The sequence below is a fragment of the Ambystoma mexicanum genome, chromosome 8 (assembly GCF_040938575.1).
Source record: "Ambystoma mexicanum isolate Mex_15411 chromosome 8, UKY_AmexF1_1, whole genome shotgun sequence".
In the NCBI taxonomy this organism is placed as follows: domain Eukaryota; kingdom Metazoa; phylum Chordata; class Amphibia; order Caudata; family Ambystomatidae; genus Ambystoma; species Ambystoma mexicanum.
Genome location: NC_090929.1, coordinates 302,181,976 through 303,335,408, shown reverse-complemented (window position 1 = coordinate 303,335,408; position 1,153,433 = coordinate 302,181,976). Strand labels below are relative to the sequence as shown.

Sequence of the window (1,153,433 nt, the reverse complement as noted above, 5' to 3'; positions counted from 1 at the left end):
CATTAATATTATGATTATGATTATGATTATTATTATTATTATTGTTGTATTTATTGAGCGGGGGCCTAGCTTCTGGAAGCAACAGATGTCTCCAGAGAACATTGTTTGGGGACAATAATGGCAGAGAGTAAGATATATCTATCTATTAGTCATCAATACCTATTTTTACTTTGGATGAAGACAACTTGTACTACTCCATACTTGCCACAAGATGACAGAATATGCTTAGTGTGTGACTCTAAATAGATGCACATACCAGAAAGTCTATTACTGGGTAAGTAACATTTTTCTTATTCCACTTTTCTGTGATAACATGGGTCACAAATGGATTTCCCACTAGTGAGCAAACATTTAAATCTTCAAGTGTGTATATTCTACAGACCTATCATGGGCTTTAAGAAACGTGTGTTATCCCCTGTATTAGAATGGCATCTGTGAAGGTGGAATAGCCAATGAGTTTTTGATTTTCAAGCATAAAATTATGCTGGTAATTCGATCTCTGAAAGTATGATTTCCCAATCTCCTAATGACATGTTTATTCCTGGAGACTGCTGTGACGAATCAAGGGAATTCGTTCCTTCTCCCCAGGTGGGAGCTTCCCCCTTTGAGGTTAGGGAGGTGAGCCCACTCCGCAAGACCTTCCCGAGGGGTCTGGGCAAGTGGAACCTCACAGGGAGAGACTCCCCTTCAGGGGACAAGCACTCCCGCTCCTTTAAGGAACTCCTTAACCCCCCTCCCGTGATGGCATACATGGGCCTGCCTGAAATACATAACAGCAATGAAAACCAAGACTGGGCTGAAGTCAATGCCAACATGCACCATGAGTATCAGTGAAAAGAAGCCTCTTTAAAGGACAAACATTCACTTCACAGAAACAAGGACGATTAAGGAGGAGGACACGCTAAAATGGAAGAGAGAGAGAATCGTACGGCAGCAGGGGAGGCCTCCTAGTAGTGTAACGCAAGCAGGAGGTGGAGCCAATGAGAGCTGAAGAGCCCGCCAAATCCAGAATGACTCTGAAGTAGAGGAGCAGACGCTGGGAACACAGCATATGCAATTGGCATGAAACAGAGCGTCTGAGAACCCAAAACCAGTTTGCGGCATGACTATTGTAATGACGAGAGACACACAGTAAGTAAATTGTCTTTATTCATGAAGGGGTAGTGTTTTGCCATCTGAAAGTCGAAGATGTGTTGTACAGGCTCCTACAGGTCCAGGGGTTTCCGCGCGTGTCAATGAAGATTTCGAGGGTGATGCTGGCTCTACGTCAACCCAAGGGGAGGTAGAGGCGACAACCTCTAGGGAGCCCAGCTCTGATGTCGATTCCTGTAAGTCCCTCCCGGCTAGAGTCAGGATCTGCGGGATCAGCGTGACCGTTGGAGGAAGCAGAGTCTCCAGGGACTGCAGAACACACGGCTGGCTCAGGCGCGTGGGTTTGCAGGTTGAAGCTTGTCGCCAGTGTAATGACGAGAAACACACGGTAAGTAAAGTGTCTTTATTCCTCAACCTGTAACAGCCGTGTCCGCACCCACAGCTCCCTCCATCTCTCCTGTAACGCCCCCAGCTCAAACGTAAACAACCCTTCAACCCCCAGAAGCACGAGCGTGGAATTCTACATGTAGAATTCGACGCTCGTGTATTGCGAGTCACGAGCTAATTACTACAACTATCAGTAGTTTTTGGTGGGCAGGGAGCCCAACTAACTATGCAAACAGCAACCCGCGGAGGTATCCACAATGGCACTGGTTACCAGGGGGGAAGCTGGACCTTAGCATGAAAGGGAAGAGAGAAACTGATGAAGAGATGCCAACAGAGAAGACAACTGAGAAAGAGAAGCCGAGCAGGAGAGAAGGTCCTGAGTGACCGCAGATCCCAGACACATTCCCCCATGTAGAGAGAGGTAACAGGTTGAACGGGACGACCGGGAAGCCAAAAGAGAATCGTTATTTGAGTGGAGTAACTCATCACAATGAAATTTCAGAAACTCAAACTACAAAGTTGATAACCCTGAACCATAAGAATATCAGAAGCAATGTCATATGTAAACCCGAGAAAGATGATATTAATCAGTGGATAAGACTACCTTGGGAAGAGGGGAGAAAGCCCCAACACTAAAAGGGGATTAATTGGAGAGTAGTAGAAACAAGAGAATCTGAAATACGAACAAGAGAAATTGATAAAAAAAACAGATGATCAGGATAAGTCTGAGCTAAGAAGGGGACATAATAATCCTGAAGGGATGGCCCACCCAATAGAATATATCACTCAAGGTCGTACACAACCAAGCTATGTGGATCTAAGGATCAAACAAACTTTAAGAAAGAGCCCCAGGGAAATAATCCGAGAAGATAAGGGAAGAACCAAATACCTCATCCATGAATTGCAACCCCTGGTATAGAAGTTGGCTAAAGACTATTCAAAAATAAAATATCAAAATAACTCAAAAGCAAAGCAGAACCCTGCTTCCGTAGGTGAAGGCAGTCATTCTCCCGGCCTTAGTTTGTTTGAATAGTGTTAAGGTCAGATAGGGTTCGTTTCTGGATGGTGGACTTTCTTTTGATTTGAACATTTCCAGACACCTGATGAGCACCTTAGTTAATTATATAAACCATTGTTGGAAATATCTTCAAAGTGTTCTCTGACTTCTTCTGACCCGCCTCACCGCCTAGTGGAAATCAAAACTCCAACAGCCAGGAGCTGCCCTTTTTGACTGTGGTCACCCTGGATCTAAATAAAATGTTATAATTCTGTGCCCCGAGAGCTGTCTAATTTTGACATGATGGCCATAGGGAAGCTATAAATATATTGGACTAAATATATTGGTGTCACATTATTGTCAGCTTTGTTGCAAGTGGCTCATTTCATGCTTCCATATGTATTTGTGTCTGTGAACTGTGCTTCAGCCAAACAACCATTTGGTACCATCCAAGGAAGCCCCCAATTGATCTTTCAGGAAGGTTTGCTGCCTCCTCCAGATGGCAGGAAATGTCCCCAAAGGGTTAGCTTGGAACCACTGCTTCAAAAGCAAGCCCTATCAGGGCAATGAGAACACACACAAGTGTGGTTAGTGACAGAGATTTCTTGATGTAGGCAGACAGAAGAATGGGACAGAGTAGAGATGCTCGGGAGAGAAATTTCCAGCAAGAGAGAGGTTCAGCCATCTTGGGATTTTGTAGGGCTCCTAATCTTCCTGTACCTCCTCTTCATTTCCTGCAGACAAAGCAGTCTGGGAATGACATCAGGGAGAAGCTGCCGAACACAGCAGCCATGATTGGATCCCTTACAGAAGGCTAGAACTGAACTCTCTTCAAGTATCATACTGGAGACTAAATATTTGACCTGGGACTTTGTTGGGAATACAGTCATCTCCAAATTCCCCTTCCATAGATGTGAAAACACAGACCTCCTGATAAAGGACAAGCCTTCCCCATATCCATCCCAGAGGAATATTCTGAGTGATCTCCTGGTGTCAGGCTCACCAGGTGAATACTCTCCTTTCCCAACCTCCTCCTCACCTGAGCCTTCTGAAGGGTTGTCCTTGGTTTCTGTGGTGGGTCTTCTCTTAGCTTTCTTGTCTTCGACAGGCGACTGCCTTTGGGATGTCTTCTTTTTCTTATCGCGTAAATAAGGCCTGGCTCCCTCAGAGGCCACCTTGACAGGGAAGGAACACCTGTCCAAGGGGAACCCCGAGGAGCCAGACCTCCAGTGGCAGGGAAAAAGCCGAAAAGGCACAAAAAACCTTGGTAGGATGTATTTCTTCTTTGAGATGGATAGTCCAGACTGTAGATAAATTGGAGTCTTTACTGAGCAACCTCCGGTTATGTAGCGGAGAACGGTATAAGGAAGCTTGGACTTCGATAGGAGTCTGAAGAGGGGAATACTAGGATCTTGGAAGAAAGAAAGGAGATATATACAGAAAAAGTTCCCACTTACCGAGAGCTCTGGCAGAACCCAGGGAGTGAAGGCACCCAAGTCGAGATTGTGGATGCCTAAAATAAACAGCTCCGCAACCGCGAACAAGACGGGAGTGCCGCGGCGCTGTGAAATGAAAGGAAAAATAGTGCCGCGGTCAGGGAAAGAAACTAGAAACAATACCGCTGAAACAACACCAAGTAAGTGCGAAATACAGAACGACCGGACAGGACAGAAAGAATGTAACGAAGGAAGGCAGAAACTAGAACACAGGCGAGAAGGGTGAGAAAAGAGGAAATGAAGGGCAGACTGAACGGAGGCAGGGGAACACACTCGGGCAGAAAAATGAAGCAAGGATAATCAAAGGCTAAGCGGGAAACTCTGGGAAGAACTGTGGAAGGACGGTCCGTAGCTCGCAGCGTTGAAGAGTCTGAAGGAATACACAGATACAACACGCCGGGAAAGGGGCGTGGTTGTGTCTTATAGTCCAAAGACGCTATGTTGGGTGAGGACTAGACCAACAGTATACTAGTATCAGAGGCACCATGAGCTCCACAGCTTCCATGGGCGAATCCTGACAGTATACCCCTTTTTCTTCGGGGGCCCTCCGGGCTTCCCTGGGTGGAGGCGGTGGAAACGTTGAATGAGCCTAGGGGCATGGAGATGACTTCTAGGTTCCCACGTTCTCTCTTCCGGAGAATAACCCTTCCAGTGTACCAGATATTGAAGTCTTCCCTTACGGTAGCGTGAGTCCACCAGATAAGCTACCTCATACTCCTCTTGAACAGGTGGGTGTAAAGGGTTTTTGTTAGACAGCCTTCGTGCATACGGGTCCGTCTGGTATTCTTTGAGCAAAGAGATATGGAAGACTGGATGCACCCTTTGGAGTCTGTCCGGTAGTTTAAGTCTGTAAGCAACCGGGTTCATCTGTGAGAGAACAGGGAAAGGCCCTATATATCGTGGTGCAAATTTGCCAGCATGGACCCATTTTGGCAAAAACTTTGTAGACAACCAGACTAACTGGTTGGGCTTCCAGGTCGGACTACTAGTTCTCCTCCGGTCTGCCCACTTCTTGTGCATCTGTCTGCTGGACTCCAGTGCCCTTTTGGCAGTCTTCTGAACTTCTAGGAGTTCCACCAACAGGCTATAAATAGCAGGAGTCCTGGTGGAAGGCATACCTAACCATGGCAAGGGGTTTGGATGGTACCCGTAAGTACAGAGGAATGGGCTCATTCGGATGGATGTATGAAGAGCATTGTTGTAGGCGAATTCCGCCTGAGGGAGAAAGGATACCCATTCTTCTTGCTTATTAGAGCAAAAACATCTAAGGTACTGTTCAAGGGTGGAGTTTAGTCTCTCGGTCTCACCATTGCTCTGCGGATGGTAACCCGATGACAATGCTCTGTCGATGCCTAGCTGTTGGCATAAGGTGGTCCAGAATCTAGAGGTGTATTGGGATCCTCTGTCCGAGACTATAGTCCTAGGCAGGCCATGTAGTCTGACAATGGCCCTTAGGAATACCGCTGCCATCTCTGGAGCCGATGGTAGATGGGTTAAGGCTGAAAAATGCGCCAGTTTGCTCAAGGAATCGATAGTTACCATGATGGTATTCATTCCCTTTGAGAGGGGTAGCTCCACGATAAAGTCTGTGGAGATATGTTCCCAAGCCCTTCCTGGTACCTTTGGCTGTTGTAGCAAGCCAATCGGTCTCCCTGTAGGATTCTTGCACGGGCACACACCGGACACGAAGAGACGTATCTGTCTACGTCCTTGCGGAGAGTGGGCCACCAACATTGTCGACATATGAGATCCCGCGTCTTGCGTATGCCAGGATGACCCGACAACTGAGAGTCATGGCACCACTTGAGTATCTGGCTCTGAAGGGTCTTAGAAGGGATATAGAGAGCCTTCCCTAGGTAGTACAAACCGTTCTGGTCTTGAATGACTGATCGGGGCAGTGCTTCTTCCTCTTTATATTGCTCCATGAGTTCATGCAAGAAAGGGATCACGGTGGACACTCCTAGTGCCTTAGAGAGCAGTAATTCATGACTCTGGACCTTGGTGGGTTCTTCACCTTGGCTCCGGGATAGGGCCTCAGCAACATGATTTTCGGTACCAGGTATGTAGATAAGACAAAAATCGAACTGTAAGAAATAATATGCCCAGCGGGCATGGCGGGAATTGGTGCATTCCATTTGTTGGAGTACCTTTAAATTCCTGTGGTCAGTGCAAATAAGGAACTTATGGTTTGCCCCTTGTAGTAAATGGCGCCATTCTTGGCATGCCAGCTTCATGGCCAATAGTTCCTTTTCGAGCACTGAGTAGTTCTGCTCACTGCTAGACAACGTTTTTGAATAGTAGGCGACTGGATGTTCCAGTCCGTCCTCTGCCTCTTGTAATAGCACTGCTCCTACTGCTCCAGCTGAGGCATCAGTCTCAAGGACAAAGGGTCGGTTCTGATCTGGCTGGACTAGAATAGGGGCTGTAGAGAAATGTTCCATTAAACACCGGAAGACCTCCCTCTGGTCTTGATCAAATGAAAACTTGACGCCCTTCTTGAGCAGATGAGTGATGGGTTGTACTAGCTGGGAAAAATTTGGAATGAATTGTCTATAAAAGTTCGCCAACCCTAGGAATCTTTGTATCTCCTTGACATTGTGGGGTTCTTTCCAGTCTTGGATAGCACGTATCTTACTTGGGTCCATCTGTACTCCTGCCGCAGAGAGAATAAAGCCCAGATAAGATACTGACCTGGCTTCAAAAGTACACTTCTCGGGCTTGACTAATAGTTGGTTGGCCTGTAAACGGGATAATACTTCCTTGACCTGATACCTGTGTTCTGGAAGGCTGCGTGAGTACACCAAAATGTCATCCAAGTAAACCACTACTGACACAAACAACAAGTCTGAAAATATCCTGTCCATAAACCGCTGGAATATGGCGGGAGCGTTCACAAGCCTGAACGGCATCACCTTATACTCGAAGAGTCCTAAAGGTGTCCGAAAGGCAGTCTTCCACTCATCACCCTTACGGATCCTCAGAAGATGATAGGCTCCCCTCAGGTCCAATTTGGTATAGAACTGTGCTCCTTGAACTGCTTCCAGAACGTCCCTTATCAAGGGCATGGGGTAGCGGTCTCTAACCGTTACCTGATTAAGCCCCCGGTAATCTATGCAGGGTCTGAGTTCTGAGGAGTCCTTTTTAGGTATAAAGAACAGTGAAGCTCCGAAAGATGACCTGGATTCTTGGATCAGTCCGTTCTGGAGGTGAGCATCTAGGTAGTCTCTTAAAGCCTTCTTTTCAGGCAAAGACAAAGGGTACATCCGACCAAACGGAACTTGAGAGGAAGGCTCGATGTTGATGGCGCAATCTTCCGACCTGTGGGGAGGAAGAACTCTTGGCAATATATCTTTGAAGACTTCAGCGTATTCCTGGTACTGAAGTGGGATAGAAGATACTGTCTTCTTTATTGGATTACTCATCACTTCTACTCCAATCTGGAGGTTAGGGACCTCCATGCAATGTACTTGACAATAATCCGAATCAAAACACACCTTGATTGTGCACCAGTCAATTGAAGGGTTGTGCCTTCGAAGCCAGGGAATTCCGATGACCAACGGAAAGTGTGCCGCCTTAATCATATCAAATACCATGTCTTCTGTATGCTGTCCCATCTTCATCTGTAAGGGAACGGACTCCTTGACTATGGGCCCAGAGGACAGAGGAGTACCGTCCACTCCTTCCACTGGAATGGGTTTGTTCTTGAGACGCTCGGGCACCTTGTTCTTCCTGGCCCAGTCTATGTCAAGAAAATTCCCTGCGGCCCCGCAATCCAGCATGGCCAACACCTCGATGGGCTCAGGACTCGTTATCCAGAGTTGGACCTTGAATACCATGAGTCTATTGTCTTCGCCCCCTGTTATTGGCCTTGTAAAGAAGCAAGGGCTGTAACTGGTTCCCCCGACACCTCCCTTGCATAGGTTCGGGGGCTGGAGTTTTCCTTTCGCCGAGGAGGTACTTCTGGACAGTTGCGAAGTAGATGCTTGGAAGAGCCACAGTACATACACAGTCCTGCTTCGCGGCGTCTTCTTCGTTCTTCTGGAGTTAAAGGCCCCCTGGTTGTTCCGATCTGCATGGGTTCATCCCCTCCAGTGTTTTCTCGGGAAGGTTGGGAAAGAGGTGTGGTAGTCAGTGGACAAGGTCTTCTCCTTTCTTGTCGTCGTTCGTTAAGACGGAATTCAATCTGTAAGGCTATAGTAGTGAGTTCCTGAAAGGACGACGGGCGAGCAATCCGATCTAGCTCGTCCTTGATATCCTCATGAAGGCCTCTCCGGAATAAAGTCTGTTTGGCAGAGTCCGGCCAGTCTGCCTTTGTGGCAAGCCGGATAAAACGGGATAAGTAGGTTTGGACATCTGTAGTGCCCTGTCACACATCCAGAATGGCCTCAAAAGAAGTGTACAGGACCTCTGGCCGATCGAATCTCTCCTTGAACAATTGTGTGAAGCGCTCGTAATCTTGTAGCGCAAGGTCATTGTTTGTGACCAACGGAGTGGCCCAAGCCAAGGTGTTACCAATCAGGTTAGCTATGATGAATCCCACTACGGACCGGGCTGTCTGGTAGGCGTAGGGACGGAATGCGAAATACACCTGGCAGGCGTCCAAGAACTCCTTGAGACCTCCAGGATGCCCATCATATTTCCCAAACGACAGGGACATAGGGGGTAGATCTCCCTGGTCATCTCTTTGCAGGAGTACCTGCTGACTTAAAGTTACATTCTCTGCTTTCAATGCCTGTACTTCAACCGTAAGGTTCTGCATCGCCACCACCAACTCCTGATACTGCTCCAAGGACGCCATGGGGGTCTTTTGGCGTTGTATACTGTCAGGCTCACCAGGTGAATACTCTCCTTTCCCAACCTCCTCCTCACCTGAGCCTTCTGAAGGGTTTTCCTTGGTTTCTGTGGTGGGTCTTCTCTTAGCTTTCTTGTCTTCGACAGGCGACTGCCTTTGGGATGTCTTCTTTTTCTTATCGCGTAAATAAGGCCTGGCTCCCTCAGAGGCCACCTTGACAGGGAAGGAACACCTGTCCAAGGGGAACCCCGAGGAGCCAGACCTCCAGTGGCAGGGAAAAAGCTGAAAAGGCACAAAAAACCCTGGTAGGATGTATTTCTTCTTTGAGATGGATAGTCCAGACTGTAGATAAATTGGAGTCTTTACTGAGCAACCTCCGGTTATGTAGCGGAGAACGGTATAAGGAAGCTTGGACTTCGATAGGAGTCTGAAGAGGGGAATACTAGGATCTTGGAAGAAAGAAAGGAGATATATACAGAAACAGTTCCCACTTACCGAGAGCTCTGGCAGAACCCAGGGAGTGAAGGCACCCAAGTCGAGATCGCGGATGCCTAAAATAAACAGCTCTGCAAACGCGAACAAGACGGAAGTGCCGCGGCGCTGTGAAATTAAAGGAAAAATAGTGCCGCGGTCAGGGAAAGAAACTAGAAACAATACCGCTGAAACAACACCAAGTAAGTGCGAAATAAAGAACGAGCGGACAGGACAGAAAGAATGTAACGAAGGAAGGCAGAAACTAGAACACAGGCGAGAAGGGTGAGAAAAGAGGAAATGAAGGGCAGACTGAACGGAGGCAGGGGAACACACTCGGGCAGAAAAATGAAGCAAGGATAGCCAAAGGCTAAGCGGGAAACTCTGGGAAGAACTGTGGAAGGACGGTCCCTAGCTCGCAGCGTTGAAGAGTTTGAAGGAATACACAGATACAACGCGCCGGGAAAGGGGCGTGGTTGTGTCTTATAGTCCAGAGACGCCATGTTGGGTGAGGACTAGACCAACAGTATACTAGTATCAGAGACGCCATGAGCTCCACAGCTTCCATGGGCGAATCCTGACACCTGGCTAGACAAGGCCTACTGCAAGCTGAAACTACTGGTACCCAGAAACCTGATCACTGGCAGTGACAGACCCTGCAAGGGATTTCTAAAAACCTTTCTGGTTGGGAAGTGCAGCTCAAAGACTAGCCAGGACCCTAGAGACCTTGGACAGACCCCCCCAGCATCCATAAATCAAGGAACAGATCTAGAGCCTGTTTTTCAACTTCAATCTACTTTGAGCCAACCAGACCATCCAGAGATGTTTTTCGAGCTGCTGCAAAGACCAGAGCTGTCTTTCACACTTGCTGATTTCCGAGCTGCTGTCAAGCCATTAAGCAGATGAATTGATCCGAGGAGGAAAGGGCGTGCCGTGCGGTGCCTGCAGGATGCAACATTGAAGAACCCCCTCCAGCCCGCAGCTGGGAAGGAGCTGCCCCCAATCAACCCTCTGCCCGACACACGCTGAACCACCCGAATAGTTATGGAGGACACACATGAGGAAGCCAGAGATTGGGGGACTTGCACAGGCCAATCAACAGACCAGGTGAGAGTGAAGGCGGTGGGGGGCGGGAATCGTCACAATGTCCCCAACAAAAGAGACTAATGGAGACCAATATAAACTATTAGAGTCCAACAGAGATTGCAGGCACTTAAGTGGAGACGGTCTTGCCTATCAGTCCCTAATCCCAAACCTATTTTCAAAAGAGCATCCCACAAACTCCTTCTTCCCAATTAAGTGCTGTCAAACACTTTTCAGCTTAACTCGATATGACAACCCCCGCTATGCCAGCAATACCTGTATTTGTACCAGTGCCTGTGCCCACACCTAAAAGGAAAATGCTGACTGTTAAAAGGAAAACGCTGAGAACAGTCCAAATAAACTTGTAAGACCTCTGGGTGAAGCCCATTCTCTGATTAGGGAAATTCACCAGTTTTCGGGCTCATTCAACACACTCAACGCCCCTATCAGTCTGGACCCCTGGAAGGGGGGAGTACTGTTAACAACACAAAGGCCCCTACCGAAAGTGATAGGTTCACAAGTCCAACCAATGAAGGGATGGGCTCTGAGTGTTTTTTGAGGCATTGACCTGTAGATAACCGGACCAAAATCAGCACTGATCAACCATGACCTGGAGGGCATCACAGCAGCTTGCTCTCGACCATCTCCAGACTTTACCTGAATGTGGCCATAGGGGAAGTTAAAGACCATGAAACTGACATTTCTGCTCCCACCCCCACCTTTGAATCTCCTGGAGCCCGTGTAGCTCTGCCCCATACCCAGCCCTGGCTGGAGCATCATCTTCTCTCGGCCAGCCCGGAAATTCTTATGCCAAGTGAGGGGAAGGCTGTAATGCCACCCCGAGTGGATACTATTGTTGAGCCTTTTTCTGCCCACTAAGCAAAGCTCTGGCCCACAAGGCTCTCAGAATGGGTCACCACTGTATGGAGAACAGTGCCATACTGACAACAGGTGTGATGTGGCAGAAAGGATACAGGTCATACCTATAGGGGCATTAGTGTTATCCAGCCGGATAGCAGGTCATCCAGCCCACCTACTCCATCTGAGCAAGCGGTAAAGAACGCTCACAAACAGTTTGGAGAGGGGCGCTCATTGTACAAGGAGTTCCAATGTAGCATTTTTGTATACAAACTCCTGATAATAAAGAATCTAGTATTATCCTTGATTGAGGCAGCTGGGAAGAGAGTGGTCCAGGGGGGAACACGGCACAGCCAAGAGAGTGGAAAAAGGGCCACGAATAATCCGGTGATAACCGGATTGACTTTAGCTGAAACCTGCCCCACCAACATCAGAGCACTCATGGCGGAGGGGAACGTAACAGTGGGAAACAGTCAAGCATCAACATTGCATGCACCCAAGCTGGCAAAGAGACACTGCCCATAAAGGATTCCAGAGGTTGTGATCACAGTAAGAGCATACAACACTGTGCCCCCTCTCAACTGAAGCAGATTTCTAGCTTGAAGGCAGGTAAAGCACCTAGTACAATTGCTACATCTGAAAAGGCAGTACCCTGGTTGGGCCATGAACCATCTACCCCCCGCGCTAAACCTAGCAGGCCATTAAGGTCTCAGACACGGGGGTCAATATTTTCACATAAGGTCCCCAAACTGCCCCCAAACCACAACGAATCCCGGAATGCACTCTCAAATAAATGTCTACACTGGATCTGGACAGTGAGGGGATGCTTATTTGCAATCCGGATGCTTATTTGCAATAAGCTGCACCAGGATTCATCAACAGGGGAAAAAATGCCCTTGACTCTGTCAGAATTTATTTTGGGGACCCAGGCATGACCAAGAACATATTTACTTTTGGCAGGAGATGTCAGCCCCCGGCAAACATTGTAATAGGACTTAGCGCTCACCCTATGGAAAAAATGTTACAGTGGCCAGTGCTCTCAGGGGAAAATGTCATCCCGCTGGGGAAAAGGACGCTGGTTGATCCCCTTTGGTCCAGATGTTCAGAGCAAAAAAGCATTATTTTATTCTGATTCATGCTGAGAAGCTTTTGCAATGCTCTCAGCCCCCTATGAGATACACTTAGACACTTGGGCCATTGTATTCAATTTAATTCAATGCAACGTAACCATGATAAATGTTTTTGTCTGATTTATCTGTGATGTTTTATATTTGTTGTGAAAAACCTATATGGCTCAACGCTGAAATAAAGTTATGGCTTACTGAACTGATCCATCACCTGCCTGCACACCAGTAATTTTCAAGCTGATTACCACTGAAGAACTGCCTCACAAGGTGGGACCTCTTCGAGCCAACTTAACCAATTTGAGACACTAACTCAACCCAATGCCATCCTGTTCTTCACCCTTTAGGGCCAATCCCCTCTAAAGCACCACCCTTCATCCCTTCACCGTCTTGAGCCGACTCAACAGTCTCAACACCAATGATCCATTGGGAACAACTAACTCAATGTTTTAGCGCTGACTAAAGCGCCTAGAAACCAGGCTTACCAAACATTAAAGGTATTGGAGGTGGTTCTGTCACTCTGGCCTGCTTTAAAAAGCCCTAGTGACTTTTAAGGACCATTTGTAAGGGCCATATTCTCTACCTAGTTTTTCACTTTTGCGTTCAAGGTTCTTATTGGGTTTAAACAACATACACAACCTTAACATATCAACATGTAACTTGCAACTAACTTCATACAAAAACGTACAAAGATGTAAAGAAAACAGACAAAAAAAGAAAGGTATCTTAGAAAATTCAATATTATACAAAACAAGCCATGAAATAGTTAAGTTAAACATAACGTTCATTGAAATCACTCCATATTTCATTATAATCTTCAATGTTTTCCTCCTTTTGATATGACACTTTCTCTCTGGCATACAAAATAACCAATATTGACACGTTGTTTTTAACACTTTTCCAGCACTTCAATATCTGCTTTTTAGCACCAATAAGAGCTCTATCTTACCACATCAGTTTAACTCCAGCAAGCAGTCTTTGAGGAGGGATCATCCCCAACACACATATCATCAGAGTTCTTGAAGGGAGAGACCCAAAATCGCATCAGCCCTTTGTAAAACCTCTTCCCAAAAAGGTGTAACCTTCACACAAATCCAAAACATATAAGAGAAAGTTCCTGTGTCTTCCTTACAATACCAACATACCACAGATGATAGAAATGTACAAGTATGCATCTTATTCGGTGACCAATACAATTGATGTATTCTCCTATGAAGATTGTGATCAACTTTGTAATGATATGAATTAGAGCATATTTTATCCCAATCCCTTACATGAATTTCTTTGTTAGATTCCACTTCCCATTCACTATGACCACGCATAGCCATTTTATTATTAGCAGAGGATATCAGCAAAGCAGATATAAGAGAAGTTTCTATAAGCTCACAATACCCTGGAGGTTCATATTTCATCACCTTTAACACTTCAAAAATAGCAGACGCAGCTTCTGATGATGTGCTATTTTATGACCAGCTTATATTGAAACCTCAAAAACCTCAAATGCTGCCTTTTGCCAATTTTTCCATTGGATCATTCGATTATTGATTTTCAGTGCAGAATGTTTCCAAAAGGAAGCCTCTTTGGACAAAAGATACTTTTCCCCTATCTCCAAGTTTCCCTTTTTGCCTAACCGTCAGAAGAGTGGTCTTCATGGGCATACCTTTGTTTCCATAGTTAAAATATAAACTAACAGCATAGATCCAATCAGAGCAGCTTCAATCTCCAGACTCCACACCAGAATTAAGCCAGAAGCATAATGCTCTAACCCTATGCACCCTGTGATACAACCTAATTTCTGAAAACCCATAGCCACCTTTATGTATTGGGCTCTGAAAAACATACCGGGAAGAGGAATGGGAATCATATGCAAGAGGTGAAGAATCTTAGTTAACAGAGTCATTTAATCACAGCCACTTTCCCCCAAAGAGTCAGGTTAAGCCTGGGCTATTTCCTACATTAAATTCTTAACTCAATGAACTTCTAATGAATGTTAGCTTCCAAGAGTGTAATAATGTCCCTATTAACCTTCACACCTAAATACAGAATCTCTGTTTTAGCCCAGTTGAAATGTCCTTCAGGTAACAAACCTCTGTGACAGGATGCTGACATTGGGAGTAATTCCATCTTAGTGTCATTCATTTTAGAGTTAGAAATATTGCCAAAGTTCATCAAAACCTGTTTGAATGAGTTTTCTGGATCAAACAGAAGAACCGTAAACTCATCAGCATAAAGTAAAACCTCTGAGATATGATCACCTATATAATACCTTTAATCTCTGGATCTCTTCTAATTAGAATTTCAAGAGGCTCGATAAACAAGTCAAATAGCAAGAGAGAAAGTGACAACCTTGATGTGTTCCCCTATCGATATTAAACATAGTGGAAGTCACCCCTTTCACTGTGACATGTGCACTAGCCCTGCTATAGAGTGCATCAATTAAAGACAAGAATTGTGGGCCACATTTTATTAACCTCAACAATGTCTTAAGATAGTTCCAAGCAACTCTGTCAAATGCTTTCTCAGCATCTATACTGACCGAGTTTTTATACAAATGGATTAAAATAAAATAAATGTTCTACAAATAGATTAAAATAATCCAAGCTACTAGGGCCTAGAATGAAACCCATTTGATTCATATGAATTATTCTTGATGCCACTGTTCCTAATCGACATGCACACATTTTAGCCAGCAACTTCAAATCCGCATTAAGGGGCGATATCGGTCTACAACTAGCACACACAATTATTTTGTGGCTTCCCATGTTTGGGTATTACCATATTAAGTGCTAGTTGCATTGGGTATTACCATATTAAGTGCTAGTTGCATTGTACCAGGCAATTCCCCCCTTTTCCCGATTTCTGCAAAATGTTTCTGGCTCAGTGGAGATGATATACCCCCAAACACCATATAAAATTGTGTCAGAAGTGCATCTGGACCAGGACTTTTCCCTTCTTGCATTAAACCTATACATCTCATAATCTCATCAGCGTCTATGTTATTCTCTAACGTATTTGAATTGTTGAACACAGATTTTAAAGAAAGGAAATCAAAGAAGTTGATTTTGTGTTTGTTTGCATCCTGGGTGGGGTCAGATGGTGTTGACCACTACGTAGGGATGGCAATAGGATTAATCCATTTATCAACGTGGCTAGAGTGTCATGAAATATAATGCAAGCACATTGATCTAATGATTACTGTTTAGAATCATGTATCCACATTTAGTGTGCTAACAAATAAGAGGGAATAGCCAGAATAAAGTGTTGAGTATTTGTATGGTACGTTCTAGAATGTTTATATTGTGTACTATTTTTTAGGTGGTGTAACTCACCCTACTCGTTGTTAATGGGGACGAGGAAACTCCCCATATTGGTCCTGACTAGGGTTGTTTTAATAAGTGGGTGAAGATTTTTGACTTCCTAGCAGACAACTGAAACACGTGTAGACAGATACATCGGTGTGACTAGGAGCACAGGGATAGAACCATCAGATTGCTTTGTGGAGGACTTTTTCACAGTGCAAGAAGGATTTTGTTGCTGATTACTAGTGTGTCAGAAAACATATGTTATTTGTTTGTTTTAGAAATTAACAGTGAATGAATGGTAGGAGTGAATCAGTATGAGTTGAATATAAGGATAATTTGTGTTTAAATGTTTAAAAAAAAAGATATTTTACATTTGATAAGAGAATAAAAGAGTTTGAATTCCATATTTGGCATTTATTGGTATATGTAAAAAGATAAATGTGTTGAGTTGGCTATTTCCTGCCCCAGGAGTCCAATTTTTGTTTATTCAAAAGGAATGCAGCAAGTGCGCATCCTTGGTTCAAAACTCTTTGAGTTACAATTTTTTTTCAAGAGAGTTAGTCTAATTTTTACCAAAGTGTTTGAATAGAGTGTACGAATTGCTTCAATCACATCATTAGGGCAATTCCACTTAGCTAATTTAGACCATAATTTATCCCGATTCACACAGTCAAATGCTTTTTCTAGGTCCAAAAAGGCCATATGATTTGAGATTTATTTTTAGAGCTTTGATTTTGAGGATTACTAAAATGAAGATATTTAGCAAGGTGCCGATCCTGTTTGATGTTGATCCAGGATTTTTGCATTCTTTGCCCATAATGGGAGGTCTCATAATGGGAGGTCTCTCAGGAGGAATGTGGCAAACAACTTCCCCATGGAATCCAACAACGCTATGGGATGGTAGTTGTGAGGGTCTTTCCTATCCCCTTTTCTATGAATCGGGATTATTAAGGCTTTGCATTATGAAGTCGGCACCTGTTTTGTTCTTAGAACATGTGTGAAGGTTTGCGATAGGGTCTTGCTCCATGCCTCTGGGTTTTGTTTAAGGAGATGGTTTGATATCCCACCTGGGCCTGCAGCTCTCAAAGGAGCTCAGCTTCTTAATTCTAGCTTCTACATAATTTGTATCTATCTAAATTTTCCACTCATGTTGTGAAATATGGGTGCTTCAAAGAGGGGAACATCTGGTGTTGAGAATAGAGCTGTATAATGTTTGCACCATCGCGCCTCACTAATTTGTGTGAGCATTTTGTCTATTTTAAAAGACCCTCCATTGTTTAGCACTTCCCAAGGATCTCGAGTATTTTTCTGTGAAATAGCTTTTTGCATCTGTTCGGCTTCAAATTGGAGGCGCTGACATTTCGTGGCTATTAACACGTTTTTGAACTTCTGTTTCCTCAAGCAGATCAATTCTCTCCAATCCAATGATTTGGACTTTTTTAATTAATTGGAAATCTGTTCGAAGCTTTCTTTTAGCGTCATGTAGTGATGGATCGTAGTGATTCTTTGGGGGAATCTCATAACTTTTACATGGTTTTAAGAAGGCTCTCAGTATCCATGTATAGTTCATCTGATTTGGATCAGCTCTCAATGCTTGTTTGAATGTTTGCCCAATCGTTGTGATATAATTTTTGCAGATTTTGTATCTGTTTTTACCCCATGATACCTGGACTGGGTTAATATATTCTCGCTTATTTTGTGATACCTCTTCTTCTAAGGTAATTGCAATTAAAACATGGTCACTTGTGGGTTGTAGTATAACTTCCAGACACTTTCAGATAAAAAGAAATAGTCCAGACAATATCTCTTGTCTTTCCGACCCCATGTAGTGGGATCTGGTGTATCACCTGCTGTATCACCATTAAGCATGTGTAGATCCCTTGCGTTCGCTTGCTGATACCAATTTCGGGCATTTCCAAGCAGGTCTATTTATTTTTTTGGGAAGCCGTTATCATCAAGAAGATTAATATTAAAATTACTGCAAATGATCACTGATACTTCTGAGCATTGCGTGATTATATGATCGATTTCATTGCATAAAATGTATAAGAAGTTACATGTTGAAGTGATTCACCAATAGACATTTAGCAATGTCACCTGGTCTTGGGTGTTCTTAATATTCCTTTGTAGGTGCAGGATCTGAATGTATGGGATAGGGCTAATGTGTTGCGTTACACAGTACTGAGAATCAGTTTTTATCAGTGTTAAGAACCCTGAGGTTGGCCGACCCATTAGGCCCTGGCCAGCTCGATTTAGGAAGGGCTTATGGCCATCGCAGGCAGTGACATTCCTTAACCAGGTTTCCTGTATGCATATAATCTCTTACTTTAGGAGGTCTTTTCTCTCTTGCATAAATAGGGGTTTGAAGCCTCTTGTGTTCCAACTAGCAAGTCATGTCACTGGAAATACAGAGGGATTGATATTCTATTGCGTCTTCTGTTTTGCTAAGTCTACGGCTTACCAATTCCACTTAGTTTGCTTATGGGTGGAATCTCTCGGAGGTTTGAGTTCATTGTTTCTCAATGTGAACTGGATTTTATGCAGATCTTGTTGATCTATAGTTGTCTGATGTTCTGGATCTCTTATAGCACTTCGTGTCACAGCCAAAGTTTTAGCTTTGGGTTTTGGTTGGCTGTTTGTGTGCCAGTTTCCTTTAATATTTGAGGAAGTGCTCTTTGAAGGTGCTTGTCTGTTGGAATTGGAAGAGATTATTGTGGTGACTTCTCATTTTTCTATAGCTGCCTGTCTTCTCCGGGTTTGTTGGGGTTTGTGAGAGTTGAGCGACCATTAATCTTGAAGGTCATACCTCAATCTCAGTAAGTTCACATTCTGGTCTAGGATTGTTTTCTTGATTTTCCAGGATGCCAGGTGTAAAACTACTTCATTCATTGATTTTTCAGAGACAAACTCAACTATCCTTAGATCATCGGTGGAGATAACTCTAAGGCTCGATATATTCTGAAAGAGTTTCATAATGGTTAATCTGTTCAAAATTGGGATTTTACGCCCTTTATCTATTCGTTCTAGTCATAGTTTGAGATTTTCTTTGGGTAGGTTTGGCAATTCCTGTTGATTATTACTTCTTAATTTCGTCTTTGAGGAGGACAGTTGTTTAGTTGGTATAAACAGTTTTTTTCTCTTTTGCTCCATGGAGAGGAAATCTTGCGACGCTACATCCTTTCCTAAAAGGAGTATTTCACTAGCGCTTAGTTTATTTACTTCTTTTTTGCTGGACTATGGGGCAGGTTTAGCGGCGTGGTTTTCAATCTCAGCCCATTCAGTTTCTGAGAGGTTATTCCAGTGGGTGTCTTCGTTCTCTTGCTCGATAAGTTCGACTAAATTGCTGGGAGAGGAGGAATCTTCAGCATCAGCTACGATCACTTTGTTTTTGGATGGATCATCAGGGAACATAGTCAGTGATTTGCCGACTATAGATTAGGCTCTTTCATTTATAGCTAGTTCTTTTCTCGCTTTCTTGGGTGGTTGGTCATCTTCAAACTTGGCTGGGGTTTGTACATTTCTGAGAAATGTGCGGGGGCTGGTTGCTTTCCGCTTTGTTTTCAACTAAGATAGATTTTTGTTTTTCTTGTTATTCTTTGTTGAATCTTTCTCAAGTAGGTACCTTCGGTCTAGATTTAATTTCACAGGGTCTTTTCCTCCAAAGATCGAAAATATGTTTCCACAATCCGTTTTTTCTTGAATTGGTTGAGTTAGATCAATCAATACTGTTGAAGGCACTACATTTTTGGGGATTTCGACTTGTTCTTCCACTTGAAGCAGATGATCTTTAAAATTGTGACATTTCTTTGTTGGTTAAGCCGATTTCTCTATCTGCGATGTTGATGCGTTAGATTTATGGCTTTTCCACATGGAACACATCCATCTACAATCCTCCAAAATTGGTTGCATTAAGGTGGAATTGTCATTAGCTTCTCTCCAAGCCAGATCAGCCAACAGGTTTTGCCGCATTAATGATGTTTCTGCTTCCTTATCTAAGCGAGATTCAACTTTGGTTGCTAAATACTCCACCCTTGATAACTTGGACATAGCAGTCAAAGTACTCTGGTCTCTCATAGCTTCGTGAAGCACATCATATAGCTTTAGGAAAGGGGATAATGGAAGTGAAATTGAAGCTAGAATAGTTCTTTGGAGTTCAGATGCATGCATGTTTATGGGGGTCGAATGTGGATTCTCCTATGCCGGCTCCCAGATTTGCTCTTCGGAACATGGGTCTGAAATGCTGGATGAATCGGAGGAGGATGATTTGGTGTAAGAAAAGGAATTTCTAGAGTCACAACTCACATTCAAGGCTTGGGGGTCAGTAAAGGCAAAGTATTTTCCTTTCCTAAGCTCAAGGCATCACTTAATAGTGGATGTTCAACTTTAGAGTCATCATTCTTTTCTACCTCGTTTGATGCAGTTGTAGGGTTGGATCTGTCTATTGACATGTTACACTCCAGCTCTAACATCTTGTTGTGGATGGATGCTAAGCTCCATCGCTTTTGAGTAGGGATTTGTTCAGCCAACAAGGAAAGATCTTTAATCAGCTGCGCCGCAAGCTCTGAATTCTTTACCTTTTTTGTGATGCCCATATTGAAGGAGTCCCTTTCACAAAACGAGATGCTGTGCTGGATGGGATCATGCCTCGAGGAAGTTCGAGATGTACAATTTCTGTGTCTTCAATCTGCAAGTATGTGGTGGATAACTTGTCAGCACTCACGGCCGGATCAAAACTCACGGGGGCAGTGAAGACTTCATCTAGGTAAGTATTGATTGAATCAGCATTGGGCAATGAGGATGAAGAAGGCTCAGATGTTTTTCTACTTTTTGGCGTATTGTCTCCCAACATTGAGAGAGCTACTAATGCAGCAACTCTATTTGTGTTTGTTAAACTTAAAGTCTGTTCATTTTGAGTTTGATAAGACTTATTGATGGAGCTTCTTGTGGCGCTATTATCTCTCAACCGTTGCGTTTCAGGCGTCTGTTCTAACAGACTTAAATTTGTGCAAACTGAGGCCTTTGGGGAGATCTCCTCAGATTCGAGGGATACGCCAACCTTGCTTTCCATTGAGTTCTGAGAGTTTAATGCTCTTTTCACTTGGCGAGTTTTCATTGCAGTTCGCGGCAAGAGAAGTGGAAGGGAACCACGCTTCCGTGTGCTGGTAAAGTGCACAAACTTATTTGAGTTTTACTGGCGGCTTCGTGGATCAAAGTGCATAGACCCGCAGTCTCCCCAAAGCTGAGGCAAGTCTCACAGCAACAAACAGTCAAGAGGGCAATGTTCCGCTAGCAGGATATCGACAACAGTGTTTTGGTCAAGTACTTACCAGTTGTGTCTACAGCTGGCAATCCGACTCGATGTCTCGATCGCACAGATGGAATGTTGCTCAGGTTTCGAGGCAAGCAGTGAGCAGGGTGCAGGCAGATGTAATTGCGACAAAGTCACGCAGCGCCTTCAGCCTACAAACTGCCAACTGTCACTTGGCTCACTTCGCTCTGCTTCGCTGACCAAGGAGCTTATGAGTCGACAGTGTGGTGATGGTAGGAGGAGCCTACAGCGTTTCCCAGCAGGCTCAGGCAATTAAAGGAGACAAGTCTTCTGACTAACAGCGCTCCCAGCAATGCGTTGTAGTTCGAAATGTAATTTCCAATGGTAGCAAAAGTGAATGGAACAGAAGCAGCGTATCCTCCTGCCAACTGTCACTTGACTCACTTATGTTATGTTATGTTAAAGGTTCTTGTACCGCGCACTGTTGCCACCTGAGTGGTCTCTTAGCGCTCTGGTGGATCTGCAATGCAAGGAGGATGACGGGGTTTGTAAGACAGATGGAACGGGAGAAAAGGCGAGGGAGCAGTGTTGTGTTGTTGGCAGCTTCAATTCGGAGAAACTGGTCACTGAGTATAGGTGTGTTTTCGGTTGGTAGGCGTCATGTGTTGTTGAGGTGAAATTGTGTATGGTTTGTCTCTTTGTTGCGGTGTTGTAAAGTGCGTGCGGCTTGTGGTGCTTTGGGGAGTGCCCTCCCTTTCAAAAGCAGGCGCATCAAACAAAAGTGTTATTTGTCAGTGGCATCCTGGCTGAAAACTCTTACTTTGTGACCTGTTGCATTGACTGTACGAGAACGTTTGATCAGTTTCTAAACTTGTATTTCGAGAGTTTACGTGTTGTGCTGTGCCCTTAAATACCCTGAGTGGTTGTAGTCAATAGTGGAAGGTGGCAGAGGGTAGTCACAGTGTTTTGTCAAAGGAGGTCTCCTTTTTGGGATTCTTAGGCTCCTCCAATTCATTCTCACACATGAAAACAGTCACAAGGGGGAATTCTATGGTGTATGCTATTGTGATACTTGGAGGGTGCACAAAGGAATGGAAAAGAATACTTGCAGTGGGTGGTTTGTGTTGGGGATATGCATAACAATGTTACTATGACAGTGATACTTTGTTTATGCTCCCTCCATTATCTTAATGCCTAATTCTTAGATAGAGATTAAATTAATTACAATCCAAAGGCTGTCCAGTACTTTTTCCAAAACGCTGCAAGCAGAACCTATGTGTGAGGTTGTGGTGTACTTTCTGAGGCAAAAATTGCAGTTAGTGTTTGATGCCAGAGGGCTCGAAATGGAGTGTGACCCCACTGAAAAGTTAGTTGATACTGCACAAGAGGTGTTTATGTGGTAGTGTGTTTGGTACCCGAAGAATTGCTTGAAAAGTGTGTTCTCTCCCTTTATTTACATTGAAACAGTAAATACATTTTAGGTGATAACAGGCAAATTGAATAGGGCTTACCTTGTCTTGGTTGTTACTCTTAATATCATAAACCAATAAAGACACAAGGGCTGATGCATGCGTCCTCACTCCTTTAATATCATATTACAACTGAACTTTCACCCGGCCCCAACGTTCCAGATTCCTCAACCCCATTCTATGTTCTACATTGCCTCACATTGTTCCGTCACATGATCCTCTTCCGGGTCTCGTGATCTGCCGGGTGACCTATTTTGTTAGGTCACGGCCAGAGGGGTTTCTACATTATTCGCGTTGACGATCGTGCGGCACAATCCGCTTTTCTGTATGACCCTGATATATGCAGCGGTAGCGGTACATCGGATCGGCTCAATCGCGGGCTCCCACTGGGGGTTCCTTTTTTCTGCGGCATTGAGTTGCATTACTAAGGTACGTTTATGGGCTCTCTTTAATTTTTGCTGTGTACACAGACTTGGGCTGAGAGGGGCACGGCGAGCGTTCATGAAATTTCATTCGCTCATCATACGCCGCACTGTACCTCTTTAGGGGCTTGAATTAATTAGTCTAATGGCATGTGGTCATTTATGAACTGTGGGATATGTAATTCAGATAGTTTTCCAGTCCTGTCCGTAATGTGGTGATCTAGACATTAATTAGAGAACTCATGCTAGGTTGGACGTATTTCTGAACTTGAATGTGCCTATGATAGTTGGTCAATTACAACGATATAGGCTAATGATGCGTTTTGTTGTTTCTTCACTCTTTCTGGCCCATTAAATCTGAAGTTGTATGAACAAACAGGATGTTCCCGCGCAGATGAAAGCCTTTTTCTACTGACTGTCTCACAGCATATGTCGAACGCAGTGCTTCCTCCTTGCTCTCTTCAATTGAGGAGGAGTCGTCCTTACCAATCATGAAGGTTTGAAATTCTGCTATGTACTTTTTTGCTAATTGAATGCTCTGTGTACATTTCAATTGCTATAGGGGATGTAGTGTGATCTTAATTGATTTATGTTCTCCGCTCCCCCTTAATATGTCTTTTTAGATTGTCTTAGATTAATATCTGTGGCTTGTTCAAATTGGTAGGAGTGGAGATTTCCTTCTGATATCTTATTTTTGAACTTACAAGATTACTTTTTTGAGCCTTTTGTGCTTTTTATCCACTTATTTTATAATTTTTGTTGATTTATTGATATATAACCGTTTCTTTCTATTCCTGAGGAAGAGGACTGTCAATTTGTCCCTCTCTTTTCCGAGAGGTACGACTTAGACATTGTTGAGGTCATCGAAACTACTGTTCATGTTTAGTGATACCTGTATAATGTACAAAAATGATGGAGATTGCACTAGGTACCGCTGGTTGGCTATAAAGTTTGAAATTGTGGTGAGCATTGCATGCAGCATTTAAACATCTGTTGCATTGCAAGCTCGATTTACACAAAAACATTTCTGTGTTTATTTATTATCAATGAACTGTTTATTCCAGATCAGTAGACTGGAAATGATTTGTAATTTTGCACACAGCACTTTTATATTTCTAATGTTGGTTTGCAATGTTTACTCGGAACTCATTGGAATCTTTCATGTACATCAAGATTTGATGTTTTGATTGTATATGTACCAGCATACCAGGATGATGAATGGTACTCATCTAGGGACTTACCTTAATTGGAGCCCTGCTCCCTCTTTTTGTGAACAGCAGTATGTTTTTTTCTATGCTGTTCTTACCCGTAACTGCAGTGGGGGTGTTCTTCGAGGCATGCACTTTATCCTTGTGTATCTAAATGAGTTGTGAACTTAGATGTGGTTTTATTATGTATTGTGTGCTGTTTTCCTTGTTTTTGATATGTGATTAACAAAACAAATAATTTTAATATACCTTTGACCTGGCCTATCCCCTCCTTGGTCCTACCATTGATGTCTAAATTACTTGCTTGATTGATTCAGATAGTTTTTCCATGTGACCCCTTTTCCTTTGCTTACTTGATGTCTTTGTTCCCCGGGTCCACGTTGCAGGGGTTGCCTATCCTTGGTCTCATACTACATTGCCTCAAGACATTACTACCCTACAACAATGCCTCAAGACATTACTACCCTACAACAACCCCCCCCTTACTTATCATCTAAATTCATACTTACAGATTAGCAGATTCATTTTTACATTTGCTCAATTAAACGGGCCGGCTTAAGGCTGACTCCTCAGAGCTACATCCTGATGCTCAGAATCCAAACAGCACTCTGACACAAAGTTCCAGGACTCACAGGAACATCATCTGGACCCCCAGAAATGACATCAGAAAAAGAAAGATCTCCCTTTTCAGGCGTTTCCACATCATGTTCCTCTTAATCAGAGTCATCCTGGAACATCTTTCTAAAGAATGAGGCATTCCTTGTTATTTTACAGCCATCTCCCACAGCAGTAACCATGGATCCTTTATTCTTCTTGACTCTAAAAGGCATTGGTCTATACCTTCAATCCAGTTTGTTACGCTGTCTCTGTTTGACCAACAGACTCTCCCACTGTCAGTTGACTTTCTTTTGCTTTCCTCTTATAATCCGTCCATTCTTTAATGCTTCTCCTTTTCACCCTATCTCGTTCTCTGATCGCCTCATCCTCTACAGGTGTATAGTCCTCCAGCTGTGGAAGCCTGGTTCGGGGCTTGTAACGTATCATCAACTCTGAGGGTGAATAACCTGTCATTTCATGAGGTGTATTATGATAACTTCGCAACATCTGGGATATTGCCTGTGGTATTGACATATTATTGACATATTATCTGCAACTGCCTTTTGTCGAGTTCTTTTTATTGTACTCATAAACCTCTCAACCATGCCTTTGGCTTGTGGCCACAGTGGCGTGATCTTCTGGTGCCTGAAACCCAGATGCAATGCAAATTTGCCAAACTCATGCTCTTGAAACGGGGGCCCATTGTCTGTTTTAACCACGTATGGGACACCCCACTCACTAAATAGTTCATCCAAGACTATTACCACATGGTGAAAGGCAGTAGATGCCACATGCTTAACCAAGGGGAATCTTGAGTACTCATCCAATGCCACCAATAGTTGTCCTCCTTCTCCTAGCAGACTATAGAAATCAACAGTCATTCTATTCCACGGACCATCTGGTAATGGCACTACCTGAAGTGGGCCTGTAGTTTTGTCAGATGCAGTCACATGACAGGCAAAACAGTATTGCAAAGTATCTTCAACAATTACATCCATGTAGGGAAGCATACCTGGTTCCTGAGTATTTTTTTGTGTGTCATGTGCCAACATCACAAGGACCTTTCGCAAACTTCTTGGAGCTACTAGCCTATTCCTTCTAAGCAACATTCCTTGATCGGTTGCCGTCAGTTCACTAATCACTCTCGCCAATCTCTCAATATCTCTTCTGTCCACCCCTCCTTCTGCAATTTGGTCCATGTCCAAACATCTCCACCTACCAGCTCTGGTGAGCTGAACGACTACTTGAATTGTACGATCAGCTTTACTCTTATCCATGAACACTTCTTTCGTGACCGCCAGTGGTAAAGCATTAAGGGACAAATACGATATGTTTCTTCTGCTTCCTTTTGCATCTTAATTTCAGGTACCCCTTTTGGATACCAGGAGAAATAGTCAGGTGGATTAGCCTCCTTTCCCGGCTTGTGAATGATATTATAATCATACTCCTGTAAACGTATGCCACACCTCTCTATACGTGGAGGCATCTTAACTCTGGGATTCCCCAAAAATGCCAGGAGGTCCTGGTGATCTGTAATGAGAGTAAATGGCCTCCCAATTACAAAATGGTTAAACTTCTCACACGCCCACACAGCAGCCAGACTCTCCCTTTCAGCTTGTGGATATGCCTGCTCAATGGTGTTGAGAGCCCTACTTGCATATGCCACAATGTGTCTCACATGTTGCTTTCCCAGTTCTCTCTGTGCTAAAATGGCTCCTAAACCCACTGGACTAGCATCCACCGTGATTTCAGTCTCGCAACTTGGATTCAAATAGGCAAGTTGTCAGTCACTGGTCAGTTCTTCCTTTATCATTTCAAAACCTTTTTTTACAATCCTCATTCCACACAATTGCCACATCCTTCTTTAATGACTGCCTGAGTGCATCAGTCAGTGTTGCATAGTTAGGTAAATACTATGCACAATAACCAGCCATTCTCAAAAAGGATCTCAACTCAGCCACATCCTTTGGAGCCTCTAGTTCCAGAATAGTGTTCACTTTCTCCGGGTCTGCCTTGATTCCATTCTCTGAAAATATATGACCGAAAAACTCGTAAACTCTGCTTGTTTACATCACACTTCAAGCCATTCAAGGTTAAAACATGTTCCTGTAGAACCCTACACACTTGTTCCAATGCTTCATCATACTGACTTTGAGTAATGCCATATACCAGTATATCATCATTGTAATTTAATGCATTTTTTTACTGGTGCTATAATTCTCCTTATTGTTTCTTGGAATATTTCTGCAGCAGAAGAAATACCAAATCTCAGTCGCTTGTATCTGAACAACCCCTCATGTGTATTGAAAGTGGTTATAAGTCAAGACTCTGGATCAATTACCAACTGATGGTATCCTTGATTTAGGTCTAATTTTGTAAATCTGGTGGCCTGATTTATTTGAATTATCATATCCTCAATGTTGGGTCACAGATATCTTTCCCTCTGTATTGCAGTTTTGGGGATTCTCATGTCCACACACAGGCGAAGACGACCATCTGCCATGCGCACTTCTACCAACGGGATACCCAAGGCGTAGGACCACCATCAACTCTTTCAATTATGTCATTATCAGTTGCTGCAATTCTTGAGATACGTTTGCCTGAAGTGTAAACCCACTCATCTAGGATGTTGAGGAACAGGGTGAACTGTCGGATCAATATGCAAATGTATTGCACTGCCTTTCAGCTTCCCAACACCTCGAAACAACTGTGGAAACTTGTCCCTCAACTTTTGCACATCCAATATATCTCCTGATAGAGCTTGCAGATCATGAGTTTGTGGTGGTCTCAGACTCATTATACTTAACATCAATGAGCCGTAACTCTGTGGCATTCTTACAACTAATGAGGCATCTACCCATGGCTGGACTACTTATGACATGCATGTTAATCGGTACACAATGTCCTTCATGGATGAGATCACACTGAAACTGTTCTTTAGATGGCAGTGGCTGTGTTGCTCCCCATTGAAAAATGTGAGCCCTTGATGAGTGTAGAGGATTTAGGTCAGCTATCCCTTCATAAGCCTTCTCACTCATCACATTCACTGTGGCACCTGTATCAACCAAAAATGGTATGTTCTGCCCACACAAACTTATTGTAACTTTCATGGCCACTTTACTATCCAATGTGTCATAGATTAGCCTCAAATATTCTTTGCTGTATCTATCATATTCCTGCTATTGATCCTTGTTCACGTGCTCTTCTTCAATTGGCAGGTTTTCGTAGGGGTCTCCATATTGCATTTCCTCCTGACCTTGAATTTGGTATGATCTTGAGGTCTGATCTTGTTCTTGACCAACTTGTTCTGCTACTTCTATCTGTAAATTGTCTATAGCTCTAACAAATCCCAGCTGTTGGACTTGTTGATTTGCTCTCGGAGGTCCGTTAGGCCTTGTAACGTCTTTTTCTGGATATGTCCTTCCATTGGGACCCCTCTGAATATCATACCTTCTGTTTGGCATCATTTGTGTGTTAGTAAAGTATGCGGGCATCAGTGGCGTTTTCTCTTGACACATCATTTGAAAATGATTCTCAAGCCCACATCGTAGACACAACTGGCCCATAGAAGGGCACTGACCTCTGTGTGGGAATTCAAATCCGTATCTATAACACTGTCTCTCCAATGGATTTTTGCAGTTGTTATTCCATCCATCCATCCTGCCGAGGCAATGATCCAGATGACATACTAGAATATCTTCTTTGCCATTGTATATTCTGACCCACAGCAGCAATGGTGTCTAGTCTCTTTGGATTCTCCATGTTTGCTGCCTGAGTGTCAACCCTCTCAAAAACCCTTGCCAGTTCTAGCACTTCTTTTAATGGAAGAGGCTTCTTCAAAAGATGTTTCCTAAACTGAGACGATAAGCTTCCTTCAATTATTCTCAATCTTATTGCCTCATTGTCACTAAAATTTGTGAAATCACAATGCATTGCTTTTCTCTGCAGCCGTAACACAAATTGTGCTATAGTCTCATGCAGGTTTTGTGTACATTGATTGAATACTTAACGTTCATAATCCCTGTTGGGTGGGATTATTAGCCGGCCACTGATTACTGTGACTAATAGTTGGTATGTTGTTTTCTCTTCAGGAGGTATTATCTTGATGACGCTCTTCATTTCCTTCCCAACCAGATTTATAAAAATATCTAACTTGTTTGTGGCATTTTGATGTCTTACCGCCCTTAAAAACTCCTTGAACTCATCCATCCATTCCTGCCACCGTAGTCCTTGGTCTTTCTGCGGCGCAAGATTATAGAGGTTCGGACGGCGCAAATAATTGACTGGTTTTGTGTACATGGATGTTCCAGATGTGCTTTGAGACAAGATTATGTCCCCACTTGCATTGTCTGAGGACATGTTTGTTGATTTTCCATTTTCCTTCTTATTTTATTACCTCTGTTTTTGCTTCTTTTATTCCTTTCCTCACCTCCCTCAGGCTGTGTGAGTTTTATTTGTCACTTCTTTACTGAGTTCACACTTTCATTCACTTTGTTTTGTGAAATACTATCAGCACTCTGCTCACCAATATGCATGATATTGTTTCTCTTCTATGTAACTGAACTATTGCTCTCATAACTGGCGTAATCTTATAACATTATGACAAAGTATGCTTCCTTGACTTGTACCGGCAACAGCGCCTCAATGCCTCCGGGTTGTTTGTGCGCTTTACAAAATAAATAAATAAATAAACATGACACAGTTAGCTTTTCATCTTTTAGTGGAACTTACTTTAGTACCATTCAGATGTGTAACAGTTCAATATGGAGAGTTCATGGTGTGGCCACGCGCTTCAGAAAAGCGTCTGGAGCTGGAACAGGCAGTCACATATATTAGGTATGCATGATGTAGCTTTCAGCCTTGAGAGGTTGCTTACGTGAGTACCATTGAGGTTGGTAATATTAAAATGCCAAAATGCACCATGCCATCTGCAAGGGTCTTCCTGTCTTTCCTTTGCATTCAGGCACCTTTTGTTGTGCCTTTCCCATTATAGTATTTCAGTCCCAGAAAGCAATGATAAAACAGGAGGAAAGGAGAATGCCCTAGATGGCTTGAAGCATGTTGTCATGTATGCCATTCCGAACCATGGAGTACGTTTGCTTATCAAGGTGAATAGGCGTACTCTGCTGGTCACGTGGTTTGACTGGTGTGTACACTGCTGGGCGTGATTCTCTTGGCTTGTTTATCTTTGAGCTCCGTTTGCACGAGGATGTGCCGTCTCTGGTCATTCCTCCTATAGCCCCCGTTCTTCATGTCACAGCTCTCCACCTGCTCCATGGCAACCTCTCTCCTGCACACAGGCAGCTGTGATTAAGATGAGAAGTCATGGATAGGAGCAGGGCAGGCTAATACAAGCAGGCGCCCTCCGTGCACCAGCGTAGGGGCAGAACAGCAGGAGTTTTTGGACAGGAAACATAACATTTGACCTCATTCTAATGGAGGAGATGCCAAGATGGCCCTTTGCTTTGAGCAGCATAAATGGTTGCACCGCCATGCATAGCTGTATCGAACAAGCTCCTGAAGGGATGCTTGGAGCAATGTTCTAAATTACTCACATCCTGTAAAAACGTATCCTCAAACATATTCCTCACTGTACAAAAAAATGGACAACACACTACAAAATAATCCTTAACTCACTACACTGACTTTACGTACAGCATGGATGTGAGGTGCCTAATGTTTAAGGTTAGTGTGGTGAAGTAGTGGTGTATGTTTAAATGTGTGATGAGCTTCGTTTACATTTTGGAAATGTTTAAATTACACACAAGGACTCATTTTGAAAGAGTTATTTGCACAGAGGGCACCGCCTACGTTTCAGCTTTCATGCAAAGGCCGACTCCAAGCAGTATTCATTATTTGCTCACAAAAAGTGTAACAATGGAACACAACTTTTTGCTTTTTATTTTGCACTTCGTAGTGCAAAAAGTGTAACTGCGTCCTGCAAGTTAGGCTTGCTGGGGGTGTTTACAATGGATTCCTATGGAATACGACTAGATTTAGCACGTGCTAAAGGCAGGCAGATCCCAGTGGAAACAGGGCTGAGCCAGCCTCACCATTTTGGGGGTGGCGGGATGGATCTGGTTGGCAGGTTTAAAAGCTAGTAATGAGTGTACTGACTGTCGCCTTCCTCCCCTCAGCCCTTTCCCTCCCTCCAACCCCTCAACCCCACCGACCAGCCCACCCCTCCTCTGAGCTCAGCTATCAGAATTGCTATTACACCTCCCCTTTGCCCATTAAAAGAATCTTTCTCCCCAATTCAGAAGCTGTTTCGTTTCACAAAGATGCTAATGATTGGAGCAGTTAAACCATTGGCTTCATCATAGGGGGGGTCTATTGATATGGCCTGGGCAGGCTTTTGTCCTCTGACACTGTATGTTTGCTGCTGCTGCCAACAGGTTAATGATTGTTTAAACATACACATTCTCCCAGGTGAGAAATGTGACAGGCTGTTGCCATCGCACCCACTGCAGTCGGAGCCACAGGCTGGGTGTCACAGCCAGTGATCCCTTCTGTCTCAAAGTGGGAGTGCCGGGGACGTGTGCTTCCCATGAGTGGAACCCATTGGTTTTCCACCCTCAAGAAAATGCCATACGGCCTTACAGCCAAGTGGCTTTTTGAAGGCAAAATGGAAATGAAGGGTGGAAACAGAACATTCTTTCTGTGTCCCAATTGCTCTAAATCCCACTAAGGATAAAAGCATGGTACAAGAAAGAGCACGGTACAGAGAGCATACAGGGTGAAACAAGGAGAAATTGAGTGCAAGGATTAATTAACATTGACCACAGGAACATAAGGTCAGTTTCTGTCGCAAGTAACCAAAGGAGTCAATTCAAAGAGTAACGCTGCATACTGGAACTTAAGGTTACCGTTCATGGGACACCCTGCGGACACCAGGAGGATAGCTCAGTGGCAACGCGCTCACCTTGGAAACAAGACAACACGAAGCAACACAGGTTTGATCCCTGAGTCCGCGCTTAGAAACTTCTGGGTATTAAGTGCGTTATAAATACGCAGCAAAGACATATTCTTGTAGCAGCACCTCGGTGCCCGGGCTGTGTGAGCGATTTAAAAATACAAATAAATAAGTAAATTGAATACTAGGAGTAAAGCTGTACTCCGGAACATAAGGTTAAACTTCACAGAGCACCTTGAAAACATCACTGGGAAAGTGATTACAAGGAGGAGAAAGACATTGAGAACGTGAACAGATAATTATTTGGGAAATTGTACTCAAGGTTCCTAAACTTCACTAGGAAGTTCCTAGCGCCCATTGGGAAAAGGAATCAACAGAGACTATTTACATGTTGAAACTTGTGGTGAAGGTTCCTAATGAAGATTGAGAAAATGAAAAGACAAGAACTCTTGCATGTTGGGACTTGTGGTCCAAGTTACTAAATATCATTGAGAAAGTGAACTGACTGATGTGAGCTGACAGACGGTGCAGGTTGGAACTCGTGGTCATTGTTCCTAAAGATTATTGGGATAGGGAAACGATGAATAATTGTTGCATGTTTGAATTTATGTCAAGTGTTGTGTTGCTATGTTATGCAATGTAATGTTATGTGCAGGTACTTACTAAGCATACAATCACTAAAATTGGCCTCTTGGCACTGGAGGTTGGGTTGTCTGTACGCCATGCACTGTTGTGTTACCAAAAAACAGGTAAGGTTCCCAAACTTTTTTATCGGGGGACCCAGACTCAAAGGGAACTAGCTCGTAGATGAGCACAATATGCAACATGAAAGTGAGTCTGGTACCCCTCTTTCCATTCCCCAGTGTTCTAAAACGAAGCCACAATTAAATCAACCACAGATGCCTCACATATAGGCTACTGTCTAAAAACCTAAACCCAAAATGTATATAATGATTACAAAAGACTTTATTGAAAAATGTATTATTTGCACATGTTGTATAGCATTAAAAAGGCACTAAGTGCCAAACACACAATAAGACACATTTTAAGGCACTTTGCCAATGGATTAAAAAGGTATAAATCACAAGAGAAACCAAAAAAAACGTTGTTCAACAATCAAACGTCTCAGAAAGGGGATACACACAAAAAGGTGTAATAACAAGGTTTCATATCATTCTAACCACTTTGTTCATGTGAAACACAATCCCATAGTGAATTAGCAAAATGTATTATTTGCACATGTTGTATAGCATTAAAAAGGCACTAAGTGCCAAACACACAATAAGACACATTTTAAGGCACTTTGCCAATGGATTAAAAAGGTATAAATCACAAGAGAAACCAAAAAAAACGTTGTTCAACAATCAAACGTCTCAGAAAGGGGATACACACAAAAAGGTGTAATAACAAGGTTTCATATCATTCTAACCACTTTGTTCATGTGAACAAAGTGGTTAGAATGATATGAAACCTTGTTATTACACCTTTTTGTGTGTATCCCCTTTCTGAGACGTTTGATTGTTGAACAACGTTTTTTTTGGTTTCTCTTGTGATTTATACCTTTTTAATCCATTGGCAAAGTGCCTTAAAATGTGTCTTATTGTGTGTTTGGCACTTAGTGCCTTTTTAATGCTATACAACATGTGCAAATAATAAATTTTTCAATAAAGTCTTTTGTAATCATTATATACATTTTGGGTTTAGGTTTTTAGACAGTAGCCTATATGTGAGGCATCTGTGGTTGATTTAATTGTGGCTTCGTTTTAGAACACTGGGGAATGGAAAGAGGGGTACCAGACTCACTTTCATGTTCGCCATGCACTGTTGACATAAGAGTTTTTAGGGTCTAACATGTGAAGAATACAAATACGTTTTCCGTTTACTTATCAGTGATACCAGAAATGATTGCCATTGGCAAGGGGCCAAAAGCTTGAGGGTCTCCATCCGATCTGGATTATTTAAACTTTTATCATTGGTCATTCTGAGAGCATTTACTTTTTTTTTAGATTTAATGCGTATGGCTAATATGTCTAGCCGTTTGCATGTATTTTACATAGATTTACACATATGAAAAAGAACAAATACATGTATTGATACTTAAAAACGATTTCATACTTTTAAAAAAAAGGCTCACATTCATCATCCTCTAAATCCATACCACATTTCACGTAAAATAGGTCATCTATATACCATATCTTATTATATCTTACTCATTCCAATTGAAATTCATCATTACATTACTGCACCATTTTATAAATTCATCAATTATTGACCACAATCTATACTCAGGATGTGTCCATTCGGGCCTTATTACGAGGTCGGTGGTAACCCACAGGTCCTACCGCCCAGTTGCCGCCGACCTCGTATCACTGTTCCCACCGCCTGATATCCTGGTGCCACCGAGATATTACAAGTCCTGGCGGCCCGGGGTGACAGGCGGAGGGAATGGGGACACGGAAGCACCAGCACCGCTGTTAACAGTGCCTGTGATTCCGTGAAAACCATGCCTACAGGGGCCAGTGCTCCCAGCAGGCCCGACCTGCCAAGAGCACTGTCCCCTGCAGGCATTCCCGTAGTCTGGCGCTCCGGAAAGGCTGCTGGTACGTTGCTACAGCACCCTTATTTCCAGACCGCCAGACTTTTAATGAGGCCCATTTCATTTCCCAGTCAGTAATTCTGGTAAGGTTCTTATCCCAGACCTATGAAACCACTGGTACATTCATTAATCCTCTCGTGTTCAGTCATTTGGGTAAAATTCGATCCCAAACATGTGAAGTCACTGCCACAATCACCAGGGACTCAACCGATAGAATTGCAGACCAAAATGTATCCGACTCTACCCTTTACATGGTGCTGCAAAAGTTCTCATAACTTTGGTAATATTCATGCGCCGCGGTGCAACCGGTATATGTCTGCTTGTTTCTGAATGTCTGTATTTTACAGAGTCTAAGCTCCAAGGGCACGTTTAGAGTAGTTACTGCCTGTAAGGCTCTGTTAGAGATATACAAGTGTAGTATATCCCTGATAAAAGAGGGTGAAACTGTAAAGGTTCTGGTGAGCGATTCACAAAATGTTGAAGTCAACTCGACATGCAGCTGCCAGCCAGCGAAAGGTGCACAGCAAATGGGCAATTTGCTCTCTCTTCTTTGTGCATGCCAGGGGAATGGGCGGCTTAGGGGAGGGTCGAAAGTGCAGACTGTGAATGGGTGTATGCCAGTGATGCCGTGCCTAGTCGTACTGTGTATCCGGTGTAGCCACAGAAACAAATTGGACCTCATTACGAGTTTGGAGGCAGCCATGCCGCTATTTGTGGCATAACTGCCTCCAAACTCGGGTCCGGGTTCCCTGAATGGGGAAATACCGGGCCATTCCGACCTGGAACCAGGCCCGTTTCTTGGCCCGGGCGAAGCGGGCAGCTGCCCGGGGCGCAATTGCCCCGGGGGGCGCAATTGCCACGGTCCCTGGAGCGGATGAAATCCCCCAGTTTGTGGGGCAGTGCGATTGCCATGGGCAGAGTTCAGCAGCACACTAGCGCCATAGCAGGTGCTGCCGCTGCCTCTTCTGACTGTAATGTCACGTAGTACGCTAGTACTACGTGACATTACGGAAGTCAGAGGCGCCCTCTGATCACATTCGCGCCACTAGGGGTGGGGGCACAAAAGGGCACCTTTCCTGATGGCCGTCCGCCTTTGGAATACTGCAGGACGCACACGGTGGAACAAAGACGGCTGCTTCCTGGCTTCCCGGACCCTGCCAAGCAAGAAAATCCCCAACTCGTCATCAGAAAGATGATCGGTACAGCCTGAAGTTTCTTTCAACTCCCAAAGAATGCCCAACGATATGCACAGTTTCACTGTGCATAGTGTTCGGCATTCTTTGGGACGTATTTCATGCTTTATTTACTCCTGACAATTGTGCCCCTTCTGTTTTTGTTGTGGCTGTTCGTGCCACAGTAATCCCTGCCGATGTAGCTCCATTAAGCTCGGTGAAAACATTGCATATGTTACCAAAATAAGTCCATGTGTGTTACAAAAATAAGTCCACTTGTTTACCAAGTGAAAAAAAGAGACTTGACAGCCACCTCTTTGCCCAAGTCTCTTCAAATTCTTACTTTGTAGCCTTCTAACGATGCAACCTCTCCATCGAAAAAAGGCAAAAATGCACTCAAATTCTTAATAATTGAACTTGAGGAAACATGTCATGATTTGCGCAGCTCAAAAGTTGCTTAACGCACTTTAAATAAATTTCAGTCTTCCGCCCCGTCCCCGCCACTCGTATCTGGCATTATGCATTAACAGCACATAGGATAGCTTTCCACTGTTGTTCTACCGGGGTGCACTTGCGCTCCCCATTCCCCCTTCAAACACACAGGGCAGAGTACAGCAGGCCATGAGCAGGGGTGTCTAGAAATGTCTGAGGGCCTCCATGGCCGACATCCTGGGTACTCCGTCTGCCTACTGTACCTCAGCAATATCAGTGCACTCATTTGGCCCAGATGAAGGTTTTCAAATGCAAAGGGCAGCGGAAAAACGGTATACATGCTATTTTTGCACAGAAGCAGCATTTACATTTTTATATCCCCAGTGTAAATATGCAATTACACCATCGACCGGTTTTAAGGACTGACAAGACTTACCTTATAAAGTAATTTATTGGGTTCCACTGAATTCACAACATTTTTAACATCATCCATTCTGGAGTACAGTATCCTAGACTAACACAATGCTAACAGCGTTGGCTAAATAAACGGTTTCGGCTTTTGTGGAGACTTTTGATATCCATATTTCCACGCACTCAGAAATAACATAAGACAGGTTCTTCCTCCAAGTACCACGCTGTACCACGCTGGAGACCAGCGTGGTACTTGAAGCGCTTTGAAACACATTGTGTATAGGCGCTATATAAATAAACTATCATATCATATCAGCACAGAAAACGCTGGCCTATCCACACTTCAGGCCAGCATACTCCAACTGTGTATGGCCCTCATTAATGGAGCATGCAATTGCAGCATTGTTCACACAATTTTGCAGCTGCAAACACATGCAGTTCTGCGAGGTTAAAAACGACTGAACTAAGGTGCACTACATTGACAGAGGTCAATTGTTAGTCTAACACACTTTGTTATGGGCTGGGGTACCTGGGTGTCATTTGTTTAGCAGTGATTTATTGACTTTCGGTAGGAGTTCCTTAACGGTGTAGTTTGGGAGCGGCGCGCGGTGTGCGCTGGCAGTGGCGTGCGGGGTGCGGAGGGAGTGGCGCACGGGGTTGGGGGGCGCATTCCTACGGTTTCACCCTGGGCACCAAATGGACTAGAAACTGCCCTGCCTGGAACATCCCCATCCACATCCGGAATGGGTTTAACGGCGCCGGCACCTTTACCAGCGCCGTTAAACCCATTCCGCCCGCCTCGTAATGAGGCCAATAGTGTTTACCTGAGTATGCCCACTTGTTAAAATAATCTACTTTGGATAAAACAAAGGCTACAAAGACAGAAATCTTGTGTTTGTGCTTAAGGAGGAGGATAATCAGTATTAGAGTTTGGATGTGCCCAAACTCTGTTTGGAACACCGCAGACACCGGAGGGGGTCGGTCAAATATTGCTGCTGGACAGAACTCCCATATTTCTCTCCAGTTTAGCTAGTGTGGGCGAATGACCCACGTTCTGAAGGCTAAAAGGAGGCGCAACAATGATTAGTGTTAGGTCCTACCGGCAAGATATCTCTTTTTTGCAATGTTTAACCTAAGAAATTGGAGCTCATCCAGTGACTGATGTCCAGTAAGAAAGATCATAAGTGGCAGGCGGCATCAGTGGAATCATGTAGTTTGACTATAAGTTGAGCGTCATCATCATATTTATAAATCTCCATGCCGTGACCTTTAATGACTGACTGTAAAGGGAGGTTGTATATGTTAGAAAGCAATGGGAACAGAACCAACCCCTACAGGGCACCTTTGGTCAGTGGCAAAAACTCTGACTTAAAGGGGAGGAACAAGATGTTTTAAGACTTATAAGAACGGAAGCAATACATTATAAGGCAGAACTAGCCACGCCCCAAAGAGGGTGTTTGCAGTGACGTGGCATGGTCAATTACGTAAAAGGCTGCAGACAGTTTCAGGAACGGTAGGGTCATGATGTTGCTTGAGCCTTGTGGATAAGAATATCATCCCAGGTCTCCATCAGAACCAACTCTGGGAGTTATGAGGGATGAAAGCTTTCTTGATGGGGGTCTAGAATATTTTCGGACCCTGTGCGTGTCTAAAATTGCGATATCGCCATACCTTCTGAGAAATTGGTGTAATAGGGCACGTTTGAGATTGCACCATAATTAATTGGGCCCAATGGGGGATGGGGAATTCGAGAATGGGCCCAATGGGGGATGGGGAATTCGAGAATGGCCCAATGGGGAATTACTATTCCGCCAAATCAGTCATCTGGCGCTAAACTACGCCGGGGGGGTTGGCAGTAACGCTATTAGCACCGGTGGCATCCCAGCGGTAATACCGCCGGCTTACCACCCAACTCGTGATGCGGCTGACAGTAATTTGCAGGAGCCATCAGAGTTACCTTATACAAAATGTCTCCACTTTCTTTCTACCTATTCTTTTTTTAGCTTAACCTCTTTCAATACTGGAGTACATCAGCTGGTATCCATCTTATAATCAGAGGAAGTGGACATTGTTAAAGGGGCTAGAACATTTTCAATAACTACCGGCCACTCATCAACGTTTTGGAAAGCATCAATATTAGTGGCTTTCCAGTTGAAAGCTAAGGGTGTAAGTCCAAAGGTCTACTCTTTTGGCTAATAGCAAGAAGTTTCCAGAAATATGTAAATTATGGTGGTTGGGAATAGATTCTTCTTAACTTTTTGCGAAATGTTCTCAGAGACAAGGGGATAAAAAGATGAGTTAATCATCTGAGTGCCAGGGGATTTGTTAGTATGTGCAGTGTCATCTCTAGTAAACATTATTTGTGGCGTGTGTCTTTTGTGTGAGTGCTTTCCTTAATACTTGCTAGGATTATAAATTCAATAAATATTCAGGAATAGATTTGCTTAGGACCGGATATTTCAAAACTGACTGCTTAGATTTCTGAGATCTTCAGCACCCCCCTGAGCCACAGGTTGGGCTAGTGAAAGCTCCCCAAGTTAATAAAATCTGATCAGGCAAACTGAAGATAATCACTATTTAAGGTCCAACATAATGTTGTACCTGCAATCAGGACGAATGACAAGGCCGCTAGTTACATTTCTGTCTTTTATATAAGGTTTTATCATAAGGTTGGGCAACTCAAAATAAAACAGGATCTTCCCAAACACAATATGATATGATAATTTATTTGTATCACGCTTGTACACAAGTGTTTCAGAGCGCGACAAGGCAAGGGAGGGGATCAGGGGAGAACAAAACGATCTTACTAGGCCCAGTGACATTGAGAACGCGCAAGTGCATGGGAGACGTAGAAGTCGGGATGGTCTTCTCCTTAATGGGATTGGGTTCCTTCCTGTCAAAAGAATGTTAAGTTGCAATTAATGTGTAAGGGACTTCTGATGAAGAGAACCGAGGTTTTAATATTTCAAGGAGGCTATGCCTTACAAGCCTTGCACTGGCATGATTAGAAAGTGCCCCTTTTTGAAATACGTATATGCTTGCTGATAAGATGGAGTTCCGTTTTGGCACCCAGAAGCATCATGTAGCCACATGCTTGCTTACTGCAGCACTTGCTTTTTGTGTATACAACCCTGCACATAAGGACCCAACTTTAGACAGAATACCGCTAACCGTTTGCAAGTTTAATTGGGATGCCAGTGCCCAGCGGTGCTGATTTCTTTTGGAGCGGTACTGAGTATTCCGGAAGAGTCTGGACCTTGGCTGCTTTCAAGGCAGAATTGAGCCAATTGGAAAGTGTGAAAACCTCCTTAATTATGTCATCAATTATTTTGCCGAGCTCATTTGGTGCAGTGCAGTGAAAAACCTATATATAGATGAAACAATGAGGGGGGGCACAGGATTTGCATTGTCTGAAGTGTCTGTGTGCTTTTCCTGTGTCCACCCGTTAGCTGCTGTCAATACATTTTAATCCAAATAACCTAACCTAAATTGAAGTCCTAAGCCTGATTTTTATTCGACAAGATTGCCTCCATTACTTGTATCCCAATCACGATGTGAATCCCAGAGAGGTGTCTCTGTGACACCCCAGAGCGCATTGAAGAAGGTAAGATGCTTGTCTGAATGGGGATCTCACTAAGACAAATGTCGGTGGGTGGGGAGTCCTTTGCCAACTGGGAATGGGAGTGATGTTTATCCACAGGATGATTTGGTAAACATTTAAGATTTCATTGTTTTTTGTTTGTTCTATTTGCTGGATTTGTTCAAAGAACGCTCTCCAAATAAAAATCTGGTCAGGAGACAGCTGGCTGTTCAAAAGTTACAAATGTAAGGATTTGCATGCGTGCACAACATTTCGAGGGCTACATCGTTTGTGCAGAGAGGCAGTCAGCATTCCTGTATGAATGGTTCTTGAATGAATGTCAACATATAAAGGTCTGTGCACAAATGCAGCTTGCTTAATAGCCTCATGCTCCTTTTGCTTGCCTCAACACACGTTATAACCAGCCGGAAGAAAAGAGTACGTAAAGGGCCAGTGGTACAGACTACTGAACAGGTGCTGAAAGGTGACGTGTGCAAGAGTTTGGGGCATGTTCATCTACCCTTCCCCACCCAAACTAATTTGTGCAGCCATAGATCCGTTCCCTCAGCAAGAGTGGCTGTGGTGAAGACTTTCATTGGGCCTCAACACGAGTTGGGCTGTAGCCCTTAAATGCAGCGGTAATGGTATTACCGCCGGATTTAAGGGCTGGCCCTATCCCGAGTTGGGCGCTAAATGGGCTGGTTTACCTCCAGTTTTTTTCTGGAGGTGGAAATCCCATGTAGTGCCCTGTTTTCGGCAGTATTACCGCCGGCTGCATTAGCGTTGAAAATGCCCCATTGAATACAATGGACCCAATGGGGAATGGGGATTTACCCTTGATGCCCAACCAGTGATAATGCCGCCGGACCGGTGGGTGCTAACGCTATAACAGTTGGGCAGTATTACAGCGGGATACTCTCCAACTCGTGATGAGGCCCAGTGTGTGTTATCCATGTCTTCTCCACTACCCTGTCTCTGGAACGTTTCTTATTGTGACAGGGTGCTGAGTCTCGCAACCTGGGTTAGGTGGCCTGCCAGGGAAATGCCAAACCCCAGAAGTCATTTTGAGGGGGATCTTTTTCATTGTCTCACCAGTATGTATGGAGCCGCGGATGTACATTGGTGCATCTATCTCTGTCCCAATGCCTATCAGCCTCTGACCTGGCCAAGTCTCCTTTTTTATTCTTTCAGATTATACCAAAGAATCACCCACCAACATGCACAAGACTCTTCAGACCCCTGGAATGGATAATGCTTTCCGGGAAGCAGCACCACCCAGAAAAAACTACAGGTACCATAATTCACCTAGGCTCAATAGACAAGACACAGCCTGTAACAAGAGGGACACATGGTTTACTCAAATGGGAAAGGATTAGGCTTCCCCATTCAGAAGCTGAATAGCCCAAAAGGATCCGGAAGAATTGAGTTGGTAAGCATAAGGGCCCATCAAAAATTTGGGAGAAATTGGTGGGCCGTTTTCCAGAAAATCACCTATTATTGTGAGACTCTTACATCTTCACCCCATTTCTTCCTCTCTCTTACCTCTCACTGAGTAAGGAATATGCAATACATTTAATTTGGTGGCCAAGGACAATTTCATAAATTGCAGATTGGTACAAGAAAATCAGGTCCCTTTAAGGAAGAAGGATGAACCGTAATCTTTCAAAGAAGTTGGTGGAAAAGAATTAACCTCAGGTTTGATTACTTAGCACTCAGTGCCGACGGAGTGAGGTTTGGACCTGGTTCTGCATAAGCCAAATCTTGTCTAGCCACTGTGAGAATGGGTTCAGGTCAGTCAAGAGAGGTGTCACTTCCTTCTAAAGGAAGTCCAGCTCACTTTATGTATAAACACTACTCACTCAAAGCTTGTACATTTCTGGAAGAATGGCAAGATTATACTCAGAATGATTCACCTAGGCACTTCCCTCAGCGAGGCACATTTGACCTAGATAAGATTACTGTGTTGCAGAAAGCACTAAAGAAGAAGAGAATGCATGTGCACCAGTAACCATAGGATAGCTACCTAGACTGGCTCTCTGAGGTGACAAAGAGACGGTCAGAATAAAAAAACAGAGCCCTGAAAGATACCCAGGAGAAGCTACAGGAGCAAGTCAAAACATGGAAAAATTGAATGTTCCAGCCTGCAGGCTGCCAAGCAGAAAATAGGTTATAACCGCTTATACTCGTTTATCCAAGGAGTACCCCCACCAAAGGAATCCTCCCACGATATTGTTTATGCTTAGAGCCTGGCTATACTTAATCCCACAGCTGCTCAGCTACAGAATAGTCCCAGTCAGGTAGCGATGCCTGACTCCACCCTGCACGAGCCACCATCCTATGATCAGTCCACCCAATCTGCTCACCCGTCAGCCTGACTCAGCTGCCCTCAGCCTCAAGCGCATCTACAAGCCCAGATCTCTAACCTCTTTAGATCTCCATTTTCAAACAGCTCGAACACCTTCAAAGGGTTTCCAGGCTCCCCTATGTATGGCAATGGTGGTGTATTCCCTCATAGGTAGCTCCCAGGAGGAGGAAATAGCATAGTCACAGTGCATCCTCCATGAAGTGCAACCAATCTATTTAATGCTGTCCAAAAGTTCCTAAAGATTCAAAAAGATTCTGGTAAGTTCCAAGAGGAGCTGCAGGTCCTAATCGATTGTGCTGATCTAAACCAACTGCTGAGAGCTGCTCTGTCTACCAACACCTTTTCATTACTTAAGCAGTGTTGTAACTGGCCAGAGGAAGAACCCCCCACTGACATTCCCTGACAGATTAGTACAGACGATTATCGAGATCTGGCACTGAAATTTCTGAATGGGCCAAGATTAACACCTGCAAACAGGCAAAGGGTGGAATTCCAGCAGACTATCTCGAGTGATTGAAGCAGTGTTTGGAACAATATTCTGAAATTACTGATGCGACTGTTGTGGCTCCCCAGGCTGTAGCGCCACAGTTTGTTATGAGTCTACAGTCAAAGGTGGCTGAAGGTATCAAATTGATATTGAATGGCTGAGAAGGACAGCATTTGACATAGGTTTTGTTGGGTGCACAATACTTTTACGAGAAGGTGGAGAGACAAAAGAAAAGTACTGAAGCTAACCTTATGGCATTACAAATTCAGCAGTTGCAGCCTTCCCATGGCAGAGGAGGTTTCTGATCCATGCCAGCAAAGTGAACAGGGAAATGGTAATGTGAGACATAGTGTGAGGTGGAAACTATTAGACATGTTCTTACCTGTTGCTTTGCAATGAGATCCATCTATGATAAGTATTTTGCCAAACTTGATCGGGAATGTAATGATATTGAAAGTGAACATTTTTGGTTGCGCTGTCTCTCTGGGAGGAGTAACTATCTGATCATTGCTATCCCTCAGATATGGAAAGTGGCAAAGGAACGTCTATGTAAATTTTAAGAGGAGGTTAAATTGCTCATAGGTCTTGATAATATCGATGTATAGGTTCTTGCATTTGGTATTATTGTGTAAGATGTTCACCTTTGCTATTTTATTATATATATCATTCTATGTTTAGTATTATTTTTGTCTTTTTCTTTATCCTTTTTCATTTTATTTCTGATTTTGTATTGTATCAATTGTTTTGCTGAATGCAATGTATATGTTAACTTTGCTGCTTTATTACGTTTTATTTAGTGAAAAGTTCTTTTTCTTTTTGAACTATAAAACAATAAAAAAAAATTAAAAAATGTGCGACATAATATGAATGTATATGATGACCAGTGCAGCAACGGAAGGAGATTGGGCACTGGAAAGCTGAGTGTCCGAATAGACCACAGTATGACGGATGAGGCAGTTAACCAACTCAACCGGTCGGTCTGGCAGTACCCCTGCTTTCTCCACCATCACCGCAGAATGCTCATTAGGATTGCCAAGGGGTCCTCGAACTTGTTGAACTGCTTATTCCACTTAATCCCGCTGCTCCTTGTGTTGATTGTACTATTGCTGGTCAAAATATTTCATGTCTTGTTGACTCTGGAGCATCACGCTCAACTTTGAAAGCCTCCGATTTTCCACTTGTTGTGTAGTCTGATGAAATTGTCAATGTTGTAGGTATCGGATGTACGCCCATACCTCACTCTGTGTCCCCACCACTTACTGTTACTTTGGGTCCTATCTCTGGAAAATATGCCTTCTTGTTGAGTCTGTGTTGCCCTGTTAATCTGCTCAGGTTAGATCTCTTCTGTAAACTTAGGTTCTCCATTTATTGTTCCCCTGATAGTATGTTTCTTGATATCCCTGCCCAGAGGGAACTTAAGGTTTTGTCTGTGTTGCAGGAGGACCCTCATTTGAAGCAAGGTAACCGGACCACCTTTCCCTCATTGCAACAGGGATTATTGGACCGGGTCCTTTCCAAATTATCATCCACCCATGCAAAGGATGCAGACTACATGCTCAATTCCGAGCCAGTCCAAATCATCCTAATCCCAGCCAACCCCCTGCCTTGCGTGCCTCAGTACCCCATTTATAAGCAGGCTGAGGAAGGTATCCGCCACAGTTACAGAGTCCCTGCTCGATCAGGGTATTATAGTGCCAACACACAGTCCCTGCAATACCCCGATTCTGCCCACCAAGAAACCAGGCGAAGAGGTCTATCGTTTTTATCCAAGACCTGCGTGTAGTTAATGCTGCTGTCCTGCCGGCATACCTCGTGGTCCCCAACCCAGCTACCATCGTGTCTTGCATCCCAGAGCCAGCCATTTCTTTTAATGTTGTTGATTTTTGCTCAGCTTTTTTCTCCATAGGTATCCACCCTGAAAGTCGCTATATGTCTGCATTTACCTATAAATCCACACAGTGCAAATTCACATATCTTCCTATGGGGTATGTAAAGAGCCCACTTTGTTTTCCCAAATTCTGAAAAGAGATCTAGGCTCACTAGAGTTAACATGAGGGTCGGTCCGTCCTGGTACTGTATGTGGCCGATCTGCTACTGGCTTTGCCCTTCTTGGAAGCCTGTGAGCAAGATACTCTTGCACTGTTGACAGCCCCTGCTAAAAAGGATCATAAAGCATACAAAAATAAGTTAGAACTGTGTTTACCCTGTGTACGATACTTAGGCCCTGAGATTTCTGCATTAAGGCGATTATGAAAGTTCCCAAGCCCCAGATCAGAAATCAGCTGAGAGGGTTCCTTGGGATGGTCAGTTACTGTAGGTAGTGGATACAAGAGTACACTACCATAGCTAAGCCCTTTCAAAACCTCATGCATGATTCAATGCCAGAACCCCTGTGATGGTCCCAGGAAGCTGAAGACACCTTTGTTACCATAAAGCAAGAGCTTGCTAGAGCACTGGCCCTGGGATTGCCAGACTTTGATAAACCGCTTGTATTATTTTGTGATGAACATGATGGTTTGACTAACAATTGTTGACACAACTGCACAGCGATAAGCATCGACATGTTGCATGTCACAGCATTGCATCAGATCCAGTGGCTGCTGGACTGCCTGCATGTTTACGTTCTCTTGCTGCAGTGGAATTGCTGATAGAAAAACATATTTGTTGATACAAGGTCACCCTGTTACTATCTTTGTACCCACTTCAGTGTTAGCCCTGCTGCTGATGGTTAAAACACAGCATGTATCTAATTCTAGGTTAACTAAATTTGAGAAATTGCTCATTTCTGCTGCTAAATTTACTCTGAGTCACTCCTCTGTGCTGAATCCTGCATCCTTGTGGCCAACCCTGAAGGACGGGGAACCACACGATTGCCTTTTAGTTGTTGAAACTCTCATGTCACCCCATACAGATTTACTGGACATCCCGTTGCATAACTGAGTGCTGGGGGCTGTGTGGTTAAAAGGTGCACTGGACAGCATCCATGTGTGGTCTCAATTTTTGGACAAAATGTGTCCTTTGTATCCTTCCAGGGACCAGGGCACACATGCACTACATGTTGGAGTGCTACCAAGCTACACCAGTAATCGTATTGACATTCTTGCCCATATAAGGCACACTCTAAACGCTTTCCATATAAACTGCGAAGAATCCCAGGATTTCGTCACTGCTTCCCTAGGGGGATCTCCTTCCCATGAGGCAAGAGAGGTGAGACTACTACCCAATAGTCCCCCTGAGGGTGGTGCTCAGTGCGGTGGATGTAATGGGAGGGGAAACCTCCTGTTGGACCAGTGATGACTATTGTGGGAGAATGCCGTATTCATACAACAACTCCACCACTCCTTCACCCCACTCTCTCCACCCTTACCTTCCTATCTCATCTACGTCTGTAGAATGCAAGAAGTAGGTAGGACTGAGACAAAGAATAATAGGGATGAACATCATGATCCAAAACAAGAAAGGACTGAGACAAGGAAGAGGCGCGGATCTGCAGGAATAACTCCAACGAACGTACCTGAATGGTCTAGCTTTCAACTGCAGACCTTGATAGGAACAGACATAAAAAATGACACGGCATTTACCCGAATGTCAGATGCTCCAGAGAGGAAACGTGAGAGGGACCGAGGCTCGCAGACAGAGGAAGCCGGAGCAGACCCAGGCACGCAGACGCTGAAGAGGCGATCTTCACCAGGCCTGCAGAGAAAACCGGGGAGCTGGCTGCGGGAAGCTCCAGCAGTACAGCACTGCAGTAATGTGGTCTGGAGACGCAGAAGAGGGTCTGAAGCTGCAGAGCCATTGCAGAAAGCCTAGGAGAGGCCCAGAGCGCTGGAGAAGCAGAGCAGGATACTGGGATGCCTTTGACCGACCGTAGGGCAGCAGCCAAGACCCTAAAGTTACTTGTGTGGCTGAGACTATGGTTGGGGGTCCCCAGAGGGTGCAGGAAACCCTCTGAAACCAAGTGAATAGAACTTTACCAACGTATGATAACAAGAGGAATAGGGTCTGGAACCCTTACAAGAAAAGGACATACAAAGTAGAAAGCTGTGGGAGAGATACATATGCAGACAATACTTGGCCGGGAAGTAAAGTCTGTATGTAAAATCAAGAAACCACAAAGGTAACTGTGGGAGTAATATAGGTGAAGGCAGTACTTTGCAGGGGAGTAACCCAAGTGTGTATGTGACATCAGGAGGTCATAACGAGAACTGTGAGAATAATACATAGGAACACAGAGCTTGGCAGGCGAGTAAACCAAGTCTGGGTTGGGACTAAGAGACCTGAGAAAGAAGGAAACCAGGTCTGCCAGTGAGGGTCGAGGTCCCATCAGTGTTTGGAGAAGCACCCAAACTCCTCTTCTTCATCGCAGTGCCTGGTAGGAAGAACCCACATCTGCCAACCAGGGGCAGGGACCCACCACAACTTGGAGGAGCATCCGAGCCACTCTTCTTCGTCACAGTGCCTTGTAGGAGGAAACCAGATCTGCCAACCAGGGTCAGGAACCCACCACAGATTGGAGGAGCATCCAAATTACCCATCTTCATCGCAGTGCCTAATAGTAAGAAACCCGGTCTGCCAAACGAGGAGCATCCAAGCCACTCTTCTTCTATGCAGTGTCTGGTAGGAAGAAACCAGGTCTGCCAACCAGGGTCAGGGGCCTACCACAGCTTAGAGGAGCATCCACGCCGCTCTTCGTCATCGCTGTGCCTGGTTGGAGGAAACCAGGTCTCTCAACCAGGGTCAGGGACCCACTACAGTTTTGATATGCATTCAAGCTCCTCTTCTTTGCCACAGTGCCTGGTGGAAAGGAACCATGTCTGACGATCAAGGTCGGGGACCAAGAGACAGAGAAGAAGCCTGAGAAGGGCCAATTGGGGAACAGAGATATTTCCCAACCAATTGTTGAATTGTGTTATAAGCCTGAAGAAGCCTGGGGAAGGGAGACATTCCCCCACCTTTGAGCAACTAAAAATTCAGGAACTGCCTTTTTGTCCAGGGAAAGGGAGTCACTCTTTTGGGCTAGAAATACCTTCTTTTTATTCAGTTTAAAATGAGAGTGTGAGGGATAGAGTGTCAGGAATGGCACTCTGTCAAGAGTGGCACAGGGTACCCAAGTAGGGTTTGGGTGGCTGTGCTGAGGTAAGGTAGCAGATAAGCACACACAGCAGGAAGTTAAACAAGAAAGGAGAGTAGGAAACAGTAGCTGTGAGCCAAAAGGGGCAAAAGATACAAAGGTACAAACGAACTGGATTCCCTCTTGGGGTGTATGCTGAAATGGGAAAGAGTGTTCCACGAACCTTAGGAAACTCCAGCCTTCTGCATAGATTGCTATAACAGAGGCCCACGCTGTATGCTCATGGCTGGGAACAACAGCAGTGGGTGTCTGTAACACTGAAAACGCAACAAAGGAAGGGGCAGAGGTTGCTTGCCGGAAACCAACAGGTAAGCTCTGTACAAAGGGATTACATAAGACACATGAGAAGACAAGAACAGAAATATCCAGCGAAAAGGAAGTCAATGAGCAATCTAGCAGAAGGAAATAAAGGAAAGGCAGTTAGACTGAAATAGATAACCTAAGGTGGAGTACAGAGGACTCAAGGAAGAGAACAAGGAGCAGCAGTCAGGAAAACAGAAGGGCTGCAAAGTAGGAAGCAGGTCTGCAGTCAAGAGTGGCACTAGGTGCAGGCAAACTGTAGTGGACTGCGAAGGACTGTAGTAGGCTGAAAGGCAGGGAGTCCAGAAGAACAGGACAGAGAGAGATTAGTAGTAGGCGACAGACAGAGAGCCCAAAAGAATAGGGCCACTAGGTAGGGAGCCCAGAGGAGCAGGGCTGTAGGCAGCGAAGAGGAGCAGGCTGCAAGGTAGAGAGCCCAGGGAACAAGGGCTTGGAGACAGCAGAAGGTTGCCTGCTACACGGTAGGGAGCCCAGAGGACAAGGTCTGTAGGCAGCCGGAGTGAGGCAGGCTGCAGGGCAGGGAGCCCAGAGGACAAAGACGGTAGGCAGCCGGAGTGAGGCAGGCTGCAGGGCAGGGAGCCCAGAGGACAAGGATTGTAGGCAGCCGGAGTGAGGCAGGCTGCAAGGCGGGCAGCAGAGGACAAGGACTGTAGGCAGCCGGAGTGAAGGAGGCTGCAGAGCAGGGAGCCCAGAGGACAAGGACGGTAGGCAGCCGGAGTGAGGCAGGCTGCAGGGCAGGGAGCCCAGAGGACAAGGATTGTAGGCAGCCGGAGTGAGGCAGGCTGCAAGGCGGGCTGTAGAGGACTAGGACTGTAGGCAGCCGGAGTGAGGTAGGCTGCAGGGAAGGGAGCCCAGAGGACAAGGACTGTAGGCAGCCGGAGTGAGGCAGGCTGCAGAGCAAGGAGCCCAGAGGAGCAGGGCAGCAACGAGTGAGCCCAGAGGAGCAGGGCTGCTGACTGTAGAGGGCTGCAGAGGACTGTAATAGGCTGCAAGGCAGGAAGCCCAGAGGACAAGGGCTGTAGGTAGAAGGCAGCGGAGCGTGATCGGCTGCAAGGCAGGGAGCCCGGAAAGGGCACTGGAACAAAACAGGATAATGCAGCAACAGGAACAGCATACAAAGTAAAGGGTCAAGGCAAACAGGAGTGGGGAGAACTCAAGTTGCAAGACACTGTGCTCCTGCAGGCAGCTGCTTATATACAGCCCAGCCCTGTTCTGAGGCAGGCTAATTGACAGCACCTGGGGCAGCACACCTGATGACAATCTGCCTCCTCCCTCTCTGGTCCTGAGCAGGTGAAAGCAGCACTGGCCGCTAGGGCTTCTGGGGATTGTGGTCCCAATAACGATGAATGAGAATAGCCAGGAATTGAGGACTGTAGCCAGGTGCATTATGGTAAATGTAGTTAATTGAATAAAATAAGAAAGAACCAAAGTTGAGCAAATGGAAATAAAAGACCAAGCCGTGAAAAGGAGTTGTTCAAGGAGTATTAGGAGGATAAATGAGTACCAAGAAGTCCATGATGGTTGCCAATGCATGTGCCAGCGGCGCGGGCATGACATAGAGTTAGGATTCTGACATTGGACATTGGGCAGGGACGTCATTTGGGGGTCGCCAGAGGTCGCAAGAGCGACTGCTGGCGATTGGCCAGCAACCCCTGTCAATCTCTTGCAACCTCTGGCGTTGACCAATCAGAGGAGGAGGGGGCATGGCCACAGCATGCTGCAATGCTTGTGAGTTTTGGCCTCCATTTTGATTATTGTTGCTGCACGTGAAACGTGTGTAGTGCGCTTCTCGTCTCGCTGGCGCTGCTGAGGCTGAGAGTTTTGTCCACAGGCTGGCTGCATCCACGTCCATCTAGGAGCCCAGACTAGTGACCAGTGACTTCCGACTCATCTCGAGGTGAGTGACTGAGACTGAGTCCAGCCTCCAATGGTGGTCGCCGCTGCTGCTGCCTACGGCAGGCAGGCAGCACCTAATTCATTTTACTAACGTGCAAATATGTGCCCGCGGCGGCTTGCAAGCTGCTGCCTCCGGCACATATTTGCACATTAGTAAAATGAATTTGGTGCCGACGGCAGGCATCGTAATTCGAAAATGGCGGCATTTTTAATGATCAGTATTCAAATGTTTACCGAAAACTTCTATCAGAGATTTTAGTTACAAGTTACATTGCGTGCCATTCGAGCAAACTTTTTTTGTTAGTTATTTATGTTTTGCAGCGCCAGCGTGGGCTTGCTTTGCTTGGCTTGCTTGATGTGAAATGAATGCACCCACCGCTAAGCGCCTACAGGACTTGGCGTGGCCACTTTTTCACAAGTCACCTTTGATCTGTGCACCAGGAGATGATGGGGCGCGGGCTGCTGCCCTTGGCACAGTGGCTGCCCCTGGAGAGAATGCAGTCTTTGGCTTTCCATCCTCCCACGTGGGAACCGCAGCGATGTGGGTTTCGAAGACTCACATCTTTTGGTAGATGTCATGTCTAATGGGAATCTACAGGACTCTATTTGTTCATGCAAGCAGCGCGAGTGTGAGCATTTTCTTTAACATGTGACATTTTTAATGTGTCTGTTTGGGTCTTTTTCTTGGCACATCAGTGGGAATCCATTATATTCACTCAGAGTCTTTTGTGAGGAACACAACACACCAGTCTGTTTATCGCTGGTGTAACACGCTGACCAGTCCACGCTGTAGCATGTTTGTCTTTATAACTGCACCAGTGGTCGAAGTGTAAAAAAAAAAAGGTAGTGGAACGATGTTCCTCTGCCCCGCCCCTTTTTTCTGCTCCCTTCATTCCCCTTACTCAGTCATTCCCCACCCCCATTCCTCCCCCAATTCAAACCCCCTACCTGGGTCATTCCTTTCCTTCTCTCCACCCCACAAAAGTTCTCAAAAGACTAAAGAAAACGCCCGGAAAGAACATTCATTTAAATGACCACCGTTAGTGTGCCATTGCCCCCCACAGCATGCAGCTTTGTTCACCCTCACCTTCCCGTCACCTACCATTCACACCTGTGAAGGGATATGCCCATGACTATAGCCACTGATGAGCCCCTCCATTACCTGCAAAAACCCCTGCGCCTACAGCAATTCCCAGATTGCTGCATGCCTGATTGGGGATAGGACAGCACCTAATTCATTTTACTAACGTGCAAATATGTGCCGGCGGCGGCTTGCAAGCTGCCGCCGGCATATATTTGCACGTTAGTAAAATGAATTTGGTGCCGACGACTCTGGCAGAAATGTTTGCTTCCTTTTTTGGATCAACCCCCTTTCCGATAGGTCTTAAATATTTTGCTGCTTCCGAATGGGCTTTGGCAATCTGAATAGTTGTCTCTAACAAGGGTTGAGGTTGCTGTATTATGCCCCATTGTAGAGAGACGGGAAGGACAGTTATAAAACTGTTCCAATACAAGGGTTTCTAAAATCTATGGGAGGGTATTCTTTCCCAACCATTATGCCAGAACATTGTGTACTCTGCCTGCTGGTACTAGGGGACTTGCGTTAGTTAACATTTGAATGTCCTGAAATTTGCAGCTATGGTAGTTGGCCCTGGCTAGGGAGTGCCTCGACCACTAGGGAGAGTTTTGCGGAGCTCACCTCTCTAGGCTCACACAGGGGTGCCCCCATCATCCCTTGGGAGAAGGGACGTTTCCCTGCAATTCAACACACTGCTTAAAAATATCCTAGTCCCCTCACTGTTTGGTCATCACTTACCCATCAGTACGAAGGTAAAAGACCTGGGAGTCATCTTTGATTCAGCCATGTCCATGAAACCACACATAATAAAGTGATGAGCAACAGTTTTTCCCGAAGTGACACTTCGCTTCTCAGTTCAGCAATTTTCCATTGCTTTGGTTACCTCATTTGAATTGGAGCTGGAATCACCTAAAGTGATATATGCTGGTCTCCAATGTATCTTGGTTGATAAATTGCTCAGAGTTCAAAATGCGGTCCTTTGTCAGGTCTGTGGTCTGCGTAAAAGGGACCATTTGACTAAAGCTCACCAGCGCTGACATTGGCTCAGAGTAAGTGACAACATTCAATTCTAACTGGCTTGTCCTGGCTATAAATGCATGAATAACATGTCACTGTGGCGTCTTATTAACAGCTACGAGAAGCTCCAGTCATTTATCATTAAGACATACACAGTTAAAGCTTTCTTCAAAAGGACAACAGTTGGTCATGCATTTCTCCCTCGCTTGGAATGTTCCAAATCTAGGCTCACCACTTTCAGGAAACACCTTAAAACTTTCTTTTCTCTCTAGCAGCCAGGTGTGTAGTGCCTGGAGACCACCCAAGGTTTTGGTTGCACTATATAAGTGTTCTCACAGGGGTGGACTGAGAACCTAAAGTGGCCCTGGAAATGTTTTTCAAGTGGCCCTTTATCACACTGTGCAAGTGAATTGGCATGGTGGACATTGTTGTCCCGAGGCTCTGCCTTTCTGGGTCTCTGCACCTCTGTCATGTATGTGCCACTGGAACACCAACTAGAACCCAGGCTCAGACTGGCCTATATGGCAATAGGGCAATGCCCGAAACAAAAATGTAAAATGCTTGTGTGGGCCACTTTGTTGGCCAATGTGGGCCACTTTGATGAGTTACTTCACGATGTGTCTAGTAGTTTTGACCATTGTTGCTGAATAGAAATTCTTGAAATTTCACAATTTGTATTACATTTGATCAAAAAAATCCCCTTTGGGTACTATTCAAACAGTCTGCTACAAAAGGAATGCATTGCCATTTGCTACTGTGGGCCACAATTTTATTTTGCTCAACACGATTTTATGCACCAGTGCGACCCTGGTGTTACCCATTGTGGACCAATTGGGACTCTGACTTCCTCAACATAATTAGCCCCAGACAACATGTATTCATATTTCTGTCTTTGCTTTCCCTTTGCAACACTTGCTTCCCTATTTCACTTCACATACTACATATCCCATAATGCACCTTTTGGCAGTTCTTATTACCTTGCTATTCCTATGCAGCAGTCATGGAACTACAATCCCCTGAAGCCATAGAGATCAGTTATTTCCCTTTCCCAGGTCCAGAGAGGATGAGGCAGATTACCTTCATGAGTGGTGCTCCAGGTGCTGCTAACGAGCATGCTTCAGCAAAGTATGGGGTCAGTATTTACACACCTGCCTGTAGGAGCCCCTCGTCACTGTGTCCATGTGCCCCTTGCCCCTCGCCACTGTGTCCATGTGCCCTCCTGAGCCCAGTTTACAGCAACAGTTTATGCAAATTAAACTGCTTAAATTAACCACAGGCAGATGAAATCCAAGTCATTTGTGGCCTGCAGCCTATACATTTTGCAATGCAATTAACTAGGATTTTACATTTTGACACAACATTATGTAAACTGCTCCTTGCCCGAGCCACACACTCAGCCTGGGCCTGCTGCGGCCTACAGAGCTAGTTCCTAGAGATCCTAGGGCAATGGTGCATAATATGCGTCCCTCTGAGTCACAGAAGGTTAATGATGAATCGTTGCCGGGCCTAAAGTCATTCTCTAGGTATGTCATGTGCAAAGCCTTGGTGGTCCAGTTTGTCTTTGCATGATGCGTGCACCCCAGAACTCTAAAACTCTATTAAAAATGAATATGGTCTGGTGTTGCACAAACAAATCTTTCTAATATTTTGTTATTATTTTCGGATCTGCATCTTCGTGTGGGAGTTCCTACCTTTCTGTGTTCTCAACGCCAGCAAACAGTACCACCATTGAGCAACTGACATCCAGCCTTATCTGTGACCGCTGTGAGAGGTAAATGAACGTGAAGCAACATATTGAAAATGTACAGCATATCTTAATGATCTGATCTGTTAGTCCATATCTATTTATGCATTGCAGCCTTGTCCTAGTTGTTCCAACATTACAGATGGCTGTCTCTCTTCCATTTAATCAGAGAATACCACAAAATTAACTTCAAACTGTATGACACTGAACGCATGCTTCATTTCAGTTTTTTCTGACCCACGGGTTTCCTTTTTTTAGGGGCAGAGTTCGAACAGGTTGCAACTGTTAATTTCTGAAATGTAAAGTATAACCCTGACAGATAGGACTGACCTAAAAGTAAGCTATGAAAATAAATACTTGAAATCACTGCTTAGGTATGTACTCAGTGCTCCAGATAAGATTTTGAAGTGGCACTATTGTATTCCCTATTTTGTAAACTTGGAAGTAAAATGATTTTTAGGGAGTAAAAATGTAAATCCAGTTCCCCACGCAGTATTTTGTAAGCAAGTAAAAATGCTTTAACTGAAAAACAGAAAGATTTTTCTAATAATTATGTTGCACCTAGTTAATCATACACATTAAAAGATCATGTGCATGTCTATCGATCGAGCAGTAATAATAGTACTTTCTTCCTTTGGAACTACGTGCGCTACCTCTCCTAACATCCATGGAGCTGTGTGCGTGAAAGCAGGGGCTCAGGGTCTACAGCGTTTGTTTCCTATTTTTTGTTAGGAGTATTTGTAATCTGTTTTTCTTTTTGAGCAGTACTCGCTTATTTTCAGGGAGTACAGTGATAAACTTGTAGCCAAAGCAATACATTTCAGATTTGTCTCCTCTTTGGTATTCAGTGGAAGTGGTCCTCCAAAGAAGAGTGAAGCACAAAAGTGTCGGGAGGACACTGAGGAATCCATCATTTGCTTGAATAATAGCTTCTGATTTAGCAGTACTAAAAGAACGAACATGTCCACACCTACAGGAAAACCCAAGGATCCAAAACAGAGGTCAATCGTTGATATGTTTTCTCCAAAAGCAAGAGGAGCTGGCCCTACTCCAGGCTCTGATTCAAGCAAGCGCAAGAGGTCTGATGATACCTCAAGTGGCAGTTCAAACACAGCTGCACATGTTGTCCAACCATCGTCCAGCACATCAGCTCTTGCTGGCAGCGAAGCTGCTTCTTCGGGTGCAGACAGTGCATCTACATGTGCTGACATTGGTTCACTATCTTCGCATGCTGACTCTTTGTCTACAGCTCCACCTTCCTTGGCTGACATAGCATCTCCTTCATTTGTGGTGGCCACTGAATGCTCTTGTTCACATGCAGACATTGCTGTGATGGTTTCACGTGATGCTGATGACCTAAGCAACACTTCAACTTTCCTGGATAGCGCTGAGTGCTCTTTCAAACCTGATGTTGAGGATTGTTCTTCCCAAATTGACATGTTTGATGATCACCCCACTGATGCTTGCTCTCCCAACATTTCACTCCTCGGGGAGAGCACAGGCAGCTCTTGGTTGCAGAGCGATAACAGTATGCAGATGTGTCTAGCTGAGCAGGGCATTCCAAGAAGATCTCCAGCTCCCTATTTAGATGACAGTGTGGTGACTGATCTGTCACCAAATCCATGCAGTGACCCGGTACAGCCTAAACTTCCTACATACCCTGTAACTGGTTTCCGTAACTTTAACAGAGACTACCAAACATATCCTTGGTTGGAGTATTCAATTCTGAAAGATAAAGTATACTGCTTTGCATGCATACATTTTGGTTCTAATTCTGGAGGAGGGGGGCGTGCACGTGGCAATGTTCCATTTGTTGACATTAGCTTTGCTAAATGGTAAAAGAAACGTCATTCTTTAAAGATGCACTCAGATTCTGATAAGCATAAGTCTTCGGTTGTAGCTTGGGCAGACTTTAAGCGTGTACAACAGACTACAGGCCCTCAACACTCAATTGTTTCAATGCTAGAAAAGGTTGGGGACCAAGAGATTGAAGAGAATCGTCAACATGTGCTGCAGTTACTAAAGGTTGTATGTCTTTTGGGTCATCAAGGACTTGCTTTCCGAGCCACAGACGAATCGCAAGACTCCCACAATAAGGGAAACTTCATAGAAATATTGCGTTTGCTGTCTGATAATAATGAACTTCTAAAAGTAAAAATGGCTAGAAGATATGGGCACTACACATCTCCTGAGTATCAAAATGACATGATCTCAGTTGTGGCAAATCTTGTACATCAGAATATCGTTAGGAAAGTGACAAAGCACTTTGCAGTGTTTGCAGAAACCAAAGACATTTCACATAAAGAACAGATGAGCTTTGTGATCCGGTTTGTAGATCAAGATGGGAACATTCAGGAAAAAGCCATGGGATGTTACCACATGGAGAAGTTGGATGCCTCCAGTTTAGCTGCAGCCATTGACAAATCTGTACGCAATACTGGCCTTGACTGGAAGAACTATGTGGCACAATGCTATGATGGGGCATCAGTTAGAGTGGCTGTTTCAATGGAGTGCAAGCGAAAATAAAAGAAATTGATCCACAGGCAGTTTACATTCACTGTCATGCACATCGTCTAAACCTTGCGTTAGTGCAAACTATCACTAACATGCAAACAGTGAAAGATGTTCTCAACTTTGCATGCTGTGTATGTGTTCCTTTCACAAAGTTCTCCTCGACACAAACTCTTTGTAAAAGCTCATACAGAAAGCGGTCTGGCAGTACAAGAATTAGAAAGACTTTGTGGCACTAGATGGTTTTATTGGTACCCTTGTGTTAAAAAAATACAGGCTCGATTTGAAAGCATTATAGTTGTTCTCAGTGTAATAGAATCATCGCAACAACGTGATAAGCAGGCTTGTTCAGAAGCCAGAGGACTTCTCCGAAATATGCAGTGCTTTGAGTTTTTGCTAACTTTGTTAAGTATGGAATCAATTCTGAAAAAGATGAGTGTGTTATCTGATGAACTTCAGAGAAAGAATCTTGATTTGCCAGATGCGAGTAACTTAATTCAAGTGACAAGAACTGCCCTTGTCAACCTTTGACAAGAATGCCATTGGGTGAAAATCATCAATGACGCAACGGAATTGGCAGAAAAATGTGGTATTGAAACAGTTGAAGACCACGACCGCAGAGCTTTACCAGTAAGGCAGCACCAACTGAGCAGCAAACTAAAAGAATACCTTGTTGGTACTACTGTAGGGAAGAGACCTGGACATTATGAGCACTCTGAGGATCGAATGCCACAGACTGAATGGATAAAGCAAGCAGTGTTTTTCTCCACATTGGATAGGTTTGTAAGAGAGTTGGATGCTCGTTTTATAGATAACATGGGGCTCATCAAGGCTGCCGGAATGTTCAATCCAAGGGCTAAACATGTCTTGGAGGACTCATCTGCAGATGTTCTTGCTTGGCACTACCTAGGGCCCCAAGCAAATTATGCTGGATTGCATTCAGGCATTGACATTGCAAGGAGCTATTTATCTGACAAGACTTTAGCAGGTATTCACTCTGTCAGGCACTATCTCAATGAATACTCAACAGGCTTTTCTGAAGTCCGAAACCTGTTGGATCTGGTTCTTGCATTGCCGATTACAACTGCACCCAATGAGAGGTTCTTCTCCTGTTTGAAAAGAGTTAAAAACTATTTGCGAAATAGATGTGGAGACAACAGACTTAGTGATTTGTTGGTAATGGCATGTGAACCTATGGAGGTTGAAGAGGTAAGTGATGCCATTGACCGTTTTGCTGACATGCGACACAGGAGGTATCCTCTGAAAAGATGAACCATTATATTCTTTGACACTGTTAGATTATAGCTCAATTTTCCAGTTAGGTCTTTCTTTTCAAGTCACGCAGACCTAATCAGCACCACATAGTCTTCAAAACCATCTGCTACTCTCCTACACTATCAGCCTCTTCATGAAGTCAGCCATGATACATCGCTCATGCACTACAACCAGTTTGTATTATCTTCAAAACACTGCATGGTATGCTGTTGAATTTTGTCAACATCCTATTATTTACCAGTGAGCTAAGCAACAATGGACCATTACGTCAGAAACATCATAAAATGGCAGCATCTGCCACACTGCCGGCATCCTACAGATTTTCAGTCTAAGCAATAGCAAGACATTCAATTAGCAATTTTCCTGTGAAGCCAGACAGGCACTACTAGTAGCACAGCCACAAGCATCTGTCAACCTCCAATCTCTTAGAATTTGAGTAGCCTCCATCAGCATCTTCTTGACAAGTCAGCCAGAAGCTGCAGCACAGCTGGAGTTTTGTGTCATGAAAACACTTGCTATCCGATTCCCGCCTGGCTCTTCTTCATTTTCAGTCAATGAAGCAATGATGAGGCATCTAAGCAGCAACTTCCTTTAAGCCAGTCACCAGCTGACCCACAGCTACAGTTCTGTCTTCACAATGCCAGCACTGTATCCTTGATGTGTAGTCAACCAAGCAATGATGAGACACACCCAGTCAGTGTCCTCTAACCAGCCCGGCACCATCAGCATTACAGCCAGTATTCTGTGACCTCAAAACAGCACCTGCCATACTTGCAGGCTCTTCTCTGCCAAACACCTGCAGCTCCACTACCAGAGTTCTGTCTTCTTGATCTGTTGCCATTGAACACTCACAGACCTCTCCTCTGGTTTCCGGTCACCTAAGCAACAACCTGCCTTCGAGTCAGAATCTGCACCTCACATGCCATTGAAACAGCAGCACCGGCACGCCTGTCAAGCCACCGTTCTGCTCAATCTGGTAAGAAACTACATTTTAAGTCTTATGATCAGAGTGAAGGAAGAGCAACTGTGGGGCATTATCCCAAAATCTATATAATAGTACTAATTGTTGGAATGTGTACCATTGTGGAGAGGTGCGGGGTGTGGAGGACAATAAACATGTAGGAACAGAAACCTAGGCATATAAAGAGTGTTGGTGAGTGTGGGAGTAATGCAAAATGCAGCCAGGATTTTTCCCCCCATAAAATATGGGGACAGAACTGATGAGGCTTTTGGTACTGAAGTTTGTATCACTCAGTAATGCACTGTATGCCTTGAACACATTTTGAACTAATGTTTTGGCAGCCAAAATAACACAAGAAGAAGAATCATTAAAAACTGAGGATGCCATACATGTTTTCTGGTGAAATTTCTCCCTCTCCCCTTTTATCCTGGCTTTCCCCTATCCCCATGCCCGCCTATCCGTCTCTGTCCCCCCAGAATGTGATTTCGCTCTGTAGTCCTGTTGAAATAACAGGGCAGATCCACATAAAGAGGGGATTGAGGTTTATACACTTCATGTGGCAACATGGACCTTGACACTGATACATATGATGATCCATTCTTGTATGAAATGTCACAATACACCGATATTGTAACCATTTTTTTCTTAGTGCACTGAGGGATAATGCTTTATGAGGCCACTTCTGTGATGTCATGGTGGGGGTGTGGTCAAATGGCATCAATTCCTGTGGGGTGTGGTCTAATGACATCACTTCCTGTGGGGGGGAGGGGTCGAATGGCATCACTTCCTGTGATTCATTCTTGGGGGCGTGGTACTGTAATGTCACTTCCGCTACCCCAGGCATTTTGGTGAAATGACGTCCCTGACATTGGGACTTTGACTTTTGACATCCTGACTGTGACATTAGTTATTTTGGTTGAGGCAGGGAAACCCCTTTTAGAGTTAGGGCGAGATAGGGTATTCTTTTTAATTTTTTCATTTCAATAAAGGTTTATGCCAATCACCATGACCGCTCCATGTCAAAGCCTTACTTCTGCACCCTTTCAAAGCCCAGTGCCTGGTCCAGGGTAACAAACATGTTGGGACCTTTGGGACTTTTGGGCACTTACATTGTTTAGGTTGTATCCATATTATTGGTCCAGATCCAGATCCTCAGTTTATACTATCTTGTGGTGGTCTGTAGATGGCTCTCACGTATATGCACAGTGACACAAACCATCTCGAACAACCGGAATACCGTAATTGAATACCACCGAAGAGGTACACTGTGCAGTAACAGCAGTAGGTGGGACATGTTCTTCTGAACCATGTGAGAACCGTGGAAGTAGCATGCACAGCAGAAACTTTTCATGTATTTTAGAATGTCTTCTGCTAGTATTAAGAGTGTGCTTTCCGAGGCATGTAATGTTGTAACACCCTAAGACTTGCATGCTGAGAAACTGTAAACATCATCCCCAAACATCGCTGCTTGTCAATCTCATGCAATGCCTGAACCACCCCTTCCATTGAAATGCATGTGTACCCTTCTGTATAAAAGCAAATGGCACAGGGGCACCAAGTCTCATTCTGTCATTGGCCTGCTGTTTGTCCTGTGTATGCTGGCTTTGCTGTCTGCCATTAAAGACATTCACCAATCCACCAGAAGAGTATGTAGTTGATTTCCATGACACTCGTGTGTGCTTGCTAGATTTTAGTATTCTTGGTGGTAAGCAGCTTGAGAATGTTCCAGTCCCCTGCTCAAGTAGGAGCATTGAGCTAGCTATAGGGCTTTGAAGTAGCTACATTTTTAATAGGAGCCAGTGGGGTGTGTGAAGTGCTGAGGTGATATGTTTGTGTCTCCCAAGTCTAAGTAGTAGTTTGACTAGCGAATTTTGAATTCTTTGAATCTGTTCAATGGATATTCTAGTATTCCAAGGTAAAGGCTGCTGGCATAGTCAAGTCTTGACATTACACAGGAGAGTATCTGCCATGCTGTAGTGTGTGAAAGTCAAGTATAGCCTGATATATCATAGAATGCAGAGTTGGAAGAAACAGCCTCTAACAATGGTTTTATCCTGTGGTTCCAGTGACAAGTATTGCCTTTTTTGACTGACATATTTCTTTGTTGGTAAGGGTGGGGGAAAAAGAAACATTGTCTGGTGTGGGAAAAACACTGTCCTATTTTCACGATGAGGAATTGTGGACTCCAGAAAAATATTATCACTTCAACATTATGGGCCTCATTACGACTTTGGAGGTAGCCATGCCCTTAATAAGGCTGCCTCCAAAATTGGGTCCGGGTCCGGGTTCCCTGAATGGGGAAATACCGAGCCTTTCCGAGTATGGAGGGCCCGGTATTTCCTCCTTCAGGGAAGCTGGGCCCGGTCCTTCCCCATTCCCATTCGAGCCTTCATAGGGCTTAATGGCAATGGGGAGGGAGCTAGCAACGGGCCTCTCACGAACGGGCCCGTTGTTAGCTCCCTGGTCCCCTCGCGGGACCAGCTATGGACATCTGGAAAAACCAGACGTCCAGAGCGGGTCCCGCGAGGGGACCTCGTAATTGTGCGGAATGGGTTTAACGGCGCCCACACCTTTACCGGCGCCGTTAAACCGATTCCGCACAAGTTATAATGAGGCCCTATGTCTTGAGTCCATGATCAACAAACTGTAAAACAGGTACCCCACACACCCAAACCTGAGGGAAATATATAGTCTCAAATGGAATAAGAGGTCTGCTGGTATCAATCAATAATCAAACCATTTAATTTATTTTACTAACAAACCTTTATTTGTAGACAAGGTTCAATACCAAACAGCTTCATTAATATACACAAAAAGTCAGTACAGACATTTTTGATATGATATCATAGGTTATTTATAACGCGCTTAATACCCAGAGGGATCAAACCTGTGGTGCTCCGTGTCGTCTTGCTTCCAAGGGGAGCACGTTGCCCCTGAGCTATCCTCCCGAGCATTATTGTTACAACATTATCAAAAGGACATGAACACAGGTGTACTAACAACACATATGTACAGTTTCATATCATAATTACAGTCACAGTTTGTTCAAACACATTCCCCAAAATCCTATACAAATGACCGCAACTGTGAAACAGTGCAAAATTCCATGACAAAAACATCTCAACCTAGACCAATTAGAATATAACATGTACACTAATAAATATTGCAAGAATCAACAGTGACAAAGGACCAAATGCAATTGGAAAAGGTGGCTCAGCATGGAGGTGAGATAACAATGATTTGATACTTCCATCTGCTGGCCGCAGATAATGGTCCTTGGAGCCTGCTTCTAACGTGTCTGCCTCAAAGGCTGAGAGCATGTCATAAGACATTCCTTTGAAAACCAAGGTTATTGAAGGAGTCTTTAAGGGGGCTAGGGGTGTTGCAGAGAAAAGAAGAGACTCACAAGAGAAGCCAAGGGAAAAGGAGACAGCCTGCATGGAGATTGTACTCCTTCTTTAAGATTTGGTATCACAGAACAGGGTGCAGATGGTATTGGAGCAGGCGGCAGAAGGAGACACACTAACAATATGTTTAAAATAGTCAATGGTGTTAAAATTGATCAATACTAGTCCAACATGATGAATGGAATGCAAGACGAGGCTTGGTTAGGAATACATCCTCAGTGTCATGTGACTAAAGCAGATATACATCACAGTAACTACCAGCTAGAACTGTAGTCCTACGCCTTTGCAATTGTTACTTTAGAGCTATGGAAAGTGAGTGCTTCTACTCGTATCCATATTTTTACGATACCACCAGGTCTGCAGGGAGCACACATTTTAGTATTTTGGACTTTGTTTGGTGGAGGGTTAGTTAGTAACCTTGACCCATCTCTTGATTGGTACCAGGCACTATGTTGGATTGGTGCTGATATTTGTTTGATGATATCCTTTAATTTAGCATTGTCCAATTCCAGCCCTCAAGGGCCGGGACCATGCTGGGTTTTCAGGATACCCCTCATTAATATTCATGAGATAAATCTGCTCCTGTAAGTCTGTGACATTCTCCATCTCACATTTTGTGCGCCAATCTGTTAACCGGGGGCTCCTGCCCTTTCTTGAGTTGTAGATCAACTATCTGCACTATTTCTGACTGTCCCGGAACCTCTGTGCACCATTAGTATCTCTGCCTTTTAGCACCAGTTAGCCGAGACAATGATAAGGTCTAGACTGGATTATTTTAAAAGTCTGCTTCTGGGTCTCCTGAAAATACACATTTTTCATGTGCAATCCAACCAAAATAGGTGGCATGGTTTAGGTAGGGCCAAAGAAAATGCGGACATCTCAATGAAGCACTAAAAAACATACATTTGCTAATGATACAAGGCCAGAATAACTTCAAGGGATTTACATCAAAAGTAGAGCAGTGGTAAACTCTAACACTAAGCACATCTAGAACCGATTCACCAAATATTTCCCCAGGAGATCCCAGTGCCTCCAACAATTTGATCACTTCTGCCTACTTTGACAGGGCCGGTGGACAGGCTGTGCCAGGGGAGGGAGCCTAAACCTCAACACCCACCCCAGGTGCCAATGTGAGGGCAGACCCCCTTCCAAACCCTCCTTGCCTTCAGCGATGGAGGTTGGAGCACTGCAGAGAACTGTGGAAAGGACGGCAATGAGGAATGCCGTAGACAAAGACCATGCAGCACTGGGATGCCAAAAACGCAGCAACACCGGTCTTCAGGGAAAAGGACATTGCAGAAGCTTCCAAAGCCAAAGCCGCGTCCTGGGGCAGAGTGCAGCTCCAGCAGACAGCATCTTCTGGAGCCTGCACAGGGAGGCAACACCCACTACACCACCAGGAAAATCTTCTAAGGGAAAAAGGCCCCTATAGAGGTGTTCGGAACAAATCCACTAGCCTACGAGGGAGGCCAAAAAGAACCGATCCCTGGAAGCCATTACAGGCTCCAGGTTAGGAATACAGCCAGGCTTCATGAAGGGGTCCCTTGTCAGTTCTCACCCAGCCTTTCTCCGGACACATACCCTCAAGGAAGGTGAGCTATTGGATAAGGTAAGTAGACAATCCTTCAAGGGAATGGAGTATTTAAGGGTGAGTTTGAGAATGGTTGAGTGTGGGGGTTGAGTGTGGGCTAGTTGGGTGAGGACAGGAGGTGGTGGAGGACATCCGTGAGACCAGAAAAAGTGAGAGCGACCAGAGTGCGGAAGCTATTGGAAGCTATTGGAGAGACGGTGTATGTGGAATGCTTGTGTGTGAGAGTGGAGAGTGTTAGAAGTAGAGTTGCAGTAGGAGTAGTAGTGATAGTAGTAGTGGGGGTGGTAGTAGGTGTGGTAGTAAGAAGTGGTAGTTGGCACTAGCGGACGGTAGTCAGTGTTCGTGGGTGGGAGTCCTGGTAGAGAGAGAGCAGTGGTAGCAAGAGATAGCAGTGGTATTAGCGACAGGTGGTAGCAGTAGAGGAAGAGAAGAGCAACAGGAAGTGGGAGAATAGGAGTAGCTAGTGGTAAGTGTAGAGAAAAGAGATAGAATAAGAAGAAGAATAGCAGAAGGCAAGGAAGTAGAGTGGGAGGTAGGAGAGAAGAGAAGATCACAGCAAAGGTAAACGTAGAGGGGTAGTTTGAGGTAAAATCGATAGTGAGTTTAGGAATAAGAAGAGAAGTAAGATTGAAGGGTGGTGGTGGAAAGGCAGAGTGAGACATTGGTGGGACAGTAGTACGGTGAGAGCAGAATATTGGTTGAGCCCAGTTTGGAAAGGGTCAGCAAAGAACAGGTGTGAGAGATAGTAGAGTGATAGCCGGTGAAAGAAGACACATCCTTAACTCCCTAAGACTACTAACCGGTGTGAGGAACTCATGGTGGCAACAGTAAAGACAGACACAAGTGATCACAGTTCAAGGGTTTTTATTAAACTGCAAAGGTGGGTTGGAAAAACTCCTAATCTAAACCTAATTCTAAAATGGGAGCAAACTTCGACCATCAAATAATAATAAGGCAGTCCTAGTGGCGTTGTGTCAAATAAAAGGGCCTATACTAAGAAAAACGGATTGCCAATACTTAAGCTAAAGACAAAAAGACAAAAAGAAGTGTGGGATAATGTCCTTTAGAAAGAAGGAAGTGTTCACAAATGATAAGTCAGGATTTGGTACTACTTGAGGTCTCCCTTCCCCACGTTTTCAGCACGGGACAAGGTGGGACTTTGGAGCACAGCACGTGTTCAAGCTTTCCCAGCACGAGCTAACAGTTCCGCTTTCAGCAATCCGGGCATTCAGTGGTTAAGTCTCTTTTCTATCAAAAAGTCTCTTGCCACCGTGGGCCCGATGTTTTCAAATAATGATCAAAGAGTTCCTTTTCACATATACATCGGGTGATGTCTTACACCTCTGGATCCCCCTCTTCTGGGCGCAGATCCCTAGAAAGGTCTTTAATGATACCAGAATCTCTGAAAATTATGTTCTCCTCCTTTCAAGGGTGTATGGTTCAAAATAATAAACAAAAGTTCAAAGTTCCTTTCTGTTCGCACATATTCTTCGGGTGATGACTGTTCACCCCTTGGATCCCCCTTGTTTGGGCTCAGGCCCTTCTGGCATTCAGAAATCTTCAGGTGATGGCTGTTCACCCCTTGGATCCCCCTTGCTCGGGCTCAGACCCATCTTGACTGTTTGCTTTCCTTGTTCGGGTTCTCTATGGCGTTCTTTACAAGTCTTAATATCTTTTTGTACCGTTAACTGTGAACATCCCTCATTCGGGTTCACTCTTGTCAACATGCTGTATTTTGGGACTTTAGACTTTGCTCCCTCTTACCGGCATCCCTCGTTCGGGTTCACTCTTGCCAATCTTGTCCTTTCCATTCAACTCTTATGATGCAGGATTCGCTTCCCTTAGTTTCACAACCGTCCGTTGGTCAAAGACTTTTGACTGTACAGAGGATTTTTACAAGACCCCTATATGACCACTTTGACCCCTCTTCTCGCCTTTCCCTAGGCCTTTTGGTTATGGTAGTTTCATAATCGGTTATGGTAGTTTCATAATTGGGTAATCGCCCAGAGTTTCCTAAGTGTGCACCCACATGGTTGCCGACGCCTCTGTTGCTGGGTTTCCCCCTTCTCTCATCAATAGTTCTTTTAACCTTTCACAGTTCAATTAGTAGTTTGCTACTTTTTGTTCAACACAGTTCGGTTTCTTATCAACTCTCCCTGTGACTCACCAGCTGTGATGAACTGCTTGGCTTTCTCCTCTGTGTCAAGGTTAGTACCACGGAGACCAGCATCTCTCCCTGGCTTAGTTATAAGCGGAGGAGGGTCTTGTGTACCGTTGACTTCTGCTGCAGCACACGCTGGCTATTGTTCACGGTCTTACGATTCCTTCTGCTGAGGTTTCGCAGGCCTTGGTTGGAAAGGGCAAGGTTGCTTCTCTCCTTGTCACCCTCTTGGTATGCGCTCTCTCTCTCATCCTCTTGAACTGCTGTGCTCTGTTAGCTTCCTGGAAGTGGGGTCTGATTTGTTCTCCTGTGTTCCTGTGCTCCACCTTTTATCCCTGTGGGGAAGGGAAAGGGACATCAGATGTGTGTGGTTATGGTCAATTGCATGACTGTGCCTGACACTTGGGTTGGGACATGTCAGGTAAACAGTTTTCTTAGTCTGTTGTCTGTCAAGGTGTGGACAAATGTTTGTGCCAGAAAAGGGGGGGTTATGGAACAAACGGGAATGACCAGGATTATTGTCATAAATTAAGTGGGGGGAATTGTTTTGATTCAAATGGACTGGGAGTGTGAAAAAACATAATCAGAGGCATGTGGAGAAGAATGACTGGGAGTGTTCGGATAGGAAACAGAAAGACAGGGATTCTGGGAGTTGTGGTTTTTTAATGTAACAGGGTTTGGGTTCCTGTAGGATTTGCTGGATATGGAGGGGTCATTAGATGGGGGAATAATGGAAAAAGGAGGATTCTCAGAGTTGGGGTGTTTGAAGTTTGTAATCCTAGTGGCTTGGCTATATACAGATGGATCGTTGGATCTCGGTTGGAGGAATTTACTGCGGGGAAGGGAGGTAGATGTCATAAAGCCTAGAGAGCCTTCCGAGGTCTTGTCTTCCTCTCTCTCAGTATAATACTGCGCCTCAGATGGGGACTTTCCCTGAACACAACCTTGGGTTCCCCTTTCCAGGTGATTTTCTCTCTTGCATCCACCCCTGGGGTTGGGCTCTGAGAACATTGGCCCTTCCCAAGCCACCTCAATAAGGGATTCTAAGGGCTGGCTAGGGAGAATACCCTCGGGTTTCTCACAGTGGTATAAGTCAAGGAAAGCTAGAAGACCCCAAGGGAGAAAGTTAGCACACGTCTTAGGGAAATCTTACTTAGCCCCAGCTAGGGCAAAGGACAACAGGTGATACTGATCGATAGTACTAACACCCGCTAAGAACATCTCGGCTAAGGAGGAGGGTAATGGCTTGGGTAGATGAGAGAGAGAGGAACGTCCTTAATGCCAAATCCCCAATAACCCGCTCAGCTCTGAGAACTACCTGAGAACCCTTTGCCCAAGCTATTTGTAAAGCCCCAATAAACACCCTTGAACTTGTACCAGAGTCAGCGTGGTTATTTTTAGCGGGCCACTCCCTCGCACTTGCCAGAGAAAAAAGTGCGGAAAGAAGTTAGTCTGTGAAATAACTTTTCGAACGTATGCGGAAGAGTGGCTACCCTAGTTAACTGATTTCCTTGTACTTCATGTATGTTTTTTAACCCAAAATCGGGCTGTGGCTGTTGCTTTTGCGAGACAGTTCTTTTTCAAAAGTACTTGAAATGTCTTTTGTACACATGGTGCTTTCTTCAAGGCTGTGCTTGTTATATCAGCAGGTAACCCCTGCACAAAACGTTTTCATTGGGTTGGATCCCATATCAGTTGTGGTAACTTCAGAAACTGGGGAAACAGTGCAGGTTTGCAGATCTACTTTTGGTTAATGTCCTGGCAATCAAAGGGCAATATTTTTTTAATTACCACAACGCACGTGGGACCTAACATTCTGAAGGAGTTTAATGCAGGCAGTATCTGGTATTATAACAAGCAAAGCCTTTGAAAAAGCACAATGGGTGCGAAACACATGTTGGCTGAATAACGATATGTAATTTGAGCACATATGCAAGTATCTTTGACTAAAGAGCATCTCATAAAAGAAAAAGAAAAATGCATAGCCCAATAGTGTGCTCAAAAGCAAACCTGGAGTGGAAGGGATCTATCTGGGGTGCCAATTTAAGTAGGGTAGTCACCCGTCTGCCTACTCCCTGGGAAGTCTAGGCAGACACGTTAAACCTTCTTGCTGACATCTCTTGGCAGCACCATCCTGCATAGTTACCTACACCAAAGTCCACAGTAGTTTAGCCCTGCTCTTTTGCCACTTTCCCGTTCGCAGAACCAGACTTTTGGTACGCTCCCCCACTGGTCTAAAGAGTAGCACTAAATCACTTGCATTCTAACACATGGCAAATTATACTTTTCATAAGCGCGCTCCCTTCCCTGGTCTGATATGCCCGGTTACCTCTGCACGCCCATCCGTCCGATGTAATGCAACCCTTTAGAATTATGCCATTCCATACATGTGGCGTATGCTGTATTCTATGCCGTATTCACAGCACACTGGATCTGTTCTTTCTCCTTTATGGCACAGTGCCGCTATGCCACTTCACTTCGACTTCCCCGCTCTCCCACCACCTATGCCTCCAATCCCCTCGCCCCTGTGCACGCGGAAGCGGTGTGTACGCACCCGGGCGTATTATGAAATGTCAAATACATACTTTCAAATGAGAGCAAAAGGGTCACAAGTAAGGCAGCGCTCAGCAGCAATAAACGCGTTTGTGGCAGCAAAATCTAAGTGAGCGCTGCAGAGCACGAATGTATACATAAGCTAATGAAAGAGAGATACTGTATTGCAATGTAGCTGCCTGCTCTCCTGTGTCAATTTCTTGTAAGTACTTTACCTCAATGTAGCTGCCTGCTCCCCCGTGTCTATTTGTTTTAAGTACTTTAGTTGAAATGTAATATAACTAGCTTTATATGTATTAGAATAACTGTATAACGCTGGGGCTGAGTGCAGTGCGGGGTTTGCTGTATAAGGGCGTATTCTGGTGGGTGTCCTTATTGTCTCGAAATTTTCCGGCGGAAAGTACATTTACACGTTTTCCGTCCCGATACCAGAATTGTTGTTGAAAGGAATGTGTCAGAACATTGAAGGGAGAAATTCATCAACCTACCACATGGGGGCAGAAGTGATACCTGGTTCACTCTCGACCTAACACTGAAGGGAGAAATGCCTCAATCTACCACATGGCGGCAGATGTGCTCTCTCCCTCGACCTTACTGACTAGAGGAAAGAGCGTTTCCTGAAAAACAAACTAATAAGGAAACATATATCCACACCCTTCGCAGCGAATGCCTGCACAGACTAACCCACTACAGCTCGAAGAGTAACAGATTAAAGATAGAAACGAAGCAGATGTTTTCTCCTCAGAACACTAGCTTACTGACCGAGGGGTGGGGGGGGGGTGGGGGGTCTACACACCCCCACCCCTCAAAAACCACAAACTGCAGGACACCAGGACATTTCAGAGCGCTCCAGGTCTCCCCCCCCCCGTCCCCCCTCCCCCAGCTGCTGCCTCGTCAGGAGGCGGGAAAAAAGCACTGGGCCGTAAGGTTGTCATTCCGTTGTTAGTGTTTTCAGTTTCAAGTTGTACCCATGCTCGTCCCCATTTTCATAAAAGACACCCATTCCTTGTTTTCAACATTCATTTGAAACACCCCTTATTCCCGAAATCAAGGCGCTTGTAAACAATGACAACTCCCTGATGCATGAAATTATCTTACCTGCACAAGACAACCAGGCATCTCTGTGGGTTTAGTCATTCTATCGAATTCTTAACATGGGCAGACCATTCCATCGAAAACAACGCATTGAAAAAAACGCATGGATTGCACTTTAAAAAAAAACACATTTTAATAGAGGGTTCCGTCCTAACCTCCATTTTTTTTACCCTTTAAAACCCATTAAAATTAAACTAAACCCTTTACCTTAAAAAAACATGCATTCAATGCTTTTTTTGGATGCAATTTTTTAGATGGAAAGGCATTCGATGGTATTGCATTCGATGCAATGACCAGATACCATATTTGTGTATTGTTCTACTTATCTTCACATCACAGAACTGGCTCACACACACATCTTCTGCATAGAACGTGCAAGTGTGCATGCATTACACTGTTTCAGGTTGCAATGATGCAGGCATTTACTGTGGAGAATGCACAGAATGATGGGCCTTGGGTTGCCATTGACCCTTTCCTGGTGAGCTGTGACTTGTCAGGGCAAGGGGCCATTAGGACTATCTTGGGGAATGGCTTGGGGCCTGTGAATCCCATCTGTGGCTTTTACCATCATGGTACTTCAAAGCCCTGGTTAGTGCCAACCTGCATTATGTAAAAACAGCCAACTTTTGTTAGGTTTTGAAGGAGGCAGACCTCTGTGTTTACACTTATAAAAACACCCCTTTCTGGGTTTTTGGGGACAAGGATGCTACTACAGAGCAGTTTAGGTAAGTGCCACTGCCGGAATTGGCATGCTTGCCTCTGTTTCTTGCAATGCCTTGCCAATGGGCAGCAGTCCATTTAATTGCTGCAGGCACATCCTTCTCATTTTGGGCTGTTGCTAAAGGGACCTGCTCACCTTCACAGCTGTCACGAACAGGGACAAAATGCAGATGACGAAAGGCACCATAACAATGCTGTCATTATTATTGTAAAACATTTGTTTTGTCAGTACCTTTTTTAGGCATGTGTATTTGGTCAATCGTCACAGTGATTGGACAATTCTAAATGAAAGACCCTCCACACTGCTCTAGTTACCCACTACACATGTGACTGCTATGAAGACAAAGTGAGGAACACAATAAAGATCCTTTTGAAGATTGATTTATGTCCATGTCTACTAGCTTGAAAAGGAAAAATTGGTTTGCTGTTGTGTAGATAGTACAATATTTTTAACGTTATGCGTAACAGCAAGATGGAAGTTTGCGTCAAACAAACAACCTCTATATCCCGCTGATCTTACTACATGATTTCTTTTAGTGTGTGTCTCAAGGCGGTAAAAGTAAAATAGAACATTTTTACGCCTGAATTATTGTGCATTCTGTGCCCTGTACTTTTCCATCCATAATGTGCAAATAAAAACATAATTATAGTTTTGGGCACAAGATGTTTGTTTAAGGATTTACACATGGGAGGTTGCATTCTAGCTCAAATGACCTTTCACCCTGACCCCCAATGGAGAAAAAATATATTTAGATGGTCCGCTCCGTGACTGCACGAATTGGTCTTTCTAAATTGAACCATATGGCCTCCTGCACACGAGTGCACGCAGGGGCTGACATGCTCAGCAGGACCGGAAACGCAGGACGAGGAGAACGGGTGAGTGTATGCGCGTGTGTGTTGTGTGTGTTCTGTGTCTGGCTGTGTTTTTATTTGCGGGGGCTCGGGTAGGGGGAGTGTCGGGTGGGTGGCGAGAGGACAGGGGCTGAGAGATGGGTGTTCGGGCATCAAAACACCTGATTTCAAGGAAATCCTGCGGGTGGGGAGGAACAATGGTGGGTTAGGGTGACCAGACGTCCCGGTTTTTCCGGGACTGTCCCGGTTTTTGCTGCTCTGTCCCCCTTTCTCAAGATTATGTTCCCATTGGAAACTGCAGTGGTCCCGGTTTTTGGTAGTGTGTCTTCATAGCTGGCAGGCATAGCTCGCAAAGAAGAAATGCTGCATTTTACAAATTAAGATAGTGTTCGTTTGTTAGAAATTGATTATAAAATGTGTTTATTTTAACAGTAACACTGAAACCGCCTCTCCTCCAAACGCTACATAAGTGTAGTGCCTTGACAGTGCCACTTTCAAGAGTTAGTCCTACTTTTATGTTAGTTGCCCTGTCCCGGTTTTTTACTTTTTAAATCTGGTCACCCTAGGCTTGGGTGGTGAAAATACCTGAATATTAAAAAAAGAAACAAAATAATGATTTAAAGCTTTCAAGAGAAAAAAACCTTTACAGTGCTGTTTTTACGATCAACAGAAAATCGGTCAGTGTAAATTGGTCTTTTTCTCTTAAGAGATTTAAAATGAGGTCTTTTGACATAGAACCCCAGGTTGATTTACGTGTATTTTATGTGATTTGTGTTTTTTGCATGTAAAACTATAATGCAGTATTGTATTCATTGAAAGCCAAAACTTAAATATTTGTACAAAGTGAAATTCGGAAAGTATGTGTTCAAGTGCCAAAATTGCAGAGTGGATTGAAATCCTGGCTTCACTGCTTAACCAAATTGTGTGATCCAGGGCAAACAATGTAATCTCTGTGTGAAGTGATTAAGTTCATACTCCTCTAACAAAACTTCCCTCACAATGGGGCAGATTAAGTAATCTTAGGGACAAAATGTTCGTGCTACTCTTTAGTGGCCCCTGCTGCCATCCCCTAGGATTGCATTATTGTTGCAGTGGCTCCCCCGCCATACAAAACCTCTGTTGTTTGGTTGCTGGAGTTGTGTGGCGAGATGTGTTGGCTGTTAGGGAAGTAGTTGGAATGATTTGGTGTTGGTTATTGTTGCCATGTCTTGTCCAGCAAACCACCCAATACCAGGGAACATTCTTTTCACTTTGGAAACATCACATTTGATCACATTTCTTAGTTTGTATCCTTCCAAAACATTCTTTCTCCAGTAGTTTTGCCTTATTATGCCTATGTAATAGGATGTTAGGCCAAGTGATGCTACATCAGGTGATGCTGTGTCATGGCACAAATTCAGGGTACACAGTGTCTATTCAGTTGCCCCAGACCTCTCTTCTGACTTCCCCATTGACTCTTAAAGACACTTCACCTGTGGTGTCGCTCACTATTATATGGTTTATGGTAAAATGCTGATGGACCTGGATCAAGAACTAGCAATTGATAAAACACCATTTAAACCATTACTTTACACCCATCCCCAAGTTTCAGTGTAGTTGCATACCCAGCAGAAGACATACAAACAATGTTGGGGTAGCCATTTTCTCAAAAAAATCTCAGCTCCCCTTGAGTGTTACAGATTATTGTTTGATGTGCACATGTTGTGTCCATAATGCATACCTTAGTCAAACGATAACTACAAGCAAATGGATTTATCACAAATGCTCTTCTGGGGTGTCTACGTTCTGAACTTATTAAGACTTATTGGACAGTTGATCTCCAGTTTTCAATGTCAAGTGTGAAATAATTAACAATTCCTAACTTTTAGTCTCATAACAAAGAGAAAATAGGTACAATTACAAAAATGTTTCTTTGCATGCATGTTTGCAGGAATGTGTTTATATGCACCCGTGTGTGTGTGTGCGTGCACGCACGTGTGTGTGTTTTTTTGTGTGGCGCAAAGATGCAGTTTGTGGGAACTGAATGCGACATGGTGCAGCACTGCCTTCACCGTGGGCATATATTGAGACAGAATGCAAGATTTGTTTTGGAAACTGGCAGTATGAAAGGTGGGCAGTGCAAGCAAATATTGTTGGGACAGCCTTTTTATGGTGCACCAGCAGTATGAAAATGTGCTTTATTATATGAAATGATATAATTTGGCATTTGTAATGCGCCTATACACAAGTGTTTCAAGGCGCGACGAGGCAAGGGAGGGGGAACAGAGGGAGGACAGAGACAACAACCTTACTAGGCCAAGTGACATTGAGATCACGCAAATGCAGGGGAGGGGTTGGGGAATAGTGCCAGGGAAAAGGGAAGAGGGCAGTGCTGTACATGGGATCAAAACAATAACAAGAAGTGCAGCCAGCAGGTGGCAGGTGCAAGGATAAGTGCAGACAGCAGGTGTCCAAAAGTGAAGGTGGGGGGACTGTAGAGTTACAGATACAGACCCAAGTGCAAGGATTGCCGGGAGGCAGGGCAGGTGTGCAACTGGGCGGGCCAGGACATGGGCCCGAAATCAGAGGGTAGGGTGAGCAGTGCAGTATCAGACATGAAATCAGCAGGTGTAAGGAAGAGAGAAGGCAGAAGCAAAGAGGAAGGTCTTGAGGTGCTTCCGGAACCGGAGATGGTTCTTTTAAGTTTCAGGGTGGCAAGGAGGCTATTCCAGCATCAACACATGTTACAAAATGTTGTTGCATGCTATTAGTGACATGGCATCTGTTGGAGTGCCTCATGTGATTCCTACAGAGCAGAATGTAAATTCTACATTCTTACCCAATGTTTTTCAAAAAAATGTCTAAGGGGTTGCACCAGCCAAAACCATACTAGATTAGTTGGGGTGCTCTCGCTCGGTTCGATTCAGAAAGAAAACCCTCCACTTTATGAATTCACCAGCTTTCACTGCTCTAAACCGTAGTGGTAATGTTGGAGTGGGCATGGAGGCCCATGAAGATGGATACCGAAGTCTTGCTTACATCTTGGTCCACACATTGGGAGAACCAGGTTTCCCCTATAAAAAACAGGATTTCTGCATAGTTTAACCCCATGGCTCAGAGCAAGGATCTGCATACTCCATTCTCATTGATCCTGGGTTCTTCTGTTTGCCATTCTGTGTGATCTTCAGCAAGCCGCTTTCCTGGTGTCCCTGGCCGCCGAATGTGAATTGAGTGTTTAGAAGTGGCTGCTGTATGAATTAAAGGTGGTTGCCACGGAAAAAATACACACCAGTGTATATTCTTCCCATATCCTGCTCACCCACTGCTTTCACCTCTTACTAAAAATGCTTTTTTCTGGGAGCTTCCAGACCATCAGGGAACCCTGCTTTCCCCACACTAAGTTGGCGATCCTCACCTACCAAATCTTTGTGTGATTTTAGCGACAGCGCAGAGAAACTACTGTATCTCATTTGCTTGGCAGAACCTCCAACTGGTCATTTGTGCCTGGCATGGGTATGATTTCTTAATTAATGGTAATTAATATGGAAAGGATTACATTTCATTGCAGAATTGGCAAAAACATATGCAATCCAGTCTTCACCAGCAGCCAAAGTTAGCGACGAGGCCTGCTAGCTGATGCCACAAACAGTTTCTAGCCAATATAGCAGCCAGGGAAAAGAATTGTGATCCGCCATACCGCAAACCTTGCATTGCGACCTCATCCGAACATTGTCAAATCACTGGAATATAAACAAGAGCTGTTTTTATTAACTTATAATTGAAGAACTGAAAAGTAAGAAGCAGGCACAGCAAAGTAGACAATGTTGCAAACAATAATTCAATTTCATTATCTCATGTATGTGTTCATTGTCTACATAAGGTGCACTATCCTAGATGTTGCTGCGGAGAAAGCGTTTATTGCTGCCACAGGCTATTTTGTTGAACATTTTGCTCTCAATTAAAAGCTCATCAGCCAGTAAAGACTGAACATATGTTTTTATATAGTTTTTATTTACTGAAATTCCTCTCAACAATTAACAATAACTGGAAATGTAACAAAGATCCCGAGGGTGACGCTGACATTTGTAGACAACAATTGTTTCTTTGTATGATTTTGTAAATGATGAGTGAGGCTGTTTTTTAAAATGTTGATAGCGTGAATCTTTTCAACTGAACCACTTCCAGGGGCTCCCAGTTTTGACGGATAAGGCAAAGTGAGAGTAAATGGTCTGCCCAAGATCACACACTTTGAAAAATTGGTGAAACAAGTATTTAAGCTTAGTCTACAATGTAGGCACTTTCCCACATATCTTTTCTGCTCTGGTTGGTACACATGCTTTTTAATTTTGGGGTTTCAAGTACAAAATTACTGATTAATTGGGGTGAAGGAAGGGTATACAAATCCCACAATAAAGCAACTTGACAATATATACATTGTTATACATCTTCTGCAAAACAGTATGATGATATCTTTATTTTCCCAGTCCCAATTGGAACACTACACAAATAAGCATGCAACGTTATGTGAGTCTGAAGAAATCCTCTGGGTTTTCCAAATGCACAGTAAAGACTAAGGGCCTCATTACGACCCAGGCGGTAAGTTACCGGCTGGGCCGTGACTTTACCACCATGGCGTAAACTATGTTTACGCCATGGTGGTAGGCGGACTTACCGCCCCATTCCGAGGTCGGCGGGGCGGTAAGTCCCCAATCCCCATTTACCCTTCCCCATTCCCATTTTTGCCCCATAGGGCATAATGGGAGTGGGGAAGGCGTTAATTACGCCACCGTAAATTACGGTGGCGTAATTAACTCCATGGTCCCTTAGCGCCATGGATTTTAACACCTGCTAAAAGCAGGTGTTAAAAGCACCATGGCGCTAGGGGACCTCGTAATTGGCGGTAAGGGGTCGGCGCAGCTAACGCTGGCGTAAACCCCTTACCGCCAGGGTCGTAATGAGGCCCTAAAAGATTGGCCCTCATTATATAAGTTGTGGTATTACTGTATACTGGCCCGTTATCGCACCATCCAACTACGAGTTTGCTGGTGAGGTGGTCAGAATGACTTCCAACTAAAAGCTGGATGTCATTCCTCAACCTTACCGGCACCAATTGCTGGTATTACAGGTGCTGTTAATACTTGCACACGTAATACCGGCAAACTCCCCCATGGACTACTATGGGACTCCATGGAATGGGGAGTTACTCTGGCTACCAGCACTCGGAATCCAGTGGACATTCCACCAGACTGAATGCCGTAACAGTAATACAGTTTGACAGTATCCTGATGGAATTACCGCCAGTATACCAGCAAACTTGTAATGAGGGCCATATGGTGAAAGAAAATGCATCATTACGAGGCTGGCGGTAGTCGTGCCTGTAGTACAGGCACGGCAGCCACCGGTATTCATTTTTTTCCAGCACCCAGAAAAGGGCAATTACCAGGTAATTACGATCTTGCCAGACCCGGTAATTGCCCTTTTCAGGGCGCCAGAAAAAATTCTTCCCCGTTCCCTTTGAGCCCCATAGGGCTCAATGGGAATGGGGAAGGTGGTAGTACCGGTGCTACTGTCATATTCTGCTCGCGGGTGCCGGTACGGTCACCAGGTCAGACCTGGTGGCTGCAAAGGCACCCGCGAGCAGAACTCGTAGTTTGCCGGTACGGTAACAATGGTACCGGCAGGCTTACCGGTACCGTTGTTACTGTACTGGCAAACTCGTAATGAGGCCCATTTTGTTTCACACATCATTCCATTGTTATGCAGCTCTTTCTTTTCTAATCACCCAGAATTCAAACAGGATAGAGGAGGAAGACTAATAATTATTCTCAATGATCCACTCACTGCTGTGTCTTCTGCCATCTAACACTAAGGGCCTCATCACGAGTTGGACGCTAACGCTGGTGGTATTACCGCCGGCGGTATTAGCCCTACCGCCAAACCCCCTGGCGCGATTAGCACTGGATCACGGGTTTGGCGGAAAGGTTAGTGCCCATTCCCCATTGGGCCCATTCGGGAATTCCTCATTCCCTATTGGGCCCAATGGGGAAAATTGCCGCCGGCGGTAATAGCTCTGAAAATCGGCAATTTCACTGCAGATTTCTCACCAGCTCAGAGATGGGGGGAAATCCGCCAAGGCCATGATCTGGCGGACCCTTAAATGCGGCGATAATAGCACTACCAACGCATTTAAGGGTTACCGCCAGACTCGTGATGAGGCCCTAATTGTTTGCCGATTTAAATGAGCTAGTGATAACAGAGGACTGTGGCAATAAGATATTTAACAAACATGTCAGTGTGCCGTTTGTCACCCTTTTTCTCTCTGTGCTGGAAGATAAAAATGAAAAAAGAAAAAAGGAGTAGAGCTCTCCTGGACTGAACTCAAAAGTTTGTCTCTGGCCACCAGCAACACCCAGTTCATTGCCCTTAAAAAAAACCTACATCCTGGGCAGCCAGCCCTTCGTCTACCCGAAGAAACGACACTGGACACGCCCCCTCTGCTCAGAAGAATAATAAAGGCCAGAGATATTTGAGTGTTGTTAGCCCTCATCAGTGAGGTGGACCGTGATTCTCTAGGCCAGGCGAGTATCATGCGCCATGTCAGGCATGCACTTTCTCACTTGGGCTGACTCCCTACCAACTTGGGTATAAATGCTTGATGCAACACCTCTTACCCGCTGATATTTACTCTGGGTGCCTGTCACGGTGGAGAGTAAACATCCTGGCAGCCCCTGCACATTGTTATGTGGGACGGCTGCCGTTGTGGCCAGTTCCCATGAGAAGTGACATTTGGGTTAGGGAGGAGGGTGTGGGGAGAAAGGGCTAGTTCCTGTTGTGCCGTCAATATAGTAAGACATGCCTTGCACCTCCTGGTGTCCTGTTGCCTTATTTCATGCCTGTGTAGCTGATACATGGTTGGTGCATGACGAGCCCCAGCAGCTGCGCTCCAATATCACTATGGCGACGAGTTGAACTACGGACCCGCGCTGATACAGTGGAGGACCGCAGGGTGATAGCACAGATGTGAGGCCTGGAGGATGCCGTTGGGCATATTAGTCGTGCATCGGCACGCCTCCAATGCTTAGGGCCCCCCGTATCCCTGTGAAGGGGTGCAGTGGCCCTGCCCATGGCACGAAGCTCAAGGAGCCTGCTCGCACCACGCGGTGTGTCATTGACTGTGGAAGAAGCCAGAGAGGCCCACGGAGCTCAAGGATCCCGGTCCTGTTGCAGCTCGCACCACGGGGTGCTTAATTAGTTGGGGAAGAAGCCCGCAAGGCCCTATTGATTCATCGGAGGCCCCAGGCCACACCCTGGTGTGTTTTTTCTCTTTTCAACAATGCTGACAGAAAGAGCTGTAGCCCTCAGAGCCCCCACACAAGAGAGTCCTCAAACAGGAACCCTTGGTGCAACACATACCCGTGACCCAGATGTACCAGGCCAGAAGGCCTTAGAGGGGCCAGGGTTGGAGCGGCACACCACTACAAAAAGGTCCAAGCTAAGGACCAGAAAAAAGTCTACACCAACTTGAAGGAAGCACACCCTGCCCCACGCCTCAAGTCCACACCCCACCGGCGCCATGTCCAGTCCGGTGGCATCCTCTTCAGGGACTGGCAGTGTGCGAGGAGGCCCTGACAACACAGCACAAGCAGCGGGAGGCGCATCTCAAGTTATCCACATGCCCCACCCTTTTGATCCAAGGGACACCACCAACCTAGGGCCCCACTGGAGCAAATGGTTGAGAGACTTCAAGTTCTATGTGGGTGCCATTGGACTCACCAACGACGCCCGACTGAAGAACACGTTGTCCATGGCAGTGGGGCCTGCTGTCAGAGACATTGTGGGGGAGCTACTTGACCTGGACGCAGCCTTATACAGAGATCTCTACGGCAAGCTGTCGGAACACTTTGCTCCTCACACCAACATTGATTATGAAAGACATATTTTTCATAGCAAAGTACAAGAAAAGGGTGAGTCCCTAGACAATTTCATCATGCGTCTCTGCATAAAACTCAAATACTGTGAATTTCACCGCTACTCCAATGAGGAGGCCTTAAGATCCCAAGTGATAGCCAGGTGTGTGTCACAACCTTTAAGAAAACAACTATTACAGAAACAGAGATCGCTGGAGGAGATGCTCGCACTAGCCCGGATGGAGGCGGCTGCTACAGGTGCGGCTGCGAGTACTCGCACACTGGCGAATGCCCTGCGGTTGGGCAGCAGTGCACCGCCTGCGGGGGAATGGACCACTTTCGAGCGGTCTGGAAAAGTTGTCAGGTTTGTTGCGAGTTTTCCAGGATTCCTCAGAACTGGAGCTACTTGAACCCTGCTCCTCTTCCTCCTCACCTGATTCTCCGGATGAGGGTTCTCGTGTTAGCCACCTTTCTTATGAGGTCTTCTTTTTTTAGAAGAGAAAAGGCCTTCTGCAGTAGGAAGCCACCCTGTCTCCCTGATGGCACAGGGATGCACGGGACCTGCTGCCGAAGAAGCCGAAAGAGAGGAAAAAATCTCAAGCTCAAAAAGAACTCTCTGGTTGAATACTTAGTCGGAAGACAGGCTTTCGGTGGCCAGTGAGCGATGAATGCTCTTGCAGAATGAAACGATGCAGAGGATGTCTCTTCCAACACATAGAGGTGGATTTGAAGCTTACACCTGCAGGCTCCAGAATGTTCAGATCGAGAATGTGACCACAGAGGACTGTAGGGTATTTTGTATAAATTTGGGGCTTGGCAGTATTTTCCTACCACCAAAAACAATGGTAATTTGACAATGACTATTCCTGGCATTCAGATTGGGTTTAGCTTTATAGTGGAATACATTTTGTTGGTGGTATTTTGGTGAGCATAATTTCTTTGTTTTATTTGTGGCCCCAACATACAAAACCCCCTTCTTTTGTTTAGACTGTTCTTGTGATCTCTAGAGGTCTCGGACTTCTACATTATTCAGAAACACCACATTTTCATATGTAGTGCCACCTATGGCCGTTATCACTGATTTATCTACACCAGTGAGCTATGTTTCCATAAATTATTCACAATAACATGTGGTATTATCACTAATTTATTTACATTAGTGAGACTATGCTTCCATAGAGTATTCACAATAACATGTGGTATTATCACTAATTTATTTACATTAGTGAGACTATGTTTCCATAGGCCTCTCTCTGCTGATTCATATACGCTCAGCAGACTATTGCATTATATTCCACTCGGAAGCCACACACACATACCCTGAGTGGAATCACGCGCACAACTATTTATATTGGCTCATGACATTGCTTCATCTGTATAGGAAACCTGGCACATTAAACATCATTCCCTCTCTTGCAGAGTATTTTTTAGAGGCACCAAATGAAGAACAGAAGCAAGAACACTCTTAGGTAGACTGTGTGTTATCACAATTTCATTTCAAAATGATACATTACCACTCTGGTGAGACAATCCTTTCAGAAATAAACAAGAGAAACAATTGCAATAATACCACACATTTCATTTTACATTTTCAACAAGAAAAAGAAAGATTACATCATTTGTCTTGCAACATTATACTGTGGCAGTTAAACACAGGAGAATTCCCTATCGCTACACTGCCTGCCTAATAGTAGATCATTTGTCCGGCAGTCACAGAAATCTCACTCCATTTGTATATTTACCAGCTATTTGTAGCTTTTCAGCACGCAAAATCTCCTGGCTTGTCGTCTCTGAGCAGTGACCCAGGGCTCTCTTTTTTTCTTTCTTTAAAGCACCCAGCGAGAATATGCAGTTCAATCTGCAATCTGCAGTTCTCAAGCCGGTGCCAAGTGACTAGGAAACCCCAGTCTCTGAAGGTCATTAGTCCAGCTCCTCACAGCAGCAGAACGAAGGCGACCTCACTGCAACTCCTCAAAATGTATTCTCCCTGTAATTCTGTCAGAGCTATTCCAAAAATCCTCTGTTACCTCCCCTAAGTTTACTTAGCACCAATCAAAATTTATAGTATTGCCTCCTCCTTCCTCAACAATAGCTCGCTTTTACAGAAAGCAACTGTATCTAACTGATTTCCTGGCACTCGAAGTTTGCTTCCTGCAAAGACAGTGAACAGGGCAAAGAAAAATTGCACGTTTAAACAATGAATCTCAGCCTGCCTCATTTTGCACATGGAGAACACATTATAATGTTAAGGAGTTAGAATCGTGTTAGTATTTGTTAGTTAAGTTAGTTAATCAAGTATTTAATGTGTCTCCTGTAAGTGTGGCATTTCAAGTGAGAAAAAAATGGTGTGCTTTTAAATAGGTATTGAGAAAAAAAATGGTGTGCTTTTAAAATAGATAGCCCGTGCAGTGGCGCTGCACTCCAAAACACGCTAAATTATACTACATATACCCTCCTTTTTCTGAGAATTTGGCCATGGTCCAACCCACACTTGGAAGAATCCCAATCCAACAAAATGAATATTCATATGTGAAAAAATAGAAAATGAAAATCACTGTTCAACCATCGTAATATTAAAATTCATCTCTGAGTCCATCAGTTCTTATAAAATATTTTACATATTTCTTCCCAATGGAAGTGTCCATAGTCCAGTGTCTTACTTTTATACTTGAAGTCAATCACAAAACAATAAAATAAAACAAATAGTTAGAATAAAGAATTAACATAACAGATTAAAATAATTAATTAAAATAATAAATTTGTGGAACTCCATACTCCAGGACACTTGTCTGCCTCGGATATGTCCCGACCAGCAACGTCACATCACTTGGTTCATTTGGGGCGCTCTTCCATCTTTGCACTCTTGTATCCTTTTTCCATAGGAGTCATCTCTCTTGGTATCCCGGTTACTTCGTCTTCACCTCTATCCGGAGGCAGGCATCATTTGATCTTCATCCAGTGGACTCCAGGACTCCATCATCTCCCGTATCCTACGGTCCCGTGATCTCCGACCCAACATACATTAGTATTCTAAATCAAAATAGAAAAGGAACAAATTAAGTACATAGCACAATACTAACTTCACCCTTTTGCCAAAAATAAAACATGCTTTGCAAAACATTTCGCCCTTTTCCTCTCACCTTCTGAAATCAAGCACATGTTAGAGAGAAAAGAAACATATATAAAACAGCATTCAACATTTAATACATTTTAATTTTGTAAAATAACTCCATTAGTTTCAGCCCCCATTTTTATTGTATGTATACATATATATATGTCACAGTATTTGTGTTCCATCACAATAATCAATCACATCTATTTTTATTTCTCTGTCATTGCCCTATGACTAACCTCATTTATTTTACCTTCTTTTATGAATTCAAGGGACTTTATCTGTTTCTACACGCTCAAGCCTTTTAATTTTGTGTCTGGGGTGCCAGGGTTTAATTTGGTTTACATGAACAAACTGTTCCGTTGCTGTTTTACCTTCAGTTTTTGAAATTTTATAAACCACAGGAGAGACCTTATCTATAATTCGAAATGGCCCCTGCCAGGCTGCTACAAATTTGGAATTTTTCTGTTTACCTTTTCCAAAATTAAATTTATACACCTGATCGCCCACACAATACTCTTTCACTGATGTCTTTTTATCATAATATGACTTTGCACTGTCAGCAGCTCTTCCTAGATTTCACTGTACAAAAGCAAATGCATGTTGTACATGCTTCCTCAGTTCATCAATGTATTCATGAACTGTGGACACGCTCACAAGTGTCTGCTCATGTGTTCTGTATAGCAGGTGTTGTGGTAACACCATTTTCCTACCTGTCAAAACTTCATGGTGGCTAACACCTGTTGCTTTGGCAGGAGTTGACCTGATTGCCATCAAAACCAAAGGTAAACGTAAATCCCAGCTGGAACCTGCTTCTGCTACAAATTTCTTTAATATGTCCACAACATACCTATTACAGCGTTCAACTCCCCCAGAAGAAGCAGCTCGATATGCAATATGTAATTTCCTTTTCACACCCAGTATTTGCCATACCTTACACATTAGAGCACTTGTGAAATGACTCCCTCTGTCTGATTCTATTCTTTGTGGTAATCCAAACCTTGAAAACACATGATTCACCAGTAATGTGGCTGCTGTTTGCGCACTACAATCTGGCGCAGTAATACACTCAATCCATTTCGACATCAAACACACCACACTCAAAATATAACGGTTCCCCCTGCTCGACCTCTTTACAGCCCTACATAGTCTATTTGCAAATCTGACCATGGAAGAGTTAACCCTCTTTTCATTAATGGAGCTCTATTCATTGGTGAAGCAGGTTTAAATTGGGCACATACTAGACATCCTCTAGTATATAATTCCACATCTTGGGACATATGTGGCCAGTAAGCATAATCTTTTAGTATTTCCAATGTTTTTTGTGAACCTCTGTGGCCTGCAGCTATTGCATCATGTGCATGGTGTAGCATTAGCCCTCTGAATGAAAGGGGTACCACCCACTGTATCTGTCCTATTATGGACTCTCTAATCATGAGTCCATCCTGTGGTCTAATTCCCTTTTTATTCTTTAATAGCACCCTCAACTCTTATTTTCCCATACAATCATTTTCTGTTAAAGGGTTTTGTTCAGGATCTATCAAATGATTATAATAGATTGCCAAAATTCGATCATCCTTTTGTGCCTCCATTAGATCTTGATCTGGTGTATCATAACTCCATTGTACCACTGGCTGATCTATCTCCTTTGGTGCTTTAGAACGTGTTACTGCAACAATTTGTATTTCACCAAGTAAATGTTCAATAGGTAGCAATTCTCCCATCACAGCCCCAATTTTAGCCAGTTGATCTGCCTTATGATTCCCCTCCTTATCCTCTCCTGGAGTTTTTAAATGCCCACAAATGTTCCTCCAGTATATTGTTAAATCATTCTCTGACACCAATTTGTCTATGGCTTGTATCATTTTTCCATGTTTAAGTGGCTTTTTGTTGTATGTAATCATGCCTCTCGCTTTCCAGCGAGGTAAATATTCCACAAAGCTATTCCGTGCATAGTCAGAATCAGTCACCAGGACAATTTCACTAAATGTATTATCAACTGCAGTAGCAATTGCTTTATAAATGGCTGCCCATTCCGCTACTTGACTGCTCCTAGCTCCAATTCTCATCCCTATACTGGGGATGCCTTCACATTTCAACCAGACATTTCCTATTCCTGACACTAATTGTTTATTACTGTCATTTTCAATGTGAAAAGCACGACCATCAACATATACAGTTGGCAAATCCTTGCATGTCTTTTCATCAAAAGCTTTGTGTGGTGATTGCCCAAAATCCTGTAAACTAGATTCCACTTCTACTTCGTTTGATACATGTTCAGCTGCACAGTCATGTAGATCTGCTAAACCTTGAGGAACTGGGCTTTTTTTATTTTGGCCATATCTCACTTCTACAGGAAAACCTTGTGATGCTAGCGTCCATGAAGTGATTCTGAACTGTGCTAGGTTACCTGACCTGATTCTTTTACTCTCTAAAAACTGCAATGGTTGATGATTGGTCTCAATAATTACCTTTTCTCCCTGAACAATGGGGCGGAAATGCTGTAGCGCCCACGCAGTGGTCAAAAGGGCCTTTTCACATTCACTGAATTTAATTTCAACTTGGGAAACGCCTTACTTGCATAGGCAATGGTTTTGTGATTCAAATCATGTTTTTGTGATAGCACTGCTGACATACACTGTTCAGAGAAACCTATTTCTATAAAGAAATCCCCATTCTTTATGGGGTATGCTAAACATGGTGCCTTTACAAGACATTCCTTTAATTTAACCACTGCCTCAGACTGCTCTTTTTCCCATTTCCAGGGTGTATTCAGCTTTAACAGCTTAGTTAATGGTTGAGTAATTTCAGCATAATGTTCAATGAACTTCCTGTTATAGCCCGTCATTCCTAAAAACCTTTTGACCCCTTTCACATTTTTAGGGTCTTTTAGTTTTTGTATAGCCTCCTGTAGTGATACACGAAATTGCAGCCTTGCCAATCAGGGCTTTAGATGACAGCATTAGCCGCTGAAAGCCAATAGTGTATTCAAAGTATGTGCTAAAAATGCTGACAGTAGTCTGTTGTAGCACTTCCATTATGCAGTAGTGAGCTACAAGGAATATGCAGGCCTAGTATGAAATAGGTCACATTATGCATTGTTGATAGACAGGCAGGGAGAGGGCCCCTAGCTCTGTAGCTAATAGGTATTTTTGGAGTGTTTGGAACATCATGGCACCTATATAGCGCTTAGATAGCCAGTCTTAAGCGCTATAAACACTAAGCTATGAGTGCATGCCTTTTAGAGCTTGCAGATGGGGTTAATACCTCCCTGCTTCCCTTAGAATATTCAGCCTCACTAACGGTAGCCCTGGCTCCAAGCTAATCTTCCTTTTCTCTGGGAAGGTACTGATAAGACATTCCTCAGCCTTCGCAGATGGGAACCAGGGAGGGGTAGGAGCGAGCAGGGAGCCTCTCAGAGAGAGTTGGGTTTTTTCCATGAGCCAGTTGCACAGGGAAAGTTCTGGAACTGTGCGTCATGGTGACTGACAGCACGAGATTATAAAATATCCATGCACACATGACTCGGTGGGAGATCGTCCTGTGGACTTGATTCATGCACGGTCAAGTGCCCGGAATTGGCTCTCACGGTGTCCTCCAGCATTGTTTTTCTGAGCGGGGCTTGTTTTTACAGCTAGCTTATGAAAAGCCAAGGTCTCCCAGTGCTGATTAAAGGGACGTAAGACTGTGTTTCTCTATGTTTCTCTATATTTCTCTATGTTTCTCTATGTTTATCTAAGTTCAATGTTTCACTATATTTTGCATTGTTCTAAGTTTATGCTTTGTAATATTCTTTAACTTGAATCCCAAATGTATATGAAATTCACTGCTTAGAATAAATATGCTAAAACTTTGAGGGTGTCATTTGTCACTAGCATGAGATCACTGCTCAGCACAATAGAACCTGTATTTTGGGCTGAATTGGGTATTTTTGCTCTCAAAGGGCTGGCCCCGAGGAAGATTTTGCCCATATCAAGACATTTGGTGGCAGCTTTGTGGGATTTGTGAAGAGCAGTGCCATGCTGTGACATGACAAATTGTGTGAGAGAACACAGTGTAGAGTGGGGAGCAGGCTGTCGCATTTCCTTGGTGGTCTCACTGCAGCTCTGAGACTTCAAAAGGCAGCAATGTTGTGTCGGCTTGCCGTGGCCGATAGCTTGTGTGGTTAAGACTCCCTTCAGTAAATCAGTTGTGACTGACTTATTGCTTGGGATGGTGCCAGGGAGTACAAGGCGATAAACGAGCGGGAAATGGCTTTGTTTAAAGCACTCCGATGAATGGTCAAGAAAGATGTATGCTCAATTAGAAAAGAATTTTATCATGCGGTTTCCCCAGTTTAAAGTTGTAATTTGGAATGCATAGTGAGACGGAGTTCTCATCTCTATTCTGTCATGAGGGCAGGGTAAAATAATTGCAAGGATTTGACATGCAAATTGTGAATAGTGATTTAACCATTGACTCAGCCCCAGTGTGCTAGCGAGTGGGGGCTGTAATGTTCGGAGGCGAAGGTTCGCTTTTTTGATGTATGCTTTTGAGTGTTGGCATTCCTGAATAATGAGGAGCCATGCTTAGGAGAATGAGTAACATCTGTGCTGAGAGCCTAAAGGGTTTGTGTTTTTTTCTTTTGGCAACTGTAAAATTCCATGTGCTGGTGGTGGCGAATTCTGTTTTAAAGGAAACACACTAAAATGGTTATATTGCATTTTAAGCTCTGCCATGCTTTTAATGGGTGAGAGACTCACTTAAAAAGAAAGTGAGTGAATGTTATTTGGATTTTCGATTTTTGTGTATTGATTTGAATTTGCAGAATCAGTTTGCAATGGTTTGGGGGGAAAAACAATTTATATTTTTCTAAATTGCCCCTGGAGTATTTTTGACTGTCCCCATGCTATGCCATGGATTTGTGCTGTTGCCTTATAAGTGATGCATGATTTGGAAATAGTGTCCTGTTGACTGTGATACATGATGAAAAAATGTTGTTGACACATTAAACAGCCCACAAGCAATATAGAGTGTGGGTTGCTCTTGCAGGAAAACGTGCAGGGAGCTGCACTAAACATTGGCATTTTTTATTTTTTAAATGCACTGAAATGAGTGGTTATATTTTGGCAATGGTACAACAGAATGAAACATCTGTGTGTGATAAGATAGCACAAAGATTTAGTGGGTTGTGAGTTCTCTTGAAAGATCGCACATTACAAGAAAAGAAAACGTATGCTTTTAAATGGGACATTAATAAGGTTAAAACAGGCAAAAAGACGCTTTAACATTTTGCAAAAATTACATGGAGTAGAATCTGATGACAAGAAAAGTGCCGCTTTTGAAAATAAGAGTCTTGCTGTGTGTGCAGAGCTTGTGCCTTGAAGCTGTTTTGGGCGAAGTGCGCGAAAGGAAGGCAAACAAAAGCAGAATACTGCACTTCTGTTGAGTGAAATGATGCTTTTCTGAGTTACAAAAGCAGAAACAGTACAAGAAAGAGTTAATCTGGATGAACTGTCTGAAACGAGTGCCTTTCCATTGAAGCCGCCACAGTGTAAGAGTTATATGCAAAAGAGATAAGCTTGCTGGCGCTGCCAGGTGCACACGAAAGATAAACAATGCCTGCATTCCTGAGGAAGGGGGAGCAAAGACAGAGAGCTGTTCAGAAGTAAAGAATTTGCCCAGTGACACTGTGGTAGGAAACAAAGGCATGCAGGATGGCAGACGGGCACATCACATCTGAACATTAACCTATGCATCTGTGAATGGGCCAAGAAAAGACAGCTGCCCATTCCAACAGACATTACTGTGCAAACCGCATTCCAATGTGATGTGATGTGATGTGAAGTGAAACGCTATTGCTGTGCAAGCTGCATTCCAATGCTCCATGTGATGTGAACTGAAGTAAAGCGCTGTGCACTGGAGAAGAAACCTCTAGGCGCTTTGAGAAGAGAAAATACACATCTGGCAAACTGCAAGCTACATTGCCAGGGATGGAGTAACTGACAAAGACATTATGGCATTCCAGATGGAAGCAAAACTGACAAAAGTGCTTAGCCGTTTTGCAAGAGACAACATGCAGAGCGGGGCTTTGAAGTATAACATGAACACTGCACATTAGCCATGATCCAGAAGCCTCATGGCTTAGTGCAAGAATGAATGATTTGTTGAAGCAACAAAAGAAACTGACTTAGACTATCGCACTCAAAGGGGTGGTTCAAGAAACAGCAAACACCCTTTGAAAAAATGACAAGTGAAAAAACCAGAGGCTTGAAAGACACTGCCTGTATGGAAAAGAAAAATAAACAGCTGCTTGTGCAACTGTAAGCGGTATTGGACTGAAAGACTTTACCTTTGAAAAATGGAGTGATGCCAGCAGTGCAAACTAAATCAAGATCATGAGACACTGGAAGCAAGTTGGCGCCTGGCATTTGTGATTGCTTTGGTGAAAAAGAAAAGCATTGTGCGACCTGGGTACTTATTATATGGCTTTTGTAAAAGCACAGATCAGTCTGAGGTACCATTGACCAACTATGATCGCATTGCACAAATGAGTTTGTAATTAGGCAGTTACACCCCGTATGGTTGAGTGTAAATAAGCCCCCAGAAACATGCAGAAGGGTGATAAATAATTGCAGTAGCAATGATAAAGTGTGTAGTTACCTGATGAGACTTTTTGAAGATGGGGGTGGTATTATGGGAAGGGGTGGATAACGCTGATATTGAAGTTTTGATGACATCCTAACATGAAGAATAATGATATTGAACTTTTGATGAAATCCTAACATTTCTGTTTGTATTTTGCCTAGGCAAATAACCAAGAAATAGATTGGGGGGTAGACGTGTGCAAATGCCGGGTGACACTGATCAAGGAAACAGACGCATTCTCAGAGAAAGCGAGCCACTGCGACATGCTAATTCAACTTTAAACGTGCCCTGCACCGCACTCAATGCTGCAACCTGCGAAAAGTGTCCAACAGAGTAATAACTTCTGCTGAACTGGCACGGTGCAGACTTGGCTAATTATCAAATATTTGATGCTACACATTCAAATGATTCAGTTGCTGGAAATAACTTAAATGACATGGTTTGCTCTTTCTTGTTTAAAGGACTATGGACAATAAGTTGTGGACTGTAACATCAGGCACCACAAACAGCTGTGTGACACAGCAATTGAATGCTAACACATTGAAAAATGGTTTTTAAATGCACTGTTGAGATGAATCTGAAAAAACGAAATGGTTTTACTCTTCCAACTGAATTGCTTTAACCAGAGATGTTTTGCTTTTTGCTTTGAAAAAAAAAACTTCTACGTTACACGTAGGCAGGAGAATGATTTATGAATTGTTGGGGCAGCAGAATTATGCAAGCAGGAGTGTAATTTATTTTGAGATAAGATGAGTGCGCACATCAAAGTCACCTGTGCGTAGGTTAGGATTCTTAATTGAAGTAATGCTGCCAAGTGTGTGAGCTATAATTTGAAATGGTAATCTTTGAAACACTGGATACTTTTACAGCCAGCTTAAGGCAGGTAAATGAAACCATGACTGACTTGATGTTTGATTTTATGACACAGAGTGTGACACGGTTTTTGTTAACCCAACCAGTTTCATGTTTTTGTGGGGACAGCTGTCTCCAGCACACTAATGCAAAGAGTCACCTTTTGATTGTAGACATTTGGAATAATTCTTTGGAAAAGCGCTACAAATGAGTATCCACATGGAATTGCTAGTGTACTGGCCTGGCACATTGTCGGGCATCTTTTGTCACTGAATGGATACGATTTGTTTAATTTGTCTAATGTGATGTTTTTCTGACCAAGAACTGCAGCGAGTGTTCTCGCCAAGATTTTATGGACTATAACTTGACTAATGCATTTTACCATGGTGTGATGAAACAGCCACTGCCGGATAGTAGTATGGTGTTTGTGGCTAAAGTTAATATTGTATATGGTAGATATCCCACTTGAAGAAGGGTATTCTCCAAGTCACAGAAGGTAGACACTGTGAACCTGTTAGATTTTCCAGTAGTAAGACAACATGTAAATTGTAGGCTGGTAATGCACACCTTCATTATTACAGTGATACACTTAGACATAGATTTATCATGAGGCAATGTTTCCTTAGTACTACCAAGCTGCTACAAATGGAGTCCATTTCTATGGCCCATCACTAGAGTGCGCGTAGCTAGGGAGCTAGATTCATTAATTGCAGGAGCTTTATATGCTTGTGACATAGAAACTGTGCACAATAAGCTAGCCACTATGGGTTCTGATGCCAGCTCTGCTATAGAACTTCTGGCCTAGTGGGGCCCATTGATACGCCCAACACTGCTACAAGTATTGACAACCACTGAAGATGGCAGAATTTTAGGTATGAAGACATTTTTGTCTGCCATAGGGCAGGTCAACAAGACTGCTAAATACACACGATGCATTGTATGGCAAACATTGTTAAATCAGCAGGTGTTGGCTTTTTACTGGGTGGGGGCGACCATCCTCCACACACTGGCACGCAGAGCTACAGTTACCAGCATACATATGGATTGAATTGCTTGCTTTTAATTGCATGAATAACACATGCCATGCTTGATGTAAATTAGTAGAATTGTTTTTATTTAGATAACCTGGTGCCCATGGGTTCACCTTGTTCACGAAATTAGATGGTTTCTGGTTGGGTTCCACCTACCTGGGGGAAGTGTCTAGTCACACAGCCCATAGTCACGCTTGAATGCCCTTGGATCAGGGGGAGGTAGGCCCTTAGAGTGAAAGGCTGCCAGGTTTTAGAATTGGTAACCATACATAAATGCAATAGTGCATTGTAGATTAGACTACACTGGATTGCCTTGAAATTTTAACTGCATGCTGCTTTTTAACTGACAATCAGTTATACAAAATTGATTTAGGTATTTTTTTGTGTAGGCCAGGTTTTGGCTAGAGTAAATGTCCATGTTCACTTTGTGTAGGTATTTTTGTGTAGGCCAGGTTTTGGCAAGGGTATATATCACTGTTCACTTTGTGTACATTTTTGTTTAGGTAGTGTTTTACCTTGCATGCCACGCTAACTAACCGCTAGAAGGTAGTTTGCTTAAACCTCTTGCAAAGCCCCAAGGTCTTTATCACTGCACTAAATACTATATTGATAGGTATTAGTCAGCATTTGTCGCACAAACGTTGAATAGGGGTGGAATGTAGTGATACACGAAATTGCAGCCTTGCCAATCAGGGCTTTAGATGACAGCATTAGCCGCTGAAAGCCAATAGTGTATTCAAAGTATGTGCTAAAAATGCTGACAGTAGTCTGTTGTAGCACTTCCATTATGCAGTAGTGAGCTACAAGGAATATGCAGGCCTAGTATGAAATAGGTCACATTATGCATTGTTGATAGACAGGCAGGGAGAGGGCCCCTAGCTCTGTAGCTAATAGGTATTTTTGGAGTGTTTGGAACATCATGGCACCTATATAGCGCTTAGATAGCCAGTCTTAAGCGCTATAAACACTAAGCTATGAGTGCATGCCTTTTAGAGCTTGCAGATGGGGTTAATACCTCCCTGCTTCCCTTAGAATATTCAGCCTCACTAACGGTAGCCCTGGCTCCAAGCTAATCTTCCTTTTCTCTGGGAAGGTACTGATAAGACATTCCTCAGCCTTCGCAGATGGGAACCAGGGAGGGGTAGGAGCGAGCAGGGAGCCTCTCAGAGAGAGTTGGGTTTTTTCCATGAGCCAGTTGCACAGGGAAAGTTCTGGAACTGTGCGTCATGGTGACTGACAGCACGAGATTATAAAATATCCATGCACACATGACTCGGTGGGAGATCGTCCTGTGGACTTGATTCATGCACGGTCAAGTGCCCGGAATTGGCTCTCACGGTGTCCTCCAGCATTGTTTTTCTGAGCGGGGCTTGTTTTTACAGCTAGCTTATGAAAAGCCAAGGTCTCCCAGTGCTGATTAAAGGGACGTAAGACTGTGTTTCTCTATGTTTCTCTATATTTCTCTATGTTTCTCTATGTTTATCTAAGTTCCATGTTTCACTATATTTTGCATTGTTCTAAGTTTATGCTTTGTAATATTCTTTAACTTGAATCCCAAATGTATATGAAATTCACTGCTTAGAATAAATATGCTAAAACTTTGAGGGTGTCATTTGTCACTAGCATGAGATCACTGCTCAGCACAGTAGAACCTGTATTTTGGGCTGAATTGGGTATTTTTGCTCTCAAAGGGCTGGCCCCGAGGAAGATTTTGCCCATATCAAGACACCTCCACTTTCTTCTTTTGTGGGTTTAATCCATGTTCATTCACTTCATGGCCTAGAAAATTCACCTTTTTCTTGCACCATTGTGCCTTTTGTAAAGATACCTTGGCGCCTGCTTTCTGCAATTGGCCAAGAACATGTCTTATTTCATCAAAATGGTTTTTCAAGCTTTCATTTTTTATCAGTACATCATCCACATAAACTATGGTACCTCTTTCCGCTGCATCAGGCATGGCCTTTCTCAAAAATATTCCAAATTCACTCCCACTATTGACATACCCAAATGGAACTCTAACCCACGCGTATTGCGTCTTATCAAATGAAAATGAAAATAAATTCTGAATCTCCTCTGCCAATGGCACGCACCAATATCCAGAGGCGAGATCTAACGTGGTAAACACTTTTGAACCATGTACCTGCGCTAAGCCCTGATCAATAAATGGCAGTGGCCATCTGGATACTGGCACTCTTTTATTTAACTCCCTCAAATCTGCACATAGTCGCCATTGACAGTTTGGCTTTAATACACCTAAAATAGGTGTGTTGGATGTGCTATGAATAGGCCTGATAATTCCCAGAGACTCCAAACTTTTATTAATCTCTGCCAATGACTCTAAACATGCCAGTGGTAATCTATACTGGCGCACAAATACTGGGCTTCTGCTACACCCTTCCGGTAGCGTGGCCACATGTAAATCAGTTAGACCGCAATCATAAGCATCTTTTGCAAATACATCTTTAAACTCCATAAATATCTTCCTCAGTTCATTTCTATCCTCTTCGCTGTCACATGCATCCGCTGATCAAATCTGCTCCTCTACCATTTTGGAGAATTCTGGAAAATGTTCTGGAATGGGAATCTCGGCGCTTTCCTCTAACTGTGTGGCTGTGTCTCTCTGTAAAGCTGCCACTTTTAAATGTTTTGGCACATCAGCTTCCACTTCAATGGGCTGATTTTCTATTTAATTTTCATTTAAGTTAAATGTTATGCAATCCTCTTGATGCCAGCACACTGTCTCACTTGAATCATAAGGGTACACATAATGAATTTTAAATATTCCTTTGGGCTGAGAATTCAGGTGTTCTGGCAACTCACCCTTGGCATCTACATACTTTTCAGGTATATTTCCAATCACCATGTTATTCAGATCTGCAGTATAATGTGATTTTTGTATGGCCATTCCTAATGAGGAGTTTTCCTCTAAATGAATATCTTGACAACTTTTATTATTCACCATGATTTTTACAGACCCTTCACCAATATCTACCAATGGAATGTATTCATAATCCAGGCCTTGCTGGTTTATGGATTTATTCAAGCACACAAATGCATCAGAATCTTTCATCTGCCGTCCATTTTTGCACTTCAGTTTTATTGCAACCTGTTTGGTGAATGCAGGGATAATAGTATCCTTCCTCAGTTGTAATTTAATTGCATATGGGACCAGCTGTGCGCAATGATAAACCCTTCTTCTGTCTTCAAATTCAGGTGCCGGCCCATCTAGGCGTGACCATATTTTTTGATTAAGGAAATCTAACACCATACACATTCTGTTCATGATATCATTGCCCATGTAAAAGTCATTTTGTGTTCCACTCACTATCCATACATTATGGTAAATTGTTTTCTGCCCAATGCTAATTTTCAGCATGCATTTTCCTGCAATTCTGTTTTCAAAGTCTGGACAGTCCAAATCAGAGACATATTGGTTTTTAATTCTAAATTTCGGGATCTCCTCCCTCTCCATCATTTTTTGCAACAATTTCTCATTAATGAAACTCCTTTCCTGTTCAAGTGCTAAAGTGGCTTTTGTTGTTTTAGAATAATCATTTATACCAATGTGAACCCATGGTTGCTTATCTTCCATGTGTATTTCAGCAAGAGTGGTGATGTGTTTTTCTGCATCTGTTTTAGGAACAGTATTCTGTTTGCATGTCTTTGCTTTTAAATAAAAGCGTAATGTGTGCTCATCTATGGCAGTTTGCCATCTTTTCCTCGGGTCCAAGTATATCTTTACAGATTGTTTCTCATCTTCACTCTGCATTTTATGTTGACACAATAATATAACAGTGACGCTAGGGATGCAGCTATTCTGCAGATATACCTCCACTGCATCATTTGTTTTGGCAACGGTGTGACATTCATTTATGTTGCTGTTTTGTGATTTTAATTTCTTAGGTCTCAATGGTTTTTTGGTTAAGGACCACAGTACTCCATTCACACCATCCATGAGAGGAGACAATCTTTTCAGGCAATCTGTTCCCATCCGAAATGGAATATCACAAATGGATGTGACCAATACCTCCTGTTTCATTCTATGTTTACCTATCTTTATGTCAACCTCGGTGACGCCTATAACAGACACCTCCTCCCCATTAAAATTATGCACTGGACCTTGATTTTCCTTCACTGTGATCTGATTATGTGGGGATCTCCCTTCATTGATACTCTTTACCAATTCTTTACACATAATTGTGCCCTGTGCGCCAGTGTCAATCATTGCAAATGTATTGCATTTTTCTTCTACAGTGATGGGAGCATAATACCTGTCTTCAAATTCCTCTAACACACATAAGAAGTGCGAATTCTTACTGATTTCAGGGCTCACCTTTCTCAAGCCTTTTTCACTTTTGGCTAAGCACATTGGTAAATGGAAAAACATTTTTCCCTCCTTTTTGCCCATTTCTCTGTGAGAGACTTTATTCATTTCCCCATGTTAAGAGGTTTTTTGGAGTGTGGCCACTGTTCGCCCATCCATCCAGGTATCATCAGAGACCACATTACAACCCTCCAGCTGAACATGTGTAACAACATCACTTGGCAATTTGTCATTGTCTAATTTTGTGCATTTATGATCATTTAGTGTAGTACCAGCCCTTTTAACCTCTTCAAAAATATGTGGCTCAAAGAATTCTTCAGGTGATTGACATGTACCCTCCTTTTGAGTATTTCTTTTTACTGCCTGTGTTTGGTTATCGTTCTGATTGCCCAGGGAAGGAGTTATAGCATCGCCACTTACTCCCTGTTCACTGGTATTCCCCATGCATGAGTCATTTTTCTTAAATCTGTCTCTTTGTTCCTTTGGAATTTCAGGTGTTTCTTTTTCATTTGTATAAATCTCCAATGTTTGATTTAGCTCTAGGTTAAACCGTACCTCTCTTTTAGAAGTATTTGCACTTTCTGTTACATGTTCATTTACTGGTACTTTCACTTTTAAATCATTAGGCATCTCAGAGTCATTATGCAGAATAACATCAGAGCAATCTGTCTTTTTGGCACTGCAGGTACCATAAGTACTTTGTCACCTTTCAGAAGCCCCCCGGTCATTGCTATGGCCTTCTGCCCCCTCCTTGGATGACTGTTTTTGCGCTGTACAGAGCTTTCCTATTTGCTCAGCTAACATTTTCACTTGGGCCTCGAGGCACTGGAACCTTTCCATCTCTCTAGAATCCTCTCTCTGTGGCCTAGATCGATATTGGCTGTTTTCCCCCTGATTGGATCTATTCTGATACCTCTCAGGTGAGTGATTTCTATTGGGATGGTTCCTGAACTCTTGATTCATTTGTGGAGGGGTTCGCCCATCCTTTGGTTGTAGTCCCCTGGTGGGGAATCATTGTACTGACGTGGAGTGTAGTTCATGTTCTGCCTCATGTCCTGTCTCTCAGGTTGTGGGTACTGGCCCCTATGTTGATTCCCATTATCAGCAAATCTATCCTGATTACCATATATCATGGTATTGGGTTCAAATCTGCTCTGTGTCCCCAATGTCTGATAGGGACCATCATATCTTTGATCCTGATTTTGTCTCTGGTTATTGTTCATACCTGACATATCAGGCCGATAGCCTGCCCGGGGCCTATCTCCTAAGTACCTGGGGCTGATGTAGTTTTCCCTGTTACTAGGATCATGTGATTAAAACATTGGTACAGGGTGTGATGACCTTTGTTGATTACCCCTTTGTTCAGGTGCCGAATTATTTTTACTTGGACTTTGAGCAGACTCAAGAGACATTTTGGCTGACCTGATTTCCATCACTGTTGCTGAGGGTTCTTTAGATTTAGGTCTAGTATCTTTCATTTTATCACTTTCTCTACCCTGACAATAGAGTACCTCATATAGTTTTGTGCTTTGGTGTACAATCCATTCAAGGGACTTGCACGATGATCAAATTCAGGAACCAGTTGTGATATAATGTCTTTCTGTAACCCATAGAAGTATGCAGTTTTAAACTCATTATAATTGGGGTCACAAGATACATCAAAGCAAGAAAATGCTCTTTTTAAGTCTTGTAAAAACTGGCGAGGGGATGTATTAGGCCCAGCAGTGATTGTGTAAGCGACTTTCTTTGCCTCCTGCAAAGACTGACGCCTAATCTCTTTTTCAAACTCTGCCCATGTCATATTCTGCTGCTCATTCAATCCTCTGATGATACTGGCCGTCGGAGCATCTAAAGTTAAATGTAAATACTGCCTGTACTGTTCCTTAGGTATCTGGAGGGCTTTACAAATGTCATGAACCGCTTGTAAGTGATCCTCTATGCAGCATTCCCCTCCCTTTTTAAATGGTTTGATCAGGGCTTTAATGGATTTCATTATCTTTATGGGGCTACTTGTTGCAATGCACGGAATTGGACTACTTAGTGACTCAACCCTGGTTCCAGGTGTATGGGATTGGTGGCGGCCCCCAATGGGAGTATCAAATCCCCCAAGGGCGCTGCAACCAAGTTCAGTCACCGGCCCAGTCACTGGGGCACTGGCTCTTTGGGTAGAAATAGAATTCACCTCAACTCCATTGAATGTGGTGCCCTGCCGCCTCTCCTGGGACCTGGGAATGCACATTTGCTGTTCCAAGTCCTTACACCTTTTAAGGAGCCTGTCTGCTTCGTTTTGCAAATAATTGTTTTCATCACTCATTTTCTTAATTACCTCCTGCATGTCGCACATTTGCATTTGGCATTCATTAAATTCTTTGTTTCTCTTGTCTCTTTCCTGACACATTTTAACCATTTCCTGTTGTGCATTTTGGAGATCACTTTCTTTTTCATAATGTTCTTTTTGTAAAATCTGCATTTCTGAAACCATCTCATCTTTATCTTGTCTAATGTGGTCCACCAATGCCTTTAAGTGTACCAATTCTTGTTCACTGTCCTCAAACTGTTTCTTGCTTTTGGACAATTGAATATCAAAATCTCTACATTTTAACTGCATGTCTTTCTGACATTCTTCTAATTCTGCTCTTAACATTTCCTCCTTTTTACTTGCCCCATCTAGGTCGGCTTTTAACCTGTTAATCAGCTTAGTATCATTTTCTTGCATTCGCAGGGACCCATTCGAAACAAACCAGATCTTGGTGCATAGCCGTATCAGACAATCTTTCTCTGCATGTTTATCAGCTGCATTTAATAACCTTAGAAGGCAGACCTGAATTATGCTGCCTTCTGCAAAAATGTTGTCTAGTTTTTCTTTCTGCACTTCACCATGAATGCGGTCATGCCATTCTGAGGCACTGTTCGATGACCACGTCCCATGTGCATATAACTTTGCCTCTAAATATTGCACTAGCTCTGAGAATGTGGCTTCCATATGAGACATTCTGAAATTCGTTTTTAGTGACACACTGTTATTATGAAATGGGTTCCCTTTAATGCACAGATGGCAGTGTGAGACACACTTGCCACGCCCAGTAGGTGCTCTATGATCACTTTCCCGACCTGCAACGCACCATAAATATGTAGGGTATTTTGTATAAATTTGGGGCTTGGCAGTATTTTCTTACCGCCAAAAACAATGGTAATTTGGCAATGACTATTCCTTGCATTCAGATTGGGTTTGGCCTTATAGTGTAATACATTTTGTTGGTGGTATTTTGGTGCACATAATTTCTTTGTTTTATTTGTGGCCCCAACATACAAACCCCCCTTCTTTTGTTTAGACTGTTCTTATGATCTCTAGAGGCCTCAGACTTCTACATTATTCAGAAACACCACATTTTCATATGTAGTGCCACCTATGGCCGTTATCACTGATTTATCTACACCAGTGAGCTGTTTCCATAAATTATTCACAATAACATGTGGTATTATCACTAATTTATTTACATTAGTGAGACTATGTTTCCATAGAGTATTCACAATAACATGTGGTATTATCACTAATGTATTTACATTAGTGAGACTATGTTTCCATAGGCCTCTCTCTGCTGATTCATATACGCTCAGCAGACTATTGCATTATACCCAATCAGACGCCACACACACATACCCTGAGTGGAATCACGGGCACAACTATTTATAATAGCTCATGACATTGCTTCATCTGTATAGGAAACTTGGCACATTAAACTTCATTCCCTCTCTTGCAGAGTATTTTTTTTAGAGGCACCAAATGAAGAACAGAAGCAAGAACACTCTTTGGCAGACTGTGTGTTATCACAATTTCATTTCAAAATGATACATTACCACTCTGGTGAGACAATCCTTTCTGAAATAAACATAAGAGAAACAAATGCAATAATACCACAAATTTCATTTTACATTTTCAACAAGAAAAAGAAAGATTACATCATTTGTCTTGCAACATTATACCGTGGCAGTTAAACACAGGAGAATTTCCTATCGCTACACTGCCTGCCTAATAGTAGATCATTCGTCCGGCAGTCACAACAATCTCACTCCATTTGTATATTTACCAGCTATATGTAGCTTTTCAGCACGCGAAATCTCCTGGCTTGTCGTCTCTGAGCAGTGACACAGGGCTCTCTTTTTTTGTTTCTTTAAAGCACCCAGCCAGAACATGCAGTTCAATCTGCAATCTGCAGTTCTCAAGCCGGTGCCAAGTGACTAGGAAACCCCAGTCTCTGAAGTTCATTAGTCCAGCACCTCACAGCAGCAGAACGAAGGTGACCTCACTGCAACTCCGCAAAATGTCTTCTCCCTGTAATTCTGTCAGAGCTATTCCAAAAAACCTCTGTTACCTCCCCTAAGTTTAAGTAGCACCAATCAAAATGTATAGTATTGCCTCCTCCTTCATCAACAATAGCTCACCTTTACAGAAAGCAACTGTATCTAACTGATTTCCTGGCACTCGAATTTTGCTTCCTGCAAAGACAGTGAATAGGGCAAAGAAAAATTGCACGTTTAAACAATGAATCTCAGCCTGCCTCATTTTGCACATGGAGAACACATTATAATGTTAAGGAGTTAGAATTGTGTTAGTATTTGTTAGTTAAGTTAATTAATCAAGTATTTAATGTGTCTCCTGTAAGTGAGGCATTTCAAGTGAGAAAAAAAGGGTGTGCTTTTAAATAGGTATTGAGAAAAAAAATGGTGTGCTTTTAAAATAGATAGCCCATGCCGTGGCGCTGCACTCCAAAACACGCTAACTTATACTACAGGACCCACAGTGTCGGAATACTCCAGGAGGTAAGCAACACTCGGAGAGAGGCCAGCGAAAAGAGAGCAGCAGAGGGAGGAGAAAGGAAAGCGACCAAGGAAAGGCAAGCAAAGATGGAAAGGGGAGAGACCAGGAGAAACCCAGGTAAGGAACTGCCAGGGAGGCGCGAGGGGAGAGAGTGGCAGGGAAGCCAAGAGAAGAGTGGGGCAGTTGCCGCTGAAAACGATGAATGAGCGGAACGCCTCAACCAGCGGCTTAGGCGAGAGAAAGAAAGATAAAGCTAGCAAAAGCAGCAAAGAAGGGACCGGGCTGAGACTGGTCAGTGGCAAGGGAAAAACAAAAACAGGCTAAGAGCGAGGCTCAAAGCAGGTTTGGAGCGTACGGCAAACAAAAGTTGCAACGCAACGAACAAAACAAAAAGGAGGGGCTAAATACGGAAACAGGGAAGGAACAAAAGAAAGACTAGAATGCAGATACAGGAAGTGGAAGTACCGGAATGGAACATTGTAATGGCGACAAAGTCGCCATTGGTCTCCGATGCGCCAGGGAATGTTCCTCGAGAATGACGGTATGACAGTATGCCCCTTCCTGAGGGGGACCCCTCCCAGTTTGCCTGGGTGAAAACGATGACATTTCTGTACCAGATGAGGAGCATGTACATGCGTCACAGGCTCCCAGGAATCTTCCGAATATGAGTGTCCTTTCCAGTGTATAAGATACTCCAACCTGCCAGCCTTGTAACGGGAATCCTGAATGGATTCTACCTCATACTCTTCTGATTGTATATCCTTGGGCGTGAGACCTTTAGGTAAAGGACGTTGGTACTTGTCCTCTCGATACTCTTTCAGCAAAGATGAATGAAACACTGGATGAATTCTTTTCATGTGGTTGGGCAACTGAAGTCTGAATGCCACCGGATTAATTCTGTCCAGAATACTAAAAGGTCCCAAATAGCGGGCGGCTAGCTTGGAGGTATGTAACCATCGGGGAAGATACTTGGTGGACAGCCAGACCTTTTGCCACTGAGGTGATGGCAGACAGTCAGCTATTACTTGAGAAGCCGTAGCGCAGTCTGCTAGCCTGTAGGCCTTCCAAGGCCATCTTGTGTGCTTCTGATAGGTGAGTGTGCCAAGCCTCAACTGACGGAGTATTTCTGGGAGGTATAGGTAGAGATGGCAAAATTCGGGGATGGAACCCATAGCTACAATAGAAAGGGCTGAGTTTGGTGGCACTGTGGGAAGAGTTGTTGTAAGCGAATTCTGCTGTAGGCAGTAATGCCACCCAATTGTCTTGTTGGCCGTTGACAAAGCAGCAAAGGTATTGTTCCAATGAGGCATTAATCTGCTCCGTCTGGCTGTTGGTCTGCGGATGAAATCCGGAAGACATTGCTCTTTCTACTCCTAGAGTCTTACAGAGGTCTCTCCAGAATCGAGACGCATATTGAGTGCCTCTGTCAGAGATAATCTTGTCCGGTATACCGTGGAGCCGGAATTTCTCTTTAGCAAAGATGGAAGCCATTTCTGAAGCTGATGGGAGACCAGCCAAAGGGGTGAAATTCACCAATTTAGTGAAACAGTCTACTGTTACCATTATGCAAGAACACCCATTCTTAGGAGGTAATTCGACTATAAAGTCTGTGGATATTACCTCCCATGGTCTTCCAGGTGGTTTATCTTGATGAAGAAATCCCACAGGCTTATGGGTGCTGTACTTTGATCTGCAGCAGGTTGGGCATGTTGAAACATATTCTTTCACTTCCTTTTCCATGTTGGGCCACCAGAAATGGCGTTTAAGGAGATCAAGAGTATTCCTGACCCATCTATGTCCTGCCACTGGATTGTCATGACACCATCTTAGTGTTTGCTGTCTGAATTTAGCTTCCGGTAGGTATAGTCGTTGTCTGAAAAAATACAATCCGTCTCGCAGGATAAGAGGCTCAGATGAGGCTCTTGGAGATGGGTGATTGATTGTCGTGGCTTGGCGAACTTCTTCCAGGAACGAATTTGCTGTACATATCACCTTGGTCCGGGGAAGCATGAGGCTTGGGTGATGTTTTGGTTGAAAACCTGGACTGGGTCGTCTTGAAAGTACATCGGCGAGCAAGTTCGTAGTGCCAGGTAGGTAGGTCAGAATGAAATCATTCTGAGAGAAAAAATGGGCCCATCGAGCCTGCCGAGAATTTATGCATTCCATATTTTGAATAACTCGTAGGTTCTTATGATCAGTGCGTAACTCGAAAGGATAGATGGCTCCCTGCAGAAGGTGTCGCCACTCCTCGCACACAATCTTCATAGCCAGCAATTCTTTCTCTATTACGGAGTAATGACTCTGACTAGTTGTCAGGGTCTTGGAGACATATGCTACCGGATATTCAATCCCATTGAGCAGTGCAGCTCCCACCGCTGCGGAAGAAGCATCCGTCTCAACTACAAAAGGTTTCCCTTGATCAGGCTGACGCAGAACTGGGGCTGAACAGAATGCCTCTTTGAGTTGTTGTAATGCCGATTCTGGCAGTCTCGACCAAACAAATGGTGTTGAGGTCTTCTTTAACAAATTGGTAATAGGCAGTACCTGTTGAGAAAAATCAGGAATACACTTGCGGTAAAAATTAGCCAGCCCTAGAAACCTTTGTACTTCTTTGATAGAAGTTGGACTTGGCCATTGAAGGATGGCGGTAACCTTGCGAGGGTCCATTTGAATGCCTTCTGCGGAGAGGATGAAACCAAGGTACGGAACTGAAGATACCTGAAAAACACATTTGTCGGGATTGGCTTTCAAGCAAGCTTCTTTAAGTCTTTGAATGACCTGCCGGAGATGCTGTTCGTGTAGTTCAGGGGTCTTGGAAAACACCAGTATATCATCAAGATAGATGATCGTAGAGTGAAACAAAAGGTCAGAGAAAGTGCGGTCCATAAATCATTGGAATACCGACGGGGCATTGACCAGGCCGAAGGGCATCACCCGATACTCGAAGTGCCCGAATGGGGTTCTGAATGCAGTCTTTCATTCATCTCCGGCCCAAATGCGTAGTAGGTGGTAGGCATTCCTTAAGTCGATCTTGGAAAAAACACAGGCCCTTTGCACAGCTTCCAACACATCCTTAATTAAGGGCATTGGATATCGGTCACAGATGGTGACTCTGCTCAATCCCTGGTAGTCGATGTGTCAGTCTAGAAAAATTGATACCTCTACTGTGTGACCGCAAACGTATTTTGGTGGCCGTGGGCCAACCGTCTCATGCACGATATGACAGAATATAGGTTTTCGAGCTTGCCAATGAACAGCCATTTTGATGTAACAAGAATCACCATTTTATTTTCTAACCATTGCTCATTGCTTTCTGTTCCTATTGCTTCGCAGTATATTTTCTGCTTACACTGCTCGACTGTAAAACATTGTTGTCTGCACGTAAAAAGGACAAGGCCACCGGGCCGTGAGGATAACAAGAGTTCGTTGAAACTCAACGTAGGCAGCGCCACGAAGAATGCCCGGCTCCCTCCCAAATGTAGCCTTGAAGCAGAGCTGCAGGGCATTTAATCATTTCGCAGCTGCCAGCCAGTCTCTTTATATGGTAGAATATTTTAGAATAATACAGCTAAAGGCTTGAATTATGCTTTTTTTATGGCCCCCCCTTTGCTGAGCCCCGCTAAAGCGTGTCAGCTCCCAGGACAGGAATAGCACCTAATAGATAGCAAGGTCCGGAATGCAACTCTTCCCCCCCTGTATGTAGCTCGCTTCCAAGAACAGAAGCGCTGTGTTCTATTCAACAACTGTAAGATGCCTCCGCACTCACAAATTGCAAATTGTTACTAGAATAGATGTTTGTAGGTGTCATAGTTGTCGGAGATGTCCATCATCACACCAAGTTCAAAGAAACCCAATAGAAGGGGGGGGTGTTAAACATGTCATAGCTGATTGTTTGATATGCATTTTGTATATATGTAACTGATGTACGTAATTCACTCTCTTGCGTCCCTCGAGGTCTAGAGATACACGTCGCGGGGCATGAGACCGAGTTGGCCAACTGAGACTTTTACTTTGCAATAAACCCTAGCTTTGGGAATACAACCTTGTGTCTGGCGTATCTGTCGTGTGTGGTGACTCGCCTTGTTTCCATAGACGTTAGGGACCCCTAGGGGCCCCTTTCAAGATGGCGCCCGAATAGGGACCCTCCCCCACTTGTTCCATCGCATAACGTTGTAATTGAGTAAGGCGGAGAACGGCGAAGGCGGGACGATCGAGCCGGGATCAAGAGGTGTTCGGGGCGCCCTGTAAAAGTGATGAGAGACTCCTTTGCAGATCTGCACACATCTGATCCCCGATCGACGTGCCTGGCTAGAGAACAAGGAGGCGAGGGTCCCGAAACAAGGCGGAAGCAAAGAAACGCAGACGTGACGTCATTTGGTGCATCAGTATACAGACGACTTGATCTATCAGGTGAGTCATTCCCTGATTCAAAGTAATTCTGATATTGGTTGAGAGTTGACTTTGCAAAATCAAACGCCCTAGGTAAGGTTGATTAACCAGGGGGAAGGTTGAAACATGCCTGAGGTATTGTCCACCTTAGCAGGGTTTTTCCGCTGTGGCAGACAATATTTGGAAGATGGCCAAATTGTACCACCTGGGGGAACGCCGGCGTATGAGATGTATGTAAAGTATGGAGTGGGTGCGATAATATTCTGTGAGACTTGGCATAGGCAAACCAGAAAGCAACAAGACCATCAGTGGCCGATTAATGGTAGTTTTGAGATAGTGAGAATAGATAACTTGGAAAGGGTGATGATAAGAAAGAAAGCGCGTCCTGCAGCATTTGAGACTATTAAAGACTGGAGAAAGGAAGCAATGCTCCGATTTAAAAGCAGAGCGAAGCATGCGCGCAGGAATAAATCGAAAGGTGAAGTAGCAGAAGAGAAAGAAGAGGAGGAGTGGACTGAGAGTCTAAGAAGGGCAGGTAGGCGTGACCAGTTGAATATAGAAAAAATATATCCACAACGAGAATTACACATAGCAGATGAATTGATAGAAAAAATATTGACCCATACAAAACAAGGCCCAAGATCAGAAGTGAGGCCAGACACTTCAGTAGCTGTTGCCCAAACCCCGCCCGTAGCCCAAGCTCTCCCTCCGGTAGCTCAAGCCCTCCCACCCACAGACCCCGCACGTAGCACTTCCTATTAGCCAACCAGGCCCACAACAGACACTCCCTGTTCCCATTGTCCCATCCGCACCTCCCGCCTCAGACACAGACTCGGTACCGTCCGTTCCTCCCGCGGTTGAAGTTGAAACCGCGGGAGCAAGAGGCGGGACTGACCAACGGGGATGCACGAGGGTAACTTGCAGCGCGATCAGCAAAGAAAGGAAGGTGGAATTGCAGCAACAGGCAGAGATGTATATAGACGGAATGATGGAACGGCAGCATGGGCTTCGATGTATGACTTCCGAAGAAGCAACGAAAGACAGGTAGTGTTGGAATGCATGGGTGAATATTTAGTGGAGAAATGGAAACAGTTAATTAGGAAATTACCACCGCAGCGATTGTTAGATTTGAATGTATTAGCACGCTGTACGGAGAGGGATGAAGAAGTGAGAGAACATGTATATGGACTTTTTGAACTTAAAGATGAATTAGATAATGATTATGCCGAAATGTTTGCTACACCTGGGTACACGAGTAAGGATATCGGGAGACATCAGAAGGGAAAAGGGGTCACGTAATAAACCGCCGCAGTTACCGTCACCGGGGCAGAAGGAGATGGTGGACGAATTATCGTTGCTAAAACAGATGGGGGCAGACTTGAAAGAATGCCTATTGAGAACACAGGTACTACTGCAGCAAGTAGTAGGACATAATGGTGGGCGAGGGAACGCACAACGAAGGAGTAATTCGAATATGCATGGGGTACAATGGGACCAAATCAGTGTGCGTATTGTAAGGAGGAAGGACATTGGCGAGCGCAATGTCCGCATCTGCAGAATAGAAATGGGTCTGGTCAGAGGAGACAGCATAGAGGACACCCAGGAGCGAATGGACCAAATAGGAATAGTATGCAGCAGCATCACAATAATGGAGGTAATCAAAACCAAGGCCAAAACCAAAATGCCCCAAACCAGAGTCAGGGACAGCAAAATCAACAGTATGGAAACCAGAGTGGGGGAAATAGAGGAAAGAGTGGGAACATTTTTGATACACAGCCAAACACGTATTACAGTAACAGCAATGATTACACATCGGACGATGTGTTATTTCCCCAATAGGACAGCCCAGGAGAGGGGTCAGAACCAGTGTCTATTCCCGTGAATCAGAGAGGACCCTACGTAGAAATGAGAGTGGGGAATGAGGAGCACCGCTTTCTTGTAGATACAGGAGCGCAGAAGTGTTCAATAGACCACCACTTGGTTTCCGGATATACCACTGTCAGGGCAAAAGAATGGTTCTGTAGGGTTTGCAGGTACACCAGTCATAAACCCAGTGTCCAAACCAGTCCCAGTTACAATAGGAACATTTACTGAACATTGTCCTTTCCTTTTAACAGAAAATTGTGGGGAGAACTTTTTGGGATTGAATTTGTTGAAAAAATTAGGTTCCGTTATACATTGCACGGCAGACGGAGTGTTCCTAACGATTTGGCCACACCATGCCCCTGTGTCAGAATTCATGTCTGAAACTTTACCAGGAGAACTAAGTAAAGTACCAACCTGTATATGGGCAATGCATGACAATGATGTAGGATGCTTAAAGATAGAGCAAGTAAAGATCATTTTGAAAGACGATGTTACCCTACCGCGAATTCCCCAATACAGAATTTCGGCTGAAGGTGAGAAAGGATTGAAGAGTATTGTTACAGATTTGGTGAAATTAGGGGTAATCGAGAAATTACAGGCAGTACATGCAACAGCCCGATTCTTCCAGTTTATAAAAAAGGAGGCAATGAAGTACCATACCGCTTTATAATTGATTTGCGCGCATTAAACAAGGTAGTAGATCCACAATTCCCTCTAGTGCCAGATGTCACTACAATATTGACAATGATACCTGTTTTGGCAGAATATTTTAGTGTAGTGGATTTGAAAAACACGTTCTTCAGCATTCCAGTAGACAAGGACAGCAGATATTTGTTCACGTTCACATTAGGAGGATGATCATTTACATTTACGCGGATTCCGCAAGGTTACACGGAAAGCCCAAGTATTTACAGTAGAGCATTAAAAGAGCAGCTAGACATGCTAGAATTACCAGTGGGTTGCGTACTCTTGCAATACATAGACAATCTATTGTTAGCTGCAGACACAGAGGAGATTTGTAAAGAAAGCACTGTATTACTACTGTCACACCTAGCAGCACATGGCCATAAAGCTAGTTTGAAGAAATTTCAATATAATAGAAAGGAGGTGGCCTATTTAGGCTACCTACTTTCAAAAGAAGGGAAAAGGTTAACGCCAGAACGCATAGAAAGTATTTCTTGTATGCCTATTCCAAAGACACAAAAAGGAGTCAGAGCCATAATAGGCATGGCTTCATATTGCCGACAATGGATTGGTAATTTTGCGTTAATTGTGAAACTGATGGTGAATTTGACAAAGAAAGATGCGGTCATGCCGTTACAGTGGGATGAGGAATGTCAGAAAGCATTTGATGAATTGAAAACTGCATTATGCTCGGCTCCAGTTTTGGGTACGCCGAATTATGAGAAGGTTTTTAGACTGTTTGTGTGTGAAAGTGAAGGACGTGCATTGGCGGTTTTAACATAGGAACAAGGTGGAAGAAATAGGCCTTGAGGCTATTTTTCTTCTGCGCTGGACCCTGTAGCGCGCGCACTACCACTATGTTTGCGATCTGTCGCGGCGGCTGCTGCGTCAGTGAAACAAACGGAAGGGATGGTATTGGGGCACACTTTAATTCTGATGGTGCCACATGCCATAGACGTTCTATTAAATAGGACACAGACGCAACACCTCACCTCTGCCAGATTGACAAGATATGAGATTATCTTGTTCGCGCCCAATATCCAAATTATGAGGTGTAGCGCTTTGAATCCTGCAGAATTAATGCCACTACCCATAAAAGAAATTGGGAGGAATGAATCACCCCCCCACGATTGCTTAATGGTCACTGAGGAAGAAACCAAGGGGAGAGTTGATTTAAGTGATACCCCACAGAAAGAGCCAGATGGAGAGTTATTTTGTGACGACTCATGTTTTAAATTACCAGATTGCACGACAACTGCCGCATATGCTATCACTACCCTAGAGAGCGTTGTAGAAAGTAAAAGAATTCCCTATTTGGCACAAGCCGCAGAGATAATAGTATTAACCAGAGCCTGCGAGATTTCTGAAAATTTGAATGTGAATATATATACTGATAGCCAGTATGCTTTTAGGATGGTTCATAACTTTGGTCGACTCTGGGCTGAGAGAGGTTTTTTGACATCACATGGCGCCAGAATTCAACATGGCCCTTTGATTGTACGATTGCTGTCTGCACTCACATTTCCAAAGCGCCTAGCAATAGTGAAATGCGAGGCACATAAAAAGGTAACATGCAAAATAGGAGATGGAAACCCGTTTGCAGACAGAATTGCGAAACAAACTGCCACTGATTTAAATACCAAAATGATGACGGTTCAGACTGAGGAAGTACCCTGTATGATAGAAAATGGAGTTGCCACTGTCAAAGAAATGCAGGCCGAAGCTACGGCCGATGAAATACAGGGGTGGGCAGAGGGCTCTGCTGAGTTAGATCTGGAGGGTTGTTGGGTGGACAAGGGAACTAGAAACTGGATGTTGCCAAATTTGTATGTGACTGCAATGGTCACAATGGCCCACAGCCCTACTCACATCTGTGCGAAAAAGATAATACAGCACCTTTCGACAGTATGGCAGAATGTAAACATAAAAAAGAATGCAGAGAGGTTGGTGCAGAACTGTACCACGTGTTTGCAACACAATGTAGGGAAGGGAACAGTGACTCCAATAGGCAGTTTTGGCCCGCCCTCTATGCCATTTGAGGTGATCCATTTTGATTTCATAGAGATGGAGAGGTGCCAAAACTTAAAATACGTCTTAGTGGTGATCTGTGCATTCAGTAAGTGGGTGGAGGCATATACCTTGAAGGACTGCACAGCAATGAGCACGGCAAAAGTAATGCTTAAGGAATACTTTTCCAGATTTGGCTTGCCCCGTGTCCTATGGTCCGATAATGGACCACATTTTGTGGGCGCAGTGGTGTTACAGATATGTGCTGGTCTTCAGATTGATAAGAGATTCCATAGTTCAAGGCATCCGAGTTCTGCCGGTCTTGTGGAGAGGCACAATGGGATTCTTAAATCAAAGATTAGCAAGATTTGTGCGGGAAGCAAGTTGAGTTGGGTGGATGCATTACCAATAGCACTATTATGCATGCGTACGTCTGTACAGGCTAAAACTGGGCTCTCCCCATACGAGATCATAATGGGGAGGCCGGCAAATGTATGGTGCGCACCACAGCCAAAACGACTTAGTGAGGTAGAACATCCTGTGCTTAATACTTATTGTGGCCTCTTAATGCAGAAATTGCGTTTGATTCATCAGCAGGTGCAGGAGGCATTACCAGTGAGGTACACTGGTCCGGGGCACGCGTTGGAGCCAGGCGACTGGGTGCTGCTAAAGAATTTTGAAAGAAAGTCATTGTTAGCACCCAGGTGGCGCGGGCCCTATCAAGTACTCTTGGCGACACAGACGTCAATACGGGTGGATGGAAGGAAGTCGTGGATCCATGCCACCCATGCCAAGAAGATTCCAACTTCACTGAAAGACTTGCCTGACCCAGATGACTGGAAAGAGACAGCGGTCCCAAAAACGGAAGAAACTGTTGCCAGTAAGCAGCCACCAAATCTGCCAAAACGAGAAGTGAAACTCGAAACAAAGCCTGAAATGATTGTCAAAGGGGGGAAAGGGCAAAGAGTGCTCCAACGTTGCCCAGCAGAATCGACATCACTGCTGGCCGACACAAAATCTGCCCTGCAAATACCAGCAGAAACAAATTGTGTACCCCTTTGGCGCCCACCAGCACTTGCCAGCACGCCAAAAAACGGATCTGCATCATTGGCGTGGCGCACACCAGCACCTTCAGTAGCACCACAGGCTGACTTTGAGCCTGAATCTGGAAGTGCCCCGGCACTGTTCACGGATCACACGATACCAGGAGTAAGGCGATACAACTTGCGGCCTCGAAAGACAAAGTGATCCATAGTTCTTTTTGGTGTTTATGTCAACCTCTGGTTCAGCTCATGGATGGAGAAGGAACTAGAGGTGTAGAGGAGAGAAGCGTGAGAATTGTGCAAGTCGGACAATTCAAGACTCGCGGCTCCTCAGTGCGATCATAAAAGTACATGTGTCAGGAACCAGAGCGGACAAGCTGGGCGCACATGGTACTAAGGCAATAAGATAACTGATCAAAGGTCCTCTGAGCAGTATGAGAAAGGACAAGTGATCTTGCCTAAAAAACTTATTGAAACAAATCGAGGCTATTAAGGACTGGCAGAACTGAACTGTGACAATTCCGTTGAACTTTTGACATCAGAGCAAGCGCGACGAAGAGAGATATCCACAACGAACTGTGATAAGGAAGAAGAAGGTCGACGAGAAACATGCCGGGACCGGTTCCAGCCTCCTCCTGCACCACCACTGCTGAGAATGAGACAATTATAAAGACTGTAAGCTTAAGAAAAGCGCATGGTAAAATGAATTGTATGCTGGCACCGACAATAATAATGTGCTTTATGAGCGTGGTAGCACCAAAATCGACAGCCCTAATATTATGGTATGTGGAAGCGATACACCCATTAGAAATGTTTTTACCAATAGTTAATATATCCACTACTGAAAGCCCGGTTCAGGTGATTACTTATGCCCTGCCCTCAATGGAAGAAAGACACAGGGAAGGTTTTGGGAATAATACGTTATTATTAATAATGAACATGACACATGCGATTCTGAAGAAAACAAATTGCTGGGTATGTGCCCATTTACCACAGCATGCTGGGAAAGGAATAGGGTGGTATGTACAGACATTACCATTAAGTTCTGCATGTAGTGCATCTTTAGGTGCAATGTTCTATGGGAAATGGAATGAGAGTAGTTCGGGTCAATTAGACAGAACCAACATGAATGAGTTTGAGGAGCTAATAATGAAGCCTGTGGGTTGTTCCATTTTCCATAAAGCGCAAGTAATAGCCCCAGAGCCCACGAGGAAAAGTACACGAAAGATAACACGACAAAATAGACGAGATAGATTGTCCCCACCAGAAAAGACATCTGTAATGACGTTTCGTGTAAGAACAGAAGGGGACAAAGATGCAATCCCCCCATCTTACACGGTGAATTATAGCCCAAGAACGGTCCCTTTTTGTCTAAAAAAGAAAGGCTCTTTTTCAGTCGGAACATATACTGGATGCATGAATGCAGTGGTATTAAAATGGGAAATAGAACCAGTATATGTAGGTGATCCAGTTTATTTTATATGTGGAGAGAAAGCATATCCTTGGTAGCCCAGAAACTGGGGAGGTACATGTTACCTAGGTCTACTGTTCCCAGGAGTATTCCTCTTAGAAACAGCAGACATGGCCAGACTATCCAGAACTAGAGTCAAAAGGACTGACGAGGGTGTTTTGATAGCAGCTGATGTAGCAAAATCATTCATTCCATTCTTAGGGCAGATAGTGAACTCCTATAATATAAGGCAGCTGTCCAGAATACTAAAAAATACCATAAACACAACAGATATACTATTTAACATGACGTTGGAAGAAAGAGGAATCAGGTTAATGATGCTGCAAAATAGAATGGCTCTCGATGTGATCCTGGTTGATCGTGGGGGAATTTGCAAAATAGTGGGATCAGCGTGTTGCGTTTATGTCAATGACTACTCCCCTATGATCTTTGAAGCAATAAAGAAAATGCATGTCCTAAACTCTGAACTCCCTACTGGAGAAGGAAGCTGGGGAATAGGGTCTTGGTTTTGGGGAATACTACGTTCTTGGGGATGGAAGTTGATTTCAATATTAGTAGTGGTGTTAGGAATATTCCTAACGTGCTGTTGTTGCATACATTGCCTACCAATAGTTTGCGCTGAGGTAACTGAGGGATGTACGGAAGGCTGTATGCATATGATGACGAAGAAAAAACAACCTCATGGTCAAGCTGACCAAGACCCAAATGAAACGAAAACAGTAAAAGAGTTGATGGCAATAGATATTGATGAAGACGATGATGTTTACGATAGCATGCAAGATTCAGACATAAGTATTTCAGACTCATCATCACTAGAGGAGGTTTCAATAAATAGATGAGACGTTTGGCATACGGCCAAAGGAGGGTTTGTCAGTCTAGAAAAATGGATACCTTTACTGTGTGACCGCAAACGTATTTTGGTGGCCGTGGGCCAACCGTCTCATGCACGATATGACAGAATATAGGTTTTCGAGCTTGCCAATGAACGGCCATTTTGATGTAACAAGAATAGCCATTTTATTTTCTAACCATTGCTCATTGCTTTCTGTTCCTATTGCTTCGCAGTATATTTTCTGCTTACACTGCTCGACTGTAAAACATTGTTGTTTGCACGTAAAAAGGACAAGGCCAAAGGGCCGTGAGGATAACAAGAGTTCGTTGAAACTCAACGTAGGCAGCGCCAGGAAGAATGCCCGGCTCCCTCCCAAATGTAGCCTTGAAGCATAGCTGCAGGGCATTTAATCATTTCGCAGCTGCCAGCCAGTCTCGTTATGTGGTAGAATATGTTAGAATAATACAGCTAAAGACTTGAATTATGCTTTTCTTACGGCCCCCCTTTGCTGAGCCCCGCTGGAGCATGTCGGCTCCCAGGAAATGAATAGCACCTAATAGATAGCAAGGTCCGGAATGCAAGTCTTCCCACCGTATGTTGCTTGCTTCCAAGAACAGAAGCGCTGTGTTCTATTCAACAACTGAAAGATGCCTCCGCACTCACAAATTGCAAATTGTTACTAGAATAGATGTTTGAAGGTGTCATAGTTGTCGGAGATGTCCATCATCACACCAAGTTCAAAGAAACCCAATAGAAGGGGGGGTGTTAAACATGTCATAGCTGATTGTTTGATATGCATTTTGTATATATGTAACTGATGTACATAATTCACTCTCTTGCGTCCCTCGAGGTCTAGAGATATAAGTCGCGGGGCATGAGACCGAGTTTGCCAACTGAGACTTTTACTTTGCAATAAACCCTAGCTTTGGGAATACAACCTTGTGTCTGGCGTATCTATCGTGTGTGGTGACTCGCCTTGTTTCCATAGACGTTAGGGACCCCTAGGGGCCCCTTTCATGTTCTTAATTTGGTGGTATCTTTCTTTGGGATGAAAAACAAAGTAGCACCTGCAGGCGAGCGAGATGGCTGTATTGACCCGTTTTGCAGTTAGAGTCCGAGTATCTTTTCAGCACCTCTTTCTCTTTGAGAGACAATGAGAACATGCAACCGAATTTCACCAAAGCTTCTGGTACCAGATCCATAGCACAGTCCTCGGGACGGTGCGGGAGTAGTTCTCTGGGTTCCGGATCTTGAAAAACATTGCTGTACTGGGATAGCTCCACAGGTAAGGTATGGATTCTCAGGCTACTTGATGCAGACGAGGAATCGGAAAGGACACGGACAGTGGTATAAGTGGTCTCTGATTGACAAGTCCTTATGCAATAGTCGGATGTGAATGACATTTGGTTGGTCTTCCAATTGATGGCCGGATTGTGCTTTCTTAACCAAGAAACACCTAGAATGACTGGCAAGTGAGCTGCTCTAATAAGGTCAAATTGGATGACTTCGGTGTGTTGTAGTAGCGTCATGGTCATTGGATGCATAGTGTGAGTTATCAGACCAGAACTCAGAGGCTTGCCATCCACCCCTTCGACCTTCTGATCTTCATCCTTTTCCACCTGCTCGATACCAACCTTGTTAGCCCACATTATGTCCATAAAGCATCCTGATTTCTTATGTAAATTGAGTTGTATCGCCACTACCATCAGACGGGTGTCTTCTGCAGATGTCACTGAAGTAACGGAAATGGTAACGAAGGGACCTACTGCTCCACCTCGGAAACAAGTCCCTATTAGTTCCGAGGGGTGGCGTTTCCCGAACGCCGTGGAGGTACTTCAGGACAGTCTCTTAAAAGATGTTGACTTGAGCCACAATATAAACACAGATTATTGTCCTTTCTTCTCTTCCCTTCCTCAGAGGTTAGGGGCCCTCGAGTAGTACCTATTTGCATAGGTTCTTCCTTTGATTGATGGATTGAGGAGGAAGCGGGTAAACAGGGTTCTGTAGGCAGAGCGATGACCCGACCCTTCTTGCGTTCGGCCCACCTTTCCGAAAGACGGAAATCTAATTGTAAAACTGTGGACCATAGGTCAGTTAAGGATGCGGATATGGGCACGCGGGCTAATTCATCTTTGACATCTTCTCTAAGCCCCCGGCGGAAAATGGTGTACTGGGCTGTCTCTTGCCACCCAGCTTCGGCAGCGACTCATTTAAAACGTGAAATATAGGACAAAAGATCGTAAGTACCTTGACGAATATCCAGCAGCTGTTCACTGGCCACCAGTGCGGTTTCTTGTCTTTCAAATGTCTCTTTGAATTGTGCTGTGAAACCACTGTAGTCTTGGAGTAAGGGACTGGCGCCGGTGACCAGAGGCATAGCCCAGGCCAAGGCATTCCCTGTTAGGTTAGAGATCAGGAAGCCAATACGGACATTATCTGATGCATAGGTTTGAGGTCTGAAAGTGAAGTGGATAATGCACGTCTCCATAAATTCTTTAAACTTGTGTGGAGATCCATCATATGTTCCTGAGGCTAAGGGCATGGGAGGTAGTTCCACCCGTGCCCTTTCCTGGTTGTCTACCCTTTGTTTCAGTACTGCATTCTCAGCCTTAACAGTCTGGAGTTCTTAGGTAAGATTATGAACAGCAATGAGTAACTCTTATACTTGTTCAGCTGTTGCCATCGCAGGGTCTTTTGGCCGTTGCAAACTGTCAGGTTTGTTGCTAGTTTTCCAGGATTCCTCAGAACGGGAGCTAGTTGAACCCTGCTCCCCTTCCTCCTCACCTGATTCTCCGGACCGGATGAGGGTTCTCGTCTTCGCCCCTTTCTTCTGGAGGTCTTCTTTTTTGAGAAGAGAAAAGGCCTTCTGCAGTAGGAAGCCACCCTGTCTCCCTGATGGCACAGGGATGCAAGGGACCTCCTGCCGAAGAAGCCGAAAGAGAGGAAAAAAGCTCAAGCTCAGAAAAACCTCTCTGGTTGAATCCTTAGTCGGAAGACAGGCTTTCGGTGACCAGTGAGTGATGAATGCACTTGCAGAATGAAACGATGCAGAGGATGTCTCTTCCAACGCACGGAGATGGATTTGAAGCGTACACCTGCAGGCTCTGGAATGTTCAGATTGAGAATGTGACCACAGAGGACCCACTGCGTCAGAATACTCCAGGCGGTAAGCAACACTCGGAGAGAGGCCAGCGAAAAGAGAGCAGCAGAGGGAGGAGAAAGGAAAGCGGCCAAGGGAAGGCAAACAAAGAAGGAAAGGGGAGAGACCAGGAGAAACCCAGGTAAGGAACTGCCAGGGAGGCGCGACGGGAGAGAGCGGCAGGGAAGCCAAGAGAAGAGCGGGGCAGTTGCCGCCGAAAACGATGAATGAGCGGAACGCCTCAACCAGCGGCTTGGGCGAGAGAAAGAAAGATAAAGCTAGCAAAAGCAGCAAAGAAGGGACCGGGCTGAGACCGGTCAATGGCAAGGGAAAAACAAAAACAGGCTAAGAGCGAGGCTCAAAGCAGGTTCGGAGCATACAGCAAACAAAAGTTGCAAGGCTCCAAACAAAACAAAAAGGAGGGGCTAAATACGGAAACAGGGAAGGAACAAAAGAAAGACTAGAATGCAGATACAGGAAGTGTAAGTACCGGAATGGAACATTCTAATTGCGACAAAGTTGCCATCGGTCTCCGAGGCGCCAGGGAATGTTCCTCGAGAATAACGGTATGACAAAAATGCGCCTACATCCATGCCTGGCAGACCGAGATTCCAGGAACGTTGGAGGAGCTCTTTTACAAGCCTGCCGGGAAATAGGTCTGAATGCGACCCTAAGAACCAATTGCAGGAAGACAAGGAACTCAGAAACACATACGCACAAGAGCAGAGACGGCCCTCAGTGGGTTCCAGACGCAGTGGCAGAAGACGGTTTGTCCGTTATATTGAAATGAGATCACCCTCGAGTAGCGAATCCACATGTTCAGGTGAGGGTCAACACAAAAAAGGATATGTGTGGGCACTCAACAATGACACTGCAACCCAACACAGCCCCATTCTTATGCTACAAGTCAATGACCCACCACTAGAATTCCTCATCGACACCACAGGAGCCACTGTCAATATCATCAGCGAAGAGGAATATAACGCACTCGCCAAGCCCCCAAAGCTGAGAAAGGCTACAGTAGACATTTACCCTTATGGGGCACCATCACAGCCTGCTGCACACCCAAGACGCACACGGCAAAAGTCCTGTTGCATGTACTGAAGACTGAAGCCAACAGTGGTTGCATACTAAGCTTTAGGACAACTGTCGACATGGGCTTAGTTCACATCCTATACCAGCTGATGGCACACAAATTTTGCCAGACCGGAAGCAAAATAAGACGTGCCTTGCAGCTCCTGGTGTCCTGTTGCCTTATTTCATGCCTGCGTAGCTTATACCTGGTTGGTACATGACGAGCCCCCAGCAGCTGTGCTCCAATATCACAGTGCCTTTCCATGTTTTCCTTTTTAATGTATCCAAGCCATTACAGAACTGAACAAGCCATGTCCGTATGACCAAACCAAAGTGGCATTCCACCCAAGCTGCTAAGCCGTGTTAACTTTGCACAGGTGCACACGAAAATCAGACATATTTCAGTCTTGCTAAGCCTGATTGGTGCAGCAGAGCTTGATTTCGTGAGCACAGTGAGCTTGGGACCAAATATCCCTTATTACCTCTTCAATGACACAATACTTGCATAATGATGGTGGTCACTCCTCTGAGACAGGCTCCCCATTGCTTCCTACAAAATAACATACTCTTGCTAGTAGGAAGGGGTCATACATACTCTTATCCTGGAGCAGACGTCTAGTTCTTGGGTCTCCTGAGAGGAAAGCATCTGTTGTGTTCCTGCATTGCAGCTGGACTCATTGAGTTCTGGGCTTGGTAACTGTTGTGATGTGCTTTGTGTGTATGTGACGATTGCTGGAAGAAAGGGAGATGTGTTGTGATGTACTTGGAAGGGTATGCAGTGGAATGTGATGTAAAGTGGAATGTTATTGTGTGAGTGAGAGAAAGTGTGTGGTGAGGGTTCTAAGCCCAGGCAGTTGGAGAACACCTGCCTGGGTGATGGGAGCCAGTGTCTTGTTCCTTGTAACTGTTCCATGCTAAGCTAACTGATGTAACTGAAGAAGGTGTAATAAAGCTTATTGGAACTTACCTGCAGACTAAGAAAGTCACTTTGTTACAGTAACACAGTCAAGAAGAGACACACACACACACACACTGGTTTCTGTTGAGGAGTGCCCGCATGTTTGTGTAGAACGTCTCCGTGTATTTATCTCTGAGCATGTGATATTGGACGCACAGTGCAGGCATAACTCATGTTAAGCACAGAGCCAACCTGTGTCCCCTTAAAGGGACCAATGCACACTCCACAAAACATTCCACCAAACATAATCTCATACTCTCACTGTCTCCACTGATGCATTCTGCAGCATAGTCCTCCAGCCAATCAGTCCCTTAATGCAGATTGTATCATGCGCTTCGCCCAGTTGCAGTTCTGGTGACCCATCCACAGGGGATGTTGCCTGAGAAGACATGGTTCACTGGTCCTGAGTTGCATTAGTAGATCCTGAGATCACATAGCCATTTTGGGGCCGAGCCTCGGGACTGGCATCTCTATCATTGTCACCCTCTAGCCTGGCAGACAGATCTTTGAACAATGACTCATAGTCCCCAGTGCACACAAACTTGCATCAACCACCAAATAAGTTTTCTCTTGATCTTTTTACCATTACCAAAACCTGGATCTCTCCCTCTGATTCTGCATACTTGCTGCCCTTCATGACCCTGCTGACACTTTCACCTGCTATCCCTGCCTCACTGAAAAGGGTTGTGGTGTAGGACGGTTTTCATCTTCCAAACCTTCTATATCTCTGATTCCTGTATCTCCTGCTTATCCTCCCTCCTTTGAATACACTCTCTCCACAATCACTGCTCCTATCCCATACATATTATATCTCTCCCTATCAGCCACCTGGTCTGGTAAGTCAATTCTTTGGTTCTTCGACCACCTCTCCCAACTAATTGACTCTCTCCCTCCCGATCACCACTTCATTACCATTGGTGACTCAAACTCCCCTCTCTCTCTCCTGCTCTATCCACTGACATTAACTCTCTTCTGCTTAACCACTCACTCTCTTCTGGCCACTCTCTGCCCATCCATTCAAATGCAAACTCCCGCAACCTTGTTATCACCTCATCTCAACTTTCTGCCTCTAATATCTCCACCACCCCTTCTCCCTCCGATCATTCTATCGTCTTTGCCTCAGTGTCAAATACATGGTTTCTCTGCTGTTGTGTTCGTGTCTGCAGTGAGTCGCTCTTTGTTTCCCCTGTATTCTCCAGCGAGAGGCCAGGTGGTCAGCGCAATGCAGGGATCAACCCTCAAGGTTCCTTCCCAGTAGGGCAAACAGGAAAAGGTACACAGGGGTAGACTCCCGATGCCACGGAACAGATTCTCGTGGCACAAGGACAGCGCCAGACGCTGGCGGGGGAAGCTGATGGTAGTTGACAACAGAAACAAGCTTCAGGAGACTCTGGTCAGGAAGGGTCCATGGGCAGATGGAGCAGCAGTCCACAATCAGGCAATCTGGGAAAATTGGCGCTGTTACCATAGTAGTGGAGGACATCGGCAGCCCTGTGCATGTGCGAGTTACGGATGCAAAGTCCTTGCGCATGCCTGCAGCACTACCCATGGTGATGCCCATCCTGGAACCACTGAGTCAGCTGCCGTTGCTGGACCCAAATCTGCGCCATGGCGCAAGATGGTCACTGCACCCAGCGGTCCCCATGTGTCACAAATGCCAGCATGGGTAGCACTGCCAGGTGAGTTGCTGTGTGCCATGGAGGTGAAAGGTCTAGGGCCTGAAATCCTGCCCCCATCCCCAAACACTTTGTTTCCATGGAAAGTGAAGGTAGAACCGTTGAATCATAGCCCTTTCAATCGATCAGGAAGTACAAACGGCCCAATGAAATCTGGAATCACACGCATCCTCAACCTTATATTCAGGCATGCCATTGACATCCAAAGGAGGAGGCAGAGGGGGCAAACAACCGTACAGATCCTCCAAGTATGGTTTCAGCAAGGAAAGATGGAATACCTGATGTACACGCCAACCAGCCAGCAACTACAAGCAGAAAGCCACAGGCGAAACAAAGGTTATGATGTGAAAGGAACCCAACAACCTGGGTGCCAGCATGACAGGGAGACTCTGAACAGGTAAATCTTTGCTTGAAAACCACACCTTGTCCCCGATCTTGTATGCAGGAGCCACAGACCGTTTGCAATCTGCAGCGGTTTTCTGCTGCACACTCGAATCCCGGAGATCCTGTGCCACCTTCCAATGTACATGTGACAGTTTCTGGAGCAAGGCTTCGGCAGAGGGCACCGTGCTTTGCACAGGTAATGACAAATGTAGTATCTTAGGATGGCGACCATAGGTGCAGAAGGAAGGACTGGTCTTGATGGAGGAATGCCAGGCATTGTTATAGGCCGCCTCAAACTTATCCAGACCCTCGTACCAATTTGGTTGTAGAGCATTAAAGTTACATTGCAGATACTGCTCTAGGGACTGGTTGGGATGTTCAATCTGACCATTACTTTGTGGTGATAACCATAACTCACAGAATAGCACAGTGTATTCCTAAAAGACTGCAAAGAGCGTTCCAGAACCGAGAAATTAATTGTTGTCCTTGATCCGATATGATCTTGCTAGGAAGTTCATGCAACTTGTAGATGTTGTCAAAAAAGACTTGGTCCATGCGTGGTGCTGTGAGTACAGTAGCAAGTAGAATGATGTGTGCCAGTTTTGAAAAGCAATCGACTAACACCATGATACAAGTACATCCATGAGATTCGGGAAGGTCCACAATGAAGTCAGTGGAAATTGTATGCCAGGGAAAGGGTAGTGTTTCCAGTGGTTGAAGTAGCCCAGCAGGATGTCGCTGGTTGGTTTTGTTCTGAGCACAAACATGGCACTGAAGAAAATAGTCCTGTTCTTGTGGCCGGATACCAGGCCCCCAAAATTTACATGAGACCAGATCCAAAGTTGTCTTGATTCTCCTGTGGCCGGCTACTCAGGAATCATGAAGACTGGACAGAAATGCAGACCAAAGCACCATTGCGGGTACATAGAGGCAGTTATCCCGAAAAGATAACTCCTCAGTTTGGCGCATCAAAAATCTTGCTGAAAGGTGCTGATAGTTGGATCTTGAGCAGTGGCTTCTCTGTGTTGTTGTAAAAATGGAGTAATGATGTTTAGAAAATGCTTAGCCGGTAGAACAGGTTAACAGTGGCTGGTACCCATGCTTTCATGGTGGTGAAGTCGGAACAAAGCATTGGCTTTCATGTTCTGGGTTCCCGGGATGTATGTTATGTTGAAGTAAAATTGCGAGAAGAAAAAGGCCTAGCGTGCCTGAAGACTGTTCATTCAGTGGGGGTTCTGCAGATACTGCAAATTATGGTGGTCAGTAGCTGCCTCCACGTTGTGTCCTCCAGGAAGATGATGTCTTAATTCCTGGAAGTCTTCTTTTAGGGCCAGAATTTCCTTCTCAATGACGGAATAATTCACCTCAAAAGGAGTTTGTTTCCAAGAGTGGTAGGCAATAGGGTGCTCCGCGTTGGTGCTAGGATTATGTTGTAGGAGCACGCCTCCTATAGCTTTATCAGAAGCATCTGTTCCACAATAAGCGTGAGTGTGTACTCTGGATGCTGGAACAGTGGGGGACCGTAAATGCTGTCTTGAGAGCCTAAAAGGTGGAGTCAGCAGTTCTGTCCCACACAAATTCGTTCTTGGAACTGACGAGGTGAGTAATATCCAACGTCAGTTTGGAATAGTCAGCAATAAAGCGGCAATACAAATTGTCGAATCCCAGGAATCTCTGTGTTGCCTTCATGTCCCAAGGGATTGGCCAGTCCAGGACAGTTTTGGTTTTCTGGGGATCTTTGTGAATGCCCAAGGAACTGATAACATATCCCAAGAATTCAATCTGGTCTTGATGGAAAACACATTTTTGTGCTTTAGCAAATCAGTGGTTATTTATTAAACGAGAAAGCACTGCAGAGATGTGATCCCTGTGTTGTTTCAGGGACGGATCAAAAATGAGAATATCATCTGGGTACAGCCAGACCGATACCCCTATCGGATCAGAAAATGCTGCGTTCATGAAGCGCTGTAAGATGGCAGGGGCATTGCAGAGGCCAAAAGGTATTACATGGTATTTGTGTTGCCCATCAGTGTTTTAAAAGCCGTCTTACATTTGTTGCCCTCCCTGATACGCACCACGTGATAGGCGCCAAGCAGGTCGAACTTTGTGAAAATCGCAGAAGAGGGTAGAGCTTCCAGGAAGTCATGTATCAGAGGTAGTGGATATCGGTCCTTCATTGCAATCTCATTCAGTAGGAGATACTCTATACAGGGACATAGGGTACCCACCTTCTTGGGGGACAAAAAACAGGGGAGCACCTGCTGGTGATTTCGATGGAACGATATACTCCTTCTGTAGGCAGTCATCAAGATATCGCTGTAGTTCATCTTTCTCCTGCACACTCAAAGAAGAATAGATCCTGCCACGTGGTATTTGTTTCTACGGAAGCAAATCGATTCTACAATCATAAACACGATGAGGGGGCAATGGAATTGATGGTGGCTTGGCAAACACATGAGAAAAATGATCGTACTCCTTTGGTACGTTCTGTAGAGTACATCCAACAATGGAAGGTTCCAATACAGATCCAGACATGGTGTCCAACAAAGGTACCGAAGGACCTTGACAGGAGGGAAACCGTAAGGATTTTGTGTGGACAATGCCGATGAAGCCTGGGCAGACCCAAAATGCTGGGATAAGATGGAGTCTGGATAATATCGAAGGCAATGACTTCCTTGTGGCATGCTATTTGTAGTGATCTTGAAGTACTGGTCCAGAAACCAAAGGGGAGCCGTCAATCACTTCAATCAAGCAGGCAACAGGCTTGGGCATCAGGGGGATTTTAGAGCAGTGAGCAAACGATGGATCCATGTAGTTACCTATGGCCCCACAGTCCAGCAAGGCAAAAAAGGATACAGCAGACAAACCATTGTCCCAACACAGGATAGTTTCCAAAGACAAAATGCGAGCCAGAGGCATGGGCTAGACGGAAGAAGACAGAGGGTTTTTGTCAGCGATGAATGGGCTTGTTGCACCCTCTGGGTCCCGCAACAAGCTCCTTAGTTTCCTGCTATTTTAGCAGGCCATAAGGGACATGTTCCCAAATAATGCCACCGCAGTACAAACAATCGACTTAAATCGACGTCTTCTCTGTTCAGGTTCAGACAATGGTCCACCCAAAGCCCCTAACTGCATTGGTGCTTTCGGAACATCCCTTGGTGTTTGGCCATACCAGAAAGAGCCAGTCGGGTCCAAAATACTCCTCACCCTGTTTTCCTTTGTTCTCCTTGTCGTTCAGCCAAAAGGTGATCTAAGCGTATCAAAAGATCTATCAGACCCTGAAAGGACTCCGGCTTTGGGGAATGGATGAGCTCATCTTCATACTCTTCTCCTAGGCCCCTCTGCAAGAGTGTACTCCGGCCACTGTGAATTCGTTGCAAGCTGTTGAAAATGACTTACATAGGTAATGAGGTCTGAATGTCCTTTCTTTAAATCAAGTAGTTCGTTCTGGGCAGTTGGAGCTAAATTGGGAGGTTGGAACACTGCCAAAAATGCCTTTTCAAACTCTTCAAAGTTCTCCAGTAATGGGGTATTTGTTGATATATATGAAGCCGCCCAGGTTAGGGCACTTCCAGTGAGATTACTCAAAACAAACCCTATCTTTGCCTTATCGTGCTGAAAATGCTGAGGGCGAAACCTAAACTTTATTTTGCTGCGGGTACGAAATTCCAACAGCTTCCTTGGATGTCCGTCATATTTCAGGAAAGTGGTATGAGCAACCGTACTCTGCAATTGCAGCGGCAGTATCCCTGTCTAAGTCACCGCAGAGAATAGTGTTCTCTTGTTTCAGGGATGCTACTTCCAGGTTGAGGGCTTGTAGTTCTCCCCAAAGCTCTGGCACAGCTTCCATGGTGTCTGAAAGGTGATGGCTTCTTAACCTGTCAAGTATCTGGTCTCGTTGCTGCTGTGTTCGGAGACGTGTTGAGTCGCTCTTTGTTTTCCCTGTATTCTCCAGAGCGAGACCACGTGGTCAGTGCGACACAGGGATCAAACCTCAAGGTTGCTTCCCATTAGGGAATACAGGAAAAGGTACCAAGGGGTATACTCCCTACACCACAGGACGGCTTCTCTGGATTTTTGTGGCTTAAGGACAGCACCAGGTGTGGCCAGGGAAGCCAATGTGAGTTGACAACAGAAAGAAGCTTCATGAGACCCTGGTCAGGAAGGGTCCACAGGCAGATGGAACAGCAGACCAGGGTCAGGCAGGCTGAGGAACTTTGGGAGGAGAGGGGAGGAAGGTGAACAGGCAAGGACCAGGAAAGAGGAGAAGCCAGAACCGAGGCAAGGAACAGAGGCAGAAAGGAGGGCAAGCGAGGCAGAGAGTGATTGATTTGGAAATACCAAAAGAGCAGAAGACAAAATGCTAACATACGGAGCGTGTTAAGATGCACCAGTGTGGGAGACAGCTGGGTTTATATAGCCTGAGGCCGTGTCCTCTATAAGTGGCATTGTTACCATAGTAACGGATGATGCCAGCGGCACTGCGCATGTGGAAGTGACGGATTCAAAGTCCTTGCGCATTCCCGAGCACTAACGATGGCGGCACCAATCCAGGAACCACTGAGTCAGCTGCCGTTGCTGGACCCGAATTGGCACAATGGTGCAAGATTGTCACTGCACCCACAGGTCCTCCTGTGCCACAGATGCCAGTGCGGGTAGCCCCACCATGTGAGTTGCCATGGGCCACGGCGGTGACCTGCCCGGGGTCTGACACCCAGTCTTCACTCCAACTTTGAACTCAGTCGAAACTGCCTGACTAACTCTCTGGTCTACACCAATCTCTCTCCTCCTATTTTTATTAATGTATTGTTTTATTTATTTGTGAATTGGTTACTCATATAACCATACACAATGTAAATGTAAACAAAAATGTTTGGTACATTTCGTCCTTATCATTATAAAAACACAAATGCATCAAATGTTAACAAATCAGATAAAATAAAAAGTTCAATTTAAAAGGCATTAAATGGCATTATATCACTTTGATGCATTGCAAGAGTTTTATATCAGCAATTACAAGTTGAAATTCTTCCCCATTAGAAATTATATGCCAGAAATCCTCAGTCTCGGTCCAGTTCTCTATAAGAACAAAACATCCAAAAACCTGTTTTTGGAGATCCTTAAGAATAGTACAGTTGGTCATTATGTGTTTCAGTGACTAAACGCTACTTCCTCTAAGCACCTGCTTTTGGTCGATTTTCCAGAGGAACAAAGGAAAAACATGGTGGTAATTTATCTTGTCTCCTTAAAAATGAAACAACTGTTGGTACAGGAAAGTGGTCAACTGAGAACCATGGGGTTCTCACTCAAAGTATTAGCAAACCTCAAACCGGGAAGCAACAAAGAGGATGATAAGCCTACACAAACCCCAGTAAAATCTCACAAATATATCGACAATAATCCTAGCAAACCAGGACCGAGATCCACTCAGTGTGTCTCAACGACAAGTGGTCAATGGAGGAAGATGGCCTGTTGCAATCCACCATATTAAAAGTCGTGATAGACAATTCAAACTCGATTATGTATAGCCATTGCTCTAAAAGGGGTTCACCCATGATGAAGGAAGATAAAAACTGGAATTGGCTGGAGGATGCCCATGCCTCAAAATCATAATGCCAAAAACCAGGCAGAGAGACCTCTAAGCCCTATATTACTATTGGCAGTTGGAATACGCAAGGTTTCAAGCACCTGCTTGGGGAAGGGAGTTTGCAGTTTAAAGACTTTGATGTGATATGCCTCCAGGAGACGTGGTTACATGATCAACCACTCCTTGAGGGGTTTGTCGCTCTTCTGAACCCAGCAACAAAAGGAGTGATGGGCAGACCCATGGCTGGACTTCTAATTCTGATAAAGGATACTAGTGGGCTCAGAGTGATATGGGCAAGGAACATCTCTCTCCTTATTCAAGTTATCTTACTAGAAAGTGGAAGTTCCAAGGCTACTGCCGTTGTGCCAATCCTACTTTGTAATCTGTATTGGAACACCAGGGTAACAACATCAAAGTACTTCATTGATCAGGGCATGGAAGAGATTGACAACACAAGAATCTCTTGGCCAAATGTAAACATCATATTATGCAGTGACTTAAACATCCATTGCTTCAATAATGCTTTGATTTTCAAAGATCGCATGATATGTGATCTTAAAAATGCAGAATTGAGAGGCTTGCTATGGAGAAGGGAACTTCTATCAAGAAGCATCTCAATATTAAATGGAGTGGCCATAGGTGATAAACCACCGAACCACACGTGGAAAAGAGGGGGGCACCCAAATATTGAACTATTTCTTCCTCTCAGATATTCTTCACGAAAATATAAAGGACATGAGGATCATTGAAACGGAAAGGAGCGACCACAACCTCTTAAAGATGCGTTTCATACTTCAGACTAGGAAGGATCCATCAACGGAATCGGACAGCCTAGAACTTCAACCAGGGAGAAACAGGTTGAGGCTGTCTCGTGACAAAGTCATCGCTCTGACGAAAACCCTGAGTGACTCAAAGAAATTAGTTGACTTTAATTGCACGAAACACCTGGCAGTATATACAGAAAAGACAGCAGCAGGTAGTAGGAAAAACCTTTGCTTCACTCACAAATTTGATTCAGCAGTCAGCCTGAGGAAAAAGGAATTTAATTGCCTTATAGAAATTTACAAAAAACAACCCTCAGAGGAATCCCGAGAGGTAATTAAGAACCTCAAGGCCGTATATATTAATTGGCTGAAAGACTATAGATCCACTCTAAACCAACACGATGCAGAGCATGTGTTGAAGCTTATTGCAACCAAAAATTCAAGTGAGATGTGGCAAATCTTTAACTCAATGGACGCCCCTCAGCAGAGTAGTTTAGCTAATTCAATTACAGCGGGAGCTTGGACAGAACATTTCTCAACCCTCTTCTCTAGAACGATAGAGCATCAAGAAATAAAATCAGAGATAAACTCACACTGTTGGCAATTTGGAACTGAACGAGAGGATATCCTGGCGTTGATAAAAAAACTCCAGCAATTCTAGAGCTGCTGGGCCAGATGGACTGACTAATTTAATCCTTAAGGAGAATCCGGAGGAATGGGCATCACTCATATACGATTTGCTAGCAGTAGTAAAATTGAGGAGGGAAATCCCGGCTACTTGGACCACTTCGTCGTGGTGCCAATATTTAAGAAGTGCGATAGGTCTCTTCCAACAAACTATAGACCTATCACCCTTCTGGACGTCATTGGCAAACTCTTTGCAGCATTGATATTGGAACATCTTACCGATTGGAGCAGGGAATCAAATCATTGAGACCGTTGGCAAGCGGGCTTTGAGAAAGGTATTGGTACAGCTCTGAATTTATTCTTAATCAACTATATGAAATTGAGAGCTACTCAAAGGTACAACAAAAAGGTATATTTAGCCTCAGTGGACTTACCCCAGGCTTTTGACTCAGTAAATAGGTGGACCTTTTGGTCAATGTTAAAAGCATGGGGATGCCCGTCCAACTTGCAAGAAGCCATTGAGGAATTACACTCTGGAACAACTATACAAATAAAGTTGAAAAACTGGGAGACCTGACAAATCCTGTAAAGACAACTGTTGGCCTTAATAAAGGCTGTCACCTTGCTCCTACAATTTTTAATTTATACTCCTCAGACATGGGAGATACATTCAATGAGACTATCATTGCCGGCACACCAATAAATAGACTATTGTATGCTGATGAGGTCATGTTGTTGGACCAAACACCAATTGGTCTCCGGCAGCAATTAGACGCCCTGGCCTCCTACTTAGCTGCAAATGACTTTCGGATAAATCCATCTAAATCTGCTGTGCAGGTTTTTGGTAGACCAATGAGGAAAGCTGCCAAATTCAGGGGATGGTGTGTAAATGGAGGGAGAATTCAAAAGACCACTGAAATGACATACTTAGGGGCATCCATAAACACAAGCAGCAATGATGCCCCAGAGAAGCGGCATTAAGACGGAAAGTGAGGATGCTAGCAGCACAGGCGAAACACATCAAAGCCAAATACTGTAAATTCTCACTTGTCCCCCTAATAAGCTTTTATCGCATGAAAACCATCCCCATCTTGACCTATGGGGCTGAATCTGCTCTCCAACTAAGCTGGAAGGTGTGGCAAGTTAAAGAGGTTCTATTTTGGAGAAACGTATTGGGGCTAGCGAATTGTACTCCAGTGGCAATCATCAGGAAAGAACTAGGCCTTACATTCTTACTTATAATCACAAATTGGAAGACATTATCCTTTTATCGAAAGTACTTGCTGCCTCCATCTGAAGGTGGCTTTACCTTACTCAGTCAAGCGATCGAGATGAAAGGTGAAAGGATACTAATGGAATGGCGTGACAAATGTAAGGGACTATTAACTTCAATCTGGATCAAATAGCGACTGTACGAAACAGATTGGATTGACACCTTAGATCTTGTCCCTGATTCCAAACTCTATGGAAAATACTGCACAGCAGATAGTAAACAAAGACTTATGCCACTATATCTGAGGAAGTTCCCTTCTGCTATTATGAGACATCAGTTCCAAAAAATAATGTTTTAATCTGTACCCCACGAAGGAGATCTTGGAAGTTAGGAAACCTAAGGAACTTAGAGACTATGGCTGTAGATTGTGCGGCCATAAATTAGAATCATTGTACTAATTGATTATGAACTGTTTGGCAGTCGCTCACATCAGATTTAACTTGTTTTGCGAAAATTCTTTTCTGAAAATCGAACATTTAGCAAAGGGGATATTCGGCTACTTCTGCTGCAAGGGACAAGAATTTCACTAACATTTGCCCTGCTGGAACTGGTCCAAATATAATTGGGAAAATTAGAAGAGAAAAAGAAAGACTAATGTGTATTAGGAAATGAAGTAGTATTGAAGAATAGTTAGGCTAACATCTAATTTAAATTTACTTTAGTCTGAATGCTTGATTTTTATCTTGTTATTTCTTTCTCTTCTTTGTTTCTTTGGTGTTTTTTTTGGTGTTTTTTTTTGTGCTATTTATTGTAATTTTCCTTTTCTCTATTTTTGCTTACCTTTTTTTGTTTTTTGTTTTTTGTTTCATTTTGCCTTTCTCTCTTTTTTTCTTTTTGCTCGTATTTCTGTATTGTTTACGGTAAACATGTTATATATGTAATAGCTAAAACGTTTCAATTGAAACTAAAAGCCGTTAATAATAAAAAATCAAATTAAAAAAATGCTACTTCCTCCATTACATAATCAACATAAGTCTGATGTTCCATTAGTCTGATCTCTAATACGTTTGATCTGATTTGTAATTATCAGGTTCATTCTAAAGCATAAAGATTGAACCTAAAATAGGAATTTGGAAACCTAATCAGATGCCTGGGGTGTATGCCCAATGGTTTATCCAGCATAGAAAAGCTTGAATAGTCAACTCTATCATGTTCCATTTTATGGAGGTGGTTATCATAGATAACTCCTGGCCATATAGCAAGGATGGTCTGACTTTAATTTTGTAAAAGTCAATCAGAGGTGTTAGAGTGAAATGGCAATAGTTGATATTAATTGTCCTCGTCTGTGATGCCAATTGCTCTGCTTTAGATTAAAGTCTAATACAAGAACTTTATGTATCCAATGTAAAGCCTAAGTCTGATTCACAGAGCGTTTTTCCATGGGATTGTGCCATTATAAAATGCTTCTGTGAATCAAGCCCAACATATGTAATCTTTGTAGATTGCAGTATAGACACATCATCAACCTGCCATTTGTAGCAATGTGGTTTCCTGGGACAAGTTGCAAATCTAACAATCATAGTTTTTGCGGGTGTATTGTCAGCTCATTCTTCCTTGCATAAATCTCAGTTGCCCTTATCAAATACTATAAGCCCCTCTGTGTGTTGTCAAGAAGGATAATATCATCTCCGTAAGAGAGCCATTTGATAGGCAGAGGGCCTATTTTAGGAGTTATAAAGCCCTCCATCCGCAATGTATCTTCCAGATCTGCAAGTTAGAGGTTGAAGAAGCAGGGAGCTAAAACACATCCTTGTTTTAGTCCTCTATGGACATTGATCTTACTCGACAGAGCTCTGTGCATGTGCAATCGAACCTGGCGATAATTCCCATCATGCAGGTTGACAAGCATGGTTGAAAGGTGTTGAAGAATGTGCCACTTCCTAACTTTCTTCCATAGTAGGCTACGATTGACTGTATCAAAGACCTGGGACAAGTCGATCTCCACAGCATATATCGGCAGAACACCCTTCTCCCAGTCCTTATCTTCTAAATGGTTTATCAAAAATCTGTTCACCAGCATTCCCATGCCCTCCTGAATGCCACTTGAAATTATGAAAGAATTTTGTTTCCCTGAATCCATTTCTCCAAGCATTTTAGAATAAGATAAGCAAATATCTTTCTATCTACATCTGTTAGAGATATTGGGTGATACTGTGGTGGGTTACTCCTGTCTCCTTTTTTAAAGATAGATACTATTTCCATGTTTCCAGGAAGGTCTGGTTTATTATAATGTTATTGAACAGTATAAAGAGAATTCCAGCTCATAATGTTATATTATCCTTTAGTATATACTTATTAAGGCCATTTAGCCCCCGAGCTCTGGATCTGGATATAGTCTTAACCCAGGTCCCAATTACTTCCATGTCATATGCTAAATCCATTTTAGCCTTGCTTAGTACAATGTCTGTTGCGTTGATGCTAGTCTTGTATAATTCTGAAAAATGGGTACACCAACTCTCTTCAGAGATTGGGTTAAATTGTGAATCGCCGGTTTTAGCAGACAGCTTGCTAATGATGTCCCGGAAGTTCTGTGTATTCTTCCTACGTATTATCTCCATCATATTTTCGCTGTCTTTTGGTTCAGGTAATAATGGTAACACATATGGCAGTTTTTATATTCTTGGTGCAAGCTGTGTTTCTTTTGAGTCTTTACATAAGGTGTCATGTTTAGTTAGTTTGCCAGGTGTAACCCTCATCTTAACTGTGTTTTCTTTTCCTGGACTTTTTTGTCAAAGTAGTGAATTTGCTGCCTCCAACAAACTTTCGATTGTCGAATGCCCAGCTAGTCAACGCTATTGCCCCTTTAGTGATCTCGTTGAACTCTTCATCCTGTCCTTCGACTGCAATTTGACTGCACTTCAGAAAACCCTAACCCACCGATGGACACGTCTGTGAAAGACAAACCTTGGTGCACGAGCATCCAAGAAGCCCTTGCTAATAAAATCACTGGCCTGCAAATGAAGATTGAGGTCAAAAGACTACAACTTTCCAACAGTATCTCCTCCACCCCTAGCATACCTACTACCACTAACACCACCTCAAGCTTCACATTCAAAAAGGTAACTATACCAGAAGTCCAAGAAATCATAAGATCCCTCAAACCATCAAATTGCAAAGGGGACAGCTGCCCCGCTCAGATCATCAAAGATGCAGCAAGAGGCCTATCCCCCTTCATCGCCAAGCTAATAAACCTATCATTCGCCACCAACTCAGTACCCAACAACCTGAAACAATCATGGGTTCTCCCTCTTCTAAAAAAACAATCTCTAGACCCAGCCATTCCCACTAATTACAGGGCTATCACCACGGTTCCTTTCCTGCTAAATATCCTTTATAGAGTTGCCTACCTGCAAATTCAGGATTATTTAGAGACTAACCAACTGTTAGGACTGCATCAATATGGCTTTCGACCTCAGCATGGAACAGAAACCGCCCTTGTTGACCTCAAAAGTCAGACTGATGACATTAAAGACAAAGGCAAGACTGCCATCCTACTCCTTCTAGACCTCTCAGCAGCCTTCGACCTGGTCGACCACAAAATACTCTGTAACCAACTCTCTTCCGCTGCCCATTTCTCCTCCTCGGCTGTCACGTGGATACAATCCTTCTTGGCCAACAGAACCATGAGGGTTTTTATTTCCGCGGCAGCAGCAGACCCTATCCCCATCATCTGCGGTGTCCCACAAGGATCTTGTGTTTCCCCCACCTTATACAACATCTTTACAAAGCCTCTCTTTGACAAACTGGGCCATCTGGGTGTCTGCTACACCAACTACGCGGATGACACCCAGATACTCCTCACCATCTCTGACAACTACAATGCTGATGTCACCAGGATCAACAAAATCTTCTCCATCATTCGGGCATGGATGGCCACACATGGCCTCTGCCTGAATGATGAGAAGACTGAACTTCTCCTTGGCGGATCACCTAATAACTTAAAAAAAACTGAGCCCTAAATACTCCAACATCATCATCGACGGTAACACTATCCCCGTCGCAAACAATGTGAAAACCCTCAGCTTTTATCTCGACGCCAATACCAACCTCACCAAACATGTTAACATGTCCGCCTCAGCTACCGCCTACACAGGGAAATTAATTAGAGCCTGCAGACCTTTTTTATCCACTAACAGCTGCCTCATGCTGGCTAGGGCTCTCATACAATCTAAGCTAGACTATTGCAACAGCCTCTACCTAGGTGCCAACCAATCCATAATCAATAAACTTCAGGTTCTCCAAAATAATGCGCTACGAGCAGCACTAAACATTCCTAGGCGTGAGCATATATCCACCACCAAAATATCATGCAAATGGCTGTCCATTCAACAAAAAATTGACTTAAAAACTCTCTGCCTCACCTACAAAGCCCTCAACCACCTAGCCCCTCCCTACCTCACCAACAAATTCACCAAGAAATCACCCACTAGAATCACTAGATCTTCCAACACGTTATGCCTCACTGTGCCCAGATTCACCTCTAAAAGACCCAGCGGTTCAAGCTTCACGGTCCTCGCCTCTCAACTCTTTGAACATTAAATCGACCAAATCCTTCCAATTATTCAGGAAACTTGTCATTGGTTGGCTACTGATTAAAAACTAACCTTAAGTGAGACCTAGCCTACGACAAATTGTTTATATTGTACATGCCTCACCTATGCCTCAACTGTAAGTTTTAACTACCCCTGTCTGTATATACTGTACATAACTTTACAAATGTATTACTGCAAATGGTATATATATTGTGCCTTGTAACCAATCCTAAGCGCCCTTTTACTCCCGGGTCTGGAGCGCCATATAAATAAAATAAACAAACAAACAAACAAACAAACAAACTTGCTTTCTGTCTATTTTCAAAATGGCCACGGTCATCCCTCTCCTAAAAAAACAAGGGGCTGACCAAACCCTACCGGGTAACGTTTGTCCTGTGTCTCTCCATCCACACTACTCTAAAGTGCTCTAACATGCTTCAAAGGGTTGTGTTCAACTGTCGTACAAATTTCGTGGACATTCAATACCTTTGAGACCCCTAGAAGTAGGTTTCCACTCATGTCACTCCACGGAAACAGCTCTCATGAATGAATCCAACTTCATCACCTTTGCCAAGCACTCCAACCTATCCTCTATCCTAATTCCCCATGACCTGTCTGCTGCTCTGACACTGTCGATCTCCTAACTACTCTCTTCCTACTTGGGATTCGCAATCGAGCCCTTGCCTGGATTGAATTCTAACTGGAACCTCGCCAAACTCTGTCTCCTGGAGCAACAACACCACTGAACTCACTCCTCTAACTATGATCTGTCATGTGTCATCTCCTCCTTACCCTCTACACCTCTGCTTTTGGGGCAATAATCTCCTCCCTCCTTTGGATTCTCATACCAACTATTTGCAGATGACAAACAAATCGTTGTCTCTTTTTCGGAACTCTCCTTTAACTTCTCTATAAAAATATTCAAATATGCCATTAAATATTAGATGTGTTCGCACTCTCTGATGTTAAATTCTACCAAAAGAGAGGTGCTCTTCTTCCCTGCCAAATACCCTCTCTCATCTCTTCTCCTGCCTATCCAGTTCCCACCTGACACTCTCACCTACTCTTCTTCAGCTAGAAACCTTGGTGCAATCAATGACCCTTCTCACACCTTCTCTACTTTCATCTCCAAAACTGCAATGGCGGCTCGCCTCAACCTCACAATTATAAGGAAAATCAAGCACCTCCTTCCTTTCAACACCACCAAGCATCTCTTAACCACTCTTGTCTTCTCTAACTTGGACTACTGTGCCCGAATCCTCTTTGGTCTCCCCAGCTATGCTTTCTGTCCTCTCAACAATATAGTTAATGTTGCTAATAGGACTCTCTTGGAACTACCTCACTTCACAAATACTTCCTTGTACCATCACCAGGCTGGATGGATGAAGGTGCAAGACATGGCCAGATTTAAATGTCTTCTCACAGTAAGGAACCATATCTCTCCTCCTCTATCCAACTCTAAAATCCTACTCCTAATCTCTGACAGCCTCCTCAACTACTCTTGTGGCATGTCGCCTTCAGTGCTTTCGCTCTCTTCCGCTCTTTCTCTTCTTGCTCCACTTGCATGGAATTCTCTTCCCTGGACATCCAAGAAACAGTCCACACCAATTTGTTCGAAGCCAAACCAAAAGCCTACCACCTCGCCTCTGAGTAATCCTCTTAATATACTTCACATCTGCTTTCTAGCTAACATTTTATCCTCACCTCTAACCTGCCTCTGTCAATACCTTTCTATGCCTCTGGTCTAGCATTTCATCAATCATGGTCACATCCCTAATACAGCTGACCCTACTGTCTAGCTGCACTTAAAATGTCAAATGTTGCTTAAACTTTATGTAGGTCCACCCATGTATTGTCCTCGGTGACTGTTCCATTTACTCCCCTCCACAACCTGGACAGACTATCACTCAAACTCACCCCATTGTAAGAAGCCCACTGCCTCCCATCAACTCTGATTTCTTATGTATTGTAAATTCTTTTGTGATCAAAAGAGCATTGTTCTCCCCTGTATAAAAATACAAATAAATAAATAAATAAGCACGAACCAGGATATTGTTCTCTCTGTACTCGTGCTTCTGCAGTGGATTGGTGTCGAGTTCAGATTTCCCTCTCCATCCTTTGAAGTTTGGTAGGGATGTTACTGTCTACCTTACTGTGGTACCTTGACAATGCATTCCTCAGATCAATGTGTAGTTGTTTTTTGACCTGGTTACTTTGAGGGAAAATCACTCTACTCCTAGTTTCACTAGATGGACTTGCTTGACCTTTGCTCCATCTTAAGATCTTGCTGGCTTACCTGTTCCTGTGAAGGTCCTTGGAAATGCTAGTCAATGAATGGTGGATGCATCAAGAATGTTCACGTCATTGACAGTGGCAGGGAGGTTACTTGGGTCAAATCCCCTCCCCTTACATTTCACATTATAAATTGTGTTTGGTTTCTCTGTTTTCGTCCGGAAAGGTCTACGACCTCTTAAGGCTTTCTATTGAAGTATTGTTTAGATGAGCTTGTTTTAAGGTTTTGATTCTCATACTATTAATTCTGCCTGTGTTTATAATCCCTCCCATTTTTCTGCCCTGTTGTCGCTTTACTAGCTGTTTGGACTATGTATGAAGTGAAATATTGATAACAAATAAAAATGTCTGCATGGAGAGAACACGTGGGCAGCACACAGCCAATCAACTTTTGGACATCTTTGCAGACAGAAGTGATTGGACAGAAAACTGAAAGCTCATCAAGCTCAAGCCATTCTCGCAGTGAGCAGAAACTTAAAATGAAGCAGGCAGAGAAGGAAAGCAGAACGCTTCCAGAAATATACCATGAACAATGAAATACCTGTGGGAGAATGGAGCAACGGAAAGCAGGTACAAAAACAGAACAGCCTTTTATCTTGGGCCACACACATCTACAGGAGAAAAGACAGTGCATGCTAGGCTGGTACTGTGGCTTTATGTTAAAGGGACCAAAAATCAGGAAAGACAAGTCTGCTCTGCTTGCCTGTTCTTCTAGAAGCAGCTCGTGCAGAACATTGCGAATACGTTTTCCCCTATGAGTCGTTCTACTTTGGAAGAAAACACATTCTCCTCAGTTTAAGAGCAGAAGGCATCTATTTGGCCATGGCAATCCTGTTGGCCGTTTCCATACCCGCAGTTACGGCGTGACTGTCTTGCATTCTAACAGAGGCTATGAAAAGAACATCCTATTAAAAATCCATCCAAATGAAACCTCCAATCAATTGCACCCAGGTACAAGAAAAAAGGTCAACCAAAAGCCAACCCTAAAGTGTTTGAGAAAAGCCCAGCTAAAATCCTTCAATCTATCTGGCCATCTGAAGTCAATAGATACAAAACCTGTCGAATCATTTCTGAGCAATATGGGAACTGAAAGAAGGTGGTTATATAGCAGAAAAAGAAGAAGAAAGGGAACTAGTTACCATGGAGAACTCCAAACTTTCAGGGGAGGAACAGGGCGAACATTGTTTTGAAAAGAAATCTCATTACAATCGTAAGAACTTTTGTTATCTTATATATCTTACGTTTTGTGGGAATGTTTGCCTTTGTTATTTTCCCATTTTCTGTATTTTATTTTTCACTTTCAAACTTTTTTCTTCTATTGTTCATTATACCAAATCATGCGTAAGGCCTCTAGCCTAGCCAACAGTGGTAAAGAGGAGAGCTCTCCATCCACCTGGTCTTGGACCTTGTCCTGGAGGGATCACGTGCTGACTCAGTACATATGCACGCATTCGCCGCTACAGATGGCAGCTCGTGCTACATTTGATGAGCCATTCCATTTAATTCAGGTCAGGTCAGATGGGTCTGTTTAGATTTTTTTTGTGAGGTAAGAAGACAAAAATAGCACCTAAAAATTAAAGGCATCACTGCATGAATTGTATACATTGTTTTCTATCGAAAGGTGCTTCTGATAACTGTCTGATAAAGAAAGAAGAAACAGGCCTTGTCCTGCGATGCATCCGCTCTCTGGAACAAGTTACCAACACACATACGATTGTCCCCCTCTATACTAGACTTCAGGAAGGGCCTTAGGACAGTACCAATCACTTATCATGCCACTCAACCTTTTCTCCTCTCTGGAGTCCCCCTCCCATAATCCTCCTACCCATCCCAGCTCCTCTGCAACCCCTGAACTCTACCTGGAAGCCCTGGCTTTGCACAGTGCTCTGTTGCTTCCCAGCTAGGTTGGCACCTATAAAACCCATACAAACATTAGCAAACCACAGGGAAGGGCTACTCCCTAAACATGTAAGAGCAAGGGGGGGAAGACAGGTGTCAGCCACCAAGACTGAGCATTCAAGGCGCTGCTCTGTACGTAAAGGAGATTTCCCGATTTATAAGAACTTGGACACCCTTGAAAAGTAAAGACCACATGAAAGGATGGGACAGTCCTTATCAGTTGAAAAGTTATACACACAACTTTAAGCATAAAGGGTTTTGATGATGTATGTGTTTAATCAAGAAGTAACCTGAGAGGCACTTTCTGTTAATTGCAAACAAAACACATGGACAGATTCCGCTAGGAAGTTAGGGTCTGCCAGAAGGTTATGGAGACTTTAAGTGTAGCACTAATGGAGCATTTAAGTATTGTGTGCATACTTAAAGGCGGTGCGAAGTGGTGTCTAAGTGGTCTGGCGTGGTCGGAGTCTGTTCTTCGTGGCCACTGTTTGAAGGAGGAGCTGCAACTACTACAAAACACCATCCGTGGCATGGAGCGCGCGCGGTGCGAAGTGGTGTCTAAGTGGTCTGGCGTGGTCAGAGTCTGTTCTTCGTGGCCACTGTTTAAAGGAGGAGCGGCAACTAATACAAAACACCATCTGCGGCGCGGAGCGCACACGGTGCGAAGTGGTGTCTAAGTGGTCTGGCGTGGTCCGGCAGAGGGCCGCGGTTGGGTCGGCACCATTCATCCTCAAACTTCTCAATCTCAATCTCAACTTATGCGGTAAGATTTCTTAAAAACTTTCTTCGAACCCAGCCCCAAAAAGCTCAATAACCCTAAACCCATCCTTGTGAAAATCATTAACATTTGCAGTTCATTAATTCAAAACACACGCATTTAAGTTCCCAGCGCACGATAATCAGCTTACTCCAAGCATGGACGAAGAAGACGGGCGTCGCCTCCGCAGCTCGAGGAAAGGAGCGGGAGGGCCCCGAACCGGTGTGGCAATTGAGAGCAATGAAACAAACAGACCAACAAAGAAAAATGATGCTCCCTCTGAAGTCATCAATTCACCTCTCACACCCCTCATTCAAACGAGTTGTGAACATATCAGCCCGCTGATAGTCAATCTTGAAAAAAACTCCAAAACCGTGTACACTCCCACCACAATTATAGAAATTACTTCAAACGAGGCAACTACAGCTAGCGTCAGAAGTCGTAAACAGTTGGATAATGAAAAGAGCGAGTATGGCAAGACGTTAACTTTCCCGCAACTCGGCACTCTCAAGCCAGCCACACCGTCAACCCCCGGAGGGGGGTCGGAGTGCAGGCATGATGAGAGCCTAGAGCAAAGTGAGGAAATAGAGATATACCCACGAAATGAAGACGCCGAAGAAACGTTGCAATCGAGCCCTACCAAGGTTCGACTGCCTACAGCTATCACTGAATTGCCATCGGATGAAGAAGATCGTGCTCACACTAAGGAGACGCGACTCGCAACCGAAGTAGAGAGCTCTGAATCGTGCAAATGGAAAGGAAAAAAATGTGAAAAACAGATTCAGGACCAATCACCAACAAGGGCCCATCAACGAGTAAAAGTCTTAGTACATGCCTCAAACAATGATGAAGATCTCCAAGAAAGTGTAAACTGTATGGAATACGCTCCATCAGGGAAGAACTGCATAGAAAGCACACTAACATCAGCGCAAAACATGAAAAAAAAGATCAGAGAATGTTGTGAAACCACTCGGGCAAATGAGCTCGCAAAAATTCACCAATCAGAAGAATAATAAATCAAATATGCATGCAAGAGCCAAAGTGAGGCGATCCACCAAAAACACATCACACACTGTGAAAGAGCGCATGACCAAAAGCTCAAACATTGCGAAATCAAAAAAAACCAACACCATGCGTATGTTGACTGACTTCTTCGAACTCCAGCTACTAAAGAAATCACGAAACTTCGCATAATCTCTGATGCAGACATGTAAGCAGCCATAAGCGAAAACATACCACCTGCAAAACAACGAAGAATGGACCTCATACCTGAAGCAGGCTCGTCACAAGCAGACAAATCCGTAGCTCAAAGGCTTACATCAACAGACTCTAGTCTCAAGGAAGGTGAAAAAACAAACGAGAGCGATGAGAATGCCATAAGACAAATGTCAAAAACCAACCTCGCCAAGAATCTAGGCGAAGACATACCCAATGAAAAAAACGCACATAACCAAGACATCGTGGAAGGTAAGCCTTCAACACCGATCAACCTGGACCAGGAAAGCACGACCAGCGATGAACAACTGATTCAAGGCAACAAAGAACTCAAAGAGCCCCAAAAGGCCATCGCGGTCATGGCCAAAACACAAGAACGAGAAAGTCTGCTCCAGACCTCTGCGTCAGAAGCATCCAAATCACCAGCTGCATCCAGTCAGAACGTCAGCCCAGGATTAACAAGTCATCATGCGGTAGTTGCAAGAGAATCACATAAACGCCCAAACATAGTGGAACTCGATATTCAAGTGAACAAAACAAAAGATAGATCCCAACGGGTTCTTCCGACAGAAAAAATACTACAAACGGAATCAAGAGGCTCAACCCAACCACGAACACCCAGGAGAAGTCATAGTGAGTTTGAATACCAATCAGGCAGAACTTCATGCCCACAAACGCCAAATGCAGCACAAGAGGCATCCTCGAAAAAAACGGACTTACAAGGAATCATGTCCGTCATAACCATTGCACTCAATCCTTTTTGCAAACTATACGAGACCATGAATGATGCAGTAAAAGATCAACAAGTCATCCTAGCAATGCTTCTGACGAAAATAGTATACTTGGAAGGCTACATTACAGCAAAAGAAAATCCTATAAATAACAAAGGTACGACAGAGCCATGCATCCATGAGACGATTAACAACATCACAGAAATGCCAAATGAGACAACATTGTCCAATCGACAGAGCAAGTCAATCAATACAAGTCAAGTTGGAACACAAACAGAGACCATCATTGATTTAACAGTCGATATAAAAGCAACTGACAGAGAAAAAACCCAGCAAAAGACAACAAGCAATAACGAGATAACAAACAGTAAAAGCAACGTGACCATGGGACAACAAACGCCAACGGTAATGTTGGTGCTAAATCAAGCAAACGTCAAAGACAAAGGTGAGATCAGAGTTGCAACCTCCTCATATGGCATTTTCGAGATAAATGACCAGAAAGACAAACCGAATAACGATTCAGAGACAGCCGCAACACGCATTAAAAAGGACGTCTCAAAAAATACCTCCAGCAAACAAAACACAGAAAAAGAATCGAACACAAGTCTTGAAATAAGAGCACCAGCCACAGTATCAAAACGGAATGCGAATAGCTCAACGCCCACCACAATGAGGGAAAACGAAAATACAGAAAACGTAAAAAATTGCAAAAACAAACTGACTAGAGAACGGAACTCTAAGGAAAAACTGGATTTAATGGATCCCTTAACGAACCTGAGCACATATTCGGATGAAGTCATTGATTCACCGACAGCATTAGTTGCAATCAACCAAAAGGCGGAAAAAACGCCATCACCGAAACAAAAGATGGCAGTAACTACAGAAGAAAAACATGCGGAAATGCTGCAAGAACGCGACTTCGAAACCTTGGAACAAAACGAAATTGTCTAACAAAGTGTGCAGCATACCGTGAGAATAAAAAAGAGCACAAGCAAGTCTATATTGCGGACAGATGTACAGAGACTATCCAAAGTAAGAACATCAATAAAACAAAAAACATCAGAAACAAATCAGAAGAACGCCTTACAAAAAAGAGCACAACAATGGACAGAGAGTCAACAGCCACTCAACGAACACAAAACAAAACACAAGAACCGCAAGGGGAAAAAAGACCAACGCTTAAGGATATAAAAAAAACACACCCAAGAAACGAGAATATGAAACAAGAAAAACTAACAACTATACTAAACATGATTACTGCTCAGGACAGAAACAACAGAACGATCCACACAAACGAGCATCTCACGTTCCAAATACAAGAAACACAGAAATTGAAGAAAACGATGGGAGATACCCCACAAAAAATGAAGTTGCATCAAAGAAGAGACCATTTTAAATCGAAGAACGGTCTTGAAAATACTGCGTCAAATTAAAGACTTGCAGAGACTTCACACAGATGACTTGAAAATCGTTGAACCATGGCACACGCAACATGGGGCAGTTACAATACTGCATCTAACGTCCTCAACGATATTCAAAAAAATTCTAAAATATAGAAGAGACATCTATAATTCTGGTTACTACGTGGAATACCTCACAGTACCTAGTAATGAAGAACGCATCGAACCAGCTAAAACTAGGGAAATCGACGCCACGGAAAACAAACTCTTAACCACGAAGTATAAGACGTATGACGACAAAGATACAGAGGATTACCCTCAGAAAGACCACAAAGTAACAAAGGGACTTGAAATATCAAAGAAACATCAGAGATCACATTACAATAAGAGCAAAAATGAGCATTACAAAACCAAGAATGACTCAGTATATAACAAAACAACTGAGAGAGAAAAGATGGTAAATCCACAACGGACACCAATCATTGATGGTACTACAAAAATAACCTGCACGCAAAGAGTCAGCTCAACACCGACGGCTCAATTCAAACAAAGCCCAAATACAAGCAGCAAAATAGGAATCTGGGCTTGGTTGCCAAAAGCCCTAAATCTGCATCGCAAACAATAGCCACTCAAGCGGGCGGAAGCAGTCATATGCAATGAACCCATAGAAGTCATCAATGTCATCAAGTTATGTTCATGGAATACGCGAGGCCACATACATCTCACTGCTCCAGGCGGCCCCAATCTTGGAGAATTTCACATAATCTGTCTACAGGAAACCTGGCTTCAGCAAACCCCCACACTAGAAGGATATCAGATCATCCTATCCCCTTCCGCAAGAGGAACCAAAGGAGGTCCAACATCAGGTCTCCTGATAGCCTGCCGAAACGGTTCTGGAGCCTCCATCGTACAAACGATAATTGAAAATCAATCAATTTTGGCAGTAGAGATTGCCTTGCAAGGCGACGAAAATCATAAGACAGATTTACCAAAAATTGTTATAATAAATCTTTACTGGAACCCAGCTGCAATCATCGCAAAAAAATTCATAGACCTTTGTGAAAGGACAATTGACGCAGTAAGAACTGAGCATGACATAGAGAACATCCTGATATATGGAGATCTAAATGTCACCCAAACAACTAGTATGAATGCAACGGAACTACAAAAGGCGTCCGTACACCGTGGCACAATTTGGCGAAAGTTCACCGAGTCGCGTGAGCTATAAAACCTGGATGAAGTGTTCGTTGAAACAGACAGAATAGCAACTTGGGAGCGTGCACATTCGGCCTCCACGATCGATTATATCTAGGTATCCAAATCCATGTTGCATTGCCTACAACTTTTTAAAGTGCGGCACACTCCAACAAGCGACCATAACCTGCTTGAAACCGCATGGAACTTCAAAACCAACAAAAACTGTCAAATAAACATACAAATTGAGGCAAACACGAAAGGCACCAGAATCAAACTAAGTACTGCTGAAATTCTTAAAATCACAGCAAAATACAAGGCTATCACCACCTCAGCGACATGCCCCAGCATCGACTACCAACCTCTACTGCTGCCGTACATACAGACGTCAAAAAGAAAAGGAAACACAACAAACAGAAATACTAAACATGCATATAATAAAGTTCTAATTAACAAAAGGCGCGAGTACAGAAGAGCTCTTCGAACAGCCTACAAGCAAATTGCAACAGACGGTACATCAGAGATTCAAAGTATCAAAACAAAATACAAAGCCTGGGTAAAATCATATAGACATGAACTGTACCAAGAGGACGCCGAACAAATAACAAAAGCGCTTATCAACAACAACAGTAGGAATTTTTGGTCCTTAATACATAACGTTGAACAAACGCAGGACAATCAAATCTTAAACAACATCAGTCAGCATACTTGGGAAAGCCACTTCAGCAAAGTCTTTAAATCTGATCAAAATGTAAAACCACAGGCGCAACAACTAAAAGCTGTACAATGGTCGAACTTAGATAGAAAAGAGGACATTATTGACATAATCAAAAAACTGAAAAACTTGCGTGCACCAGGCCCAGATGGCATCAGTAATGTAGAACTAAAAAGTCATCCAGAAGAATGGGCTACCTTGCTAAGCGTTCTTCAAGCGATGCACTGAAACGAGATCAGTACCACAATCATGGACCAAAGCAATCGTGGTACCGATTTATAAAAAAGGCAGCCTCACGGACCCAACGAACTTTCGACCGATTGCCCTACTGGATGTCATGGGGAAAGTATACGCCTCATTACTCTTGACAAGATTTCAAAGCTGGGCGGCCACTGCAGAATGTAATGATGAAATGCAAACAGGGTTCAAGAAACACACAGGTACAACATGCAATATACTAGTGTGCAGTATATTAAACGCAAAAACCCTAGAAAAGAATCACCGTCTGTTCGCAGCTTATATTGACTTCACTCAGGCCTTTGACAGAGTTGAAAGATCCCTCTTGTGGGACAAACTTGAAGCATGGAAATGTCCCCACTCTCTGTTAGAGCCAATTCAAGCATTGCATCATGATACATCCATAAGAGTCAGACTCAGCCGTGAAGGAGATCTATCAGATGAAATAAACACCACACGGGGAGTCAAACAGGGCTGCCCACTGGCATCAGCACTCTTTATCACCTACATCGGCAACATTCAAAATATAGGAAGTCAAACACGAGTCTTCCCACCAACAGTGGGAACAACGCAAATCGGACACCTGCTCTCTGCTGATGACCTAACAATTTTTGACCAGACCCAAATTGGGCTGCAGCGTAAACTTGATGACCTTCTAATCTACGCCAACAGCAATCATTTGGAAATCAATATCAATAAAACAAAAATCATGATTTTCCAACGTCACCCAAAAATTGAAAACTTTCAGTGGCATTTGGGCAAGACCAAAATTGAGGTGGTTTCAAATTTTAAATATTTAGGAGTAAACATGGATAGTTCCCTCCATGAAACCACAATGCAGCAGGAACTACATACAAAAATGAGTAAATTAGCAGCTCAAGCAAAAAAAATTGACAGCAAATTTGGAAAATTCTCCTTGAAACCAATAATAAACTTTTACAAGATGAAGGTCGTAGCCACCATCACTTATGGCATAGAAGCCATGCCGACGATTCCACAAAAAGTTTGGTGCAAATTAGAAGCACATTTCTGGCGCAAAGTTCTTAAACTACCAAATTCGACTCCTGGCGTAGCAATACGACACAAATTAAGTTTACAATCTCTAGAATGCGCCGCAACCTGCAATGCCATCATGTTATACCGCAATGCAGATTGGACAGTCAAAACAAAATCTTCAGTATCATTAAACAAGAAATGAACAACAACACTTGTGATATGGTAACCAACTGGCAAAAGCAAAATCAAAAAGTATTAGATGCAATCGTCTCAGACGAAGACGAACTCATTACAAATCCATGTAAAGTGCTAAAGAAAATAAAAGATATGGACTGGGCCAAAACGATTGACGATACCGCGACATTAAAACGCATTGCTCATTTTCCAAGTTTTACTGTAAAAAGAAATGAACTGCAGAACTACATAAAGCAATTTCCAAACAGGTCAGCCCAGAACCTAATCCTACGAGCTAGGCTCAACCTGTTCAAAACAAATGAAATAAGACATGTTCGAGGGCAAGCACAGTCAAACACTTGCAGATTCTGTTCCAACGACATACAACCTCCAAAGGAGACAATAAGACATCTACTCATGGCATGTACAGCGAATGCAGCACTTAGACAGTGCTATCTGCCAACGATACCAGGTTTCAGCACACTGCCAGAGGAGCAATTGTGGTGGTGCAGACTCATTGGGGGAGATAAAACAATGTGGCAAATAGCAACTGCAAAAATGCTAGAATACATTGACACGAATCTACTAAATGTTAACAGCGAGCCATAAAAAATAAGCCTCCGTCTTCTTCTCTCAAAACAGAAAACACAAAGACGAGTTCATTGAAGTTTCCTACAAAGCTTCAGTATTGTAAAATCATATTTTGATCAAACAATAATAAAAAAAATAAAAAAATTGTGTGCATTCACATGGTGAACGTAGACCTCTAAAACCTCAGACCTAATAATAAAGAAGAACTTGTCGCTTGTGTACTGTGGTAGGCAATGTGTAGATCCAGAAAATGATGGCATGAGTTGAGCAGATAGTGAGCACAGGTAGTATCAAGTTAGGGGTATATTCAAGTTTAAGTAACAAGCTATAGGCCAGGAGTAACTGTAATTTAAATACTAAAGCCTCATTTAGAGTTGGGTGATAATGGTAAATCCAGCGGTATTTCATAAAAAGTGCCGGATTTACCATCCACCCTGGGTTGGGTGAAATACCTCAGGTGGCATTCCAAAGACAGGCTTTCAGGTAAAGGCCTCCCATATTACCCCCAACGAAAAGGTGGAGGCAACATTTTAAAATGGCATAAAACATGCATTTTTATCACTGTACAGAAGGGAAGGTTGGGTACTTCCCTATAACCGGTGCTCCAGATAGGATTTTGACGTGAGAGCATTTTATTCCCAATTTTTAAAATGATAGAATAAATCCAATTTCAAGAGAGTAAAAATGTGTTTCCTCCTTCGCAAGAGAGTAAAAAAGTATCTGGCAGCTTTCCAATTTGAGTGTAAAATAAAAACTATGGAGGATTTCCACCAGGGGCCGCAGAGATGAGCTAAAGCTCCTGCGTCGGCCCCAGTCGAGGCTGTAAAAGGGTTTGAGCCCCCGCTAGCAGCCCCTGGAGGGTGGATCGGACCCCCCCCTGCCTAAACTGAACCCCTGGAGCCTCCCCAGGAGAAGAAATGGAGACTGGAGCCCCCATGGTGGACAAACGCAGAGACACAGTGGAGGCGGAGCATAGAGCAAGTGTGTGCGGACTTGCAGTTCCGCACGACTCCGGCATCGGCCCGGATGGGGCTATGTAGCAGATTAAATGTGAGGCAGCAGGGAACCTGGCAGAGCCCCCTTGAGAGAGTGAGTGTGGCTGCCCGCCGGCGTTGCAACATCAGAGGTACCCTGGAGGTGGGGCCATGACAGACATTTCTTGGCGCTGAGCGCTCTCATACCCAGAAGGAGACCGGCTTGGCCACTCAGTGGAAAGCAAGCGGGAGGAAACCGCAACCCTCAGGAAGAGGTTGCAGCTCCCCCTCTGGTCCGCTCTTCCTCACGGCACAGGAGAGAGGGGTGAGCAAGTGGAGAGAGCCTGCTGGATGCGCTCTTTGAACCCTAAGCTCTCCAGCATGCCGCTGGTTGGGGGAACATCCCCCTCCATGCGAAGGCCATAGGGGTGATCAGGCGGTGGGCAGTGGTCACCCCGACATGGGAGTTGGTCTCAGGTGCAGATGCCCTCCTGAGGGGAGAGAGCTCCTCTCCTTCCCCGGGAACACAGCCTCTGCTACAATGCGAGACATTAGACCTCATCTCTCTTCATCCTTCAGTGTGTACAGTAAGAAATGGCAGGAGTAGCCCCCTTCCTGTGCATGGAGGCCCGGGCATAGTGGCTGGGGCACACACATACAGCTTTTCACGAGAGATAGGTTGTCCGTGCACTGGTCAGAACTGCCTCACTCTGCTGGTCCATTGAAGAGCCCCCATTTCATCTGGGGTCCATATATCATACTGTAGGCCTCAGTTCCCACTGTCATCAAAGCACATGGTGATCCTTCTGCCATCCAATTAGGCCCTATCTGTGAAGATACCCGTGGAGCACCCCCTGGGGTAAGCAAATGGTGCCCATTCATCATACACCCAGAGTCCTACTTGAACCCTGAGGGGATCCCCCTGCTGGGTTCACGCATGAGCTGATCTAACAGACTTCAGCAATTTTGTCTCGACCAGAACCTACCCGTGTCGCAAGCAACTATGCCTACTACATCCACAGCAGGCTCAGATGAGGCACAATCAGTGAGCAAGAACATGGCGGCCCTGTTGGACGAAATTAGGGGCTTCAGAGTGGACATTGGGAAGAGGCTTGATGGCCTGGACAAAAAAGTGCACAGTATGGATGAATGCATCCAGGACCTGGAAGCTAATCGACCATCCGTGAACCTCCTGGAAACCCACATCGATATGAGACTCTCGGAGCTGGAGAGGCGGGAAGAAAAGTGCGACCTTAAGATGGATGATTTGGAAAACCAGGAGCACCGCAATAACCTGAGGTTTCTTGGCTTCCCGGAGCGCGAAGGCGAGACCCAAGCGGACATCTTGAAAGCCATCAATGCACTGGTCATTCAGCTCTTTGATGAGGGAAATAACCGTGAGACAACGATCAACAGGGCCCACAGAGCAGGAGCAAGCTCCAGGGGGCCTAGATCTGTGCTGGAAAGGTTCCAATACTTTGCTGAGAAGTCAAAGATTTTGGAGTTGGCGATAAAGAGGGGCCCGATAGAGTGGGGTGGCACGCAAATAACTATCTATCAAGATTTTTCAGCATTTACCCTGGTGAGAAGGAGGTGGTGTGGCCCCCTAACAAAGTGGCTCCAGGTGAAAGGGGTCTGCTACAGGTGGGGGTTCCCTTTCTCCCTCTCCTTCGAATATGAGGGATACAAATTTAACCTCGTCACGGAAGATGGCATCCAACATGTGACACATGAGCTGCTAGGAGAATCCGCCCCAGACACCGATGGGGGAGCTCAGGGAGGAGAGCTGATGGAAGCCCAGAAGGGCAATGGGTTCATGGACAGGTGCCTGGTTTGAGGCAACAGAAAGTTTAGAAAAATAAATCCAGTGTCCCCGTCACCTAGCAGTGGCCAAGGCTGAAGCTGGCCTCCTCTCGAAATGGCTAAGTAAATGAAGTGCTATGGGTGGTTGGCTGAGGGCCAGCCGCTAGGGGTGTTATTACATGTTCTATACCTCGGATGACACGGACCAGGGCTCTGGGTGTGAGGCACGGTCACACGAGGCTCTTCAGTTCTCTGTAGCGGGAGGTCTCTCGAGTTTGTTCCTAGGTTTTTTAGGGGGGTGGGAATGTAACAAGATTTTGCAGTTAATGTTGGGCTTGTTGGAGGGGGCTCAGAGGTGGTTTCATACTTCATCCAGGCCTGGGGGTGGGGGGCATTGGGACATGGTGGCCTGGACCTGCGATAAGGCCAATGTGGCATGCAGTCCAGGTGCTGGGGGGGAGGGTAACTCGGGCGCTTTGATCTTGTTTGGCTTTAATTTCAAGGGTTGTAAGCTACCAATTTCCAGTCCAATTCGAGGGGGAATACTTAAACATCCAGTGTGTAACGCGGTACCAAGCCATATAGGGAGTGCACTTCGGAATCTCGATTCCAGAAGGCCTAAGAAATGTGTGTGACTCCCCAATGGCTGATTCTACACATAATTTGGCATTGGGTTTTCTAAATGTGAGAGGCCTGAATTCCCCGCAAAAAAGATCCCTAGTCGTATGGGAATTCGGTCGGTCGAAACTAGATCTTATGCTCCTTCAGGAGACGCACTGGCTGAGGGGTAGGGAAATTGGAATTACAAATTGGGTATTTTCCCTGATTTTTATTTTACGGGGGATCCATTTTTAAGCGGGAAACTTTCAGAACATCGACAGAAACAAACTGATTTCCTCCCTCTCTGTCCCAAAATTGCGAATATAGGTACTTCAAAAGTTTGTCTTAAAAATCAATGCCATGAAGCATAGCATTACATATGTGCTTCCCTTAATACGATTACATTTTATTGAGATACATAAAAAAATGTTATTTTCCAGCACAACAAGTGTGAGACAACAAGTGTGATGTCAATTAACAATCATTAAAACGCATTCACTTACAATTAGTGCGTTTTTTAAGTTAATTCTTTTTAATGATTGTTAATTGACATCACACTTGTTGACTCACACTTGTTGTGCTGGAAAAGAAACAATGTTTATGTATCTGAATAAAATGTTATCTTGTTAAGGTAAGCACGTGTGTAATGCTATGTTTCATGGTGGTAGGAGCCTGCTCCGAGAGCCAGGTCGATAAGGGAGGTATATCATACATCCGGCACGACTAAAAAGAAAGGAGTGGCCCTCCTGGTATCAAGCAGTTACAGTTCAGACTAAAGGCACTAAGCAAAGACTCATGGTTAAGGAGATCAAGGGTGCTATGATTACAGTGGTTTCCATTTATTGTCCAAATTAAGCCCAAGCCTAGTACTGGGAATTGCTTAGGAGCAAAATCCAAACCTTTGTTGAGGGATCTCTGATTATAGGAGGGGATTTCAACATAGTCTTATCCCCCGAGAGTGTGGGGTGGGGAGGGGGTGAGTTTCAGTTATTATCGTTTGCGTGAAATGCAATGTTTTGGAAAACGCTCAATAAAATGTAAGTGGAAAAAATAAAAACTGTGTTCGAAAACATTTCTGTAAAAACTTGACAATGCATACTGCCCGGCTTCTTCTTTACTATACTTGGTCACTAAAAGTCTGTTAAAATCTACTACAGATGGCAGCTAGTTACATCATAAATCAAGTCCCTCGCTCTACCGGCATCACTTCTCTGCCTCTTGGGCCTACTATTGCTGCCTGGCACTACCTGCTTCACAGATACGGCATGTTTTTGCTTCATCTCTCCTTCCCTTTGCTACTCCGTTTCCCCTGTCTCTCACTTTCTGATGCTCTGCCTCTTTGCCCTTAAGTGTTTCTATGCCACGTTTTGCGGTCTGTTGCTTTGTCACTCTGCCTGTCCCATCTCTACATTCTACTATTGCTGTTTCCCTCCTATATCTTGTGTATCTGATGATACTATCCTCTTCCTCTCTCATGTCACTACTCTGGCTATATCGGTTTTTTTATTTTGTCTGTTGTGGTTGCCACTCCTTTTGATTATATTTCTTGCACTGCCTCTTATGCTTTCGGCCTGCCTTTCTCTAGTCTGGATTTTCTATTTCCAGCTCTCCCCATCTGCTGTTGATCTGTGTTTTCTTATTTGACTGTTTTTATATATCTCTTTTGCTCTGCTTCAATCCCTCAGAGAGAGAGAGAGAGAGAGAGAGAGAGAGTGTGTGTGTGTGTGTGTGTGTGTGTGTGTGTGTGTGTGTGTGTGTGTGTGTGTGTGTGTGTGTGTGTGTGTGTGTGTGTGTGTGTGTGTGTGTGTGTGTGTGTGTGTGTGTGTGTGTGTGTGTGTGTGTGTGTGTGTGTGTGTGTGTGTGTGTGTGTGTGTGTGTGTGTGTGTGTGTGTGTGTGTGTGTGTGTGTGTGTGTGTGTGTGTGTGTGTGTGTGTGTGTGTGTACCTCCCATATTACTTAGGTTCAGAGTTGCTCTTCCTCTCCTTTTTGTCTTTTGTCATAGCACCAATAAATATTCCAAAAGCTAAAAATGCCTCCTCCATTTACAAATCTAGTTTAGCTTTACCATTTGGTGCTCCTTTTAGATGTGTGCAGACCTCCTTTTGGTCATTAAGCTGGGAATTATAGAGTGAGAGGTTTGTTTTACCAGATGCAGCACTTGCTTGAATGCAGATGTTTTACCAGCGGTTCCATGTGCGAATGTCCCCGCCAAACGGCTGTGTGGCAAACAAGTTGCTGCAAAAAGGCTGTGGTTTGCAGCAACATTATCACTGTAAACCTGCGGGGGACACCCCTGCAAACCACATTTTTCATTGTTTTTTCCTCTACGGGGCCCCGCTCCCCTCACAAATGGTCACCATAAATAATGGTGCCACAGCATTTTCCTGCTGACTATATGTATGGCGACACTTTGTGTGGGGGTAATATTACTGGCTACCTTACCAGCACTGTATGCCATTCAGTATAAGAGCTCAGATGAGATGTGTGTTTTGAGCTATTACAAGTATAGCAGCCCTCATGGGATGTGCTTGTTCAGAGCCATTACAGGTATAGCAGCCCTGATGAGATGTGTGTGGTCTGAGCCATTGCAACTTTAGCAACCCTCATGGAATGTGTGTGTTCTATATCTGAGCAATTACAGGTATAGCAGTCGTGATGAGAAATGTGTGTTCTGCGCCATTACAGGTATAGCAGCCCTTATGAAATATGTGTGTCCTGAATCACTGAACATTGAGTAGTCCTTCTGATTGATAAGTCAAAAGCTGTCAGCCCTGTTACAATTGAATGTTACTTGCATCTTGGGCACATACCTCTGATGCAGACGCAATAACTCACCTATCAACAGGATTTTAACTAACATGTTACACAATGATCTCTACAGCAGGGTTATTGGCCAACTGAGCTACCTTTCTCAACAGGCTGTTCACTCAGAAAGGCACTTAGCATTAGGGCAATGGGCACTGGCAGTTCCATCTGAGACTTGCCTGACATAACTGGCTTGTCAAAAGCTCTCAGCCTCTTAGGAGTATCCTACATGAGTTAGGAGGTTCATAATGAGGCTTTGAAATGAGCTAGATTTTTGGCAATGGGACTCAGTAATTGGACATGGGAGAAGTGGAGGTTTTTTAAAAGCGCAAGACTGAGGAGGGATTGAAGTATATGACAGCAGTGTGCATCACACCAGCTCAAGAGGATGGTGGGAAGGATCTATGTGAAAATACCAATTTCTTTACGTTGAGGTTGAAAATCACTCCAGACCCCACCACACACCCCCACTATATAAAATACCCCTAGCCAACCCCCCCCATCAATTTTCTGGGAGAAATGTGTTGTTTTCATTCAAGGCTTTCTTCCTTGCAGTAATGGGATTTGATATGTTGTACTGATACGGGTGGGACGAGCTCAGACACTGTTCTTGCTCAGTATTTTAGCTCACTACAGAAAATGGCAACACGTGTTCGTGCTTTGTCGTTACAGCACCTCTGTTAAGAAATGAAGGTACTCTCCCAAAATATTGCAGTCCTGCTAAGAAATGTGGGCATTACCCTGCTGTAAATAATTGCCATTGTGCCATGACGTGCATATAGCAGCTCTGCTGATAAATTAGGCTACTTTGCCTGAATATACAGAAGTCCGGTTGAGAGGTACCGGTACAATCTATGCCACTGAAAATATACACAGCACTGCTTCTACCTGCATCCATTATACCAGTTTGCGGTGGGTGGCTGGTCACAAAGGGAGTTAAAGTAAAGTGCAGACCACATTCCCAGCTATTCCTTGCCCTCTAAGACAACACACTAAGTACAGTCCCCTTTCGTGCATGTGCATGCACGCGAACACATGCAACCTTAAGGCTTAAAAAACCCATCTTCATATAGAACACCAAAAGCTTTTCCTTCTCACAAATGCCAAACAACTACTTGCTGGGAGGCTCTCCTAATACCTCGACTTCAAGAACCCCAAGCCATTAAATGCAATTGATGTGTTTCCGTGATGAAAAGAAAAAGTATGAAATACCCATGCTGCTGCAACTGGTCTGCCTCTATAAAAGCTGATGAAACAGAGGAAAATGATGCACAAATGCAGCCCTACTTTAAGAGAATTTCCATTTTATACAATACGACATGCATCCTAAAGCAATGTGAAAAGCATGTTAATGATTCAAAATTCTTTAACAATACTGTAACCTAAAAAATGCAGGCAGCTGAATAAAGTGAGCAAAACACACATTCCCTTCTACATTACTCAGAAAGTATTATCTTGATAGAATTATTAACAGAGGAGAGTGTTTGAAAAATAAACAGAGCAGGACTCATCCCAGTTGCTTCTTTCAAGGAACTGTGTGGATTTGTAAAATATAGGATGGATTTGCAAGCTGCTGCTTGCCAGGATGTCACTAGTGAACTCCATGATTTATAGGGGTGCTGCTATAAATATCCTTTGTAAGGTGTACGCAAGGAATTTAAAAGGGCTGTATTGACAAGATTTCTGGGCGTAAAAAGGCCCAATTTGCACCCTATCCATGTGAGACTTGCCTTACATAACTGGCTTGTCAAAAGCTCTCAGCCTCTTAGGAGTATCCTACATGAGTTAGGAGGTTCATAATGAGGCTTTGAAATGTGCTAGATTTTTTGGCAATGGGACTCAGTAATAGGACATGGGAGAAGTGGAGGTTTTTTAAAAGCGCAAGACTGAGGAGGGATTGAAGTATATGACAGCAGTGCCATCTTCTCACACTGTTCGCCAGTGTGCATCACACCAGCCCAGGAGGATGGTGGGAAGGAGCTACGTGAAAATACGCTTTTACAAAATAACCTTTAAGGTTACCACTGGCGTGTAAAGGCCTCTTGAGATATACCACCTCCACCAGTGGCCAACTCTGAATAGCGTGGATTTGTAGAAATATCACCCACGGAAGTGATGTTTACTGCCAACAGTATTTCTGCTACACGGACCACCCAACTCATAATGAGGTCGATAGAGCAAAGTGCTACACTAGCAACAATGGTTGAGAAACTCAGGCAAGACTAAAACTCGTCATCATGGACCATAATGCAAAGTTACATCAATCAATGGTGACGCAGGTGAACCTGTGCCATTAATAGCAGGGCAAAGGGGAGCATGGCAATTATAAGCAGGGACTTCAGAATTAGGCAAATTCTTCAGAGAAGGTCATTAGTCACAGTATAGAGACTAAGGGCCTCATTACACGGACGGCGGTAAGGGTTAACGGTCACCGTTAATGGTACCGGTGACCGTTAACCCTTACCGCCTTACTACGAGGTCCCTTTGCGGGTTGGAGACTTTAACGCCTGCTTTTTGCAGGCGTTAAAAACCAACCCGCAAAGGGACCATGGTGCTAATTACGGTACCGCAATTTGCGGCACCGTAATTAGCGCCTTCCCCATTCCCATAGAGCCCTATGGGGCAAAAATGGGAATGGGGAAGGGCAATGGGGGAAAGGGGAATTACCGCCCCGCCAACCTTGGAATAGGGCAGTAATTCCCCTTTCCACCAAGGTGGTGCCGGTATTTTACTGGCATGGGCCAAGGTGCTAATAGCACCTTGGTCCTCCGCCTACTGTGTAATGAGACCCTAAGTAAAAAGAAGGTCCTGGATTGCAGATAAAAGGGGAAATGAGTGAGTGGCCCACTTCTAAGTATCTCGGTCAAGTTTACTGCCCTTTGGCTGGCACCTGGAGGGAGAAGAGGTGAGTTTTGAAACACCAACGGTAGAGGTCCATATCATTCAAAGATGCCTCTTTGACTCTTCACTTTATCCGATGTATGAATCTTTAGACTTCAGTGGTGATTAAGACAAAATGTGCACAAAGTTCAAGGAGGTTAGTATTACTCGTTAAGCAGGATGGCGTCCGATTTAGTTTTATTAGGTTTTATCCATCTAGGTTTCTTCCATTTGGTGATTTCTGCCAAGCAGACATCTGCTTTAGCGATAGGTGCAGCCAGGGCAGCTTACAGGCAATATGACGCCCAGGGCAAACGTCTACAATACGCCCGCCCTAGAGATGGATGCCTCACTGCCATATTGCAAACTCCATTCCTGCGGCAGAGGTAATCCAATGGCATGCCAAAGAGCAGCGTACCCTTGTTGCCTCAGGCGCAAACATGGCAGCAGGTAGAACATCCACAATCAAAGGCACAATGGCCCGGGGGCGAGAAGGTGGCAACATCACTTGTGCCACCGAACACCCCACTCAGTCAAGGGCCATGCCCCAGGCAGACTCCAATCGCCACCCTCCCAATACCGTAAAATATAACTTGCCACAACCTTCTGTTATGAAAGTATGATGACCCACAAGTGATGTCGTGAGTGAGCTGTGGTGTGCACCACACAAATGAGCAACGTTTGTATGAAAACGAATGTAGACCATTACCTGTGCATGGGATAGGCTTTTTGTGCAGTGCATGATTGTGTATTTCAGGCTGGAAAATGACCTAACAACCCATCTGCCCAGGTCTCTCTCTCTAACCTGTGCCTCAATGTGTTCTATTAACCCTTTTATATCTCGATGTTTCCCATCTCACTCTGTATCACTCCTCTATCTCTTCCTGTTTCTTACCGCCTTCTAGATCAGTGGTCTTCAAACTGCAGGGCCCCAATGGATCTCCAGGGGGTGGGGGGTGGGAGGTGGCGCAGGGAGGAGTGCAGACTCTGTGAACAGGTATTATGATGACTGTTTCTAGTAATCAAAAAGAATTAAGCTGACTGCTTTTACTAGAAAATATAAACAGTGGAAAATCTGCTTATAATTTAAAGATCCTGACCCCCGGACATCCTTTGGGCCTTGGCAGGGGGGCGGGGAGGGTCAATATTTTTACTCATGGTGGGTGGGGGACTCGGTATAAAAAGGTTTTGAAGACCACTGTTCTAGACTCTCATTGCCTTATGGCATCTCTGTATTGCTCTCATCACTAACAGTCAGTTTTCTGCGTGACTCAATGAAATGCCCGATTCTTCCCCTACTTCCTCTTCTTTTTATGTATTTCGTCACTCTACCACGTTCTCTAGCTTGAGTCTTCTCTGGTTCCTTCTTCTGTTTCTACATCATCTGCTAACCCATCAGTCACAACAGAGGCCCTCTTACTTTATATCATGCAGGCCTTTTCCGTCTCTGTCTTCAGTTTCTGCGCATATTTAATTGCCTTAATCTTGCTCGGTCTTTCTCTGCCTACTGCCCCATCTACCCCGAGGGCCCCCTGCTCCGCTTCCTTACATCCTGACAGCATTCTCCCCCCATCACGTCTTTTATTTTCCTTTATTCCACTCTGCCTTCCTTTTGTTTCCCTTCAGACCCCTGCTTTCCTCATGTCTTACACCCCTTCTCCTTTCTTTCGTATGTGACACTTGCTCCGCTCTCTCCTATTCTTTGTCGTTTATCTTTCCACCCGACCATGATCACTTTACGTTCCCAAATCAAACAGATGTTAAGCTTTTCATTATTTTGTTTGTTATATGTATTATATTCAACGGCATTTTAATCCCCAAACACATTTAATTGCTGTGGCTTATCTAACAGATGTGGAGAACCAGACCTTGGCTTTAATTTAATTTAAATGCTGGCTGCACTAATCTTATACAAATCAAATGTTTTGGGTATCAAACATTCATGTTGTGTGTGTGTGGGAGGGGGGGTTGACAATAGTAGCATTCATTCTGAGCTAATAACACTGCAGGCAGAGTCCCTTAACGACTCCCTTTGCTTCCCCCGTTCTGATGCCACTTTTCCATTTCCCATTCTCCTTTGCCTCGCATCAGATCACACTGAAGCTGCAGCCACCTTTAGAAGCTCGTGTGCAGCACAGGCGGCAATCTTGACCTCCTCGCACCTTTGTCTGCTGTGAGTTGGGAAAGCTAGGAAAGGATGTTGCCTCCAGCGGATATTTATGCTGGCACGAGGAACATCCATGCAAGCAGATCTCCATGAGGATCGTGCTCAGTTACCATGATGCAATACAGGCGTCTGCCTCTTCTTGCTGGAGTCTCCTGAGAGCTGCAGGAGACTTGGCAAGTCTATGGGCCTCATCACGAGTTTGGCGGTAGCCCTTAAATGCGGCAGTAGCGCTGTTACCGCCGCATTTAAGGGTCCGCCAAATCACGGCTTTGGCTGATTTCCCCCCAGCTTCCAGCTGGGGGGAAATACACTGAGAATTTGCTCATTTGTGGCGCGTTTACCGCCGGCAGGAAATCCGCCGGCGGTAAAAGCGTGAAATTTCCCCATTGAGCACAATGGGGAATGGGGAATTTCCGAAAAAGCTCAATGGGGAATGGGCAATACCCATTCCGCTAAACCCGTGATCCGGCGCTAATAGCGCCGGTGGGTTTGGCGGTAGGGCTAATAACGCCAGCGCTATAAGCGCTGGCATTACCGCCCAACTCATGATGAGGCCCTATATGTTCCTTGTCCCTTGTAGTTTCTTATCGCATTCTCATTTACTTGCTTTCTATGTTTTCCATTCCTTTAATTCCTGTTCTCACGTCTCTTTGCCTTTTCTTCCTCAACCACTAACCATTCTTTCTCCCCTTATCCTCACTCTGTCTCTCAAACCTCTAACCCTCTGCCCTCCCTGTCGCCTGCTCACTGTGCATTGCTGTGTAGCCTCATTAGTGTTGGCTACTAGGTGGCCCTCTACTGCTTTTTTCAAACTTTTTGCTTGAAGTCTCTGCAGTCTTCTGAGAGGTAATGGCTTAATTGGAACTGTAAACCCGCTACTGGTGTAATAAAAATGTCAACCAGGTCTGCCTTCAGCCACTCGATTTATAAGCACTATGTGTGTCCTTCACTGAAGTCCTTTTAAAGCATGCATTGGCAAAGCAAACAGTTTGGGCTTGTGTATACATATTTTTTAATGTTGTTATTTATAGTTAATAAAATGACTTTATATACCACCCTAACATTCCATACAAATACATAATATCCAACCAACACAAACAATTTAAGAACCATTACATAAATAATTAATCTAAAAATCAATATAAGTTGATCATAACACTTCACCATGTAGTATGGTATATTGACATCATGGACTTACATACAACACTCCCATAAGGCCTCACCTGGGCCAAATTCAATTTAGGGATTATAAGACCTTAACTATTTCTAGCAGAGTCTGTATAAACTTTCACATTCGGTCAATAAGTGTCGTGTCATTTCTAAAACACGCCCACCACAGATTCTGCAGTACCTTGCAGAGCGGGGGATACCTGCCCTTGCTCTGACTATTTCTAAGGAAACCACCATATCCTCTGAGAATATAACTGGACCGATAGGCACTTGTATATCCTGGCCGAGAAAATATATTCTGGATATATTCCATTGAGTTACCGCTATTGGCCTTGGTGCGTAAATTGACCAAGCAGTTATCCCAGTCAAAGTCAAGCAGCACCCGATTGTATACAAGTGTAGTTAATAGCAGATTCAGGCAGGTAGTCTGCATTGTGATTTGCATGGACGCGTATGTCTGTACTAACTGGTGCAACTGGGTCCGGATCATTACTAAAGAGCGTCCCATATAGCATTAACCTTGGCCGTATGACCGCAGTCGAAATGGAGTGTAGTCTGAATTCAAGTCGTAGATAGTGGATTGGCAGAGATTTAGGCAGCCGAAAGTGAGTTTTCAGGAACTTGCCTTCCAGTTTTTCAAGGCCTCTCCATACGCCCAGGCCCAAATGCCTGCCCCATATACCACACTGGGCAGCATTTTCACTCTATATAGAGTTAGTATTGCTTTCATATAAAGGCCCCTCTGCTTGCTCACAAACTTTCTTAGAGACCCTAGTTGCTTACTAGTATTTGAGAGCACAGACTGCCAATGCTCAGGCCATCTCAATTTATCGACTACTAGTACTCCTAAATACTTATAGCTGGATACTTGCTCAAGTTTAACTTGATTTATCATCCAAGTATGCCTTCTCACTTTGCATGTGACGCAGGGGACAAAACCCATGTTTTTGTGTTCCTTCTCAATAGGAGTGGAGCTGATGGCATTGCCAAACGCGAACAACTCAGCAGGTATACGTGCATTGAAATCCTTGCCAATGATTACTGGGATATCATCCTCCAACTGTGTCTAAATTTTTTCCATGAGTTAACATCCCCAGGGGGATCATAGACACTGACGATTGAAATATCTCTAGCCTTGTCGGGTTCTCTGGAGATCAAACCAGTCAGGCATTTGCCAGGCACTGCTATTAGATGCTCACACCATTTCGCAGCTGCTACCATCGATGACCAGTTAATACCACTACGGCGATGCCTAGCAGATGCCTTTCCCATGCCTACACAAAAACCAAAACCTTTGGCATTGCCAATGCTTGGTTAACTTTTGCTGTCAGCTTCTGTCCAACCTCTGAGCCCTGGCAAGTCTCTCTTGGGGGGAGGGGGGGCGCTGTTCATTTTAGCACCTTTCCCAAGACATGCAGAGCTCCAACAACAATAAGGCCATTTAGGTTGACAAAAAGGTTTCTAAGTGACCATGCTTAAAAAAATTAAATAAAGCGTTGCTGCCTTAATTGTACCCTGATGGTGCTGTTAATGGACATAGATTTGATTTGATTTGATTTGATTTGATTTAATTTTATTTATAAAGCGCAAAAAAACAGGCCCAGGGGCAACCGGGCGCATACTCTTAAACATGTTACAAAAAGCAGTAGTTACAGAAGTTACAAATATATACAGCATATATACATGTACATACTCTTAAACATGTTACAAAGAGCAGTAGTTACAGTCAGTTACAAAAATATACAGCATATATACATGTACCGAGGGGTACAATTAACAGCTTATAATACATGGACAGAGCAGAGAGAAAATGTATATTCAGTCCTGTACCCCACATGGAGTCTGGACTGTGTCAGTGTCTCATGAGTCTTGGGAGAGCAGCCATGTTTTAGCATTGTTCTTGAAGGAGTGGAATGATGGTTCAATTCTGATAGGTGTGGGCAAGGTGTTCCAGAGTTTGGAGGCCAGGGCGGGTAAGCTCACCCCACCAGCTTTTTGGAGTTTGCATCTAGGCACGATGAGGCTGTGAGTTTGGGCTGCTCTGGTAGGTCGAGTGGAGGTGTGGCGTGAGAAGCGAGCGGACAGGTAAGGTGGGGCATTGTTGCTCAGACATTTGTGAGTCAAAGCTAGGGTTTTCAGGGCAATTCTCTGTTTTACCGGGGGCCAGTGTAAGTCTGATCTGACGGAGGAGATATGAGAGCGTCTCGGGATGTTTAAGGCTGCCCTTAAGGCATTATTTTGTACAGTTTGCAATTTATTAAGGTTAGACTGACTGGTCCCTAGGTAGAGAGCACTACAGTAGCACATTGTGTGCCACTGGAGCTGCTGTGCCCAGGCAGCTCCCCTCTTTGCCTGCGCCTAGTACCGTCTCTGGATACAACCATGCAGGAATTTTCTGGGATGACGAGATTCAAAACTTGACACCATACTTCAATAATATTATGTATAATAGTGTACCAAGGTGAACTTAATGTATCCCATCCAAAGGCATGCAGTGTTGATTATAGGGGTGCCACCAGGTTAACGCTTGAAATTCTTCTTAAAAGGTAAGGGGTGACATGTTTGTGTACATGGCCAGTGACATTTGTCACTGTTTTGAGGCAACTCAGCAGAGTTTTAGAGCCCACGGTGTTGAAGGCCACTGACTGAGCCCCGCATTATGGCACATCATCCCATAGCCCGACTAGAGAAGTTTCCATGCCCTAATCTGCCTGGCGGCTGGACTGACTGGTGTTCTGGAGGGCCCAGATCTACAGGTTAGACTGCAGTTGAAGGAAGAGGTAGGGTGAAATACAACTCTTGAGTACAGCGTTGAAGCCGAAAATAAAGTTTTAACCAGTCTCCCATCTACCATCAAGGGGCAGGTGAGAAAGGGTGCAAACACCTGCTCTTTAACTCTGTTCAGATCGTTAATTTCCTAATGTCCATTGCAGAGTTGCCAAACCAGCGTCAACCGCTGTGTCCACAACCTTTTACTTGCATAGCTTTCTTTGAGATAGAGCGAGGCTGCAGTTGGCCAAAATTCCCCACATGTACCATCATCCGCTTCCACTGCACCTGCTCAGAGAATCCAACAGAATTGCATCAATTCGCTAACCTGTAAGTCAGTTACCTTGTAAAATACTATTTATTTTTCATCCTGGCCCAACTCTTCCTGGAGTCAGCCTCCATCCTTTTAGTTATCCAGAGCACTAAGAATAAACAGCCTCATTTCATTGCAGAGCTACTCATTATTAACCCCTCAGGAATGTATGCTCTCCCTACCTTGGGCGACACAAAGGCCTATTCTTCTATAACATGACTAATCTAATGTGTTGGTTTCCAGTTCAACTCCTGCGTGCTCATGTGATGAATGCAGACACGCTCACTGCATATTGCGCCTCTCCTAGCGCCAATGCATGAAAGTGCCATTGACCAAGCCCCACAAATGCCATAAAGAAATCAGGCAGGCAGTCTTCTTTTGATTTCCTTATCTGCCTCATCAAAAACCACATCCATGCCGTGAAGCGCCTTACCTACGTCTACAAAATAGGAGGGTATACTCCGGAAAACATTGACAACCAGTATAGATTGTGCAACTAATGCTTCTAGGTCAAACTGTGCTCGCTCAAAAGGTTCTCTCTTTCACCCAGGATGCTCCATCTAGCGATCTAAATGTGGGCAAATGGTTAACATTGGGTGATGAGCTAAGACTATTATACAAAACTGGAAACATGTCTGGTACATAAATTCACAAACTTCCCCATGACTTAACTGTGTACAATATGTGTTTACCTCCGAAAATACAGGATATGGTTGTTGCCTAAAACATTGTTGGACAAAACAGAGCCAATGTATCTATATATCTGTCGCTGCACTATAGTTAAGTTGATTATCAAGTTCCATAGGAAACCCGAAAAATGAATTGCTAATAACCTTTGACTCGTATGACGGATTTGGCTTCAATTTTGCAAACAAAATTGGACTCATAGCAATACCCTGAACCTCCCCCACCAACCCCCACCAGCACCCACATCCCAAGCACCCTGGACTGCAAATTTGGGGACATATCTGTCAGAAAATAAAGAAGTTATTAAGAAAACAAAAAACACAGTTTCGGCCTAGTCCCCATTAATTTTCCCATAGAGGTCAACTTTTTGCTCAAGCGCTCAGCCCTAACCACTAGATAGAAATGGACCAAGTAAGAAACAACTTGGCCATAAAGCATTGACTCGATTTCCAGGGGTGGATGGGATATGGGGTTATTGCATCCAAACATTTTTTAAATATCTTACAGCTCCCGTCTCCCAAAATTGTAAGGATGTCTCCCATACTGCGTTGCAGCAGAAAGGCTTTTCAGAAATAAAAAAGCAGAAACAAAATTCTGTGTTCGATGTGAGAGATAGACCAGAATATTCAGGGTAATATTCAGGGTTATCCAAAAACGAAAAGTTGAAAGAAATGGCTTTTGGGGGAGGAAAAAGGAGGAAAAGACATCAAGCTAGAGGTGGTAAGGGGGAAAGAGGACACCTTATGAAATTGTGGAGTCAGAGGGCTTGAACGTTTTTTCGCATTTCAAGGGTTATTTTTATTTATTCTGTGTTCTTTTTCACATTCAGGGTTATTTTTTCCATATTGGCGGTTATGGCTGTAAACAGAATCGGAAATAAAAAATGTATCACAGATATATTAACTGCAAATATTTTATAAATATTCAGGGTTATTTGTAGTCCATTGCTAAAATAACAGCGTGTAACGCTCACCTGGTATCCACGGGGACGTCACCCAATCTGGCTGGACTGCTTCCGACCTTAGACCCACTCCCTTGGACTCTTGTTCGGCTGAGGACCAGGTCCGAAAACACAGTAGTTTTGGGTTTAGCTTTATTGTCTCTTCTAGCCTAGAGCCCACCTCCCTTGTGGACGCAACAAACCCTTGGTGTTCTCCTCACCTTGTTGCTTGGTATGATGCGCTCTCTGTCCTGCAGTTCTGTGCAGGGGTGCATGTGGAGGGGCACGGTGCCACCAAATTGCTTCACTGGTGCGGGCCCCTCAGAGTCCAGACCTGCTGCGACTCCTTTCGTCAGGTAAGTCTGCTGCTTTGGCAGTTTTTCCTTTAATTTTGCAATTGCCCCAATTAATGTCTTTCATTCTTTCTTAGGTGCGGAAGGAGTATTGATGACGCCGTGCTACTGGGGCTGTGCATGAGATGGTAAGTGGAAGCACGGAGCGCGGCGCTATGTGCCTTTCTTGTGCTAACCTGCTTGTTGTCCTTTTTCTTGCAGGCCGCTGTGATGTTCCGGGCTGTATGTTGCCGAGAAGATGGAGAACGGTAAGTAAAGTGTTGCACGAACTCCCTTTCTAGCACTCCTGAGTGTTAATCAGTCTTTTCTTTGTTTTTGCAGGTCGTAGAATGGCCCGGGATGGACGTGGACCCAAAGCAAGTTAAATTCGGGTAACCCTGTGGCTTTTGGTTGTTTTTTCAATGTTGAAGAAGAAACGCTTAGTAATGCTGCTTCTCTATACTTCCAGGTTGCGGCTTACGAGAGTGAGCGAGCGAGCGTTCGCCGAGATGCTGGATGTTTGGGATTGTGAGCGGAGGACAGACGTAGGTAAGCAAATTCTAACAGTGTTCTTGTTCTTGTTCTTGCAGGTGTCAGGCCCGGAATGCAGAGGAAGATTCCAACAGACCGCGGTGAGCGTCACACTGCGGTCAGCAGAGTATTGTGAAGCGTGTCTGGAACTGAGCCATGCGGGCGGCATCCATGTTGTATAAATGCTATTGTGAGTTCCAGTTCTCTGCCTTCCCATATGAGCCTGGAGCCAAAGGTGGGACAATGGTGGGGCCCTTGAGGCCATGATGGAGGACCGTGGTGCAGCCCAGATGGCCTGAGTGGCATGGCCAGGGGCAGGGGTCATGACACAGCGGTTATGGGAAAATGTATTTTGTAAGAGAGAGTTAATAAAATGAGATGAATACAAAGAAAGTGGAAATTCACAGCTACCGTGAGCTGTGTGGTCACCTATTGGGGCAACATGTGAAGACGTGCAATATAGCCCTGGCCAGTGAGTACAAAGGCCGTGCTCACTGGCCAGGCCCAAAGGCCCTGGATAGGGGGCCCAAAGGCCACCTACTGGGTCCAAAAGAAAAATATTGAAAGATGTACAGTGGACGTGGCCAAAGTTTGCGCCAAGACCATGGCTAGTGGCTCATAAGTGTTTTAAAATATACAGTGGGCACTGCCTTTAGCCGTGCTCACTAGTCCCTGGCTGGTGGGCCCAAAAGACACCTATTGGCTCAAATTAAACATACTGGGAGAACATGTACGGTGGAGACGGCCAAAGATCAGGCCAATAGTCACGGCCGAAGGCTAGTGACCTGGTAGTATTTTAAAATATACAGTGGGCACGGCCGAAGGCCATGGCTAGTGGGCCCAAAAAACATTTACAGTGGCAATGGCCACGTGGCTACCTTTTGGGTCCAAAGGAAACATATTGGGGGAACATGTACAGTGGACACGGTCAAAGGCCATAGCCACTGGCCATGGCTAGTGGCCTGGTAGTGTTTTAAAATATACAGTGGGCACTGCCGAAGGCTGTACTCACTTGTCAGGGCCAAATGCCATGGCTAGTGGGCTCAAAAGACATGTACAGTGGCCATGTCCACTTGACCACCTACTGGGTCCAAAGGAAACATATTGGGGAAAAATGTACAATGGACACTGTCTAAGACCATGTTTCTTTTGGACCAACTAGGTGGCCTTCAATCAAGTCCACTTCGGAGAAGAAAATGCGTCACACGAACCAATCAGTGGTAGGGGATAATGGCCTGGAGAGGGCCAGGGAGGAAAAAAGCAATTGAGGCGAGTGGGGTGGGGGCATGGTGAATGGGGGGATGGAAAGAGGAGGGGGACACTTGGTGAGTCTCTGTGAGGATAAAGAAGAGTTTGGGATTTTCAAGCATTATCGGGGAATACTGGCAAAATCCCATGGGCATGGGTTGTTCAATGCCGCTGTATGTGTAGTTCATTGCCATTATCGGGGGAATATCTGAGAATCCTGTGGGAATGGGGAGAGAGTGAAAAAAAAGTTCTTTTACACCTGCAATGATCACACCTGCTAGGCGGGGATAATGGATCTCTATGCCCAAAGCAGTGGCTAGTGGACCCCAATGAAACCTATTGGTGCGACATGAATAGTTTCCAGGGACATATGCCATTGCTAAAGAGCCCCAAAACAACCTATTGGTGCAGCATATACAGTACCCATGACAAAGGCCATGGCCACTGTCCATGGCTAGTGGGTCATGTAGAAATTATGGGTGCAACATATACAGTGTCCATGGCCAAAGGCTATGACTAGTGTGCTCCGAAGAAACCTATTGGTGCAAAATGTACAGTTCTACGGCCGAAGGCCGGTGCCACTGTACATGGCCAAAGGCCATGGCTAGTGGGCCTCAAAGAAACCTATTGGTGCACCATGTGCAGTGGCCACGGCCGAATGTCATGTTTGATGTGCTGGGTTGTAGTCTTAGCAGTGCACGGTGGTGGCGCAAGTTATGGTTGCTTTGTTTACTATAACTGGTGAATTTCTGGGGTTTTTCGGTTTTACTTGCAAACATAACATCCCTTTAACAAAGTTTATTCACTGAATTTCATGGGTTTTTATTAGTGCAACTTAACCATCACGTCCATTTAACAATGTTTTTTCTGTGAATTTCATAGGTTTTTATTAAGGAAAATATTTCATGATGTTACATTACTGCATATATGTTATTAATAATAATTCCTCTTTTGACACATATCAAAGAACTGTAAACCTCCTTTAAGAAACATATTTTTTGCAACGCATACGGATGTGTGTCGTTATCAGCAGTGCATGCTGGAGATGCAAGTCATGGTTCAATTACCTAGGGCTTGAGGCTCGACCATGACCCCGGACCCACCAAACCACACCCGTTATCCACTGTGCCTAGCCTGCATCCTAGTTCAATGTCCACGATACCCTCATAATGTGACCAATGGCCAGTGTGCATGGCTTGCAGCCATGGCCAGTCTACACAATCCATGGGTGATGGTCTTTGGCCATGCTGCATTCCCCAGTAGGCAATTCAAAGTAGACATTTGTCATTGCTGAGGGCCAGGCCCACTGCCCAGGCAGCAAAGTTATATCACTATTTTTTGTACTTACTTTTTGACACTTTCAAAAAAGTAAAACACAGGACAGATTTGCAAAAGTGTGCTTTTAAGACCTTGCTCATGCTCCTCCTGCATGTTTTCTGCAATCCTGTCTAGCACTTTGGGCTGCAGCCGCAAGCAGAATTTCTTTTCCCATTTAAAACTAGGGCTTTGGCCATGCTGCATGCCCCGATAAGTAAATCAGAGTAGGCATTCGTCCTTGCCGAGGACCAAGCCCACTGTTCATGCACCAAAGTTATCTCACTAGTTTTTGTACTTACATTTTGACACTTTGGAAAAGCAAGGTTTCAGGTCCTTGCTGATGCTCGTCACGCAGGTTTGTTGTAATTCAGTACAGCACTTCAGGCTGTAGCCACATGCAGAATATTTTTTCACATTGAAACCTAGGGCTTCGGCGATGGCGCATGCCCCAATAAACAAATCAGAGTATACATTTGTCCTTGCTCAGGGTCAGAATCGTTGCCCAGACACCAGTTATATCACATTTTTGTGTACTTACATTTTTATACTTTAAAAAAAATAAAACACAGGACAGATTTGCAAAACCAGGCTTTGCGGTCCTTGTTGATGCTCCTCGCAAATGTTTGCTGCAATCCTGTCCAGCACTTCAGCTGTAGTCACTAGCAGAATTTGTTTTCCCATTAAAACCTATCTTTTAACTTTACCACATAGCCGGTCCCTGGTGGCCATGCCCACTTTAACCCCACTGCCGTCCCCTTGTGGTCATGGCCAGTAGCCAGATTGTCCACGTCATGTCCTTTGGCCACGACTCGGTCAATCTGGCCACTGCCCATGATCACAGGCTATACCTCAGTCACCAAAGGTATATCACTATTTTTTGTACCTACATTATGACACTTTTCAAAAAATAAAACACGAACATATTTGCAAAGCCATGCTTTTGGGTCCTTGCCAATGCACTTTGCATGAGTTTGCTGCAAATACGTCCATGTTTTATTTTTTGAAAAGTGTCAAAATAGTCATATAACTTAGCCCCTACTTGACAAAATCCATTCAGATTAAGCACAAACATTCAAAGTTGGGTCTAATCTTTCTGAAAACCTTTGTTCATATTCGTCAAACACCAACAAAGTTATAAGCCATCTAAAAATGTTGAGACCCCCCTCTATTTGCCCTCTGTTGGCAAAGTAGCACCAAACTTTGCATAACCATTCAGGGTCTGAAATGATATTGCAAAATTTCATGCATTTCATTGAGTGGCACCAAGGTTATAAGCCATCCAAAAACTGCTTTTTACCGACCCTGTAATGCAAAAATATGCATGGATTCCCCCGAACATCTGAGATGTTCGCGAACATCACAGGAAGGTCCCCGAACATTTAATATGTTTGCGGACATCAGAGAAGAAAAAACATATGATTTTGGGCTTTTTATGGCCCTATCCCATTTAATCCTCATCACCCTCAGCTACCTAGAGATAGTTTAATTTGTTTGACAAGTGCAATGTTGTGTTTTATAATATGTTTTTATTGCAATGTCCACGGACTACGGGCTCTGTTTGCGAATCCAACAAGGTGTCCATTTCAAAAGCAGCACCTCATGTTTTTAACCGACAAATCAGTGAGCATGTACAATGTCCGTTAACACCACGCTGCTCTCTGATTGGTCCAAAGGCATCCGCGGACTTGACCCAGATATCACTAATTTCTTTTGATCTACTTTTTGGCCATTTAAAAAAAAACGTCTGGATGGATTTACACCAAATTTACAAAAGCACACTTTTGTTACCAATCCGCTGCTCCTGGTGCAAATTTGGTGAAAATTAGATTGAATTAATATAGCATTAGAACTAAAAAGAAAAATCCCTTGAATGTCCTTTTTTCATTGCTATGTTAATCTACTGAATGCCTCTAGATGGCAGTGCTGAGCGATATTTGAGGAACAATATTTATTTGCATGATATGAGAAAATTGTTTTTGGGGAGCAATATATTTTGAAAGATATTTAGTGGGAAAAGTGATAGGACTGACAGCCACACTTTTGCTCCTTGACGCTCTTCTTGAACTGTTCCCAACAACTGTTACCAGCATCTCCAATTCTACCTACAATGCCCTGAATGGTACCCTACCTGACCCTAACCGGGCCTCAGTGAATTGGTGCAAATCAGGGGTGATAGTGATTTAATTATACCGTGGTCACATCTCAAATACATCGGCATACCTTATCGTTCCCCCACAATTTCGAGGGTCAACTAAGTCTACCTTAACATCCTATGGGTCTGCCCACTGCCAAGCAACCCCTCTTTGTCTGTAATTGTCACTTGAAATTGGCCTACAGAGTTATGTTAATGTATTTGTATACTGCAAAAGCCCTGGGGCACACAGGCACTGAAACGGAGAGAACAAGTTAGAAGAGGGTAAGTCCAAATCTCAAAGAGTCTAGATAAACAGTCTGGTTTTTAAAGGTTTTCTAAAAACCAGATGATTTTGCTCCTTTCGGAGGGCTTCTGGAAGCTCGTGCCAAGCCTGTGCCACCAGAACAGGAAAGGAGCGGCCATTCCCCATGGCTCTTTTTACATGATCCACTTTAAGGAGGCAAACCTTGGATGATTGGAGATCCCTAGTTCGGTGGTGAATAGTTAGCCTTTCTTTGAGATACTGTTGAGCAGTTCCAAAAATGCATTTATGACCTAGTGTCAGCAACTTAAACAGAATCCTGGCTGATACCGTTAACCAATGCAGCTCCTCCCGGGCTGTAGATGATGGTTCATTTCGTGTCATACGATGGACAATGTGTATTGAATGATTGATTGATATTTTACTTCTATCGTGCTCGTACACAAGTGTTTCAGAACGTGACAAGGCAAGGGAGGGGAACAGGGGAGAACAAAACAGCGATCTTACTAGGCCCAGTGACATTGAGAACGCGCAAGTGCATGGGAGAGGGGGAGGGGAAAAAGGCATGGCAGGGGGAGAGGTGGAAAGTGCGAAGCAGAGGAGAAACAGATAAATAACAATAAATAAATAATAAAGGCAACAAACAGTGGTAATGCAGCCAGCAATTTGCAAGTGCTAGGTTTAAGGCAGTAGACAGGGTAGGTCTGATAAGTGCAGGAAGAAAAAGAGGGGGCTGTATGGGTACAGATACAGACCCCAGTGCAAGGGGTGGCCCGGAGGCAGTGCAGGAGGGTGGCAGGATGAGCAGGTACCTGGGCCCAAAAGACAGAGGGTGGCCAGGTGCATGGTGCCAAGAGAGAGCAGATCAGCAGGGGACAGGGGGAGCGAAGGCAGAAGAAAAGAGGAAGGTCTTCAGGTGCTTCCGGAACCGGTGATGGTTCTCCTCAAGTTTTAGAGTGGCAGGAAGGCTGTTCCAGAGGGAGGCCCCAGCCAAAGACAGAGATCTACCCCCAGCTCGTTTCTTAGAAAAATGACTGGCCCTGAGTGAGTTGCAGGTAGAGGAGCGAAGAGCTCGAGAGGGGAGCTATTTGTAGAGGAATAGCTGAAGGTATTTTGGACCCAGGCCCCAGAAAGCCTTGTGGACAATGCAGAGGGTTTTGAATTTAATCCTTGCATCCACTGGGAGCCAGTGGAGATATTTCAGAGCTGAAGAGATATGATCCCAGGGCTTGAGTCCAAGGACAAGTCTTGCAGTCCTGTTCTGGATTAGTTGCAGAGGGCGGAGAGCAGAGGCAGGTAGATTTAGAAAGAGGCTGTTACAATAGTCCAAGCTAGAGAGAACCAGAGCTTGAGATACCATGAGCTTCTGGGGGAAGGAGGGGAAAGGCAGAGTACCTCTGAGGAGGTGCAGTCGGAAATTTGACTTTTTAGATACCTCAGAGATGTGCGCGGAGAAGGAAAGGGTGGAGTCAAAGATGATCCCGAGGTTCTTAGCCTCGCAGGTGGGGTTAGGAGGAGGGACAAGGGAGGCCGACCAGAGAGTGAGGGGAAAGGATGGTGAAGGTGTGCCGATGAGGAGGATCTCCGTCTTGCTGGCATTCAGACAAAGATCATTGGCGGCACACCAATCTTGAATGGCAGTTAGGCAATCAGAGATGAGAGAGGGAGACAAGGTGGCAGAGGGCAGCTTCAAAAGTAGTTGAGTGTCGTCAGCGTAGCACTGGAAATTTGGGCAGAAAATGGCAATGCAGTGGGCGAGAGTTGCCAGGTATTGGTTGAAAAGCCAGGGCGAGAGGTTAGACCCCTGGGAAACACCACAGGTAGAGAGGAAGATAGATGAAAGGAAGGACCCAAGTTGGACCTGGGAGGGTCGATCTGAGAGGAAAGAGGTCAGCCAGGCCAGAGCCTGATCAGTGATACCCAGGTTTTCACGGAGACGGTTGAGCAGGATGGTATGGTTGACCGTGTCGAAGGCAGAAGAGAGATCGAGGAGGATGAGGACAGATGGAATGTTAGAGTCAGGGTTGGTGAGCAGATCTTCACGGATGTTTAGGAGAGCAGTGTCCGTGCTTCTGGCAGCTCTGAAGCCAGGCTGGTGGTCATGGAGACAGCCAACAGAATTGGAATGAAGGTTAAGCTGAGAGATGGCCAACTTTTCCAGGAGTTTGCCAAGAAAGGGAGTAATGGAAATTGGGCGATAGTTAGCTGGACAAGAAGGATCAGCTGTGGGTTTCTTGAGAAGAGGATGCACAAAGGAGTGCTTCAGAGGGGAGGGGAAGGATCCAGAGGCAAAGGAGTGGTTACAAAAATCAGCAAAGGCCGGAGCGAGGGTGTCAATGTGGTCCTTGATGGTTTTAGAGGAACAGGGATGAACCTGTTTTGAAGAGGCTTTCATAGATCAGACTTGTCTAGCAACCTCGTCAGAGGTGAAACGAGGGAAGGACGAGAAGGATAGTGGGAGGGTGGCTCAAGGAGGGTCAGCAAGCACAGATGGAGAGGGAAGAGGAGGAGTGTGGGTGGAGAGGGTGGACAGGATGTCCTGGGTTTTTTAAATGAAGTGAGAGGCAAGGGCGTTGCAAAGAGCCTGGGAGGCTACAGGAGGGCTAGAGACTGCAGCAGGGTTGGCCAGCTCCTTGCAGATTTTAAAGAGTTCTGCCGAGTTGTTAGATGCCACAGAGACACGAGCTTGAATGTGGACTCTCTTCTTGGTGAGGACAGAGAGTCGGTATTGCCTTTGTAGCAGGCGACATGCCAGTTTGTCAGAGGATGAACAGGCAGTCCTCCATTTTCTCTCAGCTGCCCTACACTTACGTTTAAGTGTAGCTAGGTCAGAGTCATACCAGGAATTGCGCTTGGCTTTGGACTTCAAATGGATCCTCATGACAGAGGCAAGAGGATCAAGCGTATCAGAAATTGAAGAGTAGAGCAGAGACAGGACTGTATCAGGATGGGAGACAGCCAAAGGTGGAGGGGGGAGATAAAGTGGCGGCAAAAGCCTCAACTGACACACGCTTCATGGGCCGGATGTCCGAGAAGGTAGGTGGCAGTGTTGAGGTAGGCTTGGCTTGGGGGGAAGAGAGGGAGAGATGAGATGAGAGGAGGGAGTGATCGCTCCAGGAGAGAGGAGTGGTCAGAGGGATGGAGAGGGGGAGGTCAGAGGAGATCAAGACATTGAGTGTGTGCCCTGCAGAGTGAGTCGGGCCAGAGGGGAGGATGGACAGGGAGAGGGAGTCGCAGAGGTCAAGGAAGAGTACAGAGGAGGAGCAAGGAGAGTCTAAATGTAAATTTAGGTCACCGAGGAGGAGGAGTTGAGTGGTAGAGGCCAGGAGGGAGGAGGAGAGGTCTGCCCACTCAGAGAGAAATTAGGTGATTTGACCAGGAGGCCGGTAGATGGTAACCACAGTAAGAGAATGGGTAGGCGAGAGAGAAAGCCTACAGACAAGGCATTCAAAAGAGAATTAGGTCTGCGTGGGAATGATAGAGGCAGGAATCCACTCAGGAAAGATCAGGGCTACTCCCCCACCGGACCGGGAGGATCTGGTTGCTGAGAGGATCTTGTAGCCATCAGGGAGGAGAGTGTTAAAGCTTGTTACTGAGCTGGCCGTGAACCATGTCTCAGTAAGACCAAGGACATCAAGGTCTAGTTCTTCAAGGAGGTGGCAGATGTCAGAGGAGTGTTTGACGGCAGAGCGAGAGTTGAGAGTGGCAATATGAAGAAGGTTGCCAGCCTTGAAGACCTTCCGGGGAAGGGTACAGATCAGAGGTACGACCTGTGGAGGAGAAAGAGCCCTCGGAGGGGCAGAGGAGGAGGAGGAGAGCGAGGGCAAGGTAGCCAAGGGGGGAGAGGAGGGGACAGCAGGAGATGAAAGAAAATTGATGAGGTGAGGGAAGCGCCTATCAAAGAGGAGGAGATTGGCCTCAGGGCCTTGGATCATGATAGTACCATTTAGGTAGACATTAATGATGGCTTTAGAGTCGTCGAAGGAAGCCATGAAAACTTCCCAGTGAGTGCCACCATTAATGAGAGAGGAGGAGATAGGACAGAGCACAGAGACCATATGAGGAGTCCATAGATCTGGCGAAGGAACGACAAAGAGGATGTCGGTATGGGTCTGTCTGGAGGAAGCATTGGAGTAGGTGTTGGCGATAGGAAGACCAGGACTAGAGGCCAAGATATCCTTTTTGAACTTCTTCCTACGAGACTTAGTGAGAAGGGAAGGATAGTCAATGGAGAAGCAGTTGGAGAAGATAGGAGAAACAGAAAGCGCCATTGGGGTGGAAGTAAGGAGAGGATGGAGATACTGGGGGGGCTAAAGCAGGTAGGTGTGAGACAAAAGAGAGCGGTGAGGTCACTGGCTGGCAGGTTACAGAGAAGAAACAGTATACAAGCAAAATACAGAGAATTTCGCAATGGGCAGCAAGATATGACTTTGTAGCACAAAGCAAAGACAGCAAGAGTTGACTTTTTAGTACAAAGCAAAAACAGCAGGATTTGACTTTTTCAATCTTGGAATCGGATGTTAGCAAAGGGTTTTAGGAAGCACTGCGCAGGAGGATGACAACATGGGCGCAACAAGCAGAAAGAACAGTGATAGTCAAAGGCAGTAGACGTGAGTCCATGAGGAGGGAACTAACCCATAGTTCTGGAGGTGGCAAAGTCAAGGCAGTCCGGATTTCTTAGAGGAGTGAGGTGGCAGCATCATTGTGGTTAAGGTGCAGGGAGGACCCCAATTAGCGTTCCGGAAGCGGACAGGGAGCAGACAGGGGCCTTGGAAGTGGGCCTTTGCTGAGAGGGCCGGCTGAAGCCTGCCGGTCCCTGAGTGGATGGAAGAAAAAACTCAGCAACCAATGGGAGTGCAGCACAGGGAGAGGTGATTCAGCACAGCCTGCCTACACAACAAAGAAAACCACGCGGCCATCTTGGGAGGGCCAAAAACAGTCAAATAAGCAGCAATAGTAGGAAAAAACGAGTGCTTTCAAAATAGCAACGCAGCTCCAGGCATTAAAAAGCTCAAAAAATGGCTTCACGATGACAGTGCCAAATAAAACAGTCCTTTCCAGCAATATTATGCAAATTTCCTCTATTTTTATTTTTCTTCTTTTTTTTCAAATTTTGATTTTTCAGGTTCAATAATTCCCCAGGAGGTGCAGTAATGCACAGAAAGTGCACCTACCGAATGGAATGGTCAACAGCCAGGCACAAACTCCACATGTGCAGGAGAACAACAGATGGCCAGCAGGGTGGAAACAGGACCTCACTCCCAGTGAGAAGCAGATGAAAGAACAATGTATGGCTGTATTTTGGACTTTCTGAAGTTTATGTATGTCCTCTTTAATAGCACCACCAGAAGAGAATTACAATAGTCCAAGCGAGGGAGTATGACAGCCCTGACTAATTTTGCCGATTGTCTTTAGAGATCATGGAGGTGACCAATCTTAAGACTCTTAGATAATAGTTTGTGTTTTTTTACGATGGCATCCACATGGGCACCTGCATTCAGGGTGGCCTCCGTGTAGGTGCCAAGGGTCTACACTTTGGTGGCCACTGCTATCCGGCTGCCCTCGATCAGGAAGCTGGCAAATGCCGGGTCAAAACTTTCCCTGTCTTTTTTAGACCCATAAATCATTGACTCTGTCTTCCCGGCATTCAAACATAGTATCATGATCTCTGCTTCCAAAAGGTCAGGGTTTTCCCAACTCCCTTGGAAGCAGATCCATAACCCAGGTTCCGAGTGCCAACCAGTCCCAATTGGGACCTTTTGGACCCAGTCCTGGCGCCAGTGGCACCAGGCTCATAAATATGCCCAGTCCCAGCGCTGGAAGCGCCGGGCTCATAATGCTTGGGTGGACTTACCTGCAGCAGACCATGCTGCTTACTTGCCTGCCAGTTGAGCCTCTGATCCTCTTCTGTTTGGAACTACTTTTCCTGTTGGGTGGGGCTGGAGCCACTCCCTAGATTTAGAACACTGGAACTCTTCTGGAAGGCAGGAACTCTTTTCTTACCAGGAACTCTTTTCTTACTTAGGCGTGGCTGTGGAAGGAGACACCTAAGCACTACAGGAGGCTATTTAAACCACACCCGGTGGATGAATCTTGCTTTGCGTTATTCTGCACCCTCTGCAGCAGGACGCTCATCGTGTCTTCTGCATCCAGTCCTGGGCCTAAGGAAAAAGGCTTACCATCCTGAATCCAGTCTTCAGCAACACCTATAAAGACAAGAAAGAACAGGTTAGCATTCCGGCATCTGAAAGGCAAAGGCTTACCATCCTGAATCCAGTCTTCAGCAACACCTATAAAGACAAGAAAGAACAGGTTAGCATTCCGGCATCGGAAAGGCAAAGGCTTACCTACTCTTCGTGCGCTCCGGAGGTCTTCATACTGCATTCCGGCATCTGAAAGACAAAAGCTTACCAACTCTTCGCACGCTCCGGAGGCCTTCGGCGCTGCATCCGCATCTGAAAGACAAAACAAGGTGCGTTTAAAGACATTGGGGAACTTTAATACTCACGTGCCATTACTCCTTTCCACATCTAATCCAGTGGGTATTCCGGCACCCTGCAGCCGCTCCGAACTCGTACCTGCAAAATAAAAAGACAGTTAGAGCGCATCGTGAAGCAGGCAACAAGCGCTTACTCACGTGCTTCCAGGCGCTTCTATTCATCACACGGGCTCCATCTTCAACTCACTTCAGCCCGTCATCCGCCATCGCCGGAACCCTGCAAAACAAGAGACATCATTACTAAAGACTTTAAAAAGACATTTGAATGACTCGAAACTTACCGTTCGTGCAGTAAACGACGGACAGCAGTCCTCTGAAGTCAAGAGGCCTGCGCTACCTATCCAGTGAAGAAACTGGCTACAGCACCCTGCCCCAAGGCAGATGGAGAGCTCGGCATTCACTTACCTAAGGTTAGAGCGTTAACCTTTGGGGTCTACAGGAGAGGAGAAGAGGAAAGAGATAGGGACACCCCAATAACCCCAGTTCATTAACCCCATATTTTCTATCTGCAGACATCTTACTCTACACGTCAGGCATACAGTGCACAGAGGTCCAGCCCAAAGAGCCAACCGGGTGCTACACATCACCTTTGAAGATACGGTAGTCGCCCAGTCAAGACCGGCGCCTCTGCAAGAATCAGGTGAGCGTTACAGAACGCAAAGCCTACCGCAAAACTCTCGCCCAGGCGCTATGGAAACCTCGGATACTGACCCCCTAGCCCGGTTACTTGGGGAACTAAGGGCAGAAGTGCATGCAACTCATCAGGAAACGAATGCTCTAAGAAGGGAACTAATTATTTCAAAGGAGAGAACAGACAATCTTGCTAGACAAGTGCTACAGTCACAAGCCGGACAGACCCCGTTACCCGCATCAGGGGCAAATCTTCCTTCAACATCCTCTATGAATCCAGTGCAGATCAACCTACCTGGGAATGTACCTCTGGCTCCGCCCGAGCGATTTTCTGGTGACCCAAAGAGGTTTGCAGTATTTATCAATCAGTGCCGGTTGCACTTCTTATGCCGGCCAGCAGCCTTTCCAACTGATCAAGCTAAAGTAGCTTTTGTACTTTCGTACCTTAGTGGCAATGCGGCAGACTGGACGATCCCTCTAGTTCATCAAGATGATCCGGTTCTCCATGATTTTCAAGCCTTTCAGCTTAGTATGGAAAAACTGTTCGCAAGACATTCACAGGGACAGGCCTTGGACAATGAGCTTCTTTCGTTGCGACAGGGTAATCAAGACCTTTTGGCTTATATTGCATCTTTCAATAGACTAATAGTGGAAACTCAATGGCCTGAGGACAAAAGGATTACGCTGTTTTATAGAGGTCTACGTGGAGAGCTCAAAGACGTTTTAGCCCAAGTAGTGAATCCCCCACAAGACTGTTCGGATTACATAGACTTGGTCGTTCAAATAGATCACAGGCTGCAGAACAGGAAGGCCGATCGTTCCACGTTTGATGCTCGAGTATTTTCCAAACCGCCAACTCCTTCCAAAGGAGTAGACTCCGGGGAATCCATGCAAATAGGGGGTCTGAAAGGTCCTCTAACACAACAGGAGCGGGAAAGGAGGAAACATTTGCAATTATGCCTATATTGCGGAAACTCAGGGCACTTTCTTCGAGACTGTCCGGTGAAACCTGCCAAGAAGGCAGTAGGAGCTGCAGTTACCAAAGTTACAAACTCTGAGCAGGGAAACGACCTCGCCCGACAAGAATAGAGGTCCTCTTGCCGAGCGTAAAAACCAGTTCCGTGACCTCGCATTTCGTGATACCTATGGTCCTCATTAGCCCTGATAATCCGGATCGATTATATGCAATTGAAGCTTACGTCGACAGCGGTGCCATCGGCAATTATGTGGATCATGAAATGGTTTTGAGGATGAATCTAACTCTTTGTCCCAAGGCTGTAAAGGACGTCATTACTACGGTGGATGGTACGGAGATAGCCTCCGGGCCAGTAACGCATACCACTCAAGAAGTGACGCTAGTAAGTCAAGATGGACACCATGAGAAGATCGTGTTCGATGTGATCAAGGCCCCTCAGTTTCAGATTATTCTAGGAATACCTTGGTTAGAGAAACACAATCCTCTGATCGATTGGCGAGCAAGAACGGTCCAGTTTCCAGAATGTGTCTCTACTTGTCACCCTCCACCTGGTGTTGCACTGGCCACAATTTCTTCAGAGACTCCCCAGTTACCTCCCGAATACCTACAATACCAAGATGTTTTCCGGAAGGATCAGGCTAACTCTCTACCTCCTCATAGGTCTTATGACTGCCAGATAGACCTGATACCTGGATCTACTCCTCCTTGTAGTAGAATTTATGCCCTCACCGAGCCTGAGAACCTTCACCTTCGACAATACCTGGATCAATACCTGGCAAATGGGTTTATTCGTCCTTCCAAGTCCCCTGCTTCTTCAGCTTTGTTCTTCGTTCCAAAAAAGGAAGGAGACCTTAGAACTTGTATCGATTATCGCTCCCTGAACCAGATCACCGTTAAGAATAGATATCCGTTACCTTTGATCCCTGAACTCCTGGACCAAGTCAGAAAAGCATGCATATATACAAAGCTGGATCTTAGAGGAGCTTACCACTTGGTACGAGTAAAAGAGGGCGATGAATGGAAGACGGCCTTCCGCACCAAGTATGGGCTATTTGAATATCAGGTCATGCCCTTCGGACTTTGCAATGCCCCGGCCGCCTTTCAATATTTTATGAACGATGTCCTCAGAGAGCTCATAGATGTATGTGTTGTTGTTTACATTGACGACATCCTCGTTTATTCTTCATCGGAATCTGAACATCGGAAACACGTGAAAATGGTCCTCGAAAGATTGCGTCAACACAAACTTTTCGCTAAGTTGGAAAAATGTGTTTTCAACGTGACTGAAGTTGAATTCTTGGGATTCATATTATCACCTGGCGGGGTGCGTATGGATTCAAAGAAGGTCGATGCAGTTCTCAAATGGCCATCACCATCCTCCGTAAAAGGTGTGCAAAGCATGTTAGGCTTCGCTAACTTTTACCGCAGGTTTATCCCCGAGTTCTCTCGAATAGTCCAGCCCATCACTGCCTTGTTAAAGAAAAACAAACGTTTTGAATGGTCTACCGAGGCGGAACAAGCTTTCCAGGATTTGAAGACTAAATTTATCTCTGCACCAATCTTAAAACACCCTCGCCCCGAACTCCCCTACATCGTGGAAACTGATGCTTCAAGCCTTGCCATGGGGGCAGTTCTATCACAAAAGGACCCGGTAACCAATCAGTTGCATCCCGTGGCATTTTGGTCCCGCAAATTCTCACCTCCTGAAGTCAATTACACAATTACTGACAAGGAACTTCTGGCTATCAAGTCTGCCTTTAAGGCTTGGCGGCATTATCTGCTGGGGGCCCGACACACCGTTACTGTGATTACGGATCACCGAAACCTGCAATATTTGAAAACCGCAAAAGCCCAATCCTCTAGACAACTCCGTTGGGCATTATTCTTTGCCGAGTTTGACTTCATAATTACCTATCGACCAGGTACAAAGAACGGTAAAGCCGATGCCCTTTCTCGGATGGGAGTGGAAGAACACTTGATCAACCCTAAACCTGTACCAGTCATTCCCGAACAAAGAATTCTGGGTGTAATCGCCACAGAATCCATAGAGGAAGTTAAGGATAAAGCCAGGCAACTTGTAACTCCAGCAGATATACAGAATTGGCATCTGCAGGGAAAGGACTTTGCAGTAAAGGACAACTTATTGTATTTCCAAGAACGATTATACCTACCCAGCACAGATTTACAGAAAAAAGTAATCTCTTGTTATCACGACTCTTTAATGGAAGGTCATCCCGGTATAGCCAAGACCTCAGAAAAGATCAAGCGCTACTTCTGGTGGCCGTCTTGGAAAAAAGATATCAGAGACTTTATAATGTCCTGTGGAGTATGCGCCCAAAACAAGAGTCAAAAGGAAAGACCAGCAGGCCTCTTACGCCCTATTGACATCCCACCTCGCCCTTGGCATACGCTTTCTATGGACTTCATCACCAATCTACCTCCATGCTCCGGATACAATACGATTCTAGTAATCGTGGACTTATTCTCCAAGATGGCGCATTTCATTCCGCTCAAAGGCTTGCCAACAGCAGCAACTCTGGCCCGAGAATTTCTCGAAAACATCGTCCGACTGCACGGTTTTCCTTCGGTTCTAATTTCGGATCGAGGTAGTCAATTTATTTCTCATTTTTGGCGAAGTTGCTGTCGGTCGGCTCAAATTGATGTTAGACTATCGACCAGTCACCACCCTCAGACCGACGGACAAACCGAGAGGACCAATCAAACTCTGGAACAGTATTTACGCTGCATGCTGCAACAAACTGAAAAAACTTGGAAAGATATCCTTTGGATAGCCGAGTATGCCTACAATAACTCTGTCCACTCGGGAACTGGGAAAACCCCGTTTTTTCTTTTGTACGGCAGTCACCCTCGAACCTCGGAGTTGGATCCCCTCCAAGATCTTGAAACACCAGCAGTAGACGACCTGCATTCTACAATCACCCAAGCCTTTAAGGAAGCTGTTTCACACCTTCAAAGGGCTAAAGAACAATACAAGAAAGGAGCAGATCAACATCGGAAGGAAGCCCCTCACTATCAAGTAGGTATCAAGTCTGGTTATCCACCAAATATCTATCTCTAAAAGGGCCACGCACATTCAACCCAAGATACCTTGGTCCCTATTCCATCACTACCATAGTAAACCCAGTAGCGGTCAAGTTGGACTTGCCCCCGCACATGAAGATACATCCGGTCTTCCACGTCTCTCTATTAAAACCCGTGCAACCTCAAACCCGACTAACCAAATCTCCAAAACCTATCCTAGTGGATGGAGAACTCGAGTTTGAAGTCAAAAGCATTCTGGACTCCAAGATCTCCAAATCTAAACTATTCTACCTAATTGACTGGAAAGGCTACGGCCCCAAAGAGAGATCCTGGGAACCTGCTGAATATGTCCACGCTCCTCGCCTAATCAAAAGATTTCACCGAACATTTCCTGACAAGCCAAAACCCCCGGAGAAGCCCGGTTTGGGAGGGGCCTTGAGGGGGGGTACTGTCATGATCTCTGCTTCCAAAAGGTCAGGGTTTTCCCAACTCCCTTGGAAGCAGATCCATAACCCAGGTTCCGAGTGCCAACCAGTCCCAATTGGGACCTTTTGGACCCAGTCCTGGCGCCAGTGGCACCAGGCTCATAAATATGCCCAGTCCCAGCGCTGGAAGCGCCGGGCTCATAATGCTTGGGTGGACTTACCTGCAGCAGACCATGCTGCTTACTTGCCTGCCAGTTGAGCCTCTGATCCTCTTCTGTTTGGAACTACTTTTCCTGTTGGGTGGGGCTGGAGCCACTCCCTAGATTTAGAACACTGGAACTCTTCTGGAAGGCAGGAACTCTTTTCTTACCAGGAACTCTTTTCTTACTTAGGCGTGGCTGTGGAAGGAGACACCTAAGCACTACAGGAGGCTATTTAAACCACACCCGGTGGATGAATCTTGCTTTGCGTTATTCTGCACCCTCTGCAGCAGGACGCTCATCGTGTCTTCTGCATCCAGTCCTGGGCCTAAGGAAAAAGGCTTACCATCCTGAATCCAGTCTTCAGCAACACCTATAAAGACAAGAAAGAACAGGTTAGCATTCCGGCATCTGAAAGGCAAAGGCTTACCATCCTGAATCCAGTCTTCAGCAACACCTATAAAGACAAGAAAGAACAGGTTAGCATTCCGGCATCGGAAAGGCAAAGGCTTACCTACTCTTCGTGCGCTCCGGAGGTCTTCATACTGCATTCCGGCATCTGAAAGACAAAAGCTCACCAACTCTTCGCACGCTCCGGAGGCCTTCGGCGCTGCATCCGCATCTGAAAGACAAAACAAGGTGCGTTTAAAGACATTGGGGAACTTTAATACTCACGTGCCATTACTCCTTTCCACATCTAATCCAGTGGGTATTCCGGCACCCTGCAGCCGCTCCGAACTCGTACCTGCAAAATAAAAAGACAGTTAGAGCGCATCGTGAAGCAGGCAACAAGCGCTTACTCACGTGCTTCCAGGCGCTTCTATTCATCACACGGGCTCCATCTTCAACTCACTTCAGCCCGTCATCCGCCATCGCCGGAACCCTGCAAAACAAGAGACATCATTACTAAAGACTTTAAAAAGACATTTGAATGACTCGAAACTTACCGTTCGTGCAGTAAACGACGGACAGCAGTCCTCTGAAGTCAAGAGGCCTGCGCTACCTATCCAGTGAAGAAACTGGCTACAGCACCCTGCCCCGAGGCAGATGGAGAGCTCGGCATTCACTTACCTAAGGTGAGAGCGTTAACCTTTGGGGTCTACAGGAGAGGAGAAGAGGAAAGAGATAGGGACACCCCAATAACCCCAGTTCATTAACCCCATATTTTCTATCTGCAGACATCTTACTCTACACGTCAGGCATACAGTGCACAGAGGTCCAGCCCAAAGAGCCAACCGGGTGCTACACATCACCTTTGAAGATACGGTAGTCGCCCAGTCAAGACCGGCGCCTCTGCGAGAATCAGGTGAGCGTTACACATAGTCAGCTAGCAGACATCCAGTTTTTTATAATCCGGTAAACATTGTTTAGCTTCTCCTGGTCATCTGCATAGTTTTAGCTGATCTCCATGGACAGCTGGAAATCATCTTCATAACTAGTGAAAATGAGTCCTAGGGCCTCATTACGAGCAATCTACTGGACCGGCACACTCCGAGTTCTGCGGGAGGGTGTGGTCATGCCCACCAGGTCTGACCTTGCAGGCGGAATGACACCCACTTGCAGACTTTGACAGAAGCACCAGCAGTGTTGCACACAGTGCTGGTGTTTCCGTTCTCCCCATTCCCATTGAGTCCAATGGGACTCAAGTGGGAATGGGGAGTTACCTTTTCTGGCACCTGGCTTTGGGGAATAACCGGGACTGCCTGGGCTGTACTGCCCCGGTAATTCCCCAAAGCCAGGTGCCGGAAATAAACATGACTTCACCAGCAGCCGGGCTGTTTTTACCAGCACGGCTACCGCCGGGGTTGTAATGAGGCCCCTAGTTTTTCTAACTCCATGCTCAGAGGTATAATATGTATATTAAAAAGTAAAGGTGACAAGCATGCACCCTGGGCTGGGGGACTCCACAAACCGTGATTTCTGCCTCTAATGTGGTGTCTCCCCAGTGAACTCTAGATCTACGGCCTTCCAGAAATGACTTCATCCATTTGACCGCCTCCTCTGCGAAGCCCCCCATAGTAGCCAGTCTCTCCAATAGGATCATGTGGTCTAATAGATCAAAGGATGCTGATAAATGCAGTAACATCACCAACCCTGATCTACTTCTTTCCAACATGGTCAGCATCTGAGACTGTAAATCGATTAAGGTGCTTTCTGTGCCGTGAAAGCATCAGAAGCCCAACTGCTTTTTATGCAGAGTACCAGCAGCTTCATGTGGGCTTGGATCTGTGTAATACGCTACTTTATCGACCACCGTATTCGTGATGGGTCGTAAGTTGGCTGCGTCATTTGGGTCCGAGCCCACTTTCTTCAGGAGAGGGGTCACTGCCACATCTTTGATCGATTGCGGAATAGTGCAGTGTTTAAATGAAGAATTAACAAATCTGCCCAAACAGGGGGCAAAAATATCCTGGTGTTCCAGGATTATTTTAGATGGAAGAAGGTCCCCCGGGCAGCTTGTCGGGTGCATGGCTTTAAGAGTCTTTTTAATTTCTATGGTGGATAATGAAGAGAAGCTGAAGTCAATAATGGGTGTCCTCTGTCCTCTGGTTTTGATCCCCAAGATTAGGAGTCAGGCTGTCCGCCTCCTTACTTAAACGCCCATTAACAGGATTGACCATAGCTGTAGTTGGTTTCCGACCATCCAACTGTTCCCTGATCTTATTTTGGGCTCTGCGGAGTTTTTCATAGAAGCCACTTTGGACTCTTTTATAATCGTCCTTTGTAGGATTAATGATCTAATTTTCACACAAACTGAAAAGTTTGATGAGTTCCTTGGTTTGATTCCCAGCCTTATTTATCTGGTCATTATAACGGCTGCGTTTAGCTTCAGTAATCTTATGTTTGTACTCTTACTATTTGTATTTCCATGCTGCCTTATTTATTGTATTTTTACCTTTGAGCCATGCATGCTCTGCATGCCTCTTACTGGCTTTTAACTGGGCCAGTTCTGGGGAGAACCATTTTTGATGGTTTGGCACATCTCTAGTACTTCTTAATTTCATGGGGACAAGTCTGTCTAGCAGTGATGTCATGTCTTTGTTGTAGTTTTCGATAAGAAGGTCAGGGTGATCCGAATCATTTGATGTGATCATCAGGCCATCCATGCAGTCTGACAGATCAGCAGCTGTAATGGCCCAAAAGATGGTTCATGTTGTTGCCTAAGTGGAGAGGGGATTTGTATCTGACATGAAATAGAGGATTGATCGGACCATGCGCATGGTGTGGTAATAACCCCTGTCAGTGAGATATTATCACTAGCCACCCAATCTAGGGTATTCCCTTTTATATGTGTTGTCATTTTTAAGAGGTTTCTCTAATTCCAAAGCTTTTTTACCTTTGGAGTGCCCCTTCCAGAGATTTAGGTCTCCCAGTAGAATTACGGCCGAGTTAGTTTTTTGCATGGGGGTTAATACATTAATAAGACCTTCATTGAATTTGGTGGATTCTCCCGGTGGCCTATAGAACACTATGAGGTTAATGCTGAAGTTGTGGTTCGGGATGAATTTAGTGTGCAGCATATCACACCCTTCACATTCCACTTTGATCTCGTAGATCCCAAGCTTCTTTTTACATATGATCGCGACTCCACCGCCCAGTCCTTCATCGCAATGTTTCCCAAAAAAGACGAACCCAGGCGGGGTCACTTGTTCTATGATAGGACCATGAGCATCTGAGGGCCATGTCTCAGTGACGCACATTATGTCCACATTGTGCTCCAGGATATCTGTGTTTCGGAATGCAACTCAATAAGGGGTTTTGTTGCTTGTGCGACATTCTGCATCGTAATAGGGATGTTCTGATGGGAACGATTTGGATTTATTAGCAAATGGGCTTGGGAGTGGTGTGAACTAGCCATTTATTTGTATTAAGTTCCTTGAACAGAGACCGCTGGGCCTTGGCAAGTGCATTTCATCATTGGGGAGGGATGACTTGCGTGGAATGGGATGTGTTGGATTTTCTAGTTCTCTTTGTGCCTGCCCCGGAAATCTCTTAGAAAAACATTAGTAACCAAGTAACTAAGAAAAAGAAACCCTGCTTCCCTTGTGATTTGTGTGTGCCTTTGGGGCCTTTTCTGTCCTTAGCCATTGGTCTAGGCACACTCATTCCCATTATCCCACAACGACTCCCAATTCCTCCACTGACTTGTGCTACCTTGTGTGGAGGTTTTCTATCATTCTGCTTTCCCTTCCTGGGCTGTGTTGGTCCTGTGATAGAGTTTCTTACTGGGATTTCGAGGTGGGGACTGTAAAACCCTCTGTGTCACCTACGCAGCACACCCTCCTCATAGCAGACAGTCACATGACTCACCAGATAGTAACCACTCCACATGCAAGAGTTCTATTCTCAATTCACCAGGCCTTATGGGAAAGAGAGGACAAGAGCCCTACCACTGCCAGAATTCCCCGCTGGGTAGGGGGTCACATCTGGACCATATTCAGGAAAGGCTTTTGGGAATTTGTATGGGGGACCACCATAGGGTACTACAAGCCAGGCCCCCAAAATCCAAGAGAGCAGCAAAGAATATGTTCCCAATCCAGGTCATTCCAGTTTTGTTTGAAGAAAAGGAGGAGGGGGCTACGTCTCAGATAATACCCAGACTGGTTAAAGTGAAACCCCAACCAGACAGGAACACCACAATAACAGCAACAGGAACAGAAGAGCTGGGAGGGAGACCCGGCCAACCCTATGAGAGGGTGTTTAAATCTGAGAGAAGGAAGATAGCACCGGGCAATCCCTCCCCTTTTAATGACATGGGAGGAAAAGCAAAATGTCAGCCCCCCTATCTTTCCAAAAAAGCACATTATATCCAGGCTGACTTCATATACACAGCCATGACCCCACAATAGCACAGGGGAGCATTAGATGAGGAGGAAACCACCAAAGGTGATGACGGAGGGGGCCAACTACATGTTATGCTCACAGGAGGAGGTGATTGATAACAGCAAAAAGACAGGCACATGCTCGGCAGCCCAGTGAGATCCAAAATGGTTACCCTACCTCTAGTAACCTCGGTTCCATTAAGCCCTCCCCGTGAGAATCACAGGAAGGAGGTTGCTTCAATCAATCCTGGTTTAGCCTTCCCCAAAGGCCACAAGTGAAAACCATCAGACTGAAAGGCAGCCTAAAGGAGGAGAAAAGTCAGTATAAAAAGCCAAATCACACAGCTCAGTCTGTGGGCTGCTGGAGAGAAGGAAAGATGACGTTTGTCAAGCAGGAGAAAAGAGTTTGGAGCTGGAGCAAGGAGGTGGAAAAGTGGAGCGGATAAACGATGCGACTACGAGGGAAGAAGGAGGTGAAGGTGGTGGTTGTAAGGTCAGAGGAGGTTGGAGGAGTTAAGATTGTGGAAGAGGGTTTATTGGAGAATGCTCCTGGAGGGAGAGTCCCAGATTTACTAACAAAAGAGGGGATTGGAGAAAGCGAGGAAGAAATAGTGACATCAGTGGAGGACGGGGGGAAATAGCTGAGGAGGAGGAGTGGGTTTATCAGCAGTGGGAGGAAGGTTTGAATGATCCAAAGATGAGGGAACGTGGTAGAGGAAGACAGATGGAGGATGTGACGGGAGAAGTGTAATGTTGGGACCATTACATATACGCCTGGGGTTACACTTTCAGCCTCTCTGTCTTAACACTACTTTTTATGATCAATTATTGCATTACGTTCTGTCCCAGCGATGGTCCTTTTGCTCATTCCCCAAATCAACTGCTGATTAAGGGCTGCACAAAGAGTGAAATTTGGGGACCTCTTTCCATTCTGGTCACCATGCCAGTATTTTCTGAGCGGCTCCTCAACCCCCACCAAAAACCCTCCTTTTGGTCAGAGTTCATCATCTATGTGCAACTGACTCCTGTAAAACACTGAAAAAACAAAATAAAAGTATCAGCTAGTTCCCAAAATGTGTACTTGACCACTTCTTAAAGTCACTCTTGTCCCATGAGAAGCGCATCCCTGTAACCTATGTTCACAAGGTTAGACGTTGCTCTCTCGCTGACTAGTCTTGGTATTTCTTTGCCCGCTTCCTCACTGTGCCGTACCTCCTCTTTTCGGTGAAGGAGAAGGGGTTGCATGTGCCTGTCTCAACTGTAGCAGAACTCAACGACATGCACAGAGACATAGGGCCTGATTTACAACGCGTTTTTCAATGGCATCTTCCCATTTGCATGGTCAAATCGCTTTTATAAAATGGGCCCATAGTCTGTAATTCATTATCTCACATTTTGCCTGCACTTCACTCTTCAGACTGCCTATGCAAACTCAATTATGCCTCCAATTGAAGACATTCTGAAAACATCATGACATGTATACACGCTGCTAACTTGGGGAGACTACCCAGACCCCTCGAGCCTACAGTTCTAACACACAGGGGGTACCTGTGCCTCGTGCTAAATGGCTGTGTCGGTGTCTGCAGGCTCAGACTGGCAATAGAGCAATGTCCAACATGCTAGTGTGGGCCGTGTTTTTGGTCAAAGTGGGACAGTTTGTTGACCAAAGCGGGTCACTTGAGTTGGCTAGTAGATCTGACCAGTGTTACTAAACACACATTCTTTCAAAGGCACAATTTGCAGCAAATGTTGCAGAAAAATGCCCCCTATGGTACTGCTCAAAAAGTCTTGTCACAAAAGGGATGAAATGCCATTTGTGACTGTGGGTCACTTCTTCATCGGTGCCCGAGACAATATGAAGGCCTAGTTCAACTCTGGGCGCATGTTTTTTCAGCGACTGAGGTAAGCAAGACCCTTTGTGGCCTGTTGTGGGCAGGGGTTGGATTAAGCAGAAAGGCCGATGGCTTAAACGCAGCAAGATGAAGGTAGATAAAAGGACATTGTGTGCGGCTTCGGACTTGGCAGAAGTATTTGCAGGATTCTTGGTAATTGCATCAAATCAGAGCACTGCAGAAATCTATTGTAAAGAAGGCGGGCAAGTTATCGTGCAGTTCTTGAGTACCATGGTTGAGTGCCATCGAGCGTGCTCGAATCGTTATGTACTTGATAAATGTTAAGTCACTTATGTTGTTAACAAGCAGCACTTTAACTTCTGAGATCCAATGGAGAGCTCTGCCAGGCTGTGGTGCGGGGGATGGAAGGATGCAATGCACAACAAGCATTACACCATGCTCATGTACTGCATAATAAGGGCTATTTTAGCTAGAGGAGAGTCAGTGGTGGGGGGATTGTGTGGAGTCATGGAGACAAGAGAGAATACATTTCTGGCCCATTTAGCATGGAGTCAGGGGTGTGGGGGGTAAGTACTGGGCAGCTGAGGGTGAGTGCATTGTAGATGGAATGTGTTGAAAAGGAGCACTTTCAACTCTTTCTGAATTGGTGGAGGGGGTGGGGGATTCTAATTTGTCGAGAGTATCAGTTCTGATTCTGGGAGCATAAACAGGACTGTGAGACTTGTCCTTGGCCTCAAGCCCAGGGATCGTATATCTGCAGCCCTAAAATCTCTCCATTGGCTCCCAGTGGCAGCAGGGATCACGTTCAAGACCCTCTACATTGTCCACATGGCCTTCTGGGGCCTGGGACCACAATACCTCCAACTCTCTCTGTGGAAATATCGTCCAACTCAAGCTCTTTGCTCCTCCACCTACAACTGCTTGAGGGACAGTCGCCTCTCTAAGCAACGAGCAGTGGGCAGATCTCTTTCTTCAGCTGGTGCCTCCTTCTGGAACAGCCTCCCTGCCTCTCTGAAACTTGAGCAGAACCATCTCCGGTTCGGAAGCACCTCAAGACGTTCCTCTTTGCTTCTGCCTTCCCTCTTCCTCTCCCCTGCTGATCTCTTGTCTGATACTGCACTGGTCTTCTGACTACCCTATGAATTCTGGCTCAGGTCCCTGCCCACCCAGTTGCACTCCCGCACTGCCTTCTGGCGTCCCCTGCACTAGCGGTCTGTATCTGCAACCCCACAGTCCACTTACCTGCACTTATTGACACCTATTGGCTGCACTTTTCTGACTCACACTTGCCAACTGTTAGATGCACTACTTGTTCGTGATCCTGTGTCTGGCACTTGCCCATAGCCACCCGCCCCTGGTACTTCTCCCGTACCCTCTCCCCTGCACCTGCGCGATCTCACTGGGTCTAGTAAGATCATTGTTCTTGTCCTCCCTCTGGTCCCTTCCGTTGCCTCGTCGCGCCCTGAAACACTTGTGTATGGGCGCGTTAGAAATGCCATATATCATAAATGGTGAATGCTTTCTTCAGGGTCATCATCGTTCTGCTTGCAGTTCCGCATCACCTGTCTGGCCATGTTCTGGCTTCTTGGTGTAAGTCCTTCTGGAGATTACAAGCTTTGCAACCAGGTAAGGAAGCTCTTGGGTCATGAGTAGGCTATCATTTATAGGTCAGGTTTTGGAGAGGAGGCATGCTGTTCAGGCTGGCCAGTAAACCTCTATCTATCTGGGCTGTGGTAATGTGGTCAGGTTTGCTTTAGCTCGACGCATCCCTTGGTGGGTTGATCTGCGGCTAGTTGCCCGGCTTTCAAGGAGTGCGCGGAGAGCTCTTCCAAAAATGTGTTTCCAGCTTCATGCATTTCAAATATTTAACAAAGTGCAAGCCTTGCCATGAATGGCGAACAGATTGCTGTGCACTGTGAAAAATTATTTTAAAAATACAGTGTAAACTACGTAAAATTCCAGATCCCAGTAAAATATTTTTAGAAAATGGCAGCGTGTTCTGCACAGAGGCCTATTATTTGCTGTCTGGAGGGTTTCGTTTTGCTTGAGTCGGTGCTGCTTGCTTGAAGGGAAGATGATTGTCAATGGCGAACTCTCAGTTTCGAGCTTTGGATACTGGGAAGTGACTCGCTCAGCACAGAACTCGAGAGGAAGAAATCCAAGAAATCTTTATGGAAGAGAAATGGGGTCCATCTCACTGACTGATGAAAAGACGTCAGTGTGCATTTTTTACAAAATATAAACAAGACATGCCATAATACTGCGTAGCGAGCTGCTGAGGTTGTGAGCCTGCTGGCGGCTTTTGTTTACAACTAAGGGCCAGCCTGATTAAACACTCCAGCTACGCATGCTGCGTGTGTTCACTGTTGTACGTCCAGTTTGTGCGTGCACTGTAGCACAACTCGTGTAGCTTTTTCAGCATTCTTTGGTTAATCTATTGATCACGTGCAATAATCCAGATAGAGATGCATAGTGCCACAATTACCTGAAGAGAGCCCAGTGTGTCAAGAACTCATTGGAGAGAGGTGCGCTAATGTCAGACCAAAGTGTAAAACCTCGGCAAGGGTAATAACATCTACTGTGCTACCAAACAACGTACCTTTGCCAGAAAGTGTTAGTTACACGAACAGGCGGGGCATCTAGAACTCAGTTCCTCCAAATGAGGGTTGTATAAAGTGAGCTGCCACCACGCCTAACAAAGAACATGAAGCATTAGTCAGGAGAGATGATGAGGCAGTCAAATGTGTCGAGGCTTTATCCTGGCTTAGCCATTGGACGATACTGTGCACCGCGACTAGAGATCCTACTTCACTGTATAATACTGTGCTGTGTTCTGTGAAACGGTTAGCCTTCACACATGCTGGTGGCAGTTCTTAGAACATTGCCTGCTCTTTTGTGTATGCCATTTGAGTGGAAGGGATTGTAGACAGGAGAAAGCCAGACAAATGTTACTGGTTTGTGGCAAACTTACTTTCAGGCCTGCTTATTTGACACAAAAATCAATGTGCTTTTTTGTAAAGTTTCATATCTTCTTCTTTGCATCATGAATAACAATCTGTAACTTGGTCTGAAACAACGAATATACAACATTTAACAAACGTTTCATGTTGGGCAACTCGTGTTATCTAGTAGTGGCTTACCTGACAAAATTGCCAGTCCCTAAATATTTCAAAATTGTTAGCTCCTAAAAGTAATTTAGTGCTCAGGGTACATACTTCAAAACAGCATCGCTCATGGTTAAGCTGGCTGTATAATCGCTTCTTATATAATAATAGTGTCCATTGATATATTGTACACTCTTCATTGCAACACCACTTGAAAAACATGGCTCTCTTCCAGTCCCAGTCTGTGTTTAGATATATATATATGTTTTTATTTAAAGCTTTCAGCGTAAAAAAAATACAAACTTTTGCTTATAAACACATTTTTCCCTCATCCAGATACACAAGCCAAACCTATTGTTTTGTTTCTTTCTTAGTTCTGCATCAGATTTGATCCAGGTTTGGCTGTGTGTTAACCAAATTTTGTCCGTTATGTTTTTGCACCATTTCAAGTTTCTTTAGCATTGATTCAAGAAAAATCCCTAAGGCTTTAGTAGTTTTCCTATTTGGATTGTCGCATAGGGCTGACCAGCATAGGTCAGAATCTAGAACGCATGCTGGAGACAGTATTGGTTGTAATAGGCACCCCCTTTTGGTTGTGAGCTCTTGGCAAAACATGATTAGGTGTCGAGTCGTTTCATCTTCTTGTTTGCATAATCTACAAAGCTTTTCTTTTGCCTGGCCGTATCTGACCAGATTTGTCCTTGTTCTTAGGATGTCCAAACGGAAGCGCATTATTAGGTCTCTATGCTTATGATTGGCGCTTTTTTGTAGATATCCTGGCAGTGTCTGTGGGCATCTAGTTATCTTTTTGGACAAGGTATGATGACTCGAATTCACTCTCGCACGTTCTGTTTCTGCCCAATCAATTGATAGCAGGAGAAACTTTACTCTCTTCGGATGTTGACATAGGGCACTCATTGATACGTTCATGTTTTGCAATAGTTCCTTGCATTTTAGTTTCCATTGGTCCAAAGGCCAAAAGGGAATTCCTCCTCCTTCCTTCTTTAGTATTTGATACTGTTTTGGACAATCTTCTATTGAGATTTTTCTATAGGTGGCCAATGTTTTCCAGACTATTCGAGCTTGCATAGAATATAATCCCAGCTTGTGCCGTATAATGCTTATTGGGACACATATAGGGATTTTCAGCAATTTACGCCAGAATCTGGCTTCAAGTTTGTCCCACGTTTCCCACGGGATTCTCAAGGCCGTTTCTCCCGCGTATGTTACGATAGGGATTACTTTAGCGTTGTAAAATTCTACAATCGGGAGAATGGAAAATTTGCAGAACTTTCTTTTTAATATTAATGCCTGTGATGTTAGTTGATCTATTTTTCTCTGTAGATGATCAATCCAGGGTTGCTCACTCCAGTTCGGACTCACGATTGCTCCTAGGTAGTTTGTGTCTTTCACTATTTTTATTGCTTCATTCTCTATGTGCCATTTGAAAACTTTCTTCCAAGTAGGACCTCGTTTTGCGATTATCATTATGACTGATTTTTCTGGATTAATTTTTTGTTTGATTTCTTTCAAATGAATGTTTAAGGCTTCCAGTTTCCTCTGTAGCCCTATTGGGGTTTTGTCCAACACTATGAGATCATCTGCATATAGTAGATGACATATTTTTGTTTCTCCTACTTTAGGAGAACAAGCTCTTGGTGGTTCCAGACAGTCTTTAACGTCCAGGATATAAAAGTTGTAGAGTATGGACGCTAGTGGGCATCCTTGTTTGAGCCCACACTTTGTTACGATTGCCTTTGTTAGATTTCCCTTTCGATCCAATCTAACACGCATAGATGTGTTTGTGTGGAGGATTTTGATGGCTTCTATGAGGTCTCTCGGGCAGCCTTTGTCTGTCATTTTGGCCCATAGAGTTTGTCGATCCACACTGTCAAAAGCAGCCGCCATATCTATGGAAGCAATAAAGAGTTTTTGGTTTTCTTGGATGGTCTTTGCTTTTAGTAAATTTAGAATGAGGAGATTTAGACTACAGTCTACGTTTTCTACGAAGTCTGCTTGTCTATGATCGAAATTGTCAGAGGTTTGAATCCATTCTTTTAATCATTTTAGTAATATAACGGCAAAGAGTTGTGTGTTGTGTTTAGATATGTACACCTTCCTGTTCTGTTCTAACCCATATCCGCTATCAATGCTATGGTATGTGTGCCTTCCACATTGCTTCCAGTCTGCATGCTCTATCCAGGCTTGACCACTGGTACATTCGGTGAGGTTGCTAATTAAGCATTAACATCCGATCTGTCAGGCCGGTTCCGGTGTTATCAGCCCGGGGCCCGAGCGAAGTGGGGGTGTTTGCGAAGGATCCTCAGGCCTATAACTCCTGATCCGGCATGCCAGAGAGGGTGTTAACGCTATTAGCACCCCGGTTTGCCAATCCGGTAACCCGGGGTGCTGAGAGCAGTGTATTTTGTTTGAATGAACGGAATACTGTGCAGCGTCCCCTTCATTCAAACAAAATATTGTCCTAAAATGGCCGTCAGAGAGTTGGAAGGTGGGGCTCCTTGTGGAGCCCCTCTTCCATTTCCATGGCAGCCTGGAGGGAGTGCGGTGGCAGCAGCAGAGGTGGCGCCGTGTCGCCGCTGCTGTCCAAACAAAAGATAAGTGGGGGTAGAGGGCTCAGTAAAAATAAACTCAAGGGAATGGAGGGTGGTTGCAAGATGGCGGTGCAGTATGGGGAAGCAGCCAGCAGGCTGCTCGGAATGCAGGCTGAGATTAGCAGTTTCAGACCGCATTCCAAGCAACCTGATTGGTTGGCTCCTCCACCCAGGGTGCTGATCTCAGTTCTGTGTCTGTGCTCGAGAATGTGTAACTTTGTCATACGGTTACCGATCTGTGTCATTCACAGACTCTTCCGCTTGGCTGCTATTGTTAAACTGTGTCCTATACCTAGCCCACTACCCTCAGCGTGAACATCTATGGTTACCCTTGATATGCTTCTTTATTATTCTGATTTCACTAATGATTTAGGGCGTAAGGGGAATTGAAGGGAGCAGCCGTGCTTATTTTGATCACTCCTGGGGCAGTATATATGGGTTGTCATCACAACAAAAGGCTGATGACCAAAGATTTTTGTTTGGACCCTTCCTTTTGTTTTGGATGGGGATCAAAATGTGGGTGTGCCCCAAACCCCCAAATTCCCTAAAATGTCCCTGGTTGAAATCAGATGCACAGAGAGGTGAGCTATGCGGCCACTTCAAAGGGTAGAGGATGTAGGGAACATTAACAAACCAATGACAGCTAGAATTGAAAAACTATTGTTCTCTTTGAATATTCCTCAAGTCATTTCTGGATTGGCGTCTGCAGTACTTCATTTGACTATCAACAAGTTTTATTAACAGCAAAAATAAAACAGAATGAAAACAATGAAAAGACGCCTCTTTCCTCAGCCCCCTGCCCCGCCTGAAGTAGCAGCAGTAGCAGCAGCAGCGGCCGCAGCCTGGGCGGTTTGTTTCTCCATCACAACGTCGTTCCGAGTGTATTTGTAAGTATGGGGAAAATATGGGCCATGCAGGTTTATAGGCCACTGTATCCGTTGAAATTGGGTACGCTTGTTGAGCAATCCAACTTTTTGTCAGCCTCAGTGTGGCGGGTGTAATGGTGCGTTTTGAATAATGTACTACAGTGGAATTGCATCTTTCATTGCTTTGTGTTTCCTTACAGGCCGCGGCGCCGCAGGGGCTTATTTAAATAATTTCAAGGTAAATTAACATCCATGTTTTGGCTGCCGCTCGTGCCGCGGGCGCAATTGTGCGTCTATATCAATGTATGACACTGGAAATGCAGTTGTGTGTCTCAACCAATATGTTACAGGGGACATGCATTTGTGAGTCTATATCGATGTATTACAGCAGGATTGCCTTTGTATTGCTCTGGTTCCCTTGCCGGCCACTGTGCAGTGGGGCTTTATTTGTGTGTTCCTTTCATGTGTTCCCTGGCCAGCCGCCGTGCTGTGCAGAGTTTTATTGATGATATTGCAAGGTTTGGCCGTGGATGGGTCCGGGTAATATGTTGGGGCGACGGCCCTCGGGTCGCTGTGCGCAAGGGGCACAATCTTTTGTTTGCTGTGTTGCGTTAAGCGATGGGGTATTTTCTTTGTTGGCCGTCCGATTTTGTGAAGTCGCATATTCAGCCTTTGGTTGTCATGGAGCGGAGGACTGCAGGGCAAGTCCTAAATTCTGTCCACTATACAGCATCATTTCAAAAGGGACACTTTATTGTAGTTCCCGATGTCCATTCTATAAATATGGACCATCATGTTATTGATGTTAATGTCACAATAATCCATGTCCATCTCAGCTGCCCAGAAAATGCGGGTACTATTTAGGAACTACTTTTCCAGTAATGCTAGATGACTGCACCATGTGACTTGAAACAATATTGCAGTATTGCATGATCGGTGTACAGGGGTCCACTATATATGAGACGCAGCGGTATATAATTGTTTCAGAACCGGCATGATGCTAAAAACTTAACAATTAAGATTCTGCCCGAATGCTTGTTCGGGTGCCATGGTGACCGCACGACCCGCATACCCGTTACGATGGGTAAGCGGGAGGTGAGGCGCGCCCATGACAGCCATTTCCGGCATATCGACGGCGCCCACATCACCATGGCAACCTACAAAAACAAGAGATTGCGCGCGTTCCAGTTGCAGCGACTCGGAGCCTAAGAGCAGACTAGACGAGCTCGAGAGGTAAGGACCATTGGGATTATGGCAAACACAGGAAAGAATATAATTTAGGCACACGCTTAGTGATCCACACTATTATTGTTACAGGGAGGTTTCCCACCTCATTCGTTATGATACAGACGAAGAAGATATCAAACTCAAAAGCTAAGGTAAATCTTAATGTAAGGTTTAAAGAAACAGGGGATGTCTACATTAGTTTGAATTGATGGATGGGGAAACTGACAATATCGTTGTTCTCTTTCTTTTGTCTCACTACAAACCGGAACGCGAAATACAATGTGTTTCAAAATGGTGGTATGTATATTTGATATTATGGACGCAAAAAATGTCTATGGATACATATAATGTTGATTTAAAACTTAATGTTGTGATTTAAAACTGAATGTTGTGAGTTGTATAAATATAGCCCTGGAGATGGTGCTAGGCACCGAAATGCATTGGCAATAGCTTAGATACAAAAGAGCAAGAGCCTCTTTTTTTCACCTTGAAAAGAATGTGTGAATAAAACATAGTTTATAAAACTTGCAGAGAAGTTTCAAAATTCATATATATATAAAACAAAATTTCTTTCAGCAAACAATAGTGATTGTGAACAAAAAGAATGCTTGAATACACTATGAAGTGTTTGATGTAACACAAAGGAACAAATTTAGCTCCAACAAGGAGCAAGGAGTGAGCACCAGGTTTTACGGGGTGGCCTCCACCCTGTTTTTCGGTTTGGCAATATTGTCTGTAGCTCCGGTGTCATTGGGCTATCTTTGAACCTGGGAGCTCTCTCTATAAACATAAATATATTTTTAAAATGACATATATGAGGAGAGTGTTTGCAGAAAGAAGGTACATAAAAGGAAATCGTAGTGCCCAACTTTTCTCCACATCTAAGGACGGCCACTGCGCCACTTTGAATGTTGTTATGCTGCATGTATCCCTGTGGCCTCCGTGCCACTGGAGGCCAGTTGCAGCGAGTGAACCATTCGCAATATCGCATTGCCTGACATAGCATTTCCTAATGTGTGGGCAGTGGCCAGCTTGTGCCGTGTGGATTAAAGCAGTTTATGAACAAGTACTTGGGGTGCGCACGGCCAAAGCAATCCATGGCAATTGGGCATTTTAATTGAGGTTAAGTTCTGGAGAAAGGGCCAGTGGAGGCCATCGGCTATGCAAAGGAATAATTAAGGATGATTCTGTTTCATTACTTCCTACACAGTTTAGTGGGGTTTCAATGAATATCATTTTAATAATGCACAATTTGCATCTCGTTCACCGCGGTTTGGCTTAATTTCAGCTGGAGGATAGGTCAGGGGCGATGCGCTCGCCTTAGAAGCAAGGCTGCACGAAGCAACGCAGGTTCGAACCCCGGGTCTGCGTTTAGAAACCTCTGGGTTTTCAGCTCGTTATTAAATAACCATTTACAATTACAATCTGAATGTTCAAAGTCCACCCTTAGTGAGCGCTGGTCATGTCCTGTGGGAAATGTTTAAAAACGGGCTAAATGTGGGGGCTAGTATGTCTTCACCAGTGTAGCAGTCGTAACACGCTCATCTTGGAAGCAGTATGACGCCAAGCAACGCGGTTTCCATCCCGCAATTTGGAAATCCAGGTTCAGTGTTATTGGATTTATGTTGTTATTATGGTATGATAACCAGGCAGTGTGGTGCAGGCCATAAATCCTCAGTCTACATCATGCCCATCGGTTCTGAGCCTTTTAAGAAGATTGGTAGAGGTCTGCTTAGACAGGAATATCGAGTTCAGGGCTCAGCATGTACAGAGTGTGGTCAATGTTGCGGCTGACGCTCTTTCTCGTTTTCAGTGGCACAAGTTTCGGGAGGCCCATCCGATGGCCAGGAAGGAGGAGACGTTGTTCAGGAGCGAGTGGTGGCAGCCGGTGTCGTGGACAAGGCGCTCTGGAACTTGGGGAGCAATTGCTCACACTAGGCGTTAGGTCCAGGAACCAACGGGGCTATGGTAAGTTTTTGAGTGTGTCAGAAGCATTGTAGAAAACAGACTGTTCACTAGTTGAGTTGGTATGTGCATTTGTGGCATGGGAACATTATGAAGGAACGAGCAGGAGTTGGGCTATCGGGCACCTTGCAGCCATAGCATTTTATTGCAAATTAAAGGGAGTAGCGGACCCCACCAAAGACGACTTAGTATGCATGGCAGTGAAGGGATGGGGCCAGTCAGAAGGACCCAAGTAGGATGGTCAGAAACCCATCAACTTTGAGTTGTTGCAAAAGCTATTACACGCCTTGCCTGGGGTATGCTCTGATGATTTTGAAATGGCATTGTTCAGGGTGGCATTTTCACTGGCATTTTTGGGAGCTTTTAGGGTCAGTGAAATAGTAGCAGCAGCTAAGGAGGACCGATCCGAGAAGGCTCTCACCTTGAATGATGTGCAGTTTGTGTCAGGGGCTGAGATGGAGGTGTTAAAAATGAGTGCCTTCTTGGCTAAGAGGCCCCCAGCAGCCAGGCCCCCTTCTTATGCATGCTAGTGGAGCACCACTGACCAACTACCAATTTAAAAGAATTCTGTCAACCACACTGGGTGCAGTGGGAATACATGTCAAAGGATGGTCCTCCCACAGTTTCCGAATAGGTGCTGTCACGACTGGCTTCCTGCAGGGCATGCCAGGACCGGCAATTCAGAAAATAGGCAGATGGGAGTCAAACCGCTTCCAGCTTTATGTTAGGCCACAGGGTGTGCCTGAGTCCAATTTGGGAACTGATTTGAGGGAGATCTCAGCATGTTAAAGGACTGACTCGGTTGATTATACCTAATTATGCCTTTCCGGATATGTTTCTCAACTATGCTTTTGTATCAACAGATGATGCAATATGGATTATGGGGCATTTACTTATTACTCGGGCTGAGACACGGCCCGTCGATGGATGCTGACTCCAGATTTAGGAATAGAATAGAACTGGGTGATTTGGCTCGGGCACCAGGTATGAGGTGGCATTCTTTGCTGCCAGCAGTGCACAGGCAGCTGCAGTGGAGGCCAGCACCCTGAGTTTTGGTGGTACATTCAGGAGGTAATGACCTCGCTGTCATGGGGAGGAAACGACTATGGGCCAGAGACAAGTGGCTCTGCGCACATTGGGGCAAGAATTACCCGGCACTGACATAATCTGGTCAGAGGTAGTGCCCAGATGAGAGGGGCAGGGGACTGTGTCCCACGTAGGGATGGAAACGTTGAGGCGGAGATTGAACAGAGGGCTCCAAAAATGTGAATAGGTGAAGGGCCTGGGATTTGTTCGACACAGTTGCCTGAATTTGCTCCCTTCCCACTTTGTAGCTGATGGGGTGCATTTGTCTGACAAAGGGAATGACCTCTTCCTCACAGCTATACTGGGACATTGATGAAGGCTGGCTGTAGCGTTTCTCTGCTACTCTGCTAACTGGAAGTGACAAGTCTCCCCAGGAACATTAAGACAATGGCATTGCCCAACCAATGGGCTACCTTAGAAGTCTAAAGAATTAAGGAAATGGAATTGAAATGTGAATTTACTTAGAGCTGGGACTGCTCCCTGTATGTTGTATGCTCCAATAAATATGATCTTGTATTTCCAAATATAAGCAGTTGTCTGTATTATTCTTAGTAGATATAGCTACTGCATGATGTCTTTTACCCCAAGAAAAGGGGGTGGGCAATGGGGGAAGGCACCGCTAAGGGGGTGTCCAGCCCCCAAAGGGGACGCTAAAGGGACAGCCTGCATAGCGGGTTGCCCTTCTGGACACCCCTCGCCCCCAGGGGGCACTCCCACCTTGCCTCCTCTCTAGGAGTTAAGGGCATACCTGGGCCCAACCACGTCCAGCTGGGCTCCGGGGAGCAGATATAAGCAGGGGGACTGCCAAGCCCAGCCTCTTTCTTTCCTCAGCCCCACCCGCCTGAAGTCCCACCCACCCTTGATAGCGGAAAAACATAGAGGTATTTCATTGTGTGCTAGGGTTAAGGGGTAAGTGATTGGTAATTAAGGTTTCTGTTGGATTAATATTATGTTAGTTCACCCTTTGGTTAAGGTTGTGGATTGCTTTGCTTTCAGCGGATTTTGAGGTGTGTACGTTTTTGGTTGTTCAATTCAAGGGTTCTGTTTGATCTTAATTAAGTTTAGTTAGGGATTACGGTTATGGATTTCTTTGCTTTCACCAGATTTCAAGGGTGTAAGTCTCCCGGTTGTTTTGTTCATCTTTTGTACCAATTGTTAATTTTCCTTTTTCTGACACAGGCGGAGTTTCAGGGCAGTCCTAGCCGGGAAGGAGTTTGATGCTGCGGTTTTGGCCGTGGGCGGTTTCCCGACGGCCGCACTCGAGACAAATTTGGACGACGGGCACTGAGTCCCTTAGGGACAGTTGAGACTTATCAACGAGATTCAGTGGTCCTGAAGAATTACTGCTTGACAGTTACAATCAGAGGCGTATGTCGGCTAGTGTGCTAACCGCAAGTGACATGTGTCCCCGGGAACATTAAGGAAATGACATTGCCCGGCTAATGGGCTACCTTAGAAGTGCAAGGAATTGGGGGTATTGTTGCGCTCACCCAAGATGACAGCCTAGCTGTAGAGTTCAACTCCGGCTGAAATCCTTTCATCAAAAATATCCTGTTTTGGAGTCACAAAGACACACTTTTCAACCTACTACACGTGTGGGAAGGAGTGTAGATAGCCCGTTCAAAAAATCGGATTGATGTGATACTCCTGGGCTGAGATATCCAGCTTGCAAGATCTGTGCTGTGTGGCAAAGCAGAGGGGGCCGGAAGCGGGCACCAAGAAGATTCCACTCTGCCCCGTGGAGCCAGCGGCTCCACTGGGCCATGTGGGGGCAGGAGCCTGAATCGCTGCTGCCCGGCAATCAGATGTGTGTACCCCTCCTCCCCTTGAATCACGGTCTCTCCCATGCACACACTCCTTCTGCCCCCCCGAGACCTGAGCAGGCTATGACAAACTTTGTGGTGCTCCGCAGGGATGCAGAGACAATCCAGCTGCTACTGGTGAGAGCCGGAACAAAAAAAGAACACCACCCGGAGTGGGTATTGGAGCACCTTTCAGCCGCACGCAGATCCCAGTGGCGCGGAACCGGCTGGGCTGTTGCGTTCGGCGCAAGCATATTACTCCTGGCTGGTCAAAGTTGTACAATCATAGTGCTCTCCCCGACCGACCGGACAACTGGTGGCAGCACAACCTGAGGACCGGAGGCTCTCCCCTACTGCTGCTGCCTGTCCACACTGTGCTGAGCCCTTCCGTGCCTGGATTTGGCCCGTCCCAGAGGCTGGAGGAGACCAGTCGTGCACCCGCGTCTGTTAGAGGAAACGGGCACGGATCTGCCCGACGTGGTGCATTCACGGCGTGATCACCCCGACTTGCCGCACAATGACCTCATCCATGGACGTGCCCACTGGATCCTACTCGGAGTGTGCCGAGCTATGTCGGAGCCTAAACCGTGAAGGGAACAGGAGCCCCTTACCTTGCTAACAGTTCTGTACCCACTGGCCATACTCAATACCTTGCCAGCTACTCGCTTTAGTGGCTGCAGTGCCGACGCCGGCGGGTGCCACATAGTGCCCAACTGGGCTGAGTATAGACTGCTGCGTGGAGGCCTCACTCCATCTCCCTCCCCCACTTCACCATCGGCCAGTAGACTGAGCCATAACACAGATGAATATTGGGGCCCTGCGCAAAAAGCTGAGTGCCACGGTGTGGTTGCATTGTGGGCACACGTTGAGTGACCTTGTGGAGCCATCTCCTGATATTGCCATCACGCAGGCACAGCGGGAAACCACCAACGGAACCGCCGGATGAGTCCACAAACCTTTTCTCTTACTGACACTGTGTGTCCCGAATACTGTGGGGAAGGAGCAACAACATATTGAACACCTCTTTGTATCTCATCCCTAGGGTACAGCTAGCATCGCTAGACATGGGAGGACGCAATCCACTCTTTGTAGCTAGAGGTGTATCCGTAAATCGACTGCGCAGAAGAAGACACAGAACAAAGTACTGCACTATTATCTAGACTGGTGGCCGAGACACGACCCGAATGTGAATATTGTGACGTGGTGCTGAATACCCTACTCAACGGGGGATGCCGGGAGTGAATAATCTGTAATATATCTAGTAGTGGTGCTATAACTGTCCCGCGTGTGGCCAATTGAACTACTGCAAGCAATTACTGGTGCTTTCACCCTAAACAGGTGGCAAGCTGAGCTTGGACCCCCCTTAATCTAGATACAATAGGAGGGCACGGTGACCACGCTGTGGTGCCCCATAGCTACCACTCAGGGCAACAGTCTGACGCCACCAGCCCTGTTCCTTTGACATGATCTCACACTGGTGCTGCGACCCTGCTCCTGTTCAATTTCATTTGTGTCCTTTCATAAGGGGCTAAGTGGGCAGCCATGAAACACACTCACCCAAGGGCTCATTGTCCGCATATGTTGGTGTTAACCTGCGCTATAACACCGACACACTCACGGCCACAGTGCAAGAGTACTTTCAATACCAGGGTGCTCCTTGCTCCACTGCACAAATATATTGTTTCCAACATATCGAGTTCTGGGCGACACCAATACTCCTATCCCTCAGCGATGACAAAAGGCGCCGGTGCCAGGAAAAAGAAAATAGGTCCAATGGATTCCTTTACAAACAGCCAAGTCCCTGCCACCATGGGGCCTTCACCTGGTGATCCCCCGGTATCATCCTCTGACACCTCCAGAGACAATCACCTCCTTACCACCATGCAGAATGGGTTTCTGTAAGTCAATGTAAAGCTGGATGACATTGTCTCTTCCATTGGATCACTAAAAGCGTACCTTGAAAAGGAAAGCACTTGAGTGACAGAGGCTGAAGCCACCGAAGATTCAATTGGTCATAGTACACGGGACATAAATGTGCTAAAGGGAGAGATGGCCAAATTGCGTGGCAAGTGCGATGACCTAGAATCTAGGTCCAGGAGGAATAATATCTGCATCGTGGTGTGCTGGAATCCACTAGCACGGGTTGTATGGAACTGTATGTTGAGGTACTCCTAAAATCCCTGTTTTCAGCTGCATCCTTCTCAGACTACTTCCTTGTAGAAAGAGCCCACCGCACACTGGCCCCTGTGCCTAAACCCAGAGCCCCTCCCTGCACCATCATTGCTAAACTATTAAATTATAGAGACAGAGATGCAGTTCTCCGCCTGGCAAGGGAGATGGAACCCCTTCATCACGATGGAGATAACATTCATATTTATCCAGACTTTGCCGCTGGAGTACAAGACCAGAGAAGGCCCTGTGAGCAAGTAAAAACACAATTGCGACTCCGGCATGTCCCATACGCACTGATCTTCCCAGCGAAGCTACGAATACATCATGTGGGCCGTGCGCACTTTTTTTAACATCCTGCAGTGGCTATGGACTACATTGAGGCTTCAATCCCACTACCGCCACGGGAACGTGGCCCTGACCAGAACGGCCCCCCTACAGTCGGCCATGGACAGGAGAGACCCTGCTGACTAATTGAGGCTGAACACAATATCCTTTCTCTTTTGCGATATGGAAGTAATGTGTCTGGGTGGCACTGAACAGAATCACCCAAAGTGTTGCCGGACGGGATGCGTCCAGCTGTGGCAGTTGTGAGCCGATCATACGCACCTCTGGAAAGTTCTGCAAGTTTAATAAGGGATATCATCATCGTGTTGGGGTTGATGGTGTGGGTGGGGCTGGTGGGGGCGGCATTGAGATGCTTTAACCACAGCTCTAGGCTGGGGTCAGTTGGGGGTTGTGAAATGTTTAAAAACCGAGAGTCATGTTGTTGCAAGCGTGGTCCGACTAGCTGGTACACATCAAGTATACTCAAATTGTTACTGTTCTAGATGGCACATAATAAACAAGCGAGCGGGGGTTGACGGTCAAGCTGCGCTCCTGGAATGTACGGGGCTAAATAACCCGGCTAAGGCCAAGAAGGTGGCTGCATATGTAACAAGACACAACCCACAGATACTGATGCTCCAAGAGACACATGCCCTTAAAACTGCAAATATTAGCTTCCATGCACCCTGGGGCCCGCTTCGATATTACACAGAATATTCAACGCAGTCCATGGGGGTCCTTACCTTGATTCACCCATCACTCGGGTTCCAATATTTAGACAGCAAAATAGATGCTCTGGGCAGATTTGTGTTGGTGTGGGGTGAGATAACTGATCGTTCCATAGTACTGATCAACACGTATGGACCAAATGTGGATGATCCAGAGTTTTATCGACGGTGCTGGAAATGCTTACCCCACTGGATGACACTCTAATAGTATGGGGGGAGATTTCAACACTATCCTTCACACAACGTTAGATAGGTCTTCCGCAATTCCCTGCAAGCCTACGAGGGCTGCAACCACCTTGCAACAGATAATGTTACAGACTCCCCTGATAGACGCTTGGCATACACTTCACCCGCTGGGCAAACGGTACACGTACCAGTCCTCTGTCCATGATTCTGAATCTCGTATAGACTATTGGCTCCATAGCTCATCTCTTTCAGATGTGGTGACGACGTGCGATATTCTCCCCTGCACTCTCTCAGATCATTCCCCTATATGTCTTAGTCTAGTGCTGGAAGGTCCCCCCCGACGGGCCAGACGATGGAGGATGCCCCTGCTATCCTCAATGATCCCAATGTTTGGGAATTCCTTCATGTGGAGAAAGAGGAATTCTTTGATATTAATGAGGGCTTGGTGGGTTCCCATGTGACACCGTGGGAGACATTCAAGGTGTGGGTTTGGGGTATCATTATGTCCAAGACCACAGGGCTGCTGTTGTCAGTCAGGAAGGAACTGAGCCAGGTGGAGTCCCAATTGTCACTGTTTGAACAAGATCATAGCACCACACATAGTACAGAAATTCTCTCCGATATTCATAAAGCACTCACTGGGTGAATTTCATGAATTAGCTGACGGGGAGATCCAATATATGACAGCTCCTGCCCGAGCCCGTAAATATGGTGAAAGTAACAAGACGGGTACTTTTCTGGCCAATATGCTTAAAGCTGAAAGCTACCAGAACCCTATTGCTAGCATTCAGTCGACACAGGGGGAAGTGGTGAACCGTGAGGAAGACATCAATGCCACATTTGCCCATTTTTACAAGACACTGCATTCCAACCATGATGAGAGGTCTGTTCAGGAGACGTCTGAGTATCTACGGGAGCTTGGGCTTCCAGTCCTTTCCCCCCAGGCTCGACTTGCACTAGATACACCCATCTCACTGGAAGAGATAACTAATACCATAAAAGCCTTAACATCTGGAAGGGCTCCGGACTCTGTGCGCAAAGCTATAATTACTGTGCTTCTCAAGCCCAGACGCCCCACACATGATATGTCCTCATATAGGCCCCTCTCCCTGATAAACACTGATGCCAAAGTCTTTGCCAAGATTCTGGCTACCAGGCTCCTCCCTCACATGCCTGCTCTGGTACACCCAGACCAGGTGGGGTTTGTCCTATGCGATCGACAGCCCTGAATCTCTGCAGGCTGTTCGGGGTGAAGGCACAGATCAATCCAAACGCGAATGCAGCAATTGCCATCCTGGATGCCGAAAATGCTTTTGATTCGGTATCCTGGTCCTATTTGTTCTCAGTGCTCGAGTGTTTTGGCCTGGGGATGTACTTTATCAGGTGTGTTTGGTTACTCTACACAGACCCAGGGGCGAGAGCCCTCACTAACCATACACTTTCCTCTCTTTTTGTCCTAGGGAGAGGCACCAGACAGGTTGCCCCTTCTCCCCCTATTCTATTTGTCCTCACGATCAAACCCGTGGCAGAATTTGTTAGGAAGAACCATGCATACAGAGGCATTAGGATGTCGGGCCCGCCACAGATAATATCACTGTACGTGGACGACACTCTACTATATGTTTGCGATCCCGAGGTTAACCTAGAACCCATTATGGCTGATATCCATAAGTTCGCAAGCTATTCTGGATCAATATTTCCAAGTCCGAACTGTTCCCACTTACCCCTGTCACACGTAACCTTTCCAATAACAGCAAATTCAAACGGTCCCCTGTGCGGGTCCGCTACCTGGATATAATGGTATCCAGCGACAAACGTACAATATACACAGACAATCATGAAGAACTTCTGCAGACACTGATAACTAAACTCCATCTGTGGTCTAAGCTCCCGATCTCGCTATATGGCCGAGTGGCTCTTCTTAAAATGGTGGTCCTCCCCAAATTGCTATACTGTATTAGTTATATCCCCATCTGGCCGTGAAAGCCTTTTAAAAAAAAGCTTCAGTCATTAGCTACCTCCTTCATTTGGGGCATGGGAACTGCAAGGAAGAAATGGAGCAAATTGGTGGCACCATATTCGAGTGACGGCATTGCAGCGCCGTACTTCGAATTGTATTACTTGGTAGCTCAGGCTCAATTTGCCAAACACTGGTTTGACCCCGATGGTACTGCTACACATATCTCCATTGAGAAATATGCTGAATCCCCCTCCGATCTTTGATCTGTTATGTTCAGCCCTGATCATAAAGACCCCTGTGAGCTTGACCCTGTGAGTACCACGGCACATGCGTGTTCTAAAATGTATAAAAGGGTTGGGGTGGCAGTTCCCTAGGATCCGGAGGTCCCTCTCTCTGATTTTCCTGGCATCGCCCCCACGTTCGATAAAACTTTGCAATTGACGTGGGACCCAGCCAAACAGCTGAAAATGAGAGATATATTCCCTAGGGGCACATTTGTAAGCCTGAGTGATTTTGTGGACACCTTGGGGGCGGGACAACTTAAACATCTTCAATACTACCGCATGAGAGCCGAGTTTGCCAACAAGTGGCCTACGTTCCCTGTGGAACCCGCTACTCATGAGTGTACTGTGGGATGTTTCAACCCACTAATCCATGCCCTGCAACATTACTGTGCGCTGTTTGCATCAGAAACATCAGAATGGCCACTGGAAAGCATTATGCGTGCTAAAATCACCCAGAAGTGCGCAAGGAAAACCTGAAAAATAGGCTGCCAATCCACCTTTACCTATGTCAGTGGTAACACAGAAGACCACTGCCAAAACTTATCATTTGGCTGCCCACAGAGGAAAATGAAACTATTTGAAAAAGCAGCCCTGCATTGCAAGAAAAACACAAATCTTTTTAAAAATCTGTTTTTCCTTGACTGTGGAAAGTGCAAAAATCATGGTTCCCAAACATCACAAGAGATCCAACCTCCTTGTTGGGTGTGAAACATCACTGTATATAAAGAATTCACCTAAGCACAATGTCAGCAGAAACATATTTGACAAGAAGAAAATCCACATTTAAAGATGCTTGCTTGGAAGAATATGTCAAAAATGGGCACAGTACCGCTACTCGCCTGTGTCAGAAGCTGCCGATTACTTAACCTGTCATTTAAACTGAGACATTGAAATCAAAGTATGAAAAGGACAGACTTGCTATCAGAAGCAATAGAGGTGGATACAATCCAAAACTATATTTTAAAAAGGCTGGAATTAAGAAATTGGTGGATATATTTGTTAAAAATGTAATTTGTATTTTAGGACAAGACTATTTTAAACATTGTGTTAAAAGTTAAAGCCAGCTACACTGAGCTTCAAAGACATTCCACACCTTCTCCCAAACAAAGGAATCTTTTCCCCTGCTCTCTGCTAAGGAACTGGCAGGGAGGTGTGAAAGGAAAAGGGAGGAGCACTTTGGCCTGTTGCTCTGCTAGGAGACAAAAGGAGACAAAACACTCCCTTTGACTCAAAAGAAATGCTAATTCGGGTGGAGGCTGAAACCAGATGCCAAAGTCAGAGAGGCCTGGGACTGCTCTCTAGCCCAGCCAAGACCTTGCGGGCGGAGACAAGCAGTTTTGTTTATTCAGAAAGCACAGAAATTATCTTTTTGAAAAAGACTTATAGAAAATTGTGCCGAACTGGTAAAAATATGGAATTTAGAGGTTCTTAAAATGAAAATGTTGCTCACAAGTAGAAACTACTCTGGAACTTGTGCGATATTGAGAGACAGAATTTTCAAAATCTGGACTTTGTAGCAGTTGTGATAATGTTAGAAATATGAAACTTTACAGTAATATGCCTAGATGGTATGTGCATGTATGTGAAAAAATTGGTACAGAACTGACACTGAGTAACCGACCAAAAGCGCGAAAAACTGTAATTTGAGAACCAAAGCTCTCCAGAAGATGGGACTTTGACGGATGCGTGCCTTATTTAATTTGGGATGTAAATATGTAATATTAGCAAGTTGGGGATATTGTGAATAAGTTCTTGTGAAAAATAAGATATACTGCACAGAAACAAAGGGGAGGGTTTATCCCTGGACCATAAACATGACACATCATGACACATCATGACACACTGTTTCCTTCTCAAATCAGGAGAGAGGGAATACTGGGACCAATCAGTTTCCTAGAGGGTGGGCTTAGTATAATCAGCCTCCCCACCCCTTTGGGAAATACATAAATAGGGACTGTTGAGGGCACAGAGGGAGACACACATTCACCCATCAACTGATCTGCTGGTGAAGCGCTCTGAAGGAGAATCCAGATCCAGAATTATCCAGACTCCAGAACTATCCAGACTCCAGAACCCTGAAGCAGAAGGCCCAACCCAAAAAGCTGAACCCTTCTCAGCTGGCCTTTAAAATCTTCCAACCTGATTTTAACCCCAAACTTCCAAGGGGCATCACAAATCCAACAGCCTGGCCGTGCTGTTTTGCTGCTTCTGGCCAAGAACCCTTGCTAGAACCCAGAGATCCAAACCTGTAGAGCAGAGCTCTAACCCAGACCAACCCATCAGATCCAGAACCAGAGGCTGCGCAGAGACCAGAGTGCCTTGCTGAGAGCAGAACCAAGCACCTGAGACCTGTCCGGTGGCGAGCGAATTCCAGTCCAAACCTTTGACCAGATCTTGACGGCCCATTCCAAACCCATAGTTGTGAGTATTTAGCATAGAACTGTCCATAGCCATCTCTTAGTTTTAAGTAATCCTATCCAACCCATTCCAACATATCTAGAACTGCATTGTAGAATCTCTTTTGCCTATCCTGAATACTTCTCTCATCCATATAATCCTGTGATAATTGTAGTGATAATCATCTTTGCGCTAATATATATTTGCTGGAGTAAGGCAAACGTCTCGGCAGATAGAAACCATCCGGGGGCACCCCTGGATCGGTGGCTGTGCTGTTGTTTAGCTTGTGGCTCCATAGACTCCCTAGTGTTAAGAAATCCTGTTCCTAATCTTCAAAAGCGCATCTTTCATTTTGAAATCGTGACTCTTTTCTGAGAAAAATCAACCTTTACTCAAACCTCTGTAACTTTTGAACCGTACATGCTAGGAACTAAATGTAAGTGTCCAATTGAAGCTAACGTCCTCAGCTTTCGAACATACTAAGAACCGCACTCCATTTAGTTTTTCTGTAATTGCATTTCTCGCGCGCTGAAAAGTTTGCCACGATTCTGCATTTGGCTCAATTTCATCCCATACAAAACAGCTATTTCTTGCATTCAATCTCTGAATTCAGTTTCCTATCTGCCAGTCATTCAAGCTTCATTGCCAGTGTGTACCTGAACCTATCCAAAGCAGCTCCCACTAGTTTTGAATCCCATTTAGCGAATTAAAGTCATTTTAGCATTTTTCCCATTCATTACAAATTCACATTCAAAAGCATTTGACCTATTTTAAAATCATTCCTGTTCTCTAAGCTTGCTGGGGAATTGGGATTGAACTGCATTGTTGATTGTATATTCCTGAAACCTGTGTTCCCCCATTCCATCTCTTCATACTGCATATTAGGGGGGATTGAGTAGAAACAGGGGGCAATAGTGATTCCATTGTCTTTAATTGAATTCATATCAAGCTTTATTTCTGTGCTGCATTCATTTCAGATCATTGAATTTCATTGAACCCACACAGAGTTATTCCCTGCTACATTATTCTTCTCACCCACACTCCTATTGATGAAAGAGATTGTTAATTGTTGTGATATCACCCATTGCTGATCATATTGTTAATATTCATAAAAGTGTGATATATATATATATATATATATACATATTGTTCAATACATCAAATAAATCTTTTAACTTTGCAAAACAACCTAGTTCAGTGAGACCGGGGGGGGGGGATATTCAAAGAGAGGGGTGTTATATAAGGGTACATCATCCAGAAATAAAATAACTTTTGACATAGAAATATATAAATAAGGGTTCCAGCTGGGCATCTCACGCTAGGCATTGACTTAGGTGGAGTGCTGGGTTGAAACCACTTACAGATTGGGGGCTTGTCGCATGATTTCTGGATTAGATATACCACTTGTGACAGCTTAACACAGTGTGCTAACTAATAGGATACATAAATCCTGTTGGGCTACCACGCTGTGTTACACTGTAATAGCACCCTTCAAAAGGGAACGCTCTAAGGAAATGGTCTGTTTTGCAAAAATAAAATAAAACTTCTGTAAGTCAGGAAGGAAATAAATATTTCCAGAATGGCGACATTGGTAGACATCAATATGGCTAGAGAACGCCTTTTGCAAAAGTTATTTGTGAGAGGTGAATGGACAGAGCAGGATCAGAATGTGTGGTTGCAGGCAATCACACAACAGATCACTGCAACAGGGTTAGATTATGGAAAGACCAGGGTCCCTTAAATGAGGCCCTGAGTGAACTATATATGTCTCCTAAGGCCAAGGATGAGCAAAATAAGATTGCCAAGTGAGCGGCATATCTATATTTATCTATTGGAGCCATACAGGATAAATATGCTGAAGGCCAAGATCTGGCAAGTAGGCAACTGATGGCATTAGAAAAGGCCCAAACTGATCTGGACTCTTCTGAGAAGAGGCTACAGAGAAGCCAGGAGTCCAAAAATGAAAGTAGGCAGTATATAGTCAAAATAAAAGAGGACTTGGGTATCCTGCAACAGGAAAAGGCAGAACAGGATACCAGAATTCTGGCCTTGCAGAAGGAGTACCAAGAAAGTTTGGACTCCCGACTGCAGAGCCAGAAAAAGCTGGAGCAACAAATAAACTTTAACAGGGCATGCACAGAGCAGTTAGCCACCCTGCAAATCCAACTAGACAGAGAGAAAGAGGAAAGCAATACATTAATTTTGAAAGACCTGGATACCCAGGCTGAATTTGATGAAGAGCAACAGAAAGCTGGTGTGCTTCAAAGACAGAGGGACGACACAGAGGCAGGCTCTTGCTCAGGAAAGGGACACCTTAGACCAGGAAGTCTCTCACTTAAAAGAGAAAGTAGAAGAAAATCACCTGGCCCTTCAGGGACTGGGTGACCTTCAAAAAGAGCATGAAAGATTGTTAGAGCACACCAGGAGGGTGGAAGAGGCTCTAGAAAGGAAGGACCAGGCCAGTCTGGGCAGGACTCAGGTAACCCTCCTGCAGCAAAGACTGGCCCAGTACTCAAAGACAACCCAGGAAGCATAGAGAGAAAATTAGGCTCTCTGTGAGAACAATGACAGGCTCCACAGGCAGGTAGCCATGCAAGAGAGACTGATGAGACTAGTAAGGCCTTGATTGAGGAACAGAAAGCTCAGGTTCTTGCATGGCAACAGGGAGCAGAGGCTGATAGGGATGAGGTTCACTAGGAAAGGGAAACACCTGAGCATAACCTCAGGAACCCTAGTACTGGAGGCCTTCATCTCTCCCATTCCCTGGACTCTGCCACCCCCATGTCCACTGGCGCACATGAGCCCAGGGCCACGGGTATGGCTGATTTCAATCCAATCAGAAGTATGAGGCTCATAGACCAGTACGTCCCAGGAATGGATGGGCGGGCCTCTGGGTATGGGTACCCAAGTACTGTGAAATTTAGTGGGGAACTCCAGGAGTGTAGGCCCACTAAGGGCATCCTGAAAACCTCTGCCTAGCCAAGACAGTGGGGGGTACCCATCAAATCCTGGGAGCAAGGAGGAATCAGAAGACTCCTCTGAGCGCCCCAGGACACAGGAGAGTAGGTCCCCACATTCTGCCAGCCATTCCCAGGCTTGCAGAATCCGGGAGAACCTAGAAGACCAGACGGGCACCTCTGGGAGCAGTGCCTCTGAGTCAGGGGATGAATGGACCAGGGTTACCCGAACCTAGAAGGCCAATAAAGCAAAAAGGGCTTTGCTTAAGGAACCCTTAAAACAAATCAAGGCGATAAGGAGCGTCATCACGCCTTATCATAAGAACACCAAATATTCTGTTTGGGAGCACTTAGAGCTCTTTGAGCAGATGATGGAAACTTTCCATTTGAAAGAAAGCAGTAGCTGCATTCATTATGTGAAATGGACTTTCTCACCAGAATACTCCAGCTTCTTTGCGGGGCTGGAGGACCAAAATCATTCCAGATGGTCGACATATAGGGCGGCCATCTTTAAGCATTTTTCTGTAGACAGAAATCCCCAAGAGGCTCGCAAGGCAGCCTACAACTTGCAATTTGGGGAGGATCAGGCCCCACAAGAATTTGTGCAGGAATTAAAGTGTGCCTTTGCGCACACTACCAGTAGGGTGTGCACGAACAGCAGAGAATTTGTCAATACTTTTTTCCACGCTCTACCAAAGTACATCATGACCCAGCTAGTGAGAGATTTTCATGAGAAAAGATCACTAGACTGGGTCATTGAACAGGCCACCTGAATCTATGAGGTACAAAAGCCCATAGAAAACAAGAACAATCCTAAAAACCCCAAACCAACCAACACTCCTGCTGCTGCTAAGGTGGCAGAGGTGAAGGTTGCCCCCATTTTAGATTTGGAGATGGGGGGCCTAAAAACCCGCCTGCGCAATATCAGAGCAATCCCAAGCCCAGAAGGCCCTTGGACCAGTCATAGACAGGGAGCCAAGGAGGTAGTCCCACAAATGGTATCCCTCACTCCCCTGACTACATAAGTCCCCGCTACAAGGGGAACCAACCCATCCTGGGTTATGTGTGGACCCCTCCAGCCCAAGGGGGGGGGATCCAACCAATCCACAGCTAACCCAGGGAACTTCCCTCCTCACTTCCCACAGGAGGGCAGAAATTCCCCAAATCCTGGGCAGGACATTTTCCCCAGGTACCCACAAAACTTCCAACCCCAGAACAGTCCATCCTTCTTTCCCCACTTTCCTGAGCCCAGACAACCTAATCCGGGAGAGGGGAGGCCAAGAGTGGAGGGGTGCCCAAATCTTCCAAACCCAGGGTATTTCCAGAGAAGGGATAGCTACCCTTCACGGGATCAGCCCAGGGGAGAAATGAGAACACTGTATCAGCCTGAGCGGGTATCACAGCTAGAGCGCCAGGTCCAAAACATGGCACAGGATCTGGGTCGCATGCTGAGGGCTGAACAGAACCCTCAGATGAGCATGCCGGCACAGAATGCCTCCAACTCCGGTCCTGGTGCTCCAGAACAATGACGGGGCAGAACCCCGACAACCCACCGGTTCCCAGGGAGGAGGCACAAGGGGAAGGGGGGTGTAAAGCCTTGGAGAAAGCTTCCTTCCCCACTTGTAAAAAGCCCCTGGAAACCAGGAACCGGAACCAAAATCTCCTGCCCCTGAAAGTCTGCCACCCAAGGAGCAGAGAGGGTATAGGAGAAACAAAGAACCCAAACAGACCCATTTTGTGGAGGAGGTACAAGTCTTCCAATTTTAAGGAGAGGGATCCTCAGAGGATCCTTGGAAAAGGATCTTCTCCTTCAGAGATGAGGGAACTCCTCCCAAAGAAAAATGGGTCCCAAAGGATTCAAATCCAGACTGGGTAGATGTGGGAACTGAGCTAGCGCCGCCCATCATCCAACCCCAGAACCAACAACATGAAAATCCCCTGTTTCAAACTCATCCTGGTGACTGCCTCTAAAAAGGGGGGTGGGGACAGCACTCAAAACTTCTCCCATCTCTACTTGCCACCTTTTCCTTTCAGATTCCCTAGACTCCCCACAGAATTCTGCCCAAATCACCTCTCTATCAGTGTCCAAAACTAGAAAACTAACCCACCGCTTGTCCAAAAATGTGCATTATCTGTGCCCCTTGCGGAGAAGGAGGGAAGATACTATGCCCCGGTTCAAGTACAGGGGCAGGGTACAATTTTGGCACTGGTGGACACTGGATCCCAAGTTACCCTTCTGTCCAAAAAGGCGTTTGATAAACTGAATTCAGGAAGGGGAGAGTTCTGAAGTTGTCCAGGAAGAGGGGTAAGAGAATTATCAAATTCCTCTCACCCCTCTTCCTGGACAACTTCAGAACCTTGATGGGAAGGAAATTCTCGTCGAGGGGACTGTGGATTTGGACATTAAAATTGGGCGACACAAGGTGAAACACCTGGTCATAGTTGTGACTCCAGAGGGCACCCCTTGTTTACTGGGGAATGACCTCCTGCGAAGGTTGTCACCCCTAATAGATTGTGTAAACAAGGTCGTCTGGACGCAGACTAGCCGACCAATAAAATTAAAACAGAGTGTCAATCACGTTAGTTTAAACGGCACCTGCCACATGGTTGAACAAAAATCTGACCAAGTAGAATTTCACTTCCAGAACAACCACATCCCAGATGTGACAGTACTAGCAGTAGGACAACAAACTGGTGATGGGGGGTCCTCTCTATTTCTGAAAATCAACCTTCCTTCCAGTTTAAGGTGGCATTCCACACTGGAAGGAAAAACTCTGAAATTCTTCACCAATCCACAATCAGACATTCCCACTCCTATAGTCCAGAAAGATGAGAAATCACCTCAGAGCCTGGCTGATATTCAGCAAATTGGAGAGCAGTTGTTCATCCCTGTTCAATTAAATGAAGGGAAGGACTCTGTTCTCGCCCGAGTGTGTGTGAACAACGGTAAGAGCTTCATCAGCTAAGCCATGTTCCGCAAACTCCCAAAAGATCCAGCCATTCCCACATTCAAACTGATAGACAAATGGGAAATGGAACTGGAAACACCCAATTCTAAACATCTCCTGCCAAGCAGGTGTATGCTCAAAATCTCCATAGGCAACAAGAGGATAGTCCATAATTGTTGGGTCGTGTGAGACGTCACTGCCGCCTTTTACTTAGGCAGTGACATTCTCAATTGCTTTGCCATTATTTTGGACCTAATAAACTTCAAAGCTTGGTCCCGATTAGCGGATAATCCCATGGGCTTTGATGAACCAGAGAAATCATTTAGGTCAGCTCAACTGCTGCCTTATGCAGTTGAAATCCAGATTGGAGAGGAAGTCAAAGTCACCATCCCAGAAAGGACCCGACAATTCTCCCTGGAAGTGAAAGTTAAAAGAGGACAGAAATTGAAAAACTCTAATGCATATATTCATCTAAATGCTTCTCTCCAACAGCAAGGGTTAGGGGTAAACCCAACACCACTAGTTAAAATAGAACATGAAACCATTACAATCGAGGTGGATAACAGCGACTTAAAGAGTATCACTCTGGCCGCAGGCACCATTATTGGAATGGCGGTTGATGACCGACATTTTTCCATAGATTTAGGCAATTAACTGTTAGGACCAATCCCCAAGGACTGTTTTGACAGTGATAGTGATGACAACACAACACCAGACAGGATCTTTACCTGGCATGAGGGGAACTTCCTGATGTACACTTCCTGCTCTTATGGTAAGGAAGATGTGACCTGTGACTTCAGGAGGGATGAGGTGATTTTCCAGGTCCATGAGGGCTGCCTTTCCCACCTGAAGCCACCAGTCCAAATCAGCACTTTGACCAGGGACTTCTCCACCCAGCTGGAGGAGGCCGCTGAGATAGCAAAACCGGAAGTCTTTCCAGGCTTCAGGCAGATGGTTGAAGAGAGAGTCAACCTAGCCGATGCCTGTGAGACTCTGGAGAAGAGGGAAAAAGTGAAACAAGTTTTCTTGGATTTTCAAGATCTCTTTGCGGTGGACTCATATGACTGTGGTCGTAGCGACATCCACACAACAACAATTCCCACGGACCCTGGCATGACTCCAGTGTTTGTGAAGCAATATCGCTTGCCTCTCGCATCAATGGAGTCCCTTACTGAAATAATTGAGAACCTTGTGTCCCGTGGGATAATTTGTCCAGTCCACAGCACCTTCAATAATCCGGTGCTGGGGATATTGAAGCCAAACGGCCAGTGGAGACTCTGCACCGACCTTAGGGAGCTCAACAAATGGGTCCATACTTCCCGATGGCCTCTTCCCTACATTGACCAAGGGCTGGCCCAGATCCAGGGGTCACAGGTATTCATTGCAATAGACCTGACCAATGGGTACTGTACTGTGCCTAACAGTAGGGAGGACCAATACAAACTGGCCTTCACCTTTGGGGGCAGCAGTACACATGGACCTGGACTCCCTTCGGATACATCAACTCCAGCAATTAATTCAACATTTTTCTACATAAGGCCATGCCCGACCTGGGTGAGAGGGGTAACCTGGCCTATTTAGATGATGTTCTCATCAAAAGCTCAACTGTGGAGGAAAACATAGCGGAGATCTGTTATGTTCTTAACCAGTTGAGGGCTGCCGCAGCAAAACTTTTCTTTCAAAAGGCACAGTGGTGTAGAACCCGTGTCAATTTCTTGGGGCATGAGATTACTCCTCAGGTCTCTGTCCCCAGCAAAAGAAAGTGGAAGCACTCCAGAAATTGAAAGACCCCACAACTCTGCGGGAACTAAAGAGCCTCCTTGGACTGACTAATTACAGTAGAAAGTTCATTGAGGACTACGCAGAGATCACAAGACCCCTGATTCATCTTTTGAAGGGTGGGGTCAAGTGGGAGTGGGGTCCAGAACAAGCAGAGGCAGTAGGACAACTCAAAAATAGCCTCGCCTAAGCGCCTTGCCTAGCTTACCCTGTCAAAAACAAGGAGTTATTCTTGGAGACAGGGTTCTCTAATACATGCTTGACTGCAGTATTATATAAAAAGCATGTCAAAGTCAATAAAGTAATCTCCTATGCGTGTAAAACTTTATCCTCTGTGGAGGAAAAATTCAACGATTGTGAGAAGGCACTCCTGGCAACGGTGTGGGCATTGAAGAATTACCGCCCGTTTATCCAGGGGGAACACATCATAGTGGAGACTCCACACCAGCCTCTGCAATATCTACAAAGTGACAGAATCCGGGCCGGAAATGTAAGTAATTCCCGAATTACTTCCTGGATTCTGTCAATGCAAGGCTTTCCTGTGCAGGTCAGATACGGCCAAAACGAGAAGAGTCCCCTCGCGCAAGGTCTGGCTGACTTGCATGATTGTGCCAGAGAAAACTGTCTTGAGGACGAGAGTCTAAAAATCAAGGACAACATGGAGGCATACCTCAATTCCCCACACAAAGCCTTTGAAGAAGACAAGTGTTAGAGAATGCCCACTGTCTATGTGGATGGATGCTCTTACCATGTTGACAACAACAGGGAAAAAGAACTTGTGGCCGGCGTAGGGAATGCATGGGTGAATGAGACCCCAGAACCCTCCGCTGGGTACACGATTGGTTCCCGAAGTAGTCAAGTGGCAGAGTTGATGGCTGTACATCAAGCCATCCTCACTGATGTCCAACATCAACTCCACAAACTGGTCATAATCACAGATTCGGATTATGTATGGAACGGGTTTGTGGGGCACCTGGTTAATTGGAAAACCAGAGGCATGCTATGTGCTAATAATAAACCCTTGAAACATGGGAAATTCATTTAAAATATTGATGATCTGGTCACCTCAAATGGGATGACCATCTACTGGAAAAAGATCAAGGGTCATTCCAAAGTAGAGGGACCAGACAAAACTGGAAATTACCTAGCTGATCAGCTGGCCAGAACCAGAGCCATCCAAGGGGATCTACTAGAGATCGAGTCCCTGTTGGGGGAGATCCAGGTCACTGCTATTACTAGGTCCCAGACAAATGCTCACAATGAACTCTCAACTGCACAATTGAGTAAGGAGATCCCAGATGCTGATTTGATTACAGCTCAAAAAGGGGATCCAATAATTGGTATGTTTTATCAACACATTGAGGACCCTGAGAACTTTCCTCTGACGAATACCGATTAGATAGGGAAAGAGGACCTCAGAGTGTTGATGAAATGTCCAAAAATGTTCCGAATCCAAGACGGTTTGTTGGTGAGGAGATCCCTAGCTGGCCATGATAAGTGGGTGGTCCCTACCTCATTCCAAAGCCTGATGTTAAGTCACGCCCATGATGCGGCCACAGCCGGTCATAGGGGGTTTCATACAGCACTTGAAATCTTAAGAGAGGTTGCATATTGGCCGTACATGGGGCAGGACCTCGACCAATACTTGAAGGGGTGTCTTGTGTGTGCACAATTTCAGCCAACATCCCTCACACACCGTGCGCCTCTCCAAAAGAGGGGGATGACACTGCCATGGTAAGATTTTCAAGTCGACTATATCAGGCCCGTGATTCGCTCTTCTAGGGGGAACAAGTACATGGTGACCGTGACATGCTTGTTTACTAAATGGGTGGAATGTCTCCTGGCCCCAAACTGCAAGGCAGAAACAGCAGCTGCCCTGATGATCAACCATTCTTTCGCGTTTTGGACTACCCCAAAGGATCGAGTGTTACGCTCACCTGGCTCCCACAGGGGCGTCGGTCGGACCCGGACTGCTGCGGCCTCCACCAACGTGATGCGTAGTGCAGAGATGACAGACTGGACTGGCCCTCCTAATCTCGTCAGCTTGACCCGTAGAAGGATTCTCCTGCAAGTGGAGAGAGGAATTTAGCCACCTGTGGATTCTAGTGATGGCACCTCCCTGCTCTCCCCACTAATCACCTCCAAAATCCCCTTCCAGTACTCTCACCTTATATTCTTGAAAGATGAGCTCTCCATTCTGCGTGGATTGCAGTTGCTTCACTGGTTAAAAGGCGTTGGGGAGTTCCGGACGAGAGTTGACTCTGAGGTTCCTGGCAAAGACCAGTAAGTATAGAGTTCATAGAGTTCAATATGTCCGATGTTCACTCTTGTCCAATTCCTTTCTTATCTTGCAGTGGAGTTCGAGAAAAGATGGTCTTGTGGCGGTAGATGGCGTTCAGGTAAGAGTCTGTATTACCCGATGCTGTCTGGTAAATGATGCATGTATTTAACGTGTTGTTTTCTCTCTGTTTTCAGATGCGACGTTTGAAGATGTGAAGAGTTAAAGAATAATGCCTCCGGTGTTAAATCAGGTAAGTCTATGGTCCCCAGATGCCGGAGCCCGGCGAAGAAATGATGGAGGCAGCGCCGGATCGAAAAATGCTGTGAGGACTGGTGAGGATGGCGCTGCAGCTGGCGATGCAATGCGTGTAGAAAGAATGTCCTTTCCAGGTGCTGAGATGTGGTGGTTCTGGGATCAGGTGAGAAACTGGAATAAAGTTTGTTTTCTAACCTTGCCTCTACTTTCCTTCCTCTCTAGGAGCTCTGGATTCAGGACGGGCGTGGCAGAGGTCTGGAAGCTGACTTGCAGGCACAGTGAGCGTTACGCTGCTGGATGTAGAATAACGCAAAGCGTGTGTTGCTGGTCGGGCGTGGTTTAAATAGCCTCAAAAGTAGTCCCAGGTAAGAAGTCCCTAGAACCACACCAGAGTAAAAAATAGTCCCTGTAGTAAAATAGTCCCTTTCAGGCTTCATGTTGGATTGGAGTCATTTGCAGCATTGTCTGCCTGAGGTAAGTAATGACTCTGAGCCTGGCGCCTTAGGCGCCAGGACTGATTTCTACTATGAGCCTGGCACCTAAGGCGCCAGGACTGAACCCAGATAGCCCCTAGCCGGGGCTGCTGAGGTTTTACTAAATGTCTAGATGCCTGCTCCCGGGGCTGACAGGCCTGGTCCGGATGCCTGGGGGTAGGCATCATGACAGCGAGTCAGACAGAGGTAGTCATTTCACCAGCGAAGTAATGACAAAGATGTGGGAGATACTTGGGGTTAAAAGGAAGCTACACATTGCTTACCGGCTAGCCTCTAGCGGTGCAGTGGAGGGATACAACAAAAAAATTGTGAGCATATTAAAAAAGTTTGTGGCAGATTCTGGGCCAAGTTGGGATATTCAATTACCTCTGTCCTAATGGCCATCAGATCTATCCCTTCATCTGCAACTAAAATGTCACCGTTTGAGCGGATGACTGGACGCAGGATGGTGCTTCCCCAGCATCTGCTCTAAAGGACCCAAGAGCAGACATTTATCAATGCCTCCACAACTCATGAGTATGTTGAAAATCTAAGAAAACACCTTCAACATGCTTTTCCAAATGCTCAGCGAAATCTAGAGAGATCTGCAGACAGCATGAAGACCCACTACGACTTAAAGACTAGCAGAAAAGAATGCAATGTAGGAGACCGGGTCTACTTATACAATTTCCAAAGGAACCAGGCCAAACAGCGCAAATATTTGCCTACCTGGAGGGGTATTTTTGAAATTGTAGACAAAATCTCACCAGTCACCTACAAAATCTGCATCCCCAAAGGCAGTTTGGCAGAGGGCGAAGGTAAGTGGGTCCACATTAACCAATTAAAGTGCTGCCATCCTAGGCACACTCTGCGGCAACTGAAGTAGTCTTCTGGAACCCCAGAGGGGGTCACTCCAGCTCGTTAGAATCCCCACTATAAGATATTCCATATATAGTCCATAATTTACAATATAAAAATGTGTCCTGATTTATCAAAATGTATGTGTCCGCCCCACTACATTAATAGTGGTGGGGAAATGTCTACAAATATGTTTTTGCTTTGTCATCCTAGGATAACCCATAGTGGATTGGAAACCATGGAGAATCAAAATAAGGAGGACTACCCAGGGACTGGGAGCAAAGATCCAAGGGCCCGGAGTACCGCTCAATACTCACATCAGGACTGGGTGAGGAGAACCTGTCGATCCACCCCTGATGGAGGAAAGGATGATGAACTTTGCCATTTTGGGAACCAAACGAGATGACATCCCAGTCTTGCGAATTCCCATTGATGGACGATCAACGCCAAATCACAAGAGGGGGGGCTTGTGGGATGTTTTAACCCACTAGTCCATGCCCTGCAACATTACTGTGCGCTGTTTGCATCAGAAACATCAGAATGGCTGCTGGAAAGCATTATGCGCGCTAAAATCAGCCAGAAGTGCACAAGGAAAACCTGAAAAATAGGCTGCCAATTCACCTTTGCCTATGTCAGTGGTAACACAGAAGACCACTGCCAAAACTTATCATTTGGCTGCCCACAGAGGAAAATGAAACTATTTGAAAAGGCAGTCCTGCATTGCAAGGAAAACACAGAGTTGTTTAAAAATCTGTTTTTCCTTGACTGTGGAAAGTGCAAAAATCATGGTTCCCAAACATCACAAGAGATCCAACCTCCTTGTTGGGTGTGAAACATCACTGTATATAAAGAATTCACTTAAGCACAATGTCAGCAGAAAGATATTTGATCAGAAGAAAATCCACATTTAAAGATGCTTGCTTGGAAGAATATGTCAAAAATGGGCGCAGTACCGCTACTCGCCTGTGTCAGAAGCTAGCGATTACTTAACCTGTCAAGTAAACTGATACATTGATATCAAAGTATGAAAAGGAAAGACTTGATATCAGAAGCAATAGAGGTGGATACAATCCAAAACTATATTTTAAAAAGGCTGGAATTAAGAAATTGGTGGATATATTTGTTAAAAATGTAATTTGTATTTTAGGACAAGACTATTTTAAACATTGTGTTAAAAGTTAAAGCCAGCTACACTGAGCTTCAAAGACATTCCACACCTTCTCCCAAACAAAGGAATAGTTTCCCCTGCTCTCTGCTAAGGAACTGGCAGGGAGGTGTGAAAGGAAAAGGGAGGAGCACTTTGGCCTGTTACTCTGCTAGGTGACAAAAGACTCCCTTTGACTCAAAGGAAATGCTAATTCGGGTGGAGGCTGAAACCAGATGCCAAAGTCAGAGAGGCCTGGGACTGCTCTCTAGCCCAGCCAAGACCTTGGGGGCGGAGACAAGAATTTTTGTTTATTCAGAAAGCACAGAAATTATCTTTTTGAAAAAGACTTATAGAAAATTGTGCCGAACTGGTAAAAATATGGAACTTAGAGGTTCTTAAAATGAAAATGTTGCTCAAAAGTAGAAACTACTCTGGAACTTGTGCGATATTCAGAGACAGAATTATCAAAATGTGGACTTTGTAGCAGTTGTGATAATGTTAAAAATATGAAACTTTACAGGATTATGCCCAGATGGTATGGGCATGTATGTGAAAAAATTGGTACAGAACTGACACTGAGTAACCGACCAAAAGCGCAAAAAACTGTCATTCGTGAACCGAAGCTCTCCAAAAGATGGGACTTTGGCGTAGGCGTGCCTTATTTAATTTAGGATGTAAATATGTAATATTAGCAAGTTGGAATTATTGTGAATATGTTTTTGTGAAAAATAAGATATACTGTACAGAAACAAAGGGGAGCATTTATCCCTGGACCATAAACATGACACATCATGACACACTGTTTCCTTCTCAAATCAGGAGAGAGGGAATACTGGGTCCAATCAGTTTCCTAGAGGGTGGGCTTAGTATAATTAGCCTCCCCACCCCTTTGGGAAATACATAAATAGGGACTGTTGAGGGCACAGAGGTAGACACACATTCACCCAACAACTGATCTGCTGGTGAAGCGCTCTGAAGGAGAATCCAGATCCAGAACTATCCAGACTCCAGAACCCTGAAGCAGAAGGCCCAACCCAAAAACCTGAACCCTTCTCAGCTGGCCTTTAAAATCTTGCAACCTGATTTTAACCTCAAACTTCCAAGGGGCATCACAAATCCAACAGCCTGGCTGTGCTGTTTTGCTGCTTCTGGCCATGAACCCTTGCTAGAACCCAGAGATCCAAACCAGTAGGGCAGAGCTGTAACCCAGAACCAACCCGTCAGATCCAGAACCAGAGGCCGGAAGCAGAGTGCCTTGCTGAGAGCAGAACCAAGCGCCTGAGACCTGTCCGGTGGTGACCGAATTCCAGTCCAAATCTTTGACCAGATCTTGACGGCCCATTCCAAACCCATAGTTGTGAGTATTTAGCTTAGAACTGTCCATAGCCATCTCTTAGTTTTAAGTAATCCTATCCAACCCATTCCAACATATCCAGAACTGCATTGTAGAATCTATTTTTTCTATCCTCAATACTTCTCTCATCCATATAATCCTGTGATAATTGTAGTGATAATCATCTTTGCACTAATATATATTTGCTGGAGAAAGGCAAGCGTCTCGGCAGATAGAAACCTTCCGGGGGCACCCCTGGATCGGTGGCTGTGCTGTCGTGTAGCTTGTGGCTCCATAGACTCCCTAGTGTTAAGAAATCATGTTCCTAATCTTCAAAAGCGCATCTTTCATTTTGAAATCGTGACTCTTTTCTGAGAAAAATCCACCTTAACTCAAACCTCTGTAACTTTTGAACCGTACATGCTAGGGACAAAATGTAAGTGTCCAATTGAAGCTAACATCCTGAGCTTTCAAACGTACTAAGAACCGCACTCCATTTACTTTTCTCTAATCGCATTTCTCGTGCGCTGAAAAGTCTGCCACAATTCTGCATTTGGCTCAATTTCATCCCATACAAAACGTCTATTTCTTGCATTCAATCTCTGAATTCAGTTTCCTATCTGCCAGTCATTCAAGCATCATTGCTAGTGTGTACCTGAACCTATCCAAAGCAGCTCCCACTAGTTTTGAATTCCATTTAGCGAATTAAAGTCATTTTAGCATTTTTCCCCATTCATTACAAAATCACATTCAAAAGCATTTGAACTGTTTTAAAATCATTCCTGTTCTCTAAGCTTGCTGGGGAATTGGGATTGAACTGCATTGTTGGTTGTATATGCCTGAAACCTGTGTTCCCTCATTCCATCTCTTCATACTGCATATTAGGGGGGATTGAGTAGAAACAGGGGGAAAGAGTGATTCCATTGTCTTTGATTGAATTCATATCAAGTTTTATTTCTGTGCTGCATTAATTTCAGATCATTGCATTTCATTGAACCCACACAAAGTTATTACCTGCTACATTATTCTTCTCACCCATACTCCTATTGATTAAAGAGATTGTTGATTTTTGTGATATCACCCATTGCTGATCATTGTAGAAATCATAATAAGTGTGATATCTAGATATTGTTCATATTCATAAAAGTGTGATATATACATATATCACATGGATGCGGTAGCGTCCATGTAGTTATGGTTAAGTTGGTGGTTCCATAGGAAGAGCATTTTTTGGGTGGCTTATAACTTTGCTCCCTCTGGACGAATCCTCACCAAACTTTGCAAAGAAAGTATATGGTCCACTCTCAATTTCTTTGCAAAGTTTGGAGAGGTTTGGTCCAGGGGGGGCAAAGTTATAGGGGGGTCCCAAAACTTTTGTTTTTTCCCATAGACATAATGGGAAAAAACGTTGCGCACGCCTACAGCCCAAACCGCTGGACGGATTTCCACCAAATTTGCAGCAGGAGTGGGGGCTTGGTCCCGAAAGTGTGCTTTTGCAAATTTGGTGTAAATCCGTCCAGTAGTTTTTTTTAAAATGACCAAAATGTAAGGCAAAAAAATTAGTGATATCTCCATTTGCTTCGCGGACTGACTTCCCGGTTCGCTCCGCGGACAGTGCCCTGATTGGCCAAGCGGCTTGCGCGATGTCCGCGGACATCCGACGTGTTTGCTGATTGGACGGCGTGGGGCGTGGAGCACGTCAGATTTTCGGTGTCGCCCGACATCTTGCATTCGCGGATGACCGCGGACAGCGAGGTGAAACCTGGTTTAGAAATTGTATTTAGTGGAGTGTGTTGGTGTGTAAGAGTGTTTGGGGAGCGTGGGGGAGTATGAGATAGGTACAATGTTGTATATTATTTATGTGCTAGACGCTTTTGTTGTGTTCGATTTGTCTGCAGACAACACGGCTGTTCTGAAATGTTCGTAAATAAACAGAATGGATTCGGTGTCAAGTTGAAAGTGTTCTAAGAAGACTCGTGGGGTCCTGGAATGTTCGCAGGGGGTGTCCTGAGGACGTTGTCCGTATTGTTCGCTGGCAAGTTGAATGTGTTCTAAGAACACTCGCGGTGTCCTGAAATGTTCAAAAATAAACAAAATGGGGGTGTTCTGAGGACGTTCTCCGTATTGTGTGCCTGCTTAGCTGTATCCAATGAGGGAATGGCACAGAGAGTGAAGTGGAAATGGTAGAAGGGCTGTCTAAGAGTTACGCGGTCCGCGGACAGGGCGTGCTACATCCGGGGTTTTCCAGCAAATCCAGCATGGAAAGAAGACTGTAGGGATCAGCCAATCAGATGTTGAGGTTCTGGATTTGTGTTCAAAGAGACTGTGTGTAGTGAAGATGGCAGAAGTGGAGAAAGTCAGGGTGTTGGTGCTTGGAGATATGTTTGTGCATGGTTTACAACAGTATGCTCAATGCAGGCATTTTGCAAAGAATTTTGATGTTAAAGGAGTGGAGGTGATGTGGAGCACTGTGCCTGATTGCAATGTACAGGGAATTGAACACGTTTGTGAAGAAATGGGCAGGATGAACAGACCCCATGTGGTAGTTTTGCACTATGGTGCTTTCCATTTGGGCTATGTCAGTGTCCTTGCTTTGTTGGCAGATTTGGAACACTTGGTTCAAGCAGTATTGAACATCCTTCCAAATGCCAAAGTAATTTTTTCTGAATTAGTACCTAGGGCAATATGGGACAATAGTTCAGTTTTGTGTCCTCAGCAAAACAATGCTAGGTGCGTAATCAACTGAGGCATGTGTACCTTCATGCTTAGAGCTGGTATGTTCTTCTGTAATAATGAGAATATTGATTCCAGTAATGCTGTTTATTTTAAAGAAGATGGCATTTCTTTATCTTTTATGGGAAATGCCATTCTGTTTTGGAATGTAAAGGTTGCTTTGGAGAAGGTTATGTGAAGAATTTAGGAGTAAAGTAAGAAAAATAAATATACAAAATAACAGGTGTCTGTCAAGCATCTGAAAAAAAACAAAAAAAAACGGCTCTTTTCAGAGCCAACCTCAAAGGGGAAATGGGGCACACTATTTAAATTTACATTCACCACGCTCAGATTTTTTATATGTCCGCGGACATGGCGGTAGTCCGTGGACATCGAAAACACTAGCTAGGGGTTCAGTATGTTCTATGTTACATGTATATAAAGTCAGGGATATTATGGTTAAGTTGTGCTACTAAAAACATATGAAATTCAGTAAAAAAACATTGTTAAAGGGACGTTATGGTTAAGTTGCGCAAATAAAAACCTATGAAGTTCAATGAAAAAACTTTGTTAAAGGGGACGTTATGGTTAAGTTGCGCTACTAAAAACCTATCAAATTCAGTAAAAAAAACTTTGTTAAAGGGACGTTATCGTTCAAAGTAAAACCGAAAAACCCCTGAAATTCGGCAGTTATGGTAAAATAAGCAACCATAACTCGCGCAACCGTGCACTGCTAACACTAACACCCAGGACATCAAAGATGACATCACAAATGTCATTGATGACATCACTGATGACATCACATGGCTGACTCTCCCTTTTTTTCCTTTGCTGACTATCTAAGCCACATAGTTTTCTTCAGTAACAGTCAGGAAGTAAAAATTGAAAAGGTACTATATTTGTAGACTTAGGGTCAAGTCATATCATATGAAACATATATATAGCGGAAGACACAGGCTTGAAAGAGAGCAATCCTTTCTGTGCATGAAGATAATCATTAGAGTTATCAGCACTTTCTCATATTTTTATTACTATACCTTCCGTGTATATGCTCATATTTGTATACATTGTACTCACACTCCTTTCCTTAGGGTTCACTGACATCATTTGATACACATACATACAGTAAGCAGCAGCTTTGAAACAGAGCAATCATTTCTATGCATAAAGATAATCAGTTAGGTTATGAACTCTTTCTGCTTATTTGCTTACTTCTCTGTCCCTGTATATACTCATATTTGTACATTAAACCCTGCATCCCAATCCCCCTTGAAATACTTGTCTCTTTGTGTTTTGTCTGTAATAATGTAATTATGTATTAAGTGGGTTTTATTAGCTACTTATTACATGTTTCACAGTACGCAAAACTCTAATAAGAAAGCAGTTATCATTTCATTATTCTACATGGCAAGATTATGAATATTGCACCTTCATCATGTAAACTGCACACACTGCCTAAGTTTCTGCATGAGTTGCTTAGTATAGGGGATAGAACTTCATAATAGAATGCTATTTATATCAATGCATTGCTTAATGCACTAATTAGCTCATGATATTTATTCAAATGATCCTTGACACTTTTTGGTCAACATTATAAGAATCCCTCCTACAGAGTTTTCATGAAAAGTAAATGCACATGTGATGTCATCAGTGATGTCATCAATGACATTTGTGATGTCATCTTTGATGTCCTGGGTGTTAATGCCATAGCAGTGCACTGTGGCGCGAGTTATGGTTGCTTATCTTACCATAACTGTCGAATTTCAGGGGTTTTTTGGTTTTACTTTGAACCATAACGTCCCTTTAACAAAGTTTTTTTACTGGATTTGATAGGTTTTTAGTAGCGCAACTTAACCATAACGTCCCTTTCAACAAAGTTTTTTCATTGAATATATATATATATATATATATATATATATATATATATATATATTGTTCAATTCATCAAATAAATCTTTTAACTTTGCAAAACAACCTACTTCTTGGTTCAGTGAGACCGGGGGTGGGATTCAAAGAGAGGGGCGTTATATAAGGGTACATCATCCAGAAATAAAAGAACTTTTGACATAAGAATATATAAATAAAGGTTCCAGCTAGGCATTGACTTAGGTGGAGTGCTGGGTTGAAACCACTTACAGTACACTCACCATGACGACGGCCAACGGAGGTAGGAAGGGAATCTCCACCCTATACGCCCTGGTGCAATCCCACTCTACCTCCTGTAACACCGTCAGAACGACTTGGGAAACAGATCTGGGTGTCACACTGAGCAAAGAACAGTGGCGTAGATACTGCCAACTAACCAAATATGTGTCCTTGAACTCGAAGTTACGACTGATACAGTTTAAGATTCTTAACCAGCTCCACTATAGCCCTGCCAAGTTGGCTAAATTTGTAGACGGTTGCACTGGGAGATGTTTGAAATGTGACGCGGCAGATGTAGGTGCATACCATATGTATTGGGCATGTCCTTTGATATCTAAGTTCTGGGGCATAGTGGCGGATATCCTGCAAAAGATTACATTAAATCCTGCATCCCAATCCCCCTTGAAATACTTGTTTGGTGTTATTGGCAAGGTGGCCAAGACCACTCGACACCTATTTAATGTAACCTGTGTTGTCGCAAAGCGCTGCAACCTGAAATGCTGGAAGGCCTCTAACGCACCCCGCATGGAAGACTTTTTTTTGTGATCTCACAATGGTTAATGAATGTGAAGAACAATATGTATTAACTGTATCAGGGACTTGCCGCCCTAAAGATATCTGAGCTCCTTTTAGAAGTTACCTATGAAACATTCTCGCTGATAGTGACTTCTCCCCCGCATCAACGCATTTAACTACTGTTTACTATGCAAAATGTAGACTTGAATTGTGATGCTGTACTGACTGTGATATTGTGATATACCTGTGACATGTTTGCTCTGATATGACTTTCCACTAAAGTTTAAAAAAAAAGAGGTGTAAGGAATTGAAATGCGAATTTACTTTTTGTACCTATTGTTGTTTGGTCCAATAAATGTGACCTTGTATTTCCAAATATAAACAGTTCTCTGTATTATTCTTAGTAGATATAGCCAGGGCACACACAGGGGGATGGAGTCTACCCACTTTATTCAGAGGGTGGACTCAGTCCCCCACAGTTAAAATGAGAAATATTGAATGTCCTTGTTGAATTTATAAATTAAAGCCTGCCTCAGGGATCAAATTGCAGTCAACAGATTTGTGAGCCAAAGCCTTCACCACTGCATATATAACTTGATGAAAAACAACATACAACTAAAGTTGAAATTCCCCATTTCGGGGGCTGCAAGTCCCAGGGAAAACATTTGTATTGGTTCTTGGAATTTAAACATGCACACCTTTTTAGTTAAGTTTTCAAAAACACTATTAGAAGAAAATATCCTCTCTTGGTTGTGTGTGTGTTGATTTTATGAAAGGCAAATGCCATTCATCCTGTTCAATTTGGGTGGTTATGCAAAGACAATTTAATGAAATGTGCATATTTCACCTTGATATGCTAATTTCTGGCGATGTCACATCCCACAGCGTTTGTTGTTGAGTCGCCCCACTTTATTTTTTAGGACTTGACCCCTGGATATAGCTACTGCATGATGTTTTTTTGCCCCCAGAAAAAGGGGTGGCAAATGGGGGATGGCACCGCTATGTAACTTTGTCATACGGTTACCGATCTGTGTCATTCACAGACTCTTCCGCTTGGCTGCTATTGTTAAACTGTGTCCTATACCTAGCCCACTACCCTCCGCGTGAACATCTATGGTTACCCTTGAGATGCTTCTTTATTATTCTGATTTCACTAATGATTTAGGGCGTAAGGAGAATTGAAGGGAGCAGCCGTGCTTATTTTGACCACTCCTGGAGCAGTATATATGGGTTGTCATCACAACAAAAGGCTGATGACCAAAGATTTTTGGACCCTTCCTTTTGTTTTGGATGGGGATCAAAATGTGTCTGTGCCCCAAGCCCCCAAATCCCCTAAAATGTCCCTGGTTGAAATCAGATGCACAGAGAGGTGAGCTATGCGGCCACTTCAAAGGGTAGAGAGTGTAGGGAACATTAACAAACCAATGACAGCTAGAATTGAAAAACTATTGTTCTCTTTGAATATTCCTCAAGTCATTTCTGGATTGGCGTCTGCAGTACTTCATTTGACTTCCAACGAGTTTTATTAACACCAAAAATGAAACAGAATTAAAACAATGACAGCGTGAGATGTGTTTTGAAAAGAAGCACACTGGGGCGGTCGGGCTGGTAGAGTTCTTCCTAACCTGACTCTCTGTGCTCCAAGACTAACGGCCTTCAGAAGAACTCGCCTATGAGGAAAGAAATTTGATTTCCCTGTAGAAAGGCCCGCCTCTGCTGGCACATGACACGCAGCGACTTACTCGGTGTTTGGCGCAGGGAAGCAGCGTGCATTGCGTCTCCCAAAAGGTGCAGTGACGTATTCAGGTCCTCACCTTCCTTCTCGTGCGTGACCTATCACAGCCTGAGTCACCTTTGGCAGCTCAGCCTTCTTTATATAGCTATGGCACACATTCGCGGAAGTACTTTCCAATGCATTCCAATGAAATGTTGTCAGCTCCAGGAAATGAAAGGCTAATATTTTGTCTCAGGGGTGCGGTGTGGCCACTGCCTGTGGAACAGACGTGCAGGTAGTTTGCTGATAAACCAGATTGGTGATCTGCCAAAGCCTCTGGCGCCACCTACATGGGAATTCACACCGGGACAGAAAAACAAGAGCACTCCAACCAGTTCTCTTCTGTACCTGCTCCTGTAACTGAGAGTTTGTCCAGCCCCAGCTGTGCGTCGCCGCCTTCTGTGTGACTCTCCTTGTGCATAGAGCCTTATCTTCTGTGCAGAACACCTGACAGAAACTCATTTTGCGTACATCAATAGAGCACGTTTTGGTTTCTCTTGTTGAGATTTTAACAGTGGCGTGTCCAGATTCTTTTGACTGGATTGGCCCAACTGGTGCACTGTCTTATGCAGGGGTGGCATGAAGTACGAACGCCCACACACATAATGATGGGGGGGGGGGGGGGGGCACCTGGGGTGGCCAATCAGATTCCAGGGGTAGCACATACCACCACAGGTCACGCCCTGTACACGCCACTGGATTTGAGGGGTTACCTGATGGCAGGGGTGCCAGTGCCCCCACACGTACTCTCCAACACACCTAGCCACTGTTCACGTCCTATCGACTGTCTCGTTCTCTCCCCTACACATACACAGAGCGCAGACACCCTGTGCTGGAAAAACCGCTATGTATATTTCCTTGTGGATGAGGCAGACCTACCAGGCCAACAACCAGAAGACACTTATAATGTGAAACACGTTGCTCAAATGTAAAGGCACCGGTTGATTTTTTAATCTGTGTTTTTGTGTGGATTCGTCCACGTATAAACTTGTGGGCTGGACCTAGGGATACCCAGGTCAGCCCAATCAGTGCTGGTAGCAACTAGCAGGCCAGGACACTGCTGTGATCACACAGCAGAGGAATGCATTGTCGTTGTCACGTGGCCTGGAACCTTTGCAGGGATCACCCTGATTGCGTCAGCAGACGGACTTACTTGGTTGCTGGGGGCAGTGGTCGAGGTGGGTGGAAGCGGTTAGTAGTGGTGATCCTCTGCTTTTTAAAATTACGTTTTACTGTTCCTATACTTTTATTTTAAAAACAAACCCTTCCGGAATGGTTTTGTTTTAAAATAAAAGTGTAGGAAGCAGTTGAAACTTGACCTTCAGCGCACGTTCCCTTAAACAGCAGGCACATTTGTTTGGGGGTTTGTAGTTCCACTACTTCTTTTCATACACTTCGACCACTGGCCGGATGCACTCAGGCGTCTGGATGTGGCCGTGGTCACACAGCTGGACAGTGGCCCGTGGGCTCCCAGATTACACATACTAATCTAGGGCACCCAATTCAGTGGTGGCTGCAGTACAGTGGTATTTATAAACTGGTTTCATACCCCAGGTCAAACCGTGGTTGAACACCACAAAGTTATCCTCTCTACTGTCTGGGGAAACACATACTCTTTTTAAAAAAATATATATTTATTTGTACATTTTACACAAGAATCTTTAAACATCAATAATAAATACCAAAACAATATAAATACATGCAGAATACAATATACATATTTACAGACAGTCAAAGAACTAGTATAAATTTAGAAAGTTATCCCAAATCTTTGCATGTAAGGTCAGTTTCCCTTGCCTCCTGTAAATTACTCTCTCCATGTTTGCAAGACAAGTCATTTCCACAATCCAATCCGCAACCATAGGTGCAATTTGTGACTTCCAGCCTCTTAATATCATCTTTTTGCCTACACAGGCCCCTCTGAACAAGAATTTTTTCTCAGAGACTGAAAGGTCTTCAAGTGACTCAACCCCTCCTAAAATCATTGTTTTGAAATCCAAAGCAATATCTAAAGTCAAAATTCGGAAGCAAATGTTGCACACATCCTGCCAAAATCCACGTACTCGTATACAGTCCCAGAGTAAATGTTCTAAGCTACCTACCTCATTCCCACAACACCAGCACTCGTCAGAAACACATACTCTATGTATACGAAAGAGGGAAAATTAAAACACAAATCAAAACTGTTAAGAATTGGTCATCACTGTCCCAGAAATGCCACATACATACAGTTCACTAGGTCATACCAAAAATACATATACTTTTATTGTGTTAAAATCATCAAAACTTTAAATGAACCAGGTATAGTTGCACAAAATGTAAGGCATGGGACGCTGCAGGATTGAGACTTGCACACGAGTGCGGGCAGCCGCACAACTTCCTTTTTTAAATTTGTTTTATTCTGAAGCTCCGTACACAGAGCCTATTAAAACTCACTACACTTTTTGGCCGGTATGGCTGAGATAAAGCGCTCCCCACCGCAGGAGCGAGGCGGGGCCAGCACTGCCCGGGGCTGCTGTAGGCACTTTAATACAGCGCCAGGAGCCTCCGCCTTCTGACCTCCAACACGATACTCCGATCACAGAGCGCACATCCCGCAGGGCACATCAGGCTTCCGGACAGCTGCATCAGCACTGTGGGTCCAGAGTCCTTCGTGGCAATTGCTGTGACTGGCGGTATCCGGTCATTGCATCGACAACCAAAGCATCGACAGCCAAACCATCTAAAAAAAAAGCATCTAAAAAAGCATTTTTTTTAGATGGTAAAGGGTTTAGTTTAATCAAAATGGGTTTTAAAGGTTAAAAAAGGGGTCTTGGGGGCACCGCCCATTAAAAAAATGTTTTTAAAAATAATGCATTAAATGCTTTTTTTTAGATGGTATGGCATTAGATGCTTTGGCTGTCGATGGAATGACTATAAACCGTGACTGGCCCGTGGGCACACAGGCCTGACAGACATTTGCCATTTGCTGGTGGCACCCAGCAAGGAGCCATATTGCTGTGGTCACATGGACTTGGAGTGTTGCAGGGATCACCTTGATTGCCGTGATCACACGGCTGGACCTCAGTTGCTGGGGTGCCGAGGTTACAAGTACTTATCTGGGGGCACCCAGATCAGTGGTGCTGCAGTACTGTGGCCACGTAGCATCAGCCTGCAGGCCAGGGTAGCAGGGTTGTGATCATACAGTGTCAGACTGCAGGCCCAGTAAATGAGACACGAGACAGAAGTGCCATTCATGGAGTCTGCTGGAGGTTCTGGCCCGCGTACCGGCTGAGGCTCCTTTTATTGACAGTCATGATGAAGTCATGACACACATTCTTAAAGGGGCAATACCACACTCCTTTTTCATAACATAAACTGCTATTTTTTATTAATCTGACAGCAGTTATATCAGGAAACTGAACTGTGGGTTGGGGGTGCCAATGTTTGAATTTTACTCTGGGACCAGCACCCTTGCTCTGAACATGAGAAAGCAACCAACCCAATGTCTGTGCCCTGTTCAAACGGTGCATTTAAAGAAGCTTTTTTTATAACGAATTGCAAAAAGCAATAGGATTTATAAGTTGCTGATCGCAGCAACAGTCATTGAACCCCCCCCCCCCAAGCCACAGTAGCTTTCTGCTTTATACATGTCAACATCGGCGGCTGCGTGATTTTGCTCAAATACACTGCATTACCATTAGCGTAGTTCACATATACTGGTTCAACTTTTTTCTCGCTCTTCTATTTCTAAATTTCTCATCTGCCTTGTTGGGCTCGCCTCACTGTTTCACTGTTTTAATATCACATGGCATCTGCATGGTGTTTGTCAAACATGCAGATAAGTAATTTACGAACATGAGAGAGAGAACAAGTTGAACCACTGTACAAGAGGAATAGCAAAAGACCAGTTTGGGACAAGATAGGAGGTTATGTAATTTGGCATTTCTGGACAAGTTTACAAATGAGAAGCAAACATATTTAAGAAAGGTATTCAAAAGACAAAATAAGAAGATATTTTAAATAGTATTTGGTCTCTGAAGAAGCACAAGAGACATAATAATGGATGTTGTCAATGTGTGAAACACGTGTCAGCCTATGAATTGGATTAACAATATGGTGCAAGTTTGGTTAAAGCCTATACATTGGATTGATGATATGGTTTAAATTGAGTAAATTAATCAAGCCAGATTAAAGATTTAATTTATATAATGGGTCGATTTGAATAAATGAATTAAGAAGCTATCAATCTGTTGCTTTTTGGAAAAAAAACTTTTTTTTAAACAAAAATATTTTGAAGAGTTAATTAGCCTTTTGAATTTGATTTAAAACAAAATATTGCATTACAGTAGAAATTGAGATTCATTTTGCTTTGAAGTAGCGCACCTGGTAGATCTAGAAAGGTTTTGTTTATTGATAGATTCAGCATTATCAAGAATAACGTTTTTAGAGAAAGAGAAGCAGCTTTTCACACCTAAGAGTGCCCACACATAAGAATGACAGCGCAGTATTAGACACACCTGCGCACTATTTTGGACATTCGGTAAAATATATGTTCTCTTAACACATTTTGGTCTGTTGACCCTTATTTGTTTGCCTCACCACCACCCTTGTTTTATTTGCACCCCTGCTTTGGCCCACCGCCCCTACTATTGATTTCTGGAGATGCCACTGCTACTCACAGAGTCCCATACATAGACATACGGATAATCCACGTGATTGCCTAACAATCAAACTTCCTGGAAAGGCCACCATGCCCTGCCTCACAGCAGTAAGGGACGCGGAACACCCTCCGTAAACTCTTCCCCGCGTAGATACACACACACAACAATTCCACAGTGTCCATGTCCCACATTTGCACACATAGGTGCAACTCCTTGCACAAAGCCAAAAGCACCCATTCCACACTCACAGACACCACTGCTATCTAATATCTCTACCTGCAAACATAAACGCACCTTCACACACACCTGCACCTCCCCCAAAGGCCCTCCTCCTGACAACACCCCAATGTCAATGGCCCCTTTTGAGAAGGCAGGATCCGGCATCACCACCTACACACTGACTCCCTCTCTCTCTCCTCCCCCCCCATACCTGCAGCCTCAAATACACCGGATAGCCTGTGTCCCTGTGTGACATAAGCCAGAGAAAGCTCAGTCACTGCCACACAGCAAGGCACCTCATTGGTACACCAGAGTCCATGTTCCACGTCACTAAACGCGTTTGGGGGATTTAGTGGCATGCCCCATACCAATGCAGACACACTCAAACTGTAAACACCTCCTCAAAATAGGCATGTACCCGGGCACTACTCCTAAATATACCATACCTATACAAAAGTCCAAACTATTGCCGTTCACAATGCGTGTCTCCCCTGAAACAGAAATGAGCAGAGTGCGCTGCAGAGGAGAACATTACAGGGCATTGACAGTGCGGACACTCTGGGTGGCAGAGGCTTAGCGGGCGACGCTGCGGACATGCCAAGTCTCTGTATCTTGTGGAAGTGCGTGTATACACAAAGCCGCCTCATTCTCTGAATCGTGCACACCTGCGTGCACAGGAGGCTTGGGAATGTTGTTTTTTTGCCTCACGTGCAGCTGTCACCTGCTTGTCACTGCAGCCGGCAGACAGGTGCACCTAAAGATTACCTGCTATGTATGTCTTGTTCACCTATTACTTGCTGGGTTTATTTATACACGTCACCCAGGAATGCATTTCTTCCTGTTATGTTATTAAACAGGTGCGTGTACCTCCTTAAGGCAATGTACGCTGTCATCCAAGCTTGTCTGAATAGTCAGCAAGGATCTAACAAGAGTGATGACACGAGGATGCGTTAATAGAGCCAGCATATCACGTGATCAACACAAGCCGGCCCTGTCCCCTGTAGCTTACTATCACATGGGCCACGCTCACTTTGACATTAAGCACGAGTATTGTGACATAGGAGCTAGTCACTCCTTGGCCAACTTACCTTTTAACTATGTGTTACATTTGCTGTTCACAAAAGTATGTGATTTGGTTACACACCATATAACAATTCTGTTTCTTTCGTGTTGTGTGTGTTTTTGGTGTATAGTACAAAGGTAGCGGGCGCCCCTCTCTCGCAAGAACAGACATGATAACCTGTTCAGTGGTTATTAACCACTTGAGAGTTCGCAGCCACTGCTTTTACTCACTGTGCCTTTCACAGATGGGAAATATCCATTTGCATATCAGTCTTTGTCCTGCCCAGGGGCAGTCCAGCACCGAAATACAATGGCAACTCCAATCTGAACGAGAGTACCACCAGCAACCCCATACACGTGTTTCACCCTTGTTGGGGATCATCAGTGAGGTGAAGCTGATGCCTCTCTAAGCACAGTGAGAGGGAGACCACGTCTGGTTGCCCCCAGGAGACCTAGGGTTACCAATCCCAGGTTCCTTAACAAATAGTTTTACAAAGGTAGCGGGCGCCCCTCTCTCGCAAGAACAGACATGATAACCTGTTCAGTGGTTATTAACCACTTGAGAGTTCGCAGCCACTGCTTTTACTCACTGTGCCTTTCACAGATGGGAAATATCCATTTGCATATCAGTCTTTGTCCTGCCCAGGGGCAGTCCAGCACCGAAATACAATGGCAATTCCAATCTGAACGAGAGTACCACCAGCAACCCCATACACGTGTTTCACCCTTGTTGGGGATCATCAGTGAGGTGAAGCTGATGCCTCTCTAAGCACAGTGAGAGGGAGACCACGTCTGGTTGCCCCCAGGAGACCTAGGGTTACCAATCCCAGGTTCCTTAACAAATAGTACAAAGGTAGCGGGCGCCCCTCTCTCGCAAGAACAGACATGATAACCTGTTCAGTGGTTATTAACCACTTGAGAGTTCGCAGCCACTGCTTTTACTCGCTGTGCCTTTCACAGATGGGAAATATCCATTTGCATATCAGTCTTTGTCCTACCCAGGGGCAGTCCAGCACCGAAATACAATGGCAATTCCAATCTGAACGAGAGTACCACCAGCAACCCCATACACGTGTTTCACCCTTGTTGGGGATCATCAGTGAGGTGAAGCTGATGCCTCTCTAAGCACAGTGAGAGGGAGACCACGTCTGGTTGCCCCCAGGAGACCTAGGGTTACCAATCCCAGGTTCCTTAAAAAACAGTTTAACAAAGGTAGCGGGCGCCCCTCTCTCGCAAGAACAGACATGATAACCTGTTCAGGACAAAGACTGATATGCAAATGGATATTTCCCATCTGTGAAAGGCACAGTGAGTAAAAGCAGTGGCTGCGAACTCTCAAGTGGTTAATAACCACTGAACAGGTTATCATGTCTGTTCTTGCGAGAGAGGGGCGCCCGCTACCTTTGTAAAACTATTTGTTAAGGAACCTGGGATTGGTAACCCTAGGTCTCCTGGGGGCAACCAGACGTGGTCTCCCTCTCACTGTGCTTAGAGAGGCATCAGCTTCACCTCACTGATGATCCCCAACAAGGGTGAAACACGTGTATGGGGTTGCTGGTGGTACTCTCGTTCAGATTGGAGTTGCCATTGTATTTCGGTGCTGGACTGCCCCTGGGCAGGACAAAGACTGATATGCAAATGGATATTTCCCATCTGTGAAAGGCACAGTGAGTAAAAGCAGTGGCTGCGAACTCTCAAGTGGTTAATAACCACTGAACAGGTTATCATGTCTGTTCTTGCGAGAGAGGGGCGCCCGCTACCTTTGTAAAACTATTTGTTAAGGAACCTGGGATTGGTAACCCTAGGTCTCCTGGGGGCAACCAGACGTGGTCTCCCTCTCACTGTGCTTAGAGAGGCATCAGCTTCACCTCACTGATGATCCCCAACAAGGGTGAAACACGTGTATGGGGTTGCTGGTGGTACTCTCGTTCAGATTGGAGTTGCCATTGTATTTCGGTGCTGGACTGCCCCTGGGCAGGACAAAGACTGATATGCAAATGGATATTTCCCATCTGTGAAAGGCACAGTGAGTAAAAGCAGTGGCTGCGAACTCTCAAGTGGTTAATAACCACTGAACAGGTTATCATGTCTGTTCTTGCGAGAGAGGGGCGCCCGCTACCTTTGTAAAACTATTTGTTAAGGAACCTGGGATTGGTAACCCTAGGTCTCCTGGGGGCAACCAGACGTGGTCTCCCTCTCACTGTGCTTAGAGAGGCATCAGCTTCACCTCACTGATGATCCCCAACAAGGGTGAAACACGTGTATGGGGTTGCTGGTGGTACTCTCGTTCAGATTGGAGTTGCCATTGTATTTCGGTGCTGGACTGCCCCTGGGCAGGACAAAGACTGATATGCAAATGGATATTTCCCATCTGTGAAAGGCACAGTGAGTAAAAGCAGTGGCTGCGAACTCTCAAGTGGTTAATAACCACTGAACAGGTTATCATGTCTGTTCTTGCGAGAGAGGGGCGCCCGCTACCTTTGTAAAACTATTTGTTAAGGAACCTGGGATTGGTAACCCTAGGTCTCCTGGGGGCAACCAGACGTGGTCTCCCTCTCACTGTGCTTAGAGAGGCATCAGCTTCACCTCACTGATGATCCCCAACAAGGGTGAAACACGTGTATGGGGTTGCTGGTGGTACTCTCGTTCAGATTGGAGTTGCCATTGTATTTCGGTGCTGGACTGCCCCTGGGCAGGACAAAGACTGATATGCAAATGGATATTTCCCATCTGTGAAAGGCACAGTGAGTAAAAGCAGTGGCTGCGAACTCTCAAGTGGTTAATAACCACTGAACAGGTTATCATGTCTGTTCTTGCGAGAGAGGGGCGCCCGCTACCTTTGTAAAACTATTTGTTAAGGAACCTGGGATTGGTAACCCTAGGTCTCCTGGGGGCAACCAGACGTGGTCTCCCTCTCACTGTGCTTAGAGAGGCATCAGCTTCACCTCACTGATGATCCCCAACAAGGGTGAAACACGTGTATGGGGTTGCTGGTGGTACTCTCGTTCAGATTGGAGTTGCCATTGTATTTCGGTGCTGGACTGCCCCTGGGTAGGACAAAGACTGATATGCAAATGGATATTTCCCATCTGTGAAAGGCACAGTGAGTAAAAGCAGTGGCTGCGAACTCTCAAGTGGTTAATAACCACTGAACAGGTTATCATGTCTGTTCTTGCGAGAGAGGGGCGCCCGCTACCTTTGTAAAACTGTTTTTGGTGTATGTTTCATTGAGTCACAGCTTCACTTCATTACTGTATGTAATATGTTCATGTACTTTTGTCTCCATTCTCCTTTATTTGGAAGCACCGACACTTTAACTTATCGTCGCACTTTGCACTGGGTACAGCAAGCATGTATATTTTTTCTAACCTGGGTGTTAATTGCTGATTTTCCTGTAAGAGGGCACATTGGCTGGGCCCATGTTCATGAATTTGTTTTGTTCTCCTTTCTTTGTTTCTATGAAATGAAACATGCTCCCCTAATAAATCTTTTCTAGAAATGAACCATTTTTGTGTAGTAGAGCCAGAAGAGAAATGTGGACAAGCCTTGATTATTGAACTGGAAATGCCAGGCTTGAGTTAGTTCATGCCAGGCAGGAGCAATCTTGATATGATGGTGTTGTGCTTTCGTCCCTGGCTCCCGGGTATCAGGGGACGTCCCTTCAGTTTTTGTCGATAGGAAGAGGGGCTGCTGTATGGGTGAAGGCATGGACAGATTCACGGATGTATGTGCATACGTGTGGGTGGCTAAAATGAATACACGGATGGGTGGGTTTTGCACATAAATACATGTTGTGGCATTGTCTCGGGAGGATAGCTCAGGGCAACGTGCTCACCTTGGAAGCAAGACTACACGGAACAGCACAGGTTTGATCCCCAGGTGTGCGCTTAGAAACCTCTGGGTATTAAGTGCATTATAAATAACCAATCATATCATTGTATGAATGGATGCATAAGAAGTGGGCAGTGGGATAGAAATATCTGGTAGAGTGGTATGTGGGTGGGTGAATGGATGGCAGACAGGTGAGCGGCTGATGTATGCTTGAGTGTATAGATGGATTAAATAACAGAGAGGTGGATAGCCTGAGGGTGGATGAATGAGTTGGTGAATAGGTGAAAGATGAGTGGATGGATAAACGACTGTTGGAGTAGGAGCGCTAACATGTGGCTGGATTTGGGAGCTGGTGTATTGATGAGCATTTAGGGTTTGGATGTATGGAAGAAAGTAGTAAGACATGAATGTACAGATGGGCAAATGAGCAGAAGGATGGCTGCTCTAGGGTAGTTGCTGGATGATGAAGGGGATGTGCCCTGGCACTGCACCTACACAGGATAGGGGCTGTCATTACCCAACATGATATACCACTTGAATCCTTTGATGTTCCAGGAGCCCCAGGTGTATATACTGCATGCCTTCACTTGGGAGTATTCAGGGCTCCCCAAGTGACCCTTCGGCAAGACACACTGGCCCTCATTCCGAGTTTGGAGGTAGTCATGGTGCTATTTGCGCCATGACTACCTCCAATACCGGTGCCGAGTCCGCCCTGGTTCAATGGGGACTTACCGGTCTATTCCGACCTTTGCGGGACCAGTAAGTCCACGTTGAAAAAGACTTTCCCCATTCCCATTTGAGCCCCCATAAGGCTCAATGGGAAGGGGGAAGGCGCTAATAACGGTACCGCAAATTGCGGTACCGTTATTAGCTCTGAAGTCCCTTAACAGGCCCCCGTCCATAACGTCTGGTAAAACCAGGCGTTAAGGAAGGGACCCGCTAAGGGACCTCGGAAAAGGGCGCAAAGGGATTACTGGCAACGATGTCCTTAACGGTGCCCGGTATCCCTTTGCGCCCAACTCGGAATGAGGCCCACTGACTCTCTGACTGACGAACACTCTCGCGTGGTATGGTTGCTTAAAAGTCTTTTCTTATTTTCTTTATCAGAGCCATGAACAAGACATAGCGTGGAGCATAAAACTAGAAACGACTATTTCCTGATTACCTTGCAGATGGCAATGGTTCTCTCTGAGCAACAGCCCCCTTACCCCCTTCAGTAGAACACCTCAGATTGCTTTTCAGCAGCACTTTCGCGGGACTATAAATCCCACAGTTCCTTTCACAGTCTTATATCCAGTGAGTGGGTTGAGGGCTGGTGTTATCACTCCAGGGTACACAGTCCTACTCCATCCAGCAATGAGGAAAGCTAAGGTCTAGATCCAAAGATTAAGCGGCTCGCAGCTGCAGACTACAGAGGTACAGTTTGCCAGGCAATACCAAAATGGTGCTGCCCACTTTCTTTTCAATTTGTTCAGGTTAAATAACTATAGGTCGAATTTCACCTTACCTTGTGGACATTTCGTGTTAACCCGAGCTCTACCGTCTGACTGTTCTTTGAACCGCAGGTGCCCGAATTGATTTGCTTCAACAAAGTGGTGACCTCAAGACGGGGGCTTTCCCGGTGCCCCTGGACAGGCATCACCTTTTTCTCCTGCATTCCTTCCTCCAGTGCTATTTCCTTCCACTGCTACACAGGCCTCAAGGGCTGGTCTGATGGCTCCACAAAGCTTGAAAGATCTGGAATCCGAGTTATGGGACAGGACAGGCAGCCTGCAGGACTGTCCCGAGGGGCTGCCACAGCAAACGGCTGGGACCTCAGTTTGGGAGTCCAAGAGAGGGATTACTGCCCGAGAGTGTTTCCCAAGGCCACACTCTCCTGTCAGTCAGATCTCGTCAGTCACCGACTGTCAATTCCGCCTTTTCTTCTCAGAGAACTCTTCCACTCAGGCTGCTTGGAATGTTCCAAAATTTTGAAGGTGGGGACCCTGGCCTGAGCCCTTTCCAATATAGCATTGGAATGAGCCATTGTCAAACAGTCCAACCTTTCACATTTGTCCACATTTCAATACAGTAATCTATTCTTCTGTTACAGAGTACTGCTTTTCATTCTTTGCTTCAGACCTTAATCCCTAATCCTAACACCTGTTTCAATTACATATTTTGGTACCAATATGACAATATTTATGCCTGTGCAGAGCAGCTCTCGTGGTACCAGGGTCTCATGCAGACTCAGTAGAGATTGTATGTGGTACATGTTTACATGGGGGTTACATATACAGATGTGTGGGTTTATGGGTATATGGGTCAGTGGATGAGGAAGTATGAATTGATGGGTGGTGGGCATATACATAAAACGAGCAGAAAGATGGATGTGCTGGTTAAGTGTTCAATAAATGGGTGACGGGCTGTCATGGAGCCTTTCCCCCGTGCTGCCTGTCTTCTCATTAAATGGGTAAGCACTGCGGCAGCGAATGCGGGTTACAGACTATACTGTACCCATTTACTGAGAAGACAGTACGGGGGAAAGGCTGCATGACAGCCCTTCATAATAGTGGTTGCAAGGAAGCATTGCGGATGAATCATTAATCCGAATATCCTTAGAGGCACAACAAATGGCTAAATGAATGGTATTTATTTGAAAGGCATCCATCAATCAAATGGCGATGCTACATCCCTGCGGGAAATGCAAGAGAAGTGGTCCTTACTACTGAAAGAATAAGACTCCCCATGGTTGGAGGCTCGGACAGCTACGATCAAGTGGCTGAGTACCTGTCCATAGCGTGAGGCTGATTCAAAAGATCCTGATAGGTCAAGCTGGAAATTAGAAGTGCTGACTTTTCATTAATACAATGATAAGAGGGTAAAGACTGTGCAACCGCCACTGGGTGCAGTAGTCAGAGTTGACCCCATTAATGGGGTAATAGATTGAAGGCTCTAAGTGGCATAGAGCATCTAGAAGATGACAAATGTGTTTGCTAGCAGTTTGATCTCCTAAGTACACACAGAGGTGCTCAAGTGTGCTGATAGAACTAAAGCCCCTGACGAAGTTCCACAGATATATTCTGAATACAAGGAACGAAACATGTTGGGCATTTGAAGTAGAGTTAGGTCTCTACAAGATGAACTGTAAGGCTACATTGTTTCCACACAGAGAGTCGGGTGTGTTTACAGGTACAGGTTTATATAGCATGGTTACACTTTACCTTTGCACTTCATTTTTTATGTATATTTTTTTACCTGCTGCTCTATCAAACACCCTGGAGTCTCTCATAGTTTGTTTGACTATTTAGGTCTAATACTTGGTTGTTTTGTCTTCTTTTTACCATATTGTATCTTTTCTTGCACTTTGCAGTACCCCTTTACCTTCAGGTTAGACTGCGTGTATTCAAAAAAGGTTGAGTGGCCGTATATCAAGGAGGATGGGGAGGGGAATTGCCGGGCAGTGATTTAGTGATAGGATGGACACGTGGATGAATGGCATATATGTGTATGTACGTGAGTTTATGGATGAAAGCATGGGTGACTAGATTAGTTGATATATGGCTTGGTGAACATATATGAGTTTGAAGATGTTAAACTAAAAGAATGAATACTGAATGAAATGATTCATATGTGCATGGGCAATTAGTGTATATAAAGATGTTTTACAGATGGGAGAGTGTTGGAAGAACGATTGTGTCAGAAACATCAATCTCATTCTTCCATCTACAGCTCTCCAGATCTGTTCAAAGCTAATGGATGAAAGAGGTATGCTAGGGGACAAAAGAAGGGCATGGGGTACATCACAGGATGGGATCAAGCGGTTTCCACGAAGGCCATTGAGACAACATTTACTTTCTGATTGCATGCTCAGAGCCCAGTTTCGGGTGGTTCAGTTTGGACTCTTTTGAGCACATTATAAGTCTGGTGGTATATGTTAAAAATGGTGCAAATAGTATTACCACCACGTTTCCTGTTCTGCCAAGTTAGGAAGCAATTGTATTACCGTTGGTGGTAATACCGTTGGTGGAATTAACTCCGACAGATTTAACATTGGCAGTATTACTGCTGAAATCACAAAACGGTATAACCACAATATTACAAGTTGGAAAATGGCGATAATGCCATTGAAATTGGGCGGTAATACCGCCAAAATAACAGTGCATTCACCTCCACTTCGCAGGGGGGTAAATGCATACAGGTAATAGGAATGAAGCCACAGGTGCACCCAATCCACTCAGGAAGGGTACATAAGGCCCACACCTTCCCCAGACACACTTTCCAACACCATCATGTTGGCTTCTGTGCACATGGACATGCAGCAGCTCTAGCTCCTCGTTGTGCTGCAGGGTCTGGAAGAGCAGGACACAGAGGAGAGAAGGAGGAGAGAGAGGAGGCGACACCATGCACGGCGAGTGCCGATACCCCAGGTCAGGCCCTCACCCTGGACCTTGACAGACAACCAGCTGCTCAGCCTGTACTGGCTGAACAGGGAGACCATCGCTCAGCTGCTGACACTGATCCAGGATGAGGTATGGAGGAGGATCAACATAAGTACGGCCTTACCCCTGCTTCTGAAGCTTGTGGCGGTCCTGCATTTCTTGGCAACTGGCACCTTATAGCACACCGTGGGCATTCTGCACGGCATGTCCTGGTTGACATTATCAAATGTGCTCGTGCAGGTTCTGGAAGCGCTCCTAAGCCATGTCTCGCAATACATCTCCCTGTCCACCCCACCCCCCTGGCACAGGAGAATGCCATAAAGGCACGTTTTTATGCAGCATCTCACATGCCCAACGTCATTGCTGATCTAGGCTGCACCCATATGTAGTTGGTGGCAGCCCAGGCATCTGAAGAGGTATTCCCAACCACAAGCAGTACCACTCCCTGAATGTCCAAGTCACCTGTGATCCTGACTTCATCATTGCACACAGCTGTGCCCGCTTCCCTGGTTTCACCCACAACGCCATGGTCCGGTGGAACACCACACTGCCAGGATACATGGAGAGGCACAGTGGGCAATGGACATGGATTTTGGGTGAGTACAAGTGCCATCACACAAACTATTCTCGCAGCACAATTGACATGCCATGTGAAGGGGTGGATTACCACAACTGAAGAATGCAAGCCCTGTCGAGGCCCTGTACATTCAGGATCTGCCCTCACACCCGCAAACCACAGGACTAGGACATAGTTGACAATGCTGCAGTAAATGGCCAGTGCATATTCGCCCAACAAGCTTGCAACACGCACATTGGTCTACAGGAACCACAATGCAACATTACACATCATCATAAATGGAATGACACACTTCAACACTGCAACTAAAGAATGCGACACTGGCAGATGTACTCCCATGTACTCAGGTGACCATGGATGTGAATCCATCATGGAATAGATAAAAACAACCTGTACAAGTACAACTAAACACCCCATCAGGGCACATCCATGGTAGCAATGCACAGGCCCAATAAAGGCACCATGGCATGCTGCCCTGTTAATTACAGACCCTCGAGCGCTGGCTAGGAGCTGTGTGCATGATGTTCCATGACAGAGCAAATGTACCCCCTGAGTGAACGACTCCATATGCACACACTGGTATGGTAAGTCATGTTGTGTGATAATACTTGTGAAATGCATGCACAGACTGTTTATCAACATGCCGTTGTAACAGGCGACACAAGCACAATGCTCAGTGACTGACACCTATGGCCTTTAAGGAATTCACAGATGCCACAGGAGGTGGCTTACAATGAGGCATACGTCCGGACCAGGCTGTACATCGAGCAGACCTTCGGCCTGTTGAAGGCTCGTTTCTGGTGCCTACACCAGTGTGGAGGGGCCCTAATGTACAGGCCAGAGAAGGTCAGACAAATTGTACTTGCCTGTGCCATGCTGCACAACATTTGAATCAGGCAGAATGTTTCTCTGCCCCCTGATGAGGACATGCCACCCCCAGAAGAGGAGGACTCAGTACATGTGGGTACTGTGCTGCGACGTAGTGAGCAGGAAGAGGGTAGATATGGACGCCTTGTCTTTCAAGAACTGATTTACAATATCTTTTGATCACAATTGATGTGCACTTGCTACTCACCTCTGTATATTGTGAAGAATCCTACGGATCCCTCACTGAAACCCTGCCTAAAGTCTCCTCCCAGGTGGCCAGGAGAAGGCAGATGCTTCCTGATCCCAACCCTGGGAGTTGTGTGCTGCAGGAGGATCACCTGGGAGGAGATAGGGCCCAGGGGGGTGAAGAGATTCTGTGGGATGAGACACAGTATGTTTCCTCTGACAGGAAGACTCTTCCCAGTTTCCCTAAAGAGGTCATGGCTTATTGTCATTTTACTGTCTCTAAACCTCATATTAGAACTAGGGTTATGAACCCTAAGGTTATAAAATCAAAGCAAACTATCCTGAAAGAAAGATCCTTTGTGGTATCTCAAACTAAACACCTTCCTCAATCCCAGGGTGCAATGTCAAGGAGTATGGAAATGTTGTGTTCACAAAACCAAGGGAATTAAATCTACCCTTGCAAGTAATGCAGAAGTGGAAAACCTAACTTTGTTCAAAAGAAACTACAAGTCCCAGAATCCTAGAGGTACTGCGATGAGGAAGAGGGCTGAAGAGGGATGCAGATGTAGTAGTCAGGCAATTAAGACTAGTAGCCATTGAAGTACTCAGGCAATCAGGCTAATAGCCTATACCTGAAGCCCATTACTGAACCTGTGAGGCATAAAAGGCCTCCTCAGGAAGGAAGTAGTAGAAAGAGCTGGAATGTGAGCTGGAATGCAGGCTGTAGCAGTAGAAGAAGACAGACGTCATGAGGCTGCAAAACCACACAGAAGTGGAAGAACAAGAGGGATGCCGGAACGTGGAAACATCAGATTTCACCTTCAAGTTCTGAGAGAGTCCTGTTCTTCCAAAGTCTGAAGTGCAGAGGCTGCGCAGCAGAAGACTTGCAGAGGAAACATTTTTCCCCCATGTGAGCCTGATTGCAGTGGTCGCTGAGCTTCGGATGTGCAGGAGACTAAGGCAAGAAGCAAGAGGCAAGCCAAGGGTCTCGGGAGAAGAAGGAGCTCCCAATACGAGTAGCTGGACTAGAGACACCTGTTCAAGAGAACCAGCAAGCCAGAAGCAGTAGAAGTGGAAGTGCAACCTGCAAAGCAAGTCTTTCAGAAGCCGGTGAGTGAAGCACTGCATTCTAACACTTTGCGCAAGCCTTGCCCGTAGCAGTATTCAGCTTCTTGTTCACTCGCATATGGTTTTATCGCGAGTAGAACTTGGTCATTGCATTCACAATAATATTAATGGAAATGTAACACTTGCGTCTATCGTGAAAGACCAAACACTTGCGTGAGAAGCTAACGTTGCTGAAATCTGTGTTGAATGATTTAAAGACTGTCACTGTCTAACAGAGCGGTCGCGTGTCTCTAATTGAAAAAACGGAAGCTCCCTAAACCATTACCGAATACCTAATCTTGACTATACCAAGGTAACAAGTTATAAAGTGTGAAAACAACATCAAAAAGAGGTCACGTGTGCCTAATTGTGATTCCCAAAAGAAGTCTGAACTTTATCCTTTGGCGTTACACAGGAATACAATTCTCTATTAATCTTTAAATCTTGCAATCTACTTTAAAGAGAGGTTGTGTGTGCCTAATTGTGTTTTCAACTGAAAGACTGAATCTTATATTGTATCTAGAAGTGACATACTTTTCATTTCTATGAAGTGAAGAGTCTAAACTATTGAAGAGAACATGCATTACCCAAGCTAAGAGGCACCCGCATCCTGTCTAACCATTCAAAGTAATGAGCTGTGGTAGTAGTACTTAAAGTGTGGTGGTATATTACATTGTCAGCAGATGTAACATTGAAGTGGTCTGAACCAGTAACATACTGTGGGACAAAGGTGACCGTTCTTTCATCCAGGCACAAAGATTTGTTACCAGTGGATTTTTGTTTGATTGACTTTTTCTTTGACTTGGAAATATCAAGAACTGGTTCAAAACCTTTCTTTTCTTTTGCTGAACATTTTGAGTTGACTTTGATTCCTGGGAAGGGACCTTACCCAGGACAGGAGAAGGTCATTCAGATATTGTGTTTATATTGTTTATTATATTTTGTTGCCATATATATATATATATATATATATATATACTGTGAGCAAGCCACAGGAGTGTGGCGAAACACGTCAGTCAGCCTCTCTGGCATGAAAACATTTTGGGAAGCTGTTTTTTAAACTGCATTGTAAAAATAAAGCTTTTTCTATCTTTAAAAGCTTTGTTCAGCAGTTTTGTTTTGAGTGCCTTTCACCCGTTTTTTCGGCAATTTTTGCCGCGTTCTGGTGAAACCAAATTTCCGTGATGGGAGTGCAACTCTACAAAAAAACAAAGGTTGTGTGCCTCAGTAAGTGGGGAATATATATATATATATATATATATATATATATATGTTGTTTTGTGCGAGGGTCAGTTATCCCATGCTAGAGAATGTTCCTTTAGCTTATAGACTAGACAGGGAATTCCTCAGTAGAGTAGGGCAAGCAAGGCTTTGTTTTCATATTTTTTCTTTAGGAAAATGGCATATTTTGATAAAAACAAGCAGTTGTCCGCCTCCCATTACTGACCTTTCACAATATATTCACATTATCAATTAAGCACTTGAACACCTTGCTTTAAGTAAACAACAATTTAATTTGCAAATGTTAAACAACCAACCCTCCCCAAAAACCACTGCTCCGTGTCTTAAATAATACACTGCTGCAGGGACAGAGGTGGAAAATGGAGGGAGAGAAAAAATAGCTTGGGTAACAGAAAAGGTCAGAGGTTCTCATTGGCCAAAGTATCCAAGGACAATGGGAGAACTATAGTGCACGTTATTTTGGGCAGGACCTTCAGCTACAATGTGTTGGGCATACTGAGCCTTCTTCCAGGTTCTCATGGACTGTCCACTTTCACTGCCACTTTAAAAGAGGCCAGGAAATAGCAGTTGTGAGGCTAAAAGTGGCTTCAGATGGGCCAATGACTTTGTGAGCACATTTCATTACAGACAATTAAGGCCTACTCTTCTTGTCTTGTCTGATGGTCTGTGGCCATAATGGACGAATTGCACAAAAATTGATAAATGTGTGACCTGAAGGACAACCTATCCATGGAGGTGTGTGATGGCCAATGTGCTGATTAGTGCAAGTGGAAACTTGTGAGTGATAAATGGAAGTTTGAGGATGTATGGATGGTTGTGGTTTGATTTGATTATGAATGGCAATGTATTCGAATAGGAGATGATAGCTGATTGGTGCATAGGTTTGGGGAAGGCAGTAAATAAGTTGTTTAATGAATGAAGATTGACTTGTTATGCAACAAAAGGGTGGTAGTGGGGTAATTGGTTCAACTCTTTTTTGCGTGCTAAATGGAATTAGTGTCGAATGAATCTGCACTTGCATAGTTAAAAGAGACAATAGAGTGATGCTGAATGGAAACGCTGGTAGATTAGGAAATTACCTAAGAGCGGGACAAACATATCTCAGTATTGAATGCTTATGAAAAAAGAAAAAACACCTGACACAAATCACGGATTAAGCATTTCAGTTGGCTAAATGCTTACTTGAGAGATCTGTGCACAACCTGGAGTCAATGGATCAAATCTGGGCTAATCAATCCATGATTTTGAGTTCAATAAATAATGTTCTATTGAGTTGGGTGATGGAACTACCCATTATTACAGTGCTTAGAAGTGGTAGGAATCCTATATGAAGCACTAAATAAAAATAAACCGGTTGAGTGAAGGAGTATTTGTTTTGTAAATAGCTACATCCCCATATCTATGGAAATGTCACAAGGTTGATCGGCGCAACAATTGCTTCTTAAAAATTATTTGTTTTTTATCAATGGATGGACTTAAAACCAGAGCTAATATCTTTGGATTTTCCTAGATCCAGAATATTGCACATGGCCGCATTTTGTACTAACTGAAAAAGACCTACCAAGTTAGCCCATAATAACAATATCTAGATTGTCTATAGCGCTTCCTTCTATATTTATCCTGCTTCTAAGTGCTGTAATAATAGCTGTTCCTATTATTATGGTGCTCTATTTAACGACCTAAGAACGATTAAATATTGAGTTAGCCCTCCTGTGATCCAAACGCATGACATTCAGGCCTGCTGTTGTGGCCGAGGCCGGACCTTAACACACGAGCTATGCAGGTAGAGTGGAGGGCCTTAACAGTAATCTGTACATGCAAAGAGGACCAATTACCCTACAGCAGAGATCTGCAATATTTGTCTTTCTAGATGCATTGGACTACAGCTGCCATCAGCCCTAGACACCATAGGCAATGGTGAGGGATCATGGGAGTCATAGTCCAACACATCTGGAGTTCCGCAGGTTGCAGACTCATTCCCCCACATGAATTATCTCCCCATTTGAATTTAAAAATAATCTAATTGTTTTGAGAAAGTAGAAGATCATGAAGCCCAAGGATACAATTGATATATCCAGGACTGAAAAGACCAAGTCCTCTTCTCTGTTTTGAAGAAAATGACAGTGCTCTGAATGGTAAGGTTGGTAGACTCTGGGTGCAAGGGATAATATTTATTCAGCCTTACAAAAAGCCTAGAGGTGAATAGTCCATGGGTTCATAGGCAAAGTTCTGACTTTCAGACCATTCTGATAGAGTTTGTTGGGGTTCATCCCTTCACTGGTGCTTCGAATAACATCCAGCAGCCTTTCCTAGTCCATTTGTGTTCAGCAATTTCCCAAAGTCCTAAGGATAACAGGGTGTCAAACACACAGCTAGGGTCTAAATGCAATCAATGACATGATGTTTTAAGAGGGCCATGCACACGGGTGGTCCCTGAGGGGTACCACAGTCCATTCCAGCTTTACGTGATGAGATTTCAGCATGGACTACTTAAAAAAACTCTATTCCACAAGAAAGATCAAAATCCTCTAATCCTCACATCAAACCACCCAGCCATTAGGGACGATCTTTTAAGTATCATTTTGCCGAATAGGAGGAGGACATCACAATTACTAACATACTTAAAGGAAAGGAGAAGGTGGGTGAGAGGGGACCCTTAAGTGCTACAGGCAGCACAGAGCCCAGACAGCAATGCTTCCAAGCCACAACAGGACTGTAAATAGCTCCAAAGCTAGGCAGGTAAGTACTTACCATGAAGCAAAGACTAGCAACTCCGCGAAAATTCAAACTCTGAGAGGGACGATTTAATATAGACTTCTTATGATGTGGTGCAACCTACAAACTATTAAGAGCAACCACTAAGATGATTATCTTGAAGGAGGAGTTAATGGGAGAAGCCAAAAACAAGGCAGTGAATTCAGCGCTGTATAAAATAAGAAAACATGGGGAGAGTCAGAAGGAGAGAGTGAGAGTGTCAGTCCTTTGACAGCTATTTTCAGCTGCTAGACATCCACACCAGAGAACAAGTAAAGTGGAGAAGTGTTGGAAATAATGGCGGTAAGAGGAGAGCGGGGAAGTGGGGCAGATTTGCACAATCATGTCAATGGATAATGCAGAGGGAATGGTGGATGCCCAATAAGTGTCGTCAACATTAGTACAGGTCACATTTGTTTATTTTCTTACACAAAAAGCCCATAAAAAGCATCATTATCCCTGGCCTGTTCACCCCATGAACTTGCCACTCAGGATTCAGCAGGCAAGATGGCCCATAACATGCTGCACACGCATAGGCTCCTTTCCTTATCTGTTCTGATCTCGATTCTTTACTTAACTCTGTCCTGCCCATTCACCCCCCTTTCTACTTGGTGACTTCACCTGGATTTTCATGATACCCTCACCCTTTCTTCTCTATTCTGACACCTTTCAACCTCACACAGGTTCCCACACTTCATTCCCACACTATTCCGATCTCCTTTTCTCCTCCGCTCCTTCTGGGTGCTTTGAAACCTATTTTCCTCCTATTTTTCTATTTCTAAGGCTATGCACTACTGTCTTTGTGTTGTTTTCCTTCTCCTTTTCATCCTGCCCCCTCCTCCAATCACTTCCCTGTTTTTAGATGTCATCTCTTTTTATTTTTATCCTCTTTTCACCTCCTTCCATTTGCTCGCCTCTATCCCACTACGATGCCTCTGATCTTCACAACACTGCGATCTCTATTAACCTTGATGCACGCACTATATAATAACCATATTATTATTATGGTTCTCTTCTTCGTTCCTTTTCTCCATCTTGCAAACTAATCTTCCCAAGTCTTGGCTTACTCCCAAGTTCCTGCAATCTCCTCACTCTCACCACTCATCTTATTATTACAGTAGGTCCCTCTCTAAACGCCTGTAGTGCCCAAATACAATCTTCTCCTTCATGGCATTTCCATGCTTTTCAACTCTTTACTATCCCTCTTTGCTTGAGGTCCTACCCATCTTCCCTCTCAACCTTAGCTTTACCAGCAATTGTTCACTTCTAACGTTGACACATTTCTCTCATCTTTTATCCCTTGACGCCTCCTTCTCCCTGTCACTAGTTTCTGTATCTGCTTCTTTCTCTGCTTATGCTCCCCTGTTAGTCCCTTAACTCGCTGCTTGTCTCTAGCATGGAAATACCTCTGCAGCACCCATGGACCCTCTGGCTGCATCCTTGATTCCTGAAGTCTTCCACTTTCTTTTTCACAACCCGCTGTCTCTTTTAACATTTCACTTTCCTCTGGCACGGTCTGTGACTATTCCAAAACTGTGATTACTCTTTTTATTCTTAAGAAATCTCCCTTAGATTTTTCTTCCCCAGTTAAATATCGTCCAATCGCCTTCCTTCCATTTCTTTCTAAGCCTCTTGAGGAGGGTGTCGATAACCAGCTCAAGGCTTGCCTTGGTCATAGCCTTCTTTCCGTTGACCTTTAATTTGGCTTTGGTCCTGCTTACTCTACCAAGACTGCTTTCGTCTCAGTCATTAACTTTCTCACTTCTGCTTGTCAAGCAAAACATTCTGACCTCCTTATTTTAATTGGTCTGTCAACAGATTTTGGCAGGCGTCCCCCATTCTATTATATTCTCCATTCTTCTTTGGTATTTCTGCTTCTGCTGTGCTTTGTGTCTGTCTAACCCATATACTGCCCCCACATATCTTGAGTAAAAGTACTGTTTTTCCAGATCCCCCACAAACTACTAATGTGTTCTATTAAATACTTATATTTTCTAATAAAAGCAGTACCCCTAACCCTTTTTAAAGACTCTTATGCACCCTGGACACCTTTCAGGCGACCCTAGGAGGACCTGCCCCACAGTATAAAGACCATTGTCTAACCACACCTACTCTGCTTCGTATGCTGCATCTCTTTCTTTTTCTGTACCTTTCGGTTTCAGGGTTTTATACCACTCTGTTCTCATCAACCTCTTAATTTATGTCTATGTCATTCCTCCTGCTGACATAATCTCTGCTTTTGGTCTTTCTGCTTTTGGTCTTTGCCAAACGCTCCAGAAGCGAAACACAGATTTGTCGACGACAAGCTGAAAATATTAGTAGTGTCACACGTACAATACTTCAGTAGCCGAGTGAATCAGGCACACAGATTTAACTAGCCCCTATCCATTGATAGGTGGTACAGTTGTGGATGATTACATTTTTGTATCTGAATTTAGCACACGTGTAATGTATCACACTTTATATACCTGTTTTATAGTGTTGATGTTGTTGTTTTGATTGTATCATTTTGGAAACACGAATATGGACTTCTCTACGCGTATCTTGCATGAGATAAATTGTATATAAGCCACATCAAGAGGAGTTACGTGGGTGTATACTACAGTGGAGGTCGCTCTGTATATCATATGTCTATATATTATTGATACCAGGAGTGAACAGGGAGTAGCCAGGAGCGACTTTTGTAAGAAACGTATTTAGCAGAGCCCATGGCTGTATGGCTTCCTTATGGACCACTAGAACATCCCCTAAATAACAAAATGGAGAATGTTAACATTGTATTGTTTTTGGAGGAACACTACCAAAGACTTATGGGTGACCCCACACTATTTCAGAGCACCCAGGGACACATCGCCCAGGGTCTGCCTCAAGACAAACAAGAAACCATTAATCAGAAGAAAAATAAATGAATACTAACAGAAATGCAGGGTAAATTCATGCTGGGACATCTGAAGGCCGGTATTATTCCGGAAGGACTACAGGTCAAGAACACCCCTGTGTCTTCATAGACAATCCTAAATTCAAGCTGAATTTCAGTGGTGTTGGGAATATATGTAGCCGAGATTGGATTATTCTGGTAATTGAGACTGCAGAAGAAGTACGTAAGATCTAAGGTGATCAACTGGCTGGGTTAGAGAAAAGCTTTAGTGACAATCAAGCCATACAGGAAGCTACGAAGAAATTGGATAAACTTGAGGAGGGAATAGCTAAATTTAAACAGATCACCATGTACAAGAAAGTACAGAAGTTGAAGGAAGAACTGCAGAACTATAACGAAGAGAAGACATACCCGTTCTTAAGAGATGGTTTTTATGCTGAACAAAGACAAATGGGAGGATACCACCGACACAGCAGATATGTTACATTCTCAAACACCTCAGCGTCCTCAAGAGAACACTTCCCCACAACAACAACAGCAATTGTATGAGAGGGGAAGCCAAAGAGGGCACAACAGGAGACGTTTTCCGGGCACAGGACAAAGGATGTGCATAAAACAATGGTACCCAAACCGATAACACCCGACACCACTCCAATTTTCAACCTATCCAGACACATAATAACCGAGAGGGAGAAGAATCTACTAGAAACTGACCTCTCATTTGTACAGGCCACAAAAGCACAGTCATTCGAGAGAGAAATCGAATTGAGACGGTTCTTTAGGAACGTAAGACTAAAATACTTCGAATTTTACTTACCACAACATCAATCTGAAATAGGAGCCAGTGCCAGAGAGCATGAAGTTTCCATCAAAAATACTAGCCGTTTGAAAGTGAAATCCAACTTCAACCCCCCTTACCACACAATCCCAGCAGAATTTATGGTCTTTGAGAACAGAGAGACCAAAGAAGCCCAGAAGAGCATCACTCATATCCGTTTTTAATGTGACAATCTCAAAAGAGGGGAGAGAGAGGCATTGTATTTGTTGAGCAGAAAACAACAAGAGCATTATAAAACCGGCAGACATGGGGGGGGGTAGTTATTCTCAATGCATCCGACTATGATGATGAATGTCTATGCCTCTTTTCAGGCACTGCGGCATACGAGAAGCTGGCATGCAACCCCACCAAGAGACTGCAAAGGGAAATTGCCAATTTGACAAAACACGCTGAACACGAAGGTTGGATACGCAGAGATGAGGTACAGTTTCTCAACAAAGCGCATCCAAAAATACCAGCCTTCTATATACTTCCAAAGGTGCATAAGAATCCCACTCACCCCACCTGGAAGACTGATAGTATCAGCCATTGATTCACTCCTGGAGCCACTTCCTCTCTATTAAGCTGTTTTACTCAAACCATTCATGATCAAAATGCCGTCATTTATCAAAGACACAGCGGACACCATAAAAACACTTAATGAAGTTAACTAGATGTATCATTCATGTTTTCAACGCTGGATGTTGAGGCCCTATATACCTCTATCCCACAAGAGGATTGTCTAGTAGCCCTGGCAGGTTTCCTAGAGCAACTAATGACTATGCTTACAGTTCCAACAAATTTCCTTTTGGAATGTGTGAGACTAGCAATGTCTGAGAACTTTTTTTCTATTTTAAAACCAACTATATAGACATAAAGAAGGTGTGAGCATGGGTGCCACTTTTGCCCCTGATGTGGCAAATCTGTTCATGAGGCAATATTAGACTGACCACATATGTACAGAAACCAATCCTTATAAAAAAAAAACACATATACATCTGGCAAAGATATATTGATGACGTCCTTTTGATCTGGCTAGCAACGCAGCAACTCTTCCACGATTGTTTGAATGGTTGAATTTATGGAACGCTAATATTAAATTTACCATGGACTGGGACCCAAAGTCAATCAACTTCCTAGATTTACATATATATATATAGGTAAGGCCAGGAATCGGAAACAGAGTTATATAAGAAAAAGGGATGAACACAAATTTACCATATGGTCAGTATCTGCGGGTTTACAGAATCTGCACTGACAAAAAGAATTTCATAAAAACACGCACAGGATCTCCAAAAGAGATGAATCCAAAGATTGTACCTGAGAACAACAGTGAAACAAAATAAGAAAAAGGCGGCTAACATGTCAAGAGATATCTGACTTACACCAAGAGATAAGAAATCTGTAGATAGACTTGTATGTGTAACAAGATACAGTCCTATTAGCGATAAGGTGAAGACCATCATTAACAACAACCGGATTTTGATAAAAAAATTACTGCCACATTATCAAAGAAGCCTCTCTTCACATTTAAAAAGAACACAAATTGAAGAGAGAAATTGGTGCGTACTTTGAGAAACCTGAGGGTATTCTCACCCCTACTCCCATTGTCCCTCTGCGCAGGTGGCTAGGGAAAGGCCATCACTCTTGGATCCTGACCCTGGGGGCGGAGAAGTGAGGGAGGATCACCTGAGTGGAGAGTCCTTGAGGATTGGGAATGGGGTGCCCTTGGGTGAGACATGTTATCCCCCTTTCCCTACTGACAACTACCTTAACCCCCCTCCAACCTTTGTAGGCTATTGTAAGGCAGTTCCCTTCAAATCTTCACATATGACATTTGACAGTATTGAGATGAAGAAGATGCAACTAAGAGTGATGAAGATTCCCCCTTTTCACCACTCTGGTAATGGGATGAAGAAGATGCCTAGAGGGAACTATGAGGGTCAGGAATGTCCCTGTAATTGTGGTCAGGCAGGACTAATCAGAGTCTCGCACCAGCAGCTTGTCAATAGATGTATTGCTCGACTGCAGGGCCACAGAGCTAAAGTAGAGTATCCAAAATGGCATGAATTTTTGGGTGAATGAAATAGCACCCTATGCCAACAGGTTAATATGAATGGTGCTTAGCCTGCTGTATCATTTATGTTTTCACAGCCCAAGCCAGCAGTTCAGGAGATTGTGGCTGTATCAATTCCTTACCACACATTTTTCACGGTAAGCATTGCTACTGTTAGGATATAGTAATTAGTAGCCCCTTTCTTTGACAATATCCCAGAGGGCGTATTCACTGGACTATTTTCTATCTAATAGATATAGCACGCTGGGTCGCGCAAACAGACCGCTAGATATTGAAACCCTGAACACGGTAACAGGAGCCACAGCAGGTAATTTCCAGTAATAACGTACATTAAGAGCTGAGGTTAGGACGGACAACATATTTTGTACTTTGTATCGTTACAGAAACATTCCGATCAAGCACCGACGCATATGCCTTGCTGCCCAATCAGTCATGCATGTGATTCAAATAATGTGCACAGTACATGTCCCATTGTGAGATTTAAAAGAAATGTCCTTACATTAATTGACAAATAAATAAGTCCAGTCACACACCCTTTTCAATCACCATTTTAAATATTTACATTTAAGCTACAGATAATGAATACAGGAATCCTCTCTATGGGGATTAAACCTTTTTCTGTCCTGATGAAGGCCTTCTCAACTAGACCATTGGCCAATCACTCCAGAGGCCGAAACACAGATGTGTCGATGAAAAGCTGAGAATATTAGGTAGTGTCACATGTGCCTAGTGAATTAGGCACATAGATTTAACTAGCCCTTCTCCAATGATAGGTGTAGAGTTTGGGAAGATTACTCACTGTTTCAATCTGAATTTAGCACACATGTAATGTATCACACTTTATATACCTGTGTTATAATGTTGATGTTGATTTGATTGTATCATTTTGGAAACATGAATATGGACTTCTCTACATGTATATTGTATGAAATAAATTATATATAAGCCACGTCAAGAGGAGTTAAATGAGTGTGTACATCTTCATAATGTCAACAGGATACTACTTTTTATGAGCTTGAATGCCAAGAGCTTACAGTACAGGGTATAAGGATCCTTTTGTTTTATGGCCCTAGCCAACCTCTAAGGATTTTTTAGTGTTTGTACAAGTGTGCCTAGGAAGAGGTGGTAGCAGCAGTTTACTCTTAAAGTATTTTTACTTTGTTTTTATGGACCATATTGCATTTACCGCATTTGGTCCAAGACTGTGGCCAGTGCCGAAAATGACTTTGCCACAAAATCTTTTGCTCAGTCCTTTTTCCATTTTGTCCCTTTGCCTTCCCCCAGGTCGAGAGACCCAGGTATTCCTTATTTGGGCATGCCGCCTCCCACGAAAACCACATCTTTCACAGGCTCCTGCATGTCACATGTGCTAGTGCCCAGGAAAAGGGTTGTGACTGTCTGGTCCCAATCCACACTACAGGTTTCAGTATGTCTAGTAGGCCTGAATGACTGGAACCACAGTGGGCCATGATTGCCCCATGCCTGGCGTGCATGCAAGAGAGAAGATCTTCCGTTGGCTATCCCAGATTTGAATGCGAAATGAATCTTGAATAAGAGAAGGGGCTCTGCATCCATTCGCGTTCGATTAACTGAAGTTCACACCGAACTACAGAAGGAGCCAATTCTCCTGAAATGAAAGACCAGACCCGTGGAACCGCAAGAGACGTGCTGGAAGGTTTGGCACCCTGACCCTGCTGTCGTCCTGTTGGACCTGTGCTTGGAGTAGTGGGACTAACTACACTCAGCACCTCCTGCTTACCATCGCAAAGAGCCTTGTCAGAAGTGTTCCTGGAGCATCCAGCGAACTGATCATCTCGAACCCAGGGTACCATATAGGAGCACCGCCATCCTGAGTTGAGACTCAAGACTTTGGGAATCGCTTACTTGTTGTCCTGCACCCTCTTCTGCCAAAACTCATTGTGCTAGCTCCTCTTGGTCACGATTCATGAGAGTGCGCCACGCAGTGAGCATTTGCGATCCCTGTGTCGGTTGCTATGGTGACCGTCTCTGTAAGTGCCTGCAGACCTGTCCCCTGTTCCCTGAGACATCCTGCACTGGAACTGTCTTTCCTTCTTCTCTGAGAGCAGAGAAAAGGCTACTGTCCTGCCACAGACGATCGTCCCTTCCCGCAGCCGCTGAGAGCCGGAGCGACATGTAACTGCAGGGGTTAAACCTAAAAGCGACTTAGACTGGATAGTCAAAGTTTGACCCAGACTGTGTTGAGGGTCGGTGAGTAATTGCATCACTTACCGGTGGCCCTCTGGCAAAGTCATTTGTTTTTACGCAGGAGAATCCTGAAAAGATATTCACTTTGGCTGGGCTAGCCTGCACTCTCAGCTATTCCCGAACTCCAAAGGTCGATCTACCTGCAAGGGTAGACCCTCCTCGAATAATAGGCCTTTATTCTTCATCACCTCAACCCCTTTCCTGAACTGCTAGAGCGCCCTGAAGGGGCCCCCCATTCGCTCTTACGCATGTACTTTTGTTCACAAGGCTCCCCACTTATTAGGGATGGACTGCATAAGCTAGGGATCGACTTTGAAGAACTGCCGAATGTGATAACTGTGTTTACTTACCTCTTCTGTTGCAGGTCGTGGTTGTGTTTTCTCCTTTATCCACATTAGGTGAAAGTATTTGTATAAATGGTACATAGTGTAACCTGTGTGTGGTAACGTGTGTTTAGTTATAAAGGCCTATAATAAATGTATTTTTGATATACCCCTGTCTAAGAGTATTCTGTGGAGTTTTACTGTGTGCTCATTGTGGGCTTCTGATCACTCTCACCCCTCCTGAGACTTAAATTTTGACCGCCTGCCAAGCTACCGTAGGTTGGTCTGGTTTGTCCAGAAGGTTCCCCTGTTCCACTAAACTAGGGTGGCCTCCTAAAGTTCTGCCCACCAGGTCAGAGTTTAGAAATCCATCTTAACAGTTGTCAAACTCAAAATGTCCATCCTCTGTCCATACTAACCTACTCTAGCCCTACCACTAACAAAATACATTAACATAAACGGCTCCAGGAGAATGATTCCCTTTAACCTGGTGCAATGGGATCAGCTCTGCGGGCATATGTCTATTAGTCTTAGATAATAGTTCAAGTTCTGCACTTGTAGAGAATACCAGAAGAATGACTCCACTCTCCTGGTCCCACAGTTCAATAACTGTTGTCTCCTCCTAGTCGGTCTGCCTCCAAGCTGCTGTTGAGTAACCTTTGCCCAGGGACGTCATTTCACCAAAATGCCAGGGGTAGCGGAAGTGACATCACACGACCCTTGACCCCTTGATGACATCACAGGAAGTGATGTCATTTGACCCCACCCCGAAGTGGTACCGCGGGAAGCGATGGAACACAATCTTTCACCCGTTGACAAAACAGGAAGTGGCATCACATAGCATTGTACACTACGAAAAATATGGTTATAATATCACTATAATGTGATGTACATTTCATGAAGAATGGATCGCCATATGTAGCGTTAAGATCAGTGTGTATAGGCCCATATTATCAAATTACTGTGAATGCAAGCAGACATCCATGACCAAATGATGATGATGTGTTATTATATAGCACTTACGCTTAAGCGCTTTATATAGAAAAAATATGCACCCGATATCACCCAACCTGTGTCGGTACTCATTTATTCGACCTCAGAAGGATGAAAGGCTGAGTTGAGGTGTTTAACAATAGACTAAATCAGTGACTCGCTGTCATGATTCCCGCTCCCGGGGAGCCGGTTCAAGCCCTGCGTCCCCGAAAGCGGACAACCAGTCCCCAAGGAAGGACCCAGCAACCCCATATAGGGGCCCTTTGGACAGTGTCCTGGCGCCTATGGCGCCAGGCTCATAAAAGACATCAGTCCTGGCGCCATAGGCGCCAGGCTCATTATGGGAGTGCTTGGGTGCACTTACCTGATGCAGACCATGCTGCAGGATCCCGGCCTCCTTGAGGCCTGAAAGGAACTACTTTACCTGTGGGACTCATTTACCATCCGGGCGTGGTCGGAGAAGGATACATACCTGATTGGAGGAAGGATACATACCTGGAACTTCTTCCAAGGCTATTTAAACCCCACCCGAACAGCCACACGTGCTTCGCGTTGTTCTGCATCTAGCAGCTGGACGCTCACCGTGTCTGCTCCTGCATCCTGACTTCTGCCACGCCTGCCAGCATCCTGGATCGCCTGCAAAGGAAGAGAAGAAGAGAACAGAAGAAGGAAAAGTCCTTACCTGCCAAAACCGCATCCCGGAGACATCTCGCCGACAATCCTGAAAAGGAAGACTTTTATTTAAAAGCTCATCGCGTCGATCGCTGCAGCGCCGCATTCCACTCACCTTTACAGGGCGCCTCCATGTTCAGCAGCGATCATCCGGATTCGCAGTCACGCCCCAGCGCCTAGGGAGAAAAAGACCAGAACAAAAGGTGAGAGAGAGAAGGGAATAAGGAAAGCTAAATCTCCATGTTAAGACTTACCTGTTGATTCATTCCCTCTCCATTTCGGGTCTGTGCCGCATCCTGGCATTTCCGGACCCCGGCCCCTAAGGGGAAAAAGAGACATCAGCGTTAATGAGCGAATGAAAAGACATTAACAAAAAAAGCTCATTAAAGACTTACCTGATTTCTACAAGGATTTCACCTCTCATCTCGGGTCGGTGCCTGTTCCCCGGCATTCCGTACCCCGGCCCCTATGGGGAAAAAGACACTAGCATTAGTACATTAATGCATGGACACAAGGGGAATCTCTTATCAAAAAACTTACCTGGAAGCCAAGCAAGTTTGGTTCTCACCAATCCCAAAATCCAGTGAAGTAACTGGATACCAACGCGCCCCTGCATCAGAAGCAGGATGGAGAGCTCGTCCTTCCAGACCCTAAGGTGAGATGCTACGAGGAATCACAGAAGGGTTTCGAGGAGGGTGAGAGGGGAAAGTGGGAGGCCGATTGCATTACCCCGCAGACAGTTAATCCCCTATTTTCTCCTACAGAAGGCGTTCTGCGAGCCAGACAAGCCAGATTTGGGGGCCCGGTCCAGTCCGTCTTCCGAACTCTGCGCATCACCTTAGAAGAGGTCACAGCAGCGCGAACCAGGCCAGCGCCTCCGTGGGAGTCAGGTGAGCGTTACAGAACGCGAAGCCTTCCTACAAATTCCCACCCAGGTGCTATGGAAAGTTCTGAGACTGATCAGTTGGCCCAATTACTGGGGGAATTACGGGCCGAAGTACATGCCACTCGTCAAGAGACTAATGCCCTCAAGAGGGAATTAATAATATCTAAAGAAAGAACTGATGGCCTGGCCAGACAGCTTTTGCAAGGTCAAGCTGGGCAAACTCCTCTACCCGGTTCCGGAGGGAACCCCGCTCCTGTGGTTTCCAGTAACCCTGTGCACATTAATCTACCTGGAAACATGCCGCTGGCCCCACCCGAACGCTTTGCTGGGGACCCCAAACGATTCGCCGTATTCATGAATCAGTGTCGTTTGCACTTCCTATGCAGACCTGGGGCCTTCCCTAATGATCAGACCAAGGTATCCTTTGTATTGTCATATCTCAGCGGCTGCGCTGCCGATTGGTCAGTTCCACTGGTTACTCAGGATGACCCGATTCTCCGTGATTTTCAAAGGTTTCAAGCAAGCATGGAAAGGTTATTTGCTCGACACTCTCAGGGGCAGGCTCTGGATGACGAACTTCTATCCCTGCGACAGGGCAATCAGGACCTCCTATCCTATATTGCAACCTTTAATAGACTAATTGTGGAAACGGGATGGCCAGAGGATAAAAGAGTCACGTTGTTTTATCGAGGCCTACGCGGAGAACTTAAAGATGTCTAGGCCCAAGTTGTAAATCCGCCCCAAGAATGCACAGAGTATATAGACTTAGTGGTCCAATTGGATCACAGACTTCAAAACAGAAAAGCTGATCAGTCCAGGTTTGAGACCCGGGTGTTGGTCAAGACCCATGCTAATCCCAAGGGAGTTGATGTCTCTGAGCCTATGCAAATTGGAGGGGTTAAAGGACCCTTAACTCAAAAGGAACGTGAAAGGAGGCGGCAGTTAAAATTATGTCTTTATTGTGGGAATTCTGGACACTTTCTACGAGATTGCCCGGCAAAACCGCCCCGAAAGGCGGTAGGAGCCGCTGATAAAAACCATGAAGACTCTGTTTCGGGAAACGACTCCGCCCGACAAGTGTAGGGGTCCGCTTGCCGAGCTTGAAAACTAACTCTCAGACCTCGCATTTCATTGTGCCAATGGTTCTCGTAGATCCAGAACAGCCTAAGTGGTTGCATGCAATAAAGGCATACATCGATAGTGGGGCTATTGGAAACTATGTGGATCGGTAATTGGTCTCTAGGATTAACCTCCCTCTCCATCCTAAAACCAGCAAAGATGTCATCACCACAGTCGATGGAACTGAAATTGCCTCTGGACCGGTAACACATTCCACTACTGAGGTGACTCTTATTGGTCCCGACGGCCATCGGGAGGGTGTTGTGTTTGATGTAATCCAGGCTCCACAGTTTCAGGTTATTCTTGGAATCCCTTGGTTAGAGACACATCATCCTCGAATTGATTGGCGAGCTAAGAGAATAACCTTCCCGGATTGTACACAAACCTGCTACCCAGAAAACCTGAAGATTAACCTAGCATCTGTAACCTCTGCCTCCATGCAACTACCTCCGAAATACCAAGACTTTCAGGACGTCTTCCAAAAGGAACAGGCCAACACGTTACCTCCTCACAGATCGTACGATTGCCAAATCGATCTGGTGCCCGGTGCACAACCCCCTTGTAGCAGGATTTATGCCCTTACCGAACCTGAGAATCTGCATTTGAGACAATATTTGGATCAATACCTAGCTAATGGTTTTATTCGCCCGTCAAAGTCCCCGGCATCCTCGGCTTTGTTCTTCGTGCCCAAAAAGGAAGGCGACCTTAGAACTTGTATCGATTACCGCGCATTGAACCAGATAACGGTTAAAAACCGTTATCCTCTGCCTCTGATCCCTGAACTCCTTGACCAGGTGAAGGACGCTTGCATATACACCAAGTTAGATCTCCGGGGGGCTTATCATCTGGTACGAGTTAAAGAAGGCGACGAATGGAAAACTGCCTTCCGTACTAAATACGGATTATTCGAGTACCAGGTGATGCCTTTCGGATTGTGTAACGCGCCGGCTGCCTTCCAATACTTCATGAATGATGTCCTTCGGGAACTCATCGATGTTGGTGTTGTCGTATATATCGATGACATTCTGGTGTACTCCTCTTCGGAATCTGATCACAGAAAACACATTAGGGCAGTACTTGAAAAACTGCGCCAACACAAACTATTTTCTAAATTGGAGAAATGTGTTTTCCATACCACAGAAGTCGAGTTTCTAGGTTTCATCCTGACACCCAAAGGAGTCCGAATGGACTCAAGAAAAGTGGATGCAATCCTCAAATGGCCATCACCTAGCTCTGTAAAAGGGGTTCAAAGCATGCTCGGCTTTGCCAATTTCTATTGCAGGTTTATCCCGGAATTTTCACGCGTGGTACAACCCATTACTGCACTCTTGAGGAAAAATAAACGTTTTGAAGGGTCTGAAGAAGCCGAGCAGGCCTTTCAGGATTTAAAAGCTAAGTTTACCTCCGCACCTATATTGAAACACCCACGTCCAGATCTCCCTTATGTCGTCGAGACTGACGCATCCAGCCTAGCCATGGGAGCTGTCCTGTCCCAAAGAGATCCCGAAACCAACCAACTGCATCCCGTAGCATTTTTGTCCAGAAAAGTCTCGGCACCCGAGGTTAATTATGCAATCACGGACAAAGAACTGTTAGCCATTAAGTCCGCTTTTGAAGCCTGGCGGCATTATCTGCTTGGCGCTCGACATACCATCACTGTGATCACTGATCACCGGAATTTACAGTATTTGAAAACCGCCAAGGCTCAGTCATCACGGCAGCTCCGATGGGCTTTGTTTTTCGCTGAATTTGATTTCGTGATTACCTATCGACCTGGCTGCAAGAATGGCAAAGCAGACGCCTTATCCCGAATTGGAATGGGAGAATCTGATACAAACTCAGAACCAGTACCAATAATTCCCAAACAGAGGATTCTAGGCATGACTTCGTTACAGACGCTTGAAGACATTCAAGCCAGAGTGAAACAACTCCTGGACCCTACAACCTTACAGGATTGGATACAAAAGAGATCAGACTTTACCATAGATAATGGTTTACCATATTTCCAAGGATGCTTATTCCTGCCACATAAGGAATTACACGAACTAGTTATTTCCGGTATCATGATACATTAATAGAGGGACACCCCGGTATTGCCAAGACAGAGGAAGAGGTGAAACGACAATTTTGGTGGCCCTCTTGGCGAAAAGATGTTAAATCTTTTGTGATGTCCTGTGGTGTTTGCGCCCAAAATAAAAGTCAAAAGAAAAGACCAGCCGGTCTCCTTCAACCTCTAGACATACCGCCAGCACCCTGGCACACCCTATCAATGGATTTTATCACGGACCTGCCTCCTTGTTCGGGGTACAATACTATTCTGGTAATTTGTTTTCCAAAATGGCCCACTTTATTCCTTTGAAAGGTTTACCTTCAGCTTCTGTCCTAGCCAAAGAATTCCTCGAAAATATTGTTTGGCTACATGGATTCCCATCTATACTAATCTCTGACCGGGGAAGCCAATTCATTTCCCACTTCTGGCGCAAATGTTGTCAAATGGCGCAGATCGACGTAAGATTATCGACCAGCCACCACCCTCAGACCGATGGTCAGACCGAGAGGACAAATCAGACCCTTGAGCGGTACTTACGGTGTATGTTACAGCAATCTGAAAGCAACTGGAAAAACATTCTTTGGATAGCCGAATACGCATATAATAATTCGGCACATATATATATATATATATATAATAACTCTGGAACTGGCCACAGTCCTTTTTATACTTTGTTTGGGCATCACCTTCGAACCTCAAACATTGACTCACCTCAGAACCTCGGAATGCCTGCAGTAGAACATCTGCATTCTACAATTACCCAAGCCTTTAAAGAGGCAACTACACATTTACAACAAGCCAAGAGAAAATACAAGGAGAATGCTGATCTAAATCGGAGTGAAGCACCTCCGTACAGATTGGGGATCAAGTGTGGTTAGCTACCAGACATTTACCACTCAAGGGGCCTCGAACTTTTAACCCAAAATATCTGGGACCTTATTCTATTACGGCAATAATTAACCCAGTGGCTGTTAAACTTGATTTACCAGCTAGTATGCAAATTCACCCTGTTTTTCATGTGTCACTTCTGAAACCAGTGGTACCCGGAACCCGACTACTCAAAGCTCCAGAACCTATTCTAATAGATGGGGAGCCCGAATTCGAAGTGAAGAACATTTTAGACTCAAAAATGTTTAGGTCAAAACTGTTCTACCTAATTGATTGGAAGAGGTACAGACCTCAGGAGAGGTCGTGGGAACCCAGCGACCATGTGCATGCACCTCGATTAGTCAGGAAATTCCACCGACTCTTCCCAGACAAACCAAAACCCCCGGAGGGAACAACCTTGGGAGGGGCCTTGGGGGGGAGTGCTGTCATGATGCCCACTCCCGGGGAGCCGGTTCAAGCCCTGCGTCCCCGAAAGCGAACATCCAGTCCCCAAGGAAGGACCCAGCAACCCCATATAGGTGCCCTTTGGACAGTGTCCTGGCGCCTATGGCGCCAGGCTCATAAAAGACATCAGTCCTGGCGCCATAGGCGCCAGGCTCATTATGGGAGTGCTTGGGTGCACTCACCTGATGCAGACCATGCTGCAGGATCCCGGCCTCCTTGAGGCCTGAAAGGAACTACTTTACCTGTGGGACTCATTTACCATCCGGGCGTGGTCGGGGAAGGATACATACCTGATTGGAGGAAGGATACATACCTGGAACTTCTTCCAAGGCTATTTAAACCCCACCCGAACAGCCATACGTGCTTCGCGTTGTTCTGCATCTAGCAGCTGGACGCTCACCGTGTCTGCTCCTGCATCCTGACTTCTGCCACGCCTGCCAGCATCCTGGATCGCCTGCAAAGGAAGAGAAGAAGAGAACAGAAGAAGGAAAAGTCCTTACCTGCTAAAACTGCATCCCGGAGACATCTCGCCGACAATCCTGAAAAGGAAGACTTTTATTTAAAAGCTCATCGCGTCGATCGCTGCAGCGCCGCATTCCATTCACCTTTACAAGGCGCCTCCATGTTCAGCAGCGATCATCCGGATTCGCAGTCACGCCCCAGCGCCTAGGGAGAAAAAGACCAGAACAAAAGGTGAGAGAGAGAAGGGAATAAGGAAAGCTAAATCTCCATGTTAAGACTTACCTGTTGATTCATTCCCTCTCCATTTCGGGTCCGCGCCGCATCCTGGCATTTCCGGACCCCGGCCCCTAAGGGGAAAAAGAGACATCAGCGTTAATGAGTGAATGAAAAGACATTACCAAAAAAAGCTCATTAAAGACTTACCTGATTTCTACAAGGATTTCACCTCTCATCTCGGGTCGGTGCCTGTTCCCCGGCATTCCGTACCCGGGCCCCTATGGGGAAAAAGACACTAGCATTAGTACATTAATGCATGGACACAAGGGGAATATCTTATCAAAAAACGTACCTGGAAGCCAAGCAAGTTTGGTTCTCACCAATCCGAAAATACAGTGAAGTAACTGGATACCAACGCGCCCCTGCATCAGAAGCAGGATGGAGAGCTCGTCCTTCCAGACCCTAAGGTGAGACGCTACGAGGAATCACAGAAGGGTTTCGAGGAGGGTGAGAGGGGAAAGTGGGAGGCCAATTGCATTACCCCGCAGACAGTTAATCCCCTATTTTTGCCTACAGAAGGATACTGCGAGCCAGACAAGCCAGATTTGGGGGCCCGGTCCAGTCCGTCTTCTGAACCCTGCGCATCACCTTAGAAGAGGTCACAGCAGCGCAAACCAGGCCAGCACCTCCGTGGGAGTCAGGTGAGCGTTACACTCACCCCCTGAAGTGTGCCTGAAATAAACCTTTAATGAGTCTAGCACTTTTTGTATAGAATTCCAGAAAGACACATTATTTGGTATTCCTATTCTTTCTTATTTAGGGTTAATGCTGAAAGTGTTAGACTTGTGGCACTCCTGTTCTTATTTTTCTTCTTTTTTTTATAGGGCCTGAACAAGAAAGCCAGCCACTCCAGAAGTAAAGAGCCCATGAGCTTGCATTACAAAAAACTAAAAAAAAACAATTTTTTTTTGTATTATTATTTTTTTTACAGAGGTCGCAAGGGAGACCACAGAGGTCGCAAGGGAGACCTCAGAGGTCGAAGTTGCGACCTATGGCGACCCCTAAATGACGTCCCTGCTTTTGCCTTAGTTTCTGATTCAACAATTTAGATGAAAGAACCAGGAGAATGACTCCCTTCTCCTGGTTCAGTAGGTTAGCCATTGGCTACCTTTGGATAGTTTCCTGCAACAGTTTTTATCAACCTTTGCCCTTCTTTCTAGGCTTCTCTTAGCACTTCTTTACAATTCAAACACTCCTGTTGTTTCCAACACACAGTTATTCTCTTCTTTCTTTCTGCTCTTGTTAGTGAAAACAAGGGGAACTGTTCCCGTAGTATCCTTGATCTCTTCTAACACTCTGACAAAGGAGATTGTTTGTGTGGCACTCTCTAGCCTGAATGTCTCCTTTGATGCTAAAGTGTTGAGGGAGAATCCTCCCAACATGTTCTTCTGACACAACTGAGATGAGGAAGATCACTAGTGATGTAATCTTCACACTTGATACTTCTATCCCAACTCTGGAGATGAGGGAGATTACTTCAGAGGCTTGCTTTCCTTTCAATACTTTTTTTATTTTTTTAAAAAGGTTTTTATTATTTTTAAAACAAACAAACAATACAAACCAAAATGGCAGCGTTCTTTGCAACAAAACACATGAACATCAATTAGTCAAGACCACTGCTCCCCCAATCCCTCCCCCCTCAAGAGCTTGTTTGTTCTTCTCATTCCATATCTGCTGCGTGTGGCAGGGTATCACCTTCTTCTGAGACTGCAGAATCCGTTATTGTTCCAAACAGTCCTGCTATTAATACTCTCCATGCTAGCAGGGTACTCACTTCTTCTTCCCCACACTTGCTACATGCCTCCTGCCATACCACCGTTTCAGCCTCCGCCCATTTTTGCAAATCCCGCCACCATACCTCCACCCGTGGCTTATGGCACTGCTTCCAGCCCATGGCAATCCTTCGTTTTGCGAGCACATATGCCAAGTCCTTCAATTTCCCAACATGTTTAAGTTTCCGTGGTCTGGGAAACCCTCCCAACAGGCAGGCCCAGGCCGTATCTATAGTGAGCGTGACCCGTTTGTCCGCTAGTTTTTGCGCCACTTCTCCCCAGAAACTCTCAATCACTGGGCAAGACCAAAACATGTGTGTCATATCAGCATCTTCCTTACCGCATTTTGGGCACGCTTGTCGTCCCACATTTACACTTTCCTTTCAATACTTGTGATACAATTAGTGAGATGGGGAGATTACTCCAGATGTTTTCTTTCTTTTCAATACTGTTTATACAATTACTGAGACAAGGGGGATTATTCCCGATATCTTTGTCCCATTTGGTACTTCTGGCACAAGTACTGAGGCGAGGGAGATTATTCCCTTTGTCTTCTTTACCTTCAGTACTTTTGAGGCAATTACTGAGATGAGGGAGATTTCTCCTGAGGCTTTCTTCCCATTCGATGTTCTTGATACAGTTACTGAGATGATGGAGATTACTTTCAATGTCTTCTTTAGTTTCAGCATCCTTCCCCAAACCCCTACAAGTCCTCCATAACTCCTTTTTCTTATTGTTTGGTGGAGCTACATCTCCAGTTCATCCTGGGGTGTTGGGTCGATCCATTCCCAAAGAACGTTCTCTCTGCTTCTCTTTCTGCTCCCAGCTGCTGTGCTTTGGCTCCACAGGGTACCCGGCCACATGGTATCGACACAGTTAATGGACTGCTTGGTTTACCAACTCGAGGTCACGTCACTGTTGCTCTGTCTCCAGCTTCCACCATTGTGTCGACGATATGACCATTAAGACAATGCATTTTGGAAACATTGATTTTTTTGTGTCTTTTATATACATGTCCACTAATGTGGGTTTATGTTGTATTTCTGTGACTGCATAGTTGTTTGTGTTCTACCCGATACAGCACACTTTTTTTGTACCATCACATTAAGATCCAGTTGTCTATACTGGATCATACTCACTTTGTATTGTTGTGTCTTGAATATACCTTGAGTGTTCTATCTCTACTAATACTATTCATTTTGATAAAAAAATTAAACATTTTGCGAAAAAAGGACTGCAGCTCAACTATTGGTTGCTTGTCTAATTTTAGATTGGAACTGTTGCCTGACCTCCCACCCTGAAATTTTGGTTCAGTTTATTTAATTATTCCCACCTGGGTTTTTCAGGGCTCTGCCAGGCGCCCTTTATATAATTTAGTCTAAGTACAGCCCGTGGCTGTTGGGCTTTCTTCAACGAGACAATTAAAAAATGTTTGTTATTTTTCTAATCAAAATCAACTATGGACAGAGTTAATGTCGTATCATACAGTGACGAATACTTTCAAAAATTACTAGGCATTACACCAGCCTTTGGATCACAAGAAGGAGTTCTTGCACAAGGATCCAACAAAGATGAATACGACGGCATCAACCAACGTAAGAAAAAGCTAATACGGACAGAGATGCATGGTACTTTCATGCTTGAGTACCTTAGATCTGGGATCATTCCAGACGGCCTACAGGTAAAAAACATACCTAGAGTTTTCATCGACAACCCTAAGTTCAAAAAGAATTTTAGTGGTGTGGGAAATAAATGCAGTAGGGATTGGATCATTTTAATTATTGATACCGCCCAAGAGGAATGTAAAAAACAAGGTGATGAGTTACTCGAATTAGAGAAAAAATTCACAGAAAATGCAGCAATACAAGATGCAAAGCAAAAATTAGAAAAATTAGAAGAGGAAATTGCAAAATTCAAACAGATTACAATTGACAAAAAGATCCAAAAATTCAGAAAGGACTTGAGCGGCTACGCCGAAGAAAAAACCTACCCTTATTTACGGGAAACTTACTATACGGATTTACAACAACAACAACAGAATAACCCGTATAGGCGGAACAAATCTGTCAATTTCTCGGGCAGTTCAGCCTCCTCCAGTGGGAGTGATCCTAGCCCCTCGAGCAGCAATTCAACCAGCATCCCTCCACAACAATCTTTTTTTCCCCGGGGGGACAACGGGGCCGCCCCAAGAGACGACCCTACCAACAAGGACAATATATGAGAACCCGACAATGGTACTCAAATCAACCATGAGACAACAGATTCCCATCTTCAACTTATCTTTACGAATACTTACTCCATCGGAAGAAACCCTTTTGGAAAAAGGCTTGTCGTTTGTCCCCTCATCACGAGCTAATCCCTTCCAAGCCGAAATGGAGCTTAAGAGATTCTTTCGGAACCTCCGACTGAAATATTTTTTTGAAATATATTTACCAGATCATCAAGAGACTACATCCGAGAGTAATGAAAAACCCGAGAACACCACCGGGTTCAAACCCAAATCAGTGTTTATGCCTCCACCACACGTTATACCAGCTGAATTTGAAACTTTCGAGAATTTGGTTTCTAAAAGTCTAAAAGAAGGTTTGTCTAGAAAGAACTATTATCAGGACAATCTATCCCGAGAGGAAAGAAAATCCCTAGCAGACCTCAAAAACGATCCATCTATCACGCTAAAACCTGCCGACAAAGGAGGAGGGATCGTCATCATGGAAACAACAGACTATAATAATGAATGTCGGCGTCTGCTCGCCGATACTACTTCATATAAACCCCTAAGAAGGGATCCCACCACTAGACTCCAAGAAGAGATCATCAACCTTACAAAACACGCGGAGCAGGAAGGTTGGATATGTGAGGGAGAACGTCAGTTTCTTAACAAAACACACCCAAGGATTCCAGCGTTCTATATTCTACCAAAGATCCATAAGAACCCTAGGCAACCACCAGGAAGACCTATTGTTTCTGCATGTGATTCGTTATTGGAACCTCTGTCCCTCTATACAGATTTTTTCTTGAAACCTTTTGTAGGTAAGATGCCATCCTACATTAAGGATTCTACAAATGTTATACTAACACTACAAGATCTTGAATTACCACAGCATTGTATACTGGCCACTCTGGATGTAGAAGCCTTGTATACCTCAATTCCGCAAAGAGAGGGGCTAGAGGCCCTGAAGGTCTGCCTGAACAAAAGGATCGATGTTATTTCCACACCCACAGATTTCATCCTGGAATGTGTACGTTTGGCTATGTGGGAGAATTTCTTCCTGTTCAAGGAACAACTATACCAACAAATTAAAGGCGTCAGTATGGGGGCCACTTTTGCTCCGGATGTCGCTAACTTGTACATGGCACAATATGAAACAGATTACATATATCATGATCAGAATCCTTACAAGTCACAAATTCTTCTGTGGCGACGATACATTGATGACGTCCTACTCATTTGGACAGGCACAGAAAATGAGCTGAATTCGTTCCATCTATGGTTAAATCAACGCAATCATTACATCCGGTTTACCATCGAGTGGAGCTACCAGGAGGTAGATTTCCTAGATCTGCATATTTACAGATCAGGCAATATTCTTCAGACTGAACTCTACAGGAAACCAACTGACCGCAACACTCTGTTGCATTTCTCTAGTTATCATCCTCAGGGCCTGAGGTATAATTTGCCCTATGGCCAGTTTCTGAGAATTAGGCGGAATTGTTCCAGCAAAGAAAAGTATGAACAACATGCCGACGAATTACAACTACGATTGAAGGAAAGAGGTTATCCAAATAAATCTGTCAAACAAGCGAGAAAAAGGGCTTTGAATACCGACAGAACCATATGTCTTTCTCCCAAGGACAAAACTGAAATGAATAGATTGGTTTGTGTCACCACCTATAGTCCTCTAAGTAACCTCATTAAACAAACCATCAATAAACATTGGCATTTGATTAAGAACAAGGGCATCCTGGATAAAAAGCCCATTTTCGCTTTCAAGAAGAACAGGAACCTAAGGGATTCCCTGGTCCACACCTATATCGAGGAAACAAAGACATCTAATACATTGTGGGACCTTCCGAACGTTGTGGGTCACTTTCGGTGTGGCACCTGTATAGCATGCCGCTACACGAGCCCCACCAAAACCTTTGACTACAAGGGCTATCATCATACCCTACAAACACATACCAACTGCAACAGCAAGTTCGTGATCTATGCAATATTATGCCCATGCCACTTGTTATACATAGGCAAAACCACCAGACCAGTGAAACAACGGATCTCAGAGCACAGATCATGTATCAAGAATAAGATTCAGGACAAACCTCTTGTTGATCACTTCAGCCGACTAGGACACACCAATGATGATTTATCCTGGACCATCGTTCAACAACTTACTCCACAAAAAAGAGGGGGTGATAGAGATGGAGCTTTGACTAGACTGGAACAACTACTGGTCCATCAACTTGACACTGTCAGATCAGGGTTGAATATTTCGGTGGAATGGAAACATTTCTACAGTCAATGAACCCCTGGCCTGTTTGCCCACTCCCTGTTGACCATCCTAGCCCTTTTTGATCTTTTTGATCTTTTTGATCTGTTCGATTTATGAGAACTCCTGTTCTTTAGTCACTTGCTCATTTTTAAGCATTTAGATTTTTTGCCCAGGTAACTTATAATTTTGTGTACCTTGACTATTCTGGATGTACCATTATAATGCTATATGTAAATTTGGGCCATCACAGGATGTTTTCTCATATTCCAACTTCTTTTCAATTATGCATGCAGTATACGTATGACCTTTGTGCTGCAATTATGGTGTTATGTAGGGTATTCTGATCAGATTCAGTGACAGCATCATCAAATCTATATTAACTATACTGTCTTATTGTTCAGCATTAGTTTAGATGTGCAATATTACTTGTATGTATACTTCTGCCACTGGAACTCAGTGCTACATTAATAATGTACCTTCTGAAATAAGCACCTTGTCTACAAACAAATGTAAATAGTGCTCTCTGTGTGCTCAATCTCACATCACACTGTTACTTCGCAATTTTGTTGCCATATGTTTCATTGTTTTACTCTATGTTTCATTTTTATGTATCATCATGTTTGAGTGCCGGCTTCCACACATAACCATTAGTGGCACTCATCAACACAGCATTAGTATGCGCTCTGAACGTTGAATTTGTTCCCGCAACGTCTTGAGTGCTGGCTTCCACCCATAACCATTCGTGGTACTCATTAACACAGCATTAGCATGCGTTTTGAACGTTGAATTTACTCCCGTTATTTTATATCTGCACGTGCTCTTTTCCGACGTGATGGCTTGCGCTTCATCACGTGGGTGTTACCTCACCCTTGGAGGTTCCTTTCAACGTTTAGTCACGGTCCTACTTTGTCTCTCATTGGTCCTCTTGTGATTGACACTTCACTTCAGCGCCATGTCCAACCAATCGGATTGTCTCACAAGTATTATTACTCGCGATGTTTTGGGACAGGCTGTCATTCCAACTACGCTCGCGTACTGAGACGCTTTGTTGTTTTTTCTGCTCGCGATTCCCAGGGATACTCTTTCACTGTGACGACGCTCGCGTTTTGAGACCCCCTGCCTGGGCTCGGCCGTAAAATTGCGCATACAATTGTAAGTAATCAAGTATGCTGTTTAGCCTATAACGTGATGTTTTGGCCCTTTTTCTTTCACTGTTTAGTGCTACATAATCTTTATATGTTTATACTATATAGGACACCATCTTTATATATAGTTTTTTCCATTATTCTTATTTTCCCCACACAGTTGAGTCACATTCTGATATATTTGGCGGAGAAATCACGTTCTGCAGTTACCGCCTCCACTTTTTCGGGCTGAGCATTACTTACCTGTTTGAGGTAAGATTCTCCATATTTGGCTTGGTATATTGGGCATTTATAAGGCCTATTATTTTGTACTGTATTTTTACAGCACTATGCACATGTCGTTACAGGTTCAATTCCTGTTCCTCCATGACGTACTCAGTACACCCCAGATATCTTGACTGATGATGGATATTCTTTTGTACCATAGCATTGGACAAATCTCTGGTAAGATTTCAGGCTCCTAGCTTTAGGAGACCCCTTTAGCATCTTATGAGAGCTTTTTTGAATTATTCATTTTATTAGAGGTCATAGTTCCACTGACAATTCCCCATCTGTTTTTTCCCCAGATAGACACTCCAGGATCACCTTTCAGGTTTCCACAAGTCCTGATGAAGGCCTGCTTACATAGCTATACTACACAGCACTTTCTAGGCCGAAACACCATTGTGTCGACGATATGACCATTAAGACAATGCATTTTGGAAACATTGATTTTTTTGTGTCTTTTATATACATGTCCACTAATGTGGGTTTATGTTGTATTTCTGTGACTGCATAGTTGTTTGTGTTCTACCCGATACAGCACACTTTTTTTGTACCATCACATTAAGATCCAGTTGTCTATACTGGATCATACTCACTTTGTATTGTTGTGTCTTGAATATACCTTGAGTGTTCTATCTCTACTAATACTATTCATTTTGATAAAAAAATTAAACATTTTGCGAAAAAAGGACTGCAGCTCAACTATTGGTTGCTTGTCTAATTTTAGATTGGAACTGTTGCCTGACCTCCCACCCTGAAATTTTGGTTCAGTTTATTTAATTATTCCCACCTGGGTTTTTCAGGGCTCTGCCAGGCGCCCTTTATATAATTTAGTCTGAAAAAGACTCCTGCAATCTGCAGTCGCCGTCCCCCCGACTGGAGGTTTGCTTCCCTGGCGTAGCTTTGTGCTCCAAGGTTTGAACTCTCATTGGGTCCTTTCTCTATTTGTATTTCCTTCAGCTGGGTCCTCCCCAGCGGAGTGTCACATCCTTTGTTTGTATCGATTGGGTATTTTTCTTGCCTCCTTGAGGCCACCTCTTCCCAATACCTTCTGTACTTGCCAAACGAGTACTTTGTATAACTCCATCAATCTTCTTCTTCACAGCACTCCTGGAAGATATGTTGAAAGCAGACTGTATATCCATGTTAGTCTTCCTGATATTGGTGGCATCAATATTTACAGGACAAAAGGAAGGAGTATTACAATAGTATACAGTAGTGCTTTCAAATTGGTTCTCAGCAGACTTTATGGATTTTATTGACTCAAGGGTAAGAAGGTTAGGGAGTTCCGCCACCCCTAGGGGGAATGTTGCGTAACAGGCTCACCTCCATAAACTCTCAGGGAGTGACGTGATCCCATAAATCGTCACACAACACAGCATTTAGGATCTTGCCTAATAAAGGTGGCAGTCATGGGACTAAAATTAGACACCTTTTGTAGGTGCATTGTTGAATTTTCTTAATTTTCTTAAAACCAGCAGCCCCAGGCTTGCTTTCAAGGAACCAGGAAATGTCTCCTGAGTAAACAACGGGTTTACATTGGGAAGGCAAAAGCATGGGATATTGTAAGAAGCCTCTTTAATCAGGAACAATGAAATTATATTTTCAGAATATGGTTTTGTTTTCATCCCATGGTAACTGTACCTAAGAGCAACCTTTGAGCAATTTGCTCTTTATTTTGCCAGTAACAGGTGTTTTATCCACACAGCACCGACAACATCCCCCTAAGATGGAGGAAATATATCAGTGTGAGGATATGTGACTATCCTTTCTGGTCATGTATGATATATCTTCTGTGAAATATATCAGTGTGAATATTATGAGACACGCATGGTATCAAGAGAGAAACATACTCAAAGATATTAGTTTCAAAACCTTTATTTACAAAAGCTCCTTTGTTGGTGTAATGCCTAACTGGCCCTAACCCTAAAGGGATGGTTCCCTTAACTGATGTTTCTAAAAGCCATCAACGTCTGATAGTTTACAAAATAAAGGTCTGTCTGTATCTAAACCTATGCTTGCGCTCATTCTTTACAGAAACGTGATGGGTAGGCTTTAAAAAGAAAGAAAGCAGTGGATCAACAAGAATTGGTTGGTTTCAGGTGGTCTTCTCACCAGGTATAGTTTGGGCAATGTCAGGTCTGTTAGTAACCTTCTCCAGAGAGCCCTTACAATATTCTCAAATACTTTCAGTGTATTTAGTTCCTTGGGGTCCCCTTTCCTAAGCTTCAACTTGCTCAAGTTCCAAGCACCACAAAAGAAATATAACACTTCCTTTTGAAACTTCTCAGGGTTCCCTACCCCAAGCTTCAATCCTTTCAACACTACAAAACAACAAGTCTACAACTTGGTTAGGCCTCCCAGGGTTTCCTTCCCCAAGCTTAGGCCCCTTTTGGTCTAAAACACAAGTACAGCTTGTCAGGATCTACCTCTTCTTTCAGATACAATTCTTTCACATGCTTTGCTTGTTGGGCACAATCGGAGACTTTCAAAACCGCCTGGTTCTTTACTCCTCCTAGGCATGACCACTCCAATCTGTAACCCCTCTCTTTATTTCTTGCTCCTTCTTATAGACTTTTCTCCTTCAGGTGCTTCCTGCACCCCTTCTTATTCTCCTTTCTTTTTTCCACTGTGCAGCCTTGCACCTTCCTTTGCTTTATTATCGTGCCTCTTGCACACTTCCCGTGTTTCCAGCACACTTCACTGTGCTACCTCTGCACTCTTATATGCCTTTATTCCACTTTTCCTTCTTCACACTTTTCAAATGCCTTTCTTTCACCTTGCTTCCTGTTAGGCAGAAACCTGTGCAGTTCCCTCTGGGACCACTGCAAAAGATTTAAGACTACAGGTGTTGGCAGTAAACCCACTTGGTAGCAGTCTGCACCGCACAGATTCACTGTGGTAGCTGTGGCTGAGCAGTCAGACTTCCCTCAAGAAGAGTTAGGCAGTATACAGAGGATACATAATAGGTACAGAGGTACAATAGCACAAGCAAACACTGACCAGAGCTAGGTGTCAAAGTATAAACTTATTTATTAAAGGTACACTCATAAATTACACTAGCACATTAGAAAAGATAAGAAAGTCAAAACACAGTTACTATTACTCATATGTACATCCCTAATCGTTTGTTGGACAATTCTAAGTTAACACCACTTATTTCCAACCAGAGGTGAGCGCTTAACGTTAGATGGTACTCCAACAAGTATTACCAAAAGGGAGGGAAAAGGCAGGAATAAAGAGAGCAGTTAGGTAAAACACTTTTCACATAAGGTTGGCAAAGACAGTCAATAGTGGAACAAGGGGAATTAGTTCGGGGCCCGCGTTAGAGGGAGCCAGGCGAAAATGTGCCCAAGATCACACAATGTCACAAGTCTTTGCAGGTGAGTAGAAAACGGTTTTACTATGGTTCTGAAAAGTTTAGTTAGGGTGTCCCAGACCTACCCAGGTTCGAGAGCCGAGGGCTAAATCTACCCCGTACAATCGGTGGCAAGGGAGGCCGGGCGGATCACAGTACCTTTAAAAGTGGAAAGATTCCTCCAGCGGTGGTAGTCGTTCCTGGTAGTGGGTGCAAGTCGCGGCGTCGTCCCGAGGAAGAGGTGATCTCGACGGGGAGGAAGGCTGCAGGTCGTTGCACTACCAGGGATGAGGCCAGCCGTGGAGTTCTCCGGTCACAAAGGATTTTTACCCCTCTTTCGCGGTTGAGGTAAAAAGTGGTATCCCGGTTGCCGGGGTGCTTGGCACAGGCAAGGCGGCCACAAGATGCTTCGGGACGGCGAAAAGAAGGCAGCAACTGGTTGTCCCCACCAGTTAAGGGAAGAAGACTCTCCGGCGGGAGATCTCCTCTGTCGTCGGGAAAAGTGGTGAGACGATTCTGCAGGGCTTCACCGGTGGTGTCGTCTTGGCAGGTCGGCTCGGCTTCTCCCTCTTCGGCTTCTTAGGTCCTGTGGCGACTTCTGAAGAACCAGTCCCAAAAACCCTGCTTTTATGCAGCAAACCCCCATTCATACAGCCTAGCTGTCACTCAAACATGCTAAGTGGTGAGCGGGGTGGCTCACCACTTGGGCCAGTCACACTAGAGTGCGACCTGAGTTGGCAAGGCAACTCGGTCCCGGGTGCCTAAACCCCCTCCCACAACCCATGTGGTACCCAGACAGAATGGCACCACTTTGGAGGGCTTCTGTGCAGAAGCCCGCCAAAAGTGGAACAAAGGCTCGACTCGGGTTCAGGGTTACTGAAGTGAACCTAGACGCCATTTTGGCGGCGAGTTCCGGCAAAAAAGCCCAACCGGTGAATTTATATTAAATAAATAAACCGGCGGTATCTTTAACATTGCACCAAAAAGTGGTGCATCAAAAACCAATGGGGTATCCACTGCCACCAGCCAGAACTCGGCGAGGGGGACGGGACAGTACCCCCTCGACAACAGACCCAGGGGCAATCTAATTGCCCCTACCAGTACTTCCACAGTAAGATGGTTTGTACTGGTTAAGTTCCTAAGTTAAGACTAGTAAAGTCAATGGTAACTTTACAGACCCAGGGAGACAGTAGTCAGTCCCAGAGTGTGGAGTCTATGTTTGGGGGTCTCTAAGACACCCCTGTGCTACTGCACTGAGGGTGCTGTGTAACACACATTCAAAAACCAATGATGGCCTAGGGGGAAAATTACCCCCCCAGCCCATAAGCACATAGCAAGTCACAGAGAACACTCTCAAGTCATGTCCAAGAGTGAGGATAAAAGAGTCTCACTCTTGGCAGGAGAAAAAAATAAACCCCACAAAATCCAGCAAAGCTGCTGGGGGACTCACTAGGTTAGGAAATTCAGCCTAAACAGAGAATTCTTCCTAACACTTCCTTTCTATTTCTCTTATTCTGATAATCTCTCAGACTTTTCTGTCCTTCGTACACTTTATCTCACTTTCCGCTTTGTGCCGCTTCAACATTGTGTCTTTCTCCCCACGCTCCCGTGTTTTACTCTCCCACTCACTAGGCAACATTGTGTAGACAAGCGGTCTCTCCGGATACACAAGGTTGAGATCAGGGTCTCACCACCTGCCCACGTCCCAAGGGAACGAGCATTCTGCCGAACGCCACCAGCAGGATACAGGCTGCCTTACTCTGGCTCCTTGGAGGCACGGCTCCCTAGCCACACTGCAGCCCCTCACAGGAACTGATCCAGCATCTTGGCATGCCATTCTCCTTCTGGCTTCCACTCCTGCTGCTCTCTGCTCCTTAGCTTCTTGGCTTCGGACAGCATCACAGCTACCTCTCCTCATTGTGAAAAACCATACCTTTTATAGTTGAAAAAACATTCACGTGGAGTCCGGTGTGAAGGGTCATTATTGAAGGCCTGACCCTGCCTGACTCTATAAGTGGGACAGCTTGAGTTCTTTCTATAGTAGGTATCCCTTTCCCCATGTTGTTTCTATGGGTAATCTTTACTGCTCTTAGTTGCCTCCTCCTTGTCTCAGTATTTGTTTGAAATGGGGAGGGGGAGATGGGGTGAGATTGAAAATACCCCATGAAGTCTGAGGGAGAGTGGGGTGGGGTATTATTGGGGATGGGGAATACCATGTCTCGCCTTTGGGGATTCTCCTCCCAATTCCTCGTGACCCTCCACTCAGGTGATCCTCCCTCGCCTGTCCACCCCCAGGGTCGGGACCCAAAAGCGATGGTCCTTCCCTGGCCACCATGAAGCCTCTTCTGTCTGCACATGGACACCCTGTCCATAATCTGGCGTTTGTTGTTGAAGTAGATTCACATGAGTTCAGGCACACCTCATGATCAGAGTGTTTGTGCACCAGTGAGTAGAACACTCCTCTGGGAAGCAAGCAACCTGATGATCAGTGGGTATGATCCTCCATACTAATGATCTCTTATTTTGCTAAACATGTTTGGATCAGTATTATTCTAATTATCCAAAATAAGGCTTTCACACAAAACTCTGCGCCACTGTTTGTACAAGAAGACTGTATTGCAAGTTTTTTGGCTTGACCTTTTTTGTGTTTTATTTTGTGATTTTGTAAAGTTTTGACCCTCTGTGAAACACGTGTTTCGGTATCTCTTGTGCCTTTTTCAAATCAGGGCAGTAACTATTTCATTCAAAACATTCATTGTCATACATGTCCAAAAATCAAAAGACCGTTACATAAATGTAATACAATAAAATAAAAATGAAGTGAAAAGATACAGTAGACATCAAAAACCATTACACATTGTTACGCTCACCTGGTATCGACGGGGGCGCCACATGATACTGGATGGAGGTCTAAGTGCTATCCCGGACCCCTCTCTGCTTGGTTATGTGCCAGACGTTGGGTAGTGCCTATAACAGGAGAATGGAGGGTTAAGATACTGATTCTGTGATGGGTGGACTCCCACCTCACTCTGGTCCAAATCCCCTGCCTTGGGGTTATTGCTCACCTTAGGTTTTTGTGCGTTGAACTCTCCGTCCTGCGTCTCTGTGCAGGGGCGCGTGGTTGGTGCGGGCGTTCCGTGGACCTAGTTGCTTCACTGGTCCGTGTGCCCTTATGTCGGGTCCAGACCGGCTGACTGTGACTCTTTCCTTCCGTTTTCTCTGTCTTCTCGGCATCTTGCTCCACAACACTGTTCCCTAACAATGTCTCTTTTTGTTTTTACAGGGATGGTTGTGATCTCGGAGTTGCCGCGCCAATGCGCTGTTTATTGGTGTAAATTGCTAACCTGTGTTCTCCTCTCTTCTTTGTACAGGTTGCGGTGATGTTCCGGAGTGATGAGCGATCGAAGCGCTGCTTGCCCCGGTAAGTGCTTTGTTAATGCTGACCTTGTTCCTTCTCCCAGGTTGCAGTGAAGCACGGAGATGGGCGAGGTAAGAGAAGTGCAGGGTGCTGCCAGGACTCGCTGCTTGCCAAGGTAATACTTGTTATTAATGCTGTCCTTGTTTCTTCCAGGTTATTAATGGAATCCGGATCTAGGGCTTCAGGATCGGGCCACCGGAGAAGCAGATGAGCAGGAGCTGGACGCAGTGAGCGTTACGCTGCAGGAGTGCAGAATAACACGAAGCGTGTTCTGCTGTTTGGGTGTGGTTTAAATAGCCTAGGTAAAGTAGTTCTAGAGCAAGTAGTTCCAGGCCCAGCCACACCCAAAACACTAGACCGCATGGCTTGGTTCTAAAGCTGTCTAATAGGCCACCATGTTGGATTAAGGCCCAAAACTGGTATTGCTTTATTCCTGATAATGAGCCTGGCGACAAAGGCGCCAGGACTGACTCCATGTATGTTTCTGATGGAGTTTTAAGGCCTTTGGGGCTGGTGTGAAGGGCTTTAGCCCCACTGCTGCCAGGGGGCTGTTATACCTGAGGGGGTCAGGGGCATGGATCGTGACATACATTTGGTCGAAAGATATTTGGTAATGTTCATAGAACCACAGAGATGTGGGAATGGGGACCGGGAAGAATGATTTAGGGTCAGTTGAAAAATTGAGAAAGGAGACGGCAAAAGAAAGAAGAGAACAAAAACAAAATGAGTATATGTATCTCTGAGTTAGTCTATAAACAGTAGTTCTACCATTCTATTAATGCCACTATTGGCTCCCTGATAATCTATGTTTGGTGGTGATATCCACCCCCTTACTGAGATGTTGCCTTAGTGGTTAAATGTAATTGGCACATACTTTGGTCCTCTGTATTGTTTTAATGCTTGTCATTTTACAGTTTGTTCATCTAATCCGTTAAATGTACAATTAGAAACTCATCAGGAAACCTTTTCTAGAGTAATCTTTTTGGCATTATTAGCTAGCGACCCATATTCTTCAAATCTTTCATCTAATCTGTTACATGCAGAAACACAAAGAGAAACTCTTCGGGCATCTATTTCTAGAGTGGTCTTTTTGGCATTATTTACTAATAACCCATATTCTGCCATTCTATTTTCCTCATCAATTCAAATACACGTGCAATCATGTTAACAAAACTTTTTCCGAAATATACTTCTTAAGGTAATCAATAGTGCTGGATCGATCTTTCCGGTATCCCGCCTAAGTTTCTAGAATTTCTAAGTGAATTATCACCTCTTACCTTGGCTTTTCTCAATTTTCTTTTTTCTTCTATTATTATTTTCTGTTTGCTGTATGTCACGGGTTAAATCCCTCCTAAAATATAACAGTATTTGGTGTTAGTTTATGACGATCCGTTCTATTGGTTGGCTCAATTACGTGTTTCCTTTCCATAGTACCATACTGCTATGGACATTGGTCTTACTGCTTTCGAAAAGCTGTGACTATGCATGCTTGTTTCCTTGTTTAAACCATATATAAATTACTTGCTTATCATTGATGTCTAGTAGTGTCAGTGACTCTGCTATATGACTATCTCTCTTTCACCAGTTGAATCAGAAGTTTGTTACATTTGTATCTTATCTGACCCCGTGCTGCGTGTGCAGCGTGGTCCATCGTTAGTGAGTAATTTATTAATAGTGTGAATTCCGTCACATCTGTTAACTATTGGTTTAGCATTGCAGGGTCAGCTGGTGGCCAAGGGCTTACCTGCAAACCCTTGGTTGTGGTCTCGTGTGCCAGCTCTCCGTTGGTATCGGAGACGCTGAGTCCTGTTGTCTAAGTATATAGACGTTTCTATGGTTACTTCACATCTTTCCTCTATCTTTATTGCTCCGCTCAGAACGGCAGCCATACTTTGGGATCGTCTGCCATCTTGGTCATACTGAAAAGTATGTTTCTTCCCATCCCATAGTTGCGTCTGCGTATGTTATTTGCTTCTTAAACATGAAGAATATTGCATTTAGCTGGATTGCAGTTTACAATTGGTCAAGCCACATAGGTCTCCATTAATTAAAGGCTATTCTTTCATTGTTGATCTAGTCGTTTTCATTTTTACGATAAGTTAGGCACAATTTAGTCCATTGCTTGTGGGCTGGAGTGTTCCACATACTGTATCTAATATTAGTATGTCTCTCAAAGTACCTCCTCTATTGTATAGTAAATGAGATTTCTTGTCTTCTGTACCGATGTTCAGTGCAGTGTGATCCCTTGCTTTTTACCCCAGGACTATACTTCATATTGCACTAGATGCTAGTTTGTCTCTTAGGGTGTTGCATGTGTTGAATAAGACCTAGCTAGTTTTACTTATGTCTTCTGGAACACTCCATTCTTACTTAATAGATGAAAGAATAATTCTTTAGTCAAAAGTTCATACTGAGTCAAACTTATGGTACAGTTACACATACATTGGATATAGTACAATATAATACAAATGGAAAATAATCCCTTGCTCGCAAGTTCATCCTGGCTAAGATTTCCAGTACAGTTACATGCATTGGATATAGTACAATGGGTATAATACAGTTTATAGCTGTGACTTGTTACTGATTTATGATTGTTTAGCAGAAGAAAATTCCTATTTCAGTAGTGTTCTCTACAGTTATGTTATACTCACAGGGATACTCCACCCCCCATCATGCTTGTTGCATATAGACAGTTTTATAATCACTATAATCACTGAAAATACATGTCTTGATTACACCCTTTGGGTTGTATTTTAATTTGAAATTATATATTTTTGAGAAGCTGTTTCAATTATTATAATATTGGCAAATATATCAAGTCTAAAACTTTGAACAGTATTGGACTCTACAGGAATGATGCCATTTCATTGTCCGAATTTAAACCAAGTTCAGCTGATTTGAACCTACAAATCAAACGTGCTTCCTCTTGTCTTAAACGTAATTCTCTGTTTCCACCCATGCGACCTAGAGTGACTTTCTGTAGACCTATAAATCTGATCTCTTTCTTGTCACTCATTTGGTGATTGCATTGCCAGTGTTGTGCCAAAGGGAGTGTTGCAGCCTGACTCCCAATGACTGATAGATGTTCCCGAATGCGTGTTCTTAGCTCACGTATTGTATTGCCCATATAAATAAGTTTGCAAGTGCACAGAATCGCATAGACCACAAATTTAGATCTACAGTTAATGTTGTCTTTTATCTTAAATTGAATCCCATTTGAATCTTTGAACTGATCCATACTGTTTAGTGTATATCTGCACATTGTACATGTGCTGCATTTTCTAAACCCAGTCTTTGTTTGTTGTAACCATGAGGTTGAAGATTGCTTTTTGTCCTTCCGGGAGTAGTGACAGGCTCAAATTAGTCTTTAATGTTTTGGCTCTTCTGCAAATTATAGATGGATGTTCTTCCACAAAATTACAGGACAGATGTGTGGGTCCAGTTTTAGTAAATGCCAGTTTTTTAAAAGAATCTTTCTAATCACTTTGTTGTTTTGGCAATAGGTAGTTATGAATTTAACATTCTCCATTTCTTGTTTTTCTTGTTGCTTCGTTTGTGTTAGAGTTTGTTCTCTGGTGGTTTGATGAGCTTTTTCACATGCCACTTTAATACATTTGTTGGTGTAATTCACTTGTGTTTCTTTGCGATATGTTTTTGTCATCAGGTGTTTCCCGGACACATAGATTGTTGGATCCAAAAAGTTGATACTTTCTCTGCCGTTAGTCCCGATAAATTCAATTCCTGTCTGGTTTAGATTGGCTCTTGTTGTTAAGGATTCCAATCGGGTATCACACACTGGACCAGAACACTTGGTCTTAGCCCGGGATGTGGTGCTCAATAGGAATAGTTTTTCTTTAATATCAATGAATTCAAATTGAGCCGGTACCCGACCCATCTCACACCCCCTTTTACAAATACCCCGGGTCCCAATGGACCATGAACCAGGCTGGTCGGTGGAAATGCAATATTATTTATTTTTAGAATTCACAAAAATCACACACATTTTTAATATTGGGCAGCAATCACCAATGTGGTGATAATGACAAATGAAATGGGAAGCAATGCACTTGGTAAACCTTCTAGTAAAACATATCCAAAGCACAATTGAATAGGAGTACTTTTTAAATTAGAATAGATAGCACTCAAGTTAAGGTTTTGCCCTACAATGTTCCCTCATCCCACAAATAATTGGATTCTGAGTGGATAGAGTGAAGCAGCAGGTAGTCAGGGATAAGAGGCAGTAAACAGAATCACAAAATAAGAGGCAAAAACGGATTTTAAATTAATTATATGTGTGTTTAAATAAGGATATACATGTTTTATCACAGTGTTTGGGATGTTATATCACTATCAACCATAAGGTAAGGTTTCACAAAAGCATACAGTTCACTAAACAGATTGAAATTGAAAACCGCAGCCGAATTGACATATGGAAAAGTTGAATTTTCTCTGGTTTGCAGTTTTAAATGCCAAACGTTTTTTTTTTCTTCAAAAACGGGTGAAAAACACTGAATCGGAATGCGCTTTTTGTACAGCATGATAGATGCACTGCACAAGGACAATACAGAAGTCAAGGGGGCTATAGCTGGTGAATTGAGAGAGATTTGGAAGGTAGAATGAGGTTCATTTTTAGGAAAATAGAGCAGTTCAAAAGAGAAAATCGGTTTTAAAAATGAAAGGCAAAGTTTACTTAAACAAAATTATTTAGACTATATTCCTAAGGAAAGCTACGGTATGTTCAAAGATTGATTTGCGACGTTAACCTTTTCCCGCCGGGTTCTGATCTATGTGGGAATTAATTTAGATGACTCCAAATATTACTAAAGAGTTACAAGAGGAAGTGAATGGAAGAATTGCACGAACACTAGGAAACAAGAACAGGGTGAAAAGAAAATTAGAACAGTCTTATACAAGTTATCAGGGTATGGATTGGGTTGCTTTAGAGAGTGGAACAAAGAGAAAGGTCAAGATGGGGTAGACTATGTGTTATGGGATGGGGAATACCCACAGTCCGCTCTTAAATTTGGGATTAGGAACAGTCAGCCGGGTTCTGGACTTCAGGGCTCGGGTCACCAGGTAGCGGCAGACTCTCCTAGCAGAACAACAGCTGGGCCTGCCTGGTCACTGGAAAATCAGGACAGATGGATGGCAGGGTTGCAGCGGACATGCAGTTAGTGGGCAAAAAGCCAGGCTGGTCTCAGGATGATTCCCAAAATAATACCACAGCTTTTCCCTTTGGTTATTGGGATTATTGTAGTGGGATTTCTGGATTGAGGCCTTGCTGGGATGGTCAGCAATGCTTTGGCCTTGCGGTGGAATCTGGAATCAGCTATGGTTTGGCTTTGCAGTGGGATCTGGAATCAGCTATGCTTTGGCTTTGCAGTGGGATCTGGAATCTGGCAAGATGAATGTAGAAGATCAGGAACGCAGGCGCAGGAATTCAGGAAAGAGTCTATAGAGTTCTGTCAGCCACCATTTTTATAGAGCATGGTGACATCATAGAATTATATGGTAGGGCAGGCTTAGCGAAGCACGCCTCTAAACAACTGGATTGGTCAGGGGTGATAGTCACCACCTTCCTCTCAGCTGGTTGGCTTTCAAGGGCATCATGTCAGATTTATGATATGATTTTTACAATTTCCAGAACCTCCCACAGTTACTTTAGCTAAAATCCAGTTTTGCCATCAATGGCACATTTGTACAGTTGGGGACTTTTAACAAATTACATAAGCAGGTTGCATATTTTATGCAGAACATACTAATCCAACTCTCCAGTTTATGAGACATTGTTTCGCCTTTCTAATGATTTATAGTCATTTTTAGTGTGAAATATTCGGCCTAAAATTCTATAACTTTATACATGTGTCTGGATTATCATTAGGCATATCAATATTGATTTTCACATTGGCATCAGGTACACTTTCTGTGGAATACCCAATGCTCTGCCATTTCTGTTCCCAAGGTGGCAGAGAAGGCTCCAACGTCTTAAATTAAAACCCACAAAATTACATTAAAACTGTTAACTTTTTACATTTCTGTGAATTTCTGTTGCAAAAATAACCACCTTTAAAAGTTTCTTAATAAAATAGTCTTTTGAAACAACTGAGCATCCTTTGTCCTTCACTGGAACATTTTTGTTCTCTTCAGCTACCACCAACTGTCAATTCAGCCCAGTGTGGGGAGGGGGTTTCCCTTGTTTGATTGAAGCTTTATGGCCGCTTCCACTTCACAGGTTGGTGTCCCAGATGTTCCATTGTAAGAGGCTTCAGCCAGACAAAAGTCTGCCAAGGTAGCAATTAGCACTTGTGTGTTTTAGCATCTAGTGTGAGGGGCCTTCCGTTGCTGGCAACCCCCAAGCAGAAACCTGTTTGGGGCTGATTTCCCCCATGTAGCCAATGCAGTTTAATTCCTTATTTTCTTTATTTTTGTTATAAGTCAGAATAAAGCCTGTTGAATAAGATCTCCCTATAGGTTTCACAGCACAAAACCCCTTCACATTGCTAGATAAGGGCAGGGCCTTATCCAACATGCACTTTTCAACAAGTATTTTTCTTTATTTGCAAAAGTACATTTAAACATGTGATGACTGCGGACAATTTCCTTTCAAATTCGTTTTTTCTCTTTCCTGGAATTCCCACAGTGTTTTGTAGCCAGAGTTAGTTTCTGGTATGCAGCAATTTGTTTAAACACAGATGCACTGAAATTGACATGGGCCCAGAGAGCCAGGGCCTCTTTGACGCATTGATCTTTGATATTTTGTAGCCCAAAAGTAAAGCGTTTCCTGTGTAGCTGAAGTAAAGCTTCTTTTGATTTCTTCCGACCTGAAAAACAGCCTGTCATTCAGAGGTACTGCTCTTGTCTGTTGGAGCACAATGTGAATGTGGATAAGCATGGCAGGGTCTCATTAATGTGATGAGGAATCAGAGGAAAAGAACATCAGACAGAGCGGCATCATTTTAAAAAGTAAATATTTCCCTTTTTTAAATGGGACCTTTGACTTGCAGCAAAGCAGTGCTGCTTTTTCACGCCCCTTCTTTTGTGTATGTAAGAATACACTGGCAGGCTTTCTCAGTGTGCCTCCTTGTTCCATCCTGCCCGATATGTGCTTGGCAAGATGGTGCAGCCATCTGTTTGTAGTTGCAAAACGCAGTTTTGCCGTGAGGCAGTGGCGCTCACAGGAGCCAGCACAGCCATTTTGCTGCTTTTGCTGAAGTGCAGCTTGGTTGTGGAAGGGGGTACAGCTGAGTGGGTAAATATATCCCACATTGTCATGAAATCTTCCAGTTCAATAGATGTTCCTTTCCAAATCAAAAACACGTCATATATGTGGCGTGTCCATAGAATGACATTCTCCATATAGGCCTTGTCCATGTACACATACTGGTCTTTGAACATGCCCATAAACAGGTTTAGCAGGGCTGGGCATATTTGATGTCCATCGCTACTCCCCTTTTCTGTTTGTAAAATTTGTTGTCAAATATGAAAACGTTATTTTCCAATGTTGCCATTAGCATTTCCTTTAGCATATTTACAAAGTGATAATGTGGGGCTGAGTCATTTTTGAAAACATAATCCATAGTTGCCAATGCTAGATCATGCCTGATCAAAGTGTACAGGGCTTTTGCATCCCACGTGGCCAATAGGTAGTTTCATTGCCAATTAATTTGTTCCACAATTTTAATAGCTATTGTTGTATCTCTCAAGTATGCGTTTACTCCTGGTACTTTTGGCCTTAGTACATTATCGATGTATTCGGCGATCTTTTCCGTAGCCCATCCGATACCGCTGAGTATTGGTCTGCTTTCAGGTACATGTTGGAATGGTTTATGAACCTTAGGTAAAAAGTATATTGTTGGCAGCAGAGGTTGTTTTATGTCTCGTCATCTGTAAGTAGTTCCTTTCGATGCCACCCTTGAATTAGATCTTCTAGGTCTTGGATAATTTCTTGCTTTGTTTTTTTTTCAGTATTTCATTACAATCTGGTGTGTTGCGGTGCATATTGGCCATTGTTATGTAATCGCTCCTGTTCATGCTTATAATGTTCCCACCTTTGTCTGCATCCTTAATAACTATTTCTGTGTCTTGTTTTAAATCTTTGAGTGCTCGATGTTCTCTTTTTGTCAAATTATTTTGTGTTGTCTTTTTTCCACCAATGCCTGTCAGAAAAATCATTCAGGTCCCTGGTGACTGATTTATAAAACGGATCAACCATGCTTTCATGTGCGAGTTGTGGTGTGAATTTAGATTTGGATTTCACTTTGTCTTGGAGAATACTCACAGGTGCAATTCTTAGTTCTTGCAATGTATGATGTACTTGGAATTCATCCTATTCCTGTAGAGATCTTAGAATATGTATATTGTCTAGTTATTCTATAGTTAGTTCACTTCTGATGATTGGTTCTTGTGGTTCATAATGTCTGGTGACTTGGGTTACAAAGTACTTCTTCAGCTTCCGTTTTCTTACAAACTTAAAAATATCAATATGTACTTCTGTGGTGTTATATTCACATGTTGGTGCAAATGATAGTCATTTGTTCAATAGAGTCATTTCTTCTGGGGTTAGGGTTCTGTCTGACAAATTCATGACCAAATCCTTCCTTCGTTCTTTCTGGCTGCTTCCCTTGCGGCAGCTCTTGTTAGTCTTCTGTAATCTTCTAAGGCATCTGGGTTGCCTCCATTCACCTCCAAAAATCTTATGGGATGAAATAGGGCGCAGAGCAGACTAAGCTGATATCTCAAAACTCCTCTTATTATAATTATCATTGATTATTTGGTGAGTTTATACCCACTGTTTTTTAAAAGAGCAGCCCCCATTATTTGGTATATATATCTGCTTTTAGTGTTGTAGGCAAATTATTTTTCAAATAGACTTCTTCTACAATCTGTTTATGACTCAGTCATATAACGCCATATTCTTGTTAACAATGTTCTGTGTGCATCTAGTATCACGTTTGGTGACCATCCCACCCTTACTTCTGGGCTTGTCTGCTGCTTTTCACCATATCACCCCCAGGTTTGAAATGTGTAATGGGTCAAGTGTAGCCACTGTTTATCTATCCCCTGCCTCACACAAAACAGCAAGATACTGTATCAGCTCTGAGCTGCATGGTTTGACTAATCGCCGGGCCCTCATGCCTACACATGCCTGCCCCAAAGCACATGGGCAGGTGTCATTGCCAGATGTTGCTGGACAAGAACACTTGCCTGTGAAGTGAGCAGACTCAGGATCTGGGGTTTAATTCTACCCCGATTTATCCCATGTTTTTATTTATTTATTTAGACATTTATATAGCGCACTAAGCCCGGGGGCATCAAGGCGGTATTACATAACCATTTACTCTTAAGAACAGAGTTCCTACATTTTAAAACATAACAGGTGTCTTGAAATGATCATTATCATGGTACATAATCATGTTAGATGAACAACAGTGTTTTTAGAGCTTTTCTGAAAGTCCAATAAGAGGGCTCGGATCGCAGGATGTGTGGGAGCAAGTTCCAGTGTTTGGCTGCAGTGGCCGGGAAGCTGAAGCCTCAAGCTTTAGCCTGTTTAAATTTGGGCTGGATGATGCAGTGGGCCTAGGCTATTCTAGTAGGTCTTGTGGAGGAGGCCTTAGTGAACTTTTGAGATAGGTAGGTTTGTGCATACTTGGATAGGCACCTATGCATGATGGACAATGTTTTGAAGAGGATACGTTCGTGGACAGAGAGCCAATGGACTTTTTTTTTAGCTGTAGTAATGTGTCCCCTTCTGGGAATGTTCAAGGCTGCTCAGACGGCGTGGATTTGGACAACCTGCAACTTTTCTATGTTGTGGTCACAAGTACCTGCAAAAAGGGCATTACAGTAATCAAGCCTAGATCCGATGGTGGCTCTAGCAATTGTCAGGCAACTGTCTGGGGAGAGGAACAGTCTAGAGGCATTGATTAGTGCAGTCGTGTAGGCCGCTGAGGAGGCAATGGCACTGACATGCCGTCTGAGTGAAAGGGAGGCGTCTAAGTATACGCCCAGCATTTGCACAACGGGTGAGACTGGAATCGGGATGCCGTCAGTCTTAAAGGAGGAGTATTCAGGGTCAAGTCTTTTGATCATTGAAGGAGTTCCCAACAGAAGTATCTCTGTTTTTTCGTCGTTCAGGCATAGCTGGTGAGTAGCCCTCTAAGCCCTTAAGGTAGTTGCCAGAGAGGGGGAGGAGAATTTGAGTGTCATCTGCGTAATTTGTGTAAAATATGCCAATAGCGCCAAGGAGTGTGAATAAAGGTATTGTGAATATATTGTAAAGTGTTGGGGATACACACAATCCTTGAGGTACCCCACAAGCGATAGGGGCAAGTGGAGTGTTGGTGTTTTCAGAGAAAACTCTCATGGATCTGTTCCCTAGGAAGAAGGCGATCTAGATTGTGGCCTCAGTTGAAAAGTTAGCAGAGGTGGATAGGGGGTGGCTCATAATTGTGTGATCCACCAGGTTGAAGGCTGCTGATAGGTCAAGCAGTAGCAGCAGTGCTAGCTGCCTTTGTCTCTGATGTTGTCAATCTGAATTTTAAGGTCAAGTAATGCTGATTCTGTCCCATGGCCTGAGCTGAATCCTGATTGGCGTATACTTAAGATGTGGTTGGCTTCTAGGTGTTGTTGGATTTGCAGATAAGCTGCTCTGTCCAGAATTTTTAATAAGAATGGAACTGTTGTGATTAGGTGATAGTTGGTTGGGATGGTGGGGTCTAGTGTAGGTTTTTCAATAAGGGGGAGCACCCCAGGCTTCCTTGAGGCTGGTGGGGACTATGCCAGAGGAGAAGGAGGTGTCGATGAAAGCAGCAATGAGAGGTGCTATGGTGTTAGTGCAGTCTTTGATGAGACTAGCTGGGCAAGTTTCTTCTTTACAGAGTGAGGTTTGAGACCTTTTATGATGGATATGACAAGCTTCAGTGACATTGGTGAAGTGGAACATAGGGAGATCTTGAGGGCTCCTCGTACGGGGTGAGGGGGATGTAAGTGAGGCTTGCGAGAGTTTTAATAAGGATTGTTTGGTATCGTTTTTCCTGTGCAAGGAGTCAATTTCTGTGAGCATGGCGTCTTGAATGTTGGTGCACCAAGCAGCATCTTTTGAAATGGTTTTAGGTGGGTTGGCTGGGTTTTCTAGTTCCCTAAGTATGGTGAAGATTTCTTTGGTGTTGGATTAGGCATTGGCAATGTGGGCATTGTAGGTGGAGGCTTTGGCCGATAAAATAGCTTTTTTGTAGAGTTTGGCATCTATTGTGAATAGAAACTTTTTTTTTATTTGTGTCTGTGATTTCTTCCAATTAACTTCTGCTGGCCATTTGTTGGAGCGGAGTGTGTGAAGTTCTGGTGTGAACCATGAGTTTCGGTGCGCTGATAGTTTATGTGGTTTAAGTGGGGCAATAGTGTCAACCGCAGTGGTAAGGATTTTGTCATACAAGTTGTCAAGTGTGTTAGATTCTTTGTCGAAGGGGGGCTCAGGTAGGTGTGATCTGAGTAGGGCGGTGAGGCGTTCCTCAGTGAGGTTTCTGGAGCTGCATGCAAGAGTGGGTAGTAAGGGGATGGTCAAGGGACGTGGGTGCGTATTAGGTGATACAGTAAAGTGTATAATGTTGTGATCTGACCATGTGCATGGGGAGTTGGAGAGGATGGCTACCTGGCAATTAAGGTCGGCAGTCCACTCCTGGATGTGTCCCTTGTTGTGCGTAAGGGTGCTGTTGCATTGTAGAAAGCCAAAAGCACTGAGTGAGTTGGAGAGTGATGCGGCTGCTGAGGCATTGGGGTCGTTGTGCCCTAGGTTGAAATCACAGAGGAGGATGGATTTCGAGGTGGGTTTGAGTTGGGTTCCCAAGATGTTTAGGAGGTGTTCCATGAAGGACAGGACTGGGCCTGGGGGATGGTAAATGGTGTAAATGATAATAGTATCGGAGTCAGAGAGAGTCTGTTTGATTGATGGAATGTCGCAGTTACCAGCCAGGGTGGAGCTCAGTTCCCCATTGGATAGTGTGTCTTTAGCTAAAATTGCTACTCCTCCACCTTTGGCAATGGCTTTGTCAGCACGAAAAATTGAGTACCCTTGTTGCAGGGCAACAGATAGGGCCGGGCCTGAAGCAGCATGTAGCCACGTTTCTGTTGGTATTAGAATGTCAAGGTATAAGGAGCAGATGAGATTGTGTATGTCGAGGGTGTGTGCAGGAATGGATCTTTGTTAATTAAGCCACATTGTAGTAGTAGGGAGGGTACACTGCTTTTGGTAATGGCTGGGTTAGCCTTAGGAAAGATCTTGGATGTAGCTTTCGAGGGGGTTACTGTTCACACTCCTTGACGAGTATTTCTTCGGGCAGTGGATTGCATGGTGCTCAGCAACACGGTTCGAGGGCTGTGAGGCAGTCTTGAGTGTGCTCCAAGGCAGGTATTTCTTAGGGCAGTGGATTGCATGGTGCTCAGCAAAACGGTTCTAGGGCTGTGAGGCAGTCTTGAGCATGCTCCTATGCGAGTATTTCTTAGGGCAGTGGATTGCGGGGTGCTGAACAGCACGGTTCAAAATGTTAATTTAATAATATCATTAATTTCACGCATTTCAAGCAACATTGATTATTCGACAGGTGTTTAAACATTGCTTTGTGAAAGGACAGCCATCCCATTGTGGACCAGTATTTTTTCTACTTCTGCTTTCTTTTTTCCTCGAGTGATTGCCATCTGCCCGGCTGCCTTGTGCAGCGGCCCATGAGTGGCTATCTGCTTCTCATCTGTGCCCTCACAATGAGCAGTGTCAAGGTGATCAAAGGATCAGGCTGTATGTCCCAGCCCTGGGATTTCACTTCTCCTTCAAATGCAAATGCATTTTGGGAGTTGTAGCATTGGATCACTCTATTTGAATAAATCGGACCAAAGTAAAAGAAATTCTGAGGACTGCACTATGGTGTCACTGACAGCAGAGGATATGCCCTGCGTATGAGAGCTGGCGCTCAGTATCTGCTTGCATCCTCTTCTAAGCACAATGCTTAGTGTACACTGAGTATTTAAATACTGAAGTGCACATTCAGCCAGCACACTGGTAGCTCATGGGAAGTGCTCATAGTGCCTGCACCGGTAACGTTCGGTGCCACCAGACAGCCAATGCTCTTTTCATTTTATGTCATGCAACTCTGCCAATACAATATAGGCCGTACCGCCGATCTGCACTTAAAAATGTCCAATGTTGCCTGTCCTTAATCTATGTAGGTCCACTTGCGTATTGTCCCCGGTGACTGTGGCCCTCATTACGACCCTGGCGGAAATCGCGGTGCTAAATGCACCGCGGAGCACGGCGGAAAGCTGCCGATAGCGCCATGGGGGTTGGCGGATTTTCCGCCCCATGCCGACCTTGGCGGGGCGGTAAATCCCCATCCCCCATTTTACCCTTCCCCATTCCCATTTTTGCCCCATAGGGTATAATGGGAGTGGGGAAGGCGTTAATTGCGCCACCGTAAAATACGGTGGCGTAATTAACAACAAGGTCCCGTAGCGCCATGGATTTTTCCGCCCGGAAAAACCAGGCGGAAAACGTTCCATGGCGCTACGGGAACTCGTAGTAGGGCGGACGGGTCCGCCGCGAATAACGCTGGCGTAAACCCACTCCGCCAGGGTCGTAATGAGGGCCTGTTTCATTTACTCCTCTCCACAACCTGGTCAGAATGTCCCTCAAACTCACCCCATTGTAAGAAACTCACTGCTTCCTGTAAAATCAGATTTCTTATCTATTGTACATTCTTTTGTGATCAGAAGAGCATTGATCTTCCTGTATATAAATAAATTAAATAAATAAATAGATAAGTACATTAAAATAAACAAGATTGTGTATGTCAGCATTGGCAGTTTATGTCCAAAATGTCACACATGGACAATGTGATATGCATATCTACCATAATGAAATGATCACTTATCTTTGCTCTTCTACATTTCAGGAAGGAGCTCAGGACCCTCATCTTCAAGAAATGGCTCTGCGCTAACTCCTAGATCCACACACCTTACCTGGGGCTGGATGATCTGCACCCCCCACCCCTTGATTCCCCTCTGGTTGCTTGAAGATCCCTTGCTGCCAAATTGACGACCCTTCCCTCCCCGTCGTTAGCTCTCCACTGCCTGTTATCCATAGTCTGCTTCCCTTACTGTGTACATCCCCCTATGACTGGTAAAGCTCTCCATTAGTTGCCAAAGCTAGGTCAGCGATCAGTAAATACCCTAACAAAATAATAAAAAAATGCATCTAGCGCCACACCCAGAGAGGGATGCAGTTAGCTTTCTTTTTAAGCATGGCCACGATAGGGGATACATGTGTAACAGGGGGCTTGCTAAAATACAAGGTATCATATTATGGCAAAGAGCACATTGCATGCCACCCCAGAATTAGGTGGCCCTCTTTGCCGATGAGCCAAAGGCTTCACTGCTGCAGCATTCCCAGTTGAGGAAAGGACAGATTTGGCCTTCTCAGGTAGATCTCTGATTTGGAAGCAGCTTGTAGTGCAGGGCGAGATTACTCTAGTATGTTGGCCACAAGACCAGCATGCTGCATGCGTCATGCACAAAGACTTGAAAGTAATCCTTTTCTCTATGGGACGACAATGAAGGGCTTTAAAGGCAGGTGTGATTTGATCTTTCTTATCCAAGGGCAAGTCTCACTGTGTGATAAAGCACTAATTGTACTTGCTTTAGAATCTGTTAACATGGCCAACACGCAACAGCACTAGCCCTCAGACGAGTCCAACTCGTTAGACAAAGCTAAGTAAAGGTGTTATTTTAGTAAGCAGTTGAGGGTGGCTGGAACTGTGCATGTTTGGTCCTGGCATACACCTGTTGAATAAAGGAGAGGGAGAACAATTGTAAGACATGAATAGACGTATTACAAGTATGGCGGTCATTTTGTGGTGGCCGGAGGAGCAGCTGCTTCCTTTGGCTCCCTCTTTGCTACCACTAGTGCTGCTCCTGTGACCCCTCAATCAGTGGATGCAATGGTAGGGCCCAGGTCAGGAAACCAACACATTCCTTTAAGAGCTAACATTGCTGTCTGTGGCCCCACCTCATTTCCCTCCCACTCCTGCGTGCAGCAATTCGGAGACTCCTGAAGAGATGGGTGCGGAGTAATGGGTGGTGACAAAGCTTGGATTCTGATAGCATATAGGACAAGCATCGAAAAAAAGTGTCTCACATTGGTAAATCTGTATTTATGACATTTTGCGTCTAAGTAGTACCTGATACCCATTTTTGGGGAATGTTGCAGCAAACGGTACATTTGAAAGCCTGTTGAGTCAGTAGCACTCAACTGCGAGGGACAGAGTCGGCCAACACTGTCCCCCGAACCTGCCCACACTTGCATTGACCAATGGTCCAGCCAAAGCATGGTAGGAAATGGGTCAGAGGTGATGGCTACTGTGATGGAATCGTAAATCTGCCCTTCCAATACCCCTTCCTTTCGGTGAATCTGGCTCCCTGATTAATTGTAAAAGTATCTAACATACAATGTTAAACATTGCTCGTTTTATTTGGGCGGATGATTTTGTTAGTAGAAATAAGAGTCCTGGTTAAAGGAATGAAATATTGGTCAACAAGACGTAGCAGTAATCAAAGAATTACAAACATTGCAGCCCTAGTAGGATTTAATAATCACAGTCTTTCCGATCTTACCCATTTATAGTGTTGCTTGCTGGAGGCGAAATATCTAAACTGGGATTGAAACTATGTCTTGGGGAGGCTTGTGTCAGAAATATGGCACCCAGAGACTCTGACCAAGAGTGAAGCATGCATATAACTGCCATTTGCTAACGCCGGGCAGCAGAGAATACGAAAAAGATTTAAAATCTGTAGTTTTAGAAAATTTCACATTATCAGAACTATGAAAAATATGGAACAATTGACCTATGTGGCATATATTCAAGAGAGGAGATATGGATAATATGTATGGAACATAAGTTACTTGAACATGGATAATAAAATATATTTTATGACAAATGTCAACCCATTTTCAATCTAGATACAAATGCATATCAATGCGTAAAACACCCTCATAAACACGCCCTTTAACTTACATCCATAGCTGCGGGCCCCAAAAGGGAACTGTATATAGCCACTTCCTGGTGATATCTGGGTACAAATACTCACTTCTTAACCAAATGCTGTAGGCAAGTGGATCAGCCCACCAATCACAGGCGGATTACAGAACTGGGATACTGCAAGGGAGGGAGCTGACAAGCTGAAACGTGGTTGGTACCCTAACTGTGAGTGAGGTGGTGGGTGTTGAGAGACAGAGGAGCTATTGACAGTCTGAAGTGATGGACCTGCAATAGGAACGTCCTGGTTACATCAGGCACTTCTTGACCACCGCTATCTTCTTCAATGCATCAGTAAGTAGATCCAAAGCTGGAATGAGATGACAAATAAGGTACTAAATACCAATTATTTGAACATAATACTGGTGAGAACAAAGCAAGTAGCAAATTCAGGCAAGAAAGGTGCCCACGCTATTTATAAATAATTCTAGCGACTGTGGTCTTGGCCAGACTACAAAGCGATCAGTGAAACAGGTAGTTCAGTGAAAACTGGAGATGAGGCAAATATACAAATAATCATTTCAGGAAAAAATCACATCACCTAGTGGCCAAGATTCTTAAATGTAATGCCATCTATTATATGATTAGTGAATGGGTTCATACTTTAGATGCATGGTGAATTGATGAGTCTGTGGGTATATAGCTAGGAGCATGGGTGATGGGTAGTTATGTTATTATTTATGTTAGGCAGATGAATAGAGGTATATTGATTGATTGATTAATTCATTGATTGATTGATCGATTGATTAATGAATTGGTTCTCAGTCAATGGGCAGCTATGAAAGCATGTGATTAGATGGATAGATTGGAGACAAATGAGTAGGACCAAGGATGGATCAATGGGCAAATTGAGTCTCTAAGTACAATAACAAGGATGAGCCAGTAAATGGGTGGTGGATAGATGGATGCATGGTTTAGTGGATAGATGGAGGATTGGTGAGTGAGTTAGTGGTTCAAAGGTGGATATGGAGATCACAGGGTTGAAAGAAGAACAGAATGGTGTCTAGAATAGGGATAGATGAGCTGAAGCTGACCTTAGTAAACATGTAGCTTCCTTCTTCCTACTCTTCAACCACTCTGATGGAGTTGGAAATTGTTATTACATGTACAACAGGTTTTAACGTCATGCTCGGGTACGACTTCAATGTGATGGCAGTTCATTTTTGGATAAGAGCAGCAAGGCAGTAGACATGTCCAGAGACAGGACTTTCCTGTCTGCTTTTATGCAACACCTAGTTTTGACAGATGTATGGGGATTGCCACATCCCTGAGCACATGAATACTCTTATTGCTAGTCACGGGGCACTTCTTCTTCCTTGATTTCGTTTCTTCTACCAGCGTCCTTGCTACCTTCCTCCCTCTGGAATCCTGCCCTCTCTGATCACACCCAGGTAGATTGGGTTCTTTGTTTGAGTAAGAATTATCAGAGTACTTGGACCTGGAAGTGTGACCTGTTACTGATCAGGGATCTGAGATTTGTTGACAGAGTTAGGAATGACTCTACTACTTTTAGTACTTGAGTTCGCCTGAATTCTGCCAAAATAAATGTACTGATTTCATTTTAATTTTGGCGGGTTCCCAGATACCCCTCCTTTCCCTACACTAATCCCCCTACCCCATTCCCCTCCCCAGACGTTTTGACCACTAGCCCCCCCCCCAGCTCCCCCTAAAATCGGATGCTGTTTTTTGGGTAGAATTCTGTCAAAGTAAAGTACTTCTGTCGAAAAAAGAGAAACTGCGAGAATGTGTCAAATAAAACACTGTGGATTTAGCAACATCAGACCTGGACAAACTGCATCACTCAAACATCCACCTACTACTAAGTCTGAATGCCGAGAAGGCCCTTGACAAGGTCACGTGGCAATACCTTTTTAACATCTTTAAAATTATGAACTTTGGAGGCGCATTCCATAATATTAAAAGCTTACCAATTCATTGTCTGGAGGCCATAATCAATACTAAGGGTCTTCAGTGTAGGGTGTATAAGGGCACAAACAAGGGTACCCAGTAGTACTGCAACCTTTTAGTGTCCCCTGGAACCATTATCAATACCAATAAGATCAAGGACTGCAAGAAAGGGATTCATGTTAAATAACCTAGAAATAAAATGACTCTAGTATGCTGTTAGTGACACTGTCCTCCACCTCACAGTCTATTCCCTCGCTCATGTCTTAGAAAACCTTGGCCTTTTCTCTGGTATAACATGGACCAGGGAAGTTAGCACGCCTTCCATTTTCGAAACGGGAATATGAACACAAGAAAAACAATAGAGAGGATTTATTTAGTTATCATGTCGATTACACAGGAGCAATGCATTTGTTTTGGAAACAAGACAACGCAGAGCAAGACAGGTTCCAATTTTGATCCTGGGCTTAGAGACTGGTCTCCAGTGTTATCAAATATTAATCCATGAATTAATGTCTAAGAACCCTAATCGCGCATTCTGAGTAACGATCTAAAATACAAATGTAAACATTTTGAGATGGCCTAAACTTAATCGTAATGGTTGAGTCAAAAGGAAACATGGTTAAAATAAATATTGCAACCTGCTTAGTATGTTCACTTCTGGTCTTAGTATGGGTTCCTGCTGTGGGTAGATACATTGAATGACTGACACTCGGCCCTCAGTTTGGATAGGGACCAAAGAGCAATCATTATAAAAAAATCCCTATCATTGGCGCTGTACACTGAGGATATGATATCAATTCCTGGAGCCTTAGGCACAATCCTCTTTAGAACAGACACCCGCAGGATCAATCTATCTTAAGTTAACCCAGTGGCACCCATATGGGATAATAATCGTGCCCAAGTGGTGGACAAAAAGATCTTATAAAAGCAATGGTTTTAGTCTAAAATCCTGTCCATACAAGATGTCTATATGAAGTCCAAATGATTCCTTTTCTTGAACCAAACAAACGGTATGGACTTCACAAGATGAGGATCTTCCCTCCCTAGACCCACCAAACAATGAGTGAGAGGTAGGCGGTGTTCTTAAGAAAATTAAGAGCTCTCTTTTACACATGTCACCACATTACAAAAACATGACATGTTATTAATACTCTTCTCAAACTGTTTCTGTAGGTTTTCCGATATGGCACACCACTTGCCATATCCCACACCCCTGGAGAAAATCCTACACCGAAATGTGAATTGAAACATGTAAGGCGTTGTCTAAAACCAATCTGCATTTTGTTAAATTGCCACGAACATCAGTGATGACAGCTACATGGCATTCCGTGAATGAGGAATTCATTCATCCCATACCAAGATGGCACCCAACCTTACGCTGCTAAGCTTCTAGTTATGGGCCATGTCCAACAGTGCAACTCATCTGTTGAATTCATAATCCCCACAGCTGTGAATCAAATCGTGCCTTGTTGAGTGGGTTGCATTTTTCCCACTGGTATTCTTGTGTATTTCCTCTGTTTGGTCCCTGCCCTTATGCCTCTTGATATTGATAAGTAGATGCTTCTTTACTTTTTTATTAAATTGCTATCAAAGTTTGTAGTTTAAACAACACTCTTTTTAACTTGTTGCATTTCAATTTGAAAATATTACATATTTTGATATGCAAAAGATAGGCTTTATTAGTAGGGGTGGGGGATAATAATGGGTGTGTGCTCGTGCTCCTTTATAGCATAAACAATGCCAATGCTTAGTCCTCCTGAAGATTCTAGGAATCTTACACAATAATGATTTCTAAATTATTTCATCTGTTTTATTGTTTTGTTGGGGGCCTTGCACTGTGGCTAAAGATTGAATCAAGTTTTCAGTTAATTAAAACACATCTCCAGACAAAAAGGAAATGAAAAAGAAGAGAGGGTGTATTATTACATTTATGATGGATGAACAGAAGGATGGTCGTGGATTAAAAGAGATGTATGAAGTGTTGGTGGTTGATAGATTGATGAGTGAATGGATGAATTGAAGGCCTCTTGAATGCGAGCAGAGTGAATGTTAAGATTGATACGGAATGAATCGATCTATGTATGGTGAGTGGATTCGCATGCCAATATTCTGCACGCAGGAACGACATTTGGACATATCGCTCATTTTAAACCTGCAAAGTTATTCTTTCATTGACACTATTTTGACCCCATAATATCCCTGAGATGTGGTCAGTGCAACGGCACAAAGTAGTGTCTATCGTTTCACCATGAGGTGTCTTGTCATTCAACAGAGCCTAGAGCACAACATCATTTAAATCAGTGTATCAAAATGTATGGTTACAAACACATCTATTATAAGGGTGGATTGCAGAAGAGAATATGAAGATCACATCCCTTAGAGTAATCCTCAACCGGTTTCGACGTAGAGTAGAGGCAACTTTGGAGACAAAGGAGTCGTGGATTCCTTGGCACCATGTGGAGTCCTTATTGGGGACAGCAATAGTGCGGGTCTCCCCTTTGAATTCTCTCAAGATAGTAAAGAGCTCCATTGAACCTGATTTAGCCGTGCAATCCTGGTGTTATAAAGGAAGGATTTAGCCTGGATGATGGCCACCTTCAGCTTTTTCACCAAAAGTGCATAGGCGGCCAGAATAGCTTTTGAAAGATTCTTAAGTCATTCTCGTTCTGCCGACCTCTTGTGATGTCACAGTGTGGGAATGGTGTCATTAAACCAACTCTTATTCTGTGGTTCAGGCCTCACACACCTACTAAGTAGGGGGGATAAGGTGTTAATAGCCCCATTCAAGGCATCTGTGAGATGTGCGGCCAAATACGAGGCACTGTTGTAGTCATCCAGGAAACCGAGTCTAGAGCTGAGAGCACCAGACAGTTTTAGAGGTGTAAGGTTATTCCAGTTTCTGGTCGTTTCTTGGGGTCTAGGGTAAGCATCCAGTCTGGGAAGAGGTGCAGAGGGACTGATTAGGAAGGAAAGCAAGTAATGATCAGACCAAGGGCAGGGAGATATATGCAGATTGGTGATGGAAAGCTGATGGGATAAAACCCAATCAGGTGTGTGCCCTCTAACATGGGAGGCCCTTCAACCCATTGCGAGAACCCTATGGCATTCATATGTCAATCAAAGCAGCAAGTAAGGATGAGGCAGGGTTGTCTGCGGGCGTGTCAGCCCAATAATTAAAGTCCCCCAGTACAATGATGGGAGAGTAGAATTTGGTGATTTTATTCAGAAGATTGATAAACTGTTCTTCAAAGAGCGGCAGGGCTCCCGGGGGTCTATGGATGTCGACATAGTGAGGGAAACATTGTCTGAGGGTTGTAGTTTCACTACTAGGCTCTCACATTCATCGGGAGAATCGAGTGGTGGAACATGGCAACGCAGTTGATTCTTAAATAATGGGGCAACCCCCCACCTCCTTGCATACCATGGTCGGCCTGAAAGACTAGATAACTACGTGGTATGGCAAGCGTGGCCTCAGATGAAATAGCTTCATTGAGACAGGACTCAGTTACAGGGCTAGAGTTGGTCAAAAAAGTCCTCGATTTCAACTGCATGCTGCACAAGGGAACGGGTGTTGAGAAGGGAGAGGCAAAGTGGTGAAACACATGAAGGTGGTTTTGGGACATTTTTGTGCCTCATTGAATTGTTGGAGGGTGCCTCATAATTAGCATTGTCCACTAAAGAAATGTCCATGGACTCTGAACTTGAGAACAGCATAGTTGGAGACCCAGTGACGGTACTTTGGCTTGAATCCCCCATCCTATCATCGACCAGACTAATGGTGGGGGCATAATGAGACGATTTAAGGCTTCTGGCTACTATAGGCCAAGCATGTTGGTATGAGACTCGAGCTCGGGCAGTCAGTTGTATTAACCGGGATCGTTTCCAAGTGGCTATATGTTGCGATGATGGCTGCATGTTTACACTGTAGGGTGTCAGTATTCTGGAGTAGAGATATAGTGGTACATGAGCGAAGCTCGGCGATCAAGGTGTGTATATCTAGCATGCTGACAGGCAAACGTGCGTAGAATCCCACAGCCAGGATGATGCAGAGGTGAAGGAAGCCACCGAAAGCAAACCGGCAACAACCGGCAACAACCGGCATCTTCAAACGCACCAGAGCTAATGCGCCGCCGATGAGAAGAAGAGTGCAGGTGTTTATTCTGAAACAATTAAAAGAATCTCTTTAGATATGTGTTCGCTTGGATGTCGACTGTGCAGTTTGCTGATATTATTCAATTATGATTTTTTTCTAAAATATACTCTAATTTGTATTTAGGTCTCAGTAAGCTAACTTTGTTGAACTCAGTATATGGGTCAGCAGGGAATAATGTTTTTTTTAATTATGCAATGTTTTTCGAATTATGCCTCGTTGATATTAACATAAGAGGATGACATCTAAATGATCCTTCCCACCCTAAATATGAACCTCTGGTCATGACCCAGGTGCCGGGCCAGCATATTAGTGCTCAAGCAACATTACTTTTTTGGGTGCATCATGTTGCAAAATATGGAAGATCTACATCTGCATGATATCTAGTTCATAGTGTTTACATTGAATGATATTGTGCACAGTTCCCATACACACAAGGTATCCCAATTTTGAATAATCAAAAATCGTGTAAATGCTCATAAACCTCTACGCATGACGCAAGCCGGCCGTGACGTCACGACACGCATGCAAGTGTGACATCACACCGCCCGTGGCTTTCTTAGGTTCAGGTAAGTCGAGGCGGTGTTTGCAGCACAGCCTCGCGACTCCGAGTGCTTTCCCAGATTGCAGGTAAACCGAAACCAGAGCTGAGAGTTTACAATGCGGCTCAAACTATGGGTTTCTCCTTACAAGGGCTTTATAGCATACTACACTTTTTTCTTTCTTTTCTCCCTGATGACAATTGAAAACCACAAAAGAGCGTGAACACCAACCTTCAGTGGGTTATACGAATCACTCAGGTAAATTACTTTTAACTATAATATGCATAACAACACACAACCAGGAGACCTAAATGATAGTAGTAGTCTGCCTTTTTCTTCAGTTGTGTACCATTTTACACACACTAGCAGGTAAACTGTACTCTTACATATGTTTGTTGATAACCATTCATTCATGGATATTAGATTAATCATCTTATTTTGCTTTTGTTTTTGTCTCATATTTTCATGGTTTGTTGTTTTTGTATCAATTGAATGTGTTAATCTTGTTATATTGATACAGTGCTTAGCCCTGAGGACGGACTTGGTTCCAAAATGCATTGGCTAACACCTACGGATTGTCACTGCCTTTTATGATGGAGTACAGTAACTGAGTTATTAACTTTTGATATGAATGATATGACTTAATGATAACATTAACCACATTAAATGCATTTACACCAGATATATCTGAATTTGGATCCAACATTGCATAAGGTAGGAGCGAGAGCATATGGTCGGTCCAGGGGGAACCCTGAACCTTTTCTTTGCACTGTATACCCTTGCGCCAAGTGCTTTTTTTCCATTTTGCTGCGAAAAATTAGACAGACTATTTTTTCATTTATAAGAGTTAACATACAACATCTAATTAGAACAGTGGTGCCCATCTTTAACTATCTTGTCATATGATGTCAGTTCCCAGTAAATGCCTACCTAATGTCTATGAGAGAAGCAAAACTGTTTCTTTGCCAATGCTTGTTTTAACAATAATTCAATGAAGGAACAGATTGAAAGACACAGGTATTGCCGAAAAATGAAGCAGCTAAAGGTACACATAGTTAAGGCATTTATATTGATATTGATTTTTTATTTCTATTGCGCTCGTACACAAGTGTTTCAGAGCGTGACAAGGCAAGGGAGGGGCACCGGGGAGAACTAAACAGCAATCTTACTAGGCCCAGTGACATTGAGAACGCACAAGTGCATGGGAGAGGGGGAGGGGAAAAGTGCATGGAAGGGGGGAGAAGTGGAAAGTGCGAAGCAGAGGAGAAACAGATAAATAACAATAAATAAATAATAAAGGCAACAAACAGTAGTAGTGCAGCCAGCACTTTCCAAGTGCTAGGTTTAAGGCAGCAGACAGGGTAGGTCTGATAAGTGCAGGAAGAAAAAGGGGGAGGCTATACGGGTACAGATACAGACCCCAGTGCAAGGGGTGGCCCGGAGGCAGTTCGGGAGGGTGGCAGGGTGAGCAGGTACCTGGGCCCGGAGGACAGAGGGTGGCCAGGTGCACGGTGCCAAGAGAAAACAGATCAGCAGGGGAGAGGGGGAGCAAAGGCAGAAGAAAAGAGGAAGGTCTTGAGATGCTTCCAGAACCGGAGATGGTTCTCCTCAGGTTTTAGAGTGGCAGGGAGGCTGTTCCAGAGGGAGGCCTCAGCCGAAGAAAGAGATGTATCCCCAGCTCGTTTCTTTGAAAAACGACTGACCCTGAGGGAGTTGGAGGTAGAGGAGCGAAGAGCTTGAGAGGGAAGGTATTTTCGGAGGTATAGCTGAAGGTGTTTTGGACCCAGGCCCCAGGAAGCCTTGTGGACAATGCAGAGAGTTTTGAATTTAATCCTTGCATCCACTGGAAGCCAATGGAGAGATTTCAGAGCTGGAGAGACACGATCCCAGGGCATGAGGCTAAGGACAGTCTCGCAGTCCTGTTCTGGATTAGTTGCAGAGGGCAGAGAGTAGAGGCAGGTAGATTTAGAAAGAGGCTGTTACGATAGTCCAAGCTAGAGAGAACCAGAGGTGGGGATACCATGAGCTTCTGGGGGAAGGAGAGAAAAGGCAGAGTACATCTGAGGAGGTGTAGTAAGAAATTTTACTTTTTAGAGACCTCAGAGATGTGGGCGGAAAAGGAAAGGGTGGAGTCAAAGATGACCCTGAGGTTCTTAGCCTCACAGGTGGGGGTAGGAGGAGGGCCAAGGGAGGCCAGCCAAAGACTGAGGGGAAAGGATGGTGAAGGTGTGCCGATGAGGAGGCTCTCCATCTTGCTGGCATTCAGACAAAGATCATTGGCGGCACACCAATCTTGAATGGCAGTTAGGCAATCAGAGATGAGAGAGGGAGAGGAGGTGGCAGTGGGCAGCCTGAAAATGAGTTGCATGTCATCACGTAGCACTGGAAATTTGAGCAGAAAGTGGCAATGCATTGGGCGAGAGTTGCCAGGTATTGGTTGAAAAGCCAGGGCGAGAGGTTAGACCCCTGGGGAACACCACAGGTAGAGAGGAAGATAGATGGAGATGTTTGATAATTGGAATTGGAATTAAGCTGTTACCTTTCGGAAGACTGGTTACAGGTGACAATGACAGTCCCATAAAAGCCCTGAGTTTGATGTAACTGCATGGTAATGCTAGCTCGAAGAGCTGTCAGGAGTGTTTGTGTTGAACGGTCAGCAGCCAGTAACAGTAGTGGATGGGAATGTCAACTGGGATTAGTATGGCATGCGTGGCCAATGGGTACATAAAAAACAATACCCACAGGCAGTGTGTTCCTCCTCACGTCCCATCTCCCACCTATCTCGTATCCTATTCTTCATCCCTGCAGAGGAATAGAGGGAAACTCAAGGAGTAGCGCGGCGCCGTTTCTGAATCACAGAGAGCCGAGGAACAAGAAAAAGCAGGCACACCACCCGAGGAAAACTGAGAAAGGCACATGACGAAAGATGAGATAGTTCTTTATATTGCGCAAAATATTTGGTAGACTGTTCCAGAGTTAGTCACCCAGACTGTTCATGACCTGCCACATGCTCCCGTCTGGGGGGAACATGTACTTGTAGGGAGCAGCTCCCAATGAATAACGGTAATGTGCCATTGTAAGTGTTTCACAGCAGCGCAAGCTTTGCCATGCAAGGCTTTATGAGTGATGGTTAATAGTTTGAATGAGAGTCTGGCTTGGATAGGAAGCCAGTGGAGTGATTTTTTTTTTTTTATTATTTATTTGATTTAGCTGTAAAAAAAAACAGCCTTTCAAAAAGAAGACACACAATAAAATATACATTATAAACGTTGACACGTTGCACAAAATGGAACATAGCAAGGAAATCAATCATTACATATGAATTTGTTACATTAGAAGAATAAAAATTGCAACATAAACCTTAATGAATATTAAAATTTCATTTGATTTTAGACTGCCTGATTTACATGCTCCCTGTAGTAATCACACTAAATTCTGCATTTTGGGAGATCTCAACCATATTTCACCTTACCTATTATCATCTCAAGTTCTCGTCCATTAATATATTCGATGTCTGGAGATATGTTTTAAACCATCTTTTCCTACACAGTTACACATTTTCCAGCAAACATATGTTAGTACCATCTTTCAGCTTTAACGCCTCCACAAACATTAGTATAGCTAAATTTATTTTGACCAATTGGCTATGATATAATTTATCCCATAACACCTCATGGTCAGTGATGACCTGGTTGATAAACAAATGTTTAAAGAAGGTACATCTCTTTCCAATAAGTGCAGGACATACAGCAATTAGATGTTTTAAGGATTCAACTTGTCCCGACTCCTTGCAAAATCTACAATCCGCATTAGTAGTCAACCTTCGCATAAATCGTATTTCATTTGAAGGAAAAACATTCAATCTTAATCTCAGATAATTGAATCTGCTTTTAGGATCGGGAAATTTGATGAGGTATTGCTCTAATTTGTGGACTTCTTTCACAGCAAATGAATGACATCTGAAGGTTTTCAATTTAGCACATGCATTTCTAGTCTCGATCCAATCCCACATCCATAGTTTATTTTTTGCTCTTTCTGGATTATTTACCAGTAGCTCATCATCAATACCTGCATCTATCATAGCCAAGAGACACCACTTGCGCCATTTGGCAATATTCAAATTATCAGTATTCAACATGTGTTTTCCCATCAAATACATCACACCATCATCTTCAGAGGCCATCACATATTTACGATACAGACTCAATATTTTCCAGAGATAGATTGCATTTAGTGAGACCAGGCCCAGTTCATGTCTTATCAGACACATTGATGCTGAGGTAGGAAGGCCACATATTGACTTCCAGAATTCGCCTTCCATTTTAACCCATATAGATTTTTTCATAACTGCTTTGGTTTCTGCTGCATACGTTACTATGGGTACAACTTTTTGTTTGGAAAAAATTACAGCAGGCATCAAGGAAAATTTGCCATATTTGGCTTGTATTATCTTAGATTGATTTATTCCCGTTTTAAGTTTTTCTTTCAACACTCTGTTAAATGGTTTATCAGCTGGATCATTATTAAATTGGATGCCTAGATACTTGTACTCTGTAACTATTTCTATCTCTATGTCTTGTATTGCCCATCGATATTTTGCATGGGGAGTTTTTCTCTTAGAGCTTTGTAACATGATTTTACATTTCTTTTGATTTATTGTTAGTAAATTTGCATCTACATATCTGCTCAAGGAATCAAGAAGGTTGTGCAATCCCACAGGAGTTTTGGCCAAAAGTACCAGATCATCCGCATAGAATAACCAAGGTATTGGGTGATCACCAATTCGCGGAGCATCAGCTCTGCAGTTCAAAAATTCATGCCGGATGGCAGCCATGAAAAAATTAAAAAGGGTGCTGGCCAAAATACAGCCCTGCTTAAGACCTCTGTGAGTCAAAATGGGATTGGATAAGGTTCCATCTGAGGCCAATCTGATTTGCACCGTGGTGTTCGTGTGTAATTCTTTAATCCAGAATACAATATATTCAGGACAATTTGCCTCATAAAGTTTTTTCACCAGCAATTTCCTACACACAGAATCAAAAGCCGCTTGGAAATCAATGAAGGCCAGATAGATGGGTTGACCTTTTATCTGTTCTTGTTTTTTTATGATTTCTAATATGTGCAGGTTAATTGCCGTTCCCATACCCGGCCTAAATCCCGTTTGATAAGGGTCTCTCAATTGTCCCTCATTCAGCCATATATTCAGATCTCTCAACAGCAGTCTTGCAAAGATTTTGCTTGGAATATCTAATAAAGAAATGGGCCTGTAATTGGCTGGTTTTTCATGATCCCCTTTTTTATAAATAGGTATGGTTATTGCTTTTTTCCAAGAGCAAGGTAAATTTCGCGTCCGTATTATTTTCAAGAAAATAGTTAGAAAAATTTTGGCCCACGCCATAGGATGCTGCTTTATCATAAAGTTCGACAGACCATCTGGCCCTGGCGCACGAGAGATTGACAGCTTAGAGATCTGAAACAGTATGTCATCGATGTCAAAGGAGAGGTCCTTAACGTGAGACTTGGCAGGTTCCGCGATTTCCCCTTTAAAATTTGTGTCAGCATACAAGGATTTATAGAAGGACGCCCATACTTCCTGAGGTATTGGATTTAATTGATGTATAAATTGCTGTTTATACTGCTTATCGTTCAATAAGGACCAAATTCTGGATGAGTTCTTAGATTTTAATTTGTCTAGCATGTTTTCCGCATCTTTCTGATATAAAATCGCATGTTTCGATCTCAGCCAGTTTTTATATTTACATTTTAAAGCTCTGAGTATTTTACTCCTATCACAATGGTTTGACTTCATCACATGCCTTCTATCTTTTCTATATTGTGCCTTCCGAATTGCAACTTCATGATCATATGTGTGCATAAATTTGATACCATTTGTTTTTGTATTGTTTCTTTTAACAACAAACATTTGCATTTCTTCCACATAGGACTGAGTATCAGTTTGACAATTCTTCACTCTCTTCAGCTCACTCGTGATCAAGTTATAATTTAGTATGTGTAAGGATTTTGGACACCATTTGAATCTAGTCATCCCATAATTCAAGGACATATTCGTTGCTAGGGATTTTTCATAGTGTTTCTCAAGGACGGACCATGACCATCTCATGCATTGAATATCGTGATCACTAACGCGTTGGGGGAAAATAGAAAAATTCGTTATGCTCTTGAATAATTGCTCATCTACAAATGTATAGTCGATCATGGCTGATTGCGCACCTCGGTGCCAGGTGATGTGTTGGGGAATATCCCCCCTTATGGCACCGTTTAACTTGCATAGGAGACGTTCTTCCATTAAAGCATTCCATTTTTGGGCAGCTGTGGATATACATTTCCCCCCTCGCGCATGACATGTTATATTAAGATCCCCCGTTACAATAACATGATCACATGTAGGATCTAGATAGATTATATTCAAAAGATTCTCAAGGGCCGTGAAAAAATCATAATCAGTGATGGCTGCATGGTTCCAGTAAATGTTTATCAACCCTATAACTTTGAAGTCAATTATTATCCTCACCAACTGCAAAAAGCTATTGGGGGAAACCCATGATTCTAATTGAATGTACGGATTGATTTTTATTGCTACCATTAGACCAGCCATGGGTCTACCCTTGGCAGGTACAATTGCTGGATTTAAGATTATAGTGTGATTATCCCAGATAGGCGCATATTCTAGCCATATCTCTTGGAAAGCCAAGATGTCAAATTTTTCCAATATGCTGTCTTTGCTTTCTATCAAATGATTGAACCCTCTCGTGTTCCATGATGATAGAGAGAGAGAGATTGATTGCTGGCATAGTTAGTTTCTACATGGTCTCTCCTCTATATCATTTTGTACTCTTTCATTATCAAAGACTGTCTCTGATTGACAATTTCTAGAATGATATTGCACATCTACACCGGATTTGGATTGATATTGATTTCTGATTGCAGATATTTGTGGAGGGTCAGTCAATGTGTCATTTATCAGGATGAAGCCCAATTCATATACATCCAATCTTGCTTGCCATAATGCTTTTTTTATAAAGCCTGACTTCATCCACAGCTTTACGACAGAAAGATCAGTTGGATGTAGGAACTCTATTTGCTCAAAATCTGCTGAACATATACCTTCTAGAGCCGGTACATCTGCAAGGATATTCATGACTGATTGTCTATTAAGATTAAATGCATGGAACGGATGCGAGCGGCACTGCAAGATTAAGTGGTGTGCTGTCACAGTTTTCATTGGAGTTCTCAAGGCCCCTTTTATAAGTGAATTCGACTTAAGATCTTTTTGCATTGCTGGTTTATTGATATAGGCAGAAGCACCCATTGTGTTCAACATGTTTTTTTCCATAGAGACCTTAGTATTTGTGTTATTTACCATGGAAACAATTCTTTGAATCGATTTCTCTATGTCTTCTTTCCATTCTTTCAATACTAATGTGTCTACACTCTTCAATTTTGCAGGCTCTTCTGGCAAGAGTTCTCCGCAAGATTTCATTTCTACAGATTTTGTTTTGGTTGTCGAGTCATCCTCTTGGGAATCTATGTCATTCATCAAAGGAGCTGATGCCACTGTTTTCTACATGGAGACATTTTTATTAACCTGTTCGCTCATCAAAACCAGAGTGTCCAAAGGTTCGTACGTCAAGGACGCTGTTTTGGCCATTTTGGGTTGACTAGCTTTGAACAGTAGCATATCACAATATTTGTTAGCAATGTTTTTTCGAGCCAAGGTGATTGCAGAGTTTGGTTTAGATAATGATTGTATGAATTGTCTAGTTCCAGTAATCTTTGAATTAGGAATGGATTTAACATTTTTAGATTTTTTTATAGCATTTGGTATCAGAATGTGTGCTTTTTTAGGTTGTTTCTCAAATATAGGATAGGTCGACCCCTTACTGTCTGAAACAGGGTCTTTTACAGTTTCAGCATCTTTAAGTGGTTGACAGACCTCGCTAGAGGAAGGGGGTAAAGTATTAGTATGCTTCAATTTTGACTTGCTTTTCTTAGAACATCTCTGTCCAGCAATACAATTCTCCTTTTTGTTGTTTCTTGACTCAGAACTAGTTTTAGACATCTCACACTCATTTTCTGTCACTTTTATATCAGTTTTTCCCACCATTCCATTAGATTGTACAGGTATTTTTGCTTTCCTTGTCTGGTGTTGTAATACAATTTGTTGATTCTGTGAGCAATCAATTAGAAGTACATCAGAAGTTTGAACATTTTCAGCATACTTTTTGCCCCCTATCTTTTCACACATTTCATTCACACATGGGTCGCATTCACATTTGTTTTTAAGACAGCCGCATAGAGGTTCAGTATTTTTTGTTTGATTCTGTAATAATTTAACTAGTAGCACCTGTTGCTCATTCATTTTTGATTCTAAAGAATCATATAGGCGTGTTAGAGAAAATAAGGCTGCGTTCATTGTTTGTAGAGAAGTCTCTACACCTACAATGAACGTCCCTTGAGAGGGATGATTGCTTAAATTTGGGGCAGTTTGCTTGCGCCGTGGAGTAGGGTTCATAAAGGAGCAAGACAACACAGACGATTCTTTCGGCGACGGAGAAAACATCATTGGGGATTTGGATAGGTTGTGAGAACTCTCTTTAGTTCCAGTCACCAAATCAACCACTTCCTCGTGATCAGAAGGAATACACTCGCCACCGTCATCAGTTTCACCTTCACTCATCTCACCTCTTAATTCCATTTGGTTCTCAATAATGGCCAAAGCACCAGCGGCCACTAAGGAATCGATGGGTGTATCTCCCAGATCAACTACCTCCCTGTTTATTTCCTTTTCTTCGACATTGTTGGAACATAGCCCCTTATTAGATACGGAGGCTTGCAATTTTTCAACCACCCCACCCATTTTAGTGCCCCATTCGCAGAAATTACGTATATCCGCTATGGGGGTACAGGACCTTATGTTAGAGGCAGATTTAGACGCACGTACCAGCTGAATGCAACGTGTGGAAGATTTCGGGGTTTGGAGGGCCGCAGCAACACAAGCTTTAATTTTCTCCTGGGGTGGCATTCCAGTTTTCAAGGTTAATGCCATTTTGCTAGAGAGCAACAGGGACACTAGAAAATAAATATATGGAAAAGGAGGGGGATTACACTCACCAAAGTTTGATTTTTCTAGAGATTATTCCCCTGTGTCACAGAGCAATATTATATTCTCGCTCTCAGTATATTAACATCAGTACAGCAACCAGTCAAACAGTCCTTTCGTAATTAACGATGGATGTTCGTGGGTCAGTGCACACACGGCAGGGATCAAAGAGGGTAACCTCCGCAGTCTCCCAGCCAGTCACGCCACCGAACAGCCACACAACAGCTATAGGGCTTAACTCCAGAGGGCTTTACGCCGCGAGGGTGGCTGTATTCCGGTAAAAAACTCGAGCCCAGTCACGTGATCAGTCACGTGCCCTTGACAGGACCAGCCCCCTCCAGGAACCAAGTTCCAGCACAGCAAGAGCGTCCCTCGCTCGCAGTGCAGTGCTGCTCGAATGAAAGTTTTCCACACGTTAGCACAATTCACAATTCGCCAGCTTCACTTCACAGGTTTCACTGTAATCGCCGCTCGGGCGGCTGTATTCCGGTAAAAAACTCGAGCCCAGTCACGTGATCAGTCACGTGCCCTTGACAGGACCAGCCCCCTCCAGGAACCAAGTTCCAGCACAGCAAGAGCGTCCCTCGCTCGCAGTGCAGTGCTGCTCGAATGAAAGTTTTCCACACGTTAGCACAATTCACAATTCGCCAGCTTCACTTCACAGGTTTCACTGTAATCGCCGCTCGGGCGGCTGTATTCCGGTAAAAAACTCGAGCCCAGTCACGTGATCAGTCACGTGCCCTTGACAGGACCAGCCCCCTCCAGGAACCAAGTTCCAGCACAGCAAGAGCGTCCCGCGCTCGCAGTGCAGTGCTGCTCGAATGAAAGTTTTCCACACGTTAGCACAATTCACAATTCGCGATTTAAGAACAGGCGATATATGGACATGTTTTGGCAGATGTATAACAATCTGTACCAGTAGTTCTGGCTTCATATGTGTCACTAAAAGAGTTACCTAGTAGCCAAAACTAAAAGGTACAGAACTGCCAGAGAGATTCTAACCCTGCTTGCATGCTGCTCTCTTTATCATTAAAGGCCCTGTCCTTTGCTCTATGCTACCAATAGTCAGTTTGTGAAGCTCAACCAAGCGTATGTAGGCTTCAACACGGCACAAAAGGTCAGGAATATGCGGTGCTGCCATGTTCATTTCCTTAGAATAGGTCAAAAGCGAAGCCTCAAAGTGTTTCACTGTATTTTAGTTAAGATGCAGAATGTTATTTTGTACCACTGTTCACAGTATTATTATTATTATTATTATTACTATTATTTCATGTCAAATAAAAATGTAGAAACCTGGTAGATAATTTCCTCAAAGTTCTCTACACTGCTGATGTTCTAGTTGAGCTTCAATTATTAGTTTCAACATAGCAAGTTACGTCACTATGGGCCGGGCTCCATTTTGTGAATGACATAAAGTGCCTAAACTGCACGACAGCAGCTATAATTCAATGAGTTGAGCATAACTAAAACTTTGCACACAGGCCGTGTTTTTTGCATCTAGCACCACACCATGGAGACAGTGCAAGGGCGCAGTTAGTGTTCCTTCACCAATGATGGGGAAACATAAATAGGTGTGTTTTGAGGTGGCTCGAAGAGATGGAAGGTATGGTACTGCCGCAGCAAAGGGCACATTTCATGACGGACGATATTACAAATGTCGATGAAAATTAATTTGCTGTTTTAAGGAAAGATGTGTACAGCTCTGAATAAATCGGCATTTATTTAAGGCTGTTGAACACTTTTAAGGACAATACATGTTCGCCTGATATGTTGCATAACTGGAATAAAAGATCTTTGAGCACATTCCTGCACTACATGGAATCCAGTCTGTACTTCGTTAAAATCGTTCAGTTTTATTCTTGTGTCTATAAAGAGGACGGTTTCAAATGTATATGGCAATTACATGTCAGGGGATTTCGAAAGCAAAGACACGGTTAGTAGCTACAGAGGCTTATTACTTTAATGTATGATAATTGAATGTCATACATTCTGAAATATTTCCAGCTGTGCTCATGTGTGGCACGTAATGATTGTGTCACAAGTGCCTGAGACTCTGAGCCTACCCACTTTGTCTACACTGCCAAAGCCTGGTATGAACATTCTGATTGCGGTCTGCAGACCACCAGGGGGAAGTGCGGCACACACAAGAGCGACGGAAAAAGGATGACGCATAATAGTGTGACACTCTTCCCACTAGTGGAATCAGTGGTCGAAGTGTACAAAGAGAAGTAGTGGAACTATGTTCCCTGCTGGCCGGCCACTACTTCCCACAAACCCCATCTCCACGCCCCCTCCCACACGCAATACAAACCCCATACCTATGTCCTGTCTTTCCTCCATTCCACCCACAACACTGTGTACATTCTGAAAGAAACACAGTGAAAGAAAAAGTTAGTGTAGTATACCCCGTCCCCTTTCCTCCATACTGTGTGGGCGATTGCAACACACCATTTTTCAGGGAGGAGGCAAACTTATTATGAAGTATTTCAGAACAGATTTTTGAGCACTGCCTGTCCGAACACTGCATCTGATCTTGCACTAGTATCGAGGCAGTAATGCTTACAGAATGCTGAAGGTGATGGCCATGCGGCAGCCCTACTAAAATGCCACAGCCGTGACTTTAGCCCTGACCATATGTGCATGCATTCCTGCTTGCCGCTGTTTCTCCTGTAACTTGTAGGATTCCGAAATAGCCACTACCATCCAGCCGTTTCAGGGTCTCAAGCATCCAAAGCATCCATAGCCCAGTTGCTATGGATGCTTTGGATGTAGAAGCCCCCGAAGATGATCAACAGGGTGTCTGATTTTCTGAAATGCTTGGTCCTGTCCAAGTAGAACTTTAATGCTCTGTATACATCTAGGCAATGCAACACTTTATCCGCCTTCATGGTGGGATTCGTGAAAATGGTTGGAAGTACCATCTCGTGTTTAAGATGGAAAGCTGATCCCACTTTAGGAAGGAAACCCGAGTGGGATCATTGTCCTTATAAAATACTCTGGCCCTCATTAGGGCTCCGGCGGAAAACCATGGTGCTATCAGCACCATGGTCGATGCCGGAGTCGGCCATGGCGGAATGGGGAATTACCACCCCATTCCAAGGTTGGCGGGGCGGTAATTCCCCATGTCGCCATGGCCCTTCCCCATTCCCATTTTTGCCCCATAGGGCTCAATGGGAATGGGGAAGGCGCTAATTACGGTACCGCAAATTGCGGTACCGTAATTAGCACCAAGGTCCCTTTGCGGGTCCCTACTTTAACGGCTGGTAAAACCAGCCGTTAAAGTCGGGTCCCGCAAAGGGACCTCGTAATTAGGCGCTAGGTGTTTAACGGCACCACAGCCTTTTACTGCGCCGTTAAACACTCAGCGCCTGGGTCATAATGAGGGCCTTTGTATGGCTCCTTAGCCGCTAGTGGTTGAATTTCACTGACCATGTGAGCAGACATCAAGGCTACTAAAATGGTGGTTTTCCACGTGACAAATTTAATGTCAGAGGAGGCCATTGGTTCGAATGGCTTATGAGCGAGTGACGCCAGCACAATATTCAATTCCCAGACTGGATCCAGATGAAAAACAGGGGATACATTTTTGTAAGACCTTGTAGATGCCTTTTGATTATTGGGCTAGGTTAGGATAGCAGCAGATGTTCAGAGTTTCTGTACGTGCCTATGGCCGCTAGATAGGACCTGCATGTAGCCACCTGCACCCCTGGCTGGACAAGGTGAGATGAAAAAGAAAAGACATTGTCTAACAAGCACTTCAATGGGTTGATATTGTTCTCTTTAGCTCAGAAGCAAATCCTAGACCATTTACTCTTGCATTGTGTCCTGGTAGATTCTTTCCTGGCCTGCTGAGTAATATGCAAGTTTTGTTGAGAAAGACCCAAGTGAACCAATGTTAATTCCTCAGGAACCAAGCCCTGAGGGCTAACTTGTCCGGGCGTGGATGAAACACTGCCCCAGCTTGTTGGGTTAATAGGTGAAGATGCTGTCTGTGAATGAATAGGCTCTTTGTGGACTAACTGCAGGAGATCTGAGTACCACACTCTCGTTGTCCATTCTAGGACTGTTAATATAAATGTACAATTCGCTGGGCCCATGAGCTTGTGAAGGACTTTTTGAATGAACAGAGTTTGGGCAAACACGTAGCACCATATTCTGTCCCACGGAATGTGGAATGCATCCCCCAGAGATCTCGCGCCCTGACCGGTCCGTGAGGTATAGAGGTGGCATTTAGTGTTTTCCAGTGTTGCGAACAGGTTTACCTCTGGATGACCCCGGCATTTGAACACTTTACTGAGCAATACACTGTTTAGTTCCCATTCGTAGGATGTGGAGCTCAGTTTGCGGAGCCTGTCTGCTTCCGTGTTCTCCTCACTTGGAAGATGCACGTCCTGTTGAAAGTTGAAAGCCCTGCTCACCGCTCAGTTGAAAGTGTCTATTGCTAATCTGCACAGAAGTGGAGACCTGGCTCCACCCTGCTTGTTTATGTAGTACATTGCTGTGGAACCGTCTGTCCTGAGGAGAACAGCGTTGGTGTTTATGATGCGCTGGAATGCTCTTAGTGCTAGTGCAATCGCTAACAGCTCCAGATAGTTTATGTGGAATTTCTTCTACTGAACGTCCCATTTACCATGGATGGTAAGACTGCACAGGGTTGCTCCGCAACCATCCATGGAAGAATCGCTGGGGATCATTGCTGCATGCGGAACTTGTCAGAAGGCAGACCTTTTCATTACATTGGACTCCTGCTTCCACCATAGACGGTGTTGTTGCAGAGAGGGTAGGATGGAGATTTTGACTGATTGACTCTCCATTTGCTGGTCCCATGAGCTGGCTAAATGAATCTGAATTGCCCTTATCTTGATCCTTGCCAGTGGAACTGTGAGGACACAAGAAGCAAGCAGCCCCAGAAGATGCTGGTACCACCAAGCTGACGTTGAGTGTCTCACAATAAAGTGATTGACTGCTGAATCTGTCGTCGATCAGGGACATCCTGTTTAGTACATTGTCCCACCTTATTCCTAAAAACACCACATTTTGAGAAGGTGCTAATTCCAACTTCTTGAGGTTGATTGAAAACCCTAAGTCGAATAGTATCTGCATCAGTCTGTAGCATAAGAATGTCACCTCCTGTGGCGAACTGACCAGTTGTCCAGGTAGGGATATATGTGGTGCCCCTCCATCATTCTGACTGCAAAAGCAATGGCATTAATTATCTTTTTGAACACACGTGGAGCTGCGCTCAGTCTAAATTGGAGCTCTCTGTATTGATGGCTCATTACCGTAAATTGTAACATTTGCCTGTGCGTCTTCCAAATTGGGACATGCAGATAAGTGTCCTTCAGGTCCATGGAGCACATCCAATCTGCCATGCAGAGCGCCTCAGCTATGTGAGCTGGCATCACCATCTTCAACTTTTCTACGGGCAGGAAAAGGTTTAGGTAAGATAGATCAGCCTGGTTCTTCTTGTGAATAGTGAATACTTTTGAGTAGTAGCCCAGACCCTCCTCTTTCTGTGGGACTTTGTCCACTACTTGATTGTGGACTAGCTTGATTATCTCCTGGTGATTCTATTTGAAGGAGGGGAGGAGATGCCGTAAAGCAGGCAGGAAGCAGGAGTCAAAACCCTGCGGAAATGACTGATCTGAGCCACCGGTCTTGAAAAAAGGTAACACTAAACCAACACATGCCAGGCTAATCTGCCCCCCACAGGGGTGTTGTGGACCCATACAATGGCCTCATTACTTTTTAGGATCTTAGGCTTGGGAGGGGTAGGGGGGCCAGAAAAACCTCTTGGTTGCTGTACGTTGTTGTTTTCTACAGTGCATACTGGGTGAACGATCAGGTTGCCAGGCTCTTCGGTCCTGAAACCCTCTACACCCTTTAAAGGAACATGGCCTATGCTCAGACCTTTAGTGGGAGCTTGAAAATTACTTTGCCGATGGTTTGGACAAGAAAGGCAATGACTTTGCTGTCTGGCGCACATCCACGCAAACCTCCTCCTATTGGTAGCAACACAAATGGCTCTGCTGGCTGTATTGATGTGCAATACAGATGCCTCCGGGCTATCCTGGGCAATCACCTGTGCTTCTGATAGACCTGCTTTAATGGAGGCTTGCCATTCTACTGACAGATCACGCAAAAAATACCCTATTTTGCAGCATAACTTCTGGTTTGCTGCTGAAAGCAGTGCATCTGCAATAGCCTGCATAAGATGCAAACTTGCATTTGAATATACTTTATTTTACAGCTCTTGGCTGGAGGTAAATCAGTAACCCCCACCGACAAGCCTATAGTTTGCCAGTCCGGGAAAAGTGCTGGTCAAGGAATACCAGCACTTTTGCCAGCATTTTTCCCAGAACAGCAAACTTATAATGACCCCCATATGTCCACTAATTGTGGCCATGATTTTTTGTATTAATCATTATTGTACGTTGTACCCCAGCACTGCTTAATGGCTATATTTTTTTGTATGGTCTCAAATGACAGACTAATATTGTAAATCTAGAAAGCTGTGAGGAATATTTCAGTGATAAGTCCTAATAAGCTAATTATTAAAAACAAAGCTTTTTATAACATATTGGGCCTCATTACGGGTCTGCGGTAACCCTGCCGGTGCTAGCTACCGGCGGGTTGCTGCCAGACCCGTAAATATTTAATGACGCTGGTAAAATGTAAGTCCCCATTCCCATACAGTCCTATACGAGTGGGGACACGGAAGCACCAGCATGATTGCTAACGGTGCCGGTGCTTCCGTGACCGGTCTGCCTACCATGGCCGCTGTGCCCGGAAGGGTCAGACCAGTCAGGCACAGTGGCTGCGACAGGCAGATTCAGAATGTGGCGCTACGGAAACAAGGGTGCCGGCACCCTTGTTTTCGAACCGCTGCTATTGTAATGAGGCCCATTGTCTTTGTATTAGTTCATCACTACTTTAACAATTCCAGCAGGTAAAACTAAAACATTAAGCTCAAATTACATTGAAAAGGGCATAAGTGACATTCTTTTTTTACACAAACAGAATGCCCTACTAGCTCTTGCCATTCTGTGTGTCTAAGTGTAGAGACTACTATCACCTTCGCCTTCCAGAATTAGATGCGTCTCCTATACCTCAATGAAAGGTTTCTCATTGTCATGGGCGTGCATGTTCTCTGTTTGATTTTGTTATTGTTATTATTATTATCATTATTATTATTATTATTATTAGGGTATTTATTGAGCGTGGACCTAGCAACGGGAAGCAACATAGAACTTTACTATCATAGGGGGATGAACATAATGAGGGAGGCAGAGAAAAAAGGATCAGGGAGATAGCAGGGGAGGGTGGGCAGTTGGCAGCATGGGCAGAATACAGTGGGGAGGAGATCCCCGAATTTCAGGTAGGGTGGGGAGGGCAGGGTGTGCCGATCTAGGTGCTAAGGAGGAGCCATTCATTGAAGAGGAAGGTATTGAGCTCTTTCCTGAACTGTAGAAGTGACGGGACGAGTCTGATGTTGATGGGGAGGAGGTTCCAGAGTCTTGGGGCCTCATTACGACCCAGGCGCTAATGGGTTAACGGCGCGGTAAAAGGCTGCGGTGCCGTTAACCTATTAGCGCCTAATTACGAGGTCCCTTTGTGGTACCCGACCTTAATGGCTGGTTTTACCAGCCGTTAAAGTAGGGACCCGCAAAGGGACCTTGGTGCTAAGTACGGTGCCGCAATTTGCAGCACCGTACTTAGCACCTTCCCCATTCCCATTGAGCCGTATGGGGCAAAAATGGGAATGGGGAAGGGCCATGGCGGTGTTGAGGAATTACTGCCCCGCCAACCTTGGAATGGGGTGGTAATTCCCCATTCCGCCCTGGCGGACACCGGCATGGACCATGGTGCTAATAGCACCATGGTCCTCCGCCTGGGTCGTAATGAGGGCCACAGTGTTCATGGAACGTAGTCAATAAAGGGCGACCATGTTTTTGGATATTTATGTAATTGATTTGATATAGTGGTTTTCATCATGACCATGGTAATAGCTTCTCAAATCTGTATCCGTAACTACCCTTTTCACAATACAGACCCTTCTCGGGACTTACATTCCAGGGTCAGTATTAGCCACTCTGCATTTAACTCGTGTGAGATCAGTTTTGCTGCAGGGGCCATACGGTGGGTATGAACCTTTTCCATTGGTATTCCCTAAGATTATCAATGTCCGGTCAAGTGGTATTTGAACACTTCTTTTAATATAGTATTTCCTTCCAGCAGGTCTGTGTCATGGAGACCTCCAGCATACGTGTGCTAGTACTCACTTCCCCACGTTCTCGAAGCCTAGTTGCAATATATTTGAATACATATTCCCTCATTTTTGTGGGCTTATTTACCATCTCAGACAAATCTTACTCGAGCACTCTTTGACTGTACTACCAATGGATGCTTTCTGCGCTCACCTTGAAATTTGTACGTGACATGTAGATTTCTATTTCACCCTGTCACCCCAAAATGTGATTCATTTTTACTGCTGTGGTCCTCTACATTCTTTTTGTATACAGTTATGCAATTAATTTTAGGGAGGCCCTCTCGTGAAGTTTGCTCAAGCCTTGATGAATTTTACGAACCGGTCTCTTTGGTGGATCTGTTTGCAGCAAAATCTGGAATTAATTAAAGTCTCTGGTAGATTTCACTTTGCTGTGAGCAAATGTTTGCAGGGTTTTTGCCTTGTATAATTGGAGCTATCCTGTGTGCACCTTTCAAATGAACCAAAGAAATATGTGGTGAGAAGTCTGGGTCAACCGGCATTAATGTCCCCATTCACTCTCTCAGCCCTGTCCTCCTTTTAGCCCATCCCATTCAACAATGGGGACTCCATGCTTCTCCTTCAAATATTCTTTTGTAGGATTCCTTGGGATTTTGCTACCCTGTGTGAAGTTGGAAATGTTCTGTTGCAGGTGTTGTGTCTGCTTTTAACGGATATGAATTGGTAAAAAATGGAATACAGAGATGTCTGTGGTTTATTTGGATTATTGTGATTTTTTCCAAAAATGAGATCTCTGATTGAAACCATTATTCTAATTCCCTCTGCAACTCAACCTTTAGGCATGGGAATATATGTATATGATAACATCAGATGCCCAACTCCCGCCCCACGGCATGGAGGGGATTCTGCAGCACAGGAAAACCGGCTTACCACAGACTTGTTGTCATAGCAAGCTACCAGGGTGGGAGTTTAAGAGTCCCCTCTACTGATCCCTGGCCCCTACCCCACTCTGTGATAAATAGACCCTGAAGATCTAGGCTACAAAAAGTTGATGCACTTTGCCCCCAAAGCCTACATCCCAATTATAGACGAGGTTAGAGAAGAGGAGACAAAGGCTAGCAAGATTACTGAGGTTGCCCATACCAATCAAATCTTTATTTTACAATGGCCCTCATTACAACCCAGGCGTTAAGGGTTTAACGGCGCCGTCGGCGCCGTTAACCCTTAACGCCTGATTCCCATTTTAACGCCTGCTTTTAGCAGGCGTTAAAATACAAGGCGCTAAACCGCCTTGGTGCTAATTACGGCACCGTAATTTACGGTGCCGTAATTAGCGCCTTCCCCACTCCCATTATGCCCTATGGGGCAAAAATGGGAATGGGGAAGGGGCCATGGTGAATGGGGATTTACCGCCCCGCCAAGCTTGGAATGGGGCGGTAAATCCGCCATCCACCATGGCGTTAACGTAAATTACGCCTTGGCGGTAAAGTTGAAAACTTACCGCCAAGGTTGTAATGAGGGCCAATATCTTCACAAAAGGGAAGTAAGAATGTTTTCAAAGTTAATGTAACTACACACGGTACAGCAATCTTTTTTTAAAAGCATAATCATATAATGATTGCAAAAATGAATATGTCGCAATTGTTTAAAATTAAGACTACGGGGAAAAGAGGTCCCTGGCTAAAACAACTAATCTAAGCCCCTTTGCATGTTTTCCTTGTAGAAAATTCACTTTTGGTGACGTGGCACAGAGAAAAAGCAGTGTGCCTATTGGGAATATCTAAAAGACAGACTAGAGCTGCCAAGCATTTCTGACTCTGCGTATCTTAAAATAGGAAGCAGCAGCTTAGTCCTCAAATTGACCAAAGGGTCTACAAAATTAGGTCAATACTTACCTGGTGCCCTCTGTATGAAATCTGCAAGCACATGTGACCAGCCCCCATCAAAATGTCCTTGTGTGTGCTGTGACAAAGGAAGGCAAGCAGGTTGGTGTCAAAGTGGATGGTGTGTGTTGGGCTAGTTAGTTGCGTTGCTGAGATATTGAAGGCGGAAGACCAGAATATTTGCAGGATACGTCATCCAACACTGGAGAGCAAAGCCAGAATGTATGAGAGAATACAGTAATGGACCACCAGACTTCTGCTCCAAACCTCGCAGACTGATAGCCTTCCAGCCTCATAGCTGCCAACCGGCCCAGAATGTTCAGGTCTGGCCTGCGATTGAAAGGTGATTTACGCAAGCTGCAGAGGCTCGCTTTAAGCCCATGAGGTCGGATCACTGCTCAATGAAGGACTGTGCCCTTATTGTGAAAGTTATTGTCCAGTCTGAACATCTCACACTTCAATATAAAACACTATTAAAAAAAGATTGCAGCAGCTTTACATCTGTGGTGGCCAAGGAAATATAGCACAGGCAAGCCACTCAACTTCAAGCCGAAAGAACATCATGTGATGTATTGACTGAAAGGGAAGAGGAAATGAACTATCATGCCTATGTGCACGTTGTTGAATCTTTAAGGACTTCAATAAACAGTAAATGGATTTGGTGTAGAGAACATCAAAACACGTCCTTGAATGTATTATAAAATGTTTGACGTAGTCACAGCCTGGAGGTAGGTGGGCATGGTGGGTGCAAATGATTGGCACAAAAATAAGCCTCAGGCCCATCTATAAAAGTTGGCAACTATGTAGTCCCTCCCCTGCTTTCGCTCCCTCTTAACCTGTGCCATCAACTCTTGCCAGACGTACCCGTCCTTGCTCTCACCCTCACACCGTGATGGATGAGGCAAGAGCCAATGGCTCTAAGGGACTTCTTTGGCAGAGAATCGAGAGGCCTGGGGTCAGCACTGACTGATCACCACCCAACTATGTTGCCAGCTCCTCATAGCACTTCTAGTTCTTGCTGCTCCTCATGGACCAGTATAAAGATGCCGCTGTGCTCGGCCCAGCAGCACAGGGCAGCGCGTCTCCTGCTGCTGCATGAACCGCGTCTTCACGCGCACCCTCAAGACCAGACGTTCCAGGCAGCGGCACAGAGTGTTCTGCTACATGTCTGAGGCACACATCTGTGCAGCTCCCCAGGCTAACCAGAAGTTCACATCTTTATTACTTTAGGTAAATTAAAAACTGTCCCAGGCTGCATGTGTCGGCTTCATCAGAAGGCCCTAGGACTATACGCTTGAAACACTAAATCAAAGCAAAAGGAGAATTCATGGTCACCCTCAGAATGAAGCCTCTCCCATAAAAGACATGCATTTGCTTAATGTCTGTCCACCCCTTTGCACATAGTGTCCCCAATTACATTCCTTCTCTTGCATAGAAAAGAGTTGCACCTGATTCACACAAGCACAGAAGCAAATGACCAGGTCACTGCTGTGAATACAATTATGTGAGCATTTCTGGGAGTAGGGCATAAGAGCACCTTTTTTCTGAGCTTCTTTTTAGAGGCCGTTTTTTTCCTGTGAATCAACACCACGGGGCCCTCCGTACTGAACACTGCAACGTGCATGGTGAGTGGGATGGGCTCGTTTTTTAACAACCATGTGACGCTAATGGATGCTCCTAAAACATAGGCACTCTCTAGAAGGGTGAACTCTTGCTGGATCACTTCCCCATGACTCAGGAGACCAGGGGTCTGCAACCTTGGTACCTCCAGACAACTCCCATCAGCCCAGGCCAGCACAGTCAATGGTGAAGGGTCATCGTTCTGGTAGTGCATAACACCTGGAGGACCTCAGGTGGGAGACCACTGAATGTGTCCTACTGGTACCCTGCACAGGGCTACTCAGATGCAGATAATACTAACCATGTTTTCATCTGACAACCCAGACAGGGATCTCATCTGTCCCACAACCTTTCTACAAGTACCAATTCTCTTTCCCCACCCCCAAATAAAACCCATACCCTTGACTTTTGGAAATAGGTTGGCATGAGCCATCATTCCCTCTATTTGCATTGGTGTGGACAGGGCACAGTATGGCATGGGATTGGTAGGCAGATGATTTATGATTTTGAAGCTTAAACCATTTCTCCTGTGAAGGGCATAGTTTGTGTGTTTTACCTATTGGTTTCACATGATATGGACCACAACAGGAAATGTTCCTCACTTTCATGCTGTGTGCAACAAGCAAAGGTAGGAGATTGCGATCTGGATTCTTCTGGTGAGACCAAGCAAAGGTGTGTGCCTCCTTTGTAACCTCTGGACAGTGACACCTTTTAATAGACTCAGGATTTTTCTACAGGATTGGTTCTCAGTACACTGGCTTTCTTCTAGCAGTAGTACAACAAAGCACTCTGTTGCTTCCAGAAGCTAGGTCTGTGCTCCATAAATACACTAATATTAATAATTATAATGTACTTATCGTATAATGATCAAGTAGCTGTTTCCTTGGAGACCATTTCAAATTGTATGTAGTCAGAGGTTACATCTCCATGTTCCACTTCACTCACCAAATGCTGTATTTGACCTAATTATTGGTATAAAAACTGCAGTTCAATTTCTTACTCTGTTTAAACCTCTTTTATTTGTCCGATTTGGGAGACTATCTAGCCCAAGCCTCGTTGGTTTCTCCTACATTATTTGGCGTTGAGATATCACCGGGATCTCATCTGCAGTCCAGATTGTTTTATTTGACTGCACCAGGGTTGGTCTGCAACGTATAATGCTTGCATTTTCTAAATTTTCAACCGAGCGTAGTCATGTGATAAATGAACAAAAGGCTCAAATTATTCACTTTACGACTGGTAAAAAGAAGCAATCCAGAGGTTGGTGGCTAACGAATAGGAAATTAGACAAAGTGGATGTTCTGCCTTCCCTGGGTTTCATTGCAATTGCACGCCAGAATAAAAATACCATTGTGTTCCACGTTAGGAAAAAAAAATGGAATTATTCATTGAGTTACCAAATGAAACATTTTCTAAATAAATAAGGCAAATTTACATTAGGATCAGCCTGAAAGTTCCACGGGGGCATGGTTGTTTCCCCCTTGCTGTAAGGTCTAGAAATTCATCAATCTGTATTTGCAATTGACTTGACTGATTGAGGGGCTAATATGGAAAGGCGTCCTTGCTCTCCCCAGGAGCGTTCCATGGCCCTTGTGTGCTATGAGTTGGGTTTGGTCTCATTGAAGACTAGACTTTTTTGGGAAAGATGACTGCTTTGTGCTAAATGCCTGAACCCTCTGCGTTATGAGCTATAATGAATACATTGTAGATTTTCGTGCTTGGTGACACAATGGCTTGATTGCTTGAAACGTGCATTAGCTATCTGTGACCAAGTCCAGTGATAAGGTCGCCTGGGAAAAAGTCGCCAGGTGGTCCCCAAATTTGCACTCCCAGGAAAATCAAACATTCTGGGACTGAAGTATATAGTAGTAAACAATACCCATCCTAGAATATTTGGAGAAGGCTTATAGGGGTGCAGGAAAATAAATTGCCTACCTGGTGACTTTTTCCCAGGCCACATTATCGCAAAGAACCACAAAGTCGGAGTGCTGATGTCGTTCAAGGACACAGAAGGGATCTGCGGCCCAGGAAAGAAGGCATACCATGGCCTTCAGAACGGAGCCATGTACTGGCATAGAAAGGGCCCCTGCAGGTCCATGGACTGTGGAGGTTTCTAAAAGGGACCACGCTAAAGGCCACCAGGGGCTTTTCTTCTGTACGGGCAAACAATCTTTGTTGAGCTTGTAACAAATGTAGCAAGCGGAGAGCATGTCTTTTGCTCCACCAGAGCAGCCCAATCAGGACCCATCAGTTTCAGTTAGCATATTCGTTTTTCCCATTCAATTTCTCTTGATGGTGTTGTTGGACAGACATAGGCCCTCATTACAACCCCGGCGCTAAACCATGGCGCTATTAGTACCATGGTTGGTGCCGGTGTTGTAACGAGTCCGCCATGGTGAAATGGGGAAATACCGCCCCATTCCAAGGTTGGCAAGCGGTATTTCCCCATTTCACCATGGCCCTTCCCCATTCCCATTTTCGCCCCATAGGGCTCAATGGGACTGGGGAAGGCGCTAAGTATGGTACCACAAATTGCGGTACCGTAATTAGCACCGAGGTCCCTTTGCGGCACCCTACTTTAACGGCTGGTAAAACCAGCCGTTAAGATCGGGTCCCGCAAAGGGACCTCGTAATCAGGCGTTAAGGGTTTAACGGCGCTGACACCTTTTACGGCGCCATTAAACCCTTAACGCCAGGGTCGTAATGACCCCCATAAACTAGGGGCCAGAACAACATAAATTGCATTATCAAAGTTTTATAGACACTCGGCTGCCTTTAATCAGGATCTGCTTCAGAGCTTGTCTAACTGCAACCCTGAAGTGTAGTCTGATAACATCAAATCCGTCTGCTATGGTGGAATGGTCCAAACAGGCACCACCCAAAGACTCTACAAAAGCAGTCTTTGGGAGTACCATGAACACAAGCTTTGATGTCTAGATCTCAGTGATCTTGGAGATTTTTCCAAAGATTAGCCTTAAATATTACCACTATCCATACATCTCAACCTGCTGAATGACCCAGATGTATGCTATCAGATGTATTTTGTTTGGGGCGGGTTGGTGCCCACTGAAGTCTATTGAAGGGCACAGGGCTCGACATAAGGGTGAACTGAGTCCAGGGCGGGTGGGTTCAGAAGTACGAGCAATGTAGCCCAACATCCGCCTTCCCCCGAAGTCATACTTTTAAACATGGATGCTGACGGGTCTGCAGCACTGCATGAACTGGAGTCTTTCAGTTGAGTAATCTGGTACATCCTTGCCCAACGAGTTAATATTGTCCATTCATGATAGTGGACTATTTACACAATGGCCTCCAGTTAAAATCAGGTATAACTAGTGAAGTGGAATTTCCACCTGGACTTGAAAAGATTCCCGAGAGAGGAACATAGGGCCTCATTACACGGATGACGGTGAACCAGGGCGCTATTAGCACCTTGGTCCATGCCGGTAAAATACCGGCACTGCCTTGGTGGAAAGGGAAATTACCGCCCTATTCCAAGGTTGGTGGGGCGGTAATTCCCCCTTCCCCCATTGCCCTTGCCCATTCCCATTTTTGCCCCATAGGGCATAATGGGAATGGGGAAGGTGCTAATTACGGCACTGCAAATTGCGGTACCATAATTAGCTCCCTGGTCCCTTTGCGGGTTGTTTTTTAACGCCTGCAAAAAGCAGGCGTTAAATTCCCCAACCCGCAAAGGGACCTCGTAGTAAGGCGGTAAGGGTTTACCGGTACCGGTAAAATACCGGTACCGGTAAACCCTTACCGCCTACCGTGTAATGAGGCCCATAGTCATCAGAGATGATGGTGCAGGAAGGTATCTGCTTTTCATCTTTGAAAAGAAGTGCAATGATAACTCTGAGTGCTGGATGCGCCCTCAAAGACACTCTAATTTTCAGGTAAAGTGGCTAGTTTGTGTGACCTTTAGTTAGCTCATTGGCTGTTGTGTATTCTTGAAAGAGAAGGCAAGTCACTGATTTATAGATGCAGTTTTATCAGTAATTACATCCTTCCTGACTCTTGGCAAGCGTGCTGGAAACATGGTACTGTTACAGGCTAGTTCCTACGTGCTGCCGCTCAGTTTATTTATGGAGTCAACACATTCTGTGTGCATGGCTGACTGCTGCATCCTCTGGCTTCTCCCCTTGTCTAGACATGCATGAGAGTGGAAGATTATTGCTCGCAATGTCAAACCTCTACATTCTTGGCGGTACCTCTGACAGCATATTAGCAGCAGTGGGTGATGTGAGTCAAGATGAGAGGGAGTACAGGCCGATTACAGGCACAATCCCACATAGCAACAGTAAAGATCAAGTAGTGTCTCATTTACATGAAAGCAGATGACAAAAGTCTCCCTTCCGAAGACAAACTACAGCGGGTTCTGCTTAGCATCTGAGGCAGATCAGCTCTCGGCAAAACTGCACCGCTATAGAAGCGGCCTGTTGTTTGGATTTGTATTTATTTAATGGAAGGTTTCATTTCGAGCGGAAATGATGTACAAATGTAGAAATGCAGCAAACTGGGTATAGTGCCTTCACAAGAGGATGAAGTTAACTGAGTTGGAGTAACCAGGTGATGACGCGTGGGTACAATGATTGAACATAAACCTGGTACATAGACATGGGAACATACATGCATTTATGATATAATTGGTTATTTATAACGCCCTTAATACCCAGAGGTTTCTAAGCCAGACCCGGATCGAACCTGTGTTGCCCCATGTCGTCTCTTGCTTCAAAGGCGAGCATGTTGCCCCTGAGCTATCCTCCCGTGGCATCTGGTAATATACATATTTACATATTTACAAATGGAACAAAGGAGCGGGGTGTAGAGGGGATGGCTAGACCAAGGTCAGTTGGGGGTGGGGGAGTGGCCCCTTCACTGATCACAAGGTTGAGATGGAGTCTGGATTGGACCCGTTCAGTCAAAGGGTTGGCTTTGATTTCCAGGGGGAAGGCATTCCAGTGGAGGGGGCAAGTAAGAAGAATGAGTGGAATCAGGAGGGGAATGTGGGTGCATGGGACAGAGAGGTTAAGGAGAGAGGGGGGATGAAGAGTTCGGGAGAGAGTGCACAGGCAGGTGCGCTCAGCCTGGTGGATGGAATAAGGCAGTGAATGGCCTTTAAATCAGGAATCTGAAAAAGGGTTGTTTCACATAGAGGCCTCTCCTGCCTTGTGGTGCTGTGCAAAGGAGAGGGAGGATTGTGTTCCGTTCAGGACTTTGTTAAGGGGATACATAGAAGAGGTGGAGATCAACGTGTAAGCTCTAATAGTAATCGAGTTTGCTGAGCACAAGATTAGTGATTAGCATGTCTGCAGAGTGGTGAGCAGAAATCACCCCCACAGAACAACTGGAGTCCTACTGCCAGCACCACAAGCTTCTTACAATGTGGTGAGTTTAAGGAACATTCTCACCAGGTTGTGTAGGGGAGTAAATGTGCACCTAATGTCAAGGTTGGCTTGAGACATGCATCCAGATGGCCCAGGTTTACTTACGGGCCGCATCTCAGCAATTGCCTCAGCTTTAAGGTTTGTGTTATAACATGTGTCTTAAATGTAGACGTGTTGTCCGGTATCCAGGTTAACTTGACATGTGCAGCCTTACCCTTCACTTAATGTAAGGCGTGCATCCTGGTGTCTTGTTCACTTGGCGTGTAAATGTTGATGACGGTGGAATCTTTCGGCATGCTTGCCAGTGCCCAGGGGAACATGCAGTATGTGTGTGTTCTGATGATTGCTTCATCTGGAGAGGCATGCCACCCTCTGACCTGTATCGATGTCTTTGGTATGGCAGAGGGGTAATGGGTGTTGCAATATTGCCTTGCACTGGGCAGTCTTCCTGGGTAGTGCATTGCTTTTTGTGTGCCACACCTTTTTGTGTTGTCACTTCTTGCTTCTGAATAGGTCTTCCGAGTTCAACACATGTTCTTCTGGCAACTGAATAACCAGGCTTCCGCCTACTAAATATGCATGCAATATAATTTACTGTCTTGGCGTCTATAGTTTAACAAATGTGCATGTAGTGTGTGTAGTGTGTGTAGTGTGCATGAAATGTGAATGTAAAGTAATGCAGAGCCCTCATTGCCGCGTGTGTATACGATTCTGACTCCGCCCTTTAGCGCAGACTCCACATATTAGTGGAGTGACACCAACAGCACATTCGGGCATCCTTAAAGCTGCTAGTAGGCCTCAAACACTTCCAGGACACCCAGTCGAAGACCCTTCTCCCAGAGAAGCCACAGGTCCCAGCCCACTGTGATTTCAGAGTGCTTGTAGATCTGCCAACACTTCCTGCCTATACAGCCTAGCCATTGATGATCTAAGGAGTGTATTTAATTTCCCCTGTGCTTTTCTCAACACACACACACACACACACACTGACTGCTAGGCATTGAGGAAGGCCTCAAATGCTGGCCACCACTGAGCCAAAGGCGGCATACTCGCATCATACTTTAGGCTCTTGGGTGCCAGGGTCCCGGATATCATGTTGTACAAATCATGTCATCTTTAATCAACACTAGCACAAACTGCCCCATGCCCCACGCCATCACAAGTCTTTCGTGCACTCATCCATAACAGTAGTTGCTCCCCTTTTGTGCTCCCCAGTCACTGGAGGGATGTAAGACCCCAGTCCCTGGAATGGAGGAGGAGTCTGTTGTTCACCAGTTTCTGGAGAGATGGTTGCTGTAGTGCCTGGCCCCAGAAGATAGTTTATACATGTATATTTTATTTTAATTAACTTCTGCAGTAACTCGGTGGATTGAGCTTTTGCATTGGACATCTTGTGATCAGCAAGTTAAAGAAAGGTTGCAACAGGTGGCATATTCGAATTAGCAACAATCAGAATAGGAGAGGGGAGCGTGCAAGACTGTGGCACAGCTAGATATGACACCCCAAATCACCCATGCCTACCCTCGCTCGCGCACCTTAACCCACCCTTGCCTACCCCAGTCCACTCACTGTAGCTCACTCCAGCCCACCATATCCCTAGCTCACCCCTGACTCTGCTCACCCACCCTAGCTCACCCATGCCTGCCTGCCTCGTCCACCCAATCTAGTTCAACACTGGCTGCTTCCAGCCCCATCCTAGGTCACTGTGCATGCCCACACCAACCAAGCCCTGCTCAAGCTTGCCTACCTCGTCCACCCACTCTAGCTCACCCCTGCCTACCCGCAGTCCAATGCTAGCTGGCTGTGTCAACCCACACCAGCTCATCCCTGCTCACCTGTGCCTGCCGTGCACCCTTGCTCACCCTGCCTACTGGCACACAGCCACCCTGTGATGCTGGAAATGCATCAGCGGGACAGGGCCTCTGTATCCTTGTCCTTTACTGCTTTTTATTGTGTGTTCTGTCATGTTTTCCACACAGGAGTTCATGTGGGACTCCTTGTGGTGCAGCTCTCTCTTTTGGTTTGGTGAACAGACCCATGGGATACCCTTATGGCACCCATGGGTAGGGGTACAACCCTGTGCCCCTAGTGTATGTTTTTGGGCACCTGTGTGTGACCCACAGAGCAGGGTACGGGCTGGTGGCAGCTCCGTGCTGAACTGACTGGTGCCCTGAGCGTCCTCTATTTTGGGATGCCCAGGCCCTGTCATTTGAATCGGTAGATTCCTGATGGAGACAAAATGGCCCCCGTGGCCTCTTGCTGTCCATCGCCTGTTACCTTGATCTTCCCGAAGTCCCGGGAAGCCCTGACTCTGTCCCTTCTCCCTGACTGACTGTTGGGTGGAAGTTCCATATATGGTGGTGTGGGGAAGTGCTGACCAGACTGGCTGGAGCCTTCTCAATGACCGTATGTTGTGGGTACGCCTGTGGGTGGGACCTGGGTGAACGGAGTGTGTGACGAATACGCATTCTATGTTGTGGGTGTCTAGTATCTGGTGGTTGACACAATGACTGACACAGCCCTGCCCGAAACCGGTATGAATGCAGCGTGGAGTGTTGAATGGCTGGGTACTTGTTCCAATACACATAACTTGTTGTGAGTGTCTGGAGAGAAGTGAATGGCCTGAATGCACGACCACAGCTACCACATAGAGAATCTTGGCAGGGGTCCTCTGTGCCTCTCCTCTACCATATAGAGAGCGGAAGTACAGACCCCCCACCGGCGTCTTTACACACCCCACCTCAGGACTGACTATATGCGCCTGCTCACCCACGCTGAGTCCTGCTCCTGCCTACATAGCTCACCCATCATAGCTCACCTCTACCTATACCTGACATCTCACCCACTCTAGCTCACCCCAGAATTTGCTCGCCTACCTTTACTTTCACATGCTTAAAGGATAGTTCCGGGACTTTTTTTTTATTGTCCCTACGGTTCGGCCATGTGTTTTTAAGCATAAATCGGTAGATCGTAGAAAACTTTCCTATGGACCTTACCCGACTTTTCGTCCATTAACGCACTCGAAATCAGCCGCCATTTTGTGATAATCCTATCATTTCCCCCCATCGACCTGGCTCACCTGCGTTTGCGGCACTAAATCAAATCCCCCGCCCCTGAGCCTGACATCAGCAGACGCGTACCGCCCATTTCCCAACGCCAAAGCACGTTTCGTGTCAACAATCGCTGCGCCTCAGCTAATGAAGTGTCGCCATGGAAATGGCAGGACGCCTCTTTCCTCAATAAGTATAAACACACCGTTTCACAACACACAGCAGCAGATTTTCGATTCCATTACTCTCTCTGTGTTACTTTGAGTATTCTGTGACTCGTTTCTGTGCTCTGGTCAGCTACCTTCGCCGCTTCTAGGCCTTGTGAACACCTGTACCATCTCTGTAAATTATTTTACTTTCTTTACCACACAATGGCTACAATAATGCCGTATATGTACGAGCCCGAGTACACCGAGGAGGAACTACTGGAAAGGCAAGCACGCGAAAACGATGGGGATTCGGACGGCAGTTGGGAGGACCAGTCAACAGATGAAGAGCCTGGACCATGTCGCATGGACGGCGTCTCCACCTGGTGCACGTGCAATCGGTGCGAGCTAATGCCAACTGAGGAGGAGAACTGCTGCTGCCGTGAAAATTCCGGGTGCTTGGCCTACATTTCGGAAGGCGAGCCAAGTCTGCAATGCATCCCCGAGCTGCCAGAGTTCAGGGAAGCCTGCCTCTCACGGACCGTGTTGAGGATGATGATGGTGCTTATGCACGAACTTCGCGGCACTGTTCGTCCGCGTAATCCGAGTAACGAGTAAGTATACTCTGGTTGTGATGTCAGTGATGCCACTACTATTTCATGGTCGTCTCCCACATATAAAATTACATCTACATATCATTCGAACGCATGTAAATTGGTTCCATATTGTGCATTTTCTAGATAGAATTTTTTTCAAAGCAGAATGAAATTTTTTACCTGAATCGACATTGATAAGAAAGTTTTGTCATTTTAATACAGTTTGCATCTTTCTTTTTCACAGGTGGTACAGGCTGGTGGCCTATCCTTGCTTCACTTGGTGGCTTCACGGGAGGCTCGGACACCGCGTTCGGAGAGTAATACCTGCCTGTGCGGTACTTGCCATTAGACAACATTTCACCAGCGACAGTGGACAATACCGCGGATTTTCCCTGGATGTGCTGCAACCGGAACTTTACAATGTGTAATGTTTATTATTTATGTTCAATTGAAATTAAGATCTAAAATAAAACCCAACATATATTTTAACAATGGTTGTTTTGATTTTTTAAATGAATCTAGTGTGTCTCCATTGAATAGTCTTCCTGTGCCTTGTCTTGTCACACCACATGTCTCCGGCCAGCATCCTCCCTCACGCTGGCCGCCCACCTTCAATCCACATAACCGTTGAACCCATATGCAGCAGACATACATATGTTATTTTGCGGGTTGGCATCAAGCCTCCCAGCCTTGCCTCCTCCCCCAAAAATACTTACCACACCACTTTGTTCAAGCGTTGGCAATAAAAGGCCGTTGGATTTTATTGATACAAAACATGGTTATAGGTAAATAATCAATATGGTTGATCATAATAAATCATCCTTTTGGGCACCGGGTACAGAGATGACCCCCTCTGGCCCGTGCCGCCTTGCCACCACAGGCCAGCCTGCTGCTGACTAACTGCCTAGGCATCCAGGGTCTCCAGGGTGAACTGCACCCATATATTCTCCTGGGAGGGTGAGGTATTTATAAACTCACCCCCCTGCCTTCCATGTACTAGAATCTGCAGCCTGCCTCTTACATGCAGTTAGATGGCCTCTCCTTGGTGAGGCCCTGCGGCAAACGAGTCTTGTCTGCACGACCACCGCCCCAATCCACCCCCCGCCCTATCAAAGGCAGTTCGCACCGGGGTACTTGCGCTGGCAAGTGGAGCTGTCATGGAGCGATAAAGGCCAAGAGGTGCCAAAGACCATGTACACTTCAAAGTGGTCTATAGAGCATGGGTTTTTGTTCCCATGTCTACCTCCAGACCCTGTGTCTCCTGCCAAGCATCCCCCCTCACGCTGGACGCCCCCCTGCAATCCACATAAGTGTGTCTCCATTCACGAGTCTTCCTGTGTCTTGTCTGCACGACCACCGCCCCAATCCACCCCCCGCCCTATCAAAGGCAGTTCGCACCGGGGTACTTGCGCTGGCAAGTGGAGCTGTCAGGGAGCGATAAAGGCCAAGAGGTGCCAAAGACCATGTACACTTCAAAGTGGTCTATAGAGCATGGGTTGTTGTTCCCATGTCTACCTCCAGACCCCGTGTCTCCTGCCAAGCATCCCCCCTCACGCTGGACGCCCCCCTGCAATCCACATAAGTGTGTCTCCATTCACGAGTCTTCCTGTGTCTTGTCTGCACGACCACCGCCCCAATCCACCCCCCGCCCTATCAAAGGCAGTTCGCACCGGGGTACTTGCGCTGGCAAGTGGAGCTGTCAGGGAGCGATAAAGGCCAAGAGGTGCCAAAGACCATGTACACTTCAAAGTGGTCTATAGAGCATGGGTTGTTGTTCCCATGTCTACCTCCAGACCCCGTGTCTCCTGCCAAGCATCCCCCCTCACCCTGGACAGCCCCCTGCAATCCACATAAGTGTGTCTCCATTCACGAGTCTTCCTGTGTCTTGTCTGCACGACCACTGCCCCAATCCACCCCCCGCCCTATCAAAGGCAGTTCGCACCGGGGTACTTGCGCTGGCAAGTGGAGCTGTCAGGGAGCGATAAAGGCCAAGAGGTGCCAAAGACCATGTACACTTCAAAGTGGTCTATAGAGCATGGGTTGTTGTTCCCATGTCTACCTCCAGACCCCGTGTCTCCTGCCAAGCATCCCCCCTCACGCTGGACGCCCCCCTGCAAACCGCATAATGCCACGACATATACACGTCATTCATTCACAAACACACCCCTGTTTCGAATTCTTTATAACCCACTTCATATTTCTAATGAGAACTTCTTTGCGCTTTGCTAGTCAACCCGTGAAGGTGCTGGTTATCTGCTCTTCGTCTCTGTGAACTTCTGTGACCACTTCGAGCAAACTCGTCAGTTTGCAACCTGTGAACTGCTCCCTGTTCTACGACAAGAAACTATTCTGATCCCTGCATCTAACTGTTTGTTCGTCAAGGTAAGGCCATGTACCATAATCATTTTGCGTCCAATTTTTTAATTTATATCTATTTGCTAGTAGTCATCAAATTGCATCCATGTTTTCTTTTCGTTCAAGACAGTACATGCAAGGAACTAGTCACATGTTCTGAGTTTAGTCAAATTATTTTTCTATTTTTTTTAAAGTTATTCAAATACTTATCCGCATGTGAATAACGTGTATAGTTCCAAGAACCAAAACGAACCTTGCATTGAACCTTTTATGTGTCATTTAATTTTTTAACACATTGGTATTCATAGAGAATTGTTGATCTTTACTTTTCAGAACTTTCCACAATGCCTGCCTGTTCCATTGGCGGTTGCCCTTCGAAGACCCATAAAAAATCTGAAGGTACTATAATGCATGTTTTCCCTAAGACAATAGATCAGATAAGAGAATGGGTCCGATATTGCGGATATCCACCGTCTGAGCTTGAAAGTAGAGTCCTAGAAGTCTTTGCGGACAAGAGGGGTGATCGATACCGCATCTGCAGCAGGCACTTTAGCTCAGACATGTACTCCACATCATTGCTAATAAAGAAGAAAACACCGCGAGCGACGCGAAAATTGCTCTCAACCGCTTTTCCCACTCTATTCGTCCACATCCCTCCACTGGTGAGTCAAGTTTACGGATTTAGCTCTCGGCCTTGCGGTAGTGTGTAGCATTAGCTAACAATAATTTCCCCATTTATGTATCCACTCAATATGAAGGCGGAAGATTGTCCATCCGTGTCGTTATTGCAGTCATCAGCCACTTCAAGCGCCTATCGGGTAATCTTACTTAGCTATTCTGCCACTGACTTGTTTTAGGCATGTAAATCAATAGTTTTAATTTATCGTGTAATTATTTTACCTAATGGTACACCCTAGTACTCGTCCTCTAGTCTTTGTTTTCAGTTATAATTATTGTTATCCAAAATAATGCAAGTACTGTCTTTCAGGGAGATGCTGAGGAGTCCAACGCATTGACGACAACCGTTGATGTCACTCAGATGCTCGAGGTACGTTTCCGGACAGTTCCATCGATGGAGATCATCAGATCTTGCATTCTTGTAGCGTGATTGTTACACACAATGTTTCTTTCGTTTTTAGCCATTGATATGTCCTTCTGTCGTCGCCCTCCTATGTGTCTTCTTTTTTCAATATTGTGTTCATTACTAATGAAAGTCCTATGTTTCAGGGAGTCGATGGAGCATTAGTCCAAGAAGAAGGGAGAGCATGCAGTTACAGGTCGGCGCAACAGCTTGCAGAAGTGTGCACCGCAGTTACAGCGTCCCTTGATGTTCTTATGCATTTCGAGGTATGGATACTGACAGTTCGATCAAGCGAGATCATATGACGTGATTACATCCGCTATACTTCCTTCTTTATTAACGCAAGTACTATGTTTCAGGGAGATGACGGAGCTTCTTCTACAAGAACATCACCCCTAGTAGTTGATGCAGATCTCTGGGTGGTGACACTTCCAACGATCGAGCAAATCGAATCATATTTAGATATCCATTATTTATTTTAGACAACTGATCATTTGTGCAGGTCTATTTAGATGAGCCGTTGACGCCTGCACAAAGTTTATGTTGTTTTTAACAAAATAGAAAACCATACTAATGCAATTACTGTGTTTCAGGGAGTTGCTGAAGCGTCATCTTCAATAATATCATCAATGGAAGTCTATGCGGAGCCCGAGGTATGGATCTTGACAGTTCCATCTAACTAGATCAACAATGCGTGAATAATTGTCGTTTGAATGTTCTACACAATGCGTTCATTCGTGTTTTGCTATTGAGATGTACGTGGGTATTGGTCCCCAAGTACATTTTGTGTTTTCAATATTATTATACATACTAATGAAAGTTCTATGTTTCAGGGAGTCGATGGAGCGTCAGTGCGTGATGGATGTGCTTATCATGAAAATATAGTCGTTGCAGCGCAAGAGGAAGTGGAGACATGCACACACGAGTCGGAGCAACAGCGTCCAGATGTTGAAGTTCGAGGCAAGAAAGTTTCAAAGAAAAGAAAGCAAAAGAAGGTTAGTGTCCTGGTCACTATATTATGTTGTTTTTCACTGTTAATAGTTCAATACTGTAAGTTGTGTTTAAACTGAACATCCCTTTTCCAATCTGTCCTCTAGTTGCGAGTGGGTGTACGAACTAGATCTACACAGACAGTGAAGCGAACGAGAGATGTTGCTTGTCAAACCTTTTGGCAGGGACTTGAGACTGGAGATGCATCGTGCCAATGGGAAGAATATGAAGTGATTGACAACGGAGCTATACCACCACCAGCCATTGATAGTGAATGTCCTCCTGGTAGTTCGGATGCAGTCGGAGATCAATTCACAGAATCCACACCCGCAAAAACTAAGACCGCGAGAAAGTTGAAGAAATTGTTTTATTCTCCCATCGCCGGAGAAGGAACAGATGTTGCAATGGAAGAGAATGAAATGGACGACAATGAAACACCATCAATATCACTGAACATAGCGGAAGACAATATCAGAGATTGTACCTTTATTGTGAGTGACATGTCCTCAACGTTACAGGCCGAACCAGCTGGGATGCAGAGTGACAGTATAAGGAAAGAGGCCAAATTCATTGTATTCGATAGTTGTTTGATTGATATTATTATTAGGATGAAATGTGGGCATTCGGTTGGTGGGGAAGTATGTGGGGAGCCATTGATTAATGTGACTCGTGCAATTCGAGGCACTAACCTTAAAATACATGCCACCTGTACAAAATATCATCCTTTCTCATGGTCTGCACAACCCATGCTGGGGCAACTGCCAGCAGGCAATCTACTTTGTGCAGCGGCCGCACTTTTTAGTGGTTCAAGTTTTAAAAAGTTAGAGTATTTCTTTCAGTTTGTGGGAATCCATTTCATTGCGAAAACTCAGTTCTACAAATACCAAACCGATTATCTATTTCCAGCCATTAGCGAAGCTTGGAGAATGGAAAAAATGTCTATTGAAAGTACATTCGCGGGCAAACGGTTCAGGCTAGCCGGTGATGGACAGTGCGACAGCCCAGGATTTTCAGCCAAGTACTGCACCTACCACTTTCAGGACATGGAAAGTAAGAAAATTGTGAGTTCGGTGGTCATGCAGGTGTCACAAAGTGCATCCTCAGAGTACATCCTCAGTGGCCATGGAGAAAGTTGGCTTTTGCAATGGCAAGAACTACAATCGCGGGGAATGGTGATCGACCTGATAGCCACGGACAAACACGTTTCAATTGCCAAGACAATGAGAGAAGAGTACAAAAATATAAATCACCAATTTGACGTATGGCATCTTGCAAAAACAATCAATAAAAAAATGTCGGCTGCAGGTAAAAAAAAAGATATGCAAGTGGTCCAAGTCAATCAGCAACCATCTTTGGTGGAGCTCAAAAACATGTGGAGGGTCGTTGGAAATTCTACTGGAAAAATGGCGGTCAGTAATGCTACACTGTAGCAACGTTCACCGCTGGACCACAAACCAACATTTCCACAGTTGTGAACATGGCCATTTGTCCACAGAGGAGGCACGGAAGAAGAAGTGGTTGATTCCTTCATCACCCACTCACAAAGCCATTGAAAAGATTGTATTTGATAAAACTATAACAAGAGATTTGAGGGGACTCACGGAATTCTGCCACACAGGAGATTTGGAGGTGTTCCACAATATGTGCCTAAAGTACAGGCCAAAACGATTGCATTTTGGCATGGAGGGCATGATAAATCGGACTCTTCTAGCGGTCTTGGCACATAACCATAATGTTGGCCGTCAACAAAGTAGGATGACCGGAACTTTAGGGACGCTTCGCTACAATAAGGCCTTCACTAAAAGAAGTAAACAATGGGTGATCAAACCAGTGTTTGAGGATATGTAATATGAGTTTATTGAGAGACTTATTGTTGATGTCCTAGATAGGCACATACATGGAGTTGTGAACGAACCTGTGCAGGGGACAACTGCATTGCCACCCAACATTGCCTCTGTTCTATGTCCACCTAAAGCAGAGCTCATTGAGAAATACACATCACGGTTTAAATGATTGTAATTTGATTGTCTGTTCTCTCGAGTCTCCTCATGTTGCTGGCCCATTGAATATGTGTATCTATGTAATGTGTAAATAAAAGTGATTGCTCAGTGTACATGCAATGTGTCTCTCCACCCTTGCCCCTCCCTTCACCGTGCAGTAGTGCGAACCACCCGGGTGTCACCTGTGACTTTGCTCTCGAGTCTCCTCATGTCGCAGGCCCATTGAATATGTGTAGCTATGTATTGTGTAAATAAAAGTGATTGCTCAGTGTACATGCAATGTGTCTCTCCACCCTTGCCCCTCCCTTCACCGTGCAGTAGTGCGAACCACCCGGGTGTCACCTGTGACTTTGCTCTGGAGTCTCCTCATGTCGCAGGCCCATTGAATATGTGTAGCTATGTATTGTGTAAATAAAAGTGATTGCTCAGTGTACATGCAATGTGTCTATCCAACCTTGTTCATTTGCGCATTAAATTAAACCAAACAGTAATATAAATCATTTTTCAAAAAATATAGAATGTCTCCGTATTTATGGTTCTCTGGGGCTGCAAAGCACGCAGACAAAATGCAAAGATGGAGTGTAAATTTCAAGTCCTGTGAGATGGCCTTACACTGAATGTAGCTAACTAGGAATGTGTGCTTGTTCAAAGTGAAGGTCAGCTGCTTTGATTTTTTGCTCGGGTGCCGGAATGGCCCACGACTCAGTATAAGGTTCTATTGTTATTTGACCTTGACAGGCCGGGACCATCCCGAAAGATTTCTTTTTGGGGGTGTGGTGCAATAACGTAAGAAACGATAATGAATAAAATTTCAGAAACGATAGCCATTTAATGTTCGTTCATTAGAAGAAATAACGTCGGCATAGAAGGAGTGGTATTTCGGGGCTGCCCTACGCACAGACACAATGGAAAATGCAAATATAATGTAAGTAACTCTTTAGATGAGTTTATACCGCAATTTAATTACTATACAGTAGCTTTAAAGACGGGTTAAGTTGTACTTGTTCGTTCTATGTGGCATATTGTTTTGTACCGCGCACTATCTTGAGGAGAACCATCTCCTTTTACGGAAGCACCTCAAAACCTTCCTCTTTGCTTCTGCTTTCTCTCTCCCTCTCCCCTGCTACAACTGGTCCACTGTCTGCGACCTCGGTCCTGGGCCCTTCCACTCTCCACCTGCACTGCCTCCCTGTCAACCCCTGCACTGGGGGACTGTCTCAGTATCCTACAGCCCCCCCTTCCCAGCACTTGTTCTGCACTTACCTTGCACTCGCCACCAGCTGGCCCTATGTATTTATTATTTTATGCTACTTACCTTGTACTCCACTTCCCCCCTCCCCTTCCCCTTGCACTTTTACCTTCCCCCTACCCTGCACTTGCGCGATCTGAATGACACCTGGCCTAGTAGGATCGTTGTCTGTCTTCTCCTTGTCCCCCCCCTCCCTGCCTCGCCACGCCTTGAAACACTTGTGTATAGGCGCGTTGCAAATGCCATATTATATCATATCAGTGACGAAGTGGTCCACTGGCGCTCAGGCGGCTCTGAAAAAGGCGGAGGAGAGGGGGTGGGTTACTGGAAATGACGTATAATACCCAGTTGCACTGTCCTAGCTATGAAATAATTTCCCGACCTAATATATAAAATGAATAATTTTAATAAAGATCTGATGGTGAGACTAATTTCATTTTTTATGTTTTTAAAACAGGTACATCCTTCATTATTGTCTGTGTCACGAGTACCAGACACCGGCGGATGACTTTTACAACCGCCAGTTGCTTCTCCGCGTGAACAACGTTACCACCCTGACCATTTTATGGGACGATCGCCAAGTACAAGTATGCCCTTACGCGGTACTAATGGCTAGATGCAACATACATACCGTTGTGGTGGCCTAGTGCCTCGTTGTTGGAACAGCCATGCGATTATCAGTGCGACCGAAGAGCTTATTTTATCGTAAACCAACACCCTGTGTACTGCACACGAACATCGCTTGCCTCAAGACTAACTATTTTGGATCGAGAGCAAAGAAAAATGCAAATCGCTGAATATTCTCTAAACATTTGATGTCAAATAAATGTACTTTACCAAATTTACAATCTTGCGGTTTGATTTAAAAGTACAGTTTCATATTCCGAATTGTGGCACGCTGTGTTGTGATCTGATCTGTGTTGGTTTCCGGGTTCTGTGTGGAGTCGCGTAGAAGACGCCTGGGCGCGTTTGCCTACGCAGCACAGTCACGTCACGGATAGAGGCGGGGAATATGAATGTTTTGATAAAGTCTGTTTCAGGGGCGGGGGATATGATTTAGTGCCGCAAACGCAGGTGAGCCAGGTCGATGGGGGGAAATGATAGGATTATCACAAAATGGCGGCTGATTTCGAGTGCGTTAATGGACGAAAAGTCGGGTAAGGTCCATAGGAAAGTTTTCTACGATCTACCGATTTATGCTTAAAAACACATGGCCGAACCGTAGGGACAATAAAAAAAAAGTCCCGGAACTATCCTTTAACCGTCCTCCTTCTCTACCTCACTCCTGCTTAGCCCACCCGCATTTTTACCTGTTAATGTAAAATGCAATAAACAGCAAAAACCAGAAATACTGACTCTGTCATTGCTTCTTGCAATTCTGCTCAGAACCTGAGGGAGCAGAAAGGCCTGTTTACCTTAACTATAACGCACGCTCCTCTTTATAGAGTTCACTAGTTTCGACATACCGTGTGTTTGCAGGGCATCCAATCCTGATTTTGTTCATTTTTCCTGAATTTAAATGAGAAAAGCAAAACTGCAACTAAAACTCCCAGAATGCCGGGAATAAAACAAGCACTGGATGAACTCACGCACGGAATAGGGACACTAGAGTTCTCTGCCTGTATGGGTAGGGGACAGTTACAACTGCTGTGTTAGGCAGCCATATGCCAGAGGCTGCAACTGTTCGCACCATCAAATACTAAAGCCGTTTTGGAACATATATAAATTGAGATCTCAATTCATAACAAGAGGTCGGGTTTGTGAATTTCTTCAATTATGGCTCATGTCCCATAAAACTGGGGTGCAGTATTTGGAATCGTGCTTCACATTTGGTAGGCGGATTGCCTTTTCAGACAGTACTTATCCCCAAGGACGTTGCTGTGTATTATGGTGTTCAAATCATGCACAATGCCCATTGATTGTTTCGGATTCTAGATCCATTAGGTAAAGCTAAAAAATGGTTAAACCTTCCAGTGTGCTCGATGGATTCTGCTCTGCCGCCCTTTTGGATAAAACTGTTGCCACGCTGACCACTTGTTGTGACAGTTGGGATTTTCTTTGTCCTCGCGTAAGTGTTCTTTTAATGTGCAGCAGAACACCTGACTTGTGGGCAGAGGTGCTTTGTCTACACAATCATGCATTTGGAATTCCAACTGTCACAGGCGGTCACGTGTGACTCTTCCCTATGTTTTGCTCATGCTCGAAATACCAAAGAACTGGTTTAGCTCCAGGAGAGGAGCCAGAAAGTCAACGTCTGCTCCGCGGACCATGCGCCCTGCCGAGGCATGCCCACACATCAGCGCCAGTGGCAGAATGTACAGCTCATAAAACGTCCGCCACGGCAGGGCTTAAGTCGAGGGTACACGCGTGTGGGCAGTCCACTCACTTTTTTCAGAGGGTGGACTCAGCACCCCTCCCCCCTCCAGCTAAAATGAGAAACATTGAATGCCCTCTTTCAATTAATGGATTAAAGTCGACCTCCGGGATCGAACTGCAGTCGGGTTTGGAGGCCGGACACTTCACCACTGCACTATATAACCTGATGAAAAATAAACTAAAGTGAAATGTCCCATTTTGGCACTGCAAGTTCCATGGAAAACATTTGTATTGCTTCTCTCTCTTGGTTGTGTGTGCATGCTGATTTTATGACAGGCAAAGGCCATTCATCCTGTGCAATTTGGGTGGTTATGCAAAGCCAATTGAATGAAATGTGCATACTTCACCTTGATATGCAAATTTCTAGTGACATCACATCCCATTCCGTATGTTAAGGAGTCCCCCACTTTAATTTTTAGCACTCAACCGCTGCACCACAGGGCTAGATTTGATGTTTGTAGGGCCAATGTGGTGCCCTCTCGTGCACGCCATCTTACAGCATTCTTGGCCTCCTACTAAAACGGCCTCATAAATTATAATAATCCACCCTACTTTTTAAAGCACTGAACACCCCAGTACTTGCATGGGTGAAAGTGAGCAATGAGTGGGCGGACCCTGCAAGGCAGTGTGTTTTTTCTTCCCCATGGCTATTAGTTGCTTGGTTGTATGCCCCGCAGGGTGTTTGTTAAGTATAGGTCATTTTCAATGAATCGTTTACTATGTATGGTACATTCACAGCATGATCTCCCGTTCAGTCCTGATAGTTCGCTCCTACGCATACTGTGGGCACCTTTCTGTGGCTGTGTTTTTGCCCCCCTGTAGAGCAGCGCAGCCGCGGGAAGTCGTGCACGAACTCTCACAAGATCATGGAGCTGGCGAGAGGTGGCAACTTCCTGCGAAAAGACATTCTGAGCGTGGGGCGCACAAAGCAGGCCACAGCAGCCCCAGCGCTCCTCCTGACATTGGCCCAGCTCCAGCCTGAGCCCCTGTATATGCTCTGCCAGCATCAGACAACTCAGATGAGCATCTACCTTCCCAAAGGACAGTAAGCAGCAATCTATATATTTATGTACAGGATTCGGATTTTTGGGTGTGAAACTATTACTGGTGCGCTATTGACCACTCTTTAACTCAGAATTGGAGGTTGGCAGCGTCCACCCTTCCACAAAGCCCACCCAAAAAGGCTATGAAAACATGATCCAGGAATTAGATTTGGAATGAGGTGTATCGCTCTCTAACTTTGTTAGTTTTGCAACAGTTCAGAAATATACAGAGTTTTTAATTATTAGACTTGTAGTTGAATCAATCATAAGTAATTTATTCGTGTTGAGATCAGCCGACACGTGTTTCGACCTGTTGTTGTTCTCCAGGCTATCTTCCTGCGATCTGATATAAATTCCGTAGTTAATTATTGAGCAACGTGGCAGGTCTAGTATGTGAAAAGTAGTAGTTCCAACTACAATTTTCATCCAAAATGATCTTGCTTCTGATAATGATGTGTTAGGCACAAAGGCTCTGCATCATCGTAATGTCATGCTTGAAATGAGATTCCTGTACTTTTCCCCGAAGTTTCAAAATGGATTAGCTCCGCCTGAATGCGGTTAGTCACTGACATAAGGTTCAATCCCTGCGGTGCCGCTGACACACTGTCAGCGCCCTATAACAGTTAACTACAGGATTCATATCATGTTGCAAACTAATTCACCCCATTCCAAATCTGATTCCCCTGTATATATTTATGTACCAGTTGGCAATAAAGTCCCTGTTACAAGCAACCTGTCAACGCATGTTTGTTTGGTAGGCCACAACACCGCCTCCAATTTTGGGGGCACACACACACACACCGCTTTCACTCTAAATGTCCTCTTCGGTGACAGCGGCCGCATCCCTCCTCGAAGCCGGGAAGCGCAGCGCCTCGCTGCTGCAGCACTGAATGCTGGATGCGGTAATCTCTCTGATGACAGTTCTGACTTTGGTGCGGGCACTTGCGCAACTTTCTCTTATGTTTTTATTTTCAAACGCCGAACTCACAGCCTGTTCGCCTCGGGGTCTGCAGGCAGAGGCACCCACCAGTCACAGGCCTCTATTTGCACAGCTCTGACACCGGAGGACTTCATTGTTCACAGCCAGACAGTCTGCCCCACGACCCTTCAATCCCTATCGCCTCTCCCCTCCCATGTGCAATCCAAACCCCCAAACAAATGTTCCTGCTGTTTAAGGGAACGTTTGGTGCAGCGCACAGAAGTGCAAGTTTCAACTTCTTCCTACACTCTTATTATAAAACGAAGCCATTCAGGAACGGCTTCTATTTAAAATAAAAGTATAGGAACAGTAAAACTTAATTAAAAAAAAGTAGAGAAGCACCGCTCCCAACCGCTCGCACCCACTTCGACCACTGCATCCATGGACTAGGCCGATGTGGCCCCTGGTGCCTCCAGGTGCTACTTTGCCTGCCCCTTGAACGGTGGGGTTGACCATCCTGAACTGATGCTTTGTGCAGCTATGAACTGGTTCCTTACCACACTGCAAGTACTTAAAGTAGACTCAGTAACATGCATGGTGGTCAGTCAAAATGTCGGGAAAAAAAAGTCGAATGACAAAAATGTCTAAAAAAAATATTGAAAAAAAAGTCGAATGTATTCTTTTTTTATTTATATGTATTTTTTGGGTTCGGTAAGTAAAAAAGAGGGGTAAAATAAAAAAAATAGAAAAAAGGGAGTTGGGGGGGAAACCCCCCCATTTCGAAAAAAATACATATTGAAAAAGAAATTCGACTTTTTTTTTTCAACATTTTTGTTTCGACATTTTGACTTTCGACATTTTTGTTTTCAACCAAATGACTATAAACAACATGCATTTGTGATGCTGTGCGCCTGCATGCCATGTTTGTGCTCAAAGTGGTCCCAGGTAAAATGTTATGCACATTGTGGGCATGCTTTAAATGGTGCCAGGAGCTAACAATGGTGTCATTCAGTGGCCTGAGGTCCACTCACCCAGGTTAATAAAGGGTCCTTTTCAAACGTGGTGGAACTATCAATGTGCCACCAGCAGTCCTTCAACCCTGACGTTTGCCCTCTATGTGTACATAATGCCCAGTGCATGTTTTCTGTTTGTAACTGTCTGAATCTAAGTGTATGAGAGTATTGCTTGCCCTCCTAACAGTATGTGATTGTTACTGTATTTTGTGTCCAGTGATGCTTGTCAGTGTTTCATTTTGTTGGGGAAAAGGAGGAGTGTGGTGTTGTGCCCCTTTAACGACAAGGAGTCCCTGTGAAGGGCTCGTGCTCATATCACATGGCAATGACCATCTGACCACATCAATAAAAGGGATGAGCGGTTTCCCGCTCATCAGTCGATACCAACTGACTCCCGCCTGCTGTGTCGTTTTTTCTGCAGTGCAATGCTGCCGCTGCTTAGCAGGCAGGGGGCCACCCTTCCAGGGTCCTTTCAACGGGACAGTGGCCCTTCTGGGCAATGCTTTCCCTGAGGCCGCCATATCTACAGAGCCCCTGCCGGGCAACTCTGCACCTGTTTTGCTGCATGTCTTGACGGCCTGGGTGCCCCCAGGCCTTGATTCGACCGTGTGCCCATGGTCTAGTAGGATGATCCCTGCATCCAAGTGTGTCGGCTCGGTGACCCCCAGCAAAGGTGTGCCTGGATCCTGTACCCTGGGAAAAGGACACAACAAAATAGCGTGAGCCTATCTGGAAAGCACTGAGCGCTGCATGATGGAAGTGTGTGAGGATTATCTAGGCAGTAACATGATTGTTGGCATGTGCCACACTTAGACGGAATTCTCAAACTTAGCCCGCGGTGCATCTAAATAGAAATATGATTGTTAGCAAATACCACACCTAGATAGAATTTCAGAAATGTGACTATTAGCATATGTGACTCTTAGCATGCACCACACTTAGAATTATGAACCTAGCTTGCGCGACATCTAGATAGAAATGTGACTGTTAGCATGTACCGGACCTAGATGGAATCCCACAATTGCAAGGACAGCAATGCCAACTAACCAACCAACTAACAATTCCATCCCTCTGCATACACCTCTCAAACTATAACCAAACACAACCACAAGCCTTAAACGCAGCAATCCGCACAAACTTCACAACAATGCAACAACAAAACAAACCACACATAGACTTGCACAACAGCACACGACGACTACGGACCATAAAACACCCCAAGCCCAGCCGACGGACCCACCGGGCTGAGGCTGCCAACAGCACATCACTGCTCTCTTGCACTTTTCCAGCTTATTCCTACTAACCCACCCCCCCTCCTCCCCTTTTCAGAGCCGCCAGAGCGCCAGGGGACCACTTCGGTGGTGATAGTGCGCGGTACAAATGACCTTTAACATTAACATTAACATTAACATTAACATTAAAGTACTGGGCTGGGCAGGGACATCATTTAGGGGTCGTCAGTTCCATGTGGCTCTTTACTTCTGGAGTGGCTGGCTTTCTTGTTCAGGCCCCATTAAAAAAAGAAGAAAAATAAGAACTGGAGTGCCACAAGTCTAACACTTTCAGCACTGACCCTAAATAAGAAAGAATAGGAATACCAAATAATGTGTCTTTCTGGAATTCTATACAATAATTGCTAGACTCATTAAAGGTTTATTTCAGGCACACTTCAGGGGTTGAGTCACTGATTTATTCTGTTCTTAAATGCCTCAACTCAGCCTTTCATCCTTCTGAGGTCGATAAATGAGTACCAACACAGGTTCAGTGATATTGGGTGTATATTTTTTCTATATAAAGCGCTTAAGCGTAAGTGCTAAATAATAACACATCCTCATCATTTGGTCATGGGCGTCTGCTTGCATTCACAGTAATTTAGTAATATGGCCCTATACAGACACATCTTAACGATACACATGGCAATCCATTCTTGTATGAAATGTACATCACAGTATAGTGATATCGTAACCATATTTTTCGTAGTGTACAATGCTATGTGATGCCACTCCAGTTTTGTCAACAGGTGAAAGGTTGTGTTCCATCGCTTGTCGCGATATCACTTCGGGGTGGGGTTAAATGACATCACTTCCTATGATGTCATCAGGGGTCAAGGGTAATGGGATGTCACTTCTGCTACCCCTGGCATTTTGGTGAAATGACATCCCTGGAGCTGGGTAGGAGGCGCATAATAAAATGGCTACTTTTGGGCTTTGCATTAGCTCCAGAGAGTATTTTATTTACCCCTCTGCTATCCAGTACGGCTGATTGTTATCAATGACCAATACTTTTGCAGTGTCACCAGCCCGGTGGTGGCACTCTCATTCTACCGTTGTATCCAGGCTCGTCCCCATTTGTTTTTAAAACACCCCCTTTCCTTGTTTTCAACATTCATTTTAATCATCCCTTATTCCCGAAACAATTACACCACCAGTATGTATGAAAATGTCTTACCTTCCAAGAGACAACCAGACATCTCTGTATAATGCCCTAATGTCTTCACAACACAGAAGTCACTGTTTCACACATGCACCTTCTGAATAAAATGTGCACGCACACAACGCATTATTAGCACACGGTTTTCATGTCAACAAATGAGGCACATCACTGACTAGTCCCCATTGGTAAGTTTAAAAAAACTGTTCATGTGGTGGAGGTATTTACTGTGGAGTATACACAAGTTTAGTGGCTTTGGAATGACAATGGACCTCTCCCAGTGAGCTGTGACTTGACAGAAAAGCGAGCATCATAAGCACTCTCCCCAGCTAGCAATAGAGATAAGACTTGAGGAAATTACCTGGGGCCGCCTGTGAATCCCTGCAAAGACTTTACCATAACATTATGTTAAAGTGCCTGATATATTCCAGCCTCAGGCAAACAAAAAAACATCCCTTTTATTAGGATTTCAAGGAGGCAGAAGTTCATGTTTTACACGTCAAAACTTCCCCTTTTCCACGTTTTCATGGAAGAGGGTGTGCACCAAACAGCTGCCTAAGGGCCACCACCAGGGTCACCAGTAAAATCTGGTGGTCTCTGTATTGCACTGGTTAAAAAGTTGGGGTCCCGTCGGAAGTGTTCAATTTCTTCAATGGTACACTTGCAAAGGAGCCCTCTACAGAGACTCTTCTACTGTCCTGAAACATCTCTGCCAGCACCTGAAAGTCCACAACATCTGCAAAGACAACATAGGAACGGCCAGCTATATTTTCCAAACGAGTGCCACGCCCAAGCAAGTCCAATGTTCTCACTTCATTTCCGTTGCAACAGAAGGGCTTCTGCTGATTGAAGGGCCATTTTGGCCACACCCTACTAGTGCTGTCCAAAGCAGTCACCTAGACTTGCTTTGACCTAAAACTGTCCCTGGACATTTCCCGCTCACATCTTATGTAGGTTAGAAGATGGTCATGGGTGTCATTTAACGAGGGAGGTTCGGGTGGGAAGTGTCCAGGGCACTGTCTCCTCAATTTATGTGGAACTGCAAAACCTCCAGACAGCTGCATTTGCTAGATGCTAATGGAACCGTTCTGATGTGTCTTTTGCTTTCAGCCGGGTCCCAGGCAGCGGATCACTGCAGTGCAGGGCTATGTGGATGCTTGGAAATGGGTGCCATGCGTCAGGCAGGTTATTCTAACAAACACAAGCACACCAGCGCCTGCACGATGGCCCGGTAAGATCAGATGTAAAATTAGACTGTTCCGGACAGAACACCGTTCTGGATCCCCATTAGTGGCGATTCAAAAAACGAAGGTGCTCTTCCCTGCTTTGCAAAAAATAACTGCTAGTGCGCTTGCTAAGACTCAGCTCCAGTATCCCCTTGGGTACCCCTTGCTACAAGGGCAACAGGGCAACAGGCGTCAGCTTTGGGGCTACCACATCAACATTCTGGAACACTCTTCCTGCGGCCATCAGAAACGAACAATCTTACAGGGCATTCAAAAAGCTTGTAAAAACGTGGCTCTATGACAGGTATGAATAATGATCTGTATTAAATGTACCTTTTCCTCTGTCTTACTGTGCTCTGATACCCCAGGGTTTGGGTGCTATATAAATGTTATAAATAAAACAAAGGAAGCATGGAGGATTTCGATGAAAAGTAGACGAATGTCATACCCTTAAGTTCCCGCCCACTTCAACCTCTGCTGCTGGGGAAACATGTCAATGTTGTAACTGACACCCATTTCTCAGGGGCTCATTTTCAAGTCCCATGAAGTGTAAAATAAGGTGTTTAAAACTGCACAAAAAGTGATGCCATGTTTAACGCCTTTTTGATGCTCCAAGGATTTGAACACAGTTTTTACAGCAGGCAGCATCTACGTTTTTTAACAAAACAAAGTGCAAAATGAAGTGATGAGGTCATTGTGCATGTTTTGACACTTTTTTCATTAAGCCTTACAAATGTGGACAATTGCATGACCATATCCAAGTGCACGCAAGTGCAATTTTTTCCAGTGTGTTCTGTGCACTTAACACTTTTAAGAAAATGAGCTTCTCACTTTTACTGGAACATTTCGGAATAGAGGTGGTATTAACCTTTTTAAAAGACACTCCCACCGCGTTTTACCTACCCAATGAAAAAAGCACTTTTGAAAGTAAAGAGTACCAATCATGTTTACTTCCCACTTGTGTTAAAATGTCCTACCTAGCATTAAAAAATACAAGTGTGTGTCACGTCGCTCATTTGGAATGCAATAATTGCCATTGGCTGTATATCGTCCCCAAAATCAAAATGAGCTCCAATTATAATGCATAGGAACATTGATTGGAGTGCACAGCTTTTCAAAAAAGCCTTTGCATTTCTTAACTCAATTTTATGTCAACAATGTTCATATATACTTGAAATAATGCTTCCTTTTGGCAGTTAGGTGAAAAAAAAAATCCCAACGTAGCCAATATCCATCTGAATGTGATAGGGCACTAGACATTGAGGATCACTGCGCTAGATTTGTTCAGCCCTGAGACAAATCACCAATATATACCACAACATTGAGCAGGTTAACTTATTTCGGGTTTCTATAAACACACATAACGGGATTGGTTTAAATTATCTCAACCTCATTGGTGGACTAAAATATACACCTTCCCTAGACATTCAAACCACAATATCAGTGGCTACAACTATACCTGAAACACAAAACCCAGTCACTGCTTCCTGAGGGGCTATAGCTTGTGTCACTTCCTGTCCCCGTGCCAAAATCTGTGAGGAAAAGAAACTGCCGCCCATCAAATATTATATGCATCATCACAGGCATTGCTTTCAGGATCCTATCCTTCTTCTCTGGTTCCTGGAGAAGGACCAGGTTGGTCCCTTTCCCTGTTGTCGCCTGTGAGCATCCTGTGTGTGCATCCTGTGGAATGCAGCCTGATCACCCTCCTGATGGGGACCTTCATTCCATCACCTCCTGGGTTGACATGACATCGGTGCAGAATATTTCTCAGATATTTCCCAGACAACTGTGAAACAGTCCACACCAGTTTTTTCAAAACCAAACTGAAACCCTACCTCCCCGCCTCAGGGTTACCCTCTTAACTTACCTCTCATCTGCCTTAAAGCCAACATTTTCCCCTGCCACTACCATGCCCCTGTCCCTCACTTTCTCTACCTCCATTCTAGCACTTCATTCATCATGGTCACATCCCTAACACAACTGGCTGTACCACTACCGGCACTTAAACATGTCTAATGTTGTTTGCCCCTAATATATATATGTCCGACCATTTATTCTTCCCGGTGACTGTTCCATTTACTCCCCTCCATAACATCGTCAGAATGTCAATCAAACTCACCCCATTGTAAGAAGCTCACTACTTCACATCAAGCCTGATATCTTATCTATTGTACATTATTTTGTGATCAAAAAAGCATTATTCTTCCCTGTATATACTGTGAGGGATCCGTAATGTGAGGCAGACAACTTTGTGAAAGTTTTTCAAAAGATACAATTTTATTAACTCAAAAGGTTGGATAAACGTCTCACTATCCCTACCCTGTTGAGGATTTCCCTGCCTAAAATAAACTAAAGGAAACACTCTGTCCCTCAAAAGACTTCTGTCCCTCACACTAATCATACACAACTTAACAAGGCAATATATGGCAGTTCAACAGCAACACATATAGCAGTTCAATTTACATCATAATAACTGTTTCTCCTTCTAATCCGGGTGAATTCCTCTTCCCCAGATTCAAGTAGGATTTTGTTTGACAGTTCCAAAAGGGTTAAGAAAATCCTGTATCATAACAAAGTTCTCTTTGGTGCCAACGTAAGAACACACATTTCTAATTTGATAACACCAAGTTCCTGTAATAACTTCTGTTCAGCTATTCAGAATATTTCCTTACTTCATTGATTTCAACATAAAGGTCTTTGTCAGGATATGTATGCACCAGTTCACAAAACCATTTCTTTGACAATATTAACGACTTCAGCAGCAGTTCACATAACACTTGCTTCAATGTTCTTAATTTGTCAGGATGATTCTGCATTAATCAACAAAACATTTTAGTTGTTCTTCAACTTCTTCTTCAAGACTTTTATCCATACCACAGTACTTCAAGGTTTCCTCCTGGTCTGCTCACACCCCAGGCTTATTAAGTCAAAGTTCTCTGCTCTGGTGTACTCTCCTGCCAGAACAGATCCAATGTGCTTCAACAATCTCTGACCTGGTGTACTGTCCTGCCAGGCCATAGTAAACTGCTACTTTTCAGTACTTTGGTAGTAAAGTTTGAACTCGAACAAAACAAATTAGCAATATCTGTTGCTTCACAACTTCAAATATAAGAACCACTTCAAGGGAAACAAGAACCACACTGATACTTTTTGTTACACCTGTGTGGTTGCCACGTTCTCTGCAGGTTATGCTCCACTTCCTCTGAACGTTTTCCCTCAGAAGGACAGCCTTGCCGCCATTCTTGTTTCTTCCCTTTTCCACCAACCAACTGCTGATAAGGTTTCTGTTTCAATTTCACACTTCTTTGGCTTTGGCAATGTGGGTTTAAGTCCTTCTCTGTTAGGACCTCATTCCACATGGGAAATAACTTTTATCAACATTGAAAACACCAACTGTCTTCTTTTGGCTTTGGCAATCATGGTTCTTTCTTAATTGCTCTGGTATATTTCCCTTTTGGCTTTGGCCATTAGTGTTTATATTTTCTATTCAAAACTATGAGACTCCAGGATTCAAAACCATTATCAACCTCTGATTTCAAGTTTTTAAAGTGGAATTACTTCATAAGAATGGACTAATGTAAGCTACCACATATATTTGGAGAACATTAACAAGGTTCTTAATACACACATGGGCTGTCTTACTCTCTTGTTTGTTCTCACCTCTACTAGTATAATAATTACAAGAGGATACCAAGAGTGAAAAGAGTAAGACTCTACACCTCCACAAGGGCTCGGTTAAATAACAGAAAAACGTTTTAAATTCAAGTAAGTACATTACTTCTAGTTTTGGTGCTTAACATAAGACAATACAAGATTTATATCATAATGGTGTGCTGGAAGAAACAAACACACGTGTTTTTGTTTGCAGACAGTTTCCTATTTGAAAGACACTTGATCCACCTTTATTCAATGCATGACCAGGGTGGTAAGCACTCCTTTTTCCATTTACTTTTTTAAGAGATAAGTGTTATAATATATTCATAATAAGAACAGCACTAATAAAGCTGTTAATACATTGTGCCTCATCACGAGGTTGGTGGTATCCCGGAGCTAATTGCACTGGGATACTGCCAATGCAAATAGCGTCACCGCTACTTCGTCCGGTGCTATTAGCACCGAACCACGAGTAGCGGTAAATTGATAAATCCCCATTCCCCATTGGGTCCCAATGGGGTTGGGGTGGTGCTATTAGTGCCGGTGCAAATAGTGCCCAAAAAAGCCCGAAAATGGAGATTCTTACCTCTGGCAAAAAACTGTAATCGCGTTACCGCTGCATTTAAGGGCTACTGCCAAACTCGTGATAAGGCCCATTGAGTTATAGGAGTCAACTTTTTATTAACAAAAGAGGAAATAATATCACAATAAATATGTATTTTGAACAAGATGAAGATTCACTCAGTTTTCTAAGCTAACCTTTTTTACAAGAAATTACCCATGAAGAAGTTCCGTTATTTGTTTGAACAGCCAAGGAGGAACGAAACAATTTCTGGTCTATACCAATTGTGACTATAAACAGTTGTTTCAAACATCATTGACTGACATAATTTGCTACATAATAGTAGCAAAGGCATCAGTAGAATTATACAGAGATAGTGCAGCATACATTTGTTACATGCCACAACTACAGAGTACATTTTTCTGGCTTTAAATGGTTAGAAGCGTATGTTGGAATATTTCTTTTTAAATTGCTTAGTATTGATTAGTCATTTTCATAACACAACACTAAGCACTTTAAAATAAGGGGGAGCTCAGGCCACTTTTTTCATGATTGTTTAGAAGAAATGTATTATTGTGCATATTTATAAACTTTTGATAACGGAATAAATGTTTGTTTTTGAAATTATTACTCTGAAGTTTGGCATTCAGGTTTCAATAACAGAACATGTGAATGTCATTAGGTAACCAAGTTACATGTACCAAGTAAACCTATTATATTTATAATTTGGTCTTAAAATGCAGCTTTTTAACTGAAGACATACTTACACAATGGTAAGGTTTGTATTGTTTTGTTTTGTTTATCTTTTCTAGCATAGATATTGCCCTTTTCGTTTTTATGCCCCACAATGTCACAATCACACACTACGGATATGGCAATCAGATTCTTATGTTGTCATCTGTGCCCTTTAAATCAGCGTGTTTGGTAACATAGGAAGTCATTTGTTTTATATTAGTTCAGTATTCAAAAGTGTTCTTCTTCACTTGTTGTACTTCCCTTATCACTTTACTATAGTTGAGGACCATGGACTTGGCCAGTGGGTGTATACGGAGCGCTCTGGGGTCACTATCTAAGAATGAACTCACGGGGTCTGGCGTAAGCGTCTATTCACTTTGCTGCCTCCAGGTCCTCTGCTTCACTTATCCCCTCGCAGTCTGGGAATCTCTTCTCTTTGGTCTTCAATGGCTTGCATCTATCACCAGGAGGGCTCTCATGTCTCCAACAACCCGTCAGTGCTCGCTTGCCACTGGTGCTTGCAAAAGAAGGGTGAAAGTTATCAAAATGTGAGTTTTCCTTTGTGTGACCTCTGCAGCTGCATTCCTCAGATGGAGAGTCGTCTCTATTGATGCTTCCCACTGTGCTAGCTCTGCAATTACAGTCTGGAGCAATCAGGACCCTCTAAGGACCGGCATCAACCTCACACACGACTGGGGTCCCTGCGGCTCTCCTTCCGCACGACCTCTGCTTCTGCTGCTGCCACGTGGAAGTAGGAAAACTACCCCACCTTCTACTGCTGCTACTTCCTCTGACCTTCACTTGAGGGATCTTTTTATGCCTCCCAGTCCTCCTCGGGTGTGGGTAATCATTTCTAATTGACTGCAACCTGCAGTCCTGTGCTTCTGTAGTCTTCTGCTTTATCCCAGTACTTAAGAGTTTAATCTAACTTGTAGTCCATAATATTAAAATTGACTTTTCTAACAGTTTCTACTTAACAATACCCTATTAAACATTTGGGATCTTGGGGGAATTATAGAAGGGGGTTTCCCATTCTTCCTGGCCTGATTCTCCCCCAGACCCGCAAGTGATCCTCCAGCAGAACACCCTCACTAGGGTTAGGATCAGAAAGCGCCTGCCTTTCTCTGGCCATATGAGAAGGGTCCCAGGTCAGGTTTCCTGGGTGAATCATCTCTGATGCATCACAATGCATATAAATAGGTAGACATGAATTATGATAACATCAGTGAAACATTCGCTAGAAATCTGCAACCTCAGATAGTTTCGCCATCCCAGCACCCTCAGCGTCACCTCTCTTAGAAGACTGCCCAGTTGCTTTACCACGGTACACTCCATGTTCAGGCCAATGGCACACTGCTGAAATTCTCAGACCTTCACTTGATTATCGTCCACTGTTTTCCAATTTACTGAATAGACCTTCAGGAGCAGCAGCCATGGAGGTAAGGCCCTCCAGCTTGACTTCTATATCCATCATTTAACCCTACAGGTTGACGTTCATTTTAAGACGTGCCTCTAAAGAGACCGCCGGAATGTGCTCTCCTTTTCTAAGGCCATTGATATTGCCTAATTCCGCCAATTCTCGTTCCTCTGAGTTTCTATTTCCAAAGATCCTAGGTCTAAAAACAAACTGTTCCCTGCTGTTAGAGCATCCCCTTCCATTCCTCCATCAGGATTTTCACAAGACTTTACCTGTATCTCCTATCAAGAACCATGCGCTACGACTCCTCCCCCTACAGTGAAATAATTGACAGTTTCTCTACTTGGCTACTCAAGCTCCGGCTCACCAGGAGCACAACTGTACCTGGGCATTTGTAACTGCTGTATTCAGAGGTGAGTTGCATGTAACTAACGAGATTGTCTTTTGGAAATATACTCTAAATGTGGAAGCTACCTTATCTTCCAGCCTTATCGAAGGAGTGAAATTGGCATATTCGTACCTTTATGCTGAACGCTGGACATAAATGCCATATGACTAGCAACCTGTTATCCATATGTGATGTTATGTTATGTTACGTGGCAATGGTAAAGTGCTTTAATGCACTGAAACTGCCTATACCAACATTATATTACACAATCAAGTAGAGCATTGCATTACATGGGCAATTATAATACTTGTTGGGCATATGTTCCCAAAGATAATTGCACGTGTGTGTGGACAGTGTGCTGCAAAAAGCTATTGGAAAGTTGGCCATCTGAAGTCGGCAAAGACCTCCCCCAGATTCTGGGGTTGGCTGCAGCAGCAAGTGGGCCGGTGGGCCAGAGGTGTAGTAGGGCCTGAGTGGCAAGGCCCACCCAAAATCTCTAAATGCCCACTCAGTAGTGCTCTGTGGGCATTTACAGGTGTCAGTGTCACTGAGGCGGGCCCAACTACATTAACTTTAGGCCCCACGTGTTAGACAATCCTGGATATGCCTCAGTGGTGGACCCTGCGGTCAAGTGTGGCCTAGCATCTCGGAGCAGCAGCGCTATGAGAATCTGTGTTCTAACCTTGTGCTAGAAGTGTGCCATTCATTATGCAAACATTAAATTGCAAAGTGTGCTACTTTGCACATGTAAAAGTGTGCAATGTACGAGCAAACTATATTGCATGCTAAATGGCACATCTGGGGGAGGTCTTTGCTGACTTACTTGTCCAACTTTCCAATAGCATGTTGCAGCACACCGTCCACACACACGTGGAATTATACACGAGAAACACCTCTTTGGGGGTGAACATTTACAAGATGTGCTATTAATATGAACGTGACCAACTAAAGAAGACCTACAGCCAAATCACCTGATCCGTCTGTTCTCGTATCCTGACACTGATCTTCTGCTCCACTAATAGTTCACTTCCAGTTACATACTGTTATGCACTTATCTCTGATTATATCACTTGGAATATAGTTTTATTACTGTCAATTTCCTATGGTGTAGGCATCTCCTCTCATCTCTATAGATAAGCTGCGTATCTGCCACTTTAACTCCCTAAAAACAGGCGAATACTCCCAATAAAATAAAATACGAGTAAAAATACCATCAACAAAAAATAGGAAAAAGACATACATAAAAGTCCAATCCTGCTGCCGCTCACGCAGCTCCACTGCTATGATCTTATGAGCAGTGCTAGGACTGCAGTGTCACGGGAAACATCTTTACATTTCCATACAGCATGGATTACAAACACATTTCTGTTTTACCATTAAATGTATATCTCTTTGACCATATCAACTATGTTAAAAAAACAAGGCACTTCTCATGCAGTGACCTTCTAAATTGTTCACCAGGTCAGTGAGGACATGAAGCCTCTGGCTGACCTGGACTGGACTTGGCACATACGGCAGGAGTCTGTAACCTTTGACTCTCCAGATGGTTTGGACTACAACGTCCATGAACCCTACCCAGCATAGTCAATGGCGAAGGGCCAGGGGATTTGCAGTCCAAAACATCTGGAGATACCCAGGTTGCAGACCCGTGGCTATAATGTCTTTTGTATGTTGACCCTGATTTCACAGCTGCAAGTGCCCTTTCTAAGGGCCTCACTGCAGCGTTGGAGGTATTATCTGCAGAAAATCAGTTAGGGGGAGGGAGGAAGCATAATCAGACCCAATTACATCATGAGTACGGGGACCGTGGAAATAGCAGTGGTTTGGTTTGCTGGAATACCACTGGTGGTATTCTAGGAAATCCACTTTGCATATATTTTTATTTTATTTTCTATTCTTGTCCAACCTCATATTGGGTGTGTGTGCAGGAGTGACCCTACAACTTCTGCTCCTCACAGGCATTGCATGGGAACAGCGAGGCCCACTTTTACACCTCCTTCCATCGTCCCCATTCAGTTAGTTTCCCTGTATGGAATCGAAACGCACGTCTAGAGACCTTTTACATTGTTATCTCCACCGATCAGAGTGAAGGTAAAAAATAGCTCGATTTTCGGGGTACGTAATGCCTTCCTTGATATTCAATGGTGTTGACCACTGGTGGCATTCTCTTAGGATATTATGTTATGGTAGTGGGATTTTTACCGCACACCACTACCATTTGCATGGTCTCCAGGTGCTCAATACTAGAGGTAAATGCTTCCATACTTGTAATGAGGTGGGTGCTTATACAAGAGGCATTTTGCAAATACCACCTGTTTAAGGACATATCTGAAAGGATATAATGAGGACCTAAGCTATGACTTGAAAGTGCACTTTTCTTACACACTTTATTCCATCATCATATAGAGGAAATTCATTGTTCTTTTGCCCCGTCCTCTTAGATAATTACTTTCAGAATAAAGTTAAATGGCCCCTCGATTAATGTTACTACGTTCACAATACGCTGTGTCCAGGGTTTTAAGTGGGCTGGGGCTAGCCGGGGCAGAGCCCCGGCAGGCTCAGAAATATGGGTTTGAGGTGGGGCCCTGCCGGGGTCCCCTAATGTCCCATGGCAGCCCCAGCCACTAGAGGACAAGGCTTTTATTCTAAAGCCTGAAGCTCTCGCTCGCTAATGTGGGAGAGCTTCAGGCTTCAGAAGAAAATGCCCTTTCTCTATAATGGTGGCACTGGCACTTGTGAGGAGGCATCCCTTTTAATCAAGAGATGCCCATAGGCCAGCGCCACCATTATAGAAGAAAAGGTGAGGCTGTTGGAAGCCGAGGGCTTTTCTTTGTAAACCCTGAAGTTCCCGTTCATTCGATGGAGCTTCAGGCTTTTGGGGAAAAAAGACCTCAGCTTCCAGCGGCCTCACCTTTTCAGTCTTAATGTTGCTGCTGCCTCTCGTTAAATGCCTGGCTAGGGGCAGCGCCACCATTAAGGCTGAAAACATGTGGTTGCTGTCCCCCGCTAGGCATCCTTTCAGGTAATAGATGGGGGAGAGGGTGCTGATCCCTACAAAGGACTGCCTGACGGTGGTGCCTGTTGGCCATTAAGCGAGGGTTGGTCAAGGGGCCATGGTGTAATGAGCCCGGGCTTCTCTCGCTGTTAGCAAGAGGGATAGATGTGGGCACTAGTTTTTATATTCATTAAAGCATTCAAACGCCTTTCTTTGTTCTTTATACTCATGGGCGTAATTTTAGGAGGGGCGGGGGTGTTTGTCCCCCCAGACTTTCATGGCACACCATTTATTGACCATTCATTTGAATAGGACACCTTTTCTTCAGAGGTCATGTCCCCCCCCAACATTTTCAGCAAAGTTTCTCCACTGTTTATACTTGATATGTTATTGTGCGTGCTAGAATCTACCAGATCAAAAAGAGCCCTATGACACAAGGGCCTTAATCAACAATGCAACCAAAAAATTAGGTGGAGACCACCTAATCAACTCTGGTGCTCACAAATTGCTCAAATAAGAGCTCTAATCATTAATTTCACTTCTTCAATAAATATAATACATTTTTTTCTCAAAAAGAAAAGGGATTTTTCCAAATGGTCTCTCAAAATATAATAATAATAAACGCTGCGTTCAATTCCATTCAGACTTGTTAAAAAAAACGTGTTTATTCACACGGTTGCTGAGGTCTTTTTGCCTCAGCAACCGTGTGAATAACCACGTTTTTTTTAAACCAGACAGAGGGTCTGCACCGGGAGCCAATGAAGGCTGCTACGAAACTGGAAAATTGATGATTTCCTGGGCAAAGAGAAAATGAGTCTAACAGCTGAATTCTGAGCAACCTAAAGTGTCTGTATTTGGCTTTTTGGAATGCCCATATACAAAGCATTACAATAATCTAACTTCAAGTTCGTTAATGCTCCAACTACCTCTCAATGGTCACTCTCTGCAAATGAGATGTAGCAGAGGCTTCAACAGTTTGAGTTGAAAGTAGACCGATTTAACCGTTGGATTGATCTGAAGATTGCAGTTCAGATTTGACTGCCAAATGCAGCCCAGCTTCTTTACTTTAATTGAGAACTTTGTTGGGACTTCAAAAAGTGCTGGACATGTAACAGATTGTAGGATGTTGGCAAGTTTCTTCTTTTAGCCGAATACAATAACTTCTGTTTTCAAATGATTTAGTTGAAGCTTGTTTTCCAGCATCCAATTTTTTATTTTGTCTGCATAAGATAACACTCAGTCATTTGCTTCCACTGGTTGTTTTAGCCAGACTTAGATTTGTGTCGTCGGCATAGGAATGGTATTGCAAAACAAATTGAAAGAAAATACCCAGCAATGGACATATATAAACATTAAATAATAGCGGAGACAAAGAAGAACCCTGAGGCACACCACACCTGACTTGCAGAGAGCCAGACAAGTGCGGCCCCAGTTTAACTTGCTGGGATCGATCAGTTAGAAAGGAGGTAAATCATTTCAGGGAGTCATCAGACACCCGAACCACTCTAGAAAGTCTGGAAATAAGGATGTCAAAGTCGACCATATAGAAGGCTGTCGACGGTCTGAGCATGGCCAACATGCTAATATCATCCTCGTTGGCAGCCCTCAAAATATCGTCTCAGAAAGAGATAAGAGCCGTCTCAGTAGCATGTCTTGGCCTGAATCCTGATTGATACACATCCATAATATCATGCTTTTCCAATAATCTCTGGAGTTGCATGGTGGAAAATTTGTCAAGGATCTTTTGGCAGGCCATAAAAGGCCTGCAATAGGACGGTAGTTTGAGAGCACTTCATGATCTAAAGTAGATATTTTTAACAGTGGCGTGAGGTATGATTTTTTTTAGGTCTACTGGCACAGATCCCTGGCCTAGTGAGGCATTTACCACGGACAGAATAGTCCCACTCAGTGCTGACGCATGTTGTCTGGCCAGGTATAATGGGAAAGGGTTGTAGCCGAAATAGGTCATCTTTAATTTGCAAATAAGTTTAGAAACTGTCTATAGATTCACAAGAGAGAATGTAAGCAGGGGCAGAGTTGATTCTGCTGCTGGTGTTACCTCCATATTTGGTGCAGTGGCCTGTTGATGAACTGTCTGGGAGTCCAGTTTTATTCGGATTACATTTATTTTATCCAGAAACAATATATTGAAATAATTTGCTAGATTATGTGATATAGGAAGACTAGGAATAGTGCATATAGGGGTGGCAAAGTTCCTTACGGTTGCAAATAGTGTTTTCGGTCTATTTTCAGAGAGGTCAATCTGCTTCTGAAGGCATGAGCATTTGGCTGATATTACTCCTTTTTTATATGACTTTGCTTCCTGATGGTCGTTAATTTCTCTAGTTTTTAACCATATTTTTTCTTTTTATTATAGTTTTTCTTGAGTGTTTTTAATGAGTCATCATACCATTGATCATTTTTTTCCCTTGATTTTTCAAAACATTTAAGAGGGGCAATAGAATCACTGTTTTTGGCAGATGGACTTCGGTCATGACTGCCTATCAATAAAAGCAGCATCTGCCGGCAGGTGCCCCAGAATGGCAGCATACTCCATGAATGGCACTTCTGTCTCGTGTCTCACATGTTGGGCCTGCAGGCTGATGCTGTGTGCCCACGGTCCTGCTACCCTGGCTTGTAAGCTGACGACGTGTGACCATAGCACTACAGTCACCACTGATATCACCCCCCCAGATCAGCATGTGCAACCTGGGAGCCCCCACACCACTGTCCTGTTGTGTGACCATAGCCCAGTTGCTAGCTCATCAGCTCCCGACAACTGATGTCCTGCAGTGTGATCATGGCAATCAGAGTGATCGTGTCATGCGCCGCCTTCCTTCGACATTATGGTCCCGATCGCGGCTGACGGGCTGACATTGCAACGTCCCACCACGTTTTCGGATGTCGCTGTAGCGGTCTAGTTTTTCCAACGCTGTGAACCGGGAGGCTTATCAGCCATGCCCTCCCTGTTCACAGTGCGTTGCAACCCGCTTGGTCTGTGTTTTTCTTCCGGTTGCTGTACACGTGTTTTTCTTTCTTTTTCTCTGGCTCTCTCTTTTCCCTTCTCAGTTGCCCTTCGGGCCGCTCCTCAGACCCCGCTGCTCCTTCCCAGGCTCGCCTGCCTTCTCTTTCTCTGCCTCCCTCTACGTTTACCTTTTTCCGCGCTTCCCGCGGTTGTTTACTTGCGGTCTATCTCTCCTTCTGATCTCCTTCTCTGTGCTTGTTGGTTCGCTGCTTTCTCACCATCAGTCTTCCGTTACTTCCCTGTTACTCCTGGTCAGAACGCATCGCCCTCCTTCCGGTGCCTTCGGAGCCCACATTCCACTCGGTATCTCCACTGCGGACCGCTGCTGCTACTATTCTGCCTTTGGGGTTTTTTGTGCAGAAAGGCTTTTTCCCCAGATTGTCCCACTCGGAAGAGGGGCCGCAGGTAGTGCTTATCTTAGCAAAGGAAAGGGGTGAAAGGTCGGATTTGGAGGTGGTTCAGTCTCCAAAGGCTGACAGTTTGCAATGCCCAGTGATCAGGATGGGGACCCCTGAGCAATTGCAAGAGATGGTGGCCGCTGTTCAAAACCTCTTATCCATAGAAGTGCAGACATTGAGGACTGAAAATAACGTGCTAAAACAACTGCTTTCCACTCGTGAGCCCAAACCGGTAGACTTGCCTCCCATGGCACTACCATCTGGGAAATATGATGGAACACCAAAAAGGCTAAAGGAATTCCTGGAGGCTTGTAACGTCCATTTCACCTTCAGACCAAATACTTTTCCCACCGGTCATACCCGGGTGGAATTCATGATCTCTAACATGTCTGGAAATGCCCTGGCCTGGGCCACCCCACTAGTGTTGGGAACTGATCCGATACTTCAAGATTACGAGGCATTTGTAGACCGACTGAAACAAGAGTTTGAGAGGCCTGAAATTACTTTTGCCGCAGGTGAAGACCTGTTAGATATACGTCAAGCTCAGACGGATGTACTCACATATATTACCCCTTTCAAACGTTTAGCCACAGAAGCTGGTTGGCAGGAGCAGACACAATATGTTATATTCAGAAGAGGATTACGGGAAGAAATCAAAGATGAGTTAGCCAGATCAACCTGATCTGCATCATTTCCGGAATTGATGGCCGCAGCTTTACTGATCGAACATCGACTCCACGAGCGCAGAACAGAAAGGCGACGGAATCGGAATCCGGCCTTCCCCACCAGTTTTCCTCCTTCGTCAGCTTCAGCGTCGACACGAACAGAAGAGCCTATGCAGATCGGAACCACTTGACCCCAGAAGAAACAAAGAGAAGAAGAGACTTGGGGTTATGCGCATATTGTGGTTCGGACCAACACCAAATAAAGAATTACCCAGAGATTCCATCCCGACGAGCGGGAAACAAGAACCCTCTGTCCTAGGAGGGATGGGAATCTGAGGGGAAACAGTCAGTCCCTATGTGTCGTTATCGGTGGGTCCAGCAAACCCACTGAAAGATTCGAGGCTAATGGTACTAAAGGTACTATTGATTATAGACCATCGCAAGATTGAAGCACTGGCCCTATTGGATTGTGGGGCCGCAGGCAACTTTGTTGATACCATCTGGGCAGATACAGTAGGCTTACGCTGCATGGACCGCAAGGAAGATCAGAAGGTGGAGGGGGTGGATGGAAGTCCCCTCAGTTCGGGTCCCATCACACAGACTACTGAGTTTATTAAAATGTCCATACAACAACATTCAGAATCTATCCAGTTCGATATTATCCGTGCGGCCCAATTTCTGCTCATTTTGGGCATTACCTGGCTACGCAAACACAACCCACAGATCAATTGGTCCACCAACAGTATTAACTTTGATTCGGGGTTTTGTCGACAGGCTTGTTTAAATAATCTACTGTATATGGAAGCCAAGGCCCAGACTGTTCCTCAAGCCAGTACCGTTGGGGTCCATTCCCTTCCCATGGACATTTCATCTTTTGAAGACATTTTTGCAGAAAAGAACCCTTTGGAACTACCTCCCCATAGGCCGGAGGACTTCGCAATCGATCTCCTTCCCAATACCCTGGTCCCTTTTGGCGGTATGTTCTCTTTATCACAAACCGAAAAGAAGGCTCTCAGGGCTTATTTAGACGACAACTTACAGAACGGACTCATCCGGCCGTCCAAGTCCCCAGCGGGAGCCCCCTTATTCTTCATACCGGAAAAAGATTCTCCAGACCTTCGACCATGTATTGATTATCGCGGGTTGAACAAAGTTACGATCCGGGATCGATATCCCATGCCTCTAATATCTGATATTCTAGAGGTGGTTCAAGGAGCTACTAACTTTACCAAATTGGATCTGCGCAGTGCCTACCATCTTTTACGTATCCAATCAGGGGACGAATGGAAGACGGCATTCCGTACTCCATTCGGGCTATTTGAATACCATGTAATGGCGTTTGGATTGGTCAATGCACAAGCGGTGTTTCAGAGATTAATGGACCGGGTATTTTCAGATCTTATGTTTGTTTCAGTAATTGTTTATCTGGACGATATACTTGTATACTCTAAGGATCCCGAACAACATCAGAAACACCTCACTGAAGTCTTACTTCGCCTAAAGAAACACAAGCTTTTGGTAAAAAAGGAGAAATGCCAGTTTGGAGTTAGTACGGTACCCTATTTGGGATATGTACTCTCACCCCAGGGGGTTCTTATTGATTAAAGAAAGGTGGATGCCATTTTAAGTTAGCACTCTCCCAGATCGGTCAAAGAGGTACAGAAATTTCTGGGAGTAGCAAATTTCTATAGGCGTTTCATACCCTCTTTTTCTTAGGTGGTGTTACCTATTACTCGGCTGTTGAAAAAGTCCTCTTTACCGTTTTGTTGGAATGACCAAGCAGAAAGGAATTTCAAACACTTGAAGGAACTGTTTTGCCAAGCTCCCATTTTGCGTCACCCAGATCAAGCAAAACCCTTTATACTAGAAACCAACGCCTCTGCGGCCGCGGTGGGAGCAGTCTTACTTCAAGAACATGATGGGAATGAACATCCCATCACCTATCTCTCACGTACTCTTACTTCAAGTCAGCAGAATTATTCGGTCATTGAGAGGGAACTCCTAGCCATGAAATTAGCGTGTGAAAATGGAGGCACTTGCTGCAAGGAAGTAGCTATCCATTCACCATTCGAACTGACCATAAGAACTTGCAGGTCCTTCATTCTATGGACTGCGTCAACTCTTGTCAAGCCCGGTGGGCACATATTTTTGCCCAGTACGACTTCCGTATTACTTATATACCTGGAAGTCAGAATCTTCTTGCTGATGCTTTATCACCGAAAGGTGGATTGGAAGCTTCCCATTTACCGACCACAGAAAGACTCTTCCCCAGAAATCGGGCTTTTCTCCATGTTACCAATTTTCTCCAACAGGTTAAAGAGGCCACAATTCTGTCTACCCCCAAGAAGGAGAAGGAAGCCTTAATAGACAAAGAGGGCCTTTTGTTTCATGATCATCGGTTGTTTATACCTTCAGCCCCCCTCCAACGACAGGTCATTCAGTGGTGCCATGATCACAAAACTGCCAGGCACCGAGGACAAGCAAGCACACTTGACCTGGTCAAGAGATATTTCTATTGGGCCGGAATGCGGTCCGGAGTCAGACAATATGTCCAATCCTGCAAGATCTGCAACAGCAGTAAGAATCGCACCACAAAACCATTGGGTTTACTCGAATAGAGTGCGGTACCCTTACGTCCATGGAGTCACATCTCCATTGATTTCATTGTGGACCTAACGGTTTCTTGTGCTTGTACCTGCATTACGGTAATGGTAGACTATATGTCCAAGATGGCTCATTTCACTCCCCTTCCCAGATTGCCCACTGCATCCGAGATGGCAGAGGTTTTTCTCAAGGATTTTTTCCGTCTTCATGGTCTATCAGACAAGATTACATCGGATAGAGGCAGCCAATATGTCTCCAAATTTTGGACAGCCTTATGTTATCGGTTGGGCATCGAAAGGGCATTGCCAACGGGTTTCCACCCTCAGACAAATGGGCAAACCGAGCGATTGAATGGCACTCTCGAACTATACTTACGCTGTTACATCAAGCAGGAACAGGACAACTGGGTGTCTCTCCTTCCTACGGCGGAATTTGCTTACAACAATACTCGTCATTCTGCTTCTGGCCTCACTCCGTTCTTCTGTACCTATGGGTTTCATCCCCACACAATTTTTCCCGTTCTATCGGCTGAGTCTAACCTGCCTGCCGTGGAAGGTGTTTTGACCAAAATACGAGAGGCTCACAGGACTGCCAGGCGCAGTCTTTCGGAAAGTCAAGTGGCAAATAAAGCTCAAGCGGATCGTCACCGTTTGGCGGTGCCGGAGTGAAAGGTGGGCACCCAGGTATGGCTCTCCACCAAATATTTACCCCGGTGGACCCGTCCATCCAAACTCTCCCCCCGTTTCATTGGTCCTTATCTGATTGTAGCTAGAGTCAACCCGGTGGCTTTCTGCCTGAAGTTACCTCCTTGCTTACACAGGGTCCACCTAGTATTCCATTCCTCTCTTCTGAGGGAGGCTCCCCTGGGTTCATCCACCCGATCAGTTCCCCTATGTCCACCGTCTCGGGCCGAGGCAGAGTTTGTGGTGTCTCAAATTTGTGATTCCAGTTACAGGCAGGGTCGCCTGAAATACTTAATACACTGGAAGGGATACTCTAGGGCGGATGATTCATGGGATCCCTCTTCTTTTGTTAATGCTCCTGTATTGCTGCGGAAGTTTCATAGAGCTCACCCCGGTAAGCCGGGGGGATGCGGCATTGGCAGGGGGCATACAGTCATGCGCCGCCTTCCTTGGACATTATGGTCCCGATCGCGGCTGACGGGCTGACATTGCAACGTCCCACCACGTTTTCAGATGCCGCTGTAGCGGTCTAGTTTTTCCAACGCTGTGAACCGGGAGGCTTATCAGCCATGCCCTCCCTGTTCACAGTGCGTTGCAACCCGCTTGGTCAGCCCCGCCGGCTGTGTTTTTCTTCCGGTTGCTGTATGCGTGTTTTTCTTTCCTTTTCTCTGGCTCTCTCTTTTCCCTTCTCAGTTGCTCTTCGGGCCGCTCCTCAGTCCCCGCTGCTCCTTTCCAGGCCCGCTTGCCTTCTCTTTCTCTGCCTCCCTCTATGTTTACCTTTTTCTGCGCTTCCCGTGGTTGTTAACTTGCGGTCTGTCTCTCCTTCTGATCTCCTTCTCTGTGCTTGTTGGTTCGCTGCTTTCTCACCATCAGTCTTCCGTTACTTCCCTGTTACTCCTGGTCTGAACGCCTCGCCCTCCTTCCAGTGACTTCGGAGCCCACCTTCCACTCGGTATCTCCACTGCGGACCGCTGCTGCTACTATTCTTCCTTTGGGGTTTTTTGTGCCAACAGGCTTTTCCCCCAGATTGTCCCTCTCGGAAGAGGGGCCGCAGGTAGTGCTTATCTTAGCAGTACACTGTGGCTTCCTTCCGCGAGAAAGACACTTTCCCAGAAAAAAAAGAAAGAAGGAAGAAGGAGAAGGATTACCACGCCAGAAGACCACAGATATCTTCTGTGCAAGACCAATCTTCAGGTGAGGAGGAGGAAAGGGGTGAAAGATCAGATTCGGAGGTGGTTCAGTCTCCAAAGGCTGACAGATCCCTGCAACTGTCCAAGTCTGTGTGCCCATGGCAATCTGGTTACCTGTTGGGGGCACCCAGCACATGTCTGGCTGGCCCGTGTGTCCATGAGCCAGCCACAAGAATGGTTACAAGAGGTCTGGGAACCCTGCTATGCCCATAGGGTCTGGAGCTCCCGAAGCGTTCTGTGATCGGAGCTGTTTGAAGAGGTAAAAGAATAAAAATGTGTTTCGATTTTAGCTCTGTCGTCAGAGCTTTTTTTTTATTGTATTTGATTCTTCGTAGAAACTTTACACTTTACAAATTTAAAGAATTAAAAATAAATTATAAGATTCAAAATTCTTTTTCTTTTTAAAACTTGACAATTCATAACCACATTTTCAGAATAGTAAATACATTTGATTTAAAACAAATCTAACACAATATTAAAATCATAAATTCAATTCATTAAGTGCTGCGATGCGTTGAGCTAATACTTTAAGAAAATGTGTTACACTGATGAACAAATTCATACTGTTCCCCCACATACATCTATTCCATAATATAAATCTCGAAATTTCAGTACCGGAATACCAGTGACTTCCAAAATGCATCCTTCTAAGCTCTTCAAAATGTATACAATACATCACCAAATGTTTCAGAGATTCAACGGTACCAGGAGTTTGAAAAAAATGACATTCCATACCTTGGTTCCCAAACTTTTCCTTATTCCCAATCCAGCAACCAATACGGTCGTATGTATTAAAGAGATTAAGTCGAAAACGCATGCATACATTTCTTGCAGCAAGATACGGAAATTGGAGTATGTATCTAGGCAAATCACCCATTTTTCTTCGAAATACTGCACATTCTTTATAGGATTTAAAGTACCTATGCGATCAGATTGCAAGCACCAAATAAGCAATTGGAATTTGTGTTTGTTAGCTGGTAGACATATTATGAGATCTTCCTTCGTAATATTTGTATCTTCGAAAATCCCATCCATTTCCTTTACAAATTTGGATAGATCAGGAAGAGATCTTAGTTTAATCATTCTATTCAAGTCCACATAAAGAGAGTTCCTGGGGGGACACAGCATTTTCCTATAATTGTTTAATTGCCTCCAATTCCGTTTGGCAGAAAGTGGAAATAATCCTAGTTCATGCCGAATTATGTCGTTGAGAATAGATTTTGCTAAACCCAATACCTTTTTCCACAATTTACCTTGACATATGTCTAGTATTTCATCTATCTCTAACATACATAAGTCAAGCATATATAATATACATGGTTCAATTTTTAACAAGTAAAATTGGATAATAAGTATTAAGGAAAAGGTACAATATTTTCTGTACAAGATACACATTTGTTATGTCAAAGGTTTTATTTTTTCCCTGAGAAGTTTAATCCACCATATTTTGGAAGTCTGGTCGGTAAGTGTGTATCCAAGATAACGTAGATCCCTTACCACCTCCAGCTCTTCCATCCCAATTAACCAATTAAATTTCTTAATTTTTTTCTTTCCATCAGCAAAGATCAAGATCTTTGATTTAGTCCAATTAATCTTTAGATTATGATCCTCTGCAAAAAGATGGAAGGCATCCAACTTATTTTGTAACCCAAACGGGGTTCTATCGAGTAACAATAGATCATCCGCAAAACTAATACAATTCAATTTGAGATGACTGAGGCCTGCTGGATAAGTTATTAGATCCTTCCATAATATATCAGTATGAGAAAGATATAAATTAAATAAAACCGCAGCCAAAGAACAGCCCTGTTTCAGACCGATTGCAGTCGGAATCTCTTGCGTTAGGGTTCCAATTTTATTCACACGTACCCTGTAGTTCGTATTTGAATGCAGTAATGCTATCAAAGGCACTAAATGTACAGGGATCCCTATATAAATCATAATCTTCCAAAGGTTGGATCTTATTACCGTGTCAAAGGCGGAACTAAGGTCAAGCGCTGCCATATAAACTGCTCCTCTTCCTGTTTTTTTCGTTTGACACTGAAGGAGCGATAAAATAGTGGCATTGAGAGTGCACCCCCTATCTTTCCGAAAACCAATCTGAAATTTGGACAGGGTATTATTAGTAAAAAGAAAGTCTTGTAAATCCTTCAAAATAAGCTGAGAGAAGACCTTAGAGGAGGCATCAGTGAGTTCTATAGGTCTAAAGTTTTGTGGATCATTGGATGTACCCTTCTTACATATCGGCACTATTATGGCCGAACTACTTGAACTAGGAATTTGTTTTGTGACAAATATTGTATCAAATTTTAGTTTGAGAATTCTAGCCCAAAATTGCGGGTTTAGTTTAAATGCACATGATGTGATGGGATACCATCCGAACCAGATGATTTGGTTTCCTTTAGTTTTGCTATTGCATCTATTACATCTTCTACAGACCAGGGGCAAAGCTACAAAATGAACTCTGAATATTCCATATGGGATTCAGTGAAGAAAGGTTTAGGTAATTCAAATGTTCTAGTAATATAATAAACCCAAGTGGCAGCTGAAATAGATGGCTCGATGGACGTATCACGGGCATTCAGAGTTCTGATTAGAGTCCATATATTTCTAGTGTCATGGGCCAGAATATTAAGCATCATACGCTGGTTATCCTTAATGGCCATAACATGCCTAAAATCCCTGATCTGATTCTTGAACGATAGAATAATATGCTTCTTTTCTGCACAATATGCATCATGACTCAGATTCAATCTCATGAATTTCCTCACATTACAATGTTTTAAGATTTTTAAATTATAAATGCTTATGTCAAATGCATGTTTGTGCTCCTTAGGAGTTGGATACGGCTTGTTGTCGTAAGCAATCTCCAACAAATGTTCCTGAATAATGTTGCTTAATTTCGCTTCGATGCCTGCGTTCAAATCCCCAGGATTCTGACTAACAAAAATAAAGAGGGCATTGTCCTTTATATTATTAATCAGTCTCCTGCAAATATGCCTATTCCATCTTATCGACAGACCTGGCCTGTCGATCTCAATCAATTTGAGCGATGCGTCCATGTCTAGACTCCAATTACTAATATTTATATTAATGGAGATGGCTGAGTGGTCCCCATACCCAAAATTAGATATTTGTGTAGGTTCACAGATATTGCACAGAAAGGAGGATATAAAGAAGTGATCAATATAAGAACTTTAATCACCCCGCTTCCAGGTAAACAAGCGTGAGCTTAGTTTGGGTTCCAACAATTGCATGTCCCAAACCAATAGGTATCTCACCCACTTATTCCCATGTATTGCTGTCCGGGGTAATTTATTAATTTTCATACACACTCCAGGGAACTTGCTATTATAACAGGAGGAGTTAAAATCACCACCTATTATAATCCCAACATGTTTCATAGATACAAATAGATCTTCCAAAATTCCATCAAGTGTATTAACAATTTGGTCCAAAGTAACTCGAGCCTTGTTCCAATATAGACATATAAATACCAGTACTAGATCTTGAGTTTTACATTAATTCCATTGCAGTACCATTACACTTTCATCTTTATACAACAGCATAACATCAAATTTACATCTATTGCTTACAAGTATAGCTAGACCACCAGAAGGCCTACCCTTTAGACCTCTAGTAGCATCCATTGAGTAGGTGCTATAACCAGCAATATTGAAAGGGAACATATGCATCGTCTCTTGGAGAAAAATTATTTTGGGACATTGCCCTTGATCATTTATACCAAACCACCGCAAAACGATTGCCAGGCCACAGCAATTCCATGATGTAACTCTAAGAGGACCCTCGCTACGCAAACGAGGCATCATTAGCCTTTGCAGGTGGACATACAGTTCCACTTGGACCAGGTGTAACCCCATTCAGTGCAACCACTAGTGCTAGCAATTGCTTCAGCGTGTCTGCACTGATATTGAGCTGTCGTACCGTTTGTAGAGTCACTTCTTTTGTTTTTTTGATTACAGGGGAGGTTACTAAAAATTCCTCTGCATCTTTGACATTCGCGAAAACATAAGGGACGAGACCAAGTGCAATGAAATTCTCCCTCTGTTCCCAAAACATCTTCATGACTATCATAGACTGTAATCCACATAACATACGGTGGTTACAGCTGGTAGCGAGCCGTATCCAGTCAAAATCATCTGAGCGAAGCATTCTTAATGGGGGAATTACTTGGAAGGTTTTCAACATGAATGATCTATTCAGGCTAGTTCTACTATTCATTTGCATATTGCTTTCCAATCCCATAATAACAGGCATCCCTGAAACCAATTTTTCCTCATGGGCCACTTTATTAGTACTTGACTCAAGTTCACTTCCTTCTTTATATACCTCTTGTTCCACTTCCTCCTCATTCGCATCTATTATTGGATTAGAACCTATCATCTCACCGGGGAGTTGCTTCTTTGACTTGAGCATAGGTCTAATCCCTCCCTCAGGTGGTAACACCTCTTCTCCATCCACATCATCAATATTTTCATCCTCACATTGGTTATCTCTACCATCAGGCATCTCACGTTCAGCTGACGGCACACTCCTGCTAGCTTTATTGCTACAGGGATTGGTGTTTTTCGGTAGTTTTTTTTTCAGTTCTTTTATTATTTACTGGGTAAAATTGTGATAGGGCAGTTTGCACACCTGAGGTACCAATACCAACAGATACAGACTGACCCTTTTTCTCAGCCTGGGGATTACAATCATTGCCAAGCCTCCCCCAACGTGACTAGGTTCTGTGTTCAGATGTTTAGTCTTTTGTGAACATTTTTGCGGGGGCGGGGGAACTTCCCCACAGCCCTCTGAGATGAGGTCTAAATGGACCTTAGACTCTTCGTCCAGTTGGTGGAGATCAATACCATTCTCCTCATCCAGGTTATGTGCCACAGTTTTACGTGGGTTTTCAGGTACAACCTCAAAATATTTCTCTGATTTTACGTTTAGTTTTTTATTTTTCACATTTTTAGACTTGTTATTCTTTGCCTCCCTTTTCTGTGCACGAGCTATGGTTCTTCTTTCTCTCCTTGTCAGTACAACAGTCTGCTTTTCAGTCTGACTTTCGGGATCAGAATCAGTCATGCTTCCACACATCCTTTGCTTTTTGTCATCAGACAAATAAATTAAGTCTAGAAGCACTGTGGGACTGTCGGACTCTTCTCAATTGGGCATCAAATCCTGTATCGGTGAGTGCGGGGATTCGATCCATTTTTTGCTTTCTCCCAAGATGGAATTCTTAACTACCTCAATGTCCAATTTCATCTGTTGTATAACACTGTCTTATCTACGGCACCCCTCCTACAAAAACTCGTAATCGTAATGTAAACGATATTTTTTTTTTAAAGTTAAACAAAACCTAACCGCCCTCCCCTGCTACAACTCCCCTACCTCACCTGCTCTAACTCGCACCTAGGCCCCAGGCACTACAGGGAAGGCTCGGGAGCAGGCAACAGGACTTGACAATCATCAAGTCCTAACCGTCGCCTGCTCCCCACCTTGAGCTCGCCTCCATGTTGGCAGCAGCTTCTTTCCCCGAGGTGGAAACTTCTTTGTGGACTGGTGGCCCGCACTGCCTTCCTTCGGGGGCGTTCAGCGGGTCTTCTTACTGCTCCCCAGATCTTCTAGTTGGGCCTGGCCACAGGCGAGCCCGTAGATATTTTCTTATCTTGCCGATGGGTGGCACACGGTGGAGGCCAGGGAAGCAGGCTGGCATTTTCTTTCCTCGCCGTGGGGCAGGATGGTCAGACCGTGAAGCTTCCTTAACATATGACCTCTCTGCGGGCGAGCCACTCGCATACTTTTTTTTTTTTGGTAGCATAGATGTGGAGCGCTTTATCGGATATCGTTTCTCTGACACAGAGCCCAGTCAGTGGTCATACCGTCTGTGAGGCCCTGACACCCTGCCCAGAGATTGCACGCATATGGTGCCTCTGCCTCCTATGCGGGCCGGGCAATCACCTCCTCTGGCTCGCTCACCGACACGCAGCATCTTCTCTCCCCCGTTGGAGAATTCTTTATTAATTTGCGGGAGCGCCTCCAGCACTGCCATGCCTGCCATGGACATCCGGCAGGCGCCCCTGGGTGCTGTTACCTTCAGCACATGCCAGGCCCAGTGCCTGTGGGGTTTGGGGCCTGCCCTGGACATCCGGCAGGACCCCTGGTGCTATGGGGCATCAGCACCATTGGGGTGGGTGCACAGCCTGCCAGGCCCCTGACCATGCGGACCTCTGCCACCGTCCTGACACGAGGATCCCACAGCATCAGGGCCTGCAGGCCTGGGCCACCACGTGTAGGGCTGCAGTCTACATCAGTAAAGGAGACACAGACTCAGTCGTTCCTCTTTGGGAGTCTGCAGCCGCTCTGTCTCACGTGCCTGCAGGGGCACCTTTTATTAGCTTGGCCCATGACACAGTCATGCCCCATCTTAAATTGGCAATACACGTGGAGGAAACACATCCCCTTAAAGGGGCAATGCACACAGGAGGGTCCCACCTAACATTTGCAAGCAATTATTATTATATTTGTTCTTTTATAAAAAAAATGTAAAAAGTGGTTTCTAAACGCAGGATCAGCATTTGAACCTGTGTTTTACCCAAAGACAAACACGTTGCCCCTGAGCTATCCTTCCTCACCACCACCCACCAATGCTCAGTGGGATTAAATGATGTGCCAAGGATCGCAGACTTTGGTAAAGCAGTGTATCTGAGTTCCTTTCACACAAACCTCCAGTTTGCTGTTATGCATTGTGTTAAGAAAGTTTGACTATCCTTATAAAATGAGACTTTCCTTTTTGCTATCAAACTACCAGATATCAAAGTTGGGAATACATCTTTAGAAGCTGAGTTTTATTGTTGCTTGCTTTCATTGTCTAATAAGGAATTCGGTATGTAACTAGATCTGCATGCGAGTTTTCAGTCGAAAATGTTGCATCATAACTTCAATCACTTAAACATTTACATATTAAAATAGGCACTGTTACTAATAAAGAAACATCTTTAAAAAAGTAATTTCCCAGGATTTCCAAATCAATCTCTTCTCTATTAAGGGACACCAATGGTAACAGGTGAAGCCCATTTATTGACACTGTTCCGCACCTGGTGTGCTGAGAGCTCAGGGGATTCATGCCTGTCTCTCTCTCCTTTGGTTCTGCAGGGTGGGCCCTGAAGGAGAGACATTATGGGCACAGCCAGCGGTAGAGAGGAGAAGGGAGAGGGCACTGCTTTCCGCAGCAAAGGCTGCAGAAGCTTTGGGCCTGATTCATGGAACGTTTAGCGCAGTGCAAAGTGACTTTGCACTGCCAACAGAAACCCTGATTCACAGAGTGGTCCAAAGTGTATTTTTGCAGTGCAAACTGACTTTGCACCAGTTCGAAGTCAGTGCAAAATCACTTTGCACTGCTCTGTGAATCAGGGTGTTGGTTGGCAGCGCAAAGTCACTTTGCACAGTGCTAAAAATTCCATGACTCAGGCCCATAGTCTTTTAAGTTGCGATAAAGTGAAATGAAAGGCTCGCCACATACTCGAGTACCTGTACTCTCTATCAGGCGTTGACCGGTGCAGGCACTCAAATGCTTAAAAAAAGGTACTGAGGCCTGGGCAGGATCGGCCCATTTAAAGCCTTGGTCAGCACAGTATTACACTCTAGAACCTACTTCCCCGGATGCTGCAGGGGTGTATGTTTCGATTGGTAATTCGGCTGCCTCACGCGCCGTCATGCTCTGTAAATAAGTGATGCATCCTTTTAATATGGGCCGCTATTACGCCCTGTGTTTTGATATGGGATCGAGGTCACGTGGCTCCCTGTCATAACCTGAGCCTCCACGCAGCCTCTCAGCCACGCGCGCATCTGCCTTGTGACTGCACCGTCAAACAATGACAAAGGGCAACGCAGGTGCAGAGGCAACAGGGCCACGTATGCCTGCCTGCAGAAAGTTTGAAATGTGTGTGTATGCACGCATGTGTGTGCCATGTGCCCAAGTCCCTCCTTTAGATCTTCCTTGGCGTCCCTCTTTTTAGTGTTTTGACTTGTACTATGGGGAAGTGTTTATTCTGCGGTTGTGGGGGTTAGGTGCATGCCAGCTCAGTTAAACAGAAACATAATGTTAGAATGAGTAACTACCCAAATGACAGAGCCCTCCCCTCCCCCACACCCGATGGCCTCCTTCAACTTGACAGAGATAATATTCGCTCCACTGGAGCACAACACAGGAAATGAAGTAAGCTATCACGAAAACACACACTGCCTAGCGTGGCCAGCCACACAGATCTACAACGTCTCAGCACTTCTTATTTTGTTAAATGTTTGCTGCTTTTGTGAATGGAGAACATACCAAACTCGTATGGTGTTCGTCCTGACACCAAATACTTTTTCCACTGCACCTGGCCTCTCCTGGCCTTTCCTGGCCTGCAGCACCTGTAGGTATTTTGATGTATGGGCCCACTGCCCCACGCACAGCTTTAGCAATGTATCTTCACCCTGGTCCCTGGAACTTCCTGTTTTTATTGTCACAGTGCAACCAGAGCTGCCCCATCTTCACAGGCCGGACATCAGTTGCGGGGAGGAGGGGGGGGGGGCTACCAGGCTAGCAACAGTGCTGTGGTCACACAGCAGGACAGTGGCCTGTGGGCTCCCAGGTTGCACATGCTGATCTGGGGGCACCCAGATCAGTGGTGGCTGCAGTACCGAGGTCACACAGCATCAGCCTGCAGCTAGGGTAGCAGGGCCGTGAGTTCATGGCATCAGCCTGCAAACCCAATAAGTGAGACACGCAACAGAAGTGCCATTCATGGAGTCTGCTGCCGTTCTGGGGCACGTGTCGCCTGAGGCTGCTTTTATTCACAGGAAGTCATGACACACTTAAAGGGGCAACATCACACTCCTTCTTTCTTTTCCATAACACACATATTAAAGACAACATTAATAGACACCAAATGAATCAACAGTCACGAACAGCAACGCATCTTTTTGCCAGTAAGGTCCTTCTCCAACTCATGTTGAGCAACTCTTTTTGCCTGAAGTTGTGATTCCACTTTTCCTGCAAGTCGTTTCATTTTTTCTTTTACGCATTTAATCATTGCAATTTCCTCAAGAAGTTGTGTTTCCACCAAGTCGTGCACTAAATCAATACCCATTCTTTTCTCACGGTGAAAGAGGCATGCTTGAGAAATCTGAGCGGTACCTGCGTAGTGTCTATCAGCGCTCTCTGCAGGCGTTCAAGGCCGTGCATGAGCTGGCAGGTCACCCCAAACATTCTGCTCTGATTCTTGGCTGAGCTCCGAGTGCCAGCAAAGGATGTCGGTCAGGCGGTGTCCGATGTCGCGACGGCTCTCTGCCTGCATGGACCCAATCAGGTAATCCTTATCTTGCATGATGTGGTTCAGGTCGGGAAGTCTTGAAACTACTCCTCTCTGGCTGCGTGCCAGCCGCTGGTGTTAGAGTCCGTAGAGGTGGCAGTAGCAAGGGCAGCCGTGCGGTCTGCATGCAGCAGAAATATTCAACACCCTGTGGTGGGCAGGTGAGACTCACCTCGCTGTTGTGTAGTGAACCCTCCCGTGTGTGTTGCCCCTTTAAGGGGATGTGCCCCTCCCCCGTGTATTGTCCTTTTAAGATCGTCATGACTTTGTCATGGCCCAAGCTAATAAAAGGGAGCCCTGCAGGCACGTGCAGCAGCACAGCTGCAGACTCCATGAGAGAAGCAAACTGAGTCCGTCTCTTATTATGGCATGCAGGTCCACCCTGTCTAATCAGGGCCTGCAGGCCAGTGCGCCATGGGGCCGGCCTGCAGGCCAGTGTGCCATGGGGCCACCCTGCCAGGGGGGCAGCATGGACCCGCATGGGCTGGGGGGTTTTAGCCTGCCACCCCTAGAGGCACATGGCCTCACCAGTGCTGGTGTCCCATGGCACTGCGGGGGGGGGGGCTTGGTGCGATCTCTATAGTCAGACCCCACCCTTCGAACCTCCGAGGCACTGGGCCTCTTGAGGCTGGTGTCCCAGAGCATCATACGTGGGGGGCTGGTGCGATATCCATGACCAGCTTCCCCCCCTAACACTCGCTACGCCAGTGGCATGGTGGAGGGTTTTGTGGGCTTTCATTTAACTAGAGTGCACAAGCTCCCTCTTTACTGCGGGCCGTGGCCGGGGTGAAGTTGCTGGCAGGGTGCTGGTTCATCCTCTCTCTACCAGGCTTGAGACCACTTCATCCCTGCAGCACGGTCACAGGCATTGGGCTCCCCTCTATCCGGGAGGGGATCAGGCAGTTGTCATGGCTGCGCCATGCTTCCTCACTTCCCCCTGGATGGGAGCTCTGCAGCTGAAGGTAGTGGTGGCTGCAGTCAGTCTTTTTCTTCTTTAAACTCAGAACACTGAGCGTAGCCAACTCCACCTCCTGTGAGGCCCGGGAACACCAGGGGGAGCGGCAGGCACTCTATGAAAGCTCTATGAAGGCACTCTATGAAAGCTCCGATGCATCGGCGCATCGGAAGTGGAATCGAAAGTGGCTGTTAGGCTGTAGCTGCCTGTTACTCTGCAACTGCCCTGTTTTTGGACCTTCGCCGTCTGGAAGAGGAAGCCTTATTGCAGGCGCAACACAGCGCTGCCGGACTTTGTTTGAACTGCCTCCTGGACCATTATCAAGTAAATTGCCTTAGTGACCTTTGTTTTGAATTGACTCTCTATTTTGCGAATCTAGTGTGCCACGGCTCTGCCGCGGCTCTAGGCTTTGCCTCTGCACGCTCCATCTGCTAGCCTAACAGAGCGTTACAACGTTATTTTTTTCTTTCTTTGCAGCTTGTCTCCACCCACAGGCTCCACCCCACCTCCGGCACCATTGGCCCGGCACCACTTCCTATATTTAGCTTGATGCACGCGCATCGCGCGTGCATCAGAAGTGTAATAGAAAGTGGCTGTTAGGCTGTTTGGCGTGGTGGCGGGGGCGTAAGCTGCTGCTTTGCTTATTTTCGGTTTTCAACCTGTCTTGAATTTGTTTTCTATTTGTTTAGGATAGGCCTTGCCTAGCTGCTTTTACTTGCTTGATTACTGTTCAGGTAGATTTGGAATTGTTCAAATTGTGCTTGCAATTGGGTAATGTTGCTAACTTGGGGCTTTAGAGAGATTATATTTCAGTGAGTCCGCGTGGTGAGCCCAGGAACTATGGTAAATGGACTCAGAAGCGGTAGGAAGCTCACAGGGGTGCTGAGCCCAGTTGTGGCATAGATGGAACTGGCAAATGAAAGATCCCTACATGAGGACGGAATGAATCAAAATGTCCCACAGGAGGAGGTTGTTAATTTTGAATGTAGTGAACATAGTATTGCCAATATACCCCTGCTTCAGAGTATGAACGAGGGTGGTGTGGTAACTTTGGATGCCTCTAAAATCAAACAACTTCAGAGTATGAATTAGGAAGGAGGGGTAACTTTGGATGCATCTAAGATGGAACAGCTTCAGAGTATTAATGAGGAAGGTGTGATAACTCTGGATGCTTCAAAGATTGCACAGCGAAATGGAAGGACATCCATTACTCTTGCATCCTCACCGATCAAATACAATGTCAAAGAAGTAAATGAGTTCATTATGCCAGTTAGTCTAAACCCAACAGGGGTAGAGATTGATGAATGGTTGAGGAAAAAGCTGGACTTTGAGAATCTTACTAAAAGTGAGATTGGAGGCTTGAATGATTGCTCTATCCTTGGTCCCACAATTGAGGCAGAAGTGGGCAAGAGAATGAGATTTTCTTTGGGGCCCTCCACTCCAGTCTCTAAAAGTGCAATAGTAAGAGAAGATGTTCATATGTTTAGTCTACCGGCCCAATATAACCGTAGCCTTCATTCCTTCTCAGGAGACATGATTCAGGATGTGGTATATAATGACAAAAAACTAAAAGGATATATATCTGAAAAGAAATTCTTGGTTAATTCTACTCATCCTCTAATAACCAAGAATCCTTTTACGAATCCCATTGAACTGATTGACCTATTTGCAAAAAAGATAGATATATGCCCCAAAGCGGAAATAAGAGAAGATGCTAGACAGGATGAGGAGTTGGATTACGTGCCCGTGATGCCCCAGGGTTTGGTGTGGATTTTCCAGTTCTAACTAGGATTCTGGACTTGCGAGATAAAAGCCATGAACTGACTCATTGCGAGTTAAATGACCTAAGAGCGAATATGACAGAGCTGCTATGTAAGATCAATAAAGTGGAGGGTCATCTATTTACTTGCGATGCTGTCTCCACTCTAATAGTGGGCAACAAAATGGGAGCACCCCTTAAGGACTGTTCCACACAAACTCCCGGAGATGAAAGAATGGTAAATGCGGAAATAAAATCATTTGCAGAAATGGCGGCTGCACCCAAAGGCCGCTATCCGAACCCTAAGTTGAAACGTGTCCACCCCTTTATAGAATCTATAGAAGCTTTGGGCAGTGTTATACAACAGATGAAATTGGACATTGAGGTAGTTAAGAATTCCATCTTGGGAGAAAGCCCCCCTCGCGTCTTACCGTGGGTCTCCGTGCTTCCGTGTGCGCGCCGGGAGTACTCCGTGAGTGGGGGGCGTGAGGGCTCCGTGGTGTTGCGGCGGGGATTTGGGGAGGAATCCTTCCTCGGTTCGCGGGCCGGCTGTGCGTGGGGGTTTTAGGGGCAGGTTAAGGAGCATAGCGGCAGCGGCTTTTCCGCAGCTCCTCAGTGGGATTTTCCCACGGATTGCGAGCGTTTGTCTCGGCGCTTGTGGGTGCGTTAGCAGCGCTCGTTAGGAAGGGGGCAGGGCAGCGCCGTTAAAGGGACCATGTCCCTCGTGTGAGGGAGAGGCGCGGTGCTGCTTGGGCACCGCCAGGTGGCAGTGTGCGCTGCCGTTAGTAAGCACTAATTTGTGCTTGTTTTCTAGTGTTTTTGGGGCTCCCTCTTCAGGGTTTTTTACTAGGTAGTAGGGAGGGGGTGTGGTCAGGGATAAAATAGTTTAAATACCAGTAATAAAAGGTAATTAGGTAGGGATATTTTTGGGTTTAGTTTTTCTTTTATTAATTATCAAATTTAGTGAGGTTATTTTACGGGTTATCACCCAAGGTGTGTTTTGGTTCTGGGGGCTTTTTATTTTCTTGTCAGGGTTGCTCAGGGCCAAGGGTGCTAGTCCACGGGTAGGTCCCGGCTCGGGGGCTTAGAGTACATAGTTTGATTTTAAGGGGCATACTTTTGGGCACACGCGGACTATTGTGGACAATGACAGGCCGGGGAGCAAGCAAGAAGGGGCTGGTGGATGCTGGGGCCTTGAAGAAGGCCCTGGAAATCATTAACAAGGCAACTAAAGCCCAATTGGAAGGGGCGGTAGGGGAAGTTACGGGAGAAGAGGAGAGTAGTGGGGGCAGGCCGCAGCGTAGAGCGGCGGCAGACGGTGCGCTGGCGGCGGTGGTGGCTTGCACCCCTACGGCAGGGAGAGGGGAGGTTTGGGAATCCAGGGTAGGAAGATGAGGAGGGAGATAGAAAAGAGGGCGGATGACGGTTTAAGGAGGTCGGGGGGGCAGCCAGGGAGGGAGGAAGGGTATGATAGCTCTAGGGAAGAGGGGAATGCTCGAGAAGGTGGGGCCCGAGGGAACATCAGTGGGGGCAGGGGTGGGGCGCAGACGGGGGTGTCAGGGCAGAGGGGAAGAGGGGGTAAATACCTGCAGAAGAGCGCAGGTGGGAGAAGGAGGGAGAGGTCCCCGTCAATTGAGGAGGGTAGGGTGGGGCGCGGAACGGCCCCCCCGGGTAGGAGGAGTGGGGGCGGAGGGCGCTGCGCAGCCCCCGCTGTCCAGGTGGAGGGTGAGGGTTTCGGTACGGCCCCTCCTCGGTCAACGCAAGGAGAGCCTAGAGGGCGCATTACAGCCCCTAGCAATGAGGATTTCAGGGTGGAGGTCGGAACGCCTCGCCCAAGAGAAGAGGACCATTCAGAGGTTCCCACAACCCTGCCGAGAAGACGTCAAGGGAGTGTTGGGGCGGACGCCCCGGGCTCACAAGAAGATCAGCAAATCATCTCGGGCATGAGCTCGCATCCTCAATGGTATTTAAGGGGTGATGAAGTTGGTTGGGAGGAATACGGGGGGCAATGGGAATTTGAAGATTACAGGGCGGAAAGGGAAAGGGTTGAGGAGAGAAGAAGTTCAAGGTGGGATAGGGAAAGGGAAGTGCAGGGTGGTCGGGGTGAAAGGGGTCAAGGGAATTATTGGCTGGGTGATTGTGCTGACATGTTTTGTCCCCGCAGCAGGAGCCCCCTAAGAATGGAGAGGAGGAGCACCGGTGTGGATGCCAGGTCGCAGGTGGCAGGCGTGGAAAAAGGTGAGCGGGAAAGGGAATGGTCATCTGCATGGCAGAGAGGGGTTACAAATAGGTGGTTAGGGGATGAATGGGCTGGTTTTCAAGGTGTGATGAAGGAGGTTGGTGTGCAGGCCATTGGAGCCGAGGGGGTTGAGAAGAACATTTGCTCAGTGGAGGTCCAAACAGACAAAGTGGTGGAGCCATTGGGGCTCGAGGTACAGGCTCGTAAAGATAAAGAGGTGGAAGTAAAAGGAAAGGAGAAGAAATTGCCATACATGGGGATAACAAAACCATTGGGGGCGCACTTGATGGCAGCGACCAGGGAGAAGATTCAGGCGGGGGAATTTGTGGAGGTCTTTAAATTGCTCCATAGGGAAGTGAGAGCAAAGGAGGGGTCTAAGGAGGAAGAGAGGGAACTGGCTTCACGCCCAAGGGTCCCGGTGACTATTGAGAATTGGACGTCGGCGTTTAGCATTTATGCCAGTGTGTACTGTGAAAAATTCCCGGAGCGTTGCGTAGCCCTGCTTAAATATATGGACGTAATTAGGAAGGCTTTCACGAGTTTTGGGGGTTTTGCCTGGGTACGCTATGATGAGGAATTCAGAGCGAGAATGGCGGAGGACAGTCAAGCGGTCTTGGGGGAGATAGACATGGATCTTTGGCTGCAATGGATGGCTCCAACGAGGCCTGCCCCGACATTGCACACAGCAAGTGGGCTGCCTGTGCCTTACCGGCCCTTTCTTGGTCGCCCCGCCCATGAGGGGGTGGGGGGAGGAGGCAGAGGACAGCCCTCGACAGCATGTTGGGCGTTCAATAAAGAAGGCTGCACAAGGTGGATGTGCAAATTTAAACACGAGTGCAGCAAGTGTGCGGGTCGGCATCCAGTTACAGATTGTTTTCAGGCAGGGGACAGTGGGGCAGGGCGAGGAGCGGGGCAAGGAGGTGGGGGGGAAGGACCGCATGCCAGGTAAATTGGGGTGTGCTGGTAGTTTGGGCTCAGTTTAACGTAAAAGGAGGGGGGGGCACAAGGTTTGATTAAAGGTTTTGGGGGTGATTTAAAGGGGGTAGGAGAAGGGTGAGGAGGAAGAAGCGTAGGTAGGGGAGGGCCGCAGGGGGGATGTAACTGTGGAAATTGTTAAGGGGCGGTGGCCGTCGTTTAGAGGGCATGGACGACGGTGGCGAAGCTCTCACGCTTGCCGCACGACAAGGTGAGTAAGCTTCAGGCTGCATGGACGGAGGTGCGGGAGCACCTCTGGTGCAGCGAGGGGAAGTGATGAGCTGGGTCTGCATGGACGGGGGTGCACTAGGGCCCCTGGTGCAGCTGGGGGAAAGAAGTGGAGCAACAAAGCAAGGTGCTGGAAGAGGAATTTATGTGGAATGGACTGCATGGACGGGAGCACAGGTTTGGCCCCTGGTGCAGCGGTGGAGAGGAGTAAGGAAGAAAAGGGGCTGCATGGACGGGGGTGCACTAGGGCCCCTGGTGCAGGGGTAAACAGGTGGTAATGGACGCGAGGATCTTGGAAATGAGTGATAGGGAAGGGACTGCATGGACGGGGGTGCAGGTTTGGCCCCTGGTGCAGTGGCGGGAGGAGCAATAAAGCAAAGGGCCTGCATGGACGGGGGTGCACGTGGGCCCCCGGTGCAGGGGGGGGCAACGCAGGGCCAATACTAATAAGGTGATGGGGGCAAAGCGGGAGTAGGGGGGTAATAGTTTAGAGGAAAGAGGGGGTCTAAGTGGGTTTAGGTGTATTGTATAAAGGTTAGGGAAAGGGGCGAAATATTGGGGGACAGTAGGAGAAGACCTGAGGTGTTTCCAGAGAAGGTTAAGGAGATGGCCAGAGAGGATAGGCCACTGAGGAGGTGTTACTAGTGGTGTGGGAAAGGTTAGGAGGTTGGAACTCATTCATTCAGGAGGGGTGCAGCATCTGAAAGTAGCAGGCTGGGCTATTAAGAGGAGTAGGTGAAAAGGTTGGGACGCTGGGAGTAAGGGAGATACAAAGGGTATGTCAGGGACCGGGGCAAACGGAAGGTCTTTATAGAATTTTTTCAGTAGGTAGCAAGAGTGTTGCATTTATTAGGATGTTGTTGATTTGTAAGTGATTTTGTAATTTATTTTTCAGATGCTGCTAGGAGGTCCGGTCAGATGTCAAAAAATCTGGTTTTTGGGACATTCTAGGGTTAAGTGGGCGGGGAAAGAAGCTGAGAAAAGGGTTGTTGGCGGGCAACTGGGGTGCAACTATAAAGATGTTGTGGTAAAATGTCTGGGTTTGGGGGGCTGGGCTGGGATTAGTTGCTTCCTAGGTTGGCTGGGGGGAGGGAAAGCTATGGGCCTACAGATGGGGGGGATTAGTTTTGCTGGGGAAAATGATCTGGTGAGGGATACGGGTGTGGCTCTTCTTAGGTTCTGGGCTGGGAGACTGGGTAAAAAGTTTGAGGTAGAAAAGTTTGGGGGAGTGGGGCAGAAAGAACTCCTCAGGGGAGGGTTTTTCTGGTGCCGGGGGCATGGCCCCTTTTGATGTGGGGGGAGGGAAGCACAATGGGGGAATGACACGGGAATGGATGGGGTGGCGCTGTTTGCACAAGCAGGTCACCCCGGGGGAACAGGTATTGAGCCTGGAGGGGCATGGCCCCTGGGAGAAAGCGGGACTCCTGGAAAAGGGGCAAGGAGACGGTAGGATCCAAGGGATCATTAGGGAGGAATTGGGTTATTTAATTATTTAATTGTTGGGGGAAAATGAAAATGAAAATGTTTAATTTATTTAATTGGTGGTTAAAATATTTCTTTAGTTTGTTAGGCCATGGAGCCAGTTAAGTGTTTGATTGTAAGCTTTGGCCTGTCACATTAAAGCGACCTTTTCCACTTTTAAATGAGTCTGGGTTTTTGTGCAGTAAGCCAAAAGGGGGGTGCCGGGGGGAACGCGAAGCGTTTCCCCCGGGGAGTTATTGGCGCTGCACATGGCCAGCGAGTGGCCGTGGGGCAGAGCGCCTCCTGGGGGGGTATTTAAGGGCTCAGGGAAGGTTCGGGAGGCAGGCGACGGTTAGGACTTGATGATTGTCCCGCCCTCCCACCCCTTTCATTTTCGTTTAGGGTAGTGTCTGGTTATGTAATATGGGGGGGTCCATTGTTCATGGGATTATGCAGGGTTTTTTTTTAGATGACATGGCGAGTTTATGAGTTTTGGGGTCTGTTAGGAGGGTAGGGTTTGGTAGTTTTGTGTGACAGGTCAGGGCATTGTGAAAGTGTGTGTAATATATGTTGCTGATGTGGCAGGTCAGGCTGGCTGCAGGTCATCGGAAGGGGGAGTTTGGTGTAGAGGGGAGTTTGAAGGGTGTTGAAGTGGGTCGGGCGCCGGGGGCATGGCCCCTTTTGATGTGGGGGGAGGGAAGCACAATGGGAGAATGACACGGGAAAGGATGGGGTGGCGCTGTTTGCACAAGCAGGTCACCCCGGGGGGAACAGGTATTGAGCCTGGAGGGGCATGGCCCCTGGGAGAAAGCGGGACGGCTGGAAAAGGGGCAAGGAGACGGTAGGATCCAAGGGATCATTAGGGAGGAATTGGGTTATTTAATTATTTAATTGTTGGGGGAAAATGAAAATGTTTAATTTATTTAATTGGTGGTTAAAATATTTCTTTAGTTTGTTAGGCCATGGAGCCAGTTAAGCGTTTGATTGTAAGCTTTGGCCTGTCACATTAAAGCGACCTTTTCCACTTGACCACTGACTGGGCTCTGTGTCAGAGAAACGATATCCGATAAAGCGCTCCACATCTATGCTACCAAAAAAAAAAAAGTATGCGAGTGGCTCGCCCGCAGAGAGGTCATATGTTAAGGAAGCTTCACGGTCTGACCATCCTGCCCCACGGCGAGGAAAGAAAATGCCAGCCTGCTTCCCTGGCCTCCACCGTGTGCCACCCATCGGCAAGATAAGAAAATATCTACGGGCTCGCCTGTGGCCAGGCCCAACTAGAAGATCTGGGGAGCAGTAAGAAGACCCGCTGAACGCCCCCGAAGGAAGGCAGTGCGGGCCACCAGTCCACAAAGAAGTTTCCACCTCGGGGAAAGAAGCTGCTGCCAACATGGAGGCGAGCTCAAGGTGGGGATGCCCGCCCAGTAGACAAAAGCGCCACACGCCGAACTGTCTCGGGCCGCATGCCCAGGCCCTGTAGACAGTGTGGTTACAGTGCTCTTGGGCAGATCAAAAGCCCCCGGTGGAGAAGAACGCACCCGTAACATCCTGGGTGCCAGAGGTGACTGCTGCTGTGCTCCGGGAGGAACCGAGAAACAAAGCACATCACGAATGGCATACAGTTGGATGGCTAGATGTGTTTGTAGAGGCGCGCGTCCTCTGTGAGTGCTGACGGTCAGCTGTGGCACCCTGCCTGCCCCCCCAGTGGTCGCACCGGGCAGTATGGAGCCGCGCATGGCGGTGGTGTGTGGGCAAAAGTGTGCATACTCCATGCCGGAGCGGGCACAAGTTAAACAGGGACAGTCCCCAGAAAAGCCCGGGCCACATGACAGTGAACCGTCTAAGGAATCCATGGCGAGGAGAAGAAAGGAGGCATCCCCGCCGGCAGATGCAGACACCCTCACACGAGAGGTGGCACCCGTGCAGTGCTAGGCTACACCCTCATACCCCCATGGAGGTTCCCGGGCTGCTGTGGGTGTAAGCCACTGTGCTCCCGTAGGAGCCCTGGAAAGAACAAAGCGAACGCTCCCCGTCGGAGCTCCCAGAAGGTAGTGCGAATGGAGAACCCCAGAGGGCACCCAAGCCAGAAGGCTGCGAAAATAGACAGTCTCAATGGAAGAGCAGAAAGGAAAGAGGAATGCTCGCTCCGCAGGAATCCCAGATGAAGGCACGCCATGTGACCCTGAGCCGTCTCGCAATGAGAAGGAGGGAAGCACTCAGTGGTCCCAGCGAGGTCCCAGGATGCCCAGTGGTCAGAGAGTTGGCAACTCGGTGCCAGAGGCGCCCCAGCAGCTGATCCTAGCGAGTACACAGGACACCAAACAGAGCTACTGCACCCGTGCCGCACCAGCGCCAGACAACAACGCCTCTAAAAGGGGAAGGGGAAGTCCACGCATAGGACGCTGGAGTATCCTACAATCTGCGCGCCTGCGATACCAGCACTATCCAGCAAGGAAGCGGCCTGATCAAAGCAGGACGGGGGTAAAGGCCCTCCAACACCGGGGAAGAGGCACCATGTACTATAAGGTGATTCGAGAGGGTGGCTCCCACCAGGTACCTGTGACGCCAATCCAGCCCAGCGTTGGCAGCCAGACAAGAGCTGGTACACTGACAGCAATCGGAAAGGAAGGCCAACCAGCATAATAGTGATCATTTCCCGGCACCGCCCCATAGGAACACAAGCCACCCTGCCTGTCCTGTTTGTGGCCTGTCTGCCAGTCCCCGAGGACACCCTGGCTGCATGTCACTAATGACACCCGGCACGCTGTGCCGTAGAAGAACCTGTGCATCTGGAGAGAGGGGGGTTGCAGCTCATCATGAGTGCTTGTGCGCCCTCCTGCGCTCCGGGAGGAACGAGACGGGCCAGATCGGGAGGAAATCGCAGAAGAAAGGGGTGAGTGATGTCCTGTCACACCGTGCCCCATCAACAGCACATGGGGCCGCCTGGATTCCCTGCGGCCTGTGTCTCGCTGCTCTGCTCTGAACATCAACGGACTATGCCGATGTGGCCCCTGGTACCCGCCAGGTGAGACTTTGCCGGCCGTGAACTGTACCATAAATGGGCCTGGACTTTGGAAGTGGCTCCTGATGGACGCTGATGGAAGACGAACTGGTTTCTGCGGTCCTGCAATTGCTTAAAGAGGACTCTGTATTCCTGTGTGTTTTGATGCTGGGAACCTGCCTAGTAGGCACATGGTTAGAGTGGTCTCAGTAAAGAAAAATAAGGTGAAGCGGTGGTCCTGCAGTTGCGAGGTGTGCACATAGTGCCAGTAGCCAACCTTGGCGTTTTGTCAGTACTTGCAGTTCCGAACCCCAGGTTAATGAAGGGTTTTGTAAAGTGTGGTAGGACTGCCTACATTTCACCGGCAGCTCACTGGTCACGATTGTCACCTGCGGAGTATGCTTCGGATTAGTTAATATGTGTTATGTCTGTAACGGTTTGAGATGGCCATGTATGTGACGGTGACAAATAGTATTATTTGCCTACCCCACAAGTTCTAAACTGATAAGCATTTTGTCATTCTGTAACAGGTGGGATGCCTGCATGTCTCAGCACCATTTGTTTGTTCATTATGAAAAAGGAGGAGTGTTAGGTGGGACCCTCCTGTGTGCATTGCCCCTTTAAGGGGATGTGTTTCCCCCACGTGTATTGCCCCTTTAAGATGGGCCATGACTGTATCATGGCCCAAGCTAATAAAAGGAGCCCCTGCAGGCACGTGAGACAGAACGGCTGCAGACTCCCAAAGAGGAACGACTGAGTCCGTGTCTCCTTTACTGATGTAGACTGCAGGCCTACACGTGGTGGCCCAGGCCTGCAAGCCCTGATGCTGTGGGATCCTGGTGCCAGGATGGTGGCAGAGGTCCGCATGGTCAGGGGCCTGGCAGGCTGTGCCCCCACCCAAATGGTGCTGATGCCCCATAGCACCAGAGGTCCTGCCGGATGTCCAGGGCAGGCCCCAACTCCCACAGGCACTGGGCCTGGCATGTTCTGAAGGTAACAGCACCCAGGGGCGCCTGCCGGATGTCCATGGCAGGCAACCCCCAACAATGGCGACGAGGCGAGAGGAGCCCCCGTGCCGCATCCGCTCTGTCCCTATTCCTCTTTAGTCATCTCCCTCTTAATGGGAGGGGAGTGGAGGGAGAAGGGAGGAGAAGCGGCATGCCACTGCTGAGGAGAGTGAACATGCCCTGCATGTATTCGCCCCCCGGCCGTGGCCATCTGTATGGAGGGTGCTCGTGTGGCCGGGATTGGAGAATGCCTGCAGCTCTCATCCCTGCAGCATTCTGCTGCAAGAAAATGTACTATGCCCCCCAAGGGGTATAAGAGGAGCGGCAGGCCACCGCTGTGATAGGAGTGGCAACTGAGGGGCACTCCTCGTGCCAGGACGGTGGCAGAGGTCCGCATGGTCAGGGGCCTGGCAGGCTGTGCCCCCACCCCAATGGTGCTGATGCCCCATAGCACCAGGGGTCCTGCCGGATGTCCAGGGCAGGCCCCAACTCCCACAAGCACTGGGTCTGGCATATGCTTAAGGTATGGCAGGCGACCCCCAACAGCAAACACCAGGGTGTGCCTAAATGTGACCTGTGCCCAAGTAGCAACACCAAAATGGACACAGCCGCAAACCCTCAGCCAGAATGTCCGGCTTGTAGCTTGGTGAGTACATGCACTTCTTTTTTTCCCAATTAAAGCACTGCTGCTGACTGAAAGAAAAAAGCCAACCAGAGCGCGATTGAGAATCAAAGTGCAGAATGTAGTGGGAACCGGATGGCATACAGCACTGGGACACCTTAATTCCTGGAGATCTGAGCGTCAGCATCCTGGCTTCATTGATTGTTGTACCATGTGCTTCACATAGCGTGGCAAACTAATAATTAAAACCAGCTATTGCCCAGCCTTGAAGAATCCCAAAACACACTGACATCAACAAACGTGACCTAACTGCATATCCCTGACACCCAGCCTCATGTGGACATACTGGCCCCCATCATTTAAGGCCCAGGGCCTTTTTTTCTCGCCCAAAACCAACATATTCTTCACTTAGGGCCCCACCTTCCTAGCTGACCTGTTATCAGAGTACAGGGCGTAGTATTTCTCCTGCACACACCATGTCCCCAGGGATGGTGTTAGGGCATTTCAACCTTTTCAGCTGAAATGGGCCAAATCCTCAGAGGCCCCTCCCCTCCCCATGTTGGTAATTTTGCAACTCAGAAACATATTTCTTTAATTCATGACTTTTTTTTTTAAGAGAAAGCTACAACTATGGCCATTCTACGCCACTTTGATAAGCAGAATGGAGGTTTTTCACTGGTACCAATCATTCGAGCAAATAAACAAAAACTGGTCTGTCTATTCTATATGGTGTAGAAAGCCGATTACTAATCAACAAAACTTGACTTTCTCGTACTGTGGGACTTATCTGGTGTCCTTTGTTGGCCTAAACGCTCTTACAGGTACTTGGGGCCCACAATGCTTCATTATTGTGTTTCACCACCTTACCTGAAATGAGACATAACTAAATTCAGAACAGAGCAAGGGAAAACCCTAGTATCCTAAGGACAAAAAGAAAACCACTCCCAAAGTTACTTGATAGAAATCCAGTCAGAAAACATAAGTCCACTCTTCTCTTACAACTATGTTAGGGAACAATCCAATGGTCCAATCTTCTTTCCCAACTGTATTAGGACTACAGTCCAAAATCTGTGGAACAGCAAAAAACAAAAGGCAAATAAATCCTTGTAAAGCCTGGATGGCAATGCACAAAAACATTGTGACACTTTCACCGCTATAACAAGTATAAATAAAACTAGAAGTAGGAATAACCAGTGGTACAATGAAGCTTTGGGAATCATGAAAAAAGAGAACCATTGTAAAGATAAGGTAGGGTTAAGGACCAGGTCACCTGCACACCTTCTGGAGGCAAAAACATCATTAAAAGCCTACAAGCCGAGGCGTTGCTGGTGGGGGAGCGAAGGTGGCTATAGCCCCAGGTCTTTTGGTTGTAGCCCCGGATAGAAGCTCAGGGACTACAACAAAAAAGCTATAGCTAGCCCCAAATTCTGCACGTCCCGACATTATCTTAGCCCCTGATCTTTTCCAGACCTAGCAATACTCCTGCCTACAAGAAGCCTATTGTTTTATCTAAAGCGTTGAGTCTCCAGAAACAGATTGACCTGGCACAGAATAGGCCTAAAGCATTATTTACAACCATACAAAATTTTGCATCCCCAGCTTGTACAGTCCCACATCTTCCTCCGTCACTGTCTCTGGCAAACAAATGTAATAGTTTCTTCACTGACATAATCGGTCAGATTAGGAATGAAATCGATCTTCAATCCGCAACCCAGCAAATGATCATGTCCAATGGAAATGTGACGAATATTGATGATCAGATAGGCTCCAGATTTACCCTCAGCCCTGTGGACTGGGAAACAGTCTATAATCTTATCACCAAATTAAAGCCTACCAATCATTATTACGCCCCTATACCCACATATCTATCTAAGAGGCACGTGGCAGCCCTCTGTGGACCAATCTTATCTGTTCTAAATGCCTCACTAACCCAGGGGATTTTTCAAAATGAGCTAAAAAAAATCATATTTTACACCACTCCTTAAAAAATACACTCAACCATAAAGTATTCTCTAATTATTGACACATTGCTGGCCTATCCTGGCCGTCCAAGATCTTGGAAAAAATTGTCACGGTGCAATTGCAAGAATTTCTGGAGGGTAAGGGGATACTGGATACATATTCATCAGGATTTAGACTACGACATGGGACTGAGATAGCACTGGTGTCAGTCTTGTATGACATTTTGAAGGCTGCCAATGAGGGTGATGTCAGCATGCTAGCCATGCTGGACCTATCGGCAGCCTTCGATACTATGGACTTCGAGATTCTCATCTCTAGACTATCTACAGTGGCTCAAGTATCCAATAACTCATTGAAATGGTTTACATCCTTTCGGACCAATCGAACTCAGCAAGTAAAACTGGGTCCAATTAGCTCTGACTCTATACCAGTCAAATGTGGAGTACCTCAGGGATTTTCCCTCTCTCTATTGTTATTCAACATTTACATCCGTCCCTTGTTGGATATTTTTCTTAATTCGACCTGCATTATCACTTCTATGCCGACGACATACAGATCTATGTTCGGCTAAGAGAACCTTTGAAAGCAATGGCCAGAGTGCTGGCCTGTATCAGTAAAAGTAAAAGTTGGAGGCTGGCCAATAAGCTTCAATTTAACCCAGCTAAAACAGAGATCATATTATTTGGATCTAAAATGAAAATGACAAAAATGTTATAGGACACGCCGTGCCCTGCACTTTTCAGGGTCCCAGCATCCTTCGCATCCTAGGTAAAGAATCTTGGCTGTACCTGGCAGACGAATCTAGGCTGTAATTCACAGGTTAATGAAATCGTAAAATCTGTCTACTACTGTCATGATCCCAGTAAATAAGCTCAGTTCACATTCAGGCATGCAGGAGAAGCAAAGGACATCACATCAGTCAGCAAGTCAAAAGTGGGTACAAGCCTGGCCAAATGGCATTTGTACCATTCATAGCATGTGCTCCCATAGTCTCTCATAGTGCTTACAGTGGTCTTATACACTAAACATGGCCTCTGCCAGGTCCATAGATAACTTACAGCACACTCTATACCTATTCCAGAGGGAGCTACTTAAGCCCCGCCTCCGCTGGAGCGTTCGATTCGCGTCTGCTCCGCTAACAGCGGGTAACGCTACCGGTGTCTATCCTCACAGAACCTGTCAAAGGAGAAAAAACAAAGACATTAGTTTTCACAGAAAAACAACAGAATTCCATAGTTATCGATAAGATTTACCAACCGAAGTATTTCCGAAGCGTTTCTTGAGTCAGCTGTATTGTTTCGTAGCCGCAGCATCTTCTGTCAAAAGTTCTCACAGCAGCAGCATCTTCAAGCAGCAGACTTCGTTCGTGGTCGCAGTACCTTCAGAAGTTTCCTCAGCAGTCTCTGCATCTTCCGAAGGTATTTCTTCCTCAGCTTCCCGAAAACCTGCAAACAATAAGTTATTTCATTAATGAACAAACTTAATACAAATAAGAAAGAAGCAGTTTAAATAAGTTACGTACCTGAAGTTTCTTCAAGTTTTCACTGCTTAGTTATTACTGCACACTTCCCTGAAGACTGCAATTACTCCGTATAGATGAACCTACGTTTGTTAAATGTTTCTTCATTACGACTAACGTCGCAGTCATTCCGCAGCTATTAACCTTTCCGAATTCAGAGAACCTGCAAGAATAAGAGAAAATATTAGAAAGAGAGATCTCTCCAACGTAGGGACTATTCAAAATCTAACAAACTGTAGTATTTTCTCCAAATACTTACCCAAGACAATTCGGGAAAAGCAAAGACATTATAAAGACAAGAGTTTATTGAACACCTACGCCTTCCAAGTTTAAAGTTTCTTCATTCTAATGCGCCCCTGTAGAATAACAGGATGGAGAGCTCCACAAAACATAAACACAGGTGAGAAGGGAGGGATTATCAAAAATAAACAGTTATACAGTAACTTCTCAGAAAATAGATATTATAGTTGTTATTGTTGTTTACACAGAAAAGGAATCCTAAAGTGCCCAAGTAACAGATCCACTGTCTGAGAAGGCATTACACTCCCGAGGATTCCAGGTAAGCGTTACATCTACCATCTTAAGCTGTTAAAACCTCTGCTGCCACGTGTTCAAGATAAAGATTGTCCTTTGATAGTTGATGCATTGGTAAACTCTAGTTATCAGGGATCCCAAAAGGCCAAATCCAGCATTTGTAGGTTGCTCAAAATGCAGCCGTCAGACTGGTTTACTCCCTGCCGAGACAGTCACCCATTTCACAGTTTAGGAGAAGCCTTCACTGGCTACCCGTACAGCAAAGAGTTTTGTTTAAGATTCTCTACCTGGTCTTCAAGTGCCTCAGAGGAACTGCCCCTATCTATTATTCCTCAAAGTGTGTCCCCTACAACCCAGACCAGCGTCTACGATATTCAGGACAGCATCTCTTGGTGATTCTATCATCAAGATCGGCTTCCTGGCATGATAGATGCTTTTCCTATGCAGGCCCCTGTGCCTGGAATTCCCTGCCACTTGATCTTCGGACAATGGAAACTCTGGGCAAATTTAGGAAAATGATGAAGACCTTTCTTTTTTAATAACTGTCCATGATGAAACTGGCTTCCCGCTCTATACGTTTAAGTCATCTGCGCCCGATATAAATATAAACATCAAATCAAGAAAACAAACTCCACAACAGGATTCCAGGAGACAATCCTAGAGAATTCTGAAACAGCCAAGTCCAAACCTTGTAGCCTGAAGGGTGATCCAAGAAGAGATTGTCCGGGGTAACGGGGAGCCAGGTCCAGAATCTAGGAAGAATATCCGAAAAGTGAAGGGCACAGAGACAGGGTGCTCTCCTAAAAATTGTTGAGAAGCATCGGGTGTAGCAGACGCATGGATTTTCAAGTGTGCCTGGATGCAAAGAGACGTGCTGATGTCATTGCAGCTTGGTTCCATGGTTTGATTTGCACATTCAGTTTGCCCATCTGTTTGTGGATGGTAAACTGAGCAGTAACGGGCATCTATCCCCAAACGGGTTGTTAGAGCTTAACAGAACTGGGAGTAAATTGGGTGCCTGTGTATGATAATATGACGAATGGCAGGCCGAACTGCCGAAATACGTACTGGAAGAATAAAGATGCTGGCAAGGGAAATATTGCCCAAATATAAAGATTCTAAGACTACCCATATGGTGTTGACACCCTGGTTCATTGGAAGCTTGACTATGAAGTCCATGGAGATCATGAACCAGGGTTTATGCGGAATGGCCAGTAATTGCAAGAGTCCACCTGGTTTCCTGTGCTCTGTTCCTGAGCCACCATGGGTGACGCCATGAGTGCAGCACGGGGAACGCTGATAAGTGCAGTCTCTGCAGAATCACAACACCATCCTCTCACCAGAACAATTGCCTGATATAGGTTTGAGTAGACAACCCCACATTCTGCTTGCTCAATACCATTTTCACAGATCACTTTTCTGCAAATGACAAATGTTTAATAAGTTTGAATGTATCTGGGGCTTGCATGGGCACAATCCGTAGTCATGAAATAATCCCTTGTTGGAAAATGCTTTCAAAGTTTCTGTCATCTCACCTTTGGATAGTTTCCTCTTCATCAGTTTCTTAGCAACTTCCCTAGGAGTATCCTTGGCTGACCGTGACCATCTTCCAACAATGAGACTTTTTAAGCAGCCTTAAGACATCTTGATAGCTCACCAGCACGATATCTGACCTTCTCCTGTCACTATATCTGGCCAAACACCCATCATCCTTTTCACAGTAAGGAGAGTGTAAGTCCTTTTCCACATCCCTAAGTGCTGCTCCACTAACACTGTACTGTGCCTAAGAGCAACCTCACCCAATGTGTCCCACAGATGTTCCTATTGTGTGCCTTGCTCTATATTTTGATAGGATGTGCCTGCATGTACACATCTAACATGCACATATACTGGAATAGCTCTGAAACGGGGCACTGGTTCCCAGCACAACTTGGTTGGGCCATCACTGAATGAGTAGACATGCTATTGGTAAGCAACTTGTGGTGCGCATTGCTAGCCACAGGAGCTATCAGACCAGATCTATTGACCCCATAACATGGTGATGTCTCCTGTCACTCATGCCCACAACTCTGCATCATATCACACCCAGATCTATCTAATGTTAACAAATTAAATTTCAAATAATGCTTTTTTACCGAAACCTTTTTTAACAAAAAAATATCCATTATTTTTATATTTGGGGATCCTCCCAAAAACCCAGTTTGCCTGTACTTCTAAACCCTCCACAAACCCCTTCCCACCCCTTTTTACCCCTTTGCCCCACCCCCATATACATTTTAATAAAAAGTTTTGTATGGTTTTGGTAAAAAAGCCATTCTCAGTTTTTTATTCGCTAGCATTACTGGATACCATCACACCCATGTCATGGGGCCTTGTACATTCTGCCCTGTGGGGTAAGAGGAAGAGGGATGGCACCATTTCAGAATGTCACCTCATAATAGAATACCTATTTTAGCATTGGCATTAAAAGGCCAGGTAGAATATAGTACATTGAATGTTTATGAGGTAAGCAAATGGATTCCTATATTATATCCTGTGAGGATATATTATATTATGTTTAGATATAGGTAAGTAAAGATAGTAGTGTGATACATGCTTAAGGGCAGTACATACTACAATCCCCAAACCAGCAACTGTAGTTCTTAGCAGTGCAACAGTGGTCTCAAATCGCTTTAGTGCTCAAAGAGGCTCCTAGATGTTTATATTAGCTTTGCAGTGAAAATCAGCTCTGTATAACAAGGGAGTGTGTATTAGTAATATCTCAGACACAAATAGAATTGTCTCTTTTAGTTAGCATGCATCCATTCATTCATTCATTGATGTATTCATTTATGAAACCATAAAGCATAGCAAGGTTTGCGGAACATATGTTGATTTAATGAGAATTCATTGAGGGAGATTATGATGATATCTGTGAATAAAATACTTATTTTCTTACATTGGCATTGGTTGTTCTTGTCTCTAGTACATTATTAGCACATTGAGTGTTATGGGGATGTCTTATCAGAAGCATTGTTTTTTTTTCTTATTGTTGTATTTGGTTAACATAACCTTTTACAATCATGCAAACCTAAAACATAGAAATACACCACAAGAATATAATACAGGAGTATACTGCAGAAGAGGAAAAAGAGAACGAAAAATAAAACTTTCAGAATTAAAACTAAAGCTAAAATGAGAAAAATAGCTGCATAGACATTGAAGCAGTGCTAGTTCACGCTCTACTGCTCCATTAGCTCAAAAGAGCAGAAACATATTTATCTATCTAAACATTCAAATAGTCACAGTTTTCAATATACTTTATACAAAGTCTAAAAGGTAGGGTACATCCCTGTCAGATTTCCTTATCCTCTTCAATTTTTACATAAACTCTTGACCAAGGGGAAATGGCAAGGCTCCTACCATTACCATCCATATAGTTCATGTTCCCCACCATTCAAAGCACTATTTTACATCTTTTGAGCATTTGGATCACTGCTATTGTCCTGCCCTGTGAATGACCATCAATCAGCCTCTCCCAGAAATGTTCTGGCATATAATATGGTGATTCGAAGCCGAATTTCCCAAAGAAGAGGGCTCTTACTTGCCTTGTGCCTTCACAGTCCAATAATAGATGTTTGGTGGACTGCGCTTCTGGGTTTTTACAAACCTGGCACAGACTGATGGCATTGTCCCCCAACCCTCTTTTCGCAAGAACATCTCCTGTATGGATGACATTCAACTGTAGTCTCAGGAATTTATTCCTGATTCTCCAGTCCGGGAACTTCACTAAATATTTACTTAGATAACCCAGTTTCCTATCAACTTTTGCAATGGGTTTGGATTGGCCCCTGAGCGCACTTCTTCAATTGGTTGAATCCAATCCATTTCATCTCATCTTCTCTTTGCTTTCAAAGGATTCTCCAGTAATGTTTTCAACTCTATATCTGCTTTGTGTAGACACTCTACCACTTGAGTACATAGGTTTGATAGAATTTTTGATTTCTTATTTTCCATATGGACTCTTATGTCTGCATACAGTGTATCTTCCTAGGCTGTTCTTATCTGTCAAAATAGTGAGATTATTTTCCACCCTGCTTGTACTTTCAGTGATTTTAGGCTCAGTTCAAACCTAATATTGGACATCGAAAGACACATTGGTAACCCAAGAGCGTGTTTCCACAAGAGTCCCTCCCATTTTTGCCATGATATATTCCATAACTGAGGTTTTGCTTCCACCCCATATAGTATGACAGGGATTACTTTGGCTTGATAGAATTTAAGTACTGTAATGATGGAAAATCTACCATACCTCATGAGTATTTTCTTCGTCTGGGCAGAAAGTTGTTTTATTTTCATGAAAATGTGCTGCTCTACTTTACATAGCGCCGGGAGAGCATGCATTGTGTATCCCAAGTAGACCAACACTTCCACCCTTGGTATTTTCTCACCCCCATTGACCATTGAAGGAATGCCATTTTTTTGTCCTTCTGTCTGAAAACCAATATTTTTGATTTATTTGGATTCAGGACTAGCCCGTTTTCTTCTGCATATCGGTACAAACCGTTTAGGAGATGTTGCAGTCCAATGGCTGTCTTATCCATGACTACAACGCCGTCTGCATAAGCAACATAGCGTAACTTTACCCCATTCAACACCGGACTTGCCAATGCAGACGTGGCCAAATACTCTCCCATATCTGCTATGTATAAATTGAAGAAGAACGGTGCTCCCAGGCACCCCTGACGGACTCCCCATTCCACTCTCACTGGCTCAGACAGGTGACCCTCTTTATCTAGGTGCACTCTGACTGTGTTATTTTTAAGGAACTCTATGAGCATCCCTAGAATTCCTTCTCGTATCCCCTTTGCTCTCAGTTTCTGCCAAAGCCTCCTTCTGTCCACCTGATGAAAGGCTTTGGAGAATTAGACCCATGCACCGAATAGCTGCCCGCCTCCACTATTTCCTGCGTTTTCACTCATGAGATTCATCACCATGCCATTTAATGCAGTGGACGGACCGCTCCTAAAGCCTGTTTGACACTTTGATAGTATCTTCTCTTTTCTTTCCCAACTCTCTAGCTCTCCCAGTAGTATCTTTATGAAGCTCTTAGTGTCTATGTCCAGAAGGGCGATAGGTCTGTAATTAGCTGCCACCGCCCTATCTTCCCCCTTGAATAGAGGAATGATAGTTTGCAGACTTCCATTAGTGGGGGGAATTCCCTTCTTACCAAAATCTCTCTAAAAAGCCAATTCAACAGTCTAGCCCATGGGGACGGGTTACTTTTCAAAACCTGATATGTCAGGCCATTTGGGTCTACCACTTTCAAGGTCGAGCCTTTCCTGATTAATTCCCCAATGTACGTTTCATCAAAGGATAGCCTCCAAAGTTCTTGTTTGTTATATTGTATCAGGGTTTTTTGTGGTTTCCCAAAGACCCCTCCTAGATGGCTAATCCAGTCTTTTTTCGGAGACTAGATTACACTGCCGGTTTTCTAGATTACCCTCCAATTGGTGTAACACAGACCAAAACTCTCTAGTGTCTTTTTTCCCAATTAATTCTAGCATGTGTTCCCCATCCTGCTGAAGCCTCCCTATTTTCCTGGATAGTGACCAGATTTTCTAGTTCTTGATGACCCGTCTTCCCTCTATTTTCTTTGCCTCTCGAATTCCATTTCTTTTTTTGATGTCTCTTAGGTTCTTATTTAGATCTTTTTTCCTCCTCATGGTTTCTTCATTGAATGAATGTCAATGAGTCTGTTTTGGACCCCCTCCACTCCCACTCGGTGGATAGGTGGACCAGACAAACTTTATAAAACCATCTGGGACACAATTTCCAAATTGTATTTGCTCCGGCATACCTATTAACCTATCATTATGTTTTTTTCCTTCAAATTTATATTTGAGGAGATATACCCTATCTTTCCTAAATTCAATTACTTGTTTGTCCCTCTCTTGGGGATCCATCAGACTATCTGGCAGCAATAGTTCAAGATGTAAATGGTCACTGCCTCCCCCCTCTCTGATATTTAGAGTGTCCCTTTGCTCAAAGAGGGGCATTGACAAGAAAAGGTAATCCAGGGTGGATACAGCTGTTCCTTGAATTCCAGTTGGTTTAGCTTCGATGTCCCCTGGTAGTTTCCCATTTGTCATCTTTAGCCGCAGTCATTTAGAAACTCCACCCACAGTCAACCATTTTCTGTAATTCTGTGCACTGTTTGTTTTGTTTTTTCTCTTGAGAGCTGTGTGCATTGGGAGTTCAAGTCTCTTCCCAATATTATTTCAGCCCCCGCAAACATAACTCTCATTTTCCCTAGTGGGAGTGCTAGAATTGTCATGCACTGTTGTTAAAGGTAGGTCTTCGACAAGATCAATGTCCACCTCCCCTTCCTCCTCACCTGAATCCTCTGAGGAGACCGTTCGCCGAGTGAGCTTCTTCTTTGATTTCTTCTTTGAGAAGAGAAAGGGTCGCCCTCGGTAAGAAGCCACCCTGATTCCCTGTTAAACAGGGAAGCAGTGGACTCCCTTCCCGCGGGGACCGAATGGAGAGGAGAAATCAGCCGCTTAAAAAAAACCTCTCAGTGGTGGTTGTTGAAGCAAACCTCCGGGTGGTTCTATAGTCCAGAACTAGAGGAAGGAGATCCGTAGTGCACTGTGTAGGTTCCGAAGGTAGTAGCATAGAAGGTAGATCTTGTGCTTAAGACTGAAGAGTAGAGGTAGAACTGTAGCCGACGCCCGGGAAGAAAACGGGCATGGATAAGGAGAGGAGTACAACAAATAGGTCAGGTAAATAGAGCACAGAACAGAAAGGAAAGAAGAGCGAAGCAGAAGAGAGAAGGCAGAGAAAGGCAAGCGGAAGAGCCAAAGGAAATGGCCCGCGTAGCAAGATGCTCGGGTAGCAGGAGAGGGAGTAGAAAACAAGGAAAGGCAGGCAGAGCAAGCGCGAGGAGAAAAAACGCGGGAGCAACAAAGTGAAAATAAGCAAGTTGCAACGCGCCGAACCCAGAGATGGGCGGGGTTAAATACTGAACCGGCGTCAAAGAGCAAAAAGACTAGACCGGTGGACCAGGAAGTGCTTAAACAACCCGGAACAATCTAATGGCGCCGCCAACGCCAAGCGTTCCAAAGCTGCCAGCGGCCACCGGGAGATGGCAGCGTGACAGTATACCCCCTCCCAAGTGACACCTCCCCTGGCTTGCCCGGAAACCTGCGGTGGAACTTCTTAACCAATGCTGCCAGGGCATGTACATGAGAAACCGGTTCCCAGGAAACCTCAGAATGGGGATAACCTTTCCAATGGATGAGGTATTCCAACCGGCCCCGCCGATAACGGGAATCCTGCACTGAGGCCACTTCATACTCCTCAGGAGGTACGTCAGTTGGCACCGGTTCACGGGGCAAAGGACGATGGTAGGAATCCCCTTTGAATTGTCTAAGAAGGGAAGAGTGAAAAACAGGGTGGAGGCGGTGCATGTGTTTAGGTAGCAAAAGCCGGAAAACCACAGGATTGATCTTGCGATCAATGGGAAAAGGACCCAGAAAACAGGGTGATAGCTTAGAGGGATGAAGCCAGCGAGGTAGATATTTAGTGGACAACCAAAATTTAGTACCAGTTTGCCACTTCGGAAAGGGCAGGCGCTTGAAATTACTCTGGGTACTGTAGCGCAAACTGCTAGCCCATAGGTTCTCAACTGCAGATTTGTAAGCCTCCGAGATACTCAGGTTATCCACAGAGGGTGTGACAGATGGAGGAAAGGATAAAGAAGGAGTAAAGCTTGGGTGATACCCATAGGAACAAAAGAAAGGGCTGAGGCCTGTGGCACTGTGCTTGGAGTTGTTGTAGGCAAATTCTGCAGTGGGCAGCAAGCTGACCCAATTGTCCTGTTGAAGATTGTTGAAACATCGCAGATATTGCTCTAGTGTAGCGTTTGTCCTTTCTGTTTGCCCATTGGTCTGTGGATGGAAACCTGACGATAAGGCACGCTCTATGCCCAACCTGTCGCAAAGTTCTTTCCAAAAGCGGGAGACATATTGAAGACCTCTGTCAGAAATTATCTTATTCGGCGTCCCATGTAAGCGAAATATGTCTCTCTCAAAAACAGCGCCATCTCCGCAGCAGTAGGCAACCCAACCAGGGGGGAGAAATGAGCCATCTTGGTAAAACAGTCGACTGTTACCATTATACAAGAGCAGCCTTCTGAAGGCGGAAGATCCACAATGAAGTCGGTAGCTATCAAGCTCCAAGGTCTCTTGGGAGTCTCTTCTTGTTGCAAAAAACCAATGGATTTTTGAGTGTTGTGTTTAGACCGATTATAAACTGACCAGGTATGGACATAAGAAGTGACCTTTTTTGCCATCTGAGGCCACCAAAATCTGCGTCGTAACAGATCTAGAGTGTTTCTCACCCCCCTGTGTCCAGCCACAGGGTCGTCATGACACCATCTTAGTGCCGTCTGCCGTGTTTGGAAGTTGGGAAGGAACAAGCGTTGTTGCTTGAAGTACAAACCATCTTGATCCAGAAGGTTCTCGGCGAGTGGGATATCAACAGACCGTGAAGCGTTACGAACCTCCTCCAAAAAGGACTTAACCGAACAGATGATATTAACCTCCGGGAGCATGAGACTATGGGGTTCCTTCTGTACCATCCCGGGAAATGATTTTCTTGACAGGACATCGGCAAGTATATTCTTGGAACCTGGCAGGTAGGTCAGAATGAAGCCAAATTGTGTAAAAAAATTAGCCCATCGGGCCTGACGAGAGTTGACGCATTCCATGTTCTGTAGAACTTTGAGATTCCTGTGGTCGGTCCGTATCTCGAAAGGATGGGTAGGCCCCTGTAGAAGATGACGCCATTCCTCACAAGCTGATTTCATGGCCAGTAGCTCCTTTTCAATGACAGAATAGTGTGTCTGACTGTCGTTCAACGTTTTAGACATATAGGCCACGGGGTACTCCAGACCCTCATGTTCCTGCAGGAGCACTGCACCTAGGGCGGCAGCTGACGCATCAGTCTCAACAATACATTTTAAGGTTTGGTCAGGTTGGCGAAGGACAGGAGCCGAATAGAAATCCTCTTTCAACTGTTGAAAGGCCTGGTTAGCCTCAGGGCCCCATGTGAATGGCATGGAAGACTTCTTGAGTAGCCTAGTGATGGGGAGTACTCTGTCGGAAAATCCAAGAATAAACTTGCGATAAAAATTGGCAAGTCCTAGGAACCTTTGAACATCCTTCACAGAACTAGGCGTGGGCCAATGTAGAATGGCTTCTATCTTTGTGGCATCCATCCGGACACCCTCTGAAGACAAAATGAACCCAAGGTAAGGAACCTCAGGAACCTGAAATACACACTTCTCAGCATTAATCTTAAGGTGGTTTTCTTGTAATCGCTGGAGAACCTGGTGTAGATGTGTTGTGTGGAGCTGAGCGTTCTTCGAAAATACCAAAATGTCGTCTAGATAGACTATGGCACAATGAAATAGGAGGTCAGAGAATGTACGATCCATAAATCGTTGAAAAATCGATGGTGCATTGACCAAACCAAAGGGCATGACACAGTATTCATATTGTCCATAAGGTGTACGGAAAGCCGTCTTCCACTCATCTCCTGAACGGATCCGTAGAAGGTGGTAGGCTCTCCTGAGATCAATCTTGGAGAACACCTTGGCTCCTTGGACTGCCTCCAGTATGTCTCTTATTAGAGGCATGGGATAACGATCCCTTATTGTGACTTGGTTATGGCCCCTGTAGTCGATGCAAGGTTCACAAGATCCTTTCTTAGGTACGAAGAAATGTGATGCTCCGGCGGGACAGTGAGAGTGCTGAATAAGACCATGTTGCAGATTGGAGTCAAGGTACTCCTTGAGTGCCTCCTTTTCTTTGAGAGAAAGAGAAAACATCCGCCCAAAAGGTACCACCGCATTGGGCAGTAGGTTGATTTCGCAGTCCTCTGGTCGCTGAGGTGGTAACTCTTGAGGTCCCTCGTTCTGAAAAACCTCCTGATACTGAAGGAATTCCGTAGGAATGCTGTTCACCTTTAAGACGTCCGTTCTCCGGGATGGATCAGGAAAAGCGAGAACTGTGCATGCTGGGTTTGGGAAGAACATGATTTTTGACAAAATTCAGAGGCAACAGTCAATTGATTCTTAGTCCAGTCTATAGCAGGATTGTGTTTCCGTAGCCACGAAACCCCCAGGATAACTGGGAAATGCGCGGCTCTAATCAAATCGAATTGGATGGTTTCGGTATGATGACGTATCTTCATCACCATGGGAGAAGTAGTGTGTGTGATGCGTCCGGAACTTAATGGTCTGCCATCCACTCCCTCCACTTTTGGTCTTCCGTTTTCTCCAAACGACCAATACCAGTCTTGTCAGCCCAGACCACATCCATAAAACATCCAGCTGCTCCACAGTCAAGTAGAGCAAGTACTTTGTATGTTTGTTGAGAGAGACACAATTGGACACCAACTACCATAAGGCGGTTGTCCTCAGTGGAATTGACAGGAGTAACAGATAATGACACAAAGGGACCAGGAAATCCCCCTCGGTAATTCGTGCCCACTAGTTCCGAGGTGTGGCGTTTCCGATTGTCGGGGTGATACATCCGGGCAGTCCCGTAGAATGTGTTGGCCGGATCGGCAGTACATACACAGATTGTTGTCCCTGCATCATTTTCTTTCTTCAGACGAAAGTGGTCCTCTAGTAGTACCTATTTGCATGGTTTCCTCCTTGTTCGAGCAGGTGGAAGTAGGAGAGGATGTGCTAGGCTCAGTCTGAATCGGGAGCCCACGAAGTCTTCGACGTTTTGAATGCCGTTCTGAGAGGCGTAAGTCAAGCTGGATAACTGTAGACCAAAGATCGGCAAGTGTGGCAGGTCTACTAACTCTTGCCAATTAGTCTTTGAGTTCTTCCTTCAGACCCCGGCGAAAGATGGTATATTGGGCGTTCTCCTGCCAACCTGCACCTGCAGCCACTCGCTTGAAGCGGGATATGTAAGACAAGAGGTCAGAAGTACCCTGGCGGATGTCCAACAATTGTTCACTGGCTACTACGGCAGTCTCTTGCCTTTCGAAAGCCAATTTGAATTGGGCCGTAAACCCGGGATAATCTTGCAGTAGAGGGCTAGCGCCGGTTACAAGAGGAGTTGCCCAAGATAAGGCATTGCCAGTTAAATTGGAGACAAGAAATCCTATGCGGGCTTGATCTGAGGCATAGGTCTGGGGTCTGAAGGTTAAATGGATAATGCAAGCTTCCATAAATTCCTTGAATTTATTGGGTGATCCATCAAATTTGCCACAGGATAAGGGCATGGGAGGAAGGTCACTCTGAGACTGTTCAAAGTGGTCGACCCTTTGCCTAAGGGCCGTATTTTCGGCTTTGACAGCCTGTAATTCCTGTGTGATGTTATGCACAGCTGTAAGAAGCTCCTGAACTTGTTCAGGGGTAGCCATTGATATTTCCTTAGGGCGTTGCAAACTGTCATGCACTGTTGTTAAAGGTAGGTCTTCGACAAGATCAATGTCCACCTCCCCTTCCTCCTCACCTGAATCCTCTGAGGAGACCGTTCGCCGAGTGAGCTTCTTCTTTGATTTCTTCTTTGAGAAGAGAAAGGGTCGTCCTCGGTAAGAAGCCACCCTGATTCCCTGTTAAACAGGGAAGCAGTGGACTCCCCTCCCGCGGGGACCGAATGGAGAGGAGAAATCAGCCGCTTAAAAAAAACCTCTCATTGGTGGTTGTTGAAGCAAACTTCCGGGTGGTTCTGTAGTCCAGAACTGGAGGAAGGAGATCCGTAGCGCACTGTGTAGGTTTGGAAGGTAGTAGCATAGAAGGTAGATCTTGTGCTTGAGGCTGAAGAGTAAAGGTAGAACTGTAGCCGACACCCGGGAAGAAAACGGGCATGGATAAGGAGCGGAGTACAACAAATAGGCCAGGTAAATAGAGCACAGAACGGAAAGGAAAGAAGAGCGAAGCAGAAGAGAGAAGGTGGAGAAAGGCAAGCAGAAGAGGCAAAGGAAATGGCCCGAGTAGCGAGATGCTCGGGTAGCAGGAGAGGGAGTAGAAAACGAGGAAAGGCAGGCAGAGCAAGCGCGAGGAGAAAAAACACGGGAGCACAGCAACAAAGTGAAAATAAGCAAGTTGCAACGCGCCGAACCCAGAGATGGGCGGGGTTAAATACTGAACCGGCGTCAAAGAGCAAAAAGACTAGACCGGTGGACCAGGAAGTGCTTAAACAACCCGGAATAATCTAATGGTGCCGCCAACGCCAAGCGGTCCAAAGCCGCCACCGGGAGACGGCGGCGTGACAAGAATCTTGAGAAAGTGTTGCAAACCTGAACACACGAGGTTCCAATGGTGGTTGTAGAATATTACCTCCAAGTCACATCTTTTTTCCCCAGGGTAACTTTAAAAAATGTTATCCCCGAAGTATTGCAATCTATCGGAGTGATAGCTTTAAATTTTGAATTTTTAAATGCCAAAAGAAGGCCTCCACTGGGTCTACCTTTAGCTTTCTGGGAAGCTGCTTGTATAATCATAGAATACCCCTCCACTGCAATTGGATTAATCAGCCAGGTTTCTTGTAGCATCAGTACATCCCCTGTCCCAAAAAGATAATCTTTCATGATCTTGGAGGTAAAATGATTAAAAACCCTGTGTGTCCCAACAGAAAATATTCAGGCTCCAGCAATTAAAGAGGCTTTTGACCCAGCCCAAGTTTCTGAAACACCTCTGATAAAATACTCGGAAGCAAGGAAAGCATATTCTCAGTTGTAAATTCCCTCGATACTTCTATTTCTTTGGGTGGGGTATGAGGGTGTAGAGTAGTGGCCATCTCACTGCCGGATTTAGGTGTCCACCAGGTCCTGTGTGCTTTGCTAGGCTTTCTGCTTTCTTCAGTGTGCCCCTGCTCCTTTCTCACTTCACCCACGTTGGAGGTGAGGTACCTGTCTGCACTCACGGGTACCTTCGTCCACCCTCCTGGTCAATGGGGGCCAGTATCTGCTGAGTTCCCCCATTACTGTCTTTATGACCCATTTGTTTACTGGGGTTGTAGCCCCCCATCTCGGACCCTACCTCTAACAACTAAAGTCCAAGGAGTCCAAGGAGGCAGAGAAAAAAACATGACCGTTTGGGCTTCTTTCAGTGACACGTTGCCATGTATACTGAACAGATAAATGGATGCAAGTGACTTGCAGGAAACACATATGCCGAAATTAAGAACGTAAAGGTCCTTGACATCGAACAGCATGGATTTAAATCATGAAATGAATAGAGCAGAAAACAAATCGAGTGATGTTACTTCCAAAGATGTTATCAAGGCCAAAGTTCACGCAGCATCCACTGCCATATATGAACCTGTACATTTTATTCAGGTTTGGTGAATTATTGTAGTCGGTGTGCTCTATCCCCTTGCCTGTTTTCATTAGTTATTTCGTTTTCCGACTGGTCCAAGCTATGTGGAAGTCAGTGGCTGCATGGCTGCATGGCTGCAGTAGCTTCCCATACCTAGCAGCCCTACAACGGAATCCCCTGCCCCTGTCCTTACGAGCTGAAAACTCTCACCTAGCATTCGGCAAAGCTGTGAAAACGTGGATTTTCGCCTGAACTCCACTCACTACTTCTAGTTAGGAAATATACCTGCATGACAAAATGTATAATGTATTATATGTAATGAACTATGTAGAGTACTGCTATTTTCCTTTGTAACTAAGCTCCTCACAAGTAATAGTGCCACGATGCCGAAGGGTTGCCTGTGCGCTATGCAAATGTAAAAATACAAAAATAAATACATAGAGACCGGTATTCACCGACCGGTCTATGGGTTTATTTAGTTGAAGGTCGAAGGTTAAAATTCTATGTTAGCCTGACATAGAATTTTAACCTTCGACCATATATGAACCTGGCCTTCTGATTGCTCGCCCAGGCCCACCATGCCTCTTTTTAGGGTCACTGTTATTCTTCTCTCATTGCCAATCCATCAGCTGAACTTTGCCATATGCCATGCCGCGCAGATGCTCGCCTGGAATAATGATCATTGTACATATGAACTGAAAAAATTATACCTATTGTGGAGCGTACTTCAACTTTGGAAGACCTAGTTATTGGCCAATCCTAGAAAACGTTATACTAGATCAGCAGTCTCCAAGTCTGCTCCTGTGCCAAATCCACTCCATGTTTTCAGGATTTCCACACAAAAATGAATTAGAACACATTGGGGTAGATTCTTAAAAAGTGCAGCAAGTAATAAAAGCGTAGAGGTTTACCAATTGTATTGCGGCAGGCCACCTTATTCACAAAGGTTGCCTGTGCATTTCTTAGGGGCGGGGCGCAGGGGAACGTCTATGTTTTCTGCACATTCTAAAACACATGCTGGGATTTGCTTCAAAATGCAACGAAACATGCCCTGACTTGCGTAAATACACTTTCTGAAATGGGGGCATCTTTTTTCTTTTTATAGCACAAATGATGAGATGCGTTTGCACACCTCGTCACTTGCACCAAACATTTTTTGTAGAATCTGCTCCGCTACATATTCATTTCTTAATTTATTTTATTCAATTTATCTTGCGCTTTTGCCAAAGCGCTGAACCCAATTAAACAGCGGTGCAAAATAAAAGAAAATGCCCAAATGTCTTAAAATGCCCAGTTAGGGCTTTCAGAGAGGAGCGAAAACGAATACAAGGATGACGCAGAACGGACAGAAAGAGGAAGAGCGTTCCACACCTTGGGAGCAAGCAAGGAACATGAATAAAAATCAAGAGAGTGTGCTTGGAAGTTTGGGGGACAGATACAAGAAAGGCGGCTTGGGAGCGCAGAGAACGGGCGGGGGTATAGAAAGATGCCAAGAGGACAAGGGGGAGCCACTGCCCGGATGCATTTGAATATGATGGAGAGGAAATGGGATAGGAGACGGACTCAAAGGACAGGCGAGAAATACAGAGCCAAGCTTTAGAGACAGAAACTTGCGGGGGAAGACGAACCAGAATGCGGATTGCAGAGTTGTCTATAAAATGACAGGGAGCAAGACGATGGTCAGGGCGAGCAATGAGCAAGGCAGAACAGTAGCCAAGTGTATAGAGAGCAAGTGAAGCTATCCGAAGTTTAGTAGCATGGAATGCTACTAATGGCCAAATTTACAGATCTTGAAGAGCTGAAAAAAGCAGACGCAGTAGATCTATAATCTGTATAAAAGTGGACAAAGAAGAGGGCCAAGGACTGAGCCTTGGGGAACCCCATGAAGATGTGGAGTATGAGTGGAAAGTGTACCCGACCAACAGAGAAAGAATGATCAGCGAGATAAGAGCGAAACCATTTCAGAGCCGGGCCAGTAACGCCTAGAGAAGGAAGAGACGAGAGTGATCCACCATGTCAAAGGCTGCTGAGAGATCAAGAAGAATAAGAATAGAGGAACGTTGTGTGTCACGGTAAGATTCCAGGGTCAGTAGCAACGTCCATGGTGCAGCCCGGGCCTGCTGGGGTGATGTGGCAGAGCCTCAAACCTGGCGATAGAAGACAGGCATCAGCTGGTCTGACGTGTAAGACTCCTAGGTCAAGAACAAGGTCCAGAAACTTCCTGAAGAACTGCACGTGAGAAATCAGGTGACCCTGCTGCACGGCCTGATGATGCAGCCCTGGGAGGTGATGTGGGCAGGCGGCAATGCATGTCCAAGAAGCACCGCCTCAAACCGTGTGTTAGAGGACATGCAGCAATGGGTCTAATGTGTAAGGCTCCTAGGTCAAGAGCAATGTTCAGAATCTTCCTGACGAAGGGCCGCGTGAGAGGTGATGTGGGCAGGAGGCAGGAGGCAATACAGGTTCAGAAAGCAGAGCCTCAAACCCTGTAGTAGAGAACAGGCAACAGCTGGTCTGGTGAGTAAGGCTACTGAGTTAGTTACATGTCCATGTTTATCCATTCAATCTGATGAGGTCGAGGCTCTTGAGGACAGGGCTTGGAGACGCCACTACTAAGGAGTGCATTTCATCTTGTGCCACTACTCCACACTGCACCTGACTGTATCTGTGTCTTATGTTCAGAGAGGTTATAAATAGAACTGAGGGTGCTTAAGGGGGGAGTAAATGCAGCACGAGGCAACGTGTCAGGAAAAGAAAGAAAGAAAGAAAGAAAGAAAGAAAGAAAGAAAGAAAGAAAGAAAGAAAGAAAGAAAGAAAGAAAGAAAGAAAGAAAGAAAGAAAGAAAGAAAGCAAGCTTGAGTTTAGCAAGAGAGATTGTGTGTGTGTGTCAGGTATGGTTCATGGCTCATGGGCCTGCTGCATGAAAGTCAAGCTACTTCCTGAATCTGCCGGAAGTGCGGCCCTGCATGACAGGTTAAATGATTCTGGCACCCGCCAGTAGTCAACAGCTTTCCCCTTAATAAAATCACCTTTTCAGCATGTGAAGGGGACAAAATAGAACAGGGGCGCTTACGGACGCACAGCACATTTGTAGGTAGTACGGGGCGGCCCAGTGGGAACTAAGCCCTCCCCTATCATTGTACTGTGTGGCACAGATTCTTTGGAGCCGTCCCAACTAAGGTAAGAGCCATTTTCCTTGTCTAAAAATAAACTCCAGTTTATGTTCGGCTTCCCGCTTAGCAATGATGCATGGCTGGAGATAACAGTGCCTAACTCGGCGTCCTGGAAAGCTACACAGAGGTACCTACTTGTGCATGGCCCATAAAAAAACACAGACGCGCATTCAGGGCACCTGCAGTATAAATAATCCAAAGCCACAGGTATTCCTGCTTGCCAACCTGTAAATAATCGTACAAAACCGTCGAAGGGCCTGTGGCATGAAGAGCCAGACCTCAAGAACCATCAAGCCACCCTAGGACGCGTCGGTGCCTTGGATAGTCCTAAGCACTGGAGCGGCAATTGTTTACAATAGGTCTTACTAAGACTCGAAATCTATCTAGTTCCCTGCTAAGGACAGGTACACGTTAGACCTATCATGAGGAGAAGGAGAGTAGCTAGTGTTACTGGTGTTACTGTGACCAGCCCAGCAGAATGTAGGCCCAGGTGCCACTGGAAGCCACAGGAGCCCATGTGTGTAGCAATTAGGAAAGAGGGCATTAAGAAGTGAGATGCATGACAGGCCAATGCTGAGCTCCCAGTACATCGACTCATACAATTAAATCATTGTTCACAAAGCCCCAGAGCTCACAGTTCAATGTCACCTCAGCTAGCTCGTGTTAGCAAGGGTCCAGCTTGCAGAGGCCGGTCCCCTAACTAGAACTGCAGGGGCAGGCTAATAATACGTCATCTCTCCGGCCAATATACAGGTGGCGTTCAGTGAGTGAACCATTACAATAAGGAAAGGGGCATTGTACTGGGGTCCAGGCAGTCCGTGGTGTGGGTAGATTTTGGGCAGCATCATAGTTGAATGTCCAATTTATTGTATGTAGCCATTAAAGGAGACTTAGGGTCTAATTCACAGAACGTTTTTCTCTGGGGTTTTGCCATTATAAAATGCTTGTTGAATTATGGCCTTAATGTTTTCAAATGCTTTTTCGCTGTGTGCACTACATGAGAGGAGTTTGGGGCTTGTGCGAGACACTGGGGAACATTTCTCTGAGACGTGACCAGGTATTCTGGTCCCTGTTCTGATCACCTGAGGTACGACTGACAATAAATATGTTGGCTCTGAGCACAGCACCTGAGCAAGTTATGTTGAGGTTTGAGGCGGCCTTCAGCATGGCAACCAACAAACTAAGGAAGGTGGAATGGGTGCCTAGGGTTTTTATGTCTCAGGCAGCCCTTTCTATGAGCCAAAAGTACCTACCTCCCATACCACTTACCACGTTTCTTATGGTAATGAATAGAGTCTCCAGAGTGGCCTCTTCCCTTTTCTGCCAATTCCCAGATCCTTTTTTCGGGCTACAGTGTACCTATTTGAGACAGAGAGAGAGAGCGAGAGAGAGAGAGAGAACTGAGTGTTTGACAAAGTGAGCAAAGTGATAGCGTGCAGTGTGAGCTGTCTGCAGATAACCCTGTCCATTCGTATCCAAACATATCCATAGCTCATTCCCTTTCCCCCCAGAAAAGTGTAGAATAAGACCTGTTTGTTTTTGGCATAAAGAGCCGCAGATTTATTCCACAATAACACCAAACCAAAACCACACTGCACACATTTGTGGAAAAATACCCATAAAATGTGGTGACTGCTCCGTGTCCAAAATAAACTGCTTCCCCCTTTCCTTCCCCAAGTGTCCAGAATAGGCCCAACTCTCCCAACCTTTGCGTCCGAGCCTCTCCTGCTCATGCAGGCGCCCCTGGACAGGGAAGAGTGCCGTTTCTTGGGGGAAGCTGAGCCCTAGTTGTTCCTCCCAGACGCCCGTGCTGCTTAGGCTCCCAAGGGGTGCTGGGTCTGAGAAGAGCGAATACTCTTCTTGCTTTCCCTTGGCTCATCCGGAGTCTGTCTCATGTGTTTTTCCGTCCAAACACCGCCACACCACGAGTGGGTTTCAGCCCACCGTGGCTCCCCCCTTCTTCCTACATTTCCAGGATTTTTGTGCAGATGTTCCAAAAGAACAGATCCATGCCCAATGAGGTCAAGTGTACCCCATCCTTGAGGTAGTACTCCGGGGATTTCAGATTGATCAGGCTGTGTTTGATCTGCCCAAAGCCCCTACCCCTGCAGAACTTTGCCGTTGCGCAGTTCAGCTTCCTCCTGGATTTCTCCACTGCTACGTGGTTGTCTGCACCTCTCCATTCTGGCCTCCCCCAATTCTCCAGCTAATTCCTGTAATGAGCACATCATTGCCCGCATCAGAGCCCCCCTCCCCAAACTTGTCAGATCGTTACCCCCTAAGTGGATAACCAGTATGTCAGGCTTTTGTTCAATGCTCAACAATCTGTGCACCTGCCTCTGTAATTGTGCTCACTTCATACCCGGCACCCCGTGCTAACCTATCCTGAACTCGCCCGCAGTTAGCTTTTCTTGTTAGTGTGTCCAGCTTGCCCCTGCTCTAGACACAAAAGAGTGCCCTACCACCCATACCAATCTCTTCCTTCTTCGAGCAGGCGCTGGTGGAAAAAAGAAGGAAAACACATAAACCTCACATTTTATCCGGCCTGATATATCTCCTGAAGCAACCAGATTTCCACCTCCCAATCTGCTTGATTGCCACTTCCCCCATTCCAACAGCTGCTGCGGATGTGGCAGCCCCTATCCGGAGTGAGTGTGTCCCAAAGACCCCTTCCGACTCCCCAATTCTTTCTAATGCCAGCTCCATCACTCTTTTAAACTGGAAGCGACTTAGGGCTGATCCATCCTGGTGGATGAGTAGTGGAGCCTCCTTTACTGATGGAGGTCTCAGCTTGAGGTATCCGGACACTGCCCTGACTGGGAATATCATACTCCCTGTGATGAGCTGCAATGACACCGTGCACCCTTTGCCTTCCTGATCCGTCTTTGAGCTTTTAAGCCATAAAATCACCTGAAGCTCTGAACAGTGCACATCCTGCATTTGTAGAAATCTCAACCCCTTTGCACCTTTGTTCTCTGGTACCAGTTCACCTACCCTGAATGCCCCAAAGAAAGCTAAGGTAAAAGCGGCTCTGAATAATGCCGCTTCGTAATCCCCGTGGCAGATTTGTCCAAGACAAACCACCACTTTCTGCAGCTTGACCACGTCAATAGGCCTCCTTTCGTCCCCTTTAGATTTTACTTGTTTGGCCCATCCTTTCATCGCCATACAAATATAGTGTTCCTTCGTAGGGTCGTTCTCCCCCCCCTCAGTTTACAGAAGTGGGCGATAGCTGATAGATGGTGAGCCATCCAAGACCTGGTTTTCCCCTCACGCCAGCCCCAGCCCACAAAGGCCCTTGCCGGAGACTCTTGCTGGTTTACTCCTACTACCTCTCGTTTGAAATTCAGGTACCGTTCCCAACAAGCCTTATACCTCCTTGCTGTGCCTGGTGCCAGAGCCGTCTGGATAAGGGTACTCAAATTACCCCAATCATGTCCCACCATTAAGTTTTGAACGGGGACATCACCTTCTCCGCTCCCGGGCAACACTCTCGGAATCTCTCCCACTGTAAACGAGAGAGAGAATCAGCTGCCGTGTTCTGTACCCCCGGAATGTTCCTGGCTCTCACTTCTATATTTCTTGCTAGCATGCATCTCTGAAGTTCCCTTAACAGACGCAGAACCCTTCTTCCACTGGCGGAACCTTGGTTAATGATTTGGACCATCGCTAAGTTGTCTGACCAGAGCTTGATTCTGCTGTTCGCCAGCTGTTCCCCCCACAGTTTAAATGCTACCACAATGGGTAAGAGCTCTAAAAGCGTGATGTCCTTAGTGACCCCTTTCCTATGCCATTCCTTTGGCCATGCCACTCCGCACCACTTGCTGTCAAGGATTGCCCCAAACCCCAATGCTCCAGATGAATCGGTGAACAGTTTGCTCCTGTTCTCACTGTTCCCTTTGCTACGCCATATTAACACCCCATTAAAGTTGTCCAAGAAGGTGTCCCACATGGCCAGGTCGTCCCGCACCTCAGACCCCAGCCTGACGTGTTGTCCTGCATGTTGCACGCCCACTGTTTTCAGTTCCACACTCCTTGCGAATGCCTTGCCCACCGGGATGTCTTTCCCTGCAAAATTGAGGGAGCCTGCCAGGACCTGGAGTTCCTTCAAGGTAGCCTTCTTCTTCCCTCTTAGACCCTTGATGATCCCTTTCAGCTTTGCCACCTTGTCTTGTGGCAGCCTGCATTCCCCTTTCACAGAATCAATCTCTATCCCCAAAAAGGTAAGACAGGTCAGTGGGCCCACTGTTTTCCCCTTGGCTAGCGGCACCCACATTACTTTCATCAGCCTCTCAAATGCGCTCATGAGGTTTTCACACTCTTTAGACCCCCCACCCCCGATAAACAAAAAAACATCGAGGTAATGCACCACTGCCCCCTCCATGCATTCATGCTTCAGTGTGAACTCCAGAAAGGTGCTAAAAGCTTCAAAATAGGCACATGAGATGGCGCACCCCATTGGTAAACATTTATCGAAATAGTAAAGATTTTGAACCTTAAAACCCAACAAATGTTGACTTTCAGCGTGGAAACGGTTGTAACCGAAATGCAAATTCAATGTCAGACCTCCCCATCAGAGCTCCCCTCCCTGACGCCTTCACCACTTCTACTGCATCCTCAAAGGAAGTATAATGCACTCTAGACCTTTCTCCGCTAATCCCATCGTTGACTGACTCCCCTTTGGGAAATGAGAGGTGATGGATCAACCGATATTGCCCCTCCTCCTTTTTGGGCACGAGCCCAAGAGGTGATAAACCCAGGTTTGGCATCAGTGGTTTCCTAAAGGGCCCCGTCACTCTGCCTAGGGCCACCTCTTTGGCCACTTTCTGTGTGATCACTTCCGGCATCCCAAGCGCTGACCGCAGGTTGCGCGCTTCCGTGACCCTTCTTGCCTCCACACATGGGATCCTGAACCCTCACCTGAAACCTTCCCACAACAATCTGGCATCATCACAGTTATGGTAAATATTAAACCACAGAGTCATCGCTTGCAAATTGATTGGGGTTGGCAGCCCAATTTTAATCAAACCAATACATCTTTGTTCCGGGGCCGTTTTTGACATCATGTTTACAAACTCATTCTTTTTTGACCTTGTCTTTTCCTTTTGGACTACTCCTGCGCCTCCCCTCGCTAGCAGTGGTGCTACGTTCCTTGCCGCTGCCTCCGCAAGGATGCCTAAATCTGCAAGATTTACCAAAGGGGCAACCTTCCCCTGAATTGACCGTCCAGCATTCAGCTTGCTCCCCCTGGTAGCTGGCTCTACTGTTCCAGGAGGAGTGCCCACGAAAGGATGCCCTCCCCCGCCAGGTGAAACCCCTCTTAACCTCCCAAACCTGGGGCTTCTCTACCGTGGCTTTTTCGATTCCTTCTCCTGTGAGCACCAACTTATCTAAGTAACCGGCCACATCCATCTCATCCCAGGTTAGAGCTGGCCATACCTGCATTTTCTAGCAAAATGCCCGGTCATACTGTAACCAACCTTCGCCACCCCACTTTAAATAAATATCCTGGATGTAATGACCATATGCCAACATTGCTAAAGCATCCTGTGGGTATTTCTCTATCATTATTGAAGTATATACCAAAAATGCCTTTAATCAATTATGCATGGTAGCCTCAGTTTTGGGTGTTTCCTTATCCCTCTTCTCCTTTTCCTTTTCAGATAATTCCTTTAACCCGTTTCCCAGTGGCTCCATCCTCACAAGCTCAAGGATTTCTATGAATTCCTTCCTCCATTCCCTTTCCTTGACTGACATTGGTATGTGCCAAGATAAAGAATTGACTGCCACCCTAACCGGGGCAAACCCAGGCATTGTTCTCCCATACTGGGTCATTGTACCCCACACCCCGTCCTGATCGACAATGGGACTAGGCCCCAGCGGTAATCCTGTGTTGGTCACCCCTTGCCCCCACCATGTGGATGGCTGAGCTGCACCCCCTGCAGCTGTACCCAACGGATTCCCCGGGCCACCCCCAATTATTGAGCCTGTGCCGGTCACTGGTATGGGTTGTTGTATTTGTGGAACTTGCAATGCATTGAGGCCCCCAGCATCTACAGTAGCCCCCGTGCTGACCTCTTGACTCAGTGACTGCTGTAATCTCCCCCAGCCCCTGGTTCCCTGATCCTAGAACCCCCGTGCTGGAGAGGACCCCTGGTTGTTGATAACCCCCCAGACCCCTAAGCCCCAGGCCCAGTACCAACCCTATCTGTTGTAATACAGCTGCCCCATTTCCCATTTCGTTAAATGCATTGATGTTCCCGCTCAACAATTGACCATTTCCCCTGCTCCCCCAGGCTTGCATACATTGCATCACCATACCTTTCACCGCCTCCAAGGATGTGGGTCCCTCTTCCCTCGCAGCCACCGGTCTGGTTGCAGGCGTGCTGGGTGTCCCCTGCTTCCTTGGTGCCTCCACAGGTTCGACTGCCGGTACGGCCACAACCTCCTGTGTCCTTCCCTTGTTTCTTGCCACGGCCACTCTAGCTTTCTTGCTCTTGGCCGCCTGTTCTTTGCTCGCCTTGGCCCTTTGCGTCATAACTCTTCTCCTCTTTCCAGTTGGCTCTTCCTCCTCTTCCTCGTGCCCCTCTCCTTCCTGTTCCTGCATCTCCTCATCATCTTGGAACATCAATGGAGATTCAGGGGTCTCGCTTGTCCCTGGCTGCTCTTCCTCTGGCTGCGTAGCCAAGGCCTCCATCCAATTGCAGCCGTGCTTGGCCACCACCAGTTTGGCCATTGAAATAAAAGCATCCAAATCCATGTTTGTTAAATGTTTTTCACTGGCAGTATTCAGGCAAGGCTTTCCTGTTCCACCTGGCTGCTTGGGACTGCACACTCAGCCCGCCCGTGCTGCTCTCTGGCAATTTAGGAATGGGATTGCCGTGCAGGGCTGTACAAGTGTCCTTTCAGCGCTGCGGTTCCGGTGCTGTCCGTGAGGAGTAAACAAAAAGTTTGTTTTACTGCCCTTTGCCACTTTTGCCCCCCAACATTCCAGTTAAGTTGTTAAGTCCGAGCAAGCTGCCCCTCGCCGGGTGTCCCCGGTTGTGAGTGCCAACCTTGGAAGAGCTCTGGTCGCTGCCTCCGACTCTTCCGCTTCTTTCTCCCTTCCGTTTACCTTCGTCAGCTGGATGCGCTCCTTCTGTGGGCCGCCGCGGAACCGAAGCGTGGCTCTGCTTGCTCTCGCAGCCGCAGCTGTGCTACGCTGGGGTTGAGGGGACTCTTCACCCGCCCAGCACATGCCGACAACGCTGCGGTTTCTCCAACCCGCCGCGGTGCTCCTCTCCGGCAGCGAGGCGTCCCTCTGAGACTCGTAGGTCACGGGTCTTGTAGTCCTCACGACGAACGGTGGTGAGCATGGTGTCGTCCCGACCACTCCTCCGTCGCCTGTGCCCCTGCTCCTCTTCGCCGATTCCGCTGCTACTTCCTGCTTCCCGCTACAGCAAGGGTGCTTCCTCCGAACGCCAAACGAACGTCCTCCTCAAAACGAAAAGCTCCTTCGTAACTCCTGGGCGGGTGTCCTTCGCGGGGGCTGGATGCTGCTATCCTTGCAGATCCAGCCCGTTATAAAGAGGGAGACCCCTCCCCTTTCCATTGTCTGCCCTTTGCGGGCTTTCCTTGCGATTCGCCGCGCTTTCTTGCTTTCGCGGGCTTTGCCTGTGTTTAGCCGCGCTGGGCACAGCGCCTCCCCTTTCTCCCGAGAGGGGGAGGACAGGAGGGGGACACTGCCCGGGTTATCGGGGGCACCTCCTCCATTTTGTGATGCCTTCGTCGTCACCTTCAGACCAGTGGTAGGAGCGCAGGGCTGAAACAGGGTTATTTTGTCATGTTATGCCTTTTCTTGAATTACTATGAATTCTAAGGCTATACTATGCCGTTATAATCTGCTATATATAGCCTTTAATATTTTCTGCCCCCTTTCCAACCTGTCCATCAATGTCTCTGACTGCTCCTCACACCAACATTTTCAAACTGTGCGTTCCAACACACAATGCACATACCACCGAAGCCACCCACGCATGGCACTTGTACACCCCACACACTAGACATCCGCCATCAGAACACTGCACCTCTACGAGCAACGTACCTACCAGGGCTCCTGCCAATGCATCGCAGCACCACGGGCACATCAGGCTTCCCTTAGGACACAAATGCCTCTAGGCTGTGGAGTGAGCACCTAGACACTGACCCCACACAGAGCTCAGCGTACATCCGATAAGCTTGCAACAAAACAAGAGCAAATCTATCTTGCATTTTCATTCTGTCCCCACTAACCTAACACAATCGCTTCTCTTTCACCTCCACCGGGGTGACCGGATATGATGCAAATAGCAGCAGAGTGTGTTATCAATTCGAATAACCTAAATTATATTGGTCCTCACTGTTCATATTCTGATAACATAATAGTGCACGTGTAGAGTACACGCTTGCCTCCCTTTGCTGCTATTAACATATAACAGATGTTCATTGCTACCAATTGCTACTCAATTGCTACCATTGCTACTCAATTTAGTGAAGGGATCAGCTAGGACTTGAACCTGTGACAATGAGGTCAAACACAGGGCGCCTTAGGGGATACATTAGCCCACTGAGCCACAGACCAGGCACAAATAACTTTCCAAACAGACATTATTTACATCTATCCATATGCGGCAGGAAGACAACTCAATACACATGAATATGTTGCTCATTGTTTGGCAAAGTAGCATTTGCACGAGAAAAAGTGCACAGCACTCCCCACCTACGGAGTTTGCATTCTGCATTAGGGATGTCCACAATCAAACGGCTGTGGGGAGAGCGCCTGCAGAGCTAGATACAGACTAACAGGCCCATCCTCTGCCACTGATGTAATAGCGACACATGAAAGCGAGGACATGGAGACAGTATGCTGCAAAGACATGTTTAGCAGCCTATAACCCAGCGTCCCTCCACGCTCCTCCCTTTCCTACCACTTCTTTTATCAACAAGGCAGTGGAACCCCCTTTTTAATGGTGGTGAGATGGTCGGGGAATCAGGGTTTCAGCTGTTCACAATCAATGTATTTAATGTGACCGTGCGCTTTGTGTACCCTTTCTCCCCTCCTGTCATGTCAGCTCTTGTGGTTCTGCTTGTCCTGGGCTCTGTGCACCTGACCCAGGTGGGCACACCCCTTCTTTTGTGAGCATTGATTCGAGTATTATCTTGACAGTAGTGGAGAGTAAGTAGTGGAGAGTACCTTCTGCAATGGTTGTGGGCATACACCTTGGGTAGCCACTTGGAACCTGGAAGGGGCAGTGTGAAAACACAATAGCAAAGAATGAAAGCTGTCACAAAGTTACAACAGGATCAGCTAGTTATGGATGAACAACATGGACCTATGACCAACTGGGGCAAGAGGCTCTCTTCCTCTGCAGGCACTACATGCATAAAGTATCAGATCATTTTCTCGCCCAACATCTTGAGCGCCATCAAGTTGGAAGGACGTCGTACAGTCCTAGTAAAAGAGAGGAAGGCCGAAAACAGTTTTGCAGGCATATAAATTGGGTGTAGCAACTGACGAGAAACTGGCCAAGAATCTATTGAAAGGAATTTTTTGAGATATGCTACAAAGTGCTCTGCTTTCCAGTGAAACTCCAAAGGCAACCACAGTAATGAAGACCAATTGTAAACACATTAGGCAAGGGGAAGTTATGGAAGTGATCAAAGAGTAGCCCACGGAAATGTTATTGGACCTGGCCACACCCTTGCCAAAAGAATCAAACATGTGATTGAAGATAATTAATAACATGTATATGGAGTAAATCCCCGGTCCTGGAATTAAAATGAAGTTGATGTGTTGCTAGACATAGGAACGAGAATTCACTTTTTGTTTATGTTATTGAAACATATCTTTGATTAACCACGACAGTTATCAGCGCTAAGGTCTTCTTGCAATTTCAGACTCAGCAAGGTGCTTCATACATGATTACACTATCAATCTAGATCAGGGGTCTGCAACCTTTGGCTCTCTAGATGTTTTGGACTATGATCCCTCACCATGCACTCTGATCTCTGAGCCGATGGGAATTGTAGTCCAGAAAATAGGAAGAGCCAAAGGTTACAGACCCTTGATTTAGATCATCTGGTTAGTTTCGGCTAAAAGGTGGTGCTTTAGCACTATCTTTAATCCGTAGCTAATGCATTGGAGTACAGCTAGAGAGAGATGGCATATGAGGAGGGGCACAATGCTCTTAGGTGTTGTTTGATAATTTAACCACCCATTGACTGCCGGTGGCCATGCTAATCGCTATGGCCATTCCCACCCACATCCTGCCCCTGCCCGCCCAAAGCACACCCTCCTGGGATCTCTTTGAGCTAACTTTGTTAAGCCTTAAAATCAAACTTTGCACTCTAAGTGCCTGTCAGTTTTTTTAGAGCTAATGGTATTATTGGTGCCGTGAGCGCACTACTTGTGTAATAAAAGTGTCTCAACCAGATCTGCCTCTTTGATTTATAAGCAGTATTCATGTCCTTCTCTGACATTCTGTTAAAAACAAGCAGTAGCAAAGCCAACAGTTTTGGCTTGTGTATAGGCACTGCTATAATATGCCCAGGTACGTGCAACAATTTAAAGCTGCTACCATTAATGGACAGTTAGTATGATTACAGCAATGCCTGGCCCAAATCTATACAAAGGCCCAAACTGCTGGCATTAACAATGCTTGTTTTTATTCTGGTGGAACAATGGATATTCCCCTCGCCCCTGCCTTTGATGACCTCTGCAGCCACTATTTTGCCACAGGCTCTTTCCCTCAACCCCTTAAGCCCACCTTGTGCACCCTCTCCTAAAAATCTGTCAGCTGACCCTTCCCTATCACCCCTTTCTTGGCCAAACTCATGGAGAAGCTGGTCATCCCCCAACTGACCCTCCACACCGAAACAGCTTTCTCCACTCAAGACCCCCAGTCCTGTTTCATGGCAGCCAGAGTCACAGAAACTTGGTCTAACTTGGACTCTAACACCCTCTCTGTTCTGATCCTCCTTGATCTTTCTTCTGCTTTTGTCACAGTCAACCACACTATCCTCATAAACTGTCTCCATGGCACCATAGGCATCACGGAAAGGGCACTGCCATGGCTGACCTCCTTCATCTCTAACAGACCCTCCCAAGTGCAAATGGGTCCTTTTCCCTCCTCCACCTTACTCTCTACCTGTAGTATAGTATACCAGGGCTCTATCCTATTGCCATTTCTCTTCAATATCTACCTGGCCCCTCAGGCCCCCCTGATCTTCACTTTCTCCCATAATTTCCAGTGTTACGCAAACAACAGACAGCTCTCTTTCAGGCTGGCTTCCCCTACCTCCACCTCCTCCTCTTCCTCCCACATTCCTGACTGCTATTCAGGTATGGTGGTCTGCCAATGATCTTGGCCTGAATGCCACTAAGACAGAGATCCTTCTCATCGTGACTCCTTCTCCTTGTTTCCCCACCACTCTCTGACCAGACTCCTTTGGTCCCTTCCCCTCACCCACTTGTGAGGCAAAACACCTTGGGATCACCTTTGACTCCTCTCTCTCTCTCTCCACGCATCACAGTCCAATATTCTGCTTCATCTCCTCAGGGGCATTCTACCTTTCCTCACCCTCCCCCAGAAGCTCAATATCCCCAGAGCCCTGGTTCTCTCTAGGCTTGACTACTGCAATAGCCTGCCTCTTTCCTCCCTTTGCCCCCTCCAACTAATCCAGAATAAGACTGCAAGACCTATCATTGGCCTCAAGCTCAGAATCTGCATCTCTCCAACCCTAAAATCTCTACTCTGACTCCTTGAGACTGCAAGGATCAAATTCAAGGCCCTTTGCATCATCCACAAGGCTGTTTGGGGTCTGGGACCTCTCTATATCCAGCTTTCCCTGCCAGAATACCACTCGGCCAGAGTCCTTTTGTCTTCTGGCTCCAACCCTCTGAAAGTCAATCGTATCTCCAAGCAAAGAGTGGAAGGTAGATCCCTTCCCTCGGCTGGCTGGTGCCTCCCTCTGGAACAGCCTCCCTTCCCCCTCAGACTTTAGCTGGATCTTCTTAAGTTATGGAAACTTCTCAAGAACTTCCTTTTCTCCTCTTCCTTCCCTCTCCCCCTGCCATGTTAAACTCTCCATCTGCCGCTGCTACGGGGGCCAGGTCCCTTCAGAGTCATACAGGGGCCAAACTACCTCCCACAAGTCCCCGCTAACATCCTTTTCCCCTGGCACCTGCCGCCTTGGCCCGACCAGCACTTGCCCACCCCGCCCCGCCCGTACCCCACTCCTGCACTTCTCCCTCGACCCCCACCCCCTTGCACTTATCACCTTGTCATGCACGTGCACAGTAGGATTGTCACAAGGCCAATATAACCGTTTCTGTGTTGTTGTATTCTTATGATTTCCCTTGTTCCCCGCCCCCCATCTTACCCTCCAGAAACATGAGCAGTCCTTCTTCCACTGCCCCTAAACGCAAAAGGGACAGCGCTATAGCCTGCTCCTACCATTCCTCATTTCCCAAAGTCCCAGAAAGGGCTCAATCTGAGAAGCCTGGCTCTTAGATTCGCCCATTGTCCCAAAGAAGACATTACTTTGGTGTAGAATTGTTTAAGTACCTAAAACAGCTTTATTCTCAGGCAACATACTTCATTTCATTGGTTACGAATCAGGCAGAAAATCCGATGCCTGATTTTGGAATAAATTAACAGACTTGCTCCTGCTTTTCTGTCCGAAAATATTTCACATTGTCAGCCTATGCGCTCACTCTGTTGGGCGCATACACATCTATTTGTATTTGTATTTTATTATTTGTAAAGCGCATCAAGATCCAGAGGCAACTGAGCGCTATACTTACAGGTTATACGATTGAATATTGATGATTGCACCATCTCGCTGTGTCTGTAGAGGAGAGAGACGATTCTCCATGCATGGTCCTCGGCTATGGACCTCTTTACCTTTCTCTTCGCAAAGCTTGAACTCCGAAAGCACTAAAAACCCATTCAGGTTTGTCCAAATCCAGGCTGGATCCAAGCTGCGTTTTCAGGATACCCCTAATTAATATTTATGAGACACATTTGCATACAATGATTCAAAATGTATGCAAATTCTTCTTCATGAATATTAATAGGGATATCCTGAAAATCTGTCAGTATTCTGGCCATCGAGGCCCAGAGTTGGACAACGCTGCCTGAGGTGTGCATATTTTCTGTTAGTCTCCATCTTCATTAGTATTGGTCAGTGTGTTATGTTTTTGAAAATCTGCGCCTAGATGGAGTTAATCTTGCCTGCAGTGAGATATAAATATCATAAATATATAAATGTTATCTATTGTATGTACTCTAATTAATTTTCTATCATCAATTGTCTTTTGTGGACTAAACACAAAAAATAATATCATAAAGCAAAATTAAATCAAATTAAATCAAATGAAGTTCACGAGTTGGTAGGAAATAGCAAAATGTAACATTTGGGAACAGGGGTTCAGGTGAGAATAGGAGATATTTGGCATGGCGCCATCTGCAGGATCACGTGTTTCTTTGCCACATGGCCATCTTCCCCGTGGCCAAATGGGGTGGTCTGCGGATATAAGGACATATTGTGATGTTGCGCAACATGCAATGCAACACTGCAATATGATACAGTCTGGATCAAAGTTGAGCTCCCGCCCAGTCTTATGTGGTCAACAAAGTGTTTGCGCAAAGGGGTCAGAGTTTTTGATGTCTGAAGTGTTGTGGCACTGCTGTGAGTCTATAAAAGGGTGTCACATAGGGACAACCAGTCATGGGTTTTGTGGGCATCCATAACCCTCAGTGAAACTGAGGGTATGTCCCTACGGGATAATGTGCACCATGTTCAAACATGTAGCGTTTCTTGTGACTTCCCAGCTCAGCCACGCACCCCATTGTAATTTCTTCATTGCTCACATGCCAGGCATTCATACACATTGTGGTTCATCAGATAGTGGCAGTTTGCTAAAGGAGTGCAGAGTACTAGGCCATAGCAACCTCACCTACCCTGCACATGGCACTATGGTGACATGATTATGGTAAAGTCCATGGTGGCGTTCCTGTGTGAATGCGGCTCATGGAGTCATCTGTTGTCTGTGTGGGTGTTGGCAGCAGTACCTTTAAATGTCCATTTGCATACACTTGGAAATAGTCTCGCCTTGTCTATGCGTATTTCTGTATGGTGTGTTCCTGAATGCATAATTCAGCGCGATCTGTTGTAGTGCAAAAGTGTTGTTTTTCATGACAACGAAATTTAGGCTGGAGTCAGGGAATTTGGCAAGACTAGGTGTGAAGAATGGGTCTCCTTCACATGCCATCTGGATGCTATTAGCATGCTGCATCCTTTGGTTCAAGTAGACCAGTTCTCCGGCCTTTGATGGAAAGATGGCCTCAACGATTCAGTCCAGTGCACCAATGACATTGGGGAAGGCTACAATGGCAGAGGTCCTCCATTTTAGCCTGTTGATGATAGTTGGTCGGTGGAAAAGCATATGTGGTCGATCAGCTGAGCAGACAGATATAAGGACCTGAACAAGGTTCTTTGCGGAAGTTGACTAAGTCAGACTATGGGTCGGTACTAAGGGGTCTAGGAGGGGCCTGTGGCACGAAAATGGAGTTCTTCACTTATCCTTGGAAGAGACATTATATTACTGGGCTCCAGGTCACCCAAGATGCCCCCATGAGGTTCTGCATAGTTGCCATGCCACGCAGCGCCTGTAGGCTATGTTATGTTAAAAGGGGCTTCAACTGTGCCAACTCGTCACCATAGCTTATCTTGAATAGTATATTGTGATCCCGCCTCTGTTATACAGAACATGGTCTTAGGAGGAGAGTGAATAAAGGGACAGGGGTCGAGGTAAGGGAAAAGGAGTTGCAGATTAGATTAATTTTGGGTGTTGGGAGAGAGATAATAGAGAATAAGGATGAGAGATGGTGTTTGCGATTGTTTGTGACTGTTTCATGGGTTCGAGATGTCCTCAAGCGGAACCTTGAAGCGTCCTTGGAGGCTTATTTGGAGGGTTCCCGTTTACTGCACCAACACAAACCCCAGCAACATAATTGTGGGACTGCAAAGTACAACTACCAAGGATGACTGAGACAAGAGCTGTATAGAGGGAGAAAGTGGTAAAACAGATAAAGCAGTAATGGATGGGGAGAGGTTTGACCCATTTGTATGCCGTAACTGTTTGGCCCGTGTAGGATGAAGGATGGTAGGTGGTGAAGATTTGTTTGTCAAACACTTTTAGCGGTGATCAGACAGGGTCCAAATAGCCTTGGTGGCCTCCTTTCTCCCTGTGCCTTTGCCTGGACTGCCTGATCAGGCTCCTCCTGCAGTAGAGCTGCTAAGGAGGGTGTGGATATTTGCCTGGGGGTAATGTGGTGTGGCCCTGATGCGTACATTGTGAGAACTAGGAGAAATTTGTGGCCATCCCTTCCGTTTACAGTCCACAGGCAATGGTCCCTTTGTTTTTATTGGGCTTTCCCTTTGTTCAGACGGGCAGAATTATTACTTTTTCCGTATACCCATTGTATTTCCGGATCTGGGCGGATTTGCTGCGAGTATACAGTCATTCCACATGTCTGCACGGAATCTGATTCTACTGTGGGGTTCAATGACATTGGAGCTCATTTTGCTTCATGCCATAATTTGGTGGCGGGAGCTGTTACGTGTAGAAATACACGTAGGCGGATCCCAGCTACCATATTTTGGTAATTTGCACGGCAGAGTGCAAATGTGCAGGGTAAAAGGCGGTGTACATACGTGTATTCCTCCTTTTGTCCTGTACATTTGCAATCCGTTGTGCAAATGAGCGAACACTGCCTGTCATGGGAGCATGTCAGACAGCGTTTAATTGTAAACACTGGCAGCATTTACAATGGATCCCTATGGAGTCCACCCGCCATGTGCTGGTGCATAAAGCCAGAGGGCTGCATAGGGATCCCCAGCATTTCAGACAGCATGCAGGGGCAAATGCTGGGGAGACGATCGGAGGCGGCGGAAACGCAAGGCGCATTGCGTCCCTACTCAATGATTGAAAATGGGGTGTGACGTTATTGGAAGGCGTAAAAGTCTTATGCAAGGCTTTCACTCCTTCCATTAACGTTATGCCCCAATGAAAATGAGCTCATTGGTGTCCCCGTTGTAGGCCCGCCTGTAAGAACATCATGGACATTTGAATGAGCGTGTGCAATTGATTTCTGCACAACGCTCTTATGCAGTTTCATTTCCTGCACACACGGTCATCAGAATGTGGTTGATAATAGGGATGACAGGGATTCTCCTCGAAGGATGGTAAAAGTTGAGGGTGGCACAGCTGGCATTTATGTCAGTATGGGGCTCTGTGATAGTTTTATTTTTTTGCTTCTCAAACCGATCAATCGAGTCCATTGCTCTTCCTGGTGCACACCCTTTTATACAACAAAGTGGTCATCCGCCTGGTCTGTTGTTATTTGGTTTCAAGCCACCCAAATCTCAAAGCAAACTCCCCTTACGACCAAAGTGGCGAGGCACAGCTTGTTTGGTATACTTCCACATGGACTCTTCAACTGGACTGCATTGCGCCATACTGTGGCAGTGCAGTGAATCACAATGGCGACCATCAGCCACGTGAGCGAACACAATGGTGGCACCGCCTGGCTTTGGCCATAGTGGAGGTCTAAAATATGGAGGACTTGAGGATGCGGGGTCTCTGCAGATGCTGTGTTTTTGTGAGCATTTTCCCAGGTTTCCTGGTGAATAAAATTAGTCTTGGTGGGCATTTTCCCAGGGTTCCTGCTGAATAAAATTAGGCCTGGTGGGCATTTTCCTAGGCTTCCTGCTGATTACAATTAATCTTGGTGGGCATTTTCACAAGCTTTGGTGGGCATTTTCCTGGTCTTCCTGCTGAATAAAATTAGTCTTGGTGGGCATTTTCCCCGGCTTCCTGCTGAATAAAATTAGTCTTGGTGGGTATTTTCCAAGACTTCCAGCTGAATAGAATTAGTATTGGTCAGCATTTTCCCAGGCTTCCTGCTGAATAAAATTAGTCTTAGTGGGCATTTTCACAAGTCTTGGTGGCCATTTTCGCAGGCTTCCTGCTGAATAAAATTAGTCTTTGGGGGCATTTTCACAAGTCTTGGTGGCCATTTTCCCAGGCTTCCTGCTGAATAAAATTAGTCTTTAGTCTTTGGGGGCATTTTCACATGTCTTGGTGGGCATTTTCCCAGGCTTCCAGCTGAATAAAATTAGTTTTGGTGGGCATTTTCACACGTCTTGGTGCCCCTTTTCCCAGGCTTCCTGCTGAACTAAATTAGCCTTGGTGGGCATTTTCCCTGGCTTCCTGCTGAATAAAATTAATCTTGGTGGGTATTTTACAAGACTTCCAACTGAATAGAATTAGCATTGGTCAGCATTTTCCCAGGCTTCCTGCTGAGTAAAATTAGTCTTCAGGGGCATTTTCACATGTCTTGGTGGGCATTTTCCCAGGCTTCCTGTTGAATAAAATTAGCCTTGGTGGGCATTTTCACAAGTCTTGGTGCCCCTTTTCCCAGGCTACCCCACTGACTAAAATACCAGAGACTTCATATATACAAAATACCTTCTGTTATCTTTCCAATGACAATTTAACACAATTCATCAATTACAAACCCATGTCCACCGCTTCAGTTATGTGAGTCTTTGTAGCCCAACCGGTAGAAAATAAGCTGCACCGCAGTTCACATTTTCAGGTTCAGCACAACATGCACTACAGTACCTTCCTCTTGTACCTAAAATAGGACAGGGTGGCCGTACTGTGCCCGGCATACAACCGCAAAGCCACATGGCTCAAGCTGCGACAGTGCATAGGACCCTGGACAAGGCACTCTCAGTCATAGCCAAGGAAGGAATGTTGCATCGCCTTTGTTTTGGCTCCGAAGGCGAGGGAATAGCTGGGCACACTCAGGGAAGAAAGACAATCCCCAGGCTCTGGGGCTATGGCAATACTGGCGAGCATTTATTGGCATAGTCCTTGTGGAGAAGCACGTGAACTCAAACTAGGCCATAAAATGGGCCCGGAACACATAAACCGAACACTGGTGTCATTAGGATTGTACAGATTCCTTGCACATGCATGTTATGTCTCGCCTATCCACTGGCACACAGACTTTTGTGGTTTATAGCGGAACCCTACCTTGTACCACTTCACCTTAGACTGTTCGGAGTGCACTGCTTTGCAGGCTCCGTACAGAGCTTATTATTTGCACCTCTCAAACACTTTATTGGTATGGGTGTTTGACTACTGCAGTGATAAAAGCTTGCTATCAAGTACAAATAAGGGCTGGTAATGGAAGGTGGAGGTAGAGCACGTGAAAAAGCTTTGGCGGAGTGTCGAAAGCGAGAGTTTTGCTTGGGGGCGGGGGACCTTGGACCTGCAATCAGAGGCGAGGAGGTACGCAGGTGGCAGAGCCAGGGTTGGGGAAGTAAAATAGGACTTCTTTTAATGTACAATTTATTATAAACAGATTACATCACTCAGAAGCATACCAGGGTTTTTCAATGCTTCGCAAACCCCACCACCCTGTACCTATTTTCCCCCTTCAGGAATAATCTCTTATTCCATATCCCTTTCTAAGAACCTGTTCCACATGACTTCAAAAAACGTACTTGTCTTCAGTTGTTTGAGATAGTTTATACGTCTCTTGAAACCATAGTGCTCTAGAAGGGAATTTGTCGGATCTCCAGACTCTTAAGGTTTTTTTTTTACTTCTAAAACTGCTCTAAATAGCCAGTTTTTCAGTGGGTAGGTCAGGTCTTTCAAAATCACCCCCTCCCTCAGAATCAATGTCTCAAAGTCGTACCCAAATTCAACCCTAACACTTTGGGCCTCATTACCCGGTAGGCGGTGAGCCATGGCGCTAGTAGCGCCATGGCTCATGCCGGTAAAATACCGGCACCGCCTTGGCGGAAAGGGGATTTACCGCCCCATTCCAAGGTTGGAGGGGCGGTAAATCCCCTTTCCGCCATTGCCCTTCCCCATTCCCATTTCTGCCCCATAGGGCTCTATGGGAATGGGGAAGGCGCTAATTACGGCACCGCAATTTTGCGGTGCCGTAATTAGCTCCGAGGTCCCTTAGCGGGTTGGATTTTAACGCCTGCAAAAAGCAGGCGTTAAATCCCCCAACCCGCAAAGGGACCTCGTAGTAAGGGGGTAAGGATTTACCGGTACCGGTATTTTACCGGTACCGGTAAATCCCTACCGCCATCCGTGTAATGAGGCCCTTTGTTTAACACCTCAGCTATTCCACCCCAAAAGTGCCTTACTTTGTTGCATTCCCATATCATATGTTCTAGTGTGCCTATTCTCCGTTTGCAGCCCCAACAAGTATTCGAAACGCTTAATCCCTGCCTGTGCATTGCATCAGGGGTCTAGTATATGTTATTTAGTAATATGATTTGCATGGCTCTTTCGCCCCAAAAATTTAATACAGATTGCTTCCCATCTCTCCTCGGCTATCTCCGAATCAAAACTTTTTGACCATTTACCTTCGTTGTCTTGGGAGAATAGCTCAGGGGCAACCTGCTCCCTTTGGAAGCGGAGTAACACAGGTTCAATCCCGGTCCGTGCTTAGAAACCTCTGGGCATTAAGCACGTTATAAATAACCTATCATACCATATCTCCGCTCAGTAGTTTATATACCACTGAAAACATTTGACTTTGTTGGCCTAACTGTGTTATGGTAATACCTACATTAGTTTCAGCAATTTTCCCAGTAGAATGTATTGCAACCTTTAGAGAACGATATTCCCCATATGAGCAGTCCTTGAGTTTCTTAAGTACTTTCAGTATCTGAAAGGGAATCCAGTTTCCATTTTCAATCAGCTGGTCTATCCATTTAACTCCTTCTAAATACCAATTGGGCCGAAACAACATTTTTGTTTGTTCATTTTGTTGACTGGATTGAACCAGATGGATGCATTCTTATCATGAAATGCGTCTTGTTCAAGTAATCTGATTATTCCCAACCCCCAGTCTCTGAAGAATTCTTTTGGGGAATACTTACCAATTTATCCTGATGGGGCATATATTGTGGTCTAGCAGCTTTCTTCCTTCCTCTTGGTCTAGTTGTGACTCGTGCCTGAGCTATAGTCCTCCAGGGGGTGTACAGCTCCGTCTTCTTCTGTGTCGTTCCCAGCTCCTTCTGCCTACACATCAGTGACCTTAACTGTGTCACTACCGTGGCTCTCTGGGTCTTTTTTATCCAGACTGGATTACTTTGATTAATCACTAAAGCTCCTGGTTGGTACTTTTGCTGATTCGTTCCCTGTTTGGGCCGGGATTGGCCCTGTCCTGGGTCCATGTGAGTATCCTCCATTGCTTCTCATTTTACTCTTATGTTTCTGTGCTAGGCATTCACTTCATCCCTTTCATTGATTGGTTATAACGATTCCCCTTCTGGAGGCGACCAAGGGTTTAAAAACCGCAGTCTGCCATTACGAAGTCAGGCGGAAATATATAATCAGTAGCATGGCTCTGCCATGTAGCGGTCCCCTTCTTGTGCGGTTCTCCCACGAGCCAAGCGGCCAAGCTAGTGTGGGAATGCTGTCTTTGTGAAATGCAGTGACAACTGGCTTGAGACTGACATGGGAAATGCAGAGATTTTACGCACATCCTGCTGCTTTTGACTTCCTCTCCTTGGCCACACAGCACTGGGTTTGTGTGTTTGAGGAGAATGGATTTCACTCTTTGGATGGAGTGTGGGTTTCCCCACTTGGCTGCCCCTGAGCAAGGTCATAAAGAGACTCATGCCTTTGAGAGGAATGCCCTACATACTACTGGCTCTGTAGCGGAACCAGTGAGACCTCGTCCTTTCTCCTTTCTTGTCTAAGACTATGGGCCAGATGACGAGTGTTGCGGTAGAACACCCGGAAAAAGACGATGCAATGCCGTAATTACTGTTACGAATGCAGTAAATGTAGGCACACCAGATGTGGCCAGACCACACGTTAAGGAAGGGACCCGCTGAGGGACTGCAGGGCAAATAACGGCACCGCTAATAGCGGTACCGTTATTTGCTCCTTCTCCATTCCCATTGAGCCCTATGGGGGCTCAAATGGGAATGGAGAAGGGCCTTGGTGAATGGGGAATTACCGCCCCGCCAACCTTGGAATGGGGCGGTAATTCCCCCATTCACCAAGGCGGAATCGGTAAAATAACGGCAGCAACCATGGCGCTACTAGCGCCATGGTTACCGCCATCCGTGTAATGAGGCCCTTTGTCTGGAATATTTCTTTTGAGCACACACAGGACATTGCTGTATGTATCGCAACATATCTGTTCCCAGCCTCGACCACCAGAAACATTGTTGAACCATCTCATTGCTCTTACTTTTTCCAGGATGACCAGGTAATTTAGAATTGTGGTATCACATTCAGAGTTCTTGATGGGTCTCCATCAGGGGGACACATGGGCCTCATTATGAGTATGCCAGTCCGGTAACAACGGTGCCGGTAAGCTACTGACACTGCTGTTACCGGGCTGGCATACTCCGCGTTCTGCGAGCGGGTGCCTTTCAGCCTGCCAGGTCTGACCTGGCAGGAGGAACGGCACCCGCTCGCAGACCTTGACGGTAGCAGCGGCATCATTCATCCTCCCCATTCCCATTGAGACTCGAATGGGAATGGGGAGTAATTTCTTCTGGCGCCCGGCAGTGGGCAATTACCAGGACCTCTGGGGCTGTAATGCCCTGGTAAGTCCCCATTGCCAGGCGCCAGAATAAAAATGACTCTGGCGGCAGCCGCGCAGTTTTTACCAGCACGGCTACCGCAGTTATCTGTGAAAACAGATATCAACTTCCATAGTACAGTGTTGTTCCGAATTTTGATTCAAGAGATCTTACACATCCGGATTTCTCATAGACCACTTCATATGATGTTCCCCGTCATCATGTGCTCCGAGTGTAGACACCTGTAAAGGATTTATGAAGGGTACTGTGTGCGCGGGACTTACAGAAGTGGAATACGATCATGAGTGGGCATCGGCTTTACTTTGCTTAGTAATGGGACGATAGGCCAGAGAGTGGTTAAATCTGGCGAAGAACAGCATCCATCTAGCACGTCTGGGGCTAACACAGCGGGCCTCTTTAAGGAAGGTTACATTGTTAGGGTCGGGGAACACTTCCACTATGGAAGAGCGCCCTGGCGGTGGTGTTGCCACTGAGTGAATCCATCCTTTATGGAAAACAGTTCTTTATCATGGATGGCATAATTATTCTCTCTCTGATTCAGTCATGGAGAATGGTAAGAGACTGGATGGAGCAGAACATATGTTTGGGCTGAGACAGTAAACTCTGGAGCCACTATTGCACATTCTCGAGAATGAGGTGTATGTACAATACCTCGCAAATTGCCACCGTGACATGATTGCAGCATACTGCTCCCATAATCACCAGCTGATTCCAATTGCATCCTCCCACAATTTAATGACAGAGAGCAGCGCTGCCATGCTTCTCAACGGTACCGCATCCCTTGTTCTAAAGTTACTGTTCTGCATTTTTTCTGACATGATCCTGCTTCTCCTGCTCACCCATTGCTTTTGGATGTTGTGGTTTTTCAGCGACTGGTAGACTCCCGCTGTCTAGCCTTCCTGCGTGGGTTGCTTCGCCGTGGGTTGCTTCTCCGTGGGCCGTCTCCTCTGCCCTGTGCTCCCATCCAGTTTTGCCTCCAGCAAGTTGATAAGCCTATACCGCGGGCTGACATCTGTTGCCTACCGAAGCTGCACACAGCCCTCTGCTCTGCTCCTGGACAAGGCCATGCAGGCTCTACAGGACAAGCTAGTGGCCAGGAAATGATGAATGCCGGATTACGTGCCCAACAGAACACTTTCGAAGCACAATTATCTCTTGCTCTTGGGGCTATGGTCTCTGCTATGCTTCTACCTGCCCCAGACAAGTTTGACAGAGATCCCCAGAAATTCTGTAGTTTCATAAACCAATGCCAAATCCAGTTCTTGCTCCTCGCTGCCGCATTCCACACAAAACAAGCAATGATCGACTTTGTAGTAGGCAACATGTTAGGGAGTGCTGCCTTATGAGTGACTGTACTACTTACTACAAATCGGATCAACACCCTAAATTCTGCTCATTTTAACAAAAATGACCTTTTAGATATGCAGTCTGAGATGATCTGCTCAAAACAATCTGCTATGAGTAAGACAAAGCTCGCGAGACTTCCTCAGCTACATTGCTCACTTCAAGCACCTGATGGTAGAATCCAACTGGAATGAGGCCACTCTGAGGGCATATTTCCGTATGGATTTATAGAAGGAACTCCATGATGGATTGGCTGGGATCATCCTGCAAAATACCAAAACTGTACTCATAGCTCTTGAAATTCAAATAGATCAATGGTTACAGGAGAGACAGAACTTGCTGGGAATGCTCTACTTGGCCTTCTGTTCAAGAACCGCTGTTTGTCTTTAAACGCCATTGCCCATGGATCTTCCTCCACTGGAACCCATGCAGTTGGGTGGATGCGTGCCCCACTGACAGAAGTTGAGAACATCTCTGCCTATATTGTGATGAAGAACATTGGGCTCTCAGGGCAAGACAAGAGGAACAAAGTCATCGTAAATGTCCACGATTGTGACAATTAAGGCACAGATGTTCTTCATCACATTATAGGTGCTCTGCCAATATTGTGATGAAGAACTGCTCTACCTATATTGTGACAATCGTGGACATTTCCAGTGACTGTGTCCCTCTTGTCCATCCCTGGGAAACCCTATTGCTCGTTCCTAGAGGGGAGGCTGGGTCTGAGCGAGTATTTTGTGAATTTATCGCTTTCCTTACAGGGGTGATGCATTGATATGTCGGCAATTATATATTTAGGTGCCCTAGGATTAAACATGGATATTTCGTGTGCCCAACACCAGATTCATGTGGAACTAAAGCCAACGCTTGAAGGCATACACAGGATTAACGGATTGCCTTTCACATCAGGACATATCCATTGGGATACTGTTTCTTTACACATGGCACGTGCCGAGCATCGTGAGACGCTACGGTTTGTGTTAGTCCAAGGTCCTGCTTTTTGTCTCATTTGGGGCCTAGTCTGGCTCCAAAAGCATAATCCCTGCACAGAGTGGGTTACCTCCACAATAACTTCTGAGTCCCCAAATTGTCGGAATTCCTGTTTCAGAAATGACACAGTGGTAGTGAACCAGCTTTGAATACGTGTTTAGGCAGGGAAATTGCAGCGTGCTATTATACCACGATTTTCAGGATGTATTTGAGGAACAAGTGATTCCTCTTGGCAAGACTTACCCTTTAACGGGGCAGGTGAAAACAGTCCTGCAGTATTATTTGACTGATGCTTTAGCAAAGGAATTCATTCAACCTTCTCAGTCCCCAGCTAGGGCCCCTCTTTGCTTAGTCTGAAATAAGGTGACCCTCGTCCCTGTCTGGGCAATAGCGAAGAAAATGCTTTAACCATCAAGAACCGCTATCAGCTTTCCTTGATTCTCTCCAGGTTGCAACATCTATGTGGGTCACACACCTTTACAAAATTGGACATCCAGGGGGCATTTATCCTACTGTGAACCGGAAAAAGAGCTGAATGGAAATGGCTTTTCAGACACAATCATAGGCATTACAAATACCTCATAATGCCTTTTGGACTCTGTAATGCCCTAGCAACTTCCCAGAGGTTCATTAATGATATCCTCTGTCACATTGTTGACTCATTTGTTATTGCCTCCCTGGACAACATCCTGGTTTACTCCTGAACCCTTGACAACCATGTGCAGCATGTAAGAGGTGTGCCGAAAGATAGTCCTCTGACGGCCTGGAGAAGTGCATTTTCCACCATCGAAATTCTGGGGTACACCATCTCAATCAAGGGCATCATGTACCTAGCAAAGATGCAAGCCACACTGGACTGGCAAATCTGGTCTTCTCCTAAGGCATTGCAAAGCTTCCTAGGTTTCTCGAATGTCCACCGCTGCTTTAGCCTACATTTGATAGCTGATAGCTCCCCTTACCACATTAACTAAGAAGAACTACCCCTTCAATTGGGCTACCTAAATCAACAAGGCCTGCAACTAATTCAAATGCTTATTTACCATGGTATCAGGTAGTGCCCGACCAACCCAGATGCCTCTCACTCCATGCTGGTTACTGGGTTATTACATGGACACCAGATAACACACCTAGTACACCCTGTAACCTCCTGAGGAAAACTAATCAGTGTTGGAAAATGGAAGTTCTTGCTATTAAGATGGCCTTTTCAGAATGAAGACATTTACTAGTGGGTACTCCTCATATCATTATTGTTCGTACCGGCCAACACAAATTACAGCATTCTTATACCCTTCTTTTTACTGTTAGAGGCTAGATAACTGGACATCTGTTTTTCCTCCTTTAGATTTTTTGATTAGCATCCATCCTAGCAGATGGAACATGCAGGCCGACACCTTATGCTTTTGGGTAAAACCCAGTTGGAACACTCCCTACTACCCTCAGTTTCTGAATCACGTGTGGTATTAGTATTACAACATCAAGAACTCTTGAAAATGCTACAAGATAGCTTGGAAAAAGACACTGAGATCTCAGAGTTTAGACGCTGGTTCCCAACCAGATTCACAAAATGCAGAGACTATCTTTTCTATCAACATTGTTTTGTTGTCCCTGGAGGGGAAGCAGGGATGATGTATTATCCTGGTACAAGGACTCTCCTGACACCGGCTTTATGGGGGGTCCAAAATATAACTATTTTTTTGCACTGTTAATTTTGTTAGATTCATTTATGTAGCAGTGTCCATCAGTACGTAATTACTTGTTCCGCTCGCACCCATGATCATTTCTTTTTTAAATCAAGTTTTATTAGCATTTTTGTCATAACAACACACTTTAACAATGACTCTATATTTACTCCACCTGATTACAACATTTCCCCCCCTTTCACACCCCCTTTGCCCACTCCGTCATGGATCCTTCGAATAGGATTGTCCTAAAATATCAGGCGCATTGTAGTGTCTCTTTATCCAAAATCAAAATGCCTCTGCTGTGCATGCTAGAACCCCGAGCCCATGGATCGGTCATTTCCCCTCTATCCCTCCTACCAGCAGTTCGTCCCACAGTCCTTCGGGCCCCTCCAGAGACCACCATAACATGATCCCTCATACAATCTCCTACCAGCCCTATCAGGCCAGCCGCCCATACTTTTCAATGAACGGAAGCCACTGCCCCTCAATGTTGGACCGAGATTTATCTATGAGATGGGTCAAATACTCCATATCATATATCGCTCGGACCTTGGTGGTCCATTCCTTTTCCCCTGGCATTCGTGAACACTTCCACCTCTGGGCCATGCAACAACTAGCCGCCACCATCATCACCTGAAACATGTGTCCCTGTGCCGCTCCGGTCTCCCCATGTACACTCACACCGAACAAAACAAGCCACGGTGAGAGGTCCCTCTGGATCCCATCCACCTCTTTTATCCATGACAGGACCTCTCCCCAATACGTCTGTACCCTTGGGCCTGTAACCCACCCTCATCCGAGCTATGCGCGTTGGAAGGTAATGCCATCTGTGGAGTAGTTTCAGGACCTGGTGTCGATACTGGAGCGACGTGGTCGAATGGTTAGCCTGCTTACACATTTTAGCCCACCTTATGTCATCAATATTATCACTTAGGTCCTGTCCCCACTTCATTCGTGCAGGCGGAGGTTCCCTCGGGGCTGCTAGGAACAACATTTTATAGAGACTGGATATCAGACCCTTGGATCCCTTTTGTGAAATCAGAAACTTTTTTCGAAATCCATTGGCTCCCTTTTGAGATTCTCCCCCCATCTTTCCTCGGTCAGGACCCCCTTTAGTTGTAGGTAGCAAAAGGGTGATAGTTTGTCCAGACCCAGAGCCCCCTTCAATCTCTGTAGTGACAAAAAGGTTTCCCCGTCCCACATCTGACCCGCCCTACTGAGCCCAGCCTCATACCATTGTTGGAATGCATGCAGCTCCTCAATCCCGTGTCTAAGAGGGGCAGCCCAGATGCAGCTTAGGGGCGAAGGCCACGATGTGAGCCACCTATTTTCACCATTCTCTTTCCAAACGGACCACAGGACCCCCAACACAGGATGTCGCAGGACTCTCCCTGGAATGCAAGCTTTGGGGACCAACAGCCAGTCGTCTAACGTGACCGGGGAGAGTACCTCGTTGTCCATTGCTGCCCACTGTTTCCCCGTCCGCTGTGTAAAGTAGTCTACTAGGATCCGTAGCTGCGATGCTTTATAATACAGCTCCATATCGGGAAGACCCACTCCCCCCTCCTCCTTTGGTTTTATCAGGATGCCATATGAGAACCTATGTTTTTTCCCCGGCCAGAGATTTCGCAGCAGAGTTCGCCTCACCTCTAGCAAAAATTACCTGGGGACTGGTGTTGAAAGTGTTTGAAACAAGAAAAGGAACTTGGGGAGAACCACCGTTTATATTGAATTGAGGCGCGCCATCCACGAAAATCCCAGTCCAGCCCGCCTCTCAATGTCCCTTTTTACTGCTGACCAAAGGGGGAGGAAATTACTGGCAAATAAGTCTTCAGGGCTTTGTGTGACATGAATCCACAAATAGCGGAACGCATCTCTCTGTACCATGAAGGGTAGTCCCGCCACAAATTCCCCCTCAGTATCAGATAGTGTCCATGCTATGAATGCCACAGATTTCCCCAGATTGACCTTGAAACCTGACATAGTACCGTAATGCTCCAGGCTGCGCAGCACATGTGGTATGGATTGAGATAGTTTGGTCCCACAGAGGAGTGCGTCATCTGCAAACAGGCTGATCTTACAGTGCGCTTCCCCTACTCCAACCTTGACTCTAACATTCCCTCTGTCCTCACCCTACTTGATCTCTCCTCTGCTTTCGACACGGTCACCCATACCATCCTGCTGAATCATCTCTGTCAACCTGGGTATCACTGGATCAGGCTCTTGCCTGGCTGACCTCTTTCCTTTCTGATCAACCCTCCCAGGTCCAACTTGGGTCCTTCCTATCCTTCATCTCCCTCTCTACCTGTGGTGTTCCCCAGGCGTCTAACCTCTCGCCCTAGCCTTTCGACCAATACCTGGCAACCCTGGCCTACTGCATTTCCATTTTCTGCTCAAACTTCCAGTGCTACGCTGATGAAACACAAGTTTTTTCCAGGCTTCCCTCAGACACTTCCTCTCCTTCCCTCATCTCCGATTACCTAAATGCCATTCGAAATCGGTGTGCCGCCAACAATCTTTGTCTAAATGCCAACAAGACTGAGATCCTCCTCATTAGTACACCTTCACCATCTATTCCCCTAACTCTGGCCGGCCTCCCTTGGCCTTCCTCCTACCCCTACCTGCGAGGCTAGCAATCTTGGGGTCATCTTTGACTCCACAATTTCCTTCTCCGCACACATCTCCGACGTCTCTAAAAAGTCAAACTTCTTACTACACCTCCTTAGAGGGACTCTGCCTTTCCTCTCCTTCCCTCAGAAGCCTACTGTCTCCCAAGTTCTGGTTCTCTGTAGGTTGGATTACTATAACAGCCTATCTCTAAATCTACCTGCCTCCACTCTCCGCCCTTTACAATTAATCCAGAACAGGACTGCAAGACTTGTCCTTGGCCTCAAGCCCTGGGACCGTATCTCTCCAGCTCTGAAATCGCGTCATTGGCTGCCAGTGGATGCAAGGATTAAATTCAAAACCCTCTGCATTGTCCACAAGGCTTTCTGGGACTGGGTCCAAAATGCCCTCAACTATCCCTCCGTAAATACCTCCCCTCTCGAGCCCTTCAATCCTCTACTTCTGACTCCCTCAGGGTCAGTCGTTTTTCAAAGAAACAAGCTGGGGCCAGATCTCTGTCTTCGGCTGGGGCCTCCCTTTGCAACAGCCTCTCGGCCACCCTGCAACTTGAGGAGAACCATCTCCAGTTCCGGAAGCACCTCAAGACCTTCCTCTTCACTTCTGCCTTTGCCCTCTTTCTCCCCTGCTGCTCTGTTTTTCTCTCTCAGCACCGTGCACGTGGCCACCCTCTGTCCTTCGGGCCCAGGTACCTGCTCACAATGCCTCCCTCCCGCACTGCCTCCGGGCCACCCCTTGCACTGTGATCTGTATCTGTACCCATACAGTCCCCCATCCTTCTTCTACACTTATCAGATATACCCTATCTGACTAATCGTGCACTTGCCACTTGCTGGCTGCACTACCACTATTCACTGCCGTTATTTATTTATTGCACTTATTATTTATTCTGTTCTCTCCTCTGTTCCACACTTTCCACTTCTCCCTCATCCATGCACTTCCCCCCTTTTCTTCCCTTTCCATGCACTTGTACGTTGTAAATGTCACTGGGCCTAGTAAAATCGTTGTTTTTGTTCTTCCTTGTTCCCCTCCCTTTGCTTGGTCGCACTCTGAAACACGTGTATGAGCGCCATATAAATCAAATATATCATATCATATCATAACTGATCTCCCCATTGTCTCTGACAAATGGCCCCCATGGCTCCATAACCAGTGTGTATATGAGCGGGGTAGGGGACACCCAGTCGTGTACCCCTCCCCAATGGGAACGGTCCTGACTCCCTTCCATTAACCACAACTATAGCCTCCGGTTTTGAGTGTAGGGCTGATATCCAGCCTGTCCACCTCAAACCCATCCCTATGGACAAGAAGACATAAAGGCCCAGCTTACCCTGTCAAAAGCCTTCTCAGCGTCTAGAGACAGTAGGAGTGCCCCTTCCTCCCATACCATTCTCGAGCTCAGCACATGGGGAGTCTTTTGCATGCTGTCCGCCCACTGTCTATTTAGCATGAAACCCACCTAGTCCGGGTGGATCAAACGAGGAAGGTACACCTCCAACTGTGTCGCCAGAATCCTGGCAAAGATCTTGGTGTCTACTTTTCGGAGGGAGATAAGCCTGTAAGAGGCACAGTCCGTGGGGTCCTTCCCGGGTTACGGTATCACCATTATCAGGGCCTGGAGAAATGTTGGGGGTATTGTGTCTTGCCCCTGTATCTGGTTAAAAAACCTGGCCATGGGTTTCACCAATGCGGACTGGGCCTTTCCTGTCTTTAATTTTTTAATAGCCTCCCCAACCTCCTCCCCATTATCTCCTCCTCAAGACCCTCCAGTTCAGTCTCTGCAAGCTTAGGGAGGTTCCGCCCGGCCAGGCAACGGTGCATGTCTTCTACAGACTACCCATTCTGCTTGGTGTACAATTCCTTACAGTAATTTGCGAAGCATTCCGAGACCTCACTCCCACCCATCTGTCTCCTCCCACCCGTATCTCGAATGCATGCAACCCTCCTTTCCATCCAAGAGCCTCTTGCCCAGTGTGCCAGTAGGGTCCCCACCTTATCCCCTCTCTCATAATATCTTTGCTGTGTGTACCTCATCCTCTTGACCACTCCCCAATTAGGACCATGTGCAGTGCCTGTCTCTTCTCCCTCATTTCCCCTAGGAGATCCTCTCTGTCCACCCCCTCCGAGTGAGTTGTGATCGCATTGCTCTCAATTCCTTGCAGAGGTTACTCTCAATCAGCGCACTTTCGTGTTTCTTACGAGAGCCTTCCGCAATGAGCAGGCCCCGGAAGGTAGCCTTCGCTGCCTCCCACACCATTGTGAGATCGGTTTCCCTAGTATCATTTGTCTCGAAGTAGACCCTTATTTCCTTCCTCAGGAACTCCCTGAACACCTGATCTCTCAGCAAAGTGTCATTACACCGCCATCTACTACTCTTCTGGGCCCTGGGTAACCTCCACTCCATCACTACGAGCTCATGGTCTGACAATGTGATGGACGCCACAGCTGGCACCCCAACCTTCCCTTAACCCTCCTCCGATAACCGCAAGAGGTGTATTCTTATATATGACCGATGTGGGGGAGAAAAGAATGTGTAGCCCCCGGGGCCCAGGCACAACCTGTGCCATACATCAACCCAGCAGTACTCTTGTAGAAGGTCGCGCAGGGCTACATTGTCCTTAGTAGCCCCTTGCCGACCACCAATCCAGCTGGGGATCCATTATCAGGTTGAAGTCCCCACCCAGAACCATAGCTCTCTCTGCCCATCCATCCATCGCATTGAACACCTGATGTAAGAATTGGATTGGGCCGATGTTGGGAGCGTAGAGAGTAGCCAGCATGATCCGCATTCCCTCACATGTGCCATTTATTCCCAAGAACCTACACCCAAAGCCTCTCTTGATCTCAATGTCCGTAAACTGTAGGGATTTGCCCAGGAGTATATCCACCCCTTCTTTTTGGAGTATTTATGGGATGCCCAGAGGTTTATACCTATTTCTTTCCCCTTGATCGGCGACTCCATCCCCTGTCGGTGGTGTGTAAATGGGCCACCAATTTTTATTTTCAGTACATTTTGCTTGTGAGGGATCGCTTATTTTGTGAGTTTAGGCCCTTGACTTTCAGCGTGCCAATCCATCCCTCAAACATCACCTCTGCTTGACCTGCACCCTGTGAGTCCCAAATGCCAGGTCAGGCGTGGGCTCTCATTTAATGTAAGAATCCATGATATTTCCTATACCCCGTCCCCTTCCCTGCTACCCCCACACCCTCCTCCCTCTCCCTTCCCTGCCTTCCCTTCCCCCCTCCATCCCTTTTGATGTGTCCGTCTCCATGTCCCAGAAAAACTGGGTTCCATAGACGATCCAAAAGGGGCTCGTCCCCTGCCCCGGGTTACTAGTATAGCAGGGTTTCAGCTCCTTCGCCCCTTAGTCAGGCCTAGAATGTTCAATGTGTCCTACCGGTCTCCGGTTAGGATCTATGAATCTTCCCCCAAAATCCCCTCCTCCCTTTATATCAAACCTGCTCAAGGAACCCCTCAGCGGGTCCAGCCAACCAGAACAACAATAACCTCAAAAACGGTACTTCACCCGCCTCAACCGTGCCAGCGCAAACCAAGGGAACATAATACACCAACCATGGCTATACGTTAGGACAATTTACTCCCACTGCAGCCCTCAGGGCATCCGAGGGCACAGCAGAATGTATGCAGATTTGCTGTTCACTAGCGGAGCAAGTTCTTCTCACTTCAAGTGCCCCCTGAAGGCGGCAGGGTGGTGTTTCCGTTTTCTGGAATTTTTGGGTTCCTTTCAAACTATATTTCCCCCTGGTTGAGTCTGGGCATCTGGGACCCCGTGTGGGATCCATGTCATCGTCGCCATGTTCAACTGAGGGGCCCAAGCGGCAACCAACCAAGTCCTCCGTGACCCTCTGGATGTCCTCTTTTCGGCCACAAGATGATGCCTCTCCCCCTGCCACTCAAAGGCCAGTTAAAATGGGTGTCCCCAGAGATATCTGACCCCCTTTTCTTGTAGCCATTTGGTGAGGGCCCCACATGTTCTCCTCATCAGCAATGTAAGGGCCGAGAGATCCTGAAAAATGGCCACTCTATAGTTCCTGCATTGTATTTCCCAGAGACCCTTCACCTGCTCCAAAATCCTGGCATTGTCTCTGTAGTAGTGCAGGTGTGCCAGCACTGAATGAGGGCCTTTCGCTCCCCCACGGCCTGATGGACTCTGTCTATCATGACCCCCTCTCCACCATCTGCCCCGAGGGCAATCCGTATTATGTCCTGCACTTTACCTTCCAGACTGAGTGGGGTCTTGCCCTCTGCCTCCGTCAGGCCAAAGAATCATAGATTATTTCTCCTGTCGTGGTTCTCTATGTCTTCTACTTTGAGGCAGAGCTCCTCCTCCCGACGTTGCACCTATAGAAATCTTGCCTCTATCTGTGTCTATAGGAGGCCAGTAGACATTTGGTTGGTTTCGACCTGGTCTATCCGATCCTCCAGCATGAAAACTTTAGCTGTGAGATTCGCCAATCTGGCCCCCATGTTCGTCCTTATCCCCTTTATCTCCTCAAGAATAGTTTGGATATTGTTTTGGATGGAAGTTATTTCCACCGAGGGTGCAGGCAGCCCCCCGGTCTCCATCCCGGTGCCCTCTGCCTGGAACTGGTACTTTGCCAAGGCCTCCTTCCAACTCATAGGTTGCACACCCCTCGGCGCACCCGTGCCCACCAGATGAGCATAGCGCAGTCCCACAAAGATGTGGGTCTGCCTCACTGGGTCAAATTCAGTGTTTACAAGTGGATAGGCCTGTCATTCAAGGAGGCAGGGGACGTCTCAATACAGCTGGAATTGGCCTGCTGCACAGGAGGGGTCTTCTCTGTGGTTGCTTTTTCTCTGGGGTGGACTTCTACTGGATCTTTGTCTCCCTATGGGTGTCAGCGTTGTCACCATCCACGGGCAAGGGGACCCGCAGCCTCCCCACAGTGTGCTCTTCATGGGTGGTTTTGCCTTGGTCCCAATTGTGAGAGACCTCTCAAGCCAGCCCCCACTCCAAATGTAGGATGGGTGTTTATATGCAAAGATCAGTCACTGGACGAGTCGTGGAGTGGGATCACCTTTATTGTGCCTCCTACACAGACCCTGTGGGTGCAGCAAGGGACTGTGGTGGGCCTGGGTTGTCCCCACAGGGTCTCAGACCGGTGATTGCTCCTGCAGCAGCCCTCCTCTGTAGGTCACTCACCGTTTCCACATCGCACCTGTGTGCTGTCCCCCTGGAACCCTGCGTCCCTTCCACCAAACATCGTTTGGCACCGTATGGGGTTACATCAAATCTTGGGGCATTGGGTCTCCTGCCTCTCTCACTGTTTACCATGCAGATCACCTTGCAATGGACTTCCCCGAGTAGCAAGGGTGATGGACCCTCTTTTACCCCCTATGTCTAAATGTTCTCTTCTTACCCTCCCCTTGAGTGCTGCCCCTCAGCAGTCTCTTGGTCTGGGGCCCCTTGGGTGTTGTAAGGGCAACTAGGTCTGCAGGGGGGGCGTCTTGCGCCGCTCTCCTCACCTTCAATTCAGCTTCTGGTTGCGCTCTCCCAACCTAAGAGTTTATGGGCGCGCTCCAGCGTTGGCCTGGGCTGGGAGAAGCTAGCAAGGCCAATGGGTTTCTCTGTTGTTGCTGCAGGGCTCATGTGATGGCCCCCTGATCAGTGAGGCATGGGTGAGGAAGCCCCCCGCCAGCCTGTGAAGTGATGGCTCGGGTAGTCACTGCTTTTTCTTCTCCCTCCGGTGATCCGGCAGGCCGGCTCCTCCTCCTCGCTGTGTGTTGTATGGCCGCTGGTGTCGTGAGGTGTGAGCGAAAGCCCTCGGGCCAGCGAAGCGCAGGGGGAGAGACGCACCACCCGCTGGAGGTACGGCAAGTCAGTGTCCCTCCGTGCCCCCTCTCTCCGTCTTGGGTCTGGCAGGCGGCTCTCTCCTTCTACTGTGTCTGAAGCAGCCGGTGGGGGTGGGGGAGCCGCAGCGTCTGGGCTATCTCACCAGCCCCACGAGTCTCCTCTGAGACACTTTGATTCACTGTTGGGGTGCACCAGCGCCCGGGGAGGCGATTTGCCAACATTGCAGCACTCCGCTACAGTGTCCCCACAGGCTCCAGGCCGGGCCTCCTCACTTGGTCTCGCTGCTGTGTGCTGCGTGTTTTGGGGAGAGGGTTACCTTCGGGGTGTACACGGCCGTTACGGGGGCAGGGAGTGCCCTGGAGTCCCAAGACTTCTCCCCTTTGTAGTTCGTAGGTTCCGGCGTCAGTTCATTCTCTTCTGGAGCATGAAGGGACCCTCTGTCACAGTCTTCTCCTCAGATTACCTGGGGCTAGGGACAGAGCATGCAGCTCAGGCAGCCATCTTGCCTTCGCCCCCTGGTGGCCTCCCACCTATGATAATTTGATCAGGAGAAAGGAATTTGGCACACTAACCCACTTACCTACACCTGTTCAACCCTGGCAGGATATTTCCATGGACATTGTTATGGTCCTGCATTTTTCTGATAATCAAATCGTAATTCTTGTCTTTGTGGACTACACCACCAAAACGGGGCATTCCATCCACTTCAGTTTTCTCACTACCATGGTGCAAATGACACAGTTGTTCTGCCATGATACCTATCAGTGACATGGACTTGCAGACAAGATTATGTCTGATTGCAGACCTTAGTTTACTGCACGATTTTGGTTAACCCTTTGTAAACTACTGCCCATCCGTCTGGCCCTGTTCTCTTCCAACCATCCCCAGACGGACAGATTGAACGATTGAATCCAACTCTAGAGCAATACCTACATTTTTTTGGGACCAATAACCCACTGACTCAAGTAAATATGCGGCCACAGCAGAGTTCTGCAACAACAATACCCTTCATTCTTCCTTAGCCACTATCTCCTTTTTCTGTTCCTCTGCATATCATTCATGTCCTGTCCCTTTAGCATTGTGAGGCCCTTCCTCGCCCTTGGCACTTGATTGGGTCTCCCATATATACTCCGTACAAAATAAAAATGTTCTCATCTACTATACGCTAAAAGGGCGTATACGTCTTGGCATGATCAGATACAGTAGTCCAGTGTCTTCTCCCCCGGTGAAAGGAAATGGCTTTCAGGTCATAGTTTTCATGGAATGTTTAGGCACAACAACTCCAGCCTCAGTATTATGGGCCATTTTCTATTATTGGCATGATCTCTCCTGTAGCCAGTGGTCTGCGTCTACCTTCGTTTTGGAAAGATTGGACTCTTTTTCATGTTTCCCTTCTTCATTCTGCCCATTTTGGTACACTCTCACCATCCCCATGCCCACCTCCTCTACCTGTGGATGGGAAACAGGAATATGAGGTTCAAAAGATCTGTGAGTCATTATTATTCATTAGGTTCTTACAGTATTTGGTGGTTTATGGAAGAGGTAGAGCCCCAAAGAATGCACATCGCAGCCTGCTTCCAGCTTCCATGCTGCTGATGGGATTGCTCACTTTCAACCCTGGATGCGACTTTCTGGTCCCTCCTCAGCTCGGTGTGGTGTTAGGGATCATTCCAATATGGGTTCATCCCTTGCCTGTGTGAATCCCGGGCCACCATGCCGAAGATGTCTTCCCATTCAACTGTGTATCCCTTCCGAGTAACTTTGCCCGGCCTGCCACAGATTCTGCCTTCCTGGGGTTCCCACTTCCACCATCTTCAGGTTCATGCCTGGGCCGCGTAAATGCTGCCTCTCCACAGCCACTAACGCACATATGTGAAAGATCAGTGTACGTGCAATCCACCACATATTGCCACTATGGTGTGATCGTGTAATTTAGACATAGCTCTCATACTCCCCAACTCATCCCACTTGCATCCTCTCCCTATTTAATGCCTGCAATCAGTGCTGCTTCACTTCTCAACAATCTTTCAGAATATGTTCCTCCATAATGGCATTTCCTTCACATGTATCAGATCAATAATGCAGTCAAAGGAGCAGTGTGGTAGCAAGATCTCAGTTTCCACTGAAGACAGAAACATCTCCAAACCTCTGATAATCTGATACTGGAAGTATTCTTTTCAAAGAATACATTATCTATAGAATTAACCTTATTCCTAAATGCTTCTTTCTGGCAGATCCACTTAGCAAAATATACATTATAATGCAATATTTCAAATTGTTCGAAGGCAGGGTTATGATGAGACAGCCAGCAAACCCTGAGGAAAATATTGAGCAGAGGAGCATTAATTGAATGTATGATGTTTCCCTGGCAGGCTGATTTCATCAAAAACTGGTTCCCTGGGCCAGTTTCGGCACTGCGGGAAAACATCATTCCCTCTGAGCATCCCTTTCCCTGGTCTGTCCCAATGTGGGGGACACCCCTGCAACCCTATTTCTCTCTCCCACCCTGCTCTCTACAAGCCCTGTTGTGTGTTTCATGAGGGACACACCCACCACCCCAGACTCCCTACCTGCCCTCCCATTCCTAGCTTTAAAGAAATGCATACACACAAGCGCCCAACACACATACATATACACATGCCCCTATCCAAACCCCAACCGATAGGTGGCAGCGGCAGCGCACACTTCCTCTATGTGCACTAAGCACATCTTTGTTCCCCGACAGACCGCAGTTCCGTGAAAGCAGCATGTCAGGGACATTTCTTCAATGAGACTGGGCACTTCTCATCAATCCACTAGAAAAGGATGCATTGTCCATGATCCAGGATATGCATTAGTAATAAAATGGTTTTTAGATTACAGCAGAGAATTCACTCTGGAAGCATCCTCAGAACCTATGGTTATGGAGCCTGTTTTAAGAACATGGCCACAGCATGTTGTCGAATGAAACGTAAATCCATGTTATTTCTGGAGGCTCTATCGTTTGCTTGAGCTCCCAGAAATGCAAATGGTTAAAACACATGGGCAGGAACTGAAGATCTGGAGTCTGCACAGTCAGAACACAAGCAGTATTTTTTTAAGTTAAGACGCAAATTTCCCATCACCTGTGAGCTTGGGAGTTTCCCGAATTGGGACAACCACTAACAAAATATTCCTTATTTCCATAATACATTAACACGTTTTCTTGGCACCTTGGGGATTCTTTTTTCCCATGTAACTGGAACACATAGTCTTCTGATTTGAGTGGGTTATGGATATAATGGTTTATGAATTACTCGTTTTGCATAGATTTATGGCATAGGAATATTCTATCCAAAAGATTAGTCTGCATCCATTCTTTTTTTCTCAGCCCTTCTCCCTTGCATTTTTGCTTGACCTGGATACTTAGATCAATTAAGTCTTGTTTAGTAGTTGGTGGTGGATATATGTTTACAAACGTATACTGAATGCCATCACGGAGCCCATGCCACAGTCATTTGAGATCCCCCAACCAGTGGACCTTGTTGGTTAACATCTGGAAATGGGAAATGTAGTTAACTACATCTTGGTTACCTTGCTCTAGAGCCAGCTTGTCTCCACCATTTGATTGGGTAGTGTATTGACACACAAAACTCTTTTTGGATGCAACACATAGACATGTGTCTTTCCAGAGTATGGAGTTATTGAACTCATTCAAGGAGTAGCCCAGATCAAGGCATCGCCTCCAAATATGACATGATGAAACCTACTCAGTACCCAAGAGATCAGTCAAAGAGTGTTTTCATCATGTCATATTTGGAGGCAATGCCTTGATCTGGGCTACTCCTTGAATGCAATAACCCCTTTGTTTGAAATAATTGTATTTATTAGCATCCCTATAAAATGTTCTGGCAGTAAACGATTATAAGCTACATCTTGTGCTACAAACATTTTCACACTGTGTAAAGAAATTAATGATTAGAGCTTGGCGGTACTGAAGGACCTGCTTTGGAACATCTCAAATGACCTTGTAATCTCACTGGCATGGTTTTGAGGATATGGGTAAAGTAAGATTTTAATGGAGATTAACCCCCACTGGTGTTTGGACCTGTGAGAGTTAGCCGGGTAACTGTTAGAGAGTTTTGCTAAATCCGTAAGTGGCCTTGGCAATGGTTAGGTTCAGGCTGTGGTCACACAGGACTTAATGCATGCACATAACAAATCCTCTCACCTATCCATAGTGCCCTGGAACAATTACAGAGTGTGATGAATCAGCGAGTACGCCAAGAACCCCGTGGTAAAGGAATGGAACTGGTGTCTAACCTCAGGTACCAGATTGGATAGGCATGATATATGAAATTGCGTCAGAGTTGTAAAGTAAGGCACCCAGTGGGCTTTAGAAAGGAAGCAAAGGACTGGTTAGCATTTGAGAACTTATGTGATCCCTTTTCACCTCCCTCAGTGTCCATGGCTACAAGGCTTACAGGGTCTGTTGGTCCTGCAGGCAATATCACAGGGAGTTTGCATAGATGAGAACATGGTAAGGACAAGAGACGGGATACTTTAGGAATGTAGTACAGATACAATATATGATTTGCATGGTGGATGAAGGGGATATTCAAACAAAGTACTCAGTGAAGTGAAGACTTCTGACCTAAGAGGAGGCTACTAAAGAAGTGTCATGCAGGTGCATCTGAAGAACTTCAAACGTCATAGTACTGGAAAGCAAGGCAATGCATGCATGGCTTCTGGAGTTTGTACAGGAAGATGTTAGCACAGACCAATGCGGATTCCCTCAACTATGGAGTATAGCTTGTGAAGCTTGTGATGTAATTCAGTAGTTGCTAGTTTAGTGGATTACAATTTGGATTAGCTATTGTGATTCCTCTTGGTGTCCAAAGACCTGTGGGAATACCTGAGAATCCTGAAATAAACAGGCATCTCAGTGTTCAGGGTCTGCACCTGAGAACTAAGAGTACTGACTGTAGAAACCAGAACCCAAATATGAACCTTTTTCTAAATCAGGTGATTTGGGTGTAGCAACCTGTCAGATTCAGGGCATTGTAGGATGTTTTAATCGGGAGACATCTAATTCAGGGGAATGTTCCACCCGCCCCAAACCAGGCACGCACAATTTTCTTTTATTTAATAAAGTTCTTTTTATGAATCTGGGACCCCCAATTTAACAGAATTGATTCCTTGAAGACTCCCTCCTCTTTAGGGACAAACACACGGGGTTGCACTCAATTTAAAGATAAATAAGTTAAACATCCATGAAATGTCATCAAAGAAAAATAATCAAAGCACTAGTCATCTCAGTTTTCATTGCTACAGTCATAGAAACAGAGACTTTTCTAACATTATCACTTATATGTTTTGTTTACCCTGGGCGAGCATGAACCATTGATTAAAAATGCATGAGGATACAGCATAAGACTTTCATTTGTTGAGAACAACAAGCCTCCAGGGGTCTAAGGGCTTGGGTGTGTGGCAGCATTTTGCTTCATTATTGCTTTGCCTCAGGAGGGCCATCCATGGATACCAGGCCACACCCCCAGCAGTTGAAAACCCGCTCCTTACCCCGCTAGGGCCTAAGCCTGCAGGGTCTGAGGGAACGGGGTGTTGCGCTCACGCAGGGGTGTTCCACAAGAGCAGGGGTGAGCGCCCCCCTAACCTCAGCTGAAGTGCTGGATCCTTAATGGGACTGTTGCAGAACTCAACAGCATTGCCACTTTGTGACAGAGGATTATCATTGGATTATCATTGGAAGAGCACATTGAGGTGAGAGTGAGAGTGAGAGTGAGAAAGCTAGGCTGGGGGTTGACTGTGACTGTTGCTTTAATTTTGCCACGTGGGCTACATCGCATATCCCTCATGGATCTGCTGGAGTTCCCCCTCACTCCTCCTCACATTCAACGTCTTCACGCTACGCAGCCCCCTCCTCTCCCAATTATGCAACTTGTGCAGAGCCCAGATCTAACTGTAAGGCGAAAATTGAGAACTTGCCCACCTTGGCATGGTGTACAGCATGTTATTGACACTGACATAGTCCTCGCTGAAAAAGACTGTAGCCCTACCAAGCTCATGGGTGAAGCCTATTTTCTGATCAAAGAAATCCATCCGTTTTTGGGGTCTAAACAAGTTCCTTTGGGGGGCGGGGTGGTGGGTGATAAACAACCAAGGAGCTCACTATGGAGGAGAGATAATTAGTAATTTGGGGGGACGGATTGGTACACACCTGGAAGAAAATCTTGTGGCCAATAACCAAGACGGAACAATCACAAACAAAGGTCTGTTGATTCCCCAAAGACCCTCTTCCTGCCCTGACAATAATAATGACAAAATAAAAGACATAAAGTATGTCTTTGGCAGTGGAAACTGCTCTTCTCTAACAACCATGGCCGAACTTGGCTTGGACTATAAACCTCCTGCTGCCCCCCCTTTTTTCTTTCAACGCTACAATTTTCCATCCCACACCAGAATTGACTCGCCTTGGGACATAGCCAGAACTAGCTTTAGCAATGGGAGATGTTATATGAGCCTCTCCCATAAGCTGTTATCCCCTTTGGACACAGGGGGAGGGAGTGCCTCACACGTCCAGCCTCAAGAGCATTTTCTAGACCCCTGAGCCTTTGATTACATCTGCCCCAACTCAAATGACTACCACTCTGCCAAACTCTGCAGAGAAAATAAGACCGCCGGACCCATTGGGCAAAATGGATCTGGAGACTGAAGACATCCCCGAAAACAAGTCTCCCCTTACCAACAGTGCCTGGAGCGAGAACATGACAAACATGTATTCAGGGAACAGTTCCTTCCTCAACTTAACACCATTAGGGGCCCCAAGCAAAGCATTAATCATACCAGACCCAACTCTGCCTTACCTATTAAGGAGGAACGTAGTGCCCAGGGTAGTAAATGCAAACAAGTGCTCTCTGAACTGGCCGATATTAAAAAGCTACCATTGGTTTTGATTGAAGCCCAGGGGAGTGGAGGAGGGGTCTTGTGGGGGACCCTCCCAATGGCCCATTGGTCACAAAGGGGACTTACTAATTACCCCTAGAAAGCACAGCGAATCTGGCCAGACACGGTATAATGACCTCTGAAGACCAGGCTGACTCCAACAAACCTGACAATGTGAGCCAATCCCAGGGCAACACTCACTGTGAGACCAATATGCACACCAATGGTTTACAACTCCAAGAGGAGCAAATTTTTCAACTGAATAAATCCAGGGAAACTATTGAAGCCCCCAATGTAAATATTATGTCCACTACACAAGAAAACTGGCTATAATTACTGCAGGAACCCAATCCACAAGCATGTTTGGAAGCAGAGCATATAGATCCTGCCCAAGAGAAAGTATGGCCAGTAATCAAGCCCTTGGGGGACCAAGGAGGGCCACGTTATTTCTACATGGGGTATCGAAATTACTTCCCAACCAGCGAGAAACAAGGGATGCTATCTCTAATAAATGTTTACAAGGGGCTGTGCCTTCGTGGCCAGGGAAGCTACAGCAAGCTGCCATAGGGTGAATAACGAGGGAGTTAATTCCTGTGAATCAGTTAAGATGGAATTCTGGGACCAAAGAGTGGCCAATGGTATTCTGGCAAGAGCCTGGAAAACAGGCTTCACAGCAAACAGCAGAATTGTAATTAGTTCTTCTCCTTAATTTGATTCTGTTGATCTATGTGGTCATCTCTCACAAAACTCTCACAAAACTCGGTCCTATCCGGTGCAAACCTAATACCATTGTGGAAACGCCCAAATGGCAACCATTATGGCTCTATATTTGAGGGATCTTGACTTGCCTTGCGAAAATAGAAGAGGGAATTTTCTCATTATTGTGCCATATAGTGAACAATGGGTTCTGGGGGCCAACACCAAAGGTCTCTTTGGCTTGACACAATGTATTGTTCAAATTATATTGTTTTGTTGTTTAGGATGTACTTTGATGCTGTTGGGAAGGGGGAGATCCTGTCCCCCTAAGCGTTTTAGAGTAAGACAAGCTGCATTCGAAGCACTATGATGGCCCAGAGGGCATGGGGGACGGTGGTAGGACCCACCCCATTATAATCAACCCACATAGTGTAGCACAGGGTCGAGCAAAGACTGCCATTTTGCATAAATGTTAGTAACCATAGTTAGGAGATAAGGCCTGTGCGGCAAATGCAGCATTTCAAACAGTAGACCCTAATTGCGAGACCAGAGAAACCATGAGCTCCCATGATGACAACCCACACCCCCAACCACCATAAATCTCATTCATTGTTCTAACAGTGTTGCAAAGATGTTTTTTACCCAACATGAATGTGACCTACAAGGCCGCAATCACAGACCGGCACCTGGTGTGCATTTTTTCTCACAATGGCCAAAGCATGACCTGGCCCACCCCCCAGGCGACCACAAGTGTTATGCTTCAACTAAAATGGCGCCGGTGCGCAATGCATTCTGGGAGCGCTCTGAGCCATAATGGATATTTACTTCATGCCGCAGTAAAAAGCTGCACACATTTTGCTGAGTGTTAGATTCATGGTGCTGAGAAAAATATGCTTTCCAAACCTGGTATGCGGTCAAGGACATTTCTGCTGGGAAAGCTAACTTTGTTATGGTTTGTTACTGTTCTCCGTGGAGCGTGTTTTTAGAGGAGGGAGGCACTCTGCTCCTTGAGGGTAGCTCTCGATTGACCCAGCTGGCAACCGACGGCTGCTCATCAACTGCGCAAGTGCAATTTCCAGAAGGTTCGAGAATTGACTCCCCTTTGTGGAGTGTGTATATATGCGGAAACCCGGAGGTGGTCAGGTGAGACTTCAGCCGGAGAAGGACGCTTACGTCCGGCACTCCTGTGAGCTGTGGTGCCCTCGGCCTGGCTGTTCCCGGGGTCTTCCAGCCGCTTCTGGGCGAGATGAGGAACCCTGTTACGCTCACGATGATGTATTTCCTTTTGAATTCTTTACTTCTTCTGTGATTTATGTCTATATTACTTCTGTGAGTTATTTCTAGGTTATTATTGGTTGCTTCTAAGCTTTGAATAAATAGCCGTATAATAGCTGATTATCTTCTAAGAGTGTGTGGTTGTGAGTTATTGCGTCTGTCTACGTTCAAAGTATTTGCTCTGTAATTGCATTGGTGATTTATCTTTTTCCGTGCACTCTGGGGAGAGCAATACAACAAGTTATAGCCCATATAACTGACTAAGCCCCAAGATCTTTGAATTCCATGGCAGCAGGTGACCTTCGAGCACTAACTCAAAAGCAACAAGTCCTGAATGTTCAAAGAGGATGAACATTGCAGATCTCTGAGCTACAATCATATGATTTGTATTGTGAGGTGCTGGGTGGGATAAATTATAGTTCAAAACGAGGGTGGAGATCTTGGAGCCGGATGGCGTGAGAGGGAGTGAGTGAAATATGTGTATGGAGGTTGGAGTGCCCCAGAACCTCCATTGTGCCAGTCTTAAAACCGGTCAGGTGCACAGTATAATGATGAAGTAGCCTTGTGTTCAGAGTGTAGTTAATTTGTTCTTTAACCTTCGTCAGTGAAAAGAAGATGATCTCTGCAGCACCCACGTGATGGAAGACAGACGGACTGGGCTGGAGCCAATGACCAGGAATCCCTAATGGGGCAGGCTGATCATGTCGTGCAGGTTTTTACTGTATGGTGTTACACCACGATGATGATGTATCTCCTCTTAAGCCTCTGCTTGTACCCTTTTTTGGCAGAACTTTCTTGCCAGCAATGTTATTTGCTGTTGCTCTCATTTTGAGTGATATTAAAACTTTGTATCCCTACAAGATCGACTTGGGCCTTTTTTCCCAACCGGGTTGTATTTTTCTCTGATGTGAGCATTTAGGGGCGTTCCTTCAATTGGTGACCCCGACGTGATCCCAGCACCCCCTGTATTTGCGGAGGTTTCCAGGTCACTTCTCCAGAAGGAGCCACTCCCACCTACAGTGACCGGTCCCGAAAAAACACATGTTCTGAGTGGTTTAGAAGGAGCCATTTTAAGGGAAGTCCTCTCTGCTCTTTGAAGCGGGGCACAGCTCCTGGGGGAGAGCAGCCCAGTGTTGGAACCCTGTGACGGAGGAGTTTGGATGAGCATGCACATGTGAGTAGACTCTTGTAAGCAATAACAAGTAGGGGAAGTGTGAAAGGTGTGAACACATGGAGAGTGAGGTCATTGATGTGACTTGGGTGTTGGTTTGTGTGATTTCTCATTGGTGATTGTATTGTAAAGAGATTATTTTGCAAAGACATTATAAGTTAAGGCAAAGATAAAGCAAAGGTAAGGCAAAGGTAAGGCAGGGAGCCCCTCTTCGGAAGGGGGGGGAAGGTGGTACCACGATAAAATATATTATCTAAAGGAGGAATACGGAAATACAAGTAGGGGTCTCGTACAAGTAGTAGACCTGGAATAAGTAGTGGTTGTTATTTTTAGTTTGTTATTTTAGTTTATTTTATTCATGTTTTATTAGATGAAGAGCATGCCCTAGGAGGGGCATTAATTGTGTGTGTCACGGTGTGGTGTGGCATTGGATGGTTGTGTGAAGTAGTGTGTGTGCATGGGGCAGGGGAACGGAAATGTTGGTGGTTGATTTTCGTTTTTTTTCTCCACAAGCAGCGGCAGCTTGCATGGAGCGATAGCAGGGCTTTGCGGGGTCAGTAAGTCATAGACATCACCAGCATGGGGGGAGAAACACCAATAGAGTATATGTACAAGGCCCTGCCACTGTATCATGGCAGGGTGGAAAAGAAACATAAGCAGTGGATCGCAGAGATGGGAGGAGGGGGGTAGCCTTGCCATGGCCAGAGCAGGGCTCCCACAATAAGAGCGTCTTGGAACATGTGTCCACATTTTTAGTAGCTAAGTATAAGGGGAAAACAGCCACAGAAGAGAAAAGAAATGTTAGACCTCTGATGAATGTTTGAGGACACAGAGGACCAAAGGGACGGAGCGGGAGCACAGATACAGAAAGGTGGAAAGTGCAGGAGGGGAGAAGGAGAGGGTGGAGTGTCAGCTGATTACAGGGAATTATATCCCTTGACATATCCCTGTGTCCCAAAGAAGGGTACACAAATACAACCTATGTGCCCACCGTGATAGGGACCACTTCAGCATCAGTAACACCGCAGGCTACGGCTCCCCCACTCCCATATGCACACCCGCCTGAAGTATCAGCACACATGGGTGTCAGGCAAGGAGGGTTTTGAAGAAATGTTGGCAGAGTTGCGAGCAGAGCTGAACAAGGTGCAGGTATCCTCAAGAGAATTGAGGCATGTAAGGGTGTCAGAAAAATGATCAGAAGAATGGAAATCAGGGGTATTCTTATCCCGGGTGGATGATGACAGAATAAGAAACGTATGTGTTGAGAAGGAGGGAAGAACGGGTGAGTGGATACTCTTGGGACAGGAGAATACAGTGTTGGGAAACGATGAGAGGGAGCATGAGAATGGCACTTTTGATGAGGGGCAGAGTGAAGAAGAGGAAGGGGTGAAGAGGTGGCTTAGAGTACCTCCCAAGTAGAAGGTTCGTGGAGGGGCAGGTTGAGGAATAGGGTCAGCCGGATGGCGTTAGCGAAAAGAAGGGGAATTATGGAGAAGGGTGTGGGAAGTGGGGCGAAGATGCAGATGCCCCTCATACATAAGGGGGCAGGGAGGTCACAGTATGTGCCCTGGCCCCAGATGAATAAAAACAACTTGATTAAGAATCTCTGACAGCTCACAGCAGGGGCGAGTAAGTGGATATATGAGGCAGTGGGTAATATCAAGAGCTTGATGGTTGCTATAATTCGGGAACAGGTCGGGGATGTGTGTGCGAAAGCTGGGTATCCGAGAATAACCCTGGGGGATGATGCACACGATGGAGCATCATTCAAACGGAATTAGAGCACAGGTGTGGGATGCATTACAAAGGGCTTTCCCAGATACCCCAAATTTACAGTCACAGATGCAGTGTACAATGGGTGATGATGAGGACCCAGCTAAATTCCTTCTTAAACTGCAAGAGATGTGAAGAGCTGAAACGGGAGGACTGGGGGATCATTCAATCCCATTTTTCTATTTTATTGTAAAGAGGGGCCTGCCCAAGGAAGTACAGAAGGTGTTAGATAAGACTGTGGGTAACGAAGCAAAGGGGTGGCTGGACGTAAAGGTTGGAGGGAAGGTGGTACTGGCTCCCTTAGTATATTCCGAAAGTTCCTCTGTTAATTTACTGGCCAGGGACCTGCTCAGCAAATTAAACATGACAATATCATTCACAGATCTCGGTATAGTTTGCTCCACACCTGGGATGTGCACAATAAGGGCAATGCTGATAATACACATAATGACAAGGGAGGTGGTGGTACACGGGACTCCTGTGGACCCAGACATGTTCATTTATAGTATTACTGTGCTTGTGGAGGTGGTGCCTCAGATTGCTAACTAATGTTGACGAGTGCCCACAGATTTCTTTTGTCCAGTTGGGCCGACTGGAGGTGGTGGCAGGAAAAGTCTTGTCACTTTATTTACAGGGATTGTTGGTCTCTGACAAGAGGGTTGTTGTGCTAGGAATAGACAAGGATGGGTGTGAGTGACGAACAGTGCTCTATATAGATCCAACAGTGCAGTTAATGGAAGTGACGGATGATGAGCTGTTTAAAAACAATGACAAAAATGGGGAGAAATTATTAGAGATTTGTATCCCCAGCGACATAATGGTACAGTACCAAAGTGTCCATTGATGGTAATACTAGTATTGCAGGGTTGCCGCCAACCCCGTAACACTGTTTCCGCCGCCTGACTTCCCGGTGCCACTGGGACATTACAAGTCCCGGTGGCCCGGGAAGTCAGGCGGTGGAAAATGTTAGTTCCCATTCCTGTGGAGTCCAAACAGACTTCACGGGAATGGGAACTCAGACGCACCAGCACCGTTGATAATAGTGCCGGTGCTTCTGTGACAACTCTGCTTTCCAGGGCCATTGCGCCCAGCAGGTCAGACCTGCCTGGTGCAGAGGCCCTGGAAAGCAGAGTTGTAGTTTGCCGTCCAAAAAGGGTCTAATTTCTGGACTGGCAGACTTGTAATGAGGCCCTGTGTGTCCATCTACATGATAGTCATAACACGAGCCAACATTGTGTTTACGAGTAGGCCTGAAACCTTGCAGGCCATGTTGTCACAAGAAACATAGAACACCAAGGCCTTATCCCTTGCTTAACCATTCCAGGCGCGGCAAAGCACAAATCCCTCTGCAATCTCCTCCTCCTCTCCTCCGTCCCAGGCCCTCTACAATGAACTGGCCTAACACTTTACCACCAAAACTCAGGACATTCTCACTGCCCTTCCTACACTCCTCACAACCCATCCAACTCCCTCACCACACTGCCCCCTCCTTCCTCCTTCCTCCATTTCCGCTTTCACTCCTGTTTCACCTGAAGAGGTTACCAGAGCTGTCCGCTCCATGAAGGTCTCCTCTAAACAGGTCCGCCCTTGCTCTTCCAGGACCATCAAGGATAGCATTGGCTCCCTTGCCCCTGCTCTCACGGATTTCTGCAATCACTCCTTTATCACTGGATCTTTCCCCTCCTCCCTCAAACACTCGCTTGAGTGCACCCTCCTGAAAATAAATCCTCTGACCCTAACTGCCCAGCCAGCTATCGCCTTATATCCATCACCCCCTTCCTGCGGAAGCTATTTGAGAAGCTGGCCTTGCCCCAACTTAACTCTCATACTGAATTTGTTGGAGGCCTCCACGACCGCCAGTCTGGATTCCGAGCGTCCAGAGGCAGGGAAACTGCTCTTCTGAACAACCGTACAGAACTGCTCGCATCTCTGGACTCCAACTCTCCAGCTGTCCTTATCCTTCTCGATCTCTCCTCTGCATTTGACACAGTTAACCATTCCATCCTCATAGGATAGGCTACACGATACACTTGGTATCTGAGAACGGGCACTGGATTGGCTGTCCTCTTTCCTCACTAACCACTCTTCCCATGTCATCCTGGGCCCCTTCTGCTCTCCTTTGTCCAGCTCCACTTGTGGTGGCCCCTAGGGCTCTACACTCTCCCCCTGGCTTTTTAACATCTACCTTGCAATCCTTGCATGCCTCATCTCTCTTTCTCCCCCAGCTTCCAGTGTTACGCAGACAATGCAGACGGCGCAGATGACACACAGCTATTTTTCAGACTCCCTGCTGACTCTCTTGCATCCTCCATCATCCCGGACTGCCCATCTGCCATCCTGTCCTTGTGCGCCTCCAATGATCTCTGCCTCAACGCCTGTAAAACTGAGATCATTCCCATTGGGACCCTGCTCCCTCCTTCATTCCTTCACTCTGGCCTTCCTCCTTGGGCTCTCCTCTTGCACCTTCAACTGAGGCCATAAACCTTGGAGTCATCTTCGGCTTCGGCTCCTGTCTTTCCTCCCTCCCTCACACTCAAGACATTGCCAAGAAGTCCAGTTATCAGCTCTTCCTTCTCAAAGGACTTCTACCTTTTCTCACTTTCCCTCAGAGGCTCAATATGACTCAAGCTCTTGTTCTCGCTACACTTGACTACTGTAACAATCTCCTCCTGAACCTTCCTTCCTCCACTGTGCAACCCCTCCAGCTTATCCAGAATAGGGCAGCAAGACTTATCCTTGGCCTTAAGCCCAGGGACCGCATCTCTCCTGCACTAAAAAGTCTTCATTGGCTCCCGGTTGCTGCACAGATTAAATTCAAATCCCTCTGCATCATCCACAAGGCTGTCTGGGCCTGGGGACCACACTATCTTCAACACTATCTCACCAAATACTCTCCCTCTAAACCACTTCATTCCTCTGGCACCACCTTTGTGTGTAAAGAATTTTTCCAAACAGAGGGCAGAGGGTCGCTCTCTTTCCTCTGCAGGCTCCCTGCTTTGGAATAGCCTGCGCAGGATCTCCTCAAATTCCGGAAGCTTCTTAAGACTTTCCTCTTTTCCTCCTCCTTCCCTCCTTCTATCCTCTGCTAATCTCACAGTTGCTGAATCAGTGTCCTTGGCCCTCATGCATCTTCGGGGTCTTGACCTCCCACACCAATTCTTCCCAGCTGTTGTCTTTCCACAACACTTTGCATCTGCATTCCCTCCGCTCTGGAGACTTGCACTTACACCTCTCGCGGCCCAGGCCGTGTAGCACTCAACATTCTAGCACTTTGTCCATGGCTCACCCACGGGCTTGGACTCGCAAGCACTTACCCCCATCTTCCCTTTTCCTTCTGCACTTGCACGTTCTGAATACTCAGAAGGCATAATAGGTTTGATCCCCCTCCCTCTTCGCCATCTGCTCTTAAATATTGTGTTGTAATTGTTGTAATGTACTTCCCACTCTCCCTCCCTCCCTGTCCTGTGGGCTCTTTGAAACAATATATTCTTATTGTATAAGAGCCTTACAAGCAAACAATAAATAAAATAAATGAATATATATGCCCCCACATCAGTCAGGCCTTTGAACCAATTAGGTAGGAATGTATGCAGCCGAAGCAGTGAAGGGCTGCGGTGTGGTGCCAAGGTCATATTCCTGGGAGTGAAGGCATCGGTCTTGAGATGCCAAAACACAAACCAAAATTTAAGACCCTAGCGCCCCCCAGAATGACGGTCACTCTATTTGAACTTCCAGATTTGCAGGGAAATGGGCCTTAAATCGTTTGTGAACTGGATTGATTAGTGGGACACTATGTCAATTTTTGGGGAGGGGAACTAATAAAGGGGGAAGTGGAAAACGACACGATCTATGTTTTGTGCCAAGGAGAGCTAAGAATGATGCAGAATACAGTGGGGAGAGCATTATGGGGGCGCTAACAGGTCTGGGATGAAAAAAGGGCTGCTTTGTTCGCAAGGACCAGCCTGACCTCTAAATTCCCCACTGAGTTCATGTTGATAGCCAGATGCATATCACATGGTTAGAATTGAAGGTAGAGGGGTACCAGTTGATGTTAGCCAATTGCTTTGCAGTATTCCACGATGGACACAGACGTTACCCACGTGCCGTGAAGATGAGAGCAAGACAGCGGAACCAACTGGAGGATGGGCTATATGTAATTATTAGCATGTATATAGGTGGGAGATTAATGCTGTAGACCAAGTGTGTCATGAGTGATGATTCCGATGTTTATGACCTGAGTTTTGTGCGTAAGACATCAGAGAGCTCTTTGGCCATGTGGTTATTGTACCCTGTTGCGTTATTCTTTTGTATAAAACATAAAGCTCTTGTGTTTCTGACCTAGTTTTATTCCCCTAGCGGGATGTATTTTCTTGGTCTGATCAGGGGTGGGGGCGGCTGGGGGGGTGCCCTAAACTCTGCATCTTTTCTTTTAATTGGATTTCCCTACAGCAGCTAAAAGATTTGTCTTTTCTTCTTCTCATGAAAATAGTGGGATATGTTCCCTGACACTACTCCACTGCGTGTTTATTGAACCCAATGAGACCCAATTCTAAGTTAAACGTCTCCAGGCACAAATAAAACCCAGATGTTTACATGATCAGTCAATAGAGACCAGACTAGTGTAGACCAAGTGACAATGATACCAGTGACATTCCGGAAGCAAGAGCAAGTTAGAGAAAGAGGAAGAGCTGCGACATGTCTTCCTTTCATACTGGCCACCCTTATACACCATTCATTGGGCCAGATTAAGGAAAGGAGGTGCGTAAACCGGCTTGTAAATACCCAAGCCAGTATCTGCAGCACAAGCAAAGAGTTAGATAGGATTTTAGATAGCCAAGAATGGTTTAGACAAACCCTCCCCAGCAAAGCTCACAAGTTTCCAATGCAGTGAGTAGGTTATCCACTACTTTTATTTTATTTGAATTCTGGGATTTGCAGTCCTGAATTTAAAAGGGGGAAAAGCAAAATGACAAGTACAAGAATGCAAAAAGGAAAATCTGAAGTGGATATCAGCATGGAATTGGAAAACTTGAGAGCTCTGCACCAGGCAACATTATTTATTTACATTATCCACAGAAAACAGAAATGCCAGTTTAAAGATGCCATGACAATGGTGTCGGAGTAAAACACATTATTATGCAGACATGATGTGTTTTACTAGGGCAGAATTGGCATTGTTTTGTTGAGCGAAGGATTACAATTTTCTCTTGGTACTTATCTAACAGCATGATCACATGTTTTTTACTGCTGCCATTCTGGCATGACTTTATTCAGACTTTTTCTGGGAGCAACAGTACTCACCAGGATGAGAATGTGTTTTACAGGGACAATGCTCGCATGACATTTCCAGACTGACGTCAGAATTTTCTGGGGCCAAAATAGATAGGTCTCGCTTGCCCTCTGAACATTTTGATGCCAGTTAAAAAGTTGAAATACCAGTAATACACTGGTTAAAAAAAAACATTATTAGGCTGTTGTGAAAATGTGTTCTGCTGTGGCAGAACTGGAATTGTTTTGCTGAAACTGTCATCACAATTGTCTGGCGGATCTATAGATAATCAGCATAATCATTTTGTTTTATTGTGGCACCGGGGCATGCATGGCATTGTTGAAACTGTAATCACGTTGATAATATGTGATTACCTGGAGCAATTCCAAACTGGGTTGGCAATATTGAAAGTAGCACAGTGTTGTTTCAGTTGACAATCAAGCATATTGAGCTGAACCGTGGTTAGTAAATAACATGACTTAGGTGGCATAATCAATGCAGTCAATCCATTGATTGGTCGTAGGGGCCTACCACAGGAATGTTAATCATCATTACACCCACTCCACACCACTGAACGATGCAGTGCAAAAATGTTTCACAGAGCTTCACTTACATTTCGAAGCATTCATCACTGTGACCCGCACATGTTCTCCATGACCATCTTGTGATGACGTTATCTCAAATGTGATCTCCTTAAGGTAAAATGCCTCGGCGGCATGGCGCAATATCTCGCTGAATTTAAGCTCCAAGGGATGTTGTTGATGGAAACCTTCTAATGCAGATAGGGGCATTTGGTGGGGACGGTGTGATCTGTTTCACTAGATTTCAGTATATTGGCTATCTAAATTTGACCAGCAAGAGACCCTGTGACTGTGGGGGCTGACAATTGACTTTGAATTGACTTTGAAACAATGTCTGTAGCCGCATCTTCTTGGACTGGTGGAACACTCCAGTGTAAGATACTGCCGAATTCAGTTATTTCATGCTATTGTTTATTGTTTGCGATGATCTCTAGATGATTCGAGGTGAGCTATAGCTTGAGCCAGGATGGTCAATTGACAAATTTGTGGGTATTGGCACAGTCTGCATTTAGCCATCTAGAGAGGATAGGTCTGTGGAGGATAAAATTTGCATGCCATTAAAAATGGTATCCCATTGAAAAGTCAATTGACTGTGAAAAGCGGGCTGTGTTGCTTATCCTTCCCTTATGGCACCTCCTAGTGTAAGGTTCTGTCTAATTCACTTAACTCATGCTATTGTTTAGGGTTTGTGGTGGCCTTGAGATAACGTAAGGCAACCTTTGGCTGGAGGCAAGATGTTTTCTTCCCGTATGTTTGTTTTTTTACACAACCTGCATTCAACACTGTGTCTATCTATATTTGCACACCATTGAAGCTTATGCATTTGGGTAGACACTTAACTGTGATAAGGGGAATGTTGTGACATCTTCTTGGAAAGGTATCTTCCCTCCCTGGCTAACATGCTGCAGAATTGATTTGATTACTTCTATTGTATATTGTTTGTGGAGAACTCTATGGTGATGTGAGGTGGCATCTGGTGGAAGCTGGCTGATTAGTTGACAAATGTATGTGGATTTACACCATCTGCTTTTGACACCATGTCTGTGGCGACATCTGTTTGCATGCCATTAAAGTTTGCGACCCTTTGGCAAATAAATGTTGGGAAGAAATGTGGGCTGTTGGCACATCTACTAAGACTTCAATAGTCAACCATGATGTGACATCCTTGACATCCTGCTTAATTTAGTGAGTGATATTGTGTAGAGTGGTATTGCGCAAGTTGAGCAAGTTGAGCAAGTTATCAAAAATCTGGGCAGAGCCATAGTGGTAGTTTTGGTATTTTTTGGATATTTTGATCTTCTACCTATTCACAGCTTGAGACACCATTTGAAAGCTGCATAGTGGTGTGGACATGCATTGTGTTGCATGATACAGAAGAATGTGTGCATTTGTTAAGAAAGTAGAATGAAGAACATAATGTAGGGAATTGCTTCAGTGTCAGGCAAAGATGCTGCTTGAAGTGTTGTGATGCCATCTAGAAATAGTTACACTACAGCCAGATGTAACCTATACGAAATTCTCAATTTCCAGTACTATAATTAGACAAAAACATGCTCCACATGATACATAGGAGTTATTGCTGAAGGCATCTCCATCGGGAAAACACTCTTGTTCTTTGTGTCAACAGTGAAAGATACAATAGCTTCACAGTAAAATTGCAACCAAAAAAAGTGATGGGTGGAAGGTTTTGAATAAATCTGAACCACTGGCCCTGTTCTGGGCAACCTTCCACGCCACCATTTTTTAGCCTGTCTGTGCCATTGCAAAAGGGATCCAGATATATGCAAATCAGTCAGGTGCTGCCACCAATGGTAACAGCCCAGCCCAAACTGCTGGCCAGGTCCCCTGTGCATGGAAACACACGCAATCCCAGGCATGTTTCGGCCTTGTTGGGCCTTCTCATATGTTCTTTCCCCTTGTGTAATGGCTTGGCAGGAGAAGAACAATGGTCTGGAGGGTTGCCCAGAGCAATGCCAGAGTTTAAGATTAATTTATGCCAGAGTTTAAGATTATTTCTAAACCTTCCAGCCATCACCTCTTGTGTTTTGCTATTGTCACCCCGAGTGGGACTGGTATGCTCAGACATGGGTCACATGCCTGCTGCGCTTAGAGACCCAAGCTACTCCTCATTAATGAGGCCCAACAAGGCTGAATCATGTTTGGGGATACTTGTTGTCTAGTGCTGAAAGGATGTGACCTAGCAGTTTGGGCTGGACTGCCCCTTTTTGTGTGGGGCCAAGCCTGATTTGCATATGGTCTTTCCCCTTCTGCAATGACTTGGTAGGCAAAGAACGATGGTCTGGAGGGTTGCCCAGAGCAATGCCAGTGGTTAAGATTAATTCTAAACATTCACCTCGTGTGTTTTATCACAGTAAAATTGAGCAAACTCAGAGGAGTGCCAGCAATTGGAATTATTGTAATATTGGAACTCTCAATGAAAGTGTTTGTAATCAAGCTTTTGTATGTAACATGGGTACGTTTGCCATGTCCAACAATTTGAAATTTCAATTGCATGTTCCAATATTTGTATGTTCCAGAAAATTGCAATATACCAAGGGTATAAAACGGAACTGAATCAATAAAGAGATTAATGACCTTTTCTTCGACAAGTTATATGTTAATGAATCTCTTCCACTTGGGGACATAAATAAGGAATTCAAATGTAAAGCAAGACTTTGAGATTGGAAGAACAACATTAATATATTATTGTGAAAACAACTGACACATGATTATCTAAGTTACTTACCAAAATACACAAAACCACATATTAGACATTTCCCAGGCAGAAGCAATAGACAGCTTTTGAATATATTTAGTGTCAGGGCAGAGGTGAAACCCTCCCCATTGCTGTCTGGGAAGTTGTGGCAGTCCATGTGGACAAGCCGTTACCAGGGTGCCACTGGATGTCCCCTGAAAAGCATAACACTAAGGGTCCTGGTCCTCTGCTCCACACGGACTTTTTTGGCATGCTGCTTCACGCGATTGTTGTTTTGGTAACCACAGTAATGGAGATACTTGGTTAATGGAATTACACATGGCTGACGTGTAGGACACTATCACCTTCTGCGAATGCAGAGCTAGTGTTCTACCAAGATGGCCACCGGTAAAGTGCTCTGTGTTTCCTGCCCGCAAGCATAAAATAAAAGATAAAGTGAACAAATGATGTCTCGCAACAACATTCTGGAGGTCCCACCGCCCCTCTGTTCAGGCACTCAGACTTAGGTAATTAGCCAGGTAGGAACAGGGTGGTTTCCATGCTAAGTGTTTTATATACAAAATCTAGTTCTGAGTCAGAAGTTCCATGCTAATCCTGATTCTGTGCAGTATTTAGCGCCCTTGTATTTGTTCACTTTTCTAAGCTACCAAGCTTAGGCTCTCTGGCAATGCAATATAGTGAGGAGTGCTCTGTCCCCAACCAGTACTTTAACTCTTCACCCTGCCTTAATTCAGCTCTAAGTAACTAAGAACGTATCCAGTGCTACAAACAGGATTTTCCCATATGGATGGTTTAGGAAAGACACAACAGGTGAACAGGTAACCATGTATAATGTTGGATACATACATTCTTATGCTCATTGTCTCCACACAAGATTCCAGCATGTACTAAATGTCTCCTTGTTGTCACCCTACACAGCTCGTAGGTTCCAATGTGGTTCTGTGATGTGGCTAATTAAGGACTGAATCATGCAAAATAATTGGCCATGCCAATACAGCTATGTAATTCTGACATGGATTCCAGCACAGGGATGTCTGTGTGTCATTACCCTCTTGGGGTCAGGACACATGCCTTAGCGGCCAAAGATGTAGCCAGATAAATTGGGTGAAATTATGAGACAGATTCTAGACACAAGGCTTTCTGTGTGTTCTTTTTTTTATTTATTTTGTTTTGGTTACAATTATAACATTTCACAACTACTTATACATTTCGCAATCACAAATTCATTATAAAAACATTGTATTCAAATGTAAAAGTGTCAATTAGGTTCAATTAAATTCCATATACCTATTCCTAATGCATCCATTGCAACAATTAACCCCTATTAAAATTATTTAGATTTTCCATAGGAAATATTTCATATACAAATCTTGCTACACCCAAGCATGGATATATAGGATTTCCGGTCAGAATTCTATCCCAAATACTTTCAGCTGAAATTGAGTTTGATGAATAGACAAAGTGATTTACAAAGTGTAGCCTCCGAGCATGCAGCCTGGTGCAATGTAACAGAAGATGTTCTAATGGCTCCACTATTCCGGGTAATCTGTGTGTTATTAACCCTCTTGAGGTCACGATGCATGCACTGGCAGTCAAGGATGTAGCTGATGAATTCCAGCATGGGCTTGATGTACCCCTCTCAATGATATCAGTGTCTTGCTGCGGGATGCAAAATTGTGCACCTGGTTGGTGGCAAACCCGGAGCTCTGCTTGTGGCTTCCCGTCTGCTTGTACATAATGTCTTGTGTTATTTCCTGCTCATGTAAATGCCAATGTTGTAAATACGTTCTCGATGTTTTTATATAAGTAACATATATCCTGTAACTATATCTTGTACAAATTTAACTGGAATAATGCGCCCAGATACCCCAGGGTTTGGCGCGCTGTACAAATAAACAATACAACACAATACAAAGGTGGATGAGGTTGAATTTTGAAACTGGTAGCAAATAAATGTTCCACTATTGATTACTGCGAAACTTGTAGGTTATTGATAACTTGCATGGTGATGGTTTTGCCCTTTTACTGCCTGATTCTTGGTGTATTTCATAGATGGAGGAGACTTCATCATCACTTGAGTCCTGGACATTGGACATCATCTCTTCATGAGTGGCTGGTTCCACCATACTGACATTAGATCTGCTGGACTCTGGCCTTTGTGTGGTGGGCCAACACCTGCATACTTTGGAGAAGTGATTAAGTTTATTACGGTTCCAGCACGCACATCATTGGCTTGGCATTCTTAAAGGTTGTGAGGAATGCCACCACAGTAAAAGCATGTGCCACGTGACCTGGGGTTGTCCATTCCTTTGTCATGACAGTGTTTGCGGGAGACTCGTTCTGGCAGGTCATGGTGATTTACCTTGTCTGTTGGCTTGCACATGATCTACGGTGTGGGCACACACTGTTAATCAGTCCTCAAATGCCCATAGCCTTCGCAAGGGAGTCAGCCAGATCATGATTTCACGCCGGTTTAAGAATCTTTTCCAGTAAGATGAAAGCCTCAGGCAGACTCGGGAAGATAGCTCAGGGGCAACGTGCTTGCCTTGGAAGCAAGATGACGTGGAGCAACACTGGTTCGATCCCGGGTCCGTGCTTAGAAACTTCTGGGTATTAAGCACATTAGAAATAACGAATTATAATTAAAATTATTTATATTGTGGTGGAGATTCATAGAGGTGCATGCCTGAATCACTTCTTTGTGGATCTCATCATTTGTGTGAACTAGTTGTCAGGATTTGTCATGATGGCATAGCCTGGCATGAAATGCATCAAGGGACTCACCAGTTCTCTGGGTAGCTGATTGCAGGACAAATCTTTTGTAATTTGGATTAATTGGAGGTTGGAAGTGCACAGATAGGCTGGTTGTCACAGAAATGTAGTCATCCTCCTCTCCCGTGTTCAGAAGGGAGGTAAACAGGTCACGGATATCATCCCCAATGAGGTGAAGTCATGTGCATCTCTTCACACCGGATTAGTTTCCCTTAAAGTAATTAGTCAGGTGGTCCAGCCATAGGGTCTATTTAAGCCCTTACGATGAGGCATTATAGGCCATGTTGAATAGTGGCAGAGATGGAAGGCTGAAGCTTGCTGGTTAAGCTTCCTGGCATATCCTGCCCCAGCTGAGAGTACATTGTCTCCAGGGGATGACATCCTTGCAGGCTATTTGAGGAGTTAGTGGGAAGACAGGGAGAAAATGATGGGTACAGGCTTAGAGGGATAGTGCCATAATGAGCAACTCTCCTATCATGAGCGAGGTGTCAAGTTTAACCTGTCACCATGGGGCGGCGAACGCAGGGTGGGGAGGAACCACTCAGCACACGCCTATGCCTGGTAGGTTTTATTGTGGTTGGGGTGTCGGGGTTCACTCACATGAAGGTCTCAGCCCTCCGTAATGATGCACATAGACACATGAATGCTTCTTAAGCTCCGCTCCTGCTCTGCTTCGCACACAGCGTGATGCCCCATTTATTTAGAGAGCGTGCTGATGTATGCAGCACCGCTCTCTTAAAGGCACATAACACTCCTACTTTTTTATAACAATGAACAAATATTAACCACAACAAACATTAAACATGTTTTTTGGTTGTTCTCAAGCTTAAAGTTAGTCAAGTTTCAAGGAAGTAACACAAAGATTTCTGCAAAGGCACACACTCTCAGCTATTCAACATTCTGTTCCACTGTTTGAACGAGGATGATGCTATTGATACAGACAACATCTAAATTACTTTTCAGTTCAACTCTAGTTTAGCTCCAAGGTTTCTTAGTGCAGGACAAACAATCCACTTACAGTAGCCTCAACATGTTTATCTACGTTGACACAGTACAAAGTTCATTTTTCTCTGCTGGAGCCAAAAACACAAAGTTTAACATGAGACAGAAACATGAGTTAATCAAAATGGCGGATGATTTTAAAATGGCAGCGTAGTCAGCCTTATTCAGGTTAATTCAAATGCGATTTTCAGTGCGATGTGAATGCACTAAGGCCAATGTTCGTTATCAGGCGGTATTATGTGAAATATATTTTAACAAACCCTCCATTTCGCCTAAGCCAAGAGCATTGCACATTAGCATTATCGGAAAACCATGTATCAATGTCAGAACATCCTGAACGGCTGTCTTCGAAAACATTAATCGCCATTAACTTCTTGATGGTAATATCCTGCATTACTAAGGAATCAGTAATTTTCCGGGGCATATGTGTCTTAAGTTCTATTGTACCTATTGCCTGTGCACAACTTCCTCCTATCAAAGAACAAATGACAGGCAGACATTGTATGCAATAACAGCAGAACAGTATAATGCCAAGGATTACCATTAAGACTGCAAAGTTTTCCAACCCCAAGATCGCAACAAGTCCCAGAATCATGTACTAATATCCGAGTTTCCCTCTGGAACGTGTACTTCAGTACTTAAGACATGTAAATTCTTAATTGCCTTAAATATGGTGGGAGAGGAATCAGTTACAAAAACGCAACACGCAGATCCCACCATTTTGCATAACCCACCACGCTCAGCTAGAATGATGTCTAGCATCATCCTCTTTTGGAGAGCCACTATACCTTTTGCTCTAGTGTCATGTTATGCAGGATGTCAGTGGTCTCATTGATGGTTTTCCCTAACAATCTTGCCAATTTTCTAATATCTTGGGAGTGTCATGATGCCTACCCCCAGGCATCCGGATCGAGTCCATCAGCCCCGGGATCAGGCATCCAGATACTCATTAAAACCCCAACAGCCCCGGCTGGGGACTGGTTGGATTCAGTCCATAGAAATCAGTCCTGGCACCATAGGCGCCAGGCTCATAGACTTCACTTACCTTATGCAGACCATGCTGCAAATGAGTCCAAGCCAACGTGAGGCCTGGATGGGACTATTTTATTACAGGAACTATTTTTTACTTGGGTGTGGTTCTGGGGAACTTCTTACCTGGGACTACTTTGCAGGCTATTTAAACCACGCCCAAACAGCAGCTCATGCTTCGTGTTATTCTGCATCCAGCAGCGTAACGCTCACCGTGTCTGCAAGTCAGCATCCAGTCTTCTGCCACGCACGCCTCGAATCTGGAGCTCCTAGACAAAAGGAAAAGAAAGGAGAAGAGGTTAGATCACAGACATTATTTGATTCCTTACCTGATTCCGGATCCAGCACATCTTTGAGCCTGGAAAGGACATTATTTCAGCACGCGTCGCTTCGCCAGCAGCAGCACCGCGTTATACTCACCAGTCCACCGCATCTTTCAACTTGGCGCTGCCTCCATCATTTTCTTCGTCGAAACCCAGCACCTGGGGGGAAAACAAAAGGAATAACAAGGTGAGCCGAGAAAACCGACAATCTCTTTGCCACCATAGGCTTACCTGCTTTACCAACAGAGGTATTATCCTTTAATACGCTGCATTTTTCTATGCCGCACCTATAAAGGGAGAGAAAACAGCAAGTTAAACTCATGCAACTTTTACCGGACAGTGTTTGGTAATACAGACTCTTACCTGAATGCCATCAGCTGCCTCCAGGCAATATTCTTTTGGACCCAGCTGCAACCTAACGAGGGAATGGAACAAGAGTGAACATCGGACATATTGAACTCTTTGAACTTTATAGACACTAGAGTCAATATTCCTCCGGAACTCCTCCAGTACCTTCAAACCAGTGAAGTAACTGGTATCTACGCGCCCCTGCATGCCATGCACGATGCAGAGCTCATCATTTAAAAACATAAGGTGAGGTTACCAAGAGGGGATATCGGAGGTGATTAGTGGGGAGAACGAGAACAGTTGGGGGGGGGCCATCAATAAAGTCCACGGGTGGCTAAATCCCTTTCTCCACTTGCAGGAGAATACTTCTACGAGTCCAGCAGACAAGATTAGGCGGGCCAGTCCAGACTGTCATCTCTTCACTACGCATCACGTTGGTGGAGACCACAGCTGTCCGGGTCCGATCGACGCCCCTGTGGGAACCAGGTGAGCGTAACAGGGAGTTTATTATTTGTCCCCAAAATGGCACGAAGGATTTTACAACATCACCCAGAATTTGTGAAGGGGTGTCACCATTCTCATCCCGCCTGAGACGAGTTTTTGAGACTCCAGCAGTGGTGGCAAAATATACTCCTGGTAACAATATACCCAAATAACAAGTACCCTCCCAATCTCTGGGTAACCACGGATATGCCTCATTACCGCAAACTAAGTAAACAGGATTGCCTACGTATAGAGGTCTATCCTTATCCTCACTGGTTAGTACTGCAGTATTTGTACCTCTCTCAAATGTACCCATTCATTGGGAACCCTTTCTTTGTATGCAGAGTGGAACGGAGTTCGGACTATGTTTGATGGTATAGGAGGGAGGCATGGCATCCCTATTACCTACGGGAGCCATTTTGAAGGTAATCAATGACTGAAAGAGAGTCTGTCAGAGGGACTAATAGAAGCAACATTTAGCTTGCTCCTATTCGCAAACAAAGAACATCCTAAAGGTGTTAAAACTCGCTTTTCAAATTCATTAAGATTAGTCCCATCAAAATTCCCAGTGACACTATCGTTCCATCGGCCAAAGAATAATGCTCTAAGCGAAGCATAGCAAGCAGTAGTTAAAGGGAGAGGAAGTATATACCAGCCCAGTGCCCTTTCCCCATGTTGTGGCAAATGCTAACACACCCAGCAGTTGGTCTTATTAAAAATGGCATGGGTTGCGTTCATAATCATTAAAAGAGTGTTATTATCATAACCCCCTCTATGTTGGAGGTCTCGAGGATGGAGAATGTGCAAATGTACGTAAGCTGGAGACACAGTGGGGATACTTGCAGTCGTTAACAAGACATCAAGCGGATGTGCATATTCCAAATGCCAAATCCAAATGTTAATGCAATTATGAAACAAGCTGTTATTGTGACCAGTGTCCATTTGGTCCTAGGGGACCATGATCCTTGACGGGCAGGCTTATCATCAGAAAAGTGACCAACATCCTTTTTTGTACGAGTCGCCTGTAAAATAGGCATAGTTTCTCAGCGTCCATTAAGAAGCCTCACTGTTAGGCTTTTTTAGTTCATCCATGGGTGGCACCTGACCATGTAGCCTATGTTGATTGAAAGTAACTTTGCCGGTCCCTGCCTCTTATTTGATACAGCAGAGGAATGACGAGGGACTGGCTCAACAGTGGTTTCTAGTGGGTTTCTTGTGGGCACAGCCTAGCTGCACTTTCCTATTCTATTTACATTAATGTAATGTCAGCAGCTCTAAATCTAAATCCGATTCCGAGGTTGCAGATCGTACCTTGAGACTCCAGGTATGGTATGATCAGTGAATAAAGCGTCGTAATTTCCTGAAGAAAATGAAGAAGCAGTAGCAAGATCGATCGACGGTGAAGAAGAATTTGAAGAAGGACCAACAATCTCCCCAGGCCCCAAAGGCTCAGGAAGGACTTTCGTGACACCCTCTGTGTCAATCAGAGCAGGCTCATTGCGAGCATCAAGATCACCAATTCACTTCTCCTCCCCTTTGTCATAGGGCAGAGGAAAAGGAATCCTCTTCACATGTGTCGCGTGGATCCAGTGTTTCTTCCCAGTTACTCGTACAGCGGTCTGCATGGCCAAAAGGATTTGGTGTGATCCCCTCCAACGAGGTGTAAGACAGGAGCCCCCTTCAAAATTCTTCAGTAGGACCCACTGGCCAGGTCGGAGTTGATGACCTGGACCCTCGTATTTTACAGGGAGGGCTGTTAGGGAGAATTCTCATTCTATGGCTAATTTCCATTACCTATAGAGTCCCCCAGCAGCTTTGCTGGATTTGAAGGGTTTGTTTTCTTCTCCTGCTAAGAGTGTGACTCTTTTTCCCACTCTTAGGCATATTTGCTATGTGTGTTCTAGGCTATGTTTTGTGTTTAATGTCTATGGGGTTTATCTCACCCCATAGGAACTATCTTTATCCACATGTGTTACACAGCACCCTCCGTGCAGTGACAGAGGGGTGTCGTAGCGACCCCCAAGCATAGACTCCATACCCTGGGACTGACTACTGTCTCCCAGGGCATGTAAAGTCCCCATTGACTTTACTAGTCAATCTTTATGAACATAACCAGTACAATCCATCTTACTATGCAGGTACTGGCAAGGGTTAATAGTTTTTCCCTTATGTTCATTTTCGAGAGGGTACCGTACAGTCTCTCTCTCAAAAGTTTCTGGCTGGTGGCAGTGGTTACTACCAAAAATATTCAAACGTGAATATTTCCGTATGGGATTTTCCCATTGTTCGGGGCTACCACATTTACTGACAGCCTCTAACATACCACCGGTTTATTTTTATATTAACTTTACTCTGGTAGGTTTTATTTGCCAGAACTTTTATATAAATTCTTTCTCGTGTCTTTCTCTAAACTCCTAACCCAGGTCGGGCATCCTTTGTTCATCCTTTTGGCGAGCTTCTGCCAAGAAGCCCTCCTTTTGGCGCCTCTGAGTCTGGGGTGGATCCATTGTGTGGGAGGGGGAGTAGGACCCCTGGACAGGGTTGCCTGAGGAACCCATGTCGAACTCTGCCCTGATAGGCTGGAGGGTCTCCCGCCAGGATGACCACTCCACTGTGTGAGTAACAGCTAGGCTGTATGAATGGGGATCTTTTAGCATAAAAGCAGGGTCCTGAGGACTGGAAGAGCAAGACCTCACCACTGGAACTAAGAAGCCGAAGAGGAGAGAAGCCAAAGACATCTGCAACAACTGAACCACCGGTGAAGCCCTGCTGCAGCGTCTCACCACTTTTCTCCACACGACGAGAGAAGATCTTCATCTGCAAGAGCCTTCTTCCCTTGAGCTGATGGGGCCAACCAGTTTGCCAATCGCCTCCTGGACCTGCCTTGGTCGAATCGTCAGTACCCTGTACTCTGAGACAAGATAGCCAGGCACCCGTCCACACGGACCACGATTTAAAGGAGCGTACCTTTTATTCGTTGGGCAGCACCGTGGCTGGTTTCATCCCTGGGCAGTGCAGTAACTCGAACCTTCCTCCACGACGAGAGCCTCTCTTCCTCTGCTGGATCTCACGAACTGCAGGAACTGCCAGGGACAACCGCCACCCCAGGAGCCTCTTCTACATTTCAAGGTACTTTGTTCTGCCAGGCCTCCCTTTCCGCGGGGTAGTGCGAAATGTGTTTTAAATTCTTTACCTACCTGTTGGGTTGGCCGCCCCTATCCTCTAACATTGTCTTTCACCTTTTGCATCCAGCTTTTCGAATCGTTTAACAAAGACTTGACTGCAGCTACAAGAACATTTTGCTCCTGGGCTCTTTGCCCTGTAACACTGACTCTGGCACAGGTCTATTGACTCTGGTTGAATTTGTTATAACTGCCTTCTCTAGATTGCTTCTCAACTATAACTGTGTTGGTGCACCCACTTCCTATAGCCACCTTCTTCTTCCCACTTTTAAAACTTGTGAAGTGCCATTTTGCTCGGTTTTCAATTAAGTATTATACATGCTAAAGTACTGCCTTGCCTAAACCTGTTCACAAACTTATGGGAAGTGTTGCTAAGGTGTCTAAGAATATATTCCTGCATAGCTTGTGCTTTCCCTCCTTTGTGAGAAATTACTAGAGTGCCATTTGTGTTTGGATTTCACTGTGCCGTTTTGCTCAGTTTTCACTCTTGCACAAACTTGTCTACAATTTAAACTAGGGAGTTGTGTATACTTCTCTTAACTGATTTTAACTTGCTTTAATAACTGTGATTAATGTGTTAACTTAGAAGTGTGTAAAATAAATATATATATTCTTTTTAATACAAATCTTTGGTCAGCGTTTCCTTGTACCATTGTATTACAGTCCTATTGTGTAAACCCTGAATACTGCTCATCTCCCTCTTGAGATAAGCCTGACTGCTTAGCCACAGCTACCAACTAAATCTTTGTGGTACAGACTGATACCAAAGGGGATTTATTGCTCATACCTGTAGTCTTAATCTTCTGTAGTGCTCCCTAAGGGAACAGCACAGGATTCTGCCTAACACTGGTGTACAGTCGTGAGGATAAAGTATTGGATTTACATTTTAGTGTGCTGCTAATACCTTGGTTCAATTAACCACAAGGCTAACAATCACAAAAAGTTTATTTTAAACAAAGTTAAAGTATGGAAAGTTACAGCCAGGAGACCCTCCTTACTAATACTGCTGATTATTTAAGGGATCTGTGTAGACAGAAAGGTTTCCCTGTCAAAGGCAGGAAATCAGAAATGATTGATAGACTGTTAGAAAAACAAAGTCTGGATAGTGGTGCTGTAGTGCCTACTACTCCAGCAAATGTAGCAAACATTGAGGATGATAATGTTGATGATGTTATTGTTGAAGCAGATGAGAAAGAGGAGGATAACAATGCCACCCCCTCTTGCCCTCTGCCTGCTCAAAGGCCTCAACGTGTGGCTACTGGACCATTGTCAGGTCCCACATTAAGTCCTGAATTTATCACTCTAGAAAAAATGAGACTTGAGCTAGAATTCAAAAGAATTAGTGCCCAAACTGAACAGAGACATCAATAACTAAGGCTCAAAGAATTGGAGCTCAATCATGAGCTTGAGTTGAAGAAATTGTCTTTGGAAAATGCTTCTCTCCCCGAATCCTATAGATTTTCCAGTCCAAAAAGACCCTGGATGCCTAAAGAGAGTGTGGGTTTTGTATGAATCTAAGTTGGATGTATTGGATTGGTAAGCTAGGTTTTTTTTTTAAACGTGTTTATTTTAAACAGGCAGGTTATGGCAATACAAAGCTTAATCACTTGCGACATGTAGCATACAGTAATACCATTTGACGCTCCTCCCACCCCACCCCTCGGGCTCAAGTTCCTTCTTCACTTCCCTGTAGGGGGTCTCCATCCCGAATAGTTCTCCTGGCCAGTTGGGGCTTGAAAGTCAGGGCTGGGAACCTTTGGTCAAACTCCAGTACCGGAGCCCAGATGTTGCGAAAGCGATGCAAGGTGCCTGCTCCGGCAGCCGTCACCTTCTCGGCGATCAGGATGTCCCAGACTTTCATCCACCAGAAAGGCATGAGAGGGCCTTCCGTCGTTTTCCAGGTGCGGGCTATCACGTTCCTACCCGCAAGTAGGCATTGTGACAATAGTTTGGTCTTGGGGCCAGACCTGGGGTAGATCCCGGGGATCGGAGCTCCAAGGAGGATAGGCTCGGGGGCCAAGGGCAATCGCACCTGAGTGATGTCCGCTATCATCGCCAGGCATTGTTTCCAAAAGGCTTGGGCCTTGGGGCAGGACCATCACATGTGGAAGAAGGAGCCTATTCGGCCGCACTGCCTCCAGCATTGAGGGTTGATCGTGGAGTTCATGTGGTGGAGTCTTAGGGGAGGGTAGTACCACCGGAGGAGGATCTTGTAGTTGCACTCTCTATTCGTGATGCATGATGAGGAGGTGTGAGCCCGGGACCAGATGTCAACCCACTGTTGGTCTTCAATCGGATGGCCCAGGTCCGACTCCTATAGGGCCATATACCGGGTCTTGGAGGTTAGGAAGTCCGTTTGGAGGCGCTTGTACAGGGTGGAGATTCTTCCTTGGGGCGGGAGCTCCTTAAGGGTCAATTCGATAGCTGTGGGGGGACGAGTAGCCTCCTGGCGAGTCTGAGGATGGGTGCACCAGTGGCGTAGCTGGGTATATGTGAACCTATCTCGTTCCTGGATCCCAAAGAGTTCTTTGCATCGCTGAAAGGTGCAGGGTTGGCCCCCTTCAAAAAGTTGACCCAAGGTCTCTAGGCCTCCTGCAATCCAGGCCTTAAAATTCCAGGGAGACAGACCAGGAGAGAAGGTCGGGTTCATGAACACTGGGGAGAGGGGGCTGAGCCCCGTCGGGATCCTCTTCTGTTTCAACGCCTTGTCCCACACTGAAATGGTGTGTTTGGTGGATGCCAGGAGATTCCGCCACTGTCGCCGTTCCGGAGGGGGGACATGTGGGAGAAAGCGTAGTGGGAGGGGCAGCTGCGCTTGTTCGAGGTCTACCCATCTAGGGCGGTTGGTAAGACTTGCCATGATTGGATACATGACAGATGAGCCGCCATTTGGTATTTGTGCAAGTCAGGGACCCCAAGCCCACCCAATTTTGCTTTGCCCAGCATTGTGGATTTAGGGATCCTGGGCTTTTTCCCCCTCCAAATAAACTGCAGCATTTTCTTCTGTAAGCGTTGAAGGGCTGGCGCTGGGACCGGCACCGGGAGTGTGGAGCATGCATACAGAAATCTCGGTAGTAAGTTCATCTTACAGGCTGTAATACGACCCATCAGTGATATCTCCTGTGTCGCCCAGCGTCTCAAATCTGCCTCCAAGTTTGTAAATAATGGGGGAAAATTAGCCTGATAAGTTTTGCTTGGCCTGGCTGGGATCTGAACTCCCAAGTAGGTAAGTTCTTTAGTCGACCAGTGTATTGGGCACAGCGGGACCAGGGCTTCTTGGGTCAAGCCCACTCCCATGGCGACTGATTCCCGGTAGTTAACTGTGAAGCCTGTGACCCTGCCATAGCTCGTTATCTCAGCCAGAGCTTGAGGGAGGGAGGAGCGGGGTTTCGTGATAGTCAGGAGGACATCACCTGCATAGAGGGCCAGTTTGTGATGCGCCAAGCCTGATTGAAAGCCTTTGACTGCAGGGTTCAACCTGATCCGCTGGGCAAACGGTTCCATAATTAAAGCGAAGAGAAGTGGCGACAGCGGGCATCCCTGTTGAGTTCCGCAAGTTAGGTTGATGGGGGAGGAGAGAGTGCCGTTAACTCTAAGAAGGGTTTTGGGGGCTTTGTAATTTGCCAGCGTCATGGTGCAGAACTCCGGGCCAAATCCAAAAGCCTCCAGGGTGAGCCTCATGAAAGTCCAATCCACTTTGTCAAACGCCTTGGTTGCGTCCAGGGCCAAGAGCACCAACTCCCGGGAATCTCGGGAAGCGAGTTCCACCAGATCCAGAGCTCTTCCAATGTTGTCGGCCGTGGAGCGGTGTCTGAGGAAGCCACTCTGATCCGCACTGATTATCTCCGGCAAGAAACGAGACACCAGGATTTTAGAGTAAATATTGGCATCTATGTTGAGCAGGGCAATGGGTCTATATGATGCAGGGTTCTTCGGATCGCCCCCAGGTTTAGGCAGTAAGATCGTAATTGACTCCTGCATGGACAGGGTTACAGTGCCCGTGGTCCTGAACAAGTTGAACAACTGTACCAAAGGTGCTAACAGCTGGGGTTTGAAAATCTTGTATAACCTGGTTGTATAGCCATCAGGGCCAGGGACTCGGGATTTGAGAGCTTTTATTTCCTCGTCTACTTCTTCGTCAGTGATCGGCGCCTCCAGAGAGTCACGAGTTGTTCTTTTTAGCCGGGGAAGTGCCGCACCCCGTAAGTATTCCTTCTGTTCCTCCATGTCCCGCGCTGGAGCGGTCGCTATGTTTGAATACAATCATGGGCTCCAGGATATCAAAGGGAATCAGTTGATCCCCTGGTTATTCTCTAGGCTCCCCCCTGTTGCGTCTGATGTGGTAATGGAGTTGGGGGGAGGTGGATAGGATGGATTATGAATGTGTGAAGCTAGCTTTAATAGCTAGACTTGGGAAGACTCCTTCCCAGTACCTTAAGAGGTTTAGGACCCTCAAAAAGCATGATAGTACCCCTTGGGCTACTTGGGTGAATGAGTGTTTGAAAAACTTAGATGGTTGGATTAAAGGTTACAGAGTTAACACTTATGAGGGAATGCGGAATCTTATTATGTTGGAGTCTATTTATGATGCCTGCTCTCCTGAGCTTAGACAGCACTTGGTTGATTCTAAGCAAATGGATCCTAGAAAGTTAGGCAAGGCTGCTGACTTGTGGGTTGCCAACAGGGCTACTCACAAGGAATCTGAGGCAACTCAGAAGAAGGATGAGGGAAAGCAGCCACCAAAAGAGAACCAAGAGAATTCTAATACCTCCCATTCCAAAGAGGGCCACAAACAACAAAATAACCAGGGTAAGCCCAAGGGAAACCAAATAGGGCTAGTGTGTCCTCTGGTGTTCAACCAGAGGGAGGTCAGCAGAAGCCCCCATTCCAGAGAGCATTTGGAAAATGCCATGTCTGTGGGTCAACTGACAATATCAAAGGGGATCCCAGGTGCAAGGGTAAACCCGCAGGGATCAGCACTGCCTCCTTAGCCTTCTCCCCAGAGGAAGAAGTACAAATGGCGAGTGCTCACTTTGTATTTTTTGCTGAAGAACCCTTGAGTCTTCAAACAACTGTATCCTTAGTGTCCATGGGTCTAGTTAGCAAACAGAATAGGGGTGTGTTTGACTCCCTCCCAGAAAACTCTAAAGTATATTACATGGACAGTGTTCTTGTCAATGGCCAGGATACTCCTGCCAGGAGAGACACTGGGGCCAGCAGAACAGTAGTGGATGAAAGCTTTTTCAAGCCTGAGGATGTTGCTAAGGCACCAAAGGGTCCCACTTACTTTTCTGGAGGTCCTGTCCAATTGGTTCCTATTCTACCAGCCCTCATTCAGTGTAATAACATAACAGTGAGGATTCCTGTCAGTGTTCAGACTGAGGTGCCTGGGAGAGTCCTGTTGAGGAATGATCTAAAAACTCTAGGAGTAGTATCCAGTACCCCAGGCCTCCCAGTATGGAGAAGCAGAACCTAACCAAATTGGCTAGAGAGGATACCTTAAGGGACCAGTCTAAGCCTGTGGGAACCTCTACAGAGATCCCCACTTCAAGCCCTGGTGTTAGTAGGTTCACCTCTAACCCAGGCACATTTCACGCTAGTATGTTAGGGAAATGGGAGCCCCAATGAAACTCCATCATTGTTCCCCCAGTTTTAAAGTCTCTGACTCCCCCTGCTTCTGAGGAAGAGGTGGATAGACCAACTGGGCCCCTCTCTGGGCCTAAGAGAACTGGTAATTCTCAGTGCTGGTGGGAAACCAGAAGACAAAGATCTAAGGCCAAAAACCTTCAGACTGTTGGACCTTCTAAAGAAGACTCCAACCCAAATCCTAATATTAGGAGGGAAACTCCTAAAGTAGGTAAGGTGAGATCTAAGAGGAAGGGGAAGCATGTACCTTGCTTATCCCCATCCCCCCAACCAAGAGGCCCAAGACCCAACCTGCTCTCAACAGAGAGGTGGTGAGGAACCCTGGAGGCCCCTCTAGATATAAGGGAATCCTTTATAAGGACCCTTCAAAAAGCCTAACACAGGTTCAGGAGTTGTACCACCTTCTGAGGGACTGGTCAACCAGATCCCCTATAGATTTAAAATGAAATGAAAGATATTTCTCAAAGGGCTTGTAGGTCATATAGCTTACAAAGGAAAACCTTTGATTTTACCATTGAGCACAGGTCAGGATGTCACCACCAAAATGCTGATGGTCTCTCTAGGATGTTATGATATGATATGATATGGCATTTATAACGCGCCTATAGACAAGTGTTTCAAGGCAACTAGAGGTAAGAGACTCATCCATGAGTTGATTAGCTCTTCCTGACACTTAGTCTGGGGGGGCCAGTTTTAGGAAGAATTCTCATTCTATGGCTAATTTCCCTTACCTATAGAGTCCCCCAGCAGCTTTGCTGGATTTGAAGGGTTTGTTTTCTTCACCTGCTAAAAGTGTGACTCTTTTTCCCACTAGTAGGCATATTTGCTATGTGTGTTCTAGGCTATTTTTTGTGTTTAATGTCTATGGGGTTTATCTCACCCCATAGGAACCATCTTCATCCACATATGTTACACAGCACCCTCCGTGCAGTGACACAGTGGTGTTGTAGCGACTCCCAAACATAGACTCCATACCCGGGACTGACTACTGTCTCCCAGGGCATGTAAAGTCCCCATTGACTTTACTAGTCAATCTTTATGAACAAAACCAGTACAGCCCATCTTACTATGGAGGTACTGGCAAGGGTTCATAGTTTTTCCCTTATGTTCATTTTCGAGAGGGTACCGCACAGTCTCTCTCTCAAAGGTTTCTGGCTGGTGGTAGTGGTTACTACCAAAAATATTTGACCGCAAATATTTCCCTATGGGATTTTCCCATTGTTCGAGGCTACTACATTTACTGACAGCCTCTAACATACCGGCGGTTTATTTTTATATTAACTTTACTCCGGTAGGTTTTATTTGCCAGACCTTTTATATAAATTCTTTCTTGTCTCTTTCTCTAAACTCCTAACCCAGGTCGGGGATCCTTTGTTCGTCCTTTTGGCGGGCTTCTGCCAAGAAGCCCTCCTTTCGGCGCCACTATATCTGGGGTGGATCCTTTGTGTGGGAGGGGGAGTAGGACCCCTGGACAGGGTTGCCTGAGCAACCCATGTCGCACTCTGCCCTGATAGGCTGGAGGGTCTCCCGCCAGGATGACCACTCCACTGTGGAGGTGACAGCTAGGCTGTATGAATGGGGTCTTTTTGCATAAAAGCAGGGTCCTGAGGACTGGAAGAGCAAGACGTCACCACTGGAACTAAGAAGCCGAAGAGGAGAGAAGCCAACGACTGAACCACCGGTGAAGCCCTGCTGCAGCGTCTTATCACTTTTCTCCACACGACGAGAGAAGATCTTCATCTGCAAGAGCCTTCTTCCCTTGAGCTGGTGGGGCCAACAACCAGTTTGCCAATCGCCTTCCTGGACCTGCCTTGGTCAAATCGCCAGTACCCTGTACTCGGAGATCGGATAGCCAGGCACCCGTCCACACGGACCACGATTTAAAGGAGCGTACATTTTATTCATTGGGCAGCACCGCGGCTGCTTTCATCCCTGGGCAGTGCAGTAACTCGAACCTTCCTCCACGACGAGAGCCTCTCTTCCGCTGCTGGATCTCCCGAACTGCAGGAACTGCCAGGAACAACCGCCACCGCAGGAGCCTCTTCTACATTTCAAGTTACTTTGATCCACCTGGCCTCCCTTTCCGCGAGGTAGTGCTAAAGGTGTTTCAAATCCTTTACCTACCTGTTGGGTTGGCCGCCCCTATCCTCTAACATTGTCTTTCACCTTTTGAATCCGTCGTTTCGAATCGTTTAATAAAGACTTGACTGCAGCTACAAGAACATTTTGCTCCTGGGCTCTTTGCTCTGTACCACTGACTCTGTTAGAACTGCCTTCTCTAGATTTCTTCTTAACTAGAACTGTTTTGGTGCACCCACTTCTTATAACCACCTTCTTCTTCCCACTTTTAAAACTGATGAAGTGCCATTTTGCTCGGTTATTATTTAAGTATTATACATGCTAAAGTACTGCCTTGCCTAAACCTGTTCACAAATGTATGGGAAGTGTTGCTAAGGTGTCTAAGAATATATTCCTGCATAACTTGTGCTTTCCCTCCCTTGTGAGAAATTACTAAAGTGCCATTTGTGTTTGGTTTTCACTGTACCGTTTTGGTCAGTTTTCACTCTTGCACAAACGTGTCTACAATTTAAACTAGGGAGTTGTGTATACTTTTCTTGACTGGTTTTAACTTGCATTAATACCTGTGATTACTGTGTTAACTTAGAAGCGTGTAAAATAAATATATATATTCTTTTTAATACAAAGCTTTGGTCAGTGTTTCCTTGTACCATAGTATTATAGTCCTATTGTGTAAACCCTGAATACTGCTCATCTCCCTCTTGAGATAAGTCTGACTGCTTAGCCACAGCTACCAACTAAATCTTTGTGGTACAGACTAATACCAAAGGGGATTTATTGCTCATACCTGTAGTCTTAATCTTCTGTAGTGCACCCTAAGCGAACTGCACACGATTCTGCCTAACAAGGGCTGCTCGCACCTGTTGATGAATCAAATACAAGTTTTGAGTCAACTGGTTGCAATAATCAGACAAAAGCGGATACTGGATTTCTTTCAACTGCTTGGGTTTTGGAACATTGCATATATTGGCTGGTCTCCCCACCACAATCTCATAGGGGGAGAGCCCTGTCTTTGATTGTGCGGTAGTCCGCATTGATAATAAGGCTATTGGCAAAGCGTCAGGCCATTTCAGATTACTATGTGCGCACACCTTCGCTATTTTATTCTTTAAGATTCCGTTATGACGTTCCACAAGACTGGCACTCTGAGCGTGTCTGCCGAGTGGAACCATTTATCAATCTGTAATCCCGCACAAACTTGCAGGATGACAGCAGCGATAACATGTGGACCAATTTCAGACCAAATTACCCTCGGCAAGCCAAACCTAGGAAAGTATTCCTTCAGCATGGTCTTGACATTGCTGTGGCATCTTTTAGAGGAAAATCCTCAACCCATTTACTGAAAGCACAGATGATGGCTAAAACATATTTGTAGTTTTGACAACATTTCATCTCAATAAAAATCAAAATGAATCCCCTCAAAAGGCATGGAGGGGGACCCAAAATTGCCCCTTGGTGTCGGTGTTCCCTTCCCAATGTTATGTTGCAAGTATATCATGCAACTTTGGACAAACCGTTCAGCAGTTTTCTGAATATTAGTATTATACCAGACAGGATCTAACTGTTTGCAAATCTGTTTGGCACATATGTGTGTTGGCGATGGGCCATGGTAACCATAGCAGTGACTGTAAAGACTGGAGGGGGTTGTCTGTACTTCTGCTCTCTATTATGGTAGAGGAGAGGCACAGAGGACGCCAGCCAAGATTCTCTATTGTGGTAGCAATGGATGAGCAATCAAGGCCTAGCTTCTCAGGAGGTGATGCGGGCTGGTTCTTAAGTACAGTGTAGTCCCCAAGCACCCACAAAGGAATGTCCGCACACTGTATTAGTTAAAACACAGTCTTTATATATAATTAATATTCAAGGTTATTTACACTATCACAATAACTCACTTTGTGCTCAGTGAATCTAAAATGGCAAATATATACAGCTCTAAGTGGTACCACAATTATTATTAGATTCCATGAAAGTGCATCAACTGTACTCTGGTTAAATGTCACACAAATCACTTAACAAAGGTAACCAACAGTAGACATAGGAGGAAATCAGTTGGTTAGAACAATTGGCAGAATGCTGGCCCCTACCCTTAGACACAGTTCTGTGTGGAGATCCCCCCACCTGGGCAACCTGTAAAGTAAAGATATATCACAAGCCCAGTCCATATATTGTTCTAGAAGTCTTCTTTCTTTCTAAGATAGTTCTACAATGCCAATGTACCTAGAATAGTATAGTTCGTCTTTGGGTCGTCAACGGATCCTTCTTGAGCGGCTCCCTTTAAGGCAGGAGCAACGGATCATCGAGATACCATGAGGAAAAGGGTTGAACAACGACGGTGAGGTGGCAGCTTTATTCCTAGCGGTGCTCGTCGACGACAGAGCATTGGCGTCCCTGCAAGGAAGAGGCATGCGGGGCACCTCGTTGACAATAGTTCAGGACCGCAAAGTGATTGTGAAGAACTGTGGCCCAGCAGGGGCGTCGAGTCGTCCGGCAGGGAAACTCACCGGCGGATGCTCCTCTGGGCGTTGGCAGCCCCGACTTTCTCCGTCGGGACAAATCGGTTGATGGTGCAGGCGAGAGCGTCCTTGGATCAAATGTTACTTAGGCAAAGGGAGCATGGCGGCTCCAGTCAGCGACGGCGGTCGTCGATGGTGATGGACAACAGTGTCCGGGTGCTTCTCTTTGTTCTGCGGCGGTCCCCGTCTCTGGTCGTCAGCTGGTGCACAATGGTCCCTCATAGCTCGGGAATAGGGCGCCTAACCAGGTCCTCTCTGGGTCAGTCCTTGGAGACATAGCAGCTTTCAGATCGACGAAGTAGAGCAGCAGCAAGAGTTCTCTTCCAGCAGGGCTTCAAGGTTAAGCTTCAGTTTCAACTCCAGTTTCTCTTCAGCTTCTGAACACAAATTCTAGCAGTGGGAGGCCCCCAGACATACTAGTTGATCTCCCATTAATTCTGCTGGATCACACTCAGGCAACCAATCGGTCAGAAGGGTATTCATGCAGGCAGGCAGCCAATCAGGTGCATAGTGCATTCAGGCCATTCACTTCTCTCCAGACACTCACAACAAGTTATGTGTATTGGGTCAAGTACCCAGCCATTCAACACTCCACACTGCATTCATGCCAGTTTCGGGCAGGGCTGTCTCAGTCATTGGGCCTCATTACGAGTTGCCCGGTAATAGCGGGTCCATTTCCGGCATGCCGGAATGAGCGTGTCCGTGCACGTATGAACCCACTAACAGCAGGTGATTACGAGTACGCGAGCACGCGCGTTCCCCCATGCCGGTAGTGGCAATACCGCCGGTAAAGTGCCTTATACTGGCATCGCGCGGCCCGCCCATAGCATTACCGCTTCATACCAACACCTAAATACCGGCACGGTGATACCAGCACGGTATCACCGTGTACGTAAAAACCGGATCCGAAAATTACGTCATCACGCAGGAACGGGAAATGGGTCGCCGGCCATCTTTAAAAACACAATCCATTGCCATCCTCCATAACCATCACTACACCCGTGTTGTTGAGTGCCACAACTCAATCAGGATGTCGAAGGCCACCAGAAAAAGCACCCAAAGGAAGAGGAAGCAGCGTTTCTGTGATGCTGAACTGACAATGCTGGCAAACACCCTCGAACAGCATGCTGACATCATCAGAAGCACAGACCTTAAGCATGCGGCCCAAACCCGAAAAAAAAGAGGTGTGGCAGGAGGTTGCTACGAGGGTGTCGGCAGTGGGGAGCACCCCAAGGAGCGTACGGTATTGCCGAAAGCGTTGGGACGACCTCCGCCTTCGGGTCCGGAAGATCCTGGCAGAGAACCGGAGGGCCGCAATGGCAACAGGCGGTGGCACACACTACCCTGTAAAGCTCACCGCATGGGAGGAGACCGCAAGTGGATTTATTGACCCGGAATCCATGGAGGGGATAGGAGACCAGGAGTTTGGCGTAAAAACTACAACAGAGGAAGGTGAGTGAACCATCACATCCACGTATAACAAAACATGATGTGACACAAGTGATGTTGAAGTCAGATTAGGCACGCCAATGCATGTCCCAAGGCGACATCAACACATCAATAGAATAATGAGTTCCACCCCCTGCACCACACGCATGATGAGTGAAAATTCCAATCCCAACAGAGGTGCAACATGACCCTACCATGCCCATGCCCCCCCCAGACACCAAAACAATCCAATGCCACCAGCCATGCAACGATTGCCAACATGTCCCCTCAGTACACCAAATGCCACACAACAGAAATTAAATTGTGCCTGAATGTATGAAAACATCACACCGCAAAACATCACAGCTGCCATTTGGCAACATCAGTGATGACCTGCATCTCTTCTATCTCCCAAGCACCGATGAGGAAGGTGGAACAGAGGACAGGGGTGCAAGCACATCCAGTGCACGCAAGGGGACCAGGGCCTCTGCCACCCCCTCGTCCAAGAAATTGCCTGCAGCCACACCCAGTGTGCCACGCAAGGCATCAACCCTGCAGGGGGCACCTGCTGCGACAGTGGTAGCTGTTCCGCCGGCCACCACGGACGTCGTGTCCACAGAGGTGGCTGAAGAGGCAGAGGTAATGTCCGGAACACCCAGCCCAACGCCCATTGCCAGCACCCCCCACCTGCGGAGACTGAGAGCCAGGATGACCCATGTCTGCATGACTCCGACCTTGGAGATTCGGACATTGCCATCTTCGAGGAGGACAGTGCCCAGGACGAGGACCCCACGCAGGTGCCTTCCAGCACCCCGCCAGCCACCACCCTGCCTTCCACCACCCCGCCAGCCACCACCCTGCCTTCCACCACCCTGCCTTCCACCACCCCGCCAGCCACCAGTGCACCTGCGGCTGAAACCCCCTTCAAGGTCCGTATGGCAAGGGTAGAGGCCCGCCAAAAAGAAATGCTCTGGATAATGCGACAACAGGTCGTTGCTGGTGATGAGACCATGAAGGCCATAGCCACGGCCATTGCTTCCAATACAGCTGCCGTGGAGGAGTCCACGTATGCATTCAGGGAGTGCATGGGGCCACTGACCCAGGCCCTTCTTGCGAACATCATGCAAGTGCAGCAGCCACACCATGGCCCAGCCAGGGGGCTGACAATAGACACCTCCACCCCGTCAACCCCTTCCACCTCGGTGCAATCAAGCCCTGTGCGCTTAACGCGCAGGAGCGCACGGCGCTCAACCATGGCACCCCCAGACCCAAAAGTCGCAAAGTAATGACATTATGGGAAATGACAAAATGTGAGGAACTACAATGGTGAAGGCAACACTGTCACTGGGGTATGTGGGGTGGGTGAGGGAGTTTGTTGGGGGGTTCTGGGAGGGGGGATTGGGCACAGTTTTGCTGTTACTAATAATACACAAGTTGTGATGAGAAAAATCCATGGCTGGACATTGTTATTTTTCGTGTTCATCCATTTAATGTGTTACGGTGTTCAGTGCCCAACTACCAACATTCCCTTTGTGCATGTTCACATTGGCCCAGTGTCTGACTGACACAAGTCATTCATTGTCCCTGTGTTTCAAAAGTATTCGTCTATTAGTGCTTGGCGTACAGCATGGCCGTCCCGTGCATCACGTACTGGCAGGGGGGCTCCTCCGCCTCCGTCTCCATCCCCTTCAACCTCACCCGGCACATGCATGTCAATGTCAGGTGGCAGTGGTACATTCCTACGGACGCACATGTTGTGCAGCATGACAGAGGCCATGGTGATCTTTGCCACCTTCTCAGGCCTATATAGGAGTGCCCCACCAGACCTGCTTAGGCAGCGGAACCGTGCCTTCAACAGGCCAAAGGTCTGCTCAATCACAACACGGGTACGAGTGTGCACACAATTGTACACCTCTTCATGGCTATTCTGCGGGTTCCGCACAGGGGTAAGTAGCCACGGCCACAAGGGATATCCTCCATCACCTGCAAGCAGATACAAATAGGTGTGTGTCACTCTGAACTGCCACCTTCAGGGAGCACGGTCATGGCAGCAGCTATTTGGTGTGGGCATGCACATGTCCCTGTACGTGTACCAAATAGTCACCTATATGGAATGTATACTGTAAAGAGGTGTGGAACACTGGATGGGGTTGAATAGATGATGCAGGGTGTAATCATGCATGCTGAGGCAGATGTGCTGTGGCAGTGTGACAATGTTTAGCCTCCAATTCATGCTGTATACTCTTCACTATGCATGGTCACACTAGCCGCATTGCCACAGTTGGCATCCTATTCAGTCACGCATTGCTTGCCATCACCATGGTGCCCCGGTTGTGCCTCTTACTTGTTGTCATCCATATGCATTATTTGTGATATGTGGCCCAGTGATGTGTCATTTTCCATTTGGCTGGGTCAGGTGAGGAGTGTTTAGCTCTGCATTCATTCTCCACTCACTGGCTATTGCCACCCAGGTGTACTATTAACCCCCCGTTTCCCACCCTGGTGAAATACCCCCCCCTTCCCACCTGCACACATGAGTACCCCACAGCATGGCCATGGGCCTGTTGTGCAACTCACCGAGCAGCCAGGCACATGGTCCAGCATGTCGCTCCATGTGACAGGGTAGCGTGGAGTTGCGCAGTACCATGGCATCATGTGTGGATCCAGGAAATTGGGTGCAGCAATGGGTGATGATCTTGCTGGAGTCACATACCATTTGCACATTGAAGGAGTGGTATTGCTTGCGATTGCGGTACACCGCCTCTATGGCATGGTGTATACCAATTCCACATGGGTGCAGTCGATGGCACCAACACAATTGGGAATGCCTGCCAGTGCATGGAAGCCTACTTTGGTTTCGGCTATCTCCTGGGCAGTCCGTGGTAGGGATATGTGGGTGCTTGCGTGCTTCGGGAGGGCATCCAGCACTTGTTTCAGCATGCGTGAGAATAGTGGTTGTGAAATGCCATGCAGCTGGCCCACTGTGTGTTGGTAGGTGCCTGTGGCCAGGAAGTGTAGCACAGACACCACCTTTAGTAGTGGGGGGATGGCAGTGCGTATTTGTATGTGGCTGGCAATGTCGTTCTGTATCATGTCCACTATGGTGGTGATGGTGTCACGGTCCAACCGATACAGGGTGTGGATCTGCTCAGGGGTTAGGTTGAATGGGCTGGGTCTGGTGCGAGGGATTGGTGGCTGCCTACGAGGTGCTGGTGGCTGCGCTGGTGGTAATTGCTGGGCCTGTCTCACCCTCCTTCTCCTCCTGCGTCTCCTCTGTGCTGCCTGTTCTTGCTGCTGTAGTTGTTGTTGCTGTTGTTGCTGTAGTTGTTGCAGTATAGGCATGTCCTCCTGCGCCATGATTGCAAATGCTAGTGGTAGCATTTTGGTGTAGGAAGGGGTGTGGTGTGTAGGTGTGCTCCTTTTGTTCTGGGCCACTCTACATTGCCTACACCTGTGTGGGGGGGGTTGTGGTGTGTGGGTGTGCTCAGTTCATACTGGCACCGCCTCCTTTGACTCCACCTGTGGGGATTGTGTGCACCTGTGGCAGCTGCCTTGTATCTTGGTTGCTGATGGAGGGTGGTTCGCGATGCCTGTTTTGCCACCATCATGCAGCCCGTTATTACCGGGTTCGCGATGCTGGTATTTGCATGTTTGCGTGGGTTGTAATTGACACCTATTACCGGCATGCCGGTATTTCCTGCCTGAAGAGGCGCGTGTACGCGCCTATGCCGCTATTTGTGGCACAGTAAATAACGGTGCCGTTAATACCGGATTTGTGGGTCAGAATGCTACGGAACGTTAAATGATGCCGGTATTTACATACCGGCATTATTTTTCCCTTACCGGCATACCTCGTAATGAGGCCCATTGTGTCAAACACCAAGACCTAGACATCCACAACAAGTGCATATTCATCACACACTCCGTTCACCCAGGTCCCACCCACAGGGTATACCCACAACATACAGTCACTGGGAAGGCTCCAGCCAGTCTGGCCTGGACTTCACAACAACACCATATATGGAACTTCCACCCAACAGCCAGTCAGGGGGAAGGGACAGAGTCAGGGATTCCCAAGACTTTGGGAAAACAAGGTAACAGGCAATAGAAAGCAAGAGGCCACAGGGGCCATCTTGTTTCCTATCAGGAATCAACTGATTCCAATGCCAGGGCCTGGGTATCCCAAAATGGAGGATACTCAGAGCACCTGTTAAATTCAGCATGGAGCTGCCACCAGCCCATACCCTGCTCTGTGGGCCACACACAGGTGCCCAAAAACATACACTAGGGGCACAGAGTTGCACCCCCACCCATGGGTGCCATAAGGGTATCCCATGGGTCTGTACACCAAAACCAAAAACAGGAAGAGCTGCACTGCCAGGAGTCCCACACAGACTCCTAGGCAGAAACAGTACAGAACACAAATGAAAAGGGACTACAGGACAAGGACAGGGAGGCCCTGTCCCTCCAATGCATTTCCAGCATCACAGTGACAAAGGCAGTGGGTAGCATCCATCTTTGCTTTTCACTGTCCACCCAACAACCTTTGTCATCTAGACCCGCTGGACCCTCAGCCCATTGTTTGATTTCTTCTGGAGTAGCTTCAGCCTGAATTTCTTTTATACAGCTAATCCCTTCGTCTACCATACAAGTGTCAGTGACTCCTTTTGTTTGATCTAACGCATACATTTTTTAATGCAAATTAGTAGTGGACTGTTTGGCTATACTGTCAGGAAAAGTGTTTCCTTTTCCTACTTCGTCCGTCACTTTCTGGTGTGTGGCACACTTCATTACTGCTAACTGTGTAGGAATCCCAAGTGCTGAAAGTAACCGAACTATTAGAGTGCCATGCTGAATCTTTCTTCCATACGAGGTCAAGAAACCTCTCTCAGCCCATAGTCGACCAAAGTTGCGACCTACCCTGAGGGCATATTGGCTCTGTGCATATATTCACACTAGGCCCTTCAGAAAGTTCACAGGCTCTGGTTAACACAATAATCTCTGCGGCCGGCGCAGAATTATGCGGAATTCGTTTGGTTTCCACAATAGTGCTTAATGTGGTGATTGCGTAAGCAGCAGTGGATGTACCATCCAGAGGTTTAAAGCAGGAGCCAGCGCAAAACAGCTCACCTTGTGGATTCTTTAAGGGTGTATCACTTAAATCCATTCTGCCCTTAGTTTCTTGTTCTGTGGCATAGAGGCAGTCATGTGACATCTTGTCACTACCGTCTGTTTCTTGCAGAAGAGACAATAGTTCAGCCGGATTTAATGAGCAACATCTCTTAATTTGGATTTGTGGAGCAAGTAGAATCAGCTCGTACCTTGTTAGCCGAGCCGATTTGTGATGTTGCGTTTGTGTTCTATTTAATAGAACGTCTATGGAGTGGAGTACTATCAGGATTAAAGAATGACATAAAACCATACCCTCACTTTGTTTAACAGATGCAGCAGCAGCAGCTACAGCTCTCAGGCATCTCGACAAAGTGCATGCAACAGGGTCTAACGTGGTGGAAAATAGCCACAATGTCTATTCTTGCCCCCATGTTCCTGTGTCAAAACAGCCAAAGCGCATCCATCACATTCATGCACATATAACACAAAGATCTTTTCGTAATTTGGTGTGCCCAAAACCGGTGCTGAACACAAAGCAGCCTTGAGCAAATCAAAAGCATTCTGGCAATCCATGTTCCACGGTAAAGGCAAAGAAATGCCCTTCTTTGTCAATGCCAACATGGGTTTTATCATTAATGAAACATTTAGGATCCACTGTCTACAGTATGAAGCCATCCCTATTGAAGCTCTGACCTCTTTCTGTGCATTTGGGACAGACATACTAGAGATGCTTTGTATCCGTTCAGGTATCAGTCTTCTTCCCTCCTTTGACAAGAGATAGCCTAATTAGGCAACCTCCTGTTGACAATACTGAAACTTTTTCAATGAAGCCGTATGCCCATGTTCTGATAAATGAATAAGCAGGCAACACAGTGCCTTCTTTGCAAGCAACTTCAGAACAAGCAGCTAGAAATAGATCATCAACGTATTGCAATAACGCTCTATTATAAATGCTTGGACTCTCAGTGTACCCTTGTAGCACACGAGTGAATGTAAACGAGAGTCCCCATAGGGTGAACACAAACAAATATCTGCTTTCAACATGTACAGGAATACTGAAAAAAGTGTTTTTCAAATCCACAACACTAAAATTTGTAGCCATAGCTGGAAACATAGTCAATATTGTAATAACATCAGGTACAATCGGGAACTGTGGAGCAACAACCTTATTAATTACACGTAAGTCAATAATAAAATGAAAAGGAATCACATTATCCCCTTTCTTATAAACTGGTAGAATCGGACTATTACACACGCTACCTGCAATTTCCTCAATCACACGTATGTGTACAAAATCAGAAATAATACTGCTCAAAGCCTGCTCACCTTCAACCGAAATATTATACTGCAGAAAACACGGCAATTTAACACCTGGTTTCAACACAATTTTAACTGGTTCAATTTGTAAAATGCCAACGTCATTATCATTAATTGCCCATAGACATGTCAGAACCTTATTCAATTCAGTTGGTAAAGGTGTAGACAGAAATTGCGGAACGGAAGTTTGTTGATGCAAAATCGTTAAATGTACTCCATCCGGAGAACAGTAAATCATAGCATTTAATTTCTTTAATAAATGTAATCCCAACAAATTTTTACCACAATTAGTTGTCAACAGAAATGGACACGAATCAGTGAATGGTCCCAGTCAAATCGGTACCGGCCGAGAGACCGGACTTACCACTGGCGTACCAGAGAACCCTACAGAAATGTTGTTCTGCCCTGACAGTGGAATATCTGGAACCCGTGAATGATCAATAGAATACGTCTGTGCTCCTGTGTCTATCACAAATAGATGCTCCCTATTCCCCACCTTCATTTCAATGTAGGGCCCTTTCTGATCGAGGGGACTAGGTATCGGTTCCAGACCCTGCTTCGGGCTGTCCTAACGGAACAGTATATTGTCAAATGTAAGATCCTCAGAAAATAGACAGTCGAAGGATTATCGAAAATGTTCCCACTATTAACACTTTGGTGCTGATTATCTTGCGAAGGTGCCTGTTGATTCTGTGCAAACTGACTTCTACCAAGACCCCCTATCCCAGGACGGCCTCTGGATCGTCTACCCATGGCACCATATGTGCGATTTGATCTCTGCTGTAGGATCAGGCATTGTGCTTGTCAATGACCCTCCTCTCTACAATATGCACATTGGTTCATATGTACAGGACCCAGTTGTGCGCTACCCTGTGGTGTAAATTAGCCTCTGAACAGTGTATTCCAACCTCTGGCTGCTCTAGCTATTTGCTGCAATAATACTCTAGTCTTCAAGTCTCTATTCTTCTTTTCTGCCTTCTCCTTCTCTGTATTGACGCTATTCTCAAAGTACTGAGCCATATGTAATACTTCAGATAGTGGTTTTGCTTTCCAAGCACTCTCAGAAGTCATAATCTGTGATTGGATTTCAGACAATAATCTGCGCACAAATTTGTCTACAAACAGCCTTTTTCCTGACTCTGTACTTAAAGCTTGACCACTAAAATCTGAAATCTGAAAATCACTTGCTTGAACCTATTAAAATACTCACTTGCACCCTCTGACTTCAATGGTATGCAAGCCGTGAGTCGCCTCTATATGATTCTTTTCTCAGGAACCAGAGTTTTCAATTTAGCCACTATTCTATCTGGCACCATCAGTATCAGTTGTGGCGGTTTCTCACCAGCATTCCTTTCCCCATCTATTAGTACCAAGGGATCCCATGTATCACCCATCCCTGCCTGATCATCTACAGTTCTAATCTGCTTCCACAAATCAGCATGAAGAATCACGGGAAACAACAAATCTATATCACCCAGCGTGAAAACTGATGAATGCAAAACAGATTCAGTTTCTTTATAAAATCCTGTTGGATTCTTCCTAATATCTGGAATTGTTTGTCTAGTAGTATTCACTTCCTGTCTAGAAAATGGGACATGAACAAACTGAGATATAATGTGCTTCAATAGTAGTGGCAGGTGTTCCTGCTGCAGCATTAGCTGGAATTTCTACTTTCGGAACAAATGTCAGAGGAACCTCCCTCATCGGCATTTGTAAAGTAGGCAAATCTGAGCATCTATTAAGCAACAAGGCTAAATTAAGTGACAAAGTAGTCAAAGCAGTATCGGGCGAAAATGCTCTTCTATAAATGACCATCAAATCTGCAGGACAACAAACCTTTCTCTTCATAAATTCATCTTGTAGATACTCTACCATCACGTGTAACACTTTTCTTTGCATTGTCAGAGCCTACTGACTAAACGTGTCATGCACTTCAATGGGAGAAATTGAAACATCCAAAATCTATCTAAGAGAGTCTCTTGCGCAAATGCGCATTTCTTCACTCATTGGTTTCAATGGAGGAATAAATAGTTTCTGCACATATGAAGCTTCCCGGCCATTATCATCCATGTCATCTTTCTGTAACCGATCTAGCTCCCTCTTAAACTCAAATACCTTCTCTACATGCTCATGTACTTTCTCCGCAGTGTCCCTTGAGCGAGCAAGGACATTCAAATCCCTCAACCCCTATGGGACATTCATGTCCGTCAAATCACTCCACATATCAGCTAAATGTGTTCCCATCCGTTCTATCAAAATAGTCTCTTCAGGAATACCCCCTTGGACAGAAATCGCAATGAAATCAGCCGATTCATCGCCCTCTTCTATGTAGTTGTTAGCCCATGTATATAATTCTCTTTTCCTAGCTTTAGATACTGTACCACGAGTCACTATTCTTGAATCAGCTCCCGCCCCTTCAACCACAACAGGTAGAGCAGAACTACCTGGTACAGAGAGTTCAGACAAATCCTGTTCAATAGGTAGCAGAAACGATACCGCTGGCGGTGCAGACGGAATTAAGGGGATGGCAACTGTCAGTAAGGGTGGAGCTGCAGGAGGAGGAACAACAACAGGAAGAGGAACAACAATGGGAAGAGGAGGAACTACAACAGGAGGAGGCACAACAACGGGAGGAGGCACATAAGGAGGCTGTGCAGTGGAAACAGTTCTACGTTCATTCAACAATTTATTAATTAATTCATCTGATGTGTGAAAATCCTGAGACGGATATATCGTTTGCACATCAAGTTGGAAAGCCCTATCCATACCCCTAATAGATTCTGACTGTTTCTGCTTATCATGCAATAGTGCTTTCTCAGCATTTGTCATATGTCTATGTGCATGCTTTTCTTTACTTCTGAGTTGATGCATAGCTTCCTTTCTCCAATCTTTTAACTGAATCAAATGCTGCAAGCCTAGCCTTTTTCCTCAACAATGCAGATTCTAAATGCTTTAGGCGGGCAATTTTAAAACTGCCATAAACTGACCACTGAAGTTCGGAAACATGTCTAGTCTGTCTGTGCCAAATATTACTAAATACGGTAACTCCTAGGCCATACTTACAATACATAAAATAATCCGGCGACCCATCGGGTGGCGCCGGTTGGCCTTGTCCTAAATATTGTCTATCTGTGTGTAATAATACCCTGAAACAGGATGACAATTTCCCAGGCATATCAGATCACTGGTGTTACCTGGCATTGTTTGTATTTGCAAATCCAAAGCTGCAATCAATATCAGGATTCTTAGGAATAGGGACATGACTCACCTAATTTCAAAGCAAAGGGGTCCGATCATTGTGGTTGGTGATTTCGATAAACAGGCCTCAATATGGGGACCCTCGTCAAGGTGTCCTCCTAAATGATATGCACCGTCCAGGGATCGTGTCGTACAGTACTGCAGAGGAATCTCATCTCACTTTGCAGGGGCCCCCGTCACTCTCTGATCCCAGTCCGGTAGCCTCCTCTTCGTCTAGCGATGTGACATCAATCTTGAGGGTCCCTATTCGGGCGCCATTTGAAAGATCAAAGAAATATCGAGGCTTGATACTGTAGGGGAGGAATACAGCTATTCAACATTCTGTTCCACTGTTTCAACAAGGATGATGCCATTGATACAGACAACATATACATTACTGTTCAGCTTAACTCTAGTTTGGCTCGAAGTTTTCTTAGTGCAGGACAAACAATCCACTTTCAGCAGCCTCAACATGTTTATCTACATTGACATAGTACAAAGTTCTTCAAAAGTACATGTACAGTTTATTTGGCAGATAGCTATCTGGCTCTCAATGCCTCGCAGTGTGTACCAGCAGACACCGTGAGGGGGGAGAGTGCTGGACATCACAAAGACACAGGTTTTATACTTTTCTGCCACAATCCCGGTTACATCGTCCAACCCTTCTCTGTGTTACTTATTCATTAAGGGTTTGTTGCCAGTTCACATAACTAATACAGATTCAAATAACTATACATTGTCCAATGTTTTCCTCAAACACTAGACATGTTTTTCTGTACATACGACACAATGGTAACAATCTTTGCTTTTCTTGGTCATGTTGGTTTTTTGTTTGTTCTCGAGCTTAAAGTTAGTCCAGTTTCAAGGAAGGAACACAAAGATTTCTGCAAAGGCACACAGTCTCAGCTATTCAACATTCTGTTCCACTGTTTCAACAAGGATGATGCCATTGATACAGACAACATATACATTACTGTTCAGCATAACTCTAGTTTAGCTCGAAGTTTTCTTAGTGCAGGACAAACAATCCACTTTCAGCAGCCTCAACATGTTTATCTACGTTGACATAGTACAAAGTTCTTTTTTCTCTGCTGGAGCCAAAAACACAAAGTTTAACATGAGACAGAAACAGGAGTTAATCAAAATGGCGGATGGTTTTAAAATGGTGGCATAGTCAGCCTCATTCAGGTTCATTCAAATGCGATTTTCAGTGCAATGCGAATGCGCTTAGGCCAATGTTCGTTATCAGGCTGTATTATGTGAAGTATACTTTACCACTGTAGATACCCTGGCAAATTCTGGGATGTACGCATGGGATATCTTCTGCCCACTTCCTGGCTTGCCGGGTCACTCATGTCAGGTTGTGCTTCACACCTGCCCTCATTTCTTCTTCTGAGATATCTGACTCCAACCTTGTATCCCTGACATCCTTGTTACCTCCCTCATCCTGATCATTCTCCATCCCTGGATGTGACGTCTCCTCCCCTGACACATTTCTTTCCACAGTCTCAACCACGTCTCCCAGCTTTCAAAAGAAACACAAGTTCCTGGTAACTGTGCCTTAGCCATTTGACACTCTTATCATCAATCGTTTGGTGTTCGCCACCTGGAAGGGATGCAGCTCATACATTAGTGACAGCTTCCCTGTGGGCCCTTCTGACTGTACTAGCACTGTGTCACCTATTACAAAGCTCTGTTTCTGCAGCCCCTTCTTCTTACTCTCCGTGTCATTCATTCTTCGTTGCTCCTTCCCTACTCGCTGATCATCGATCTTCTCTGGACTTTGCGACTCATGGTTTAGAATCAAACCTCTCAGGCACCTCTAAAACAATGCTTCTGCCAGGTGAACTCTGGTGGAGCAATGCAGAGTGAGGCGGTAATTGAATAGGAACTTGTATAAATCACGGCAAAGACATCCTCCCTGGCCACTGGCAATGTAGAACACCTAGTTCAGAGTTCTCATGAAGCTCTCCGCTTCCCCTTTGGCACTCGTCCACAGTGGAGTAATCATCCGATGCTGAATGCCACAGGCTTCCATAAACTGCCAGAAACCCTCCCACTGAAACTGCGGCCCATAGTCCGAACACACCTCCGAGGGGTATCCGTGGGTGGCAAACATTTTCTCCATCACTGGAATAACATCTGTCAATGCTGTGGACGCCACAAACTCCACCTCCTGGTACCTGGACCACTGGTCAACCATAACAGGAAGTTATTGTTTTGCTTGTGGCCCCAAAGTCAATGTGCACCTTTTCCCAAGGCTTACCGCTTCTCTCCAGTACGGTTGGCGGTCTCTGTTTTCCTGCGGGGCCGCTTGGCAGCAGACACATGATTTTACATAATCATCAACCAGTTCCTCCAACCCTGGGAGCCATACTTTCTGACGAATTCTGGCTTTTGTCTTGGCATTTCCTTGATGACCTTTGTGAGCTAATTCAAACACTTTTGTGACACATTTGGGGGGATCACCATGCATGAGCCCATAACTACTCTTCACCTTCCACAGCTGTTCCAATGTTGTTTTTGCTCTCTGTGATCTTTTGTCCAAATGCGTTAAGACCTGTTTCCAATCACCACCTGTGACGGCCCTTTGCATGATAGAAAAACATTCATCTTCTCCTGATGCTGCTTGTATCTCCTCAATTGACAAGCACTTGGGGACGGCCAGTTTGGTTCCCAGACAAACGTAATCTTCTGCTACTCCTTCCTCTACTGATGATTTAGAGTTCATTGGGGATGGATGTCTGGATAAGTAATCAGCCACGTTGTTCCCTCCTGGTCTGTAAATGAGGGACACACCATATTCTTGAAGCGCCAGTAGCCACTTCTCAATTCACGCTGGACGCCTAGATGATGACCCTGAAATTTTCAGTATGAGAGGCTTATGGTCAGTAATCACAGCAATCGGTTTCCCATAAATGTAGTGATGGTGATGGCATAAGCCCCATAATACAGCTACGGCCTCGCTCTCAATCTGTGAATACCTCTGCACCGGTTTCAGCATACCTTGTTTGTCTTCCTATAGCAACACTGTCCCCAGGCCAAACGGAATGGCATCCACCACCAGCTCTGATTTACATCCAGGATTAAAACAGGTATTGTGCTCTCTGCTGTGAGAGCAATCTTGATCTGATAGAATGCCTCCTCCTCCTCTTGCGGCGTCCACTGCCAGGGCATGTCCTTCTTTGTAACGGACCACAACGATTCAGAGCTGCCAGATTCTTTATTAAATGGCCACAGTACGTGACCATTCATAAGAAGCTCCTCACCTCTGACATGTTGACTGGGGCATCGGCATTCTTGATATCCTGCACCTTACTGGGATCTGCCGAGATTCCTTATTTCTGAAAAATGTACCCAACAAATTATATTTCTTCTAGAGAAACATACACTTTTCTCTGTGGAGAGTGACTCCCAACCACTGGATACATTCTGGTACCTTCTCAAACGTTTCAGATGCTTTGCAAATATCAGAACGTCATCGCTGTTAACTTGTGCACCTGGGATGTCTGCCAGTGCACCTATTGCCGCGTTCTGGAACACCTCAGCTGCAAATGAGACACCGAAACTCAGCCTCTTATAGCGATACATCCCCTTGTGAGTTGTGAATGTGGTGATATACGCGGAGTCAGGATGTAAGACCAGCTGGTGGTGCCCAGCCCTCAAATTCTGTTGTGAGAAGAATGCCATGCCATGCAAGTCAGACACCACATCATCTATGGTTGGTGTTATGTGTCTTTCCCTTTTGATGGCCTTATTGGGCAGTTGCATGTCAACACATATCCTCACTGAGTTAGGTTGCTTGGGTTTTCTGGCAACTACAGTGGTACACGGTGGGAGCCACCTATGGTGTAGGCCCCTCCACCCTTTCTATGATGTCCAGTCCCACCAGTTTTTCTATCTCGGCTTCCACATGCCCCTAAAGATGAAATAGCATCTTAAGTGCTGTGGGTTGGACTGTCTCATCAATATGTAGGTGAATGGCCTCACTCTTCATCCACCCTATGCCAGTGAATAAGCACACAACCTTGGAGCTAGATATGCATCAAATTTCTTATAGAACTCAATAGGCAACCCAGGTAACCCCGGAGACTTTCCCAATTGCATTTGTCTACTCGTCAAAAGAACCTCATCAACATCTATGCTCGCCTCCAATCCTACATTATCATCAACTGAAAATTTCTTAATAGGAATATTTTCAAATAGATTTTCCAAGTCATCTCTGGCTATTGAAACATCTCCCGTATACAATGTCTTGTAGTAATTTCTGAAACCAGAACAAACATCCTTATTCTTCCACAACAATTGTTCATCATCATCTATAATCCCCTTGATAAAAGTCTCATTATGCATACCCCTCAATCTATTCGCCAGCAATCTACCACTCCTGTCACCGGCTTCCCAATATTTTTGCTTCGAAAAAAAGACCCCTCTCCGCCAATAAATTGTTTGCATTGGTTAATCTCTCACGAACTTGATTCATTTCAGCCCTAACCTCCATCTTCCCATTCTGGGCATAATTTTGCTGCAGTTCAGATAACCGTGACTCCAATATATTAAGATCCTTCAAAGATTTTTTCTGAAGACGGGAAGTCCAATCAATCAGAAAACCCCTGATTGCAGCCTTAAAACTATCCCACACTATTCCTTCATCAGCAGAACCCTCATTCAGTTCAAAGAAGTCAGTCATACGTGACAGCAAATCCACTAATACTTCCTTTTCCTCTAAAATTCCGTCTTCAGCTTCCACTTTCTAAAAGACAGAACTACCACATCCATCTGCAAACAAAGATCCGCCGAAGCATGATCAGAAATCCCTTGTTCCCTTATATTAACTTCACATGTTTTATCCAATAAAGCCTTGGTGACAAAAATATAGTCTAGTCTGGTGAATTAATCATGTACTGGAGAAAAGAATGTAAACCCTTTCTTCAATGGATGCAATTCCCTCCATATATCAACCAAATCAAATGTATCAAGAAAGAAATCCAATTCCTTACAAATATTTACATTAGTATACCTACACTTACTGATCCTATCCAATTTGGAATTCCGAACACAATTGAAATCACCTCCCAGAATTATCGGTTCACCATTCATTCCATTCAACATATCCGAGATTTTCTCCAAAAAATCTTTACCAGAAACACAAGGACCATAAATACAACCCAATGTAATCAATTTTCCTCTATAAACTATGTCAGCAAAAATCATTTGCCCTTCCGAATCCATCGCCACTCTCTCCACTTTATACTGCAGTCCTTTCCTGAACAAAATACTCACTCCTCTAGAATTAGAAGAGTAACAATTCGACAAGTCCTTAGAATATTTGGAATTGACCAGCCACTGTGTAGTTTCAATTACCAAGTGCGTTTCCTGCAGAAAAACAATGTCAGCTCTAGATCTCCATAATCGTGCCATAACCTTCCTCCTCTTCTTTGGACATTTCAATCCATTCACATTCCATGTCGTTATCATCAGATTACCTACATCCATCCCACCAATCCCAAACAAATATTACTAAACCCATTCCCCATTATGAGAGGCCAGATGATCTCCATTCCACTCTCATCCATTGATGCAGCAGAATCTCAACCAAAAGAACGAAAAACCAAACAAGATATCCGGATAAACCAGTCATAAACCACAAATACAAATATAACAAACCCACAAGACATGACACAAAAATCATAAAACACATAACAAAACAAAACCTTAGGGAAACCCCCAACTAATAATTAGCAATAACAAATATCTACAATAAGCAATGTTCCGACCTTATTCCATCAAGGTTGGACCTACCCATGAACAATATAAACTGAATAACGTAAATCCTCCCAAGTTCCATAGTAAGGATAATCTATAAACTATAGTAATAAATATAACGTCAATGTAAATTCACACAAACCATACCTCAGCACAAACAATCCCCAGAAAGCATCATATAATATGTTAAATAATACACATTATCTTAAATATTCCCATTGGCAGTCTAGCATGCTATAAATATATGTATCGTAGTCTATAGGCCAGTTTCACAACATCAACCCAGGAATTCCATAATAGCCTTCAGGATACCTGTATCATGTCACACAATTCATATATCCACTATAAGGTTAAGACATCTTAGTAAATGTGACCACAGTACACAAATAACCTAAGCAGGGATCTACAATTAATTAACAGAATACCATATTCCCTCAATATACGCAGTGAATACAATCCTCTTTCTTGCTCCACAAGCAGTCATTATCCCACCACCTCACATTCACAGTCTCCATTTAATTGCAACTCATCCTTGATGAGTCACAAATCTTCTAAGTCCATTCCTGCAACACACCTAATTTCTCACTCCCTTCAGCGCTCCATCCAAAATAAGCAGTGAATAAATGATTATAGAGACAGTTATATGATAAACAGGCCAAACCTAATCAGCCCTTCCAATTACCAGTATATTAAGCTAGTCCAATACAAAATGTTCTCTAGTCAATACAATAATAAAACTGAGAATAAAGAAAATAAAGTCAGGGGCATAATTCAATAATTCACAGAACAATACCCCACACGTTAAATCTAACATAAATATTACACTTGTAAGGCGGGGTACTGCAGAGTGAATTAAACATAGACCCTCGATCTCACAATGTAAACTACTCCATATTTCAAAATAGCCAGTCAAGATGTAGTCAGTAAGCCTCATTTCACAAGCACTCCCTCTCTCCTGATGCAACCTAGTTCCATGACACACTCAGCAAGAAGGCATCTAAATTTAAGTCAACATTAACATATGAACATATGAACTCCAAGTGCACTCATAATTGGTTAATAACAGTCACAGATGCTGTCTAATAAATCATGGGAAGCTAAAATGATATAGAACTAAACAAATAGGTCAAGTGGACAAAACCAATACACCAAAGCAGATCACAGGAGGGACTCAATAGATGCCTTAAATGACATCTGACAGTAATTGACATTAATACAGAGCCTATAACATAACATAAGTTTCATTTCAGGTCAGATGATATGTGGATGCCAATCTCCGGTTTTGTAGCAGTGGCCTGGCACAAGTTATCACAGCCATGAAGTTGTGCCCATATTCCATAGCACTCAGCTTGAAAGACACAGATGAGGCATCTGTTATAGTCAGTGTCATATTTTGGGCTGAGAAGCTAGCCCTAACAATTAGCCATCTTGTGGTAAAGGGGGACACCTGTGTGAGGGAATATAGTTGTTCTTTTAAAAAAAAATGAATTTCCCCCACTGGAAGGCAACAGCGCCCCACATTTAGTCAGTGTCTTTACATACTGGGCTGCGCCGTTGCACAGAAGAAATAGCCCCCTTAGCTAATCACAATAATCATGCAAGGTTCTCCACAATCCAAGCATCGCTCCTCAGTAGACATCCCACCAGTTCCACCACGTTCATAAGGCCGTGTCTGCGTGTCCACTTGTCCAAAAGGAGACAACACAGTACTCAGTACTCAGCTCTCACAGTAGACATTTCATGTTCCAATTGAAAGCATTTCCTTGACAAAACAGGTCGGTCCTAGAGGACTTTATAACAATCAGCTTCACCTATGAGCAAGCCAGAATGAGTTCCACCCTGACCAGATAGCAGCACGTTATAGGCATCCATTGATTCATCGGCGCAGAAAACACGCATAGGCCATAAGGGGGATTGCAGTGGAGACACACACTCCTGCGCTGACTGGTGATAATTCACGATAAGCAAAAGACAATAACCAAACAGTAACAGGACTTGCAGACCGGCCAAGCAGGGGCTAAGTAGAGTCAGTATTGTTCCGAGCCCATTCATTGAGCATTCCTATATGGTGTTACGCATGCTGGATAAATGCAGTATTCCAGAAAACAAGACCAATACATGTAGATTTCACAGTGGAGTTTCACATTGGATTAAGGACCGTTTGTAAATGTTCCACAACACTGGGTAGTCAAGATCCATGCTTTGTAATATAATGGCATGTAGCTTTAAACGTCACTTCCTACACAGCTGACGGGCCCCCTTTCAGCCGCAGCGTCAATTGCAGCAGTGGAACATTACCATTTCAAGTATCCGGCTGCATACCCATCAGTGATCCACACAGTTATATCCGCACTTCCACAGTTACAAGATGCTTACCGGACCATTCAAAGAGGCACGTTTTCCTATAACCTCCGCTACCAGTCTGCACAAAGACTGGTATCACACACCATGTAATTTAATTTGTATTTCATTCTGTTTGTTGAGCCGCAACTAGTCCCGCAGAGGGATATAGCCCCGTGTCCATGGCAACGGGTCATCTACAACAGAGATTTGAACAGAGAGATCTCAAATGGGTGAGCCAGTTAAATGGCAAACAGTGCGTTGTTATTGCATCCAGCACCTTGGTGACTGACCTGTGTGGCACAGGAAGTGGCCATTGTGACCTAGCAGGTATTCATCGCTGGTGTGTTGCAGCAGCACCCTCTGACTGTACAGGCTTGTACACGTGACCAACAAAATAATTACCTCTGTGAAGCCCTACCTTCCTTCCTTAACATCTGCTGCAGATTGATGAAAACACTCTTAATTGGTAAAGGTCTTCTCCTCCTCGGATTTGAACCAATGAAGTAGGCTGGCCCAGAGTGTGTGCACATCATTGCCGTGCATGCTCAGTAGCGACCGTAGCGCCGGATGATAGAGGCATACTCTTATGAGGGTGTATGCTGGAGGTAGGGGAAGCCCCTGGAGACGCAGTTGGGAGCGGGTGGAAAGAGATGTGGGAACGCGAGGTAGCGTCAACCGCATCACGAGCCACATCTATGTGACTTGTGAATATAAAGTGATATCTGCACAAAGATTGCATCCGGAAATAAAGACCCCCCACGCACAGGCACGCAAATCGCACCCGCCAGGTCCCTTCCTCTGATGTCTTCCAGCAGGTGTGTATTCAAAACAAAACAAACCGAACACAAGCACTGCTTTAAATGGAAATAAATGAAACAGTATTAAACCAGACACTACGGTAAACTCAGAAAAATATAAATATAACATATAATACAAACGGGAATGAAGTAAAACTAAAGCACAATAGTCCATATCCAAAAGATCATCTCCTTTTCTTCAAGGATCCTGGGTGTTCAGCAGGTGTTTCTTCTATGGGTTGCTGATCAGTATCTAAATCAGAGAGAAATGCCTCTGCATCTTTGAAAACCATGAAAGAGTGTACTGATCCATTAAGCGCCACTCTCAATGATGCTGGGTAAATCATATAATATTTCAGATGTTTCCTTCTTGCTTTATCCTTAGCCACATTAAATGCTTTCCTTCTCTCCAAAACATCACGGCTTAAATCACCAAAAATCATAATTTTGTGTGTTCCCCACAGCAGTTCACCCTCCTCTCTTGCCTTTCGTAGTATCAGCTCTCTCACAGGAAACCTCAAAAATGTAATAATGAAGTGCCGAGGTCTTTGACCTGGTCCTGGTTTTGGGCCCAAGGATCTATGAGCCCTCTCAATCTCCAGAGGGGTCTTAGGATCAAGACCAAGTATTTTAAATATGTTTTGTTCCCCAAAAAAATGCAGGAGAGCCCTGTTCAATGTTCTCTGGAAAACCAGCAATCCGGACATTATTTCTCCTAGAGAAATGTTCTTGCTCAGAACACTTGAGGGTCAGTCTTTTATCTGGAATCATCACTCATCACTGACAGAGGAGTCTCCATATTCTTAAATGTTCCTGATAGTTCATTGTATCTGTCCTCAGAAGCTACCTGAGAGGCTCTTATGTCAATGCAATGTCAGGAGACATTTTAATCATCATCTCCATCAGCTTATCTTCCCTCCTTTCACGGCTCTCATCCCCTTTCTGTATTTTTAATGGTTGTGTAGTTCCTGGAATCTCCTCGGCCATCATAGTAAACAAATTCAGGGAGATAAGGGTAGGCACAGGAGCTCAGCCTTCAGGCAGCCATCCCCTTGAGCAGCAGGTTCCGGAATCGAGTACATTTCTTCTTGCAATAGCTTTCAGCGTGTTATCTGTGCAAAGCCCTGCCAACTGTCCTTGGCCTCGCGAGACTTATAAAGAAAAATATACTTTAAAAAACACAGAAAGACATTGAGAAATATAAAGACAGTATTACATGCACATTAAGAATAGAATCCCTAATACATCACCTAAAATTAAGTCAACTGCTTAACCTAAGCTACCTGGTATCATTCACATCACCAGCCCCTCACTTAACCTCAAACTTACCTAGATTTGTTGGAGGTATTTCTGACTAAATTTGGCAGGGAAATCTTCCCCAGTCTTTCTCCCTGCCTCGTAGAGAGCCAACCCAGATAAGGACAGCTTCAGCATCAATCAGCTTGCTAGCACTGAACTCCGTCTGCCCAGCCAGCACTCTGCTCCTTCATCTCCCAGCATACGAAGAGGAACTGCCTCCTGCTCTGTCTCAAAACCCTTTTTAACAAAAACCTTTGTCAATCTAGAAAGACACCTCTCCTTGACCAGATCATCCCACTAAGAATGTGTTTTCCTCATTGTACTAACTGCATTGCTGTAGAAAAAAATGAAAAAATGTTCTCTTGCGCTTCCTGCTTCAAATCAAAGCTATGTTTCAGCAAAACGGAACTTCACATTCAGCTTACCACAAAGCACAAATCCAGCCTGCACGTCTAAAGTCAATTTTTCTTCACATGTTCAGAGCATCATGCATTTTCATCAGTCTGCATTCAGCTTATTTCATGAACTAATTTGCACTAAATGTTATTATTGGAATCTGTTATATGTTAACTGGGGTTGGGTTAATTAGTATGTTAATTTATGTTAGTATTATATTAAGTGCAGCTCAGTTCATTGAAATATCCTAAAGCAAACTGCAATTTCAATCATGGGCATCTATTTAATTCTGCCTGACACTCACACTCTTGAGCCCAGTAATGTGTTTCACACCCTTGGCCCCAGTTGAAGTTCAAACCCACGCTAAAATATGAATGCTACAATGCTGTAAAAAATTCGGAGCCCATACTCCTACACTCCCTCCTTTTTTTGCTGTTGGGATATAACGCAAAATCACTGCAGGAAAACAAACACATATGCTCTAAAACACAACAACCACATCTTAATAGTTGAAAATAAATAATATGCAAATGGCAAAGTTCATACACAAGAAACATTATGTATACATTTCTAGTCTTGTGCAAAATAAAGAAACAAAATCTTTAAGAAATAATTGTTTTTAGATTGCTTCTCTTGTTTTTTAATCTCTTGATCACCTTTATCTTTTATCTTTTAGGCCACTCCACCCTTTCTATGATATCCAGTTCCACCAGTTTTTCTGTCTTGGCTTCCATGGGCCTCATTACGAGTAGCCCGGTAAAAGCGGGTTCATTACCGGCATGCGGTGATTACGAGTGCGCAAGCACGCGCGTTCCCCCATGCCGGTAATGGCAATACCGCCATACCGCTAAAGGCCCTCCAACCCCCTATACCGGCATCGCAAGACCCGCCGATAGCGGTACCGCCTCATACCAACCCCTAAATACCAGCACGGTAATTCCACCATGGTAATACCGTGTTCGCAAAAAACGGACCCGGAAATTATGTAATCGCGCAGGAACGGGAAATGGGCTGGTGGCCATCTTTAAAAACACAATCCATTGCCATCCTCCCAAACTACCAGTCGATACTCGGAGAGCACAGTGGAAATCCATAGAAAATGTCAAAGGCTACCAGGAAGACCACCGCCTGGCTGTGTAAACAGCGTTACTCAGACGCAGAGCTCACCATGTTAGCGGACACTCTTGCTGCACATGCAGACACAATACAATCCCACGACAAGAAGCGGGAGGTGCAGCAACAAAAGAGGCAAATCTGGCATGAGGTAGCCCGCAAGGTATCAGTCGTAGGTACCACCCCGCGCAGTGTGAGGGACTGCAGGAAGTGGTGGAATGACCTCCGGTTGAGGGTACGCAATATCATGGCCAGCAATCGGAGGGAGGCCATGGCCACAGCCGGGGGTACCCACCCCCCTGCCAAATTGATGCCCTGGGAGGAGACGGCCAGCAGATTCATCAGTCCTGAGTCCATCGAGGGATTATGCGAGATGGAGACGGGTGCGGCATCAACCGCAGAAGGAGGTGAGTGACCCTGCAGATCCCTGTAGGGGAGACCATGACGTAGCACAAGTGAAGTGGTAGAGTCTAGGCAAGGCAATGCATGTCCCAACACCCACATGACCATATCCAAATACAGATGGCGGGCCAAACGCTGCCACACTGAAATGCATGCTGAGTGCCAATTCCCATAACCAACACACAGCCAACACACCTGGAGCTTGCCCATGTGATACATCACACAAACCCAAAATGAACGGCATGCCACCTGCCATGCAGTGAATGCTAACATGCCCCCTCTGAATACCCTGCGTGACACAGCTGTAAGACATGAAAGCATGATCTAATGAATAATGAACAGCACCATCTCATGCCTCTGCCATGTCACACCATCACTGATGCCCTGCATCTCTTCTACCCCCCCAGGCACTGATGAGGAAGAAGCAACCCAGGAGACAACTGCGAGGGAATCAACCTCACACCCTAAGAAGAGGGAAACCACCACCAACACCTCCGTTGGAGGCAAGCAGGCCACACCCACACCTGTCCAAGGGGAGTCCCTGGAAGCACCCGCCTCCACTGGGGAAGAACTTGATGCCAGTGTGGAGCCTGAGGGAGACACCGAGGTGACATGCCCGGCCACACCGAGCCCCGTGCCCACCCCCTCGCCCCAACAACTGCAGTCACCCACCTGCAGTGAAGCTGATCCCTGCCTCCGTGACTATGACCTACCCACCTCTGAGGAGTACAGTCCCGAAAATGCCATCCATGTGACTGCACAACCCACCACTCCAGCCCCCTCCAGATCCCTGGAGACACGATTGTCGATGGTGGAGGCCCAACAGGAGGCCATGTTAGACCTACTCCGCCAGTACAAAGCGGATGGGGAGGAAACCAGGCGGGGTATTGCCACAGCAATTGCGGGGACCACAGCGGCCATCGAAGCCAACACAGCTGCTGTCAGTGCATCGGCTCGGCTATTGAGGGACTGCCTGGAGGCGGTGACACAGGTGCTGACTTCAATGCTACTTCATATGCAGCGGCCACGGCTTGCAGGAGGTGTGGAACCTGCCAGCGAATCACCTACTGCCTCCACACCAGCTTCATCTGTCCACACCAGCCCAGTGCGCCACACACGTAGGAGTGCAAGGCACACTGAAATGCCGCCTCTGGACAGGAAGAAGTCCCAGAAGTAGTGTGGGGGGACAATGGTAGTAGGACACAAGGTTGGGGGTGAACGGGTGCATCTTGTGGAGTCTATTGGGGGTGTTGGTGTTTGTTGGGGGGTCTGGGAGTTTGTTCGGGGGGTCTGGGAGTTTGTTTGGGGGGTCTGGGAGTTTGTTGGGGGGGTCTGGGAGTTTTTTGGGGGGGTCTGGGAGTTTGTTCGGGGGGGCTGGGAGTTTTTTGGGGGTCTGCGAGGGGGGAGCATATTTTTGCTGTTGTAAATACTACACATGTTGTGATTAGAAAAATCCATGGCTGGACATTGTTATTTTCGTGTGCATCCATTTAATGTGTTACGGTGTTCAGTGCCCAACTCCCAACATTCCCTGTGTGCATGCCCACATTGGCCCAGTGTCTGACTGACACATGTCTTTCATAGTCCCTGTGTTTCAGAAGTATTCGTGAATTAGTGGTTGGCGTACAGCATGGCCATCCCGTGCATCACGTACTGAAAGGGGGGCTACTTCACCTCCGTCTCCATCCTCATCATCCTCACCCGGGCCATGCATGTCAATGTCAGGTGGCAGTGGTACATTTCTCCGGATACACATGTTGTGCAGCATGACACAGACCATGGTGATCTTTGCCACCTTCTCAGGCCTATATATGAGTGCCCCACCAGACCTGCTGAGGCAGCGGAACCGCGCCTTTAACAGGCCAAAGGTCTGCTCAATCACAACACAGGTACGGGTGTGCACACGATTGTACTCCTCCTCATGGCTGTTCTGCGGGTTCCGCACAGGGGTGAGTAGCCACGGCCTCAAGGGATATCCTGCATCACCTGCAAGCAGATACAAATAGGTGTGTGTCACTCTGAACTGCCACCTTCAGGGAGCACAGTCATGGCAGCAGCTATTTGGTGTGGGCATGCACATGTCCCTGTACGCATGCAAAAATGTTACCTAGATGCAATCTATACTGTCATGAGGTGTGGTAGTCTGGAATGCGTTCAATAGATGATGCAGGGTGTAATCATGCATGCTGAGGCAGATGTGCAGTGCTATTGCAACAATGTTTAGCCCCCAATGTATGCTGTTCATTCTCCACTATGCATGGTCACACTGACCACATTGCCACAGTTGCCATCCTGTTCATTCATGCATTGCTTGCCATCACCATGGTGGCCTGGTTGTGCCTCTTACTTGTTGACATCGATATGCATTATTTGTGATATGTGGCCCAGTGATGTGTCATGTTCCGTTTGAATGGTTCAGGTCAGGAGTGTTTAGCTCTGCATGCATTCTCCAATCACCGGCTATTGCCACCCAGGTGCAGTATTCCCCCCCCCGAAGCATTGCCATGGGACGGTTGTGCAACTCACCAAGCAGCCAGGCACGTGGTCCAGCATGTCGCTCCATGTGATGGCGTAGCGTGGAGTTACGCAGTACCATGGCATCATGTGTTGATCCAGGAAATCGGGCAAATAAATGTGTGATGATGTTGCTGGAGCCACATACCATTTGCACATTGATGGAGTGGTATTGCTTGCGATTGCGGTACACCGCCTCTATGGCATGGGGGACTACCAATTCGACATGGCTGCAGTCGAGTGCACTGACACAATTGGGCATGCCTGCCAGTGCATGGAAGCCTACTTTGGTGTCTACTATCTCCTGGGCAGTCCGTGGTAGGGATATGTGGCTGCTTGCGTGCTTCAGGAGGGCATCCAGCACTTGGTTCAACATGCGTGAAAATAGTGGCTGTGAAATGCCATGCAGCTGGCACACTGTGTGTTGGTAGGTGCCTGTGGCCAGGAAGTGTAGCACAGACACCACCTTTACTAGCGGGGGGATGGAAGTGCGTATTTCAATGAGGCTGGCAATGTCGTTTTGTATCATGTCCACTATGATGGTGATGGTGTCACAGTCCAACCGGTACAGGGTGTGGATCTGCTCAGGGGTTAGGTTGAAAGGGCTGGGTCTGGTGTGAGGGATTGGTGGTTGCCTACGAGGCACTGCTGCCTGCGCTGGTGGTAATTGCTGGGCCTGTCTCACCCTCCTTCTCCTCCTGTGTCTCCTCTGTGCTGCCTGTTGTTGCTGTTGTAGTTGTTGTTGTTGTTGCTGTTGTTGCTGTAGTTGTAGCAGTATGGGCATGTCCTCCAGAGCCATGATTGCAACAGCTAGTGGTAGAATTTTGGTGTTGGAAGAGGTGTGGTGTGTGGGTGTGCTCATTTTATGCTGGCCCAGCCTCCATTGACTCCGCCTGTGGGGATTGTGTGCACCTGTGGCAGTTGCCTTGTATCCTGATTGCTGTTTGCGGGTGGTCCGCGATGCCTGTATGGCCGGCATCGTGCAGCCCGTGATTACCGGCTTCACAATGCCGGTATTTGCATGTCTGCGTGGGTTGGGATTTCCCCCTATTACCGGCATTCCGGTATTTGCTCCCTGAAGGGGCGCATGTAAGCCTATGCCGCAATTAGTGGTACCATTAATTAGGGTGCCGCTAATACCGGGTTTGCGGGTTGGAATACAACGGAGCGGTAAACGATGCCGGTATTATTATACTGGCATCGTTTTTGCCTTCCCGCCAACCTCGTAATGAGGCCCCATGTGTCCCTAAAGATGAAATGGCACCCCCCTATGCTTAAGTGCTATGGGTTGGACTGTCTCATCAATATGTCGGTGAATGGCCTCACCCTTCATCTGCCATATGCCAGTGAATACTGAGTCAAATATTTGTATCAGAGGATGAATGTCCTCCCCATACACGCCAAATGCAAAATTTGTAATCCTTAATTCTTCCACAGCCACACACCCTAGGAGAGTCTGTTCACTGACAGCTGTGACATAGAAATGTGCCTTAATCTGCAGGTTCTCATGTCTTACCGTTGTCACAAATACCCCATTCAGCGGTAGTGGCTTGGTTGCCCCAAAGGTGAATATTCACACTTGCGTTAGGGATTGTGGAGGGGGCTGTTGCAATAACTTATAGTGAGACGTCGCCATGACATTCACTGACACCCCTGTATCTATCAGTACAGGGAGTCCATGTTTTATACTCTTACTGTGCATCTTGGTTCGCATTTCCTTCTCCAACCTGCATCTAGTACAGTAGATATGAAGAATGGTTCACCCTCCTCATCCTCCTCTCCAGCAGGCTTATTTTCCTGCTCCATTGAGTCGAATTGGGCAACCTTCTTTGTTGGCTTCTGAAGTTGTGCCCTCGGTTTTGCCTTGCTTTTTGGTTGCATGGAGGGCGCTTCTGCTTGACATACTCTCGCAAAGTGACTTTGCATGCCGCATCTGCCGCATGTGTGTCCCTTCGCTGAGCACTCTCCTGAATGGGGTAGGTTGTATCCACACTGTGGGCAAACAGTTATGGCTTCAGCATGTTTTTCACCTCTACCCATTCCACCTTTCTTGAAGGGCTTTGTTGGTTGTTTTCTCACAGTGAATGCATCTTCGATTTTGATGGCTTTCATGGTGGCATCCATTTTGGATGTATGCACATCTGCAAGCTCATGCGATCTTCCTAATTCCAAAATGTGAGCCATGGTGATACCTGGGTCACGAAGAATTTGCTTTCTCAGCTTAACTGAAAAACAGCACTGAATCAACTGTGCCCGCACCCAATCCTTTGTCATTTAGCAGTGCACATGGGAATGCCAACTGTCGGAGTCTGGCACAGAAGGCATTCAGCATTTCTTCTTCCCTTTGCTTCACCACCCTGAGGAAGATTCTTTCATAGTCAACATTTACCATCGGAATGAAATAATAATTGATGGCTACTGTTGCAGCAGCATATGATTGGTCAGCTGGACGTAGTGTCTTGAAGATCTTGTGAACAGTCGGACCAGCAGAATAGAGTAGGGTTCACTTCTTGGCATTGTCATTTAGCTCACCAGTGGCATCAAAATACATCTACAGCCTTACAACCACAGACCCCTTGTGTAAGATACATAGATGCAACTCAGGATGTAGACATTGTTGTTTGTACAGCTAACCCATTTTCTCATGCCCCACACTGCAACTTAATAACCTAGTGGAAGGCACAGGCTTATGACACACACCCTGCACTCACATCTAACACAAACACTATTGCACAGCACCTCTGCCAAAAGAATGAAGCTACCTTTAAGTACAAAAATTCGAATTGAGCTTCCCACACAATTCTCTGTCTCCTTAAACACAATCCAACCCGTTTAGTTCATAGTATACCTTTGCAGCGCACATCAACACACCATTCAGACATGGGATACTAGAGTTTTGGCCACCCGCACATATCTTTAATGGCTGAAATGCACACACATTTAATAGCACCGCACAATTTTCCCAAATTTGGACTCCGGTCACTCCAAGGGCGTTCAACCAACAGCGCCTTGTGACCATAATTTGGGTGAAAGGCACTATACAAATGTCAAAATAAAGGAATGAATACAGTGAGCCTCAGGATTAAAGACACATGAACTGCTTTTTTACTTGCCTTGGAGGATTCCTTCCTGAGTGCAGGGGCAGAGACTTTCATTTCACGGTCTGTGATGTCAAACGTCAACAGTGCTCAGTAAGCTAACATCTTAGTGCCATATTTAAAACTGTATAATTTCTACTGACATCTGACTGCCTTGTTAACGTTGCATCAGCGAGTGACGTTATGTTATGTTATTTTACTTTGCATTTATATAGCGCCTTATGTACCATTGGTATGGTCTGAAGGCGCTGGTAGGTTGAACGTCCTTGGGAACCGAAGTTCAAGTCAGTAGATAGAGTAGAGAGAGTCAAAGGTACGTGTGAGCACTGGATATGTGTGCAGCTGGTGTGGCATTCGTGTAATAGCTGCTTCTTAGCGATAGGTGTGGTGGCTGAGAGGTCAAGAGTATGTGTTTGTCATGGCAGGATTTATCCAGACCGATTGTGGCTGTGCTAGGCCGGAGGAGAACGCCTGGCTGGGGGGTGTGTAACCAGCAGTGTTTAGTTAGAGTGATGGGGAGTATGAGGCAGATGTTGGTATAAGAACAGCCATACCGAATGGTGTCATAGTATCGCTGTGTTCTATTTGAGTGGTGATGTAAAGAAGAGAGTAAGCGTGGAGATGTGAATATGGTGGTTACTTTAGGTGCTTGAGATCGCGCCCACTCCAATAGTTCCATGACTTCATCTATTCCATGTATTCCGACTGTTCCGTGCATTACGACCGTTTCAAGCACTCAGACCGTTCCTTTCAATGCTCTTTCAGACATTCCATGCACTCCCATCCGTTCCATGCACTCCCATCCGTTCCATGTACTTCAACCATTTTATGCATTCCACTATTTGGTGAGTTGCACTACTCCTTTCATTCGTTCTACCCACGTTATCCTTTCTCCATGCATCATCCATACACATAAGTCATCTTCACACTGCTCCTTTCATTCGTTCTACCCATGTTATCCTTACTCCATGCATCATCCATCCACATACGTCATCTTCACACGTTCCATTCACTTAATTAATTCCACCCATTTCACTCGTTCCATCCACTTCACTAGTTCCAGGGCACCCTATCAGACACACTTCTAAATTCAACCAAGGAACGCTATTAGGCACCCTTCTAAAATTCAGCTTTGCACAGAGAGGATATTAGGCACACTTCTAAATTCAACCAAGGCGCGTTATCTGGCACACTTCTAAAATCAGGCAAGGCAGATTATTATGTACACTTCTAAATTCAACTTTGTACAGAGAGGATATTATGCATACTTCTAAATTCACCCAAGGCACGCTATGTCAGGCTTTATCTTCAATTGGTTTATTTTCCGCGGAAGCTGCTGAACCCCCGCAGTCCCCTTTGGATGCTAACCTCTCAACTGATTGTCTACATTTAGGTTGAGAGCATCCCCAAGGGAAAGGGGGAAAATGGGACAAAATAATAAACTTCAGGTCTTGCTCAACTCCTTAAGTCTTTTAACCTGTAGAAAAAAAAATAAGAGATTAAACTTTAATCACTAACCTTTCTTTTCCTAACTTCTGACTTCCCTTCAAAATGTGAAATCCCAGAATTGAGAAAAGAAACACTTCACCATACCTGAATATCCTCTTCTGACAACTTAGAAGAAGTATTTTCTTACTGATAGATGTGTTGAGGGTCTATGTCATTATTACAATCTCTTAAATTCCTTTGTTGGAAGACTGCTGTCTGAATTCTCACTGGAAGTTCCATGTAACAGTTAACATGCAGTTCAAATTCCAAAATAGGATTTGCACCCTTTAAAAAGGGATAGGATTTCCTGTTCTTAAATTCACTACTTAGTCTATGGCTCTATTGTCCAAAAACACACGCTTGTATATAACATTTGGTTTGTAAGTGCGTGGTTCTATTCTGACATGCACAAAAAATGAAGTGTTCCATTGGAGACTAGCGTATGCTCACAAGCGCGAAAAGAACAGCGTTCTTTTATGGTTAGGGTCTTGCACACGCGTGGAGATATTGCGTTCCCTTAGATCTTTTAATTAACTTTGCGCATGTAAAATAAAGCAGCGTTAAACCGGCGAGGACTGAGTTCATGCGCATGCGTTCAAATATAGCGTTCTTTCTTTTCGCTTAAAAATCAGTTCGCGCATGTGTGAAAAGTACAGTGTTCACTCGGCAAGGACTAATTCATGCGCATGTGTGAAGGTTCAGTGTTCTTTCTTCTTTTCTTCAAAAATAGGTCGCGCATAAGGAGTAAGAACAGCTTTTCTGGTAGAAATCCTTGCGGAAGAAAAAAAAATGAAACAGCTCCTAACACGCTGTCATTTGCGCAGACAGTGCAAGATTTCTATCCACACGCCCGACGCTCATAAAAAGCACTGTGAAAACAAACAATGCTCAATATAAATTGATACGGCCGTTAAACACACGACGCAAATGAAGATTCCTTTAACCCAATCACGAACTCCAAAGCGCTAACAAGGCACGCGCTAAAATCGTTACACTGTTCATGAATGAGAGACTGTTCAAAGAAAGCAACGTAAACTGTCTTTTGCAGAATAATAACTGAACAAAAATCTGGGAAGCTGACTGGATACATACTTGTATGGCTTGTGCCAATTACAAAAACTTTTTAGAATACCTGTTTGAACTGAAACGTTATAATAATGTGGCAAATTATATGGTGAGGTCACCCAGTCTGAGCCATCGTGATGGCTTTATGAGATTTAGGCTGAATCTATGGTTGACAAATGATGTGCTGAATAGACGTAGCAATGATGGTATTGTTTTGCATTGTCGATTCTGTAAACAGTATGCAGAAACTCTTAAACATTTATGTTCTGAATGTGTAGAATTGCTATTAGTCCGATATTAGTCCGCTGTGTTCACTTTAAGCATCTATTCACGGACTATCGGGTCTTGACATCAGAGAAATTATGGGATTTGTTATTTTATACCAAAAGAAAGGCAGTGAGATATGCTGTTGTAAATTACCTTTATCAACCTTGCTCAATTATCGAGAAGGATACTTGAAAAAATTGACTGTTTTATTTTTTTAAATTTTTTTTCTCTATTAATTGTTTTTCACTTGATTTATGGTGATTTGTGACTGCATAACTGATGTCTTAATGTCTTGATGATCTTGTATTTGATTTTAATTTGTAATATTAATGAGCTTTTTATTATCCTCTTTTCATTTTAAAATTGTCATTTTATTTTGTATGTACTTTTAAGTTGAAAGGTCTCGAGTTTCTCGTGACCAAAACAACTAATAAAACAAAAAAAGTAAATAACTGAACAAACTCTTTCAAATATAATCTTTCAATAAAAAAAGGAATTAGGAACTGGGAATAAAACTATATTGGGAAAGTTAATCCCTCACAGAGCAACAAACAGAGTTCAGTAATAAATAATGTCACTTAGCTTGCTTCTTTCTTTAGTATGAAGATTTCTGGCTTTCTTCCTTTGCTCTCCACACACTCCCCTGAACCTTATAACATTAACCTGGGCATAAGGGCCCAGCTAAAGTCTCAAAATCTCCAGAACTCCAAACATATGCCCTTCCTGCTGGGCTGCTGACAATGAAAGGCAGTTTAGAATGTTCTGACAATGCCTTTCTTTTACTTCTGACCAATCAAGATCTTATTAGAAATCTCCATTTTAGCTTGGGAAGCTCTCCACACTCTGCACTTCAAGGTTAAGGCCCAAACCATAAATCATATTAATCACACACTCACTCCACCACATTGAACCACAACCCCATGAAACTTACAGTACCCCCCCTTAACGCACTGTCCCCGGGCCTACTTTAGAAGGATACTTCCTATGAAATCTTGCCACTAATTGTGGTGCGTGCACATTCAGTTCATCCTCCCATGTACGCTCCTCAGGCCCAAATCCTTCCCAGTCAATAAAATATTGTAGTTTCCCTCTTAACCTCCTAGAATCCACAATTCTCTTTACAATAAACTCCTCAGATGAATTTTCAAACTGCATTGGTGAAGGTGGTGATAAGACCCTGGTCCCATGAATCACAGGTTTCAACAGACTAATGTGGAAGGTTGGATGCACTTTCAGGGAATTGGGAAGCTTCAACCGTACCGCCACTGGATTAATCACCCTTTCCACTTCAAATGGACCCACAAAGCGTGGACTAAATTTATTTTTCCCTTTTATTTTCCCTTTTATTCTCAAATGCCTAGTTGAAAGCCAAACCAAGTCACCAACCTTGTATTCAGGACCTAATCTTCTTTTTTGATCTGCAAACTTTTTGTACTTCAACTTACTGTTACGCTCACCTGGTATCCACAGGGACTCCACACAGCCGGGTTACTCGCTGGTATGCTTCTCAGCTTTGCCCTGATGTGGTCTGCGGGTAAGGTTCTGCCTTGTGGTAGAATTAGGCGTGCTCCCCGTCCTGCCTTCTTTGCAGGGGCGCGTTGTCTTTCATGGGCGAATGCGGTCCAGTTACTTCACTGACGCCGGCCCGTTTGATATTGTTCAGGTAGGTCTTATTGCAGTTCTTTAGTTTTGTTGCTATCCTGCATGCCTTTCTTTGTTTAAAATGTCTCTTTTTTTCTTCCTTAGGTATGCAGAGCTTCAGCACGGCGAACTGGCTTGGTTGTGCCCCGCTGGTAAATGATGGCGCATTAAGAGCACTATGATGCAGTAAGTAAGCGCTATGCGCAGCGCTGCGAAGTCTTGCCTTTGCTAACCTGTGTTTGCCTTCATTGTAGGTCGCAGTGTTCTTCAGCGCGAGTGGAATATCCGGAGTGGTGCCAGCCGAGAGGCGACCAGCCAGGTAAGCCTTTTGAGCAGTTCGTAATTTGTAAATGTCTCTACTGCTTTCTTTAATGTTGCCTCTATCTTCCTCTTTCGGGTCGCTCTGTCCGGGAGGCGTGCAGATTCGAGGAAGCTGTTCTCAGTAGCTGCGAGTGTTTAAAAATGAAGACTGCAGGTAAGATGCTGCTGCTAATGAGGTTCTTTTTGTCTCCTTGCAGGTTCTGCTTCTCCCGAGGTTCGAGGGAATAGCTGGACCCGGTGAGCGTCACGTTGCAAGCTGCAAAGTAACGCGAAGGGTATTGTCTTGCTCGGGTGTGGTTTAAATAGCCCCAATAAAATAGTCCAGGTAAAGTAGTCCCTAGGCTACCACACCAAAAACACTAGACCGTATAGCTTGGTTGTTAGGAACCAAGCTATGTGGATGCCTCCATGTTGGCTGACAATACAATAAAGTAGTTCCCAAGCACATTGTTTTTCATGGTGTATGAGCCTGGCGCCATAGGCGCCAGGACTGGCCCCATGAGGGCTTTTGAAGAGGATGCCAGGCTCTAGAGGCCCAAGTCCTGACTCCACCTGGCCAATGGGTTTGCCAGAGGGGGTTTTGGGCGAGGGTCATGACAGCAGTCCCCCCTAAGGCCCCTCCCATGGTGTTCCTTCTGTCTGGCCCAGGTTTGGTTGGGAAGTTCCGATGGAATTTCTCCTGATTAGACGTGGTGCGTGGATATTCTCACTGGGCTCCAAGATCTGTCTTGTGGTCCAAATCCTTTCCAATCGACGAGATAATATAGCTTGGTCCTAGAGTATTTAGAGTCCAAGATATCTTTGACTTCGAATTATGGTTCTCCGTCAACAAGGATGGGCTTAGGTGGTGTCCGAATCCGTGTGCCGGGTTTCATTGGTTTCAGGAGGGACACATGGAATACCGGGTGGATGTGTAGATTAGGTGGTAAATCCAGTTTCACAGCTGCTGGGTTGATAATTGCCTTAATGGTATAGGGTCCTAAGAATCTGGGATGAAAGGTCTGGGTTCCCTTGATGGGTATGAATTTAGCGGCTAACCAAACATTGTCTCCTACTTGATAATCAGAGGCCTTTTTCCGGTGTTGGTCTTTTCCGGTGTTGGTCGGTGAATCTCTTTTGTTTTTCTTTGGCATGAATAAGGTGTTCTTTTGCCCTTTTGAAAGCCTGAGTAATGGTTGTGTGTAGAGTCTTTACTGCTGGCATTTCCAAGCTGGCTGGAAGGTCTAGTTTAGAGGTACGTGGATGTCTGCCATAAAGGCTATAGAAGGGCGTTTGTCCCATGCTTCAATGCAAAGAATTGTTATATGCATATTCGGCTATCCATAGTAGGTCTTTCCAATTCCTTTGTTCGTGGTGCAGCATGCACTGTAAATATTGCTCGAGTGTCTGATTGGTTGACTCGGTTTGGCCATCCGTTTGGGGATGGTGACTGGTAGATAGCCGAACGTCGATCTGCGCCATTGCACAACATTTTTTCCAGAAGTTTTAAACAAACTGGCTGCCTCGATCAGAGACTAGAACCAAAGGGAAGCCATGTAGCTTAACCACGCCCTCCAGGAACACGTTTGCTAAAGTGGCTGCGTCTGGGAGGCCTTTGAGAGGAATAAAATGGGCCATCTTCGAGAATAAGTCCACAACTACAAGGTTGGTGTTGAACCCTTGGCTTGCAGGTAGATCAGTGATGAAGTCAAGGGAAAGAGTGTGCCATGGAACTGGAAGAATGTCCAATGGTTGTAGGAGACCAGATGGTTTTTGTTTCTGTGATTTATTTTGTGCGCAGACACCGCAGGACTGAATATACTGAATGATGTCCTTATGCCAGGTAGGACACCAAAAGTTCTCTTTCACCTTAGCTAGGGTTTTGGCGATCCCAGAATGCCCTTCAATCAGTGAATTGTGATAGTTTGAAATAATATGCTGTTGTAATTCCTTCTTGGGTACATATAGGCGATCCCTAAAAAAGGGCAGATGATCCTTGATGGTATATTGTTCTCCTTGAGTTTGCCATGCGAGGTAGGCATCAGGATTGATTGTCCGTTGGATTTTTTTTCGTAGTTCTGCTTGTGTTAAGACTGTCGTGATACCTAAGAGGTTGTCTTCAGGTATAATAGGTACTGGGTCTGGAGTTGTATATACTATTTCATCTATGCCCATGCGAGATAAGGCATCCACCTTTCTGTTTCTGACTCCTGGTTGAAATGTGATTACATAATCATATTCGGCAAAGAAAAGGGCCCACCGTAATTGGCGCGAGGACTGGGCCTTGGCTGTTTTGAGATATTGCAGGTTTCGGTGGTCTGTGATGACTGTAATGGTGTGTCTGGCCCCCAGAAGATAGCGCCTCCAGGCTTTAAAGGCGGATTTGATAGCCAGGAGTTCCTTGTCCGTGATGGCATAATTAATCTCTGGAGCTGAGAACTTTTTCGACCAGAAGGCCACAGGATGCAGCTGGCCGGTTTCCGGGTCTCTCTGTGAAAGGACAGCCCTCATTGTGAGACTGCACACATCAGTTTCAACGACATAAGGGAGGTCTGGACGAGGATGTCGCAGGATTGGAGTGGAGGTAAACCTTTGTTTAAGTTCCTGAAAGGCTTCTGGGATGAACCGGCGGTAGAAGTTTGCAAAGCCCAGCATGCTTTGTACCCCTTTCAGAGAAGTCGGTGAAGGCCGTTTCAGAATGGCATCTACCTTGTGCACGTCCATTCTGATGCCTCCTGGAGTAAGGATAAAACCAAGAAATTCTATTTCGTGATGTGAAAAAAAGCATTTTTCAAGCTTTGCAAACAAGCAATGGTGACGGAGCTTGGTGAGGACTGAACGAACGTGCCTGGCATGATCTTGTTCCGAGGCTGAGTATACCAAGATGTCGTCTATGTACACTAAGGTGCACACATCAATTAACTCCCTTAAGACGTCATTCATGAAATACTGGAATGCCGCAGGAGCTTTGCATAACCGGAAGGGCATGACTTGATATTCAAACAAGCCGTACTTAGTACGGAAGGCGGTTTTCAATTCATCTCCTTTTTTTACTCGAATCAGGTGGTACTCTCCTCGAAGGTCCAATTTGGTATAAATCTGGGCATCTTTAACTTGGTCTAGCATCTCAGGGATAAGTGGCAAGGGGTAGCGGTTCTTCACGGTGTTCTGGTTCAATGCGCGGTAGTCAATACAGGTTCTCAAGTCTCCTTCCTTTTTTGGTACGAAGAACAAAAGTCTGGCTGCGGGGGACTTCAAAGGACGGATAAATCCGTTTTCAAGGTACTGGTCTAAATAGGATTTCAAATGAAGGTTTTCTGGTTCTGTGAGAGCGTAGATCCTGCCGCATGGGATTTGTGCACCAGGAACAAGGTCGATCTGACAGTCATAGGGCCTGTGCGGCAGCAATGTATTAGCTTGGTCTTTTCGGAAAACATCCTGGAAATCATGGTATTCACTTGGAAAGGTATTAGTTGCTCCCAGGGTTGATACTGTCGCTCTGGGAGTCATGGGGATACAGACGTCGGCTTTCTCCTCTTGGTAATAGCAGGCAGGGGAGCAGTCACCGGGGAAGGTTAATTATCGTGCCCGCCAGTCTATCAAAGGGTTGTGAGCAACCAACCATGGCATCCCTAGTACTAGCCTGAACTGAGGTGCCTTGATGAGATTGAATGAAATAGACTCCCGATGTCTGTCCTGGCAGAGCAAGGTTCCCCTGGCTCTGCACTAGGTTACTGGTCCGGAAGCGATTTCTGTCCCATCCACGGGGGTTACCTTGTCCATAGTTGGCTTAGAACACAAAGGAAGCCCCATCTTTGCTGCCAGTTCTTGATCAATATGATTTCCAACTGCTCCGCTATTAATGTATGCTTCAACAGCATGAGATTCAATAAAGGGCGCCTGGCGGAGTCCTGATATGCCCAGGAGGGTACCTGTATGTAAAATGCTAGAAATCAGGATGGGAGATCCGTAGACAGCTGTCTTGTTTTGAAGCTATTTTATTTTGCCTTCAAAACGATTTTGCACAGATAAATCGAATTAAACATTTACAGGACTTTCGATAAGCACGAAAGTATGGACAGACGTTTTTTCTTAAGGGAAATACAGGTGAGTATAGTCCTCTTCAATTATCGAGAGACAATTTCCACAGTGGTGTACGAGTATACAATACAGGTAGGTAGTGACATAGAACTTGTGCAGGGTGTGACCCAGGACTGTAGTAGGTCCGGGGATATTCAACAAAATAGTGTACACAACACTATCCATCAACACATATATACAAAGGTTGTGCCACAAAACATCGACACAGAGGTGTTTCGGCCAAACAGGGCTGGGTAAGGGCCTGTGGTGGTGGTGGCCTTAATCAGGATGATCACTGGTAGTGGTGCTGTCCGTATAGGTAATCTGTGTGGGAAGGGAAAGCTGTCAGGATCTCAGGGGATTGTTGATTGATTCAAAAATTAATGAATAATGGCCAATTGGTGCCTCAAAAACACCAGTGGTGTATCTAAAAACAGCTTACCGTCTGCAGTGGTGCAGCGGGGACGCTGTACTTTGAGTCCTCTTATGGGTACTGGACTCTGGGAACCATGTCTGCAGTGAGCATGGGAAGACTTGTATGGTTCGGGTCTCGTTGGCCAATAAATACAGCCTTAGGCCTCTAGGAGCTGTAAGAGAAAGGATAACAGGTATATCTATGCGCTCGAGGAGGACCGTGCCAGTGAACAGCAGGGTCCAGGCACATCCAGCATGGGATTGTGTGGTAAGTGACGGAGACACCAGTGGTGTGGGTGCCCAATCAGTGGGTTAGTAAGGTCACGGTATAATAAACCTGTCCTCCAACTCCATCCTGGCAACCATGGACGTAGAGGCCCTCTACACTTCGATCCCTCAACAGGAAGGACTGCAAGCATTGACCATCTGTCTCAACAGAAGAGCCAACACCACCACGACCCCCACGAACTTCATCTTGGACTGTATTCGACTAACTATAAACGAGAACTTCTTCCTCTTCGAACACCAGATTTACCAGCAGATCAAAGACGTCAGCATGGGAGCCACGTTTGCCCCTGATGTAGCTAATCTGTACATGGCTCAGTATGAGGATGACCCTGTGCTCAATGATGACAACCCATACAAAGACCACATCCTACTATGACGACGATACATAGATGATGTTCTCCTAGTTTGGGAAGGCAGCAAGGAGCTTTTGCTCGAATTCCACGGATGGCTTAACCACAGAAACTCTCACATAAAGTTCACTATCGAATGGGATTGCCAATCCATGAATTTCCTAGACCTTCACATTTACTGTTCCGGAAACTCATTGAAAACAGAATTATTCAGAAAACCCACCGACAGAAAGAGCTTGCTCCATTTCTCGAGTTTTCATCCCCAAGGATTAAAATACAACCTACCATATGGACAATTCCTCCGAATACGCAGAAACTGCACCGAGAAAGAGAAGTTCGAACATCATGCCAAACAACTCCAGACACGCCTAAGTGAAAGAGGTTACCCCAAAAAATCGAACAAAATGGCTCGGAAAAGGGCAGCCAACACTGATCGCACTATTTGTCTAACGTCCAGCACTAAGGACCCCATAGACCGGACAGTCTGTGTCACGACGTTCAAACCCATCAGTAACGTGGTAAAAACCACCATAAACAAACATTGGCATCTAATAAAAAACAAAGGGACCTTGGACAACAAACCTCTTTTTGCATTTAAGAAGAATAGGAACCTCAAAGACACCCTGGTACATACGTTTCTGGAACCAGAGAAACAACAACCCATACTATGGGGCTTACCTCCCGTAGTAGGACACTACTCATGTGGAAAATGTGTCGCGTGTCACTACACCGAGACCAGCAAGACCTTCACTCACAAGAATTTCATGTGTTGATGCGAAATCACACCAATTGCGAAAGCAAAAACGTCATATATGTGATCAGATGTCCCTGTGACCTCATTTACATTGGGAAGACCATCAGACCCATAAAACAAAGGATAAGCAGACATCGTTCTTGCATCAGGAACTCAATACAAGACAAACCTCTGGTGGAACATTGCAGCAAAAAATGCCACACCCACGATGAACTCACATGGACTATTCTGCAACAACTTCAACAACAAAAAAGAGGAGGCGATATCAATCTAGCCCTCACCAGGCTTGAGCAAAAATGGGTCCACAGACTGGACACAGTCAGAACTGGCCTTAATTTCACCGTAGAGTGGAAACATTTCTGGGATTGATTGACCCCCACCGTGGTGTTTAGATCTCCATTTAGACATCAGATGCCCTCGACTGGGCACACGCTACATATTCAGCAGTGCCCATGTTTTGTGCATCATGTACTCTATAGAACCAGCTGGTACAAGCACCACTAATGTTTACTAATGTTTATTTACAGTTGCGTGTTCATTCTGATTGCTGAGATACATGCACCATGTAAAGTGAAGTTGTAACATACATATGTGAGCTATTGAACCAATGCGTGATGTGTTTTTCCCATTTGTCTGGCTTTTGGTTACTTACAATAGTCACTATACACCCAGTGACTCCATGTTTTCTCCTTTAACTTTTTAGAAAACGGTGTGTTGAAAATGTCAACATTGTTTAAGCCACCACCCTAGGCTCACACAGCCATAGCAACAGCCGTCCCACCACCAATCAGGTCCCAAACCAAAAACTAGTTTCAGTGTATCTGAAGGGTATGCATGAGCTGTGCCACCAGTGGTCCTGATTGAAACACTGCTGGGATGGGCGCGTCGGCTAGTCTCTTGAGTGGTAGGTGTGGCGCTGCCCGATGACGGGACGCGCACGCGGCGGCGTGACTTTGCACACCACCGCATGCAGTATAAATAAACGGGGTGTTCCCAACCGCGTCAGTGCGACCGGGAAGCCCGAGCCAGAAGGACGTGTGTGTGTGAGTCCTTCAGTGCTGGGGGCTTACGGGAATCGCCGGGGATCTGGACACACACCAACAGTGGCGACGAGAAGGGATGTGATGCCTGGGCCCGGCGGTGACGAATCTGCAATTTTTCTCTCTGAAACAGAGTATTGCTGAAACTTCGTTTCGTGCCGTAGGCCGTGCATCAACCACGCGGCTGGCAGCCATTTTGAATACAAGGCCGTGGAACTTCACAGAGCTCCGGTTTGGGCAGTGAGGGGCATCCAGGCCTAATTTTTGGACACACTGCTAGCAGGCAGTTATACCTGCATGCCTATGCCCGATTTTTGACTTTTCTTCAAATTTTGGGTCTCCTACGTCGAGTGCAAGCAGGAAGGAGGGCTACAATGGCTGGGCCTGCATAGCCCGCAATTCTTTCTTGACTCAATTTTTGGGCCAGTTGAGGGCTGGGGCCTTCTTCATCCTCTTCATCATCAGACTGGTGGCCCTGGTCTTGTTCATCATCACGGAGGTGTGTTGCAGTTGTGTTTGTTCACATCATCAGACTGGTGGCTCTGCTGTTTTTGGTCCTCTTCCTCGTCACGTGGTGTGTTGCAGCTGTATTCTCCACTGTGGAACTTTCCTGTGCCTGGATGGGGTCGGAGCTTGAGTTGCGGCCCCCATTTCACATGCTGGGGTGCCTGTGGGCTCAGACTCATGAGTGACACTCAGGATTTGAACGTCGGTCAAGCAGCAGCGGTGCAGCAGCCACCGATTCAGCGATTCCACATGCTCAAGCAGGCCCTCCGCCTCCAGCGCAGCCGGTGGTTGCACCTATTGTCCAGCCAGGACTTCCTGCCATGGCCCAGGTCCGTGCTCTTCCGGCCTTGCAGCCCATTCCGGAGTTTGATGTCTCGGCCCGCCTTCTAGCTTGGGGCCCAGATGGAAGAGGTGGGTGGACCGCCTGGACATGTACCTTCGAGCTGCTCAGGTGGCAGACGATGACAGCATGCTGGCAAACATGCTGTACTCGGCAGGGCCCTCAGTCCAGGAAATCTTTGAATCACATCCACCAGGGGATGGGTCATACGATCAGGCAAAAGCCGTGCTTCAAGCTCATTTTCTGCCTCTTTCCAGCGCGGACTATGAAGGTTTTGTGATGTTGTCCGCCAAGCAGAAAGAGGACAAGACTTTGGACACTTTCTATGGACGCCTTTGGCGCCTGTCGCTGGGCTGTGCATGGAGAGATGCGGACGACATGATTAGGACCATGCTTATCCAGGCGTGCTCCTCAGGCAAGCTCAGACACCAGGTATTAAGGGAGCCTGGGCTCACGCTCCAACATATCCTCGAACTGGGGCGGTGCCATGAGGTGTCTGAATCAAGGGCAGCCAGAATGGAGGCTGGGTCGCGCCCTATCAAGACCGAGGAGGTGTGTGCCATGTGGCGTGGCGGCAGAGGTACCAGAAGGCCTGGCGGTGGACCCCATGACAGAGCTGGAAGGGCAGGGGAGCCCTGCCAAAAGTGTGGGTATGACCTGCCCCACCCGACGGAGTGCCTCGCGGCAGGAAGAACATGTGGAAGGTGTGGGCTGCCGGACCATTTCTCAAGGGTATGCAGGGCGGCCATGCCTGTGCTGGTGCCACGAGGCCCGTCCCGATCTGGGTTTCTTCGTCAGGGTAGACCGCCGAATGTTGCCCAGGTGGACCAGGGTGAAGTGGAGGCCAGGGCAGAAGAAGCAGACGAAGAGGAGGAAGAGAACGTTTTCTTCATCTCCAGGGTGGAGGTCCTGAAGGGAAAGAACAGGCGACAGCTGAGGTGCGTGGTGGAGGTTAACCGGTCTCCAGTCCCAGTCTTGGTGGACACAGGAGCGTCAGTCAACGTAATTGCCCGGGGACACTACAACGCCATGGTCCTGCCCCCCAAGCTGGTTGCACCGAAGGCGCCCATATTCGCCTTCGGTGGTCTGGACCCCACCCCTCTGGATGGTGCTTTTGTGGCGAAAGTGGAACACGACGGCTCGCAAATCAAGGCACGCTTCTACGTGACGCCGGTGAGCACAAACACCCTGCTAAGCTGTGCAGCGGCAGAGACCCTCGGCATCATAAGTTTTGCGTACTCCATCTACCTGGAGGACATTAATGACCTGCTGGAGAAGTATGCCGCATTGTTCAGCGGGATTGGACAGATGGCTGGTGATCCCATAAGACTGCATATTGATGAATCCGTGCAGCCCATCGCCCTGAAACATCGCAGGATACCCTTTCACCTTTGTGAACTTGTGGACAAGGAGTTGGACAACTTGGTCGATTTGGACATAATTGAGAAGGTGGAGGGTCCGACTCCCTGGGTGTCCCCGATTGTGGTGGCACGGAAGCCCAAACAGCCAGATGCCGTCAGAATTTGTGTCGACATGAGGCTGCCGAATAAAGCGATAAAGAGAGAGAGGCACCTCACCCCGACAATCGATGACATCATTGCAGAGGTGCAGGACGTTCATGTCTTTTCGAAGCTGGACCTCCGTGGAGGCTATCACCAGGTGGTTCTTCACCCCGAGTCGAGGTATATCACCACCTTTACCACACACCGAGGACTTTACCGCTACAAAAGACTGAGTTTTGGTGTGTCCTCGGCGGTAGAAGTTTTCCAAAACATCATCCGGGGCGCCCTGGCAGATCTGGAGGTTGTCTTGAACATAAGTGATGACATCCTGGTGTTTGCAAAGATTGAGGTGGACCACCTACGGCGGCTGGCGAAAACGTTTGAGAGGTTGCCGTCACTGGGCCTCACCCTCCATAAAGAAAAAAGCAAATTTCTGCGACCATCGATAGAATTCTTTGGCTTTGTGTTCAAAGAGGGTGGGGTGTCACCTGATCCAAAGAAGGTCCAAGACATTAAAAAGGCGCAGCCTCCGGAATCCGTGTCTGATGTGCGGAGCTTCCTGGGTATGGTTACATACTGTGGACGTTTCATCCAGAATCTTGCTTCCAGGTCGGAACCTCTCAGAGCCCTGACAAGGAAAGAGTCCACCTGTAACTGGGGCCCGTTTGAGCAGGCAGCCTTTGACGACATCAGGAGTGCGCTAACTGCAGAGGACACCATGTCATTCTTTGACCCTGCGTTACCATCAGAGATCATTGTAGATGCTAGCCCATTTGGCCTGGGGGCCGTGCTGACGCAGATTGATCGCGATGGGGGTGTCCGCCCGGTGGCCTATGCCAGCAAGGCACTGTCGGATACCGAGTAGCGTTACTCGCAGATCGAGCGTGAGGCGCTGGCGGTGCTCTGGGGCTGCAGACACTTCCGGCTCTATGTTCTTGGATGCCCGGTGACGGTGGTGACTGACCACAAGCCGCTGATTCCCATCCTGGCGGGGTCATCATCCAAGCCGCCGGCAAGGATTGAGCGATGGATGCTCACTCTCCTGGAATACGGAGTCACGCTGGTGTATCGGCCCGGCGCGAACAATGTGGCGGACTATCTTTCGCGACACCCGGGTGCGCCTGGGGAGGGAGTCCAGGGAGACCAGGACACATGTGCAGAAGAGGCAGATGACCATGTCCGTGTGGTAGTGGAGGCGGCCACGCCTAATGCAATGCCCCTCAAGGAGCTGGAGGCAGCCGCAGCAGAGGACGAGTGTTTCGGAATCCTGAGGCACTCCATGCAGCAGGGATCCTGGAAGTCAGTGCTGGAGGCTTTGGCGGGTCGCACACAGGACGCCAGAACCAGTCTGGAACAGATGTGGAAGGTCCGGGAGGAGCTCTCCTTTTCAGCCTCCGGCCTTCTGCTCAGAGGAGACCACATTGTTGTGCCTCAGGCCAAGGTGAAGGATGTGATTACTCTTGCCCACCGTGGTCACCAGGGTGCCACCAAGACCAAGGCACGCCTCAGGCTGAAAGTATGGTTCGCGGAACTGGAACGGAAAGTGGACGACTTTGTGGCGGCCTGAGTCTGGTGTCAGGTGGCGTCTCCTCTGCAGCATGAGCCAGTCATCGAAGCCATACCTCAAGGGACGCGACCATGGGAAGTCGTTCATGCAAACTTTGACTCCACCACGATGGGCACCCACTTCCTGGTGCTGGTCGACGAATACTCTCGATACCCGGAGGTGGAGTTTGTGGAGTCGGTGGCGTTTGAACATGTCGTGGAGGCCGTGGAAAAGGTGTTTGCGGCCCACGGATTTCCCCATACACTGTGCTCGGACAACGGGTCACCGTTCCAAAGCGAGCGGTTCTCGGAGCTGATGGAGAGCTGCGGGGTAATCCACCAGAAGATCACGCCCCTCTGGCTGAGGGCCAATGGAGAAGCCCAGCGGCTAATGAGAACTCTAAACAAGACCTTCAGAATCGCCCAAGGCGAGGGACAGTCCCTCCAAAGGGCTCTCTATCAGTTCCTGAGGGTATACCGCACCACTCCACATGCCTCCACCGGGGTGGCACCGGCTGAGGCGTTATTCAAGCGGTGCCCTCGTGGACTGTTACCAGAAGTGGGTGAGAAGGAGCCGGGGGTGATCGACAACCAGCATGTCGAGGCAGACCGGCAAGCGAGGATCGAGCAGGAAAACATCCAGCGAGGGCTTTGACCGCAGCAGCAGGAGCCGGGCGATGAGGTCCTCATCCAAAATAGACACCCCCATGGAAAGCTGTCCCTTCCATATGAGCCGGAGCCGCTGGACGTCATTACAGTCAAGGGTTCTATGGTAATTGCTTCCGACGGAAGGTCCTCAGTAACACGCAATGTGAGCTTCTTCAAGAAGCTAGGGGACCCGAGGACTGACCCGCCCCCCCGATCCGGACTTACTGGTGGTCCCGGAGGACGGAGGAAATGCAACCTGCCTGTCTGGATCCCAGGCCCGGGGAACGGCCATGGACAGATCACCCGTGCCGGAGGTGAGCGGGAGGTACCCCCAGAGGACTGGGCGAGGGAAACCTGCTCACCTCAGCGACTACATATTGGGACACTTATTTGGTCGGCCCGAGGCTGAGGACAATTAAGTAAGGGGACTCGGGCGGATGTGAATAAAGGGGTGTTCTTGAAGTTGGGTGTTAAAGTTGTATTGTTGTGTTGGTTTGCAGTTTGTAGTTCTTAAATGCTTTGTTGTTTGTCCTCCCGAAAAAGGAGTGTGGCGCTGCCCGATGACGGGACGCGCACGCGGCAGCGTGACGCTGCAAGCGGCCGCGTGCAATATAAATAAACGGGGCGTTCCCGGCCGCGTCAGTGCGACCGGGAAGCCCGAGCCAGAAGGACGTGTGTGTGTGAGTCCTTCAGTGGGTATCAGGTAATAATATCGCCATATATATGGTCGTCGTAAATAATATCGCGGGGAAAATGTTGTGGGTTTATTATTTAGGTGACCATATATATGGGGACAGGGGCAAAAAAAAATGGCCATTTTTCGGCGATATTTTTGCATGGTGAGATTTATGGCGAGATTTTTGTGGCGACATTATTATTACATGGAACCCTTCAGTGCTGGGGGCTTACGGGAATCGCCGGGGGTCTGGACACACCCTCAACAGAAGACATGAATATTCCCGCCAGTTGTCCCGATTGGGTGTGCGTGCAGAAATAAAGACTCGTCTACTTTGATATGATGTCATTTATAACGCGCCTGTGCACAGGTGTTTCTAGGCACGAACAGGATTTTCATTTGGTGAACAATTCTCTGACTGGCACGCACATATCTTGCAGCAGTGAAAGACTGATGTATGCTGTTAACTATCTGGTATCAGAGGCATTGGAATATGTCTACAGGGCTTACTATAAAGCTTACTGATTATCATCCAGTTTCTCCCCCCCAACCCCAAATCATCAGATCTATGTGCACGTGCGGCCTATATATCAGGGGCAACAGCCTACTGGGCTGATACAATGATATTGCAATGATGGTGCGCGAGCCGGTTAGACAGTGGTGCGGCGTGAGCAAGATGCTAGCCTGCTGGCCCTTAGAGACGGTGCGAGGCTGAGGCGGCAGAGCTGCGCCTGCCCTTTAAGGGGCGGGGCGCATTCCAGGGAGATGACGTCACAGCGGCGGCAGCAGCAGGTACAGCCGCCGCTGCGGCCTCTGGCAGCCTGTGAGTCTCGCGCTGGCGGCCTGCTCATAGTGAACTGTCGGCATCGCTCTCCGTGTCGACGCCCGGTGCTGTGACAACCTCGCGCGGTACCCTTTCGGCCGTTGGTGCCCCTGCGCGCTTCCCTCGCAACCAGGAAAGCATGGGGAAGGTGCAGCACTTCGATATCAGCTTGCGGGAGAGCCGTGTCATCTACGGGCCCGGTGAGCCACTCATTGGCACTGTTACCGTTCGGCTTGGAGCACCGCTGCAGTTCCGGAGTGAGTAGAGTGGGGGTATCCGGAGTAGAATTATGGAAGGGAGAGTCAGGCTGAAACCACTGTCGTGTTGATCTGCAGGCTGAGAGGATCTCAGAGACTGCCTTTATTGACGACCAGTCCTCCCTGAGTTGTTCCGTTTGATTTTACAGGTTTAATCCCCTGTTAACTTCCGTCCCCAACCTTTACAATAAGTTTTGTGTCACACAATTGTAGATGTAGCCTTGCAAACGTGCCTGCCCCCCCCCCTTTCACTGCTTTGTCTTATCACGCCAATTCTTATTTTTTTCTAAGTCGACCACAGCGCTGGCCTAGTATCCTACACTGAAGTTTGACAGCTCCCTCCTCTCTCTTTCTCTCTTTCTCTCTCCCAGCGAGCGTTGCCCTTTCCCACAGCTGTTCCTCCCCGCTCGGCTGGCTGGCTCTGCGCCCTTAGTTTAGTAAGTGGTCGGGTTTCTGAAGCAGGCTGTGATCGGACCAGTGCCTTTGGTGCCATGAACCTGGGACAGGGTGTTTCACGCGACCCTCCTCCCCCGACATACACGATTCATGTCATCTTCCTACTGTGAAGTGTGCCCAGTTTATCCAACGTTGCCGTGCCATCTCAACGGGACGGTCGACGGCTCTATCTAAATTCTGGTAGCTTTGGAAGCATTATCTTCTGCCGAAAGTTGTCCATTCGTTGGGAACTCGAGCGTTTAAAGTAAGTTGCGGCCAAGCTCGTTTGTCTTTCTTAAGATGCTGCATTTTGAAGGCCTGCTTCTATACACCAAGTCTGTTGTGATGACGAATTTAATTTAGTGTACTGCATCTAAAGGAATCAACGAACAGCTGGCTTTGCTGTTCGAAGGAAACGTTCATGGAACATCTCACGTCAAGTTCTTCCCTTTAAAGAAGCATGTTTGGTTAACGGGCGGCGGGCTGGGTTGGTGCACTTCTTTTTTTTGTTGTGTGTGGCTTTGTTGTAATCGGCATTTGGATACATATCTTCCCTAGCAGCTTTTTCACACTGCTAGGTGATGGCAAGACTCTTCTGAAATCATCACTGCCTGAGCCGCCACGAAAGAACAGCACATTTGCTGCAGAATCATGAGAACCGCGAAACTAACTCACAATCCAGGCCTCCTCCTCGATGCAACACGGTTAACTTCTCCTGTGCTCTTTGTGTACCTAATCTGCCTTGGTAGCCGTCTCTTCGAGGGATCCTGTTTCCTAGTCCCATTTCAAATTTGGTTTATTTCACTTCAAACTGGTGAACGTAAATAATCTTCAGACCTCCTAAACTGGGAACTTCTCACAACTCCTTGTTTTACAAGGAAGTGCTTTCAGTTTGATTCCTCGGTGCCTGTTCCTTGTCTGAAGTGTCTGCTGTATGTTTAACATGTTATAGCTATGAACATTTAATGTATGAAATGCACTTGTTTCTGGTGGCATTTAATATAAGGTGCAATTGTATGAGATTTTATTGTTTATAGAGCGCACCGTGCCGTCGGGCATCTGGTATACTTGCAGCACAGATTTTTGGTTATCAAAGGTAGAAACAATATACATGGATAATTTACAGTAAAACATGTATACAAGTATTGAGTGTGTGTATATGTAATATATAATGTCATAGGTAAGGACATCAGGGTCACTGGATAAGAGTACAGTGATATTCATTAATGCAAGTCATGTGTGAGGATGTCAAAGGTCGCTGGCGTGTAGCCATAGTTTGGCATTGGTTTTGAAAGAATGAAGTGAGGGTGAAGATCTCAAGGTGTCTGCCATTGGGTTCCACAGTTGTGCTACCAATACTGGAAAGCTAGATAGATCCTCCAGTTTTTAAAGTTTAAAATTGGGAATTTTAAATACTATTGGACTGTGCCTTTCTGATAGGGCGTTCAGATGTATGTTTAGTGAATCTCTGTCAGATATAAAGGTGCTTTTGTTGTTGAGGCATTTGTATGTTAAGTTGAGTGTCTTAAGCTTAATTCTGTCATTAATGGCTAGCCGATTGGTGGATCGTCTTTGGGCTGAGATATGCAGACCTTTTGGGAATGCCTAGGGCCGCTCTTGGGGCATTGTTTTGGAGGGTTTGGAGTTTGTTAGTATTGTGTTTGCTAGTAGATGTGATTTCTATTGGTCTATGTTTTCATTAAACAGTTTCTTTTTAACAATAGAAAATTGTATTTTCCCGGTTTGGCTTTGTCAGAGTATTTTATTAATGTTTCAGGCATCTCTTCTCAGCCTTCTTTAAGTTCTTCGTTCGCATAGGCATGCACCCTTGTTTTTGCATTCTGTGTCTGGGCACCTGTTGCTACTGCAACTGACCCCAGCTTTCAACAGAAGACCTTCATTGGCCCCTGTTATTCAAGATGTGTGGATGTAAACCTCGTTTTTCAGTGCCCAGTGTATCCACTAGCTGCTTGCTAGGTACCCATAGCTTTGATTTTTACTAGTTTTAAGGTTTATCGTGAATTAATACTCTGGAGCGAAGTATGCATGATTCCATAAATGTGCTGTTGAGGGGATACTGTGGGTAAATGTTCAATGACTACATTCAGAGTTCATTGACTGGCTTGTGAACTGGTGGTTTCTGTTCAATTGCTGGACCTGTAACTAAGATCAAAGTAAATGTTCTGTGTGCACTTCATCTTCTGCCTTCTCCTTGAAGCATGAATGTGCAACCTTTGGCAGTCCAGATGTGTTGGGCATCTACCATGAGTGCAATCAATGATGATGGATCCTGAGACGTAGTCAAAGACATCTGGAGAGCTACCATTTGCAGACCATGTCTTCTAGAATACTAGAGAACAGCTAGCTTTTAGGCGGTTCTCTAGCACCTCAGTAATCCTTAACCACTAGATTTTCTCCCATATGATTTAATTGTTTTGTTTGTTTTTTCACTGCTGTGTTTTGAACACTGGGCCCCTGCAATTGTCCCCTCTGTTTAGACCATCCAAATGTAACCTTTTCCACCCATCTGCCTTTAATTTTCATTTAATCTGGAGGGTACATCAATGCTGATATGCTTACAGTTTAACTGCTTCCAAGCCACACATTTAAAATAATGATCTGTTTAAGTAGTGGAGCACTCTCAATAAGGTATATCAACAGTGGAATTCTATAATTCTACCCATTTTATATTGATTAAGCATAAATGCAGCAACATTTGGCAGATTTGTGCTTTAACATGTCCATTTTCTTATGTCGCCTTTTTTAATCTGTGCCACTGTCATTTGGGGGTTATATGCTGTCGGAACCTTTGCTAATCTATACCAACTTTCTGGAATAATTCTGCTGCAGGTCGTGTCTCTAACAAAGAATAGGTCTTCGGATTTTGATGTGGTAATCGTGTATTGAAGAGAGTCCCAAAACCACAAAGCCGTACGGTTTGCAGGCTCTGAAACTGCTGATTAGATTAATGCTGAAAGTGTTGTTGCTCTGGTGTAGCCAGGCTTGTTTGTGGGCTCAGTAAAAACAGGTTTGTTTAAGTATAATTATGTGTCGTGTGGTTCACTGCCTAAACATTTAGTACCGCGTTCTCCCAACTGTGGAAAGTTCCAAAGCACTTTCTGTGTGTCTGCTTTCCCCTCATTGCATTTCAAGGTTTGCTCATTTACGGTTGGCCTCAAATGTTCCAGCTGGAGGGATATTATTGTGTCATTGATACCTGCTAACAGGTGCTCCAGAGCAGAATCGAGTTCGTTAACATGACAAAGGGTCTGTGTGTCTGCCTCGGGAGTATTTTTGTTCGCCTCAACATTTCATGTTTGTTCTAGGGATGTCAGACATGCCTATGTGAAGTCTGTTCTGAATTGTAGGTTTATAATTTTTTTGTTTTTTTGTTTTTTTTTTTACAAAAAAAAGTTAATGCAAATTTGCGTTGATGTGCATGGGCAGACGTGAACGAAAGTAAAGGGGTTGTCTTTTGTCACTGCTGCAGGTGCCTTATATGCAAGCTCAAACTGGCCTACAGGACAATGCCTTTACCAAAAATGCAAAACGCTCGGATGGGGTAGATTTTTATTTTTATTTTTTTTTTTTATGGTCCAAGGGGCCACTTTTGGGGCTGATGTGGTCCAGTTTGAGTTATTTCACTATGCGGCTAGTAGTTTTGACCAGTGTTGCTGAAGGCACAATTTACATCATATTTTATCAAAACGCTCCCTGGGGTACTAGTCGCAAAAGGAATGTATTGCCATTTGCAACTGTGGGCCATATTTTTCATTGGTGCCAGAGAAAAGTGTTTGCCCCAGTCCGACCCTACTTATGTGCTTGACACATGATATGATCGTTTATTTATATAGCGCCTATACACAATGTGTTTCAAGGCAAGGGAGGGAACAAGGGAAAATACAATGACATTCTTACAGGCCATGAACAGTAAGGATGTGAAATTAATTATCATACTCGGCCTGACGACATTTCAGATAGTGCAAGAGCTAAGACATCGATAAGGAAGGGAGGGGGAGAGTGGGAAGGAAATGGAAGCAGACAGGTGACTACCGTACTAGGCCTGACGACATTTCTGGTAGAGCCGGAGAAAAACAAAAGGTGAGGGAGAGGGGTGCAGTAAGGGAGGGGAGGAACAAAACAAGTGACTATCATTCTAGGCCTGACGACATTTCAGATAGTGCTGGAGGGATGGTGGGGAGGATAAAAACAGTAATGGGAGGGTGGAGGAAACAGACGAGGTTGCTATCATATTAGGTCCAGGGACAATTCTGATAGAGTAAGTGCATAGAAAGTAAGGGGAGGAGATAGGAAAAGGGAGAAGGGAGAGGAGGTGAAAAAAGAGAGTAAGCAGTCAAAAAGAGTGGAGAAGCAAGAGTTGAGAGCGAATACAATTGCAGAAGTCAGTAGTAACACATAATGTTGCAAGCCAGGATACAAGATGAAGATGGGAACAGCATGATTCAGGGCCACCATGAGTACAAGATGCAAAGGAAGTCCAGCATGAGAGTTGAGAAAGAGTGATACACCGTGAATGAATGAAATCCATAAAAGTCAAATCCAGCATTCGCCAGAAGACCGTGAGGGTGAAGGAAGGCACCAGGTGGGCGGTGCTTGCTAAGTGGTGAAAAAGAGCAACAGGCAGGAAGGTACCAGGTGGGCGGTGCTTAGGCCAGTTGACCTAGATACACTTGCACCTGCTCCCCATCTGCAAAGGAAAATAAGCTGGAGGGCTCCTTAAGTAGGGAAACAGAGCGGCAAGCAGGAAGGCACCAGGTGGGCATGGCTTGCTAAGTGGTGAAAAAGAGCGGGAAGGCACCAGGTAGCGGGGCTTGCTAAGTGGTGAAAAAGGGCAGCAAGCAGGAAGGCACCAATTGGGCAGGGCTTGCTAAGTGGTGAAAAAGAGTGGCAGGCAGGAAGGCACCAGGTGGGCGGGGCTTGGGCCAGTTGACCTAGATCCACTTGTCATTGGTAGGTCAATGAGAATTTCGGCACTATTGTGAAGCGGGACATTGTTTCCCCTAACCCACCCATCCACCTGCTATTGCATCTCCGTTGTGTGTGTGTGCGGTGTTTTTTAGTTCTGGCTATTGAACTATTGCAACTAGGAGGGAGGTGTGTGAGAAGGGACATGCTGCTGCTTGTGAGCGTTTGGTGATTTACCCACCCATGGACTGCACGTGGCCATGCTCATCTATATGGCTATTGCCACCCTTTACATGCCTCTTGCTACCCAAAAGGCATCCTCCTGAAATCTTTTTGAGCTAGCTATAGCAATCGGTAATATTCATCTTTTGGCATGCTAGTGTTGTTTAAACAGTTTGCTGAGAGATAATGTCTTAATTACAGCTTTTAAGTGTGTGCCATCAGCTGCCATCAACTACTGGATGTATATCTGTTATTTGCTCTGATGTCCAGTTCAAAACAAGAATTAACAAAACCAACAGTTTTGTTCTGTGTATAGGTATTGGATAAACGTATAAGCACTGCCGCCTTGCCCACGTAATGGCACAAGTTTCCAGTTTTCATCATTTTAGGGCCAGAGAGTACCGTTAAGGTACTGTCTGGCAAATGATTATCCGATGCCTGCACAAAAGCTTTGTCTCACTTTGCAAAGCTTGTTTCAAATACAAATCCCAAAATAAGTACAACAATATTTGTATAATCTGTAGTCAAGTTTAAGAAGACCAGGAAGTGTCTATACAATGACCACTTCTCATGCAATACTGCTTCGTATAAATGCCTTAAGAGAAAAGAGCCTTATTCTTGGCACAACAGTGTTGTTAAGATAATGGTGAGCTTTGCTCTTCTGTAAAAGTAACGGCAAGTGTTTTCCTTGGTATGAATATTGTGCCAAAAATCGTTTTTAGTGGATGGCGTTGTGTTGCGTCACTTATGAGCCACTTGTCTCAATGGTTTGGGGTTGGTATTGAAAGCAAGCGTCCCCAAACAGCACGATCCTCCCCGCAATGAGAGACAATGAAAGACTCTCCCAAAATGGGAATAAGGCCAAGACAGAGTGCGGGTGAGCGTAAATGGGAGTTTATCAATCAGAATAGGGCATGCAAAGAACTCTGCAAACTCCGAGAGCGCTCTGTCTGACAATAGCAAAGACAGGCGTATATATTTACAAAAAACGTCATCAAAAACCTACACACTATAGGGGGCACAAGTTCAAGGGGATTGGGTGGCGACGACTAACTATAGGTGCTGCTGCCATGTGGTTGGCTTTGGCTGGAAGACGTCACTGGTCAGCCTCGTGGGTTGGGCTGGGCCTGGCAGGGTGGCGGAGTTCATCCGGGCGGTGTTGTTGTGCCATCGCGGCCAGTGTCAGAGATGAATGTCTTTTCCTGACTTACTTGCCCTAGGCCATGCACACCGCAGTCATTCAGTCCTTTCAATATTATCTTCTTTAGTAAATCTTTCAATAGGTTATACCACAGGTTAATGCAACACAGGAGGAATGCACCTTGTGAGGGGTCTGGAGGTAATACGTCAGGACATGGTAACCAGTGTCCTGTCGACCTGGGCCATAGGTCTAGGGGCTAAGCTTCAGGGCCTGGGACGGGCGGTACAGGTCTTTCTGCCTTGTTAGAAGTTGTTATGGATGTTCTGTTGTGTGTTGTCAAAGTGTTGGGTGTCCTGATTGCACAGGGCCATAAGTCTGAGATGGTCCGGTGGGTTGCGAGGTTTACGAGGGGGCGCATGTTTTCAGGCAGAGGTTTACTGCTGTGCTGTAAATAATGCAGGTGGCGGGTGGCGGCCTTGGGTGCTACAGAGGGGGTTACAAGTCTTTGAAGCGGCTCCAGTCTGGTTGGGGGAGGTAAAGCAGCGCGGCGCGGTCTCTGCTCTCATGCCTTGGCAGCTTTCGCAGCTTGCACGTATTTCACAAAGGTATCTCCCTCGTGTGTTGCCGATTTAGGTAAAAACATCACAAACATTTGAACACTCTATAATACTTATTGTAAGCAATACAAAACATGCATTTTAAGCTTTGCTGGATGTGTCTCGATTATACCCAGTCTGAGCACCTTATTCATACATTATGTTTTAATAAGTACAGTATTTAGTTATAGGCATATATATACTTGCAATAAGTGAGGTAGAATTAGGATTGGTGGAGAACATAGAAAGTACCCCGCCACTATTCGTGACGGTGGTGACACATGTGGGGCCTGGACATGCACACATGACATGCGCCTTCTCGTGCATCCTTCACATGGGCCCTCGGTATGGTTACATTCGTCTTTCTTGTGTCCTCTAGCAGCATTAGTTCAGTTATGGCGCGAGCCCATGGGGTGTAAGTTTCCCAGTGATACACGTAACAAATGGATTCCTGGTGCGTTCCTTTATTATTAGCACCCAACTGAAATGGTGTGGGCTCGCCATTGCTTATATCATGGAAGCGTGCTTTCTTATATTTTATACATTTTACAGGCTTTTGTAATATAAGGCATTTTGTGGAAGAAAGCATACTTTGCGAGTGGTCTTAACATTGATATATAAAGACTATCTGCCACCTGATGTCTATTTTACTGTTCTTTTCATTGCCCAGGCCTGCTGGCCGGGTCATACTGGGAGCGATGATACACTGCGGGAGGTGAACTGTTACAATGTTAGTGTATTACGCTAGCTCATGTCCGTCTTGTTCGTGGGAACGTGCTCGCAGCGGATCTGCCAGGGTGCTGCGGCAACAAGGATGACTGAAACCCTCCAAAGGTGGGGGCCGCGCTACAGTGCGCTGAGCTCACACCATCTTTACCAGACAAAAATGTTTCTGGGCCTAGCTAAATTTTAATACATGTGGGCAATTAATACGTGCGGGCAATGTCTCCAGTGGGTGAACCCTTCACCACCGGGGCCCAGGTGGCATGAGGGGACGCCCAAAAAGAGCCATAGCCCTCACCTGGGGAGAAAACGCAGGCGAGGGGGGGTCTCCTGGACCAGTCCTCCCCTACAGTATGTTTATTTATTAACCCTTCTTTGCATCTTACTACTCGGGTGCCTTCTATCCTTCAAATTCCTCTTCTATTTCATGATTGCCCTGTCCGTCCATGTCAGAATCCTAACTGGGAACTGGTTAGTACTCTACTGTCCTAGATATGTTTACATACCTTCCATTAATCTATTATGTAATGTAAGTGAGTCTTGTATAGCATGACTGCTGCCTCTATGGCACATCTTGTTTGCTTATGTTCTCTACATCGTTTTTCCGGTATTCTCTTGAAATGAGGCACTCTACAAGCTTTTTGGTGTAATCTTCATCAGTAAAATTGTGTGGGTTTGTTGCTTTTTAGATCGAATTGAAGTCAGACAGAGACTGAGTTTATAGACATGCTTTTTTGTGTGCCTTGCAGCCATCCTAATGCCATGACAACACTTGTGTATGCGAGGCTATCTTCAAATGCTAGGCTCCGAATGAAGTTATGAATCTGCCTCTGAATCAAATGAGGACACCCAGGATAGGGTGAGGTTCTTTTGGCCTTTTGCTGTGCTGTGAGAAAAGTGTGTGGGCATTTCTTTGTGCTTCTGGCCTGTTGGGGCAGGTTTCTGGAACAAATTACCAGGTATTCTGGAATGCCATTCTTTGCCTGATTGGACGGACACAAGCCCTTTAACTCCTCACTGGGCACTGCACCTAAGCACATGTTTGAGACTTCTCTCAACTTGCAAACCAACGTACTTAGTAGGGAGATTTGAGCACCTGTGCTTTTAATCTATGTGGTAGCCTTCTAAGAACCGATAAGGCCATACCGCCCAGAACCACTAGCACAAACATGGTAATGAAGTTGCAGGCCACATCCTTCCAAATATGCTACACCTGGTCTTTTTTGCAGACTTTACACTTTTTTTTTCTTCTTCATCTAACGGGAGGGGCTTCGACCCTATTAAAGTAAAAATGGGAGCTAAATACAGAAGCCATTGGTAGGAATGTGCAACAAGACCTCGACAACCTGGCTTCTTGGTCCAATCCAAGGCTTGTGCAAAGCATGTTCATGGGTTGAATGTAAAACAATCTACACATCCAAGGACACAAGTGACAGTAACCATTAATAAACATCTTGCATGCGAAAGCACATTTGCCATCTACGTAATCCAATGCAGATGCAAACAATGGTATATAGGCAGCACTAAATTAATTGCAAAGCTTTGCGTTCTGCAGCATATACGACCCATAAAAAACAAAGATCCAGGGGACACCTTTGTAAACCAAGGAGATATCACCTCTCTCTGCTATTTTGTGATTTATAATCTTGAAGGACAGCCACGAGGAAGAGCCCAAGGGGAGAACGCTGCAGCAATGAGATGCTAGTTGTATTGTACATTGGGACATAGACGCCAAGAGGAAATAATGTGGACGAGAAAATGTATATATTTCTAGGTGAATTAAACCACACGAGAGATCAAATGGAACATTTAGAAGAGCGTCAGGGAAATGAAATATAATTAGCCATTCTCTAGAAACCCAGAATAATTAGATCTCTGGTGGCAAAGAAGATTTTACAAAAAACGGGTGCCTGCTATACACTTTACATTTTAATAGGGGCTTTTTGTGGGATGGGCACATGTTTTATAAGAGCACTATGGCAGTAACCGAGCAGTACATTTCCATATGCTAATGTAGGAAGTTGACAGCCGAAGGGGCAACATATAAAGGCCATCACTAAGGGAATCATGAGAAACTGCATGAAGGGAGGCATTAGTATGTACATCATGTATTAAATTATTGCATTTTGCACTTAGGAATGTTCATTGCACTATCATGACCATTAAGAAGATGGTGTGATGAGTTAGAACTAGCACTATATTGAGTACTATGAATCTTGAGCCACATGTGCCATTTAATAAACTTGCAACAAGCACCATCCATTTTATCCATGGAGTGTACTTGGCTCCATTATGTGCACATGGCAACAACATCCTATGCACAATGCTCTTTATTAATAAGAGCTCCCAGCATATATCCAGAATATTAACACTATGCTAATGCAGTATTGGGTTATAGTTTTCGCGCCATGATTCAGTAAGCATTACACACTGTATTCATGGAGTGATAGTAGATTGGGTCCCATGGACTCTGAAGGCGTTGAGCATATATTATGCCTTCAGTTAGTGGGGGGGGGGGGGGATGTGTGTGTGTGTGTGTGTGTGTGTGTGTGTGTGTGTGTGTGTGTGTGTGTTTTCCCCCCCCCCCCTATCCTGCTCAGAAAGGCGGCGGCACTCCAACAATCGAGTGTCTGCCTTATTGGTGGACCAAACTTAAAACTTCAGAATAAAAATAATCACGAGTGGGAAACCTAATAGTTTTTAGTCTTCTTTACCTTTCTTCATTAAACTTCCACGTGAGCTCTCGTTAAATAGGAGCGCCATCTTAAAAGGTATGAAGAAACTGGGTAATCATGCCTGGCTCTTTGAATTCTATAAGGTCATACATTCGGTTCAAAGTAATCACTGTTTCGGCCAGCAGTATTTATATACATCAAGTGCATAATATAAAATACAGTACTCGGTAGCACCATCTCAAAATGTGTCCAAAACATTTTTACACATTTTATTATAATTTGGTACCTTTTTTATAGGTTGTAATACAACCCATACAGTACAATGGAAAACATGGCCCACCGCATAATAAAAATAAATAAGTGCAAATGCATCAAAGTGCCACCTCAAATCTTCATAGCAATACTTCCTGCGCGGTATGTCAAAGTGCGAGTACATTCATAGAGATAAATAGACGAAATTCTTGTTGTTATTTATGTAAAATATTTATGGATCACCCTTAAAATAGGCATTTCATTCCCTCACCAAAGCAATGAGGCGATTTAATCTAGCCCTGTCTATGACTCGTATAGAGCTACAGATAAGACTAGCACCAGGCCAGTGTATAAAAAGAATATATATTACAGAATATAAAAATTAAAATGGATCCTGCCACCTCACACTGTGGCCCAAACAACGCTTTTCTTTATTAATAATGTCATGATTTTTTTTTTTTTTTTTTAAATTGAAGCACTAGTCGGTTCGGGATAATACAGATCACTTTAACCCCACAACATGTACAGTCAAAATGCTTTGCACCTTGAACATAACAAGATCATATGCTAGACACTTTAATTTATATAAAGTTTAATGTAAATAATGTCTCACTTTTACGAAAGGTGAAAACAATTTCACACATGCCACACTCTTTCTTTATAATCTCCCTGCGCGTTTGGAAATGATAGCAGTTTGGTTTAATTTAATCACATGTAAAAATAATTTGGACTGGCCCTGCGCTCTTAGCAATGCTGGCATTGTTATGGCACAGCATACTTTTCAGAACACACTTTAAAAAATGTATATTTGAAACCCTTTCTATTTCACCACTATGCTGGGCAAAATCTCCCTTCTCGCAGGAGCCCCTTCTTTACTTTCAGTAAAAGGTATGCTTTTAAATCGGTCACTTCGCTCTGTTTAACTTTAGGAAGACTCAAGGGGCAGAGCTTGCTGCAGTGCCCATGAATCAACATGGAGAAGACAGGATTTTGGCAACGTTACAGGCGTCCTTGGAACGCACAGTTGAGACTGTTACCATAGTCGTGTTCCTCTTGAGGCAAGATGTGCACAGTCCGAGATTGCAATGGTGACCGGGAAGGTACAGGAGTCGGAGCTACATGCCGTAGGCTCAGAAAGCGGAGCAAGGACGAACAATGTGCAGATCTTGGGGCTACTTGAAGGAGAGTCGGGTCGGGACCTCACTGCCTAAATCGAGCAATTGTTTATTGCAGGAGGTGGGCCCCGGAGTCCTGAAAAGGGGGTTTTAAGGTCGAGTGGGCCCACAGATCGCTTGCTAGGAGGCCCCTACCTGGTGCCCCTCCGAGGCTGCTGATTGCTAAGGTCCTGAACTATAGGTATCGAGAGTGTATACGTGCCTTCTCTAGGGAGGGTGGAGTAATGGCGCAAGCATACTCAAAATTGACTGTCCGGATTATACATGGGAGAAGAGCAGTGTTTGGACCCACCAAGGAGAACAAATGCGTAGGGCGTTATCGACTATATATGCTGCTTTACCCGGTCAAACTGCATAATGGCAGGTCACACTTTTTTTAGGACAACGCATGGATGAACTTGATGGGGATAGTGCAGCTACTGACCAATAAGAATAACGATCCTTGATAGTAATATCTGCAATGTGTAGTTGAGTGAATCATTGTGCGTGTACGTCGTATTTTATTTATTTTTTGTGATAAGTGAATGGCAGGAGCTTGGCGGTTGGTGTCCAGATCCACTGCCCTGAATCCCTTGTATATTTCAAATTTTGTTGGCTGAGGGGCACCTGCTGGCTGCATTGGCTGCTAGTGCGCTACAATGGACATTGCACCTTTTTTGATACCAGTTGTAAGGTATCGACTGCTGTTGGTCATCCGAGAGGTGGGAGAGGGTGCGTAAGAGGCGATTAGGCCTGAATATGCGTCTGGCTATTGGGGATCTGTATTGGTGAAGTGTGGGTGGGGGATAATGGTTGGAGTGAATTATTTTCTTTTTTGTAGATATAGTGTTTTGGGGGTTGGCAAAAGGGACAAGTGGTGCAGATGCTGGGGAGTGGAGAGCGGGCGATGGAAAGGACTGAGACCCGGGTGCGGGTAGCCACATGGAACATCTGTGGTTTAAATGGATATATCTGACGAGTCCGGGTACTAGCATATCTGTGCAGGGACGTGGTAGGAATAGCCCTGTTCCAGGAGACGCACCTTGTGAGGGAAAGATATTCTGGACTGGCTAGGAGATGGGAGGGAGGGTATGGGGGGGCAACTGTACGACTCCACCTTTTATGCATATGCTAGCTGGATGCTGGTATGGATTGTGCCTGCTGTCCCTTTTATACACCTGGAAACAAGGAGAGATGACAAGGGCAGGATGGTATTGGGTCTTGGGCGCCTGGAAGGTAGAAAGGCATTCATTAATAATTTGTATGCTCCTAATCATGCATCTTTCTGTAATTCACTTTACCCTAGGCTGTCCCCATATAGGTGGGCCTGGTGGATATGGGGGGGGGGGGTTATTTTAATTGTACTCTGGATCCGCTAGTGGACTGATAGGATAATGGTTTCGGGAGGCCTGCTCCTCCAGTAAATGCTCTGAATAGGCTACTAGCAGATTTTGGTATGATTGATGTATGGAGGGTGACCTATATGACAGACCGTTCTTACTCACACTTCTCTGCCCCTCATGGCGTACTTGCATGGTTTGATTACATCGTTAGAAGAAATTAAGCACTCTTGAGAATTTGAGGATGTAGAGTTCTCTCAGACCATGCTCCACTGCTCATTACGTGGCTTGGAAGATGGGACAGACCACCAATTCCCACCTAGATGTTAAGGGCAGAAGCCCTCCTGGACAGTGCATTCAGGGAGTACTGTTAATTTTCTTTTTTTATACTTTTTTTTTTTTCTTTTTTTTTGAGGGGTTGTCCTAGAGACCTGCTTTGACACGAGCACAGGTAGTGTGGCTGGGATGGGCACCCTATGGGAAGTCTTTAGGTGGTGGTGCGTGGGGAAGCGATAAGTAAAATGGGAGGGCTATGGAGAGAGCTACTAGGTTTTCTCACAAGTATTGAGACCGACATCGGAGTGATGGGAAGCAGGGATGCAGACATTGGGAGAGAGTCGCATGAACTAATTGAACTTTGGAAGCAGTGCCTGATGGCCTGGGACTGGTTGGGTAAGTTTGATTTTGCAGAGTACACACAGAAACTGCATGCAGACGGTGACGAAACCTGGTTGGCTACTGGCGTGGCTGTGTCATAGAGGGAGATGATCACAGGATCACTAGACATGGTCAGGTGGTGATTATTAATAGTGTTCTCTGGGTATTATGAATCTCTGTACTGGTCGGGAGCGGCGGCAAGTGACTGAGATGGTTGAGGATGTCTCATGTATCATTGCTGTCTGGGGGCGGAGCACAGGTTGATGCTCTACACCCCCGCTCTCTGTTGAGGAAGTGTTGACAAGGAAGTGCTCCTCAAATGTGTGGGCCTTGGGAAAGGGTACGAGACAGGGTTTTCCACTGTCCCCTATGCTGTTTGTTTTGGCCCCGGAGCCGCTTGCTGTATATCTGAGAGCTGAATACTCTGCAGCTGGAATCCCAATCAACAGTGATAGACATCTGATTTCATTGTATGCAGATGACCTGCTCCTTCACATTGTGCACCCGGAAGTGAACCTACAGTACCTCCTTGACCTAATAGATCGGTTTGCTGATTACTCTGGTATACATGTTTAGTAGAGTCAAGTCCTGTCTGTTCACATTGGCCAAGTTGTGTGGTCTCAGGAGTACAGTTACCCCACTTGGGTCTAGTCTGGGAAACTGACACTTTGAGATATCTGGGAGTGAGTGTGCAGCAATATTTTGATGGCCTTCATGTACAGCACTGGATGGCATACAGAGGTCCATGGTGTTTAGGACCAAGCTTCCTCTATCAATGTCCGGGAGAGTGGCACTCCTGAAAATGGTTGTGCTTCCCCAGTTGTGAATTACTTTGTTATATTCTCTACAACATCTCGAGTTTAAAAAAAAATATATAAAACTTGATACTATGGCTGAGTTTCATCTGGAAGGATCAGAGGAACATGATTGTACTTTGCAGAGGGGTTACACTTGAGGAGGTGTCAGACTCCAACAATTGGATTTCCTGGCAGGGCAATTGCATTCTGTTGTGAATTGGCTGGCAGATGAACCATCCTTGGATACTGGTCCATAGCAGCCCTCTCTGCGAGGGTGTTTGTTGAAGGAGGTCCTGTGGGTGCCCGTGAGCACGTTTTGCCTCATTGTTTGGTGCTTGTGAAGTCTGTGTGGCATGTGGAGGCTTCTGGGAATCCTGTACCCTTACCCACTTTAAAATTCCCTCTGGTGGCGGGAGTGCGACTCAAAAAGTTCCAAGGAATTAGACAATACTGGGAGATTATGGAGTGGTTACAGTAGGGTATTTTATAGCACATGGGAAGGTAATGGATTTTGAGTCTTGGCTCTGATTTCCGGGATATAGCAGGTTCAATGCTTATTGTACTTGGGTATCCTGAAGGAAATTGACAGGAAGTAGTCTTGGACACAATGTATGGTGTCGGAGGGAGGACCTGTGGGTTCCCGAGTGTACTATCTAGCCCAGGGTAGGCTAAGTGAGCATGAATTGAGAATGCAGACGTTTTGGGAGTCGGATCTGGGCAGGTCCTTTACTGATAGGGAGTGGGCTGGTATTTTGCTTTACACTAAGAAGATCTACAGGAATGCGGGATTTTGAATTATCCCAGTTGTATGTTACACACAGGGCGTATATGATCCCTTTATTGAATATCTCTATTTCAAGGAGCTGCTCCACAAGTCTGCTATGGTGCGCTGATGAGAAAGCAGACATGTTACACATGTTCTGGAGTGGTCCATAGATTCTGGATGGCAATTGCTGACGAGGTGTCCCGGGTTAGTATTGAGATGCACGCTTGGCCCCCGGAGGCGTATCTCCTTGGAGTGTATACGAGATGTAGGAAACGAACTGTGTGCACCTCACCAGAATTAAAGCTTTAGTGCGTGTGTGTGCTGGGCAAACACAGCATTGCAATGGCCTGGAAGATGACGGAGGGACCTGACCTGAACACATGGTGAAGTAATCTGAATAGGTGGGCAGTTGCTGAGACCTCGGTCTGGAGCAGAGCAGTGTACAGAGGATTGAAAGAGGTGGGCGACGTTGTAGTAGTCTGGCGGGCCTTGGTTTGCAATGTTTGATTTCCCCAGATGACATGCCTCCATAGGAGATTCACCTTGACTAGTTATGAATACAATACTCGATTTTACAATTAGAGCTCTTGTAGGACGTGTAAGTGGAGCTCCATTCTGGTTTGGGGGTGTCTTAAGATGGATTTGCACGAGCGAATGTTATTGTAAATTTCCTTTGTAACGGGTTTGGCTATGGGCAGATAGGTGTCAGTTTGCTGGTGATGGCTGTGCTCTGTGGGAATGTTGCATTGGTTGCTCTGCTTATCTTGATTTAAAATGCATTCAGTTAATTATGGAGATGTGTTTCAATCATCAGTTAAACTGGTTATAAGCATTTCTGTTTTCTGAAATAAAGAAGGTTAAAAAATAAACTTTGGCAAGAAACTGTTCTGTCCCAACACACACAAACCCAGGTATTCTATTGATCTGGAACCCCTCTGCTTTAAGGTAGAGTTCAGGGGAATGGGAAGCAATAAGGAATTTCGTTTTTAATGCCCCCCTACCTTAGGGACTTTTGAAGTCTGTAATCGGAAATAGGAGTAACCAATTACTTTAGACTAGATTTGTATTCACACTGGGAGTGATGTTAATTTTTAACATCGCCATGTATTGGTTGGATATATGAGAATTCATTAAATTGTTTTAATACAATTCGAAGGATTTATTGTAACTAGCCCACCTAATCAAAAGGTCAAATTACAGCACACAGATCCCCAGAAGACTTTGTTTGGGTTGGACAAGTTACTTGCGTAGAATCAGTTATGGTGGATTTTAAAAACGTTTAATAAAAATAAAAAAATAAACATTTTACCTGAAATGTGAGTATGAAAGTCCATTTAATCTAAGGCGTTGTGGAATGTGTGACTTGGCTCAAATGGACTTTCCTACTTTCACATTTCAGGAGAAAGGATATACTAGCGTTGCGTGGGTCTGTAGCTGACATGCGTGGGTCTGCTATAGCCTTATGTGTGTTTCATTGTGCCATTGCTTCCTATTTTTGAAAAAATCACAATTGGTAATCTCCTGAAATCGCCTATACTGATAATACTGGGCCGGAACCCGCCATGTGCAGGGCGAATGGGTGAGGTTGTTCAAATTTCACTATCGCCAATATACCCCCGAATGGTATGCCGACCTTTGGCCAAAACCTCAGCCCATCAACTGTTATGAGGCTGGAGCCAACCCTGAACGTATAAACACACTTTCACAAATACATTTTTTAAACAAAAGCTCCCCGCCACGTTTAACTTCAGCGGATGCCTTTTGAGTTGGAGTGAAAACTATTCTGTACAATCAACAGTACGGATCCTGGACTAAGTGCCATAACTTCCCAGCACCACGGCAGGCTCCAGAATAAATACCCAGGCACATGCAAAGTGCATTTTATTGGACAGTCAAAAGTCCAACATCCAATACAACCCATGGGTAGGGGAGAAAAAAGCATAAATAGGTTCAGAATTTCGGAACGGGTTTCGTTCTCAACAGGTCTTAATCAGGCAGTTGCATTCATTTTCAAAAAGCTCTGATTATAAAGGAAACGGAACCTTCACTTCCTCTAGTGTTCACCACGTGTCATGTGATTGTTTGCTTCAACCAAACCTTTTACTCCACTAGAAACGCCATCTTGGAACAGAGCCCCATCTACTGAAAATCATATCACTGAGTAATTATTTTGCAACCATGGGAGGAAGGCTAAATGAAGAGCCAAAGTGCATGTGCCAAAACGATTATAATCACTTCTAAATTCGTGACAAATACATGAGTATTGGAACGAAGCAATAAACGTACCCCAAGTGTAATCTATCATGAACATCCATGTAAGTCATCCAGCCCAAGTTGGCATGATTTAGCTCTGGATTTTCAATCTGTCCATCACTCAATACATCCTATCATCCAATAGTTGATAAATATAAGGATAAGAAAAACGGAGCTTATCTAGAATCTACAAAATCAAGGTATATACTAAAATACTGCATGATACGAAATACAAAGGATTAGCTCAAGAAAACCTATATAATTCCTCATCACCATTGTCCTTTAGGTTTCAGTGTCAAATTCTATTAATCTTTACTCTAATTGGCGCAATTTGAGTTCTCTGGTGCCTCTTTGTTTGTTTTCTTATATGCACAATGGCAGTAAATGTCATTAATGTAACATCCCCATTGTGCAATTATTTAAAATGCATGGCCAGAGTATGAGCATCCCCATTCTTTATAGCTTTGAAGTGTTGCAAAATGCTGAAGGCCCTATAGTAAAACCAATGTACTTCAGATTGCAAGGACAATGTATTTAGTGCAAGTAATCATGTGTTCACTCTTCTATACTCTGTTTACCATATTGCACATTTTACATTGATTGCACTTAGCCATTGGGATTTTTGATATTACATAGCCAATTAGTATAGTCCTGTTGTAACTCTCTGGGCATGGTGCAGTTTCATCCTTCAGGCTGGGTACTTTCTAGAATGTTATTTGTGGTCGCTTGGTCAGTCCTCATCACTTAACTGAATTGGTAAATATTTAGACAAAATCTTTCTCGTTGCCCTAAATTTTGTTATACCTGTTAATGAATCTTATGGTGCTGGTTTCACCTTTCTTAGATTGGTAGTCAATAAATCGGATTTTTTTTGTTGCTTTCAGATGAGCCTCGTCGACCACAATCTTAGATTAACCTCTTGTTAAGAATCGTTCTGATACTTTTACCTCCCACCCTTATAGTCCTCTTCTCTAGAACAGTTTCTCCTTGCCTGGAAAAATTCCCTCACCAACGTATTCTTCCCTCTTTCCTTCTCTGTGCACTCTAATCTCCTCTGTTGCCGACTGCATCCAAATTCTTGCCTCCTGCTTCTGTTACCCACTGCAACTGACTTGGGTCTGTGGGTTTTATAGTGCTCTTCCCTGGCCCTTGCTGTGTGTCTGTCCTGTAATGGGGGTGGGGTGTTATGACTGATTTCCCTCCCTGCATCCTTTTCCCTGAATGCATGGGGTGGGGGGTGCACGGATGGTGTGTGTGTTTCTTGGGTTTCAGTGAATGTTCCACCCAGGCATTTGGTAGTCATGGAGCCCTGTTGGTGGGTGCCCGTGGGCTCCCCTCTCTCTATATACTTCCTTTCCCCTTTGTACCTGATGCCATCTGAAGAGCTTGCAACTTGATGATCAGACCTGCTGACTACCTGTGATCATAACTGGTGACGAGCTGGCCCTTGCGAGGACCCTGGCGAACTTGGAAGAAGACTGGTACCTGTGTGCGTCTGGAAGAGGGGAAAGGAGAAATGGGGGTGGGTGGGGGTGCAGAAGGAAGTTGCAGCAGAGAATAACCGGGACCCACTGCCCCCACTCATGCCGTCCCACCACCCAGGGGGAGAGGGGCGCACAGCACATGTGCCAGAAGATGAATGGCAGCTTACAAGCCAGAGCACTGTCTCACCACCCTAGGCAATATTGGAGATGTTGTGCTGGCTGCAGTGTCTGTTGATTGCCCCTGGAAGAGTGAGAAGAGGGTACCCTATGAGGGCACAGAATCTGCACTACTAAACCATGTGAAGAGCCCGAGGGCAAAGAGTCGGCGCTATTAAATTCCGTGAAGAGTGAAGTGGTTGTGTGGAGTGAGGCACATGTCTGGTGCTGTAACTGATTCCTTAGTTATGTGAAAATGTCCCTATGCGGAAGTGCGATGTTGCTGGGTGAGGCGTTATACGCGAGGCTCACCTAATATCCCTGGTGAGCCCTGGAATTCCTTTGTGACAGTTGGCCTGGCGCAACTTCCCTTCCCCCCCCCCCCTCCACCATAGTGACATCACCGACACGCTGTGTGAACTTTCATTAATATCCGTGTTCACATTGCTGAGTGCGACGCCAACGTCTCTTTCAAGGGCTACCAGCACATTTAAGAGCGCCTGCCGACATCCCATCTGTGCGAGAGGGAGCCATGGTTGTATAGGTTTCCTGATGGTGAGACGACTTTGGAGAAGCCCTCGAGAGTTACAGCACTTTGTTTTCCTGGCAATGCTGTGGAGAGCAAGAGAAGGCAAAGTCAAGGCTGTTCCAGCAAAGTTGCGGATAACAAGTGATGGTAAAGTTGCAGCGGTTGTCGGTGGCACTCGGGTACTGTCCTTGCCGCCCAAGGGTGTGCGCATTTCATCTAAATTTTATGACAATGGAGCACCTGACAGAGTAGCAGCTGGGAGTTGGGTGCTCAATGTACTGTTTGCAGGCAGAGCCTGAACGCGGCAAAACAGCTGATGGTATGTTTTACTTTTTTGATGTACTGTCAAAATTTCTCAGCTTAGAAGTACCGAGAATCTCTGTTTATTGCAGTGGAGGTGAAGCGCCATAACGATCTTCTCCTTTAAATGTGAGATTTCGCTGGAGCGAATGCAGTCTTTAATGTGGCATGATGGTATTGACTTTTTTTTTTGTTTGTTTTTATTTTTGTGGTTTCATGGGTGGGTGCAATAGCTTTGGGAAGCGGCGACATCCTGGTGGCAGGCAGGGCTGTCATCACTATGAGGAATTGAGAGCAACCTTCACATGGTGACATGTTTTTGAACTGTTCGTTTTTAAAGGTTGGGTGACATTTATAGCGTGTAATGCTGCTCACGTTTGGGCTTAGTGTGCAGCATGCAACGAATTGCTGAAAAAATGTTCATGCATCACTTGAACTTTCCTTCGATGTGGTTGAGTGTGACCATCAGTGTGAAGTTGAATTGTTATGTGTAAGACATATACAAAAGTTTGAGGATTTGCAGGTTTTCGGTTGTTGCCTACGAGAACGCTATGGTCCCGTTGTCTTAGGAGTATGGTACAACAAAATGGGGTCACTAAAGTGTTGAATTATAAATGTATGCTGGGACACTGTCATAGCTCATATATGCAGGACTTGTTTAGAGGTTGAAGTTACTTCGTGGTTCTTATATCATTTAGCTGGAAAGGGAGCAGGGACATGAAAATATAGAACTGTGTTCAGTCCCCCGGCGCCCCCCCCACCCCCCCATGATTGAATGCCTGGGATTGTATGCGCAACCATTGATTGTGAGAATGGGTGGCCCATTGATTGTGAGTTGGGACACTCCATTTTTTTTTTATTTATTATTTTTTTTTAGTTATGGGTGAGAATGGTGGGCCACTGATTTTGAGTAAGGTGGGAGTGAACGGGTTTGGGGCAGGCGCCTGCCCACTTTCTGTTTGTTGCATTGGTGTGGTTTGGGATGCCTCCACATCCAGTTTTCTTTTGTTGGTGTTTTACAGTGTCCAGTGGGAAAAGGCTGTTGCAGAGGTTTGCTGGAAGGGAGTGTCTCACAGGTGTGGGATTACGTATCTAGGTGCAGTGTTAGTTCATCTGGATGGGGGACATTTTGGAACTGAGATGGTTAGACCCTGTCTCGCAGGTGGTGACATTTTTTGGAGTAAGGTCCTCTGGTCATTTGGGTGAGAATGTAGCCTTGCCATCTCATATAATTAGCTTATTCGTTGTTTTTCCATTTTTGTTAACATTGAAAATGCCAAACACGTTTCATGAGATTGCGGCAACACTTAAAAATGTGTTTTCCATCTTGCCGCCGGAGGTTAAGTTGTTTGCGTTGAGGTGTTGGATCCTTCCTCAGGATTTCTGATGGACCCATTTGTATGGCCAACCAACTGGAGTTGGTGAGTTATTCCTTATCTTTTTTTTATTTTTATTTTTTTTATGAATCGAATCCTAGAGTGCGTGGTTGTTGCCCAGCTGTGTTTTTGTGTGGGTGTTACCCAACCTGGTTGTTCTATGACCAATCTGCTTGGATTGGCAATATACGAAGGTTAGCTAGGTCCTAGTTTGGTGCAGTAGGACCACGTGCCATTACATATCCATGAGTGACAGTTGTGGATAGGTGTTGTGTCTGTTATGGTTGTGTGGTTTGGTGGCCCATGTGGGGCAGGCAGTGCTCAAACATGGCCGGTTTGAGGCTCCCTGGCGGCAGCGGTAAGCAGAAGGTGTTTGGTGTTAAGACGGTTTAATTGGTAGTTTTGTTGGTGTGGTCCTGTTGCCAGTGTTAGATACGCCTGTTTGGATAGCCACTTCTAGTCTACAGAATGGGTTGTTTGTCGGTTTGGTGTTCTGTGATGATGAACTTGTGGGAATGTGTCTGGTTGTGTGGAAGGAAGGTGTTATGACTGGTTTCCCTCTCTGCTTGTATCCTTTCCCCCGAATGCATGGTGAGTGAGGTCATGAATGGAATGGTGCGCATGTTTTGCGCAGGTTCGAGTGAAGGTTCCACCAAGGCAGTTGGTACTCATGTAGCCTGGGTAGTGGGAGCCAGTGGGCTCCCCTCTTTCTCAATATACGTTCTTTTCCCCTTTGGTGTACCTGCTAACATCTGAAGATCTTGTAACCCCATTAAAGCAACTTAATGATCAGACCTGCTGACTACCTGATGTGATCATATATATTTTTTAATTTTTTTTGGTTGTAGCTCCTGGGTTCACTTGTGATTCCTTTAGGTGCTGGCACAAGTCCTTATCTGGCTTGGCTACCTCTCAGTTTCCCCGACCCGCCTCTTCTCTGCTTGGAAGGAGATGGGGCCCTCTTCTTTCCCTACATGTGAATAGGAAGTAACCCGTCAGTGTCTTTTACTGTCCTCGAGATGAAGGAGTTGCTGTTTTCCTGTAAAGCGTCACTATTATCCCCCACCTACTAAATCTTCATTTGGTAGACCATGGATTGATCTATTTCTATTACCTTTGGGTATTCCAGGCTCAGGAAATATTTCCTGAATGCTTTGGACTTACTTTCCTCATACCCTATGAGGGTTGCGCACAAGGCAACAAATGTAATTGTTTCTAGTTTTTAAATTGGCCTGCTTTCCCCTGCCGAGTTTTAGAAACTGGGAAGCAAGCCCCATTTTCTTTAACTGCAGAAATGGTTTCTCCATCGCTGTTGGCATTTTGAAATTAGTAGCAGCGGCTTACGTTACAAGAGCTTCTTGTGGAGAACGTTGTCTGTTAACTAAGGAACAAGCTTGGGGTCTCCCCCTAGCCTAGGGACTTCTTAACAGTAATTAGGTCTGGTCCATATGGATCTGGGTTGTTTAAGTGGAATTGACTGTAGTTCATGTCACCGCATATCGATTTGCACTTTTGCCAAACCACCCAAAATGTACCTTTCGCCACCCCCAACACCCTCCCCTCCTTACCTGCTCGCGCGCTGCTTACTCTGCAACCCTACAGCTTCAGATCCGTCCCTCTAATATGGGGTGGATCTGTCACCACAGGGCCCGCCTTTAAAAAAAAAAAGGGGGGCAACTGGGCAAGAAAAGGATTCAATCGCCCCATTAATGTCATTTTATATTACAACTGTGTGGCAAAGATCACTCCTTCGTCTGTCTTGCGGATTAGACATCTGTCTAGTATATTACGGAATTCTTAATCCAAGCGGCACATCTTTCACTTCACCTTGTTGTTCAAGATTGGCTTATTTTCAAACTGACTTTATTCTACGGTGTTGGATACTGTATTTGACCCAATATCTTTGGCCATGCTGCTTTTACGATCTCTGGGGATATATGCATTCCTAAACAGTGGCACTTTTTTATGTTTTATTTAATTTTTTATAGTAGCGTTGTTTCATGCGCAGAGCTTCTTGCCATACTCATGTGCAGGAGAGCAGATTCCTGATGGATATACAAATGCACATAGGTACAGCAGGCAGCATCTGCTGAGATCTAGCTCTGTGACAGAGATGGGAGACCCTGTTTCCACAGGTGGAAACGCAGACTGATTGTGAACACATTGAACAGGCGGTAGCCTTAATGAAGTGAGTTATTTTACAGCAAAGACGGTCCTGTCGCCTGAAAGTTTTATCCCCCAACCCCCAATAAAGAACTTCTCTGTTTTTAGATGGCCCACTCTTCATAATGGTTAGCATCTCTTTGTCAAGCTAAATCTAATAAGATTTAGGGTGAAAGATGGATGGTTCCCAGCACAAGTAACTTCTAAAAACGGACCTGTCAATATGCCCCCCTCCCCCCCTGCCTCCCTCCCTTGGTTGATGGTGGGCATCGAAGCCTGTGTAGAGGCATTGGGTGATCACTCACAGCCCACATGCTGCCTGCCTTTTTGCAGATGTCCTCCAGCACCCTCAAAATGTTGTCTTGCATAACCCAATCCAGAATGGATTACCTCACTTGCTAGCGTGCCATTTTCACAAGGGAGCACTGGAGTATCCATGCCGCTTTTTTATTTTTTTTTAAATTTATTTATTTTTTTGTTTAGTTTTACCCAATGAGATAAACGGAACCCATTTGATTCATTAAAGTCCCCCATTTGTCTAGCTCTAAATATTTCATTTAATGCATGTGTGCAGTTATGGGGGAAACGGAGGTTGGAAAGAACTCCTCGAAATGACCGCTGCTCCTGGTCTTGTCTTCTCAAACAAAATTCAGCAAAACATGGAAAATGGTATTGGTTTGTCAGCTTCTTAGTGGTGTAATGCTTACCCTATTTAACTCGGGCATATAATGCTCTACCTCCCTCTCCAGAACTATTGTACAGTACATTAATTTATTTTAGTGTTTTTATTGGCATTTATATCAAACATTGCGACAGGTGGCTAGTGTAATCACTAGCATTTTGCACATGTATTGCAACACATAAACAATCAAAAGTTTAACCAGCCTTTAAATACGTTTTTTTCAGGCAATTGCAAGTAAGTTAGCGGGGTGTCAATATTGCATTAGTGTTTATGGTATCGGGGGGGGGGGGGGGTAGGTTGGGGTCAACTGAGCCTCTCAATAGCAACGTTAGCACTGTGTGCTACTTGGAAACCAGCCACAGTCGCTGCTTTCATGGAGGTTTGTCATCAGACAAGTGAAACCGTTCCCAGATTAGTGCCTTACAGGCTTCGTACGTTGGGCTTGCTTCAACCCCAGCTTTGGAGACCCATTCACCCCACACTGTAGTCTCAGCATTCGTCCAGTGCTCCAACACACTGTACCACTTTACATACCGAGGCCTTCATGCCGATTTCCACGCCATTGCAATGGACTTTTTCTCTAATACACATGCCATATCCATGAGCTTAATTATGATTGTACATTAAGAGAGCAGCTCCAATAGACTTGGGGTTGTGGACTTCAAGTACTTGGTTATTGAGAGCATCTTCCTTGAAGGGACGTTTATTGAAGACTAACGTTGCCTCCAGTTATCCAATCAAAAGGTTCTTCTTGCATTATGTATGTGGATACTTGTCTTTTAAAAGGGCTCTCGGGTTGATGGGCAAGTGTGCCCTTGGAAAAAACAAACGGCAGCAATGTCAATGTTCCGTTATTTAAAAAGGGTACTGTGGCAAATCAACTTCCAGGGCACCGGTGGTCAAGGGGTGAATATCGGTTTCTAAACAATCATTCTGTCCCACACCTCTGGGATGGTGAGCTAAAGACTCTGGTTGAGACTCCAACCTGGGATATAGGCAAAGTAACTCCGGGAGCGAACAGATTGGAATAACCAGTGCATTATAAACCTTGTCCAATTTTGGTAACCTGGACGGAACAGCAGGCTCATCTCCGAAAGGTTGTGGATCGTTGGTTAGTTGCAACACAGCAAAAATACAATTGCCCAATGATGCAACCTTGACTGGACAGTCCTTTTATCAAAATCTACTTTATTAATCAGAACAGTCAGTCTAGCAACACTTCGGAATACAACCCACCCTGTAAAGTAATGCAGAGGACAGAGTTTCATAGAAGGAAAAGGGAACCACTCTGACGGGAGGGTCTAAAGTTACTTGGATACAGCAGAGGGAGCAATGGGGCTTTGTGTTTCTAGGGACCTTCTGGGAAGGACCAGGGGGACAAAACCACAATGTAACTTGTGCCGTGGGTGTTCATGATGCTCGACCGTGTTGAGTCCGCTTCAGGGTGCTTTTGCAGGCTTCTGTGAAAGATTGCAAGACAGGAGTCCGCTGCGGGTATCATGCGGCAAGAAGTTTCAGCAAGTGAAGCTGGGCGAACAGTTGCAGGCTGGCCTACACGGCGGCTTGGGGTCAGGAATCCTAGTCTCCGTGCTGGTTGGCGGTTCTGAAGCACTGGTTGAGACGTGTCGGATGTCTAAGAGATTGCAGGTTCACACTGGCCAGCATTGCAGTTGGTTGCAGCTCAGAGAACTTGACTTGGTCCAAAATGTCCTTGAAGGCAGATGTTGGTAGATGCTTGTTGAGGCACTTTTAACTTCTTCAATGAGCTTGTGTTGTCCCTTTTTAAGGTTGCCAGCCCAAAGCTGAGGAGTGTCCTTTTGCTATAGGTTCAGAGAACTTCTAGCGCTTCCTACCTAGGAAGCTTGCTGCAGAGCCTAGCAGGGCATGCCGTGTGCTGGCCGTGTACTGATTCTGGAGGATCCTCTGAGATCTTTATCTATCTCTGTTCCCTGGAAGAGGTTTAAGGGAGGGATCTTGCTTACCTCTTTGGAGAGCCTGGCAATCCATCACTGGCGGAAGATGTAAGGCAGACTGTACCTTCAGTCAGTGTCCAAGAATGAGTTCTTCTTTCTGCTTCTGGTGAAGCCTTCAGAGGAGCTCGGCCCTCTTTTAAAGCCAAGTGGGCCACTGTGATTGGTGTTGGCTAAGCCTACCATATTGAGCCAATCCTGGGGTCCCTATCAACAATCTCCTTTTATGCACAATGTCATAACCAGAGTGCTTTGCAACAGGGAAGGTAAGGGGGTGAAAACCTGGGATAAGATACGATCTGTTGATCAGAGTCTCTCTGGTGAATGGATCTGTCTGTGCTTTCTAATTAAAGCGGCAGGTTTCTTGAAGCTGCGGCAAACCGCATTCTCGTACCTTGTGAATGGGTTCTCCTACTGGATGGGGGGCCTACTGTACATGCAGTCCCAGACATGGCAGCTCAATTTCAATGATACTGAGGGCAGGAGCGGCTTCAGGTTGGCACAGTTGCATATGAGGTTTCCGGCCTCCTTTGTTAACCTCTGCAGCTAGGCCCAATGTGGGCCTGTTCGAAGTACTCTATTAGTTTGTTAATCGCTGCCACCAGTTGCAGGGCCTAATGGAAGCGCAGGTTGGATCCTTAGAGCTTCTGTTAGTTAATTAGGCTGGCCATGGCAGGAGGCAGCTTGGACCCCCCCCCTCGCCTCCCTTCCTGGAGAGGACATGGTGTACTCCTGGCTGTCACATTCTAACTAAATATGACTGGGCGGACTGTACCTGTAGGCTGTTTCCACCCAGAGTACATGGGTCTATGCGTGTCATGGTGTGATCATAGGATAACGTGTGTGGATTAGCCCGACACATTTTCCTGAGGTTGGTCTATCGTCATCCCACTTCATTTAACATTTCCAAAAAGCTCAGTGCTCATGCGGATGGTTGAACGGGCTTTTTTGGCCGGTAGGGCGCCTGCCTTGCCTCGCCTCCATTTTAGGAATAGTCGGCCAGTCCGGGAAAGTGCCGGTATCCACGAATACGAATATGGGTGTTTTTTTTAAAAAAATTTTGAAAATGTATTTATTACATTTTTTTGTTTTGCTATTGCTTTGACTAAGCTACATGGCCTGGTTTTGCCATATACATGAAACTAGACCCCAATGAGTCTTTAACTGAGATTGACTTTAGAAAAGTTATGTTTACTCTTTTGCGGAGTGTTGAAGAAAGGTAAAAACTGTAGTTGAAGTGCAGTTAAGGTGCGTAAACTTAACGCAACCAAAACCCTTGAAATTCAGCGCATTGGGAAACTCAGGACCGACTTAACTAGGTGCGTTTCCATTGCAAAGCGTATAGATATGTATCCATCCAACTCTGCATCTGCAGTCACCATTGCTGGGTCGCGCATGCAGCCATGTGGATTACAGGGCCAATGTCCATTGATTGTCTGCCATCATTTTGCACTCTGGATATGGTATTGGCTGCATGACCTTCATCTGTAATTGGGGTATAGGCAGGTGGCCTCTTGCGCTGCTATGGCCCTTCCAATGGCCAGGGTGTGCTGCTGAAGTGAATGCGGGTGCCAGCGGTGCATTCTGGAGCAAGTTAGGTGGGCATCCTCTGTGCCATGTGCTGAGTGTTAGCCAACTGTCTCCAGGACCCACTTCAACACCCGGACCGTGTGAGCTGGTTGCTTTGGGGGGGGGGGGGGGTAATGCTAGGAGCGCACTCATTCCACCCCCCCCCCCCGTCTACTCCACCAACCTCGCCATCAGTGTATGTATGTATTGAAGCAGTGTGGTCCTCGCAGGAGGCTCCGGCAGTTATCGGTCCACATCGTAGTGTGCAGCGGGTCTTCCTCTCACTATGTATGCTGTGCAAACGGAGCTTTGAGGTGCTCCAGGGCTGGGCACAGCCCTCTGCAGGTGTCAGGCTCCACCGTAGTCTCTCTCGCCGCAGCGTCCCACGAGGATCTGGAGCGGGCCCACAGTCCGTTCTCGGGCATGCTGCCTCTGGGAGGGCCACAATTTAGCTGACTGTCCACCTGGACCTTCCTCTGCGGGTAACTGCCATCAGCACTGGATTCAGAGAACATGAACCAGTGTAGTTTGAGCGCCAAAGCTAGTCGTACCAGGAGCTCGTTTACTAGGCGACCATCTTGCTTGTGCTCCCGAAACACCCCCGCTGCCCCTTGTATATTTTAAAAGATTAACTGTCCATGCCGAATTTTTTTTTATTTTATTTTTTTAATAGCTCCATGCCCACTTAATATTTTACAACACTACCAGGTATTTAGCCATTTAAGAAACCAAAAAAGTGATGGTTGGAAGGTTTTGAATTAATATGGCATTGCTCTGGGCAACCTTGCACACCACTTACATTTTTTTATTTTTTTTTGCCCGTCTGCGCCATTGCAAAAGGGGCCCAGCTACTCCTCATTGACGCCCAACAAGGCTGAAACATGTCTGTGGATGCTTGTGGTCTCGTGCAGAAGGGATGTGACATAGCAGTTTGGGCTGGACTACCTCTTTGGGGGGGTGGGAGTTCCCGATTTGCATATGGTCTTTCCCCTTTTGTAATGGCTTGGCAGGCGAAAAATGGTCTGGAGGGTTGCCCAGAGCAATGCCAGAGGTTAAGATTTATTCTAAACCTTCCAGCCGTCACTTCTTGTTTTGCTTCAGCTAGTTAAGGCCATGGCCGGTGACTTAGGCCCCCCCCCTCCGACATCACTGTAGCTGTAAAAATATTATAACCTTTAAAAAAAAAAAATGTTCTAGAACTGCAGTCGCATTGTAATGAACTAGATACCCAGGTTTATCTGGGAACAATGGTGGGAAAAAATGCTTTTTGCCCTCCTAGGCACTAAGCAAGTGCCCCCCGCCCCTTGCCTGATGGCCTCATCACCTCGCCTGCCTTCTCCCCTCACCCCTCCACCCCCACCCCCAATACTAGTTTCTGTGATGCAGTTTCAGTTGAAATGTCGGGTAGCTGCAGTTATACCCAAGGTTGTGTGAAAAATGTTTGAGTCTTGTGTGCATACTTCGTCCCTAGCCCCCCTCCAACTCCCACATTTTTCTGTGTCCCACTCATGAAGCCTGATGCATTTGCATGTTTTTTAACATGCAAATGGCTTTTGACTGCATATTTTCTGATACCCTGGGGTAAACTTGCGGAGGGGGGGAAAAAAAAAGACGGCAACTGTTTTATTTGTAAACATCGGGATTCTCAATGTACCCTGGTAGATATAGCTTTTTATTGTGGAGCAGGGGGCACCCTCTTCTCTATCAAATGTTTACTTTAAAAAAGATAAAAATAAAAAAGGACCGGGTGGAATAACCCCTAACCACAAAAGGATCACAAGTCAACACTTAGTGCCCAAGTTGTTTCAACCTGGGCCAAATCCATCCAGTGGTCCAACAGTTATTAGAGATTTCATTTTTTCGATTTCCTATATAAACACCAACTTGGCTTGACCATCCGCCCTATAAAATATAATTTAAGTTTACTTTCATGTGCAGACGTTGGTACTTTATCCCAGGTATCTCGAATAAGATTTGGGAGTTTTGGTAATTGATGATCTTTGCATACTTTTTTCCATTTGCACTTAACAGTGGGTCCCCCTGCTAAATCAAGGAATGAACTCACTACAGGCTAATGGGGGTGCAGGGGGATTTGCACATGGGGTGGAAATGGGAGTCTTCTCCCCTCCCCTCTCCTAGTAAGCCCTATTGTGGTCCTTCTATTTGATGGATCAACAAATGGTGAGGTGTATGTATGTATGTATGTATGTGTGTATATATAATATAATTTTTTTTTGTTTTTGACAAGGCGAGACATGAATTGCATTGGACATGGTATATGGAGATTTCGTATTTCTACTTCGAAGAAATAATCTTGTAACCTAACATTGATATTTTGGCTGCCTTTTGACATTTTGCTGTTTTGCACTTCTAATTCTGACATACACACCCATGCAACCTATCCTCATCTACATACATGCCCACGCAACCCATCCTCATCTACCTACTGCAGAGACTTCTTTGAGACCATTATGAAATGTGTTCAAAGGAAATCCTACAGTCATTGCATAAAGCTATTTGCTGGAGATCCTGAAACTGTATAAAAGATGGAGGACTAGGCATCGTGCTACTATTGATGGCTTCTCCATTGTACCTTTACACAATGAGACTCTTGGCACCCACTCTTCTTGAGTGCTGGAGGCCAGAACACTGGTGAGATGCCTGCTTCTTCTGTGGTGCACATTTGGGTCAGACACTAAGTTCAGCGCTGGGAAGATGTTTTTTGTTTTCCGCGCCTAGTCCTCTTCCAGACTTTATCACCAAGAATCATTTAAAACTTGAGGGAATTCCTTTTTAGGACACCCTGGTCTTGTGATCGCTTACCGGGAATCTCCAGTCAAGGGGAGGTGTTGATCTGGTCCTTGGGCTACCGGGATTTGCTTGGATGTTCCCCACTCTTTGGCTAGTTTGAATGCTATGTCCTTGGAGGGTCAATGGTCCTGGGCTAAGCCAGACACTGGCAAGTACAAGGTTCCCCCAAAGCTACCAGAGAACTCTCTAAAGTTCCCTCAAAAAGGGGTAAGCAAAATACTGACTGCACTGAGGTTCACCCCTAGTAGAGCTAAACGTACCAGAGTTATTCCTGAGGTTCGATCACTGAGTGCTTATCAATCCACTGGTGTTGTCGCAGCTGCCTGAAAAGGGGCTAAACCCAAGGAAGTTCAGTCCCAAACAGTATTGCACGTTCCTAGACCTTCTATGTCTTCTGACCACACCCTTGATAGGGGCTTGTTGTGACAGTCAAAATTACAGCGGTCTTCAGTGACGCACGCTCCAACTCAAGAATTGGCAGCGTCACAGATTCACCACCTCTTTAGCTAATACTTTAGACTTGTGCCCAAGACCAACTTGGAGCACCTCCTTGGGCAGTGACCCCTTTGCACACACCATGTCATTAGCCCCCACATCTTCCCTATTGTATTACATGGACCTGTGGATTGGTAAGCATTCTTTGCAACCAACTTCATTTGTATACTGGTCCAGGCCACCTTTCTTTGAAGTATGGTGGCTCAACCACATATCTGAAGCACGGAGGTGAGCAAAGACCTTTTTCACAAAGTTCCAGGTGCTAATGCACTTCGAAGCCTTACTTAAGGACTGCTTTTGGGAGTACCCTTGGCCACAGGATTTAGTCCATGCCCCTCCAGCGCCCTCGCCTCTACCTCTGTTGCGTAAGGCTCCCCAGGCATTACAGCCCCCTCCTACTAACCCACAACCGGAAACCAAGGACTACTCTGATCCCGATTAGCGCAAGGCCACTCTGCAGGAGGGGATGAGCTCCCCTCGTCTGCAAGAACCTTTTATGATGGGCTAATGGATTTAATGAGGTTGTTGGAAATGCCGCTCCTGGAAGCTCAGCCCTAAGAAACCCAAGAGTTGGTGGGAGTTAATTCCATGAAGGCCTCAAAAAGTCAGTTCTCGGTCTGCAAAAGCATGTCCGAGCTGAAGCGAGGAAGATTGGGGCTAAAACTAATTTCATCTCGCTGACCTATAAAAAAATATTTAAGGTATGGACTGCTGCAATCGGAGGAAGTCTCTTTGGTCTTGCCCTCAATTGTCATCTGTAGTGGATGCTACCACCATGTATTCCATGCCATCATCCGAAATTTCACATCCTTTATTAAGCAGGACCAAGCTCTACGGCCTATAAGTATTTGCCAATTTGGGCTGGAAACTCGGGCAGGCCAGCGTGACTGCACTTTTAGCTGTTGCAAACCAGTGGTTTTGGAGAGACCTTCTGGGGTTTGAATGTTCATTTTAGTGGGACACCTGGAGCAATTCAAAGGTGGTATTGCAGATGCAAAGTTAATTAGGCTGGATCTCCTGGAGGCAGCAGCGTATCATGTTAATAACGCCTCAGCAAGGGCAGAGGTCACTATGTGGGGCTGATACCTTTAGGTAAGCCTTGTTGCACGCCACAAAGTAAGTACAGGCTAAGGTCCTTGACCTCATGGTCTACGATGTTGACCATTTTTCGTAAGATGATTAAGGAGCCGCCTCAAGAAAAAGGCAAGCACTCACAACAGCTTAGTGTTTGACTATGTTAACTAAACCAGCAACCTCAAAACCAGCCGGCAGTTCTAGGCTGGACTCTTGTGTACCTGGATTTTCATGGATTACAGAAATGCAAGGAGACAACAGGACAAGCTGCCCACTCTACAGAGAAAGAAACAAATGAAGGCGCCTGCTTGTTCGTTCTTGCCCATTTATGCAGCCGGTTCCTCTTTTGCCCCAGACAAAGCTAATATGCGATGGTTCGGCTTAGTCCCTCTACACACGTGTGGCATGATCTCTCTACATTTGAGGGCTGTGATGGGCCATCGCACTTCAGTTCCTGCGTCTCGTCTTTAGTGAGTAGAGGGTTCAGACTGCCACTTTATTTCCACCATGCCTTCTTCTCACTCTCTGCACTCCCTGAGGCAGGAAATTCTGCAGCGTATTTAGTATTAAAAGCACAATTTCGGGAAACGGGCCAAGAGTTATACTCGCAGCTGTTTATGTTGCCATAATCAAACCAGGCAGCCCACTTAGCATTTTTTATTCAGCTGACTTCAATCTGCATTAACTGCTGGAGAAATTCAAGATGGTTACTCCAGTACAGAGCTGGTCTGTTTATCAGCAGGAATCCTGGATCTGTTTGGCTCTGAAGGAAAACTTGTGCATCCCAATGTGGCCCTGCATTGCTGATCCCTTTGCTTTTCCCTGGGAGAAACCTTTCTTTTCAATATCTGGTGCTTCCATTTAGCCAGAACTCTGCGCCTGGAGTCTTTACCAAGTTGATGGTCGTTGCAGCCGCCTTCTGCCACCAGGGAGGGCCTGTCTACCCCCTACGTTGGCGATAGGCTGGTGAGCGCTTACTCCCCACAAGTGGCAGAGGCAAAACTGTTGTCTCCTGAATTTTACGTTCAGCTTGAGCCTGTCAATAAACTGGGAAGCCTACCTTGGTCACTCAAAACCTTCTCTTCATGCGCTTTCTCTAGGTGCTAGTCTTGCCAGAGGATTCCCAACAAGGGAACAGACCAGACATACCGAACATGTACACTATTTTCCTGAAGACTGCCTTTATAGGTGCTTGGTATTTTCAAAGGATCATGGGCCTTAAGGCAGCATGTCTACATGTGGTACCTCTGGCCAGGCTTGCAGTGTGCAGAATTCTGCTGGCTCAGTGTCCTTGTCCAAAACGTCCGACTCTGAAACCCAGTTTACCCTGATCGCAGACAAGTTTTCATTTGGTGCCCAATGTACCAAATTAAGTGCCGGAGATGGCATCGACGGAGCCCTCCCCTCCAGTGGCAATTTCTGCAGATTTCCCTCTCATGTGATGGGGATCCTCTATGAATTCTCTGCACGTATTTAACTCTGGTGCGCAGCAGATTGGAAACACGTCTTCTTAGACTTGAAGGCAATATTTCAGGCCCTGCAGGAATTCTTGCAAAACATTCAGAACAAGATAGACTACATTTGCGGCAATCTAGGAACCGTCCATTCGTCATGGCGTTTGGCTTCAGGTGATCCAATTTGCCAGGGGGTGGGCGGGTGCAATGTGGATCACCTGAGCTGCCTGGTGACAAGCTATGAAGGGGAGGGAAACTACATCATAAGGCAGAATTGGGCTTATTCTCCACGGGGGGGATGCTTGCAGGTAGACTTGTTTACCATGGACATAAACATGAAATGTTAATCCTGTGGGTGCAGAGAGGGCAAAGGTGTGGACTCTCTAGGGGCTGCACTGGAGATCATGTGGGATCGAATGGAGGCATTTGCGTTTCTCCCTTTCCGCTAACTCACTGGGTGCTCTGGAAGTTCAGAGTGGCTTTGGCTTGCTCTCCCACCGTTGTAGCTCCCTGCTTGCCAGCCAGGGGTTCTGGTTCTCGGATCTGATGAATCTTTCCCTTCCAGATCTTCTGACTGTTTCGGGAGGGAGGTTGGATCCTGCACCCCCTCCCCACAATCATTGAACTTGGCAGCTTGGAGGTCCGATCCTTGGAGCATTTGGGCCTCTTAGAAGAGAACATGGGCATTTTGCACGCAGCAAGAAAAAACTTGGAGAACATACCTAGTGGAGTTAGGCGCTTACTTGAATTCTGACTATAATGCTTCGAGGTTTCCAGCCAGGTGCTAAAGCATCATTTTAGTGGTCTGTTTATTTCTGTCTGGTGGGGCTCCCTCACCCCAAATTGAACCTTATTGTTGTATGGTCACAACCTTTTGAGCCAATGGCAACGTCGGACGTTAAGTTAGTGTCTTGGTCACTTTTCTTGTAGCAATTACTTCTGTTACATCTATAAGCGAAAATCAAGCTTTGTCTGCTGAAGTGCAGTTTACGGCCTTCCACTACTGTCATTCTTGTCAACAGTAGTCTGTGTTGCATATCAATTGGGAAATATCTCAGTGGGTGTTCTTCCCTAATCCATCCTCGGATGCAGAAAGGTTTCTTCAGTCTTTGGCTGTCAGGAGAGCTCTTAAATTCGATCTAGACAAAATTAAGATCTTCCCAATTCTTTGACATTCGGGAAGCCGCAGTAAAGGCTCTCAAAGGAGCAAGGCGAGTATCTCTAACTGGATTGTCGTGCATCTTGGAAAGCTATGCAGCTCGCAGGTTACCTCCACCTAAAGGTCTCCATGCTCACCTGGCGAGAGCCAATGTGGCTTTGGTTGATTTTCAAAGACATCCCCTGGGACCCAATCATTAAAGTTGCAACTTGGACATCCCCTTTTGCTTTTTTTCAAACCCTGTCTGGGCATGAGCTTGAGGGCGGACGCTCGCCTTGGGCAAGCTGTCCTCCAGAACCTCTTCAGCTAAGCTGGATATAGGCCCATTCACCCCACCCCTCCACCTTTCTTATGAATTCTGGGCTTGTGAATTGCTCAGAAGTATGGAGGAAATAGAACTAGACGTAGGAGTGGGGAAAGGTTACTCCCCATAGTGACCACTGCACTCCTAGTCCAGAGCAACCGTTCCTTCATCCTCCTAAAATGCATTGAGGGATAGTCTGGTACGACGTTCACCCCTGAAAGGTGAGCCCTAGGTTGAGCTTTGAGGAGGTGAGGCGTGAGGCACTCATGCGTCGGGCCCTGTGTTTTTAAAAAAAAAGAGAGTTTTTGTTTTGTTTGTGCTCTGATACCGTAGGATGGAATTTCCCATAAATGGCGTTTCCCCGGGTATGGTTGGACGTGGACTCCAGATTAGGCTTCCAATAGTCTCTTTTCCTACACTCTTCATTGGAAGTGGCTGCCAGTTTCTACAATCCTCGTGTCTAGTAACTGAGCTCTAGACATGCACTTACTGATGCTAGGTTGCTTTTTATAAATCGCGCTCAAGTTGCACTCTCCACTATCCAATGGCGAGGAAAATGAACGCCTGGCGAGTAAGAAATGGTGTGCTGTGCCCACCTAGAGAACTGAATGGGCGAGTGACTCTTTATGCCCATCTAGTAGCTTGTAACTTGAATTAACCCTTTACCAAAGTATATGCACACTCAAGTTGATCAACCTCCGAAAACAAAGGCTGACTTTGCCCATACAGAATGTGTTACTCGGAACGTAAATCTCCAACAAATGCTCCATGCACTGATCTACTGAACTATAGTGAAACTCTCGTAATCTGCTTTTCAACTTTGACTATTACAAATGACCAATTTGTTCCCCTCAAACCCGTGCACAACTTGTTCTATAATGAACATAAACTGTATGTACTATATAGTTGACTCATTACTATACAATATCCTGACCCGTGTTCTGGCTTTAAAAAATGTACACTGACTTCTCTGAAGCAGGCAGCCATTTAGTCCATAAAAACTTCTCTCCTTGAGAAACTTGGGTACAAATCTCTCAAAGGGCGCTTGTGATTCTTGTCGGCGTGTGCATCCCATCAAGGGGTCCTGGCGCATCTTGCTTGCTGGATACCGGAAGAGATTACTGCCCTTGCTTCCCCCACGCTCATCGTGGGTTTGGCCACCACCTCTCCATTGTGGTGAGGGTGTCCCTCCATAGTTACCCATGTCGCATAGTTTCTTTGCCTGTCCTTTAAACTTTCTCCACATTCCGTCTTGACCTTTTACATTTCCCTGGCCTGTAGCCCCTCCCAGCCAGTGGTGGTTAAAATATGGGTGCTAGACTATGAACTTTTGTTAACTATAAAAATAGCTTTGGCAATTCTTTTTTGTTTGCTTAGTGTCACTTTGGCACAAAAGGTTTTTCCACCAAAAAGTATTGCATCATTGAAAGTTAGTTTTAGGTGCCACTGCCCCTCCAGATAAGCAGCTTTAACAAAATAACATTACATTCTCCTTGTATGCTTTATGTGGACTAGAAGTCAATTTCCTGTGTATAGATTCCTACCACTCTGTAATCCTATAAGGATCAGAACTCCCCAAACATATCAAGAGTGCGCTGAACACAGTGATAAGAAGTTAACACGTATGGTGCACACAGATTGCCTGATGCTTCTTGCTTATCAGTGTACTCCTGCCTTGTCTTACGGAAGAGACTTATTTCCCACATCCCTGTATGTCGTCTTGTGTGCATGTATGTGTAGGCCATCGCGTTAACTAGCACTGCAGCTCTACTGTGTCAATTACCTTCTTGCTTCATCACATACTTATCCACCGAAATATAAGTCTACAACCTATGTGTTTGTCTTCTTCAGTCGTGTCATCTTAAGTACAAAGTATTTCAACTTGCCTCACTTGCACGTCACTTAACTAGACATCTGAGGCCCAAGGGTGTGGTAAATTAAGTACCTGGGCGGAGGAGGGGCGGGAATGTAATGGAGGTTGCAGAGGTGTTCCTGCAACAGGACAGTAAAAGGAAGCGGGTGCTAAAAAGGGAAAGCTGTTTCCCTGCAGCGCTGGCCCAACCATGCTTTGATGAAATCAGCCTGTGGGGAAAGATCATAGATCCTACTCTACCTCGGCTGCCTTCTCACGTCGTCAGCTGTTATACAAACAAGGAACTGACCATATCCCATCAAAAATATTACTCTTTTTACACACACTGTTTTTTCGTGTGGTGCTCTACGAACAAAGGCTGAAAACTAGTACGCCTATAAAACAATAAATGTTGGACCCAAATGCTCTGGATATCTAATTAATTTGATATCTCAGGCTACCCTGGAGCATCGAGTGTTACTACCTTGGAGCAAAAGAAAATATATAGAGAAAACTGCTGTGATAGCTTAGTGGCTATTTTTAATTGTACAGTTGTTGTTTAACAAATAAACATGATCTCCCAAAGGAGCATTTACAAAAAAATGGTACTTTCAAAAATCGAAACCATGAACATTAAAATGCACAGTGAATTACATCAAATACTATGGAACATACATTCTGGTATTTGACAAGAAATAAACATTTTCAAACAAAAAACCATCCACACAATGTGTGATTGAATCCACAGCCTATATGATGAGTTGAAAAAACAAAATGAAGAGAATAAAACAACAAAAAGCAAAATCCTAACACATCCTGATTTTGTGTGATAGGGCAAAGCAACCAAATGCGACCCCCACCAGAGTCTGATGTATTGGTGGCCTCGGCCAAAGGACCGATTGAAACGTCCTCGGGTTTGGAGCCCAGGGCATGTGTGGTTCCAAACTAATGACAGAGGTCAGGTCCTCCTGATGACTTGGAGGGTCAGCTGGTGAGAGTTTATCAAGAGACCAATCCTAGGTCCACTTTCTCACGTCGTCAGCCTGTGGTCGATATCAAATGTTTTGTGTTTCAACAGATGCACATTTTAAAGAATGACATACCAGCTATGATAATGGTTCTAATTTACAATGCCCCCACTAGTACATCACACCAGCAGCAAGGGAAATGTTTTCAAGATAACAAACCCTCATGACTTCACACTGAACTAGATCAAGGAGGGTGACATGAACTTTGGTGCTTATTCTGTAGCAAGTATGAGTCTGCAGCGACCCTCCTCGTCAAGTATTCACATGTACGCAGACCCATGGCTCAACTTTGACACAATTCCTAAAGCCTAGACTGGACTAGAGCGTGATGTAAACTTGTATTTCTCTCTCCTTGCAACACCAAGTCTTGCAGTATTCGTTCAGTTCCAAAACACCTTGGTCATTAGTCATCTTGTACAAATATCTCCTACTTTCCATGTCTTAATCACTTTCCATCCTAAGGCTGCCTTATAAATATCTCAATAGCATTTCAACTGGTCTTGTCATATCCTAATCTGATATGAATGCAAACCAGGTCTACAGTAGGGAAAGCAAATCCAGCCATCAATGGAGATACTTCCTGCTAACTTTTTATACTCCACAGCCCTGGATTGCTTGGGATCTGGACTTTCGATAGCAAAGTCTTGGCGTTAGATAATGACCACTCGCCCACGTTTTTGCAGAAAATGTATAATCTTAGTAATAATTATTGCTTTACAAGTTCGAATAAAAGAGCTCTGTCCACACTACATTGCAACACGTATTTTTCAGACTGAGTGAAAGACGGAACTATTCAAATATTCAGCTGTGCCTTATATATTAAAAAAAAAAAAGCATGAGGACTATACTCCGTAGGTGGAGTAGACTCTCTTTATCCATCTGGGCAAAGGTTAATGCTATTAAAATGGTGCTCTTACCTAAGGTTCTCTACATTATTCAATTGCTACCTTTTAAGGTTTACGAAAAAAGTTTTGGGCCGTGTGGATCAGGTCTTTCAGGAGTTTCTATGGGGAGTTTCAAGGAAACCAAGGATACCCAGGTATTTAATGGTTAGGAGTGTACATGAGGGGGGGGGGGGTTGGTTATCCTAACATTGAAAATTACTACAAAAGATTTTTTATTAAAAAATGTATATCGTATTTCTCATTGAATGAATCGGACATTCCAGTTTGGGCTCAGATAGAAGAGTTTAAGATGAGACCCTTCCGAATTGAATCACTGTACTCTCTTGGAAAGTTACCTAAATCGTTCAGTACATTGCAGGCTGTCCATGCTTCCAAAGATGCAGTCACATCATTGATTGTAAGTGGAGGGGAGGGACTTCATTTCTATGGGGAGGCCTCCATTTGGCAGAATCCGGGGTTGCAGATCAATAATAAGATGCTATGCTGGAGTAGTTGGATGGACATGGGTATATTACTTATTAGAGACATATGGGATGATGACGGTATGATATCTTTTGAGTCTCTGAAGCAGAAGTTTATGCTACATAATAGGGAAATGGGGAGATATAGATTGTTGAGAGATTTGATTTCTGAGAGAGTATTAATGCTTACTGACCCTTTGTTACAAAGACCAGAAAGGTGTAGTTTTATTGTAGTTGCGCCTCGTGCAGTGTCTAGTTGTTTGAGGGTGTTCCCGGTAGAAGAGAAATTGAGATCTTCTTGGAATGCTCTTCGACTTATGTGGTGTGCTGAACTGGATGGAGATATTTCTATGCAGGATTGGGAGGTTCTATGGAAGGTTCCAGTTAGGATGAAAATTGATCTAAGTTTACGATATATTCAACAGAGGATTTTGGGGCGTCTGTTTTGGACTCCAGTTAAAATGCACAGATTTGGCTTAAGGGAGGATAGTATGTGTTGGAGTTCTACGGAGGAAGGCACTTTGCTTCACATGTTATGGAATTGTTCGAGGGTTAAAGGTTTTGGATAGTTGATTTGGTCGGGAACATCTCTTTTCCAAGGACACCATCAGTTCTTTTGAAATCACTAGTGGGCACTCGTCACTTTAGCTATGCGACTGTGTTGGGCTAATAAGGTGTTTTTGGTGGCAACTCGGCAAATTTTACACCTCTGGAAGACAAGAAAGAAACCAAGTATTGATAAATGGTTATCGCAGTTGCTGTCAAGATTTGAGAGGATTAAGTATTATGCTTTACATAAAGAATAATTTTATAAGGAACAGTGGGAGGCTTTTAATGAACTCTGTGTGAATTAAGTGCTGATGGGCGATGGTTTTTGTTTGAGTGGTTAATTTACTATTGTGTTCTTTTTATTGTGTTTGTCTTGCGTTTTGTGGTTGTTTTTTTTTTCTCGTTTTCCTCTGATTTTTTGCTAGTCATTTCAAATTAGGTTTGTTGCAATTAGTAGAGATAATTGATAGGCTTTTCTTATTTATTCTGTACTATTTGTATCAACTTGTATATTGCTTTTTTCGTTTTATTTGTCGTTTTTTTATCAATTGTTGTTTTGGAATGATATGTATTTCTTTTGAGAAATCTTTAAATAAAGTTGTCAAAAAAAAAATAATGAACTAGACATTCTGATCACTCTCTGGTCTCTTTCAACCTTTAATGGAATCCGACATATCCCAGATTTGGCAGATGGGGCGCAGCTTTCAGGCACCAATTATGCCATGTGTTAGTTTATATTTTCGGTCTCTCACCTGATCAAACCTCATGGCAATTTGGCCCGGTTTCCAGCAGCCTTCCTTTTTTTTTCCAAAAACACTATACAGAGAGCTCCAGGTAAGATTTTTAAGTGCTTTACTGTTTTGTTAAAGTTGGGGTTAAAAATATTTTTTTATTTTGTTAGGATGTAGCAAAGTAATTCCCATCCTCAATAGGGTTATTATTTTGGCGATTCAAAATGTATATAAAATTAACAAACGTTTCTCCTTAGATCGAGCATTAATATTAGAGGTCCCTCCTTTGCTGATAACACTGATCCTCAGGTTAAGGTTAGCAGGGTTCCCGGGTTCCAGTGTTGCTGCCTAATTGTTTGTTGGGAGTATTTGCCTGTTTTTGGGGAGGACGAAAAGAATCTCCATATGCGGTTCCGCTCCCTTAGACGCCTTGTCGTAGTAAAGTAGGAGGTGGGGTGGCCGGTTGCAGTTAGTTGCTCTGTGATACAGAAAGAGTGCATCATGGTGAAAGCTCTGTTATCGTTTTGGCCGTTTTGTAGAACATTGTGTAACTGGAATGGGCAGAGTTGAGAACAGGTTTTTGTTTTCTTGCAGCTGCATCCATGGACGGTTTTTCCACTTTAGTGTTGCATATTATTTTTGTTTGTGGTTCATTCCTTTTATTGAATAATAACTTTTGGCCTGCAATACTTTCAAAAAAATTATTTTATTATATTGTTTTTTAAATAATGTGCCCATGCGTTTCACAGTAAGTGTAGTTTTATGATGTACAATAGGCTCCTTATCCATAAAGGGTTGCTCTGTGATGCAGAGTATCTTTCATTGGCCATCGCAATTTAACTAAAGCAGTATTTATACAGGCACTAACCTGGGATGGTAGACACCCCATACCTTGTTATAGATTACTTGCTTGTCTGCTCAATTAAAAGGTTTCTACGTGATGAGCTGTGTGCGTGACAACTTGAAGTTGCGGCACATAAGAGTACATTTTAGTGATTGAATTACAGCATTGGATTATTGATATATTTGGCTTGCACATTGGTGATTTTGGAATGTCCTGGTTTCTTTGAAGATTTAGTTGCTTTATTATTTTTAAAAAAGAGCAGTATTGATAGCAAACCCAATGTTTATTCTCAAACCGCCGTTAATCTTCGCAACCCTTTTTGATCCATCATATGCTGATGCATCATCCTTCCTTCCTGTAAATGTAACTGGCCTACTTAAGGCTGGATTGCTAAGCAAGTAGGTTTTGAATGATTTCTAATGCATGCACGATTTATGTAGTAGCCTAAAATCAAAACTCGACTCTGCAGAGCAAACTGGCAACATTAAAATCTGGTAGCAGTTATTTCAGACTTACCTTAACAAACATTGGCAAAGTAAATTAGTCTGGCAATTGAAGATTATCATATTTTGTTCTCGGGGGTTGGAGGGTGCTGTATAAAGAACTCTTAAGCTCCTACATTTGAAAAAACAAACTTATTGGCTTTGCCAGTGCTTGTTAGTTTTTGGTTGAAGATTTCCAACCGAAGCCTAGTTTGGGTTTGTGTATTCATGTTATGTTACAGAACCTACTCTTGCAGTGTCCTCCCGGCTTTGCTTTTCTCCAATTGATGTTGGATGTTGTAACCTGGTCCCAGAGTCCAAGGCTTTGATATCATTTCTCATTGTCTGACACTCTGAGCTAGGAGAAACCAGCGGTGCCTGTCACATTCTTTGTCTGACCCCGCCAGAAGCTAGGAGAAAAGCTGTTTGCCTGTAAATGTATTCCTTATTGTCTAATCTTGACTGGAGGCAGGTGACTAGTGTCAAACATTGCATGTGACGCTAATGCATTTTGAGGCAAATGTCTGCCCCCGTCCCACTGTGGAGTTGTCATAACTTTAAATATTTTAGTCCAGATATGAGTTCACTTAGGACCTTTGCACAGTCAGGACTGAGTCAGCGTGTTTGTGATCCTGGCAGCAAACGCATGTAAGCAGGCATTAGTTTTCCACCTTCCCGCTTTCATGGAAAATACTTCACCTGTGTAATTTACAGCAGATTTTCTAAGGAGCAGTTACCTATGAAGGGCCATAAAGTAGTGCTTCTAGCTCACCATTGGGTGGAATTGGAGTAATCCTCCACGACACCACTGGTTTTGTACTTGGTATTGTAACAGTGTCATGTCAGGAGTTGCCTGCATGTGCGTAGGCCTTTGTGCCAGGTTTTCAAATCTATCCAGTGCATCCCTGTCAAATAGCAGAATTTGGATTATGTTTGGTATTACCATCAAATGCCAGATACTTGAACACCAGCTAGGTATTCAATGAAAGGGTGCACTATTTAAATCAAATGTCAAGTACTCCTATCTCGTCAAATACACTGGAAAGTCTTCATGTGCGAAGTATTTCCAACAAGAGCTCGGCTACACCTTTTTATAAGGCAATTCTGATTTCTAGAATATGTCTTTGATTCACCATTATACCTGGTAACCTCCGGGTTTAGCCCTGAGACTGTGGGTTTTTACACTCGTCTCCGGGGAAGAGCGGATTGTCTTTATTTCCCAGTCACTGATGGCTGTACCCCATCTCCATCACATCGGATTCCCTTTCGTCTCCTGCAGCGTAGCCCTCCTCTTTTGTTTAGGTCTTAAGAGGCCAATCGCCACTTTGCAACCATCACCCACCTTTTTGTTTTCCTGGGGCATCGGTATCCTTGGCTTTTCGTGGGGTATACCGTTGTTTCATTGACAGTAATTTTTTTTACGACTGCCATTTTTACGAGTACATAATTACGAAAAAAGTCATTGAGTTGTGGGGGTGGGAAAGGGCAGATAAGGGTTGGGGGGGTCAAGAATAGTAAAAAAATAGTTCGGAGTGCCCCCGACCCCAAAAAAACTCCACTTTTTTCGTAATAGTATCCTCGTAAAAGGCAGTCATAAAAATGCCTGTCTGTGAAACGCATAGAACCGTGGGTGGATGACTTCTCTCACTCCAGGAAGTGTATTGCCACCTGGCGAGTGGGGAGAAGCACCATGTTGTTCGCTCACGTGTAAAACCGGCACACAAACAGAAGTACCCGCACAATGGAACAGAAATAACTCTGAGGTATGCGCATTCCAAAAAAAGAAACCTCAGTTGGGGCCTACGTCCAAATAACAGAATCTGTACCTGCGCAGCATTTGAGAAACAGCCCACAAGGATCTCCCCGGTGTAGTGAACACAAATCACAGCAAGGTTAGACAGTCTTTCGTTCAGTGGGCCCCAATGGTGAGAAATTCTGGCCCTGTCCCGTTGCTCATTACACAGCCTCACTGACACCTGCATGCTCACTAACCACACCAATTTACATATTTATAAGATTTTCTTTAGCACTGCCCAGGCCCTTTAAGGCATCAAAACGCTTTACAATGTAATCAGGATCTAATTGTTGTGATCCAATACATCTGATCCTGGGTATTTTGATTGGTTTGTTATTTTTGTGTACAAAATGTGGGTGGGGTCTTGCTGAAAAGGGAGCCCGACATCAGTGATGTAATTCCCCAGGTTTCCTGTCTACAAATGTAGGCAGGTATGCTTGCTATTCATTACGGAGCCAGCACCTCTGTAACGCTATCTAGTGGACACAGTCCTGCCCCAAATTCTGAAACGAGAAACAGTCTATTTGCCATTTAATATTTATTTTTATTTTTAAATTAAATATCAAACCAATTGGTCCACTAACAATGTTATACAAAGTTATGCAAACTCAGGCAATTTATCTACAGAAAACCTGCCTGTTAATTTTCTCAACCCACAAACATTTTAATGAATGAATGAAAGCTTTATGTATCCATTTCGATTTTTATTTTAACAATGCCGCTTGTCGACCAGTGTTTAACGTTACATTTTCGTAAACAATCGGCTGTTCAATTCATAAAAATCCCCTTGAATGACGCATCATTTTATTTTCTCCACTATCGACACCAAGAGTTGCTATCAAACTCCAACATCACACATTTGACATTTCAAATACAATTTCTCCTTGTATAGTATTCTCACAAAAGTTAATGTTGTTGGCTTATAGTGTATGCAAGATGCAAACCATGGTGGGTTTCATTAAGACTCTACAGGCTTAGGGAAGCTGTGCTTTCATTTTTAGAGTGCACAGAATATTGGTTAATAATTGCACAGATGTCAAATTGTGGTTTTCTGAAAGGTCCCCAATTTCGCTCCACAGATCGGGTCTATCTGGGCAATGTTATAGGAATGTGACTAATCATTTTAGGTTTGTATCAATTTCCAGGGAATGGGGAGTGGACCCAGCGAAGCTTCCTTTCACCCCACTAAAATGGAGTGTGTTTTCAATATCTCTAACTATGGCTTCCACAAATTTAAAATGCAACAATCCACTGGAAAGGTAGGGAGTGTTCTACACCAGTCCACAGCTTCAGTCTCCAAGTACACGTGTAAAAACGCAGTTAATTATACTTGGCTACTGTCAAGGCAATGAGCAGTTTAAATCCGTTCTCCGCTTGTTTAAATCTGTTCTCCGCTAGCTATAAACATTGAACGAAAACAAGTTACCTTTTCACACTGAAATGCTGCAGCATTCTTTTTGATTGGGGGGGGAGGGGGTGCAAGGGATACCTCACTTCTGAGGACCTATATCTATTGTATTGGGGATTTTATACTCCCTTCTGGGTTTTCTTATTGAGTCCAGAATTGCCAAGGCCTGTCGCAGCTTCAGTGTGCTCTAAGTCAGCTTGGCCTACTGGTCTCAGTCCATTTCAGGGAAGCAAGTGTACTTGAGGCAAAGTCTGCTTCAAGCTTCCTCTTGAATATCCAACTTCAGCACTCATCCATTTGGGATGGGATTCCCCGTCTGCAGACCATCCAGAATCCCAGAGCGCTTGTATTTATGTGGCTTTGAGCTTAAATGGAACTGAATGTTGTCACACCATGTCATTTGACATAATTTTTGATTGGTTGTTTTCCCATTGGGTCTCTTTGTTATCACTCTCTTTCTGAGGGGGGGGAACCTTGAGTTGATAGGTCCATCATATTTTATTTAGAGATGTGGCAAGGGGTGGTCTGTACGCAATGTTGGACTCCAATCCATATTACAACTTTATTTTACCAATTTATAACGCGCTCCTCGGAACCCGGAGGCATATGGGCGTGACAAGGACTAACAATCAAACATAGAGACATGGAGCTCAGTTTACGGAAAACTTGGGGGGCATGGTTACGATGGAGGCAGCTAGCAGGTTAGTTGGAAAGATGTTTTTAATAAGTTCTCAACTAAGTTGATCTTTCTAATAACGCTTGATAAAAATGTGTCGTTATTGACATGGATTTTCAGAAATGCACAATCCTACTCAATCCTTAGATTTGCAACATATTCGTCACATAAAAGAAGGCAACGTTATTTAAAATCAATGAACAGCCTGTTCATTGTCCTATTGTGGGGCTTGCATTGCTGAGTCTAGAACTCTTAGTTTTCGCCATAAACACCCAACTGTTGAGAAGTTGCAGAGAAAAATGTGAACTGAACAGAAGCTTCATTTCTTGATTTCTGCCCATGAAGGTTCATTTTAGCTTCATTATTCACTAGCGCAGCTGACTGCGTCTCTTGTGGCTGAAGTCCTCAGTCATACGCAGATGCACATAGTGGCTAAGCTCAAAGCCAAAGGTTGAAATCTAATTGCAGTAAGTTCTTTTGATATATTAAGGAAAAAACGGACTCCAGTCCCACGACCATCTGGCAGTCCTAAATTACACCTGGGGACCACCTGCCCCCCCCCCTTGTTTTTTTCAAGATTTCAGCGTGACTGTTTATGCAGTTTGGCTTAATTGGCTCCTTTGAAGGATAAGTCTGGTGGGCCTAGGTTTTTTTTTTTTGAATATTTTTAAAACTTTTTATTTTTTTGGGTTAATTCCACGCCTCCAAGGTCGTTGTTTTAAATGCAATGTGCACTTGGTTACGTTGTATCAAATCCACTAAGAACAAGCTTGTGCAAAGCCTATTTTGGGCACTAGGCTGTTTGTAAAGCCATTAAATCCAATAGATGCATGAATTCTAACAGTCTAAAGAAGACTCCTTGTGAGTTTATACAGGCAATGTTATCAATGCATCACAATTTCATGTTCGATTTAAACAAACCAGATGCATTGCATGTTCACTTCAGGAAATAAACATTAGACACTTGGCTTGCTTTACATGTTTTAAAACGTTCACATTTCATTGATTCATATAATCCACGTTTTCTGAATATGCATAGCAGCTTTTCTCACATGATGCAAAGAAACGGAACACCAATCCCTTGGGGTATATTTCCTTTTGTTTAGCTTCCGCAAATTGTTAGTGTTTGATTCTTGGTAGCACCCCTCCATCATTTGTGGAGAAGAGCCTATTGTCTAGTGAAATGTCAGTTTGTGCTTAACCAGGCCCATATCCTGTTTATGGAGTTTAGAAAAAACATTGAAGACAGTAAGACGCCAGTAAGCACATTGGGTTTAGTTTAGTAATTTAGTTCTGTTTTTAGTTTGGGCTATTAGGTTGTACTTCCGTCGCCTATAAGCCGAAATGATTGCATTAGTGTACAGATTGGGAGAAATGGCATATGAGGAAGGACACACAGCTTGCAGGTGGTTATTTGACCAACCATTGACTGCCCGTGACCATGCTAATCCCTGTGTCCATTCCCACCCAGTTCCTGCCCCTTCCAAAACACAAATTCATGGTAACTCCTTGAGCCTACTTTAGTCAATTCTTGCCATCAAAATTTGCTCAAAGTGCCTGCCAGTGTTTTTTCAAAGCAGTCTTCTAAGAGTTAATGATGTAATTGGAGTTGTAAACGCGTTACTCGTATAACAAAAACCTTAACCCTCTGTTTCCAAAATTGGTGAATTGAAACCCGACCGGCTTCATAGTCTATAGAAATAGTTATGATAACCTGAGGGAATTGCTGGATGTTATACATTTTGAAGAGTAACGCCGTCAAACCCTTTGCAGTGGTCAGCATTGATGATGAAAAAGCATTTGATGGGGATAAATGGGTTTTTCTAGGAGTATTAGAGTGAACTGTGGCCTGCGTTGCTTGAAGCTATTTTCTGCTCTAACGATGCAGAAGCAAGAGTTCTTGTAAATGGTTGTCTATCGGTTTGTTTTTCAAGCCATCTGGGTACAAGACCGGGTTGTCCCTTATCCCCTTTATTGTTTGCCCTTTTTATAGAGCCATTGGCTCTCGATTAGGGAAAATATTGGCATAGGGGTATTTTGGGAAGGCCAAAAACTTACTCCTAATCAGGCAGAGCCAGATTTAGAAACCGCACCTGCGCAATACCAAGAACCATTCAAATTTCATCAAATCGCCATAGATGAAATGACAAAATACTAAAATCCATGAAACCCACTGCCTGCATTGAAAATATAATTCCATCTAAACTCATTAGGAAATGTTACCATCTTTGCGCCTTTTCTCACCAAAATGGTGAATGCCTCCTTTCAGGGTGCCTATGTACCAACTGAAATCAAAATAGTTACAATCGCTACCGAAAAAACCCGAATTAGATGAAATGGACCCAAGCAACTTAAGACACATCACAAACTGTACTTTCTTACTGAAAGTACTGGATAAGGTCGCCACTAAACAACTTCAGTCATAAGTAGAAGCCAACGAGATACTCCATAACCAACAATCAGGTTTTTGTGCTGCACAGAGACGGCCATGACCAACCTCCAGTCTCATATGCGAAGCATTGTTGAAGATGGGAAAGCAGGTCTACTCATCCTACTGCATCTCAGTGCAGCTTTTGACTTGATGGATCATGAACAACTTAAACAAGCACTGGGGAAGGGAGCAAACTGCACCCCAGAAGCTATAGATTAACATCTTTCCTCTCGAATAGAAAATCAAAGGTACATTTGGGGAGGGGGACAATTTCTCCTTTGAAGAAATAATAAGCTGCGGTGTACCGCATGGGAGCGAGCCTGTCGCCGCTTCTTTTCAATTTATATATTAGAGTCCAGCTGATCATCAAGCTAAGCGTAGACCATGCACAAGACAGTGCTATGGTTAAGGATCTATACAAAATAAAAACGTGGTTGAGCAACCATTGGTTGCATCTAAATGCCAAAAAAAGGAATTAATCTTTGGGACCAACCAAGCCAGAAATAAATTCAACAATGAGTTTTTGCAGATAAACAATGACCAAATAAAAGCAGTCAACTAAGAGTCTAGGGATCTACATGGAGGCTTCCTTAAGCGCAGAGGCACATGTTACGCAGCTAAACAAAAACTGCTTTTATTACTTAAGATTACTTCACAAAATCCGGCCATACCTGAGTGAAGCAAACAGTACTAAAGTTGCCAGAGCAACAATTTTATCTAGATTAGATTATGGAAACTCCCTATTGTTGGGGGCCAACAAGGTCCATATTGCGAAATGTCAGAAAATCCATAATCGCGCATTACGAATAATAAAAGGCAAAAGGAAATCCGACCATATCAGCAATGACAGAAGAAATCTCCATTGGTTAACAATAGAGGACAGAATAAAATTTAAAGCACAGACTATCTCACCGCTATATTTATGGCACAGCCCCTGCCTACCTAAAAGCAAGGTTCACCATGTATGTTCCAAGGTGGGCGCTTGGATGGCAAGCTAAAGGACAGCTAGAAACCACCAAATTCAAGAAAACCAACAGCATGGGCGCAGCATTCCATACGATAGCAGCTACTATATGGAATGATCTCCCGTTGACCATCAGACTTGAGACCTCCTATAGCTCCTTTCGAAAGAGTCACAACTTTACTGTTTCGATAAATGAACCCCAGCTCAATCTGGTCAACCCTTGTCTGAGTCATGCAGTTAAATGTTGTCCTGTAGCTGGTGCGTCCCTGTTCCTGTCACTGTTCCTGTGTCTGTTGTGCACCCCGGCACAATACAAATAAATAAATGTAACGGGTAACTGCACCTCGAAGGTCCTGCTTTATGCAGGCAACGTTTTTAGTTCTGCTTTCTGATACTGAAGCCTCGTTCAAGGAATTTATTTTGGCACTGACTAGATTTGGTCAAGTGTCAGTTTCTAAAATGAATGTGTCAAAAACATAAATTTTCCCAATTTCAACCTTGTGTCATAGAGGTCTTTTTGGTATTGAGCGGAATAGTTGGGCCGGGAATGGCTTTGTATACCTGGGAATACAAATTTCTAGGCGTGTTAACTTGTCGGCCTCCAATATTTGACTCAAGCTTGCAGAGATTGTGCTCTTAAGTTTAAAGTGGAAAAGGTTGAATTGAACAATGTGGGGTAAGATTAATGTAATAAAAATCTCTCTGCTTCCAAAACTACTTTATGTCTTTAGCATGCTTCCTCTTTTCTTTGGCAGGGGATTTGCTTAATGATCAGTTTTACGTAATTTCCTATGGGGAGACACGTGGGGTAGGGGGGGAAAATCCAGGATCCCAATGGAGGCACTCCTGAAACTAGTGTGTTTGGGTTGTTTTGCTTTCCCTGGTATTGTCTCATACCATAGAGCCTTTTCCTTGTGCATACTGCATTTCTGGTTAAGGGAAGATGCAGATAGCTGCCTGAACTGGGTCACTATGGAGAAGGACGTGGTGCACCCTGTCCCTTTTTTAGATTGCCTCCTTAGTATGGAAAAAAAGATGCCTGCGGATAAATGCACACTGTTTGTTAGCATTTCTTCCAGTCTTTTAGAATGTGGCTATGAAAGTTCTAGGGTTAAGTACCTACTGAGTCCAGAATCTTCCAAATGGAGAAACTTGGCAGTACGTTTTAATAACCGTAACTTCTAGTGGCCCTCTTGGCAATCTGCAGGTATCTGGCGTTTGGGACACAACAGGGATTCAATGCTCTGAATTACTTAAATTTAAATATAAGTTGCATATGTCAGAGGATTCTTGGTACCGAATCCTCTGCTATGGTTACACATCTGCTTGCCCCTTTAAACGCCTCGTTCCATAGCATTCCTCCAATGTTGCAGCTATCCAAGAGTGCTTCTGCCCTGTACTACTGATATTTTATTTCTATCGCGCTAATACACAAGTGTTTCAAGCCACAAGCTTCTTGCGCAGGTGGGCTGTGATGTACTTTCAGAGCAGGGTAGGGCAACTTGGGCCCTGGATATGGGATTTGAGTTGTTTGAGGAAGTATGGCAAGGAATTTGTACAGGGCCTGGTAGGTATAAAGTTGACGTAGACTTGAGGTTTACTCAGCAGCGAATTGTGCATTGCGTCTATTGGACACCTTAAAAAATGAGTGTTGTAAACTAGTGCAGGATGACACATGGTAGAATTGTAAGTCTGATGTGGGTTCTGGTTTGCACATGTTTTGGTCTTGTGTGAAAATTAGCCCCTTCTGGGATGATGTTCTACAACACATGGAGCTTGTTTTGGGTTTTTTTGCTCCCCCGAACCCCATTGCTAGTGTAAGGGCTTGTTCCTGGTAGATTTTCAGCTTTCTGTTGGACTGCTTTTTTGGTCTTATGTTAAGATCTCTTAAAACGCACAGTCGCCCGGAAGCATCCTGGTGCTGGAGAGGTAGAGGACAAAAAAACCTGACAAAAAGCTTATCAACCATACGTCACTTCATTAAAGATATGCTTTAAGAGCCTTCCTAAAGATCAGGTGGTTAGATGTTTTTTTTTTTTTTATTCAAAGGCACAGGGAGCTTGTTCAATAACTGTGCCACTGCAATGGAGAAAGCACGCCCCCAATCCAGGAGCGATGAAAAGGAGGTACACAAAATAGGTCAGCCAATTTGGATCTCAGGAAGCGCTTCGCAAAATAATGTGAGAATTTAACACGAGGATACTCCGCACCCTGATTGTGGAGTGCACGATGCAGACCACCTTGAACTAGATACGTCGAGCAGCTAATGCAAACGGCGGAGTACTGGGGAGATATGGACACCATAAGGTGACCCTGTTGCCACCCATGCTGCAAAATTCTGCAGGCGTTGAGGTCGGAGGACCAGGCCCTTAGGCTCTGCAAGATATGGAGAATTGATCTAGTCCAACCGACTAGATACCATCACAGATACTACCGGTGGACGCAGTAAAGGTGGGATCATATGGAGTACTTTTTTCTGGATCTTCAGATGAAAGAAACCAGTCTGACAAACTGAAGATACGTGTGTATCCATAGACTGGTTGGAAGTCAAAATAACTCCCAGATTCTTAACCGTTGCCGTAGGGACAGGAAGAGAACCCAGAGAAGGCCAGAAAGAAGCAATCCAGAGTGAAGGGTCGGGAGGATAACCCACCACCAGTACCTTGGACCCCATTCAACTTCGATATGGAAAAGCAAGAAATCCAAAAAGCTGTATAATGTAAATTCTAACCTAAATCCTAGATTTAATCCTTTTACATTTGGTATCAAAAGATATCCAAGTTATTGGTTGCCCGTGGAAACCAAAGTATAATCTAAAGAAGTAAGAGTTCAATATTTGATTAAACAAAAAACCTTAAATTTTTACAAAATGAATACATACAGCATTCATTAAAGGCATGGTCTAGTAAAAAATGTTATTTAAAAAATGGGCAACATAAAAAAAAAATACTAGCATTCTCTTTTTAAAACTCCCTATGTAAAATTTTTAGCTATTCAAGCTCAAAATTGGCAAAAGCAAGCACATGGGCGCATCCATTTTGTGTCCCCGTCCTCCGCGTACAGCACTAATGAAGGGAAAGCCACCCAGCGGTAGCTTTTGTTTACTACAGCTGGCTGGCTTTTACTTCATTAGTGCCGCAAAAGCCAGCACAGGAGGGCATCCATTTCACAAAATGGATGCGCCCATGTGCTTGCTTTTGCGAATTTTGAGCTTGAATAGCTCAAAATTTTACATAGGAAGTTTTAAAAAAGAGAATGCTAGTATTTCTTTTTATGCTGCCTATCTATTTTTTAAATATTTTTTACTAGACCATGCCTTTAAACTCAGTGCATAAGACAAAAAAATGGACAGTAAATGAAGAATCTTAAATGATAAATCACATACATCGAACAAGTCAATGAATAGACAAGTCTGTTCAAGTCAAATAAGTTTTACAAAAAATGAAAAACAAGAATGCAAAAATAATAATGAATACATATTCACAATGTGAATAAACGGGTCTGCTAGATGCAAAAATAATGAATAAATACATTTTCACAATAATCATTATTGTGAATGTATTTATTATTTTTGTAGATGGGATAGCTCAGTCACGACAAAATCCCTTTTGACAATAACAGCCATCACTCCCTCCACCCCCAGTGTTGCGGAGCAGGGCGATACAAGTGGATGATATAATAGCCATCGGAAATGGCTTGGGCAAGAGCAGGGGCCGAGCTATCCTGCAGCCAAGTCTCAGTTAGAAATAACATGGCTGGAGGGCGATCACACGAGATTCACTTCTGCGGCATGAGCCAGAAGAGATCTGGTGTTTAACAGTAGTATGGAATGCATGAGAGTTGGGATCAGTAGTCTGCTGATGGGATCAGTAGTCTGCTGATGTTGCAATACTGGGAACATATTGCTAACCGGCTCATCAACCCACCCAAAAGGAACCACTGCGGTCGGAGGAGCAAGACACCAAAGCCTTTCTCTGGTGTGTAATATGTGGCCATTCATCCGCCACCTCACGGAAATAGAAAGAGGACTGCCCGGAGAAAGGGGCGTCTTAAATAAAAGGGCACTATTGATAGCTAAAAGGCAAATCTTGAAATTCTGGCAAAGTGATGCAAAGCCTTCAGTCAATGGCTGGTTGCGGGATCTAACCATTCTTTCAAGTAGGGAGAAGGTCATTTATCAGAGACTGGAAAAAACGGACCCACATCTATCCACATGGAATGCTTTTAATGAATTGTACATCTGAATAATTTTCCCCCTCGTATTGTTTAATGTGTTTGTTGGTGTATTTTCTGTCTGCTTTCTTTTCTACTCTCCTTTCCTTCTCACTATTTGCTCCCTTTCTTTTCCTATATGCTATCTCATTCTCTCCCTTTTCTGTCTGTCCTTCCTTTTTCGCGCTATATGCCACCTTTAGAAGTTGTGTAACTATGCAGTTTTATAGTTTAAAAGATGTTTGTTACAGAAGATAAACGGAAATATCACCTTTTTTATGTTATAAAAATGTCAAAGAAATTAGATGGGTGTGCCTTAAGCCACTCTATAAGCACTATGCGTGTATTTTATATATATTCTTTTTAAACACAAGCATTGGCAAAGCCGACAGTTCTGGCTTGTGTGGAAGTATTAGAGATTTTCCAGGCACTGCTATTAGATGCCCAGGTACTCCCACCGTTTTGCAACTGCTGCCATCAAGTGACCAGTTCATATCACCAAAGCAGTGCCTGGCAACTAACTTCCTTTCCCATGCCTTCACAAAACCCCACATTATTTGCATTGCCATTGCTTGTTATTGATTTACCTCTACAACAAAATTGCCAAGGATTGCTATCGTTTGCCTAGGTACACAACATTGATCGAGATTTATCTGTAGTTCAAAAGTACTGTCACCATTTCCAGGGGTAGGCAAATGTCCGGTTACCTATTGTTAGAGATTTATTGCGAACTTCCTTTGTACTTGAAATACTCCCATGGTTCACCACCAGAAAGAAGCCTGGGTACTTTTGCTATGAATCACCAAGTGCAAAGGTACTCGCCCGATTGGCAGACATTACTAGCAAATGGCCACATACTGAGTTGTTAAGGTTTTGGATTAAATGAACCGTTAATTCAATCGCCCTTCTCTAAGATGGCTACAACAGTCTCTGTATTCCCACCATTGCCATGGATGGCCACCAAATGTACACTCCGTTTACCCCATTACCAGGGATTACCATTAGCACCTGGACACGTTCGCCAAGTATGTAACCTTTGCCAGAGAATTCAGTGCAATACCAATATACACTGTCCGTTGACGGGGATTGCCATCAAATGTCTGCATACTCTCGTCATTGCCAGAGATTTCATCATATGCCCAAGAAGTACCATCAAATTCCAGTGTATTAATCCATTCTAATGAATTGCCATTTAACACGGAGGTGCTCACTCGTTGCCAGCTATTGCCATGAAATGCCAGTGTATGACACATTGCAAATGACTAGTATAAAATGCACAGGCACTCGCACATCACTAGTCTTTTGGCATCAAATAACCAGGTACACAGATCACTAGCCAATGCCTGTTTACTTAAACCATTTTCAGGGTTTGTCCTCAAATGGACAGGCACTTGCTCTGTTGCCATTAAATGCCCATAAAAGCAAATTGCAGCCACAGGTTTCTAAACCAATTTCCCTGCTGCCCGTTATGCAGGAACCTTGATCAATACTGGGTTGTCCGGCCTCATGATTTGCTTTGGGTAGAGTTCCCCAAGAACATCCCTATTTTGCACTCTGGCTGCATGAAAATGGTTAATTGAGACTGGCCTGCTGGTTATTCTTCTGAAGCAGCCAGCATGAAAATGTTGCGTAATTGTGCTTCTGAACTGTTCCTCACCAAGCATCTATTGCAGATTTGTATGCCCTGCCTCACCCCATTGGCTTTCTTTACCCACACTTTTCAGAAATGTGTGCAGTCCAACGAACAACTTCAACAAATTAAGAGACTAAAAGGGAGAAACCTACTGAGTGATAAAAATTAACATTTACACTACAATATGCAAGTCTGGTCCCATCACTGCCTCTTTGTTACATTCATTTCTGCCTTGTTTCAGTGTTTTTATTTTTTTATTAATAGATTAGTGTCCAAACATCTGCATTATTTTACTTGTATCATGCTCATGTTGTGTATACTAATTTCTTTCAGAATGCTTAGTGCCTTAATTATGTAACAGTTGATGGTTTTGTTCCTTACCCTTCAAATGTGTTTAGATCGGTGTTCTCTAAACTAGTATACGTCCACATTGGTGTATCGAACAAGATTTGCTCCCTATCGCGATAAGGGGCGCTGGGCCATGTTGAAGTGAACAGACTGCTGTTTGTTTGAGCAAAGGGTGCATAGCGTTTGTAGTCTCGGCAGTGGAGTATCGAGAGTCTTCCTACAGTGGCTGTGGTTAATCTAAGAGGAGCCTTCAGAACCAGGCCTATATGAACTGTCGAACTGGCGCCTGAGCCGGCAAACCTCTGAATCTGAACAGTCTGTAGGTTGTGGACCGAACGAAGCAATAGTAAAAGTGCTTGCTGTGTATTGTCGGAGACTGCGCCCCTCACAAATTCATACGCCTCAGAACCATAGTGTACATCTATGTGGTAGACTGTGCCTTCTCGACGAATGCTTAACTGTCAACATTTTGAGCTATTACTTATGGGGCAGTAAAATTCAATGAATTTAAGCGATTTAGTACTCTCAAAGTTGTGCAGACCTCCCTTCTAACGTAAATCAGCCCAACAACATGTCCAAATTGCATAGTGGCAGGCTAATGATTACGGAAAAGGGCTTGACGGCTCTAAGAGCGGAAGAAGAAAGTGCTGGGTCGGAGGAGGCTGCACGTAATTGGCAGGAGTTGGCAATACTAAACAGTGTGGATTCCTGCTGCACGGGACAGTTGCCAGTACACAAATTACATTGGCAAGTGACTCAAATGAGCGGGATGGGGGGGGGGGCAGATGGGGTGTGGTGGTCCATCTCATGACTCTCAACCCTCCCCCACTCTCAGCTGACATAACTAGCAGTACCATCGTGCCCGTCCCTCAATTCACCTCCTCGATAGAAATGAACTAGCTGGACTACAGGGGGGTGGAGCGGTCTCGTTTTAACAAAAAGCCAACCACCTCCAAACCTAAATGAAGAAACAGCTTGTTAAAGTTCTTTTTGTTATCTTACCAGATCAAGGGACATTCAAGGACTTGGATAGTTTTTTTTTTTTTTTGGGAAAATTCGCAACTGCCATCGCTGGAAGTAGAGGGTGCAACCAGGAAATCATTAGAAGGGGGCAGTGAAATCAACTGCAGAAACTGGTTTTGGCTGGAATCGGCCACCAATAAGTTAAATCCAAGTCTGAGCAATTGCCTTTAACAGAGGCACGTCAAAAGTTGTTTCCTGGAACGTTTATGGGTACTCTAACTTAATCAAGGACGCCAAAAGCTTTATTGGTGATGTAAGTGTAGCCCTCATTCAAGTAAGAATGTCCCTGTGTCGCTTTTTGAGTTGGAGGGTTTCTAGACTTACTGTAAAAAAAGCCACTAGAGGTAGTAGGGGTTGTCTGCTGGGCGGTTTGAGAATAGTGGTGAATTTGAAACTAGTGTGTAAATAAATAAATTACGAGGTGGTAACCCAGAGTAAGAATCTTCTGCCAGTTGGTAATATTTTCCAACGAGAATGAGTTCCTGTTTATAGACGTGTATTGGACCCCTGCAAAAATACCCTAACTGACTGACTTTCATGATGAAGTGTATGAGCTGCTGTCGCGTTGGCTGGGGGACAGTAAATCACATAGTGATACTGCGTTGGGGAATCTAAACGCAATCTCTGTGGAGAGACCTAAAACTGAACAGCAGGAAATGGGGAAACTTTAACCTTTTGCTACCAGAAGCGTGAACCGGTATTGTGTGGGACTGCTACCTAAATTGCTACTGTGATGTGTACCTAGTGAGGAAGGTTGGGGGTTTTATACCTGGAGCAAGGGATGAAAACGATTGTGGATTGACTACTTTTATGTCTCGAACTCAGACAGATGTGCAACATGCTGACATTGGGGTCTGTATGGAGAAGTGATCATTCACCACTACACTTGACAGTATGAATGCCAATAGATCCATTGGCCCTCAGTCTGCCTTGGTAACTTTTGCCATGGGGGCGGGGGAGAGTTGGCGGCGGGGGGTAGTGGTTAAATGGAATTCTGCTACATGTAGAAAGTTTTTCGGTGGACAGGTACAATGACATGCTGAGATACATATGTATGGTTAAGTTGCTGTTTCCATAGGAAGAGCACTTTTTGGGCGGCTTATAACTTCGTTGTCCCTGGACGAATCCTCACCAAACTTTGCAAAAAAAAAGTATATGGCCCACTCTGAATCTTTTTGCAAAGTTTGGTGAGGTTTGGTCCGGGGGTGGGGGGCAATGTTGTAGGGGGTGGTCCCAAAATATAGTTTTTTTTTTTCTTCTTTTTTTTTTCCCCCCTTAGACTGAATGGGGGAATAAACTGTGGGCACGCCTACAGCCCAAACTGCTGGACGGATTTTCATCAAATTTGCAGCAGGAGCAGTGGCTTGGTCCCGAAAGCATGCTTTTGTAAATTTGGTGAAAATCCATCCAGTACTTTTCTTTAAAACAATGAAAAAGTAGATCTGGAAAAATTAGTGATATCTATAACTCCTACATCCCGTCCCCTTTCCTCCATACTTATGAACATCTCTCCGTCCTGTGGGACGGGACCGGAGCGCAATGTAAAAATCATCCCAAATCTTTTTTTCAGAAATGTGTCCTTCCTCTCTTGCGTGTGCCCGACATGCGGCTGTAACCCCGCCCACCTTGGCCCCGCCCCACGCATCGCCTATCAGTCCTTTTCTCCGCTCGTTCGGGACTGGACGCACTTGCATCCACAGAAGATTTTCTTCCATTTTTTTTCCTCTCTGGCTCTCGCTAGCGATCGTGTACTAGTCTGTCTGTCGTTCAAACTAGACTTTTCCAGATTGTTCATCTTGTCACCGACGCTTCGCGAGGGTGGATCCCCATCCTCTTTGTTAGTGTTTGGGTCCGGATCACCCCTGGCACTGTTTTTACTGCGATTCCCTTTCGGTCCGGGCACTTCAACTTCGGTTGGAGCGGTGGGAGGAGGTGTTTCGACAAACTCCTCCTTTGCATTTTCAGGCATTCATCGATGAAAAGAAGAAACGCCTGGTAAGTTCTTTAATTTTCAGAGCACCCCGGCCGGGGGTTACCTTTCCGGGTTCCTCCGGGCCGGGATGGGCATTGATCGCTCTATCACCGGGGATTGCCTTGAGGTGCCCGTTGGGCCTAATAATTGGACCAGAGTTTTCTCAGATGGTCTCCGTAAGGGGCCTGTGGATACCGGATCACGCTCAGAGGCCCCTCCTGTGGGGGCTGCTTGTAGGCCCAGTTCTACTGAGTCGTGGGGTACCAGAGCTAGCTCTGAGGCCTCTCTATCGGCTTCCCTCAAAAATAAGACCGGGGTGCACACTGAGGCCTTGGTGGGGCGTAGTGTCACCGAACGGATGTTCGAGGCCCGCGCAAATAAGGCTGTTACCGGTCCTGGGTCCAAGGTCCCTCGTATAGAGGCTAAAGCTACCAACCTTTCTCAGAGGCCTGACAAGGCCTGATCGGTGAAGGGTTTTTCTCACCGTTTATCTGTTGAGGGGGCAAAGAAGGAAAAAACCTCTTTTACCAGCAGTGCCGAGGTCATTCCTGGGAAGGCTTTTATGGCGGTTATGTCGCAGAAACATTCCAGGCCTCATAGTACCGGCTCTAACGAGTTTCCTTGTGTCAAGGCTAAAGTTAAGACCCTTGATCCATCGATGGAGACCCCGCCTCACTTCCTCACGTACCGCAGTTCCCCTCAGGCGATGACAAAATGGCGCCTGTTCCCGCCACGACCACGGCGGCCATTTTGGGGTGCTACCCCTACAACTACGCCATCTGCCTCAGGTGTCTGGCTTGGTTCCGTGGGTGAAAATGGAGTTCCTTGTGCGCATCCTTGTCGGCCAGCTTATGATTGGAATGCCCGGATGCCCCTTCCGCACAATGTTTCATTGCCTGCTGGTCGGCACCCTTGATTTATGTGGATACGTTGGTGGAGCGTTCAGTGTGGCACCCTGCCCCGTTACGTCCCTGGAATTATTCCCCTCATGAGAGGCCTCCTCTGGTTCCAAAACAGTCCCCGGAGGATGCCTTTTTCGGCAAATTTCAAACGCTCATGCGTACCGACCCCATGGGGGAATATTTCAAAGGGCTTTTTAGGGAGATATGTCCGCCCGTGCCACGGCTCCACCCGTACCTCCGGTGGTTCCGCCAGTGCCTCCCTTGCCTACGGTACCTTCCCCGACTCTTCCACCTTTGCCCCCTTTGTCCCCTGTGGACAAGGCCGTGCCCGACATGGTTCAGCAGGATCCTGACCTGTTGTATGACGCGCAAGGCGATCAGGACAATGAGGACCTGCCCCGCTCTGAGCTTTTCATGACCGGGTACTGGACATGATGTGCTTAGATGTTCCGGTGCCCGAGGCACCTGCTCCGCAGGAAGGCGTGCTTTCTGGGGCGTTCACCCCGTCTCCTTTGGAGCATACCGGCCTGTTCTTGCAGAAGGACTTTCTGGCCGAGGTCTGCAGGGTCTGGGGAAAGCCATACTTTTCGTCAATAAAAAAATTGACGGACGATACAGGCTGCATTCTTCGGAAGAGGTGGCCCTGTCATCTTGTCTGCCCCCCTCCTCCCGCCCCCACCCCCACTCCCCCCCCCCCCCCCCCCCCGCCACGGTGGTGACTACGGCCACTGTGCTGTCCAGGCCTGCAGCATCCTCTTCACGATGGCTACTCAGGTTCTGGGAAAGGAGACTAAGCTCCTTGACTCCCTTGGGAGAAATATTTTCGCCAACCCGGCCTTGCAGCTCCGGCAGGCCAATGCCGAACTGGTGTTAGCGGGGGCTAATGTGCGGATGTGGAAAGGTCTGTCTGTGTTTGAGGAGTTCATTCCGGTCGAGAAGCTGGAAGACTTCAAAGCGGGATTATCCGACGCCAGGGTCTTGGCCCAGGATCTCCTGGAGGCTGCGGCTCATCACGTAGACCCCTCGGCTCGGGGCCTTATGCTGAGGGTTGATATCTCACGGCAGGCATGGCTGCATGCTACCAAATTCTCAAAAGAAGTGCAGGACAAGGTGTTGGACCTTCCGTTCGATGGGAAGGAGCTCTTTCATTCTACAACGGATGCATAGCTGACCAAGACGAACGATAGCACTCAGACAGCTAAATCCTTGTCGGTCCTTGTTAAAACCCCTTTCAAAATCCAGAGACCATTGTCGCAAAGCCGACCCTCCTCTGGCTTTAGGGGCTTCCTAGACCGGAAATCTCAGAGTGGATACCCCTTTGGGGAATAACCGCAGGAGGCAACAACGGACTCGGTTTATCTCCCGCTCCTCAGCCTCCTCCTCAGGTGGCAACACTACCGAGAAACCTACAAAATAAGGGTTCTCCGCGCTCGCACGAGACCCCGGTGGGAGGGCGCATCGCGTCTCATTGGGAAGCGTGGCAGACCATCACTCAAGACGGCCCTCCCTCAAAGCCGAGGTTCAGAAACTTCTGGACCTCAGAGCTGTAGAACCTGTTCCCCTTGGGGATCGAGGGGAGGACTTCTACTCCCGGCTGTTTACGGTGCCCAAACCCAACCAGGCTGGCCTGCGCACTATCCTAGACCTTTCCCAGTTCAATCTTTTCCTACCCCAAGAGAAATTCAAGATGATCACGCCCGGCCAGATACGGTGGTCCTTGCAGATGGGCGATTGGCTCAGCGTGGTGGATCTTGAAGATGCGTATATGCATATTATGATTTGGAATCCACACAGGAGATACTTCCGTTTCTCTTTGGGAGAGGAGCACTTCCAGTTTCGAGTGCTTCCTTTCGGCCTCAGCTCTGCGCCGCGTGTCTTCACGAAGATGTCTGTGATTGCAGCCTATCTTCGTCTGCAGGGTATCCATGTGTATCCGTATTTGGACGACTGGCTCTTACGTAGTCTCTGCCCGCTGAAGGTAGCGGGCAATCTTCTGTCTCCTTCAGCGCCTGTTCCATCTTGGGCTGTCGGTGAACTGGCGGAAATCTTCCATTGATGGTCTCGCAGGACTTGATTTTCCCGGGTTTTTGCTGGAACACGATCAACTGCAGAGTGTACCTGACCGGGGACAGAATGGCGGATCTGTTAGCCACGTGTCAGATGTTTGCACGGTCGGAGAGCATGTCGGCCTGGTGGTTCCAGAGACTTCTGGGCCTTATGGCCTCGTGCGTTTTGGCTCTTCCTCTTGATCATCTCAAGATGAGGCGGACTCAGATGGCTCTTCAGAGTTCTTGGCGTCCGGCTGTGGACCCGGATTCCAAGCTGATAATAATTCCGGCTTCCATGAGTGGACCTGGAATGGTGGTCATCTCTCAGCAACCTGTCAGTGGGTGCGGGTTTCAGGACCCAGCCTGTACGGTGATGATCACAATGGACTCCTCCCTCCTGGGATGGGGTGCGACGTTAGATCCTCTTCAGGTCTCATATCTCTGGTCGCCTCAGGACAAGCTCCTCCACATAAATCATTTAGAGCTTCTGGTGATCTTCCTAGCGCTCATGGTGTTCAGACCGATCATAGCCAACAAGGCATGGACAATGCAGTGTCGATGTATTAAATCAACAAGCAAGGGGGAACGAAGTCTCCCCCTCTTGTGGACCTGTCCGTCCAGATCTGGGAGTGGGCTGTGCTTCATGGTGTTCAGCTGCTTGCAGTGAACATCCCAGGCCAGCTGAATGTTGCAGTGGATGCCCTCAGCCGGCGGACAGTGGTCAGCTACGAGTGGGAGTTGAAGGCGGAGGTCCTCTCATGGATTTTCTTGCGTTTCGGCACACCGGAGGTGGACCTCTTCGCTACGGCGGTAAACAAGAAGCTTCCTCAGTATGCCTCCAGAGGGGAGCTGGGAGCCTCCTCTCTGGGGGATGCTCTTGAGATTCCATGGCACAACATGAGAACTTACGCCTTCCCGCCTCTGCCTCTAGTCCACCGAGCAATTTGGAAGTTGAAGAACTCAAACTGTTCCCTTCTACTCATAGCCCCGTGGTGGCCGGCCAGGTTCTGGTTCTCGGAACTTCAACACCTGTCGGTGTATCCACAGATCAGGTTACCAGTGACCCCCGATCTTCTTCATCAGGGGGAACAGCAGCTGTGGCAGCTCTCCCCACAATCGCTCAGCTTGGCGGCATGGTGCCTGAGTTCAAGTCTTTAGAACATATTAACTTTTCTGCGGATAACATGCATATTATCCAGGCAGCCAGGAAACCCTCGACCAGGTCCCAGTACAGAAGCAAATGGCTCAGGTTCTGTCATTGGTGTTTGGACAAGCAGTTGGACCCAAGGGGGGGGGCTACAATTGACAGTGCTGTCCTTTGTATCCTTCTTAGCAGATTCGGGTGTCCATGTTCTGTCATGCAGAACTTACCTTTCAGCGGTTTCCGCTTTCCTTTTTACGGACCAATGCTCTTACCCTCTGTGTAATCCAGTGGTCAAGAGGCATTTTGTTGGTTTGGCACGCCTCTATCCTCCAATTCGTAGGCCGCACCCGTCGTGGGATCTAAATGTAGCCCTGACGGCGGCGTCATAAGCCTTTCGAGCCAATGGCCACGGTGGACCTCAAGTACCTGTCCTGGAAAGTGTCCTTTTTGGTCGCTGTTATGTCAGCAAGGCTGGTGAGTGAGCTCCAGGCCTTGTCGCTGGATCATCCCTTTTTTTGGTCTTTCACAAGGATAAGTTAATCCTATGGATGAATCCTGCTTTCCTGCCGAAGGTGGTATCTGAATTCCATCTGAATCAGTCGATCTCCCTGCCGGTCTTTTTTCTGAACCCTACCTCCAGAGGCAGAAAGGGTTCTGCATTGTCTCAATGTCAGAAGGGCTCTTAAGTTTTATCTGGACAGAACTTCCGAGCTTAGGAATTCTTCCCAACCTTTTGTGACTTTTGGTAACCCTCCGGGTAAGCAGGCATCTAAGGCGACTATTTCTCAGTGGATCGCCGGCTGCCTTTCGGAGCCTTTCAGCATGGGCTGAAACCTCCTAAAGGTATTCATGCACACCTGGTGTGGGGCAAGGCAACCATGGTTGCTTTTCAGAAATATGTCCCCTGGGAGTCCATCGCTAGGGCAGCTACTTGGGCCTCCCCATCTGCTTTTTGTAAGCATTGTTGTCTTGACATGAGCTCAAGAGCTGATGCTCAGTTTGGTCAGGCTGTGCTGAAGAACCCTTTTTAGTAAGGGGTATTTCCATCCACCCGTAGTTCCTGTTAGGAGTGCGTGGGAATCTCCATAAGTATGGAGGAAAGGGGGCGGGATGTAGGAGTATAACCAGGTTACTCACCGTAGTGACCACCTTACTCCATAGTCCCCTTTCCTCCATACGCCCGCCCGCCATCCCCTCTAATAAGGTTCCTCTGTTGTTGCTAATGGGTCTCTGACCTGGCGCTAGAAAAGGACTGATGGGCGATGCGCGGTGCGGAGCCAAGGTGGGTGGGGGGGGTTACGCCCACGTTCCGGGCCCCGCGCAAGAAAGAGAGGAAGGAAACATTTTTTAAAACATTTTTTGGATGCTTTTTGTTAAGTGTTCCGGTCCCGTCCCACAGGACAGAGAGATGTCCACAAATATGGAGGAAAGGGGACTATGGACTAGGAGTAAGGTGGTCACTACGGTGAGTAACCTGGTTAGTCCGCTCCGCGGTCACACTTCCCTGTTCACTCAGCAGACAAGAAATCTATTGGCTAATCCGTAGGTTCATGTCTGCGAACATGTGGCGCTTTCACTGATTGGTTGTGGAATAGTGTGAAGTGCGTTAGTTCTTTTTTTGCCTCCGCCATATTTTGTTCATGTTTTCGTGTACACGGACATCGCCGGTAACGCATAAAAAACAAGACACTAATGCACTTGTTACAGTTATGAAATACTGTTTCCAAAGGTGAGCTTTACTCAGGTTGGAATAGAATGTGGCCGTGGAAAATTGAAAAAGTGGCGTTTTCTTGCCACCAAATTCATACGGTAAAGTGGAAGTTGGTGCTCAATGCACGGCGACGAATGCCTGCGTCTGTGTTACAATGTTTTCAGTTTAATACTGAAGTCGGACTGGCGTCCTATGTTTTCAAATCTGAGGCGGCCACCTGGAGTGTTTGATGGAAACAGTGGTTTACGCGCCATATGGGAGTAGCGGTTCTCATGATAGGATTCTCATATGTTGTTGCAAAGTGAGAATGTATTTGCCTTCTGAGTGAAGGTCAGTTGATTTGCTTTTTTTGGTTGCAAGCTCAGTAGGCCCACGCATCCAAGTCCTAAGGGGGTATTATTATTTGACCTTGAGCGAAGGGGAAACTTTAAAAGCTACGCAAGGAATGAAAGCTTGGAAAAAAAAAAACTATTTGATAAGGTTATATTTTAAAAACGCTTGTAAGGAACACGAAATATCAGTTCACGAATATTTGATGTGAACTGTTTGCTGTCTGACTTTGGCAAAAATAATGGAGGCTGTGAAGATGGTGTAAGTTTAATTTTGACGACTGTTCACTAATTGTGACAATGTAACTGAAGTATTATATTTTTGCGCAGTTTTAATTTAATTTTCCTCCAGTAACAGTGTACATTGTTCGCGTTTGCAGGCTATGACTTGAGTCACCGTTGGTGACCGTTATTACTTTTTCTTTCCAATGTTAGGCTTGCCCACATAGCTTTGTGTATAAGTTTGCACATTCTTTTGGTCTTGTGTAACATTACTACATGTAATTTTTTTCTTGCTTGTCCATTCATGCAGCCTTCATAACTGAATAACCATCTCACTGTGTAGTTGTCTGTTTTTTTTTTTTTTTTAAAGCCTTACAGCGAGTGTTGTTTATCTGCGTTTGTAGGGTGTCATTATATGTACCCATGGTCAACTCTTAATATTTCTTTAAAATGTCATGTTTTGCCACTTACATTTGTGTAGTACTTTCCACAATCTGTCTGTTTTGGTATTTTTTCCTAAAGGTTGGGTATTGACACAGATTTTCTCTTAAGTTTTCCGCCTAGCTACATTTTGCCGTACTGTGCATGCCATGGTTTCCAGATGCCGAGTGACTGCTTCTTTCCACGCCAGATGCAACTGCTGGTGACCGGGTGCCTGTCCATTATAATGTTATGGGATGACAGGCCTGGGCCGCTCTATCCCTACGCTGAACTAGCGACAAGGAGCGACATATTTATGGTGGTGTAAGGCAACGCTGATGCCGGCGTGTTGGAAATACCTGTGCAAATAAAGCAGGTGCTTTAACAGAAACGCATACTTTGTGTATGCGAAATTAACTGCATGTTTCTCTCCATGAACATTTTCAAAGTCAGCCTTAGAGTCATTGCTACAAATTATTTGGAAATGGAATCAGTCCGTTGATCTCTGACAGTTGTTTGTTAAATAAAATTCATTTCCAAATTCTAAAATGTTAACGTTTTCTTTTTAAATTACATGTATCATTTCAAAATCTAAAGTACCATGTTATACGTCACTGTATGTTTATTTAGAGGTTCTGCATCACTGTACATACTGTTGCTTTTTCCTTGCTGTCATGGAAAGCAAAGAGGGGCTATGTATGGAACGTCCGCCTTTCCTTTCGATGGTGGCCATCTTGAAAAAGGATTTTGTTTTGTAGTCCGGCCCGGATTATAACCAGAAATCCTATTTTTCCGTAGCATACGTTAATGCTTTGCAGATCTACACTATTATTGTCAAATCTTATTGCGTCTGTCTTTCACTGTGAAAGTTGTCTCTTAATGCAACATTTACTTTAACGGATGGCTTTCTTTTTTGGTAGGACAACCAATAAGGCCATTTGCGAACGGAAATGAGGAAAGACGTATCAAACAGTGATATGAGGGAGTAGGTGGCCGGTGCAAAAAATATTGTGCGCTTGTTATTTCTAAGGTTGGGGCAGTGTTTATCATGCTCCTTCATTACAGTAGTGCTGTTGTATCTTGGGGAGGATGATGGCCTTAGCTGATGTCATTTTCAGATAACTAAAACTTTTGCTGAAAGTATGCAATGTGTACTACATTGTTAATGGCTAACTATCAATACGTGTTGGCGCTGTGCAAGGCAAATGTTGCAGGTGGACGTTCCTACACCAATATGAAATCTTTTTCCGCTTTGCCCACGATACACACATCTTACTGTTAGTGTTTACGGATTCTGGGACACATTACCGTGCTGTACACCAGCATATTGTCGAGTGGTTTTCTCCGCAAGGTCTTTAAAGAAGTCAGAAATTGCTTTACATTATGATTAGGTGGCACTACTGTAAACCGATCATCTTTAGAAAAAAAACTTTGCAAGAGTGACGGTATGGTGAAGTTGCTGTACTGAAAACCTGTAAAATTGAGTTTGAAAAAACTTTATTAAAGGGACAATGTGGTTAATTTGCACTACTAAAAACCTGTGAAATTCACTAAGCTTTAGAAATGTGACATTATGGTTCAAAGTACAATTGAAAAAACACCCAGGACATCAAAGAATTTTGTTCACTGCCATATCTAGGCCAGGTGGGTTTATTTACTGACAGTCAAACTTCACTTTCAAAAGGTATTACATTACTAATGTTGCTATTCTCACATGTTCTTACGCTACTTTATTTAGAATTTAATCGCAGCGTTTGATGTACATATATAGTGGAAGAAGCAGGCCTGAAACGCAGCAATCATTTTTGTGCGTGAATCAGATCATGTAGATTATACACAGTTGCTAATGATACTGCCTCTTGTATGCTTAATTTACTCTCCACATATAAGCCCCATCTTTGTATGCATTGTAGTCTATTTGTTTTGTGTGTAGTACTAGATGTATGTAGCAAGTGATGCATTATTAGCAACTTAGTACATGTTTCACAGACCAGAAAAGTGTGATACAGAAACATTCACCTTTCTATTATTCAACTTTGTAAAGTACAAACTTGGCACCTCTGTGGTGTATGCTGCAGCCAATACCTACATTTCTGTATGAGTAGGTTCCTGTACTAGAAAGAACACTGCAATGGAATTGTCTTTATAACACTACATTACGTGATGAAGTATGTACTTTATTACACATGTCCTGATGATGATCACTGATATTTTTTGTTAAAATTACATTCACAACCCCTCGTCTGAAAAGTAAATGCACATGTGATGTCATCTTTGATGTCCTGGGTGTTAGTGTTAGCAGTGCAGTGGTGCGGCCAGTTATGGTTGGTTAGCCTACCATAACTGTCGAGGGGTTTTGCAATTGTACTTTGAACCATAATGTGTGTGTGATTTTAGTGAATTGCACGGGTTTTTAGTAGTGCAACTTAACCATAACGTCCCTCAAGTTTTTTTCAGTGCTCTCGGCCAAGATCAGAGAGATCTGTGTGCAAACACTCGCCATTACGCTTAAATCTACACACTGCTGTGTCACATCCAACAACCTCCGAGCTCATTTATTCTGGACCGGGGGGGAGGGGCTAAAAGAAGATAGTCATTTGATTTGTTACAATGTATAATTCAGGAGCAAAGTAACAAAGCAAATTTTAAACGGACTCAAAAGGTACAAGGACATTAGTCATTATTTACCAATAAATGCCAGTTAGCTACAGAAAGCCTTCTTCGATACAAACAAGATTGTCACCTAGCATGTTTTATCGACAAATAAACAAACAACCAATTGGTTGACCAAATATGCACCCGGATTTTCCACATGCACCAAATGTAAGGCATGTCAATTTGGAATGAACACTTGGAAATACATCCATCCTAGGACAAAAACTGAAGTGGTAATCGGAAAGGATCTTAAGTGTTCCACTCAGTATGAAATTTGTCATCACATGTGCCTGCGACCTGTGGTATGTGGGTAGCAAAAACTTGGAAGCAAGGCTACGCATTCTACAATATTTACGGGCAATTAAAAATGGGAAAATGTATTATCCCCTTGCTAAACATTTTGAAAAGCTACATCAAGGTAACATCAGCTCATTGAAATAATTTGTAATTGACACTCCCAGCACATCCAAGAAGAGGGGGGACAGACTTCAGAAACTTAGACAAACAATCGAGATACATAGTAGATTTCAATACAAAGTTTGCTGGAGGTCATAACAGAGATGAAGAACTTTATGTATTTGTGGAGGACTAATGTGACTGAAGGGAGTTTCAAAGCCTGCAATGCTTCTCATGAAAAAACTTCAGGACTAAAGCCCAGTTTTGACAATTTATGAGGTTTCAGGATTATTAGTATAACATTTTTATCTTTTAATCTTGTTTCATGAATTTACAGTTTAGATTTAAATGTTTATTAGTAACCTCAATTGATTTTAAGATTTTATTTTTTTCTGTTTTTGCACCACATTTTGCACTAGTCTATAATATTTAGAATTCATCACATGTACAATTACACTTTTTACAATATTAGAGGACTTGGTGTAACGGATGGCCAGATTTGTGTCACATAGATCTCAACATCGACCAGCCAAATTATGAATTTAATGAAAAATTAAATAGCAACTTAATAGATAACTGGCACTCCGTAGGCATGAGACTTATTGAAGAAATAGCACATTGCACTTTAATGCGTAACTAAAATCTAATATCCAAGGTCTGAATAGTTTATAGTGCACAATGCATTTTAATATGTTTATCTTGAATAATAGAAATGTATTGCACTTTATTCTTCGCTTATAGAGGTGTTTTTTTTTTTTTTTTTAAATGTATGTAATTACCTTTACCTTGTGGTGCCCGCAGGGGGTCACTGCCAGTATGTCGACTATAGATATAAAAACCTAGGCACCTGCAAGGGTATTCAACTGCCTATTATTGGTCATCATGACCTCCATTTTTGCACATTGCACAGCACTTTACCTATGAATCACCCATTTGGGTTGATTTCTAAATGGTTAAGGACGACGTTCTGGCATTATGCATTTTAAATTCCAAATGTATTCCAAAGCCGACATGCTGACCATCGACAGTCATACAAAATCAGAGTACAATGTATAAATGGTCAGTATAACCCTTTATTTGCACATTGCACTTTATTCATGAATCACCCACACGGGACGATTCCTAGACAATCGGACCATACTGGCACTATGCATTTTTATGGTAGTTCATTTACAAATATGAATGCATGTGATTGACGGCGTACGCAAGGTGTAAATTCTGCCCATTTTCTGTGCAATATAACATAAGTCAAGCATTTTATATATTTTAATTAACATTAGCACCATGCACTTTATTTGCTTTGTTATCAAAGTAACCGTGTGCAAATTCAAAGACACTGATATGAGGGTATCTAGTGCTAAATATCATGCTATAATGTCGCTGAGATTTATGGTAAAAAAATTATTTGCACAAAATGTACTTGTATCACCGCTGAGATTAGAGACAATAGAAATATATGTTTCTACATTGATTATACTATTGCTGTGTGCCCTTTTTCAAAATGGAGGTATTTGCAAACATCAGGAACCCTCTCAAACAGTATGCTAGTGTTTGTGTTTCAAGAACAGAAATGATGGACTTACTAAGTGAAGTGGTATCCATAAATGCACAGTCCTCTTTTACTTTTAAACCAGACGATGCCTGGGTAGGGTGAAATGTGTGGTGTTTGTGCGTTTTGCTGCTGCCTTTCTCGTTTGTCCACAAACATGAAATGATACAGGACTATTTTTGCACAGCAACTGAGGCTGGAATTTGGATTGGTTTCTTTCCATCTACATTTTGTATGCGTTTGCTGGAGTGCTGCTTCATTGTAGACTGGGTTTCCAGTCTACCTTTCATAGATGGATCCAGTCACATATTCCACACCGCCACCTAGTAGCCATTGCCGGAAGTGCACCTTGTCTTGTGGAATATGTGACTTTGCTCAAATGCCATAAATTAGGAATGGAGCTGGTGTGCATCCTACGAGGTACACATCATGCTGCAGAGAAGCATTGGGAGGAATCCAGCCATTCCAGGATCAGGGCTGCAAATGAGTGCGCATTGTATGGATGGCGCCTTTAACTTCAGCTGAGTGTGTCGGGAGATGAGGAACATCACAGGAATGATGGGGATCATTCGGTCTTTGAAGTCGTAACGGCCCGTCAGTGCTGTCTTGGCTATGTGAGAATAAGGAAAATAGCGTGGATGGGATGGGAGAAGGGATGAGCAGAACTTATTTATTTTTTAATTGGCATTTCGAATGGATTGTGTCCTTCCACGAATTCCTCATCTTAGATATCTTGTCTCCCAGCTCTGCTGCTTCGGAAACTTTTTCTTTTTATTTATTTTTCAGATCTGACATCTATTTTTGAAGAGCAGTCATCTGAAGAGGATGCAACTTCAGCTGGGTTTAGGTTTGGAGCCACAGAGGTTCCTTAAGAGTTAGTAGACCCGAGTACCCAGATGTCATATCTTTATGATTGTCTTCAAAATGCCAGTGGCCGAGACACTTCCCCTGAAGTGGAACTTGGAAACCAGATCCTGGGTATAGGAACCTCACGGGAAGGGTCATTGATTTCATGGGTTGGCAAGCAGCTTCCCCAAGTTTCGACCAGGATTATATGACTGATAACCTGACTGAGGGACCTCCAAAAAAGATCCTGTCCTCACTTTCCATGAGGCACTGCAAAAAATTGTGATGGCAAATTGGGATACCCCTGATTCGGGTTCGGCAGTACTTTTTTTTTTATTATTATTTATTTATTTTTTTTAAAGTGTGGCAAAGTACAGACCATCTTCATCAGATCCTGAATATCTATAAATCCCTCTCCTGAAAGTTTATTGGTGCAAGCTGCAACCTCCACTAGGCAGTCAGCTTACCCTTCAATACCACCAGATAGGGATTATAAGAAAGTTGATTCTTGGGCCCCGAAAGTCTTTTCTTAGGGCAGCATGGCCCTTAAATCGACTAACGTAACTTGCACTTTGGCAAGATTTACATGCACCTTGTGGGACTGTATAATATCAGCGGCTGAACACATCTCGGAGAGTGAGGAATGGAATAGTTTCCTGGCGATAGTGAAAGATGGGAAAGAGGCTATGGAGGAATGCCTCCAGTCAGGACTCGACACTGATAGTGTAAGCAGGTCCATGGCATCTAGCATAGTCCTATGCAGATTTGCATGGGTGAGAAAATCTGGCTTTGCACCTGATGTGCAATCAAGATTACTCAATATGCCCTTTGACGGCTTGAGGTTGTTTGGCAGCAAGGCGGATGAGAGCTTGGAGAAGCTGCAGGCCTCGAAAGCGGCAGCGAAATCACTCAGCGCAGCTATAAGACGGCCTCAACAACACTCATACGCAGGGTCATCTTCCTGGAGGAGTCGTCCTTTTCGTTTCAGCTCCTCTTTTGGAAGAGAGAGGGGGCAGGCCAGTCAAAGGCCAACAGAGAAAACCCCTTTGTGGTGAAGGGGGAAAGGTGCTAGATCAGCCCCAGCAGTGGGTACGATGTCCTCAGCAACTGCTGCAGCGGCTGCAAAGCCACTTTGAGGCCTTCACCCAGAGGACCCCGGTGGGAGGCAGAAGCACTCGTTATCTGAACGAATGGTGGGGCATTACGTCAGATGCCTGGGTTGGGCGCTCGAGACAGTGACCCATGGTTACTGCCTTCCTTTTAATCAAAGACCTCAAGATCATCCACCGGAGCCAACGCTGTCAAATTTCCAGACCTGCTCCTTGTGCAGGAGATTTCAACCCTGCTAGAGAAAGGTGCAATAGAACATGTACCTGTAGCGGAAAAGAACAAGGGTTGGTACTACCCTTATTTTCGCATCCCCAAAAAGGACAGAGGATTGAGACCCATCTTGGACTTAAGAAATTTGAACAAATTTCACAGGAAGGACACGTTCAAGATGGTGACCCTTTCTCAGATCCTTCAGGCTCTTCAGCTTCAGGACTGGCTGGTTTCATTGGACCTTCAGGATGCTTGCTTTCATGTGCCAATCCATCTCAAACACAGAAAGTACCGGAGGTTGGCGGTTTTCACTATCGTTTCGGGTTTTGCCATTTGGGCTGACCTGTGCCCCGAGGGTTTTGACTACTTACACCGACTGGGCGGCTCCCTCCATTACAAGAAGTCACAAATGATTCCAAGCCAAAGACTCCAATTCATCGTAGTAGTCTTAGCTACTTCCTCAGGCAAAGCCTCGCCTCCCAAGGAGAGGGCTCACCACATTCTGCGGATGGTAACAAACTTTCAAAATGCCCAACATCTGCCAGCATTCGATTTTTCTAAGGTTGCTAGGCCTCATGGCATCCTGCATTTTTCCGGTGCCATAGGCAAGATTGAGGATGAGATCCCTTCAATGGGCTCTCGGGACACAATGGCCCGAATTTTCGGGGGAGATGTAAGATCTTCTGCGAGTCCCAGCCAAAGTGGCTCAAGATCTTCTATGGTGGGCTTACAAGGAAAATCTCCTCAAGTGAGAACCTTTTTGGCAACTATGACTGGGGATAACGGTAGTGACGGACGCCTCACTCACGGGGTGGGGAGCCCACACCAGCGATCTGACAATCAATGGTCGTTGGTCTTCATCGGAGTCCAAGCTACTCTCAACGAGAGGAGGCGTAGGGTCACTACCACTGTGCAGAGAGGCAATGCAGCTCTGGTTCTGTGCAATGCAAGAAGGAATATCTATCTTCACCTAGCCGGAGAGCAGAACACAGTGGCAGACGCACTGAGCAGGCATAGCACAGTCTCTCATGAGTGGGAACTAGCTCAGGAAGTCCTTCAAGAGATCTTTGCCCTTTGGGGAACCCCTCAAGTGGATGTTTTTGCGACCAGTGCCAACAGGAAATGCAAACTGTAATGCTCAAGGGAATTTCCCCCAAGAGGAGCTCTAGGGGACACATTCGTGGTGGACTGGGTATTTGCGCTCATACGCGTTTCCTCCAGTCCTCTTGATTCCTCATGTAATCAGGAGGTTGAGAAAGTTCAGGAAAGCCATGATCCTAATTGCCCCGGAATGGGCCAGGAGGACATGTCCAGAAGGTCCGGGTAACATGTCCATCTGCCCTCCAATACGTCTTCCAAAAAGAGGATCTCTCGGAAGAGAAAGGTCAGGTTCTCCATCTAGAGGTCATGACACTGAGCCTTCACGCATGGTTTTTGAGTGGCTGAGAAATGAGGATTGGGACCTCCCAGATGACGTAATGGAGATCTTGCTTGCGGCCAGCAACAAAATCCTTGTATCTGTGTCCTTGGAACAAGTTCAGTAACTGGTGCAGGGGTAAGAATGTGGATTCATTTTTATGTAATACTCCTACAGTACTTTCTTTCCTCTTACACTTGGCCAATTTTGGGCCCCAACTTGGTACTATAAAAAAGATATTTGCCAGGCTATCTATCTTTAAGCGCTCCTCGGAAGAGGTGTCCTAATTTAAAATGCCCTTGGTCATTCAATTCTTGAAAGGGCTGACAAATGTGTACCCTCCGACACCTTTTCAGGTGCCCATCTGAGATTTGAATTTAGTCTTAAAATTGCATGTGTGCCCCTTTCAAACCTTTACACTCTTGCCCGTTAAGACTTCTCACTCTAAAAAGAATTTTGTTAGTGGCTATAACGTCAGCCTACAGGGTGAGTGAGTTGCAGGCGCTCTCTTGTAAGCCTCCTCACACCATTTTCCATAGGGACAGTTATTCTAAAAGTCAAACCATCCTTCTTGCCCAAGATGGTCTCTGATTTCCATCTGTCACAGAAAATCACCTTCCCTTCTTTTTACCCTTCTCCACAAGCTAGTAAGGAAGAGCAAAGATTGCACAGTCTGGACCCAAAAAGGGCTCTCAGTTTCTATATTTCTAGACTGGCAAATTTCCAACAATGTGACCAACTATTTGGGTATACTAGACACAAATTGGGCCTTGGAGTGTCTAAGCAAAGATGGATAATTCTAGCAATCTGAGTGCTATGAATTGGCTTGGAAAGAGCTTCCAGATGGATTAAGGGCTCATTCAACCAGGGGCATGGCAACTTCCACGGCTCTTCAGAGGTGTCCCGGTGCAGGATAATTGTGCTGCGGCCACCTGTTCGTCAATGCACACTTTTGTGAAGCAACTCTACATCATATGAAGGAGGACTCTTTGCAAAAGCTGTCCTTCATTCAGTCCATGATTGACATTTCTGGTACTCCCTCCTCCAAATTCTTCCTGCTTTGGGATTTGAGGAATACGTGGGAGGACACAATCTGTTCGAAGAACAAGTTACTTAACAACTGGATGTTCCTCCCACCTATTCCTCATCGACCCTCCCAACCTACCCCTCCGTACAGTTCACGCCAGTTGCACTCGAACTTCCTTAAGGGCCTGAGGACTGTAAAGCCTGATCAACTGATGCAACAGTGAACACCATAAAAACAGAACTGAGGTAATGGGCGCAGCTCGAGCCCTTTATACTGCAGATGACATCGACGCTGTACGGCGGCCCTCGAGGGACTACGAATCCGCAGCCTCGAACAGAGCGGCCTCTGGTAAAGAAAACAAATATAATTTTCCGAAGCAGCAGAGCTGGGAGACAAGATATCTAAGATGGGGAATACGTGGGAGGAACAGCCAGTCGAAAGAACGTTACAGTTGGTAAGTTACTTGTTGTTTGCAAAATATAACAGTCTCCCCGAGTTGCTTCCTTCGTGACATACGAATAGTAAACTTGGTACCTTAATTTCGTAGGTTCCAAGGAGGCCTCAGACAATGTCCAGAATCCTTAAGTTTTGCGGGCACACTTAAACGATAGTCCTCCCTTAGATATGTCAACACTAAGCCCCAATCCTCCCTGAATTTGTTTATAATCCCCCTGTATGTTGTAGGTTACCCACTCTATAGCCAAGATATGCCAAATCTTATGTAGTGAATCATGGATTGTGGGGCATCACTGTTCTTCCATTTCCAGGCAATTACAAGTAACGTCGCCAGTACCATGACCAGGCGTGCCTTAGAGTGTGTCCTTCCCTATGGTGCGGTTTCCTTACCCCAGAGGCCCAAAAGACTCTCCTCCATCCCCATTGACTGGTCCACCTTCACCACTTCCTTTTTATTACTGTGTGCACTTGTCCCTAAAATGATCTAGAAGCCGAACATGACGACCAAATATGCGCCCCGTCCCCCTGTCGTGCACATCCTCGCCAGCAATCCGCTGATGCCTCCGGTACATAGACCCAAGTCTCTGGAGTATAATGCCACTGGTAGTACTTTATACCACATCTCTCTATTGAATAGGCCGAGTACATTCTAGGAATGTTGCCCACAAGACCTCCCATTCCTCCTGTGGCATTAGATGACCCAGAGTTATTTCCCCAATTTGCACATATACGTCCATGTGGCCCCTTCAGTTATTAAGAGTGCAAAATGCTGAGATTAGATGTTCATCCCCTGAGTGAGATGTGAGCTATTTCTCAAATGCGGTAAATTGTCTGCTTGCCGCTAGTTTGTTTGGAGGGTGCACCACCCAGTGCTGCAGCTGGTAATAACGGAGCCTATTGCCTTCGGTGAGGCCAAAGGTTTGCTTACATTGTTTGAATGTTTTGAATTACTGGCCTTGCATCGTATCTTTGCATCTTCAACACCCTCCTTCTTTACAAATCCTAAAGGTACATGTGCCCATCCACGGTGTGAACTGGGGATTCCCAAATAATGGTCTAAACGGGCCTGGTCGCGTTGATCTCCCTCCTTGCTTTATCCGGTCATCCCACACTTCCGCCCCCCAACCTCTTACCAGCACAGTGATCTGCGACGCCCTGCATAAGTGGTCAGTCCTCCTTGGGTAGCCATAATATTTCATCCAAGGGAGACCCCACCGCTGCTCTGTCCATGGAAACCCAAAGTTTACCCTCTTTTGAGAGCCGCTGTTTTAACACCCGCAACTGGGCCGACTGATAATACTGTCTGAAGTTGGGGACTGCCAGTTCCCCCTGCTTCTCTGGGCCATAAGTCTGCCAGACCACCTACAGTCCTTTATTATTCCATATGAAAGCGGATCGGAGCAGAGAGAGCAAACATCACATGTAGTCCCTCTGCATTGTCTGCCTTTCCAGGAGAATAGTAGGCCAAACGGAAAGGTCCACTTGTACCGGGCCTTCTCCTGATTGAGACTCTTGGTGACTGGTCCCATCAGCCTCCTTTTGAGCAAAGCTGAGTGTGCCAAGTCCTGAAATAGCTGGACTTCTGCACCGTTAATGGTCATTGAGGTGGCCGCATGGGTCACCCTCAAAATGTCCTCCTTAAGACCATATGAAGTCAATTGCCAAAACGTCACTCGGGCGGGCACCCGGCTCCCTTTGTTGGCCCCACCCTATGAAATCTGGCCATGTGAATCCCGTCCGGGGTACTTCCAGTAGAAGGTCAGCACACAAGGTCTGAATTGACTTCTTAAGCTCTATCTACAATCTCCTCCGGAACATTCTTAAAGCGTATGTTCGAGCGACATGACCTATTCTCGTATGTTTGAGCGACATGACCTATTCTCGAGATCCTCACACTGGAGCTCTAAGTTGTGCAACATCTATGCTAAGTATTCCAGAGGTTCCTCATTCTCCCCAGAGTCCTCAGTTAGTACCTATAAGGTGCGTTCATTCATGTCCACTCGCTCTCCCAATTTCGAGGGCTCTCCCTTGATTTCCTGTACCACACCCTTTTAAATCCGATTTCAGGGAGATTTGTTATTGAAAAGATTCTTGAAGGGAACTCCGTTGATGCTTCTCGTGGTCTGTTAAGCACTGCATCAGTTCTTCCTTAGTGATTGCCATGGGATCCTGAGACAGTGGCGTCTCGCTGTCTCTTGCTACTGTTTGTGGGGAAAGGACGGATTTTGAAGCCCTCTGTGCCTCCGATTGCCAACACCTGCTAATGGTGCCCTCTTCCCCAGAGCATTGTTCTTGGCGTGCCAGAGTACCCTTATTCCGTCCTTTTTCTTTGGCTTTTGACTTGTGCACCCCAGAGATTTATCTTCCCGGTAGTTCTCTTCCCACGCTGCACACTCTGTAATTTCGGGGTTTTTGGATTGCCTCCCCTCCTGGATATCTCCCTAGATATAGAAGGCACTCCCTTGCCAGGCATCTCTAAAATATGCTCTCCTTAGACAATCTGGCCATTATGATCTCTTCGGTCAGCCCCCTCTCCCCCACTTCATTTCTGTAAAGGGGTGTGTGTGATTGCGGTGTATTGAATATTCCTCTTGGGTTCCTTTGCCCCCTTCCTGACGGGGGTGGGGATTGCCACCATAATCCTCTGATTGCAACTATCTAGTCCTTTGGGGGGCACTCTCCTCCAACTGTCTATTTTACACGCTGGTCTTGCAGCTCATGTTGCCCCCATCGGGTGCGGCTGCCTGGCTCCTGATTACATGTGGCGGGTGGGATGGGGGGGGGGCCCTCCCTCTGTTTCCCTGCTAGAGACCAAACTTGTTCTCAATGCCAGCAGATGTTGCTGTTGCATGTGGCCCCCCACTGGTCCCCTTTACCACTCTGAGCAGGTCCTTTGCTGCCAGAGTCCTGTCTGTCCTCTTTGGGCCAGAGGTGTTGGTATGTTGCCGCTCAGCGGGGATCAGCAGGGGCCCCCTGCCATGCCCCCCCTCACCGGCAATCTCCCACCCCCGCTGCGGATCCTTAAGGGCTCTGGAGACTATCGGCCACGGTCTGCTATGATGGTTGCTTCACCCATGTTCCCTTCTGCAGCACCCCTCCTGCTACAGCTTAGGTCGGTGTTCTCCTCTTGCCGGCTGTGGCTCCTGCTACACTTCCGCCATGGTCTCCGACTCATTGTCGTCTGGTTCAATGCCTCCATCCTTCCCAAGCACCTTGGATTTCCGTCTCTGCCGCCACACAGGGGTCGGTAGGGTGGGGTATTAACATGTCCTCAGGGTGCCTCCCCTACATTAGCATGGATAGAGCTACCGCTGGGTGCAACTGTGACCACCTTTTTAGAGCAGGCCGGGGGACGAGCTGCACTCAGCGCGTCCTTCTCCCGTTGTCGCCCATCTTGCAATCCAGCAGAATCTATCAACATGTTTTGAACAGTTTACTATTTTACTTGTATGAGCAATTTGTGTCTTAGGTTTCTAGTGGCATGTGACTGCCCACTGATTCCTCATCTTAGATATTTATTCTCCTGCTTTGCAGCAGGGGGGTGTCGTGCGCACTGGTGCCTATGGCCATCGAGTCTTCTTCATGACCGTACACAACGTTGCTGTTAATTCAAACGGCGCACTATGCTGCCCGTGTCCTCTGTTCTTTTTTTCCGCATGCCCAGCACGCTACTCAGGAACTTTGCTTCAGAGAAATCTTGTGACGCAGAGAAGACTTAGTCAGGTCTACTCTGAGGATCAGTGAGCGATATTTTTATGCTGCAATCACAGCAATCTTTCAGTCTGTCTGTGGTGCCTCTGCACCGACCACGTCTCGGCGGTTTGCAGCTTGTGTCGGGTTATGACACCAAAATCCTTAAAGGAGAGTTTCCAAATTGGCACTAGGTCGCTCATCTTCGAAGTCTCAAGTCTCTCTCATCCCCAGAGAGATGGGTATGGTTCTCATCTAAATCCGGCGCAATTTAGTGGGAAGAGGTTCTCATAAAATGATGCACGTCTTTGAGAAATCAGGTCCACCCGTTCTCTCTTCCTTCCTCTGGGAAGAAGGCCATCGAGCCCACTGCACCTGACGAGGCTGGCAGGGATTTGACTCACCAATCACCTTGTGCGCCTAAGACCCCGGACCCTGGTGAAATTCTTGATCCGACTATCAATGCCATTGGCGGCTGATGCATTTCATGATGTTCCATTATTGCCTTTTGTCACAGAAAAATCCATCGAAGACGGTCTAGGAAACTTAGAGTAGATTAATTCCAAAGTCTACTAGAGATTGTGTCCTTTTCAAGGATTTTCTAATTAGGTGGACCACCCAGTTCCATTTGGGTTTGAACTCATGGGCCTTCCTTGACACACTGAAGCGTTTCAGGATGAGGAAAAGAGGCTTCTACTTAGCCTTAGCCCTGCATGACAAAAGTGGCCTGGACACCTCTCCGGAGGAATTCTTGTGCCCATATAAATTTTGCGAATATAATAAGTTACAGGCCCTCGTGCCCTTCGAAGAGCCCTTCGAAGAATGCACCCTGCACGGTAATGAGAACTGAGCCGAGCGCCTCTTGGCAATGCCATCCCAGATGGCAAGGCCCTCCTGCCCCAACGATCCCCACATGAGAAATACAGCTTTGCCATACTTTATCCCATGTCCCCCGCATGCTGCAGCATCCAAACCCAGACCACCGACCTTGGCATCAGAATCATAACCTAAAAGTAAGGTGGAGAACCTTTGGGGTTGCTGATCTGGCTGGCAGCCAGTGAAGTGTGCATGAGTTAGTATGACCCCTGTGCTCCCTGGGGCCATCCCTGTATCTGCCAGGTGCATTGTTTCAATCGAAAGAATAACATTGTGCGTCAGAGTAGCTAATTATTAGGTCAGTTCACTGCGGATGACTAGCTCGGCAGCACCCACGTGAACGAAGATGGACAGATGAAGATGGACCAATGTCCTGGATTCCCATATGGAGCAGGCCTTAAATCTATAGGCCTACGCCAATCCGTATTGTAGATTTGTACTATATATGATGTCATTAGTGACGCTGTTTGCGCTTATGTACTGCACATGCCAACGTACCGCAGAACGTTCCGCAGCAGCAGTGCATTGCTGATGCATTCCTATTTTTGTAGAAATAAACACTTACCATTGTAAAAGTGCCATGGGCCTTTTTCCCTAGCAGGCTGTTTTGCTGATGTGAGTGTAGAGGCGTACTTTCATTTGGTGACCCAGACATGATCCCGGAGACCTGCACTGACGGAGGCTTGCAGGCTACTTCTCCCAAGGGGCTGTGCCCACCTGCAGCGGCCAGTCCCAAATGCTTAATCTCAGAGGTTTGCAGAAGTCGTCTTTGTAGAATTCCTGTCTGCTCTTTGAAGCGGGGTACGGCTCCGGAGAGAGTGCAGGCTGGTGTTGGAACCCCGTGACTGAAGAGTTGGGGTGAACACATGTATGGGAGTATATTGTTGCAAGAGATAAGTAAGGGAAGGATATATGAGAGTTTGGGGGGGGGTTATATATTTTCTTGTAATTATTGAATTTATAAGGAGTATATTACGGAAAAGGAATACTGAAGTGTAGGGAGCCTGCCTGAGTGAGGGGAGAGGGTCGTACCACTTTTATTATGTAATGGAGAAAAAAGGAAATGGTAGGAGCCCCGCATAATTAGTAGGCTTGGAAATAGTAGTTATTTTTTTTTAGCCTGTTTTAACTTATTATGTTTTTGTGTATGATGGAGGGGCATTGTGAGGGTGGGAAGGAAGACCATATGGGCTGGTGGGGAGAGGGCACAACATGGATTTTTTTTATTCATTTTTATTTCTTTTTTATTTTTTATTTTTTTTTGGTTGTGGTTTTTGCAGCGTGCAAGTAGAAGCGTAGGGACGCCTTACAGCGCATGCATCGCTGCAATGGGAGGAGAGATCTCTTTACAGTACATTTACAAGGTTTTGCCCTTGTACAAACAGTGGTTGACAGAAACACGAGGGGGATGCCACGCTACTGACCAGAGCAAGGCACCCATAATAAAGGGGTCCGTGGACACATTGCTGCATTTCTAGCAGCGAAATACAAGGGTAAGCAGTTGCAGAACAGAAAGACTTAAAGATGATTGAGGACGTGGAGGACTCTGAGGGAGAGGCACAGAACACCCATGAAGGGGGTAAGCATGCAGAGGTGGGAGAGACACAGACAGAACACACAGGGCTATTGGCAGCGCTCCCAGCGACTGGGTACAGTAACCAGACCTGTGTCCACACGGGCAACGGTCCTGCTGGACCCATATATGCCCACTCCATCCAAGATTGTGCAAGACAGAGGAAATTAGAAGTCACAAGAGTCAGGGTGAGCAGAGCTAGAGCGACTGCGAACAGTACAGAGTGAGACAAAAGGGAGTGGCTCAAACGAGTGGAGAGGGGGACATTTTGTTCAGACTAGATAGTACGGCAATCCCAGATGTGCATGTAGCGAAAAAGGAGAATGGACAAGCAGCCAGCACAGGGTATGAAAATTGAACTTCAGACAAAGGCTTCGTTGGAGACCTGGGTGAAGAGGGGTGGAGTACTGTGGATGCATTTGACAATGACGGTGAAGAGGAAGCGCAGCAGGCACCACAAATGGCACCACAAATGGCACCCCAGGTGGAAAGTTTATGGGATGAGAGGGTAAGGGGGTTTGGCCGGATGGCAATAGTAAGGAAAAAGGGGGAAGTAGAAATGAAAAAGTAGGATTACAAATGCTGTTGATACACAAAGGCGCAGGCAGGGCACAGGTGGATCAGAACAACCTGATCAAGGTGCTCCTGCCATTAACAGTAGGGGCGGGAAAGTGAATATGTGCATTCGAAATCAAACATTGGAGCGCAGGTGTTTGGCTCGCATTGGCGCACCTACCCTACCCTGACATGCCAGACATACATTCGGTCATGCAGTATGTTATGGGCGAAGACAAAAGCTCTGTACAATACATTAAGGTTCAGGCACGTCGGAGACTAGGGACCATTGGGGCCGATCAGTTCCCCTTTTCTATTTTATCAAAAGGAGCTTACCGAAGGAAGTGCCGAAAGCTCTAGACAAAATTGTGGGTTTTGTAGCGAAGGGTTGGATGAAAATTCGGAGTATAATGGTGCGCCACTGCAAGCGAATAAAAGAATGACCAGGAGACGGCACAATTGCAGGCAAATGAGGCAAAACTGGTACAAAGGAAGTTTGTAACTGTAGGAGGGGCAGTGTCCATACCTGCACAAACTGAGGCGACACTGGGGACTGCGGATGTCCCAATGGCAGCATTTTGGCCAGAAAGGGGACCAGGGCAGTGGGGGGGGGCGGACAGCAGTACCCTACCCAGGGGTGGCAGCAAGGAGGTCATTAGCGTGGGAGGGGCCGAATTAGGTGGTAGGCTTTGCAGGTATGGGATAGAGGGGTGGGTATGGGTTCCTCAGTTTTGGAACTGCGGGAAGTGGGGACATATATTTCAAGAAAATGTGGAAGCAGGCCAGGGCTCGGTCAGGTAAAACACATACAATAATCGCCCACCATTGCAGAATAAACGACAAATGTCGACACAAAGAATGACCTCCATACCCTATGAGATACACCAGCCTATACAGTCCCACCCCATCAGCAGCATCCACAGCAACAGCACCTGTAACTATATGCACAACAATGGCCCAAAATGGAACTGGCACACATGCATCGAAGTACCAACTGGCACCATAGTTCCATACAGAGGGGTAAGCATGTTTGGGGGGGGTAGGAACAACCCTTTCACATTCCCGGGGTCGAACACGTACCCAGATTAGGAGAGCCCACAGAAAGCACTTGCATGCCCAGTCCTGCCTATGACAGGCCACCCTGATGGGGAAGCCTTGGTGGGTGCAGAGATGGGGGGGAACAAGAATTTTTAATTTTCGTTGACGCGGGTGCCACTAAATCGTGCATCAGTGAGGCAGAGTCCCACTATCTGGCCACACTTGTGACACGAAGGGCTTCTCTGGGGCTGTCTCCATGGTTCCACACATTAAAGAGGTTGACATCATGATCGGAATAAGGTGGTCCGGGCCCCTTACTATATTTCGCCAATTAACTTTCTGGGCAGGGATCTGCTCAACATATCATTCAGACAGTGGCATAGTTTGCACAACACCAGGGATTTGCACCATCAGAGCAATGTTGATAATTCATGCAATTGTAGGAGGGGTGGTTGTTTGTGGAATTCCCATGGGGGTGGGGGGGTGGTGTGTGTGTGTGTGTGTGTGTGTGTGTGTGTGTGTGTGTGTGTGTGTGTGTGTGTGTGTGTGTGTGTGTGTGTGTGTGTGTGTGTGTGTGTGTGTGTGTGTGTGTGTGTGTGTGTGTGTGTGTGTGTGTGTGTGTGTGTGTGTGTGTGTGTGTGTGTGTGTGTGTGTGTGTGTGTGTGTGTGTGTGTAAAATTGGCAAAGGGTGTTGGCGAGTGACCACAGATTTCATTTTTTTGCCCTGTTGTGAAATGGCGGCAGGTACAATACTGTCCCTAGATTTACAAGGGCTGGTGGTTTCAGCAAAGAGGATTGTTGTGATGGGGATTGACCAGTATGGGTGTAAGTGGCGCACAATACTTTGCATTGACCCTACAATACCTCTGAAGGAGGTGACTAATGCAGAATTGTTCGATGACAGGCCAGATGACAGATTGTTCTAACAATATGTATACCATGTGACATGATACAGTACAAAAAGGTTTAGTGTCCCATGATGGCCTTTATTGCCGCACCCCAGTTTGTTGAGGCAGATTCGGAGCAAGTGCCTGAGAAGCTATGATATGGCATTTGTACCGCGCCTATACACAAGTGTTTCAAGGCACGACGAGGCGGCAGGGTTGGGGAAACAGAGGGGAAGACAGACAACGATCCTACTAGGCCAGGTGTCATTCAGATCACGCAAAGGTATGGGGGGGGTAGGGAAAAGTGCAAGGGGGATAGGGAGAGTGGAAATTGCAGTACAGGGTTAGAATACAGGATAAATAAGGGCCAGCTGGTGGCAAGTGCTGGGAGAAGGGGCTGTAGGGATACAGAGACAGTCCTGCAGTTTAGGGGTTGCCAGAGAGGCAGTGCATGGGAGAGTGGCTGGGCCAAGGACCGAGATCAGTGAGTGGCTCAGTTGCAGAATCCGTGCAGTTTCAGTAATATTAGCAGGGGAGAGGGGGAGTGAAAGCGGAGGCAAAGAGGAAGGTTTTGAGGTGCTTCCGGAACCGGAGATGGTGCTCAAGTTTCAGGGAGGCAGGAAGGCTGTTCTAGAGGGAGGCCCCTGCTGTGTAGAGAGATCTACCCCAACTCGTTGCTTGGAGAAGCGGCTGACCCTGAGGGAGTTGGAGGCGGGTGAGCGAAGAGCTCGAGAAGGGAGATATTTAGGAAGAGAGTTGAAGGTATTTTGGCCCAAGGCCCCAGAAGGCCTTGTGGACAATGCGCAGAGGGTTTTGAACTTAATCCTCGCAGCCACTGGGAGCTAGTGTAGTGATTTCAGTCCTGGAGAGATACGGTCCCTGGGCTTGAGGCCAAGGACAAGTCTCGCAGTCCTGTTCTGGATGAGTTGCAGAGGGCGGAGAGTAGAGGCAGGCAGATTTAGATAGAGGCTGTTATAGTAGTTCAGCTTCGAGAGAACCAGGGCTCTAGAGAGAGTGAGCTTCTGGGGGGAGGAGAGGAGAGGAGAGGAGAGGAGAGGAGAGGAGAGGAAAGGAAGGATACCTCTGAGGAGGTGTAGCTGGTAGTGTGACTTCTTAGAGACGTCAGATGTGAGGAGAGAAGGAGAGTGTGGAGTGGAAGATGACCCCAAGGAGGGTCAAGAGAGGCTGGCCAGAGGGATGCAGGGAAGGAAGGAGGGAGTGGGTGTGCCGATGAGTAGAATCTCCGTCTTACTGGCATTAAGGCAGAGGTCGTTGGTGGCACACCATTCGTGGATAGCTGGAAGACAGTCATAGATGAGGGAAGAGGAGGAAGAGGGTAGCCTGAAAATGAGCTGGGTATCATCCGCATAGCACTGAAAGTTGGGGCAGAGAGCGGCGATGCGGTGGGCAAGAAGTGCCAGATACTGGTTGAACAGCCAGGGAGAGAGGTTAGATCCCTGGGGGACACCAAAAGATGACGGAGAGGAAGGACACAAGTTGGACCTGGGAGGGTCGATTGGAGAGGAAAGAGGTGAGCCATGCCAGAGCCTGACCAGTGATACCCAGGTTATCACGGAAACGGTTCAGCAGGACGGTATGGTTGACAGTATCAAAGGCAGAAGAGAGATAAAGCAAAATGAGAACACATGGGGTGTTAGAATCACGGTTCGAGAGCAGATCCTCACAGATGTTCAGGAGAGCAGTTTCCGTGCTTCTGGCAGCTCTGAAGCCAGACTGATGGTCATGAAGACTACCAACAGATTCAGCATGGAGATTGAGCTGGGAGATGGCCAGTTTCTCCAGGAGCTTGCCCAGGAAGGGAGTGATAAAGATTGGGCGATAGTTAGCCGGGCAGGAGGGGGTCGGAAGAGGGTTTCTTGAGAAGGGGGTGCACAAGGGAGTGCTTGAGGGGGGATGGGAAGACTCCAGAGGCGAAGGAGTGATTGCAGAAGTCAGGGCAGGAGCCAAGGAGTCTGTGGTCCTTGATAGTTTTGGAGGATCAGGGATGGACCTGTTTTGACGAGACTTTCATAGATCGGATTTGTCTAGAAACCTTACAAATCCAAAGCTGTGTATTGCTACCCAGCAAGCCCAGATGCACTCAACAGGGACAATAAGTACCCTCTATTTTAAATCAAAATTAATTTAAACATTTGGCGCCAACGGGGCGTAAATTCTACGGTGTACAACACCGCCTAAGTTTGTCTAGTTTCCAAAAGAAAATGTCATTACACAATTTAATGGTGTTAATAAGGATAAATTGTAAACACAGGTGTAAAATGAATGGAACAATCAGAACCAAGACATTAGGATTTTAATCCTCTTAATCCAATAAATCGTACATGAATAAACAAAAAGTAGTACGATCAGTGTACTCTATTTACATATGGAAAGAGCACTTGTGAGTGTTCCATATAACACAAATAGGAACAAACGGCGTAGATAGAAAACAGCTTGTATAGAGCAGCACAATTGCAAATCTGTATAGCAGTTTACAGTTTACAAAGCTCTAAATGCATAGGTTCAACCATTCAACAATTTACAAATGAAGTCTCATATTTAGATATAACAAATGAGGCCGACGCGTTTCGGTTCAAAGAACCATCTTCAGGGGATGGACTTCATTTTTCATATTCATAACCATTAAGTCATAGCACAGTCTCTTGCTGATACAAGAGCCGAGACACAGAAAAGAGATCCTGTCAAAAAGCAATGGGTAGCCGAATGCCACAGATTGCTGGGATATCTTGTCAGCAGAAAAAAGGGGAAAGACGGAGAAGGAGGGGTGGCTGCAGAAGGGCCAGAGGAAGAGCATGGAATAGAGGGGGGGAGAGGTGATAGGAGGAGAGTGAGGACAGGATGTCCTGAGTTTTCTTTTTTTTTTTTTTTTTTAAATGAAGTGGGAGGCCAGTGCTGTGCAGAGGGACTGGGAGAGTACAGGAGAGGTAGAGACTGCAGCAGGGTTGGCCAGCTTCTTGCATATTTTAGAGTTCGGCCGAATTGTTAGATGCCACAGAGATGCAGGCTTGAATAAGGGCTCTCTTCTTGGTGAGAACGGAGAGCCGGTATTGCCTTTGGAGCAGGCGGCAGGCCAGTTTGTCAGAGGATGAACATGAAGCGCGCCCTATCCTCTCTGCCACCCTGCAATTGTGCTTAAGGGTGACGAGATCCAAGTCATACCAGGAGTTACATTTGGCTTTGGGCTTCAGGCGGATTCTCATGACGGGAGCGAGGATATCGAGAGTATCACATATAGAAGAGTGGAGAGACAAACCCTCATGACTTAGGACTCCTACATGGAGTGACCTCAGTACACATCGCATTGAAACCAGGAGCAATGCTACCCTGAGTGAAACGATGCCCACTTTCTAGGGAGGGAAGAGTAGGAAATTAAAGACACCACCAATGCCCTCCTCAACCAAGGGATAATTGTAACATCCACCTCCCCATGCAACATGGCTTTTGAATGGATGGTTTCCACATGTCCTCCCACGTATCTTATATCCATTTCCAGCTTAAGCTTCTTCGGAAAAATAATTCTCTCGGCAGAAAGCGCTGTGCGTCGAGACAGTCTAATCGATGTCCCTTGAGGGCTTCCATCTCGGCTGACGTAATTGAGTACATATACCACATGCAGCGCCTGTGACTTCAGTTCTGTTTTTCCATGAATGCGATTGCCTAGAAAATCACGGCGTGCTTCAGTTTTCTTCGAAAACTCATCTTCAGCTCTGAATACTCTGAAGACAGGCTTCAAGAAGTGCCTAAAATGCAGCGCCAAGTTGTCTATCACGGACCACCATAAGATATGCATCTGGGCGTTGGATGTAACCGACGACTGTCGATCCTGTCAGTCAATGACGGCTAAGGCTAAGGCGTTAAAGGAGCCTCTCTCAAAAAAAACGGTCCCACTGGAGAGAAAAAAAATTAAGAGAAGGCATAGATCATCTTCCTCAAATGAAAGGAGCGTAGTCTGCCCAACTAAATCCTCCTCCAAAGAGGAGTGGTAACTCTAGGAAGAAAATGTACAAAATCTTCTCAGATCAGGCCCTGTCCTCCTCGAAGCATAATAAGTGGTCACGCTAGGGTCGATGACCAGCATAAGGCTAAGGCAAAACCCAGCACGCCCTCGAGCCAGGGTCATAAGCCTAAGACTTCTCGAATCTTCGAGGACGAGAAACTGTCAAAAACTGTTGGTCAAGTCCCTCAAAGCACAAGACCAAAGTCAAGCCATCAACGCAAATACATAGAACATTAACGCTGACTGTACATTCTTCAATGCCTTTACCACAAAAAAAGCCAGGAAAAGATTTTTAAACCTTTACCTAGGAAGGATTTATATATGAAACCTCAGATGATACTCCTCCATATGGTCCAATTGGATACTCCTAGTATTAAAAAAAAAAAAAAAATACTAATATAACTGAATGTTTCATTTCAGAAGAGACGAGGGTTAGGGAGCTATGTGACAGCCAACAGAGAGCTAGTGGGGGGTAGACTCCTCCCCAGAAACTGGACCCGGCTGATCATGCAGATGCGTCCTACAGAAGCCTAATGTCCAGAGTGATGGAATTCCTGGGATGGAGTAGACCAGCTCCCGCATTTGAACAAGATGACCTGACCTATTGGACAAAGGCCCTCAATATGACCATTTCATGTGGCACTTCAAAAAAGAGTTGCAGCACACTGTGAGGCTCCAGGATTGAGTTCTGCAGTAAACAAAATACAGGCCATCCAGTAGCGACCCTGGCTACCTGTCAATGCATCCAACTCCAGAAAGCCTAGTAGTACAAGCAGCTACATCTGCCTCCAAGCAAGCTGCATACCCAACCATGCCCCCTGATATATGGATGACAAATGCATCGACTCTTGGGGTAAGTCTTTTCTGCTAGCAGCATGGCTTTATAGTCTGCTAATTCTACATGTGCCCTTGCAAAATTCACATGCACCCTGTGGGACTGCATAGCGATGGCTGCTGATCACATCACTGAGGGTGAGGAAAGAGGCAGCTTCATTAACCTGATAACTGATGGTAAGGAGGCCATGTTTAAGTCTCTGCAATCGGGTCTGGACACTGCTGACCGCGTCAGCAGGGCCCTGGCGGCAAACCCTGTCAACCAGAGTTGCGTGGTTGTGGAAGTTGGGATTTGCACCTGCTGTGCAATCCAGACTCCTTAACATGCCCTTTGACAGTTCCCATTTATTTGGAAATAAGGCTGATGAAAGCCTTGAAAAGCTGCAGACCTCGAAGGTGGAAGCTAGTCCCTCAGTTCTGCAGTCAGACAGCCACAGCCTTTTCACCCCAGCGGATCATCTTGGAGGAGTAGGTATTTTCGCTACTACTCAGTTGGTAGAGCGAGGGGACAGGCTAGTCAGAGAGGACCGAGAAGATTCACTCATGGTGGACGAGGGAGAGGTGCAAAGCCCGTCCAAGCAGCGGCATCTCATCAGCCTCTGCTTCAGCCGCCTCAAAACCACTCTGAGGTCTTGACTCACGACACCCCGTTGGGAGGCAGACTGTCACAGCATTTGAAAGAATAGTGAGGTATTACTTTGGATGCATGGGCACTGAAAACAGTAGCCATGGGTTACTGCCTCCCCTTTATACAGAGACCTCGGGATCATCCACCAGGAAACCATTTGCTAAATGTTGCAGATCCATTCCTGTTGAAGGAAATGTTGATCCAGCAAGAGAAAGGTGCTATAGAACCAGTACCTGTGATGGAGAGGAACAGAGGATGGTATTCTCCCTGTTTCCTAATCCCGAATAAGGACTGAGACTTATCTTGGACGTGAGATACTTGAACAGGTTCTGCATGAAGATGTTCAAGTTGGTCACACTTTCTCAGATCGTTCAGGCCCTCCAGCTCCAGGATTGGATGCTTGGACCTTCAGGGTGCTTACTTTCATGTGGCAATCCATCACAAGCACAGGAAGTACCTGAGGTTCGCCATTGGCGGTATTCCTTATCAGTTTCGAGTTCTGTCATTCGGGCTGACCTCTGCCCAAGGGTTTTCACCAAGGTAATGGCAGTGGTGGCAGCAAGTGGTGCGGGGGGAAATTCACGTCTACCCCTTACGTGGACGATTGGCTGATCAGGGCACATTGACCCGAACAGGTCCAGGAGCATCTCAGTATCACCTGCCACTCCCTCCAGACTGCACTTCTCTCTCAATTACAAGAAGTCCCACATGAGACCATCTCGGAGACTGCAGTTCATTGGAGCAGCCCTGGATGCATCCTTGGAAAAAGCCTCAAGGCCCAAGACATTCTGCAGATGGTCACCAAATTTCAGAGTGCCCAGTGTCTTCTCGCCTTTGACTTTTTTGAGGTTGCTCAGCCTCATGGCATCGTGCATTTTTCGTGTCAGTGGCTCGCCTGAGAATGAGATCCCTTCAATGGGCTCTCAGGATACAGTGGTCCCAATTCTCAGGCACAATGTCAGACCGCCTTCAGATTCCTGGCAGAGTCTAACGGGACCTTTGTGGTGGGCCTGCAAGGACAACATTCTGAAAGGAGAACCTTTTTGGCAACCATGGCCGGAGACCACAGTAGTGACGGACACCTCACTCGTGGTGTGTGGCGCCCACCAATGAGCTTACAATCAGTGGTCATTGGTCTCCATCGAAGTTCAAACTACATGTCAACCTTTTGGCGCTGAGGGCATTCAAACTAGCAGTGAATGCCTTTCTGCCTGGGGAAAGAATGTCCTGATAATGACGGACAACACAGTGGCCTTGTTCTACCTCAGCAAGAGGAGGCGTAGGGTCACTAGCACTGTGCAGAGAAGCAATGCAGCTCTGGTTCTGGGCTGTTTAAAAAGGAATCTCTATCCCTCCCGCCTCCCAGCCCGCCCCCCTACCATGATGGGATACTTTCCATCTGCCTGGCGAATGTAGTCTCCGCACCAGCCCTGAAGCACCTTTCTTCATCCAGGCGCCTCAGGTGAGCATAATTCTGCCCTGACATCCTTGGGCCTTGGTATTTTTGCTAAATTGTTTTGAGGCCTCGTTGCCTCTGCTTCCCCTTCCCTCCCGCATCCCAACCCACCCTCCTCCCATGATGGCTTAGTTCACTCTGCTTAACTTACCTGCCCAGGACAGCCCTCTGGCTGTGCGGCTAAGGGCCCCAAGGCAAAGGGCGGCTCCCACAGAGGTGGCTCCATATCATGTCTACAGGTGTCTGCAGGGGAAGCCCGTGGCCAGCAGCAACTAAGTAAGGTAGGAGTGGCCCGGGTTAGGAATAGAGCCTTCACCCTACCCTAATAAACTGGCCATATTGCAAACTTTCAGACTTGGGCGTTTCTCCGGTATTTAAAATTGCACTGTGAAAGTAGTGCTGTCCTGTGGTTTTGCCTCCAAGTAAATCCATAATCTAGCTACCTTTTCTACCTTATCTGAGCTCCTGATGTCTTGTCCAATTGTCTACATGTCTCGTCTCGCTCTGTATTGTCTGCTTGCCCTCCACCCTGTGTCCTTCCCAAGTGTTCTCCCCACCCTGTACCCCCACTCCTTCCCACTCTCTTCCTCTTAGCCCTACCTACTCCATGGTGCTCTCTCCTATCTTTTGTAACTGCTTCTCTCTCGACTTTTCTGCACTTCTCACTAAATCTGGTAGGAAGAGGTTTAAAAGGGGCATCCTGGTCTCCAACCCAGGCCTCCCTATCGCTGATACCTATATCAGTGCCTCCTCCAGGCAAACCCTCACCAGCGTCCTCTTTGTCGTTCCTTTGCCAGACCTATGGACTCTTCATATGGTCTCTGTGCTCTCTCCTTTCTCTTCTCCCATTACGGTGGCACCTGGTGGGGGGCACTGCTAGACTCCTTCCACTCTTCTAAGGTCATCATTAATGTTTACCTGAATGGTACCGTCCTGGTCTAAGGCCCTCAAGCCAACCTTCTCCTCTTTGATAGATGCTACCCGCACCTCATCAATTTCCTTTCTACTCCTGCTTCCCCTTTGTCCCCTTCATGGCTTCCTCGCCTCCCCCCTCTCTGCTGCCTCCTCCTTGGCTACCTTGCCCTCGCCTCCTTCCTCTTCTGCCCCTCCTCCCAACCTTCTCCATATTGCCACTCTAAACTCTCGCTCAGCTCTCAAACGCGCTTAACATTTGCTGTCTCCTGGAGGAACTTGACCTTGATGTCATCGTTCTCACCGAGACATGGTTCACGGCCAGTTCTGTCATGAGCTTTGATACTCTCCTCCCTGATGGCTACAAGATCCTCTCCGCACCCATATCCAACCGTTCCGGAGGGGGCGTAGCTTATCTTCCCAGAGTGGATCTGGTCATTCCTACGCAGGCCTACTCGTCTCCCTCTCCCATCTATCGGCCACCTGCTCAGATCTCCTCCTCCCTCTCGGAGTGGGCGGACCGCTCCTATTCTCTCCTGGCCTCGACCACTCAATTCCTCCTTCTTGGAGACTTCACCATCCACCTGGATGCCTCCTGCCCCACCTCTGGACTCTGTCGACCTCCAAGACTCTCTCGCTCTCTATTCTTCCGTATGGCCCAACTACTCTGCAGGGCTCACTTTGGATGTTCTGATATCTTCAGACCTTCCCCTTTCCATCCCTCTCGCCACTCCGCTCTCCTGGATTGATCACTGGATTGATCACTTCTTCCTTTTTTCCCAGCTCACCCTCTCTACTCCTCAGGCCAAGCCAACTCCAGCGCTGCCACCTACCTTCTCGGTTATCCGACCCATGAAGCGTGTATCAGTTGAGGCTTTCGCTGCCACTTTCTCACCCCTCATCTTTCCCCTCCCCCCACCCCTCCTTCCCCCTTGGCTGACTCGCACCCTGACACAGCCCTTGCCATGCTCCACTCTGCTGTATCTGAAACTCTCGATGTTCTTGCCCCTGTCATGAGAATCCTCTTGAAGCCCAAAGCCAAGTCCAACCTTTGGTACAACTAGGACCGCGTCACCCTTAAACGCAAACGCATGGTGGCTGAAAGGAAGTGGCATGCTTCAGGTGCATCCACTGACAAACTGGCCTGCCACCTACTCCAAAGGCAATACCGGCTCTGTCCGCACCAAGAAGAGAGCCCACATCCAAGCCTGCGTCTCTGCTGCATCAAACAACTTGGCCGAACTCTTTAAAATCTGCAAAGAGCTGGCCAATCCTGCTGCAGTCTCCATCTCCTGTACCCTTCCAGGCCCTCTGCACGGCCCTGGCTTCTCATTTCATCTCTAAAACTCAGGACATCCTGTCCTCTCTTCTCCCCCTCCTCCCTCTACTCCCTGTTCTTCCCCTGGCCCCTCTTGGTCCACTTCTCCTCCCTCTTTCTCTTCCTTTCCCATTTTCTCCCAAGTCGAGATTTCTAGACAAGTCCGATCTATGAGTGTCGTCAAAACGGGTTCACCCCTGTTCCTCCAAAATCATCAAGGACCACATTGACACCCTGGCTCCTGCTCTGGCTGACTTCTGCAACCACCCCTGGAGTCTTCCCTCCCCCTACACCCTCCCTCAAACCCTCCCCCACCGGGAAGCACTCCCTTGTGCACCCTCTTAAGAAACCCTCTGCCGACCCTTCCTGCCAGGCTAACTATCGCCATCACTTTTTTCCTGGGTAAATTCCTGAAAAAGCTGCCCATCTCCCAGCTTAATCTTCACACTAAATCTGTTGGTTAGCTCCACAACCATCATTCTGGCTTTAGAGCTGCCACAGAAACTGCTCTCCTTAACATCCGTGAAGACCTGCTGTCCAACCTTGATTCCAACACCCTGTGTCCTCATACTTGATCTCTCTTCTGCCTTTGACACGGTCAACCATGCCATCCTGCTCAACCGTCTCCATAATAATCTGGGTACTACCGATCAGGCCCAGGGTTGGCTGACTTCTTTCCTCTCCAATCGACCCTCCCTGGTCCAACTTGGGCCCTTCAACTCCTCCATCTCTCTTCCTATGGTATTCCACAGGGGTCTAACCTCTCTCCCTGGCTGTTCAACCAATACTTGGCACTTCTTGCCCACCGCATTGCCACTCTCTGCTCCAATTTTCAGTGCTATGCGGATGACACATTTCAGGCTCCCTTCCGCCACCACTTCTCCTTCTCTCATCTCTGACTGTCTGCTATCCAGGAGTGGTGCACCACCAATGATCTCTGCCTTAATGCCGGTAAGACTGAGATTCTTCTAATCGGCACACCTGCTCCTTACTTTCCTGTTGCTCTCTGGCCGGTCTGTCTTGGCCCTCTACCTGCTCCCACTTGCGAGGCTAAAAACCTCTGGGTCCTCTTCGGCTCCACACTTTCCTTCTCTCCTCATATCTGACGTCTCTAAGAAGTTGCACTACCAGCTGCACCTCCTCAGAGGGATTCTTCCTTTCCTCCCCTTCCCCCAGAAGCTCAACGTCTCCAGAGTACTGGTTCTCTCTAGGCTGGACTACTGCAACTGTCTTTCTAAATCTTTCTGCCTCTACTCTCCACCCTCCAACTCATACAAAAAAGGACTGAGAGACTTGTCCTTGGCCTCAAGCCCAGGGATTGTATCTCTCCAGGATGGAAATCTCTGCACTGGCTCCCACTGGCAGCGAGGATTAAGTTCAAAACCCTCTGCATTGTCCAAAAGGGTTTCTGGAGCCTGGGGCCTCCATACCTTCAACTCTCTCTTCCAAAATATCTTCCTTCTCAAGCTCTTCGCTCATCAGCCTCCAAGGTCAGTCCCTCAGGGTCAGTCACTTCTCCAAGCAACGAGTTGGTGGTAGATCTTTCTTCTTTGGGGCCTCTCTGAATCTTGAGGAGAACCATCTCTGGTTCTGGAAGCACCTCAAGACCTTCCTTTGTGTCTGCTTTCACTTCTCCTCTCCCCTGCTGATCTCCAATGGTTATCTGGCTACCCTCTGATCTCTGGTTCAGGTCCCCTCCTGTCCAGTTGCAGACCTGCACTGCCCCCATGGCAACCCTTGCACTCGGACTGTTTCTGTATTCCTATAGTCCCCTACCAGCACTTGCCACCAGCTGGCTGCACTTTTTTTATTTATTGTCTTGAATTATCTTACTGTTGTCCTATGTACTGCACCTCCTCCTATTCCCCCCTCCTGTTCCCCCCCCTGCACAATCTCAATGTCACCTGGCCTATTAAGATCATTGTCTGTCTTCCCTCTGTCCCCCCCCCCCCCCTTGCCTCGTGGCACCTTGAAACACTTGTGTATAGGCACGTTATAAATGCCATATATCTATCAGAAGTTCACCTAGCCGGAGAGGAGAACACGACGGCGGACGTGCAGGCAGAGCAGTCTCCCACGAGTGGGAACTAGCTCAGGAAGTCCTTCAAGAGATCTTCATCCTTTGGAGAACCCCTCAAGTGGATCTGTTTGTGACCAGTTTCAACCAGAAGTGAAAACTGTTTTGCTCCAGGGAATGTCCTCCAAGAGGAGTTGTAGGGGATGCGTGGGAGTTTCCACCCCTGTACGTGTTTCCTCCATTACACCTCATTGCTCACGTGATCAGCAGGTTGATAAAGTTTCGGGAAAGCCATGATCCTAATTGCGCCGGAATGGTCCTGGAGGACTAGGTCCCTGGTCCTTTATCTGCCCTCCAATAAGTCTTCCACAAAGAGAGGACCTTCTCTTGCGGGAGGAGGGTTGGGCTCTCTATCCAGAGTTCAAGACACTCAGCCTTCAAGCATGATTTCTGAGAGGCTGAGGTACAAGGATTGGGACCTCTCGGATGACATAATGGCGATTGTGCTTTCGACCAGAAGGCCAGCAACAACATTCTTATTCCGTGGCGTTGGAACAAGTGCTGCAGCTGGTCTAGGGGAAAATGATGTGGACCCTTTTCGATGCGAAACGCTAACGGTATTATCTTTTCTACTACATTTGGCAAAACTGGGGCTCCAGATTGGAACAATCGAGGGTTATCTAGCAGCACTTTCCATAGTCAAGCGCACCTCTGAAGAGGCATCCTACTTCTAAACCTTAATAAATCCATTTCTTAAAGGACTCAAATGTGTTTCCTCCTACACCTTTCCAAATACCAACTTGGGACCTTCAATTGGTTTTTTAGGTTTTTGACGTGCGTTCCTTTTCAGCCACTCCATTCCTGCCCTTTAAGGCTACTAACTTAAACCATTTTGTTAGTAGCGATAACATCAGCCTGCAGGGTGACTGAGTTGTAGGCATCTTGTAAACCTCCATTTACCACTTTTTAAAAGGTAAGGTTGTCCTTCAGGTCAACCTTTTCTACTTAAGATTGTCTCGGATTACCATTTAGCACAGAAAATTGTGCTTCTATCTTCTACCTCATCCTAGCAAGGAACAGGAAAGACTCCATAGACTCGACCAGAGGAGAACTCTAAGCTTTTATATTTGAAGGATGGCAAAGTTGAAACCGCACGACCAACTTTACATTGGTTATACAGGGCACAAACTAGGTCTGTTGGTTACCAAACAGACTTTATCCAGATGGATCATACTGGCTATTTCGGAGTGCTACATGCTGCCTGGGAAAGATTAATCCCCCCACACCCCCTAAAGGTTTAAGGGTGTATTCTACTAGGGGCATGGCAACTTCCTCTGCCCGAGAGGGGAGTTCGGATAAATGTCATCTGTGAGGCAGCTACCCCGGCCACCTTTGTAGGGTATTTTGTGAAGATTTGGGGCCTGACGGTATTTTCTTACCGCCGAAATATAACTTAGCAACAATCACTCCTTGTATTCAGATTGGGCCATGTACAACAATAATACAGTGAACATGCATTATTTCAGCACCCAGGCATGCATATTTGGTATGCGTGGGTGGTAGGCGCGGTTGGTGGTATTTTGGTGAGCATAATTCCCTTGTTTTATTTGTGGCCCCAATGTCCAGAATCCCTTATCTTTGCTTAGATTTTTCGTGTAATCACTAGAGAGACCTCAGACCTACATTTTAGGAATACCACATTTTTCAGTGTTAGTGTGCCACCATGGGCGATCTCACTGACTTATTTACGACAGAGAGCTATATATGGTAATCTTGTGGTAATTTCCACTACCTTATATACGGTAGGGAGCTATGTTCAGAGAGTCTCTCTTCCCGTTGGCTCATGTACCTCCAACGAGCTATGCTACAGTCACTCACAACTGTTCATACTGAATCTGACATGCACACATCTGTCTTAAAATGACCATTGCACTGTTTAAAATCTCCCCACATCATCAGCATTGTAATGGTAAATAGTAAATACACCACCCGTCTGTTTTCAAATATTTCTCTGTATTATAAAAGTTGCAATTAAACACGATCTCATTCTTTACAGAAATAAATAAAATGGTACTGTAAAAGCATTGTCTATGACACACTGCAAAGAGAGTGGCGGAGAACAGAACTCAAATTGCAACATTAGCATTTGATTAAGGCATGCACAGGAATCCTACACTGACTGCATATTATCGTACACACTCAGCTCCCACATTTCTGTAACAACCTTATCTTTTTAGTTGTTCTCTTTGGCTGTTCTCCTTCTGAATGTGGCTCCCTTGAAGATTAACTCCAGTAAAAAGGAACGCTTGCCTTCTCAAACCGGGGTCATTGCCTGGAATTCTCAGCTTTTGCAGATAGGAATGCCTCAGCCAGTGCAAAGGTCCTTCTTTCAGCTCTGCCCAATCTCGACTCCCTCTCCTCTCTCAAAAACCCCCCAGCAAAAGCCTGATCACTCCCTCTAGCATGATACTTGCTATGACGCTGCTCCAATCAGAATTAATCACGCCATCTCCTCCTTCTCTACACAATGGCTCATTTTTATAGTAATACTTTGTAACCAACTGATTTCCTGTTCTTGCGAGCCCATTTGCTTCCTGTAGTTATGTGGACAGGGCAGCAGAGAGAACAGAAAAAAAAATGGATGTGCGTTTAAAAATTCACTTTCAGAATAGGCCTAATTCTGCAGTGGAGACACATTTTTATTAGTGGATTATGTTTCATTAGTCATGTTAGTTGTCAGTAAGGTTAGTTATTATTTTCAAATGTGTCTCTCGCACCATAGGCATTTCAGGTGAAAAATAGTGTGCATTTTTGGGTGTGCACATGTGCTTTTAACTGTAAAAATAGATTTGCATCTTATATGTTAAAATCGTTTTTGACTGAATGGCCTGTCTTTCCTTGTTAATCTGGTAACACATATAGCAATGCACCGCACCCTTGTGGTGGTGCTGCAAAAAAAAATTGCTACCTGTGCAGTAGTGCTGTACTCTGTGCTGTTTGCTACCTATGTAGTAGTGCTGTACTCTGTGCTGTTTGCTACCTGTGTAGTAGTGCTGTACTCTGTGCTGTAACATGCCAAATATCCTTACACCTTCCAAACCTTGTTTAGACGCCTCTAGCAATAAAGGACGATTTGGGAAGGCAGTTGTATGCTCCATTCTGGATAAACATTAACTCTCAAATCTTCCTCCCTCCTCCAAAATAACCTTGTACTGCTTTTGGAGTCCATCATAAGATGAGGAATATGTGGGAGGACACAATCCATTCGATGAACAAGTTACCTACCCATGGTTACTTTCTTTCGACTGGATGTTCCTCATTGCCCTCCCAACCTACCCCACTGTAGAATTTCTGAGTTCTGTTAAGGTCTGATCATTTAAAGGCACTTATCAAGTCTGGTAATTCTGCATATGGGTGGCGGAAAAACAGAACTGAAGCCAACGGGCGCTGCGGGTGGTATATGTACACGACAATGACATCAGCAGAGGGACATCAAGTCGAGCGTCTCGATGCACCACGCACTCTGCCGAGATGTGTTTTCCCGAAGCAGCTGAAGCTGGAAACGAAGATATCATAAAATGAAGAATATGTGGCAGGAACATCCAGTCGAAAGAACATTCACAGAGGTAAGTAACTTGTTCATCCACCATGTAAAAAGGTAAAAGGGGGCAATTGGAGAATGATTCAGGATTTGCGTGCCCCTTAATTATTGTGCAGCAGGAATTTCCTATAGTTCCCAATCCTGCCACGATCTTGTGCAGCATCCCAAAAAGGCGATACATTTTTCGGTGGTTGACCTCAAGAATGCATTATTTTCCATACCTTTGTACCCATACTCTCAGTACCTCACCTCCATTACTCATGGGGAATGAGATTCAAACATGCAAGATCACCTCGGGGGTACTGTGAGAGCCCCAGTGTTTTTAACATAATACTCCACGCAGGGTATCTGGTCTTTCCATCGAAATGTTTCCATCCAAAAAATGTCCATCGAATGCATCTTTTTTGGGGGTAAAGTGTTCATTTTTGTTTAGGTGCATTATAAAGGGTAAAAAACAGATTTGGGGGGCCGCCCAAAAAATAAATAATTTTTAAAAAAAATGCATTAGATGCACATTTTTTTAGATGGAATGGCATTAGATGCAATGGCATTAGATGGAAAGATCATAAATCTCCACGCAAATTTAGGCAACATTCAAGTGTCCAGCATGATCATCCAGTAGGTGGATGATCTGCTCGTATGCCGTGACACTGAGCAACAATGCAGACATGACCCAATCACACTTTTTTTTTAAAGCTTCTGGCTTGCAAGGGGTACAAGGTTGACGAGGCGAAACAGCAGTACTGTCTAGAAGAAGTTTTAAATCTAGGGCAGTTGATATCAGCTCATGGCAAACGTATAATACCTGACCGTGCTGCCTCTGTGCGTGCCTCGCAAAAACCCACGACTGTGAAAGGCATGCAAAAGTATTCGGACCATAAGTAGGGTCAGTAATAGCAAAGGATACTCTGGATGCCTGTTGAGATCTTCAAGAAGTTACTTTAATCAGGTAACATCAGATATTATGAAAGTCAGTTACAGGGAAGCCCACTGGCTCCCACCACCCAGGCTACATCATTTTCAACTGTCCTGGGTGGAATCGCATTCCACAGCATTCTAATCAGTCACACCTCAAACATTTTTTTTTTTTAAATATATTTTTATTTTATCTCAACCAAACAACATTACAACAAAACATAAATAAAACACTTCAAAAAACAAAACCAAACAAACAAAAAGTAAGGCACTGCAATCCCCGTCCCTCCCCCCTATGAGCCTGTAGAGTGTCCACCCTTAGTGTCCGTTCCGTGCGGTGGGGCCTCAACACCTCAAACATTCCATTTGTGACCTCACACTTCCAGCACACAGCATACATACAGGTAAGGAGACTATGCAGATAGCTTAGCAGCTTAATAAAAGCAAGCATACCAATCCTAATACCTCCCTTCTTTACCACATCAAGAATACCAATTCTAACTCCTCCCTTCCTTACCACAACACAACAGACGCCCCCCTCTCTTAAAGAGGACAAACGCACACCTCAGAACACACGCACAACCCGGTTCCAAATACCAAGGGAAGAATTGTACAAACAGGCGTAACTAGCCTTCTGGTGGCAGAAGGCCTACACCAACAAACCAAAAACCCCAAACCAGCAAAAAAAAAAAACTCCTTCCGCTTACCGATGCCACAGGGAAGCCTCAAACCTGCCACATTTGAGCAAAACCTGCCCCACTTTGGGCTACCAAACACAACCAGGAATCCTCAAACACTGACCACCTTCCATCCACCACTCGCACTGGAGGATCTTGGCACTGCCACCCCCAAGCACACAACAGTCCCTACCTGGACTGGCACGTATTCCCACTGCCGCCATTCGAGAAAACCAACTAACGTCCAACACAACCAGCCCAACGGGATCTACCAAGAACTGGGACAATACAACCCACACTCATTCACCACACATACCCACACTCAACACACTGTCACACCTGGGCGACCACACGCACAGAGGAATTCCAATCAAAAGAAACGCTCACTAAACCCCAGTTTGGTGGCCACTCAAACTGAGCCAGACATAATATTGGACCTCAACCCAATTGCACAACCACACACAAGACCTCCGGAAGCTTAATAGAAAGAAGCAAATATGCCCCAAGATCACAGGAAAGTACCAGGATTTATTCGGCACTCACTGCCAGATTGGGAAAAAAAAAATTAAAACTTACTTTGACATGACAAAGCCAAAGTGTAAACCAAGTCCACTTCAACCAAATTCCCTACAGGGCAAGAATACTATTTAAAACTCTTAGGAGAACCGCTCCCGACCAAATTAACCATGTAGTCTCACCACTTGGGCACAACTTGCACCTCTTGGGAGACACGCTCCAGTCCAGGTAGACACAACAGTCTCACCACTCGACACTTCTTACACCTCAAGGGCGACAGACTCCTGTCCAGCTAGACTCCACAGTCTCACCACTGGACACTGACAACAAAGAGTGGAGATATCCCAACCTCCCCTATGACACTAACAGCGTTCGGTCAGGGCCCTCCCCACAACTGCTGCTTCCATGGGCTAAACACTCACCCATACTAAAATAACATCATGGTACTAATATACCTCAAAACCACCAACATGGGTTGCTACCAGGGCATCAAAAGCATGCACCAATGCCTCACAACAAAATCATGGGTAACATCACTCACCCATGCTGGAACTTCACAACATTCAAACATGTGCATTCAACTCACTCTCCAAAAACATGTTTAACTGCAAAAGACGCACACTTATATCAGTGTTCCATCTAACATTAACACATTTGCTTTTACCTAGAGAATACTAAAAGTCCATGTTGCCTTGCACCAAGGATCAACCTAAACGCCCTCTAAATCCTGAAAGTGTTAAACTAGAGGATCAACATCGATAGCACAAATTCATGATAAAATCCCAATGCTAAAAGTCCATGCTGCCCCAAATACAACTTATAAGTCCTGCAAACCCTCTAAACGTTAGTCTAGTAATCCTATAATCGCTGTTCGCTCACTCATTCACGCACTATGCTGTGTTAACATCCTGCAACGTCTCATTAACTATCTTGTTGAACTCACTTGGAATGCCTCAGTCATTACCATACTCGCAACCATGCAGTGCATTTCAAAACTACATGAGATTTCCATTGACATAGCAAAACATGATGAAAGCTCTTTTCCAAACTCAACTGCAAAGCGTCTGCAAAATACATTTCTGTAAATGAATGAATATGCTAACACCCAGAGGAGATGTTTCGAGCAAAACGACTGTTTGATGGCAGCTTCCCGGACATGAAAGCGATGCTCTTTACCCCTGCACCGCACTTACTTGGTGGGTTTCCTTATTCCACAGCATCTCGCCCTCTGTAACTGCAGTGCTTACTGAAACAACTGTTCAGAGTCCTACCAAACCAGATCAAGATACACAAATTTGACTGGATGCTGCCACCCAACTTGTGACTGACTTCGTCACGCTGGATCTGACTTTCAACACTATTTCCCATGCTGCTTCATGGGCTCCCAAACCGCCTTGTAAAAGGTGGCTTGTCATCTGGAGTTGTCGGAAGATATAATGATCCGAAACTCTCAACACCCTTCGTAATCATGACGTTACCCAGAGTCTGACAGAAGCTCCTTCTTGATGACGTTGGCACGCTCTGTAAGGTGCTTTAATTTACTAATTTTAATGGTTCATTCAAAAGCATCAACACGACTGTCATTGTCACCCCCTCTCCTGCTGATATCACTCACTTGAGCTCTCGACCAGCCCAAACATTTCAGACAATCACCAGCACCATCAGCCACACAGCTGACATCAATCCTCCAGGAACAGAGCTGTTCAGAGCGCCACTCGCCAACTGTCGGGACAGCTGGCCAGACTCTGCAACGCTTGCATCTCTCAGTACAGAAACACAGCGGTGTCGGCCCGCTCCATATGTTGCTCTATTCAAATACACTGTCACTTTTATCCTTTCAACATGCGTTAAGTCTCTCAGCATGGATGCACAAGTGGCTCTCATAACCACTACATACCAGGGTAATCCATCTTCCCGGCGCCCTTTTTCCCTTTAGAAAAAAGTCTGCAACCATCACACAGCTTCTCCCCCAGGATGCTTCCAAGGCAACTTTCACGCCATGCTTAGAGTTTCACGCAAACCAATACTGGCACTCAAACGGTGCAGCAGTTTGATATCTTCCTGACAGGGCTGTCCTTAACAGGCACTGGCGCCTTTGAATTTAGGGATACTGGTGCTAGCACCTGCAAATCAAAACAATCTTTCAATCGCTGGGCTCCTGCCATCCAGTCACTCTGGCTCCACTTTGAATTTACAAGGACAGAGCATTCTTCGCACTCGAAGATTGGAAAATCTATTCCTGAGCCTAAATTGTTCCAACCCATTCAAGACCTGATTTCTTTAGGCAGGTGGGTTTTATCTTTTGAGGATGAAGACCAGCCCCTTTTGGGTAGGACTATTGAACTCCAAAAGTTCTGGAATAATTATTTTCAGATGAGTCCAAGATGCAGAATCTTGTGGAACAATTACAGGAAACTAGGGGGTTTGGTGGAACCTCGCCAGAAACATAATTTGGAAATGCTGACATTTCTGGGTATACTGACCCTTCTTACAGAATGCTTATTGGTAAAGTAGCTGAATACCTGGCATGGTCCAGACCTGCAGCCACTGTGGAAATTGATGACCCTACTGACCTCTTAAACAATGGGCCAATTAGGGAAGCTATTTTACCATTCCATGCAGCTCTAAGAGTAAGCGTAATGGAAAACTGGTTGAAACCAGATTCTATTGCGCATGTTAATAAGTTAACAAAAACATACAAGACTGTCTCTTTAGACCCTCCGTTTCTGAACAGGCACCCAAACCCTGAAAGCTTGATTTGAGCAGCAACAGCATCTTCAAAGGCTGCAGCATATCCTTCTGCTCCAGCAGATAAGGAAGATGGGAGATTTGACTCATTAGGTAAGAGTATTCATTGCAGGGAGTATGGCCTTTGGTAGCATTCGCAGATTTAGTGTATTAGTGAAATACTCATACCCTTTGGGGTGTAGCTGCGTTAGCAGCAGAGCACATACCGTAGAGGGAAGGGTTTTAAGCCTAATAAAAGATGGCAAAGATGCCATGAGGCAATCTCTTCATTCTAGTTTAGATACAGTGGATTTGACTTGGAGAGCCATGGCTGTCAGCACAGTACTTGGGTGCATGTCTTGGCTGAGGAAATCTTAATTTTTGGCAGATGTCCAGGCTTGTCTACTAGACATGCAATTTGATGGTACTTCTCTTTTTGGGGAGAAGGCCCGATAGCAGTATAGAAAAACTGCAAGTATCTAGAGCTGCAGCAAAATCTTTAGGGACGGCAATAAGATCACCTCAACCTACAGTTCAAGGATGTGGAGGCTGTTTCCTTCAATTTTATTCCTCCATATCTAGTGGAAGAGGTCAATTTTCTCAGAAGTCAAAGACCCTATCGTGGAAGGAGTCCCTGTTCAGCACCAGCAGAGTTACCCTCAGCTGCAGGTAGAACAGCATAATGACTCCAACCACAAAACTGTGGTAGGGGACAGACTGTCCTTCCATGTCCAGAGTTGCCGAAGCATAACTTCAAATGCATGGGTTCTACAAACAGTAGCAGACATACTGCCTACCTTTCCTGGAAAGAACTCCTGATTGCCACCCCTCCACCCACCCGGATGAAATCAACCTTGATTCCAGATCCGCTCCTCCAACGGGAGATTTTCACCCTTTTGGAGAAAGGTACAATATAATTGGTACCTTTTAGCTGAGAGGAACCAAGGTTGGTGCTCTCCTTACTTTCCAATTCCAAAGAAGGACGGAGGATTGTGACCCATCTTGGTCTTGAGATACTTAAACAAATTCCTCAGGAAGGATAAGTTCAAGATGGTAGCTCCTTTTGAAGATCCTTCAGGCCCTTCGACTCCAGGATTGGTTGGTGTCATTGGACCTCCAGGATGCATACTTTTATGTGCCGATACATCAAAAGCACAGAGTACCTGAGGTTCACGGTTGGCAGTTCATTAGTTTCCAGTTCTGCCATTCGTGTTCACCTTCTACCCCAATGGTTTTCACCAATTTTATGGCAGCAGAAATTCCAAGGAGGGGTTCAGGGGGTTCATATCTAACCCTACCTGGACGACTGGTTGATCAGAGCTGTTTCTCTGGACCAGTGTGTGGATCATCTCAGTCGGACCTACCGTCTTCTCCACGAGCTGGGCTTCTCCCTGAACTTAAGTCCCATTTGACACCCTCTAAGAAGCTTCAACTTATTTGAGCAGTTCTGGATTCAGCCTGAGGAAAAGCTTTGCCACCCAGAGTACATCTTTTGCAGATGGTCCAAAAATGTCAGTGCCCAAAGTCTTCCGGCCTACGACTTCTTAAGGTTGCATGGCTTCCTGGCATCCTGCATTTGTCTGTTTCCAGAAGCCTGTCTGAGAATGATATCCCTTCACTGTGCTCTTGGATTACAGTGGTCTCAATTCTCCGGCGGAATGACAGACTTTCTCCAGGTCCCGAGAAAAGGTTGCATAGGATCATCTGTGGTGGACCAGCCGAGAGAATGTGATGAGAGGAGAACCAATATGGCAACCATGGCCCAGAAACGACAGTTGTGACAGACCCCTCCCTCTTGGGATGCGGAGCACACATGAGAGGGCTTTCAATAAGTGGACACTGGTCTCAGTCGGAGTCAAGACTCCATATCAACCTTTTGGAGCTGACGGCAATCAGACTAGCGCTGATAGCTTTTCTGCCCTTGATACAGGGCAAGTGTCCTGATAATGACGGACAACACATTACCTCTACAAGAGGGGGTTACTGCCCCTGTGCAGAGAGACAGTGCCACTCTGGTTCTGGGCATTAACAGAAGGAATAACTCTTCTGGCAGTTCATCTAGCCAGAGAAAAGAACACTACGACAGACTCTCTTAGCAGGCATTGCATGATCTCCCACGAGTGGGAACTAGCTCAGGAAGTCCTCTTCAAGCGATCATTGCCCTTTGGGGAACCCCTCAAGTGGATCTGTCAACCAGTAGTGTGAGCTCTAGGAGACTCATTCGTAGTAGACTGGGAATTTCTACTCCTGTATGCTTTTCCGTCAATCCCCGTCATGCCTCACGTAATACGGAGGTTGAGGTTCGGGAAAACAATGATCCTCATTGCCCTAGATTGGGCCAGGAGGACGTGGTACCTGGACCTTCTGGAAATAGCCGTCTGCCCTCCAATTCGTCTTCCCGCAAGAGGGAGGTCACATTCTTCACCCAGAGATCAGGACTCTCCAGCTTCATTGCCTGGTATCTGAAAGGGTGAGTTATAAGGATTGGGCCCCTACAGAAGATGTAATGTAGGTTTTGCTTTCAGCGAGACCAGCAACTAAATCCCTGTACTGCTGTTGCTGGATTAGATTTCGCAGCTGGTGCAGGGAAAATAAATTGGATTCTTTTTTTAATGTAAACTTCTCCAGGTGTTGTCTTTCCTACTTCACTTGTTGCAAGTAGCCATGTGGAAGGGCTGGCCCTTTCAAGTTCCTAAAGATCTCCGGATGAGGGATCATATTTCAAAGTACTGATTGTGACACAATTTTTGAAGGCTTTACAAATTTGTTCCCGCCTACTCCCTTCATCGTAACATCTTGGGATCGAAACCTGGTACTAAGATGTCATATGGAAGTTCCCTTTGAGCCCAACATCCGTGCCTGCTAAGGATGCGTGCCATAAAAACTGCCTTTTTAGTGGCTATTGCATCTGCAGGTAGGGTAAGTGAGCTGCAGTCTATCTTCCATACAACCTTTCACAATCTTCTCCAAGGATAAGGTAGTTTTAAGGGTTAAGTCATCTTTCTTGCCTAAGGTTGTGTCCGACTTTCACTTGCCACAACACATTGCACTTCCATCTTTTTATCCTCCGCCATCTACATCTAAGGCGGAAGAGACTACATTGCTTAGACTCAAAGAGGGTTCGAATTTCTATATCACAATGACTGCAAATATTAGACAAAGTGATCAGCTTTTTATTGGTTATGCTGGTCACAGATTGGGATTACTTGTCACAAAACAACAAACCATTGCTAGATGGATTATGTGCATAAATGTGCATTACTCATTGGGTGGGAAGGATTCACCTGAAGGTCTAAGAGCACATTCTACTAGAGGAGTGGCTGCTTCATCGGCTCTTGAGGTCTACCAGTGAGGGACATTTGCAGAGCGGCAACATGGAAGTCCCTGCATACGTTTAGTAGATTCTACTGTGTAGCTTCTTTTTCAGGGGAGGAAGCCAAATTTGGCAAAGCTGTACTCCATCATATTAACAAACAAAGGTAATTCTTAGCACCCTCTGCCAAACTCAGACTGCTTTGGGAGTCTATCTAAGATGAGGAATACTTTGAAGGACACAATCCATTTGAAGAACTAGTTACTTACACTGGGTAACGTTCTTTCAACTGGATGTTCCTCCCATGTATTCCTAATCACCCTCCCATCTATCCCTTCTTGCCTAAAGAATTTCTGTCTCTTACATCTTCCTTTCTTTCAACGTCAAGACTATCTCATCCTGGAACACAATATGCTACCTACGGAGGGGAAAAAACGAAGAACTTAGGTAACGGTCAGCACGAGTGCCAACATATACCAGAGTCAACGTCACAGGCACCCGCGAGGACCAAGATTCGGCGATGCTCAACCCTATGAAAAAAATGTATATAATTCCGAAACAAGCTGCAAGCAGACTTGAATGTATCAAAGATGTGAAATACGTGGGAGGAACATAGAGTCGAAAGAACGTTACCAGTGGTAAGTAACTTGTTTGTCTGCGTGTCCTTTGTCCAATATTGGATCCACTTATCCAACGTTCAGAAAGCACCTTCAGACGTTTCGCCAGCCCTTTAGAAAACTAGTGTAAATCTACCTCATTTCCTTTTACACTACCAGCAGACAGTTGAATTGGCCACCAACCTGACAAACGGCTCCATCCCACCCTCCCCCTTCCTTACCTCTTCTTCCCCCTCTAGATTTCTACTTTCAGGTTGTCAAGTAGATGGAACCAACACTCTCAAATAACTCTTTAAAAGTTAGAAAAGATCATAGTTCTAGTATTGTCGGTTTTCGTATTATGTGTGCAATGCATTATATAGCGGGTATATTTGCTATGTTGACGTTTGGTCTAGGAATTTTATTTAGGAGCATCTTTTATATTAAAGGGACTTATAAAAGAGGGGGATGGGGTAGAGAAGGACATTTTAATATCACTGTAAATAGGTCACATGTCCACTTAAAACCGGTCAACCACTATGAGCACAGTAAGGCTCCACTCCGCGCCCCCCTACATGCCCAATCCTACTGATGTAAATAATACTGGCGTTATTAATGGATCTGTAAGTACACCCGAATGTACAAAGAAACGGGCACAAAGGGCAAAGTATGATGCATACCATGGCTTTGGCCTCAACACCATAGAAGATGTTCGTCACCCAGAACTGTCCAATAGCTGGTACAGATATGAGCTTGGTGGGAAGGAATAAAGTGAATGGCAGTTGTGTTCACTGATCTGCCTGCGTCGGGGGCACCCAAGGTCCCAGTGCCCCAAAGTACCAATTTTAGAGGCACAATGCCTGGTACATCTTGCACTATGTATGCTCGGAGGCACTTTCCAGGCATACAGTGTGAGATTCGAAGTTGTTGATCCAGATCGCCTGAAATGCAACGACCATCCAAAAAGCAACCAATACCTGAAAATATCCCATTTGGTGATACAAGGACCTAAATATACAAATAATAAATGGCAAGAAACAGTAAGCTGCATGGCATAGGGCCTCATAGGTTATGAAGAAAGGGTTCTGGCGGAAGCAGTGTGCGCACAGTTCTGATCTGAACATATCCCAAAGCTAACATGGATTGAGGCAATTGAGAAACTGGTGAAAGTACACCGAGAAGAATAGTATGAACTACAGTGCTGGAACAGTATCTGTAGGAACCAATTAACATTTGAACAAGACTCATTCCTGATTTCAAAGTCACTGCGGCAGCAATGGATTACTACTGGGTGTGTGGCCAACAAGCGTACTTGTCACAGTGCTTGCCCCCAGACATCAAGAGCAGACCAGCCTGCCCCTGGTACCGGCACCTATGGGGACCTTTAAGACCCCAAAGGATTGCCTGAAGACTTCCTGGACTCAGGCCTAGCGCCGTTGGTGCCAGGCTCATAATGCTCTTTCAAGCAAGGCAGTTTGCAGGGGAAGAGGAATCGCATTCAGCCCAGTCTGAGGCATGCTGGAGGGACTACTTTACCTGGGACTACTTGGGTAGGGTGTGGTTGGAGGGACTACTTCACCTTGGGACTACTTTGAGGCTATATAAACCACACCCTCAGAATAGAACACGCTTCGCGTTATTCTGCACTCCTGCAGCGTAACGCTCACCGTGTCTGCTAGCTTCAGCACGGTCTTCAGCCACACCCGTCCTGGTCTTCACGAACCATTGCCTGTAAGGAAAGAAAGGGAGAGAAGAAACGAGAACAAGGTTCTTACCTGACGCTCCATCTCAGTCGCTCTGGAGCTGCCGCATCTGCAGAACAGAAAAGGAACATCAGGTTAGTTGCACAGAACAACAATCCTGTAGTATTAGACATGATCACATCGCGCTAGAGTTGAAACTCGCCTCTGGAATTCTGCTCATGAATTGTGGAGAGGAGACACTTCATCAGGTGTATCAAAAAGGGGATCTGCAAAGAAACGAGCACAGTCGTGAACTTTTGGCAACTTTAACTCTAAAGCAATCCATACCAAGAAATATTGGCATACAGACTTACCCACAGTCACAGTTGTCTAGAACTCTACAGTAATCTGCAGGATCAGTAAAGTAACTAGATTCTTGAACTACAACGCACCCCTGCATACATAACTCTAAGTTGAGACATAGTGGAGGGGTGCACAAGGAGGTCACGGTAGGTGGGAGCCAGTCCTCCTTATGGCTAGTTAACATCTCGTTTCAACATTTTAGGCAAATCTTCATTCGTGACGAAAGGGCAAAACGGAGAGGGCACGTGAAGCCATTCACCACTCCGCTACATGTGACGCTGGTGGAGACAGTTGGCGTTCATCTTCGTCCGGCGCCCTGGTGGAGACCAGGTGAGCGTAACAGTACTTGCTCCTCCCACCATCATGGAAGGGCTACTGTTAGCTGGCCACACTGCACCCGGCACTACTACTGAAATAAATTTGCAGGGGGGTGGCAACACATGTTTACCCCTACCTCCTTTTCGACCCCCTGAAAAAGAAACAAGAAAAACATTGCCAGCACCAGAGTTCCACACTCCCTGGGAAAGAAAGCTTGAACCCCGCGAAGAAGAAAAAGATGGAACTATCTGTTCAACGACTCAAGCTTGCTCGAGGAAATACCAGATTAATACCATCTCCCCTAAAGCAGAAACCTTCTTTGCCTCGTTTTTACTGCCTGGTGTGCATGCAGCGGCCAGCGCCAATTGGCTGCAGATTGTCCGCTGGGAGGTGTTCCAGATGGCTAATTACACAGAGCAAGTATTAAACGTCAAGTGGATCTCTGCGCACTGAGGCTGATGATGATGATGCACAACCTACATGTCCTCAACATGCTGACCGCCATGAAGGGAGGCGAGTGCAAAAGGATCCGGGTCTCCTGTTGCACATTCGTGTCTCCCGAAGATGCTGAGAATGGCTCACTGCCAAACCTAATCGAAGCTGCACACAACCTGGGAGTGCGCATGAAGAAAGAAGCTGGAATGCAAGATGAGGACTGGTTTGATCTGACTTTCTTTGGCTCCATCCTGGCTGGAAGTGATTGTGAAGATGTTGGTACCCATCATCGTCTTTATTTTGGTAATTTACCATACTGTCATCTCATGTCTCCGGCATGCCGTGGCAGCCAAACCCAGACCATAAACCTTTTACACCCCTCGATCGATCACTAAGATTAGAAGGCAAGGCTATCGTGCCTTCAGGAGTGGGTCACGTGATTGCTTTATGCAGTGTGGCTTCAGAATAATACCCTAAAACTAAGGTGGAGGACCTTGGGGGTTGCTGATCTGTCTGGGAGCGAGTGAGTCAAGTGTGTGTGTTAGTGACCAACACTCCCACCAAGCCCATCCCTTTATCTGCCAGGAATATTGCTACAATCGTAAGAATAATATTGTGTTTGAGAAGCTAATTATCAGGTCAGCTCACCGTGGATGACTAGCTCAGCAGCACCCGCATGAACGAAGATGGACAGATGGCCTCTGCCAATATGTATTGTAGATTTGTACTATATATGTCTTTAGTGACGCTGTTGGCGCTCTTAATGTACCCCAAATGCCAACGGACCTCAGAGCTTTCCGCGGCAGCAGAGTTCATTGCTGATGCAGTCCTATTTTTGTAGAAATAATTATCCTTGCAAGGGTGTCTTGGGCCTTTTTCCCCCTAGCGGTCTGAATTTTTCTGGTGTGAGCATATATGGGCGTAACTTCATTTTCTTCAATATAGTGGAGGATGGAATGGAAACAATGTGCCAATCCCTGCAGTCGGGACTTGACACAGCTGATTGTGTTGGGAGATCTATGAAGGTGAGTTTGTCATGTGAAGATTTGCCTGGCTCAGTCAGGATTTGCACAGCACAACCAAGCAAAGCTGCTTGACATGCCTCTTGACGGCTCACATCTCTTTGGGCAAAAGACCTAAGATTGCCTTGAAACATTGCAGGCGTCCAAGGCTGTGGCAAAGTCCTTAGATACTGCAATCAGGCAGCCTGCTCGACCTTTCACTTAATGGAAGGGCAAACCTTTTTGTTTATTACAGCTATGCACAAAAAAAGTTAACAGCCCGCTGCCTGTCGGTGACATTTCTCTTGACAATCCAGAGCTATTGGCGGTAAGACGCACTGCTTCTGCGTCTGTCCCATCATTTGCAGCACCTGCTTCAAAACCTCTTTAAGCACTTCTGCCACACTACACCAGTAGCATCTGTCTCGCCATTCGCAGGAATGGGGCACCATTACTTCAGACGTATGGGTCCTTCAGGTGGCCTCCCAAGGTAAATGCCTCACATTTTAAAGCACTCTCTGGATTCCCCCTGCACCGCCCCTCTGACAAGACTACCTCCTGTTCCAGACCCACTGCATTTGCAAGAGGTTTCGTCTTTTGGAGAAGGTTGCCATAGAATTGGTACCTAATCAGGAAAGCAACAGGAGTTGATACTTCCACTATTTTTTTGGACCCATCTTGGATCTGAGGAGCTTGAACAAGTTGCTCAGGAAAGAAAAATTTAAGATGGTAACATTCGCGCAGATCCTTCAGGCCCTATTAATTCAGGATTGGTTGCTGTCACTCGACCTACAGGACACTTACTTCCATGTGCCGATCCATCAAAAGCACCGGAAGTACTGAAGGTTTGTCAAAGGCAACACTTGCTACAAGTTTCGACTGATGCCTTTCGGGCTTAACTCTGACCAAATGGTGGTAGTGGCAGCCAGTCTCAGGAAAGGGTAATACACATCTTTGCCTACCTGGACGATCGATTAATTGGAGCGCTGTCTCCGGATCAAGCCCTGGATCATTGCAGTCGCACCTGCCACCTTCTCCACAAGCTGGGTTTCTTTCTCAGTTTAAGGGATTCTCAACTGACACCTTCTCAAACACTCCAATTCATCTGAGCGGTCCTGGATTCTCCCTTGTGCAACACTTCCTGAAAATGAGTTGGATCCAATGGGCCCTCCGATCTCAGTTCTTTGGCAGTATGACTGACTTGGTTCAAGACCCGAGCAGAGTTGCTCCCGCTCCCTTGTGGTGGGCTTGCACAGAGAACATGATGGTGGGAGAACAGTTTTGGCAACCGTAGCCAGAGGCGACTATAGTGACGGATGCATATCTGAGGTTGGGGCACTCCACCTGAATGAGATGGCTGGGAGCGGGTTGTGGTACCTGGTGGAGACCAAACTTCACACATGTTGGAGCTAAGGGCGATTAGAATGGACCTGATGGCTGTTTTTGCCTCCATACAGGGAAGACTGTCCTGATAATGACTGACAACACAGTGGCCATGCACTACATCAACAAGGGAGGTGATGTAGGTTTGATTTATTTATTTATTCCCCCCCCCGCGCATAGAAGCGGTGCAGCTCTGGTTGTGGCCGTTGCAGAAAATGATCTCCCCGTCGGCAGTTCACCTTGTTGGGAAGAAGAATACAATGGCGGATGCCCTGAGCCGGCAGGGGTAGGTCTTCCACTAGTGGGAGCTGTGCCAGGAAGTTCTCGTACAGATCTTTGCCTTTTGGGGAACACCTCATGGATCTGTTCTCCTCCAGTGTGAACAAGAAGTGTGAACTTTTCTGCTCCAGGGAATTTCCCTCGGAGAACGCATTGGTGGTGAACTGGAACTTCCAGCTCCTGTATGCGCTCCAACAGATTCCCGTCATTCCTAAATTAATCGGGAGATTAAAGAGGTACAGAACAATCTTGATCCTAATTGCCCCAGACTGGACATGCCAGTGCTTAATTTGTGCCGGTGTTTGCCTGTGGCCAACACGAACACTTTATTTCGGCACAGCACTTTCTGCACCTGCCCTTGGTCACGCTCAGGCCTTGTTGCCATTTTTTCTTTGTTTTTGGAGATCGGACTGCTCCCAGTGGTCTGCTGCTGAGCAGACAGTCTGATCTTCTTAAAAATAAAAATGGCAACACTTTACACACGCTTTGCAGGAACTCGTTAAATAGCTGCAGGTTTCCATTTGGTAAAAGGTTCCTCAATAAGAGCAGGGTATCTGTCTTCCCTCCAATCTGAAAAGTCTTCTGCGCTAGACACGCGATCTACCAGTGTCACTCCATTTTCTCAGCCTTCATTCTGCACCGTTCAGCAAAGAAGTTGTAAACAGAAATGAGGAAAGAATCCGGCCAGGCAGCTTACCGGCCAGTGGTCCAGTACTTCGCACACTAGCATCTGTTAAGGCCAAGTTGTGCAGAACTGGGATCTTTAATTTTCCCACTGAGTGCACTCAATATTTTTCACTTGGAAATGTATCCTCGTTTGGGGAACAGAAAATGACCACCATGACATCTTTATGAACAATAATGCTACGAAGACACTTATAGGTACTTAATGACAGAAAGATGTATTCCCAGTCTTCCAAGCCAAAGGCGCTCCCTTTGTTCCTTCTTCTCTGCCACTAATAAAGCAGAAATAGCTGAAAAACAGAAATGGAGTTGGAATTATTTATAATGAATGTAGGGAAGTTTTTCTGCTTTTTGCCTTATTTCGCACTCTCCAACTTTTGGACATTGCACTTTGCGTCTTGCGCCATGACAGTAACCGTAAACGAGTCTCAAACAGCTGGCCAGTGAGAGCTGATCAATATCTGCACCCTCATTAGAGAAGTGACGCAACCTGACCGGAAGGGCAGGAAATGCGCCAAAGTGCGAGACGGCTACGGGGAAGCTACATGACGTATTTCCACCTCAGTTTACTTTTAGCTCATTTGAAGTGAGACGGCAATGTCCATGTGTTTGAGTGACTCGCTCATATGCAAGTTGGTTACAAGTGAATTGTCACGGCTACCCTGACTGTGCCTAACCCAGGTGTGGAAGTTGGGGGGGGGGGGGGGGGGGGGAGGAAATGGTGGTACTCTGGCTGCAATTGCATTCAGAGAGGAGGGGGGGGAGTTGGATTGTCAGAGATGGCCGAGAGGGCAGGGGTGTGTCGGGGGGGGGAATGGGGAGACTGGGGTGTTTGGGGGGTGTCTGAGCAGGATCACAAACTTTGGCTCAAATTGTTGGATTTCAAGGTCTACACTCTACAGTAATAATGGCTTATACAGTTTACTTGCAAAAAAAACTGTTTGCATAATAAAGGACATGACAGCATTGTGGCTTTTAATGGTAAACCGTAAGTCCCAGAATGCCAAATAATGCCAATCTGTAAAATCTAGTTAACCCCACGGTACTTTCAGTGATTTAAGACCTGTTGGGTAAGGAGCACACATACCTATCTCAGTTTATTACACATCTGTCCCACTACTAGCCTGTGCCAGCAGTTGCTACAGCGCCAAACATGTGACCTGGAGCAGCAGCAGTATGCTTTGCTGAGCCAAACTAGAACCGAGCCACGCTGCAGCGCCAGCATTAGTGAGCCAAGTTTTTTTAGGGTCCTGTCACTTATTTCTTTTTTTACAAATTAAGTGCTGGATGGCCCTCTGTCCTCCGCATTGGCTTCCCTGGAGGTGGACTTTCTCACTCGGGAGAGGGGGCAGGTTCTTCACCAAGCGTGTACACGCTCCACCTGCACGCATGGCTTCTGAAGGGCTGATGTACAGGGATTGGGCCCTTCTGGAAGACTTGATGGAGGTGTTGCTTTCTGCTAGAAAGCCAGCAACCAAAGCTCTACACTGCTTGAAGAAATGCAGCAACTGGTGCAGATCACAGGATATGGATTGTTTCCTATGACAACTGTGAGGAATCTGGGGGTGTCCTCACTACTTTCCCCAATGTATCCTCTCAAGGGGCCAGGGAAAGGCTGCCCCTTTCAGAGCCTGATCCTGGGGGTGGAAATGCGAGGAGGATCACCTGGATGGAGTAGACTTTGGGAGTGGGGATGAGGTACACTTGGGTGAGATGCAGTATTCCCCATTTCCTTTTTCTAGTGAATCTCATGTCTCCCAGGTATTTGTAGGTTACTGCTAGTCCCTTCCCTATTTTCTACCTAAATCATTTCCCAGTAAACACCAGTCTGATACAGGTCACGGAAGAACATCACTTTGGTACTGGGACGAGGAAGAGGCATCAAACACTAAAGAAAGACTGTTGGTTTGACATGAAGCGATCTAGTCTTTCTGGAACTTGACTTGATGCCAGGAACTTCAAATGGGACGAGAGGCGGAGACCCAGAGGGGCCGCAGCAGCAGATGAGCGGGAACCAGAGAGAAGCCGCTAGGTCGAGACTCTCGGGCGAGCTGGGAGAAGCAGAACCAGCATTGTGGAATGCTTTGGAGACGCTGGGAGCAGAGAGAAGCTCCCTGGGCGTTCGCGGCAGCAGGACCATGAGGACCGTGCTTACCAGTGCTCCAGGGAAGGCAGCAGGATGAAGCAGTCCTTTTGAAGGGAACCCAAGGTCGTGGAGGGTTGCACAAAGCAGCGGGAACCAAAGGAGATTTTCCAGCGCCAATCTGAAGCCGACAGACCTGCAACTGGAAGCCGGTGACTCGACACGCCCTGGGGTCCCCTTGCCTTTGAGTAAAGTGTGTGGAAGAAAGCTAAGAAACATTGAGTGGATCAAAGGTCCGGGAATAGGGGACTGAGACGAGGTAAACCAGCATTGCTAAGAGTTAAGCGAGCCTTGCCAGATATACATGAATGTTATTGAAAGAGGCACTGTTGAGAAGTGGAAGGCTATATGCAAGAGTAAAGTGCAAAGAACCCTGGAAAGAGACAATAGATGCTTTGGTCAAGTGAATTGTGGTTGTGGTTACGTTTCTTAGCAGGAGAGTGTACTGGGAAGCCTAAGTTGATTTCTTCAGACAAAGCTACTAAACAAGTGAATGGTGGCAAAAAGGACATCAAGGGCATGTATTGAAATTGTGGCATGAAGCAAACCCAAGTAAGGGGTGTATGTTGCATGGCCTGTAATCGGTGGTCGAAGTGGGTGGGAGCTGTGGTCCTCTACTTTTTTCTATTAAGTATTACTGTTCCTTTACTTTTATTTTTTTTAAAAAACTGTTCCGGAATGCTTTCATTTTAAAATGCACTGCACTGGGCGTGCCGTTGAACTGCAGGCACATGTGTTTGGGGATTTGTATTGTGATTAGGAGGGGGTGTGGTGATGGGGTTTGTGGGGAGCAGGGGCGTACCAGTAGGGAAGATGGCTACACTGCTTCTTTTCATACACTTCGACCACTGTCTGTAATGGGTGGGCCGTGTGGTCCAACAACTGCGCTTAGAGTACACCCACCTAAGGAATTCCACTTTGTGATTGAACCAAGAAAAAGGTATATGAACTGCACTTTGTTGAATGATGATCAAACCTGAAGAGTTCCTCGGAAGTGCCCCACAAAGCTGAGTTATTTTGGGACTATTGAAGACTTGAAGGCCCGGGGAAGGGCCCCCCGCCTCCCCCACAACCCTCCCTCCCCACCCTCTTTGATAAAGTGAACTATTTTATCCTATGGGAAGGGAAACCTCTTTTCTGCTTGAGTTCTGGAAGAAGCTCTGAACATTTATTTTGAACACTTCATTTGATGCCGACATGCCTACAAATTGTATATATTTAGATGTGAGGGCAAATATAGGTTTTGGACAGACATTTTGATTCAGCCTTCCTGAAACCCTTTCATTAGTTTCATTTAGGTAGGGAAATCCCACCCTAGTATAGGGCATTAGGTCTTTTTTCCGAACCCTATCTTAATAAAGGTTTGTAACCCAAACGCTATTCAGTTGTCTGTCTACTTCCTGATGCCTTCACACACCTCAAGGGTGTTGTCCTTCCTTCATCTGGCAAGACAGTACCTTCAGGTCGCCACCATCAAGGGCGATTTAGCAGTGTTTTCCATTTTCAAGCACACGCCGGAACAAGGGTTGGTCTTTATTCCCCTTGATAACAATTTTTAAAAGGCCTGACAACACTTTCCCCTCAGACACCTTTCACGATACCGGCATAGGATTTAAACTTAATGTTACTTTTCTCATGGCTTTTATTTATATTATTGGATTTGTAAGGCTTCCAGTTTTCCATTTTTACTGATGTTTACACATAGATGCAGACAGAAATCGGTCTGCTTTCTGTCAGTATTGATTTATAAAAATGGAAAAAAAGATACAGGTCTTTCTGTCTGGTTCACAATGATGTCACACATACATCGCAGGCCAATCACATTGCAGATTGGCAACATGGAGAGTGTAAAAGTTGCTATAAAAATAGCATTAAAGTTCTTCAAATTATTTTAAGGCAGCAGCAGTCAGGAGAGAGACCATTTGTAAAGGAAAAAATCAGGCTAGCATTTCTTTCCTATATGGTTGCATGCGTGATTTAATAAATGCATTTTTTAATTATAATAAAAGCAGAAAAATACTGGCTGCAAATTATCTTTTCTTATGAGACAAAATATGTGGATAAATGCAGATAAAAGGCTGAAAAATAAATATGGATAAATACTATACGGGAATGGCAGAAAAATAAATACCATAAACCCAGAAGCCTTGGATATTTGTAAGGCGCCCATACAACAGATGGTGTTTCAAGGCGCTACAAGACAAAAAGGTGAGAGGGGGTGTTGATATGGGAGAAAGATACAGTAACGGTCCTAGTAGGCCTTGTGACGTTCGGATCGTGATGGTGCAGAACAAGAAGTGCCTGGGAGGGAGGGAGGGCGGGTGGGTTAGGGTGGTTAGTGCCAGTCTTCGCAAATAACAAATTGCTTAGGTGGGCAGGGAAAAGGGTGAAGTGCAAGTGCTAAGGGGAAGCCAGAGGGCAAGTGCCAGGGAATGCAGGTAAGTCCTGTAGTACTTGGAGGGAACCAGGCAGCTCGTCACTGAGGCAGGAGTTAGCTGGGGAGGGGGAGAGTGAAGGAGGAGGAGGAAAGGAGGGTCTTCGGGAGCTTCCGGAACTTAAGGAGATTAACTCCAGTCTGAGACGGGCAGGGAGACCATTCCAGAGGGAGTCTCCTGCGGAGGAGAGACATTTACCCCTCTTTGCTGAGAGCTCTAAAGCGTCTGATTCGCAAAGAGTTGGAGCTAGCAGACCGAAGGGCTCTAGCAGGGAGGTATTTAGGGAGAGAGAGTTGGATATAGTGGGGTCCCAGGCCCCAGAAAGCTGTGTGGATGATGTAGAGGGTCTTGCATTTGAACCTAGCAGCAACCGGGAGCCAGTGGAGAGAAATTGGGGCTGGAGAGATACGGTCCCGGGCTTGAGGCCAAGAATGAGTGTTGCAGTCCTATTCTGGATCAGTTGAAGGGGGATGAAGGAAGATTGAGGAAGAGGCTATTACAGTAGTCAAGCCTCGACAGGACCAGAGCTCTGGAGATATTGAGTTTCTGGTGGAAGGTGAGGAAAGGGAGAATACTGGAGCTGCAGCTGATGGTGGGTGGTCTTCTTAAGGTCTGCGATGTGAGGAGAGAAGTCAAATATGACAAGGTTTTTTGCCTCGCAAGAATCTAAGGGAAGCAGGACCCATGGAGGGCGGGCAGAGGGAAGGATGGAGATAAGGTGGTAGCTGGGGTCCCAATGAAAAAGAATTGCTGTCTTGCTGGCATGAAGGCAGAGATCATTGACAGCGCACCATGACTGAATGAATGGTGGTCTGGGAGGAAGGGAAGCTTCAAGGAGAGCTGCGTGTCATCTGCATAACACAAAGTGAGGAGGGAATCCAGAGTTCAAGTCGGGCAAGGTAGATGTTGAAAAGCCACAATGAGAGGATCAAGCCTTGAGGGACGCCGCAGGTGGGGGGAGAGAGAGCTGGGGGAGAGAAGAGCCCAGTTGAACATGGGGAAGGTCGGTTGGAGAAGAAAGGTCAAATCGTCCAGTGCCAGGCTCGTGATGCCAAGGGAGTCACAGAGCCGATTTGCCAGGGTGGCATGATTGACTTTTGTCGAAGGTGGAGGAAAACAGAGGGATAGTGAAGATTAGGGAGCAAGTGTGTTCAGTAGAGCAGTTTCTGTGCTTCTGACCGCTCTGATGCCAGGCTGGTGGTCGTGGAGACAGGTGACAGCAGGGCAGACTGGATCCGACAAGGGTTTCTTGCAGAGGGGGATGCACAAGAGTGCTTGAGGGGTAGAGGGAAGGAGCCAGTGGCAAAGGAGTGATTACAGAAATCTGCCTGGGGAGGCAATGTTGTCCATGATGCTTCTGGAGGAGACTTTCATAGAAGGGACTATTCTAGAGACCTCATCCAGTGCTATGAGGGAGAAGGAGGTAAGTAGGGAAGGGGAGAGGGGAGTAGAGTGAGGCATGACGGCTGGGGAGGGAGCGCAGGGTGTGGGTAGAGGAGAGTGAGGACAGACTCCTGGGTTTTGGAAAGGAAGTGGGAGGGCAGAGGGGTACAGAGGGTCAAGGATGGCAGGGAAATGTGGAGACTGCAGAAGGAGTGGCGAGTTTCTTGCATATTTTAAACAGTTTGCCAGAGTTGTTAGTGGCCCAGGAGATGCAGTATTGGATGTGAGCCCTTTTGGTGATAGAAAAGTGAAGATTAGCAAGGTCGGAGTGGAGTCCGTGGGAGGGGTAATAAAGGTGACAGCAAAGGCGGCAACTGACACTCGCTGCATCAGTCGAATGAGAAAGCGACAGGCAGAGACTTAGCAGGGGGAAAGGGTCAGGCCAGGAGAGGGGTGTAGTGAGAAGGTTGGAGGAAGGAATGTTGGAGGAGAAGTTCTCGATTTGACCCATTACATTTGTGTCCTCTGAGGCTACTTGTGTGGAAGATGTGACCAAAAAGGCTGAAGTGCAAGCCCTGTCCAGCAAACAACCTTTTTATAATGTATCTCCAATGACAAGGTGACTTGGAGTGCGCCCCCTTGTTCTTTCCGAAAGTCGTAACAGAGTTTCACCTGTCGCATACAATCTGTCTGCCAGTTTTCCATTCACCTCATTCTTCCAAGGAGGAAGAAAGGCTGCATAGGCTGAATCAGTTATGCCCCCCTCCACTCCCCAACCTCAGCTGGGCCTCAGTTTCTACATCGCCAGAACAAGACAATTTAGGCTGGAAGACTAGCAGTTCATTGGATATATAGGCCGAACCATCTCTAGATGGATAGTGCGTTGTCTGAGTACTACACCAGAGCGGTTAAGGACATTGCTGAAGGCTTCAAGGCACATTCCACTAGAGGTGTGGCAGCTACCTCTGCTCTCCAATGAGGGGGTACCTGTAAAGGATATGTCGGGCCGCAGCGTCGTCCTCCATGCACACATTTGCAAGACACTACTGCCTGGTATCAGTGTCTGCAAATGAGCCTAGTTTTGGCAGGGCTGTCCTCCAACAAGTGGTGTCCTAATCGCGATGGCTTTCACTCCTTCCCTCCTCTAATACTCTTACTGCTATGGGAGTCTCTACTATGAGGAATCCGTGGGAGGGCACAATCCATTAGAAGAACAAATTGCTTACACCTGGTAATGTTCCTTCTACCGGATGTTCTTCTACAGATTCTTAATCGCCCTCCCAGCGTACCCCATGGTTAAGGAGCTCCCTAATACAATTATACAATGAGACTCCTTTAACGCTCCAACAGTTAATATTGTCTCAAATACCGAACATTGCTGTACAATGGGCAAAAACGACAGCTGAGGTTACGGGTTGTCGAGCGCCCTATTTATACTCCCATCGACCTCACGTCTAGTCACGAAGACTACGACCATGGATGCCAGTGTGCACAAAGTCCCCCCTGCTGGAAAAAGTTTCCGAGATCTGCAAAGCATAAGAATACATATCTAAGATGAGGAATCCGTGGCAGGAGCATAGAAAGAGCATTACCAGTGCTAAGTAATTTTGTTCTTTGGGTGCATGGGATAGATGGTAAGAGTTGAAACCATGTTGTAATTTTGACCCTTGTCAGGATTTGCAGGTTAGCGCTGCACAAGCAAAAAGGACTTTTGGGATATCTTCTATCTGGAAATGAAGTTGCGAGTACAAATTATTGTAAGGGAGCATAGAGATTTCAAAGGGTATCTGTTAACCTGGGTGTGGTTAGGGATAGTTTATGCATATGCCCCTTGGTGTAGTAGTGTGGATGTATTGGAGACTGTCAGCCTTTCAGTATCTGTAGGCATGTATTAAATATATTGGAATATTGGTGCACTGCATTGCATCTGTGTACACCGGAATGTACAAGATAAACCGATAATGACATGGGAGCTCCTTGCATGTATTTTATGGCTATTGGAGTGGAGCATTGCATCTCAGTATGCACGCATGTTGTGAAATATTTTTGTGTTCGGGATATATTGGAGTGGAGGGTTGCATCTTAGCATGCACTCTCGTAATGAATGTTATTTAGCTATGAGTGGAGCATTACATCTCGGTATGCAAGCATGTTTGAGATTAGTGTTGGATTGGAGCATTTCATCGAGTGTGTAAGCGCTATGTTATATGTAGCTGTATGAAATCAATATTTGCAAGTAATTTTTTCTTTTTTTTATCGTGTTTCTTCCCAGAGGCCGACTTCTAAGCGTGGGGATCAAGATTCAAATGCAAAAATAAAAATTCGAACCTGTGAGGCTCTGCGTCGTCTTGTCTTGGTGTTGCTCTTGAAGGGGGGTTGTGCGCATGTGTGTGTGTGAGAAGCACTTTGAGCTTTCCCCTTGCATAAGGCATGGAGTGCAAGTATGGATTTTTATGCGGCACCTCTGTTTCAGTGTGTGGTTGAGGGGATTTGACCCTCGACTTGACCTTGGTTGTCACATGGCGGTTCAGCTCCTATTCCCAACCTTTTTTTTTCTAAAGTATTCTTGCAGTATGGAGAGTCGGTGTGCTCATTCAAAACGAGGTCTGTTGTGTCTTCTCTGTATGTCCGGATGAATGAGGTCAGAGTGAATGATGCCACTGTGGGATGTCCATGTATGGCTGGGAAAATGTTATGCCCTAGTGTTGGTGGGCACCAGTGGGTTCCTGTATTGGAACATCTTGGATTTGTAAATTAACTTGGTGGATGACTTACTTTAAGTGACTTGTGAGAATCTTTACAATAAATACCCACACAACAGTGAGCCACAGACTCCCTGTCCCACCCCCACACAACAGGATTGTTTGGAGGCAGGACAGGAAGTCACCCGCGCCGCCTTTATAAAAAATATTTAATTTTTATTTCCCTCCTTTTTATAAGGGAAGAGGGGACTGCAGCGGTGCAGGCAAAATGTAAATAAATGCATACAAAGGAAAGTAAATAAATGACGCCCCTGGTGCCACTTTAGTCCATGGGGCATGGGCTTCACTGATCAAATGCACTGCAATTACTAACGTAAGTCATTTAATTGTTGGTACCTGCATACATTTTTAGGCAATTGAAATCGTGAGGTGGGGTTGGTGCTTGCATGTTCAGGGAGTGATTGGAAGCGATGGGGGTTGGTACTTGCATGTCGGGAGTGATTGGCAAATTGGGAAAAAAGCATAAAAAGGAAAGGCAATAAATGCAGACCTGGCACCTGGGGTACCATGTATTTTCTTTCCTTTTTTGTGCATTTATTTTGATTTTACCTTTTTTGTCAATTTTCTCATGCAAGATCCGTACTCTACTCAGACTTCACTTTTCCCCACCCTGCTATTCTTCATTTGACTAACCCTTCATACCCTCTATTAGACCACTTTTCTCACAAACCATACAAAACATTGCTTCTAACATCCTGTTTCAATCCCACACAAACCTCTATCTCGTTACCGGAATCTTCCCCACTTGCTTAATGGTAGATGCTATTTCACCATATTATCAAGAAACCCTTGATTTGACTCAGTTTGGCTAAGTACGCGATGTCTTTTTTTAGTTTTAAAAAAACAAAAAATCACTCTAAAATACTGAAGAATTGGGTCTTCGAAAGGATCACCAGTTTCCTGAAAATGGACAAATTTATCAGCTCTCTCCCCCTTCTGGTCTGGGTTGCGCTCACTGCAGGAATTTAACAGCAAGGTAATTGATCTGTGTTTCCAGCCCCTCTAGCTCACCTCTGTTCTCATTGTTGATCTACCTGCAGCCTTTAACACTGTGGATCTTTGTAGGTACTTTAAACTTTATCCTGGGCAGAGCACTTAAATGGATTACATCTTAACTCTGTACCTTCATCTGAACCACTGAATCTTTAATGCCACCTTATTTTCATGTAGTGTGCCCCATACCTGTTCACGGCCCACTCCAATCTCCTTGTGCTACACCCCCTGAACCTCTACCCCATAAATCGAAAACACCACAAATCTTCATGCTTGGAATTGGCCCTCGTACACCATTTCTTGACAATGAAATGTCCGCCATATTATCCAGATCGCCCTACTTCTTCAATCGTGACCCAGACATTGCCCTGCAAATATTCTACTTGTCCGTAGTCTTTATTGTCCTCCGTTCAAGTTCAACCTCACACCTGACATCACCTGGTTGATTTCTCCACATGCAAGTTCTGTTGTAAGGTGCTTACTCACAGGATTGCCCTAGGCACCCTGTTCCTATGCGGATTTCTTGTCGAAACACCATAATCAAATGCACAATGAAGTCCTTTGGTTGCCCCAAAATTCATGCTGATAATGATCAAATCAAGTTTGGGGGGAGAGAGGGAAGGAACAAGCCCTTAACATACAGTATTCATTTCAATCTTATTGTCTGATCGATTCCTAAAACTTCGACGTCCTAGGAACACGCTTACCTTCAGGAAAACAAAGTGCACCCAGATGTTGGACCTTCTGGGAAAAGACCTGCTGGAAAATTCAGGTTGTCCGGATTCGCTGGCTGAGGTTTGCCATCAGCATCTTGTTGGGGGGAGCCAGCCAATGTGGTGGCTGGGAACATGGGTTTGAACTGCCGGTTTGGCAACCAGGAGTGCTAATAGCCTTAATTCCCCCATTCCAAGGCCTGGAACTGGGGGAATAGGGTGGGTGACACTGGGCCCTCGTTATCTGCCCTTGCTTTGCTCGAGCTGATAACCTGGGCTGCAGGGCCATCACGTACCCTCCCTTCCCCCCCCCCGACACCCCCTCTGCCTCCCAAACCTCCCCCACCCCCCTCCCGTTCCAGCCCCTAGCCCTTGGAACAGGGAACACCATATGAAAGCATACACCTAGCGGTGTTCTCTTAAACACATGAATTTAGGCTCCTCTCTTACAATTATCTGGAATTGTCTTGTTTCTTTCTTTGGTCACTGTCCAAAGAAAGAAACAAGACAATTCCAGATAATTGTAAGAGAGGAGCCTAAATTGCCAGAGGTAGTAATGTTCATAAAGATGATTTTTGTGGCTGCCATGGAACCTGCTAAAACCGGCAGATAACCAAGAATGTCATATGCATATATACTGGGAAACTAGTGAGCGGGTTGTTTAGCCTCATGGCTTTATTCGAGATTTGGCCCGTGATAGGCTAGTTTTGTCCATTGTACAGTTTGTTCTTGGCATTTGCCATTTGGTAGCTGTGTTTCTCTGGGCCTTTCTAATTGATATTATTTAATGCTGAGCTGAATAAGAACCTCCATTTGGAGCTATTATAGATTGGGTCAGTTAGAACAGGCAATAGTGTTAACTGAACCCCTTAAACAAAATGGTGCCCTGAGCCTACATCATATATAGTATGTAGGAACGGAAGCCAGCATTGTAGCTAGTGTGAGTGAGCCATTACAAGTCTGGTACAGCAGTTTTTATCAAATTCCCTATGAGAACACAGGTATTGTTCATGATGTGCATTCAATGTCGCTCTTATGGTACTCCTTTTGTGGTGTTTTAGTACTCTACAAAAAGGTGCCCTGTGCATGTGAGGCTCTTAAAATGAAGAAGAGGTTGTTTTAGTACTGGGCTGACTAAAAGTAAACTGAGCAATGTACACAGGCTATGTTCCAGACCTGCACCGTAGCTTATTTTATGTGGCTCGCTCACTGCATGAATAATGACCACAATCCTAATCAAGGAAGCCAGGTGCATGAAGCTCGGATGTCATACAGGAAAACCCTTGTAACAAAATCTACTTGAGGTTGGCATTTATCAATTTAATGTTTATCTGAATGGCGTATTTTTCATTCAAAACTCCTACTTTCCTTTTTGTTCGGTATCTTGTTTTAATGGCTCTTGGAGACATGCAGCTGCTTCCCCCTTTTGTCCTGCATTCTTTTTCACTGGCCTGAGTCCTTCTCATTGTGAATCTTATTTTCTGTACATTTTTGTGTTTGTTTCCATGGAGTTCAGAAGTTGTCGCTGAAAAGTCCTTCAATAGTTTCTTTTTCGTGTTTTTTTTTTTTTTTTTTTTTTTTAAATTTTTAAATGAGAACGTGGAATTTGGAGACCACCAGTTGGCAGTAGTGTTCCCAGTTCTTAATCTTAAAACTTTGTGGCCAAACTTTCTATGTGCGTTTTCTTTCTTGCTTGTGACAGACCACATGCCAACAGTGTTAGCCATTTAAAAAAAAATAAAGTTTTATTTATTCATCTAGTACTTTACATAAACAATAAAACATAATACAATAATAATACAAATGTGCAGAGTGATACTTATTCAAATACAACATAGTAGCCCAATCTTTAAAAGAATAACAAAGATGGAAATGGAGGTGAACAAAAAAACCAAAGGAAAAACAATAAACGAAAGAAACAAATAAAATGATCACAGGGCAGAAGCCCCTCTCCATTCCTACACTAAAGTAGCAGCTGATTCCAGCGCCGCAATCGAATGCTGCAGGAGCAGCTAGACGGGGCTGCAAACAGTGTTGCCGAGCGTCAGACCCCCAGTCAGGATCCACAACGAATCTAAGGTATCAGAAGAGCCCAGCCACCTATCTGGTGCCAATCTCGCCTTATTGCTATTGCCGCCATCAGCCTTGTGCCCACCGAGGGCCGCTGCATCGTTTTGCCCAATTTTGTTTATTCATTGTTGCTAAGCAACATAATTGCCTTCCCTCACAGGCCGCCTCCTGCCACCAGAAGGTGTCGGCCGAGCCCATCTCTACGAAAGCCCATGAGAAAAATGCCCTACCTGTCTGGGCCTGTCTGGGTGGTAGGGCGCAGGACGCTACCCCTGGCCACCTGCCCCATACTGCCGCTGCTAAGCCGTCTCCAAATGAACCACTCATCAACACTGACTGTCTGGATCTCTACCTTAACTGGATTGCATGGTAAGCGGCCATACGTATCTGCCACAGTGCCCAAGGTGCACACAATCCACACCCACAAAGTCGCATGACCATCCCTCGTGACTTGCGCTTTGTACCCTCCTGCCTACTGTGAGTTGTAAACTCACTCACTGTTTAATACTCCTATTTGTATAATATTTTATTCGCCTGTTGAAGTCGGATTGCCGTAGCACTCCCATCAACAACAAAAAAACCCGGACCCCAGCATCCTTTGTATCTAGAGATACCGCTCACAGCAGTGCCACGGTCAGTGGCATATTCCAAATAAACACCCGCTGAGGGCCTCTTGCGTCAGCCTAGCAGCCATCTATAATATTGTGTATAAGCGGTTTGGTGACCAGGGTAACACCTACCGACCGTGACCTCTCTAACCCAGTTCTTTGCTTAACCCACATGGGACTACTGTGGACCCTACCCATTCATTTCTCAGTAGCGCACAACCGTCACCTCATGTGACCCTCTGAATACTGCACTGTTTATTGTTTAATGCTCTACTCGCTAGTAAACCTGTAAATGCTCTACTACTCACGGAGCAAATCTGCACCACTATCAGTTTTGTGCTCCAAGCCAATCTGTTATAAAATGTATCACATTTAAACTACTGTCCCCAACGTCTAGTGCTAGCAATTTAACGCTCCAAGAGCTGAATACTGCCTTTTAGCCTATCCTGTTAACTTAGGTTTCTAAACCAATCTACGTTATTAGCCGAATACTGTATTTAGCATACTATGCCCCCAATGTTTAGCGCTCCACTCACGTAGCATTAGATTTGTATTACGGTCAGCCTGGTGCTCCCAGCCAAACTAAAATAGTAGCAGAATGTTGCACTGTGTCCCTAATGCTTAGTACTCCACTGACCCAACAAATTTGTATTACAGGCACCTTGCATTCCAAGTCAATTGATGGTATTAGCTGATTGTTGCACTTAGCATACTGTGTCCCTAATGTCTAGTGTTCTACTCGCCTAGAAAATCTGCATTACAGGCATTTTAGTGTTCCAAGTCAACTTGTGATATTAGCAGATTAGTGCATTTAGCCTCCAATGTTACTGTAAAGCATATTGTGCACTACACAGCCAGCCAACTCGTACTATTAGCAGCCTACTGCATAGTACAAAATGGCTAGTCCTATGCCCACCCAGTAGCGCATTATACTGCATAGCAAGCCCAAGATCACCAAACCCGACCACATACACATGTCCACCCAGTCTCTCCCCGCTTTGAATATAGTTATGCTAGCTTGGTTACTCCTCGCCATGTTCTCTTTTTTTGTATTGTACCAAACAGCACTCCCTACACAGGTAACCACCTATTGATATTTAGAAACGGCCTTTCCAGACTGGCATGCCCCAGACGTCATCCCATACCTTGCCCAACAACTTTCCTTCCACTCACAACCCCATTTCCAAATAGCCTTAACCTTGCCTATAATACTAGTATTACCACATGTTCCAGCCTTAGAGAGTCTACATACCTAAACCAAACAGCAAACCACCCGCTCACCCCAAGACCTCAGCAGATACCTACCCCATTGTTGGAATTGACAGGATTACTCGCCTAAGATCACGCACCAAGCCCCCTCGTGTTTAGCACACCCTTTCCCTCAGATTGATTACAACATCCAACGCCAATGACCCCTGTCAAAACATACAATACAAGCATTCTATGCCCCCAACCTCTGACGACCAAAAGTATCAAAACAGCTGATCCCAAGCCACCGACTAACCTTAAAAGTGTTCTCATCAACGCTCTGTCTTCAGGAGCCCATGCTATCGAAATTAACAATCTAATCAATTAACAAAATCTCGATTTACTGAGGAATACTGAATCCTGGCTACATCAACCCTCTGGCCCCCTACTCTTTCTGGCCATACCGCCGAACTATAATTTATTTAGAACTGACAGAACTCATACCACAGGAGGCGGTGTAGCCATCATGGCTAGAAGCACCCTGCAACTCGTCTCCATTCCCATCGAAGACATTCCAGCCTATGACATTCTGCTAGTCAAACTCGCCATGAATGAGAAAACCGCAATTAACATTGTAGTAATATTGTCATGATGCCTACCCCCAGGCATCCGGACCAAGTCCATCAGCCCCGGGAGCAGGCATCTAGACCTTTAGTAAAACCTCAGCAGACCCGGCTAGGGGCTATCTGGGTTCAGTCCTGGCGCCTTAGGTGCCAGGCTCATAGTCATTACTTACCTCAGGCAGACCATGCTGCAAATGACTCCAATCCAACATGAAGCCTGAAAGGGACTATTTTTCTACAGGGACTATTTTTTTACCCAGGTGTGGTTCTAGGGACTTCTTACCTGGGACTACTTTTGAGGCTATTTAAACATTACCCGACCAGAAACACACGCTTCGCGTTATTCTGCATCCAGCAGCGTAACACTCACCTTGCCTGCAGCCTGCATCCAGTCTTCTGCCACGCCCGCCTCGAATCTGGAGCTCCTGAAACAGAGGAAAGAAAGGGGCAAGGTTAGAAAATGAACTTATTTCTATTCCACACCTGATTCTGGATCCATCTCGTCTCCGGACCTGTAAAGAACATCATTTCTGCACGCGCCGCACCTCCAGCTGCAGCGCCGCGCCATACTCGCCAGTCTTCACAGCATCCTTCGGGTTGGCGCTGCCTCCATCATTTCTTCGCCGAACTTCTGCACCTAGGAGACAAAAGAAAACCACAAGGTGAGCCGAGGGAACCAACAAATATAATTCTTACCACCATAGACTTACCTGATTTACCACCTGAGGCATCCTTTTGTGACTCTCCATATTTTCACGTGCCGCATCTGTAAAGAGAGACTCAACACGTTTTCCTCGTGCAACATTTACCAGACAGCGCCGGGTAATACAGACTTTTACCTGAGCGCCACCAGCTGCCACAAGAGCATCTTTTCACGAGCCAGCTGCAAGACAAAGGAAGGGGGGGAACAAGAGTGAACATCGGACATATTGAACTTTATGAACTTAATACTTACTAGTCCTCACCAGGAACCTCAAAGTCAATACCAGTGAAGTAACTGGAATCGACGTGCCCCTGCAAATCCACGCAGGATGGAGAGCTCAAATTTCAAGAATATAAGGCGAGATTGCCGTGAGGGCATTTCAGCGGTGATTAGTTGTGGAGGACTGTGGGGGTGCCATCACTTGAATCCACAAGTGGCTAAATCCATCTCTCCACTTGCAGGAGAATATTTCTACGGGTTAAGCAGACAAGATTAGGAGGGCAGATCCAGTCAGTCATCCACAAGTGGCTAAATCCATCTCTCCACTTGCAGGAGAATATTTCTACGGGTTAAGCAGACAAGATTAGGAGGGCAGATCCAGTCAGTCATCCACAAGTGGCTAAATCCATCTCTCCACTTGCAGGAGAATATTTCTACGGGTTAAGCAGACAAGATTAGGAGGGCAGATCCAGTCAGTCATCGCTGCACTAAGCATCACGTGGGTGGAGACCGCAGCTGTCCGAGACCGACCGACCGCCCCTGTGGGAGCCAGGTGAGCGTAACAAATATACAGAACACCCAATCTAGTCACCTGAAATAGATATCCCACTACTACTCACAACTCTGATCAAACCCAATACTAAATGTATTATCCTTGGAGACTTTAATCTAGCATTCAATGATGACCTAAACCATAAAGCTGCCACCCTACAACTAGCACTCAAAGTCATGAACTTTACCCAACTAGTGGACGCGCCCACACATGACCAGGGTAGAAATCTGGATTGGATACTGTCACGTAACACTAGTCTAACCATAGACTTAATCACTGCCCTAGACTGGAGGGACCACTTCTGCATCAATTTAACTGTGATGGAAGAACCCCACCCTCCTAAGACTAAAACCCAACACACAATTGACGTCAGAAAATGTCACCCCGATTCTCAGCAAATCTCTTGAAACCAACTTAGTCTCCAGTAATGACCCCAGTATCATTGCAGATTACTACCACAAATGCCTAACCATCACTATCGACAAAGTATAGCACCTCTCAACTAAAATGCGCCGAACTGACAGAAAGAACCACTTCTGGTTCGACAAAGAATTGGTCTCCTTGAGAAGAAGTAAATGCTCCCTCGAACATGCCCACATCAAACACCCCACTCCGGAGTCAGCAAAAGCCTTCAATGAGGCCAACAAAAGCTATAAATCGGCTATCATTTACCACAAAGCAAATGCATTTGACATGCGTATTAGCAATGCCTCTTCAGATTCCAAAGAACTTTTTGCACTTCTTGGAGAGTTAGAAAATCCCACGCCAATCACGGCTCCTACCAACTCCAGCGAAGAATGGTGCACCACTATCCTAGACACCCGCTGTTAAAATCCATCTGCTGCAAAAAGACTAGCCTTAGCTGATGCACACTTCCACCACCAACACCTTTTCCACCCATTCTAAAAATCCCGACTCCCTATTTCACTTCGCCCCAGTCGCCCAAGAACTGGTGCTCAACACCATATCCAAACTAAAAGCTTCTAACTGCAAAGGTGATAGCGTACCAGCCAAGCTAGTGAAAGCCTGTGCAACCACCCTCACCCCCACCATTACTAACTTCAACTCCTCCTTCAATACCAATACAGTACCAGCAAGCATTAAAGAGGCCTGGGTCACCCCTCCACCCACCCCCTTCTAAAATGATACAACACTGGACCCCACAGTACCTACTAATTATCAGCCTATAACAGTCCCTTTCCTCCTTAAAATCATTGACCAAAATAGCTTGGAAACAGATTCAAGCACATCTCGAACAGACCAGCTCCTAGGAACCAGACAATCGGGCTTCAGACCCAACCACAGCACTGAAACGGCCCTCCTGGATCTTAAAATCCAGATGGGCACTACTAGAGATTCAGGGAAATCTCTGAATTCTGCTGCTATTAGACCTTTCTGCAGCATTCGACCTTGTGGATCACGATGAGCTGTGCACATCACTAATGATTTTAATTTCTTCAATAACTCCACCTTGTGGGTAAAGTCCTTCCTTGCTGAACGGACATCTAGATTGTCCATAGGCAAGGAAGCTGCTGATCCCATCCCAGTACCCTTAGGAGTACCCCAGGGCTCTTGCCTCTCCCTAACACTTTATAATGCACAAAACTCCTTTTCTCTGCTGACAAAACCCAGATCCTCATACCCATCTCGGGGAACCATGACCAGGACACGTAAAGCATCAACAATATATATGCCATCATGCAGAATTGGATGGCATTAAATAGCCTATGTCTTAATGATAAGACAGAAGTCCTCCTTGTGGGATAACCAACTAAAATAGCAACCCTCCATAAAGACTACAACTACATCGACAGCACTCTGATCCCAGTCCTCGAGCAGGTAAAAACATTAGGCATATACCTAGACGCATATACCTAGACGCCAACCTCGCCATGACCAAACACATAAGCGTCCTGTCCTCATCCACGGCCTACACATCCAAACTTAACGCACTAAGTCGCCAATTCTTGACGCCAACCAACTGCCTCCCTCTGGCCAGAGCTTTTGCATTGCAATGCGTTGCTACTAGGGACCTCTAAAGCTAACCTCAGCAAACTGCAACTTTTGCTAAACAAAGCTTTAAGGGCAGCACATGGGATAAAAAAGAGCACATCTCCGAGATTAGGAAGGATGCCCACTGGCTTCGCATCAAAGCCAGAATCATCTTTAAAACTCTCTGCATCGCGCATAAATGTTGGGCCAAAAAAAACCCCCATTATATCTGAATAACACCCTTCAAAAAAAAGAAATCAGAATACTGAGATCCAATGATGGTCAACTACTAGTGTCACCCTGTTACAACACCACCAGAGCAGGGGGGCAGCAGTTTCTATGTTCTAGCCCCTAAACACTAAAACTCCCTCCCCATCAACATCAAAAAAGAAACTTCCTTCCCTGTTGTCAAAAAGCAGTTAAAGACATGGTTGTTCAACCAATACTAGTACTCTGCTAGCCTTTACTAGCGCAAACTTTTTCTGCTCTCCTTAAATACCACTTACTACTAGGGGAGTACCGAACTTCGGCTTCGAGTAAGTATTCGGCCGAATTTCGGCAGATAAATACTTATTCGGCTTCGGCCGAATGTTTCTGGAATATTTACTCTAAGCCGAAGCTAAACATGAAGGTTTTTTTTTTTTTTTTTAAATTTTTTTTAAGTCCTCTTTCTGATTAACTATCTTCTCTCTGTGTGAGACGATAGCCAATCCTAGAAAGTAAAACTGTGGGAAAGCAACAGCAGCCAGTGGCTTACTGGCTGCTGCAGGGACAAATACCTGGAAGCATTGGAACAGTGCACCGAGACCGGGAGAAGACAACCGGAAGAGGATTGAGGAAAGACGGTCATCGAGGCAACATCAGGTAAGTGTCCACCGTTTTAAATCATCAAGATACTGTGAAGATGCACATCCATTTCCTTTGAAAAATGGATGGGTGAGTGGGTATATGCAAAAATGCTGTGGCGAATCGGAATGCAGGAATATATTAAGGACTGAGCGGCAGTTCACATTTCACTTCCCAAACAATGAGATGGTATAACATTAGGGGGACTAGTCTTGGTCAATACGTTTGCTCACACAATGTAATATCGGGCCGCTTGAGGACAGTTTTGGGCTACCTTTTTTGTTCCGGCCCACCCCCGAGAATATTTCCATTAAGGGACTACATCTGGACCTATAAGTATTTCCTGTTCATGGCAAAAATGAGCATTTGTTGAGAAACTTCCTGTCCTGGGCAAATGACTGAATTGGCTAGAAAGTAGTTTGGGTGACTTTTTCGTGTGTTGGCAGCCTTTAGCCCTTTAAATAAACTGTCTTGCGAATGAGGGCAGTGATGGTCATACAATGCGAGTAGACTGTGCCATGGCAATACATGGAAAATAATGATAGTACTTTAGCGCGTGTGATGAATTGCATTCATACCTGAGCAAACAAGGAGGACAATGTGTTAATGATGCACGTATATGCCTACATGCCGACACCTCTCAACACGGGAAACATGTTCAGTCTACAAAATGATGGGCTTTGCCATTGAAATGTACCTTTCCCCTTGTCCGTACTAGGGTGTTCTGCTTCTAATTATGTCGACATGGACATGTGACCTTTTCGTGTTGTTGCTCTCAGGCTGTCCTCTGTCCTTTTCCATGCTTTCTCCATGCTTTCTCCATGCTTTCTCCTCGCCCTCCTTGTGCTGGTAGTACACTCTGAATGGTTATGCTCTTTGTGTTGGCATTGCCCCCTGACCCATTTAATGCTGGTGTTCCCATCTGACCAATGTCTTGCTGGTTGTCACCTCTTTGCTTGGTATTTTTCCCCCCCACTCAAAACCTATTCAGTGATCACATTGCGCCTGGCCCATTTTCATGTTTTTATTGGCCGTTTGCATTTGTATGGTGTCTGGAGGCATTCACCGCTTTCCTGCTGGCATTGTACCCTGAGAGTATTCATGCTGTTGCTGCTGCCCACAGACTCTCTTCCTGTAAGCATTGCCCCTATGACACTTTTCCTGGTGACAGGTCACTCTGGACCCTCCCTCGCATGTTTCTCTCCCCCACACTTTCCAATATGGCATTCCCTTGTTGGTTGTAGATCCCCAGCCTAGATTTTTCCTTCACCCAATTGAAACACATACAATATTACAGCAAGCAAGTTAGGCCCCCAGTCACACAAACCACCTCACAACCGGCTGAGTTAGAATGTTTTTATTTTTTTACCACCCCACCAACTTTTACTCAGGAGCACTTATCTCAGATGTAATCCTAATCAAAGCACACACAGCACAGCCTACCCATTAGCTCCTGTACACAAATTCATGAACACACAATACATGGGCCGAACAACACAAACTGTCCCTGAACAGAAACTTCTAAGAGTTAACCAACTATTCGGCTCACTATTCGGCTTTGGCCGAATATTTAGGCTAACTATTCGGTATTCGGCCGACTAGTAAATGTACCATTCGGTACACCCCATACTTACTACTGCTTTGTCTGACTTACTGCCTGTAAATAATATGTATACTTCCTTTATCTTCACATGTATGACCAATTCCCAAGATGTCTGTAACCACGCTGTGATACCTCGGGGTCTGGGCGTCTAACAAATGAAAAACAAAATGAAGTAAAATTACAAAATCAAGAGAAAGAAGCCTAGAATGCAAATAAATGAGCACAAAGACTGTTAAATGCACCCCAAATACTCTCCTATTTATCAAGTTGATCATTTGCATTAAAGGATACTTTGTCTCCTAGACAGAAGGGATAAACTCTGCAACCAATCATCAACGGGAGGAGTGTCACTTTTCCAAAATTTTAGAATTTGCTTGTTAGCTAGGAGAAGGGTGCTATATGTCCAGAACATTTTACTGTTAGACAGTCCAATACTTAACGTGATTAAACCCAACACCCCAAAAAGTGAATCTCTTGGTATAGATACATCCATAACTAGTTCCATTCTCTGAAAAGCGCCATGCCAGGATAATTGTCTTGCCACACAATCGCAACATATGGAGCGTGGTGCCCACCTTCTTATTTTTATCTGTTTTTGTTTTAATTTAGTTCCAACAAATGTCCACATTACACAGCTTGCACGATCTCCTCTTCTATGGAGACCAGTATAAATGATTCATTCTCGGCATCTGTTAACGTCAATGTGGTAGAGGGAATTGGGATTTGGATCTGGGTTGCTCATTGTCGGATATTGAATGAAACCACATGTACAGGTCCAATGAAGTACATCGTGGCTTTAGACTTTAGGTATACGCAACAAAGTGTTTGCCATTCTAAATTATATGAATTATACTGTTTTATTTATTTTCTTAATCCCATTATGTACAATGTGCCAGTAAATCTTAAAGACGAGGCAGAGCAAAAGAAGTTGGAATTCAGTGATAAAGGGAGCCTTTGACTGTTTGTTTGGAACTCCATCACTGTAAATTCCAGTTTCTTTTTTCTCTTTTCAAAAAGAATTGTAATGGCAAGTAGCTGTAATGATCTACTGTTGAATGCCACCATTTTCAACAATCTTCTTATTTCAGAACGTAATTAACTCTGCTTCATTGCCACAATTCTTAATCTTGGGTAGGATCCAAATGTGCTTATTCATTGGGAAAATAAATCTCTGTAAAAGACTTGCTCTTCGAAGTAGAATATTCACTGGTAATTTTCGAGCTGCCGCAACAGTCCAATAAAACACTGACTTTGTGGATGTATTTACGAATTTGTTCTGTTTTACTTTTATTGGGTTTTTGGTATGATTTAATTTGTTGGGAAACTTGACAGATAGGGACTCGTACTGTACCAGCGAGATGCATGGAGGGAGAGTCCAGGTACAGGGGGAGGAAGTGGGGGCCTGAAATGTAGACTGCTGCAGCGGATTCCAAGATAACAGCACCAAACTGGGCCCCCCACTACATGGCACGGACCGGTGGGAAGCTAGGCCCACCCAGAGAAACTAATTGGGCCCGGGGAAGAGCACCAAGGCCAGCAGCACTGAGGCACCTACAAGTTAACAGCGGCGCAGCGCTGGGCAAGACACAAACGGCACCGGCAAACACGGTGCGACCCTGCACAGAAGGGCTGAAGCCCCCGGAACCAACAGCCAGAAACGAGAAAGCACGGGCCCAAAGACACTGAAATAAGTTACCAGGCAGCAAGGTGAAATTTAGAACTGTGGTATCCGCACACGAGGGGAAGCAGCAATGCTATTTAGCTGGCCAACCATAGCCTGGAAGGGTGAAGTGCTGGGCGCCCACAGTAACGCTGACCAGGGTGGAGAAAAGGTGAACCAAGGCACACAGCGCGCTACTACTTGCGATGCAATAGCAGCACAGCAAAGCACAGGATATAAACGATGCTGGCAAAACGTGCCACGACATCAAAGAATAGTAACCCCCACAATTTGCGACCAGGCAAGGAGAGAACATAAACACCAAGACACACACATTGCAGCCTGTCAGAGGGGGTGCTTAACAGATCTGAGGGAACCCCACATGGGACAGACAGCAACGCAAACCAAGGGCACGCCATAGACCGACTGAACAGGCGAGGAGTCGGGCGCTCCCAGGGACGCAGATTAGGGACAAAGGAGATGATACAGGGCCCATAACACTACGGCACCTGCAACACAACAACCTAGAGCGATAAGAGGCGCACGCAACACAGATAAGGCGAGCAGCGACACTGCACAGCAGGACGGAGACCCTGAAGCTCGAGATTAGAATCCAAAGAACAAAAGCACAAGATCGCACAACATATTTCATAAACTGGCACTGGACAGCTCTATGGGAACCCGCAAGAGTGACAGCAGCACGAATTGGAGGTGCGCACACCACCAACACTGTACTCCAAATATAACCAGGTGATGGCAAAATTATGCCTACAACAAAGAATAAGGAAGACTCCACAATCATGGACTCCTTTTAATCCAAGCAGAAAGGGCAGCTGCATAGCAATCCGGAAGCACCAACAAGGCAGCCAGGCAAGGAATCTGCCACTAATGATGGCCCAGTGCTGGAAGCAATTGCAGCACTTGGAGCTTTCATAGACACCAAAATGGAGGAGGTTAAATCCGATGTCTGGCTGATGAGGCAAGATGTCTGCAACCTCAATGAAAGGGTCACAACTGCCGAAACTGAACTAAAGGAGACAACGGAAACCACCAAAGAACTAGAAAAGCAGCCGACAGTTAGAAAGGAAGAACGCGGCACTAGAAGCCATGGCGGAGGATGCAGAAGGGCACGCCCGGCGCAACAACATACGCCTGTTGGGGATCCCGGAAGGAATGGAGGGATCCAACCCGACGGACTTTGTGGAAAACCTGATCCTACAGGAAATTGGGAGCAGAATCATTGTCACAGAGGTTCATGGTAGAAAGAGCACACAGATCCCTGCAAAAGGGACCGCCACCAAGCTGACATCCTCGCCCCAAAATAGCAAAGATACTTAACTTTTGCGATGGTGTCTATTTTGAAATTCTCCAGAGAAGGAGGGGAGATCCGTCGACAATGCCAGAGTCGCTATATACCCGGACTACACACCTGCAGTGCAAAGGGCAACGAACTCATTCGTGCCAAGCAAGCTTAAACTCAAACTGAATCTCAAGTGCATGCTAATGTGCCCGGCCAGGCTCAAGGTGCTCTACAAAGGACGGGCCGTTTTCCTGGAAATGCCGGCGGCAGCCACAATATGGCTGGAACATAATAACCTGGCCGATGCTCAAGAGGCGAGCATGTGAACAGTTGGCCCAAGGGAAGAATGGGGTGCGAGTGGGACGCGCCAGCAGCAAATCTGTGGGCGAGCGACACAGAACGATGAGACATTTTGTATCCCCAAACGGCAGGAGCAAGACTGGACTCTCGAACAGACCCACCCCACGAACTGGTAGGCGCTGGCCAGTTGCTGGCGCACCACAGCCCGCATGCTGAAGCCCGGATGGGCCAAACAGATGTGGGGGTGCTCGAGCACCACGGTTGGAAAGTGGCAGCTGACTGCAGTTCATTAGTTTTATTTTGGAAGTTGTGATGATTGGAACCCTACACGGAGCGAGGTATGCGTCAAACCTGTGAAGGTGGTTTTACCAAGTGGTGCCGGGGCCACCTGGGGAATGAAGCAATTGGTGAAGCTAGGGAGAGCAACTAGAGACCAAGGGGGTGGGAGGACAGCGGGGGGGGTGGAGGGGAATCCACATGCTGAAATGGCCAATGAAATCAGAGTACTAACATGCAATGTCTAAGGTCTGGGAATATAAATGCGCAGGAATCGGGTGAAATCCTTCGTTAACGGGAAGAGGGTGGCCATTTCATTGTTGCAGGAGACCCACCTGATTATGAAAATGATGGCCGCAGTAACAGAACACTGGGACTGGCAGTGCTATGGCGCCCATACTCCAAATACGCCAGAGGGGTGCTCATTTGGATAAGCCTGGCAATTCCATTTAAACTATTGAGTTGGGAGGCAGACCCGGAAGGCAGGTATCTAATAATAGTAAGAGGATGCATTGAGCTGGTGGAGGTCTGTGTAATAAACTCATACTTCCCCCAACCACGGGGTTCCAAAACGCCTAGACACACTGGGGGCCAAACTAGCCTAATGCCGAGAGAGCTTCTTCATATGGGGAGGGGACCTCATTTGTGTCAGGGGTTGGGAGCTGGACAGGTCTAAACCAACGGCAACTAAAAACAATGCCGCAACAGGGGCGCTAAACGCATTAGTAGAAGCCCTAGATCTGATGTGTGGAGGGAGCTGCATCCCACAGACAAAGGTTACTCTTACTTCTCATCACCACACTCCCTGCTCACGAGAATTGACTACTTATTTGTGGCCAAGGGGTACCAAACATAAATAGAATTGGCACAGTATTTAGGTAGGTCAATATCGGACCACTCACCACTGCTGATGAATTGGAAAACACGGGGGCCTAGACCACCAATACCGCTGTGGCGCATGGCACCAGATGCTCTAACAGACCCAGCCTTTGCAGAAGAACTGCGAGATAAAATAGAAGAATATGTGGAAAAGAACGTAAGTAGCCTTGAAAGATGGGGCACAGACTGGGAAGCAATGAAGGTAGTGGTGAGGGGCAAGGCCATCGCGGGAGGTGGGCTGGGGGGGGGCATAAGGAAAACAGAGTCGAACTGGCGGAGGAGCTAAAACACAGTCAAACACAAGGGAGGAGGAGGTGGTGGAACTAGCAAATATACAAGGGGATTGCCAAGACGCATGGGGAAGGCTCACCGACTTCGATTACTCTGTGAAAACCGCGAAAGCACACGCTGAGGGTGACAAGCCAGACAGACTGTTGTCGTGGCTGTGTAGGAGAGAGCACCACGATCTCGGACCACAGAGATCAGACACAACAGGCACAATACATAAAACGCAGCAGGAAATCGATATTTTCTGAAATTTCTACTCCCACCTATACAGTCACGACCACCAGGTGCCACAAATTGACATACTAAATACACTGGACAAAATAGGCCTTCCCAAAATAGATCCGGCACAACAGGAATCCGTAGAGGCAGAAATAACAGGGGACGATATTGCGGAGGCAATACGATCACGCACCTCCAGTGAAACACCGGGAAGCAACGGACTCTTATCCCCCGCCCTCTTCCCACCCCCCAAGAGTTCTATAAAACATATGAGGAAAACCTCAGACCGGTGCTGCTTGAAGTTTTCCGTGAGGCATACACCTATGGGGAATTGCTGGAATCCATGAAGGTGACCCTAGTTATACCAGTACCTAAACCCGGGAAACCAATGGATGAATGTGATTCGTATCGCCCACTGGCGATGCTGAACTACGTCAAAATTTTAACCACCATATTAGCCAAGCGTCTGCATAGGATAATGGGCGGCTTGATACATAGTGACCAAAATGGCTTTATACCAGGGTGCAGCACAGCGCTGCACTTATGCAGATTACAACACATACTCGAGCAAACGGCGGCATCCCAAGAACAGTATGCCATACACTCCCTGGACACCACAATGGCGTTCGACTTGATATTTTGGGAATGGCTGGCTGCAACACTGAGGGAATTTGGATTCGGGGAAGGATTCATCCAGTAGCAAATATTCTACACGAACCCAAAGGCCAGGGTTAAAACCGGGAGGTTGGTGTCAGCAATCTGGGACATCATGAGAGGGACGCAGACTGGGGTGCCCACTATCCCCAATGTTGTATGTGCTGGGACTCGAGCCCATAGCAATATACCTTGGGAAGCAACACCTGGATGCAGGCATCTGGGTTGAGGGGGAAAGGGACACCTGCTGTCGCTCTACGCGGACGACGTGCTGCTGTACGTGAGAGATCTGCACCTGAATGTACCGGTGATCATCGACATACTTGATTAACTAAGCGAAAGTGTCAGGGATCCACTTCAGCAAAATCAAATCCTGCATATTTCCGTTGACGCGGCAGCAGGGGAAGAAAGTTGAACTACCTATGGTGGGACTCAATTGGGAGGTGGACACGTTTAAGTACCTGGGGGTGAACATTAGACATACACCGGAGTAAATGCACAAACACAATACAGCAAAGGTGGTGCAGGGTTTGAGGAAGTCCATGAAGTTCTGGTTGAAGCTGCCACCATCACTGTTAGGTAGGGTAGCCATCACCAAAATGATTATTCTCCCAAGGTACCAGTACTACTTCAATAACATGCACTGCTATGTAGGGGCATCCTTTTTCCGCTCCTTGGAAGGGCTGCTCCGAGACTTCTTGTGGGGCACCAGCAGCCACAGACTTCCACTAGCAATTTTGTATTTACCATATGAGAAGGGGGGGGTGAAACTGCCAGATCTTGAAAGGTACTACCTGGCAGCGCAGCTCAGCCACGTAGTTAAATGGCTAGCGGACGAGTCCACCTTGGAAACAGACTTACTACAACACCTAGTGGCTCCCATCAAACTGAAAGAAATACTGTGGGTAAAACGGGAGGGCCCGAAACGCACTCCACTAATGATAACACTGGGCAGGAAGGTCTGGAGGAGAGCGCACAACCTACTGAAACTAACAAACCCCTACTCACCAGAGGTGCCGATTGCGGCTGACCCTTGCAGAGACAGCACAGACATGGCAGTAGTAAGAAAATGGGAAGGGATGGTGATATACACATGGGGTGATGTATATGAAGGTGGGGTCTTTCGGAAATTCGAGTCATTGCAAGAAAGAGGGGGGCTGCTGAGCGGGCAATTCCTGTGGTACCGCAGAGTCCGGGAAACAGCCAAAAAAATGAGAGGGCTGGCCAGAGGAACCACAGGCGAGTCCATTACTGACCCTGATGAATAATTTGAATATCGGCTGAAGGCCGACGTCTAGGCTGTACTGTATGCTGATACACGCCCAACCCCAACGGTACAGTGCTGAAAGAACTATGGGAGAGAGACCTAGGTGCAAACATAAGGGAGAAAGAATGGGAGAGAATACTGGGCTTCCCTAAGGCTGTATCAAGGAACCAACGCTTCAAATTAATACAATTGAATGTGCTGTATCTCACATACATGACCCTGCACAGAATAGCTATGTTTAAAAAGGCAGCAAGTTCCCAATGCCTGTGGTGCAGGGGCGAGGATGCTGACATGCTACACATGTTCTGGGGGTGTATGTGAAGTTTCTGGGCACACATAGAGCGAGCATGCAGGGAGGCTGGTATACGGAGGTATTAGTGGTCACAAAGAATGTCTGCTTGGTGCCTATCCCACGATCAGCAAACACAAGCATGTGGTTAGGTTCATGGACCTGGCATGCATACTAGCCAAAAGACCTTTGCCATGTCCTGGAAAGCTGCTGCTGGGCCACAATATGAAATGTGGCGCAAGGCATTTGAAAGGTGGGCAGAGGCGGAGACCAAGGTGTGGGTGGAGGGAGCGAACAAGTTGGAAGTAGATGGTATGGACAAATGTGTGGCATGGGAAGCGCTCCTCTGGGACATGTTCCACCCGTCAGACGATAAGCTCCCATGAATGCAATAGGACAAGGAAACACCTGAGATGTGCCCAATTAATCACTCCTGACAACAAGTGACATTTCCCAACTCTGATATGAATAGCGGAAGCTACAGCCCCAAACATTGAAGTGCTTGCCCCAACGGAGGTCATGCATAACACAAGCACGTGTAGGAAGTTGTTTGTTAATGGTGGTTTGTTGATTACATGTAGGCATGTGATCTGGAAACTGAAATGCATGACTGTAACTACACAAATGCCAAACATTTAAAGATAAATGGCAAAATCTTCCCCCCCCCCCCTCCCCACCGTCCTAGCCCTCTACCTCCCAAGATAGTGACTTTTCTCCCTCTGGAGACACCCTTTCAGGGGCCATGCATCGCAAGGAACCTGCACCCTTAAAATACACCCCTAGCCCCTCAGTATTTCCTGAATCAACAAAGTGGACCCCATAGAGCTTTGATGGGGTTATAAGGAGAATGTCCTGCTTTTTGGACTTCATAGACCGACACCCTGAGGAACTCAAGAACCTTCAGGGCCCAACACAGAAAGGAGTGGCCAGGGATGAACCATCTACTTAAAGGCCACGTCTGGACACTTTGCAGCCCAGCACTTCCACCCAGGCCACTTCACAGTACCTTGACCCGTCCCTGGAACTTTCTAGACCCCTCGGGTTCTCGGGATCCTAGATCTGTGGGAGATCAAGGGGACCAGTATGGCCAGGACCACAATACTATGACGATGAGGATATCCGTCATCCAGTCACCAGACCAAGATCAGCCAGTGGCTAACTCGCCAGTTGACAATCGACTCCAGTATGAGTTACTTCTCAGCCACCCAACATTTTAAAATGGACTCCCAGGAGGCCCGGGTTGACAAGGATTTTGTGGAGGGGGTTCTTGGAGACCAGAAATCCACCACACAATGTGTTCCCCTCCTGCAATCTATCCAAAGTCTTATTCAGCCTTCTCTTCTTACACCAAACCTTAGAGTCAACCCACGCATCGAAGGTATTTAGGCCAGTGCCTACCGCCCCTCTGTACATCAGGGGTCAGCTGAAACATGATTCCTTGGTTATCTCCACAACAAGAAAAAGGGCAAGCACACTTCTGACCTCTGCGCAGGCCCCGTCTGATGAAGAAAGCAAGAAGATCTATACCTTTGGCAGAAAGGTGCCTTCCTCGGCTGCCTACCAACTATAATAGCCATTAATACGACCCTTGTGACTAACTATGGTTGCCATAAGTGGAACAAGCTGGAACAACAAATTGAGGCCGCCCCAGAGCCCCTAAAGTCACAACTTGTAAAAAGTGTCCAAAGGCAAGCGGAGGCGTACTGCATTTTAAAGAACCGAGATGGCGCTGACCAACCAGACCGCATCATAGCCGAGGGCACATTGCTCAAGCGCCTTTCCTGGCTGAGGCAGTCGGGGTTTAGACTAGAGCTGCAGGCCATGTTGCTCAACATGCCCATTGAACCTAATCCACTGTTTGGTAAGACAGTTGAAGATGCCCTGGAAAGTGCCAAAGATTAGTGACTCACTGAAATCTCTTGGACAATTGTCCAACAAACCTTTTTGTCCAAGGGGCGTCTTAACACATTTCTGTGGGCAGGGCCCACAAGGTATGGTCCAAGCAGCCAATTGCCATTGTGGGGCACCTCACAGGGCCAGTCCTCTGCCTCCAATTTCAATTTTTAAAGAGGCTACAAAAGGTCTAGGATCACAGGTATAGAGGCTCCACTCCACCCAAGCAATGACACCTCGCTCCAGGTCCCCTCCCATGGCATTCCAGTGAGACCTCTCACAATTCACCCACGCATGGGAGGGGATCACTTCGGACAAGTGAGTTTGATCCACCGTGGCGGCAGATACTGTAAAGAGCTTCTACAAAAACCATCCAACCACCCGCCAAGACACCGAAAAATGACACTGAGGAAAGGTGCATACTTCTGAAGGTCAATGTGCTGCTGGAAATGGACACCATAGAGATTGTCCCATCAAACCAGGTAAACCAGGGTATTTATTCAACTTACTTCCTTGTGCCAAAGAGACTTAATAATGCGCCCAGTACTAGACCTGCGCCTGCGAACACATAGGTTAAGCCTCAAAATGTTTGCATTACAACGCTTCAGGAAGGAATTCCTCTTAAATGGCAACATTGGACATGAAAGATGCATACTTTCATGATTCAGTGTTCCCAGCACACAGAAAATATCTGAGCTTCCAAATAGCGGAAGAACACTACCAGTTCAAAGTGCTCCTCTTCGGCATAGCCTCATCCCCAAGGGTGGTATTCACAAAGGTACTAGCAGTGGTAGCAGCGCACCTATGCAGAGTTAATCCCAGTGTACCCTTATTTAGATGACTGGCTGATAACAGGGCGTCTCCTCAAATGTGCAAATGCAACACCCAAAGAACAATCAACCTTCTGTTCCAATTGATTCTCCAACTAGAAAAAAATCAAGTCTTGTACCCAGTCAAACAAAACAATTTCTGTGAGCAGTCATAAAAATGAGAGGGGCTAATCTTGCACCCGCCAGAGTTGAGAACATGCTGTTGCAAGTGCCTCACTATCTAGCCAGTCGTCGGATAACCTTACGCAAGGAAATGCACCTGCTTGGGATGAGGGCCTCATGCATCTACCTAGTTCCGCACATGTGGCTGCACATGCGCCCAATGCAGGAGTAGTTAGCAAAACAATGGTCTCAGGTAAGCGGTCAGTGGGGCGATTTAGTGGTCGTTTTGCTAGCCCTAGTGCAGGCTCTTCGCTGGTGGCCCAAGGCCAACTTGCTAAAAGGAAAACCCTTTTGCAATCCACTAGTACAAGCGATCCCGACCACAGGCGCCTCACTCTGTGGATGAGGAGGCCATTACCTTCACCACACAGCTCATGGCCAATGGACACACACCACAGCCCAAAACCAAATCAACCTTCTAGAACTTCTGGCAGTTCTCAAGGCCCTGCAGGCTTTTCAGCAGCATCTAATAGGTCACAGTGCAAGAGCTCACAGAGCACTTCTGCCATGTTTTACCTAATCAAGCAGGGATGCACACTTTGCGAGTCTGTCCCGGCAATCCCCAAACATTTAGAAGTGGCCACTCAAGCGGGACATGCTCCTAGTCTCTCAACATGTTCCAGGGGAACTCAATGCTCTAGCAGACACTCTGAGCAGAAACCCTCTACCAGTGGAACACAAGTAGCAAATCAACCTTTTTAAATGAAATATTCTCTCTGTGGGGTCATCCCATGGACTTGTTTCTCCACAAGCTAAAACACACAGACAGGCATCTAGGTTTTCCCAACAGAATCCAAGGGGAAGGCTCTGTGGATGAGCCTGTCGGGGAAATTTGATTACGCTTTTCCACCAACACCACTCCTCGGCAGGATTGTGCACAAAATGCACCAGGAACGAGTCACTCTAATCCTGATCACTCCAATGTGGGCAAGATGACCATATTTTCCACACCTACTTCAACTAGCAACGTGCAAACCTTGCCTCTACAACTTGCTGTCCCAGCACGAGGGGACAACACTCCACCCTCAATCCATGAACTTTGTAATCTGGCTACTGAAGTCCTAGTTTTGGCACTTAAACCTCCCATTGCTTGATCTAGTAGACTCTGGTTTAGTATTTAACTCCAAGGAACACCTAACCGCCTTGTCCGCGTACACTACTTCACAAAACAAGGTGTCTTCATGGAAAGTTCCTGTGATCAAAGCTTTCATGGAGGGAGTGAAGACACTGTTCCACTGCATTTTCAAACCCTCCACCAGTTTAGGACCTTAATGTAGTACTCTCAAAGCACATGGCCGCCTTTGGAGCACATGAACGAGGCCAGCCTAAAGCACAATCTACAAAACTGCCTTTCTGGTAGCCATCACCTTGATGAGACGAGTCAGTGAGCTACAGGCATTATCCGTACAAGACCTTTTAATCGTAATCCACAGGGACAAGGTGGTTCTCTGAACACAACCTAGGCTTTCACCAAAGTTCATATCCAAGTTCCATGTCAACCAGTCCATTGAAATTCCTACTTTTTCCAACACCATGAAAACTGCTGAGAGAAACCTCCATACTCTAGATGTAAGGAGGGTGGCCTTGTACTACATAAACAAAACCTCTAAGGAAAACGGACCAACTTTTTTTCCATAGCACCTGCTAGAGAAGGAGACCACGTTTCTAAAAACACCATCTCCAGATGGATAGCCGAGTGCATACAGCTGTGCTATACACTATCAAAAAAGACTCTACCTTTCACACCAGGAGCTCACTCTACCAGGGGTACAGGAGCTTCCTTAGCATGTATTGGAAATGTCCCCTTAGATGCAATTTGCAAGGCAGCTACTTGGAACTCTGTTCATACATTTACCCAGCATTACTGCATCAATACTCTGTAAAGCAGACTCACAGGTGGGATGAGGGATACTAAAACATCTATTTGCTGCTGTACTTTCGCACAACCCACCTCCTCCAGATACTGCTTGCTAATCTATGCATAGCATGTGATTTAAGGAGATCCAAAAGCCTCAGAAGGCATACGTTACTCGCCGTAATCGTATTTCTCATGTTTGTATCTGCTTAGATTGTTCGCATGTGCCACCCTTCCTACCCTCCTAGAGTCGAAGGTGCATAGATGTTTCTGCTCCATCTCTGTCATGGGTACAGTAGATGTCACACTAGAGATAGTATTACTAACACGCCCAGTCGACATCCCTATTACAGTTTCAAAAACAAATCGTGTAATACTCTGTGACTACCACTAGATGTCTGCCTATGCATAGATATATCTCCTGATGGTAGAGAAGGGTTGGGTAGTCTCACTGGAGACACCAGTGTCTATATAAAATAAAATATATATTTTTTTCTTTTTTACTGAGTGTTTAGTTCATTATAAAATTTTGCTATCTTTACATTCCGATTGCAAAGAGAGAACACTTGCATACTTTGAAAGGGAAGACTTCAATTCCTCACTTTACCCTATATTCGGTGCTTCCTTAACTACAGAGAATACATTGTCCAACAAATTAAAACGCCCGAACAGGGCTAGGGATTTCTTTGAATTTCTTCCAGAAAATTGACTCCAGGAACTTTACCAGTGATCGTGTAAGGCCCACATTAACCCCCACTCCCCCAGCCTCCCCATAGAGTATCAAGTCATCTGCGTCTGTTCCAAAATTGTGTTTCATATGTTCATACAAGAAGTGTTCTCTCTATTCTAAATTCAGGGGCAAAAAAGGATCAGATGGTTCAAGGATTCCGGTTGAGCCTTATAATGGCGGCATCTATCGTCTTCTGCCTTACCTAGAGTATGATCTCTACGTTATTTATAACGTGCTTAATACCCAGAGGTTTTGAGGCGTGGACCCGGGGATCGAACCTGTGTTGCTTCCAAGGCGAGCACATTTCCCCTGAGCTATCCTCCCAAGTCAGTTCCTGTATCTCGCGTTCGGGAATTTCCTCCGATACTGAGGGCTTATGTTGGGTAGGCCGGTTAGTACTCTTGATAGCGATGGATCCTGGAGGCTGCTCTTTTGGCTTCGGTTTCATTCCAGTCTGCCACCCACAAAGCCCTTTTGACCAGTAAAGGATTTCGGCATAGGGTGTATCAATAAGCCGAGGTTTGCTAGTATTCCTAGGCATGTTTCTCGCCATTGATTTAATGGCACGTCATTCATCCCAGTTTCCTTCATCCTTTGTCGAATTGCGGCGGGCACTCTGGAGCAGTCATTCTTCCAAAGGTTGACCAGACTTTCCAGACAATTCTGTTGTGTAGTGATAATGGGCTTAGTCCATGTCTGATGATCGCCCTAGGGATTGCATTTGGTAATCCTAGGAATCTTTTCCAGAACCTACTCCCCAGTCTTTGCCAGGTTTCCCATGGCAATCCCAGACCAGCCTCTGCTGCATACGTCGAGGTTGGGGCATCCTTCTGATTGTAGAAGTTAATAACAGGAAGGAGAGAAGTTGCCGTATTTCCTCCCAATCATCATGCCTTGGGCTGTTGGCTGCTTTATTTTAGTTTGCAGTCTGGCTATCCATGGCTTCTCACCTGCACTTGCACTAATCCTGATACCCAGATATTTTATTGATGCAACAGGAGTTACTCGGTTGTTGCCCAGTCTCCAGCATGGTGTTCTTTCTCTTCCCTCTTCGGTTTCTTATCTCAAAGATTTCAGTGTTTCATCGTGGTGTTCTTCAAATCATTCTGGTTGACCTACAACTGAAGCGTGTCCGACTTTATCTGGAGTCCGATGCGAGTTCTGTATACCGATGATTTGGTCCTTCTGAACAGAAGCCAACCAGCCGATGTACCATTGATCCTAGGTGGACAGAATATAGGGGATCAAGAATCTCCTTCATGTCTGTGATGAATAGGTTGTAAAGTATTGAGGCCAACAGGCAACCTTGGTTTAGCCCCCGGTGTGTATGGATCTCTTTCAGATTACCTGACTGATCAAGTCTGACCTGCAGTGTTGTCCCAGTATACAGGTCTGTGATAGCTGACAGTAGATTCGTAGGGCATCCCATCAATGTGATTTTGGCCCATAGTCTTTCTGTAGATGCAATCGAAGGCACACTCCATATCTATACATGCTTTGTAGAGTGTCTTTCTCTTTCAGTACTTTTCTTTTCAGGAGACTAATGAGTACGAGATTTAGCCTGCAACCTACGTTAACAAAGCCAGTTTGCCTGTTGTCTTATGCCCCTGAATTCTTCACCCAATCTTTCAGGTGCCTCAGCAGAACCCCATTTAAGATTTGACCCAGTACATCCTGTAGGACAATCGGGCAGTCATTTTTGGGATTTTCCTAGTTTCCCTTCTTAAAGATAGGAACTACCACCGCCCGTTTCCAGGAGACACTCTTCCACACTGGGCAATCCTTTTAAATAGAACCAGACAAAAATCCAGGAGTCTCTTTTAGCGTGAAATTTGTCATGCCATCAGGGCTGCGGGCTCGGGAGTTTCTTGCTCTTGCTATAATGCTTAGAAATTCCACTTTAAGTTGATTGACCACAATTCTGCGTGGTCACTGTGCAGTTCCATATTTGCTTCTGTTTTCATGTCGAAGGTTTTTGAAGTGATCCACCCATCCATTTTCGTGGTTGGGTTAAGTTGAAACGCGTCTATCTGATTCTCTACCTTTAGTAGTTGCCATAGATGTCTTGAGTTAATGTCCAAAGCCTGCATCATGCTTTCAGCATCAAGAGTGGCTTTAAAAGATATCATCCAGTTCCTGTATTTTTGTTTCGTCTTTTTCACTACAGCACCCCTAGATACGATTGGAAGGGTTTTTATGCCCCTCAGATCACGTAACCGTAGGTGCTTTTGTTCTGCGACTATTCCTTTTGAGATCGGCTTTGGTTTGAAGTGGATTTCTGGTTTTCTTTTTGTTTTTTCCCTAAAGATGGCTAGGCTGGGCTCATAATTGACCCCCTCTGTTTCCTTCTCTTCCCAAACTTGTAGTCTTTCCATAATCTCGGCTCCACCTCAGGGGTAATTCGGAGTCTGTTTCTGTCAGGTTCCATAGTCTGGTTTGGGTTTCTTACTTTCCCTTCCAGTCTCGGGCAATCTCGTAAATGTTGGTATCAACAGATCATGATCACTTTGCTTCCTGGGTATTACCCTCAAAGATGTTTGTTACAAGTGGGAAGATGGAACCTGCTACAAAGAAGTAATCCAAAGTCTCATTCGATGTCCCTGAGTGCCAAGTTGTGGCTCCCGCCAGATCTCCCTTCACTTGGCCTTTTACCATATGTAGATTGCTTTGGGCCGTTTCCTCCAACCAGTTCTGAGAGCGAATGGTCTTTTTCGATTTTTTTATTTGTGTTTTTTTCTTTGTAAGGTGCGCTACATTATGTGGTTATGTTTGCCTGGTTCAGAATTAGACCATCATCCGTTTTCAGAACCCTCTCCAGGTTCACCATGTGGCTATCTTGTGCGTTGTCATGCCGTCTGGACTTAAGGGGATGGTTCTGGGGTGTTCGAGTCTTATTTAGGCGGCCACTACGTTGCTCACAGGACTTTCTATCCTTAAGGGACTTTTCAATCATTCTATCCGGCAAAAAGTATCGATTCTCGGAGGATGCTCTCTTGGCTAGTAGTTTAGTTTGTCCTCTAGTGTTTCAAAGGTTCTGATACAAGGGGCTGGCTGTGAAGAATGGGGATATAGACCCTGTTCTTCTCGGCCTCCATGGCTTAAATTTAAGTCTGACGAGGCTTCCTTACCAGTCTTGTCTCGTAATCCTCATATGTGAATAATTGCAACAAAGGATCTTCTACATCTTCTGCATCATCCCTTCCTCCTACATAGGCCATAGCCTGGACGCTTGTCCAGATGTTTCCCGGCTCGAGGTTGTTGCTTTAGGAGATCCTGCATGATGGCATTCCTTTGAAGTCATATAAGTTAGTTTCACTGACAGTTATTAGGTTTCTAATAAAGCTTATCGTGCCACCACCCTTAGTTGTTTTTATCATAGGTGTTTTTTTTTAACTTTACCTTTGTTTTCTATAAACATTTGGCTTGTTTTTGAATGTCTCTGCTAGAAATTGGTAAGTGGTCCGTGCTTGTTGATGTAATTCCAGCCGGTTCATCCAATATGACCACCTCTACCGCAGATGTTCTCTTGGTGCTGCAGTCTTGTAGAGTAGTAGGAAGGGTTGATACCAGTTGGGTTTGGGCTTGTGTCCGACTCGGCCCTGCTTCTGCCACAAATCCCAGGACACTATTGGGATATACTTGTGTATGGTCCATGATCTCCAAATGGGCCCGCTCATCAAGACTGACCCCAAGTGACAGTGGTGTTTGAGACAGGGTTGGAAGAGAGGAACTTGAGGTCAGGTCTACTTTTACTCGTTTGGTTTCACGTTTTCTGCTCCTAATATTTACTTTGTTTTTCATTAGTCGTATAGTGTCTCAAAAGCACTGGAGGTTTTTTAAAAAAAATCTTTAGCTTCTTTTAATAGCTCAATGAGCATTTTAATCATCCCTTCAGCCTTCTTTTCCTGTGAACTTTTTTTTTCTCTAGCTGCTTCAATATGGGATTCGATGAAGATGAGGTTAGAGTGCATTAGGGCTTGGAGAGTCGTCTTGTCCTTAGTTGTAATTTTAGTTTTCATACAATTTTTAAAAAGTGGATGGTGATAGACCATTAATCCGATGGTAGCCTGGAGTTTTGCCGTTTGGGCATCCCCACTTTCTTTTTCTGTATCAGGTTTTTGTAGAGGCTCTTTCTCTGATATTTGCAGTCCATTCTCCTGTCTCCCAACACTCGGAGGCTTGACTGGTTCCCGGTTGGTTCCATATCAGTCTTCACTTGACTCATCACTCCACCTCAATGGGCGCAGTCACAGTGGCTCTTGCTCCCTGAGAATTATCACACTGTTGATCTTGCTGAATATCCGTCCTGCTGGCCTCAGTGATTTGTCCTTGGGAATCGGGGCCTTGTCGAATTTGAGTACATTTCAAATTTTTTGAGGGAAAGGGCAAGCTAGACTGTATGTTCCTTCCTCCACAATTGGCCTCTTTCCTTTCCTGTGGGAGGCGGCCATACTCCATTGCAGAGTCACGCTTGCAATATCTTTCACAAGGCGAGCAGCCAGTATGTCCAACAGAACGAAGCACGGCCAAGCTGTGTCAAGCCCACACTCTGCAAACACTCCACTATATAAAATAATGTAGGCCTCTGATAAAAGATGTATTTTTACCTTAATGCACAACGCCCATGTTCCGAATGAAAGTTTCAGTTTATAGTATATAAAAGGTTATCCCAAAAAGTCAAATTCAGCGGTTATTGAAAGTTAAAAGGAATAAAGTATTCGGACTATTTTTCATAATCGATTAAAGAGGATGCACTTAAATTTCAGATGTATTGCTCAATGCATTTTGTGATACTCCAATCCCTGTTCAGGGGCATAGTCCAATTCCGGTGGTGACATGGATGTCCCTAAAGAAAGAAGTTTGAAAAACGTTCATGAAAAGTTTGCATATTGGAGTGGACACCAAAGCTTTGATTTGTGGCTACAGTTCAAGGGGATTGTACACAAAAATGTCCACTTGGTTGGCATGGTTGTGAGGATTTGGGCATTACTGCAGTAAATCAGGACCCCTACCTCTCCCCACCACTGCAATCACCCTTTCTTCCATACTTTTGAGACATGAGTGATTTTTTTTTTTTTTGCTAGCTAAGTGAGGACCCTCGGGTGCAGCCCCTGGCCTAACCCTGCTAGTCCTTTCCACACTGCATGGTGTGAGTGTCTCCAGCTTTGGGTGCACCTTGCGATCCAAGGGGGACCCACAAGGCCCTGTATATGTATTACAGTGATTCTTAAAGCATGAATCAAACTGGGATGTAACAAAGTTCTGTACAAATGGCGTGCACCCAGAGGGGTGGGGGGTACAAGTAAGGATATGTTCTTTGAAAATCGAGCATTCAACTTCTTCTGCTTGTATGATGAGGGCCAGTCACATCTGCATTGGTAATTGTGCCCAGAGACAGGGTATGCAGCAGGAAAATGACTGTTTGCAGTATTCTCTCTTGCAGATCTTGTTCTGCCTGGCAATGTTGTGGATTCTCATGGCGTGCTGTCTTTCCGAGATAATGTGTTTCCGAGCCAGGTAGAGTAGTATTTTCATTTGTGGCTGCTGTGCAGGTGATGCAGACTGGTTTAAACATGAAGCATGCTTCAACGAATAGCCAGTGCAGCTCCTTGAGAATTAGGGGAGTGACGTGGTCAAACTTTCATAGTCCAATGAGGTGTGCTGAAGCATGCTGGAAGGCTTTTAGGGAGGCCATTGTTGTATCTGGGACTCCTGTGAGTAGGGCATTGCACTTTGATGTCACTGGTGACTCGGCGGGTCCCTTTCTAGAAGCTAAAACTGGGGGCGGGAAACGACTCTTAATTGATTCCAGGTGCACACTTTAGGTTCCCTGTCAAGAGCCAAGTCTGGGCACATGCCCAAGGCCCCCTTCTCCAGAGCGAATTCTGGTCCCAGGCCTTAAGTTGTCTATTCAGGACATAACTCTTGACTAAAGCCGGAAGATCCTTTTTGAAGTAGGCTAAAGAGCAGGCTAAGGCTTTCGCAGGATCTCTCTTCTGGTCTTCTGGCATTCAGTGCATATAAAGTTTCCTTAATCCCGAGGCCTCTGGTCTCCTGCCTTAATTTGTACTGTAGTGCATTCTGTAGAACACATGGTGGTGCATGACAAAATGGACCACGCACCTGGAGACTGAAATAGTGGCAATTTACTCAGCAGCCGCTGTGGCCAGAGACGACCTGTGCCATCAGGAGTAAGTTCTACCAGGGGTTCCACACTTCTGCATTGATGGCAGGAACCCCTTGCCCTAAACGTTCAGTGTTCTGTCCATACGTGCATGTTGCTTCCGCCTCCCACTTGACCTCCAGCACACTTGTTCACTGCTTGTGTTTACCTACCAGTGATTAACATGCGAGTTTCATGATAGCCTGCTTCTATTTATTGGAGTCTGCGAGCTCCTGCACCCCGCAGCCCCCCCCCCCCATCCCCCGCCCCTTGAAAGACAGGATTCTCCTTTCAAAGTCACTGACGCAGTCCCTGGCTATGAAGGGCTACTACGGCAAGATCATTGCCAACGCTTGTGGGTCACCCCCCCCTCCCTATTAGCTCTACTGCATCCCCTGCCAGGGCCCACTCTGGCTCCTCTCCTGGTCACTCTGTCATCAGATGACTTTTTTAAGGATACCATATTTAAGATGATGCTGATACGGAATTACTCTGGTCAGTGCGTTTCATGTCTGGATCTCTTCGAATTTCTTGAAATCCCAGCACCAGAGTATCCTACAGAGCCAGACTTGCTCTCAGCATTGCTGGCTTTCTTGAGTTCAATGGTGGCGGGGTCCCCATCAGAAAAGATGTTTTGGTGAAAGCCATGAAACTCTATCAGATTAGCCTGTTCATCCTCCATGCTATGCAGGAGGATGGCTGTCCTCTACGGCCCTCTACCAACAGACAGCTTGCCTGTTCTCTCATCCCGTTTGCTCTTTGGTTGTGAGAGGCAACCTTACGTTCAAAGTCTGCTCCCAGCGAAGTACAAAGTGGACAGACTCACTCATTCGGAAAGCAAGTGTACCAAACTCCATATCAGAAGTTCAGGTCTGCTAGTGCAGCAGCTCTCTGGTCTCCCGCCAATTAAAGATTTTGGAAGGAGCTCTGAGTTTGAGCAACTTCTCCCTGCTGACCACAAGAGTTTCTTTATGGCATGGTTGGCGGAGGCTCGTTGGGTAGCTCAGGATTTGTTTAGCTAGACAGCGGATCACCTGGATAGATTGGCCATGCAGATGGTGATTTGCATTGGCACTCTGTGCCCGACCTACATGAAGGCAACAAAGTTCAATACCGATGTGCAAGATAGAATTCTGGACCTCCCTTTTGAGGGTTCAGACCTGTTCCATTCCTCAGCTAATAAGGAGCTTTGGGTGGGTTAGGGAAGGGGGGAGGTCAATAAGGGCACAGATTTCACTCATTTGCTGTTCTGTCCAAACCCACTCCAAAAACCTTTCAAATCTTAAAGGACTTCAGAGAACTGATCCAGGGCCTTCCCATTGTTTAAGGCATTTTGAGAGAAGGTGTGGCAGACTGACTGGTCTGCCCCTCTGTACCACAAATGAATAAAATGACCCCAATGAGGTTGCTTCACCCACATTTTCAGCAGGGTCCACGCAATGTTTTGGTTTGTTTGCCCCATTCTAGTTCAGTAAAGGGGACGATTTCTCTCCATCTAGAGAATTTTAGACCGTTTTTATTGTCCCTATGGGTTCTATTTTGGGCCAAGTGTGATTTTAGTCACTCTTCTTGCCCCCTGTTTCCTGACTCCTGCTCTCCTTTAATGTCATGCTCTTGCCCCCTAACTAGACGTATAGGAGCTTGTGTCTACGGCTGATCAAAAAGAATCCTCCCTGTTGGAGGGCATACGTTTTTCTCCAGGCTTAATGGTGCCTAAAAACAACCACATGGGCTTGTGAACCATCATTACCTTTCCCCTTTGTCTTTCGCCTTTTAGGTGGGTTTAAAATTGCTATGCTGGTGCAGATATGATCTGGCCTATCATAGGGGAACTGGCTGTGCGCAGTTAAGCTGTAGGACGTGCACCTGAAACGTCCTATTTGGAACCCCATTGCCGCATCCTGTGCCTCACTGGACAGCAGACTGTTTCAGTGGAGCATCTTGCTTTTCAGGGGTCTTTGCAAAGATTTCAGCGGTCGCAGCTATCCTATGACTCAATATATGGTTATATATGAATGCCCTTGAAAGACTGGCTAGTTTGGGCTCCCAGTCTTCAGGAGGCATCGGAATCATCGCTCAGCCTGCTCCTGGTTTCTCTTTTCTTGCTGGAACTGTCCATGCCAAATCCGTGTTGAAATCCTCCTTTTTGACTGCTTCTCAAAGCCTGAAATGTATTGGTTTCCTGTGGATGCGAAACGTGGCAGTGTTCCCCGCTTTACAGATGGTTCAGGGTGGGGAAAGGACGTTAGAATTCATATCTCTGTCATAGTCCAGCGGTTCCAGCACCTCTTGGTCTGGCTTTTGTGCATTCAAATGGTGCCACATACAGGCTAAAAATCTGGGCTCATTTGCACCTGGCTTCTATTTGAATTATGGCTTCCCACCCTCGGATGGAAGGGAAATAGATTCCTGCTTCCTTGAATGTGGACTTGAGCTGGTTGGTTGAACAAAACAATCTTTTGCAGGGGACTCCTTTTCGTGGGTTCTTCTTTATGGGCTGCAGGGTGACTCTTGGGGATAAGAGCCCCTCGGTTCAAGTCCTGACTCAATCTGCATCAATGGTGGGACATTCCATCGTGATTGTGGTAGGAGAGGAGTGTCAACCCCTTCCCTCCCCAGCTCTTCACTGTCGGCCTCGTTCCAAGGTCTTACTCTGGGACACCTAGGCCTTTCTTGAAGGCGGTCCGGATGAGCCGAGGCTCTCCACTAAGGGTCACTCCACAGCTAATGGTTCTATTTTTGCAACTAGTGCCTAGACCATCGGATTCTGCTGTCATGCTGAGTGGAGATTCTGTATTATCAGTGACGTCCGACCTAGCTAGGTCTGGTTTCGCCATTACATATTATTGTACTTTCATTTTGGCCAAAACAGTTCGGACACATATTCTCTTCGATTAAATTATTTTCTCGGGCTGAAAGCTTTTTCAACCAATTCGGCCTCCTCCTCCCTGGTTTTCTTGGCTCATATCCACAAGCCCTTTAAGTTAATATCTGCAGAAGCCATAAGCTTTGTTTATTGGAAAGATGCATTCTTCGTAACTGTTACTTGAGCCTGTATGGTATTCAGACTGCAGGCCCCTTCTCCTGCTGAGCACTACATAGTTGTCCACTTTGACAAGGTGATTCTCTGTGCCCACCCTTTTATTCTGAAGTTGGTCTTGGATTTCCACTTAAACCAGATTGTTTAGCCTACTCTTTTGCTAAACACCTACAGAAGTAGCACATACGCTTGACAGTTAAGGTAAATCCTGAAACCTCTGCAAACATCCTAACAAAATTCTGGCCTTTCATGTTTCGGAGAGCGCTTTTGTTCTCTGGAAGATCCTTTCTGGGACTGCTGACCTCTAAGTAAACCTAGAAAGATATTTTGTTTTGGTTTTCTCCCTATATCTTGGAGAGCTATCGATTTGAAAATATGGCTCTTCCCTGAGGGGCTTCACATGCATGTGTGAAGGTGGCATCAATCACCTTTCACAGGCATGTTTCCTGGGATGCGATTGCCAAGGCTGCTCTATAGGCCTCCAACTCTTTCTGTAAGCATTACTGTCTGGACCAATACTCTTGGAGCAGCGGCCGATTTGGTCAAGCAGTAGTGTAGAACCTCTTTGGCTAGATCTGTTTGGGCCCTCCTCCCCTCTGCATTCAGTTGCTTGGTAATCCGTGAAGGAAGGGTGATGGGACGTAGTATGTTGTTCACTGTAGTGGCTACTGTACTCCTAGTCTGTTGTCCACATCTACTCATTCACCTCTTCCATACCATATCCCCCTCTGTGTATCCCATCCCACCTTACCTGCTAAATATGTAAAGATCGGCTGGGTATGGCCTAGGCAAATGGAAACTGACTGGCAGGGTGAGGCTGGGGTCTGCAACTGGAGGGTCTTTGCCATGGGTGCTCCCACAGCTAGATTAGCCAATCATATTGAGGTACTTTTTTGCTGGCAAAATGGCCCTGATCTGGGTGCGAGAACTCCCATGAGTACGGAGGAAAGGGAAACTGTAGATTAGGAGTACAGTATTCACTGCAATGATTAACTTTTGCATTTGTGTCACCCTGTTGTCCGCGAGACCGTTGCATATCAATTGCGATGTCTTCAGCCATCCCCTGAGCTGGCCCATAAAATGTCCCTATTTGACACTTATAGAAGAATTGTTAAAATTAATCTTTTGTTTGTTATTGGTAATTAAAAATCGTAAACGCCTATTGGACTCTGATTGCTAAACGTTTCATAACCTGGAGGGTAGTCTTGTTTTATCATAAATGTCAAGGTGTTAAGGGTAGACTTAAAAGGTGTATGTTTATTGTTAAGCAGCTACTGCTGTTAAATGAAAATGAGGGTTTGGATTCCAGTCTTTTTTCACAATAGTGGTGTTTTTAATGAATGACACAAAAACCTCTAAAGATGGTGAAAAATGTCTCTAGTTGCAAGCAATCCGAGTCCTAAAATCCTCTTCGCCTTTGGTATGATTGCTAGTTATCCAAATGCAAACGGGACGCAATTGTTCACTCCAAGAGTGAATGAACTCTCGTCAATGGCTAGTGCAAATTTGTGGCCTGTTTTAAAGGTACATGTTTTTTTTTTATAACATGTTTTTATTGAGGTCTCGACAATTGCAGCAGCGCCCAGCAAACACAATATATAGTAGTATGCATAACAATATTGTTGTTAAATACATAAATAACAGTAGTAATTTAAACAGTTGTTTCGATATCAGAAAGCATGTCACAGAGGTATGTCCTGAATGGGCCCCAAATGTCTTTTGGCCTGCTCATGCTCGGTTGGGACAGCACAAATTGTTCCTCGCATTCATTGATGTAGGTTAGTTCACGTAAGAACACGTCCATGGTGGGGGCAGCCGGGCTCTTCCACAACTTCAATATGCATCTTTTAGCTATAACACACGACACATTGAACAATCTTCTACGCTTCTCGGAGCATTTACCTATATCACCAAATAAGTATTTTTGTGGGGTCAGGTGCGGGGGAATCTGTGTGACTTCATTTAGCATTTCCGCTACTTTCTCCCAGAAACGCATCGCAACTGGACACTCCCAGTACATATGATAAGACCCCGCAGCCGGGGACCCACATTTGGGACATTTGCCTGGGTCATCTGGTGTGAATGTAGCTATCCTGGCGGGTGTGTAATGCAGTCTGTTGAGGATTTTAAATTGTATTTGTCGAAGCCCGGCATTGAGGGAGACTCGCTTTGTTAGTGCACAGTATCTCGCCCACTTTTCTTCTGATATTGGCATTTTCATGTCCACTTCCCATTTCTCCCTCACCTGGTTTACCACTGCAGAGTGAGTCTGCACTGCCTTGTAAAGTCTGGAGATTCCCAGCCCACCCCGCACTGTAACCAACTGCACACACGGGTGGGAAGGGGGTTCGTCTGGGAATGACGGCCAGCGACTGTGATACGCTGATCTCATTCGATAGTACTGCAATGTCTTGAGCTGCCCACCTCCCACGCCCCTGGTGAACACCTCCAGGGTCACGAATTTCCCCTCTAGGTACATATCGCCTATTTTCATCTCCCTGCCGGGGTCCCAGGTTTCCTGTATATCGGTATCGAACGTGGGGGGGAGGCCAGGGTATTTCCACAGGGGCACCTCAGGGTTATATGGAGTCTCTATTTTCAGCCTTTTATATATCGCTCCCCAGGCTTTTACTGTGCAACTCACAGGGTCGAACTCGCAAGAGTCTTTATGTCTTGTGTTGAAGATCACTGATCCAATGTTAGTGGGCTCGGTAGTGTATTCCTCTATCTGCGCGTGAGGGGAGTTGTCACAATCATCGTACCAGTACTTTGCAAATTGTGCTTGTGACACAGTATAATAGAGCTCAAAGTCTGGTGCGGCCATTCCCCCCTTCTCGTAGGGTTCTGTCATCTTTTCCCAGCTGATTCTGGCTGTCTTCCCGTCCCACAGAAAGGACACCACCATAGAACGAAGTCTAGAGAAGAACTCTCTCCCTGGCCATATGGGGATGTTTACAAATAGGTATAACAATTTCGGCAGTACGATCATTTTAAGAATGGCAATTCTACCGTGTAGTGAAATTGGGAGACGCCTCCATATCTGTAATTTAACATTAAGTGTGTGTAGCGCCTGATCGTGATTGTCGATGTATAGTGTTTGTTTGTTGCAGGAGACCAGTACCCCGAGGTATCTGATGTGGTGTGCAGACCATTTAAGGCCACAAATATGAGCCGGGCATCTAGTGGAGGGGGTGAGCGGGAACACCTCTGACTTGGAGTTGTTGACCTTGTATCCAGAATATTCTGTAAATTCGTTAATATCTGTCATGATGGGAACAATGTTTTTGTCAGGTTCGCGAACATAGAGTAGCGTATCGTCCGCATATAATGATATTATTTGGGTGGCTCCCTTCAGTGTTATGCCTCTATTATCGTGTCTCAATCGTATCGCCGACGCCATGGGCTCGATTGTTAAGGCAAAAAGTATAGGGGAGAAGGGGCACCCTTGTCTGGTACCCCTGCCTAGTTCAAACAATTGGGACATAGTTCTGTTTGTGTGTACTTTCGCACATGGAGCTGTGTAAAGCAGTTTGACACATCGAATGAAAAATGGGCCAATCCCAAATGCCTCCAACACCGAGAACAGATATTCCCAGGAAACCGAGTCAAACGCTTTCTCAGCGTCCAGGGATATCGCCACCGCTTGTTTGTTCGGGTTGATCTGTGACATTATGCCAAATAGCCTACGCAAATTGAGGGCGGTGGACCGTTGGGGAATGAACCCGCTTTGATCGGCATGTACTAGTGCTGGCGTGATGGGTAGCATACGGTTTGCCAGCACTTTCGCAAAGATTTTGGCATCCACGTTTATTAGGGACAGGGGCCTGTAGGATGACATGTCTTGAGGCGGGCGGCGGGGCTTGGGCAACACCGTTATTATGGCCTCACGCATTGTTTGTGGTAAGGATTGTTTACCCAGAGCCTCCCCCCACACCTCCAGCAGAACTGGGACCAGTTCTTCCCGGAATTCTTTGTAAAATTCCACTCCCAGGCCATCCGAGCCCGGTGCCTTACCAGACGTGAGCCCCTTGATCGCTTCAGTGAGCTCCTCTGCCGTGACTGGTTGCTCCAGTATGAGCCTGTTTTCTTCTGTGAGTTTAGGGAGATCCAAGGCGGCCAAATAGGCTTTGATCTCATCAGGGGATTTCCTATCTTGGTTCGCGTACAGTGCTTTATAGAACTGTACAAATTCATCATTTATTCCCTGATCACTTGTTACCATCACGTCTTGCGCCGTGAGTATAGACGCAATCGGGGCCATTTTGTTTTCCTGCTTGACCAGATTGGCCAGCATTTTCCCAGCCTTGTTCCCCTCCCCGTATCTCCGGGCTCTGGAAGGGGCTGCTATATAGTGAACCTCCCTCATTGCCAATTTATCGAATTCCCTAAGAGATTTATGTATTTCAGAGAGGGTATCTCCACCATGTGTTCGGCTATATGTCTCCTCCAATACGGTTAGTTCCCTTTCCACCCTTTCCAGGTCTCGGCGTACCTCTTTCAGTAGGACCGTTGTTTTAGATATTAGGACCCCTCTTACCCACACCTTGAATGTTTCCCAGACTGAGGAGATATGGTCCACAGACCCAATGTTGTCTGTGAAGAAGTCGGCAATGTCTGTGTGCAGGCTTTCTACTACGTTTGGATCTTTTAATATACCGGTAGGCATTCTCCACCTCCTGGCCGGCTTAGGGGCACCCCTGATAATAATTTCCATGGTCACTGGGGAATGATCAGACAGTGTACGGGGAAGGATTTCGCAACTCTGTAAGGCGTGTGAAGTGCCTGAGGGGATAAACCAATAGTCGATGCGTGACTCACTGTCATGCACAGAGGAATAGAACGTGTAACGCTTGCTTGTTGGATACAGCACCCTCCAGGCGTCCAGCAGGGGCAGCTGCTGCATTATCTGTTTCAGAGCTAGCGACGTCCTAGATGGTGGTCTAGGTGTCTTGGCTGACCTGTCCAGGGCCTGGTCCAGCACAGCGTTGAAGTCACCTCCCCATATTATGTTTGTTGCCTCATGCTTAGCAAGGATTTCAAATATATGCAAGTAAAAGTCTGGGTCCTCAAGGTTAGGGCCATAGGTATTTACCAGGGTTATCTGTTCGCCAGCAATCTCCCCCCAGACCAGTACATATCTACCCATCGAGTCCAACAGGTGGCCTTTTTCAATGAACCCCAGTGATTTGTGAATCAGAATGCTTACCCCCCTGGATTGTGAGGAGTAGTTCGTGGAGAACCGCTGCTTACCCCATTTCGCCAGTATTTGATCATTAACCGTGTTCTGCGCATGCGTTTCCTGTAGCATTAAAATTTGGGGCCCGTGCCTACTGACATAATTGCCTACTTTTCTGGTTTTCATTGGATTGTTTAGGCCTCGGACATTCCATGTCATTAGTTTAACCTTTAACCCATCACCCATTATCTGTGCGTGTGGTTTGTGTTAAGTTTCGACAACCGTTAATGCACATGTATTCAGGACTGGAGCGATGCCAGCACTTGTGAGACCGTTTTCCAACCAAACCACAACCTTCAACTGTGCACATTTCCCTCCCAAACTGAAACTCGTCTGGGCGGTGATCACAACAAAAGAACTTACCCTTTGGCCCTATCCCTCCCACCACCCACATCATCTGCCCCAACTTGACGATGTGCCCAAGTAACTGATTGGAACGATCCTGAGGGTGCATCGTCGCAAAGCAATGCTCAGCCGTCTGGCCGCCCATGCGGGAGGCTCTACGGCCCGATTACGTCGGATTTCGGTTCAGTTTAGCTGTGCCGACATTGTAGTGAAAAGAGAAACAAACTGCAGCTGGTAGGGGGGAGTCTCATCCATCCACCGGATCGCCTCTACCCTCACCCGGGCAGGGTCTTGCATTCGGGTCTCTTGCGCGGTCTCTTGGGGGCAGTGGGATGGAGGCCTCGACGTATGCCAGTGCCTCTACGGGGTTTTCAAAGAAGTGGGCTCTACCGCCATGTTGAATTCTCATTTTTGCAGGGAATATTAAGGCATAGGGTGTGTTACGGAGTCGTAGTTGCTTTTTGACCATCTCGTAGGACCTGCGTTGTGCCTGTACATTTGCAGAAAAGTCCGGATATATATGTATTCTGTTGTCTTCATAGTGTAGTGTCCCCTTTTCCCTTGCTGATCGAAGGATCGCATCTCTGTCCCTGTAGTTGAGTAGACGCGCAATGATGGTTCGGGGTGGGGCGCCCGGCTTGGGGGTTGGTGCCAGGGTGCGGTGGGCCCTTTCAACGAGGAAGTGGCCGGACAGGGAATCCTCCCCTAGTACAGATTTCAATAGCTCCTCCACCCTTCTCTCCATGGAGCCCTTGCCAAACGACTCTGCCACTCCAACAATACGGATGTTGTTTCTGCGGGATCTAGATTCGAGATCCTCGCACTTATTCTGCGTCTTGCGGAGTTCTGTCTGGAGTAAGGCTATGTCACGACCATGTTGTGTGAGCACGTCTTCATTTACACCTATCCTGTTTTCTGCCTCCGAGATGCGTGCGCTTTCCTTCTCCATTCGCGCTTTTAAGGAGCCGATCGTCGCCACAATGTCGTCTAATTTCACATTGACCGCCAGGAACCCGTTCTGTACAATTGTAGCCAAGCGGTCCAAGGGGTCCGAGTTTTGAGCATCAGACGCTTGTGTTGCCCCTCCTGGCGTCTCCTGTTGTTGGGAGTTTGTGTAGGAATCCATTGGGCCGGTCTTTCTCACCCCCGTAGTTTTTTTCTCAGTGCGGCCCATTGGGTGGCGTTGCAACTTCTATGAATTGTGCTCTCCCACGTCTGTATGCTGCCGGCCACCAATGACCACCAGCAGCGGTTCTGTTGCAATGTAGGTTGGGGGATGGGCACCGGGATATACAATCTCGTCCCTGGGGTGCTGTGGTGGGCCTCCGCGGTCCCCGTATAAAGCAAAGCCTCGGCCTTGAGTATGTCGGGAGTGCAAGAGGTTGGCGTTCAGCCGTTGCCTTGTCTTTACTTCGAGGGGGTCCAGGTGAACTTCTGGCCTGCAGCTCAACCGGGATGTAATGTAGTGCCCCCACCGTCCACACCGCAGTCCCCGTGTAGGGGCGGATGAGTGTTGGAATTAAGCGGCCTGGCGGGCCTCACTGTTCAAGGTGTATCGCAGCGTGTATGGGGGCACGGGGCTGTCCCTTCGCACGGGTAATCTGTGCGTTTGGCGTCCAGGCAGATTTTGCTACCGTCCGTAGCACGTACCCCCACAAGACCACAACGGCGGGGAGTGTATGCTCCCGGGGGGGTCCCGTGAATAGGATGTTTATTCCTGGCGCCTGTGTCGTTCGCCCCCGCTCCCGTGGCACGGATGTTCCCTGTGGGGGGGGCGCTGGCCCCCTGTCCGTCCACCTCCCCGGTCTGCCCACTTACTTCACCAGCTACTTCCTAGCTGGGCTTTGCCGCGGGCGGGACCGGAATCAGGGGGCTGGTGTCGTCGTCGCAGCGTTTCCTCGCCCGGTCTGTCCTGCGGCCCGAAGTCCGGAGCGAGGGGGTCTGCTCTCCCACCGCCGATCGGTCCAGCAGGAGGATGAGTGGTGCGTCGCCGTCCTCAGGCAGCGTCCGTGTTCGGGCAGGTTGCTCCTCCCCCACAAGGCCGCTCAGCCGTTTCAAGCCCGGGGCTCGAGTGCGAATCGCCTGGAGCCCACCAGTGGCCAGGCCGCCGCTCTGCAGGCGCTGCCGATACAATCGATGATTGCTCCGCCGTCTCGAGATCCACTCACACAGCCTTTGCAGGATGTCGTCCAGAGGCATTCCCCAGCAATATTCTGCAGTAGCGCGTCGGCCAACGCTAACCTGGAAGGATTTATTAATAAAAAGGATTACGTTCGAGCCGGAGCTCTTCACCTAGGCGGCCATCTTAGCCGTGCGCAACAGCGCCCCCCCTTAAAGGTACATGTTTAACATTATGGTGATAGCTGTGTTCGGATATTTGACTTACCAGCTGATGTTTTTTAATTTGTTTTGATTTTTTTGGCTTCCTTGCCAGAATTTCTTCAGTTTAGGCATCTATTTAGAGTCAAAACTCAGTTGGGAAACTGCAGCACCATCCAAAACCATGTAGTAGATTTGATAACTTCCTGAATGATCAGTCCTACTTTGCCATGGAAAGGGCGTTCCATATGCTGTCAGCCCTGTCAGCAAATATGTGCGTCCTTGCGAAAACCCAATATCATTGTTGTTTGTAGTACTGGTGCAGCTATCGGTGCAGCAGTGAAGTGTTTAATATCTTGATCATTCGCCTGTACTCTGTCCCGCCACATGGTTTGTACTTCAACTCTTAACCATAGCGCACATAATCAGTGATGGACCGTTGGTGAATATCTGGCGGACCACAAGATAGGTAACCGTGCTTCATTTAGTATATTGAGCAGGCTGCCCAACTGGGACCTAACAATTTAAATATTATGGGGGCGAGCAGGCAGAGATGGCACAAGTCATTAATATTGTACCCATGTTAAGTGCAGTGATGGAGCAATGTTGTAGGTATATTTAATAAAAATCTTATGTTTGTTTCTGCTTTTTCCTTCTTTGCCTTCTAGCCATCAAGGTGAGCTGTGTTGGGGCATGTGGTGTGTCCAACAAGGTGAATGAGACATCTTGGGCTGTGGAAGAGCAATACTTTAACAGCACACTGTCACTTGCAGATAAAGGTATGATGGTACAGTAAGTTTTCACAAAGTAAAATTTTAAAAATGCACATTTAATTAGTCTGTTTTTCTTCGTTTTTCAACCATCTGTAGTTAAACAAAAAAATAAATGTGCTGTCACTTCACTTGTATATATCTATCCCATTGGTAGATGTGCTAGTAGACACATGCAAGCAAGGCAGTGTGTGACATAGAATACATGCTTCATAACATTAACTTCTTAATACTCTCCCCTGCATTACTCTGTAAGCCCCTTCCCACTTCACCCACCACCTGCTTCGAATTCCAAATTTATGGGGCAGCCTCCAAAGCTGCCATTGTTTTATTCCCAAGCAACACTACCCTTAGCATACTCTCCCACCCCCCCCCCCATTTCCCCAACGCCAACCTTGCCTTCCAAATTGGGTGAACCACCCACACCCTCCTTTCCACTCAAAACCTCCTCTTGCTCCTTGTCCTCCATCTTTCCCTCACGCTCTCCATGCATTCTCTGCACATACACAGGTGATCTCGGATCCCGTTGGATACCTGGCTGCCCCCCCCCCCCAAATCTCGTGCCAGGCATTACCAATACCCACCACCTCCACCTCATAGCACCATTAATAAAGACCTATTTATCCGTTGCAGTGGAATGTATGCAGTCCCTATTGTGAAACATCTAAAGCACAAAATCCACATTTTGACTAAACAAAACTGAATGACTCTCCGGGTATGATCTGCTTGACTGCAACTATATTGGTTCTACCAGGTGTGAAGTGGGACACCACTTCTGCTTTGTTTGGCATTTCGAACGACACACTTTACTAGGAGATTGGTGTGCGGTTTATGCTGAAAGAGTAGACCCTAGTAATATACTTCTGTGGCATTTTTGTACTATCCTGTCGTGGGTTTTTTTTTTTTTTTTTTTTAATTCTGTAGCTGAGAAGGTGTTCCCTTTTAAAATGTTGTGGATGCATTTTTCAATGATAAATCGGAGTTCCTGGCAACTGGCTGCTTCACATTGCAACTTAAAAAAAATACCTGCAAAAAAAATATCGGCCCTTTTATTCTGAGTTGTCTAGGAGTGTGCACTTAATTGCATATTGAACAATCGTGTGGCTTTCAGATTTGTGTAACTTTGATGCATTGTAGTTGGGTAAACAAAACTATCTGAACTTAAAAAAGAAAACCTGCACTACTTGCTCTATTAAATCTTGCATCCTTCATAATTGTCATACTCTTGCAGTACTGCTTGCATGGTAATGAGTCGGCCGCTTGTATGATATTTCTGAAAGCCATGGCTTGCGTCATCGACCAATTTATTGAGATACTTTCTTACTACAAAGGGCTTATATCTCGTTTTACTCATTTGTGCATTTGCGAACCTTCCCTTTATATGACCCATGCACAAGTAAGGATGAACTCGCTAATTTTTCGATCCAAATAGCACCTTTGAACATGCAAAGAAAGGTTTGATGTCATGTTCTCAATTGTTCGATCTTTTCTGTCATTTAGCAAGCAACGTTACACTTGCTGTGAAGCTTCCTTCCAACCTAAAGTGATATTTTTTTCTTTTTTTTTTTTATTTTAACGTCAGCCTGTTGTGCCACATTGGAATCAATGTAGCATCAGACTTTTGTTATAAGATGACAGCATTCATCAAAATGCAACCAGCCAAATCCGCATTACGGTGTTGCATAAGATAGTCTAAGGAAAGAGCAATTCAATTGCGTGGAGTCATTCACGGGTCATCAAGATTTAAGGCGCCTATGTAGTCTATTACCGCGCAGCTTAGTTTTATACTGTGTCCGGCTGCAACGTTTGACCACCAATCTCGAGTATGACAGTCTATTGGGATATATTCTCCTAGATGTTGCATTCTCTTTGAGGTGGTCTTCGTGCATTTGGTGATAAGATGTTCTAAGGATTCTATTTCGCTATAACAAAAGCGACATAGATTGTCCTTAGCTTCTTTAAAATGACGACCCCACATCATTTCTTTTGTTTTGATTGCATTTAGACGAAGTCTTAGAAACTGCTCGCGGTGATAACGGGATGGACAGTTTGTTAGGTATCTACTTGTCACATTTAGTTTGTGTTCTCCGATACCAGAGTCTAAGGTGGTCTTCATCTGCAGACGTCGCTCGTTGTTCTTTATCCAGCACCATTGTTCAAATTTTGTTTTTGTGCATTGTGGTCTCGTCAGCAGATCATGCAAGGTCAGATCAGCATTTGATAGGGTTGATGTCATTATTTGTTTCCACTCATCTAACAGTTTCAAGTTTCCAGTAGTTTTTTCCCCCGCAAAAATTTCAAATGCCGGCGGTATGGGATTCAAATTCATTTTGCGTAGTGCTGTTAGTGATTTCCACATTACGTGGGTGTGTAGGGAATTTAAGGAGAGTTCATGTCTTATCTGGATCATCGAAATGTATGGAGGGAGCTTCAGGACGCGCCGCCAGTAGATCCCTTCTAGCTTTTGCCAAAACAGGGCATCAATGTTCCACCCAGCCTCTGAACCAAAGGTAATTGCAGGAATCACTTTTTGCATATAAAAGGTCAGAACTGGAGCTAGAGTGAACTTTCCAAAGTTTCTATTCAACAGCTGGCCTTGAATGCTATATTGAGTCATTCTGCTTACCATGTCAACCTTCCAATGGTGTTCGTGCACTGAGTTATTAAATATTATTCCCAGATATCTGATCGAATTAACTTCCTCTATTCGATTGTCATTAATTTTCCACACGAAGGCTTTCTGTTTGTTGGTATGTCGTTGACCAATGATGACGATCTTGGATTTTTCGATGTTTAGCTCCAAATCATTTTTTTTTAAGTAGTCACGAAGATTTGTTAACTGGCGTTGCAGACCTATCTGTGTTTGGTCCAACAAGACCACGTCATCAGCGTAGATTATGCATCCAATTTCATTATTGTTCAATTTCGGTGGAAAGCAGCGCACATCTTTACGATATGCTGGGAGGTCAGAAATGAACAATTTGAAAAGTTCGGATGCTAATGGGCATCCCTGTTTTACTCCTGCGTTTGTTGAGATCGGGTCAGATAGTAGGCCTTGATTGTTTAATCTTATTTTGATGGTAGTCTCTGTATGTAGAGCTCTTATTGGTGCAACCAAGTCACTGGGACACTTCCAGTTCATTAGTTTTTGCCACAGTTTATTGTGGTTGACACTGTCGAAGGCACCTCTCAGATCGATGAATGCCAGGTATAATCTCGACTTTGCTTTTAGGCTTTCAAGTTTTAGTATGTTTATTAACAGCAGGTTTACCTCCACACCTACGCCTTTTGTAAAGCCTGTTTGCCGGGTGTCAGTTAACTGCTCTTGTATAGACCATGCTGTTAGCCTTTGCCGTAAAAAAGAGGCGAAGATTTTTCCTATGGTGTCCAACAGGGCAATCGGGCGATAGTTGGTTGTATCGGCCCGGTTGCCCTTTTTGTAGATTGGTACTATGATCGCCTCTCGCCAGGAATCAGGTATTGTCATTGAATTGGACAGGAGTGCAAACAGTTGTTCAATGAAGTTCGCCCATTGTTGTTCGTTCTTCTTTAGCATCATGTTAGATATTAGATCTGGACCTGCTGCATGCGAACTTTTGAGGGCACGTATTACAACTCTGATCTCTTCCGCAGTTATTTGGATATTCCAGGATGTTAGCTCATTTGGGGATGTGCTTATATGTTCATAGGATGGTTTGTTGAAGATGTTAGTAAAGTGTTGTTCCCATGTATCGGCGTCAATCGTGTTGGATGGTGTATGATGATGTCTCGAGTTGCCAGTATTCAGGATTATCCAAATTTCCCGTGGATTCTTCTGAATTAGATGTTTCATCAGATGCTCGGCTTTTTCTTGCTCAATTATTTGTTTCTGAGATTTCAACCAGTTGCGGTATGCTTGGCGACGCACGCGTATTGCGTCTTTGATTGCAGTTATCGCACTGGCTGCCTTATCTGACTTCTTTAAGGCTCTAATATCACGTCGCATGGTCTGTTTGGCTTGAGACAGGATTGAAGACGAGATATGTTTATGTTTTGTACCCATTATGCGGTTTGCAGCTTTTCTTATAATGAAGTCCTGAAGCAGAGGAGCGTAGTTCACGGACAGATCGCTGTCCTGGCAAAATTGCTGTCGTAGTTTGTCAATCTTAGGACTGTCAATTCTGAGACGATGTCCGCCAGTATTTACAGAGATTTTTGGTTCATAGGTTCTTTCATCAGATAACCATTCTACTGTACAGGCCAGTCTGAGAAGCTTATGATCGCTACTTGGCATAGTTCTTATTGACAGTGACAGATCGTTGTCAAGAAGATGTTGAGAGATCCAGAAATAGTCAATTATTGACTGCGCGTTCCGAGAAGCCCATGTTGGCTGAGGGGGTTGGTCTCCTGTAGCTTGACCATTTACCATGAAGCAGTTTCGATTCTGTAGTGCCTGCCTCCACTTGAACTCTCTACTTTTTTCTTCATCTCGAGTTAATTGTTTAAACGTCTTCGTGACGAGATCGTGTTTAAACCATGAGCAATTAAGATCACCTGCACAGATTATAGATAAATTCTTATAATCGGTTAGTGATTTTTCAATGCAAGATGTTATTGTATTTATGAAGTTTTTGGTGCTGATTTTGTTTGGATTCCAATATCCGTTTAAGACGAGCAAGTGTTTCTTTGTGTTTGAATTGGCATCTGTGGTCTGAAGCAATGCACTTTGCACAAAAGGATTGGGGTTGGAGGACTCGACAAGGCGCCACCTGGTGTTTATTTTAATCATCATTAGTAAGCCAGAAGATGGTCGCCCCTTTAGATTTTTGATTGCTGGGTTTAGTAATGTCAAAAAGCCATCTCGTGACGGGGGGTCACATAACCAGGTCTCCTGCAAACAGATGACAAAGACTTTTTCTAAGTTGACGTCAAATTTATTAAATAGGTGAATGAATCCTCGAGTGTTCCATGAGATGAATTCGCGAGTGCACTTGTTTCCAATCCTTGATGGCTAGCGTCGTTCGACATCCTTATTATGATTAGTGGTTTTAGTAAAGTGATTGTTATTTGATCGTAGGTTTTCTTTGGGGGTCATTGCTCTGCGTAGCTCGGCACATCTTTGGTTTTGCGTTGCTTGAAGCATTGTTTGTCCGCTTGTGTTTGACCTGTCGAGTCTTGTGCTCGTAGGTTCTACAGAGATGTCGAACCCAAACGATAGCAATTCCTCTGAAGCTTTTACAATGGTGTTTCGTACCGAGGCCGCGGTAATATGTAATAGAACCTGGTCACAGCGTTTTTCTGTTGCATACTCAACAATTCGTATGTCATCAGACACTATTGTTCGTAGGGCTGGGATACAGGCAAATAGTTTCAATACGTTATTGCGATTCAAATTTAGGTCACGATCTTCTCGATTTAGATTTTGTAATCTCAATTTGCAGTTCGTTGGGCTTGAGCCGTTTCTTAGAGATGAGGAGGCATGAGAAATATAACGATTTTTCTTCTTTTCTTGAGAGCGTGTGTATTTGGGATTCAACCGCGCTAGCCAATCGGACGATGGCCTCGAAGTCGTCGGCTCATTTTTATGGATCATGACTACGTCCACCTCAGGGTTTGTTCTGTGTGGCAATTCGTAAATAGCATCATCAGACGCCACAGTAGGGACAGTGATGGGGATTCTGGCTTCAGGATCGTCGGAGTAGGTTGAAAGATTGCAGAGATCGATTTCTTCAACCGATGACTTGCTCATTCGACTTTCACAGTCTGATTCCACTCTTTGTCGTTTGTTCACTGGGGCAGTGAGACGCCCATGGCTTCCAGGGTCGTTATCCACATGAGCGATGTTATTATTGTTGGATTTTGGCGATTCTGTTCTGCTAGATGAAGCTGACTTATTGTCTTGCATTGTGTTTCGGATGAATTTCTGTGACTTCGAGTTATTAGCGCGTTTTTTAATAGCATACGTTCTCTTCCCAGAGGCTGATTGTCGACCATGTGTTAGCAATGCTTTTTGATCAGAGGTCGTGGAGATCTTTATGGCTTTTGCCGCGCCTTTGAAGATTACAAAAGAGGTCAGAGGCGGTTCAAGATGCGCACTTATTGCTGAGCAGAGTACTTTGTTGCTTAGCATTGGCACAAGAGCAGGTGCGGGCGGAGGCGCAGCTAGGTTTCTTTCTCCACCGTTGACAGTCGGAACGATGTTGGTTGTTTCTACGGCTGTTGACTTCAAGGATGGGACAGAATCGTTTGTATTTTGTGGTTGTAGTTGCGATGGTGTTGAGGCTTTTCTCGATTGTGTGGATGCTTGAGGGTTTGTTGGAACGATGTTTAGTCCCATCATGTTTGATGAATGTCTCATCCATTTCACGGCTTCAAGTAACCCATCGGATAGGGTGTCATTTTGGCAATGATGCCGTGCTGCAAGGTCGCTCAAACGTTCTTGCCATCGTATCGTGTGTTCAGCTTCCTGGGACAATTGTGATTGTAAAAAGTTTGTCACATTGTCAAATTTATCTATTTTTTCCTTAAGGGATAAGATCAGTGAAGTCTGATCTTTGTAGGCCTCTTGCAGTGACTCGTACATCTTCAAGAACGGGAGCAGGGCTGCAGAAGAAGCTGCTAGAACGTTGTTGTAGATCTGCATCGCTGCAGCTGACGAAAGACTTGGTTTTGGGTCAGTAGTGGTTTTGTCCGCTGAAAATGATTGTGAGCTATTTGTATTCTCTATTTGGTGCTCACTAGAGGACGACGTGTTCACTGCTGCAGTGACAGAGATGTTTTGTGAATGTTGTGAAGGTTTTGGCCGTAGGTTCACGTTTCTTGGCGTACTAGAGGAGGCCATATTGGAAGTGTGGAATCTCGTCTTAGTATAGATTGTGTTAATGGTGCTTTCGTCTGCACCACCAGTATTTCTTTTGTTGTATGATGTTGCACACATTTGGTTTCTTTTCCCTGTCAAATCATGGTCAGAAGATTCACGTGATCTGTGCAGGTGATCACTTGCAATGTCAAAATTACGACCGGGATGATAGGTTGCTTGACCTTGATTAGCATGACAAGGCTGAGTAATGCCTAGTATCGCATGATCCTTTGCTCTTTTTATCGAAAAGCAATCTGGAGAACTGTGTGGCGTTGTTACTTTCGTCATCCTGGCATTGACAGTAAGAAAGTTCGTTTTCAGTAAGGCATTCGATTGAGTTTTGTGTGTGTAACAAGTTTCAGCTTCAGCGAGCACGGGAACGTTATCGACAGCCTCGGAGTCCTTAGTTAAAGGCATCACGGCTTGCATTTGCCCATCGAATGCGGTCAAGTTGTCGGTTCCTTCCACATCTTGCGAGGCTGCCATGATTTCGAAAGGCGTGAAGAATTCCTCAGTGTTTTCTATTGAATTTAACGTTGGCTGGAGTGTATGGTTGGGCTGAAATGATCGTGAGGAATCTAACGAGATTGGAAGTAAATTAGTTAGGGTTAATAATGGTCGTTGTGAGGAAACCTCCGAAGGCTCGACATCATTCACAGTTGGAGCATTCGCTTCTGATTTGTCGTACGCAAGCACACACGCGTCCATGACCTCCTCTGTAGTGGGTTTTGGTTTGGACGTGAGTTGTGCCGCTATGAGAACTGTTTGATTAGTTTCACACTCAGGCAACAATGCGGATTGCCCGCAGACATTAGGATTTTTATGGGGAGAGATGGATTGTGAGTCAGTGCTCATAAGCTCTACAGGGGTCGCTGCACAGACTTTCTTTGATCGTTCCGCGCTCTTTGCTCTAACGTTTGAGCACGATGTGTTTGTAACAGGACCTTCAGGGTCGGCGAGGAGAGAGGTGGTCACTTCTGTCGCTGCGATCTCAGACAAGGTCGCAATGATAGACGTAGAAGGCACAGACGGCTCCAGTGCTACTAGTTGGTGCATATCAGCCGTTAGGTCTACAGTTTCAGATGATGCTTTGGACATGGGTCTCTTTAAGACAGAGCTTACCTTTGAGGACGTAGGAGCATAATCTGCCTTCAAAGCTGTCCACGGATTCAGCATCCGCCGTTGTTGTATAGTTTTGTGCCTTGTTTGGGGGCCTCCATGGCCAGTTTGAGCAGTCATTTCACAAGGCTTTGTGTGTAGTGCTGCCAGACGCGGACTGACGCAGACTGACTCTGCTCACGACTCCGAGCGCGCTCCACGCTTAGCGTGTAGTTTTGTAGTCGCCGCCCACAGCCTGCAGTCAGCAGGATTAAAGTGACAGTGCTTGATTTCAGGCACGTAGCAAAACACACAGCAAACACTGTGCTGGACGCGTAGCTGCAGCTCCTCACACCCAGAAAAAGGCAAGTGGACTGACGCAGACTGACTCTGCTCACGACCCGCGCGCGCTCCGCGCTTAGCGTGTAGTTTTGTAGTCGCCGCCCACAGCCTGCAGTCAGCAGGATTAAAGTGACAGTGCTTGATTTCAGGCACGTAGCAAAACACACAGCAAACACTGTGCTGGACGCGTAGCTGCAGCTCCTCACACCCAGAAAAAGGCAAGTGGACTGACGCAGACTGACTCTGCTCACGACTCCGCGCGCGCTCCGCTCTTAGCGTGTAGTTTTGTAGTCACCGCCCACAGCCTGCAGTCAGCAGGATTAAAGTGACAGTGCTTGATTTCAGGCACGTAGCAAAACACACAGCAAACACTGTGCTGGACGCGTAGCTGCAGCTCCTCACACCCAGAAAAAGGCAAGTGGACTGACGCAGACTGACTCTGCTCACGACTCCGCCAGTGATATTAGAATAAAGTGATATTAGAATTTCAGCTACAACAGAAAATGCACCTGTTGCATCCATCCAAAATGTAGGGAGGATTGTACTCCGGAAAGGTCTTCAGTTCTAATTGTCAAGGACCAATGTGTACAAATTGGTCATCGAATTTTCATAGGTTTCTTGGGTTCCAGGTAGGGCAAGGCTATTTCGAATCCAGTTGTCTCTGGGTGGATTGTGCTCTTCCTTAAGACCTGGTATGAGGTGGCCCACAAAGAAGTACCTGGAGACCTCCTGGCCCATTCGAAAGGGGAATAGATGACTACCTTTTCTTTGCAAAGAGTACCCTTCCTGTACATTTTCCACTTAGCTACTTAGCCCCCTCTCCATTCCTTTACCATTCCTTGCCAGGTGAGTAGGCTAGGGTGGGCAGGTCGGTGTTGCAAAACTTTATGCTCGTACGTCCAGTCCCCTTTCCTCCATACTTTTGGGACATTCCGTCCATCGGGATGGGACTGCAGCACTTTTTAAGCATCACAAAATAACGTTATCCTTTTTTTAGTTTTACGTGGTGCCACTGCATATGACCGTAGCCCAGCCTTCCTGAGCTCCATCGCCCTTCAGTCCTTTTCTCTGCGCGGATGGAGTCGGACTCATTTGCATCTTAGCAATGTTTTCTTTTTATTCCCTTGTCCTTCATATTCCTGCTCTGGTTCCATGGTCTGCTTTCTTCCATCTATGCCGAGTATCTGGGGATTTGTGTTCTGTTCTTCGTGTGAACGTTTCACGAGGGCGGATCCCCATTCTTTCTGGAGTGCCTGGGCCTGGAAAACTGGTGGGACTCTGTCAGGTAAGTTGCTTTCTTTTTAGGGCACTATGACCAGGGAACTCCTTTCCAGGGTCTTCTGGTTCCGGGAAGGTCCCCAGTGGCTCTGGTACCAGGGCTCTCACTGAGTCCCGAACGGCATCTAACCTGGACTCTGGAGTCTGTGGCAAGCTCCCCTTTAAGGGGGCTATTGGGACGGTTCCCCATCTGTGGTCTAAAGTTCGCCCCAGTGTTTCTGGGGCTGTTTTCTCAGGGGGTAGTTCCTGAGGTTTCCATGGTTGAAACAAAACGTGCCAAGACTATTCTTGAGGTTTGCTGTACAGTGACTAAAGGCTCCAGGGTTACCCCCGAGGATTCCCTGAGTAGGGGCTATAATTAAAACTGGCAAGATCGAGGTGCCCCCTCTGAGGGCTCTGGCTACGGGGGGGGTGACCCTAAGCCTTCCCACACACATTCCGGTGGTCATAATGATCCTGCTGAGAGGGCAAAGAAGGAAGGCAAACGCCTTAAGTCTTCAAGTACCGGCCCTGCCGAGGTTCCCTCACTGAGGGCTAATTCTTCAGCAGACTGTAAGGGGTCTCAAAAGCACTCTAGATCTGCCAGCACCGGCTCTGTGCCAAGGTTCCCTGTCAAAAGGCTAAAATGGAGAAAAAAAAGTTCCCAGATACCCCTGTGGTGACAATGGCCTCACTGACGCCTGTGACACAGTTCACCTCAGGACGTAGTAAAATGGCAGGCCAACCCCAGACTGAGGTGGCCATTTGGACTACCTCCCTCACACCAACGTTCTCAATGGCTGGTTCTGAGGGGCCTGTTTTTGGGGCAAAGCAGCCTTTTCCATGCCATGTGGACAATAGGAATCCGTTCCGCCCTCCAATGGGTTTGCATGCTCGTTTTCCACTGTCGCATAATCTTGCTCCCTCCTACGTCCACGCCTTTTAGTTTTTACGTGGATCCAGCTGGGGGAGGGCCATCATGGCAACCAGCCTCTGTGCAGCCCTCGGGGTATGCCCCCTTCCCCTTCAGAGCGACCTCTGCCCACTCCTGTGCCTAGAACTTCCTCTGAGGACGCATTTCTTGGCAAATTCCAGGCTCTTCTCCAGCATGGGGTCTGGCATGGATTCACATGCTCCTGAATATTCCCTGTCGTTAGGCCGGGAATCCTCGGTATAGAAAAAATCAGTATCAGTTTCGTTTCTGATCTGTCTTTCTCAGTAGTAACCAATCACTGGTCTCTGGGTCATACTGCCCCAGTCCATGACTGCCCTTCCCTAAGCCCCGCCCCTGGCAGCCATCCTCAGATTTTACCGCACGTTCAAGTGTTGGGAGTCCTCGTGCTTAGCTCTCGAGCTTTTGCTGCTTTTTTGGTTAAATAGAGCCTCAAGCTCCACTGTTTCTACTTGCGATCAATGGGGATCCGTTTCAGAGTTTCTACGCCCCTCAGGGGTTAAGATTTCGTCGAGTTGCGCTTTTGGAGGATATGATTCCAGAAGTTCTGAGGCCTACCCCGGACATGGCCCAGGAGAAAGGGAGCTTGACGCCCGGGAAGCTATTCAGGACCTGCCCCGGATGCCAGCCTCAGAACGTTTTCAAGAAGTACGAGCATTCGTTATGCCTCTGTCTCCATGAGGACAAGACGCACAAGGAAAAGGACTGCACGTTTTGTGGGAACATGTCGGAGCGGACCATGAAGGATCACCACCTCTGTCTCGCCAACTGGCTGGAAGGTAAGAGCCCTCCAGGCGAGAAGTAGTCCGAGCGGTCTTCTAAGTCCTGTGAGGGTGCTCCGGCGACAGGGGCCCAACAAAAGGCTAAGCACCGCGAGTCCGCGGGCACCAGGAGTGCTAAACGGTCGGGCTCCTTGGCTGCCAGGCAGGGCGCACCCTCCCAGGCGCCATCGACCACGAGCCAACGCTCTGGCTCGGGTAAGAGGAAGTCTGAGAACCCGGTGAAGCTTCTGGAGAGGCCCCGGTCGATCTCGAAGATTCCGGCAGAGGGGGAGCGAGGCTCGGACCCTCCCCCCAAGGTGAAGGCCCCAGGCATGCAGAAGGTGACGTTGGCCTTAATTAACCCTCCTAAGACCTCGATTGAGGATGTCGCCGCGGCCCTGGCTCAGCCTGTGGAGGCTACCCCAGTGGAGGCGCCCTCAGGTACCAGAGTCTCCCTGCCACCGCGGAGGGAGTCGTCTTTCAGGCCCATCAAGAATACCCCTACGAAGTCCTCGTTGGAAAGGGGGGGGGGGGGGCTTGGTGGCCGTCGTGGATACGGACACGACCTCTGAAGAGGAGCTCATCCAAGTCGTGGAGGAGGCCCAGCCCATCGGGAGGGATCCCGACGAGGGCGATGGCGACGGTGACGCAGACGAGGCTCCTCCAGAGCCCTCGCTCCCGTCGTTTCCGGCGCCGCGGAACACCTCAGCGGCCATTTTGTCAGCCATCCAGTCCTTATGCTCGGAGATGAGGACTAGGTTGCCCCTTCCCCCGACAGAGGTGCCTGAGCCAGACCCGACGGAGGAACCCGAGCCAGGACCTTCAGGGAGCCCACCGCTTAAGAGGAGGACGCATCCTAGGCCTCCTCTCCCGCCTCTGCGGCCTTCTCTGCCTTCCCCCCCCGGTCCACTACCCACAGGGATGATACAGGCATGGACACGACTTTGACGGGTACGGATGACGACGGAGGCGACGACGGGACGTGTCCCCCGTCGCCCCCTGCCCGGGCGTCCCCACCCGACGAGATTGGATCCTTCCATGCAGTGATCTCCAGGGCATCCGAGCTTCCAGCTCTGCCCCGAGGAAAAGGAGAAGGAGGGGTTCCTTTACCAGCGGTGTGAGGCTAAAAGAAAGACTGTCCTCGCCGTACCGCTTCTTGATGACCTCTGGGATGAGGGGCTCGCCCTCCTCAAGAACCCTGCCGCGGCTCCTGCGAAGAGGGACCAGTATGAGAAGAAGTACCGGGTCCCCGACGCTGCCCCCTTGTGCCTTGGGGCGCAACCTACCCCGGACTCGGTCGTTTCAGCGGCGGCCAAGAAGAAGAGCGGGGGGCATCCGCCACGACTTCAACCTCCCCTCCGGACGGCGAGGGTAGGAAGCTGGATGCAATGGGACGACTGGTCATCTCATCTGCAGCAACGACCATCAAGGCGGCCAATGCCCTGGCCATCGTAGCCGGCTACGACAGGGAGTTGTGGTTCAAGATCGCCCCTCTGTTGGACTTCCTTCCGGATGCCAAGAGGGCTGAGGCCCTGGAAATCTTGCAGGAAGGTGAAATTGCCTCAGACCACGCCATTACGGTGGCTACGGACATCGCCGACACCGGTTTCCGTCAGTTGGGCAACAGCGTTTGCCTGAGACGACGATGATGGCTCAAGGCGACGTGTTTCCGGCAGGACGTTCAGACCAAGGTTTTGGACATGCCTTTCGATGGCAACAACCTTTTTGGCAAGGCAGTTGATGAATCCCTTCAGGCGATCAAGACGGAGACGGCCCGTGCACTGGGTGTGCTCCAACAGCGACTGCCGTCCTTTCGGAGCTCCGGAGGCAGACAGGGTGCCTCCAAGGGAGCCGGCAGCAGCTCCTCTATGTACCGTCAAGCGGCAAGGTCTTCGTCGCAGGAGGCCTACAGGGGACGCGGCAAGTCAGGTGGATCCCGCCGTCGTCGCCAAGGTGGTCAAGGAGGCAAAGCGGCCTCCAAGCAAGATTGAACCGACCGTCGGGTCAGGCCCCCGCCGAAGCATCCCGGTGGGAGGCCGGCTGATTAAGTTCATTGACGTGTGGGAGTCCATCTCCACTGACCGTTGGGTGCTGGACGCCCTGGCCCTGGGGCACGCCCTAGAGTTCCAGAAGAGGTGCCCCCGCATTCCTCCCGTGGCCAGGAAGGAAAATCACTCAACTGCGGTTGGAAGTACGGGCGATGCTCAGGAAAGGTGCCATCGAGCTCGTCCCGAAGAGGCTTCGGGGCTCCAGAGTTTACTCAAGATTCTTCCTCGTGAAGAAGACGACCGGAGGATGGCGTCCCATCCGGACCTGCGACAACTAAACAAATACATCAAGGCACAGAAGTTCCGGATGGTCACCCTCCAGCACGTGCTGGGACAGCTGGGGGAGGGCGATTTCCTGTCGTCGTTGGACTTGGAGGATGCTTACTTCCACATCCCTATTCTAAAGAGGCACCGAAAGTTCCTCAGGTTCGTGGTCAAAGGGCGGCACTACCAGTTCAAGGCCCTCCCGTTCGGATTAAAATCGGCGCCCAGGGTGTTCAAGTGACTAGCACCGGTGGCGGCGCGGCTGCGCCTGCAGGGGATCCACGTCTACCCCTACCTGGATGACTGGCTCATACGGGCAAGGACAAGGGAGCTTGCCGTGGAACACACTGCGAAGACCGTCCAGCTGCTCACAGACCTGGGGTTCTCCATCAACTTTCCAAAATTCCACCTGGTCCCGTCGCAAGTCGCCCTGTTTCTGGGAGCACAGCTCGACACAGTGGCGCGCCGGGCCACAGGATAAGGACCATCCTAGGAAAGGTGCAACGTCTACTGGCCACGGACGTGGCCAGAGTGAGGTCTATCAAGTCCCTCCTCGGAATGATGTCCTCCTGCATTTTATCTGGTGCCCCACTGCAGACTTCGGATGCGGCCCTTGCAAGAATTCCTCGACGCCCACTGGATCCAGACGACGGGCAGCTTCGAAGACAGGATCCCGCTCGACGAAGCGTTCCGTCAGGCGATACGATGGTGGGGTGTCCGCGCTCATCTGACAGCGGGAACAGGTTTCCTAGCCCCGGCCATCCAGGTGAAGGTGATGACGGATGCCTCCCTGGAAGGTTGGGGAGCGCACACCGGGGGTCTCCACGCGAGAGGCCTTTGGTGCTCTGAGAAGACTCTCCACATCAACATCTTGGAGCTCCACGCAGTGTTCTGGGCCCTCAGGTCTGTCCTTCCGTCCCTCAAGGGCAAGGTGGTGAGGATCTTCACCGACAACACCACCATGATGTTTTACATCCGGAAGCAGGGCGGAACCAGATCCCCTGCCCTGTCCAAGGAAGCCCAGGATCTGTGGCATTGGGCCGTCGCCCAAGGGATGTTTCTGGTACCCTCATCTGGCAGGGATAAAAAACACCATCGCCGACTCACTCAGCAGAGAGCTGCTCTCGTGCCACGAGTGGGAACTGCGCCAGGATCAAGTGGACCGACTCTTCAGACGATGGGGCAAACCCCAGATCGATCTCTTCACGACGGCGGCGAACTCCAAGTGCCGGAGGTTCGCCAGCAGGTTTCCCCAACCGAGGAGCATGGGCGATGCTTTCTCGTTCCCCTGGGACGGCCTGTTCCTTTATGCATTCCCGCCGTTGCGGTTGCTACTCCGGTTCGCCAACCAGCTCAAGAGGTCCCGGTGCAGGATGATCCTCGTCGCACCGGCGTGGCCGAGGCAGATCTGATTCCCGGACCTTCTGGACTTGTCAGCGTCCACACCAGTCAAGCTGCCAACGGACGCAGATCTTCTCTCATACCCCACCCTCTCACACTCCTCGTCAGCAGACTGGGGTCTCCCTCCCTCAGAGCCAAGGTACAGAAACTTCTAGACCTCAGAGCAGTGGAACCTGGTCCCTTGCGCTAGCTAGGGGAGGGCTATTACTCCTGTCTGTTTAGTACCCAAACCCCACCAGGCTGGCCTGAGCACTATCCTCAGTCTCCAACTTCAATCTCTTTCTACCCCAAGAAAATTTCAAGAGGAGTACACCCAGCCAGATAAGGTCCTCTCTCCAGGAGGGCGATTTGGCTCAGTGTGGTAGATCTTCAGGACGCCTACATGCATATCCTGATTTGGAGCCCACATAGGAGATACCTGCAGTTCTCTGTGGGAACAGAACACTTCCAGTATCGAGATCTACCGTTTGGTCTCAGCTCTGCACCTCATGTCTTTACGAAGATGATGGCGGTCATCGCTGCATTCCTCAGACTGCAGGGAATTCATGTATATCCATATTTGGACAATTGGCTTCTGCACTGCCCTTGCCCACAAGCTACAACGGCCTATCTTCAGTTACTCCTCCAGCTCCTGTTCCAACTTGGGCTGTCAGTGAACTGGCGAAAATAGTTTGACGGTTGCTCAAGACCTGATTTTTCTAGGTTTCCGTTGGGATACAGTCAGTGCCAGTGGTCCTGACTGAGGACAGAATTGCGGACCGATCAACTATGTGCCAGCTTTTCCTTCAGTCTGCCCACATGTCGGTCTGATGGTTTCTGAGACTCCTGGCCCTTATGGCTTCCTGCGTGTTAGCCCTGCCTCTTGCCAGACTGAAAATGAGGCGCACTCAGCTTGTTCTTCGCAACTGCTGGTCTCAAGCTGTGGACCCAGACTCCAAAATGATTCCGGTTCCATACTCCATGATGGCGCATCTTCAATGGTGGTCATCCGCCAGCAACCTTTAGGTGGGAACCTCCTTCCAGGAGCCCGGCCCACAAGTAATGGGTACAACAGACTCCTCCCTTGTGGGGTGAGGGGCGACGCTTCATCACCTCGAGGTGTACGTTCTGTGTACGCCCCAGGACAGACTGTCCCATATCAATAACCTAGAGCTTCTGGCAGTTATTCTAGCACTAAAAGCTTTTTCAGCCCTCAACAGATTGGTTCGAATAGACACAGACAATTCCGTAGCAATGTTCTACATCAACAAGAAGGGGGCACCAGGTCCTCTCCTTTGGTGGATCTAGCTATCCAGATTTGGAATTGGACGATCCAGCTCAATGTCTGGTTTCAGGCAGCGCACATTCCCGGTCACATCAATGTTGCGGCAGACTCTCTGATTCGCCAATCTGTGGCGAGTTAAGAGTGGAAGATGAACAGCGATGTTCTTACAGGATCTTCCAGAAATGGGGTTCTCCAGCGGTGGACCTCTTTGCAACCTCAATGAACAAGAAACATCCTCTTTATGCTTTCAGGGGCGTTCTCTGGGTGTCGTCTTTGTGGGACGCTCGCCTCGAGATCCCTTGGGACAACCTGAAGGCTTACGCCTTCCTGCCTTTGCCGTTGATTCATCGATCGCTCTGGATACTCGAGCGCTTCCAATTGCACTCTTCTCTTCATAGCTCCTTGGTGGCCAGCCAGGTTCTGGTTTTCGGAGCTGCAGCACCGGTCGGTATGCAACCCGTTCAGGTTGCCGCAGATTCCCGACCTTCTCCACCTGAGCAATCACCAAATGTGGTGCATACCTCCCCACAATCGTTAAGCCTGGCGGCCTGGTACTAGAGTTCAGGTCTTTGGCTCAGTTTAACCTTTGAGGATAACCTGCGCATAATTCAGGCGGCACGCAAGCCATCTATGGGGGCTCGGTACAAAAGCAAATGGATTTGTTTTTGCCATTTGTGTCTAGCTAACTAGCTTGATTCTCGACCAGCTTCTGTTGACTGGGTCTGGTCTTTTATATCAGACCTTGCAGCCTCTGGCATCCACGTCTTATCATGCAGGACACACCTATCTGCCATTGCAGCTTACCTGTCTACAGATGGTTTCCCCCTTTTCACTGGCAAACCCAGTAATTAAGAGGCATTTTGCAGGTCTACTTCATCTCTCCTCCGGTCAGACCTCAGATCCAAAATGGGATCTGAATGTGGTCCTCGCCGCTCTGTCATAAGCCATTTCAACCTATGGCCACTACCAAACTAGAGTACCTTTCTTGGAAAGTGGCCTTCTCGATTGCGGTAACATCTGGGAGAAGAAGAAGTGAGCTTCAAGCTCTGTCGATCATCCCTTCCTAACATTTCACAAGGACAAGGTTGTGCTTTGCACTTGTTCTTCTTTCCTTCCCAGAATTGTCGGAGTTCCACATAAACCAGTCCATATCCTTACCGGTTTTCTTCCCGAACCCAGTCTCTGATGCCAAGAGTGTTTTACACAACCTAGAAGTCAGACGGGCTCTGAAGTGTTACCTCGACAGAACGAGCGAACTACAACCCTTACATTCAGTGACCTAAAAGAGGGAAACCTGCTTCGACAGCTTCCATCTCGCATTGGATAGCTTCATGTATCTCAGAGGCCTACACAATGCAGGGCCTTCAGCCCCAAAGGACGTTCATGCACATTTGGTCCGTGGCATAGCGGCTGCTGTTATCTTCCAGAAATGTCCTTGGGAGTCCATAGCCAAGGCTGCTAAGTGGGCTTCCCCTTTGGTTTTTGCATCCTCCTGTCTTCTTTGGTCAGTGCTTGGGAATGTCCCAAAAGGATGAAGGAAAGGGGATGGGATCTAGGAGTATGACAAAGTTACTCATCGTAGTGACTACCTTACTCCTAGTGCCCTTTCCTACATATGCCCACCCGCCGTCCCCTCTAATAAGTATCCTCTATTTGGCTAAATGGTCCTTCGACTTGGCGATAGAAAAGGACTGAAGGGCGATGTGGGGGTGGAGCTCGGGAAGGCAGGGCTACGGCCCTGTGCAGTGGCACTACGTAAAAATAGAAAGACAAAAAAGGGTTTCGAGGGAATTGGGTCCTCGGACGTATTCCATATCTATGACAGTAATCGCCACAGCTGTGCTGCTTCAGAAAATCTTTCTGCGTCCTGCGTCGATGACATCGATACGCTGCCCTTGAGGACCTCGGATGTTATAAGTAGGACGCACGACGCCCGTAGCCTCAGTTCCTTTTTTTCCGCAAACTTCGGAGATCTTGGCGCGCCTCGACTCTTTGGAGTTCTTTCTCGATTCTTCTAAACCTGTCTCGTTTTGTGAAGTCTTTCTTCGTGAAGATGTCTACCTCGTCTTCCACGCCGCATCCGGGCTTTAAGAAGTGCGGGGACTGTGGGTCCAAGATGTAGGTTACGGACTCGCACGACACCTGCCTCTGGTGCCTCCGGGAGGCGCATGACACGGATGACTGTCGACTGCCAGTCGCTCATGTCTAAAGCCTTGCGGGAGCACAAGAAGTTGTTAGTGGTAGGTAAGGTGTTTAAGCCACGGAAGTCGAGCTCTGCAGGGCTTTTGACGGACGATTCGAGAGGCGACTCTCCGTGTCGTCGTCGGAAGTCCAGTGGGTCTCGGTCCCACCACTCCTGCCTTTTCGAGGCACTCCCGGAAGCGCGGTCATCGGTCGCCTTCCCCTTCCTCTTCCGAGGACTCCGCCTGTCGCTTACCCTACCAAGCGGGCGACGCCAGAGGAATGGGCTTCCTTCGGGAAGAAAATGTTAGCGATTCTCGAATCGCAGGGCACCGGTCTGTCCGCACCTTCGAGTGGGGTCGGTCGTGATCGGTCGAGAGACACCGCTCGCACGCCTCCGGGCTCGGGTGGTCGGCACGATTCGCGGGAGAGGTCCCGCTTGGACAAGGGGAATCATTCTCGTCATGCCCGGTCCAGGTCCCGCTCCTGGTCCTTGACGCGCTCCAGACTGTGTAAACCTGTGATGTCTTCGAGGAAGACGTTGATGCCGGTGGCGCCGAGGTCGTCGCCGGAATCTTTCGAGGCCCTGCCTCCGAAGAAGTCATCGGCGCCCAGGCTGTCGAAAGACACGCTCGGGGCTCAGGCCTCGAGGCCTGTCGATGCCATTGATGCTGTCGGCGCCAACGCTGAGTCACTCAATGCCCTCAACGCCTATCAAGGCTCTGTCGACGGGGGTACCCCGAGGCTCGGTGGAACCCCCTAGGAAGGCTCTGGCCAAGTTCAAGCATGGCTTTGGTTCACATTCTGGGCCTTCTTACCGACCATCTTGAGTTTATTTCAGAGGTGGATGAGGGCTCTGATGATGGCATGGTTCCTAATACGGTGCCAGACGAGATTCTCTCGGGCCATAGCCAATTTGAGGACCTGAGGCAGTCCCTGCACGATGCTAGTGGCCTGGACACCTCTTCGGAGGTGGAGCTTTGTAGTCCTGAGTCTGGCACTCATGCCGACTCCTCGTACTGGCGCCTTATGTAGAGGGTCACCGAGTAGTTGGGATGGTCTGCTCCCCCGGGGGAGTTTCTTCAGGATGACCTTACAGATATCCTCGACCTTGGTCCACCAACTGACCTGGTACTGCTGTTTCAAATGGCTCTATAGGGACGACAAGCGTTTTGACGGCTAAGAAAGTGTTTTCTTCAGCGGGTATGGCGCTTCAGGCAGCCAACTTCGTATGTGCCTTGTCACGTTTCACACACTCTGTGGAACTGTTTCCTTAGCGGCTGAACATGTTCCCGAAGGGGACGAACGGGATGGTTTCCTTGCCATGGTTCAGGATGGCATGGATGCCATGTGTGAGGCCGTTGAGTCGGGTTTGGACATGGCAGATTGCGTCAGCCGGTCCATGGCGGCGATCACCGTGATACGCAAGTTTGCGTGGTTGCGTAAGTCGGGGTTTGCTCCTGATGTGCGGGCCCGGCTCAACATGCCCTTTGACAGGGAACATCTTTTTGGCAGAAAGGCTGACGAGAGCCTTGAGAGGTTGCAGACCTCAAAAGCTGCAGCGAAGTCGTTGCGCGCTGCAGTTCGACTACCTCTGCCTTTTCGTCCCAAGGGACAGCAATGGAGGGGAGTTGCCTTTCGTTATTACTCATCCTTTGGTAAAGCGAGAGGAGCTGCCAGTCAAGGGGGCCACTGTAGGAGTGCCAGAGGTGGAAAACAAGGTACTCGAGGTGCCAAGGCCGCTCGGGCAGTTGCCTCTTTGCCTTCAGGCAACACTGCAGCCGCTTCAGCCCAGTCAGGAGGCCATGTCCCATGGTTCGCCGGTTGGGGGGGAAGGCTGGCGCAGCATCTTGCAGAGTGGCACGCCATTACTTCATATGTGTGGGTTCTGGAGATCATAACCCACGGCTACTGTCTTCCTTTCTGGCAGAGGCCTTGAGACAATCCACTAGGGATTCTCTTTGAAGAGTCTGGATCCGCTCCTTGCGCAGTAAATTCAATCCCTGCTGGAGAAAGGCGCCATAGAACTGGTGCTTGTAGCGGAGAGGAACAAGGGATGGTATTCCCCTTATTTTTTGATTTCCAGGAAAGACTGGGGATTGAGACCCATCATGGACTTGCGCGATTTGAACAAACTCCTTAGGAAGGACAAGTTCAAGATGCTTACTTTCTCAAGTCCTCCATGCCCTTCAACTTCAGGACTGGTTGGTGTGTCTCAACCTCAAGGATGCTTATTTTATTTTCATGTGCCAATACATCCAAAGCACAAGAAGTACCTGAGGTTTGCGGTTGGCGACTCGCCCTTTCAGTTTCGGGTCCTGCCGTCCGATTGACCTCTGCCCGAGGGTCTTCACCAAGCTCATTGTAGTGGTGGCAGCGCACCTCTGGAAAGGGGGATTCACGTCTACCCCTACCTGGACGATTGGTTGATCAGGGTGCGCTCTCCCAAGCAAGTCCTGGATCATCCGTCAGTCACCTGCCACTCCCTCCACAAGCTGGGCTTCTCCTTCAACTTAAAGAAGTCCCATTTGACACCAACTCAGAGGCTCCAGTACATCGGAGCAGTGCTCGCGACGTCCCTGGGGCAGTGTTTTCCTCCCCCAGGTGAGGGCTCATCACATTCAGCAGATGGTGCACAAGTTTCAGCTTGCCCAGAGTCTCCCAGCGTTCGAGTTCTTGATGTTGCTCGGCCTCATGGCATCCTGCATTCTTCTGGTGCCAGAGGCCAGGTTGCGGATGAGATCTTTGCAATGGGCACTCAAGCTCCAGTGGTCTGTCCTCCGCAGGATGTCGGACCCTGTTCAGGTGCCGTCCTCTGTCACCCAGGACCTTCTGTGGTGGGCCGTCTAAGGCATTTTGATGAAGGGGACTCCATTTTGGCTACCCTGGCCAGAGGTGACTATCGTGACGGACGCATCCCGCATGGGATGGGGAGCTCATGCCAACGAGTTGACAGTCAGCGGTCGTTGGTCTCTGTCGGAGTCCAGACTCCAATCTGTTGGAGCTAAGGGCCGTCAGGCTAGCCCTGAAGGCTTTTCTGCCGACTGTGCGAGGGAAGAATGTCCTGATCCTGACGGACAGCACGGTGGCCATCCACTACCTCAACAAAAAGGTGGGGGGGGGGGTCACTTCCTCTGTGCAGGGAGGCGATGCAGCTCTGGTTCTAGGCAATCCAGCAAGAAGTTTCGATCTCGGCAGTTCATCTGGCCAGAGACGTAAACGAGACGGCAGACGCTCTTAGCAGGCAGAGCGCGATCTCTCACGAGTGGGAGTTGGCTCAGGAGATTCTCCTGGAGATCGTCGCCCTTTAGGGGACCCCTCAAGAAGATCTCTTCGCCTACAGTGTCAACCGGAAGTGCGAGAGGTTCTGCTCGTGGGAATTTCCCCCAAAAGGAGCCTTAGACGCGTTCGTGTTGGAGTGGTCATTCCCACTGCTGTACGCGTTTCCTCCAGTCCCCGTCATCCCGCAAGTACTGCGGAGGTTACAGAGGTTCGTTTCCTGGATGATCCTCATTGCTCCGGCGTGGGCCCGGAGGACGTGGTACCCGGACCTTCTCGACTTGTCCATCTGTCCTCCACGTCGTCTTCCCTACCGAGGCGATCTGCTCTCACGGGAGGGGGGTCAGGTTCTCCATCCAGAGGTCAGATCACTCAACCTTCACGCTTGGTTTCTGGACGGTTTAGGTATAAGGATTGGGACCTCCCTGAAGATGTGATGGAGGTGGTGTTCTCGGCCAGACAGCCCGCAACAAAGTCCCTGTGCCGTTGCCGTAAATTCAGCAACTGGTGCAGGGTTAAGAATGTGGATCCTTTTGCATGTGACATTCCCATAGTTGTCTTTTTTGCTTTCTTTAGCCCACAGGGGCCTTCAAGTGGGTACCGTTAAAGTTTACCTGGCGGCGCTGTCCATATTTAAGCGCTAGTCTGAAGAGTGTTCCTATTTAAAAATTACTTTAATTTCTCAGTTTCTGAAAGGGCTCACTAATGTGTTCCCTCCGTCACCTTACCAGGTGCCCGGTTGGGATTTGAACATTGTTCTCTAAGTTTCTGATGGGTGCTGTGTTTGAGCCTTTGCATTCCTGCCCTTTGAGACTGTTCACTCTTAAAGCTGTATTTTTGGTTGCGGTCACTTCCGCTCGCAGAGTGAGTGAGTTACAGGCACTTTCAGTTAACCCACCCTTCACTGTTTCATAAGGACAGGGTTGTCCTTGGAGTTCGTCCTTCCTTTCTTCCGAAGGTGGTGTCGGAATTTCTTTTAGGCCACAAGGTTGTTCTTCTGGCGTTTTTATCCTCCTCCACATACTGGTAAGGAAGAGGAGAGGTTCCATAGGCTTGATCCTAGGAGAGCGTTAAGCTTTTATATTTCACGCATGTCCCGGGTCAGATTGGACGATTAACGCTTCATTGGTTACGCTGGAAAGCATTTGGGACAAGCTGTGACGAAACAGACTGTCTCGCTGGATTATTTTGGCTATCTGAGTGTTAGGCGGGTAAGGACCCACCGGTCCGCTTATGGGCCCATTCTACCAGGGGTATGGCTGCCTCTCTACTGCCCTACAGAGGGGTGTTCCTATTCGTAACATCTGTGATGCAGCCACCTGGGCTTCGGTACATACTTTTGTACGTCACTACTCCCTCGATTCCATCCGTGGGCAGGATCTGGCCTTTGGCAAGGCGGTCATTTACTCCGCAATTTGATTGGGCATTCTAAATTTGTTTTCTAAATTTTTTTTCCCACCTCCTTGCATTGGTACTGCTTTGGGAGTCTGTCATAGATATGGAATACGTCGGAGGACCCAATCCCCTCGACGGACAAGTTACTTTCTTACCTGGTAACGTTCTTTCGATGGGATGGTCCGACGTATTCTATATCGCTCCCTCCCTGCCTTACCCGCTACAGAATTTCTTATGCGATTGCATCTTACGTTTCCGCAAGGCTTTGTGTGGTTAGACTGGTGCCACACGTTCTGGGGAAAAAACTACAACTCAGGCTACGGGCGTCGTGCATCCTACTTTTAACATCCAGTGACGTTGGCCGTCGGAGGGTGTCTTAGAGGGTGGCGTGTCGACGCCGAAAGATTTTCCGAAGCAGCACAGCTGAGGTGATTACTGTCATAGATATGGAATGTCGTCGGACCATCCCATCGAAAGAACGTTACCAGGTAAGAGAGTAACTTGTTCTTTTAAGCTTAAAGTGCTCCAGTCCCGTCTTGATGGGTGGAATGTCCCAAAAGTATGAAGGAAAGGGGACTATGGACTAGAAGTAGGGTAGTACCTACGGTGAGTACCTTGTCAGTACCTCTATCTCCTGCCTCCTATTTGGTGATGTGTAGTGCTTTGGGAACCTTTTAAGAGAACTGTGGGAGAAATGTATCCATTATATAAAATACTTTACTTTTATGTACTTTGTATGGTAATTGCTCCCACTCATTTCTTATTGCTCCCTTAGCTAACCTTCTGAATTGGGTGAATTTTTAAAACAAAATCTTTTAAATGTTCCCCCTTCGGTGGTGGACTGACTGTTTTGTAGTTCCTTGCAGGTGCCCTCGTAAGCTAGGGGAATGGAGAAAAAGGATGCTGGGGTTTCAGAGTGTATGGAAGCAGGATGTCCATTTCGGCATCAAGGAACTGTGCCACATGAAAGCCATCTAATCACTGATGACAAAATGTCCAGAGCAGGGGGGGGGGGGGGCGCTGTTGCGCGGCTAGCGAAATGGCTGCAGCCTGAAAGTGCTCCAGCAAAGGCTCGGTATATCTGGCATCTCCGTGTGTTTGGCTGCGTGGTTCATTGATGCAGGGAAGAGCATGCTAGACCAGCCGCCAAGTATGTTAAAGTAAAATCGAGGCGCGGGACACTGGAAGAGACCTGCATTGACGATCCGTGGTTGCAGCGGGTCCCCTTCTCACGCGACGCCTTCCATCTTCTTTGGGGATGGTCCTGTGGCATTTTCCTGGATTGTGTGGGGCCGGGGTGCCTCGCCGCCCTGCAATACCTGTGCCTGCTGCCGTCCCCGCAGCTCTGGGGGGGGCCGGTGTCCTGGAGGCCGTTATCGGTGGCAGCTTGGATGAAAACGCATTGGAGTGCGGGAGGGGGCTCGATTGCGCGCCGGGCTGGGTGCTGGCGTGGCCGGGCGGGCTCAGGCTGCTTGGTGGATTTGATCCTGTGGAGCTGGTGTTTGCGAGGCGGTGGCCCCGGCCCGGAGCTCTGGACCGGTAACAGATGACTTGTGATCCTTGCGGTGAGTTGGGGGACCGGGGTGGGGGGGGGGGGGGGACTGTGGTCCATTCTGGCCCCATGGGTGGACTGTGGTCCATTCTAGCCCCCTGGGTGGCGGTGACCCCCCCCCCCCTGCATCCTCTCTGGAGGCTCCTACATCTTTACCCCCCCCCCCCCGCCTCCCCTCCTTGGGGTATTGCTGGTCCGGGCCGCGGGAGCCCCTTCCAGTGTGCTGGGGGGGGGCTGCCTGGCTCAGGACTCTCGTGGCGCTGCTGCGGGGCGGCTGCAGGCTTCTTCAATCAGAATTAGAAGTGCCACTTTATTTGTTGGATGATGGGGCTCAGCTTCTCTTTACCTTGACTAGGGGATGGACTGCTGGACATTAGGGGCTCTACAGTGCGGTTTCATTTGAGAAGCAGTGCAACGCAGAGTGATCAGTGTGACGTTCTGTAGCCCTCCCTGATTGCTTCCTCGTTGTCTGCCTGATACCCCGCTGGCTCTTGGTTTTATGTCTGGGTCCCCCCCCTTATGTCTTGCAGAGTTTGACCTTGAGTGGGGGTTCGTGCCTGTCTTTGCCGCTGCGCTGATGGAACACGGTTTCCTCCGCTGAACCCCGAATCATTGTGAGCTACATAAGGCGCGGTGGGCAGTTTCATCTTGGCTGAGCTGTCTCCTGGACGCCAGATTACATTTTGGCTCTGTGTCCTGCCGACCTGGGCTCTGTTGCCTTCTAGCCCCTGTCTCCATTCGGGGTGTCTGTGGGGTGCTCTCCATTCGCTGTATACTATTTGGGATATGGGGAACCAGAAAAAAGTCTAAAATGGATCACTGCACATGTGCTGACCCTCCACGGCGACGACTCTGAGCCCCCCCCTCAACTGGACACTTCTACACTTAATCAGAGACTGCTGGCGCTTAAGAGTAGCACGGACAGTCTAGGTGCAAAAACCTGTAAAGTTGATGTCTCGGCAGTTCAGATCGATAAATTATGCGGCAGGATGACTGAGGCGGAGCAGCGGATTGGTTCCGGTGAAGATAAGATTACGGACCTACGAGAGGTGGCCTCATTGCAATAGACAGTTAAAAAGCTGGCCGCTAAGAACAATAATTTAAAGGGAAGGTCGAGGAGAAACGACATTGAGATCACCTGGGTTGCTGAATCTACTCCAATAGATAACCTGGAAGTGTTCGTAGAAAAAACTACAAAGAGATCCTGGAGAACCCACCAGTCAGACATGTTTATGGTGGAGCGCGCCCACAGTTCCTTGGCGGTCAGACCTCCACCTGGGGCCCCCGAAAGAGCTATAATTGCCCGCATTTTTAATTATCAAGATGCACTGCTTCGGGCAGCACGGGCCAAGGGGCCGCTGAGGTTTGGCTCTGCAACTATCAGACTGTTTCTGGATTTCAGTCAACCGGTCCAGGAGCTACGGAAACCTTCTTTCTGAGGGCGTTCTTAGCTGCTTGAAAAGAACATACGGCACTCTATGATGTACCTGGCTAAACTCGGGGGTGGAGTATGAGGGGGAAGACCATTTTCTTCACGTCATCTGAGGGAGCAGAGAAATTCGCTCAGGAAATCCGGTCCCCGGGAACATTGCCCGGCCACGGGCCGTAGCTGGCTTGGGGATGGGGGGGGGGGACTTCAGCCCCGTTCGCAGTGTTGGTCAGATCTGTCTCTCAGCTAATGTGACCACCTTGCGTTCAGTTTGATTTGATCCAATTCTCTCGGTATGAACAACTACATTGAGCCAAACAAAACATGTGGTAACCGGGCCTCTTGCCATAGAGGCACAGCGGCCGCCGGCTCCCCCATTGCCCAGCGGTGCTTTTTTTTGGAGGGATTAAGTGTTATGGTTGTAGTATGGGGGGCTGGGGGGTTGGTCTTGGTGGCCGGTAGGTTGTTTCTGGCGTGGGTGGGGGGTGGACGGGATTGGTTATGACTGTGGTTATATTCAGTTCTTGGGGGTGGGCCTTCCCTTCTGGGCTTTTATCTTTTTTCTGTGTCTCATGTCTTGTTAAACTACCCTTACAACTTAGCATTCAGTGATACCCCTGCGGCATCAGTCACTTCATGTAACGCCAATTCAGTCATAATGTAGCAGTTGCTCCGGGGCTACAGGCCACTGGTAATTCGGATATAATACTGCTTACATGGAACATTCAGGGCTTCACTAATGACAAAAAGGCATGTCTGATTGCTAATTATGTGAATAATCACTGGGTCAATGTCCTTTGTATACAAGAGACCCACTTAGGAAAGACCCACCACCTCCCGGCCCTCGGGCTGGGGCGTCCATAGATACGGGTCCTCCTTTTCAACACTCTCGCGGTGTTGCAATATATATTCATCGCTCCCTGGAATGTAAATTTCATAAACAGGTTCTGGATAGTGAAGGGAGGTTCATCTTGGTGGCCGGGGAGATTGCTGTTTGGTCCGTTATATTCATAAATATGTATGCTCCTAATTTTGATTCTCCTGATTTTTTTCAGGCATGTTTGGAACACCTGCGGGCCTTACCAGGTTATGAGGTGGTTTGGGTGGGGGATTTTAATGTAGCTCTTTCTCCATCTCTAGATAGATCATCATTGGCTCAGAGGCAGCCCCCCGGGCAGCTCAAAAATGGCAATCTATCGCATTAGACTACTTGTTGTTTGATATTTGGCGGTTGCTTCACCCGGAGGCGCGGGAATTCACATTCCATTCTGATGTTCATGGGAGCTCGACCAGCATCGATTTATATCTATGTCCTTGGGGCTATCCCGGGTGGCGGACGAGGCAGCGATTCTCCTGCATACTCTATCGGATCATTCCCCGGTGATTGTGAGATTTAGCGGTCCCTCCTCCCTGCCTAAGACACTTCAATGGCGGTTTCGGGCTCGGGCTTTTTACAGGATGTAGCGTTCTGGGAGGATCCGCATCAGTCAATTGCAGAGTTCTTCCAGCTGAATGCAGAGTCTGTCCCCAGCCTGGGCGTGGTATGGGAAACTTTTAAAGTGTTCCTGCAGGGATGGTGCATAGCACGAGAGGGGGGCGCCCTCAAGAGTATTCGTAGGGCGATTGCTCTGAAAGAAAAAGAAATTAAAAACTCAGAGCTCCTTCAGGACAGGGGGTGCTCCCCCGCCCTTCGGGCCGACCTAGAGGCGAAAAGGTGGGGAATCTGCTCTCTAATGGATGGGGAGGCACGGTAGCTGGGTGACCCCATTGCTGCGGCACGGTACGCAGAGGGACATCGTCTGAACAGAACTCTTGCCTGGGCCACTAGACAGGAGAGCCACCTGGTCCCCATACTAGAAGTCGAGACCATAGGTGGGAATTCCACCAGGGACGCGGTGGAGATTAAGGAGACATTCCGCCAATATTATGAGCAATTATATTCTGCTCATAGTTCTGCGGGACACAATGATATCGTCCAATATCTTGACAGGGTGGCCCTGGGCTTGCTGGAACTGGAGATGGGAATGCTCCTTAATGACCCCCCCCACAGAAGAAGTTCGTAAGGTGATAAGATCGCTTCCGAATGGCAAGGTCCCTGGTATTGATGGGATAACGGCTGAATTATATAAGGCCTTTCCGGATCTACTTATCCCCCACCTTTGTAAGATGTTCGAAGAAGCAGCGTCCTCCGGAGTACTTCTGGAGTCCACTCAGACCACCTTGGTCACGGTGCTACTCAAGCCTAATGAAGACACCAAAAAATGCTCATCCTATCGCCCCCTTGTCATTGATAAACACGGACAATAACATTTTTGCAGAGTTAATCGCTGACCGGCTTCTCCCCCCACATGCCCGCGCTGATCCTCCCGGATCAGGCGGGATTCATCCCGGGCAGATCTACTCAGAATAACCTCCATAGACTTTTTACATTGATGCCCAATGTGAACCCAGATGTCCCTATTGCGGTGGTGGCCTTGGACGCGGAGAAGGCGTTTGACTCTTTTGAATGGCCTTTCCTGTTCGAGGTCCTTCGCCGCACGGGACTGGGCAACACGTTTCTTTGTTGGATTAGTCTTCTTTATTCAGCCCCTCGTGCACTAATGGGATCCAACCCGCTCCCATTTACCCCACACGGGGAACTAGACAAGGGTGCCCTTTTTCTCCTCTTGTTCGCTCTTGCCATCGAGCCAGTGGCCTGTGCCTTGAGGGAGTTCCACTCTCACTGCATGGTAAATATCCGCTCGCATGTTTCCATCGTCTCCCTCTACGCGGATGACATGTTATATATAAAACCCCCTCGGATCAACTTGGGCCCAGTGATGGAAGAAATATTAACATTTGGGGAGCTGTCTGGCCTACAAATAAACTGGTCTAAATATGAAGTGCTTCCACTCACAGCTGGGGTGGTGCTGCATGATGTGGGTGAGTCCTTTGCATGGTGCCCACAGGTATTTGCTATTTGGGTACGAGTGTCCACCTCCCCCAAATTGTTGTTCGTGGGGAATTGTCACCACCCTGAAACATCTGGAGCATAGAGTAGACGCATGGGTGTGTCTCCCTATTTCTCAGGCTGCCCGCATCTTCCTATCTAAAATGGTTATTTTACCTAAACTTTTATACATTTTTAATAACGTCCCGGTTTGGCCTCCTGCTTCATTTTGAAACCGCATAAAGTCTCTTATGTCCAGGCTGATTTGGGCAGGGAGCGTCACCGCATCTCATTGCGCACACTATGTAGCACTTGTGCCCATGGGGGGTTGGAGGTTCCCAACCTGTTTGTCTATTTTCTGGTTGCCCAGATCTAATATTCTATTTGTTGGTTGTCCCCGACGAATGAATCCCCACACTTGCTTCTTTAGAGGTCGATCGCCCAGAAGGTGGATCTCAGAGGCTTCGTTTGGGCGTCTCTGGAGCATCACCTAAGAGCAGAAGTTCAGCCCTTGGAGATTACACTTAAAGCTTGGGATCAGCTGGCTAAATGGGCCGATATTGGTCTGTGGTACTCTCCCATGTTGGCCATATACAGGGTCAGAGGGATTCCTTTAACGCATGAACAGGTCTTTATTCGCCATTTTCAGAATGTACAAATCCACTCCTTGGGAGACGTAGCTCTGCATGGTAAATTTATAACGTGGTAGGAACGTAAGGCCAGGGGTGACTGGACTCCGGTTACCCTGCTGTTGTATTTTCGCCTCAGTGAGGTGTTGAAAGCTAAGTGGCCCGACTTCCCCCTTGCCCCTGAGGTGTCTCCAGTATGACGTGGTGGCTCCAGCCTCCCTTAAGGGGGTGCTCTCGGCCCTGTACGGCCTTGCCCGGGCGCTTGGGCCTCCCGCCTCACCCTCATACAGGGACAAATGAGAGGGCTGTTTGGCTAGTTCCCCATCAGAATCTCAATGGTGTTCTATACTGGCCCAGATCAAATCGATCTCTATACAATATATTTCATCTGGTTAATTTTAAATTTCTCCACCAGTTATATTACTCTCCTCTCACTCTACACAGGTTGTTCCCTCTTAGGTCTTCGAACTGTAAGAGATGCCACCAATCTTCAGCTGATTTATTTTTTCTTTCATGTGCTTTGGGCCTGTTCTTGTATTCAAACTTTTTGGGTGGCGATTGCAGAGGTTATGGTACAGGTGGTAGAGGCCCCGATTCCCCTATACCCCGGAGACCTGGGTACTGGCCTGAGTGGACCTGCAGGTGCAAAGCGATAGGCGCTTGGTCGGTATGGCCTCCGCAGTCGCAAGATCATTGGTGGCACGCTCCTGGGGGTCGGCTTCAGCTCCTTCTGTACATCAATGACTGAACCTCATGGTGTCTTATGAGCGGACGGAGACATTGTACAATCAAACGCTCCCCTTCCATAGTAGACCCAAAGACTATTGGCAAGCCTTTAGAAGTTTCATGTCTTGTGAACTGGACTGTGAGAAGGATCCACCGTCTTCAAATAACGGGGAACCAAGCCTATGACACGTTAGGAGCTGTTGCTCTTATAGCTGGTCCAGTCTCTAGGCTTGGGTACGTGACCCGGTTAGGGTTTGTTTACTATATTATGATACTCGGACTGTATTAGCCTGGTGCTGTGGGTTATATCAGGGAAACCTATAAAGGTCATAACTGCATGCAATTAGTACCTAGAAGGGAAGGGGTGGGGGGGTGGATTTGGAGGGTGGGGGGTGTTCTTGGGGGGGGGGGGGGCGGTTTACCTTGAGTGGGGTTACTGTTGATTGTTTTTCCTACTGACCTTTTGGTCTATTTGTTTGCTTTTGTTATGATGCATTGCATGTAATTGAAAATGTTAATAAAAAAGTTTTTTAAAAAAATGTCCAGGGAAGAACTTCAAAACAAGAGATCTGTGGGAGGGATTAACGTATCAATCAGAAATGACCTCCTTGAAGGCGAGTAACTTATTGTTTTTCGGTGTGGTGGACAACATAAGCATAGTCCTGTTTGGGGCCCTAAGTGACCCAAGCTATCCTACAGCATGTAATCGGTGGGTAAAGGTTGTACCATAGTACCAGATCATGTGAATATATGAAGTGCGAATGGTAAACTCACCCATTTCACTCACTGTTTTTGGCATCAAATGAGTGTTCAGAAATGCCCTTCAAAGTCCACAGCTTCTGGCAGTGGCAGTGGCTGTTTGAAGAAATGCAGAAGCCCCCACTTTCGAGACTGAGCTAGAGAAACAAACTGCCCTTCTACCTGACTTCAAAATGGCAGGCTACGGTTTTGTACCCTCAGCTGCTTTGTTTGCAACAGTGAATAATTAACAGGGTAATTCTAATAAGCTGCAGGTGGGAACACAAATTACACTAAAAAAACATCAGATAAGTGACTCATCAGAAAAGGATCCTAGTCATTCACAGCTGTCAAATGGCAGAAAGCTGGTAAACCTTTAATTGGAGGCTTTATTGAAAAATCAGATTATTCAGGAGCCCTATAAATGTGCTTGGTGTTGAAGGGAGAAATTGAAAGGAGGGTTTATGTCAGACTTTTAGTATGGACCAGGATGTAGGGAATGTTGGCTAGTACCAAATGTAAGAAACTGACCAGAAGTGTTTTCTGAGAACTATACCTATTGCCCTGACATGTTTGTGCTTATCATGCCTACCAAGGGTTTTCTTGTGATCAGGCATAATACCGGAACACAATCCAAATTGCAAACCAATTGTTGAAAAAGTTATGTATCTTAAGGTGGTTAGTCCATTCTTAAAGTAGAGGTGCAGGGAGAACGTATCAATTGTGGCGGGTCAGAAGGATGAGACGGACTAGAAGATGTAATTTCCAAGATGTTAGTATTTATTTAAAATGAGAAGTAAAGGCTTCACTTTCCTTGTACTGTGGGTTTCCCTACCTAACAAAACAGAGTAGGGTGCTAGTCGTCAGTTTGAAGTCCAAAAGTAAAGTCTGTCCTAGTTCCAAAACTGAACTGTGCTGACCCTAACACTAAGACAAAACCACTGAAGTCCAGGAGAAGGACTTCCTTCTTTTTTATTTTTTATTTATTTCATTTAGTTCATACAAACTTTTTGAAAACATTTATAATCCCTCCATACACATCTTACAAAGGCAGAGAGGTAAAGAACAGTCATGCGAAGCACAGTTTTCAAAAGTCGCTCCACTCATGAAAAGGAGCAACTGCACACAAGCTCACACATTCTTCCTGGCAGTTTCACATCGGTTATCAGGCTGCCAGGAGTTCTTCAAGTCGGTGTTGGTTTGGTTGATTTCGCAGTTTGCATATTCAACATCTCTGCCTCTCTATTAGTTCCAGTTCTTAAATCGGTATTAAAGTGCTAGCATGGGTTCCAGTTTATACAGAAATTTTGACAGGCCGAAGACTTCTTTTTCTCTTGGGCTCGCAAATTTCAGCCATAGCTCTTCTCCAGATAAAGTGGAGTATTGATTGACTACTTGTCTCAAGTGCAGGGTCCTCAAGTCTTTCAAGCCAGAGCAATACAACGTGAGATGTTTTAAGGTCTTTAGGTGGTTGCTGCAGAATCAGCAACTGTCTCATCTGGTTTTCGAAATCTCAGAGCCAGACTTGCTCTTGTATCAAACAGGTTGAGTCTGAATTTCAAGAGCGTCCTTCAATGTCTGGCATTAGCTGTTTTCAACACACATTGCAGCTGCTTTTTTTGAGGTTTCCCTTCGCTTGCTGCATCTTTCATCAACTTGTGGCGATTTCTGTCATCTACCTTTGCACACCAATCTCGTACCCATAGGTTGTTTTTCACATAGTTCGGGTTGGTTTTTAAAGTTTCCAAGTCAGCGCTATCTCAGCAAGATGCTTTTTGCATGCATTTGCCCATTTTATCCATGGGGATTCCTGATTTCCTTTCATTGCTTCTCGTAGTATGACAAATTGAGGTGTGCAGTCGTCAATGATTATTTTCCTGTAGACAGACAGCATGTTCCACATCACACGTGCGTTCATAGATATTAGGTTTAGTTCATACCGTAGACACGCACTAGATATACCCTTTTGTAGATGTAGAACACGCCTCCAATATTGGATTTCCAGTTGGCTCCATAGATTCGAGGTTACTCCTAAGGCACATTCTGCTCCGTAAATTAGAGTAGGCAGTTTTTTGGTTGTAATGGGCCAGAACAGGCAGCAAGGAGAATTTTCTATACTTTTTATTTAGTCATTCCCTGACATGCCAGTTGTTTGCTTTTTTGTTTGGCGTTCTCGGCCCATGGGGCATTATTTATATTGCTGTTAATCCACATTCCGAGGTATTTGGCCTTTTTTACACAACTCAGGTTTTCATTATTTAATTTCCAAATCGGCTTGTTTTTTTTAGCTTGTTTTTTTGGTTTGTGTAAGGTCTTGAAGAATTATTACTTTGGATTTTGCGGGGTTAATTCTAAATTTGTTTTTTTTAGCACATATCCTTATAGGGCCTTTAGCTTTCTTGTCAGCCCAATTGGTGTTAAATCGAGCAGTGTGATGTCCTCTGCATATAGCAACCAATTTATGCACATTCCATTAATTCTAGGTGGATGAGTTTGCTGCTCCTACGACTCTATGGAGACTTCTTTCTCCTGGATCTGCTTTCTAAGCTCGGTTCCTTTTTTAATAACAAATCCTCAGATAGTTCTTGGTTATCTGTTGCACAAGTTTGTTCAGTTCATGTTCATGAAGGGGCTTTTCCAAGTCCTCTGGTTTTCCTTCCACTGGTGTTGAAAGATCCTTTTGACAAAAGTTCCTCTTCTTTGGTTCCGTTGGTCTTTTTTTAGATGTATATCTTCCTCTTTTTGACTATCACTCTTTGTTACTGGCTTTCTCATCCCCTTGGTTATTAGCCTTTTCACTGGGACAAGGGTAATGAACCTAATTGTGATTCTCACTTGTTTGGTTATCAACGTTCTCACTGATACCGTTGATGTTTCTAGCTCTTTTGATATTGGTCCTCTCACGCGGACGAGTATGAGGCCCCCGTAATTCCCTTGATTACGGGCTCTTTCACTCGGACGAGTGTGATGGGTGGTCGAATCGTTAAATGTGTTCTTCTTGGCTAAAGTTTAATAACTACGACAGTAATTCTCTCTGCTCGCCTTTCTGGGACTAGGATAATGTTTACAATCGTTATATTCGCGTTGATCATATAGGTTAATGTACCTTGGTGTGATACTATAAATGCACACGCATTGAACCAAAAAGGGGTGTGGTCCTATACCCGAGTATTCCCCTGGTCGTCATAGTCCCACATTGTGATATCAAGTAGATTGATTTACGGTTACTTCTTAGGTTACAATTTCTGGGATTCTGTTTTCTCTTATCCTTTTCCCATTTAAATTTCTGACTGCTTTTCAAGTGAAATATTTTTCAATTTTATTAGATTTCTATGGAGTGCAGACCTTAAAATAGTTCTTGGCTGGACACCACAAACTTGCCAAAGAACTATTGTGTGTTTATTTTTTAAAACAGTTAAAAATAGACTGAAGTTGCTTGGGAACTTCTTTTGTACACTGGAAAAAGTTTGTTTTTAAACGTTGTTTGGGCTCCATTTATAGTGTAGAATGTATCGTGGTCCTATTTTTGTTTGTGAGAGGATCAATCTGGCCTGTCGGGTTCCTTGATTTTCACTTGTATTGACAGGGCACAAAGCCTACTGGTTTCAGTGGTGTGTTCACGTTATACCACTCATCAGGGCTATATAAGACTAGCACTTGACTGTGTGCTGTCTACTAATTTGCAGCATCTTTGTTTGCTGTTCAACAGGAGGCCCCACCCTCATCTTTTTATTTTTCCAAATTCAGTCCGTATAGCTAGGAAGGCTATTGTGCTTCCAGGGGGGGTGCTCCCAATAGTGCATGCTGGGGAACCTCGCATATCCCTGCTGTGCCTCCTGATAGTGCAACGCCGAACTGCAAACCTTTGCAGTTCGTCACATTGTCAGGAGGCATAGCAGGGATATGAGGGTGGGGCCTCCTGTTTAACAGCAAACCAAGATGCTAGTTGATTTCAGAAGAGTCTAGGTTAAAAGACTTGTATGATAACCTACAATCAGCCAGTGGTAGCGATACTTCTCCAGAACTGGTAAACCATATCCTACTGACCACGTGGACTCCTCATGTAGGTAGCTAATAAGCAAGGTGGTAGAATGTTTTAGGTTGGAGCAGGCCTATACCTTCTTCCGAGCAGGTTGACCTGGCAGATATTTTGGATCGGGGTCCCAAAAGAGAGCCAATTTTGCCTTTTTCAAATTGCTGTACAAAAAAGGGTCTCCCCAAATTGGGAGAAACCAGAGACTGCAGCTGCAGTAAATAAAGTTTGCAGAAAAAATAGAAGCCATCCAGCAGTGACCCGAGTACCTAACAACAAAACACCCAATGCCAGAAAGTCTGGTGGTTGAAGCTGGTGCATCTACCAAGCAATCGGCATTCCCCTCTTTCCCTCCCAGTAGGGATAAGAGTGGATGCCTGGGCGAGGAAATTATTTACTGCTGCTAGTATGGCTTTAAAATCAACTAACACAACCTGTGCCTTGTCAAAGTTTACCTTTACCCTTTGGGACTGCGTAGCTATGGCGGCTGACCACATCCCAGAAGGTGAAGAGACTGCCTCCTTACCATCTTAGATAGCCAGGAAGCAATGTGTGAATGCCCCCAGTCAGGTCTAAATACTGCAGACCGCATCAGCAGATCCATGGCAACTAGCACCGTGTTGCGTAGATTTGCATGGTTGAGGAAGTCTGTATTTGCACCAGATATGCAGCCTAGACTCCTCAATGTGCCCTTTGACGGCTCGAGGCTGTTTGGTAGCAAGGCTGAAAGTTTGGAAAGCTGCAGACCTCGAAAGCGGCAGCTAAATCTTAGTACTGCCATTATACAGGTTCAACACTTCGGTTCATCATCTTGGAGGGTAAGTCCTTTCGGTTCTACTCAGTTGGAAGAGGACAAGCCAGCCAGAGAAGATTCCCTCATGGCGGATGAGGGAGAGGTGCTAAGTCGGCCCAAGCAGCAGCAGTTCTACCCTCGGCCGCTGCTTCAGCGGCCTCAAAAATACTGAGGCCTTGACTCGGAAGACCCGGGTGGGAGGCAGACTTTCTTAGCATCTGAAAGAATGGCAGCGCAATACTTCGGATGCTTGGACATTAGAAACCGTAGCCCAAGGTTACAGACTACCTTTTCAAAAAAGGCCTATGGATCATCCACTGGGGAGCAGCTCTTTAAAAGTTCTAGATCTGCTCCTTGAGCAGGAAATTTTGACCCTGCTATAGAAAGGTGCTATAGAACTGGTACCTGTGGTGGATAGGAGCAAGGGTTGGTACTCAGCGTATTTTCGGATACCAAAAAAGGACAGAGGATTGAGACCCATCTTGGACCTCCTCAGGAAGGACAAGTTCAAGATGGTTACCCTTTCCCAGATATGATATGGCATTTGTAACACACCTATACACAAGTGTTTCAAGGTGCGACAAGACAAGGAAGGGGAACAGAGGGAGGACCAACACAACAATCTTACTAGGCCAAGTGACATGGGGAGGGGAAAAGTGCCAGGGTAAGGGGAGGGGGCAGTGCTGTACATGAGATCAAAACAATAACGAAGTGCGGCAAGCAGGTGGCAGGTGCAAGGGTAAGTGCAGAAAGCAGGTGTCCAAAAGTCCAGGTAGGGGGACTGTAGGGTTACAGATACAGACCCAAGTGCAAGGGTTGCTGGGAGGAGGCAGGGACCTGGGCCTGAATCGGAGGATGGCCAGGTGACCAGTGCAGTATGAGAAGGCAGAAGCAAAGAGGAAGGTCTTCAGGTGAGATAAGAGAAGAGGTGCCAGAGGGGAGCCTGAAAACGAGCTGAGTGTCATCCGTATAGCACTGAAAGTTGGAGCAGAGAGCATCAATGTGGTGGGCGAGAGGTGCCAGGTACTGAACAGCCAGGGAGAGGGGTTGGACCCCGGGGAACACCACGGGTAGACCATGAGATGGAGGAAAGGAAGGGGCCAAGTTGGACTTGGGAGGGTTGATCAGAGAGGAACAAGGTCAGCCAGGCCAGGGGCTGATTGGTGATACCCAGGTTATCACAGAGACAATTGAGCAGGATGGCATGGTTGAGTGTGTCAAAGGCAGAAGAGCGATCGATCGAGTAAGATGAGGACAGAGGGGAGATTAGAATCAAAGTTGAGAGCAGGTCTTCACGGTTGTTCAGGAAAGTAGTTTCCGTGCTTCTGGTTGCTCTAAAGCCAGACTGATGGTCATTGAGATAACCAACAGATTCAGTGTGAAGATTAAGCTGGGAGATGGCCAGCTTTTCCGGCTTTACTTATTTAGTAAACAAATTCTCTAGGCTTTTCTTTTAGGGTTTTTTTTCCCTATGAGGTGTTTGAGGACTTCTTTTTGTGTTCCTTTCCCCCTACCTGGATCCCAGAGCCGTGTTTATCCGACTTCTTAGGGCCTAAGACTACATCCGACGCCGAGCGTCGCATTTCGGATGCGGGAAGGGCCGAGGCCTGATCCGCAGACGATAGACCCTCGGATGGAGTTTTACGTGTGACACACTTGCCATCTTTTGAGGGTTGAGCCCTGTCGTGCGGCGATCGAGTGTGCCCAGAGGACAGGGACTCGGACCTTTCCCTGGGTGCTGAACATTGTCGATTACTCGACCCATGTGTCGCGTCTCGACTTGGGGGTTATGTGTTTAGTGGTGGGTGTCTTTGTAGCGCCTCTGCCGCCCCATAACATGGCTGCCGGCCTGCGCTTGGGCAGACGAAGCTACCCAGTCGCCCTCGCCGTCCGAAATGGTGGCGTTGCTGCCATCGCTAAAGGCACCTTCTACCTCCATGGCCTAGAGTTGCCTGGCGTAGTGGGCCCAGCGTTTTGTGGAGCGGTCCTTTTAACGTCTACGGCTTGAAGAGCCTACACACTCGACAAGCCGTTTCGATGTGGTCTCTTGGGAGACAAGTTACAGACTAAATGCTTGTCTACCCAGGGGAATATACGATTGCACTTGGGGCAGAATTTAAATGGGGTTTTGTCCATAACTACAGACTACGGCAGCTGAGCGAAAAAAGTGTAGTAAAGGGGGCATATACATCCTAAAATGATTCCCCTTCTCTGCCCCACCTCCTCTCCCTACTGTCTGGGCCGAAGCCCGGGGCGGCCTTCCAAGGCCGAACGGTCCATCGCGGTAGTCCTTAGATGGGTAGTTTATCGGTCTTCACCGGCGTGATGTTTCGGAGGTCGGTGAAGAAAAAGATGGAAAGAATTCCTATCGATAATTGAAATAAGTCAATGGCTTTATGCCGAAAGAGGAACTCCGCTATACGAGTCCGTCTAGAATGGCAGAGAAAAAAAATAAATCTGAGGGACTTCGACGCGGGAGGGATCATGGGTACAGTGGACGTCACTCTAGGGATAGTATTACTGGCACGCCCTGTTGATGTCCCTTTTTCGAGTTTCGAAAACAACTGTAATACTCCGCAGCTTCCACTAGATGTCAGCCTATGCACAGCATGTGATCTTAGCAGATAGATATAACAAACTTGAAATAAGCAAGTCCACTGTAATTAACGGATCTCTGTTCCTAAAGTATGAGACATAGGAGGCTGGGGAGGATTCACTATATGGAGGTCAAATGCATAGTGGTCTAGTAGCTACAGCAACCAATTCGCAAAGGACAAGGATCCAGATACTGTGCATTGCACAGGAATTCAAAGGAAAGACCAGAAAAAAACAGAGCAAATTAGGTTAAAAAGAAACTAGAGGGGAGGACAACTCTGACAGCTGCTCTCCCCCTAGCAGAGGTTTCTGCCAGCCATCTCAACAGTTCACCCATCTGCACCATGGAAATCTGAGCATTACATAGTGCTTGGATTTTGGGAAAAGATGGAGAAACAGCTAGCTCTACCTGAAGTGGTCTTTGTAGCCAAACCTACACATAATACATTTTAAAAAAACAACCACCTTAACATGAATATAAAAGTCATATTTCCTTACCCTGGCTTGCAGGTAGCATGTAAATCGGTCCAATTGCTTGTGAATAAATTGCACAGCCCTGACGCACATGCGAGGTCCACTTCTACCGTGCAACGCAACATGTGCGACCTCCAATGCGATACTCCCTTGCCGTGCACATGGGACTCGCCCAAAAGTCACACATACAAGAAGTGATTTGTTTCTCTAATCACACACACTTCCCTGCTCCATTAGCATCTCCTTAAGACCAAGCGTGTACTTAATATATGAAAATCCTTGCAGAGAATATAATTTAAATATATTTGACTTTATTTTTAATATTGTATTCATGCAAAGAATAAGTCTGCAATCCTTCCCTTAGGCCAATATGATTTACATTACGTGAAGTGACAAGAAAACCTAATGTTTTTCCACGACAGTTTGATACAATTCTTTTGAACTGGTCTAGAACTGGAATGCTTTGAAATAACATTAAGTGAGCATGCCTCTTAACACATACTTAATGCAGTATTAAGCCAGTTATTGTTTTTAACCCCATGCCCCGAAAAAAGGTTATGCTAAAGGTAGTGGATACTTCCATCCCCGGCACACTATCCAAGGCTGGTATTGCCGAATATTTTGGAGTAACTGTATTAACAGTTCCAAGAAAGTGTAAAATTCAATGAAATTTCAATAATCTCAAATGGGAGACTATGTGCTTAGTATAGAAATTCAGCCAAGTAATGGTAAATTCATTTTTGGACATCCAATGATCACCAAATGGTGGTCTTCAAGAAGAAATGTTTATTCAGCTTAACAGCTAAATGAGTCGGGATATAATCCCTTATCAGGAGCATATGTATCCACTCTTTCCAGTAGCCAATCTATTAAATACAAGAAAAAATAGCTTTATGTTGAGTATGTGTGTCATCATTGCACAATTTGATTGAGAAAAACAAAAACTCGTATGGGCCAGTAAAAATCTATTTACCGCTCAGCGAAAGAATGAGATTTTCCAATACCACAGACTAACAAATTACTTACCCCTGGTAACGTTCTTTCGATAGGATGTTCCTCCCACGTATTCCTCATCTTATAATTATCCTTCCAGCTTCAGGACAGGAGGGGTGCTCTGTGCCCCCTCGAGTCGATGTCACCCGAGGGCCTCCGTTCAACCATCAACTTAATCAGTATAAATAGCACACACATCGACCGTTGGCTTCAGTTCTGTTTGTCCCCCTCCTGTAGAGGAGTTGCCAGGTGTACAATAGACCGCAGGCTCCATGAAGCCAAAACGTGTAAATAAATTCTAGGGGTGATGTCTAATACGTCGGAGGAACATCCAATTGAAAGAACGTTACCAGAGGGGGGGGGTAAGTAACTTGTTCTTCAAATAGTGTCATCCCACGCATTCCTCATCTTATGATAGACTGCAAAAGCAGTAATAATTTGGTAGTGGGAATATGAATTATATTTTGTCTCAGTTGTCATGGACTGAATGAAAGATTGCTTTTACAAATTGTCCTTGACTGAAGATTAATCCAGGCAGTAATGTTTCACAAACGTGTGAACAGATTACCAAGTGGCCGCTGCACAAATGTTTTGGAACGCCTCTCTGAAGAGCAGCAGAGGTTGCCATGCCCCTTGTGGAATGTGCTCAATCCTTCCGGCGGGTGTTTGCCTGCTAACCTGTAACATTCCCCAATACCCAGGATGATCCATCTTGATCGGGTCTGTTTTGTCACAGCCAACCCCAATTTGGGGCCTGTAAAGCCAATGAATAATTGGACATTTTGCCATTCTTGATATGTAAGAACGGAGAGCCGTTTTTGGGTCCAGTCTAATCTTTCCTCCTCTTTTCCAGGATGAGAAGGTAGTTAGAATGTTGGTAAAATTATTTTTTGCGACAAGTGGAAGTCAGAGACGACCTTACGCAGAAAAGAAGTTTTCACCCTGTGAACAACCTTCTCTTTATGGAAAGCAGTATGTGGGGGTTTACAGGAAAATGCCTGCAACTCTTAGCCTGCGGGCTGAAGTTATTGCTATTAGCAAAACAGTTTAAGGTTAACAGCCTTAATGGGAATGAGTGCATTGGTTCAAACGGAATGCATGTTAGAAATTTTAACACAGGTTAAGATCCGATACAGTAACTTTGAATGGAACTTGTGGAAATAAGTTAGTAAGACCCTTTAGGAATTGAACAACGGATGGATTTTAAAATATGAAACTTCCTCTGAAGAGCGCTTGAAAATAGATAGTGCCGCCAGGTAACCTTTAATTGTTCCAATCTGTAGCCCCAGTCGCCAAAAGTAACAAAATATGCACATAGGTGTATCGCACAGAAAAGGATTCACATCCTTATCCCTGCACCAACTGCTGAACTTAACGGCAGCGGTACGAAGATTATGTTGCTGGGCTTCTGGCCGAAAGCAAGATCTCCATTACGTCATCTGGGAGGTCCCAATCCTTGTATCGCAACCTCTCGCAAACCATGCGTGAAGGTTGAGAATCTTGACCTCTGATGGAGAATCAGACCCTCCTCGCGCGATCCAGGTCCTCTTTGTGGAAGACGCATTGGAGGGCTGATGGACATGTCCAGAAGCTCCGGATACCAGGTCCTCCTGGCCAAATCCAAGGCAATTAGGAATCATCACACGAGGAATGACAGGGACTGGAGGAAACCCGTTCAGGAGTGGAAACTCCGTCTACTACGAACGCGTCCCCTAGAGCTACTCTTTGGAGGAAATTCCCTGGAGCAAAACAGTTTGCACCTCTGGTTGACACTAGTCACGAACAGATCCACTTGAGGCGCTCCCCAAAGGGTGAAGTTCTCTTGAAGGATTTACTGAGCTAGTTCCCACTCATGGGAGACTGTGCTCTGCCACTGCTGATAGATTCCTTCTTGAATTGCCCAGAACCAGAGCTACATTGCTTCTCTGCACAGTGGTAGTGACCCTACGCCACCTCTCTTTTGAGGTAGTACATTTATCAGGACATTCTTTCCCCGTACAGATGGGAGAAAGGCCTTCATCGCTAGTCTAATTGCCTTCAGCTTCAAAAGGTTGATGTGTAGTTGTCAGCTCGTTGGCATGGGCTCCCCACCCCGTGCGTGAGGCGTCTGTCACTACAGTTATCTCCATCCATGGCTGCCAAAAAGATTCTCCCTTGAGAATGTGGTCCTTGCAAACCCACACCAGAAGGTCCCGAGTGACTGATTGGAACTTGCAGGTAGTCTGACATTGTGCCTGAGAATTGGGACCATTGAGTCCTGAGAGCCCATTGCAGGGATCTCATTCTCAGGCGAGCCTCTAGCACCAGGAAAATGCATGGTGCCATGGGACCGAGCAACCTCAAAAATAAAAAGAATTTAAAATGAAAGCAAAAGCTGGAAGACACTGGGCACTCTAGAATTCGGTGACCATCTGCAGAATACATTGAGCCCTCACCTCAAGTGGCGAGGCTTACCCAGAGGAAGCATCCAGGATTGCTCCAATAAATTGGAGTCTTTGAGATGGTATCATGCGGGACTTCTTGCAATTGTGGGAGAAGCCCAGTTTTTGGAGAGTGGCAGCTTCCGCTGAGATGTTCCCAGGCTTGTTCGTGGGAAACGGGCCCTTATCGGCCAATAATCCAGCTCATCAGATGTGAATCCCCACTCTCCTGAGACTTGCTGCCGCCACTGCCATTAATTTGGTGAAAACCCTTGGGGCGGAGGTCAGCCCGAATGGCAGAATTCGATACAAATATTGAGAACCACCAACCGTGAACCTCAGGTACTTTGTGCTTGTGATGGATAGGCAAATGAAAGTAAGCATCCTAAAGGTCCAATGACACAATCCAGTCTTTGAGTTGGAGGATGAAGGATCTCCTGTCCACCCTCTCGTGCTCTACTCCTCACTCTACTTTCTCCTCTACCTCCGGCCCCTCTGTGGCCACCTTTCCTTCCGCTTTCTCCTTCTCTTCCTTTCCTCTGTTCTCCCCCGACTAGGTTTCTAGACAAGTCCGAGGTATGAAAGTCTCGTCAAAACCGGTTCTTCCAAAACCATCAAGGGCCACATTGACACCCTTGTTCCTACCCTGGCGGACTTCTGCAACCACTCCTTCACCACTGGAGCCTTCCCTTCCCCTTGAAGCACTCTTGTGCACCCTCTGCTCAAGAAACCCTCAGCCGACCCCCTCCTGCTAACTATCGTCCGATCTCATCACTCCTTTCCTGGGCAAACTCCTGGAAAAGCTGACCATCTCCCAGCTTAATCTTCACACTGAATCTGTTGGTTATCTCAATGACCATCAGTGTGGCTTTAGAGCAACCAGAAGCACGGAAACTACTTTCCTGAACATCCGTGAAGACCTGCTCTCTAACTTTGATTCTAATCTCCCCTCTGTCCTCATCTTACTCGATCGCTCTTCTGCCTTTGACACACTCAACCCATGCCATCCTGCTCAATCGTCTCTGTGATAACCTGGGTATCACCAATCAGCCCCTGGCCTGGCTGACCTTGTTCCTCTCTGATCAACCCTCCCAGGTCCAACTTGGGCCCTTCCTTTCCTCCATCTCATGGTCTACCCGTGGTGTTCCCCGGGGTCCAACCCCTCTCCCTGGCTGTTCAACCAATACATGGCACCTCTCGCCCACCACATTGCTGCTCTCTGCTCCAACTTTCAGTGCTATGCGGATGACACTCGGCTCGTTTTCAGGCTCCCCTCTGACACTTCTTCTCTTATCTCACCTCAAGACCTTCCTCTTTGCTTCTGCCTTCTGATACTGCCTTCTGATACTGCACTGGTCACCTGGCCACCCTCCGATTCAGGCCCAGGTCCCTGCCTCCTCCCAGCAACCCTTGCACTTGGGTCTGTATCTATAACCCTACAGTCCCCCTACCTGGACTTTTGTACACCTGCTTTCTGCACTTACCCTTGCACCTGCCACCTGTTTGCTGCACTTCGTTATTGTTTTGATCTCATGTACAACACTGCCCCCTCACCTTACCCCAACACTTTTCCCCCTCCCCATGTCACTTGGCCTAGTAAGATCGTTGTGTCGGGCGCACCAAACCCATAGGTAGCTGGGCCCATAGAATAACCTAGAGAATCTAGGCCAGACAAATAAAAATCTAAGGTAATACCTCCCACAGATGAGGACTCAGGACTTCCTTCACAACCTTTGGTTATCCCAAGTTCAAAAGAATGGTCTTCACAAGACCTAGACAGGGTGATGACAAGAATTACCTTTTTATGGACAATTTCTAAGAGAAGAACCCTGCATACTTCCAGAATTTCCACTCCACTTCCCCCACCTCGGCTCCCTCCGGGTCACAGGTCTCTGCTCTACCTACTCAACCCTCTTCTAAAAGGTCTCCTACAGATGTTCCAGTGCAAAGTACAGTCCTAGACCTCTATGACCCAGAATCAGAGCACGAAGATCTCTTTTGTAGAGGCAGCTGACCCTTATTATAGGGATGATTAGGACCAAGAGGATGACCCAGAGGCCAATGTGTACTCTATAGACTCTCCTATTGACCAAGACACTCACTATTGTTTCTCCTATTGATCCTCAACCCCTTCTTAATGAGGTGCTAGCCAAACCGGCTGAGCACTTTCAAATTGACACCAAGGAGCTACAAGAGGATGAGGACTTTGTGGAACAAATACTTGGTGACAAGAAAACAGTGGCACAGTTTATTCCTCTACTGAAGTCAGTGCAGCGCAGGATACTAGTCGCTAGAAGCCCCTAACCTTACACGGGCTGTAAATCCACGTGTAGGGAAACTATTTAAACCCGCATCTTCAGACCCATTATATATTAGAGGGCAGCTGAAGCCAGACTCATTTGTTGCGACTACAACTAGAAAGACAGCGGGTACCCCCCTTGCTTCCTCTGAGGCCCCACCCAACAAGGAAAACAGATTTACGCCATGGGTAGAAAAGTCGCCTTCTCTGCGGCTTATCAGACCAGAATTGCAAACAGTGCAACACCTTTGGCCAGTTACAACTGCCACAAATGGGTGGAAGTGTTGGCTTTACTTTCGTCTGCCCCAGAGCCACTGAAGTCCCAGCGAGCACAGGTGGCTGCAGATGGGAGGGCAGTGTCAAGATGTTTACTTAAAACTGACGCAGCAGACAATGCTGGGAGAATCCATGCTCAGGATACTGTTATTAAAAGGCATGCAAGGCTGCACCAGTCATGTTTCAGACCAGAAACGCAGGCCACCCTTATAAACATGCCGATTGAACCCAATGTGCTCTTCGGTAAGGCCGTCGAAGACGCCCTTAAGACAGCCAAGGATGAGTATGACACGCTTAAATCGTTGGGTTAACTCACCAACAAGCCTTCCAGGCAGAGGGGTAATGGCAATTTTTGCCGTTTTCGCAGCCAAAGTTCTCAGCGGGGATCAAACTACAGTCAAAACCAGGGTTCCTCCTGGGGAAATGATCAAGGTCAATCCTCCCATCGCTATCCTAGAGGACATAGCAGAGGTTGTGGTTGGTGCAACCCCTCTCAAGGTGGCACATCACCTCAAAGCAGTGACATTCCGCTTCAGGTGCCCTCCCATGCCTCTCCAGTAGGACGCATTTCCAGCTTCACCCACGCATGGGAAGGAATCGCCTCAGACAGATGGGTGCTGTCCACAATAGCAGGCGCATACTGTATAGAATTGCTCCAACTACCCCACAACCAGCCCCCCCCTGTGACAGAAGATCCACTCAGAAGAACACCAGCGTATCATCCTTGAGGATATAGTCACACTTCTAATAAACAACGCCATCGAAGTCGTCCCAGCCAACCAGGTAAACATTGGTATTTATTCAACGTACTTCCGTGTGCCAAAGAAAGATTTAACAATGCACCCAGTATTAGGTTTGCGCCCTGCAAACAAGCATGTCAAGCCACAAAAGTTCCACGTGATTACGCTACAAGAGGTAATCCCTCTACTAAAAAAGGGGATTACATGGGGACACTGGATATGAAAGATGCTTATTTTCATATTTCAATGTTCCCAGCGCACAGAAGATTCTTGCGTTTCAAGATGGAGAACCAGCACTACCAATTCAAGGTGCTCCCCTTCAGAATAGCCTCTGCTCCAAGGGTATTCACAAAGGTACTGGCGGTGGTGGCAACGCACCCGCGCAGGGAGGCAATCCCGGTGTAGCCTTACCCAGACGACTGGCTCATTACAGGGGAGTCCCCCCCCCCTCCCCTAATATGCAAACAAAACATTCAAAGGACAATCAACCTTCGAATGGATTATGTCCTCCCATGTATTCCTCATCTTATAATCTTATCCCAGCTCTGCTGCTTCGGAAATTTTTTTCAGCAGGGGGAGCTGTGTTCGAGACCGCAGAGTCAAAGTCCCTCGAGGGCTGGCGTCGACTTCATCCGCTGTATAAAGGGCTCGAACAGCGCCTGTATCTCAGTTCCGTTTCTGACGCAACTGCTTCATGGTACGAACGGCACCTCAGAATTTTGTTTGACTACATCCTCGTCTTCTACTCCCTCCACACCCAAGATAGGGTTAAAAAAATGTCTGAAGTGTGGCAGGAAGATGTGTATATAACCAGTTTACCCCCCTTACCCCCAAAATGGAATTGCTGCTGGTGCTTCAGCCCAGACCATCGGATTGATGAGTGCGGGTCCTGTCAGGCCATGTCCAATAAGGCTCTTGGGCAACGCAGATATAAACTGGCGGTGGGGGAGGAGAAATATAAGCCATCAAAAAGACAAAAGGATTCAGATGAATCCGGTCAAAAATCTCATTGCGAGTCGATCAGAGAGTCGCTCGGAAATCTTCCTCTACTCCTACGTCCCGTCCCCTTTCCTCCATAATTATGGGACATCTCTCCATCCTGTGAGACGGGACCAGAGCACTTTGTAAAAAGCATCCAAAAATGTGTCCTGCCTCTCCTTGCGTGGGGTCCGGCACACGGCAGTAACCCCGCCCACCTTGGCTCCGCATTGCCCATGAGTCCTTTTCACCGCTCGTTCGGGACTGGACGCACTTGCATCCGCGGAAGATTTCTTCCCTTTTTTCCTCTCTGGCTCTCGCTAGCGATCGTGTACTAGTCTGTCGTTCAAAATAGACTTTCCAGGTTGTTCGTGTCACCGACGCTTCGAAGGGGGCGGATACCCATCCTCTTTGTTTAGAGTGTTTGGGTCCGGATCACGGTTGGGACTCCTATTTTTACTGAGATTCCCTTTCGGTCCGGGCACTTCAATGTCGGTTGGAGCGGTGGGAAGAGGTGTTTCAACAAACTCCTCCTTCGCATTTTCAGGCGTTCGTCAACGAAAAGAAGAAATGCCCAGTAAATTCTTTACTTTTCAGAGCACCCCGGCCGGGGGATACCTTTCTGGGTTCCTCCTGGGCCGGGAGGGGAGTTGATCGCTCTGTCACCGGGGATTGCCCTGAGGTGCCCGTTGGGCCTAATAATTGTACCAGAGTTTTCTCCGAGGGTCTCCGTAAGGGGCCTGTGGATACCGGAGCACGCTCAGAGGCCCCTCCTGTGGGGGCTGCTTGTAGGCCCAGTTCTATTGAGTCGTGGGGTACCGGAGCTAGCTCTGAGGCCTCTCTATCGACTTCCCTCAAAAGTAAGACCGGGGTGCGCCCCGAAGCCTTGGTGGGGCTTGCTGTCACTGAACGGATGTTCGAGGCTTGCGCAAATAAGGCTGTTAACGGACCTGGGTCCGAGGTCCCTCGTACAGAGGCTAACGGTACCAACATTTCTGAGAGGCCCGACCAGGCCTTATCGGTGAAGGTTTTTTTCTCACCGTTCCCGCTCTTGCGGCGACACCAGATCTGTTGAGGGGGCAAAGAAGGAAAATTCTTCTTTTGCCGGCTATCCCGAGGTCCTTCCTGGGAAGGCTATTTTGGTGGTTGGTATGTCGCAGAATCATACCAGGCCTCATAGTACTGGCTCTGCCGAGGTTCCTTGTTGCAAGGCTAAAGTTAAGACCCCTGATCCATAGACGGGGACCTCTGCCTCATTGCCCCCACGTGCCGCAGTTCCCCTCAGGCAATTACAAAATGGTGCCCGTTCCCGCCATGACCGCGGCAGCCATTTTGGTGCTACCCCTACAACTACACCATCCGCCTCAAGTGTCGGGCTTGGTTCTGTGGGTGAACCTAGAGTTCCTTGTGCGCATCCTTATCGGTCATTTTATGATTGGAATACCCGGATGCCCCTTCCACACAATGTTTCGTTGCCTGCTGGGTTGGCACCCTTTATGTGGATACGTCGGTGGAGGGGCCAGTGTGGCACCCTTCCCCGTTACGTTCCTGGAATTATTCCCCTCATGGGAGGCCTCCTCTGGTCCCAAAACAGTCCCCGGAGGACGCCTTTTTTGGCAAATTTCAAACGCTCATGTGTACCGACCCCATGAGGGAATATTTCAAAGGGCTTTTTAGGGAGATATGCCCGCCCGCGCCTCCGGCTCCACCTGTACCTCCGGTGGTTCCGCCGGTGCCTCCCTTGCCTTCCCTGACTCTTCCGCCTTTGACCCCTTTGTCCACCGTGGACAAGGCAGCGCCCGACACGGTTTTGCAGGATCCTGACCTGTCGGATGATGCACAAGGTGATCAGGACAAAGGGGACCTGCCCCGCTCTATCAAAGCTTTTTATGACCGGGTACTGGACATGATGTGCTTCTTGGATGTTCCGGTGCCCGAGGCACCCCCTCCGTAGGAGGGCGTGCTCTCTGGGGCGTTCACCCTGTCTCCTTTTGGAGCGTACCGGCCTGTTCTTGCAGAAGGATGTTCTGGCTGAGGTCCGTAGGGTCTGGGAAAAGCCACACTCTGGACTTTTCGTCAATAAGAAAATTGATGCACGATACAGGCTGCATTCTTCGGAAGAGGTGGCCTTGTCTTTTCCACCCCCCTCCTCCACAGTAGTGGCTGCGGCAACTTTGCCGTCCAGGCCTGCAGCATCTTCTTCCACGACGGCTACTCTGGTTCTGGGAAAGGAGGCTAAGCTCCTTGACTCCCTTGAGAGAAAGATTTTCGCTACATACACCCGCCCGCCGTCACCTCTAATAAGGTTCCTCTGTTATTGCTAATAAGTCTCTGACCTGGCGATAGAAAAGGACTGAGGGGCGATGTGCGGGGTAGAGCTACAAAGTGCTCCGGTCCCGTCCCACAGGACAGAGATGTCCCATAAGTATGGAGGAAAGGGGACTATGGACTAGGAGTAAGGTGGTCACTACGGTGAGTAACCTGGTTAATCTTTGACTAAAAAGTCAAAAAAGCGACATCATAGGTCTTATTCCTCCTCGTCCTCTTCTGAGAGGAGAGTTACTTACCCATCGCAGCACGATTCCCCAGAAAAATTGGAGGCCTTCAGGGCTTCGATGCTTAAAATATTCGAGAAAGCGGCTCAGACGCCCTCGAAGTTGCCACGTGGTGATCATGCCTCTAGTCACTCTGAAAGTCACAGAGGAAAATCAAGATCTAAACGCGCAAGGGTTGAAAGAGTCGAGTGTCTACAAGGGAAAGCCTCCGGTGCATAAATCGGGGCTAGCGGAATCGACGTCTAAGCCAAGACTCGACCATATTGTTGAGACCGCTGATGAAAATGACGTTGACACCTTAAGCTGTATCGAAGCCTCCTTTGACACTGTCGAAGCCTATCGACTCCTTTGCCTTCATCTAGGCCTTTTTTGATACCAAGACCCAAGTCGACGCCATTGTCCATGCCTAGGCAAATTCCACCTTTGCCTGAAAAGACTTTCCACCCTCAACCTAGACGGGAGTTTTTCAGATCCATGTCCTCTATATATGAAGAACATTCCTCTGAAGAGGATGTCACTCCAGCTGGAGTTAGATTTGGAGCCAGAGAGGTCTCTGAACTAGTGGACCCACAGTATAAAATAACAGACCTTTATGACTGTCTCTGAAATGCCAGTGGCTTAGACACTTCACCTGAAGTGGATTTTGAAAGGACAGATCCTACAGGTCATGCTGATCCCAGTTATAGGAATCTTATGGGAAGGGTCATTGATTTTATGGGTTGGAAAGCAGCTTCCCCGGATTTTAACCAGGATGACATGACTGACATCCTGAGTGAGATCCCTTAAAAGATCCTGTTCTTCCATTTCACAAAGCACTGCAAAAAAGGGTAATGGTAAATTGGAATACTCCTGATTCAGTTGCAGCAGTAAATAAGAAACTGGTACCAAAATATAGGCCAGCTTTGTCAGATCCAGAATATTTCTCCAAACGTCCATCTCCTGAAAGGCTAGTGGTTCAAGCTGCAACCTCCACTAGGCAATCAGCTTACCCATTAATACCGCCAGACAGGGACGATAAAGTTGATGCTTGGGCCCGGAAAGCTTTTACTTCGGGCACCATGCCCCTGAAAATGACACATTTCACTTTCACATTAGCAGTATTTGCTTATACCTTGTGGGACTGCTTGTCATCAGCGGCTGAATACATCCCAGAAGTTGAGGAACGGGATGGTTTCCTGGTTATAGTGAAGGATGGTAAAGAGGCTATGGAGGAATGCCTTTAGTCAGGATTGGACACTGCGGATGGTATAAGCAGGTCCATGGCATCTAGCACGGTCTTGCACAGATTCGCATAGCTAAGAAAATCTTTTGCATATGATGTGCAGTCTAGATTACTTAATATGCCCTTTGACGGCTTGAGGTTGTTTGGCAGCAAGGTGGACAAGAGCTTGGAGAAGCTGCAGACCTCGAAAGCGGCATCAAAATCACTCCGCGCCAATATAAGGCAACCTCAACAACACTCTTACGCAGTCTCATCTTCCTGGAAGAGTTGCCCCTTTCGCTTGTATTTCTCATTTGTAAAAGGGAGGGGGCAGGCCAGTCAGAGGCTAACGGAGAAAACCTTTTCGTGGTGGAAAAGGGAGAGGTGCTAGATCAGCCACAGCAGCGGCTACTACCTCCTCAGCCACTGCTGCAAAGCCACTTTGAGGTCTTAACCCACAAAACCCTGGTGGGAGGCAGAATCACTCGGTATCTGGACGAATGGCGGGATATCACATCAGATGCCTGGGTGCTAGAGATGGTGACCCCTGGTTACTGTCTTACTTTTCATCAACGACCTCAAGATCATCCACCGGGAGCCAAATCTGTAAAAATGCCAGACCCGCTCCTTGGGCAGGAGATTTTAACCCTGCTAGAAAAAGGTGCAATAGAGCATGTACCTGTAGCGGAGAGGAACAAGGGCTGGTACTCTTCTCCCCCCCCCTTATTTTCTCATCCCTAAAAAGGCTGGAGATTTGAGACCCATCTTTGACTTGAGAAGCTTGAACAAGTTCCTCAGGAAGGACAAGTTCAAGATGATGACCATTTCTCAGATCCGTCAGGCTCTTCAGCTTCACCACCGGCTAGTTTCATTGGACCTTCAGGATGCTTACTTTCATGTGCCAATCCATCTCAAGCACAGAAAGTACCTTATGTTGGCTGTTCTCATTATCAGTTTCGGGTTCTACCATTTGGGCTGACCTCCGCCCTGAGGGTTTTCATCAAACTGATGGCGGTGGTGGCAGCGAGTATCGGAAGGGGAATTCATGTCTAGCTTTATCTGGACGATTGGCTAATCAGGGCAAATTCATCCGAGCGAGCCCAGGAACATCTGGCCTTGACCTGCCACTTCTTACAGTCTGGGCTGCTCCCTCAATTACAAGAAGTTGCAAATGATTCCAAGCCAAAAACTACAATTCATCGGAGCGATTCTGGACACTTCCTCAGGGAAAGCCTCACCTCCCGAGCAGAGAGCTTGCCATATTCTGCAGATGGTAATAAAGTTTCAAAATGCCCAACATCTACCAGCATTCGACTTTCTAAGGTTGCTAGTCCTCATGGTATCCTGCATGTTTCTGGTGCCAGAGGCCAGATTGAGGATGAGATGCCTTCAATGGGCCCTCAGGACTCAATGGTCCCAGTTTTCAGGTGAGATGTCAGATAGTCTACAAGACCTGGCCAAAGTGGCTTAAGATCTCCTATGGTGGACTTGCAAGAAGAATATCCCCAAGGGGAACCTTTTTGGCAACCATGGCCGGAGATAACGGTAGTGACGGACGCCTTACTCGCAGGGTGGGGAGCCCACACCAACGATCTGACAATCGGCAGTCGTCGGTCTCCATCAGAGTCCAAACTTCACGTCAACCTTTTGGAGCTGAGAGCAATCAGGCTAGCGCTGAGAGCTTTTCTGCCCTCTGTACAAGGACAGAATATCCTGATAATGACGGACAACACGGTGGCCGTGTACTACCTCAACAAAAGAGGGGGCGTAGGATCACTTCAACTGTGCAGAGGCAATGCAACTCTGGTTCTGGGCAATGCAAGAAGGAACCTCTCTATCGGCTGTTCACCTTGCCGGAGAGCTAAACATGGCAGCGGATGCTCTGAGCAGGTAGAGCAGTCTCCCATGAATGGGAACTAGCCCAGGAAGTCCTTCAAGAGAGATTCACCCTTTGGGGAACCCCTCAAGTGGATCTGTTCGCGACTGGGGCCAACCGGAAGCGCGAGCTGTATTGCTCCAGGGAATTTCCCCCAAAGAGGAGCTCTAGGGGACGCATTCGTAGTGGACTGGGTATTTCCACTCCTTTACGCGTTTCCTCCAGTCCCCGTGATTCCTTACATAATCGAGGGGTTGAGAAAGTCATGATCCTAATTGCCCCAGATTGGGCCAGGAGGGCATGGTACCCGGACCTTCTGGACATGTCCATCTGCCCTCCAACACGTCTTCCTGTTGCGAGAGAAGATCCTCTTTGTGGAAGGTTGGGTTCTCCATCCAGAGGTCAAGACACTCAGCCTTCACCCATGGTTTCTGAGAGGCTAAGATATAAGGATTGGGACCTCCCAGATGACTTGATGGAGATTTTGCTTTCGACCAGAAGGCCAGCAACAAAATCCCTGTATCAGTGTTAGAACTGGTGCAGGGATATGAATGTGGATCCACTTCTTTGTAATACTCCAACAGTACTTTCTTTTCTCTTACACTTAGCCAATTTGGGGCTCCTAGTTGGGACTACAAAAGGTTACTTGGCAGCGCGATCTATCTTTAAGCGCTCCTCAGAAGAGGTGTCCTATTTTAAAATGCCTTTGGTATACCCTGCAATACCTTTTCAGGTGCCCATCTGGGATTTAAATCTAGTATTAAAATTTCTCATGTGTGCTCCTTTCAAACCTTTAGATTCTTGTCCATTAAGGCTGCGCACTCTTAAAAAAATAAATAAATTAATAAATAAAACAGAAAACACTGTTAGTGGCTATAAGATCAGCCCACTTGGTGAGTGAGTTGCAGGCACTGTCTTGTAAGCCTCCGTACACCATTTTCCGTAGGGACAAGGTTATTATAAAAGTCAAACCATCTTTCTTGCCTAAAATGGTGTCTGATTTTCATCGGTCACAAAAAAATCCTGCCTTCCTTTTATTCTCCTCCTCACACTAGTAAGGAAGAGGAAAGGTTGCATAGACTGGACCCAAAAAGGCTCTGTTTCTACATTTCCAGATTGGCAAATCTCCGACAATGTGACCAACTATTTGTTGGGTATACTGGGCACAATTTGGGCCTTGCAGTATCTAAACAAACTCTATCCAGATGGATAATTCTAGCAATCTCTGAATGCTATAAAGACCCTCCCAGATGGATTAAGGGCTCATTCAACCAGAGGCATGGCAACTTCCACGGCTCTTCAGAGGGACGTCCCAGTGCAGGATATTTGTGCTGCGGCCACCTGGTTGGCAGTGCACACCTTTTGTAAAGCATTACTGCTTGGACTCTACTGCATATCAAGGAGGACTATTTGCAAAGGCTATCCTTCATTCAGTCCATAATTGAATTTTCTAGTGCTCCCACCTCCTAAATTACCACTGCTATGGAAGATAAGATGAATACATGGGAGGACACAATCCATTCGAAGAACAAGTTACTTAACAACTGTAACGTTCTTTCTTTTTGGATGTTCCTCCCACGTATTCCTCATCAACACTCAACCTACCCCTCCGTACAGTTTGTCAGTTGCACTCTAACTTCCTTAAGAGCCTGAGGACTTAAAACCACTGATGCGACCATGAAAACTGTAAAAACCTAACTGAAGTAACAGGCGTTGCTTGAGCCCTTTATACAGCAGATGACGTCGACGCCCGACGGCGGCCCTCGAGGGACTTCGACTCCGGTCTCGAACACAGCGCCCCCTAATGAAAAGACAATTCCGAAGCGGCAGAGCTGGGATACGATTATCATAAGATGAGGAATACGTGGGAGGAACATCCAGTCGAAAGAACGTTACAGTTGGTAAGTAACTTGTTCTCCTCTTTCAATTGGGCTTCTCCATCAATGAGAAAAAGTCCAAGCACTTTAAAACAGTTCCTAGGAGCTGTCTTAAAAACACAATAGGGGGTTGGTCTTTCCGTCAGAGGAAAGAGTACATTTGTTACTGCAAATACTGCATTATCAGGCCGGCTGCCAGATAAGGGTACGCAAAGCTATGCGTTTAATAGGCATGATGGCATCTTGCATTTGCCTAGTTCCTCACGCGCGCCTGCGACCCATGCAGGAGTGGTTGGCAAAACAGTGGTCTCAGGCAAGTTGTCAGTGGAACGATGTAGTGGTCGTTTCACCAACGCTTGTACAAAATCTTTGCTGGTGGACAAGTGAAAATCTAATGAAGGGCAAACCCTTCTGCAATCCAGAGATACAGGCGATTGACTTGACTGATGCCTCTCTAGCTGGTGGGGGGCTCACTACCTTCACCACACAGCTCACGGTCTGTGGTCTTGCACTGTAGCTCAAAACCACATCAGTCTGCTAGAGCTTCTGGCAGTATTGAAAGCCATTTGTGCATTCGAATCCCATTTTTAATGAACCATTCTGTGCAGATCTTAACAGACAGCACTACAGCGATGTTCTGTATCCACAAACAAGGGGGTTCATGTTCTCCAAATCTGTCCAGACTTGTGCAGCAAATTTGGAAATGGGCTCAAACGGAAGATGTTCCTGTCCTCACAGCATGTTCCAGGGGAACTCAACTCTCTGGCAGGCTCATTAAGCAGAGATCCCCTACCAGAGGAACACAAATGGCATCTACACGAAGGAGTCATAGAACACCTCTTCTCTCAATGGGGTTTCCCCACAATAGACTTATTTGCGAAAACAGTCAATGCCCAGATTTCGCGTCCATGTTCCCCCAGCTAGGCTCCAAGGGGAACGCCATGTGGATGAACTGGTGTGGATGAACTGGTCAGGGAAATTAGCTTACGCTTTCCCCCAACACCTCATGAGGAAGGTGGTCGTCAAGATGCACAAGGAACCAATGACACTTATCCTAGTTGCTCCTATGTGGACAAGACAACCATGGTATCCACATCTGCACAAACTGGCGATGTGAGATCCCATCAAACTCCCGTCCCAGTACAACCTGCTCACTCAGCACAAGGGACTGACTGGTGCACGCGCAGCCTCACTCAATGAACTTGGCAGCATGGCTCCTGAGGTCATAGAATTCGGACATCTCAACCTGCCACAGAGATGCATGGAAATCTTAAAAGAATCAAGCAAACCAAACGCTAGGCACTGTTACTTTGACAAATGGAGGTGAGTCATATTTTGGTGCCAGTCTAAACAAATCAACCCCATAGAATGTACTCCATTCCACATTCTAACTTATATGCTCCATTTGCTAGATGCGATGTTAGTATTCAACTCCCTAAAGGTCCACCTGGCTGTTTTATCTGCCTATATGACTTCCCATAATTAGGTTTCATGGTGGAAAGTACTGGTCATCAAAGCATTCATGGAAGGAGTATAGATTCACCTTCCAATTTCTAAACCGCCGTCAGGATGAGATCTCAATGTGGTACTTGCTAAGCTCCTGGAACCCCCTTTCGAGCCTATGCACAAGTCTAGTCTCAAGCACCTGACGTATAAGACTGCCTTCTTAGTGGCTATCACTTTCATAAGAAGAGTTAGTGAAATTGAAGCATAGTCAGTGCAGGATCCTTTCTTTGTTGTACACAAAGACCAGCTGGTTTTACGTACTCACTCTAGGTTTGCCCCTAAATTCATCTAAACCAGTCAATTGAGCTACCAGCTTTCTTCCAGGAACCCAACCGCTCAGCTGAGGTGAAACTCCACACACTAGATGTGAGGAGAGTGATCTCTACTACGTAGACCAGACCACAAAGAAAAACAGACCAATTGTTTCCATTTCAAGGAATGCCATCTCTAGGTGGATAGTCGAATGTATCCAACTGTGCTTTTCCCTATCAGATAAGACGCTGCCTTTTTACGCCCAGGGCTCACTCCACAAGAGGCACAGGAGCCACCCTGGCTTTCATTGCAAATGTCCCCTTCGACAGTATTTGCAAGGCAGCTACATGGAGCTCTGTACATTCACTCAGCACTACTGCATTGACACTCAAGCCAAGAAAGATACACAAATGGGACAAGTGGTTCTGAGACATTTATTCGCTCATGAACCTTCTCACATCATTCTTGTAACACTGCATGCTAATTTATGCACATCATGTGATCTAAGCAGATTCCACAAGCCTCAGAAGGGATACATTACTCACCATAGTCGTATTTCTGATGCTTGTATCTGCTTAGATTCACATGCGACCCACCCTTCTTCTTCTCAGAGAGAAGGAGCATGGATGCTTATGAGCTTGTCTGACACGTATCTGCTTGGATACTACTGTAGTCACGCTACACCTCATGTCAGAAAAATAACAACCTGAGGGACCTCGGCACGTGAGGGACCCTGGGTACAGTGGACGTCACACTAGGGATAGTATTACTGGCATGCCCTGTCGACATCCCTTTTTGAGTTTAGAAAACTGTAAATCTCTGCGGCTTCCATTAGATGTCGGCTTATGCACAGCATGTTAATCTAAGCAGATGCAAGCATCAGAAATACGATTAGTGATATATATCTCCAGAAAGCGGTACTAGAGTACCATGAATTGCACTCCTTACACCTGGCAAAAAATGGAAACCAAAAAGACATGGTCTCAAAGTAACAGTTATTGTATTTTAAATCCCCATTGTAGCTTTAACAAAGTCCATAAAGCGGCTGTATGGGGCGTTTCGCAACTTGCACAGTGCTTGTTTGCATACAAACGATTTAGATATTCTACCCTGCTTTTATGAAGAATTCTATGGCGCCAAATACATGATTTGTCCTTTTTTATTTTTGCTTGAACAATTCCATGCAAAATACCATGCAACTTCAATGTCTGCCATCTTAACGCTCATCTTTGTATCATTATTGGTTGCAATATAAAAAGTGCATAGTGCGATTACCTGAGGAATTCGTTTTCTCTTGTTTTGAATTCTCTGAAATTCGATACAAAATTTAGAACTAAAGATACATTCGACATCGAAGAAAATTCCAGAATAATGCTTACAAAATAGAACATAATAGGATCCAAACGGGGTATTTCAAAGTTCCACCTATAGATTAGGGAAACAGCGGTAAGCACAAAGAATAACTTTTTATGCATGATTTTGCAAAAATGAAAGGGCATTCAATACATCTCAAGCCTTGAAAACACCTTTGCAATATTTTAATGCACAACTACATAGTATGTTCAGACTTCTAATCTAAAGTGCATAATGCATATAAGCTGTGCAAATTTTAATGAACCCTTAATGGACATTATGATGCTTGAAACCCATAAGGGTATCAACACGTATAAGAAGTATTCGTTGCATGTGGCTAAATAAAATAAGATGCTCCTTAGTAAAGTGCATAGTGCTTATCACTTGTACCAAATTCAAAAAAAACATTCTGTGACAATGACTTTAAAATCTAAAAAAGATGCCAGCATATATAAGAATAAATATTTTTCATCTATGAATGTATAATATAGCTGCAAAAAAAAAATCTCCAACACCGAAAGTGCGTAGCGTTTTAATGTCCCACCTGGAACCTTATATAATATATAGTACTTTCAATATTTCTGGATGAAATGGCAAAGCAAATTCTAGACTTAACAAATCGTAAAAGAGCTTAAACGAGTGTGGGTAGATTCACAAAAGTGGACATCAACCAATAAGTGTGTTTAAATTAACACATTACAACTGTTAAAAAGCCCTAACACATAACTGATCACAAATGATAATACTAAATGTATCCATGTGGAACAAACTACATTGAAGTCCTCTCAAGGAATATCTAGTTCACAAAAAACGTAAACCCTTAATGCAACAATGTTATCAAAGAAATTAAGATCACGACGGTTGGCACCTAAACACGAAGATACATTTATTGCATTTAGTGGCTTCATGTTCAAAGAAAACGAAAAAGGAAATTCCATTTTTTTTACTAATAGACTAAGAAATGTAGTTCTTCACATATAGGGGTGCACCTCACTCATGTTTACTGGATTACAAATTCTCAACAGGCAGATTACAAGAAAGTGTGTAACTCCTCATCAACATATTTTCATACTGTCTGCGGAGTAATTCTCCATTACCACCTCTTTGGGGTTGAACAATTGTATGAAGGCCAAAGAACCGAAAGCCTGTCAAATCTCCTCTATGCAACTCAATATTTGGCCGTCAGGTCAGCTTTGTCATTTCTTTTTTATAGCCACGATATGTTGTAATATGCAATTTTTTTTTTGTTGCAAAAATTAAGTTTACACACCGTGCTTCTTGCACACCATTTTGCACATGTACACATCAAAACATAAACCACAAAGTCCGTGTTTCGCGTTATCCTAGAATTGATTTTGACCATTTGTTACAACACTGGATTTGTATACATCATACAATTGGGCATATTGGCAGGCTCTGCATTGTGTGCCCTTGTAGAAATCCTCACCAAACTCATTCACTCCACAAACCTTTCTTTTCACTCTGCATAAAACTAGATACCAACGCATCGTTAATGGAAGTTTACTTTCGAAAGGTGATACTGGGTTGCTTGCCTAGTACTGTAGCCAAATGTGTATCAAATTGTTGACCATGTCAATGGCGATTCAGATTTTTATCTGATTTGTTGCAAGTGAATTTTAAGTGACAATACACTTTAATTCATCTAGTTCTTTATTCATTGTTTCTCATTGTCATTAGACAAGAGTGACTCGCTATTCATGTTACAGGCTTTCACACCAGCCCGTTGAATCACTCTTTTGGGGTATGCTTGATTGCTGAAACCTCTTGCTGTGATTTTACTTTAGAATGGATTGTGTCCTCCCACGTATTTGTTTGCAGCTTTGCAAAGGCTTTCACAGCAGAGGGTGCTGTGCGTCGCTGACATATAGTGTCAGTCAGCGGCCTCCATCCGCTCTCGTCCATGACGTTGGCATCCATAGAAATGACTCACCACGCCATTGCCTCGGTTCCGTTTTTCCGCACAGCTGCTTTGAAATGGTTCACTCGTCTCAGCGATTTTTCTTCTTCTTTACCCCAACTGTATTCCAGTTTAGTCGACTGTCTACCCAAAGAAACTGGTTTAAAAGATGTTTGGATTGCGCGTCCAAGGTGTTTATCAAAGACCTGCACCGGATGCCTTTGGTGCTTGGGTACAAGTCACAAGGTCTGACTGTGGTTGGTGTCGGCCTATGATGGTGAGGCCTTAAAAGAGAAGGGGGAACTTGTCCTGGGTACGCATTCTCCCAAGTCGACTTCAACCACCATGTTGAAGTTTAGATCTTCGGAAGACAAGAATGCAAAAGAGGTTTCTTCTCGCCGGACAAGAAGCACAGTAAGCACCCAAAGCTCTCCAGGTCAAGGTCCAGCTCTCCTGTTTTCCATAGAAACTTCAACAAAAGTTCCTTGTTGATGTGACCAGGGCACGAAATTAAGATTGCATAAGTAGGAGCTAAACGGAGTTCCTGGGTAGATTGTCCGCTTTTATATTGTCATGTAAGCAGAACATGTGATTCAGTGCTGTCATGGAGGACACGCCCAAACAGGATACATTCCCCACTGACCCGAGTAACTGGGGAGGAGCCAATTGTGTGGGAGTTTTTAAACATCTGTTTAACTGCAAATGTACCTCAGAGTTGCTTCAAAAACGGGGATGGCGAGTCCAAATACTCATTTGCAGATGAGGCTAACTTGGACGATTTTCAAAACTGCCATTGGGGTCATTCGAGGTTTCAAACCCCCTCAAACTTGTCCATATTTTCCACCCTGTGTGAATCTTCATTAGGGGTCACTAGAGACAAAAGTATTAGCAGGCATCTTATGTTATAGAGTGGTCGCCAGGGGAAGTGTTGACGCTAGACTTTCCTGCTTCCATTTACCTTAAAGGAGTACAAAAAAACAAATTAATAGAGGAACTCACTTCGATCATTCTAATTGACTTCAATCTCACTGGTCCGGTTTCCTGAGAAAGGATAATTTACTTTATGCTGAAGCATATTGGATTTGCTGCTTAATTCGGACTTCTATAACACAATGACGTGACTTGGAGAATTTCGTCTCACAGAAACCGGTTTGTTCGAACTGTTCTGACTTTTCAGCATTCCACCTGCTCCAGTCATCAACTGACAGTGAATGGGCCTGTGAGAATTGGTATCCGATGAGCAATCGGGAGAGCATACCCTGGAGTTTGTCTGCTTGAGTCCAAACAAACATCCTCCTATCTTCAGTGGTGTAGACCATGGATTAAGTGGGATGCTAAATTGATGGGGTTACGCTCTCGGGGCGTGGCCTAAGTGTGTGTGTGTGTGTGTGTGTGTGTGTGTGTGTGTGTGTGTGTACTTGGGCGCACCAAAGATGTGACACAAGTGTGCCCCAGCACTCGTAGGCAGCCTTTTCATTGAAGGCGCTGCATGGTTAAAAACCACATTCTCCTTGAATGAAAGGGCTGACTGCTGTATGATGACTCTGTACTCCGAACAGGAGAGCTGGAGGGCCAAGTCTATCCTTTTTGTTTCAAAGTAAAGTCATCACGCATCATGAAGCCTTATTTAAAAGGCTTTGTGCTGCATGATGACTCTTTACTCTGAAACAAAAGGAAAGACTGGGCCCTCCAGCCCTCCTCCTGTTTCGGAGTTGAAGGCGAGCGTCCCCAGATAGCACGACCCTCCCCGCAATGAGAGGCAAGAATGGACTCTCCCACAAATGGGAATAAGGCTAGGACCAAGTGCGGATGAGCTTAAGGGAAGCTTTAAGTCAAAATAGGGCATGCAAAGAACTCTGCAAACTCCGAGAGCGCTCTGTCTGACAATAGCAAAGACAGGCGTTTTTATTTACAAAAAGTGTCATAGGCATCTACACACTATAGGGGGTGCATTTTCATGGGGATTGGGTGGCGTCGACTAACTATATGTGCAGCTTTGATGCGTCTCTCTGTGGTTGGTGGACACCGCCGGGTGCCAATGTGGGGTGGGCAGGTCAGCTGGGCTCATCCGGGAGGCACTGTCCGGTCAGGCGTGGTCAGTGTCATTGATGGACATCTTTCTTGGCTTTCTGCCTTAAGGGCCAGGCACACCCCATTCATTCACTGCTGCAATGTCAGTTGTCCTGTAAATCCTACAATAGGTTATTCTACAGGTTAATATAACACAGGAGGGATGCGCATTAGGTGGGGTACTTTGGCGATACATCAATACATGGTTGCTGTTATCCTGTTGATTGGGTATCCTAGGCCACGGGGTCGGGTCTCAGGGCATGGGGTAAGCTGTCCAGGCTTTGGGTCTCGTTCGAAGTCATGACGGATGCTTTTACACAATGTTGGTGTAGTATTAAGTGTCTTCTTTTACAAGCGTCATTAATCTGGGGTGAACTGATGGGTTGTGGGCGCCTCTGGTTATGGCTGGATTTTGCTGCTGGGTTGTAAATAATTCAGGTGGCTGTTCATGGCCATGTGAGTTGCGGGGGAATCATGAATGCCTGAAACGTCTCCAGCCGAATTGGGGGAGGTGAGGCGGTGTCGCTCGGGCCTTTGCTTTCTCTGGCAGGCTTCAATGGGAAGGGAGGAGAGGTGGCCTTGGATATGCCCACAATGATAGTCTTCTAACAAGCTGCAAACTGTAAAACGAAGGGCTTCGCATAATATAAAATGGCTAAGGGGTCACATATCTATAGCATTTACAGCAGTACATATTCATTTCAGAATTTGTTAACTAAATCTACAACTCCATTAGTCACTATAGGGTATGTATTTGCAATATTAGCAGTTTTAGCATCACACTGTAAACACGATACGTGAGGTAGCATTAGGGTTGGTGGAGCATGCAGGAGCAACAGACCAATACGGTTGACAGCAGTAATACACATTAAATTTGCACTTGATGGCATTCTATGTATCTTATTTACATGAGCTCACAATACTGTCGCACTTGTGTTCCTTTGCACTCTAGCAGCATCAGGGTAGTCATGACATAAGGACTTGGTATCATTCACTTTACATTACCCCCTAGAGAGGCACATAGTAGGAGGCCAGGGACCCTGAGTGTATTGTGCATACTGAGGGGGTTTGTTTGTTGTGACCATGAGGTCGCACAATGACACATTCTTCGGTTCGTACAGGGTCTGTAGATATTTGACACGGAGGTCGTGCACGAGGGATGATATTGTAATGCAATATATGTATGAGCAGTTTCCTGGTGTGGGATTAGGGCTTTTGTTTCATCGAGGACGGTTAAGTTATTTTCCAAGCCAGCCCCGCTGCCCGGGTCACGCTGAGGATAATGATGCACTGCAGAAGGTGAAAGATAGTGTTTGCTCTAACACTAGCTCATGTCCGACTGGTCGTGGCAACTGGCTTTCAGCAGATCTGCCAGGGAGCGGAGGCAACAGGGTAGACGAGGACTCTCTAAAGGTGGGGGCCGTGCTGCAGCGCACAAGGTGTCATGTCTTAAGATGGCGTTCTGGTTTTCAAAATGGTTTCCTGGGCCTAGCCTAATAGAGTATGTTTAGTCGATGTGTCGGCCAGTGGTCCACCCACCACCTGGGTCCTGGTGGCAGGGGGGCCCCTGATGAGCCATGGACATCACAAGGAGGGGACTGCAGGGGAGGGGGGGGGGGTCTCTTTGACCTGTCCTCCCATACAGAGTTCAGAGTCATCTGGCAGCTGTGTAGCCGAAGCCACGGTTACACTGGCTGTCTGCAGATGCCAGTACTTCTGAAGTGCTAACATGTGCAGGCAGTCCGTGTAACTGTGCAGCTCTTCGGCTACAAGACTGCCATAGTTGGCGGCATGGCTGGGTCTAGTAGGGGTGGGCCCAGGCAGGGGAGTACTTTCTGGAGACTGCCGGAGTTCTGCCCTGGCTAGCCCCAGCCCACTTAAAGCCCTGGGCACAGACTTTTCCAAACCTAGAAAGGATTTCCAGCTAACCGCACTGGAAGCTGCTTTGAACTGCTACAACTGTGTTCACTTGGCACTAAGGTCGAGAGTTGTGCTCTCTCAAGTTTTAAGAGAGGACAATTGGCTGCTTCGTCTGCAATGATGAAAACAGGAAACCGACTCTTCAGCTCCCGTTCTGTAACTGTGTTCTCTTGGCACTCAGCGAGAACTCCACGCAGTTGCGTATTGTATGAATTCAAAACAAGTAATGCTTGCTTTGCTAGAATGCTTATTCCCTAGCAGCAAGAATATTTAATAGATCATAACCTTTTTCTGTGCACTTGCCATATGCTGGCAGCCACTGTAAATGTGAAGCTACACATTGGAAGAACTAACTGGCAAAACATCCACATGAAGCATAAAATGGCGTGTTTGTGGCATTTGAGGTTGATTCGCATATTAACGTCAGCAAGTGTAAATATGATGCTGCACATTAGATGTAGTTAATATATAAAGCACGCGAGCCATTAACTGAAATGTATAGCATTTCTGTGGACATATGTTGTGACTCTGACAGCGAAATGACCTCCATTGCATTAGATGGCATATTTGAAGAATTGGAGGCTGTGCTTGCCCTAAAATGGCATACTCTGCACGTTGTATGTTGACTACCGATGGATATTGTGGCAGAAGTGCTGCATTTTAAGTTGCACTTGGCAGGAGTGGCTGTACTTCAGATATGACTGCTGGCATTTCGGCTGTAACTGGCATAAGATGGCAATATCTGTCTATATGAGGGTTGGTATATGACTACCAGGTGCATAAGGCTTGAACTGGTCTTCGATTGCCGTCACTAACCATATTGGGCTTTATTGGCATGTGATGTTGGTGCTCATTGGCCTCTGTTGGTTTTGCCGAATGTGCCACTATCCCATCAAGTTTGCCCCTGTATTATCTCAAGTTTGCCCCTGTATTATCTCAAGGCTGCTTGTATTATTAAAGCCAACACATAGTTACTAACGATGTTTTGCCATTCCTGAGCTGAATTGAAGGTTTTTTTTATTTGCAGTATTGCTACCTGCGGTGTGATCAAGGCCAGATATCCTGCTCCATCCCTTCCCGTGATGTCAGAGCATGTGTTCGTTTTTGCTTGACTGCTGCAGAAGCAGGGGTCCCAACAAGATGTGAAGGCAGTAGAGCATAAGGACCAAGACTAAGAGTACTCGAATCACCAGTGCTGGCATTGGACCAGATCTGCCAGCATTCAAGATCCCGCAAAAAGTATTGCGTCGGATCTCCAATCCGAGAAACACATTTGAAATACATTTACATTAGAGCACTCGTATAATCCTGCAGTGCGTGTGCCCCGGGCTTGGGAAAGAACTGTGCACACTAGGATCGGGTGGGGGGGGGGGGGGGGGGGGAGTGCGCTAGACTCTTTCCTCCACCACAAGACGCCTTTCTTAATATTGTAATCTACAGGAAATAAGTACATCTTTTTAGGTTCAAAGGGTGTACACATTTGATACTTAGCTGACATTATAACCAGGGGTCAAGTCCTAAAAATTAAAGTGGGGGGACTCATCAACAAACGCAACGGATTCTGACGTCGCCAGAAATTAACACATCAAGGTGAAATATGCACATTTCATTAAATTGTCTTGGCATAACCACCCAAATTGAACAGGACGAATGGCATTTGTCTTTCATAAAATCAACACACACACAAAACCAAGAGGATAGTTTCTTCTAATAGTTTTTGAAAACTTTAAAAGATGTGCACGTTTTTTCAACTCCAACAACCAATACAAATGTTTTCCCTGGGACTTGCACTACCGAAATGGGACATTTCACGTTTAGTTTATTTTTCATTGGATTATATAGTGCAGTGGTGAAGTCTCCGGCCTACAAATCTACCGAATGCGTTTTGGTCCCGAGGTTGGCTTTAATTCATAAATTCAAAGAGGACATTCAATGTTTATCATTTTAGCTGGCGGGACTGAGTCCCCCCTCTGAACAACGTGGGTGGACTCCATTCCCCCCCCCCGCGTGTACCCTCGATTTGAGCCCTGATTTATAACATTATAAGAAACGTGGCCATTTATGTTTTCGTGATTAATCTTCTGAGGAGCACATTTTATTGGCGTCCCTAGAGGGGGGGGCGAGGACTGCAATTGCCACCCTATTTGCTGCTTCGCCCCATTCCGCACCCCGGACAAAGACCACATTACTGGAATCTTAAAGGTGCTCCTTTTTTCAGTCGTTATTTGTGCCGCGCTTGCAGGTCGTTTGCTTAACCTGTGTTCTTTCTGGCCTAAAAGGGACACCACCGGAATCAATGGGCCGTGAAACCCACTGCGGTGCTTAAACTTTCATTCATTTTCATTAAAATGTTTTTTTTAATTGTGAGACCATCATACCAATACCCTGTGATTTTGTGCCCCTTCATTTGCGTTTTATCACATGATATATGCTTAGTCACAAATAAATGCTTCCATTGCGCTGAAAGCCGTTAATAGGAAATTGTGGGTAATCATGCGGGCAAAGGTTTTTTTTTTTCTTTTTTTTTTTTTCCATAAACGGGAAAATTCTCGCACCCTTGTCCTGACTTGTAAGCAAGCAACCAGCACAGCCCACCCCCTGGCCAAACACATTTTATAGCACTTGTGCTTTTTAATAAGGAATTTTTAAGAAATCACAAGATTTACAGCCAGGTTTAAATATATAACATCTCAGCAACAGTCACTCAACCTGCTGAGCTACCCTGGTACCCTCGCACTGTAGAGCTCGTCTACAGACCCCTAAAGGTTCGCAAAATCACAGCATTACCAACAGTGCAGTCTATGTACATGGCTTCAAGGTCAACAATATTTAATCTCCAGCCACACTGACCCTGTGCGTAGATTAATTGAGGGTGTACCAGTGGTGGGTCGTCCATAAAAGGGGACGCCAACCCACAGGTACCTTTACACTGGGATGGCTCCTCCATAACAGGCAAACACTGAGCACTCCCTTGCCTGCTTTTTGCAGCAGAATGAGCGCTCCTAGGCTGGTTTGAACTGTCAAAGGGAAATAGTTTCCGTTGGATAGGTCTTTCCCAGCCTCACATGTCCAATTGGCCATGGAAAGCTGGAGCGTTTCACTCCCCCCCCCCCCTTCCCCCCCCCCAACCTTGCATGGCCCATATGAGATGCTGACTCGAACTGCAGATTTGTAAATCCCTGCACATACAAACAGAGCAGTGTTTCGTCATCACCGCTTCAGATCTTGTGCAATTGTGCAAGAACCACGATGAACTTGTTACGTGTAATGTGTGTATTATGATTGGTGGAAATGAGCAAATGCATGGTATGTGTGATTGTGTGTGTGCACGTATTTGTGTTGGGCTGTTTGGCTGATTTTGTCAGGAGAGGGATTGTTGCTCAACACCCTCTTACCCCCCACTTTCACACTGGCCAAAATCAGCTCCATGTGCAAGGCACTGGGGGTGGTGGGGCCTAAGGGGAAGGCATGGTCGTTTTCTTTATTTTTTTTTTAACAAGCTATCTGATAGATGACTTTGTTTAAAAAAATAAATAAATAAATAAACCACATACCTGTCATTTCTCCAGTGCCTCACATAATCATATTGTGTGCGTGGGAGGAGCTGGGGAGGCTTGTGGGCTGGTAAGTAGTTTATTTTTTATTTTATTTTTGACAAACATCTTTTATAAAGCAAGCATGCTAAGTGTTATTACTTGGCTAGACTGGCATTTTGGTGCAGCCAGTCTAGTCTTTCCTTATTGTAGTATGCTAGTTTGTTTTGGGCATCTTTTTGATAAAACAATCGTGTTATTCAGCTAGACTGACCTTTTTGTGCAGCCATTTCATTACTTACGTGGTATGATATTTTGTACTGAGCATCTTTGATAAAGCACGTGTTGTTTTATTAGATAGTCTTGCATTTTGGTGCAGTCGAGCTAGCCACTTCTTAAGGTGGCATGCCCTTTTGTATTGGGCATCTTTGATAAAGTAAGCATAAGTGTTATTACATGGCTAGACTGACATTTTGGTGCATCTAGTTGTTTGGGCATTTTTTTTCTTCATAGCATTTTTAATGATAAAGCCAACTCCCCCATGTTCTTACATGGGGATACTGCCATATATTGGCAGATCAAGCGTGGACATTTATAGTATTACTTGCATTATGTGCAGAGAAAACATGAATATGTTCCTATTTGGAAATACTGGCACATGTTGGTGCAGCCAGCATGGAAATGTATGGCCACAGCCAGCGTGAAAATGTGAATGTTTTTATACTGGGGGTGTGTGTGGATATATATATATTAAAATGTGCACTGTTGGTGACTTGCATCTGTTCTATTTTTCCATGAGTACCCTACAAAATCAATTGCAGACTGTGCAAAAAAGTATGCTGCAAAATGCACCATTTTTAACCCATTGTTTTAAAACTTTAACTGGGGAGTGTAAGGGCCCTCCACAACCCCTCTTCATTGGTTTGGGCTACCTCGCTGTGCTTGGTCACTTTGGAAATTTAGGGAAAATATTTACGTCCTCCAATAAAAAAAATCACCAGCCACCACTGGGATGTACAGACAAACTGTAAAACTTTCTATTGGGGCAGAGTGAGATTCCTGCAACCATTTCTAAAGAACCAAGGGCGCAAGCGCAATAGCCTCCTGTCCCCCCCTGTACTCGTTGGGTGATATTTCATCTCTTCAACAGACTATCCTTGGCTATCATTTGAAACTGAGGTATGACTGATATCTGTAAAACTGGCTCTTCTGACTGCCTATTATTTAAAGCTGAGCTGTAAGCAATATCTCTTCTGCTAAATACCACCTCTAACTACACATTATTTGAATCTGTGCTGGGAGTGATATGTGCTTGAGTTAAAAGCATGCAGTCTCTTGAGTGCATAGGGCATTTTTGGACAAAGTCTTTTTTTTTTTTTCTTTTTTTTTTAAATATATTTTTATTTTATCTCAACCAAACAACATTACAACAAAACATAAATAAAACACTTCAAACAACAAAACCAAACAAACAGAAAGTAAGGCACTGCAATCCCCGTCCCTCCCCCCTATGAGCCTGTAGAGTGTCCGCCCTCAGTGTCCGTTCCGTGCGGTGGGGCCCTCATCGCTCTCAAGTCCAGCCGAGGCTGATCCCGCACCAAACAGCTAACAACTTCCATGCCGTGAGAGAGCCTATTTCTTCCCCATCCCCTGCCATACTGCCATCTTGCCACGCTGTCGTTTCGGCATCCGCCCATTTTTGGAGATCCCGCCACCAGACCTCCACTCGCGGCTTGTGACATTTCTTCCACTCCATGGCTATCCTACGTTTGACAAGCACATAGGCCAGATCTTTAAGTTTCTCAACCTGTCGAAGCTTACGCGCCCTGGGATACCCTCCCAGCAGACAAGCCCAAGCCGAATCCACCTTAAGTGTAATACCCCTCCCTGCCAGCCTCCGCGCCACTTCACCCCAGTAAGTTGCAATCACTGGGCACGCCCAGAACATGTGCATCATGTCCGCATTCTCTTCGTTACACTTGGGGCACGCCTGGTGCCCACTACCTAGGAATTTGGAAATTCTAAGGGGGGTCATATATGCCCTGTGCGTAATATAGAGCTGTATCTGCTTGAACCTGGCGTTCCTCGATACCTTTTTGTGGTACCCCAGGGCACGCTCCCACATCCCATTCGACATCAGGGCCCCCATCTCCGCTTCCCACTCCAGTCTAAGGTGCCCCAAATCCTTCCCAACCTTTGTCATCAACATCTCGTACAACCTAGAGACCTCGTGTCCACCCTCTGATGCGTCATACATCGTCTCCAGCGTGGCATCCGGTTCATCGGCCAAAGTAGTTTCGGGCCACGTGCTCCGGACCTCCCGGACCACCCTATGATATGTTACATATTGACCCCTGTGTAGTCCCGACCCTGCCTCCAGTTCATCGAACTCCATCAGGGTCCCATCCTGCCAGATGTCGCCCATAGTGATCAATCCCACTGACTCCCAATACGTCCGGATAATAGTTCTCAGCTGCCCGTCCTCCTTTGCCAGGGCGATCAGAGGGAACTGCGGCATACACGGCAAGGGGTCACCCATCATCCGACAGGCACGCCGCCATATATTCCTGCCAAGGGCTAGCATCTTAGGACGCGCTCTCATCCATGAGCCAGTCACCCAAATCACCTCCCGCAGATAGAAGGGGGAACAGTCTTTCTCTAGCAGCCTATGTTCGGGGGTCTCTTCATCTGAAAGCCACCTGGCCACATATTGCAGTTGCGCCGCAATATAATAGGCCTCAAAGTTCGGCAGCTTCACGCCACCTTTCTCGTAAGAGTTCTGCAATTTCCATAATGCGACCCTGTTGCGAAATTCCTACACACGCTATGTAACCTAGCGAAAAACTTCCTAGGTATCATGTACGGGATGTTATTAAAGTAATGCAGGAGTCTGGGCAGCACCACCATTTTAAGCATAGCTCCGCGACCCATCATAGCTAAAGGCAATCTTTCCCAGAACCTCATGCACCTCTCAATCTTTCCCACAGCTAGTTCAGTGTTATACACGTCAATGCCCAAGTACCGGAAGGAGCTCGTTGCCCACGGAATCCGCAGCACCGGCAACCTCTCCGCCGGTATCCCCCCATAACTGCCCAGCGGGAATAATATGGATTTCTGAGGGTTAACCGCTATGCCGGACAACCATGCGTACCTCTCCAATACCTCCAAGATATACTGCAAATTCTCTTCTGGATGTTTCAGGTATAACAGCATATCGTCTGCATACAGGGATATAAGATGGCACTCTCCTCCCACCTCTATGCCCACCGGATCATACTGCTGCCGGAGGTAAACTGCTAAGGGTTCGAGGGCCAGTATGTACAACATTGGGGACCAAGGACATCCCTGCCTGGTACCTCTGCCTAACTGCCATCTATCTGACACTACTGCACCCGTACGGACCCTAGCCAGAGGCGCACTATATAATAACTCGGCCCACCTCATGTAGCATGGTCCCAGTCCGAACTGCCCCAAAGCCGCCAGCAGCCATGGCCATCGGACGGAGTCGAACGCTTTAACCGCGTCCAGCGCCACTATTGCCATTTCACTGTCCTCACTGCCCCCCTATTCCACCACCCTGTGAAGGCGCCTGTGATTGTGAGTAATATTCCTGTTCGGGACATAGCCCGTCTGGTCAGGATGGATCAGCTTGCCTATTACCCTCCGCATTCTGGCCGCCAGGACCGCTGTCAGGATCTTGCTGTCCTGGTTCAGCATCGACAGGGGCCGGTAGGAGCTACAATCATGCCCCGGTTTATTGGGTTTGGGGAGCGGTACTATAATCGCCTCCCTGAGTGATTCCGGCAGCCGCCCCACCTCGAACGCTTCATTAAACATCTCCAGCATGGGCGGGAGCACCTCCTCCCCATACGCTTTATAAAATTCACTGGGGAACCCATCTGCACCTGGGGCCTTACAAGTGGGTAGCTGCCGCACAATCTCCTGCAGCTCCTCCAGAGTGATCGGAGCATCCATCTCCTCTCGCTCTTCGTCACTTATCTTGGGCAGGCCTATGTCTTCGAGTACTACCTCTATCTCTTCCCGGCTTCCCCCCCTCTCGATCCTCATATAATGTCTGATAATATTCTGCGAATGCTCCATTCACCCCTTCCTGGGTATCCTGCTCCACTCCCTTTTCAGTGGTAACTGATCGGATCGGGGATCCTGGGGTCTCGCTCTTATACAGCCAAGCAAGAAGCCTGCCCGTCTTGTCTCCCCCGGCATGCAACCTCTCAATATACTTCCTGTAATTCAGATTACAAAGCCTGTCCCAATGTTCTGCGCACCTCTGTTGCAAATTAATCACCTCCGACATGTCCGTCTCCCCCTCCCCCAGCTCTCTCTCCAACTCAATCTCGGCCCTCCGCAGATCTGCCAGGACTCCACCCATTAATCCTTTGGATTTAACAATGGCAACCCCCCTCATTACAACCTTAAAGGCCTCCCACAAAGTACCAGCCGACTTGACGCTGCCTGTGTTCGCTTCAAAGTAAGCAACTTTCGAAGGGATTGTGTCCTCCGACGTATTCCTTATCTTAGATAGAAATCCTTCAGCTTTGCTGGCCTCGGAAAATTTTTTCGCCAGAGGGCGCTGCGCGTCGATGATCGCCGAGTCGATGACCCTCGACGGCCTCCGTGCCGACGTCGACGTCATCCTGCCTATAAAGGCCGCGCGCAGCGTCCGTTGCTCAGTTCCGTTTTTCCGCGCTTCGTTGTGCCTCGGAACACCGTTGCTCAGTTCTCGTCAAGATAACGTATATAATAACTACTATTTACCTCGATATCGATGGCATCCTCCTCCGACCCGACGACCCCTCGGTCCGGTTTCAAAAAGTGCCGAGACTGCGGGAAGAAAATGTCGTTGACGGACCCTCACAGGGTCTGTTTGTGGTGTCTGGGAATCACGCACCAGAGTTCGGAGTGTGAGGAATGCCTTTCCATGACGGCGAAAGCCTTGAAGGAGCGTAGGGGGAAGCTCGAGAGAGGTAGGTCAACTTTAACTTCCTCGAAAGCTTCTTCGGTAGAGTCGAGACGTTCGTCTCCTCACCATAAAAAACACTCTCGATCTAGATCACGAAGTGGCTCCCACCACTCGTCGACATCGAGACACTCGAAGAAGAGACGTAGGAGATCCCCTTCGTCATCTTCGTCGAGTTCTCCTGAGAGAGTTCATTGCCCCACAAAACGCAGCTCGCAAGCTGAGTGGGAGGAATTCAGGAAAAAGATGCTAAGCGTCTTCGAGAAAGCGGCCTCGTCCCCCTCGAAGACAGCTGAGGGTGATACCCCGGGTAAAAAACCCAAAAAATCTAAACGCCGCGAGTCGCAGTACCCGGCGGAAAAGTCAACCCGAAAGCGCCTCGAGCCATCGGGAGATAAAGCATCATCGACGCCATCGTCGAAAACTCCTTCGAAACAGAGGTCGGCGCCATCGACGCCGTTGTCGAAGGATTCATCGGCGCATCAGTCGATCGAGTCGACGCCGACGTCGACGCCGATATCGACGCCGGTGAAGGAAATAACCACGGCTACTCCACAGCCAACGGTTAGACAAAAGACCTCCGACTCGACGCCGAGAACGTCGACGTCGTTCTCGAGCAGGACTCCGATCCTTTCGAGTTCTTCGAGGCCTAGTACACATTTCTCGACGCTTTTCACGGCGCCTTCGAGTACTTTCACGTCGGTGTCGACGACATCGACGTTTTCAAGGCCTGTGATGATGGCTCCTTCTGCATTGGAAATGGGGTTTATACCATTCCAAAAACCAATGTATCCCCCTTTAACCTCGATTTTTGAGGAAAGGGAGGATTCAGACCAAGATATTGATTTACAGAGGACCACATCACCAGAGCCAGAGACTTTCGCCTCTGAGGAAGGAAGATTAAAAAATCTTCAGGATGCACTTCAGGAAGCTAGTGGCTTGGACACTTCTCCTGAAGCAGAATTTATCAAACCAGACCCAGGAGAACATGCGGAGACTCCATATAGAGCTCTGATGTCTAGAATCATAGAATTTATGGGTTGGTCTGCACCTTCTCCTGCCTTTCAGCAGGATGACCTCACTGACATACTGGACAAGGGCCCACAGGAGGATCCTGTGGTTCCATTTCACTCTGCTCTACAGAGAAGGATTTTGACAAACTGGGAAACGCCAGAAATTATCCCGGCAGTAAATAAAAAACTGTCAACAAAATACAGGGTGGCTAGTTCTGACCCTGAATATTTGTCAAAACACCCTACTCCTGAGAGCTTGGTTGTACAGGCAGCAACCTCATCAGGCAGCACATCTGCATACCCCACTGCTCCGCAGGATAGGGATGACAAAAAGTATGATGCCATGGCTAGGAAGGTTTTTTCTGCCTGTAGCATGGCGTTAAAGTCTATTAACGCGACCTGTACGCTCGCTAGGTTCAGCCACACCCTTTGGGAGTGCGCTTCATCAGCGGCTGACTGCCTCCAAGAAGGAGAGGAAAGGGACGCATTTTTAAACATCATCAGGGATGGTAAAGATGCGATGTGCGAGACCCTACAAACTGGCCTAGATTCTGCTGACAGTATCAGCAGGGCCATGGCGGCAAGTACCACAATCCGCAGGCATGCGTGGTTGAGGAAGTCTGGTTTTGCCTCTGACGTGCAGACCAGGCTTTTGAATATGCCCTTTGACGGTTCTACCCTCTTTGGAAAGAAGGCGGATGACAGTTTGGAGAAACTGCAAACGTCCAAGGCAGCAGCCAAGTCATTGGGAGCTGCTATCCGTCAGAATACCTTTCGTCCTTCGGGATCATCGTGGAGAGGACGGTCCTTTCGTTACTATTCCTCATATGGAAGGGGCAGGGGACGACCGGCTCAAAGAGGCCAAGGAAGATTTACCCGTGGTGGACGGGGTAGGGGAAAGAAAGCCGCACCCGCAGGAGCAGGAGCCACTTTACCTTCGGCAACTGCATCAGCCGCTTCAAAACCACTCTGAGGTCTCCCCTCACAGAACACCAGTAGGGGGCAGGTTAACTCACCATCTGACGGAATGGCAGGCTATTACGTCAGATGCTTGGGCTCTGGAGACAGTGGCCCAAGGTTACTGCCTGCCCTTCCTACATATCCCTCAGAGTCATCCACCGGGGAACAACCCTTTGAAGCTTCCAGATCCGCTCCTCTTGCAGGAGGTTTTAGACCTGCTAGAGAAAGGTGCCATAGAACTGGTACCTGTAGCGGAAAGGAACAAGGGTTGGTACTCCCCCTACTTCATAATACCGAAGAAGGACGGAGGACTGAGACCCATCTTAGACTTACGGGAATTGAACAAATTCCTCCGAAAGGACAAGTTCAAGATGGTGACTCTCTCTCAGATCCTTCAGGCCCTCCAGCTTCAGGACTGGTTGGTATCTCTAGACCTCCAGGACGCTTATTTCCATGTGCCGATCCATCCCAGGCACAGGAGATACCTGAGGTTCGCAATTGGCAGCTCTCATTATCAATTTCGAGTTCTGCCATTTGGGCTAACCTCCGCCCCGAGGGTCTTTACCAAGCTAATGTCGGTTGTGGCTGCAAGTCTAAGGAGGGAAGGGATTCATGTCTACCCTTACCTAGACGATTGGTTGATCAGAGCTGTATCTTCGGAACAGGCTCAGAGACAACTAGATTATGTTTGCCACTTCCTTCACAAGCTGGGCTTCTCCCTCAATTTAAAGAAGTCACAGATGATACCATCACAGAGACTCCAATTCATTGGAGCAGTCCTGGACACTTCCCTGGGAAAAGCCTTGCCACCAGAGGTGAGGGCTCGAGATATTCTGCAGATGGTCATCAGATTTCAGAATGCCCAATATCTCCCAGCCTACGACTTTCTGAGGTTGCTAGGCCTCATGGCATCCTGCATATTCCTCGTGCCGGAGGCTCGCCTGAGAATGAGATCCCTCCAGTGGGCACTGAGAACTCAGTGGTCACAGTTCTCAGGAAGGATGACAGATCTCCTTCGGATCCCGGTCAAAGTAGCCCGAGACCTTCAGTGGTGGGCCTGTCGGGAGAACATCCTGAAAGGAGAAATGTTTTGGCAACCATGGCCGGAGATAACAGTAGTCACGGATGCCTCACTCACGGGGTGGGGAGCTCACGCCAACGACTTGACCATCAGCGGTCGTTGGTCTCCATCGGAGTCCAAACTACATATCAACCTGTTGGAGCTGAGAGCCATCAGACTAGCGCTGAAGGCTTTTCTGCCGTCTGTACGGGGAAGAAACGTCCTAATAATGACGGACAATACAGTGGCCATGCACTACCTCAACAAAAGAGGAGGCGTAGGCTCACTACCACTGTGCAGAGAGGCGATGCAGCTCTGGTTTTGGGCAATTCAGGAAGGAATCTCTCTATCGGCAATTCACCTAGCCGGAGAGAAGAACTTGACAGCGGACGCTCTGAGCAGGCAGAGCACAGTCTCTCACGAGTGGGAGATAGCTCAGGAAGTCCTTCAAGAGATCTTCGCCCTTTGGGGAACCCCTCAAGTGGATCTGTTCGCCACCAGTATCAACAGGAAGTGCGACAGATTTTGCTCAAGGGAATTTCCCCCGAGAGGAGCTCTAGGAGATGCGTTCGTAGTGGACTGGGAGTTCCCACTTCTGTACGAGTTCCCTCCGGTCCCTGTCATTCCTCAAATGATCAGGAGGTTGAGAAGGTTTCGGAAGACCATGATCCTAATTGCCCCGGATTGGGCCAGGAGAACGTGGTACCCGGACCTTCTAGACATGTCCATCTGCCCTCCAATTCGACTGCCATACAGAGAGGATCTTCTCTCGCAGAAGGAAGGTCAGGTTCTCCATCCAGCCATCAAGACCCTCAACCTTCACGCTTGGTGTCTGAAAGGTTGAGGTACAAGGATTGGGACCTTCCGGATGATGTTATGGAGGTGTTGCTTTCGGCCAGAAGGCCGGCAACTAAAACTCTATACCGCTGCCGTTGGAACAAATTTTGCAGCTGGTGCAGAGAAAAGAATATTGAACCCTTTTCTTGTGGTACACCTATGGTGTTGTCATTCTTACTTTACCTGGCTAATTCAGGCCTACAGGTTGGCACAATTAAGGGCTATCTCGCAGCGCTATCAATCTTTAAGCGCACTGCAGAGGAGCCTTCATACTTCAAAATTCCATTGGTAATACAATACCTAAAAGGATTAACTAATGTTTATCCCCCGAAACCTTTTCAAGTTCCCTTATGGGATTTAAACCTAATTTTAAACTTCCTAAAGGGTGCCCCTTTTGAACCACTACACTCTTGTTCATTGAAGCTTCTCACCCTCAAAACTGTTTTGCTAATAGCATTGACATCTGCTAGAAGGGTTAGCGAGTTGCAAGCCTTATCGTGTAAACCTCCACATACAATCTTTTACAAGGACAAAGTTGTTCTTCAGGTGAAGCCTAACTTCCTCCCGAAGGTAGTCTCGGAGTTTCACATCACTCAGAAGATTATATTACCTTCTTTCTACCCTCCTCCTCATCCGGGGAAGGAGGAAGAGAGACTGCACAGGCTGGACCCTAAGCGAGCCTTGAGCTTCTATATCAGCAGATTGGCTAAGATCAGACAAGCAGACCAACTCTTTGTAGGTTATGCAGGACATAAGTTGGGCCTTCCAATAACAAAACAAACCATCTCCAGATGGATTATTTTAGCCATTCTGGAGTGCTACAAATTGGCAGGAAAGGAGCCTCCTCAAAATCTAAGGGCTCATTCTACCAGGGGTATCGCAACATCCTCAGCCCTTCAAAGAGGGGTGCCAATTCGAGATATATGTGCGGCTGCCACATGGTCGTCCGCACATACATTTACCAAATTCTATAGCCTGGATTCCTCCTCTAGTCAAGAAACTAGATTCGGCAAGGCTGTGTTACACTCTGTCCATTCTGGAAGGGTAACATAACTTTTATTACTCCCGCCTCCAGTCACAATACCACTGCTATGGGAGTCTATCTAAGATAAGGAATACGTCGGAGGACACAATCCCTTCGAAGAACTAGTTACTCTTACCTTGTAACGTTCTTTCGATGGGATGTTCCTCCGACGTATTCCTTATCGACCCTCCCATCCATCCCCGCAGTATGACTTCCTGTGGGTTTGCAGCCTATGCTCCTTCAAGGTGATTAGTCTAATCCAAAAACATTACTGGGGACTACAAAACGGAACTGAGCAACGGACGCTGCGCGCGGCCTTTATAGGCAGGATGACGTCGACGTCGGCACGGAGGCCGTCGAGGGTCATCGACTCGGCGATCATCGACGCGCAGCGCCCTCTGGCGAAAAAATTTTCCGAGGCCAGCAAAGCTGAAGGATTTCTATCTAAGATAAGGAATACGTCGGAGGAACATCCCATCGAAAGAACGTTACAAGGTAAGAGTAACTAGTTCATCTCCTCCCTCACTTCCTCTCTGAAGACTGGATCCCTGAGCGCTTCCGCACTAAGGCGCCATGTTGGAATTCGCGCACGTGGAGGACAAAGCTGCCAACGCATGACCAGGGGCGAGTGGTCCGAAAGGACTCTCGCCCTGTAGTCTATCTGGTCACACTCCGCGACAACGTCCGGAGTGGCGAAAAAGTAATCCAGCCTTGTGTGTAACTGGTGCGGGGCCGAGTAATGCGAATATTGCCTCACGCCAGGGTGTCTCGTCCTCCACACGTCTGCCAGGCCTAGGTCTACCAGCAGCGCCTGCAGTACCCTAGCCGCCGGGCTGGGCCTGTCCACCCTGTCATCTGACCTGTCCTCCTTGGGGTCTAGTACACAATTAAAGTCCCCTCCCCAAATCACAGGACCCCCCATCCCCTCACCCAGTCTAGTGGTCAGTGTCCTAAATTATGTCGCCGTGTCACGGTTGGGGGCATAGGTATTTATGACGCACACTACTTTATTTTCCACAAGCCCCCTTACCATGACCAGCCTCCCATCAGACTCCACAACCTCCCCAAGTAGCTTAAACGGGACATGTGGTGCAACCCAAATCAGCACACCTCTAGCATAGGCAGAATATGTGGATCCAACTACAGTCCCTCTCCACTTTCTCCCCACCAGTTCCAGTTTATCCCGTGTCAGATGTGTCTCCTGTAACAAGGCGATATCTATCTTTTGTCTTTTTAGGTACAACATGACCTTGTTACGCTTAAGGTAGCTGTTAAGCCCTCTAACGTTCCACGTTAGTATCCTAAGGTCCCCCATGATGCATCAGTAGCTCCCATCCCTTTCCCAGGTCCACTCGCCTCCCCCCTACCGCAAGGGCCCCCATCCCCAGTTTCTCTCCCAGGCTCATATAAAAACTGACCCTCCCCACCCCCCTAACCCAACCAACTGCCCAGCTCCATCCCTGGATCTCAGGCATCCCTGTGTTCGGTTCTCTCTGGAACCCAAGTAGAGAACCCGACAGGGTGTCACCCCACACACCGTGACTAACCTAAACTCAAACTGGGGTACAAAGAACAGTCCCCGGAGGCTCCCCTCCCACAATTCCGTATCCACACACATGGACCATGTTTCGAAGTCCTAACGCATACACTACCATAACAAAGTCCCACCAACTATATTCCAGTCCCAATATTCATCGCCCAACAGGGCCCGCAGCGTCACTTATCTCTTCCCGTTCCATCCGCCATCCGCTCATCTGGCTCTTGAGGACAATTTTGTGCATCGAGCCATTCCATGGCCTCCTCCGGAGTGTCAAAAAACAGTGTCTTAGTCTTAAAGAATATCTTCAATCTGGCCGGATAGAGCAACATATACTTGTACCCCGCTGCCCGCAATCGCCTCTTGACCGCCCCAAAGTTCATGCGACTACGCTGTACTTGCAGGGTGTAGTCGGGGTAAGCAGTAATGGTCGCCTCTCCTCGCTGTATGGTGCCCCCCCTTACGAAAGTGCTCAAGGATCCTTTCCCGATCTCGATAGTTGAGGATCTTGGCGATCACAGGCCAGGTGGGTTCCCCGGCGGTGGTCTTCTGTTCAAGGCCCTATGCGCCCTCTCCACCGCAAACCCCTGCGACAGGGCTCCCCCAGTGATCTCCTGCAGCAGCAAGTTCTCAATAAACTCCGTGGGGTTCTGGCCTTCAGCCCCCTCCGGCAGGCCCACGATGCAAACGTTATTTCTCCGAGCGCGTCCTTCCGCCTCTTCGGCCCTGCTTTCCAAGTTACCCACCCGCTGCACCAGGGCATGGATATCGCTCTTATATGCAGTGCAGTCCACCACAATAGGGCCCATCTCCTTTTCCAGAGTTTCCGTGCGCTCAGCAAGGGCTCGTACATCCTGCCTCAGGAGGTTCACGTCGTCCTGCACCGCCCCGACCTGTAGTTCCAAAGCAGTTTTCAATTCGACCACAGCAAGTTGGAGCTTGGTCTCCCACGTTGCCTTCAGGTCCGCAATCGCAGCGAGGACCTCCTGGTTCGCACCCCCGGCGGCCATCTCTTTGGTCTGAGCTTTATCCTTGCTCCTGGCACCTTCCAGGCCGGGCGACGTCTTGGCGTATTCGTCGAGCGTAGGCTGCTTATTCTTCGCCCTCAGAGGTTTGTTCGACATATCTCCAGTCAGGAGCGTCCTTCTGGCAGCGCTCCGGTCCAGGCCAGGGAGGCACCGTGCCCATACACCACGACTCAGTTGAGAGTCCCAGCTCGCCCCACAGCCTCGGGCACCGCTGTTGTACGGCGCTCCCCCCAGATGGGCTAGGTCGCGCTGCCCCCTTTGTTCCGCTGAGAGGGCGCACGTATGCTGTGGTCCCAATCCACCGCTCCTTTGTCCCCTCGTCAAGCGGCGGCGGCCATTTTGTCGTCAGTCGTGATCTCGCCACCAGTGCTTCATTCGGCTCTTAAGTACACGTGGGCACCACGAACCCGTGTAAAAATGTGTCCTCGCGTGCAGCCGGACTTCATGTTCACAGTCTTCCCACTTTCTGCCAAATCACAGCGGTCCTTGCGCGGTATCAGTCGGATTATGTACGGATCAGCGGGAGCTCCCGTACAGGCACGTCCTTTCACATGGCTTCCAAGCCACCCCCCCCCCCATTTTTGGACATAGTTAACTTTTTAGGATGTATACTAACTTGATGCAAAACTTATACATGCTTGTCACTTTTTTTTTCTCAACCAGCTTGGTAAAAAAATGGGTATATTTAAACCACTTTGGCCTGGTACCGCTTATTTGATGTGTAACCCCCTCTCCCCCCTTGTATTTGTCACCTGGTTTGCCCCCCAATAGATTTCTAGTGATGCCACTGTTTATGGGGTTTGAGTAAAATACCCCGACCTGGTGGGATCCCCAGTTAAAAGAAAAAAAAAAACAATTTTCACCACTATGAATCACTGACGTTTTTAAAAATCTGTAAATGTTTGCAGGTATTAGCTAGAGATTGTCTAAGACTTCCAAGACGCACTCTAGGAGACTGTCTCAGATTTGCCCTAAAGGGTTGCAATGTATTCAAGTATTTTTTTTTAATAATTTGTTTTATTTAAAACCTTTATCATACATCATGCATTTTCCTTCTCTTAAACATCTTTTTCAAAATGGTCTTCGATGTAAAGTCCGACCCTAAGCCGAAGAATGAATTAGGTAATTGGCTGAAATACCTCCTTTAAAAATATCAACAGACAGTGGGCGTTAGTCCAAATTTCGTCCACCACCATCAATTTACAATCCTAAATTAGTTTAATTGTATGTCTGGTTCTTAAGTCCGTCAAGCCTTGACAGAAGAATGTCACATGTTTAAGTGTCTCTATTCTCTCTGTAGTCAAGCAGACTCTACATCCCACAGTGGTAGATTTCTTATAGGTCTGCAGTAGTTGGTTTGTTGGAAATGGATCAAATCTGAAGTCTAGCAACTGAGTTCTGTACCACACGTTGGGAGCTTTGGTAAGATATTTCAATATCTCACCCCAGATATTGGTCTAATTTCTGAGGGCTTTCAGGAGACAATGTGAATTTCCTTCCTCCGGGGTTTTGATCCAATTGTCTCACCATAGCTTCATTTTCACCTTCCTTGGGAAGTCCCTTAGTTCTTCACGGTCAGATTGCAGATGCTTTAAAGTCAGCCGACATCCATTAGACCACTGCTCTGTTATCGGCTCTGTGCCACTTAATCTTCAGAATTTGAAACGGAACTGCTGGTGAAGGAAGCATGCATTTCCGAAAGAGGGCCAACGTCTTCCATGTTGCCCGTGTTTGTAGCAAAGTGAGCCCCAATTCATACCTAATCAAAGCAGTTAAGAGCAGGTTCTGAAGCCTCAAGATTCTCCTCCAAAAAGCACCCTCCAACGAGGGCCAAGTTTCCCAAGGGGTAAGAGAAAATCTTTCAGCTCTTTATATTCAAGAGGGGACCACTTTCAAGTTGCAGAAAGACAGTACAGGCAAGATAGAGAACTTGCCGTACTTTTTTTGGATCATCCTGCCTTTGCCAGCCAGTGTATCAACCTAGATTTCAAGGGCATCTGGTGGGGTTGATCACATCTGCTGTTATTAATGAGGGCCCTTGCGTATGTAATTTGGGCTGTCTTCATCAACTGTTCATGACAAACATACCAATTTAACAAAGGCATTGGTCTATTGCTTTGTGGTCCTAGTACCATGATGCTTGTCTTAAGAGTTCGTTAATAGGCCATCGTTCTTGAAGTACTTGTGTTCTCTGCAAGCCTATGGGAGCTCTATCGATCAACACAAGATGCTCAGCATAGAGCATTCTTGTCAGTTTCTCATCTCCAATGTTCCCGGTATGGGCGCTCTCACCATGTCTAGAGATTTGCCTACATCAGACAAAAATAGATTGAATAAAGGCGGGGGTAGAGGGCACCCCTGTTTCAAGCCTCTGATGGTGTAGATGAGTTGTCAGAAGCCCTCCAGCGTTCAATCGCACTTGGATACTGGTTGATTCATAAAGACACTTAATAGCCACCAATAAGAGGCGCTGGGCAATTCCAAGATTACATTTTTGCCAAAGTCATTGGCCGTCAATGCTGTTGAATGCTTTTCTCAAATTGACAAAGGCCAAGTAGATCAGAAGAGTTTCAAGTCAGTTCCAGTGCCCTTGACAAAAACGGGTTGTCAAAGGTCCTCTTTCTTGTCTTGATCCAATTCTGAAGTTGTTTTAGAAGGAAGGTGTTGAACAACTTGCCCAATGCATAGTCGGGCGATTGGTCGATAATTGGACGGATCTGATCGATTACCCCTTTTGTAGATTGGAACAATTATCCAGAGTTCTGGGGTCGGTTTAATCATGTTAGTATTTCCATCAGGGCCTGGTGCTGTAGAATGAATTGCTTTTTTTAATAAGCAACTCCACATCCAAGTAGTCTAGCTGGAATGGCCAACCCATGTTACTTTTACTATCCATAGATTTTTGTTTTTCCCCTCCATATTTTCAAAGTCTGTTTGCAATAGCAAGACCTTATAAAGCACCATCGAATTCTTATATTTGTTTACTTTTTTTGACCAGTCGAGCATACTGGTCATTATCGGTATGGCTAATCAATTTTAATTCTTTGCCTGGAATGTTCTTCCATTGCTTAACTGCTGCATTAAAGCTATGCTTATGTGGTGGAGCAGTTATCAAGTTCTTGTTAGGCCTAGCCATAAATTTCAACAGAAGCAGCACATAGTTCAGATCTCCCCCTTGTCGTTGAGTGGAATATTGTTTACCTATAGAACAAATGTCTTGCTTTCTCAGCCTGTCGATTTGCCACCCTGGGTTGTTTCAATGGTCATAACTAGCATGTAGCGTTCTAGTAGTTTTCAGTCCCAGGTTAGTTTCAGTAACGCATGATCACTAGTGTCCCGCGGCAAGACTTGAAACCCAGAGACATCCAGAATTCTTGAGCTAGAGACGAATGCATAGTCCACTATGCTGGAGTTAAGGTTATTCAATGAGGTGGTCTTAGCTGGGATATCTCCCATGGTTTGTCCATTTATAATATGCATATCTTTGGCATTCATTAGCTCTGGCCACTTCTCGGCTCTGATAGATTGAGCAGATGGTCCATTGAGCCGAGGTGATCGTAAGTTATTATTTTTCTATGCAGGGCCAATTTAAGTCCCCTCCCACAATTACTAAGTGAGGGTTGCAAAGTTAAATTGTTGATTGCATCTGATACCGCTTTCATGAAGTCTTCAGTGTTCTCATCGCTGGGTTCCAATAGACGTTAAAAAGCAGGCCCCATTGTACCTCGCCTCCTTGATCTTTTTCAATTGTGACTACCCGGGTCTGCAAGAAGGGAATAGGACTGGCTGCATCTGGCTCTCTAATCCCTGTTCCAGTTTTCCCAAGGTGAGCAGGCCCGTCTTGGGGCGTCCTCTCCTTCCTTTATCGGCAGGGTTGAGAAAAGGGGTATATCCATCAAGGGTTGGGGCATAGTTGGCCATGTTCCTTGTAAGCAAATGGTGTCAAACTAACCCGAAAGAATCGTTGCATCTGTCTGCAGATGTGAAGTGCCCCTGGTGTTCCAAAAAGCTAAGTGCCATGTTGTTTGGAAGTAAGCTAGAGTTTTAGGGCTGCTCAAGGGCTCGCTTACGTTGCTTTTCCTTTGTTGATTAGTCGGGTAGTAGGTTATACATTTATTCTGGTCTTTCCTGTTCAGTGATTGACAATTCTCCCATTAGGTACCTTGTGTTGCCAATCTGGACCTAGTCATAAATGGCAGGAATAGTAGTTGGCTGATCCGATAGGGGAACTCATGTGTTTATTTTACATTTGCGCTCTCTTCACAAAAGCGTTGTTACAACTCTGACATGGCGACCAGGGTCCGAGATCTTGGGGTGTGAGCAGAGGCCTCCCTTTGTCATGTCGGTAAGGTTGAATCCCTTTGGCAAAGGTAGATGTACCAATTCTAACAGGGATGTTCTCACGCCATTCGATCCCCTGTCATGGCAGCTTTCTTTTGGAAACTCCACTATGCTGATGTCTTCCGATTGCAGAACGCGCAAGAGTGGAATAAGAGCAACATCACATTCGTCCGGTTCATAATGGTAGTCTTTCTAGAAGCAGCCTTCCAGATTTACAGTTCCTAATGGCAGGTCATATGGTTTTGCGTTTCATTGCATTACTTTCTAAATGCCCATTGTGAGCCCTCAACATCCTGTTTGAGGCCAAAAGGTCTTGTTAGATCTCGCTTTTCCTTGAGAGTCAGAAAAGGCTGTACATTTTCCTAGACTTCAGACCCTGAAATTAGTCAACAGGGATGAAGTTAGAACTGGATCCACATTGGAAGCATAAGAGTTTGGTCATGGATTGAAGTATCTTTACTGGTGGGTTTCTCAGGTTCACATGACAGGAAAGCTGACTGAGGTGAAAAAGGTTTATGAATGCCACGCGGTGCTTTAAAGTGTCCCTGGGCCCACCACCGACTAGCCCCAGCCATGCTGACACCTGAGGCAGCCTGTATAGCGGCTGCACAGTTCCACGAGCTGCCTGCAGGTGTCCGCATTTTGGATTAGAAGAAAAGAAAATCCATCGCCTTTTCTTTATTCTAAACCGAAGTGCGTACGCTTGCAAGCAGCAGGTGCAACCGTGCAGTGCGGGCTGGCTGATGGCTCTGTACTCTGAAACACGATGAGGGCTGGACTGCCCAGCCCTCCTTTTGTTTCTGAGTAAATAGCGATCTCCCAGCATGAAGCATGGCTCCTCGCGCTGGCTGATGGCTATTTACTCGGATATTCTGATTGAGCCGTAGTCGATTTCGTAATGACTGAGGAGACAAAACGGCATCCACAGTCGAACACGGTATTCGGGTGTCCTCTGGCGGAATGGTTGCTACCCTGTCGGTGGCATGGTTCCCATTAAAAGCACCGATTGATGTTCCGAATTCCTATCTTGCAGCATGGTCTCTTATTACAACCAGCGGGGCGCTCTTCTGTCCTCTTTCCCTTGGAAAATGTGAGCTGTCAGAAAAGCAGCGGACGAAGATGAAATTAAAGGTGGTCGACACAGTAATGCTGTTGCAGGGTGCAAGTGTGATGATCCTAGTGTGCTGTTGAGAGGGGGTGGGCCGGGAGGGGGGAAGAGGAGGGCGGCAGGGGCTTCATGCAGCAAGGCCATGCGTTTAGTGTTTGAAGTGATGGCCGAATACCCTAGCACCGCTGCTTGTATGTTGTGTGAAATATTATACCAACTCACGCCTTCTGTAGTGTTTGTGCTTTATTCTTGACACTGGGATTTAAAAAGAGCACTACAGATGTTGCTGATTGCATATTTTCGTGAAGGAAGCAATACATAATACATCCATCTTGAAATGAATGGCCTCTAATGGCTAGTTTGCATGCCGACATGGACATTGTGTTAGTAAATATGCATTGCTGCTTTTGTCGTGTACAGCTAATTGACGTGTTTCATCCCCTTGTAGGGATCCTGCCTCCTGGAGAGCACACCTTTCCGTTTCAGTTCCTGCTTCCAGGTAACATTGCTTTTAAAACTTGTCATGGCCTTGCCTCTAGTACATCACGGGGATGCTAGATTATAATGCAGCACGAAATGTCCATTACCTCTGCAGAGATTTATTTTAAATAGATTTGTTTTTTAGTTGATAATTGTTGCCAATTAAATTGTCACCCTTCCGACCATAACGCAGCCGATTGAAATTTATGGAGTATGTCAATAGATATTTTGCTCTGCATATCGCACCATCTAGTGGCTGGGCTGCAGTATTGCACCTTTTTTCTGTCATTGGTCCTGACCGGGATAGTCCTGTGTCGCCCCTCGTCTACATCTACTAGCTCACACAATGCACACGTGTGCTTATGCCCCATTGCCCCCGGTTTGTTTCCATCATGAGACGGTTTCAGGAGCATGATGCTGCAGTAGAAATTCGCTCGGAAGCCAAATTCGGCATGTCCGCTATCTGCCTCTCGATGCAGGAAGCGACCTGACACTGAGGCATCGGGGGTCGGTTGTAGGAGAGATGCATATTTCACTAGAGATTCCGGTATATTCTTTATTTGCAAACACCCCTCCGTGCAGAACACTGCATTTAAATGTTGCCCCAAATAAAATACCGTTGCCTGGGCAGAAACGCACTAGGACCGGTCTTCTCAAAGATCATTCCCTTCAACTATCACAAATGCTACAAGCAATATGGCGATGGGGCATGGCACATGGCTACTAGCCCAAAATGTCCACACCTGGAACAATTGCGTAGCCAGCAGTCTTGGCAGATAAATAGATTACGAATATAAGTGGGAAGTCACGGAACGTAGTTTGAGGTCATGGGCAGCACCAGATATATAATTTGCCACCAGTACAAACTTAAAATTGCAACGCTTTACATACAAGAGAACCAGCATACCTTGGAAATGGCCTGCGCATGACATGGTCAGGGACACTTGCTTATGCTGTTACACCAACACCACTGTTGCACAAGATGCATCTGAAAAAGCACGACATTCATTCTCATTACACCAACTATGGTGTGAGAAATCTGGTTCCCTCGCCTGCAATACATGGCAGTTTCAACTACAATGGAGCTAATCCCACAGTTGGGACCACCTAACACAATCGCAACATCAGATGGTCCATCCAAACCTACAGACCATGAACTTGACAGCCTGGCTCCTGAGATCATAGAGTTTGACATTTAGAAGTGCCTCAAAGGTGCTTTCACATCCTTAAAGGAATGGAAGCCAAATACATTTGCATGCTGGTTCAACACACAGAAAATGTGTAATCTGATGTACAAAACATTGTACACCCATAAAACTACTGGGGGTAGGGCGGGCTAGTTGGGATTTAGTTGCATACTTGTTGCAGCTACTAGAGATAGACCAAGTCTATAATTTAAAGTACACTGAGTTGAACTGGTTGCATACACCGCTTCATAGCAAACTCTTAGTGGCAAATACCAGTAGTCCATGCCTTCATGAAAGGCACACATACACCCAGTGCAAGCAAATTCTACACCACAGTGGGACCATTACACAATCCTACCCGGGCTAATTTTACAAGGGGGTGTGAGCAACAAGCCTTGTGAGTAGATTAACTTATCACTGTACATACAGAATGTGGTGATCAGAACTCGCCCCAGATTCTTACAAAATTGCCCACCTCCCCCCATTCCATGCTCATGTCTATTAACTGCCAGCCTTTATTAGTCATACAAAGTCAAGAAGAGCGAGAAGGGGCTGGCCATGTTGAACATGGATGGAACAAAATTCACATGAAAGACCAGCAAATTATTTCTTTCATTTTCAGTGGGACACAAAGGAAGCTCTGTAACTAAATCCACAATTTCACGGTGGATTGTCAAGGGTGTAATAGTGCTATGTACGGGCACAAAAACAATTACTCCTTAAGTCAAGTGAACACTACACAGGGAGCAGGAACAACACTAGCCTTCCTGAACAATATGTGCAGGGCAGCAACCTGGAGTTCCGTACGCAACAGCTCACAACACTACTACAGATGCACACAAGGGCAGACTTGCAGGTGGACCAGGCAGTACTGCCTAATTTTTTTTTTCTCAATCCATGGCAATGCACCACCCACAACGCATAGTGCTTGGCAATCAATGAACAGCAAGTGAATGTCGATGGATTCACCGCAGCTACCGAAGACGCACATTATTTATCCTGTAATAGTCTTTCTGGTGTTTGAATCCGCTTAGAATCGCATGTGCCCACCCAAAGTCCCAATGGTGTGAAGCAAAAATGAACAGGTACTCGCAGCACCAGGTCAAATACATTGACACTGCTCTCACAGAACAATTTGATGGTGGAGCCACGCAGGGGCAGTGTGGATACCGGTGCACACAAGCAAGGGATAGTGACCTGAAACATCCCTGATGCCCATGCTTACTTTGATATACTGTAATACTCTTGGTCAACCACTGGATTGCAGGACATGCATAGCACATGCCTCTAAACCGATGCAAGCTTCAAACTATTACTGGGTAAGTAACATTATCATAGAAAGCAAACGCAAGTTTCAAAAGGCAACAGGAAAGGAAATGTACAAGTGATATATAGATACCAAGCTATGACTAACCTGAAGAATCATGATTGGGGGTTTTCAGCCTAATCAATTGTTCTTGTTTTGATTAAGCTTCCATCGCTTCACCATACACAACTGTTAAAAATCATTCCAGATTCTCACACCTTTTGATATTGTCATGAATTTAAAATCGAATGCACTCAGTGGTTCAAGTAGGATTAAGATTTGACATTTGTTAGGTACTTATGGGAACATCCTTGCACTATGTATAGTAAAGTCCTAATAGCAAAACGTGCGCACCCTGCTGCTGTCTCTTATTCTACCAAGCAAACGTGAGGTGAGCAGACGTGCCCAGGGTGCATCAGTGCTGTTCTGAACTAAGACACCGGTCGAAAGGGCTCCATAGGATGATGGCAGTTTTGCCATTGCAGCCCTGTCCGCAGTAATATCGCACAATACAGACCGTGTTGTCACCTCCCTTCCCATGTTAGACTGGTTCCTTTTGTAATTGTCCTCGCCAATTTAGCTATCCGGACACCACACGTTTGCAAAAGGAACTGTCTCAGGACATTACTGATGTCTTATTTTTAATGTGGCCTTTTCGTTATGTTTTCTTTACAGCAAAGTGGAATTCTATTCAGAAAAAAACGAACTCCGTAAACGTTTCAGATTTTTGCTTTCAATCTTGTGACGACCGCTTATGATTTTTCTCGCTCACATTGTTTATTTACTTTTTCAGTTTCTGCACCCACATCATTTGAAGGTCCATTTGGGAAGGTAACCCACCAAGTGCGAGCGGTCATCGACACTCCGCGATTCGCCAAGGATTATAAATGCAATAAGATATTTTATATTCTAAGTCCTCTCAACCTGAACGACATTACGGACATAGAGGTAAAGGCCCAGCCTTTTTCTACGGGTTGTAAGGGCTTCTGTTCAGTGTCTGGGGGGCGGGGAGGGAGGCAGTGCTCTGGTTCCCCCTTTTCCTCTCACAATCTGCAGGTGTCGATACTACTGGTGGTGGGATAATTGGAAGCTGTTTCTCATAACCTGACCTTTCAAATACCCATGACAAGTCTCCTTTTCAGCTTACTTGTTTGGGATAGAGCATGCTGAAGTCTCCTACCTGTTCTTTTTCAGCCTTGACTGGGTCTCTAGCCTGCCTTGCTTGTCCCCTCTTTTTCTCAATGGGGTGTTCGATGCAATATAAAAACAATGGTTTACTATTTAACTTTGTTTTCCTTTTTGACCGCAGTTTAGAATGATGGATACCACTTCAACTCTGCGTTAAGCCAAAGGGCCTGAATCTCGGAGCATTTTTCAATGGGATTGCGCCATTATAAGGCTTCTGTGAATCTGGCCCCTAGTGTTCAGCTAAAGTTGTGTATAGGCGAAAACCCAGGTCCTGGACCACTGGTCCTTAATGGCTATCTATTCGGCTTCCTTAATGTCCATGCCCGAGGGAGTTGCATCAAAGCCCATGTGAAACTCCATTAAACAAACATGCAACAAAGCACAATCACCTGTTCTGTGTTAGACCCTTAACTTTGTCACAGCTGCTAGAAACAATAGACTAATGGTGAGACCAAGACTAAAGGTGGTTGTCATAGGCCTTCAGCGAGGTCTGAATTAATTGCAGGTGCTGTTTCCTCTCTACCTTAAGACCATTTAGACTTTCTTCTCTGCTTGTTTGCATTGCGAGCATAACTGAAGAAAGACAATATTTAGTAGAAAGGCTTGGTCCTCCATGTGCAGATGAATAGTTTAAAGTACACTTTGCTGGCAAATATTACATTTTATGTCAAAATTGTTAAAAGCTGGGTTGGTCTTGTTGGGCCGCTTTCAATTGCACAGTGGTTGATCATGCTACAACCAAATAAAATAATCGTGCTCCAGTTACAAGGAAATGTGCAGTAGTGAGGTCGAACTAAGCCCACTATTGGCATTTGTTACTGAGGTTAATGATTCTGTCCAACTACTCCAGTGCCTTGTATCCCTCAGCTCAAGTTACAAAGAAATGGTTTAATCCGAGACTAGTTCATAGTTACTCTTTGTACTATTACTAATAACACAATTAAAACCAAGACCTCCCTAGTCTAAACACATCGGCAAAGTTTATGGAATTTAGCTCAATCTGGCAAGTGAATCCTCAAACTTAATTCCAGAACTGAAGAATAGCAATAAAGTTTACTCTAGTCCGGGTTCGAAATTGCCAGGCACTGGGAGCCATTTAACTCCTGGATATACCAAGGGGAGCCTGGTTCGCATGAGACCAAGAGCTACCAGGATCTACTTGTGACTCCCCAGGAAAGTGGTGCCATACAAAGATGACTGTAATATTAACTGTCTAGGTATCAGAGCGTGTATACAAGAGAATAAGGGCACACCTAAGACATTTAAAGCATACTGGATAATATATAAGGCGCACGTTTGAATTTGCATGGATTTGCTGTGCGCCATGTTCTAACTCCTAGTTCGCCAGATGCAGCTCCTGCCTAATTGGTAATGCCTGATACCCTAGAGCTGCTTTTTGCTTTTGGTCAACAAATCCTAATTTTGACCCCTGCTCAAGTGATTAACCTTCAAGTACGTCACACTGATGCAATAATCCATAAAGGAAAACCAAATACTGTTATCGAGCATGAACTACTGGGACGCTTTACATTAAATTGAGAGCTGAGACTACTAGTGGCGACTGAGGCCCACTGTGTGCTCAGCTTTCCACAAATCACAATGCCAGAAACATAAAGGGCATGATGTCACCTCACTAAAGAGGATGTGTACTTTTACTTGTTTGCCATGTACCCCTTTCTCTACGAATAGATTTTGCTCATATGGGTGCAGCATCCTTGAGTTATAATCTAGAAGGGGAGAAGGATGAAACTGAGATGAGGTAAGTAGAAAATTTGAGCATCAGGTAGAGGAAAGACCCCATAATCTGGTGGTGTTGGTCCTCTGTTGGGATTGAAAACCGTGTTTTGCATCTTTCTCCCGTTCCCCAGTATTTGCTTTGGAACTTCAACTGCACAGTTACGAGAAGTATTCTTTTGATTCTAATCATTTACACAGGAAAAGCTCCATCCCCGCACAAATGTTCCCAACTGTGCTGCAAATGCAAAGGACCATGATAAATCACACACACTAGCACTATGGTTTACAAACTTATCTCTTTTTTTGCGACTTTGTTGGAACAATAGAGCACTCGTCCAAACTCAACTTTTCCTCTTCATTCTGTCTCTGGACAGGCTGGAGAAACTTTTACCAGAGCTCTTAACTTTGCCAACCATGCCCTTTTCTGTCTCCACGATATACTACAATTACGATTCAAATGGATTGTGTCCTCCCACGTATTCCTCATCTTTGATATATCCAAGTCGGCTTGCTTGCAGCTTGCTTCAGAATATTGGTTTCTTGGAGGCGAGCATCGTGCGGCTTTGAGTCATGGCCCTCGACGGCCTCCATACTGTCCTCGGCCAGGACATCGATGTTGGTATATAAAGCATGCGCGGTGGCCATTACCTCAGTTCCTTTTTTTTCTGCATGTTAGCTAGTGTGCTTCGGAACGACCTCGCCTCAGCGAAATTTCAAGACGTATTACTTCAGAAGTCAATCAACTATTCCACATGTCCTCGACACCGAAGACCGGTTTTAAGCAGTGTGCCGCTTGTGGGGCAAAAATGGCCATCACAGACCCGCACTGTGTGTATGGTGTCTGGGCATAGGCCACAAGGTCGATTATTGTGGCTTGTGCCAGTCCATGACCGTCAAGGTCTTGCAGGAAAGGAAGGGGAAGCTGGAGGAAGGCGAGCCAGCCCCCTCCAATACCCCATCTAAAAGAAAATCTTCCTCTGACTCAAGGGATGTGTCCCCTGAGAAAAAGCACTCTAGGCACCAGAAGCACTCGATTGAGGAGACAATGATCGTTATCCTCACTCAAAAAGTAAGAAGCAACGCCATAGATCCTCGTCGACTTCTTCCTACTTTCCCGACAGTCCCCTTTCTGAAAGTCAACGACTCATGCGGTATGGGAAGATTTCTGTTTGAAAATGCTCCACATATTTAAGTGTGAGTCTCCTCAGAGTGCCCCTCTCAAGGGGGTGAAAGAAAGCTTAGCACCCCTTCATGTTTCGAAAGACCAGCAGGGAGTCTGATGCGTCTTCCCACGCGCCAAAAGCCCCAGACACACATCAACGCACAAGATGAAATTATCTTCCTTCTTGAAGACTAAAGGTTCAGGAGCTTTACCTCTGGTCTCAAGGCTTCCCCCCTCCTGCCCCCCCCCAAAGCTATCCAAGCCGTCCAGACTCGCCCGGACCATCAAGGCATGTAATAAAACTAAAGCCTTCCAGGCATTCACAGATCGCTTCTTTGAAGTTGTCGAAGCCCTCAGTGCCATGGTGTGCATTAAGCACCTCCAAAGGCCTTGATTTTGATTTGACAAAGTCATATAAACCTCTGCTAAGATCTGACATTTTTAGTACATGGGGTCGATCTTCGAGGAAGAGGACCAAGCTCCATTTTGGGTAGGAATTTGGGACACCCAATGTTCCAGAAGAGCTTACTTCTCACGAATCAAAAATGCAGAATCTTGTTGAAACACATAATAATTTATTATGTTTATAGCTACAAAGTGCTTTAACCTACTTTACATAAGACAAATGATTACAATATAAAACTTGAAACAAAAAAATAAACCAATTATTACATTTCATATATACACAGAAAGACAAAAACCAATGTCAGTGTCAACAATACTTAAGAGCATGACTTGATTCTAATGTATTCTTATTTGTAAGTTTCCCAGTTGCCAAAACGCCCTTCCAGACACTATAATAGTGCAACGTGCACATGGCTCTAAGTTTGGAATTCAAACAATAAATCCCAAATGAATCACTCTTGATCTTATCAAGAATTAGACTTGTCACGAAAGGGCCCAGCCTATTCTTATACAAGGGGCCATGTTCGTGACATTCTGTGAAAAAATGCTGTGCTGTTTCTTGTTTTTGATTCAAACCACAAACTGCAAACCTGCTCTTCCTTGGGTATGCCAAGCTCCGGCTCGATAACCGTAAGAACTGGTCGTTTTTTATACGTAAACATAAAAGAAATGTCCTTAGCTTGGGGGACGGGCATAGTTTCAGGTACGTTTGCGGGTTCTCCAGCATGGGGTCTAGCAGGGATTCACATGCTCATGAATATTATCAGGCCGGGAATCCTCAGTAAAAGAAAACAGTTTCCGTTTTGTTTCTAAACTTTCTCCTATAAACCAATCACTGAGCTCTGGGTCATACTCTCCCCAGCCAATGACTGCCCTCTACCTAAGCTCCTCCTTTGGCAGCCATCTTCAGATTTTTACTGCACGTCTTGGGAGCCCTCGTGCTTCGCTCTGAGTTTTTCAGTGTTTTTGCTTTTTTTTTTAAGTTGGAAAACTCTATTTTTCGGTCAATCGAGCCCATATGCTCCATCGCTTATTCTTCAGATTAACAGGGAGCCATTTTTCGGCATCTTTAATTGCCCCTCAAGGGCAGAAATCATAAAGGGTTCTTCTTGGAAGCTTCCAGAAGTTTCTTCAGGCCTACACCGCGTGGATCAAGTCGGATGAAAAGGACGGCGCCTCCCTCTTCAAGCATTCCTCCGACTGCGGTTTGTGGAATTTGTACATGAACGACAAACATTACCAGTGTCTGTACTGCCTGCAGCCGACACATAAGGAAGAATGTGTGATTTGCTGTGTCATCACAAAGCGCACAATGAAGGATCGACCCCAACGGTTGGAGTCATGGCTGCAGGCCAAGGCCTCTGCCCCAGGTGGTACCCAGGGGCATGCCTCTCCCGGATCCGACAAACCTGAGCGGGCTTCTAAATCCTTTGAAGGCACCCCACCCATGGGGACCCAACCTAAGGCCAAGCACTGCGATTCTGCTTCCGTCGGTGTTGCCACTGCTGTAAATGTCCCGCAACGGTCAGGGCGCGATGTTCATCCCCATCTGCATCGATCTCCAATCTCTGGTTTTTCGTCCAAGAGGAAGTCGGCTAACCCGGGGAAGCTAGGAGAATCCAGAGAAGGCCATCGGGAGAAAACGTAGCCGGGTACGGTGTCCGGTCTACCTGCAACAGAGAAGGACATTCAGGACAAGGTGTCCGACCCGGCCGTGAGAAGGCCAAGCAAGACGAGGGAAGGCCAAGGTGCACCACGCAAAATTGTCCTTCTCAATGGAGGTGGTGGCGTCATTCTCGAAGGCCATGGGGGCAGACCCGGCCCTTGGTACCCAGACAGCCAGGGTGTCCCTTCCTAAGCAAGCCTGTTGACAAGACCCCAGGGAAGAGGATGCCGAACCTCAGCCCGAGACTGATCCCTCAAGACCCAAAGAAAGAAGGCCTCCAAGGAACAGACATTTCTTCAGCCGACGAGGATGAGATCCTTTCCGTCCACACTGACCATGGAGACGATTAGGGATGTTAGGGAATCCCCCCACGGCGGGGGTGACAACAGGTCTACGATTGATGGAGATGACAAAAAGCCCCAAGACGATGAGGGCCTTGGGCCCAGCGCGCCTACCCCCTAGGTACCGGGGGAAGGATCTTTCACTGGACATCCTTTCGACCCTCCACCTGCTGGTGTCGGAGATACAGAGAAGGATGCTGACGGCCCCTCCCCCGGCTCCACCTGGGGCACCAGTTCCGGCCACTCCGTTGATTCCAGGGGAACCGCCGGCCAAGAAAAGGAGGCATCCCACAACTCCATGCCACCCATCAACTCCCTCTTCACCCCCCCCCCCAAGGGAGACTGAATCGGACACCGCGACAATGGGCATGGATGATGATGATGACGACGACGGCAGGATGGGGACCACTCGCCGCCTCTGCCCAAGCCTCTCTGTTGATTGAAGTAGGATCCTTCCATGCAATGATCACCTGAGCGTCTGAGCTTTTCCAGCTCACGCTGGAGGAAAAGAAGGAAGGTTTCTTGTATCGAAGCCGGGAGGCAAAGAGGAAGACCATCCTTTCGGTCACACTCCTGGATGATGTTTGGGATGAAGGGCTGGCTCTGATGAGGAATCGCTCGACAGCCCCAGCGAAGAGAGACCGGCTGGAGAAAGTTCAGGGTCCCGGACTGCGCACCCAAGTGCTTAAGGTCTCAACAGTTGCTGAACTCGGTGGCCGCAAGGAAGAGGTCGGCGAGTTCGGCACCTTCAGTGTCTTCCACCCCTCCGGACAATGAGGGGAAGAAATTGGATTCTATGAGTAGAAAGGTTACTCGGTGGCGACGGTCCTGTCTGCCAATGCCCTCACGATCGTGGCCAGATATGACCGGGAGCTGTGATTTAAGCTGGCACCACTCCTGGACTTCCTCCCTGATGACCAGCGGGTAGAGGCTTTGGAGATCCTTCAAGAAGGTGAGGTGGCGTCGGATCACAGTGGCCCTAGACAGTTTCCGCCAAATGGGAAACCGCATTGGCCTTTGCTGTCATGGTTGGTTCAAGGCCACCAACTTCAGGCTGGAGGTCCAGACAATGGTTTTGGACATGCCCTTTGACAGGGACAACCTGTTTGCGAAGGCTGTGGATGAATCCCTCCAGGCCATCAAGACGGAGACGGCCCGTGCCTTAGGCACGCTATGACGACCGTCCTTTCGTTCCTCAGGAGGCAAGTCTAGCCGGTCTTCGAAGGGTTCAAGCGGGGGCTCCTTACCACCAGCCTTCTTGCTCGTCGACCTAGGAAGTGAACTGGGGTCGCTCAAAGGCATTTGGGGGAGGACGCTGTTGTTTGGGACCGCAAGGGAGCCAGTCTACCTCCAAGCAAGATTGAACCGACCATGTCAGGGCACCCACCCACCCTCACCTGTGCACCCCGGTGGGAGGCTGGCTGGCGAACTTTGTCAGCGTGTGGGAGACCATCTCCACCGACCGTTGGGTGCTGGACGCTCTCGCCTACAGACACAAACGACTCGACATGGTGGCCTGCCTGGCATCACCATTGAGGAGAGGATTTCGGCCATCCTAGGCAAGGTGCAATGGCTGTTGGCTCTCAGGGTAGCCACAGTGAGGACCATCAAGTCTCTACTCGGCGTGATGTCGTCATGCATATACCTGATCCGGCTGTGCAGGCTGAAGATGCACCCTCTACAGGAGTTCCTCGATGCCCGTTGGGGCCAGGTGTCCGAAGGCTTCCAGGACAGGATAGGACTTGATGAGTTCCATCATGCGATGAGGTGGTAGGGCGTGCACTCCAATATAGCTGAGGCACAGATTTACAGAACCCCCTGTCCCAAGAGACAGTCACGACAGACGCTTCCCTAGAAGGGAAGCCCACACCAAAAGTCTTCACGACAGAAGACTGTGGCTGCCAGAGGAGAAAATGTTGCACATCAACGTCCTGGAACTACGGGCAGTGTTTTAGGCCTTAAAGTCGTTTCTGCCATCCCTCAAGGGCAAAGTGGTTATGGTGGTCTTGTTTGTGACGACCCTCGAGGTTTTACATCCGGAAACAGTGGCACCAGATCCCCGAGCTCTCCAAAGAGGCGCAGGACTTGTAGCACTAGGCTGTTTCCCAGAGGATGTTCCTCATTCCATTTCACCTGGCAGGAGTAAAGGACACCGTCGCCGACTCTCAGCAGGGAGCTCATGCCACAAGTGGGAGCTTCGGCAGGTTCAAGTGAACAACCTTTTTTTCTCAAATGGGGCAGTCCCCAGATCTGTTTGCGACAGTGACTAACACTAAGTGCTAGAGGTTCGCCAGCAGATTCTGCCAGCCGGGAGCATGGTGGCACACATTCTCATTCTCTTGGGAAGCCCCGTTTCTGTATGCATTCCCTCAGTTGCTGTTACTTATTCGAGTCATCAACCAACTGACAGTACCGGTGCAGGATGGTCCTCATTGCACCAGCATGGCCGAGGTAGATTTGGTTCCCGGACCTTCTCAGCATGTCGGTGTCCACTCCAGTCAAGCTGCCGGTGGTTGTGGATCTTCTTGCCAGGGAAGGAGGTGCAATTCTTCACCACAAGGCCTGGCTCCTGCAGCATTAGAGTTCAGTGGCTACAAATTTCCGGCGGACTGTAAAGAGATTCTCATGAAGGCCAGTGCTTCATCTACTTTGACATAAATGAAAATGTTTTAATATTTGCATTTCACAGAAGATAAAAACCCTCTGCGAGTCACAGGCCCTAGAGTATTACCGTATTTGCTGTCTTTGGCTAAATCGGGACTGGCTCATGCCTCCAAGGTTCATCTGGCGGCTATCTCCTGCTACACCAGATCCCCGGGACGGTCTTCACTGTGGTCGCACAGTCTAGTTAAGGAGTTCATCAAGGGACTGTTCAGCTTCTTCCCGGCAGTGAAGGCTCCGGCCCCGGTGTGGGAACTCAATGTGGTGCTGGCTAGGCTCATGGGGTTGCCATTCGAATCTATGCTTTCAGCTCTGCTCAAGTTTGTCATGGAAGACTGCTTTCCTCGTGGCCATCACCTCTGTTAGATGAGTAGATGAGATCCAGGCCATGTCATGCAAGCAGCCTTATTTGACTTTTCACGGGACAAGGGTGGTGCTGCGGATGCACCCCCGCCCCTTCATGCCCAAGGTTCCATCGGAATTTCATCTCGAACACTTGGAGATACCTGTGTTTTTTTCCGACACCTTCGTCGCCGGCTGAAAGGACTTTGAACTCGCTGGATGTGGCAAGAGCGCTGCAGTTTTATCTTGGCCCACAGTTTCCGGGAACTTGTCAGCTTTTTGTGAACTTTGGTCCTGGGAACCATGGGAAGGCCTGTCCAAGGCTTCCATCTCCAGGTGGCTCTCCGGCTGTATCATTCACTGTCACCGGTTGGCAAACCGACTGCTGCTTGGTTGTCCGAGAGCCCATTCTACGGGAGCGATCGCTGCTACGGAGTTCCTGTCTGGTGTGCACTTGCTAGACATCTGCAGGGTTGCTACGTGAAGGTCGATGCACACCTTCACGAAATTATACTGCATCAACAGGGATTCCAGGGAGGAGTCCAGAGTCGGCGAAGCAGTGCTGCGCGACCCGTTCGCTTTAAGGTGAGCCGGCATTGCTTCTGTTGAGCCTTGCCACCTCCCGTGGTTGTGAATTGTGTTCTGCTATGTATTCTTTATTCATGAGCCTGTGAATCCATGGCCAGACCCCATGCTGGGAATAACCGCCGTAGACAACAGCGTACATGGTATTTCTTCCGCTCCTCAGCCTCCTCATCAGGTTCAGGTGGCACCGCCACCGATAAACCTGCCAAATGAGGTTGCACTGCGTCTCATTGCGAGGCGTGGCAGACCATCACAGAAGACAGATGGGTCTGGTCAGTCGCTTGAGCGGGCTTCCGCTTACCTTTACCCCCTACCCCACCCCTCAACCCTCCTTTTCAGCTGTCGGGCTCACCCTCACTCAAGGCCGAGGTTCAGAAACTTCTGCTCCTCAGAGCTATGGAACCCGTTCCGCTTGGGGAGCGAGGGGAGGGCTTTTACTCCCGGCTGTTTACGGTGCCCAAACCCAACCAAGCTGGCCTGCGCACCATCCTAGACCTTTCCCAGTTCAATCTTTCCCTACCCCAAGAGAAATTCAAGATGATCACGCCCGGCCAAATTCGCTCCTCTTTCCAGGCGGGCGATTGGCTCAGCGTGGTGGATCTTCAGGATGCGTACATGCATATCCTGATTTGGAACCCACACAGGAGATATCTGTTTCTCTCTGGGAGAGGAGCACTTCCAGTTTCGAATGCTTGCTTTTGGCCTCAGTTCGGCGCTCCGTGTCTTCACGAAGATGTCAGTGATCGCGGACCATCTTCGTCTCCTGGGTATCCATGTGTATCCCTATTTGGGCGACTGGCTCCTACGCAGCCCTTGCCCGTTGGCAGCAGCGGGCAACCTCCAGTCTCTCCTTCAGCTCCTGTTCCATCTTGGGCAGTCGGTGAACTGGCGGAAATCCTCCATGACGGTCTCACAGGACCTGACTTTCCTGGGTTTTCGTTGGAACACGATAGACTGCCGTGTGTATCTGACCGGGGACAGAATGGTGGATCTGTTGGCCACGTGTCAGATGTTTACGCAGTCGGAGAGCATGTCGGCCGGGTGGTTCCAGAGGCTTCTGGGCCTCATGGCCTTGTGTGTGCTGGCTCTTCCTCTTGCTCGTCTCAAATTGAGGCGGACCCAGATGGCTCTTCGGAGTTCTTGGCGTCAGGCTATGGACACGGATTCCAAACGGATAATGATTCCGGATTCCATGAGAGTGGACCTGGACTGGTGGTCTTCTCTCAGCAACCTGTCAGTGGGTGTTGGGTTCCAGGACCCAAGTCCCATGGCGACGATCACGACAGACTCTCCCCTTTTCGCGTGGGGTGCGACGTTGGATCTTCTGCAGGTCTCGGACCTCTGGTCACCTGAGGACAAGCTCCTGCACATAAATCAATTGGAGCTTCTGGCAATTTTTCTGGTGCTCAAGGCGTTCAGATCTCTCATTGTCAACAAGGTGGTCCGCATAAGAACGGACAATGTGGTGTCAATGTACTACATAAACAAGCAGGGGGGAACGAAGTCTCCCCCTCTCGTGGATCTGGCAATTCAGATTTGGGAGTGGGCCGTGCTTCATGGGGTCTGGCTGCTTGCAGTGCACATCCCGGGCCTGCTGAATGTCACCGCAGATGCCCTCAGCCGGCGGACAGTGGTCAGCTACGAGTGGGAGTTGGAGGAGATCCTATCATGGATTTTCTCGTGTTGGGGCACACCGGAGGTGGACCTCTTCGCCACGGCGATGAACAAGAAGCTTCCTCAGTACGCCACCAGAGGGGGGGCTGGGAGCCTCCTCTCTGGGGGACGCACTCGAGATCCCATGGCACAACATGAGAGCTTACGCCTTCCCGTCTCTTCCTCTGGTTCATCGAGCAATTTGGAAGTTGAAAAGTTCTGTCAACTGTTCTCTTCTACTGATAGCTCTGTGGTGGCCGGCCAGGTTTTGGTTCTCAGAACTTCAACACCTGTCGGCGTGTCTGCCGATCAGGTTACCAGTAGCTCCCGATCTTCTTCACCAAGGAGAACAGCAGATGTGGCACCCCTCCCCTCAATCGCTCAACTTGGCGGCATGGTGCCTGAGTTCACGGCGCTAGAGCCTTTGGGTTTGTCTGCGGATAACATGCGCATTATCCAGGCAGCCAGGAAACCCTCGACCAGATCCCAATACAAGAGTAAATGGCTCAGGTCCTGTCATTAGTGTTTGAAGAAAGAATTGGACCCGAGGGTGGCGAAGATTGACACGGTGCTGTCCTTTGTCTCCTCCCTAGCAGAGTCAGGGGTTCATGTTTTGTCCTGCAGGACTTCTCTCGGCGATTTCCGCCTACCTCTCTACAGACCGGTGTTCTTATTCGTTAACTAACCCGGTGGTGAAGAGACATTTTGCTGGTTTGACACGCATCTACCCTCCGGTTCGTACTCTGCACCCGCCCTGTGACTTAAACGTAGTCCTGACGGCGCTGTGCCATAAACCTTTTGAGCCAATGGCTACGGTTGACATCAAGTACGTGTCCTGGAAAGTGTCCTTTCTGGTCGCCGTTACGTCAGCGAGGAGAGTGAGCTCGCTCCAGGCCTTGTCAGTGGAGCATCCTTTCTTGGTTTCTCACAAGGACAAGGCAGTCCTTCGGACGAACCCAGCTTTCCTACCAAAGGTAGTGACCGAATTCCTTCTGAATCAGTCGATTTCCCTTCCGGTCTTTTTTCTGAACCCTGCCTAGGAGGCGGAAAGGGTTCTACACTACGTGGATGTCTGAAGAGCTCTTAAGTTCTACCTGGACAGGACTGCCGAGCTTCGGAGCGCTTCCCAACTCTTTGTGACCTTCGGTAAACCCCAGGGCAGGCCGGTGTCTAAGGCATCCATTTCCAGATGGATCGCTGCCTGTATCACGGAATCTTTCACCGTCCAAAAGCTGAAACCGCCTAAGGGTATTCATGCGCATCAGGTTGCAAGGCAGCTGCGGTTGCTTTTCAGAATTGTTCCCTGGGAGTCCATCGCTAGAGCGGCTACCTGGGCCTCCCCATCTGCTTTCTGTAAGCGTTACTGCCTCGATATGAGCTCTAGTTTCAGTAAGGGGCATTTCCATCCACCAATAGTTCCTGTATGGGAGTTCTTGGGAATCTCCCATAAGTATGGAGGAAAGGGGACGGGACGTAGGAGTATTATCAGGTTACTCACCGTAGTGACCACCTTACTCCTAGTCCATAGTCCCCTTTCCTCCGTACGCCCGCCCGCCGTCCCCTCTAATAAGGTTCCTCTGTTATTGCTAATGACAATTTTAATCACCTTGGCGACAGAGTTAAAGAATCATCTAAAACAGCATGTGCCTGTAAATCATATTTGTCTAGAATAAAGCCAGAACGGGAGACTGTTGGGGCTTTGACCTCTTTGATCCCGTTAGACGAAACTCACTTGATATTGACATACCCAGAGTAATTGAGAAATAATTATGTCAACAAGATATAACTTGAGAAGCGGCCCAGCGGGGGAAGAGCATAAGGATCCGGAGGGGGAGAGCCCTAGAAGCCATGTTCCAATGCAACACGATAACACCTTGCAGGAGCTGCAAATGTGTTTCCCCACAGGGCAGAAAGGGTTAACATATGCACAAATACATAACCCCACTCTTTTACATCAGAGCAGAAGGGTGGACCCGGGACACATAGCTTCCTCCCTGGTTTCAACGCTCAAACGAGGTAAGAATTATACACTTACAACCTCAAATATCGAAGGGACCATAGATCAATATTTCCAGAGAGGAGGGCAGAGAAGCCGGATTGAAGGAGAGTGCTCAGACTCCTATGCTTAGCGATGCTAATTCTGTGGATGAAACAAGAAATATTTCTCTACAAATGGCAAGCCTACATTTTTCAGAAGGCAGCAATTTGTCTGCAATCCCACCAGGCATTGCTTTAGATTCTGATCCCCCATTGTATGAAACAGTAAATAACAGAAGTGGCCCAGGGGACCATTTGGTAACGAATTCTCAAATAAGCATACATGAACAGATTCCTTCAGTAAGACCCCCAACAAAGGAACACAGGGCTAACGAGATCACCTTAACAGCGCTGCATTTTGTTCTTAATTCCTTGGTAGGGGTCCTGGAGGCAACAAAGAGTGATACTCAAGCCCACACCGGAATTTTGTTAGAAATATCTAAAGATTTTGATCTGTTGAAGTCCTCAATAGTGGGCCTTACTACTGCCATAAACAGTACAATTTTACCTTTGCTAACATCATTGACAGGAGCTTTAGCATCCCAGAATACGGAGATAGCCAACATCAATAAAATGCTCCAAAGCATAAGCGCAGATGGAAAAGAAATGAAGTCAATGTTCTATAACTTTACTCGGATGCAAGGAAACGATAAGGGACAAGAACCATTTTTATCGATCGAGCCCGTGAAAGAACCTCCTCCAGTCATCTGGGATGATACTCCATTATCCTCATCAGTGATGGGAAGAGTTCTGTCGCCCAGCCCATCTGGCAGAGGCTATTCCACCAGATGTGATCTGCATAGGGGAAAATTCTCCCCCAAAATCAAGTGATATGGATAATGAAGAGGGTGGTGGAGAGGAAAAAGCAGGACAAATATCACAAAGAAAGAGGGGGAGAAAAAAGAAACAAAAAAACGCAAGGCACAAATCACAGCAACCCTCCAGAAAAGAAAAGAAATGAAAAAAAAAATGAAGGCAAAGAAATAGAGCAATACTGACACAAACCAGTTCATTAATAACTTAGTTAATTCATCCAACAAAAAAAATAAAAAGGATAAAGAAGAGAAATTGCTCCCAGGACTGGAGACGGAGCCTCCTGCTGTGATGGTGTCGGAAATTAATAAAAAGAAGACAAGTGAAAAATTGAAATCTGTCATTAAAGAAGCACCTAAGAAAAAAGTAGGGATACAAACACAGCAAGTAGGCTGTAAAAATCTGGAGAATCCAGCTGGCCCAGTGACGGGTTTGTTACCACCATTGATCGCAGGGAAATCAATAAAGTGGGCCCCCATCTTCCTTCTTAGAGCCAAATTGGCTCCTACAACCCCGCCCCAGGTAAGAGCTCCTGCATTAAAAATGGCTCCGAAAAAAGACTAAAAAAACATCTGAAGCCCTAGAAAAAAGAGATGAAAGAGCAAGAGAAAGTTTATTACCAACTTGGGTACAAGGGGAGTCACCATCATCAGAAGAAGCTGCAGTAAACGACCTTCCGGCAGAGCAACCAAATTATAAAGAATCTGAATGTTGAAAGGAGGGGGAGCTAGAAGAAAGGGTTGCAGTCCCGCGGCTTTGGTTTCGGGGTCATAAAGACAAGATTAATTGCAAATATCTGAATAGAGAGTCACTTGATACTCTTTAAAAAGGTACCAGACCTTTATCTATTTTCATCAAGTGATATTGAGTATGTCAAATTCCCTGAGAGTCAAGCGACCCATTAAGGGGAAGTGGGGGTTTACATCGAAGGTAGGGGAAAGGGCAGTATCGAAGCGGCAGACCTTTTACAGAACCATGGTCTAACCATGTATGAAGCTATGCCACTAAATACTGGGGCGGAGAAAGGAAGGGAGAAGGGAGTGAATGAAGGAGTGAAAACAAAAGAAGATCCAGTAAAGAGAACATCAGTGGCTCCCCATGATAAAACGGAGGAGGATAAGAGGTCAATGTGGGCACTACTACCAGAGATTTTAACACGGGTCTGCCAGAAATTGGGCATGGGTGAGACCTGTCTTTAGTTGGGAGAGTATGAGGGTAGTGAGCTGGAACACGCCGGGTTCCAGTTCGTTTAGGCACCTCAGTATGAGATCAGAGGTATTTGGTAAGAACTACCTGGTTCTCCTACAGGAGACATGGCTGGTTAATGCGCCAAAATTAGAGGGTTTTATAATGACCACTCAACCAGCAACGACCACTAGGAAAGGAAGGCCAAAGGGTGGTTTGTTACTTGCTTGTAAAGCCACTCTTCAAAGAAGTAAAAATAATCTCTGATGAACGAGAGGGGAATTTGGCAGTAATGAGGGCTCAACATCTAAAGGGTCAAAACAAATAGCAGTAGTAAACTTATATTGGAACCCCGCATGCTCAAAGCTTACCGTTTTTGTGGACTTTCTGTCTGGTGTGCTGACTGAAATAAAATGGTCTTATCCCAAAGCATATGTTTTGGTGGTAGGTGATCTAAATTCCCAATGAGTGGAAGGCGGTAAAGGGAGAGGAGTAGCAATTCATAAAGCATCTCCGCAAATGGAAAAGTGTGGAGATCTTTCTTTAAAGAATGGGATCTGAAAATGGGGAATGGATCCCTGGAGGGAGACTTTCCAGCGGCAAGTACATGGTCCCGGGGAGTTTCAGAATCTATTTTGGACTACATGTTTGTCACCAAGTATGTTTGTTCAATGTGAAAATATGAGAGTAAGAGAATGAGGTAGAAGCGACCACAAACGACTAGAACTGTCAGTAAAATGGGATAATGTCAAGAAGGTAAAGAGGCAGATTGAGTGCACAGTAGTAAATGATCAGAAAAATCAGTTAGTTAAATATAATAGGGAAGGAGAGTATTTGACTAAAGCACTGGATAAGTGTAAACAAGAGCTAAGCGAAAGAAAATGGAATGATATGTGCAACCCTAATGTTTTCCATGACTTTTTATGGTCGGTTGAGGCTCCAAGACCTGTGGTAGTTCAAACGGGAAGAATCCATAAACACACATTTGAAAAGCAATCTTGGGAAAAGAAACGTGAGATGCGGTGGGCAATAAGTGCTATTAGAAGGGAAGAACATGTTATAACTATTAGAGAGACCAAAATAAAGTCCATCAAAAGTAAATACAAACAATGGTCGAAACAGCAAATGTCCCGCGCCCAGGAAGATGGGGAAACTATGCTCAAGGCGGTTCTAAATAAGAACCCACAGAATTTTTGGTCCTTAATTAATCAACAATCTATGGGCAAACTATGGACCAAGCCGGAGCCCTGTCAAACATGGTCACAGAATCAGAGTGGGTAAATTTCCTCTCGAAGAATTACGCTAAGCCGAGGGGGGGGGGGGGGAGTGTTGGGGGGGCAGGGTGTTCATATTTCCCCATCTCGGGTGCCCAGTGGAACTTGGACATAACAGAAGAAGACATTCATGCCCTTATAACAGTCTTCAGCCTCAAGGGCGGCTGGCCCAAGTGGTTTAACATATCAAGTTTTGAAGGGAAACCCCAAAAGGTGGGCTGGTCTCTTAAATACCATGTTTCATGGGATTTTAGGGCTCAACATGATCCCGTCATCTTGGAAATCGGGAATTATTGTCCCAATATTCAAGAAGGGGGACAGAAGAGATCCCTAAACTACAGACCGATCACCCTCCTTGATGTGCAAAGTAAGTTGTTTTCCACCCTAGTGTTGAGAGACCTGGAACATTGGGCTGAGTTAAATAACATTCTTCCAAAGCAGACTGGCTTTCGAAAGGGTCATTCTACATCCCTAAGTGGCATAGTACTTTCTACTCTTTGCAGCATTAAGGAAGGGGGGAAAACTCCACGATTATACAGCGCTTTGATCGATCTATCAAGCGCTTTTGATTTGGTAGATCGGGACCGATTATGGCTCAAATTAAGAGACAGGGGAGCTCCAGTCCAACGTACTGATAATTTGGTTTCACTCCATAAAGGAAATGCGGTCCAAGTAAAATTAAACGCAGAGGGGTTTTTATAAACACATATCCAAGTGAATAGGGGGGTGAGACAGGGGTGTAAGGTTGCTCCCTTCCTGTTTAGCTTTTACTTGGCAGATTTTGGACAGGAGGTCGACATTGCAGCATTGAGCAGTGCAAAGTTAGGCACAAATTTAATAAAGTGGCTCATGTATGCAGACGATATCGTCCTCCTGGACAGGACACCAGTGGGCCTTCACAGTTTGTTAAATGTCTTGGATCAATATGACAGAAAATGATCTTAAGGTTAATCCGGAGAAATCGAAAATTGTGATTTCTGGAAAGAAAGGTGGTAGAGGAGGGAAGTATGGTTGGTTAGTGGGGGACATATGAATTCCTGTGACCGAGGAGGTAATTTACTTGGGCTATACTCTGTATGCAACACCTAGAGTTTGTACGATGTGGGCAGAGATGCTACAAAAATGCATACAATTGGTGGCCCAATTACAGAAAATAATCAAGCAGTATTGCAAGTTCTCTCTTCTTCCCGCTATTCGCTTCTATCGAGCAAAGATCGTTCCAATTATTTTATACGGCTTAGAGGCAAAACCTTTGGCTTGGAATATGGATTGGCAGATAATAGAGGGCAAGATTTGGGGGAAAAAGCGTTGCATCTTCCAAATAGTCTACCAATGGCCTGCCTGCGATTTGAGCTGGGCCTCTCCTCACTTGGGACGCAGGCAGATTGGAAGCTCTTATCACTCTATAATCTGATAACAAATCCAAGACGAAACACATTGTATGAAGATCTCCAAGTCCATCTGGCCGAGATTCGGTGGGGACACTATAGGCCTTAAAAAGAGTATCTCAAGGAATTCTTACCAGATGTAATAGTGACATAGACACTCTAACCACAAACCCCATGAAGATCAAGAAGGAACTGTTATCGTCCGATTGGATAATGACAATTGACCACACACGATCCTCTATTGTGGCACCCTCGTTCTCCCCGACTGATAAGAAACTCAATTTTGTAGCAAACTATTTGATGAAGTTCCCGGACACAAAATGGAGGCAAAACCTTCTCCGATTTTGCCTGGGTTTGATTCATACAGAAATGGTTCTTGTTCGTTGGGGTTAGGGTGAAAGAAGTAGACATTTATGCCAATGTCAAAATCCAAAAAACCAGTAATTGGAGCATTTGTTAAGATTCTGCGAAGGCACACAGGAGGTGCGAAAAAAATACCTGGAACACTTTGTTAGCTCAAGTGACTGGCTGACATCTGAGAATATTTGGGTGAGAATGATTCGGGCCATGGAACGGCCCTGACCGTAAATGTGGTCAGTTTTACAACAGGTTTTATTTGAGACCAATATGTTTGTCTATTTATTTGGACTGAAATTGTGAAGATAAATCTTGAAAAATGTATTCTTTTTATTTTTTTGTTGGTTGGTACTTGTGAAAAAATGTTTTGGTTTATACCACAATAAAATAAAAAATAGTTTCCTGGCAAGCATCTGCTGCAATGCTTGTATATCTGGATCAATATCGATCTGTGCCAAGAAATGGGTATATGCTCCTCCTCACAAACGTTAGAGAACAGTGAATAACAACCTGGCCCAGACAGTAGCCTTTAACAGCATTTCATAGTCGGTTGGGTGCGCCATGGCCTCCTTAAGCTTAGTAATTTTAGCTTTGTCAGCTACATCAAAGAATATGCTAAACCTGCTGTTAGGGGGTGATGAGGCTCTGCAGCATCGTCACCCTGGAACACTTACTTAAGATGGCTCAGCCATGCCTCTTGACCAATCCCACAAACTACCAGAGTTTGTTTCGAGCTGTTCCATGACCTCAACAACTTCCACATCCTTTGGGCATCCTTAAGTTTGACCACTGCAGTCAAATACTGCCATTGTGCATTTCTGAGGCGAACCATGCTTTTACCCACCTCCTATGCCTATTCCTGGCTAATTGAGTAGCTCGCCTGGCATCTTTTAAAGGAGTGACACTCATTCCTGATTATGCGTAGTTTGCTTCTCAGAGCACATTTTGCATCCGGTAAGGCTAAATCAAAGTGGTGTTCATGGTTTTTTTTAAATTTTTTTCTTTTTTTGCCTGCTCCAAAATGGTATAATACCCCTTTTTGGAGGGCAAATTTGGACATGTTCTCAAATATTAGTGCCTCCAATGATCACTGAAGGGGGGGGTCTTTCGCATTAAGATCTCTAATATGTGGTAAAGCCAACTCATTGCAGAAAAAAATAGTCCAAGGCCGACACCCTTGGACCATTATGCCAGGTGTTTATACCAGGTCTGTCTCCCTTCACACACCCATTCAACATGTAATAGTCCCATTCGGACAACATCTCGATCCATGCATTACCCTTCAAAGAATGCTCTAGCTTGTTCGCGTCTTTCCTACTATATACATAGTCAGAATCAGTTATTGTATGATGGCAGCATCAACGCACGTTATAATAGCCACCCATTATAACTATCATGTTCAGGGGAGCTTTCAAAATCGGAGATTAGTTCCATCACTATCTCAGTAATACGTTCAGTCTCTAATAAACCCGGGGGTGGTCGTAAACATTTATCACTACATTTTTAAGGTAGTCCGGGTGGCTAATACTTAATGCCAGGGTGTATGGATTTTCAACGGAAAGTTTTATCCTCTCTGCTGTCCCCAGAAGTTTGACACCAACCACGAGGCCCCGATACGGCCCGCACCTAGGGTCTTTTTTTATCCAGAATTTGGAAAATTTGAAATCCATTCTAAGTTTAGAAAGCAGCCATCATTCCTGTACGAGGAAAATGTCATTTTGCAATAGTAGTTTTAAAGAACCTCCATCTTAATGTGCACGAATCCATTAGTATTCCATGAACAGATTGACAATCAATTTTCACGAGAGTAGTAACAATTGGTATTTTTCATGATCCAAGTTAAGATCCCCATAACGTTTTCCTGAAGGGTGTTGCAGTTATTTCCCTTTACCACGGCTTTGTTCTTCAACTTGAAGGTGTGCCACAGGGCCTGCTTCCCTGTCGGGCTATTGTTTACCGCCTCAATTTCCTTCTTGGCATTCAATTCGAAACCAAGTTCCAATTATCTGTTTTTAATGTTCTTATCAAAATTGCTGGTGCCAGAAAAGGATTGGATTGATTATCTCTCCACAGCCTTTAGGAAACCCTCGGTATCCACGCACTTTGAAATAAAGGGAGCAGATTGGCACCTCACATTAGATGAACAGACCTTAGATTTAATTAGGAACAGCTCAACTTCCAAAGCAGCCGGCCCAAACGGGCTAACCTACCAAGTCTTGAAAAAGAATCCTCCAGTGTGGGCAACATTGTTATATTGGTGGCTATTCAATGAGATTCTGGTGAGCCAAAGGTTCCCCAGTCTTGGAAGTCGGCATTAGTCATTCTGATGTTTAGGTGGGGGGGGGGGGGGGATCAGTTGGTCCCAATAAACTACCGACCAATCGCCCTCCTAGACATTGATAGCAAGCTATTCATGATAATTCTATTGGCGGAATTGGAAAACTGGGCGAAAGAGGCAAACATCCTTTCCAATCACCAAACTGGATTCAGAAAGGGCCTCTTGACTGCCCTAAATGGAGTAGCTTTAAACATCATGAGTGAAAAGACGGAGGGGAAAAGGAACTAATTTTCGGGGCCTGGGTGGACCTCTCGAGAGCATTCGACCAGGTCAACGGAAACAGATTGTGGTCGAAGCTAAGAGCGTGGGGTGTCCCAGAGGGCCTCCTGGCAATGTTGGTGGAAATCCACAGGGACACCACAATCAAAGCTCACCTGGACGAGGAAGGGCACTTATCAGAGTGGAAAAAGGGGTCCGACAGGGTTGTCTGGGGGCTCTTATTCTTTAATTTGTACATGGCAGACAGACATGGGGGGGGGGGAATTCCTGAAATCGTTGGCCAGTCCAGTGATCAGTAGATCGAAGATTCACTGGCTGGCCTTCGCTGACAATGTGGTTTTGCTGGACAACACAGCCGTGGGGCTGCAGCGGCTCCTGAATAGATTAAATTGCTATGCCAGAGAGAAAGGTCTTGCGCTCAACCCAAAAATATCTAGGATCTTGGTGTTTAGACACAACCTCAGGGTGACCTATCCTCACTGGGAGATGGGAGGGCAGCGAATCACAAGGGTGGAGGATCTGATATACTTGGGTTACAAAATCTATGCCTCACTGGCCACATGCAAGGTAGAGAGATGTGCAAAATAAGATCATGCAACTCATCCCGCCGATGAGAAAAATATTACCCAAGTACTGCAAATTCTCAAATCTACCGTTGATCAGATATTTCCTAGCTAAGGTCATAATGGTAATTTTGTATGGGATGGAAGCGAAGCCCCATCTGTGGTATGCAGATTGGCAGAGATGGGAGGTTCTGGTATGGAAGTAAGTTCTTAATCTCCCGATGAGCTTCTCCATGTGGTCCCTCCAATTTGAATTTTAATGTGTAACCATCAGCACAGGCTGCGCTTGTAACCTGGTGTAAACTCACTGAGTGTGATAGTTTATAAATGGGATGGGTGGGGAATATTCACAAAAAGGCACAACTAATTTGTAATTGAACAAATTTATGGTGCAAAGTACAAAGTTATTGTGTCATTCACATAGATAATAGTGCATAATAAAACAATGTTTCAGAAAAACCAATAGAACCATCTTGGTACATGCGGAAACATATTACATGTGAAGATCTTGATACTGAAAACAAATAAATGCCAGGCTGTGCCTGAGAAGAAGTCCATATAGAATATGCCAAAATATACAGGTAATGTCAACCAATACAAAGATAAGTAGAAAGTAAGATCCAAATGCCAAGCAATTCAGAAAATGCCAACACGTGTTTCAACCTATGAGGTCGTCATCAGGGCATATGGGTACATGTGAAGCATTGAAATTGAATGCTGATGCTGAACCTAGACTGAGTTCAAACTGGAAATCGTATTGAAAAATTTCTCAGAAAGCTCATAGTCAAGCTATTGGAAAATTGTGGCAGCGGATGATTCCCTTATTCATCTAACTGATAGTTTCTGTATGCTTCAAACAGGACAAGTTGTGATGTATTTTGCTTTGCAGCGGTACCGTAGCTGTGGCAATGGTGCGGTGCAAGAGGGCGTGTTTAATTATTTTAATTATTTTAACCGGATATCTAGCCGCAATCTGTGAAATAAATGACACATCGTGTTTGTATGGGATGGGTTTTGAATACAAACAGTGTAATATACCTAATGTGAAGAAGTAGGGAAAAAGAAAGAAATGCTTACCGGCTTGGTGATATAGCGCGCGCAGTGGCAGGCAGTTTCTCACTGAAATCAGTCACAGTGCTAACGGGTTACTGTAGTAACCTCGTCCGGGTCGGTCAGGTGATCGAATCACCTGACCTGGTTCCTAGGACACTTAAACCAAGCCGGAAGGCAGGGAAATGCTGATCTATTCGTGAAGTATAATGGAATTAGGAACTAGCGGTCTGGTAGGACAGAAAGACTAGCATTTGTTATCGCTAAAAGAAAACTCATAATTAGTAAATAATCAAGTATTATTTGAAAAGTTGAATCTAAAAAAATACATATTTAGAAGCGTCTACAAATGTAGAGACAGCTTGAAACTAGCTGTGTATTGGTTTTGACTGCAAGGTGTATGTTAGGTGGGCTTTTTCCCATAATCACTTTGATGATGAAAAAGGTGTATATTTAAAGCCAAACTTGACTTAAGCGAAATGAAAATTAGTGTCAATTGATTACATCAAGCGCGGTTATTTACCTGAAAGTTTCTGTCATTGGTAGTTTTGTTAGGGCTGTGGGATGTTTGGTTGTCAGCTGCCAGGGATTACTATTTACAGGGATCCGGAAATTCAGATGTGTGTTAGCTGTCGTGTGTCAAGAGGCAACAGACAGATTAATAATAGTGTGTGCTTACGCTGGGGAGCCAATACATTCAATAGTGGGACGGATGTCATGACGCATGTGCGTGATGGTACTGATTTGGTGAGGCAAAGTCAAATTAGGTGTTGTAAATACAAATATGATCCTGCTAGGAAGTTTATTGACAAGCTCCAAGGTCAAAAAACATGAGTAATGAACCTATTGGATCTGAAAGTGAATCACATTAAAGATATATGTAGGTAATACAGTTCATACCTATAATCTAAGGAAGTCTGAGGGTAGGGTCTCTGTGCCACCAGACCAACTGATTGTTTAAATGAACACATTAAGTTCGGAATCTTGGTTCAAACCAAGCGATAAGCAGCGGAGTTTGCAGATTAATCTTGCTTCCTGTTGCCGTAGAATCAATTCTCTGTTACCACCTCTCTGATGTTGTTTGATATGTTGTAATCCAATAAATTTAATATCTTGAGTATTGTCCAATTGGTGATGTTTCGGCCAGTGGGAGTCTCGTATCTTGACTGCTGAGATGGTTAAGGTGTTCCCGAATCCTGAAACGTACTTCTCTAATTGTGCTGCCAATATACACTTTCTTGCAAACACATACTATTCCATAAACAACATATTTCGTTCGGCAGTTGATGAAGTCCAAAATTTTGGTTTGGAGGCCATTATGGTAACTGAAGGTTTTTGTAGGCGCTAGGGCATGATGACAAAAATTACAAGAACCACATTTATGAAAGCCTACCGGTTTGGACTTGGTGGAAAGCCAACTGACTTGGCCTATAGGATCAGGTTTAAGGAAAGAGGGACTCAGGATATTTCGCAAAGTGGTAGCTTTTGTAAAGATAATATTTGGTCTATCTGTGATATATGGTGTCAGATCAGAGTCTAGGTGCAAAATATACCAGTGTTTTTGTAGTATATATTGAATGAATTTGTGATCACTGGAAAATTTGGTGATAAAGTTGACACATGTCGGATATTGATCTCGAATTGTTTTAGTCTTCTCTGTCAATAACTGCGATCTGGGTACTTGCTTTACTGCATTTGTTGTATTCCTGATTAGTTGAATTGGGTACCCTCTTTCCCGAAATCTGTGTCCTATAGACTTACATTCTGTGTCAAACATTTCATCTTGACTGCAGTTTCTCTTGGCTCTGAGCATTTCACCTCTAGGTATATTGTTGATAACAGTCTGTCTATGACAACTACTGGCGTGTAGTATGGAGTTCACTGCTGTAGCTTTCCTAAAAGTACAGGTTTCAATGGTATCAGAGACAATTTTGATTTGTAAGTCTAGAAAGGTAATTGAAAGCGGATCAATGTGGCCTGTGAATTTGATGTCAAAGGTGTTGTCATTAAGATAGAGCATAAATGCTTCAAAAGTTTCTCTACTGCCTTCCCAGATGGCCAGTACATCATCAATGTACCTTTTCCAACAAATAATTTGACGTTTGTAAGGATTGTTCTGAAAGATATAGCTAGCCTCAAAATATTTTATAGAGATGAAAAAGACTACTTGAACGACAGAGTCTACACCTATCAACCTAAATATGATGGGGATTTATCACAAATAGCGACACCAACAACGTCTCCTGTTACATCTGATACAGATTCAGAAACTGACATTACTACCAATCCAAACCTAGAGGGTGCACAGGCGAACGCCGAAGGGGCTCGCCTATACCGACGAGGCTTCTTAGCCGAAATCAAAAGGTATAAGAAAGGTAATCAATCGAGATTCAATTTACAAAATAAACAAGTTCACTTCCAGACAAATGTCCCTTTAGGACGCAGAAAGCAGCCTACTCCAACAACCTCAGAGGAGGAAGAGGAAGAGGAGCAAGCAAGAGAGGAAGGGAGAGATACAGACAAAAGACTCACCAGATCCAGTTTCAAGAAACCGATACCCAAGTCTATACTAAAAGCCTAGTTGTCAATTTATCTGATAAACACCTCTCACCTCAACAACTTTCTGTCCTTAACCATGGGCTATCTTTTGCTCCAGTTACCACTACAGATATGACTGAACTCCAAATTGACCTGTACAAATTCTCAAGAAAACTCAAACTGAAAAAATTCTTTCACAATAAGGAGGAAACTTACAGACCGTTGGCACCACTCCCCCCCACTAGCTCCAAAAGCATACAAGAAATTGAAAATATCCATCTACTACATAACCTTATGGACGATGACGCAAAAAGCATGAGTGATATACAGGCAGAACTCAGTATTCATCAACGTAACTTGGACATCAAAGAACACAAAAATAGATCAAAATTCTTGCCACCCATCACGGGAGATAATGTCATTGACACGTTTTACAAGTCAATTACCAAAGAAATCCATAAACATATTGATGGTTTTCAACAAAATTGTAGCAGTAAAAAACAGAACTTAACCAAATTGGAACGACAAGCATTACAAGATATCTGTGAAGACAACACCATTATCATAAAGGAAGCAGACAAGGGTGGCAATATTGTCATCTTGAATAAATCAGATTATATTAAAATGGCAATGGAACACCTTGCAACACCAGGATGTTATGAGATGCTTACTGCTAACCCTACCACGCAAACTCTTAAAGAATTACATACCTTACTCAAATTTTGGTACAACCAAGGTTTGTTATCAGATGAGGAAAAAATGTTTCTGTTGACTACTAAACCATTTATGCCAACGATTTACTTCTTACCGAAAATTCACAAACCTTTTTCGACTCTCCCACAAGTCAGACCAATCATGAGTGGACAAGGAGGTGTCACCGAATCACTTGCAGAGTATATAGACAGCAGCATTAAACATTTGGTACCGGAGATTCCGGCATACCTCAAGGATACAACACACACGTTGCAAATATTACAGGGGATCATTTGGAAACCCTCATTATCTAGTGACTTTGGATGTGACATCTTTATACACCTCTATCCAACATAAACTGGCCTTGGATACCATCGACTTCACTTTCAGAACCTTTTCTGCTTCGCACTATACACATGTTCAAATGATAAAAAGCCTCCTAGAATTCACCCTCTCACACAATCAGTTTCTTTTTAATGGAAATTATTATTCACAAAGTAGGGGGATTGCTATGGGGGCTAAATATGCGCCCTCTCTGGCCAATTTATTTATGCCCTTTTTTGAGGCTAGCTATATCTTTCAGAACAATCCTTACAAACGTCAAATTATTTGTTGGAAAAGGTACATTGATGATGTACTGGCCATCTGGGAAGGCAGTAGAGAAACTTTTGAAGCATTTATGCTCTATCTTAATGACAACACCTTTGACATCAAATTCACAGGCCACATTGATCCGCTTTCAATTACCTTTCTAGACTTACAAATCAAAATTGTCTCTGATACCATTGAAACCTGTACTTTTAGGAAAGCTACAGCAGTGAACTCCATACTACACGCCAGTAGTTGTCATAGACAGACTGTTATCAACAATATACCTAGAGGTGAAATGCTCAGAGCCAAGAGAAACTGCAGTCAAGATGAAATGTTTGACACAGAATGTAAGTCTATAGGACACAGATTTCGGGAAAGAGGGTACCCAATTCAACTAATCAGGAATACAACAAATGCAGTAAAGCAAGTACCCAGATCGCAGTTATTGACAGAGAAGACTAAAACAATTCGAGATCAATATCCGACATGTGTCAACTTTATCACCAAATATTCCAGTGATCACAAATTCATTCAATATATACTACAAAAACACTGGTATATTTTGCACCTAGACTCTGATCTGACACCATATATCACAGATAGACCAAATATTATCTTTACAAAAGCTACCACTTTGCGAAATATCCTGAGTCCCTCTTTCCTTAAACCTGATCCTATAGGCCAAGTCAGTTGGCTTTCCACCAAGTCCAAACCGGTAGGCTTTCATAAATGTGGTTCTTGTAATTTTTGTCATCATGCCCTAGCGCCTACAAAAACCTTCAGTTGCCATAATGGCCTCCAAACCAAAATTTTGGACTTCATCAACTGCCGAACGAAATATGTTGTTTATGGAATAGTATGTGTTTGCAAGAAAGTGTATATTGGCAGCACAATTAGAGAAGTACGTTTCAGGATTCGGCAACACCTTAACCATCTCAGCAGTCAAGATACGAGACTCCCACTGGCCTCCCACTGGCAGAAACATCACCAATTGGACAATACTCAAGATATTAAATTTATTGGATTACAACATATCAAACAACATCAGAGAGGTGGTAACAGAGAATTGATTCTACGGCAACAGGAAGCAAGATTAATCTGCAAACTCCGCTGCTTATCGCTTGGTTTGAACCAAGATTCCGAACTTAATGTGTTCATTTAAACAATCAGTTGGTCTGGTGGCACAGAGACCCTACCCTCAGACTTCCTTAGATTATAGGTATGAACTGTATTACCTACATATATCTTTAATGTGATTCACTTTCAGATCCAATAGGTTCATTACTCATGTTTTTTGACCTTGGAGCTTGTCAATAAACTTCCTAGCAGGATCATATTTGTATTTACAACACCTAATTTGACTTTGCCTCACCAAATCAGTACCATCACGCACATGCGTCATGACATCCGTCCCACTATTGAATGTATTGGCTCCCCAGCGTAAGCACACACTATTATTAATCTGTCTGTTGCCTCTTGACACACGACAGCTAACACACATCTGAATTTCCGGATCCCTGTAAATAGTAATCCCTGGCAGCTGACAACCAAACATCCCACAGCCCTAACAAAACTACCAATGACAGAAACTTTCAGGTAAATAACCGCGCTTGATGTAATCAATTGACACTAATTTTCATTTCGCTTAAGTCAAGTTTGGCTTTAAATATACACCTTTTTCATCATCAAAGTGATTATGGGAAAAAGCCCACCTAACATACACCTTGCAGTCAAAACCAATACACAGCTAGTTTCAAGCTGTCTCTACATTTGTAGACGCTTCTAAATATGTATTTTTTTAGATTCAACTTTTCAAATAATACTTGATTATTTACTAATTATGAGTTTTCTTTTAGCGATAACAAATGCTAGTCTTTCTGTCCTACCAGACCGCTAGTTCCTAATTCCATTATACTTCACAAATAGATCAGCATTTCCCTGCCTTCCGGCTTGGTTTAAGTGTCCTAGGAACCAGGTCAGGTGATTCGATCACCTGACCGACCCGGACGAGGTTACTACAGTAACCCGTTAGCACTGTGACTGATTTCAGTGAGAAACTGCCTGCCACTGCGCGCGCTATATCACCAAGCCGGTAAGCATTTCTTTCTTTTTCCCTACTTCTTCACATTAGGTATATTACACTGTTTGTATTCAAAACCCATCCCATACAAACACGATGTGTCATTTATTTCACAGATTGCGGCTAGATATCCGGTTAAAATAATTAAAATAATTAAACACGCCCTCTTGCACCGCACCATTGCCACAGCTACGGTACCGCTGCAAAGCAAAATACATCACAACTTGTCCTGTTTGAAGCATACAGAAACTATCAGTTAGATGAATAAGGGAATCATCCGCTGCCACAATTTTCCAATAGCTTGACTATGAGCTTTCTGAGAAATTTTTCAATACGATTTCCAGTTTGAACTCAGTCTAGGTTCAGCATCAGCATTCAATTTCAATGCTTCACATGTACCCATATGCCCTGATGACGACCTCATAGGTTGAAACACGTGTTGGCATTTTCTGAATTGCTTGGCATTTGGATGTTACTTTCTACTTATCTTTGTATTGGTTGACATTACCTGTATATTTTGGCATATTCTATATGGACTTCTTCTCAGGCACAGCCTGGCATTTATTTGTTTTCAGTATCAAGATCTTCACATGTAATATGTTTCCGCATGTACCAAGATGGTTCTATTGGTTTTTCTGAAACATTGTTTTATTATGCACTATTATCTATGTGAATGACACAATAACTTTGTACTTTGCACCATAAATTTGTTCAATTACAAATTAGTTGTGCCTTTTTGTGAATATTCCCCACCCATCCCATTTATAAACTATCACACTCAGTGAGTTTACACCAGGTTACAAGCGCAGCCTGTGCTGATGGTTACACATTAAAATTCAATTTAGTCCAGGTGATAGTGGGAGATCACCTTACCATCCGCAAGACCGCAGCTAAACCAATAACTGTGCCAATCACTTTTTGACTTTCAGGTGTGCGCTCTCCTGTTCTGGGCCCCACCCCCACAACTCTTTTGTCCCTCCAATTTGAACTAGGCCTGTGCTCTTTAAAGGTCCAAGCAGGTTGGAAACTGATTTCTCTGTATAGACTGATAGTCACGGCACAGGAGGAATCGCTGTATGCTGATATCAAAGCCCACTTAGAGAATAGTAGATCTAAAATGTTAGATCTTGGTGGATGGGCAATGGAGGAGCTAATTAAAGCCAATACAGATCTCCAAAACCCATTCAAGGCAAAAAAGGCATTGGACGAAATGGATTGGACTTGCACAGTAGATACTATGCATTCCGTAAGTGGAGAAAACCAATTCATGATGGTGGAGAAAAAGCAAGGCTGTATTCCAAGGTACTTGGTGAAATTCCCTGATTAGAAGATCAGGAACAACTTCCACAAAATATGGCTAAACGTAGCCAAAACGGGGGAGGTGCTCTCACAAAGGGGACTGGGAGAATTGGCCATAGGCTTATGTAATGGGTGTAAAAATCCAGAGGATCAAACTCTTAAACATCTGCTAATGGACTATCTGGGAACTTTGCCTGTAAGATCCCTGCTATTTGCCAGATTTGGAGTTGGCACGTAGAACTTTTCACCAGAATTGTTCTGGGATCGGCTAACTTTAGGACACCATCAGGCTCTTACAATAGCAGTGGTACAGGTGCTGAAAAGTTGTAATATTGTATCTGTTATATGTAAGGGGTACTCCAGGAGCTCCAGCGATGTGTCCTGTGAAGAATTTGCGAAATTCCACTCAGTGGTTGGACTTCAGAGCTGATGAACAATTGTGAAATATGGAATATTGTTTTGATTAATTGCTTTTGTAGACCTGTCTTTATCCCTTCTATGACTAGATGAGCAAAACTTTTAATTAATTTGTTTGATTAGATATATGCATGTTTACGTTTCTATAGATTTTAAGGATTTCTTTTTATTTTGATTGAATAGGAGACCGATGAGAAATGTTATCTATTTTGTAATGTTTAGGCTGTTTGTAAAAGGTTAATTTTAACCAAATACAATAAAATAAAAAAATTAAATTGCTGTTTCGCTAGAGCAACAATGAACTCTATTAAATTGATATTTGGTGTTCGTGATGGATTAAAACTCAATCTTGGAAAACAAGGAAAAAGCCTAGTATTGAAGAGTGGTTGTCAGAGTTGCAGGTTTTATCACAGTATGATGGATTCAGTCCTTCCTCAGTAATAGAACAATGCGAGTCTTCTCCCCGTTAGCAACTGCTGACCCTATGCCTATTACCTGCGGCGTGCCACAGGGCTCCTGCGTCTCCCCCACCTTGTACAACATATTTACAAAGCCCCTTTTCGATGATCTTGATGGACTGGTTATCACCTACACGAACTACGCTGATGATGCCCAGATCCTCATCCCGTTGACGGAGGATTATGACAAGGATTGGGCCTTTGTAAACATTGTACCTCATCATCCAGGCATGGATGGCCTCACATGGACTATGCCTGAATGATGTCAAAACATAACTCCTCATTCTTGGCACATCAACTAATATCAACAAACTTGGCCAAAACTACTCATAATTCGAAATTGACAATAACATGATTGCCATGGCCAAGGAGGTAAAAACTCTCGGCTTCTACCGAGATTCCACATTATCATTCAGAAAACTGGTAAATGCAATGCCCCCGCCACAGCCTATATCTGTAAACTCATCAGAGAAGCCAAACGTTTCCTATCTTCTGACAACTGCATCACTCTGGCTAAAGCTTTGATCCTATCCAAGTTGGATTATTGCAATGCCCTTTATGTAGGTAGCAACAAAAATATTATAAATACGATTAAAATATTGCAAAATAATGCTCTAAGAGCAGCCCTTAGTCCCCCGAAGAAAGCCCACATCTCTCACATCAGATCTGTCAATTGGCTCACCACGAAAAATAAGATAATCTTTAAATATGTCTCTTTGATTTACAAATGCCTTCACGACCTGGCCCCCAAATATCTTCTAACGAGATGTACCAGACAGACATCCTACTGCCCTTCCAGAAAGGCCAATGCCAACCTACTATTAGTACCAAGATTCAAACGCACATTGACTGGAGGGTGCAGCTTCCCTGTCAAAGCAGCATTACACTGGAACTCACTACCGCCCCCCCCTTAAGAGAAAACCTTCCCTATCTACAATTCAGGTTGAATCTTATCAAATGGATTAAGGATCACGATAACTAAAACACTAGCTGTCTATTGCCTTGCTAATCTGACATAATCAAAACCTATAAACTGTAATGGTGAATTTTGAATGTTATTATATGCAGAATGTACTATTGTAATTACCTTATTTATATGTTAACTGTCCTTGGTTAACCTCTCGTTGGCACTTGCCTCCTATGTTGTCAATGTGTCCCTCTATTGTAACCTATGGGACTCTATCCAATATGCTCTATGTAACCTAAGCTATACAATCCTCTTGTTGTTCCTGCGCTGTGCTACCCTTGGGTTATGCGCGCATTATAAATAATAAAAACAAACAAATTAGTGCCGCAAGGGCAGAGCTTAGCAGAAGCACAGGAGGCTCATCCATTTTACAAAATGGATGCCTCCTAGTGCTTGAATTTTTTTAGTTTGAGCCTCATTTGCTCAAAGCTTTACGTCATTTGCTCAAAGCTTTACATAGGGACCTTGTTTAAATGTATTTTTTATATATATTTTTGCTTATGGGCCATCTTTTTAGCCAATAATATGTTAGAGACTATCCCTTTAACGGGGGTGTTTAACTTGGTGGTATCCTGCACAGTTCACTTAATAAAAACGGGTGAGGTATTCAATGTTACCTCTTCCAATCGGTTGGCTATATCAGATCTCCTTGATGCTGTAAGAAGAGCAAGCTTTGGGAAACATAAATTAACCTTTGGCAGTGTTACAGGGTATGTGGTCGGTGTAGGGATGGCACGAAGAAAAGAATCGGATGGCTTATTGAATGAGGCTGAAGGTTGTAAAGCCTCCACAGGTTAATTCTTGTTGTCAAGCAGCCAACTCGCTAGAGTGCCTATACTTTTGGCCTGGCCGCCGCCTTTCCCTTTTTGACTATCTTTTTTTTGTCCATTGACTGCTGACAAATTGTTAATACTCTGTTGGACCTACAAACCTTCCTGTTGGTTTTGCCGCTTTTCTTTTGTCTGTTTTCTAGATAAAAATATGGCAGAGGTCACTGATTGTCAATGCTATCCGCGTGGATGTCCTGCATCAAGTCATCACCCTCCATAACGATGGCCCCCAAAGATTCTTGCGTTAGTCTTTGTTCAGCACGGTCTGCTTGTAGCACAGCCACTGAAATAAAGTAATCTAGATATGTCACCTGCATTAATTTCCGATTTCACTTTGGACATATTTGCTACATCCCCATAATCTTCCCTCACATCCGCAGCAGGACCTTCATTGCGAATTGCAGCACTGATATTTGTGCTTGTCTCACCATGTGGCGACTTTATATCTGCATGTGTTTAATGCCTCTAAAGCTGATTGCGAGGCAGATTCAAGTGGGCACATGTTGGGAGATGCTGATAGTCTCTTCCCCGTTCCATCAATTGGTGGTGCCGCATTCTCCTCAGGAGGTGGCTCGAGGATGGTTGTTTCAAGTATCTCAAAGGTATTCAGAACCGATTGCTTATCTGAAGTAAGAGTATCACGCAACAAGTAGCACAGAGCAAGAAGAGTTATTGTTGATAGGGGAGAAAGAGGGGTCAGTGTTATTGACAACTTGCTCCATACAAGAGGTCGATGGGGGGACTTCAATCACTTGTTCTATTAAAGGAATAGGAAAGATGGCAACTTCAGGAAAAAATAAGCCTGAATTGTTCCTGCAAAAACCTCACTCGCTTGTTTACTCTGAGGCAAGCTAGCAGATAACTGTGTAGCATTTACGCTTCTTATATCCCTCAGACGTTCACAGGGACCAGAAGCAGCTTTGTCTTTCGTGTACGGTGCGTTTTTTCTTAAATTGCAGTTAATCGCCCTCAACCTTAATTTGCCTGGCATTATGGAATCTATGCACGAAAAGGTGCATGGCAAGATGTCTCTTTTCCAATAAATATTTACGGTGGCCACTTAGTACTTAGCGCAGTGCCTAAAAGTGTGTACAAGAACACAACAAAGGCTTTGTGGTAGTATTAGTCTGTACCCCTTCTAGCCAAAAAAACAGGCAACAATCAAGTTGATGATTGAAATAAACATATTTTCCTACCCGATTCTGTACAGGCTGAGGGGTAAATTCAGGAAGCCGTGGGGTGTGCAAATGTTCAAGGAAAGTGCCTGGCTTCCATATTTCCAATGGTTCTTGGCAGTACAGAGGAGGGCACAGTGTACTGTTAAATCACCAGGCCGCTGGTGAACACTCCCTCCACGCTCCGCTTAGGAATGGAGTTTTTGAAGACTCACTCCACGTCCTCCAAAGTCACTGAAGACAGACTTGCACTTGCCTGGAGATGCTCTTTTTTTTTTTGTATCACTGCAGTACACCGTGAACACTCCCTCCACACTCCGGTGAAACCCTTAAGGAGACTAGCAGTTGGGAGACATCTCCTGAAACTGATTTTGGAAACGCTGAGGTGGCTGGATATTCGGATTCATTTTACAGGTCTGTGATCAGTAAGTTCTCAGAATATCTTGGATGATCCAAACCAGCTGCAATAATTGAGAACGATGACCATACTGCTGTACTAGACGGTGGTCCAGTAAAAGGTGGTATTACCATTTCACACTGCTTTGAGAGTGGGTGATGGAGAATTGGCTGAAGCCAGATTCCATTCCATTCCACCAGTGAACCTTTGACAAAGAAATCCTCCCTTCCTGAACAGGCATCCAACTCCAGAAAGCCTAGTGGTTCAGGCTGCAACTGCTTCTTTGAGAGCGTCAGCTTATCCTTCCACTCCTGCTGACAAGGACTATAGGAAGATGGATGCTGTAGGGGAAAGAATGTTAGTTGGTGCAGGCAGTATGGCATTGAAAACTGCCAATGCCAGCAGTGCCCTGGCGAAATATACACATGCCCTTTGGGGATTGTCTGCCCTAGCCGCAGATCATATTACAGAAGGTGAGGAGAGGGACGTATTCTTAAATCTAATTCAGGATGGAAAGAATGCCATGAGGCCATCATTAGTCAATCGGGCTTGGACTGGCCTATAGGGCAGTGGGCCCATAGCCGAAGCCAAAAACATGAAATGCTGGCGTGGGCCAGTTTTTTTGTTTTTTTTTTTGTTTTTTTTTGTTTTTTTTGTGTGTGGTCAAAGTGGGCCACCTTTTGGGCCAATGTGCTCCAGTTTGAGTAAGTTCAATATGCAGATAGTAGTTTTGATCAGTGTTGCTGAATAAATATTCTTTAAAATACAGTTTGCATCACATCTTATAAAAAAACTCCCCTCAATGTCACAAAAGGAATGAATAGCCATTTGCAACTGTGTGCCACTTTGTCATTGGCGCCCGAGACAATTCTATGGCCCAGTCAGACCCTCCCGTCAAGCCTGGATACAGTTGACTCTGTAAGCAAGGCACTGGCTGCTAGTACAGTTTTAAGACACCTGGCATGGCTCAGGAGATTAGGTTTTACACCAGATGTCTAGGCACGTTTGCTGGACATTCCCTTCAATGGGACTCAATTATTTGGTGAGAAAGCTGACGGCATCTTAGAGAAACTGCAAGCTTCAAGAGCAGCAGCGAAATCTCTAGGGGCAGCAATAAGGGTGGAGAGGACGTCCATTTTGCTTCAATTTCAAGAGGAAGAGGGTAGTACCCTTAGTTGCAGCTGGAGCAGCAAAATACTTTTGACGCCCTCAACCACAAATCAGTGGTAGGAGGACAGACTGTCACATCACCAGAGTTGGCCCCCAAGAGTCCGATCTTCATTGGATCCAGATCCGCTCCTCTGAAAGGAGATTCACATCCTGTTGGATAAAGGTGCAATAGCGATGGTACCTGCAGCGGAGAGAAACCAGGGTTGATACGCTACCTAATTCCTAAGAATGACAGAGGAGTGGAGCCCATCTTGGACTTGAGATGTTTGAACAAGTTCCTCCAGAAGGACAGGTTTAAGGTAATAACTCTTTTGCAGGTCCTTCAGGCCCTTCGACTCCAGGATTGGTTGGTGTCATTGGACCTTCAGGATGCTTACTTTCATTTGCCCATCCATCATAAGAGAGGAAAGTACCTGAGGTTGGCCGGTCTCATTATCAGATTCGGGTTCTGCCATTCAGGCTCACCTCTGCCCAGAGGGTCTTCACCAAGCTTATGGCAGTGGTTGCAGCAAGTCTAAGGAGGGAGGGGATTCACATCTACCCCTACCTGGACAACTGGTTGATCAGGGCTTGTACTCCGCAACAGTCTAAGTCAACGCAATCAAACTTGCCACTTTCTGCACAAGCTGGGCTTCTCCCTGAACTTCAGGAAGCCCCACTTGACACCCTCAAAGAAGCTTTATTGAAGCCATTTATTGGAACAGTCCTGGATTCAGCCTCTGGGGGTGGAGGGTGTTCTGCATGGGGGCGGGATGAGGCAATCTGTGGGAAAGGAGCCTCTCCAACCGAGAACAGTTAAGGGCTCAACATCTCTTGCAGATGGTCAAAAAATGTAAGAGTGCCCAACATCTCCCGGCCTACAACTTCCTAAGGTTGGGAAAACCATGATCCTGTTTGCTCATTGCTCCCAATTGGGCCAGGAGAATATGGTACCCAGACCGTCTGGAAATGGCCATCTGGCCTCCAATTACTCTTGCCCAAAGAGAGGACCTCCTGCTCTCGCAAAAGGGAGGTTGCATTCTTCATCCAGAGATCAGGACTTTCAATCGTCACGTCTGGTGTCTGAGGGTGAGATACAAGGATTGGGATCTTCCACAAGACGTGATGGAGGTTGCTTTTGGCTAGAAGATGAGCAACTAAATCCCTATACCGCTACCTTTTGGAACAAGTTTTGCAGCTAGTGCAGGGAAAAGAAAATTGATGCTTCCACATGCAAACTTATCACAGTTCTTTCTTGCTCCATTTGATCAATTCATTGTTACACGTGGCTACAGTCAAAGGCTGCTTAGCAGCACTTTCAATTTTGAAGATACCTCCTAATGAGGGATGGTACTTTAAGGTGTCGATTGTCATACATTTTCTAAAAGAACTAACACATTTGTTTCCACCAACTCCATTTATCGTACCAGCATGGGACTTGAACTTGGTGTACGTCATGTGGGCTCTTTTCGAGTCTTTACACTTGTGTCCTTTGAGGATGCGAACACTAAGGCAGCTAACAAGAAGACAATCACATTTGCCCGCACAGTAAGCAAACTGCCAGTCCTATCTTCTAAACCACCTTATCGTCCTTTTTTTAAGGACAGGGTAGTGTTAAGGGTCAGTTAATCTTTTCTTCCGAAAGTTGTCGGAATTTCACTCAGCGCAACGGAAAGTCTTAGAAACACTTTACCCACCGCCTTATCCATCAAAAGAAGAGCGGCTTATAAACTAGACCATAGAAGGGTGCGGAGTTACATTTCATGAACAGCTAATGTTAGTCAGGATAACAAACTCTTTGTGGGATTTGCAGGAGAAAGACTTTGTTTAGCGGATAACTAAACAAACCATTTCACACTGGATAGTAATGTACATTACTGAATGCTAATCACAGCAGGAAAAGACTCGCCTGACTGTTTTGAGGGCACATTCCACTAGAGGAGTGGCATTTCTTCGGCTATGGAAAGAGGGGTGCCGGTTCAGGACATCTGCAGAACACCAACTTGGTTGTCCCTTCATACATTCAGCAAATTGAGGCCAAATTTGGCAAAGCTGTTCTTCATAACATTAATAAATAGAAATTCCTGCCACCCACCTCCTAAAATAAACTGCTATGGGAGTGTATCAAAGAGGAGGAATACGTGGGTGGACACCATCCATTTGAAAAACAAGTTACTTACCTCTGGTAACATTCTTTGGACTGGATGTTCCTCCCACAAAGTCCTCATCACCCTCCCATCCTTCCCCTCTTGCTTGCCAGGAATGTCTGTTTTACGAGTCAAGTAAGTCCATATATGGCAATGACATGCAAATTGAGGGATCAAAACTAGAACTGGGGTTATGTTCACTGCGCATGCTTCATATACCAGTGTCAATGTCATGGTCGGGGACAATACGGAGGCATTCAAGGCCACAACTCGATGATGCTGGACTCCATGGAAAGAAAATGTCCAAAGCAAGCTGCAGGCAAATTTGGATGTTGCAAAGAGGACTAATACGTGTGAGGAACATCCAGTCAAAAGAACGTTACGACGGGTAAGTAAATTCTTCTTCTGTATGGCTCAGAATGCAAAATGGGCCCTTGAAAATTCCTGACCCTTGAATATAAATCTGTCCAGTGCCTCCTACTCCACCTTGTAAAGAGCTCCTGCTCCTGATACTACATCCCCTTTCACCCCTTAATTTGCAACCCCTTCACTGCTTCCCTATACTCCTACGTCCTGTCCCCTTTCCTCCATACTTTTGGGTCATTCCATCGTATGGGACGAGACCAGAGCGCTTTTTGAAGCATCAAAACATGTGTCCTTTTATTTTTATGCAGGGCTACTGCGTGTGGCTGTAGCCCTGTCTTCCTGAGTCTCACCTAGCGCATTACCCCTCAGTCCCCTCTGGGTCGGATGCACATGGATCATGGAGATTTTTGTTTTTCCGATCTTATCCTTCGAATCTTCCTGCTCCAGATCCGCAGTAATCTTAATTTTCATCTCAGTCTATGGCAGAGCATCAGGGCTTCATGTCCTGTTCTTGCCAGCGTTGTTTTATTCAGGCGGATTCTCATTCTTTTTTTAGGCCCAGAAAATCGGTGGGCTTCCTGCCTCTACTGCTACTCACTATATGTTCAGGCACGTCAGTGTTGGCTCTTCAGGTGGGAGGATGTGTTTGAGCGGTTACCTCCGGCTCACCCTCCAATTCATAGATGAAAAGAGGAATCGTTTGATAGGTTGCCTACTCTTTAGGGCACCCCTGGCCGGTGACTCCTTCCCGGTGTTGGGAAGGGCCATAACGGCTCTAGCATTACCAGGGTTCACCCTAAGGAATCCTTAAGGGATCTAACCTGGATATCCTCAGGTTCCCCATCAAGGGTCTAAGGGTTCTGGGGTCCCCCTCAAAGTTCCCTGTTCCAGGGCACATTCTACCAGGCTAACCGAAGAGGATCCCCAGTCAGGGGCTAAACATACCGAGATTCTTCTCCAGGTTCCTGGAAAGGGACTGAAATTACAGGGCTTGCTCCCGAGGATCCCCAAATAGGGGCTAATTAGAAAAACTGCAGAACTGAGGGCGCCCATTCTGAGGGTATTGACACTTGGCATCTGCCCGAGGTTCCCCTCAAAGGAGCTAAACTGATCACCAGTCCTGCTGAGCGGGCAAAAAGGCGGGCAAAAGTCCTAAGTCTTTCAGTACCAGCTTTGCCGAGGTTCCCTCGCAAAGGGCTAAAATGGACTCAAAAGCTCCTATAATTCCTGTGGTAACTATGGCCTCACATAAGCCTGTGACGCAGATCTCCACAGGGAGCGACAAAATGGTGTTCCAACTTACGTGGTCAGAGGCAGGCATTTTGTTGGGTCCTCCAAATCAACAACTGCGTCAGGGGAGGCCTGATATGAGGGCAGAACCGCCTTTTTCATTGAACAGCCTAGCTGTCTGAAATCCTTTTAGGTTGGCAAACCACTGGCGCCAGATTTCCTCTGCCGCAGACAGTGGCACTTCCTCCAACGTTGCTCCTCTGCATTATGTCAATCCAGCCAGGGGCAGACTTTCGTGGCTGCCTATGTGAATGGAGTTGTGGCTATACAAACCGTTAGATAGCCCATTACCCGCTCCTCAGCTTAGGCCTTCCCCAGAGGATGTGTTCTTTGGCAAATTCCAGGCCCTCATACACTCCGATCCGATAAGGTTTATTTTAGGGATCTCCAAGGATATGTGCCTTAAGCCTCTCAAGCCTGAGTTGGTTCCTCCACTTCCTCAGCAGGATCTGGAATTGCCTCCAACTTCCAGCAGTGCCTCCTCCGGCACCGCCATTGCCCCCACTTCCTCCGGTGCTGCCAACTCCTCGTATTCACCTGAGCTAAAGGGGCCTGATAAACCACTCCTTTCGAAAGTCTTCTGTTACTGCCAAAAAGGACGAGGGGCAACCGGATGAAGATAATAGGGACCCACCACATTCCATCAGAGCGTTCCATGACAGGATGTTGGATTTAATGGCGTTGCTAGACATTCCCACTCCAGATCCTCCAGCCCAGCAGGATGGTGCTCTCTCGGGAGCCGTAACCTTAGTCACAAGAGCGCTTGGGTCTTTTTCATCAAAAAGATGTGCTTGCAGAAGCGCACTAAATTTGGGAGAAACCCCATACTGGTCATCACATTAACAAAAAAATATATGCTCGCTATAAACTAGTCATCGGGCATTCCTTTAGCTTTCTGTCCACTTACTTCATCTACGGTAGTGGCGCTGGCTATGCTTCAATCTAAAGCTTCCTCCTCAACCGCTGTCTCACCGGTATTTTCAAAAGAAGACCAGATCCTCAACGGTATTGAAAAAAAGTGGTTGCCAATGCGGGGCTTCCACTAAAGCTAGCAAATATTGATGTCATACTTGCGGCAGGCAAACCAAGGTTTGGTAAGAATCGTCAAGACAAGCTGGAGGACTTCAGGCGGTCAGTTTGATGCCAGGGTGTTGGCTCGGGATCTGCTTGATGCTGCAGCCCATCATGTGGACACTTGAGCCCTGGGCCTCATGTTCTGGGTGGATGTTTCCCACCAGGCGTGGCTCCACACTACAAAGTTTTCAAGGGAGGTTCAAGAAAAGGTGCCTGACCTTCCTGTTGAGGGAAAAGAGCTTTTCCATTATGCCAGTGATGAGGAACTTACCAAAGCCAGTGCGCTAACAGCCAAGTCTTTGTTGGATTTAGCAAAACCTGCTCCGTCTAAAACATACCCAGAAATCAGAATCCGGATCAAGATCCTTTTTGAGTGTCGGGTGGTTTCAAGACCGAAGAGCACGCCAAGCAGATCGTTCCTCCAGTCGGCCTCGGCGCAAACAAAGACAAGAAGGCTGATTTTTCTTTTTTCTCTCGGTCGTCGTCCTCTTCGGCTACAGGAGCCCTTGCCTCTGATAAATCTACAAAATGTTTCATCGGTCCCACAAGTCTCCAGTGGGAGGACTCATTTAGTCTTATCTGTAGGTGTGCAGGGCCATAAGACAACCAGTGGGTTTTGTCCATCGCCCGAGCAGGCATTCAGCTACCCCCTTCCAGATACCCCACCTTCTCATCCCCCTTTACATCAGAAAGGGTCTCCTTCTCTCGGGTCGAGGTGCAAAACTTCTTGGTACTCGGGCGGTGGAGCATGTCCCTCCATCGGAACAATGGGATGGATTTTATTCCCGTCTGTCCACAGTACCCAAATCCAACTAAGCTGGCCTGCACATTATCGTAGACTTGTCCAACTTCAACCTTTCCCTTCCCCGAGAGATATTCAAGATGATCACGCCCAACCAGACAAGGTCCTCTCTTCAGAAGGCGACTGGCCCGGCGTGGTGGATCTCCAGGATGCTTGCATGCATATCCTAATATGGCCTCAGCACCGCAAATTCCTTCGCTTCCCGATAGGGATGAAACATTTCCAATAGCGATCGTTGCAGCGTTCCTCAGGCTTTAGGGGATCCATCTATCCATATTTAGACGATTAGCTGCTTTGAAGTCCCTGTCAACGGACTGCAGCGAACAGTCTTCAATTCCATCTCCAACTACTGTTCCAACTTGGACTGTCAGTAAACTGGTGGTTTCTCAAAACCTGATTTTCCTAGGTTTCTGCTCGGATACCATCAAAGCCAAAATTGTTCTAACACAGGACAGGATTACAGGCTTGTCAGACAATTGCCAACTGTTTCTCAGCTCATCCCACAGATTGATTATTTTATTTCTATTGTGCTCGTACACAAGTGTTTCAGAGTGCGACAAGGCAAGGGAGGGGAACAGGGGAGAACAAAACAGTGATCTTACTAGGCCCAGTGACATTGAGAACGCGTAAGTGCATGGGAGAGGGGGGGGAGGGGGAAAAGTGCATGGAAGGGGGGAGAGGTGGAAAGTGCGAAGCAGAGGAGAAACAGATAAATAACAATAAATAAATAATAAAGGCAACAAACAGTGGTAATGCAGCCAGCAATTTGCAAGTGCTAGGTTTAAGGCAGCAGGCAGGGTAGGTCCGATAAGTGCAGGAAGAAAAAGAGGGGCTGTATGGGTACAGATACAGAACCCAGTGCAAGGGGTGGCCCGGAGGCAGTGCGGGAGGCTGACGGGATGAGCAGATACCTGGGCCCAAAAGACAGAGGGTGGCCAGGTGCACGGTGCCAAGAGAGAACAGATCAGCAAGGGAGAGGGGGGAGCGAAGGCAGAAGAAAAGAGGAAGGTCTTGCGGTGCTTCCGGAACCAGAGATGGTTCTCAAGTTTTAGAGTGGCAGGGAGGCTGTTCCAGAGGGAGGCCCCAGCCGGAGACGGAAATCTACCCCCAGCTCGTTTCTTAGAAAAAGCGACTGACCCTGAGTGAGTTGGAGGTAGAGGAGCGAAGAGCTCAAGAGGGGAGGTATTTGCGGAGGGATAGCTGAAGGTATTTTGGACCCAGAAAGCCTTGTGGACAATGCAGAGGGTTTTGAATTTAATTCTTGCATCCACTGAGAGCCAGTGAAGAGATTTCAGAGCTGGAGAGATACGATCCCAGGGCTTGAGGCCAAGGACAAGTCTCGCAGTCCTTTTCTGGATTAGTTGCAGAGGGCGGAGAGTAGAGGCAGGTAGATTTAGAAAGAGGCTGTTAGAATAGTCCAAGCTAGAGAGAACCAGAGCTTGAGATACCATGAGCTTCTGGGGGAAGTAGAGGAAAGGCAGAGTACCTCTGAGGAGGTGCAGTCGGAAATTTGACTTTTTAGAGACCTCAGAGATGTGGGCGGAGAAGGAAAGGGTGGAGTCAAAGATGACCCGAGGTTCTTAGCCTCGCAGGTGGGGGTAGGAGGAGGGCCAAGGGAGGCCGGCCAGAGAGTGAGGGGAAAGGATGGTGAAGGTGTGCCGATGAGGAGGATCTCCGTCTTGCTGGCATTCAGACAGGCTGGTGGTTTCAAAGGCTTCTAGGCCTTGTGTTCTGGCTCTTACTCTGGCAAGGCTAAAGATGAGGTGCAGGCAACTAACGCTATGGAGCAATTGGTCTCAAGCTTCAGACCCAGACTCCCAAATGATAGCAATCCCTTCTTCTATGCTGGCAGATCTTCAATGGTGGTCCACTCCTGTTAATCCCTCAGTGGGAGCCTAATTTCAGGAGCCTTCACTGCAAGTCACAATAACAACTGATTCCTGCCTTCTAGGCTCGGAAGCTTCGCTCAATCATCTGGACATTTTCAATCTATCAACACCTCAGGATAGAATGTCTCATATCAATTACCTCAATCTTGGCAGAGTTTCTGGCGTTGAAAGCTTTTTTTGGCCTTCCGTTGTCAGCAAGGTAGTGCGGATGCGCACAGACAGTTTGGTGGCTATGTTCTGTGTTCAAACTGGGAGGCACCAGAGCTCCCCCACTTGTCAATCTAGCCATTTAGATTTAGGAATGGGCAGTGCAGAAAAATATCTGGCTACAGGCAGTGCACCATCTGGGAGGCACACTATTGTGGCGGATTCCCTCAGATGCCATTCTATAGCGAACCACGAGTGGGAGATCAGTGAAAACGTTCTTGTCCACCTTTTCTCAGTGTGTGGCACTCTGACAGTGGACCTGTATGCGACGTCCGCCAACAGAAAGCTGCGATGCTATGCCTCCAGGGTCAGACTCTGTGCAGCTTCCTTGGGAGATGCGCTTGAGATTCCGTGGCACATGCTTGCCTTTTCTTTCCCTCCTCTGCCATTGTTTCATTGATCGCTTTGGAAACTCAGGAGTTTCAACAATTGCACTCTGCTGCTCATAGCTCCTTGGTGTCCAGCCAGGTTCTGGTTCTCTGAACTTAAGCACTTGTCCATATGCAGTCCGATCAGGTTTGCGCAGATCCCCAATCCTCTTCACCATAACAGTCAACAAGTGTGGCAATCCTTCATCTTAGCAGCATGGTTCCTGAGTACAGATCATTTGCGCAGCTTAGTATCTCAGACGATATGCATATAATTCAGGCAGCACGCAAACCTTCAAGAGACCAGTACAGAAGCAAATGCCTTTGATTCTGTCACTGGTGCCACAGCTTGATCCTCGTCAGGCTTCTATTGACTGTCCTGTCATTCGTTTCACATCTAGCGGCCATGGGCATCTATATTTTGTCATGCAGAACATATTTGTCTGCCATTGGGGCTTACCTTAGCACGGATAATAGCTCTTTCACTCTGACAAATCCGGTTATAAAGAGACATTTTGCTGGGCTTCATCTTTTTCCTCCGGTCAAGCCACCTCATCCTAAATGGGATCTCAAGGTGGTCATCGCTGCTCTGTCACAAACCCTTTGAGCCACTAGCCACTGTAGGACTCAAGTTCCTCACTTGGAAAGTGGCCTGCTTGATATTTGATTTTTATTTATATTGCGCACCACTGACCCTGAGGCTTAAGGGTATGGACTAAACCAAATACAGTAATTTAAAGTAAAAAACAGAACCATCAAAGAAACATGCACAGTGTAAACAAAAGTAAAAACAGGAAAAATAAGGCAAAAGGAGTAAGGGAATCAGTTCAATACAATCCTAAGCTTTGTGAGCAACGGCATAACCTGTGAATGTATAATTCTGTTCAAGAACAAAGGCAAACTACTGGATCCACATCCTATGACTATACAGTCTGTATTGTCCACTAAATACCAATTTTCAATCTGCAGCTGACGGAGGACTTTCAAGTCCTCAGTTCTGACAAAGTTCGGACCCAGTTTTTGGTTACACCGTGCTAGAATTTTGTTTTTCAGCGCCTCTCTAGATTCAAATTGTTTCAGTTTATCAACATTAGTTAGAATGTTTTTTCTGGTGTCCAACACAAAGCTCCTTGTACTAGTCCATCATTTTTGCCATCATTGCTTTTTTTATATCTAAAGTCTTAAGAAACTTGAGGGGTCGATGGTGAAATGGGCTTAGTGCGAGGTGGAGTGCCCTCCAAAGAGACTACGCCCCCTGGGCAAGAAATAGAAGAGGCTACATTAGCTTGCACAGACAAGCCTATATCGGGATTCAGTAGGGACTGTTTGGGGATGAACCTCAATCGTCCGAGAGGGAGTTTGGGAAGACTTTACCATTGCTTTATAATCAAGTAGGCTGGGCTGACTGGGCTTCTGTGCATTAGGTAGAGATAACGGCATTCTAGGACCAACCGAGACCAGCCAGAATTCCTCAAAGTTGGAGAAAGCTGCTAAATCCCTCATCATAAGGTCCTTAAAGAGCAGCTAGTTTCCTGGTGATTTAAGGTCGCCCAACCCACTCTGTGCTTTCAGCAGTCCTTTCTTAGGACTGCGCTTTTTTTGGTTTTATTTTTTTTAAATTCGTTACATTTTTTAAGGCTGGGCTAACAGGTTCTTGGTTAACACCTCCAAGGGTATCATGATGATCGGGTGTCATAAATTGGAATTGCATAGATAGGGAGGAACTGGAACAGGCAACGCTGCCGTCACTTAGGATTTTTATTAATACGCAGCAGATTTGTGAGCAAATGATGATCATTCTGAAGTTTTTCTCCTTTTGGCACTTAAGGCCACAAATACATGGCTACCACTACTGTGGGAAACCGAAGATGGTGACCAAAAGGAAAGTTCAGTTTTACTTAAGGTGACAGGCTGATTATCGGCAGTCACTGCATCAGGCTGATTAACAGTCCCCACCCTAGGGCTATAGATGGTGTCCGGTATGGAAAGAAAATGTGCCCTTGTCCCCATTTGACATTGTTTGCAGTGTTTGTTATCTCGTAACTGACATGCCCAAATAGAGGTTTTAGGGAGCCTGAAAAAGTACATGAGGTAAAATGCACTTCTAACGTACTTCGAAAGTAAGTGCTTACCAGTGTGGACTGGAATAATGGTAAAGTGAGCAGCCACCGAGGCTTCCTCATAGACTGACTCTGCCAACATTGTCGAGGAGAGTGCAAGGCATGGAACTGAGGGCTGGCAGACTAAAAGGCAAAAGGGCTCGGAGCATAACAGCTATAATCCTCGCTGCAATCCTCGCCGCCGCCAATAGCCTCTGAGAGCCTTGCAACCGAGCTTGCAGCTCCACCCACCATGAAGATTGGCGAAAAGGACCCTGCGTTGTTACGGGGCTACGTCTGGCTGCGCCACCTAGAGCGACCACCTCTGACGTGAGCCTCTGCAATTGCCTACCTGATAGCGGTTACATTGGTCAGAAGATTCAGTGAACTGCACTCCCTATCTACTGAGTATCCTTGCTTGGTTTTTCATAAGGACAAGGTAGTGCCTCGCACACTTCCTTCCTTCCATCCAAAAATTGTTTGAGTTCCATATCAACCAAACTATTTTCTTGCCGGTTTTCTTTCCAAACCCGGCTTCAGATGCAGGAAGTCCTCCATACTTGGACGTTAGGAGGGCACTGCAGTTTTACCTGCATAGAACAAGTGGCTCTTAACTCTGTTTCCTTTGGGAATCCAAAAGGAACCCCTGCCTCTAAGGCTTCCATCTCGCGTTGTTGCTTCGTGTATCTCAGAAGCTTATACAGTTCAAGGCCTGCAAGCTCCTGAAGGCATCCGCACAGATCTAGTGCGAGGAAAAGCAGCGGCTGTCGCTTTTCAAAAATATGCACCATGGGAGCCCATTGCCAAAGCAGCTACATGGTCTTCACCTTTCTGGCTTTCTGAAGCACCATTGCCTTGATCTCAGTTCATGGGCTGATGCCCAGTTTGGCCAAGTAGTGCTCAAAAACCTCTTTCTGTAAACTATTTCCATCCACTCATTGCATAGGTCGATTGGGAATCTCAAACGTATAGAGGGAAGGGGACAGGACGCAGGAGTATAACAAAGTAACATCCTCCATATGCCTGCCCCTCTAAAGTTTCCTGTTCATTTGTCCTTCGACTTTGCGACAGGAAAGGATTGAGGGGCGATGCACTGGGCGGGGCTCAGGAAGGTGGGGCTACAGCCATGCGCAGCAGCCCTGCGTAAATCTAAAAACAATAATTTTGGATGCTTCAAAAAGTGCTTTGGTTCCATCCCGTAGGATGGAATGTCCCAAAAGTATGGAGAAAAGAGGACTATGGACTGGGAGTAAAGCCGTCACTAGGGTGAGTAACTTAGTTATTCCCATGCACCCTTGTTCACTGTCACATTTCCCCTCCTAATACCACTTCACTGCTGCTTCTGACCTGTAGACCTATGTCAAACTATCAGAACATGAAACTCATTTTCTTCAAACAAGATTCTTCACCTTTCCACCCAAGGAAAGGCCGTAACTCCCATTCTTCTCATTCACATTTTTGCTATCATTCTTTACTGTGTACAGAATGTTCTGTTGCAGCTGCTCAATTGCAACCACAATGCATATAAACACTGCCAATTCACATGTTTACCAACATGGCATAAGTGTTAAGTTTGATTGGGAATTATTGTGAATGTGTGTTCGGTAAGGAAGGGGGGTGTGTTGTGATGTGCTTATGGATGGATGTCTGGAATGCATGATGTGAGAGTGAATGATGGAATGTTAGAATGTGTATGCATGAGTCGGTTTCTTTATAGCACACGCCAGACCCGAAGGTATCGGGGTGCGAGGACAAAGATACTTTAAGCTTACAGGTTACAAAATTACATATTTACATAGATACAGGTAATACATATAAAACACTAGGTATATATGCATTACAGGTGTGAATTCACATTAGACGAGCAGAGTACAGGTGAGTTATTCAGGCAGTTAGCAGGTAAAGCTAGGGTTACTGATTGTTTCCTTTACGCCAGTTGATAATATTTAATCTAAAGTGTGAGTAGGATTGGTCAGTTCTTAAAGTCGGCGGGAGGGAGTTCCACAGTTGTGCCATTTTAACAGGGAAGCTAGTCCCTCCAGCTGAAGGTACTAAAAGACAATTGGCGTAGGCTGTTGCTAGTGGGTCTGGTTCAGACTCTTCTTTTGAGACTGTCGTATTTTGCTGCAAGGTTGTTGAGACGTTTAAACGTTAGGGATCCTGTTTTAAGTTTAATTTTGTCCACAGTGGATAGCCAGTTGGATTGTCTTCTAGTTGTTTATATGTTCTTTTGGAAATTCCTAATGCTGCTCCAAGGGCATTATTTTGCAATATTTGCATTTTCTAAGTGATTTATTTGTTAGATCCCAGGTAGAGAGCATTGCAATAATCCAGCTTCGATAGTACAAGTGCTTGTGCCAAAGTGGTGCAGCTGGTTGTGGAGAGGTATGGTTTGGCTGATCTGATCAGCCTACACGTGTAGGCTTTGGACGATGCCATAGCATTCACCTGTTTGGCCATGGTAAGGCGAGAGTCCAGGTAAAAACCTAGTGTTTTTACCTCTTTGGCAACTTTAATAGAGTGGTCGTCTATGACGAAGGCTGTGTAGTCCTGGCTAAGCTTCTTGGAGTGAGAGAATGTTGTTGCTGGGTTCCACCACGGACAGTTGGAACATGTAGCCTGGGTGCTGAGAGCCAGTGGGTTCCTGTCTTATGGACCAATGTCGTAAGAGAATAAAGGAACTTTATGGCGACTTAGTTGAAGTGTCGTAAAGCTTTCTTCCATAACAGGAATCCATGCTAGGCTTCTGTCATTGTCAAAATTATATGAACCTTAAGTGAGCTTTCAAGAAATGTGTGCTTGCTCTAAAGGAGGGTAATATACATTTACATTACAACCCAATAGCATCTCTGTGATTATGGTTTACTTGAAGTTGATACCAAAAAGTCCATTTTAGAAAGTGTCTAATTTGACCAGTGCATCACATTTTCCAATAAGATAAGGCCTCTGAATTTGGTTAAGCGATATTTTGACTGTGAGATGCAAAGTTGTGAAAGGAGGACACTGAAATGAGTTCCATTTCAGGTTCTCATAGGACATGTTTGCTCCCGCTTGATGTAGAAGACAAAGCTGGGCGAGGCCAGCTTGCAAATGTGGCTTAGATTTTTACAATTCCATCCAGTGTTTAAACATTTCTTTTTTTTTTTTTAAACTCTGCAAAGCCAATTGTAAGTGCTCCTATATTTTTAACTATTTTCTTTTAAACCGCTTGCAAACCTCAAAACATAATTTGAGTATGGGATTGACCTACATGGGTTAATGCACCTCGGTTTTTATAACCAGTCTACAAGCAATCGATGAGCAAAGTAATGGTGTATTTTAATGGATTTGAACAGATTAAGGTTACTAGAGTGTAGTTTTTCATAATTACACAAATATAGATAGCAGGGGATCTAGACTAGTGGGGCAGACTAAGACAAATGCAATAATCAACTTAGCAATGCTGACAGCTCCATTTCGTTAAGTAAGCCATATCTTGTGGGCGTTTGAGGTCCACTTTATTCTTTCATATTTAATTCCTGTTCTAAATTTCAACAATTATTATTCTCAATCACTTCAATATAATTTCTTGATGGTTGTCCACACTGTGAGTCATTTTATGTAGCGAGTCCTGTAATGTCTTAGAGAGGATCCTTGATCTATGCTCCCAAACGGATGCTTATTTATTTTGAGGTTTTTACCAATATAGAGTTTATTGCATCGTTATTTAATGCAATAAATAACGTTGCTTTTCGTGCAATTCCAAAAGCTTTTCTGTTCCTATGTAATGAGCCATACTGAAATCTTGTAGTCCCTTAAAACATGCTACACTTGTGCCACAAGAGTAGTGGCGTTTGATATCTGGGGAAACCCCACAAGGATGCTATGGTATGCAGGCTCAAAAGATTTTTTTAGTTCAATATACTAGAATGGCTGTTAGAATAATTTTATTGAACTATTGTTTAAGATCTCCAAATTCTTCTAATATTTGCCAATTTCTGAGGGTCAACTTTCTGATAGAGGTGCTAAGTTTGAGTGTGGCGATCGGGCCGCCTTTTGCCTGTTTTTGGCTTCCTTTGGATGAAGGGTAATCCTGACTATCTCTTTGCCATGTTATTTTGTGCACTGGTTAAGCGCTTGCTATGGTAGCCTCTACTTTTGAGTCTTGATTATAATATCACGAATTTGGGAAAATATTCCTTATATATTTTAGCATTGTCAGAGCTTCAGCATTTGGCCAAAAGGAAAGTTGACCTTTTTAAAGCTTGGATATTTGGAGATATATTTGATTGTACAAGGTTTATTACAAGCCTCATACAAAATTACTAATAACTATTTGCATAAATTGCAAGACATAATACCAAATGCTTAAGTTGAAATTTAAAAAATCATATTTCATAAATCCAACGCATAATTACTTCAATACGTTACAAATCGTCCTCCAATTGCAGAACCTTTAAAAACATAACCACCTTAATAACGAAGTGTGTTGCCCCCATAATATTCGATAACAAAGAATTGGTATTTAAAAATGTAGCATTTCCGAGGCTTGTGGAATCTGCTTAGATCACATCCTATTGTCAGGCTGAGATCCTGGTGTCTGCGGAAGCTGCTGAGCCCCCGACAATCCACCCAAAATGTGGCACTCTGAGCTGATACTATATAACTGCTCAGTTTACCTCACTTCCAGGGGAAAGGGGGAAGGGACAAATTAACAAACACCAGGCTGGAAGCTATTGACTAGCTGGTTCTTCACCTGTAGTAAAACCATAAACATATAATACACCTTGTTATTCATTGGGTACTATACTAACCTTAATTCTCAATATCCTTTACCAAAAATAGTAAAAACCATACCTGTAACTTCTCTACAGAATGCCCAGAGAAGTGATAAGCTGACTAGACTTCCTTACTAGTTGACTTGAATCTCAATGATCATCCAGCCTTCTCAGTAGGTCCATGAATGTGAAATTAACTTTGCAGATCATTTTCTAAAAACTCAAGAAGCTTGAACAAAGTCTTAAGTTCATTAAAAGTAAATGGAAGTTCTAGTGTTTCTTTAAAGTTCTTATATTTCTTATTATTATTTTTAGAGTCTTTTACTTTAAAACTTTTTTTTTTTAAAACTTGCGACGAAAAATTTCACGTGGAAATATCTTGCACACGCATAATAATCCAAACTGCGTGTAGAACGTACACGCGCTGAAAACCAAACCGCAGAAAAATGCACACGCGCTTATTCAAGGAGCGAGTAAAAAGCACACGCGATAATGTCCATTCCGCGGAAAAAATACACACGCGCTTTATCCAAGTAGTGAGTAAACGCAAACGCGCTGAAGTCTAAACCGCGGGAAAAATCCACACGCGTTTATCCAAGGAGCGAGTAAAAAGCACACGCGCTGAAGTCTAAACCGCGGGATAAATCCACACGCACTTATCCAAGGAGCGAGTAAAAAGCACACGCGATAATGTCCATCCCGCGGGAAAAATACACACGCGCTTTATCCAAGTAACGAGTAAACGCACACGCGCTGAAAACCAACCGCGGGTAGAAAAACACACGCGCTATAGTATCACGTGACACATAAGAGCTTGCGCTAGATTCTGAAGCGAAGACTTTCACGTGCAGGCTTTTGTTAACGGAAAAACCACGCGCTTGATAGAAAACGTAGCGTAGCCAAGAAAAACAAACGATAGCACTACACTTCTTATTAAATGTTTTCATATGAACTTGAAAATCAATTTAACTCTTCAACAAGAACATTAGATAAAGAGTTTTGAGTTTTTAAAGAACTCATCTTGTGAAGAGTCTTGGAAACTTATTTTCTTAGGCAACTTGAAATCTTTTTACTCCTGTCCTGTGCCAAAACGAACTCCACAAAGATTCCCGTTTACTTTCCAAAGAAGCCGCTCGACTGCTTGAACTTGAAACCCCTGAACAAGTTAAGCAGGAGCAGCTTAGTACACAACCTCTCAGCTGGGCAAAGACGATGAAAGGCAGTTTAGAATGTTCACTGTCTTCCCTATAAACAATCACCAGCCAATTACAATTTAGACTGGGGACCTCCATCTTGGCTTGGGGCATTCTCCATAGACTGCAATGAATGTTGAGGGCAAAATTGGCTGTTTTAAAATTAAACTCCATAATAACTTCCAAAACCTTTCTATACTAAATATGTGTCTCCCCTGACCCAATGTAATTGAGAATATGCCACTGTAACCTGACAGTACCTGACGGCTATGCACAGGCCGACATCCAGTGGAAGCTGCAAAGTATTAGTTTTCAAAATTCGAAAAGGGACGTCGACAGGGCGTGCCAGTAATACTATCCCTAGTGTGACGTCCACTGTAGCCATGGTCCTTGACGCGTCTGGGTCCCTCATATTGTTTTCTGCCATCCCTTTTCGAATTTCGAAAACTGTAGTACTCTGCAGCTTCCTCCCAGATGTTGGCCTGTGTGTAGCATGTGAATCTAAGCAGATACAAGCATCGGATTACGGTGAGTAATGTATCCCATACATATCACTAATAAAATTCTTCTTTACTCCTGTAGATGAGGGCAAATCAAGTTTTTTAAGGTTCGGTGGCCTGACCAAATCTAAATCGGTCACTTAGACATAATCATCTAATATAAAATGTCACGTGCGTAAACAAGCTTTAGCTGTAGCTTTAAAAATCTTCAGTGCTCTAACATCTGTACATTGCCTAATGTAACCTGGGAGGACTCCTCTTTTTAAAAAAAAAAAAAAAGTTATTCTCCATATCCAATTCTGCGAACATTTTATGACTGCTTTTCGGCTCACCTGTTTTTATCCATTCTGTCATAAATCTTTCCCTTTCCTCTATCAGTTTTGTTAACCAAGTCCTCCAAGGAAATCTCACTTTGCTGCAGAACATGGACACACCTTCTTTTAAAGTTAGCAAAAAATACTGTTTGATCACTCCATTTATTTACAGACCGTGTAATATAGTGATTCAGTGTTTGCCACAACTAAATTTCTATATGACTGCTTTTTCAACGCAACTATACTGGACATAGATATTAAGCCCATCTGATAATGTATAACAGCTGCCAGTACACAATTTGGCAATGTAATGCTTTCCGCCATATTATGCCCTCTAATGTCTCAAACTCAAATTTCTCTGGAAATGAACTGGTCTCCAGACCATATATGGGCATATTGAATATAGTAGTGTCGAAATTTACAGGGCTGGACTGGGACATAAAATTGGATCCGGCACCAATGAAAAAGTGGCCCATAGTAGGCAATGGTGATTTGTTCCTTTAGGAACAGACTATTTGAATAGTAACCAATGGAGGAGCCTTTTTGTGAAGCGAGTTGCAAATCGAGCATTTCAGAGAATGCTTTAGGAACACTGGTCAGAATTACAAGCTGCACAGTGAAGAACACATCAGACAGGCCCACTTTAGCCAAAACAAAACAGACCAATTTTCACACAAAAAAACTGGCTCGCACCGGCATGTTGGGCCTGCAGTTTGGGTATTTCCCTGTTGCCCTACAGCCCAGTCAGAGCCTGGAAGTTTATTACTGTCTCTTCTGGTATAGGATGGTGTAAAGCGTACCATTTTCATGTGTACTATAGATGGCCAAAAATGAATCTCTTTTGCTGATGATTGTAAATTTAAGATTTTGGCTATGTTGATTTAGCCACGCATGGAAATGGAGTAGTCTTGGCTTTCAATCCGAATCTGGAGGATATAGTCTATGTATTTCAACAAGTGCATATTCTTAGATAATGGATTCAACTTATGTTTTTTTTTAGTAAAGTGCATGCAAAGGATGGGGTTCACAGAATAACTGAGTCCAAATAATCGAACCAACTCGGGAAGATGGTAAAGGTTGCTGCTTTATTAACAATTACCTAAAGAGGGAAGTTGCAACAGACATCAACGGATGTTCGCTCAGCTCTTGACAATTTTCTCATAACATTGACTTAATACTAAAAATACGTCAGACGTGATGTCCTACTTCGTGACAAATAAGTAAACCTACAAGCGATTATAATTGGTTCAAGGGGAACTTCAAAGTAAACTTTCCATAGGGACTAGGGTTGTGATTGGCTGGCCTACTGTCAGATGGACAATTTATGCCTACCTCTAAAACATGTTATCTTCAACACTATTAAGTACACGGTTAATCATTGGTCTTCAAACTATAAGGCCCTTCATTATATGACCCTCTACAATTCGTTGGCACACACGTGCCATGTCTGGAACATTCGTTTCACTTAGCAGCACGTAAGCTCAGACCCAGGTGCCAGGAGGTGGGCTTCTTTACCTCCCCACCCAATTAGCCCAACATCTCATCACCCATGCCTTCTGCCAGGAAGATTGTCTTTGAAATTGGCTTTGTAAAGTATCCTTGTCCCTGGGAATATATGGGAGTGCAGGCACTCACTATCATTGTTCTAGGACTCCAAGCTCAACTCTATTTGCATCCTCAGCTCACATAACAGGAGACCGCCATCTGGTCCATTTTTGCAGCATTTTAAATGTCTAAATGAATAAAACTTGGCACCCTCTGTGTTCTTTCTTTGCACCTTAATGTATGATTAATTCTTCGCACATTCACTGCTTTCAAGAATAGATAACAGACCTTGGCTGCTTCAGTTTTGATATCGGGCCAGACAGCCTCACATACGCTTCCACGATCTCTGCTTATTCTTGCTGCGACACAATTCTTGGCCTTTAGTCTCCATGGGTCTTGGCTTACTAAAATTCATGACGCCGATGTCCAGCTCCTATACAATGGTGGCTTTGCCTGCCGTCTATTCACTACGTATAGCCAGCTTCTTTGATTTGGTCTACTTGCATTGCAGCGTCTGTACAATAATTGAACGGTTGATTTTCTGCAGCACTTCACACACATGTAATCTTCTTTTTGCATATGAAAGTTCACTTGATTCATAAATTTGTCATCTGTTTTTTTTTTTAGTTTTTTTTTTGTAAAATCCATGCTCTCTTCAGCCAGTATTCTCCGGGCTTCACATTTTTTTTTTAGTTTTTATTTTTTATTTTTTTGTGACGTCAGTAGCTTCTCTGCTCCTTTTCATATTCCTTCAGGGAGTTCCTCCCTCAGATTGTCATCTCTTCGGGGATACATTTGATAGGGTTTTCTCAGTGGATTCCTTCTTTCTTTCAAATATTTGCTGTTGTATTGGCACAGCTGCTGGTGTCAAACATGCCACAATCTCGGGCCTCCACATATAGGAGGTGGGGGGGGCAGGGATTTACTGTAGTGGCATGCAGCTGCTCCGCTACTCTACACGCAGACTCCCCCTTGCTGCTTATTCTGGACACGCTCTCGGCTTCGCAGGTCCTGAAGCTCTTGTGCATCAGAGGATTGAGGCCCTGCCCCCCCTCGTACACCCTAGGAGTTTGACCAAACAGGGTAAGACCAGTTCCCTACAACTTGTGGCTCTGGCAGTAAAACTGTGGCAATTGGCCCTCCAGCAGAATACCCATGTGCAGACCCTCCAACTCCAGGGAGAGGTGGACGCTCTCAGCAGACTGCAAGTTTCAGTCCATGACTGAGGGCTCCATTTGGAGCTGTTTCAGGACCTCTTTGCCAAGTGAGGAGCCCTCTTGGTTGGACCCCTTTGTGACTCCGCAACTCCAAGTCCCCTTTTTGGCCCCCTGGCTGGACAGGCAGTACTAGAACTCTGGGGGAATAATTCAAAGTCAAAGCTAGTCTACAGCAAGTCTGCTGGCAGGCACGACGCAAGCTAATCTACACTCTCCAGGTATCTCAACTGTGCTGTTTGCGTGATTCATGGCCTGGCTAAACAGAATCATGTCTGAGGACAGAAGCGAAATTCTTTGGCTCCCCATAGGACACCGTATTACCCATAAGATTCTGATTGTCCTATAAATGTTGGACCACTACCAGCCCTAAATACCTTAATGAATGGAACAAGGCACTACGCCATTTGTGATCGCCAGATACTCTCAAACTTTCAACCTCAATCAGGTTTGGCAGCACCAGTTTTGATATCCAGGTCCCACTGGCATGGAATGCTTTACCAGGTTCCATAAAATCAGCAGAGACCCTCTGTATCTTTAGAAAAACTGGTCACGTACCACCTCCTCAATCTGAAAACTGGTTGTACAGGTACTCTATTTTAGCAGTTTTCTGCCCCTGCATTGACCTTGTACGTCTTGTGTTTCATATTGTGCGCCTTGAAGCCTATGGGCATGTGGCACTTTACAAAAATTAAATAATTGTTAGTGCCTCTGTAGCTTTCAGACTTGAGGCTCTTCCTCGTTTGCCTGCAGTCAGGCTTCCTCTGAGACAGACAGGTTGGACTGTCCCAAAGGGTGGGCAGGGAATTTGTCATCCTTCATTCCATTCTCTTCAGTTATTAGCCTGGTTCTGCTTTGAGACATCTGGGTTTGTCCAGACTGAACATGAACATCCCATGGAGGTTCATGCTTCTGCAAGCAACCAATACAAGGGCAAGTGATTGATATGTTCTCACCTGTCCCTTAAGAGGCAGGGGAAGGAAACATGTCCTCATAACCCCTCCTGCCCCCTTTCCGTCAGTTCCTCACCCTGGCTGGTGGCCTGACTCAGTCAGCAGCCACTGCCAAGGTGCTGGACTGGGTGGTATTCATAGTATTCATCGATGGTATTCATCTGTTCGCATTTATTGTTTAAATACATTTATTTCTTTTTGGGGGGAGAATACCTTTGTCAAAAGATGAGAAAAGTTACCATTTCACATTATCTTTTGTTATGATTAAGTCTCAAAAGACAGCCTACAAGCCATTCTTGATTTTGTGGAATTGCATTCTGATATTTGTAGTCTTCAAGATGGGGTGAAAATAACTCATTTTTACTCTTATTGTTTGACATTTCAATAAGGATTCCTATATTGCTGGAGTACTTTAAGTTATGTTAAAAAAATGTCTTAAGCACGGCCACCCTAAGGTATTGTTGCTAGAGTCAGGCATACATCATCAACCAGAGAAAAATCCAAGACCAGACCTCCTAAAACAGAATGTCTTTACCGCCTTTCTAAAAGTCACATTAGAGTTTCTTTATGGATAGCGGCAGCTCGTTCCATAGTATGGCAGCTGCTATAGAGCAAGTCCAGCCTCCAATCCACATACGTCGGTAAGAAGGCAGGATAAGCTGATCAGCAGATGCAGAAAAGCAACTGGCGGTTAGGATGGTAGCGGGCAAACTTAGCACGAAGAAACTCTGCACCCTGGTCATGCAAAGCACAATGAATGATACATAAAGCCTTAAACCTGATACGTTGGGTCACAGGCAACTGTAGTACCGGCGATATGTGAGCTCCATAAGAGCTGCCTGTTTCCACCCGCACTGCAAGATTCTGCAGGCTTTGCAGTCGTGGATAAGCCTCTTTGGTTGGGCCAGGTAAAGAGTTGCAATAATCCAGCTGGAATAGTACCAAAGCTGCTACTACTGGCGGACCAAGAGGTGCGGGGATCATAGGGAGCACCTTCTTAAGTACTTTCTGCCGAAAGTGTCCTGCTTGACAGACGGCTGGTACTTGGCTATCCATAGATAAAGAAGCCCACTGTACTACACCCAAGTTTTTCAGCTTCCCCGCTGGGGCGGGGAGGGGAGGGGACCAAGAGGAAGGCCAGAAGGAGGAAACCCAGAGTGAAGGATTGGGAGTCCACCCCACCACCAAGACCTCCGTCTTGTTTCCATTCAATTTGAGCCAGTTGTGGTTCATCCACTCCCCCACGGCGGCCAGGCACCCCCACCCCCACAAGCACAACATCTCAGCCTGATCAAGATCTAAACGGATCAGGATCTGAGTGGCGTAGGAGTAGCACCAGACGCTGAAGGAGCGGTAGAGACCCACAAGTGCCAAGATGTAAATATTGAAAAGAATCAGACATGGAGGGCCCCTGCAGAACGCCACAGCTGAGATGACAAGTGGCGGATAGAAAAGTTGGCATAGAGAGTCTGAGTACAATCCGCCGGGAACGAGGTGAACTAGGCCAGTAACTTACCAAATATACCCATCTGGGCAAGACGAGACGGCAGGATGGGGTGGTCGGCATTTGTCGCTGACTGATGTAATACAATCACGGGCACCCACCCCACCCCAATTATGTGGTGTGTACTTTTCAGGTCTGATTTATAAAAGAGTATTGCTGAAAGCCAACCGTCATGGTGAGGAGGGGAAAGGATCAGAGGGCACAGTTCACGTTACAAGTTGAGATTACATGTGGGTTGACTGCGTCGGCTCACTTTTTTTCACAGTGCGACTCCATCCCCCTGGGTGTTTTTGAGGCCACCATGTAAAAAAGGTTGTTTTCTCCCACCAGGATTTGAACATACAAACTCACATGAAAGTGTCCCCAAAGCACATATCTTCTATTGGTATTTTGGATTCCACAGAATATTTCAATATAGATTTTTGGGTTAAAAGGTGCACACCTTTTACACTTTGCCATCTTATTTTCTCTGGGTATTGTTGATTCTTTTTGTAAAAGGCAATGTTCATTTCTATTTTGAATTTTCTTCCATTAGTAAAGGCCAGTTGAATTAAACTTGCTTATTTCACTGTAGGATATGTTCAGTCTCTGTGCGTATGTTAATGAGCCCGCACACTTTTTTCCTGGACTTGGACCCTATTAATATTAAAAGACCTGCAGAATTGCATTCTCCGACTGCCTTAATACTTTGCGGGCAAATGGTCTTTGTTAGGATTGCACTATCCTGCAGAAAAAGCACTTTTCCCTGCATGGCCCAGGACCAATCCCTGCCCTTACATCCTTGGAACGTGCAATCACCTTAGGTATGTTTGGATAACTTACTGGTGATCTTCATTACTCTTTGCCCTGCTCTTCCTCGTCGCAGTATTTTCTTTTGAGGTCCCCATCTCTAAAAATAATTCAGCTCACTCGTTCGGCTACTCCAAAATAAGCCTCACTCCTGATATTGGTACAAGATTAATATTAACAGTTAAACCGACGCTCAATATCTGAATTTTATCTGATCCCTACGGATATTAATGACCATTCTTTTTTACATCATTTTCTACAAGGGGATCCACACATTTGCCACCTAGGGCCTCGCAAATCCTAGGGATGGCCCTGACTGCGGACTAACCCTGTAGTGAGGGCATAACTTTTAGCGACTGTAGGAGACGCCGGGAGAAGGGCAAACTTTGTGGGTGCATCTGCATATTCTAATGAGACTGTTCTAGTCAGCTTAAATGTTAAAAGCTGTTGACTGTGTCAGAAACACACACTTCCTTAAGAATTTTGAGAATGAGCTGCCTGCTGTCTCCCATGTTCTGCTCACTCCACTGACATGCATGTACCAAGTCACGCATCACGATTTCAATTGCCTAAAAATGTATGCGTACAAATTCAGGTGCTAACAATGAAATGCGCTAAATTATTACTAATTGCCTGGCCTTTCTTAAAAGTGCCCCCCCCCCAACCCCCAGGCTCCTCCACCCACTGATTGTCAGGTCCTGTCCTGCTATGGCATTGTAGTTCAGCCAGGTCAAGTCAACGTAGCCAACATTTCGGTCGTCGGGGCCAGAAGGCGGGGGTGATGATAAAACATGGTCTGCTCAATGGCTATGCGCCACTGTTTGCATATGTTGTTGTGTATGTAATGTACATATGAATGTTGTGGGCACACACTGCATTGTAATGGAGATGCTGGGTGCATGTATGAGTAGGTGAGTGTGTACAAGAATATGTATGTTGACTTGTGTCTGATAAATAATGCATGGTTTGTTCTGGGTGGAATGAATTTTGTGAATGTTATTTTGTTGTCTCACTAGGCTGGTGGCAGGCAGGAATGAAGATGTGTGGGGCCCATTTTCAACATGATGGTTGGCTGGGCGGGGGGGCCCTGCTTAGAGCGAAAACAGTCTGAGGCACCCGTGGAGTGCATGCATTACAATGGTGACAAAGATGAGGTTAATAGCCGCCAATTATCTCGATGCAGCCTGCCAGCTAAATGCCCACTGAAGAGTTCCAAACCCTACTTCGACAGCAAGTGGCTGATGCGGAGGAACCAGTGTTAGAAGGCAAAGAGGTGATAAAACTTCGGTGTATCCCGTGAGAAGAGAAAACACAGTTCGTAATGAGCGCTACAAAGTGTACATTTTAAGACCCAGAACTAAAATGGAGAGAAATTAATGTAATGCTGTTACAAGACCGCTGAGTGCTGACTGGCAACATGGGGGCAGGTGCTGCGGGCCACTCCGAAGGCTAGAGTTCTCTTATTTGAAAAGGTTGAAATGCCCTGATGCCGTACATGGTGAATGGGTATGAATATTTAGTGTGTGTGTGCACAAGGTGCTTGGCAGGTGCAGCACTTGTTTATGGGCATCGAGAAGTCCAATATGAAATATTACATGGCTAGACTGACTGGGATTTTGGGGCAGCCAGTCTAGCCCTTTTTATTTATTTTTTTTTTTTTTTGTTTTTACTGTCGTGACTTTATTCTGAGAATCATGGTGAAACAAGCATGGTATGTTATTAATTGGCTAAACTGTCATTTATTACTGTTGTCAATGCAGTGAATTGTAAAGACACACACTGGTGTTACAACTTTCAGAAGACTAGCTTGTCTTTAGAATTAAGTTTTAAAGAAATGGCACCAGGCTTATGGAAGTTATAACTAAGCATTGGCAAGGGACTCTTGTGGTGTCGTAGTGTAGCCTTATCCCTCAGAGCCACCATCCACCCTTCCTCCACCCCACCCCTTTCATTCAGTATTCATGCCCCCCAACATTTCCAGTAAAGTTACTCCACTGGAGGAAGGGGGATGGGATGGGATGTTGGAGTTATGGAAATCATATTCACTGCAGTGACTTCTGTACTGCTGGTCCATAGTTCCACCTACCTCACTAAATAATTTCTGTAAAGTTGGGCCCAGGGGACAGAAATAGCAACGTTCTAGTTGGGTGTGGCTCTTGGAGGGGCATGTATACAACCAATCAAATTGGAGGGATGTCTTTGCTATGCACCAGCAACCAAACCCCACAGGCATGAACGCAACCAGTAAATTATGCAGGAAATGGGACTATGGGCTCTGAATACAGTAGTCACTACAGTGATTCTGTATTGCCAATTCTAAAGTTGTACATTTAAATCTGGATTAAAAGCCAACATCAAAATAACTGTTTTTTAAATCACTGTACGTTAGATACATGCCCTCCCTTGATCCTCCCTCCATATCTAACAACCGCTTCATTGCCAAACTAATTGACCAAACGGTTCTACCTCCTCACTGAATACAACCTCCTCCTCGACCCTGCCCAGTCCGGCTTCAGACCCCTTCAAGAAACTAAATCATCCCTCGTCTCTATCTGGGATGACCACAAAAGAACCGCAGTCTCCGAAGGCTGTGCTGCTCTTATCCTCCTTGACTTCTTGGTAGCCTTCAACACGATGAACCACAGCTTCCTTACGGACAGACTCGACTCACTCATCATTAGGGACTCTGCATTAAGGTGGCTTTCATCCTTCCTCCCCATCTGATCAAAAATGCCCTCCTTCCTCCAGTCACCTCGAGCACCCCTGCCGCCTCACCAACAGGGTCCCACACAGGGCACCTCCCTAATCCCTACTCTTCAACTTCTACCTGAGGCCCCTCCCTGCTCTTATTCGCGCACATGACCTAACCTGCTACAATTACGAAGATGACACCCAGATCATCTTCAAGATCCCCAAGACCGCTGCCATCCCCCATCCCGACATCTCCACGTGCCTCACAGAAATAGACCACCGGATGACTGCTAACCACCCCCTCAACCCCAGTAAAGCCAAATTCGAATGGATTGTGTCCTCCCACATATTCCTCATCTGAGCTATATCCTTACCTTCAGCTTGCTGCTTTGGAATTTTTTTCTCTCCACCAGAGAGTGTGCCCCTCGAGGCCGCGGCGTCCATGTCCCTCGGCGGCACCCATCGAACACTGACGTCATCGCCTGTAAAGAGCCTCGAGCAGCCCGTTGGCTTCAGTTCCGTTTTTCCGTTAGCTTCGCTTCAGATAACTTCAAACAGCGCTTCAATCTTTTGTCAAGAAAAAGCTATGTTGTCTTCTTCGAACCCTTCCACGCCGAAGACCGGATTTAAAAAATGTCTGAAGTGTGGAAAGACCATGTCTGTCTGATCCACACAAAAATTGTCTTTGGTGCTTCGGTTCAGACCACTGAATTGAAGACTGTGGTTCGTGCCAGTCGATGACCCATAAAGACTTGAAAGAAGGCCGAGGTAAACTGGCGATGGGGGAGGGTCCATCGAAGTATACTTCGAAAGGGAAAGACTCGTCCAGGTCTTCGAAAAAGTATTGTAAAAAATATAGGTCGAGGAGTAGATGGAGTCTTCCTCTTCTTCGTCAGCTAAAAAGACGGCATCAATCTCCCTCATCCTCCTCGATGTCTTCGGAGGAGTTGATAGCATGCCCATCAAAGCATGACTCCCCGAGTAAATGGGAAGCCTTTCGAGTTTCCATGCTAAACATTTTTGAGAACGCGGCCCGTACCCCCTCAAAGGCTAAAGAAGACCATGCCCCTACTCACGAAAAACATGAGAGGGAGGTCCAAAACAAGAAAAGCTGATAGTCGTCGAGAGTGTCACCGAGGGACTCTTCTCGATCACCTCATGAAAAAGACCTTTCGGTGCATAAATCGAAGGTAGAGGGAAACAAAATGGCATCGAAATATCAGCGCTATCGAAGTCTTCGAAGGCCCTCGAGTCGAAAAATTCCTTTGAAGGAAACTACGTCAAGTGCACGTTAACTTCGAAAAGCTCCTTCGACAGTTTCTGCAACCCCCTCGACTATTACATCGAGGTCATCGAAGGTTCCCTCGACGACGTCTAAGGATGTGGTTATGACATTGACGTTTACGTCGACTCCCAAGCCTTTTATAAGGGAAAACCCACATTACCAGAAAAGATTTTTCAACCTGAGAATAGATATGACTTTTTCAGGACCATGTCATCTATCTAAGAGGGGGAATCATCAGAAGAGGAAGAAATCACCTCTGCTGGTGTTAATTAATCCTCAATCAAAAATTGAAGATCTACAAGAATGTTTACAGACTGCAAGTGGTCTGAACACGTCTCCAGAGTACGGATTTGACAAGCCAGACCCATCAAAGCAGGCTGATGCGGGTTACAGAAAACTCATGAATAGTTACAGAATGTATGGGGTGGCGTAGAAGTTCACCAGTTTGTCAAGATGATGACATGACTGATAGACTATCAGGAACTCAACAAGACCCCATTCTCCCTTTTCACCTTCCCTTGCAGAGAAGGTTTAGTTCTGCATGGGAAAACCCTGAAGCCATCCCGGCAGTTAATAAAAAGTGTCTAAATATAGACCCTGCAATTCTGATCCAGAATACCTGAGTAAACGTCCAACTCCAGAAAGTCTAGTAGTATAAGCAGCCACTTCCACAAGAAATGTTACATACCCTACAATCCCTCCAGAAAGGGACGATAAAAAGGTGCATGCATGGTCTAGGAAGATTTTTACATCGGAGAGTATGGCTTTGAAGTCTACTAATGTAACCTGTACCTTGGCAAGGTTCCCATAATTTGTGGGACTGCATGTCAGCGGCAGCTGAACACATCCCAGAAGGTGAAGAAAGTGATGGCTTTCTCGCTGTAATTAGGGTTGGAAAGGAGGCTTCGGGAGAATGCCTTCAATCAGGTTTGGACACAGCTGACAGTATCAGTAGGTCCATGGCAACTAGCATGGTGCTACGTAGATTTGCGTGGCTAAGAAAGTTTGGTTTTGCACCGATGTGCAATCCAGGCTTCTTAATATGCCTTTTGACGGCTCAAGGTTGTTTGGTAGCAAGGTGAATTAAAGTTTGGAGAAGTTGAAGACCTCCAAAGCGGCGACTAAATCTCTGTGCCGCTATAAGACAACGTCCACAACGCCCCTACACAGGCTCATCTTCCTGGAGGGGTCGTCCTTTTCATTATTATTCCTCAATTGGAAGAGGACAGGCCAGTCGAAGAATTTCCTCGGGGCGAGGAAAGGGTGCTAGATCTGCCTCAGCAGCGGCATCTGTCCCTTCAGCTGCTGCTGCCGCAAAACCACTCTGAGGTTTTGACCCACAAGACCCCGTGGGAGGCAGAATCTCAAAGCATCTAGAAGAATGGCGGGTCATTACTTCAGATGCTTGGGCACTGGAAACAGTATCCCAAGGTTACTGCATTCCTTTTCTAAAGAAACCTCAGAATCAACCCCCGGGATACAACTCTGTCGTCAAACATCCGGATCCACTCCTGTTACAGGAATTCTTAACCCCGCTACAGAAAGGTGCAATAGAACATGTACCTGTAGCAGAGAGGAACAAGGGTTGGTTTTCCCCATATTTCCTCATCCCAAAGAACGGAGGACTGAAACCCATCTTGGACTTGAGAAACTTGAACAAGTTCCTAAGGAAGGACAAGTTCAAAATGGTCACTTTCTCAGATCCTTCAGGCTCTCCAACTCAGGATTGGTTGGTATCATTGGACCGTCAGGATGCTTACTTTCATGTGCCAATCCATCTCAAGCACAGAAAGTACCTAAGGTTTGCGATTGGCAAGTCTCACTATCCGTTTCGAGTTCTGCCATTCGGGTTAACTTCCGCCCCAAGAGTAATCGCAAAGTTGATGGAAGTGGTGGCAGCGAGTCTCAGGAGATTGGGGGGGGATTCATATTTACCCCTATCTGGACGATTGGATGCATGTTCCCCGGAGCAAGCCCAGGATCATCTGTCCAAGACTTGTCACTTCCTTCACAAATTAGGGTTTTCTCTGAATTTAAAAGTCTAACACGATACCATCACAGAAACTACAGTTTATTGGAGGCAGTCCTGGATACTTGCTCGGGCAAAGCCTCGCCTCCCGAAGAGAGCTCACCACATTCTGCAGATGGTAAAAAGATTCCAGAATGCCCAGTATCTTCCGGCCTTCGATTTTCTTAGGTTGCTCGGTCTGATGGCCTCCTGCATTTTTCTGGTGCCAGAAGCCAGATTGAGAATGAGATCCCTTCAATGGGGTCTCAGAACTCAATGGTCTCAATTCTCAGGGGGAAATATCAGATCAGTTGCAGGTTCCAGCCAAAGTAGCACAGGATCTACAATGGTGGGCTTGCAGACGACATATTCTCAGAGGAGAATCTTTTTGGCAACCATGGCCGGAGATAACAGTAGTGATGGACGCCTCACTCACGGGGTGAGGAGCCCATACCAACGATCTGACAATCGGCGGTCTTTGGTCTCGATCAGAGTCCAAACTACACATCAACCTTTTGGAGTTGGGGGCAATCAGACTAGCGCTGAAGGCCTTCCTGCCCTCTGTGCGGGGGAAAGAATGTCCTGATGTGCTACCTCAACAAGAGAAGTGGTGTCGCTGCCGCTGTGCAGAGGCAATGCAACTCTGGTTCTGGGCAATACAAGAAGTACCGTCTCCCACGAGTGGGAACTAGCTCAGGAAGTCCTTCAAGAGATCTTCGCCCTTTGGCAAACCCCGCAGGTGGATCTGTTTGCGACCATTGTCAACAGGAAGTGCGAACTGTACTGCTCAAGGGAATTTCCCCCGAGAGGAGCTCTAGGAGATGCATTTGTAGTGGAATGGGAAGTTTCCTCTTCTGTATGAGTTTCCTCCAGTCCCTGTGATCCCTCCGGTAATAAGGAGGTTGAGAAAGTTCAGGAGAACCATGATCCCAGATGCCCCGGATTGGGCTAAGAGAACGTGGTACCCGGACCTTCTGGACGTCCATCTGCCCTCCAATACGTCTTCCAAGAAGAGAGGATCTTCTCTCGCGAGAGGAAGGTCATGTTCTCCATCTGGAGGTTAACACACTCAACCTTCACGCATGGCTTCTGAGAGGTTGAGAGACAAGGATTGGGACCTTCCAGATTATCTTTTCTGTTACATTTAGCTAATCTGGGACTCCAGGTTGGTACGGTAAAAGGATGCTTAGCAGCGCTATCCATGTTTAAGCGCGCTTCAGAAGAAGGATCTTACTTCAAGATACCTTTTTAATAATTCAATTCTTGAAAGTGTTAATGTATTTCCACCAATACCTTTCCAGGTTCCAGTGTAAGATTTGAACTTGGTGCTAAAATGTCTTGCATGTATTCCATTTGAGCCTTTACACTCTTGTCTGCTAAGGCTCCTTACTTTGAAAACAATACTCCTTGTAGCATTGACATCAGCCCGCAGGGTAAGTGAGTTGCAGGCGCTCTCTAGCGGTCCTCCTCACACTATCTTTTATAAGGACAACTTGGAGTTAAACCTTCTTTTTTGCCAAAAAATGTTTCAGACTTTCATCTATCACAAAAAATAACTTTACCTACTTTTTACCCTACTCCTCATGCAAGCAAAGAAGAGGGGCGGCTACATAGACTAGATCCCAGAAGAGCTCTTAGTTTCTGCATTTCAAAATTGGCAAAAATACATTGGTGTGAACAACTTTTTGTGGGGTACACTGGACGCAAATTGGGACTGGCGTTAACTAAAACATTACCTAGATGGATAATATTGGCTATAACAGAATGTTATACATTGGCTGGGAAAGAACCACCTGATGGATTGAGAGCTCATTCAACCAGGGGCATAACAACTTCGACAGCACTAAAAAGGGTTGTCCCTGTACAAGACATTTGTGCAGCAGCCTTATGGTCATCCATGCATACCTTTTATAAAACATTGTGCTCTAGACTCGGCGACTTCTCAAGGAAGTCTGTTTGCTAAATCTGTACTCAATTCTGTACACTATTAGAAACAATTCTGTACTCCCACCTCCGAGACAAAACTGCTTTGGGGGTCTATCTAAGATGAGGAATACGTGGGAGGACACAATCCATTCGAAGAACAAGTTACTTACCAACTGTAACGTTAGTTCGATTGGATGTTCCTCCCACGTATTCCTAATCGACCCTCCCAACCAACCCCACAATACAGTTTACGTGTCTTACACTCAAAGTTCTTTTAAGGCTTGCGTCAAGAGGCACGCCATTAATCAAAATCAATAGACTACAATATACGAAAAAAACAGAACTGAAGCCAGCGGGCGCGCTCGAGGCTCTTATACAGGCAATAACATCGGTGTTCGACGGTGCCGACAAGGGACATCGAGGCCGCGGCATCGAGGGGAGCGCCCTCTGGTGGAAAGAAAAAATTCCGAAGCAGCAAGCTGAAGGTAAGGATATATCTAAGATGAGGAATACGTGGGAGGAACATCCAATCAAAAGAACGTTACAGTTGGTAAGTAACTTGATCATCTGTGGGAAGACTGCACTCTTCCTCCAACCCACCCTTTGGCTGTCCTCTCTAGGCCCTCCTCCCACCGCATCCAACTCGGTAAAGAACCTAGGATGCACAATGACGCTGATCTGACACTTTCACATCAAATCTGTCTAAATCTTGCTATCCACAACTCTGCATTCTCCAACCTGTCTTCCCTTACCTCTCCTACTCTTGGTGTTCTAGCAGTCATCGCTATCGTCCTCTCCTGCCAAGACTACGCTAATTCCCTTTACCCTCAAAGCTCCAACAGGTCCAACAAACTGCAGCTGGGCTCCTTATAGCCTTTGGTCATAGAGAGCACACCACACCCACCCACCCTCTGTGTGGTCCACTGGCTCCCTGTTGGGCCACTTTCAAAGCCATGTGCATCACCCACCATGCCCTTCACAAGACGGGCCCAGAACACCTTCAACAGACTTGCCCATTTCTAACTCCATAGAAATCTCATATCAGGCACAGCACTCCTTGTGATCCCTCCCTTCAAAGGGACAATAATAGGAGGATCCTGCTTCTCCGTCCAAGCTCCCATAATTTGGAACACAACTCCCCTTAGCATCTGCTGCTTAGGCCCGTCCAGAAGGCCCTCAAATCCCGGACAACCCCCATCCCTGCATTATGACAAACCCATGCCACACTTCAGGTTATTTAACCCCCTTTCAAATGGGCTGAGGCATCAATGTGTGAACCCCTCATGAATTGTACTGAGTTACAGAGAGAAACTCCAGCAGACCACAGGACTGAATGGACACCACAGCCGGGACACGCTGGTACATATTTCACTCCATGTTGATGGATGATAGCCGCAAGCACGGCCACCCACCCTCTGGCATCTGCTATCATACACTATTTTAAGGCACATCACACAACACCTCTGCCATAAGAATGCAGCTACGTCCCACAACAAAATGTAATTCTAGCTGGAAACATATGGAGTCTCCTGCACTCTCATATCTCCTGACTACCACACAGCACCCATCCACATGCCTGCTCGACATGGGTAGCTAATGGGTACTTGACCATACCAATAGACCCCCAACCATCGTATTGGCTAAAATGCACACACGCATTCTAAACCTCTTTTGAAAAATGTTCCATACCTTGGACTTCTGGCTTTCACCTACAACGCTTTGAGGCCATACCAATGGGAAAAGGCACTATACAAATGACACATTACATGCAATCTAAAAATGTGATCTAGGATAAGGAACAGAACAAAAGTTAAAATGTCTGTGTGGGCTTTTGGAGGGAAAAAAACATTGAATAGGGACCAAGGTTCCTTTTTAAAATCATCTAATTTGTATGAACGCCTATCAAACTTGAATTATGGGGTAGAGGAGCGTTCTATCAACTAATACGACTTCAGATATTTAACCACCTGTAGATCCTCCCTCATACCAGTCTGCTTTCCAATGTCAGAAATAACTGAAGTCAGAAATATGCAACATAAAAATTGGGTGAAAATGGCACCCTTTAGTTTTCACTCTTCAGAACAAGAAATGGCTCCTAATTGGGTGGTGGGGAACAACTTAGGACTGTAACCGATGAGAGGAACTTATCTACCCAGATTCCTTTTTTACCCCAACTCCCAAAGTTCTACTTGTGGTTCTTGAGTAATCAGTCTTATGGTTGAACAGAGGTTCTGTCAGGATGGGCACATGTTCTGGCAATGGGAAAACAAAAATCGATCCTTTCCGTAAGACTTTTTTCAGTCTGAATTCTCCTTCCCCCCGATGTTAGTATTCTCTCGCCAGGTAAAACTCCCCAACCCCCCTTATCTATCTGATCTTCTACCTGGGTCTATTGGTGGTAACCCTAAGGTGCTGGCTGACTCTCTCCCTAGGGATCTATTAACTATCCCTAACCTAGCCCCCTTAGAGTTCTAGGAATGTTGGAGATGGTGCCTCCTGCTATGCTGTTCCACCGACTCGTCATTAACATCCTTTCAAACCTGGCCCTTCACTACCCTGGCTTCCAAGATGTTCACCTCCCATCACTATCCCAGTCTCGCTCCGCCTTTCCACAACCACCCTTTAATCTTGTGTCTTGTCTAACTCCTGATATTACTGTTAATCTTTACTTCCACCTATCTCTCTACGTCTATCTCCGCTGCTATATTCTCTTCCTTCTTTCCTCCCAGTCTATTTTGTTGTCTCTTGCTATTCTTTTATAGTTTTTCTCTCTGCTCCCACCTCCATCCCTACTCCTATTATCCCACTCCATTTCACTCTTACTACTCAGCTTCTACTATGTTAACAATACCACTCTAGTATCTGTCTTCCCTCTAGTCCTATTCTTAACAGCTGTTATTAACTACTACCTCTTACTCGCTACTACGTTTCGCCCACTGCCAACTATCTCTACTTCCGCCAAAACTACCACTACCACGCTGCTACTCCTCTACCTCTACTCCTCGCACTTGTGACAGGGCCAGCATAGTTACCTGGTCTGCAGCTCCCCTGGGAATGCTGGTTTCTATGGAGAAACTTTTTTGAACTTCTAGAAGGTCCTACGCGTACTTGTAAATCTTCATTGCACCTTATTGTCATCTAGTTTTTAAATAACTTAGTTGATTATTTTTACTGCCTGACATTTTTGTCCACGCAAAAGTAGATAATGTTGCACCGCCCTGAATAATTTTTCTTGTTGACTTTGGATCCATTTGAGATCATTTACTGTTTTTATAAATGGTTTTGGCTTATTTTAGTGCATACATGTAAATGTGTCTGCACCTTACATGCTTTACTTCGACTGGATTGTTTCCTCCCGCGTGTTCCTCCTCTTGAGCTATCTTCCATTCGAGCTCTAGCTGCTTTGGAAAATGAATGTCGGCACCGGGTGCTGTGTCAATGCAGCGACTCCATGTCCCTCGGGGGGGCGCGCGCGCTCCATCTCGAGTTGTCGTCATGGGTATATTTAACACACGCAGTGGCCACTAGCTTCGGTTCAGTTTTTCTGCGATGGCCAACGCTTCGAAGATTACGGCACACTTTGGTTTCCCAAACTGCAATATATCGAGAAAATGGCTTTGTCATCTGCTTCGTCCCCCAAAGACCAGGTTTGAGGAGTGTCATGACTGCAGCGCCAAGATGTCTCTTAAAGATCCAATGGGGGTCTGTGGTGCCTTGGTGTCGAGCACAGGGCGGCAGATTGTGGATCTTGCAAGTCCATGACCGGTAAGGCATTGATGGAGCGTAAGGGGAAGTTAGCGGCGAGTAGGCCCCTTACAAAATCTTCCTCTATGGAACTGTCAAAGGCGCTCGTCAGACGAGTCAAGAGGCGATTCTTCTCCGAGCAAGACGTCCAAGAGACGCTCACTCCAGGAGCGGTTCACACCACTCCTCATATTCATCGATAAAGATGAAGAAAAGGCACCATAGGTCTCCTTCCACATTCCTCGTCGGAAAGGAAAATCGCCTGCCCTAGTATGTCGACAATTCCAGCTGAAAGGGAGGAATAACGGCAGAAAATGCTCAATCTTCGAGAAGACGGCTGGGGTACCCTCGAATGAGAAGTCAAAGGCATGCTCCTGTCGTGCTATCAAAAGCAGACAGGAAAAGTCTAAGACCAAATCCTGCGCACCCTTAAGCTCGACAGACAAGCCATTGGCCCCTCGAATCGTCGAAGTCTCGACTCGACGGCGTGATTAGTCCTCGTATGCCGAAGACTCAATCGAGTCAGAGGTGGAGTCCTTCGAACACTCAAGACAGCCGACAGCGTTGAAGCCTGTGATGCCAAAACCATCGAAGTTATGGACGCTATCGGCGTCTAACCTTCAATTCCATCGTAGGAATTGGAGAAGCCCTATAACCCACTACCTAGAAAATATTTCTTTAAGTCCTTGTCCTCCATTTATGAAGAACAAGAATCTGACCCAGATATTCTGCCCTTCGGGATAGTTTGGAACACCTAATGTTCCTGAGGTCCTCCTTTCGGAAGAATCCAGAATGAAGGACCTTTATGAAAACGTAGTCAGCAAGTGACCTAGATACATCACCAGAACTGGAATTTGGCAAACCAGACCCAGCACAGCACGCAGATGCTATGTATAGACAGATAATGTCTAGGCTGATTGTATTTTTGGGATGGGGCAGGCTTGCTCCTCCATTTGAACAGGACGGCCGTACCAATATCTTGGATAAGTGACCACAAAAGGATCCTGTATTACCCTTTCACATTGCCCTGCAGAAGAGGGTTAAAGCAAATTGGGAGGCACTGGATACAAGTCTGGCTGTTAACAAGATCCTCACCAAGGAATATAGACCAACAGTGACCCGGATTACTTATCCAATCACCCGACACTGGAAAGCCTGGTAGTTCAGGCAGCTACTTCAAATGGATTGTGTCCTCCCACATATTCCTTATCTTATGGTATCTCCATATCCAGCTTCGGAAAATGTTTCCCACAGGAGGTGCTGCTCGTCAATGCCTGTCGACTCGATGTCCCTCGAGGGCCTCTGTCTCAGTGTCAACGTCAGCGATGGTATATAGCATGCGCAGCGACCGTTGGCTCTCGCGGAAAAACAGAACTGAACCAACGCTTTGGAATAACGGCTCAATTTGTTCCTTGTCAAGAAATCCTTTGTATTTAATGAAAAAAATTACATTGTTGTCGGGAACTTAACTACGCGATCAGGATAAAAAAATTGTATTGACTGTGGGGGTGAAAATGGCCCTTATGGACCCCCATCAGGTGTCTGTGTTGCTTAGCATCCACTCATTTTACATCAGAGTGTAGGTCCTGCCTATCAATGACGGCAAAAGCCCTGAAAGAGCTTACAGGGAAGTTAGCTGCAGGCAGGTCTCATAAATCCCATTCGACAAACCTGTCAAAAAAAGGGATCATCCAACGACTTCAGAGATTACTCTCCTCGTCGGAAGAAAGTTAGAAGGTCCCGATCACGCATTGGCTCACACCACTCCAATCATCCTCACGGCGGTCAGAGCAAAGTCTGTGCAGATTGCCGTCTTTGTTGTCCGGTTCCTCCCTGGAATGGGTCTCATGCTGAGAGAGGGGGTCAGACGGAAAATGACAAAGTATTTGAGAATGCAGCCTCAATGCTCCTCCCTCTTCCTCAACCCACTCAAAGAAAGATGAGAGCCATGTCGACAAACACGACAAGAAGGCCAAGCACAAAACCTGTGCCCCTTCGGGCCCGAGTGTCCAGGAGAGAACTCCTCGGGAGCCCTCGAAGGTTCCCTCGAGTAGAGGAAAGACTTCTTCGATGCCAAAATCAACACCTTCAGTGCCAAACGACACCCAAGTCGATGCCTAAAATAGCCTCGACATCAAAGACTTTGACGGCATTGTCAACTCAAATAGCTAAACCCTAAAACTTTCCCCCCAATGCCAAAGAGACTCTAAGTCTCTTTCCTCAATTCATGGGGATGATGAGCCATCTTCAGATGAATCACAACCCTTTGGGTTACAGTATGGGACAGAATGTTCCAGAGCCCTTAATTTCAGAAGACTCGAGAATAAAAGACCTTCATGAAACCCTGCAATCGGAAAGCGGGTTGGACACTTCCCCAGAGAGAGTTTGGCAGACCAGATCCTCGGACCATATCAATGGATCCTACAGACGGTTGATGTCTAGGGTCCTAGAATGTCTGGAATGGAAAAGGCCTGCACCACTTTTTTGAGCAGGATGACCTCACTGATATTTTAGATGAGGGACCCCAGCGGGACCCTATTCTTCCTTTCCATGTAGCTTTACAAAGAAGAGTTGATGACAATTTGGAGACGCCGGAATTGATTCCAGCAGTGAACAAAAAACTGACAAGCAAGTACAGAGCGTCAAGCAATTACCCTTACTATCTAACAAAGCATACATCTCCCGAATGTTTGGTAGTTCAGGCTGCCACTTCTACAGCCAAACAAAATGCATACCAAACTATCCCTCCTTCCCCTGACAGATTACCAGCGTTATGACGCTTTGGCAAGAAAGGTTTTCTCTGCAGGGAGTATGGCCCTTGAATCAGCAAATGCCACGTGTGCACTGGCCAAGTTCACTTTCACCTTATGGGATTACATAATGTTGGCGGCTGAATATATCCCCAAAGGGGAAGAATGAGACAGCTTCTTTAATGTTGTTAAGTATTGGAAAGATGCAACGTGCAAATCCCTCCAGACCGGTCTCGACTCTGCTGACCGGATCAGCAGGGTTATGGCAGCTAGCACTTTAATGCGCAGATTTGCCTGGTTGTGAAATCTGATTTTGCTCCAGATGTGCAGTCTAGACTTCTTAACATGCCCTTTGACAGCACACATTTATGCAGCAAAGCTGACGAGAGCCTGTAGAAGCTGCAGACCTCCAAAGCAGCAGCCAAATCCCTTGTGAAAAGTTAACAGTTTAAATGTGATTGTATGGGCTTTCATTTAAGATGTCATAGACTTCACTGACATATGGTGAATAGAAATGGCAGAGAATTTGGTATTTTTGTTTTAATATTTGTAATGCGCGCCAGACCCCAGGGTATCAGGGCGCAATGGGCATTGAGAAAGTTTTCAGCTTTGGTTACATTACAGTGCAGTTACAGACATTTTATACAATAGGTTGTGAATAAGGCACATTTGTACAAAATACGATTAACAAGGCAAGCGGATTGAACAATTACTGCGTATTGTTTACAGTGTATTTTGTGTATGTACAGATCAGAGTTACATGATATATGTAAGGGGGGAGGTCAGCTATCATTTTCCTTAATCTAGTGGATGAGGTTGGTCCTAATGCAGACGTAGGGTAGATCTTCCCTCAGGTGTAGTGGGAGGGAGTCCCAATATTGGGCAGCTTTAACCGGGAAGCTGCTTCCACCAGTCTAAATCTCGGCACGGTTAGAAGGTTGGCGTTAGCAGTTCTTGTGGGGCGGTTGGAGGGTGGTCTAGTAAATCTGGTGATGAGGTATTGTATGGCGGCGTTGTGGAGACAGTTGTGGGTCAAGGAGGCTGTTTTGAGAAGGATTTTCTTTCGTGGAAAGCCAGTTATTGGATCTTCTAGTGTCAGAAATGTGAGCTTTCTTAGGAATAGTTGGGGCTGCTTTCAGAGCATTGTTTTAAAAATTCTGGATCTTATTGCTAATATATTTGTTACTCCCTAAATATAGGGCATTACAATAGTCCAGTTTAGACAAAACAAGGGCTCTTGCTAGGGTGATGCAGTTGTTGGTGGAGAGGAAAGGCTTGACTGCTCTGATAAGCCTACAGGTGTAAGCAGTTGATGAGGCCATGGAGTTAACTTGTTTTTTAAAGGTTAGCGTGGAGTCCAGGTAGAATCTAAGGGTTTTGACTTCCTTGGGTACTGTAATGTTGTCTATTTTGAAGTTGGAATAGTTATGGCCCAGTTTAAGGTTTGCAGGGGTGCCAAGGATGAGGAGTTCTGTTTTGTCATCATTCAGACATAGACCCTGAGAGCCATCCATGCTTGGATGGTGAGGTACACTCTATTCACAAATGCCAAGTCCTTGTTGTAGTCGCCAGTCAACGGGATGAGGTTCTGGGTATCATCGGCATAGTTAGTGTAGGTGATACCCAAGCGACCTAGATCGTCAAAAAGGGGCTTTGTGAAAATGTTGTACAGGGTACGGGACACGCAAGAGCCCTGAGGCAAACTGCAGGGAATGGGTATGGGATCAGCGGCTGCTGTAGGTGAAAAAACATGCATTGTCCTGTTATCGAGGAAGGATTGGATCAAGCCTATCTCTTCTTGTGAAAAATGGACAGCGGAATCCAGGTGGTTGCACAAGATTTTTGTGGTGCACTAGGTCAAATTCCGCTGAGAGATCAAGTAGCAGTAGTGCTGCCTTTCCACTGTCTCTCAGCAAGTCGATTCGTGCCTTGAGGTCAGTCAGTGCAGTTTCAGTCCTGTGTTGGGATCTGAAGCCTGACTGGTGTACTCCTAAAAGGTGATTGCATTCCAGATACTGTTGGATTTGAAGGTAAGCTACCTTATCTAGAATTTTGAGCAGGAAAGGGACTGTGGTGATGGGACGGTAGTTGGTGGGTATGGACGGGTCAAGTGTTTGGTTTTTAAGTAGTGGGAGAAACAAGGACTGTTTCAAGTTATTGGGTATGGTGCCTGTAAAAAAGGAGGCGTTAAGTCTAGAGATGAAAGAGGCGAGGTCATGCGCAGCATCCTTTATGATTTGGGCTGGGCAAGGGTCGCCATGGCAATTTGAAGGTTTGAGAGTGAGGATGACATTTTCAACCTCTAGGATGGATACTTTGTTGGTATCCATGATGCCATTGCGAATTTTAATACTTGCATGCCTAACGATGATCCACATCCATGTATAAAGTTATAGAATTTTAAGTAATATAATTCTCACTGAAAAGCGCAAAAAACTGGTAGAAGGGTGAAACAAGGTCCCACAACCGTGAGGATTGGACTGCTATGCTCTGCCTACAATATGTAATCTGCCCATGTGATTGGTTAAAGTGCCACAAATGTATGAATGTGTAAATTGGGTCATGACTGATCTTAGGCAAAAAGGACTGTGGGATGGCTTTTTACCTCATAAAATGCAACCTCATAAACTGGGACTCCTCGAGGAGGCAACCAACATTGATTGTCCTATCTGCTTCTTGGTGGTAGGCCTAGCTCCGTCCTGCCCACCAACAATTCTGTGATGTCACCATGCTCTATAAATAAGAGTGGTTGACAGAGCTCCGGACACTCTCCTGAATTTCCAGCGCTTGCATTCCTGAGCTTCCAGATTCCACTAAAAGGCCAAAGCAAAGCTGACCAGATTTCACTGACGGGCAAAAGCATAGCTGACTCTACTCCAGCAAAGGCCTAGATTAAGAAAATCCCACTAAAATCCCTTTAAAAAGGGAAAAGGCTGTGGTACCTTAGCATCCCGAGAGCAGACCGGTTTGTCCACTACTTGTGCCATCCAGTGACCCGAATTGCCCAGCTGCATGTGCCATCCAGTGACCAGACCTTTGCCCAGCTGTCTTTTGCCAGGAGAGTCTGCTACCTGGTGACCCGAGCAGTGCAGTGACCAGAACCCCGTTGACTGTTCAAAAATTCCCAAGCGTGGACTCTGAGTATCCCACACCCCATAACACATAGTCCACCCCATCTTGACCCGTTTGTCTTTGTTCCACTCTTTAAGCAATCCTATCCCTACCCTGGTAACTTGTTAAAACTGTTAGAATTCTCTGTGCACCCTGTCATTGAATTTCCCAGCGTTGGCACCACTTTCCTATTTTCCTTTTGTTCTGCATAGATCATAAGTCATTACCGATATTTTGATTAAATAAATTAATTTTCCCTAAAGAAAAGGGGTACACTGCGTGAAGGGTTACAACTGCAGCGTAACTTTTATATTCACAGGTGGCGTTCCTCTTTTCTTAGCCATTAAATCTAGTTTAAGTAATATTTCTTTCATTTTAAAACCGATTTTTTGCTTTTTCACTGCTATATTTTCCTAAAAACAAACTTTACTCTAGCTGGGGAATTGAGAGATTTGGAAGGTAGAGACCGATTTTCACCCCTATATTGTCCTTGTGATAGATATCTATCCCCCAGCCCAAAAACCGCATTGAGAATTCAAGTATTTCACCCGTTTTTCCTCAAATTCGTTTGTGTCATTTTAAACGGGAGTTGAGACAATTGCTACTTTCCAACGTGTCATTCGGTTGCAGCATGTTTTAAGTTTCACTTGTTTTCGAATTGTATGCTTCTTGTTGATCACTTGCCTTGTGATTATTAGTGGTTATGCATTCATGCTAGTGTAAGAAATCTGATGTGCTTCAAGGATTTAACTGCACATTAATTATTTGTCAATTTCTGAGTCATTTCATGCTATTGAAAAGGGTTTAAGATTGCCTCCTATTTTGTGAGGGAAGGTCGGATTTTGAATCGATTTGCTGCCTATTATTCCTGACTGCCTGCTGCTTCTGTCTATCCACTCAGAATTTGATTATTTGTGGGTTGAGGGAAGCTTGCAGGCGGCAACCTTACCTTGGGTGCTATCTATCCTAATTCAAAAAGTGCTTCTTTTTAATTGTGCTTTGCATATGTTCTCCTAGAAGGTTAACCAAGTGCATTGCTTACATTTACTTTGTCATTATCATCCTATTGGTGATTGCTGCCCCATATTAAAATTTGCGTGATTTTTGTGAACTTTAAAAATAAATAAATATTGGATTTTCACCAACCGGCTTGGTCCATTGTGACTCGGGGTATTTGTAAAAGGGGGTGTGGGACGGGTCGGATACCGGCTCAATTTGAATTCAATTAAATGAAAGAAAAAGCATTCCTATTGAGCACCACATCTCGGGTCAAGACCAAGTGTCCTGGTCCAGTGTGTGACACTCGATTGGTATCCTAACCGGGACTAGAAAGTTACAAAATGTAAGTAAAGTTAATTTCACTTCACTGCTCTTGGAAACAGTAGTTTCACCAAGAGAAAGTATTTAAACCTTTGGGAAATCTAAGACTTCCCTGTGTCTCTGCACTGAAGGTGCTGTGTGCCACAATGTAAAGCGGGTGCCGAGTTTGTCAGACTCCAAAGTCAAAAGAAACAGAGTCCAAATCACAGAAAATACATGAGTGGGGAAAAAGTTCTCTCTCTCCAGGTTAGAAATCAAACGTCCTAAGGTCCAGCAAAAAGCTGGGGGTCTCTAAGGTGGAAGGGAATTAGCACATTTCTAAGAATTCTCCCTAACACTTATAAATCGGCCCGTGATACAGTTGGCATCACAGACCTGGCACTGGACTGGTTGACCTCTTTCCTCTCTGACTGACCTACTCTGGTTCAACTGGGCCCTTTTCTCTCCTCCACACTACCCACCTGCAGTGTCCTTCAGAGCTCTATCATCTCGCCGTGGTTCTTCAACATCTTCCTTGCTCCTCTAGCCCATTTGATCTCCGCCTTGTCTCACTTCCAGTGGTATGGGGATGACACGACACGCAGCTCTCCCTTAAGCTTCTCTCCACTGCCTCCTCTTCCTCTCTCATTCCCGGCTGTCTGACTGCTATTCAGACATGGTGTGCTGCTAACGATCTCTGCTTTAATGCCAGCAAGACTGAGATCCTTCTCATTGGGACCCCAGCTCCCACCTTCCCTCCTACTCGTCGGCCACCTCCCCCTCTTGTGAGGCAAAAAACCTTGGTATCATCTTCGACTCCTCTTTCTTGAATGGATTGTGTCCCACGTATTCCTCTTTTTTTTTTTAGATCTCCAATATCCAGCTTCAGCTGCTTTTGGATTTATTTTTTGGCAGAGGGCACTGTGTGTTGATGCAGTCTACTCGATGTCCCTCAAGGGCCTCCATCTCAAGGATTGTCATTGAAGGTATATATAGCACTCGCAGTGCCCGTTGGCTTAAGTTCAGTTTTTCAGAGTAAGCTTTCGCTTCATGAACTACACGTTTCAGATATTTCTTCGAGAATGATAAAAAAAGTCTTCGTCTTCAGCTCCGACAACCCCGAAGACGGGTTTAAAAAATGGCTAGACTACAATGCCAAGATGTCGCTGACTGACCCACATCAAGTTTGCTTGTGTTGTCTCGGTGTGGAGCACATGACCTCAGCCTGTCGGAAGTGTCAGTCGATGACCGGAAAAGCTCTGAAGGAGCATAAAGGGAAACTGGCGGACTCCCCAAAAAATTCCTTCCAACTACCCTGTCAAAAACTTTCTCCCGATAAAGCAAGATCTGACTCTCCTCGACGGCAGAAGACTAAAAGGTCCAGGTCACGTGGTGGCTACCACCACCACTCGTTTGAGGAAATAGAAGAAAGGGCATCACAAATTGCCTTCCTCGTCCGACTCCTCGCCAGAGAGGACCACATCTTGCCCCACTAAAGGCCTCTACTCGGCTGAATGGGAAACATTCAGGCAGGAAATGCTCAAAATGTTCACAAGCCTGAAACCCTCAAATCAAATGCCATGCTCCTACAGTGCCGTCTGAAGCCAGTAAGGAAAGCGCTTTAGCCAAATCCTATGCGCCTGGGACAAAGGTCAGATTCTCATCGAAGAATCCTTCGAGCCATCGAAGTCTGTCAGACAGTCCAAGGACAAGTCGACATCAAAGTCATTGACGCCATCGACATCTAAAATGTCTTCATGTAAGACATAGACTCTATCAGCATCTGGCTCGAAACCTTCAAAGCCATTGACGCCTTTACAAGTAATTCAGAAAACCTTCACTCCTTTGCCTATGAAGGATTTCTTTAAGTCACTCACTTCCATTTATGAGGACCATGAACCATCCGATAATGATGCACCCTTTGGATTTGGGGCTTGCATGAAAATGTACAGATGGCCAGTGGAGTAGACACTTCACCCGAGTTGGAGTTTGGTAAGCCAGAATCGGATGAGCACCCAGATGCCTCTAACAGACCATGAATGACCAAGGTAGTTGATTATCTGGGATGGAGCAGGCCTGCCCTCCCATTCGAACAGGATGACCTCACGGACATCCTGGGCAAAGGACCTCAAAGGGATCCTATCATACCCTTTCATGTCGCTCTACAAAAGAGAGTAAGTGCTAATTGGGAAGCACCGGAATGAAGTCAGGCAGTCAATAAAAATTTGACAAATATCGGCTGTCAAGTATTGACCCCAGCTACTTGTCAAAACATCCTACCCCAGAATATCTGGTGTGCAAGCAGCAACCACTACCTCCACACAGACTGTCTATCTGACCATCCCACCAGATCGGGATGATAAACTTAGACGCCTTGTCAAGGAAAGTCTTTTCTGCTGGGAGCATGACTCTCAAATCGGCGAACTCTACATGTGCCCTTGCGAAATTCACTTACTCTATGGGACTGTATATCCATGGCTGTTGAAAATATTACAGTAGGGTAGGAAAGATACGGCTTCTTGGCCATTGTAAAAGATGGCAAAGAGGCCATGTGTAAGTCTCTTCAGTCGGGTTTGGATTCTGCTGACAGTATCAGCAGAGTCATGGCGGCAAGCACCGTGATAAACATATTTGCGTGGTTAAGGAAGTCTGGACTTGCACCAGAAGTGCAGTCTAGACTCCTTAATATGCCTTTTGACGGATCTCAAGCCTGATGAAAGCATTGAGATCTGCAGACCTAGGTGCTGCTGTTAGGCAGCCTCAGCCCTTTCACCCCAGTGGAACGTCCTGAAGGGGTAGATCTTTTTGCTACTATTCCTCAGTTGGAAGAGCGAGAGGAATGGCTGGTCAAAGAGGCCAAGGAAAATTCCCTCGCGGTGGACGAGGGGGAGGTGCAAAGCCCGCCCAAGCAGCAGCATCTTTACCATCAGCCGCTGCTTCAGCCGCCTCATAAGCTCTGAGGTCTTGACCCGCGACACCCCGGTGGGAGGCAGACTGTCTCAGCATCTGGAAGAATGGCGGGGTATTACTTCAGATGTTTGGGCACTAGAAACCATAGCCCAAGGTTACTGCCTCCCCTTTGTTCAGAGACCTCAATCATCCACCGGGGATCCATTCATTAAAGGTTCTAGATACATTCCTTGTGCAGGAAATTTTGACCATGCTAGACAAGGGTGCTATAGAGCCATTACCTGTAACAAAAAGGAACAAAGTATGGTATTCTCCATATTTCCTGATCCCCAAGAAGGACGGAGGACTGAGACCCATCTTGATGTTGAGATACTTGAACAACTTCCTCAGTAAGGACAAGTTCAAGGTGGTCACACATTCTCAGATCCATCAAGCCCGCCTGCTCTAGGATTGGATGATGTCATTGGACCTTCGGGATGCTTATTTTCATGTGCCAATCCATCTTGAGCACATAAAGTACTTGCGGTTCGCCGTTGGCGGTTCTCATCAATTTCGAGTTCTGCCGTTTGGGCTGACCGCCGCCGCAAAGGTTTTCTCCAAACTGATGGTGGTGGTGGCAGCGAGTCTCAGGAGAGAGGGGGATTTACGCCTACCCCTACCTGGACGATTGGCTGATCAGGGCACATTCTCCCGAACAAGTCCTGGATCATCCCAGCGGACCTACTTTCTCCAGGCTGGGCTTCTCCTTCAATTACAAGAAGTCGCACATGATACCATCTCAAAAGCACCAGTTCATTGGAGTGGTACTGGATACATCCTTGGGAAAGACCTTGCAACCTGAGGTGAGGGCTCAAGACATTCTGAAGATGTTCACTAAATTTCAGAGTACCCTCTGTCTCGCCAGCCTTCAACTTCTTGAGGTTGCTCGACCTCATGGCATCCTGCATTTTCCTGGTGCCAGGGGCACGTCTGAGAATGAGATCCCTTCAATGGGCTCTCGGGACACAATGGTCTCAATTCTCGGGCAACATGTCTTACCTACTTCAGGTTCCAAACAGGATCTCCTGTGGTGGGCCTGCAAGGACAATGTTCTGAAGGGACAGCCTTTTTAACAACCATGGACGGAGATAACAGTAGTGACAGTCAATTCACTCAGTGTGGGGAACCCATGCCAACGATCTGACAATCCGCGGTCGTTGTTCTCCATCAGAGTCCAAACTACACATCAATCTTTTGGGGCTCAGAGCAATCAGACTTGCGCTGAAGGCTTTTCTTCCCTCTGTACGGGGAAAGGATGTCCTGATAATGAAGGACAAAACCGTGGTAATGTTTTACCTCAACAAGAGAGGTGGTGTAGGGTCACTACCACTGTGCAGAGAAGCAATGTAATGCAGCTTTGTTTCTGGGTAATTCAAGAATGAATCTCTATCGGCGGTTCACCTACCTGGAGAGGAGAACACGGCGGCTGCTGCTCTGAGCAGGCAGAACAATCTCCCACGAGTGGAAACTAGCTCACAGAGTCCTTCAAGAAATCAGCACCCTTTGGGGAAGCCCTCAAGTGGATCTGTTTGTGACCCGTGCCAACTGGAAGTGCAAACTGTCAAGAGGAGCTCTAAGGGATGCATTCATAGTCGACTGGGAATTTCCACTCCTGTACGCGTTTGCTCCAGTCCGTCATTTCTCACATGATCAGGAGGCTGAGAAAGTTTGGGAAATCCATGATCCTAATTGCCCCGCATTGGGGCAGGAGGATGTGGTTCCTGGACCTTATGGACGTACATCTGCCCTCCAATGCGTCTTTCACAAAGAGAAGACCTTCTCTCGCAAGAGGACGGTCCGGTTCTCCATCCATAGGTCAAGATAGTCCGCCTTCACACATGGTTTCTTAGAGGCTGAGTTATAAGGATTGGGACCTCCCGGAAGACGTAATAGATTTTGCTTTCGGACAGAAGGCCAGCCACAAAATCCTTATACCGCTATCACTGGAACAAATTCTGCAGCTGATGCAGGGATAGGAATGTTGACCCTTTGCTATGCAAAACAATGGAGGTGTTATCTTTTCTGCTGTGCTTTGCCAATCTGGGGCTCGGCTCCAGGTTGGGACCATTAAAGGTTATTTGGCGGCGCTTTCCCTCTTCAAGCATTTGTCTGAGGAAACATCAAATTTTAAAATACCTTTTTGGTACCATTTTTAAAGGGATTCGTTCATGTCCCTTAAGACTACTAACATTCAAAACCATCTTGGTAGCACTAACATCAGCCCATAGGGTGAGTGAGTTGCAGGCACCATCTTCTAGACCACTTTTACAGGCTCTCATAAGGACAAGGTCGTCCTTTAAGGTCAAACCTTAATTCCTACCTAAGGTCATATCAGATTTTAATTTGGGACAAAAGATAGTTGCCCACTTTCTACCCGCCACCTCATCCAGGCATGGGAAGAGGAGAGGCTACACACTCAACCCACGACGGGCTCTGCATTTCTACATTTCAAGGATGTCCGTTTCATCTGGCTGACCCACTGTTCATAGGATACACTAGACATAGGTTGGGACAGGTTGTAACCATTCAGATCTTGTCCAGATGGATTTCTTTTAGCTATTACCGAATGCTATAGGCTGACTGGGAAAGATCCCCCAGAAGGCTTGAGAGCCCATTCCACTAGTGGCATGGCTACTACTTCTGCTCTGCAAAGAGGTGTTCCGATCAAAAAACATTTGTGAGGCAGCTACTTGGTCTACAATGTACACTTTTACAAAGCGTTACTCCCTTGATTCTACCTTAAGTCGGGATGGAAGCTTCGGGAAAGCAGTCCTTCATTCCATTCATGACAACCCTTGATTACAAAATTCGTACTCCCGCTTCCAAAACAAACCCTGCTTTGGGAGTCTATCAAAAGATGAGGAATACGTGGGAGGACACAATCTATTCGAAGAACAAGTTACTTACCCCTGGTAACTGTTTTTCAACTGGATGTTCCTCCCACGTAGGCCTCATCGCCCCTCCCAGCCTACAGGGCAGTAGAATTTCCATGTTCTTGCAGCTCGACGCAATGCGCCCCCTGTCAAATTCTTTTTCTGATTCTGGATATTGGAGATATCAAAAGATGAGCAATACGTGGGATGAACATCCATTCGAAAGAACGTTACCACGGGTAAGTAACTGGTTCTTCTTGCCTCACATCACAGACCTTACCAGGAAGACCCACTTTCAGCTGCATCTCCTCAGAAGCTTTCTCCCTTTCCTTGCCTTCCACCAGAAACTCAATGTCTACGGAGCTGTAGTCCTCTCTAGGCTATACTACTGCAACAGCCTCTTCCTCAATTTGCCTAAATCCTCCCTTCGCCCCTTCAATTAATCAATAGGACTAGTAGCCCAAGGACCGCATTTCTCCAGCCCTAACATCTCTCCACTGGCTCCTGGTTGCTGCAAGGATAAAGTTAAAGACCCTCTGCCTTAGCCACAAGGCTTTCTGGGGCATGGGACCACACTAAATCCAACTCTCTCTCCCTAAATACCTCCCTGCTAGAACCCTTCAGTCTTCTAGCTCCAACTCTCTTCAGATCATACACCTTCCAAGCAGAGAGTGGAATGGCCTCTCTGCCCCTCTCAGACTTGAGCCTGATCTCCTTAAAATATGGAAGCTTCTCCAGATCCTCCTTTCTCCTCTTCCTTCCCTCTCCCCTGTCAATGCCCCCCTCTAATGCATTTTAACTGGCTGCTTGGTTACTTCTGACTTGTACATGACACCAAGCCCTCCTAGCCCAGTCTACCCCAGAATATTGGTCTCCCACCTGCCCTTGCCTTATCCTGGCTTGACCTGCACCCCTATTGAGCCCATCAAAGCCACGTCCTTGCACTTGGCATGTGAATCTGCATTCCCCTGGCACTTGTCCATCTGACCTCCCCTTAGCACTTGCCTAGCCCAGGAGCACTCCCCCCCCCCACCCGCCAAACCCTTCCTACATTACTCCCCCCTCCCCAGCACTTGCGACCTGCACTTCTTTTCCCTCCTTGGCTTTAGCGCTTTCCGCTCTGATCAGCACTTGCATGATCCGAATGACACGAGGCCTAGTAGGACTGTTTTTTTATTATTCATCTGTCCTTCTCACTCCCCCTCTTCTGTCTTGTTGCGCCTTAAAACAACTTTTTCTGTGTAGGTGTTATAAATACCCAGTAAATAATAGTGTGGGGTGTAGTGTGGATAGGCTAAGTGCAGAAAGCCATTCTCTAGGTCTCGTCCCCCTCTCCAGACTGCACTCTGTAGTAAAGCTAAGACGGTGGTTGGCAAAGTTTGAAGAGACCTCTTGGCCTGGTGGCACCGACCGAACATGTAGCTTCTGACAGATTGTAAGGGGAGAACTAATTGTGTCTAGGCTGCTATGGAAGCTGTGGATATAACTGGCATTGTTGTGAGACTGCTACAAGAACTCCAAAAGGAACTAGAGTGCCATGACGAGATAGACTTTGGGAGTGGGAGATAGAGCTACAGTGACTTTTTTTTTTTTTTTTTTTTTTTTGTAATTCTGCGCCAGTTCATCACCCTATTGGTCTCAATGTGCTTAACCTTGTCACAGTTGAGGAGCATTCGGTCCCTCACAGGGAACTGTCTGAAAGGCAGTAACAATTGATTATCATAGGAGAGACCATAAACTGTTGTGGCTAGAAAGGTTATGTATTTAAAATAGGGAAAGGTGTGTAAACGAGTTCTGAGTGTATATGTAAAGTTGAGCGAGGGGGATCGATGTGCTCAGACAATATTAAGTATATTGTGGGCAGGCCTTGAAGACTATGCTAGATGGGTTGCCTTCAACCTGAGATTTCCGTCCTTAGCATATGTGGTGATGGTGTGGAGAACAAGTGAGATGGGCAGCTAAGAGTAATCTGAAAAAGGCTGAGTAAGGAAGTGAGAATATTAGCAGATATGTAAATCATTTGAGTCGTGTATGTAGGTAGATGGTGAGCAGTTCTGCCCACCCAGAGGAATTGAATCGGGTACAACAGGCATGTAAAATGCTATGGTAATTATTGCTCTTAAAATGAGGAATTCTAAACGAGGTTTGCTGGAAAAGTATTCCAACTTAGTAAGGTTTATTATTGGCAATGTATTGCCTGCTCCATTTCACACATAGCCATCCCCATCATTAGGGCCATTCCTCACATCTGACTTCTTAGAAGAGGCCAGAGCCCAGGCAGTTTGAGGCAATCAGATGTCATTCTTGCAAAGTGAACGTTATATTAATGTATATCACACACCGCTGGCATTTGCATGGGCTGAAAGTGCTCACAAGGCTCTGAACGAAAAGGGAGTACATTTGGTTCGTGGGAGAGGGGAAGGATGTGATGGAATCTGTTAATCTGTTAATCTGTTAATCTGTTGATGCGTGCAGAACCAGGAGGAACTTGCGTGTGAACTTTCTGGGTGTCCTTTGTCATGTGCGCCGGACTTGTGTCCGGAAAGGGTGGAGTCCATTTTCAGTGTTTGTTGTTTGCAGGTATTGGGTTTTGTAATATGATTAGAGAGGGGTGTGTGGTGTACACGTTTCTTGGTGGTATGTTTCACTAGCTCTATGGGCGAATGTAGTACGTGAGCAGTGTGAAGGTGTGGAGAAGAGAAAGAGGGTGGTTAGTTGTTTTCAGGTGATCTGTGGGTGTTGCGAAATGTTGTTGGTTGTTCATTCTGTTTTGTCCTGTTTTTGCTTTGATCATGGTGTATGGTGTGCAAAGTGGTGCGTCTAGCCTAAATCTCAAAATGAGTACAATATTTGTTTGGCTAAATTCAAAGCCGGGGGTAACCAAGTTAGATCAGATTCTAGTGTGGCGAAGTTCAAAAGGAGCTTTGCTGCAAAAACAGTACTTTAGTATACTATCATGTTGCATCAGAAAGTAGAAGGTGACATAAAAAACAGACTAACTACTGACTGGTCATGAATGGGTTTATTGTTTGGGGGGGGGGGGAAGTGTGCTGAGTGCCTAGCAGTAGATTTCTAGACTGTCCTTAGTCTGGTGACGAGTGCCGTATTTTTTTGGAGCAATATTTTCTATTTTGTGTTGAGATCCCTGTCCCTATGCCCTGGAAAAAGTGTACCTATCAGAACCACTGATAGGGAGGGGAGTGGTGGGGGTGAGGGTGTCCCAGTGCCACACCACCAAGGCCCGTTTTGGGGTTTTCGCAGGATTTGCTAATTTGCTAATATTTTCTTTTTTTGTTTGGTTACACAGACCTGGAGGAATGTGGAAAAAAATATTACGGGTGCATTTTTTTTCCTCTTTTCTTTTTTTTTATTCTAGAAAAGTGGAAACCCTCTCCAAAGCCCTTACTACTCAAACGGGACAGGTATCACAGGCAGTCCTACACCAATCCCTGTCTGCATAAAAGATCCAAGAGAAATCAAAATTTCAGCTTGACCTTTTATGTGTTTGGCCCGTTCTGGCATACCACATGATGATCATAGGCACATGGAGAACAACCAAACCCTGAATTTGGTGCTTTGTAACACAATTGTGTTGTATAAAGCTCAAGGAACTTCCCACTTTCGTATACCAACGGAGTCAAAATCTGAAAGAGAAGTTGGTTTACACAAAACCGATGCGCAAGAAAAGGCTAACCGATCGGATAGGCACATTTACATGCCTAAATTGCAGTAACTGCAACTACATCATCAAAGGATCGAGCATAAACCACCCACACTCAGGAATGAAGATCAAACTGAAAGACTATGCCACTTGTGACACACAGAATATTGTGTATGGTATCAAATCCCCCTGTGGTCTGTTTTATGTAGGTCAGACACAGCGGACAGCTAAGATCCGATGGAATGAACATCGTTCATGCATAAGGAATCACACATCCACTTCGGCGGTGGTCAGGCATTGGCAAGAAAAACACCATAATCTGGCACAGAGTCAGATTTGTAATTCTAGAAGTAGTTCGCACATATAACAAACATGAAAATCTCCAAAAAAGACTCGACCAACGAGAAACATTTTGGATTGATCGACTAAGTTCTTTGACACCCAAGGGACTTAATGAAGAAATTAATTACATGTGCTACTTATGAACATTTATTTTGCTGAAATGACACACATCTTGCTCTCTTCCATCCATTTTTCCGTGACGAGGTCTAAATTGCATACACAGTCCTGCATATTTCGAGCTCCCTGTTGCACTTTCTTGTTGAAAAATTTTCCCATTTTGCCATTTTCTATTTTGACACAACTCGCTGATCACGCTTTTTGACCAAGTTGTAATTTTCCTATGTTGCTATTTTTCTATTTTGGTGCAAATTAACCACTTGTCCCTACATTATGTTTCATCGAGTTCCATCGGTAACCTCTGGGGGCAGCTGTCACCCCCACCATTTAGTTATGTACCACATACTTCAACCAGCATTTACATACACTCCATCCATGCACCGGTATTTGGATGTCTACCACCTCAACTAGTTAGTATTTGCAATTGCACATAGCGAGCATTTTTCTTCATTTACATAGGCGGCAGACCGCTGCAGTGACGCATCCGCACAGGATCAAGTACCGTTGTTTGAAAACAGTTTCCATTGAAGTACCGCAGCGTAGCCATGGTAACAGTCCCGCCTTCCGTGCTAGCACGGGGGTGGGACCCAAGGCGTACATGTCCTTTTGCGACGCTGTTGGATCACCATGGCAACGCCTAAGTACTGCTGCCGTCATTCGCGCCTCGAGCTCCTGCAGACGCGTTTGACCAGCGCAGAGCAATTCTGCTGAATAACGGTAAGCGAATGCCTCGCGCTGCAGATATATACGTGTTGATAGTTTTACCTTAGTCTGATGAATTGTCACACAATACCCACAGGCACTACTCAGACTGGGCACTTCTCCTACGAGTCCTAGAGCCCTTTGATACTTAAGGTACTTATTTTATTAATCACGAAATAGCCACACGGTTAAACTGCAGATTACCAATCTCTAAAAATGATTTGTTTTCTGTTTTTCATAATCCTCCTTTCACTGTTGGAACACTTTAAACACACCTTGGAACGGGTATGTTTGACTGCATGCGTTTGATTTCTAATTTTTGAATTACTGATAAATGCATACTATGTGATTATGTTGATCTATGTTTTCGTATCAGTGAATAATTGGGCATCACTAAGCAATTGTACGGCCCTGACGAAGGGTTTTACAACCGAAATGCATTGGCAAACGTACACTTAATTCGAGCCAAGATCTTTTTGACAGGCCTCATTGAATATGAAGTAGAATATTCAAGAAAGGCGTATAAATAAATATATATTCTTTTGAAAGATTCACAGTATCCCATTTGAATGCCATGGAAATATATATTTGCAACGCAAAAGTGTATATTCCTTAATTTTAGGCTAAACTGAGAGCACCAGTCCTAATAAAGTCATACCACTCTATTTTTCTTTGGTCGTATGAAGCACCTTACACATGATCAATATAAAAGTATACAACCAATACGCCAGGGCACCTGGCAAGCAGAGGGGGGAATCTCGCCTTTAAAAGCAAACCAGCTGACACCAAAGTTGTCAGCCCTCTGGAGAACTGCCAGCAGGAAGGCTGAGTTCCAGGCAGAACCCGAACTAGAAGGTTTTGTACATGGAGTCACCAGCACTTAACACGGGTACTGAGGTGTGGTAAGCTGGAAGAAGTGTGGTGCTACTTGGGGCTAACCGTTTTATTTAATTTTACCTTTTGAGGAAAGGGAGAATTGTAGACGCATTGGGTGAAAGTTGTGAATTTGAAATGGGAAGGACAATTTCAATTCAGGATGGAGAGTTATTTAGAGAAATTGTGGTGGGAAGTAAGATGAAGTTGGCATGTGCAAAGAAAGATTGAAGTTTAAGGGGTAAAGTTTGGGGAGAGTAGGGATGTACTCCACAGAACCCCACGAGTATGCTCTGCACGCTTGTATGGAAGTCCCAACTTTGGACCCAGCAGTAAGTGATTGCCAGACTAGAAGCCAGATGTACCGGAGGTCCTTGAAAAATCACGTGGCTGAAGGTTTACACCCTGAACTAAGGGGCAGAAGACTGAAAGATACCCCAAAGATGGGACTCTGGGGGAAGCGACACCATCCTGTTTAAGAAGTGAAACCTTTGATTGTACTCTCCTTTCCATTTTTTTTCTTTTTATTTTGTAGCTTGATGGGAACATTCTAACACTTTGAATTGCACCCTCAATTGTTTTGAAGTTAGAACTCTTTGTTGGAGCTTTCAGCCGGAACTTTGTTTTGTGAAACCCTTTGAAGTAAGAAGGACAGAATTGTTCTATTGAGAGACTGGCCCTTAGTTCACCTCATTATCCAGACGCTTGCAGTTCATATCCTGACACTTGGAGGCCCAGTCATGCTGACCATTTTTACCTTTTGAGTCATGTTAATTTCCTGTCAACCTTTGCTTTAGAATTGTAAAACAAAAAAAGGGTAATACAACCTCTTGAAAGCTTAACTTTCTGCCTAATTTGACCTATGCTATGGTTGGTGCACTCATTCGGAAGATGACTGCAAAATTGATTCGGCGTGGACACCCTCCCACCCCCCACAAGCCATCTATCAATGCATAAACTGAGAAATAATCAGCACCTTAAAGAATACTTTGATTTAAATCTCGCCAGTGGCTGTAGGAGACATTTTCAGAATCCTCTCCTCAGTACTTCAGCCTACATAGAAATGGTGAATTGAGAACCCTTCTAGAACCATATCCCTTACCTTTTAATCACAGTGATGTTAAATTGTGTACTTGAGGTGACAATTTTCCCACAACTAGATTTATGGGGCGGAATCTAGTGAGTACGGAAGAGAGACCAGTGCAAGACTGCGTTCTGACTTCTGACGTTGGATTGTAGGAGTATCAGGTGTGCTGTTTGGTCTTTGCAGTGCCTCACTGCTGCGTCCAAATTAGTTTTGTAGGAATTCTTGAACATATTCATTGTTGTATACATGAACATTATACTTGTGTACTTGTAGGGGCTGTCACAAATCGAGAGCATGTGGAGGCTGGAGTGCAAAGAATTAAGGGAGAAGTACATAGAAGTCTTGTTGAAACGAACCATTTTCACATAGAGGGTGGCATTCTTAAAGTTTGTGATTTCCTCCATTCATCTTCCTTGGTTCTGGATTAATATTCATAAAGACTGAATATCTCATATCATACATGGGATCGCCAAACCTTTTTAAGAATCTGAGAGAGCACTCGAAGGCACAATATTAAATTACCTCTCATAATAATACACAATGACTACCTAGAATGAAAATGTTTGACCAATTTCTCCCATAAAAGAATAGTGAGCCTGGACTGCGTTTATACAGCCCTGAGATGAGGGAAACGACAGGTCGACAGATTACACAGTAGGAGATGAAGCAACCTAGTGTCCTGCTCCTCCTTCCTAACTGGTTGGGCATGCCTGGACCACAGGCTGTACAGAAAAAAAATAATTCTCCATAAAAGAATACTGTCAGTTTAAGAACTTTGGAATGGGGATGGTATGTGCCTGCATCTTCATGTACCTGGCCTTGCTCCCCCTTCAACCATGAGTCCATAGTCACCTCTCCAGACTAGTTTTTCTGCCCGATCAGTTGGTAAGTAAGAGCTTTCTTCATTTGCTTCCTTTTATTGGGTAGGTGGGGGGTTGGGTTTTTCCTCTTTGCTGTCTCCCCTCTTAGAGGGATGTTGTTTTCTCATTTGGCTATGTTTATTTAACATTCACCTCCCTCCTTGCGCATGCAGTTGGAGACTGGTTTCAAGTGTGCATAGGATGTGATCACTGCTCTGCAGCTCACTCTCGCAGAGTCTACATAAACTGTTGCAGGAACTTCCATCCATTGAGTTCCTGCCAATTCTCTGACATCAATCCCAGATAGCTGAACACCTGCTTAGTTTCCATGCACGAAGGTTCTGGTAACAATAGCCACTGTGGAATTTGTGGAGTTGCAGAAGACTTCACATTCTAGCGGTAAAAGGAATTCTGGACTGGGTGTGGTCTACATACAAGTTTTTGGGTGCTGCCCCAGCTTTGAAGCAACCTTAGTTCACCCATTTGTGAGTGCACTCAGGGCGTACACATCAACGTTCCTCTTGGTGGGAGATCCGAGTAGCAAGGCTTGGCCTCTTCCGCTACTAACTTAACTCAGATAAGGTTCAAAAGGTACCAGAGTGTGTTCCTGCGTTGGGACTATCCCAAAGAGGCAAAGGTCACTCTCAGGATGCAAGCCCTCTAAGAAGGTGAAGCCCAACTTAGTTCTTTCGGATGTAGTTTATCTGGATCTGTTGCTTTCCAGGTTCCTGGTACAGCGAAGTAGCGCCAGGTGTGCCTAGGTTAGTTACTTAAGTACCAGAGAACCTGACATCCGAGTCCTTATTGGGTCATTTCCACCACAAGAGAAGAGACCATAGACCTCATTCGGCTCTTCACTCAGTAACATCTGAAGCTTCCTCCGAGCACAAGAAGCGTTAACAGAAATACCGACCCACTCCTTCCAAATATGAGGGTCTCTGTATTCAGAGCCTTTTCATATCCCTAACACAGAAATAGACTCATTTAACCCTTCTAATTATTCTACGGTACCACCTCCACAAACTACCCCCGTTGACTGAGGAAGATGTTCTGCATCCCTCAGCCTTCAATACCTATTTCCTTAACAAACGTTCAGGTACTGAGACCAGTGGTCTTTATTATGTACCATAACATGGTCAGGACTTCAGTTACTCCTTCCTAGCCTAGGTCTGAAATTCAGAGTTTGGTTGATGCACCCTCCTATACCCTTGATGCAGGAAGATTCTGCTCCTGGGTACCTCTGTACAACTATGCACACGTTTGAATCAATTGGCAATGCAGTCTGTCACATCAGACCAATTTTCGTGAGGTTTTAACTTCAAATTATGTTGACAAAGTGATGAGAATTGGGGTCCCTATTACTTCTAAATGCATTGATGTATAACCAGAAAATCTCCCCCACCCCCAAAGGCTCAGATTGTTAACTACTATGATGATGATATATCGGTGGAACAGAACAAAAATCTGATTCACTCTTCTAAAAATTTTACATGATTATGCGCATAGTTATTCAAGCTTTCCATTTGGTGCCTCCTGAGTAACCTGCTGCTTATGGTCTCTTGTCAAGAGTGTCCCCTTTCATTCCAGACAAGCCTTTTGAAAACTTTTTGATTTTCACAAGACAACAAAGAAACCTTCCCTCCCCTCCCCCACCCCTTTCCCCCTACAACGAGCTAACCCCTTCAACCACCCTCCACACGAGCAGAAATTCTACAATCAATCCAAATCCAACAGTCTCAATCGTTGTGGGCACCACATAACTGTAAAATCGCCTTTAAGAACGTTCAATAATTCCTCCCAATCCGCTGCAAAGCGCTGGATCTTATTGTCCATGGCGTAAGTCGCCCATTCCAGAGCCACCATCTCCCACATCTTTCTGAACCAATTTTGAATCGTGGGGACCTCTGAGCCCTTCCATCTCTGAGCTATTAACAGCATAGTGGCAAGAGTCGTTATGACTTTGGCTTTTTCCCACCCTCTGGGTTCACCTGCCTCCACCCCCTCCCGCAAGCCCAGCAGGATTTGCGCTGGAGTCCTTTTATCGTCCCGCCCGAAGGCCTGTTCCTGGGCTTCCCACACAAACCCCCCACCCCCAAAACTAAACAATCTTTTGACATTTCCACCAGACGTGCTCCGCGGAGCCCACCATCCCACAGCCCCTCCAGCAGAGCCCCGACAATGTTGGGTAAAATCTATGGGGCCGGGTTGTAATGCCACCCAAACAAAATCTTGTACCATGCTTCTTGTAGGCAGGGGGCCTTGACCAGTTTAGGGATCCTCCTCCACAGCCTTTCCCAGTCCGACCTACTAATCGCACCTCCCATAATCTGCTCCCATTCCCTCATGTAGGCCCACTGGACCCCGCCCTGGAGCCGTCCAGAATCCTATAGATATTAGAGATGAGGCCCCTCGCCCCATCATTAGTGAGCAGACATTTTTCAGTGTTGGGTCCCTCATGGCCACCTGATTGACCCCAGGATGTAGCAACCAATGGCGTATCTGAGCATACCGTAATCTCTCTCCTTCCTGGACTGCAAAGAGCCACTTGCAGTCATTAAATGATAGTTCTCCTCCAACAAACATATCACATCATTTCTGACAGCCACCCTCTTGCCACTTTGTGAATGCTCCCCTCTTCAAGCCCGGTGAGAAATCCCCATTACCAAAGATGGGGGTAAAGGGAGACGGAAATGTGGTGATCCCCTCGGAGCCCGCCAACCTGTCCCAGATATCTGCCATTAGTTTATTTATGGAGCTCTCGTATAGGTGTCGGGGTCTAAGTGGTTTCGGGAGCCACAATACCTCCGCTAAGTTGCGGTGCGCTACGGCCCTATCCATCCGCACCCATAATTTGTCCTGCGCCCCTTCCTCCCCCTTCCTCCCCCTTCAGCCATTCCCTGATGATACGTAGCTGTGATGCCTCATATCGCGGAAAATTCGGCAAAGCAAGACCGCCCGGACTCTTCGGGGGCCATCAGGACCCTAGGTCTTTTCCCCTCCCAAATGAAACCCTTGGTCAGCAACCCCAACTCCTTAAGTAACTCGCCGGGACTGGCTGCGGGACAGCTTGAAAAAGATACAAGAGCTGCGGGAGCATGACCATTTTAACCGCAGCTATCTGCCCTATCCAGGACACTCTTAGATCCCTCCACCTTTGAAAAGCCCTCTTAATAGCTTTAAGGCGCGGTGGAAAATTCGCCGAGGACCAACCCGCCAATGACGCCGTAATTCTCACTCCCAGATACCAAATCCCACCAGGGCTCCATCGGAAGTTGGTATTCGCTCTCAGGTTCTCCCTCTCTGTTGTCCCCAATGTTAAACTCGGGACCTCTGATTTTGTGGCGTTAATTTTGAGCCCCGAGGCTGCCCCAAATGTCTCCTAAAGGGACATACTAGCCTTTAATGATTCCTGTGGGACTGTGAGCATGAGCAACATGTCGTCGGCAAAAGCTGCTACCCTATGTTGCTCACCTCCGAAAGGGACACCCCGAATCTCCCCCGCCTCCCAAAAAGCCTGGAGCAGTGGCTCCAGATAGATTGCAAATAGTATAGGGGAAAGTGGGCAGCCCTGTTTAGTCCCCCTCTGCCAGGGTATCCTTCTGGAGGCGACCCCGTTCACCATCACTCTAATGGAGGGCGCCTGATGGTTGGCCTTGACTATCGACAAAAAGCCCAAATCCCCCCTCCAGCCCATCGTCTCCATTACCCGGAAGAGAAAAAACCACTCCACGTGGTCAAAAGCCTTTTCCGCGTCTAAGGTCACCAGGACCGCGGCAGTGTTTTCTGCACTTTCTCAATTATATGGGCCTCTCGACGGATGTTGTCCGCGGTTTGTCGTCCCCTAATAAACCCGGCCTGATCGGGATGTATCCGATCCGGGAGGATGGAGTCGAGCCTGTTGGCCAATATCTTGGTATAAATCTTGGCGTCAAGATTAATCGGCGCTATAGGGCGATAAAAGGCCCTCTCCTCCGGATTTTTATCTGGTTTCAGGATCAGGGTAACTTTGGCCTCTTACATGGACGGAGTAATTCTGCCAGTGAGGCGGAAAGAGTTAGAGCGAGGTGAGATATGGGCTTAGCAGCGCACTGAACAGCTTGTAAAAGGCAGCTGTAAAGCCGTCTGGACCTGGGGTTTTGCCCGGTGGGAGAGCTCTTATCACCCCCCGCACCTCCTCCGTGATTTCCCGATTTATGGTCTCACTCACCTCCCTGCTAACTTTCACCAGCCGGATTCTTTGGAGGAAGTCCACCTGTCTCTCAGCCGGAGGATGTTGGGAGGTATAGAGCGATTCGTAGTACTCAGCAAAGGCCCCCTGAACCCCCCCCCCCATGGTCCATGACCCATCCCTACCCCCCTCCCCCCCACCATGGCCAACCTCGGGGCCGCAATTGGATTCCTAGTCCTTTTACCTCTGAGCAATTGCGCGAGAAGGGAGCCAGTTCTATTGGCCTTTGCATAATATTGTTGTCGCACGGACAGTAAGGCTCCCTCCGCCCTCTTTACATAGGAGTTCCAACTGCCCCACCGCCTTCCTATATGCTCGCATTGCCCTCCTCGAGGGGGTACCCCTGCCACCTGTCGAGCCACCGCCACTTCCGCCTCCAATTGCGATTCCAGAGCACGGAGTTGCTTCTCACGGTGGGCGGCCATCGCTATCAATTCCCCCCCTGAGGGTGGCCTTGAAGGCATCCCACCTGGTGTCCTCCCCAGTTTCCCTTTTCTTGTTGGTGTCGAGAAAGAACTTGATCTTCTCCAACGCCTTTTATGATTACCGGATCCCTCAAGATGGCCCCCGGGAGTTTCCAGCCCCAAATCCCCCCCCCCCCTCTCCTCTGACCCACATCCAGCTCCAAAGACACTACTTTGTGATCTGCTATCCCTCTCGGCCCCGTGCCTACCTCCCAAATGACTCCAACCAAGGCAACCGAGACCCAAATGTAATCGATTCTTGATTGGGAACCGTGGACGCCCGACAAGAATGTGTGCCCCTCTTCGTCCCCCCTCAGCTCCCTCCATGAGTCCCTTAGCCCCAACTTTCTAACTGTCCTTCAAGTCTGCTGACATTACCGCTCCTCCCCCTTCCCCCATGTCCTATCCTTTCTCTTATCCCTCGCTACGTTAAGATCCCCCAGGAGGACAATATGGCCCCACGAGTGGTCTTCTAACAGATTCAGAACCCGTTGCAACAAGGATTCCTGGCCCAAATTGGGAGCATACACTACGGCTATCGTTAAAGGGACCCCCTGACACGTCCCTTTTGCAACAATATACCTCCCTTATCTCTGAGGACCTCGCCGGGCCTGAAGTCCGCCGTGTTCCTGATCGCCAGAGCAACCCCCCTGGACTTGCAGGGGGCCGAGGCATGCAAGATCTGGTCAAAGCCTCGCAATTTCAACCTGCCCTGGTCCTTATGGAGCAAGTGCGTCTCCTGCAAACCCATAATATCCGGCTTCTGCTTTTGTGTGAAATGCTCCAGCTTTTTCCTTTTGAGAGGGGTATTCAACCCAACTCACATTATGTGTTAGCCACTTAAGGGAGCCCCCAGGGGAGAAGAAACTCTAACGAGTGGGAGTGCCACACCCCATTGCCCTTCCAAGTTTAGCTCGTTGCCGCGTCCCCCAAACCCCCCCTTCCTGCCCCTCGCCCCCTGAAGGCTACCACCTTCCCGCCCACACCACACACTAACCTCGGGCATTGTCGCCCTTTTGCTTCCAATATGTTTGCCCTCCCTATGACCCCTGAACGCTTACACTCCCTAATGAGGCCCACCACCTCTATCAGCCGGAACCCGATCAGGACTGCTCTGGGGAGCCGCTTCGAGCTTCACTAGGCGTTCCATCATTCCGCCGACCATGAACTCTGGGTCCCCTTTTCATCTTTTCTCATACCGTCGTCCAGTCCCAGGGCCTGGAGCCCGCACGACTACTCGGGCCCGGGGGGGCCTGCACCAGGGGGAGGGGATCCTCCAGGTCGAGATGTAGAAGAGCAGCACCTTCTTGGAGGGACGTAATTCGCCTCTGGGATTCCTCCCATTCAAAGAGCAGGCCGAAAGGGAAGGTCCACCTGTATCGAATCGCTTTCTCGTTGAGGACCCTCACCACCGGTCCCATTTGTCGCCTCTTTAAAAGTGTACTTCTGGCCAGTTCCTGGAAGAGAGCGATCGCCCGGGACTTCGAACATAATAGGTTCTCGTACTCTCGCCTCTCTGAGCACCGCCTCCTTCAGGGCGTATCAAGTAAAAGCGCCATCTGGGCTTTGGCCAATCAACTGGCCAATCAACCAGTTCTGTGGACACGATCCAGCTCCACCATCTCCGGATTTCTCTCGCCCAGAATATCCGCAAAAATACCCTGGAGTGTCGCCTTCAGAGTTTTTTCCGAAACCGATTGCAACCGTTTCACCCGTATGTTGACTCTACGGGACCGGTTTTCTAGGTCTTCTACTTGGAGCTCAAGATTCCTGGTAGCGACATCCAGCCTCTCAATAGCTTCACTGTTTGCTGCATTGCCTTTATCTACCACTTGGAGGCATTTCTCCAGGATATCAGTCATCTTCCCCCAGTTGGCGCAGCTCCTGCTTCAACTCCCCCACAGCTACAGTCAGGTCTGTGCGCATTAATTGAAACTGTTCCTGGAAAGTCTTAGCCAGATTGGCTTGCAAGGAATGTAACTCTCCAATGAACTCGTGTCTGGGCATATTTGCCAAGTCCTCAGTTCGCTTTGGCGCAGGTTCCTCCCTTGTTGGGACCCCCCGGGCCTCGGACTCCTCCGTCGAGGTCCGCGCCAATCACATGGCCTGGAAGGGTGCCCATGTTATCCCCAGAGGCCTGCGAGTGCTCCAACCCCCCCCCCCCCCACCCCTGGTCATGCCGGCCACCTCCTCCCCTCCAGCCGGCTCCAGCCCAAGGACCCTCCACCGACCTCCTCCTACAGCAGGGTCCGGGCCCAGGAGCAGGCCCTTGCAGCGGCTCCCACAGGTATCTCCCGCCCCCTAGTCCTTGGGGGATCTGTAATGTTACAGGGGCTTTGTCCGCTTGCCTCCTCACTCACCCCCAGACCTGGCACAGTGCAGCCCGATGCAAGGATGAAGGGCCTCCAAGCCAAGCTCGCCTTAGTCGACTGCAAATGGTCCTCCAGTGGTCTCTCCTCTCCCTCGGGGAAAACCGAGTCCCCCCGGGCCCCTCTCCTCACCTCCGAGATGCAGGAGGAGGCAGGCCCCCAAGTCTCCCCAATACTGGCAGGGCAAGCCAAAGGCTGAGTACTCCTTTCAGAGTCGGCGTGGTCCAGTCCTCTGCCGCCGGCCGCTTCCAGCACTGCGGGAAACCCCGAAGGTATAACACTCCGCACCCGTGCACCCACTGCAGGGTGCCCGCTTCTGCTCCTCGTCGCAGCTCCCAGCGACAAAGTCCCGACCGTCGAGCTCGCCGCGGCCTCCGTCCTCGCAGGTCGCTTCCTCCGCCGGGCGCCGGGACCTGCAGCTCAGTGATCTGCCAACGAAGGGGCCCGGCCGCGGGCTCCCACGCTGCTGGGCGTCGGCAGCCCTCTTCCTCCAGACACTCCCGAGACCGCTGCGCTGCACAGGACGAGACACAGCCACTCCCTCCAGCGCCGCCCGGGACTCCCGGCTCTTGCGGGCCGGCCCGCTACCACAGGCTCTGCGACTCCTCCTTGCCTCACCGGTTCCGGTGCTGCTGTCGCGCCACAACTTCCCCGGGGCAGCACTCGCCACCAGCTCTCATCGTTCCTCAGCAGCCGCAGGTGACCGCTGGCTGCTCTGCGACATCCGTGAAATGGGTGGTGGGCACCTTCCACTCAAACGGGACCATAGAGCACCGTCGGCACAACTACTCTGTGCGGCAGCCATCTTGGAAACCCAGACAATCCTTTAATAACAATGGCAACTTCCATTATGGAGCAGGCAGCACAAAACTGGTGGATGCCTTACTCCAATTGCGTCATTTCGAAGTCGGACTCCAAGTACAAGACCACTAAGAACTGGCTCTCCTAATGGGGAATCTTCTAACGCAATCTGTAATGGTGTTGGCCGCTCCAGAGTAAAGGTCCTTTTGAGAATCCTTATGTAGTCGTGGCAATTCAAGGCAAGAAGCTGTAGCAACATTCAAATTTGCCTCTTAGGCAGATTAGTGCTGCTTAATTTCTGGCTGGTAATGACATTGAAATTCTGAGGCTTTAGAAATGTTAGCAGAGTTGCTTCCTTCGGGTACCCAAGAAGAATTATTTTCGGCTTGCTGAAGGTAAAGAGATGCCAGCCTTATAACAGCAACAAGTTAACAAGATCCTCACTGACATGAATTCAAGAGCTGTTAATTCTTCAGTGTGCATGCGTAGGAATGATTACCTGAATACCGCTTTGCTGCACTCTGAAGGACCTGTTAAGTAAGAAACCTTGTCCTGGATAGCAGACTGCTAAATCTTTAAGCCCTTGTTAGGCAAGATTGTGGTCAGTACCCTTTGGGAGACTACATCAACCTTGTCCTCCTCGCAATAGGCAACCCAACCTTTGGTATAAGTCTGTACTGCACAGGTTGGTAGTGAGGCTGAGCAGCCAGGCTAATCTCATTCAAATAAACCATTACGCTCAAGGTTTCTTGGTTAAACCATTATTAATGTATTTAACAGTCAGTTGAGTAAGCCTTCTTCAGAAGAGAGCAATATATATATATATATTTCTGAGGCTTGTGGAATCTGCTTAGATCACATGCTGTGCATAGGCCGACATCTAGTGGAAGCTGCGGAGTATTACAGTTTGTTTTTCGAAAGTCGAAAATGGGCGTCGACACAGGCATGCCAGTAATACTATCCCTAGTGTGACGTCCACTGTACCCAAGATCCCTCACGCGTCTAGGATCCTCAGATTGTTTTTTTCCGCCATACTGGTCGGAAGCATCTTGCGGAGTTCCCTGGCCTTAGCCATACTTTTGCTGTTATTATAATTATAATTCTTATTCATTCCCTTCCCCACCCCTACGTCGACCTCGACGACGGCTGGAGAAGTCATCGACCGTCGACTGCTGCACGACGGATCTGGGCCTCGGAAGGCCGCTGGCCTCGGCCCGGGCCTAGTAGGCCGCTGGCCTCGGCCCTTACAAGTAGGGAGAGTGGGGGGTGGTACATACTCTTCACTCTTGATATATAGTTACATTTTATATATTCCTACACTTAGCAGCCCGCTGCCTTAAGGTGCGTATGGAGGGTACCCCTTTTCAATTCTGCCCCAAGTGCAATCGCAAATACCCTTGGGTCGACAGGCACGCCACGTGCAATCTCTGCTTGCCGAGGGATCACCCCGAAGCGAACTGCAGAGCGTGTAGTAGGTTTAAACCTAAGACACTTAAGGACCGTTCGACAAAGCGTTGGGCCCACCACGCCAGGCAGGAAGCCATGGCAGCGGAGGGCGCCTTCAGCGATGGCAGCGACGCCGTACTTTCGGACGGCGAGGGCATTATGGCGTCGAAAGACAGCCGGCGAGCGCAGGTCCCCGACCTCGGAAGGTCGTCCGGCAGGGCGGCTATGGGGAAGACCCCCGGCGACGCAAGCGCTACACACCTAACACACACTAAACACACTAAGACCAACCGGACCTCGACGACGTCGACTTCCCGGAAAGAGGCACAAAAAGAACGGTCCGACTCGGTGTCCTCTGGGCGCTCTCGATCGAGATCACCTCACGACGCAAGGCAATCATCCACTCTTGCCAAGAGTGCCTCGCTACACACATTAACGGAAGTTCGATCGTCGGGAGACGAAGACGACTTCCACCCCCACACACAGATACCTCTCCAGACCCTCGGCGCCAGGCGTCGAAAGTCTCTGGGGCCTCCAAGGGACAGGGAAAACATTTTTCCACGCACGGGGAGGGGGGGAAACAGCGGAAAGCACAGCCTTCCACTCCTGTAAAGCCATCCTCTCACCCTAGGCAGACAAGCAAACACAAGTCTACCCTTGAAAAGTCCCATAAATCAACACCTACTAAGGTAATACCCTGTTCCAGGGAATGGTCCAGTGAAGACATAGACAGGGTTATGTCTAGGATGTCTTCCTTGGCTGATTTTTATGATAAGAACCCAGAACATTTTCTTTCATATAACCCTCAAGGGGCCACACCCTCAGGCTCCTCCGATCCTATCCCGCTAAGTATTAAGCCCCGGTTCGAAAGACCTGAACCCTTCGAGGTTCAACCTTACTCCACTCCATATTCTACTCCACTCCCCAGTTACCAGGGACAAGTTTTCCCTGAAGAGGACCAGGAGTTTGAAATTATGGAAGAACAAACCGGGACAGATTACTATGCAGATGATGAGGACCTGGAGGAGGGAGAAGATGAGCAGGAAATTTACAGAATAGATTCCCCAGCACAAAGCGAAGCCCCAGTTACCGACTCTCCAGTTGATAACCAGCCCCTCCTTAACGACGTTCTCGCTCAAGCAGCGGAACATTTCCACATCGACACCCACGGTGTACAGGAGGAAAGGGACTTCGCGGAGGAGTTTGTAGGAGAGAGGAGACCGGTCGCTCAGACCATCCCTATCCTCAAATCCATCCAACGAAGAATAGAGCCTTCCCTGGTGAATCCTAACCTCACCAGAGCTGTCAACCCCAGAATTGAAAAGATTTTCCGGGCAGCCAGTCTGACCCTCTGTATATAAGGGGACATCTTAAACCAGATTCCCTAGTGGTTACCAACACTAGAAAAAGGGCTGGCACGCCCTTATCTTCATCAGAAGCTCCTCCCGACAAGGAGAGCAAAAAACTTTACGGGTTTGGCAGGAAGGTAGCCTCAACGTCCGCCTACCAAGCAAGGATTGCGAATTCCACCACCCTGTTGGCTAGTTACAACTGCCATCAATGGGAAGAAGTCGCGGCGCTCATTGCCTCTGCTCCAGAACCGTTAAAGAGCCAGCTGGCTCGGATCTCGGCAGAGGGGAGAGCCGTGTCTGGTTGCATTTTAAAAGCAACTTTCGACGCTGCTGACAACGCAGGGAGATTGATAGCAGAAGGTACTGTTATCAAGAGACATGCGTGGTTACGGCAGTCGGGATTCAAGACAGAAACCCAGGCTTCTTTAATAGACAAGCCAGTGGAACCCGACCTATTATTTGGGAAAGCGGTCGAAGACGCACTTAAAAATGCCAAAGATGAATATGAGACTCTCAAATCCCTTGGCCAGCTTACCAACAAACCCCCTAACCAGAGGGGGAACAGTAATTTTCGTCGCCCACGCGGCCAAAATTCACAAAGAGGCAACTATGCCCAGGGACAGGGTACACAATGGAATAACAACCAGCAGTCTACCCAGAGTTACGGCAGGGGTAACAAGAGAGGTCGTGGAAGAGGCAGAGGCAGCCCCAACAAGGGAGGTGGCACGCCTCCACCAAAACAGTGACGCTCAGTTCAGGGTCCCTTGTCACGCAACCCCAGTAGGGGGACGCATTTCCACCTTCACCCAGGCTTGGGAAGGGATCACCTCAGACAGATGGGTGCTGTCAACAGTATCCGCAGGATATTGTATAGAACTACTGCAGCGTCCCCGGAACCATCCTCCACGACAAAGAGTGCACTCCCTAGAGCATCAAAGGATCCTTCTCGAGGAGATCGCCATTCTGCTAGAAAAGGACGCGATAGAACTCGTCCCAGGACACCAGGTAAACAAGGGTATCTATTCAACTTACTTCCTTGTGCCAAAGAAAGATTTGACAATGCGCTCAGTATTGGACTTACGGCCTGCCAACAAGTATGTCAAGCCCCAAAAATTCCATATGACCACGCTACAAGAGGTAATCCCCCTCCTAAAAAAGGGGGATTACATGGCAACCTTGGATATGAAAGATGCTTATTTTCATATTTCCATGCTCCCAGCGCACAGAAAGTACTTGCGCTTCAAGGTGGACAGTCGCCACTACCAATTCAAGGTACTGCCCTTCGGGATAGCTTCAGCACCAAGGGTATTCACCAAGGTACTGGCGGTGGCAGCTGCACACCTACGCAGGGAGGCAATCCCGGTGTACCCTTATCTGGACTACTGGCTCATAACGGGGGAAACCCCAGGAATTTGCAGGTCAAACATTCAGAGGACTATCGACCTCCTCCACGAATTAGGCTTCTCTATCAACGAGAAAAAGTCAAGTCTGGTGCCAAGCACCTCAAAACAGTTTCTAGGAGCTATCCTAGATACTCAGAAAGGATTGACCTTCCCTTCGGAAGAGAGAATTCGGAATATACTTCTGCAAATTCCGCATTATCAGTCAGGTCAACAGATAACAGTACGCAAAGCTATGCGGTTACTGGGCATGATGGCGTCATGCATTTACCTGGTCCCCCACGCGCGTCTGCGCATGCGTCCCATGCAGGAATGGTTGGCGAAACAGTGGTCTCAGGCAAGTGGTCAGTGGGACGATCTAGTGGTCGTTTCGCCAACACTCGTACAGAGCCTACACTGGTGGACAAGAGAGAATCTCGCAAAGGGGAAACCCTTTTACGATCCCGAAGTACAAGCCGTGGTGACTACAGATGCATGCCTGACTGGGTGGGGAGCTCACCATCTCCACCACACAGCTCAGGGTCTCTGGTCTCACTCAGTAGCCAAGAACCACATCAATCTGCTAGAGCTTCTGGCAGTATTCCGAGCGCTAAAGGCGTTCGAGCCCCATCTACTGAACTTGTCGGTGCAGATCAGGACGGACAGCACGACAGCCATGTTCTATCTGAACAAGCAAGGGGGGACTCGTTCGCCAAATCTGTCCAAGCTTGCCCAGAAAATATTGATATGGGCACTCAGACGGAACATCTTCCTGTCATCGCAACATGTTCCAGGGGAGCTCAATTCCCTAGCGGATGCTCTAAGCAGAGACTCCCTCCCAGAAGAACACGAATGGGTCCTTCACAAAGACGTAGTAGAAGATCTCTTCTCTCAGTGGGGTTTCCCCACTATAGACCTATTCGCCACAAGCAAAAACAGACAATGCCCAGGATTTGCATCCAGGTTCCCCCAGCCGGACTCCCAAGGGAATGCCCTGTGGATGAACTGGTCAGGGATGTTTGTGTACGCTTTTCCACCAACTCCTCTCATCAGGAAGGTGGTGTACAAGATGAACAAGGAATCGATGACGCTCATCCTAGTTGCTCCCATGTGGGCGAGACAACCATGGTTTCCACACCTACGCAGGATGGCGGTGTGCGAGCCCATCAGACTCCCAGCCTGGGACAACCTACTGTCCCAGCAACAGGGTCAAACAGTGCATCAGGAACCCAACTCTATGAACCTAGCAGCATGGCTCCTGAAGTCATAGAGTTTGGACATCTCAAATTACCACAGAGGTGTATGGACATTCTAAAGGAGTCCAGGAAACCAAATACAAGGCACTGTTACTTTGATAAGTGGAAAAGATTCGTTATCTGGTGCCAGAATAAACAAATCAACCCGGTTGATTGCACTCCTTCCAACGTTGTGACATACATGCTCCACCTGCTGGATGCAGGGTTGGTTTTTAACTCGCTGAAAGTACACCTGGCAGCCCTCTCGGCTTACACCACATCCCATAACAGGGTCTCGTGGTGGAAAGTACCGGTGGTTAAAGCCTTCATGGAAGGAGTAAAGAGACTTCACCCTCCTATTTCGAACCCACCGCCAGGATGGGACCTCAACGTGGTGCTAGCTAAGCTCATGGGACCCCCATTCGAACCCATGCATAAAAGTAGTCTCAAACACCTGACTTATAAAACGGCCTTCTTAGTAGCCATTACCTCCATAAGAAGAGTCAGTGAAATTCAGGCTCTGTCAGTGCAGGATCCCTTCTTTACTATCCACAAGGACAAACTGGTTTTACGCACACACCCTAGGTTCTCACCTAAATTCATATCCAAGTTCCATGTAAACCAGTCCATCGAGCTTCCGGCTTTCTTCCAAAACCCGCAAGGCTCGGCTGAGGTGAAACTACACACCCTAGATGTGCGTAGGGCGGTCCTATACTATGTAAATAAAACCAGACCGCTAAGGAAAACAGATCAACTGTTTGTCTCCGTAGCTACAGGCAGAGAGGGGGATCGCGTCTCTAAGGGCGCTATCTCGAAGTGGATTATCAACTGTATACAGCTGTGTTACTCTCTTTCTGAAAAGACTCTGCCTTTTACGCCAAGGGCCCACTCTACTAGAGGCATTGGTGCCACTCTGGCTTTCATTGCAAATGTTCCCCTCGACACCATTTGCAAAGCAGCTACTTGGAGCTCTATTCACACTTTTACTCAGCATTACTGCATTGACACTCATTCCAAGACAGATACACAAGTGGGACAAGCGGTTCTAAGACACCTGTTTGCTCATGACCCTTCTCACATCCCACCTCCTTGTTCTGGTACTGCTCGCTAATCTATGCACAGCATGTGATCTAAGCAGATTCCACAAGCCTCAGAAGGGATACATTACTCACCGTAATCGTATTTCTGATGCTTGTATCTGCTTAGATTCACATGCGACCCACCCTTCCTCCCCTCCGAGAGAAGGCGCATGATTACTTGTAGTCTTACCTTTCTGTCTATCTGCTTGGATTATCTGTACTCACGCTACTCCTCATGCTTCCTCATGTCAGAAAAAATACAATCTGAGGATCCTAGACGCGTGAGGGATCTTGGGTACAGTGGACGTCACACTAGGGATAGTATTACTGGCACGCCTGTGTCGACGCCCATTTTCGACTTTCGAAAAACAAACTGTAATACTCCGCAGCTTCCACTAGATGTCGGCCTATGCACAGCATGTGAATCTAAGCAGATACAAGCATCAGAAATACGATTACGGTGAGTAATGTATCCCATATATATATATATATATATCACAAAAATATACTTCAAAATACACACTTAGTTTCTCTAAATCAGCAAGTACCCATCTTACCCATTTTACACAGATTCTTCCTACACCCTGAGGTGACTTAAATAACTAGGACACTGTGGACTTTAATATGTCACTGGTACATTTACAGCAATGCTGAGTTTGGTGTCAATGAAAGGGGTTTAAGAATAAAACTGAGGTTAAACAAATATTCTGAAGCAGGTAAGTACTTTTCAACCTCCCAATGCAAAGTAGATTAGCCCTGTCCTGGGGGAAAGGTAAAGCGCAAAGTCAGAGGGAAGATGTCTTTCAGGGAGCCAGGCCAGCCAGTGTTAATTGAACAAAAGTCCAGGTGAGCTGAAGCACTTCTTGCACGCAAGAAAAAGTCTTGCACAATGTTTTTAGAAGTTTTTGTAGAAAGATATAATCACTGTAGGGCCACAAGCTGGGAAGCTTGTGATGGGCAAAGCTGCAAGCAACTCTGCAAAAGCAACCAAGACAAGTCTCAACTGAGAACTAGCAAGGCCACACAAGTGGTTTGTTTTACAGTACCTTTGATTAGAAGAAATTGGTTTCATCAGGCTTCTGTTCCTGTGTAGGTCTACAGATTCTGTTCCTGGGCCTCAGTCGTGGGGACAAGAGGGAGGACGTCTGAGGACTCCTGCACTACAAATTGAAGGTTGGCAGCACTTTGTTTTTTCAGCTCCTCGTGACTCACAAATGGCACCACTGCAGTACTCCTACGTCCCGTCCCCTTTCCTCCATACTTGTGGGACATCTCTCTGTCCATTTTTCCAAAAAAGTGTCCTTCCTCTTTCCTGCGCGGGGCCCGGCATGCGGCCGTAACCCTGCCCACCTTGGCTCTGCCCCGTGCATCGCCCCTCAGTCCTTTTCTCCGCTCGATCGGGGCCGGACACACTTGCATCCTCGGAAGATTTTCTTCCCTGTTTTCCTCTCTGGCTCTCGCTAGCGTTCGTCTTCTAGTCTGTCTAGGTCTTTTTAAATTACACTTTCCAGACTGTTCTTCGTGTCATCGTCGCTTCGCGAGGGCGGATCCCCATCCTTTGTTTAGAGTGTTTGGGTCCAGAACACCGTTGGGACTCTTGTTTTTTACTGTGACTCCCTTTCGGTCCGGGCTCTTCGACATCGGTTGGAACGGTGGGAGGAGGTGTTCCGACGCACTCCTCCATCTCATTTTCAGGCATTCATCGACGAGAAGAAGAAACGCCCGGTAAGTTTACTTTTCAGAGCACCCCGGCCGGGGGATACCTTCCCGGGTTCCTCTCGAGCTGGGAGGGGCGTTGATCGTTCTGTCACCGGGGTTCGCCCTGAGGTGCCTGTCGGGCCTAATAATTCTACCAGAGTTTTCTCCAAGGGTCTCCGTAAGGGGCCTGTGTACACCGGAGTAACTTCCGAGGCCCCTCCTGTGGGGGCTGTGTGTAGACCCAGTTCTGCTGCGTCACAGGGTACCGGAGCTTGCTCTGAGGCCTCTCTTTCAGCTTCCCTCAAAAACAAGACCGGGGTGCGCCTGAGGCCTTAGCTGGGCTTGTGTTTACCGAACGGATGTTCGAGGCCCGTGCCAATAAGGCTATTACCGGGCCTAGGCCCGAGGTCCCTCGTACAGAGGTAGCTAAGGCTACCAACAGTTCTGAGGGGCTGGGCAGGGCCCAGTCGGTGAAAGCAGTTTCTCACCGGTCCCGCTCTTGTGGTGATACCAGATCTGTTGGGGCAAAGAAGCAAGGTTCTTCTTTTACCAGCAGTGCCGAGGTCCTTCCTTCGAAGGCTCAGTTGGCGGTTGGTATGTCGCACAAACATTCCAGGCCTCCTAGTACCGCCTCTGCCGAGGTTCCTTATGTTAAGGCTAAAATTAAGACCCCTGGGGGCGTGGCTTGGACGGCCATGTAGGAGGCTGTGCTTTCGTGGAGCTCCGTAAATCCTGAACTGAACCTGTGGAAATGGAGCGCGTGCGGCAACCAGCCGGCGCTGAAAAAATTACACACAAGTGTATGAACATTGTGGTGCCACTCGCTGAAGGTTTGGTGGGTGGGGACCGCCCGGATCCTGAGTTCTTCCCACTGTGTTGCCGCGGGTCCCGGATCGGGGATACAGACAAAATGGCAGCCAGAACAAAGAAGGCAGTAGTCACGGGGGCGCCGATGCAGTCGCGTGCTTAGGACCTGCTGGGTCCCCGCGGCAAACTTTCCATCCGTCGCCCGAAGGCAGACTGAGAAGCGGAGCAGGAGCGATGGGAGAGCACATGTCGGAGGCTGCAGGCACCTACGACAGGATTGACCCATGGGCTGCAATGCAGCCGAGATCCTGCTGAGCGACCTGCCTGCGGTGAATGGGCCCGTGGCGGAATTGCTTAAACGCCACCGGCACCCAGGAAGATACATTGTTGCTGCGCAGGGGGGGGGAAAGGCCAGCGTGATCCTTACTGGCAACAGTCGCCGCGGATCCTGCGAGCGGCGAACTCGCGGGAATGGCTGTTGCTGCGGGCTCCCTGGCACTGTGTATTCGCTCGGGGGTATGGAAAGAAAAAACCCCATCAGAACTGCCGACGGACAGTGGCAGATCTTCCGTGTGCCCTGCACGCCCTTGAGCTGGATCGCCTGATAGGAGGGCACTTGTGTGCACCGGGGGGTGCGCTGGGTCCCCCCTTGAAGACACTGGGCTCGCTGGAGGCCGTGCTACGGAAGGGCCCAACATAGACACGGCACACCAGGTAAGTGTGCACTGGATTGCTGGTGCTGTGCCCGCATATTGGAGCATCGACATGGGCTTCCTGAATGGGCTGATCTGGACCTTTGTGGGCCCATTGCTGCCTACTGGGGGCCCCCTGTTTTTGGCACTCATGGGGGCCCTTCGGAATATGGGAGCACCATAGTTTAGACCACCCCACACGACGGATGACTTTGTGATTGAAAAGAGGAGGCACCAAGGGACTGGGGAGCGCTGTTCAGGGATCATACACGGCAGAGCCTGGTAACATAACGCTGGGGGTGCGCGAGTACGTGAGAGGACACAGCCCACTCGGGGCGAGTGCTGCGGACAAGCGCAGGTTTGGACAGCAGTGGGTGGTCTGTGAGTTGCGAGGAGAAACACGGCGGGATCGGGTTCAACTGACGCGGCAGGATGTCCTCCATAGTGGTGAGACCCCGGATCAAGCAGCCCACGATGGAGGCCTACGCCAAGTCGCCCACGGGCGCGGAGGGGGGCAAAAGTAAAGAGACCCCTGCGGCGGACCCACCGGGCACTATCCGGGAGGTGCTGGCAGCAATTGCGGACTTGAAGGTGGCCTGGGAAACGAAGTTGAGCCTAGCCATGAAAGAGCTGCAGGAGGGCCTGGATCTCAAGATCGGAGCGGTCCAGGAAGAGGTGAACCTGCTGAGACAGGGCGTGCGAACGATCGCGGAGCGCACTGGAGAAGGAGTTGGCCCCGAACACAGAGGCGTGCGCTGCACATGCTAAGGAGCTTCATGCCCTCTTGCAACGAGTAGGCAACCTGGAGGACAGAGCAGAGCAAGCAGAAGGGCGCGCCAGATGCAATAACATTCGCATAGTGGGTTTACCGGAAGGGACGGAAGGATTGAACCCCACAGAATACGTCGAAACCATGCTTCTTGCAGGAGATTACAGGTGGGGCGTTGACCCAGCGGTTCGCGGTTGAAAGGGCGCATAGGGCCTTGACCAGGAGACCGGCCCCAGGAGCCCCCCCGCGGCCGCTGATCGCGAAGATCTTGAATTATCGTGACCGCGAGAAGATTCTCGAATTTTTCCGGAAAGGAGGAACGATAGAAAGGGGGTCAGCGAAAATAACGGCATACCCGGACTACACGCTCCTTGTGCAGCGTAGTCGAATGAACTTTGGATCGGTGAAAAGGAGGCTCAGAGAAGCAGGCCATCGTTACATGTTGCTCTATCCCGCAAGGCTAAAGGTGTTTTACAAGAACAGATCCCTTTTCTTTGAGACGCCGACTGAAGCGATGGATTGGCTGGATATGCAGGGTCGACCTCAGGAACCGGATGTCCAGACGGAAGCAGCTGGAGATAAGTAGCACGTTGCAAGGGCACCCGTGGTGCCATAGTCGTGACACTGGGACTGGAATATAGAATGGTATTGTGCTTGTGGGGAGGAAGTAATGGTATCTGCCAGCGGGTCCCGTTGGACGCACCTCTCCTAAAATAGATGACTGGGAGCTCCTGGAAGCGCCCTCTGAACCCAATAGTAGTATACTTAGTTAGGTCACTGTTAGATTGGTGACGTCCTGCGGGGTCCTTGTTCTCGAATACGAGGCAGGTCCAGACGTGGGTAGGCCCGAGATCCAGGGATGGAGCTGGGCAATTGTTGGGGGTTGGTTGGTAGAGAGGGGGGGGGAGTTGGGTGCTGTGGTGTAGATTTGGGGGATGGGGAAGGAGGGAGTTTCGTTTGTAAATAGTAGGGAGAGAGCCGAAAAACGAACTAGCAATGGGAGCATTCAAGGAAGGGTTAGGATGGGGATAGTCCCAATAGATGGTGTCGGGTAATGTCAGGCTGAGATCCTGGTGTCTGCAGAAGCTGCTGAGCCCCCGACAATCCACCCAAAATGTGGCACTCTGAGCTGATACTATAAACTGCTCAGTTTACCTCACTTCCAGGGGAAAGGGGGAAGGGACAAATTAACAAACACCAGGCTGGAAGCTAAGACTAGCTGGTTCTTCACCTGTGGTAAAACATAAACATATAATACACCTTGTTATTCATGAGGCACTATACTAACCTTAAGTATCAATATCCTTTACCAAATAAAGTAAAAACCATACCTGGAACTTCTCTACAATATGCCCAGAGAAGTGATAAGCTGACTAGACTTCCTTACTAGTTGACTTGAATCTCACCGATCATTCAGCCTTCTTAGTAGGTCCATGAATGTGAAATTAACTTTGCAGGTAATCTTCTTTAAACTCAAGAAGCTTGAACAAAGTCTTAAGTTCATTGAAAGTAAATGGAAGTTCTAGTGTTTCTGGAAAGTATTTATATTTCTTCTTATAAATTTCTTTTTAGAGTGTTTTTACTTAAATTAACAGTTCTTTAAACTTGCGTCAAAAAATCTCACGTAGAAATCTCTTGAACTCGCATAGGGATCCAAACTGAGTGAAGATCGTTGAAGCGCTGTAGATTAAACCACGGAAAAAATCCACACGCGATTAAACGAAAGCACGCACACGCGCTGAAGTTCAACCGCGGGTAAAAATCCACACGCGCTTAGTCCAGGATGCGAACACACGCGCTGACGACAAACCGCGGGTAAAAATCCACACGCGCTTAGTCCAAGATGCGAGCACACGCGCTGACGACAAACCGCGGGTAAAAATCCACACGCGCTTCATCCAATATGCGAGCACACGCGCTGACGACAAACCGCGGGTAAAATCCACACGCGCTTAATCCAATATGCGAGCACACGCGCTGACGACAAACCGCGGGTAAAATCCACACGCGCTTAGTCCAATATGCGAGCACACGCGCTGACGACAAACCGCGGGTAAAATCCATACGCGCTTAATCCAATATGCGAGCACACGCGCTGAAGTTCAACCGCGGGTAAAAAACACACGCACAAGAGTATCACGCGACACCAAAGAGCTCGCGCTAGATACTCAAGCGAAGTCTCTCACGCGCAGGCTTCTGTTAACGAAAAAACCACGCGCTTGATAGAAAACGTAGCGTAACAAAGCCAAACATGCGACAGCAATAAAGTTCTTAGTAAATATTTTTCATATGAACTTGAAAATCAGATTAAATCTTCTACAATGACATTATAGAAAGAGTCTTGAGTTTTAAAAGGACTTATCTTGTGGAGAGTCTTAGAAACCTTTCTTTTTTCTTGGATAACTCAATCTTCTTACTCCTGTTCAGTGCCAAAATGAATCTCCGCAAGATTCCTGTTTGCTTTTCCAAATAAGCCGCTCGACCGCTTGAAACTTGAAACCCCTGAACAAGTTAAGCAGGAGCAGCTTAATACGCGACCTCTCAGCTGGGCAAAGACGATGAAAGGCAGTTTAGAATGTTCATTGTCTTCCCTATAAACAATCACCAGCCAATCAGAACTTAGACTGAGGACCTCCATCTTGGCTTGGGGCATTCTCCATAGACTGCAATGAATGTTAAGGGCAAAATTGGCTGTTTTAAAATTAAACTCATAATAACTTCCAAAAACCTTTCTATACTAATTTTCCCCAGACCTAATGTCTCAGATTATGTCACTGTATCCTAACAGTACCTGACAGTACCCCCCTTCTAACGCCCAGTCCCTGGGCCTTTTTTTAATGGAAATTTCTTATGGAATTTTTTAACCAAATGAGGAGCATGTACATCACTTGCTTTCTCCCAAGTGCGTTCTTCAGGACCAAAACCCTCCCAATCAAGGAGATACTGTAGCTTTCCTCTCACTATTCTAGAGTCCAGAATTTTCTTAACTACAAATTCTTCTGAATCATCTTCCTCAAATACAACTGGTGAAGGAGTAGGTGTCAATCTAGTTCCTTTAACCACTGGTTTCAACAAGCTAACATGAAAAGTTGGATGAGTTTTCATATGTCTTGGTAATCTAAGGCGAACAGCCACTGGATTTATCACCCTTTCAACCACAAACGGCCCTACAAAACGAGGGCAAAACTTATTTCTTCCCTTAATTCTCAAAAATTTGGTTGATAACCATACCAAATCTCCCTCCCTATACTGGGGACTAGTCTTTCTTTTAAGGTCCGCAAATCTTTTATATTTGTTTACTCTCCACCAACACCCCTTTTGCCTTCTCCAAATTTCTTTTCATGATCTCTAGTCTCTTTTCCACTTCCGGGTTTTCAGCATCATAATCGGTCTCTATACTAAGAAAACGAGGATGAAAACCTCGTCCCAAATAAAATGGAGACATTGAGGTGGCATCCTTACTACAGTTGTTATATGCAAATTCTGCCACCCACAACATATCTACCCACTCTTCCCCTGTCTGTAGATAACATCTCAAATATTTCTCCAACTCCTGATTTATCCTTTCCACTTGCCCATTGGTTTCGGGATGGTAACCGGATGATAGGCATACCTCAACTCCCAATCTCTTACAGAAAGCCCTCCAAAATTTAGAAATAAATTGAGACCCTCTGTCTGAGATGACCTGACTGGGAATTCCATGCAGTTTAACTACTTCTTGTAAGAAACTGTGAGCTAAACTATCAGCGGTAACCTCTCCCTTCATTGGAATGAAATGTGCTTCTTTAGTGAGTAAATCCACTACAACCAATACTGATGTACACCCCTTATCTAGTGGTAGATCCGTGATGAAATCTAAAGACACTGAATACCAAGGCCGCGGTGGAACGGGCAACGGTTCCAATAACCCAGAAGGCTTTCCGATGAGGTTCTTAGATCTAGCACAAACTTCACAGGTCTTAACAAAATTAAGAGTATCTTGTCGAATTTTCTCCCACCAAAAATGTCTTCTGACCAACTCAAGTGTTTTTCGATATCCTGGATGTCCTGCCAGAACTGAATCGTGACATTCCTTCAAAATCTTTTCTCTAAGTTCAATAGATGGTAAATAGAGTCTGTCGTCCAGATAAGGTAAACCATCTTTAATCTTGCGAGCTGGATCCAAACGAACCCAATGTTCAAGTTGTCTCTCAGATATGGATTCTCGTACTTGTTTAAAGATTTCGTTTTCTTTCTCAATTCCAGCAAGAACAAAACATTCTGGAGCGATCAGAGGAAGTGATTCACAAACCGACTTAACTTCACTTTCTGGAAATTGTCGTGACAGAGCATCTGCTTTTTTATTTTGATTTCCTGGCTTAAAAGTAACTATAAAATCATAATCTGCAAAAAATAAAGACCACCTTAGTTGTCGAGGTGTCAGAGTTCTTGCTGTCTTCAAAAAGAGTAAGTTTCGGTGATCGGTTAATACTGTCACAGTGTGACGTGCTCCTTTTAAAAAATGTCGCCATTCTTCAAATGCTGCTTTGATAGCAAGAAACTCGCGATCTGAAATGGTATAATTTTCTTCCGCTGGTGAGAACCTCTGAGAAAAGTAGGCCACAGGATGCAATTGTCCAGTAACATTATGCCTCTGCGACAACACTGCTCCCATTGCCACATTGGAAGCATCAGCCTCTACAAAAAAATGGCTTGGAAGTATCAGGATGAATTAAGATAGGAGTAGTTATGAATTTCTCCTTCAATACTTTAAAAGCCTCATTAGCCTTAACGTCCCAAACAAAAGGAACTCCTTTCTTCAAAAGTCGAGCAATTGGAGTCACCAAACTGGAGAAGCCTTCAATGAATCTTCGGTAAAAGTTGGCAAATCCCAAAAAACTCTGGATCTCCTTCACCTTCGTTGGAATAGGCCAATCACGAACCGCTTCCACCTTTTTCGGATTCATTTCCAGACCACTAGGAGTGATCACAAAACCTAAAAATTCCACCGAATTCGTATGGAACTGACTCTTCTCCAATTTAGCGTAAAGATTATTCTCTCTCAATTTTCTCAAGACCTGTCGAACGTGAATTTTGTGTTTCTCCAAACTTTGGGAAAAAATCAAAATATCGTCAATATAAACAATAACAAAAATATCAAGAAATTCCCGAAGAACCTCATCGATAAAAAATTGAAAAGCCGCTGGGGCATTGCAAAGACCGAATGGCATCACTTGGTACTCGTACAGGCCAAATCTGGTCTTAAATGCCGTCTTCCACTCATCCCCCTCTTGAACTCGTACCAGATGATAAGCCCCCCTTAAATCCAATTTAGAAAAAATGGTGGCACCTTGAATTTGATTTAACATCTCAGAGATGAGAGGGAGCGGATACCTATTTTTTACTGTCATTCTATTTACCGCCCTATAATCTATACAAGTTCTGAGGGAACCGTCAGATTTTGGCACAAAAAACAATGGTGAGGCAGCCGGCGATTGAGAGTGCCGAATAAAACCCTTAGCCAAATTTTCCTTTAAGTATTCTTTCAAATAGTCATTCTCTTTTTCTGTCAGGGCATAAACCCTACTGCTAGGTAAAATAGCTCCAGGCTCCAAATCTATCCTGCAGTCAAACAGTCTATGAGGAGGTAACTCTCCAGCTTCCTTTTCATCAAATACATCCCAAAAATCTTGATAACAAGTAGGAAGTTCACCCACTACTGCTCCAACATCAAAACCTATTGCCCCTCTTTCTGCAAGTGAAAACGAAACAGAATTCACAAATCTTTCTTCCTCTCCATGACTTTTCCCTAAGAAACAATGTTCCTTACAAAAATTTGATTCTAGGGATACAATTCTTGCACTCCAATCAATTCTAGGATTATGCAGAGTAAGCCAGGGCATACCCAAGATTATTTTCAAGATTGGAGCATCAATTAATTCAAAAGAGATAGTTTCCTTATGACCTCCAGTTAACTCCATCTCAAGTACCTCTGTATTATGAGTGATTGGACCTGAAGAAAGAGATGTACCATCAACTGCCCTTACCTGCTCAACTTCTTTCTTAGCCACTAAAGGAACACCTAAACTCTTTGCCAATCCTCTGTCCATAAAATTTCCTGTAGCCCCTGAATCAATAATAATTGGCCCAGAACCTAAGATTTTCTTTTCAAACATTAAGGATACGTTCACAGTTATATGAGGAACAGCTGTCTGTATCGTGTTAGCAACTTGTTGTACTCTGCCTGAAGAGTTGAAGATCTTCTTGGAGGTAAAAGGACAGTTTTCAAGGAAATGACCACTCCTACCGCAGTATAGGCACAAATTATTCTCCCTTCTTCTTGTCTTCTCTTCCTTTGACAACGGACCTCTCACCCGACTCTGCAGCTCATTTCCCTTTGACTTAACTTCCCTGTTCACCACCTCAACCTTAGATCTCTCTACTCTTCCTGGAAACCTAACTTCCCCCTGAGAACGTCTACGCTCTAAACGTCTTTCGGTTAAACGAAAATCTAACCGAACCACCAAATCAATTAGAGCATCTAAAGTAGTTGGTCGTTCCAAAACACCAGCCAAAGCATCTTTCAATTCATCTTTTAAGCCCCGATAAAATAAGGAAGCCCTCTTCTCCTCTGGCCATCTACTCTCTAAAATTAAAGTTCTAAATTGAGTGATATAAGAAATCAACTCCTTTCCTCCCTGACGCAACTCCAGTAGTTCTCCATCTACCTCTAGAGATACCTGTCTCTTATCAAACATCTTTTTAAAATCGGCCTGGAACAGGGAATAATTATTCAAAGCCAAACTCTTTTGACTCACCAAGAGACTTCCCCACGCAGATGCTTCTCCTGATAAATAAGATAATGTAAATGTGACCTTGGAAGCATCCGTTGAAAATAACTCGGGACGACTTAAGAAATGTAATTCACACTGAGTCTGAAAAATTTGAAACTTTCTCGGATCTCCCAAAAAACGCTCAGGAGCAGCCAAAGGAACAGGCATAACTAAAGTTCCTAAACCACCCACCACTTCCCTTGAAAGTCTAGGTTCTTCCCCTACTCTCACTAGCTCAGGTGGGTTTCCTGCACCTTCCGAAACTTCCTTTTCTTGTATTTGTGTTACCTTTAAATTTAACTCATCTATTCTTTTATTAAGATTTGAGTATTCTCGATGAGCCACCCGTAACTCTTCTCTAATTTCCCTAACCATTTCTCCCAACGCCTCCATGGCTGTCTCGTCGGGGTTCATACAGCTTGGGCAGACTTTTTCTTTTTTATTGGCCTTTCATTCTGTCAGGCTGAGATCCTGGTGTCTGCAGAAGCTGCTGAGCCCCCGACAATCCACCCAAAATGTGGCACTCTGAGCTGATACTATAAACTGCTCAGTTTACCTCACTTCCAGGGGAAAGGGGGAAGGGACAAATTAACAAACACCAGGCTGGAAGCTAAGACTAGCTGGTTCTTCACCTGTGGTAAAACATAAACATATAATACACCTTGTTATTCATGAGGCACTATACTAACCTTAAGTATCAATATCCTTTACCAAATAAAGTAAAAACCATACCTGGAACTTCTCTACAATATGCCCAGAGAAGTGATAAGCTGACTAGACTTCCTTACTAGTTGACTTGAATCTCAACGATCATTCAGCCTTCTTAGTAGGTCCATGAATGTGAAATTAACTTTGCAGGTAATCTTCTTTAAACTCAAGAAGCTTGAACAAAGTCTTAAGTTCATTGAAAGTAAATGGAAGTTCTAGTGTTTCTGGAAAGTATTTATATTTCTTCTTATAAATTTCTTTTTAGAGTGTTTTTACTTAAATTAACAGTTCTTGAAACTTGCGTCAAAAAATCTCACGTAGAAATCTCTTGAACTTGCATAGGGATCCAAACTGAGTGAAGATCGTTGAAGCGCTGTAGATTAAACCACGGAAAAAATCCACACGCGATTAAACGAAAGCACGCACACGCGCTGAAGTTCAACCGCGGGTAAAAATCCACACGCGCTTAGTCCAGGATGCGAACACACGCGCTGACGACAAACCGCGGGTAAAAATCCACACGCGCTTAGTCCAAGATGCGAGCACACGCGCTGACGACAAACCGCGGGTAAAAATCCACACGCGCTTAATCCAATATGCGAGCACACGCGCTGACGACAAACCGCGGGTAAAAATCCACACGCGCTTCATCCAATATGCGAGCACACGCGCTGACGACAAACCGCGGGTAAAATCCACACGCGCTTAATCCAATATGCGAGCACACGCGCTGACGACAAACCGCGGGTAAAATCCACACGCGCTTAGTCCAATATGCGAGCTAACGCGCTGACGACAAACCGCGGGTAAAAATCCATACGCGCTTAGTCCAATATGCGAGCACACGCGCTGACGACAAACCGCGGGTAAAAATCCATACGCGCTTAATCCAATATGCGAGCACACGCGCTGAAGTTCAACCGTGGGTAAAAAACGCACGCACAAGAGTATCACGCGACACCAAAGAGCTCGCGCTAGATACTCAAGCGAAGTCTCTCACGCGCAGGCTTCTGTTAACGAAAAAACCACGCGCTTGATAGAAAACGTAGCGTAACAAAGCCAAACATGCGACAGCAATAAAGTTCTTAGTAAATATTTTTCATATGAACTTGAAAATCAGATTAAATCTTCTACAATGACATTATAGAAAGAGTCTTGAGTTTTAAAAGGACTTATCTTGTGGAGAGTCTTAGAAACCTTTCTTTTTTCTTGGATAACTCGAAATCTTCTTACTCCTGTTCAGTGCCAAAATGAATCTCCGCAAGATTCCTGTTTGCTTTTCCAAATAAGCCGCTCGACCGCTTGAAACTTGAAACCCCTTAACAAGTTAAGCAGGAGCAGCTTAATACGCGACCTCTCAGCTGGGCAAAGACGATGAAAGGCAGTTTAGAATGTTCATTGTCTTCCCTATAAACAATCACCAGCCAATCGGAACTTAGACTGAGGACCTCCATCTTGGCTTGGGGCATTCTCCATAGACTGCAATGAATGTTAAGGGCAAAATTGGCTGTTTTAAAATTAAACTCATAATAACTTCCAAAAACCTTTCTATACTAATTTTCCCCAGAGCTAATGTCTCAGATTATGTCACTGTATCCTAACAGTACCTGACAGGTAATCTCAAAGTTGTGACCTGGAATGTACGGGGCCTCAACAGCTACCTGAAACGGAATAAAGTGATGCTGTACTTAAAGAGGATGCGCATAGGCATAGACATAGCCCTGCTGCAGGAGACCCACCTTACTAGGGAGAAGTTGGAGGTGGTCAGGAGGAAATGGAAGGGCAATGTTGTAGGTGCTGCGTACTCGGCGTATGCTAGAGGGGTCATCACCTGGGTGGCGCCGCATGTGCCGTTTCAGGTGCTTGGCTCCACGGTAGACCCGGAGGGTAGGATGGTGGTGGTAACGGGCCTCCTGGAAAACGGGGAAGTGCACATCAGAAACGTGTACGCCCCCAATAACGACACAGCGGCTTATTTTAGGACCCTATACAGTAAACTTGGGCCCCTGGCAGGGGGTACGGTGGTGTGGGGGGGGACTTTAATTGTACCCTGAATCCCAGGATGGATAGGTCAATGGACAGGGCAGGAAAAACGGCGCCGGCGGCTAAAGCGCTGGGAACATTACTGAAAGACCTAGGCCTAGAGGATGTGTGGAGGAGGTTGCACCCTGTGGATAGGCAATATTCACACTACGCAGCGCCACATGATTTGCACACAAGGTTAGATTATATATTTGTAACGGCCGAGATAGTGGGAGACCTAGTGGGAGCGGAATATAAGGCCCGAGTATTATCTGACCACTCGCCCCTGGTGGTAGAGTGGAGACACCAGCCCCCAAGACCGCAGATTCCAACATGGAGGCTCAGGATCGAGGCGCTGCAGGACGAGGGGTTCCGGGAGGGTCTGCGGGATGCCATCGAAGAATATTTTGATATAAACACGGGAAGCGTACGTTCAGTGGGCACTCTGTGGGAAGCGTTCAAAGTGGTGGTGCGTGGGGTAGCCATCTCCAAGGCTAAGAAAGGGCTCCAGGGGGGGTACAGAAAGGGAACTCCAAGAAGCAGAAAGGGAGCTGGAGGATCTCGCGCGTTGTGAAAACACCGCCCATAATGACAGAACCAAGATAAAAGAGCTACGGGTGTCGTGTAGTGCACTCTGGGATAGGCTGTGCAGACTCAATTACAGGAAATACATGGAGAGGATACATGCGGGGGGCGACAAGCCAGGCAGATTGCTGGCCTGGCTGTATAAGAGTGACACCCCCCCGCTCGGTGATCAGTGAGGTTAGGGATGAGGGATGTTGCATTTGCAACACCCAAGATGGGGTAAACAAGGAATTCCTTAAGTTTTACAGACACTTGTACGAGGACACGGGGAGGATATGTGCCGAGACATACTGGACACATTGGAGGACATAGTTGCCCACCCTGGACGACCTAGAACGCGCAGAATTAGACGCACCTGTCACCTCAGATGAGCTGAAGGTGGTGATTCAGAATCTGCCCACATGCAAGGCACCTAGTTCAGATGGGTTGCCTAGTGAGTTTTATAAAACATATAAGCAGGAGCTGCTCCAGCCACTGCTTGCCACTTTCAACGAGGCCTATGAGCAGGGGGAACTCCCATTGTCCCTGCGCGAGGCTGTGATCATCCCACTCTTGAAACCAGGTAAGCCGGCTGTGGAGTGCGGGTCTTACAGACCGTTGTCCATGCTCAACCAGGACGGCAAAATACTTACTGCAGTGCTGGCTAATAGGTTGAAGAAGGTTATTGGGAAGCTGATACACCCATATCAGACGGGATATGTTCCAGGCAGGAACATCACCGATAACCATAGGAGGCTACACCATATCATTGACCAAAATGAGGAGGATACGGGCGAGCTAGCCATAGTGTCGTTGGACATGGTCAAAGCCTTCGATTCGGTAAGATGGCCCTGGTTGAAAGCGGTCCTGAGGGGATACGGAATGGGACGTGGATACCTCAGGTGGGTCCAGTTGCTATACAGCGCCCCGATGGCGAGAGTCAAAACGGGGTCCACGGTCTCAGACACCTGGCAACTTAGTAGGGGGACCAGACAGGGATGCCCCTGGTCACCCATGCTATACATACTGGCATTAGAGCCGTTGGCGATATCCCTGCGACAACAATATGGGGAGGTGGGCATAAGCACTGTCAGTGGTAGGCAGCTGATATCACTATATGCGGGTGACATGCTTCTTTACTTGCGTTATCCGGAAGAAAATCTGCAGTATGTGTTGGAGGTAATGGAACGGTACGCCGCCCTTTTAGGCATATCGGTGAACCCCAGAAAGTCTAGACTGTTTCCTTTGGGCAGATATAGGAATGTCCCGTCGCAGAGGTTGCCTATCCTGGCAATACCATGGCAGACAGACATTTGGGAGTAAATATTTACCATAAATTCGAGGCGGAACACAAACCTAACACGGAAAGAGCGATAGAGGGGATCAAGAATAGCATGGTGTTTTGGGCTAGATTGCCCCTGACTATGATGGGGAGAGCGGCCTTGCTCAAGATGGTGGTATTGCCTAGACTCTTGCACTTTTTCGTGAATGTCCCGTTTTTGATACCCAGAAGCCTATTCGTGAAACTTCACAGCGTGTGCAGGGGTTTTTTATGGGATGACTCCAGGAACAGGGTGGCCCTGTGGAAGCTTCAGAACCCGTATGACAAGGGAGGGGTATAGGCCTGCCAAATTTTCAACTCTATTACCTGGCAGGGCAGCTGCTGTATGTAGCCAGGTGGCTTTCGGCGGAAGACTCGGCAGAGGCTAGGCTTCTGCGTGGGGATTCAGCCCCCTACTTTTTGAAGGAAGTGGTGTGGTTGCGTAGAGACAAACTGGTGGGCAGGGGGCGGCTGCTGAGGCTGGGCTGGGAGATCTGTCAAAGGACTTGAAGGATGATGGGGGGGGGGGGGGGTTTGGAGCCGTACTCCCAGCAGGCCCCACTGGTGGCACTGTGCGGGAGCGACTCAACTACTCGAATCGGTCCGGAGATGCTGGGAACAGGTAGGCCTGGGCACCCTCGGAGACCTATGGCAGGAGGGGGAGGCATTGGACTTTCAGAGGTTGCAGGAAGAGACGGGGGTGCATGGTGGCCAATATATAACTTACGCTAGGCTTGTGAAAAAGACCAGAGAAAGATGGCAGAGACAGTGCTAGCGGAGGATCCTGATGCCTCCCTGATGATGTATCAGAGGGCGGGCGCGAGATATCGAGGATATATGAGCTCCTGCGAGTAATGGCGGGGAAGGAGTTGCTCCAATTAAGACAGGATTGGGAAGAGGAGGTGGGAGGACCCATGACAGATGGGCAATGGGTGTGGGCTCAGAGGTATCATAAAAAGGTGTCCCGGAATGCGAAATTCCAACAACTTCAACTGTACGTTACTCATAGGGCTTACCTGACGCCCGGGAAGATTGCAAAGTTTGGGGGACCAGCTACGCAGCAATGCCCCAGGTGTGGGGAGGTGGATGCGGGGCTGCTACACATGTTTTGGGCTTGCCCGGAAATGCTCAGGTTCTGGGATGAAGTTAAACGAAACTGGCTGGTGGGGGAGTGGTGTTGGATGTGGAATCGGCCTGGTCATGCATGCTTGGGCTTTTTCCTAGACCCCGGCATTCAAACCACATGAGCAAGATGAAGGACTTGGCATATGTGTTGGCCAAGCGCAGGATTGCAATGGGCTGGAAGGCGACCCATAGACCTAGGGTGGAGCTATGGTGGGCGGACCTCTTGAAATGGGCGGAAGCTGAATCTGTTGTCTGGTTTGAAGCGGTCACCAGGGGGAGCGAGGAGGAAGTAGGGCCCCTGCTGGCCTGCCGGCAATTGGTGGGCTCTATGGCAAATCCTTACCAGGGCAACAACGGAACAGAGGACTCGGGTGATGACCGCTTAAGTATTGTGCCACCTGATAATGCTCCAGTAGAAGACATGTGCGAATTGGCTCTAGTTTAAGGGGGGGGGGACGGGGAGTTGGGGAGTCCTAATGAAAATATGATGGTCTAATGATGTTTTTCTGCGTATTGAAACAGTTGTAATATGTTTTTTGTTTGCTTTTGAAAATATAATAAAAATATTCCCCAAAAAAATTAAGACCCCTGATCCATCGACGGGGACCCCTGCCTCACCTTCTCACATGCCGCAGTTCCCCTCAGATGAAGACAAAATGGCGGTCGCACAACCACGGCGGCCATTTTAGGTACTACCCCTACAACTACGCCATCGGCCTCTGGTGTGGGGTTCGGTCCTTTGGGTGAACCTAAGGTCACTTGTGCGTATCCTTACCGGCCCGTTTATGATTCGCCCGGATGCCTCTTCCGCACAATGTTTCATTGCCTGCAGGGACGGCCCCTTTGATTTATGTGGATACGTCGGCAGAGGGCCCTGCGTGGCACCCTTCTCTGTTACGTCCCTGTATTTGTCCACCTCATGAGAGGCCTCCTCAGGTTCCGAAGCAATCTCCTGAGGACGCTTTTTTCGGTAAATTTCAAGCGCTTATGCGCACCGACCCCATGAGGGAGTATTTCAAAGGGCTTTTTAAGGAAATTTGTCCACCAGCGCCCCCGGCTCCACCCGTTCCTCTGGTGATTCCGCCGGCGCCTCCTTTGCCCGTGGTGCCTGCCCCTGCTCTTCCGCCTTTACCACTGTTGTCCCCAGTGGACAAGGCAGTGCCTGACACGGTTCAGCAGGATCCTGACCTGTCAGATGACCCTCAAGGCGAGCAGGACAACGAGGACCTTCCCCGCTCTGTTAGAGCTTTTCATGACCGGGTACTGGACATGATGAATTTCTTAGATGTTCCGGTTCCAGAGGCACCTGCTCCACAGGAGGGCATGCTTTCTGGGGCGTTCACCCTGTCTCCTTTGGAGCGTACCGGCCGTTTTCCTGCAGAAGGATGTTTTGACCGAGGTCCGAAGAGTCTGGGAGAAGCCACACTCAGGACTTTTTGTCAATAAAAAGATTGACGCGAGGTACAGGCTGCACTCTTCGGAGGAAGTGGCCTGTCGTCTTGTCCGCCTCCCTCCTCCAGAGTGGTGGCTGCGGCCACGTTGCAATCCAGACCTGCAGCATCCTCTTCCGCGACGGCTACTCAGGCCTTGGGAAAGGAGGACAAGTTCCTGGACTCCCTAGGGAGGAAAATCTTTGCCAATTCGGCCTTGCAGCTCAGGCAGGCCAATGCCGAATTGATTTTGGTGGGAGCTAACATGCGAATGTGGAAAGGTCTGTCGGAGTTTGAGGAGCACATTCCGGTCGAGAAGTTGGAAGATTTCAGCGGTGGCCTTTCCGATGCCAGGGTCTTGGCCCAGGATCTCCTGGAGGCTGCGGCTCATCACGTAGACACCTCGGCTCGGGGCATGATGTTCAGGGTTGATACCTCGAGGCAAGCGTGGTTCCATGCCACTAAGTTTTCGAAGGAAGTGCAAGACAAAGTATTGGACCTTCCATTCGATGGTAAGGAGCTTTTTCATTCTTCTACTGATGTAGAGCTCACCAAAACCAAAGATAGCACTCAGACGGCTAAATCATTGTCTGTTCTGGTTAAAGCTCCTTTCAAACCTCAGACCATTATCGCAGAGTCGACCTTCTGGTTTCAGGGGCTTCCTCGACCGCAAATCGCGCAGAGTGGATACTCCTGCGCGGAATAACCGCCGTGGACAACATCCTACGCAGTATTTCTCCTGCTCCTCAGCCTCCTCATCAGGTTCAGGTGGCACCGCCACCGATAAACCTGCCAAATGAGGTGGGAGGACGCATTGGGTCTCATTGGGAGGCGTGGCAGACCATCACAGAAGACAGATGGGTCTTGTCAGTCGCTTGAGCGGGCTTCCGCTTACCTTTACCCCTTACCGCACCCCTCAACCCTCCTTTTCAGCTATCGGGCTCACCCTCCCTAAAGGCAGAGGTTCAGAAACTTCTGCTCCTCAGAGCTGTGGAACCCGTTCCCCTTGGGGAGCGAGGGGAGGGCTTCTACTCCCGGCTGTTTACGGTGCCCAAACCCAACCAGGCTGGCCTGCGCACCATCCTAGACCTTTCCCAGTTCAATCTTTCCTTACCCCAAGAGAAATTCAAGATGATCACGCCCGGCCAGATTCGCTCCTCATTGCAGGCGGGCCATTGACTCAGCGTGGTGGACCTTCAGGATACGTACATGCATATCCTGATTTGGGCTCCACACAAGAGGTACCTCCGTTTCTCTTTGGGAGAGGAGCACTTCCAGTTTCGGGTGCTTCCTTTTGGCCTCAGCTCGGCGCCGCGTGTCTTCACGAAGATGTCGGTGATTGCGGCCTATCTTTGTCTTCAGGGTATCCATGTGTATCCTTATTTGGACTATTGGCTTTTATGCAGCCCTTGTCCGCTGGCGGCAGCGGGCAACCTCCAGTCTCTCCTTCAACTCCTGTTCCATCTTGGGCTGTCGGTGAGCTGGCGGAAATCCTCCATGACGGTCTCTCAGGACCTGATTTTTCTGGGTTTTCGTTGAACCACGATCGACTGCAGAGTATACCTGACCGGGGACAGAATGGCGGATCTGTTGGCCACGTGTCGGATATTTGCACAGTCGGTGAGTATGTCGGCCTGGTGGTTCCAGATGCTTCTGGGCCTCATGGCCTCGTGTGTGCTGGCTCTTCCTCTTGCTCGTCTCAAAATGAGACGGACCCAGATGGCCCTTCGGAATTCATGGCGTCAGGCAGTGGACCCAGACTCCATGCGGATAATGATTCCGGATTCCATGAGAGTGGACCTGGACTGGTGGTCTTCTCTCAGCAATCTGTCGGGGGGCACATGGTTTCAGGACCCGGTCCCTAGGATGACAATCACGACAGACTCCTCCCTCCTCGGGTGGGGTGCGACGTTAGATCTCCTTCAGGTCTCGGCCCTCTGGTCGCCTCAGGACAAGCTCCTGCACATAAATCATTTGGAGCTTCTGGCAATTTTCTTGGCGCTCAAGGCGTTCAGACCGGTCATTGTCAACAAAGTGGTCCGCATAAGAACGGACAATGTGGTGTCAATGTTTTACATCAACAAGCAGGGGGGAACGAAGTCTCCCTCCCTCGTGGACCTGTCCATACAGATTTGGGAGTGGGCCGTGCTTCATGGTGTATGGCTGCTTGCAGTGCACATCCCGGGCCAGCTGAATGTCACAGCGGATGCCCTCAGCCGGCGGACAGTGGTCAGCTACGAGTGGGAGTTGAAGGCGGAGGTCCTCTCGGGGATTTTCTCGCGCTGGGGCACACCGCAGGTGGACCTCTTCGCGACGGCAACGAACAAGAAGCTTCCTCTTTATGCCTCCAGAGGGGGGCTGGGAGCCTCATCTCTGGGGGATGCCCTAGAGATTCCATGGCATAACATGAGAGCTTACGCCTTCCCGCCTCTGCCTCTAGTTCACCGGGCAATTTGGAAGTTGAAGTACTCTGTGAACTGTTCTCTTCTATTGATAGCCCCGTGGTGGCCGGCCAGGTTTTGGTTCTCAGAACTCCAACACCTGTCGGTTTATCCGCCGATCAGTTTACCAGTAACTCCCGATCTTCTCCACCAGGGGGAGCAGCAGCTGGAGCACCCCTCCCCACAATCGTTCAGCTTGACGGCATGGTGCCTGAGTTCAGGTCTTTAGAGCATCTGAATTTGTCTGCGGATAACGCGTATTATCCAGGCAGCCAGAAAACCCTCGACCAGATCTCAGTACAAGAGTAAGTGGCTCAGGTTCTGTCATTGGTGTCTAGAGAAGAAATTGGATCCAAGGGGGGGGGCAACGGTTGACACGGTGTTGTCCTTCGTGTCCTCCCTAGCAGAGTCAGGGGTTCATGTTCTATCATGCAGGATTTACCTTTCAGCAGTCTCTGCTTATCTTTCTACGGATCAGTTTTCGTATTCTGACTAACCCAGTGGTAAAGAGGCATTTCGCTGGTTTAACACGCCTTTACCCTCCAGTTCGTAGTCTGCACCCGCCATGGGACCTGAATGTTGTCCTGACGGTGCTGTGCCATAAACCTTACTCCTAGTCCATAGTCCCCTTTCCTCCATACGCCCGCCCGCCGTCCCCTCTAATAAGGTTCCTCTGTATTGGTAATGGGTCTCTGACCTGGCAAAGAAAAGGACTGAGGGGCGATGCGCGGGGCGGAGACAAGGTCGGCGGGGTTACAGCCGCGTTCCGGGCCCCGCGCAGGAAAGAGGAAGGACACATTTTTGGAAAAATGTGGATGCTTTTTACAAAGTGCTCCGGTCCCGTCCCACAGGATGGAGAGATGTCCCACAAGTATGGAGGAAAGGGGACTATGGACTAGGAGTAAGGTGGTCACTACGGTGAGTAACCTGGTAATTCTCGGATACCACTATGGACGTTCCTCGCATTTGGGGTCCAGTACTAGGTGGCTCAGACCTGGTCAGTCCTGCTTCCAGGAAGTCCGTAGAATCTTCTTGTAGCTTGGGTCCGACTTAAAGACACAGCAATGGAAGTACAGCCAGCTCGGAGAGGATTTCCAGATGAGCTCATCTTGGGGTCGATTGGTCCCACCAACCCAAGGGGAGAAGTCGTCCTTTGCAGGTCTTCTCTAGTCCAGGCAAATTCGGAGCTGCAGCGCTGCGCAGGACTTCACCGGGCAAACCAATGGTCCAAGAGTTGCAGCAGGTCTCTTCCAATTTCTTCTTCGAATTCCTCCGTCCAGTGGTCAACTCTGCCTTCCAAGCAAAAAACCTCGCCTTTTTATGGAGGTTTCTCCCATTCATTTGCAGCCCATCTGTCAATCACACAGCAGGGTGGCTGCCCTCCAAGGACAGCCCTCCAGCCAGTCACCCTTGGGTGCATTCCTGTAACCAAGAAGACTAATCACAGGGAGCTTCGGGCACCTCCCTCGCTTCCTGCCCTGCTCGGCACGATGGAGCCAGAGGCGGGCTTCACCAGTGAATCCCACCAAAGTCCAAACAAAAGCACCAAACCTGGTTTGGCGTGCAGAGTAAATCTCAAGAAGGACCTTACCAACAAGAAATGGCAAAAAAAGACCAGCCCATTTTGACACAATGGGCACCCATGGGTGTCTTACTGCAGCTGCCTTTGCAGCCTACGGTAAAACACACAATGGTAGGAAAAAGTAAACCACTGCCACCAGCCATTAATTGTAGAAAGGGTAACCTAAAAATGTTACATGAGAAACTAGACAAAGGGGATACTAAGTAACCCCTCCAGCACCCTATTGTAAGATGGTGTGTGCTGGGTCTAGAAAGTTACAAAATGTAAGTAAAGTCAATTTCACTTCACTGCTCTTGGAAACAGTAGTTTCACCAAGAGAAGGTATTTAAACTTTTGGGATATCTAAGACTTCCCTGTGTCACTGCACTCAAGGTGCTGTGTGCCACAATGTAAAGCGGATACCTATGGAGTTTGTCAGACTCAAAAGTCAAAAGAAACAGAGTCTAAATCATAGACAAATACATGAGTGGGGAAAAAGGTCTTCCTCTGTCCAGGTTAGAAATGAAAAGTTCTAAAGTCAGCAAAAAAGAGCTGGGGGTCTCTAAGGTAGAGTGGATTTAGCATATTTCTGAGACTTCTCCGCAACGGCTCCATTTCCTCTGCAATATCTGGTTTCCAGCCCTCTTTGGCTTTCAAAGTATTTTAAGCCTGGCAAAGAGCAAGTAGTCTGCTTTATCTTCTACAGGCAGCTTTGCCATCCCCAAAATCAGCTTGACTCTGAAGTGGGGATGCATGTGCTTCCTTTTCTTGCCAGTAACCATGCATTCCCTGTAGGAGGGAAGTAGTCTCCAGACTTGGTGCAGGTGATTTAAAATCCTCTCTTCTTGGGCACCATAGAGGCCATGCCATGATGGCAAGGGAGCCTTCTGCTTCTATACTTGCTATTTCATTGTACTAAAGAAAATGGGTGTCATTGGGCCTATTCAGGACCTCGCAGAACTCGACTGTGTTTTTTTTCCTTTTGGAAACATTCCACCCAAGCTCAAATTCCAGAGTCCTTCCAGGAGGGTGATAAGCCAACATCAGTGGATGCTAATTTTCATGTTCCAGTCAAAGGGAGCATCACCATTTAATCGGATTCAGCCTGGATGACTAGCACTTGCAATACAAATGCCTTCTTTTGACCCAAATGTAGCTCCCAGAGTATTTACAAAGGTGTTGTCTATTATAGCAGCTCGCCTCAGTCTTCATAATATCCACATATACCCCTGCCCAGAAGACTGGTTGATCACAGTTGGGAGTGCGTGAGGGGTTTCACGCCTCTTACCTTCTCGAGGATTTCATTTTATTGGAATAGTTCTGGATACCTCTCTGGGGGGGAAATCTCCTTTCCTCTTCCGGACACAATTCTGGCCTTAAAGGAGACTGTTCATCATTTCAATCCCAGAACTCTTGTCTGCCTGGTGATTTTCCTCGTACATTGCGTACCTTCATGGAAATTCATGGCTGCAGTCTGGCAAGGCATTAAATCTCTGGCAGAGTCGTAGTTCTCTGACCACTACTACTTCCATCAAAGAGAACTTTGTTGTGTTTATTTTCTCCCCAAGTTTCAGGTCCTTCTAGTCCAGCAAGGGAGCGCAATGCTTCACCCCTACCCTTCGTTCCTAAAATGAAGCTTTGTGTTCTTGAAGAACTAGCTTATATTACATTTCTAAAGCAAACATTTCAATTGTTTGTACCATGCGAAAAGATTCTACATGGAGGCAATACAAGAGAAAATATGCACTTTCAGAAAATGTTACTTCTCATAGGACTTCTTGGGCAATGTCATTTCATTTCTTAACTAGCAGGTACAGGCATTCAAATCCTGTCCTTTAAACACTACATTTCGGCCATTTCCACTAACACTAACTCTCAATTTGTTCTTCCTTCTGAGATCTTTGATGAATCCAGGGAATTAAGGTGTCCCTTCTCAACAAAGGGGGCGACATCCACTTTGGGACTAGGGAGGTCAGCCTTCTACACAATATACTCCCTAGGGGACAGTGGGTCATAACTGTAGGTGACTGCCCCCTTCCCTGCTTGGGGGGGACAAGGCATCCCCAAGCAGGATTACTTTTATTTTTTATTTTCATTGATTTAGTTGACGTTATATCAACTTTTCAACTTATCAATATCAAAACGCTGTACTTCATAATTAAAAAGCTTGCATAAACTTCAGCAGCCACGCTCCAGCTTGAGAGCTTTTAGAAAATTCACAATAAGCTAACTGAATAGACCTTTTACCAGCACATAAAATATAAGGCCATCGTAGCTCCCTTTCCAAGGAGCCCAAGTAAGAACAATGGTCTCTAAAATGAATGTCGCAACTCTGTTAATGCGGGACAAAGTGAAATAAGATGCTCAAGTGACTAGAGTATGTCTTTGTTTGCACAAAACCGACAAATTAATTTGTGTCAATTTTGCGTTTCGCTTGAATGTCTCGCGTAGGCCACAGATTGAAGCGTAGCCTTAGGATGGCACTTCGCATTGCCGGAGAGGGAGATTTTATCAGATAAGGTTCCATAATTTTCATATGTTTGGGATAGAAAATTTGGTCACAATGATGCTTGTATTTTAGACAGCTGGTCTGGGCCATAATCCAGTCATGGCGGTATAACATATGTTTTGCCTTATCTGGGTTTGTGACCAAAATTTCTATAGTAATTTCAGCTCTGGCTAAAGTGAAGTGAACTTCTCAAATCCATTTCTGTACAAAACCATGAGAGGTAGAAAACAAGTATGACTAAATTTGTAAGATGTTATTACAATCAATCGAAATCGAGCATTTCCAAAAGAGCGGAAAGGTGCCACAAATAGAGAGCATGGAGGGAAACTAAGCCAAGTTCATTGCAGAGCCATGAGGCTGGAATACATTGTGGCAGGGAGAGAATACTTCTCCAAAGTTTTGCTTCCAATTTGTCAAATGAGGAATTGAGGCCAGATCGGCTGTGTTTCGAGACCGTACAAAATACATGGATTTGCTTTCTGATTCCAATAAGATAAAGCAGGATTCAGTGTGAATTTACCATAAGGATGGAAAATTATCTTGGTTTGTGATACAGCAGTGACTAGTTTTTGCTCCATGCTACTTGGCCTACAGCATGTGGTCTACCCTCAAAAGACATAACCAAGTACGTGTAACTGGGAACGATCGACAGTTTGATTTCTTTGACTGACCAAGTGAATTTGTTATGAGTAGTTCTGGTGGGAGAATAAACTACCATTTGTGTTTTGCCGGTATTGATTATGAGTTGGTTTAAATTGATGTAAGTACTGAATGCGGCTAATCATTTTTGCAGACCTTTTGGTGTTTTTGCAATGAGAACTAGGTAGTCTGCATAGATTAGGGTATTGATGGCAGTTCAATTTTTAACATTGGGGAATCAATCTACAACAGCAAAAGTCTGGTTAGCATCATAAATGAAATAGTTGAAGATTGCAGAGGGGAGTAGATGGCCTTGTTTGAGGCCCCGGGCAGTGGAAATTGGTGAAGATAGTAGACCATCTAGGTTCAATAGGTTCCCCATTTTTCCTCGTACATTGCGTACTTTCATGGAAGCTCATGACTGCAGTCTGGCAAGGCATCAAAACTATGGCAGAGTCTGTTTGTTTAGAATTTATTGTGCGCACCGGACCCTGGGGTATAAGGGCGCAGAAAGTAAGAATATGTACAGCTTAGAGCATAAGTTACAGGTTACAGTTACAAGTTACAGACATTACCAGTTACAGACATTACCAGTTACAGGTGCAAGTTTACAATACAAGTTTACAATCGTATGGTGCAGATACTGTGTAGCAAACAGGCGTGAGCATTATCATGGGTTCAATTAGCAGTTGCTGTCGTTAGCCAGTTGATTACAATTTGCCTGAATTTGGAAAAGGAGTGTTCTAGTCTCGCAGTAGTGGGTAATTCGTTCCACAATTGAGCAGCTTTGACTGGGAAGCTAGCTCCGCCTATGGTGGTCAGTTTAAAGCGTGGTACTTGTAAGCGATTGGTGTAAGCAAGTCTGGTTTGTCTTGTGGGGTGTGTTCTGGTGAATCTGTCCTTAAGATATTGGGGGGCTTTGTTGTGTAGGGATTTGTATGTGAGAGATGCAGTTTTGAGTCTGATTTTCTCATGGGTGGAGAGCCATTTGTGTTTCCTTCTTATTACTGTAATGTGTTCTCTCCTGGGGATGTTCAATGCCGCTCGGAGGGCCTTGTTTTGCTGTATCTGGATTTTGTTTATGATAGATTTAGTGGCTCCTATGTACAGTGCGTTACAATAATCTAGTTTAGAGATGATAAGGGCTCTGGCTAATGTTAGGCAACTGTGCTGGGAAAGGAATTGTTTTCCTGCTCTAATGAGCTTACATGTGTAGGCTGTCGAGGAAGCTAGGGAGTTTACCTGTTTGGAGAATGATAGGGTAGAATCAAGGTAGATGCCTAATGTTTTAACTTCTTTGGCAACTTGTATGCAGTTCCCATCTATGATGAAGGAAGAGTAGTTTGAGCTTAGTTTTTTGATGAGGGGTGCGGTGCCTAGGATAAGAAGCTCAGTTTTATCATCGTTCAGGCATAGGCCATGGGTTGCCATCCATGCCTGAACGATGCTGTATATTTTGTTCACCATTGCTAGATCTTTTTCGTAAACCCCTGTGAGTGGGAGGAGGATCTGGGTATCGTCAGCGTAGTTGGTATACCTGATACCCAGATGGTCCAAATCATCAAACAGGGGCTTAGTGAATATGTTATATAGCGTTGGTGAAACGCATGATCCCTGTGGCACACCGCAGGTAATAGGGATGGGGTCTGCAGCTGCTATAGGTGAGAAAACCCTCATGGTGCGGTCACTGAGGAAGGATTGTATCCATGCTATAGCCTCAGTGGAGAAGTGTGCTGCTGAATCTAGGTGGTTACATAGGACTTTATGGTCCACTAAATCAAAAGCGGCCGATAGGTCTAGTAGCAGGAGGAGTGCTGGTTTTCCAGAATCTCTTACTTTGTCTATTTGGGCTTTCAGGTCAATCAATGCAGTTTCTGTACCGTGAAGAGGGCGGAAGCCAGATTGTCGGGAGCCTAGTAGTTGGTTTTGTTCCAGGAAGCTCTGGATTTGTATATATGCCACCTTGTCCAGTATCTTCAGAAGGAACGGTACCGTAGTAATAGGTCTATAGTTAGTGGGTATAGTGGGGTCTAGAGTAGCCTTTTTTAAGAGTGGGAGCACCCAGGACTCTTTTAAGTTACTGGGGATAATGCCTGTGGTAAAGGAGGCATTAATTAACTTGGTGATAAATGGTGCTAGATCTCGTGCGGCATCTTTGATGAGTTGTGCTGGACATAAGTCTCCTTTGCAGTTGGACGGTTTTAGACCGAGTATTACTTTCTCTACTTCTAGTATGGAGACTTTGGAGAAGTGGAATTGCGTAGTGGGTTTGGAGTTAGGAAGTGTCTTGATCGGCGGTAATATATTGGGTGCTAGGGTCTCACGTTTTAGTTCTATTTTCTTTTGGAGGTTTCGGACTTTGTTAGAGAGGGCTTGCTGGATTTCGGAGCACCACTTTTTATCTTTAAGACAGTTGTCTTGAGGTGTTATTGGGTTTTCCAGTTCTCTGAGTATGGTGAACAGTTCTTTAGTACTTGATTTGGCTTGTGTGATTCTGTTATTGTAGGTCTCTTGTTTAGCTAAGATGATTTCTTTTTTGTAATGAGAAGAGATTTTAGCTAATTTCAGTTTATTTTCTGGGCTGGGGTTAATTTTCCATGTATTTTCCCATTTCCTTTTTTCTAATCTCAGATTTTTTAAGAGAGGGGTGAACCAGTTGTTCAGGTGGTTCTTTGGCTTGCTGTTTCTGAGCTTGAGTGGTGCGATGTTGTCAAGAGTTTTGTTCATGATATTGTTAAATTCTTCCACTAGGCTGTTAGGGTTAAGGTTGTCAGGTAGAGCGTCCAAAGTGGGCATGATGCCAGTCATAGTTCTCTGACCACTACTACTTCCATCAAAGCGAACTTTGTTTTTATTTTCTCCCCAAGTTTCAAGTCCTTCTAGTACAGCAAGGGAGCGCAGTGCTTCACCCCTGCCTTTCGTTCCTAAAATTAAGCTTTGTGTTCTTGAAGAACTAGCTTATATTAGATTTCTAAAGCAAACATTTCAATTGTTTGTACCATGCGAAAAGATTCTACATGGAGGCAATAAAAGAGCAAATATTCACTTTCAGAAAATGTTACTCCTCATAGGACTTCTTGGGCAATTTCTTAACTAGCAGGTACGGGCATTCAAATTCAGTCCTTCAAACACTACATTTTGGCTATTTCCACTAACACTCAATGTGTTCTTCTTTCAGAGACCTTTGAATCCACGGAATTAAGTCGTCCCTTCTCCCCAAGGGGGCGACATCCACTTGGGACTAGGGAGGTCAGCTTGCTACACAATATACTCCCTAGGGGACAGTGGTGACTGCCCCCACCCCCTGCTTTGGGGGGTGGAGGGGAACAAGGCATCCCCAAGCAGGATTACTTCCACATATCCCTATTCTGCTGACTCTCCAATCCTTGCAGGAGATATGGTGGTAGAACCTTGTGATAATGTGCAGAGCACTTTATATGGGGTTGGCTTGGTTTCTGACTCTGTTTTGGTCACGTCCCTACCTGAAGACCAGGACCAATGGTGCCCTCTCACATTTCAGCAAGGAACTGAAAAGACTCGGGGACCCAAGCAGGATAGCAGATTTATTGGCTGGAGCAAGGCAGTCTGCAGACTATCCCTCACAGCACCCTAGAGACTGGACCAAATAGAAGGTGTGGTGGGCGAAGAGCCTGTGGAATGCTGCAAAGGCCAGAGAAGAGGCATGCAGGCAGGAAGAAAGAAATGCTACAGGCACAGCTTCCCAACGTACCAGAAACGAGACGCTGAAGTCCTGTCCCCGACAACAGTAGGGACCAAGGCTTTACTGCAAGTATGTCTGACTTGCGGTTTCGCCGCCAGGGGAGACTCGGCCTTCCCTGCCATACACCGCCCCAAGGAAACTGGTATTTAGCTGGCGATTGGAAATGGGTGCACAACTAAGAAGCCTGCAAGGGGCCAAAGCTGAAAATGACCCACAAAGGGTTACCATATTAAGAGTACCCTGGGAAGGGGAGAGTCCAGAGAACAAAGACACAAAAGGGGCCAAAAGTGAAAAGGACCCAGGGGGAGTGAAAGGAAATGAAGGGGCCTGCAAAGTGCTTGCTACCAGCGAGAATATCCCAAATCTGAGGCAAACCTAGCATGAGAATCCTAAAGCCAGAAAGGCCGATTAGCCCATGCGAAACTGACAGAACCTCCCCAGCAGTTTAATGCAAATGAAAAAGCCAATAGCCTGAAGCGCCAAATAGTTCAAGCCAAACTAGAAAGGAAAATGAATGATTCCTTTTATCAGAAGGAAATGGACTTACTTTGAGAAGCAAGGCAAATGACATTTTGAATACCAGTTGTTTGTAAATGTAAGAAATGTTGGGACAGTTAATCTTAAGGCCCAGAGTAACCTTTTCCCGGAGTATGAAAAGACTCCAAGAACTGAACTTTGCACCTTTTTATTCAGGCCAGAGAGAACTGGGTGGGGGTCTCTAACAGGCCGCCCGGAGCCAATCCACAGTGAAGCTAACTTACCTAGGCTTGTTAACTTGTTTAATTTTTAGTGGTAGGGCTAGCATAGGATAGAATAGGTTTTGGACAGTATATATTCTATGCGAGACATCCTGACAAGTCTGTTCCCTGTGTCTAACTTACCACAGAGCACATACCCTAGTGGATCTGAACATTTGTTTTCAGCTATTATGCATAAGCCTTTCCAAAAGCTTAGTTTCTTGCAGCTTGGATCTTTTAAATTGGAACACGGCCTTCTTGGTTCCTATTACATCAGCTTGAAAGATGGGCAAACCTCAAGCTCTTATTTAGATCACCCCCCACAGGGAAAAGATTGTACTACTGTCTTTTATCCCCAAGATCTTTTTTTTTATAACCAAGCATTATTAGCTCATCACTGTTCACATGTACAGCTTAGCATTGTTCCAAAATCATCCCAGTACTCACTTCCTCAGCAAAGGAGGGCTTCCACACTTTTTGGTGAGAAACTTGAAATTCTATTGGACAGAACTAAATGATTCAGGAAACCGAACAATCTGTTTAACCTGTAGTGGCCTTTCAACTGGTAACAAAGTGGTGAAGACCAACTCAAGATGGCTCATTTCTTACATTTCCTGAGTTTACACATGATCTGTGCTCAGTCACCGAACATTTCGTACTCATTCCATCAGAGCCAAGGCAGCGGCATTGGCCTTCTAGCAACATATTTTTTCATTAGTGTTTCAGTTTAAACCATAAGCTTCACACTATATTAATACAAAATATATACAGATAATTAAATTCATCATTCAAAATATCGAAGAAAAAGTCACAAATACTAAAAGTGAATGCATCGTACACATTGAAACATTCCCATTGTAGAGATCGCCTGGGCATCACCTGGGCCACTCCTCATGCTTTTGTTAAGCATTACTCTTTGGCTGTGTCTTCTTTGAAGGATGCTTCTTTTGGCCAAAAGTCCTTGCGCAGTCTTCGCTTGAACCCTGGCCATGCATATGCCGTCTCTTCCACCAAGTACTTGGGTCTGCATAGCTGATGTGGTCTCAACTAGTTGGGAAGGAAGGAGAGCAGGGTGCTAGAGTGCAACAAACAAATTCTTAATTGTGATTCTGGTACTCCTGCATGCCCTCAAACACTGTGGCTGCCCTCCCAGTAGTACCTTCTAAGCATATGCTGTGCAGCAACCTCCATGGTTGAAGAAACTAGCATAACCGGGAGGTCAAGGTGACGAACGAGTGGGGCCTGGCACATGGAGGGACGCAAATGTAAACTGGCCACTTTCCGAAGCTCTTACTGTTGCATCCCCTTTTGAAGAAGTTTTTACCCATCCAGCCTATGGTGCAGTCATGCCCACACAGTTGGGAAGGCAGAACATAAAGAACTAGCCATACCAGAAACGCCATGAAGGCAATTTCTTTTCAAACACTGCTTTTCAGGAGGTGCATATCCCATGAGGCAGCACAGTGGGACTGGAAGTCTGTTCAGAGCTCTTTGAAGATCCTTGAACACTTCTGTCCACTGAAGCAGTTTTTTTCCTTCAAATCTTCAGGCTTTTGTTTGTCATTTCCTGTCCTCCAAGTTTTTAATTTTAAAATTGTATGGTTTAGTTTACACCTTTTTATCTATAAAACTAACATTCTTAAACTTTTACCTTCCCTTAAAACTCCAAACCATCAATAAAATCACTATTAATATGTATCATAAAAAGAACACAGCATCTTTCCCTTACTATCCAGTCTTAGACTTCTCTTCCCCCTTCTACATCTGGCCCAGAAAAAAAGTAGAATTCAAATGAATTGTAGATTAACTATGCCCGGTTACATCTAAAAGTATTCCCTTTGCCACAGCTCTTCAATTCTAGACATTCCTCCAAAAAGTGGATTATCCAAAAATAAGAGGGTAGGATTCACCCACAAAAATCCAGGCCCATATGTCTTCTGCCTCCCCAAGTATATATTTTCAATTAGTCTATCAATGTGGCGTGTACGCATGGTAGTCAATCCCATACAAAACAAGATAATATGCTTCATTGTTTCAGGCTTCCCCCTAGGAGCACAGAACCTACAAGTGGCGTCTGGCACCTGGGCATATATCTTCAAGATTTGCCTCGTAGGCTACATAATAACTTGAAATCTCAAACTATGTATACTGTTCACAAGGAAATTGTTTTAGGTAGTTTTGTTAGTGCAGTAAGCATCGCTTCAGTGTCTTTTGCACTAGTTCCGCCTTGTACCCTCCCAAATCTAGTTTGTAGATCTGTTTTCTCTTTTTCTGCATGTCTGCTAAACACCAGCACCCATTTTCCCCATTCTTCTCAAATCATTATGCAGCAATTGTTTTTCCGCCCTTACTCTCTCATTGTAAGCATGGTTATGCACTGGGGCCATGGTTCCATCTATTCTTACTGGTCTAGCAAATTCCAGTAGCAAAGGAGCGTCATTTATATTCTCCTGTTCCCATTGCATGTCGACATTTTCCAAAAGGATGAGGATATTCTGAGATCTCAAGCGAGCTTGAGCAGAAGTTTCCACTACTTTGTTTTTTCATCTATTTTCCATCCTGTAATTCCACCGGCGCCGACCCCCCCCTCGCCTCCCCACCCCAACAATAGTATCAGCACTGCATGATCACTATTTTTGGATCACTTTCATCTCAACCATCTCTCCCAGTATATTCGGAGAGACAAAAATGTAATCAAGGGTTGAAGAAAGGATTACATTTGACCAGGTAGTCTAAGCTGGGATCTCACCTTTGATCTGACCATTGATCATATGAAGGCTCTTTGTGCTCTTCTATTCAGAGAACACCTCTTCATCTACAATTCTTCCTGCTTTATCAATGCATTGGATGTTTATGCCCCCCAATATGATAAAGGAACTCTTGTGTTGTATTTAGAAACTATCTATTATCTCTGATCGATCCTTCACAAAGGTCACCTCCTTAATGGCTAGTGGGTTCCAATAAAGATGAATTATCAGTCCCCATTTATAATCCTTTACCCGATCCTCCTTCAATTTTCACCCAGGGTCTGCAAAAAGGGGTTAGGATTTGTAACCTCAGTCACTTCCATGCCAGACCCATTCTTAATCAACGTCAGGAGTCCCTATAAGCAGGATTCAGGTAGGAGGTATAGCCATCTTGGGAAGGGAATTGTCTCTTGTAAACGGATGATTTCGGTTTCACCCTCACAAATCTTATCAGAGGTTGGATGTCTAAATCCTCTGTTATTCCAATACCCCATCGAGCATGCTTTGTGTTTTTTTTTTTAATTGTTAATTGTTTATAAGAAGCGTGTTGTCAGCGGGGGAGGAGAGGGGAGGGGAGTGGAATCCTTTGGCCAGATCTACATTTTCTCTGGTTCCTCAGAACTTTGTTTTAAAGGAGACCTTCAACAGACCTTTTTGAGAGATCTAGTTGTTTTGGATGGGACCCTCTGCTCCATTCAATGTTCTTTTCTCCCCTTTTATTTCCAAGTTCAGCCCCATTTCCATTACCATCAGAAGTGCCCCAAACTGTTTACTTCCTCCTCCTCGTCTGTGTTAAACTGAGAGGTCTAGTAGGTCTTCGCCCTCCTCCCGCATACTGTTTTCTTTCTGGGAGGATGCAGTATCATAGATAGTTTTCTGTTGATACTCTTTTTTCAGAACAGGCTTTGACTTCATTGGGGAAGGAACATTCTACTCCTGCATATCTAAGGGGGGGTGGCATTCTAATATTTCTTTAAAAATTATTTGCAGCTTTCGATTTCCTTTTTTTATCGGAGGAAGAGTTTTAGTTTTATTTTCATCTCTAACATTTGTATTTGTTTCCCTCTTCTTTTTTCAAACATATGATAAGCCGGAGTGACATTAGGGGGATTAAACTTTCTTTATCCCCTAGATTTTTCGGTTTTCCAAAGTTGTTCCTGCTTGAACTGTCACCCCTTCCTTTATGCCTTTTTTCTGCAATATATGTGGCCTCACAATTGCAGTTTCCTCTTTTCATACCATAGCAGGGCCCTTTCATTGCTATTTTCAAGGGGGTACAATTACTTTACTTTTTTCTACAAGATCTCGTCTTCCTTTCAGATTTGTTGAAGATTGTAATGGATTCATAGATGGTATTCGAGTGGCGGTATTCAGGGTAAAGAGGGGTTCCATTTGTTTCCTGTAAATTGTCTTCATCAATGACGTAAATATCAAATTCTTTTTCTAAACATTCAGCCTCCAACGCATTTTTAATAATTTTTTGAACTTGGCTGGAGGCCACTACCTCCTGATCTACTCTTGCTTGCAATGAAGTTACAAACATTTCAACATATATTAACACTGAATCATTACGAGCAGTGTGGCCTGATCTTTGAAGCTCTCATTCATTGTTTAATATCAATTTATAAAGAGTGAGATCATTAACCTGGACATCAAGCTGTTTTTGTGTATTTAGAGCCACTGACGTTAAGGGGTTCCACTTGTCTTAGTTAATTTTCGTAGTTGAAGGTACAGATAGTCTAGCTTCTGGGTCCACTTGGTCTCTATTGTCCGCTTTTATATTTATCGTAGAAGACATTTGCACATGTTCTGCTTGTTACTTGTTAGGAGTCTCCGTACTCAACCCCTGTACTCTGAGAATTTAGCATTCGTTGATCTTCAATGTGGTGGGTATACATGTCCTTGCTCCTTTTACAGGGGAGATCTTGGTCACCTTTTTTGGACGATGCATTCGGTATATTTCCCAAAATTTCTTTAATCTGAGCTATATCTCTTGCCAATCTTTGAGCCATCAAAGGGGGATTTTCTATTGCTTCTGTTTTTTGCAGCAGTCAGTCTGGTGACGTCTATTTCACACTGGCTGTGAATTTTGCCTGCTCGGCCAGTGCAATTTTTGCCATGTTATTCAATGGGTTAGAGGAATTCTCTACCTGCTCAAATCTCTCATTAGTGTCCACTTTCATCATACAAAGCGGTGAAACGTTTTCTGTTAGTGATTTTGTTGCTTAATATTATATTCAAGCGTCTTGCATGTCTCTATCTCAGGGTTGTTAACTTCTAAAATGTCCGCGTCCATTGAGTGCAATGTTGATTTCCTCCCAAGTATGAGCTTGTGTTGAATCAAAGTTTTATCTGAGTCATCCACGTTGATTTTTTTGAATTTTTTTACGGGATCAGACATGCTGCTGCTGACAAGGATTATTTTTCTTCATTATTGCGGCAGGGCAAGGGCGCGGTGTTCAGCGCATTCCCCGGAGGGAATCCTAATTTCCTGCTTTGGCCACGCCCCCCTGGGCTTACCAGCGCCTTCCCAGCCCCGCAGCGGTGAAGCCCACGGCGGGCAAGGGCGCGGTATTTAGCGCCGCATGGTGTTTGGCGCAGCTGGGGTTGGAAGCCACGAGGGACGACTGGACACGGGACTCTGAATTCGGAGGTGAGCACGGGAGGAGGACCGCGATGGAGGCGAGTGGTGGGCCCTTCCAAAAGTTTCAGGAAACGGTAGCCTTACAGGAACCAGTTAGGGTGCAGCCTACTACTGACCCCATATCCCCGTTCCTATTCTGCCACCCACCCATTAGCCATGAATCACCCATGCAGAAATGTCAACACAAGACGTTGGTATTAAGGAGACCGCGCCCTCACAGGGGGGGCACCCTCAACCACCACAACAGGCATTATTAGGGGGACCATTGGGACATCTGCCGGTTCATTTGCCACCAAGTCGATCTTCGTTCAGCCCTTGTCTAAGCCTGGCATTTCAGGAGTGTCATTTAATCTGTCCCAAGCAACGGCCCAGCAGCACCTCGGGAGCTAAGATTCTCTGTTTAACCACCAAGGTCTACGGTCTGAACCACCTCAGGATGCCAGCGCAGCTAATGGTGGCAAACCGGAACGAAGTCCATCTTCTAACCAAACTACGGTTGTGGTCCCAGCTACTACCATTGATCTCCTCACCCATGGAACCCCCACACCCCCCAGCTCTTGTGACATCTCTCCTGGCTGTAGGGGACAGACTGACACAAACTGCCCAAAGGGGCAATCCTCCCTCAAGCTCCCATAAGTTTGTGGAGTGATATACTCTAGTCTACAAGTTCAGGGGCTAGCCCCCCCTTCTGTGTGACCCCACTCCGGATGGTCGAGGTCTTTAATCAAACTACTGCTCCCAGCCCAATCTGACCTTTGACCAATTCACCGAGGAGGTGCCCTTCCATAGGGGGTGTGTGTGTGTGTACCCAAGTTCTGGTGGAACTAGCCATCATTAAAGATCTGCTACAAACCCTGCTAGAGGCCCAAAGTAAGGGGTGGAATTACCCAGGAGGAGGAGCCCATGATCACCACCCCTGCTGCCGAAGGGCACAAGTTTCCACCCCTGGAAAGTTCCCCGGAAAGTCTACCTGTACAGGTTCCCCAGGTACTGACAACCTCCAAAGGGACTGCGTTCACCAAAACCTGGCTCAGGCCTCTGCCCCCAAGGGCTCCAATTGTACCGAATCCAAAGCCGTGGGTTTGTGTAAGTCGGGGGTCAGCACAAGCTGCCTGAACAAGGAAAGCCCAAACGCACTATAGTCTTTTCTCCAGGGGGTGCCCACATTGGCAGTAGACAAGGAGCCAAGGGACGCGATACTCACCAAATGTTTATTTTGATTGAAAACCTCTGGAGGTTGCCCATTTGTACGTACAGAGGCTTTGGCGGGGTGCAGCAGAATCATAAGTATGTGCAAAGAACACCCTGGACAGTATCAAACTGACTTTTTGGGATCGGAGTACAGCGCACAGGGTGTTGGGAGGTTATGAACGGGCAGGCCAGACATCGAAGAGCGGGATTTCAATCGGTATTGCCCATTTTCTCAGCTCTGTTGCCCCTTTCAGATCTACCATAGCAAATATTGGGGCCTTCTCTAGCAACAGCCCCCCTTTCAGGGGCTAATCTGACTACCTTGGGCCTGAGGCGCCATGCGTATTGGCGGAGGCAAGGAGATGGTGGGACCAGATTATTGGCGCAAAGAACTGTTTAGGGTTCCCAATGGAGGGGGTGGATTGTTTGTACTGCCCAGTTGTTTCCTTTTTTGTTGATTTTTTTTTTTGCATTTTTGTATCAGAATTGTACCCTAATTTCTAGAATTGTTTTTGTAGGATGTACTTTGATGGTCTTTTTTTGGTGTTTGACTGACTTTTCATTATTTTGGCCAGCCCGCCACACTCCAAACCCTCAGTTTTATCTTCTTTCCACAACCTAACATCTTGTAAGAGCAGTTGGGATTTCATTCTATTTGCCCAGCTCTTAATCGAGTGGGAGAAACTGGGGTCAAATCGGTTTTTCCCTTTTCCTTTCATGCTCTTGGAACCCTTGTCCTCTTCTGAATGATTATTTGGCACCTCTTACCCCAGGGCATCAATACCACCTCCCCTCTCGCCCAGACATCTATGAGAAAGAATAGGAACAGTGGTGAGCTCGGGGTAGTTTGCAAGGCCTCCTCTAATAAATTCCAGGTGAGGTCAAGTGAAACTTTTAATGTCTTTTCTTAGCACTCAACCTACTACCTGGTGCTAAGGGGTGCTCCAAATATTAAAGATGGCAGCGGTGCACCCTTGTGGACTTGGCAGCAGGAGTGAGCGTAATCACCTTCCACACTGCCCACAAGAAACACTCTCACTTGGCGACACTCCACGTCGGAGACCGTTTTTTCAGCTTTCTCGAGGTACATCGCAGCAATAGAACAGGACGACAATCTGCAGCAGGGAATTCCAAACGCACAAAACACTCCGTCACACTCTGCTTTTTTGTATTCCTGCTTTATCAGAACTTTGGCTGTTTAAATTGGGAAACAGTCACTTTTTGATATTTGCTGGCTATGTAGAGGGGATGAAATTTGACAAACCCAACATGGCATCTGTATGACTGTTTGCCAGACAGCAATACTATTGAGGAATGTCCTATTGGTCAAGCAATGTTTCATCAGAAGTGTAGATGAAGAGGGGATCAGGCACAGGGTGAGGCTGGGCTCCACCTCCAGCAAACTTCCCTCTGACTCCCAGCCAAAAAGGTATAGAAAATGTTTTAAGGAGGGCTCGGGCAGGGCCAATTCAGATACCCCTGTGGGTTACTTGGACCATACTTGACATCAAGATCACCACTATGACCACCACTCAGGTCGCGGTTTGCTCAATGTCTTAAGTCCTTCTTTGCGTTGACCTTCTCACTGTCTAGCAGATCGGGTATCCCCTCAATGCAGACCCATTACGTGTAGAGAGCCTCTGTTGCGAATTTCAAAGGAAAACTGCAGGAAGAAGTCAAGTCGACTTCTCACCAACTGATGAGCATATGGGCCTGGAACCTCCAATAATACATGTTACTAGTCTTAGCAAGGTCAATACCAAGAGGCCTTCCTCCTAAGGCATATCTCACATCCTAGGTATCCTGCAACCTAAATGAACCCTTCACCTCTTAGGGGCGCATAACACTAGTGTGCTGATGCTACCTTTTTAGATTAATCCGACTATTCCCCTGCTTTGCTATCTCCACATCCAGTCAAAATTTCACTAACAGATGTTATAACCTTCTCAGAAGTTCAAGGGTTTCATGAAGCTCTGAATTTTGGTGTCAACACGCAGAGACTTCTATAGCCTATGCCTGTACATTCCAGAGAACGGCAAATGCCTTCAAACTCACTACTTCCTACGCTGTTGAAATGGATTAACAATTTCATAGCACCCGGAAAACTCGCAAGTAAGTCCTCAGAATCCAAACATGTATTTCTTAGAGCTCTGCCACCAGACTCTTATTGTATCAGCATCCAAGAAAGCCTTTCCGGTTTTCTAGCCTTCTGCTACTGTGGACAAAAAAACTGCAGGATGGATTCGCTGAGCAAGATATGCTTAAACCGAGGCACTAGGTTCCAAGCTGATGGCTCCTTAGCCTTACTATACAAGGTATTACTTTTCTCTCTAGGGGTCCGTGTTGAGGATGATGGAATTCCTAATGAGAAAATACTTTCTAGAAATTGTAAAGGACAGCCTGGTTCAAACCAAGTCATCAGTGCCTCCAGAGATGTGGAAGATCTAGCCAGTAAAGAATATGGCCATGGTTTCACATAAAGTTGACACACTTGGGACAGACTCATGCGGTTAAAGATTGACTCTCTCGGAAGGTAGCTGGCTCAGAGGTCTTTTGGGATCTTGCTAGCCTGCTGCAGTCCCTCACCACAGGAATGGTATGCTGGAATCCAAAGTCTGACCACGCTGCTCCTCTGGGCCTAGTGATGCTCTCCTAGGTCACACCAATGTCTACTGCTCCGGTGGATTGTCTCATACTGCCAGAACAGAATTTGAGCAGTCTTTCACCCTGTATTGGTGTCTGTCTGACCCTGGCCTAACAGTCATGGGTAGTCTTGAACTGGGGGCCTGTGCCTCCTACAGCAAAGCCTGTCATCAGCCTTGTTGTCCTCACAGATTCTTTATCCCGAGGTGGCTGTGGTGTTGCAAGTCTGAGTCTGGGGCTTAAGTTAAAAATTAGCTACATTAGCGGGCAAAAGGCACCAGATCCTGGATCGGGAGTCCTCTTGGCAGTAATCTAGGCCCCAAGGACTTGTAGTCTGGAGGACTTTCTGGGACTTTGCTACAGCGAGTTCTTGACACTAACGTTTTCTTAATACCTGCTTCTAATAGGCTGAACTATCAAAAGTGTAGCAGTAGCCCTGGCCTTCCAAAGTGTTAAACTTGTTGCTTAACGTATTTCTATTCGCCTAATGCTAGTGAAACTATCCTCTTCCCCCATCACCCTTACCACCACACACACACACACACCTTAGCCATTTGCAGTGTCCACGTCTTTGCTAAACTGAATTTTCACATGAAGCGGTAGGTAACCTATTTTGGTGTCCACAAACTGTTTTATTGTTAAAGTGACTTTACTTAACATTATTGATAATTGATAATTTTACGAATGGCCTCTGTTAATAAATGGTAAATTATTGTACTTGCCTAAATGGACCCCTGTCCCTTAAACTTTGCGCTCTAAGCCTAATTGCTCAGCCACTCCACCATTGAGAATTTGGTGAAATACTTCGAAGTGAAGGCCGAAATATGTGTCTGAGTTGCCTAACATTTAGTTGCTGGGTTGCTCTTGTTGCTGGGACCAGACGGATGCGCAAATATTTCTGTTAATGGTACAGTGAGCTGAAACTTTGTTCTACTGACCACCTTTAGTGGGATACATCCCATAAACGGCTGATTGGATCCCTCTGTTTTGAATAGAGGCGCCCACCCTTTGTACATTACAAATGCTTTAGTGTGGGATTTTTGGAACCCTCTACACAGTACCATACAATTTGCCTTTCCTCATTTGTTGCATTTGCTCAAATATTTTCAGTGCTGTTTATGAATTGCATCTGAAAAGAATTGTGGGAATCTTTGTCTGACTGGATTCTAAAAATGATACTTTTGACACATTACATCAGTTGCAGCTTCCTACTTGTAATGTCTGCATTTTGAAAGTGTCAGCCCTAAAATGCTTTCTGTAACTCATAAGGTGACCTTTTACGTACTAACTGGTGCAATATTATTTTCTCCACAGCAGCCAAACACAGCATCCATCTCCAAGAAGTTTAGCTACAAGTTAGTGAAGACTGGGACTCTGACACTTTGTTTGACTTCTGATCTAAAAGGATACGTTGTGGGGCAGGTTATAAAGCTGCATGCAGATATTGAGAACAAGTCTGGGAAGGATACTGGGTCAGTCATCGTCAGCCTTATTCAGGTAGGAAAAATTGTTGGAATGGTTTGATTGGTGTGGGGAGCAGCTGCTCACCTGGTTTTAAAGCTGTTCAGTTGTATTATGTGTTGAAATTGTTTCAAAGTAGAGCTGTTGACTTATGCTATTTGCTAAAGTAATGTGAGGAAGTATTCTGCAATCTATCAGTCTGTGCTTTCAAAGGAAACAATGGTTGATCAAATTTCTCAATTTTATTTTTTCAAATCCAGTCTGAAAATTCGGTTCTGTATAATGTCCCCGCAAAAACTTCTCCTGACAAAAAAGTCTGTTTTTCAGAGACATAACATTGAACATGCGGGGAACACCACCGCAACACTTTTTCTTTTTTACAAGGGGAGAAGTGGACATCCCTGCAACCCATCCCCATGCATAACGTCACCATATATGTTGCCAATGGCTTTTCCCGGTGACATTATGTATGGGGACATTATTACCAGATACCAAAAATTCTTGATTTTAATATTGTTTCCTTCATACTACTACCATGTTGTTTCCTAGGCAACTACTCAACCCAGGTTTCGTTTCTGAAACCTGAATCCCACACAACAACCACTTTGTACGGAGCGTCAGACCCTGGTTGGTGCTTTTTGGAGGGATTTATGTGTTACTTTGTTATCCAATCAGTTTTTTGAGCCGGTCTGGAACTAGTGCACAGTCTTTGTGTTCAAGTCCTTTAATTGTTTCTGGTGGGACGAACCAAGGGGTTACACCCCTTCTCACCAAAGAAACATTGCTCCAGTAATTAAGTCACAAATACAATTCTACTGTGACGAGGCCACCCGAGGATGTGCACTACTACTACTACTAGTTGCCTGATGACTGAGAGTAACCATCCAATAAAAAATTGAAGAGAAACGTAGCAGCTGCAGTCGTGGATGTAGCAGCTGCAGTCGTGGATGTAGCAGCTGCAGTCGTGGATGTAGCAGCTGCAGTCGTGGATGTAGCAGCTGCAGTCGTGGTAGTGTGAAGTCAAGAAGTGGTAGCATTGGAGAGGGCTTGAGAGGTTGCGGAAGGTGAACAATGGAGGAACCAGAAGTCAATGAAAGTAAAATGCTTTCAACCGGCCCGCGATAACGAAAGACAGGAGCCCAGCATCTGAATGCAAACAGCATTCATGTCTTAAACATGAAACGTTTAATATCAGAAGGCTGGTACTTGAACGTTGACGGTGATCCTAATTCCAGACAAGGCTTCACCAACTTGGGTGCGCACTGGTATCCAGATGCAGGTGGCGTTTGGAAAGGAAAAGATCACCAGCTTGCGGGAAGCAAGTCCGACATCTGAACGCGGAGAGTGTTCAAATATGCAAAGTGGGTAGTCTGCAGGCCATATCTGAGATAAAGTATCCCCACACCGAGAACATCTCCTAACCCACAAGTGACCAGTACCAGAACAATGGTCTGGGAAAGGCGAATAAACTGCCCAGACAATGCGGGTCTTGGAGATCAGGTTTTGGTGGCGCCGAGCAGAGAAGAGAAACCACAACTTGGAATATCGGTTGAACGGAGAGCAAATCCTGCTGAATCCAAACGTACCAGGCACTCTCCTGTACAGGTACGGCATGGGGGGGAAAAGAGGCAGTTGGACGGTCTAACAGAACCATGAGATTGTTATGAAGGGGTGAGCATTAACCGAAGATTGTCTTATAACTAAGCCCCCAAAAGAGCTTTAGTATAGTTCATAGTGATGGGGCTAGTGATAAATGTTTTCCAAGCCCCATTATTTGAATAAAGGTCTTGATAACCTTTACATGCTAAATTCCACTACCTATGTCTGTCTCATAAGTCAGACGCCTCACACTGGCTTTCTTCCTTTCCTCACCCTTTAGTAATTGGCTAAGGAAGTCTGGTGTCCTTCTTTTTTTAAACATCTCTTAAGTTTTATTTTAACATGAACATCGAGGAAAAAGAACAAATCCCCTTGCCCCTAGCCCCCTTTCCCCCGGGCGATTTTCTCCTTCTGTCCAGGGTCCTCCCGGACGAGTTTAGTAGTCCTACAGTAGGTCCAAAATCGTAAGGTATTGGGGGCACCAGATTATTCTAAAATCGCCCCTTAGGAAGTCAAGCGTCTCTCCCCAATCCCCTGCAAATTTTGATAAGTCCCCATTCACTGCATAGGTCGCCCACTCCAGAGCAACTGTATCCCAAACCCTCTGAAGCCAGTCATGAAAGGTCGGGACATTAATACTACTCCATCTCTTGGCAATTAATGTCATGGCTGCAAGTGTCAGTATCACTATCGCTGTTACTCTCTCTGCTGCGCGGTTCAATTGTTGTCCCGCCGACCTGCAGTCCCGGCAACACCAATTCCGGAGATCTGCTCCCTTCCTTCCCAAAAGCCTGATCTTGCCCCTTGCGAACCTCCTCCCAAAAGGGGACAATTTTCAGACACCTCCACCAAATACGTTCGACAGTACCCTCTTGCCCACATCCTCCAACATTCCCCTGATATCTCTGGATACATCTTGTGTAGAGCTGCCTGCGTGTAATGCCACCCGTATATTTTAAGCCAGGCCTCCTGTGTCCCTTCCTTTTTGTCTTGTCATCCATCTCTTGCTTCTTCGCTCTGCCTTCTCCCATCCACCTTCATCAATTCCCTGACCCTCCCTCCCCACTCACCCCTGCCAGCTCGTTCGGTTCTCATTGGTCTGTGCCCCCCATGTAATCCGAACAGATGCATTTCAGAGACTTCCCAGGGCAGCCGCAAAGGGCAGCTCCCATTATCTGTTTGCCCTTGAGAGCCAACGCCAGGCCTCACAACCTTCCAGCAACGACGAGGCAAGTATTACTCTTTCACTGTTAGAGATATTGTTGACCAAAGACATGATAATACTCTGCTTTTGATACTACATGCTTACACTTCACTACTATAACTGAGCCTTGGATTGCATGTAGCTGTGATTTTTGACTTTGGCCTTGTATTGCATCTATCCATGACGTTAAGTTTAGCCTTGTAATGCATCTAGCTGTGATGGATAAAATTTGGTCTAGCTGTACAAAAAAGTTCTCTCCTGCTTCACATACCTTACACAGCAGTTATTCCATTAGAATGCAGCTATCCCCCACAGTAAAATTCAGCCTAGCTGCACACATACCTCTCAAATACTCTCTGCGACCATCCACTTGCATATTAATCATGGGTGGCTAGCAGGGACTTGACCACACCTACCTTTTGTACGGGCTTAAATGTGCACACCCATTCTATAACTCTAGTGAATTTGCCATACTGGGACTTCAGTCCCCCAAGGCCATTCAACTTAGTGCGTTGAGACCTTACCAATGGTGACGGGCACAATACAAATGGCCATCACAAAGTGTCTGAGGGTTCACTTCTCAAACGCAGTTTATCGGAATCCCGGTTTTATCAACCATTTTAAGACATTTTGCTGTCTTTGGAAAGGGCGAGTGAGCATTGTTAGAAGAAAGAAGCTCTCATATTATGTTGATGAATTAAGGATCCATATGCCATGACAGTGCATCACAAGCTATTTGTTGGACAAGACTCTAACATTAAGGAATTTGATTTTTGATTTGAAGTTATGCACTTATGGGAATATCGACAGGTCAATAGTGTAAGGACTCTTTGACCGAACTTCTTACTCACAAAATACAAAGACTGCAGCATCTCCCGGTGTTCTGCGAGAAAGAAGTCGAGATGACACAAGTCTGTCATTGAACAAAGCATCCATATCAGTTGAGTGGATAGCCTAAAATCTGAAGTTTGAAACGCAAGTGAAGAAAAGTAGAAGGGAAGTATCAAGAGTAATGTTAGACTGAAGTACAGTTAGAAATTTGGAAACTGCATTAAATGCAAGAAAGGGGACCACACTGAAGTGTCCTAAGAGCTGGAAATGAAAGAGGAAGGCTTTCCCCATCCATGTCCATAAGTATTGTTGATGTTCACTTATTTAGGACAAAAAATGTTCTTGTGCCGTGATGAATGCCTTTAAGGAAAATTATAAGGGCACTCTATGAAGAGAGTAGACTTCTAAGCAACAGGCTTAAACACATCACTGTCAACATCTTGTTTTTCCAAAAAATTACATTGTATAACAATTGCAGTATAGTCTGAAACTTAAATCATGGAGGCTATTATTGTATTTGGCTTTTCAAATGGATTGTCCTCCCACATATTCCTCATTCTTTGATCATTTCCTTCCAGTGGCAGCTGCTTCGGAAATTTTCTCGGTAGAGGGCACCGTGCATTGTCGACCCGATGCCCCTTGACGGCCACCATCTGCTCTAGAGCATGACTTAACAGATGGTCTACATAGCATGCACTGCACCCATTACTCCAGTTTCGTTTTTCTGCTGGCAGTTCACTTTGGATACAGTGTGGTTTTTTTTTCTTTTTTTTTTCGTTCTTTTACTGTTACTTCGATAATGTCGAAATACATGGATTGTGAGGCCAAGATGTCGTTCACAGGCCCACACCGCGTTTGCATCTGGTGTCTTGGGATCTAACAGAAAATGGCAGATTGCAGTTTGTCAATCCATGTCAGGAAAGGGCTGAAGGAGAGGAATGGAATCCTTGCTGCGGGTAGGCCCCTCCATAAGGCATCAACGCCATAGAAGAAAAGATCTTGGGACGAGCTAAATTCGAAGGGAGCGTCTCCGCCGAGTAAAGCGTTTTAAAAAAGCACTCTTGTACTCATAGCGGCTCCCATAGCTCGTCTTCTTCGTCCCGAAAAAGATCTAAGAGGTGTGCCGAAGTGCCTCCTGTGATTCCTCTCCCAACCACTCAACAACCGGGTAGTTCAGCCTCTAAGGTGGAGTGGGCGTCGTTTCATCTTCAAATGTTGAGAATATTTCAGAAGGTGGCTCCAGCCCCTTCGAGGGAACTGCTGAAGGGACACAACCCTGTCGCGCCTACCAAGGCTGATAAGGTGTCTAAGGAGGTTAAAGCTTGTGCGCCCTTACGCTTGGGCTGAAAAGTGTTGAGCCTTCGAAGTCTTGAGTCGAGGAGAGGCCTAGACCTCTTCCCTCTAAGTCTGTCGATTCTGAGGGTGAAACCTTCAGAGTCGAAGCCATTGACACCTTCAAAGGAAATGGAAGAGTTTTAAGCCCTTGTCCAAAAAAGACTAAGTCACGATTTGTTTTCTGAGAAGGCAGACTTCAGATCATTTGGCCTAGAATATGGGACACCAAATGTTCGGAGGCTCTAGTGTCTGAGGAATCCAGAATGGAAAACCTATGGCAACTTGAAGAGTGCAAGTGGTCTTGAGACCTCGCTTGAGGTAGATGTTGCTACACCTGACCGAGCTGAACATGCTCAAGCATCATATAGACAGCTGATGAATAGGGTCACAGAATACCTTGGATTGGGAGTCCTGCTACAGTGTATCAGCAGGACGACCCCACTGATATATTATTATACAATGGTCCACAAAAAGATCCAATCTTGCGCTTCCATTCTGCCTTGCAGAGGAGAGTTGAGGCAAACTGGGAGACCCCAGACACTAATCCAGCTGTTAATAAAAACTTTACAAGGAAATATAAGCCTTCTAGTACGGACCGAAACCTTCTCTGAAAACCCCATACCCCTGAGAGTTAAGTTGTACAAAACGCTGCCAAGTCCACATCCAGAGCAGCTGGTTATCAGACTATCCCTCCCGATAGGGATGATAAGCACTTTAACAGCCTATCAAAAAGGGTATTTTCGGCCAGCAAAATGGCCCTCAAGTCTACAAATACTAATGCGCTTTGGCCAAGTTCACCCATACATTGAGGTATATAATGTCTATGGCAGCTGATCATATTCCAGTAGATGAAGAAAGAGGTCTTCTTTAATATAGTTAGATGGCAAGGACAGTGTGCGAGTCCCTTCAATTTGGGACTTGATTCTGCTGACAGCGTCAGTAGAGCCGTGGCGGCTAGCACAGTGATACGCAGGTTTGTGTAGACACAGCAGTCTGCTTTTGAACTGTATGCCCAATCCAGGCTTCTCAACATGCCGTTTGACGGCTGACACCTTTTTTAGAAATCAGGATGATGAGTCTAGAAAAACCTCAGACTTCCAAAACGGTAGCCAAGTCGTTGAGTGCCTCAATAAGACAGCCTCAACCTTCCCATCCCACTTCTCAGGGATGGAGAGGTTGGCTCTTTCGCTACTACACTTCCTTTGAAAGGATGACGCATCAAGCAAGTCAGGCCAAAGGCGGTTTCCTTGAGGTGGACGAGGTAGAGGTGCCAAGCTATCCAAGCAGCATCTGCCTTACTTTCGGCTGCTGCCCCAAAATCTCCCAGGCCTTTGTCCACAGGACTGTGGTGTGGGGGCAGGCTCGGTCAGAATTTGAAAAAATGGTGGGGCATTACTTTCGATGCTTGGGCCTTGCAAACAGTAGCCGAGGGTTACTCACTCCCCTTCTTAAAAGGCCTCTGGATTATCCACCAGCGAGCCACTTCCTCAAAGTTCCAGATCTGTTCCTCTTGCAGAAGTTTTCCATCCTACTGAAGAAAGGTGCCATAGATCTGGTACCTGTGACAGAGAGGAAAGGAGGGTGGTATTCGCCTTATTTTTTGATTTCCCCCACCCCCAAAAAGGAAGGATTGATACCCCTTTCAGACTTGAGATACTTTACTCGTTTCTTAGGACAGACAAGTTCAAGAGTGTTACTTTCTCTGAAATAACAAAGGAAGATTGGAATGAAGATGAAGTAAGGCACAAGGATTGTTTATTATTTCAATCTGGGTTATTTTTGTATAGCCGCATTTAGCTGGCTTCGGCATGAGAAAATAACAAAAAAGTGGACACCATTCATAATTCACAAAAAACACAATAGTATACAGTGTAGAGTACAAGCAAAGTGCAAAAGTGCATCACCCAGCATGCAGGAAAGCTACAAAGAGGATTGTATAAATCACATGAGACACTTAACCTCCTGCTTAATAAGGATAAAAGATTTGCAATTGATTGACAACCTAACACAAAGGGTAGATGAAATCCAGTGTGGCAACAGTTTTCATTGCATAAGTCAGAACCTTCAGGCCCTCCAGCTCCAGGATTGGATGATGTCATTGGACCTTCAGGGTGCTTACTTTCACGTGCCTATTCTTCACAAGCGTAGAAGGTATCCAAGGGTTCGCGTTGGCAGTTCTCACTGTCAGTTTTGGGTTATGCCATTCAGTCTCATCTCTGCCCCAGCGGTTTTCACCAAGTTGATGGTGGTAGTGGCAGCAGGTCTCAGGAGGGGGTTGTGGGGGATTCACATCTACCCATACCTGGACGTTGTGCTGATCAGAGCCCATTCCCTCATACAGGCTCTGGAACCTCTCAGTATCACCTACCACTCTCCAGACTGCGATTCTCCCTAGACTTGAAGAAGTCACCTAATAGAGCTTCTCAGAAGCTCCAATTCTTCGGCGCAGTCCTGGATGCTTCCTCTGGGGAAAACCTCGCCACCCGAGGTGAGTGCTCAACACATTCAGCTGATAGTTGTCAAGTTCCAGAATGCCTAGCGTCATACGGCCTTTGACTTTGAGGTTGCTCGGTCTCATGGCCTCATGCGTTTTTCTGGTGCCAGAGGCTTGTCTGAGAATGACATCCCTCCAGTGGGCCTCTGGTCCCAGTGGTCTCAGTTTTCAGTCCGGATGTCAGACCTACTTCAGGTTTCAACAAAGTGGCCATGTACCCCCTCAGCAAGAGGTGTAGGGGTCACTACCACTGTGCAGAGAGGCAATGCAGCTCTGGTTCTGGGCACTTTAAGAAGGAATCTCTATCAGCAATTCACTTAGCCGGAGAGGAGAACACTGCAGCAGATGCTCTGATCAGGCAGAGCAGTCTCCGAGTGGGAACAAGCTCACAAAGTCCTTCAAGAGATCCTCACCCTTTGGGGAACCCCTCAAGTAGACCTGTTTGCATCCAGTTTCAACAGGAATTGCGAGCTGTTCTGCTCCCGAGAATTCCCTCAAAGGAGCCCTAGGGGACCTGTTCATAGTGGACTGAAGGTTTCTACTCCTGTATGCTTTTCCTCCAGTCCCTGTCATTCCTCATGTCATCAGGAGCTTGAAGTTCGCGAAATCAATTATCCTGATTGCTCCAGATTGGGCCAGGAAAACGTGGTATCTGGACATGTCCATCTGCGCTCCAATAGGTCTTCCACAAAGAGAGGACCTTATCTCGCAAGAGGGGAGTTGGGGGAACTGGTTCTACATGCAGAAGTCAGGACTCTCCCTCCACGCGTGGTTTCTGAGAGGTTGAGATATAAGGATTAGGACCTTCCTGAAGATGTACTTGAGGTGTTGCTTTCAGCCAGAAGACCAGCAACCAAGTCTCTGTACCTCTGCTGTTGGAATACGGGTTGCAGCTGGTGCAGAGACAAAAATATAGATAATTTTCTGTGTGACGCGCCTATCATGTCTTTTTTGCTGCATCTTGCCAACCACGGGCTCCAGGTTGGTACTGTGAAAGGATACTTGGAAGCTCTTTCCATTTTTAGCGCTCACCAGAGCAGGCATCTTATTTCAAAATCCCTCTTGTTCTGCAATTTCTGAAAGGACTCAATGTGTTTCCTCAGTCCCCTTTGTTCCTGTTTCGGACTTGAACTTGGTATTGAAATGGTTCCTGTGTGCTCCTTCTGAGCCACCGCATTCATGTCCTTTAAGGGTGTTCTTTGAAGACAGTTTTCCTCCCGGCCATTAAATTGGAACAGTCTGCGAATTGCAGGCTCTTTTGTGCAAACCACCATTTACCACGACCTTCAAAGAGTAGTCTTGAGGGTCCGTCCCACCTTCCTCCCTAAGGTAGTGTTGGAGTTTCACCTTCTTCCGAAAATAATCCAACCAATGTTTTACCCTCCACCTCATCCTAGTAAAGAGGAGGAGAGACTTCATCATCTTGACCCCAAAAGGGCTTTACGTTTTTAAATCTCAAATGGCAAATCTAAGGCGATATGGCCAGTTGTTTATTAGCTATACTGGACACAAACTAAGGTTGCCGGTGACTAAAAAAAAACGTTATCCCGCTGGATAGTTCTTTGCATCACTGAATGCTATAACCTAGCCTGAAAGGACGTTCCTCTAGACTTTCAATTGCATTCCGCAAGGGGTGTGACCACTTCATCGGCTTTGCAGAGAGGGGTGCCAGTACATATTTATGCGGTAGCCAGTTTGGTCTTCCTCACATACTTTAACAAAACATTACTGTCTGGACTCTGCATTGGGACAGGCAGAAGGATTCGGGAAGCATTCATGACAAATAAAATTATTTCCCCCACCTCCAACTCTATGCTGCCTTTCGAGTGTATCAAAAGATGAGGAATATGTGGAAGGACACAATCCATTTCAAGAACAAATTACTTGCCCCTGTTAATGTTCTTTCGACGACTGGATGTTCCTCCCACTTCTTCCTAATTGCAACATGTGCAGTCAGCCATGGCTAAAAGGCTGTAGCTTTGAATAAACTATGGTATAACAATCTTAGAAATGTACTGAAAAAACCTTAGTTAAGGTGCAGTTAAGATGGCAGATTTAACGCAACAAAGCCCTTGCAATTCAGCGGATGTTGGGTAGTCATGATTAGCTTAACTCTGTGCAGTGTGGTGATGTGCAGAATATTTTGCAAGTGGGGCTGATGTTTTCAATTTCTGGATTTTAGACCTGTGTTCATTTAATCCGCAAATGGACACACCTTGATGTTTTTCCTATATATACTTTGACAGCGTGTCCTGTATATTACATTTTCTGCAATTGAGGTGACTCTGCTGATGCTGCGTTTTGTTAAATACAAAAGTAATTGTATTCAAGGTGTACCGACTTGCCTAACCAATGTCCTACCACAAGAGTCATTCTCCATAGTGTTCTTTTCTTTGCCGGCTTTTAATGCTTCCTTAGCCGCATATACCAATTATTTGAGACTCTCTTCCCTTTTGAAGTCAAACAATGGACCTTTAAGAATTGCATCATTGATTTGTAGACTGTGCCAGTTCTTCAGACTCTGCTTCCCAATTTCCTCACTATTTCACAAAATATGATCACACTAACAGATCTGTTACTTATTTTTTTTTTTTTGTAGTCTGATGGCATAATGCTGCCTCTCTTGCCAATGTGCTCTTTTTGTTGAAAGTTGTAAAGACTCTGGGATACACCTGGATTTCAGTCTGTTGACCATCATTTCTGATTGTCACAAAAATCTAGTCCATTGTTCAATTGCAACACTCTGAACTGGCCATACAGAATATTTTGTCTGAGGGATTTTGGATGAAAAATCTAATTGTGTTCTTGTCTATCCGCTTTCTTAAGGGTGACCCATTGATGGCCATTGGCAACTTTTAAGTGAGCCGACAAATTCAATTGCTCAAACCTCTACAAAGGCCATGACCTTCAAATTGGGGATGTCTTGTCTAAATATCCTGCTGAAGTGCATCCTTTACGTAGCCGGGGCCCTCCTGAATTTATGATTTTTCTGGCTCCCTAGAGCAGTGGAGAGTGAGATTCTGAGGGCTGAGTGGTCAGATGAGGCACTCCTAATCTACTATCCGAATTCAGGGACTTGTCACTGCCCCAACGTGAGCACTATCTCTGGCGGTCAGGTCTGAGTAAATCACAGGGTGAACTTCTCAGGGATTCTAGTGCTGATGTGAGCAGCTGAGGCCCTGTAAGTTGGAGATCAGGCGGTTAGAATACGTTTTGCAGCTGGTGCTCTGATGTCACGGGCCTGGCGCAGTAAGGAAGCCAATATCTCCCTCGCCCTCTCCACTTCATCCACTGGGGGCTCTACAGTCTCGAAGGCTGCTTAAAAACATGCATTGTGTGCACTGATCTGATGATGCAAACGTAGTGAAGATCAGAGTGAACTGGGTGAAAATAATTTGAGTGGGCACACTCCGCATTTAATATTCACGTTTGTGTGCATAGGAAGGTGCCCCGCTCTGTACACTAGAATGTGGAAATCACCTAAACTCCCTTAACTGCGAGTTCCTGAATTTTGCATTTTGGGGAGGCCAGTTAAGATTGAAAACTGACTAGCCTTTTACCCTTGGCTCATGTGCAATATGACTGGAAAAACCATGTAGAAGCACGCAAAGCTAGATAGTCTTAGCAGGAAGGCAGAGATGTTGACAGAATCACAGAAGGGGGCGAGATGGGCACCTCAGCCTGATACAATGCTGGATGAGGACCCACTCCTGAGCATGATCCAACAAGTGCAACGGGTACTGGAAGCGTAAATCAAAAAAATGACTTTACTAAAGTTGAATGTTCCAGTGCCAAATTGTAATAGCTTTGCACTAGGATGGCAGAAGAGGAAGATGCAACAAAACTGATAGCTGTTCAACTTTGTTCTACAGCAGTAAATGGAGATTATTATTCATAGAATGGCACATTGGAAAACTGATCTCGGTGCAACAATATTAAAGTGCTTGTGATAATGGAAACCACTCAGACGACACAACTCTTTGGAATGCTACTGGATCCATTGGTTTCCATGCATTTGCAAATCGAGCGTGCGGATAGATTCCTTGGACCGTGTCCATAGCCCAGGCTACCAACAAGACTTCTTAAAGCCAGGGTTTTCAGCTACAGTGACCAAGATCACATTCTTTGAGCTGAATGTGAAATGGGAGACCACCTATTATGATCTTCATGGGCTATAGCCTACTGGTAAAGCCAGCCAGGAAAATCTTTGCAGTTCAGATGATGCTGCGAGTGCAAGTGGTACAATAATCCATGATTTTCCCAGCTACGGTGACCATAATACACCAAACCCCATTTCTTCCTAAATCCAAAGGATACGTTGCAGTGTCATAAACTAGACCAGGAATACCAGTTCTCCTAGATAATTTCTCATTGAATAGTATGTTGTGCAGGGGAGGTTTAGAAACAATTTTTTTGTTGAAGGGGAGTTGATATATGGTAGCGTTCACACATCTGAGCTAAAGCAAATCTCCTCCACCCTCTTTTTTTGTTTTGCTATGCAGATGTCCACCCTAGAGTGGCTATTGCAATAGGGAGACTGTACTGGATTCAATTCAAGCTTTGCGGGAGACAGATGTGATTCCCCTTGTAGCTTCAGCACCCTCTCTACTGACTCATGCCTCATATAGTGGTTTGGGTCTTATTTGTGTTTGGGATATGAAACTATACACCAATGAGTGTGGGAGATATTATTTGGGGGCTGGTGGTGGGGGGGGCGTATTAAGTTGTCCAGCAGCATTAGTGTGGTTGTGTTGAATAACCACATATGGATTGGAATATTGTTTGATAATGAGTGCAGCAGTCTAAGGTTGCTAGGAAATTCATGTACAGGATTATCTGTTGATCATTTTGTGGAATGTTGGGGGGTGTTAAGATTCTGATTTTTCTTCCTGATGTTATGATTAAATGTATATACTTCATAGGGGTCTGAGATCTTAGTGGGTGGTGACTTAAAACCATCATAGTCAACATTGATTGAGCATCTCCCACAAACATGACTTATTACCCCCGCCCCATCCACCCATTTGCTCCAAGCAGATTGTTGAATTCATAGACCAGCTTGAGCTGCCTGATCTCTATAGAAAAGGACGATGGTGAAATAAGTTGTACATTCTATTCATCTGTCCATTGCTCGTGGGGGTCACGAGATCGCCGACTGACCGTCAAATGACTGCAATTAAACATGCCAGTTTCCTTTTATGTCATCCCATGCAGTTAAGCTTCAACTGTTAACAGACATACATTTGTGGCATTTCACCAACTAAATTGGGGTATTGAGGTCCATACGTAATGGGTGATGGACCAGAGGTGTTTTTTTAAATATTTCTTTTGGCACCTGATGATATGGTCTGCAAACCTATGAACCTCTGGCCTACAACACCCAGTACCCTGCCTGCAAGTCTGGATGCCATCTGGAGGACCATTTTGTTCACAGGGGGCCATGGGTCACACTGCCTCTTAAGTCTCCCCTGGGCATCTGCAGTCATGTACCATAAGCAGGAAAAGGGCAACTCGCTCTTTGGGCCTGGTATGGCTGGAAAGGCCTAGGCCCAGAACCCCCCCATACCCCGTTCTGCTCAAGCCAGGACCTGTCCAAGCTCACCCTATATCAGACACCTGCATCCATGCATAGGGATTCTTCCTCCCATTGACTGTTCATTCACAGCAGAGATTGTTACCGCACAGGACCAAGGAACTTTCCTGTTTTCAGCATGTGACCTATCTTGTGGCATTACATAGCCCCATTCTAGCTCAACACAGAACTTACACCTGTTTCTCAGCCAACCATCCACCCCTTCACGTTCTGCTCACCAAACTCCCCTTCATCATGCACATTGCCTTCACACCATTCCCTATTTACTCGCTCTTCTCCTTCACTTCTCACATAGCCTTCTGCTTCAACTCACTCAAAGTTCTGCATCACTCTCCAGCCTCAAGATCTCCCACCTCCCATATCCCCCTATTACCGTACAACACCTGCTCATGTCCACCATCTCCCATCACTCTTTGACTTGCCCTCTGAAATGCACATTCCTCTGCAACTAGTCTTTCTACATCACTGATCACTCTAACTCTCATCACCCTCAACTTTCCCTTCTTGGCATCACAAACCTGGATCTCCCCTCATCTCTGCTACACTAGCAGCTCACACTGACTTTGCTACCTTCTCCCACGTTCCCCAACATGGTGGTAAGGGGTGGCAGTGTGGGGTTGCTTATTAAAATGGTCCTCAATGAGGCCCACCTACCCTTGTCTGACATCGCCTCTTTTGAATATTTTGCTATTCAAATTCTCCCCCAGCCCCCCTAGTCCTCCTCACTGTTCTGCCTATCTATGGACCTCCTGGTCCTCAACTTCTCCTCCCCTGATCTGGACTGTCTCCTCATGTTCCTTCCTGCTGACATCCCCATGGTCATTCTAGGTGGACTTTTACCTTCCCAATTCCTCTGCAGCCACCTGACTTGAACTTCTGCCTCTTATCTGATCCCTCCCTCCATGACCAGCCTACTCCTATTGTGGGTCTCTCTTGACATTGTCTTTTTCTCTCATTCGCTCTCCTCTTCGGACCTCTCCATTAGCCCCTCTACCTCTGATCACTCCTTTGTTCACTTTAACATCAGAGTCCCGCCATTTTCGCCTCCTCCTCTCCCTCTTCAATAACTAAAAGGATTTTGATGAGGACCTCTCCCCTATTCATGCCTCTCGCATGGACCTGGCTTTTTCAGATATTCCCTATGCACTCATGACTTAATTAATTTGGCAAGCACGATCCTGCTCGCACATTCACACCCTTCTATCTTCAGCCTGGGAATCCCCTCTGAAATTCAGACCATCATAACGGATATGCTTTTGACCTACACTTCTGGTGCATGTTCCAGACATCTACCCTACTCCTAGCATAAGATAATTCCCTTGCTGTACTTGCCTGCAAAATCCTCCTCCACAAACCTAATCTCCTCTCGCAAACGACCATGGAAATGTCTACCCTCCAACCTTTGCTCACACCTCCTATGCCATATCTATCACCTCCCCTCTTTCTGCTAATAACTTTATTCTTTCGTTTTCCTCTAAAATCTCTAAAATGCATGACTCTCATAGCCCTCCTCTCTCACTCCTTAAACTTCCATCTGATCACCACCTCACCCCTGCCTCTCTTACTCCCTACTACTTCTCCCCTACCTTTCTTCTATTGAATTAGCATTCATCCTTTGCAGCGTTAACTCCCATCTTGCTTTCCCAAATGGCCAAAGGCTGAGTCTTTTTCCCTTATCTCTCTGAAATGTTTAACCTCTCCTTGCTGTACTCTGCCCGGACTCCTTCAAATCTGCCATTGTCTTATCCCGATTGAAGAAACCTTTTGCTGACCTAAACATCCCTGCAAACTATTGCCCAGTTTGCCTACTCCCCACACCCCCCCCCATTATTCAGCGGTCCTTGAGCGGGTGGTCTTCAACCAAGTCAGAGTACCTTTGGGATAATGGCCTTGGAGATCCACTTCAATCTACCGTCCACAGTAAACCCTCAACTGAGACTGCATTCATGCCTCCAACTTTCTGTTTGCCACTTCAAACGCTCTTCTATATGAATCCTTTTGGACTTCTCTGCTTGGGTTTCTCGGATCTGCTCTTGCCTGGATTGCCTCCTACCTGGAAGGTTGATCCTTTTTAAAATCTCCTGAAATGCTCAAACCTCTGACACTGCCCTGCCTGCATCTATGAAGGATCAGTCCTTGGACCTCTCTCTTTACCCTCTATACATCTGCCCTACGAAGGCTTCTCTTCCTTTGGCTTTCACGATCACCTTTTTGTTGATGACACACATTTGTCTCCTTTTCTCTCCACCCCAGCCAACAGATTATAAGTGGTCTCCCTCCAATTTGTTACTGGATGTCCCTCTGCTGACTCATGCTAAAATCTTACAAAACCTTTCCTCCTGGCTTCTAGTGCCATCCCTCCTCTCTGATCCCCCTCTTGACCAACTTGCTTTCTCGCCCAAGAGTCTTGTAATCCTCTTTGATATCGACCTACCACTGCTGCTTATATTAACCCCCATCATTCAGAAAATCTCCTTTTCTTACTGAACCCTCTACAAAAACACTAATCTCCACCCTTGTACTCAGCAACCTGACTACTGCTCAATCCTACTACTTCACATTCCTCCCTCTAGACCGTCATCAACTTTGCTACGCTCTCTACAACCTACCCAAATCCTCCCCCTCTTCTACCTACTGACAACATGCTGATTGGCTCTCCGTGCACAACCACTCCTGTTTTCAAGTTCCTTCTAGTCTTCAAAGCTATTGGTTGTCCGATTTTATCTTTTTTTTTATCGCCATCTCAATTCCTCAAATCCTTCCGTGCACTTACCCTTACTTTCCCATACCCTCACTATCTCGGCTTGCTTCTGCTTTCTGCCTACTCAGCCACTCTGCTGGAACCCGCTGCTCGTCACAATCAACTGTGAATCTCTACAAAGCTCTGCGTAAACCTCACTTACTTGCTAAAAATGGAGCACCACCTCGCTCTCTTCCCCCATCCTCCCTACCTGACTCCTCCACTGACGCTTAATGTAATCTTGCATAGTTATATAGTACTTGTTGCCCCCTTGGTTAATGTAATGTTACCTGGTAAATCGCCAGATATTTGTGTCCCTTTCAAGGCCTCCAGATAAGTGTTGTACCAGCCCTTTTTAAGCATTAATGTCTGGGGTGGAATGCTGGTCTGCGCCAAAACAAAGTGCTAAGGTGGGAAGGGAAAAGGGTGAAGGGGAGGACAGAGGACAAGTGCTGAGGGAATGCTGTTAAGTTAGGGGTGGGTGGACTGGGTGGGGGTGCCTGGAGCCCTGAATTACTCAGAGGGAAACAGGCAGACCGTCACTAGGGCAAAAGGTGTTAGCAGGGGAGAGGGAGAGTGAAGGACGAGAAAAGGAGGGTCTTGAGTAGCTTCCAGAAGTTAAGGTGATCCGGCTCAATCCTGAGAGGGGCAGGGAGACCATTCCAGAGGGAGTCTCCAGAAGAGGAGAGATTTCTACCCCCCCCACTCTTTGCTTAGAGAAGAGTCTGATTTCGCAGAGAGTTGGAGCTAGCAGACCGAAGGGAGCAGGGAGGTATTTAGTGAGAGAGTTGGATGTAGAGGGGTCCCAGGCCCCAGAAAGCCTTGTGGATGATGTAGAGGGTCTTGAATTCGCTCCAAGCAGCAACAGGGAGCCAGTGGAGAGAAATTATAACAATATTGCTTTTCTATTGAATGCTTGCTTGCATTGCAAAAAATTTTCGTAGTTCCTGTATTTTGTGCATTTATCATAAAGTTGCATCTATGTAGTGTGTTGAACACATTAATGTGTAGGAGAAAGTATTACACAAATGTAGTAATTGGTTAGAAGCCGGACATCTTGGCTACGTAAGTAATGTTTTGGTTGCATGTAGCATACCATTTACACTCTTGTGAGGCAAATTATTTTTAGTATACAATTTAATTTTGTTTACAACATACTTCTCAACATAACACCTTATCTCGGGCACACATTAGTATTGAATTTTTAAACGTCCTTTAAACCTTAACTTGAGTCATTGTGGAAAATGGTACTATAAATTCAGCGGCAGCAGGGCCCTTACTCAAGGGTGAGTTATTGGCATTACACCAATAACGGGCCACAGCCTCTTTAAATTTTCAAGCCTACACTTGAAACATTCAGTCTCTCTCCAGCCAATGTAGCGCTGTTGCGAAAAAATGAAATGGTTGAATTTGCAAACGAAATACTCAGCAAAACATGGCCCTGGAGTGATAATCCAGATGGGCATTTCATTGTTTATGCAGTGCTTCATGTGGGATTCCTAAGCACTGATTATTTTTAGCTGTTTATTGACTTCTGAAGGATTTAAGACTAACTTGGGACAACCAACATTTGACCAGGAGATTATTTGTATATTTTGACATTGAGCACTTGCTTCTTTGTACTATCATATCGCAACGCTGGCATACCACTAAGCACTACTAGTTCCAGTAACTGAAGGCTTTCATTAATCAACAGACAAACCTCAAACACATAATACAAGTCATGTTTGCTTTACTGTGTAAGAGGCCAGGTCTGTTTGTGTCTTAAACATTAAAATATATATACAGAAGAGATTAAATGTGCAGGTCTTTGTAGAAGAAAAATCAAAGGCATATGGCACACCATTTGTTCTAAGGTTGAATTCCTTCTATTTACGGTTTACAACATTCCTTCTATGTAGAGTTCTGATTCCAGAAACTGAGTTGGCTTATGTCACTAGCAATGCTATAGTCCATCTGTGAAGACTTTTACTGCAGAGGCAATTAACTGGTGCTCCCGCTGCTGTTATGCTATTCCTATTCTATGTGAGGAGAGCTTGGATCACTTGCCCCCGTTTGGGCAAGTTCTTTGCGAGGGGATTTTGGACTGCTTGGCCTATGCTGTTCATGGTCTATGAGAATGTAGCTTGCATTTCTGAGGCCCTTCGTTTACCTGTTTAGTGTGTTTTACAGGTAAAACATATTTGTACTCGCTTATTAAATACTTCCACTCGGAATGGGACTTCCTTTTTGTTCTCCATAAAAAATAATTTTACCCCATCTTAAAAAAATTGGGAGTATAATACTCCCACTTCAAAATCTTATCTGGAGCACTGGTCCCTGGTACGTCACAAGATGTGGTTTTACACAAACTGTGTATGATTATCTATTATTCCCCTTGTTTATGGTGTCCCTTGTGAGTGACTTTCCTTCTCTACCCAATTCTTTCATGTACTTCATTTACATTACATACTTACATACTTGCATCAATTGTTTACAGAATTTCACGTTTATTCTATCTGACAAACTATTTCTTTCCACCAGAACAAGCACCTTTAGTGTCATTTTTTTTAATAAAGTGCAGCATGTTAACAGTGCATAAAATAACTAATAAGGGCTGGCGTTGATGGCGGAGCTGGCAATGGTGCAGCTGATTTCAAGGGCGTAGCTGGCGTTGTGGGCGCAGCTGGCGTCCATGTCAACAAGCTCGACATATGGCTCGTCATTGCGTCAAGGCCTCGACGGCTCTCAATGAGGATCTGGCCTTGGTCCCGGACGGGCAGGATTTGGCTCGAGCCCTTTCCTTCCCAGCTAATTTGGAAGGCGCAGTAGGATCATGGCTTGCAAAGGATTTGTTTTTAAAATATTTTCAGAATTTCAGATCTAAATGCTTCCTGTTCGGCAAGTGTGGCGCTATTTGTGGGACAAGATGCACCCTCAGGGGAGGTGTCCGACGACAAAATCAAAGAAGGCGACCTGAGGTGCTCTTTCGACCGAGTGGTGGGAGCCACTCCACGACCTTGACCTTTTCACCTTCCTCAGAGGAGTGTCGCCTGTTGGCTCGTCGGATGAAGGCATCTTCGACTGGGTAGTCAATGGGGATATTCAAGGGTTTTTACCTACCACCAGAGCCTTCATTGACTGGCACTTGGAGCAGGCTGAGGTCTTATGCCCCACCCTAAGGGACCACAAACTGTGGTTTGGTTAACGACATCTTAGAATCACAATCCCAACACTTCTTGAACCCGGTCTTCGGGGTAGTAGGTGTCGAGGGAGAAGACATTCGCGAAGAACAAAGGATGCGTGCCATAGTTTCTCAAAGCAGCATCTTACGCAGAAAAACAGAACTGAAGCCAATGGTTGCTGCGCATGCTATACATGCCTTTGATAACATCCTTGACTGCATCAATGCACAGTGCCCTCTGATGAAAAAAAGAAAATCCAAAGCAGCTGAAGCTGGATATCGAATATCAAAGTTGAGGGATACGTGGGAGGACAATTCATTCGAAGAGCCGGTTCTGTACAGTGAAGTGTGCGTAAGCCCAATGAGATGTATTAGAGAGTTGGTGTCGGAATAGGACAGTTGAGAGTACACAACTCGTTCAAGTATTAGACAGAAAGGGGAGAACGGAACTAGGGTGAAACTTAGTGATGAGGGATATTTAAGAAAAGGTATGAGAATGGTGTGACAAATTGGGAGATGCCATAGACTAATCCGGCAATGAACAAAAACCTGACCAAAAACTACTGCCCTTCCAGTAGTGACCCAGACTACCTGTCAAAACACCCCACTCCAGAGTCTGGTACAGGCAGCTACCGCAACTTCCAGGCAGTTTATCCAACTATCCCTCCAGATAGGGATGACAAGAGTAGATGGAAGGGCAAGAAAAGTATTTTCTGCAGGGAGCATGGCTCTTAAATCAACAAATCCCACATGTGCCCTTGTAAAATTATCATTCACTCTATGGGACGCTATTTCATTGGCGGCAGATCACATTCCCGAGGGGGAGGAAAGAAACAGGTTCCTGGCAATGGTTAGAGACGGCAAGGAAGCCATGTGGGAGTCTCTTCAATCGGGTCAGGATTCTGTTGACTGCATCTGCACAGCCATGGGAACAAGCACCATAATACAGATTTGAGTGGTTAAGGAAGTCTGGATTTGCACCGGATGTGCAATCCAGACTCAACATGCCTTGACGGTCTCACCTTTCTGGCAACAAGGCTGATGAAAGCCTTGAAGTTGCAAACCTCAAAAACTGTAGCCAAATCCTTAGGTGTGAGGGAAATAATGACCCACTCAACAGTATTTCACCACATCACCAAGCTGCCTGCAGAAAACAGTAAATGGCTGCGCTGGCTCCAGTGCGCACCCGGACCTCAAAACTGCGTTTTTGCAGCAACAAAAAATGGCTGCACCATCCTGCCAAGCACACTTCAGGCAGGACGGAACAAGGGCACACTGAAGGAGCATGCCAGTGTGTTCTGAAACATATAAATCATATAAATGGAATAAAGTGAAAAGGCAGCACTGCTTTGCTGAAAACCCAAAATTCCCCTTCAAAATAAAACTTTTTCACCCTTTAAAAATGCTGATTTGATGCTAATTCCATCTGTTCTTAAACTACTGTGATTAAAAAGGCCCTGCCATGCTCAATATATTTCATTGTACCTCAGCCAAAACAGGCTTAATTCCTGAATGAGAGGCCCTATCAAACCAACTCTGAGAAATCAACAAGGAACTTCACTTTTACTCTTACGGGAACACGCGTGTATTTCTTCCGAAGGTATCCAAAGCTTAGCAGTTTAAAGAGTCTAACCCTCTGAGCCAGGTCAGTTTCAATATCTGTGCTTCAGACAAAACTCCTGCGTTCAAGAAAATGACTTTGGCTGCAAAGACAGTGTGGGAATCTGATGGAGCTGCAAAGCAGAATTTAAAGAAGGAAATGCTAGCTTTTCCCCACTCGTAAAAAATGGGCCTTTGCAAACTGAAGGGGAAAAAAATGGCCTGTTTAAAAAGTAAATTGTTGAATGAAAACTTACATTACCTAGCAATGTGAAGGGGTTGTGTTGTTGGTGATAATACACATAAAGGCTATTTTAGTCCACAGGTTTGTTTTAATTCAGGACCCAAAATGAGAAAATAGATTTTAAAACACATGGGCTTTATTTGCATGCTCCCAAAAACCAGTTATTCCAGTTGGCAGCCCTGAAACTTTCCCCTAAGGAAGGCAGTCACACCATAAACTCTCATACTAACACTTAAATGATAATTACTAGGTTAGAAAGAATCTAGTCTAGGTAAACCCACTGACAATGGAACTCCTAGGGCCAAGAAGTTGGAGTGTGAAGGGGCAATAAAACCTCAAGCTGAGAAACCCCCACCTTGCTTTGAACGAAATGACAGTTGGTAGCAGTTGAAGAAAAGAAAAATGAATCAGTGACAAAGAACTGCCAAAAGACTATTTCATAAATACACTTTAAAGACTTTTATCTCTGCAGCAAGACTTTGTAAAAATGTAGAATTTTTCACATTGTAAAAGTGAATTCTTGGGCTTTATTTTAAGATCTTGTAGAATTCACTGACACCTTGGGAACAGAAAGGAAGTACGACGGAGTACAAGAAAAGTATCCATGTTGCAAATGCAAATTTATGGACATGCATCCCTTATGATAATCCACATCCATGTATAAAGTTATAGGATTTTGAGTAATATAAATCCCATTGAAAAGAGTGAAAATCAGGTAGGAGGGAGAAACAATGACTGGAGGATTGGACGGCTATGTGCTGCACACAATATGTAACCTGTGTATATAATTTGCTAGGAGATTGAAATGATATAAATGTATTTTTGTGGCAAAATCGGATTTTAGTTAAAGTAACTGTGGGAGGTTTTTTGGACATTGTAAAATTCACATCATATGACATTTTCCTGAAATCCAACCAACTGAGAGCGAAGCAGATACTATCACCCTTGTCCAATCCCGTTGTTAGAGGCGTTTTTAGTTAAGCCTGCCCCAGTCATATACTTGGTCACTATGCATTATAAATAAGAGTTCCTGACAAGACTCTAGACACACACTCTTCCTGACGTTCCTGCGCTGCGTTCCTGTTCCATCCCTCCAGACTCCAGATCCCAACTACCGTCCAAAGCATTGCTGACCCTACTCCAGGGCCCACTGCAAAACCAAAGCCGTGCTGATCCTATTCCCATCAAGGCCTCAATTCTGAAAACCCACTCATTCCCAAATAACCAAAGGGGAAGGCTGTGGTGTTTTTGCGAAGCATCCGGATACCACTAATTGCATGCTCGCTGCCATCCAGCTGATCTTTAGTATCCAGTGACCAGAATTGCCATTCCAGTCCAGTGCCATCCGGTGACCAGAACTGCCCAGCTGTTTGCCAGGCTCTCTGCCGTGTAGTGACAGAACAGTTGACTGTCCAAAATCCAAAACTAAAAGGTGGACACTGAGTATATCGACACCCCATATAAACCCATAGCTCATCTTGTCTTTGTCCTTATTGCACTGTCATCCTATCCTCATCCTGATAACTTGTTGAAACTGTCAGAATCATCCTGCAACCCTGCCCTTGATTGCTAGTACCAGCACCATCTCTTTAGTAATTTTGTCTTGTGTAGTCCTATGCCATTAGTACTATTTCGAGTGATCGGACTGGTTTCCGCCAGGGTTGTGCGCTGGGGGTGATGGGGTTGAACTTGCGAATCAACCCTGCAGCTTACTGTGTCCATCTTTGGTGGCCTAGCCTGAATACTCTAGTGTAAAGTAACTGATTTCCTTTCCTATTTCACAGCTCCATTTTACTCAAAGTGCACCTTTTTATATCTTGCACAACTTACCCAGCTAGAGACTTAATTCCACTTCCAGATTGTACCTGTGATATACCTCTATCCCCCAACCAAAGAACCGCACTCCAAATCGGTGTATTTCACCTGTTTTTATTAAAAACCGTTTGGGTAATTTCAGGCGGGAATTGAAAAATGCAAGTTTCCGTGTCATTTTGCTGCAATCTGTCTTAAACTTTCCACTCATTTTAGAACTGTATGCTTTTGTTTATCCATTCTTTGAGATTTTTTTAGTGTCTTTGCATTGTTGCTTTAGTGAGGAATTATATTTGCTTAAAGGTTTTTAACAAACATTTATTATTTATTTGTCCATTTCAGAGTGCCATTTCATCACATTGTAAGGGGTTTAAAATCCGTTCTCTTATTTGGGGAGGGAAGGTCAGATTTGGATTCCGTTTCTTATTCCTGATTACCTGCTGCTTCTGTTTATCCACTCAGAATGGATTCTTTGTGGGTTGAGGGAACATTGCAGGGGGGAAATTCTAACTTTGGTGCTATCTGTCAAAAATCAAAGTGCTCCTATTCCGCTGTGTGTTTCACTAGAAGGTTAAACCAGTACATTGCTCACATTCTCATTGTAATCACCCCATTGGTGATTGCTGCCCCATTTTAAAAAGTGTACAATTTCTTTTGAATTTTAAAATAAATATTGTATTTTACCAACCAGCCTGGTTCTTTGTCCATTGTGACCCGGGGTATTTGAAAAGGTATGAGTGGTGTACCATCTCAATATTAAATCTACATATAAAAAGATAAGCATTTCAGTAATGCGCTGCATACTAGGCCGAGACCAAGTTGTGTGTCGCCCGATTGAAATCCTTAACGGGTGCCGCTATTAACCTCATCCCTTTTGCCCCAGTGGACCGCGGAAGAGGGGGTAGATCTTTTCGCTACTATTCAGTTGGAACAGCGATAGGAATGGCTGGTCAAAGAGGCCAAAGAAGATTCAGAGAGGTGTGACACCCTCACCAACAGCCACTGCATCAGCCGCCTCAAAACCTGAGATCTTGAGTCACAATTCACCAGTGGGAGGCAGACTGTCTCAGCATCTGAAAGAATGTCGAGACATTGGATGCTTGGGCATTGGAAACCATAGCCCACGGTTACTGCCTTCCTTTCATTCAGAGACCCCCGAACCATCCACCGGGGAGCCACTCTTTGAGGTTCCAGATCCGCTCCTTGTTCACGAAATAACCCTTCTAGAGAAAGACACTATAGAACTGGTGCCTGTAGCGGAGAGGAATAAGGGATGGTACACTCCATATTTCCTAATGCCAAAGAAGGGAGGAGGGCAGAGACCCATCTTCGACTGGAGATACTTGAACACGTTCCTCAGGAAGGACAAGTTCAAGATGTTCACACTCTCTCAGATCCTTCAGGCCCTCAACTCCAGGATTGGATGTTGTCATTGGACCTTCAGGATGCTTATTTTCATGTGCCAATCCATCTCAAGCACAGAAAATACCAGAGGTTCACAGTTAGAGTTTTTCATTATCAGTTTCGATTTCTGCCATTTGGTGAAAACCCTCAGGGCAGAGGTTAGCCTGAGCTGATGGCGGTGGTGGCAGCGAGTCTCAGGAGAGGGGGGATTCACGTCTACTACTGCCTGGACGATTGGCTGATCAGGGCAAGTTCTCCCGATTAAGTCCTGGATCAACTCAACATCACCTTCCACTCTCTTCAGACTGGGCTTCTCCCTCAATTACAAGAAGTCCCATATGACACCTTCTCAAAAGCTCCGGTTCATTGGAGCTGTACTGGATACATTCTTGGGAAAGAGCTCGCTACCCGAGGTGAGGGCTCAAGAAATTCTACAGATGGTCTCCAAATTTCAAAGTGCCCTGCATCACATCGCCTGGCTTTTTATTTTTTATTTTTTGCTTGCTCTGCCTCATGGCATCCTGCATTTTTCTAGTGCCAGAGTCTCCTGCGAATGAGATCCCTCCAATGGTCCCAGTTCTCAGGAAACATGTCAGACCTACTTACGGTTCCAAACAGGATTTCCTGTGGTGGACCTGAGAGGACAATATTCTGACGGGATAACCCTTTTGGAAACCGTGGCTGGAGATGACGGTAGTGACGGACGTCTCACTCACGGGGTGGGGAGACGACACCAACGATCTGACAATCAGCAGTTGTTGGTCTCCATCGGAGTCCAAACTACATAACAATCTTTTTGGAGCTGAGGGCAATCAAACTTTCACTGAAGGCTTTTCTGCCCTCTGTACGAGGAAAGAATGTCCCGATAATGACGGACAACACAGTGGCCATATACTACCTTAATAAGAGAGGTGGTGTAGGGTCACTACCACTGTGCAGAGAGGCAATGCAGCTCTGGTACTGGACAATTCAAGGAGTCGTCTCTCTATTGGCTGTTCACCTAGCCGGAGAAGAGAACACGTCGGCGGATGCTCTGAGCAGGCAGAAAAGTCTCCCACGAGTGGAAACTAGCTCAGCAGGTCCCTCAGAGCTTCACCCCTTGGGTAACCCCTCAAGTGGATCTGTTCACAACCAGAGTCAACCGGAAGTGCGAACTGTACTGTTCAAGGGAATTTCCTCCAAGAGGAGCTCTAGGGGACGTGTTTGTAGTGTACTGTGAATTACCACTCCTGTACGTGCTTCCTCCGGTCCCCGTCATTCCTCACGTGATCAGGAGGTTGAGAAAGTTTGGGAAACACATCCTAATTGCCGCGGATTGGGCCAGGAGGACGTGGTACCGGGACCTTCTGAACATGTGCATCTGCCCTCCAATACGTCTTTCACTAAGGGAGGACTGTCTCTCGCAAGAGGGTAGGGATTTCCATCCAGAGGTCAAGACACTCCGCCTTCATGCATGATTTCTGAAAGGCTGAGATGCAAGGATTGGCACCTCCCGGATGACGTAATGGAGATTTTGCTTTCGGCCCAAGTCCTTGTACCGTTGCTGTTGGAACTAATTCTGCAACTGGTGAAAAGACGAGAATGTAGGTTCTTTTCTATGCAAAACACCAGAAGTGTTCTTTTCTACTATTCCTAGCCAATCTGGGGCTCCAAGTAGGAACTGTTAAGGGCTATTTGGTGGCACTATCCATCTTTAAGCGCTTGTAATAAGAATGTTCAGATTTCAAAATCCCACTGGTGACACCATTTCTAAAGGGACTCACCAATGTGTTACCCCCCCGCCCCCTTCTGCAAACCCCCATCTCCTTTCTAGGTTCCAGTTTGCGACCTTAAACTGGTATTAAAATGTCTAATGTGTGCAACCTTTACATTAATATCCGTTAAGGTTAACATTTAAAACTATTCTGTTGGTGGAATTAACCACAGCCCGTAGACTGAGTGAATTGCAGGCACTATCATCCGAGCCACCCTTTATTATCTTCCACAAGGATAGGGTTGTTCTGAGGGTTAAGCCTTCATTTTTACCCAAAATCATTTCTGATTTGCATGTAGAGCAGAAAATTGTACTGGCCACTTTCTATCCTCCACCCCATCCTGGCAAAGAGGAGAGATTATGTAGGTTGGATCCACGCAGAGCACTGAGCTTTTACATATCCAGGCTATCCAAACTTCGTATTGACTCATCTTTTTATAGGCTATAGAGGTCACAAACCGGGTCAGGCTGTGACAAAACAGACCTTATCCAGGTGGATCTTTCTGGCAATTTCAGAATGCTACAGACTAGCAGACAAGGATCCTCCAGAAGGATTAAGGGCCCATTCCACCAGGGGCATGGCTACCTCTACATCCCTGCAAAGGGTGTACCGTTCAGAAATATTTGTGAGGCAGCTACATGGTCTACTATTCTCACGTTCAAAAAACATTACTGCCTTGAGTCTTCCCTCAGTCTGGATGGGAAGCTATGGAAAAGCTGTCCTCTATTCGGTTCATGAAAACCATTTGAAAACTAAATTCTTACTCCAGCCACCAAATCAAACACTGCTTTGGGAGTCTATCACAGATGAGCAATACGTGGGAGGACAACATAAATTCGAAGAAAAAGTTACTTATCCGTGATGACTTTCTTTCAACTGGATGTTCCTCCCTCGTATTCCTCATCGCTCTCCCAGCCTACCCCACCGTAAAATGTACGTGTTATTACAGCTTTCGCGCCTTCAGAGTCAAGTACGGTCAAACCCGTGGTTATGCAGGTAGTATCTACTGTAAGAAAAACAGAAATGAAGACAACAGTCACTGCACGTGCTATATATTCCTTTGACATCATCCTCAAGCTGGAGGCCCTCGAGGGACATAGTTAACTGCATCGTCGCACAGCGCACTCTGCCAAAAACAAATTCCAAAGCACCTGAAGCTGGATACCGAATATCAAAGATGAGCAAATGCCTGAGAGGAACATCCCGTCGTAAGAACATTGCCAGGGGTAAGTAGCTTGTTCTTATTAGTGTTTCTAACTCACTTATTGAAGATCACCACTCTAAAGTGTACTCTATTTTTATTCTTCTTGATGTATCTGCTGCTTTGGACACTGTTGATCCCCCTACTTTTCCTTCTGCCCTCACTTCTCTTGGAATCCCTAGTTCTGTACTACAGTATTTTTCCCTTCTCTTGATAACCATTCCTTTACGATCTGTTTGGTAAGAAAACATTCCTAGGTCCCTCCCTTACTTCATGGGGTCCCTCTAGGCTCTGTATTGGGTCCCCTTTTATTCATACTCCCCTGTCTGCTATAAATTCCTCATTTGGAGTATCCTCACAGTTCTAGACGAGCGGGTCTCAGATCTGTCTTCTCCAGCATGGGGTCTGGCATGGATTCACATGCTCATGAATATTCTGCGTCATCAGGCTGGCAATCCTCGGTAAAGAAAAAAATCAGTTTAGGTTCTGAACTGTCTTTCTCCTAATAACCAATCACTGGTCTCTGGGTCATACTGCCCCCAGCCAATGACTGCCCTCTACCTAAGCCCCTCCCCGGGTGCCATCTTCAGATTTTTACTGCACGTTCAAGTGTTCAGAGTCCTCGTGCTATAGCTCTCGAGCTTTTACTGTGTTTTGCAATTTTTTTCAAAGTTTTCAAAGAGTTTACTTTCATTTTTGCGTTCAATCAAGCCTCAAGCTCCACCGTTTTCTACTTCTGATCAGCGGGGACCCGTTTCGAATTTTCTTACGCCCCTCAAGGGGAAGTTTTCGTCGAGTGTCACTTCTTGGAGGATTCAGAAGATCTTTGAGACCCACCCCGCGTGGACATGGCCCAGGACAAAGGAAACGACACACCCGGCTACAAGCTTTTCAGGAGCTGCCCTGGATGCGGATTACAAGAGGTTTTCAAGGAAGATGAGCGCACTCGGTGCCTCTACTGCTTTCAACGCGACAAATCGCACGTGGAAAAGGACTGTGCGTTTTGTAAGAATATGTCCAAACAGACAATGAGAGATAGTCTTACTCGACTCAACAGCTGGCTGGCGGGGAAGAGCCCAGCAGTAGGTGAGAAGTCTGAGTGGTCTTCTACGACCTTTGATGGCGCTTTGGTGACGGGGACCCAACATAAGGCAAAGCACCACGAGTCCGCAGGCACCACGAGCACCGATGGGTCGGGCTCTTTAGCTGCCAGGCAGGGCGCGATGTCACCAACGCCATCAACCACAAGCCAAGGCTCTGGCTCATGGAAAAGGAAGTCGGAGAACCCGGGTAAGCTTTGGGAGAAGTCCCAGTCGATCCTGACGGCGGCAGCCGAGGGGGAGCAAAGCAGCGACCCTCCCCCCAAGGTGAAGGCCTCTGACGCACCCATAGTCGCGAAGGCCCCGATTCGCCCCGGCTAAGGCCTCGATCGAGGGAGTCGTGGCGGCCCTGGCGAAGCCTGCAGAGGCTATCCCAGTGTAGACAACCTCCGGGCCTAGAGTTTCCCTGCCACCACAGAGGGAATCCTCTTTTCAGCCTATTGATAAGACCCCTGTGAAACCCCGTGCAGAGAAAGGGGGGTGGGGGGCACAGTAGACATTATGGACACAGATACCACCTCTGAAGATGAGCTGGCTGGCATCGCAAAGATCCTGGACAAGAAGTTGGAGGAGGTCCGGTCCTGCAGGAAGGATCCCGATGAGGCGGACGAAGAAAGCGACGGTGATGCCGACGAGGAGCCGTGGACCATGGAGGAGATGGAGGATCCTACTCCCAACCGTCGCAACCGATGCCTATGCCACAAGACGACTCGGGAGCGTTCTTGATGGCTATTCAGGCCTTGTGTACGGAGATAAGGACAAGGTTGACCTTACCCACAGCAGATTATCCAGCGGAGCCTGGACCGTCGGGAAGCCCACCGAGCAAGCAGAGGCAAACCCATCCCCCCTCCCTTCCAGCCTTCACCTCCTTCCCCCTCCACCGAGGGATGAGACGGGAACGGAGACAGCAACGACGGCGGACGACCAGTGGTGATGATGGAATGAACCTCCCTTCACCACTTCTGCGGGCTGTCCCCTCCCCTCCCAACCCCACCGACAAGATTGGCTCTTTCCACGCCATGATTGCCAGGGCATCTGAGCTCTTCCAGCTCTGCCCCAAAGAACAAATGTTCCTCTACCAACGGCGGGAGGCCAAGATGAAGGCTGTCCTCTCAGTCCCATTACTGGATGACATCTGGGACAAGGGGCTGGCGCTCCTGAAGAACCTGTCCGCGGCTCCTGCTAAAAGACCGGTATGAGGAAAAAGTACCGAGTCCCGGATTCCGCTCCTATTTGCCTTAGGACACAGCCGTCCCCGGATTCAGTGGTCTCCGCGGAGGCCAAGAAGAAAGCAGTGGGGGTGACGGCTTCAACTTCAACATCCCCGCCAGACGGCGAGGGGAAGAAGCTGGACGCCATGGGACGACTGGTCACCTCATCAGTGGCGACGACTATTAAAGCGGCCAACGCCCTCACGATTGTGGCACGCTATGACAGGGAGCTGTGGTACAAGATCGCTCCCCTGCTGGACTTCCTCCCGGACAACAAAAGGGCGGAGACCCTAGAGATCCTACAGGAAGGCGAGATAGCTTCAGACCACGCTATTATGGTGGCCATGGACATCGCCGACACCGGCTTTCGTCAGATGGGCAACAGCATTTGCCTTCGCCGGCACAGTTGGCTTAAGACCACCGACTTCCACCAGGATGTGCAGACCAGGGTTCTGAACATGCCCTTTGACGGAAACAACCTGTTCGGCAAGACAGTGGACTAGTCACTGCAGGCCGTCAAGGCGGACACCGAGACGGCTCGGGCCTTGGGTGTTCTTCAACAATGACGGCCGTCATTTCGGAACTCCGGAGGCAAGCAAGGTGCCTCCAAAGGATTCCACAGCTGGTCACCCTCCAGCACGTGCTGGGACAGCTGGACAAAGGCGATTTCCTTTTATCGCTGGACTTGGAGGATGCCTACTTCCACATCCCCATTCTAAAGGGACATCGCACATTCCTACGATTCGTGGTCCAAGGGCGGCACTATCAGTTGAAGGCCCTTCTCTTCGGATTGAAGTCAGCGCCCAGGGTGTTCACCAAGTGCCTGGCACCAGGGGGGCTGTGGCTGCACCTGCAGGGGATCCACGTCTACCCCTACCTGGACGATTGGCTCATCCGAGCAAAGTCAAGGGAACTCGCCGTCGATCACACAGCGAAGGCTGTCCAACTGCTCACGGATCTGGGATTCTCGATCAACTTCGCAAATCCCACTTGGTACCGTTGCAAGTCGCCCTGTTCCTGGGAGCCAGACTCAACACAGTGGCGCTTGGCGTCCTTGTCGGAGAAAAGGACGAAGGCCATCCTGGGCAAGGTACAACGGCTGTTGACCATGGACGTGGCCTGGGTGAGGTCCATCAAATCCCCATTCGGCATGATGTCCTCGTGCATCTACCTTGTGCGCCTTTGCAGGCTACGGATGCGACCACTGCAAGAGTTCCTCGGCGACCGTTGGATGCAAGCGGCAGGCAGTTTCGAAGACAGGATCCCACTCAAGACTTTCCGCCAACCGATCTGGTGGTGGGGCACCCGTGCATATCTTGCGGCGGGCATGGACTTCCAGACCCTGGCACATCAGGAAACAGTGATGACAGACGCCTCCCTGGAGGGATGGGGAGCGCACACCGGAGATCTCCACGCAAGAGGCCTTTGGCTCCCGGAGGAGAGGTCACTACACATCAATGTCCTGGAGCTCTGAGCCGTGGTCTGGGCTCTCAGGTCGTTCCGTCCGTCCCTCAAGGGCAAGGTGGTGAGGGTCTTCACCGACAACACCACCACGATGTTCTACATCCGGAAACGGGCAGGGCACCAGATCCCTAGCCCTATCTAAGGAAGCGCAGGATCTGTGGCACTGGGCCGTCGACCAAGGGATGTTTCTGGTACCCTTCCATATGGCGGAAATAAAGAACACCATTGCCGACTCACTCAGCAGGGAGCCGCGCTCGTGCCACAAGTGGGAGCTGCGGCAGGATCAAGTGTATCTCCTATTCAGACGATGGGGCAAACCCCCGATCGACATACTTGCGACAGCAATGAGCGCCAAGTGGGAGAGGTTCGCCAGCAGGTTTACCCAGCTGGGGAGCATGGGCGATGCCTTCTCATTCCCTTGGGACGGCCTATTCCTGTATGCCTTCCCTCCATTGCAGTTGCTACTGCAACTCATCAGTCAACTCAGACGTTTCCGATGCAGGATGATCCTCGTCACACCGGCGTGGCCGAGGCAGATTTGGTTCCTGGACCTTCTGGACATGTCAGCGTCCCGCCCAAACTGCCTGCCGACGGACGCAGATCTTTTCGCCAGAGGTGGCGCCATCCTCCACCACGACCCGTGGTTGCTGAACCTGCAGGCCTGGCTCCTGCAGCACTAGAGTTTGGAGGGTACGATATCCCGGCGGACTGCAAGGAGGTGCTTGCAAAGGCCAGGGCGTCCTCAACGCTCAAGTGCTATGGAAGAGGTTCTCTGTCTGGTGCTGCGCACAGAAGATGAACCCTCTGTGGATTACGGCCCCTCAAGTGCTGCCGTACTTGCTGTCGCTGGACAAGGCGGGGCTGGCTCATGCCTCCAAGATCCATCTGGCGGCTATCTCCCGCTACACCAGAACTCCGAGATAATCATCTCTGTGGTCCCATCGCCTGGTGAAGGAGTTCATGAAGGGACTGTACAGATCGTTCCTGCCGGTGAAGGCCCTGGCCCCTGCATGGGAACTCAATGTGGTGCTGACCAGGCTCATAGGGCCGCCATTCGAGCCGCTGCATTCGACACTGTTGAAGTTCCTGTTGTGGAAGACATTGTTTCTTGTGGCCATCACCTCTGCACGACAAGTGGGAGAGATCCAGGCCCTCTCCGGTAAACCTCCATACCTGACATTCCACGAGACGAGGGTGGTGCTGAGGACGCACCCCTCCTTCATGCCCAAGGTGCCGTCAGACTTCCATCTCAACGAGCCTTTGGTGTTACCGGTTTTCTTCCCGTCGCCTTTGTCACCAGCCGAGAGGACTTTCCACTCGCTAGATGTGGCTAGAGTGCTGAAGTTCTACGTGGACCACACAAAGAGCCTGCGGAAGACATCACAGCTGTTTATGAACTTTGGACCTGTGAATCAAGGGCAGGCCCTCTCGAAGGCTTCCATTTCCAGGTGGCTCTCCGGCGACATTATGCACTGTCACTGGTTGGCAAACTGACCCTTGCCTTGCCATCCGAGAGCCCATTCGACCAGAGCGATCGCTGCTACCATGGCGATCCCGTCTGGTGTGCCCCTGCTGGATATCTGCAGGGCTGCTACGTGGAGGTCGACGCACACCACCACGAAATTCTACTGTGTCGACTGGGATTCCAGGGAGTCCATAATCGGCCAGGCAATGCTGCGCAACCTGTTTGCCTGAAGGTGGGCCTGGTGAGGAGGTAAGGGATGCTTAATGTTGAGTTGATGAAATGCTCAATGTTGAGCCTTGCCACCTCCCGTGGTTGTGCATGTGTACTGCTATGTATTCTTGTATTCATGAGCATGTGAATCCATGCCAGACCTCGTGCTGGAGAAGGAACAAGTTACTTAAATGTAACTGTTCTCCAGCATGGGTCTGGCATGGATTCACATCCCTCCTACCCCTCTGCGGCTCATCTCTTGGTCCTACTCCCACTTTACGTGCTACCAAATCTGAAGATGGCTGCCAGAGGAGGGGCTTAGGTAGAGGGCAGTCATTGGCTGGGGGCAGTATGAACCAGAGACCAGTGATTGGTTATTAGGAGAAAGACAGTTCAGAAACTAAACTGAAACTAATTCTGTTATTTACCGAGGATTCCCAGCCTGACGATGGGGAATATTCATGAGCATGTGAATCCATGCCAGACCCATGCAGGAGAACAGTTGCAGGTAAGTAATTTGTTCCTTCCTCCACTTTCTCTCTCTGTGCAGCCATCTCTTCCTGCCTCACCACAGTGCAATCATGGATGCATTCTCCCTGTCTGCACTTTAATGCCTCAAAAACAGATCCTATTTGTTTCGATCTACTTTTGTTCCCTGGTCCCTTTCTCCCCTTCTATTTAATTTCCCCCACTTTTCTTCCTCTGTCCACCACAGCTCATAACTTAAGTGTTGTCTTTGACTCTCCTTCCCACATCACATTGCTAACACTACCCGTTCCTGCTGGTTTCTACTCTGACATTTATAAAGCCTGGCCATTTTTAACCTTTCACACTACTAAATACTCCTACTCTAGTGTTCTCTCGCTTTAACTCTCTTCTCTCCTGATTGGCTTACCTCCTATCAACTGGTCTCCCCCCACTCCATCAGCCAAATTGTACCCTCTGTGGCCTCCTTCTACCTATATTGCTCCATCTCTCTTGGCTCCCTCCTGACCATTTTAGTGTGGTTTCTTTTTTTCTTCTCTGTATTGTTTGTCTAGCCCCTCCCTTATCTCTCCATTACTCTTTCTATGCCCCTTCCCATCCTTCAATGCAGATCCCTCTTCCTCCTCTCTAGCCCTAATCCACCCTGTTTGCAAGGTCGCTTCTGCTCTTTCTCCAACCTTGCCGCAACACTGGAACTCACTCACTCTTGACATCAGATCTTGCTCTACTCTCCTCCTTTTCCACTCTCAGCTGAAAACCTTCTTTTAACATTGACCCTTTACCCTCCTGCCTGACAATTTGTTCTGTTTAATTATCCTGTCTTTAACTTCTTTTTTAAAAAATTCATCCTACTGTGATTCAAGCATCATACAGTAGATTTCACACCTTCTATTTGAGAAAGACTGCCTAGCCTTTGTATTAGCCGATTCATGAAATTGTACCTCTTGTTCAGTGCTTTGATGACCGCGCTTTATAAATGAAATACAATTATCACATTGTAGATGTTAGTGTGGCTGTCCTGCAATCAAACATTTAAAAAGGGGATTCCCTGGTCTAGACTCCACCTACTTTTGGCTCCCTCCATCCTAGCCCAGATTTCCTATTCCTAGAAAAAAGGTGTAAAGACTAGAGGGGCTTGTCTGTATTCCTGCTCTATATGGCATAGGAGAGGCACAGAGGACCGCAGCCAAGATTCTCTATAGGGTAGCGCTGGTCAAGCAATCAAGGCCTAGCTTCTCAGGAGGTGATGCAGGCTGGTTCTTAAGTACAGTGTAGTCCCCAAGCCCCCACAAAGGAATGTCCACACACTGTATTAGTTAAAACAGTCTTTATATAAATAATATTCAAGGTTATGTACACTATCACAATAACTCACTTTGTGCTCAGAAAATCTACAATGGCAAATATATACAGTTCTAAAGTGGTACCACAATTATTATCAGATCTTATTAAAGTGCATCAATACTCTGGTCAAATGTCACACAGATCAAGGAATAAAAGTAACCAACAATAGATCTAGGACAGTGGTATTCAAACTGTGGGTCGCGAACCCCCAGGGGTCTGCGGGTGCATCCCTGGGTGGCCCTGAGAGCTCAGCAAGAAATATATTTTTTTTAAAAAAACTTTTTTCTTTTCAGATTGGAAGAAATGGGCGGGGTGGCTCACATGGTCAGGCTGAAGCATGAAACTGTCTCAGGCAACAATGAAAAAGTGGCCCGCAGATGTAAATGGATTTTGATTCCTTTAGTCACAGACTGGGCCTCATTACAACTATGGCGCTACGGTAACAACGGTGCTGGTAAGCTACTGGCACCGTTGCTACCGTACCGCCATAGTACGAGTTGTGCTCGCGGGTGCCTGACAGCCTGCCAGGTCTGACCTGGCAGGCCGTGCGGTACCCGTGAGCACAGCTCATCGGATGCACCGGCACCATTAACGGTGCCGGTGCATCCGAGGTCCCTATTCTTATTGAGCCCTATGGGGCTCAGATGGGAATGGGGGATATACCGGTACCGGCACCTGCGAAAGGGCAATTATCAGGTCTGCCTAACTCGGCATGACCCAGTGATTGCCCATTCGCGGGTGGCGGACCCAGATACAACTCTGGCGGCAGCCGTGCCGGTTTTACCGGCACAGCTACAGCCAGGGTTGTAATGAGGCCCACTGTTTCAATAGTACCCAAGGGGGTGCTTTGTGTTAAAATGTAAGTAAATTGGGATATATTCAGCAACAATGGTCAAAATTACTAACTGCATAGTTAAGTAACTCATAAACCTGGTCCACATTGGCCAAAATGGTGGCCCATTTTGACTGGCCCACACTAGCATTTTACATTTTTGGTACAGGCATTGCCCTATAGGCCAGTCCGAGCTTGGCAGCTTATCCAAAATGGCGAGGGGACACCCACCCAGTGGCCCCTCACCCATTATGGAGGAGCTAAGGAGCCAGCCCAGTGAAACAGTGAGCATTCCCTCCGCTGCTTTTTCCAGCTGATGAAGTGCTCCTGGGCTGGCTGAACTGTCAAAGGGAAACACTGTTTCCCTCTGATAGTTCAGTTTACTTCCCCAGCCGCACATGCTCACTGAGCCATGGAAGTGCTGGGGTGTTTTGCTTCGCCAGCATTGCATAGCTCATTGGAAATGCTGGCTGGGGCACTGCATGTCTGTGTCCGAGGGGGAGCTCCTGCGCCTCCTCGCACATACGAAGAGAGCAGCCTGGAGCAGGGCGTTTCAGCACCCACACACAGGCCAATGCAGAAGGTACGTTTATGTTCATTGTTTTTATTTAAAAATGTGTATGGATGCGTGTATGCTTATGTTATGAGTGAGAGTATGGTGATGGATGCTCGTGTGAATGATGGTGATTGCTGTATGAATGTGTAACGCTCACCTGATTCCCACAGAGGCGCTGGTCCCGGCTGAACTGTTATAGTCTCTTCAATTGAGAAGCGTAGAGCTCGGATGACTCTCTGGACTGGGCTTCCTCTTATTGACCATCTGGCTTGCAGGGTAAGGTTTCTGCAGGCGGAAGAAAAAAGGGTTAATGACCGTTTTGGCTGGACTTCCTCCTCACTAATCGCCAACTCTCCGAAAGTCCAATGTCCTGGTGAGCTCTCACCTTAGGCGTATAAATGCTGGGCTCTCCATCCTGCGACTTATGCCGGGGTGCGTGGGTTCCAGTTACGTCACTGGAGGTCCTCAAAGTCTTTTGTGGCCTTAGAAGTGGCACAGGTGCTGAGATGCCAAAAGGTGATGCCGCCGTTACTGCACGAGCGGATGCCAGTAGGTATAAAGAGTTTATAGTCTTGAAGAGATGGGCACCTTTAATGAAGTCTTTGTTTTATCTTTTAGTGCCTGGATGCTGAGGGCGTGGTCACTGAGAGCGCAACACGTGCGGTAGTAAGTATGGGAATTTCAATGACACCTCAATAATGTCCCTCGTTTTCTGTTTTCAGGTCTTGAGATGTTGCGGGCGTTGTTCGTCCGTTGCCGTTGCACGTGCAAAGTACGTGAGTATAATGATCTGTGACCTTATTATAGCACCTCTAACAATGTTCTTTTCTTATTTGCAGGTGTCGGGACCTTGCGGGCGTTTTCCCAGTCGCGGATGCACGTGGGGAAACACGTAAGTGTTAGGCTTTCTTGCAGTCTTTAATGGCACTTAAATAATGTCTTTTCTTGTTTTCAGGTGCCGGGCTGCTGCGGTTGAAGAGATCGTAATACGCGCACAAAAGCAGGTAAGAAAAGTAAATGTGGCCGCCTTCACCCGATTCCTACTTAACAATGTTCTTTGTCTTTACAGGTGCCGTTAGGCTGCTGAAGAGAAGGCCGCGAAGAATCCGTGAAAGCACAGATGGATCAGGTAAGCGAGCGCGGCTGCGAACGTGTTGGAACTTGCTAACCTTATGTTTCTTTTGCTTGCAGGTTCTGCCGGTGTCTGGATTCCTGGATGGTAAGTATAGTTCTCGTGTCTTTCTTCCACAGGTTGCTGAGCTGAAGCTGGAGATGTCACTGGAATGCTGGAGCTGACTCGGTGAGCGTCCTGCTGCAGATGCAGAATAACGCGAAGCACGTTTTCCTAATCGGGTGTGGTTTAAATAGTGTTGGAGTGATTGGGTATCTTCTTCCTCAGCCTCGCCCAGGTAAAAGAGTTCCTGTGTCCCAGAGCTAAGGAGTGGCACCAGCCCCACCCAGGTAAGAAAGTAGTCCCAGTTCAGGGAATAGTTCCTCCCAGCAGAAGGCTGGGGACTTCATCCTGCCAGCATTTGCAAAGGTGAGTATGCAGCATGGTCTGCTACAGGTAGGTCCAACCAAGCACCTTTGCAAGAATTATGAGCCCCGCGCCCCTGGCGCCGGGACTTAGGTTCCTTATGAGCCTGGCGCCAGAGGCGCCAGGACATGGTCCAAAGGGCCCCAATAGGGGTTTGCTGGAGCCGGGGACGAGGGTCGTGAGCCTGCTTCTGGGGATGCTGGGCTTGACTTGGCTTCTCGGGAGCAGTGCTCATGACAGAATGTGCAGCGCCTTGCATACACATAATCATGTTGATTGTGTTAGGCCCAGTGGGGCCCAAGAGACAGGGATGGTATCTTTTTACTGGACATCTATCTTAGATGTCCAGTAAAAATGTCATGCCTGCCCCCTGGGCCCCGCAGCACCAATTGCAAACTGTTTGGCTATTTACCCATTTTTTTTGTTAAAAGTATGCGCTACAATGCAACATTTCAACCCATTATTTTAAAAAAAATTCACAGGGGGAACCCCCCCCTCCCTGAGCCCCCCCTTTATTGGTTCGGGCTCCCTCACTATGCTCGGTCGCTATGGCATTTTTGGGGGAAATAGTTATGCCCCTCCACTTAAAAAAAATCACCAGTCCTCACTGGCCCTCAGACTGTGTTGGGAATGGGATGGGAGGAACCCAGGGACTATGGTGGGAGCACAATGGGCGGAATAGTGGTGGGAGCAGAGTGGGGAGAGACCAGGGACTGGGTAGGAGTGGGATGAGGGATCCCAGCGACTGTGATGGGAGCAGGTGATGGCGCGCAATACATACTGTCCATTTGGCATTTCTGGGGGGTCCTGACCTACCCAAATTTTGCTCAAGGGGGCCCCGGCCAAACAAGTTTGAAGACCACTGATCTAGGAGGAAAGCAGTTGGTTAGAACAATTGACAGAATATTGACCCCTACCAACTAGGCACAATTCTGTGTGGAGATTGCCCCCCTCCACCTACTCGGGCAACCTGTAAATAAAGATATATCGTACAAGCCCAGTCCATATATTCTTCAGAAGAGTCTTATTTCCTTCTAAAATTGTTCTACAACCCCAATGTACCTGGAATAGCAGAGTTTGTCGTCGGGTCATCGATGGATCCTTCTTGAGCGGCTCCCTTTAAGGTAGGAGCCACGGTTTGTCGAGATCCCACGAGGAAAAAGGGGGGGGGGAACGATGACGGCGAGGTGGCAGGTCGTTCCTAGCGGTGCTCGGCGACGACTGAGCGTTGGCGTCCTGCAAGGAAGAGGCGTGCAGAGCACCTTGATGACGATGGGTTCAGAACCGCAAAGAGATTGTGAAGAACTATGGCCCAGCAAGGGTGTCGAGTCGTCCAGAATCTCTACGGTCGTCAGGTGGCGGGAAACCCACTAGCGGCCTCTACTTTCTCCGGCTGGACAAAGCGGTCGACGGTGCAGACCAGAGCTTCCTTGGATCAAATGTTACTTGGGCAAAGGGAGCACGTCGGCTCCGGTCGGCAACGGCGGTCGTTGACGATGGACAACAGTGTCCGGGCGCTTCTCCTTGTGATTCCGCGGCAGTCTGTCTCCAGTCAGCAGCCTGTCGTAGGTCCGTCTATCAGGGAGCTTTGGCAAAGATCAGCTAGTGCACGATGGTCTCTCGTAGCTCGGGTCAGTCCTTGGGGACACAGCAGACTTCAAATTGATGAAGTAGAGCAGCAGCAATACTTCTCTTCCAGCAGGGCTTCAAGGTTAAGCTTCAGTTTCAACTCCAGTTTCTCTTCATCTGAACACGAGAATTCTAGCAGTGAGAGGCCCCCAGATATACTAGTTGATCTCCCATTCATTCTGCTGGGTCGCAATTAGGCAACCAATCGGTCAGAAGGGCATTCATGCAGGCAGGCATCCAATCAGGTGCATAGTGCATTCAGGCCATTCACTTCTCTCCATGCACTCAAAACAATTTGTGTATTGGGACAAGTACCCAGCAATTCAACACTCCACACTGCATTCATACCAGTTTCGGGCAGGGCTGTCTCAGTCATTGTGTCAAACACCAGATACTAGACACCCACAACAAGAAGTGCATATTCGTTACACACTCCATTCACCCAGGTCCCACCCACAGGGTGTACCCACAACATACAGTCACTGGGAAGGTTCCAGCCAGTCTGGCCTGGACTTCACAACACCATATATGGAACTTTCACCCAACAGCCAGTCAGGGGGAAGGGAGAGAGTTGGGGCTTCCCAGGACTTTGGGAAAACAAGGTAACGGGCAATAGAAAGCAAGAGGCCACAGGGGCCATCTTGTTTCCTATCAGGAATCAACTGATTCCAATGGCAGGGCCTGGGTAACCCAAAATGGAGGATACTCAGAGCACCTGTCAAATTCGGCATGGAGCTGCCACCAGCCCATACCCTGCTCTGTGGGCCACACACAGGTGCCCAAAAACATACACTAGGGGCACAGGGTTGTACCCCACCCATGGGTGCCATAAGGATATCCCATGGGTCTGTACACCAAACCAAAATGAACTCCTGCACAGAAAACATGACGGAACACACGATAAAAGGCAATAAAGGACAAGGATACGGAGGCCCTGTTCAGCCGATGCATTTCCAGCATCACAAAAGCTAATCTTACTCTGTCTATTAAGAATCTGGTCTAGAAGTGAGGGTCTTAAGGCAGCAGCCTTCTCTACCTCCCTCTGGGAATTCCTAATGGCAGGATTCTCCGATAGTCTCCCAGGATGGGTCAAGGTGTGTGTTATGCTTTTATCTTCTATCACCCATACTTTCACATTCCTTCTTTTCTCCATGTCTCTTCCTCAACTCTGATTACACCTCCTTTCTTTCTCTCCTACTTCCTCCCATTCTTTCCTCCTGCCACCCCTCTTTTCAGCCTACTTGCTCTTAACCAACTCTCCCTCACTCTTCCTCTACATTCTCTCTTACTACTCCCTCCTATTCTCCAACCTCTCCACCTCTCTCTCTCTCTCTCTCTCTCTCTCTCCCTCTCTCCCTCTCCACCTCTCATCCCTTGCTCTCTCATACCCCCTCCCAGAGCTGCGTGTGGGGGCATGTCTAAACTGAGTGACTGATCAGTTTTATCATCTTTAATGTAAATTTTGGTTTAGCTGACTTTGTATTTGAAAGACCGACTTTTATTTTTTTTGTCGTCCTGTACCTATTCTGGAACCAACCCCTCCTGAAACTCTTGTGCCAGTTGACAGCCAGTTTCTAAAGACATTGGCTCTACAGGCACTGTTCTTGCTTAATACGATCCATTGCATCACTTTAAATGTTATGACTTTATCCCAAGGCCTTGCTAATTGGAAACCATGCCACTGGGTGTCTATGCACCCCTTTTCCTTCAGAATCTGAGATGTTAGCCATAGGTTGTTTTCGTACAGCAATGCTTACCTATCTGGCAAAAGCTACATCATTTTATTCTCACAATACAGGAGAATGACATTTTATTTCAGTAAACTGGCCACCAAGGTCCTTTTTTTTTTTGTTTCCTTCTCTCACCAACTTTAGGTATGGCCACGATCCCAGACCTCTGCGTTTCCTTCTCTCACCAACTTTAGGTATGGCCACGATCCCAGACCTCTGCTCTACTGGTAATTTGGGTATGGGTTTGGTCCGAAGATCCATTTTTACTGATGTTGGTAATGCCCTTGTCTTTTTGAAGCTTTGTATGAGTCCTCACTTTTTTTTTAAAAAAAAATTGGAAAATCCTTGAAGATTTATTTCAAAACTTCACTGAAGACTGCAACACCTTTTAAAATGTCCTGGGAGCCCATAAGCCACCAGGGCAGAGGCACTTTAGAAGTGCCACTGTTTTCTCAGCCAGTGTTACAGGCTGGTGGCATTTTGCTTTGATGGTAGCCTTTTCTCCGTAAACAAAACCATCGCAAAATGGCTGACCGCTTTTTTGAAGTCATGTGACCTGCCCATTGTCCTTGTAGCCCTTCTTGTACAGCATTTTACCTATGCGAACCCTGGCTGAGGGCTCACAAATGCATCCCAGACAATACGGAATCCATTTCTAGACAGGTGATGGTCTACCAGACTTCTCAATCCTCATGCAGCTCTGTCCCTGCCAAAAAGGAGTTTGGGTGGCTTCCACTGAGGCTGCCTAATGTTTGTAAGGTTGACTGGTTGTGAATGGAGAACTGGAGAGGGCACCAACCCGTTTTGTGCACAGATCTGTGGAGACCTAAATCCATTGAGTAGAATCTGGGCTTGGAATTGAATTAAAGTGCAGATCATTGCTAGTAGCGGAAAACCACATTTTTTTTTTCATACCCTTCCCCATTCTGTGCCACCCTTAAAGTTGAAGCGCTGCACCTTTGCAACCAGTAGTAACCCTTGATCTTTTGGGAACCATCAAATCCCTCATATCAGCATCTTACTACCTTGAATCTCGTAGACCATGTGCATCAGAATTATAAGTGTGCGCCCTGTTTTGCTGCCAGTGACCGTACTGCATTGTTTCTGCTGTCCTAAAGTGTTACTCGGCCACAGGACTAGTCGGGGTGGACTTGTACAGCTGTCCTTAAGCTGAAGGGAACCTTGTTGTCGTGTCCTGCATTTTACTTGTCGCCACTGAATTGATGATGGCCTTGTTTGGATCCTGCAACCTAGTTGCATGTATGCTTATTGCTCGAATCATAATTGATCGTGGGTGAAGAGCTGGCAGGAAAAATTATCTAGTTAATGAGGTCAATTAGGACAAATATGCGGGGGGAAACCCCCTGCAACACCCCACCCAATCCGGAAACCCCCCACCCAATCCCCATTACTTATGAAAGAACCAAGATACAGGTAAATGTCAATTGTGCAGAAGGTTCATTAGGATTACGATTATTAGGTCAATTAGGACAAAATATCAATTTGAAAAGGCCAATTTGGGTAATAACGCATAGTCTGCATCACTGAGTTGCCAGAGGCTCTTTCTGCAGTTCTTGTTGCCCAGAACCCTGAATTTCAGAAACTACTCCAGAGGTCTTGGTGATTTCTTCAGGGTCGTTTCTGCAACTGGTTTCATGCTTCAGGCCCTGGTATGTTCTACCCAGGGACCGTTTTCCTGTGCGCTGCGATGTGCTGTGGCATTGGTGCATTCGCTTTATTTGATTGAAGGGAAGGACATCACAGGAAATTGACGAAATTGGAACATTGTAAAATCCTATTGGGTCTACTGTTTGCATAGACCATCACAGCTTTACAAAATGTTTCTAGTTTCTAAACGATTGTGTTTGCTGTTGCACATTATAAAAATGCAATGGCCTTTTTTACTGAACAAATGTGTAGAAAAATAGGCTGCAAAAACAAGCCTTTCCAAAAACAAAGCCTACCCTCAAGATGTAAAGAGGCGTGCATCATTCCAAAACCGCCTTATGGGCTGATGTGTCGTCAAATCAAATTCCTCCTCACGCTACTGTCTGAAACATGACTGCAGTCACTCCAATCATCGTCCAGTAAATTATATTTATGGAACGCAGATATAGCTTGGAGAAGCAATGGAGTGCCTTACAGAGGTATAAAACAATACAGATACACAATGGAGCGCTTGTTAGAGTTAAAATAACAGATGTACAGCGTGGGGTAGGATACAGAGGGTCCCAGAGAAGGGGTACAGCTGTAAAGGGTGGCAGGAAGAGAGGGGCGTATGGCGTCAAGCGAGTCGGGTGTGCAACGTGATGGCCTAGATGCTGAGGAGAGACGCCTTGTAGAGGTGAGGGCTCAAGTTCTTTTTTCGTAGGAGCGAGTCTGATGCTGATGGGGAGGAGGTTACATAGTCTTTGGGGCGTAGGTAGAGAAGGCTTGTCTTCTGGTCCTTTCCTTTTTGCCGCAGCAGATTTAAAATCTGCACTTGTCCTGGCTTCTGGTGGTGTGCTGTCTGCCAAGAGTTTCTCCGAGGTAGCTGGCTCTGTCAAGGGTTCATGTAGGTCCACAGTTAATCAGAAATTGGTGTTGGCTACAGCAGTCAACCCTTACTGCTCTTAGCACCACTTGCATAAATATTTTATTTTGTCATTCATCTTTTATTCTGCTAATTCCACTCGGGTCTCAGTGAAAGTTTATTCCCTTTACTATTCATGTAAATTCAACTGTGTTGCTTCATTGCTGAAAGTGTAGGTGTGTTTTGTTCATTTTCTGGCATATTCGTCAATAGACGACTATAAATTGATTGCATTTCAGTCAGTATGTGCTTGTCTTTGTCTTTATCAGGGTGTTGTAGTAGCAGAGTGAAAATCCAAGTATAGTGGCAATTACTGCTTTAATCATTGCTGCTCATTTGTTTACATTTTATAATTTTTGATTACAATTTAATAAGACATAGCAGTATTAACCGAAGAATGCTTGAATTCATAATAAATGAGAGAAGATTCACTCTACATTGGATTGTGGGATACACTATAGGGGTGCACTGAGTTCATTTTATTGTGAGCGGCACTCTTGAGCTGTTGCTTTATGGATCAGCACAGTCCTCTTGCGAATGCTGCCCATTTATATGGTTAGACTAATTGCCAAAACGTTTTCTGCATGACATTGCAAATCCAAAATGGTATGTAGTCAGTTTTAACCAGGTTACTCACCGTAGGGACCACCTTACTCCTAATCCATAGTCCCCTTTCCTCCATACTTATGGGACATCTCTCCGTCCTGTGGGACGGGACCGGAGCACTTTGTAAAAAGCATCCAAACATTTTCTTTCAAAAATGTGTCCTTCCTCTCTTTCTTGCGCGGGGCCCGGCACGCGGCCGTAACCCCGCCCACCTTGGCTCCGCCCTGCGCATCGCCCATCAGTTCTTTTCTATCGCTAGGTCAAAGACATATTAGCAATAACAGAGGAACCTTATTAGAGGGGACGGCGGGCGTATGGAGGAAAGGGGACTAGGGACTAGGAGTAAGGTGTTCAATATGGTGAGTAACCTGGTTATACTCCTACGTCCCGTCCCCTTTCCTCCATACTTATGGGAGATTCCCAAGCACTCCTAACAGGAACTACGGGTGAATGGAAATGCCCATTACTGAAAAAGTTTCTTCAGCACAGCCTGACCAAACTGAGCATCAGCTCTTGAGCTCATGTAAAGACAATAATGCTTACAAAAAGCAGATGGAGAGGCCCAAGTAGCTGCCCTAACAATGGGCTCCCAGGGGACATATTTCTGAAAAGCAACCGCGGCTGCTTTGCCCCGCACCAGGTGTGCATGAATACCTTTAGGTTTCAGCCCTTGGACGGTGAAAGACTCCCTAATGCAGGCGGCGATCCACCAGGAAATAGTCGCCTTAGACGCCTGCTTACCCTGAGGGTTACCAAAAGTCACAAATAGTTGAGAAGAACTCCTAAGCTCGGATGTTCTGTCCAGATAGAACTTAAGAGCCCTTCTGACATCGAGACAAAGCAGAACCCTTTCTGCCTCTGAGGTAGGGTTCGGAAAAAAGATCGGAAGGGAGATCGACTGGTTCAGATGGAATTCAGTTACCACCTTCGGCAGGAAAGCAGGATTCGTCCGTAGGACTACCTTATCCTTGTGAAAGACCAAGAAGGGATGCTCCACCGACAAGGCCTGGAGCTCACTCACCCGCCTTGCTGACGTAACGGTGACCAAAAAGGGCACTTTCCAGGATAGGTACTTGAGGTCCACTGTGGCCATGGGTTCAAAGGGCTTATGGCACAACGCCGTGAGGACTACGTTTAGATCCCATGGCAGGTGCAGAGTAAGAACTGGAGGCTAGAGGCGTGTCAAGCCTGCAAAATGCCTCTTAACCACTGGATTACACAAAGAGTAATAACATTGGTCTGTAGAAAGATGAGCAGAGACCGCTGAAAGGTAAGTCCTGCATGACAGAACTGTAACGCTCACCTGACTCCCACGGAGGCGCTGGCCTGGTTCGCGCTGCGGTGACCTCTTCTAAGGTGATGCGCAGGGTTCGGAAGACGGACTGGACCGGGCCCCCAAATCTGGCTTGTCTGGCTCGCAGAAGTATCCTTCTGTAGGCGAAAATAGGGGATTAACTGTCTGCGGGGTAATGCAATCGGCCTCCCACTTTCCCCTCTCACCCTCCTCGAAACCCTTCTGTGATTCCTCGTAGCGTCTCACCTTAGGGTCTGGAAGGATGAGCTCTGCATCCTGCTTCTGATGCAGGGGCGCGTTGGTATCCAGTTACTTCACTGGATTTTTGGATTGGTGAGAACCAAACTTGCTTGGCTTCCAGGTAAGTTTTTTGATAAGAGGTTCCCCTTGTGTCCATGCATTAATGTACTAATGCTAGTGTCTTTTTCCCCACAGGGGCCGGGGTACGGAATGCCGGGGAACAGGCACCGACCCGAGATGAGAGGGGAAATCCTTGTAGAAATCAGGTAAGTCTTTAATGAGCGTTTTTTGGTAATGTCTTTTCATTCGCTCATTAACGCTGATGTCTCTTTTTCCCCTTAGGGGCCGGGGTCCGGAAATGCCAGGATGCGGCGCAGACCCGAAATGAAGAGGGAATGAATCAACAGGTGAGTCTTAACATGGAGATTTAGATTTCCTTATTCCCTTCTCTCTCTCACCTTTTGTTCTGGTCTTTTTCTCCCTAGGCGCTGGGGCGTGACTGCGAATCCGGATGATCGCTGCTGAACATGGAGGCGCCCTGTAAAGGTGAGTGGAATGCGGCGCTGCAGCGATCGACGCGATGAGCTTTTAAATAAAAGTCTTCCTTTTCAGGATTGTCGGCGAGATGTCTCCGGGATGCGGCTTTAGCAGTTAAGGACTTTTCCTTCTTCTGTTCTCTTCTCTTCCTTTGCAGGTGATCCAGGATGCTGGCAGGCGTGGCAGAAGTCAGGATGCAGGAGCAGACACAGTGAGCGTCCAGCTGCTAGATGCAGAACAACGCGAAGCACGTGTGGGGTTTAAATAGCCTTGGAAGAAGTTCCAGGTATGTCTCCTTCCCCGACCACGCCCGGATGGTAAATTAGTCCCACAGGGAAAGTAGTTCCTTTCAGGCCTCAAGGAGGCTGGGATCCTGCAGCATGGTCTGCATCAGGTAAGTGCACCCAAGCACTCCCATAATGAGCCTGGGCCTATGGCGCCAGGACACTGTCCAAAGGGCCCCTATATGGGGTTGCTGGGTCCTTCCTTGGGGACTGGATGTCCGCTTTCGGGGACGCAGGGCTTGAACCGGTTCCCTGGGAGCGGGCATCATGACAATATCCCTCTATCCCTCAGGATAGAGAGGATAAAGTTGATGCTTGGGCCCATAAAGTTTTCACTTCAGGCAGCATGGCCCTTAAATCGACAAATGTCACCTGTACCCTGGCCAGGTTTACCCATACCCTGTGGGACTGTATTTCGGCGGCGGCTGATCATATTCCAGAAGGAGAGGAAAGGGAAGGCTTCCTGAATATAGTCAAAGACGGGAAGGAGGCAATGGGGGAATGTCTCCAGTCTGGACTGGATACTGCTAATAGTATCAGCAGATCCATGGCTGCAAGCATTGTGCTACGTAGATTTGTGTGTTTGAGGAAGTCTGGGTTTGCACCAGACGTGCAAGCCAGACTCCTCAACATGCCCTTTGATGGCTCAAGGCTGTTTGGCAGTAAGGCTGATGAAAGCCTAGAAAAACTTCAGACCTCGAAAGCAGCAGCTAAATCGCTTGGTGCCTCTATGCGCCAGCCTCAAAAACCCTATTCCGGCTCATCTTCCTGGAGAGGTCGTTCTTTTCGTTACTACTCCTCATTTGGTAGAAGAAGAGGATAGGCTTCTCAAAGAGGCAAAAGAAATTTCCTTCGTGGTGCACGAGGAAGAGGTGCAAAATCAGCCTCAGGAGCGGCATCTTTACCCTCAGCCACTCCTGCAGCCGCCTCCAAATCCCTCTGAGACCTTGTTGCACAAAACACCAGTGGGAGGCAGGATCTCTCAGCATCTGAAGGAATGGTGGGGCATTACCTCAGATGCTTGGGCACTGGAAACAGTAGCTCAAGGTTACTGTCTCCCCTTCCAAAAAAGGCCTCAGAATCATCCACCGGGAGCCAACTCCGTAAAAATTCCAGACCCGCTCCTGCTGCAGGAGATTTTAACCCTGCTAGAGAAAGGTGCCATAGAACAGGTACCTGTAGCGGAGAGGAACAGGCGTTGGTATTCACCATATTTTCCCATCCCAAAAAAGGACAGAGGATTGAGACCCATCTTGGACTTAAGAAACTTGAACAAGTTCCTCAGGAAGGACAAGTTCAAGATGGTGACCCTTTCTCAGATCCTTCAGGCTCTCCAACTCCAAGACTCGTTGTGGTATCATTAGACCTTCAGGATGCTTACTTTCATGTGCCAATCCATCCAAAGCAGCACAGAGTGCCTGAGGTTGCGATTGGCAACTCTCATTATCAGTTTCGAGCTCTGCCATTCGGGTTGACCTCCGCCCCGAGAGTTTTCACCAAACTGTTGGCAGTTGTGGCAGCGAGTCTCAGGAGAGGGGGTATTCACATCTACCCCTAACTGGACGATTGGTTGATCAGAGCAAGTTCTCCAAAGCAAGCTCAGGGACATCTTTCGATCACCTGCTACTTCCTCCACAAATTGGGCTTCTCCCTCAATTTCAAGAAGTCCCATATGATAACATCCCAAAAGCTCAGAGCAGTCTTGGATACTTCCTCGGGAAAAGCCTCGCCCCTCCGAGGTGAGAGCTCTCCACATTCTGCAGATGGTAACAAAGTTCCAGAATGCCCAACATCTACCGGCCTTCGATTTTCTCAGGTTGCTCGGCCTCATGGCATCCTGCATTTACCTAGTAACAGAGGCCAGGTTGAGAATGAGATCCCTTCAATGGGCACTCAGAACTCGGTGGTTGTAATGCTCACCTGGCTCCCACGGAGGCGCTGACCTGGTCTGGAATTGCTGTGACCTCTTCAAGCGTGATGCGCAGGAATCGAAACACCGACTGAACTGGACCCCCAAATCTGGCTTGTCTGGCCCGTAGAAAAATCTTTCTGTAGGTGGAGAAAGGGGATTAACTGACTGCAGAGTATTGTTATTGCTTCCCACCTCCCCTTTGCTCTTCTCTGACCACCTCCGAAATCCCCAATCAAGGCTCACCTTAATGTTTGAATGGATGAGCTCTCCATCCTTCTTCTGGTGCAGGGGCGCGTATTTGACCAGTTACTTCACTGGTTTCGGAAGGCGAAATGCCGTAAGTATGCAGTTTAAAAAGTTCCAGAGTAGAGTCTTCTCTTTGTTTGCTTTTCTTAACCTGTGATCTGTCCTTATTTTCAGGTGCAGAGTGGAAGTGAAGCTTCGAGGGATATTGCCGGAGATAAACTCAGGTGAGTTTATGATAAAATGATCCCTTTAAATGTCTTTGAATCCCTCTAGTAATGTCTTTCTTTTTTCCCCTTAGGGGCCGGGGTGCGGTACCAGGTCAAGAAGTGGCGCCGACCCGAAATGAGGAGTGGTTCCGTCAAATATGGCCAGGGTAAGTCTTGTGACGGAAAATCAGGCTTTCCTCATTTGTTCCTCCTGCTCACCTTTTGTCTCTTCTTCTCCCCTGCAGGTGCAGAGATGTGGCGGAATGCCCAGAAGGTCGCGGTGGATAGTGAAGAGCCCACGAGGCAGGTGACTGATGCGCGGCGCTGCAACAAGTAGCGCAATGCTTTTAAAGAATGTCTATCTTCAGGATCGCTGGCGTGATGGTTCCAGACACAGGTAGGAAGTTAGATTAAGTTCTTGGTTTTCACCTTTTCTCTTCCCTTCCTTTCTTTCAGGTATCCCAAGATCGAGGCGGGCGTGGCTGGAGGCAAGATGCAGGAGCAGGCACGGTGAGCGTTCAGCTGCTAGATGCAGAGCAACGCGAAGCACGTGTGGCAGTCCGGGCGTGGTTTAAATAGCCTTGGAAGAAGTTCCAAGTAAGTATTCTTCCACGGTCCCCACCCAAGTAAAATAGTTCCTTTGATAAAATAGTCCCTCCTAAGCCTCATTTGGCTTGAGGCTTCATGCAGCATGGTCTGCGTCAGGTAAGTGCACCAAACACCCTCTTTTATGAGCCTGGCGCCTATGGCGCCAGGACAAAGTCCAAAGAGCCCCTATTAGGGGCCGCTGGGCTTTTACCCGAGGGCATGATGCATGCTCCCGGGGGTGCTGGGCCTGTCCTGGTGCTCCGGGGGTAGGCATCATGACAGTGGTCCCAGTTCTCAGGGAATATGTCGGATCGTCTGCAAGTCCCTTGTGCAGTTGCTCAGGATCTTCTATGGTGGGCTTGCAACGACCACATTCGCAAGGGAGAATCTTTTTGGCAACCATGGCCGGAGATAACAGTAGTGACGGACGCCTCACTCACGGGGTGGGGAGCACACACCAACGATCTGACAATAAGCAGTCGTTGGTCTCCATCAGAGTCCAAACTACACATCAACCTTTTGGAGCTGCGGGCAATCAGACTAGCGCTGAAGGCCTTTCTGCCCTCTGTACAGGGAAAGAATGTCCTGATAATGACGGACAACACAGTGGCCATGTACTACTTCAACAAAAGAGGTGTAGGGTCACTACCACTGTGCAGAGAGGCAATGCAGCTCTGGTTCTGGGCAATACGAGAAGGAATCTCTATCGGCAGTTCACCTAGCTGGAGAGAAGAACGCGGCGGCAGACGCTCTGAGCAGGCAGAGCACAGTCTCTCACGTGGGAGCTAGCTCAGGAAGTCCTTCAAGAGATCTTCGCCCTTTGGGGAAACCCTCAAGTGGATCTGTTTGCCACCGTAATCAATTGGAAGTGCGAGCAGTACTGCTCAAGGGAATTTCCTCAAAGAGGAGCTCTGGGAGATGCATTCGTAGTGGAGTGGAATTTTCCACTACTGTACGCGTTTCACCCAGTCCCCGTGATTCCTCAAGTAATAAGGAGGTTGAGAAAGTTCAGGAAAACCATGATTCGAATTGCCCCGGATTGGGCCAGGAGGACGTGGTACCCAGACCTTCTAGACATGTCCATCTGCCCTCCAATACATCTTCCAAAAAGAGAGGATCGTCTCTCGCAGGAGGAAGGTCGGGTTCTCCATCCAAAGGTCAAGACACTCGACCTTCACACATGGTTTCTGAGAGGTTGAGGTACAAGGATTGGGATCTTCCAGATGACGTAATGGAAGGCTTGCTTTCGGCCAGAAGGCCAGCAACAAAATCTTTGTACCGATGTCGCTGGAACAGGTTTAGTAACTGGTGCAGAGATAAGGATGTGGACCCTTTTCAATGTGGCACTCCAATAGTGCTCTCTTCTATTACATCTAGCCAATCTGGGGCTCCAGATAGGAACAATAAAAGGATACCTTGCTGCGCTGTCCATTTTCAAGCGCACCTCGGAAGACGTTTCATATTTCAAAATGCCATTAATCATTCAATTCTTAAAAGGGCTTACTAACGTATACCCTCCAGTACCTTCATGTCCCAACTTAGGATTTAAATTTAGTACTAGAATTTTTGACTTGCATACCTTTTGAGCCTCTGCACTCCTGTCGATTGAGGCTTCTAACATTAAAAACTGTCCTTCTTGTGGCCCTGTCATCAGCCCGCAGTGTTAGTGAACTTCAGGCTCTCATGCAAACCACCATATACTATTGTTTTATAAGGATAAGGTAGTCCTTAAAGTTAAACCTTCCTTTTTACCAAACGTAGTTTAGGACTTACGTTTGTCACAAAAAATATTACCAACATTTTATCCTCCTCCTCATTTGTGCAAGGAAGAGGAGAGACTGCATAGACTAGATCCCAAGAGGGCTCTTAGTTTTTACTTCGAAGGGATTGTGTCCTCCGACGTATTCTTCATCTTAGATATCTCCTTCCAGCTCTGCTGGCCTCGGAAAAAATTTTCTCTAGAGGGCGCTGCGCGTCGACGTCCTCCGAGTCGATGTCCCTCGACAGCCGCCACGTCGACGTCATCCTGTCTATAAAGGCCGCGCACAGCGTCCGTTGCTCAGTTCCGTTTTTCCGCGCTTACTCAGTGCCTCGATATACCGTTGCTCAGTTTTGTTAGGTTAAACCTATTTACCTCGAGTTATTCGATCCGTACTCCATGGCTTCTTCGGAACCGACAACTCCTCGATCCGGCTTAAAAAATGCCGAGATTGTGGGAAAAAGATGTCGCTGACTGACCCTCACAGAGTTTGTCTGTGGTGTTTGGGAGCTGAACACCATTGTTCGGAGTGCGAGGACTGTATGTCCATGACAGCTAAGGCCCTGAAGGAGAGTAGGGGGAAGCTGGAGAAAGGTAAGACTTTTAAAGCTTCTTCTTCGTCGACGAAGTCGAGACATTCGTCTCCTCGTCACCATTCGCGCTCCAGGTCTCGGAGTGGGTCCCATCACTCCTCGAGATCGAAGCACTCGAAGAGGAGACGTCGAAGATCCCCTTCTCAGTCTTCCTCTGTTTCGCCAAAGAGAATCCCTTGCCCCACGAAACATAGTTCCCGGGCTGAATGGGAGGAATTCCGCAAAAATATGATGAGCGTCTTCGAGAAAGCGGCCTCGACCCCCTCGAAGACTGCCGAGAGCGATGCTCTGGTCGAAAGACCCGAAGGTCAAAAACGCCGCGAGTCGCAGTACCCGGCGAAGGAAACCTCTCGAGCGCATCTCGAACCCTCGAGTAGGACTATGACCTCCAAACCTTCCTCGAAGGTTCCGTCGACGAAGGTTCCGTCGACGCCGAGGTCTGTGTCTTCGACGCCGTTGTCGAAGGGACCTTCGACACACGGGTCTGTCGACAGGACGCCAGCTTCGACACCGGCGTCGATGCCAAGAAAAGTCATGGTTACGACACACCCAGTGACTATCCCCAGGTCCTCTGACGATGGCTTCGAGATTATCGAGCAGAATCCCAATTCTGTCGAGGTTATCGAGGCCTCCGCCTTTGTTTTCGACGCCACGCTCGAAGCCTTCGGCGTCGACGACATCGACGTTTTCGAGGCCGATTATGACAAGTTCGGCACCCTCTGCCTTGGAAATGGGGTTTACACCCTTTATGAGTTCAGAACAATTGAGAACTATGTCCTCAATTATGGAAGAGGGTGAATTGTCTGAACAGGAAGACACATTTGAGTTGCAGGGACCTGTAACCCCAATTAGAGAGGAATTTTCCTCTGAAGAACGCAGGTTAAAGGATCTTCATGATTCCTTACATGAGGCAAGTGGGTTAGACACTTCCCCTGAGGTGGAGTTTGCTAGGCCAGACCCGGGGGAGCATGCTGAAACCCCCTATAGAGCCTTAATGGCCAGGATCACAGAGTTTACGGGGTGATCTGCACCTTCACAATCTTGCCAACAAGATGACCTCACGGATATTCTTGACAAAGGCCCACAGGAGGATCCTGTGGTGCCTTTTCATAAAGCTCTTCAGTTGATGATTATGACGAACTTGGAAACCCCAGATGTCGTCCCGGCAGTAAATAAAAAACTGTCTACAAAATACAGGGTATCCTCTACAGACCCGGAGTTTTTGTCAAAACACCCATCCCCAGAAAGTCTGGTGGTACAGGCAGCATCTTCTACCGATGTCAAGACGGCTTATCCTACCGTCCCACAGGACAGGGACGATAAAAAATATGATGCTATCGCATGTAGCATGGCGTTAAAATCTGTTAATGCTACTTGCACCCTTGCTAGATTCAGCCATACACTTTGGGAGTGTGCTTGTACAGCGGCTGACTGCATCCCAGAGGGAGAAGAAAGGGAGGCGTTCCTGAATATCATACAGGACGCTAAAGACGCCATGTGCGAATCTCTCCAGACGGGCATTGATTCGGCTGACCGTATCAGCAGAGCAATGGCGGCAAGTACAACAACCAGGAGATTCGCTTGGTTGAGAAAGTCTGGTTTTGCCCCAGATGTGCAATCCAGGCTCTTCATCATGCCATTTGATGGTTCTTCTTTGTTCGGGAAAAAGGCGGATGACAGTTTAGAGAAACTGCAAACTTCAAAAGCAGCAGCAAAATCCCTAGGCGCTGCAATCCGTCAGACACCTTTTTGTCCCACAGGAACCTCTGTGAGGGGCAAGTCCTTTCGCTTCTACTCCGCATTCGGAAGAGGTAGAGGACGACCGGCTCAAAGGGGACAAAGAAGAACTACCCGAGGTGGACGGGGTAGATATTCAAAAGCCGCAGCAACAGCAGGTGCCTCTTTACCATCGGCATCTGCATCAGCCGCCCCAAAACCACTCTGAGGACTTCCCTCACAGGACACCTGTAGGAGGCAGGTTGACTCAACATCTGGCGGTATGGCAGGCTATCACGTCAGATGCTTGGGCATTGGAAACAGTTGCCCAAGGTTACTGCCTGCCTTTCCTACGCATACCTCAGTCATCCACCGGGGATCAGCTCTCAGAAAGCTCCAGATTCGCTCCTCTTGCAGGAAATTTTGGACCTGCTAGACAAAGGTGCCATAGAACCAGTACCTGTAGTGGAGAGGAACAAGGGCTGGTACTCCCCTTACTTTCTCATTCCAAAGAAAGACGGAGGACTGAGACCCATCTTGGACTTGCGAGAATTGAACAAATTCCTCAGGAAAGACAAATTCAAGATGGTCACTCTTTCTCAGATCCTCCAGGCCCTTCAGTTCCAGGACTGGTTGGTATCTCTGGATCTTCAGGCACTTATTTCCATGTGCCTAGCCATCTCAAACACAAGAAATACCTGAGGTTCGCAATTGGCAACTCTCACTATCAATTTCAAGTGCTGCCATTTGGGCTGACCTCCGCCCTGAGGGTCTTCACCAAGTTAATGTTGGTAGTGGCGGCAAGTCTAAGGAGGGAAGGGATTCACGTCTACCCCTACCTGGACGATTGGTTGATCAGGGCTGTTTCTTCGGAACAAGCTCAGATCCAGCTAAATCACGTGTGCCACTCCCTTCACAAACTGGGCTTCTCCCTCAATTTAAAGAAGTCACAAATGATACCATCGCAGAGACTCCAGTTCATAGGAGCGATCCTGGACACTTCCCTGAGAAAAGCCTCGCCACCAGAGGTGAGGGCTCAAGATATTCTACAGATGGTTCCCAAGTTCCAAGATGCCCAACGTCTCCCAGCCTTCGACTTTTTGAGGTTGCTAGGGCTCATGGCATCCTGCATTTTCCTAGTGCCAGAGGCTCGCCTGAGAATGAGATCCCTCCAGTGGGCACTGAGGACTCAGTGGTCACAATTCTCAGGGAAAATGACAGATGATCTTCAGGTTCCCGACAGGGTGGCTCGAGACCTTCAGTGGTGGGCCTGTCAGGAGAACATTCTGAAAGGAGAACATTTTTGGCAACCCTGGCCGGAGATAACAGTAGTCACGGATGCCTCACTCACAGGGTGGGGAGCCCACGCCAACGACTTGACCATCAGCGGTCGTTGGTCTCCATCGGAGTCCAGACTACATATCAACCTGTTAGAGCTGAGAGCCATCAGACTTGCGCTGAAGGCGTTCCTTCCAACTGTACAAGGGAAAAACGTCCTGATAATGACGGACAACACGGTGGCCATGCATTACCTCAACAAAAGAGGAGGCATAGGATCACTACCCCTGTGCAGAGAGGCGATGCAGCTCTGGTTTTGGGCAATCCAAGAAGGAATCTCTCTATCGGCAGTTCACCTAGCCGGAGAGAAGAACTTGACAGCGGACGCTCTGAGCAGGCAGAGCAGTCTCCCACGAGTGGGAGCTAGCTCAGGAAGTCCTTCAAGAGATCTTCGCCCTTTGGGGAACCCCTCAGGTGGATCTGTTCGCCACCAGCCTCAGCAGGAAATGCGATCTGTTCTGCTCAAGGGAATTTCCCCCGAGAGGAGCTCTGGGAGACGCGTTCATAGTGGACTGGGAGTTTCCGCTTCTGTACTCGTTCCCACCGGTCCCTGTCATTCCTCAAATGATCAGGCGGTTGAGAAGATTCCGGAGAACCATGATCCTAATTGCCCCGGATTGGGCCAGGAGAACGTGGTACCCGGACCTTCTAGACTTGTCCATCTGCCCTCCAATTCGACTTCCACTCAGGGAATCTACTCTCACAGAAGGGAGGTCAGGTTCTCCATCCAGACATCAAAACCCTCAACCTTCACGCTTGGCTTCTGAAAGGCTGAGGTACAAGGATTGGGACCTCCCTGATGATGATATGGAGGTGTTTCTTTCGGCAAGGAGGCCAGCAACAAAGTCTTTATACTGCTGCCGTTGGAACAGATTTTGCAGCTGGTGTAGAGAACAGAATATCGACCCTTTTTCATGTGGTACACCAATGGTTTTGTCCTTCCTACTATATTTGGCGAATTCAGGCCTTCAAGTTGGCACCATTAAGGGCTATCTCGCAGCACTATCCATCTTTAAGCGCACTGCGGAAGAACCATCCTATTTCAAGTTACCCTTGGTAATACAGTTTCTAAAGGGGTTAACCAATGTTTATCCCCCAAGACCATTCCAAGTTCCCCTATGGGATTTAAACTTAGTCCTAACTTTCCTGATGGGCACACCTTTCGAACCACTCCATTCTTGTTCGTTAAGATTCCTTACCCTTAAAACTGTTTTATTAATAGCACTTGCATCTGCTAGAAGGGTGAGCGAATTACAAGCTCTTTCTTGTAAACCCCCTCACACAATCTTTCACAAAGACAAAGTTGTCCTGCAAGTGAAGCCTAATTTCCTCCCAAAGGTGGTTTCTGAATTCCATATCACTCAGAAGATTACCCTACCATCTTTCTATCCTCCTCCTCCTCATCCGGGGAAAGAGGAAGAGAGGTTACACAGGCTAGACCCTAGAAGGGCTTTAAGTTTTTACATCGGTAGACTAGCCAGGATAAGACAGGCAGACCAGCTGTTTGTAGGTTACACAGGTCACAAGCAAGCTGGGGTTACCAGTAACTAAGCAGACCATTTCCAGATGGATCATTCTAGCCATTCTGGAATGTTATAAACTGGCAGGGAAAGAGCCCCCTCAAAACCTTAGGGCTCATTCGACCAGAGGTATTGCAGCTTCATCGGCCCTCAAAAGAGGTGTGCCGGTTAAAGACATCTGTGCGGCCGCTACATGGTCGTCTGTCCATACCTTTACACGATTTTACAACTTGGATTCCTCCTCCAGTCAAGAGACTAGGTTTGGAAGGGCTGTACTGCATTCTATTAATCAATAGAAGACAGCGTGAAGTCAGTACTCCCTCCTCCAATAATAGAATACTGCTATGGGAGCATATCTAAGATGAGGAATACGTCGGAGGACACAATCCCTTCGAAGAACAAGTTACTTCTTACCTTGTAACGTTCTTTCGACGGGATGTTCCTCCGGCGTATTCCTCATCGACCCTCCCATCCATCCCCGCAGTTCTACTTCCCTTGTTGTTGCAGCTTACGCTCCTTCAGGGTGATTAGTCTAGTCTAGAAAGAATTATTGTGGGCTACAAATCGGAACTGAGCAACGGACGCTGCGCGCGGCCTTTATAGGCAGGATGCCGTCGACATCGATACGGCGGCTGTCGAGGGACATCGACTCGGAGGACGTCGACGCGCAGCGCCCTCTAGAGAAGTTTTTCTGAGGCCAGCAGAGCTGGAAGGAGATATCTAAGATGAGGAATACGTCGGAGGAACATCCCGTCGAAAGAACGTTACAAGGTAAGAAGTAACTTGTTCATCTCAAGGATGTCTAAATTAGGACAAGATGACCTACTGTTTGTGGGTTATACTGGTCATAAACTGGGCTTATCAGTAACAAAACAGACCATATCCCGCTGGATCATTTTGGCCGTATTTGAATGCTACAGATTGGCTGGAAAAGACCCACCAGATGGACTTCGAGCCCATTCTACAAGGGGAATGGCTACTTCTGCGGCTCTAAAGAGGGGAGTCCTGGCAGCAGATATTTGTTCAGATGCAACTTGGAAAACAATGCATACTTTCATCAAGCGTTACTGCTTGGATACTGCCTCCTCCAATGAGGGGTTATTTGCCAGGGCAGTTCTACATTCTGTCTATGAAAACTGTCATTCGTACTCCCACCTCCAAAATCGCCACTGCTATGGGAGTCTATCATGAGATGAGGAATACGTGGGAGGACGCAATCCATTCGAAGAACAAGTTACTTACCAACTGTAACGTTCTTTTGACTGGATGTTCCTCCCATGTATTCCTCATCGGCCCTCCCATCCTACCCCACAGTACAGTTTACGTTTTCTTACACTTTCCTCTCACGAAGAGGGTATCAGTCATGGGGCACGCCTGGGTGTTCCTCCTATATGTTCATCGAAAAAACAGAACTGAAGCAACGGGCGCGGCTCGAGCTATTTATATCATCGGTGATGTCGACTGAGTACGGAGTCCGTCGAGGGACAATCGACGCTACGACCTCGAGCACAGCGCCCTCTGTCAAGAATTTTTTTTCCGAAGCAGCGAAGCTGGAGATAACGACTTATCATAAGATGAGGAATATGTGGGAGGAACATCCAGTCGAAAGAAAGTTACAGTTGGTAAGTAACTTGTTGTTCTGCCCATGAAGCTAATTCTAAAAGTAGGACCCCAGTGTATATTGGCTGGTGCATCGAGGATTGCCATTTGCCTGTCATTTTTGTGGGTCCGATCTAGATCTTTTTTTTTAAATAGGAACTATAATTCTCCAGCATTGGCTCTTTAATGGATTCACATGCTGTGAATATTTCCCAGTCGTCAGGCTGGGAAACCTTGGTAACTCTTACTTAGCGTTTTCCTATGGAAAAGTTTGACACTTTAGTGTCATATCAACGTCCTTTTTGGGTGCTTTAGGCTACACCAATAGGACGCCCGGTATAAATAGACCCGCCCCCGTGGCTCCCCTTGAGATTTCAACCGTCTCAACTGTTGGATCACCTTTTATTTCTTTGTTTTTGCACGTGTTTGGTTCGTGGGCTAGGATGTCATTGGTAGCCCAGAGGAAGTCTTTTTCAGCCTTGTGCTACTTGAGGCATGAAGGTGTACAAAGAGGTGGTCAGTCAAAACCTCTTTTTTTAATTATATATTTTTTTTGGGGTCCGGAAATAAAAAATATGGGTAAAACAAAAAAAGGGGGGTTGAGGGGAACCCTCTATTTCGAATAAAAAATGTCATTAAAATATTACTTTTTCAAAAAAAAATTTTCGAGATTTTGACATTCGACCTTTTCACTATGAACCGTACAAAGACGATGGTCATATGGACTGTCTTAACTGTCTCTACCCCATCACTCGGCGGATGCCTGCGAGATATGTCGGGTTTTTGCAGAAGACCTTGAAGGACCGTAATCGGCGACTCGTATGTTGGCTTAATGAGGGAATGTACCCGGCTTCGCAGGTGGGTTCGGCCCAGGGGAGCCAGTCTTCAGGAAGAGCAGAGAAATCCACAGAGCGGCGTCGGCAGAACCCCCTGCTAAGAAGCATCTGGCAGCATTGCCTGTGTCGGAGGTGGGGAAAGGTAGCAAGTCTTCGGCTAGGCCGCATCATTCGAAGGCGAGTGGCTCCTCGTTGTCCAGGCATGGTCGGCCGGACAAGTCCAAAGGGTCTGGTGGTAGGCCAGAGAAGTCTTCTGTGTCGGAGACAGTCCTGGCAAAACCAAAGGAGTCTTTGTCAAAGCACTCATCGTCCAGGGACCATCACAAGTCTTCGTCCAGCCGGGAGTCTTTGAAGCACTTGTCCGGTTCTTCCAAAATATCAGGGTCTCTGGTGAAATCGAAGCAGGGGGACGTGGTTGACGATGAGCTTGTCGACGGTTCTGTCGTCGACGGTAGTGCTGCTATCGACGATCCTGTCATCGACAGTGGGGTCGTCGGCGCTGTCCACGACTCTACCGGACAGTGGTCCGCTGCTGCTGTCATAGATGGAATTGGAAGGGTTGTTGTCGACGGGTGGGGCGTGGCAGTCTGCCGCCTTTGAGTCCATCCTTCCTGAGAACATTTTGCAGCAAGATCAGCTACATTTTTTGTTTCTTCGGGAATGGAGGAAGAACAGGAGCCAGTGTTTTACCCGTCGGCTCTGGATCTGCAGAGTGTGAGGCCGTCAAGTGGGGTGGGATCTGGGCCACCCCTTTAACTGTTGGTTAACTCGCAATCTTTTCTGTCGTTGCAAGTGCTAGCTACGCTTCAGTCCTTGTTGGGGCAACTGGATGCGAAGTTGCTGCCTCCAAGTCCGGTGGTGCCGGCGGTCGAGGGGGGTGCCTGATGAGGCACCTAGGAAGTCTCCGCCAGCACGGTTGCCATTGCCGGTGGTGTTGGGCTGTCCATGGTCTCCTCCTGAAGAAGACGAGCTACCCGAGTTGGACCCTGAGAATGTTCTGTGGGACACCTTGTCTACTGTGTCGTCGCAGACGAGGAATGACACGTGGGACAAGGACCTGGACGTGGAACAGCCCCGTAGTCCGGCACAGCCATCGCCTCTAGAGATGATATTGGGGCATTCCATGCCTTGATGTCGCAAGCGTGTCTGGAGTTTGGACTGGTGCCTGAAGAGGAACGTAAGGACTGCTTCCTCTTCAACCGTATGGGCAAGCAGAGAAAGGCTGTCTTCTCTGTGCTGATGTTCGACCACATGTGGCAGGAGGGCCTGAACACGGTGCACCACCCGTTTTTCGAGACGGCCGTGAAAGGTCGCCTTGAAAAGAAGTTTAAGGCTCCTGAGTCTCACCCCCCGAGTCCATGGTATCGGCGGCGGCCAGTCATAAGGCCCAGAGCCAACATAAATGCGTTAGGCCTCCGGACAGTGAGGCCAGGAAGCGGGACGCCTTTGGAAAGAAGGTCTTGACAGTGGGGGCTATGACTGTGAAGGCTGCAAATTCCTTGGCGATTATGGCCAGATATGAACACCGAAAGGAAGCAATGCTGGTTTGGGTGGGGGAGGAGGCCTCCAACCACAGCATCAATATTGCTGTGGACCTGGCGGGGTCTGGTTTTAAACAAATTAATAATGGGGTGGTGCTCCGATGACCGGCCTGGTTGACGTGCAGACTTTCGCCCAGAGGTCCAAATAAGGTAATCGACAGGCCATGCGAGGGCGAACACTTGTTCGGCGAGAAAATTGAGGCCCTAAAAGGGATGAGAGGATAGGGAAACCACTAAATCATTGGGGGCCTTGCAAAGTGATCGCTATTTTCGCTCCTTCCAAGCCTTTTGTGGGGCCTCTGGGAATGCCCGGTTCGCTTCCGCCAGAGATCGAGGATACGGGCGCACCAGCTACTCGTCTCCAGGTAATCTGGGCTCAGTCCAGTCGGCTCAGAAGGGCGGGGACTTCCACGCTCAGCGAATGAAAGGTTCGCAGTCCTCTGCGACGAAGGGACGGCTGACAAAAGCTCAACAATGACTGCCATATGGACAATCTGCTGGTGGGCAGGGTTGCCATCCATGTCGACGAGTGGCGGAAGATCACATCACATCACTGGGTGCGGGACACAGTGTGTCTTGGCCACTCGGCGTTCAGGCATCCTCCGGTCCCGGTGCTGTAGCCACATCTTCCAATCCTGCAGCAGGATGTGGTTCTCGTGCCAGAGAAAGGGGCGATAGAACCAGTTCCGGTTGCGGAACGGGGCAGGGGGTTTACACCTGATACTTCATCATAAAGAAGCCCAACGGCAAGTAGAGGCCTATTCTAGATCTTGGGGGTTGAACAGGAGTCTGCAATGCCTGGAGGGGTCGTGGCTTCATGGCTACGTGAAGGGACGTGCTCTCGGGGAGCTCCTGGAGATCAGTCATTGATCCTGCAGATTAAGCTGATTTCAGGAAGAGAAAGCATGCCGGCTTCACATATAAATAAGGTCTGGAGCGGGAGTTGCTCGACACGTGTTGGTGATCGGTGCAGAGCTGGAGTGACTGTGGGCGTCGGAAAGTAGCTCTCGAGATCAGGGGACGGACAAAATGGCCGACCGGGAACAAAGGGTCACAAACTGACCGCGAGCGAGGCCCCGGCCATGAATGCAGGCTGGCGCGAACTGACTGAGCCAGCCAGAACTTTGTGGGAAATAAAGCTCCCGGCCTGGGAGCAGCGCAAGGACTTAGCTGGCAAGAGCCTGCTGGAGCAGACGAAATGCATCAGGCTGCAACAGGAGAGGAGCCGGGGAGCGCCTGCGCATCCCGACTACCACATATGTAAGAAGGTCAGAGCGGTTCGCCCCGAGCGTTCGGACGCTGGGCACTGCGAAAGAGGCGGCCAACTGCGCCTCGGCGCGCATTGCATGTGAACCGCGGAGCGCCCGACGGAGAGGGGGCCCGTGAGGAGTTTGGTCCCGCGAGCTGGGCGAACTGAGGGGTTCAAGCCCCAGCAATGGTGTACCGGGCGGGTCTGCCCCCCCGGCGAGTGAATGATCTGCGAGAGCTGCAGCCGATGCACCATGAGTAAGGTGCATGGAGGCTAAGAGGGCCCCCGTGCGCTGAGGCTCCGCTGAGCGGCGGTGGCGCTCCGGGGGTTATTCCCAGTGGATCGGCGGCGCACACAGCCCTGGAGTGAGCCGGGGAGTTCGGGCCCCCGACAAAGCCAGCTGCAGCACACGAGCAGCGGTGTGATCACGCACAGGGAAGAGGACAGACGGAATTGTCATAGCCGGTAGATGAAGCAGGGTCGCACTGAAGCTGGTGCCGTTTATTAGAGCTGAAGTTCCCACACAACTACCAACAAAGAGAATATACAATAGGCTGCATGAGTGGGCCCTGACACTAGTTGGAAAGAACAAAGGCAGCCCACCCTGAAACTCTTGTTGAAGCCTGTGCACATGCTGGAAGCAATTGGTTCTGGCTTGAGTGGCACAGAGTGGCAAAGCCAAACTGAAGGCCAGATTGCAGAGAGGCCCTGTAAGGTCCGGGAGTAGTGGAGTGTGGAATTGACAAAAGCGCCCAACTACTGGTGATCAGGGAGGACACGGCGGGGGCCAGCGGAATGATAGAGTATGTGCAAGTACATGGGAGGACACAGCCCATTCTGGCAGCGCAGTGGACAGAAGGGGGGCACCCTTAACGCGACTAGAGCGAGCCCCAAACATCAGAAATAGCCCGACGCCACGTGGACCCTCGAGCGAAAAGCGGCCCTGAGGGCCCACACCCAGCTGACACGGCACAATGTCCAACAAAATTGAGACCAAAGAACAAGCAGCCCACACTGGAGGCATATGCCAAAACACCTCCAGGGGCAGAAGGGGCCAGAAGCAAGGACAAAAATACTGCTGTGACGGAGGAGCCTCTGGGCACAATCCAGGAGGTGCTGGCTGCTATTGCGGACCTGAAGGTTGCCTGGGAGACTAAGCTAGGCTTGGCCATGAACAAACTAAAAGTGGCGCTGGACCTTAAGGTCCGAGCGGTCCATGAAGATGTCACCATACTAAGACAAGATGTGAGATCGCTTGCGGAGCGCACTGGACACCTTGAAAAAGAGATGGCCACAAACACGGCGGAATGCGCAGCACACAGATCGGAACTCCATGCCCTTGTACAGCGAGTGGGCAACCTTGAGAGCAGAGCGGAGGAGGCAGAAGGACGCGCCAGACGCAACAATATCCGCATCGTTGGAGTACCGGAAGAAATGGAAGGGCCCAACCCAACGGAATACGTGGAAACCATGTTCCTGCAGGAAATGACCGGAGGGGGACTGACCCAGGGGTTTGCTGTTGAAAGAGCGCACAGGGCTTTGACAAGGATGACGCTCCCGGGAGCCCCCTCCCAGGCCAATGATTGCAAAAATCCTAAACTATCGGGAAAGAATACTTGAATTCGTAGTGCGGTGATCTGGGGTGGGGATTTTAATTGTGTATTGAACCCCAGGGAGGATGGATCGGATGGAAAGATTGATAGACCCATCCCAGCGGCTAAGGCACTGCAGACATTGCTAGATGACTTTGGTCTGGTAGACGTGTGGAGAACAAGACCCTCCCAGGAAAGGCAGTACTCGCACTACTCCGCCCCGCAGCAGTTGCATACGAGGCTGGACTATGTCTTTACTACGTCGGAAGTAAAAACTGAGATTACTCAGGCGGAATATAAAGCAAGGGTCCTCTCGGACCACTTGCCCCTTGTTCTTGGGTGGCAATATTGCCCCCCGAGGGAAAGGTTTCTGACAGGCGCCAACGGGCAGAGGCATTTGAGGATCCCGTTTTCAGGGAAGACATAAGGGAGGAGAACATAAACTATTTTGAGATAAATGCAGGTAGCGTGGACTCGGTGAGCACATTATGGGAAGCCTTCAAAGTAGTGATGCGAGGGGCAGCAATAGCAAAATCAAAGGGTCTGCAAGGTGGGATCCTGGCTGACCTACAAGAAACAGGGAACTGGAAAAGGCATTGAAGGGAGGAGGAGAAGACATGGAATTGATACTTAAACTGCAGCAGGAATGTACGGAGCAATGGGAAAGATTGTGCAACCTCGATTATAAAACATACATAGAGAGACAGCACACGGGAGGGGATAAAACAGGAAGGCTGTTGGCATGGTTATACAAGAGCGAAACTCCCAGTCCCACGATTAGAACGATAACGAGAAAAGATGGTAGTATAGCTGACACCCAAGAGGGTGTTAATCAGGAGTTTGCAAATTATCATAGGTCACTATATGGGGATGTGGAGGGAAACAGTCATGGAGAGATAACAGATATACTGGAGGACATAGGATTGCCTAAGATAAGTCTTGAGGAAAGAGTGGAGCTGGACGCACCAATTACTTTGGAAGAGTTAGTAGTGGTGAGGCAGCTACCTACTAGTAAGACTCCGGAGGCGGACGGGCTTCCAAGCGATTTTTTTTTTTTTTATAATCTACATAGAGGGGAAGTGCTCCCCCCAATGTTAGAAATGTTAAATGAAGCGTTTGTGGTGGGACAGCTGCCGGAGTCACTTAGAGAAGCAATCATAATACCGCTTCCCAAACCTAACAAGTTGGGCATAGCTGTGGCTCTTACAGACCTTTGTCGATGTTGAACCAAGACAGCAAAATATTGACGGCTGTCCTGTCTTTAGTGATCAATTGGTGAAACATTTTCTGAAGGGTTTGTATCAGACCTTTCCTCCAGTGAAGAAGTTTGCACCGTGTGGAGCCTTAATGTGGCCCTTTCGGCTTTGATGAAACCTCCTTTCGAACACATGTCGACATCTGCTTTGAAGTTCCTCTCATGGAAGGTGGCTTTTCTAGTGGCAATTACCTCGGCCAGGCGGGTGTCAGAGTTGCAAGCACTGGTCATTGACCCGCCTTACCTACGGTTTATGAAGCACAAGGTTCTCCTGGCCACTAACCCGCACTTTATCCCGAAAGTGCTGTCGGCGTTTCACAAACTGGCCTCTATTGTTTTACCCTCGTTCTTTGCTAATGCATCCATGCCAGCGGAAAGGGCCCTGCATTCTCTGGACGTTAAGAGGGCCTTAAAGTTTTATCTGAATCACACAGGACTTCAGGCCCGTCTCGCCAGCTGTTTGTGGTGTATGGATCATCCAATAAGGGGCAGGCCATCTCCAAGCAAGGACGTTCCTGCTGGGTTTCCTTTACAATTTCATTTTGATACACTACAGCTGGCAAGCCTTTGAGGGGGGGTTCCGAAGGCTCATTCTACGAGGTCCACGCGTCGTCTGCCTTGTGGTCTGGGATACCGCTGGTGGATATTTGCCAGGCAGCCTCCTGGGCGGTGCCACATACCTTCACCTTGCATTTCTGTCTGGGCCAGCAACATGTGCAGGTGGGGCGTGCGGTCCGCCAACGCCTGGTTCAATAAGGTAGGCCCTGCAGCTTCATGGTGTTTATTTACTATATCACTTGGTGTGGGGTTGGTTGTCTCAGGTATATGATGTAATACTGTTGTTGGTTTGCCTGTCTCCACCGCCACGCATTGGTTATACTGCTATGTAATCTATTCACAGCATGTGAATCCATGAGAGATCCAATGCTGGAGAAGGGAGTCGTTTCTTACCTGTAACTCCTTTTCGCCAGCATTGGTATCTTTCATGGATTCACATGTGGCCGCACCTGCAGGCAAACCTGGGTTCGGGTTCCCTCTATTTTGGCGGTTAAAATCTGAAGGGAAGCCGTGGTGGCGGGGCTTTTTATACCAGGCATCCTATTGGTGGGGCCTAAAGCACCCAAAAAGGATGTTGATAGGACACCAAAGTGTTGAAGTTTTCCCTAGGAAAACTCTTAAGTTAAAGTTACCGAGGTTTCCCAGCCTGACGGGGAAATATTCACAGCATGTGAATCCATGAAAGATGATAACCCTGGAGAAATTGAGTTACAGGTAAGAAACTACTTCCCACTTTCACACAAGCTCGGAGTTAACAGGTTAGTCTGACTAATAAACTGAAGAGCCAGGAGAAGAGCTTACCCCCCCCACCATTCAGGGTCTGCTTTTATCAGGTAATTTGAGGTGCCATCTGGGCCAGGATGCCCTTTAAAGATCTTAAGATTTTAACCAGGTTACTCAACGGTAAAGTATATTCCCAACGCTCCATAGATTGACAGTAAGTGCAGCAACCCGAGTTTTACCCAATGTGTTATTAATGTAGTCTCCCTAGCTTTCAAAAGTCACATTACAGCTGATTGGCGAAAGGCTTGTTTGAGACCTGACTAGGTGTCAAAATTGACAGTGGTCGCCATGGTGGACCGTATTAGCTAATGCCTGCCATTTCTTTCCTCTTTGATTGCAATGATGCTTTAGTCAACCCGTATACAATTTGCTTATGGCCTTTAACTGGGCCTGCTACTGCCGAGGCATCAGAAGTACGGGAAAACAGCCGAAGAGTGTGTATTTAATAAGATGAATAGTACTAACCTTTTAAAATTGTAATCAAGCAATATTACCTGAGCAGGGAGGGGTGGCATTACCGGGCCAGATAATTGCTCCTGGTAACCCCCCAATCCTCCTTGCCACCCAACCCTTGCAAGGGTATTTTTAATTTTAAGTTGAGAAACATGTTTGCTGTTTCTCAACTTTAAACGACAAATAAAGATGGCTGCCATGGATCGGGTTGAAGGGAACTACTTGGTCCCTTTCCCCTTTCCATGGCAGTAATGGGAATACTACTGTTCCTGGCGAGGGACAACAGTGCAAGTTAAGTGGGGCGAGGAGGGGCTAAATGGGTCAAAGGGGACGTGGGGGCGCAGGGGAGCACTTACCTGATTATACGGTGGGGGTAGCTCTGAGGAGGCTTGGGGTGAAGGATTAACCATGCGATGAAGCCCCCACACCCTCTGTTCTGACCCTCTGCATTGGTTGAGGGGCTGAAACTAATGTATGTTATTGTCCGCTATGAAATAAAAGTCAAAGCTGTTGTCAGATGGCATATGCTTATGTTGCCTTGTCTGTTTCATTGTGGTTTCATACATGTTAACGTCTCCTTTCTCCTCATATAGAAAGTTGCATATAAATCCAAGAGATCTATTTATGACTTGCGGACAATCGCAGAAGTGGAAGGCTCGCCAGTGAAGGCATGGAAGTGTGCAGAGTGGAAGGAGCAGATACTGGTTCCAGCATTGCCACAGTCTGTGCTGCACGGTTGCAATCTGATTCACATTGACTACTATATCCAAGTAAGTTGTTCTGGCTACTTCACTATCGATTTAGAGTAAATGGTTTTTACAAATGCAAGGCTGTTTTCTGGTTTGAAATCCTGTGCTTAGTAATTGGTTTCTAAACCAGAAAACTTTGAGCATGCCACTTTAATGTAAATTTGCTCAAATTGAATGAACATTCAGTATAACCCCTTTGCAGAATGAACCTTGTCAAACGAAAGTACATATAGTCTGCCCATGCCTTCTCAGTCACAATAGATATCTGCCAAGGTTCAGCCTGTTAGAACTTAACATTTGTAAGACTTTTAGCAGTTTTTTCAAGCAGTGGATCTTCGATATGCTAAATGGGGTGTAAACATTATGAAAAGTAACCAGGTACCTTTTACTGACGGCCAATGCATTTTAAAGTGATGACTGAGGATAATGTGCCTGATCCAGATTTTGCTACACATGTAAGAACCTTTCCATCTCTGGACACTTTTTTCATGCCATTTGGCAAGGGGTGTTGGCCCGATTTTTGTTTTTTTTATAATTTCTTTTTATTTTTAATTATTTTAAAAATGTTATTTAACATTGAAACTTGTTTGGAGGTTCTAGCAGGGGAGCACAGCTACTCATATACCCAGGAGACACCGAAGACCCGTACTACTTCTAGCGGGGAACAGCCGTGTTCTGCAACATTTTATCCGGGGTTTAGATGGTGCCCGGATAAAATGTTGTATCCTGGGATCTGGATTACTCCGAAGATCAGTGACTTGGTGAAGATGAACATGGATACGATTTGTAAGAACTTTAAAAACGATTTGGAGCATTGGGGGGTTATAAAATATTTCACTATGGGGAAAGGTTAATGCTTTAAAGATGGTATCGACCCCTAAGATCAATTATATCTGGAGTATGACCCCACTAAATATGGATGCTCATTACTGGAAGGAATTGGACAGGCTTATTCAAGGTATTCTATGGGACAAAAAACAACCTAGAATAAGTTTGTGGAAACTACAATTACCATTGGAGAAAGGTGGACTAGGAGTGCCAAACTTTAGGGCCTATCATCTTGCCTTTATTTGTGATTTTATAGTTGAATTCTTGGCACCGATGCCCGATGAATGAGTTAAGGCAGAGGCAAGTCATAATGGTCTCTTGTCACCAAGGGCTTTACTAACTACAGTATCAAGAGCAAGAAGTGTGAAAGATCTGTTGACTGAGAAACTCCTGGAAGAAATTGACTGGTTTGTTGGGTGTGGATGCATACAAAGATCCTGGTGCATCATTATGGATGAATCCCTCTTTTAATTTAGAAAACAAAGTTATTCTGGCCGCAATGGTTTTTGGGTGGTGTGAGTTGGATTGATTATCTATTTAAAGAAGGGAAATGGATGAGTGATAGAGAATTATAACATCAATTTAATATTGGAAATTTCAGATTTTCAGATTAAAGAAAATGGAAGATTGCGGTTGGTGAGCTAGATTTCCAGGCTAGGTTAAATATGGATTTTCTTAATAGAGAATCATTGGTTGGTGAGGGTGGCTTAGCTAGCCAAGTATACAGATTGTGAATGAATATAAAGGCAATGATTTGCTAAGAGATGAATGGAGTCAAAGGATTGGCTCTGATATTATAGTGGAGACATGGACAAGGATGTGTGCAAATGTCAAATTTTGTTCCTTGGGTTTGATTGAAAGAACGAGACAAATTAAGATCCTAAACAGGGTTTATTGGACCCTTGATAAATTATGGAAGAGGGGTTTGAAGGATGATCCGGAATGTTGGGCTTATGTTCATGAAACCGGTACACTGGAACACATGATGTTGGATTGCAGGAAGGTACGTGGATTTTGGAGAGAAAAATGGTGTAATTTTGGAGAAGGTCTTGAATGAAACTATTGGTTTTGATTTTGAAACATTGATATTGGGAAATGATGCTACCTTGGACTTGCTCACTCAATGCCAAAAGTGGTTATTTATAGGTGCCATGGTGTGAAAAAAAAATCGTCCTTAAGAATTGGAAATCTGACGTTACTTTGGAGGAGGTCTGGTTGAATGAAATGCTTGACCTGGCAGATGTGGAAAGATGTTTATATAAGAGACAAGGCAAGAAGGGGTTATTTATGAAGATTTGGGGTAGATTTCTAGCGTTGTATTGAATCTGACATTTGTATATTACATGATGTGAACTATATGATTGTGGGCGAGAGTTGTTTCTGTATTTTGTAATTATGTATATAGTTTTTGTAATCTTGTTGGCACTTCATGTATTGTTATATTTAAATTGAAAGTTTAAAAAAGTTTTATTTAACATCGGTGTATTCTGCTATATTTTATAATTGCCAATAAAATACATTTAAAATGACATAAACATGTTTGTTCTGGGGTTTATTTTTAGCGGTTCCATGTAATGTCGCCACAAATCTCGCCATGCAAAAATATCGCCGAAAAAGGCCGTTTCTTTGTGGCGACATTATTGCATGGAACATGCAGGGGACACCCCCATAACCCCCAAAGGTTTTTTCCTTTTTGTTTTTTTTTACATTTTTTTTTTCCTGTCCCCATATATATGGTCACCCAAATAATATCGCCACGATATTATTTACGGCGACCATATATATGGCGATATTATTACCTGATACCTTTTTAGCATGCATACAAATCACAATACTGTGACGGTTTAACATCTTTGCACCGAAACCCAGGAGAGAATTCGAAAGTTTCATAACATATATCCAGCATATCAGAGAATCTGTTCTTCTGCCGTCTATCTCTCAACTCCTTGCCCCAGTACCTTTGTCATCCTGCCAATTCTGTCTCTACCTTTTTAGGGAGTTTCAGGTCTGTAGTGTAATTCATTCAGCAGTTCGCTCCAATCCACCACCACCCCATCATCTAGGTCCAGGTCCTGGGTTTGCTGCAGAACGCTTAGCTCTGCCATCACCCACCTGTGGATCTTCCACCCATTGCACCAAGGACGGGCCCTGGGATTTCTTCCAGGCTATGGCTACCCTCCTTTTCACTAGTACCAGCATAAACTGCGCCAATAGTTTCCTTACTTTGTACCCCTTTCCACCAGGTATCGATCCTCATAGGCACGCTCTTGGACCACAGTCCAAGCTGGAATTCAGCAGCTTATTAATCTTGAACACCACCGCCTGCTAGTAGCATGCAATCACCTGGCATCCCCACAACATGTGCCAGATCCCCACTGGCACGGACCCACACCGTGGACAGTCCATATTCAGGGTATTATTCATGGCATGCGGTTTGGTTGGGGTCACGTATACCCCATGTAGGATATTAAACTGGTATTTATTTCTCAAAACTTTCACCAACCTGTTCCCACATTGTCCCCCAGTTTTCCCATTATCTGTTCCCCCATATCCCTTTCCCACTGAGTCTTAACTTTTAGCTCCTCCAGGGGAGACGGCCCCCGTATGGACTGATGGATGCAAGAAATCTTAACCCCCTCCACCCCTTTGCGTGAGCAGCTTATGCATAAATGGGTTAGTGATGGGTTCCTCCAGTATATCTAGCCACATGGCAGTCAGTCGGCTAGTAATCGACCCGTAAGTAAGAAATTGCCCTCTTGAGACCCTATACCAGGTCCTCCAATATTCAAACTGCATCAGTCCCCTCCCCGATTCCCCCACTGAACAACATCCCTTATCCACCAAGCCAGAGAACCCCGCCTGCCATATTGCTGACCATAGTCCAGAGTCCCCGCTCCATGGCAGATCAGCACTGTATAACCCTGGTAGCAGTGTTTTCCCTAAAAGCGTCTCCAGATTTCCTGTACCACTTGAGAAATATTAGTGGCCACCTTCCCTTCGATCTTGACCGATAACAGTTCAGCCCCTCTACGACAGGCCTGAAGGTCCCCCAATGAACCTGGTAGTAGTCCCCCTTTTTTCGTCCGTCCATGCCAGTACTGCTTGTAATTGCACCACCATATAGTACCATTCATAGTTTTGTAAATTGAGGCCCCCATTCCATGTGGATGTCGCAAGATCACCAGCGAGACCCTCCTCCCTGTGTTCCACAATAATTCCCCAACCTGTTCATCCAACATCTTGATACAATAGGGGATGTTGGTGAAGTAGTAGACCAGTCTTCGGAGGATGACCATTTTACACAACGCTACCCTCCCCATCAACGATATTGGTAATCTCTGCCAGAATTGGATCGAATTTCCTATTCCCGACAGTGTCCTACTCGTGTTGTGCACAAACGTGTCCTCGATATCATGGAAAATTTGGATACCCAATTATCTAAATTACTCTGCTTCCCCACCTAATCCCTGTGCCCCAATCTGGGAGAACGGTAAGGTCTCAACTGCGAAGCCCCTTTGTGGGAACAGCAAGGACTTCCCCCTTATTGATGCAGAAGCCGGACAACTTCCGTAAATTACTCAATACCTATAGTCATATCAGCAGATTTTCCAACTAGTTTCCCACATATAGCAATAGGTCGTCAGCGAATTGGGGAAACTACATGCCTCCATCTGCTAATATGCCCGCCTCCATCTCTTTCCTGAGATGTCTCTCGAGTGGTTCCAGTACGAATGAGAACAAAATCGGGGAGACCGGACACCCCCGACGTGTCGCCCTTCTTAACTCCCACCGCAGTGACACCCATTTGTTTGTCTTTACCCTTGGTTTGTTATATAGAAGTTGTAGCTACCGGCAAATATCCTCAAATCCGAAGGCCCCCAGCATTCTAAACCACCACCAAAGGAAGCCAGTGCCATGTTTTCTCAAGAGGCCTTAACCTGATCCATCACATGGTTTAAGCGGTATAGGTTCATCGTGGTATTGCGCCCCGCAATGAAGCCACACTGGTCTGGGTGTACCAATAACTGCGCAGCCCCGGACAGTCTAGTCGACAGGATTTTTCCCAACGTTTTTGTAGCAACAGTCGGTAAAGAGGAAGGGCGTGGCTAAAATGGCCACACAGTAGGATGCGATCCCGAGAGCTCCTGCTGATCCGAAATGATCATGTGCCGAGGCTGTAGTGTGCATTTGTGCACATAAACGTGTCAACAGATATATAAAGTGGCAGTACATGCATGGAGCAACCTGTGGGCTGATCACAAAAAGATCACGGAATGCGAGCCAAGGAAAGTTTTTGATCCGGCAGTGAGAGGGTGCAGCAAGATGGCGGGTGCTGTGGAACAAAAAGCCAGGCTGGAATGGGGCACTGCAGCACGCTGAAACAGTTGAGAAATTCACTGGTGGAGTAAGGCAGACAGATCGGAACCCTTATTGGGGTCCACGGCAAGATCGGATCAAGCCACGCAGGCGATCGGAATGCAACAAAGGATAACCAGGTACAGGAAGAGGCTGTCATGATGCCTACCCCCGGAGCACCAGGCCAGGCCCAGCACCCCCGGAAGCAGGCATCATGCCCTCGGGTAAAAGCCCAGCGGCCCCTTATAGGGGCTCTTTGGACTCAGTCCTGGCGCCATAGGCGCCAGGCTCATAAAGGGAGGTGTTTTGTGCACTTACCTGATGCAGACCATGCTGCACGCTTCAGGCCTCCCTGAGACCTGAAAGGGACTATTTTTTCATAGGGACTATTTTTTCACTTGGGCGTGGCCAGGGAAGGATACATACCTAGTTGGGGAAGGATACATACCTGGGACTTCTTTGGAGGCTATTTAAGCCACGCCCAGACAGCAGCTCATGCTTCACGTTGTTCTGCTTCCTGCAGCTTAACGCTCACCGTGCCTGCTCCTGCTCCTGGACTCCAGCTACGCCCGCCTGGAACCTGGAAGACCTGCAAGGAAGAGAAGAGAAAGGTGAAAACCAAGGACTATTTCAAACTTCTTACCTGCATCCGGAATCTTCTCGCCAGCATCCCTGAAGAATGACTTCCATTTAAAAGCATCGCGTTGCTCGCTGCAGCGCCACGCTTCACTCACCTGTCCTCGAGACATCTCCCGGCTCCATCGCGGCTGTCAGCATCGGACGCCACATCTCTGCACCTAGGGGAGAGAGGAAGAAACAAAAGGTGAGCAGAAGGAACACAGAAGGAAAGCCTGATTAACAGCCATAATACTTACCGGCTTTTCTTCCACATTTCGGGTCGGCGCCGCCCCGTTGGCAGGTACCGTACCCTGGCCCCTATGGGGAAAGGACAAGAGACATTTCTGGGTAATAAGGACATTTAGAGGGATCGCCCTCATCACTACTCACCTCGGCAGTTTAACCCCTCAACGCATCGCCTTCATTCTGCACCTGAAATAAAGGACAGATCACAGGTTAGAAAGACAACATAAAGGGGGCCTCACTTGAACTTTCATACTTACGGCGCATCGCTCAGGAAAGTCAAGTGGATTTTGCCAGCGCCATTCTGAAAACCAGTGAAGTAACTGGACGAACACGCGCCCCTGCACCAGAAGCAGGATGGAGAGTTCATCCTTCCAAACCATAAGGTGAGCTTAAACCGGGGTTTGGAGGAAGTTAGAGAGGAACGAAGGGGGAAGGGGTAAGGGGGGAGCTAGCACACTATTGTGCAGACTGTTAATCCCCTTTCTCATCTGCAGAAGGATATTCCTACGGGCCAGGCAAGCACGATTTGGAGGTCCTGTCCAATCGGTGTTCCGGGTCCTGCGCATCACGCTAGAAGAGGCCACAGCAATCCAGACTAGACCAGCGCCCCCGTGGGAACCAGGTGAGCGTTACAGAGGTCTATGCACCAGCCGCGACACTGGTTGTAACTCCGTGCGGAACGAGAAGCAAGATCCCCAAGCTTGTCAGAGGCTCGGTAGAGGCAATGGAGCTGCAAGCAACTTCGTAGGAATGTTTTATGCTGAAGCCGCAAATCAAGGAAGCGGCACAACCGGAGCGATATACGTGCCAAACAAATCCTCAGACACGTTGGGGGGAGGGGCTGTGCTCAAATCAAAAGTACAGGCACACACCGGGGCAGGACCAAACAGTGGATGCCCAGTGATACAGGCAGCTGATGCAGCTGTTGAAGCCCTGGCTAGGAAGGCAAGACGGACCCTTAAACGGCAATTGCACATCAATAGCCTGAACGAGTACCATAAACAGGCAGTGACCGGATATGGTTCAGCGCCCAGCAATTATGAACACTGGCAAATAAGTGAAGGTACGGGGAGAGACTACCCACCCGGGCGCAGCTAGCAGCCTGAGCACCACTCTCGCAAACAAGCCAGGCGCTGGAACAGGAGTGCACACCTCAAAGCACCGCAAGTTGGAGGCAAAATCAGGCGAACTGCAAACAAGACTGCAGTGACCTGAAGGAGCTACTAACCCCCAGACATTGAGGAGGCCCAGGAGGAAGGAAGAGGAGCCGATGCAATCTCAAGGCCATTGATATAAAGGTGAGCCCAGATCATTGGGAGGCGGAGGCAGGACCCCAAAAAGCACAAGCAGCCCGAGAAAGATGGTGGGGCCGGTTAGGTCAAGGGGCAAATGAGCATCAGCTAAATAAATGTAGCAGAGTAGCGCCTGCAAGGACACCAGCTCCTGCACAAAGTGAGCACTGAAGAAGCATTGTGGTGGGTGAAGTTAGACGGCACAGGACCTGGCTGGCTGGCTGGCTGGCTGGCTGGCTAGAGATAGTAAGCTGCAGCAGCAATAAGGATACATACAGCTATAGTACCAGAGCTGCCAGGCAACCCATGCAAATAAAGGCCCAGTACAAGGTTCCAGCAAGGGTCTGGGAAAGCAAATTCATTCCAGTATATTGCGAGATTGGACAAAGAGGAAAACTGAGTGCAACAAACCTCGAGACACGCCAAAGACTTGTGGGAGTGGGCCCTGGCACGAGGACGACCTAGAGAGGCACAGGATGCAAATGTAAATGGCGCACAGATGCGCATCCACAACTTGTGGGCAGGTCATATGGAGGAGGGCCACAGGCAGGCGGAGCCCAAGGACTCCCAGGACATGGGAAGCGTAAGGCAGCATGGAGACCACCACAAGCCCAGGAGATCCCGAGTGAGGGTGTGGATGGTCGGGGACGAGTAGCCACATGGCCACGAGCTCATACACTGAACTCCAGTATAGGCTCCGAGCAAAATACAGGACGCCACGAAATACACACCAAGAAAGGGCTCGCATAACCTGTTGCGGGACCACGGCAATACCATACTTTGTGGAGAAAGATGGGACCCAAGTCCATCAGCAGAGCAAAGTGTAGACAGTAAGAAGCTGGCTGTATACCCCCGTAACAAGCAGTAGCCCCAGTCCGACGCTTGCTGTGCTGTAGCGGGGTGGAAGCGAGAAGGAGGGGGGCCCACCCAGCAAAAGTCGGTCCCCAATGGCCAAAGCATAGCGCAAGAGAAGTACCAGAAAGTGACTACACCATAACGGCCTGGATCTGTCATGGCGTCCAAGTCTCATAAGAACAGGCGAAGCAGCCCACGTTAGACTTGTTCGCTAGACCCGGGCAAACACCCAAAGGTACTCCACCAACGACCTCCATGCCACAGGGAGGGCAGGCTCAAACAAAAGGAGACCAACATGTCCTGGATGCTATAGCAGCCTTAAAGATGGCGCTGAAATCTAAGATGGATGCTATTAGCATAGATGTGAATCTTTTGAGACATGATGTGCGGGCACTTGTAGAACGTACAGGAGCTCTAGAAAAAGGGGTAGCAGTGAAAAAAGGGGAAGCAACTAGAAAGACCATTCCATAGATGTAGAGATATTGCAACAAGTGCAGAACCTTGAAAGTAGAGCAGCAGGGCGAACTAGATGCAACAATGTACCGATCATGGGGCTCCCGGAAGGGGACGAATGGTCAAACCCTACCAACTTCGTGGAAAATATGCTGCTATAGGAAATGGGCCCATGTTCCCTCAGGCAGGGGTTCACAGTAGAGAGAGCACATAGAACCCTGATGAGGAAGCCTCCACCTGGGGCACCGCCTCAGCCCATAATAGTCTGTATATTGAACCACAAGGACAGGGAAAAGATCCTTTAACACTTCGGCAAAGGGGGCACGATTCAACGGGCATCGGCCAACATCACTGTATACCCGGACTATACTTTCCTGGTGCGGAAACAGAGGTTGAATTTTACATCCGTCAAGAGGAGGCTGCGGGAGGGGTCCATTAACCTCATGCTGTTGTAGCTGGCCGGACTGAAGGTCATATATAAAGGTCTAACCATCTTCGAGACCCCGGTGGAGGCGCATAAATGGATGGACACAGAACTTGCCTACCGAAGCAGATAACCTAACAAAAGGTGGAGGTGACATATCTTAATGTACGACTGAGACACTGGGAAGCCACAACGGAGCATGACCATTGGCCTGACGTTTGGTACAACAGCGATATGTAAGACACAGGCGCCAAATTCTGTGTAGAATGCAGGAGCCACTGATGTAGTGCCCAGCTGCACTCTGAGCACCAGAACAAATATGGAGCAGTAGTGAGACACGGGGATGCCTGAGTACAAAGTATTGAGCTGGGCAATTGTTGGGAGGGAAGCGAAGTTGGGGTAGTTAGCATATAGATCCAAGCAGGGTAGACCTAGTATGTACATTGGACTGGGAAAATACATTGGCACCTTAATTCGAGATGGGCGAACTTTGAATAGCGTTCTGGGATGTCAGGGGATTAAACAGTAAACAAAATAAAATTACCTACCTGAGACGCCAGAAAATTGATATCGCTCTCATGCAGGAGACCTACCTTACTAGCGAGAAGCAAAACGCCCTAGCAAAAATATGGGGGAAGGGGCCACAACCCTAGGCTTGTTATATTCGACACATGCCAGAGGGGGTCCTGATATGGGTGGCGCCGACAGTTCCATTCAGAGTCCTCCAAGACCTTTCAAGATACAGAAGCCAGGATGATCGTCATACAGGTCCGGGTGGAACAGGAAATGTGTTCATACGTACGCACCGATTCAGGACACAGCAGCCGATGTCAGTTTATTATATCCTAAGATCAGCCCATACAGAGATGGCACACTTAAATGGGGGGTGGGGGGTGAGATTTTAACTGCACGCTTAACCTGGTGATGGACAGAGCCAATGACAAATTCATACACCCAGCCCCTTCGGCTAAAGCCTTGAACACATTGCTGCACGCATTCAAATTGTCCGATATATGGAGGACCCTACACCCGCAGGACAGAGTATACTCGCACTACACTGCTCCTAAGGATTTATACACTAGGTTGGATTATGTGTTTACAGGGGAAGAGACCCAGGGAGAATTTAAGGGGAAGAAAATAAAGCACAGGTACTTTCGGATCGTGCTCCCTTAGTGGTCACATGGTGGCAATATTTTGCCCCTCGAGCTAGGATCCCGACATGGAGGCTTGGAGGAGAATCACTTGGGGATACAGTATTCCATGAAAATCTAAGATGCGGTGAAAGAATACTCCAAACAGAATACGGGTAGTGTGTAATCAGCAGGCACATTATGGGAAGCCTTCAAAGTTGTGGTTAGAGGGACAGCAATAGCTAAAACAAAAGGAATGCAAACTACTATAGGAAAAGAACTACACAAGGCAGAAACTAAACTGGAAGCTATAGAAAGGTCGGGGATAGGTCTAAAAGGGCCCAACAGTTTTCCCTCCTGCAACAAGAATGCCTTGAACAATGGGATAGGCTAGGCATGCTGAGTTACAAGAAATAGGTCGAGAGACAGCATGCAGAAGGAGATGAGCCTAGACGCCTGCTAGCCTGGCTATCAAGAGTGAAACTAAACCGGATATGATGCATAGGATTGTAAGGGAGGATGGGGAGAGGTGTGGGATGCAGGAAGGTATAAATACAGAGCTATATGCAGAGACCTTGGAATGCCAGGGGACCGAGATAGAATAGGCACTCACAGATGGATCTCCCAAAGCTGGTTGCGGAGGCAGCCCACGGGTTGGAAGCCTCCGTAACTATTGAATTAGAACATACAATAAGGGAGTTGCCAACGTGCAAAGCGCTGGGGGCGGACGGGCTGCAGAGTGAATTTTACGAAGAATACATGACCAATATCACGCCCCCATTGGTATCTATGCTCAACGAGGTGCTAGACAGAGGTATACTGCCCGGGTCCCTGAGAGAATCAATCATTATCCCCCTATTAAAGCCTAACAAGCCTGATACTGACTGTGGCTCGAACAGACCCCTTTCACTGCTTAATCGGGACGGGACAATCCTCAGTCCTAATGGCCAATAGGCTGAAGCCGGCCATATCTACGATTGTACATCCAGACCAATCTGGGTATTGTGAGCAACCTTAGGAGGCTACATCACATCATAGATTATAGCCAAAGTAGCACGCAACAGTTAGCGGTGGCCACACTTGATGCAGTCAAGGCATTCAAATCTGTTAGATGGCCGTGGTTGATGGCACTGTTAAAGCTTTGGCATGGGGCCCACATATATCGAATGGGTACGATTGCTATATAGTGAACAGACGGCACTGGTCAGGACAGGCACACTTATTACGGAACAGTGGGGGTTAAGCAAGGGCACAAGACAGGGCTGTCCATGGTCTCTGATGCTTTTCATTCTAGCATTGGAACCATAAGCAGTGTATCCCCATAAGGAATATCGTGATGCAGGAATAGTTACGCCAGGGGGTTGGAAGCTGATTTCTATATACGCTGACAACATGCTACTGTACCTACAACATCCAGAAACCAACCTACAGCATTTTCTAGAGGTGCTTGGGCGGCATGCGGATATATCGGGTAACACTATCAATGCACAGAAGTCGTGCTTGTTCCCTCTAGCGGGATACATAGGAAAACCCAGAAACAGGTTACCAGCACTAACCATTAAGTGGGAAGTGAATACATTTAGATACTTGATCTCATGATCCTAGAACCGAACACATACAAAATACACTGAAAGCGGTATATTGAATTGAGAACTCGTGGCCTTCTGGGCCAGGATCTGCTCTCATTGATGGGGAAGAGCCGCACTGTTGAAGATGGTGGTGCTCCCGAGGCTCCTCCATTACTTCACTAATGTCCCATATGACATCCCTAAAGCCTTTTTTAAGAGACTTTATAGTATATGTTGGGGCTTCCTGTGGTATAACTTCTGTTACAGGGTGGCACTCTCGAAACCTCCGAGCGCGTAGGAGCAAGGCGGAATAAGAGTCTCCAATTTTGAAGCATGTTTTGTTGCGAGCCAACTTCAATTCATGGCCAAATGGCTGTCCAAACAGACTCGAGACACTCAGCTGCTACAAGCCTTTTTGAAAAAGTTGATATGGACAGTTGCTCCGTCGGACACACTGCCTCCTCTGTTGAGGTTCGGCAGGGCAACGTGGTGTAGGTCTTGCCGGTTGTGGGGGAAAGCAACCCTGTACTCCCCCACCCCCCCCCCCACCACCACCACCCCCCCTACCTCCCAGACCCTGCTGGTGACACTCGGGGGGGGGGGGGGGGGGTGGGGGGGGGGGGCGGGGGGGATACACAACTGAGTCTAAATGTGAGAAAGTACTGGGAACAAATGGGGGTGGCAACAGTGGGAGATGTTACAAGACAGGAAACCGAGTTATTTTATGGAACTAGCAATGGTTACGGGAGTAAAATCAGGCCAACATCTCACTTATACCAGTCTTATCAGTCTAAAGCAGAAATGGCCAGGAATGGAGGGGGAACTGGTGGCGGACGAGATGATAGAAACATTTCACAACATTTCAGAGGGAGGGCACAAAGTGTCGGATATGAGTTGTTGATGTCAAGACCCGGAGATATGCTAGCGCAGACCAGACATAGCTGTGAAGTAGATTTGCAAGAGCAATTGACTGATGAAGTATGGAGCAGAGCGATGGCTTACCACAAGATGTCTAGAAACGCAAAGCTACAGTTGATCCAATTGTATGGAACTCAAAGGGTGTATCTGACCCCGAATAAAATAGCCAAATTCAGTAACGCAACAGAACAATCCTGCCCGAAATGCAGATTAATTAATACTGACCTAGAACACCTGTTCTGTGCTTGCACGGAGGTTAAACAATACTGGGAGGAGAGATCCCAAATGTTAGCACAAGCGGGTATTACATTAGATACTAGTTCTCCCAAGGCTTTTCTGCTGGGCAGCTTCGCAAGACCGAAGCGGGCGAGGCATTCGAGTAAGATCTGGCATATATATATTGGTGAAACGCAGAGTAGCGATCGGGTGGAAAACGCACGAGTCCGGAAGCACGTTTATGGTGGGGGGACCTTCACAAATGGACGAAAGTGGAAACCTCAGTATGGCAAGAGGCAGCCCACTGAGGCCAGGAGGAGCAGAATGTAGATTTGGACTCCTAAAAACACGTTTGTAGAATTAGTGGCCTCCGGGTACAGAGATATATCGAAGATTTTGAGCCGGTAGGGATACAATGAGGAATTGGAGGCTAAGGTGGACACTGAGTACAGTCTGTTGAAATGCGGTAGAGGTGATGTAGATGGACTAGGCTGGGTTATTGGGGGAGGGGGATATCAGTAGGAGGGGGGGCAAGCAGACTCATTCTGATACGGATTGTTATGTGAATGGATAAGTAAGTCTGTAAGTTACCTGAAGATCAATCATTTTTTTTTTTAAAGATTCCGTAAAGAGATTTGGCGATGGGATGCACAATCCAGGATATCTTTACATTCTTTCAGTAGGACCGTTATTACCACCTCACGCAGAGTCCGGGAGGATTCCCATCTTAAAAGCCTCATCATAGACCACCTTGAGTGTGGGCACCAGTAAAACTTTATAACTACAATAAAACTCCACCAGAAGCAATCTCTCCCCGGGTACCTGCCCTTGGCATCGACCGCTAGGCCCTGTTTATCTCAGCTCCCTCCTGCCCCTCCCTTAGATCCCCCGCCAGGTCGAAGTGCTCCTCTGCGTCATAAGCGGAGTACATGCCATCATACAGGGATTGGTAGAAACACTTGAAGGTCTCAATCTCCTTCTGAGTGATGGTTAGTTCTCAACTCCCGCTTTATCCGAGTTATCACATGTCGGGGTTGTTCCTGGTGAATCAGCCAGGCCAATAATCGCCTCGCTTTATCCCCTTCTCTGTTAATCTGTGTATGCTGCCTACTCCCATCAAACCTCGATAGTGAATTCTGCGCTTCCGGTTGAGAAATCAGAACCCCCAGCCAGTTTTACCCTGAACTCTTCCCCACCTCTAATCCCTTCTGTAAGGTAGATACCACCACCTCAAGCTTCTGTAGCTTCTCCTGCGATGTTTTCCTGACCCCCGTCACTTTGGATATGCAAATCCAACTGATCGTCACTGTGAATGCCTCCCACAGAGTCCCCAATCCCTTCACTATCCCCTCCTTAATCTTGAACTGTACTTTATCGTCCTGCAACATCTCCCCAAGTGCCACATCTTCAAGGGTTGTGGCCAATCGGTGCCACAAGCTTGCCGACTATTTCCATCGTACTCTCTAGACTCATTACTAAAGGCGAGTGGTCTGATAAGACCCTCCCTAGGTATGCCATGTTGCCAAACCTATGGAAGTACTCCGTCTCCACAAAAATAGTCTAGACGGGAGAAGGACCCATGTACACGGGAAGAGTACCCCTGTTCTTGTCCATAAGATTCCATGCACAATTCAACCAAATCCAGATCTCCACAATCTTCTGTAAAGATGATGTTGCCTGCTGTTTTGTCAGGCCTCATTTCCCCATACTATCTAGTCCTGGATCGAAAAGGCAATTAAAATCCCCCCACACATATGAACAGCTCTTCACAATGTCCCCTCCGCCTTTCGCATCACCAATGGGAAGTTATCCTTATTGTCCACATTGGGGCATTGGAATTGATCACAGTGAGCCTAGGAGGACCACCATTCTCCCATCATCCGTCAGTACCTTGTTTACCTGTGCTAGCCAGATGAGACCTCCCACCACCTCCTTGGTGATTCCAGACCCTTTCGAGCCATGTGAATGGAGGATGGAACAAGGACAACACACTGGTCTTGGAAGCAAGACCACGCAGAGCAACATAGGTTTGAATCCCGGATCCATGCTTAGAAACCAAACTTGGGTATGGTATTTGACGCGTTGTAAAAAACAATTAAAATAAACACTAAAAGAAAATGTGGGTTTCCTACGACAGGGCTAATTGCATCCTGTCTTTTCAAGAAACCCCCCACTCGCTGGCATTTCAATTTCTTTCCCAACCCTCAAACATTCCAGGTCCCAATTTTCAAACCATCGCCTCCCATGCTGGACACAATGAAAACTCCCCAAGCGTCGCTCCCTCCTGCGCACCACCCCTGTTCCTGAAGAACCGTGTCTGTCTGCTTCAACAACCGAACTACAGGCTCCGACCAACAGGGTGAACTTGCCCAACCTGCCCTCTCAACCGCCTTCCCCCAAATGCCTCCAAACTGTCACCCCCAACTCCTCCCACCCACCTAACCCCCTTCTGTGGACCCTGTCCACCCCTCTGTCTCAACTCCCCAAACAACCCCACCCCCCCCGCCAGTACGCCCTACCTCCCCTGCTCTTAATCCCCTTGGTCGATCCCACCACCCATCACTCCCCCCTCCGCAGATAGACTACCAGAAGTATTTGGGGTTCCCTCTTTTTTGCCCCCACACCACCTGTACAAACCTCTACTGCATAACTTCCCTACAACACTCCATCACCTCCTGTCAGTTTGAATCTGGTGTAGATAATTGCCTTTTCCATTCACCGCCTTTTCCATTCACCACCTCCCCCCCCCCCCCCCTGCTCAAAACCCCCCCACCGACTCCCTGGTCGAGGCATTCCTTCTCTCTTCTCCACCCGCACGTCTCAGCGCTAAGTGTCTTGGCACTGAGTCGACCCAGTTCCACACTTCCTGTGGTGATGTAAAGAACCAGGATTTACCATCCGCTATGACCTTTTTAATTTAGCCGGGAAAAACATGTACTTAAGATTAAGTTCATGGAGTCGCCATCTCACTGCATCATAGGTCCTCCATTGCCTTTGTATACCTCCAACGTGAAGTCTGCGGAAAATATGCAGCTTTGTATTCCCCACCTCGTAGCAGCCTACCCTGCGAGAGTCCTGCAAAATAGCATCTGTCCCGAAAATGTAGTATCTTGGCTACTATCACCCTTGATGGTCCCCTCAAGGCGGGGCCTTGCGTGGGACTCTGCCACTGTCCTTTCACACTGAGAAGCTTCTGGATGAGATTCTCCACAAAGAGCTCCACACTGGGACCCTCCTCCTTTTTTTCGGGGAACCCCACAAGCCAGATATTACAGCATCTGGATCAACCCTCTGCCCTAGTTTTCAGCGTTCTCGTTAACCCCACCAGTCCGGCTATCTGGTTTTTAAGATGGTGCAGATCTTCCTCCACATTTGTTTACTCTTTGCTCCACTTCCGTGACCCTTTCACCCACTTTTCGCAGGTATGCTCTCATCACGGACACATCCACGTTCACTTCCTTGAGGTTTCCTTCCATGGAAGTCCTTGCGGCTTGGATGGTTTCCATTGGGGTGTCCAATGTCACTCCCCCAGTCCCTCCAGCGGTAGCCCCCGCTGGTATCTGTTCCCCCTCCTCGCATTTCTGTTGCTTGCCCCTGGTGTGAGTGTAATTCTCTTCTGCTGACCCTTCACCATCGTGCCAACCTTTTCCTCAGCCTCCAGCTCCTGTCCTGTCAACCTCTGGTGTCCTCCCCCCAAGTTCTCTGTGCACCTGGTCCATTGTCACGTGGGACCCACTCTTTCCAGGGGGTGAGGGGGCCCACTGTCTATCAACACTCCCTCAGGCTTCCTAGCCCTCACCCTCACCATGCTGCATAGCCTCACTGGGGGAGAGTCCACCTCGCAGTATCACTCACCAGGCCTGAGGTAGCTACTTACCCTCAACCTCTCTGCTGCTTCTCCATCTTGCAGCCCTCCAGATGTAAGAGATCTAGCAGTATAGCGTTTGGTCACCTCTTTTTCTCTGCAAGGCTTTGTGCATCATAAGGTGCTTTGCTTGCAGACTGTCTGGCAACTCTGGAGGTCTACCCCTCCACTCGTGCGGCCACCTTTCCTCCTACAGGCTTGTACCAACACAAACGGCAAGGAGGGATTTGTATTCTTCGATTGTCTCACGAGAGCTCCACTTCACTCTATATAGACTTGGCTTCCTCCGTGACCGGCACACACGTTGTCTGCTCCAGTCACTGCTCTCCCACATGGTGCCTCACTAGGGCCTGCTCCACATTCCCTGTCACCTCCTGCTGCCAGCTGGGGTGCCGGCCCATGTTCCTCCGGGACTCGCATGGTTCCGGAGTCCACCTCCTCTGGCCGGCTCCTCCCTGCTATTGCCAGCACCGGGACCGCCTTCTACTGCGCTCTTCTGAGCGCTGTCGCGGGTCCCGCTCCAGGGGCTCAGCCACCCCTCTGGTGTGCGCACTCTTGCCTCTCGGGTCCAGACGTCTTCTCGGTTACTCTACCTGCTGAGTTCCCACTCCACCACCACTATGTGCATGATAGTGGTCCGCAGGCACCTCTGCACCCATTGGAAGCCACAATCCGTGGTCGTCTTTGGGTTGCCCTGCAGCAGCTGCCATGTTGGATCGCGGGACTCCCGTCCGTCGCTGGAGAAGGTGCTTTTCCCCCTGCACTTATCTGTCAAACTGCCTCTCCTATCCCCAGGTTCATGCAACTGGGGGTCTGTTGTGGGTGAGTTTTTATGGCACACAAATGCAGGATTTAATCAGATTGTCTGGTGGCCGAGGAGCTCATGCTACAGTAGCTAGCCACGCCCCCTCAAGTGTTGGCCCGATTGAGCAATACAAAATCCTTTTGATGCAACGGATGCCTGAAAACCTCTGTGGGAAGGAGTGAGACAGAAGTTCAAATTGCCTATCCCCGCTGACTTTTCTAGTAATTGGATGTGTTGAGGGACAAGATGTTAAAAAATAAAGTAAAATATTACAAGGCTGTGTGCAATAAATATTGGTAGATTGAAGATTTGTCAAGCAGAACTAATCTTGGAATATAAGATTGCTTATTCAGATTTTTTTTATTTTGTAATTTCTTTAACCTTATTAGTGCCGAGGACGAGGCATCTCGTCCTTGGAATTCCCTCCCTGTTGCCAAGGACGAGATACCTCGTCCTTTCGGCACTCTGTTTTGTGCGATCCCTGCTCTGCAGGGATCGCACAAAATCCAACCCCTGGGCTATGTGACGGGGAGGTCCCCCTTCACTGCTCAGGGGTTGGATTACCTTCAATTTCACGTCGGCATGCATGACGCGTGCCGACATGAAATTGAAAGTAAATTCACTGCGGCAGCCATTTTCGGCTGCCGCGATGAAAAGAGAAGGTAAGCTCCCTTCTCCCTCTGCCTCGATCTCCGGCTGCATTTCAAGCCAGATATCAAGGCAGGTATCTTTGGAAAGGGGAGATTCTCCCCTTTCCAATGATTGTGTGACGGCATTGCTGGTCACGGATCTGGCGCAGAGCGCTCGATCCGTGGCCAGCAATACCACTGGTTAGGGAATTGTTTTGGGAGTGGGGGGCTGCTTACTAGGTAAGTGGCCCCCTACCCCCCAAAGCATGGCGCCACAGCTCTGGAGACCCCTGGGGCTGTGATCTGCCCCCAGGGGTGAGGATAAAAAAAAAAAAAAAAAATTCGAAGGGAGGTGGGAGGGGGTTTGGGGCCCACTAGCCACCAGGGATTGTTGAAAAAGTGATTGTTGGAAAGGGGATATTCTCCCCTTTCCAACACCACCATTTATGACTGCATTGACCAGCAATCCCACTAGACCACCAGGGATACGTTTGTTATGTGGGGGGGAGGGAGGCTGCTTACAGTAAGCCGCCCTCTCCCGCCTGACCCCAAACCCTGGGGGCACATATCTGATAAACCCTGGGGGCAGATGGCTGATCATCTGCCCCCAGGGAAGGGTGCAAAATAAAAATAAAAAAATGAAAAAACTGGGGGTGGGGGATTTTTTTTGCCCCCCCCCCTGAAAGGGTGGTGCCCCCCCCCCCACCAAGTGGAAAGCGGGGGCACCCCTTGTAGCAGATTTATGCCCCCAGGCAGGAGTACATGAGGTGGCCCCCACATCCAATTGGGGCGGTAGGGGGGCCACCAGGAATAAGTGTCCAGGCCCCCCAAAGGATGGGGCCTGCAGGTTAGGCCCCCCTGGGGGCAGATGGCTGATCTGCCCCCAGGGAAGGGGGCAAAATGAAAAAAACAAAGGGAATTTTGGGTGGGGGGCACTAGCCACCAAGGATTTATTTTACAGAAAAGTGGGGTGGCCCTCTCCCCCTCAGCTCAAGGGGGGATGGGGGCACCCCTTGTAGCCCTCCCTGGGTGCAGATATCTGCTCCTCGGAAGGGGCATCTGCCCCCGGGAGGGCTACATGAGATGCGCTGCCCCTCCATTTGGGGTGGGGGTGGAGAGGTTCACCCCCCTTCACATTAGAAAATTCCCCAGCGATGTAGGGGGCCCCTCAGCCCCCGCTAAAGGGCAGCCTGCCATTTTTAATTATTTTCTTGGTTTACTTGCCTTGCCGCAGAGGGGCACATTGGTGTGCCAATCTGGCCTCGGGGTGCCTAAACCTTACTGCCCCACCCACTGGGGGGCCTGTCCCACAATTTTTGGGGGCACCCTTTCCCACCTCACCCAAAATAGGTGGCACGGGTACGTAATGCAGGCCTGCCTGGAGACAGATATCTGCCCGTAGGAAGGGGCAAATGGGGTTTCACTGGGGGGGTGAGGTTGAGTAGAACACCAGGGATGGCTTGCAGGTGGGGAGGGGGGCATGTTAGAAAATGATTTGTTTTTGCTGGTGTGACCGTAGGTAACACATGTTTTGTGTTTTGTTTACAGCTTTTTCTACGCGAGCAGCTGCAACGTTACGCGAGTACCGGTTTTTATTATTCTATGGTTAGGGCCCACTGTCAGTAGGGTGGGTGAGACTGGGGCTGGATTGATGGTGGTGTGGGTAGGAATGGCCGCCTGGGCAGATATGTTGGTGGGCTGGGACACAATTGCAGTGGCACACCACAAATTGCCCCCCAGGCCAGTAGAACATTGGTGTTTCCCTGGGAGCGGATCCCTCCCATGTGGGTTGTCCGCAAGCCCAGGCTCCACATCTGGCTGTGCTATGCTACAGATGTCACCTCTGGGGAGGAATGGGGATCCTGCCGGGGCTCCCTGGAGCTGCTGCTGTGCTTAGGGGACGGTACACCCCCTTGGTACATAGATGTCCAAGGCCAGGGACATCACCTCCAACCGTCCTGGAGTTGCGGCTAGGCTGCATTACAGCTTTTCCCTTCGGGGAGGTATTGGCACACTGCTGGGACTCCCTGGTGGGGAGAAGCTGTAACGCAGGGCAGCCAGGGCTCCAACAAAGTCGGCGGTAATATCCTTGGCCTTGGGCACCCTTCTCCCATGTGGGTCTTTGCCAGGGGTGCTGGGTAATAAATTCTGGGCCGATTTGCATAAATCAGCCCTCTGGATTCCCACAGGTGTCCTCTTTTCGGACATGCATTGGGTTCCCTGTTTTCCTTGGTCTCTTGGACACCCGAGGCCCATATCTGTATGGTGTGCCCGCCTGGAAAAGGTGTGAAATTCAGCCGTCAGAACAGACTTGGCGTTACCTGTGTTTTAAGCTTTCCCCTTGGTGCCCAGGTAGGTGTACTCACACGTGAGGTACCTTTTTCATCGGGACACCTGTGGGATTATGGGACGGTAGGCCATGTGGTGTTGGTGGCGTGTTTCGATGGGTGAGCCGAATGAAATGTGCGGAAAATGTTTTTTTCCAGCCCTTTTTGGACTTTGCCGGGGTGGCTGGGTAATAAATTCTGGGCCGATTTGTGCAATTAAGACCTCTGCAGATTCCCACGGGTGTCCTCTTTTCAGAAATGCATGGGGTTCCCTGTTTTCCTTGGTGGCTTCGACACCCTAGGCCCATATCTGTATGGTGTGCCGGTCTGGAAAAATCATGAAATTCAGATGTCTGAAAATACTTGTGGTTAGGAGTGTGTTCGGCTTTCCCCTTGGCGCCCAGGTAGGTGTACCCACACATGTGAGGTACTGTTCATCGGTACACGTGTGGGAACGCGAGAAGGTATAACATTTGTTGTTTGTGTGCTTTTCATAACGTTTTGACCCATTTGCTGGTGCTCTTTGACACACAACCCTTTCATTTCCCAAATGTGCCCTACATTTAGTCGCTGCTTTAGGCACCATACACTTTTGTAACCTGCACAAGTCACCTACCCTTGAAAAGGTCTGTCTATGCTCTTTCAAAAAATGTATGCTTGCCGTTCCTCACCACATTGGTTTTCCTGATTTACACATGCGTACATCTGTTCAGGCCGTAAGCATAAAACTCCTGTGTACCATGGCTCAGTGTTTGGCTTGGGGTATTGCATGTTTTGTAAAACACTACGAAAAGTGTGTGCTTTCCTAACTGCAAGAGTCGGGAATGTAGCAGAGCATTGCTTTTCTCAAAATTCATAGAAGCCATTGCCGTACCAAGCCAACCATGTCCACCACATACCTTTTTTTTTTTTCTTCTGTCATTTTCCTGCTCCCCTCTCCCCCCCCCCCCCCCCCCAAATCTATGGCATTGTCCCCTACCTAGTTGTTGTCTGACCTACGCAAATCACCCTGCCTAAACTTTGAATTTTGTCTACTTTTCAGAAATGTATACCTTTCTGTCCTCCAATTCGGCTTTTCTTCCATTCCGTCCATGCATGTCCTATTGGCAAAAATGGCCAAAATCGCCTACCTCTCACAAAACTGATGACCACATCAAAATATTTCTTTTTCGTTTCCATGCAACCTGTTCTTGAAAGCCAGGAAATTGGGGAATTCATCACAACAAACCATTTGTTTCTAGCTCTTCTTTGTACATCATTTTATTGGCATTTTTTTTAAAAAACACATTTTTGCCCTTTTTTTCTTATTTCCTCTCACCCCCTACACCAACCTAGGATTCTTGGGTGGCTTTACGACCACATACATGTGGGGGGAAAAAAGGGGCCCAATTTGGCTGAGATATATCATGTAACAAAACAGTTACAAGGCATTGAATGGCGACATACCGAAAGCACCAAAAAAGGCCTTGGCACTGGGGGGAAAAACCCATAGCAGTTAAAGGTTTAAAATGTGTTTCAATTCTTTCAATGCACTACATGATATTGAGTTGTTGCACATTTGCAATTATGATGGTTGCGGCTAGGTGGCAGAAAACACTTCAGAGGAAGGGAGTGTAGCTCTAGAAGAGCATGTCTTTAGGACTTTCCTATTTGTGGAGCCCTGCTCACAGAATAAGCACTATCTGGAGGGGGTTCTGCTGCTTGGCTTCAAAGAAATTAGATCTCTTCATCCTTTCATTATTTTGGTATATTTGGGAATGCTGAGGAGTGCAAAATCAAGACCGAGGGAGAATTGTGAACCTATGAATTCAGGCCCCTGTGTGTCCAGGGTGTTTTGGAAAGTTGAGGCCTCTTTGAAATGCATTCTTTTGGTAATGGATAACCAATGAAAACCAGATGGGGGTGGTGAGATGTGATTTGTGCAATAACCTGCTTAACAATCTGCCACATTACAGACTGGGCACATTGGAAATATTGAAAATGACCAGATTGGAAGCAGAGGGATATCCTTTAAAAAAGATGGTTTTCATTGCCATTGTCTTTTTTTTTGTAGAGGAACGGGTTGCTACAAAGAAGCAGGACAGGTGTTTGATATAGGAGCTATAAACAGCAATTTTCTTGTGATATCAATGAGAGATTGTTGTCGAGAATAAAAATCCTAGGTCTTTTATAGATGTGGGCAAGGGAAGTGTAAAATGAGACTCCACTGCCAGCCCTTTGAATTTAACCGTTCCCGCTTCCTTTAAACACACTTCTATTCTTCCCATTCTAAAAAAAAAACCTTGACTTGACTCTTCTCTGCCTTCTAACTTTCGTCTGATCTCTCTTCTGCCCTTTCAAAACATTTTGAGCAAATGGTGTATTCACAAGTTTCTTGCTTTGTTAATTCTCATTCACTTCTACAACCTTTTCAATCTGGATTTAGGCCCGTCACTCAACTGAATCATTGATATATCTGATATCCTGCTTGCAGCTTCAGAGACTTCAACAGCAGAGGGCGCCATGGGTGCCTCTGCGGCTACCATCCTGCTCGGCTGTGACGTTGATGCTGGGATAACTAGCATGCACTGTGCCTGGTGCCTCAGTTCTGTTTTTATGCATGCACAGCACGCTTCGAATGCCTCATCGATTCTCTACTACTGCATTTTCTCCAAGTATTCGATATGTCTACTCCAAAGACCGGATTCAAGAGGTGTATCAACTGTATCGAAAATGTCCATCATGGATCCACACCGACTATGCTTCTGGTGTCTAGAGGTGGGCCATGAGTTTGATTACTTGGGCTCGTGCCAGTCGACCATTGCAGCTTCGAAGGGTAAACTTGACATAGGTAGGACATCGTCTAAATCTCCTTTGACTACACTGTCAAAGAACAGGTTGACCAACGTGAGAAGCTTGGGGGATATTTCACCTCTTGAGAGCTAAAAAGCACTCTAAGCATTCAAGATCAAGGAGTGTTTCTTGACACATCTCATTAGTCTAGGAAGCGGCGTCTTTGCACCAGTTTAACTTTGTCCGACTCCTCGCTCAACGGGAAGAGGGTATGTTTTCCTAGCAAATCAGCATCTAAAGCAGATTGGGAAGAATTTTGCCTCCAGATGCTAGGAGGTCACGAAGACTGCTACACATGCCCCTTCGAAAGAACTGATGAAGGCTTCTGACCCAATCGCTCATCGTGAGGCCGACAGGGCGTCGTTAAACTGCTGCTCACGTGGTAATGAGCCTGGGCAGTAAGTCCATGAAGCTGCCTCGATAAGCGTTGAACGATTTGACAACTTGAGACAAATTGGAGCAACAGCCTTTTTCCTGTGCTCCGTTGAGCGATGCATGATCGAGTTCCTCAACGTCCAAGCCATGGACATCTTCAACAGAATCGTTGAAAGTTTTTAAGCCCTTGTCCTGGGCCCTATTTTCAAGGAGGAGAGGCCTCGGTTTAGCCTAGTGTTTGGCACTCTAGGAGTCTGGTTATTCAAGCTGCCACATCCACCTCAAAGGCAGCTGCATACATGACAATCACTCCAGATAGGGATGACTAAAAATGTGACGCCCTGGGGGGAAAGGGTGTTTGCGGCGGGCAGCATGGCTCTTAAATCCATTAATGCTATGTATGCCCTTTGTTTACTCTGTGGGAGGTTGTAGCAATGTCTCCTGAACACATTCCTGAGGGAAAAGAGAGGTTAGGCTCCCTCAAAATCATTCAGGATAGCAAGGATGCAATGTGCTAGTCTCTGCAGTCAGGTCTGGAGTCTTCTGATTGCGTTAGTCACGCTATGGCAGCAAGCACTGTTACTAGATTTGTGTGGCTGTGCACGTCAGGGTTTGCCCCATGATGTTCAGGTGAAGATGCTGGATTTGCCTTTCCATGGCTCACAGCCGTTTGGCTCTAAGGCCGACAAATGCTTGGAGAAGCGGCAGGCTTCCAGGGCAGTTGCCAAGTTTACTGGGAGCAGCGATTCACCAACCACAACAAACCCATATAGCCTCTCGAAATTGGAGGGGTTGTTCCTTTTTGGTTCTGTTCAGTTGGAAGAACAAGGGGCAGAGGCCAGAGAAGACTTCCTCGTGGTTCATGAGGATGTGGAGGTAAAGCTACCCACACAATCTCTGCCTCTTTGTACTCTGCAGCAGCCACAACACCAAAACCATTGAGGCCTTGGTCCACAGGACTGTGGTTGGAGGCAGACTAACACAGCATTTAGAAGAATGGTGAAGCATTACTTCAGATGCTTAAGCACTGCAAACGGTAGCCCATAGTTATCTCCTGTTATAGAAATTGCCTCCAGATTGTCCAACAAGCAACCAATCCTTGCGGGATCCAGGTCTGCTCCTCTTGGAAGAGATCTAAACCCTGTTAGAGAAACGTACAGTAGAAATGGTACACGTAGCGGAGAGGAACCAAAAATCAGATGCTTGAACAAGTTCCTCAGGAAAGACAAGTTCATGATGGTAAATCTTTCACAGATCTTCGAAGCCCTTCCACCCCATGATTGAATGGTCTATCTTCAAGATGCTTAATTTCACACTAGGGATAGTATTACTGGCATGCCCTATTTCAACGTCCATTTTTGAGTTTGGAAAACAACTGTAATAATCTGCAGCTTCCAATAGATGTCGGCCTATGCATAGCATGTGAATCTAAGCAGATGCAAGCACCAGAAATACGACTACAGTGAGTAATGGATTTCATCCCAAGCACAGGACGTACCTTAGGTTCACCATTGGCAGTTCTCATTTTCAATTTCGGGTTCTGTCATTTGGGTTCACCTCCGCCGCAAGAGTTTTCACCAAGCTGATGGCAGTGGTGGCAGCAAATCTAAGGCGGCGAAGGATTAACATTTATCCCCATCTGGAGTATTGGCTGATCAGAGCTTGTTCTCCCGAACAGGTTCCGGAACATGATGGCATCACCTGCCACAGACTGGACTTCTAACTCAATTTCAAGAAGTCTCACATGACACCTTCTCAAGAGCTTCAATTTATCAGAGCGTCACCCGAAGTAAGGGCTCAATGTATTTTGTAAATGTTAAACCAGTTTGAGAATGCCCAACATCTTCTGGCCTTCAATTTGCTAAGGTTGCTTGGTCTCGTGGCATCCTGTATTGTCCTAGTGCCTGAGGCCTGTCTGAGGATGAGATCTCTACAATGGGCCCTCAGATCCAAATGTTCTCAGTTCTCCGGCAAGATAACGGACCTTCAGGTCCCAAACAAGGTCAAATAGGATCGCCTGTGGTGGGCCTGCAAGGAGAATGTGATGAAAAAGGGGAACCTGTTTTGGCAACCATGGCCTGGGTTGACAGTAGTCGCGGACTCCTTCCTCATGGGGTGGGGAAGCTCACATGGCTGATCTGACAATCGGCCGACATTGGTCTCTGTTGGAGTCCAAAGTACATATAAACCTGTTGGAGCTGAGGGCAATCATACTAGCGCTGATCACCTTTCTGCACTCTGTACGGGGGCGGGGGAAACGTCCTCATAATGATGGACAACAGTGGCCATGCATTACCTCCAGAAAGAGGTGGTGGAGGGTCGCTACCACTGATCATGGAGGCAATGCAGCTCTGGTTTTGGGTGCTGTCTCGGGAGGATAGCTCAGTGGCAACGTGCTCGCCTTTGAAGCAAGATGACGCAGAGCCACAGAGGTTCGATCCCCGGGTCTGCGCTTGGAAACATCCGGGTATTAGGCACGTTATAAATAACCTATCATATCGTACTACACGTAGGAGTCTCTCTATTGGACATTCACCTAGCCAGAGAAGAGAATACATCGTTTGACGCTCCTGTTAGGCAGAGCCGTCTCTCACGAGTGTGAGTTAGTGCATGAAATCCTTCAAGAGATCTCCACCCTTGAGGAACCCCTGAAGTGGCTCTGTTTGCATCCAATGTCGATAGTAAATGCGACCTGTTCTGCTCCAGTGAATTTTCTCAGGGAGGAGCTCTGGGGGACATGTTCGTAGTGGACTGGGAGGTTCCTCTCGTATACACGTTCCTACCAGTTCCCATCACCCCTAACGTCATTGGGAGGTTGAGGAAGTTCAGGAAATCCATGATCCTGATTACTCCAGACTGAGGCAGGAGAACCTGGCACCAGGACCTTCTGGACCTGTCCATCTGCCCTCCAATTAGTCATCCCCACAGAGCAGAACTAGGACCCTTCACGCCTTGTTTTTGAGAGGTTGAGATACAGAGATTGGGCACACCGAGGGCGTAATGGAGGTGTTGCTTTCGGCAAGGCCATCAACAAAGGCACTATACCGATGCTGTTGGGACACATTTTGAGCTGGCGCAGATCTAAGAATATAGACCCTTTTACTTGTGACACACCATCAGTGTTATCGTTCTTGTTAAATCTGGCCCATCATGGGATACAGGTTTCCACTGCAAAAGATTATCTGGCGGCGCTATCCATTTTCAAGCACTCGCCTGACCAAGGTTCTTATTTTAAACTTCCCACTGTTATCTAGTTCCCGAAGGGACTGACTCACCTCTTTCCCAGAGACGTCATTTCACCAAAATGCCAGGGGTAGCAAGTGACATCACGCGGCCTTTGACCTCTGATGCAATCACAGGAAGTGATGTCATTTGACCCCACCCCAAAGTGACTTCATGGGAAGCAATGGAACACAACCTTTCACCCCTTGACAATACAGGAAGTGGCATCACATAGCATTGTTTCTAAGTACACTATGAAAAATATGGCTATCACTTCAAAGTGATAGACATTTATACAAGAACGGATCACCATATGTATCATTAATACAGCGCTTATAGGCCCATAGCAAATTACTGTGATTGCAAGCAGACGTCCAAGGCTCAACAATGTGTTATTATATAGCACTTGTGCTTAAGCGATTCATATAGAACAAATATACATACAATATTACCCAACTTGTGGAGGTACTCAATTATCAACCTCAGCAGGATGAAAGGCTGAGTTGACCTTGCCGGGAGTCGAACCTGCAGATCACACACACAATGCAGCAGCAAGAGCTCAACCCACTGAGCTTTCTTAATGGCTATAGCTATTTTTTAAGGGTAGCAAGGGAGACCATAGAGGTAGCAGGTGAGGCCTCGGCGGTCGCAGGTGTGACCCCTGGCAGCCCCTAAATGACATCCCTGCTCTTTCCACCAGTTCCTTTTTATAGTTCTGGTTTGGGACTTTAATTTGGTGTTGAAATTCTTAATGGGAACTCCATGTGAGACTCTTCATTAGTGTCCACTTAGGATGTTGACTCTGAAGACTGTCTTTCTCACAGCGATTACTTTGGCTTGCAGAGTGAGCCAACTTCAGGCTTTGTCTTGCAAACCAGTTTACTACCTTTTTAGAAGGTTGTTTTGAGGGGTCGCCCTTGATTTCTGCCTAAGGTGGTGTTTCACCTAGCATAAAATATTATTTTGCCAGCCTTTTATCCACCACCTCATCATTTCAAGGATGAAGAAGGCTGCATCGCTTGTATCCAAAGAGAGCGTTGAGCTTTTAGATTAGAAGGTTGGCTAAAGTCAGACAGGATGACAGGCTCTATGTGGGCTATAGAGGTCATAGGTTGGGACGGGCTGTTAAAAGACCTGATCTCGATAGATCATTTTGTGTACCACTTAATGCTACATTTTGGTTTGCAAGGATTTCCTTGACGGTTTGGGGGCACTTTCCAAGAGGGGTGGCTACTTCTACTCTTCAAAGAGGCATGCTTGATATTTGCAGTGCTGCAACAAGGTCTTTGCTGAACACCTTTACTAAGCATTACTACCTGATTCTGTCCGGTTAGGAGGTAAAATTTGGCAAAGCTGTTATCCGCAGCATAAATCAATAGTAAATTCCTTATTCCCACCACCATCTACAAACTGCTATGGGGGCCTATCAGAGATGAGGAATCCATGGGGGAAACTATCTATTAGAACAACAAATGACTTACCCCTGGTAATATTCTCTCGAGTGGATTGTGTTCTCCAACGTATTCTTCATCATAGATGTATTCCATCCAGCTTTAGCTGCTTCAGAAAACATTTTCAGCAGAGGGCGCTGTGCATCGATGTCGAGTCGATGGTCCCTCAAAGGCCTCTGTCGAGGGTGACGTCATTGGGTGTATAAGTAGCACATGCAGCGCCTGTTGGCCTCAGTTCTGTTTTTCCGCAGTATACGTTGCTTTGGAGATTTGGTGCGTCTCGTGTTCTGTGAGAATAGTAAATATAAGCAAATATGTCCTCGTCATCGTTGCCGACTACGACCCTGAGATCGGGTTTCAAGAAGTGCAAATCGTGCGGTTCAAAAATGTCTATCACAGACCCGCACCGAGAGTGTTTGTGGTGCCTCTGGGAAGGTCACAACATGGAGGCCTGTACAAAGTGTCAGGCGATGACGGGGAAGGCCTTAAGAGAGAGGAGGAGAAAACTACGGGTAGGTCGTAAATCTGACCGTAAAGCCTCTAGCATCGAGTCGAGGTCCCATTAGAAGTCTCCTCGACGCGAAAGGCATCGGTCCAGATCCGGAAGCTATACCCATCGCTCGTCATCTTCGACAAAAAAATAAAAAACGACACCACAGGTCCTCCTCCACCTCATCCTCGGACGAATCCCCAAAAAGGATGAAATGTCCCACTAAACATTAGTCATCCGAAGAATGGGAAGCATTCGGGGTCAAAATGATGGAGGTGTTCGAAAAAGCAAAGCCTCGGTCCGCGCCTTCTTTGGAAGCTGGCCGGGAGCATCATCGCATGACAATCGCGCGCCCTTGAGCCCGGGTGATCGAAAGAGGAAGGATAGAGAGCCTTCTAGGACGCCGAGCGAGAAAAGCCGCTCGAGTCAACCGCTCGAGGTCACCAACGCCGTCCGAGACCGAACGCAGCTCGAAGGGCAAGTCTTCGAAGAGCGCCTCGAAGTCGACGCCTTTGTCGACCCAGAAGCCCTCAGCGCCAAAGGCTCCAGTTCGACCAAGTCAGCCAGAAAAAGGGAAAGAGAAGGCTACAAGACCTGTAATGCCTTCAGGACCCATTAATACTCCACCTCTCCCAGAAAAGGTTTTCAAACCTCTTCCTAGGAAGGAATTCTTCAAGTTCCTGGCCTCCATTTTTGAGGAGCAGGAGAAATCTGATGAGGAGAATGTACCTTTTGGGCTGGAATATGGCACCCCAAATGTCCCAGAATGCCTGATTTCAGAAGAAAGCAGGATGAGGGATCTGGTTGAATCACTACACAATGCAAGTGGCATTGAGGCATCTCCTGAAAATGACTTTGGTAGACCAGAACCAGGAGAACATGCCAGTCCATCATACCGTCAGTTAATGACAAAGGTGGTTGATACTTAGGATCGGCCAGACCACCAGCCCAATTCATCCAAGATGATCTAACAGACATATTGGATCATGGTCCTACTGAAGACCCAGTGCTACCTTTTCACGTAGCCTTGCAAAATAGGGTGGCCAGAAATTGGGAGACTCCGGATTCTATTCCGCCAGTGGTCATACAGGCAGCCACAGCATCTAACAAACTGGCATACCCTTCAATCCCTCCGGGCAGGGACGAGAAGTGTGTGGATGGCTTGGCACGGAAAGTGTATTCAGCTGGGAGTATGGCGTTAAAATCCGCCAACTCCACATGTGCCTTGGCAAAGTTTTCGTACACTCTGTGGGAGTGCATTGCGATGGCGGCGGAGCACATACCAGAAGGGGATGAAAGGGAAGGATTCGTAGCCATCGTTAGAGACACTGTAGGTAGTGTGAGCAGGTCCATGGGCACTAGCACGGTAATGTGCAGATTTGCGTGATTATGGAGGTCGGGTTTCGCACCAGACTTGCAGAACCGCCTTCTGAACATGTCCTTTGATGGGTTTCACCTTTTTGGCAGCAAGGCTGACGAGAGCCCTGACAGGTTGCAGACCTCAAAAGCAGCTGCCAAGTCTTTGGGAACTGCCATTAGGCAACCTCAGCCTTTTCGTGGACCTGGTCAATCTTGGAGGGGACGATCCTATCGTTACTACTCCTCATATGGAAAGGCGAGAGGAATGGCCAGTGAAAGGGGCCAGAGAAAGGCGTCTCACGGTGGACGAGCAAAACATGCAAAGCCAGCTCCAGCTACAGCCTCTTTTCCATCAGCGGCTGCAGCAACCGCCACAAAACCACTTGAGGACTTGCATCACAAGACACCTGTGGGAGGCAGGCTGTCACAGCATCTGCAAGAATGGCAAGCCATTACTTCAGATGTTTGGGCTCTAGAAATAGCCCAAGGTCACTGCCTTCCTTTTCTAACGCAAACTCAAAGCAATCCACCAGGGAGGCATCCTTTGAAGTCTTCATACCCGCTCCTACAGCAGGAAGTTATAACCCTGCTGGAGAAAGGTGCTATAGAAACAGTACCTGCAGCGGAAAGGAACAAGATCGTACTCCCCGTATTTTTTCATCTCCAAAAAGGACGGAGGACTGAGACCCATCTTGGATTTAAGAGGCTTCAACAAGCTCCTCAGCAAGGACAAGTTCAAGATGGTTACTCTTTCTCAGATCCTTCAGGCCCCGCAACTTCAGGATTGGTTGGTGTCATTGGACCTCCAGGATGCTTATTTTCATGTGCCAATTCATCTCAAGCACAGAAAATACCTGAGGTTCATAGTTGGCGACTCGCACTATCAGTTTCGAGTCCTGCCATTCGGATTAACCTCCGCCCGAGGGTCTTTACCAAGTTAATGGTAGGAGCGCACCTCAGGAGAGGGGGGGATTCATGTCTACCCCTACCTGGACGATTGGTTGACCAGGGCACGTCCTGCCAAACAAGCTTTGGATCATCTGAAAGTCACCTGCCGCTTCCTCCACAAACTGGGTTTCTCCCTCAATTTCAAGTTCAAGAAGTCACAAATGACACCTTCCCAACAGCTCCAGTACATAGGGGCTGTCTTAAACACATCCTTGGGAAAGAGCTTGTCTCCCAAGTTGAGGGCTCAAGACATTCTTAAGGTTACTCAGCCTCATGGCATCCTGCATTTTCCTGGTGCCGGAGGCACGTCTGACGATGAGATCCCTTCAATGGGCTCTAAAGACTCAGTGGTCTCAGTTCTCAGGTCAAATGACGGATCTTCTCCAGATTCCGAACAAGGTTCGACAAGATCTTCTATGGTGGACTTGTACAGAGAATATCCTGAAAGGAGAACCTTTTTGGCAACCATGGCCGGAGATCACAGTAGTGACGGACGCCTCACTCATGGGGTGGGGAGCTCATGCCAACGATCTGACAATCAGCGGTCATTGGTCTCCATTGGAGTCCAAACTACACATCAGCCTTTTAGAGCTGAGAGCAATCAGACTAGCGCTGAAGGCTTTTCTACCATCTGTCAGAGGAAAAAATATCTTGATAATGATGGACAACACAGTGGCCATGCATTATCTAAACAAGAGGTGGTGTAGGGTCACTACCTCATTGCAGAGAGGCAATGCAGCTCTGGTATTGGGCAATTCAAGAAGGAATCTCTAACAGCAGTTAATCTAGCCGGGGAGGAGAATATGACGGCAGATGCTCTGAGCAGGCAGAGCACAGTGTCCCACATATGGGAACTGGCTCAGGAAGTCATTCAGGAGATCTTCGCCCTTTGGGGAACCCCTCAAGTCGACCTGTTTGTGACCGGAATCAACCGAAAGTGCGAAAGGTAACGCTCAAGGGAATTTCCCCCAAGAGGAGCCCTAGGGGACCCGTTCATGTTGGAGTGGAATTTCCCACTATTGTACGCGTTCCCTCCGATTTCTGTCATTCCTCAGGTCATCTGGAGACTGAGACGGTTCGAAAACTGCATGATCCTAATTGCCCCGGATTGGGCCAGGAGAATGTGGTACCCGGACCTTCTAGACATGTCCATCTGTCCCCCGGTACGTCTTCCTCAGAGAGAGAGAACCTTCTCTCTCAAATGGAGGGTCAGGTTCTCCATCTGAGAGAGCACCTTCTCTCTCAAATGGAGGGTCAGGTTCTCCATCCTGAGGTCAAAATTCTCAACCTTCACGCTTGGTATCTGAAAGGCTGAGATACAAGGATTGGGACCTTCCAGATGATGTCATGGAGGTGTTGCTTTCGGCAAGAAGGCCAGCAACAAAATCTCTGTACCGTTGCCGTTGGAAAAAGGTTTTGCAACTGGTGCAGAGGAAAGAATGTTGATCCTTTTCTATGTTCTATTCCGGAAGTACTGTCCTTCCTCCTGTCCCTAGCACATAGAGGTCTAAATGTTGGAATCATTAAAGGGTATCTCGCGGCGCTTTCCATCTTCAAGCGCTCGTCGGAAGAATGCTCCTTTTTCAAAATTCCTTTTGGTAATGCAATTCTTAAAAGGACTCGCTAATGTGTTTCCTCCTTACCCATTTCAAGTGCCAATTTGGGATCTCAATCTGGTCCTAAAATTCTTAATGTGTGCTCCTTTTGAGCCTTTGCACACTTGTCCATTAAGATTACTGACATGGAAAACTGCTTTCCTAGTTGCTTTAACATCTGCAAGAAGAGTGAGCGAATTGCAGGCACTGTCTTCTGGGCCACCCTATACTATGTTCCATAAGGGCAGAGTTGTGTTGAGGGTTTAACCCTCATTTTTACCTAAAGTGGTGTCCGATTTTCATTTAATTCAGAAAATTGTCTTACCCGCATTCTATCCTCCACCTCATCCTACTAAGGAGGAGGAAAGATTACACAGGTTGGATCCAAGAAGAGCTTTAAGCTTTTGCATCTCTAGGCTTTCCCAGCTTAAAGTGGACAATCAACTGTTTATCGGCTACACAGGAAGGAAATTGGGTCAATCCGTAACAAAGCAAACAATATCACGCTGGATTGTGCTTTGCATTTCAGAATGCTACAGATTGGCACAAAAAGACCCACCAGAAGGTCTAAGGGCTCATTCCGCCAGAGACATCGCCTCTTCGACAGCCCTACAAAGAGGTGCTCCTATAAGGTCCATTTGTGAAGCAGCAACTTGGTCTTCACTGCATGCCTTTTCCACATTCTATAGTCTGGATGCTTCCCAGTCTAAGGAGCTGAATTTTGGTAAAGCAGTACTATATTCAGCCATCTAAGGGTATCGAAAAATCTAAAACCTCCTCCAGAGAAATTGCCCATACTGCTTTGGGAGTCTATTTAAGATGAGGAATACGTTGGAGAACACCATCTACCAGAAGAACCAGTTACTTACCAACTGGTAATGTTCTTTCGATTGGATATTACTCCAATGTATTCCTCATCGCCCTCCCAGCCTACTCCTCTGCAGGTTTTCCGGGTTATTGCCACTTCAACTCTTGCAAGGTGAATACCTGTCTGCTGGCACAATCTACACAGTGCAAAATCAATAGTGAAGCGGGAAAAACAGAACTGAGGCCAACGGGCGCCGCGCATGCTACTGATACACCCGATGACATCACCTTCGAGGGACCGTCGACTCGACGCCCTCTGCCGAAAAATGTTGCCGAAGCAGCTAAAGCTGTATGGAATACATCTAAAATGAGGAATACGTTGGAGGAACATCCAATCGAAAGAACGTTACCAGTTGGTAATTAACTTGTTCTTCTGATGGATGTTCCTGCCATGGAGTCCACATCACTCTTCCAGTCTACCCCTGTTTTGGGGGCAATGTCCATTGTTTACATCTCCCTCTAAACGTCTGGGTTTCTTTGACCTTCGAGAGGACTGCATAAAGAGGGCAAAACATGAACTGAGGCGGCTTATACCAGTGTCTCACGGCCGAGAGCGGGATGGAAGCCGCCAAGGGACCTTGAGTTGATGCACATCACCCTCTGCTGTTGAAAAGTTTATGAAGCTGCAAGCGGGATGTTAGGCATGATTGTATGCAGTACCCTTTGGGTGAACTACAACAACCCTGACCTCCTGGCAATAGGAACCCAACCTTTGGTATACCTCTATACTACACATGTTGGTAGCGTGTTGAGCAGCCAGGCTTATCTTAAGAGGAGTCAATGCGAGCAGTAGGAGTTGCACAGAGTTTCAGCGACCAGTATTCAAATAAACTTACACAGACACAACATCTAAGCAGAGAAGAGTCATTCAGGGAGCCGGCCAGCCAATGTTAAGTTGGCAAAAGTCTAGGTGAACTGAAGGTAAGTAAAGGTCTTGCACAATGTTTTAGAAGTCTTTGTAGTATAAAAAGAAATTCAAAGTAGAGTTGCAAGCTGATTCAGCTTGTGAGGTAAAGAAGCTGTTAGCAACTCTGCAGAGGCAACTGAGACAAGTCTCTGAGGACAAGCAAGGTGGCACAGCAAGAGGTAAGATCTCTCAAAATTTACAGTACCTTTTTAGGTTGAAGAAAATTGCAGCAGATGAGTTCTGTTCATGTGCAGCTCTGCAGATCCTGGGCCTCATCAGTGGGGACAAGTGAGGACAAGAGGGAGGACTTTTGGGGACTCCTACACTACAATGGCATGGTCACCGCTCGCAACCGGAAATCTTCAAACAAGTGGCACTTCAGTGTTTCGGCTCCTCGTGTCTACTGCAAATAGCAACACCGTGGTTCCTGACTGTCGAGATGGGCTTTCCTTGCATCTGGAGTCCTGCACTCTGTTGGGGCTCAGGCTCGGTCAGTCCTGCTTCCTGGGAGTCCGGAGGATCTTCCCGGAGCTCTTGGCCAGTTTAAAAGCAACGCACATGATCTGGTGTTCCTCCCCCTGGCTATTTGGTTCAAGTAGCGACTGCAGTGGAAATTCAACCAGCTCCAAGCGGATGTCCAGGTGTCTTACTTTGGAGTTGATTGGTCCCACCCATTCAAGGGGAGAAGTCATCCTTGCAGGGCTTCTCTAATTGACGATATTGGAGTTTCAGCACAGCAGCAGAGCTTCACTGGGCAAACCAACGGTCCAGGAGTTGCACCATGCGTCCTCTTCAAGTTCTTTGGATTCCTTTATCCAGTGGTAGACTCCACCTTCCAAGTCAAAAAGCATCACCTTTAATGCAGGTTTCTCCCATTCATTCCAGCCTAGCTGTTGGTTACCCAGCAGGGTGGCTGTCCTTGCCGGACAGCCAGTCTGCCAATAACCTAAGAATACATTCCTGTCTCCTAGGAGACTAAGCACAGGGAGTTTCGGGCACTTCCCTTGTTTCCTGCCCCCGCCAGACACCTTGGAGCAAGAGGCGGGCTTCACTCATGAATCCCGCCAAAGGCAAAAATGAACAAAGGGACCAACCTGGTTTGGCACGCAGAGTAAATCTCAAGAAGGACCTTTCCACAAAGAAATGGTGAAAAAAGACCGGGGCCATTTTGACAAAAATGGCACCCTTGGGTGCTCTACTGCAGCTGCAAACTCAGCCCGTGGTAAATGCACACGGTAGTTGAAAGTAAACCACTGCCACCAGCCATTCAGTGAGGAAAGGGTAACATAAAATAGTTACATGAGAATCTTGACAAAGGGGGATACTAAGGAACCCCTCCAGCACCCTATTGTAAGATAGTGTGTACTGGGTCTAGAAAGTTATAAGTGTAATCAGTCTATTTCACTTTACTGCTCTTGGAAACAGGCGTTTATCCAAGAGAAGATATTTAAACCTTTACGAAATCTGAAAAGGCTCTATGTGACATAATGTAAAAGATGATGCCTATGGAGATTGTCAGGCTCCATAACCAAAACCGAGTTCAAAATCACATTAACATACACAAGAGAGTGGGGGGAAAAAAAGGTTCTCACTCTCTCAATGTTAAAAATTCAGGCCCTCGAAATCCGGAAAAGTTGCTGGGGGGGGTCTCTAAGGTAAAGGGGACTTAGCACATTTCTGAGAACTCTCCCTAATACGGGAGATTGGATATATCAAAGATGATATCTTTCGAACATCCAATCGAAAGAACGTTAACAGGGGTAAGTAACCTCTTTTTTTCGGTCTTCCTCCTACTCATGTTCTCCTTAGTTCTATTCATCACTCGTCTATTTGTGCTGTCTTCTCGTGACTCTATTTCATCTGCTCTACACTCTTGAATGGATATCCTTTGAATCTCACTTTTGAATTTTCTTTGTATTGTTTTTAAGTGCTTCTATAGCCTTGCTCCGTCTTCTCTTTATATTCTTCTAGATGCGCTCTTTGTTCACATTCTTTATCTTCTAACTCTTCCACTGCCTCCTTGCAACCCCTCCCATTACTTTACTCTTCTTGCACCTAGGCAGTGTAATGCCTTGCCGCTCCCCCTTAGCTCTATTTCATCTTTCTCTCTTTTCAAAACTCATCTAAAGTAATCTTCTTTCCTATTAATTTTGGTTTCATTACTCATTTGTATGTATTGTAGTTTGCTCTGTAAAGCGCTTGGGTGTTGAGCGCTCTATAAATGCAATAAAAGTACAATGACAAAACCTGCCTCAAAATAAAATCTTTGTTGCTTAGTGTTTGGATCCAGTAGTGGTTCTCGGCTGCTTTTTCTGTAAAAATATGGTTGCAACGATTTCCACTTTTCTTTCTTTACAAGTCTTTCATTTCTTTATCCATCAGGTTTCCATGAAGAGCCCAGAGGTCTCACTGGTCCTACCAATATTTATTGGAAATATTGCTATAAACAGTTTGCCTATGTCTCCAGCATGCTCCATCCCACACCTAACCTCTGCTGTCATGCCATCTGCACCACCAGAGGACGAGGATGTTGCTGGGGGTTATCACCCCATGGACAATGTTTCCATACCCACCAAGAGTCACTCTCAACAACAGTATTCTCCCTTCAGCTATGCACCAGGATTAAACTTCCCAGAAAATAGGGCTGAGACTGACCCGAACAGCTCCCCCAATCACCCTACCTTGTGCCTGTCAACAGGAGCAACAGTCCCGTACTATGCTGAAGGAGCGGTTGTACCAGTGTCTACTGCCAGTTCACTCATCCTACCCCCAGAATACAGCACATGGGGATATCCATATGGTAAGCGAGACCACTCTCATATGCCAGACTATATGTTTTCTCTTTGCAAAAATACCTTTGCTTTCTCTTGCAGTACAATTTTCAATCTGTATTCAATTTAAGTATTTTGAGTTCTAAGACCGACTGCAATTCCCCAAACCTGGGACTGGAAGTGTCCAGACAACCTATTTTTAGACATGTCTGCATGAAGGTGATACCAGAATGTTTCAAGTCCTACTTGATTGTCCCAATAAATAGCTCCTTACACTAACAACAGCAACACGTTTAACAAATATGCATTTCACAGAAATAGGCAATGGGACATCGCTCAACCACCCTTCCGTTGTTGCAGCTTCATCCTTGAAGGCTAAACCTGTATGGTCTAATGCTTAGTCTTCCTCACCCACCTTGCTCAACAGGGTACACAAGCATCTGGAAGCGTGTGGTGGAAAGGTTTGTCTGTACTTTCCTCCATCGGAGGCAGGCCAATGCAGACACGCTCCTGGCAGTGGTAAAACAAAGGATTGTACAGGTTATGCTTAGGGCCTCTGTTCACCATATGGACACGGCCAGTAGAGACATGGCTCTGGGTGCAGATGGGTTGCATGGATGCACTGTACCAAATTCACCCAGGAGGTTCATGGCTGCTTTCTGAATCTTCCATTGGATTAATGGGATCTTTTTCATGCTTCCCCTGACAAGAAACTCAACAAGCACAAAACATCCACCCAAGCCGTTGGATCCTTCGAGGTACTGATTAAAGCAGGCTTAAAGCCCTTTCATCAGTCCTTGGACTTTAGACAGGATTATTGGCATATTTTGTGTTGATCGAGGCAAAAAAGCAGTAACCCTGATTCCCTCCCCTAGTGGGAGGAAACTTGCCAGGGCCTCTTCAAGGGTTGTTCTACGGAGCTTCCTCCAGCTGTACAGCAGTACCTAAAAAGCAATGGTGGTACCTGAAAGAAGACTACCTTGTCCTGATTTGGGAGCCTCACTGGAAATGCCTATATTTCCATAGTAAATCAGGACTTCTAATACAAGTTCTTGCCTTTCAGACTCGACGTGGAATCACCTGCTTTGCATAGGCCGACTTCTAGTGGTTGGTGTAAGACTTGTTTTCTAAATTCTAAAATGGACATCGACAGGGTGTGTTTGTAATACTATCCCTAGTGTGGCATGCACTGAACCCCTGGCCCTTCACGCATCGGTCCTCGGCTTTATTTTTCTGCCATTGTGGTTGGTTGCTCTATGCAGAGTTCCTGGCTTACTATCCTTTACTGAATAATTAAATATACATTTACATTGCTCCGTGCTTCACCATTGTTCAACACTCGACGGATCAAGAGGCGCTAGATGATATTACCAATTTATTACCATCAAAATCAAAGCAGCTCGACGACAGTCTTAGACTTCCAACTCCTCAATGGCTTCGGCCTACACCAGGCTGTGGCCTGTAAAGTAGGAAGAGGGAGGTGGATTGACCTCTTCCATTGCCTTTAGAAAATGTCTACATTCATAGTCCCCTTTTGCAGTTCGTCTACCTTCCCTTTTTTCCATATCTGGAAAATACACCTTTTGAATTTTTCCCTTACTGCAATAGGAAAAAATATGTGGAAGACATGCATAGCGTGTGCAACCACGGTCTTACCAGGGATCACTTTGAAAAATGCTGCTAGGCGTGCAAACTCTTTCGTCCTAAAACATTGAAAGACACTCGCACTAAACAGTGGTTGGCTTACTCCATGCAAGCCAAGGCTTTATCAGAAAGCCCCATCAGCGTGGAGGAGTCTGAGGAAGAACAGGGTAGCTACGGCGCACTGTGTGCTGAAGACCTAATAGAATTAGCGGATTCCCGCTTGCCAGTCCTTTGCTCCAAAGGGGAGGCGGTCAGCCCTGCTGTGGAGACCACACCTCGTGACAAAGGCACACACAAACATAAACATGAGGGGGCTGGGAGGAGGTCACTTCGCCAAACCAGTTGAAACATGGCCACGCGGTATCTAGAGAGACACATCCAGTGCTTCAAACTTGACACGTCTTGCTGCAAGACATGCAAAGTAAACAGATGCTGAGCGATCCCACCACCATAAAACGTCAACCGTTAGTTTCAACAATGCCTGTTGCCAAACAGGCACCGAAACAACCTTCTGGACTGTCTAAGTCTGGTAGCAAGACACTCAAATTACCAACCCACAAACGGCAGTCGAAACAGATACTTTTTCAAGACACACACTACACTTCAGCTTCGTCCCCCATATTTGAAGCTTTACATAGGGAAATCCCCTTTCTACATATCCTGAGGCAATTGTTTTTACATTAAAACATGCACCTAGAACAGGTACATGGACAAACGATGGGTTCACTTTTGTGGTCACAGTTCCTCTCACTATGTGTGAGAGGGTATGCCCAGACGTGGGTCCCTTGCTCGCTGCGCCATAAGGAACCAAGCGCACCTCACTGAGGAGGCCCAACAAGGCCGAAACATGTCTGGGGTTGCTTGTTTCCGTGCAGAGGGGACCTGGCCTAGCAGTTCGGGCTGGGCTGCTATCATTGGTGGCAGTATCAGACTGATTTGCATATGGCTGGGCCCCTTTTGCAATGGCTCAGACGGGCTTAAATAACGGTGATGTGGAAGGTTGCCCAGAGCAACGCCAGTGGTACATATTCATTCGAAACCTTCCATCACTTTTGTGGTCACACTTCATAGAAACAATGGTCAAGGTTTCTTCTTTGCACATTTTTTTTTTAGAGCAATATCCAATCAAACACATACAATCACATGGGTGAGGAAGAACCGCCAGCTAATTCGCCCAGACTAGATAAAGGAACCTGCCCATCATAATCTCATAAAATAAGGATCGAAATTCAGATTGGGTAGGCAGGAGCTAAAACCAGCCCATGTGTATCCTGCATTAACCAGTGATGGCCAGGAGCTACCACTGGGGACCTAGGAGCTAGAACATAGCGTTCCACAAATCTAACTTCTACATAATCACGTTGTCCATTTATTTATGACCCGCTTGTGCTTTAAATGTCGTATCAATCTGTCCTAATATTGATTTTATAGATTGCCCCAAATGCATAGAATTAAAATCAGTTATGTTTGTTCGGTATCAGTTGACATAGGGAGCCAAAGGTAGCTCCTGGGAGCTGTTGATCTCAAGCTAACCAGGCTCTTCTAGGCTGCAAGCTCCTGCTAAATAGCTTTCAGCTCCCCTGAATTTTAAACCTTGCAATTCATATTGATTAAGATGACTAAGATGTGTTCATTGATGATCAGGGGACTTTATATGATGATCCCACTGATCACCCAGATAATTGCCTTTTGCCAACACCTGAAGACGATGAACCAGTCGTTCATTCCCCTCTAGACAAACCAGATCCTGTAATGACTTACTTTAAAAAAACTGCAGATCATTTTAAAATGCAAACTCGCGAGTCTGTAGAGGATGCAGATTTTGTTGATGACATTCTTAATGATAAAAGGTCTGTACATCCACGTTTTGAGAACTTTCAAACCTGCTCCTAACAACCCTTTGTATATAAGGGGCCACTTCAAACCTGATTCCCTAGTGGTAACAACCACATGGAGAAGGGCAGGAACACCGCTAGTGTCTCCTTAAGCACCTCCTGATAAGGAAAGCAAGAAGCTATATGCTCTAGGTAAAAAGGTCATAACTTCTGCAGAGTACCAAGTCAGAATTGCTAATGCAACTCTACTAGCAAGCTATAGTAGAGCACAATGGGCTACTATCAGGAATATTTAGACTATGTTCCAGAACCCTTCCACTCTCAAATTCTGAAAACTGTGTTGGATGACAAACAAGTTGCAAGAACATTTTTAGAAGTACTTTAGATGCAAAAAACAGCAGGAAGGATAGTGCCACAAGGCACACTGCTCAAACTTAATTCTTGGCTTTGTAATTCTGGCTTCAAGCTGAAAACTCAAGCTACTCTCATTAACTTACCCATAGAGAGCAATGTATTTGGGAAAACAGTGGATGAGGCTCTAGAAAATGCTAAATAAGAGCATGAAACTTTAGAAGCATTAGGGCAAATTTCAAAAAAGCCTTTTCTTCAACGTCTTTTTGTTTTTTTTTTACCACTCCTACTTCCTTTCGAGGACAAGGCTACCCACAAGCATCACAGTCAAGATCGGGGAGCTACATCTTCTCCATGGTATTCCTCACAATACACCCCTTTTTCAAACCACCTTTCATAGGGGTTATAAACGAGGAAGAGGTCATGTTAGAGGTGCAGCCACAAGAGGCTCTGCAGACCCTACAAAACAATGGCTCACCCATTAAGGTTCCATCCCATGCTTCCCGATAGGGGTGGGGGGATCGCATTTCTCAATTCACCCATGCATGGGAGGGAATCACAACAGAACAGTGGGTGCTGTCGACTGTGTCCAAGAGCTACTCCATCAAGTTTCTAGAAAAAAACTTGCTATCATCCGCCAAGACACAGGAAATTGTCACCGCAGCATCAGATGATTCTCCAAGCTGAAATACAGTCTCTGCTAAAAAAAGAAGCAAGAGAGCTGGTCCCTCCGCCAAGGTAAACAAGGGTATTTATTCAATATACTTCCTTGTAGCAAAAAGGGACTATGCACCCTATGTTACACCTGCACCCTGCAAACACATGTCAGACAGCAAAAATGCCATATTACCACCTTTCAAGAGATAATCCCCCCTCCTAAAAAGGGGGGGAATTACATGACAACACTGGATATGAAAGATGCATACTGTCATATTTCAATGTTGCCAGAGCACAGAAAGCACTTGCGCTTCCAAAAAGGTGACATGCCCTACCAATTAAAAATGCTTCCCTTCGGAATAGCCTTGGCGCCAAGGTTGTTCACCAAGGTACTAGCAGTAGTGGCAGCACACTTGTGCAGGCAATCCACCCCAGTGTGCCCTAATCTAGATGACGGGTTCTTAACAGCAGACACACCACAAATGTATCAGCAACACAGTCTGGCCACAGTCAACCTTTTATTTCAGTTGGGGTTCTTAATCCACAAGATCAAAAATCAAGTCTCGTCCCCAGTCAGGTAAAACAATTCTTGGGTGCATTTATTAGGACACAATGATCCTTGGTCTTTCCGTCCAATACATGTGGTTTCAAATTCCTCATTATATGGCTGGTCGTCTGATAATCGTGCAAAAGGCAATGTGCTTTCTTTGGATGATAGTTTCATGCATCTTTCTTGTGCCATACGCAAGTTTGAGCATATGTCCAATGCAAGCGTGGCTAGTGAAACAGTGGTCTCAAAGTGGTCACTGAGACGATGTAGCGGTCGCTTCGCAATCTCTAGTTGAAGCACTGAAGTGGTGGTCAAGGGAAAACATGCTAAAAGGAAAACACTTTCTCAACCCTGCAGTAGAGGCCACTGTAACAGACACAGCACTTTAAGGGTGGGGGAGCACATTATCTCCATCAAACTGCGTACGGAATGTGGACACAATGTCGAAGAAGCAGATCAACCATCTAGAATTACTGGCAGTTTTCAAAGTCCTACTAGTGTTTCAACATAGGTTAGCGGGGAAAACAGTTCTAGTCCTCAGACGTCACTACTGCCATGTTTTACATAAACAAGGCGGGACACACTCACCAAGTCTGTCCAAATTAGCCCAAAGGATTTGGAACTGATCTCTCAACCAAACCTATTCCTCCTGTCACAACATGTTCCAGGGGAACACATCTGTGTATCAGACTGGTTGAGAAGAAACATGCAGCTTCCCTCAGAGCACAGGTGGCAGTCAGACATTTTATGCGATGTCTTTAAAGAATAAGAGCAACTCAAACTTAGATCTCTTTGCAAGGCAAGAGAATGCACAATGCTGCGATTATGCATCCAGGTTTCCCCACGCATAGTCCAAAGGCAAAACACTGTGGATCAGTTGATTAGGGAGATTTTCATATGCCCCCTAACACCAATGTTCAACGAAATAATCCACAAATGCACCAGGAGCCTCTCACAATGAGCCAAATAGATGTAATGTGCGCCTGCCAGACTTGGTTCTCATACCTGCTCAAAAATGTCACTTTGCCTGCCAGTCAAACTCCCAAGCCCTTACATGTTATCCTAGCATCGAGGGCCAACACCCCACCCACGTCCTCCAACACTGAACTTGACAGTTTGGCTCATGAAGTAGTAGAGTTTGGTCACTTAAACTTACCTCTACAATGCATGGACATCGTAAGAGGCACGTAAGCCTAACGCAAGACATTGGTTTTCAACAAGTGGAAGCGCTTTGTCTTGTGGTTGTCTCGGGAGGATAGGTCAGGGGCAACGTGCTAGCCTTTGAAGTAAGACAACACAGAGCAACACAGGTTCGATCCCCGAGTCCGCGCTTGGAAACTTCTGGGTATTAAGCGCGTTATAAATAACCTATCATATCAAAGGCAAAACTGCTCCCCATTGACTGTTCACGGTCTATCATTCACGATCTGCTGTATTTGTTCGACTCAGCCTTCGTCTTTAATTCTCTTAAGGTCCACCTAGCAGCACTCTGTATATTCCACCTCACTAAGTAAAGTTTCTTGGTGGAAGGTTCCTGTGGTTAAAGCTTTCATGGAAGGGGTCAAAAGACCATATCCCCCAATTTCAACTCTGTCCACAGGGTTGGACTTTAATGTCATTCTTACCAAGCTTGAGGTGACCCCTTTTGAACATATTCATAAAGCTAGTCTTAATCATCTTGCCTTCAAGACTGCTTTTCTTATTATAGTCATTACCTCAGTAAGAAGAGCCAGCGAACTTCAAGCTCGCTCAGTTCAAGACCCATTTGTAACCATTCATAAAGACAAGGTAGTGTAAAGAACACATTCTCTGTTTTCTCCAAAATGTAGTTCTATATTTCATGTTAATCTATAGAGGTTCCGGCGTTCTTTCAGAACCCACACAATGCAGCAGAGAGAAGCCTCCATTCACTTTGTTAGTAGAGCAGTGATGTACTAGCTTCATGAAACAAAACCAATAAGGAAAACGGATCAATTTTCTGTTTCCTTAGCTGCTGGTAGAAAAGGGATCCTGTCTCTAAATCGGCTATTTCCAGATGGGTGTACATTGCTTTCAACTCTGCTTTTATCTGTCAAAGAAAACATTACCATTCACGCTCGGGGCACACAACTCTAGGCACAGGGGCTACTCTAGCATTCATTGCAAGTGTACCCTTAGAAGCAATTTGAAGCTACATGGAGTTCCAGTCACACTTTCATGCAGCACAACTGTGTGGATACTCAAGAGATCAGATTCCCAAGTGGGTCAAACATTAGTTGAGGCTTCGTTTTTCCCTCTGTACCTTCTAACAGCCCGCCCACCTCATTCTCCAGGTACTGCTCACTAGTATATGCAAAGCATGCGATTCTAAGCAGATCCACAAACCTCAGAAGCCAAATTGCATACCTGTAATAGCCTTTCTGATGCTTGTATTTGCACCCACCCTTCCCCCACTCTTAGGGTTGAAGGTATACAGACAACTTGCACCTTTCTTCACCTTCCTATATTCACGCTCCTTCATGTCAGAAACAAAACAATCTGACCTTGACGCATGAACAAGCATGGGTACAGTGCAAGTTACACTAGGGGTAATATTACCAACATGCCCTGTCGACATCCGTTTTTGAATTTCAAAAAATCAGTCATGTAATACTCTGCACCAACCACTAAATGTTGGCCTATGCAAAGCATGATAATCTAAGCAGATCAAAGCATCAAACACTCTTTCAAGTATGTCATATTTGTCATATCCTTACTTGGATCACTGGTTATTGAGAACTCCTTTGGCACTGGAAGCTTTGAAATATATCAAAATCCAGGTGGGCACGCTGTTCAAACTCTGCTTTTTCTTCAACTTCAAGAAGTCTCCTCATAAACTCACATTCTTGGGGTTCCTATGGAATTCCAGCCTAGGGATATTTTTCCAACTGCAGGACGAATCACTTTGGCTTAGCAATTTCTCATTTTCAGATCAGACCATTTTGCCTGGTGGTTCCAGAGGCTTCTGGGACAATTGCTGGCCTGTGTCCTGCATGTGCCATAGGCCCAACTGAAGAGGACACGGATACTGCTTAATTTGAGATTTGTGACACCAGTCTTTGGAGAGTCAGTGTGACCACACCCTGATTGAATATCGGTGGACCTGGAATGGTGGGTCAATCCTCATTGACACTCAATGGCTTCCTTTCCAGGTGCTTCCCTATTCAGTGTCGCAACAGCTTCATCCCATCTGTGGTGATGCATAATGCTTCAAGACATGAAGTTACGTGGTCTTGCGCCATTTCACAAGGGATCTGCCTCAAAAGCATTCACAGAAGCCAACTGCATGAACAGACTGATAATTTCCATTCACAAACTAGAAATCAAGCAGTCTGTACTTCCCCTCCGCCCCCCCCCCCCCAACACAACCTGTTGTAGACCTGTTTGAGAGCCCAAAACTGCTAGTGTCTTCTTTCTGATCTTCAACTTTGCCCAGCAGGAATTGATGGGAGATGAACTGCTCTTGGATTGAGATGGGATGTCTCTCTTTATGCATCAGCTCTGGTTCCTCTGATCCGCAGGGTCCTCCTTGTGAAGTTCGCAGATACCAAGGGTATACACGCATTTCGTCGAAGTATTTTTCAACGTGGGACATTTCATCGCCGACCCTTTCATCGGCAACATTTTTTTTTTACATTTCTTTTAGGGGGGGCTGTTTGTGCGGGTTGTGGTATGATTATTTAAGTAAGGGGGAGGTTTGGGGTGGCACAGCCCCCCATAAATAAAAAAATAAATAAATAAAAATGTTGGCGATGAAAGGGTCGGCGATGAAAAGGCCCACGTTGAAAAATACTTCGACGAAATGCGTGTATACCCTTGGTATCTGCGAACTTCGCAAGGAGGACCCTGCGGATCAGAGGAACCAGAGGTGATGCATAAAGAGAGACATCCCATCTCAATCCAAGAGCAGTTCATTTCCCATCAATTCCTGCTGGGCCAAGTTGCAGATCAGAAAGAAGACACTAGCAGTTTTGGCCTCACAAACAGGTCTACAACAGGTTGTGTTGGGGGGGCGGAGGGGAAGTACAGACCGTTTCATTTCTAGTTTGTGAATGGAAATTATCATTGTTTCTTAACTGCACCTGGGGGTGGGGGCGAGCCCTGTATTTACTGGGTTGTTTTGTGCTGCTGGAGAGTTCATCAAACTCCTGATGAGTACTTGTATCTGAGTCCTGGGGTGTGCCATTATTTTGATACTCCCCCAGCCCCCTTCTGTGTGTCCCTCTAGTTCGGAATCAAGATTCTTTGAAGGCTAGTCTCTATGGACTTCGATTTTGGTGGTCCTGCTTTGCTGAATGTTCCCCTGGGGCTTTTGGTTCGTCCATCAACCTCTATCTTTCTTTGTCTTTTCTGGCCTTGAGAATCTGCACCTTCGGAGTAGAACAGACTTTCCTCCACTAAAGTAGATGGCCCATTGACTTAATTCCCAATGAGTCCTACATAGCCTTCATCTTGCTTTGGAACAATCCTAAATTTACTGTGGGGGTTACTTACCTAGCCCCTGACCTTTTTCCAGCACCCACAAGGGGGTTCAGAGACCTCTAGACTAAGGATTGTTATTGTTCTCCCCCACCCCCGCATAATGTAAGTTTGCCTACCTGTGGAAGTGGGGCCCCATGTATAGATAGTGGGGAAGGAGTCCTTTTTAGACTTTATTCTTGAAAAAGGAAAAAAAAAGATTTGGTATCTTTTTAATACTGTATATTATACCTTCGGTACTTATTTGACCTGATGACTTTGTCTGATGTAATAGCTGTGGTGATCCTTCAGATGGTGCCAATTTTCCCAGAGGGTAGCCCCTTCCCATGAGTCTAGTGAGGTGCGGCAGCTAACCAATAGTCCCACTAGGGATGGTAACATGCAGGAGGACCTAATTTGGAAGAACACCCCTCCTGGGGAAATGGATGCGAGTCCGGGACACAGCCTCTTTAACTCCTGACCCCACAGGATAATAACACCCAAACCTTCTCTACCTATGATGCAGTCTGGAACCATGTGTTAATGTAAACTGTCAGACCATCTCGCTGTGATGAGTACAGGGATGAAAATCGCGAGCAGAATGCCATAAAGAGTGCTCGACCAGCTGTTAATCGAACTGACGTTACGCTGGGGCAGTCCCAGCTATTTAAACCAAACATTAAAGGACTTCCTTCTGAATCCAGAACGAGAACCCAGCAAGTGAGTATGCTGCTGAGAAGCCTGCAAGGTTGAAACTGGAGAGCTGCTGCTTTGCTCCAGTCTACCAAAGCCCAGAGTAGCAGAAACGAGCAGCAGGGCGCCTAAGAAGCGCCTTACAATTTGGCTGGGAGCCAGCACCTTTGAAGTGGACGTGATCAGCCAGTCATCCATGTGGATGGATCGTGCCATTCGAGAACTGCGCTGAGACTGCCAACTCTGGCCTACTGCGTAGGCGAATGTATGGGCAGTATGAGAAACTGTGGTGGTGGCATGACCTTTTACAGGTTGACTGTCCGGTCTAGAACATGCGCGGAGACTGCCAACAGTACTGTAATTGCACAGTTGACCTAAACAGTCTTTTTGTTGCTAAATTCCTGCATCGAGCATGGCTAAGAAGGAGTAGGCCAGCAAGACCAATGTTGTAATATGGTCTGCATCTATAATGCCAACAGTATGATCAAATGTCATGTAAAGGCATGAGTTTTTGCTTAACCTGTTACTCTCAATAATGTTGGGTATTTGTTTAATATCCTCCATGTCTTAAACTTATGTTCTGGTCGCCCTGGATGTGACCTGGGAAGTAGGCCTAAACGTCAGCAACTTTTTAGTTGATCATTTTTGCTCATGTTTCGAATCTTGTCGCTACCATGGCACTCAGAATGAAATGGGCCAATGGTGTTTGCAATAGCACTTTACAATTTTATTTTTCTTAATTGATATTTATATCTTATATGTATTTGAGGTTTTTATGTTTTTTTACTCTGGTTGGTGATGTATAACAAAATGTCTTCTGCATACAATGTTTTTATGAAATTTCTTGATGTGCTTTCATGGCTTAAAGCCGAATAAAGTATAAAGAAAAGACCACCAACAGTACCTGGCCACGAAGACAAGTGGGCCCACTAAGATGAGGTGTAGTAGGCAAAAGAAAAATCAAGTGTCCCCTAGCGAAATCGGTGAAGCATTCCCAGAGAGACGTTAACAGGAATACGTCCGAGAAGGTGCCAGGAAAGCTTGTGACTGAATTGTGAAGCAGAGAAGAGAAAGTAGTGGAACACGTTGAGGCAATTCCCGGGCTAGTTCCACAAGAGTGTGCTACTGAGAAATCGAGGAGAACTGAGTTAGCCCCTTAATCGTGGGGGCACGTTAAGTAGAGAGGAAGAAGCCCTTGGCGGGAATTAAGAGCTGTTGAAGTTTAAAACTCTGATAGCCCGGAAGGGCAAACCAGCTAGAAAGGAGTGATTCTCCTAGCCCCCACTTGAACATTGTGAAACCATGTCTCCTTTGGTTATGAAACCCGGAACCCCTTCTTTGATAGTAAACCTTGGAACATTTCCCAAAGTTGGCAACGCTGCATCGTCGGTCTCATCCCCAGGAGAAGGTAGTCATTCTCCTGGGCTGTAGAAATAACGTTTCTTTGATTAGGATTTGTGTTTGTGGTAGGAATAGAATAGCAGTTTGGAATAGGATGGTGAACTTTTGATTTGGACTACATATTTCTCCAGCATGGGGTCTGGCATGGATTCACATGCACATGAATATTCCCCGTCATGCTGGGAATCCTCGGTTCATGAAAAAGTTTCACTTTCACTTAAACTGTATTTTTCCTCTAAACCAATCACTGTCCTCTGGGTCATACTGCCCCCATCCAATGACTGTCCTCTCCCTAAGCCCCTTCTCTGGCAGCCGTCTTCAGATTTTTACTGCACGCTTCAGTGTTGGGAGCCCTCGAGTTGCTCTCCGAGCTATTGTACGTTTATTTTCATGTTTTTCATTGAGAAGTTCAGTTTTTGTTTCAAAGAGCCTGTGCACTTTTTCCTTCATCTGCCAACAGCAGGGACCTGTTGCCGGTCAGGTTCTGCCTCTACTACCTACACCCGGACCACAAGGAGGTAGAGAGATATATGCCTCGGTTTCTCTAAGAAAACGATGGACAGGCAGAGTAGGCTGGTGGCATGGCTTAACACCAAGGCCTCTGCCCCATGGTATGGTCAGGGCTTCATGCCTCGTCCAGGACCGGCCGGTCCGAGGAGCAGCCTTCTAAGTCCTTTGAGGGCACCTTATCTGTGGAGGCCCAAGCTAAGGCCAAGATCCACAAGTATGTCCACCAGGTTCACCGCAGAAGCGGGTGCCATAGTGGATGGGGCGCGATCAGCATCACCTTCCTTTGCTAGCCTACCATCAAGCTCCTCTTCAGAGGGGCCTGGCTTAGTGGCCATGGGTTAAGACATGTTTACTTCAGGCTCCTGATGATACTGATGGATCCTTCGGTACACATATGCTGAGAAGGGTGCACATGAAATGCTGATGAAGCTGCTGCCGGGAGAATACACGAAGGAAAGCCTGTGCTTGCATTCTTGTCGAGGACTGATGTGTGAAACAGAAGCTATGAGCTAAATAAATGCGGAGAGATCCCGTGAATGCATAGACCAAATGGATTCCAATCTCTGAACAAAGGAAAATGCCAGCGGGTCACTCAGCAGATCAATAGTGACTAAACTGCACAGACGGCAGAGCTGGTGAAAGACGCTGCACAGACAAGAATAGTGGCAGGCAAGCTGTCCCTCACTGCTCCAATCGCGGTGTAAGCTGCCGAAGGAGCACGAACAGGGTGGTGGATTGAGCCCCGGCAGAGGTGCAAACTCAGTGAATGAGTGGGATTAAATCCCTGCGAGTGGCAGAGCCGATTGAAGGATGGCAGCTGCCTGATAAGTGCATCACAGCAAAAGGCCCATATGTGCGGCTATACATGGGAAGAGACAAAGAGCCACTGTAACGAGAGGCCCGCCCTTGCGTGTGAATATGGGCAGAGAGGGGCGAACAAGCAACACGGAGCAGAGCGCTATAACCCACTATTTTAGCTGGTCCTTCAGCTGATCGAGACATTGCGTCGTGCAGCCAATCGGCAAAGACTGAGGCGAAATATCCAAAGCATCACGCTCAGTGGTTACAATGGACTCTTCATAATTCAACAGTAACAGCCTTTGATAATTCAACAGTAACAGCCTTTGATAAATGGAAATTGACTAGGGATCAGACCTCCTAGCACACGAAAGGTAGCACAAGTGTCCTTTATACAGCAACGGTAACAATTGTGAGAAGGCGTAGCCTGGGTTTCCGCAGGAGGGAAACTGACAAGGCTACATAACGTGCAGAATCTGAAGTGCATGGGCCCTCAGTAACTTCACAAAACCGGGCGGAATGTAAGAATAAAGAAATCAGACCCACAGATAACATAGGAAAGGAGGAATTCCGCAGTGAAGCATTTACAGATTGTTCCAACTTGAAAGACAAGGATTACACCACAATGGTAGACACTGTGTTGGTGTCTCAAGGAAGCGGAGGGCCAACATAGCCTAATCCGACCCGTCTGCAGGAAAGATAATTGCACATAAGCCCAGTGCAGGAGCCTAAACACAGAGGTTGCCTTAAGATTCCTGGCCCAAAGTTGGAGCTGGTACAAGTTCTGTTAATACAAGACCAAGAATACAGGGGGGGGGGGACCCAAAGCTCCTCTTCAAAGAGTAAGTCATCTACCCCGGCAAAGCTACGTGAGAAATCCAATTAACCGTGGACAGAGGAGAAGGCAGCGCAGTCCACACAGACTCAACTGATACAGGCAAAGACCTTGTTGGTGACTCCGTCGAAGGCTACTAGTACCATAGCAGCTATGGGTTCAGATCCTACGCGGGTGTCTCCCATGGTGCAGCAAGTGTCCCTGCCACCACAGCGCGACACCACCTCAGACTTTGGAAAAGTCTACAGGTAATCAGAAGGGGTGAAGATACCGGCCCAGATCCCGGTTCAGAACCCTCAAGGAAGAAAACTGGGAGGTGGGTGTGGAAGCCCAGAAACAGCCCTCCCAGGTCGCCTCCCAAACCATGGAGGTCTTGTCCATGGACGACAAAGTTTGGGAGTCAATGCATACGGTCCACGAGGACGATGGCGACGGGCCTAGTTTCCCTGTTTTGCCTTTTCAGCCAAGGGACATTTCCTTGGATATTCTATCGAGACTCCACACCTTGGTGTCAGAAATCAAGATGAGAATGCCTCCGGCACAGTACCTGTGGTCCCCGGTCAGCCTACACCAAAGAATAGGAAGCCTCATCTGTCTGACCCCTCCCCCCCCATAATCGACCTCCTCCACCGCATCGGGCACCAACTCCCCCAGCAGACACAGGTACAGAAACAGATACGAAAACAGATGAAAAGAAGTCATCGACGCAGCGGACAGTGAGTCGCCACATTTGGATGCCCATCATAGGGTTTCCCCACCGGACAAGGTAGGGTCGTTCCACTCCATGAGCGCCAGTGCCTCTGAGCAATTCCAGCTGGTGCTTGTATCAAAGGCGAGAGGCCAGGAGGAAGACTATCATGACGTGCCTTTTCTGGACGATATTTGGGAAGAGGGCATAGCCCTCACAAAGAACCCTTGCACAGCTCCAACTAAGCGGGATAGGCTGGAAATGAAGTATAGGGTGCCCGACTCCGCACCCAAATGCCTGAGGTCGCAAACATGGTCTGATTTATGTGGTGTCGGCAGCCACGAAGGAAGCAGTCTGCTAATCTATCCTCCTCGTCGTCTTCAGTCCCTCCGGACAGTGAGTGGGAAAATGGATGCCTTGGGGAAGGTGATTTACACCATAGCGTCCACAATCAAGGTGGCCAATGCACTGGCGATCCTAGCCAGGTACGACTGTTGTGGTACAAACTAGGACTGATCCTGGAGTTCCTCCCCGATGATGAGAAGATGGAGGCCCTCGCCCTCTTCCAAGAAGAAGTGGAATTGGACCACGCCATTACAGTGGCAGTGGACATCGCCGACACAGGGCCCTGGCAAATGAGGAACTGTGTCTGCGTTCGGCAGGGATGGATGAAGGTCACTAACTTTCATCTGGAGGTCCAAGCAAAGGTGCTGGACATGCCCTTCGATGGGAAACATTGGTTTGGGAAGTCTGTTGACGAGTCCCTCCAGGCCATCAAAGCGGATACAGGGACGCCCTAATCCCTCGGCACTCAGGAGCTCTGCTAGTCTTCTTTTCGCTTCTCCAGGGGAAAATCGAGCGGTCATTGAAAAGGTTCTCCACATCATACAGACAGCCTTCCCGATCCTAAATGCAAGAAGCCTACAGAAGCCGCTCCCAGGCCTATGGTAACGGACAGTGGTGTGTCGCCCGCAGGGCAGGATGCCGGCTCCCAAGCAAGCCTGAACCAGTCAAGACGGCGGGCCCCCACTCATGCACCCTGGTGGGAGGCCGGCTGACTTGGTTAGTCAGCTAGTGGAGAAAAATCACCACTGACAGATTGGTGCTGGATGCTCTTTCCCAGGGGCACAACTTGGCGTTCCAACACAGGTGTCCTCTTAATCCGCTGGTTCCCCGGCAGGAGCAGCACATTCCTCCGCTTCTAGAAGAGGTATGAGCCACGTTGCAAAAAGGGGCGATGGAGCTAGTTCCCCAACGGCTCTAGAGGTTATTCCAGATACTTTCTAGTCAGAAAGAAGACTGGAGGTGGGGGGCGGGGGGGTGGGTCAGAGTGGGGACGGGATGTTGAGGCCCATCCTGGACCTGCAACGTCTGAACAAATACTTAGTCCCAGAAAGCATGTGCTCGGCCAACTGGAAAAAGGAGACTTCTGTTGGACCTGGCGCACGCATATTTCCACGCCCTCATTCACAAGAAACATCAAAATGGCTAGGTTTCATGGTGCAGGGCCAGCACTAGAAGTTCAAGTCTGCCCCAAGAGTATTCACGAAGTGCCTGGCACCCGTCGCTGCCCATCTATGTCTACAGGGCATACATTTATACCCGTACCTGGACAACTGGCTGATTTGCACCCGCTCGCAGGAGCTGGCCGACAAGCACATGAAGGCGACCGTCTATTGACGGATGTGGGATTCGCTGTCAACTTTCCAAAGTCCTGCTTGATGCCATTGCAGAATGCACTGTTCCTAGGCGCCAGACTCGAGTGTTTTGCCTCGCGTCTCCCTCGAAAGGGAGGCTAACAGCCGTTAAAGGAAAGGTGCAACGGCTGTCGTCGGTGAAGATTGCCACGGTGCGGGCCATGAAGTCGTTACTGGGCATGTCGTCCTACATCTACAGATTGCAGGTGTGACTCCTACACAAATTCGTGAATGCCCGTTAGATACAGGTGTCCGGACGTTTCACAGACTAGATCCCTCAACAAGGAGTTCCGAGGGGCAAGGGTGGTGGGGGTCTGCTCCCACATCGCCTAAATCATGGTATTTAAATCCCCCCCATACCAGGAGACGGTCACCATGGATGCCTCCTTGGAGGGTTGGGGAGCGCACACCAGACGTCTGCACGCCAGAGGCCTGTGGCTGCCGGATGAGAAGGATCTGCATATCAACATCCTGGAGCTACGGGCAGTGTTCTGGGCCCTCAAGTCGGTCCTGCCGTCTCTGAAATGGAAGGTGGTGAGGATCGTCAGACAACAGCACCACCCATGTTCTACAACAGGAAGCAGGGGGGCCACTCGATCCCCAGCGCTCTCCAAGGGAGCCCCAGGACTTGTGGCACTGTGCCATCGGACAGAGGATGTTCCTCGTCACCTGGCTGCAGTCAAGAACACCATTGCAAACTCCCTCAGCAGGAAACTCTGCTCCTGCCACGAGTGGGAGCTTCGTCGGGATCTGGTAGACCGCCTGTTCGCCGAATCGGGCAGACCCCAGATTGGTTCTGTTTGCGACGGCAGCGAACTCCAAATGCCAGAAATTCGCCAGCAGGTTCCACCAGCCGAGGAGCTTGGGGAACGCATCCTGATTTTCCCCCCCTCCCATTCCCTCTCCTGCTATGAGTCATACACATTTAGACATTGCCAATGCAAGATTAATTCATTGCCCCAGCGTGGCCGAGGCACATTTGGTACCCGGACCTTTGCAGCCTGTCAGCAGCATCTCCAGTCAAGTTGCTGGTGGTTCTGGATCTTATCACCAGAGGAGGCGCAATCCTTCATCACAACCCAGGATCGCTGAACCTGAAGGCTTGGCTCCTGCAGCTTTAAAGTCTGGAGGTTCTGAGTTGCTAGTGGACTGCAGGGAGATCCTTGTCAAGACCAGGGCGTCGGCAACCTTAAAATGCTATGGCCATAAATGGAAGAGTTTTGCTACGTAGTGCCGGTCGCAGAAGATTACCCCTCTGAGGTTCATGGCTCCACAGATCCTTCCATACTTACTATCCTTGGTAAAGGCTGGTCTGGTGCATGCCTCCAAGGTTCATCTGGCGGCTATCTCCCACTACACCAGATCCCAGGAAGATCCTCGCTCTGTTCCCACAGACTCGTCAAGGAGTTTCTCAAAGGACTATTTCATTCTTTCCCGCCGGTGAAGGCTCCTGCCCTGGTGTGCGAACTCAACCTGTTTCTGTCGAGGCTCATGGGTTGGGGGGCCCCTTCGAGCCTATGCAGCAGGCTTTTGTGTGGCCATCACCTCTGCCAGATGTGTAGGTACGATCCAGGCCCTCTCCTGCAAGCAACCGTACCTGACTTTAAACGAATCAAGGGTGGTACTGCGTACGCACCCCTCTTACGTGCCGAAGGTTTAGTCGGAATTCCACCTCAACAAGCCTTTAGTGTTTCTTAACAAAACCTTTGTTGCCAGCAGAAAGGGCCTTGCACTCACTGGACGTTGCTTGTGCCCTGAAGTTCTACGTGACACGCACAGTTTTCCGAAGACTTCACAACTGTTTGTGAACTTTGATCTTGTGAACCATGGGGAAGGCCTTGTCCAAGGTTTCCATTTCAAGGTGGTTTACCAGCTGCATCATGCACGGTCATTGTTTGGAGAACCGACCGCTGCCCGGCCGTCCGAGAGCCCACTTCACCAGAGCAAATGCTGTGACAACAGCGTTCCCGTCTGGTGTGCCCCTGCTGGACATCTGCAGGGCTGCTACGTGTAGGTCCATGCACACCTTCACAAAGTTCTACTGCATAGACAGGAATTCCAGGCAGGAGTCCAGAGTCGGCCAAGCAGTGCTACACAACTTGTTCGCTTGAGGTGAGCCTGTTTCAGAGTTGAGAGTTAATTGCTTCTGTTGAGCCTTGCCATCTCCCAGTGGTTGTGTAATGTAGTACTGCTATGTATTCGTTATTCATGAGCATGTTAATCCATGCCAGGCCCCATGCTGGAGAAGGTTTAAGTTACTTACCTGTAACTATTGTTCTTCAACATGTCTGGCATGGATTCACATGCAAACCCTCCCTCTTGACCCTCTGTGGTTCTTCTTGGTCATACTGCCACTTTACATGCTTACCATATCTGAAGATGGCGGCCAGAGAAGGGGCTTAGGAAGAGGACTGCCATTGGATGGGGGCAGTGTGACCCAGAGGACAGTGATTAGTTTAGAGGAGAAATACAGTTGTGAAGGGAACGTGAAAGATATTTTTACCAAGGATTCCGAGCCTGACTGGGAATATTCATGAGCGTGTGAATCCATGCCAGACCCATGCTGGAGAACAATTGTTACAGCTAAGTAACTTAAACCTTCCTGACTACCCGAGTTTTAGTTTGAGGTAGGGAAACCACTTCTAGCTATGGATAGATAGGTTTGTTAATACGTTTTTTCTGATGCTTGTGAATCTGCTTAGAATCACATGCTGCATCTTTTTGTTTTTTGAGGATCGAAAAGGGATGTTCAACATGGGCGTGACTGTAACACTATCCCTAACTTGTTTTTTGACCTTGAGGAACTTTTCAGAGATATCATAGGCTTGTACCTGCGCGACCTAATTTGGTTTGCTTTTGTGATTCCTTTGCTTTGATAGTTATTCTCCTTTTCAGTTAGTTGTGTTGTGTAAGTGTTGGCTACTACGGAGACACTGAGACCCTCTACTCAGTCTGTGAATTTAAGAGAAATTGCACCTCTGCCTCCACTTGTTTGCGCCAAGATAGTGTTAACTTGTATCCTTTGACTATGAGTAATGATTCCAAAATCTGTTATATTCAATAAAGTCTTATTTTTATTTTGTATTTTCAGCCCCTCTTGGATGACATGTTTCGGCGTATATAAAGCGCCTTTTTCAAATCTAGGCTAATTTGATTCATCAAGTAAAAGAAAACATAGAAAACAAAATTTTAAAACTAATATATGACATTCATGTCGATTTCCAAAGAAAAGATTTGACCATGTTTGTGTTTTGAACCACATACCCAATTTTGCAACAAAAAAAACGAATTTCACCTCGTGCGTAATATGAAACCAGACTGTGAATATATGCCACTGAGTCAGAGCGATAGGTGGAGGCATGGGGATTGGGATGCTCGTGCTAATTATATCTATATCTGATTTGGTGTGCCATTTGTAAATATCATTAGTGTTAATTGGTGTGATTATCATCTTTATTTGTCAGAGGATTACATCACCTCTTACCCTTTTTATAGCGTTGAGGTTCTTAAAGTGAATACTGGTATCTTAAACGATTAGTTTTGAATTCTTGGGCTCAATCCCACCTATACAAAGAAGCATAGATGCATAAGCACTGGTGTAAGACTTGCAAAGTCTGTCTCCAAGTTGGCATCCTATTTTTCTCTGATTATATCTCAAATAGGCTGGTCACCGTCTAAGCTGAATCATAGTATCCTACACGTAAGGTCATGAAACTTTCATTTGAAATATGCAGCGATAGGCGCGTAAAAATGTTTACACATTACAGCAGTTTCTTGCACGTAAACAACATTCACGGTACTGATAGATAATACCCAAAGTTGCAAGTGCCTGAAGCGGCAGTGCGATACTGTATGCGTTAACTTTAGAGAAAAACTCCATATGTTGCAATGTTACATTTATAAGATTACCTCCTTTCTCTTTTATTTTTCTTTATTTTTTTTAAGCTTCCCGATAAAGGATTGTTTACATGGCACGTTCTGATGCATGCGAGTAGCTTTAGGTGGGCTACCCTCCTACTACAAGGAGTTACCTGAATATTATATTGGTCGCGCTCCAAGCGTCGGGTTTCCTCTCACGGGGCTTGCTGATTGTTGCTAAATCCCCAGTGCACCTAAAGTCCTTCCTTACTTGCTGTTTGATTCTGAACGTGGCGGTCATATTTTGGGATGGCTTACCACGTTCCCCTGCATAGCGGGTTATCCTTGCCCCTTCCTACCCTTAATTTTGGAAACCAAATGGTTTTTACTGAAAACGCTTATGGCCCATTATTCATGAATAAAAATAAATCTATAATTTTCGGGCCAATGTTTGTCACCAAAGGTAATTGTCAAACCACAGTCAATGTCTTGCATAAAATGTTTTAACCATGTTTTTAGATTAGAGTGAAAAATCCCAAAGTGTAAAGGGTTATGGTAGTTGTTTTTGCCCAAAGTTTAATCTGCACATGATTCTGTTCTGGGCTTCTCCATTTTACGATTAAAAATTTTTTTTTTATCCCAGCTTAATCTCATCCTAAATTCCAGATGGACTCTAATTATTCTTGAGGTGTGTATTATTTCAGAGGTCTATGGTTAGTGTAGTTTTGACAACACATTGCTGTACATATGTTGATATTGGGGATTCATTTAATAACAATTGGTGCTAATTTATGACTTAATAGAGAAACACACATTATGCATTTTAGATTATGGTAAAGAGAATGAAAAACAGATATATGCTTTTTTTGTATCATCATAGGAAGTAAACCATTTCATTGTCTGAGTTCAGACTCTGGTCCACAGTTTTAAATCTGCAAATAGATCTGGCTTCTTCCTGCCGCAGATGTAGTTCTTGGTCACCTCCACGTTTGCCCATTTTGATCTTTTTAAGCCCACAAATCTGATGTCCTTTTTATTTTGTAACTGATGATGATTTTGCCAATGCTGTGACAGTGGGAGGTTCTTGTCCTGGTTTCCAATTGCAGAAATGTGCTCTCTAATTCTCGTTCTTAACTCACAAATGGTGCTTCCAATGTACACTAGGTTGCAAACACACATTGTAGCATAAATAATGTATTTATATCTGCAATTTATCTCTTCTTTAATCCGAGTTTTCACCCCACTTTTGTTTGTGAACACAACTGTGTTTGGCACTGCGTAATTGCACATGGTGCAAAAACCACACTTGCTGAACCCCGAAAACCAAGTTGTTGGTCTTGTCTCCTCTTTTTCTGGCAGTAGTGATGGACTTAGAATCATTTTTAAAGTTTTTGCTTTTTTGTACACTGTAGTCGGATGATCTTGGATACATTTGCCCACATGTGGATCTAGTTTCAATAAATACCCATTTCTTTTGAGAACTTTCTTGATTTCCTTATTCTTTGCACAGTACGTAGTGATAAATTGGATAGTATTATCTTTTTGTATATCCTTGATCTTTTGAGTGAGTGTTGATTCTCTCGTCATATTCTGAGCTTTGTTCTTTGCAATTTTGATTGCTTTACAAGGGTACCCTCTGATTAAAAAGCGATTTGACAGTAGGTTACATTCTTTATCAAATGACGATGCATCTGTGCAATTCGGTTTCGCACAAATAAATTCCCCTTTAGGAATATTTTGGATGATTGGTTGGTGATGGAAGCTGTTTGCAAAAAGTGTGGAATTTATTTCTGTTATTTTCCTGTACGTTTTTGTATGTAATTGATTAGCGGATACAAAAATGGTTAAATCAAAGAAATGAATTTCTAGGTGACTGCTTTGTCCGGTAAATTCCAAACCATAATGATTGTCATTAACTTGATGTAAAAACAAGTCTAGTTCATCTGATGTTCCATTCCAAATGATTAACACATCGTCTATGTGTCTAGACCATTTTATTATCTTGTTCTTAAATTCTTTCAACTGGTAAATTAACATCTTCAAACATCCCCATTACTAGATTGCCTAGGGATGGGGCTTACTTAACGCCCATGGCGACCCCTCAGATTTGTCGAAAAAATTGATTGTCAAAGGTAAAGATGTTTTTCTCCAATGTGGCCATTAACATTTCTTTCAGCATGCATGCATAATTGAAATGTGAGGCAGATTTGTCTTTCAAAAAATATGATCCATTGCTTCTAGTGCCAGTTGGTGTCCAATCAATGTGTAGAGTGCCTTAATGTCCCAGGTTGCCAACAGGTAAGTGTCTTGCCAATGTATTTCCTCAAATTTGTATAACAGCAGTAGTGTCTTTCAGGTACGCCTTGATTTTACATACTTCTGGTCTTCTAACATTATTGATGTACTCTGCCAGTGGTTCTGTTGCCCATCCAATGCCACTCATAATTGGCCTTCCTTCTGGGATGGTATCAAAGGTCTTATGTACTTTGGGAAGAAAATATATCGTTGGAATTACCGGTTTGTTTACATAAAGGTTTAATTATTCTTCATCTGAAATTAATCCTTGCTGGTGCCATCCACCTATTTGACCTTTCAATTCTTGTATTATTCTCGAGTTGGATTAGTTGAGTTTCTCACAACAGTTTGGAGTCTAGGTGGTTATTGGCCATCTTGATGTAATCGTCTCGGTTCATTATGATGATGTTCCCACCCTTATCTGCTTCTTTTATAACCAGATCTTTATTTAGTTGTAGATTTTGTATTGCTGTCCTTTCCTTCTGGGTGAGGTTTTTGGGAAGATTTACAAATCTTTGTTTAGACTTGGTTGTCAATTGGTATAAATTGTGTGTTACTGCTTTATAAAACGCATCCAACATGTTGTCTGGTGACAATTGTGGGAAGAATTTTGATCTGGGTTTGAGCTCCTTGCTGGTTAAAGTTGCCAGTTGTATCTCTAATTTCTTCTATTGTTTGGTGTATTGGATAGTCCACTGGTTCCCGTAGGGATCTCAATAGATGGATGTTACCCAGTTCTTCAATGGTTATGTCACTTTTGTTCATTCTTTCAGGGGTTGGTTTCCATTTGTCTACTTGTGTTGCAAAGAACTTTTTGAGTTTAAGTTTTCGGACAAATTTGAAGAGATCTGTGTGTATGTCAGTCGGTTCAAAAAGAGTAGTCGGGGCAAACGATAATACTTTATTAAGTAAACTGATTTCATCTTCTGTTAAGGGTTGGCTTGATATATTAATCACAAGATTGTTTATTTCTTTGTTGCTTCTCGTGCTACTGGTTGTGTTAGATGCCAATCGGCATCTCGGCCGTCTGGATTTCCTGGATCCTCCTGATCCTCTCCTGCCTCTGCTTCAACTGTATTCTGTGAGGTGTCTGGTTCCTTGCTCATCTGAAAATGGACCTGTTTAGTCAAAACATTTGTTTCCCTTTTTAAAGCGTCTAATTTGGTTCAGGAAACCATGGCCTTTTGGCTTACTGGTGCCCTTCCCTGCATCCACATTTCCTTCAGATTCTTCTTCTGCTTCCGAACTTGCTGATGAAGTATTGGGAGTACTTTCTCTTGAGACTTGCTTTGTAAGTTTTATACTTCTCCTGAAACATATACACCTTATCGTCTTGGTAGTCCCTGTCGCCACAATAGAATTTCCTCAGTTTCCGTAGTTTTGTCATCTTGGTATTCTTTGAGAATTTCATACATTTTCAAAAATGTTCCTTTGTGACATCAAGAGCTTTTGCTTCCTTAATTTCTTTCTTAATATTCTGTATTTGTTCGGTTGTCCTTTTTGTGTTCTCTTTGCGCATGCTCAGTAAACGTTTCCGTTTGTTTTGAGCATTGGTTGAGATTTGATTCCCAATTGTCTGCTAGGTCTTTATCATCTTTATTGAAATCTGGAAAGATGATAATGTGAAGCCCTCTTGGAATTTGTTCCTTAGATAAGTAATTTTTCAAAGAAATGATCTCCCAAAGTAATTTTTCAAAGAAATGATCTCCCAATACTTACCTATTTCCCTGCGAGAGGCCCTTTCCAATTTCACAAATTTGTATCTGAGGACCTCTTTTCAGGGTACTTGAATTGAAAGCATGGGTATTATTCCCTCTGGGAGAGAATAAGTTGTTGGCTTCTTCCTCTCTATTTTCCAAGTATTCAGCCATTTTCATTGGTTCATTCCTGGACTGGACTGCGTGGTACTCAATATCTTAATTAGACCATTTTTTGACCTTGAGGAACTTTTCAGAGATATCATAGGCTTATACCTGCGCGTCCTAATTTGGTTTGCTTTTGTGATTCCTTTGCTTTTATAGTTATTCTCCTTTTCCGTTGTTTCAAATAAGTGTTGGCTACTACGGAGACACTGAGTCCCTCTACTCTGTGAATTATAAGAGAAATTGCACCTTTTACGTGATGAATCAAATTAGCCTGGATTTGAAAAAGGCGCTTTGTGTGCCGAAATGCATGTCATCCAAGAGGGGCTGAAAATACAAAATAAAAATAAAAGACTTTATTGAATATAACAGATTTTGGAATCATTACTCGTAGTAAAAGGATACATGTTAACAATCTATCTTGGCGCAAACAAGTGGAGGCACAGGTGCAATTTCTCTTACTATCCCTAACTTGGCGTGCAGTGTACCCAAAATCCTTCATGCGTTTAGGTCCCCCAGATTGATTTTTCCACCCTTCCGGTCGCTCGCTTTATGCAGAGCTTGTATTTCGAGATAATGTTGCGGTTTCCTGCATCTTTGGCGCACCCATGGGTAGACATTCTTGGCGACTGTTCGACAAACCTCTTCGACGGCTATTCCTGTTTTGCCGCTCTGCAATTCTTTGCTGCCTCCAGCAACTAACTCAATGCTGTTTTCTCGGCCTTGGCCTTCAGGCCCGGCCTTACAGTAGGGAAAGTGGGGACATGTTGTCCGTTTTTATTTTTTTATTTTATTTTTTTTTCTTTCCTAGCCCCTCTCCTCTTCCTTTTCTAGTCTGGCTGCTTTTCCATGCTATTATGGAGCAAACTTCTTTTAAAATGTTGTCCATTGTGTAATGGCACATTTCCGTGGAAGGACACTCGCAAAGAGTGTAACCAGTGTCTCCCTCATGATGAATGGTGTTGCATGGCCTTTAAGCTCTTTAGGCCTAAAACACTTGAAAGCACAGGCGTACTAAGCGGTGGGCGGCCTACGCTATGCAGGCTTTCCCACCAGTGCCTCGGATGAGGAGTCCATAAGCAGCCACTGCTCCGTTTCGGAGTCCGAAGACGTTCCTGTGGAGTCTGCCGCGTGCCCGTCCCCAGCCACGTTAAGCATGCAGTCGGCAGTGCAATGGTGAAATCACATCCCGGCAACAAAGGCACACATTCTGTTCCTAAGGCCAATCACACAACCCCTCTGCCTCCTTCGACAGATTTGTTGAGAAAGCCATTGGTGTCCGTAGGCCGGTTTATTTCGGTGAGGCCTACTGAAACTCCTGGTTTAGGGCACGCAGCGCCATCTCAGCCGGCACAGGCTCTCGAAGGCTTCGGCCTCACAGAGCACGTCCCTAGAATTTCGGCACATGCTGCGTAAGTATGGAAAGATGCACGAAAACACACTTTCCTTGCAAAAAGCACTCCCCCCAAACTCAGGAGAAGCTTTCCCAGGCCTTTCCATTCTCCTGAAGACTCTTCATCTGAACAGACTAGACAGTGGCTTGATGCCTGCATGAGTAAGATGTCAGAGTTCATTGACTTTTCTGATAATTTTGCCAACCTTAAGAGGCCACATCCTATGGATGACTGTCCTAGGCCGTTGAAGACCCCTAGACTCCACTCTCCCGGGGCTCGTTCTTCTCCAAGACCTCGTTTGCCTGATCCTCCTGAAGATATTTTCCAGGATATCATTTTGACCCAATGATGAGATCTATTATGTCCCGAATCCAGGTGTTGGCTCACAGGACCCAGTTTCTCAGGATCCATATGCCTGGACCCCCGCGGATGACCAAGGGACTGAACCCATGAGGCTGAACCGGATAACATATTCTTGGATGCTCCTCCTGTCTCTCAACCCCAGGAGACTTTACCAATAGATAAGATGCTGTTAAACACCCTCCTTAAGAAGGTTGCAGACCAATTTAAGATTGTAACGCAGGAGAAGGCGCCTGACTCAGATTTTGTTGCGGGTATCCTCAGAGAAATTCCCCATCAGCCAGTCATCCCGCTTCTGAACTGTCAACAAGCGCATTGCCCCCGCCTTCCTCACACCCTCTTACTCAGGCTGTCAACCCACGGGTCAAAAAAATGTTTTTGCTCCGTGCCTTCTGATCCACTGTACATCGGAGAGTATTCCATTTCAGACTCCCTGGTCGTTAATGTGACCAGGAAATGTGCAAAGGTTCCACTGTTTTCGCCTGAGTCTCCCCCCAAGAAGGACTGCAAGAAGTGTTATGCCCTTGGCAAGCATATCCCTTTGTTGGCTGCTTACAGTAACCGCATAGCTAACGCAACACTCCTTGCTAGCTATAATGGCGTACAGTGAGGACTACTGCACAAAGGCCTGCAAAATGTTCCAGAGCGTACTCTATCACAGCTTCTGGCAGTGGTACACAAAGGGCGTCAATTGATGCAAAACATATTGAAGAACACCGTTGACTCAGCTGAGACTGCTGGTAGGATACTAGTGGAAGGCACCCTGTTGAAGTGCCATGCGCGGCTGAAGAATTCTGGTTTCAAGCCTGAGACACAGGCCTCACTGTTTATTAAACCTGTTGAGGATTTGGCGCTCTTAGGCAAAGCGGTGGACGAAGCCCTCGAAACTGCAAATGAGCATGAAAGTTGTCTCAATCAAATCTCGGGCAAGCCATTTGTTTAATGCAGGGTCTTTAATACCCACCGGTCCTTTCGTGGGAAATCTTTTCCCTGCTCAGCTCAAGGTGCCTATGGAACTGGAGGATCTCCCTGGTATTCCGACCAGGGCACATCCAGCAAATTTCAAACCCCTCAACAGGGATTTCGACGTGGCAAGAGTAGGTGGAGTAATTCGGCGGCTCCACGGCCCTGACCAGCAAATGATTCAGTGGTTCGGGTCCCCACCCATGTTTCTCAGTAGGGGGAATGATTAACATCTATCACCCACTCATGGGAGGGAATTGCCTCAGATCAGTGGCTCCTCAAAACTGTCAGCAGCGGCTAGTGTATTGAATTTCTCCATCCATCATGATAGCACCTGCCGAAAAGCAGACTGTCTCCAGAACATCTCCACATCCTACTGGAAGAAGTACAGATCCTGCTGCAGGAGGGAGCGATCAAGGTTGTCCCAGATCTTCAGATGAACAAGGTTATTTATTCAATAGACTTCAGTGTTCCCAAAAAGGAGCTAACCTGCGCCATGTTTATCACATCCTGCAAACAAGTATGTCAAACCTCAAAAGTTCAGGATGACAGCTCTACAGGAGGTAATCCCGCTGCTAAAACGGGGATTACATGGCCACCTTAGATGTGAAAGATGCATACTTTCATATTTCAATGTTGCGAGCGTACAAAGTACCTCAGGTTCAAGATGGGGAACACTCACTATCAGTTCAAAAGTACTCCCCTTCAGCATTGCTTCAGCCCAGAGGGTGTTTACCAAGGTACTCGCAGTAGCGGCATCTCACATGCGCAAGCAGTCAAGTCCTAACAAGACTTGCCCCAGGCACGCCTGGAGAGCACCCAAAAGACTGTAGATCATTTTTTCAACCTGGGGTTCCCAATGAGTCTGGCTGGTCCCCAGTCAAGTCAAATAATTTCTAGGAGCCCTAATTCGAACATAAGACTATCTCATCTTCCCCTCTGACGAGAGGGTTCAAAACATGTTGGTCCAGATCCCTCAGTATGTAGCCAGTTGTCAGATAACCGTATGGAAAACCATGCAGCTATTGGGGATGATGGCATCCTGCATCTGCCTAGTTCCACAATCCCGTGTGCACATGCATCCCATGCAGGAGTGGCTTTCGAGTCAATGGTGTCGGGCAAGCGGTCAGTGGGATGATCTAGTGGTTGTCTTGACAGCCCTCGTTCAGTCTCTGCACTGTTGGTCGAAGGAGACCTTCTGAAGGACAAATCTTTCACCACCCCTACAGTAGAAGCCACTCTCATTACCAATTCATGCCGTCCGGATGGGGAGCTCCCCTCCTAGAACAGACAGCACATGGCATGTGATCAGTCAGTCGTAGCCAAACATCGATCTTTTGGAACTACTTGCTACATTCAAAGCCATTCAAACACAATTGTGAGGGAAGACCGTTCTAGTCCTTACAGACAGCACTACGGCCGAGTATTACCTGAATAAAAGGGGGGGTGGGCACTCACTCTCCAGTGCTGTTCAAACTGTCACAGGACATCATTTGAAAATGGGCACTCAAACACATGTTCCTATTGTCACATGTTGCAGGGGAACACAATCTTCTGGCAGATGTACTTGGCAGAGAGTTGCGCTTGCAGGAACACATCTTATACAATGTCCTTGCAGATTGGGGTTGTCCAGACATCGTCGTTTTTGCAACAATGGAGAAGGCGCAATGCCTATATTACGCCTCCAGGTACCCACAGAAAAATTCCAAAGGGAATGGTATCTGGATAACCTGGTCAGGGAGATTTGCCTATGCTTCCGCCCAGTTTCTCTTCATAGTTCACAAGATGCACCAGGAACAAGTTGCACCAATGTGGGCTCGACAGCCATGGTTCTCATTGCATAAGACTGTCACTCTTCCCACAGAGTAAACTGCCTTTTGCCCATACAACATGCTGTTACAAGACCAAGGGAAAACACTACACTGAAGCCTTTAAATCCTCATTTTAGCAGCTTGACTCCTGATGTCCTAGTTTGGGCTTTTCCAACTACCGCAAAGATGTTTGGACATCCTTAGAGAGGCACGAAAACCTAACACCAGGCACTGTTACTCCAATAAATGGAAACATTTTGTTATTTGGTGCAGTACTAAGAATATCAACCCTGTTGACTGTTCAGCTAAACATATAGTCTTGTATCTAACCCACCTCTTAGATTCAGGACTTGTTTTCAACTCACTAAAAGTCCAGCTTGCTCCCCTCACTGCATACACCACATCTCAGAGCAAGGATTCCTGGTGGAAAATGCCAGTGATTAAAGCATTCATGGAACGGGTAAAAGACTTCACCCTCCTATTTCTCGCCCAACTCCCGGATGGGACTTGAATGTTCTTACAAGACTAGGGACTTCCTTTTGTGCCAATGCATAAAGCAAATCTTAAGGCTCACCTATAAGACTACTTTTCTGTTGTCTATTACTGTGCACACACCCACGCTTTGCGACTAAATTCATTTCGTAGTTCCACATGAACCAATCCATCAAACTTTTGTCAGCATCCCACTAACTCAGCTGAAAGAAGCCTCCATACACTAGATGTTAGGAGAGCAGTGGTGTATTACCTTAAGACAAAACCACTAAGAAAGGCAGACCAATTCTTTCTCTGTCGCCGCTGGCAGAGAAGGGAACCTTGTCTCGAAGTCGGCATTTCATAGATGGATTGTTAAATGCATCCAACTATGTTACTCCCATGCTAAGAGATTTCCCCTTTACGCCTAAATAACACTACTCTAGGCACAGGAGCTACTATAGCTTTTATTGCAAATGTACGTCTACGTGGAGTTTCACTCGACATTAGCGCCTGGGGGGGGGGGTGTGGCCAACTGTGAAGAGATGCGGACGTGAGTCCCCATGGCTGCCACAAATATCCTGTGTAAAAAGCCTGTTTTTATTTTTTATAGTTTATTACAAACCTTTAAAATATGAGCTCATTAGACGCAACATTTCTCAAGCATGGTGACACTACATATTTTCCTTCATAAATTTAGACTTCAAGTGCATTATGTAGTTTAGTACAAATAAGAAAGCAAACAGGAAAAGGATAAAAGAGAGAAAAATTAAAATCAAAATTCCACATCATAAGCCGGAAATTGACCTATAGTCACAACTGAGTTCTCAGGTGGCGGAACAGATAGAAGATAACAAATAATCAAGCCACTGCGTTTGGAATTGATACAACAGCAGCCGGTATTTCCAGAAAAAAGGTTAGAGCAATTGTTAGTTTTCAGTTTCATCAAAGTTTTTGCCACCATTCATCAGCGTTTACAGTTGGTCTTTCCAAGATGAATTGTCCAAGGCACCTAGTTCTCTGTGCACAGCTCTGTACAAAATAGAGGAAGATGTTTCAATGTTTCATCGTGCTGACTGCATAGTCTGCAAACTTTGGATGGAAAGCTATTTTTTCCCACTGAGCTTCCCTTTCTTTTGTTTTAACAAATTCATGTGGAATTTGATGTAAAGGTCTCTTCGGTATGGATCAGGAAACAGTTTTAAGAAATGTTGTGTTTTATTGAGGGATCTTTTGTCGCTGGGGATTGTTTTCATAATGTTGACTTCTTCTTTGGTCCCCAGTTGCGATCCAGTCACTTTTCCACAGCAGGTTTTTGACCAGGTTTGGGTTAGTGTGCAGTGTCGATAAAAGTATTTAATTCAGTTAGAATCGTTTTGCAACAACCAACCAAAGCTGTCAGTACATTCTGTTGATCGTCGTTATCCACATTTTTCAGGATTTTAAACTGTAAGGGGGGGGGGATCTTGAATTGTGATTTTGCAATACAAATTTAGCGTGTTCCAGCAGATTCCAGCGTGAATGGCTATTAAGCTGAGTTCATGTCTGATACATGCTGTAGTAGTTCCTTGAGGTAGTCTTAGAACTTTCGACCAAAACATTTTTTCAAGAGTGCTCCACACATGGGGTGAGGTGCCAAAGATGCTTTCAGCTCCATATATGAGCAAGGGTACTGCTTTCTGTTTATAAAACCCAAGCACTGGCAGAAGTGAGTATCAACAGTGGTTTTTTCTGTAGGATCAAAGCTTGGGTTGCTAATTGATGGCATTTTTTTTTTTACATTCGCAACCCATGGTGCGTCATTTGTTTGTGTTGCTTAGTATCCCCAAATATCTAATGGTCGATGTTCCTTGAAGGGAGATTTTCTCGATGTGCGACTGAAAAGTACACCTACGAGTTCTGTTCGTCCCTTTTTAGGTTTTCAAGGAGAAGGATTTGCAATTTGGCAACATTTATGCTGAGACCATTAGACTGGACGTATGTTTCCAAGGAATTGAGTTGTCTTTGTAGCCCTATGGGCGTTGCATCTAGCAGAATTGGGTCATCTGCATAGACTAAGCGTCTTATGTGATGGCCATTTATTTTTGGAGGAAATGCTAAAGCACGATCAAGAGTCTGGGCAGTATCGGACAAGAAAAGATTAAAGATGATGGGTGCCAGCGGACATCCTTGCTTTAACCCACAAAAAGTAGCTTGATCTAATCGCTTTCTGATGTTAGTACTCCTGTGGAGCTCTTATTGCCATTAGTAAGCTTGAAGGGCAGTTCTAACGGACTAACTTCGACCATATTTTTTCCCGATCGATACTATCAAACGCGTGGGCGAAGTCAATAAATGCAAGATTTCTAGTTCGTATTGCCACCATTTTTAGGATATTCACAATCGGGAGGTTCAAGCTACAGCCAACTCCTCGTTTCACGAACCCTGTTTGTCTTGCATCAATATGGTTACTATGGAGACTCCATCCTGTTAGTTTGTGTTGCAGAACGGTTGCATAGATTCTTCCAAGCACATCAAGAAGCACGATTGGCCGATAGCTCTTAGGGTCAATTATTGCGCTCTTTCGCGATGACTGGGTGGCACACTCAGCAAAAATCCTGTTAAATAGCAGAACACAAAGGCCAGCCCATTCTTCCGGGTTTAATTTCAAGGTGTAATTGGTCAACCCGTCTGGTCCAGGAGCACGGGAAGTACTCAAGTTTTTGTTAATATTCAGGATGGCCGTTTCTTCAAATGTAAGGTCCCAAGAAGTTGATCGAGGAAAGATTGGATATTTTATAGTTCTTTTTGCTATATAATTGAGAATAATGAACAAACCACTCGCTCTCCGACACCATGTTCGACTGAATGGCGTGTTGAGTGGTCTCAAGTTGATTGATGATGCTCCAAAACTCTCAGGGATTGTTATTTGTGAGTTTTAACAGCATAGTTTTGGCGTCTCGCTGGTTCACATGGCCTTGTGGGACTTTAGCCAATTTGTATACCTCTGAATTATGTGTTTTTTCTTATTTGCTTCAGAATTATTTTATTTTAGTTTGCAATTTTTCTCTTTTGTTTTAGCACTTCCAAGTTGTGTTTCGGTGCAAATCCTGTCCTACGAAGACCATTTTTTTGTTCTTTAAATTGTCAGAAGATGGCTGTATTCCAGTTCTTCCTCCCTCCGATAGGCCAATCTGAGGGATTTGACTTCATGTTCATCTAGTCTTATCCTGCTGGGGTCAGTTGAGATGTTAGATTTCCAATAGTCATCATCCTTTGTGATCAAGTTCGAAATGCACATTCTCACCATATGATCACTCTCAGGTTTCTCCAGGACTTGTAGGGTTAAGACCCATTGATATAGGGTTTCAGAGACAAAATAGTAGTCCACGATTGATTCATCGTTATTTCTTCTCTCTTTCGCTGAGACATCTCCTGGAGTGTTGCCGTTTAGCATGTGCATGTTTCTCGCCTCCATTTCGGCACACCATTGTGCAGTCACATTTGAAAGTTCTTTGCCATTCGAAGGGGGGTGCATTTCTTAGTATACAATTGATGTTCAGGTCACCACACATTTGAATGTTTGCTTGATAGGTCTGTTCATTAATCTCATCAATTAACTAAGTTATTGCATCAATAAAGCATGCAGGTTTAATAGCTTGGTGCTGCCAGTATGTGTTGATGACATAGATTACTTTTTTCTCGCCCTTGTTTTGCTCTTCTTTCTCTATAGAAGTCATCTGAATTTAGGGCGACACATTTCTGGTCTCTATAATTTTATAGCCCAATCCTTTTCGAATTGGAGTCAGGAGCCCGGCCATGAGTCTCCCTCTGGCCTTTTTAATTGCTGGATTGAATGAGATGTCACAGGTATCTGAGATGGGAGGTTGTTATCCATGTTTCATGGACACACATTATATCTAGGCCTTCCAACCAGTTGTGCTGCATCAGATGTTTATACCCTAGAGTGTTCCAGGAGGTACAACAAATGATGATTTCGAAGATGACTTCTGGCATTATTAATCGGTGTGCCTCGTTAAGGCTGACGCAATCCAGCTCCAGTTCTTTGGATCTTCATCAGTTGCTAGAGGATTTGTTTTTGTGAAATTCTGTGCTAGATCCTGTATTGTTGCAGGTGAACGTAATTTTGTTTTTTTTTCCCCTGATTGCATGGCTTCAGCGTCCTTGTTGATCGCAGTTGAAACTATTTTCATTGGGCTATTTATTTTTGGATTTCTTGATGACTCCTCTGTTTTTACACACATCATTATTTGGACCCTCTTTGTCACTAGCCAGCTTGTTCAATCTAGTATCTGAGAGGTCTGAGGATGCTTTATGTTCATCATTGTCACAGCTAGAATCGGTCTTGAATGAATTTGTACATATCAAAGCCTAATGAGAGTAACACAGAGGCAGCATTTAGTAAAATGTCACAAATAATTCTAGAGTCAGTGTGTAGTTTCACTTTGTCTGTTTCACATTCTTTAAAGAATTCTACACGTTTTATGTCTCCTGATTCAATCGTTCTCAGTGATGGTATATGATGTAATAAATGCAAAACATTGTTGCGGTTTAGCAGGAGGCCGTCCTTCATTATGAGAATGCGCTCTAAGACAAGACAATATTTATATTGCGGTTTTTATGCCTGTTCTTGTTTTTTTGGTTTGCAGATTCTTGGTATTTCAGTTAATTTGTGTTGCTCTCGATGTTGGCAAAGTCCATAAAGGGGCTTTGTCTTCTGTCTTTTGGCAGGTGCTCCTAGAGTCATTTGATCTTTTATTTTTAGGGTCGATTTGAATTTCATGGCGTGAGACAATACTTTGAGTTTTCTCACCTGATCGACCATACTTACTACCTTGTGTCTCGGCCAGTTGCTTCCATTTTTCGTTTAGCGTTTTAAATACAGGACTGGTGCATTTAGGCACAACTGTTTGTGCTATTTTTGATTGAGGGCAACAATATGCACACTCTTCCAAGTTGTTTTTCATTGTCTTTTTGAGGGGCAAGGTCGGATTGTGGCTCACATGTTCAACTGCTAATTGTCGGCACGTCGTTGACTGCTTCAGGTGAGGAGTCTAGACCTTCCTCAGCCTCATATGTTGAGAGATTTAGTAAGTCTACAGGAATTCCAGAAGTATCCAATAGCACTTCTCGTGTGTCAACTTGTCTTGCCTGTTCTTTTGGTGCTCCCCATGCTGCTTTGTTTTTTCATGGAGTGTTATCGGGAGCTGCATTTACTGTGAGGTTCCCTGTTTTTATATTACGCAAGAACTTCTTTGAGCTGTTCGTAAGTTGGCATTTTTTAGAGGGCGGATTTCTTTAAATTCTTTTTTTTTTTTTTTTTTACATTGAGAACTTTTAGGAAGCATATTGCTTGTGGTTTTGGGTCCGTTAGTGAATATTTCAAAGAAATCCTCTGTGGGCACATTGTTTGCACTGAATTGAGATTTATCTACTGGCACTTCTGACAGCAGATTTCTCTCCATGATGTCGATGGTAGTGGTGTGAGATCGTAAAACAAATCCTATCACGGTCTAGCCGCCCTGGGCAACCATGCCCCGGTCTTAGACAACTCTAGACAATCTCCTAGGGGGGGTGTGGATCACTATACCCCCCCCCCCTGCTTTCGTATCTCGGGGCCCATGTGCACTGTTACTCCTATTTTACGCCTAACATACACCCATGTTACTCCTATGGGCCCAAAACACAAGACACAAAGAAAACACAAGAATCGATTCAATTATAACCATAGAAAACATTTATTTATGCACAGCAAAGCATGATGCAAACAATACTAAAACTATTGCAAATATCTAATTTGCACCTTTTATGCTTCTGGTGAAAATCTACCATGCAGTGGATAACTATAAACCTTACAGGCTTCTAATGCAAGCTATCCGTGTCTAATGCAATATAGATGTGGCAAGTGTCACATCAGCATTCCTCTCCATTCCACACCATACTTCACACTCACTCTCTAAGACAATCCCTGTCTGATTTCCCCTTTCCCAAACGCAAAGCTCTTTGAGTGTCTGTTCTAATCAGTCAGTCTAGACCATAAACCATACTTCCCTCTCTCCAGCTCTTTGTCAAGTCTCTCCTCTATGCACAACTCTGCAGCCAGCCAGTCATTGTCTCTCGAACTGCCTCAAGCCTTTCTCAAGCTCTCGATCTCATCGAACTATAACTCCTTCAACATCTAGCACCATATCCAACAACTAAAAACTCCCTTCTCTTCACCTCTGGTCATACTATTCCATGACATACACAAATCCCTATACTTCGTTCTCTAAGCTAAGAATGTCTTTGTCAGCAAATTCTATATTCAGGCAGTGCCTGAATGTCTGTGTTTGCGTGTTCTTTCACTGCGTTTTCTTATCGTGTTCTTTGTCAATGTGACATTGGACATCATATCTCTATCATGGCCTATCTGTCTGTGTTGGCTGCAAAACATGATCTATTCCTCGATTTCTCCATTCATACCCATTTACTCCACTGTTGGCTTCACGAAATCTCTCTCCCTGCCTCTGTGCAAGACCTCTCCCTCCAAAAAGCACCTCTCCCATTCTCCATGTGGCGCTGCCTCCCACCTTTTCTGTCTCCTCGAAGCGCACAAGCCCATGCTGATCAGCTTCCTTCGCCTTCCACTCGGACAAGATTTGTTATCTGTCTGCCTGCCAAGCAACTGTTTACGAATACTTGTACTCAGTGTAATTAAAAACAATATTCGCACACCGTGGCGCTTCTCTCTCATTCAGTGGATAATAATGCCAGCTAAATGCTTTCTGGCATTTACGCTTTCTCTCGCAATGGCAAGTGCTAGCTAATGCAAACATATTTTAAGTGTACACTCCATGCGTGTCTCTGTAATGCATACATGTGTACATGTAACTACAAAACATAACGTGTCATTCTAAATGGCTCTACATGGTATTTCAAATATGACCGTGTCATTCTAAATGCAAATTGCAAATGCATACAAAGTGGCAGTCTAATAATGTGGATAGTGTCTAATTTAGCAATGTACAATGGATAGCTTAAACAGGATGCAATAATGGAATGATTACATAGCTAAGAGTAATGATTGGGTAATGGTTCTGTAACAAAGAGTAATGATTCTATGATAACAAATCCAGGCTCCTCATGTTGTCAGATTCTACAGTGGCACATCTGCTATTGCTCCATTTTATGTCTGATTTGCGCTTTTGAGAGCGTCCTGAAAGGAATGCACGGCGGGGCTCTTCAGTGATGAGGATGCTCCATTTTCTGCTTGGTTTACGCTCTTAAGTGCGTCCTGAGAGGGAAGCACCACAGGGTTCTTCACTGGTAAAGTGGCTCCATTATCGGCATGATTTGGGCACCCAAGAGCGTCATGAGCGAAGGCACAATGGGCCTCTTCGGCAATGAGTTTGACATTTGGGAGTGGGGTGTCAGCCTCATGCCCGCAATGTTTTTTGATGTTTGACATCACCCCTCGAGTCTCATCAGTTTTCCCAGGCAGGAGCTGTGGCCGTTCTTTGGCTGTTAAGTCAATGAATATTGCCTCTGCTACTTTAACGGCTTCAGTCTCGGTAGCTGCACAAATCTCATCTGTGCTTGTCCAACAGATATTTTGGCCAAATAGAACGCTGTTGATTGCGGAACACATGTGACACAATTGTGCGAGGTATGAGAGCTAAGGGTGCCCGCTGAGCTGTCTCCTGCATGCTTGGAAGTCAGAGGGGAACTCTCACTTGAGAACCAAGATGGCCACGAGAAGACTTTCGTGCCTGGAGCCCTGAGACTGAAGAGATTGAAGGAGCAAAACCATTGACAGGGCTGCCAGGGGGACGAGGTGTGCCGGGGGCCACAAGATCATTGGATTCCCCCGGTAAGTCATTGCAGTCACTGAGGCGGGCCTGCCTGTGTGTCCTGGGCAGCCTGAGGCACTAACGAGGGGCTCTGCTGCCAGATCACCAAATGGGACTGGTTGTAGCCGCATCACCAGCCGTGACGTGCAGACAGCAGTGGGAGATCTTTTCACACCAAGACACCAGCACTGATACCGGGTGCGCTGCAGTGGAGGTTGAACTAAGGGGAAGCTGCAACGTCTTACTTGCTGCATTGCAAACCTTCAGGAGTGGAGACCCGCCATTTTGCTAACAGCCCTACGGGAATCAGAGCAACACCGGCCAACGTAGAGGGGGGGGGGCGCAGCGAAACATCAGAGATCACCCACTGATGCCCCTCCGACCACTGATGGGTTCCGAGCCCGCGGGCGCCCTCGGGCGGACCCGGGGATAGCCCACTGGAGTGGGGCACGAGAGACCTGTGCGAGTGGAGCGGACCGTGCATGGCTGATCTGACGACACCCTCGGCCCCAGCTCAAGAAGCTGCAGCGTGGCACATAGACATAAGCTGTGGGGCGCGACCACGCACCCCCCTCCCGCTTGGATTTACTATGTGCTCAGCTCCAAAGGACGTGGGGTGCCCCGAGCGGCAGTAAGAAACACCCTGAATTATGGTACGGTGCACTGCAACCCCACCGCTGTCCCATACCCAGGGACGGTCGGTGGGTTGGGTGTCTGTGGGCCAAAGGGCGCAACCTGTGAACCCTGGGGAGGGCAGACTGCAGCACGCATTATGCTGACCTGAGTTACCCAGGGAAAAAGGATAGGAATAACACCAGATACCTGGTCGAGAGCCCCCCCCCCCCTCATATCCCCTGAGGCATTATATTACTGTGTAATGTGCTAGGGCTCCAATGATTGCACCGCCGCGCTACCATAACTGAGGCAGACCAACCGGGTTGCAATAAACATCCATAATCAACTTGCAGTTCCAAAGAATCGGTGCATGGGAGCCTAACACCCAACCTTGCGATGCTGCAAACAACTTCAACCCCATAGTGCACCATCCAGGCAGAACCTAAAGGAGACTTTCGCATAAGTGCGGCAAGACTATTCAACAAAGCACACAGTACATAGGTGGGGTCCAGAAGGGCCCTTAGCTGGCTGGGATCGAAGTCTCTGGGAGTCTCTAGGGGGATCCCTGCCGCCAGCGAGGCGAGAGTGTAACTGTATGGGCTGTGAGGAGAGAGGCACCAGCGACAGAGGGTGAGGCCTGAAGACCCAACTGCGGCGGAGGTATAACTTCCACGGCCGCCCGAGTAAACCACAGAGAACGGTGACACCTACTATACACGCTGGGGAAAAGAAGCGTCGAGAATGGCGGGAAGGTGCTGCCTGTGATAATCCAGGGGTTCCAGGATCAGCAGGAACTAGAACTCGAGAAGAGGGCACAAGTGGCTCACCTGCATTACCGAGTATGGGGGTAAAAACCTTCATCTAAGACGGAGTCAAGCAAGCCGTGTCTGCCTGCCACAACCTTGAGCTGTTATTCCAGCAACACAATAATAATGGGAACTATCCGCACCTATCACAGACGATGCCCACATCCACCATGGGCAAAGACGAGGCTAAGAAACATTGCATACTGAATAAAATGGATCAATACACGATGTCATTGGCGCAAAACTAAGATGAGCACGACCCAATAACTCACTGCCAGCTCAGAGAACACACGGTCTTTAAAAGACGTTATGGCCGCCATTGCAGACTCGCACGCCTCCATGGAACAAAAAATGGACGGCATAAGCATGGACGTGTTGCTCCTCCGTCACGACTTGCAGAAGCTAACATCTCGTACCAGTGAGGCGGAGCAGCGTAGTTCAGGCGCAGAAGATGGAATAAGGGAATTGCAACAGCAACTGGATGCCGTCAAATCAGAATTGAAATTGCTGGCAGAAAGGGTGGATGAGGGTGAGGCGCAACAATGTACGGATCCTCGGCCTGCCTGAAAATGCGGAAGGTCTGAGCATGGAACTCTTCCTGGAGCAGTGGCACACAGACCTGTTCGAACCGGACTCCTTCAAGTTCTTTTCGATTGAAGGGGGCTTACTGCATGCCGCCCGGAAAACCAGTTCCCGGAGCTCCACCACGTACTGTGATTGCAAAACTCCTGAACTACAGGGAGCGTGATGCGTTGCTCCAGAGGGCACGTGCCAAAGGCACACTGACCTACAATGGTTCAAGAATTGCATTCTTCCCCGATTACACGAGGGAAGTACAGAAAGCCAGGCAATCATTTGACCAGCTCAAGAGGCAGCTGCAGGCCCTCAACGTCAAATATTGTCTTCTGTTCCCGGCCCAACTCAAAATATACCACAATGGTCCATTTCACTGACCCATAGCAAGCCTGGAGATGGGCAGAGCAACATATTGAAGGAGACTGGAGGACTCTACGGAATAGCAGGAATGGGAACCCACAAGCCCGATGGGACAGAAGACCGCCACCACTGGCAATAAACCCTCCAGGCGACTAAGTGGGGTAAATGCCTGGGAAGGCGTACTATCACACGGCGTGTCCCCCCGGACTCAAGGAGAAGTAGTATACCCTTTGTGAAACACAAGCCACAAAGGATAAACATTACCGCTTAGACGCACTCTCTTAAAACTGACGCTCGGGTGGGTCAGGCGGTGCTAAGACATCTTTGCTACTGTTCCTTCATACATCCCACCACCATCTCCTGGTGCTGCTCGCTACTCTATGCACAGCATGTGATTCTAAACAGATTATGGTGCTTGTATCTGCTTAGATTCACATGTGCCCACCCTTCCTCCCCTCTTGCAGTTGAAGGAATATAGACATCTTACAACGTCTTTTCTTCTATACTCACTCACGCAATTAGGCTTCCATATGGCAGAGAAAAAACAACCGGGGGGACATCGACGCATAAAGGATTTTGGCTACACAACACGTTGGGGATAGTGTTTGTCACACCCATGTCAACATCCCTTTTTGATCTTCAAATAAAAGTTGCAATACTCTGCGATTACCACTAGATGTGGGGTTATATGCACAGCACATGAATCTAAGCAGATAGAAGCACCAGAAATGGGATTCCAGTGAGTAATGCATGTCCTAGCAATCACCATGCCACTGTTTGTTCAGACTCCTCATTCATACCAGTATATATGCTTTCAGTAGATCAGTGTAGTGTATTTTCTAAATGTGTGTGGACTAATTGTACCTTTGTGTCAGTCTGCTACTTCTGCGTGAGAGTTAGTCTTGTGACTGTCCACGTCATTTACCTTAGGAGGTGGGGGAATTCCCTTTCTTGCCTTGTCTTGCCCCCCCCCCCCACCTGACCCCTTATTCCACCTTCTGGGGATACACAACCAACTGGCAGACACCCTCAGCAGGGACTCTATCCAGTCCCACGAATGGTGCCTTCACAACAACCAAGTAAGCAAGATCTTCTCAGCTTGGGGCCAGCCTCCTCTGGACCTCTTCGACACAAGGTGCAACAAACAATGCAAAGAATGTGCAAGCAGGCTACTACACCAGAGCTCAGAGGGACGCATTCTCATTCCTGTGGAGCAGCATTTTCGCATACATGTTCCCTCCATTCCCACTGATCAGGAAGACAATCCAGATGATCCGAGAGATACCATTGCAAGATAATCCTGGTGCCACCATACTGGCACAGACAAACCTAGTTCTCGGATCTCCAACTATCGGTGGACAACCCAATACATCTGGGGTCTCATGCTGTTGGTATGAGGTTGCCTTCGTATCGTTATGGTTTTCACTGCCATCTCCATATCCTTCCTTCACTTTGCGGATTGTCTGATACCCCTTGCCTTGGTTTTGTAATGTTGGCTTTATGCGGGGCAGATATGGGTATGACCATGTCAGGACATTAATGGATATAATGGGACTCCCGAAAGAACAGATCCTGAATGCACTCCTAATTATTGTGGACGCAGAGAAGGCCTTTGACCTTGTTAATTGGTCCTTCCTAGATTATACACTGTTGAAAAGGTATCCCCAAAACCCATTTTTCTGAGTTATTAAAATGCTTGATTCATCAATCTGTGCTAGAATTTGGGTTAATTGTGTTTTTGTCTGCCCCATTTCTCTTGTCAAGAGGTACTAGACAAGGCTGTCCTCTGTCGCCATAACTTTTTTAATCTTGCATTTGAGCCGTTGATTGCATAAATGAAGCAGGAGCAAAGTCTACATGGTTTAGAATTCGGGCACAGTGAAATTAAAATCTTGTGTTATGCGGATGATATGACTATTGTTTTGACTAATCCGCGGGAAGGGAGTGAAAAGTTAATACGCATGTTCAAGGAGGTGGGGTTATCTGGACATAAGGTCAACTGGGAAAAACGGTTGTCTTTCCTCTAGATGTTTCGCTACCAAGGGGGATATGGGTTCATGGGAATGTCAGTGGGAGACGGGAGCTAGCTAAGAAATATTTAGGAATATACCTGGTTCGTGACCTGAGGAAAATGGTGGAGTTTAATGTCTCAAAAGCTTTGGAAAAGCTACAGAGGGATGTATTAAAATTGGGTTGTTTACCGCTGGGGCTTTGGGTGAAAATAAATGCCATTAAGATGGTTCTCTTGCCAAAGCTACTTTACATTATCCAATCTATTCTGTTGAAGTTCACTAAGATCATCATTGGTAGTATTGATAGTCCTCCAGGAGTTTCCTTGGGGGGTGGGTAAACAGACCTAAGGTTCCTAGATACATTTGACGCGGTCTGTGAGGAAAGGGGGTTTTGGCTATCCTAATTTAATGAACTATTGTGCTGGATTTGTTCTAAAGAAGTCAGCATTCTATTTTTCTGATGTGGGAAGTGAAGTGCCCTATTGGCATTGAGAGTACGCTATTTTCGCCTCATGCTTTACGTAACATGTACTCAATGTCTAAGTTGCCAAATTCTACTGTGAAATTACCTACTTTGGTTGTTGCTTGGGGGGGCCTTACACACTTTTATGATGGCTAGAGGGGAAAATATCTGTGTACATTGCGATGCCTCTTTGTGGCATAATGAGGGATTACAAATAGCAAATAAGACTGTTGGCAAAGCTGGATTAGTAAGGGCATTTTTAGAATACGTGATGTATGGGAGGGTGATCATATGATATCCTTTGAATGCCTTGGAGATTTCTTCGGGCTTGGGGTTATGGAACGTGCACGAGATATAACCCTGGCCTTATTCCTTTTAACAGAACGGCAGAGAATGTTAGGGGAACCAATGAGGGACAGGCCGATGGTTTGTGATGTTATGCGTCCTCTTCATGTGCAGTGTCGACATACATTAAACGTATGCTGTTGGATAATTTGCATGTTGAGTAATGGGAAAAATTGCGTCTGGTTTGGGTGGAGGAACTTGGAATGGATATTACTACTGGGGAATGGGAAAGTCTGTCTGGTATAGGGGTGCAGTCAAAAAATGGATTTAGGGATAAGGTATATTAGACAGAGGATTTTATGTACATTATATTGGACCCCTACCTAAATGGCCAAATAAGGATTGTTGGATAAAGATCTCTGTTGGGGTTGTGGTCTTAATGGGGGCACCCTGCTTCATATGCTATGGTCCTGCTCAAGGGTATCCATCTTTTGGAGGGAGGTTTTGAACAGTCTAGATATTGTGATATGGGACTCCTTACCGCGAACACCTTATTCGACGATATCGAGTAGGGAGAGAGGGTACATGGGCAGTGTGACCATACCATTGGTGGTAGCGGCTAAACAAATACTAAAAGTTGGGAAGTCAAGGAAAACGCTGTTTGTGGATGAATGGCTGAGTGATGTCTGTACTTTGTCTGATTACGAGAAAATGATAAAGCAGAAGAGGGAGGAGCATTACCTTAGAACTTGGGGTTCTTTCAATGAATTATACAGTTGATGTTCACTGATTACATGCATCATTTATTGGCTGGATGGATGGGGGTTATTATTTTCGTACTTGAGGTGTTTGTTGGTGTTGTATTGTCTTTGTTTTGGGATGTTTGACTTTCAACTGTAAATGGGGATTTGTGGTAGTGTTCAGGTTTTAAAGTTTTGGTTAGATTTAGTTAAATATATTATACAGTTTGAATGCATATCTCTGGTGTAATGGATATGTACATGTTACTTTTCCTCTTGTATGTTTTACTTTCAAAATGATAGTGAATTAAAAAAAAAATGTTGGAATATGAGCAATGAGTTTTGCACATTAACTCAGACTTGTCCAGAGTCATAATTACTTTGAGGGTTGGTTTGGGTTATATTTCATATTACTTAATGATGTCCAACATTATATATGCATTTTTTTTTAAAGGCTTTTTTCAATATTCCTCCCATTTATTCCCTGCTCTTCTAGTCCAGTCTATCTAGCCTGAGCTGGAAGGAGATTTAGAAAGTGATGCATTTTTGGTCATTGGAATTGCTACTTGTTATCTGTGGCGCCATGTCCCACAGGCATCTAAATACTCAACCGAAGGCTATGTGAAGATTTGAGGCTGATTAGAACAGGAACATGTTGATTTTATTTGCATGTGCAATAACTATTTGGGATAATTTCCAGTTTCTTGATGGTAGAGAAGAATTTAATTGCTGATCTTTGAGCCATACTTAATCATCTAGCCTTTCTCTTTCTACTCCTAGTCTCAGTGAGCACTAGAGTGGGGTTTCTGAATCTTGTCACATTATGGCATCCATAGTGCAGAAATGTGCGGAAAAATATTTGTAACGATTAATAATTTGATGGAGACCCATAGATGTTGTTGTATTTTGAAAACACTTTGCACTAAATGTTCAGTCTATCTTCCTCCCACGTTCCCCTGCACCTCCAGAATTGATTGCAAAAAAACATCTTTGCAGTTGATTTAAAGAAACTCCAAATCTCCTTTTGATGGCAATAGTGAATATTTACTGCACGAGTACATAGAAAGTAATGCATGGGATAAATAACCAGTATTTACATTGTATTTTCTGTGTACCCCATGCAGTAAGCATCCTTGGTCTTCTAAATACATGATTAGGTGGCAGTTTAAAAACTAGCAGTATTTAAAATGCCACATCTTTTTGACTACAATGCCCTTTGTTTAGCTCTGTGTAGAAGCATATCTGAATGGTTGAAACCTCTTGTGTTGCAGAACCTGAGATTCATTTAGTCTGCGACACCCTACACATTCAGCAATTCTCAATCTGACAAGATCCAATCTATTGCACAGTGAAACTTAAAATAATGGGAGCAAATTTAATTTGCAACATTGGAAATGTCCTGAACGCTTTGGCCCTGCAACAGGCATTACTTTGGTTCACTTCCCAGAAGGACATTCAGCTTGGTGGTTCTAGAGACTTCAACAACTCTTGTAATATTGCATTCATGTCGTTTCTGTAGCCCTATTTTGAGGAGGTCCTTGTGGCTTTTTGTTGAAACGAACTACTTGAACCTCTGTCCCAAAAAAACGTATTCTACGGTGGACCGAGCATGCAAGAACTGTAGCAAGGTGCCCCTTTTCATCTTGTACCTCCCTGGGTAACAACTACGAATTCTTGTCAGGAAAAATTGCTCCATATAGTTTGTCATCTGAAACACAAGGCCACCCCACCCACCCCCTCCACACCCCTTCACCCCAACAAAGTAATGGGAATCTCATTACAGTCCAAGAAGGAAGCACAACTTCAATGTTCTGTCAGAATAGGATGGGCTCCTTGCTTGATCAGTCCTTTTCGGGCTGGCATTTTCAGAATCACATTTTACCTGTAGTATACCACCTGGGGGAAACTTTAATGTGGCAACATATCTAATCAACATGTTATGTGCTACAAGATCAACAAAGTAATTTCACTTGCTGGAATTTGACACCAAGTGCAATTAATGGCATCTATAGTTTGCTTCATAACAGGGCATCAAGTGAGGGTCTGTCCATTTCGTTTCTCTCAAATTGTTGAACTTTAAAGTCTGGTGCTTGAAAAAAAGTAGTGTGAGCAGATGTTTATTTGTGATGACTATTTGTTAAGTGCAAGTGAAACACATGGTTAATGGGCTTTATAAAAACCAATAAGTTTAAAGGCTTTGTTAGACAATCCTTTTTATCACTTTAGAAATGCAGGTACTTGAATAGATTTTTGTGACAGTGGGTGTAAAACCATGCATTGAGGATGATCTCCTCTTGCTAACCTCCCACATCAGCCAACTGACGGGGCTCTGGAAGGTGGACAATTGCTCCAACACAGATTGTCCCTGTGGTGTGGGGGATGTGGACGTTGATTGAGACTAGCCATGTGGCACTGAGAGCTTAATAGCACCAAATAAGTTTCTTGCCAGATTGTATATTGCAAGAGATCCCATGTCATTCCCACATGACCGGTGTGCTGCTATTGTGCCCCAGCGATCCTGGGCACTGGACTTGCTGACTGTTTGTTCTTCAAAGAGATGAGTGGTGGTTGAGTGGGGGCACCTAAGAGGGGCAGCATAATGCAGAACAGGCACACTTTCAGGGGACTATTTCCCTGGCATTCATTTTAGTTCTCTTCTGGAGAGTCCGCTACCCAAAAGCAACCTTTCGTGTGGAGTTTGCATGCTGGGATGAGCATGAAAAGATATGAATTAGGAAAATGACCAAGATGAAAAGGACAAGGGCGAAGGGGAGCATGAATTCCTCAAACCCTGGATGCCTGTGGCATGACATAGATGACAAATCTTCAGCACATACTGCAATTGTCTCGCAGTGAAAATCGAATACTGGACTTGCTTGAGAGATGCCATAAAGATTAATTTTATAACCTGGTAGCCTGGTCTTTCCAGGTGGCGGGTGAAGAGGAGACTGTGAAAGAAAGGGTCATGACTTCGGAGACTACCATTAAAAAGTACTTCTTGCAGTTCAGATCACCTTTGGAGAGAGATTGAAGACTGTGCTGCAGGGTGTTCATAACAGCTGGAGTAGAAAGTGGAATTTTTGGAGAATACGATGGCTGGAAAACTACAAACCATGGGTATTTCTTCAAAGGTCTGCAACGATGACCTGCCGGTTTGAAGCAAATTATTATGGATGACGGTTTGGAGTTGGGTCATCTGATACACCTAGACTTGTACTGCTTGTTCGGGACCATACTGGGGATCTGGGGAAGGTGGTACAATGATCCCCATCCCCTGTAATGTGTGGATGTGTACAAGCCAACGAAAGAGGATGCAACAAAGGTTTTCGAATTGCACATAAGTTTAATTGATTTTTTTTTATTATTTTTTTTTTTTTCCCTGACCGGTCCCGAAATACAAAAGAGACCACAAGAACTCCTGACAAAGGAGGAGTTGCTTGGTTTGACAATGCAATCTTCTGTTCTTTTGGCAGCTGGATCATAGATGTTCCATAGATGTTTCAAAGGGAAAACGTTTTATACTCACAGGTAGAAGCTGTGAAGTTCCTTCCTTGTGGAAAGGATTTACAGAATGAGGCCTGGTTGGCTGAAAAGTAAGAGGGTGGTAGACGGTCTTAATATATTTAGTGCTTTTAGTATTGCATGCATAATGGTCTTACCTTGTATCTCTCTGATTTAAGCGTTTCAATACTTCCCTTTACTGATTTTAGTACTGTATTTCTTGATTGGTATATTGGTAGCCAGTGGATGGGTGGCCAGAAACCCTGCAATACTCTGTGGGCCTTGTAGGAAGGGAATCACTTGGTTTTGGGAAAGTGAATGATTCAGTGTTGGCACTCTTATCTTTCACCTACCTAACTCCAATTTATCTACTGAAATCCTACAATTGAACGTGATGGGAGCCTTTTCTAACTCGGTTAGCCTCTGCTGCTCTTCAAAATATAAATTTAGTTGAGACCCAAGGGTTTCTCGCTTTTTTCTTAGCTGATATGTTACAATGTTCCCTCATTGTTTATATTACAATTTATTCGGCTTGCTTTTCTCATACCAAACAGACAAGTGAAAAACAAGGTGATCACCAATGCAGGTAGCACACATTTTCTCTCTGTAGCAGTATACTCATACCCATATCTCATTTTAACCTGAAGGAAAGAGGCCCAGTACATTTGTCTTTTATAGGAATAACGGTCTCAAAACCAAACATATTACCAACTCGCCAGTTCCCATACAGGATGTGGGTCAGTGGTAGTGAAAGAAGGGGCAAACACTAAAAATACTGGCATTTCACAATACCACAGTTCCATTCCCACTCCACCTTCCCAGCTAAAGCAGATGAGACCGAACATCCAAAGGTATCCTACATAGAACAATCTAGACCATCACTCTCCTAGGCTTTGAATTCCAGATCCTCAATGGAGGTATATACCTCTGCAACCCTCGATAACACAGGCATCGCATAATGATGCACCACCCTGAGTTCAGCATGCTGAAAAATAGAGGCCTTCATTCCTGGATCAGCCATTCTTTTCCAAATCCATTTAAAAACTTTCCACCTAAGTAATGACCAGCAGCAAGACCATCTTGTTCTCTTCATATTGAAGGTGCTTCTTCCTAGGTTACGCCTACCATAATTTGGACCCAGAGGTCTTGCAGCACTGCAACACCAGTTCCACATTTGGGCCCAGTCTCACCTCTGCTCTTTGAACAGTTTATACTCCATAGATAAAACTGCAGCAACTTCACTGACTTGGTGCAATAGTGTATTTTGTAGATGATTGTTTTTACTCCTTCAGCTGTACACCATCACCTTATTCTGTGAGCTACAGAAGGTGTATATTTGCCACCTTTGCAGTATCCTCCATCGGTTCGACTTCACCTGCTTTAACTGTCACTTCCTACTATTGGACATTTCAAGATTATTCCTCCCAATCCCATTTTTTTGCCCACTTCAAAATCGACCAGCCTCATAGCTAGCTTGCCAATAGTTTGTCTCTATTATAGCTTGCTTCTTTGAGGGAGGCCAGGATCACCCCTAAAACGAGCGCTAACTGCTGCCGGCAAATGTGCGATGAGGGGCACAAGATCCCAGAACTTGAAATGGAACGGTCATTCATCCCTCCTGGGATCCTACAGGTGACGACCACTTCGGCTCTGCTTCTGCAGCCACTACTTTCTTTCTCCACTGCTGTGGTGGTCCTGATTAAATACTCCATGTGGCTTGGAAACTGCAAGCACTTTACTCATTCCCCCATGCCCAGTCTTTATTTCTTGTTGAAGTCCAGATCGCTGTATGGCACTGTTCTGCTACGAGAGCTGCCGCCACCTTGCTCAGCCTTTGCTTGAAGGGAAGAGCTGTGAAGGGGGATGGGGTAACTTTGCTTTCTGAACAGAAAGTTACTGAAAATTATGTTGTGATGTCTCCATCTGCACTCAGTCTGCTTGCTTGATCCAGGTGCTGCTCTTGGAGCTCCAATGCACCCCACCAAAAGGCGGGCCCGCGCCAGAGCTTCACTGATGTAAAATCATCTTCATGAAAACATTTGTATTTTGACTTCTTAGAAGGGACTAAATTAGTTATGTAAATGAAGCAGCAAAGACATTTTTATGGAATTGTCCCATCTTCCTCCTACTTTGTTTCTTGGCCTGTTAATTGGATTTAAATTGGACTCTTGCATCAATTGTGCACAAACCATTTCAGCCTCTGCGATGTGGATGTGCCTTTATTTATTGACCGCTTTTGTAGTTGCTCGAACTTAAACTACAACCAACCCTGTGATTGGGGCTGGGGACCATTATCCTTGCCTCATTTCCTGTTAAATCTATAGGACCTACTCAAGTTTCCCTGCGAAGAAGAGGGATCGTAAGAATGAGGAGACTGGGGCATTCCGTATCTGCGAAAGGCACAAGCGTCACCTTTTATATTGTTCATGTGCAACCGTACCTAAAGTTGACAAAATTAAATTTAAAAAAAAGTGTTTTGAGAAAGCCCTGCTGGATTCGGACACCATTCAAGATGCTCCTGATGGTGACAGTCTGAGACCTGCAGGAAGAGAATGCCTGGCTCACTACTAGACCAGGATGATGCTTCCTCCCTTTGTCTCTGCACCATGTCCCTGTACCATCCAGAAGCCTTGGTGAACTTTCACTGCACTGACCCCTGACTACAAAGTCCCTAGAGCACTTGCAGTCAACTGAGCCAGAAGACCTGTAGTGCCCTACAATGCGTTGCACCTTAACCACTTCATTTCTGAAGGCTTGGCTGGCCACATTTTCAGCAAGATCTCAGTTGCTGAGGACAATGATCGCCATGTTCTGTTATTGCCATAACTGTTGGATGTTTTTACATCCTTTTACAGATGGCTCTAGAAAAATCTATTCTAAGGTTGAAGAGGATTACAGCCTAAAAAAGACTCTACATCTATGGTAGTAGCTGTGGCCAGTCAATCGGGCTTAACTCTAAGGAGGAAAGCTGGTAGTGAAGTACAGTTAAAGGCATGGTCTAGTAAAAATTTTTATTGTCCCTACGGGTCGGCCATGTTTTTTTTAAGCCTAATTGGCTTGATTTTAGACAACTTTCCTATGGACCTTACCCGAGTTTTCGTCCATTAAATGCACGCGAAAACAAGCACCATGGAGCCGCCATTTTCTGATAATCCTATCTTTTCCCCGATCGCCCTGACTGACCTGCTTTTGCGGCACTAAATCAATTCCCCCGCCCCTGAGCCTGTCATCAGCAGACTCGTACCGCCCATTTCCCAACGCCAAAGCACGTCTTGTGTCAACATTCGCTGCGCTTCAGCTAATGACGTGTCGCCATGGAAATGGCAGGACGCCTCTTTCCTCAATAAGTATAAACAGACCGTTTCACAACACACAGCAGCAGATTTTCGATTCCATTCCTCTCTGTGTTACTTTGAGTATTCTGTGACTGGTTTCAGTGCTCTGGTCAGCTACCTTCGCCGCTTGTAGCCCGTGTGAACAGATACCAGTACCACTGCTATAAATTATTTTAGTTTGTTTTACACACAATGGCTACAATAATGCCCTACATGTACGAGCCCGAGTATACCGAGGAGGAACTACTGGAAAGGGAAGCACGCGAAAACGATGGGGATTCGGACGGCAGTTGGCAGGACGAATCAACAGATGAAGAGCCTGGGCCTAGTCGAATGGACGGCATCTCCACCTGGTGCACATGCAATCGGTGCAAACTAATGCCACCTGATGACGAGAACTGCTGCTGCCGAGAAAACTCGGGATGCCTGGCCTACATTTCGGAAGGGGAGCCACGACCGCAATGCATCACCGAGCTTACAGACTTCAGGGCAGCCTGCCTCACACGGGCCGTGTTAGGAATAATGATGGTGCTTATGCACGAACTTCGTGAAACTGTTCGTCCTCGTAATCCGAGTAACGAGTAAGTATACTCTGCTTGTCATGCCACTCCTATTTCATGTTCTTCTACTATATCCAAAATTACATCTACATATTGTAACGCATGTAAGTCGTTCAATAGTGTGCATTGTCTAGATAGCATTTGTCCGTGCAGAATGCCATTAGTTACAAGAATTGTCATTGACAACAAACGTTTATTATACTTATCTTGGTCATTTAAAAACAGTTTGTTTCATTCCTTTTCACAGGTGGTACAGGCTGGTGGCCTATCGTTCCTTTACATGGTGGCTCCACGGGAGGCTTGGACACCGCGTTCGAAGAGTGATAGCCGCCTGTGCCGTTCGTGCCATTAGAGAAACGTTCCCGAGTGACAGCGGTCAGTACAGGGGATTTTCTCTCGCTGTGCTGCAACCTGACCTGTATAATCTTTAAAGTCTTGTATTTTTGTGTCATGAAAATAAGATACAAAATAAAACACCACACATATTTTAACAACGGTTGTTTCGATTTTTTAAATGAATCAAGTGTGTCTCCATTCAAGGATGGACGTCAGACATCTGTGCTCCGAATGGGTGAAGGTCTGGTCGCTGTGAAGCAGGGTGGTCACTATCTATCTAAGCTAACATAACATATTCTCGATAATGCATGCACTAAATAACACTTGTTCAAAGTCTTTCAGTGGGTTATGTCTCTATAAAAGTCACACCTATATCTATACTAACTTTTACCATTGGATTATATTATACAGACCTTAGGGTCTTGACCACTATAATACACCGGTCATGTATCCTAGTCATATTTCGCAGATTTCTAAATTTCTATCTATTTGCGAGTTGAGTACACAATAGTGCTAGGTTCATTGGTCTCATTGCTATTGACTTGAGTTTCCATTGCTATGCTATCAAAGATCTATTTATTTTCATCTGTGTCTATTGTCATCGAATTGCACCCATCAGGGGTCCAGTCTATAATGTAAGCATGTTTCCTTCTCGTGCAATACAGAACATCCAAGGGATGAGTCACATGTTCAGTTTTTAGTCGCATCATTTATACATTTCTGCAATTTATGCAAATACTAAGCCGCACATAATGAACTGGTATAGTTCCTGCGACCAAAACAAACCTTGCATTGATCATTGTATGATTCATTTACTTTTGTATCAAATCTTTATTCTTGAAGATTGTATAATAATGTCGATATTTACTTTTCAGATTTATCAACAATGCCTGCCTGTTCGATTAGCGGTTGCCCTTCGAAGACCCATGCGAAATCTGAAGGCACTAAAATGCATGTATTCCCGAAAACTGTTGATGGAATAAGAGAATGGGTCAGACATTGCGGATATCCACTGGATGAGCTGGAAAGTAGAGTCCAACAAGTCTTACAGGACAAGAGGGGTGATCAATACTGCATCTGCAGCCGGCACTTTTCCTTGGACATGTACACAACATCTTGGGTAACAAAGAAGAATAAACGGCGAACGACAAGGAAATTGCTCAAACGCTATTCCCACTCTATTCGTCCACATTCCGCCACCGGTGAGTCAAGTGTCCGGATTTAGCTTTAGGCCTTGCGGTAGTGTGTAGGTATCCGAACGGATTAATTGATATTGTAGGTGTTCTATCCCTTGTAGTAATTTCGATATTGATATGAGTGTATAGTTTTTTGAATAATGACATTTACCAATATATTCTTTTTCAATTTCATAACCCACAAACGCAATGTATATATATGGGAACAGGGAACTGTGCTGTATTGAGCATTTTACAAGTATTCTGTCGCCTTACATGGCTATTTTTAATATTGGCATTTCATTATCAATCATTAATTTACCTTTACAACTTCTTGACTATCCCTTGAATCTGAAGCAAGAACATTCTACATCCTTGATGTGGTCGCAGTTATCAACCACCTCTAGCGTGTATCAGGTAATCTTACTAGGCTAATCCGCTACAGACTTGTTTTATGCATGTCAAGTAATATTTTTATTTTATCGTGTAATCATTTTACCGAATGTTTGGTAGTGCTTTCCAATTGATATACACCTTAGTTATCGTCCACTGGTGTTTTTCAGTTATAATTAGTGTTATCCATACTAATGCAAGTACTGTCTTTCAGGGAGATGCTGAAGCGTCCGCAACATCTACAACATTTCTAGATGTTCTTCAACAGCAGGAGGTATGGATACTGACGGCTCCATCGAGCGTCATCAGAGCTTGAATTCTTGTTGTTTGATTGTTCTACACAATGTTTCATTCGTGGTTAGCCGTTGATAAGTACCTGTGCTGTCGACCCCCAGGTATGTTTTCACTATTGTAATCCTCACTAATGCAAGTACTATGTTTCAGGCAGTTGATGGAGCGTCAACCCCTGCACTTGATGCAGAGCCTGACATTCAAGTAATTCCAGGGGAAGTGGAAGCGGGACCATGCGTATACGAATCGGCGCAACAGCTTTCGGAAGTGCGCACTACATTTGCAACATCCATAGATATTCTTCAGCAGCACGAGGTATGGATAATGACAGCTCCATCATGCGTGATCACATAACGTGATTTCATTTGCTATACTTTCTTCCCTATTAACGCAAGTGCTGTGTTTCAGGGAGACGGCGAAGCTTCCACTACAATCACAACATCCAATTTAGATGATGCAGATGTAAATAAATCGGAGAAAAAAGTCGATGAAATGTGATCATATTTAGATTTTCCTTGATTCTTTTGGACAATGCATCATTTGCGGTTATCTCTTTATATGTACCTGTGCCGTCGACCCCAAGTGTGTTGTGTTTCCAATATTTAAAAGCATACTAATGCAAGTACTGTGTTTCAGGGAGATGCGGATGCCTCCTCTCCAATACAACCATTCATGGCAGTCCATGCAGAGCCAGAGGTATGGATACTGACAGTTCCATCGAAATAGATCATCACTGGTCGAATACTGGTCGTTTGATTGTTGCACACAATGTTTAAATCGTGTTTGGCTATTGAGATGTACCTGTGTGTTCGTCCTCATGTGTGTTTTATGCTAACAATATTTTGATACATAGTAATGAAAGTACTATGTTTCAGGGAGACAATGGAGCCTCATTCCGTGCTGTCTATGCGGATACAGAAAATAGTCTTTGCAGCGCAAGAGGAAGGGAGGACATGCGGAAACGAATCGGAGCTACAGCGTGCAGATGTTGAAGGTCGAGTCAAAGTTGCAAAGAAAAAAAAAACAAAAAAAGGTTAGTTACAACCGGTTCATAACTTTAAAAAAATGTTTGTGCTGGGGACTATTTTGTTTTTTTCCAGTCAATGCTACTACACTCCATCTTGTGTTTAAACTGAACATCCCTTTTCCAATCTCTCCTCCAGTTACCCGTGGGTGTCAGAACTATACACACACAGACAGTGAAGCGAATGAGAGATGTGGCTTGCCAGACCGTGTACACTATGGAGGAACTATTAATTGAGGCGAGGCGTGTTCAGGCTCGAGATGCTCATGTCCAATGGCCAGAACATGAATTAACTGTGTTTGGAGACTACAGCAGTGTTGCATTGGACCATAGCTACAGTGCGACCGCACCACCACAAGAAGATGTTATTGAATGTATTGAAGATAGCTCTGAAGTAGTTGCAGATCAATTTACACAATCTACACCCGCCAAAAATTTGCCACCAAAAAACCTGTCGACATTGTTGTGTTCTCCCATCAATGTTGAAGTAATAGATGTCGAAATGACAGAGAATTAACCAGCCGCAGCATCCATAGATGCATCAGAACTTGATATCAGCGATATTACTTTCCAATGTGTTGAAATCTCCACAACGTCAAAGGCCGAATCAACGTTGACACAGGATGACAGTCTAATGAAAGAGAGCAAATACATTGTATTCGACAGTTGTTTGATGAAAATTATAAGTATGCTGAAATATGTGCATTCCATTAGAGGGAAAGTATGTGGGAAGCCATTGATTAATGTGACTCGTCAAATAAAAGTCAGTAACGTCAAAATAAATGCCGCCTGTAGATTAAATCATAGGTTCTCATGGTCTGCACAACCGATGCTGGGGAAACTGCCAGCAGGCAATCTACTGTGTGCAGCTGCATCACTTTTTAGTGGCTCCAGTTTTAGAAAGTTAGTCTTTCTTTCAGTTTGTGGGACTCCATTTCATTTCTAAAGCGCTGTACTACATATACCAACGTGATTATCTGTTTCCGGCCATTAGTGATGCTTGGAAAATTGAACAATTGTCTCTAGCAAGTACATTCGAAGGCAAACGATTCAGGCTAGCCGGCGATGGACAGTGCGACAGCCCTGGATTTTCTGCCAAGTACTGCACCTACAACTTTCAGGACATGGATAGTAAGAAAATTGTGAGTTCGGTGGTCGTGCAGGTAACACAATGTACATCCTCAGTGGCCATGGAGAAACTAGGATTTATAAAATCAGTGGAATATCTACAATCAAGGGGAATGCACATCGACCTCATAGCCATGCATAGACACGTTTCAATTGCCAAGACAATGAGAGAGCAGATCCCACATATTAAACATCAATTTGACATATGGCATCTTGCTAAATCAATCAATAAGAAAATCTCGGCTGCAGGGAAAAAAAAGGTTTTGAAAGTATTTTGCAGTGGTCACATTCTATCACCAACCAGCTTTGGTGGAGCTCAAAAACTTGTGAGGGGTCAGTGGAAATACTGCTTGAAAAATGGCGGTCACTGATGCACCACTGTACCATCGTTCACCGCTGGACAGCAAATGAACATTTCCACCAATGTGAACATGGCCCTTTGTCCCCAGAGGCGGCTCGGAAGAAGAAGTGGTTGATTCCATCTTCACCGACACACAAAGCCATTGAGAAGATTGTTTTCGACAAAACTCTATCAAGAGATTTGAGAGGACTGACAGAATTCTGTCACACAGGAGATTTGGAGGTGTTCCACAATATGTGCCTAAAGTACAGGCCAAAGCGCTTGCATTTTAGCTTTCGGGGCATGAAACATCGCACTCTACTAGCGGTTTTGGCCCATAACAGCAATGTCGGACGTGAACAATCTAGGACTAGGGGTAAAGTAAGGATGCCTCGCTACACTAAGGTGTTTTCAAAACGAAGTAAGCAATGGGTGATCAAACCAGTCTGATTAAATGCAGTTCGACTTTGTGAAAGGCCTTATTGTTGCTGTGTTAGAGAAGCACAGATATGGAATTTTGGACGTTTTTCTGTGCAGAGCAGTGATCCATTGCCACCGAACATTGCGACTGTGCCATGCCCACCAGAAGCACAGCTGATTGTGAAGTACAAATCCTGGTTTAAATAATTGCAATACGATTTGTCTTTTTGTAAATAAATGTTATTGTACAGTGTACCTGTAAACCTAACCCCTACCTTCACCATCATGGGTGGCGAACAAGCTGGGTGTCATCTTTGAATTCTCTCCATTCACCTCACATATGTGTATGTATATATTTTTCTCATGTCTCATCTCATGTAAATGTAAATGCTGCGCACTGTTAACGGAGGGGAGGCTTGCGTATTGCAAATAATAAAACAAACAATAAATCTCACTTTTAACTCAACCCCTGTGGTACTTTATACTTTCCCTGACCTTCCGCAAAAAATTAAATGTCTCAATTTGGGCTGCAAAGCTCGCAGACAACGGGGACAAAATTGGGGCACTTAGAACGCGCCAGTCAAGCGGGCCGTGGCATTTGGGAGAGAAGCCAGTTCGCATTTGCACATTGAGGCGCACTACATAGACGGATTCTAAACTTCAAGTTCTCACAGATGCCTATACTACGTGATGTTGCAAACAAAGAATGCGAATGACAGCGCCCAGATGAGGCCCACAAGTCGCACTGAAAGTATAAGGGTTTATTGTTTTTTGACCTTGAGACAGGGACTATGCCGAAAGAACTACATTTCAAGGGAGTGCGCAATAACGTAAGACGATAAGGCAGAAAATTCAGAAACTAGACCGAGTTTCATTTTAGTTCAGTATACGAAAAATCGTTGTCAAGAGCACGGTCCGTTTTACAGACTGCATTACGAAGAGACACAATGGAAATTTCAAATATAATGTAAGTAAATCTTTACCCGCTTTTATACCGGAATGAAGATTTAATGAATGGATGAATGAAGAGCTAGGAAAAGCAAGTAAAACGTGTTCGTAGTGGGCACATGGGCACGCAGATCCACTGGTCTCACCGATCTCGGTCCTTGGCCCAGCCACTTTTCCCTGCACTACCTACCTGCACTACGGGACTGTCTCTGTATCCTTCAGCCCCTTCTCCCGGCATTTACCTTGCACTTGCCACCAGCTGGCCCTATTATTTAATTTGTATTCAACTAACCATGTACAACCCTTCCCCATGCGCGATCAGAAAGACACCTGGCCTAGTAGGATCGTTGTCTGTCTGCCCTTGTTCCCCACCTGCCTCGCCACGCCTAGAAACACTTGAGTATAGGCGCGTTACAAATGCCATGCCATATATCCCATCATTCCTCACGCATGTAGACTAACTGTCGTTTATCATTGTGTGTTGGCCTCGATTTATCTCGTTACTTTTCGCATTGATTTTAGAGACGAACATACTCCATTGAACTATCCTTGCAAGCAAATAGTTTCTGATCGGCCGTAATAAATAAAATGAGTAATATTAATGAAGTTCGGCTAGCGAGACTAATTATAATTTTTTTGTTTTCATAACAGCTATTTGATCCCATTCTGCCACTGCCATCTGTTTGTGACACCGGCGGATGGATTCTTCAGCAGACACCTGCAGCTTCGTGTCAACAACTGGAGCACGATCACCATATTATGGGACGATCGCCAAGGGCCCACATGCCCTTACGCTGTACTAGTGGCTAGAAGCAACATATCAACCTTTAGGCTGGACTAGTGCCTAGTTGATGGAATAGCCTTGCGGTTCACCGTGCTTCCAAAGTGATTCTTTTTACGAAAATGAACACCCTGTGTACCATAAAGGAACAGCGCGTGACTCAAGATGAAACGGAGCAGTTATTGCGGATACAGATAAAAGAAAATAAATGGCTTTCGGAGTTCATATGGCAATTGCTGAATATTCTCTAAACATTTAATATCAAATAAATGTACTTTACCAAATGTACTGTGTTGCTGTTTCATTTTAAAGTACAGTTTCATATTCCGAATTGTGGCGCGCTGTGTTGTGAGTTGATCTGTGTTGGTTTCCGGGTTCTGTGTGGAGTCGCGCAGAAGACGACTGGGCGCGTTTGCCTACGCAGCACAGTAACGTCACAGAGGCGGGGAAAATGAATGTTTTGATAATGTCAGGCTCAGGGGCGGGGGAATTGATTTAGTGCCGCAAAAGCAGGCCAGCCAGGGCGATCGGGGAAAAGATAGGATTATCAGAAAATGGCGGCTCCCTGATGCTTGTTTTCGTGTGCGTTTAATGGACGAAAACTCGGGTAAGGTCCATAGGAAAGTTTTCTAAAATCGAGCCACATAGGCTTAAAAAAATATGGCCGACCCGTGGGGACAATAAAACTTTTTACTAGACCATGCCTTTAATACCCATAGTTGCCCCCCCCAAAGAATACATAACACTGGTATACTAAAAAATCCCTCCTGGAATCTACTCGTTAACCTAAAGAATAGTTCACAACCCAGGAGCTCAAGCACAGCAGGATTCAAGTCAGTGCAAGTGAACATCAAAACGCGGTTTCAGAGGGCCTGCAAAATGAACAGATTCTTTGACCATGGACCACAGGGGACACCAAGGTAAGCGTCTTGAATAATTGTCGCATCCGGGGCCCAGAAGTAGGTACTTTGTGGCAGTTTCCAAAAAGATGGCTCAGGAATGACAAAACAACCTGGTGAGTAAAATCTTCTCTTGCAGGGTGGTTTACAGGATCCAGTCTCCCAGAGACGTGTACTCTGCAGCAACAATGACCATGGGGACTAATCGGCCTTCCTTGGAGTGTGATCAGCTCAGCTGGGAGTGAAAATGGTGAAGATGGCTCCAGGAAGATTTGGAAACTAGACAAAGCATTGAGCTTGGTTCGTTGAGCAAAGAGGGCCAGCCAGCCAGCAGAAAATGGTCCCATGGAGGAAACCAGGGTGGAGGTGAAAATTATGGCCCCGGACGGGCCAGACTAACAGCAGTGGTAGGGGTTGTGGTGTCCCACAACCCATCTGAGAGACAGAAGGTTCCCATTCTAAGGCACAGGACCACAGAGATAGTTTGGGAAGACTGCAATAAAGTGGCCCAGAAATGGTCACCTCACGAGGATCCCAACCCATACGCTGTGGAGGTCCAAGGGAAGACTAGGACCATTGATGTATGTCCAGCAGCAAAAAACGAGAACCGAAAGACACACGGCCCCAGCTAGTATGACCAGACTTGGTCCTAAAATTGCAGCAAAAGCTTGCTTATCTTACATTTGTGTAGCACCTACTGCCATAGGTAATGGTGTCTAATCAATTTTAGCCTGTCTGAGGTAAAGGATCAGTGTGGTCAGACATTGCGTAGTGCTAGGGGAGGGTCAAAGGTGGGTAGATATGTGGGTTTAGGGATAAAGATGCTCAAGAAGGTATTGGAAGGAAAGGTGGACAGACCACTGGAAAGTTGTTTGCCACTCCAGGGATATGTCTGGAATGTGCCCATGTCATGGTGAGCCAAGGCTTTTTGAAGCCATGCACAAGACACTGCCCGCAAAGCCCTTCTACTTCCTTCCATATGCCCCCAACAAATATTTGGAAGGGGTTGCATGTCAGAAATCCAAATTTTCCAAGTTTTAAAAAAGTTCCCTGAAAAGCAAGCAAACCTTGTTTTCTTTTTTACATTATTTCTTTTGGGGGGGGCGGGTTCTATTTGTCGCTATTACCAAAAGGTTGAATTTTTTTTATTTTTTAACCAAAATGTTAGGCTGTTCTTCAAAGGTGCTTAAGGACAGACACAAAGCCTATCTATTGCTCAGCAGTGGTTCAACTGAGCCTTCCACAGTGTCATGGTGAGCCAAAGCATGTTGACCAAGAAGACCGACTGCAACGCCCTTCTACTTACTTCCTAGGCCCCCCAAACATACATTTGGAAGGGGTTGCATGTCAGAAATCCTAATTTGTCCGCTTTTGAAAAAGCTCCCTGAAAAGCAAGTAAAACCACCGGGTGGGTGGGGTTGGGGGTTCAGGCTTTCTATTTTTCTTAGTTATTAAAAGGATTTTTTTTAAAATTCCTCCAGCAGGTAAGTAAACTTACAGACACCATGGGAAAATTCCAGAATTGAGGAAGCATTTGGTCCTCCCTTACTTATATCCAGACACTCATGGACTGGTCTAAGCTAGCCTTCCAATCATGCACTGTCAACCAGCCAACATGCTGGACCTACAAACTGCCAAACGCCCAGGTTCACCCACACAGTCTGTGAGTTGGCCTGTCTATGGCTATGAACTGGACCTAAACCAGTCCAAATCGCCATAGTTTTGAGTGAGCCCATGTTTGCACAACTATTTTAGGCCTGCATCATGATTTCCCCAAACAAAGTAATGGCCTAAAAACAAAATTGTGAAAAGCAGGACTTAAAGAAATGTTGGTACCCAGGTGGCTAGCAGCAAGATCCATTGTGTTCCTAATGCGGTAAATCTGCTTGCACCCCTGGGGAAGCCAAAACAGAATTACAGCTGCAACCAGCCTACCCTCTAAATCCGATTTAAGGTGATATAATCGCCCTAGGGCCAAAATTGTGTGCTTAAATGCACCCCAGTGCTGGCAGCCATATGGGCTACCATTTGAACAAAATATTCAAAGGATTGCAGTTGCAGTGGGACTCAGTAGAGTTCCTCTGACTAAAAAGAGGTCAGATATTCTAATCTGTGGTGGGTGGGGCAAAATTGTGGGTGCCCCATGAAATGGATGGCAGAACCCCCAAATAGGAATTCCTACTTGACAGCTGTGCAGCCTCAATCAAAGCAACACGAAGGTTGAGCTTAACCCACCCCGGGTCACACATTAAGTACCTCCCTTATTTTTTGCATTGTTGCAATAGCCCTTCTGCTGCACCACTCTGGTTTTGAAACTTTGCCTCAGCCTGATTTCATCTACAGTGTATGGTACCCAAACCTCATATGTCTGTGGAACTCATCCACTCACACATCATGAATGATCCTTTAAAGGTTGATCCCAGTGCTACACACGCCCTGAGACCCAATTTATCTGCCAGCCTGCAGTTCCTAATCAAATTTGAACATGACTCTTCCAGTTGGAAACATCTGAACAGATCGGAAACCAGCAGAGACCCTGACTGCTCTTCCAAGAGAGTCCAAAGAGCACCTGGCTGTAAAGGACCAGACCTGTATCAGGATCATGCCCATTTAACCCATCAATGTTTCCCAAATCTACAAACCTGCAGCCTAAAGTAGTAATGTTCTGTGGTGAAGTAAAGATTAGATGACTGTGGCACCCCATTGCTGAACATTGATATTACCAAACCCCGGTGAGCCCTTGACCTTTAGATCACTGCAGATAACCCAAAGAGTTGGACATCAATACTTCCCCCATTAAGACTTGAGACTTTGTTTATGTACAAATAAAAGCAAAGTTCTTCATACATTTACCTACCTTCGAAAGACATAGTATTTAAACTATACATCTGCCTTAGCCTTCCTTTATTGAAAGTGGGAACTTTGTTATCCTATATCTCGCCCCCTCACACCTTTCTTGATGGCTTGGATGTGATTCCTCAGCCCCTACCGCTGTCGCCACTAAATGAGCAGGGGAATGCTACAGAATCACATTTATCTGGGCATATCGAGACTAGGCAGTCGAGTAAAAATGTTCAAATTCCATAGCATTGTTAAGGAAATGCAACCTTCTATATGGTATCGGTTTGATACTGCTGTGCCACTTGCAGGAACAATAGACTGGTCAGATTCCAGTTTGGAGGGGAGATTACCTACCATTGTCTTCCCTTAGTGAAGATATTAGCTGGCCAGGGAAATCCCCTACAGAATCCCATATCATTTGTGAATGTTTTGCTACATGCTGCAGCTATATTGATGTCTTTAAAATACTTTGTGAATGATGCACAATGGCTTCAATACACCACTGACTTTACCTGCCCAGCACGTTGCCAAGAAAGGCAAAGAGGATGATTAATTAATGCCCTCAATCTGATACTGAAAATAAATCGTCTTGAGCAATACTTTTTCACTCTGTTATTTCAAAGTAAACATAATACGAGTTGTGGACATGGGAAGGTCTACTGGCCTTATGAGTGGGAAGGGAGGACAGATGGGTTGTGAGGGAGACTGGTGGAGGTTGGGGCCAGATGTGAAAGCGACCTAAGTGCTGCCCCCACACATCACATGGGGAGACCACACAAGCTCAGTGCCTCAATTGAGGATAGAGAGGCCAACTAACCGATCAAACTCCAAACCAAACACAACAAACCTCACTACATTGCAACAACAAAACAAAAAACACACAGACCCGCACAACAGCACACGACTACCGTCCGCAAATTATATTATAGGTCTAAAAGTTGGAATATGCCAGTAAATGGCTTTTTACTTTTTTTGTTTTTAAGATGAGTATTTAATAAGTACACACTGTAGTAAAGTCCTCTATCTAACTATCTAACTCTGGGAATTTACAAGGGTTTACTAACTGGGCTGGACACCTTCCCATGCCAGTGGATGGGCCCAGAACCGACAGTCACTCTCCCTTAACTCTGTGTAGCTGGGGAGAGGCACATGGACACTCTTAAGAAAGTTGACTAACTGCATTCCTGCAGAATCAGTAGCACCTTCACGCCTAGCCCCCCTCACACAGGTTCAGAAATTCATGTAAAGGAAAGGGGGACCTCAATTGGGACTGGAAACTCTACAAGCAGCCAGCCAATGCACAAAGCCTCCACACTTGTACAGTTGGAAACAATTACAGGGCCAGGGTGTGACAACCTAACATGACCACCCAAGAGGATGGACTAGTTCCGACATCCAAACTGGAAGCAATCTTCAGGGGTGGGGGGGTCACCAGCCAAGCCCCACACAAGCTGCTTCAAGTTACACACCAGGGTCCCCCTTCCCCAGCATGAGGCTGAAAGGCGGGCCAGTGTGTGACCATGTGATCAGAGAGAACAGCCCAAGGGGTTTGACAAGCCAATCCCAAGTCCTCCATTAGAGCTCTAAGCCATCCCTGGGCAGGAGCTCAAGAGCCAGTCCCCATCCCAGCTGAGTCCCTTTTCACCAGAGAGGCTTGAAGGCAAGGCCAAAGACCATAAGCTCACTCGGTTGGTGTGGGAGTTTGGAGAAAGAGCCGTATAGAGGAGCTGAGTTGTGAATATGGAGAACACAGAAGAGGATGGAGGCCAAAAAGATTGGAAGAGGAAAATAGGTGTTGAGAGCACAGGAGAAAAAGGTGATTTTAGAGGGTTGAAGTGCATCAGGAGGAGGTTGCTGATGGGAGATTGGTGAAGTGAATCAGGAAGAGGTTGGCAATAGAGAGGAGCAGGTTAGAAACCACCCAGAGTAGGTTGACGTTTGTCAGGAGGTTGTTGATGGGAGGTGGGGGGTACATTAAGGGGAGTTGGTTGAAAGGGTACAAAGAGGGTTGGAGTGAATGTGATGATGGGGGAGTGGAAGGAGGTTGGAAAAGGTCGGGAACAATTGAGAAGTTGACCCATAGGCAGTTTAGGAACATTTGAGCATGCCTAGTTGGCCCCTTAGGCAGGTCTTTTGTGCGACGAGTAATCAAGCCTGAGACCGAAGCTACTTGAGAATTGGAGATGGAGGAGGCCGAGAGCATGACCCTAAAGATAGTCAAGTCTGGAGAACTCTCCCTCTAGGATGGAGTCTCTCCTATATGGCCATGGCTCTTCCTAACACCAGGAGACCACCTGCCCATAACTGAAGACCTCTAAAAGAAATGAAAGTCCCCAAGCCAGGAGATGGGTATGTCAAACCCTTTAAGCCAGAGAGATTGATGTTGAGAAGGGTGCATGAAACCCTAAAACCCAGAGGGACAGAAACAAAGGGTGTGAGATACCTAAAACACAAGTAGACCAAGTGTGCAAGAAACCCTTTAAGCCCAGGACTGAAAAGACCAAACCAGAGATGCACCTTCAGAGGGACCATGGTGGGCTCAAAGTATAATATTTCGAGTCTGGACAAGAAGCTGTATTCCAGAAAGGGGTTAGCCCAGGTGTGTTTTTTGCTCCCTGTTTATTATTTTGGCCCATCCTGCGCATTTTCTTAATCTTGGTGTATCACTCGATGCTGATCACCTTGTGACTACTTGTTTTCCCCTAGTTGTATTGCTTTGTTTGTTGTGCTTCTTTACAACAACAAATCTCAGGGTTTTTAAGGACTGTACATCGGCGGGGCTCGTACATCCTTATACATCCATATACCAAGGCTTTCAACTGAAATATGTAAACTGTTCTATGACACCGTATATTCAGTCCATGACATTGCACTGCTGGTATTCGTGCTAGAGAACCACTTTGGTGGTTGTAACCTTGTTTAGTATTATGTGGAAGCTGGGAGGACTGGAGTGAAGCAATCTTTTGTCATTTACACGTTTCCCCTTTTGTTTCTTCTGCAGAGGCTCCTCCATCTTACGAACAGAGTTGCAGCAGTGCGGATTCAAGCATTACCAATGGAAACTAGGAAGCTGGATCTGTGTGGTAGACACTATGCATGCCTGCAATCTGCTCGTTGCAGGCTAGAGGCTGAAGGCATCAGACATCCATGCCAATAGGGTACATGCTCAGTGCTTCGGCCCTGGAGGATATTTTTTTCAGACATTCAAATTTTAACCATGAAAAGGACAAAAGGATGCGAGAGTAGAGGTTAAAACGCCTGAACCCCAAACACCAACATGGCTGTTAAATTGGGCTGTCTCTATAATAGACTTTCTTGCACAATTGCCCTAATCTGTAGGTTGACATTTTATTTACTGCTTAACATTAAGCACACATGATGCCTTAAAAAGGAAAAAACTATGTACTACTGAATCACTGTGTATCATCTTGTCGAGAGACGGACCAGTCCGAACATTCATGTCTGGATACATTTTAAGTTCAATTGTCTTTTTTGTTTTACTTTTAAATATTTAATAACTGGATTACGATAATCCTTTTTGTTTCCGCTGCAAGTAAGGTTTTTACCATCACATCCCAAACTCTGCCTATTTGTTCAGTCCAGTGGGGATGCTTCATGTAATGTTGGCTGTTTGAGAAATTGTGTTTTTACATATGTATTTCTAACGTTCATCTTTCAACTAGTTTTTGCTGTACAGTAATGTAAGACGAGTTCTTCTGAGTTGTGACTGGTGTATTGCACCCACTAAACCGTCTACCGCTATGAGGGATCACGGATTTGCTGAAAACGGAACATTCTTCTTTTATTAGTGTCAGACAGCCCAGTCCAAACTGAGGTTCATAGCAATCCCCCACCTTCCTTCATCCCCAGACTTTTTACCGTATTGCCGTTCATAGTGTTCCAGTGGCAGGTGTACATAACGTTTGAATTTATAACTGGGCCCGCTCGACCCGACATATTGGCTCTTTTCAGACATTTCCAGACTTAAGTGTCAGGAATCCGGCACCTTAGTTTGTTGGATTTCTTAACTCACTGATGAATACCAGAATGGCCTTGTGCTTCTTTTGTCACTCCGGCTCCCAAAGAATGCTAGATAAAGATGAGTAATGTTTATCGCCTGCACTTTAAAGAAAGCCCTGAACCAAAAAAACAAAGCTTATTATGGCTTTGGCCTCACTTGCTGCAGCTGCTAATTAGTGTAAAGTATCCTCACTTTAGTCACCAATGCCTATTTGGTGTCTGAATCACAGTATGCTTGTCCGAAGTCCCTCATGTCTACGTGTTATGCTGAATGTGCGTCTGTATATTGCACAAGCCCATAAAAGTTCAGTTCTAGGAAGAATTCAGTGAAAATAATCAGTTTTCTGTGAAAAGCCTGCGGTGCTGCTGTATAAAACCACATTTATTCGGGTACACGTCGCTTATAAGAATTCTGAATCTGGGTTTCAAAAGAGTAAACCTTTGCAAATGCTTCCGACCGCCGATTTTGATGAATTTTGAGTGCTTTTAGTGAGTATCTGTGTTTTTCCATCCAATTTGTCTCTCGCCCGTCATACCAGTTCGGTAATTTTCAGATATATGCAGTGTTGCTTGCTAGATCTGGTATTGGAGACAAAATGAAGTGAGGGTTCAAGCACCTTTGTATGCATCTGTGCGTGTATATACGACACTTTCTGTGCAGTCTTTTGCTGAAGCGAACTGATACCAAGTTGTATTTGAAAGTCCAGACCTTCATCAACACTTACAAGCCTTAATCTATATACTGTGTCCTAGACACAATGATACCGTGTATGTTGATTTAATAGGATCTACTCTCATTCCTCACACCTGGATGGTGTTAAGGTTTCTGCACCCTGAAAGTACCAGAGTGCTTTGGTGGAACCACAACCTCATTTTGAGTTGTAGCCTCATTAACTGATTTGTAATGCTCAACATTGGCAATTTTTTAGATGTGCAAACAAATCTACTGTAATCTTTTAAACTAAAATGTTGATGATTGTATTTAATAAATTATTTGCATATAATATGCCCAATTGGGTTGAGTGAGCCGCCTTGTTTTTTTTAAAAATTGTCAAGCAGCAAATTACAGCGTATCAAATAAAAATAACTCAAATGTTGAACAAAAAATAACTTGATCAACGCTTGTTTAGCAAGACTCAACATACTCTTGTTGCATTGATGGCCATACAATGTGGTGCGATTGTTTATGAAGCGCATGTTTGCCATCAGAAAGGTTCTTTAGTCCTGACTTTTCCCCCAAAACAAACAATGGACCACTGACTCAGTTTTAGTATCTGAAGAGATGGGTATTCGTCACTTTTCACACCAAACAATGGCGTTTTATTAAAGACAAATGTTTAACAGAAGATTGAATCTAATTCCCACAGTTTTACAACACATGCATGCCTTGTTCCTTTTTCCAAATCTTTTATTTGCTCAAAATAAACTGTTTTGCAGTGTTCGAATCCTGGATGCAGGAGTTGAAAATGTTTGTATAGCACATCTGCAAATCTGATAACTAAAACCACAGCGTAAGTGGTCTTGTATAGACTACCGCTTTCATGTTGGCCTCGCTGTGAATGGCCCTTCTAGAATAGAGAGGGGATGTCATTGTGATAGTGACAGGCAGATGTGGTCCATAGGGCTGTGATACTTGCCGGCCGAACACCCGAGTACGTTATTTTAGGTGAGAAGTGGAACACCCACTTGGGGGCTTGTTTTATCCAGATGGGAGAGTCAAAGTTTCATCTGAAGTCGGCACTGTGAGGACCTGGTAAGCCGTTGTTTTGGGGGTGGGGCAGTGGTAGGACTAGAGTGACTAGTTACACTCTATTGTGTGGGCAGTGTAAGGTGGAGTGATGAAGTGAGTCATTGGAGGAGAGGTTTAGCGAAAGGACCCATTAGTTCAAGATTATTGAAATAAGATGGTTATCTCTGAAGAGTTCCTGCCACTCCAGTTCCTTTTAAGTGATGCAGCAAGTCCAACCTGAATGAGGCGGATTTCCAATGTCCCTTTGCTGATGCGTTCTGTGCAGGCCTATGGCATGTTTGCCTAGTCAGGGGAAGGTTCAGTCTGGCAGATGTTACTGATAATAGGGTGTCTGTTTAATGTTTGTGCGAGATGCAGAGGTTCATTTGAAATATTGGGATCTGGTAACACAAACTGCATAAGGAATACGGTCATGAAAATATTGGCAATTTTAATTTAGTCATCTGCTTAACCCTCATCAAAGAGTCTGGCTCAAAATACACATGAATGCATATGTTTTTAGATTGTTGGTAGTATTCAATCTCGCCAGATCTGCTTTGATTGAACGACTAATCTGGTTCAGACTATTACGATAATTCCACATCATTTTTCCCAGGGCCGGCTTTCTCGGAGGCAACCCTGGAGTTTTCTTTTATTTCAAATACTTTTTAAAATATTGGTTCTTTTGGTGTATTACTCCCGAGGTTGACAGATCCTTTGCATGTTGTCTGTACTTTGCCGGGGTAGGTTTCTTTTCACCTCTTCATCTAAGCAGTTCCCCCAGACTCCTATTGCAATGACTGGAAAAAAAAACTGACCAATTATACTAATGTCATTACAGAACTGCCATGTGCCCTTTCCTTACGTTGTGATAGTGGTACATGTTAAGGGAATTAAATGTCTTCTGTGGGCAAAGACCTGGCATATAGAGCAATTTATAACTTTACTCTAAGAGTACTAGCAATTCATAACAAAAAGAACAACATGTTGCTGGTTTATTCAGTGTATTTGAAGAACCGTACATCTCTGAATCTAGCTACACAAGTATGGAAGACTGAAATTGTGTATTATGCCAACCAGAAAAGATTGCTCATGAATTTCATTAAATCCAAGTTAATGCAAGTTGTCAAGGCCAAGATGAGCAATGCATTGTGACACCAGGGGGGATTTTGTATAGAGTTCACGATTATTGCAACCTTGGTTACAGGGTTTAATAACTTCCAAACTAGTCTTTGGGTGTAAAGAACCACCACACTAAAGCTACTGCAATAATGCGATCGATAAAACATACGTTTTCCTCCAGTGCTGGTTTTAGCTTGATTGGTGTCGTAACTCTTTACCGTCAAACGCTAGTCACAAGCATCTCGTACGCATTGGAATGCTAATATTGTCATCTTGAACAATGTGCCACTCGTTTGGAGGCAAATATTTGGTGCCATATTCTGTCTCTGTTTTAAGCAACTCCTACATAGGCTATAAGAATTGAATTAGGCCCAACTTCCCAGAGTGTGATCGTTGGCATGAATAGAGGCAATCTATTTATAAAAATAATGTGCTATGATTCAATGTCATTGTTGAGTTTGCTTAGAGCTGACCTAATTAGGGGAAATTGTGGCTCGTTAATGAAGTTTAGAACCAGGAATGTGGAGTCTTTTTACTAAGGTGTCAGTGTCCCGATTAGTCAATTGTTTTGGGTGCACTTCTAGTTCCATTAAAAAAGAAAGCTTTTGAGTGGGATTGGGCCTGCTGTCATGACTACATAGGAAAATGATCTTTGTTAACCTACTCAAACTATTTTCGAATGGATTGTCCTTCGACTGGATTGTCCTCCCATGTAGTCCTCATCTTTGATATTGAATATCTAGCTGCAGCTGCTTCAGAACACATTTTTTGGCAAGGGTGCTTTGCGTCGATGCAGTAGACTCTTTGGCCCTTGAGGGTCTCCGTCTCGAGGATGATGTAATCGAAGGCATATATAGCACGCGCAGCAAACCGTTGGCTTCAGTTCTGTTTTTCAGAGTAAGCCTACACTTCGAGAACTACGGCACGCTTCAGTATTTAATTCGCAAAATATACGAAAATGTCTTCATCTTCGACAGCGACTGCCCCAAAGACTGGGTTTAAAGTGTCAAGACTGCGATGCCAGGATGTCACTGACGGATCCACATCAAGTATGCTTGTGGTGTCTCGTGTGGAGCACAGGACCTCGGCCTGTTCAAAATGTAAATCGATCACCGTAAAAGCTCTGAAGGAGCGCAAGGGGAAATTGGCGGTAGGTATATTCCCTAAGAAATCCCCATCAACTACCCGTCGAAAAAACCCGATGATGCGAGAGGCGACTCTCCTCGAAGAAGACGAAAAGGTCCAGGTGAAGGGGTTCCTCCCACCACTCCTCGTCAAAGAAAAGCCACCATAAGTCACCTACTTCGACGTCCTCGCCTGACTCCTTGCCTGAGAGAGCTAGATCCTGTCACACTAAGGCCTCCACTCCTGCCGAATGGGAAGAATTCAGGCTAGAAATGTTAAATATTTGAAAAATAAAAACCCTTGACAAGCCATGCTCCTACCACACCTTCTAAAGCTGGTAAGGAAAGGGCTTGAGACAAATCTTGTCCCCACTCGAGCCCGGGACAAAGGCCTGATCCACATAGAGAGCAGTCCAGGCCTCAACATGATGAGAAATCATCAAAGGATCCTTTGAGTCATAAATCGAAAGACAAGTCGAGGTCGTAGATGCCAGCTGCGCCATAGACTCCAGCAGGCCTATCGACACCAGTTGCACCATCGATGCCCTTTAAGTTAAAAACATCAGACATTGACGACTCCTCGAGCATCAGGCTCAAGATTTTTTAAGTCTTCGCCTGTACCAGAGACAACTTTCACTCCTTTACCAAGGAAGGATTACTTTAAATCTCTAACCTCTATGAGGACAATGAGCCATCAGATAATGAGGCATTTGGTTTACAGTATGGCACACCAAATGTTCTGTCCCTGATAGTTTTATATCAGAGGAATCCTGGCTGAAGGACCTATATGAACATTTGAAAACAGCCAGTGGAGTGGACACTTCAACAGAATTAGAATTTGCTAAGCTGAGTCCGATGAACATGCAGATGCCTCATACAGACAGTTAATGTCTATGCTAGTAGATTACCTGGGATGGAGCAGACCTGCCCTCCCCTTCGAGCAGGATAATCTTAGAAACATCATAGATAAATGTCTTCAAAAGGATACCATTTTACCTTTTCACATTGCTCTTCAGAAAAGTGCAAGTGCCAATTGGGAAACACCAGAATCAAGTCCGGCAGTGAATAAGAACTTGACAAGAAAATACTGCCCATCATGTAGTGACTCCAACTACTTATCGAACACCCTACCCCAGAAAGTCTGGTGGTGCAGGCAGCAACGGCTATCTCAAAACAAGCAGCTTATCCAACCATCCCATCGGATAGGGATGACAAAAGCTTAGATGCCTGGACAAGCAAAGTATTTTCTGTGGGGAGCATGGCTCTTAAGTCAGCCAGCTCCATATGTGCCTTGGCAAAGTTTTCATACACTCTATGGGACTGCATTTCTATGACAGCTGAGCATATTCCCAAAGGGGGGGAAAGAAACTGTTTCTTTGCCATTGTAAGAGACGGCAACGAAGCCATGTGAGTCTTCAGTCGGGTATGGATTCTGCCGGCGGCATCACCAGAGCCATGCCGGCAAGCACCGTAAATCGCAGATTTGCGTGGTTAAGGAAATCTGGATTTGCACTGGACATGCAGTCTAGACTCCTTTTTAAAATGCATTTTGACGAGTCTCATCTTTTTGGCAGCAGGGCTGACTAAAGCCTTGAGAAGCTGCAGGCCTCAAAGGCGGCAGCCAAGTCTTTGGGTGCCATTATTCGGCAGCCTCGGCCTTTTCGCCCCAGTGGACAGTCTTGGAGAGGTAGATCCTTTTACTACTAATCCTCAGTTGAAAGAGCGAGAGGAATGGCTGGTCAAATAGGCCAAAGAAAATTCCCTCGTGGTGGACGAGGCAGAGGTGCAAAGTCTGCTCAAGCAGCAGCCTCTTTACCACCAGCCACTGCTTCAGCCACCTCAAAACATCTTTTGAGGTCTTGAGTCACAACACCCCTGTGGTTGGCAGACTATCACAACCTCTGAAAGAATAGCGAGACATTACTTTGGATGCTTGGGTATTACAAACCATAGCCTAAGGTTACTGCATCCCCTTTCATTCAGACACATCAGAACCATCCAACAGGGGGCTATTCTTTTAAGGTTCCAGATCCATTCCTTGTGCACGAAATATTGAACCTGCTAGAGAAAGGTGCTATAGAGCCGGAGCGGAACAAAGGATGGTATTCTCCATATTTCCTAAGCCCCAAAAAGGACACAGGACTGAGACCCAACTTGGACTTGAGATACTTGAACAAGTTCCTCAGGAAGGACAAATTCAAGATGGTCACACTTTCTCAGATCCTTCAGGCTCTCCAACTCCAGGATTGGATGGTATCTTTGGACCTTCAGGATGCTTATTTTCATGTGGCAATACATCTCAAGCACAAAGTACCTGAGGTTCGCAGTTGCCGGTTCTAATTATCAGTTTCGACTTCAGCCAATTGGGCTGACCTCCACCCTGAGGGTTTTCACCAAACTGATGACTATGGTAGCAGCAAATCTCAGGAGAGAGGGGATTCACGTCTACCCCTACCTGGATGATGGGGTTATCAGGGCACGTTATCCCGAACAAGTCCTGGATCATCTCGTCACCTGCCACTGTCTTCACAGACTGGGCTTCGCCCTCAATTATAAGAAGTCCCATAGAACACCATCTAAAAATCTCCAGTTCATCAGGGCTCTACTGAATGCATCCTTGGGAAAGAGCTTGCCACCCGAGGTGAGGGCTCAAGACATTCTGCAGATGGTCTCCAAGTTTGAGTGCCCATCGTCTCGGCCCTCAATGCATCCTGCATTTTTCTGGTGCCAGAAGCTTTCCTGAGAATGAGATCCCTTCATTGGGCTCTCGGGACACAGTGGTCTCAATTCTCGGGCAACATGTCGGACCGACTTCAGGTTCCAAGAACGGGTCACAAAGGGATCTACTGTGGTGGGCCTGTGAGGATAACATTCTGAAGGGGAAACATTTTTGGCAACCATGGCCGGAGAGAACCGTAGTGACTGACGCATCACTCATAGTGGGGAGCCGACACCAATGATCTGACATTCAGCGGTCGTTGGTATCCATTGGAGTCCAAACTACATGTCAATCTTTTGGAGCTGAGAGCAATTGGACTGGAGATGTAGGCTTTTCTACCCTCTTTTCGGGGAAAGAATGTCCTGGTAATGAGACAACAGTGACCATGTATTTCTCCATCATGGGGTCTGGCATGGATTCAAATGCTCATGAATATTCCCTGTGGTCAGGCTGGGAATCCTCGGTAAAGAAAAAATCAGTTTAGTTTCTGAACTGTCTTTCTCCTAATAACCAATCACTGGTCTCTGGGTCATACTACCCCCAGCCAATGACTGCCCTCTACCTAAGCCCATCCTCTGGCAGCCATCTTCAGATTTTTACTGCACGTTCAAATGTTGGGAGTCCTCGTGCCATAGCTCTCGAGCTTTTACTGCGTTTTGCGATTTTTAAAGAGTTTAATCTCATTTTTTCAGTCAATCGAGCCTCAAGCTCCACGGTTTCTACTTCTGATCAACGGGGACCCGTTTTGGAATTTTCTACGCCCCTCAAGGGTGAAGTTTTCATCATGTTCCGCTTCTTGGAGGATTCCAGAAGATCTTTGAGGCCTACCCCGCGTGGACATGGCCCAGGACAAAGGGAGCACGACGCCCGGATCCAAGCTGTTCAGGAGCTGCCCTGGATGTGGATTGCTGAATGTCTTCAAGGAGAACGAGCATTCTAGATGACTCTACTGCCTTCACGAAGACCAAACGCACGTGGAGAAGGACTGTGTTTTTTACAAGAACATGTTGGAGCGAACCATGAAGGATCGGCGGATCCACCTCACCAACTGGCTGGAGGGGAAGAGCCCAGCAACAACTGAGAAGAGGTCTGAGCGGTCTTCTAAGACCTTTGAGGGCGCTCCGGAGACGGGAGCCCAACGAAAGGCAAAGCGCTGCGAGTCCGCGGGTACCAGGAGCGCCGAACGGTCGGGCTCCTCTGCTGCCAGGCAGGGCGCACTTTCACCGACGCCATCAACCACGAGCCAATGCTCTGGCTCGGGGGAAGAGAAAGTCGGAGAACCCGGGTAAGCTTTGGGAGAAGTCCTGGTCGATCCCGACAGAGACAGGCGAGGGGGAGCGAGGCGGCAACCCTCCCCTCACCCCCCAAGGTGAAGGCTTCAAGCGCGTCCAAAGTCGTGAAGGCCTTGATTAACCCGGCTAAGGCCTTTATCGAGGGAGTCGTGGTGGCCCTGGCAAAGCCTGTGGAGGCTACCCCAGTGGAGGCAACCTCAGGGCCCAGAGTTTCCCTGCCACCGCGGAGGGAATCCTCTTTTCAACCCATCGATAAGACCCCTATAAGAATCCCGGTGGAAAAAGAGGGGGAGAGGGGGCGCGGTGGCCATCATGGACACGGAGGAGCTGACTAGAGTCGTGAAGATCCTGGACAAGAGGTTCGAGGAGGTCTGGTCCCACGCGAGGGATCCCGACGAGGCGGACAAAGAAAGCGACTGTGGTGCCAACGAGGTTCCCGTGGAGGTGGAGGATTCCACTGCCCAAACGTCACACCAGTCGCAGCTGGTACCTGGGCCACAGGACCACTCGGGAGCAATATTAATGGCGATCCAGGCCTTGTGTACAGAGATAAGGACAAGGTCGTTATTACCCCCAGCGGACGACCCAGTGGAGCCTGGACCGTCAGGAAGCCCTCCAAGCACGCAGAGGAGAACTCATCCCCCACTGCCCTTCCAGCCTGCGTGGCCCTCACAGCCTTGATCATCTTCCCCGGATCTGAGGGATGACACGGGAGCAGAGACGGCCATGACGGGGACGGATGACTGTGGTGACGACGGGTTGGGCCTTCCGCTGTCATGCCTACCCCCGGGCATCCGGACCAGGCCATCAGTCCCGGGAGCAGGCATCCAGATGCTTAGGAAAAGCCCAGCAGCCCCGGCTAGGGGCTATCTGGGTACAGTCCTGGCACCGTAGGCACCAGGCTCGTAGAAGGGGTCAGTCCTGGCGCCATAGGCGCCAGGTTCATATGCTTACACTTACCTCATGCAGACCATGCTGCTAAGAATCCAAGCCAACGTGAAGCCTGAAGGGAACTACTTTACTTCAGGGACTATTTTCTTACTCGGGTGTGGTCTTGGGGGAACTTCTTACCTGGGACTACTTTGAAGGCTATTTAAACCATGCCCGAAGAGCAGCACACGCTTTGCGTTATTCTGCATCCAGCAGCGTAACGCTCACCGTGCCTGCAAGTCGGCCTCCAGCCTTCTGCCCCGCCCGCCTCGAGTCTGGAGCTCCTAGAAAGGAGGAAAGATTAGAACACAAACATTACTTCTATTTCTCACCTGATTCCGGATCCATCGCGCCTTCAAACAAGGAAAGAGATGTTCATTCTATACGCGTTGCATCGCCCGCTGTAGCGCCGCGCTATTCTCACCAGCCTTCGCAGCACCTCCACGATCCGCAGGAGTCTCCATCACAACTTCGCCGAACTCCGGCACCTAAGGGGAACAAAAGAACAGCAAGGTGAGCCGAGAGAATAAACAAAGGCAATCTCTGTTACCACCATCGACTTACCTGATTTTACTGCCGGAGGCATTTTTCATCTCCACGGTCCGGCGCAGTCTCCATCTCATCTTCGCCGAACTCCGGCACCTAAGGGGAACAAAAGAACAGCAAGGTGAGCCGAGAGAATAAACAAAGACAATCTGTTTACCACCATAGACTTACCTGATTTTACCGCCGGAGGCATTATTCATCAAGACGTCATAATTTCTCACGCCGCACCTGTAAAAGGAGGGAAAGCAACAGATTAAACGCAGGTATCATTTAGCGGACAGTGTTGGGTAAGACAGACTCTTACCTGAACGCTACCAGCTGCCACGAGGCAATCTTCTCTTGGGTCAAGCTGCAAGATAAAAGGAATCGGACAAGAGTGAATATCAGATATTTTTCAACTCTTATGAACTATATACTTACGGATCCTCGCCAGGGACGTCGGAGTCAATATTGGTCTGGAATTCTTCCCAACTCCTTCGGTCCAGTGAAGTAACTGTTTATCTACATGCCCCTTGCATTCCATGCAGGATGGAGAGCTTATCTTTTATAAACCTAAGGTGAGACTATGAAAGGAGATATCGGAGGTGATTAGTGGGAAGAACAGTGGGGTGTTATCACTCAAATCCACGAGTGGCTAATTCCCTTTCTCCACTTTCAGGAAAAAACTTCTAAGGATCAAGCAGACGAAATTAGGCGGGCCAGTCCAATCTGTTATCTCTGCACTACGCGTCACGTTGGTGGAGACCGCAGCTGTCCAGTTCCGATCAACGCCTCTGTGGGAGCCAGGTGAGCATAACATCCATCACCACCCCTCGGACCTCCTTTCATGCCTACCCCGGGGATCCAGATCAAGTCCAGCAACCCCGGAAGCAGGCATCAAGTTATTCCAAGCAAGCCCAAAAACCCCTGCTAGGGGCTATTTGGGTGCAGTCCTGGCGTCTATGGCGCCAGGCTCATATGGAGAGTCAGTCCTGGCGTCATAGGCGCCAGGCTCATAGATTAAAACTTACCTGATGCAGACCATGCTGCAAGAGCTCCAAGTCAAGAGAGGCTTGGAAGGGACTACTTTACCTAGGGACTATTTTTTTACTCGGGTGGGGGAGGAATACTTACCTGGAACTACTTTGGAGGCTATTTAAACCACGCCCAAAGAGCATCACACACTTCGCGTTATTCTGCATCCCAGCAGCGTAACGCTCACCGTGCCTGCAAGTCTGCATCCAGTCTGCCACGCCCGCCTCGAGTCTGGAGCTCCTAGAAAAAGGGAGAAAGAAGGAGAAAAGGTTAGAACAAGAGCAATACCTTTTGATCCTTACCTGAATTCCCGATCCACCGCGCCTTCGAGCTGGAAGAAAGAAGTTATTTTATGCACGTCGCCTCGCCTGCTGCAGCGCTGCGCTGAACTCACCGGCCTTCGCAGCATCTTCACTATCCACCGCATCCTTCTGCATGTTCCCGCCGCACTCCGACACCTAAGGGGAACAGCAAGGTGAGCCAAGGGAATAAACAGAGGCAATATTAGTTACCCCCCCCATAGACTTACCTGATTTTAACGCTGGGGGTACTATTCCTCTTCACGGGCCGGCGCAGCCTCCACCGCATCTTCGCCTTACCGCGGCCCCTAAGGGGAACAAAAGGACAGCAAGGTGAAACAAAGGGACAAACGAGGGGAATCCTTCTCGCCACAATAGACTTACCTAATTTTGCCACCGGAGGCATTATTCCCAGAGACTTCATATTTTCTCTCAGCACCTGAATAAGGGAGAAAGCAACAGGTTACATACTGACATTATTTTATCGAACTGTGTTGGATAATACAAATCCTTATCTGAATGTTACCGGTTGCCATGAGGAACTCTTCGCTAGGGTCAAGCTGCAACCTGCAAGGAATCGGACAAGAGTGAAACTCAGACATTTAAACTCTTACGAACTATATACTTACTGCGTTGCACAGGAAATCTGAGTCAATATTGCTCTGGAACTCACCAATTCCTTCGAACCAGTGAAGCAACTGGTTCTCTACGCGCCCCTGCGCTCCATGCAGGATGGAGAGCTCATCTTTCCAAACCATCAGGTGAGACTATAAAAGGGGACATTAAAGGTGATCAGTGGGGAGAACAGCGGGGGTGGGGGGTTAGCACTCAACTCCACGGGTGGTTAATTCCCTTTCTCCATTTGCAGAAGAATACTCCTACGGGCCAAGCAAACGAAGCTAGGTGGGCCAGTCCAGTCTGTCATCTTGGCACTACGCGTCACATTGGTGGAGACCGCAGCTGTCCAGTTCAGATCGACACCCCTTTGGGAGCCAGGTGAGCATAACGCCTCCCCGCCGACGAAATTGGATCATTTCACGTCATGATCGCCAGGGCATCCGAGCTCTTCCAGCTCTGCCTCGAAGAACAGAAGGAAGGTTTCCTCTATCAACGGCGTGAGGCCAAGAGGAAGACGGTCCTCGCTGTCCCGTTACTTGATGAAATTTGGGACGAGGGGCTGGGGCTCCTGAAGAACCCATCCACGACCCCTGCCGAGAGAGACTGGTACGAGAAGAAGTACCGGGTCCCGGATTCCGCCCCCATGTGCCTTGGGGCACAGCCGAACTCGGATTCAGTCGTCTGAGTGGTGGCCAAGAAGAAAGCAGCGGGCCGACGGCTTCAACTTCGAACTCCCCGCCGGACGGCAAAGGGAAGAAATTGGACGCCATGGCACGACGGGTCATCTCGTCGGGCGCAACGACTATTAAAGCGGCCAACGCCCTCGCGATTGTGGCCCGCTACGACAGGGAGCTGTTGTTTAAGATCGCCCCTCTGCTGGATTTCCTCCCGGACGACAAGAGGGCCGAGGCCCTGGAGATCCTGCAGGAAGGCGAGGTGGCATTGGACCACGTCTTAACGGTGGCCACGGACATTGCTGACACCGGCTTCCGCCAGATGGGCAACAGAGTTTTGGACATGCCTTTCGACCGGAACAACCTGTTTAGCAAGACAGCGGACGAGTCACTGCAGGCCATCAAGACCGACACGGAGACGGCGCAGGCCTTGGGAGCTTTGCAGCAACGACAGCCGCCCTTTCGGAACTCCGGAGGCAAGCAAGGTGCCGGAGATCTCCACTTATCTTGCTGTGTGCGCGGGAGTGGGGGAAGAAATTTCAACCAGGGTAGGGGGTGATGTTTGTAGTGCTGGTTCCGATAAGAGCCGTTTTTTTTTTTTGTAGTGCGCCTCACATTCTTACAGTAGCATCTTCAATGCATCCTGTAGATTGTAAAACAAAATATCATTGCTACTGGTCGTCAAAAATCCCATTTGCCTTGAAAAGGTGCACATATTGAGACCCAATGTTGTCATTCTCACAGGTGAACATCCCAGCAGCACGCTAAGTCACGCATGCTTCTGGCTGGTGACAACAATCATTGGAATAGTCCCAGTCTATTGTTGGTGGTATACATGAGAAAAGCACCTTCGCAATGGGAAACATGCACGTCACTGCTTTCATCAACCTCTTCAGTTGACGGTACAAATGTGAACAAGCCATGGAACCCAAATGGAAGCCTCCATAGTGCACGACCACAACATGTACATTAGCACAAGTGGCCACTCGTCGAAATTCTGCAAGCACAATGCCGAAACTGCAGACATCGACAGCGCACCACAAAACCTCCACGGTCTCCAAATCAAAATTGGCATAAAAGCCTCTTTCAACGGCATTCTGGAACAGATGTAGCACAAAGCCATCACCCATGATGAAACCTGTGTCTCTCCATCTCTACCAGCCTCACTACACAGAGTAATGAAAAAAAATATTTCTGTCCTTTCCTGTGAATCGCACCCTGAGCACCCGATTGGACAATCCCCACGGTCCCATTTCCATTGGCCAGCATGCTGGGAAGCACAGAATGTGGCACGGGAGCTTCCCTAAATACTGTGAGGGCCGCGCCCCAGTAAAGCAGGAGCAGTCCTCCCCTTTCCACAATTTTTTTGTCCATCACTACCTCATTGGGTACTGTTAAATAGTCAAGCATGCAACCACCAATGGCATCCAAGATGTTAGCATTGAACACTCACTTCTGTACAAGACTTCCTATGTACCGTTACACATTCAGCCTCCAAGTGTTGTCATTGGAAAGCATGTCCAGTTGAAAGTTCAGTTAAAAAATGCAAGATTTGTGCATCAACATTCATCCACATGAACACCCATCACCACAAAGTGGAGTTATGAATACTTTTTCTGAAGTGTTTACTGCTCCGTTATAAGTGCCTGTGCGCACGGTATCTGCCACTGAGCATGCATTACGTTCTTAAAAAGCTTACTGTTTTTTTCTCCCATCAAGTGGCACTTCAATTGTATATGCATGCAACGTTTCCATTAACCCATATCACCCCTTGTATTATCGAAACAGGAACTCTCTTCTTTCCTTTTGACACTACAACTTTTTTTCTCCACTAACCCATCTCCTACATAAAGTGTAAAAACATGGCACCAAAACCAGCACTGAATGTATGTTACCAACCAAAAGCAAGTTCCGAAAAGCTCAGTTTCCACAGCTGTGGCTCTTTCTAGGCTGGACTATTGGAGCAGCGTCGTTCTAACTCTGCCTGCTTCTACTCTCCGCTCTCTGCAACTCATCCAGAAGAGGACTGCGCGCCTTCGCCTCAAGACCAGGGATCGTATCTCTCCGGGTCTGAAATATCTGCACTGGTTCCCAGTAGCTGCGAGGAGTAAGGTCAAATCCCTCTGCATTATGCACAAGGCTTTCTGGGCCCTGGGGCCGCAATACTTGCAACTCTCACTTCCTAAATATCTCTGTAGTCCAGCTCTTCCCTCATCCGCCTCCAACTCTCTCAGGGTCACTCGCTTCTGCAAGCAACCAGTTGGTGGTAGATCTTTCTTCAGCTGGGGCCTCCCTCTGCAACAGCCTGCCCTGCCTCCCTGAAATGATGGAAGGTGCCGGTCATCCAGGCTTTCATGGAGGGCGTAAAGCGACTTCACCCTCCAATTTCAAACTCGCAGACAGGATGGGATCTCAATGTGGAACTCACTAAGCTCATGGGACCCCCTTCCGAGCCGATGCACAAGTCAAGTCTTAAACACCTGATTTACAAGACTGCCTTCTTAGTGGCTATTACTTCCATAAGAACAGTTAATTGCAAGCATTGTCAGTGCAGGATCCTTTCTTTGTCATACACAAAGACAAACTGGTTTTACGTACTCGGCCTAGGTTTTCTCATAAATTCATCTCAAAATGTCATGTGAACCAGTCCATTGAGCTTCCTGCTTTCTTCCAGAACCCAAAAAGCTCAGCTGGGGTGAAACTCCATACACTAGATGTAAAGAGGGAGGTCCTTTACTATGTAAACAAGACCAGACCACAAGAATGCCATCTCCAGATGGATAGTCAGGTGCACACAACTCTATTTCTTTTCAGACAAGACACTGCCTTTCACGCCAAGGGCTCACTCCACAAGGAGCACAGGAGCGACTCTGGCATTTATTGCAAATGTCCCCCTAGACAGCATTTGCAAAGCAGCTACATGGAGCTCAGTACACAATTTCACTACTGCATTGACACACATTCCAAGACAGATATATAGGTGGGACAAGCGGTTCTAAGACATCTGTTCGCCCATGAACCTTCTCACAACCCACCACCTTCTCCTAACACTGCTCGCTAATCTATGCACAGCATGTGATCTAAGCAGATTCCACAAACCTCACAAGGGATACATTACTCGCCGTAATTGTATTTCTGATGCTTGTATCGGCTTGGATTCACATGCGCTCATCCTTTCTCTCCTCGGAGAGAAGGCGCATGGGTGTTTGAGCTTGTCTGATACATATCTGCTTGGATACATCTGTACTCGAGCTATACTTCATGCTACCTCATGTCAGAAAAATACAATCTGAAGGACCTCGATGCGTGAAGGACCATGGGTACAGTGGACGTCACACTAGGGATCGTATTACTGGCACGCCCGGTCAAATTCTCTTTTCGAATTTCGAAAACTACTGTAATACTCCACAGCTTCCACTAGATGTCAGCCTATGCACAACATGTGAATCTAAGCAGATACAAGCATCAGAAATAAGATTACAGTGAGATATATATTCATTGTTAAAGGGACGTTCTGGTTAAGTTGCACTTCTACAAACCTATCTGTGGAAATCGATATAATATTGTGACCCCAATCGCATTGTTTAAATGTATGTTGGCCTACGCCAAGCTGTCTAAAGAATACCATGTACATAGGTTCCGCGGCAAGGTCTTGACCTTAATGTATTGTGTAAGCCGCCATCTTGGATCTAGCCGCCATTTTAGGTACTCTTGCAGTGTGGAAGTCACCCTGAATCACAAAATGGAGGCCGAATGACATTTCGAGTAAGACTCCGGCCATGGTGACCTCCGCACACGTGAATAAATATGTCCGCAGGCCACTTGTTAGGGTCACGAACTAAGACCTTGTCCTCTCTTTAACCTGTGTGTAAATATGTAACTATCAGCGGAACTGATCAAATTATGTAAATTGTGTGTTCGACCTGGCTACGAACCCTAGCCACAGTTCCAAGAATGGTTAACTTGCGAGAGGGCTGGCCAATGCAGGACAAAACGTATAAAAACCCAAGCATCCCGATGATCGGTCTCTCCCACTTTCAGTGCGAACCTTACGTTGAAGGTTCGCGTGTCAGTCAGAGGGCCGAATAGCTATCCGTATGTCAATTGACTTTGGTAACTTTGTAACTTTGAAATAAAGCGCTTTGTATGTCCTTTGTAACCTGTGTTGGTGTGTTTCCTTTTGGGCTTCCCGGCCTCATATCAATTTCTCTGTTTCCACAGTTGGCGCCCGAATAGGGACCCTCAAGATTGATGCCGGATCATTGAAGGTTGACGCAGACTATCGAATCGGGATCGGACGGTGTGATTCTGCGGGCCCGACCGATCGAGACGCGATACCTCGGCAGCGCTGCACGATCCGATCCTTGGGCGATAGTTGTGCGGTCTGACACGGCATCTTGACGAGGGTCCAATTCCGAGGCGGGCAGATTTGCCGAAACCACCGAAAGCAGGTAAAAATTTGTTAGTTGAAGTCCTTTGTAAACCGTACGGTCCTCCTTAGGTTTGGTCAGGTGCAGTCGTGACCCGGCTCTTAATTTAACCCTGAGAATTTGAATTTGGCATATTGTATCTGCAGACACAATTATTGGACCAGGTAACACCAATTCTTTGAGAAATGCCTGGGAAATTGTCTAGCTGCTTTAGGGCTCTGTTCCGCAGCGATCGACAATCTTTTGAATTTAGCCGTCCGGCACCACAGGAGGGGTCGCCGGCGTGTACTATGTACTGTAAGTATGGCATTGGTAGTATTGTATTTAATGACATTTGGCACAGACAGACCAGAAATGCCTCCGAATTTCAGTGGCCAATCAATGGTAGTTTTGAGATCCCCCGTATTGAATACTTAGAATCGATCTTGCTAAAAAAAAAGGCTAGGCCAGCAGCCTTTGATGTGTTACAAAATTGGAAAAAGGAAGCATTACAGCAGCTTAAAAGTAGGGATAAACATGCACGTCGTCATAAAACGAATGCTGAAAAGGCATTGTTGTATGACAAGGAAAAACGATTAGAAGAAGCCCAGAAAATGGATAGAGCTTTCTCGCTCGAGGTCCAGAAAATTTACCCCTCTAAAGATTTCCATGTTTCCGAGGAGTTTATTGAGAAAATATTGAACGAACGGAGGCCTGATTCTTCAGCGCCACCTCCGTATGCTCCTGTTGTGGGCACCTTGCCCGTTCCTGCTATTGTTCCCGTTGCTATCCCTACTCCCCCTGCACAGCCTACTGCTCCTAGTTCTTTGGTTGTCGCTCCTCACTGCCTCTCTCCCCCCTGCACCCTTGTTAAGTCCACCTACACTTTCGATTCCGGGGAGCCCCGTGTTCGTTAAAACAGATCCCGGTGCAGGGTCAACAATTGTGACTCGTAGTACTGTTCCTGCGGGCAGGAAACAGGAACTCTTTGCTTGGGCTAAGCATTGCATGGAAAAAGGTGATCAAACTGATGCATTTTCAACATTATCTAATTTGCTCGATTTTCCCGAGAAAAATGTTTTTATTGAAGGACTGGGGATTCACTTAGGTGTAATGTGGGGTAGATTGCAGACTTCGGATCTCCCACAAGGGGTGAGAGATCTGAATGCTTTGGCACTTTCGAGGGATACAGAGCAGAAAGTATATGGACATGTTGATAGGTTGTTTTAGTTTAGGAGGGATTTTGAAAAGCTATAAAACGAGGATGATGAGGACGATAGGATATATGTACAGAAACGGTTCCTTTCGTGCCGGAGATCAGCACCTGAGGAAGTACGAATTTGTACCAAAGACGCGATTCGATGGATCTCGGATTCATCGATACCGCCAGATGAGGTGTATGACACATATAGTCAATACACGGTAGAGATGCAAAGAAAGGTAATCCAAGTGATGGTACAGCACTTACAGGAGGAATGTATAAGGAAGAAGGTTGGTTGCCCCATAGAGTTATTAGGTATTTGTAAAAGAGCTTTTTCGCCCGACACTTCTACAGCTGCTTTAGCGCTCGATTTGGCCCTATTGCTCAGTAAGCGGTCGGAGGTCCCTATATCTCAGTTGCCTATGAGAGAGGTCCCTCCAACCCTTGTCCCAAAAGCAGAAATCCCCGCCGACGTGGCGGCTGGTACTCCCGCGGTGGATATCCCTGCACATTACATATCGCAGTTTGTTCACGTCCCGTTCTCTCGACAGGAAGTGAACACGATTAGACAATCAGTCCCTGATATTAGGAGAAACCCGACAGGGTTTTATAAAGAGATAGAATCCGTCTTACAGTCTTCTGTGTTCACCTTAAGTGACATGGACTTATTGTTTCCAGTGCTTTTGCCAGTTGATGTATGGAAACAGATACGGACAGTAGATGATGTGCCAGGGCTAGGGGATACATGGGTAAATCTGATTAGAATAGATGGGGAACGACCAGCTGGTGAGAAACCACCCCAGGTTATACTTACCTTACCCGATAGAATAGTTGCTAAACTAAAAACTATAATCCCAGAAAAAAGGATTATTTGGGACAAGCTTACGGCCTGCGTCCAAGGGAAAACTGAAGGTACTACTGAATTCTTTAATAGATTTGAACAGGTGTTCTCTGACTTCAGTGGACAGGATTTAGGCACAGAGTCGGGGAAGAGGTTGTTTGTGGACAAATTTGTACGTGGATTGTTGCCCGACATCCAGTCACAAATTGTCCTCAGAGAGCGCTTGGCAGGCGAAATCTCAGTCAGAGGTTTTGCATATGGCTCAGTATTATGAGAATCTGGTTAATGAAAAAGAGAAAATCGAAAAAAGAAGGGGTGACTTAAAGACTAAGGTATTGTTGCAGCAAATTGTCAGAAACCCCAGAGGAGGTACGACACAGACTAGAGGTCAGTGCATTCCAAGAGGAAATACTCCTCCAAATTCTATAAATATTAATCAGTGTGCTTATTGCCGCCAGGAAGGTCACTGGCGAGCACAGTGCCCTGCCCTTCGTCAGAGGTCAGGAGGCACATTTGGTGGTATGGGTAGGCGACCGAGGGGCCGCCCCGGAGCAGGGGGCCCTGATAGGGGTCAGCTTCTACAAGATCCCCAGCAACCTTTTTCACGGGAAAATCAGACTCCGAGTATGGACTTGAGAAATATATTTGATCACCCTTCTGCTGCCTATCTTTCTGAAGAACTTCCCTTTGACGAAGTTCTGCCTTACTAGGATTGCCCGAAGCAGCGTTTGAAACCTTTACCTATTCCCGTTATTCAGAAGGGCCCCTACGTTGAATTATTGGTGGGGAATAGGAAACATCAGTTCTTGATCGACACTGGAGCACAAAAGTGCTCCATTGACCATTCTAGGGTTCCAAACATCCCACTGTCAGGGCAAACAAACGTTTCTATAGGGTTCTCTGGTATACCAACTGTTTGTCCGGTTTCTGCGCCGGTATCTGTTTCTTTGGGTCCTTTCACAGACCAGTGCCCTTTTCTTCTTACTTCAAACTGCGGAGAAAATTTGCTAGGGTTGAATTTGTTAAAGAAACTGAATGCAGTGATTCATTGTTCCCCTGACGGAATAAGACTAACAGTTTCACCACAGCAACCCTCTAACTCCCAGTACTTGACTCGACCTCTACCTCCCGAGTTTGACATTGTCCCGGAATGTTTGTGGGCAATAGACGACAATGATGTCGGGATATTGCACATCGAGCCTGTTAAGATAGTCTTGCAACATGGGGTTAAGCTACCGCGCATTCCGCAATATAAAATTTCAATTGAAGGTGAGCGTGCTCTGAAATGCATTGTCTCCGATTTTGTACATCGTGGAGTGATCAAAGAGATTACAGGTAGCTTATGTAATAGCCCGATCTTGCCAGTATATAAGAAAGGCGACAATGCAATTCCGTACCGGTTTATAATAGATCTTCGTGCTATTAATCGAGTGGTAGCCCCACAATTTCCAATTGTGCCTGATGTAACTACGATAGTAACAATGATCCCTGCTACGGCTACACACTTTAGTGTCGTAGATTTGAAAAACGCCTTCTTTAGTATTCCGATACATGAGGAGAGCAGGTATTTGTTCGCGTTCACCTTGGGGGGGATGCTTATTTACTTTCACAAGGGCACCTCAAGGGTATACTGAAAGTCCTAGTATCTATAGTAGAGCCTTAAAGGAGCAGCTCGACACCCTTGAATTGCCACCTACTTGCACGCTGCTTCAATATGTAGACGATTTACTCCTGGCTGCAGACTCTGAGAAAGCTTGTAAAGAAGGCACTATATTGTTGCTTGTTCATTTAGCTGAAAATGGTCACAAAGCTTCACTTAAAAAATTTCAATATTGTTGCCAGGAGGTTGCCTATTTAGGCTACCTCCTGTCAAAGGAGGGGGGGAAGATTGACACCTGAACGAATAAAACACATTTCTGGCATGTCTGTCCCAAAAACACAGAAGGAAGTCAGAGCCCTGATAGGGATGGCGTCCTACTGTAGACTGTGGATCCCGAATTTTGCCCTAGTGGTAAAACCGATGTTGGCTTTGACGAAGAAGGGCATTTCTCTGCCACTGCCATGGGAATCGGAACATCAACGATCATTTGAGCTTCTCAAAACCGCGCTATGTTCAGCACCGGTTCTGGGTACACCAAATTACGATAAGGCCTTTGTGTTGTTTGTGCATGAATGTGATGGATGTGCTTTGTCTGTGTTAACACAGGAACATGGAGGGAAGAATAGGCCGTGCGGCTATTATTCCTCCGCCCTCGATCCTGTTGCATGCGCTTTGCCGCGATGTCTGCGCGCTGTTGCTGCTGCCGCTGCGTCTGTAAAACAGAGTGAGGGGATGGTCCTAGGCCACGATTTAATTCTGATGGTACCTCACTCTGTTGATATTCTATTGAATAAAACTCAAACGCAACACCTTACCTCTGCCCGGTTGACAAGGTACGAATTAGTCCTATTTGCTCCTCATATCCAAATTAAAAGGTGTTGTGTTCTCAATCCGGCTGAACTCTTACCTCTCCCGCAAAATATTGTTTGCGGTGATGAAGGATCACATGACTGCCTGTATGCCACCGAACAAGAAACAAAGGGCAGGATAGACCTCTCAGATACTCCTTTGGAGAATGCGGAAGGGGAGCTGTTTTGCGATGGCTCCTGCTTCAAACTTCCGAATGGCACATCTACAGCTGCTTATGCAGTTAGTACTTTGAACAAGATTGTTGAAACTAAAAGGATTCCGCATAACTCTGCGCAGGCCGCGGAGATTATAGCGTTGACCCGCGCTTGTGAGCTCTCCCAAGGGCATAGTCAATATTTATACGGATAGCCAGTACGCTTTTGGGGTGGCTCACAACTTCGGAAAACTGTGGTCGGAAAGAGGGTTTCTGACCTCACATGGGACCAAGATTCAGCATGGTCCCTTAATAGTACAACTACTTTCAGTGTTCTCACTCCCTGAACAATTAGCGATCATGAAATTTGCAGCACATAGCAAGGTCATAGACAATGTGGGCAGAGGAAATGCTTTTGCAGATTTGATAGCTAGACAAACAGCCACAGACCTTAGCACAGATATGTACACCTCGAGGGAAGTGAGAGATGTTTGTATAATAGATGAAGGCATTGGGTCTGTGCGAGATATTCAGACTGATGCCTCAGTTGAAGAATCTAGGAAGTGGGCTGAAGGCATGGGAAAATTGGATGATGAATGGTGTTGGGTGGACGCATCCGACGGGAAATGGTTGCTTCCTGATTCTTATGTGTTAGCAATGGTTACAATGGCACACGGTCCAACACATGTGTGTGCCCAGCAAATTACGAAGATATTACAGCAGGTTTGGGTGAATGATAAAATTTTGGAAACTGCAAAGAGACATGTTCAGAATTGCATGATTTGCCTGCAGCACAATGTGGGTAAAGGGACAGTGACTCCAAGGGGAAGTTTCGGGCCCCCCTCTGTCCCCTTTGAAACCATTCACCTTGATTTTATTGAAATTGAGCGATGTAATAACTTGAAATATGTTCTTGTCATCATTTGTGCTTATAGCAAATGGGTCGAGGCTTTCCCTGTCAAAGATGCTACCGCCATGACTACCGCAAAGTTCCTGGTGAAAGAATACTTCCCTCGATTTGGGCTCCCGAGGATAATTTGGTTGGACAACGGTCCCCATTTCATCGCAGCCGTAATGTTGCAAATATGTGTTGCCCTAGGGATTGAGAAACGTTTTCATTCAGCTAGGCACCCTCAAAGTGCGGGGTTGGTAGTGAGACACAACGGTATTTTGAAAAACAAACTTGCAAAAACATGTGCCGACACTAAACTAAAATGGCTCGATGCTTTACCTATTAGATTGTTAGCCATGCGCACCACACCCCAGACTAGAACTGGGCTCTCTCCGTTCGAGGTGGTAATGGGAAGGCCTGCTAATATCTGGGGTCTCCCTAAACCTAAAGCCCTGAGGGACGTGGATAATGTATTGCTCATAGATTACTGTAACCAATTGACTAAAAATCTGTATTTCATTTACCACCAGGTGAATGCTGCCTTACCTGTACGGTTTACGGGCCCAGGACACGATATACTGCCCGGTAGCTGGATCCTGGTGAAGGCCTACGAGAGGTCTTCCTGTCTTGCGCCTCGCTGGCGCGGACCCTACCAGGTATTATTGGTCACCAGGACGGCAGTGCGGGTGGCAGGAAAGAAGAACTGGATACATGCAACACACGTTAAGAAGATCCCTCACCCGACGCCACACGCTACAGAAGAAACAGAACCCCTCACTGGTGCTACAATCTCTGATCTCGGAGTAGCAGGCAGCGTTGTGAGTGCGTCGGAGAAGTTCTCTGAGCCTGAGGAGCTCAGGGAGCCGTCCATTTTGTCTCCGCACTCTCTTGATCAATCACTTCCGGAAAATCTTGTTTCGAGCTCTGCGACTTCCGTCGCCACCGACACGACGCTCCCCTCAGGGAGCGACGACACTTTGCTTTTGGATTCAACAAACTTGGGTACCATCAGGTACAACCTTCGACCACGGAAATAGAATTTCTGCACGAGTGTCGTGCATCTGGAAGGAAAAGAGTGATTTGAAGTACTGTTGTCTTTCTTTTTTCGAACAAAGAAAAGGAGGGTTCTGTTGGCTAGGGTTGGGAAGGACTCAGAAATCGCGCGGCCGAAGTGCCGCCAGCAACGAACATTGGGGCCGTCGATCGGGATGACCATGATGCCTGCCGCCTTCACCGCTGCTCCCTGTATTGAACTATTAGATAAGGAGGTGACCAAATCGAACAATGAACAATGTGCCTGGGCCCCGAAAACGTACTGTTGTGTTCTCGTTCTGATTGTTATTTTTGCAACTGCTGCCGTGGGACTTTGGTATTTTGAAGAAATTTATCCTTTGAAGCCTCTGTTACCGACCAAAATCGTACCAACTGTTTTGACTCCCTCTGTACACCTTCACACTCTGTCCCCTAGGGACTCTCGGCATAGACAGAAATATCATAATAACACTTTTATGATAGTGATGAATGCTACGCATGCTATTTTTAATAAGAGTAATTGTTGGATTTGCACTCACTTACCACAACATGGGAACAAGGGACTGGGATGGTATATACATCCCTTACCTTTAACAACTTCTTGCTATGCCTCTCTTAGAGCACTCTTCTTTGGCCGATGGAATGATAGCATCTCAGGGAACTTCGATGGGACTAATTTGAATGAATTTGAAAAACGTGAATTGACTCCCCTGGGATGCTCGCTTTTCGCAAATAGAAGTAAACCTAACGTCGCTTCTATTAGGCCGTCTGATAAACTATCTTTTCCTTTCCAAAATCTAGTTTCTTTTAAGATGGCTCCGATAGGCAATAAGGATGCCATGCCTCCTTCTTATTCTGTAAATCATAGTCCTGATTCTGTTCCTTTCTGTGTACAAAGAAATGGCACTAGGCCAATGGGAGACTTCGAGCCTTGTGTAAATACGGTAAATTTGACTGGGGAAAATAGGCCTTTGTATGTAGGGGGACCCGTTTATTTTGTTTGTGGTAGTGTAGCTTTTCCCTGGTTGCCCAAGGATTGGCAGGGGACTTGTTATTTAGGGATATTGTTACCAGGTGTATTTATAGCCAGTACCTTAGAGGTATCTAAGGCTCGCCCGCGATGGGATAGTAATGGAGACACCCCTGGACAAGTGTTCGGGGATATAGCCAAATCAGTAGTGCCCTTTTGGGGACAAATGGCAAATTCAGAAAACATTAGGGGATTAGCGAGGGTGTTGGAGAAAACGATCAACCGGACCACGGACATACTTTACAATATGACCTTAGAGCAAAAGGCGATAAGATTGGTAGCACTTCAAAATCGAATGGCATTAGATGTCATTTTAGCCGAACGAGGTGGAGTATGTAAATTAATGGGGTCCGCTTGTTGTGTTTTCGTATCAGATTCTTCGCCAACAATTTTTAAAGCAATTCAGAATTTACACACTCTCAGTTCTGAAGTCCATATCCCTGTAGGAGACTGGAACCTTAGTACTTGGTTTTGGGATTCTTTATGATCTTGGGGGTGGAAGGTGCTTTCTGTCATTTTAGGTATTTCAGGGATTCTGTTATTTCTTTGCTGTTGTTTTCAATGCCTCCCGAGTATATGTGGAATGATGGGGGGATGTTGTGCTCAGGTAATGAGCGCAATAGGGCATAAGATATACACCCCGAAGACAGCATCTAAAGAGTTCATGTTGCAAGAAGTTCTTATGAACAATTTTATGGCTATTGACATTTCAGACAATGATGCGGAACCCATGGATGATGATGCCTTCAGTTATTTTCGAAAGTATTAGGAAATGATGTATTAGAACTTGGCATAGGCCAAAAAGGAGGGTCTGTGGAAATCGATATAATATTGTGACCCCAATCGCATTGTTTAAATGTATGTTGGCCTACGCCAAGCTGTCTAAAGAATACCATGTACATAGGTTCCGCGGCAAGGTCTTGACCTTAATGTATTGTGTAAGCCGCCATCTTAGATCTAGCCGCCATTTTAGGTACTCTTGCAGTGTGGAAGTCACCCTGAATCACAAAATGGAGGCCGAATGACATTTCGAGTAAGACTCCGGCCATGGTGACCTCCGCACACGTGAATAAATAATATGTCCGCAGGCCACTTGTTAGGGTCACGAACTAAGACCTTGTCCTCTCTTTAACCTGTGTGTAAATATGTAACTGTATCAGCGGAACTGATCAAATTATGTAAATTGTATGTTCGACCTGGCTACGAACCCTAGTCACAGTTCCAAGAATGGTTAACTTGCGAGAGGGCTGGCCAATGCAGGACAAAACGTATAAAAACCCAAGCATCCCGATGATCGGTCTCTCCCACTTTCAGTGCGAACCTTACGTTGAAGGTTCGCGTGTCAGTCAGAGGGCCGAATAGCTATCCGTATGTCAATTGACTTTGGTAACTTTGTAACTTTGAAATAAAGCGCTTTGTATGTCCTTTGTAACCTGTGTTGGTGTGTTTCCTTTTGGGCTTCCCGGCCTCATATCAATTTCTCTGTTTCCACATATCTTCTTTACTGAAAAAACTATGCTAAAGGAAGGGTCTGGTTACAGTGCCCTACTAAAAATTGATCAAATTCAGTGGAAAAACTTTGGTGAAGGGACGTTATGCTTCAGTTGCCCTAAGAACAACCTAGCAACTTCAGTGCAAAATCTTTTGTTACAGGGACGTTAGTTACTTTGCACTAACAACAACCTATCCATACTATGGTTACATGTCTTTTTATGCCGCAATTAAATCAGCATCTGGTGTCTCCTTACTCCATTGAGCAGTTGAGAGTTCATTGTGAGCATTTTTCTGGGACCTACTGATAGCAGTGACCTGGATTTCCCCCAACAGGGACTCCATCTCAAGGAGAGCCCCCTGGAAGGCTCTGGTTTTGGCCAACTGACCAGCTAGGTCGTTTCCAGTTTTGTCTGGTCCCTCTATTCTGGAATGGCCCTTGATCTTCTTCCAATAAATGGTCATGCCACTAGAGGTGACCAGATCATCAATATTTTGGTTAAGCTTGCCATGTTTCAGCGGTGTATTGTTAGCACATAGCATGCCTCTGGTTTTCCAATTAACCAGGTGCTCCACTAAATCGTTCGGGACATAATCTGAATCAGTGATTATGACCGGTTTGTGGAGTTGGTGTTGGACGGCAGTGAGGATGGCTTGATGAACCGTTTTCAACTCTACCACCTTACTACTGAGGGGACCGATTTTGTACCCAGCAGAGGGTTGCGGGGCAGCATTCACCCAGGCATTCCCAATGCCAGCCACCAGTTCCTTTTCCCCGTTATCAACATGGTAGGAGCACCCGTCCACATAAACTGTGGGCATTCCCTCGCACTTGTCTTCATAGACTTTGTGCGGGGAATTCAGGTGCGCCTCCATGTTGTCCTTGGTTTATAACTTTCGTCCTCAAGACAGTTTTCTCTGGCACAATCATGCAATCAGCCAGAATTTGCGCGAGGGCACTCTTCTTGTTTTGCCCATATCTGACCTCCACAGGAAAGCCTTGCATTGACAGAATCCAGGAAGTAATTCTGGAATTACTCGCATTTTTGGCCCGGATTCGGTCACTTTGGAGGTATTGCAAAGGCTGGTGTGTAGTCGCCACCATGTGTTCCCGCTGGGTGTACGGGCAGTAATATGTCAGTGCCCACACCGTTGCCAGGTGTGCCTTGTCACAATCATTGAATTGTCCCTCCACAGAGGGTAGTCTTACTTGCATAGGATGACTTCATTGACCTTGTCATGCTTTTGATACAATACTGCTGTCAATCATGTATTTGAGAACCCTGTCTCCAAGAAGAACTCCTTGTTTTTGACAGGGTAAGCTAGACAGACAAGGCGCTTGTGAGAGGCTTCTTTTGAGTTGCTTTTCTGCCTTGGCTTGTTCTGGACCCCACTCCCACTTGACCCCCCCCCTTCGATGGATATGGGGTCTTGTGAGCACCGCGTAATCCTCAACTTCCTACTGTAATTAGTCAGTCCAAGGAGTCTCCTTAGCTCATGCAGAGTTGTGGGGTCTTTCAGTTTTAGGAGTGCTTCCACTTTCTTTTCCTGGGGACAGAGACCCTCAGGAGTTAAAGCATTCCCCAAGAAGTTGACACAGGTTCTGCACCACTGTGCCTTTTGGAAGGATCATTTTTCTCCAGCAACCTTCAACTGTGCCAGAACATAACTGATTCCCGCTATGCGTTCCTCCACAGTTGAGCTTTTTATCAGGACATCCTCAACCTAGGCCAGGTTATCCCTTTCACGCAAGTCTGGCATAGCCTTGGATAAGAAGATGTTGAATTTGTTGCCAGAGTTGATGTATCGGAAGGGAGTCCCGGTCCAGGTGTACTGCTGCCCCCGAAGGTAAAGGCCAGTTTGTATTGGTCCTCCCTACTGCCAGGCATGGTCCACTAACCATTGGTCAGGTCAATGGCAGTATATACCTTTGACCCCTGGATCTGGGCCAGCCCCTGGTCAATGTAGGGGAGAGGCCATCAGGACATATGGACCTGTTTTAGCTCCCTAAGGTCAGCACAGTCTCCACTGGCCGTTCGGTTTTAAAATCCCCAGCACCGGATTCTTAAAGGTGCTGTGGATTGGACGAATTATCCCACGGGACTCACAAGTTTTTGATTTCCGTCAGGGACTCAATGGATGCGAGAGGCAAGCGATATTGCTTCACAAACACTGGAGTCATTCCAGCGTCCGTGGGAATTATTGTTGTATGGATTTTGGTGCGACCAGTCATACGAGTCCCCAACAAAGAGATCTTGGAAAATCTAAGAAAACCTGTTTCAACTTTTGCTCCGGAGTCTCACAGGCATCAGCTAGGTTGACTCACTCTTTAACCATTTGCCTTAAGCCTGGGGAGACTTCCGGTTTTGCTATCTAAGCGGCCTCCTCCAGCTGGGTGGAGTGGTCCCTGGTTAGAGTGTTGACCTGGACACAGGGTTTCAGATAGGCAAGGCTGTCATTGTGGACCTGGAAGATCACCTCATCCTGCCTGATGTCACCTCCTCCTCACCGTAAGGGCAGAAGAGTAGACCAAGAAATTCCCCCCATTGCCGGGTGAAGATTCTGTCTGGTGGTAAGTCATTGTCACTATCACTGTCAAAGCAGTCATTGGGGATTGGTCCCATCAGTTAATTACCTAGATCCATGGAAAAATGTTGGTCATCAACCGCCATTCCAATTATGGTGCCTGTGCCCAGAGTGATACTCCTAAGGTCGCTGTTATCCATCAATATTGGAATGGTGGTGTGTTCTACATTGACTAATGGTGTTGGGTTTAAACCCAACCCCTGCTTTTGGAGATGGGCATTGAGGTGTACATATGCGTCAGAGTGTTGCAGTTTGTCCTTTTTTAATTCAAGTGGGAATAGTCGTGTCCGTCCTGGGATGGTGACCTCCTCTCCAATTTGAACTTCAACTGCATACAGCAGCAATTGGGCTGACCGAAATGTCTTTTCTGAATCCTCAAAGTCCATGGGATTACCCCCTGGTCGGGACCAGGCTTTGTAATTTATCGGATCCAAATTAATGGCAAAACGATTGAGAATATCACTGCCTAAATAGAATTCAGCAGGGACATCTTGCATGACCCAACAATTATGGACTATGCTTTTGTTTCCTATAGAAATTTTGAGCATACACCTGCTAGGCAGGAGATGTTTGGAATTGGAAGTTTCCAGGCCCATTTCCCACTTATTGACCAAACATGGCTTCGCTGATGAAACTCTTACCGTTGTTCACGCACACTCGGGCGAGAACAGATGCCTTCCCCTCATTTAACTGAATAGGGATGAATAACTTAACTAATTTTCTGATTGACAGCTAAACTTTGAGCTGGTTTCTCATCACTTTTGCCTATGGGATTGGGATTTTCAGATTGTGAATTGGTATAGAATTTCAAAGTATTTCATTCCAGTGTGGAATGCCACTTGAAACTGGAAGGAAGGTTGATTTTCAGGAATGGAGAGGAGTGCCCATCACAGGTTTGTTGTCCTACAGCAATTACTGTCACGTCAGGTATTTGTTCTGGAAATAAAACTCAATATGATCAGGTTTTTGTTCAACCATGTGGCATGGGCCATTTAAAATTGCCTGGTTGATACTGTGTTTCAATTGTATTGGCCTGTTAGTCTGAGTCCAGAGGACCTTGTTCACACAGTCTATTAGGGGGGGACAACCTACGCAGGATGGCATTCCCCAGTAGACGGGGTGTGCCCTCTGGAGTCATGACTATGACCGGGTGTTTCACTTTGTTGCCCTATTTTCATTTCCAAATCTGTAGTCCCCTCCACAGGAATTTAATTCCCTTTGAAGTTCTGGAATTGTCCAGGAAGAGGGGTGAGAGGGATCTGGTATCCCTCCCCCCTTCCTGAATTTAGCTGATCAAAGGCCCTTTTTGACAGAAGAGTGGCTTGGGATCCAGTGTCCACCAGTGCTGAAAATATACACTGCCCTTGCACTTGGACCGGGGCATAAAATCTACCCTCCCTCCTCCTCAAGGTGGCAAAGATAATGTACATTTTGGGCAAGCTGGGTGGTCAACTTATTTTTGACTCCGACACAGGGGTAGTTTGGGCATAATTCTGTGTGGAAGTTTGGGGATCTGAAAGAACAATTTGACATTTGGATATTTGGGGAGTTTTGGCCTCCACTTTTTCTGATTCTGGGCTGCCCCCACACACCTTTTAGGAGGCAGTCGCCATAATTGGTTGGTGAGGTTTGTGATCCCTCTACAGTAACTATTGGGTTCCCTAGGTGCTCATTCTGGGCTTTAATAATGGCCGATTCTGACTCAGTCCCCACATCCACCCAGTCTTTGTTTAAATCTCTCGAGACCCATTTTTCTTTGGGAGGAGTTCCCCCGTCCCTGAAGATTATCTTTTTCCCAGAATCCTCTAAGGATTCTTCGCCTTCAAATTGGAGGACACTAACCTCCTCCACAAAGTGGCCCTTTTTGAGTTCTTTATTTCTCCTAACCACCCTCGGTGGTTGCAGATTTCCGGGGGCAGGAGATTTTTGTTCCGGTTCCTGGGTGTAGAGGGACTTTTCACAAGTGAGGAAGGAAGCTTCCTCTAGGGCTTTACAACCCCCCCATGCCTCTTCATCTGGAACCGGGGTGAGTTGTCAGGGATTTCGCCCCATCATTGTTCTGGGGTACCAGACCATTGGTTTGTGGGGTTCTGAGCCGCCATGTTCATCTGAGGGTTCTGTTGAGCCATCAACATGCGACCCAGTTCCTAGGTAAGGTTTTGTACCTGGCGCTCCAGTTGGGACACCCGTTCCAGCTGGTACGGGGGTCTCTGGTCAACTCTAGGTGTATCACGGGAAGGGTAACTATCCCTTCTCCTGTAGTACCCTGGATATGGTGAATTTTGTTAACCCTCCACCCTTGGCCTCCCCTCTCCCAGATTGGGTTGTCTGGGTTCCTGAAATCTGGGAATGAAAGGAGGGTTGTCCTGCAGGTTGGGGTTTTGTGTGTATCGGGGGAAGAAACTTAACCCAGCATTTGGGTAATTACTGTCCTCCTGAGGGAAGTTAGGAGGGAGGTTTCCCGGAGTAGTACTTACCTGATTGGACCCCCCCCCCTTTTGGGCTGGGGGAATCCATACATACCGCAGGATTGGTCGGTTGCCCTTGTATCGGTTGCCCTTGTATCCACCTGTTTGTGATTGGCCTGAAGGCCTTCTGGGTCTTTGATTTTGCGGTTTTTGTGCAGGTATATTTTTAGGCTACCCCCTCTCTAGGTCTAAAATGGGGGCAATATTCACCTCTGCCACCTTAGCAGCCGCAGGGGTGTTGGCTGGTTTGGGGTTCTTGTTCAGATTTTTATTTTCTACAGGATTTTGGACCTCATAAATGCGGGTCACCTGCTCTATGATCCAATTCAGAGATCTTTTCTCGTGGAAGTCCCTCACAAGCTGGGTTATAATATACTTGGGGTGCATGAAAGAAGGTGGTTACAAACTCCCTGCTATTCGTGCACACCCTCCTAGTGGTTTGTGCAAAAGCGTGTTTGAGCTCCTGCACAAACTCTCGTGGGGCCTGATCTTCCCCGCACTGCAGATTGTAGGTCACTTTGCGAACCTCTTGGGGGTTTGTGCGGGCGGAAAAGTGTTTCAAGATGGCCTTCCTGTAGGTGGACCATCTTGAATGGTTCTGGTCCTCCAGTCCAGCAAAGAAACTGGACTACTTGGGGGAGAATGTCCATTTTATATACTCTGTGCAGTTCTGGTTGTCTTTCATATGAAAAGTGTCCATCATCTGCTCATAGAGTTCCAAGTTTTCACAAACACAACATTTTGCATTTTTATGGTATGGTGTTAGGACACTCCTAAGGGCCTTAATCTGCCTAGTGGGGTCTTTTTTCATACCGCTCTTGAGTTTGTTTGCCTTCTTTGGCTTAGTCACCAGATTCCACTTGTCCTCAGACTCAGTGGCGCTACTACTTGAGGTCCCTTCATGATCATCTAGGCTCTCTAGAATTCTGCAAGCTTGAGAGGAGCTTGCAGAATGGAGGGGCCTAGTTTCTCTATCCCTGTGGTGCTCAGGAGAGTAGTCTTCTGACTCTTCCCTGCTCCCAGCGTTGGCAGAGAATCCCCCCACAGCCCTAATTGGGTAGAGGTCTTCAGGATGTTCTTTTTGGGTCTCATTTCATTGGGTTTTTCATCAAATTAAACCAACTGGTCCCTTGGAAAGTAATATTTCTGTGGATCGAATTCCCTGACCCTCCCCTCATAGGAGAATTCCTTGTCAGAGATATCAGCCTTAATGTTTGGGTGTCTATACAGGGACGCCTGTCCATCACTTTCCAGGGGGCGCTGACCTGTCAGTTTCATCATGCTTGGTCTATTAAATTCTGATGGCCTCATGGTTTCTGGCTCATGTCAACCGGCAGCCATGAAGTGAGCAGTGTGCAACGTGTTAAATAGGTTTGAGTCCCTTACTACAGATGTTTTAATGTTATGATCAGGGGTTGCCCTGGTGCTTGTACAGTGTAACCCAGTATTCCCATCACGCAAAGTATCCCTACCTTGCAGTTTAGTCTGCTGTGTTAGACTGTCACGGGTGGTAACCAAACACAATCCTGGACAAGCCCCCAAATTTGTTAAGGATTTCAATCAGGTGACACACACCTTGGTCTCGGCCTAGTATGCAGCGCACAACTGAAATGCTTATCTTTTTATATTGTTTCAATATTGAGATGGTACACCACTCATATCACACCCCCTTTTCAAATACCCCGGGTCACAATGGACCATGAACCAGGCTGGTTGGTAAAATGCAATATTTATTTATTTACTTTAAAATTCAAAATAAATCATACCATTTTTAAAATGGGGCAGCAATCACTAAGGGGGTGATAATTACAATGAGAATGTGAGCAATGCACTGGGTTTTGCCCGCTAGTGGAACATAGACACAGCACAGCGGAATAGGAGCACTTTTTGATTTAGGTAAGATAGCACCCAAGTTAGAATTCCCCCTGCAATGTTCCCTCAACCCACAAATAACCACTTTTGAGTGGATAAACAGACACAGCAGGTAATCAGGAATAAGAGGCCAGAAATGGAATCCAAATCTGAACTTCCCTCCCCAAATAATATATCTCGGGTACAATATGGAGGTGAAAGTAAGTCTCTAGCTGGTAAATTGTGAGAGGTATGGAAGGTAGAGTGAGGTTCGTTTTTAGGAAAATAGAGCAGTGAAAAGAGGAATCAGCTTTAAAATTGAAAGGCAAATCTCACTTCAACTAGATTTAATGGCTAAGAAAAGAGGAATGCCACCCTTGAATATCAACGTTTACGCTGCACTTGGAACCCTTCATGCAGTGTACCTCTTTTCTTAAAGGAAAATTAATTTATTTAAACTCTCGCTGATAACATAGGATCTATGCCAGACAGAAATGAAGAGAAATGTGGTGCTAAGACTAGAAATCAAGGGCAAGGTTGCACGGGTAATTCTGACAATTTTACAAGTTAGCCGAATTTTACAAGTTAAGGATGGGATGACTTGGAAAGTCATCCCATCAAGGCAAGACAAGATATGCTATGGGTTCAGATGGGGTAGGGATGATACTTAGTCCACTTTTAGTTTGGGATTTTGGAACGTCAAGGGTTCTGGTCATTACACGGCAGGGCGCCTGGCAAACAGCTGGGCAGTTCTGGTCACCGGATGGCACTTTTGGACTGGCAATTCTGGTCACTGGATACTAAAGGTCAAGTTGGATGGCAGGATGCATGCAGTTAGTGGGATCAGGATGCTTCCCAAAAACACCACAGCTCTGCCCTTTGATTATTTGGGAATTTGATTGGGATTTCAGATTCGAGGCCTTGCTGGGGCAGGATCAGCAATGCTTGGGTTCTGCAGTGGGCCCTGGAGTAGGATCAGCAATGTTTTGGCCTTGTAGTTGGGATCTGGAATCTGGATGGAGATGGAACAGGAGGCCGGCGCCGGAAAATCAGGAAGAATGTGTCTAGAGTCTTGTCAGGGACTCTTATTTATAATGCTTAGTGACATCATCAAAGTATATGACTGGGGCAGGCTTAGCCAAACACACCTCTAACCACGGGATTGGACAAGGGTGATAGTCTCTGCCTCACTCTCAGCTGGTTGGATTTCAGGAAACTGATGTCAGATTTATGAGGCGAGTTTTACAATGTCCAAAAACCTCCCACAATTACTTTAACTAAAATCCGATTTTGCCACAAACATACATTTATACAATTACAATCTCTTAGCAAATGATATTCACAGGTTACATATGTTGTGCAGCACATTGCAGTCCAATCCTCCAGTCCGTGAGACCTTGTTTTGTCCTACCAGTTTTTCACGCTTTTCAATGAGATTTATATTACTCAGAATTCTAGAACATTCTACGTGGGTATGGATTATCATAAGGGATGTATCTACAAAAAGTTGCATTTGCAACATAAATGCTTTTCTTGTATCGGTCTTATTTTGCCATTTCTGTCCCCAAGGTGTCAATTAATTCTACCAAGTCTTAAAAGAAAGCCCATAAAATTATATATATTTTTTTTTTTTAATTTTATTTGTGTTTGACTCTCTTAGCAAGTAAGAGAGACTTTACAAAGAAGATATAATAAAATAGGGCATTACAGCAAATGCCTACAAACGTGAAGACTTACAATGCATAGACCTAAAAAGACATCATACAAGTAAAAGTTTAATAGCCATTAATTCCTATAACATAATGAAAAACACATAAAAAACAAAAGAATACACAATGGGGTTATCTATACGCTCAAATGTACATACATCCTCAAATTCATACTAATTTACAAGGGGGAAGAGAGTTAAAATAAGTGATTCAAGAGATATTCATGTGACAGTCTTTTTCCAATTCTCTTGCAATCACTTTACATAATTTCGTTACAGCATATATCAACGGCTTATGGTTACCTCGCATCATTCTGTCCCAAAGAAAAGGTAGGCAGTCAATAAAATTAATGTTTACAAATTCCATCAATAATAACGATCTTTGATTCCTAAAATGGGGACAATTTAAAACCAGATGTTTTAATGTTTCAGTGGGTTCGGTACACATGGGAAATCTGCAGTGCGGACTGGAGGCATACAGCTTGTGACCGATCCATTTTACAACTCTTTCTTTAGTATGAAACAAATTGAGTTTGAACCAGAGATACGTCCTCCGCGTGGAGTTACAAGGAAAAAGCACAATGTAGTCGTGTCTAGGGATACGTTTACGTGCAAATAATTGGTATTCCTTGTAAAGATAGTACGATCTCATTTTACCAAGGGTTGTGCACCAATCAGGTTCAAAAAGTTTTTTTTTAGCATAGCCCGGTCTATGATAGACATCGTCCACGGTAATATTAGCCGTCTTGAGTATACCAGCCATTTTTGACACATAGAGAGCCATGGAAGACGTGGGTGACAGCGTAATGGTATGATTCAACTCGGCATATAGGGAGTTCGCTGAGGGATGCCTGATCTTAGCAAAATTGGTTAGGAGTCGCCATTTCCAACGGGTAGACAGTGCTACTAGACCCAATTCATGCCTCAAGATCGCATTGGGAAGGGACATCGGAAGCGACATTTTTTACATTTTGACTAATTCTTGCTGCAGAGAAGTCTTTAAAGTTTATTTATAAAAGTGTCTTTGGAAGCAAATGTCAGTCCATGTCACTGGATCATTTATTTTTTTCTTTCAACTGTTACCAACTGTCATTTCTTCAAAGCAAGGTGGGGGTTTCTCACCTTAATTGAAGGTTTTATTGCCCCTTCACACTTCACAGGTTAGTGTCCCAGGACTTCTATTGTCCCAGCCTGGAGCACAGATTAATATCTGACGAGCGTGTGAACTTTCTTTGTCCTGGCCCATTCAAAGTTTTTCAAGCTGGCAATTATCACTTTCGTGTCCTGGAAGTTTATGGCGCGTCTCCCTTCCTAGGGGGAAGTTTCAGGGCTGGCAACTGGAATAACTATTTTTTTTGTGAGCTTGCAAATTCAGCCCATGTGTTTTTAAATCTTTATTTTTTATAATCATCAATCATACCTAAAAGCGACAGATGGAAATTTTGCTCTTGGAACACGAGAGGATCATCCCATCTATTTGACTCTCCAGACTCTGTACTAGAATCTTGTCACATTATTTGCCTCCAAGAGACTTGGATGACCAACATGCCGGCCTGCGATGGATAGATCACCGTCCTTAATCCAGCCCTGAAAGGTACCAAGGGCCTTGCGGCTGTGGGCCTATTAACGCTGATATATCTCCACTATGGAACCTAGTTGAAACAGAAAATATAAATCCATAGATCCAACTGACCATCAAAATTCTGAACAAAACCTCAGAACTTCCACCTGAACCACAATGCAGGTCAATTAGAATGATCCCAATTATCAACGTGTATTGGAATACAGTGGCAATCAACGACAATAACTTTTTGGATGGCGTATTCCTAACAATGGACAGAATTAGTGATAATTTCCTGACATAAATTTCATCATCTGTGGAGATCTTAATATTCATCTGTATGACACTAATGGTCTCCTCAGACAACCTCTCGACCAGAGCACTTCGCTGGTCCAAAGAGACCTTGATGAGAAACCTATTTCTAATAAATCAACCCCATGATGATCAGAAATTGTTGATCCCGACCTGGATTTGTCGAAACTCTACTACCGTTATCGACTATATATATTTATCGCCAGCCATAACCAACATGCTATTGGAATTCCAAATAATATCTAACGAGCGATCAACCGATGCTTACGATCTCTGTTGCGGGAGTTGGTGACCCGTTGTTCCCCCCTCCTCCCCACTGGCTAGAAATCATTGGAGGTAACACCAGATTAAGAATCAGCAAAAACTTCTGACCACCATCCCGCAGGTTTTTCAACAAACACCCTTGCCTGACGAACAGAAAATAAATTATGATTGGGTTCTTCTCCCTTTCCAAAAACACAACCCTACTATAGAGAAACCGATCCAGGAACATTACTATAACCAGTAAATAGTTAGAAAAAGAAAACTGTTGTGCCAAAATCTGCGAAAATGGAGAAAAAATCCAACCCCAGAAAACCTGGAAAACATTCGGAAAACAAAGCAAGTATACAGAAATTGGAATAAAACAAAGGTGATGGCCCTACAGCAAACGGATGCCGAAGCTATGCTCAAAACGTTTAGAAATAAGAATTTGACATCTTTATGGGACCTACTAAATAATAATGCCCAACAGCAACAATCGATGGTATCTAACATCACCCAAGAGAATTGGATTGCACATTTCTCTAACCTATACAAACCATGGAATGGTGACGAAAGTATGGCAATACTGCCAACTTCAAATCAATGGACCATCTCCTGGGAGAAGCACTTATTGCATAAATGATCATCAAGTTAAATTCCTCTAGAGCCCCCGGTCCTGATGGGCTATCCAATGCTGCCCTGAAACGAGACCTGGAGACTTGGCCGAACCTAATAGATCTCATATTAACTCTAATTAACACAGTCGAGTTATTACCAACTACATGGACTAAAGTGGTTTTGAGTCCAATCTATAAACAGGGCGACAGAGATAACCCTGTCAACTTCAGACCCATTGCCCTGCTAGACCCAATGGGAAAATTGGTCACTTCATACCTGCTCCAAAAATTGACTGTATGGGCGAAAGCTTCAAACCAATTTGATAGTCGACAAACTGGCTTCACCTCGAATGTAGGAACTAATGTAAATCTCCTAATTCTAAATGTGTTAAAACACGAAACCATACGAAACAACGTGTCCGTCTATGCAGCGTTCATAGACCTGCACATGGCTTTCGACGCTATAAACAGGGCCCTCCTGTGGGGAAAACTTGTGAAATGGAATTGCCCGCTAGAAATTAGTGAACGATCAAACTATTATATTCCAACACGGCAGTTTCGATTAGGCTAACAAAAGGAGGAACAACAACGGAGCCCATAAGAACATGGAATGGCCCAAAACAGGGATGCCCCTTAGCGCGACCCAGTACAACCTGTAGTACAACCTGTATACTGCTGACTACTCCATGACTATCGACCCTGCAAACCTCAATCCGCCGAAGATAAACTCACTCCCGATTACATACCTGATGTATGCTGACGAAATCGTACTCCTAGATAAAACGCCATCTGGACTACAGGAGAATTTACGTATGACAGAATCATACATGATAATAACGAACTCCAGATTAATAACAAAAAAACTAAAATCATGGCACTAACAAATCATCACAAGTCTTCTTCCCGAAATAGACCAACAAACTTCATACTGGACAAAAAAGTGCTGGACATAGTTACCTCTTTTAAATATCTGGGTGTATTACTAAATCCACAAAAGGAAGAAACAGCCTGGGTGACTACTGGAAGGTAAAATCCAAAGGCTGGCACGCCAAGTGTGATGCTACATAGGCGCTATGGAAAATTATCTGCGAAACCGATCATAACGTTTTACCGCCAAAAGGTAATTCCCATTATTGCATATGGGAGTGACGCCATGATCACTGCCACTAATATAAACTGGCAAAAACTAGAAGCTTTATTCTGGCGGAAAATCTTGCATCTCCCAAGGAACTACCCAATGACCAGAATACGCTTTGAGGTAGCCCTACAATCGCTAGCCTCAATAGTGCTCTAGAAGCAGCTTGACCTCCTACGTAAGCTCATAAATGAAGACCCTATCCCAGCGATGCAAATCTTGAAAATAACGCCACAAGCGATTCATAATACCATTCTGAAAGCATGGAAAACTGAATTGTTCGACCAAATGGCAAAGGAAGATATTACTGAGGAAATGCTGATAAACCGCCTGCAACGGGCAAAGATCAAGCTGCAGCATAATGATTAATCCAAAACAATGGGAGAGAAGGCATGTTATTCAATGAATCTACAGTGCCCGATTGACATACGAGCATTGAATGAACTTCCACATTACTTGGAACTTTTTCCGGACCCAACTATACGAACAGTTCATGAAAATGCGACTAAATATCCTACCTACCAGACAAAGACTGTCTCAAATTCGATCCATACCAAAAGAGGAAAAATTGTGTAGTTTCTGCAAGAACAAAGAGACACCAGAGTCTCTTAATCATCTAATCATGATATGCCCTGTACTAGTCGACAAGAGAAACCTCTTTGGAGACCTTTTTAAGATTTCTCAACAACAAGAACAAGGCGACTCCAGATGGCCAAAATGCCTTCAAGGACAAAATAATAAGTTGATATATACAGTTGCACAATTTCTTGATAATATTTTGGAGCTTACCCAAGTTACTTAAAGTGCCCTTTTTTTTTCTTTTTTTTTCTTTTGTTTCCCTTTTCCTTCTGTGAAATGCCTTTTGTAACCCAAATGTGAAATGTCTTATGCAATCTAAATGAAAAGTTTATGTATAAACTATATAATTTTAAATAAAATAAAACATTTTAAAAAAATCTTTATTTTCTTATTTTGGGTCTGGAATTAAAACAAACCTGTGGAATAAAGATAGCCCCTGTATATATTTTGACCAGCCACAAACCCCTTCGCATTGCTAGGTAATGGCAGGCTTTCCTTCAACAGTTTACTTTTTAAATGGGCATTTTTCTCCTTTAGTTTAGCTAAAGCCCATTTTTACACGTGTTGAAAACTGCTAGCATTTCCTTTCAAATTCGATTTTGCCATCTGCCTTCCCAATATTACCTTGCAGCCATAGTTAGTTTCTTGTACACAATAGTCTGTACAAGGCAGAGGTCTCATGGAATGGACATGTGCACAGAGCTATGATTTATTTTACAGGGTTCATTCCTTTGACACTTTATAGCACAAAATAAAGCGTTTCCCGTGCACAGCAGAAAGTGAAGTGTCTTGTTGATTTCTCTGAGTTGGTTTGACGGGGCCTGTCATTTAGAAATCATGCCTGGTTTTTGTGAATCACAATGCGATATGCTGGGCATGGCAGGGCCTTTTTAATCACAATAGTGAAAGAACCAATGGAATTAGTGTCAAAGTGGCATTTTTAAAGGGTGAAAAAGTTTCATTTAGAAGGGGAATTTCGGGTTTTCAGCAAAGCAGTGCTGCCTTTTCGCTTTATTCCATTTATGTTTCAGAACGCACTGGCACGCTCCTTCAGTGTGTCCCCTTGTTCCATCCTGCCTGATGTGTGCTTGGCAGGACGGTGCAGCCATCTTTTTGTTGCTGCAAAAATGCAGTTTTGAGGTCCTGGTGCGCACAGGAGCCAGCGCAGCCATTTGCTGTTTCTTGCACACATGCAGCTTGGTGATGTGGTGAAATCCTGTTGAGTGGGTCAATATATTGCACATAACTACAAGTACTTCGAAGGGATTGTGTCCTCCGACCTATTCCTTATCTTTGATAATACGTTTCCAGCTTGCTGGCCTCGGAAATTTTTTCTGTAGAGGGCGCTGCGCGTCGACGTCCGTCGATGTCCCTCGACAGCCACTGTATCAGCGCCGACGTCACCATGCCCATAAATAGCCACGCGCTGCGTCCGTTGCTCAGTTCCGTTTTTCCGCGCTTCGTGGGGCCTCGGAACGTCGTTGCTCAGTTCAGTCAGGTTTACTATCTATTTCGACTCGAATATTCCTTATCGTTCTCAATGGCTTCTTAATCAGAACCGACGACGCTGCGATCCGGCTTCAAGAAATGTCGAAACTGCAGTAAAAAAATGTCAATAACGGATCCACACAGGGTCCGTTTATGGTGCTTGGGGTCCGAGCACCATCGTTCGGAGTGTGAGGACTGCATGTCCATGACGGCGAAAGCCCTGAAGGAGCGAAAGGGGAAGCTCGAGAGAGGTAAGTCAGCCAAATCCTCCTCAAAGGTTTCGTCGGCTGAGTCGAGGCATTCGTCTCCTTGCCCTCAAACATTCCCATTCTAGATCTCGGAGCAGCTCCCACCATTCCTCGAGATCTAGACACTCAAAAAAGAGACGTCGAAGGTCCCATTCCTCGTCTTCTGTGTCCCCAGAAAGTCTCCTGTCCCACCAAACACAGTTCTCAAGCTGAGTGGGAGGAATTCAGAAAGAAAATGTTAAGCGTCTTCGAGAACGCGGCCTCGACCACCTCGAAGACAGCTGAGGGTGATACCCCGGGTGAAAAACCCAAAAAATCAAAACGCTGCGAGTCGCAGCACCCGGCGAAACATTCCACCTGAGTGCGCCATGAGCCATCGGGTAAGAAGGCACCGTCTTCGACGCCGTCACCGAGGGTTCCTTCGCCGAAGATTCCTTCGACGCACGGATCGGCGCCATCAACGCTGTTGTCGAAGGGTTCCTCGACGCATCGGTCGATCGTCTCGACGCCATCGTCGACGCCGATGAAACGAGGACCAAGGCTCCACAGCCAACGGTGATTTCAAGGGCCTCCGGCACGACGCCGAGACCGTCGTCGATGCCCTCGAGTAGGATCCTGATCCTCTCGAGTTCTTCGAGACCCCTTCCAGTTTTTTCGACGCCGTTTTCAGCGCCTTCGAAGCCTGTTACATCGGCGTCGACAACATCGACATTTTCTCGTCCAATAACGACGAGTTTGGCTCCTTCGGCCCTAGAGATGGGCTTTACTTCATTTCAGAGGTCGGAATACCCTGGTCTTTCTTCAATTTATGAAGAAGGGAAATATTCTGACCAGGAAACATTTGGTTTGCAGAGAACCACACTGCTTACTGCAGAGGATTTCACCTCTGAAGAAAGAAGGCTGAAGGAACTACAGGAGTCACTTCATGAGGCAAGTGGAAAGGACACTTCTCCAGAAGTGGAATTTGTAAAGCCAGACCCAGGGGAACATGCCGAAACACCATATAGAACCCTGATGGCAAGAATAATTGAGTTTATGGGTTGGTCTGCGCCTTCATCTGTTTTCCAACAGGATGATCTAACAGATATATTGGACAGAGGCCCACAGGAGGACCCGGTGGTCCCCTTCCATGCAGCCCTACAAAGAAAAATTGCATCTAATTGGGAAACTCCCAAAGTTATCCCAACAGTCAATAAAAGATTGTCGACGAAATATAGGGTAGCGGCTGCTGACCCTGAATACCTGTCAAAACACCCGACCCCAGAGAGCCTGGTGGTTCAAGCGGCAACTTCATCCAGCAGTAGGACTGCTTACCCTACTGTCCCACAGGATAGGGATGACAAGAGGTACGACTCTATGGCAAAGAAAGTCTTCTCTGCCTGTAGTATGGCGTTGAAGTCCATCAACGCCACCTGTACGCTCGCCAGGTTCAGTCACACGCTATGGGAGTGTGCTTCATCAGCGGCTGACTGCATAACCAAAGGAGAGGAAAAGGAAGCCTTCCTTAACATCATTAAAGATGGCAAAGATGCCATGTGCGAATCACTTCAAACTGGCATCGATTCCGCTGACAGTATCAGCAGGGCCATGGCGGCAAGTACAACAATCCGCAGGCATGCGTGGTTGCGAAAGTCGGGCTTTGCCCCTGATGAACAGGCCAGTCTTTTGAATATGCCCTTTGACGGCTCTTCATTATTCGGCAAGAAGGCTGATGACAGTCTGGAAAAGTTAGACTTCTAAAGCAGCAGCAAAATCCTTAGGAGCTGCTATCCGCCAAACTCCTTTTCGCCCCTGATGGAACCTCTTGGAGAGGAAAGTCCTTTCGCTATTATTCCGCATTCGGGAAAGGCAGAGGACAGCCAGCTCAAAGAGGCCAAAGGAGATCCACCCGAGGTGGACGGGTCAAGAGAACTAAGACCGCAGCAGCAGCAGGTGCCTCTTTACCCTCGGCATCTGCATCAGCTGTCCCCAAACCACTCTGAGGCCTTCACACACAAGACACCTGTAGGGGGCAGGTTAACTCGCCATCTGACGGAATGGCAGGCTATAACGTCAGATGCTTGGGCTTTGGAGACAGTTGCCCAAGGTTACTGCCTACCCTTTCTACACATCCCTCAGTCATCCACCGGGGAACAGCTCCCTAAAAGTTCCAGATCCGCTACTCTTGCAGGAAATTATGGACCTGCTAGAGAAAGGTGCCATAGAATCGGTACCTGTAGCGTACAGGAACAAGGGCTGGTACTCCCCCTACTTTCTCATACCAAAGGACGACGGAGGACTGAGACCCATCCTGGACTTACGAGAATTGAACAAGTTCCTCAAGAAGGACAAGTTAAAGATGGTAACTCTCTCTCAGATCCTTCAGGCCCAGGACTGGCTGGTATCTCTGGACCTTCAGGATGCTTATTTCCATGTGCCAATCCATCTCAAGCACAGGAAATACCCGAGGTTCGCAATTGGCTACTCTCATTATCAATTTCGAGTTCTGCCATTTGGGCTGACCTCCGCCCCGAGGGTCTTTACCAAGCTGATGTTGGTAGTGGTGGCGAGTCTAAGGAGGGAATGGATCCACGTCTATCCCTACCTGGACGATTGGCTGATCAGGGCCGTATCTTCGGAACAGGCCCAGACCCAGCTAGATTATGTCTGCCTCTTCCTTCACAGACTGGGCTGCTCCCTCAATTTAAAGAAGTCACAGATGATACCATCTCAGAGACTCCAGTTCATTGGAGCGGTCCTGGACACTTCCCTGGGAAAATCCTCGCCACCAGAGGTGAGGGCTCAAGATATTCTACAGATGGTCACCAAGTTTCAAAATGCCCAACGTCTCCCAGCCTTCGACTTTTTGAGGTTGCTAGGCCTCATGGCATCCTGCATCTTCCTTGTGCCAGAGGCTCGCCTGAGAATGAGATCTCTTCAGTGGGCACTGAGATGTCAGTGGTCACAATTCTCAGGGAGAATGACAGATCTCCTCCAGATTCCGGACAAGGTAGCCTGCGACCTTCAATGGTGGGCCTATCCAGAGAACATCTTGAAAGGAGAACTGTTTTGGCAACCATGGCCGGAGATAACAGTAGTCACAGACGCCTCACTCACAGGGTGAGGAGCCCATGCCAACGACTTGACCATCAGCGGACGTTGGTCTCCATCGGAGTCAAGACTACACATCAACCTATTAGAACTGAGAGCGATCAGACTAGCGCTGAAAGCTTTCCTGCCATCAGTACAGGGGAGAAATGTCCTGATAATGACGGACAACACGGTGGCCATGCACTACCTCCACAAAAGTGGAGGCGTAGGATCACTGCCACTGTGCAGAAAGGCAATGCAGCTCTGGTTTTGGGCAATTCGGGAAGGAATCTCTCTATCAGCAGTCCACCTAGCCGGAGAGAAGAATTTGACAGCGGGCGCTCTGAGCAGGCAGAGCACAGTCTCCCACGAGTGGGAGCTAGCTCAGGAAGTCCTTCAAGAGATCTTCGCCCTTTGGGGAACCCCTCAGGTGGATCTGTTCGCCACAAGCACCAACAGGAAGTGCGATCTGTTCTGTTCAAGGGAATTTCCCCCCGAGAGGAGCTCTAGGAGATGCGTTCGTAGTGGACTGGGAGTTTCCACTCCTTTATGCATTCCCACCAGTCCCTGTTATTCCTCAAATGATCAGGAGGTTGAGAAGATTCCGGAAAACTATGATCCTAATTGCCCCGGATTGGGCAAGGAGAACGTGGTACCCGGACCTTCTAGCTATGTCCATCTGCCCTCCAATCCGTCTTCCACTCAAAGAGAATCTTCTCTCGCAGAAGGGAGGTCAGGTTCTCCATCCAGACACCAGAACCCTCAACCTTCACGCTTGGCTTCTGAAAGGTTAAGGTACAAGGATTGGGATCTCCCTGATGACGTCATGGAGGTGTTGCTTTTGGCCAGAAGACCAGCAACAAAGTCTTTATACCGCTGCCGTTGGAACAAGTTTTGCAGCTGGTGTAGGGAAGAGACTATCGACCCTTTTTCATGTGGTACACCAACAGTGTTATCGTTTCTACTCTACTTGGCTAACTCGGGCCTTCAAGTTGGCACTGTAAAAGGCTATCTTGCAGGGCTTTCTATCTTCAAGCGCACTGCGGAGGAACCATCGTATTTCAAAATTCCTCTAGTGGTACAATTTCTCAAGGGTCTAACTAATGTTTACCCTCAAACCATTCCAGGTTCCACTATGGGATTTAAATTTAGTTTTAAACTTCTTAATGGGCACTCCATTCGAACCTCTTCACTCTTGCGCGTTGAGATTTCTCACGCTTAAAACTGTCTTATTGGTAGCACTAACATCTGCTAGGAGGGTGAGTGAGCTACAAGCTCTCTCCTGTAAACCCCCACATACAATCTTCCACAAGGACAAGGTTGTCCTACAGGTGAAGCCTAATTTCCTCCCAAAGATGGTTTCTGAATTCCATATTACTCATAAAATTACCTTGCCTTCATTCTACCCTCCTCCCCATCCGGGGAAAGAGGAGGAAAGGCTACACAGGCTGGACCCTAGGCGAGCTCTCAGCTTTTACATCAGCAGAATGGCTAGGATCAGGCAAGCAGACTAACTGTTTGTAGGATACTCAGGTCACAAGTTGGGACTACCCATAACAAAACAGACCACCTCCAGGTGGATTATTTTGGCCTTCCTGGAATGTTATAGACTAGCAGGGAAAGAGCCACCCCAAAATCTCAGGGCTCATTCAACCAGGGGTATCGCAGCCTCTTCGGCCCTCCAGAGAGGGGTACCGGTCCGGGACATATGTGCGGCTGTCACATGGTCGTCCGCACATACATTCACAAAATTTTACAATCTGGATTCCTCCACTGCTCAAGAGACCAGATTTGGCAAGGCCGTATTACATTCGGTCCATCCCTAAAGGGATACATAACACTAGCACTCCCTCCTCCAATTACATACCACTGCAATGGGAGTCCATCAAAGATAAGGAATACGTCGGAGGACACAATCCCTTCGAAGAACAAGTTACTTCTTACCTGGTAACGTTCTTTCGACGGGATGTTCCTCTGACGTATTCCTTATCGCCCCTCCCATCCATCCCCGCAGTGATAACTTCCCTTGTGGTTGCAACTTTCGCTCCTTCAAGGTTACTAACCGATTCAGGCATGTCTATTCTTATGGTACAAAACGGAACTGAGTAACGGACGCAGCGCGTGGTTATTTATGGGCATGGTGACGTCGGCGCCGATACGGTGGCTGTCGAGGGACATCGACTCGGTGGACGTCGACGCGCAGCGCCCTCTACAGAAATAATTTCCGGGGCCAGCAAGCTGGAAACGTATTATCAAAGATAAGGAATACGTCAGAGGAACATCCCGTCGAAAGAACGTTACCAGGTAAGAAGTAACTTGTTCTTCTGTGGTAAAGGTTGGCTTCAAACCAGTTAGCAATGTCTTTTGCTTCACAACTTCAAGTTTAAATATTTCTTCTGGGAAAACAAACACACTGGTGCTGTTGGTTACACACTGGTGATTGGCACATGCGAAGCAGGTTATGCTTCACTCCTACTGAATACTTCCTATCAGAAGGCTAGCCCTCCTGCGACTCTTGTTTTTCCACTTTCGCATTAACCAAATGCTGACAATAGTTCTCTCACTCTCTTTTCAATTGCCCTCTCTTGGCTTTGGCAATAGTTGTTTAAACAATTTTTTTCTGTTTATTGCCTTTTCTTGTTGTTGGCCTTTATCCAGACCAACATAATTACAACACACCTTTTTGGTCTGTTTTGTAGGAACTCATGGTGGCAACAGTAAAGACAGATACAAGTGATCACAGTTCATGGGTGTTTATTGAACAATGGTTGCAGGGTGGAAAAATGCCTAAACTAAACCTGAATCTCAGATGGGAGCAAGTGTCGACCATCAAATGAAAATAATCATGATGTGTTATTCATATAGCGCCTTAATCCAAAGCGCTTTACAGAGCACATATTTACAAACAATATCACCCAACCGAAATTGGTATTCATTTATCAACCTCGGAAGGATGAAAGGCTGAGTTGGCCTTGCCGGGATTCAAACCTGCGACCTGCAGATCACGCTTCGATCGCAGCAGTGAGCGCTCAACCCGCTGAGCTATCTTACCGGCTCCTAGTATAGATAATAAATAAGGCTGTCCTAGTGGGGTTGTGTCAAAATAAAAGGGCCTATACGAAGGAACCTATTGCCAAACCTTACAACTAATACAAAAAAGGGTGTGGGGTAGTTCCCAAGAAAAGAAAGAAGTGTTCTCGAATAATATGTCAGGATGCGGTAGCCGGAGTCTGCCTTCACCATGTTTTGAGCACTTGGTAAGGTGGGATCTTGGAGCGCAGTACAGTATCTTGCGTCTCCAGCATGAGACAACAGTTCTAATGGCAGCTCTCAGGACCATCGATGGCCAAGACTTGAAAGTCTCTTGTCTTCGAGGCCCTGACATATTCAAATAAAACAAATAGTCTCTCTTCCTGGGTTTTGGATGACTACGTTCACCCCGGATTCCACTCTTCTGGGTGCAAATCCCTAGAAAGTTCCTTAATGAGATCAAGACCCAGGGTAGCCATGTTCTCTCGCTTTCGAGGGTCTCATGTAGCAAAAGGTTCCTTCAAGAATCTTAATGTCCTTTTTAACAGTTCAAAGTGGACATCCCTCTGCTGGGTTCACTCTTGTCAACACACTGTTTCTTGGGACTTTAGACTCTCCCCCCCCCCTTCCTCATCAGCATCCCTCGGGTGGGTTAACTCTTACCAATTTCACATTCACAAATGGGTAAGGATTCACTTCCCTTGATTTCTCATGTGGCGGGATTCACTTCTCTTGCTTTCTTTATAGTTTGTAGATCAAAGACTTTTGACTGTACTGGGATTTTGCTTAACCTCCTGTATCACCACTTTCACCTAACTTGCTGGCTCTCCTACGGCCTTCTGGTTTCTGTGGTTTCATTCACACAGGGTTTGACCAGAGTCTCTCGAGTGAGCACACACACGTGGTGCCGATTACCTCTGCAGCTGGTCTCCCCTCAACACGTTTACAGTTCTTTTGAACTTAATTCACTTTGCCACTTTGATCCACCACAGCCTGGCTCTTATCGAGACTCCCCTCGACTCACCAACTGTGATGAACCACTTGGCTTTCTCTGAAACTGGAGTCAAGGCCTGTACCATGGTAGCAAGAGTTTCCCTCACTCACGCTTATCAGCATAGGCTTGCCCCGTGTACCAATGACATTTGCTGCAAGACACTTGTGGTCTTAGGCACTCTTCCGCAAAGATTCTGCGGTTCTGGGAAGGACAAAAAGGACAAGGTCACTTCTCTTCTTGCCACTCTCTTCATTCCTGCTGCCTATCTTCTTCGCTTGAACTGCCGCGCCTGCTTAGCCGTCTCGCCGTGCTGTCTGCCGTGCTCGTACTGTGCGCTCCTGCAGCACCTTTTATCCCTGTGGGGAAGGGAAAGGGCCGTCAGATGTGTGCAATTCTGACCAATTGCCTGACGCTTGTCTAGAGGAGGTGCCAAATTCGGTACGCACTTCAACTGCCCATTTTGAAGTCCCAGGATTGTTCACGCCAAAATATGTGACGTATGATGAACAAATAAACCAGCAGAGAGACACAGTGGGGCTCTGTCCAGTACCTATCAGAGGAACAGCACCTGTTGAAGTACCAAAACATAGGAAGACCTGGACATTAAGGTACCATTGAGAAAACCATATCGACAAATGAGACAATGAAGATTGTCAGAATGTAATACCTGACAAAGCTAAAAAAGATGCTGAAGGAAGACGAATGATGACATCATAAGAACCCAGACTGACTCAAATATAGATGATATGACGACCTGTGAATGATGAAGAGACGAAACACCGTGGATAAGTGACATCCTGAGCCTAAAGTGAAATAAGTAATGTCAAGATGTCAAAAATCATGCCACATGTGCGATGAAGATATTCAGTTTAAACGTGTACATATGTAACCGCGAGAAGCGCAGAAATAGTGAGGCTTGCTTATGCTTAGTAGTAAGATTGCGGCAAGCACCACCTATACATATATCTACCTCAAGGAGCACCTTATATAAGTATACTTCCACTGTGCCCAAGAGCAGAATCGGGTTACTAAAGGTCTCAAGAGGAGAGTTTTGCAGCAAACAAATCAAGAATTAAAGATGGAGAGAAACTCAGACGAGGATAACCATGCTGAGAAGCCATGGTCATATTGGCTGAAATAGCCCAACAGTGGATACAATTAATGTGAAGAAGTACAGAGTGTCCTGTTCAGAAAGGTCAAGATAAGCCACAGACGACTGGCAGAATTAAATCAAATGCACAAAATTGCATGAAGAATAAGATGATTTAACTGTGTTGGAATCACGTGACCAGACCAGCAAGAAAGGATGAAACTTTCACACCTACGCATGGACCTTGGCCATGCACAGATGCCTTAACTTTCCCAGACCAAGAAGCAGACTCTAGGCCAACCACAAAGACATAATTGACACATGACCACTGAAGTGATGATTGATTGTAACAATAATTGGAAGGAAGCTGGTGGTGCAGATGAACTCCTTGCACCTGGCCGGCTATTCTGCACGCTGCTAAACACGTGGAAAAGTATGAGTGGGGTTGATGCCAACCCAATCATAGTGGGCCATGTAATATAGAGTCCTATAGTTAGTATTAGCAATGAGACGTTGTACTTTTGGTGATGTTTATAGTAGCCATTTTGAAGGAGGGGCTTAGTTGCCCCGCCTGACATTGTTTATACAGTTCCCTCTCCCTGTTAACATATACAGATATAGTGCCTACATTAAAGTTACCTTCCTAGAACCAATCAAGTTGCATGCTAAGTTTTGAGAGTTACACGTCAGTAAAAAAAATTAATAGGAGTTGAAGTGAGAAGGAAGATTGAGCGATTGCTGATATTCATGAACTCCCTGTTTTTTGTACTTGTCATTAAACGGACTCCCTTTGCCAAACTATTGAGTTGTCATTATTGATTTGATGCGAGAGTATTAATCTGCATCCCTGATCCATCTCAAGGGTGCTGCTACTCATCTTAAAGTGCTGTTTGGGAAACCCTCAGTCCTATGGGCCGGCTAGGGTCCCTACTGCACACTTGGTAGCAGAGATTGATGGTTCGATTAGAATCGATTAGATAAGACACCCATTGGCCATCAACATAAGTATCTCTGGGTCCTCGGCAATATCACAAGTCCTTTGCCATCTGGCTAAGTAGACCGAGAGGCTCCCCGTAGATAGTGGATAGTCTAAGTGAAAACCCTGCAGGTTGAGGTCTGAAGGAACTGTGCTTTCCCCCACAAACCCCTTCCCACTTCTATGAGATGCTAAAAGGCTGTCATCCCGAGCATCCAGGGAAGAAAAAAATGCGAACGGTAAAAAAGACTAAATGCTTTGGCAAAAAGTTGCATGCCTTAGCACAAGTAAGGGAAGGTAACGGATGGAGGTGGGACAAAAATAGTGATAGAATAAGAGTATAATATATATATATGGAAAATATTGACTCGAGGGATACCGGGAGGATACCCGAGCTAGAGAGAGATACCAGTAGGATACTTGAGCTAGAGGATACGCCCAGATACCTATGTTTTAATATAGCATGAGAAGAAGCCTGCATTTAAAGTCCTGAAAAAAATAGGACGCCATAGGAGACCAAAATGATTAAAGCTGTTTTTGAAAGAAATGGGCTTACATTCCATGTCGGAATAATGATAGGGGCATGAGATTAATGTAGCCGGCCAGTGTCTGTCGAGTCTGGCTTGTTTTTCTTTTTTCTCTGACGTCACGAGGTAAGGCATTTTTGGGGGAAATAGCTTGAGAATTGGGCGATTGCATAGATAAAATGTATGACATGAATTGATGGTTGTTGTTTGAAAAAACCAAAGTAACATTTTTTGTGAAAAAAAACAAGATTGGAGCTTGCAACGATTGGTGCTCGCTCAAAATGTTGATTTTGTTTGAGAAACATAAAGCATAAAGTGCTATATGAGGAGAAGATAAACTGATTTAAGCATGGAAGACGTTACACCGTTAGTACGCTTTTGAAAACAGTTGCCAAAACATGCACCTAAGCTGAAAAAGTACAGTGCAGAATGGGTTAAAGGAACCGCCCACAAAATGTTTATGCCATGGCCCCAAGGCAGATCACTATCAAAAACGGTCCTGCAGCACATGATGACATATTTGCACGCCACGTATACTGGCAAAAAGTTAGATACACGCCTAGCTAGTTTAGAGCTTTGGAAGATGAACCAAGAGGAAAAGGAGGAGGAGCCACTGTTAGATTGGATACTTAATGTGGGATATTTTGACCCACTCAGATGTGCCTCACTACACATCACTTTACTGCAATGGTGAAAGAAACAGCCCAAAATGACAGCACTGACTCCTGTGTGCGCCAAGATCTTTAAAACTGTGTTTCGATCACACCCAGAAAAAGGCTGCACACCCCTGCCACTAACATTTCAGGATGGGTGAAAACCGAGTCCTCACTGCAGGAGCATGCCAGTGGGCTCTGCAACCTTTTACATGGAGCAAAAGGAAGAGGCAGCATCATTGTACTGAAAACCCAAAATGCCTCTTTTAAAATGTCATCCTTTCAACCTTCAACGTGCTGTTTTGGCACTAAATCCATTCATTTCTCATAAACCACTGTGATCAAAAAGGCCCTGCAATGCCCAGGATCAGTCTTGAGTCTCAAAGGAACCGGGGCTCATTTGAATGACTGCTCCAGGAAAAAGTATCTTTGTAAAAGCAAACCAGGGACTGTGTTTTCATTTTCATGGGAAACACGGCTATTTCTTTGCAACAAGTATCAAGAATCAGTTGTCCAGAGAAAGACTCTAAACCAAGGCATGATGCATGTATCCATGCTGCAAACAACTACAGCACTAAGGACTAGAGCGGCCCAAAGTGTGTACTTGCTGCAGAGGAAAACCGAATTTAAAAGAAATAAGTTAAATGTGCTTTTTCCTGAATGAAGAGCAAAATTGCCTATTTTAAAAGTATATTATTGTGTAAAGACTTGATTATTCAAGAATGTAAAAGGATTTGCTACTATTAGAAATACACATATAAACTGTTTAATTCTAAAGATTTAAAAGTATACATCAAAGCAAAAACCCAGGGTGAATGGCATACTGTCAAAGAAAAATAAACTGCTAGCCGTGAGAAAGGGTGACGCCTCATAAACCTCTGCAGCAGCAAATGCTAATTACTAGCATGGGGGCTTTGAAATCCTAAGACAATGGGGTGTTGCCCAGTGCATCAGAAATTCCTCTTTGCCTAGGGCTGAGACAATAGCATTTTAAGACTCTCACCTGTCAAGTGTGAAAGGCAGGAAACTTCAATCAAAGGAAAGAGGCCCCTCATCCTGTTTCAAAGGAATTTGACAGCTGCTGTCAGTTGGAAGAAATTACATTTGGTGTTTAAATGCCTATTTGTAACTGAACTTTAAAGACATTTAACTTTCAGAAGAATAAGGAAAAATCTGAAAGTTGGGTAGTTTTAGATGTAATTGTATGCTCTTTCTCTGAAGACGTGATTGACCCCAGTACTGCATAAGGAACAGAAGTTGTGAAGAATAAAGTTTGTGGGGAAAGTATTGAATTTGTGCACCTGACATTTTGTACACATATCCCAGGGGTAAATGCACATCTATGTACAAAATTGGGGCATTTTAGGTCAAATCGTTCATGGTTAAAATTGCCAAAATGTTGCAGAAAGCCTAAACCAGGTCCCACAGACTGGGGATTTGGATTGAAATGTAACCCACAAAATATGTAACCTGTGCATCTGATTTTCTCAGAGGTCATCACCGTATAAATATGTATTTGTGGGAAAATTAGATTCTGGTTCTAGGAGTTAGAGAAGGTTCCTAGACATTGTAAAAGTAACACCATAAAACATGGCGGCCTTTTCTGTTATCAGACCAGCAAAGAGCAAGGCGGAAACGATACTCTTGCCCAATCATAGCATCTTGAGTGTGGGTTGGAAGCCTGTCACGGCCATATAATTTAGTGATGTCATTTGGCATGATAAATAGGGGAACCTGACAACACACAAAGACACTAATTCCTGATTTCTTCCTGAATGTCTGTGTGGCACCCTGTTCCTTAATTCTCCATCCTTGTTGCCGATTCCTGATTTTCCTTACAAAGCTAAGGCCTCAGCATTGCTGAACTCCTTTTCAGCTAGGCCTCAAAATTTTGAAACAAATCCCGAAACCCCAGGGAAGCATCTTGATCCAGCTTGACTTGCTACTACTAAATGCATGCCTGCCGCAAACTCACCATCCCACTGATCACCAGTCTCCAGTGACCATTGCAGTAACCAGAAGGTCCAATGCAGTCCAGTGCGTTCAGGTGACCAGATCCGCCCAGCTGACCCTATACCCCCCAATGTGCCCTGCTGTCCTTGGTTAGACTGATCTGTGTGATGACCAGAACCCTTGACGGTCCAAAATCCTAAATTAAAGTGGACTGTAAGTATTAATAGGAAGCATAGAAAATCATAGCATATCTTGCCTTGTTTTGTTCCATCCCATCTCTAAACCCTCCTATCCTTACCTTAATAACTTGTAACATTATCTGAATCCTTACTGCTATCTTATTATTGATTTATCTTGCTAAGCGCCATTTCTTTAGTCATTTTCATCTTGTGTAAATCCTAAATTATCCATCCTACTTGGAGTGATCCGATTGGTTCTGCCAGGAGAGGGCACTCGGGATTTGGTGTTGAAGTCATGAATCGACTCCAGAGCTTACTCTGTCCCTCCTTGGGATTCTAGCCGGAATGCTCTAGTCATAGAGTAACACTATAGTAAATATGTTCTTGTCCAAGCTGAGTTCTTTTCTGTTTTCACTGCCCGATTTTTCTAAAAACGCCTCTCATTCAACCTTGCATATCTTCCCCAGTTTAATAGCTAGAGACTTCATTTCAACTCTGACTTGTACATATGACCTGTAGCTACACAATAACCACACTAGAAATCAGTATATTTCACCCGTTTTCTTAAAAACCGTTTAGTGAATTTTAGGCGGGAATCCATATTTCTGCAAAGTTTTACACGTGTGATTTTCTATTTCAATTCATTTCAAACTTCCATTAAGATTCAAAGTGTGTAATTTTGCTCAAATTATAGCTCATGATTGTTAGCATCTTGTCAATGTTGCTCTCATAGAAATTTGTATTGATATAAGAACTTTTGCACACATTCATTGTTTCACATCTAAATTCTGTTTACTGTTCTTTATTCCTGAATACTTGCTTCATCCTTATATCTATTTAGAATTGCTTATTTGTGAGTTCAGGAATGTTTCAGGGGGAAATCCTAACATAAGTGCTATCATTCTAAACAAGCCAAAAGTGTTCTTTTCTCTGGTGTTTTCCTTTCTGTGTGCTAAAGAGTGAATTTAAGTGCCTTTTTATTTGTTATTGTCACCACATTGGTGATTGTTGTTCCCTATTACAAAGTATGTGTTTAATTTGAATTTTAAATAAATAAATAAATATTACCTTTACCAGCCAGCCTGATTCCTGGTCCATTGGGACCTGGGATATTTTGAGAAGGGGTGTGATATGAGTGGTATATCACTCAGAATATTGAACCTGTAGACATAATAAAATAAGACCAGGGTGTATCGCCTGATTGAAATACTTAACATTAATATATGCACAGAGGGGGGTTAAACGCCTTCTGCGCAACCCGCCCCGTCTGAACCAAAAAGCGAAGCTAGTAAAGACGACGGATTATGCCCGTTGAACGAGCTTAAAGCAGCCACGGGATATAGTAACCCGGCATATGAGTAACCTATGCATAGTAGTGACGAAAGCCTAGAGAAAGACAGAGACAGAGTTATAACCTCCAAAGTCTCGAGGGACAAGGAGAGATGCGAAAATGCAAAAGGAGATCACACACAAGCAAGTACATCTCTAGATACGAGTAAAGAGGGAAAGAGATGGAAAGGAGATGAGGACATAACTGATGAGATGGCATTCAAACAGACCGAATGGATGGGATTTCAGATTTTATTGAAACTTGATGGTAAAGGCATTGAGGATGTGAGACAAAAGGGAGAGTCAGATGATTCAAAAAGGAAAAAGGATTGAGGGATGAAAGAATCAGGAAAAAAGACAGAGACGAGAGCAGTTGTATCGCAAAGAGCAAGAAATGAAACCTGATCATAAACCAAAAGCAGCTAATGATCAGGACAGGCAAGAACAAAAGAGAATAGAGGAAGAAGAACAAAAGATGTGTAAAGAGAATAAAGAGACAAAGGGATGAGGAAATACAAAGGGCAAATAAACATAGAGATGCAAGGAAACCGGAAGAAGATAGGGTCAGAGAGGAAGCGCAAAGGATCCGATGATGACATAGAACGTAAGCGAAGACAGTGAGCAGGAGATCTTGAATATCTGGAAAGGGAGGTTAAAAAAACCTGATCCAGTAGTAGACTGGGAAGATCTAGAAGAATTATTTCCTGAATACGATTCTTTACCAGGCACATCTAGGGCAAATATGGATGATGACTTCGACACCAGAAGCATCAGAGAAACGATCGATAGAATATATGATGAAATGGGCTAGAACAGGTACCCCAAGGGAGAGGATAGGACGAGCGTCTGGAGAGCACTCAGTTGTACGGCACTGAGGACGCCTCCAGAAGTAGCAGAAATAAAGAGCTGTCCCTAGATAGGTTGACACTGAACAAGAACGAGGAAGATGAGAGGAGTTGCACGAGTTGAGCACAGACAATATCAGACTGAGAAAGAGAGGAATATGAGGAAAAAGAAGATGGTAGAAGATGCGAAAAACACTTCTCTAGAGGAAAGGGAATAAGATGCTCAGATTCTAGTGAGTTTGCACCTAAGGCATCGGAGTCAGCCACATAATCAGACCGACACGAAGGAGTACCTTACAGTCAGAGGGGGTTGTCTCCACCACCCTATGTGAGCAGACTATGGACATTGCCAGGTAGACGGCGATGCAGGAATATTACCCCTGCAATGGATAGGAAAATGATGAGGGAAGAAAAGGAGTGCCATGTGTTACAATTCCCGTTACTCGAAAAAGGAGGAATGAGGCTACAATATATACCCTGGCCACACATGGATTGAGAAAATCTGAAAAATAAGTTTCCAATGTTGACATCAGGAGCCGGAAAATGGACACATGAGTTAGAGAAAATGACGGGAGGGAACACGCTAGCTATAGGGGATATTAAGGGTCTCTTAATCACCTTACTTGGTGATAGAGCGGATGATGTGTGGACACGTGCAGGTTACCCTGGCGTAATTACAGTTAATACTGCGCACGATGGAGCTCGGTTTAATAATCGTAGAGCCGCGGTATGGAAAGCATTATGATTGCTTTACCCGGATACTTCTGACATGGAAGCTATAATGACACGTAAAATGAAGGAGTCGGAGGATCCTTTGCTTTACATCCAGAATTTCCAAGACACATGGGTGTTGGAAACTTGCGAATCTTGGGGGAAGTCCATACCTGTGTTTTAGCATATATTATGTCAAGGGCTGCCAGATCGAGTACAGGAGCAGCTCAGGAAATTGGTAGGAATTGAAGCCAACCCGTGGTCTGAAATACAGTGGCCCATGGCTCACTATTGCAGGCTGCTGCAGGAGAAAAATCACAAAAAAGAAGCTGCATGAAAAGCTGAAGAGGCAAAATTAGTGCGGAAGAAATTGTCAAAATATGCCATTGAAGGGGCAATGATAAGTAGCACAGACGGATCAAACATACAGCAGGTCAATAATCAAAGGCAGGTTGATCAAGGCAATAATGGGTTTTACCCCAGAGGGAGAGGCTTTCGAGGAAGAGCTTTCCAGAGTAGTCAGGGAGGTTTCCAGAGTAATCGGGGAGGTTTTCAAAACCTGCAAAACAGCAATCTGGATAAGTCAAATGGGCAAATAATCAGACCACCGCCAATATATTGGACGTATGGAATGACAGGGCATCTAGCATGCCCATGCAGAAGTCAAGGCATGGTGCAAAACGACCAAGGAACAAGAGTAGGGATGGTGAATCCACCTGCGTTTTTACAGCAGGGTGGAAATGGAGTTGCACAAAATCACACGGTGCAACAGCAAGTGCAGGAAGCCCAGCAAAGCTTGCAACCACAGACTGTCATTTTAGAGAAACCAAAAGGCACATTGACATCTCAGAGAGCTTCTGCTTAGGAAGTGATCATATCAAATCCATCGATTAAGATAATTCGATGCAAGATAGTGAAACCAGCTATGTTTATAGCAGAGCCAGTCACTGAAGGAGAGCCAATGCATGATTGCGTGAACTATGAAGAATTTTATGAGATTCCCAAAGTGAAAGAAAATGCATTGGCAGAAGGAGAAATCATCTTTGTTGACTGTTCTTTGAGAATCGATCAAAATGATGGGAAGAGATATGCAGGCACCGCTGTGATGTAATACGCGGCAAATGGAGAATTTAGAGTACTCATTAGTGCACGATTACCATCTCATTATTCAGCAGAAGCTGCAGAATTATTGGTGTTGATATTCGCACTCGAGAATCATGCAGACCAGGAAATGACGGTATACAGTGACTCCGCCTATGTGACATCAACAGTTAACTCAGTCCTAGTGCGCTGGAAAAGGAGGGGGTACCTCAGAGCGGACGGCATGCCAGTGCAGCACGCAGCCTTATTGGACAGGCTCATGAAGGCACTACAACTCCCAGTGGGCATAGCAGCCATGAAATGTGCCGCCCACATGAAAGGGACAGATTTTATCTCACATGGAAATCAAGCAGCAGACACGGAAGCCAAGCGTGTGTCGACCAAAGTGCATGAGAGAATGATTGTTGCACAAAGTGAACCTGACGGTTATAATCACAAGGAGAAAACCCAATTAATGGAGCTCCAAGGGGAGGCACCACAGGAGGAGAAAACCGTTTGGAAGCGGCGAGGGTGTTCTTTGAACTTCTTTGAGAGCTTGTGGCAACAAGACAGCACTGGTAAATTGGTGATTCTTATGGCCCTATTAAAAGTAGCACTGGAACAGTTACTCTATACAGCACACATGACAAAAGAAAATCTAGCCGCGACAATTGCTGACGACTGGTTTATACCAAACTTGACGGAGCACGTTGCATTTTTTATGGTG

The 1,153,433-nt window shown here is 46.0% G+C and overlaps 1 protein-coding gene across 1 annotated transcript; it reads left to right on the top strand.

Annotated features, from left to right (window-relative positions):
• The first annotated feature begins 528,884 nt into the window (after positions 1-528,884).
• Positions 528,885-1,096,925, top strand: ARRDC1 (arrestin domain containing 1). Its single transcript, XM_069609715.1, has 8 exons — positions 528,885-529,305; positions 694,024-694,134; positions 779,205-779,255; positions 782,523-782,677; positions 927,025-927,207; positions 993,579-993,755; positions 1,030,693-1,031,110; positions 1,094,890-1,096,925. The coding sequence occupies exons 1-8, from the start codon at positions 529,188-529,190 to the stop codon at positions 1,094,952-1,094,954; spliced, it is 1,278 nt and encodes a 425-aa protein (XP_069465816.1). The 5' UTR covers positions 528,885-529,187; the 3' UTR covers positions 1,094,955-1,096,925.
• The last annotated feature ends 56,508 nt before the right edge of the window (positions 1,096,926-1,153,433 follow it).

What these genes read in the sequence shown, in the direction of transcription:
- ARRDC1 (XM_069609715.1), top strand. Translation starts at nt 529,188, where the DNA reads ATGGGGAAGGTGCAGCACTTCGATATCAGCTTGCGGGAGAGCCGTGTC. An exon ending in ACGACATTACGGACATAGAG is followed by an intron (nt 782,678 to 927,024) that starts GTAAAGGCCCAG and finishes TTTTCTCCACAG; the next exon opens with CAGCCAAACACAGCATCCAT. An exon ending in TCATCGTCAGCCTTATTCAG is followed by an intron (nt 927,208 to 993,578) that starts GTAGGAAAAATT and finishes CTCCTCATATAG; the next exon opens with AAAGTTGCATATAAATCCAA.